At 43.3% G+C, this 1,083,458-nt stretch overlaps 14 protein-coding genes and 6 long non-coding RNA genes across 66 annotated transcripts in view; 9 read left to right on the top strand and 11 right to left on the bottom strand.

Moving 5' to 3' along the window:
- LOC308472496 (opsin-5-like) overlaps positions 1–12,124 on the bottom strand; it is a 17,480-nt gene extending 5,356 nt beyond the window's left edge. Inside the window, exons 1-2 of one of the 2 annotated variants that reach the window (XM_080997482.1) lie at positions 11,976–12,114; positions 3,976–4,289 (exon numbers count right to left, since the gene is read on the bottom strand). Coding sequence is in view for 1 of the 2 variants with exons in the window: in XM_080997480.1 (XP_080853606.1) it covers positions 11,976–12,072 (97 nt within the window). In the remaining variant the exon portion in view is untranslated. Of the gene's footprint in view, positions 1–3,975; positions 4,290–11,975 lie in introns of both variants that reach the window. The other variant, XM_080997480.1, reaches the window with a different exon arrangement.
- A 3,004-nt stretch (positions 12,125–15,128) lies between these two features.
- CDC5L (cell division cycle 5 like) lies at positions 15,129–40,638 on the top strand. The gene is made up of 16 exons (XM_080997380.1): positions 15,129–15,287; positions 16,696–16,799; positions 18,505–18,666; positions 19,666–19,793; positions 20,828–20,927; positions 21,939–22,157; positions 23,739–23,883; positions 24,445–24,633; positions 25,956–26,104; positions 26,375–26,537; positions 27,788–27,952; positions 28,046–28,126; positions 28,586–28,831; positions 31,549–31,746; positions 39,416–39,628; positions 40,095–40,638. Exons 1-16 carry the CDS (start codon positions 15,243–15,245, stop codon positions 40,197–40,199), a joined length of 2,412 nt encoding a protein of 803 aa, XP_080853506.1. The 5' UTR covers positions 15,129–15,242; the 3' UTR covers positions 40,200–40,638.
- A 39,047-nt stretch (positions 40,639–79,685) lies between these two features.
- LOC308472519 lies at positions 79,686–92,608 on the top strand. Its single transcript, XR_013983545.1, has 6 exons — positions 79,686–80,854; positions 83,221–83,868; positions 85,947–87,208; positions 89,020–89,124; positions 89,680–89,740; positions 90,322–92,608. It is a non-coding gene; the product is annotated as an uncharacterized lncRNA (long non-coding RNA).
- Positions 92,609–132,616: 40,008 nt separating this feature from the next.
- Positions 132,617–433,686, bottom strand: SUPT3H (SPT3 homolog, SAGA and STAGA complex component; the record flags this gene model as incomplete). Of its 6 annotated transcripts, none has more annotated exons than XM_080997473.1 (12): positions 132,617–133,422; positions 203,393–203,478; positions 242,131–242,241; positions 245,638–245,823; positions 246,402–246,509; positions 247,425–247,537; positions 251,573–251,648; positions 271,216–271,352; positions 274,405–274,495; positions 277,790–277,876; positions 304,010–304,094; positions 409,542–409,645. In XM_080997473.1, 11 exons carry the CDS (start codon positions 409,643–409,645, stop codon positions 203,437–203,439), a joined length of 1,140 nt encoding a protein of 379 aa, XP_080853599.1. In that variant the 3' UTR covers positions 132,617–133,422; positions 203,393–203,436. The 6 variants fall into 6 exon arrangements, with proteins under 6 accessions (XP_080853599.1, XP_080853600.1, XP_080853602.1 ...); XM_080997474.1 differs by lacking the exon at positions 132,617–133,422 and adding an exon at positions 433,582–433,686 and having other exon boundaries at positions 201,300–203,478; XM_080997476.1 differs by lacking the exon at positions 132,617–133,422 and adding an exon at positions 433,195–433,339 and having other exon boundaries at positions 201,300–203,478.
- LOC308472520 lies at positions 236,807–245,593 on the top strand. Of its 2 annotated transcripts, none has more exons than XR_013983546.1 (3): positions 236,807–237,661; positions 240,477–240,612; positions 244,132–245,593. It is a non-coding gene; the product is annotated as an uncharacterized lncRNA (long non-coding RNA). The 2 variants fall into 2 exon arrangements; XR_013983547.1 differs by having other exon boundaries at positions 236,807–237,669; positions 240,484–240,612.
- On the bottom strand, positions 320,761–342,601 carry LOC308472533. 2 transcript variants are annotated; one of them, XR_013983560.1, is made up of 4 exons: positions 342,146–342,601; positions 326,747–326,797; positions 321,552–321,725; positions 320,761–321,035 (listed from the first exon to the last, which is right to left on the bottom strand). It is a non-coding gene; the product is annotated as an uncharacterized lncRNA (long non-coding RNA). The 2 variants fall into 2 exon arrangements; XR_013983561.1 differs by lacking the exon at positions 320,761–321,035 and having other exon boundaries at positions 321,445–321,725.
- RUNX2 (RUNX family transcription factor 2) lies at positions 378,126–610,195 on the top strand (the record flags this gene model as incomplete). Of its 10 annotated transcripts, none has more annotated exons than XM_080997407.1 (9): positions 378,131–378,652; positions 378,868–378,990; positions 451,721–452,040; positions 471,115–471,271; positions 481,640–481,744; positions 521,555–521,728; positions 537,753–537,914; positions 555,154–555,297; positions 609,276–610,195. In XM_080997407.1, the coding sequence occupies 8 exons, from the start codon at positions 378,933–378,935 to the stop codon at positions 609,980–609,982; spliced, it is 1,827 nt and encodes a 608-aa protein (XP_080853533.1). In that variant the 3' UTR covers positions 609,983–610,195. The 10 variants fall into 10 exon arrangements, with proteins under 10 accessions (XP_080853540.1, XP_080853537.1, XP_080853542.1 ...); XM_080997408.1 differs by lacking the exon at positions 609,276–610,195 and adding an exon at positions 558,801–560,137 and having other exon boundaries at positions 378,136–378,652; XM_080997411.1 differs by lacking the exon at positions 521,555–521,728 and having other exon boundaries at positions 378,127–378,652.
- LOC308472534 lies at positions 478,581–487,682 on the bottom strand. The gene is made up of 3 exons (XR_013983562.1): positions 487,605–487,682; positions 480,952–481,157; positions 478,581–478,893 (listed from the first exon to the last, which is right to left on the bottom strand). It is a non-coding gene; the product is annotated as an uncharacterized lncRNA (long non-coding RNA).
- A 71,611-nt stretch (positions 610,196–681,806) lies between the features above and the next one.
- Positions 681,807–744,654, bottom strand: CLIC5 (chloride intracellular channel 5). Of its 4 annotated transcripts, none has more exons than XM_080997468.1 (6): positions 744,100–744,654; positions 712,323–712,432; positions 710,882–711,007; positions 708,638–708,744; positions 685,978–686,159; positions 681,807–683,225 (listed from the first exon to the last, which is right to left on the bottom strand). In XM_080997468.1, exons 1-6 carry the CDS (start codon positions 744,562–744,564, stop codon positions 683,058–683,060), a joined length of 1,158 nt encoding a protein of 385 aa, XP_080853594.1. In that variant the 5' UTR covers positions 744,565–744,654; the 3' UTR covers positions 681,807–683,057. The 4 variants fall into 4 exon arrangements, with proteins under 4 accessions (XP_080853594.1, XP_080853595.1, XP_080853596.1 ...); XM_080997469.1 differs by lacking the exon at positions 744,100–744,654 and adding an exon at positions 729,877–730,246; XM_080997470.1 differs by lacking the exon at positions 744,100–744,654 and adding an exon at positions 730,029–730,244.
- On the top strand, positions 704,010–707,430 carry LOC308472530. The gene is made up of 3 exons (XR_013983557.1): positions 704,010–704,445; positions 705,916–706,144; positions 706,990–707,430. It is a non-coding gene; the product is annotated as an uncharacterized lncRNA (long non-coding RNA).
- On the top strand, positions 740,459–928,592 carry LOC308472536. Its single transcript, XR_013983564.1, has 2 exons — positions 740,459–740,737; positions 928,407–928,592. It is a non-coding gene; the product is annotated as an uncharacterized lncRNA (long non-coding RNA).
- ENPP5 (ectonucleotide pyrophosphatase/phosphodiesterase family member 5) lies at positions 755,157–761,057 on the bottom strand (the record flags this gene model as incomplete). Its single annotated transcript, XM_081000063.1, is given in 6 exon segments — positions 755,157–755,332; positions 755,335–755,409; positions 759,231–759,272; positions 759,275–759,383; positions 759,387–759,403; positions 760,949–761,057. Coding segments are annotated over 6 exon segments (528 nt in total).
- On the bottom strand, positions 770,100–847,431 carry CYP39A1 (cytochrome P450 family 39 subfamily A member 1). 5 transcript variants are annotated; one of them, XM_080997431.1, is made up of 12 exons: positions 845,578–847,431; positions 843,249–843,384; positions 836,107–836,281; positions 834,603–834,752; positions 832,097–832,190; positions 828,224–828,322; positions 821,642–821,732; positions 817,821–817,954; positions 817,137–817,232; positions 797,502–797,590; positions 796,073–796,160; positions 793,109–794,059 (listed from the first exon to the last, which is right to left on the bottom strand). In XM_080997431.1, the coding sequence occupies exons 1-12, from the start codon at positions 845,755–845,757 to the stop codon at positions 793,988–793,990; spliced, it is 1,404 nt and encodes a 467-aa protein (XP_080853557.1). In that variant the 5' UTR covers positions 845,758–847,431; the 3' UTR covers positions 793,109–793,987. The 5 variants fall into 5 exon arrangements, with proteins under 5 accessions (XP_080853556.1, XP_080853558.1, XP_080853557.1 ...); XM_080997430.1 differs by lacking the exons at positions 793,109–794,059; positions 796,073–796,160; positions 797,502–797,590 and adding exons at positions 770,100–770,424; positions 772,444–772,615; XM_080997433.1 differs by lacking the exon at positions 796,073–796,160.
- Positions 854,825–877,007, top strand: TDRD6 (tudor domain containing 6). 3 transcript variants are annotated; one of them, XM_080997330.1, is made up of 5 exons: positions 854,825–861,119; positions 862,996–863,114; positions 863,244–863,333; positions 874,869–874,929; positions 876,452–877,007. In XM_080997330.1, the coding sequence occupies exons 1-5, from the start codon at positions 854,849–854,851 to the stop codon at positions 876,496–876,498; spliced, it is 6,588 nt and encodes a 2,195-aa protein (XP_080853456.1). In that variant the 5' UTR covers positions 854,825–854,848; the 3' UTR covers positions 876,499–877,007. The 3 variants fall into 3 exon arrangements, with proteins under 3 accessions (XP_080853456.1, XP_080853455.1, XP_080853457.1); XM_080997329.1 differs by lacking the exon at positions 876,452–877,007 and adding an exon at positions 875,660–876,445; XM_080997331.1 differs by lacking the exons at positions 862,996–863,114; positions 863,244–863,333; positions 874,869–874,929; positions 876,452–877,007 and adding an exon at positions 862,827–862,914.
- Positions 879,444–897,302, bottom strand: PLA2G7 (phospholipase A2 group VII). 5 transcript variants are annotated; one of them, XM_080997456.1, is made up of 12 exons: positions 897,157–897,302; positions 893,887–894,007; positions 892,634–892,745; positions 889,782–889,932; positions 889,095–889,188; positions 888,289–888,357; positions 887,197–887,341; positions 885,882–885,995; positions 884,258–884,349; positions 881,999–882,169; positions 880,558–880,706; positions 879,444–879,787 (listed from the first exon to the last, which is right to left on the bottom strand). In XM_080997456.1, exons 3-12 carry the CDS (start codon positions 892,718–892,720, stop codon positions 879,675–879,677), a joined length of 1,185 nt encoding a protein of 394 aa, XP_080853582.1. In that variant the 5' UTR covers positions 892,721–892,745; positions 893,887–894,007; positions 897,157–897,302; the 3' UTR covers positions 879,444–879,674. The 5 variants fall into 5 exon arrangements, with proteins under 5 accessions (XP_080853582.1, XP_080853583.1, XP_080853579.1 ...); XM_080997457.1 differs by lacking the exon at positions 897,157–897,302 and adding an exon at positions 896,672–896,685; XM_080997453.1 differs by lacking the exon at positions 897,157–897,302 and adding an exon at positions 896,291–896,339.
- Positions 900,083–921,628, bottom strand: LOC308472469 (dual specificity calcium/calmodulin-dependent 3',5'-cyclic nucleotide phosphodiesterase 1A-like). 5 transcript variants are annotated; one of them, XM_080997379.1, is made up of 15 exons: positions 921,582–921,628; positions 920,102–920,284; positions 918,855–918,921; positions 917,292–917,408; positions 916,393–916,533; positions 915,626–915,726; positions 915,166–915,291; positions 914,415–914,525; positions 914,149–914,269; positions 911,324–911,405; positions 908,658–908,790; positions 907,228–907,448; positions 905,468–905,746; positions 903,888–904,169; positions 900,083–900,681 (listed from the first exon to the last, which is right to left on the bottom strand). In XM_080997379.1, the coding sequence occupies exons 3-15, from the start codon at positions 918,918–918,920 to the stop codon at positions 900,320–900,322; spliced, it is 2,142 nt and encodes a 713-aa protein (XP_080853505.1). In that variant the 5' UTR covers position 918,921; positions 920,102–920,284; positions 921,582–921,628; the 3' UTR covers positions 900,083–900,319. The 5 variants fall into 5 exon arrangements, with proteins under 5 accessions (XP_080853505.1, XP_080853501.1, XP_080853502.1 ...); XM_080997375.1 differs by lacking the exon at positions 921,582–921,628 and adding an exon at positions 921,365–921,575; XM_080997376.1 differs by lacking the exon at positions 921,582–921,628 and adding an exon at positions 921,365–921,575 and having other exon boundaries at positions 908,658–908,742.
- Positions 923,681–928,592, top strand: ANKRD66 (ankyrin repeat domain 66). 3 transcript variants are annotated; one of them, XM_080997509.1, is made up of 5 exons: positions 923,681–923,811; positions 924,197–924,351; positions 925,315–925,543; positions 926,874–927,048; positions 927,327–928,592. In XM_080997509.1, the coding sequence occupies exons 2-5, from the start codon at positions 924,213–924,215 to the stop codon at positions 927,345–927,347; spliced, it is 564 nt and encodes a 187-aa protein (XP_080853635.1). In that variant the 5' UTR covers positions 923,681–923,811; positions 924,197–924,212; the 3' UTR covers positions 927,348–928,592. The 3 variants fall into 3 exon arrangements, with proteins under 3 accessions (XP_080853635.1, XP_080853633.1, XP_080853634.1); XM_080997507.1 differs by having other exon boundaries at positions 926,874–928,592; XM_080997508.1 differs by having other exon boundaries at positions 923,687–923,846; positions 926,874–928,592.
- An 8,977-nt stretch (positions 928,593–937,569) lies between these two features.
- On the top strand, positions 937,570–959,677 carry MEP1A (meprin A subunit alpha). Of its 4 annotated transcripts, none has more exons than XM_080997385.1 (14): positions 937,570–937,935; positions 940,949–940,973; positions 941,073–941,120; positions 942,005–942,045; positions 942,143–942,218; positions 943,124–943,241; positions 944,594–944,769; positions 949,489–949,710; positions 949,875–950,012; positions 951,605–951,820; positions 953,110–953,583; positions 955,051–955,224; positions 956,116–956,308; positions 959,275–959,677. In XM_080997385.1, exons 1-14 carry the CDS (start codon positions 937,909–937,911, stop codon positions 959,411–959,413), a joined length of 2,067 nt encoding a protein of 688 aa, XP_080853511.1. In that variant the 5' UTR covers positions 937,570–937,908; the 3' UTR covers positions 959,414–959,677. The 4 variants fall into 4 exon arrangements, with proteins under 4 accessions (XP_080853511.1, XP_080853509.1, XP_080853512.1 ...); XM_080997383.1 differs by lacking the exon at positions 937,570–937,935 and adding an exon at positions 937,966–938,276; XM_080997384.1 differs by lacking the exon at positions 937,570–937,935 and adding an exon at positions 940,548–940,860.
- A 1,075-nt stretch (positions 959,678–960,752) lies between these two features.
- ADGRF5 (adhesion G protein-coupled receptor F5) lies at positions 960,753–1,015,738 on the bottom strand. Of its 7 annotated transcripts, XM_080997352.1 has the most exons (24): positions 1,015,471–1,015,552; positions 1,005,673–1,005,722; positions 1,005,001–1,005,158; positions 1,004,590–1,004,821; positions 1,001,779–1,001,898; positions 1,001,292–1,001,352; positions 989,393–989,563; positions 988,810–988,986; positions 987,918–988,036; positions 985,476–985,534; positions 981,834–981,979; positions 980,049–980,252; positions 978,441–978,656; positions 976,685–976,849; positions 976,284–976,499; positions 975,717–975,935; positions 974,813–974,971; positions 974,085–974,278; positions 971,323–971,499; positions 968,781–970,145; positions 967,618–967,659; positions 967,463–967,522; positions 963,781–963,865; positions 960,753–962,597 (listed from the first exon to the last, which is right to left on the bottom strand). In XM_080997352.1, the coding sequence occupies exons 4-24, from the start codon at positions 1,004,590–1,004,592 to the stop codon at positions 962,515–962,517; spliced, it is 4,041 nt and encodes a 1,346-aa protein (XP_080853478.1). In that variant the 5' UTR covers positions 1,004,593–1,004,821; positions 1,005,001–1,005,158; positions 1,005,673–1,005,722; positions 1,015,471–1,015,552; the 3' UTR covers positions 960,753–962,514. The 7 variants fall into 7 exon arrangements, with proteins under 7 accessions (XP_080853478.1, XP_080853477.1, XP_080853474.1 ...); XM_080997351.1 differs by lacking the exons at positions 1,004,590–1,004,821; positions 1,005,001–1,005,158 and having other exon boundaries at positions 1,015,471–1,015,738; XM_080997348.1 differs by lacking the exons at positions 1,004,590–1,004,821; positions 1,005,673–1,005,722 and having other exon boundaries at positions 1,015,471–1,015,738.
- Positions 1,015,739–1,059,638: 43,900 nt separating this feature from the next.
- The window catches only part of TNFRSF21 (TNF receptor superfamily member 21), a 32,575-nt gene continuing 8,755 nt past the window's right edge, over positions 1,059,639–1,083,458 (bottom strand). For both annotated transcript variants that reach the window (XM_080997406.1, XM_080997405.1), the window contains exons 2-6: positions 1,081,994–1,082,645; positions 1,078,887–1,079,393; positions 1,072,446–1,072,711; positions 1,062,160–1,062,373; positions 1,059,639–1,061,063 (exon numbers count right to left, since the gene is read on the bottom strand). In XM_080997406.1, coding sequence (XP_080853532.1) covers positions 1,060,834–1,061,063; positions 1,062,160–1,062,373; positions 1,072,446–1,072,711; positions 1,078,887–1,079,393; positions 1,081,994–1,082,639 — 1,863 coding nt within the window. In that variant the 5' untranslated portion in view covers positions 1,082,640–1,082,645 and the 3' untranslated portion in view covers positions 1,059,639–1,060,833. The remainder of the gene's footprint in view (positions 1,061,064–1,062,159; positions 1,062,374–1,072,445; positions 1,072,712–1,078,886; positions 1,079,394–1,081,993; positions 1,082,646–1,083,458) is intronic.

Below are 1,083,458 nucleotides of genomic sequence, written 5' to 3'. Positions count from 1 at the left end.
CTAGACTAAACACATAACTGGGTTTTAACTAAGAGTTTACTAGATCATGCCCCATTGCATGAAGCAGACTAGTAGGGACAGCCTTACATGCAATTAGATTGGTTTGAAAAGCTGTTAAAATGCAAACGAGTAAAAGGTGGGTTCATTTTAAACATTATTACCTATTAGGTAAGGAGAAAATGTGACTAACAAACAACTAAGGTTGGTGTTGGATTAGTGAGGTAAGGGTAAAGGGACCTCTGACCATTAGGTCCAGTCGTGACCGACTCTGGGGTGGCGGCGCTCATCTTGCTTTATTGGCCGAGGGAGCCGGCGTACAGCTTCCGGGTCATGTGGGCCAGCATGACAAAAGCCACTTCGGGCGAACCAGAGCAGCGCACGGAAATGCCGTTTACCTTCCCGCTGGAGTGGTTCCTATTTATCTACTGCACTTTGACATGCTTTCGAACTACTAGGTGGGCAGGAGCAGGGACTGAGCAACGGGAGCTCACCCCGTCACGGGATTCGAACCGCCGACCTTCTGATGGGCAAGTGCTAGGCTCTGTGGTTTAACCCACAGCGCCACCCGCATCCCTGGTTAGAGAGAGGCGGGTTCAAATCCCCAGGATTTCAGGCAGCAGTTTTCTCCCAGCCCTACTTGGAGATGGCAGGGATTGAATAGGGAGCTTCTGCATGCAAAGTGATGCTCTGACACTCAGCTACGCCCCATTCTCCCTGCACCCCTCCAAATCTGTCTGTTACAGTAATTCTTATGCTGTATTGAACTTGACATGCTTTTTTGTTTATCTAGCAGCTTAATGGATTTTGGAAAGCAAGCAACGTCTATAAATAGGCGGCGGGAAATAAGGTAGTTAGGAAGATGCAAAAGATTCTTTCCAAAACAGTTGCACAAGCACATTCACATGAACATTCACAAGACTTTGAATTCTTCACGAGGAATGTGACAAACAAGAAAGTATTATTTAGACTAGCATTCATGCAGAATGAATTTTAGAAGGATGGCAAACACAATCAATGGGATTTTGTGTTTTACACATTCCATCTTGACCTCTTTACCCAACTCAAAGCTATTCCTACAGAAAGCCTCAGAGCAGCAGCCAAAGTTAAAACGCAACACAACACAAGGTATCCTGGTTATATGACGAACTGTCATTTTTAATGGAGTAATGAAGCCATTTAAGGATCATCACAAAACACAGAAGGAAACCTGGCATGGAACAGAGAGAGAGATTTGCCAGCTTACATTGAATTGTGTGCAATGAATGTCAAACTGCATCTCTTCATTCTTTAGCAAGGATGTTGTGGCAGTTTTTCAGTAAGATGCTGAGCAGGAGAACCTTTGATTGCTATTGTGAGGGATTTTCTCGCTTTCCACTCCCAAAACCAGCCCTAAAAGACAGTGGTACTTACGGTAAGTGCTCTCCTCATGCTACTGGGGAACTTCCCTGGAGCAGCAAATTGCAAATACAGTGGTACCTTGGTTTGCAACCGTTTTTGATTACAGTGCAACCGATTTGGATTACAACCACGTCAAACCCTGAAGTGTGTGTCCCTTTTTTGGGATTACAACCAATTGGGGGGGGGGGGAGACCCCATTGGCAAAAGCGCACCTTGGGTTACAACCTGTTTCGGTTTACAACCAGACCTCCGGAACAGATTATGGTTGTAAACCAAGGTATCACTGTAGACTGGAATAATCTAGTTCAACTATCTGTTTCCCGTCCTGCCCAGTGAGATGCTCACAGGACTCCTCAGGCGACCTGTTTATTGAGCATGCATCCTGAGATGCTTGCACAAAGCTTACGTGGACTCTGTCCAGTCTTTTCTGGGCATTTGTTCCGATTTGCTTATGGGGCAATTATACAACAATGAGTATTCATCCTGATTTGCATGTGGGACATTGTCAAAGGAGCTTCCCAGCCAAAGGAACGCAAAAGGCAGAGAGCTCTTTATTGTGAAAGAAAATACCATACTTTTCCATATATAAGATTATGTTTTTCTCTGTAAAAATAATGCTAAAAAATGGGGGTCATCTTCTACATGGGTAGTTCATAGGGTGGACGTTTGACTGGTTGCTTCCATGGCTGTCAGCGGCTATTGTGCGTGTTATTGGTTTCTGATTCAATGGGTGGTGTTGATTGGCTGATGCTCCTGCAGTTGGGTGGGCGATTGGCAGCTTCTGCTGGCGATGGGACAGACGGGAGGTGGATTTTGCGATGTGTGCGGGTGATCAATTTTTGGCAATCCCCCCCGAAAAGCTCAACAACCCTGGATAATCTTTTTTAAAAAAAAAAAATTAACCGACCAATCAAATCAAATCACATCACATAAATTCCAAATTACAAAGCCGAATTTTAAATTTTTGTTGGGGGTACCCATATTTCAAGTTCCGAAGGGGATCCAATCATCTTCTTGCTACTGCATTAATGTCCACAAATCTGTCCAAATAATGTTCATAATTCTATCCAGTCCTATCTTGCTGTTTCCCACATCTCATCTTATTATTTTCATATATTTTTCCTTTCTCTTTGTGACCTCTTCTGATAATCTCCATAAGCGGGTCAAAACAAATTGTAATCCTGTGTGAATTTTTCCGTTCATCCAAGAGCCATATCGAGATGGTTTCCGTATACGCTTCCATAAATAAAAGCACTCTTTCCATCATTAATCTTCACAAATCTGTCGCCTTCTTTAGTCCTCTGAGGAGGTTCGCCCGCAGTATGAAAACAAATCCATTCCTCCTCCCGGTCGTAAATCTTTCGACAGAACTTGCCAAGATGGCGACGCTGTTTTTTGCTGCGTCATCCCAAAAGCTCTTGTACTTTTCTCAGTCTCCTTAAAACATGCTTTTGGTTAGAATTCATTTCCACACAGTCTTAAATCATCCAGCTTAGGTCATTTAAGTGACGTTTCTGACTTGTGAGGGAGGATTATTGGTTAATCACATAGAAGAAAGAAAAAAAGTTCCCCCCCATCCAGTCCCGCTGCCGACATACTGAGCCTTGATGTGTCTTCTCATGATATATTCCTGTTGATCTGACCCGTCGCTCTTCTTTCACAGAGGTCCCTTCAATTAGCAGTCTTTACTCCCCATTCTTCACTTGAAATATGTGCATTTGCTTCTTCCTAATTGTTTATTTTCAAGTTGCTGCAGCTAGTGGCGCGATCAGAGACTGCGTCCACACAAGGGTCCACACTGCCTAGTGCCCTCACCCCCTCGAGTCCGGGGGTGATTTATGGGCACAGCAGGCAAGGGCAGTGTTCCCCATTCCCTTGGGGCAACAAGGGAGGCTGCATACTCCCATAACAGCCTCTTAATTACCTCGTGTGGGTCGGAGAGATGTTATTATCTTCCAATGCGCCCCTAGTGGCCCCCCCAACAACCCTGGATAATCTGTGACTCTTCTTCGTGTGCCTCCTCCATGTGAGGTGTGGAGGGGGGCAACACGAGAGCGGGCCTTTTCTGTGGTGGCTCCCTGCTTGTGGGGTGCTGTCCCCAGGAAGCCTCCCCTGGTGCCTTTCTTACATACCTTTAGCTGTCAGGTGAAAACATTCCTCTTCTCCCAGACCTTTGGCTAATTAAACTATCTATATAGGGACAAGTGGCGTTCCGCCACTCGAGATTGAACAATAACAGGTCTGTGATGCCCTTAGATGTCTGGGGTTGCATGCGCACTACACGGACTGGCTCAGTGTGTGTCTATCCTACGTAAACTAGCTATCTATAGTCTTTGAAACTGTGTTAGGGGCTTTGTTTTGTTTTGTTACAATGTTTTTTGTGTTTTTATATTGATCCTCGGATAAAGGGTGGTATAGAAATTTAATTAATTAATTAATTACAGTAAGGTTGGTGGCCATTGCTGCCTCCTGTGGGAACAAGTTCCATAGTTTTATCTACGCATTATGTGAAGGACTTGTCTCTATTTGCTCCATGCTATGCATAATTTTATGAACTTCTGTCATGGCACCTCTTACCTGCTGTTTCTCTGAACTAAAAAGTCTCAAACACACAGAGGAGTCTCTCCATCCCCAGAATCCTTTTCTGGACCTTTTCCAACTCTACAATATGCTTTTTGAATGAAGCGACCAGAACTGTACACTGTGCTCCAAATGTGGTTGCATCACAGATTTGCATAATGCATTACGATGCTGGCAGATCTTTGGACTGTTGCTGTTGTGGCACTTTAATCCACCTTCTGGACTCGTGAGTGTCAGCACACAGAGACTTGCACGGCATCAAACAGGGGCTAGGTGTGCCTTCCCTCCTGCATTACCAGGACTCTGGTTCCCTAAGAAGATGAACACATTAGGTACCCACAGTTCCAGCCTGAAGAGTGTGATGGCCTGGGAATCCGATTCAGAGGGTGAACCGGAGGAATTCCAGCCTGCACAGGAGTCCCTGCCTCCAGGGCCGGCTGAACTGGGGCAGGGCCTTGATTCTGAGGTGCCTACACCTGTGCCGGATCCTCAGGAGCAGGCACCAGGTGAATCCATTCTGGCTCCAGAGGTGGTTGAGGACTCAGTGCCTACAGGTGAGTCTCCCCCTGGGCCCAGTAACCCTTCAGCCTCTCCTGAACTGCAGAGGCTCAGGGCAGAGAGGCGAAGGGAACTGGTTTCTCCCAGGAGGAGTGCTCACCTTAAGGCCAGGAGAGGCGGGTCTCCTGGGGGCCGGGACCGCCCCTGGCCTCAGAGAAGATAAAGGCCAGTCAGCCCGGTCCCAGGTTGCGGGAGCAACGTCGTTGTGGAGTACCTGTTCCTGCCCGGACCCAGACCTGACCCTCCAGTGTTCCTGTCCCCGCCCAGCTTCCTGCTTCGGACCTTGCCCCGCTCCTTGTGAACTGTTTCCAGGCTAGTGACCCAGGACCAGACTTTGACTACGCCAACGGTAACCTTCCCCCCGGGACCAGCACAAAGAGAGCCAGTTGACACCCCAGCCTGAAGTCACACACCCCCTGTATAAAAATAAAACCTTGCAAACTGCAAAGAGGACAATTTATCAGTTTAAACAACTTGTGTGTAAGTGCTCCACTCTTCTGCTTCCTTTGCCTGTCATCTGGAATGTGCCATCAAAGGCCACTTCCACTTTTGCAACAGGACTTCCCCTTCCTCTTCCCCCTCCTTCAGCCCCCTGCCCACCTCCAAAACCCAACACTCCAGAGCAGATATTGAGGGTGTGTGGAGGGCTGCAGTGATGGAGAGAGGATGGAGAAGTCCTGTTCTGCAAGCAGACATCTCTTCTGCTCGTGCAGAGAGAACTGGATGCAACCCTAGATGCACACTTAAAAAAGGTAAAAAGGTAAAGGACCCCTGACAGTTAAGTCCAGTCACGGGGATTCAAACCGCCGACCTTCTGATCGGCAAGCCCAAGAGGCTCAGTGGTTTAGACCACAGCACCACCCACATTCCCAAATATACACTTATACACACACAAACCAATGTAGCCCTTATTTTGTTAGGGAGGATAAGGGGAAAAAACCCCACTTTTTATTTTGTTTCATAAGGTCAAACTTTTAAAATACCAGAACTGGTTACAGTCTATAAACTAGTATATACCAGAAAACAGTGGTGGAATTTCTGCCTTATGTGTTTTGAAAGTAAAGCAGCCCTGGCAAATTACAATTATCTACAGCATTTTCTTTCTATTTTGGAAAAACAAAATCAAACATTGTTCAATGCTTTCGTCAGCAACAAGGATTTTGGTGTCCCCGCCCCCATTTCAGAAGCATTTCAAATGAGGCAGTAGGACTGATCCATGTTGGCATATTGTACTTCCCAGTCCTATTCTGACTGCACACATATTTTAATGTGAAGGAGATATGAATCTGTACCAAGGGGTACTGGCTGTGAATAGTTTGTGGTTACCACATGTAGATTGGGACCTGCTTGTTCAGAATAACTAGAGGACCAGATGGTTCATTGGAGTCTTATAGACTTAAATTATTTGCTAGGCATCCAGTATGAACTGGAGGGCCAAACTAAATAATAATAATAATAATAATAATAATAATTAATAATAAAAAAAATAAATAAATAAAATATTATTTATACCCTGCCCATCTGGCTGGGTTTCCCCAGCTACTCTGGGTGGCTCCTCTTGAGGCAGAGCATAATAATAATAATAATAATAATAATAATAATAATAATAATTTATGGGTTGGGCCAGACTTATTCAGGGACAGCCCCATGGAGGCCATGCTTTCCACAAAGTCCCGAGCGGCCCCTTGTAAGGTCGTGTTGGCATGGGTGTTAAAATCCCCTAGGACAACCAAACTAGGTGTCTCCATGAGAATATCTGCCACGACCTGAAGCAGCTTGGGCAGGGAATCCTTGGTGCAGTGGGAAGGTCGGTACATGACTTCCTAAAAATCACTGCAACCCCCCTCGCTGCCCACATGACCTGGGTTGCTGTGCATAAGAGAAACCTGGTGGACAAGCAGCGGCAAGGACTGGCCCATCTGCTTCATCCAACCAAGTCTCTGTTACACATGCCAGGTCAAGTCCTCCATCCACAATCAAGTCGTGGATGACAGCGGTCATGTGAATCATTGACCTGGCATTGCACAGCAGCACCTTAAAGTCGTGTGGGTTTCCCTTGCTGATTCCAGTATCCATCCAGTCAGGACCAGACCCGGAGGCAGGGATAGTCCTCAAACAACGACTAAGCCTGCCTCCTCGGTAATGACATGGTCTGGTCTTAGCATAACTCCTCCTCCTACCCGTGATCACTGAGATCGGTTGTCCCAGTGCATTCCCCACTGTGAACCTGCCCCAGCCATTTTGTTGGCTGGGACCCACTCCCCGGCAGCCCTGACCCCTCCCCTTAAGAACAAAATATGACCTTAAAAAAAAAAACACACAACACAATAAAACAATACAAAGAAACTGTAAAAATTACAAACACATCAAAATCAAACAAATTCCCGAACCCAACCAAACATCCATCCCACCCCCACCCCCCACAAAAAAAAATTCAAAAGGGAAAAAAGAAAATTGCAAAACATTTTAAAAAGAACTCTGTGCCACTCCGAGTCCTCCTGGACAGCAGCAGCAGCAGCAGCAGCAGCAACCATCCTTATGAAGCCTGTAGGACCCCGCCCTGGGCCAGGTGGTGGGTGGCAGGAGCGGGGCCCTTAGGCACTCACACAGGGGAGCATCAGTAACTTGTGTGTGAGTCAGCAAGGCATCCAGAGCTACTCCTTTATTTTTAGTTATTTTGATCAGCCCTGGACTGGTCATTGGAATACAACCCAGAGGTTCCCATGACCTGCTCTTGCTTGGGGTACAAAGCAGCTCCAGTGCTTCCTGCCCATTGTTCTCCTGGATCCTCAGTGTGCCTCTCCATCCCGCTTCCCCTTCCTGTGCAGCCTCTCTGGAGCGCTGTTTGTTACAGCAACTTTGCTAGGCATAACCAAGGGAAAACTGGGTAGAAGAAGCTGCAGCTGCCTCATCTGTGGATATAGCAGCAGATTTAAAACAAGGGGTGGTCTTGGGGTTGCAGCCTGGTAAGCCTACCCTGAGGAGAAACAATATGCTGCTCTTCCCTAAGAGCACATCCAGATAGTAACACCAGAAAATGGAAGCAGCACACAAGGAGGCAAAAGAAAATGAAGCAAGGGACAGAGGAGTGTAGCACCCTGCTTGTGGTTAACGCTTAGCTGGAATGAAATATTCAACGCAGCAATAGAGAAATTAAAATAATAATTTATTTGTCAGACAAATAAATGAGAGGCACAGTGGTATATGGTTACCAAGCTCTGGCCTGGTCTCCTGCCATTATGGCCAGCACTTATATTCCCTCAGCCCAGCTCCCTTGCTCCTCCTTTGGCTGCCTCTGTCCAATCAGCCTGGTTGAATTTCCTATTGGCTGATTGCTACAACCAATCCTAAAAGATACACCCATTTCCTATTGCCTTTTATGGGATACAAAAAGCTATATATTCTTCTATCTATAAATGACAAATAAGTAGTCATATATCTTACATTTGTCTCAACAAGGAACCTTAATTACCAGCTCACCTCTTGCCCTCCTTGCCCTATTGCCCTCCAAAACAGATGGTTAATAGTTTTAAATTTTTTTATCTTAAACAGATGTCAGAGATCTTGGGTTCACATTCTCATACATCATCAATGAAAGATCTCCTTTTTGAAGGTCTTTAAACAAAGGCCTGACAACCATATATCAGGAGTGCTCGATGGCGTCTCCTGTCTGGCAGGGGGCTGGGCTCATCTGCCCCTCTGGTCTCCTACAGCAATATGACTCTATGAAATAAGAATTTAACATTTCTTTCTTTCTAGATCCTTTGCATAATTACATTTAAGCCAGTATATTTCATACATTATCATAGATAGCTTTTTAGAAGAATAAATCTTCTCAAAGTAACAGGAAGGAATCAGTTTACACCCTCAAAATAAAATAAGAAAGAAACCTCTTCTTCTGTTTACACTCCCCTTTCTCCAGCCAGATGTTTTCTTTTCCATTTGCTCTTGGCCTTTAACCTTAGAAAGATATGGCTCAAGTTTAATGGGAGGCACAGGGTTTTATTTTACTATTTACCAACTCTTAATTATGTAGGGTGGTGTAACCTTGCCCTCAGCCTGTAATTCCCTTTTACGACTTTGAGAATTGTTTTCTGCTATAAATCAGGGGGCCCCCTTGTCCAGGAGGATAAACATCTTGCCAAAGTACTTAGGCAGCTGGTCTTCTGCCTGGCATAAAACATTTGAAAATCTTTAAGCTCATTTTAAAATACAGACCCTAATCAAACTATAAGCCTTGATAAAAATGCAGGCTATGATTAGATGCCTCATTCCCCCCTTTCAAGCTCAAGGACCTTCATCCCAAGTGTCCTTGATAGCTTGACCTTCATCATATTCCTGAGGTAAAGCTCTATATAGGGCCATGATATGAGGTAGAGTTTCATTCGAAATCATCTTGCTAATTGTACTTCTAAAACATGAAATGATACATGGCACCATACATAAAACCATTATTACTACCGTCAAGAAAAACAAGCAAGACAATAGTATCCCTTTGAGTCCCGCAACATTAGGTAACCAGTTGGTGAGCCATCCCATATCCCATCCTTCCCATGTTTGTACTGGGACGTGTGCTATACTCTCCATCTTTGTGGCCAACACACGGATTGCCTCACCATTATCAGAAATGTTAAAGCAACAGGCATTCCCTGTCAAGTTCAAGACTCCACATAGGCCTCCCTGCCTGGCAAGTACATAATCCATTCCCATTTTCAGCTGCAAAATGGCGGCTCTACTTTCATCCAGCTGTTGTGCAATAAGTCTCAAACTCTGGGCTGTTGCATTGGTTACAAGTTCCACTACTGCTTGCAATCGAATTATTCTGTTTAGATTATAAATAGGATCCCGTGCCCCTTGTATGAGCTCACCAGGATTCCAGGAGGCAGGCTCATAATAGGCTATAATGCGCTCTGGTGGCCAATCATCAGTATCGCTCCAACTTTGGGTACTTCCTCCTGCTATACGAGAAATATCAGCGTTTCTTCGTGTACGCTTGGCCGAATTAGTGGGCATAATCCACATTGGTGGTAATACCCATCCCAGGAAACAAGTCCCACTCCATTTGGAAGGGAGTTGCTTGTATGCCCATTCTCCACATATCCACCACAACCATCGGGTCTGAGGTTTTTGGTACGTGGAGTGCAGAAGGCGAAATATCAAAAAGGGGTACAGAGTTCACAGTGCAGTATGTTAGATTGCCTTTTTCTGTCACAGTTATGTTCCATACCACTTTCCATGCATGAATAAAAGGAGGTGCACAGGGCAAGGTATTCCGAGTTCGATAGGTAGTACCGTTTACCCAGGTTTGACTATTCTTAATATAATCCCAAGTATAGTGACAATGAGAAGAGCCTACCATGGTAGGATCAGCTGCCTCTGATAATTTATGTACACAGAATTCCCCTTGCACAGGTATAACTCGTATTGGTTTAGTTGAGTTCCATCCGGGGAAATTCTGTACTTCTGTTTGGTGTGGCATTTCGCTTACCATACCAATGGCATTTAATGGTATCGGTAATAAGGGCATACCTCCCTCTGAATCATCTGGCCCAAGAGAGCAAACAAGGCAATTGGTCCTATTTGCAACATTGGCTACCATCTCAGCTAAGCCTACCCACATATTGTGGTCATGGCGGAATCCATATTTAGTAAATTTGGTCAGATTCAAGGACCCTTCCCCTTCCCAAGGGATCAGGATTAATAATAAAATCATGTTGATGTGTAGTATATGCATTCCTTCCACAAAAGATTACCTTATTGTGATAGCATAAAAATATTAGCCCCAATATAATTCCCCCAGTGACAGAAATGGGGAACCACCAAGACCAAAACATATATCCCAAGGATCCCCAATGAGTAATATCCTTGATAATTGTTCCACAAGGGGGGGGGGCAGTCAATTAATTGTATTAGAGAATCTTCCCGTTCACAATCGCTGGTTTAGACGTTCCTCAAGCTTCAGGCGTGCGCAGGTCAGCCAGCTTCCAGGTTGTGGCTGCAGCAGGCCGGTCGTCTAATGTTGCCCGTGACCTAGCCCGTTCCCCGTAGGGCTAGATACAGGGGTTTTTGGAGAGAGTCAGTTTTAAAGGATTAGAGGGGTCACCTTTGCACGTCCAACTGCCTTCGGACTTCTTCAAACGGGAGTGATGAATCCAGGGGGTCACCTCAGCTACCTTCACCGCTGTTGGAGTAGAGAGCAAGACGGTGTAAGGTCCACGCCACTTAGGTGCAAGTGGATCTCGTTTCCACTCTTTCACCCATACGCTATCGCCAGCCTGGAACTGATGAATCGGCTCGGCAATGCTGCACGGCGTGCGCTCGAGGGCCCACCTGTTAAGAGAAACAAAAACACGGGAGAGAGATTGTACTTGTTCCTGTGTCACATGGTCTCCTATTTGTTTGAGGTCAGCTGGAATATCCTGAACAAAGGAGGGCGGCCTCCCATACAGGAGCTCAAAAGGTGACAACTTAAGTCTTTTTGTGGGTGCACACCGAACACGAAACAGTGTTATGGGTAACACATCTACCCATCCCAATCCCGTTTCCTGGGTTAATTTTGCCAATTGGGTTTTCAGAGTCCGATTCATTCTTTCAGTTTTCCCTGAACTCTGAGGCCTATATGCTGCATGCAGTCTCCATTTCACTTGTAGGACTCGACATACTTCTTGTACTACTTGATCAATGAACGCTGGCCCATTATCACTTCCAATGCATCTAGGTAACCCAAACCTCGGGATCAATTCAGTGAGGAGTCTCTTAGTTACCTCTCGTGCCTTTTCAGTTCGGGTGGGAAAAGCTTCAACCCATCCGGTAAGAGTATCTACAAACACAAGGAGATACTTGAATCCCTTAGAAGGGACCAGCTCTGTGAAGTCCACAATTAGGCTTTCCATGGGGACATATCCCACATGTTGGATTCCAGGAGGTTGTACCGGTCCCTGCCTGGGATTGTTTTTAGCACAAAGAACACATTTATGTGAAATGCAAGTTGCTAATTGTGATAGGTTAATAATATACAACTTCCGACTGAGACTCTCTCTGGTTGCAGTACCGCCAAGGTGAGTAGATTCATGATAATTTCTTACAATTGTGCCTGCTAGGTGATGGCTCAAGTTTAATGGGAGGCACAGGGTTTTATTTTACTATTTACCAACTCTTAATTATGTAGGGTGGTGTAACCTTGCCCTCAGCCTGTAATTCCCTTTTACGACTTTGAGAATTGTTTTCTGCTATAAATCAGGGGGCCCCCTTGTCCAGGAGGATAAACATCTTGCCAAAGTACTTAGGCAGCTGGTCTTCTGCCTGGCATAAAACATTTGAAAATCTTTAAGCTCATTTTAAAATACAGACCCTAATCAAACTATAAGCCTTGATAAAAATGCAGGCTATGATTAGATGCCTCAGAGGACATAACCTAAAGTGTTGGCCACCCTCTATACCTGATGAGCGTGTATGAAGGCTCAGAAGTAGCTTGTTCCACACACCTTTGGCTACTGGCTTTCTCTGGAACAGAAGAGAAGATACCCTTCCTTGCATGGCATGAGCACATACTGGCTGGCTTCCTGCGCTGTGGAGTGGTTGGAACAATGTTCCTATTGGGGCCAAACTACTTTGCGTTTGGAAGACAGGCCTGGATGTCTGGAGAGAGATGCCAGATCTCCTGACAAAATTTAGAGCCAGTCACAAGACAAATTTCCTCACCAGTGTCACACTACGAATACTGTGGTTCTAAAAATACCAAACAAATGTTCCTATAGTTGCTAATGCTTTCTGTAACACTAGGGACCCTCCTGGAAAAAGCCAGACTATATAAGTGTCTGTCACATAAGGAGAAAGTGTTGTTCCCACCCTCAGAGATTACTAACTTCTCATAGCTGTATTTGTGTTGTGTCTGGGGAGACGGAAGGAAGGAAAGAGAAGGCCAAGCTGAAAGGAAAACAAGAAAGTGGTGTCAAAAAACAGAGGCAAACCCATTTACACTAACAGTCCTGCACCAGTTGAGTAATACCCAAAGCTAAAGGCACCAGGGGATTTTTTTACACTGTTTGCAGGCTGATATGAGTTGCATCTCAGCATAAGCTGGAATAAATTTCAATCTTTTGCATTGTTCTGGTGTGTCAAAATTAATTCACTGCAATAACAAATCTTATTTCTATCAAATGACAGTTACAACTTGGTTTAGAGTTACAAGATGGCTGTCTCAACTAAAGGCACGATCCATTCTGTGATCTGCACCTTCATCCCTTTGTTGTGAAATATAAGTAGGAAACATTGTGGCAGAAGACAAAACCCACCTGGAGAGGCTTCTGAGAGAATTTCCTGCAGAATCAGCAACCTGCATTCAGATATTTTCAGTAAAATGCACAAAGATTTCCATTTCCATTTTTATGAGGACTCCTTCAGAGACATTCTTACCTCATGTTGCACTCTTCATTTTAGGTTATTCATTCTAGACTTAATATATGCACTGTAGTTGAGCTGTCACGCCTATTGTTTTTATAAAAAATGTTCATGTGTAACTTACATTTCAGTGAAAGCTCTCTCAGGAAAATCTCAGAGCAAACAGAACTGCTACTCACACTGGACAGCTATAAAAATGGATGGTGTTGGGTCTTCCAGAAAGGTGTACAGAACTGAATTTCTTTTTTTAAAAAATATTTTTTATTGAATTTTACATGTTTTCCATCAAAATATCATGACATATAACAAGAATAAAAAAAGAATTCCATTCCCCAATTCCCCCCCGCCCGACTTCCCTCAACTTCCTCTTCTGTTTTGGGGCATATTAGCTTCTCCTGCTTGTTTTTATTATGTCTTAATTTTTAAAATCTTTAAAATAATAATTATTATTCTCTTAACATTTTGACATCTTCATTATATTTCTTATATTCATTTTGTTAATTGCAAGTGTTTAATCAAACCCTGGTAGTGAGTCCATTTCTTTACATTGATCCATCTCCTAGCCACAGTTGTAGCAGACATAAAAAGTTTTATCTTCTCTTTTGGCACCTGAAATGCCTAACAGAAAAGCTTCAGGATTTTTCACAAAAGTTATCTACAGAACTGAATTTCTGTACTTAGCTTCGCTTTTCTCCTATGGCCGCTGGTCTGATCTACTTGGCTCATTACCCCCCCCCCCCCATTTCACTTTCAATTTGTATACCGCTTTTCTATATTACTATACAGTGGTATCTCGGGTTACAGACGCTTCAGGTTACAGATGCTTCAGGTTACTGACTCCGCTAACCCAGAAATAGTACCTCGGGTTAAGAACTTTGCTTCAGGATGAGAACAGAAATCGTGTGGCCCCATTAGCTAAAGTGGTGCTTCAGGTTAAGAACAGTTTCAGGTTAAGAACGGACCTCCGGAACGAATTAAGTACATAACCAGAGGTACCACTGTACACAATTGCACACCTTATAACAATCTGATCCAATACAAAAATGTCACAATAAAAACATAACTTTAAAATATAACTTTATATCAAATAAAGTAATATTCAATAATCCATTAGAATATAACAGTACACAATAAAATTAAGTATCAGCAAATAATTGAACAGCAATTCATGGACAGCAGAAAGTCTCTTGCCCCTCAGTGTCCAAAAATTATTTGAGGTGGCAGAAATAGGGCACTGAAATAGGGTGATGGCCTGACATGAAAGTTGCACCAGCAGTCTGCAGTCTGCCCCTAGGAGCACCGCAGCAGGCTGGTTTCACCTTCTTTTAATCTTAGATTAATCTTCGGTGGAAACTGAGGCATTGGGTGCTACGTCGAGAGAGGGTTCAAGGGGCTAAACAGGAGCAGGAGGAGATTCCAAGCCCGACTCCGTTTTCAAGAGAGGGCAAGCCGAGAAGGGAGCGCTCGGCTCAATGGGTCCCCGTTTGACACGCAGTCATTCCTTCGTCGTCATGGTCGCTTGACCCACAAAAAGCGCCTCAAAGCGACCCACAAGGACATTCCGTGTTTAGCCCCGCACCCGCTGCATCTGTTGAACTTGGGAAACTGAAAGACACATCTGAATTCCCCCCCCCCCGACGAAATGAGGGCGCCCACTTGAATGAAATATGGAGGGGGGGGAGGTAAGCCCTGCGCCGCATCATTGAGCACACACACTCTGTGGACAGCAAGGACGACGACGACAACAAAACAATTTTATTATTTGTCCCCGCCCATCTGACCGGGCTTCCCAGATATAAAACTATAACAAAGCATCCCACGCTAAAAGGCGGCCTACAAGTCGTGCAGTTGTTCATCTCCCGGGCACCCGGGGGGGGGGGCGTCCCACAGAGAGGGGCCTCATCCCCGAGGAATCTGCTCCCCCGGCCCCGGGAGAGGAAGAGCCTAAACAGAATCCGACCCTGAAATCCCGGAAGTCGCTCTATCATAATCTAGGGGCAGCTCTCACTTCCGCTTTGGGAAAAGCTTTCAAGGAACCCGGAAGCTTCCTGCCTCCAGAGCGGAGCGGCTTCAAAGGCGCATGCGCGCACCCCCACCCCGGTGAAGGAACGCCCCTCCGCAAGCGCCGCCGGAAACCCGAGAGAGCACCGCCTCCTTCCTTCCTCCTCCTCCAACCAGAAGCGGGGTTCCGCTAGTCCAAGGCTGCGCCTGCGCAGTGCCCTCCTGCACCCGCCTCGCGCCGAGGGGCCGCGACCTGACGCGCCTCTTCCTCGCCGCCGGCTGCCGGTTCCCCTCCCGCCGCCAAGATGCCGCGGATCATGATCAAGGGGGGCGTGTGGCGAAACACGGAGGTAGGTGGCGCAGCTCCCCCCGCCTCGCCCCCCCCCGCCCCGTGCGCCGCCGTCCCTTCGCTCTCCGGAGGCCCCTCTGAGGCGAGCGGGTGGAGGGCGGTGCGCCTGCGCCAAGTGGGCTACGGCGCCTGCGCACCAGCAGCGCGCGCTCTGTCTCTGCGTAGGAGGCGGTGGCGCCTAATAAACGTTAAAAAAATAACATTTTTTAAAAAGGAAGCAATGCAAAGGTTGCAAGAGGCACAGTCTTATCCGATCAATAAATAATAATACATGTTAGTGTCTGTAGCAGCCTCCCACCTACTTTTTCTGCTCTTGCTGTGAATCCTCCCGGGAAGTAGGAGCTGGCTCGCCCCTCCTCCCGCTGGAACTTAGCGCCCAGAATGAAAAGTTTCTATATGGGCTTTGCGGGCAAGACTTTCCCTTTGTTGGATTTTGCTTTCCATTGTTTCGTTTGGATGCCCTCCCTTCACCCTGGGGTCCTGGAGTGCTTGGTAGCCATTTAAAATGTCTTTGTCAAAAGGTAGAAAGAACTGGGTGGGGATGGCTGGGGATCAGCTTTTAAGGCATGTGACAGGTATAGCTGTTTGGCTTTTCAGATGTTGCTGAACTGCAACTCCCATCACCCCGGGCTGGTGATCAGGCTTGTTGCAGCTGACAGCAGTTGCAGTTCAACATCTGGGGAGCCAAAGGTTCCCATATCTGATATACAGGATGGCACTATTGTCTTTTAAACCTCTCCATACCCAGAATGAGAAGCAGTTACATGAAGTCCTCTAGCTGGGGAGAAATAGTGTGTGTACATCCTAAACATGGAGAAGGAACTGGGAAGCCACTCCAGTATTTTGCCAAGAAAATTCCATGGACATAAAAAAGGAGAAGCTTTGAGAAGAAAGTGAGAGTTTCCAAGGCATGCTTTGGTTCATGGCGTCACGGAGAGTCAAACACGACTAAGACGACTAAACAACAACACCCTAAACAAGCCCCATATTTGTAGGCACAGATAAGTGCATGAACCTTCTGCTTGTGGTTGTAGTCATAGTAAGCAGGCTATGGCACTCAGGGGACATTTAAAACACAACTTTCTATTATTCCTATGCTTTAGTCAGTTTTGCAGGCTTTGACATACTAAAACCATGTGTGCAGTTCCTGGACACACAGTCATTAGTCTTCAATAAAAAAACCCAAATACTGGAGTTTATCTTATCTTTAGCTGTTTGTGCAGTGTTGTGATGGAATTCTCTTACTCAGCCTGAGTGAGGTGTGCCTACTCTAGTAGCAGCAGTAAAAGTTTTTTCCCCTGGGATGCATTCTTTTAGCATCATTGTTGGGATGAAAAAAGCTTGCCTTGCCTTTTTTTGCATAGGGTATTGTAATGCCTAATACATTTTTATTCTCTTTTCGTTTTAAGGATGAAATTCTTAAAGCAGCTGTAATGAAATATGGCAAAAACCAATGGTCTCGTATTGCCTCTTTATTACACAGAAAATCAGCAAAGCAGTGCAAAGCCAGATGGTAGGTACCAGAAAATAACCTATGGGGGAATTTTGATACGTTGTTATTGGGAAACTTCATCAGAGTTTATCAAGTCAAGGCAGGTGAAGTGGGGACTACATATTGTCTGTGTCAGAAATTCCTGCACAATACTCCACAGACATCCTAATTCTGCAATCAAAATAAGAAAATTTGTGTACAGTAATTGTTTCTGTGCAGAGAAGGACCGCACAAATATATCCAGAGGCTAAGTGAAATCCAAGTGAGATAAATTTTCCTGCATTAATACTGATTCATGCTTTACGTTTAGCTGCTTACATTCTTTGATATTCTTCTTACAAGAGTGGCTTTTTTAAGTTGTGTATTTTGTAAGATGGAGCTTACAGAGTTCAGCTACATTATCAAACAAATTTCAAGTGGAACTTTCCAGCTCATATTATAGTTTGGGGGAGAGTAAGCACAAGTATGTAATGTGTTGTCAGGTGTATCCTAATTTTGTCATATCAACTGATATATGACTGCTTAGGTCAGTGATTTTCAGCCATTGTTCCATGGCACCCTGGGGTGCCTTCAATGATGGTCCGGGGTCCTGTGGGCAACAGTGGCCTCTGTCCCTCTTTCCGTCCCTCCCTCCTCTGATGCCCTCTTGCTTCTCTGCCTCCCAAAGGTTGGCACAGCTGTTTATTGCAGCAGCCGTGGCTATAAGCTCTGCAGGCAAATGGTGCCACTGGGAGGCACCTCTCTTTTGGGTGGTGGGGCAGCAACTCAGAGCCAGGGACAGCAGCAGCAGCTGCCCAGAGGACTCTCAAGGAGAGGGGAGAGAAAAGGATGCTGAGGTAACACTTCACTAGGGAGGGTGTTCGAAAAAGTGTGTGAGGCTGCCAGGTCTGCAGGCAAGGGGTGACATAACTGGACTCCTGAGCCCCACAGGGTGCTGCAGAAAGAATGTACCATATTTTTTGCTCCATAAGACACACTTTTTTCCTCCTAAAAAGCAAGGGGAAATGTCTGTGCGTCTTATGGAGCGAATGCACTGCACGGCAGAGGGATCCCTCGGCTGCTGCTGCAGTCGTGAGCTGAGGGATGCCTCCGCAGCCGGAGCCATGGCTCCTGTCCGCCCCTCCTCTCGCCTTGCTGGAAAGCAAGCAAAGCACCTGTCCTGGTGTCTCCCCCTCCTCTTCTTGCTCCAGCATCGCCGTGCTTTATAGTGAGGCGGGAGGAGGGATGGGCAAGCAAAGCGAGAGCTGCGCAAAGCGGGACAGAAGCCATGTAAGCGGCTCTTGCTTTGCTTGCTTTAAAGTGAGAGCCGCTTACATGCTCTGCGCAGAATATTTTTTTTCTTGTTTTCCTCTAAAAACTAGGTCTTATGGTCAGGTGCGTCTTATGGAGCAAAAAATACGGGTAGTTGGTTAAGGGAGCCGTGGACTCAAAAAGGTTGGAAACCTCTGGCTTAGGGCATTTTTTAATTGGCCTGGGCCATGTTAGTTTTTCAGTGTAGATTACAGTTCATATTTTGAAAGTAGCCTATATACTACCTTTATAGATGCAGTAATTATGAGAAATAAAGTTGGCAGAATTGGGACTATTTTCATTTTCTTTATGTATCTATATACTATAGCAGATTCAAGAAAGGCTATGTGAAATCCTCTGTGGAGCTAATTTATAGGTGTTTAATCGTGTTAACAGTATCTTGAAAAAAAATCTCATTTTTATTATTTTGAACAAGGTATGAGTGGCTGGACCCAAGTATCAAGAAAACAGAATGGTCACGAGAAGAAGAGGAGAAGTTGTTGCATTTGGCCAAACTTATGCCAACCCAGTGGAGGACAATCGCACCAATTATTGGGAGAACAGCTGCCCAGTGCTTGGAACACTATGAATTTCTCCTGTGAGTAATTCTGTAATGAAATTAGTTTTTGATATTGAGAGACCTAGTTACAGAACTAACCCAGGATTTCAGAAGAAAGCTTTTAGGTGTTTAAGAGTTGTTGTTTGCATCCAGAGACAATTGAGGAGTGTACCTTTGGGGGTGAAGTCAACCCGTTAGAGGGTTACAGTTCTTGCTGTGGCTGTAGAGACCGTTACAGGAGAGACATGTTTTGTTGCAGCTGGGGCAGATGAAGGTGTCCTGTTGTGCTGCTGCAGATGCACCATATGCATGACTTGACTTTCTGTCTCCAGACACTCTGATAATCTGCAAGGGATTCCCATATGATGGGGTTAATGTAGCCAGCCTTCATGTCATGTTTGCAGACATCTTTGGTCTGTCAGCGGGCCTGGTACTGGAAGCCAGCTCTCCGTGGAGCACGTCCTTGGGGATCCTGCCATCTTCCATTCTGTGTACAGCAGCAAACACAAATATGGGCAGCAAACTCAAAATGACAGCTGTGTGGCATGGCCTATTGCTGCCATCTCTTAAAAAGCAGAAAAAGATAGGGCATCACAAAATGCCTGTCCCATCAATGAAGTAAGAAAGTGACTGTATCAGTCACCTGCACACTCACAAACTTTTTGCACCTCTCTTCTGTTCAGAACAGATGGAAAGATGGGTGTTCAGTCCTGGCATCCATGAAATGTGAACATGTTTAAGGAGGTCGTGCTCAATATAGGAGTGGGTGGGTGAGCAGGAACTGCATTCTGGAATTTTGAGGGGATGCTTACTGAGGCTTTTCGGTTGTGCCGTAGGAAGTACTGGTGGGCACCATGTTGACAGCTCCTGATTTTCTTTGGGTTGGTTGTATTGTCTTTGGTTTGTATCCAACTAAGTCATACTGAGAGGAGAACCGCTGATATCAATAGATATGGATAACTTAAGTCCATTCAATGTCTTATATTGGTATATATTTGCTTCATATTTTTGCACTTGTTATACATGTTATCTTTTCAGGGATAAGGCTGCTCAAAGAGACAATGAGGAAGAAACTGCTGATGATCCTCGGAAACTTAAACCCGGAGAAATTGACCCAAACCCAGAAACCAAGCCAGCCAGACCAGACCCTATTGATATGGATGAAGGTATGCTTGAAACAGGTTTCATGAATTTGTCCCCACTCCATCCTTTGACACGTTCATTATATAGCACAATTCTTTCCTTTTGTGACTTTCCTTCATTAGCCCATCAATTGTTTTATGGTTTCAGTCAGCTATTGCAAGGCTGAAGAATCTTCCCCCAAGCACAGAATTCTGTTAGCATATATCACATTATTTGTCTCTCACAGACACACCATGTACACATGAATAGAGCTTGGCTTGTGCTTCATCTTTGCAAAGAAAAAGAGTTCCCCTTTTCTAGCTCACAGACTAAAGCTGCACAGAGATCTAAAACATCACTCCTGCATGGCCAGATCACTCGTGTGTGCTGAGAAAGCATTCCTTTTCAGAGATTAAATGTAGCAAGCCAACCATTTGTTTCATTTCCGCTTCTTGGGGAATGACGTAAACTGGCCTTACAGGAAGAGATATTTGACTGCATGGCTAGTTCACTGCAGAGTGAAACTTGGGAAAAGGGCATGGCCAAGTGATAAAGGGCAAGCCTTGAAGAGAGTGCTGAGGGGCATGTAAAGAGGTATTGCAGACTGGATTAGGTCTTCAGGCTGGAGGTTTTTCCAAAGGATCCCCCTTAAAGTTCTGCCTGGAAATTAATTAATTAACTTTGAAGTGACTCCAGTTTGATAGGAAGAAATAAATTTTATTGCTATCATGTTAAAGAAAAAGTCATAATATACAAACTATTGGTGGACATAGTCCATCATTTTAACAATATGTGTGCATAGGATTGAAACCTCAGTAATATAGGAAGAAACTTGTTGATTACACCTTTTAAAAACCTATAGAAATAGAATATTTTTTTTCTTGTATTCATACAAGAGATAACAATAGCGACTCTTGTTGGCCTAAATCATGTTTTGAACACATTCAGAAAAGGCAGAAGTGACCTGGGATCTGTTAACATACAGATTTTCCCACTTCTGAGAAGCATTTCATTCTTACCTATTTCATAGAGCAAGGTGTAAATGAGAGTGTGTGAACTTTGTACATTCTTTTTGCAGATGAACTCGAGATGCTTTCTGAAGCTAGAGCTCGGTTGGCTAACACTCAGGGAAAGAAAGCCAAAAGGAAAGCAAGAGAGAAGCAGCTGGAAGAAGCTAGGTATTACTTGACTCAGCTAAAACTGTTAATTGGCAGAGCTCCAGTCCAGGCAGGACGCTTGTCCAAGGGATGGAATAGCTGTCTTGTCATAAGATAGCAGCAGAATGGTTAATTCTACTCCTTGCAACCCCTAATTGATTTGCACAAACACTGCCAGATTCTGCATCTCTCCCTAAGATGATAACAGTCATGCTTGGCACATGGTTTGTTTTCTATCTGTTGGAGTCTAATGTTGGGAAAATAAATAAATAAATATTGGGCTAAGATTGAGGTGGGATCTCGAATCTCAATGCAGTGCTCCTGTGTTTCCCACCTATTTTCCTCTCCCCTTTTATTAATGGCCCAAGTCACCAGGTTTTATTGATGCTGCTAGTTACCCGTTCTAAGTATTAAAATGACTATAAATAATAAACTGTAAGCAGCTCAAATGCTGAGCTTTGATGGGTGAAATCCAGGTTCAATTCAGCATTGGCGATGAAGCTCAAGGTATGGTTTGGTGCAAGTAAATATTTCTCAATCTGACCAGTCTTGCAGAGTTGCGAGGAAAAAAGCCTGAAGTGTAAGATTTGGATTCAGATGTAAGAAATAAACAAGAAGCTGTTTTAATTGCTTGCAAACCATGCACCTTTCTTAATAATTTCTGAATTTTCAGGCATTCTTTATGAGAAGTCCAGAAACTCAGGATGATTTGTTAAATTGACAGATTTGGAGTTCAAGAAAGATTCTTCTCTTCCTCCGCCCCCGTTCTGCAATCTGGCAGCAGCAGAAGTAAAATCAAGCAGATCCTTGAAACTTTGTGTTAAAGCCTTTTGAGACTTTGATCTCATGACTCAAAACTGATGTCTTGTGCTGTGTGTAGCATAAAGGAATACTCGTGTGGAACTAATTTTCAGTATGGACTGCAAACATTTTACACAGTAAACCACACTTAATGCTTCCTCTAGAAGTGGCCTATTTTTCAAAGCTAATAACAGCTGTTCAGATTTGTGTTAATCTATCACACCTTTGCAGGCGTCTTGCTGCCCTCCAGAAGAGGAGAGAACTTCGAGCTGCAGGGATTGAGATCCAGAAGAAAAGAAAGAAGAAAAGGGGAGTAGACTACAATGCAGAAATCCCATTTGAGAAGAAACCTGCTGCAGGTTTTTATGACACATCAGAAGAAAACTACCAGGCCCTGGATGCAGATTTTAGGAAGTTAAGGCAACAAGACTTGGATGGGGAGCTCAGATCGTAAGTTGGTGCTTGACTGGAAAGTTACGTTTAAATGGGCCAAAAGGGGTACAGAGCAAAGTCTTGTATAATGTTGCCAACAGTATGTGCTATGACACATTCCATCCATTTGTGTACTGTTGCTTATCTTTACTTTTTGTGAATTCTTACAAGACTTAGCATTTGAATGTCTTAGCTTTTTTAATAGATAACCCGAGTTTCTAACTATTGTTTTTGTGGAATGAAAATCATTAAAATATCTAGCTTTTCTCTGTTGGCTGTTTGAAAACTTAAGTTGGAGCTGGTCAAGGAAGACACTTTGGTGGCTTGGACAGTAATATTGTTCTGTTCCTAATTTTTTGATTGCTGTGCTCCCATTTCCCCTTTAATTTAGGAATTGTTGTCATGCAACAAAATCCAAATCTTGCAACGAGAATATTTTAAATGTAGCACAGAATTATTGGTTCTAAACAGAGGCATTAGTGTATAATTCACACAGATCTGCTCCTTATCTCTGAGAGTGGTACAGCAAAAAGTCATGTTTCTTTAACTGATGGGCATATGTCATCTCCTTTTTACCATCTAAAGATTCCTAGAGGTCCTCTATCTGCAGTCCTATTTGTGATGGCTGTTGGACCATTAACTATATTGATTTGAGACAATATTGGTGTTACTGGAGTCTCTGTTGGTAAAAAGAAGAAGTAAGATTTAATTTTAAATAAGTAAGGTGACATAGCCTTGACACCTAATCCTAAAACCTCACAGAAGGAATCTGATTAACATCATAACTGTATTTTTAAGGCTTGCAAGAATGACATGATCGAGGTCTCTAGGATAAATGGTAAGGATAATTATGAAAAACCAGATTTAATCAATAAATTAAGCATTCTTGGACAGATACACCAAGACTTCTTTTGTCATGGCTGCTGTCCTGCTGAGTTAAACTTGGGAGTAGACGGTAGAGCCATTGAAATCAGTGCACTTTTGTAACTTTAGTCAATGGAATTCAATGTGTCTGCCTTGAGTATAGCTAACACTGGATATTACCCTTTATTAGACACCTTATGAAATAATTTATCAAGGTGCTGTACAATAGAAAGGAATAAAAACGTAATAAAAGCATACTACAATAAACTTCAGAGACAAAAAATGCTACAAGCAGCACAGTACTGGTTGTTTTCTGTGCTTCAGAGGCCCAACTGGCCTCAGCCACAAGTCTGGCATGTAATGTTATTGGTGGCATCCTGTGGATCACTTTCAGCAGGCATCCTCACGTTGGCTTTCAGGTGTCCTGAAGGATTTTTATGCCAACAAGCTTTTCAGGTTGTTTAAAATCTTGAGAAACCAGCCATTTTAATGATGGATCTTTATTGATTCTAAAAGTTTTTATTTTGTTATTCACCACCCTGATGCCACTTTTCTCTTCAAATTAATACAGTTGTCTTACAAATAACAACAAAACTTTATTCATCTGTCAATATCATGTGACTTTAAAAACCCCCACTTATGCTGTTGCAATAGATAAAGCACCCCATACCTTTCTGAACTATTTATTGAATTATCGATCATTGGTACTTAATTGAGGCACTTCTGTTTTAACAGGGAAAAGGAAGGAAGAGAGCGAAAGAAAGATAGGCAACAGCTGAAACGGAAAAAAGAGTCTGATTTACCTTCAGCAATTCTTCAGACTAGTGGTGTGTCAGAATTCACAAAAAAAAGAAGCAAGCTGGTGCTTCCAGCTCCTCAGGTAAGTTGCTTGTTCCTATCGCCGCCTTGTGATTTGTTTAAGTCACTGCAGATGCATGTGATGTGCCCAAATCATGAGGCTTTTCAGAAATTAAGGCTCACATGTGCACATATAATCTGCATCCCCCTCCCCCGATACATGTTGCCCATGGATTCCTACTTTTTAGCCCCCTTTTCATATCCCAGATTTGCAGTGCGAGAGTCTCTCAGGGTAGCTTTATATCCATTCATTTGCATATTCTTCTTGGAAGCACCATCCTTTTTAGCACTGTTTCATTGTGCCAGACACATCGTATTGCAGGAAATGCTTTTAGCACTGCAAAACTAGCAAAGGTTGTACCACTTTCCCCAGTTAAGTTGGAGGGGAAATGATGTAGGCTTGACCAGTTGAAGCAACTGCCTTTTTCCTGTTGGTATATTGACTAAGGGCAGTCCCTATGGCACTATTGTAACAGCTAACGTTTCTGATGTTAAGACAACTTTTCATTGTTGGGTGTTTCTCAGTTTATTAGGAATCCTGTCATATTCATTGCAATGTATGGATTTATCTCCTCTTCTTAAGATTTCAGATACAGAACTTGAAGAAGTAGTTAAAGTTGGCCAAGCAAGTGAGATTGCACGTCAAACAGCAGAGGAATCTGGGATCACAAACTCTGCATCCAGCACACTTCTGTCAGAATACAATGTTACCAACAATAGCATTGCTCTTAGAACACCTAAAACGCCGGCAGCACAGGACAGGATCCTACAGGTAAAGCCTAAATATAGTTTCATTTTAACATTGCACTGGTATCCTTTGCAGCTTCGTATTTTATTTGTAGTTAAGTGAAGTAAGTAATCAATCTTCCACCTCTGCTCCATTGTGTTGCATGGCTTGTTGGGAATGGGGAGCTACCAACCCCTGCTTGGAACATAGCTTGTGGGTGGCTGCATAGCAGGAAGACTAGATGGCAGATGAAGCTCAAAGATAGACTTTTGTTTCATCCTGAACAAGCTATCCTTTCTCCTACCTGCAAGAGGAACAAAGCCCAGGATGTCAGTGGAGGATATTTTTATCAGTCAATTATACTAGATATTCAATATGACTAAATGGAATTGGTATTCTTGACTTGAAAGAAGCAAAATACTAACTTTTCATCCAATTTTGTTAGTTGATATTTGAGCAACATTTGGTTCCTTTTTGAAAATTGCACCTTGACTCATTAGATTGGTATTGGTGGTTTGCCGGTAGTTGCAAAAGGAAAAAAGTGGTTTATTTTTCCTCCTACCCATCAATAGGTAGTATCTTTTGACATTGGAATATCTTTCTATATACATAAAAATTTAAGGCTTTCATTGCACATTTAGAGCATTTGCAGTGCCTCATCACCATCCTGTGTTTGCATGAAGTCATGGGGGGGGAGCAAAACAAGGCAGGTCGCACAACAGGGGTATCTATGGCATGAGAGGGAGAAACGGGGGAAAGGGGCAGTGTAAAACAACAGCAGAAGATTGAACAAAGCAGGTATGAAGTATTTGAGGGCTTTGCCTTGTTTATCGCTCTTGTAAGGTAGTTGAGGAATGGGAGAAGTTTTCAGTATAGTGAGAACAAAGGGGGAAAGTGGCTCTTTTAAACAGCAGCAGAGATTTCAGTAATGTGAGGATGAAGGAAAACGTATTGGAAGAGAAACATTTGGGAGGTTACCACAGGAGTGGTTTGTTTATAAGAGCGCTGTGCAAAAGGATGCAGGGAGGAGGCATGGACATGGGAGCAAAGGTGAAAATGGGTGCAAAGCATGGCTGTAGAATAGAAGAGAGAAATAACTTTGGAAATGGGTTGGGAAGGTGAAAAGTGAGCTTAGTGGTTTCATGGAGTGGGAAGGGGAAGCTCCAGGGAGTTAATGTGGGGGAATGGCAGGGGGCAGCAAGTGGAGCAAGCAGGAGGGCAGCCCCTAGTGTGTATATATATATATATATATATATATATATATATATATATATATATAATTTTAGTTTGGAAAATGATTATTGTCTTTCTATCTATCTATCTATCTATCTATCTATCATCTATCTATCATCTATCTTATTATGCAGGAAGCCCAGAATTTGATGGCTCTTACAAATGTTGATACCCCCTTGAAAGGTGGCCTGAATACCCCTCTCCATGAGAGTGACTTCACTGGAGTAACACCTCAGAGGCAAGTTGTTCAGACGCCAAATACAGTGCTTTCCACACCCTTCAGGTAAGTCATCTACTTGAGCTGTTGGGGAAGGGCAAAGATACATTTGAACTTTCTTTTACTTTAATAAGGGGGTTTGTGTGTGTGTGTGTGTGTGTGTGTGTGTGTATGTATTGGACACCAGATTTCCCAGGTTCCTCTCCATGATGAATTGCTGACTATAAATTCCAAATCCAAAACAGGGACTTGTAGGCTGGTAGTCTTTAAACAGTTAAAGATGAGCACAAAAATTGTGCTACCGCACTCATATTGGAGCAAATAATTTTTTTCTAGGACACCTTCCCATGGAGCTGAAGGGCTGACTCCTCATAGTGGAATGACTCCTAAGCCGGTAGTAGGTGTGACTCCAGGGAGAACTCCCTTGCGTGATAAACTGAATATTAATCCTGAGGAGGGAATGGCAGATTACAGTGATCCATCCTATACAAAACATATGGTAAGTAAGTAGGAAATTATTTTCATTTCCACAATTTTATCCATTGCATTTCACAGATGGGGGCTCTCAGAAATGATGATGGATCCATCCACCACCATTATGTCTTCCAAAAACAAATAGGAATTTATTTGAATCTTTACAAACGTAATTACGGGCACTGACTAGATTTCCTGGTGTTTTTTTTAAAGCATGGGTGCTCTAGTTTTGATTAGAGTAGTGGCAAGCAAAGGGGATATATTTTAACTTTCTTTTTTCTTGCACCCATTTTCCTAATCTTAAATCCCCACCACCACCAAGCTACTTTGGGAGTTGACAACATTGCCGGGGGGTGGAGGTGGGAGAACAAATTCCTCAACTCGGCTTTACAGAGTAGATTACCGTATTTTTCGCCCTATAAGGCGCACTGGCCTCGTTTTTGGGTGGGGGAAATGAATTTTAAAAATTATTCCCCCCCCCCAGCCGCAGGGCTGGGGCAGGGGAAGCCCGAGCTTCCCCCGACCCCAGCCCACAGAACAGGCTGCCGCCTCAAGCCTTGCGCGCCCGGCGGGACCTCCTGCCGGGCGCGCAAGGCTTGCGGACACCTGCCCGAAGCACGGGGCGTCCTCCGGAGGGCGCCACGTGCTTCGTGCTGCAGGCTGCCGTCTGCAAGCCTTGCGAGCCCGCGGGAAGCTTGCGGATAGCTTCCTGAAGCGTGGAGAGCGAGAGGGGTCGGTGCGCACCGATGCCTCTCGCTCTCCAGGCTTCAGTGAAAGCCTGCATTCGCCCCATAGGACGCACACACATTTCCCCTTCATTTTTGGAGGGGAAAAAGTGCGTCCTATAGGGCGAAAAATATGGTATATAAGTATTCTCTAATTTAAGGAAGTGCATTTGGAGTTAAGAATAAGCACTTGATTACATCAAGGCAAGCAGTTGTGGCTTGGGTGCACACGTTTGTAGACATCATTTGGGCAGCAGCTCAAGTTCTGTGATTGCAGCCACTGTGGTTACAGAAATAGACGGGAGCAATCACAGTGATCGCCCTCAAATCCCAAAGTGACTTGTTGACGATTGCCTGTCAAGACCTTTCATTGCTTTTGAGAATTGAGTCATTTCATAACTCTGAGCCCAGTGTGAAGGGAAGGACACAAAGCTGGTCCATAAGTAGTTGAAATCACCAGGCAGGCTTAAAAATAAAATGACTGCTTGCTTTATTGCTGTTTTTAGGAAAGTGAACATTTAGTGCATTAAATTACTTTAATATTCAACAGGAAAGAGAATCCCGTGAAAATTTGCGTCTAGGACTTATGGGTCTTCCTGCTCCAAAGAATGACTTTGAGATTGTCCTACCTGAAAATGCGGAAAAGGAACTCGAAGATCATAATGCAGATGATACATATATAGAGGATGCAGCTGATGCAGACGCTCGTAAGCAGGTAGAATGAATTATTAGATTTATAAAGCAGTGTAGCACACTGTGTCCTTCTCCCATGAACTTCACCTAATTCATGTCTTAAATCTCTTTCTAGAGTATTCGAGAAATGGAGCGTATAAAGGCACTAAAGCGGATGCACAAAGCAGTTCAGAAAGATTTGCCAAGACCCTCTGAAGTACGTTGTTCCTAATTCTGAAGAAGATGAAATAAGCTGAGGGGAGGGAATGCTATCAGTAAAATGGTGAATAATAAATATTTGTAAGCTGCAGTATCAGTATTAGCAACTGGAGGCCTGGAGCTAAGAAGTGGGGGAAATGCCATTTAAGACACGTGGATTTGCTGGCCAGTAGGAAGTGTAGGTCAGGGCACTGGTCCACCACCCCTCACTTCCTTTTCAGAATAGCCATTCCGGAAAGCCGGTTGCTGGCCAAGCTGTTACAATGCTAAATGAAATTAATAAAGACAATAGAACATTATTTTCTGATTTTGTCAAATTCTGTGGATTTAATGTGTGTCTTGGGACTCTGGAGCACCTCTTGATGTAATTCAACAGTTGATGATCACATATATAGTGTGACATGACTAGCAGCAGTGGCTGCTCTTAAAAGGCTGGCTTTTTGTTTTTTTGGATTAGGTAAATGAAACAATCCTGAGACCCTTAAATGTAGAGCCACCTCTAACAGATTTACAGAAGAGTGAAGAGCTGATTAAGAAAGAGATGATTACCATGCTTCATTTTGACCTTGTGCATCACCCTTATGGAGAACTCCCAGGAGGCAAAAAGGGGAAAGTCCCAGGGTTTGGACCCGGTAGCACAGAACACCTGTCTTATCTTGAACACAATCCTTATGAGAAATACTCAAAGGAAGACATCAAAAAGGTATATATATATCCTATTTCTCTGCATTGTTTATGCTCTCTGACTACCATAGTACTACATTTTCAAGATTTAAACTTTCTAATTCTATTCTTTCTTAAGCTGATTGGAAAATTTCTAAAACTTTCTTTTGGGAGTGCTTTGGTGTTTCAGTAAGCTTCTCTCTGCTTAACACCCAGATTTACGATAGGACATCACTGAATGGCAATTAGAATCTTTTTAGATGAAATTTATGAATTATATTCTGGTGGTTTACAGCAATCATTACCAGTCTTTTTAAACCCAGGGCCCACTATAATTCCAACTTGAAAAATGGGATCACATTTTAGGTTTTTTTTTAGCATATGTGTGCCTCTTCCTTCCTCTTCCTTTTTTGGGGAAAGTCCATGCTTCAGATATTTTTTCTAAGGAACCTTGAGAACAGTAGTTGTGTGTCTGGGGGTAGAGATCTCTAACAGAGAATTCTTAGCACAGGCACAAAGCTACAATTCCCACAGGTTTAGGGGATAAGCAGTTACAGTTCAAATGATAAAGAACCAATATAAATTTGTGGTATGTATGTGTGTGTTGATCATACTTAGATCCCACTCTTCCTCCAAGCAGTGTACATGGTTCTTTTCATCTTTCATTTTAGTTAGGCAAAGAGCAAGTGATTGGTCCAAGGTCACTCAGTGAGCTTCTTTTTTTTTTTTTAAGAATAATTTTATTAACCGATCAGTCACATCAAACTAAATTACATAAATTCCAAATTACACAGCCGAATTTTAAATTTTTGTTGGGGGTACCCATATTTCAATCAGGGATCCAATCAACTTCTTGCTTCTTACTGCTGTTTTAATGTCCACAAATCTAACCTTATGATGTTCACAGTACTATCCAGTCCTTTCTTATTATTTTTCCACATCTCTTGTTGTTATTTTCATATATTTTTCCTTTCTCTTTGTGACCTCTGATAGTCTCCGCAAGCTGGTTAGAACAGTTTGTAATCCTGCGTGGATATTATTTTTTTTATCCAGTAGCCATAGGTCACTCAGTGAGCTTCATGGTCAAGTCTCCTCGATCCTAGTCCAACATTTTAGCCACTGTGCTATGCTGACTCTGTCTAAACATGTTCTCACTTCCCCTCCAATCTCTCTATTTCTCTTTATTAGAAAAGAGGGAACTAAAAAACTATGCGGTGTAGTGCATCTGATGTTACACCTCTCTGCCCAAGACCCAGTAGATCACAAGCACCTGATATTTAGCCTGGTAGTTACAGTTTGAGTTCTCCATAATTAATTTACATTTACATTTTACACAGCTAAAAATGGGGGAGAAGATTGGTAGTGACAGACAAGCTGCCCAAAATGTAGCTGTATCCATCATTACTGATCTTTCCCTGCAATGTGCAGTGACAAGACCATGTTTGTTGCGTACGAGGGACTGAGTGCATTCCTACTTTACTGGGGTGAGGCTTTACAGAAATAACTGGCACCCTAAATGAATAGTGCATATCTTAGAATATGTTCCCAGAATACCTACACATAAAATTCCACAATCTGGATTTAAGGTGGCTTTATGTAATTGCTTTGTAGTGTAGATCCACATGGATTATGAACTCTTTACTCCCTACTCTGAGTATAAAATAATGTAAGTTCTACAGAACAAATGCTTGAAGTTGAACAGAGTTCTACAGAACATTCTTTCATCTTCCTCACAATTGGCCCACGATTCCAAAATGTTTTGAATCGGTTTGGACTAGATGACCCTTGAGGTCCCTTCCAACTTTACAATTCTATGAACCAGTTCTAAGACCAGAATCACATAGGTTGGTGCTGTTATGCGGGAAGTGTCTTTATGAATACACACATGGACTGCTTACTTAAACAACAACAAAATGAATTAGAAGGGGTGTTGTGTGTATACTCATTTTGTATACAGTGGTACCTTGGTTCTCAAACTTAATCTGTTCCGGAAGTCTGTTCCAAAACCAAAGAATTCCAAAACCAAGGTGCGCTTTCCCATAGAAAGTAATGCAAAACGGATTGATCCGTTCCAGACTTTTAAAAACAACCCCTAAAACAGCAATTTAAGATGAATTTTACTATCTAACGAGACCATTGAGCCATAAAACGAAACTGTACTATAAAATAAGTAAGTATCGTAGATGATAAAAATAAAAATATTTTTTTCTTACCTGCACTGATGATAGTCATTGTTTGGATGGGGGGCTTTTATCCATTTCCACAGTCACATAATCAATCAGTAGCTGAACTGGGTTCCACACAGTCACAAAAACAAATGAACTGAAAAAGCCTCAAAAACAAAAGTGCCAAACTTAATCCATTCCGGAAGTCCGTTTGACTTCCGAAATGTTCGAAAACCAAGGCGCAGCTTCTGATTGGTGCAGGTGGCCCGGAAACAATAGCCGACAGCCGCATCGGATGTTCGGCTTCCGAAAAAAGTTCGACAGCCAGAACACTTCCAGGTTTTCGGCATTTGAGTACCAAGGTGTTTGAGAACCAAGGTACCACTGTATTCTGTACAGCAAATGCAATGTGAAAACTGGGAAAAGTGCCACTGATGATTTATGTTTTTTATGTGACTGTGTAAGATGTGTTGACACAAACAATAGAAAATGCTTTTCTTCAAATGGAGAAGTTTGCCCTGTAAATTGTTATATATATAGTTCAAGAACAGCAAGAGAGGTGAACTTGTAACTAATCCCTCATTTCAAACAGGCTGAAGAACTCCTGGCCCAAGAAATGGAGGTGGTTAAGCAAGGAATGGGGCATGGAGAGCTTTCAAGTGAAGCTTATAATCAGGTGTGGGAAGAATGTTACAGCCAGGTGTTGTTCCTTCCTGGGCAGAATCGCTACACACGAGCTAACTTGGCCAGTAAAAAAGACAGAATTGAATCCCTAGAGAAGAGACTTGAGGTTGGTATACATTTCCTTTTGAGAAACAGGCTTAATCTGACATTATACCGTGTGTTCTGTCTTGTGTTTTATCCCTAATTGGGAATTAGGGGCACTGCTATTTCAATGGAATTCTGAAAATTCAGTTTCAATGGAAAACTGAAATTTTTTTTTTAAAAGAAAAACGTCTAGTGACACATGGCCTTAATTGGCATCATTCATATACTGGATAAATCAAGTTGAATCCAAAAACAGGAAGTGGTGCTTTTTGGTCATGCTAATGTATCCTGATACGCTCCAACATTATGCTCATCCTGTGGTTACTTAGCTCAGTTTTGTGACTAGAGGTGGGCCTCAACTTGCCCTCCTGATAGCTGGAAGAGAGTAGTAGTTGTTCTTTCTGCCTAAGCTTCGTGGTTAGGGGATGCAGTGAATGGATTCCAGTGTTTCATATCTGTTTTGGCAAATCTGGCTTCTGTGTTTGAGTCCTGAGGAGCTGGATGTTGAATGTAAATTGACAGCATACACTTTAAAAATATTTTGTCAGTTTAAAGTTGGGCAGAGCAACACAGTGTTAACGTAAAATATTCATATATTCAAGTGTACAGTACAAGAAGGGGATTCCTACAAGCCCTGTGCAATACATTGTGTCACACAAGCTTACTATCTGCACTAGTGCCATCTCAAAAGTTACTTCACACTTTACATGGTGATCATCTTTGCTAATGTTTGGGGAACGTAAAGGATGGCCTGATTGACCCATCCTTGGGTATGAGTGCTGTGTGTAGAATAGAAAAGAAAGGCAACTCCTGCACAAGAGGTGGCTCATTTTCCTGGCCAAGGAGCCTAGTTCTGTCTTAGAATGAACTTGTACTCCGTGTTGGCCAGCAGAAGGCACCATTGCTCTGTGGAATACTTCAGGTGACACGGAAAGATGAACTGTCAGTTGCTTTCCTATTTACTCTTCAAGCTCAATATTTTTATTGAGTGGAATGATATGTTGTTTAGTCGTTTAGTCGTGTCCGACTCTTCGTGACCCCATGGACTGATATGATCGCCATGGAATGATACAGTACCTTAAATACTCTTGTTGTGCAGCCCCACCAATTAAAAGACTAATTAAAATGGTGTTTTTTCTGTTTTAAAAAGACAAAACTGTTCTGTTTATATGACTGTTTGCGGTGCCTATTACATGGATTTGGGGAGGAAATTCCATAATCTTAGCTGGATTCACTATTTGGCCAATGTCACAAAAGACCCATCAAAAAAAAGGTTGTGTGTGTGTATGAAATTGCTAAAATAAATACTGCATTTCATGCTGAAGTCCAGAGAAGGCTACCTATTAAAGTTTAAATGTAAGCTGTGTGAGATCATTCTTGGAGTGATGAGAAATGCACATTATACAATTTTACTTATTTTTTTCCATTTCCAAAGACACACGGTTGAGTTCAGCTCGGGGTGGAGGGTGCTTCTTTGTGTGCACATGCCTTTAAAGAAAAAGGAGACCTTAAATGTAATTAATAGTAGTAGATTCACACTTCTCCCTGCAGCCCTAGCACCATTTCTCTCACTGTTTAGGAGAATTTGGATGCAATGCTGGATGCAATGCTGGGAAAGCCTGGATTCTCCACCGTGGGAGCAGGGCCGGGGCGGGAGAGTGCTAGAGTCCTGTCTAGTCAAGTTGCTTGGGACCATTTCTAGTCTGTTACCTCCAAGGCTGCTTGGACAAGTGAAACCAACCACCTGTCTCCTTGATCCTTGCCCATCCTGGCTCATAAAAGCTAGCTGGGAAGGGCTGGCAATGGACTCTGCGGGGTGGTGAATGCTTCTCTCTGTGAGGGAGCCTTCCCAGACCTGCTGAAAGAGGCGGTTATTAAACCGCTTGTTAAAAAAGAATCTTTGGACCTGGCCAATATGGCCAACTATCGCCCAGTCTCAAATCTTCCATTCTTGGGCAAGGTGATTGAGCGAGCGGTTGCTGAACAACTCCAGGCATGCCTGGATGAGGCGGACCATTTGGATCCCTTCCAGTCAGGATCCAGGCCTCATCATGGAACTGAAAGTGACTTGGCCACGCTGGTCGATGATCTCCGACGAGCTAGGGACAAAGGTGAGAGCTGTTTCCTAGATCTGCTGGATATCTCAGCAGTCTTTGATACCATTGACCATAACATCCTTCTGGACCGTCTAGAGGAGCTGAGAGCACAGTGGTTCCACTCCTTCCTCCTGGGCCGTGTCCAGAAAGTGGTGGTGGGGGATGAGTGTTCAGACCCCTGGGCTCTCACTTGTGGGGTGCCTCAGGGTTCCGTCCTCTCCCCCATGCTTTTTAATATCTATATGCAGCTGCTGGGAGAGATCATCAGGGGGTTTGGGCTGAGTGTTCATCAGTATGCGGATGGTACCCAGCTCTACCTCTCTTTCAAATCAGAACCAGTGAAGGTGGTGAAGGTCCTGTGTGAGTGTCTGGAGGCGGTTGGAGGATGGATGGCTCCTAACAGATTGAGCTTGAATCCTGACAAGACTGAAGTACTGTTTTTTGAGGACGGGGCGCGGGCAGGTGTGGGGGACTCCCTGGTCCTGAATGGAGTAACTGTGCCCCTGAAGGACCAGATACACAGCCTGGGAGTCATTTTGGACTCAGTTATCCATGGAGGCCTGTGTCCAGGGCTGCTACTAGCTCCATCTGAGACCCTACCTCCCCACAGACTGTCTCGCCAGAGTGGTGGATGCTCTGGTTATCTCCCGCTTGGACTACTGCAACCTGCTCTACGTGGGGCTACCTTTGAAGGTGACCCGGAAACTACAATTAATCCAGAATGCGGCAGCTAGACTGGTGACTGGGAGTGGCTGCCGAGATCATATAACACTGGTCCTGTAAGACCTACATTGGCTCCCAGTACGTTTCCGAGCACAATTCAAAGTGGTGTTGCTGACCTTTAAAGCCCTAAATGGCCTTGGCCCAGTATACCTGAAGGAGCATCTTCACCCCCATCGTTCAACCTGGACACTGAGGTCCAGCGCTGTGAGAAGCCAAGTTACAGGGAACCAGGCAGAGGGCCTTCTTGGTAGTGGCTCCCATCCGGTGGAATGCCCTCCCATCAGATGTCAAGGAAATAAACAAGTATCTCACTTTTATAATACAATCGAAGGCAGCCCTGTTTAGGGAAGTTTTAATGTTTGATGCTTTCTTGTGTTTTTAATCTGTTGGGAGCAGTCCAGAGTGGGTGGGGTATAAATAAATAAATTTTGATTATTATTATTAAATTACCTATTTATTATTCTGCCCTTATTTCAGATGTAAGCTATTCAAGACATTTGATTGTATCCAACAAAGTTGTCCTGTGCATGCAACGACTTCCACTTGCACAATCAAACTTTCCTTCCCTCTCCTCCCCTTGTGAGCCCCCCTCAGTTTCTGGAGGTTTTTTCAGCTCTCTGAAGCAGAGGGGGTTCGGGGGGGGGTGCCTCTTGCGCGCAAGGGGTGATTTTGTTGGATACAACCCATTAGCTCATTCATTGAAAGGTTGACTTTAGAATACTGCATATTGGTTGAAAACTTTTTTTCTTACAGTCGGGAGGAGGTCATTTGAAAATGTTGCTTTCTTCCATTTTAGAACTTAGAATTCAGTCTTTCTACAAACATTACAACAGAAATTCAATACTGCCGATTGAACATGTCCAAATATTTTTATTATGATGGGTTTTATCATATCAGTTGCATGCTTTACCTTATAAATATTCAAAACATGCATCTATAATGCCAGACAAATTGAATCAGTTACCGTACATTTAATATTCCAAATGCAGTCACTTCTCCATTCCATGCACTTTGAAATATATTGCTGCTTGGGTAAGTACAGCATGCATAGGTTAGATTTGATAGGGCTTTAGTAGTGAAGAGAGAAGGAACTATTAGTATACACTTCGTAAGCAAAAGGCAGTAATGTCTCGGAGTACATTTTCGAATAGGGCATTATAAATATAGTATTGGGACCAGCTCGCCAGTTCCCTCCCACACCCCCCATGTTAGCCCCCTGGAGCTTCCCTTTTGCATCCCATGCATCAGCCCCCTGGACGCACGCCCATTTAAACAACAGGAGAACTTTGAGTAGAGCAAGAAGGGAAGTAGGAAAGGCTCCATTGTTCCCATGTAAGCTTTTAGACCTTGACTTGTATGTTGTACCTCTCTCTTCTATTTCTTGCTAAAACTATTTTTGAACAACTGCTCTCCCTTCTCACTACTCAAAGTTCTGCTGTTATTTTTCTTGTCCCTTTCTGCCTCAGTGTTGTACCATCCCTGCTTTTCTCTAACCTTTCCCGTTGTGGAAACCGCCACCTATTTCCTGTAAAGTGTTGCTTCCCTTTCCCCTCTCCTCATTTTAACACCAAGGCAGGAGAGCATCTCAGTATTGAATATTGCCCTAGTCAATAAATAGCTTTTGGCTTGTACCTGTCTACACTAACACCAAAAAGCAACTTGCTCTCCCAGGCAACCTGCTTGGTGGTCTCTTGGTGGCCCCAGGCCATTGCAAGGCTACAGCAAGGCAACTACCTAGACAGAGGCAGTTGAGGAGCAAAAGGCAAAACTACTGTGTGGCATCAATGTAGGACTGTAATATAGAGAGACATGGATTCTGTGTGTGAGAGTGTAAAAATCTGAATGCTTCCCATCTCTCTAGGGAAGGTCTTACTGGTATGTTTTTGAAAGAATCACAAAGGTTCTGTTTCACTTTATCTCAGACAGGAGGAGGAAATGACTGATCACAGGGAGTAAAACCTTGATACCATATTTCAGTTTCCTCTTTCTTATTCCTCTCACACTTGGAAGTATTTATTATTTTTAGATGTTTTAAAGTTTGCAGGCTGTTCAGTGTTGTACAACACCTTTTTGCAAATGCATTTGCACCTTCCAGTGTCCCTTCCAATTCTCTGATTCCTTTAGTGTTCAGAAATTCCCTGGAGGTGCTGGGTATCTAAATGGAATAAGAAGTTGGTAAACATGTCTTGCGCTGAACTACTCAATTTTGTTCATATTTTGTCCACTGTTTAAATGAAAAGCTCTATTTAAATTGCTGCAGTTTATAATCATAAATACGGCTTGACCAGTCAGATAAGTATGAAAGTGTTTTTGTAGGGCAGGTTGCACACACAAGGCCTGTGGACAGCTGGTAGGCCTCTCCCAGTTGTTCGTGGTCCCTAGAGGAACTCTGAATATCTGTAATCTGATTTCCTTTTCTATCTCATTGTGGAAATGACTATGGCTGCCAAACCAGGAACGGGGGAATGCCTGCATCACTTTATCCACGATGCTCCCCGGCTTCAGTTGTAAATTTCCTGTGTCTGGAGAAGAATGCATTAGACCACCTCTCAAGGTCCAGCTTTGATTCAGTGGTGTGATTATCATTTCCTAAGGCTGTAGATTGTCTTAAATAAAAATTCCTCATACTGCATATTTTGCAGGAGAGGTTCTTTTAGGCATTCCCCAAGATTTCCAATGTTTCCAGTGGAAAAAGGTGTTTACAGTGATCAGGGAGTAAAGCTACAGTTGCAGCATTTAATCAACCAGTTTAAAGTGGTCAAATTATAATTAGCAAGGAGGATTCAGCAGTTAAGTGATGTGAGTGTTCCAGAACTGGGAATTTTTCCACTGCCCTTATCTGACATACTCAGTAAACAAAGCTACTATGTTAAAACAGGCTGTGTAAATACCTCAACAGTTTTTCTAACAGCCAAAAGTAGTTGAACTGAAATATTCATAAATTTAAAAAGTAAATGGTTAAAAAGTTATATTCAATGGTTTAGCAATTATAAATGTGATAATTAGAGAAATTCAAAGATTTACTTGGAGATTTTTCTTACTGAAATACTTGTAAATATTTTGAGAGATGGCAACATAGTTGCATACACTTTGCTTACATTATTCAGATTTTATGATACAAAATTTAGGCCCACAGCAAACTGTTAAAAATACTAATTAAGCATGCCTGAAGAGTTGTGTATGTAAGAAAATGTCCTCCTTAGAGCGAGTGATCTGAAAAAGTTAATTTAACTTTAGATTTTAGATTTCTCTGGTATTGTATCCACTCCAGTTGCCCAGTTTGTTTTGAATTGTATTCATTCAAGATGACACTAATTTTATGAAACAATATATTTTTAAGTGGTTTCCAGCTGTAATGCTTTAAGGGAATATGAAAAAAAGGGTTATAAAATAGGTAAAAATTTAATATTATTACTTTTAAAGGATTTGCTGAACCAACAGATTGAAGTGGAATACAAAAAAGGGAGGTATGAGGAGGTCCGGGAAATAAGTCAAAGGAAAATAAGTAATGGAAAATCTGTGTGTTTTTAACTATTTTTATTTTGTATTTTTGCCATTCTTTTTTTTTCTTTTCTTTTCTCATTTTCATTGTAATATTTTAAAAAATCTTAATAAATATCTTATAAAAAAAAAAGAAAGAAACAATATATTTTTAAATTTTACAAAATCTGAAAAAATAGCATAGTGGAAAATGTACTGTACTGTCAAAAAATTGGTGGTATAGTAGTTGCAGTGTGCTGCTCCAATGAAGAATAAAAAAGGAAATATTAAATATGCTCTTCTAACTGTGGTTTACCATCATATTTTAATATCCAAATGTTATTTAATTTCTGAAATACTTAATTTTTATCAATTACTTGATATGTTTTGCACAATGCTTTCCCATAAAAATAGCCTTTAAAAAGAAGCAAGTCCATGGGCCATTTTAATAAGGATGCTGAATACCTCTCCTGGTCCGTATTTGATCATGTTTGATCAACTGGTGGCATTAAAAGGGCTTCTTTTGCAGCAGTATTCAGAAGACTGTAGGGGAGCATCCCACCCATTTGGCAAGCAACTGTATGCTAATTGCTTGCTGTGTGAAGCAGTGACATGTGGATGCAATTTCAAGCTGACTCCCAAGTAGCAACCATTCTGTGTTGAGGGAACTTCAGCTCCCTGAATGATGTATCTAGCATTTCCTTCTTGTCTTTATGGTTTTCAGCTACTCTAACGCTACCCGTCCAGTGTCGTGTTCTGTATTCGCCTTGCTGTTGTTTTGTGCCTCTGCTATCTGTTGTGTGTCACTTCTCAAACTCCTGAGAGCCTTACATCCAAACTCCTTAAATCCAAACCTATCTCCCTAACAGATCCACCAGTGCAGGGGTAGGCAACCTAAGGCCCAGGGGCTGGATGCGGCCCAGTCACCACCTAAATCCGGCCCGCAGGCGGTCTGGGAATCAGTGTGTTTTTACATGAGTAGAATGTGCCCTTTTATTTAAAATGCATCTTTGGGTTATTTGTGGGGTCTGCCTGGTGTTTTAACATAAGTAGAATTTGTTCTTTTATTAAAAATGCATCTCTGGGTTATTTGTGGGGCATAGGAATTTGTTCATATTTCCCCCCCCCCCCCAAATATAGTCCAGCCCACCACATGGTCTGAGGGACGGTGGACCAGCCCACTGCTGAAAAAGGTTGCTGACCTCTGCTCCAGTGTAACAGAAAAGTCTTTGTTTATACTTTCCTGTGCTGGAGGCAAAATGTTTTATAGTGTAACATTTCTTCTGTTCCTGAATTACAGCTCCACAGCTCATGACAGAATACATTTCAGAAATGTAACTGTTAGCACAGTTTTGCTCCATGAATAATATGCAGGCTGTATTTCTTCAATAGATTAACAGAGGTCACATGACTACAGAAGCTAAGAGGGCTGCCAAGATGGAGAAAAAACTGAAGATATTGCTTGGTGGTTATCAGTCTCGAGCGATGGGGCTCATAAAGCAATTAAATGACTTGTGGGATCAAATTGAACAAGCTCATCTTGAATTGCGCACATTCGAGGAATTAAAGAAACATGAAGATGCTGCTATTCCTAGGAGATTAGAGGTAAAGTCATGAAATTCTGTTGGCCATCTAGAAAGAAGGAAGGTGGCAAAAGTTGTGTTAAGTCATGTAATTTTATTAGAGGTTGCTGCATCCATTAATTAAAAAAAAAAGTAGAGTAGAAAATCAGCATTAAAAAAATAGTGTATTACTTTAGTCCATTTTATTTAGATGATTTTGTGTTGCTTATCACCATGTCATCAGGAGTCTTCTTTTTCTTTTTCTTTTTCTTTTTCTTTTTCTTTTTCTTTTTCTTTTTCTTTTTCTTTTTCAACAGTTGATCCTATCCACAGAGTTGCATGAGCTTCTCTAACATAAATGTGCAGGTACATCATGGGAAAAGGCTCCTATGTGTACGTTATGGGATGTGTGCTTGTGTTGCATAATCTGAGACTCCCCGATCGTATAATAATTTGCATTCTGCTACTTCTGGTGCCTTTTTATCAGCTGACCATTTTTATTGTTGCAGTGTCTAAAGGAAGATGTTCAGCGGCAACAGGAACGAGAGAAAGAACTTCAGCAGAGATTTGCAGAGTTCATGCTGGACAAGGAAGCTTTTCAGTCGAAATATTAAGTCACACATCTTGCTTAAGCCATGTTTTGTAACATTTCTCAAATGCAATAGATAGGTTTTGCCTCCTGTGTCTCAAATCAAACATAATCAAATTGAGTCCCAAATCCATTTTGTGTTTTACGTAAGACTGAAGGCCATGCATCTTAAGAGGAAGAGGTGAATTGAAACATATACAGAGAGGATAATTGACACGCACTAGGGGGTGCTGTCCAGGGTAGATTTCTGCTGATCACATCCACATTTTTGACCCTTTACAAACTGATATTCTGATATTAAAAGGAAAAACCAGCAGATTCTTTTAAATCACATCATTTGCTAAATTGTTATTTTACCATTGCTATGATCCACAAGAACCAAACACTTTTGTCTGTGTGCCAGCGGCTATGTACTGTGAATTTGGGGTGTAAAGCAATGTATTAAACTGTGTTTGTGTCCAGTAGCTTGAATGGAATCTGAAATTATTTGCCTGTAACACAATATTTATTTATGTAAAGAATGTGCCCTGAAAACCCAAAAGACTGGCAAGGTGAAAAATAGTCAGTTCCAAAGGTGGCAATTGAAGAATTCACTGGGAAGCGTTCCTGCACAAGCCCTTTGTGCCATGAAAGGAAAGTGTGCAGCACAAAAGTATCACATTGCTTATTGTAGCTCCCATCCATTCCGAGGAGCCTTGCTCCCCGTGACGTGTGGTGAGTGGACTGGGGGTTTAGGCCAGTCCCCTAAATCTTCCTCTGGTGTCTCCTTCCCAAAGCCTGGGAAGTTTCTGCCTGGCTTAGGGAGGAAGTCTCAGTGCTTACATGCGTGACGTCGCAACATCACACGTGCAACGTCGTCCCCCACGAAAACAAATCACCCTTGCAAACTCTGGCCCTAATGGTTCCCCTACAAAAAATTTCACCACACTCCACTGCTTGCTCAGGAAAACTTCCAGAAAGATTCTGCCAATAAGCAGTTGGGTTCTTGTCTCACATTTTATGTCAGTCATGCCACAAGTCTCCTTTTAATTGGAGTCAGTAGTCATTATCTTTAGAGATTCAGGAAAAATGTAGAGGAGAACTAACCAATAGGGAAGTCACCCCTCCTTGGAGCACCAGAGAAATACCATAGATACAGGAGGCTTTGTTTCTGCTGGAGACCTGGCGAGGGTGCTACCAACTTCTCTCCATTTACACGAACATGAAATACATGATAGATGAGAGTAGCATCTTGTCGGTTAAGGGAACATTGTTATGCGTTTGTAAAGTGGCCTTAACAATATTAATGAAGAATGAGTGCTACCTAGCAAACTTAAATTTTGCTGTTAGCAATTTGGAATGCGACAGTGGTACTGGGGTTTTTTAATGGTTAAATTTGCAGATAACTGAAATTAGGTGGCTCATAATACATTCCAGCAGGTTTCTCAGTCAGCAGTGAACCATGGCTGATGGAAGAGGATCACCTGCATCTGATTTATCCAAACATTGAGTACAAGGATATTCCTTTCTCTTCTCCCCTCCCCCCAAGCCTCTGGTTTTTAAAGTACAGCTTTGCCAGGCTTTGGCTGTGGTAGAAATCTCTCCTGTTTAAGTCACAAGGTTTTCAGTATATCAGCTTAGACAGCACCTGCCTCATTAGATCACTTTAATGTCTGCTGGTTAAAACAGAAATTCTGATGTATTCAAATTACTAAAGAATTCCTCAAAGCAAGCAGAAATATTTAAATTCATGGTGTCCATCACTAGCATTTATGAATTGTGATGCTTGGAAATGCAGACTATATTTCTTATTTATTCAGTTCATATGCTGTTAGGAATCTTTGCCAAATATGTTCGCCAGGTAGATGCCTCTTGGGATTCCACAGAGCATTTTTTCTATTCTGCATCTCCTTCAGCTCTTCAACATCTCCCTCCACCTTCCAGTCAACACACATGTGGGGTGCATTTTCGTTGTTCTGGTAATACTTAAAATAATTTAATACATGATCATATCTGCTGAGTCTGTCTAGCAGTAGAGAATAACTTGCCTAATAAAGTTCCATTGTTAGTCAATGCTGATAGTTGGCTTTGCCACAGTCATGGGAGAGATGCACTCAAGGTAGCATCATGCAGGATATTTTTTCTATATAGAAATAATATCTATGTTGAGGAAAGTGTACACACATGGGTCTCATGTGCCTCAAATACACTGGTCAGGCAGCAGTTATGCACAGCCGCTACCCCATCTACATATGTTTTTTGTAATTTGTGTGTAACTGCTTATGCTGTTTCTGATAAATTATTTCTGCATAGGAAAAGGTAATGTATACAGACGACATTTATCTCACTACAGTTCAGCCTGTAGCACTGCCAGTCACAAAAAGAAGTTATAAATTGATGCAGGAGTTCTACAATGATCCTTCTAATATTTTTTAATTCAATGAAGTATATTCATACCCATCAAACAAAATCTTGCCATCACATGTGTGATAATTTCTATCATGTTCAGGGTGATGTGGCGATTGGTCTGGCAACCCCACATGCAGTGCGAATGCCTCAGGTACAGCCCTCATTTCAAAGCCCCACAGTGATGCACTGTAGGTGATTGGGGGTCATACCATATCGGATTCAAGGCTGCCTCTACATCCCTTGAGGCAGTTGTGCAAAGCCGTTGACCCACCAGATGTTGCTGAGCTGCAAATCCCATCAGCTCCACCAAACATGGCCAATTGCCAAGGATTATGACAGTTGCAGTTCCTCCACATCTGGATGGCCAAGGACCCTCCAGCTTGGGGCAGGATCATGGCAGCTTCAGATTTTTAACAAGGAAGCTAACACCTAAGGCAAATCTAGCCAGTCTTCCCTTCTCTAGGGGCAGGGGCAGCCACGACTCCCCGCCCCAAGCGTATGCCAGTAAGCCCAGCCATTTCAAGGGGGGCTGCTATCCTTTTGGACAATCTAGATGGAGGTCTTGCCTCTACAGGGTGCCAGGCAGTTTTATTCCTCTTGCATTTCTGGGGGAAGGAGAGAGGACCTCAGCAGAGAGAGTTCAGTCTTGCCTGCTTCAAAGTTCTCTCAAGACTGGTAGCACCAGAAGACGAGGTTCTGATGATCTGGTTGTGTCCTCTGCTATCCCTCTAAATCCTCTTCTTCTGAAAGATTTGACACCCCCTCTTCCTTGAGGGATCTTTGAGGCTGAAAGTATCAGGAAAAAGCCAAACCAGGGTAGATTGTTCATTCCGGACTGCTGTCTGAAACTTGGCCAGGGCTGCAGAAATACATTAGGAATGTACAGATGAAGAGCAACTTGCAGCTTCTGTTGCTTCTATAACGCCAAACTTGCTGGCAACACTTAAGCATTTTCTGTAGCCCTCCCTGTTGCCTCTTTGCTGTCAACTTCCAGCTTGCTTCGGCAATGTTCTCCAAAACGAATGGCTGCACATACTTAAGGAGGATTTTTGTTTGTTTTTAATTTATCAGGCTTGACAAACCTTGTTTTGGTATTTTGCTGTCAATATCAGGACTATGAAATATTGCAGTTAAAGCAAAGGGACCTGCTTTCCTGTCTTTGCGCATGCTCATTCTTCTTTACACAAATGGCATCGTATATTTGTATCTTGGTGGGGTTTCCCCCCCCTCCCACGAGGTCAAGTGGTATACATTACCCTCTCCTCTCCCTTTTCGTCTTTGTAACAACCCTGTGAGGTAGGCTAGGCTAAGTCAATATTTGTACTTTAGCAGCAGTTCTTGCCCAATGGATAGTTGGGTGGGGTCAGGTGCAGGGGCCCCAATCCACATACAGTGTACTGCACCCAGGAAATCCTGTTGGCATCCCACACATAACATGCCCCATCTACACTATCTATCCTACCACTTTCAACAGTCATGGGTTCTCCCAAAGCATCCTGGTAATTGTAGTTTGCTAAGAGTTCTGAGAATTGATAGGAGACCCCCCATTTCCTTCACTAAGCTACGATTCCCATAAATTGTAACAATCACCAATATCTCTTTCAAAGGAACTCTAGGAATAGTATATCTTTGAGTGGAATAGAGGTCCCCTAATGCAGGTGGCGCTGTGGGTTAAACCACAGAGCCTAGGACTTGCTGATCAGAAGGTCGGCGGTTCCAATCCCTATGACGGGGTGAGCTCCCGTTGCTCAGTCCCTGCTCCTGCCAACCTAGCAGTTCGAAAGCACGTCAAAGTGCAAGTAGATAAATAGGTACCACTCCGGTGGGAAGGTAAACAGCATTCCTGTGTGCTGCTCGGCCAATAAAGTGAGATGAGCGCTGCAACCCCAGAGTCGGTCACGACTGGACCTAATGGTCAGGGGTCCCTTTACCTTCAACATTACTGCATCCAGAATTATTGACTGTTTAAACATGACTGTTGAAAGTGACGTTATACTGCTTTAAATGAATAGTGCAGTGGGGGGGGCCGGAGGCTTATTGGGTTGTTTTTGTTTTGATTATGTATATTGTGTTTTTATATTGTGATTTTATCCTGTGAACTACCCTGTGGATATAGGGTGGTATACAAATAAAATAAAATAATAATATAGCCCCTATTATACAACATTGGAGGGAAGGTTTAAAGGGAAAACCACTCCTATTTTCCAGCTTTCCCTTGCCTCTTATTTTTGTGCTGTGCATCCAGGAATGTAACTCCATTATTTCTATACATCCCATGACCCATTACCAAATGCTGGTGTTCTTACTGAGTGTTCCATTTCATTAATAATAATAATAATAATAATATAAATTTCCATTCTGGGAAGTAACTTTTTCGGGGGACACTGAAACCATGGCCACACGGCTTATCCTTGTGACATATTGTTGGCATCCTTGTGTCTCTCTGGGGGTGTTAGCAGCGCTGAAGTGACCTTCCTGGAATGAAGCCTGGGCAGTGTGTCTGGAGGTCCTGGGCTGCCCAGATGACAAGTCCCCTCTTGGCCTCACTGATGTGGTCCAGGGGAAGGCAGAGCAATACATTTGGCACCAGCTGTGCTGCCAGAAGGAAGTGTACCAAGTGCCATCCAAGGGACTCCACTATGGATTTGTGTAGCCTTTCCTTCTGAAGATCTCCCGCACAGCAGTGGAAGTTTAGGTTTAGGAGATTGTGTTGTTATTAAATTCATAAGCCGTCCTTCTGAAGATCACATGGACCACAATATAAAAACACAAAATATATCAGCATAATAACAAAAAAGTAAAAATGAAATTAAAATAAAAAATACCTCTCCCCCACAGACATTTTATATTATATTAATTATATATTATAAGGTATGGTTTTTCCAATATAATACCATTGCAGTGATTAAGTGAAAGTTCTTAGCTGTGCAGGTGTGGAAAATCCCTGCTCTGCTCAAATTTGAGGTACTTTCAGATATGCCCAAATGGACTCCAGGACCTCATTGCATTAAAAAAGAGAGTGCCCCCTGCTGAGTTGACTTGTATATGATGTCCTAATCTGGTTTCCTTTCAGTCCTCCCATCAAAGCATTGGTTGCACCAGGTCAGGCTCTGCGAGATCCCCCAGAGATCCCAGCGGAAGATGGTCTGCCCACAGGGCAGATCCTGTGATGTAGGAGGTCATGATTAATTCATGATCAACTCATCTCCTCTCATAAAAGATGGCCTTTTACTGCAGTTCGATGCTTCGAGTGACCGGACCATAGCACTACAGTGATTTATTTTTATAACATGGTTTGAATCAGTTTCAAACATTTTGAGTTTGCATTTTAAAATATCCATTTCCTTGCCAATAGTATAGCTACATGTTTGCTCAGCATACTCTCTACCTGAGACTTTGATTGATGACTCTCCCCCCAAAAACCACGTTCAGAAAATGATCCAGGACTTAGAGTTGCTTAAGCAAAAATCTCTACCAGGATTGTGGGGAGTAGTTCTCTTGTTCACACAACATTGGCTTTTTCTTAGTCCAATATTTGTTGAGTCTTCGTGGGAGGCCAAATGAGAAGCTACTGGCCATTTATAGAACTATCAACATATAGAAGATCTGACATGAAAAAGGAGAAACTACGAGGCATTTCTCACCTTAGGAAGTTGCACATGTATGCTTGTTTTTTATTTCCACTTATATTTAGAGCCTACTATTGCATTTCCTTTCTCCCAAAGTGTGCTGCCACATCTACTGAGCAAATGAGTTGTAACACATCCAGGACCTCCCTGATGTTGCTGGTGGAGAAAATGCTTCCACACAACTCGGGGAAAATAAAATGGAATGGAATGTGGACTGTGGGATTGGAGTCACTTTCTCATGTCTGCAGAGGAAAACATTTTAAAAACCTGGTCAGGAGAACCCTGGGACAATGCAGAGAGAGATATTTTGATGTGGGAATTCTGTATACAAAACACAGAGTTGGTTGATGGTATATCACCTCTTCACATTTTGTCATTCATTGCAATATGTACACTAAATTGAATTAAATTCTAGGAGTGTTGTGAACTTTGCTGAACTAGTTACATTTCCATTTCCTAACAGCAGCGATGTGATGGCAGCATGGCCAATCTCAGATTAAATGCAGGTGGTATAGAGTACAGTTCACATTAATTTAGCAGTGGTCCAATTCTTACCTATGAGTCTGACGTTATATTGTCTATTTTCACCCAGTGATGCATTTGGCAACTGAGCAAGCTACCACAAGTCAAAGCATGAGGAAAGTTGTGGATTCTTTTTTATTTATTTGATTTTGTAAAATGCTATGCAGAAATCTGCAGGATACCTTTGGAAGAAAACCATTCTTTTCTCCAGAGAAAGTCCTGGCACGTGGGATATTATTGATGTTTCATCATTAATGGTGATTCTACTGTTTGTATATATTTTCGTGAGCTGCAATGTAAGGAAGTTTTTTTGTTGTTCTTTTTAAAAAGGTGGGGTGAAGATCTAGAAAATAAATAGAATAAAAACAAATCCAAAGGCAACACTGCAGTAGCAGAAGGGACGGACACAGCCTTGGTGAGAAAGAATAACCCCCTGTATTATCTCATTCTTTATTTTTATTTTACAATATTTATATGCAGCTTAATCATCAAAACCTCTCAGCAGTTTACATAAAATGCATATCAGTTTCAGACCAGCGTATCTGTCATGGCTTTCCCTCTGGCGAGGGCACTTAAAACTCTGTATCGGTGTGCGCTAACCTGTGTCTCCTCAAAGAACTTCAGTTCTCTGGAGAAAGTGAATGACTAGTAAACCATATTAAGTTTGTGGTGCCCACATAACATGCAGATGCTTCCTCCCTTCCTCCTATGCATATGTACACACACACACACACACACACACACACACACACACGTACCTGTTAATGTGACTGACACCTAGGGAAAGTGGGGAGAATTCAATTCAGTTTGCATTTAAAGCAAATTTATCAAATTCACACATCCCAAAACAACACAAGGAAATACAGCTATCCTTTGAAAACTGCAGTTACCTAAAATTTGTGATGCAGTTCTCCAGCCAAAGAATGTTTACAAAAATGCATTTATTAGGGGAAACTTTGCCCAAAATGAGTACATAGTATGTATTATATTGGGAGCAATTGCTTCTGAAAAAGGGTTCATTAGTCAAAAAACTGCATACAAAAGTGTGTTTATGGGGGGAAATCCACACGCTGAATAATTTCCATGAGGATTTTTAAACAGGAAATCTGCAAATTGCTGCAGAAATGTGGCAAACCCAAATTTAGAAACACAAGAGACTGAGAGAAACTGAAATTGCCAGAGGGCCCCCCCCCCCAATGCTATAGATCTCCTCTTTTCAAAATATTGGTATATTACTCACTGTACACCTTCATTTTAAAAAATCCCCCCTGCCTTTACTGCACAATTGCAAGTAACATTTCTATGTATTCATATTTCTGATGTTCCATATGCACAGGTCTCCCGGATATGATTTGGATCTATGAAGTTGGACCGAATTTTAATTAGACAGTCTTACTTTATAACAATATTATTTTACAAGACAAGGATCTCTGCTCTGACAGCAATTTTCAGTGCTCATGTCTGAAGCTACATCTGGCCAAATCAAAGGGAATACTGTAATTTATTCCTTTTACATTGGGTGAGCTGGTGTGAGGTTATTTTGCCCCATTCAAAAGTTGCACAGTATAAATAACACACTCTAGTCATAGCCAGTAGAACTAAACTTAGCCTGTAGTGGAAGACTTGACTTGGTATTAGTATAGAGATGGAAAGTAAAGCCCTTTAATAGTTTGACCTATATACACCATGCTCCATTTCCCCCCTCTCCCAGAAGATGTTTATCAAAACATTTTTTAAAGTTAAGGAAGATTTTATATATTACTACCAAGATTCAAATAACTGCATAACTGGTTCTGCACACCAAACTGGGAAGCTTTTCATTTTTTATTCCCTCCACCCCCTGTAATAGCTGCTTTTTGTGCCAGATGGCAAACTGCTTTTGAAACAATAGCAATTTTGGACATGTCGGGGTGTGTGTGCTTTTTACAGGGAGGAAAGTCAAAAGTCGGCCCTAGCCATGAGCTGTTTCTAACCAAAGATTAGCAGTGGGGGCGGGCGGGCGGTTTCTGAAGGACTTTAAAGTTTACGAATGGCCTTGGGATCAAATGACCTCCTGATGGTGTGACTTAGAGGGATGAAAACTGCGACATGGAATTTGTAACAAGCAAAGATAAATCTGGCAACCAAATGGAAACATGCTACAACTTACAGAAGTTTATTATTGTCTTACTAGAATTTGACAAGCTGCGGGAATTACTAAACTTACAAAATATATTCAAGCCAGTGAAGGATACCACCCTACAGATAATTCTACAGAGAACTACACATTGTTTGTTATTTGAGCAATAAGCACAGTGAACACTCACTTTGTTTTCACTGTTATAATAATGTTATCTTTGGATTGCAAGTTTCTATGCACTCAATCTTTTCTTTTAAAAGTGAATAAATTAAGGACAGAGGCATAACATGAGAGAGCAACAAAATCTTGATGCCCCTCATAAGCATACGTCAGGGTACATCAGTGAAGACCACCTGAAAATAGCCAAACAATCGATACTTAAAGATGCTGTACATAATTTTGTTTAAATGTATGCCTCCTCTGCTAATCCCCACAAAAAGGAACACATGAAAAAGGTGCCACAAAATAAGTCTTGTGGTATCTTTAAGAGTAACAAATTTATTAGGACATAAGTTTCTGTGGACTGCAAAGAATAGTCTCTGTGTGTGCAGTTTCACAAAGCTTACTGTAGCAACAGCGTTTTGCTAATATTGACAACAAAAAGAAAAGATTCTGAGCTTGTGCAGTTTCACATTAGAAACTCAGTTAACTCATTCATCATTGTTTTGGCTCCCTTCCTGCCTTGGGCCAGTCAGTCACCAGCTCTCAGCCAAACCTACTTCACACAGCTGTTGAGAAGATGCAGAAGAAGATGCAAACCGGCTGCACCGAGGGGAACAAGGTCTTGCATCAGAGACATCGGCTTGAGGCAGATTAGTGAAGTTCCAAGGCTTCAGTCTTCAGCCTTAACCCAGACTGATTTTGATATGTTTTACGGAAGCAGGGGAATTGAACATATATATATATTTAAAGGTAATTGTTTTGTATTAATACCAAATTCCTTGCCACAAACCCTTCTGCCCTTCCTCACAAAAAAGCGGAGCCACAATTCTGCGCCCACCTTGGCAGCAGAGGAGGAATGCGGCTGCTCGTAGGCTTGGGAGTCAGTCTGCTAAGCACAAAGAGACTTCCTTTGTAGAAATGCAGACTGTGAGTTGACTGGACAGTAAAAGAAAAGAAACTACAGAAATCCCAAGGACTGGGACAGGGCTCATCAACGTTTTTGTACCAGCAGGCACGTTTCAAGTTTTGAGAAAGTGCTGCGGGTGCAACTCGCATCAGCATGGCTGCCATCAGATCCATGGCACAACACAAAATTAGAAGATTCATTGTTTCTTTCCTGCCTCACTCAGGTAGCATTCATCTAAGTCTTACACATTGAAATTAACAAACAGGACTAAGTTGGGTGCATTAATTTCAACTGGGCAGCATAGTTTAATACTACCCCATTTTCTCTCTAATTTTTCTTTGATAGAAGTGGTTAGCAGGCTACAATGTCAGTTCTGAGCACATTTTGGCTTGTGTCATGTATTCCTTCCAAGACAGCTATCTGCTAACTCAATAGGGTAGTGTATGCATGTCTGTGTATGTAAACTATATCTGACCTTATGGAAAGTAGGTTTTGCCTCACAGGGCAAATGGAAAACGTTAAACCGTTCTTAGTTTATTTTTCCCTGGGTAATGTTTTCAAGCAGCATGCACCAAATGTGCGCGCGCACACATACCCACACACCCACACCCTTGTATATTTTGCTTGCATTATATTTCAATAGATGCCCCCCATCAAATCTTCTGATTTTTAAATCTAAGACAAAAATGTTCTAATTTATTTTAGTGACAGGAATGATTGATAGGCACTACACTGCTTTGTTTGGTGCTAAGAGATGATTCAAAGTCATCTGATTGCTATGGACTTGCCAGACTCTCCTCAACTGGAAATGATGGAAGAAATGCCAGCCAGGGAGCAGGGGGTTAGAGTTCGCTGCCTTCTGGTTCAAATTCATGAGCCAGAGGCACCCAAGCAGGATATCTTCCCAGCATGGTCAACTGCTCAGTGAAGACTCTTCTTGACTGACTTTGTTCACCTAGGCCACGGTGGAGGACCTTCATGAGCCTGAGGGCCACGTGGACAACCTTTTCTGGGCTGTATGCTGGTGATGGTGAGGCAAGGGGCAAATGGGGGCAGAGAATTGGATAGGACTCCTACTTTTGTGCAGTAGCCATACAAAACACATGCCTCTACCCCTCTCCACTCAGGGGCAGACTTCAGTCTTTCAAATTTCAGCGGCACCCTGTGCAAGCCCAACATTTGGCACCCCCACCTCTCACCTTCTGCTCAATTCACCATGCCATATTTGCTGTGCCCGCCAGGCTCAGTGTCCAGTGCAGGGGAACTGGTTGTGCTGCCCTAATGCCCCTCTGCTCCCCCCCCCCCAGGCCAAGCAAGAGGTGCTATCATAGTTCAAGGACCTATTTTAGCCAGGCAGTGAGGGTACAAAGTATGACCTGTGAGGGCTATAACCTGGTGAGAGTCCGAAGGGCCAAACAGAGGAGTCTCGAGGGCCACATTCAACACCTGAGCCTGACGTTCCCCAGTCCTGGCCTAAGTTAATCATTGGAACCTTCTGTGCAGGAAGGAGTCTCCTGTTCCCAATGAGCAACCTCCTGGTGTGTGCGCCAGCTCTTCCTTCCCCTGGTCCCTTATTCATTTTACTGTCACCCCGGGAATCTCCCAGCCCTACATTCTCTCTCTCTCTTTTTCTCTCCTCTCTCTCTCTCTCTCTCTCTCTCTCTCTCTCACACACACACACACAGTACATGGTTATTGTTACTGAAGCCATGAAGTTTTTTAAAAAATAATGTTTACCACATCCAAGCAATCAAACACAAAGCGGTTAGGTACATTAATAGCAGCATTTCTCAGCAATGGAAAGTGCAGTTCACATCAGCATTTGGCTGCCTTAATGGGGTTTTGTAGCTACCTTATGACTGAACATTCATTATACTGCATCACATAGTTTATAATGAGAAAATTATTCTAAATTGCCCAGGGGATGGTTGTGATTAAACTATTTGCCATTGCTTCCTCTACTAAATTACACACACACACACACACACACACACACACACACACACACACACCCTGCTCTGACCCCCCTGGAATGTGGTTGTAATGAACTGTTACATTTGCCAAATGAACACAATAGGGAGGGGGCAGAGGGCACAGTGAATATTTTTGAATGTTATTATTAAACCTGTTGATTGGACAGAATTTTATACTTCATTGTAAAGCCAAGTTTGCGATCAGTTTAAGGCAGCCAGAAGGAAGCTTTCCATGGGGTTGTGTGCAATTAGTATAACCAGCTCTGAGCCAATTCCAATGCCTGATCTGCTTTAGTTGTCTACGTACTGGCGGAGGCATTAAAATCCTTCCCTTCTCATTGATGAGCTTATATGAGGCGTCGGCTGTCTGTCTCCTCTAGTGAAATGCATTTCACAGGCAAAAGCACAGCAGCCTCCTTTCGAATGTTCTCCAACACTCTTAATCCTTTTGAATTTTGCAGGCGCAAATGAGGCCAAGTCATTGAAATACAGTCTGTCCTCTTGGCTGAAATGTTCTCCAAAGACATGTCATTGACGTCTATTTTGGAGCAAGTTTATCACAACCCTATTAACAAAACACACACAGAGAAAAGTTTTGCAGACAATTTCTGTGTGTTCCTGCAGCACAGAGGCTGCTATGTGTACATGATTATCTCTGTGTGAGAAACCTCAGATGAGACATGAATCCGAGGCAAATATTCCCACTCCTGGCGTATTCAGACAGCTTCCAAATCCAAGGTGATTCAGGTCTGAAGTGGTCCAAGGTTAAGCAGGCTAGTTCTGAGGCCCCACCTCATCTCAAGTGGATACTTTTTTTTAACCTCCCACAAATGTCTCCAAGCTCTCCATAAGCAGAAAACACTGGGCAGGAGGGAGACACCAAGGGTGGGTGAGTGTAGTTCTCTGACTGACAGCTGTAACTTTCAAGCAGAGAATGACTTTACCAGGGCTCCCCTTTTTCTCCCAGTCACAGTGCTTTTGGGATGGATGTTGAAGGAACTTATTAAAGGCTGTCTCGGTGTTTTTACTGCTTTTTGTGATTATGTCTGTCTGGGGGCAGAAACAGCAGCCAAGGCTTCCAAGAATGCTTTGAGAGTCACCATTTAATAGATCATATCCAATGCTGTCTGTTTAATGGGATGGCTGACACCAAGTCTCCACAACCTTTATCAGCCTTATCCAATACTTTCCTCCTTGTTGTCTGGAAAAGTGGAGGGCAGGAGGCAGAAGCACCGACCTGCTAAAGGTGGCACACACTGCACAACTGCAACTTACTCTAGGGCACTATGAGTGCCACCCTAGAGCCAGGTTTTGTGTGTGTGTGTGTGTGTGTGTGTGTGTGTGTGTGTGCAGGAGAAATGATCTTGCCACTTTTACTGCATCCTCTGCCCCTATCCCTAACAGAGGTGTGGGTATTGAAGTAATGCCACAGCAATCAGAGGGACTTCTTGGCTCTTTTATTTTTGTATATTTATATAAAAAGCAAAGCAGTCAATCTATATATTTAAGTGACCCCAGATATTGGAAAAATATGCATATGTGTCAACTATTTTCACAGGATTTATATTACTGCAAAATGTGGAGTCTCATCTTAGTTCCTTAGTTTTAACTATTTTAAAATAAATATGGAAAACCACCCAAGAAGTGATTTTTTAAAATAACCCATAACACACACAAACGAGTTTTAGAAGGCATAAGCATGGGCTACCACTTCAGCATTCGTCAGCAAACCAAGATCTAGGCCACAGAAGATGAAGTATTTCCCACAGATATCACAGGTTGGAGTTACAAGAAAGGAGATTCTGGCTAAACATCAGGAAGAGCTTGGGAGACACTTGGGAGGTGGTGGACTCTCCTTCCTTGGAGGTTTTTAAGCAGAGGCTGGATTGCCGTCTGCCAGGGATGATCTAGTTGAGATTCCTGCATTGAAGGGGGTTCAGGACCACATGACCTTGGGGGTCCCTTTCAACTCTACCATTGCATGGCTATATGATTCCACATCAGCGGAATGTCTGCCACATATTGTGTGCACCAGGATGTGTGCATGTAAAAGCGCAGAGAAGGAAACATTATTATGTGCAGAAGCCCTGCAAAGGTATTTCTCAATCACTTGGTTCTCCAGAAGAACTGTTCTGACCTTCATGACAGGAATACAATTTAAAGTGACCCCACATTTAAACCCTCAGCACATGTTGCTCCTTTCCCAACTAACTTGAAGGTTATGTGATTCTTAGCTACTGGTGGCGTCTGCCAAAAAGCTTTCAGGGAATTTCCTCACCATGTTACAGATTTTATGAGTCATATGAAAAACTGGGAAATGATTCAACCAGCTGCCTTGAGTTGACTTAAAGATTTTTACAACACCTTTGTGCCGCATGGGAGTCAGTCAGCAGAATGTGTTATTGTAACATCAGATGGTTGTGCTACAAGGATGCTGTTTGCTATAAAATGTTGTAAAACATTTGCAAATAGCCAGTCAATAAAGACACAATGCAAAAAGCTACCATACCTTTTATTTCTGGATTACTGGATGTAGATGGAAATTGAGAATAAGATGGGAATATTAACTGGATGATTGTAGCAGGTCTCAACCCTGAGCATGTCCAATGTTGCCAAAATGTGTCCATGAGCAGTTGGTATTGAACTCACAACTTTTGCTCAACTAAATTTTGTGTGTGTGTCACATAACTCCTTTTCTGGATATTGAATCAAGATCCAGATGGAAAGCAAGGCATTAAGGCTGTATGCACATCACTGTTCAATCTGGCCAGTGGTCCCGGTGTGTTCCCACCACTGGCAATTGAAGCCATGCACACATGACATTAGCCACAAGCCATATCTATCGTGCAGTTTTTTTGAGAAATACTGGAAATGGATGCGCTTTTCCTCAAACCAGCTTCCGTCTGATTTGATGGTGCGACTGAACTTGGAGCACTGTGTGTCGCTCTTGTCACCTCACCATATCAAGGGCATTGGACAAGATTCAGAGAAGGGCAACCCAAATGACCGAGGGATGGAGCACCTACACTGTGAGGAAAGGCTGCAGCATCTGACGCTTCTCAGTTTAGAGAGAAGGGGAGTCCTAGGCTATGGATATCCAAAACTTGTGGCCATCCAGTGAAGCTGAATGTTGGAAGATTCAGGACAGACAAAAGAAAGTATTTTTTCATACCACCTCCCCCCAGGAGACAATGATGGCCACCAACTTGGATGGCTTTAAAAGAAGATGAGAAAAACTCATGGAGAATGAAGCTCTCAGTGGCTTTGAACCATGATGGGTTGGAGGCAGTAATGCTTCTGAATACCAGTTGCTGGAAACTGCAGGATGGGGACGTGCTGTTGTGCTCCGGTGCTGCTTGCAGACTTCCCACGGGCATCTGTCTGGCTACTGTGAGAACAGGATGCTGGACAAGCTGGGGCATTAGCTGCCTGATCCAACAAACTGTTCTGATGCTCTTAACTCACGAAATAGCAGTTCAGTAATGACAGCAGTGGCAGCAGCAACAAATCTGTTCATCTGATCAGGTCTCACCTCCTCTCATTTGAACGATCAGGAAGAATGCATGGCACATACATCGTACTACAAGACCTAAGAAAAGAAATACTGAATGCCAAACAAGAATGTCACCTGGGAATTGATCTAGGTAAAAGAACAGCTCAAAAAGCAGTTTATTGGTCAGACAGGCATGCTTAAATTAACAGTTTTATACAGTATTATACCAGATGTCAAACCCAAAAAGAACTTATGCTGTCTTATGAGTTTCCAAAAAGATCCTGGCAGAAGCTAAGAATGGAAATGTGAATTTAAGGTGAAATACTATCTTGTCCTGGTTGATTACTATTCTATATGTTTTCAGGAAAGCATCACAAGTAAATCAGTAATCAAATTCTGCAAGTCCATGTTTACATTACATGGTGTACAAGATGAAATTGTGAATGGCAACCAGGACTGCTGGCAGGGGAGTATGGCGGGCACAGATATCACCACCATCACCACCATTATCACCATCATTTATTTATTCCCCGCCCATCTGGCTGGGTTTCCCCAGCCACTCTGCGTGGCTCCCAACAGAATACTAAAAACACGATAAAAGATCAAACATTAAAAACTTCCCTAAACAAGGTTGCTGTTAGATAGTTGTTTCTTTCCTTGACATCTGATGGGAGGGTGTTCCACAGGGTGGACGCCACTACCAAGAAGACCCTCTGCCAGGTACCATAGGCAGCAGGGGCCCCCAGACTCTTGCTATTTTTTTATTTTTAAGTTAGTTAATTGCCCCCCCCCAGCTCAATATTTACAAAGCAAAATAGCCAGGCAAATAATTGCACTTGCGAAGAATGTAATGTGTCCTTAACTTTCCAGTACACAGAGAGAGTAGACATGTATACAATAGTTTAGGGCTTTCTCTCAGGTAAGTGGGTACAAAATTGCAGCCTAAGCCTTTTTATGACGAAGGGGCAGAGAAGACTTGGAGGTGAGAGGGACCAACCTGGGAATGAGCTCTACTGAATACAGTTGAGACTTATGCATCTGAACATACAATAATCAGGCTGAAGCCTTGGAGGTGTGCTGATTTGGGGCATGGGGGAGAGCACAACATGCTCCTTTACAGAGATGCATCACTTTGGTTAACAGCCTGTTTCAAACATTTGAACTCTCTGTACCAAATTAGTCCAGCAAAGCTTATGAATCAGTATTTACCCCTTGCGAATTTCAGTGAAGCTGCCTTTGCTTTATATTTGCAACTCAGATTATATTTACCTGACATTTGCAGTCTTTTCTAACCAGTATATGAATGTAGGGGTTTGTGTTTCTCTTGGGACAAAAGGAAATGGGAAGGACCAGTTCCTTTTATTCCACTTGACACAAGTTGAACCCAAAGGTATCTGCTATCCTTATTTTTTTTGGGGGGGGGGTGGTGGTGGTAGTGGAGGTTGGAATCTGAACTCAGTGTTTTAAGGCCACCTCCATCTTTTTCCACTATTGATTGCCTAGTAGAGTGGCTAAATACAGTGACTGTATTGATTGAAATGATAACTCTACAGTCTTCACCTCTGACATACTCTAGCGCAAGGTTCCATCTCAGCCTAAATGGCTTCAGACCTGGAGGAATGCCTCTTTCCAGAATGCCTCCTTAGAGTACTACCCTTGATGAAGTGTGTTATGCTTGACCAAAGGAAAGCACTTTGCTGTGGTGGCACCTGACAATAGCCTCCCAAGAGAGACTCAAGTAGTGTGTGCTTCCTAAAAATAATCTCTATTTAAAAAGTTATACAAAAATCTGCAGAAAACAGTGTTATCAAACAGGATCTGATTACAATATACATAGTCCATACATAATTCTAGATCACTGTTGAACAAATACAGACATGAAATAAAAGCAAAATAAATAAACCACAGGTATGAGAATGTGGGGAAGGTAGCAACTAAAACCATATATACTACAGATATAATGAGACACGGTTACAAAACAAAGGCCCTATTATACCAGGGGAGAGTAATCTCAGTATTCTAATGCCCTAGATCACTGCATCAACCATAGTTGTTCGTGGGCCAAGGGAAGTCCTGGCTCAGCTGGCGTTGACATCACAATCTTTTAAGGATTTCTTCTTTGCCTTGGTATTTTAAAGGGGCTACATTTTTAACTTGCCTTTCGTTTTTAACCATTGCCTTTGGTCACTGTAGCTTACCGTATGTTTGGGTATTTATGGTGGTTTACGTTTTGATTTGGGGGAAGATTTTATTATTTCGTATTACTGCATACCACCTTGGGATCCATTTGGATGAAGGGCAGTTCAGAAAGTGCTAGAAATAAATAAATAAATAACAAACAAACAAACAAATAAATACCACTAACTCCCATGTGACTAGATAATGAAACTGTCTGCTGTACAAAACTGCCATTTTGCAGGTCAATCCTCACCCTCAAACACACATTATGAATTAAAACAGTTCAGAATTAGTTCACAAATATTGATACCAGATGTGACCATGACAACCCTCTTGCATGCCAGCCTACATAAACCATGACAAGAAAAAGGGATTGTGTACATGTTTGCCATTGCTGTACTGGGGTCATTTTGAACCAAAGCACCTGCCCAATTATTCCATTCATTAGCTTGCAGGAAATTAACAATTGCCTGCTAATGAAGATGGATGTTTACTATTCCGTTTGACAGAAAATAAGATTCTCCTACTGGACAGAAAGATGGGATTCAGATTGTATTTGTGTGTGTATTTTGAGAATCACCAAGCCTGATGCAATGTCCTCAAACTTACCCTGAACTCTGCTCTTGATATTTGAGCTGATTAGTTTTCTTAGGTGTTTGATGTTGACTGATGCATCTGCGTGATAATAGTTTTCTGGATGAATGTATATGTTGTGATCCAAGTGAAACGTGGGAAGACCCCCACATCACTAAAACTCTTCCCCCCTCCCTTCCCAGCCGTCCTTTATTACCTCAGCATGAATCACTTTTCTAAAAGCTACTAGTATGTCCTAGATTTATCAAGGGATATGTGGATATTTTATCATGCCAGCTGTTTAAAGTCTCCTACAACTCAACAAAGTGATCTGTGTCCTTGCTTTTATCATTGCTCAATCTTCCCAGTGCTCTGTAGAACAAAGGAAGGGGCAGCAGGGACTTTTTGTTTTTGTTATAAAACAAAAGCGGTTTGAAACAGCACCCAGGTTTGAACAACCATTTTAAGAATAGCTGTTTTCAGGCAAGGGTTTCATTGCACGATGTGTTATTGCACCCCACCCCTGACTCCGAGGGGTGCAAGATTCCAGGGGTTCTGGGCGCTTGCCCAGGGTTCACTTTTCTTGGAATGAGGGGCAGCAGGGACTGTGGTGTCTTTAGGATATAAGGTCTATTTACACATGTAATATATATAACCTGAGCCTACGTTGGAGGGGCTTCCAGCATTAACACCCCAAGAGGGTCTTACTTCTCTGATAGCCACAGCCTTGGATTCCAGCAGAAATCAGGCATGGCCTTCTACAGCTCTCTCTGCCTCCTACAGCTTCTACCAGCAAGCTGAAGGAAAGGGACTCACCTATTTTTCATCTGGTGCAAAGACACTTACCTTGATACCTTAGTGGCCCATACTTAGAAGGCCATTACCTCTTAGAGGGCCATCGTCTTGGCCCTCACAAAGCCTGCCAGTACATTACTCAAGCTTCTATGGGCAACTTTGGCCTGGGAGAAGTCATTCAAACCCCTCCAGCAGCACCTTTGCAGCCACACCAACCATCCCAAGGCCATCGTTGGGGAAATTTCCACCAGGCTATTAAGGTTGGCCTTCTCTGTTCTGCTCGCTCCATGTTGAGGCCTTTCTAGGTACACAGACTGTTCTTTTTAAAATTTTATTTATAGTTTTCATTTATATACATTTCAATAGCTTAACAATAGTTGTAACATTTCATACTTCAACTTCCTCCTCTTTCTGCGGTTCCTTAAATTTCTTTTTATCATTTCCTGCACATTCTAAATTAACTTATTCCTTTATTCATCTATTTTGATTCTATATTCTTTTGAAACTGCAGGTTATTACAATAATCCTGACAATGTATTTATCTGTTTCCTATTTGTTTGTAAATAGTCAACAAACCATTTCCATTCTTTTGTAAAAAATTGTTATCTTGATTTTTTATTCTTCTGGTACGCTTCGTCATTTCTGCATAGTCCAGGAGTTTTTGTATCCATTCTTCTCTCATTGGGACTTTTTCTTCTGACTGTTCTGGCCCAGTTGTTCCACCAGCAGCTCCAGGGCTCCACTCCACTGGGCTCATCACCCTCAGCCATAAGTCGTGGCCCTCCTGGTGATTCAGCCCAGCAGGGTGCCAATAGCGATATTCAATTACTTTTTTTTTTTTTGAATAATTTTTTATTAAGATTTTAAACGAAAAAAAAGCAAAACAACACACACAAAAAAACAATACAAAATTTAACAATAAAAAAACAGAACATAACAATTAAAAACAAACTCTCTTTTCCGTTCCCAATTTTATATTACTTATTTTCTAGACTTCCTCATACCTCCCTCTTTTGTATTCCAATCTACATTATTTGTCCAGCAGTTTCTTTTCCACTTTTTTAAACCCAATCTTTAATTTAATAAAATATTAAAATATATAACTTCAACTTTTTTAAACATAATCCTTATTCTTAATGTCATATACCTTTAAATTTTTCCCTTTTATTATCAAATTTCCATTTCTTTAAACATCTTTAATCTTGATCTTTAATCTTAATCTATCCTTAACTTTAACCTGTATAGCTGGAAACCATTTATTTTCAATCCAACATCACTCTAACATTCCTTAATTTTGCAGTGTTTCTGAAGATAGTCTTTAAATTTCTTCCAGTCTTCCTCCATCGACTCTTCTCCCTGGTCACGGATTCTGCCAGTCATTTCCGCCAATTCCATATAGTCCATCAGTTTCATCTGCCATTCCTCCAGCGTGGGAAGTTCTTGTGTCTTCCAATACTTTGCGATGAGTATTCTTGCTGCTGTTGTTGCATACATAAAGAAAGTTCTATCCTTTTTTAGCACCATTTGGCCCACTATGCCCAGGAGAAAGGCCTCTGGTTTCTTAGGGAAGGTACACTTAAATACCTTTTTTAATTCATTATATATCATTTCCCAGAAAGCCTTAATCTTTGGGCACGTCCACCAAAGGTGAAAAAATGTACCTTCAGTTTCTTTACATTTCCAACATTTGTTATCGGGCAAGTGATAGATTTTCGCAAGCTTGACTGGGGTTATGTACCACCTGTATATCATTTTCATAATATTCTCTCTTAAGGCATTACATGCCGTAAATTTCATACCAGTGGTCCATAACTGTTCCCAGTCAGCAAACATAATGTTATGTCCTACGTCCTGTGCCCATTTAATCATAGCCGATTTTACCGTTTCATCCTGAGTATTCCATTTCAGCAGCAAGTTATACATTCTTGACAGATTCTTAGTATTGGGTTCTAACAATTCTGTTTCTAATTTTGATTTTTCCACCTGGAAGCCAATTTTCCTGTCTAATTTAAATGCCTCCATTATTTGATAATAATGAAGCCAGTCTCGCACTTTGTTTTTTAGTTTTTCAAAACTCTGCAATTTCAGTCTATCTCCGTCTTGTTCCAAAATTTCCCAATATTTCGGCCATTTGACCTCCATATTGACCCTTTTCAAGGCTTTCGCTTCCATTGGTGGCAGCCACCTTGGGGTTTTATTTTCTAGCAAATCCTTATATCTTATCCAAACATTAAATAGCGCTTTCCTGACAATGTGGTTTTTAAATGCTTTGTGTGCTTTGACCTTATCATACCATAAATATGCATGCCATCCAAATACATTATTGAAATCTTCCAAATCCAAAATGTCGGTGTTTTCAAGAAGTAGCCATTCTTTCAACCAGCAAAAAGCTGCTGATTCATAATAAAGTTTGAGGTCTGGCAGGGCAAATCCACCTCTTTCCTTTGCATCTGTTAGTATTTTAAATTTTATTCTAGGTTTCTTGCCCTGCCAGACAAATTTAGAAATATCTTTCTGCCACCTCTTGAAACAGTCCATTTTGTCCACGATCTGCAAAGTTTGAAACAAAAACAACATTCTAGGCAATACATTCATTTTTATCGCAGCAATACGGCCTAGCAGTGAAAGCTTCAAGTTTGACCAAATTTCTAAATCTTTTTTCACTTCTGACCAACATTTTTCATAATTATCTTTAAATAAGTTCCCATTTTTTGCTGTCATGTTAATCCCCGGTATTTAACTTTCTTAACCACTGTTAACCCTGTCTCATTCTGAAACCTCTCTCTTTCAAATGGTGTTAAATTTTTCTCTAAAACCTTGGTTTTTGATTTGTTCAATTTAAATCCTGCCACTTGACCAAATTCTTGAATCAGTTCTAACACCCTTTTTGTACTAGATTCTGGCTCCTGTAACGTCAATACTAGGTCATCTGCAAATGCTCTCAATTTATAATGTTTGGTTCCGACCTGTATACCTTTAACCATCTGGTCCCTTCTAATCATATTCAGCAACACCTCCAGGACCGAAATAAAAAGAAGAGGGGAAATTGGGCAACCTTGTCGTGTCCCTTTTTCAATTTTAAGTTCTTCCGTCACAACGTTATTTACAATTAGTTTAGCCTTTTGTTCTGAATAAATTGCACTTATACCATTCTCAAAACTTTGGCCTACCCCCATACCCTGAAGATTCTTCTTCATAAAATTCCAAGAAATATTGTCAAAGGCTTTCTCCGCGTCTACAAATATCAACACTGCTTTAGTGTTTATATTCACTTCTAGTTTTTCCAAAATATCAATTATATTCCTCAAATTATCAGACAAGTGTCTTCCTGGGAGAAAGCCCGCTTGGTCTTTATGAATCTCTTCCAGCAGCACTTTTTTAAATCTCTTCGCCAAAATATCTGCAAAAATTTTGTAATCCACATTAAGTAATGATATTGGGCGGTAGTTCTTTAGTTGTGTCTTTTCAGCCTCTGTTTTTGGTACAAGTGTAATATATGCTTCTTTCCACGACTCTGGTGCCCTCCTCCCCTCCATTATTTCGTTACAGACCTCTTTCAATGGTTGAATTAGCCATTCTTTTAAGGATCTGTAGTATCTAGAGGTCAAGCCATCTGGGCCTGGAGATTTACCCAGTTGCATGTTTTGAATGGCACCTTCTATTTCCTGTTCCGTTATTCTGTCATTCAAAATTAGTCTCTTTTCTTGAGATATTTTTTGTAATCCATTTGTTTTCAAAAATTGGTCTAAGTCTGTTTCTTTCACAGGCCCTTGAGTGTATAGTCTTTTAAAATACTTCTGGAAACAACTTCTTATCTCTGCAGGGTTCTGTATATTCCTTCCATCCACTTCTAAATTCGTAATCGTATTTAGTTTTTGTCTCTTTTTCATTTGCCATGCCAACAGTTTACCACATTTATTGGCCGATTCAAAAGTCTTTTGTCTCATTTGTTTAATTTTCCATTCTATTTCCTGATTCATTATTTTCATATATTGTACTTGATATAACTTTAACTCTCTCAAAATCTCTTGAGATTTGGGATTTACTCGCAATCTTTTTTCACATTCATTCATTTTGTTCATAATTTTATCCTTCTTCTCATTTTGAGTTCTTTTCTTTATCGCATTCTGTTGTATTAAGAACCCTCTCATAACAGCTTTACTTGCATCCCAGATTACTCTTTTCTCCACGTTGGAACTAAGATTTATCTCAAAGTAGTCTCTTAAAGTTTTTTGGGCCTTCTTAAGAAATTCTTCATCTCTAAATAGGGTGTCATTCATCTTCCATCTGAAGGAGCCAGTTGGTATTAGTCTCATTTCCATCTTAACAGCGTTATGGTCGGAGCAAATTTTCGGGCAGATTTCCACCTTTTTTGTCTTTGGTGCCATTCCTCTAGTTATCCAGATTTGGTCAATTCTTGTCCAAGTCATTTTGGCTTCAGAAAAGAAAGTTCCCTCTTTTGCCAAGGGGTTTCTAATTCTCCAAATATCCACTAAGTCCAAGTTGTCTGTCATATCAAAAAAAGTTTTCGGTAGTCTACCATCTTTGGTGACTACCTGTTTTTGTGCCTTGTCCATGTAAGTAGATACCACTCCATTCATATCTCCCATCAAAATTATGTTGTAATCCATATGGTCCATCAAGGTCTCATGCAACTTCTTAAAAAAATCAGATTTCCCGTCATTTGGAGCGTAAACTCCTACGATCAAAATTTTTTCTCCTTGTGTTTGAATTTCAATTGCCACAAATCTTCCTTGGTCATCCTTGAAAACAAATTTTGGTGATAAATTGTCTTTTGCGTAGATCACGACCCCTCTCTTTTTAACTTTATCTGACGAAATAAATTCCTGACCAAGTCTTTTATTTATCAACAATTTCCTGTGTAATCTTGTTATATGTGTTTCTTGTAAACAAATTAAGTCTAATTGTTCCTTTTTTAATATATGAAATACTGACTTCCTCTTCTGAGGGGAATTCAAACCCCGACAGTTCCATGTTAAAAGTTGCAGGGCCATGATGTTATTGTTTTGGTTCTCCTCCTACTGCACCTAGTGCCTGTTCCTCGTCCGTCGGTGGTATCCCTTCTTTCGAACGGTCTTTTGGTTCCGGAAATAGTTCTTTTTGTAAGTCTTCTCCGTGGTCCCTGTAAAATTTATCTTTATCGTCTTCCGATCTTATTTTCCTCTTCTTTCCCTTGTAGCTAAAAGACAGGCCTTGAGGAAGTTCCCACCTGAAATTGATGTTGTTCCTTCTCAGCAGGATAACCAGGTCTTTGTATTTTGATCTGAGATCCAGAAGATATTTCGGAATATCTTTGAATATTTCCACCCTTTTCTGATGGATTTCCAATGTCTTCTTGAAATGTAAGCCCAAAATCTTATCCCTCTCTTCTTTTGTTCTAAAAGTAATCAGGCAGTCTCTCACCTTCTTCTCTCCTCTTCTCCCAAGTCTAAATGCATTTACTATTGTGAAACTGTCTTTTGCCAGTTCTGGGTCCCAAAAGTCCAAAAATTCCTGCGTGAGAAATTCAGCTAAATTGTCCTTTTCCACCTCTGGTACTGATCTGACCCGAAGATTTACTTGCTTCACCTTCAAATCTATCATAGACAGAGTTAATTTATGGTCTTCCAATTGTTTATGCAATGTTGGTAATTCCTCTTGAACCTCCTTGACATCCGTAGCAGAAGTTGTAGCAATTTCTTTAGCCTCTTCAGCAATCTGGCGAATTGAGGCCGATTCCTCTAATAATTTCTGAATAGTCTCAGTGTTGGTATTTACTTTTTGGCCCAAATTATTTATACTTGCTGTATTTTGGTTAATACTTATTGTATTTTGATCAATCTTCTCAGAAGCCTCTGCTACTTGTTGACTTATTTTACTCAAAGATTCATTAACTTTGGCCAAAACTTGAGCAAAGGCTTCTTCACTTGTCGAGCTTTTTACCTTTGATTGTGCCGATGAGGCTGTTGTTGAGGTTCCAGAAGGGCCTGAGGCCGAAGCTCTCCTTTGTAATCCTTCTTCTGTGCGAATATTCCTCCCCGATCTTGTAGTCGAAGCATCCGTCTTCTCTTTATCTGCCATTCCTTAGATAATTCTCAAGGTCAGACACGTAGTTAGAATTGTACAGTGGAAATTTCCTCCCAAGCAGTGTGAGAACTCCTCAAGCCTGCTACAGTTACAGTTATAACAAGTTGCAACAGTTCCAAGTTCCACTAGGGGGACACTGTAACAGTCATAAAAGTTCTTGGATACTTTAATTTCCTTTTTAAGCCCCCCTAGTTTGTTCAGAAGGAAAACAGTCTATCACAATTTTCAACTTAGGACCAGGAGATATATACAGTGGTACCCCGCAAGACGAACGCCTCGCGAGACGAAAAACTCGCAAAACGAAAGGTTTTTTCGTTTTCGAGTTGCCTCGCAAAACGAATTTCCCTATGGGCTTGCTTCGCAAAACGAAGCTTGCCCCGGGGACAGCGGGTCTTCTCTTTTGAAGCAAGGGGCGGCGGGGAGAAGCGATCTTCTCCCCGCAGCCCCAGGTCCGGGAACAGCGGGAAGCGCTTCCCGCTGCCCCCGGACCTCTTTTGAAGCAAGGGGCTGCGGGGAGATCGCTTCTCCCCACCGCCCCTTGCTTCAAAAGAGGTCCGGGGACAGCGATCTCCCCGCAGCCCCTTGCTTCAAAAGAGGTCCGGGGGCAGCGCGAAGCGCTTCCCGCTGTCCCCGGACCTCTTTTGAAGCAAGGGGCGGTGGGGAGATCGCGATCTCCCCGCAGCCCCTTGCTTCAAAAGAGGTCCGGGGGCAGCGCGAAGCGCAGCGCTTCTTCCCCGCTGCCCCCGGACCTCTTTTGAAGCAAGGGGCTGCGGGGAGATCGCTTCTCCCGGTGCTCCGAAGCGGGGCGGGGGGGCGGGAACACCTGCCCCAGCCGCCCCACTTCGGAACGCTGTTCCGAAGCGGGGCGGGGGGCGGGAACACCTGCCCCAGCCGCCCCACTTCGGAACGCTGTTCCGAAGCGGGGCGGGGGGGCGGGAACACCTGCCCCAGCCGCCCCGCTTCGGAACGCTGCTCCGAAGCGGGGCGGGGGGCGGGAACACCTTCTGAAGGCGGGCGGGGGGCGAAAGTCTTTGTCCCCCCTGCCCGCCTTCCCAGGGGCTTTTAAATCGCCCCGGACAGCGGAGAAGTCCTCCGCTGTCCCGGGGCGATTTTAAAATGCCGCCCACCAGCATTTTAAGATCGCCCGGACAGCGGAGAAGTCCTCCGCTGTCCCGGGGTTTTTTAAAATGCTGGGGGTGGGAAGAAAAGCCCTTGTCCCCCCCCCCCAGCCTTCAGAAGAGGTCCGGGGACAGACTGTCCCCGGACCTGGTCTGAAGGCGGTTTCCCTAGGAACGCATTAATTGATTTTCAATGCATTCCTATGGGAAACCGTGCATCGCAAGACGAAAAACTCGCAAGACGAAGAGACTTGCGGAACGAATTAATTTCGTCTTGCGAGGCACCACTGTATTCACAAGATCTATCCAAACTTTTTTTTTTTTTTCAATGCAGGACTAGCTGTCAAAATATATTACAAGACAGTACCTCTCTTTTTTTCCTAGGATCTGGAGAATCCTTTCCCAGGAAATTGAGTGATGGTTTAACCTCTTCTTTTCCACTCTTTATAAAGAAATCACCTCCAGAGATCTCCCCCTTTTTCCCTCAACTTCAAGTTTTATTGCGGCCAAAGCCAGTGACACTAAACACCACAAGATCAGACAACAAGAAATCAGCAACAACTTCAGAAAAGAAAAAAGGTTACACAAGGGAACTTCACAGTGTGATTTGCGGCTTCACACCACGAACGAGCAGACAGCCCACAGCACAGCGCTCTCCCCCGCTCCGATTTCAAGCCCGTTTCTGGGCTTTTTGCCGGGTTGGGGGGGAGCACCAAATGTGCCCGCTGGGTCCCAGGTTCACAGGCTTCCCCCGCCTGTGATTTTTAGGGGTCCCCCGCTGCGCCGAAGCGGGATTCGACCCTTTTTTTCGTGGCGCTGATTCCCTCTAACCGAGGAAATCCGCCATCGACCGCTGGCGCCGCCTCCGGAAGTCAATAGCGATATTCAATTACAACCCTGAGAGGGATGATTTGGTGTGCAGTGTATGACGAATGCCATCTTTTGTCCTGAGGAACAAAGTAAACATGAGAAACAGTTAGGCATGCCTGTGGGGGCAAATACAGGGGACGCTTGGGTTGCGAACGTGATCTGTGCAGGATGCCCGTTCGCAACCCGCAACGTCCACAACCTGCAGCGGTGCGTCTGCGCACGCATGGGTTGCAATTCAGCGCTTCTGTGCATGTGCAACCGCCAAAACCCGGAAGTAACCCATTCCGGTACTTCCGGGTTTCGGCGGTCCATAGTCCAAAAAAACGCAACCTGAAGCGTCTGTAACCCGAGGTATGACTGTATAACCTTTGTATGCTCGAGAACACCATTGTCCCACCTCCACGATTTGCTGTTCCTGCATACAGCATTCAGCCACAGACATGGTGGCCCTGAATGAGTGAGTGCCAAAATGCTTAGGTGCCAGACCCTTCCTTTCCAGGCACCACTGCAGTACAGCCTCAAACTGATGTCAAGTAAGGGGTGAGGTTAAAAAGAAGAAGAAGAAAGTACGGGGAAGAGACCTTTAGATACAATTTCCATGCTGTATACATGCTCCATGTGTTTTTGGCTGGACTCTGGATTATACAATGCCAACACATTGTGTGAAAGCTGCAACATTTCTGACTCAAGAAGATCAGGAAGTACTAAACCTCTTAAAGTATCACCTCTTCCAAGGGACTGTCCAGTGCACTTTTGTAGACTGAAAGAGCTTGGAACAGACCTGTGCTTATTTATGGATCTCTGTCCGATGTGTCTGCTCATCTGTTTTTTCAATCCACCAACACAAAGAGTGATTTTGAAAGTGAGCAAAGGTCACACTGGAGAAATAATGTTTAGTGGTGGAAAAAGAAAATTCCATTTATGAATGAGTATTCTGCTTGTATTAATGGTATGGAGATATTGCTACAGTGGAAGCCACTAGATGATTGAGAGCTTGCAGGGCAGCAGTTGAAGAAGGAGCAAAAAGGGTTTTCTTGTGTGTGTGTGTTTCTTTGTGGCCGATTAGCTGCTCTCCCTGTGCAAAGGTCAGAGGGGGCAGGGTTTCTGTTGAGGCAGGTGATTAGCTGTGGGAGGAGCTTATCAGAGCTTGCAGGGCAGTTTGATCCATCTTTTAGATTTAGGGGAGCTAGTCTCAAACGTTTGTTGGGGGAGACCTAGGTTTTTTGTGTGGGGGGAGTTATTTGTCCTGTCTTCACGCTTTTTATGATGGAGGACCTCTGTAGCCACCCCCAACGACACGTTCTCAAGATGGAGGGGGAGGGAACAGCTGCAGTCGCCTGCGGTTCCTGCGCAATGTTTGCCATCTTGCCAAAGGTTGCAGGCAGCTTTACCTGCAGCAATTGCATGTTGATTGCCCTCTTAAAAGACAAAGTCCAGCAACTGGAGGAACGTGTAGCTACGCTCCAAAGAATTAGAGAGCTGGAGCTCTTCTTGGAAGCAACAGAGCACACCGTCTCCACCAAGGAGGAGACAGGGGACTCCCCTGAGAAGGAGGCTAGTTCACCAACACAGGAGCCAGATATATGGAGAAACGTGACTCAAAGAAGTAGGAGGCCCAGGGTTCGCTCTGATTGTTTAGAAATACACAATCGCTTTGAGGTCCTCTCCCCTAGCATGGAAGACGAAGAGCAGACTCCATTTGAGGATCTCTCCCTCATTACAGTCGATCAGGTATATGAAGATGAGCAGCAAAGTCAGTCCTCAGGGAATGTGCAGGCGACCTTGGAACGGACAGCTCACGGAAGAACCCCGACCAAACCTAAGAGGAGGCGTGTAGTGGTGATAGGGGATTCCCTACTGAGAGGAACAGAAGCAGCGATCTGTGGGCCTGACAAGATGTCTCGGGAAGTGTGCTGTCTCCCCGGGGCTAAGATCCAAGATGTAACTGAACGACTGCAAGGAATCATAAAACCCACTGACAAATACCCCTTCCTCTTGGTTCATGTGGGAACCAATGACACTGCAAGCAATAGCCTCCAGAAGATCAAAAGAGACTACGAGGCTCTGGGCAGGAAATTGAAGCAATTAAATGCACAAATTGTGATCTCATCTGTCCTCCCAGTTGAACGACGTGGCCCAGGGAGAGAGGGAAAAATAGTGGAAGTGAACAGCTGGCTTCGCAAATGGTGTAAACAGGAACGGTTTGGATTCTTAGACCACGGACTGCAGTTTCTTGAAGATGGACTTCTGGCAAGCGATGGGCTGCACCTCACAACGGTTGGGAGAAATGTTTTTGCCAAAAATCTCAGAAACCTCATCAGGAGGGCTTTAAACTGACTAATGTGGGGGAGGGAGACAGTGCTCCTGAAAGTAGGAGTCTATCAATTGATGAAGATGATCATCCAAATGTCATAGACCAAATGGAGCAAACAGCACGCAGACCTAGTGGTGGGAGGAAAAAATCCTTAAATAAGAGACACGGGGGAATGATTAATGGACTTCAATGTCTGTACACTAATGTGCAAAGCATGGGAAATAAACAAGATGAGCTTGAGCTCTTGGTACAGCAAACTAAATATGACATAATAGGCATCACTGAAACCTGGTGGGATAAGTCCCACGATTGGAATGTAATAATGGGGGGATACAATCTATTTCAGAGAAACAGACCAGACAAGAAAGGAGGAGGAGTGGCGTTATATGTCAGGGATGTGTATACCTGTGAAGAGATCCAAGATTTAGAACCTCAAAGCCAAATGAGAGCATTTGGGTCAAAATTAAGGGAGAGAAGAATAACAGTGACCTCATTGTGGGAGTTTACTATAGATCCCCAAGCCAAACGGAGGACATAGATGATGCCTTCCTGGAACAGATGGCCAAGCATGCAAAAGGAAGGGAGATAGTAGTAATGGGGGACTTCAATTACCTGGATATTTGTTGGATGTCAAACTCAGCCAAGAGCATAAGGTCAAACAGATTCCTCACTGGCCTTGCAGACAACTTCATTGTCCAGAAAGTGGGAGAAGCAACAAGAGGAACAGCCATTTTAGATCTGGTCCTAACCAATGTTGAGGACCTGGTTAGTGGGGTAGAAGTGGAAGGATCATTAGGCGCGAGTGATCATGCTCTTCTGAAGTTTACTATACAGCGGAAAGGAGCAGCCAAGCATACTAGGACTCAATTTCTTGACTTTAAGAAAGCCGACTTCATAAAACTTAGGGAAGTGCTGGGTGAGATCCCATGGACAGTAATACTAAAAGGAAAGGGAGTTCATGATGGCTGGGAGTTTGTTAAGAGGGAGATAGTAAAAGCACAACTTCAGGCAATACCAATGAGACGGAAACATGGAAGGTGCCTAAAGAAGCCAGGGTGGCTATCTAAAGAACTTTTAACTGAGTTAAGATTAAAAAAGGATGTGTACAAAAAATGGAAAAGGGGGAAAACCACCAAAGAGGAATTCAAACAAATAGCCAGCACGTGTAGACACAAAGTCAGAAAAGCTAAAGCACAGAATGAACTCAGGCTTGCTAGAGAGGTTAAGAGCAACAAAAAAGGCTTTTATGGGTATGTTCGTAGCAAAAGGAAGAACAAAGAAACAGTGGGGTCACTCAGAGGAGAAGATGGTGAAATGCAAACAGGGGACACAGAAAGGGCTGAACTCCTCAACGCCTTCTTTGCCTCAGTCTTCTCCGATAAAGAAAACAATGCCCGACCTGAAGAATTTGGAGCAAATGATTCAGCAGAGGAAACACAGCCCAGAATAACTAAGGAGATAGTACAAGAATACTTGGCTAGTCTAGATGTATTCAAGTCTCCAGGGCCAGATGAACTGCATCCAAGAGTATTAAAAGAACTGGCAGATGTGATCTCAGAACCACTAGCAGTCATCTTTGAGAATTCCTGGAGAACAGGCGAAGTCCCGGCAGACTGGAGGAGGGCAAATGTTGTCCCTATTTTCAAAAAGGGGAAAAGAGAGGACCCAAATAATTATCGCCCAGTCAGTCTGACATCAATACCAGGGAAGATTCTGGAGCAGATCATTAAGCAAACAGTCTGTGAGCACCTAGAAAGGAATGCTGTGATCACCAATAGTCAGCATGGATTTCTGAAAAATAAGTCATGTCAGACTAACCTGATCTCGTTTTTTGACAGAATTACAAGCCTGGTAGATGAAGGGAACGCAGTGGATGTAGCCTACCTTGATTTCAGCAAGGCATTTGACAAGACATTTACAATTCTTGTAAAGAAGCTGGTAAAATGCGGTCTTGATTATGCTACCACTCAGTGGATTTGTAACTGGCTGACTGACCGAACCCAAAGGGTGTTCATCAATGGTTCCTCTTCATCCTGGAGAAGAGTGACTAGTGGGGTGCCACAGGGTTCTGTCTTGGGCCCGGTCTTATTCAACATCTTTATCAACGACTTGGATGATGGACTCAAGGGCATCCTGATCAAATTTGCAGATGACACCAAACTGGGAGGGGTGGCTAACACCCCAGAGGACAGGATCACACTTCAAAACGACCTTGACAGATTAGAGAACTGGGCCAAAACAAACAAGATGAATTTTAACAGGGAGAAATGTAAAGTATTGCACTTGGGCAAAAAATAAATGAGAGGCACAAATCCAAGATGGGGGACACCTGGCTTGAGAGCAGTACATGTGAAAAGGATCTAGGAGTCTTGGTTGACCACAAACCTGACATGAGCCAACAGTGTGACGCGGCAGCTAAAAAAGCCAATGCAATTCTGGGCTGCATCAATAGGAGTATAGCATCTAGATCAAGGGAAGTAATAGTGCCACTGTATTCTGCTCTGGTCAGACCTCACCTGGAGTACTGTGTCCAGTTCTGGGCACCACAGTTCAAGAAGGACACTGACAAACTGGAACGTGTCCAGAGGAGGGCAACCAAAATGGTCAAAGGCCTGGAAACGATGCCTTATGAGGAACGGCTAAGAGAGCTGGGCATGTTTAGCCTGGAGAAGAGGAGGTTAAGGGGTGATATGATAGCCATGTTCAAATATATAAAAGGATGTCACATAGAGGAGGGAGAAAGGTTGTTTTCTGCTGCTCCAGAGAAGCGGACACGGAACAATGGATCCAAACTACAAGAAAGAAGATTCCACCTAAACATTAGGAAGAACTTCCTGACAGTAAGAGCTGTTTGACAGTGGAATTTGCTGCCAAGGAGTGTGGTGGAGTCTCCTTCTTTGGAGGTCTTTAAGCAGAGGCTTGACAACCATATGTCAGGAATGCTCTGATGGTGTTTCCTGCTTGGCAGGGGGTTGGACTCGATGGCCCTTGTGGTCTCTTCCAACTCTATGATTCTATGATGCAAGAAGGCACACAACCATTTATTTACAGCGATAAGCATGTTTCTGTTGAAACAAACTTTGGTTGACAGCCAGTTTTTCCACGGTGAGAAAAGAGCAAGTCAACTTCCCTGTCTGTATCCCTTGTGGTCAGTTCAATGACACAAAGTGGTAGTGTCAGTTTTGCATTTTTTGGTACAGAAAGTATTGGTTTAAAGTGCAGAGCTCTTTTTTATTCTACAAGCTGGTGCAAGCAGGAAGTTTCTAGCTAACAAGCAAGCAAACAAGCTTCTATTCTGCCTAGAAACAAGCAGAAGGATCCTGATGTTTTGGTTATTCCTTCAGAGAAGCTGAACAGCTCGTTCAAACTGGTTCTGTTATCTCTTTCTTTCAAGGTCATACTGATTATAAGAACAGGCCAGAAGGAACCTGAGTTTCACTGTCTGCCTCTCTTTTCCTTCTGGTGTGGTGTTCTGTACATATGGTGTTTAAGTCTTAAGTAAATTTAAGTCTGCTGCAACTTGATTTCTTACTGACTGTGCCGATCCTGAAGATGTATGCAATTGTGACTGTTATGCTCATTTGCCTTCAGTAGTAAACTCTGCTGGATGAAGCTAATTGCCTCTGGTCTATTTTTTGGGAATCCTGCAAAGTGTTTATGTGTTTACTCTGCTAACTATACATTGGGGTCTGCTCTGGATCAATATGGAGCAGAATCAATGACAGGAGAAACTAAAAGAAACCAAAACTGATCTATTCACCCATCCCTATCCACCATCCATCTGGTGGGCCGACTTCTCCAACTGTGGGAAGTGTCTCAATGATGGCACTAAGTCTGTACATAACATGCTGTTTTTCTGGAGTGGCATCCTATTTTCCCTTTCTTGGGTGGCACCATCTTGGATACGAGCACCATTGTGGGAGGCCCTTTCCCCACAAGAAACTAGAGTGAAGTTGGAGAGATTAGTCTCTCTCCAACTGGAGAGATTAGAGGAATGATGTTCAGTGATGGGCCAAGAGCCATTCTCATGTGACCTTTGCTCATGAGGATGCACCATTGTCTACACCTGATGGGTGTCAGGTGGCGGAGGGGGCAGCAGTGACCGGGGGGGGGGTGGCAGCAAAGAATGCAGCCCAGTGGAAGAGCACGCAGAAGGCTCCAGCTGCAATCCCAGCCACCTCCTCCAAAAAAGTTCTCAGGTTTTAGGAATGGAAAATATTCACCCCTGAGACCTTAGAGAGCCCCTGTCAGTCAGAGGAGATGGGGCAGTGCAAGGTGGACCAGTGACCTGATGCGGCACAAGGCAGTTTTATCTGTTCATGCAACACCTCTGTATGTCATCAACCCATGGCCAAAGGATGTAACCTAGTCCGACATGGATCAGAACAGAGATGGTTTCTGATCACTGTGAAAGTTTCCAGATCACGACTGCCCCATGGATTGAGCAATGGGAGAGAGCAGTTTGCTTTAGACCTACTCAGTCCATTTATTTTTCCTACTGATCTGCATCGTGTTTACATGTTACTGCATGGTTTGATGCAGCATGATTGCAGAATATTTGAGAATAATAAGGAAAGAGACACCACTGTTCAAACCGTGATAATCCATTATAATGTATTTAAAGCAAGTGAGTAGAAGATTCCCAGATTCCCTCACTTCCTTCCCTTTCTATTTATGGAAAAGGAAATGAGGTGCAGCCCCAATTAGGTCTCACTTCACCGTCCGCACGCTTCCCATTCTCTGCAAAGCAGGTACGATGCCAAGATCATCATCGCAGGTATGCGTGCCAAGTATCTGCTGCAGCACAGATGATTACATCTTACAGATACGATTGTAAGTTGACAAGCACATTCCCCCTGGAGACAGGATAACTGAATATGCAAGCTAATGTGCTTATGATTCTTTCATGTGCAGAGCTGAAACAGATGTTCAGAGATCATCCTCTGGCACCGGGAAAGTGTCTGTGAAACCCTGGATGTGAGCTTTCTTGGCACATTCTTTTCAGATGGACTAGAGGGCTCTGTAAGCGATTAGTTGCTGTCAGTTTGCAAACACTTAATGACGTGTGCCCATGGCTTGCATACCAGGAAACTAATCAGGAAGCATAGACTGCTTCTTTGTGCTTAGGAGACAAGCATTTCCTTTTTATGGCCTAACTGGAATTTATTCCTCCTTGGACTTTGCAGGTTTTGCACTTTAGAAAGCCCATTAATAATAATTTGAACATCAATGCCACCTCAAGGAAAGTATTTTAAATGCATTGTGCAGTATGCTCAAGCACACTGGTTAGGGATGGGTGAAATCCACAGGGAGAATTTTCATTGGCAATTCTATTTTCCCCATGCCAAGCAACACATTTGCATGGAAAAGACCCACTGGAATTTCAACATTCACCTGATTCTGCATACACTCCAGTTGCCCCCAGCTTTCCAAATTAAGCCCTAGTTCAGGGGTCTGAGTCAGCACCCATAGTACTAGGGCAGGCAGTTCCCCGATGGGGATGTCAATGCCTCCCTCCTTGGCCATTGGATCAGTCATGCGAGCAGAGAGGAGTCAATAATCCTGAGCATGGATCATCTGGGGCGGGGGGGGGGCTGTGTATCTGTCCTGTGGGTGCCTTTCTCTGCGTGGGCTGCACGAGTATTGTCTCAGTAGCCACACTGCCTCCCCCATCACATTGGTCTCTGAATGTATTCATTTATTAGTGAATTTATATCATTTTTAAAAGATAGTTGGACAGTGTTCTCGAAGCTACCAACATGAGTCTGACCAAACTGCGGGAGGCAGTGGAAGACAGAAGTGCCTGGCGTGCTCTGGTCCATGGGGTCACGAAGAGTCGGACACGACTAAACAACAACATCATTTTTAAATAGAAAAAAGCTTTCTTATGTCATTGTACAGTAATATATAAGTTAAGGAAATTTATAACAATACATAAAACATCATAGCTGAAAAAATGGGCAACAATAAAACAGCAGTAGCTAGTGATACTACTGAAACAGCACTCACCCCAGTAAAATAGTAAAATCACAGTATAAACAAGGGTAGAACAACACCAAAACTATCAAGGCCTAAGTGCAATCCTGAAATTTCAGGAAAGCAACAGCAGAGAGTTTTCAAGAACATCTTAAAATTTACAGTGATACAGCATGTCAAACTGAAGGACCAACCACATCTGCTATTGAGTCCCCGAAGCACAGAGTCACACAAAGCGGCAAAACGTCCTTGCAGGTTATTAACAGGATTCTATTTGAAGTGCATATGCAAAGCAAAGGTACAGGGCGCTAAGTACGCAACCTGCACACCCAGTCAGGGTGCGCCCCCTTTATATAGATTTGCAGAATAGAATACCACCTGATCTCTTGTAAGTCACCTGATTTCTTGTAAACCACCTGATTTCTGGGAAATCGAAACTTATAATAAGTTCCTATTACCATGTAAGGTCTTGGTCTTCCCTCCCTCCTTCCTGCAACCTCCCTCATCCTGGTATTACAATAAATCCTTGTTCCTTATCTCTCTCCGCCCAAGCTAGACATTCCAACGAGAGGCCCATTTGCACTGTAACATTTAAGCATGTCCTTCTGGTTGGTGTAGAAACCTCCCCTTTTGGGATAATAATAGAACAATTATATTGTAATATGCCCCTTCAAAACGAAAATGGGGGAGGACCCTCGTACCTACAGGACCGCCTCTCCTGGTAGGCCCCATGGAGGACCTCAAGGTCCATAAATAACAACACATTGGAGGTCCCGAGCCGCAAGGTGGATAGATTGGTCTCAACTAGGGCCAGGGCCTTTTCAGTACTGGCCCCGACTTGGTGGAACGCTCTGTCACAAGAGACCAGGGCCCTGCGGGATTTGACCTCTTTCTGCAGGGCCTGCAAGACGGAGCTGTTCTGCCTGGCCTTCGGCTTAGACTCACTCTGACCCCTTATATGGGATTTGGTATATAAATTTTCCCTTGGCTTTTTTGCTGGTCCATGTAGGACCAGCATGGATAGCTGGCTCAAGTGAGTATCTGATGTTTCCTCCCTTTATGGTCTTGATTTATGGGCTAAATGAGGCTGCATTTTAAGCTGTATTTTAAGCCATATTTTAATTAGGTAACTGTTTGTTTGTTGGTTGGTTGGTTGGTGTTGTTGTTGTTTTTTCTATTATGTTTTATTGTAATTCATATTTGGTGTTAGCTGCCCTGAGCCCAGTCCTGGTCAGGGAGGGCGGGGTATAAAATATTATTATTATTATTATTATTATTATTATTATTATTAAATATTTGTAGATATTGGGGGTGCTATCAATGGAGAGGGGGTAGTGCAGGATGAGGGAATTGGAAAAGTACTTGTGCAGAAGCCCCTCTCTCAATATCACTCATTTGCTACTCTTATTATTTAATTAATTAATTTATATCCTAGCTTTTTCTCCAAGGAACTCAAGGTGTTGCCCTTCCTTCCCCATTTATTCTCACAACGACCCTGTGAGGGCAGCTGGGCTGAGAGAGAGGGACTGGCCCAAGGCTACCAAGTGAGCTTTGTGGCTGAGGGGAGTTTCAAACCAGGACCTCCCATGCCCTGGTTCAGTTCTCAAACCATTGCACCGCTCTGGCTCTCACTGGTGACTCTTGCAGTCAGGATCTTCACTCCTGACTGTGCCAGTGTCTTTCATGTCTCTTTCTGAAAAGGACTTTCCTGAATGTCTTTCCACATGGATCTCCAGGAGGTACATAGGCAAGGATGTCCCTGTTGGGCACATGCATGGAAGCAAAACGGAAAGACTACCATTTTCCAGTGTGAATCCAGCTGTTTTTGTTTAACACTGACACCTTTCTGCTCAGAGTTCCTGAACTTTTGTAAGTTGCTTGGCAATATGTTACCTAACATGAAGAACTATGGAGATTTCTGAAACATTAAGCAGTTTATAGATGCTTTTAAATAAATAAATACCTAGCATGGACAACTGTGAAAAGTTGCATTTGTTACTCTGTTGTTTCCTATGCAACTTTCAGAGACATCTTTCTGACTCTGTGTCACGCAGTTCCTTGGATCTGTTTCTGATGTGTTTACTGAATGCAAGTAACATCCTCCTGTGGACCGAATGGCCAATAGAGGGCAAATTTAGCTATCTGAATGAAAGATAAAATCTAAATGCCATTGAAACAGCTAATGCTGTCATTTGTTTCCACAAATTAATCAGCACGTAGCAGCTCAATCCTAAAACTGGCTAAGTGCTTAGCATAGGATGGAAGTGCACAAGTTGACAGGACAACAACAGAACATGACTCTGTGACTTTCAAAACAAGCCCAAGGAACTGCACCTGCCATGGTAAAAAGGTCATATATTACGGTACATAGCTGACCATGTGTTACCCTTTCATAGCACCCTGATCTATTGTGGCACCCAGTTGCTGCCTGAGGGAACCACTTCATGTTGTCTGCGGACACTTGGACACTGTCAGTGCCCAGAGCTGCAGTATCAGCTAAGTTTTAATATAACTTCCTTTATGTGTAAATAGGTTTAAGATGTGTGCCTGAAACTAGCCATGATACAGAGACATAATAAGCTTGAGGGAGCCACACATACTGAACTGTGGAACTTATCATTATCACAACATTAGTCCCTTATTAATTGTCCCCTGCTGTTGTGCTTGGATGGAGATCAGCTCCACTTAGAGACGGGCAGCCAGACAGCGCTGAGGGGAAAGTGTTTGTGGCCATGCACCACATATGTGAATCATGACATTAAACAGATGGCCCATTCACTCCTCAGTGAAAGTCCCCTGGGGGCTATAAGAGAGAAAGGAGATTTCCTATGCAACATAACAATTTGGACATCATAGGGGATAGAGTTACAAGACTTTCTTTATTCCCCACCTGAAACTCTTAAAGGGCAACACCAGGGAATTCCATCTGATCTTTGGATACTAATCTTGTTTTATGCTATTTTGATCAGTCTGTTAAGAACTGGCAGTCCGCACAGGGGAGTATACATATAAGTGCACACTTAGCGACAGATGGACGGTCCCTTTTTGGTGACCTGAATACACTTGGAGCCCACAAATCTTCCCTGTCTGGAGAAATCCTTGCACAGCAAGATCTCAGGAAGCAGGAATACTTCAGCTCCACACAACGCATGTTGGCAGGCAGACACAGCCTGGTGTGGAGTTGGCAAAGGGAGCCACTACCAGCCATTCAGAGGGGAAATCAAAGTAATATTGTTTGGAATCTGTTGAATATCTCTCTTTCTGCTTCAAGGCTACTCATTGGCCTTCAAAATCTGTGGGCACAATCCATTCCCCTGTGCAAGCCCCAGCAGAGGTAAATGAGAGCTTCATGAGTGCTCCTAAGCATCTCCTCATGGCAAGGACACTTGCATAGGTGAGTCTCTCAGTGCGTTTCGCTTCATGGAGCTGAATATAGGAGTTCCACAACTCAAAATGCAAAGAAAATAATTGAGTAAGTCCATCACTAAGATGGTGCCTTCTTTTCTCCATTCTTTCTCTGGGGTGAAGTCAAACTGCTGTGGTAGCAGAACCAAAGTGGCTTCCCCGGGGGGCAAACCTGGGCATTATGTGTGGAGGTCCTGGGCTGCCCAGACAACAATACAGTTGTTCATCAAAATACTTTATTGTAGCTATAGACTACTGTCTTTTACTCAACTAAAGCCAATCGATTCACTTAAGAGACTTCATAAATTGCCCCAAACCTTCCTTTCTGAACATACTGATAAGCAATGCCAGAGAAATTCACAAATTGGTCAGTGAGGAGAACTTGGTTGGTTTTCATTTTCATAGAAAAGTTTCAAGAATCACTTAGTGGGTGCTCAGTCAGAGTTTCCACTCTATGAAAGCCGTAGAATAAGGAGACATCAAGTGATGTGCTTGCAAATCATTCCATAGGACCATCCTTTCTAGACACTTCCTTTCCGAAGCCAGGAAGCGGGTTCTGTTCTGTAGGTGGAATTATCTTCCTCAATGGCTTTGACTGCAAACAGCACTCTCTCTATAGAGAGAGGTCTGAAAGGCATTTCTCACTTTTTTCATGGCAACAATAATGATGTGGGGATAAATGTTGGGGATTAACCACCATCTGGAGGGAAGGCTAATGGCTCACAGTGCAGCTGAGAATCATTAACTCCAACTACCCATTAATCGCCAGAAAATATCCTGTGCCAATGCCCTTATTATTGGCACATGCTAAAAGCAGGGGAAAGATTGTGAAGTAAATATATGGATCTGATTCATAAAAGGGGTATCCTCTCCCTCACAGTGTAGCCTGAGGAGAAAGTCACTGTTGTTGAGGGAGTGGGAAAGTGATCGTTTTCCCGGCCTCAGAAAAGATCCAAGTCTTGTGGGAATTGGAATTTGGGCCCCACGAGACACCAGGTGAGCGGTTGGGAAACAGATTTCTGTAACGTCTTTCCCCACCAATCCTTTGGAGGAATGGGACACGGTGGAGACTGTCATAGCTTTAAGAAATATGGTTTATTCACCTATTTACACCTCTCATGGGGGCGGGGTCCAGATCTTACAGTATGGTCATTTCAAGATGAGCTTGTACCGCATAGCAGTGCAGCCCTGGAGCCCAAGGCATCTCTCCCAGCCAGCAAACAGCCATCCTGCCCAAGATGGATACCACTCTTTTTTCCTCCCCCTCCTTCTTCCCAGCAACCCTTGCTAAAGATTCCCTTTTTCTGTCACCTGACACCCATTTACTCTGGCAACTTGCCAAACCCCCTTATTTTAAGCTACTTGTGTTTTAACATATTTGCAATGTTTCTTTTAAATAATCTACAAGCATTTTCCAATCCTCCTTAAACTCTTCCTCATCTTGATCTCTAATTTTAAGTTAAACTTGCAAATTCAGCATATTTCATCTGTTTTACCTGCCACTTCTCTTTTGTAGGTACAAAGTAATGGGCTGATCTCGTGTCTGCTTCCTCCCCCCCTTTGCATGAGTTGACTTTATTTATTTATTAAGGCAAATTTCATACTGCTTAACTGTAAATCAAACTTCTAAGCGGTTCACAAAGATTATAAACCATACATTAAGAATTGTATAAAATATTTTCCAATGTGCCCTCACAACAATTCAATTGTGCTTCAGGGTTTTCAATGATTTAAATTCAAATCATGAAAGCTCTGAGCAGGCTATACAACATCATAAAACTAAGCAGGCATAAAAGACACAGTTGCCACCTAAATTGGAAGGAATTATATACGTAAGGCAATGAGGGAAGCTGTGAGTGTGTCTCTGCATGCCCACACATGCATGCATGCTCCAGCAACCGAAGCCTGAGCTTTGCACTGTTTGCAGCTGCTTTTAAATCACCTTTAAAGACAGCTCCACATGCTACTGCTTTGTTCCACTATGCTTGAGATCCTAAAGTAATCAGGATAGTCACTTGATCTTGTGGGATGTTAGCATTCAAAATGCACATGCAAAGGGTTAATGGCAAGAGCTGTAGAATTCTGCTGGTGTTGCCCAGTCAGTGGCAGTTATGGTGGCAGTTGGTACAGTTATGGCAGTTAGGGAGCAGACTTAATGGTCAGAGTAGCAGGTACATGTTATGCTGTGCTGCTGTCTGCCTCAGAGTTACCGTATTTTTCGCTCTATAACACGCACCAGACCATAACACGCACGTAGTTTTTAGAGGAGGAAAACAAGAAAAAAAATATTCTAAATGAAACAGTGGGTGTATGATTTTTGTGGTTCATGCTGTGGCCGCAGACATGTGATCTGACAGTGAGTTTGGAGTAGCCCAATGCAAAAATCCTGAGGATCCATGTGGATCCATGCTTTGTAACCACGTTTTTGCACCATTGCAGCCCCAGGCAACAGTGGGTGCGTGATTTTTTTGGTACAGACTGTAGCCATGGACATGTAATGTGATCTGATGGTGAATTTGGGGTGACCCAATGCAAAAATCCTGAGGATCCATGTGGATCCGTGCTTTGTCACCACGTTTTAAATGGGGAGGGAAGGAAAGCAAAAGCCCCCACCCCACCCACCCACCCAAGCCAGACAGGATATACGAAGTATGATTTCTTTTTTATTTACGGTATTTCTTTTTTGGCCACCTCTGTCACTGCAACCTTTGCTCTGTGCTTGCACACTTTTGGGCAATAGGGCATGTAACACACTTTTTTTCATCTGCCAAGATGTAGAAAATCAATTTTAATGTCCCTATATAAAATGCCTAGTGAAGCAGAAGGGTATTACATCAGCCACTGTATTAAGGCTAAACGTCTGAAGAACAGCTCTCTATGGGGGGGGGGGGGACTAAATTCCATTTTCAATCAATTGTTATTGTGGCAGCAATTATCAGTGTATAGCGCACAATGAGGAAAAGAACTTTAAAAAATATATATAAAAAACATTCTCACGTTATACTTCTTCAAAGAAGAGTATTAGGCTTTTAATGAAGGGGAGAGGAGAGATGCTGTAATCCTCCTGGCTCAGGAGATTCTGATTTACCAGCCGCGTGTAGAAAGTATAGATTAAGATATTTGATATACAGCATATAAATCCAGAGATTTCCATGTCTCACTCTGCAATCCAGCCTGCTGTTACTTACGAGCAGGGAAGCAGGGTTTCTCTTCCAAACAAGCATACTGTCTCCCTCCAGCAGTACATTGCTTGGAGAAGCTGTAATTTGGAGGGGGCCTGGGGGCAGGGCTCTCTGCTTTTGGAAAAGAAATGAGAAACCTACCATTGTAAAGCAAAAGTCGTTCCCCCCACCACCACCCAAGCCAGCCCTCTCTCTCTCTCTCTCTCTCCCACCTGCATGCTTTTGCTTTTCGGCTGCCTGCGAGTCCCTAGAGCACGGAGAGGAGGAAGTGGTGGGCTGGAGCCTGCACGCAGTGTGACTAGGAAAGAATTAGAAGGGAGGACTCGATCCTTTCCTTAACCCTCTGCTTGCCAGGAGGGCAGGGGATTCCCTGCTCTTTGTTGAGTTTGAGCAAACGCAGCAACAGAAGCCGGTGGGCAGTAAGACCCTGAGGCAGAATGCAGGAAAGCTTCCGCCTTCCCCCTTCCCTCCGCCCGCCCGATCTTATTTTTGCTTGATTTTTGCCTATTTTGCCCCTGCGCTCCGGCAAGTGAGCTCCAGGGACCACACATTCGCTCAATAACACGCACAGACATTTCACCTTACTTTTTAGGAGAAAAAATCTGCGTGTTATAGAGCGAAATTTACGGTAATTAGTCTGTAACAGTTTAATCTATGTAAGACACTATAGCAGCTTAAGTAAATATGCATTGCATACTTAATCTGCAACTGCAAGCACACTAAGCAAAAATTATATGTTGCTTTAAACTTTAAGAGTGTGAACTAATCCAAGGGTCAAACGACCCAGGGCTGCCTCCCACATACTCTGCAAATGGGAACTAGAGCCTCATTCTCACAGATCTGAATCTGGGTTTTCACCAGAAAGGCCCCTGGTTGGCGCCACCGACTGAAAAGCCAATGCCATTGCTGGGGTAACTGATGAAACATGTACAAAGGGAAGCCAGTTTACCATCTTTGGGGGGTTGACAGTGTTAAGATTTATCTGTCAATTATTTACCCAGTAGGTAAGACCAATACAAGCCTGGAAGCTGAGAATTCAGAAATAGTAGTTCAGAGCCGGATCCTACAATTAGAGCAGTAGCCTAACCAAGAGTGTCCTGGGAATGCTGGAGCTCAGGCACCATAGCTGAATTTGCAAATGAAAAGAGCAAATGTGCAAGTCATAAAGCTAAATAGAGAAGCTCTGCAAGCTATTAGACCACTAAGTGGAGTAAAAAACCAGAGTGCCCGGTTGCTGCTTCCAAGCCCAGGCTGGGCTTGCTTTGCTTTGAAAGCCTGATTGGATAAAGTATTTTTATTAACTTCACATTTTGCTGCTCATTTTCTTCCCCCTTCTTTTCATATTGCTGGCTCAGAAAGACTCTGCTCCTGAAATGGATGGTTATTGGCCGTGGCAGGTTGCAACACCCCTGCGGCACCCGCAGACAAATCCCAGAGTGCAGACCACAAAACCAGAGGAGCTTCATCGGCCGCTGGTGTTGGGAAATTGCTCAAGCAACTCTTTGTCTTTATCCTCTGCCATATGCATCTTGTCCTTTCCGCAACTGGTATATGGACCCATAGGCAGAAAGCAAAACTGAGTTCCTTACAACCACTTCACCCACAATACTTTTCAGCTTGCATAGCAAAGAGGACTTATGGGCTTCTCTGAATGATTTGCTTATGGAGCATCCATCCTGATTTGCCTGCAGAAAACTTACACACAAAGACTGACTGGTCTTTGTTGAGCATTTGTTCTGATTGGTTTGCAGAAAGATATGACAATGAAGATCCATCCTGATTTGCTTGTGTGGCATTTATACCACTTCCTGTTAACCATTTGTTTACCCCCACACTTTTCAGTTCATCTCCACATCACTTTCCTAAACACAAAATGCCTGTTTTTGTTTTAAAGTGGATTTGTTGCACTAATGCAATGGAGTGTTTTAATCCACTTCAACTGCGCAAGCCCAAATTTCCAGTATGTACTTGAATTCCTCCTGCAAAATAGGTATAGTCTGGAGGTAAGTAACACGTGTTTTGTAAACAGTCATGTTTATGCGTCACTTGTGTGTAAGGCATAAACATGATTTCTTGGGAGCGCAGCCACATTTTTAGCCTTGCCCTAACACCGTTTCTCCTTCAACATTCGCCCACAGAGGCCCATCAACAGCAGTGCACAAGACTTCCCAAGTTTCCAGCAGCTAATATTTAGCAGCATACTGCCTCTGACCATGGAGACAGAATAGAGCCGATGTTTTCAGATTTACTGCTTTAAGATGTCAAAATGGTGTGGTATTTTAGACAGCTAGGTCTGAAAACATTAAGAAAAAGCAATGAATGTGCTTATAGAATGAGCAGCGGTTGATCTCATCTTCTATTGCTGTAGTTTTCTAACTTTGGGGGGAAAGCCACAGAAGGGAGTTGCAGGTAACCACAATGATGAAGATGATGATGATGGTAATAATAATAATAATAATAATAATAATAATAATAATAATAAATTATTTATTACTTTCCCCAGCAACTCTGGGAGGCTTCCAACAGGAGATTAAAAATGCATTAAAACATCAGTCATTAAAAAACTTCCCTAAAAAGGGCTGCCTTCAGATGTCTTCTAAACGTCAGATAGTTGTTTGTTTCTTTGACATCTGATGGGAGGGTGGGAGCCACTACCAAGAAGGCCCTCTGCCTGGTTCCCTGTAACTTCGCTTCTCAGTGCTGGACCTCAGTGTCTGGGCAGAACAATGGGGGTGGAGACGCTCCTTCAGGTATACTGGGCTGAGGCCATTTAGGGCTTTAAAGGTCAGCACCAACACTTTGAATTGTGCTCAGAAACATACTGGGAGCCAATGTAGGTCTTTAAGGACTGGTGTTATATGATCTCGGTGGCCACTCCCAGTCACCAGTCTGGCTGCCGCATTCTGGATTAATTGTAGTTTCCGGGTCACCTTCAAAGGTAGCCCCACTTAGAGTAGTTGCAGTAGTCCAAGCGGGAGATACCTAGAGCATGCACCACTCTAGCCAGACAGTCTGCAGCCAGGGAGGGTCTCATCCTGCGTACCAGATGGAGCTGGTAGACAGCTGCCCTGGACGCAGAATTGACCTGCGTCTCCATGGACAGCTGTGAGTCCAAAATGACTCCCAGGCTTTACACCTGCTCCTTCAGGGGTACACTTGCCCCATTCAGGACCAGGGAGTCCCCCACACCCACCCACACCCTGTTTCCCCAAAACAGTACTTCTGTCTTGTCAGGATTCAACCTCAATCTTTTAGCCACCATCCATCCTCCAACCACCTCCAGACACTCACACAGGACCTTCACCGCCTTCACTGTTTCTGATTTAAAAGAGAGATAGAGCTGGGTGTCATCTGCATACTGATGAACACCCAGACCAACCCCCCTGATGATCTCTCCTAGCAGCTTCATACAGATATTAAAAAGCATGGGGGAGAGGACAGAACCCTGAGGCACCCCACAAGTGAGAGCCCAGGGGTCCGAACACTCATCCCCCAACACCACTTTCTGAGCATGGCCCAGGAGGAAGGAGCGGAACCACTGTATGACAGTGCCCCCAGCTCCCAGCCCCTCAAGACGGTACAGAAGGATGTCATGGTCGATGGTGTCAAAAACCGGCAGAACTAGGAAACAGCTCTCACCTTTGTCCCTAGCCTGCCAGAGATCATCAACCAGCGTGGCTAAGGCACTTTCAGTCCCATGATGAGGCCTGAATCCCAACAGGAAGGGATGAGTTTCAGATGACACATGTTTCTAATAATGTTTGTCTCATTCACACATTTTTATCAGTACACGCAAAACATCTTGGATGATCACCAAAAACATAATTGTGAGGTGTTTTATTTTAATTACGCATGCTTATTCCGACTGAAGGCAAGAAATAAGAGGATTTGAGGAAATTAAAATCAAGGAGTGAGGTGCATTTAATCTTCATTGGTTTGTGGCCAAGGTGTCTTTATACATTTGACTGTGTGAATCATCAAGTGCAAAGAACTCTAGTGAAGATAAATCAAGTTGAGCGTATGAACCAGCTTCTTTATAGGCTTCTTTATAGATAGCGTTTGTTCTTTTCTTGGTGAACAGGAGGTGCTGGCAGTCTCCTCCTGCTTTGACTGTAGGAGAGAGAAGGAAAGGAAGCTGAGGAACGCCTCCTGATGTGCTGCAGCTGTTCCTCACAATAAAATGGAAGGCTCATCATTTGTCCGGTGCTTTCAGATGCTCAGTATCCCTGTGTGGTTACAACAACCCTGTAAAGTAGGCCAGAGCTATACGTTTCCATATTGCAGCTGTGGGGACTTCTGAGGCTGAGATGGGTCTTGGCTAAAGACACCGAATGACGCCAGGGCAGAGACTGGAACGGGGGACCCCCCAGCTCTGTAGCTCAGACCCTCCAAGGGTCCCTATTTTCCAGGGACATACCTGATTTAGAGAAGCTGTCCCAGTTTCTGATTTGATCCCAGAATGTCCCACTTTTCCTTAGGATGTCCCTATTTTCATGGAGTTATCCAACCTCCGAGCTGTCTGAAGGCAATTCTGTATAGGGAAGTTTTTTTTAATGTTTTATTTTTTTATTATGTTTTTAATATATGTTGGAAGCTGCCCAGAGTGGCTGGGGCAACCCAGTAAGATGTGTGAAGTATAAACAGTAAAATTATCATTATGGAATGGGACGTCCCTATTTTCATGGGAGAAATGTTGGAGTGTATGCTAGCTCACAGCACAATCCTAGCCAGGCCTACTCAGAAGTTAATCCTTTTGAATACGATAAGGCTTGCTGCTAGGTAAATGGGGTCAGGACTGCAGCTTTTGCCTGTTCACTCCACTACTTGTTTTTATTTAGTTTTGCATTTATATCCCACTATTCCTCCAAGGTGTACAAAGCTCTCCCCATTTTAGTCCCACAACAACCCTGTGAGGTTGTTTAGGCCTTGTGGGAAAGTAAGTTTGCTTGTCTTCAGCTAAATAACCTAAGAGGAAAATTCATAGGAAGCTGCCTTGGACAGAGTCAGTGTGTTGACCTATCTACCTCAGCAGCAGCAGCAGCAGCAGCTCTCTAGGGTTCAGATGGGGGCGGGGTCCCCCAGCCCCACCTGGAGATGCCGCCAGGACTGAACATCAGCATGTAAAGCAGATGGTCTAATTCTGTGCTATGGACACCCCTAGACTTGGGAGTCTTCTTCTGCATTTAAAGGTTGTGGGGATGATCTCTCTTTAGAAATGTTGTTGGAAGAAGAATGATCTGAAATACAGACGGGAACCTGAAGAGAGAAGATGCAGCAAAGCTGCGGACAGAGCAGCAGGTGCACCAAAGTTCTGAAGAAGCATCACCACTCAGGACGGTCAAGGTGGGTGGGTTGCCGTGGTAACAGTGCCTTGCCCTCCCTTGTGACATCTCTCCCTTAAAAGTCACCGACTGCAGGTGTCCCTTGTGGGTTAGTGAGGAGAGGTCAGGAGAGAGCAGTGTGGTTGGAGTTGGTGGGAAGAGGTTCAGGAGAGGCTTTTGATTCATTAGTATTTTCTAATTTGATCGTTTTCCATTTTGATTTGATTTGTTTGTTTTCCATTTTTTATTTTAATATTTTAATATTCTTTATTTTAATATGTTTTAGTTTACATTTTAATTTTGTGCATATTTGTGCATTTTATAGATAGATAGTATATAGAATAGTTAGGGTTAGGTGTAGGATTAGGGCTGCGGTTGGAGTTAGGCTTGGGTGGGCACTTTAGCTAGTCAGGTAGTGTACAGTGGTACCTCGGGCTACAAACACTTCGGTAACAGACTCCCCTAACCCGGAAGTAGTACCTCGGGTTAAGAACTTTGCCTCAGGATGAGAACAGAAATCGTGCGCTGGTGGGGCAGTGGCAGCGGAAGGCCCCATTAGCTAAAGTGGTGCTTCAGGTTAAGAACAGTTTCAGGTTAAGAACGGACCTCCAGAACGAATTAAGTTCGTAACCAGAGGTACCACTGTATATTGGAGGGGGGACTTTTTCTGGACAGCATACTGTTCATACTGTGAATAGAATTCCTTCTCTTGGTCTCCGGGGGGGGGGGGGGCTGGGGTCCCCTGCACAGCCTTGGCTCTCTTGAAATCGTCTCAGCCAGTCACTCCCCTTCAAAAAAGCTCAGCTTCTCCACATTCTTTCCCTGCCTTCCCATTTTCTTTCCATCTCATCATTTACATTTATTGTTACATTCGTAGCCCCCTTTCCTCCCAGGAGCTCACCACAACCCTGCAAAGTAGCCTAGGCTGAGAAAAGAGACTGGCCCAAGGTCAAGCAGTGAGCTTCATTGCTGAGTGGGGATTTGAACCCTGGTCTCCCAAGTCCTCCTACTCCAGCCCTCTAACCACCACACCTCTCCCTGCCTCCATTTCCCATCTTTCCAACCGTCAGGTGCAAATAGGCATTCTCCCCATTCCTGGGGGTCTCTCTGGCTCTAAGCAAGACTCCACTACCTTCCTCTCTCAGTTGCCCAACATTTTCTGCTCCTCTTCTGGGACACCTTGATGCTTGGAGGACCTTCCTAGGGGTCTCCTCCCTCTCCAGGCAGGGCAGGGCAGGCTGTCCTAAGAAGACGAGGCAGAGCAGCCCTTTAAATGCAGGCAATGCTTCTCTTTTCTTTGGAGTGGAGCATTGGATATAACACAGCAGGAAAAGTGGTTTCACAACAGAGGCCTGTCTAGTCCAGTGGCCAACCAGATGTCTCTAGGAAGCCCACAAGTCATAGCCGACTCCTGGGGCTTCTCCTCTCACAGGTGGCTTCAGTGTTCTATATAGCTATTTCTGATTATAACCATAGATACTCTTCTCCTCTGTGAATAGATGTGACCCCCTTTCTAAACCTGCAAGCCTGTAGTCCTCACCGCATCTTGTGACTGCCAATTTCACATACCAATTAAAAATTATGTGAAGAAGTCCCCATCAATGTTAATGAATTATCCAAAGCTCTAGTATTAGATTGGGGGAGGGGGTGAAACCTCTCCCTTCTACCTATTGATTGTATTTATTTGTTTCATAAAATTTACACAGCTGTATTGTAAAAAAAACAACCCTCAAAGCAGTTTACAAAAAGATAAAGCAATTTTAAAAAGCTATACTTTAAAACATACAGAATTTAAAATACTAAGATAGATTGAAATTACTTCAACTTTCTAAGCATCTTGGTAGGCTTGTCTGAACCAGAATGTTTTAAGCCGGTGCCAGCAAGAGTCCAGTGAAGCTGCTGGACTGATCTCAATAGTCAGGGAGATCCAAAGTGCAGGTGCCACTGAACTTGACAATGGAGTTCTTACAAATGCAGGACAGGTCTTATAGGGCACCTGTAGCAGTGCCAACTTGGCTGATGGAAGCATGGGCACTTGTCAGCGTTCTGTGCTGAAGCATTCTGCTCCAACTGCAGCTCCAGGTCAAGCACAGGGAAAGCCCAACACATCCAGCACGTGGCAGTAATCCAGCCTTGAAGCAGCCGGGGCAGGACTGAGGGTGGCCAGGCTCTTTGGGTCCTGGCATGGCCGTAGCTGTCAAACCCGCAGCAGCTGGCACCTCCTTTCTCTCCAAGCCCTTTGTGCTCTGGGCTGCTTCTTTCCAGCTCTTGGGACGCACTTCAGTTCACTTAACTGCAGAGATATGGAAGGAATTGGTCAGGATGGGCCTGCTATGATCTATTAGGCTAAACAAATTTCTGTTCTGTCTATTCTGCAGTGATTCCCCCTCTTCGTTAGACACCCCTCCTCACACACACAAGCACACCCCACAAATTTTGGTTACAGGCTTCTGACTGGTTTTCTCTGCCCTCCTCATCTCTCCTATGCTCAAGTAATTGAGAAGGAGCAACAGAGCAGTCCCGCTCCAAGGCTAGGAGCAGCTTGTGGCACCAGGTGAGCAAGTGTCCCTCATTTTTTGGATAGAGAAGGGCAGCAATAGGCTAGGGTGGCAGCTCAGAGTACAGGATCTGGAGTGGGGGGCGGCAGTTAGTAAAAAGATCAGAAGAGCCAGACTGCTGGATCCAACCCAAGGTCCATCTGGTGCAGTAGCCCTCCAGTTTTGTGGGGTTCAATGAGGATGCAGTTGACTGAAAGAGGCGAGAAGGCATTTATGGAGGAAGGAGGTGGCAGAGGCAACTGATAGGACAGGGCTGGGGGATGGTTGTCAGCTACAGGGCCACCTTCCCTTGTGAGGCACATTCTGGGGGCCGCAGGCCAGGATTGGCACCCAAGGCCTGGGGTGTCCCACTAGGGTTGCCATATTTCAAAAAGTCAAAAGTGTTTTTTTTTTGTTTTTTTAGCAAAACCCCATAGCTGTAGAACTTTTTTTTTTTAACGAAAAGGCCAATGGCAGCCCTTTGTCCCACACCTGTAGTAGGACTTTGATAAGAGTAGAAGCAGGGAAATCAAGGAGAAGACTCTTGGAATGGTCTTGCAAGAGACTCACCTGTCTCCATGTCCTTCTCTTGTTGCAGTTGTGCCACAGATCTTCCAAGTCTCCCCAGCACCTGAGGCGAGTATTGGAGAAAACAAGAGTAGGGACTGGATCCCTCAGACCTGCCCCCTGCTGCTTGAGGTCTTTGCCCCCAGTTCTGCAGTCTCTAATGAGGAGAAGCCCTCTCACTTTGAACAGACAGCCTGACTTTGGCCATTTCAGCAACTGGAGCAAGAAAAGCTCATCTTGGTCCCGATAATAGGGACCTGTCTGGAGGCTGCACAGAGGGGCTTCTGGAGGATCTTGAAAGCAGCGGGCTGCTCAGTGGCTGAATTAATTAGTAAAGTAATTTCTCCTCCCTCGCTCATAATATGTCCATGACTTAAATCCATTTTTTCATCTTAAGAAATGGAAGTTTGTTGCTCACAGAGGCGACTTTGGAGAGTTGCCAAGAAATGCACGGTGCTTTCCATCCAGTGCCCCCTGATTCCTTCCGGATTTGGGGCCAGGTGTTGGGCGAACTGCAGATGAGACTGCCACCCCCAACCCTGGGGGAGTTGGGAGACTGATTATTCCCATCTCAGCCTCTAATGACCTGTGCAAATGGCTGCAATGGCATTCCAGCCTCTTCCATGGCACCAAACCAGTATTGTATTTGATGCAACCTGAAATCTGTTCTGCATAGTTAAGTTTGCACAACACCATCTTAAGACTGTTAGAAGGCTGTATGGGTTTCACTTTATTTGTAAGAAATCAATCTTTTAGTGTTGCAGCACCCACATTTTGGGACGCCTGCCTATTGATGCCACTTTAATAACTAAAAGTATACTCCCTATTCAAGTATTTTTCTTTGGCGTTAAATCAGTGAATGAGAGGAGAGAGCAAGGGAGAGTAGGCTGTCTTTGCTCTGCCAGGATCCCCGCCATCTTCTACGAGTTGGAAGGACAACTTCTGCAGCAGAGATCCTGGTCTTCCCACAAAGGCTCCCCATGCTACTCAGACCCTGGGAAATTGGGATTCTGCCTCGTGCTGCAGAGCGTATGGTGACAGGGCCAGAGCTAATACACTCATCCCCACCTCCCAGCCCAGTTGTCTTAATAGGGTCAGCAGTAACCAACTCCACTCCTTCAGACATGGACTGGTTCTGTTTACCAGTCTGAGCCACCTGGATTTTATGTGCTTCTCTCTAGCAGGGAAAGAAATGGAAGCCATCGGTGCAACGGTGAACTACAGAAATATTCTGTACCTGTTTTCAATTACTGTGCTATCAGCTGTTTGTTATAATAGAGAAAAGGGGTTTTGCTTTACAAAGCTTCCTGCATAGAAGCCTGTCTGAGGAAACCCAGCTTTCCTTGTCAAAGCTAAATTACTGTTCAAGATGACAGCAAGAAAAGCAAGACAAAAAAGATTTAAAGTAGCTCTGTAGTATATGGGGTATTGGCAGGTGTTAGGTTATTAAATACCAACTATGAATCCTGTAAGATCTTGTGGAATTCTAATGGAGGCCACGCAGAGTTTCCCCTTTTGGCCAAAGTGGAGATTTTTCTTTCTATTTTACATATATTAAAAATACTCCCCCCCCCCCCGCCGCCTGTTTTTATACTGGGCTTCCTTTTCTTCACCCCACTGATGCACTGTCTGGGTTTGCATCTGTTTTTCCTTTGCCTCTTTCTCGCTTCCTTCACTATTTACTTTTGTAAGCCAACTGATGTTTTCATTCAATTCCCCTGGGATTTCACCCTGCGTTTTACTGTTTTCAAAATCTCTCAAACTGTCCCAATCTTGGAGTTACCTTCCATCCCATAGCACTATCTGGGACCTGTTTCCAATTAGGTATGTTTTGTCTTGTTTACTGATTTTTTCTTCTCCTATATGCAGCTACAGTTGCTTTTTCAGCTGGGGTGGAGCTGACAGAAGCCAGAGAAGGACACACTTTTCTTTCCATTGGTATTTTCTCAGGCCAACTGCTTATTTGTCTTTGCCCATGCAATAATGTCAGCAGCCACTTATGATAATGGAATGTTTACTCTTGAATGCCTACAATTTTGGGGGTACATTGCACTTTTAATACTGCTTCCCCAATCAAGTCACATTATATACATTACAGGGAAGAAAATACAAGTTCTTCATTTAAGCCCTCACTTGCAGAATGTTTGGGACGGCTAGCGATGCAAGGATCTGTCAACTTCTCTCTGTTCTCTGTTTCTCATTTTTTCAATTCAGTTCTCCACATTTCTGCAGCAATCTGTGATCTTAAAAAAAATCCTAATGAAACATTTTTAGCATTTTTGTTCAAATTTATCTGAATAAACAAAATTTTGCATGCAGCTTTGATAATTATTATTATTATTATTATTTATTGGTATCCTGCCCATCTGGCTGGGTTTCCCCAACCACTCTGGGCAGCTTCCAACAGAGATTAAAAATACATTAAAATGTCACACATTAAAAACTTCCCTAAGCAGGGCTTCCTTCAGACTAATACCTGAAGGAACGTCTCCACCCCATCATCCAGCCCACACATTGAGGTCCAGCTCCGAGGGCCTTCTGGCAGTTCCCTCATTGCAAGATGTGCAACCAGGCAGAGGGTTCAGAAGTGATGCCCATCCCATCAGATGTCAAGGAGATAAACAACTACTGTATATGACTTTTAGAAGACCCTTCATATGTCTTCTATAGGGAAGTTTTTAATGTTTGATGCTGTATTGTGTTTTTACTATTTTTTATTGGGAGCTGCCCAGAGTGACTGGGGCAACCCAGTCAGATGGGCGGGTACACATAGGGAATTCATTCCTACACAAAGTAGTGATGGCCATGAACCTTGAAGGATTTTAAAGAGGACCAGGCGGAGGCTGTCAGGGGCAGCTGCCTATGGAAACTGTCTGATCCCTTCCCGTGTGGGAGGTGGTGTGCTTCTGAAAGCCAGCTGCTGGGAATAAAAGTGGCAGTCATGCTGCTGTGCTCAGGTCCTGCTTGTGGGCTCCCCAGGGGCACCAGGCTGGTCACTGTGAGAACAGGAGGCTGGACTGGATGGGGCCCCTGGCCTGACGCAGCAAGGCTCTTCTTCCATTATTATTTGCGCATCGGTGGATATATATATATTTTAACTGCAAAATGCTGAAGAATGCGGAGAACTAAATTTTAGATTGGGAAATTGAGAAAACTATCCTACCTTTCCAGCAAAGATAAAAGGTAAAGGGACCCCTGACCATTAGGTCCAGTTGTGACTGACTCTGGGGTTGCGGCGCTCATCTCGCTTTATTGGCCGAGGGAGCCGGCGTACAGCTTCCGGGTCACGTGGCCAGCATGACTAAGCCGCTTCTGGGGATTCGAACCGCCGACCTTCTGATCGGCAAGTCCTAGGCTCTGTGGTTTAACCCACAGCGCCACCCGCGTCCCTCTCCACCAAAGAAACTCAGTGCAATCTATCAGTAGGGACCTCCATTCACACAACACATTTGAATAACGTAGTTCAATGGAGGTGAAATATACTCGGAGTCGAGTGTGGATTTCATGCTCTTTATTCAGCTCATAGTAGCGAGGAATGAAAGTTTCCCCAAAATATCTGCTTTATATACATTATTTACACAATGGGTTAATTCCCAGATTCTTCTCTAGGCCAATCAGATTGTGGATTCACTTCCACCTGGAGCTGGATTGGGTGGCTCCTGCGGACCAATCATACTGCTGCATTGTTCTAGGACCAATCAGACTGCTGCATTCTGAATCCTATTGTTCCAGGACCAATCAGACTGCTGCATTTTGGATCCTCTTCAACTCAGTACATAACAGGAGGGCACAAGTCTTAAGCCTTTGTTTAGTGGAGTTGGGGCTTTGGAAAAGTTCTCACCTTGGCAGATCTAGTGTTTGCAATCACACAAAACCATTCTGCCATCCTCCTCAATTTCTCCCTTCATTCAAGCCATTCTGAAACAATGGCAGCAAAACATTGAGAACTCAAGGTACTCTGAACTTACGCTAGGGAGCGTTGGGGGTTCCAAAGGCTTGTGAGTTTATTTAGTCCCCGTATCTACTGCTCTGTCCCTCTCCCCTCTCCCTCACGCTTGAGTATTAGGACAGGATTAAAAGCAAACATGTTTTGGGGTGCCAAAGCAGTGAGCATAGCAATGCTCAGGGGCTCCCATTGAATGCTGCCTCAGCAAAAGAGGAGAGCATAGGACATAGGACAATAGATGCCCCATCCCAGTAATCTCCCACCCACTTTAAATTCAGGTTGCTGGAAGCACCTCTCCAGCCCAATACATTTTGGCATCTGAGGTGAACCACAAAATGGCACCCCCTCTCAGGAAGAAAGGCTGGGTGAAGATCTACATCAGGTACAAGGGAGGAATAAAGCTCAACATTGGGCTCTGCTGCCCCTGTGCATCCTGGGGCCCGAGGCTGTTGCCTCACCTTGTCTCATGGGTGGGCCACCCTGTGTACACACACACCTTTTCTGGCAGTACTCTTGTCATTGCATGTAGATCAAGTTTCCCTGCTCTACTTAGCAGCTGCTGCAGCTTTTCATGTCTGAATGTAAGGAAATAGTTAATGCAGAGTTTGGGGAGGTAGTAGCACCTTTTCACTAGGGGGATGAACTCCAAAAGGAACTTCAAAATCATGCAAAAAGGCATTTCTAATCCTCATTTTCAATAATTAAACACACATTTATTTACATAAAGTAATGTCATGAAACATGTATTTTGAAAGTAAATGATTGCAGTTTAAAGGAACTTGGCATTTTAAATGTAACTAAATACAAAATCCTGCTGAGCATAAATCTCTGGAACAGGCTGACATTGTCTCCCGTCTCTGGTTGAAATAAAGTGGACAACAGCCGATCATGGAAAGTAATAGGCTGTATCAATCCCATCCAAAGCTCTGTTTACCCAGGCATTAACTGCATTTGATTGAGGCAATTCTTTTTAAACGAACTTTTCCACCAGCCCTCACACCACTTGCAGTTTGTACAGTACCATTCTTGGATTCCTTCTTTTTGCTTCCTCTGTGTATTTTCAACACAGTCTACTAGCAACATGCACACATCTTCCCATTCTTAGCAGCCTCATAGAATCATAGAATCATAGAGTTGGAAGAGACCACAAGGGCCATCGAGTCCAACCCCCTGCCAAGCAGGAAACACCATCAGAGCACTCCTGACACACTAGTCACTCTTCTCCAGGATGAAGAGGAACCATTGATGAGCACCCTTTGGGTTCGGTCAGTCAGCCAGTTACAAATCCACTGAGTGGTAGCATAGTCAAGACCGCATTTTACCAGCTTCTTTACAAGAATATCATGGGGCACCTTGTCAAATGCCTTGCTGAAATCAAGGTAGGCTACATCCACTGCGTTCCCTTCATCTACCAGGCTTGTAATTCTGTCAAAAAACGAGATCAGGTTAGTCTGACATGACTTATTTTTCAGAAATCCATGCTGACTATTGGTGATCACAGCATTCCTTTCTAGGTGCTCACAGACTGTTTGCTTAATGATCTGCTCCAGAATCTTCCCTGGTATTGATGTCAGGCTGACTGGGCGGTAATTATTTGGGTCCTCTCTTTTCCCCTTTTTGAAAATAGGGACAACATTTGCCCTCCTCCAGTCTGCCGGGACTTCGCCTGTTCTCCAGGAATTCTCAAAGATGACTGCCAGTGGTTCTGAGATCAAATGATTCTAATTCTCAAAATCATTTTACAAGCTTTATTCTTTGATCTAAAAACCGTGCTCCCTTTTCAGTGGTTGTTGGTTCTTTCCCACTCTGCTGGTCTGGTTTGTATCTTTCTTTTGGCAGTGTAATTCAAAGTCTTGCTAGGGGATGGAACTGTCATCCAAGACAACAGTGGTCACAACAGCAAAGAGTGACGACTGCTTGGAAAATGCGCTTGTCGACTTAAAGCCTTTTGCAGAAGCTTGTTTAAATTCTTTGTTTTTTCTATTTTGCATGTCTTTCAGCATTTGGTATTGTGCGTCTCACCTAAACACCACTTTCTGAATAACTTAAACAGCAACAGACCCTGCACTGAGCTGTCTCCAGAGCCCCAAACAGAACTTCCCCTGCCAGTCAGTAGTGGCTGGTGAACTGCGGGTTGGGAGGATGATTTACTTTTCAGTCGAAAAAACAAAGCTTTTCCTCATTTACAAGAGAGTCCCCTGATCAGGCACAAGTCACACAGCAGACAGTAAAACACCGGGCGCTGATTACCAATAAGAGAAATCATTCTTGCCCATGGGGAAACCCAAGGCAGTGGCTTCCCTGTGGAACAACACCCAGTTTCTCACCACATCAGTCAGCACTGGCAGAGAATGCAGACCAGGTTTTACACAGGTGGTACCTGTTCCCCAAACCTCACATACCCTGAGGAGGATTGCTAAAACCATGAGTCCTGTTTGCTGGAGGGGATGTGGGGCAGTGGTTATGGTCTTACCCTGTTTGTCAGTCTTTCTGGAAGAAAATATTTTATGGAATAGGCCAGTTTCCATCCCAGTCTTTACCTATGGACCCCCTTTTATCCTTATCTATTGGCTCAGAAATGGAGGTGTCCAGTACGGACCTACCCAGCAGTCAGTACAGAGCAGCCAGGCTCACGGTGGCAAAACAAGGAAGTCAGCTTCAGGTGACTTGCGAGGCTGCTGGTACGTCCAGATCTTGGCCATTATTCTAATGGAAAATTAACAAGCTACACCTGGATCCTATGCAATTTGAAAGTGCAAGACAATTTTTCTAAGGTTTGGCAACTGTTTACTGAATACATTAAAGTGAGGGAACATGATTGGCAGCCGTCCTCTTCTCATAGATTCCTTTGGGGAAACATTCTTGAATCATATGCTTATGAAGGACAAATGCTTGGAGTTATAATGCTGTTTTTAGAATAGTACCACTCTCTTCTCTCTCCCTGTACTCTCCCTGACCTTTCTTTTTCTTTCTTGCTTTGATCTCTTTCTTCTTTATTGTTGCTTTTTGTGTATTAAATTTTTTAAATAAAACATTGTTTCTCTGATGGAATCATGTACCTGAAGCTGAGGACACAGAATACAGGTACAATACAGGGGAGGGGGTTTACCCCAGAGAAACAAAATCGAAGAAGGTGGGTTGAACTCTTTCCATTGAAAAATGTTCCCACTATCACCTTCTGCAGGCGAATGGAGCCACCACAATACCAGTAAAGAAATTCAGAAAGATTGCCTAGTTGATAGTATTGAATGGCACCAATATACCTTGGTTCTTGAATGGCTTAGTTGACGAACAAATCAGCTCCCAAATGCCGAAAAACCGAAAGTAAATGTTCCAGTTTTCACGCATTTTTCGGAAGCTGAACATCCAACGTGGCTTCCGCTTGAGTGCAGGAAGCTCCTGCAGCTAATCAGAAGCCGCACCATGGTTTTCGAATTGTTTCAGGAGTCGAATGGACTTCCAGAACAGATTAAGTTCAAGAACCAAGGTTCCACTGTATCCTGAGATGACCATTCTTCCGCTTCCATCTCTTGTTGAAGGCATTTCACCAGGGTGGTCAAGATGTTTCAGTACCAGGAGGCTAAAGCGAGTGCTAACCATGGGTGTAAAGAAAGGTAAAGGGACCCCTGACAATTACACCCTGGGTGTAGTGGCAAGCAATAGCTGCTTATTACTTACAAGGTGATGCAATGACAAAACACACTTGTGAGCAATATAATATAATAAATTATATAAATTTAATATATTTAAATTTAATAAACATAATAAATTATACCAAAGCTATGTGCACCAGGCACAGCATTTAGGGTGAGTTAATTCCCATCAATTCCAAAAGTTTGCATAAGGTTGTGGGTTTAACTGATAAGACTACCAGCCGTGAAACCTGCATGCCAAAAGTTAAGTGGAAAATAATCAATATCTAGCAAAGAAGCTGAAGAGGAGAAGTGAACCACACCTTGAGTTTTCAGGTGCCGGTCCAGATACTCAGGAGGAGAAGTCTCAAGAGACCCAACAACTAGGCCTGATTAGCTGGCACTCCTAGTAATATAAGCTTCATGAAAGCTTTTGCAGAGTGGGTTGAACCAGGTGGTTGTGATCCATGATATTATCCCATGATGAAGTATCTGCAAGTGAAATCCCACCCCCAATATATGCATGTTGCACAGAAGTAGGAAAAGTGGTGGCTGCGTATGTGAGGCTACTGTGCATAGACACTCCCCCCCACCAGGACCCAACAACCATTCTAATTACTGCTCTGCAGTGAATGTTTCTCTCGTAACATATAAAAGGCCATAATGGAAGGAATTCCAGTGAGTGCAGGGGGCCAGAAAGAATGGGTTGCTTATGTGCAGTGCTTTTCTTTCAGAAAAACCCGTGCTGGTGTTGTATACCATTGCATACCCCTCAGAAAAAACACTGTTTATATGAAACATTCTGCCTGAAACTCTCAAATACTCATTTATCGTTCATTTGAACAACAGTAAAATTAGAATATTGGCAAAGGGGCGAGTGAAGTACTCATTTATAATTATCTCATCAATATGGAAAATTACACTTTCCCTGATGAAACCTCATTTTTGGTAGGGGGAAAATGTGATCACTTTCGGACTTTAAAAAGGACAGAGGAGATCACAATGCCAAACCCTCAAGGTGTGCACAAGGCACACCAAAGAACTCCAGTTCAGAGATTTCAGCTTCATGCTATGAAGCTCTGGCTCAGAGAGTATCTCAGATAAGAAGATGTTGAGTCCTGATTTGAAGCATTTTCATGTGAAGCGTAACCACTTCTGATTTTAAGGAATGTAAGAAAGGATCAGCTGCTGCTAACTTTGATTGCTTGCACATGGCACTGCTTACACAGCGACAAAACATTTTTCAAAAAATCCCTGCCCTGTGGAGTTTACAATCAAAATATGCAAGGGATGTCACAGGCGAGGCAAGAGGCAAATAGCTGAGAAACAGTAATAATTGGTGGGACTTCATTTCAAGGGGTAGTGAGTTAAGCTAAAATCTTTGACGGAAAGGTGGATTTTCAGGAGAGATTAGAAAGCAGAGAAAGTAGTGGGGGCTGGAGCCGCTTGGGACTGGTGGGGCGGGGGGAGGCAGGGAGCCCAATAGTAGGTAGTGCCAGATCCACGGACAGGCAGAGCCATCTAGTTATAGTTTTTGTCTCCATCCTCCTCTGTGCTCAGGTCTACAAAGGAAACATTGAGACCTGGAAAGAGGAAGCTGGCAAGCAGTGCCCCCTCCCATTGGTTGCAAGCAGGAAAGCAGGCAGACAGAGGCTGGCTGAGGGCACAGCAAGGGGTGTGGGGCAGCACCCCATTTGCCCCAAAGGCCCAGCCTCCTCATAGGTATTCAAGAGGACAGGCATAAGGGGACATGAGAGAAAGAATGGGAGGAGATGCACTTAAAGGAAGCATAGGACACGGCCACAGTTGAGAGTCATGGCGCACTGGACCATAAACGTTTACGAGCATAATGGAATAAGGCCAGATAACACGGTGAAGGGATTGTCTAGCATACTTACTCAAGAATGCATCTAATGAAGCAGAACTAGATTTACTCAGAAATAAATATGCCTAGAACTCAGTCTACACAACACGAAGGTTTTTTGTTTGTCTTTAAACAGCACAGTTCTGATGTTTCCTTGTGTTGTTTATGCAACTTGATGAGGAATCTAACCTCATTTCCAGGGTTAGAATAGAAAACCCATCATATCCTCCATATATATATATATATATGCCCTCACATAGTTACAGTTGCTATCAACAGCATTCTGGAATGATTTTGTTGATTGAAGATGATAGCTGAAGATTCAGAGGGAAAATTAAAGTCAAGCACAAGTATATTTAAGCATAATTGCCTCAAAAACCAAAGAGGCAGTAATATTATCTGTGTTTTTGTTAGAAATGAAACTTTCCAGAATGCTGGCTCCAGCAGAAGGACTGCAAAAGATGTCTCATTTCAAGTAGCATGTGGGCACGATCCAGCAAAGGTGAATTGCTTTTTAAATAGTTCATGACAAGAACCTTTTGTCAGGTGTGGTTTAAAACTTAATGGCTCCCATAATAACCATTCGATTATTCCAAAATGTTCTGGGCCCTGCAAATGTGGCTTGTGACCTGCTTGTGTCCCCCTGCTGGGAACAGGTGTGCACAGACCAAGCACAGTGAGGGGCTGCTTAAAAGCCCTCTTGCAAACAGCGCTGTGCTGCGCCGTTTCTTGCAGAGGCTGTGCCTGCCTTTCCTTCTTCCTGCCCCACCCTCTGCCTTTTGACAGTCCTGGATCATGCAGGGGGGGCTGCCCAGACCCAGGGCAATTTTCAGCTGTCTGAACCCAATTTGGCAATAACCAGGTGCCACCTGAATCGGCCTGAATCGGTTTTCAGGATTCATGTTTTGGCCAAATCCAGTTCACAGCCTTAACATTTAGGACAGATCAGGAAGGAACCATCGGGGCCAAGGAAGTGCTTGTGAGATTAAATGAGCAGAGCGGAAAAAGCTGCTAGAGGCAAGAAGGATTCCTTCAGAAAATGGAAGTCTTGTCCAAATGAGAATAAAAAGGAACACAAATGTGGGCAAAATAAATGCTAGTGGACAATAAGGCATGCGAGAAATGAATTTGAAGAGCTGCTGCTAAAACCATAAAGACTTACAACTAAAAAAACTCTTTAAATGCGATGGAGGCAGCTGGACTGTTGGATGAAAAAGGAGTAAAAGGTGTACTAATGGAGGAATTTGTTGAATCTGTCTTCATGCGGAAATATATGCTGATCTCTGTGCCTGAAATCACTTTCACATGAAGGGAGTCTGAAGAACTGAGGCAAACAGAGGCAACAAGAAACTAAGTTCTAGACCTAATTGACAAAATACCAACTGCCAAATCATCAGATCTGAATGGCATCAACTATATGTGAAAGAACTGGCTCTCTCCAACCTGAGTGAAGGGACAGTAAAATGGCAAATGGGTGACACAATGACTCCTGGCTAAAGCCCTAGCAGTATTCATATATTTACATATGGACATATTAGGAGATCTAAAGAGTGCACAAGATTAAAAATATAATAGACTAATAATTGAAATGGGCAGGAATTAAATAGATCAGATTCTGGAACTGACCATCAGCGAAGGCTGGGTATATAAGTTTGAAGACGACACTGCAGTAGCATCAGTGAAGGTCCAGTGGGTAGGTGGCTCTATATAAGGATACAAGTGAGTATGGCGGAAGCTCCCTTTCTCTATTTCTCCAGAGCCATGATGATATTGCAGCTGGAATGGAATCTGGACCAAACATATGTACTTCAAACTGAGTTGAATCTTAAAAGGTAATGGGACCCCTGACAGTTAAGTCCAATTGCAAACTACTCTGGGGTTGTGTGCTCTTCTCTCTCTATAGGCCAAGGGAGCCGGTATTTGAGAGCCAGTGTGGTGTAGTGGTTAAGAGCGGTAGTCTCATAATCTGGGGAACCGGGTTTGAGTCTCCGCTCCTCCACATGCAGCTGCTGGGTGACCTTGGGCCAGTCACACTTCTTTGAAGTCTCTCAGCCCCACTCACCTCACAGAGTGTTTGTTGTGGGGGAGGAAGGGAAAGGAGAATGTTAGCCGCTTTGAGACTCCTTAAAAGGGAGTGAAAGGCGGGATATCAAATCCAAACTCTTCTTCTTCTTCTTCTTCTATTTGTCTGCAGACAGTTTTTCCAGGTTATGTGGCCAGCATGACTAAGCCGCTTCTGGCAAAACCAGAGCAGCACACGGAAATGCCGTTTACCTTCCTGCCGGAGCGGTACCTATTTATCTACTTGCACTTTGACGTGCTTTTGAACTGCTAGGTTGGCAGGAGCAGGGACCAAGCAACGGGAGCTCACCCCATCGCGGGGATTCGAACCGCTGACCTTCTGATCAGCAAGCCCAAGGGGCTCAGTGGTTTAGACCACAGCGCTACCCACATCCCTGAGTTGCATCTTACATTAAAAATATGGAAAATACCACATTTGCTCTAATATTGGACTACTAACGGGGAAGATTTAAGCTAGTATACTGATGCTGCACATCAGCAAATAAAAAAAGCACAGAATGATGGTTTCCACTATTTTTTTTTTAAAGTCTGTGTACATTTTTAGTGCCAGATAGACCTCACTGCAGATTACACGATAATCTATGTATTCACAGATTGGACACAGAGGGGGAAGTGGAGGATCCCTTTCACTGCTGCTTGCTGAGTCCCATTCTCATTTTAAGCAGCAGCTTGAAACCACAGTTTGTTCCATCGCCTGGTTTTTAAAGTTCAGTGACAGAGATGGCGGTGAAGTTCACCAGACTCAGGCCTGGAAACAAGCTTGCAGGGGCTTGGTGACGCTTGCCTCAAAGGAGAGGCCAACATTAGAAGGCCTCTTTTGTACCTTGGATTTAAATCTAAGATCGAGAAGATGTCCCAGTTTACTTCTTTGAAGACCTGACCTTGGAAAAATGGATCTGAGGAGCAAAAGCCCATTCCTCATTGTGTAGCCTCTTAGCCTAAAGATCCTCAGTAGAGTTGGGATCTATCTCTGCCCAAGTTTCCGCAAAGGTTGTCAACTGTCTAGCAAAGCAATTTGAGTACACCTTTGCCTGGCAGTGGAGAGTAGAAAAAGAGCCTACAGGGAAATGTATTGAATTCAGAATGGCTGGGTGGTACCTCGGGGGGGGGGGGTTCAGAACTGACCCAGAGCCCTCCTGTTGCTGACCTTTAGCTTAAAGTTAAAGCTGAGATTCTGAAGGGGGAACCTGGGCATCAATGTCATGTGATGAAGGGCAACATTCAGAAATACATCTCTGTGCTTGCATTTTGGAGAAAGAAGATGTTTTCTTCAAGTGCTTGGTTAAATTAGCAATATATAACAGAGGTGGACAAAGCAAAGTTCTGATGGACTACTGGCCACTTCCTGGAGACCACCAAGTCCCTGCTGGAAGCTGGTGCCCTTGCAGAGAATGCTGACAGGCCCAGACAAGCTTGTAACTGAAAGGCAGCCTCAGGTGTAACAGCCTGCAGATTCCAAACAAATGCAGATAGGAAAGGAAATAGAGCGAAAGGGGACTCTGGACTAGAGGTGGCGAAAGAAGAGGAAAGAATGTGCCTGGCTGTGACTCCTGCTTCAGCTTTGGAAGAGATCACACTTTGGTAAGATGATTTTTCATCATTTTAGGCATTGCTTAACTTCAGTGATTCATAACTCTTAAAAGCAGTGTGCATAAAGATTACAAAAAAGCCTTCAGTGGATAAAATCAATTAAAATTCATCAGAAAAACAGAAATCTTCCTTAAAATGTGTATTTCAAGGTCTCTGTCAAGCACCTGAGATTCAAAACGGTGAGGCCTTGTCTGATCTCAGTCAGCAACAGGGAGGTTGGTGAAATTTGCATGAAGAGACCCCTGGCATGGATTTCCCCCTTTCCTCCCATTTGTGCAACCCCAGAGTCGGCCACAACTAGACCTAATGGTCAGGGGTCCCTTTACCCTTTACCTTGATGGTCAGGACCAGATAATAATAATAATAAATTTTATTTATATCCCGCCCTCCCCAGCCGAAGCCGGGTTCAGGGCGACTAACAACACTAAAATAGTGCAACATTCTAAAAACATTATAAAAATTAATTAAAATCAAAATTAATGGCAACCGTTAAGCAAAATTCTGTGCAGGTTGCCAGAGGAGGGGGTCAGGCTGCGCCCTGACCAAAGGCCTGGTGGAACAACTCTGTCTTGCAGGCCTTGCGGAAAGATGTCAAGTCCCGCAGGGCCCTAGTCACTTGTGACAGAGCGTTCCACCAGATTGGAGCCGCAGCCAAAAAAGCCCTGGCTCTAGTTGAGGCCAGCCTAGCCTCTCTGTGGCCTGGGACCTTCAAGATGTTTTTATTTGCAGACCGTAGGTTCCTCTGTGGGACATACCAGGAGAGGCGGTCCCGTAGGTACGAGGATCCTAGGCCATATAGGGCTTTAAAGGTTAAAACCAGCACCTTAAACCTGATCCTGTACTCCACCGGGAGCCAGTGCAGCTGGTATAGTACCGGGTGAATGTGATCTTGCAGTGAAAGCCCCGTTAGGAGTCTCGCCGCGGCATTCTGCACCCGCTGGAGTTTCTGGGTCAGTCTCAAGGGCAGCCCCACGTAGAGCGAGTTACAATAATCCAGTCTGGAGGTAACCATAGCGTGGATCACAGTGGCTAGGTCAGGGCGAGAGAGGTAAGGAGCCAACTGCTTAGCTTGGCGGAGATGAAAAAATGCCGCCTTTGTTACAGCTGTAATCTGCGCCTCCATGGAGAGGGAGGTATCGAAGATTACACCCAAACCCTTAACGGACGGTGCTGGCACTAATTGCGCCCCCGCAAGAGATGGGAGTTGCCCCCTCAATCCCATATCGTCCCGTCCCAGCCAGAGGACCTCTGTCTTCGAAGGATTTAACTTCAACCGGCTCCCACGTAACCATCCAGCCACAGCTTCCAAGCATCTGATCAGTGTGTCTGGGGCCAAGTCAGGATGGCCATCCATCAACAGATAGAGTTGGGTGTCATCAGCATACTGATGGCAGCCCAGCCCAAAACTCCGGACAAGCTGGGCGAGGGGGCGCATAAAGATGTTAAAAAGCATCGGGGAGAGCATCGCACCCTGAGGCACTCCACACACCAAGGAGTGGCGCGATGACAATTCCCCCCCAAGCGCCACCCTCTGTCCCCGACCAGAGAGAAACGAGCGCAGCCATTGAAGGACTGTGCCCTGGATCCCCACGTCGGCAAGGCGGTGGTCCAGGAGTTCGTGATCGACCATGTTGAAGGCTGCTGACAGGTCTAGAAGAATCAGCAGCCCCGACCCGCCTCGATCCAGCTGCCTGCGGAGATCATCTGTTAGGGCGACCAGAGCCGTCTCGGTCCCATGACCAGCGCGGAAGCCAGATGAGACATAAAAACCAGAAATATAGTGGAATATAGTACAACCCATTTCTGTGTCATTTGCTTCCAGAAAAAAAACTGTTTGCAAACACCATGGAAATAAGTTTATCATCTTGCACCCTATTCTGCTATATTTCTGGAAGTGGCTCTTACATCGTTTTGAATGGTCAAATATAATGCAGAATTTAAGAGTCTGTGTTCCTCACTCTGGTACCTTTGGGTTATACATATCTATAATAGACAGATAGATAGATAGATAGATAGATAGATAGATAAATGCAATAACAGCAGGAGGAACAAGGGGCTTGGCAGACCTGTCTAGGGGCCTCAATAAATTGGGAAAGTGCTATAGAAAAGGTCCTGCCCATGATATGTACCAGTCTGATCTTTACTAGAGATTGGCCAGAGAACAGGACCTGACAGTTTTAGGACAAAAGGCATTTGTAGTCATCAAATGTCACCTGAGCATTCACAGATACAGTAATGGATCTATAGTCCAGGAGGAGCCCCCAAACTGCAAACCTCATTCTTCAGGAATCAGCCAAAATGCAGACTCCGTCTCCATTGGCAGAACTCTTAAGCAGCAGCACCTCGATCTCATCTGCATGGAGTTTCTGCCTTTATCCACAGCAGAACTGCCTACCCACAGTGATTCAAGACTTCTAGCACCTCGATGGAAACAAAACATGTGCGGCACCTGAACGGCATTTTAGCCAACTTGAAATTGGCTGCATCAAATGGGGTTGTGACTGAGACAGCGAGACCCTTTCCATCAGAGGAAAATAATTATTCTGGGAATTCTGAAAGATATGTCATACACCTTTATGCATCCATAGAAAACGGTTGTTTTTCTCTTGGGTGCTGTCTTCTTCCTTGATGGATTTGAGGGAACTCTGGAAGTTTGTAGTTTCAAAATTAAATAACAGCATTGCAAGCTTTTATTTTTATTTAAGTATAACTATAATTTAGAATTCTAAATATTTAATATTGTCCACAAATCTATTGTAGAGACAAGGTGGCTTGGCTTCATTTCCTTTAGAACCTCAACTAGTCCAGCTGACATCTCTACAATTCATATTCCTCTTCTGCCAGGCCTTTGGCAGATTAAGCTGCCTTTCAAACTCTGTATGTGGTGATGGGCTTATTGTTTTGTTTGTTGCTATGGTACGTATTTTTGTCTTTTTATGTTGAAAACCACCCTGTGAGCCTCGGATGAAGGGCAGTACAGAAATTTAATAAATAACAATAACTGCTTAGAACCAGGCAGTTATTATGAACATGCTCCAATGTGTGTGAAGACTGGAAAGCTAATACTCGATGAAGATCAATGAAAGGTTGGGCTGTGCCATTTTATTTGGTACCAAGGGAAACACTGCGCAGATAATGCACTCCAAAAAATGTGACTACCAAGCTGAACACAGGCATCCTGTTTTTCTGTAGGCCAAAACGTCAACCCAAAGAGAAATGCTTAAGTACTCAGCAAGCCATAATACATGGCAGTTAGACTGTCTTCAGCTTGGTGGGTTGCAGGTTAGGTGGTGAGTTGGCCACATTCCTGAAGACAACAGGGCCCTCCTTCTCCCCACAGAGCTCCACGGATGCATTGGAGCCTCGTGGTATGATGTGGCCCTTACCATTTCCCATGTAACTTTTGACCCACCTTCCTGGTGGCATGTGATGCAACACCTAATGGTAGCTGTCCCCATAACCGTATAAGCTTTTGAAAATATCTCCCTGAGCTCCCTGTGTTCTTTACCTCAATTACTTCCTGTGGGAAGGAACTCCTCAGGTTGATTATATGCTTCAAACACAAGTATTTCCTCACATTCATTTAAAATTTGCTGCATGTCAAACTGACTTGAGCTTTGCCCTTTTAGTTCCTGACTGATGGGACTGGCTAAAAAGGAGTATCTGGCTGTCCCGGTTCCGCTCCCCTCCCCCCAGCAAACCAATCATTATTGTGTATTCCAGCCTTAGAAGGGGGAAGAGCTCCATTTATATAAAACAGCAAAGTCTGAGAAGACATCCAGGATCCTGGTTTCTTTTTTGTAACAAATAAAACATCAGCTGACTTCAACATGTCTGCAGTTTTCTGTGAAGCTAACAAATGGGGAAAACCATAAAATAGCCACTTTCTCTTTTTATGTCCTCAAAATAAATAAAGGAGTTCACATCACAAACCTTTTCCAACTGGAAAGGGAAACTTTTGCTCCCTACACTATTCTAAATTGAAAGAAATACTCTGTTGATCCCATGGCTTTGGGGGAAATAAGTCTCAGGCTAATCTTGATATTTACCAACAAAGTCCCCCCCAACCCCCTTCTGTTTGCCAGAAAGAAGAATATCCCAAGAAAACTTTCAGGAATCCTTCCAGGAACCAAAATGCATTCTAAAATCCAGATTATTTGTAGTGAAAAGATTTTCCCCCCTTTTCCACATGTGAAAAATGCAATATTGGTAATTGCATCCATGGTTTTTTAACTAGATAAAGTGAGGACAAGACTATAAGATACCCTGAGGGTTTGTCTTTGGGTGCTAGAATCACATCCATCCAAGAAGGAAAGTCAGCTGGGATGTTGAAGGAAGTGGCAGTGAAGGCACAGGACAGGTCAAGGTTTCCTGAAGTGAGGCAGATGACTCACTGGTTACCAGGCTATGAAATCCAACCAGGAGGCAAATGTTGCATGCTGGATATTACCCTGATGGTAGGATGAAATCTGCAAAAGGTATTGTTTGAAATTTAAATAGACCAGTTTTGAGGTGTGTGTGTGTGTCTGAGAAAGAGTCAAGTATTTAGATCTATCCAGATAGCCCATTTGGATAATAGATTAAAGTGTTCTGTAGTACCTTGGTCTAAAAATATAAAGGCTATCTATTTTAAGTTTAGAAATACAGTATAATATAACTCATAGAATCTTAATTCAGGCTTGCTCTTCAGCTCTCCTGAATGTATATTATTTTTATAAGCCAGTGTTCAATCTTGCCTAGTCCCATAATGGGTATTAAATACTCATGATTGTGTCCTCCCTAACTCCCTTAAAGTACCCATGCTACTTAAGAGAAAGTGAGAGAAAGAGGAGAAATAATTTAGCCCCACGCAGACAACCTGTAGAGGTGAGAAGCAGGGACAAGATCGCTTGATAGTTGGACCCCTGGCATATGTACATGGATTGCGCCTTCTGAAGAAAACCCTTGTGTGCTCAAGTTCTACAGCATAGAGTCCACACATGAGCCTGCAAAAATGAGCTTGGATGTGTAAAGTTTGAAAAGATCAATGAACACAAGTCAGAGGCCAGAATCTGCATGTGTTTAAACTTTTTAATAGGAGCACGGAGGGTTGTGGTTTTCTTTTTTCTTTTTTTAAAAAAATCCTTTACTAATGCAAGTATATCAGAGCAGATAAATTTCACTGGGGACAAACTTAACCTAAAGGGAAAGACAGGAAGCAAGAGTTTTACATCCAACTCATCAAATTGCAATTTTACAATACAAGATTTGGAACACCTTTTAGGAAAGAAAACAGTTACAAACTGAAACTACAGGCTTCACATTTTTTATTGCACTAGGAAGTCAGTAGTACCAAGCTTCTAATCTAGGGTTTTTAGTCAGTGTGTATAAAGTCCATACCCTTTTAGCGGAGGAAAGAATTTCATATTTTTAGTCTCAGTTGGGGTCTGATTCAAACAAAAATTCCTCAGTTCTCCTAAGATCTGGCTGAAGGATCGAGACTGTGTCATGCGTCCCTCGAGACACGAAAGCTCGTGGTTGGCCACCATACCTTTTGATATTTGCCATCATCAAGATATATGTGTTTAATCTGGCTTTTGACAGGTAAAGACTGTGAAAAGAGGACAGTTTGTTCTCCCAAGCTGTTCCGTCTCTAAGCCCCCTGTTTACTTTGGAAGTGAATGAATAACATTGTGCTGAGAACGGAAATTAAAAAAGCAGGGTTGTAATTTACAGTAGAGAGGAGAACAGATTTAGGGGTCCCCCCCCTTCTTTTCCCCACCTATTTTCACTACTCCGATTCCAAACTTCCAAAACTGCTACAGCTGAAAGAGAGTTCAAACGTTCCTTTGCTCCTGGCAACAATGAAGGAGGGATTCACAATTGCCAGCCTCTGTATGCCTGCCAAAGGAATGAACTGCTTCAAGGCATATGTGTGTGTGTGTGTGTATATATATATATATATATATATATATATATATATGCATGCCTTTATCAAAACCAAATGCCACTGGAAATCAGAATGCTATAAAATCTAGTTCAAGATGTACATTGAAACGTATCCCCAGTGATGCAAGGAAAGAGGGAGAAATAGATTCTTTAATATCATATTTAAAATAAAACAATTGCTCGGCAGTGAGGAATTCTTGTCTTTCTGGTTTTTATAAAACACTCTAATTTTTTTCATCCATAAGAAAACTCTGAGCAGTTTTCTTTGAAAACAGACACCAGGCAGGCACCTCCGTTCCAAAGGGCTCCACGTTGCTTTAATGAGATGTGAAAGGTGGTTTGGACTAGCAGCTGATCCAAGCAATGCACTTTATTGTGTATTTGTTTTTCTTTTGCAGTGGCATTACTTCTTTCTTTCTTTCTTTCTTTCTTTCTTTCTTTCTTTCTTTCTTTTTCTTTCTTTCTACCTTCCTTTTTCTTAAAACAACAACCCTTCAGCAGAGTACAATATTGCGTATACTGGAAATGCTCACTGGGAACATTCAAATACTGTAGATGTTCAGGGGAGAAACCGTTGTTAGGATATTAAGACTACATTCGAATCCTGACCGGCCATACCTGTCTAAAACAGCCTAGCTCAGGTCAGCAATTCTTCTTAAGGCAGAGATAATTATATTGTTCAAGTCGTTTCCACTGCCCTTGAAGAAGATGGCATATTTAACAAAATCTCACCTGTTTTCCAAGGGCTGAGAACTTAGTAGACTGAGGCTGGCCTCTGTTAAATTCATGAGAGACAGATCACCATCATTTACTTATTTACTTGTTTCTGAACAGCCTTCATGAGGTGGCTAGATGACCCTTGGGGTCCCTTCCAACTCTATGATTCTGTCTTTCTATGGACATGCAGGGTTGGGGGAGCAGGTTCCAGATGCGAGTCCTGGCCAATGCTCATCCAGCGTTTTTGTGGTTTCTAGTTGCTAAAGTTATATTCTGCCCTTCCTCCCAACGGAGTCTAGGGTAGTAAGCACATCAGTGATGAAACAATCAGATTTTAAAAAACCCTGCACTTAGTATTTTTTTTACAGTATAATAAAAAACAAGTAACCCAACAATTTAAAACAACTAAAAATAATTTAAAAAATTTTAAAAATCAAGAACAATTATTACAACTGATATACACACAGACACACATATATACTTGTTTTTTTGTCAGCACAGAGCCCCTGCTTTTGTGGAGGGTGGGGTTTCAGACTGTGCGCACTGAGCATGCAGCATGCATGCAGTTTGCATATCCAGTCTCTTCCGACAGGGTGCTGGGCTTGCATGCTTGCTTGGTCATAAGCACCAGGCTGCTTCTGCAGTCCTATTTATGCCCCCCTCCCACCGTGTGTGTTCACTATCTCTAGCAGGACAGACCCTGCCATTAAGCAGGCCACTGACCCTGGGGTCATGAAAGGGATGTAAATTGTTAGTTATTTAATTTATTGTTGTTGTGTTTTTACTGCCATGGGAAGGGGGAGGATTTCCTGTGTCAGGTGCCACAATAACTTGTCCAGCCTTCAGGGACTATTCATCTTGACTTTGTGCACATTTGGGCAGCATGGTCATCCTTCAACTCTTTCCTAATTCCCGCAGAATAATAAAGATAACAGTTTGTTACTTCGAAATTTCCCTGATCTGCTATTGCAATAAAGGTGTGATCATTTGTTCTTGGCCAGACAGCAGTGATTTAACGCTATGTGCTTCCTCTGTTGCTCCTGCGCTGCATTCAAAGCGAGGGGTGGGCTTGCCTCTTCCCTCTCTCTGCACTGTGCGTGTCACAAACTGGCTGAAAGCCGCCTTGCAAACAGACCCTCCTATTTAACAGCAAAAGAGCCTGCAGAGAGCACATGCTTGCTTAGCATTGTCAGGAATGGAAACGGAGGACACGCAACAAGGCTGCCCAGTTTTCTGTTTTATTGTCACTTCAGCTGGCTCTCTCAGCTTGAAGCGCTGGCAGCAGAGCTTCCTCCCTCCACACCCGTCCACCCAAGTTTAGGTAAGAATAGCCTTTCCATAATCCATGCCTCTGAGATGCACCGTGGAGGAGAAGCAGCTGGCCAGTGCAACAGAGTCAGGATGTTTTGCTCTGGCTGTTCCTTGTCTCATTTCCTCACCCGTCTGGTGATTCACAGGGCATTGGACAAATCCACCTATCAGCATCCCCCTTCAGACCTTCCAGATTGGCACCCTAGGAAACTTGGTGTGGATGTTATTCCAGAGCCCTGGTAGCTGGGAGAACTCATTCATCCTTGAAATTCTTACGCTACCGTCACAGAAAAAAAGGGGGAGGGACAACAACCCATCTATTTCATGGTTTTGTACTGGTACTTTCTTGTGGCTCATTATAGCACTGAGTTACAAAAATGTTCTATGAACCATTTCCCTGGGATTTCAGTGGCAGAAGAAACTGAACCCATGTTATAATTTGGACAGGTGTGAAAAGTTTCACATTGGTTAGGAAGCGTATTTTCACAAGTGACATGAAAAACACCTTTGTCCTGTGGAACGTTCAAGTATTATTTAATATAAGAGAGAAAGCAGAAGTAAGACCTTATTAAATCAAATGTTTATCCTTATCTAAAACTTTATTAGATCTTCCACAATTATAACAAAAACCACAAAGCAGGATAACACACAAAAACAGAAAAAAACAAAAATTCATCAATGAACGAAAGAAGAAAAAAGGAACAATAAACAGATAAACAGTAACAACAAACTTAATTCTTTACAAATCCAACCTTTTAAAAATCTTGGTTGACTTCCTCTAGTCCCTCCCTTCTGAGTTTCCTTGTAGTTGAAAGTAACAGCTTTCCAATATCATTATTAAACTAAAACAATTTCCAATTATAGCCCATCTTATTCACTTTTCTTAATATTCTAAATCCCATTTATTTAATTATAACTTAGTTTAATCCTTGGCCTATTTGTTTCTTTCAAGTAATTTCTATTTTTTTATATTACAATATTTATTCAAATAGTCCTTACATTTCCTCCAGTCCTCTTGAAACTCCTCTTCTTTCTGGTTGCGGATTCTTCCAGTCAGGTCAGCTAGCTCCGAAAAGTCCATCATCTGCATCTGCCAATCTTCCACTGTTGGTAGTTCTTGTGTTTTCCACTTTTTAGCAAGTAATATTCGGGCAGCTGTTGTGGCATTCCTTTAACATCGTACATGCAGTGAACTTAACCCCTTTCTTCGATTTTGTTGTTGTTGTTTAGTCGTTTAGTCGTGTCCGACTCTTCGTGACCCCATGGACCAGAGAATGCCAGGCACTTCTGTCTTCCACTGCCTCCCGCAGTTTGGTCAGACTCATGTTTGTAGTTTCGAAGACACTATCCAACCATCTCATCCTCTGTCGTCCCCTTCTCCTTGTGCCCTCCATCTTTCCCAACATCAGGGTCTTTTCCAGGGAGTCTTCTCTTCTCATGACGTGGCCAAAGTATTGGAGCCTCAGCTTCACGATCTGTCCTTCCAGTGAGCACTCAGGGCTGATTTCCTTAAGAATGGATAGGTTTGATCTTCTTGCAGTCCATGGGACTCTCAAGAGTCTCCTCCAGCACCATAATTCAAAAGCATCAATTCTTCGGCGATCAGCCTTCTTTATGGTCCAGCTCTCACTTCCATACATCACTACTGGGAAAACCATAGCTTTTACTATACGGACTTTTGTTGGCAAGGTGATGTCTCTACTTTTTAAGATGCTGTTAAGGTTTGTCATTGCTTTCCTCCCAAGAAGCAGGCGTCTCTTAATTTCGTGGCTGCTGTCACCATCTGCAGTGATCATGGAGCCCAAGAAAGTAAAATCTCTCACTGCCTCCATTTCTTCCCCTTCTATTTGCCAGGAGGTGATGGGCCCAGTGGCCATGATCTTCGTTTTTTTGATGTTGAGCTTCAGACCATATTTTGCGCTCTCCTCTTTCACCCTCAATAAAAGGTTCTTTAATTCCTCCTCACTTTCTGCCATCAAGGTTGTGTCATCTGCATATCTGAGGTTGTTGATATTTCTTCCGGCAATCTTAATTCCGGCTAGGGATTCATCCAGCCCAGCCTTTCGCATGATAAATTCTGCATATAAGTTAAATAAGCAGGGAGACAATATACAGCCTTGCCGTACTCCTTTCCCAATTTTGAACCAATCAGTTGTTCCATATCCAGTTCTAACTGTAGCTTCTTGTCCCACGTAGAGATTTCTCAGGAGACAGATGAGGTGATCAGGCACTCCCATTTCTTTAAGAACTTGCCATAGTTTGCTGTGGTCGACACAGTCAAAGGCTTTTGAATAGTCAATGAAGCAGAAGTAGATGTCTTTCTGGAACTCTCTAGCTTTCTCCATAATCCAGCGCATGTTTGCAATTTGGTCTCTGGTTCCTCTGCCTCTTCTAAATCCAGCTTGCACTTCTGGGAGTTCTCGGTCCACATACTGCTTGAGCCTTCCTTGTAGAATTTTAAGCATAACCTTGCTAGCGTGTGAAATGAGTGCAATTGTGCGGTAGTTGGAGCATTCTTTGGCACTGCCCTTCTTTGGGATTGGGATGTAGACTGATCTTCTCCAATCCTCTGGCCACTGCTGAGTTTTCCAAATTTGCTGGCATATTGAGTGTAGCACCTTAACAGCATCATCTTTTAAAACTTTAAATAGTTCAGCTGGAATACCATCACTTCCACTGGCCTTGTTATTAGCAGTGCTTTCTAAGGCCCATTTGACTTCACTCTCCAGGATGTCTGGCTCAAGGTCAGCAACCACACTACCTGGGGTGTACGAGACATCCATATCTTTCTGGTATAATTCCTCTGTGTATCGTTTCTTCCATAGCCTCTCCCAATCCTCCATCATTATATTATGTCCCACATCTCTTGCCCAAAATCAAATGTTTATTCTAACATTTTACTCTCAAAATGCTGGGTCAGATTTAAGTAGCTTTTATGTAATTTAGAACTAGACGAGGGGAAATAAGTTCATCTACTCCTGCAGTTGTCTTGTCTAGATATATTTTTAAGCCTTTGTATTTGTCTCTGCTATGGTTACACTGGGCACATTTGCAGTTCTCTTTACAGGTTGTGCCTAGCACCAACAGGCACTCTTGGTCTCCTCCACTCCATCCACCATAGCCTGTCTCCGCATGCAAGGAAAATTCCCAACCACCCAAGGTTTGAGACCCATCAGCTGCCCTTGCCTGGTTAGACGGCTAGTTGAAGCTGTTCCTTGGGGTGACTTCCGGGTTGGCGCCATCGATAATGGCGGATTCCCTCTGATTTTCTGAGGGACCAGCTCCGCGGGATTGGGTCTGCACCGCTGCGGCGAAGCGGGGACCCTTCAAAAATCACAGGCGGGTGAAGCCTGTGAACGTGGGACTCGGCGGGCACCTTTTGCGCCCCCCCCAATCTGCAAAGGAACCCATTTACGGGCTCCGGAGCGAAACGGGGTGAGCGGCGCGGTGCTGAGAGTCGACTGCTTCTTCCGCGGAGTGAAGCCGCACAGCCGTTATCGGAGAGCGCTGACTTTTTCCTGGGACAATTCAATTTCAAAAGCAACTACCCGTGAGTAGGACAAAATTGGATTTAAAGGGAGAAAAACAATTAATTCGGCACCGAAGCGGGGAGGCATAAACAGGAAGTCTGCCTTCCGTTTCTTGTTAACAGATCAAAGCAAAGAGACTGTAAGCGGAAACTTTGAAAGACGTTTGAAAAAGGATGCAAATCCTAACATCAGAAAAGCAATCTCCCCTCCGGATTGCAGGAGAGGAGGGGGGAAAGGTTTGAACTGTATTTATCTGCAAAAAAAGAGAGGAAAGGAAGCTAAAATCCACCGCTTAGAACCTGGGAACGGACTGCCTTAGGACAAGGAATGCCGTTCTGTGAAAAGCACTATTGGTAAATAGAGTACTTTTGACAGCTAACTCTGCAAGAGAGATACAGTGTTTCTGGACTTCTCCTGGTTTTAAAGTAACTGATTAAGTGCAATTGAAACTGTTGTCGTTTTGTGAATTGGGGGATTTATAAAGATTATTTTCTTCTCAAAGTGACAAGCTTTGACTGTTACTGTGTCCCCCTAGAGGAGGTTTGACATTGCTACAATAACAACTGGGCCAGGGGAATTTTCCATTTCAAAACAAATTCCAGCCGTGGGACTGACCTTGGACTTGTATTAGAGTGTTATGGCAGATGGAAGAGGAAAGTTAGAGTTGATTCAGGAAAAAACTACCAGGTCTGGCAGATCCTTTCGTACAGATACTGGGTCGCAGCGAAGAGCTTCAACATCTGGTCCTTCTGGACCATCTGGATTATCAGGGGCTGCACCCCTACAAATTAAACGAAAAGGAATGTCGCCTGAAGACGTTTTAGCTTTGGCACTAGGAAAAATTAATGAATCTTTGGAAAATTTAAGTAAACAAGTAGCTGAAACAAATAAACAAGTAGCTGAAGCATCAGTTAAAATTGACCAAAATACTACAAGTATTAATAATTTGGGACAGAAGGTGAACACCAATACAGAGACTATTGAGAAATTGTTACAGGAATCTGCTTTGACCCGAAAGACAGCTGAAGAAGCAAAGGACATAGCAACTGCTACTGAAGAGAAGATACCACCGATATATAGGCAACTGGAGGACCACAGTTGACGTTGTCTATGATTGAATTGAAGGAGAAACAAACAAATTTGAGAATCAGGGCTGTACCTGAACTTGAGAAAGATAATTTGATTGACTTTCTTACGCAGGAATTTGCAGACTTCTGGCAACAGGATTTGGGGAAGGAAGAATTTAAGATAGTGAGCGCATTCAGGCTTGGAAGAGGAGGAAAGAAGAACAAGGTGAGAGACTGTTTGATTACCCTTTGAACAAAAGAGGAGAGAGACAAAATCTTGAATCTGCATTTCCGAAAGACTTTGGAAATACATGAGTCAAGTGTGGAGATATTTAAGGACATTCCAAAACATCTTTTGGACTTAAGGTCTAACTACGGAGATTCTATGATTCTATGATTCTATGATTTGGTTGCCCTGCTGAGAAGCAATAGAATCATCTTTAGGTGGGAATTTCCCCAAGGCCTGTCCTTTAAATATAAAGGAAGAAAGATAAAAATAAGATCAGTCGATGACAAAGATAGATTCTTGAAAGACTACGGAGAAGACTTACAGAAAGAAGTGGAATCTGGAGAAGAGCCAAAAGCACTGGAAAGAGGAATATTAGATATAGCAAATTTATCTTTTGGATTGCATGGTTCAGAGAAAGTGACACCACCGACAGAACAAGAACAAACACTTGGTGCAGTTGGAGGTAAAGCAAAGTAATAACATCATGGCTCTGCAACTATTAAGTTGGAATTGTAATGGCCTCAACTCTCCTCGGAAAAGGAAAAGTGTTTTTCATTTATTAAAAAAGGAACAATTGGACTTGATTTGCCTTCAGGAAACACATGTGATAAGGCTACATAGGAAAGTATTGATTAACAAGAGATTGGGACAAGAGTTTATTTCATCTGACAAAGTTAAAAAAAGAGGAGTAGTGATCTATGCAAAGGAGAGACTATCACCGAAATTTATTTTTAAAGACGATCAAGGAAGATTTGTGGCAATTGAAATTCAAATACAAGGAGAGAAATTTTTGATAGTAGGAGTTTATGCACCGAACGAGGGGAAATCTGAATTCTTTAAAAAGTTGCATGAGACCTTAATGGACTATTTGGATTACAATCTGATTTTGATGGGGGATATGAATGGAGTAGTATCTACAAACATGGATAAGGCACAAAGACAGGTAGTCACCAAGGATGGTAAACTACCGAAAACATTTTTTGAGATGACAGACAACTTGGACTTAGTCGACATTTGGAGAACAAAGAATCCCTTGGGAAGGGAGGGAACTTTCTTTTCTGAAGCCAAGATGACATGGACTAGAATCGACCAAATATGGGTAACTAGAGGAATGGCACCAAAGATAAAGAAAGCGGAAATTTGTCCAAAAACCTGCTCCGACCACAATGCTGTAAGGATGGAGATGAAACTAATATCAACTGGCTCCTTTAGATGGAGGATGAATGACACCTTATTTAGAGATGAAGATGTGACTAAGAAGGCCCAAAAAACTTTGAGAGGCTATTTTGAGATAAATATGAACACTAATGTTGAAAAAAGAGTAATCTGGGACGCAAGCAAAGCGGTTATGAGAGGGTTCCTGATACAACAGAATGCAATAAAGAAGAGAAGCCAAAATGAGAAGAAAGATAAAATTTTGGAGAAAATAAAAGAAAGTGAGAAGAAATTGAGAGCAAAACCAAAGTCGAAGGAGATTTTGAGAGAAATAAAGTTATATCAAGTACAATATATGGAAATGATGAATCAGGAAATAGAATGGAAAATTAAACAAATGAGACAAAAAACATTTGAATCAGCTAATAAATGTGGGAAATTGTTGGCTTGGCAAATGAAAAAAGACAAAAATTAAATACTATTATAAATTTAGAAGTGGAAGGAAAGAACATACAGAACCCAGCTGAGATTAGAAACTGTTTCCAGAGGTACTTTAAACAATTATATACGCAAGGGCCACAGAAAGAAATTGATATAGATCGATTTTTGAAGATAAATGGACTACAAAAAATCTCTCAAGAAAGTAAATTAATGTTGAACTATAAAATATCTGAACAGGAAGTAGAAGGTGCCATTCAAAACATGCAACTAGGCAAATCTCCAGGACCGGATGGGCTGACTTCTAGATACTATAGATCCTTGAAAGAGTGGTTAGTACAACCTTTAAAGGAAGTCTGCAATGAAATATTGGAAGGGAAAAGGGCACCAGAGTCGTGGAAAGAAGCGTATATTACACTTATACCGAAAACAGAAAACAGAAAAGACCCAGCTTAAGAACTACCGCCCCATATCATTACTTAATGTGGATTACAAAATTTTTGCAGATATTTTGGCCAAGAGATTGAAAAAAGTGTTGATGGAAGAGATTCATAAAGACCAAGCGGGCTTTCTCCCGGGAAGACACTTGTCTGACAATTTGAGGAATATAATTAATATTTTGGAAAAACTAGAAGTGAATATCAACACTAAGGCAGTTTTGATATTTGTGGACGCGGAGAAAGCTTTTGATAATATCTCTTGGAGTTTTATGAAGAAGAACTTACAGGGGTTGGGGGTGGGTGAAGGATTTGAAAATGGTATAGGTGCAATTTATTCTGAACAAAAGGCCAAGTTAATTGTTAATAATGAGGTGACGGAGGAATTCAAGATAGAAAAAGGGACACGACAAGGTTGCCCAATTTCCCCATTGCTTTTTATATCAGTCCTGGAGGTTTTATTGAATATGATTAGAAGGGACCAGTTGGTTAAAGGTATACAAGTCGGAGCTAGACAGTATAAACTGAGAGCTTTTGCAGACGATTTAGTATTGACATTACAGGAGCCAGAATCTAGTACTAAAAGAGTTTTGGAACTGATTCAAGAATTTGGTCAAGTTGCAGGATTTAAACTGAATAAGTTAAAAACAAAGGTTTTAGAGAAAAGTTTAACAGTGATTGAAAGAGAAAGGTTTCAGAATGAGACAGGTTTAACAGTGGTCAAGAAAGTGAAATACCTTGGGATTAATATGACAGCTAAAAATGGGAACTTATTCAAAGACAATTATGAAAAATGTTGGACGGAAGTGAAAAAAGACTTAGAAATTTGGTCAAACTTGAAGCTTTCATTGCTAGGCCGTATTGCTGCGATAAAAATGAATGTATTGCCTAGAATGTTCTTTTTTGTTTCAAACATTGCAAATTGTGGACAAAATGGATTGCTTCAAGAAGTGGCAGAGAGATATTTCTAGATTTGTCTGGCAGGGCAAGAAGCCTAGAATAAAATTTAAAATATTAACGGATGCAAAGGAAAGAGGTGGATTTGCCCTGCCAGACCTTAAACTTTATTATGAATCAGCAGCTTTTTGCTGGCTGAAAGAATGGCTTCTTCTTGAAAACACAGACATTTTGGATTTAGAAGGCTTCAATAATGTATTTGGATGGCATGCATATTTGTGGTATGATAAGGTCAAAGCACATAAAGCATTTAAGAATCATATTGTCAGGAAAGCATTGTTTAATGTCTGGATAAGATATAAGGATTTATTGGAAAACAAAACTCCAAGGTGGCTGTCACCGATGGAAGCAAAAGCACTGAAAAAGCTCAATATGGAGGCCAAATGGCCGAAATATTGGGAAATTCTGGAACAAGAGGGAGATAGACTGAAATTGTAGAGTTTTGAGAAACTAAAAAACAAAGTGCGCGATTGGCTTCATTATTATCAGATAATGGAGGCATATAATTCGGACAAGAAAATTGGCTTCCAGGTGGAAAAATCAAAATTAGAAACAGAACTGTTAGAACCCAAAACTAAGATTTTGTCAAAGATGTATAACTTGCTGTTGAAATGGAATACTCAGGATGAAACGGTGAAATCTGCTATGATTAAATGGGCACAAGATGTTGGACATAATATAATGATGGCTGACTGGGAACAGTTATGGACCACAGGTATGAAGTTTATGGCATGTAATGCCTTAAGAGAGAATATTATGAAAATGGTATGACTCCAGTCAAGCTTGCAAAAATCTATCATTTGCCCGATAATAAATGTTGGAAATGTAAAGAAACTGAAGGTACATTCTTTCACCTTTGGTAGACGTGCCCAAGGATTAAGGCTTTCTGGGAGATGATTTATAATGAATTGAAAAAAGTATTTAAATATACCTTCTTGAAGAAACCAGAGGCCTTTCTCCTGGGCATAGTCAGCCAATTGGTGCCAAAGAAGGATAGAACTTTTTTTATGTATGCCACAACAGCAGCAAGAATACTTATTGCAAAGTACTGGAAGACACAAGATCTACCCACTCTGGAAGAATGGCAGATGAAGGTGATTGACTATATGGAACTGGAGGAAATGACTGGCAGAATCCGGGACCAGGGAGAAGAGTCGGTGGAAGAAGATTGGAAGAAATTTTAAGACTATTTACAGAAATATTGTAAAATTAATGAATGTTAGAATGATGTTGGATAGAAATTAAGTGGTTTTTAGCTGCAATACTATAAGGGAATATGAAAAATGGATTACTAACAGGTAAAAATTTAATGTTACAATATTTTAAGATTAAAGATTAGGATAAACAAAGAGGGGAAGGATTTGCCGAACCAACAAACCGAACTGGAATACAAAAAAGGGAGGCGTGAGGAGGGAAACAAGCTAATGAAAAATAAGTAATGGAAAGATTGAGTTGTTTTTAACTAGTTTTATTTTGTATTTTTCTTTTTTCTATTTTTATTTTGTAATATCTTGAAAATCTTAATAAATATCTTATATATATAAAAAAAGAAGCTGTTCCTTGGGGTGTGGCTGCTGTCCCATGCTGGCAGCTTCTAGGAGCCACAGGTGAGAGCTGAGTGCAGGGTGGGGACCAAAGGTGAACAAACTACCCCAGAAGGAGCAGGGTGTGTCCCCCACCAGAGGTACTGCCCCTCCCTTAACACCTCATGGCAGCTGGGATTCATGGCCTCTGATAATGGAGGTAATATTCAGAGGCATATTCAATTCATGTGTAACTGTGCATACATGCGGCTCCAGAAACCTGGAAGAGGGGGGAGAGACCTGAAGGGCCTCAGCAAAGCCCCACTACACCTCCGGCTCACAAGGAGACCCTCTCCAGAGCCAGAGGGGGACATCCTCTTTGGGCTCTGGGGAGGGTCTCCTCGTGAGCCAAAGGCTTGTTGAGACTGCTCACCCGCTGCTCCTCTGGCTCTTGCAAGCTGGATGGGCTGCAGAGCTTTGTCCTGAAAGGAAATGCGGTGGGATCTTGGTTGTCGAACTTAATCTCCTGGAACAGTTCAAAAACCAAGGTGCAGCTTCTGATTGGCTGCAGGAGCTTCCTGCACTCAATCAGAAGCCGCGGAAGCCGTGTTGGACGTTCGGCTTCCAAAAAACATTCGCAAACTGAAAAACTGACTTCTGGGTTTGCGGTGTTTGGGAGCCGATTTGTTCGACAAGTAAGCCATTTGACAACCAAGGTACCACTGTAAAGGCAACTCCTGATTTTACGCAATTTCACTGACACGCGTGTGGGTTTGGAATGTAACCCTGTGTAAATGAGGAGTTGCCTGTACTTATTACAATTATTTACCTCCCAACTTTCAGGATACAAATCCTTCCAAGGTGGCTTACAAGAAACACTTCATTTTAAAAAAGACAGTAACAATACCAATAAAATAAAGTCACTCTACATGAGTTGGGTGGGGGAGATGAGGACTGAACTGCACTCTGAGGCACCAGTGGGAACACACCCTGAGTCACACCTAAGAGAAGCTGCTTGACTTTCTGAGGTCCAGATCCATGATGGCCCTGGTGTGTTGGTCTTCCTTGAGACACAGCTGGTGAGCAGGACCAAAGGCAAAGTGGGTAGAGAAGCTAATGTACATTTTACCCACACTTCCTCTTGTTCCACTGCTTTCCCCTGAGGAAAACCGCTCTTTAGCACTGGATTGGAGCAAAGTGTGATTGCAGGTTGCTCAGCACTGAAGAGCTGGTTTTCCCTGGGAAAGGAGCAGGGCAAGGGGGAAACCACTTCCTAGGCCTGGGATGAGAGGAGGTCTGGATGAGCCCGTGTGGGAATGGCTAGTACTCATTTATGTAGAAAAACGAATAACAAGCTTGGACTCTGCAGTTGGTAGGGAGCACAAGCCCTTTTGACATGGGTGCTACATCTTAAGGGAACATTTTGTATTTGTCAACAGGTGGTGCTATGACTCCAGTTTGTGTGCAAGAACACTGATATTTGCTGATTATTGGTGCAAAATAAGGTTGCTTACTTCCCTGCACAACACGCAAACAGCTAATTGATCTCTGATCAATCCAATTCAAGAGGTAGATTTGTTCCTTTAGAGTCCAAGCATCAATAATATTTTTTGCCTGAGGGATGATATCATTTGAACATAAGCTTGTTTTGAAGTTTTATAGCTATATAAACCTTTCTGCGGACAAACGTTGTCGCCCTTGGCCAGTAAAGCAAGATGAGCGCTGCAACCCCAGAGTCGTTCGCAACTGGGCTTAACTGTCAGGGGTCCATTACCTTTACCTTTTTTTATGTGCACCTAGCCTTTTCTTGAAATAATTCAGAGATCTTCCCTGTGGCGCTTAGTGGGCTGGACTGCATTCTTGCTTAGTGAAACTTTTATTTTGAAACGGAGAAATGCTAGGCTCAAACATATTTGAACTCACGCCCGCCAACCTAATTTAAGAGCACAATAGGGTTGCCTGACGCTGAGGACAGCACTTTTGTCTGTTGGCTTTTCTTTACTATGGGAGCATTGAGTTATTAGCCTCAGAAGCAGAACTGCGCTTTAGCAGGATGGAACTCAGAAGGTCTTATGGCTGAAGACTGGATGTATGGTGAGGGGAGAAGTTGGTACAGGTTCAAGCAAGGTCTCTCTTGGAAATGCTTCATGAACAACATTACTGGTTATTTATTGAATTATTGATGGGAAAAGAATTTCCCCCTGGTTCCATTGGCATTGGAAGGCAAAAGTGAGTTCTGGAGCATACAACATGGCTCACTGGCTTGAGCTGTCTAGGGTTGTTCTGTTAAACTGTTTCCATCAGCTGCCGGTTGAAAATAACTTATTACAGTGGTGCCCCGCAAAACGAATGCCTCGCAAGACGGAAAACCCGCTAGACGAAAGGGTTTTCCGTTTTCAATGTACTTCGCAGGACGAATTTCCCTATGGGCTTGCTTCGCAAGACGAAAATGTCTTGCGAGTCTTGAGATTTTTTTTTTGCTTCCCCCCCCTTTTTCTAAGCCGCTAAGCCTTTAATAGCCTTTTAGCAGCTAATCCGCTAAGCCGCTAAGCCTTTAATAGCCGCTAAACCGCTAATAGCGCTAATCCGCTAATAGGGTTGCTTCGCAAGATGAAAAAACCGCTAGACGAAGATACTCGCGGAACGGATTAATTTCGTCTTGCGAGGCACCACTGTATAACATTGTCTTTTATTTTGGATCTGATTAAGTAAGGTCTGCTTCATGAAAGTTGAAGCCACAACAAACCTGTTGCCTTTGTCTACTCCTTTAGAGAGTAGCGGGTGGCGCTGTGGTTTAAATCGCTGAGCCTCTTGGGCTTGCTGATCAGAAGGTCGGCGGTTTGAATCCCCACGACGGGGTGAGCGCCCGTTGTTCTGTCCCAGCTCCTGCCAACCTAGCAGTTTGAAAGTGCGCCAGTAAAGTAGGTCAATAGGTGGGAAGGTAAGCGGCATTTCCGTATGCTCTTGATTCCATCATGGTGTTCCATTGCACCAGAAGCGGTTCAGTCATGATGGCCACATGATCCGGAAAGCTGTCTGTGGACAAACACCTGCTTCTGGGCCTGAAAGCGAGATAAGTGCCACACCTCATAGTCGCCTTTGACTGGACTTAACTGTCCAGGGGTCCTTTACCTTTATCTACTCCTTTAGAACTTGGAAGGTCATTCAGTAATGCAGAAGAATCGAAGTGCAGCTGCTTGCCAGGAGTATTTTGTGGGGTGTGTTTTGTGGTATGGATGGGAGTCGGTAGGTGGATCCTGCATTGGGTGTTGGAGTTAATGATTACCAGATATTTTACTAGTAGATCAATGAAAATAGCCTATAACTTGAATATCCCCAACCTTCATTTTTCTAATGTGTGAAACATGCTACAAGTAATATCAACATTCCCTGACTGTGAAGTCTTTAAATAATCCAAGATGTATTTTAGCAGCCATCAAAGTAGCCTGTTAATGAGGAAACTGGATGTGCTCTTTTCACACACAGCTGAATGTGTGTGAGCTCAGAGTGGCTGGGGTAACCCAGTCAGATGGGTGGCATATTAATCATCATCATCATCATCATCAGCAGCAGCAGCAGCAGCAGCATCCACTTCCCTGCAGATCATCAGTTCTTAAGCAGACATGTTCACACATGCCAAGACCTGACAAAATCTGGAATCAAACAAGATTTGATTCTACAAATCTTTTGAATATTGCGTTTTGAAAAAAGTATCTGCAGTTTAACCCAATTACTGGTGTTGGCTACAAATCAATATCTGAGGAGAATATTACAGGTACCATAGGGAACAACATCCTGTATGTTATGAGTGAAAGTTGGCATCTTTAGTAATGGTGAGCACCACCCCCCAGAAAAATGCACCCGGGGCCATTGCCCTGGCAGCCCCCCTCCCCCGCTATGCCCCTGAGTGGTCCAGAGGGTGGCAGTGTGGAAAATAACCGTATGGGAAACATCATGGAAATGGAATGTGAATTCTGCGTACAACTGAATCCTGCTAAAACGGGGCTCCCAAGTCAAGCTGCGCTCCCTCTGAAGGCACATCGTTTGGGCTCCATCTTTGTCACTGGAGGCTCACGTGACCTCTATGGTGAGGAGTGCCTGTTACCAGCAAAGATTGGTGTGCTAACTATGCCCTTTCCTGGGCAGGGATAGCTTGGCCACTCTGATTCACATGTTGGTAACCTTGCAACTGGACTATTGTAATGTGTTCTATGTGGGGTTTCCTTTGGGAGTAGAAGCTATGGCTGGCACAGAATGCCTCAGCCAGGTTGCAGAATGGAGCGCATGGACACACACATATTACACCTGTGCCGAGGGAACTGTACTGCCTGCCAACCGGGTCCTAAGCCATGTTCAAGGTCAAGTTGTTAACCTATGAAGCCCTACACAACTCAAGACCAGGTTACTGTAATATCACACCACCTGGAGAAATTCTACTTTTTAGATTGTAAAACACTGATTAGAGATTTTTGAAAGGTTAATGCTTTTAGATAAAAACGAATAAATGGAATGAAATGTATCTGGGGGAGGGGGGTCATCAGGCAGTTCAAAGGGTAAAGCAAGTCATCCGCCCATCCCCCGCCCTTGCAGGTGTTCCAGTGGCATCCTGAGGGGAACGGAGGTGAGCTTGGATCTGAGAACTCTGTATTCCAACTGAAGCCTTTGACTTTGACCCAACTGGGCTACACTCACCCACCATGGACTATAAATAGGGTATTACATCACTATTCTTCAGAGCTATAAGTGTAGGTATTTTGCAAAGCAACTTTGGGGAGCAGGGTATCATAGTGTCTTGAACACATCCTCCATGTCGCTTTGCTGCATTGTGGATCAAGCCCCACCACGGAAGTTTTCTTGGCACAAAGGAAAGGGCACGTTTCATGACAGCTTGGGAGAAAGAGCTGTTTGGCAGGCAAATGCCATGTTAGGGCGCAGTATAGGAGAGATTTTCCTATAAGAAATCACCACTACCCCATTTAAGCTGGGGCTCTTGGGAAGCATTTTTAAGGAATGATTTAAATGAAATTGCAAGCTGAGCAGTAGAGAATATGGGCTGAGCTGCTGAGAATATAGGGAGCCAGATGTTGGGGTCAGATGCACAGGTCTGCCCAGTGAGGCAACTGAAAGTATGAAGCTCATGTAGGCAGAAGCAGCTGTTCCACATTCACCCTTCTGAAGTAGGCTTTGTTCAGGTAAAAATACTATCAATGGTGGGAGCTGAATCATCTGCTGTATATCAGCCAAGAGCTCAGGGGCTTTGTTTTCATGAAGTTCAAGAAAAATAGGCAACACAGATTTACTGGAGTTTAAAACAAAGACCCAGAATTTCAGGAAATGGCACAATTCTGCACTAATCCTTAAGAGTATCTACAGCAGAGCTCTATTTATCCAAAGCTTGTGCAAGGATTCTGTTGTGCATCATGATTCTGGGCATTTTGGGAAAGCAAAAAGTGTACAAAATGCCAAGTTGTAAATACATTTATGCAGAAGTGAGTTCTTCCACCGAGTTCAGCGAGCCTCATTGCCTACCAAGTATTACTAGAATTTTGGTTTTCCATCCCTATAACTTAGTGGTTCTCAAAGTGTGTGGCAGGAGAGGATGGCAAATGTGGTGGGACATTTCAAGGACAGCCAATGAAACATTTAAACATTTCAGTGTACTATAGTATAACATCAAATTATTTGCAGAATGTGAATTCTTTTCAAACTCAAGCCCTGCTAGGAGTTTTTTCTTGTTGTCTTCCAATGTATTTCTTATCAATTAAAAAATTGGTGTGGCATTCATTTTGTCCTCCTGAACCTGAGTAAAATCATTTCTTGAAGGTGGCAGGTATCAGAAACAGGAGCTGAAGTTCCACCATTATGGCAATATTGCCTGTGATAGCGATCTTCGGATTGTGTTTCCCTCCAACTATACCTGCATCCCTGGCACTGTGCAGTCACATGGATGGAGGAGGGGTGACACAAAAGGGACACTGTCTGGACTTTTGCTTAGCCTACTCCCAGGGAGGGATTCTTGAGAACCAGCTGACAAACTGCTCATGCTCCTGACTCTCAAGGCTTGGAATTCCCCTGGGAGACCAGCTCAGGATTTCCACAGCTCCCACAAGCCTTGAAAACGACCCTGTGGAGCTTCCTATAGGCTGCTCAGGTCTCTCTAAGGCAATGCTTTTGTCCAGGTCTTGAATCAAAAATTGCCAAACATCCCCCACCCTAAGGAGTCAGTGATGTCTGTAGTTCTCAGTTTACTCAGGAATGCTAGATATGAAACCATAATCAATCTTCAATCTCCTCAACACAGCATGTTCCAAATGGCATGCCACATGTTTGTTGAAAAAATGATTCTGGCAAAACAGGTTTCTGTTTGCTGTTGTTTCTAATCTTACAAAGGTGCTTAAATGTGATGCCATGCTTTCCATTTTGTTTCAATCATTCACTTTGCCTTTTATATCATCTTCATAACTAAGTATCGCCTGGCTTTCTAATCCACACAGTCTGCAAATAACCAAACAAATTATGGGTGTTGACAACAGCCACCACATTCCATGAGTACAGGGTGCTAATCCCAGCAGTGAGCATCTACGTCTCACCAGGATTCTCTTCCCACCATTATAACTGGAGGAAAAAGTGAAGAAAAGGTCAGGGCTGGAAGGGTTAGGCAAGTTCAGGAAGAATAGGTCTATAAACAGCTACTAGCCAAATTTAGTTCAGTTCAGTTGTATAACACCCCACCCTTTGACTCCCAGTCTTGAGAAGGGCGCCCAAATGCAGCTCTGTGGACCAAAGCTGCTTCCAGACAAGCAATCCCCACGGTTAATAAATCATTGCTCTTCTGCTGTAAGCTAGAAGTGGCATTGGCTTTACGTGCTGTTGGGGACATTGCACTTTTAATGGATATTTGCCTTGCTGTGTTCCATCCACATCCACTAGGTATGGCATGGCTACATCAACTTGTTTTTATTATTGGTTGTTAGCTGCCCTGAGCCCGGTCTTGGCTGGGGAGGGCGGGGTATAAATAAAATGTTATTATTATTACAGGGCATATGCTCTCATTCACCTGAGCAGCCATTTGGGAGGGTGAATTTCCAAATTATCCTTATGTACGTTTGTTTAATGCTAAGTGCTTATTTAAGCATGACTGCCCGATACAACCCATCAAATGTTTAAAAAAGGGAGGGTTTACTGTTGTTAAGAAGTTGGATGGAAACACTGGGAAAACATGGGAGAATTTCAAATGAATTGCAGTCCCAGGAAATTGTCAGTGAATCAAGCATGATGATTTCTCCTTCAATGCCTATTGTAAAACCAGCTCAAGAGCGAGTACATTTGAATAACAAATTGTGGGGAGCAGGAGGGCAAAACCACATCATACTCTCCTTCCGAGCTTCCAGTCGTTTGGCTAGATGATGCTTGTAACAGTGTTGGACTAGATCTGCAGTTCCCAACCTTGTGCCTTACAGGTGTTGCTGAACTACAACTCCCCCTGTATCTGACTATTGGCCCTGCTGACCCAGGCTGAGTACAGCTAAACAAATACCTGCATACATGGCTGCAATGGAACTCAATTTTTCAGAACTTATGGTGGGTGGCTAAGTATTAACAGACGGGAGGGGACAATATTACACGGTGTGATTATATTCCATCAAACACCACCCACTACTTTTGAGATAGATTTTGGAGGCATAAAATTGAAAGCACTCATGTGTGGATGAAGCTCACAGTTTTGAATGCACTATAATAAGATAACTTGCCCCAGTGGGGAAAAAATATAGGAACGAAAATATGTTTTGGAAAAAAAGTTTAATTATTGGAGCTTCTGGAGGAGGAACATGGTGGACAGAACATCTTCTGTTGGCAGGTTGCTGATGGAGATCATTACATGATGATTGATTGATGATAGCCAAGACATCAGTCTTGGCTATTGAATTCACTCCGGAGATAAGAATGAATGGGGGATTAACTCTGATGCTCTGAAAAAGCCATTTTGCGTGGACAGGCGGAGTCCCCAGATCCCGCGCGGTCCCCCCGTCATGTGGAATAACGACTCATGACAACGTGCTATGGGATTAAATTGGCCACAACTTTATTAAATTTCAAATGTGGGTAGACCTTGGCTCAGGCATTGGGCGTTCTCCCTCCCCAGTCCTCAGCTGGGGACCTAGGGAGCATCAGGGTTATCCAGTGTGGGGGGGGGGCGGCTCTGGAGAACATATGTTCAAGCAGAGATAGCCGCCCCCGTTACGCCGCCGCCGCAGGGGAGAGCAATGACGACCTTTCGGCGTACGGTCAAAGCCTCCCTTCAGAAACCCCTTTAATGGGGAACCCTGGTATCGCCGCCGCAAAGAGGAAGATGGACTAAAGGATTCCGCCCAAGGCCTGATACCGCCAAAGTTGTGACGTTTTGCTACGGGAAAGGCGAAACCTGCCAATGCAGGGAAATTCCTTTCCGGCCCCTTTAACAGCGACCTTAACGTAGCAGCGCCCGCATACCTGCGAAGAAAAGTTAACCTGCAAAACCTGTGAAGAAAAGTTAGCCTGCAAATAAGACATTAACTGAGGGTGGGTAGGGTGGGAGAAGCTCTGGAGCCAAGTGAGGATTCCCAGGTAAGATCCTCCCTCTATTGTGTGGGCAGGTAATCCCTCCCCTACCTGGCCTGGTCTCCTTGGCAACGCTTCCCCCAGGTGGGATTGGACAACTGACTGAGGTAGGCGGAGACCTCCCGGTATCCCACCTGAGGGAAGGCAAACCAAGCCTATGCTGTTGGAGCCACTCCAGATCTAGGGGCTGCGTGCGTCCACGCAAAGGGCGCCCCCCGTTTTAAGCGGGGAGCGGTCATTCTACTTTGGGAGACTAAGGAGCTGTCAGCTCCTGGAAAGTGAGCGACTTAGAGTGGAAGAATCATAGAATCATAGAATCATAGAGTTGGAAGAGACCACAAGGGCCATCGAGTCCAACCCCCTGCCAAGCAGGAAACATCTCGCCTACAAGCTCTAGGGAGCATTTCCTGCAGCAGCGTGGGGAGGGGTGTGTGCGGAATCTGTGTGGATCTCAGTTCAGCTACTGATTGATTGATTGACTGTGACTGCAGAAAAGCCCCCCATCCAAACAATGACCATCATTAGTAAGAAAAAAAATTAATTTTAATTTTTATCATCTACAATACTTTTATTTATTTTATAGTACAGTACATTGATTTTTGCTTTCATTTTATGGATCAATGGCCTCGTTAGGTAGTAAAATTCATGTGAAATCGCTGTTTTAGGGGTTGCTTTTCATCGTCTGGAATGGTTTAATCTGTTTTCTATTACTTTCTATGGGAAAGCCTTGGTTTAAGTGTGCTTTGGTTTAAGAGTGGACTTCTGGAACAGATTAAGTTTGTAAACCAAGGTACCACTGTACATTGGAAAGAGGAAAACTATTGCTGATAGAGTATTTTTGGAAATCCCGGGCTGAGCTACTCCTTGAGGCATGGTTCAACAATATCTGGATACTTGAAGTGCTAACTGGGAGTATGTGTGAAAAGTGAAGGCTTTTCACTTGAGTTTAGCGAATATCCAAATAAATAATCCAATTCATATTTAAAATCTTGAATATTGTATTCAATTTCAAAATTATTTATTCTGTAAAATCATTTTAGACTGTGATGGGAAGTGTCAATGCATCCAATATGAAAAGCATTGCCAAACACTAGTGGGGCTAAATAATCTCCTTTCCATGTGACCCATTACCTAGTACTCTTCAGCCTGCGATTAATCACAGTATATGCCCCGATTCATTCAAAGGAGGTGTCTTTCCTCTGTGCTTTCCAGGCACACATATGCAATAGCATGTATCGGTTAACGTGTCTTCTAGATTGCTGAATACATTTGTGAAACCCAAGGAGATTACTCTCAACATGTCATTCTTTTGTTGATTTTTTTTTATGTCCTCAGAAATTTCCATCAGATTTGTCAAACAAGAGTTTTCTTTCCAGAAAGCTTGCTTGCTACTTTATATCAGCTCATATTTTTCCAGATGTTTTGTGATCTCATCCCTTACTAATGACTCCAAGACCTTGCCTACTGTCAAAAGCAAATTTTACTGCAAATCTGCTAGTCCTTGACATCATCTCAGGCCTAGTCTTGTGGCATGGATTGCATTTACTTCAGCCCAGTCCCTTGGCACCTCTTTTCTTTCAAATAAACTATTAAGTCTTCTTTACTGAACTGATATAGATTCCATCTTCTCTTTGTGAGACCTGGAGCTCTGAGAGTAACTAGCCAAGTTCAAAAGCTTGCTCTCAATCTTTCTTTAAAATGATTTCTTTCTAGAGATTATAGGGCTGATTGTTCTGATATAAAGCAAGACACTGCAAAAGAGAGAGGCAGAGAGTTTGGTGTATTAAATATTTACTTGCTCCTAGAAATTGCATTCTCGAGAATCCCTCTTCTCAGGCTGGTTCCTATATCCAAAAGGCTCATCAGTACTACAAAATGACTTTATAATAAAACTCTCAAGGAAACTTGGAGGCTTGTTTGCTATTTTCTGTAAAAACAGTTCAAGACTATGGTAGGCCGTGGTGGCAATGGTTTCTGAAATCTCCAGCAACATCAGGGCAGAACAGCACGTAACACTACCTGTGCTATGATATCATATCCGTGTGCATTGTCCTGCCCACACTTCTTGTCAGTGGCAGGAGCATTAAGCACACAATACAACGATGTCACAATCCAGGGGTGAGTATTCTTAAATGTTACAGTGCAGACCTTGACACAGAACGTTGCTTTTTCACTGCATCCACGTGAGAGGCATAACATGTAGTTCTGCCCTCACAGAAATACATTTCCCATTGTACTTCAGAGCAAGCATGAGAGTTACACCAACTTATTTTTAGTGAAACCTCAAGCCCCAATAGAGCAATGACACTGGAAGGAACACTCCCTCCCGCTTCAGCATTTTTGCTGGTGAAGGCAATAATATTGACAAGTTAAATGACCTGCAGGCCTTGACCCTCATTTCACTCCACCTTTCTCATTATGACAAATTGCCCTTTTGATTTGCTCCCTCTAATGATATGTTGGGACTTCAGGGCAAGGAGATGTGTTTCCAACAGGCACCAAAACCACACAGCTGCTGGCGCCTGTCGTACAGCACAGGGGAGTTCATTCCAGAAGTGGGTTCACCGTGGAGAAGCTCCGTCTCCCTGTTACTGCTAGATGAAGTTCTGAAGGCTGTGATATGGGCAACCGGATCTCCTCCAAAGACTAGTGATCTAAAGAGATCTATACATGCGGAGGTGTTCTTTCAGGAAATGACATCCAAAAGTTGTTTTGGGCTTTGTCTGTTATATGTTAGGCCACAGTTGTTGTCTGTATGGAAGCAATATGTAATTAACAAGCAAAAATGGCTCCTATGCTAAAGAATGCCATGAAGAAACATGCTTTTAACAGTGTTACGGCTCCATGTGTGTCAAATTCTCATGTCACAGAATCACACTATTATAGAATCTTATTGCTAGAGATTCATTTAGTAGAAGGAAAGACAGAAGCCCTTCAGCTCTCATTGTCATCAGCCTAGTATTCCAAATTTGACCAGAAACACATTGGCCCTCTTCGTTTGGGACAAGGTAAACCTCACATAAAATGGTGATGTAATGGCATGTTCTAAAAGGGCACTGGGCTGTGATGTTCCTGTGCAACATCAGTGAGCAGCTCACAAGCAGTAATGCAAATAGCCATTCACAGTTATAATTTTTGCTTCTTGCTGAGTTCTTCACAAACATTTCAAGACATTTTTGGTTTTACCACAAAAGAAGCTATGCAGAGGTTAAATGAGGACAAGCAATTATTAGCCTCTATCAGGCCTCCAGAAACCAGACTAAAAACATATGAGAAAGAAATTCCTGTGGCAACAAGAAAGAGGCAGACACCATGGAAGGCATATTGTTTCAACCTTTATAATATACAACTACAGAAAGATTAATTGGGGTCAGCTCAAATAGGGAAAGGGGATTCCCCACACTACCTGCATCTGAAGAACTTGCCTGGTGGTCTCCAGGCCACAAGTATCCTTGAGGGCTGTGCTTGCTGCTGTTTGCTTTGCCATTTCCCAATTCACACTTCTTGAACCACAATAAAGACAAAACACAATTCTTATCTGAAATTTGCTCTTTTCTGAAGTCATAATGCAATGCAACTAACCTGCACAAAAATGCATATACTAGGAGAAAGTGTGCATAAACATGCATATATCTGTGAAAAACAACATACAAAAATACCTCAGCAGAAATGGCTTTCAAAAACTGCACACAAAATTTGGGAGAAATTCGCACTAAAATGCTGGCAATTTTCACAATTAAAAACATTGCAAACTGCTGTGGAAATACGGAGAACTGAACATAAGGTTAGAAAAATGAGAAACTGAAACTGACAGGGTTGTCCATCCTCAGTGCTCCTACTTGAGCCTTTGGGCAGGTCACCACTCCAGCAGCTGCCCAGGCTCCAACTCTGACTCAGTTCCCCACCCTTTGTTGTCAAGTTCAGGTTCTCTTCATCTCTGCCCTTGTTCACTTCCTTTTGTATTTTAGATCTGATATGCTCCTTTCTGTGCACTGTCTTGGTGGTGTCAGGACTACCTTTTATCATGGAGGATGTATAGAAGCTCTTTGGCGCCTAAGAGGTGTGCTCTAGAGGCTTGTGTTTAGTTGTCTTCCTTCTAGGGCATTTCCTCTTTGCAGTAGGTGAACTCTGTAGGTAAAAATAACAACAACTCTGAATGAAGTTATTAGGTCAATCCATTGTGGTTAGAATGAAGGATAATTAAAGATGATTGTGGTAAAACCAATCAGTATGCAAGCATTATTAAACAATTCATCACAGCACTAGGTGGCTATTTATTAACCATTTACAGCAAATCCTTTTATCTGAATAGACCAGTTTCTTTGAAGAGCTTGGTAATAATGGAAAGTCCGGAACAAGAGGCTGTGTGCAATGCTGCTTCTAATCTCTAGCTTTCCAGTCCCTTTTGACCTTGAGAGTTTTTGGTGTAACCATTTTTTGGGAACTGCCTGAGACACCATATTTCATTATGAAGAGTGAGGGTGAGCAATGAGGTATAATGACTTTCTGGGAAAGGAAGCGTAAACTCTGGGGCTGCTTGGCCACATTCCGTTACAGAAATATATCAAAATCAAATGGAATTCTTCCAAAGATTAATTGTTCATCCAGTTCAGTTTGTGTAGCCATTCAGAGCTACACTATGTTTAGTCAGTGTAAACATGAGCTACGTTTCAAGGGAAAGGTGCCATATGCCCGGGATGGGAGATCTGTGGCCCTCTAGATATTGGGGGACGGCCCCTCTCTGCAGCCTGCACCTTTGGCCACCCTGGCTTGGGCTGACTGCAGTTGGAGGACCACAAGTTTCCTATTCCCTTTGTTGCTATCAAAAGTGTAAAAACATAAAATTGCTTTGTTGGATCCACCTAGTCTAGTATTATGTTTCCAACAATACCACAAGTTTGCCTGGGCATCTCATAATCAGATGGCTGCTGCCTCAGGAAGTGGAGGCCCCAGGTATAGATATGGCAAGAACCTACTGATATGCCGATCCTTCATGGATTTGCCTAGCGCCTTCATTATATATTTTTAGGGGCCAGGTGAAAACACTCCTCTTCAACCAGGCCTTGGGCCGATTAATACTCTACAGCATTTTCAATTTTTCTGTGGAGGTGGAGACGCTCCTTCAGGCATATGGGGCCGAGGCCATTTAGGGCACATATAGCAGAGGGGCTGTGCTGATTGTTTTATTAAGTGTTACGAATTATTTTGCTTTTCTTTCGTTGCATTTTTATTTTGCCCAGTAAGTTACTTATTTTCTACAGAAAAGTGAGATAAATTAAACAAAACTAATGTCCAAGGGGAAAATCCTTTTTAGGGTCGGGTGGGATGAGCCCACTAGTAGTCAAGTGCACACATTCCCCAAACCTTTTGACCACTTAGTCGGTCAAGCATATTTCAGCTGGGGTGTGTGTGGAGCTTCTAGGGACTCATCTATAATTGCTATTTAGCTTAAAACTTTGAGTCAGAACAAACGGCTGTTGCTTGTATAAACAGCTTGTCTGTCTCTTTCCCTCAGGTATTTATAAAACACCTATCTCCTTGGTATCTGAATGCTGATGTTGGCTTTATGGACAGTGCAGTATTCATTGCATCCAGCTTCCATGGCTGTATATTTTCTTAGTTTCAATCCAGGGCATAAAGATCGTACATTCCACCCGGAATATTTTTAAACACTTTTTAAAAAGCTGTGCTGCTTATCAAACAGCTAGTGAGGATGTTGGGGGAAGGAATCACACTGACATTTTCACCAGGCTCCTCCATGCCTAGAAAGTCCAGTAAGGGCCAGGGAGATGATATAAATGCCCTACTTTCAGGCCAATGTTGTTTTATTCTTCCCTCTGAATTCCCTCTGAATTCTCCCATCAGCAAAATGGCTCACTCAGTAGACCATGAGAATCTTACTCTCAGGGTTGTGGGATTGAGCCCCAGGTTGAGCAAAAGATTCCTGCATTGCAGGGGGTTGGACTAGATCAATGTTTCCCAACCTTGGGTCACCAGCTGTTTTTGGACAGCTGCATCATCCCTAGCTAGTCAGGGATGATGGGAATTGTAGTCCAAAAACAGCTGGAGACCCAAGGTTGGGAAACCCTGGACTAGATGACCATCGTGGTCCCTTCCAACTCTATGATTCTATTATTTAAACCTTCGCCTCATGCCTAGTGAAAGGAGGGGGGACTATGATCACAAGAGCAGGAGATAACGTGGCATGAGGGCTGGCAACCTCAACCCTGCAGTGTGGGAACCCCTTGCTGAGGAGTTCAGTGCCTGGACACAGACAGTCAGGTCTTACATCCACAGCAGCAACCAGAGGAGGAACAACCACTGGGAGGAGCACAGAGAGAAGAAACACCATGGTGCATCTGCGGCAATACAACCAGACGCCTTCATTTGCCCCAGCTGCAACAAAACATGTCTCTCCACAGCAGGCTTTTCCAACAGTTTGACTTCACCCCCCCAAAGGTGCACCCCTCCATTGTCTCCCAAGACAGATGGATGCCAACAGCACAAATTTCTGGAAGATAATGCTCCCAGTGGGTACTAGTTATGATGGATATATACTACATCAAGGGGCCAAATGTGATCAGTCACCTCATAAGCTCAGCTTGCTGACTAGGTGAGTAGGAACATTTCAAAAAACAAAAATCAGGACTATCAAACTGACATAATCTTTAAGGTCATTTCAACTTTTGACTTTATTGATCCATCACAAATAGGTGGTATAAACAATTAAATTCATGTTCCTAAACCATTTTGAAATCTTAGAAGCTTCACAGAACCAAATGAAAAAAATAAATCTTCTTATTGTACATTTATACCAGGCAGGCTTCACAGTTCCCTCCCCCCTTTTTTTTAGATTGCTATTTTGATTTAAAAATAAATAAATAGTGGAATATGCCGTTATTTTAACTTTTTGAATTTATGTCCTCCCTGACAGCAGGTAGTCACAGTTGCATTCTTGGGTGGGTGGGTGGAATTAAAAGTATAGATGCAGGAAATAAAATTAATTTTAAAATATATGAAAACATTCATTCTGTTCATCAGCCCAAAGGAACAGACTAGCCTCTGACTGATACCCACCACAGACTGTAGTTTCTTGAATTGATTGATTAATAGGACAGAAATGAGGAGGTGTGAATTTATTTTGGACTTCGACAGGGTTGAAAAAGGTTTGGCAAGACTCAGCTGGACTTAATCTGCATTTTGAAGCCTCTGAACTGTGACCACCTACTGGCAACTTCTGCTGTGTTTGGTCCCACAGAAAGGAAACATTCTGCTCTAGACCTCCTTTGGCTCCAGCTCCTGGCTTCTGAAGGTACTTAAAAGGCAACAGCAAGCCCATTTCAAACGAACTAACTACCTTTTCCCCCTGGTGGGACTGAGGGGATGTTTACAGGGCAACATACAAAATAGCGAAGGGAAGAGGAAGGGAGCAAAAACAATTCCCCATTGCTGATGCTGAAAGTCCTGTGATGATCTTCCATGCTTTTGAAATAAAAAATATAAAATGGAATTCCGTTGGGTTCTGTTTGAAATGAAATGTGGCCAGTCATTTAACTGCATAAAAGGTAGCAAAGGGACAATAAATAACACTTCAGATGGGGGGGGGGGAGCTAGGGGGGAGGCAGAGGAAAATGCTGAGATGCAGTGAATTTTATCTGCATGGAGTTCGAGGGGGGGGGGAATCCGAACACCAAAAGGATTTTCTGCAGTAGAAATAATTAAAAACAAAGCTCTCTTGTCAAAAAGGCCCAACGGTCCTCATCAAACCTTTTTCTTGGCAAAGGTAGGAAACACCCTCAAATTTAAAACTACTGTAAGTAAAGAAAGATACTGTAGTGATTTGTTTTTACTTATCGTTTAATGTTTTTGATAAACTTTTTAATAGAACAATGTTCAACAGCCAGACAAGTCAGGAATGTGCTTTTCGGATGTCCGTTTATGCTTCTGATTATTTTCCCAACATCAGCAATTAAATGCAGATTTTTCTACCCCGATTGCCAGTGGATGGCAGACATTTTGTGTACACATGGGGACAGTGGACACAAAAAACTCTCCCATCAAGTCACTGTGCGCATGCATTACACAGATACACTTGCACAATAAGAAAGCATCGCCATTCAGAACAGTTCTCCCTTGTTTCTTATGATGATTGGCATTTTCCTTGCAATTTTTGTTTTTAGGATTTAATTTTAGAAATTTAAAGAAAAGAAAAGATAAGGTGCTAAGAATTTGGAGAAGTATAATGAACTATTGTAGAGGCTGTGAAGACAAGGAGATGTCTTTTCTTTTCTTTTCTTTTCTTTTCTTTTCTTTCCTTTCCTTTTCCTTTTTTGCTTTTCTTTGCTTTTGCAATAAAAGGTAAAGGTACCCCTGCCCGTACTGGCCAGTCTTGCCAGACTCTAGGGTTGTGTGCTCATCTCACTCTATAGGCCGGGAGCCAGCGCTGTCCGCAGACACTTCCGGGTCACGTGGCCAGCGTGATGAAGCTGCTCTGGCGAACCGGCACCAGAGCAGCACACGGAACGCCATTTACCTTCCCGCTGATAAGCGGTACCTATTTATCTACTTGCACTTAGGGGTGCTTTCGAACTGCTAGGTTGGCAGGCGCTGGGACCGAACGACGGGAGCGCACCCCGCCGCGGGGATTCGAACCGCTGACCATGCGGTCGGCAAGTCCTAGGCACTGAGGTTTTACCCACAGCGTCACCCGCGTCCCTTGCTTTTGCAATAGCAACACATAAAATTGATCTGTTCCTGCCTGTAGGTCAGAGCAACTTGGCAAAGAGATTAGAAACTGTGATGATTTTTTAAAAAATGTCTACATAATTATATTCCCCTGCTAAGACTGCATCATGAGTTTTAATTCCAGTCTCATTTACACATGTTTAAAATCAAGAGCTATCCATGTTGTAGTACTGAACTGAAATTCATGTTTCAAATGCCAAGTAAATTATGTAGTCCCCTATTCATTCCTTTAAAATCAAGCATTGCCCTGTTTTGCTTTCTTGTCGGCGTTTCGTGACTCCAAACTGAATTACCACAAAAACCCCTCACATTCCAGAAATGAGGGAGACCGTCTTTCTAGGCAGCACAAGAAACTTCCAACAAAGCGTGAGCCGTGGCCTTTCTCTTTTTAGAAACCAAGCACCAATTAGCAATATCCCACCTTGCTCCAGTGAAGAAACCCCAGAGGTGTGGCTCTGGGAACTGGAGATGCACAGAGATAACATATTTTAGAAAGGCTGGTTGTAATCAGTTGGGGATAGAAAAGCAGGGCAATCTCAGTGGCTATGGAAAACCAGACAGTCCTCACCTTGACCTGCATTCAGGAGGGATATAAATACTTTTTAGCTATCCATCCATTCACGCAGGCCTTTAGCTGACAGTTTTATGAATATTTTACACTGCTAGTTTTGCTTGGCCTTTGCAAGTTGCTATAACATCATATTAAAATGTTTTTATATATTTTTGTGAGTCACCTTTGGAGAGAAAGTGTGGGTTATAAATTTGAAATAATAGATAAATGTCTGAGAGTTTCACACAAAAGTGTGGCTTTCCGGAAGCACCCCAGGGACTCTGAACAGGTGTAGGTTTAGTTTTTTTTCAAACTGGCAGCCAAGGCAACTGTCTTCAGGAGACATTGCCCGGAAGGTGGGGTGGGGTGGGATACCTGAGCATAACTTGGGTGCACTAGTAGGTGCTGGAGGAAGGGGAGGAAGCCCAGTGAAGGTGCCTGCATGCTGACGGATCAGGAGCGTTCCACACAGTTCCCGGAGACCAGCCTTCTGTGCCCAGGTAGGATGCTCTGAGGCCAATAAGACACGGGGCTGCCTTCCACCTTAGAGGCTGCCAAGCCCTACCCTCTCCCTGCCTCACTGGACTTATCTCCTGGAGTCAAAAATTATTCCTCACATTGATGGCTCCCACAGCTAAGATGACCATTTATCAACTAAATAACATTTGAGTACGTAAGCTTTTGAGATACATAGAACCCCACACAGAAGCTTATGGGGCTCTGCTGCCACATGGAATAGCTGTTTTTTACTTCAGATTCTTACAAAAGATTAACACAGTTCACTGAAATGTGCTAATGAGGCAGATGAAACTAGACGTATGCACAAACACACGTACATGCATAAATACAGCCTCATCAGCCTAGTCCACAAGGTGGCAACAGAGCTTTAGAACTTGCAGTATGCTGCAAAGAATCTGGCTACTTTGAGGAGAACTTGATATCCCTGTGGCATGCCGTCTTCGCAATAAAAGCTATTCTCCTTTTCACCTTGCTATGCTTTCATATATATATATATATATACAGAGTACTCTGCATATTTCAGTGTTGCTGGGTAAAAAGCACTTTAAGGTATGAGGGTTTTTAAAGAGCTATTTTACTTGCTTATATTGACAAAAATAGAGGCATTATGAGTACAGTTAGACCCAGACCAAAATGCAGCATGTGACGCTGAGTCTTCAATCTCTTGAAATGGGTTCTGGATTGTGGCTAAGGCTAAGCCCAGCTATCAAGCAATGTTCCCCAAGTCAATTTGCATCCTTCATTTACAGAGCCTTTTAGGACAGTTTGATTTTGAAGGTGTTTCTCTTATGGGAGGGTCTCTCTGTGGGACTCTTGCCCCATTATCTCTGCTCTCAGGGTATGAGAGACTGGCCAAGCACCTTGGTTGCAAGAGGCCCTTGGTGCCAGTCCTGCTCTGCCACAGCCACATTGCCTGTTTGGGAGGATGGAGATTGCAGGGACAGAGGCTACACACCAGACCTGGGACAGCAGTTACAATTCTGGACTTCCGTGTGTACTTAAATTCCACATAGCCTGTACAGGGCTTCTGTCTTCATTCTTTGCATTTATTTATAGTTATTATTTTATATTTATACCTAATATTTCCAATTTGAAAAGTTGTCCAGTTGCAGGAAAGAGTCCGCTTTAAACAGACAATAATCATAGAAGCACCTTTTTTAAAAAAAGGAAAGGAAAGGGGGGGAAATCCGAGAATCAGTAGCAATAAATTTTGTTGACTGACTAGAAGAGGTGGCTAATCATGATTCAGGGGAGGATCCTGATGTAAAAATTTTGAGGACTGTCTCTCCCAGTACAGAGACCTTTTCTCAAGGAACGGGCAGAATCATAGCAGTGATGTGCTATGTTCCTGGCTCTCCGACCTGTGGTTTCCAGGGATAAATTCAACTCTGTGCAATTTGTGCAAATTTATCACATAGTATGATAATGAGCTTGTCCTAGCTGCCAGCAGGAATACAAGTCTAACAATATGATGAAATTTAAGATTCTGCATTTGGCATTTATGTCCCCCCCCCCCCCAAAAAAAACCCCTCAGCCCTGTCATGTTATTTATTAGCCTTTTTCATGGTCTCCAACAGTAACACTTCTCATTTTTCAAGTTAACTAACATTAACAAATTGGAACAGTCCTACAGCCCTTGAAAGGAAGGAAACATTACTATCTTAAGTTTTCAAGTGAATAACCAAAAACCGTTAAGTTCAGAAGTTTGGCACTTAATGATTGCCCAAGGACACTAACACTGGTAGGGAAGTATGAATGTGCCTCAGTCCATTAGGACATTTATTCCCCTTTTTCCATATTTTCCATTTTGCTGCAATTGGCTTATTTTGCACAAGTCTTTTCTATATTTTTGTCAACTGATGTGTAATTCTTTATTGTGGCGCATGACAGTCATGCATATGTCCAGCCATCAACAGAGAATTACAAACTGAGTTAGTGAATTACCAGAGAATTACCCTTGTTAGCTTTTTGTAGCACCTTAAAAACAAAGTCAAGAAACAACACTTCAGGAAAAAAGGAAAGCTATGAAGCTATGATAAATATGTAAACTTGAAAGCAAATTATGTATCTATTTATATATCATATGCATGTGTTAAAATCAAAACAAAAAATCTTTTGCTGTAAAGAAGGAAAGCAAAAAGCATTCATAGCAAAATTCCTTGTTGCGATGGGAGGACAAACAGGCAGATAAAAAAAATATCTCTTTGATATTCCATTTTCAAGGATATCCCTAAGCAAAGGTGCATTTTTGCTACTCAAAACAGTACCAAAGGACACACTCAACACCAGCAAAATACATTTTCTTCATAAGTAAAAAGACTTGGCATCTTTTATGGCATTGGTTTGTGTGATAATTTTGCAGTTACTCAGACTTCTGAGCAATAAGCATGTGAATGGTGCCGTAGGATATGGTGATATGGTAGCCTAGGAAATTGTTGGAGTTCATAAATTGTTTGGATTTGAGAAGCAAATGTTTCAAACTCCTGAAAAACAATTCTCACTAATCCATGCACCAGCTTTCAGTAATTCAAGATCTGTTAATCAAGATTGTTCTGAAGAGAAAATGAGATAAGAATATTGTAACCTGTTCTGAACCTATGTGAAAAAATGTAACAGGAGTCTTAAAATTAAATTATTATTTATTATTACTATGTATTCAGTTTATATACTGCCCTTGATCTGACGTTCCCACAATTTACATAATTTACATAGCATAATAATGCAAAGGCAATAAAACAATCACAGAAAAAAATCACAAGACAGTCCCTCCACATTTAACAGGCCACAGATTGTTTAATGGCTGAAGGAGGAATGCTTTTGCTGGCGTCACCGTTACACATTCTTAGGCACCAGGCAAGCCTCTCTGGGGAGAGCATTCCACAAATGGGAAGCCATCGCAGAAAAGGCCAGATCTTGCATTGTCACCCTCTGAACCTCGGGGGGGGGGGGCACAGAGAAGGGTGCGGGATGACAAGCACAGGGTAGGGGGCGGTTCGTATGGGGAGAGGCAGTGCTTCAGGTATGGAGGTCCTGAACTATGTAAGGCCTAGAGGTCAAAACTTCATAGGGCAAAACTATTTCAACAATTTGAATCCTTGCTTAGAGTTTAGTCCTTGCTGGATCCAGGAATTAGAACAATCTCGGGCATACAGCCTCCCCTGCCCCCCAACTCATAACAATAATCTATTTGATGGCATCACATACTTGGTCATGGACACATACCCAACCCTTCCTATTTTACGCAATGAAATTATTTTCAGCAGCCCACTAGTATACACATAGCCTAAACATTGATCCCACTTATATGGATATGAAGTTTGAAAACTCACAAAAATGTTGTCAATTTTTTAATGACAAACATAGAAATAAAACAAGACTTGGGTCATAATCTCTTCAGGTTCCTAACAAGCACACTGTCATCTTCCATTTCTGCAGGAGTCAATACATATCTCCATTAATCTACTATGAATTTGGATCAACAATGTTTTAAAAATAAATAGGCAGGCTGGGCTGCCGTTTGCACTGGAAACATCAGTAGAAATTCTCTTCTCGGCTGAATTGCCGATGAAGAGCTGAACTGCATTTGTAAAAAGAATGACTTATTACAACAACAACAACAACAAACACCTTCCTTTTGTGCTTCAGATCAAAACAAAATGTGGTCTGTTGGGAGCACAGTCTTCTCTCCCCCCACCCCACCCCCTGGCTTCAAAAACACAAGATCCAGATGCAAGCTATTTTTATTTGTCTGAAGGATATGGCTTCATAGCACATCTTCTCAAGAAGCTTAGGAGCTCCCTCTAGGTTTGCGTGTGGTTAGAGTCTGTCCAGGCTGCTCTGAATGTCTGTGCGCCATTTTCGATTTCAGCAGAATTCAGGAATGATTGTCTGTGCATCACAGGACTGTGTCAGGCGGTTCTTCATTTCCAAGGTTCATGTGGGTTACTAGGATCTCTTGAAACTTTGGATAAAACTATGAACATGGTAACACAATGACCTACCTTTCAGAGCTGATGTAAAAGTTACTAAGAACATGTATAAAGCATGTTCAACACCTCAAACTGCAGTATAAATGCCATTGCTATTACTATTACAGAGTCCTTTTGGAAAGTTTTGGTGCAGGCGCTGTGAAGGGCAGTTAGGGACGGGCAGTGGCGTAGCGTGGGGGGTGCAGGGGGGGCCAGCCGCACCGGGCGCAACATCTGGGGGTTAGGGTTAGGGGGCGCAAATCCACGGGTTAGGGGGCGCAAATCCTCGGGTTAGGGGGCGCAAATTACTTGCCTTGCCCCGGGTGCTGACAACCCACGCTACGCCACTGGGGACGGGAGCACCCTGGGATCCAGGGAACAGGAGGTTTACTTGGGGCTTATTTTGATTCTGTAAGAAATGTCCGAAGGAACAGTAAAGGGTGGGGGAAATGGAGCAAGCTTATTAACTAAAATTATTTATTTTACTTCTTTTTACATGTAATACTGAAAAACAAGACAATTCAAGTTATTTAAAGATGTATCAAATGTTTTCAGCTTAGAAAAGAAAGCTTTTTTCTATTATTCTTATTTTATTTTTAAAAGCCTAAGAAAAGAATATGAAAACATCAAACTTCACCCCCCCATACTTCCCTTTTATATCATCATAAGCTGAATGGATTTTTTAAAAAGTTCTGAAAACACATACATAGACTTAATTTTCCCTGCTGACATTCAGATGCCAACTTTCAGCCTAGGGCTTTTTTTTAACAGCTGAGTTATACACCCTGAAAAATAAGAGGCTTATATTATTATAAAAACATTGAGAGTCCTTCTACTATCGAGGTATGAATGGAAACGGACATATAATAATAGTGTCCATAGTGTGGAAAGCAGCAGCAGCAGTAGCAAAAAGTGAAGGAGCCCTTACTCAGCATGAGAAATTCTATATATCTTGGAAGGCTTTCCCCAACCTAAACATTATTGCTAAGAAAGGAATAAACAGTTTAAACTGCTATTGCTATTCATCGAGGGCTCACACATCAAGCGATACACAAAGCTGCTCTCTGAAAGCTGAAGTGAAATATTCCAGACATAACTCTTTCTTACTTGGAGCTGGACAGACTTTTGAAGAGCAGCTAGAGAAATCCCAGCCCCCCTCCTGTTTGAGAGAAGCTTTCTAAAGAGATGGGACCAGGGACCTCCACATCCACACAGTTCAGTTTGTAGTCACAGCTACTTGCTTCTGCAGCAGTACTGTACATTCCAGTCAGATACGTTTTAGTTTTTAAAATGCTTTATTCTTTTTTAAACAAACACACGCATATCAGGACATAGCAAGCAAAAGCATTCAATACAGAATGAGCAATGATCAAATGCAAATTTACAGCAGATACAAACAAGCACAAAACAGAAAAAAACCTTCCCTTTGAAATCTAACACTGGCCAGCAGTAAGTGCACAAACCTGGAGAAAATGTGAAAGGCTGAGTTATATCTAATTTACAAAAGTTATAAAATAGATGGAATGAAGATTAATGTCTAATAACATCAGTGCAAAATGATAGTCGACAGTCTTGAGGATGCTGGTTGCTCTGCAACATTCAGAAGAGTCCAAGGAGGCCACCCCATGCCTGCAAACGTGTCTGATTTGAGCCAAACTCTGCTGAACTTATTCTGCTGGATTACATAATTTTTCTAGAAGCATCAGATACCAAACTTGATCCCACTAACCCTCAAATGTAAAATGGGTGCCGTGTGTCCAGTGGTGTGCTATTTCTAATTTAGCCACAACCAACAAGAACAATAATAGCTGCTTACATGTTAACCCTTGCATGTTTTCTGGAAAGGTGGATGATGACACCAGTTGAGGGAAAGGTGGGATAAAACATGAGATAATAACTGTGATCTCTTGAAATACACGGCACCACAGGGCACAACCGTCACATACCATATCGGCCTGAACATAAGCCTCACTTTTTCCCCACATTCCAATCGTAAGGTCCAATTTGCGACCTTAAAAAATAGGCTTTTACGATATTGCTGCTGAAGCAGACATACGGTAAAACAGAACGGGTGTGAGTGCCTGCCAAATTTTAAGGGAGTGGCTTATATTTGGGTATTGTCTTTTTCCATTTCCCCCCTTGAATTTTAAAGGTGTGGCTTATTTGCAGGTGTGGCTTATATTCGGACCCACACCGTATGTGCCCTGCAGTGGCCCCCCTCCAACATTCAGAAGAGAGGGCTGGGTTGATATGTCCCCGCTTGATATGTGCAAAGTACCAATTCTAACAATAGTGTTAACATGTTTTTAGGGTTGCCATATTGCAAACCTAAAAACCAGGACATTCAAAAATGGTTGTTTTAGCACATTTGCCCGATTTACGAAAAATAATCCAGGACACCGTTTTCAGAGGTGAAAATGAGGACTTCCAATTGATTATGCCATTCTAGTATCTAAATAATCCATTTGTTTATTTATTTAGATTTCATAAAGACTTTTCATAATACAATAAAAAAACAAACTGCTCTAAACACCCTTTTAAAGCCTGATGGTACCCTTTTCAGTTCAAGGGCTGCTTCCAGAGGAGTGATGAGGAACAAGAATTCCTGATCCCAATCACTTCCCACACTGAACCTGGTTTCCAAGCTGGGCTTGGGGTAAAATTTCTCCCATCAGATTTTGATAAAAATTGTGAGATGGCTGTTGTAATCAATAACTTTCTACTTTGTCAGTTTTAGTTTTGTCTTTCCTATAATTCCAGAAAGTTCTAAAAAGGGAAATGTAAAAGGCAAAAGTAAAATAACATTTTAACTTTTCTTGGGAGATGGGGGAAAAGCTGCATTTCCTTTTAAAGAAATTAGTAACAAAAATATCAGTTGTATAATGTCCAAAAAACCCCTGTACATTTGTTACTATCACACAGGCATAATTTCCTCAGACTTTTCACAGGTATATTGTAGCTTCCAGAGTTCCATTTAGCACAATTACAGGCTATAATATGAATTGTGTGCCAATAATCTGTAAATAGATACAGACATCTTTATGTAAATCTAAGATCTTAGAATATGCCTCTAAAGTCCCCAAAATTACCAGGATGAGAATAAAGCAGAAAATGTCACTCCCACTTCCTGAATTCAACAAGCTGATATACGAGCAGAGATCAAAGATATGGAATACATGATTGGATATAGGACTGTAATAATTATAGGATTTTCAGTTCCAGGAGTATGATATCATACAAAATTAGAACAGGCTTGAAGGGGAGAAAGATATATCTTGCCTGCAATTCATTTTTAAAAGCCTATATTCTGTTTAGGGATGGAGGAATCTATCAATTTTGGTTTCTTTCAGTTTCTCATTCTTCCAATCTTAAGTTCACACCATTTCATTATTAATACCAGCATGCAAAGCTGTATGCACTTTTTGTGTGTATTTCTCTTAAGATACGTATTTTTGCAGGCAATTTCTCCTAATATAATGCACTTTAAACATTATTTTCATTAATAAATACATTTTTCGGTGCACACCTTCCCCATATTTTGGTATGCATTTTTGGGCTGGAGAACTGCATGGAAAATTCAGGGAAGGTAGAAACTTGAGGCAGCTGCATTTCAGTTTCACGTATTGGTTCAGGAAGTGCAAATATGGTAGGTTTGCATTTAAAAGTCAACTGAATAAATTTCTCTCTGATGTCTAAATCTATTGGCCTTTCCAGTCTGTTGTGAAGTGTTCTTGTTTCTCCCAACGGGCAGCATAATCTCCTAATCTGTTTATGAATACTGATGCAAATGTTATGCCACACCACTAAAAGCTGAGCAGCATCTCCTTGAAACAGGTGAGAGATCAGGTGAGGTATTCCCCAGTGGGGAATGACACGCCCCCATCAAACCCCAAATTCTTATTTACCCATCTATGGGGAGCCATCTGTACACCTGGGATACTTACAATCCTTCCAAATGTGTCTCGAGCATTTCAGACAACACAATACGTATTCTAGGGAGCACAGTCTTAAGTAATTTAGAATATTGCTTTGCTTGTTCACTAAGAAATTCTTCTTAAAATACAAGTCATTGTCACCTAGGTGAATCAAAAATACTTGAGCCAATTAAACGGGTTGAACCAGAAAATATGTAGGATGTGGTTCTACAGCTTAGCTCTGACAACCATGTTGATCAGTCCCGGCGCTGAGCTGGTCCTCAGCAAACTCCCCATATTTCCCAGTCTTGCCCAGAAAATGATGCTGTGGCCCAGAATAAGTGTGCCAATGTCCCCTATGCCCCCACCTGCAAAACAAACATCACAATCAGCCTCGACAAAAAATGACTCCCTTGTGAAACTCAAAGCTCCAATCAAGCTCCCATAGCCCAAAATAGAGAAAGGATAGAACAAATCCATTCAAATAAATAATTAACTATCCAAATCCATTACAGCCCAAAATGAGCAGGAAAGAAGAAAAGTCAGGAAACGAGAGATCTGGCAATGGCCCAAGGCACTATTTGTTTTTAAAATCTTTTGAAAACTTATCCTTTTGAAAACCTAAAGGCCGTGGAACTCCCCCTGCCCTACTCCCTGAGCGCAGAAGGGACCTGAGAGGCTGCCTCAAGGGGTGAAAGGAGGAGCTCTAAGGAGCCAGGACCTCCTGGAAAGGAGCCCCCAGTCCTTTCAAGCCCACAGGGAAAATTAAGAAACAGCCAAGGAGCACATGGCCTGATGGGAAAGGAAGAGAAGAGGCTCCTGCCTGCTCCTCCCTCCTGTCTGAGGCTTTACCTCTATCTACCACTCTTTTATTTGCTATTAAAAAAATACTTATTAAACGAAATAAACCAAAGATAAAGAGCATAAAGTAATGCTTTGACAACAGGTTGAAACTTGCTCTAAAACATTACAAAAAATACCAATTTGTTAGGCTGGTTTGTATGTATTCTTTTATAAATATGTTAGCTCAATCACAGTTACCATGGACCAAAATGTATCAGCCCATTCAGATATATCTGTCACTCTTTCTGAAGTTTTGACAAGGGTTTTGATGTTTATTTTTTTTAAAGCTCAGCAGGTGAAGGAGCACTGTGAGGAGTTTTGTGGAGAGTCCTTCCAAGCCCCTGGACACAAAGCCCACCTTTTTATCGTAAACAATTTAGTTCTTTTCCAACTGGCAACTGCATTGCAGATCACCCCACAAATAGGCAGCCTCTCCTCCTGCAATCTTTGGACAAAGAGCCAGCAGCTTCACACCAGACTGAGACTTTGGAGAAAGCACAAGAGGAGGCTCTGGGGTCTAAGGGGAAGCAAGCCAGAAGGTCATGTCCCTAAGGAAACTAAAGATCACCTGCGATGCTGTGAGCCCTGGAGGAGCATGATGAAGTTCTGATCTGTAAATCATTCTGAACATTTGGAGCTGCCAAATCCAGGTCGGAATTTGGCTGAAGCAGATTCTTTTACCACCCCTAGTTTATTTACTTCTTTCCCAAAGTAACAGATGCCAGTGCAGCTACAGGTTTAGAATCTCATCCATCAGCGTTTGATGTGGAAGTCTCCTAGAAACAGGCTTTTCCTCCAGACCTTCAGAGGAAGGAATCTGAAGGGGGAGCGGGAAGCTTCCCACTTTTCGGTTTTGCCATATCCGTTCGAAACCAAGAAGCACAGGGAAGATGTGGGTGTGGGTGGCCCTGACCTCACTTTTCACAGTTCAGCAATAAATTAAGACTCGCTTTAAATTTTAGGTTCCTTATTATTCTCTCTCCCTGCTCTTACCTACACCATGAGAGAAACCTGTTGCCTTGGCCTCCAGTAGATTCAAAGGCAGCTCTCTGAGAGCTGACTTTAAGGAGTTACTCTTTGGACTGCTATAGCTTAGAAAGAGCACCTATAAATTCATGGTCCTCTTTCTGCTATATTTTGTTAACTTTAGGAAAAAACTGATTCTGACCAAGTGTGAACACTACAGTGGGCTGCAGATTACAGCTAGGAAACTTTCCTGCCTTGTTATTCTTCATTCTCTTTCTTGCCCTGCATGTGTGAACTATTTTGTTGATTTAACCATTCACACTTCTTGCACATTTCTCAAGTGTGCTATAATGGAGTGAGGGGTGACGCATTAAACCATTTCATGCATTAAAGTGAGTTCCACTGCGATTTGAAAACTGTTTCCCTAAGACTACATGTTTGTTATTTTATATGATGCTCTTGAAAACCAGCACATAGTTTGGCCTTGGAAAACACAACGTGAAGGCAGAAAGGGACTCATAGCATGCAAACTGTGTTATCCTAGGGCTAGGCCATTCCATCGAGAACTACTGATTGCTCTTGGAAGCTTTCTAATTGTGAGACGCTTCTTAATTCATTTTGGCTTGAGCAAACTAGTTGCAGATGTAAATTCTGCAAAGCAAAGCCCTTTCTTGAAGACATTTTAAAAATCCTTTTTTTGTGTGTGGGGGGGGGCTTTTTTCCTTGCCCACTGAAATGCTCTTCAGTCTTGCAAGGCACCTGCTTTTAAAGGAACAGTGCTAGCATTTTATTATATTTTTCTTTGTGTGATTGCAGTGCAGGAGACTGGTGGTCATCGGATGGGGAAGCAGAAAAGGGTTATTATTTGTACAGAAGGGGGTCTGGTTCTTGTCAGCACAAGAGACACCCAGGTGTTTTCAAAGCAGTCCCAATGCTGGGCCCTTTTGGAGCTGATCTCAATTTCTGTTTCCAAACTACACTTTCAAGAGGTGTCAGGTATCGAGAACCCTTTCCAAATGCCAAAGCAAGCACTGGAGGAGAGTTTTTTTTAAAAAAGGGGGGAGGAAGAGGGGGGAAGTTCCTTCTTGAAGAAAAAGGCAGTTGTTCCAACTTGGCTGTTTCTTTTTAAAATAATTAGTTAAACAGTGTATAAAAACAGGTAAGTCTGTTCTGCAAGGCTCAGGGACTTGGCAGTCGCCCCTCCCTTCCTTCCTTGTGTTAGTAAAATTTTTGTGAACCACCAGTTCACAGGACAAGGGGAAGGAATTGTATCACCATGACCTAAGGCAACCCAGCTTGTAAGGGTAAACCATAATTTTTTAAACCAACATGACCTCTCTGTTAACCCTTTCACTCTAACATTAAAAAAGGGGAGAGAAAGTGAGAGAGGCAAGTTTACAAAACCTCTGTGAAGAAAAACGAAGAAAATTTACCTGGCAATTTCTCCTCCAACTCTTTCCTTCCTCTTTGTTTTTCTCTTCAGCTACACGGGCACAGCATTGACTGGGTGTCAGTGCTCTTGGCTGATGGTTTTGGTCATGAAATGATAAAGCTATTCTAAGACAGCAGGGCAAGACTTGCTGAGCGTATGCATTTGCGGTTTAGCAGGTATTATAGGAGAAACATCCTAGAGTAACTGAATACCTCCTCTTCTGAACAATATTGCTTGATATCTGTCTTTACTAGGCAGGTCTCAAATCTTCACACAGCAGCAGCACTAGGTAACCACCTTTGGTAGGAAGGAGGGGATGTGCATTTAATCAACCAACCAACCATTCACTATGGCTGCAACAAAGCTGTTCAAGCCAACTCCAGCATGAATGTGCAGCTGCAGAGTGCCTTGACGTTGGCTATAGGAGGGTCCTTCAGAGACATGCTGTAGGTTGAAATAATTATAGCCAGAAAGTGTCAAATGCACAGGCAACAGAATATGACAGAATCTCAGAGCTAAATACATTAATGGCCCCCCAAAGCACTGCATTGTAGTATTTTTTTTTTTTTTTTTTTTTAAAGACTCATTGATTCATCTCTGTCACTGGAGGTCCAAGTGACCTCTGTGGCTCAGTTCTTTTTACCAGTTCTGGCTGGTACACCAGACGGGACTGTTCCTGGAGCATAACATCCTAGAATCATAGAATCATAGAGTTGGAAGAGACCACAAGGGCCATCGAGTCCAACCCCCTGCCAAGCAGGAAACACCATCAGAGCACTCCTGACATATGGTTGTCAAGCCTCTGCTTAAAGACCTCCAAAGAAGGAGACTCCACCACACTCCTTGGCAGCAAATTCCACTGTCAAACAGCTCTTACTGTCAGGAAGTTCTTCCTAATGTTTAGGTGGAATCTTCTTTCTTGTAGTTTGGATCCATTGCTCCGTGTCCGCTTCTCTGGAGCAGCAGAAAACAACCTTTCTCCCTCCTCTATGTGACATCCTTTTATATATTGGAACATGGCTATCATATCACCCCTTAACCTCCTCTTCTCCAGGCTAAACATGCCCAGCTCCCTTAGCCGTTCCTCATAAGGCATCGTTTCCAGGCCTTTGACCATTTTGGTTGCCCTCCTCTGGACCCGTTCCAGTTTGTCAGTGTCCTTCTTGAACTGTGGTGCCCAGAACTGGACACAGTACTCCAGGTGAGGTCTGACCAGAGCAGAATACAGTGGCACTATTACTTCCCTTGATCTAGATGCTATACTCCTATTGATGCAGCCCAGAACTGCATTGGCTTTTTTAGCTGCCGCGTCACACTGTTGGCTCATGTCAAGTTTGTGGTCAACCAAGACTCCTAGATCCTTTTCACATGTACTGCTCTCAAGCCAGGTGTCACCCATCTTGTATTTGTGCCTCTCATTTTTTTTGCCCAAGTGCAATACTTTACATTTCTCCCTGTTAAAATTCATCTTGTTTGTTTTGGCCCAGTTCTCTAATCTGTCAAGGTCGTTTTGAAGTGTGATCCTGTCCTCTGGGGTGTTAGCCACCCCTCCCAGTTTGGTGTCATCTGCAAATTTGATCAGGATGCCCTTGAGTCCATCATCCAAGTGCTGACCACAGTGGTCCATGCATTGGTAATCTCAAGACTCGATTACTGTAACACCTTTTTTAAGCGGTTCCCCTTGTAACTGGTCTATAAGCTGCAGACAGCACCGAGTGCAGCCAGGCTTCTCACAGGAGGAAGCTACGGGCAACCTGTGACTCCTCTGCTGAGACAGCTGCACTGGTTGCCAACTGGCTACTGGGTTAAGGTCAACATTCGTGTGTTAATTCACAAACCCTAAAGAACTTAAGCCGAACATACCTTAAGGGCCATCTGATCTATGGGGGGCGGGGGGCTGGGGGACTTCTGAAGAACAGCTCAGTCAGTGAAGCATAAGACTCTTAATCTCAGGGCTGTGTGTTCAAGCCCCGCATTGGACAAAAGATTCCTGCATTGCAAGGGGTTGGAATTGAAGACTCTTGGTGTCTCTTCTGCCTCTACAATTCTTTGATTCTTGTCAGCACCCGGGGCAAGGCAAGTAATTTGCGCCCCCTAACCCGTGGATTTTAGCACTCGAGTGCGAGCGCCCGCCCCCCCAGATGTTGTGCCCGGTGCGGCCGGCCCCCCCTGCACCCCCCACGCTATGCCACTGGCCAGATGGCGAGACTAGCATTCGGCCACCAGGCCTGAGTTTTCCTTCCCATGCCCTAACCAAACCCTCTTCCCTCCAAATACCATGAACACACATCAATCTCTCCTCTGTTCAATATGTCCAAACTCCTTATCAATAACATTCTCCTGTCCTGTTGCCTCTTTCTTATACTCAGTTTCCGTTTGTTGAGAATTACCCAGCTCAAGCAGAGATTTAAAAAAGGCCACTGTCTCACCTGGGCTCAACAAAAAAGAGACGTAGCTCTAGTTGAGAGCCATCAGCATATTTATGACATCTCAAGCTGCATCCCTGGATATCTTGTCCTAGCAGTTCAATGGAGGTGGAGATTAGCATGGGAGATGAAACAGAACCCTGTGGAACCCCACAGCATACCTGCCACAGGACAGAGCAGAAAAATAAAAAAGAGGATCGCAGCATAACCCATAACATGTATATAAATATTTTGGGGTTGATGGCATGTTGCTTGCAAGTTACTGTAGTGAGGAAGGAAGGAATAAAAAGGCAGCTCCGCTATCTATCAGCCCCCCCCCCCCCAATTGTCATGGCCCTTTATGGCACTAAGAAAGGAGTCCACTGACTGCTCCCAGTCAAGCGGCACTGTTTCTAGAATATATTTCAAACAGACCTCATTTTGCTTTCTGGAAGATGTGCTTCTGACAGGACAAATCTGCTTCCCAAAAGAGAAATCCAAGACTTGCTTCTCTAATTAGACCACGAGGAACAGAAACTGCTGCTGGTGAGACATAATGTCCCCCCATTTGGTCAACGTGGCAGTTTATTTCCACTAATCACATACCACTAGTACGTGTGTTTCTGTGACCACTGCATTTTCCAGGCACTTAGCTGCAATGAGAAAACACCCAACTGAAATTGTCACCATGGCTCCCAGAGAGAGAATGAGTAAGTTACCCACTCAGTAGAAATTGTTGGGTAATCTGAGGATTTCACAAAGAAAGGAAATTTTCCCCTGCACCGCCCTTGATGAGCTTCTGCATCATTAAGATGGTTCTTAGAGTCAGACCCCACAATAGTGGTTAAGAGCCTCCTTTATTCCATTTCAGTATTACCTCAGAGGTGAAGGAGAGGGAGCCATCAGAAGGAAGACTTTGCAGTCTGCAGTCTGTTTCTTCCTTCATCTATCCTTCTACAGTATAGAGCCAACATTTCGAAGGATTCAATCAAAGCACTGAATTTAGGCTGTACTTCTCACACTCATCATACAGATTTTAAAACACAAAAAGTAAAAAACAACAAGATGAGTTCCAAAATTTGTTCAAAATTTGTTCAAAGCCTTCCAGAATGTCAACTCAAAATATAGGTGCCAACTCTATGGTGCCGACCCCCAATGAAGCTGGGATGGGGCTGAAACCCCCCCCCAATCTTGAGGGGCCCAGCCTCATTGGTCCTCCTCACACTGGCACTGGGTTTCGCCAGCCTTGTGGCCTGCTCCTGATGCACATGACATCACACATGCATGTGCAATGGGCCACCTACAATGTTGGGTGGCAATCAGTGTGCCTTATTCAAAAGTAACTTCTTCTGAGTTCAGTGGGAGTTACTTCCTATTGCATGTGTCCATAATTATGCAGCCTTGTTAAAAGGCCTCTTCACACATCCCAGCTCTTTCCATCAGAGAGTTCTTCCCCAACCACATACTCATTGGGTGCCTTGGTGAAATATACTCGGAGTCCTGTAGTGATTTCATGCTCTTCATTGCAGCTTGTAAAACAGTGACTGAATTTCCCCTAAACCTCAGGCTTTTATATACATTATTTACACAATGGGTCCTGTCTGATTGGCTGATTCTGCTTCCCTCCTGGAGCCTGATTGGTCTTTTCCTGCAGGCCAATCAATTGTTGCATTCTAGGATCCTACTTGCCTATTGTTCTAGGATCCAAGCTTAGTACATAACACTTGGGTTGCACCCCCAATTTGCAAAAGAATAGAGGAGGCTCAAGTTTAAAGAAGCCAGCCTGACCCCAACATCAGACGAGCCGCGTTGTTACTACGATATGGAGGTTCACTCAGTGGGAAATCCAAGTTTGCTCCTTTGTAATGTGCGGAATGGCCCTGTGCGTAATACATTGGCACACTTTTAAAAGAGCTCTTTGACTGTAAAATATAATTTTTAAATCCTGTGAAATAAAAGGGAAATGGGAATTACTTTTTAACTGACACATCATAAAATCTGCAGATATAAATTCTGAAAACTTTGAAATAGTTTTCTAGATCAGCAGCAGAAAGTGAGTCTTTCACAGGCAGCAGAAAGTGAATCTTACAGAGCTATTTTTAATGGCTGCACCAAAAAGGTAGTTCTTTTTTTGTATCTGAAAGCTGCCCTTCTACTCTCAGTTTTCTCATCTGCAAGATGATTAAATCTATCATAATAAATCAGATTGCATGATAGTTCCAACCTTGAAAATAATCCAAAGCAAACCCACTGACTGATTTAAACCATTGGAGTGTGAGGAGCAGGAGGAAGACTCTTTGCATGTACTACGTCCAGCACAATAGCATCCAGGTCTTGGCTGGGTTTGCAAGGCTGCTGCTGCACAGCCAGCGTTCATTGCTATTCCATAGAGGCTGATAGAAAGTTTGCTTCTGGTTTCAAAAACAGGCCTGAACATTAATAAAAGAAATTGGCTGTTGTTTGAGAAAGCAGTGCAGTTGTTTGAAAACGCTCAGCCCTGGAAGCCTCACACAGAAGCAACATCTAGCAAAACCTTCGCAGCCTCTGTTCTGCTGAGGTATAGGAATCCGCACAGCAGCCAAAGAGATTTCTCTGAATGAACTCAAGCCCAACAGTAGCATAGAGCTGAAAGCCCAAGAACAAAAATAGATTCCGGTTGGAATCCACTGCTCATCTGGACAGGATTAGAGAAACCCCCACTTTAGAACTGGTGGTGAATGGCAGGATGGAAAAGGAAGGAAGGAAAAGAAGAAAGCCAGTTCAGAGCAGCGGAGGAAGCTCTCACTCTTGGTACAGCAAGAGACACAATGGAATTGTCTGCTGCATTGGAAAAATAAGTGTTAGAGCAGCGATACAGGAAGCAGGAGGGCCTGAGCCTACGTGGTATATAGCTACCTATCAAAAACTAGTTCTAATCCTGAGCAGGGATATAGCATAGGGCAACTTTAAAACCAAAGGCGATTGTATTCCATATCCAGGGAGCATCTCAACTATGCACAGTGCTGGATTAACCACAAGGTTCCACGGCTACCATAGGGTCCAGCCCCACTGCTGAGGTCCAACCCCATCACTAGGTCAGGATACAGTGAACAAATTTCCGACATTTTTAGTCATTTTACACAAAACAAAATGTCTCAAAGTGACTTAACAAAATAAAAGACAAACAGATATAATCAATTAAAAGCCAAATTTAAAATGCAGGACAAAATTCCTAAAATGCTCATCCAGCAGTACAATAAGAAGGGCGAGGACTGCAGCTCTTATATTTTTATGAAAGTTGTACTTCTTTAATATTATTGTCACATAATTGTTTATTCATTGCAAGCTGTTTCTGTATTTTGAGGTGGAAAAGTGGGGTATATATAATCCAATAAATAAAATAAATAAAACATCATCCACTTGATAGATGCCCTTCTCCTGGGTAGCTGATTCCAACTTTGTGGTTTATGGGTTACCACTGTGGGTTTGTGGAGGTCAAGCATATTTTAAGTGGTATTCAAACAGTATATTTGTCTAAGTGGCGTGTGCTCGTCATCCGGTACTTAGCCTCATTTAACATGCTTTCCCCTTTGTGTGAAAGATAAAAAAACACACACAACACAATCATGAAGCACAGCTTCAGAATGATACTCAAAGTAAAGTCTTTCGTTTTGTAGTTGTGTGATTTGTGCTCATACTGTATTGTGATGGCCATTGGCCTACAATAAAATCTACTGAATATACTCAAAGTGAAGAAATGTTTGGGAATATACAATATACCCATGATTTTCACTTTCTTTGGGGTCCACATTGAACTCAGGGCCAAGTATTGTGATGATTTTCTGTCTCAAAAAAAGAGATGTTTTGTTCTGGACACTTTGAGCTACAGCTGAGACAAAATGCTTCCCATTTCATTTTGGCAGGGATAGTGACAAAGGGGAGCATTTGCTCTCTTCTTTTGCTTTACATTTTGCCACCATCTCTGGCGACTGGCAGCAGAGCTTCAGGTGGGGGCTGCGATCTGGCGGTCACCATCCCCCCCACCATCCCCATTGCATTCAAGGTGGGGGGGGGGAGTGGCAGGCTGCAGAACCCTCTTCAGCAGGATGCTGTGTTATCAAGGCTGGCTCACCCGTGGGGCAAGATGAGGCCAGCACCTCAGGCAACAGATCCCGATGAAGACCTTTACTCCCCACTTCTTCCCTGGCCTGTGCATCATGAGGCAGCGTTGCTTCAAGGGCATTCGGAGTACAGAAAAAGTGTGGCTGCCCGGCTAGGGCAAAGTTACTGGTTTTTAAAAAGAGGGAGAGAGGGAGAGGGGCTCCCAAATGATAAGTGCCTCTCCAAAAGTGTTTTTAAAATGCCATCTGCGCTTCTCCAAGCTGAAATAGATAAATCCGAGTCCTGTGAGCTGCCATTTCAAGAGATCTCTGCCCCTTGAGGCAGATGCCAAGATGCTAATCAGCACCACCCGTGCCATGATTCAGAGCCTGCAGTTCCCGCTCTCGGTTATTGCTGGCTTGCAGGCAGGCTTTACATCAGCCGTAATTCAAAATTGTGAACAGATGACTGGATTACTTACTTGAACTGCAGTCAATCATGACATCACTCTTGTACCGAAATCCCAAAGCTTGGCTCTCTCTGTGCTTTTGAATCTGCTTTAAGGTTTGGCTCATGTGCTACTGGACTTACTCACTTGCTCCATCTTACCTAAAATGAGCTTCTCTTACCAAGGTCCTCATGCTTTGAGATCACCCAGGGCCAATTTATTGATCATTCCAATGCACTGACTAAAAAATAACAGGCGCAAAGGAGCTTGGGCTCCCTTATTCTGGTTTTGCAGAAATTTCTGCAACCTTCATCCAAATGAAGAAAGGAAAAATGTTGTTGCTTTCCCTCCAGCCAGGCACAGAAAGCATTTTCTTTATGGCAGTCTGGGCTGGGTAAAGGGCGAGTCCCACTTCCACTTTTCTCAACTTCTTATGAAACTTTTTCTGTGTCGTGGGCCTGGCCCATAGACAGATAAATCAGAGGCGGCAACAGATGCTATTTCTTTACTGCATTTACTAACCCAAAAGTCCACTTGCGGAAGACACCAAAGGCAGGTTAAAAAATATACTAAAAACACCTGAAGTTACATATGAAAATGAAACTCAGATAAAATATATAAAAGCACAGCTAACAGCATTAAGAAAGCAAAACCAAGCAACTTCTGAAAGCCTTGGTATCTCTTAATGGTTGTGTTTGTGTGTTTAATACCAGGTTTTCTGCTCAACAGAAGGCAAGCAATGGGTGGGTCAGGCAGGCCTCCTTCAGGAGGATATTCTATACACTGCGGCATCACAATGGAAAAGGAGTTGTGAGTTGAGGCCCCCGCTCCCCACTTTGTGATGAAATAAGACACATGGACACAAGCATTTTAGGTTGATGGGCTAAAAAAGGCCACAACTTTATTGGTTACAGAATGTGAGTGGTATTGGCTTAGGCATTGGGCATTGGCATCAACAGTCTATACTTGACTCCTGCCCGCTCTGCAGGGAGTCACACAAGGGTTAACAACCTGTAGGAGGAGCTTGTTGATGCAATTAACTGGAAGCTTTCCCCCAGAGTCACGGGAGGGTCTTGCCATGGCCCTAGCCACCACCTGGGTATTGAACAGGAACCACGACCGCCAGATTCCTTTAATGGAATACCCTTCAAGGGGACGGGTAGGTGATGGCCACAACCTCCCCTCCAACACACAACGCATTTCCAGTGCCTAACCGCCAAACCTTACGAAGTTGTTACAATTTGCTATGATGTAGGTGAAAAACCAAGTGGCTGGTGCCAATCCCCCAAGTGGAGAAAATTCCTCCCAGGCCCCTTGGACACCCAAGGCGACCAACCAGGGTCCATAGCAAGGTCAGGTGCAGAAGCAAAACCTGGGGGGGGGGGGGGCGGGTGATCCGAGGAAGCAGGAAGAACAAGGCAGTGCTCGTGTGCCAGCCCCCCCCCAAGCCAGCCGAATTGCCTGGCTAGGGTGTGTGATGTGGGCACAGGACTCCAGTGCCGCAGGGACCCGGCCACCCGCCCCCTGCGAGCTCAGGAAGCAATTCCCACTCACAACACCTCCCCTGGGGAAGAGGAGAAGTTTGTCTCTCATGCCTCTGCAGGCGAAGAAACGCAGCCTCAAATATTGACCAGGGCACACAGGCTACAAGGATGAAAGGATGGGGGGGGGGTGAAAGGGTGTGTTTCTACTGAGTCAGCCCACTGGTCCACACTGACTGGGAGCAGCTCCCCAGGGTTTCAGGCAGGGTCTCCCAGCCCCCCCCCCCGGAGATGCTGGGGAATGTGCCTGGCACCTAATGCCCCCCCCCCGAAGTAGAGCAGCTGCATGCTTGGTAAATGGGGTGGCTAAAGCTCTTGGAACATTAGTGCGTGATGATGTAGCAGTGTCACCAGGACACGGTGCAGAAAATAAGATGGCCGGTCCCATGGAATCCCCCCATCTAGCAAAGGTGGGTGGAGGGTTGCACAGCCCTAGAAGGATAGTTGGGCCCCAAACTATACAGTGCACTTAAAAGTTAGCACCAGCATCTTGAATTTCTCCAGGAAATAAACTGGTTACCAAAGATGCTTAATAAGAATTTGAGATGCATCCTTTATACAAGTGCACCTGTAGCATTTTGAGCCAGTTTTGGGGAAGGGGGAGGAGGGTTATTGGCTTTCTTTTGGTCTTGCTTTTATTGTGCATTTTGTGTTGTTTTATCTTGTATTTTTATGTTGTGAACTGCCCTGAGAACTACAGATGAAGGGTACTATATAAATTTAATAAATTATTACTATTACTATTATTATTTCTAAGCACTTTTCAAAGGCAACCCTGCATGAAGCATGTACTCTACTGTAGATGTTACCATAAGGTAAAGGTAAAGGGACCCCTGACCATCAGGTCCAGTCGTGGCCGACTCTGGGGTTGCGGCGCTCGTCTCGCTTTATTGGCTGAGGGAGCCGGCGTACAGCTTCCGGGTCATGTGGCCAGCAGGACTAAGCCGCTTCTGGCGAACCAGAGCAGCGCACAGAAACAGTGTTTACCTTCCTGTCGGAGCAGTACCTATTTATCTACTTGCACTTTGACGTGCTTTCGAACTGCTAGGTTGGTAGGAGCAGGGACCGAGCAATGGGAGCTCACCCCGCCGCGGGGATTCAAACTGCTGACCTTCTGATCAGCAAGCCCTAGGCTCTGTGGTTTAACCCACAGTGCCACCCGCGTCCCCAGATGTTACCATAGCTTGCCAAATGGAACAATCTCCCCTCTCCGCCACCCAGGGGGAGGGAGCTGCATTGCACTAGCCAAAGTCCTTGCATTGACTATTTAGTTAAATCTACCCCTCAGTCATGGGCTGGAAGACATATCTCAAAGAGCAGAAGAGTGGACAGCCTGAGCTGCTGCCAGCCCAAGACAGGGAAAGAGGCACATGGGCACACACAACCCCCCGCCCCACTGCCCCAGGCGCTGGCGGGTGGGGGGGTTCTACGCCAGGGATGGTGCTTTGAATATTTAATAAAATACCAAAGTTGTTCTGTGTGATGGTTAAAATATCGATTTCTTAATTTCGGGTTCAAAACAGTAGGGGTTGCCTTATACATGGAAAAATACGGTATTTCTCCCACTCCCACTCTCAACGTGATTAGCTGTCTAAACCCCCAAGCTGCAAATCGTATCCCAGAGCTTTAGAGCCAATTCCAGTAGCCCAAACCCTTGCAATACTATGTGATTTGATATCTTGCATCAAACCAAAACACAGGGCTCAGGATCCTAGTCTGGGCTCTGGTGATCACAGTCCACTGCGTGCATAACACAACTGTGTCATGATGCACTTGGCAGCATTTCCAAATAAGTTTTTAACATGAGTGGCAGCTGGGTTCAGCAGCTTCCCTTGCTTAAGATTTTAAAAGGAAGAATAAAAGCCACATTGATTATGATGTATTCCTACACCCTAAAGCTTTCCCTCTTGCCTGAAAATCCACCTTACCCCCTTCTCTCCCCCCCCCCCAACCCCCAGCCCAAAACTACTGAGCATGCTGCTGGTGGAATATTTGTATCAGCCCTAGACTCAGATAATGCTGCAACTCCAACTATTCTTAGAAAACCATCATTGGAAATAAACAAGAAAATGCGAGGACCAAATGAGACTGCTTTGTTTGGTGTACCCTGTTAACAGGACCAGAAACCAACTTGGCAGAGGTGTTTTTTGTTTTTTACAAGAAAAGACGGGTGCAAGGCTGTTTTTTTACACCCACCTAAGAGAATCTGCTGCTCTTGCTCTGCATTCTCACTGCAGATGAGTGAGGAAACAGCTGGGCTCCAACCCAGGAGCCACTCAGGTATCAGAACTTTTTGTTTACAAGAGCTGGTAACAATTTAAAAAAACATCACCCCCCTCCCCCAATATTCAGCACAAGCAGAAAAAGAACTAGTTTCTCTGCATGACAGCAGTGGAATAGGGATAGGAGACCGCCCACTGTACATCTGTACAATGCACAACATTTCAAACATCTTAGGAAGAAAATCCCCAAAGACACTATATTGGAATCTGCAAATAATATGGTTTCAAACTTCGTACACCTGCATACACCTGCTGAAGGCAAATTGGCTGAACCATGATAAAACATTACAGAAAAGTCTACCCAACAATTAACATAATGTTAAGCCATTTTTTTCTTCCTACCTTGCAGAAGGCTAGATTTCTCTTTGCCATGTGTAATGATGGCATAATGTTATCCTAAATTACTCACTGCTTTTAAGCAAAGCAGCCATGAAACCATTTCACTCTCAGGATAATCACACCACAAGAATATGGCCACCAGGCTCCAAGGGACCTCATTAACATTTATAGAGCAGGAGATAATACAGAATGCTTAACTGCATAGTTATGGAATCATGAGCTCGTGTTATATAGTGAAGAGGTTTAATTTACTTCTCACTGCAGTGATACTTTTAGAAAGCTTTGCTCCTCAAAATGATGAGCTGATTTGGTTCATGCACTGGGGTTGGGCAGGGGGATTAGGTTGTGTTATAGGCGCCCTCTTTGTCTCCATCAACTGACCATCCAGCAAAAACATCCTTTTGGCCTTTTGTTTCCTTTGCTGCGCATATCATACACATTCCAGGTTTTTTGTTTTTTTAAAAAGTTCAGATTTTAGAAATGATTTGATGTGGCTTGGAACAGAAACATACTTACACATTTATAAGAAATCCATTTAAAGAGGAGGAAGGGAAAAAACAAAAATCCACACACAACCCTCCCACTTTTCTCTCTCTTCATTTCCAGCACATGAAATCACTTACTGGTCATTTTGGAAGCCACAATGTCAAATTGTGGTTGTCCCAGAGGGAGGAAAAAAGACAGTTCAGCTTTGCATTTTCTTAGTCAAGTACTCTGAAGCTGTCTTGGCTAAGCTGGATAAAAAATAAATAAATGATGAGCTTTGAGCCTCATTCAAGTAATGGTAGAAAAATGTGTTAAGAGCTCCATTCAATGTTCCTGAAACACCTCTTTTGCTAGCCAAGAATTCTACAAAAAATCAGAATGAAGAAATGATGCCATTACAACTCTTTTATTCCAGTCAAGCAAAGTTGTGGCTCTTTCTCTCTTTTTGGACCCTGCAATTAGTTCATTCTCCCAGCCCAGTCATTCCTGAGTGTCTTTGGCAAGAATACATGCCAGGAATTGCACCAAGACTCCTAATTTATTTCACATGAACTACTGTCAGGAATTGCTGGGGCTAGAACCAGGAACCTCTGGATTTGTGCTTGTCTATCTTTGCAGCAAATACTCTTTAAACTACTGACAGAGAGACTCCTTGATCTCTCACATCCTATAAGCAGGGCTACAAAAGCTTCTGTGTAAAGGGGTTTAGATTTTGCCTGGGCAACAGTCAGCCTCGATGGTTTTTGCCTGGCTTGTGAGCACTGGTTTTCATACCTAAGGGGGCTAGCTCTGCTGCTCCTTGCTGGATTCCCTTCTTCATTCTTCTCATCATGACCTCTCTAGACCTGGGGGTTGCAAACATGGTACCAGAGCTTCCATGTGACCCTATTTTCCAGGGACAGTTCCAGATTTACAGAAGGTGGTTGCTGTAATATTGCTACAGTATAATAAAAGAAGGAACACTGGCTATTCACATCTTGTAATTTTTTTCAAGCCACTAGTGAGAAGTATTCTTGCAGCTACTTAGAGGTAAACACAGGACTGATGCTGTACTCCTGGCAAAACAACTGAAGAAAATAAATGTATTGAGTGTACAAACCTAGAACTAGTGTCTTGATCAAGGGAAGTAAGAGTACTGCTCTTTTGTCTTTTTTTGTATATAATTTTTATTAAGTTTTCTGTTTTACAATTTAAAATACTCATTTTACATCCTTAAGAATCATAGAATCATAGAATCATAGAGTTGGAAGAGACCACAAGGGCCATCGAGTCCAACCCCCTGCCAAGCAGGAAACACCATCAGAGCACTCCTGACATATGGTTGTCAAGCCTCTGCTTAAAGACCTCCAAAGAAGGAGACTCCACCACACTCCTTGGCAGCAAATTCCACTGTCGAACAGCTCTTACTGTCAGGAAGTTCTTCCTAATGTTTAGGTGGAATCTTCTTTCTTGTAGTTTGGATATCAATGACTTCCCTTCTTCTCTTTCCATGGTTCATTTTACATATTATGAATCCCTGCATATTTTACAAAAACTATACCATTCATTATTCCATTACTGCATCCATCAAAACTTGTTTACACTGTTGAATTTATCTTAATGCTGCCAACGTTTTATACTGCTCTTTTCTGCCTTGGTCGGGTTGGACCACACCTGGAATACTGTGTCTAGTCCTGGATGCCATAATTTAAGAAGGATATTGATAAGCTGGAATGTATGCAGAGGAGGGTGACGTCTTGGTCTGGAAACCAAGCCTTATGAGGAACACTTGAGGTATTTGGGTATGTTTAGCTTGGAAAGGAAGAGCTTGAGAGGAGATGCGATGGTCATCTTCTAAGGACTGTCCCATGAAAGATGGAGCAAGCTTGCTTTCTCCTACCCAGAGGGTAGGACTCGAACTGATAGCTTCAAGTTACAAGAAAAGAGATTCTGACTAAACATCAGGAATAACTTTCTGACAGCAAAAGCTGTTTGACAGTGGAACAGGCACCCATGAGAGGTGGTGGACTCTCCTTCCTTGGAGGCTTTTAAGCAGAGGTTGAGATTCCTGCATTCCAAATATTTTTCTGTCCCATTGTCAGGCTAGAAGTCAGATTTGGATTATGTGCCAGATTTTCAAGGACTTTCCATACAAGCTCCCCAATGGGTGCTCAAAATAGCATTCAGTAGGGGTTTTGCGGGGTGGGGACTGATGGGGACACATCTGTGTCTAGTCCTCACTGTAATTAAATATTGGATTTCTTCACTGACTTCTATGGGTAGCTTTCAACTGTCCCTGGAGGCATTAAAAATTGTTTCTGTGTAAACTAGGAAACTACCAATTCACCCTATTTATAGATGGCTCTCTTTTTCTATTCTCCTTTTCTAGACTCAGTTCTATCCCACCTCCCATCTAGGTTTCTTTTTCGTCATGTAGTACAGTAGCCAAATACTAACCATATACGGAAAAGCATATTGCCCCCTCCCAAACCAATAATATTTTAAAGTGCCATGCAGCTAGTCCCAGTCAGCTAGATCAACTAGGATGCAAAGAAGTTCACAATCCCTCAGCCCTTATTAAATCAGCAACACTCGGCCGGTGAGAAGCCAAGTTGGAAAGGCAAAATAGCTTCTTACATATCTGCAAAAAGAAAGAAAGGAGAAGGGAAATAAGCATGCCCTGAAAGACATCTAGGGTTCCATAGTCTCCCTGCCAACTTCTGCAGGATGGATTTCCAAGGTCCTCCCTTTCGCAGCAGATGACGAGTGCATTGTGTCTGCACGACGCTTTCCCTCGTGTTCTTAGCATAGCAGAGATGATGACGGCAGCGCTTCAGCAGGGATAGCGGAGCTGTATTTGTAGCTTCCCTTTCTGTAGATGCTCAAGGTTGTATTTCAAAATAAAATAAAATTTACAGCATAATATATAATAGAATATTTAACAGAATATAGAAATTATTAAAATAGAAGTAATTATTGAAAAAGGTAATTCAGATTGGCAGCTCCTTTCAGGCTCAAATACAGAAAGGCAAATCTGGTTAACTCCTAGAGTGTATAACATTCATAGGATGCAGCGGCTTTTGAATCCTTTTCGGTTACACTTGTTCTGTTTTACAACGAACGGGTTGCATCCAGTCTGCCTGACACACTGAGAAGAACCCCAATGAGATGAAGGGGACTTAAGTTACCCAGCTGGTCTACCCTAAACATAATCAAGGCTGCAATCCTAACCTCACTTACCTGGAAGTAAGCCCCAATTAATTCAATAGGACTTACTCCTGAGTAGAGACTTGGCTAGGATTATGCTGAAGTCCGGTTCTAACTCATTATCAGCTTGGTATACCACAAAAGCCATGTACATTATAAAGAAAATAATAAAGCAGAAAGAAAGAGAGTTGGGTCAAGGATCTACAGATACTGCAGACCAGACTCCAGGAACCAGCATGCCTGATTTTAATTAATGCATTGTTTTAATGTTCAGTAGGGGTGAGGTGATCTAAGCAAGGGTGGATCTAAACACAGGAAAACACTGATATAAATAAGTCAGAAATCAGATCATTTTAACAATAGAAAAAAAATCCCAATGGAAAATTTCGCTTTTAAACAATTCCTGCTCTCAGGATCCATCTGGTGTTGCATGTTTAAAATGCATTCAATTCACTGGTTGTTGTTGTTGTTGTTTACTAATGTAGCTAGCTAAGTCCCAAGGCTCGCCAGGATAGAGTCAGTGCATGGTATGGGGAAATGGGGTTAATACAAAAGCTGGGAAACCCCTTGTGGCACATTCTAGAACATGAAGGGGACCGCCCAGGACCTATCCATCAATGTCTCAATACCGGAGTTGGGAAAGGGCCAATTCACACATTCCATGTCTCCAGGTTAGAGAGGAGGGCAAGCTGGACAGAACGGCTCAGCACTGTTAATGTGCTGGCAAGGAAGGGCTGGGAGCTGGTAGTTTATTACTGTGGGGCCTTGAGGCAGCTCACTCAGCAATCTGAGTTGTTTTCGTATCCATGGGACTCAGATGTATAGGAGATTGCACTGATCATAAACAAATAAGCATCTACTCTCCGCAGATCTTTAATTACAATTAATGAAAATGTATGCCCATTTTAAACTCAAACTGCTTCATTTCTCTCAGCTTTGCCTTGGGCTCAGGGCAACAAATGCAGCCGCTGTCTCCTTCCCACCTTATAAGTTCCAGACAGCCATGGATACTCAAGGTCAGTCCATTTTCTGTCCTTCTTTTCCACCTGAGAGCCAACATGCCATAGTTACGAAGCATGCTCAGTCTCCATAGGAGTAGGGTGGAATCTACACACATATAAAACCATTCTGAAAATGCTTTTTTTAAAAAGTGTTTTTAAAAATATTGAATTTTCCAAAAAGCTCACCATGGCCATCTAGTGTCACATTGTATATTGCACTTTAAATGCACTTAAAACGTATTATTTGCAGCTATATAGCTGAGTCCTAATTCATTATGCGAAAGGCTGGGCTGGATGAATCCCTAGCCGGAATTAAGATCGCCGGAAGAAATATAAACAACCTCAGATATGCAGATGACACAATCTTGATGGCAGAAAGTGAGGAGGAAATAAAGAACCTTTTAATGAGGGTGAAAGAGGAGAGTGCAAAATATGGTCTGAAGCTCAACATCAAAAAAACGAAGATCATGGCCACTGGTCCCATCAGCTCCTGGCAAATAGAAGGGGAAGAAATGGAGGCAGTGAGAGATTTTACTTTCTTGGGCTCCATGATCACTGCAGATGGTGACAGCAGCCACGAAATTAAAAGACGCCTGCTTCTTGGGAGAAAAGCAATGACAAACTTAGACAGCATCTTAAAAAGTAGAGACATCGCCTTTCCAACAAAGGTCCGTATAGTAAAAGCTATGGTTTTCCCAGTAGTGATGTATGGAAGTGAGAGCTGGACCATAAAGAAGGCTGATCGCCGAAGAATTGATGCTTTTGAATTATGGTGCTGGAGGAGACTCTTGAGAGTCCCATGGACTGCAAGAAGATCAAACCTCTCCATTCTTAAGGAAATCAGCCCTGAGTGCTCACTGGAAGGACAGATCCTGAAGCTGAGGCTCCAATACTTTGGCCACTTCATGAGAAGAGAAGACTCCCTGGAAAAGACCCTGATGTTGGGAAAGATGGAGGGCACAAGGAGAAGGGGACGACAGAGGACGAGATGGTTGGATGGTGTTCTCGAAGCTACCAGCATGAGTTTGAGCAGACTGCGGGAGGCAGTGGAAGACAGGAGTGCCTGGCGTGCTCTGGTCCATGGGGTCACGAAGAGTCGGACACGACTAAACGACTAAACAACAACAACAACAAGCTGAGTCCTAGGTTTGGAGTGGGTGTCCCTTTAGGTTTTGGTTTTTTTAAGCTTTTTGTACTTTTGTAAACCGGGGGGGGGGGGGTCCCTGGGCTGGCTGAAACCTCCCTCTTGCTTTTTAGTTTTAGCTCCAGGCTTGCTGGCACTCATCACCTGAGTTTGCTAACACAGGGAGTGGTGATGTAGCCAAATAGCGCACAGAGCTTGTGTAAATGAACAATTTTTAACTAGTTTTAACTGTGCACACTGAAACTAGGCCAGCTTAGCTTCTGCCACTCTATTCGTTTACTCAGTAGTGTAGTTCTTTTCCATGTACCTTTTCACTGACTGAGACCTAAACAAACACTGGCAATTATTCTGATTTGCGGCAATCAGGAGCTTGATGTGTATTCAGCGTGATAAAAAATGCCATGTGTCTCTGAAACTAGTGGAGTAGGAATAATGATTGTTCCCACCTCAGAGGCCTTCCACAGCATGATATCATGTCACACAGCAGAAGAGGTGAATTAAATTGATTGATGCCATTTGTCCTCGTTGATGTGGCCAGTTTAATATATTTCAGCAGTGGAAGGAAAACAGAGCGAGGAAACAGCAGGTGAGAATACAGAATGTTGTGTGCGATCTGTGAGACTATTTTACTGCTGCCTGTGAGGAAGTCGCATCATAACTCACAGTCATCATTTGTTCTTGCAACTTTAGCTGCTGTCTGAAAGAAACAGCCTACTTCATATTTCTCAGTTTAACAGTTGCAATCTTATTTACAGCAAAACTTTACTTTCTCCATGGGCCACAATTTAGGAATGGGTAATATGCACTCACTGTTTGTATTAAAACACTTGAGGAATTAGCGTAGTCACATTGTTCTACTAGTCCAAAGGGACAGTTTGAAAAGAAACTCACACAGCCATTATACTGATAAATATTTCAAGTTGGCTTGCTGTTTCCTTTTGGGGTCCCCTGAGATTATCTTCTTTGTCTACTCCTTAAGTCGAAATGTAATTATAATTTCAATAAAGGCCAGCAGAGGCTGATGGTAGTGGATTAAGTATCTAGGCTTTAGAGTTCCATTTTAGCTTTATAACAGCTAAAATGCCTTATGACAGCTCTTTATGACACTCATATGTGGCAAATGTCAAGAGGCATGCAGGTAGTGGTGGCTTCTCATTTGTTTGTTTTTAAAATCAAGCATAATTACATTTAACAACAGGGATTTTTCTTTTCAAAATCTCCATCATTCACATTTCTAAGAAACTTCTCCATTTTGAAACCTATCTTTTGCCAAGTGGCTTTTGCAAGCAAAACCCACCAAAATGTTGAGAATCATTCTGCACAGAAGCATGTTTGTACCTTTAGGAACAATTTTTGTGAGCTCTGGGCTAATTGGTTGCAGCTGGCCATGGCTACAAAAGGAGAAAAGCTGCAGTTTGAACCCTGCCTGCAAGAAAAACACCCACAAGCTTTGCTGTTTGTTGTTTTGAAATAAAATCCTTATTTAATTTGGTTTTACACCTGTCTCATGGAGTCACAGTCTCTGTCATCTGCCACCAGTGAAAAATCCCCCTCTAACACAAAATAGATCTATGCCACTGTTTTAAGCTTTGAATACTCAATTTCGTTTGACCAAGAGTGCCACTGAAGCTGGAAATACTGGCTGATTTGATTAAGGATATCTAAGAAGAACCAGTTCACACATGTGACCCTGTAATTGTAATTGATTCCTCTTGATATTTCCTAGCATAACTTGCAGGTGACCTTTTCAGAGTATGTTCCTAGATCAGGGGTCAGCAACCTTTTTCAGCAGGGGGCTGGTCCACCGTCCCTCAGACCATGTGGTGGGCCAGACTATATTTTGAAAAAAATAAAAATGAACAAATTCCTATGCCACACAAATAACCCAGAGATGGATTTTAAATAAAAACATACATTCTACTCATATAAAAACACCAGGCAGGCCCCACAAATAACTCAGAGATGCATTTTAAATAAAAGGACACATTCTACTCATGTAAAAACATGCTGACTGTCCGTGGGCCGGATTGAGAAGGCAATTGGGCCACATCTGCCCTCCGGGCCTTAGGTTGCCTATCCCTGTCCTAAATCATCAGTTTACACAATTCTCTACTCTTAGCTAGGCTCTAACCCAGGAATGCTCAGGAAGTATCCCACAGAAGACATTTACACTCCTATAGCTACACTCCTATACCAACCTAGCTGGAAATAAGTCTCAATGAACACATTCACAGTCAGCATGCATAGGATTCTTCTGTAAACCGTTTGCTCTGTGGGCCTAACAAGGCCACCAATACTTGGTGCTGTTTTGTTTAGTTTTGTTTTGTTTTACAAAGCAGTGAGTAACTTGCTGCCAGACATCCTTATTTTAACAATATGGTCATGGCTTGGGGAGCGGATTTTCCATAGTCTTGGAAGTGGGTGTATAATTGTACTACGATTGCTTTGAAGCACATGGGAGAGCAGGGACCTAGACTGAACAACACTTCTGTCAAAATAGCAGCAGCAGATGAGAAGGCAGAACTCAAAAACTAGACACTCATTAGAGACGCAGCCAAAGAAATCAAACACAGAAGAAGCCTTGATTGAAAAGGCCTGTCTTCCTGGCTAGGAATGAAGAGGCAGGCGTGGCTCAAAGGGGAGATAAAACTACATTCCCATCCAGGCTTTGCCCCACACGAGAAACTACACTGTGTCATTAGCAGCAAATGGCAGTGTGAGGTTGCATTCATACATACACTTTCCCTACTAGGGGTTAACTCACCGCAGATATCCACCTTTTGGTTCACCACAAATTCCTGTCAGTCATATCAGCTTCAAACGTCACCCCCTGTCCCCGGCACACACAGCCATCTATGCAGGACTAGACTATAAAAATGTTTGTATTGAAACAGTCACAAGACCTGGAAGTGTGTGGAAAGGTTAGTGAAACATTATCTCTGTGTCCCTAAAGCACCAGGTGTGCAGCCTGGGGGTCATTTTGGACTCCCTGCTGCCCATGGAGGTGCAGGTCAATTCTGTGTCCAGGGCAGCTGTCTACCAGCTCCATCTGAGACCCTCCCTGCCTGCTCCCTGTCTTGCCAGAGTGGTCCATGCTCTGGTTATCTCCCACTTGGACTACTGCAATGCGCTCTGTGTGGGGTTACCTTTGAAAGTGACTCGGAAACTACAACTAATCCAGAATATGACAGCTAGATTGGTGACAGGGAGAGGCCACTGGGACCATATAACACTGATCCTAAAGGATCTACATTGGCTTCCAGCACAATTCCAAGTGTTGCTGCTGACTTTTAAAGTCCTAAATGGCCTTGGCCCTGTATACCTAAAGGAGGTCCAGCTCTGAGGTCCACCTTCTGGTGGTTTCCTCAACTGTGAGAAGTGAAGCTACAGGGTACCAGGCAGAGGGCCTTTTCAGCAGTGGAACCTGCCTTGTGGAATGGCCTATCAGATGCCAAACTTCAGATATCTTCTAAAAATTGTATTTATCTAATAACTATACAATTTTTAGAAGATATCTGAAGGCAGCCCTGTATAGGGAAGTTTTTAAATGTTTTATTATGTTTTTTATATTTGTTGGAAGCCGTCCAGAGTGGCTGGGGCAACCCAGTCAGATGGACGGTGTACAAATAAAATCATCATCATCTACATCCATTTCATTGTGGCTTCTGGTGTGACTTTGGGACTGAGCCAGCTTTGGTTGTCTGAGTAGATTATGTGTGGGAATCTAGAAGGCAGTGTATGTCCTTGTGGCACAACACAGACTCCTTATCCTCAGGGAAAGAGGCCATGGGGACAGCTGGGGGGGGTGCCCTCCAATACAGCCTGTGTCATCTCTGCACTAGAGAAGCTTACAATGTCAGTACTTCTCTGGCGCGAAGAAGACACATGCCCCTCCTCAGATTCAGAGGACTCCAGCTGAATGGCTACAGTAGATCCTTCTCTGCACCGCTGGAGTTCATGGCTCCTAAAACAGGCTAGGCTCCTTCAGCAGCACAGGCTAGTGATTCAAATAAGCCGCCGGCCTAGTTAAGGCTCAGTCGGAGTGAGCAGGTGGTGGGAAGCCGTAGTTAGTCTTGCTGTCTAGCCTAGGTTCTACATGGAGCTCTCCTTGGTGCTGCCTAGTTTGTCCTTTGTTTGCTTCATCCCTATTCACCTTCTGCAGTATTTGATCTTGCATCACTGGAAACTTTCCTATGCTTGACCCTACCTGCCTTGGTCTGATTGTTGCACTGTGTGACAAAGTTCTTCCTTTGGTTTGTCCTGTGTCTTCCAGTGTTCAGCCTCATTGGACGACCCTGGGCTCCAGTATTACCAGAGAGGGAGACAAGCTTCTCTGACGTTGTATAGAACTGCAGGTCCTGCTTCTTATATTGTATGAGTGGGTTTGGAGAGATCGGACTGTGATTTGCAATGCGACTGATTCTTTCAGACATGGGTGAGGTTTAGAGTACCTCTCCTCTATACAGCACTGCTCAAACAAAAAGATAACACCTGGTCTTCTGCCACCAAGGTGCTGGTATGGGATAATGTCAGGCTCTCTCCACAAGGACACAAGAGCCATTGGGGCCTCATGTTACTGCTTGAAACCTTGATATCAGTCAGCTGTTCTGCTTTCCGGCATCTTTATAGTAAGATGAATTTCACAAAGAGCATAATTGCAGACACATTTATCCGACCAGTGTATTTGATCTTGAACTTGTTTTTATCCATTTTTTCTCTCTGGCTTTATTGGTTGGAATGAGTTATGTCTCTTGCATCTTGCCCAAAGCTCTTTAGCTGTCCATCTCATCATGGAAAGTTCCTGAGAAAACTCCCAAGATGAAAAGCAATGACACTGCAACTTAACGCTCACTGCCATGTGCAGTAATTTATCAACAGCCCTTCTACTGTAGAAGCCCGTGAGCAGATCAGTTACACAAGCAAAGGGCCAGTAATACGACCTGCCAGCCAGATAGATGGAGATCCCCATGGAGAATAACCAGACTACTCAAGAGAGAGTACAAACTCCTATAGTGTTACAGTGGAAGCGGAAAGACCCTGCCATTTTTGCTTTGTTTTTTGGTTTCAATCCAGACTAAGTTTAACAAACACTTGCTTCCTTCCATCTGAAATATAATGGAAGTCACCCCTTTAAAAAAATAGTTGCCCTTCCTCAAACAATGATTGCAATGACATTCAACATTGGCACCCTTGTCCTCTGCTTTGTCTGCTTGGTCAGTTAGTAGGTGGCCGTATGCTGACAACTTCTTTTATGAGGCAATATAATAGAACAAAAAGAATTTGCCCAAGAAAGGTCTGGTGTGTGCATGCATACTTATATACAAAACATGTGCTCAGGGAACTCTTGAAAACAAGAAGCTGAGCTCCACCCTCGATAATGGTCCTTGTGAAACACAGCCAGCCAGTTGAGGCAATGCACCTGTTGAGCGGATGACGCCAATATTTATTGCGTGTCATCACTCTTCAAAGGCCAATTTCACTCAAGAATGAAACACATTCTTTGCCACTGGCAGAACTATTTTTTAAACTGTGGTTGGGTAATGGCAAATCACTGAGTCTCCAACCCCCTGGCACTGTAATTCTTGTAAGGCAAGATGATGGCATGGCTCACAATAAAATCATGTAGGCCAAGGAATAGTTCCTTGGGACCCAAAAGTGAAATTTCAGTCTCAATTTATTATGCAAACCAATACTTACAATACTGGTTTGAGTTTATCTTCAGTGTTTTAAAACTGATTTGCACATTTATGTCTGTGTTTAAGTGCAAGGGAACTACGTCATTATTTTGAAGTATTTTTAGAACACACGCGCCAAGCCCCTGCCATTGTCCAGACTCCACTGTGGACTCATCCTTGATCAGGACTGCAACCACCTGGTAGATTTTGGATAATGACTATGATGGTTAGCTCTATATGAGAGACACAACACAACCTGGAGTGCTGCAAGAATTTCTCACAAGGCTGCAATTTTGAGGAGAACAAGTTTCCCTAGGATGAGTCTGACTTGCAAAACATTCCACAGGCCTGAAAACCTCCTTCCCACAACAGCAGACCCTCCAACTGTCCCTAGTTTCCAGGGACACCCCTGATTTAGAGAAGTCGTCCCAGTTTCTGATTTGATCCCAGAATGTCCTGCTTTTCCATAGGATGTCCCTATTTTCATTGGAGAAATGTTGGAGGGTATGGAGTTATCCGACCCCTGAGCCGTCTGAAGGCAATCCTGTAGAGGGACGTATAGGGAAGTTTCAAGATGATTAATGTTTTATTATTTATATATATATGTTGGAAGGTGCTCAAGAGTGGCTGGGGCAACCCAGTAAGATGTGTGGGGTAAAAACAGGGTCATTCCATGCCAAATCATTTTAATACTCTACAAATGATTTTAATACTCGACCGTTCTCTCACGACTCAGATTTTCTTCAAGTTTTAAAAATGTGTACATACCTATGAGATAACCTCAAATTAATTTTTTAATTAATTAACAGTAAAATTATCATTATGAAATGGGATGTCCCTGTTTTCATCAGAGAAATGTTGGAGGCTATGCAACTGCATGGCGGAAAATATGTGCCATCAATCCAGCAGCGTGCCCACATCCACCGTCTAGTCCTCTCAAGACCCATGGGAATTCTGAATATGGTAAAACATGGACTTGATAGCGAAATGAGCCAATTTTCCTACAAAGTACAGTTCGAAATGTCTCTGCAGCCACCACCAGTCATCTCTGCCCTCTTCCCAGCTACCTCCTTGGTGGGCCTCAGCTCCAGTACTTAGTCCTTGCCGGAATGCAAGGCTTGGCTTCAAAAGAGCAAGTAGCTGTTGCATCCCCAACTTGGGTAGCTGAAAAGTGGTGTTTGCGTGCCCACTGACTTGCCCAACCAAATAATACGTCACTAAGGCCACAGGGGGTGTGCAACTATGCAGGAGTGAAAAGGAGAATATCATCCTTTTTCAACATGAGAAGATAATCTCAGGGAAGTCAGATCACAAAATGATGACACTATTGCTGGAATGAAAAACAACTACAACTACAAAGAAGCAGCAACATGCCTGAATATTCCTTTGCATTAAAAAACCCTATCCACATAGAAAATTAAATGCCAAGGAGAAGTGTTATAGCCCAGACTTCTCCCGGGCAAGCACACAGAGCCAGCCCACCAATGAGGTGGGTGGAGCACCTGCTTCAGGTGGCAGAAGCACAAGAGGCAGTGCTCCACCTGCCCCCCTGTTGCCTCTGCTGCCCTGGGGGAGACAAGAGGTGTGGCAACGCCTTGCAGAATGCCATGGCTCAGGGGCATTCCAGTGGTGGCAGAAGTGTGGGGTGTGTTTGTGGGGAAATGGGATGGGCTGCCCCTGCAAGCACATTTTAGTATGGAGGACCAGTGGACCCAGAGGTAGAGTTCAGACCAGGGACTCAAGTCTACTTCCCCTCCACAAAGAGACCCAGGCCTATTTTTTTCCCCACCTCTCCGGCACCTGCAGCCTCCTTCATTTTAGCAGACTAGTTCGCAAAGTAACTGTACCTTTTAATTTTTCTATAAAAACAAAACAAAAATGGGGAGATATCAATTCAGTTGAGATTTAAAGGTGACCCTACCTTTAAATGGGTCCTCAAACAGAGCCATCATTCAAAATTTGCAATCCTTTGAGTTTTGCAACACAGCTCTCCAGCCACGTAATGTGGACAAAAATGCATATACTAGGGTAAAGGTAAAGGGACCCCTGACCATTAGGTCCAGTCGTGGCATTATTAAAAGGTACAGTGGTACCTCGGGTTAAGTACTTAATTCGTTCCGGAGGTCCGTACTTAACCTGAAACTGAAGCACCACTTTAGCTAATGGGGCCTCCCGCTGCTGCTGCGCCGCTGGAGCACGATTTCTGTTCTCATCCTGAAATAAAGTTCTTAACCCGAGGTACTATTTCTGGGTTAGCGGAGTTTGTAACCTGAAGCGTATGTAACCTGAAGCGTCTGTAACCCGAGGTACCACTGTATATACTAGTGAAAATAGCATACAAAAATGCTTAATATTAGGAGAAATTACTTGGTAAAGGTAGAATCATAGAGCTGGAAGGGACCCTGAGGGTCATGTGGTCCAACCCCCTGAAATATTAGGAAAAAATCACACTAAAATGCTGGTGAATTCTCTTGAGGACTTTCCCCCTTTTCTTTTTAAATGGCAAGACCTATGATTCCATCAAGCTCTGTTGCTTTCTTGTGATATTACTCTGTTACCTGACTAATGTGTTTTTTAACTAAAGAACTCCATCTAATCCTGTACAGTGGTACCTTGGTTTATGAACTTAATCCGTTCAGGAACTCTGTTCTTAAACCGAATCCGTTCTTAAACCGAGGTGCATTTTCCCTAATGAGGCCTCCCGCCGCCGGTGCCCTTCCACTGTTTGGATTCCATTCGTAGACCGAGGTAAAGTTTGCAAACTGGGACACTATTTCCGGTTTTGCAGAGTTCATAAACCAAATCATTCGTAAACAGGGCTATTCTTAAACCGAGGTACCACTTTATATATATTCATATGGACTTAAGTCCCACTGATTACACTGGGACATGGTCCCAAATAAGCCTTGCATCCTTAATACATAAGGAATTATGTTATAAGCCCTTTTGAGCCCGAAAGGCACAGCATAAATTGAATAAATAAGTAGCCAAGCCAGACTTGGCTCCAACTCAGTTGCAAGTCCGTGTGATATGAATGCCTATCTCCAAAATGCCCTCTGAAAAACCCAGCCTCCTTGCTCTTCTCAGCCCTGCCAGTCAACTGAAACTGAGGTTTTGGAGATATACAAACACGAGGTATGGGCTAAGCTGCGTAAGACAGCTCTTCGCTTTCTGGTATTGATTTTTGCCTGTTTTGAAGTTAAGCATATCCATAAAAGCACTCCATTTCGCCTTGAGGTAAATCTCATAAGGTATATTAAAAAAGAAAACAAAAGATTCTTTGGCAGCAATTACCTTCTCAAATAACCAGCCTAGGGTTGAGAAAGCATGCCAATGGCCTCTGCAGAAATAGCTTTCCTTTGGCCTGTTTATTTTCGTATGCATTGTTCGACACTGTACTGCTGTGGCAGGGTATTTAGCTGTCAGCTTCCATTAAGCACTGCTAGCTGTTCCCTATGCTAGGTAAGAGCAACACCCCCCAAACAATTCATCTCCTTATTTTAATTTATGCTATTCCCACTGTCAGGAAGTAAAGATAACCAAGGGCATATTCCATAGTTAGCATGATGAACATCAATTGAGCTGCTTCAACTTATCGAGCTCTGTGAAAATCAGCTTCTTGAATCTGCCATACTGCATACTACAGGATGACTGGGTTGCTTACAGCAAACCCAAATGTCTGAACAGACCTGAGGAAAATATGCTTACTCCAAGACAAATTAAGCCAAACCATCATTTCCACTAACCATAGTTCAAGAATCAGAACCCAAGCAATGTTTTGAGCTGTCAAATGTGCACATAAACCTTCATTTAGTATGGCATGCTGTATTTCATTTTCCACCTGTGCTAATTCCAGTTGCTAATTGCAGCCTCTGGAGAGAGAATTTGGTCATAGCTGTGGTTTGGCCACTCAAAATACCACATCAATTCAACCATCATTTATACAAGCAGTATCAATATGCACGGTGCTTTATATAATATAATAGCAGCACTCTGCCCTCAGGAGCTTGCTATCCAAAATTCACAGAGGGGGAAAGTACATGCAAAGCGGAGGAAACAGGAGGGAGAGATAAGCAGGGAAAGAAAGTATGACTATTTCGGCTGCATGCATTCAGTTGCAAGCTTGGCTGCAGTAGAGCAAGGGGGGGCGGCCAAAGGCTTCCTGGGAAATGTGAGAGATTTGAATGTGACATCACACAGGTGTTCTGGAAGGCGATTCCAAACATAAGGGATAGGAAAGGTGAAAGGCAGAAGGTGGTGGAGACAAGGAACAAACGCCACAAGCAGGGATGCATTGGGGTGCAAAAGTGAAGGTGTGGTGGGGAGGGTGCAGGACCATGGGGTGCTTTGGAAACAAGGACAAGTTGCCCGTCCTGGATTTGGGCAACGGACAGGCAGCAAAGACAGGAACTGGAAGGGTGCGCATCACATGAGCAGAGAGACAAGAGAGGTTGATGGCTCCTCCCCAGAAGAGTGCTTTCATGAGCAGTTTTCATGAGCAGTAAGGCAAGGCCTCAAGCAGACCATTGCACTCATGGGGCCACGCTGTCAACCCCTAGTTTAAGCTAACCACAGTTTGTCCTAGTTTGGATTAGATGACAATCACAATCTGGTCGCCTCATGGCTGCACGAGATGGAAGAGGGGGGTGCACACAATAGTTCAGTGTTACATGAGCCATTATTTCCATATCTACAATTCAATAAAAGATCCTGACAAAATGTGACTTTTCCTCTCCCCCCGCCTGACATCCTGCATATTTCCCCATACAATCCTACCAATATGCTGCTTTTAAAATACAGAGGACTACAGTCCAGGTTTGCCAGACTTATAATAATTTGCAGCAACTGCAATGAAATCCTTTTGGGAGAAAGTAAAGAGCAAGCCTGCTGTGAAACAAGATCTATTGCTCTATCACTTCACTGTTTTCTTTTCTTTTCATTAAAAAAAAAAATCCACAGCCTTTCTATATTTGCACTCATTCACTGAATATGATGTTTTTCGTTTGATTCAGGTTCACTCTCACTCACTCAGATTTGGGGAAGTGGAATGATTAACTGATCTCCATCATCATTCTGCCTATACGTCTCAGCCTGAGATGCTATTTCAAGTTCTCATCAACAAAGATTTCATTATACAAGGCCATAATTTTTAACCAGAGTTTTAGCAAAAGGGTTTAGTCTCCAGCTTGAATGAGGCCCATATGTTTTAGTAACACAGAGAAAACGCACACTGGGGAAGGGAGCAGGAGAGGGTAACAGGTCTATTTCAGTGGCTGAGTAAACTTCCACCCACATCAGAGCACAAAGACACTCTGAATCAGTCTCCTTAACCCCTTATGTAAACAGAATAAATCAGAAATACAATTTTTTGATTGATGCTGAAGGATTTGCTTTCTTAGCCCAAAAGCAATTTAAAACTCACACCAGGTGAGAGTTGTCCTAAGGGCAGAACTCCTTTTACGGTTTTCAGCTTCCAAGGTAGCTTGACTTACTACCCCGGCTCCAATGCTTGTGCTGTCGTTGCCAAAGTCTGTAGAGACATCAGCTGCAGCATCGTGCAAATAAAACAAAACACACAAACAAGATGGAGAATGGATAAGGCTAAATGAGCCACAGAGAAGGTTGCTGTGCCCGTTTTATAAATGATAAACACAGGCTCTAGGATTAAAGGACTTGGGATGGCCAATGCAGGTCATATGTAGGGAAGCATTCTGATTTTTTTAAAAACAACAATTAAATATGCTGAATTTCAATTCTTTCTTTTTCCTTCTTGCTTCTCTGTTCTCTGCTCTACTTTCAAAATTTGGATTGTAATCCCTATAGGGCAAGCTCTTCTCAGCTGCTAAAGACTTTGAATATTTTGAATAATTGTCATATACATAATTGGCAGAGAATCAGAAGCCCTTCTTTTTCTTTTCTTTGTTTCTCTTCTTATCTTTCTATGATCTTTAATTCTTGTTTTCTCTCTGTTAAATCTATCTATATTTATGCTTTGGCTTTTGAAGTTCCCTGTTTTGGATGAATGATGATACATACAGGAAGGTGATGGATGGACGATGGAGGGCCCTATGTGAGGGGCAGGTAGAGAGGGTCACCCAGGGAGGGAGGCTGGGGGAAGCTCCCAGGGGAGAGCTGGGAGGGCTCACTCTTGTGTGTGTGGAATTGTGATAGGGGGCCTTGTATTCACTTTCTCTTCTTTTCTTCACTTTCTTATTCTTCCCTTTTTCTTATTTCTTTTCAGTAGATTCGTTTGGTTTTTATTGTATTTTATGTGGAAAACTTTTAATAAAAATTGATTCAAAAAGATCAATTGCTATAGACATTGACTGAGCAATATAATTCAAGGTTTTAATAATTTCCTGCATGAATAGGGCTCATGTAAAAACATAAATCTCAAGAGAGAGGTCAAACTTTTCCAAATGTCTGCAAGACTTAAATAGCTATGTTCACATGACAGACCTTTTCTTAAGATGTGCCTGTGCTGAGGGACCTGGCGGGCTACATGGCTTCTCAGCACACTCAGCTCTGGTCCTGTTTTGCCCCAAATGTCTGTGACATTGGCAAGGTTCGTACAGTCCCCTCGCATGGCCTGCACATTTGGTCCGCAGAGGAAATAGCTCTACACCAGAAGAGACTATGGTTGAGTCAGGGCCCTTCCTCACATGAAGGAACTCTAAATGTGTGCATCATTGTATTAACCAGGACACCTTGAAAGTTGTTGAGCTTTTTCTAGACAAACCCCAAAGTTGTTTTACAAAAACGGCAAAGATCCAGGACAAAGTGCCACCTTTTGGGAATTTCCCCCGGATGTCAATTCTGCCTTTGAAATCCCAGTAATGCCCAGGAAAATCCAGGCGCATGGCAGCCCTAGGCTTGCCCCATAGCCTCTCTGCAATCTGTCAACATGGGCATACATCGGTGGTCTCCCTAGGGATAACGTGAGCACTGGATTGGTCACAGTAGTTCAGCTTGCCAATGTGGTGCCTTATGCATCTATAGTTGCAATTTGTAAACCGGGAGTGGGAGGGTGCAAAGCAAGTGGGGATGAGACTCACCTGAATATTCCTAACATGTTACTGACCTTTTATGCTACTTACACATCGCATTGCCAGGCTCCCAGTTTTAGAATAGACTGAGACTCCACCAGGCAGGGACTGTGTCAATTCTGCAGTCTGCATAGCAGACCCCCCATGCACCCCCCCCCCGATCTCCCTCCATACAGGTTTAATTTTCAACATTTGAACCTGCATCGTGTGTACTGGGTAAGTCTGGTCCCTCTAGACTAGGAACGGGGGAGAAATTTTATTCAGTTCTCATTTTTATCAAATTGTCATTTCTGAAACAATATGTGAAGAGAAACACAGCTATTCTTTAAAATGCACATTTATCTGAATTTTGCTATGCTGTTTGTCACCCGGTCATTGTTTTTTAAAATGCATATAGAGTGGTACCTCATAGTTCGTAAACTGAGGTACAACTGCATTAGGAGGAAGTGCACATAAAATGAATACAGTGGTGAAAATAACACACAAAAATGTGCTATAGCTTGCAAAAATGTGCACGTTAGTGATAAATAGTGCATATAAAAATGTGCTTATTAAGATGTGCCAATTGGCATGTCATGGACTGAGCCTGGGATTTTCTTCCCTTACATTCCCAGTGTGTTGATATCATGTACCACTTTCTACACAGATTTTCAGGTGCCTTCTGAGCACATGGTGTAGGTCAGATATATATTACATGATATCCAAATCCTAATGGCCTGTCAGTAGGAAACTTGTCCAAACAAGGCTCTGGTTATTGCTTTGCCTAGCAAGTTGCATTAAAAGTCTCAAGGGAAATGTGTTTGAAGCACCTAAGATTCTGTCACACACACACAGTTTCCTTGCCTGAAACACACTGTCGTCTATGCTTTCATTCTCAGTTAGTCAGAGAAGCTGCATTTCAAATTATTAGTATTGGATTGCAACATGAAATGATGAAAATGTAAAACATGGGAATACATATTGCAAATCACTTATTGGCAGGTCAGTTACCTCATTCTAAAGCAGATATATGCTCAGGCTTTTTGGAATTCTCAAATTAGAGCCCAGAAGACCTCACCGAAGGCAGACATTTTCTGCTGGCACAGGAACATGCAAGTTAAACATCGGATGTAATGTTTATGCTGATATGTTGCAGGCTCTAAATCCAAAAAGTAATTCAGCTCCCTGTTGAATCAATTTTATAAATGCATGCCATTTCCCCTTTTGCTTTTTTGGAAAAGCAGTATGTGTGTGGGAACTGATCCTTTCACTTTTAGTTTAAATCACTGATACATTTATAATGGAACGATCAAGATTTTCATGAACCTAAACAGAATAACCACATCCTGAGCCGTATTAGCCAAGACTTTTATTCAGCTGTTTAACAGGATCCCTCTCACTTTCATTATGAACAGACAATTGCAAAGAACAGTGTACAAAAGAAGGAGACATTGTCAACATTAAAGCTCTAGAAGGGAATCCAAGAGATATGTTCCAGTTATCTGTTTTGACACAGGTTTCCTAGTCAGCATTTAGTCAATTCACAGACAGTCCTAGCAAGGCTAGTGTTCAAATTCGTACTGATTCAGTCCTTATCTGAATCTGGAGATAAACTATTCTCAACTGGACTTTTATTTCCTTGGTGCCTCACATATATAGTTGTAAAATTTAGGACACAATCTTATACCTGCTTACCTGGGTGCAAATCCTATTGAATTCAACAAGACTAACTTCTGATGAGACATGTAGAGGGGGCTGCTTTGGTGTTGCTTCTCTCAGGTTTCCTCTGGTAAGATTTATGTATATTTGTCTGACTCTGAACATTTCTTCAACTTGCTGTTTTTTAGAACCCACCCTAAACTTCTGATTGCACATTGTTTTAGGTGATTTTAATACTGTGTTTTTATATTGTTGTCATCTGCTCTTGAACCATAGGGGTGGGTAGGAAATCTAATAGAATGAATAAACATCTAACTGCATTGCAGGGGTTGGACTAATGACCCTCCCATCCAATTCTATGATTCTATGACTCCAATCCAGTTTGGGCGAATAATGGTTTTTAGAATCTGTCAACAATCCACAAGTGCTTTGTGTAGTTAAGATGTAGTTGCTTGCACTGGACTCTACCCTGGCAGGGCACTGATGTCATTAAGAATGTCCTCATGCTCTCTCCTCGTCCTGCCATTCAACACCACCTGAGAGGTGTGAAGCAAAGGGGGCATAGGCAATAAGTCGATGGCCTGCGAGAAAGTGGGGCTGAAGGAAAGCCTTGCCTGAGTCTAGGACAGCCTTTCTCAACCTTGAGTCTCCATATGCTGTTGGACTACAACTCCTATTGTCCCTGGCCACTCGTCCTGCTAGCTAGGGATGGTGACAGTTATGGGGACCCAAGGCTGAGAAAGGCTGCGCTAGATACAGGATGTGTTTAGCAGCATGTGAGGGGAGCAGCTCACATAGGGAATTTTGGAAGCTGTGATTCTAGATGAACCAAGAGAGATGCGCAGGGCTTCCTCAGAGAAGAACCTCAAATAATGAGTGGTACTCACCATCCAAATCTGTGACTGCAGACCTTCAGTTTTATGCAAAACATTCAAAATATAGATGGACAGAAGTCTAAAATTTACTGTTTAGTTTTTGTCAACAAGAATCCCAGACCTTACAGACCCAAATCATATGGAGTTTCTTGGGAAGAAGAGGCCACCTTTGAAGCAACATTTTTTCTTTCTCATTCAGAAAGTATCTAATATTTTGCTGAACAGACCGATTTGCAGGACTAATCAAGATGGCTTTTTCCTTGTTTTATCAGAAAGATGACAAACAGAACCAGAGGTTATCTTCTCAACGGCAGCAGGAACTGAGAGGTCATTTTATTCATGTGTCTAAAGCAGGTTTGGAATTCTGATTCTGGAGATACAGTAATACTCAGAATAATATAAAAACAAAACAACACCCACCCTTTAAACTGTCCCTGAATATTTCCAAACTTGGTTCGTTGACGGTCTCATCAGTGCATTAGCCTTGCTAGTATTTTCAGGGAAAGCAAGCTCAATCTCTCCTGCCACTGACTAGGTAGAGGTCTGAAACCACATGTTTATTTTCTCCAGCTATAAAAAGTTTATAAGGGTAGCTGGCATTCTTATGGGCCACTGTACAGCGATTTGCTACTGCATTCCACTCTAATACAGAAAAGTCTCTGTGTTTCCTACCAGAGGGAAATCCTTGTGATATGGCTGTGCAGCAGCCAACAAGAGCACAGACACCTCCTAAAATATACCACTGCCTTTGCTTTTAAGCAAATGGATCTATGGAATGGGAGAAGCTTTTGCATAAGTGAGGAACGAATCTAAGCAGCCCAAGAAGGCTGAAGAACATTTGTAGGTGTAACATATTATCCTAAGAAGCATATTTTCCCCCCTCTTAAAAAAATTATGTAATAATAGAAACACTACAGTGTGTGAGAGAAAACCTTACTCCAATGCTCCTTGCGTCTCACTGTCATTTACTTGCTATTATAACCCAGCTGTTTCCATTCATTTCAATGGTAGTATGTTTATTCAATCCTGCAGAAGATCTGGTTCTTTCCATCTTCAAATACCAGCAGGTGTCAGAACACAGCAGGGATATTGGAGATCCGTAAGGGGCCTGGGAAGCAAGTAGCTCCAAAGGCCTCAAGCAAGTGAATCAAAATGAACAGATGAGATAAAGGAAGGGGCAGCGCCACTAGCCAATCTAATCTTCTGTAAACATACAATAATTCTGTAAACATACAATAAACATACCATGGCAAAATGATGCCCGGCACCATCACCTTACTTAAAAGGTAAAGGTACCCCTGCCCGTACGGGCCAGTCTTGCCAGACTCTAGGGTTGTGCGCTCATCTCACTCTAGAGGCCGGGAGCCAGCGCTGTCCGCAGACACTTCCGGGTCATGTGGCAAGCGTGACGAAGCTACTCTGGCGAATCGGCACCAGAGCAGCACACGGAAACGCCGTTTACCTTCCCGCTATAAAGCGGTACCTTACTTATGTACCGGTAATCAGCATCATAAGCAGCCATACAAAAACAAATTACTGAGTGTGCCTGTAGGTTTAGAGCATCTTACAATTACATAGCATTGTCACAAGCATTTCAGAAGAAAAATCCAGAGGCAAGAGAGCCATGGAAATGGGGGGGGGGGGGGAGGCAACAAAAAGAGAGACAAGCAGCTTCACAAAATTGGGGGGTGGTAGAAGTTAACCTGTTTAGAACTAGGCGCGGGTCTATTAAAATCTGCCTTCTCTGAGATGACTGAACAGCAGTCGTATTTGTGTTTAATTAGTTTCATATTCATGGTGTCAATAACCAATTGCCATTTAAAGGTAAAGGTACCCCTGCCCGTACGGGCCAGTCGTGTCCGACTCTAGGGTTGTGCGCCCATCTCACTTAAGAGGCCGGGGGCCAGCGCTGTCCGGAGACACTTCCGGGTCATGTGGCCAGCGTGACGAAGCTGCTCTGGCGAGCCAGCACCAGCGCAGCACATGGAAACGCCATTTACCTTCCTGCTAGAAGGACTTGCTACTTCTACTTGCACTTAGGGGTGCTTTCGAACTGCTAGGTGGGCAGGAGCTGGGACCGAAAGACGGGAGCTCACCCCGCCGCGGGGATTTGAACCGCCGACCATGCGATTGGCAAGTCCTAGGCACTGAGGTTTTACCCACAGCACCACCCGCGTCCCTATTTGCCATTTACCAAGTGGTAATTAATTGCTGCATGTATGCAACTATTCACTAACCTTTCCGTCTGTGTTGTTTAACGTCACAACTGGAAACAGCAGTTTCCAGCTGGAAACAGCTAAAGACCAAAGATGCCCTATACGCCTCATCCTTAAGACCTGAGTCTTCCTGAGCATGCTCAATGCTGCAGGGCACATGGGTACTTTCTCTAGGCCCGACTCACTGAACAGGGAGCCAAAGAACTACAGCAACCATACATCCCGACTAGAGTGGATTTCCTGAACCTTCAACTGGGTCTGTTTCCCTCTCCTGTTTTCAGTGAGCCCTCTGCTTAGCAAGTCTCCCCCCACCCTTCATGGTGTATCCCAGTGTTGGTCCAACTTCATTTGGTTTGGCTCCAGGAGCCCAACTACCCAAGATGATAATCACGGGGTTTACTCTCAAATGTATGGTTTACTTTTGCAGAAATGGCTAGGGTGGGGGCCCAATCCAGATCTGGATGCTGAGGGAGGGAGAATTTAGCCCTTGCTAAATCCAGATCAAGAGCTCCATGCCGGCAATATTGTGGGAATGTTCAGGGATACAGGAGAGGATATATTGTTTGATTATATCCTTTCAAACTTGTGTTACCAAGTTCTACAATTTAGCAGAGTAACATTCCCATTTTTAAACTTGTGCAGCGGAGGCTTTTGCTCAGACTCGCTAAAGCCTCTAAAATAAATTTTGTTGGTAATTTCCCCTTTAGTCCCTCATAAAAAGATAGACACGACACAGTCTTCTATAAAAGTATAAAAAGTTTACTCACTCACATTCTGTTCACAAATGGATCCCAGAAGGCAGACTAAAGTTACAAAAGTAATATACACCTGGAAACTATCCCATAAGGAGACAGCTCCTTTGTCCTCTCTTGGCTGCTAGCATCTTAGGCTAAGCAGATGTTGCTTCTTCGATGAATGCAGTCAGAGAGAGAGGGATGGCTGACCAGTCCTGCTGTTTTGTTACCTGGGCAGGTGAGGTCACGCCCACCTCTAGGCACATGCAAAGGAAGTCTGTCCCAGCCTAGGAGAAACAGGAAGTTCCGACTGGCTGGTCCAGACATCCCCTTTTATGTCCACTCTAGGGATGTTGTACTTGACTGCTCTTGTGTTTCACATCCCACAAATATGCCAATGGGAACTCCTCCGTCTTGCTGGGATTCACACTGTTTATTCTCCCTCATCCCACCCACCACCATGCCCAGGCATCAGCCCAGGTCTCGCACAGCCCCCCTCCCCCTTCAGATGTTATGGAGAAAGAGAGCTGAGTATCATCAGCATACCGAAATGCCTAATGACCACTCCCAATTGCACCATATAGAGGTTTTACTAAAATCAAGTTGTGTATTAATCGTGATAGATAGATGATAGATAGAAAAATAAAAGCTAAAATGGATGCTAAATAGCATTGGAAATAAAATTGTTGTTGTTGTTTAGTCGTTTAGTCGTGTTTGACTCTTCGTGACCCCATGGACCAGAGCATGCCAGGCACTCCTGTCTTCCACTGCCTCCCGCAGTTTGGTCAGACTCATGTTTGTAGCTTCAAGAACACTGTCCAACCATCTCGTCCTCTGTCGTCCCCTTCTCCTTGTGCCCTCCATATTTCCCAACATCAGGGTCTTTTCCAGGGAGTCTTCTCTTCTCATGAGGTGGCCAAAGTATTGGAGCCTCAGCTTCACGATCTGTCCTTCCAGTGAGCACTCAGGGCTAATTTCCTTAAGAATGGATGTGTTTGATCTTCTTGTAGTCTATGGGACTCTCAAGAGTCTCCTCCAGCACCATAATTCAAAAGCATCAATTCTTCAGCGATCAGCCTTCTTTATGGTCCAGCTCTCACTTCTCACTAATAAAATAGTTTCCTTCAAAGCACCCTATATCCTAATTGCCAGAAAGGGACTGAACATCATTTTGCCAGTGCTGCAATCTGGACATAACCACCTCAACAGGATCAGAGCTACTGTAATATGGAGCCCCCAGTCCAGGAGGATACCGTGATCATTGATACTGAAAGCTGCAGAGAGTTTCAGAAGCAGGTTGCACTGCACTTGCCCCACTCTCACTAAAGGTCATCCATCAGGGTGACCAAGGCTGGCTAGTCCCATGGCCAGGCCAGAACCCAGATTGCAGTGTCCTCCAAGAATGCCTGCAGCTGCCCTGCCACAATCCCCTCCACCACCTTCCCTAGAAAGACCTGGAAATGAAACATACAACACATGAGCCAGTGTTCTGGTGAAGCTGAGATTCCTCTGTCCTGCAGCATGAGCATTCAGAAATCGTCAGCACATGGAACCCCTATCAGCACATCCACATTGGCTTTGGCTTGTTTTGTGTGGACATGTGCTTAAACACATGCCATCTAAAAGGTTGTATCTGCCGAACACAACATGCATGGACTGTGGTGTAGGCTGTAGCCCTATGTTAGTATATGTGCAAAAAATACCCCCATTAGTTTGTTTGACTTGAAGCATAAACATGTGCTTAAGGAAGACAAGTTTGACAGCTCAGGGACCTAATCTTTTCATTAACAGCCTTCCATGTCTATTAGCCTGTCTCCCTGGATTTCCTTTTGTGCCACAGCTAGAAACAACTTTTGCAACAGAACAAACAGGCATGTGCAGAAATTTGCATTCTTTACATTAAAAATGTTTCAAGATGTAGCTAGCCTAGGGATTGCTTTCTCATACAGCAAGAATCCCATCTCTAACCATTTCCTGATCACAACCAATTGCTAAGTGACTTGTTCCACTCTCACTTACACTATGCTCAGTTCATAGGACAATTCCCAAAACTAGGGCAGCTTCACATATTGTGCTCTTTCAGAAAAAGGCAGAGCTGTCATTTTACATAGAAGCAGGGGAGGAATTATTTGGGATTTTATTTCTTCTCTACTCCTTGGGACTGAAACATGGAAATTGAAATATTTTTTGCAATCCACATTCTTTGCATATAGAAAGTTCTGTGGTGATCAAGAGAGTATCACGGATTCTTTCAGTCTTCATTTTCTGTAGCAAATGCTACAGGCACATTCCCATGTGTTTAGCCATGGTCCCACTGGGCCACATTCCCATGCAGATGCTGGAGCACAGCTGTACTTTGTGGGAGGACACCTTGGGACTCAGCCACAGGTGCCCAGCCGTGAGCTTACAAGCAGTGACTACACCACAAACGGTCATCTAACCTGCCTACTGTGTGATGGGGTTGAGAAGAATGGGAGTAGTTTGGTGTTGAAACTGAGTAAAGCTATTGACATCAGCCCATCTTGTCTAGGGGACAGGAGAGCTGAAACGAGTTGGACCACTAATATATTACTACAGATCTGTTTCCCATCTCTCAGAAAATGATGTCTCTGCTAGCTCTTTAACTTCAAGAACCCTACTCAAATGTGACTCACAGGACATCCGCATTAGATTTTCTATAGCATTTAATTTTCCACAGAGGCAGCTGCTGCTAAAGCTATATTAAATATAGGTTTGGTAATACTTCTGACATTCGTAGGCTGCTGTGAAATATTAATGGGAAACTGGAGGGAGGGGAGAAGACATGAGTGGAGCAGCTGACTTTCTGAAATGGGGCTGTTAAAGGACTTGTGGCTTCTGTCCCATGGGCTTTGAAAGAGCATTTTAAAGTCACATAGGTATTGTAAGTTTGGGGGTACAGGGTTGTCCTAGAGATCCAGTTCTACTCACTTTCTTGCAACACACAAATAATTCTGCATGTCTTGTAGCCATTGATTCCCCCCCCCCCCCCGCGTTAAAAGCAGTATCTTTTTACCTTACTGTTCTTCTTACTGTCAGGTATGAATTGTTCAAGAGTGCACCTTTAAGTTCCAATGGCTTCTATGAAACAGTCAAAGACATGGGCTTTAAAAGTGCTTAATTTTGTCTGCATCAAAACCAAAACATTTTACCTTATAATTATTTTAAATGTTATTTCCATTCTTTTCACCCCAAACAATTTTAGATTATGATGATCTTTCAAGATGCCCTTTAGCCCATAATCTCTCCTGCAATTGTCGCTGTATGTTAGTTCATAGACCACAGCAGGTCTGGTGCCTAATGGCTCTTATGAATAATTTTATACAGTGGTACCTCGCAAGACGAATGCCTCGGAAGACGAAAAACTCGCAAGACGAAAGAGTTTTTCGTTTTTTGAGTTGCTTCGCAAGACGAATTTCCCTATGGGCTTGCTTCGCAAGATGAAAAACGAAAAAAATGAAAACGTCTTGCAAGTTTGTTTCCTTTTTCTTAAAACCGTTAATACCCAGGGTGACTTCGAGGAGCAACTCATAGCACGCGGTGTGGTAGCCTTTTTTGAGGTTTTTGAAGACTTTGGTGATTTTGAAGACTTTGGGAAACGGTGCTTCGCAAGACGAAAAAATCGCAAGACGAAGAAACTCGCAGAACGAATTAATTTCGTCTTGCGAGGCACCACTGTATTACACTTTATTTGAGGTCAGTGTAGCAGAAGTTTTTGCACAGGTTATTATTTATTCCAGAAGACATGCTTTCATCTTCCAGATAGAGTTTCTATATCAGTCATACTAGCTTCTGAGAAAAGCTCCATTTCTAAATATTAAAATACAGTCTGTCATAACCCAGTTTCAGCTGCCCTGAGATTGAGCTGCCTTTCGGGCTCCTAAAGGAGTGGATCTTATGCAACCCAAAAGTTTGCAACAGGCTCAGCCCAGGGAAACTGCAGGGCTTGTCAAGGAGTGACATTTCCTCTTCACCTTTTCTTAATGTTATTTTGTTCCATCTAAGATCCATGGGTGCTTTGCATAAGGGAAGGCCTTCCCAATTTACACAAAACCCATCTAGAAACCATCTCTGAGCCCAAGTGACCACCTTCTTCCAGTGGATGAGGGCCAATCTCCATTCTCTAGGAACTGATTAGTCAATCTATTTCCTCTTAGCATTCCTTTTTCTAAGCAACAGTAATGAAATTGCCCTATTCTGTCCTATAGAGGCTGCCACCTGTTTATCCTGGAAGAAAACATTGTGCTTTTTGCAGGGGGACAAACTTGAATAAAATATTGGCCCAGGTAAGCCCCATCCCACACAATCACAATGCACACCAAACGCATGCATACCATTTGAATGGCAATGCCCATCAACTGGGGGAAGTGGCCCCCTAAAATATTTTATTGGGGGGGTCAAATCCCCCCCCCCGACTGGCTCCAATGGCCTTGTGTAAATGAGTATAATGGTAAACTAAACATGATATTAACTATGTGTATGAATTGTCTGTTTGGGTTTCTTGGTGAGGACAGAAGACCGAAACAAAATGGATATTGTGATGGCAACAAGATGCCCAGCCAGCCACAAGACATGGATGATGCTTTCCTAAACACAGGTTACAGCACAGTCACAGAAGAGAACAATGGAAGCAATGGGGAATTTCAACCATCCTGCCATCAGCTGGAAGCATACTGGGACATTCAATATATTCCTGACCAACCTTGCCTGGCAACGCCATCTCTCAGAAGGTAGGAAACAGCACAAGGGGACTTGCTCTTCTTGACCTAATACTGAGCACCAGATAAAAAACTGCTTGAAGGATTCGCAGTGGCAAGAACCTTAGGTGAAAGGGAGAAGTCATTTTGAAATCTGTGATAGCAAGGGATGTAAAAACTAAACATAGATGGATGCATATCTTTGAAAGTGGATTTTGAGGAGTTTAAAAAAGAGTTTGGTAGGATGTTGTGATGAGAACATTTGAGGGGAGATGAGATGAACATTTGAGGAAAGGAGATGCTATGGAAAACTGGAAGCACAACTGCAAACTTCATTTTTTAAAAAAATTACAGCTTACAATACAATAAAAAACAAACTAATCAAACAGAAACAAAGAAAACAACAAAAGGAAAGAAAAGAGGAAGAGGAAGAAGGGAAAACATACAAAGCACTCTTATCAGAGGTAAATCTTAACCCTTGTCTCACACCAAAGGGTGTGGACCTTCCCAGTTTTCACCTGGGAGCTTCCCATTCACTTCCCAGCCTGCCACTCTGGGAGATCTTCCCTTCCCTGCCTCTCACACAGGGTCTTTCTTTCTTTTTTTTTTAAAAATAATATTTATTAGTAGTTTCAGAATTATAGAAAGAAAAAAAACAACAACACAATAATACATAAAAAGGGAGAAAAAAAACAACAGTACAGCAATACAACAATACAACAGTACAGCAAAAAAAATACAAAGAAAACAAGAAAAAGAAGAAAGAAAAAACACATATCCCAAATTACATATCTATAACTTCCATTTGCTTGTTTCATTGACCTCACACCTCCCTTCTTGCATTCTAGTTCAATTAGTTATTTCAGCAAATTCTTTCCATCTTTCTCAATTTTTGTTACAAAATTTATCTTAACAATTTAAACCTAATAATTAGCTCAACAAATCCTTTCCATCTTTCCCCATATTCTATTATTCAAATTACCTTAGTTTATTTAACCTTATCTTACCCTAAAATACCTTAAAGCTTAAATCTTAGTTTTCAAATATAGATAACTCCTGATATCATTTCTGCTAGAGTCATATAGTTTCATTCCAACATTTTCCCTAATATTCATTAATTTTAAGCTAATTCCCTAAATAGAAAGTTTTTATTTATAAATTTTTTCCAATCTTCATCCAACGTCTCTTCTTCCTGGTCTCGGATCGTGTCAGTCCTTACTGTCTATTCCATCTAGTCCATCAACCTGGAAGCCTTATGTCCGAGGCCCTTAAGTCTCTTCCATGTCCCTTCTGCAGTTCTTCTTCTTGTTTATACTTGCCCTTTTCTTTGTCTTTTGTTGGTCTCTTTCTTAATTTCTATCCTTTCTAATTGAGGAGTAGGTCTCTGGGGAATTCCAACCCAAAATTGTCTCCATCTCTCTTCATCAAACCCACCCATTCCCCACAGACCCATTCCCCACAGTCATCGCTATAGTCCAAAAAGTATTTAAAAGCATATTTCCAGGTCTCTCCAAAGTTAGGAACCTCCTCAGCTCTAAACTCCCCCTGGCCCACTCCAACTTCAATCTTCAATGACAGCGGCTTATGCTCCTGTAGGGCCTCGGGTCTCTCCATTTGTATTATTTGAGGTGCAACCGCATCCTCCTCCATTATCTTCTGCACTTGCCCAGACAGTACAGGTTCATGAGTTGGTTCCTGAATGGTTTCTGTATCAATGTTCCCTGTTTGTCCACAGTTATTAACCACAACAGTCATCAAATCCATTTTCTCATTCATCAAATCCATCTTCTCGTGCATCTGTTCCAGCAAGGCACTTGTCTTGCATAGAGCAAGCACCCAATCTTCCTCCCAGCTCATCTTTAGTCAAGGTCAGAAGAGACTGGTCCCATGATCTTAATCTCACAGCTGTTGAGTCCTCAAGTATACTGCAGCAACAATTTAACAAGCTCCCTCTAGAGGAGACAATTTCTATTTGTATCCATTTTTTTTAAAAGGCAAGTCCAACAAAGGAAAATTACTTTCATTTTTCAGATATTTTTCAGATATTTTATTTCTTTAAAATGCAAAAGGCAACATTGAAATCAGTTTGTTTCTCTTCTTTAGCTATCTGTCAAAGTATTCCATTCACAGTCAATGGACCTCTCCAACAGTTTCTGTCTCTGACACCCCGTTCCCAGGTTAGAGACGGTGGAAACTTATCCTTCTTCACTCCCTCTCCTGCTAGGGTTGAACAAAGCCCCCCACCTTTTCTCCTGCTTCCAAGGGGGTTTCAGTAATTCTGAATGAAAGAAATTTAGGCTTTTTTAACAGCTTTCCAGGCTTTAGCTTACAAAATTTTTGCTTTAGTCTATATACAAAAAGCGGAAGGCGGACTTCCTGTTTTGAACCTTCCCGCTTCGATGCCAAATTGAGATATTTCTTAATCCAAATTTTCCGTTTCTACTCACGGGTACTTGTTTTAAATCCAATTGTCCACAGGAAAAAGTCAGCGCTCTCTGGCTGTGTGGCTTCACTCCGTGAAAATAGCAATCAGTTCGCAGCACCGCGCCACTCACCCCACTTCGCTCCGGCACCCCAAAATGGGGTTCCCGGTGAGTAGGGGGGGTGCTCCTGGTGCCCTGCCGAACCCCACGTTCCCAGGCTTCCTCCACCTGGGATTTCTAGCGGGTCCCCACCTTTGCCGCGGTGGGAAGACCCAGTTTCCACGGAGCCCGTTCCTCCGGTCGGAGGAACTCCGCCATTCACCGATGGCGCTGACCCGGAAGTCCCTCACACAGGGTCTTTCACCTTCCATCCATCACCTTGCCATGCATACCCTCATTATCCCAGAGTAGAGGACATCAAAAAACATTTTTAAAATTGGCAAAAGTGGATAGACGAAGAAGAAGAAAAGAAAACACAGGAAATAAAGATGAGAAGAGAGATAAAAGGAAAAGAAATAAAGAGGAATTCTGATTCTCTGTCTGTCAATTATGTATATAAAAATTATTCAAAATATTCAAAGTGTTCACTCCAGGATGGTATCCAGCTGTTCCTCAATCTGCGAGGCGGTGTTTTCCCAATCTTCAACCCCAGACACCTCAAGTTCATTCATTTTCCTTTCCACACAAAAAAAGTCCAAAGGGTGCTCTTCAATTGTTATTATTGCTAAATGTCAAGAATAGTCTTCCAGAAGAATCACCAGAGGCTTGGTGGCTTTTTCCTCTGAATTCACTCCAACTTGTACACAGGATCCTTTCTCTCTCAGCTCTCTCTCTCTCTGCCATCTCAACATGTTTCTCTTAATGTTTCTGTCAATGGTTTCATTCTATTCATCCAGCATCACAACTCCATCATTTGTCTGTTTCACCCCTCCAGGCACCTGTGTGGAGGTCCTCTCCATTTCATCATCTGCTGCCTCCGCTCTACCATTGCACTCTCATGTTCAGGCAGATCTTTATCAGTATTCCCTACCCCCCAAAAAGGTCCTGTGTATTATTTGGTCTGATCTTTCTCTGATCTATTTTCGTTTACCATTTTATATAACTTAGCTCTGAGCTCTTTCAATTGCTCATCCAATAATTGCCACATGATACCAACAGTCAGTGGAGTGCTCAACAGTATCTTTGCCATATTGTTAGTCTCTACCTTAACAGTCTCTGCCTTGAGTAAGTCTGTCTCCTTAAGAAAAAAGTGCATGCCTTTCCCACGCTAAGGAATTTAGTTTCACCTTTGGAGCCAGCAGTTCACAAAAGGAATAAAAATAATGTAAAATGAAGATTCTTAACAACCAGAGCATTCTTATCTGTTTATAATCTTTGTTAATCACAAATAGGATACACTTTTTGTTTCATTTATTTAGCCTGTTGGTTTTTCAGCCTGCCAGAATGACTAACCAGCTGAAACCCAGGAAATGTTTACAACTGCTGGGATAGCTCAATCAGACGAGCATGAGATTCTTAATCTCAGGGTTGTGGGTTTGAGCTCCATGTTGATTCCTGCCATTGCAGGGGATTGGACTAGATGAGCCTTGTGGGCTCTTCCAACTTTACAATTCTATGATTCTGTGAAAGTGATAGACCTGTAATGATGGTTTTGGGAAGGCTAAAACTGAGCTGAGGCTTGCAAAAGATATTTAAAAAAGAGGCACATTTTTGGCTACGTTTGGAGCAAGGAGTAGAACAAGGAAGGGATTGATCTGGTTACTTGAGATGTGTTAGCAGGAGATGAAGAGAAGGCAGAACTGCCCAATTTATTATCCCCTGGTCTTCTTCAGCAAGGAGCATTGGGTTAACCTGAGGGGAACAGAACAAATGATGTAAGAAAGGACTTGCAGCCCAGGAAAGGAAAGGAAATGATTAGAGAACACTTATCTACTTTGAATGGGTTTGTCTCCAGGGCCTAGATGAATTACATTCTGTGGGGTTGCAGGAGTTTGAGGGTGTTATTTTAGAGCCACCAGCCATAATCTCAAAGAATTCTTGGAGAATGGCTGCTATGCCCAAAGACAAGATGGGAAATTTTCCTCCTTATCATAAAGAAGAAAAAGTATGTTCAGCAATTGGTCTGTTGGCAGGTCTACAGGTCTACAGCCCACACTTCATCATGAGGTCCCAGGGCAGGTTATATGTAGGTCAGTGCAATTAAATCATGTAATACATAAACATTAAATGGAAGGGATTTTCAGTGAACTCCCCGTTCTTTGCAGTTTCTGTGAAATGAGCTAGCCTGGTTTGTAGTCGTCCCCACCTTACAGAATTTTAGTTGACAAGTGAAGTCAGAGCTAGGAATTTGGAATACCTTTTCCTGCTTCTGTCTCATTGCTCCCCAGATACGGCATATAGTGGTTTGTGTGTGTTTGCACATCATATGACTTATGGGAGCCTATGGATTTCAGCAGCAGCAGAGGAGAAAGGACCACTAGGAGGAGTGCAAAACTGGACATTTTCATCTGCCACAGCTGTATCCAATATGTCTCTCCCATATCAGTTTCTGCAGCCACAGCAGGTGATGTAACTCTCCAATACTCCTCCATTGTCTGCCAGGTCAACCAGCCAACATGCAATTTATGCTATTAAAATGTGCTGGTGTTTATGCAAATTTAATTTGTCTTGGGCTGCAATTCAATAGGACTTACATTAGAGTAGACATGGTTAGAATTGTGCTGTAAATCAATGGGATTTACTTTTGAGTAAATACAGGATTATGTTATTATTCTCTCTCTCTCTTCCATTCCAATCCTATTTTTAAAGCAATTAGGCAGGGGTTATTGAAGTATCATTGCTATTTGGCAGGAAACCATTTTGGCTTAGGGGAAAAAACCTGCAATGACCAACTGGTTTTGACAATAAACTGCTACATGTGGTGTGTGCATTTTTACATCTCCAGTGTCGGCAAGCTTTTTGTTTTGTTATTTTGCTGTAAATTATCTGGATTGTAAAATGTTGGGGGCGGGCAGGATGCTCTCCTGGCTTTGTGTATGTTTATTTTTCTTGACAGGAATGGCATTATATATTTGCATCTTTTCCTCCCAGGAGCTCAAGGCTGTGTCTCTTACCTCCCCATTCCTCCTTTTATCTTTGCAACAGCCCAGGGAGGGAGGATAGGCAAAATTATTATATGCACATATATATGCAGCAGATTCCACCAATAGATTGCAGGGTGATGGTGTTCTTCCACTTCCATCCATATGCAGTGCATCAGGTCCAGCAATTCCTGTTGGCATCCCTGCCACTATGCTCAAGGCTTAGGGCTTGTCCACACTTCCCCTTGTCCAGTGATTAGGAAGCACGGATCCAGTCACTTTCCCCACTTCCCCCTTGCTTTCTAGGCATGGGTCCTGGTCACATTTGCCCCTCTGGAAATCCCGCTTTTTACAGCTCTGATTCAGCTGTGAAGAGAGCCCCCCCCCCCCGATATTGTGGCAGGACTGGCAGAAGTGTGGACAAGCCCCACGTCGCCTGCAGCCTAAGTTGATGGGCGGACAGGCTGGCATTTATATACAGCCATTCAGCGAAGTCCTGTGGACAGTTCACAAAACCCGCAAGGGACTGAGAGGCTATGAGGGAGTGTTGACAGTTGTTTTGCCGCCACTTCAAGCGAAGGCTTTGGCTGCCCACAGCAGGCCTGGCGCTGTGATGCTCTTCTCAAAGGGCACAGTGTCCCAGTTAACAAGGGGACATCTCACAATCTAGTCAAATTGTCCATACATGCGCTTATCAAGCTATCCCACTGAAATCAGTGAACTTAAAACTTCATACATTTTGTTGGGTCATCTCCTGTTTCAAACTGTTTCGTCCATAACTTGCAAGCAAACTCTGGGACGCATCTCTGGCTTTTCAAGATCAATTTAATATCAAAAATCTCAAGTGTCTATATAATTTTTGGGTGTTGCTTGGCAATATTGTGTTGCATAGTAAAACCTGGAGCAGGGGCATGGAGGAGAGGGGAGGAATAGCCTATCCATTTGGAAAGAATAATCATGTAATATTTATTGTCTGGGATTGAAATGTTTCTAATATTCAAAGTAATAAAATGTCAGGAAAACCTAGACTTCCTGATGTAAAGAAGGCAATAAATTTCTTTGTTCATCAAGCCCAAAGCAGAAAAAATGTAGCAATATTTTATGATAAGCAAAAAAATAATAAATGAAATTGAGTTCTAAGTTGGAGCAGCAGAGAACCCCCAGAGGGCACAACAGACTTACCTTTGGGAGTCTGGAGGAAGCAAATGGCAGCCAAGTGCACAATCCATGTATAATAAAATTCAATATAATTTCAGCAAGCAGTGAGGTATTTATTCAGCATCCAGCTTTGACAACTTCCCCCTCCCTCTGCTCAATATACAAGTATCATAAAAATACTAACTATTGCCCTCCCTGCACAAACCAGGAAATTATTTAAAGTTGATACTTTGCTTTTCAAATAATTAGAATGTGTTTTAAAATACATTTTTGTAAGCTCCTTAATACCTTTTCACCTCTAACCATCTAATTCTACAGCATATAATTCTCAACTTCTTTCAAACTGCATATGTATTATTTGGATCCATAAGCTTAGGACACAATTAAAAATACTGCCTGCGTAAAAGGAAACTCATGATGAGTTTGCCAAAACTGCACCATATTTGTATGTCTTGGCTGTGATTCTACTGGAATATAAAGTATGTTCTCTATTCTGTAGGCATCCCCAGTCACTGGAAGAAATTTGCTTTGAGATGTTATCTACCCAGGTGTTCTCCTCTCAAAAAATTATTTGCACTCCTGTAGGAAATGCTAGGAAAACTCCCTGCCAGAATCAGCAGCAACAGCATGGCCAGAATTTAAATACAGACAATTGCCAGCATTTGAGTGGCAGGGTGGGGGGCGAGACAGAAAGTTCTGAGTTGGTGGGCAGGTCTCCAGAGTTCAAATAAAGGATTTCCTCAGTCTTTGACACCCATAGGTGTTACAAACTTAGAACACTTATGTCATTATAAGGCTATAAACCTTTGTAATAAACCAAGATATTTGGTCTCTTCACTATGAAAGTTAGCACAGAAGATTTACCAGGTTTTAAGAAATAAACTTTAAAAAATGCCCACTATTCAAATTCTCCTTTTGCCACTTACATGATATTACAAATTCTAGAATATTGCAGGGAGTGGTCCCTTCAGTTTCTTAAAATGAAAGTTCAAATTATAATTAATAATTTCACTAGGACAAGCTATGAGAACATCCAATTTAGCAAACTGAGTCTCCTGGATGGAAACTGCTTTCTCCTGCCTTTCTCCCAATGGCCAGTGCCAGACTGAGAGGGCTGCCACAGTAAATAGGAAAAGAAAGGCAGAAGAGGGAAAATGTCTGCTGCTGCTGCTTCTCTCTCTCTCTCTCTCTCTCTCTCTCTCTCTCTCTCTCTCTCTTTCTCTCTCTCTGTTTTGTTTTGTGGGAGGTTTTTTTTTAACCTCCAAAATATCACTGAGATGTCAGGGAGAGGTGACCATCCTATCTACAGAGGTGACCATCCTATCTACATGGCCATAGGCAATGTGAAATGTGGGGGAGGAAAATTTGAATCCCTGTGACCCACTTGTGGGAGGTAAATAATAAAAGAACTGGCTAGGTGCCAGGATTCAAAATGCTGGGCTAAATTCACTCTCCAGCCGGAGAGAGCCCCCGGTAGCAGAGTTTAAAGATACAAAAGTCAAGCAGCAGTATAGTGTTAAAAATTAAGTTGTTAGACTCTTTTATCCCATTTAGTCAGCTTGCAAACAGTGCTCCTCTCTTCTACCCAACTTACAATGAACAGCCCAGAGACTGTTAAGTAAGTTTAAGATGCTTTACTTACACAATGTTCCAAAGGTCCAATTCATGCATTTATCCAAGCAGCAGCAAGATACCTCTTGGGTATAAAATACAAAAAAAAAAAAAAAAGCTTCAAGCACATGCTCTAAGCTTGGAGCTTGCTTAGATACATCTTCCACAGTCAGTTACATGGCACAGAGAAAATGAGAACAGGAAGAGAAGGCTTCATGTCCTCTCTCATCAGTTTCTTATTGGGTAATACAGTAGTTCTGGTGTTGAACCAGATTGCCTTGCCTGGTAGCTTGGGGCCTTGACTTGGGAATATTTCCTAATAACATTTTTGTACTACTTTTTCATTAAGAGGTTGCTGATTTGGTTACATCTCAAAAGTTGGCCTATCTCTTCTCAACAGATTATAACTGGTACTGCTTGGGCATCTTGAGAGATCTCCATTAAGCACAGACCCACTTCAAGTAACTCTCCTGAACCAAAGGGTATGATGTTTTTCGTCTGATGTGTTTTGTAAATCGGCAGTGTTAAGAAAAAATGTTTGGAGTCAGTGTTTGCACATACACAGCACTACCATTTAAGATAGTTTCCCCCATGACCATTGTAAGATATTATATATGGCAAAACCAAAACATACCTGTATAGTTTATAGCTATATTTTTCCTCTATATTTCTAGTTTTGGTCATCCTATATCTTTTATTGCTAGCAACACAGAGAAATCTCTGTACTTTTCTCCCAGTTATAGAGAAAAGACAACTGATGCTCCCCTGTAATTAATATCATTCCTGGGAATAAGATATGAAGATTTCAACGTAATACATGGTACTCTGTCTTTTAAAGGGTTGTTTCTATTGCTTCCATCAATGATTTATGGAAGTTCAAGTATCTGATTCTTGTCCTTCCATGATATATGGGATTTTTTAGAGTGTCATTATCTTAAGGGACCATAAAAGTTATATTAGAATAGCTACCCTTTTACTGGTTTTAAAGCCATCTGGCCTTACTTAAGCCACCAAATGTACGTTCAATTCCTCCAGGGATGGTTTTGTTGCATAATGTTGGCTTGTTGCCCTCTGAAAAGTCAAGGATTTAATGCATGCCACCAAATTTCCCTAACTGAACTGCTGCTCTGTACAGATGTACAGTTGGCGCTTTAAAAGCCTAACCTGGTCCCTAGACTAAAACCAAAACCAAAGAAGATTCACTCAGCCAATGAACTGTAATAGAATAGTCTTCAACTTGGGGCTAGACCTGTGACAAATGTCACTATCTATTTATCCTTAAATTATCTGTGGAAGTGTTTATGTACTATGAAACATTCCACATGAGCTAGACAGGAAACGGTAAAATATTTTATGAGAACAGCACATGGCTGACGGCAGTTTTAATGCAAATTTGGTCCCATTCTGAAAAATGCCAGAAAAGATTTTTTTCCACAACAATCCCGCTTTGACCCCCAAAGCACACTCTACCGCTTCCAAACCATGTAAGCCCGAGAGCCTCCTAGGAAGCAACATAAACTGGCTGGCTGACCGAAATGAAGGCAACAGGAAGAAAACTAGCAAGCTACACGTCACACCATTAAAGGGAAGATCTCTTTAGAACCCGGAGCAGCTTCTCTTCTAATAAAACTCTTTTAAGTTACCTGAAGTCGTGACACACTAATGAATAACAGCTTCACCTAAGCATGTTTGGATCCCACTTGCTTCAAACATGCAACTTTCATGCCTTATGCAGCAAATCATCTGGAAGCTTTTAAATGATACTCACATTTCTTCACATCCCACCTTATCTCTAGGCTCATTCTGAAGGTTGCAGGCTTCCTAACAAGCAAGTCCCACTCTGTGCATTCTCCGACAGTACACTGATGCAGGGGATTATACATTCAATCACTGAACCACATTTATTGTACTTGGGTGCAGATGCCATTGAATTCAACAGGCTTAACTTCTGAGTTGAGATGAATAAGGTTGCACTGAGTAACAATGCCTCTCCATACTACTATGTGCATCTACAATAAGGAATCAATGTCATCTACAAACCAAGTATATAAGCACAAGCCAATAATATAGGATACTTGATCCTCAGTGAATTATTTTGCATTGCTTTTTTTGAACACAACGTCCTTCTTGAAGACTTGGTTCTGCTGTTTATTCCTTCTGAACAGATTTCAACACAGCCTTTGGCATATTCTATTGGCTGAGCTCAGTGGGCTGGACTGCACCTAAATAGGCTGGAATGTGACTGATTATTACAAAGTAGGGTGAGCAACATCACCTCAAAGCTTATCTCATGACTGTGAATAGCACCTTCACCCTAAATGAAGCTTAGGATGTGATCAAAAGAATAGGAATATCAGGAAGTATAGGAAAAGGAAAAACTTGAAAGAATGCTGTATTCACCCATTATGCGAATATATACAGGCTGGTCCAAGAAAGTGAGACAAAGTGTAGCTTGTTTTCCTTATAATTCTTGCTTCTTGGCTTCCTTATAATTTTTGCTTCTTGGAGAAGAGAAAGGTTATTATATGGGTTTCTTGAACAAACCTAGATTTTATAAATAATTGCCTGTCAGACTGTTCAAGACAGACAAATATACAGCAGACCAACAAAAACATGATCTGTCATATTTCTAAGAGAAATATATGTTGATTTTTCATTCTCTGGGGTTGTAAGTGTACCAGTAAGAAAGACATGCCAGTGCTTTTTCTGCTGATGCATTTTTTAAAAAACAAATGTAAAATCTGGGAAAGATACAGCTACAGAAGGAATTTTTATTCCAGTATTCTTGGCCCAAAATGTTTTCATTTGCTTATATGCCTGCAGATCGAAACCAAATACAATAAATGCTGGTGTCCTTTTAAATAGTCTGGATGTTTACAGCAAGCATATAATTTTCCATCATTATGGACGCCAAGAAAAATAAGAAATCATGATAAAAAGAAAAGTTTAATCACACATTTCAGCAAGCATAGACGGAACATCAGAAATGTTTCTTCTTCTTTATTGTACATATTATTTTTAGTTCTTTAACATGCAGATTAGTTCCAGGAAAATGACATGGATTTTTTTAAAATTACAACTCTGCCAGTTCGTACAGTAGAATACTGTATCAACTGCAACAATTCACAAGAATACCCAGTTTTGAAAACTGTCCAGTGATAAGCTTGGTATATATAATAAATCATTCCTTTAGTTGATTGTGAATGTCCTCTGTTTGCAATCTTTCTCAGTCCTTTGATTAAGTTTGCTGCAGCAGCAGCGCTTGCCAAGGGGTTGATATTGGAGAGTTTAAGTGAAACATTCAATGCGCTTCCCATCCAAAACGATAACCAGAACAATTTTCACGTTCAGATCTCGCTCCAGAATTTGTACTATGTTCTGCTATAGTTGTCATGAAGACCACAGATTTACTGTATGAATGTACAGACAAATTAGCAGATAGTGAACTCATGAATTCCATTTAGTTGGCTCTAACACACTTGCTGCTCAATAGACATAGAGCTTAATACATTTCACTGAAAAAAATACTGAAAACACGAATGGGACATATGAGGCAAAGTAAGCCTAGTAAGATTGATTGCTTTCAGCAATGTCATTCCTTAGGAAACCTTAAATCTTAATATTGATTTTTGAAGGTCACTGTGATTTGGCCTTGTTTACCTCAACTAGAAAAGCCTTCCATTTGACCCCTGCCATGGTCCTAGGCACTGCTTTTTTCAGGGGGGAGGCAGGGGTACGCATACCCCTAAACATTTTGTGAATCTAAATTTGGCCTCATTGAGGGGCAGTATTTCAATACAAGTAGGAAAATGAGAGTACCTCTAAACATTTATTTTTTTAAGCAGAAATGGCACACACCAAAGTGTCCCTGGCACATCGTTTTGAGCTCTTTAACATGGAGTGTGCATGGGAAGCTCCACATGTTCCCTGGCAATCTGCATTCCATAGCTTGATGAGAAGAAGGAGGCAGTCCCCACTGGAATACGAAGTCACTAAAATCATTCTACTAGGTTGTGCAAGCTTTCCCTCAAGTGTCTGAAGAACTTCCATTATCCTCTTCTTAGCAATGATGCTAAGAATAGAAGCATAGTCCCCCCCCCCCATTATTCTGTATTAAAACTGTATGCACATTTCACTCTTGCAACTGAAAATGTGTTCTCAAAGTGTGACAGAGCAATTACCTGCTTTTCAAGGAGTCCACTCCCTGTGTCTATGCATGACTCACTACTCTGAGTGTGTGTCCTGATTGAAGGAGCCTCACCTTAGAGACATAATGGGCTGCCTTCTCTGATGGTGGAAAACTAGGCAGCATTTCTGCCCCAGGAATGATGATAAATGCTTCAATTACACCTGATACAGTGCTGCACCATAACTACTTTCGCCTAAGGACATCCATAGTGGGTGTGTGGTTTGGCCTCGCAGGAGGCTTTATTTATTTAATAATAATTTTGTCATGCTACAATAGCAGTTCTCTCACAGTTTGGAAAAGACTGTTTTTCAAAAAAACAAACAAGGTAAACCAGTATTATTATAATGATCACAGATGGAAGCTAAGATTGGTGAGTTCTTAGCTCAGCTTAAAGGTCACAGTAAGGACTTCCTGGCTCACAGCTCATGGACATAACTGCTACAGTACCCCAGTTTTCAATGGACACTGAATGCTTAATTACTAGGAGTTTCTGCCCCCCCCAATACTTTAACTGACACCCCTAAAAAAACCTTTTCCTGGCAAGAAGGAAAGAAAAGATCAGTTGCCGTTTAATGGACAAAAAATAAACCATATGTGGGTTCTTTTTGCCCTGCTATGTAAAAGGATATATAGTGATGAACTAAAATTAACAAAAGGGATACTGCATTCTCATCCACCTACACAATAGCCCAAACATCCTGCCATTAATTGCCTAAATGTTCCATTTAGGAAAGAAGAGTAACAATGGGTGGGGGCTGAAAAAAGAGACAGTCAGCCAGTTGATAGTCACAACAAACCAGCCCACTCACCAGTAGACACATGCTGGCTGGAACTTTTATTTATTTACCCCCCCCCCCGCGAAGGGTGTCATGCGGGGAGGGGGAATCACCTTAATATAACATGGTCTTTCCTGTTGCTGTAGCCACATCCATATTAGCAAGCAAGAAAAGTCATCCCATTTCTGCGGTAGGCGCTCTGTCAAAGAAAGAAAATCTGTAATGAATTATCACATCAACTTAAACAAGGAAAAGAGGCAGAGAGCAGAGCAAGGCTTTCTTCCTGTTTTGTAGACCATTCTGGCTGCAATCTAACAGCAAGCATTAGAATGCTTCCACAATATTTCTGGTGAGGAAGCATTAAGCAACCACTTTTTCTATTAAAAGCTCAGTGTGGTTCACAAGTGGTTAGTGATACTATTCCAGGACATGTGCAAAAATATGACATCCTGTTTTGTTAATTACCCAATACATGGAGGTCAAAACGACTATTATTGTAGTTTTTCTGTCCTTTATAAATCCATGCAATCTCTTCACTCCAGGAGAGTCTCCTTGACAGAGACTTCATGGGAACTAATCCTAGTCTCCTAGATTCAAATCCATCCACCTTGGTTTTCATATTTTTAATATTGTTCACACTCAAAATAGATAAGCTGTATGTTGAAGACTGGTATATTTAAAGATTTCTACACCAACTTTCAACAAGGTCCTCTAAGGCAGCTTACAAAACCAATTAAAAACATACAAAAGCGTCAACAATGGTTAAAAAAAGTTGGATAAAAATCAAATGAGCAGATCAAAAAGTCATTTGATGTTAAAAGGTTGGGGAAATGGGACAGACTATCTGCTGGCTTAAAGCTACCGAAAGAGTTGACTGGATTTGCTAGAGGAAGGAAGTACACAATTTAATCACCATCTCAAATACGTTGGTGGCCACCTTTTATGCAGCAGCTAGCTCTAAAGGCAACACAAACAGAGATGATCGTTTTAGTTGACAGACTGGCTCATTTGGTCCCTGACCTTTGGTGGCTTTGCAGGTTAAAGCCATCACTTTGAATTGTGCTCAGAAACAATCTGGAAGGCAATGAAGGTCTTTGAGCAAAGGTGAAACATGTTCCCCACTGTGAGTCCCAGTTTACAACATTTTGGACCAAGTGAAGTTTCAAAGCACTTTTTGGAGGCAGTCCCAACCAAAGACAGCCATTGAGCTCTAAGGGCAGTGCAACACCAGCCAATACTGGTTGACTACCACTTCCACGTCAAACAGCCTGCCAACCAACAGTAGGACTTAGCTTCCATTTATGAGCCTCCATTCAATTCTTTACTGATTCTGCACACTGATTTAAAACATTCACTGATTCACCTGAACAGAATGAATCTTGATGAATCTTTACCCCAGTGGCACATCTGCGCAGCTTTTCATAGATCTTGAATAACAAGGGACAAAACAGAGCTCTACAGAGTTCTTTAGCATAAATGCTGCTGGGTCCTCCCTCTCTGAGAGGCACCTGCCTCTTCCAAGACAACCTGTCCATACGCTCTTGAACACATCAGCCAAGGAAGACAAGGGTCGACCACTCTGGAAGTAGGTGGGATTTCTGCATTTCTCTGTTCTGATCTCCAGACTGAAACAAGTGGCCTGAGTCACTAATGATGAGGGGATGGAAGGCTCAGGGTTTGTTTGTTTTTTAAAATGTATTTATTTATTTAGTGGATTTGTATATCACCCTTCAAAAATGTTTTCAGGGCATTTACTGAAATATAAAAATGTAACAAAATATAAAAGCACACAATGATAATCCAATGACAAAATAGCTATTGCAAAGCAGCTGGGATAATAAAATAAAGGTTTTGGCTGGTGCAAACTCAACATTGTGGCCACTAGGAAAGTCTCCTTGGGGTGAGAGCACCAAAGGGTTTTGAATATTGACTGTGAGTCCTGGAAGACCTGCTGCCTGCCTTGTTGGTTTTTTTCTACCTGGCCTGGGATGGCCCTGCCTGGACTGACTCCAGCTACAAAAGCTGAGGCTGCTGAACAGAATCTTGGGCTGGGATATGATTTAGGAGGGACTGTTGGGGTTATTGGTCTCTACAGTCACAACAGGCACTGTAACTCTCCAACCCCTGAAGGAACACTCTTCCATTGTCTCCTGAGACAGACGAATGCCAACCAATGGTTTTTTTGTTGTTGCTGTTGTTGATATTCATTTTTTGTATCTTTTTAAATCTTATTATATGTGTAGGGCACATTTTCTATTATTTTCCAAGGATGGGTAGAGAATGCATGTGTGAACCTTCAGTATTCACTTTTTAAAACTGAAATTCTATGCACACTTACCTCGGAATAAGCCCTACAGAATTCTGTTGTAAGTGTATTAATTAATCACTACATGGCAAATAATATAAGCTTGAACATAAGAGCATTTTTTGAAGTAAATAGCAAGACAATGTCATAAAAATTAAGAGCTGAGAATGAAATAGTCAAACACAGGCCAGACCTTAAATGACTAAAAGAGATCCAATATACCACAAGAACCACAAGTCCAAAGATGTCATAGCTTTGCAGCCTGCCCAAGCTATTGGAGTTCACATCACAAATTTCATGCAAAATAACGTATTTTCCTTCTTGACCTTGAAATTTAAACAGTTTTATAACCACAGCAACAACCTTTAACACACAAATAAAACCTTTAAAGCTACTGTGCAGCCTATATTGAGATAAATGAACCTGAGAATAAACTTGGATTCAGATTAAAGTTAAACAGTTGAATTCTCCACAGTTTGGGGGATGAGATTTTGGCAGCCACACAAACACAAGTTGGATTCAGGTCATAAAGAATCCAGTCTACCCTACGCCCCCTTTAAAACCACATACACAGCTTTATTGTGGCCCATAGACCCAAAATACACCGTACAACAATAGCATATATTAAGGTGTAACATTGGCCTTGCTAGCCAACAGAGGAGCTGAACATGCTTGGAAGAAGGCCTCAAAGCCATTCTGTTTTACTGTGCATCTCAGTCAGTTACAGCTTCAGTAGTTGCGAACCACACATTTACTCAGCAACAATCAACTTTAATAGAAATGTAATGACCTGGGCAGTGTGCAACCACCACTGAACAACAGATCACTTCTGGACTTTAAACATGAGCAGGTGTGACAAAGAACACACAAGTGAGAAGAGGAGGAGGTCAAAGTCAACATTTGCTGGGATCTATTTCTTGCCTTCTCTCCTAATCAATGAGGTTTTATCAAACAGTATATAAATTATATGAAATAAAATTTTATTAAATAAATAATATCACCTTATTCATGCAAGCCTTATTCATGAGCCTACGCTGGCTTACAGTGGGGAGGGGCAGGCTTGCAAACCCCACCTCCAACAATTCTGCCCAAGCAGGTCCTCTTCATTCATAAGTAGCAAACACTTTCACAGCAGTAAAAGGAGGCTGGGCTTAACCTAGCAATAGCTGGTAGCACCCGTCAGGTCTGTACAACTTGTGCCCCAGGCTGAGCCATGGCTGATGGCCCACCAGAGAACTCAAAAGCCACCGGGTTGCTTCTGCCTTTCTCCGCATGGTGGTGGGCTACATTCACCTTGATGGGTCACAAATTGTTTAGATTTCATATTTGCTTTCAATGCACATGGAAGCAGATCAAGTGCAAGTGAGTGTAGATTTGGGAGTCATCTCAAAGTGGATCTAACCTATTATATTCTGATTGCAAACATACCACTAGGATTGGGAATTAATATCAGAAGAGTCAACACAAGGGGACATGTTACCTAATAGGGATATGCACAATCACAGAATACCTTCATCATACTCATATTCATTTCTCTGTAACAATTAATGACATTCTCATTATTTGTTTATCTAAATGATCTGCGTCACCCCACTGATATTGTATTGACTCTTAAGGCAAGCATAGCATAATTTTGCTTCCTAGTCGTTCTTCAATTCCCTTTTATGACACTGCATCAAAAAGCCTTTAACAAATTGCTGTTCCCACTTCCTGGAATTTGTCTGATATCATCATGAAGAAGAAAGAAAAGAAGGTGAAAGAATGAAGGCATCTACTCCAGTAAAAACTTGAGGTGTGGGAATAGTCCATAAACGTTTGCCAAAAGGAGAAAGAAGAAAATTGGTATGGAGTGGACTATCATTGTAAGTTTCTCAGAGGCTACTGTAAACAATGGTGAGGGAAGCTTAAAAAAATGAAACTAAAACAATACTTGGCAGTCACTTTTGCAAAACAAACATACTTATGCAAAGTTCTTCCCATCACTGCCACAAACTTTAATAGACTTATTTTTTCAGAGTAAGAGAAGTTCTGGAAATAAAGTTAGGCTGGAAGCCCTAAGGGAGAGAAGCAGAGAAAGAACGCTAACTGTAAAGTTGGATTTTGTTTAAGGATCAGGGCAGAGCCTAAAAACATGTAGCCTACTAACATTAAGACCTCCCACAGAGTATTACTGAAGATTATTAGTACAGTATGTAGTGGCCGGATTAGACCCTGCACTAAATAGGGCTGCATACAACAAGTTTCATTTAGCTTACAAACATTTACTTGGAGTTTTCTGCTCTGGCCAGACAAATGAGTCTGTGTCCTAGATTATTGTTATTCCTGACAGACTCTGTTGAGTATTTTAAGGCAAACTGCTTGGAAGAGCAACAGTGTGGTTCAGAAAGCTGAGCTGGGTGGGGGGGGGGGTTTGAAAGAGCCAGAAGATGATGGGATTTAATATTAACTGGGCTGCATTACTTGCTGTGTGGCCTCCAAAAGACCATTCACCCTTTATGGCGTTTCAGTTTTCCTGTCTTTAAAATAGGAATACTATTACTTCCCAAGAGTGTTTCAATGGATTACAAGGCGAATGTTTGTTTAATGCTTTCAAAATATAGCATGTCGTATAATTATTATTTGCATTAGGCCATTTCTCCCCATTGTTTCTTATGGCTAGATACCAGGATTACTGAAGTGGATGTTGAAATAGGCAGCTACTGGACTCCAGACAGGAGTGGAATTTTCATGTAAGCAACTGAAAAAAGTTTGGAGAAAAATAGATATATTCCATTAGATGCTGCAGCTACTGGCTACTCAGGCAAAGATTCCTCTTTTTAATATTATGACTGGATAAACACCTATATATTGAAGCAAACACATATAATTTCCTATCTCATGTATGTTCTATGAAAGGTGTGTCCACATTATTGCATCTACTTTTTTCCTTCACATTTGCTAAACCTTGTTTGTCGGAGAAATAACTCATCCAGTACTAAGCTTTTCTTGGGCCCCGTGGCCCTTGATTGGCAGAGTCTTTGGGTGTGTCTCGTTCTTTTACTGCTCAGGGCTCATTAATGCCCCATGTGCTCAGTTTCCACTGAAGCTCTTGTTCACCAGAGCAGTGGGAGGTAAGAGGAGTTAAGGTAATGCACCAGGGGTTGCCAGTGGCGGAGATGGGAAGAAATAAAAACCAAAAGAAATATACTATTTCAATCAAAGTCTAAAATTTGTAGAAGTGGTTTTGGTCTCAATATAGAAAAAATATTTATCCAAGAAACTCCTACTCGGGTGCGAACATCCTACTTCTAGTGGGATTTTGTTTGGCAAAGTCCTGGGCAAGAGTGGAAGCTAATACAGAACATGTCTATAAACAAATATATTTATTTAGCACAGATTGACACATTTGCTGGAGTATTTCAGTGATTATGAAGTGTAAACTATTTCCTAGAGTGGTTTCCTTTTGTGATTCTGCTAATTTATTCAATCCACCCCATTCTTTATGCAGTGAGCGTTAGGAGCTATTTTAACCACTCTGATTGAATATGACATAATAGGCATCACTGAAACCTGGTGGGATAAGTCCCACGGTTGGAATGTAATAATGGAGGGATACAATCTATTTCAGAGAAACAGACCAGACAAGAAAGGAGGAGGAGTGGCGTTATATGTCAGGGATGTGTATACCTGTGAAGAGATCCAAGATTTAGAACCTCAAAGCCAAAGTGAGAGCATTTGGGTCAAAATTAAGGGAGAGAAGAATAACAGTGACCTCATTGTGGGAGTTTACTATAGATCCCCAAGCCAAACGGAGGACATAGATGATGCCTTCCTGGAACAGATGGCCAAGCATGCAAAAGGAAGGGAGATAGTAGTAATGGGGGACTTCAATTACCCGGATATTTGTTGGATGTCAAACTCAGCCAAGAGCATAAGGTCAAACAGATTCCTCACTGGCCTTGCAGACAACTTCATTGTCCAGAAAGTGGGAGAAGCAACAAGAGGAACAGCCATTTTAGATCTGGTCCTAACCAATGTTGATTAGTTAGTGGTTAGTGGGGTAGAAGTGGAAGGATCATTATGCACGAGTGATCATGCTCTTCTGAAATTTAGTATACAGTGGAAAGGAGCAGCCAAGCATACTAGGACTCAATTTCTTGACTTTAAGAAAGCCGACTTCATAAAACTTAGGGAAGTGCTGGGTGAGATCCCATGGACAGTAATACTAAAAGGAAAGGGAGTTCATGATGGCTGGGAGTTTGTTAAGAGGGAGATAGTAAAAGCACAACTTCAGATAATACCAATGAGACGGAAACATGGAAGGTGCCTAAAGAAGCCAGGGTGGCTATCTAAAGAACTTTTAACTGAGTTAAGATTAAAAAAGGATGTGTACAAAAAATGGAAAAGGGGGAAAACCACCAAAGAGGAATTCAAACAAATAGCCAGCACGTGTAGACACAAAGTCAGAAAAGCTAAAGCACAGAATGAACTCAGGCTTGCTAGAGAGGTTAAAAGCAACAAAAAAGGCTTTTATGGGTATGTTCGTAGCAAAAGGAAGAACAAAGAAACAGTGGGGTCACTCAGAGGAGAAGATGGTGAAATGCAAACAGGGGACACAGAAAGGGCTGAACTCCTCAATGCCTTCTTTGCCTCAGTCTTCTCCGATAAAGAAAACAATGCCCGACCAGAAGAATTTGGAGCAAATGATTCAGCAAAGGAAACACAGCCCAGAATAACTAAGGAGATAGTACAAGAATACTTGGCTAGTTTAGATGTATTCAAGTCTCCAGGGCCAGATGAACTGCATCCAAGAGTATTAAAAGAACTGGCAGGTGTGATCTCAGAACCACTGGCAGTCATCTTTGAGAATTCCTGGAGAACAGGCGAAGTCCCGGCAGACTGGAGGAGGGCAAATGTTGTCCCTATTTTCAAAAAGGGGAAAAGAGAGGACCCAAATAATTACCGCCCAGTCAGTCTGACATCAATACCAGGGAAGATTCTGGAGCAGATCATTAAGCAAACAGTCTGTGAGCACCTAGAAAGGAATGCTGTGATCACCAATAGTCAGCATGGATTTCTGAAAAATAAGTCATGTCAGACTAACCTGATCTCGTTTTTTGACAGAATTACAAGCCTGTTAGATGAAGGGAACGCAGTGGATGTAGCCTACCTTGATTTCAGCAAGGCATTTGACAAGGTGCCCCATGATATTCTTGTAAAGAAGCTGGTAAAATGCGGTCTTGACTATGCTACCACTCAGTGGATTTGTAACTGGCTGACTGACCGAACCCAAAGGGTGCTCATCAATGGTTCCTCTTCATCCTGGAGAAGAGTGACTAGTGGGGTGCCACAGGGTTCTGTCCTGGGCCCAGTCTTATTCAACATCTTTATCAACGACTTGGATGATGGACTCAAGGGCATCCTGATCAAATTTGCAGATGACACCAAACTGGGAGGGGTGGCTAACACCCCAGAGGACAGGATCACACTTCAAAACGACCTTGACAGATTAGAGAACTGGGCCAAAACAAACAAGATGAATTTTAACAGGGAGAAATGTAAAGTATTGCACTTGGGCAAAAAAAATGAGAGACACAAATACAAGATGGGGGACACCTGGCTTGAGAGCAGTACATGTGAAAAGGATCTAGGAGTCTTGGTTGACCACAAACTTGACATGAGCCAACAGTGTGACGCGGCAGCTAAAAAAGCCAATGCAGTTCTGGGCTGCATCAATAGGAGTATAGCATCTAGATCAAGGGAAGTAATAGTGCCACTGTATTCTGCTCTGGTCAGACCTCACCTGGAGTACTGTGTCCAGTTCTGGGCACCACAGTTCAAGAAGGACACTGACAAACTGGAACGGGTCCAGAGGAGGGCAACCAAAATGGTCAAAGGCCTGGAAACGATGCCTTATGAGGAACGGCTAAGGGAGCTGGGCATGTTTAGCCTGGAGAAGAGGAGGTTAAGGGGTGATATGATAGCCATGTTCCAATATATAAAAGGATGTCACATAGAGGAGGGAGAAAGGTTGTTTTCTGCTGCTCCAGAGAAGCGGACACGGAGCAATGGATCCAAACTACAAGAAAGAAGATTCCACCTAAACATTAGGAAGAACTTCCTGACAGTAAGAGCTGTTTGACAGTGGAATTTGCTGCCAAGGAGTGTGGTGGAGTCTCCTTCTTTGGAGGTCTTTAAGCAGAGGCTTGACAACCATATGTCAGGAGTGCTCTGATGGTGTTTCCTGCTTGGCAGGGGGTTGGACTCGATGGCCCTTGTGGTCTCTTCCAACTCTATGATTCTATGAAGTGTGTGTGGGAGGCACATATGTGCCCACATTCAAAATGGTCTTGTCATTTTTACTCCCAGAATAGAGGAAAGAGACCCCACCCCTCACCTCTGCCAGGTGAACATGTGCTGAAATGTGATGAGCGGCGATAGGATGCAAGAATGGGTTAAAACAACAAACTCAGTAAGCATGTGTTTTTTGCACACTTGATACTAGGAAGCAAAATAAAGCAAAAACCATCAAGACAGTGCAGTCAACATATTGTCAAATACATTAAATTCCAAAATGAGCACTTCTGTTAATATAATAACAGAATGTGATGAATCACAAGCACAAGGATTTAAAGAAGCATATTGCAGAACTAAATGAAAATCACATATTCCATGTATGTTTTGTAACATACGTCACTCTCAACCCTTCTACGAATCCTGCTGTCGCGAGCTGAAATACGAGGTCTTGGTGTGTTCAGGACCACAGAACAAAGCATCGCCACTACAACAGCACCGATCTCGGCCAAACTGCAGCTCCCTTTTTGCTTGTTGGCTTTTGATTGCAAAGCAGTTTGTGGTAACTCTTGAATGTCAAGCTCATATTTTTAGCCCTACAGTAGCTCTGAATTACCTTGGGTTTGTGGGTTTTAAAACAGACTTTTAACATTACTGATGTGGCATTTTGTTTTCAGTAATTGATATTAATTTTCAGGTTGCACTTCTGGTTTCAATCTGAGAAGCTCTCAGAGGACTGCAGCTGAAAGGTTCACAATAAAATGGTAAGGGATTGTTTTGTTTCCTTTTAGCTTTGGAAAAGTTTTAACTACCATAGACTCTCCCAGTTTTGCTTGCATTAAATTTGCCCCTGCACAGTACAAAGCACTAAAGTCTGTCTGGCTGAAACAATTATTTTGGCATTTCTTTGAGTAGCCCATGTCTAGAATCTGGTGATAATCAACATTTCTGCAAGCTCAAGTTGATACATTGGACCTGTATTACACACTTTAAAGTGACTACGAAAACAGCCGTCATTTATTTATGAGGAGATCCTATGCCAACAGCAGATGCTTTCCATATGCAGAGCACAACGCCATTCTGCCACTCTCCATTGTTCTTACATGGTAGACTGTATCCAGAGATAGCCTAACTGGTCACGACAGCAGCCTCTGCTAATATTGCGCAGCTTAGGACTCGCCAATTCTCCATAGCTTAGCAAGGAAGAAAATGCTCAGCATAGCCTTTTCCTTAGAGCCAAATCTTAAAAAATAAAAATATAAAAATCACAAGCTGTGCTCCTAAACAAACTGAAATGGCAAAAAGGGTGTCTTTTTTGAGAATGTGTATGTAGACTTGGATTTTGAACCTGAACATGCTATATTTAAGATGTTCTTTTAGAACCAGGGCGAGCTCAAGAGCAGAAGAAAAACACTTTTTCAGATCATTTACAAGACCCTGGGAGAAAGTTGCTAAAAACGTTCTCTGAATGTTAAAAGACATGACCAGTTCTACTATGGACAGCTTAGAATTCCTATTTCACTTAACTTCACATGGTTATTAATATGATTAAGACAAGAAGTTCCTAGAACTGAGATATGGGGTCTGATATGGGGTCAGAAAGAGTGTATAATACTAGCAGACATTATTAAAACATTTTTAGACAAAACATGACACATTTGTTTTTGCTGCATACAACTGTCTTCCACACAGCACTGGGCATGCTGATGTCAGACACACGTCCCCACAATGCCCACTGCCAAAATTTGTGGGTGCCCAGCCCCCTCATTGGGAATTTTGTGGGTGCCCCTAGGACCCGGCCCCCATGGCGAGCACTGGGCTCTTCAGTTTCCCCTCCCTTTGCCTCCTCTGTGACTCCTTCTTTACTCTTTTGGTATTAGAGTCCTACAAGGTTAGTGCACTAAGTGAGAAGACCACCCAAACAGCTACAGTGGGACCTCGGGTTACATACGCTTCAGGTTACAGACTCCGCTAACCCAGAGACAGTGCTTCAGGTTAAGAACTTTGCTTCAGGATGAGAACAGAAACCGTGCTCCGGCGGCGTGGCGGCAGCAGGAGGCCCCGTTAGCTAATGTGGTGCTTCAGGTTAAGAACAGTTTCAGGTTAAGTACAGACCTCCGGAACGAATTAAGTACTTAACCCGAGGTACCACTGTACAGCCATTGCTAGAGCATTGAACTTCAGGGGCTCAATCTACCAGGACACTGCCTGCATGACCATTCTCATGGCACAGTTACACCCACCCACACCACACCCACACATATACATACACCCACCCACACCATATATATTTCCCACAAAATATACAATGTAGTTTTTTTCCAAATAAAACATTTCAAAAAACATAAACACTCCTGCCTGAAAAAAAAGTTACAATGGGAAATTGCAAAAGCTAAAGGAAATGGAAAATCTACAACTTATAAATCAAATACCTGTGAATGAGAACTACAGTGGAATACTGAAAGGTTACATTAAATTTCCGGTATTCACAGATCAATATCATATTTAAGATTACTGAATTTCACATTTTCTAACTCAGATTTTATCTTCTCTTAGGAACTATACAAATTATGAAGGACATCATCATCATCAACTTCTTAGAAAAATTATACTGTATTCTGCATGAAACACATTGGAAAGCTACAGTTGTACAATGTTCCACCCTAAAACCACTTCCTTACAATTTAGACTATGTAAAAACTAACTGTTTTCAGGGAAGAATTTGGGGTTCCCTTATTGCTGCTGCTGCTGCTGCTGCTGTTGTTGTTGTTGTGGTGGTGAGCATTGTTATGTTGTGGTCTTGTTGTCTGGGCAGCCCAGGATCCCTCCCCCCCACTGCCCAGGCTTCCATCTCGGACAGTGCACTTTGGTGCTGCTAACACAACAAAAATAATGTGAGTTACCAGCCTCTGCAGCCACAGCGGGTGCTGTGATTCTCCAGCAGTTTGACCTCACCCCCAGAAACACACCCCATTGTCTCTCAAGATTCCAACAATGATATTCTTTATTAATTGCTTTACTTATAAAAATTATTCAAAGTGGCTTACAAACACAAATTCTAAAACCAATTACAATAAATACACTCACAAAACACATCTATACAAATAAAAGAGAGTTCTAGCAGATCCTGACCCATTAAAAGAGGCCATGAATACTTAAAAGCCTTCCAAACTAAGGGCCAAAAGGAATGTTTTTGCCTTGTTCCTAACAGTAGACCAAGATTGCACCAGGGGAGCCTCTCAGCAAGTGGGAGTCACCACTGAAAAGGCTTGTTCTTGGGTTGCCACCTCCTGTGGATGCGACATGTGGAGAAGGGCCACAGACTAGGATTGCAGGGCCTGAGCTGGTTCATGCGGGGAGAGGCAATTATGGAGGTACTATGGTCCTGAGCTGTTTAAGGCTTTATTGGTCAAAACCAGCACTTTTAATTGAACCCAGAAACTAATTGGTAGCCAGTGCAACTGAGCCAGGATTGGTGCCACAGCGCTTACAGAATCAGAAAGGATTTGATCATTCCCAGTAACTGCTGGGAAGCAAGACTTTCAATAGCCACAGCAAAAGACATGCAAGTAAATTAGGTTCCACATTTTTTACTCTCTGGGGAAGAGTATGGACAGTCCACTAGGAAAGTGAGTCTTAGATGTATCTGCTACTTTATGATTCATGTAGAACCTTTTTATTATACTTTGTATTTCTGAATGCCTGCTCAAACAGTTACAAGTTCAGATGAAGCTACGTTATTAATCTCAAGAAACCAAGATCTTTTTGCCCTGAATGAGAAAGAAAGAAAACTGTTAGTACTCAGTCGTTCTTTGGTTCTGTGGAAGCCACAGAAACAGAAAGAGAATAAAGATGAATGTGAAAAAGGATTAAGTTTAAAAAACAGACAAAAGCAAGTCACAATGTAAAGCAACCAATCAGTGAAAAAAGGATGCTTTTCTTGCTCTCTGGCTTTTAAATAGAATCGCAATATTCCAGCAGGCAAGACTAACCACTGTATCTTTAAGACAGATAGTCTCCTCTCAGGAAGACGACAAGCTAATTATAGTGTTCCTGCCAGAGGGAACTCACACATGCAAACCATTATGTAAAATATAAGGGGTTTTTTCTTCAAGAATGCTCAAGATCATTAGACATGGTTTTCTCAATGCTAGAAAATCAAGCCAAATATGAAAATAAACAGTTTCAAGTATATGCAACATAATTCCCTCAGTATTTATGGAAATATAGTAAAAAGAGTCCTGCAAAAATGTGGCTTGACATTTCATGATGTTCTGTTTTTTTCACCTCTGTTTTCAACATCTAACTTCTTGTACTATATCATTTCAAATTTAATTGTATTTCAGAAACAGAGAGAGGGTGGCTTTAGCTCTGGCCATTCAGTGGAGAACATGTCAGCCTAATTTCAGCTAACAAGAAGCAGGAAAGCAACAAACACTGACGAAAATGAAAGTCATTATAAATTACATTTAGAAAATAACGGCTCTGAGTGGGGCTGGGTAATGCTGGATGTATGGTACAGTGAAATAAACTTTTGCTAGGACTATCAGTGCACAGCACTGCTTTCCTTAATTTTTGCTGTGGTTATTTAAAGGCCAAGGTGATGACCTAGTTAATTTAACAGCTAAGTATGCAAACTGATAAATTCCGCTATAAGATAAGGGCGATCTACCAGCAAACTTTTCATATGAATAGCTGTAGGAAAAAGGCATTTCAGCTCAATACATATGTTAAAACTACGGAAAAATATTTTAATTGCAACTATCCTTTTCCTCAATTGCACCAGGATGCAAATCTGCAACGGCCTGTTTTGTTTGCTTTTCTGCAAGGCACCTAATCCTTCTCGACATTCCATCATCTTCCTCTGCTGTGGAACACGGGTGTTCTGCCCACAAGGATAATGCTGTAACCAGCAAGCAAACCCCTAAGCAGCACTGCCAAACCATTATTCATCTAAGCGCAGTAATAGTACGCTTGATGCTCAGGATGCCTTTGGTGAGAGGATCTAATCCAAAAGGAAATAACAGTCATCTTACTGAATTTATTTTCAGCTTCAGTTGGGAAAGGATTCAATATAATGTTTCATCTGATGTTGAATTTGCTACTTTAATCCCAAAGTGGGGGGAAATTGCAATCAATCTAAAATGCAAGGAATGTTATATAGAAGATTAAACTTTCTCATTCTGAGAATATTGGTGGCATTTTTATTTGACATGTGAAAAGCAACACTGAATGATGTTGTTAATACTAGATCTTATGTTCTAGAGCAGTGATGTAGCTGGGAAATGTTAAACCTCATACGTAATGGTCTTATTGGGGGTTTCCTTTAGATGGCACACAATTAACACCTCTTTTCTCCCCCTACCCAACCCTTAAATGCTTTACAACTGTTTCTACATTCCTGATAAGTTGAAGCAAAAAGCAAAAACAAAACTGTTCCCCAATCCTGATTTATTCTCATTCTCTCTCTCTCTCTCTGCAGTTCTGCATCTTAAAGTCACTTTTATCACACCACCATCTTGAATACAGGACACAGAATAAAAGGAGGGTCCATGAGAGGTCTGGAGGGTGGCAACATGAGAATGGGCCTTTTCTGCAATAGCTCCCCATTTGTGGAATGCTCCCCCCAGGGAGGCTTGCCTGGCACAATCAGGGCAACACAAATGCAAACACAACATGCTGGCTAATAACTGGTAGTGGATATATAATTAATTACAATGTCATTCAAAATATACCAATATGCCACTTCAAAATAATGTATATATCATATAGTACATCTCACAAAATATACAAGTGACTGTAAGTTGTTGTATATATAGGAGTCAAATGAGGAGTCAAACAAGTCAATGAATGGCGAGGAATGCCAAGCCATCTCTCAAAGAAAGACGTCCTATAATTATCAATGAAAATTTTTCATACTAGTGGGAATCTTGCTAGCGGATCAGTGCTCACTGGATAAGTGGAGCTGCTGATCAGTGAGCTGCTATCCAGTGAGCACTGATCCACTAGCAAGATTCCCATTAGTATGAAAATTTTTCATTGATAATTATTCAATGAAATAATTATTGGCAGGGGGTTGGACTCGATGGCCCTTGTGGTCTCTTCCAACTCTATGATTCTATTCGCTGATGAAGACTTTTTTTTTTAAATGATATTTATTAAAAGTTTAAGAATTATAGAAAAAAAGGGAAAAAGTAAACAACAAAAAATTGACAAAACATACATTACAATACATAAAAAGAAAAGCACAAAAAACAATACAACAATACAGCAGCAACAACAAAAACCAATAACATTAAAACACACATCCAATGTTCCATATCTTTATCTTTCATTTACTTATTTCATCGACCTCCTCACACCTCCCTTTTTGTATTCTAATTTAATTAATTGTTTCAGCAAATTCTTTCCATCTTTCTCAATTTTTTTATATAATTTATCTTAACGATCTAACATTTTAATTAACTCAACAAATCCTTTCCATCTTTCACTATATTCTGTCATTCAATTTACCTTAATTTATTTAACCTTATCTTACCATAAAAAACAACCTTAAAACTTAAAACTTAATACTTATTTGTACATAACTCCTTATATCATTTCTACTAAAGCCAAATAGTTTCATTCCAACAATTTTCCTAATACTCGTTAATTTTACACTAATTCTCAAAATAAATTTTTTAAAAAACTTTCTTCCAATCTTCATCCAACGTCTCTTCTTCCTGGTCTCGGGTTTTGTCAGTCCTTCTTGTCCATTCCATCTAGTCCATCAACCTGGTGATCTTATGTCCGAGGCTCTTAAGTCTTTTCCATGTCCCTTCTGCAGATCTTCTTCTTGTTTATACCTGCACTTTACTTTGTCTTTTGTTGATCTTTTTCTTAATTTCTTTCCTTTCTCATTGGTGGGTAGGTCTCGGGAGGACTCCAATCCAAAAATATTTCCATCTCCATCTCCCCTCAGCAGATCAGCCCATTCCCCACAGTCCCATTCCCCACAGTCAACACTGTAATCCAGGAAGTATTTAAAAGCATGTTTCAAAGTCCTTCCCAAATCAAGAGCCCTCACAACTCCAGACCCCCCCGGTCCACTCCAGATTCAAACTTCAAGAACAGCGGCTTGTGCTCCTGCAAGGCCTCGGATCTCTCCATTTGTGTTACTTGAGGTTCAACAGCAACCTCTGTTGGGTTGAAAATGAACGACAGACGAGCAGGTAGGTGTCATACGGGAGGCGTGTCCGAGCAAGCCTCGGAGAGTCCCTTTTATTGAATATTACTGCGTTTGCCACGTGTGTGCTTGTTGCTGATTGGTTAACATAAGTACAAAGCAAGGGTTGCATGTAAGACATTAATTATTGCATATAAGACATTAATCATAGACAGGTTAAAGGTTCGGAAAAGGAACGCGGAGTTTACACAGGCATGGTTTCGGACTGCCCGTACCAGAGTGGTACGAAAAAGGAATGTACAAGGAGGGGTAAGTACAGATTGATATGGTGTGAACTCAAGGTGAACAGAACGTACCAGGGTGATGATGGAATGTCTTGGCATCAGCACGGTTTGTGAAGCGTGAGCAAAACAAAGCTTAGAAGCAAGACTTCCCATCATGCCACAGTTATGTGCAGAAGCAATGCTTCCCATCATGCCATGGTCATGTGCAAAAGCAATGCTTTCCTTCAAACCTCCTCCATTATCTTCTGCACTTGCGCTTGCCCTGTCAAAACAAGTTCCTGTGCTGGTTCCTGAATGATTTCTATATGGGTATTTGCCATTTGTCCAAAGTTTTTAACTGCAACAGTCATCAAATCCATCTTCTCATGCATCTGCTCCAGCAAAGCGCTTGTCTTGCAAAAAGCAAGCATCAAAACTTCTTCTAAACACATTTTTATTCAATGTCAGAGTCTGGTCTCACGAGCCTAATCTTACAGCTGTGAAATCCCCAGATCGACTCCGGCAACAAATTAACAGGCTCCCTCTAGAGGAGACAATTTCTATTTGTATCCATCTTTTAAAAGCAGGACCAACAAAAGAAAATTACTTTCATTTTTCAAATATTTTGTTTCTTTTGAATGCAAGAAGCAACATTGGAGTGAATTTGTTTCTCTTTTTTTACTATCTGTCAAAAGACGTTCCATTCATAGTCGATGAACTTCCCCATAAATTTCTGTCTCTGACACCCCGTTCCCAGGTTTGAGACGGTGGAAATTTATCTTTCTTTTTTAAAAAAAAAAATATTTATTGAGAATTTTTTTAAAATTACACAAAAGAAAGAAACAAGACCAAAACCCCCCCCCCAAAAAACCACACCATCATTCTCCAATTCTCCACTTTCAATACCTTCTTTCCTTGACCTCCTCCTCCTCCCTTTTCCTGTATCCTGATTTATAATAATCACAGTAATCCTTCCCATAATTCATAATATTCTGTCCTCACATTACCTTAATCTATTTTCATCTTATCTTATATATAAAAAAGTTTAGAACTTAAATCTTAATTTTTACCAACTTCTCCTAACCATAACATTCTTACCTAATTCTTTAGACATTTTTATAAGAGTCAAATAATTTCATTTCAACATTTTCCTAACATTCATCAATTTTGTAAAACAGTCCTAATGATAAAAATAGAAAATTAAGCAATCCAATCTTCATCCAGCGTCCCTTCCTCCTGGTCCCGGGTTTTGTCAGTCCTTTTTGTCCTATTAATCTAGCACATTAACCTGGCAATCTTATATCCGAGGCCCTCAAGTCTCTTCCATGTCCCTTCCGCAGCTCTTCTTCATATTTTCCTTTTATTTCCAGCTTGGTAATGTTTTTGACCCTTTTCAACAAAACAGTCCCTTTTCCATAGTCCAGACTAGACTCGATGTAGTATTTAAAAACATGTTCCAGATTCCCTTCAAAGTTGAGAGCCCCCACTGCTCCAGACATCTGACGGCCCCTTTCCAGACTCAAAAAGTCCAAATCTCCCTGTATAGGGGGGTCTATCCAACCCCCCATTTCCAAACCAAACCAAACCAAATTTTATCTTTCCAAGTCTGGCCTTTTCCAAGTTCATTTGTCAAATCCAAAAATTTATATTCCTGCTGGGCCGCAGCTCCTTCCGTCTCTGGCGCCCAAGATTCAGCAGAATCCTCTTCTCTCAGCTGTTCTGTCATGGCACGCTCCTGTTTTAGTTCCTGGGTGGGCTCCATATAGTTTCCCACTACTGTTCAAAGTTTCTGGCCGCATTCGTCATCAAATCCGTCTTCTGGCTTAACTGATCCAATAGGGCATTTATTTTGCAGAAAGCACCCAACAGTGCTTCTGCAGACATTGTCCTGCAAGGTCACAAACCCTTTCCCACGGTTGTAATCAGTGACAGCTGCAAGCTCCCAGGGATTAGTTACAATTTCACAGTTCCCCTCTAGGGGGAAAAACTTCTGGTTGTTCTTTCTCTTAAAAACAATAGCAACCAAGTTTCTTTTTTAAGATATTTTGTCCATATTTGTTCTTTTAAGATGCGAAAGGGAGCAATGGAGTCACTATGTTTCTCTTCTTTTAACTATCTGTCAAAGACATTTGTTTCTGGTCAGTGAGCTTCAAACGTCAATTCTGACACCCCGCTCCAGGATCAGGACGGTGGAAAATTACTTTGCTTTAGATTCACTTCTGCAGGTTTAAACAGCTCAAAAAAGATCCCCCTTCTTCTCCTGCTACCGAAGGGGGGTTCAGCGATTTTAAATGATGAAAGTCAATCCTTTAAGAGTGATTTTTAAGGCTCTAGTTTGCGTTGTCTTTGCTTTGTTCTGGCTACAGGGAAACGGAAGGCTGACTTCCTGTTTAAACCTTCCCGTTTCAGTACCAAATTAGGGTAATTTTTTAAGTACAAATTCCTTTCTATTTCGCCAGTTCTTATTTAAAGTCCAAATATTCAATGTTCCAGTACTCACGGTTGGTTATTTTAAATGCCAAATTGTCCTAGGAAAAAGGCAGCGCTCTCCGGCAACGGCTATGCGGCTTCGCTCCGCAGAAAAAGCGATTGACTCACAGCACCGCGCCACTTCCCCCTCTTCGTTTCGGAGCCCGTTTGTGGGTTCCTTTGCGGGTTGGGGGGGGCGCTAAGGGTGCCCGCCGAGTCCCACGGTCACAGGCTTCATCCGCCTGTGATTTCCAGAAGGGTCCCCGCTTCGCCGCAGCGGAAAAGACCCGTTTCATGCGGAGCTGGTCCCTCCAGTTCGGAGGGAGTCCGCCATTGCCGATGGCGCCACCCCGGAAGTCCGGAAATTTATCTTTCTTTACTCTCTCTCCTGCAGGCTTAAACAGTCAAAAATTCCCCCCCTTTTCTCCTGCTTCCAAGAGGGATTTTGGTGGTAATGACTGAAGGAAATTTAGACCTTTATATACGACTTTCTAGACTTTAGCTTACAAAGTTTTTGCTTCAATTTATTTACAAAAACGGGAGGCGGACTTCCTGTTTAGAGCCTTCCCACTTCAGTGCCAAATTAAAATGTTTCTTAATCCAATTTTCCGTTCTACTCACGGGTACTTGTTTAAAGTCCAATTGTCCACAGGAAAAAGTCAGCAACGGCTGTGCGGCTTCACTCCGTAAAAGTAGCAGTTGATTGAAAACACCTCGCCACTCACCCCACGTCGCATTTGGATCCCCGAAAAGGTTTCCCTGCGAGTAGGGGAGGCGCTCCTGGTGTCAGCCGAATCCCACGTTCCCAGGCTTCCTCCGCCTGGGATTTTTAGAGGGTCTCCGCCTTCGCCGCAGCGGCAAGACCCGATTTTCACGGAGCGGGTTCCTCTCGGTCAGAGGAACTCCGCCATTGCCGATGGCGCTAACCCGGAAGTCCCGCTGATGAAGACTTTATTCCGAAACAGTGAACTACTCCGGACACACTGTCCTCTTGAGACTTCCTTTTAAGATTTCTGAGGGACGTCTTCCGTTGAGACTTTTATAGGACGTCTTCCTTTGAGAGACGGCTTGGCGTTCCTCGCCATTCATTGACTTGTTTGACTTCTCATTTGACGTGGCGTATTAGTATATTTTGAATGACATTGTAATTAATTATATATCCACTACCAGTTATTAGCCGGCGTGTTGTGTTTGCATTTGTGTTGACTGTTACATTTTGCAACACAGGGTTTTGTGTTTGGCACCATCAGGAGGCAGGTTGCACTAGACTTCCTGCACTGTCCTTACACGCATAAAAAACACAAGTAAGCTTGTCTGGGCAAACAACTTTTTGGAGGTTTGCTGACCAAGCATCCATGTGAGAGTAGACAGTCTAGTGAACTCACGTACGTTAGAAGGCAGGGCTGCTGCTCTGATCCCACGCATCCTGCTCAAGCACATTCACACACATGCTCTCAACATATTTTTTTTTAAATAATAATCTTTATTGGTTTAAAATACAGACATAAACGATCATTTACAGCAGAAACAAAGAAAGAAAAGGAGGGGAAAAGAGTCAAGATAAAGAAAGAAAAGAAAAAACTGTATACAAAAAGAAACTACATCTTTTCAAATAACAATTAAATAAAAATTATGAATATAAAACTTCCAATTGTTCTCATTATACTATTTATGCTGTCATTGTTTTCTCACACAGCTTTATGTTATATATTATTATTTTCATATAATCCGACAAAATATTTATTACTTTTTTTTTTACCTACAGGTATCATTCACGTTCTGCTAGTATGGTATTATTTGTACAGTATAGTCTTAAATATTCTCCATTCTCCATATACTTTCTGATTTAAAGCTCCTCTAACGCTTCCCGTCAGTTTTGCTAGTTGCAAGTGTCTGCCACTCTGTTATCACTGGTGTTGTTTCACTTTTCCAGTTTCTCGCCACAAGTATTCTAGCTGCCGTAATTGCATACATGAACAATGGTCTTATATTCATTTTAATTTCTGTTGGTAATATACCTAGTAGAAAAATCTCTGGGTTTTTTTTAAAGGTAAATTTAAATAATTTCTTGAATTCGTTGTAGATATTACTCCAAAATTCACAGATAACTACACAGGTCCACCACATATGGTATTATGACCCTGTATCTTTCTTATATCTCCAACAAGTTGGTGACCTGCCTTTGTACATTTTAGCAAGTTTTAAAGGAGTCTGGTGCCATCTGTATAGCATCTTCATGGTGTTTCCCCTAAGATTATAACATGCTGTTTATATAGATTATAACAATTTAATATCTACCCTCCACAATCTTTCCCATTGTTCCATATAGATATTGTACCCAAAGTCTTGCATCCAACTTACCATCAGTTTTAACTTGTTCCTCTGTTACTTCCCATTCTAAAAGGTAATCATAGATTCGTGAAATATATTTTCCTTTTTTATGGATTATTATTATTATTATAATTATTATTATTTCAAATTTGGATCTTCTTTCGCAAGACCTTCTTTCTTATCTATACCCAATTTTTAACTGGAAATATTGTAGCCAATCCAACAGGTGGCTTTTAATTTCATCATATTTTTTCAAGTTGGCTTATCCTTGTTTCCTTCTAATAGTATTCAATACGTAGGCCACTCTCCTTTCATATTTCTCTTTTTAACTGCCAAACCTTCAGTTGGTGAGGCACCCCTACGGACATCGCCTGCTCTGAACATGTGAAAAGGGCTCATATAGTATCACAACCAGGAAATCTTTAAAAACCTTGAAACAAAAGAGAATTTTCTCAACTAAACCAGGAGGCAGGAATAGTTGGAAATGTTACAATCAGGTATTTCTGGGTTTTAACTTCCATGTGATGACATAAAGCTAAGGTGGAAAAAATAGTCTGGAGTTGAAAATGATTTAAATTTGCCAACTCCTAACTTTTCTGGGAGTTTGCCAGGCTTAATTTGGATGTTGGCATTTCAAAGTTTGCACAGCTCTAACTTTAACCTGCTGCAGCCTAAAAAAAAAAAGGAACTGGTAATAGATGTGAAAATATTCCACATTAATTTAGCACAACTGGCAGTCTGTTTCCAAGAGAGCAAACCACAGAATCAGAATTTTTTAAAAAAATTGTTTCACACCAAAAATGGGTGATGGTGATACTGTGACCCTCTGAGGAAAAATATCCATGAAATATTGGACAGGAAAGATATCCTACACCACAGAACAATAATGATTGCAAGAAGAAATAGAGCTGGTTTTTCAGAGTAGTACTTTTAATTATTTGCACATCTCCACATTCAATAGGTTCCCCACACACCCTGTCTCTATAAATGTTCAGATGGAAAGCTCGAGCAATTGGAATAAATTATGTCCAAACTGCATCTGCGTTGTAGGGGTTTTTCAGTCAGAAGACTTACTGTTTACTACATATCCTGCCTACTGAAATATGCAGCAACTCTTTGTAGTGTAGCCATTACACTCTTGAATGGTGAAAATGTGTAGTTAAGTAGTTAGTGCCTAAGAGACCCATAGAAGGACCTTGAAATAAATGAACATATTCTGATAAATGTGTTGATCAGGAATGCCAACAGGCCTCTCAGGACTCAGGGCAGAAAATCAGTTTTATTCAGTAAAAATGGTCTTTTTGTCCTAAATGAAAAGCAAGCAGAAATGTAGAGCATTTATCATCATAACTACTTTTAAGCCCCATGCCAACTAAAAAGGTGCTCTTATTAAGGCATGGCTCTGTATAGAAAAGTGCAATAACTTGCCTTCTCCCTGCCTCCCCAGCCCACACAATTGTGCCATTACAATGAACTGAGTGTTTGATGGCATTCATTCTCTGTTTGAGGTGACTAGTCAGAACATCACCTGATTCAGGCTTCCCCTCCCCCCAACCTGCGTTCTTCTCACGTGCAACGGCCTCCAGCCTCCATCCACTGAAGAGAGAGTTGTGGGGAGAGACAGTAGGAGAGAGAGAACTTGGGAGCAGGAAAAAAGGGGGCATATAGAGGTTTTGAGAAGGTGCTCCCCACTTTCCATGATTTGACTTACGCATGCAGGGGTCTGGAGCAGAACCCCTGTGTAAATGGGGACGGGGTGGGGGGAACACGTCTGTAGATTTTAGATTTTACATGAAGCTTTACTTTTAGGCTTCTGAATGGACACCAATATGCTGTATTTCTATGCTGTTTAAAATACAAATACACACAAGGTGCACACACACAGCCCAATATCTCATATTTATTGAAGGTTCTGAATTCTTCTGGGGCCATGCAGGGACCTCTTAGAAGGGAATCACACCAACGTTTTCTACACAGAGAGAAGACCACACACAGTAAACTCAGTATTTTCATGCTCCTCCAAAGTTACCTGACTCCTGTGGTTGTTGCACCATAATATAACAACACTCATCTCATGATCAGAGACTACACAACACCCTCTTCATTTAGTCAGAGCTGCCACTTTGTAAACTTTTAAGTTACCTCCACACAAGCAAGCAGTCATGTGATTACATTCCAGCACTTTGGTACTACTAGACCACAAACAATGTCTACTCACCCAACAACGCAAAAATATTGCAAAGGGACTGGTTACTTTCCAACTATGTATAAGACCAGTTATTGGAAGACTGCAAAGATCATAAGATGGGTAAAAATGCCACACTAATCCAGGACAAATAGTGAAATATTGCAAGAAATACATACATACACACACATTCGCTTTCCTATCAAGCTGATGAACACAGGTTGTTGCTGCTGTTGCTGGGAGCCCTGTCTTATGCATGGGAATCATCTACTCACAAACGCCTTATTCATTTCAGAGAAGCGATCCCAAGCGAATCTGTTCTTTCCATGAAAGTAGGCTGGGGAAATTACAGGTACAATATGTGCACCGCACTGCAGGCGGTGTTATGACGTTCTGAATTTTATGTAGCAAGTGTTTTCTACCAGGTTCAAAATATCTATTTACTACTATAATAACAATAGCTATTATTACTACTACTACTACTACTACTACTTGATTATGATTCCCACTCTTCCACTAAAAATACCAAAAGCAGCATACTTAATCATTATTTCATACAATATGATCAGTAAAAAGTTTTAGATATAGGTAGGTAGCCGTGTTGGTCTGCCGTAGTTGAAACAAAATTAAAGAATTCCTTCCAGTAGCACCTTAGAGACCAATAACTAACTTAGTTGGTCTCTAAGGTGCTACTGGAAGGAATTTTTTTATTTTGTTTCAGTAAAAAGTTTGAAATACTTAAAATTTCATTTGGGGCACCCAGGGCAATCTCTTTGCTAGCAACATGCTCCTTGTGACACCAGGAGGGGTGAGGTCACTGGTTCCTCCCCTCAGGGCACCATCCATTAAGGACCAAACTTGTTTCGATCTGCATCAGGGGTCGGCAACCTAAGGCCCATGGGCCACAAGTGGCCCACGGGGGTCGTTTAACCGGCCCATGAGCCGCCTGCTCAGCGAGTCCCTGCATGCTGCGCTAAAGCAGCGCGGCGCGGGGATTCACTTCAGTGGAGCCAGAAATGACGTCTGCGCAGACGCTGGAAATCACGGGCGCAGGTGATCATGCGCATGCACAATCCGGTCCACAGAGGGATCTCCGCTGGAGTGATCTGGCCCAGGCAAGGTAAACCTTGCCGACCCCTGATCTGCATAGCCCCATCCCAGGGCTCATTTCCTTGGTCACAGTAATGACATAATGCTGGTAGTATAGAACATGTGGGACCAAAATTTTTAAAAGCCAGAACTAAGCTAAAATTTAATTAGGTGAGCATTTTGACTTCTGCCTTCATCCGTAAAAAGCTGGAGCTTGAACCAAGTATTGGGAGCCAGGGTGGCAGCTTCAACACTATGAAGGATGGAAGGAGAGAGTTCCTACGTGCTGTAAGAAGTTTAGCTAAAAGTTTAAATATTATCCTCCAAGTTAAGGCCAAAATAAGTAAATCCAATTGTGCATGGGTAGGAGGGAATACATGTTTGGGCTAGAGAGAAGCAGAAAGAGGAAAATATTATGAAACAGCATTCCAAATTATTCATCATGAGAACACATCTAGAAAGTAACCTTGAAGTTGACAGTGTGTGGGTGACTATTTACCACGTTCCTCTGCGTAAATGTTTGTTATGAACATTCTATCTCAACAGTTATTTTAAGAAATCAGCCTCAACAAGGAATGAGTCATAAGATACCTTATCACAGGATAAAGGAGCAACAGAACTTACGAACACCAGTGTAGGATCTGTGAAACCCCTCCAGGGGAAAACACTTCATAACCTTTCAAAATATTTTTGCGCAAAACTGTCCTTTCCCAGATACACAAACATTTACAAGATTGCTTTTTGGTTGTTGTTGTTTAAACCTCACTAGTAGCCCTTGATCATCAAGGTCTTGAAACTGTTTTATGTGCAAAGAATGGTAATATAATATGGCACATGACATTTCAGAACAAACACAACTCCTGACTTGTATGTTATCTCTGGGATGTTTGGGTTGTTAGGGGAGGGATAGTACTTCTGGTGCTCCTTCTGGGGTAGTTTGTTCCCCTTTGGTCCCCACCTGCACTCAGCTCTCACTTGTGGCTCCTAGAAGCTGTCAGCATGAGACAGCGGCTGCACCCTGGAAAATGGCTTTGATTGCCTGGCTAAACCAGATGTGGGTTGCTGGTGGGTCTCAAACTCTCAGTGAGTTAGGGATTCCCCCTGTGTGTGAAGACAGGTTCCAGCAGATTGAGTGGATGAGACCAATAGTGGATCCAATGGTCAAGGTGGTGGTTTCTGCATGTGTTGTAGAGAGGAATGAGAGGGAGATGGGGTCATCAACCTGGGAAGGTAGCCCATCTGGGAGAAGGAAGACAATGATCCTAAACCTCTGCTGCCTTATGGCTATAGTCCTTTTGAGAAACGCTTTGGGAGTAAACCCTGAGGAACAATAGGCACCCGCTGCTTTGCAGGACATCTTCGGGAGAAGAAAAGGCTAAGGAGTAAACCCTACACAAATCCGGTGTGGAGTCCCTAAGATGGTTGGATGGTGCCTTGTATGCGTCCTTCCAGCAACTCCTGCAGCCAAGCTGGTGCCAAGCATATTGCCCTGCTTTCCTTTGGACCCCTTCAGCGAGGCTGAGAGGGGGTCTTTGTTGCATGGGCAGCCCAGGACCGCCACACACACTGTCCGGGCTTGTGTCCTGGGGAGCTCCCTTAGGTGCTGCTCACGCAGCAAAAAGCTACCAGTCTCTGCAACTACAGCAGGCTCTGTGATTCTTTCTTCCTTTCTCCTCCTGTGATGAGGCTGCATTTTAATGTTTTAATGTTGTATTTTAATCTTGTTTTTAAGTTATATTCATTCAACTCCTTTTTATTATTGGTTGTTAGCCGCCCTGAGCCCGGCCTTGGCTGGGGAGGGTGGGGTATAAATAAATTTTTTTATTATTATTATTACTATATTCTCCAGTGGTTTGACTTCACCCTCAGAGGAACATATATTTGTGTTTTTATATTGTAAACTGCCTTGTGATCTTCAAATGAAGGGCAGTATAGAAAATTAACAAACAAACAAACAAACAAACAAACAAACAAACAACTACATACATGGATAATGTTTATCTTTATATGTGCCTGTGGGAATATGTGGGTGGATAATGAGACATGAACAAATTTGATACTGCAAATGCTTCCATTACACTGGACCCAGACATCCCCACACCTGCATATTTAATACCCATATTTCCATAGCTGCTTAATAATAAAATATATTAGTTTTCCAAATTACCCATTTATGACCTGATTTTGAAGAATATTATGTATTTAATACTTTTAACATAGCCATGGGGGGGGGGGGATAAATATATAGAAAACAAGGAAGCAGCATAAGTAGCTCTGTCGGTTATTATTATTATTATGATTATTATTAAAAAGAGGTAATAAAAGAACATGTTTTGTAACATTTTATAACAAAGTAAAGTTAAAATTTATATTAAGTTTCCTGGGCTCTTTTTATTTCAGTTTTCCATTGTGCCAAGATGTGGTAATTATTGGGCAATTACAACTCAGTTGTAATATTTTGAAATGGGACAATAACATTCAAAACTTGATTTTTCTTTCTCCTCATTTAAATTAACTCAAATTGTTTTGTTCACAACATACAAACAGCAGGATACAAACTGTGCCCTGTGTCCACAGTGGCTTTTCAGTGGGTATGATTACAGCTCACATACAACAAACTCACAATGGATGCAGGCACTATAATTATAAGGGTATAAATCTTCAAACCCAGTTTATTTTTTCCATAAATATTATCTATTTTTCTTCACTTTTCTGCATTTTAACATAGGCAATCACTGCAGCTATTTATACTCCAAATATTTTAAGTATATTTAATAGTCATCTCAAGCAAATATTTTCACAGCTGTACAGCAATATAAAAGGGGGGAAGCCACAAAAACGTGTATCAGCCCTTCTCCAAGCTGAAGGGTGGGGTTAAAAACTGTGACAACTGCTTATATAACACAGAAACCAACACAAATGCATTTTTCTTCAGGTAAGGCAGCAGAACTAAAGAATCACAGCAACTATCAGGCCTTGTGAAAAATGCCGGTTGTCTCCATGCTGAGACCAGATGTGAATGATTGCCACAAATCTGTGGAATAAACGTGGTTCTTAAATCCTCTTATAATTCTGCAGCCACCATGAAACTTTACTAAGTTTAAACTCTTTGGTACATAAACATTAATATGAACAGCAGGTGATGAGATGTAGAATTGTTGAAAGTTAAAACAAATATATTTATAAAAATAATATAATATAATATCTTGTTTACAAATTTTACACACACACACATACAGAAAATATGTAAGACTAGAAGCTATCAATAGGTTTTAATAGTTTCTTGCATTTTATGGAAGCAGTTTATCCTTAACTAAACAAAAACTCATACGCCAGTTCGCCTTTTCCTAACTCCAACACAGTAAGTTCTGTGAGAAAAACCCATAGGTGAAGACACAAAGTTCTTCCTCTGGTCAGGGACTTATGAGAGGACTACAAGTTGCAGAGAGTCCCTCAGCTGCCACTCCTCTGTTGGGGACAGAGCTCTGCTCTTCCTCAGGCAGATTTGCTCAAGCTTCCCCTGAAGTCCTCTAGAATCTGGATCTCACCAATGAGATGTCACCCAACTCTAGGTCTTCCAGGTTCCTCAGGCTAACTACCTTCTGCTATCACTCTGGGCAGAAGGTGACCCTGAACTGCCACGTGCTATGGTGACGGCCCTTTTATACAGTATCTCACCAATCGCCACAAGTATCTCCACACCGGCTAGTCAATTGGCCTACCAACGTTCAACAACTGGCCTACCAAGACTGGACCTTTTGAATCTTCCTTGGCAGCCAGTTTGATAGCTGACAGATCAAACTGAACTACTAAGGCTTATTTGTAGCAACTGATAGTTAAAGGCCTGCCCACATCAAACTTACATACTAGCAGTTATGTTTAAAGTGGGGATTATTTTTATATTGAAATAAAAATTAAAATATTGTGCCTCACACTTTAGTGCTCCACATGCATAAATATATATAATGCTACAACATTTAAGTAGAAAGCTGGGAGAGAGTAGAAGGGTTAACAAGAACACTTGGGAACATGCTTTGCCGCTGCTTGAGCTCCGGTGGCCTCAGGGGTGCAGAACGCCTTCCGTCAGTTTCGGCTAGTGGCCCAGCTGCATCCCTATCTGGACAGGGGCAGCCGAACTTCTGTCATCTATGCTCTGGTAACCTCTAGGTTGGATTACTGCAATGCACTATACGTATGCCTCTCAAGACGCTTTGGAAACTTCAGCTGGTAAAGAATTCAGCAGCCAGGTTGCTCACTGGGGCAAGATGGCTTGAGCATATTGCACTGATCCTGGCCTGACTGTACTGGCTGCCAATTAGCTTCTGGGTCCAATTCAAGGGGCTGATTTTGACCTATAAAGCCTTAAACGGCTTAGGACTCCAGTACCTCAAGGACTGCCTCTTTCCATATAAAGCAACCTGAACTCTGCAACCATCATCGGAGGCCCTCCTTCGTGTGCCTCCTCCATGAGAGGTCCGGAGGGTGGCAACACGAGAAAGGGCCTTTGTGGTGCTTTCCTCGGGGAGGTTCGTCCAGCGCCTTCATTATACATCCTTACATGCCAAGCAAAAGTGTTCCCCTTCAACCAGGCTTTTGGCTGGTTCAATGGCTTTTTAAATGTCTGGGGGGGGGGGTATTGTTTTTGTCTTGTTTTGGTTTAAACTATTTATCCTGGGTATTTTTATTGTGAACCACCCTGAGATCTTTGGATATAAATTTAAACAGTATATAAATTTAAATAGTAGTAGTAGTAATATTCGCTCCGAGTTGTGTCCGTAAGCCTGACTAATCAGTAGGTGACTTCTGCCATTTCGGAGGTGGTCTGTTTTCTAACTTGGCTTTATCTGTATTGTTTCTGAGGATGTTTAAGGTATTAGAGAAATACTGTACTGCAGTAAGAGAGGGTGCTGTTTGCCATTTTAATATTGGTTCAGGGACAATATGGGTGCTCTCCAGCTGCAGTGGCATGATGTGAAAAAGTTCAAGCTCTTTAAAAATAAGCAAAATAGAGCTTAAGAATTAAGCAATTCAGGTGAATTGCTAATGCTGTCCTCTCAGTCTAGCGCTACAAATCTGACACACAAGGAATGCAGCTGGTGCTCTGACATACATGTGTTATGAAGGCCTGGACATCCTGAAAGGGACAGCCACCATTCACAACACAATAAGCCAAACTATGGCTTACCAGGACTGGATTTACAGTCGCCCTTTTTACTGTTGTTCTGTGCTGAGCCAAGCCAAGGTTTAGCTCAATGTGAACCTGTGTGAACCCCATTCAGTTCTTCCCTCAATAACGATGAGCAACCCTTGGCTCCAGCTCATGGATAATGAGGAAAGAGCTTAACCAAAAGCCCGGGTTCTCACAACATACTGAGTCAAACCTTGGCTTAGCTCAGTCAAAACAGCTGCAAGCTCCTCTCTGGAATGCCACATATGTGTGTTCTCCTAGTAAGTTATACCCTATGGGCATATGTCATGCAAACCTGGTGAGTCTATTGTCTTGATATACAAGCACTCTTGACACATTTCGTTATAAATGTGTCTCCCACTTTCTCAGTACTAAGCTTAAGAACTTTCTCATACACAGGTGCTTACGTTTCTCCACAAACAAGATTTGGATTTTTTAATTTAATTTTTAAATAATGCTTAATTTACACAGTCGCCTTCATGCATCCTACATCCTCTGTTAGTCTTACGTGGCAGGAAAAAGAAGAAAGTGGAGACCTTGAGAAGAGATCATGAAGCAGTCAGCAGTCGGATTTATAAAGCAGCTAGGCTTAGTTTTTGCTGACCCATAGTGAGTGGGCATATGGCTGAACAGTTGAAAAAGCAGAAAACTCAAACGCAGTTATTTTGAAAACAATGAAGGGAGAAGGAAGAGGCACAGGGTCCTGTCACAGGAAGGGGATTAAATAGTTGCCTGCTGTCATTTTTTTAAAGGTTCAAGCGTAGAATATCATCAAATATCCAGACTGTAAAGACACACACTGCTCCGTCAAAATTAGTTGTTTGCTTTCTAATTTCAGTAAGGCTATGCCAAAATCTCGGGGCGTTATGAGTGATGTCCCTCTGCTCATGGACGGCTCCTTGTTCCACGTTTCTGCCTTTCATCATGAGTTCGAGCGTCTTCAAAACCCATGACACTTTTGGTAAAAGCTGTTCTCCAATTGCAGCACTTGCAGGCCAGTGTTTTCCAGTTGTCGATGTTTATACCACCGTGTTTTTCGCTCTGTAAGACACACTTTCCCCCTCCTATGGAGCGAATGCAGGCGGGAAGCTCTTCTCAGAGCTCCCTTTAAAGAGCCGTGTGGAGAGTGTGTGTATCCACCAGATGTTCTTTAGTTCTCTGGTTCTTCTTTGAACCTCAGCTTTAGCGTTGGCATAGGTTTTATTCTTAGTGGCACAGTTTCTATCTCTTTGCCTTTTATTGTCAATAATGTGTTCAATCTCACAGTCATTCTCATCTTGAAGGGCTTGAGTGTTCATTTTGCGCCTTGGTTTCCTTCCTTGAACCCTGCATTGATGTATAATCCTGATAGCCATCGTGGAGCGTATTAATCACAGCAGTCATCGGCACTCATCATAGCTGTGGTGAGGAGCACATCACAGCAATCTTCAGCTCAGACAATTACATAGTCTAAGAGGTGCCAGTGGTTTGACCAAGGATGCCTCCATGAAGTTTTTTTAAAAAATATCAAGAGAGTGTGTTTGTAATAACAAGGTTGTGCGCTGCACATATCATCAAAAAGTAAGATTCCATTCTGGTTGCTATTGCCAATTCCTTCTTTGTCAATAGTCCCAGGCCACAGATCTGAATCTCACCCAATTCTTGCATTAAAATCACCCAGGAGGATAAATTTATCCTCCTTGGGCGCCTCTGATAGGATGGTATCCAGCTGAGAGTAAAATTTTTATTTAATGTCTTCATCAGCATCCAGTGTTTGTGCATAAGCGCTCAGAATAGCAGCCTGTTGGTTTGGGGCAAGTTTTATTCAAAGGATTGAAAGTCACTCATTAATGCAGGTAGGGACTTCTGACAAGAGCTTCACAAGATCATTTTTGATAGCAAAGTCTACTCCATGTATTTGAACTTCTTCTTCAGGTAGACATTTCCAGAAGAATATGTAGCCTCCTTTTTCTTCCTTCAGTAGTCCCTCTCCTGCTTTTCAAGTTTCCTGAAGTGCTGCAATACCAGTGTTAAAACGGCGTAGCTCTCTTGCAACGATGGCAATTCTCGTTCAGGACGCTCATTATCTGTGTTATCCAACATAGTCCATATATTCCATGCTCCAAAGTTCATTTGTCTTTTATGACCGCTGGGTGGTGACCCCACTGGGCGCTGTAATCCAGTCAGGGAAAAGGGGAGGCAGACTATGTTTAGGGCACCTTTTCCAGCCCCTCCCCCTTTTTGGGGTGAGCAGAGTGGATCCTAAAAAGGGCTGCTCAGTTGTGGATACAGCTGACGAGCTGCTCAACTGCCTCGTTCCTGGAGTCAGAATGACTGACTCTGTATCCACTGCCCATGTGCTGGTTCATGACTAGGGGCTTCCATATTTCATGGTCCTGCCCCCATTACCATTTGCCGACCGCCATGAGACTTTTGGGGGTTTGCGTTTGAGATGGGTTTTTGGAAGACGCCTGTGCATGAATTTGTTTTATGTGTGTAGATCAGTGCACGCTAACCAACGCACAGTCTTTGCAGTAAGGCTCTAGTCCGATGGCATGAGTATCACAACGACCGGTAGATTCTTATCTGCCGCAGCCTTCTTCCGCCTTCACAGCCATTGTAACATACCACTTGTTATCATCCGCCTGTTCCTACAGGCATCTTAAATGAATTCTGATTTTACAGTTTTAACTCAGCTTTATTTCCATTGTATTGACTTATACTACTGCTTGGAAACAACTGTAATTAAGCAGTATATTAAATATTGAAATGAAGGCTATTTAATAAAACCAGGGCTTCCTTTGTGGCAGGAAGAAATCAAGAGCCAGTTTTCAATTCCAGAATCTGCATTTTTGAGAATATGCAGAGTGCCCTTGTGGAATTACAACCACTCAAACTGATGGTAAGAAAAAGATTACGAAGTGAAGGCAGACATGAACCCAGACACTCGGGAGTCAAACTCCAAATATTGTTTAGTCAGCTCTTTGAATCAGGACATTCATTTTAACACATGAGAGAGTAACCTCCAGCCCCCCAGATGTCGTTGAACAACAGCTTCCACCATCTTTGACCATAGGCCATGCTTCAATAGGACTTACTTCTGAGTAGGCATCTATATAATGGTGCTGTAAATCAGCTTTTAAATTAGTTCTTCACATCAGTCTTAATTCACTTGCACTGCTTTTCAGCATATAATTCTGTAGCAACATCTTTTAAAAGTAATGAGCCCCTTTAAAAAATGAATACTCTACTACTGAAGAAAAACTAAAACGCCTATAAATTCCAAACTAGTATCTTAAAGCCATTTCTCAACATCCATTTCTGCATATTTTTCTTCTTGGATTCAGTATTGTGTTTGAAATAAAGCAGCAAATATCTTGATTCTTTTCATTCACTAGTACAGCTTCCTAAGTGGTTCAGCACTACGCTGGTGAGGACCAACAGTAGGAATGTATCTTTATCCACAGGCAGCCAAAAAAGTACCATCTCCATCTTGGAGTAATTTATCCAATAAGATGATTTAGGGGACAGTTCAATGGCACCAGTTTTGGAACGCAAAAGCAGAGGGGAAGGAATATAAATCAAAGGTGACTGGCAGGTAAAGGATATATTCAGCAATCAGCCAAGCCATGTGCGCACTGGCACAAATTCAACAAGATCATTTATAAAAAATTTAAGTCAGGAATACACAAAAGGGGGTCTGGTGCTAACTAAATCCACAGATAGATTACACGCCACTGAAATAAACACTTCCAGATGCTGGTGTACAAAAACCTTTCACAGAAAGAAATGTTTTCTTTCATAAATTTGAAGGGAGGAACCTTGGGTAAAGCAGAGGGGAAAACAAGGGCTCCATACTGTGACCTGACTTCCTACTGCTTTTGCGGAACTGTTCATTTTTTCCAATACAAAATGTAACATACAGGAAAACAATATCCTGAAACACAGCATTAACTATGTCAATGTTTTGGTATCAAAAAAGAGTACCTTGGAGTATTTTATAAAGTACTTAAAACTGACGTGGTCTCACTGACTTGAAAACCAGCTCTTGCTAATGTTCTCCATGGCAGGACTTTTGTATTTAAAGAAAACAGAATTTCCTGAAGACTTTTCTCCATCTATAAATTATGTAAATTACATATTAATTCATTTCCAGCATTCAAACCAAAAATATTGAACAGCATAGACTGTTAAGACAGGCTGTGTTACATTGCTTTGTTTGACCCAGTTTTAACAAATACAAAGCATCCAAGTTTGTGATAGGCTTATCATATGTTTGTGTAAAGTAAGCCTTACACACTTTAATATGCTTGATAATATTTAATCAGAAACAATGAGTTAATATTATTTTATTCATACTCAACAATGTTCTTTAGGAATTGATTCATTTGCTTTGTTGGGAATGCTCTTCTTTCTCAAAGAAATCATCCAACTGTGAAATGCAACAGTTCACAGAACTCAGATGCAACAAGTGGTGGTGCTTCATTATCCAGTGCCTGTCTCCTCAGCCAGCTCCCTCCTGCCTGAAGTAGCTTCCAACGTCCAGACGAGAATCCAGCTGGATTCTACCTCTCCCTTGCAATAGTCTAGTTCAACTAGACATGCACAGAAAACTAGACATGCACAAAAAACCAACATGCACAGTTCAAGACATGGAAATACAGCACACCTTAACAGAAAACATTGAGCCATTTTTGGATTGCAAGGGAAGGATATGAACACTCTCGGGTTTGTTTGGTTTTGGCTGCTTATAGAGTGCACAGTATCATCTCAGTGCTGAACCAAGTCTTTGCAACTATGGTAAGCATATTAATATTGCACCTGTCACTGCCTACCAAGATCAGTGTTGCAATATTGGCCATTGATAAAGGAGACATGACCTAAAAATGAATCATTGCTCCAGCCTCCAAGGGAGTGTTCCACGTAAGCAGAATGCCTCATCTGGCGGCCTAAGAGAGAGCAGTGGGAAGCAAAGGGCACTTGAGCTTTTCCAATTCCCTTATATGGATTATATAAGCATATTGATATGGCTGCCAAGAACTTATGAGAGAGAGAAGAAATAAAAGAAGGAAGTGGCACCCAGCCAGAAGGAAATCCAACCTTAGCTAGCAGCAAGCCGAGACTGCAACTTCTGGGTAAGGAAGTGTTCAAGAAACAAGGGCTAAAAATTGGCCACAGGTAGAGTAAGTGGACAGCTACATCTCCAGCGGCTTAACAATATGTGGAGCACTGGGTTATTCACCGCAAGTGGAGTAAAGGTGGGCAGGGGAAAGAAAAAGGAGAAAAATCTTAGTATGTTCCTTAATATCCATTAGGGAAATAGAACTTATGTTTTCATGGTTCTACTGGAAACATTTAAATCAGTGTTTGGGATAAAATAATGGCCATGTCAAATTATATTAGTGTCTTACCATAGCAATTTGCACTCTACAATTAAATGAAAAAACTTTGAAGTATCAAAAAAATGTACTAGGGAACTTCTAGTTTACAATATTTATGGTTTTAAATACTTAAATGTAATAAGAAATATTTATGTTCTTATTTATATGCCAGGGTCTATAAATGATAAAACCATAGTCACCATCTTCCAAGAATGAAGGTCCTTCCTAAAACTAATACTATGGCAACGTCTTATTCACAATAACAGTTACTGTTAGCAAAATTAAGCAGCAGAGGGTAGGCAATGATTTTTCAGTGATTAAATCAATGCAGGAAAAGTTTCAACGTGATTTAATTACAAAATATTAACAGTGGAGGGGCTTTGACTATTTCTAATGTTTTGAAATGGGTGAAGTGGCATTTGTCTATCTGATTATTATTGGTTTGTGGGAACACAAAGGTGGGCTCCCTGCTGAATTATGGGAGATCCAATCAGTATTGGAATTCTGCTAACTCTTGAAGACACCTGGTTAGACAAGCATTGCCTGGATCTCCAGACTTGAATCACCTGCTTATATTGTTGTGTTAACTGTTTCAACTGTTTTCAGCTATCATGATGTTGTAACAGGCTTGTTCATTTTTTTTTTTAATTAGCAATGTTTTTAATGTAGTTGTTATGTATTTTAATTATGGGTAACTGTATTTTATAAATGGGTTTATTCTTGTTATTGTGTTGTTTTATTTGTTTGTGGTCAGCCTTGATGTTTCTTCTTGAAATGAAGGGCAGTATATGCATTGTGTTTCTGTTGTTGCTAATGCTGCCGCAGTGGAGAAATTCACACAATGGCCTTCAGCAAAACAAATAACACTAAGTATGATTAAGTCCCAGCCTCTTTTTAAATTAGTTTTCATGTCCTTTTGCTTTTGGGGTGGGGGGTGGGCTGCGCAATTTCTGTTCTCATCCTGAGGTAAAGTTCTTAACCCGAGGTAATATTTCTGGGTTAGCGGAGTCTGTAACCTGAAGCGTATGCAACCCAAGGTGCCACTGTATATGAATGCCACTGATGCACACACACTATATTCCTCCCCAACTGCAGCCAACAAATGCAGCGAACCACCAACTACTTTTTAAATTTCACAGCTTGTTATAGCTGCAGCTACTCACCAAAGCTATCAAGCTGCTATTTAAAACTTTCTAAACTCTGCAATGCACATTTGCTGGCATCTGAGCAATTTACCTTGCTAAATTGCTATATTGGACATTTGTTTCAAACAGAAATGGAACCGAATACATAGTGATGGTAGAATATTTAACACACAATTTTTGTTTTGGTTTTTGCTAACTCTCAAGATAGTTGGGAACTTACCCCATGAGCCTAGATTTGCCACAAATAAAGAAATCTATGCTGAACTTTATATAAAGTTACCTGAACACGATTATGGCCAAGTGAAGGCTGCTTTAAACTGCTTTCCACATGACATTTGTAAGCACTTGTATCTCCTTTATTTTGATGTCTGTGGAGAAAATAACCTGAAGTGGATAGGCAATGCTCATGAGCAGCTCCGCTTAATGCCCTTGCCAAGTGGTGGTCATACAGGGTGCAATGTCCCTTTGCTTTCCTATTCTGTGTTACATCCACATTAAAGTGATAGGAAATTTTAACTTGGGCAAATAGCCAATGAAGAAAATAGTTACAACTGCGTAAGACTTCATATTTCTTTTAAAAGAGTTTCCATCCCATAGCATCAAGTTATCCCCAGTAGAGAATGCCAACTTATTTTTCATTTAGAAGCTTATTTTTCATGTAGTTAGGGACACTTTTTGGCATGCTGCCATGCAACTTCAGCTGAGGTGCTCAGTAATCTCTCAGAAACTCACAGCTTGCCATATTTTAATGCTTCAGCATAAAACAACACTGTCTTTGGAATGACCATATTGTCAACACAAGCAGATTAATTTTAAATCAGCAACATACTGATGAGGGGAAATGGGACAACCCGAACTGCAAACTTTGCAGTCATAAACCCCTTTAAAGAGATAGGTTGAAAGAGTAATTCAGAATCAGGAACACAAATTAATCAATGAATTGTTTACAGAACATCTTTTTATCTTTTGAAATAAATATCTATAGTCCAAAACATCAATGAAAATGCCTTTCCCCCCAAAATCCTCAGGAATGGGGATAACTTATTTTAAGCATTAGCTAACTTAGGCTACCCTGTTACTTTTTTCAGAGGGTGCGGCTGGTGATTCAGTGTGTGGCGGTGGGGGGGGGGGACTTCTCTCAGGCCAGATCCAGAAACCCCAAACGCAGGGGAAGTACTTCCCCAAGAAGAGCCTGTGAAAGCAAGGATGCCGTCTTGCCCTCCGCAGCACCAGGGGACTCCATCTTCCTAAGCCAGCCTGGCCTCCGTGAAATGAGGAGGCAGCTTTTGGTGAAGGTGGACTAGCAGTTAAAACAAAGCTGCCGCTCCTATACAAGGCTCAGTCTAGGAGTACCTACTGCTGAAGCAACGTCTTAGTATCTTATCATTATATATTTCTTTATCCCCCACCTCTTTCCCTGGCAGACTCAAGGTGGCTTACAGATAAAAATAAGAGCCGCTACCACCAAGAAGACCCTGTCTCACCTTTCCATCAAGTGTGCCTGTGAGGGAGGTGGGACTGAGAAAATTGCCTCCCCCAAAGATCTCAGGACCTGGGCAGGTATGTATGAGGGAATACAGTGGTACCTCAGGTTAAGTACTTAATTTGTTCCGGAGGTCCGTTCTTAACCTGAAACTGTTCTTAACCTGAAGCACCACTTTAGCTAATGGGGCCTCCTGCTGCAGCTGCACCGCCGCTGCACAATTTCTGTTCTCATCCTGAAGCAAAGTTCTTAACCCAAGGTACTAATTCTGGGTTAGTGGAGTCTGTAACCTGAAGCGTGTGTAACCTGAAGCATCTGTAGCCCAAGGTACCACTGTATGGTCTTTCCAACAGCTAAGATCTAAGCATATAGAGCTTTATAAGTAATAAGCAGCACTTTGACCTGTGCCCAGGAACAGACTGGCAGCCAGTGGAGCTGCTCTGGCAAGGGAGTCGTCTGCTCCCGATAGCCAGCTCCAGTCAACAATCTGGCTGCAGCTCTTTGAGCCAGCTGAAGTTTCTGAGCACTTTCCCAAGGCAGCCCCATGTAGAGTGTTACAGTAATCCAAACGGGATGTAAATAAGGTGTGTGTCCCTATGCCCAAATCAGGCATCTCAAGGAACGGGAGCAGCTGGTACACTCGCTTTAACTCTGCAAATGCACTCCGCCACCAGAAACTGGGCATCAATGTCCAGGGCTAACCAGCAACTGGAAAGACCTTAAAGTACCTTGGCTAATGACCAACCTGGCTAACAAGCAATTTGAAGCAAAATGCCTATCGGGGCCTTTTTCACTCCTCTCACAATAAGCTCCCTTTTTGCCCCAACCTTGCAATCCCTTCTGGCCAAAGGTCAGTGCTGTACCCTCTACTGAAATGAATGCAGACGTCCACAGGTGCAAGAGCCCCAAGGTGCATCTAGAGCAGTACAATGACAGTACCATTGTTTTGGTGAACTTCATTTATGCTTAGAATATCCTGATCAGTTCACATCCCACACCAAACTTGAGATTGCAGGTCTCAGGCCCAGCTATTCCTCTTCACATACACCCTCCCAATGGGATCTGCTTAGGCAGCCATAACCATCTATAAATGGTGAGCAGCTTGGGGGATCGAGCACATGGCCCCACAGCCCATTGTGGGTTTTTCTTAGGTTAGAACTTAACCAGAAGCTGAAGGCTCCATAAAAGCCAGTCTCTCTGAATATGTCACATCAGAAATGAATTCTCTGTTAGAGACAAAATCTGGCACACAACTTTCTTCGGAGTATTCAGTCTTCACAATACTGCACTACCTATAATTTAAAATAACTATACACTCAAACTTTGTAGCAACTCTGAACATTCAAACAAACAAAAAGAATAATTTATAATTAAAAGGGAATAATATTTAAAAGGGGAAAAAACTTTGTTGTCTTTCCAAAAACAGACAGAAAATGCTGTTTTATTTCCCCAAAGAATTATGCCATTTTATAAAGAAAAATTATGGTTGCCACAAATTGCTCTCAACAATTCCAAAGCTTCTTCAGCTGACCACTTGAAAATCAAAGTGCTTTAACATTATAAATATAGCTTCTTATGACTCTGTTATTACATACTGTGTATGGGGAAAGGGGTCCAATCTTGTGGCCATAGCGCCGAATGGCCTCTCTGATGTGGGAAGGCTGGATGGCATCACTCTGAGCCTCTGCACCACAAGCGGCAGAACTCTGTAAGAGAAAAACACATTCAGCGAGGCTAAATCAAAAACATATAACAAGCACACACAGTCCATTAATTAAGATAATAAACCTTTACAAAAGGGGCTGCTCTCCCTTTCCTTTCTGTCCCCCCACCCCACTTTTTGAGTATGGTTGCCACATACGTTGCATGAAAATACAACCAAAACACCTATTCGCAAATCAAAGGGGACTTTTAAATTATTGTTTCCTATAAGATAAAGGAAAAACTGTAGGAGTTCTTCTACCAAGTGCTTTAGTGCCTAAGAGCATCAGGGAACGACAGCTTGCTGCAACCTTCCAGCAGGTTGTCTCAGCTGGTGCAAGTCACTGCAAAAATGCTTAGAAGAGCTACTAGGGGCCAAACAGCAACCTCCAACCCCGTCTTCCTTCTTTACTCCATTGTCAACAGAATCAGCTGATTCAATTCTCCATGCCGGAGAAGAAAGATGTAGGAGTCCTTATTCCAGTAGGTTTAGTCCCAGCATATGAGCTCTGCTGCCTCCTGTGATAACTAAGATCAGAATTCTTTACGACAGGAAATCAGAAATGGATTCCTTATGTACCATCACCAGTCCTAGCTAAATTATTTTAACTTTTCTTGAGATCTTTTTTGGCCTTAGTAAGACCTCCCCCCATCTGCCTAATTCCCCCCTCCCCCAAATGAAATTCTGTGGAAACTCTGGGGATTTTAACTGCAGTATTAGTTAGCTTCTCAAAATAATCAGGAAGTGTAGTTTCGCCTGAGTGCTTAAAACTATATTTGCCAAACTAAAAAGGGCCAGCTCCAATTTCCACGTTAGTCACATATCTTGACCTATGACAGATCCTGGGTCCTGCCAGTTGATGGGTCACATGTTTTGTGATAACCACTTTCCATTGCAAAACTTAAAAAATTGAATTCTCCTAATGTTCTGGCAGTGGTCAATGACTAATTGAGATCTAATTTGCACTCTCTGTGGTCAGGTATGTTTGCTCACAAATGTGCACACTGCCAAAGAAAGCAATAGCTTGTATTATGTACCTGTTGTGCCAAGGTTGTGTGTGTATCTCCTGCTCAAAGGCTGGTAAAATTCCACCAGGAGATTCCCAATGTTTGTTCAGCAATGTTTGCACTTTGACACGTCACTTATCTTTAATTCTGTAACTTGTATACCGTTTCATTTTAAAGCAGCATTTCTCACCAGATTTGAAAGTCTAACAAATCTTTTTTAACAATTCATGATTATTAAGATCCCCGACACTGTTATCATAAATGAGAAATAACATTTGGAAGGGTGGTTAATGATAAGAAAGGTAGCTTTATGAAATAAGTGTAGAATTGGAAGGGGCCATGATCTAGTCCAACCCCCTGCAATGCAGGAATCTTTTTGCCCAACCTGGGGCTTAAACCCGTGACCCTGAAATTAAGAGGCTCATGCTCTACTGACTGTGCCCCAAAACATTTTTACCTCTCTTCAAGGGAAAAGGGCTGCTACCGCCAGCTTCCATAAAATCAAAACAATGACTAATTTTTTTTGCGGGGGGGACCTATTATGAAGAAAACAGATAAAAATCTTAGTGATAAATATAGGATAAAACCAAACTAGAATGGGCTTAATATTTAAAAAATAGGTTCCGGTGCAGACGCCATGGCAAACAGCTGTGTCCGTGGTAGCGGATGCCAGCTGCGCAGTAATTAAGGATAATCTGGGAGTGATTATCCTTGCAAGCCCCCTCTCCCCCAGTCAGGGGAGGAGAGCTTTCCCTTGTGATTCATCCGCTAACTTTCTCTCGCTCTGATGGAATGCGGGGGCAGGGACGCTGAGGGTGCAGCGCTGCACGTATTGGAAACTCCCCAAGGTGGTCACCATGAGCGGAGGTATCTCTGTTTCTTATAAGATGCATCTGAATTTAGACGTAAGAAACAGACATGTTTCGGGAGAGGAAGAAAGATAACCTGCGAAATGAATCTGCCTCTGAGTGCCAGGGTTTTGAACTGGAGAGGACTCTCATCATTGCAACTGGAGGACTATGTAAGTGAAGGAAGGCCCTGTTTTTTCATTACATTATTTTCTGCTGTGTTACATATCAGCAAACCTTCACTGAAAAAGAATCAATTATTAATGGAGTGGGATTATTAATGGATTACAGCTATGTATGGAATGCAGGGGAACTTAACTCATGGTTTTATCTATGGAATACTGGAAATAAGAGACTGTGTGGAATTTTGTGGTGATTTGTACATTGCCAATTAAAGAGAGTGCAATTGGATCTATTATGATTTTGATAAGGCGCCAGCTCGTTAAAAGCAAGGAGATAAAAGAAGCCGGACCCTGGATAGCTTTCGGTTCCAAAGCAAGATGGAGGAGCTGTGGTGTACTTTCAAATCACCTCTCAAAGAATTTTGATTGTATTGAGATTTGGTATGGCTTGGCATTGTATTAATGTGGCCTCTATTGGATTGTTATGAATGAAAAATTAATTTAAATTAATTTAAAATATAGTTCAATTGTCTCCAAGGGAAAAAGCACACCTAGTGCCAGGTGAACCTCTTTGGGAATATCCTCTCTTAAAAATTGCATGGAACCTGGAAAAAGGCTTCTGAGGATCCTCAGAGCAGGTTCAAGTGGGAGGAGGCAGTCCTTTGGGGACCTGGGTACTTTGCATAGGGCTCTGATCTTTTAGGTAGCTGTTTTAAAAGTCATGGGAGGTGACTCAGTTCCAGTTAGTAATCTAGTTGCTATATTTTGAACTATCTACATAGCATTTCCCATAGGCAGCCTCAAAGATAGCAGTAATTCAAATAGGAATGTGCAAGATCTCTAATTGTATTCTCCAAAGGATACTGAATTGTCATTTGAAACCACACATTTGAGAGCATGAAGTGGAACATGTGTTGAGAATGCTCTGGTCATGAATTTGCTGCACTGGACTAGATAACTCTATGATTCTATGCTCCTAAACCATTGCCTGGTGTCTAATCCTTCAGGAACCGCTCGAAGGCCTGGTCAATCCACACATGCTGCAGAGAAAGATGGTAGCATCCTGAGGTATTAGAACGGGCTGTAACACATCAGATTATAGGTACAGGATACCTAGAGGTGTACTTTGTGCCCTTGGCAAGGAGCTGTGTCGGTCCCCCCCCCCCGGGACCCTTGTGCCCTTGCCAGAAGTGAGCAGAGGTGTAATTTTTGCACCACCCCGGACCTGTTCCCTTGGCCAACCTAGGCAACCCCTAGGTACACCTGAGAATACCATTTTGAACAGATAATTAACATTATAAGTCTACATTAAAAGACAACAGCAACATTTCTAAATGTCTCTAATATACAGTATGCTACACTTATAATTGCAATATTCATTCCTCTGTTAGCAGTAACAAAACACCTGTCCTTGCAAACCCACTTTCTTCCTCTTTCGCTGTTTGGCTTTTGAGGAGTCTTGCCCAATGCTGCCATTGCCCATGGATCCAGATGGAGCCTTCCCAAGGTGCTGTGGGCCTGCAGCTGGAGGGGTGGGCGTTGGTGGGGGGGTGCTTTCAGGAGAGTCTGGACTGGTCTTCAGACTTGTTGCTTGCCCCAAAACATGCATCTAAATAGACAAACAGCAGTTAAAACTGAGTTAATTGGCTATTACTATTGTTCTCTGCATATAGTCACCAGGCAGTGCAAGCACATACCCAGAACATTTCCAGAGCTCTAGTTTAGAATCTGGGGCACACCAGGTAAGTGAATGACATTTATTTGTATAATTAAACAAAATTTCTAGGTGGCTTAACCAAGTATTAAAAAACTCAAAACTGTTTGCATAAAATAGTGTGATTATTTATGAAAAAAGTACTGATAAATCAACAAGTAGACATAATAAAAATATTTAAAATATACGTAATATATTCCTCCTCTTGATCTGTTGTAAGGAGGAAGGATGGGCTGGAGCCAATCTCTCTCCATGGACCTTCTTACGAGCAAGCATGCCAGCATGATTCTTTATGGGCATCACACATACAAGAAGCAGCACAATAACCCACTAGGAGACAGAGGAGCAAATGCAAGCAAAATTGTACTCATTCTCCTAGAAGGGAGAGGATTGGGTCGAGACAGACCCACAAGCACCACTGAAAGAATGGCCCTGTGCTGATATGCCAAGTTCAGCTTTGGTCTCATATTTACCTCAGCAGAACTATGATACTGAATGAAAGTAGCAGATATTGCATGGCTGAAAGGGTCCCCAGCTTTGGGAGTCATGTCCTGCTTGACGAGAAGGGCAAGGTCCACCAGCTGAGGAAAAAATGGAAGAGCCAGTCTTATTTACTTGTTGGCTACTTTATTAACAAAGATATGCACCGTAAAGTTTAGGGTTCAACTTCATTCTGAAAAATATCACAGCCATTATGTAGCATGTGCTTGGACAGGTCTGGATCTTTGCCTTTCAAATGATAATGATAATAATAATTTATTATTTATACCCCGCCCATCTGGCTGGGCTTCCCCAGTCACTCTGGGCGGCTTCCAGAAAAATATTAAAATACTGTGATACATCAAACATTAAAAGCTTCCCTAAACAGGGCTGCCTTCAGATGTCTTCTAAAAGTCTGGTAGTTCTTGCTCTCTTTGACATCTGGTGGGAGGGTGTTCCAAAGGGAGGGCACCACTACCGAGAAGGCCCTCTGCCTGGTTCCCTGTAACTTGGCTTCTCGCAGTGAGGGAACCGCCAGAAGGCCCTCGGAGCTGGACCTCAGTGTCCGGGTAGAACGATGAGGGTGGAGACGCTCCTTCAGATATACTGGATATACATGCAGAGTTTTCCAACCTATCTTGCACATTGTGTTGCATTAGTCTATAGCATCATTTTACACTCCACAGCATGCATGCATACACACACACACACACACACACACACACACACACTGGTACCTTGGGTTAAGAACTTAATTCGTTCTGGAAGTCCATTCTTAACTTGAAACTGTTCTTAACCTGTGGTACCACTTTAGCTAATGGGGCCTCCTGCTGCCGCCGGAGCACAATTTCTGTTCTCATCTTGAAGCAAAGTTCTTAACACAAGGTACTATTTCTGGGTTAGCAGAGTCTGTAATCTGAAGCGTCTGTAACCCGAGGTACCACTGTGTGTGTGCATGAAAAGGGAAGGGCATTCCCCACCGCAACTTCTCTCATCCATGTAGTGCTCTCATTTACCTGTGCGACAGTCTCATAAGCTAAATAAGCCAAAATTTCCATGGCAACAGCATTGGGTTTTATTTCCATGCTGCTACAGTCCAGCCAGTCCCGGAACTTGGAAGCCTTCTTGGCTGGGCAGATAAAACACAAAAAAGGTGCAATGTTAATGTTGACTCCTCTTCTACATTTCACTATTCATAAACGGCAAGAGATGATAACCCTTTGGCATAAAGAGCAGAAGTTGCCATTCTGGATCCTGAACACAATGGCTGTGATCTAGGAGAACCAGAATGTGATTAGGCATTAATTACCAATGAACATGTCTGCTTCTTCCAGGAAGCTCCTAGTTGGCATGCTGACTGAAGCTCATTAATATTAAGGCCACATGAACATCCAGATGTAGCACCAACTCCGGCACACCCAGGAGCGTTGAACGTGCACAAATTGAGAGCTGCCTGTATGTGATGACATTAAGGAGTGTTCTGTGTTGTGTTATGATGTCAGACCAAAGTCCATGTCCACTGAACCCAGCCTTCAATTGCACCTCCGAGTAGGTACCCTTATGTCCATATGGTACTTCTCAGGTTAGCAGGTTTAAATAGGATTATTAAAATATAGCCATTATTCTTGTTTGCCCTCTGTGTGTGAATAATAATACAGTACTGTGTCCCACCCCCTCAATGCTTCTCAAGTTCAAGGGTTTTCAATGCTACTATTTTGCATATTGAAGATTCATATTGTTGTGGTCTCAAATATATAATTATTTGGTGCAAACTGTGAGTGCATCACAACCTTCTCAGATGTTGACATTACTTTAATATGAAAAAATTGTCAGCACAAATATTTACAGATGTCATGCAATGGTCTAAAAACTAAGCTCACAAAAAGGCACTGAAATAGTAACTACACTACTTACAAGACCAGCTTCTCCACTGTTTGACATTTACAGAGGGCGCAATCTTGGATGTGTCATTTATTTTTCACATTGTGATCCATAAGCAAATTACTCATTTCTCCAAATTTGCTAATGTGCTTTCATAATGCAATGCCATGTGCTCTTCTGTCGTGCTTTTCAGTGCAGTCTCTTTATCTCCAACTTGTAACTCGTAAGTATCATCTGCTTCTACAGTGCTCTCTTTTTGTATAACGAAGCTGACTGTAATTGTGTCCCACAAATCTTTGTAATAGGTTGTTTCTTAGGTTTGTTAAAGTTCTAATGCTTTCATTATGTTATTTGGCACAACAGCAGTATGCACTGATGATTTTTGTAATTTAAAACAAGCACAGAAAGAAGCTTACAAATATTAATTTAGAAAACATGTTGGGCAGAAATGGAAATTAAGTTACCGTATTTTTCGCTCTATAAGACGCACCAGACCACAAGACGCACCTAGTTTTTGGAGGAGGAAAACAAGAAAAAAAATATTCTGAATCTCAGAAGCCAGAACAGCAAGTGAAAGCAGCAGTGAAAGCAGCAATCCCTCTTGCTGTTCTGGCTTCTGGGATAGCTGCGCAGCCTGCATGCGCTCCATAAGACGCACACACATTTCCCCTTACTTTTTAGGAGGGAAAAAGTGAGTCTTATAGAGCAAAAATACGGTAATTTAGTTAACATTAGCTAACTTCAAATAACTACTAACTGATGATCAAGTACTTTTCTCATCAACTGCAGCTGAACTTTCTTACCTCGTGTGACAGACCTCACTAATGAGGTGCAGACCATTACTCTGAAAAATATAAAGTTCTTAATATTTTCCTCAAATAGGTTTCATCCATGTCAGGGGTCAAGCAGGCAGTTGAAATGTCTTGCCTCTCACAGAAACATTGTACAAGTAAATTTTTAGAGTGAACCTTAAGCTACACCACAATCTCATTAGAACTATCCTCCATTACAAATGATCCTACTGAACTGCGATCCAGCTTTCCCTTTCCCTGCTTGAAATTCTAGTGTGACAGCAGTTGTACCCAATAGGTGGAATGTTTTCTATTTTATTTTTATTTATTAAATTTGTATTCTGCCCTTTAATCGAAGATCTCAAGACACTTCACTGAATAAAAATACAATATAAAAACACAAAATACATAATAAAACAAGAACACAAATAAAGCAAAGCAATGTTCATATATTATCATTTATTTTAAATGCTTTTTAAAGGAGGAAACCTGCTCCAAAGTGGTGGTGGTTTCTTGATAATGTGGGGGGCAGGGGGCTAGTCAGTCAATAACATGTGACGCCAGCTTCCATGTGAAATGTCCAGAACCACTTTTTCCCCAGGGCTCAACTCCATAGAGAACCAAGTACATTTATAATGAATGTAGGGGGGAAAGGCCTCCAAAGTGGCTTCACTGCTCAGAAAATATGATCTGTGTATTCATCCTTAATTTGCACAGAATGATGCTGAGACCCAATGAGCATGACCAGCAGAGCCCTCTGCAACACCCTGGGCTTCCAGGACAGACGTTTGGGTGCTTCAGCAGAGAAAGAGATTTAGAAAGGAAGATAAAAAGTTTAGAAAATGCTAAGATAATGATCTCTTTCCATAATAGAAAAAAATACTGTTTAGACATCTCATTTTCTGTGCTCAAAGCTCTCTCATGTTCCAGAATGGTTCGAGACAATTCACTTGGCTTGTTTGCATTTCTGAACACATTTTGGAGACAGTGGAGAACAACCACCAAGTCTATGCTACCTAGTCCAACATTCCATTCCCAGAGTGGTCTGTCAGATGACTATGGGAAGCTCATAGGCGTGACATGAGCACTGTATCGCTCTCCTACTCCTGTTCCGAAGCAGCTGGTATTCACAGCCATGCTGTCCTTAACCCCTCTTATCTCATGACCACTAGCTTCTCTTATGTTTGTTCTGCAGTCTTGGTGAGGGTCCCTCCAAACTCTACAAGCCTATGATTCTATAAGCATTTTTTTTTGTACATCATTTGACTGGATAACTGCATTACAAAATTCAGAGAAGTGTGAATTTTCAAAGCTTTTTGAAAATCCAAGTAAACAATAACTGCCAACCCGCATGAATAGTTGCAAGCTTATTGACACTCTCAAAGAACTCTAAAAGGTTAGTGGAACAAGGCTTAACTGTTTAATGCAACAATGCTACCACCAAATTATCCAGAACAGATGTTAAACTTGGAGATCTATGGGCCTCCAAAGCCTTAACACGGTTCATAATTTGGCCACGAAGCTGGTTCCCCAAACCACAGCCACCTGCCTTATACCTGACATCACACAGGGTAGCAGATGTGTGGCAGGTGAGGGGACGGCTCCCTGCCAGTAGAAGGGTTTGCAAACACCTCCTAGCAGCTGATAGGCAGTACCTCCTAAACTGTCTTTGCCCATGTGGTTTGATATCAAACTGTGCAGGCAAAGGAAGTGGGGTTTGCAGGGACCACTGTATGGGGGGTGGTAGCAACCCCCTATACCTTTGCCCACATGATTTGACTTCAAACCACCCAGGCAAAGGGAATCACTTCACCTGACGTCATGGTGATGCCATGGTCTCTGCTCCCAATTCTTAGCTCCTGGATACGATGAAACAGCTTCCTACATCTCAGATCTAACTAGGCCTGGGCAATGTATCAAGCCATCGTCCGGGACCGGTTTGATGGCCAGAGTATGAAGGCACCTTCACCCAGCAGTGGGTGGGGCTTGCCTGTGCCTTACCTTCCGTCTGTGCTGCCTCCTTCCTCCCTGTGTCGAGTGCTGGCAGTAGCAGGAGCAGCAGCAGTTTCACCACGGTGCCACCCGGGGCCAGGGCTGGTGCTGCTTGTTCCTCCCCTCCGCACGCCGCCGGGTGCTGTCAGTGGAGGGAGCGGCAGTGCTTTCACCCCAGTGCCTCGCAGGGCTGGGGCCGAAGGACGCTCCTTCCTTTTCAGCATCATGATGCTACACCACAATGCTGGAAAGCTGCTATCGCCCAGCCCTGGATCTAACACACATCCTCCCGTGCACCAGTGAGACCACAATGCCACAAGCACAGGAAAGCAAAACCTCCTGCAGAGGATCCATGCCATGAGAAGGACGTTTGGAGTGCATTCTCCCTCTTGCAACTCAGAAATAAAATTAAGGGGGTGTTGCATACTTTATCTGTCTGATTACAATATATTGTAAAATTACAGTCTGGAACAGCATAATTATTATGGCATAACACTTACAAAAGCTTAGTTGACGACTTTCACAGAATTCTGCATATTGTGCAGAGTCCATCATTCGTGCTTGTCTTTCTGCCCTCTGCAAAACAATATAAACGACACTTGTTATTCATAGATCCAAATGCATAGCATCACAAAACCCTTCCAACTGTAGGCCTGACAGCAACTCTCAACACTAAATTAGTACTACTAATTTCTCAATGTTTCTTAATGTTTGATGTTTTACTGTGGTTGCATAATTTGTTGGAAGCCACCCAGAGTAGCTGGGGCAATCTAGAAAGATGGGTGGCTGGCAAGCAAGCAAGCAAAAGTTGATGATATTGAATATTCTGAGAATTCATCAAAGCTCCATCAATGCATCAATGCCTATTGATGAGTCCATGCTCATCAATGCATATTGCACTGCTGTCCTCACAGGAAATTATTACATATGACATATATCCCCTGACTTTGCTCTTTATCCTTTACTGCATCAACTGCACAGCAGATAGTATGATACTGCTTTTAAAACATCTGAAATTAGAGGCCTCTTCATTGGGCCAGCTTGTTCTCTTTACATTACTCATTTATTTGCTGCCTGTGCAAACTGACAAGACAAAACTGGCCAAACTGCTAAACCTATCTTCTGATCTGCTTGAAGGCAAAGGGCCTTCTCGGTAGTGGCGCCCACCCTGTGGAACACCCTCCCATCAGAAATCAAGGAAATAAACTATCTGACTTTTAGAAGATATCTGAAGGCAGCCTTGTTTACGGAAGTTTTTAATGTCTGATGTTTTACAGTTTTTTATATGTACTGCAAGCCGCCCAGAGTGGCGGGGGAAACCCAGCCAGATGGGCAGGGTATAAACATTATTAATTATGATTTGCTTAGGTTCTTCATCTGCTCTATTCTCATTATTCAACATAAAAGGCAATGCTCCTTGCCTAAATTATGTGCAACTGACCCTGAAATTCTGAACACATTTACACTGAAGGAAATGCTGGTGATTTAAAATGGACCTTACTCCTATGTTTCCTTAGCATATCTATATGGGAACTTTGCCTGTAAGTGGGCAACATTTTAACACAAAAGATTGGGGAAACTTCTAGTGCCACTTCCCTTCTTTTTGTTCTCATTTTCCTCAGCATCATTGGCCCTTATTGCTGATTAACGCAACTGGCTATCAGAGCTAATGAATCAGTTGGTTGGCAGAACACTGACCACTGGATTAATTGCCCATATCTGGGTAAATTTTGTCAAGGACAGTGATGAAAGGAGGACAAAATCATGCTGAGAAAACACTCCAAGAAATTGCCACATGCGTTTTTTGAACATGAAAGCAGTGGAGCCAAAACTGGAACACACTTGACTCATAGCAACACAAATAGATAATTAACACTTATGAACCTGACAGAACATGCATAAATCCAGAAAGGAGAAAGTAGTAATTATTAATTTTGCTTAATTTAGTTTGTAAGCATAGAAGCAACAGTTTATATATAGTCCTCTAGTTTTAGAACCCTGGTACGTTTGGAAGAAATCTTGATGTCGTATCATCTACCACTGACAGAGTATCCTGCATATCCAAGCAACTCAAAATTAACCTAAGTTAAAAGTGGATTTCTCCTCCTCCTCCATGGCTTGCAACACAAATGCCTAACCAAGAAATACTGCATGCCAGAATAGCAATGGAAATCTATCTTGTGATGTGAAGATTTATCCCAGAAGAAAACAGAATGCTTTTTTGTGGTACCTGGTCTAATCAATGGAATCACAGGTTTAAAGACACATGTGAAGATACAAAAGAACCACAAGCAATAAATTCTATTGCATATATTTGAATTAATTAATTCTGAAATTGAGCAGGAAAGCACAAGCTCCACTCATTACTTAGGTGCAGGGTGAGAAAAGGTGCAAGCCAGGGCAATCGGCAGAAACTTCCTCTCAAAGCTCCAAAACTTTATGGGGCTTCACAGAGACCACAAAGAATATATTTTACACAAACCAGCTCCTAGTTAAGTAAAGAAGATCTGCCTCCAATGAAAATAAAAAATGAAAACGGTACCATACAGCAGTTAAATATCACAGAGTTGAAAATTCTGTTCCAAATCCTAGCTGTCTTAAAACTTATCTCAGGACTTTCATTATAAAATGTAACCAACTTGCTCTTCTTAAATCCACTTTTTGCTTAAGTGGAAACCAAAGAAAAAGAGGGCAGTAGGGCATGAACCATTTTAAAGATTAGACACACTTTGGGTCTTGTGCTGAAGCTAACAAAACCTTTTTATGACAGATTGATGGATGTTGTGATAAAACTGCAGATTTGACAATAAAGAGCAGATATACAGAGAATTCTTTGTTATCTTACTTATCCCTGCATTATGAAGCAGACTGTTCTTTCTGTCCTATCCATTAGTTTGAATGAGTATGTAAGACATAGAAGCCTTTGAAGTCATGCAGCTGGTTTATGCATGTACGTTGTCCGGAATCTTCCAATGTAACGAGAAGGCAGGGCAAGATCTCAGCCTAAAAGGGCGTCAGGAGGAAGGTGGAGCACAAAAGCCTCTTTTCTCTCCCCTTCTACATGAAGTATCTTTTCCTCTGTGGAAGTTCTCTTAGGGTACCCTAGGAAGAACTCAGCCAGATGAAACACAAATGGGTTCTTCAGCCTTCTGTTTCTTCCCCTCCTGAAACTGCTGAAGCTCCCTTCCCTTCCCACTTCCACTCACTCCACGGCTCAGTGTCCTCGATGACAGGAATGGGGAACCTGGCTGAAATGTGCCCTTGGTGTGGTGATGCTTCTTGCTTGCCTGGACGGAGAACAGAGAGGGTTGGATGACTCTGCGTAAAGAGAAGCCTCCTGTGCAAAGGTGACATTTGCATCGATTGCTTTGGTCACTCTTGCCTCTGGTCCCACCTGCCACTGCCATCTGGCCCCCAGGTTACCCAGATGGAAGCATGACCCACAGGCTGAAGAATGCACCGCTGCTCAGCTCCTCAAGGTCTCATGGAACCTTAGAGAGAGATGACTCACCCCGCCTGATGTGGATTTGTTCTTCTTTAGAACAATTTCCCACGAATAATTTCCTCACTTTTCATAGAACAGAAATGATTATGCCGTTAGGCGGTTAGCAAGCATACTCTCATCATTAAACACCAGTTTACACCCCGGCTTACTCAGGGCTGCCAGACATGCACATGCAAGCTTTTACAAATGTTTGTGTTCACCTGCAATTTTTCTATTTGCTCTTGAAAACACCAGCATAACACTGGCGCATCTGGTAAAACTGTATCTGCCATATCATCTGAAGGACGGCTGGGGGGAAAAAGAGCTTTCCATTCTGAGGATTTCCCACTCCAATTCCTGATACAATACTACCACCACCCCTAAAGCCTGGAGCAATTCTCAACTTCTTTTAAAAATATTTGCAGACCTTATTTGGGAAGAAGGAAGTTCCCTACATGTGGTTTTAGAAAACAGTTGGAGATGCCCTGTTCTATTTCTCTTTCCAATATTGGGATAGTAAGCACTTGAGAATTTTTGCACACAGATTTGTGGGAAGGGTTACTGTAAAGACAGAGTGAATTCAAATGGACTTGGGGGTAAGTTGGAAAAGTTTGAGAGCAACATCTTAGCATTAATATTGTCGATAGCAAAAGCTGCTTCCAATCTGGTCTGCTCAATTTAATCTCTCTATTCATTACTAGAAGACCAGGGATGTGGTTTCTCCTGTTTGGACAGAAATAACAATTTTGGATCCTACCTCCCACCTAGAATAGCAGAAATTAAGGCTGGCTAGTGAAGGAGGTGGTGGAAGCTCCTACACGCCTATTCCAATGTCTGATTAAATATTAGGACCAACCTAATATTATTGTGGTTTTTGCTTCATCAATATAATTTCAAACCAACAAATTTTGTTCAAGCTGAGTTTCACTGAAAGTTCTAAATATTAACTCTACTGAAAACATTTTCCAAAGTTTTTAAGTGTTTAGGTAAAACTAGCCCAATTCACATCACAGAATATATAATAACCTCATTCAAGTTAGGGAAGGTGAGGTTGGAGAGCACTAATTGTTACGGTTTATTACAACCTGGTATGCAAAAGATCAGAAGGTCGGTGGTTCGAATCCCCGCTACGGGGTGAGCTCCCATTGTTCGGTCCCTGCTCCTGCCAACCTAGCAGTTCAAAAGCACGTCAAAGTGCAAGTAGATGAACAGGTACCGCTCCAGCAGGAAGGTAAACGGCGTTTCCGTGTGCTCCTCTGGTTTGCCAGAAGCGGCTTAGTCATGCTGGCCACATGACCCGGAAGCTGTCTGTGGACAAACGCCTGCTCTCTCAGCCAATAAAGCGAGATGAGCGCTGCAACCCCAGAGTCGTTCATGACTGGACTTAACTGTGAGGGGTCCTTTACCTTTATGCAAAGTAAAACCCACAAAAGAGCAAAGCCATGCAAAGCCAAAATCAAGGAGAAAGCTATAAAGTTGTTTTCATCCTATTTTGTTCATAATTATCCCACCCCATTCTCAAGTAACAACTTTGAAACTACCTACCATGTACAGAGAAGTTATGAATCTGAATCTGAAAGATTGAAATGGGAAGCAAAAGTTTGCATGGCCCACATGCTAAATCCATTGTTTGATAATGTTCCAAATATGTGAGCATAACAAATGCAATTGTTCTGATTAATGTTTTTTTCTGGGATGCAGGGGTGATTCCAAAGGGGTTGGAAGGCAAAAAAGACATGCAAAGAAAATCAACTTTACGTCGATTAATTAGCATGAGCTTTACTGATAATTTATCCTGTTTCCTAATGAAAGCAAAAAAAACCCCACCATGTCTCTATTAAAAAGCAATCAGATTTGGTATGTTGGTGACACTTTAAAGAGCACATTATGTGGGAAAACAAAATAAACATTTACCCTGGCAAACGAAAGTAGGCTTGGGGTTTTGACATACTTGGCAGGCAGGCAGAATTATATTCACATCAAGCTTACAGAAAACCTAATTTAATATTTAAATATTTGCTTAAGTAATATACTATTTTAAAACAACACATTAAAATATACATTTTTGACAAGATGTTTTAAAGATTCTATGAAGAACAGTCCATAGAAGCCATACATTTAGGTGAGATCCCATCCGCTTTCAAAAGGTAAAATCATCTCAGTACAGATTCTTCCAGAATATTCCCAGCAATGGCAACCTTTAATCTCACTCCTCACCACACCCACTGCCACTCATACATATCACTTTTTATAATGAGGACAGCAATTGTCAGTGCATTGTGCACTCAGTGAGGAATTATTGCCTCTTCCATTCAAAAGGCCAGGTCAGGCCAGCTGTTTTAATCAGCCAGGCAGAAGATCTTTAAGGATTCCCTTTACATCCTTAGGCTGCACAGCCTTAGAATATCCATGAAAGGTCAAGTTCTTGCAACGGCTATACCCACAGATTCCGTAATTAACGCAGCATCAGGTTCAGAAATAGATACAGCTGACTTTATCTGCAACTTGTCTTGCAAACCAATCACAGTGGGAAACTTCTCTTGAGAGCCAGAATGCAAAAAAGGCTTCTCCTAATCTGGAACAGCTCCACTCTGTGCAGAGGTAGTGATGGATGGCAGGAATGTAAGATTTCTTTGGCACCACCGCCGAATAAGTTCTAAATGGGGTTCTAGTCATCCTTCAGGAGGATTCTTTGTGAGTTTTCCTCCATCATCATTCTAAAGGTTATCCCTGTTGCGTCATCTCTCCATTTGCCCAGACAGCCAATGAACTGACTGACCAAACCCCCCCCCACACAATATAAAATACTTTGTGTAGCTGCTGCCCCTCATTTCAGGCTTTTGAATCATAGAATCATAGAATCATAGAGTTGGAAGAGACCACAAGGGCCATCGAGTCCAACCCCCTGCCAAGCAGGAACACCATCAGAGCACTCCTGACATATGGTTGTCAAGCCTCTGCTTAAAGACCTCCAAAGAAGGAGACTCCACCACACTCCTTGGCAGCAAATTCCACTGTCGAACAGCTCTTACTGTCAGGAAGTTCTTCCTAATGTTTAGGTGGAATCTTCTTTCTTGTAGTTTGGATCCATTGCTCCGTGTCCGCTTCTCTGGAGCAGCAGAAAACAACCTTTCTCCCTCCTCTATGTGACATCCTTTTATATATTGGAACATGGCTATCATATCACCCCTTAACCTCCTCTTCTCCAGGCTAAACATGCCCAGCTCTCTTAGCCGTTCCTCATAAGACATCGTTTCCAGGCCTTTGACCATTTTGGTTGCCCTCCTCTGGACACGTTCCAGTTTGTCAATGTCCTTCTTGAACTGTGGTGCCCAGAACTGGACACACTACTCCAGGTGAGGTCTGACCAGAGCAGAATACAGTGGCACTATTACTTCCCTTGATCTAGATGCTATACTCCTATTGATGCAGCCCAGAATTGCATTGGCTTTTTTAGCTGCCGCGTCACACTGTTGGCTCATGTCAAGTTTGTGGTCAACCAAGACTCCTAGATCCTTTTCACATGTACTGCTCTCAAGCCAGGTGTCCCCCATCTTGTATTTGTGCCTCTCATTTTTTTTTTGCCCAAGTGCAATACTTTACATTTCTCCCTGTTAAAATTCATCTTGTTTGTTTTGGCCCAGTTCTCTAATCTGTCAAGGTCGTTTTGAAGTGTGATCCTGTCCTCTGGGGTGTTAGCCACCCCTCCCAATTTGGTGTCATCTGCAAATTTGATCAGGATGCCCTTGAGTCCATCATCCAAGTCGTTGATAAAGATGTTGAATAAGACCGGGCCCAAGACAGAACCCTGTGGCACCCCACTAGTCACTCTTCTCCAGGATGAAGAGGAACCATTGATGAGCACCCTTTGGGTTCGGTCAGTCAGCCAGTTACGAATCCACTGAGTGGTAGCATAGTCATTTTGGGCAAGATGTCTTCAATATGAGTCCCTTCCTGAGTAATTCCACATCTCCCTCATGAGCAGCACTGCCATCAGGGCTCAGCACCACTCTAGGCAACTGCTGAGGCCCATACACCAGCAGCGAGTCCACTGCCAACCCTCCGAGCCCCCTGGGGCTTATTGTTCCTCCTGCTCCTTGATGTCGCTGCCTCCTCACTTGTCTTATCTGGCACAAAAATAGTGATGAGAGCAAGAAGGGCAGCAGCAACTCCAGTTGTTTTGCCTTCTCCCTCTGGGCAATTATATCAACCTTTATATAATTGAACCCAGCTGTCAGCTCCCATCATCCCCGACCAATGGCCCCACTAGCTAGGAGGGAAGGGAGTTGCAGTCCAGCAACCTCTAGGGACCCATGGTTGAGAAAGGCTGCTCTAAGACAGTGGTGTGGGCCTGGCCTACAGATAGACAACAAGCCCTCATCCCAACACATCTGAAGCCGGCACTCTCCCTGCTGCCCATTGCGGCCACAAGGAGCAGGCAGTTCTGAGCTGGGCCCTTCAACAGGCGTCCAACGGAGGTGACTCCTGATGCCAACTCCCCTGTCCACCCATCTGTATTTTACCAAGAAACGTATCTTATTTACCTTGACCGTTCCAACTTTCAAGGAGCTAAATCCACCAGCTGTGGGATGCAGACTGTGACAATGTTCCATTGCTAGTGACTGGCCCTTTAATTTTGAGGGATTAAAACATCCGGAAATCTGTCTAACTACAGTCAATCTGAAGACAGCATTAAAATATAATATATCATTAGCATCTGATACAAACTGACATGGCTGGCATATATAAATATTTTTAATTATTTCAAAGCGGATGTAATGTGTGCATCCTTCTTCCAAAAAAATTGTTTGATTTGGTTTTCATAAGGATTTCCATCGCCAGATGCTGTGAGTAGCACAATGCTTTTCCTACAGATGTCTGCAGCCTGTGACAATCAGCAGCGCTTTGAATAACACCCCCAGTATAACAGCCCTCTTGTCATCGGTGCTGTATATTATAGCATATGAATCCCACACAAGTGGATGAACAGACTTTAAATAATGCCATCTGACAATGATGGCGGGTGAGGGGGAGAGTCTTGCAAAGCCTTGGAAATGGTTGTTAGCGTTAGGAAATAAAATCCAGGCCACTGGGAGAAAAGAAGACTCATCCTTCTTTCCTTTGATCAGACCAAAACCCTATTTTTAATTACAATTCACAGGAAAAGATTTTGCCAGTATTTAAATACTACTTAGGATACATCGTCTTTCCTTTTATAAATGTAATTCAAAATCCCTTTTTGTTGGAAGAACATCTCAATCCATTGGGGGTTCTTTCACACATTATAGTACTGGTTACACTAAAACCAGAATATGAGAGGAAGCTAAAAATCACATTAAAGAAATGCACATACGTGAGTGAATACAGGGGGTTCTGCTTGGGGAGGCCCCACTGGCACAACATAGATTTCTCCAGCAATGTGAAAAATGGCCCTTGCTTAGGAGCATGCTTAGGAGCCTAGTGTGAAACACAGCATGTTTCTGAATGTTCAACATTTATAAAATCTTGCATTTTACATTTTCTTCGCTACCGCACCTTGTTCAGCATTTTAATAGGCTATATATAGGATTGCACTACACAAGAATAGATTTCAAGGGCTACACTTCTACCCATAAAGACTACACTAGCAACGAACATCTACTAACAAATATATTTTGACATACCCTTATATGGGCAGGTCTATGCCTCAATGCCTGTGCACTCCTATGTGAATGTCTCCTCTGGAGAAGGGAAGAAGAAATACCACATAATACCAGACTCCAGCTTCTCATAACCCCCTGAATCCAATAGAACCATTATAGGCAGTGTTTTTTAATCATTGATTGACAATGACAATGATTTAAATTTATATACCGTCCTTCATCTAAGGACCACAGGGCACACACACACACACACACACACACACCCCTTTGATTTTCTCCTTGAAACAGATCCTACTGATCCATTGGCAAAGAGCGAAATTTCCCACTCTCATGTCTTGTTTGGGGTCAGCAGGTTTTAATTTTGACCCTTCTCCTCCCTGCTCCCCCGTGTTTGCAAAATTATTTTATGCAATAACAATTTCCCAGTGGTATCAATTTGCAGCTGCCTGCCATTGTTCAGATGTGCCTCACTTTCTCTATACAGTGGTACCTCTGGTTGTGGATGGGATCTGTTGCAGAGATCCGGCCAGATCCCGAGATTTCGCAACTGGAGAGACCGCTTCTGCACATGCGCACGTGGCAAAAACCCAGAAATATACTTCCGGGTTTGCCACTTACGTATCCCGAAGTTTACGTAATCAGAGGGATACGTAAGCGGAGATATGACTGTAGTATCAGAATTGTAGAGTTGGAAGGTAACCTGAGGGGAGGTCAATAGAAAATATCAATAAATATATTCTTTCATACCCTTGTGGGTTTTAGTTCTAGAAAGTTCTAAATGTTCTTCCTCAGAGCAGGTGCAGAATGCATTTATGAGCCTTCAAAGACCCTATAAAGAACTAGTTGTAGTCATGTGTGGGTGTGCAACAAAAATACACAAAGAAAGTCAAACAGCCATGAAGTCCCACCTCTGAACAGTGAAACCTTTAGACACCACCTGCGCCTTTTCAATCATATTTGCAAAACCATGAGGTCAAAAAGCATGCCTTTAAAACAAAGCGAGTCTAGATTTTGCTTGTTAAAAGGACATGCATTGGATGCAATCTACATGCTCCCAGATTCTGCAAACGTTTAATGAGCAGAACCAGAGAGAAAACAGTCTAGCACAAGATCTCAGGAGCAATGGTTACTATTGTTAGATCAACATATTTAGAAGTCTAGCTACCACACAACCATCAAAGTAGACATAGTAATCCTTCTGTTAGTATCAATAGCTTCCTTGTCTAACTAACAGGAAAGTGACACATTAATGAAAGTTGTTTGTTTTCACTGGAAGACTGTATTTTAGGAAAGGTGGTGATCAAAATGCATTTTTTAGTTATCTTATTTGTGAATTTTGCAGTATCTTTTAAAAATTCACACACTTCCTCATCTAGCTGACTCCAAAAGGAATCTAGCATTAATCTTGGTTGGCAAGAAGCCTATTTTTGAGGCACTATTTTCTTCTATTCATGTTATTGGCTTTCCACTGTTTATTCAAACATGAAATGTACTATGAAAGCAGCATGGTGCCTCTGCTGCTGAATTATTGCTATGTAACACCCAAGAGTTGGAAATATATCCCTAAACTAGAAGGCAGAGTGACAGATGAATAGTGTTCCTTTTAATCCTCTGGGAATAACAACTGAAACGCAGCATTCAGAGTGCAATATTGTTTGCATTCCAGTTCAGATTTCTGATGGTAAGGGCTCTCTCTCTCTCTCTCTCTCTCTCTCCCTCTCTCCCTCTCTCTGTGTGTGTTAGAGAGAGAGACAGAGAGAGAGAGAGAGAGAGAGAGAGAGAGAGAGAGAGAGGAAGAGAGATTCCCATTATAAAACAAATGATGGCAACTGATTTTATTTAAAAGGAAAAAAAGACTTTACTTTGTGAATAATGTGTTTAAAATAGTTAAAATACTTCAACTGAAAAAGAATACAGATTTTAAGATCTTTTTTCTCTATGTTATCACGACATGTGAAGCACATATTAGACAAAGAATCTTTTATATGGAAAAGCTAGAAAATGCTGTATTAGAACTGTTTACTGGAAGCTCTCAAGAGGGCATATAACGAGAAGACAAATTACACTGACTTTCAGTTAGATTTGGGCTGCGTTCAGGGCTCATGTTCCTGATCCTCCAAACCATGGCTGAGGCTGGGAATGAGGTCGCTGCTCCTGGGCTGCCTCCTCCAGTTGTGGCTGCTACCCAGGCAGCAAACAGCAAGTGGCGCCCCCAACTGTGGAGGCAGAATGCAGCCATCATGAATAGCAGCCACTGATAGCCTTTTCCTCCACGAATCTGTCTAATCCTCAAGCCATCCCATCATTCTTCTGTGGCACCCCACTTTCTCTCCCCACCAGCATCCCAGCTGGGTCCTTTGCATTCCTACCTTCTCACTTGCTCTGCTTTCTGTTCATATAAATCTTGGAAAGCACATACAGCTGAAAGAGAAAGTGCAAAAGGAGTCGCTCTTCCATCTTCCTTTGTCAGCTCTATGTACGTACTTTCCAAGGAGAAAAGGTAATCACTGCCACCACCTCATTAGGCTTCATGGGCTCCAGGGCTAGCCCTCAAGGGCGCCCATGGAGGCACAAGTCAATTCTGCATCCAAGGCAACTGTCTATCAGCTCCATCTGAGACCCTAACTGCCTGTGCACTGTCTCACCAGAGTGGTACTTGGGCTATGTGCTCTACATGGGGCTACCTCTGAAGGTGACTTAGAAACTACAACTATTTCAGAATGCGGCAGCTAGACTGGTGACTGGGAGTGGCCACTGGGACCATATAACACCAGTCCTGAAAGACCTACTGGCTCCTAGTATGTTTCCAAGCAGAATTCAAAGTGTTGGTGCTGACCTTTAAAGCCCTAAATGGCCTCGGCCCAGTATATCTGAAGGAGCATCTCCATCTCCATTGCTCATCCCAGACACTGAGGTCCAGCTCTGAGGGCCTTCTGGTGGTTCCCTCACAGTGAGAAGCGAGATTACAGGCAGTGTTAGAAACTGAGATATGAAAGATAGGAGCTAAATGGCACCTTAAACCAAGGTTATGCGTAACGCAAAGGAGTGTCTAGGCGTGCTTTTTTTATAACTAGAATACAAAGCTGAAAATGAATGAACTGCAGCTAAAATCTTATGTTCATTTTTCACATGGTCTAGTCCTCATCTGAAGAGTGCAAAAAACAAAGCCATACTCCCCCTGCCCCCCCAATATGAGGGTCCCTTTTCCAGTCTTCAGAAAGTGGCTAGAAGTGGTGAGGCAGAAAAATGTCCTCTTTTCCTGGGTTCGAAATTAGCAGGCGCCAGACGCATTTTGCACCTAAAGATTCTCCATTTGCAAACACCTAAAAGTCTAGATGCCAAGAAGCATGAAAAAATACAAACCCCAACTGAACAATTTTCATATAAATCACAACCAAATGTAAAAGAAGGGCACATTTCCCCCAACAACACCCCCAAACAATGCCCCAGCCTCCATTATTCTGACATGACACACATGGCCTTGCTTTGGGACATCTTACAAACAGAAGACATGTTGGAATTTGGCTTGGGGTAACACAATGCACCATAAAATTGCCTACATCGGTTTCTTAGTTTCTGTTTTAAAGGTAAAGGTAAAGGTAAAGGTACCCCTGCCCGTTTGGGCCAGTCTTGCCAGACTCTGGGGTTGTGCGCTAATCTCACTCTAGAGGCCGGGAGCCAGCGCTGTCCGCAGACACTTCCGGGTCACATGGCCAGCGTGACAAGCTGCATCTGGCGAGCCAGCGCAGCACACGGAACGCCATTTACCTTCCCGCTGGTAAGCGGTCCCTATTTATCTACTTGCACCCGGGGGTGCTTTCGAACTGCTAGGTTGGCAGGCGCTGGGACCGAGCGACGGGAGCGCACCCTGCCGCGGGGATTCGAACCGCCGACCATGCGATCGGCAAGTCCTAGGTGCTGAGGTTTTACCCACAGCGCCACCCGCATCCCAGTTTCTGTTTTAAGAATTAGCATATTGGGGTAAAAAAAAAACCCCAAGAGTTATTTTCAAGCAATAACTGATTGACGGAAGCAGAATACAGTGGTACCTCGCAAGACGAATGCCTCGCAAGACGGAAAACTCGCAAAACGAAAGGGTTTTTGGTTTTTTGAGTTGCTTCGCAAGACGATTTTCCCTATGGGCTTGCTTCGCAAGACAGAAACGTCTTGCAAGTTTGTTTCCTTTTTCTTAAAACCATTAATACAGTTGCGACTTGACTTCGAGGAGCAACTCATAGCATGCGGTGTGGTAGCCTTTTTTGAGGTTTTTGAAGACTTTGGTGATTTTTGAAGCTTTTCCAAAACTTTTCCGACACCGTGCTTCGCAAGACGAAAAAAACCGCAAGACGAAAAAACTTGCGGAACGAATTAATTTCGTCTTGCGAGGCACCACTCTAAAGTGCTCTTCTGATACAAGAAATGTGGCTTCGTTTGGGATGTTCTACAATACTAGCATTCAGCTTGGAGCAGCAAAATAACTCATGAAATTGCTTATGTCAGTTTCTTAGGTTCTGTCTACAAAGGTTAAACAGAAGCATGTTACGTCAGAACTGTACTGTCTTTTGCCCACAATCAAGAGGTATCTGGAATATGATATTGCTAATATATTTTGGTTAGTAGCTGAGACCCATTTTATAGATATTCGAGATCTTAGGTTTGGGACAATACAAAGTTTCTGAAGGAGCTAAGCCAGCTTTCGTTGCTATACATCTCTCCTCAATACCACTGAATGTTAGTATTTAAAATCAGTGGGATTTAACATCAAGTAAAACACTATGTTTCAAATCAACAAAGAGGCTTTTGTTTTTTGTTGCGTTAACAGCTCATTATCTGACTTTTGTTTATTCCCATAGTGATTCTCATCCCTGTGTCGGCAAATCTCCTTAATCTTAAAATGAAAGCTAACAGAAAGATACTCTCCTTGTGATAGTCAAAGGGTTAAGCTGATATTTTTCAGTAAAAAAATGATTACATTCTGTTAATATTTTTAAATCACCAGTGTTTTTCTTTATATCAGTTATGCAACTATATGATATGCACCCTGGAAACAAATACACACCATTCTGTTTAAAGACACACACACACACACGTGTAATTATTTCAAAAATACAGTTTTAAAGAAATACGACATAAACAATATTTGCTTTCTGTATAATTCATCATAAGTGAAACCATACCACTGAACAATCATATCCTGTTTGGGCTGTAATGACATCAGAAATACATGTTTATCATCTGCTTTGGACAACTTAGCATGTTTTTGGCCCAGGGCAAAGTGGAACCGAAACCATTTGCAGTTGGCCAAACCAAGATAACCACACATTTCTGAAGTAATTGATACCTAAAAGGAACATAGCCTTTAGATCACAGCTCATGATTTAAGTACACTAATTCTTTAAAGGAGGTTGTAAAGATTTTAAAGAGCGCACTGGACTTCCTCCAAAACGTAGCTTGCAGAAACCATAGTCTACTAAACATGGCAAATAAGATATTCTATACTACTTTATATGCTAACTACCATCTTCTTTTCAGGAACAGAACATGTTTCCTGCATTTTTAAAGCCCGCAGTATTTTTTAAAGAGACCCAGACCAAGTTCTTGTTTTAGAAAAGCATCCACAATAATAAAAAACTCTTATTGACCAACTAACATTTGAGAAAGCAGAATGCAGTTTCCTAGTTGATTTTAGGTTTCCAGATACAACAAAGCAAGATCATTCTCCTGAATCTTTCCTTCAAAACTGTGCATGCCAACACACACACACACACTTCTCCTCTTCCTTCTTGGTTTAACCAATGCAGATATATGCTTGAAATGGATTTGCCCACCCAAATTAATAAGAACTTTGTCACTGCTTAGAGATTTTTGAAATACAAAGCAGTGTATAAATACTTTCAAATAAAATAGATATTTGCAGATGTAATGTTAAACCATGTGTGATGTGTTGAGAAGTTAGGGGCAAAATTGTAGAAATTGTGTAAGGTTGATCTTTTGTTACATTTGGTCCAGTGCCAAATCGTCTTTCTTTGGGAGACATGTGGAAATTGAGGTGGATCTTTGTTTTACCCTGCCTAATAACCTGCAGTAAACCATGCCACTGTGCTGATTTCACAGTTAAGTTCTTAGAAGCAGGGAGTAACTCCCTTCACCCATGAACAAACATAACATGTAGAAAGGAAACATTGCTGGGCCTCCCACCCCTGCTCCCAAATCCATGAGTTAGATGAAGTCTACAGCTGTGGTGTTCGCCATGGGGAAAGACCATATGCGAGGCTTTCCCTTGCAGAGGTCCAGCACTGGGGGCTGGGATTAGGAAGGATGCGGCATTCCGGACAGAGGCAGAAGTGGCCCTGCAATCTGTTTTACATGTTTGCTAGTCTTTCACTTAAGGAATTATCCGGTTTCCAGGCTCCAGTTAGAGCCATGTTCCCTGAAGTCCATGCTGTTCCTCTGCCAGGATAGAACAACAACTTTTATGTGACTCAACAATTGCTTGTCGTACTTGTCAGCTGTATTCAGAAGCTCACTGCCTAGAACACAGCCACCATGGCTGGTCACACTATGGTTATAGCGAATAAGGAAGGGGAGTTGGGAATTCACATTAGAAAGTGGAAAGAGAGAATGGGCAAGTCCAGAGATGTTCCTGATTTTGCAACTCTGGTTAATAAACTGTTGGTGTTGAAAGGCCCCAATGAGAAGTACAGTGGTACCTCGGTTTTTGAACAGCTTAGTTCTCAAACTACTTGGAACCAAAACCCAAAGTTTCTGATTTTTTTCTGGAAGCCGAACATGCTCTGTTCTGAGTATGACTTCCATTTTGAGTGCCACACTTCCGTTTTGCAAGTGAGGGAAGGCAGGCCAGGTGGCAAGCGAGCAGGCACCTGCCACCCTCCAGTCCTGGGTCCCTCCGCCATCGCTGCCACAACAGCAACCATCCCCTCCTCCATCTCTGGCGGCCCCGGCACTGAGTGAAGAAAGGCTGGGCCGGGGTGGCAGAAACATCCTTTGCCTGCCCACCCCAGCCCAGCCTTTCCTCACTCAGCCTGGCTGCCTTCAGGTGGTGCAGGGGCTCTGATGGCGAGGTGGGGGCTCTTTTTAGCTTCTCCCTTGAGGGAAGTGCGGCCGCAAACCCCTCAACAGAAAGTGTGATGGAGCCTGCACCTCCCCAGCTGAGCAGCCCCGATCCAGCTCCTGTTCCCGTGCAAGCAGCAACAGGTTGAGGCTCTCTGAACTGGAAAGTGGGGGCTTTGTGCTGCCTAGCGGAGCAGCCCGATCCCACTCCTACTTGCCTGCAAGCAGGAGCAGGCTGGGGGGTGGGGTGGGGGGTGGGGTGGGGCCATCCCTTGCCTGCTCACTTGCAGCCCCGGCCCAGCCTTCCCTCACTTAGCACCAGGGCCACAGGGCTGCATTCAAAATTAAAACTGAAACTTTCCAGAAAACCACAAAGCCAACAAACTCGCAACTCGTGAAAAAGCAGCAACACAACAAATTGAAAAAAGCAAACCAACCGCAAATGAATCAAAATCACAAGAAAACATAAAACAACACTGACCCTGACCCTAACCCTAAATCTAATCCTTACCCTAACCCTAACCCAGTTGTAAAATTAACCCTAACCCAGAAATGGTCTGGTTAGATAGTAAAATTCATGTTAAATTGCTATTTTAGGGGTTGTTTTTAAAATTCTTAAACGGATTAATCCATTTTGCATTACTTTCTATGGGAAAGTGTGCCTTGGTTTTGGAATGCTTTGGTTTCGGAACAGACTTCCGGAACAGATTAAGTTTGAGAACCAAGGTACCACTGTACCTGGGAAGCAGTCTGTACCATAACGCTTGGAGGTGTCTTGGAGGCAGCAGCAGCCAGAGTCCGTCAGTGGAGGATGTGAGCAGATCATCTGGCCCTCCTTCATATCTACTGGAATTCCTTCTTCTCTTGAGGCATCCGGTGTTTTTGCACCTTTGGCCAGCGAAGTGGGGGTCGCCCCTTAAGGGAGGAGCAAGGGCAAGGGCTGATTAATCAATCAATAGTGTTTGTGGGAGGGGGGCTATTGGTCTGATTTTGTTTTTTGGGGTATGTATTTTGTGTTCTCATTTTGTATTTTTTTGCTGTGAACTGCCCTGTGATCTTTGGTCTAAGGGTGCTATACAAATTTAATAAATAATAACAACAACATTATACTTGAAAGGCTACATGTCAGCATGTCAGAAGTTTCTTGCTGACAGAGAATCAGGAACACCTGAAATTCTTCTACAGGGTCAGGGCCACAATGAAGCCGTGTAGACAGGGGAGCGTATTGCTATAAACAAAAACATAGTTTTTATCCTCAAGTAGTTAAAAACCTATTGTCAGGGAACTGCCATCAGCTCAGAGGCGAGAGGTGGAAGGGCAGTTGTGTTACAGGGAGCCTCCGAAAATCTTGCGAAGCAGCTCCTCCTCTGGCGAGGAGGAAAGCCTCTCCAGTGGGGAGGGGACGCAGGGACCAGGAGATGCTAGGGAGAGCCTCAACACTGAGCCTGAGCAAAGGGGAGGGCAGGCAAGCGCCCCTTTGCCAGCGCCCACTCTGCGCAGTAGGTTTGGGCGGAAGAGGGGAGGAGACGGATGGGGGTCACACGACTGTTATGCTGGGGAAGTTACAAGGACCACCCACTCCCAGATTCTGCTAGCGACTGAGCTAGACATGGACTTGCGACGCTCTTCACTGTAAATATTTTGAAGAAGAAGAGGAGTTTGGATTTGATATCCCGCTTTATCACTACCCGAAGGAGTCTCAAAGCGGCTAACATTCTCCTTTCCCTTCCTCCCCCACAACAAACACTCTGTGAGGTGAGTGGGGCTGAGAGACTTCAGAGAAGTGTGACTGGCCCAAGGTCACCCAGCAGCTGCACCCAGCAGCGGAGCTGCAAACCCGGTTCCCCAGATTACGAGTCCACTGCTCTTAACCACTACACTACACTGGCTCTCATAATAAAGCCTGGAAAAGACAGGTTGGAGTCTTGCCTGTTTGCTCTCGAGCAACCACACCACCACCTGGCACCTATTAAGTAAATGTTATAGTTGACATAAGAATAGAAGAAGATCAGACTACAGGCAGTCCAGTTTTCTGCTCCCATGACGGCCAAGTAGGAGCTTATGAGTAACCTTCAAGCAGGACACCAGCCTTCAGAGGCAGACTGCCTTTGATTCTGGAGTTAATATAGAGCCATCACAAGATCAGTGCTACTGCTATAGGGTAAGGTTACCAGACGTCCCCGTTTCCTGGGGACAGTCCCCAGATTTACAAATCAGTCCTCTGACAAAATCCATCTATTTAGTAGGAAGTTGAAAAGTGTCCCCAGATTCATTGAAAAAAATCTGGCAACCTTACTATAGGGTGTCTTGGAAGCAATGCTCTAATGAGGCAGAAGAAGAAGAAGACTAGAATGATATAAGTGAACATCTTAATCCTTTTGTACTATGCTAAAGTGCTTAAGTAAAAGACCAACCTTTTTAAAAAATAAATAAAAATATTTTGAGGAGGAAAATATTCAGAATGTGAAAACGTTCAATAGAACAAAACTGCCCCTCCATGGCAACAAGAATGAACCAAGATGTCTGCATTGTGGCGCTTGAGGTTGCGTAGGAAAAGAATGGAGAGGAAACGTTACGCTATGAAGATCTTAACTAGCACTTCCCAAAGTGGAGAGAGATTGGCACATGCACAAATTAGCCTAGGGGCCAGGAAAGCGGTACAAAGTCAGATAGCATTTTGTGAAACATATGGCTAGCTTGCTAGATGGTTTTATTTCCCAGCTACAGCTTTCAGCTTCATCCAGTGAGGAAAATGCCACATACAGCAGCATATATTGGAATATAAAAAGGTAAAGGTAAAGGTACCCCTGCCCGTACGGGCCAGTCTTGACAGACTCTAGGGTTGTGCGCCCATCTCACTTAAGAGGCCGGGAGCCAGCGCTGTCCGCAGACACTTCCGGGTCACGTGGCCAGCGTGACGAAGCTGCTCTGACGAACCGGCACCAGAGCAGCACACGGGAACACCGTTCACCTTCCCGCTATAAACTGGTACCTATTTATCTACTTGCACTTAAGAGTGCTTTCGAACTGCTAGGTAGGCAGGAGCTGGGACCGAACGACGGGAGCTCACCCCGTCGCGGGGATTTGAACCGCCGACCATGCGATCGGCAAGTCCTAGGTGCTGAGGTTTTACCCACAGCGCCACCCGCGTCCCTATATTGGAATATAGGAATGAATTATATGTAAAATATATATTTTCAAACATAAGACAAAACATAGAATCATAGAGTTGGAAGTGACCCCAAGGGTCATCTAGTCCAACCCCCTGCAATGTAGGTAACTCAGCTAAAGCTTCCACAACAGATGGCTCTATCCCAAATTCTCTGACAATTTTGGTTAATAGGCAAACAAATACAGGTACGGTATCACATCTATCGTAAGACAGGTGAAATCCCTGCTTTTTACACAACAAGCAGATAGCCAACATACAGAGTGGTCAACATTTGCATGTCTAATATTTATTTTACATTTAACACTGTGAAAACTCGGTGAGTGTAACACTCTGAACATTTCTGGGAACATAAACTGCTGCTTCTAAAACAAGTGGTATGCATATCAAGCTTTTAAGATGTATTAATTTATTTGCAAAGTTACATTTGGTATTGGGATCCCACTAAAATTGTCTCTTGGTAGAAAGCTTTGCTTAGATGGTATTTACACTTTTTAGGGTTACGTTAAGTGCTATTTTTGAATTGGGAACAAATCTGGGTTTGTTTGCTATTTTGCCTTTTCCTGTAACTTGCCAGGAACATCTGCTTAATTAAAATAATAATTTCTGGCCAAGGCACCTTCCAAATGGAATGCACTCCCCATTCTCTGAACACTGATGTGAGTCCATTAGTTGCCGTGTAAATGGGGGCTGTAGGTGAAGGATCCTGCTACATATCAAGGAGCTGAGCTATGTAAACTTAACCTTCCACGTACAGGAAAAAGGTCCAGAATTTACCTCCATTCTCTCTAGTTTTACATCATCAATCTCATCATCTTCCAACAAGCCCAACAGCTCTCCAGTCTGATCAATAGAGATAAGAAAATCTTGAGCAATTTTCTGACGTTTATTGGTGCTGCTGCTACTGACTCTGTCTGAAAGAAATTGAAGGGAGAAACAAACAATTTGATTTGATCCTGGTGTTATCATTGACGAAGTACATAATATATATGAAAAGATAACACCCAGGCACTGAAGAAATGTGAAGTTCTAAGACTCATTGTTTCTATTATGGTCTCCAATTTCTCAGAAATCACTCAGCTTGCTTATGGCTGATTCAAATTTGGTGCAATGTTGTTCACTATATCATGCTCAAAATCATAATATGGCATACCATAATGGCTAATGACATGACAGTCTCTTCACCCCTTTCTGGGCAGTCGCTTTCTGGCATAGATCCATGTCAAACTTACTTTGAGGTATGTCCTTCATGTAATCTACCACAATATCCCAACAAGCCTCAGTTTTAAGGAGGACACAGGAAACATAATACAGACATACCTTGGAAGTCAAACTGAATTCACTCCAGAAGTCCGTTCAACTTCCAAAATGTTCAGAAACCAAGGTGCGGCTTCCGATTGGCTGCAGGAAGCTCCTGCACTCAACTGGAAGCCGCGGAAGCAGCGTTGGACGTTCGGCTTCCAAAAGAATGTTCACAAACCGGAACAATCACTTCTGGGTTTGTGGTGTTTGGGAGCCAAAGGCGTACAAAGGCGTACCAAGGCGTTCAGGATCCAAGGTATGACTGTAAAACCAATCACACGAATCATATAAATCTCAAATGTGAAATGGGTGTGGTAGAAGTTACTTTCACCTGACAGGATGGCAGTGTGTATGACTACTTGATTGACAAAAATTAATATTATTAGGCTGGAACCCAATACATGGGATTATGTCCAGGCATTCATAGTTCTTTGTGTGTAAGTTCCATTAAACTTGTCCAAGTGTCCTGAGCGCAGTGGAGGCCTCCTCTCACAGTTCATGGGCTTCAAGGGAATGTCTGCCATTTCCAGCAGCAACCTCTCCCGTGGCTCTCCTTTCTCACATCTCGCTACTCCTCCACCATCATCGCTCTGCTGCTGTCCTTCCTCGCACTTATCTGCATCAGTCCTGGTCTTCTTCCATCTGCACTGTCTTCCAACACCCCCATTTTTTAATTTTTAAGGAGGTTCCTGAGTTCCAGTCAGGCTGGGATTTACATTTATGAAATATCATCTCTAATCTCAGATAAAGTGTTGTTGATTATGGTTACTTAGTGGTGAAAGAAGTGCATTCCATACATTCCCAGAAACACCTTAGCTATTTTCACATTTTCAAAACATAATATTTAAGCAAGAAGATGAGTAATGCTGCTTCCGCCAAAACACAACTATTTATGGGACAGAAAGCCTCTATAGCTTTACCTCAGACAACCACAGACATTGTCTGGCCTTGGTCAAATCTCTTTCTGTCAGCCTCAGTTCTAAGTCTGTACTTGGGAATTATAAGTAACATGCATGCTGTCTTTAAAGATTTTCTGCCATGGCCTGATCACCTAGCCGCAAACAAGTCATGGGCAGAGGGATTGGGGTGGGGTGGAGGGGGGTGAGGCAAATGTGAAGAGCTGAGTTGTGCTTCAAGCATCACCACTTTTGGGAAGACACCAGCTGCCGCTGCCCATAGAGAAGGGAGAGGAGAAAGTTTTTTCAGTCCACTGCCGGTGTACAATTTAAAACACCTCCAAGCTATATATCAGAATTAAGTGATTTTAGATTATGGTTGCTTCATAAAATATGTCAGATTCTTTGATAATAAATTAACAAAATGCCTATTCAAATTAATTTTAAAGCCAACCACCTTCCCCTTTCCACTTGGAGGCTGCCACACGTAAATTACACATGCTGAAATCAATTAAGCCTTTTAATCAGCACCAGTTGCTTAGCTCAACACAGCTCTTGACATTAAACAGGTCTACTTATCATTTGGTTGCTGGACTGCCATACTGCACTTTTATAAGTAATTTGAAAGGAAAAACACAAGGCTAAATGGAGTTCCCAAGTAAGTAAATATTTTTGGGTGTCTAAAGTTATCTGCATGAGGAATATATTTTCCGTTTGGTATATACAGTTTGTATGCTGAATACTCCCCAAAGAAATACATTCATTCATTCATTTATTTATTTATTTATAAATAATATATTTTTATTAAATATTTCTTGGTTTACAAAAGTATGTGCAATGTCTCTTTTTCAAGTTGCGTTTTCTGCAGATCAGTTTCATTTGTTGAGACATTAGTGTTACATTAGGAAGAAAAGGGAGGAAGAGGTGGAGGGGGGAATGGTGAGAGGGGTGGGGTCGGGGGGGGCAATGCTTCTATTCTACTTAGCATATGTGCGGGGTTTTGTGTCAGCATCACTTGTGTGGGTTCTCTTTACTATTTGCTTGTCTTCCTTTGGTGGTGAGAGAGGTTGGGGTTGGCCTAGGGTGTGGTTGTTTGTGATTGGCTGTGGTGAACTTTCTTTTTGTGTGTGAGTGGGGTGTGTGTGTGTGTGTGTGTGTGTGTGTGTGTGTTTGGATCAGGTTAGCCAGATTGATTTGTATGCTGTTGGTGGATTCTTGTCACTGTCTTGTTGGGCTGTGTATGTGATGAAGGGTAACCATACCGGGGTGAAGACGTCTTCTTCTGTTTGTCCCCGTGTCAGTTTTAGTTTGTTGGTTAGTTTTTCTAATAAGGCTGTTTGATACCATTGGTCCATGCTTACTCCTGACAGGTCTCTCCAGCGTCTGGCTATGATGTTTCTGGCTGCTGAGAGTAGGTGGGTTATGAGTTATTTGTGTTGTGAGTGGCATTATTGTCTTGGAAGATGTTTAGTAGGGCCAGTTCTGGAGTGACTTCTAATATTTGCTTAGTTATTTTGCATATTTATTGTATGATTGATGTCCAGAAGAGTTGGATTTTAGGACATTCCCACCATATGTGGAACTACATGCCTGTGGAGGTGAATCCTCTCCAGCATTTTGGTGAGGTTCCTGGGCGTATTAGCATTAGTTCCTGTGGTGTTAGGTACCACCTGTAAGTGAGTTTCAGAGTGAGTTCTTATCTTTTTGCTGATATGGATTTAAAGGGAGTTTTAGACCAGAAATACAATTTATTTACAAGTTTACCTACCTTCAAGAAGATCATCTTCTTCAATGCCTTTGACAACTTTAGATTTGTAGTCTCGGAAAAACATATATTTAAGTAGCCTTCTAAGCTTTTTCTAGGGAGAAAGAAGAGAAGAGTGCTAATAACAATGGATACAAACACTGCCTGCCAGAGTAAGAAACATAGCTCCAACTGAGAGACACAGCCGCTACCTTAGAACACATACACAAAATTACAAACACACTCATTGATATAATCAAAGTTGCAGGGTGCACAGAAAGGCGTCATTAGGTTGCCAGTGCAGAAATCCGCTGGCTTCAGTGTTCCTTGGTGCCCTTCAAAAGTGGAAGATCTAGGGACTTCCGGGTTGGCGCCATCGCCGAATGGCGGACTCCCTCCGAGCTCCGGAGGGAGTCTGCTCGGCAGGGGCTGGGTCCTACCGCGCCGGCGACGCGGGGACCCTTAAAAACCACGGGCACGGAGTCCGTGGACATGGGTGACTCGGCTTGCACCATTAGCGCCCTCCCGACTCGTGAAGGAGCCTTTTTAAAGGCTTCGGATCGGGTGCCGGGGAGCGGCGTGGTGCTTTGAGTCTTCTGCTTTCCCTGCCGAGCGCAGCCGCATGCCATTCGACGGAGAGCGCTGACTTCTTCCATTGAAAATTTGGACTATTAACAACAACCCGTGAGTAATTGGGAAACCGGGTTCAAAATTTCGGATTTGGCACGAGCGGGGGCGATTTAAAAAGGAAGTCAATCCCCCCCCCTACTGTAAGCATTCCAGAACAAGGACTGGGTAACCAAGGTCCAAAGGGAAGTATACTTCTGATAAAAATCATTAATTTCACGATGGGAAATTATAAGAACTGTGCTGGAGGAGAAGAGTGGAGGGTGAGAAGAAAAATGCAACCCCCCCCCCCGGGAACCGGGGCGATTCGCGGAGCCTGGTGAAGAGAGACGGAGACTTTGACAGCTGTCAAAGTAGCTGTCAAAGCTGGAGAATATAAAGAGGACTTTGTTTATGAGGACTTTGCTGGTTAATTTTGTTACAATTTGCTATAATATGGATATAAACTGTTGGAAAATAAGCAACAATTTGATTTTTGGATTAGAGGATACAAAGTTATTACAATCCCCCTAGAGGGGTTTCGGGACATTACAAGAACGGTCGTAAGTGGAAAAATACTCTGGGATTCGCACAGGACTTGTTATCTTCTGGGAAAGCTGCAAAACTGAAATAGTATTTTGTCTACAGAGGTATTTACATTAAAGGAGACAATAGAATTTTCTATTGAAGAAAGGAAGGGACTGGACGTAAGTTTTTGTTCCTGAATAACAAACCTCTGTAGAGATACCAGATTTCTGAATTAGAAAGTTTTAGCAGCTGAACAGGACAAGAAACCTGAGAAAGTGAGGAATAAGAAGAACAAAGGACTGATTACGACACGGAAAGAACAACGGGAGGAGTGGTAAAGATCAAGGAAATTAAAGGCCTTTGTTAGATTGGACACTTGAAGTTAAATATTATTAAAATTAATAAATTAAAAGAAAACCGGCAAGATGGAATCGGGGAGAAATCTGGTCATGAATTGAGACTTCCAAGCTGATAATGTATAGACTGATGGACATGGGGAATTCAAACCGGGGAAGGGGGGGGGGGAGATTTGGAATCCAAAGGCTGTGTAACCATCTTTTGAATTTTTCTATATCTCTTATTTTCTATTTCTTTATATAACTTACGCATGTCATTTTATTTTGATTGGACGTGTTTAAAAAAAGGGAATTCGTGGAAGGAACTGGGGTGGATCTTGGGGAAAATCTTTTTTCTTTTCTTGTTAATGATGTGGGACGGTGGTAAGATTTGTACAATTCAATTTGGATAGTGGGTTAAACAAATTAAGCTTCAAATTGGGAGTGAGAGCTTGTAGAACCAAATTAAGGAAAGGGGAATACAGTCGGGGGGGAGGGGGGAGTCCCAGAAAGTAGGCAATGAAAGTAAGGTTTTTAAATATCTTTTTTTTTCTTTTTTCTTTGTATTTTTATATTTTTGGAAACTTTAATAAATATGATTTAAAAAAAAAATAAAATGCCCTGAGGAATTAAAAAAAAAAAAAAAAGTGGAAGATCTATTAATAAGGCAGGATTTGGAGAATAGCGTGCTTTTGAAAAGAAAATTACCTGAAATTTTTGGTTTAGAAAAAAAAATACATGCACTTGCACAAGTCCTCTGTTTAACTTAAGTACCGTATTTTTTGCTCTATAACACGCACCCGACCATAACACGCACGTAGTTTTTAGAGGAGGAAAATCCGTAGGCATGCCACCCGTAGGCATTCCCTCCATAACACGCACAGACATTTCCCCTTACTTTCTAGGAGGAATAAAGTGAGTGTTATGGTGCACAAAATGTGGTACATTCACCTAGCATTTTCACATGGCAAAGTCTGCCAATCAGTTCATTGACAAACTATATGCGACAATGATCATGTCATTAAAAAGCACACTGTGGTCATTCATTTAACAGTAGGCGTGGTAAGGGATTTTCATTGGGACTGTAGCACATGGGAGAAGGCTTAACCCTTCATTCTCCAGCCACATTCCATATTAAAATGGCAATGTGTGTGTGTGTGTGCGTGTTTGTGTCAACAGGGTTCTCCAGAAAGCTCAAACTCCCACCACCACTATGTGCTGCTATATTGATTAAAATCAGGACCTCTACTTCTACTAGCACATTTGTAAATTAACTGACATTCTCCCAAATTTGTTTTCATGTGCTGCTTGCCCCAGGTCCTACTCAAGGCACCAAGCAATTGTGTCTCATAACTTTGATTAAAATAGGCTTCAGAATTGCATAAATGAACACATCTGAGCACCTTTTATGCACTGGAGGGGGGGGAGAGATATAATCTTCCAACTGGGATAGCTCAGATGGTAGAATATAAGGCTCTTAATCTCAGGGTCGTGGGTTCCAACCCCATGTTGGGCAAAAGATTCCTGCATTACAGGGGGCTGGACTAGATGACCCTTGGGGTTCCTTCCAAAGCTAATGTTCTCTAATTCTCTTATCTGTTTTGCATGCTTAAAGCAAGATCTGGACTATTTAGGAACTGTAAATGGGAAAGTATTGATGTCAAGAACCTGAAGAATCAAGGATGCTTTAAACTCTTGGCAGATCAGAAAGGACTAACTGGGCTGTGCAGCTAGCTGCTTTCCCACAAAGAAATAATTTATCTGGATGGAATTACATTTCATTTGTACAATCTGAAACAAATGTACAATATGAAGCGAGATGCAGAATAATTAGTTATAATAAAATTCTGCCTATACTTTATTTAAAACATGGTAGCCATATATTTTAACAGAATATTTTTTCCAACCATTATTTTAATAGTTGCATTTAATAACTGTACCTTATCTTTGCGCATCAAAAAAATAAGATCTTCTGCAGAGATTACTCTTGCTCCTCTCATTTGAGAAACTTCAGAGGCTTGTTGTAACTGTAAACAAACAGGCAGGACAAGAAGAGTGATAACAGCACTAGCATTTGTTTGAAGGTGCTTACTGAAATTCATTAGACATAAAATATAGCCATATACAGAAATTATGGCTTGGGAAGACCTCAAAATTCCAAGCCAAAGCATGATTCCTCAGTAACAAAATAAAACACCAGCAAAATTACAAACTCCTTCTTTGTTATCTGTTTGGGATTTTCTGATTTGCCAGCTGCTATTGCAACATTTCATTTTGGGTCTTTACCTCAAGGAAAATTCATGGTATCCTACAAGCAATCATAGTGTGTGAAACATCCTGTAACATTGAAGGGAAGAATCTAGCTTTTGCATCAATAGGGCAAAAAAAAAAAAAAAAGAGAGAAATGTAATGTTTATAGAATACCCACAAATATACTACTACAACCCAATGCTAACTTTCCTTCCTCTCTCTCTCTCTCTCTCTCTCTCACACACACACACACACACACACTTACATTTTTTAAAAAATTCAAAGGATACCCTCTTTGAGTGCTGATGCTAAGAACCCCTCCATTGTGGCACAAGGTCATTGTTGGCATCCATCTTTCTCAAGAGACAATGGAGTGCTTTTCTGGGGGTTATGTCAAACCACTGTGTTAGCAGCACCAGTGAATTTCCAGAGGCTCAAGCCTGGGCAGTGTGTCTGGAGATATTGGGCTGCCTGGACACCAAGGCTCCCCTCTTGGCCTCTCTGATGTGGTCCAAAGGAAAGCGGAGCAGGACGTTTGCCACCAGCTTGGCTGCAGGAGTTGACACATCTAAAACACTTCTATATGCCAAGAGTAAGTTTGTAAGGTTCAATCCTGCTTCTATTTGTCCAGGCAATGCTCATTCCCCAATGGCTTCTTTCCTGTAAGGACACTCTCACTCTCTCTCTCTCTCTCTCTCTCTCTCTCTCTGTGTGTGTGTGTGTATGGATTTAGGAAGATGAAAGATGCAAAATGAACAATGGGTGCTGGTGCAGACTTAATTTTTGGAAAGCCTAAGCTATGTTAAAATTTACTTTCACATCTGTAAGATGAAACAATAAATAGAAATAATTTTTCTCTCTCTCTCTCACACACACACACTCACACACACACACACACACACACACTCTCACACACATATATAATCTTACTCACCTTTCACAAAATGCACCTGAAAACAATTTTAAGAAATTCTAACCTTCACATGCCAATGGTTTTACTCTAGTAGTGGCTGAATAAGTATATTATTAATCTAAGATCTCATGCTGGTATGACTTGAAATAGGCCTATTCAGAAGTTAAAAAGATCAACAAAAACAGTAGCTGTTTCTAATATGGAAGTGGGGTGGGGGCAAGCTTTCAGTTTTGGCAAGTTTTCAGCAGGAAAAAGATTCAGTCAATAAATCATAATACTGGACTGCATTATTCCCCCCCCCCCCCCAGTCTAATCACATGCACACAAAATGTGGACTGTATCTGGTATGCACAACACAAAACATACTGCACACAAAAAATTCACATTATTTCCTTTGAAATGCTCAGGAGGCCTTTGCAGCTACAAAGACAAGAGAACTTTCAGGAATTCAGAAGTCACAGTAACATAATCTTCCTTGAAACTGAACTGGAAAGTATAAGAATGTGAAAAATGATAGTTCTCTTTCTTTGGCACAGAAAAGTGGCTTCTTATTCTGATTAGTTTAAGGATACACAAGGTACTTAAATTTCCATCATAAAGTATAGAAAAGCTGGGTAAAATTATAATACAAAGAACAGGATGAATACCTCATTGGTGTAATTTGGATGAACCCAGAGGACTTACATCCAGCATGCATTTACTCAATAAGTGCTTAGAAAATTGATGTTAGTATGCTGATAATACAACACATATTTTTCAAATTTCGCACAGATCTACAGAAGCCTTCAAATGAAACAGATAATATAAAGCTCTGTTGGATAGAAGGTAACACAATTTTAATACACTGCGACCACAACACAATACATAGTAGGGTGTGTTTATGCCCACTATTTTAATACACCTGCGTGTATCTGTGGCCACAGGGTGCCAAGCAACACTACTGTGATTTAGCCACTTAATTCCATTAGACAAGGGCTGCAGGCAGACCTACATGCATTCCATGTTTTTTGTGTAAAATCCAGCTTCCTACAGATGCACACACAGATGACGGAGAAGGGGCTTCTCAGTGTGTGTGATATCAGGATGGGGCCATTTGTTGGCCTACATGGGAATGCTTGACGAGGTACTCTATATGGTACTCTTATTTTAAAAAAATTGTATCACCAGTTTCTTGAAAACATGAATTAAAGGGGCCTAATTCTGGTGAAAGTGAAATTATTGGTGAAAACAGCACATCACAGTAGTTAGAAAATGGAATGCCTGTGTTTTGGGGCCCATGGGCCAATTTGGAAACAGCTGGTTAATACAGTGGTACCTCTGGATGCGAATGGGATCTGTTCCGGAGTCCCGTTTGCATCCTGAAGCGAACGTAACCCACATCCAAGCGTCTGCGGGTCACGGGTCGCGTTTCGCCGCTTCCGCGCATGACGTCATTTTGACCGTCTGCGCATACGACGAAACTCGGAAGTAACACGCTCCGTTACTTCCGGGTCGCCGCAGCACACAACCCGAAAATACTCATCCCGAAGCTACTTTAACTCGAAGTATGACTGTACCACGGCCAACTAGATGCCTGTGGGAAACCAGCACGCAGGTTTCCGACCTCCTATTTCCCACCACTTTAGAGCACGTGTGGGAAACCTGTGGCCCTCCAGATGTTCTTCAGCTCCCATCAGCCCCAACGGTCAGGGATGATAAGAGTTGTAGCCCAACATCTGGTAGATCCGGTCCCACTCATAGGTCCAGAGTGGCCCATACAACTTCCAATTTATGAGGCCCCTTGTCATAATAAAATAATTGCCAACATATACCAGTATCTATATCAGTTAACAAATAAATTATGTATTTTAACAATCACACTTCTTAATTGCTTACTGTTGCAGCTCCAGCCTAAGAGACTGGACCAAAATTTGCAGAATGCTCATAAAAAGAAGAATTTGTGAAACTTATCAAATTCCAAAGCCACCCCCTTTCCTCAACTGGTCATGGGGTGGGACACAGATTCCCCAGCCTTGACTTAGAACAAGTAGAAATACAGTGGTACCTCGGGTTAAGTACTTAATTCGTTCCGGAGGTCCGTACTTAACCTGAAACTGTTCTTAACCTGAAGCACCACTTTAGCTAATGGGGCCTCCTGCTGCTGCTGCGCCGCTGGAGCACAATTTCTGTTCTCATCCTGAAGCAAAGTTCTTAACCTGAAGCGCTATTTCTGGGTGAGTGGAGTCTGTAACCTGAAGCGTATGTAACCTGAAGCGTATGTAACCCGAGGTACCACTGTAGTAACATTTACATTGTGAAAGGATGGTGAGAAAAAACAAAGGAACTTGCTGAATGGTGTTTCCTCTTTACTGCAACCGCAAAAAATATGTAATGAAATCTATTATGCAATTACACTGGATCAAACAACAGGAAAGGAAAGGAATACCAAAGCCAAAGCAACCCCATAAGAATAAATTATTGCACTACTTTTTTGTTCAGGTTCTAACATATGAAATAAAATTGTCCGAGCAACTTAGGATCAAACTATCAAGAAGCTAGTTCAGATGTCTTTTTCAATAAGCAGGATACATACAACTTTCATTTTAAAAGTTCATCAAGCTAATTCCCAAGAGTGAAATATAAGACACATCACTACCTTGAGGCCCTTCATTATTTTAAGACAGAACCACAAAAAAACCCCTGTGCCTCAGTGTTGTTACACACTAGCTTTTAAATTCATTTTTCCTGTTCAACTTCCACAGAGAAGTCTGTGTGTTTTTAGCCTATGAAACCTAGTCCCATCACATGTGGATATCTGCAAAGGAACCCCAGCATGGGAGCAACTTCTTTTGCCTATGCATGGACTCCACGTGATCCGTAGCACCATGCAACTGTGTGTCCTCTTGCATGTGCAGCTGCTTACATGTTGGAGTTCCTTGGCAGAGGCTTCCTTGCCAGAACTACGCCTGAGGAAAGAGTGCCAGAGTCAGCGCTAGCAGTTCAGCCCTACTCCAGTCTCACCACATGAGCGCACTACATGTGAATTAAAGCAAGAACACAATTTAATGAGCTCCTGATGGGCCACCATACATGTGGGTTTCCCTTGTCAGGATGGGAGGGATTGCAAGTCTTTCACATTTGCCTTTCACCAAAAATATGATTGGCTTAACAGTATTGTAATGGTCAGTCTCGGCAGTCATGGAAGTTACAGCTGAACAACAACTAGAAAGCCTCAGGTTCCCCATCTCTGCCCTAAAATCTCCTCCTTAAGCTTGGAGAGGGGGGTGCACTATTTTGTGCCTCTAACTTTTACAAGGAATCAGAGGTTTTTCAGGAAATGTTAGCATCTTTGATTGAAGTAATAACCTGCTCAGGTGTTATGTGTTCTAATTTGCTTAAGAACATTACCTGGTGTGTGAAAATCAGCACTTTGGAAAATGGGCAACCTTTGATGATATATTATGACCAGCATGACCACAAAGAAATAATAGGGTAGGCTCTTGGTCAACAGGCTTCCCCAAAACATTCACTCTCTTCAGGGACTTCTAAGGGTACACTTGTGAAGAACTATAAATGAGTGATCAATAAAATCATGCTGCCTATAATGGAGCAGGTGGACTGAAGGTAAGGCATTGTACCTTGATCAGGATTTTTAAATAAATGAATAAGAGGTCTTTGGCTTTTTCAGCTCCCAGAACAGAACATGATGTTAAGGCCTTAATGGAATTTGCAGACCAAATATAATGATTCCTTCCTTTTGTCCACTTTTCTTCTCTCTCTTTCTCTCTGCTCCTTGGTTTTCTCTCTCCTTAGGTATTTCTTTTTGTTTTCTCTTTTCCTTTTTTATATTAAATAGCTGTTTTATTTCAGTATATTATAAAAATAATCTTTATTGGTTTATTTATTTAGTCAATCAATAATTAATTATAAGAGGGGAAACGACATTTGGTAGGTGAGAGCAATATTTCTCAAACTGTGGGTGAGGGATCCGCAGCAGGCCCCAGCACTGCAGCCTACGAAGGAGGTCCTACTGTAGCTTTTGGTTGAACAGACCCCATCAGCAACAGCTCCAAATGGAGTAGCAGTAGTAGTAAACAACAACAACAACAAAGAAGAAAGCTGTTGTGGGAGGAGGAAGTGAATGTAAAAGGAGCAGGAAGGTTGGATGGGGGGGAAATGGCAGTTGGGGGATGGGCATGGGAATGCAACTTAAGTGTGAAATGAAAGGAGGAGGAGAAATAATAGATGAGCGAAAATACTTTTGAGAGGCACATGGGGAAAATCAGCAAATTCTGCCTAAAATGTCCTGGTGCCTCCAGAGCCAATATCTGTATGTAGGTTAATTTTCCAAAGAGGAATTATATATCAACAGAAAATGATGCCAGGAAATGCTAGCTGCTAGGGAGGTGTTTGAGTGAGTTCCTGCACCTCTTTTTCTAGAAAAATAACATTGCATGTCATTTTGGTGAGAGAATGCAACACCCCTTCTCGTTCTCTTAGGGTTTCTACTGAGACATGAAAAGAAACAAGGCGGTCCTGAGGAAAATGGAGCAGCAAAAGCAATAGGGCAACGTGGGGCCTTTAAAGGTAAAACAAAAAACAAAGGCCAGCACTTAGAATTAATCACAATTGAAAAAACAATGATTACAAAAGTCGCTGGTATTGGTGTTCTCTGTTCAGTCTGCCTGCTCCACTTAATACCCACCTAAGTCATATTCTGGGAACAAGCGCAACTTCCAAGCTGTGTTCAGTTCAGAAAATGCATCATAATAATCTAACCTCAAAGTAATTAGGAAATGAGTGCCTGAGGATAGTATTATTATCTCATTTCTTGAAGAAAGGGAGAAGATGGCACCCCAGCAGAAGGTGTTCAAAGGTCCTCCTGGCTACCGTCTGTTTCTGGCCCACCCAGAAAGAAGGTGAGATCCAGGAGTCTTCCAAATCCGTAAGCCTGATATGGGGGAGTGCACTGTGCATTGCATGTTGGGTCATTTTACAGCAGGCAACTACTGTGCACTGGAGCCAATCGCTCCCATTCAGAGGGTCTGGCGCTGCCTGCTTGCCCACCATACTGGTCTGTTGGCTCCAGGGCGACAGGCCCTAAGCAGTAGAAGCAAGGATAGGGACAGAGCAGATTTGCCTTTGAAAGTTTAGAAATCATTGTTTTTATAGTATTCGCTGCTTTTTAAAGCTGCTTCTTTGTTATTAATAAAGCTTGGAATTGATGGTGGTGACTCAAGTGGTTTGAAATGGTGACAAAAAGGTTGTTTGTCACCATTTCAAACCACTTGAGTGGGGGGGGGGAGAAAGAGAGGGAGAAATAATGCAGGAAGAGATAATTGCCAACTGCTCTTAGAACAAGTGTTCAGGTTTTCTACCACCATCCTTTTTGGGTGTGTTTGTTTTAGAAATCATCTTAGCAAATTGCCATGAATGCTGCATCGTTGTTTTCACTGTTCTGTATGCTTCTGTTTTGTTTTGTTTTGATTTGATTCTTTTCCAAATTGAGAAGAGTCACAACAGCCCCTAAATTGTTTTAAAGGGAGAAATTGATGCTTTTGAATTATGGTGCTGGAGGAGAATCTTGAGAGTCCCACGGACTGCAAGAAGATCAAACGTATCCATTCTGAAGGAAATCAGCCCTGAGTGCTCACTGGAAGGACAGATCGTGAAGCTGAGGCTCCAAGACTTTGGCTGCCTCATGAGAAGAGAAGACTCTCTGGAAAAGACCCTGATGTTGGGGAAGATGGAGGGTACAAGGAGAAGGGGACGACAGAGGACGAGATGGTTGAACAGTGTTCTCGAAGCTACAAACATGAGTCTGACCAAACTGCGGGAGGCAGTGGAAGACAGGAGTGCCTGGCGTGCTCTGGTCCAGGGGGGCACGAAGAGTCGGACACGACTAAACAACAACAACAAAATGATCTGTCTTGAAAAAACAGCAACAAACAATACACACCAGTTAAGTTCAGCAAATGCCTTGCTGAAATCAAGGTAGGCTACATCCACTGCGTTCCCTTCATCTACCAGGCTTGTAATTCTGTCAAAAAACGAGATCAGGTTAGTCTGACATGACTTATTTTTCAGAAATCCATGCTGACTATTGGTGATCACAGCATTCCTTTCTAGGTGCTCACAGACTGTTTGCTTAATGATCTGCTCCAGAATCTTCCCTGGTATTGATGTCAGACTGACTGGGCGGTAATTATTTGGGTCCTCTCTTTTCCCCTTTTTGAAAATAGGGACAACATTTGCCCTCCTCCAGTCTGCCGGGACTTCGCCTGTTCTCCAGGAATTCTCAAAGATGACTGCCAGTGGTTCTGAGATCACATCTGCCAGTTCTTTTAATACTCTTGGATGCAGTTCATCTGGCCCTGGAGACTTGAATACATCTAAACTAGCCAAGTATTCTTGTACTATCTCCTTAGTTATTCTGGGCTGTGTTTCCTCTGCTGAATCATTTGCTCCAAATTCTTCAGGTCGGGCATTGTTTTCTTTATCGGAGAAGACTGAGGCAAAGAAGGCATTGAGGAGTTCAGCCCTTTCTGTGTCCCCTGTTTGCATTTCACCATCTTCTCCTCTGAGTGACCCCACTGTTTCTTTGTTCTTCCTTTTGCTACGAACATACCCATAAAAGCCTTTTTTGTTGCTTTTAACCTCTCTAGCAAGCCTGAGTTCATTCTGTGCTTTAGCTTTTCTGACTTTGTGTCTACACGTGCTGGCTATTTGTTTGAATTCCTCTTTGGTGGTTTCCCCCCTTTTCCATTTTTTGTACACATCCTTTTTTAATCTTAACTCAGTTAAAAGTTCTTTAGATAGCCACCCTGGCTTCTTTAGGCACCTTCCATGTTTCCGTCTCATTGGTATTGCCTGACGCTGTGCTTTTACTATCTCCCTCTTAACAAACTCCCAGCCATCATGAACTCCCTTTCCTTTTAGTATTACTGTCCATGGGATCTCACCCAGCACTTCCCTAAGTTTTATGAAGTCGGCTTTCTTAAAGTCAAGAAATTGAGTTCTAGTATGCTTGGCTGCTCCTTTCCACTGTATAGTAAACTTCAGAAGAGCATGATCACTCGCGCCTAATGATCCTTCCACTTCTACCCCACTAACCACTAACTAATCAACATTGGTTAGGACCAGATCTAAAATGGCTGTTCCTCTTGTTGCTTCTCCCACTTTCTGGACAATGAAGTTGTCTGCAAGGCCAGTGAGGAATCTGTTTGACCTTATGCTCTTGGCTGAGTTTGACATCCAACAAATATCCGGGTAATTGAAGTCCCCCATTACTACTATCTCCCTTCCTTTTGCATGCTTGGCCATCTGTTCCAGGAAGGCATCATCTATGTCCTCCGTTTGGCTTGGGGATCTATAGTAAACTCCCACAATGAGGTCACTGTTATTCTTCTCTCCCTTAATTTTGACCCAAATGCTCTCACTTTGGCTTTGAGGTTCTAAATCTTGGATCTCTTCACAGGTATACACATCCCTGACATATAACACCACTCCTCCTCCTTTCTCGTCTGGTCTGTTTCTCTGAAATAGGTTGTATCCCTCCATTATTATTCCAATTGTGGGACTTATCCCACCAGGTTTCAGTGATGCCTATTATGTCATATTTAGTTTGCTGTACCAAGAGCTCAAGCTCATCTTGTTTATTTCCCATGCTTTGCGCATTAGTGTACAGACATTGAAGTCCATTAATCATTCCCCCGTGACTCTTATTTAAGGATTTTTTCCTCCCACCACTAGGTCTGCATGCTGTTTGATCCATTTGGTCTATGACATTTGGATGATCATCTTCATCAATTGATAGACTCCTACCTTCAGGAGCACTGTCTCCCTCCCCCACATTAGTCAGCTTAAAGCCCTCCTGATGAGGTTTCTGAGATTTTTGGCAAAAACATTCCTCCCAACCGTTGTGAGGTGCAGCCCATCGCTTGCCAGAAGTCATAGAATCATAGAATCATAGAGTTGGAAGAGACCACAAGGGCCATCGAGTCCAACCCCCTGCCAAGCAGGAAACACAAGTCCATCTTCAAGAAACTGCAGTCCGTGATCTAAGAATCCAAACCGTTCCTGTTTACACCATTTGCGAAGCCAGCTGTTCACTTCCACTATTTTTCCCTCTCTCCCTGGGCCACGTCGTTCAACTGGGAGGACAGATGAGATGACAATTTGTGCATTTAATTGCTTCAATTTCCTGCCCAGAGCCTCGTAGTCTCTTTTGATCTTCTGGAGGCTATTGCTTAGAGTGTCATTGGTTCCCACATGAACCAAGAGGAAGGGGTATTTGTCAGTGGGTTTTATGATTCCTTGCAGTTGTTCAGTTACATCTTGGATCTTAGCCCTGGGGAGACTGCACACTTCCCGAGACATCTTGTCAGGCCCACAGATCGCTGCTTCTGTTCCCCTCAGTAGGGAATCCCCTATCACCACTACACACCTCCTCTTAGGTCTGGTCGGGGTTCTTCCGTGAGCTGTCCGTTCCAAGGTCGCCTGCACATTCCCTGAGGACTGACTTTGCTGCTCGTCTTCATATACCTGATCGACTGTAATGAGGGAGAGATCCTCAAATGGAGTCTGCTCTTCGTCTTCCATGCTAGGGGAGAGGACCTCAAAGCGATTGTGTATTTCTAAACAATCAGAGCGAACCCTGGGCCTCCTACTTCTTTGAGTCACGTTTCTCCATATATCTGGCTCCTGTGTTGGTGTACTAGCCTCCTTCTCAGGGGAGTCCCCTGTCTCCTCCTTGGTGGTGGAGACGGTGTGCTCTGTTGCTTCCAAGAAGAGCTCCAGCTCCCTAATTCTTTGGAGCGTAGCTACACGTTCCTCCAGTTGCTGGACTTTGTCTTCTAAGAGGGCAATCAACATGCAATTGCTGCAGGTAAAGCTGCCTGCAACCTTTGGCAAGATGGCAAACATTGCGCAGGAACCGCAGGCGACTGCAGCTGTTCCCTCCCCCTCCATCTTGAGAACGTGTCGTTGGGGGTGGCTACAGCGGTCCTCCATCATAAAAAGCGTGAAGAAAGGACAAATAACTCCCCCCCCCAAAAAAACCTAGGTCTCCCCCAACAAACGTTTGAGACTAGCTCCCCTAAATCTAAAAGATGGCTCAAACTTGCTGCCCTGCAAGCTCTGATAAGCTGCTCCCACAGCTAATCACCTGCCTCAACAGAAACCCTGCCCCCTCTGACCTTTGCACAGGGAGAGCAGCTAATCAGCCACAAAGAAACACACACACACACACACACACACACGAAAACCCTTTTTGCTCCTTCTTCAGCTGCTGCCCTGCAAGGAAGGCATGTGCTGCTCATGCTGCTTGTGGGCAGAGAGCGGGCTGCCCCTGGGAGAACAGAACGCTGGACTTGGCAGGACTGTGGTCTGATCCAGCAGGGCAAGATCAGACAGGGCAAGCACGACCGCAACACATCATCTGCCAGGAGTCATAAGCCTTTGTTCTGAGATGAACATCAGCTCTTGTAAATCTCACTGACGTGGCACAACATGTCTTGTTAACTCTCGGGTGATAGAACAGCACATTGCCTTATGAACACGCGCAAGAGATACACTATCTGTCTGGGAAAGATCATCTGCTAACTGGTGAAATAAAAAAGCCTTACTGTTCCAGGGCTTTGACATTTGCTTTTGTACCACTGCATGAATGTTCAAATTGTGTGCACATACCAGGCCTTTTATTTTAAATTAGTTGGTACCGCAGAACATGCTGGGAGAAAAACCCAGCCAGATGAGATAGAACTGGCTGGAGATAAAGCTGCAGTGTGCGTATTAAGGATGAGAAATGCCCTCGGCTATTTGCTCGGTGTGGTATTTATGAGCAAGACTTGGCTTTCCTGAGAGAAAGTTTACAACAAACAGCAAGGTTAATCGTTCCCAAAGCATTTTCTGAATTTCCAAATATTTACCTCAGAGAACCATATTTGTCACTTTCTGTTCCAACAGACACATTTGAGCAATGACAGACTTTTTGTGGGCTTTGATTTATACTACTTAGTGTTTTCAAACTGAAATGGGAAATCTTGAATGTTTACTATCATGAAATAACATTAGCACTGCATAAATAGGTGTCCTAGGGTGTTGTGTATTGAGTCAAAGGATTTTATATCTGTATTATTATTGTCTGTATTTGCATTAGGGTAAAGTAACTGCCTTTTGGTTCCAGAGGGTACAGCTACTATTGGTTCATTTAAGCTGCTGTATTTGGATCCTCTGTCTTATTGGTTCCCTCCAAAAGGCAGGACTGTGATTGCCTGATATTGTTCCCTCCAAAATGTATCCTTTCTTGCTAGTTCCCTGTCCCTATAAATGTAGCTTTCCTCTGCCCAGTAGTCAGTCTTGTTGCTTTAATAAAGAAGTGTTACTAGAGAACTGTCTCCAGCATGTTATATCAGGAGAGCTGAAATCACAAACCCCACGTCACAACAACTGGCGACGAGGATGGGATCCGGAATGCTGAGGAGCGGTTAAACGCAGCCCTGCCTCAGAGTCCGGATTGCAGCTAAGAACAAGACTCACTGGCCAGCTGAGAAGACGACCCTGCCACAGGACAATGGAGAGTCCAAGGGTATTGGGAGCCCTTCCAGCCATCAGAGCCCGACACGTGGGAAGACTACGTCGAACGCTTCGAGTTCTTCGCAGAGGCTCAAGGGATCACCGATGCCAGCAAAAGAAGGGCCACATTCCTGAGCTACTGTGGGCCTGAGACCTTCAAGCTGGCCAAGGCGTTGCTTGCTCCAGCGAAGCTAAGTGAGACATCTCTCAAAGATATTCTTGCCGGCCTGACAAGCCACTTGGCGCCTACTGAGACCAAGATGGCTCGGCGGATGGAGTTTCATAAGAGGCAGCAGCATGCTGGGGAGTCTGTATCTGCATTTCTGGCTGAACTGCGGAAGCTCGCTCAGCACTGCGACTTCCAAAATCTGGAAGAGACTCTCCTGGATCGGTTTATCGGTGGTCTGAGCAGCAAGAAGGCCAGAAGACGCATCGTGGCTAAAGAAGAGGTTACCCTTGCTTCAGCCTTGAAGGAGGCCACCGCCACGGAGAATTATGAAAGAGAGGAGCTTGATGCCAGTCGCAAGGCCCCTAAGCCACAGATAGAAGTTGCGCATGCCATGGACGAGCTAGAGGCTACTCCGAGCCAGAGCCCAGTCCGTGGGGTCGAGTCAGTGAGTCAGGCCTACACAGTGCACAAAGATCACCGAGGCAGGTGCCCAGGTTGTGGCGGAAACCATGAGCGGAAGACTTGTCGTTTCCGGGATGCTATGTGCCGGACGTGCGGGAAGACAGGTCACATCGCCAGGGTCTGTAGATCGGCGGCGTTGGGAGCAACAGGAGCCTTATGGAGCATCGCAGACCGCCCGCAGCAACCCATTTTCTAAAGGACTGCCACTACGTTACGGAGATCAACGGGAGGGTCGTGCAGTTTCCAGCACAAGGCAAGGCACACGTCAAGGTGAAGATTGAGGGTCAGCAGTGCGACATGGAGGTGGACTCCGGATCTGGATTCACTATCGTGTCGGACCAGACCGCGAGGACATTCTTCCCCAGGGGTAAGTTGCCCCCTCTGGAACCCTTCCTGGCAACCTTGCAGTCATACTCAGCGGGCCGCATCCATGTTATGGGAATGTGTGCCGTGAGAGTACAGTTCCGGGACAAACAGGCTGTACTCAAACTGGTGATTGCGAAGGGCAGTCCCCCCAGTCTCCTGGGCACTGACTGGTTCCCCGCCCTAGGACTGAGTATATCAGGGCTTAATTCAATCCAAACCTGCCCTGAGATGAGCGAGGCATTATGCAAAGAATTTGCTGGTCTCTTTAATGGAAAACTGGGTTGTTATAAAGGGCCCCCAGTTGACTTCGAGTTGGACCCTGGGGTGGCCCCAATCCGACTCAAACCAAGGCGAGTGCCATTTGCACTGCAACCCAAGATCGAAGCAGAGCTGGAGAAATTGGTCAAGCAGGGAGTTCTCTCACCCGTGGACTCTGCTAAGTGGGAGACTCCAATCGTCACGCCCCTTAAAGCAAATGGGGAAGTCAGGATCTGTGCAGATTACAAATGTACTATCAATAAGGCACTCAGGGGAAACTCATACCCCATTCCAGTCGTATCACATCTGTTGGCTAAACTGGCTGGGGGCAAGGTGTTCGCCAAAATTGACCTGGCACAAGCTTACCAACAGCTGCCAGTAACCCCACAATCAGCGGAAGCACAGACTATTGTCACACATAAAGGGGCGTTCAGAGTTAACAGATTACAATTTGGAGTTTGTGTGGCCCCAGGGATTTTTCAAGGGCTCATGGAACACCTGTTAAGAGGTCTGCCGGGGGTCTTGCCATTTTTTGATGACGCTTTGATTGCTGGAAAAGACCCACAGGAACTGGTTGCGCGTGTTCGTGCAGTGTTGCTCAAGTTCAAGGAGGTGGGGTTGCAACTGAAAAAGGAAAAATGCAGTTTTGGGGTGCCAACTGTGGATTTCTTGGGGTTTAAAATTGATGCATCAGGCATCCACCCCACAGTGCTAAGATTAAGGCCATCATCGAGGCGCCACGACCACAGAACAAGACGGAGTTGCAGTCATTCCTGGGACTTATTAACTTGTATCATTCGTTCTTACCCCAGAAAGCTTCGGTAGCTGAACCATTACATAGACTGTTGCAGAAAAAGAATGTGTGGCGATGGGGGCAGGGGCAGCAGAAGGCTTTTGACTCCTTGCGAGGAATGCTGAGTAGCAGGAGTGTCCTTGCTCATTATGACGAGTCAAAGCCTCTGGTCCTGGCATGTGATGCCTCTCAATACGGCCTGGGGGCGGTGCTAAGTCATAGGGAACCGGATGGGTCGGAAAAGCCCATCTCTTTCTATTCCCGTACGTTGTCGCCCACGGAGCGCAACTATGCTCAAATTGACAAAGAGGCGCTTGCAATTGTGGCAGGAATCAAAAAGTTCCATGATTATGTGTACGGTCGCCATTTCTACATTGAAACGGACCACAAGCCACTGTTAGGGTTGTTCAACCCGAACAAACAAACGCCACAAATTCTCTCCCCCAAAATGTTACGTTGGTCTATATTCCTGAACGGGTTCCAGTACACCTTGACCCATGTGCCGGGGAAACGGTTGTGCCACGCGGATGCGCTGAGTCGATTGCCCCTTCCTGGCGGGAGCACTGAGGATCCTGCTCCAGCGGAGCACATAATGATGCTGGAAACACTTCCGGGGGCTCCTGTAACGGCTACTGCTATAGCTGAGAAAACGAGGAAAGATGCTGTTCTCTCCCGTGTGCTCACTTGGGTGGGGAGGGGGTGGCCAGGTGGTCCGCATGAAGACAAATTCAGGCCTTATGCGACTAGGCAGCACGAGTTGTCCATGCATAAGGGTTGTCTCCTGTGGGGAGATAGGGTGATCATTCCAGCACCACTGAGAAACAGGGTTCTTGAGACGCTTCACATGGGACACCCGGGAATGGTCAGGATGAAGTCGCTAGCCCGAGGTTATGTGTGGTGGCCTGGAATGGACCAGAACATAGAACAATGGGTACGAACATGCAAGGCATGCCAAGAGGTGCGGCCGGAAGTGGCCAGAGCACCAGTCCACTGGTGGGAGCAGTCCAGATCTCCCTGGAGCCGGCTGCACTTAGATTTTGCTGGGCCATTCCAAGGAAAGGTCTTTTTGGTTATCGTTGATGCATATTCCAAATGGTTAGAAGTGGCGATGGTCCCTAGCATGGCATCAGCTGCCGTCATCAAGGTGTTGAGGCAGCTGTTTGCAACCCACGGATTACCTGAGACCATTGTATCAGATAATGGGGCAGCTTTTGTATCCCAAGAATTCAGGGCATTCTTGGCTGATAACTTCATAAGAGGGGTCACATCCGCACCCTTTCACCCATCCTCCAATGGGCAGGCTGAGCGCATGGTAAGAACAGCCAAAGAATCCATTGCGCGCTTAATGGAGGGTAACTGGTCAGCTCGCATCGCGCGAATGTTATTTTTGCAGCATGCGACGCCGTGTACCGCAACGGGCAAGTCGCCAGCTGAGCTGCTCTTGGGTAGGAGACTGGTAACGGTGCTGGATTATGTCCACCCGGATAAAATGCCAAACCATAATTCAAGAGCAACCCCCCAGGCTGAGACTGACACAACAAGGTATCTCGCCCCTGAAGATCTGGTCTGGGTGAGGAACTATTCACGAGGTTCGCGGTGGGTGGCTGGTGTGGTCACCCGGGCTAGTGGACCTGTGTCCTATTATGTGACCTTGGAAAATGGGCAAGTGTGGAAGAGACATATAGATCAGCTGAGGCGCCGGGCGCTCAGCAGGGAAGAGCCAGATAATTCATCCCTGGCTAACGACGCAGAGCTGCAAGACCAGAGTGAAAATGGCACAGAGGTGCAATCACCAGGGGCTTTAACAAATGAACCAGGGTCTGCTAGTCCTCACGATGACGAGGTACAGATAGGGGACCCTGAGATGTCGGGGACTCCATCTGTTCCTGACGAAACCCCTAGAGCAGCCCCTCTACCACAGGTAACACCCAATCCAGAACCTGCAACACCTGTTGTCAGGAGATCAAGTAGAAGTTGTAGGCCCCCACAGTACCTGAGAGATTACGTCTGCTGTGCTCACTAGGGGGGAAGGGGTGTTGTGTATTGAGTCAAAGGATTTTATATCTGTATTATTATTGTCTGTATTTGCATTAGGGTAAAGTAACTGCCTTTTGGTTCCAGAGGGTACAGCTACTATTGGTTCATTTAAGCTGCTGTATTTGGATCCTCTGTCTTATTGGTTCCCTCCAAAAGGCAGGACTGTGATTGCCTGATATTGTTCCCTCCAAAATGTATCCTTTCTTGCTAGTTCCCTGTCCCTATAAATGTAGCTTTCCTCTGCCCAGTAGTCAGTCTTGTTGCTTTAATAAAGAAGTGTTACTAGAGAACTGTCTCCAGCATGTTATATCAGGAGAGCTGAAATCACAAACCCCACGTCACAACATAGAGTATAAATTTAAGTCAGTGTGACAACAAAGTCTCCTAAGGATAATGCTATACTTGCTCAATTAACATCAAATGGAGGAATCGTATACAGGCACACATTTTAGTCCCTTCCATTTCAATTCCCCTCCATCTGCTCCAACTACCTGATCCCACCTCCTGAAACATTCACTCTACCCCACAATGAGACAGAAGAAAAAGCGTGAGGGGAGAGAGAGGGACAGACAGAAGAGGAACAGGACAAATGAGGGAATTTGGAAGTGGGGAAAGTGCATCCTTCCCTTTGAAAAATCAGCAGAGCAAAGGGATTCAGCTCCAAAGCAGATCACACCTGCTTTTTTGGTAGACAGTGATAAATAATGCCGGATAGCAGGGCTGGGAAAACTCTTGGAGAGCCGTTGCTGGTCAGAGTAGACAATACTGGACAAAGTGAGAATAAAGTAGTTTAATATGTTCATATATAATGTCCTAATCACGCTAAAAATTAGAATTGGCAATTGGAGGTGTACTAAGAGCCTCTAAATGAACCATAAACAAATATTTAAACAGGAATTGCTCTAATTATATGACAGTTTCCTATAATATTCCCTATAATATTTCTCACACTACATTTTAGTCAATAACACTGTACATTTCTCTGGCAAGTCTTCATTGCTGAATTTAATAAATGCTGCATGTAAAATTTTTAATATGCTTTTATTATAATGTTTACATTTTAGTCTGCACCTAAAAATGTGCTTATTGCAGCACACTGCATGAATAAATGGACAATTATTTCTCAGAAGCATGTAAAAATATGTAGTGATGTCAGCAGTATTAAATTCTAGTGCCAAGTTAGGAAACAGCTACATTTAGTTCAACTTTAAAAAAATCAATATTATACTAATTTTAATAAGAGGGGAAAGATTTACTTTATTTTTAGTTCAGACATGCAGTCATGTGCAAGGTAACTCAATACCCACTGTAAAAAAGAGGAACTATGAAAATGTTTTACAGCTGGTTTTAATCAGCTTCCTTTGTTTAACATTAGAAACTAACCTCCAGAAGACATATACAAGCTGCACATCCTACAGGTAATAGCATCCAGATGGGATGCTCTTATTGAACATCATGCTCAATATCATAAAGAATATACTGTGAAACAAGCACCTTGGCCGAGACCTTGAAGCTGACTTACTCCTGGTAAAGCTGCAGCTCTTTTCTTCACATACACAGAGAACATGCTGAACTCCTCACGTGCAGAGCAAAGAGGCATTGGACTCACACCACGTCCAAGCAGTTTTCTGCAGTGGCACCTTTTAACTTTCCAATGACGTCCTTATTTCTCTAGTGAAACTTTTGCCAATATTTGCGTGTGTCCCTTACCCACAAGCCAAAGTGCTGTGGATGTACATTGCAGCATGTTATCTTGCTCCTTTTCTGGATCCATTCCCAGCTCTTGATGGTGGATTACCTTCATCTGAAGAATGACAGGAGAAATGGCATTGCTAGGCAGCTCACCAGTTTCTGACACTCTGGGCAACTCAGTTCTTCTGCCTCGCAGGGCCTCAGGCGATCCAGGTGTCCACCATTGCCAAGTGTTCTATGGGAACTGTCCTGTGGGATTCCTCAGAGCTCCACCTTTCACCTTGTATTATTTAAAACCTATTAAACTGAAATGGAGAAGAGGCCGTTGCCTTCCTCATGTTGGAGAAGGAAGATCTGAAGCAAGGAGCCTCCTCCTCACATATATAGGTTCCTTGTGCGGTTTAGAAGCCTGGTCACGAATGATTATATATCACACAGGGAGCCTACACATGGAGACCAGGCTTCTTACTTTGATCTGATCTGTCCCTCTCAAATGTATGAACTGCAGGGGGACGGGGGACAGAGATGCAGCAGAGACCTGCAAGCACTGCCCCCCCAACCACAGCTGCATGGGGATGAATCAATGCTCAAGTAGGAGTCTATGTTTCTTCACTCTGATACCCCAGATGCAATGGTCCCAGCTATGCGGCAGTGCCTAGAAATTATGACAGGCTGGATAACTACTAACTTAAGTCCATTTATTTCAGTGAGTCCACACTGTTTACAACTTAGTCAGATATTACCTAGAACTAGGGGGGGGGGGGGAGACCAACACTTGAGGATAGATTAATAAAAGCAGGCAATAAGGAATGTAAACAAAGTTTATTTGTAGCTTGGAAATTTGGAGATTCTGATTATGAGTTTTTATTACACTGGTCATCGGGAGGAGGGTGGGGGGCTGCTGGGAATAAGAATTTAGCAGAAAATCTCAGAAACTTTTTAAAGTTTGAGCCATCAAAGATTGAGGGGACAAAGATTGAAGGGACAAAGAAAAGACGATGGAGATGTTTTGAAGCTTTTAAAATGGGGTTTCACCTCATGTACATATTTTAGCAGATACATTACATTAATTAGATATAATGTACCTTGTCTTGAGTTTCATGATGGAAGAAAGGTCAAATATACCGGTAATTGTGCTAAAATATTCTTTTAATGAACAACTTCTGACTACAATCTGTGTCCAGGGCAGCTGTCTACCAGCTCCATCTGGTATGTAGGCTGAGACCCTAACTGCCTGCGGACTGTCTGGCCAGAGTGGTGCATGCTCTAGTTATCTCCTGCTTGGACTACTGCAATGCGCTCTACGGGGGGCTACATTTGAAGGTGACCCGGAAACTACAACTAATCCAGAACGCGGCAGCTAGACTGGTGACTGGGAGTGGCCGCCAAGACCACATAACACTGGTCTAGAAAGACCTACATTGGCTCCCAGTACGTTTCCGAGCACAATTCAAAGTGTTGGTGCTGACCGTTAAAGCCCTAAACGGCCTCGGTCCAGTATATCTGAAGGAGCGTCTCCACCCTCATTGTTCAGCCCAGACACTGAGGTCCAGCTCCAAGGGCCTTCTGGTCGCTCCCTCGCTGCGAGAAGTCAAGTTACAGGGAACCAGGCAGAGGGCCTTCTCGGTATTGGCACCCACCCTGTGGAACACCCTCCCAGCAGATGTCAAAGAGAACAACAACTACCAGACTTTTAGAAGACATCTGAAAGCAGCCCTGTTTAGGGAAGCTTTTAATGTTTGGTGTATTACAGTATTTTAATATTTTTTTGGAAGCCGCCCAGAGTGGCTGGGGAAGCCCAGCCAGATGGGTGGGGTATAAATTTATTATTATTATTATTATTATTATTATTATTATTATTATTATTATTATTACAATTTCTCTGGGTTCCTTTGCTGCACATGCAGTAACTAAGCACAAGGGACACACAGTTTCCTCTTGTGGCACCACCAAGGTTATGGAACTCGCTCTCAAGGCCCACTTGGCTCCATCTCTGCTCACTTTCTAGTGAGCTATAAACACACAACTCTTTCAGGGGGAACTGGGGGTTATTGTGCTATATTTCTCAAGTTTTTTAAAAATAAAATTGGTAGGTTTATATTGAAGAGTTAAAAGCTTGGCAGCTTGATCTAGCTAGTCCCAACCCCCAAACCTGTTATGCCTCATTCACATGTCACTAGTATTGCTCCGAAAGGTAAGTAAATAAAAAAAATACAGAGCTCCCATCGGAAAAGGGGAAAAAAGTTTTTTTATTTACAGTTTCTTATTAATTAACAAGGAGGGCTTTGGATTCTGAGCTTTCATGGTGGAAGCTTGCTTTATGGCTGCATTGTGCAGGGAAAGGAACGAGAAGAGAGAACAATAGGAAGGGGCAGAACTTGATGGGAAATTGCAAAGTGCTTTTTCCCTATCTGCCCTGTGCTTACTGAATAAAGTTGTTTATATCCAACAGGACTAAGAGTGTTAAATTATGGCTGATTTTATTTTTAGCTGTCCATGTTTATAATTCGTAGATGTAATTATTACAATGTGAGTTTTCATTTTATTGGCTGGTCTGAGTATTTCCCTGGCTCAGAAAAGTTGCATAAAAATATTTTGCTTGTGTTAGCATTCTAGTAGTAGTGGTGGTACAACAAAGAGACGAAAGAAGGAAGATGTTTCACTCTAGCAATGAACCATGCTAAGCTATTTTATACTAAATCTGTGAGAGCACTGACTGAATGTATAATTTATTTATTTTTTAAATACTGAAAGGAATAAAAATATCAAGGTTAATAAACAGAGGTCCTTCCAGGATATACCTCAGGGTATATTCTGCTCCCAAATATATGCTAGTTTAATTGTGTCCCTTTTAATTTCCTCAGCTGATTTGGCTGAATTGTCAAGTAATTGTCCTACTGAAAGAAGAAAGAGGGATAATATTTCAAATAACTTTGTTAATCTCCTTAGTCTCTTAAGAGAGAACCCTTTTCAGTATCAAATTTTATTGCATTCTTAGAATTTACAAATTGATTGGCTGCTAAGTTTAGCCTAGTTGTCTTTTCCAGTTAGAAACCTTCACACAACAGAAGAAAGGCATCATATTTAACTTGACATGCAACAAATGAATGAAAGTTCGTTTTGCTGATGTGGTTTCCCCCCTTCCCCTTCATGCTCCAGGTGCAAGAGCCTGCTAAAATTGCTGCGCCAGGCAGTTATTTTAAAGCAATTTTTGGTTCAGTGTTTTATCAAGCCCAGGAGTAAAATATTCTGGTACTACTGCAGTTTCACAAATCTCCTTTTAAAGTTAGAGCTCTGAATAATTATAAATATAATTATAATAAAAGGGCCCAAAGTAACCATAAGACATTTCATAACATCAAGCGGAATGTTTTGGAGCAATCTAAATAGGTTTGATTTCTACATTGCGCTTCGTTGTGCTGTTGCTCTGCAGCTGGGATGGCCAGCGTGTCCCTGACCCTCCGCCAGGCAGGCTGGGGCTGAAGGGCAGGCAGAGGCCCAACAACCGGACAGGCAGAAGTTAGCAAGCTCGGCTCCACAGCACGCAGAACGCAGAAGAGAGCGGGAAAGAGAGGCGAGAGAAAGCTGTGTTCATTTACTGCCTAATGGACTAATTCAAGGAAAAAGCTAATAATGGAAATGATATGTCTCTCACATGGGGCAGGGATCCGCATTGGACTTTAATTCCCTTTTAACTAGTACTGGGTGCCCTACCATTACCCAGAAGGAGGCACCCGCGCCTGCCTCCCGGGGGGGCATCCAGCAGGGGGGCTCGGGCAAGTTGCCTGCATGTGCTGCCACTGGAGACCCCTGCACGGCTTTCCCACGGGATTTCCCACTCCAGGGCCTGCCAGGGTCATCAGCAGCCTTGCGCAACCCCAGTGGATTCCTTTCCACAGACACAGCCAAATATTACTACATATAATACAGACTTTTATTTACTCAGTGTTATCAGAGGCAGATATTCAACCTTGGGGACAAAATAAAAGTATTGCTCTTAAGTGGCCCATAATAGTAATAGTATAACTGCTTCTCTCCCCACACCTTCAACACTCCATTATGGAACTCGGCTTCCTTATGCACCATTTTTATTTTTTTCCCTTTTGATGAAATTCAGATGAATCTGTACCAGCAATACATAGGACTTAATTTTTTTTTACACTCATGAACATTATTTTTTTGAGAAATAATGGAGTTTCTCTTTCAGTGTAGGTAAGCAAACCAGTAAGCAATGTAATTATGGTGCACTTTTAAAGGGTGAGATGGAGCATTGTTTTGAGTACGCTATTACCTTAACCATGCCAGCAACTCATTAGCAAGAAACTCAGAAATAGTGAACACTAGGTGTCAGTGTAAGAAATGGAAAAATACCAAAAACCTGTTGTTTCCAATCAGGTGGATAAGCTAAAAAACCAGAACCAGCTGTGACCACATTTGCTTGTAACTGCATAATACTGTTAACAAGCCAATCTTCCTTAGAAAAACTGATTCCCAAACCATCAGGTTCACTTGAAATCAGATAAGTTGAGTATTAGAAGCTACAATGATTTCTCTCCATTAAATGCCGCTGAAGTGGTTGTTAAAAATCCATCCAAGTATTAATTTAATCCATCAATACTTGTCAAGGTTGCATGCAGATGGCAGCGGATCCTACCATTATAGCACTAAACAGGAACTGAGGGGAAAACTACCTTGAGGGAGAACAGTGGCACAGTTGTCTCAGTACTCTAGCTGGTAATGTGGAATATGCTACCCTATCACCCCTGCTGACCTGGGTCCAAGTTTGGTCCAGTGAACCTAACTTTGCCAAACTGTCCACCTGAAAAACGACCAGCCTTGAAATGACATTAGCTATAGTGAGTGCAAGATCTCCATTTGGGCACAAGTAGGACGCGGGTGGCGCTGTGGGTTAAACCACAGAGCCTAGGACTTGCCGATCAGAAGGTCGGTGGTTCGAATCCCCGCGATGGGGTGAGCTCCCGTTGCTCGGTCCCTGCTCCTGCCAACCTAGCAGTTTGAAAGCACATCAAAGTGCAAGTAGGTACCGCTCCGGCGGGAAGGTAAACGGCATTTCCGTGCGCTGCTCTGGCTTGCCAGAAGCGGCTTAGTCATGCTGGCCACATGACCCGGAAGTTGCACACCAGCTCCCTCGGCCAATAAAGCGAGATGAGTGCCGCAACCCCAAGAGTCGGTCACAACTGGATCTAATGGTCAGGGGTCCCTTTACCTTTACACACCAGATGGAAGATGAGGGTATGTCCAAAAATGGTAGCACTGGGCAGAGTTGCCCCTTCTGCATCTGTAGCACAACTTCTGCCATGTCCTAATGAAATCCCATGTGCGCTTCCCTGCTACACCCCCTTGGCTGCAGCTGGCACAGGCAGGGAAACAGCAGAGTAATGAGGCAAGGAACTGGACCAAGAAGGGAGGGGGACAACTTGGGATAGGGCTGACATTGTCAACAGCAACCCCACATTTCTTATCATGTGCAGCTCTTACAGGTTTAGGAACAGAAGACTACCCCTCCCTCCCTCCCTCCCTCCGAAAGAGATCTTCTCCTGTTTTTTATATTTGGGACTGGGAAAGAAAAGCTAGATTACACTTCCATTATATGAAGTGGAAGGATCATTAGGCGCGAGTGATCATGCTCTTCTGAAGTTTACTATACAGCGGAAAGGAGCAGCCAAGCATACTAGGACTCAATTTCTTGACTTTAAGAAAGCCGACTTCATAAAACTTAGGGAAGTGCTGGGTGAGATCCCATGGACAGTAATACTAAAAGGAAAGGGAGTTCATGATGGCTGGGAGTTTGTTAAGAGGGAGATAGTAAAAGCACAGCGTCAGGCAATACCAATGAGACGGAAACATGGAAGGTGCCTAAAGAAGCCAGGGTGGCTATCTAAAGAACTTTTAACTGAGTTAAGATTAAAAAAGGATGTGTACAAAAAATGGAAAAGGGGGGGAACCACCAAAGAGGAATTCAAACAAATAGCCAGCACGTGTAGACACAAAGTGAGAACCTATTAGTCATTTTGATGCCATCTAGAGATTTAAAGCCCCCCCCCCCAACAAGATGCGCTTTACACAGTTTAGCCATAGTACAAATATAAACAACACAATGACTTAATTTTGACCTATAGGTATGAAATCATCTATTATTTCATTTATTTTGAATTAGTACGTTTCTCAAAAACTGATAAAAACAACTTATAGCACAATCCAAGTGAAAATATAACCCTGAATGCTACAACCTCTTGACAAATGAAAATATTTATTTTTGTAAGGTTTCTGAACCTGCTGGGTTGATTCTGCCCCAAGACAGGTGCAGCATAGGTCTTCATCACTGCAGTTATATTGTTAAAGCTGTACGGTAGGAGCAGAATGAATACTCCAAGGGTTTTGCCCAGATGGTTTTTGTGACCTCCTTCATCCATTCATGTAAACACACCATATTTTCCGGTTTGCTGAGTTGTATATACACTCTACGACTTTGTACTAAGCCTGAATGTTTAGTTAGCCAGAAGATTGTTTCCATCCTGTGATTCATTAGATCCCTATGGGATCTCTACTTCCTTTATTTTATACAATCACAAATTATATTAGTTTGTCCTATTTTGATAACCCCTTTAATTAATGTCCTGCACAGGAAGCTTTATTACTTCTTCAAACAATCTCATAAAACAAGGACTTTTCCTGGTCCTGGGTTGGCAAGAACTGACAGCTGCAAATAACTTTCTTACAACAGTTGAGCAGGATTTCTCATGTTTTGCTTAATGCTAGTTAATTTCGGGTGATGAATTTAACACATTGAGCTCCTTTTCTAAAAAGATCTAGATGAAAAATAAAAGCTTAATAGATATTTAACAAGAACAGAAAAGCCACTCATATTTTAAAGTATTAAAAGATATCCTCTAAAGCTGAATCAGACAAAAATGTTATTTTTTTTCTAACTGTAAATGTCCCATTCTGGGAAGAGTAAGTTAGATTTCCCTCTGACCACCAGTAGGAGGCAGCGCAGCCTCTAGACTTCACTCCTCTGTTGGGGAGCAACCCCTTAACTCCCAGACTGAATTGCAAAGAGCAGGAAATGTCTCCAAACAAAAAACCCAGTATAGCAGATGCCAACATGGCTATCCCTGGGAACTTTCCAGAGAAAATATCTGGAAAATCGACATTTCATTTTGGTTGCTGCACATTTGGTTATTAACCAGAACTAGAAGGATTACCCAGAATGTGACTTTAGAGGTATGGTGGGAAAAGCTATTATTTATAGCAGTATCATAAAAATTAACACATCATTAAAAGTAACAAATAGGTAAAGCTACTCTTGAGAATTTTGAGGCTTCTTGGAGGCCATTTCTTATTATTTGCAAGAGGCATGTGGAACTATTAAGTGTTGCTTCAAGTAAGAGTTAGTAATGTATGGAAGTGAGAGCTGGACCATAAAGAAGGCTGATCGCCGAAGAATTGATGCTTTTGAATTATGGTGCTGGAGGAGACTCTTGAGAGTCCCATGGACTGCAAGAAGATCAAACCGATCCATTCTGAAGGAAATCAGCCCTGAGTGCTCACTGGAAGGACAGGTCCTGAAGCTGAGGCTCCAATACTCTGGCCACCTCATGAGAAGAGAAGACTCCCTGGAAAAGACCCTGATGCTGGGAAAGATGGAGGGCACAAGGAGAAGGGGACAACAGAGGACGAGATGGTTGGACAGTGTTCTCGAAGCTACAAACATGAGTCTGACCAAACTGCGGGAGGCAGTGGAAGACAGAAGTGCCTGGCGTGCTCTGGTCCATGGGGTCATGAAGAGGTGGACACGACTAAACAGCAACAAAAAGTAAGAGGAACTTATTAGATACTCCTAAAGCAGGAACTGAAAAGAAATGCTTCTTAGTCTGATGTCTTTGAGGAACTATCTTCCTCTGACCTGCATTTTCAGAAGGGTACATGTGTATTCTCACTTCCCGAAGGCCAGTGTTGTTAATGTTAATTTCTCAGAGAACATGTGTGACTACGCATGTGAGAGTTGAATGGGGTTTGCGTGCAGGAGGCACAGAGAGAGAGCCAGTCTGAGTTTTGCATCTTTTGAATGTAGCAACTGGAGTTTTCCCCACTTTGACCTGTCTGTAACAGCACGGCATAGCCAAGGGGGCAGCTGCCCTCCCCCACAATAAAAATCAATGAAAACACTTAACTAACTGAGGTTCTGCCCACCTCCAACACAAGCTTGTGCCCCCTAAGCAAAGTCCTGGCTAATTCTCATTATGTCTTCCTCGGTTTGACTCCTGCTGGTATTTGAATGAAATAGATAGACAACTGGCAATGTTACATGCGCTTATAACATTTCTGCATTTGTGAGAAATCCATCTTTTAGTGTGGTGGAACCTACACTTTGGAACTGCCTGCCTCAGGCAGGTGCGCTCCTGCGCTCTTTCCAGAGTCTGTTTAGCAAAGCCTACTCAGATATTTAGAATGCTAATGTGTTTTTAGTTTATTGCTGTTTCTAAATTGTTTTAATGTATTAATTGCTGTTATTAATAATATTGTTTCATTCTTTTTGTAAACAGCTTTGAGGTTTTCTACAATCAAGAGGTATATACATTTTATGAAATTAGTAAAATCAAATTTATTTTTTAAAAAACAAACAAAAAGAACAATCTTCTTACCAAATTAATCAGCTGAGTGTGGACAATGTCTTCCACCAATACTGCCGACTCGTGGAGAGGCCTGCGAGCATCTCCTAATGAAAACCTGAAAGGCAATTATTTTGAAAGTTACTTAAGTGTTACGAAAAAGTTTTTTAAAAGGTATTAAATCACCATGCTCTAAAAGAGTAGCAAAGAGGAGGTAAGGCACACAATACAAGTGGACTGTAAGATTATATCACATTACAAATTAAATATCACAACTAACAGGAGAGCTTAATGTGACCTTATTGCACAAATGAACTTCCAAGTACAAGTCGGGCCATTTTTTCATAGTCATAGACTGAACTGTAATTAAGTTTGGGCATTTATACCCCACTCTACTCTTCAACAGGTTCTCAGGGCAGGGTTACAAACCGTATTTTTCGCCCTATAGGACGCACTTTTCCCCCTCCAAAAATGAAGGGTAAATCCTATGGAGCGAATGCAGGCTTTCGCTGAAGCCTAGAGAGCGAGGGGGGTCGGTGCGCACCGACCCCTCTCGCTCTCCAGGCTTCAGGAAGCTATCCGCTAGCCATGGGAGACCCAGCTCTCCCAGGGCTAGCGGAGACATTGCCGGCACCCAGAAGCTTGGGGCGCGCTGAGCTCCGCGCGCCCCAAGCTTTGGGCTTAGCGCAGTGCACCGGGGGGGGGGGAATAAACAATTATTCCTTTATTTGCCCCCCCCGAAAAAAACTAGGTGCGTCCTATGGGCCGGTGCATCCTATGGGGCGAAAAATATGGTAATCAAAATACACAACCAAAAAAGCAGAAAAAATGACTTGGAGTCGAGGTAGAAGGTGCATCAAATTAAAACGGTTTGGCCTGAGAAGATAAAAAGGCTGCAAACCACTTAGAAAAGCTCTGCTGCGAGTACAAAATGGTGGCAGAAAACTGTTTGCTTTCTGCCATCACGGTCAATAACAAACTCATCCGTGCTTGTTCAGACTTTCAGAGAGCTTCCAGCTGTCTGCCAACTTGCTTCATTGCCCTTAACTCAGATCTAGGAGCGCAGCAGATTCTACTCTGTGGGAAAGGGCACTGAGGAGCTTCTGTGTCAACCACCTGAGTAATCTCTCTACTCCAGGGCCATGGCAACCACAAGCTCCCTGGGGCTCATGGGGATTTCATCAGCCACCAGAGGAAACTATTCTAACAGGTATCCTAATCCTTCAGAGAGGAAGGGCTGCCATTTGTCAACAGGAAACTGATCATGACAAACCATGAAATCACCCAGCCACCTTCCATTCTGCTGAGAAAACCAAGAGTGTGTCCATTACATGCATTCTGCTAATGGGACAACTTTAGGGTTGTAGTGGTGGCCATCAAGACCTGAGTTACCCCAGAAAAGGTAAATGTGGCACAGATGTTGAGGACTTCCAGGAGAACAACTTGTCTTACAGGTCCTCAGCATTAAATCTGAGATAACTTAGATCTGTCCAGGGCAGGATACTGCTGGGAAGTAAGGTGGGTGGTTCACCAGCAGAATCTCAAAGTGTCCCAACACAAGATAGGGACGCTCAAAACTGGCACCAACTCAGAGAGGAGCCTGGGGAAAGAATCCCTATAGATCTGGACTATGGAACCTTTTTATGTTAATTACTGCAATCCCTTGAGAGAAATCTTTCAGGAGCCGCATAAACAAATTAAGTATTAATTAAGAAACATTAAATAAAAAATAAAAACCACTTTCCACATACTGAGCTATCTTTCATAACTGAATTAAATGAAAAATAACAACTAATGTCCTTACGTAAGGCAGAATTGCTGAAAAAGTAAAGACTGATTCTGCATGCCTCATCATTTCCTGTAGGGCAGGAGTAGTCAATGGGGTACCCTACAGATATTGCAGGACTTCAATTCCCTTCATTCCTGGCCATGCCGGCTGGAGCTGATGGGAGTTGGAGTCCCATCAGATATATAGGCAGGAGGAGGGACTGGACTGGAGCAGAACACCAAAGCTGTAACATTTTTGTCAAGGAGAAAATTGTGGAATGAGGTTCTGTGGGGAGTGGCCACCACCGGGGGACGGCATAGTGGACAAGAGGTGTCTTGATTAGTAAGCCAATAGCAGCACATGGAGTTGGAAGCTGCTGGAATGGGGGAGGGAAGTGGCTATAGATGGGGGACAGGATGCGGATGGGGGTTGCACAGGAACTGGAAAGTGGGGGGTTCATTAAATTTAATCAGAGGTCCTTCCACTGGGGTCTTCCACATCAATGCTGTGTTCCCCCCTGCAGTGAAAATCTTCAAGTGCAGCCCTAGCCACCCACAAGGCGGCCCAGGCACACAACTCTATCAAGGTCCCAACATATAAATATGCGTTCAGAAAAAGAAGACGTGGTTTAATAAACTAACTGACTCGTCTAACACTCCACAGCTGAAACTGTTCTTTTCCTATTTTGAAAAGATGAACAGCCTAATCGCCCAATCTGCTTCTAATGGTCTGACCAGTAGTACTAATCAGTAGCAGATCCTCTAAGTGTCCTCCTATTTTCCAGGGACAGTCCCAGATTTACAGAAGCCATCCCGGTTTCTGATTTGACCCTGGAATGTTCTGCTTTTTCTTAGGGCGCCCCTATTTTCATGGGAGAAGGGTTGGGGGGAATGCAGTAGTATTACTGGACAGAACAAAGTCAAAACATTGCTTTAAAATGTTGGCAATATAAAATGGAATAAGATCTGTCCTAAGAAGATTGAACTGACAGCAAGACATTCTCAGAAGCTCCCTCAAGGGAAAGTGTGTTAACACGGATAAACCCTGATTGGAGAATACCAGTTATTCCAGCTGAGTCTCACTGCCAGCAACAAACATCAGAGAAAAGAGCATTTCAGGACAGAGTCCCCATTAGGGAACTCAGTTTTAGGAGTTAAAATGGAATAAACAACCTCACTCCATTGTGATTGTTGTTAGCTACTTCCACACTCTCATCAAGGTAGTTTGTGGAGTTCTTGCTTTTCTGTTCTGTATACAAATGGATCTAAAGGCATTTCAGTTTTCTTATTTTTAATCATAATGTTTGTGTTACTGTCTTTTGGTTTTAAAAATGCTTCCAGATGGAATTATTGTAAATGGAAAGAAAGTACTTCCTATGCCTCTGTAATATAATATATGTTACCTTTTAATACCTTCTTTTGATCTGTCACATAAAAGTATCAATCCAAATGAAATACAGCAAATATGACAAAATAAAATGTTTTACCAAGTGTGTCAACAGAAAGTTATTGACACATTTGGTAAATATATGACTATGAACAATGCTTTTTTTTCCTTTAAAAAAATGCTTAGGGGTACTCTCATTTTCCTACTCATATGGAAATACTGCCCCTCAATGAGGTCAAACTTAGATTCACAAAATGTTTAGGGGTATGAGTACCCCTGCGTCCCCCCTGAAAAAAGCACTCTCTGTGTGTGTGGAGAGAGAGAGAGAAAATATTGCTGTGAAACAAAAAAGAAAAAAGCGAAAGACAAAAAGCGAAAACATAATTTTATATTAGGAATTGGCAACTGGAACCCATTCTCCCAATGAAGCCCTTGATCTCAAGAGATCATATTATTATTAGGTACCTCAGCCATTTACTCCAAAGGTTTTGCCTATAACATAATAATAATAATAATAATAATAATAATAATAGCATTATAGTATTCAGGATGGCACAAGACTATAATGCTATAAATAACACTTTTCTGATTATGTTTTCTGTGGTTCTGCCCAGGGACTTTATACATCGTCTCTCTCAGCTCTGTTTGTTTTTTAAAAATATCTTCAGTACATGACGAAGCTGATTATTATTGGTCTTTCCTTGAAATTACTCCTTCTTAAGATTTCTGATATGCTCCCTCCTAGTTCCTCCTGTCACCTTCTCATCTCTTGAATATGAATTTGGATAAAACTGAACTTCACCTTCTCTCTTTCTCTCCCTGCCCCTACACAATTAAGTTTGCTTCTACTAGGTAATCCCTTTTTATCTATTCCTCTAGCCCATAGTATTTGTATTTAATTTAGTGAAATCTGTTTTTTATCATTAATTATCTAGGAAATTTGTACCAGTCTCTCTTTCAAAGCTACTCACACTAATATGTTCACTCAGGCTGAGCACTCCTACTAGTCTTCTCTGCCTCTTCTATCAATTCTCCTTCCTCTGTCTTGAATTATTCAACTTGGATAATTAGTTTCTTTTGCTGTGATAATTTCACACCTCTTTTCTGTTTACTTTCTTCAGTCATATTTTACTTAAACTTTTTCTACGAACCTTCACATGTCTTTACTATCTTCTCCTCATATGAGAGATAAACCCAGTGCCACAGTGCAGCTCAAGGATGTATTTAGGCATTTTTTTCCTAAAATTTAATTTCTATCTCAGTTCTCAGAAAGTCTGTGTTGTCTCCATCTCCTCCACCACCACTCTTTGGGTAAATAAACCTACTATTAGGTAGTTTAAGTAGTTTTCCTGTAACCAAAGGTAACAACTTTATGATGAAATAACAGGCTTGCTTGCAGGGGAGGGGTAGGAATTCAGGTTTATTACACACAACTATAAGCTCAACTGGATAAAAGTTGTTATAAGAAGTCTTCTCTGCATTTAACACACTTGTTTTAACATGTCAATTTTTCAACACTGAAACATAAAGCACAATTAACATGGAAAAACTATTTCTCTTCAAGTCACTATATGAACTAGTAATGTATCCATTGAATCTAACTTGATTAATTACCTTGCACATTGGGGGATGTAGCCAATGCTAGTCCGATTCAGAGTAGACTCACTGAAATTAATGGCCTTGGCTAACTTAGATCCATCATTTTCACTGGGTCTACTCTGAGAAGGCCTTAACACCCCCCCCCCCGGGTTTTCTACCTCTTCATTGTACCCAGTATAAGTTCTTTGCTTGCATGCTGCAATCCTTGGTGGTATATGAATGAATGAATGAATGAATCATCATCATCATCATCATCATCATATCTGATGTAGTTACTCTTCAGCCAAACTTGCTCCTGTAAAACAGAAGTAGTAATCTCGTATTGTCTACCATAGGATGCTTGAAACAGACTAGTGATGTATGGTGAAAATATGCACAGAATTGTCAAAAGGCACATCTCAGTTTTGTGCTTTGTGGTTAGTTTCTGCAATTGCCTTGTTCACATGCAAGTCAAAACTTGACTTCGCAGGAGCATGCGAAAGTGCTGGCTCCCAAGGAGATTATCTCAGCTGCTCAACCCCTCCTAGGCTTTTTCGTTCGGTGTGGCTAACCATAGGAAAAACCTTGGCTATAGTTCATGGTTAAGCAGGCAAGATGTTAACCACGATCCCAGGTTCAGACAACATACTAAGCCAAACCTTGGTTTAGTTGCCTGGCTGCAATGAACTGAAAAGACTGTACTTGAACGTATCATTAAAACAAGTACTAATTAGTTCAGAAAAATGATAAAACGCTAGAAAGCTATTCAGTTGTTGTTGTTAGGTTGAGAAATCTACTCCATGTATTCCCAGAAATTCTAGCACACTGGAATCTGGAGCAGTTCTGCTGCAGGTTTTCCTTCTGAGTCGAGCTCTGTCAGCAGAAGCTTCTAGCAGGCCTCCATTCCGGGTACTTGTTTCATTCTGATACGGACAAAACAAAGCCATTCTCTGCTTAGACCACTTCTCTACATTTGTCTGCAGACAACTTTATACTAGCCGCCCCCATCACACTGAATGGTGTTCCGTACATAAACAGTAACATACTTGCTTTGTTTGATTTATACCAACCTAAAACAGGAGCAAGCAGTACCTCAGTCACCCCTAAAAATTGTTGCATTTCAATTTAAGCACTTTCAGTGTAAATTAACTGTAGAAATCCACTGACTGACAAAAAACATATAACATAATTCAATCCAGTTGTGGGATCTAATACGTTCCATTTGGCACCGACAGCTTCAGTCTGGATCAAGAAAGAAACGAGACAATAGACTTTCTAGAGTATGCAAGCTGGATTGTGATCAATCATTTCTGTAAAATAAGGAATACGTTTGACTCAGTCTCAACAATACCATTCAGTGATAAAGGAATTTAGCAAGCCCAGAAAAAACGAATGTTCAAATGTTTCTCTCAAGGGAATAGGATGAAAAAGAGATAAAGAAAAGAGGAAGTCAAAACGTAATCCCAGTGTATACATGGTAAGTGTTAACTAAATGTGGAAATCCTAAACTATTTTTTCAATCTAAATTAAAACTGCAAGAGTACTTTAATAGAAACATAAATGCTACAAAATGCAAGTCTTTAGCTATTTAGGCACCACTTTCAAACATTCTGTTCAAATTTCTGACAATAAATTAACCAATATTTTAAAGCAGTAGAACTTTACAAAAGACACAGAGGAGATTGAGTTAAATGTTGGTTTCGAAGACCACGTCCTTAATTGGATACTAAAGAACAAACCCCAGTTTCCAGCCATGTAAATGTTCAGTAGAAAACACAGGAAGATATGAACACTTCTGGAAGTAAATGATGTAAAATGTCTTTCATTTAGGCGCTATCATTCGGAAGATAAAATGTCCAGGAAGCTTTCTACACATACTGAAGGCCACACACTAAGGCCCTCACATAATTAAGTTTTGTTGTTTTGCTTAACTCTCTCCCTTACGCACAAAACTAGCTGGAGGTCTCATTTTGAGGGCCGGGCGCCTCCTCTTCTCTCCAGGCTGCCTTGCCACTGCCAAGTGAGCTCCCTAAGCCACAACTGCTTCAGTTTGCTTGGCCCTTTGCCCTCGGATGGCTCAGTGGATCTTCATTATTCTTGCAAGTGTGGTCAGCTGCGCCAAGTGTCACGCCATGTGGTGTCCGCTCAGCTGATTTATCTCACAAGGCTGTTAGGATGTGTGCAGATTGCACACAAGCCTGCTGTTCTTACAGGCAACCCAGTCACTCCTTTTTGTTTCCTTTGACTTTCAGACCAGGGTATCCTGACACTGGCATTTTTAAGAAAATCTGAGAATACCACCAAGGGGCATTCAAGCAATTTGTTACAGTAAATTGGAATTAGCATATTCATTAAAAAAAGATGTTAAACAGTCAATGGACACAGATTTTCAAAGCATACCAACAGCAGGTTTCACTACTTAAAACTAGCCTAACCATTCAAGCTACTCATTCTAAAAGCATGAATGAAAACACACAGAACTCTGAGAATGTAGTGAAGCTGGTCAAGAAAAGGGGGAGATTTTGTCTGAAGAAGTGGAGGTGATATCAGAACAGAAATGGAAGTTGCTGAGTAGAGCCAACTAGTCAAAGCAGGAGAGGTTCTCAGTGGAAGGATGTAGACTCTTGGGCTAAGAGTAAAGTAGGGAGAGGAAGCAAAACACAGGAGGGAGCGGTTGGCCAGCTGGTGGGCTTTCCATAGCTGTCAATGTTTCCCTTTTTTAAAGGGAAATTCCCTTATTCCAATTAGGATTCCTCGCAAGAAAAGGGAAAAGTTGACAGCTATGGGGCTTGTGTGTGTGTGTGTGCATTATAGGACCTGTCTTTATTTCTGTGTGGAGATTTCTTGACATGATGGAGGTGAGGGCAACGGAAAGTGCTAGAGGGCTGGGAAGAACGCAAGGTTACATAAAAGTTCCTGTGCTGGAAAAGGATGTCTCTTTGGGATCCAAAAGTATTTGTAGATGCTAAAGCAAGAAAGCAGCTGTTTTTATGCCCCAGGATGAGGGCTTAATGATTAAAATGAAAACTAAGATTAACAATCCCATTTTCCTGTCTGTTGGTCAGGGTGGATACACCTGGATTAAGAGGTTACAGCCTTGGTTAAAGGTCTTGCCTCTTTCTGGGTTAACATAAGGAAGATTAACAGTAACTGGGACACTATACCGTATGTTGCTTACCTCTAACATGGGGACCTTATTTTTTATTTTAACAAGCAATTCTGAGAACAAGCAGAGGAAGCAAGAAGGATCAAGGTTCCCATCTTAATTTCCACAGGCATGCTGCAATAGGCAACATTTCAGAGTACATATTCCGCCTGGCATTTGGTTATGGCTCAGGCTACTCCTTTGTCTTTATGTGACAGGAATTTCAGCCTCCATAACTTTACCTGCAAAAGTTATCTGGAATAAGCTGAACTGATAACATTATGTTGCCACAAAGAGCTCTGTAAAGTTTTGCCTATATAGCAAACTATTGGGTTGTTGTTTTTATTTTGATTATGTATTTTGTGGTTTTATATTTTGCTTTTATTCTGTGAACTGCCTTGACACCTCCGGGTATAGGTGGTATATTAATAATAATAATAATAATAATAATAATAATGCTTGCTTTTGCACAATAGGAAATATTGGATTTGATAGTTTGATGTCTATGGCCAATTTGAACCTGTATTGCTGAATTTATGCCAAGACTTTTCACCAAGCACTTTGCTGGTGCAGAATGACTGAATAGTCTTGGAGTCTTTAGCAGGGATAGACAGCCCATCCTCATGATTTTATAAAATAGGTTGACTTCTAAAGAGAACAAAAATTACTAATATTTGTTTCCCATCTTCAATAGCAGCAGCCAGCCACAAGAACTCTTTGAATCCCTTGGAAGAGTAATCTTAGATTTTATAACTAGGATAATCTACACCAGCAGCCTGCAGTGTACTAATGGGTGGAGTATGTCCTACTCGGCTTTAACCATCATTTGTCAAAGAAGCCACAGCTGCTCTACTGATGTGCTTTGCAGAAGCAAAGGGCTGGCAAGGTGTCATTGCCTCACCAATGCCTTTGGCAGCTGCAGAAAGAGGGCAGAAGACACTAATCCGCTTCTCCTCAAAGACCTTTGGTTGCTCTTGGCTGAACTAAAAACAGTCCCGCAGCTTCTCTTTGTTTCCAAACAGAAGCCCCATCTGCTGTGGGCCTTCATATCATGGCTGATCAATAGAAATGGGTCATTAGAACTATAATATTTAAGTTCAGGTATTTAAGGAGTTAAATAACTTCTGCAACAAAGTTCTCCACTGTAATAAAATTAAGTGATTCTCAGAGGTTTGTATGGGTAAAAATACCTTAATATAGTTTTAACTACTGTAATTAAAACCATTTCCTAGTGAAAATAACTGAAATATTACATGATAAAATTGTCAAGAGAAACAGCTTATTTTTACATTAATACTCTACAATACTTTCTTCAGATTTCAAACAGAATACTTAAATGTGTGTGTGTGTGTGTGTGTGTGTGTGTGTGTACGCACGCACGCATGCACACACACACGCCTGGAAGATGTCGCCTGGAAGTATTTTGTGGCAAACATTATAAAGATAACAGAACAGAGAAGGTCTAGTTCAATCCATTATAAATACCTCATTCTTCCTAAAATCACAAAAACATATTTAAAGTTAAGAATTCAAACATGCTTCTTCATTTAACTGCAATTTGGCAGAAATTTTGGAACAAGAAAAGAAGATTTTGAAAAAAATGCTTTAAAGTCACTTGAGTTTTGATCAATGTGCTACAAAAACAAAGACAGAAAGTTTGGAAGATGACTGCATCTATCAATTACACTTTGGTTACTGAGCGAGTCCCTCAAAGCTCAAGAGCTATGTCATTCGCCTTGAAACATCGTTTGAGGGAGGGCGGGGGGAATAAATCACTATGAAACAAGCAAAGTTGCTGTAAATCTAGTAATAACCTGTCATTGTTACCTTAAGAGAATAGGGAGAAATTATATAGAAAACATTATCTTTTAAAATCCAGATGCACAGTAAACCTGTCCCTGCCCTGTATAATCACTTTTTGACACAGCATCATATGGAGAAGATAATTGCCTATCAACCCTCCCTTCTTGGAAATCCGCTGCATGGGAATTGCTGGGGACCAAGACGGGCTTCTGGCTGCAGGGGTCAGGAAGGCATTTTTCACTGAGATGTCTCATTGTCCTTGAAAGCCTCAGTTTTTCATCTTCTCGTCATGTTCTGATGCAACTTGGGCAGAGATGGAGTAAGAAGGATGGCCAAGAAGATGCCTTGTGCCTGTCCTACAGCTGAGAAGCAGTAAGAGCCACACAGCACAGGGAGGGCAATTGCCAGTGTGCCCTGATCTCTGCCTCAATCCTAGTCTCCTCTACCAAGCAGACAACAGTCAAATGTCCTTCTTTCTCACTGCCAAATTAAACTAGATGTGTGCGAGAGAGTGGACTGTGCATGTTAGAATAAAACAGGAACCCATTTACACACTGGGAGCAAGCCCTCATTTTTTTCTTCCCTACAAGCACATAGGCATTTTTTTTTTATTAACATCAGAAAGTGACCTGGGACCAGTGTTTGAAATTCGCTAGCTGCCAGGCACATTTTGCACATGGCTATCAGCCACTTGCGACCAAGTGAAGATGCCTGGGCGCCAGGATCCCACCTGATGTCTTGACCATCTGGAGATGCATTTCTGGGAGTCCTTGGATCCTGACTGTTTTCACACACTAGCAACACATCCTGTAGAATTCTAGTTGTTATATTTATCCGCACAATGACTTTCAACCCATCTGACCCAAAATGGCAACTAGGCAATCCGTCTGGTGCCTAGCTTATATATTTGAGTTTCTAACACTCCCTTGGACACACAGCACCAACTAGACTCCTTAGAATAACCAGTATAAGAAAATGCCAGGCATACGGAATTTTTTCCAGTGTTTATACTGTGCACCTTAAGGAAGCTTACCACAAGCCAGATCCCAGGAACTGAGTGGGCCAGATCTGCATATTATGCAAGCTGTTTGCTAATTATGCAAAACAAGTGGTGTGTTACGCAATCCCAACCCTCTGCTTTCCCACTCAAAATCATTCCTTTGAAAGTTGTTCTATAGGAAGAAAACCTATAGAAGTATTCTGAAATACTTTTACATGTAACCCTCAAAGGTTGAATAAAAATGTAGACAATTATATATTGCAGGAAATGTAAGGCTTCTCTGAGAATAAGCCCCAAAAGTCTGCTGTCAGCCCAACTAAGTTGCCCTTGACTTGCTGTTGCTCAACTATAGCTATGCTAACACTGGATTTGTGAACTGCTTTCCATGCAGCTGCAATCTCTCTTGCTCTAAGGAGCAGCAAACAAACAAAAAAAGGCTGCAAAATGAACTAAGGCGGTTCAGGAAATGAATGTGCAGGGTGCCTTCTACACACTTTGCCTGAGATCTGGGGATCTACAAGAGTCATGACTTGCATTTTTATATGAAAGCTGGGAATCTGTGCCATCCAGTGTTGCAACCCGCCATGGGGTGGCATAGCTAGAATCCTGGTAAAACCTGGTCTCCCGGTGGAACAGTAGAGCAATCCCACCCTTAAGAATTTTACTCAGGAAATTCCCATTACTTTTCCTACAGAAAAAAACAGTAAAAAGATTTGCTGTAAAACACTGCAAGTCATGAAATAGTACCTTATAAAATGTAGCCACTAAACAGTAAATCTCTTGGAACTGAAAACATTGACACTTTCTATTAAAAGATTCTTAGCCACAGGTCACTAAATATTTACGAATAATCACTTCTATAATATCTCTCATTGTCTGGCTCATGTGTGAAGTTTTTATGTACCTAACACAGCTTGCAAAATAAAATGTGCATTAACTGGGGTTGCCGGGGGGGGGCGGGGAGAGAGACATGTTTCTAGGCATAAACCATCCGTTCTTCCAAATAAAACCAAAGTTGCCCTTGATAAAAGACTAAGACTAAATAAAAATCCTGTTAATTATTCAGAAGACAACTTTTATATGTATACACAGTCATTTTCTCTTTTTTTAAACTGACCGTTTTTAAACAAAGTATGAAAGTAGAGCTCCTGAAGGCAGAGACACGAACACGTTGCTTCCCCCACAGCACCTAACCTTTGTGCAGCGGGGCCACGCATAGACCTGTGATTGGAATGCAACTGGTTTTGGTTTTGGCAGGCCAAGAGCACACGGTGGATTCTCTTATAAAAGTGTGCACTAAAATAGGCTCACCCTGCTTTACAAATGTACTGTTAGTTGTTTGGGTCCATTTTGAGAAACAGTCCCAATACAATAATATAGATGGGTGTGGGTGTGCACAGAAATGTGTGTGTGCTTCTTAGTTGGGTATTTGTAGAGTAGAGACAGTGATCCCAATGCAATTACATCATGTAATATTTCTTCTAATGGCAAACTAAGCTCATGAGTGCCAACAGAATTGTAGCCAAAATGGGGTCACTGAGAAGCAAGGGAGAGGTACTACGATGCTCTGGTGAACCCTAAGAAGTGCAGAAATACATAAACAAAACAAAACCCAGGATAAAAAAAAGTTGAGGGGAAAAACCTCAAATGAGTCTAATGTAGTATGAAAGAGTGGGTGTCTTGAATACAGTGTCTTTTGCACTCTGCAGCTGTTTTCTATGTTGTCATCAACAACTAAGTCAACAACTCATAGTCAAACTAAAATACATGCAGGTCCAGCTTACTGAACCCAATGCATTCCCTGGACATACCTCATTAGGTGAGCGTTCACATAACGAGTTGATGATATCCATTGATTCCTATGGAGAAATTTCTAATGTTCCCAATCACTGAATATTGACCGCCAAAAGCCAGAAAAAGAATAAATAGGAAAACACAGGGGGGAAATGTTCTCGGATTTGACTGATCACTCCTCCCTCCCTACTTCAATCTCTTCAATCAATGAGCAAAAGGCAACCAAGGAAGTAAAAAATGCCCTCTGTTCAGATATCTGTCTCTGTGGTGTGTGTAGTGAGGATAGGGCACAAATTCCTTGTATTCAGATAAGTGGATTTTCGGGACGTGTGTGTACATAATATTTCCCCTATGTGGGGACAATTGCAATTCAGCACTAAGTAAGGATAGGGGTCTACTTTTCGATGGAGATGATTGAACCTGTACAGAAAGTGAAGGAAATAAAAGCAGCCTGAATTCAAAAGCCAATGTGGTGAAGTGGTTGGAGTGCTGGACTAGGAGGGCGCAGACCAACGGTCAACTCCCCGCTTGGCTATAGAGCTTTCTGGGTGATCTCTCTCAGCCCCATCAACTTCGCAGGGTAATTCTGATAATGAACAGAGAGGGGGAAGAACCACGCAGTCTGCCTTAAGCTCCTTGGAGAAAAGGCGGGGTAAGAATACGGCAAGTAAAGAAATAAATTACAAAACATTTCCATTTTAGTTCAAGCCAAGGGATTCCTGTCATGACTCCCCCAAAGCCTGGACAATCCATTATTTATTGTTGCAGATACATGTATTTCACTCTCCGAGTCCAGAGATTTCCTAGAGGCTTTCAATTCAGGAGTGGGTAACCTCTGGCCTGTGGGCCAAAATCATCCGAACGTTATTTGTGGTAAAAAATTCCTTTGCAGGCTTTCCCTGAAACCACCTGGTTATTTGTATAGATCTATATCCTTACAGCATATGTCTGATTTCTCGCTTTACAGGTTGGAGGGGGAAGAAACTGGGGGCCTGGCCACGGAAGCTCCCATCTCCTTTCCCCTCTCACTGCAGCAAAAGCAGATTCTTAAGCACTAGATAATCATTCTGCATGTGACAAAATGATACAGAGCTTATCCTGCCCCGCCCCCGCCCCCCCCCCCGCACTCACACAAAGGCATTATACTATCTGTGAAAACATTGGGAAGAAATTTGAGCTCTCCTATCATGAAAAGGGAAGAGACAGACAACACTAGTGTGTCACATGCCTAGAACACCCATTAGGGCGTGAATACAGGGAAATTTAGGAATATTGCTCCATTTGCCTATTGCCCTTGCTTCCCGGCATCTGGACAAGCCATGCCTGAAGAAAGCCACATCCTGAGCCACAAGGTGCAGACACCTGGGCACGCTCTTCATACAGGAGAACAGCTTTTAAATTTGATAATGTCCGGTAGACATCCTCAACATTTGTATAGTGTTTTTTAACTATCAAAACTGAAACATCCTTCCAGAGCCCTATTGCCATCAGCTGCCAAATGCAAAAATCCCATGGCTCTTTTGACAGCCTGGTTCCGTCACACTGAAAGAGCGGTCAAAGTCCAGAATGGCCATTTCCCCCTTCACTTCTTTTGTGTAGCCACTAATACATTTCCTATGATTTCACTGCTATTCCAGTTGTCAGAGTGAGGATCTTTCCTTTAAAATTTAATTTCCAACCTGAAATAACAACAACAACAGCAACAACATAAATGAGCCAGGGTGGCGTAGTGGATGGAGTGTCAGACGTAGACCTGGGACACTGGGTTCAAATCTCTGCTCATCTGTCACGCTCACAGGACTGCCTCACCAGGTCGCTGAGAGGATTAAATGAAGAGATTGCAGTGTTGTTGCCCTGGGAGCCTTGGCATGGCAAAAGGGTGCTTACAAGTGTAATGCTCAATTATTTTTTCAGTTTTTTTGTAACTACCATCATAGAATGATTGGGACTGAAAAATAGTGTGCCTGGATCCACTTAATAAACACAGTGGTACCTCGGGTTAAGAACTTAATTCGTTCTGGAGGTCCGTTCTTAACCTGAAACTGTTCTTAACCTGAAGCACCACTTTAGCTAATGGGGCCTCCCACTGCCACTGCGCTGCTGCTGCACGATTTCTGTTCTCATCCTGAAGCAAAGTTCTTAACCCGAGGAAATATTTCTGGGTTAGAGGAGTCTGTAACCTGAAGCGTATGTTACCTGAAGCGTCTGTAACCAGAGGTACCACTCTATGCTTGAAAGATTTTTAAATTTCTAATTTCGTTTGTAACTGGAAAGTATCAAAACTTGTTAACCTGGGTAAACTGACCCAAGAATGTGTTTTGTTTTCTAGAGCACAAATGGAACCCAGAAGAACTACAGATAACACTACATAAATTGGATAATTTTAAAGCCGCTTACTAAACAGCACATGGCATCCTACTTCCAAAATCTAGGAAACAACTTTATATTCTTGCCCTCTTGTTATTTTAACCTGCCAGGGAGCAAGATGACCCATGCTTTAGTAATGTCTAGACTCTTAATGTGCTTAATGTTATCAGCTGCTTGCACAGGACCACAGACTGAAGTGTTGCAGATGGGGCTCTGAGCAATACAGTAATTGGCATTTCAGCATCTTTTGAAAAGTAACCCAGAAAACAGCACATTGTGATAAAGTACTAGAACCACAATTTTGTGCTCTGAAAACTACAACATTCCAGAATACTGCATAATACTCACGCAGCTTCACTGCCAAAATAACATTTGTTGTGGAAGGTTAGAGCAACTGAGGCAGTAAACCTGTGTCCAGACTGCAGGAGGGGACTCACGTGACTGCATGCTCCTCCGTGCCCCCTGCGTATGGAAAACTGCTGTGTTCGTGTCAAGACTAGGCTACAGTCATGCAACCACCAATCTGTGGCCTGAAGCGATACAGTTTGGAAAGAGGGTTTTACCACTTCAGTGAGCATTAGGCCTCAGTCATCATACAAAATCAAGCATTTCCTGATGTCTATGAAGAGAACTGCTACCACCACTTGACTGTATTTGAACATTTTTCTGCTCCTTTACCCTAATGGGGTATCCAAGAGCCCGTATAGAGTCCTTAAGTGGGTTCCCTATCAGTGGGAGAAAATAACAGGCCAACCAGAGAATATTGAGCAGCTAGAAAGCCTGGTCTTTATTAGACTGTTGCAACAGGGTTCTCACTCACCACTCGCAGGAGCGAGGAGAGAACCCAGAACAATGGCGTGCAAGCCCTTATATTGGCTTTTGAAGTTGCCTACTCTGTAGCTCGAGACCCCCCCAAAAAAAAAACATCATGCATGCATCACGGAAGAGGGCAGACTACAGCAGAAATCCTGACTGGCAGGATACTGGTAATGGTCACTGATTACTTTACCTGGGCAGCCTGGCCATTTTCTTTGAGGTGCTAAATACTTAGTTCCTGAATCCAGGTCACAGGCTCACCCTATTCATACACAACACAGGATTTGTGAGCAAAGAGACAAGGGGGAGGCTTTCCCATTTTCCTTCCTCACTGCAGAGGAGTATTTGAGGTCTTGGAAGAGTCAAGGTGGCTTCAGGATTGCTCTCCTGTACTATTTCAGACATGTGATTTATATACTTATGTAGGTGTTTGCCTTGTAAATTTATGAGCATATGATTTATATATATGAGACCTTAGAACTCCTATAACAATGCACACATGAATGTCCAGCAATGCAAAATAGCAGCATGAAAACGTGATGTGCATGTATGACTGGACCAAAGCACCATATTGCATCCCATTACCCAAAGACAGGAAGTTGCAGGTAAAGAGGTGAAGCACAACAGTGCCGGTTCAGAGCTGAGGGACCTTCAAGTCAGACTTCCTTAGTGAGCCCCTGGAAGGGCTGATTTCCCCATGCTGCCTCTTATCTAGCTAAATATTCTGTGCAAACTAACAGTGGCACTGCTGTTGGCATAATGGTTCCTTTGCGGGGGTCCTGGTAAATGCCCCCACCTTGCTGCCCTCTGGAGCCTGCCCTTAGAATTTCAAAGCACTATTTGAAATGAGAACTACATTTTTTATGTGCATGAACCAGGAAAATGTGAACAGAGCAGCAGACTAGAAAGCTCTGAAACAACAAAAAATATAAAACATAAAAATAGTGTACAGAAAAGTTTAGCTGAAGTTTGTTTTTTTAATTAATAAGAATAAGAATAAATCTACAGTACACTATTTTTTACAGTACACTAAAAATAGGTTCTTTGCATTAACACAAATAATATCTAAAATATGAAAATCTAGATGCAAAGTTTTCCGTTAAGATGAACAACATAGATAGTTTTTGCAAGTATAAGCAAAACTAGAAACTAAAAATATTGGTTTAGCTTGTGAAAACAGCTGTTTTTGCACATGTAAGTGAATTATGGTGGGTTTTCCTGCTGTCCACAATTTTTATTTCGAAAAGAATTTTCTGGGGGGATGTGGGGGTATGCATACCCCTAAACATTTTTTAATAGAAAAAAGCACTGGAATTAGAAAATTGTGCATGTGTGTTTAGACATCTGTAACGTTTCTCAAAGGAGGTGGAGGCTGAGAAGGAAAATTGTTCTTGAAATGGATCTGAAAATTAAGCACAAACACCAGCAATTGAAAAGAACCTAAGCAATCTCTGGGGTGGGTGATAATTGTAATATTTACTAGCTGCTGCGGAAACATGGGAGCAATTGTACTCTCTTAGACGGCTCACCATCTCTGCCAGGCTTGCACAGCAAAGTCCACACAGCTACAGTGGTACCTCGCAAGACGAATGCCTCGCAAGACAAAAAACTCGCAAGACGAAAGAGTTTTTCGTTTTTTGAGTTGCTTCGCAAGACGAATTTCCCTATGGGCTTGCTTCGCAAGACGAAAACGTCTTGCAAGTTTGTTTCCTTTTTCTTAAAACCGTTAATACCCAGGGTAACCGTGCTTCGCAAGACAAAAAAACTCGCAGAACGAATTAATTTCGTCTTGCGAGGCACCACTGTACTTATTATGGACGGTCAGAAGCTTTTACGCCCTGATGCTCCCTGTTTCTGCAGTTCCAGACAGGCAGCTGAAATACGTTATCAAGTCCCTGATGGGTGGAGCTGTGCTCACCTTGGTGGGTGTCGTTGTGCAGGTCCAAATCACACAGTAACTTTCTCTCAGATGATGGGAATTCGCTTTTCACTAAATTAAAATGCTCAGTGAAGTACCATCATTCATGCATCTCCTTTTCTGGTATTCAACAACAAAACAAGCAGGCATTTTCTGGAGGGAAGCTGTGATGTTCTGTTGCAGCAAAACACAACAAAGAGCCAGGCGTGGGCACCTTAAATACTAGCAACTAACAACATGGATTTTTGTGCATTAGCATCCATTTTATCAGGTGCATGAAGCACTTGTTCTAATTTGGATAAATATCCTAATTTGCACATGGCATTTTTTTTAAAGTAAGCTGAAGGTCAGAGGGAAATTAAACGTAAAAAATACGGACTAAGACAAATATATTACAGTGGTACCTTGGTTTGCAACCGCTTTGGATTACAACTGTTTTGGATTACAACCATGTCAAACCCACAAGTGTGTGTCCCTTTTTTTTGATTACAACCAATTTGGTGGGGGAGGCCCCATTGGTGAAAGCGTGCCTTGGGTTACAACCTGTTTTGGTTTACAACCGGACCTCCAGAACGGATTATGGTTGTAAACCAAGGTACCACTGTATCTTAAATGTATGTGAAATAATTACCATGATAATTCACAAAGCAGTGCTGATGAGAGCCCAAATGTCCTCTATGTATGATACAGTAGTTTTCTTTGATATGAACATAAAGTAATAATGATATTGGAATGTAAATTATTTCTTGCCTCTAACCTACAAAAATGCTGATTATAAGAAAAAAATGAAACTGAAACTCTCTATAAGCAATAATAAAATCATGAAATTCAATTCATTCAGAGCAATTTATCCTGATATTGATGGACTGTATACTTTGAATGTTGTCCTAGAGTGAGACGTTATGAAAGTGCCCTTTTATTCAGATATCATTTGAATTTTTTACCTTGCTATAAAATAGCATTTTATTTATGAGGTCCTGGGGGTATCTATGTAGAAGTTTAACAAGGATACCGACCTTCTGAAAATTTATAACTTAGTCATAATGAGTACACCCCATGTTTTACCAAACCACTCCTGGTCTCAGCTTTTGCCACCTCTCAAATATGTGTAATAAGCAGCTTTGCTACTGTAAATACTTTGGGCATCACCTGGCCAGCACTGATCACCTTTCTATCCCATGGATGTCAATGGAAGAATAAAGCATGCACTTAAATAACTTCTACTAAAGCCAACAGAATTTCTGAGTCCTTAAACATTTTTTAGACTGAGGGTTATAGGTGATGTAGATCTAATGTTCTGTGGGCACATGAATTTACCTACCCTAATTTACGTTACCCTTCCCCTCTAATAAAAAACATTTTTCATTCCCTCTAAATCAACAGGAATTCCAATACTTCATTTCCCACGATACCACCACTGTCATGTATCAAGCACCTCTCTTTCCTCTTCCCTTCTCTGGGGCCCTCCTTCCAGCGCATCTTCTACCACTACAGGAATAAACAGTTGCTGTCCCCACAAAGCCAAGTCCTCCATGTCGCACTTAGACTGTAGTTCGACATTCATTTCCCTTAAAGCCAATGATACTTGCTTCTGAGTAGTGGCTTCTGCCCTAGTGCTGCAACAGGATGAATCCCATCCCACTGATTAAGAGTTAGATTAGCACAGTTTGTCCCACTGTAAAAACTAGCAAAGCAAAGGTGCAATAATATTTTTTTTGCAGGGGGGGGGTTGACAAGACAAGTATGAAAAATACTGAGCTAAAGGGGCGTAAATGGCAGGAGTGCTACAGGTTGCTGTTGCATGGTGAAGATTGCGAGTGAGCATGACATTCCAGCGCAGGGGGGAAAGGCTAGGGTTAATGGGAGTTTTGTTGTCCCCATCACAACTGCAAATTATCTAGGGCTAGTTTTAACATTTAACGAGTTTTAAACATGAAGCAAATTGCTTAGGAAGCGCACAGTGGTCACCTACATCTCAACCCTTCACAAATGTATATGGCTAATTGCTCCTGTTTCTGCTGGACTACAGCAATGGATTATATGTTGTCTGGTGCTTTCTATTTTTCCTGTTTTATTGAATTTGACACAGGCCAATATATAAATAGCAGACACCCCCTGAAGATCCAAGAAGCAACGGATGCCCAAACCACATGAGAAATTGTCATTTAATTTCAAAAAACCTAGGTATATCAGTTGTGCTTCTCCTTTGGACTACAAGCAGAGCCTTTTCATCTCACACTGGATTTTTCAAGTTCTTTTTAATAAGGATTTCCCAAACTTGTCATTCCCATTTTTATCCTTATTGGTTTTGACTGCCTTCAGCCACAGGGGCTTAAGGTACAGAGTTTTGTGTTCTAAATTTGCACCAGCTGTTTCAGAGCCGCTCCCAAGGCTGAGGCGTGGAACACGCATGTAAGCGCACAGTAGATTAGTGTAGTATCAGGGATAATTTTAAGAAAATGTTTAGGCATTTTATTATAAGAGACTGGCAAAGGGATATGCATAAAAAAGAGAAGCAGTGGTACAATAACTGGAGCAAACATTATGCAAAGAGCTACTAGATGAAACTGGCTCACAGCCACACACAGTGTAAGCATGATGCTGTTGAAACAAATTATATAACACACACACCACATTAATTTTCAAGATCTTATTTAATTTAGCAGAAGTCACATGCCATGGGAACATCATTTTCTACTGAGCTTTGCTTCAAAAGGAATAAAATGGGGAAAACTCAAATCATATTATGAACCTTTCCCCAGAGAATCTCTGATATTTCAAGACCTAGATCCCTTCTAAATAGTATTTTGCAAGAATCTCTACAAAATTTCAATATGGCAATCACTTTCTATCATCTAAAAAATGTGAAACTTTCCTCTTTAAGAGGGTTTCCGCAGCATAGATTACTCTGTTATGCTTTCCAGTGCATATCTAATTCCATATTTTCTCCCACCTTTTAATCTACTGAGAATCAAACTGTAAAAGAACTGAAAATAACAAACAACAATTGCTGTGGAGTTATATTGAATTATGCAAATCTTACAAAACCAATAAACTTCAAAGCAAATGTATCCTTCTACAAAAAAATTCTTGAATATCTACAGTGTGCAATGATTCTACAATATAATTCAATTTAAATAAAAATAGCAAGCCCAAAACATTAATTTATCTGAGCTCACATTCCTTTAAGTGAAGGCAAGGAACCCTGATACCTCCTTATTCACCTTTTCACCTTATAGTGCACCATAGCACAGCTATACAATGATACTTTAAGATGATTGTATTGCTTTACCTTTAATTCCTTTACATTTGTTGACTGTTTTAACAGCCCTAGCCAGGGGGTTCTAAAACTATTGCAAGAAAGTGGGGTGACAAAGGACATTCTTTCCTTATTTCGCTGAACAACATAACTGGAGTCCAGAGGCCCCTGAAGGGCCAGGGGTTCCCCTCGCCTGACCTAAGAAGAGGCGTTCTGTTTTCTCACATGGGGGTGCCTCTTCTAAATAAGAGGCATCCTTCCCCCGCTTGCAGACTACTTCTTGGATCAGGCATGGAGGCACTGTGGCCTTTGATATATGCTTGGACTCCAACTCCCATCATCCCTGGCTGTTGGCCATGTTGGCTAGGGCTGATGGGAGCTGGAGTCTGGCAGCACTTAGAGGGCTACAGCTTCCCCACCCCAATCTAAGAAGAGGCATTCTCCATTTTCTCTCATGAGGGGATGCCTCTTCTCCAAAGAGACATTCTCCCATCTTTTGCATGCTACTTCTTAGATCAGGGATGGCCTTGCTGATGGCGTTGGACTACAGCCCCCATTGTCCCTGAGCCACTGGCCGGGCTTGCTAGAGGCTGTTAGGAGTAGGAGTCCAGCAACATTGCCCACCCCTGTCCTAAGGTGCCTTTCACTTGGGGTCAATGAGAGACGCTTCCCCACATGAACAGAAAACCTTAATGGCGTCCGCTGTCTATGCACAGCTAGACATGACGCACACATCTGGGGCTTTGCTACAAAGCACACCATGAACGAGGGTGTCCAAGAGTTTTGAGACCAAACCTTATGAGGAACAGTTGAGGGAGCTGGGTATGTTGAGCCTGGATAAGAGCAGATTGAGAGGAGATATGGGAGTCATCTTCAAATATCTAAAGGGCTGTCCCATGGAAGGTGGAGCAAGGTTGTTTTCTGCTGCCCCTGAGGGCAGGACCTGAACCAATGGATTTAAGTAAGAAGAAAGAAGATTCCAACTCAACATTATTACGGACTTTCTGACAGTAAGAGCTGTTTAACCTTGGAATGGTCTCCCTTGGAAGGCAGCGGACTCTCCTTCCTTGGAGGTTCTTAAGCAGAGGTTGGACGGCCATCTGTCCTGGATGCTTTAGCCGAGATTCCTGCATTGTAGAGGGTTGGACTACATGACCCTGGGGGTCCCTTCCAACTCTACAATTATATGATTCTAGAGATAGTTAATTCTGAACCTGAGACATTTGCAATGTGAATTGAAGATACTACATAGTTCTATCCATATTCTAAATAAAGGACCTATTTTAAAAGTTTCAAAATGTGTCATACTCACAGTACAGTATTTTATTTTATTCCAGTATACTGGAATGGTTAGAAAATATTAATAATTTTAGTAAAGAAATTTATTATTTATTTCAAATTACTATTTTGGCTATTTCAATTGACGTTTTAGGAAAACACTTCAAGAAGGGTGAAACACAGTATTTTTTTTATATAAAAAAGTCCGCATATTATTTTAATGAAGAAGAGGGTGGTAAAAAGCAAAGATGACATCTGACGACTATTTTGGGTGGAACAATGTTTTAAAAAGTGGATATTTAAGTGTACATACCGAGCTTTGGGTTAAATTTTAGAAGGAATGGGGTTTTCTTTTCTTTTCTAAAAGGGATTTTTTAAAAGGAAGCCTGGTGTTGCTGTTTCTCAGGGAAAAAATCGTAAGGATGAGGTCCCCTTTTCAAGCCCTCAAGCAGCAGACCACACAAAGACATTTTAACTGGTCAAAGCTCAGAAATTCCAAGAGGAAGTCCTGTGGACCAAAGAAAACACAACTTTTTCCAGGAGCAGCTATTTGTGGGACAAACTTAACTAAGGTTCTTAGAGCTCAAACCCTCCTAAGAGAGGTCTATTGAAACTGATTATTCACGTGCATAACCCCTTCACATAAAATGAATATTACCTTTAAAAAAATAGTGATAAGACATCTGTTTATCTTTCATGAGCAGCTACTCTGTAGTAAAATAAAGAGACAGACAATGTAATCCCCTTTAATAATCCAGCAATTATACTTAACTGACCATCAAATCACCACCCATACACCTTGGCCAAGTTAAATAAACCAAACAACTCTAGCTTTTGATATAAAAAGAAAAAAAATATAAACCATAGGCTTAGAAGCAAATAAAATATTTCTTTCTAGAATGATTTATAGAACTTGCTTAGATTCAATGTTCAGATCTTCCTAAGAATTAACCAACCAAAAGCCTTAGCATAAGGAATGTGAAAAATATTTGAAATTTTCCTTGTTGTCAATTTCAGTTTACAGATGACAATGACATTCCTTATTGGGATGACCACTCCTACTGGAGACAGGCAGGGGCATCAGAACTTTTCACATCCCCCACCCCACTCCCAGAGTAAAATTTCTATTTTTACCAGATGGAGGGGGGATGGCATTCCTCATAGGGATATAACAGAGCAGAGCTTCATCTGCCCCTTTACCCCTCAAGTGGCAAAACTCTCCGAAGCACTTTCCTGCCAAACACTGCATCAGTTGATGGCAGAAAGCCAATTCTATAATGCTTGGTGTGACTGTGAGGGGATGCCCAACTGGTCACTTTACAAATATCAGCTATGCAAATAGGAAAGGCGGGAGCAAAAGGAGGGCGACACCACATCTTGGCACCCATGAAACAGATGCCACTTTAGGCATAACACCACTTTTTCCCGGTGGAACACACAGAGCTAGGAATCAGAAGATGACGCCCACTGGGCAAAGTGAGGCCCACAAAAACACAGTCTTAAAGGTCAGGTTATTCAACCCATGAGAATCTATGGGAGCCCCCCCCCCCCCAAAGGGACCCAATTTGGATTCCAAGTACAAAACCAGTGGACCACTCTAGGAGAAACCAAGGCAACCCCCTTCAAAAATCATTTCACCATCGCAAGGGAAGGCAGGAGCCCCCAGGTTGGGCAGCATGCTACTAAGAGCCACTGCCTGGCACTTAATGGGGGCAGCACACAATCTCCTTGGATGGGAGTCACTTAGTACAGGCTCCCTAATAATGAAAACCTAAACACCCCGCACTCAACTATACAGCTGCAAATAAAACGTTTTAATATACAAATGTGAAACTAGATGGCGACAGTGAGCTATGCAAAATTCAATGTATTTTTCAAAACTTTTCTTTAAAAGCATTTTCACAGCGTTTTTTATATGCGTTTTCCACCCCTGTCTCACAAGATACAAGTAGCCAAATATTCGTGATAGAAAATTATTTTGCAATTAGATGAGGTTCTTGTATGTTTCAGTGGAAGCTTCAATGGAATCTTAGCCATCAAGACAAAGGCAAATTATACATGTACCTTCAGTGCCCCAAAATGGAAACTGATCTGTAAATTGCTCATCTTGAACCATCTATGATTATTTATAAATTGTAATATTACATTATATCAGGCATAGGCAAACTCAGCTCTCCAGATGTTTTGGGACTACAACTCCCATCATCCCTAACTAACAGGACCAGTGGTCAGGGGTGATGGGAACTGAAATCTCAAAACATGTGGAGGGCTGAGTTTGCCTATGCCTGCATAATATTGTAATATAATGAATTGTTACAGTATTGTACTAGAATGGTTTTTGTGATTTTTTTTTTAAGTCTTTACACATTTTCTTAATTGCAGCTTTTTTAAATATCTGGAGTGAGTGTAAAAGTGCATAATTAGATGAAAAGTTTGCATGCAACTTTCATTTGCACTGTGTAATTTAAAAAAATTATCCTTAGTGCAGAATCTGACATTTCTTGCAGGAGGCAGGGAAGTTAGACGAGAACACAACAAGCTCTTGACAAAACAGCATTCATGTCACTTTCATCTCCAAAAATATTGCTCTCCATTGGTCAAAATTTATTCAAATATTCTGAATGTGAGTTTGAAGATAATGGAATTCTAGCTCTGAGTCTCCCTGGGTAACACGGCTGCACATACAGGAATGCTTGCCACTCTGTCTTAATAGGGACTCCTACCATTCTAAAAATACTGTCCCACAGCTGTTTAAAATTTATTTTTTTAGACCATAGCACCACTGTTTGGTTGTTTCCAATTTCTAAAACCACAAATAGTAAAAGTGTACTCAGTCTACTGCAAACATAAATAGCAAATGCACGCTTCAGCACTTTTAGAAGGATATGGAAATTGGCAACAAAAATGCAGTTCATGTTGAAAATTTACGACGATCTTGCCATATTTCTTCAGAAATACAATCAGGTAAAATTAGGAAGATCTCTACTAGCTGGGTGGCATTTTTGCATTTATATGTTTCTCTTTTTTAAAAAAAATGAAAGGCATTCATTATACGATTTTGGCACTTGATAAAATACAGCAGTGGTACCTTTACTAAAACCACTCTCTACACTTATGTTTAGCATTACACAAACATCTTTCACCTTAGATATCCCCTGGCATTAATACACTCAATGGGAGAACGCAGGCTTTGCAGGCAGGAAGGTCAATCCCTGATATTGTCTGAAATCCTGGAGCACTCCTGCTACTCAGCATAGACAATACAGAGGTACCTCGGGTTAAGAACTTAATTTGCTCCGGAGGTCCGTTCTTAACCTGAAGCACCACTTTAGCTACTGGGGCCTCTGTGTGATTTCTGTTCTCATCCTGAAGCAAAGTTCTTAACCTGAAGTACTATTTCTGGGTTAGCGGAGTCTGTAACCTGAAGCGTCTGTAACCTGAGGTACCACTGTACACAGTCAAAGGACTGCGTCATAAAACACCCCCCATAGGACTGCCAAGCTCCAAACAGGGTTTCAAACTACTGTATTTTTCGCTCTATAAGACGCACAGACCACAAGACGCACCTAGTTTTGGGAGGAGGAAGACAAGAAAAAAAATATTCTGAATCTCAGAAGCCAGAACAGCAAGAGGGATTGCTGCGCAGTGAAAGCAGCAATCCCTCTTGCTGTTCTGGCTTCTGTGATAGCTGCGCAGCCTGCATGCGCTCCATAAGATGCACACACATTTCCCCTTACTTTTTAGGAGGGAAAAAGTGAGTCTTATAGAGCAAAAAATAAGGTATAAGGTCTAAAAATAGGGGGGGATGCAACTTCTTTCTAATTAGCTAATATGCCATTTTATTCTATAACCCATTTTATACATTACAGTAAATGATAACATGCTTTCATAAGGTTCCAGATAATTTAATATTTTTAGCAACCAGACTTGGCAAGAGACCTAGCTAGTTCTGGAGCATGTGCAGAGGAGGGCAACTAGGATGATCAAGGGTCTGGAAACCAAGCCTTATGAGGAACGGTTGAGGGAGCTGGGTATGTTTAGCCTGGAAGAGACTGAGAGGAGATATGATAAAGGTAAAGGGACCCCTGACCATTAGGTCCAGTCATGACTGACTCTGGGGTTGCAGCGCTCGTCTCGCTTTATTGGCCGAGGGAGCCGGGGTACAGCTTCCGGGTCATGAGGCCAGCATGACTAAGCCTCTTCTGGTGAACCAGAGCAGCGCACGGAAACGCCGTTTACCTTCCCGTCAGAGCGGTACCTATTTATCTACTTGCACTTTGATGTGCTTTCGAACTGCTAGGTTGGCAGGAGCAGGGACCGAGCAACGGGAGCTCACCCCATCGCGGGGATTCGAACCGCCGACCTTCTGATCGGCAAGCCCGAGGGGCTTAGGGGTTTAATCCACAGCGCCACTGAGGAGATATGATAGCCATCTTCAAATATCTCAAGGGCTGTCCCATGGAGGAGGGAGCAGGCTTGTGTTCTTCTGCTCTGGATGGTAGGACTCAAACCAATGGATCCAAGGTACAAGAAAGGAGATTCTGACTAGACATCTGAAGACTAGATGACCCTTCGCCAACACTATTCTTCCTAGTTCAAGGGTAGCTTTTAGCATCTACTGTTGGGGAGCTTTCTGGCAGCATGAAGGCAGCTCATATGCCCAACTATTTTTCATAGGTTTTGGCTATTCCAATTTTTTAATTTATGGGCCCTTTCTAGCAACAGTAGAGAAATCTGCCCTGTATGCTCCCATCACATCCAACGTCAAAGTGCTGAATTCATTTTAAAATATGATTCTATAATCTGTGGCCTGAATCAAGATAATATGTTTGCTTGCCATCTGCTATTGGGCCAGGTTCCGGTGTCTTGTACTAGTGTATGAATCCCTGAACAACTTACGGCCAGGGTGCTTTAAGGAGCACCAGACCCCTTTAAGTCCCAAACTGATCACCAAAATCATCAGAGGCAACCAGAAGTACAACTCAGGCCAACCTGGCGGCTTCTGTGCACTGGGCCTAATTGCCTCTCACTAGAAATAAGTGCCTTGCTACTCTTATGTTTTTAATCTCTGGGCTTAATTAATATTTTCATTTTTGTATATTGTGTGTTTTTATCTCCCAAGCCTTTTAGGGACCCTGGTGGAGAAAAGCAGGGAATAAATTTCCAAAATGAATAAATAAATGATTCATCAGGACACTGATAAATGAAAAGGGGGAAGGGGGAGCAAAGGCTACAGTTACTGCTGCTTACCTGTCTGCGGTTGCTTGCAGATTTTTTTGTAAGCCACTTAGGGACCCAGGTAGTGAAAAGCAGGGCATACATTTTTAGAATAATAATGGTGATGTTGGAATAATAATAATGCAGACGTCTCACTTTATCTGTTTAATTTAGTGCTCGTTGATTTCTTTCAGAAAGTGAAAATTCTGAGTACTTCCTTCCCTTCTTTCTTTAACCGGTTCGACACCAAAATATTATTTCCGCCAAGCACTCATTGGTAGGATTTTGAGGATGGGGCGGGAGAGTCGCTCATTTTTAAGGACTACTGCCAGTTTTTACAGTACATAAACTTTTCTACTTTACTCACTGCAAAGCAGGCAAAATAAAACTTAAGACACGTGTTCCCATTTGAATAACTGAAGTAATCATGCTCTAGTCTGATGAGTTTGTTCATTTAATTTAAAAATAATTGTAGCTCAGCAACCTTAAATCTCTTAGTTTGTTAGCTCACTGCATTAATCATATACTTAGATGGGCTGCCTGCCTCTGACATTATGCTTTGTTATGGAAAACTAATGCCAAAATCTCATTAGAAGAAAAATATTGGTTTAAAATTTAATGCTGTTTGCAAAGGATAATTTTAAGTAGGAAAAATCATGTTGTAAATATGTGAGCTTTAATATGTGGTTTACACTTGTTAGCTAACATGAACTACTGCATAATTTGGATCTGAGGACAAGACTTGGCATCACTATGGCCTTCACTAGACTGAGCTAGTAAAGAAGACAGCTTTGAAAAGAACGTCATCTCTATGGAACATGAATTAACAATTGTGCTGATATGATGGTTTATGTCCTCTAAGTATCGCATTTCCCCCACTCTGCTATATGAAAGTGTGAAACTGTCCCATTCCCCCCCCCCCATGGCATAATTGTACTTACACAGATGTTTGTTGAAATACAGAGGATAGCCCCTCATAAAGAATTAATGCATTTTATTATCCCATCATCATACTTTATATCCATGTTTTTTGTGATGCTGGGGGGAAGTTTTATATAAGGCAACTTCCCTTTAGCATTAAAACACACTTTGCTTCCTTAAGTTTTCCCAGCTATTCCAAGAGAAAAACAAAATAAAAAGTTTTTAAAAATCAAACCACAACCTAACTGCTACCATTGAGAGCCTGACATCTTGAATTAGCCAACCAAATTAGACTCATATCTGTAAAATTATAGTGGTACAAGCTTTAATGTATTGCACGAAACCTCCCTATTTTGTACGCCCACCAGGCAGGTTTTTCTCTTTTGAAGTTTCAGCTTTTTTGTCAATACTTTCCTGCACAAGAAAGCAAGCTGCATGGAATTACACTTGCTTTCAGTGATGGGCAGAAACTTAGAAGCTTTCATTTCAGCTGAATTTTTTGCAAGACTGGGATTGAATCCTCAGTGCTGGTACCTATTATTTACCCAACCAATTTGAAAAGAAGCTTTCAGCTGTCACCTGCATTTATGTTTTGAAGATTCACAAAAAGCTGTGACAGAAAAAGAAAAAAGAAGACACTGGCCATTTCTAGGTTTATGTACAAATATCCTGTTTCCAGTGTCCAATTAATCTCCCACAGTTAACACTGGATTGGCCAGGAAATAAGCCAACATATTCTCTCAAAAGAGAAAATAGCCCCATCAAATGTGCCCCCCACCTTCCCCCCTTGCTCAAAACTGTTATTTGTATCATGGAGATTGAAATGACCGCGCACAGCTGACTAGAAGTACCAAGATAGAGGAGCTTCTGCTGGCCAGGCCAGGCTGCCAAATGCTTCACAGATTCCCTGGCTCCCTTTGCGAAAATTGCAGGCTTTGCAAACTTCCCATCCCTGGCTACCTCTGACCTCTTCTCAAGGCCAGAAAAAGCTCTGCTGGAGCCGTGCAGGATGGATCTTCATTCAAGATTCTGACCCTTGCCTCTCCTTTGAGGTGACTGCTGCAAATTCCCAAAGCTAACCTAAGATATGGCAAGTTTCACCAATATTTATTCTTCCAATTGATTTTAAGCATCAGCATTAAGGCTAAGACACTTTAATAGATGAATCCACATTGGATTTTATATTCATTTTATAGGATTTAGATACATAGATAGGGTCATACTCATACTCATTGAAACTGATTGGCTTCACTTAGTACACTAATTTCAATAGTCTACTCTGAGTAGGGCTTTGTCAAATACCACCTACATACCCAAGAATATTTTTTGTGATTCAAGTAAATGTAGCAGGTAACTTTATTTGATAAGAGATTTTTCAACTAAAGTATATTAAACTTTTTTTAAAAAAGAAACAAACTGATTCAAATGCTTCAGCTTCACTATTTATTCATTTATTTTAAAGCATTTATAAATCACTTAATATTTTTTTAAATGTCTAAGATGCGTACATTTTTTTACAAGAAGTAGCTGAAGATGCTGCTTTAACTGTACAAATTTCTTCCAAGAATTTATAAGCTTTAGGTTCATACATGGAAATAGCTAAATACAAATTAGAACAGTCAAAGCAAAAATCTACTTCAGTTGCCTGGTAGCATGCTCAGAAAAACAAATAATTCCCACTTTCAAGGTTTTCTATTAAATTAAATACAGGAAGCACCAAACATGAAACATGGTTGTCTTTAGCTTGTAACTACAGATTAATTCTAGCCTCGTCAGTCATACATTTTTCATGAATTTCTTTACATACAACTAACTAAAACAGAAGGGAATACGTCACCACTGTAATTTTATACCATACATTATAATTTTTCGCAGAATTTCTTATTCTGCAGTATGGAGTGGATTATAGGACATATAATTCTCACATGCTGTTTCTAATTCAGAGGCAGCAGACTAGGATGTGGAAGAGTTCTAGCCAAATCTTCATCCAGACCCAAAGATCATGGACGCCACTGTAATTGAGAAACATTCACAACCAGATAGCTGTGGACTTTTTTTGTTTAAAATAATACCCTCTTCTACACCAGTTCCAACTAAAACATTAATGTTCTCAAAGCTTTTTACCAAATGCCTAGAGCTGAATTTCCAGAAGATTACAGCTTCTTGTTTTAATTTACAGGCTTTCCTTTTATGAAAAGGGTACTGCTCAAATCTTAAATATGTAGTTATTTTCACATTTAACAAAATCCGAAATGTTTTTCCCCTTCCTTTCAAAGCTGTATAACATTGTGCATAACTAATTACACTCTGCCATCAGAACTCAACTTGTCTTTTGAATTATCTGGCATTTCATAGTGGAAAACTAATTATACATCCTTTCACAGTGGTATTTGCAATTTACCATATAAGAAATTTGAGTTTATTATGGCACAGCCTTACCACTCTTCTGATACACATCCATGAAGTCCAAGAACTTAGATAGGTAAAATGGCATAATAATCTGACTATAAAGCCATCTAATGCTTTTGAGTGAATGTGACAATATATATTATTATTGCTTTATTATTTATTTTATTTATTTATATCCCACCTTTTCCCCAGGCGGCTTACAAATATAATAGAACAAGCTAAAAATGTAGAAAGGATGTCATTTAAAAGCAACTGAACACTAACTAAACTGAACAATATAACCCCCCCCCCAATAAAAATACATTTAATTAGAAGACAAAACATCACAACACTAGCCCTTTCCAAACAGTTCCTATTGGAATAAGACGGGTGCAATATTGGCAGTTTCTACAACATTGCACAAGGATCACCAAGTTATGACTAGAAACTCCAGCGGCAGCAGCAGCATAATACACCTGCATCTAAAATGGCAGAATTCCAGAAGTCCTCAAACTAATCCCAACATATCAGGCCTTAGTTACAATTAGTTTGCATGTATATCATAACAGTAGTTAATGTAATAATAGTTACATTATTTTATTATTATTATACTTTTCAAAATTAACAGCAACCACCAAAAAAAGCCCAATCCTTTTTAAATGTTCTTTTTCTTTAGGTGCTCTTTAGTATGCGGGTTCAGATAATGCAGACACTCTCCATCACAATTTAAAAAACCCCAAACCAAATACAAATGGTGTACTAAATTACAAAATGTGATTATAGCTTTATTAAGGATCTGAGTATTTTGAAAGAAAGTAAAAAAGTAAATATTCCCTGATGTATTTTAAAAAAAAAATGTTGCAGAGAAAAATATGGCTACATTGAAGGAAAGCACAGTGGACAAAATTATATGGTATCCTATTGTCATTGATTTTATTTTCAAGTTTAACATTTTGGGATGGTAATATTTGCTATATAATATGCCCAGATTAAATATATTGAAATAATGGAGATCTCATTTGATATAATAGTTATATCTTAAATGTTTGGGCAATGAAAACTTCCTAAGTACCTTAAAAGTTTTACATACCAAAAATTGCTCTTAGCACCTATATTTCACAGAGCAAATATAATAACCTTTAGGATTACGATTTCAGTTATTTTTTAGATGCTGAAAAAAGTAGTCAGTAGCAACTTATTTCCACCAGATTACACTGAAAGATTGTAGAATTACAGAGACACGACAATGTCTATGATAAGGCAGCTGGTGGAGCCAATGCTCGGGAGTGGAGGAAGGCCGCCATTTATTGTCTGGGGAAACAAGCAGCCTCATGGCTTCCACAAAACTTACATCTGCTTTGAAGACAAGGCCATGTGCCTCAGAACGAGGTCAACGGAAATCATGAGCCTGCGATGGCTGCGCTTCACAGCTCCTGCAGCAGGAGGGGTCTTCCTCTTACAAGAGGCCATGGCAAAGGCCACCACCACAATGGCTTTTTCCGACAAAGGTGTGCTAGAGCCCCCCCCCCGATCAATTCTGCTGTAATCACCGTACAATGATTAGTCAGGGGCATCATTTACAGAAGCCTCCTACCAGTCTGGTCACTTTGAATCCAGTGTAGGTTTAGAGTGGTAGAATACCCACGTTGGCATTTCATTTTTCACCCTCCTTTAACTGGAGGGACGGGAACGAATCCGGGAAAGAAATTTCTTCCAGCCACTTTGTCCATAGCAGTGCAGACACCAGCATCCGATAAGCCAGCACCATCAAGTCAACAGCGGACAAGATCCCTTCCACTCAGGGTCATTCACCAAGATCAGCACAGCTGCTAACCTGAGGTATTTGAAATACCCACTTTGAAGGAATTCTAAAACATCTGGACAAAGGGAAAGAAACTGGCAATATAATGAATTCCTTTGCCTCTTCAACCCATTACTAGGAGCTCTCCACTGAAAGGAGCTCTCCAAGATTACTCTGATCTACTAGTCCACTGGTTCCCAAACTCCCCCCTCCCCAGACCAGTTGAAAATTGCCACGTTTAGGTTTTTTTAAGCAGATGAATGAATCTTAGAATCTGAAGGGACTCGTGAGGGTCATCTAGTCCAACCCCCTACAATGCAAGAATCCCAACAAAACATTGCTGACTTGGCCACCCAACCTCTATTAAAAAACTTCCAAGGAAGGAGAGTTCACACGGAGTCCATTCCACTAATGAACAGCTCTCACCGTCATAAAATTATTCCTAATGTTTAGTCAGAATCTCCTTTCCTGTAACTTGAATTCATTGGTTTGTGACCTAACCATGAAACATGCAACATAATAACTGATAGGTTTGTGAACTATGAATGCTTTTCGTTTCCAGTTCCTGCTTCAAACCAAACTCCCAATATATAAAAGGCTGCTTTTAGGGTTACACAGCACCAACTGCATTTGTGCTGCATTGAGAACAAAACACATTTTAGGTAGAGCTCACCCCCAAGTTTTCCTCAAAACTACGGGCCCTGCCCACAGCTCTCGTGCAGGAAGGCAAATAATTCCCTTCCGCTCACCTTGCCAGAGTCATGGGGGGGGGGGTACATTTTGTAAATTTTCTTTTATGGTTGTTTGGAAAATACTCTCTACAGCAAAACTAAGCGATTGCCTCCTACGGTAAAGGGGCACTGCTTACTCATGAAGCTCCTCTCCTTTCTGAAGGAAGTCTGTTTCTTGAATATCAGATTTACCATCCTTCAGAATAGAAGTTTGAGGGGTTTTGCAAATGGAGGAATAAAGCTTCATGGAGTCCAGACTGCAATCAATCAGTACATTTGAAGCTCACATACCGATACAAGAGCGGAAGAGATGATAGCCACATTAGACATTCTACATAAAGAAAAAATAATTTACAATGACTTGACAACTTTTGAAATTGGGCAAAGTGTACAAAAGCTGAAAGATGAAGTTCACGATTCTGTTTATTCCAAAAACACCAGGAGTTTTCTTAATACTTTGCTAGAATTTATTGAGAGAGCAACATTTAAATCAGTAGACTGTTGACATTATGCAGTCAAAAAGCTCCAGAATCCTGAAAACTAAACTTTATGAAACTAAAAAAAAAAAAAAAAAGACTATATAATGAGAGCAATTAACTTCAGGAAGAAATTTGAAACAATAAAGCTACATAGAAATGAATGAGTGGGGCTCACACTTGCAGGACGAAGCAAGTGACCACCCATGCATAGAAAAAATAAGAAGTAATATGCTTCATTTAACATTTTTTAAAATAAAAATATGGCCACACACATGCACACACCATGTGGCAAGAGAAATTTAAATATTTTCTAAAATGGTGTACTTGCCTCCTGATTACGTTTATAAATATTATATCCAACTATCCAAAGAACATTCCAGGTATAATAAAACAGTAGAAACTGTTTGGAAAAAAGCATTTCAAACTTTCTGTCATGAAAGCCAAGTTAAAAATTGCAAAGTCTTTAAATATAAAGGTTTGAAATACTGAATATTACAGAGTTGAAAACACTAACTCCAAAATCACACTATTCTGAATTATCCTCTCACTACTTGGAATATCAGATATGTAAGACAAGCGATGAACATGGCAGGGCGCACATTCAGATCCGTGGCAACCCTCCTCTCTTGGGCCAAGGTAGGACCAGGCCTGGCCAGAGGGGCCCCAGGGAGCACCTGGAGCATTTCCACTTACCAATAACAGCACTTTTAAAAGGTGTAACTGCATAAACATTTCTACAGAATGATATATAATAGCTTAGAATGAGAGATATTGTATATACAATTGTATATACAAAAAAGAAAAAAAAATCAGGTGTGGGGAGCCAGTGGGTCTCAAACCCCCAGTGAGTTGGGGACTCCCCCTGCAGGCGAAGGCAGGCTCTGGCGGACTGAGCGGACGAGACCCAAGGGCGTTCAAGGGTCAAGAAGGCAGTTTCTGCCCATGCCGCTGAGGGCCAGGAGGGGCAGGTGGGGCACGTCACCCTCGGAGGAGGAGGAGGAGGAGGAAGACTCCTCTGCCTTGGGGGAGGTCTTGCACAGGGCTTCCCTGAGGGGACTCAGCTCAATTCTGAGCCAGGAGCTTCAGACCTGAGGTCTTTGTAGTTTGCCGTTCTAGCTCAAGGGGCTTTTTTTCACCCAACTTTCTTTATCCACCATCTGTCAGGAATTGCTGCAGTCCTTTACCCCTTATATTTTAAAATTATAATCCTGTACAGTGGTACCTCTGGTTAAGAACTTAATTCATTCCAGTCGTGGAAGGAAGCGTTCATCACATTAATACCAAAGTCGGAAGCTGAAAAGACACAACTTAAGAACTACCGTCCCATCTCCCTTTTAAATGTGGATTACAAAATATTTGCAGACATTTTGGCGAGTAGATTTAAAAAAGTTTTAAATGAAGTAATTCATAAGGACCAGGCCGGCTTTCTCCCAGGTAGACATCTGTTTGCTAATACAAGGAACATTATTGACATTTTGGAACTTTTGCAAACAGATATAAATACAAAAGCAGTTTTAATTTTTATAGACGCGGAGAAGGCCTTTGACAATATCTCCTGGAAATTTATGATGGGAAATTTAAAAGAGATGGGAGTGGGACGGGGTTTTGAGAATGGGATTGAGGCGATATATTCAGAACAGAAAGCTAAATTGATAGTTAATAATGTGGTTACAGAAGAGTTCAAAATTGAAAAAGGGACACGACAAGGTTGCCCTATCTCCCCTTTGTTATTTATTTCGGTTCTGGAAGTGCTATTGAATATGATTAGAGGGGATCGGTTGGTGGAAGGAATTCAGGTCGGACAGAAACAATACAAATTAAAAGCTTTTGCAGATGACCTGGTTTTGACCCTGCAGAAGCCAGAGCCTAGTACGAAAAGAGTATTACATCTGATTAATGACTTTGGTCGGGTGGCTGGGTTTAAATTAAATAAACAGAAAACTAAGGTCTTGGGAAAAAATTTGACTGATACAGAGTCAGAAAGGTTTCAGAATGAGACGGAACTTAATGTGGTTAAGAAAGTAAAATACCTAGGGGTAAACATAACAGCAAAAAATCTAAGTCTATTTAAGGACAACTATGAAAAATGCTGGACAGAAATTAAGAGAGACTTAGATAGTTGGTCAAAATTGAAACTTTCTTTGTTAGGCCGAATTGCTGCTATCAAGATGAATGTATTGCCAAGGATGTTGTTTTTATTTCAAACACTTCAGGTTTTGGACAAAAAGGAGTGCTTTCAGAAGTGGCAGAGAGATATTTCTAAGTTTGTCTGGCAGGGCAAAAAGCCCAGAATTAAGTTTAAGATACTAACTGACGCAAAACAAAGAGGGGGCTTTGCCCTGCCAGACCTAAAGTTGTATTATGAAGCCGCAGCGTTCTGCTGGCTAAAAGACTGGCTACTTCTTGAAGACACTGATGTGTTAGATCTGGAAGGGTTTAACAACACTTTTGGATGGCATGCGTATTTATGGTATGACAAGGTTAAAGCAAATAAGGCCTTTAAGAACCATATTGTCAGAAAATCACTGTTTAATGTCTGGACAAAATATAAAGACTTGCTGGAAAATAAAACACCAAGGTGGCTTTCACCTCTGGAAGCTAAGGCCCGAAAAAGACCCAATATGGAGGCCAAATGGCCAAAATATTGGGAAATACTAGAAAAGGATGGAGACAATTGGAAATTGCAGAGTTTGGAGAAAATGAAAGACAAAGTGCGAGATTGGTTACATTACGCTCAGATTAAAGAAGTTTTTAAAAATGATAAGAAACTAGGGTTCCAGGTGGAGAAATCGAAACTAGAAACAGAATTGTTAGAACCAAAGATTAAGGTACTTTCAAGGATGTATAACTTGCTGTTGAAATGGAATACACAAGATGAAACGGTTAAATCGGCTATGATAAGGTGGGCACAGGACATTGGGTATAATATTATGTTTGAGGACTGGGAAAGGTTGTGGAGTAATGGATTGAAATTTACTGCATGTAACGGTCTGAAAGAAAATGTAATGAAAATGATTTATAGATGGTATATGACCCCAGTCAAACTTGCAAAAATTTACCACCTGTCTGATAATAAGTGTTGGAAATGTAAAGAGTGTGAGGGAACGTTCTTCCACCTCTGGTGGACTTGCCCTAAAGTGAAGGCGTTCTGGGAAATGATTTATAATGAATTGAAAAAGGTATTTAAATATACCTTCACTAAGAAACCAGAGGCTTTCCTTTTGGGTATTGTCGGCCAAGGGGTGGCAAAGAAGGACCAGACATTTTTTATGTATGCAACAACAGCAGCAAGGATACTTCTCGCAAAACACTGGAAAACTCAAGATCTACCCACACTGGAAGAATGGCAGATGCAACTGATAGACTACATGGAACTGGCTGAAATGACCGGCAGAATTCGTGACCTGGGAGAAGAGAGGATTGAGGAGGATTGGAAGAAATTTAAGAATTATTTACAAAAACATTGTAATTTGAGTGAATGCTAAATAAGATGCTAGACCAAAATAACTGAGCACCACTAAATTTAGAAGTTTTTAAGAAAACAAGTAAGACTGTGAAAATTTAACTCCTTTCGAGAATTATAAGATTATGAAATATAGAAGGGATATAAGAATCTAAATAAGATGATAAATTGCTGACAAAATGTTATAACGATGAAAGTGGGAGCGGGAGATGTGAGGAAGTCCAAAGAAAACGTGAAACTATGTTAAGACAAATGTTATATTGTTTATTATGTTTATTTCTATTGTAAAACCCAATAAATTGCTTTAAAAAAAAAAAAAAAAAGAACTTAATTCATTCCAGAGGTCCATTCTTAACCTGAAACTGTTCTTAACCTCAGGTAACACTTTTGCTAATGGGGCCTCCTGCCGCTGCCACACGATTTCTGTTCTTATCCTGAGGTAAAGTTCTTAACCCGAGGTACTACTTCTGGGTTAGCCAAGTCTGTAACCTGAAGTGTCTGTAACCTGAGGTACCACTGTACTTGATCTTGTCTGCTTGTTGAGACTGTGCTGGCCATTATACTATGTGTAGCAGCTGTCTAGTTTAATGCCTGTTTACTTGGAAGCAGTCTCACAGAGTTCCACAGGGCTTAATCCCCAGTAAGTGTGCCTAAAATGACCACTAGAGATGTGAAAAGGATTTGGGCAAATCCCAAATTAAGAACCGAAGCAAGGCCACATTGGGCAAATTCAAGACTGGTTTGTACTGAAGCAAGGTCTCTCTAAAGTGCCCTAAACTGAATCAGGAACCACTAGCAGAGATTCAGATATATTTTTTTTAAAAAGTGCTGCAGACACGATATCTGCAAAATTGAAGCATTTATCCCCAAACTTGCTGTATAAGGAGAAGAAACAAAAGGAAGAACAGGCTCACCGATCCAAAACTCTTTAGTGAAGCTCAACCCATTTGAGAGTAAGAAAACTCCTTCGGGAACTTGAAAAGCTTGCAAGTTCTTAACAGTCAAAAATACCTCATTATTAAAGTCAACTCAAAAGCCAGTTTCAGAGGGTCAATACCTAAAGCACAAAGCTTTCCTCAGAATTCAGGAACTGGTAGTTTACCCCTCACTGAGCTACCATCCTAGGATTCTTTGGGGGGAGGCATCTGCTTCCGATGCAGGCAGGCAGGCAGGGAGGGAGGGAGAGGGCAGGGAGAGCACGGCTACTTTCCCCAGGTGGCTCTTGCGTTGCTCAGACTCCCCAAATCAAGGGGCTTCAATGAAGAGTTCTGCATGGTGGGTGTCAGGAGGTGGAGTCGGGCACAGGTCAGCAAGAAAACAATAAAGCACCCGATGTCAGGGAAATGACCTCTTTATCCAAAGAAACCCAGACAGTGCAGGTCTAGGGAGCCTTGTCCCAGTGAGGCAGTTGCAAAGACTGAAGGTCCTGCCTTCTCACTGCTCTCTAAAACTCCCCCCCCCCCCGGGGGTTCCAGGGAGGGACCTGGGAAACACTGGCCAATAAATAGATATCAGCATAAAGTGACAACAGTATTATTATTATTATTATTATTATTATTATTATTCTATTTCTCACTACAAAAAAATTCTCAAAGTGACTTACAATTTCAGTTGCCTTTTAAAGAACTCTTAAGTTTCTCAACTCTTTATTCCACGAAGTTAACAATTGTGCATCATCTGTTTTGTTGAAATCACTTGAACACAGACAATGCAGCAACCACACCTTACTTTGCAGCCTATTGAGCTTTTTGTGATTTTTCTTTTTAATCCATGGATAAAAAAGCCAATTAAAATCATCACAATTACAGCTTCTTTACAGGACAGTAGAAAGAGCTGACAAGTCTTGCCCAATCTCGTATAGTCCCAGCGTTGATTTACAGGGCTGGCAGCCACATCAGACTGGTTGGGCAACTCTCAAGGGCCGATTTCCCTTTCCAAGATGCTAGGCTAAGTCCCATTTCTGGATGGGAAAACTGTTTGGCACCGCTGAGGCTGGAAGAAGAATGAGACAGTTGTGAAGAGGTGACTGGGTGCCCCTTCCACCCAGAAATGGGAGATGGCCTCAGAGGCCCCTGAAAGGGGGGGGGGGTAAAGGAAGGAGTGGAGAACGCCTTTTCCCAGGCCCAGGGAGTTTCCCCTCCCACCCCCACCCCCCAAAAGCATTGCTAGAAAGTCACACTGCTGCCTCTAATGGAACCAAAACTGAGTCAAATGGAGCCAAAGTTTCCACGTGATTCTGCAGCTGGCTTTGGGGCTGTAATACAAGTTCCAGGGTCAAGAAGATGTGTTATTTGACGATGGCTCTCCTACCTCCTCTCAGACATCAAAAGGTAAAGGTAAAGGTACCCCTGCCCGTACGGGCCAGTCTTGCCAGACTCTAGGGTTGTGCGCTCATCTCACTCTAGAGGCCGGGAGCCAGCGCTGTCCGCAGACACTTCCGGGTCACGTGGCCAGCGTGACGAAGCTGCATCTGGCGAGCCAGCGCAGCACACGGAAACGCCGTTTACCTTCCCGCTGGTAAGCGGTCCCTATTTATCTACTTGCACCCGGGGGTGCTTTCGAACTGCTAGGTTGGCAGGCGCTGGGACCGAACGACGGGAGCTCACCCCGCCGCGGGGATTCGAACCGCCGACCATGTGATCGGCAAGTCCTAGGCGCTGGCTGAGGCTTTTACCCACAGCGCCACCCGCATCCCTCTCAGACATACCAACTCATAATAAGGCTTGGGGAATGGGGGGAAATTTGTCAAAAGGCAAATGGCAATGGAATTTTAAAAATGAAGTTTATGATAACTAAATAAGAGTTTAAAGTTTTCCAAAGAAGCAGAGTGAGCCATCCCAGCAGCGACAACTGGTGATAAAACAAGAATCTCAGCATTGCTCTCTCTGTTCAGACCCCAGTGGTCTCTATTACACCCTCTTCATGCTGGAGCCCATTTGTTTAAGAAGGACTGCCTTAAGGTCAGGAACAAAGTGTAACATTGGGGGGTCCATTTTGCCTCCTCCAAATCTCATGCTGACCTTTTCTAGAGGTCACACAGAGCCAAAGAGAATGAAACGCTGTCATCTACAAAATTCCAACCCCAAGAAAGACGCAGAACTTATCCCGGATTTTCGGCACGTGAAGTGACCTGAAGGCATGGGGGGGGGTCTTTCCACAGAAGGCTTTATGGTGGGGCCAGAAGAGCGGCACAGGCCTAGAAAGAGGCTAGCTCAGCACCTGAAAAGGACAACCTCCCTCTCAGATTGCCCCCCACAGTAAACCTTCAAAGCTTGCCTTGAGAATACAGTGGTACCTCGGGTTAAGTACTTAATTCGTTCTGGAGGTCCATTCTTAACCTGAAACTGTTCTTAACCTGAAGCACCACTTTAGCTAATGGGGCCTCCCGCTGCTGCCGCGCCACCAGACCACGATTTCTGTCCTGAAGCAAAGTTCTTAACCTGAAGCACTATTTCTGGGTTAGCGGAGTCTGTAACCTGAAGCGTATGTAACCTGAAGTGTATGTAACCCGAGGTACCACTGTACTAAATTTCAGCTCCCATCTAATTCCACTACCCACTTACTTGAGTTCACCTCAACTAGTCTTTTATTATACCAAAAAATGTGGACTATCTAATAATATCACCAGATTACAATTATACTTTTAAAAATATCTAAAAGGGGGGGTGAGATGCGTACAGACTTTGAACTGATCTGGTTAAGCCCTCCTTGACTGGGCTGTGCGTAACACTTGTCTATAAGGAAATAAACTGCAGCATAATTTCCTTTGATCTGAACAATAGCTTTTTAATCGCAACTATTTCCAAGGGAGATCCAGCACACAGCGCTTGCATTCTCCAGAAAGGAATTAACATTTCTAGACAGGGTGGGAAACAGGTATACTAACAATGAAGTTGTGAAACACTTTCACATGTTCTTACGGTAACCAGCAATATATATATATATGTTTTATCTTAAAGGATTTGCTATCAATTAAGCTTCACTACTGCACACACTTATGAAAATGGAAAGCACACTTGTTTAGAGGCAATGCCTTGAAGGTATTTTAGCAACATCTTCACATTTTGATGTTTTGTTTTAGTTCTAACTGCCACATCCAGGTAACTAGACAGTACCTGACCACAAGGCAGCCAAGTGGTGCAATTATTCATACTATTGGTAATAATCACGTCTGCATAGCTGCTGCATAAACCTCTAATTACAGAGTCAGGATATCCCCAAGGCTTGGGAAACAACATTAACTTCATAATATGAATTTAACAAGCTGAAACTCATACAAAGCTAAGAAATCTTTTAAGGAAGCATGGATCGTGCCAAATCTAGAAAGGAAAAAAAAATCCACCCTTAAAATAAAGAGTTCTAAAATAATTTAAAATTTCCAATTTTAATATGGAAAGGATCTATTTTCTGGACCTGAATCAATGTTAAATGCAAATGTAATTAATTGTCATGTCATGGTGGGGGTCATCAAGTGCCACTAAAAGTGGGCATGTAGGTAATAACTCTCCAGTTGTCTTCAGTGTAAAAATACAACTATTGCTGCAGGCAAACATATCAGCTTTACACCACGTTTACAAGGTTATAACTCAGGTTTCATCATCTAGTGATGGCTTAATAACAGCACTGTGCTTGGGTGTTCCACATACCCTGGGTGCAAAAGCTCCTCCACAGCATTCTCAACTTGCTCTATTCATGATAATTACAGACAGCATTTCTATAGCTGACAAGTCTTCTTCAGGTATCTGAAGGACTGTCACATGGATGATTGTGTTCAACCTTGTGTTCTGCTGGTCCAGAGGGTAGGACATGAACCAATGGATTCAAATTACAAGAAATGAGATTCCAAATAAGCATGAGGAAGAACATTCTGATCACAAGAGATGTTTTGACAAATACCTTCCCTCAGAAGGTAGTGGACTCTCCTTAATTGGAGGCTTTTAGCAAAGGCTAAAATAGTAAATTTAGCCAAAGTAAATTCAGATTAAAAGGCTACTAAGCCATTATTTTATTATTATTATCTCCCTTTTTCTCTTTCTTTTTTTTCCCTTTCTTTACTTTTTTTTGGGGGGTGGGGAGTGTCCTCTATTTGGGGTCAATATTGGGCCAACAGGAAGGTGATGGATGGTTGCTGAAGGACCCTGTGTAAGAGGCAGGGAAAGGAAGAACTCTGAGGATAGGAGGATGGGAAAAGGGAAGCTCTCAGGTGAGAGCTGGGAGGGACCACCCCTTTTTCTCTGTGAGACAAGGGTTAATATCTACCTTTGAGAGAGGACTTTGCATTTTCCTTTCACTTTCATCCATTTTGTTTTCATTTAGATTAGCTTGTTATTGTATTGTACAATATTGTGAAAAAGCTTATTTAAAAAACTTCTGAGAAAAGAAAATCCGCATTGGTGCATAACTGATAGATATGTAAAATTGGGACAGAAGTCTGATCACCACAATAATTACACAAGGATCTTTTGATCTCTATTAAAACATGTATACAAACATTCTCTGTTCTTGTTCAAAGTACTAATTGATGAGACATGAAACATCTGCTTGAAGTACACAACTTTAATTAGGTCTTTGTTGGGAGTTGGAAAATTAGTACTTCAGATTTGGAAGATGTGCACCAATCTAGTGTTCCAAATGTTTATTGTCCTCAAACATGCAATTTTAGACACTATTATATTAAAAGAACAAGCAAACACACACACACAAATATTTCTGCAACTAATCAGTCACTTATTTCCAAAAACAGTCCTCCTTCTCCTTCTTTGGCGATCACTCGTAGCCAAGTAAGATTATCTTCCATGAACACGGCCTTAACAGTGAGTCCGTAAGTGACTATGGAGGCCAATTCTGGATCCACAAGTCCTTCCACAGTGGGGACATAGGTTTCCAGGCAGGAGTTTATCATGGAGAGAGTTTGCCAAGCATGCCTTCCTCTTAGCATGTTTCTCCTTTTCATCCTGAGTTCGAGCGTCTTCTAAGTCCATGACACCTTTGGTAAAGGCTGTTCTCCGATTGGAGCACTCGCAGGCCAGTGTTTCCCAATTGTTGGTGTTTATGCTAATTTTTTAAGTTTTACCTTGAGAAAGTCTTAAAACCTCTTTTGCTGACCACCAGCATTACGCTTTCCATTTTTAAGTTCACAATGGAGTAGTTGCTTTGGAAGACAATAATCCAACATCTGAATAACATGACCAGTGTAATGAAGTTCAAGTTGAAAAATCATTGTTTTGACACTGGTGATCTTTGCTTCTTCTGTCATTAGTTTGCCTATCTTCCCATGTGATATGTAAAATTTTCTGGAGACAATGTTGATGGAATCTTTCCAGGATCCATATAATTGCTTGGCAAGCAGGAAAAACATATCTACTAACAAAATATAACAAATATCCTTGAGTTCATTTTTTCCTCGTTCTGTATAATACAGTGGTACCTCTAGTTACAAACTTCATTTGTTCCGGAGGGCTGTTCTTAACCTGAAAGTGTTCTTAACTAGAGGCATGCTTTCGCTAATGGGGCCTCTTGTTGCTGCTGCGCCACCGGCACATGATTTCTGTTCTCATCCTGGGGCCAAGTTCTCAGCTCAAGGTAACTCTTCCAGGTTAGCAGAGTTTGTAACCTGAAGTGTTTGTAACCTGAGGCATTTGTAACTCAAGGTACCACTGTACTTGTGGATGGGTGTGCATGTGCGTCTGTGTATATGAACTCACATGCACAAGCACATACACTGTGAGCTGAAGTCAGGCTTAGCCATGCTATGCAGATGTAATGAAAACAACATGATTTGAAAGTAGCAGGTTAATTACTAACTTTAAGCTCTACTGCTTTCAAAGCATCTACTCTAAGAATTATTACATCTTGATCTAGCCCTAGGTGTCTGCACACAGTACAAGGTATTAAGGGTTGTATCCAAAGCAGCACCAGCAGCAGCACTTTCATTTCATCTTTCCTCCCCCCCCCATGCACCCCACAAAATCTTCTATGGAGAGCCCCCCCCCCAACCCCCAGAGCCAATTTTCACGGCACACAGGTGGCTGCAGGGGAGAGAAGAGCAAGGGCTAGTTCCATTTTGCTAGTGCAAATCTTCTGTGCTAGCAGCATGTGAGAGTTAGATACTACCTTCTGCTTACCAACATTTTAAACTTTCAATTCTTTTCATTTTTAATGTCTCTTATGGGTGAAAAGATGCACTTGATAGTGTGTGGCAGCTGCAAAATATAGTGATGCCTCAGTAGCCAGGAAATTGTCAAATGAAATTTCCAGTGGCCAGTCTCATTCCTTGCTACCCCACTAGCAGAAGAGAGAATACAAAATTGCTTAATGTGTGTATAATACGTCATAGTAGTCAGCTTTTCTTTTTACATATTTTTAAAGAATAGATTATGTTTGCTCATCATGAGATAGATGAGCATGAGATAGATGAGAAAATAGACCAGAAACCTCTTGAGTGCTTTTCTTCAGTCAAGAGAGCCGTTTCCGTTTTCTGTTCAATTTCCTAAAGCTTCAGACGTCTGCGTACGATGAAAGGAGATGCAGGCAGCAGAATGGAGACGGAGGCTTTGACAGCTGCCCCCCTGCCCAACAAAGCCCCAAAGCATCTCCAAAGCTTTAGAGCCAGGCTAGTACCAAATAGTCCTGGCCAAAGTTCGCCAACATTGCAGTCATAGGAATGAATTTATATGAACTGAAGACTTATGCAAAACTATGGAAGCAGAAGGAGCCGAACCAAGTGTAACTCACATTAAAGTTTAGAGGAGCTGAAAGAGCGCTCAGTAATTGCCCGTGTGATATATTAATATGAAAGAGTCTTTGTTTGAAATACTGCACAGTTCACCAATGGGAAGAAAACATAGGAATACTCTGCGTTTATCCCATAGTAAAGCTTTCAAGTGTGCCTTTTACATTTAAACTTTATCTTCCCAGATGAATGCTTGTGATAGAAAACGTAGCAAATATCTGCAGCTTACGAAAAGAATTGATTGTCAGCGCAACCCAGCCAAAGTTAAACATTTTCAGTCTCCTTTGTTCTTAGAAGATAAATTTAAAAGACGATTTCTCCATTTGAAATCAGTGAGAGAGCTATTGTGACTGGATTGTAATATACGTCAACTTACTTAGACTAATTCCTAATTATTATTTTTTAAGCGCAAGGAACAATGCACCCAACAGCACGCATAAAAGATAAAGGGACCCCTGACCGTTAAGTCCAGTTGCGGACGACTCTGGGGTTGCAGCGCTCATCTCGCTTTACTAGCCGAGGGAGCCGACATTTGTCCGCAGACAGTTTTTCCGGGTCATGTGGCCAGCATGACTCAGCCACTTCTGATGAAACCAGAGCAGCGCATGGAAACACCTTTTACCTTCCTGCCAGAGCGGTACCTATTTATCTACTTGCACATTAAACTGCATTAAAAAACACACCCTTAGCTTAGTTAGTTAGTGCTTCACAAACAAATGCAGTGTGATGCAAGGAGTCAGAGAAGACTTCCGTGTCCAGGCTGGGGTTGTGTGTGGCTCTTCTCAGTCCTCTTTTAGCAGATCCTCTCCCTCATCTGCCTCCCCCACCCCGCCCTGCAAACAAGAGAGGGGCTGCTTGGCGTTTGGGAATCTTCAGAAGCAGATGCCAGGGCAAATCAAAGTGTTACAGGGAAAGTGGGACTGAGAAATCTGCAGTGCAGAAACAAAAAGGAGTGGGCACGCACAACAATCCTAGGACCCCTGCCTTGCCGATTACAGCCCCTAAACATCTTTAAAAGGTTTTCAGTGAATAAATATAGAGTGCTTTGAACGGCTGCGTGAAGATTGACTACTCCTTATACCTATGATACAGGGGTTTTTATGGGCTTGGGCACTGCCCAATTCAATAAAAGCCTAGAAATAGTGGTTTACTAGACATAAAGGCTCTCTTATTAAAGATGGAAATACTCAAATAGACTCGGCGTCTTGCAAAGCTATGCCTTCAAGTCCACAAAGTGAAAATCCCTCTCCTGGGATTTTTTTTAAAGATAGGGAACAAAAAAAAAAACCTTATAGAAAAAACCTTTTGAAAGGAGGAAAGAAAAAACTTAGGTTAACCTAAGTGTTTTTTAAAAAACACACACATCTTAAGATAAACATTTAATAAGTTACTGGTTGACATATTTTAAAATAAGCAGAAAGATGATAAATTTACCTGTTGAAAAGGAAAAGGAAATTTAAAATTAAAGTAGATTTCGGAAGACCTAAAAATATTAAGCATTTTATCAGGCTACCAAGCTTTATCTTTAGGTAGCACATGTGCGAGAGAAGGATACCAATGGAAATTAAATGGATTTAAGCTACCATTTAAATAATTGGTGGCAATTTTCAATGTCTAAAAGGTTGGGGTTGCAGACACAGGAGGTCAACTCAGGGACTGGAGCCATTATTAAGGAGAGTATAATAAATCAATTTTCTTAAAGGAACAACTCTACCACACAAGCTTTCTAATAGAGTTTTCAAGCCACATTTCCTCTAATAGATAAATATGAAAATGGAAAGCTTCAATAACCTATTAACTTCACTTAGAAATACATGACTGAAATAAAAGCTGTGACTTTGGAATTAAAGGCAAATACAAATATATTCACCCATGGAATATGATATTTCTTTAAGAAAACACCATCACACACATCCACAGAAAAGTAATATTTTACGTTGTTAAATACTCATATTAACACTGCTGCCTTTAATACTTTAATTTTTATTAATTTAACATTTATATACCACTTTTCATTTTAAAAGTTGCTTAGATAAAACAAGCAATATTAACCTGACTCAACATCCCCCCCCCCCGCCGCACAAACAAGCCACACTGCAATCAACTGAATGCAACCAGCCAAGTTGTTCAGGAGGCCCCTAATCTCTCGCATTATCAATAAAAATAAATGAATACATAAACAAAGGACCTACCCAGGTGATGCTGACACAAATCCCAACACTAACAATAGGCAATAGAACAAAAGAACAATACCCCCCCTCTCCCCCCTTTTCGTGCCCGATTGCAAAATTTCTATGAGGAAAGTGTCTCTCACTATATGTAAACAATCTGTGAAAAATACTATAAATTGAAAGTAGAGACAATAGATGTAGCTTTCTCTGCTTATCTGTTTAATTTATAAGACAAAAACTTAAAAAAAAAACTAATTAAAAAAACAAGCAATATTAAATAATAACCACCATGCACCAAAATTAATTTGACCGTTTTGTTTCATTCCTGCACACTGATCCCGTTAGCAGAGATGAAATGTGATTATTTAACTAATCGGGACTTGGAAATGCAAGCACTCAACTAATTGTGACATTGCTAGATGATCCTCAGGGACCCTTCCAACTCGACAATTCTATGATTCCAATTCCGGACTCTGGGGGTACCTTTCCTGATCTGCTGTATACATTCCAGCTGATTCTCAAAAATTGTGTTTTTAAACAACTCCCACGTATTTTGGTCAAGATTTGACTCTCCTGATTTTGCGTTTTCTTTTTATCAATTCCCTCATTTTTTAAAAGTTTTATCTTTTGAACTCAAATGTGACTGTGTTGGATTTTCTTAGAGAATGGCCATTTACATATATATTTAATTTAATAACACTATGGTCACTGTTCCTGATTCATTCAGCACTTCCATCTTGCACCACATCCTGGGCACCCCTGAAGATGAAGTCCAGCCCACTACACTCCTTTAGTTGGTTTCATGACCAACTGTTCAAGAGCACAATCCTTTACAGTGGGCAAGATTTTGGCACGATAATTCAGGAACAAAAATGCACTATAATAGCTTACTCCGTAGGTGCATTAGGTACATTACAACTTAGTATTTTGATGGTATCTGATGCCTGAAAGGATCAATAAGATGATTTGCCATCTCTCCATGTAGTCTACCAAATTTAAAATGTCCAACCTCCTGCAATGCAGGAATATGGAGCTGACCCATACGGGGATTGAACCTGTGACCTTGGCATTATCAACACCACGTTCTAGCCAGCTGAGGAAGCTGGTGTGGTAAACGAAGAGTCAAAGATGCAACAGGCAAAGAAGCTTCAGTCTGGTTCCGACCCAGTACTGTGGCCACATCAAAATTATCACCAAACAGTATCTCAGACTACAACATAAAAAGAAAAGTTGGGAATGCACACCACTAAGACAACAAAAATGTTGCTTTGCCAAAAGATCTTTGCTTGCTGAATTGTCTAACTGTCAAAAGCAATAAAAAAAAAAAAAAACCAAGACAAATTCATTTCTTTTTGCTGTCAGGATTCTTAGGGGAGCTTGGAGCAAACAAAGCTTTGTTTTCTTAATCTGCACTATCACAAAAAATGGTGGCAACTCAGTTGGGGGACTGCTAATGAATATAAAAACTGAAATGTTGACAACAGAATGATTCCTGTTAGGTTTGGAATTTACAATGCTTTCTACATTAGCAAACTAGCTCCCAAAACCACAATAAGTAATTTAATTCCGAGTGCAATGAATAAACTGCTTGACAGGACAGGGCTGCCTCCTCCAGGGTCTCACGGAGGCTGGGCAGCCAAACGAGAAACGGCTTCAACCTGCTGGGCGTGCTATTCAAATGGTTTTCGCACAGAGACACCTGTCAAAGTGGGGAAAGATTAGCAAGTGTACAGTATATAAACTAAAAAGATGACAAAACTCAAAGACAATTACTAATAATAGCAGCTTAAGATTTTTATTTTATTTTAGTTTTGCTATGTTTGTAGCTGATGTTGTACTATCCTTTGAAACAGCATTGTGTGATAACATAGCTGAACACAAATTCATTTGTATTTGGCTGGAAATGGGGGAGGGGGACAAAAAACTATTTCCCCCAATGTCTTCATAATGGTCAAACAAAACAAATTAAACTGGTCTGAATAAAAAACAAATCAATATGTATACCAAAGAATGCCCTCACTTCCAGATTAAAGAACCAAGAAGAAATGCCAGAAAAGCCTTCATCCAATGATTTTTTAAAGTAGAATAACATACATCTGAAGGCAGCCCCGTTTAGGGAAATTTTTAATGTCTGAAGTTTTATTCTGTTTAATATTTTGTTGGGAGCTGCCCAGAGTGGCTGGGGAAACCCAGCCAGATGGGTGGGCTGCTATTATTATTATTATTATTATTATTATTATTATTATTATTATTTCACACACACTTTATTGTACCATCTGCTTTGTACCATCTCTAAAACAAATATAAATTACAGTTCTTCGGTGCAATTAAGTTCCATGGCAAATTAGCTGCCAGTTGCAATTATGTATATAGGAATAAAAAGAAACACAGTGATTTATTAGGTTTTTAGCAGAACATGCAAAGTATAATCTGCAAGAAATTATGCCACACTCTTCCTGCCTATCAAGGCAGGTAGTCAGATTGTCTCAAGCTATTAATCAATGCAACTGTGATCAAAATAGCAAGTTCTATAGAATTTCTAAAGATTTTAACCTTCATTTATCAATGAAAGTTGTGAAATTGAACCAATTCCTTGCCTTCCTTGCTCTCCATATTTGCACCCTGGTTTATTTACATGCAAACAATCCTGATCCTGAGTGGAGCCATTCGGACCCCAGAATGCAGCCGCGTGCCTGAGAACATAGAATTAATTTGTTTTGACTCATGCTAATAGTTCGATCACATGGTCCTCTTTATCCAGCTTAGAAATACAGGATGTTCAAAAGCAAAAGCAGCAAGTCCTCTGGCCTTAAAAGAATTTATAGAGAAAAAACACTGAGACCTCCCAATTTCCTATCACCTTTCACCATTTTGCTAACCACACACTAAGCCTGCCAAGGAAAGGTACCAGGAATGTTATACTTAATGATGTGCTATAAATTCTGCAACAACTTGGAGCATTTCAGTAAGTGATAGGGTTATGAACACATACAAACGATTTTGGATTTCCAGAAGATTAATACATCCAAACACTACAAGACCTGGTAACCTCTTATTATGCTATCAAAACTAGAGTGTTCGACTGCAGGGAAATACATTGAAGTATGTCAAGAATATCTGAATAGGAATGACAATAATATGCAATGTGGCCTGTATTCTGTGATATCATGGTAGAGATGGGGAACGTGAATGCTAGAGTATTAATGCACTGAAATACTGCACATGTACTCCATAGCATGCATTATTAGGGAAAATAGCATGAAATATGTTGCATGAAATATAATAAAATAATTCATTTTTAGCTTGAAATATGTTTGTTAATGCTGTAGAATTTGTGGGGATTTGGGGTGGCACAACATAATGCTTGCCCTGACCCTAACACAATGTGAACATATACACTTGAATGGGCTCAGGCCTTAAGCCAAATTGGGGCGGGGGGGATAACCTACCTTCTTGGGCACATGTGCAAACTGGAGAAACTAAATGTGCACATTTCAATCAAGTGCGCACACTCTTCCCCTAATCCCCAGCAATTAGGATTAGGTAAAGGTAAAGGGACCCCTGACCATTAGTTCCAGTTGTGACTGACTCTGGGATTGCGGTGCTCATCTCGCTTTATCGGCCGAGGGAGCCGCCATACAGCTTCTGGGTCATGTGGCCAGCATGACTACGGCGCTTCTGGCGAACCAGAGCAGCGCCCAGAAACGCTGTTTACCTTCCCGCCGGAGCGATACCTATTTATCTACTTGGACTTGACGTGCTTTCAAACTGCTAGGTTGGCAGGAGCAGGGACCAAGCAACCAGAGCTCACCCCATTGCGGGGATTTGAACCGCCAACCTTCTGATCAGCAAGTTCTAGGCTCTGTGGTTTAACCCACAGCGCCACCCGCGTCCCTTTTTGCAGTTAGGATTAGGATCCTTCTATTGGCATATATGGATGTCTCATACATCCCAGGTAGTGTGGTTGCTGACCTTGAGCCAGACATCCTGGAGAGTGAAGTCAAATGGGCCTTAGAAAGCACTGCAAATAACAAGTGGAAGTGATGGTATTCCAGCTGAACTTTTTAAAATTTTAAAAGGTGATGCTGTTAAGGTGCTACACTCAATATGCCAGCAAGTTTGGAAAACTCAGCAGTGGCCAGAGGATTGGAGATGAGTCTACATCCCAATCCCAAAGAAGGGCAGTGCCAAAGAATGCTCCAACTACCGCACAATTGCACTCACTTCACACGCTAGCAAGGTTATGCTTAAAATTCTACAAGGAAGTCTCAGGCAGTATGTGGACCGAGAACTCCCAGAAGTGCAAGCTGGATTTAGAAGAGGCAGAGGAACCAGAGACCAAATTGCAAACATGCGCTGGATTATGGAGAAAGCTAGAAAGTTCCAGAAAGACATCTACCGTATTTTTCGCACTATTGGACGCACCGGTCCATAGGACGCACCTAGATTTGGGGGGGGGGAAATAAAGGCAAAAAAATTTATTTCCCCCCCCGCCAGGCGCGTGGCTGGGGCGGGGGAAGCCCGAGCTTCCCCCTCCCCCAGAGCTTCCCCCTCCCCCAGAACGGGACCCAGAGCCATGCCGAAGCTGCGCGCAGCTTTGGCATCGCTCTGGGAGCTTGCGGGGCTGGGGGAGGAGGAAGCCCTCCGCCAGCCTCCAAACCATGTCGGGAGACAGCGGGATGGCGCGCTGCGCCTCTCCCACTGTCCCCCGAGTTTGCGGGGCTGGGCCAGCCTTCTAACCAAGTCGGGGGACAGCGGGAAGGGCGCGCTGCGCCCCTGCCGCTGTCTCCCGAGTTTGCGGGGCTGGCGACGGGGAGGAGCAGGCTTCTCCCCCCGCCAGCCTTCTAGCCAAGTCGGGGGACAGCGGGAAGGGCGCGCTGCGCCTCTCCCACTTTCTCCCGAGTTTGCGGGGCTGGCGACGGGGAGGAGCAGGCTTCTCCCCCCCGCCAGCCTGCTAGCCAAGTCGGGGGACAGCGGGAAGGGCGCGCTGCGCCCCTGCCGCTGTCTCCCGAGTTTGTGGGGCTGGCGACGGGGAGGAGCAGGCTTCTCCCACCCGCCAGCCTTCTAGCCAAGTCGGGGGACAGCGGGAAGGGCGCGCTGCACCCCTGCCACTGTCTCCCGAGTTTGCGGGGCTGGCGACGGGGAGGAGCAGGCTTCTCCCCCCGCCAGCCTTCTAACCAAGTCGGGGGACAGCGGGAAGGGCGCGCTGCGCCTCTCCCGCTGTCCCCCGAGCTTGTGGGGCTGGCGGTGGGGCTCTCCTGAAGCCTGGAGAGCGAGAGGGGTCGGTGCACACCGACCCCTCTCGCTCTCCAGGCTTCAGCGAAAGCCTGCATTCGCACCATAGGACGCACACACATTTCCCCTTCATTTTTGGAGGGGAAAAAGTGCGTCCTATAGTGCGAAAAATACGGTACTTCTGCTTCATTGACTATTCAAAAGCCTTTGACTATGTCGACCACAGCAAACTATGGAAAGTTCTTAAAGAAATGGGAGTGCCTGATCACCTCATCTGTCTCCTGAGAAATCTCTATGTGGGACAAGAAGATAAAGTTAGAACTGGATATGGAACAACTGATGGGTTCAAAATTGGGAAAGTACGACAAGGCTGTATATTGTCTCCCTGCTTATTTAACTTATATGCAGAATTCATCATGCGAAAGGCTGGGCTGGATGAATCCCTAGCCGGAATCAAGATTGCCGGAAGAAATATCAACAACCTCAGATATGCAGATGATACAACATTGATGGCAGAAAGTGAGTAGGAATTAAAGAACCTTTTAATGAAGGTGAAAGAGTAGAGCGCAAAATATGGTTTGAAGCTCAACATCAAAAAAACGAAGATCATGGCCACTGGTCCCATCACCTCCTGGCAAATAGAAGGGGAAGAAATGGAGGCAGTGAGAGATTTTACTTTTTTGGGCTCCATGATCACTGCAGAAGGTGACAGCAGCCACAAAATTAAAAGACGCCTGCTTCTTGGGAGAAAAGCAATGACAAACCTAGACAGCATCTTAAAAAGCAGAGACATCACCTTTCCAACAAAGGTCCGTATAATAAAAGCTATGGTTTTCCCAGTAGTGATGTATGGAAGTGAGAGCTGGACCATAAAGAAGGCTGATCGCCGAAGAATTGATGCTTTTGAATTATGGTGCTGGAGGAGACTCTTGAGAGTCCCATGGACTACAAGAAGATCAAACCTCTCCATTCTTAAGGAAATCAGCCCTGAGTGCTCACTGGAAGGACAGATTGTGAAGCTGAGACTCCAAGACTTTGGCCACCTCAGGAGAAGAGAAGACTCCCTGGAAAAGACCCTGATGTTGGGAAAGATGGAGGGCACAAGGAGAAGGGGACAACAGAGGACGAGATGGTTGGATAGTGTTCTCGAAGCTACCAGCATGAGTTTGACCAAACTGCGGGAGGCAGTGGAAGACACGCCTGGTGTGCTCTGGTCCATGGGGTCACGAAGAGTTGGACATGACTAAATGACTAAACAACAACAATTGGCATAATGGGCAAGAGTCATCCGCCCCTTGATTCAGACCAATTTTTTCCAAGGTCTCTAACAACAACAGCAACAGCAACAGCAACAGCAACAGCAACAGCAACAGCAACAGCAACAGCAACAGCAACAACAGCAACAACTCATTACTTATACTCCTCCCATCTGACTGGGTTGCCCGAGCCACTCTGGATGGCTTCCAACATAATAAAAGCACTGCAAAACATCAAATACTAAAAACCTCCCAATACATGGCTGACTTCAGATGTCATCATAAAGTTGTACAGTTGTTTATTTACTTGGCATTTGATGGAAGGCTGCTCCACAGGGCAGGTGCCACTACTGAGAAGGCTCTCTGCCTGGTTCTCTGCAACCTCACTTCTCGCAGTGAGGGAACCACCAGAAGACCCTGGGAGCTGGACCTCAGTGTCTAGGCTGAACAATGGGGGTGGAGATGGGCTGAGGCCATTTAGGGCTTTAAAGGTCAGCACCAACCAACTGTGCTCGGAAACGTACTGGGAGTGAGTGAAGACCCTTTAGGTCTGGTGTTATACGGTCCTGATGGTGGCTCCCCGTCACCAATCTAATTTCTGCATTCTGAATTAGTCGTAGTTTCCAAGTCACCTTCAAAGGGAGAGTATTTGAACTGTGGGTGGGTATGTGTATGTGACATATCTGTTGTTCTGACAGAAGTGGTGTTTGATCAGGTATATGCACAACTAAAGAACTAAATCTTTCTCCCTTGTTTCAGAATGGCAAGAAGCACCCTCCAGAGCAAAATTCTGCACAAAATTATAGAAAGCCCCAGGATTACTGGGCAGAGTGAATAATATAAAAATTAACCACAATAAGAATGATCTACTTCTATTCATGCAGTATACTGCTACTTACAAAACAATGAAGCTATATGACAACTATGTTTGTAGTGTTTCGCAGCATTATAGCCTCAATAGGTATTTATGGTGAGAGGGGAAAAAGTCAAATCTCTTATATTGGGCAGAAAGAAATTATAGAATCCTTACATTTGAGTAACAGCATCATCAGTTTAGTACTGTGTATCTAGAAATACTGCAATCCTGGCAAAATCCATTATACAATTTATGTTTATTAGAATTCTAATTCTGGATATTTTTTACATGAGAACAGTCACTTCAAGGAGTTGTTAACAAAATATCCTTAGTATACTCAACAGGAGATGTCCATGTCCCTCACTCTGGTCTCCTACTCCATTGCCAGAGTCCTCCTTCTTTCTCCCTCTCCATGTCTTCAAAAACCTTAATCTAAAACTTTTGCTGTTGCTCATATTATTAGGAGTCTAATTTTTAGCTCTCCTGCCAACCTAGTTGTTCGAAAGCACGTCAAAGTGCAAGTAGATAAATAGGTACCGCTCCAGCGGGAAGGTAAACGGTGCTTCCGTGCGCTGCTCTGCTTAATCATTCTGGCCACATGAACCGGAAGGTGTACGCCGGCTCCCTCGGCCAGTAAAGCGAGATGAGCGCCGCAACCCCACAGTCGGCCATGACTGGACCTAACGGTCAAGGGTCCCTTTACCTTTACCTTTAATTTTTAGCTTCCATATTCTGTTTCATTTGCTTTTGCCATAGAGCAAGAAAAATGTAAGTTTGTTAAAAATAAAATAAAACTTAGCAATTTTGTTTCATATTCAAATACTGAGAATTATAATAATATATCTATCTTTCTCACGTCCCATAGAATTGCGCCAGAGAATCCCAGGTTAATGTACAGACATTGTCAGTACATTAAAACATTTAAAACAATCATAGCATTACAGAAGTTGCAAGCCACCCTGGAGAGAGAGCATATTTTGAACAGCAATCTATACATGTATTAAATAACTAAGTTGTGCGTATAAGCATCTTACAGATACACAGCACAAACAGAGAGAGCAACGTTTCACTAACAGTGCAATTGTGCAGCTTGCTCCTCCCAATAAATGTCATGGGAAAGACTCTTAATCTCAGGGTCCTGGGTTCAAGCCCCAGGTTGGGTGAAAGATTCCTGCGTTGCAGGGGGTTGGACTGGATGACCCTCGTGGCCCCTTCCAACTCTACCATTCTATGATTATAACACCTGTTCCTGGGCAAACTGGGCCAATTGCTCAAAAGTTTTTCTTATGGACTGTTCGGTAAATGGACAGTGGCCTGTAGAGGAGCTTCATTTCACTATAATGAAGCAAAAGTGTCAGGTTTAAGAATGAAGCCTCTATTTATCAAGTTTTCTGCCCTCTTGCTGAATTAATATGCATCGGGAAAACTGGCTTGTTCTTTAATTTGACATTTCATTAGTCTCTCCACAAAGGCCCTAAAAGATTGTCCAAAGCTAGCTTTAACTTCATGAACAGACAATCAAATCAGAGAGTAACGAGTATCAGCTTGCTTTATTTGGATTGCTAAATACTTAAAATTCAGGCCTTCATTTGCTATTGCATTAAAGCTCAACTCTTCTCTTAATTATTTAATCATTTTTTTCGATACAAACAACAACCACAAAAGACACATACAACAAAAACCACAATAACAATAATAACACAATTTGACAATTCAGATTTGGATACACTGATATACCTATGACTACACCTTTTTAACAATATTTTCCTACTTCTCTCTCCTCCCTCTACTTCCCACCATTATCTGCCCTATTTCTTAAATATTCATTCCAGATTTCTTCATATTTATCCATTCTTATTTTGTGTCAACATGCAATTCGTTAATATGTAGCTAGTCTGTCCATATTATCAATTCATGTGCTCAATGGAATCTTTTTGCGGCTCTTACAATTCAGGAAAACAAGTTTTTTTGCTTCTAATATAGCACGGTACATCCATTTCTCTGGACCCCTTGAAATCTCCCACGTTTCCAGAATATAATTTAGAATTAAATTCAATTCCCCTAAATAACAATTTCTTTTTATTGTTATAAATATCCTCACCTCGCACCAAAATGATCTTATCATCAGGCAGTTAATCATCATATGTACCAAGTTTGCATTTTTACTCCCACATCTCCAGCAGTTGTCTGGACTTGTTATTTTCTTCTGGTATAGTTTTGCTCTGAATATTATTTTCTATTGAATAAGTCTTAGTCTTAGATCCATAGAGGCTATTTCTGTTGATTTTATACTTGACTCCCATATATCATTTGTTATCTGTACCCCTAACTCTTCATTCCATTTCTGTCTATCATATTGTCTAAATCATATTTCTTCCTGTTGAAGCTCAGCTCTTCCCTTGACTTTCTAGCCTATCACCCATAGCCATGTCCCAGTACAGCAAACATTTATAAGTTTTTACCATATAAGCAGCTGTCTACAAAAAGAAGATGAAACACCATAGAGGACATTATGTGACATTATATAATTCCAAAAGTTGTTCAGTTACACCTTATTACAGTCTGTTAAGTTAAACACACCCCTGGGGAAAAATATTTTGTCTTCACATTTCACTGCTTCTCATCTTAAATTTAATTTAAAAAAAAATCTTGTAAGCTAGAGACTAGTTGTACTCTCAGATTCTGATTAGAAAGGAACAGAAATTTTTTTACCTAATACTCAAACTTATTTGGGGGGTACAGGAATGAAGCACCAAAATCCAACAGTAGGATAACTATAATCAATAACTGCTTTTACACACAAAATTTTCTTGTAATTAAGATGTTGATCATTTGGAATGGTCCAAAACCATCTTCAACATTTTTAAAATGCTAAGCAAAGTTTTTTTTAAAAAAATCAAACATATGTGCTTTTCTGTTTATGTCTTCGGAAAGAACATTCCGTATAATGAAAAACATGACCAAATTTTTCACAGTACATCACTATAAAACCCTGTAATTGACTTCTGGGGTTGGTTTACTCTGTGTCTATTTTCGTCTGCATAGAAAACAAAAATGATGTGGTAAAAAGAGCAAAATGTAGGTCCCATTGCAGGATAAGGCTCCATCCTGATTAGTAAAGTAGTATCATATTTTCTCTGGGAAACCTGCCCATTTTGAAGAAGGGAATTCAGGCCACATGAAGCGCCATTGAAAAGAAAAGAAAAAACGAAGCCCATGGATTCAGATTGTAAAGTCAGGCTTGCAGACTCCTGTGAGCAGCGTTCTCCAGTTTGGCTGGATGAGAAGGGATCTGCTGAGCCCTTCCACTGATTTTTATTAGAGATTAAACTAATACTGTATATGAACTTCCAACTATTCACAGTTTTTTTCAACATACAGTCTAGCATTAAGCTGCCATTCATTATTATTTATTTAGTTTAACCTGGAATGACCCAGTATTTAAATATGATTTTTCTACAGTTTGCTTTAAAAAATTGAATGGAATGCCCTATAGGAATTTACGACTTACTGTTTCAGATTTATACCAAACACTGCGCCTATTGTGCTGTTCATTCATATATAATTTTTTTATCTCCCACTGCTGATACTGCTAAAGTAGTACACCCCTGTACAGAAAACCACTGTGCCTTAATGGGAGGGGACAGGAGAGCATCTATCAAACATATGGACACCCCTGTCTTTGTTCACCTTTAGGCCACCCAAAGCAAAATGTGGGAAGGCAACATGAGCAGCAGTGCGGTGACAGAGAACACCCAGACAAAGTCACTTCACACATGACAAAATTCCCACTACAAAAAAAGCACAAAGGAGCATCCACATCAGCAGTGACTGTGGACAATAACTTCTTATTTTTTCTAATTAGATTATCTGCAGAATGGGAAAATCCATACTGAAGCGAGGGTGGGGGGGGGGGGAGTATGGACTGGCAATTGGATGGAAAAAATGCAGACACAAGATGCATCCAGTCCACTTTAAACTGCCTTTATTTCCCCCCCCCCCCAACTGGAATAAAGGGGCAGCGATAAAGTTTGGAGAAAAGAAATTGTGGAGGACAAGACCGAAAGGCAGGCTGGACAAAGGAGAGGTGATGATCTCAGAAGAGGCAGATGCCAGCATCCAAGACCAGCTCAACAGAATGAAAATCTTAATCTTATTGACTATATTTGTACTTTAATCTTTTAAATTTATAAGTGACTTAGAGGATATGGTTAGTTGGGTAGCATATAAATGCCAAAAATCAGTGAAATCCCTGCACATACTTTTTCTGTACCACTGGCCTGCAAGGTTGTTTTTACACTGTTACTGCCAGTGTAACACAGCAATGTCCAGCTAAAATAATTTGAACCAAGAGGCCTTTTCTTTCCCTGGCCTGATATTTTTAGACCAACAGGCTCCTTAGAAGACCTGCGATCCATTTCATCCTCAGACCTCAGATGCATTTCCTTCAACCTTTCACAGATGGCAACGCTTCAGTCTCAGGGTCTGAACTGCTCTCTGCCACAGCCTCTTCCTGCTCACTAAACCCTGTTACCTCTTCAGGTTCTGACACCTCTCCCTCCCCCCAGTTTGCTCCTTCTCCCTCTGACCACTCATCATCATCATCATCATCCTACCACCACTCCCCTAGCTCTGAGCCTTCTTCCCATGGGGGTTCCCAGCTGGTGCCACCCATCATTCCTTTGCATCCAGCCAGTCCATGACATCCGAGCTGTATCACTGGGGAATTCTATAAAACAATTTAGTTATTTTTAAAAGGAACTTTCCCCATGGTTGACTAAACTATGCAATTCTATTCTAGAAAGATGCTCTGTGCCCCAAACTTGGCCTACATCTATGCTCGTTCTACCACTGAAACCAGGTAAAGACCCAACAAGATCAGTCCTACAGACTGATCGTGCTCATTAATGTCAATGCAAAGTTATTCTCAGCAATAATGTTGAACAGTCTTAATATATTTATTGGGCAATATATCATTGCCAACTCAATCAGAACAGCCATGAATACAGTCAATGAGCTTCACAAATGGAAGGCATCTGGTCCACTTTGATAGAGTGAACTGGTCATTTTTAAATGTCTACTTTTCAAGTTGCAATTTGGCTCCAAATTTTTACACTTAATCCAACAATTTTATTCTACATCTCAAGCTGTCATTTTGGTTAATGGCTTTGATTTCCCGGTAACTGACCTGCTTTGAGGTAGACATCAAGGCTGCCCTCTATCCCTGCTGCTGTTTGCAGTGGCTACAGAGGTGCTTGTAGCAAAATGTTGTGGGAACACTTCAGTAAAAGGGGTGTAGAACACCAAGCGAACATGTTTGCAGATGACACACTCCTGATCCTTTGGCACCCCCAGGACGCCCTGCCCTATATATGGGAACAACTTGACATATTCCACAAAATGACAGGTTTTCAAATTAATTATTTCAAATCAACAACACTTCTGGTCATTCTGAACACAGAGGGTTGCAATTAGCTTCTCTCTAACATGCGCTTAGCGGGACGCGGGTGGCGCAGTGGGTTAAGCCACAGAGCCTAGGACTTGCCGATCAGAAGGTCGGCAGTTCGAATCCCCGTGACGGGGTGAGCTCCCATTGCTTGGTCCCTGCTCCTGCCAACCTAGCAGTCTGAAAGCATGTCAAAGTGCAAGGAGATAAATAGGTACCACTCCGGCGGGAAGGTAAACGGCGTTTCCGTGTACTGCTCTGGTTCACCAGAAGCGGCCACATGACCCGGAAGCTGTCTGTGGACATACGCCGGCTCCCTCAGCCTATAGAGCGAGATGAGCGCGCAACCCCAGAGTCGGTCATGACTGGACCTAATGGTCAGGGTTCCCTTAACCCTTTACCTTAACCTGCGCTTATGGGACGCGGGTGGTGCTGTGGGTTAAACCACAGAGCCTAGGACTTGCCGATCAGAAGGTCGGCGGTTCAAATGCGTTGTTTGGCCCCTGCTCCTGCCAACCTAGCAGTTTGAAAGCACATCAAAGTGCAAGTAGATAAATAGGTACAGCTCCGGCGGGAAGGTAAACGGCATTTCCGTGCGCTGCTCTGGTTCGCCAGAAGCGCCGTAGTCATGCTGGCCACATGACCTGGAAGCTGTACGCTGGCTCCCTCGGCCTATAAAGCGAAATGAGCGCTGCAACCCCAGAGTCGGCCACGATTGGACCTAATGGTCAGGGGTCCCTTTACCTTTAACCTGCGCTTAGCCATAGCTCATGGCGGCTGAAAATATCTAGGACTAACTCTCACATCTTATATTAAACAGTTAGGCCGACGGAACAATAAAATATTTGTAAAGCATGCAATAGGATCTAAAAAAATCTGAAGCATATTAACCTAAGCCTACTTGGACACATTGCAGTAATAAAAAACATCAATAGTACTGAGATTCTCGTATTTTTCCCCAGATAGTATCAGCACCAGTCCCTCCCACTTCACTAAAAATATAAACAACAAAATATATAACAAAGATCACACACCATATAACAATCTGATCCAATATGAAAAAGTCATAAAAAATAATAAAAACACAGATTTGAAATAAACAACGTATATTGAATAAATATTCAATAATCCATTAGAATATAATAGTACACAATAAAATAAAAAATCAGTAAATAAACATTAACAATTATAATAAATAATTACTAAACTATAATCAATAAAAGTAACAGCAAGTCACAATGCATAAAATACCACAATAAATACAAAACCATGTAAATGGATCAAATTGAAAAACAACGACACACAATTTATATTTAAATAAGAATAAGAATCCCGAACTCTCTTCCCAGCTATCTAGCTATCTAAGTTATCTAAAGAGTTGATTTGTCTAAAGAGCACTCTTGTATTGTTTAGTTGCAGCAAATACGTAATGCAAGCTGCAACACTGGACACAATGTAATGTTTATGGTTTGGTTTTGTGAAAAATGAATAAAATAAGTTTGAAGGCGGGGAATTACTTGCAGATGACTCTGTCCTTTCAACAAATAGGGATGGATACATCTTTACATTTACATTTCTCTCCACTTCTCATTTTTGCCTATGTTTGTGATTTTTTTATCATTTCTTGTACATTTTGTGCACATTTTCCCCAATGTACTCGTTTTGTTATGCAATTCTGCCTCGTAAATGCATTTTTGCAAGCAATTTTCCATAATAAAATGCATTCATGTGCATCATTTTCACAATATACACAATTTTGTATGCAAGTTTCACTAACATATGCATTTTCTGCGCATCCTTTGGTTGGAGAACTATGTCACAGAATTCAGCATGAGAGGTGTGCTTCAGTTCATATATTAGTTCAATAAGTGCAAATTTGGTGTGTCCAGATAAAAATGCAAGCAAAACAAATTTCTCTCCCAACCCTGTTCATAAATTATGATGGGGCAGATGACAAGCCCTAATTTTGGCAAATGAGCTCAGTGTGCCAGCTAGCTGACAAATTAGCTTCTAGAAACCACTAACAGTAGCTTACAGAATCACAGCTGTTAACAACGAAATGTTGATCTCAGTCAAAATGTCTTGCATTCAAAAAGACTTCTAAGCGCTTTTCAAAGCGGTGCTTTTTATAGGGCAATAAACAGGAATGAATGCACAGCACAAAATTAGATCTGTGACTACACTTTGAAAGGGTCTATAGGCAAAGTTTAGTAAACAGAATTAAAGTGACACTTCATACCCTGCAAGACATCTGCTTACAAGCTTACACAGTAGGAGAGACCTGGTGGGGGCGGCGGCGGGGGGGTGAAATCTAGAATGTGAAGAAACTTGTGAAGCACAGACAAAGGACTGGAGCAGAGAAGACTTCATCAGCTGGGAAAGATGAAGAAAAGTCAAGGCGTTTTTGGAAGCCTGCGGCAGAAAGGAGGGAATGACTTCACTTCCGGATTACAAAGATCAAATAAAAAAATTTCTTTAACCTTCAGACAATGCCAAATTATGGAAGAGCCCCTAGAGAGGATCAAACTAGCTGCTGATGAACTCTCTCCGCCAGGGAAAACTGAGCCGCCTGCACTGTCCTTTCAAGTAATAGGAAGCATTTCAGAAACATATACATCGTGTGCAAAACGTATGGCAAAATAAGAGCTAAACATTTCATCTGCATGAGTTTAAATCTTCTAGTTTGTCCATTTTCACCTGTTTCATTGAGGTTAAATTTGCTGGATTTAACAGACGTGTATATAAAGTACAAGAGCTAGAATGAAGGAAATCAGATGTGACAGAATGACATGGGCACAGTCCTCTTACTCAGTTTACATAAATCAGCAGAATCAAGAGGTAAAGCTTTCCCTAGCCTGTGCTCCTGAGGCTGCAGGTGTGAGCGGGAATATTCCCACATTACTAGAATGTCCCTGAGCAGGAGAGGGAACCTGAGACCCTCCAGATGCTGGGGGACTACAACTCTCATCATCTCTGACCTTTGGCCATGCAAGCTGTGGATGATAAGGGGTTGGAAGTCCAACATCTGGAGGGGGTGAGTCTCCCATCCTTGATACAGAGAAACAGCTTGTTGGAAGAAGACTAGGCAGAGGCCTTCCCTTAATAATAAAGGGGGGGGGTGTTCTTGCCGGAAAGCATTCAAATATTTGTTTCTACCCCTGCAGTCTAAAGTGATGTAGTCAAATAAAGTCAATTCTTCTTATTGTTTGAAATGCAAAAATACAGCCCACGTTCAGGACAGCACATTGGGGTGCTATAAAGTATTTTATGAAACCAAAACTATAATACTTGAACATAACCATTTCTATTCATGCAACAGAATTAATACTGACACCTCAGGTACAAAGAATATTCCAAACACAGTTAAGAAAACAAACCACTGCATTCATATATACAAGCAAGTAGAATATCATCTTCCACCAATGCCAGAAAAAGTATAACTTGTAAACAGAAGTCATTTGCCGAAGCTCTTTAGACGGAACAGGGGGTGGGGGATAAAACTGAATGCTAAACTACCAACCTTTCTCTTCCTGCCCACAATCCAAAACCCTCAGTGATTTCTTTGTAATTTGTCTGAAGTGTATCCAAATTAGGTATTCTTCATAGTGCTTTCATCAATATATGTTTAACTTGTAGAGATGCCACAAACTTTTACAAGTGTTTCATTTTTCAAAAGCCTGGTATCATTTTTCTTGAAATGAATATATAAACAATTCTGCTCCAGGGCAGCAGCAAACCCACCCTAAACAAAATTTGGTACCACAAAGTAACAAAATGATATTTAGCCTATTTTAATAAGTAAAAGATCATGTAAATCAACAAAGAAACAACAAATGACCTAAAATGCCTGAGAATGCTTAAGACAACTTAAAAAGGCAAAATGACTTTTTTACACTTATTGAAGTAAAAAGAGAGAGAATGACACAGGCCTTAGATGCATCTAGCTTGAATTACTGTATCATGGGTATGTCTGTGAAAAACTTCTGGAAACTTCATTTGCTCAAAAAGGCAAGGGTGTTGATAGGTATGTGGTAGCAGGAGTGTTCTGCCCCCGTGTTACAATGGTTGCACTGGTTACTAATTTGTTTCCAGGCACAATTCAAGATTCTGGTGATTACCTTTAAAGCTCTAGATTCCCAGGCCATAGCTACCTAAAAGATTGTGCCCTCCTGCAATCCGCACTGACTCACTGGGCTGATGACTGCTGAGTGGAGCCTGCAAGCGTGCCTTCTCTTTGGCCCCACCTGAACTGAAAGACTCTCTTCCTCGGGAGGAGGGCCAGCTCCTGTCTTCCACTACCTAGCCAATACTTTGAAAACGGATCAGAGAGGCTTTCTACTTGCTTGCTTGAGTTTATTGTCAATTTTAATAATTTTTATCTACTGCAACTGCTTCAGTTATATTATTGCAATTTATTAAATTGCTTTGTTGAACGCGGTCCTTTTTTCTTCAATATTTTGCATAGTTTAAGTTTTGCTTGCAGTATCATATGGAGAAGTAGAACCCCTCTGTTATTTGAAAGGTGTGGTTCAAAATGTGTTAAAAAGCATACTTTAGGATCTCAAATATCACCCTTCCCAGTCAAAGTCCTTTTGCTGGGAGAGTTTGACAACTGCTGGTGGATCACTGCTCTATTGATTACTCTTCTGACATTAATCTGAACTACTCCTATAAATCTCTGACAATCAATGAAGCATGAGATATGCTTGTGTCAATATTTCTTTTGACAATTCTCTCAATTTATAAACTGTATAGGTATTGGATACTTCTCCAAATGTCCAGAGGCAGTATTGATCTGAAGCAGTGCCTCTTTAAAAAAACAAAAAACAGAAAGTGCCGGTACTCACCTGGGGGTGCATTGTGGGACCACCCCCAAAATGTCTGCTGCCCGCCACGTCCTGTCCCCTCACAGTGGCCATGCCACACTGCGCCCGCAACACCCCTCAGCCACGCAAGCACAGGCTCACAGAGGCCACTCCCACCCCTCCCCCTCCTGGCCTCCCCCCTCTCCTTCCACACCCACCAAAACCTCTGGGCCCTGCCTGCCGCCACCACCAGCGAAAGGGCGGGAAGGCAGTGCACATGTGCTACAGCCAGGCACCTGCGCCAGGGCACCTGCAAAGCCTTGCCCTGTTGCAGACATCGCAGAATTTGGGGGGGGGGGGGAAGGTGCCAGGACTGTGCACCGTTGAGTACCACCAAAAAATAAAGCACTCATTTCCCTGTTATACATGTGGCTTGGAGGCTTGTCTAAATGTAATAGTATCTGTTATACTCGAGATAGCCTCTTCTTTTTAAATTGCTAATATTTAGTACTCATTAATTCCACAAAGAGTGGCCCCTCTGCCACCTCAGCTGATCATTTAATAAATTTGTTATGTGTAGAAAGTAAAATAACTGAGGTCCAAAACTGCCTGTTCTCTAGGTAGTAGTCATTGTTTTAATGTTGGCTTTCTTAGAGCAAAGGGTTCAGTTTTTAGACCAAGATGATCTTTGTTTTGAAAAAGGTGTGGAAACTACTTCACCCTAATCCTTTGATTCTTATATTATTCTATTTGAAGACTGCTGGCAGAAAGAACTAGTGATTCACTAAATATTCTATTCACATTTTTGAGCACAGAAAGGGGGAGTGCACATCCATCAATTTATGCATTCCCTTTAGTGCAACGTGGAAAATGACATTCTGCTCCTCCTCCTCCTCCTTAGTTGATCACAGGGCACTAGCAGCCATCTTTACTTCATTGGCTATTTGCATTCCTGGTTTCCTATTTACATTGTCTTGGAGACCTCAAAACTAAGTAATATTGCTAACATGGAACTGCTTATCTCAGGTCCCCTTTTAGATACAAAGATATTTAGTTCATTCTTCTTCTGCCTCATTCCACTGCAAATACATTTTTTGATTCTCTGAGGCTGGCCAAGAGTAAGCCCCATTTAACCCAGTTGGATTTACAGATTTTTTTTCCCTGCAGTGAATGTTAGAATTCTCTCCTTTGTGATTTGCTTCTCTTTCTCACAGCTTCACTGTCTTGCCTTCATTTTTTTATTCTGTTGCTTCCAGGTGGTCCCACCATCAAGAAATGGGAGCTTGCAGAGGTCTCTGGAATTTTGCATCTAGTAGACAGAAAGCTTAGGGGTGAGGAAATTGCTAAAAATTTATTGCAGTCCAGGGCAATTAATACTTTAGTTGAGAAATAAAATGCACCTTGCATCTTTAAACATGGCTATTGGCTGCACTTTGATCTAAGGCAGAAGCAGAACTGCATGCTGGATCTCTACCTCCCAAAAGGCTGCTGCCTGCCTTCGATTCACGGGGCGGATCCATCCACCCATCCCGCTGGCCTAGAACTGGGAATGGGAAAACAGAACTGTTTGGGGCAGAGAAGAGCATAAGACAAGCATCCTGGATCAGATCAATGGCCCATCTGGTCCAGTATCCTGTTCTGGCAGTGACTGACCAGATGCCTGTGGGAAGCCTGGAAGCAGGAAACGAGAGCCATTTTGTCCACATGTGATTCCCAGCAACTGGGATACTAAATGGTGCTTCTTTAGTGACAGCATCAAGCCCTTTGAAATGAGTTGCTCCAATCTGAGAATCACCCAGACAGATAATTCCCAAATTGAGAACTGGCTTCAAGAGTCTGCTATTGACCACAAACCCCTTTCAGAAAGGGTTGACCGATTCCTCTGTGGAGGAGGGCAGAAGGTGCCTTGAGCAAACTTAACTGCTGATTGAATGTGAAACTCAAGTGTAGTCCTGCTTAATGAAACAGACGAGGAATATCAAACCAGTGCTCCTACTGCCTTGTAACAATTAGCAGAACAATTAGTGATAGCATAAGGCAAAACATATAATTACTTGTTTTGCTAAAATTTAAAATCTTTTAGACGTCTGCCTTTCCAGATTAATGAGCAAAACTGTCCAAGCAAAAAACTGAAATTAATCTCTTCCTCTCCCAACAACCGTTTTCATTATAGTCAAATGATTTTGTGCCCCCATCTCCTTTTTCTACTAGTTGAATAATTCACATTGATACATTATTCACAAAGCATCCCCAACATTTATACTTTTTTGAAAAAAATGAGTGTTTGACTGGTAAGTAACCACTTGCTGATTATTCAGATGCCAATAATCATTTCAGAACTACAAGTGAAGGGAAAAAATCAGTTACACATTCACAATTGTTAATTGACAGTTATGGATAGTAGTTTCTGCTACCCACATCTCAAAATCTTATTAAACGTCCCTGGGACATTTAAATCATTGTATTATGGGGTGCGGGGTTTTTTTTGGGGGGGGGTAGAATAAATTCTGTCTGCCAGTACATCTACAGGTAGAACATGTATCAGCTGTCAAGCCATAGTCTCAATATGCCATAGGCAATTCAAAAGGAGTTTCTTGTGATACTACAGTATCTACCATTAGAACACTTAAAAATGATTTCTATTAATTCTATTGAACAGATTTCATGTCTGTGTCCTAACTATGCATCTTTTACAATACACTTGAAGCATCTGGAACAAGTATAAATCTGAAGCCAGGAACAAATGTTTATTGCTTAACTACACCTCTGCAAGGAAGGGCTTCAGCGTTAAATCCCTGACAGAAAACTATGGGTAACATGAACGTTCAGCTATAATATTTCAACCTGAATCTCTATCAAGGCTTTAAAGGAATTAGCTTGTATTTTTCCCCTGTGCAAATGCTGTGAGGTAGATTTACAAACGCAGATTGAAATCTGCAATTGCAATTACTATAATAAATGAAAAAAATCTATAAGCAGCAGTGAAACTGGCATGCAACTTAAAGAACTGTCAAGAACCATATTGCCTAAAAATAAGCTTACAATGACTATTTTAAAGACTGTGTGTGGTCTTACCCATATATTTTGGCATGATGCACTTTCTCCAACCACAGCTAGAGTCATCCAAAAGCAGTGGCACTGGAGAGTCTCTGTCTCACCTGTCAAAGCTGAAGAACGTTGTGCAGCAGACCACCATGCGTCCATGGGTGTGATCCACAGAACAGCAGCAGCTGTTCTTGATAAGACCTCTTAACTATAGAAGAAACACTTCAAAATTCTTCCTTAAGAGAATCACCCTTAACGTGCACACAAATTTATGCAGAAAAACCATGCCAGTTCTATAATTATCATCTTTGTAACTTCACATTGATTCACAGAGATTACACTGGAACATTACTTTTGGAGGCATCACTAACAGACATGAAGACACTTCTTGCATCAACTATCTTATTAAAAAATATCTGCTAGTAGAATCAGATGATGGCAGGGTTAGAGAGGATTATTGGGGCAGGGGGTGAAAAAAGAAAAGTGGATGTTTTAATCTTCCTTCTGAACATAAACACAAAACACAAAAAATCCCATGTCAGAACACAAACTGGCCAAAATGTTCAAACATTAACCTGTTCAGGACTGAAGATGTTGGGGAACTGAGACTATGGCAAAAGAAAATAAATTCCAAGTACCAAATCAAAAAACAATGCAAACATAGATTGAAAAAGCAAATTCAAATTATATGTAAATATCCATAAGCCATCACATACCTCCTTCTCCACCCAGCAATTAGTACAATGCTCATAGAGAACGTTAAGAGGGTTGCCCAATTTTCTAGGGACACGGTTATCTAAAAATAGTTCAGTCTGCCAGTTTCTGAGAAAACTCCTGTACTTTAATTATTGGCAGTAGTCTATCCACTGAGCTAAAAGGCTCCAGAGATTACTTTCACTTTTCCCAAGATATATTTAGAGTAGTAACTAGCATAGTTTGGATATTATTTTTCTTTGGTTTTGTCAGTAGCATGTTTGAAATAAATTTTATTAAGTGGTAGTGTAAGTAACATTGCATTGTGGGTAGCAGTTTCCTGCTTTAACCTAGCCACATCCTCAACTGTTATGAGAGAAAAGTTTCCCATATTTTGTGCAAAGTTGACTTTATTTTCTGTCTGAAAGAAAAATAAGACTGGAGGATAAAGCAAAAAAGATAGTGGCCTGAACCAACTAACTGCTTCCAGTAGGACTGTATTTGAATAAAAATCTATGTTAACACAGTCTACAAATCCTGAAAAATAATCACACAGAAAAATGCATTAATTTGTAAGAACAATGACAAGAAAATGTGCACATTTAGCATGCCACCATTTCTAGTGCACATTTAGCATGCAGAATGATTTTCACAGTGAGCCTGTGAGATGAGAAAATGGCTCAGCACAAACCACACAGCAAGCTGCACCACATGCAGCAGGTCTGGCAGTAAGGGTTAAAATGTTTGCCATCTAATAATAAACTCTGTCTCTGAAACATCAGGTTAATAGAAAAGAAGTGCTCCTTGCAAATTAAGGTTACAATCCTCACATGTCTCACTTGCGCTTTTCAGAAGCCAAACTGTTGCTCTCTCTTCCAGTAGCTGGAAAGTTCATAAGAATGGCTCCTTTCCTTTGGGAAATGATGTGAGGGTGAATGCCCCACTTATGCTGCAGCCAAGGAAAACACAGGAGAAGCTGGACATTTTCCCCAGCCTCAACTCCTGAGTTTCAGCTGGGGAGCCAAGAGTCTTGAGGAAGCAGATGTCAGAGTTGCTGACCACAGCCTAGTAGGACACAGGAACTTGGAGGCTTCCTCAGAAGTCCCTCTCTCCAGAGGATTCCAGAGGATCTAGCAGATTACACAAGCTGTCTCCCAGTCACATCCCCAATATAAGAGGAGGCAGAGAGAGTTTTCCTTCTCAGCCTGGTCCTGCATCTGACTGACACAAGGTGAGCAGCACGTCTTAATGGCCTCTAGGTATGTGCAGCTGGATGAGCTAAGAGCCCATTCTCACATCCTGTCCTTCTGATGTAGGAACAAAAAACATGATTCCAAGGATAGAAAATTTGCAGATTTGAAGCTTTATGGAGGCATTCCTCCTCCCAGACTCAGCTATACTTTAGAGCATATCAAAAGGGGGAGAAAAGATCTCAAGCCTTCCTCCAACGAGGGGACAAAAATTGCCCCATACTATCTCCAATTTCCCCCAAAGAGCAGTCAAGTTGGAGGGGAAAGAACAGACTGGGCTCCCATCCATTCTGCACTTGCCAATGGATGGCCTACGGCCGGGGAGAGGAGGAGCCGTGGAAGAGCCCAGGCTCAGCAGCAGGTCCCGGGTTCAACCCCCACCATCTCCAGGCAGAGCAGGGAGAAACTCCTGCCTGGATCCCTCGAAAGCGGCTGCCTGCCAGAGTAGGCAATACTGAGCTCAACAGACCAGGGGTCAAACTAGGAGAGGAGGCAGCATTTCCCCCCAATAATTTTCAAAAGGACTGCTGCTTGAATGAGACCTTGATCTATTTTAGGGATGCCCATTTTAACTAATCTTTAATGCCAAATTGTTAATGTGATGCAGTAAGGATGTCACTGCAATGGTGTTCAAAAAATATTGTGCACTGACCAGAGACAGACAGGTTCAAATCCCTTTGGCAGCCATGAAGCTCAATGGGTGCTATTGGGCCAGTCAATAACTCTCACCATAACATCCCACAGTGCTGTTGCAATGATAAAAATCATTGGAAAATTCAGTTTATGCCACCCTAAGTTCCTTGGAAGGATACAAATATGATAAAAATAACAAGAAAAGAATGCACAGCAAAAAACAAAAACAAAAAAAAACCCAAGCCCCTGTCAATATACTTACTTACACTAGAGAGAAATTCTAAAAATTTACATTTCATCCAGCTTCTGAAACCTTTTAGTGGTGCTAGGCTATTCAATATGTAAGCAGAAAGGGAAATGAAAAAGTAAGGGGAATGAAAGAGCACTCTCAGGAGAGAAAATGTCCTAAGATTCCTTGAATGCACAGAACACCTTCAAAGGCAGAGGGAGCTCTTATCAGCCACCATTGATTTAGGCAACTAATCATAACAGAAGTACTCCAGTTAGTTGTCTTGTATTTGGGCTGAAAGTATTATTTTCCCTGTGACAAACACACCGTTGGCAATATCTAATCTATTCCACAATTGTCAGTTCAAGTCCCGGCAGAAACATGTTGATGCAAAATGCTGAAATACTATAATTATACATTACAACTTGAAGCAGTATGCTAAATAAATTAAGAAGAGACAATTATAAGATAAAAAGTTTCATTTGCTGAGAATGCTAGAGTACAAAGAAAAGCGATAAAGTCATTTGATGCCTTTAAACAGTCAACTCTGATGGAGTCTGAACTTAAACAGTCATGTCTGCTAGTTTGTGTCTCTGTTACTTATTGTGGCAAAACTGGAATCATCGTCTATATGATATTAAAACAAGGATAAGTAGCCCAAAAAACTGTCTAAACTTGTTATAAAAACAAACTTCTTTGGGACAAATAAACTTTTTAAACATACCATTTACAACACACACACTGTTTAAAGTGAACACACGAGAACGTTTAAACACCATGCAAAAAGTGAAGATTACAGGTTTTCCAAATTTTGAACATTTTGTGGTTCAAGTGGCTATATAAGTGGCAAACAGTCAACTTGTTCATGATTTCATAGCAAAACAGCAAATCCAGTTGCACAGGCCACTCTTCTGCATTTGCTTTTAGCACCAGGTGGCAGATGATCCCCCCCCCCGACTCCTCTACCTGCTGGAAGGCAGGTTACACAGGATGAGTGCTGTTTCCATTCTGCCCGTCTGCCACATGCCTCCGTTTATGGTCAAACACACCAACAGGCCAATTCAATTAATAAAAATGAATATTTAATTTTTAAGAAAAAAAGAGATACCAAAAAGCCCATGTTTGCAGTTGCTGCTACTAAGTTGCACCAGAAATTTCTGGAATTTCTCTGAGTTCTTAGAGAGGCAATCATTCATGATGATTTCTGAATGAAACAATGAAACTATCACTGATGATGGTTCACAAGTATTTCTACTTTGGAAATAAAATTATATATTTATCACTGAAAAGCTCTTTTAAAAATAAAAATGAGCTGAATTGTGAAGTTTTTTTTCCTACATATTGATGTGTCTCATTCTTCCTTTCCAAGAAGCATAAGCCATTTTTGATGAGACAAATCATAAAGTAGTGCTTATATCTAAGTGCAACAGATAATTTGCCATTGCTCTTATAAAATTTTATTCAGCATAGTTATTGATTTGATGAAAGCAAATAAGGAATCCATTCATACAACAAATGAATGAAAAATACAACTGCAAAAAGTACACTGAAATACATATTTCAATTACACAGTAGCACAAAGGTGATTTTTTTGTTATGTTTACACCCATCTTGCCTCCCTCAGCAAAGACTATGGAGAAAGTCAACTCAATAGGGCAGTATCATCAGCGGGAGGGGGGGGAGCACGAATTTTCAAAGCCATAACATTAGGCAAAGTATACAGAAAGAAATATGAAGAAATACACTGAAGTGACATAAACAGCGGCACTCGTATTGATGCGCAATTATATAATGCAAGTTTTTAAAAAATTATATAGTCAGGTTGTTGTGAGAACTGCGGATTTCATTAATAAGTCAGGATATAGCTTAGCTACAACTTTATCAAAAATCTCAATCAAAGCAACACTCACAATTTATGCTCACAAATAAAATCTGCTTACTATGTCTGCAATCCTATACACACTTACCTAGGAATAAACACCATTGAATTCAATGGGCCCTGCTTCTGAACAGCCATGTTTAGGATTGCAGGGTAAAGAATGAAATCCTGGGCACATTTAGTGTGGCTTACTTCCAAGTAACCATGCATGGGCTCGAGCAGTAACAAGTACATATCTTTTACATCGTTTATATTATTTTTCTATTACTTCATTTGATTGTGTCACAATTCAAATGATTTGACTTTCTTTATGCAAGCTAATTCAGGCATTAGATGATGGTCTTAAGAGGGGAGGTAAGAGATTGCCATAAGCACACAGGCAAGCCAAGAACAATTCAATGTACCTCATTCTAAAAACAGAGAGGAAAAGTAAAGATGTGCATAAATATACGTAATAAATTATGGTCAACTTAAGATGTTTACAATCTAATATATGTTTCCTCCCTCCAAGGTGTCCTGTTTTTGCCCCGCCCCCCCCTTCGCTCTCCCTGATCCATTATCACCCCCACCCCATGTAATTTTACAAGCCCACTTCACCCCCAGCATCACTTTCCTGTCTGGCATTTCCAGTTGCTATCCTGTTTAGAGAACAAGTGGAACAGAAAGGATGCCAAATATTATGCATCTGAGAAATGTCACAGCCAAATGTTAGAAAACACTTAGAAAGTGGACACCACTCAGTATTTTGCCACAATTAGCTCAATCCTCCAATAATGCTGCTAAATCTATGGAAATAAACTATCAATAGCCTGTGACCATTTTTAACAAAATAAGCTATAAAAACAAATGAACAAGGCCAGGGAACATACAGTTTCTCAAAGATGTTTCCAATTTTGTTCTTAACACAAATGAGCAAATCAAAACACCACCATGCTAGTGTCTCTGCATGTTATTCTGTAGTGTGCACAGCATCCTGCAATTTTTTTTTATTTTTTTTTTGAAGCCCAAATTACACCCAGAACACCACATTCATTTTAACTATGCGCACTAGCATAGCTGAAGTTTCTGGTAGGCGACTGTATTTTGACACATCTAAAGAGACCATATGAAAGGTGCATGCCTAAGTGCCCACCCTGAGCATATGTACCAGATCTGTGCTCACTTTCAAAGCAAGCATTCCCATTGACTGCCGATATCTGTTAAGAGAAATTCCTTTTGGAAAAGCAAGCACTGCTCCTTTTCTCTCAAATGCATTAAGTACATTTCCCTTTAACTACTATCACAAGTTGTATCAAATATCTCATATATTGCATCCTCCCTGTCTCTGCTTTAAAATGTGTAAGTCACAATATGCAGATGACAGGATCTCTACAAAACAGAAAAGGCTGACATATAATTGCACTTAATGTTCATTACATAAAGCTGCCAACTAGCCTTGGGAGCACGTAACCTAGACAGACATGATTTAAGGTTTGCAAAGGAATCCCCAGACTAACACTTCAGTGACAGCCAATTATAGCCCCAAAAACACAGCCCCCAGTAAGCAGTCTGCTGGTAGAACTTGAGGAAAGGTAAAGTTTCTTACAATGAGTTACAGATTCACAAGCAGAGGAAGACAAGAAGAAAAAGAAAAACAGAAGGGAATCCAGCGAACCAGCAAATATGAAGCAGACCCAAAGATCGTGATACAATCCAAAGATGTAAATTATTGTAAATCATCACTGTTGTTCAGAATTTCACACAGACATTTGTGCCAATTCTGGTATACTTCTCCACAGACACAATAAGGAAGGGGGTGGGGGGAGAGGGAGGGAGGGAGAGAGAGAGAGAGAGAGAGAGAGAGAGAGAGAGAGAGAAACAGGCAGGGAAACTTGGGAGAGTATAAATGAAGTTCTGCTGTCCATATGCTTTAAACGGCACAGAAGTTTATGCTCTTTCAGCATTTTGTATGCTCTCCAAATCCTCATGAGTCACAAAAATTAAAAAGCTATATCCTTCTGGATGCCAGGAAGGGCCTTACCACGGGGCTTTTGTCAAACTTTAAAAGGGGGGAGGAAAGGAAAAGCCACAGTGTTGGGCAGTCCCACTTTACTTGACTACTATGATGTCACAAACCACATGATTCTGTCTCTCCAGTAACAGTGCTTGCAAAAAAAAGGAGTTTTAAAAGCTTTTGCTTTTTTGGATTGTGTGAATGCTTCATTCGCCTCACAAACAACCACAGAACCACAAGTGCGGTGCAAACTTTCTCCAGAAGGACGCAGCAAGAAGCCTTTGGTTTTTAAATGGTTAATCTCAACAGGTCACCAGCAGCCACCGAGACCAACAGAGTCAGTAAGTGCTCTCAAACCACAGTCTATTCAGTAATAGTAGATCTGTCAAATATTTGCTTATTTTCTTTCTCTTCTCTTTTTTTCATTCCTTGCTTTGCTTTTCACATCTTACCAGCGTTTCAGAATTTTTTGATAAGAGGAGAAAAGTATAGAACCTATGTACTCCATGCATGCTATAAAACTGAAACAAAGTTTGGCTATGGTTTGTGATTTCAGTATAAGGCTTCAAGCAGTATTTGCACCAGAAGATAACACAAGCTGTGTGAGGGGAGGGGGAAACAATGGCATCGAACAGTCTCTTCAGCTCAGTGACACCTTGTCAGCAAAACTTCTTCTGGGGTAAGTGCTGGTTTTTTCACATATTACAAAATATTACTGATTGCCACAAATGGTTTGCTGTTTACATTTTACCTTGTTCTTTAAAACCACTATTTGAATGAAGTGAAAATAAACATGATGGCAACATACTTAATTTTTATTTTTTTAAATGGGAAGCACAGTTGGGAGTTAATATACTTTACTGTACCCACTATTGCTCAGATAGCAGGTGTGCTCACCTTTCTGTGATTCACTATGCATTGTGTATATGGACCAAGCAGTAAAATCAGAATTCAGAATTTAGAGCAAATATGCTAACCATGGGACCTAGAAGAAAGGAGCCAGCTCTCTGGGAGTTCTAATGTCACAAAAGTCATTGCAGCAGGCTATTGGGGTTGATTTCCACAGTACTCAATATCATACGAAAATTATTAAGGCAAGGAAAAATAGCCATATAATTTTTCATTCACACACATACTAGCTGGCATCTCAATTTTTTGCTCTAAGTGTATGTAAATCTTACTGTTTTTAATTGAAACTTACTTCCAAGGTCATAGTCTTTTCCAACTTGTGTATATAGAACCGAATATATTTAGTATTAGTTTCTGTAGAGTTGTGTTTTTTCCCCTACATAAGAAAACAATTTTACAAATGCATCAGGTTACAAGGACTCAATTATGCTGTTCTAAATAAGCATGCATACAAGCTAATAAACCCCTTGGCATCAAAACTAGGAAGTAGCAAAAGAGAACAAGGATGCAGCAGCTGAGTCTGATTCTACAACAGTAGTAATATGTTTAAAGAAGCTCTGCAAAGCAGGCCTGTTAAAGTAGACATCTTAAAATATCATCTTGGGATAATAAGTTTAATCGGCAGATATAGTCCACCTATGTGAATGTCAAAACATGAAGAAAGTTCTCAAGCTGTAAAACAGCACCTCTAACAGCCCTTTGAATTTCCTGTCTAAGATCTGTTTTTGAAATTATGTCAGTACATACATAAATACCATATGAAATAAAAATGGCCACTTTTATTTATTTAAAAAAATATATAATATAGCAAGGAAGCTGGGAAACTACCGAGTTTATAGTGCAGCTGAGATTTAGCTTTCAAAGATGCAGTAAAACACTGCCCAATCTCAAAGGCCATTTGTCGTCCTTTGACCAGTGATCAGAGATATTTTGCCTCCTTTGAAATGCTACAAAACTACCTGTCCAAAAGTGTCTAAACAACAGCAATAACATAACTGAGGTGGGAAATGCAAATCACTTACAGTAGTTTCTTAACGTTGTCCATTTTAGTTCAAAACTATGTTGGGTTGTAAGCAAATGAATTTCCTTGCTCCTTCAAAGAAGAAAAAAGCACCACCCTGATTCCTACTGGAAAGGCACGTTGAGCTGCCTTGTATCTGCTGGCTGGTGGTTGGAGTTCCCTTTCCCCCTCCTACTTTACACATTATTCCAAGCGGCTCTTGCTGAAGCCCATGAATCCACTGCCATCTGTGAGCACAATCAGACATGAAGCACGGCTTCTTCTGCTCATGCAACACAGGGACCAACTTCATTTCTAATATACAAACACATCTGATGCATTACATAGTCCTATGCTTCAGAACCCTACTTTCTGGAAGTTCGTCACACTGAGTTACACTGTAATTAGATAGCCAGCATGCTAAAATATAGCAACAGAAAAACCTGAGGCTTTTAAAAGCGGCAAGGTTTTTTCTTCTCACCCAAACCTCTGCCTTAATGAAGCACAGCGCAAGTGTAGCCAGACCACATTATCCCAGTGTTTATAACAGGAAACACATATATGTGAACTTTCTTCTGCTTTTAACATCCCAAATGAGATTACAAGAAATATAGTTGGCTAAAGTTTTCATAACATGTAGGGCTGGCTACTTAATTCCCCTAATTTGGGTGGATCTTTAAACTACCTGGAAGGTCTGGGGACACGAGCAAAACATCCTTCCCCATGCACCGCATTCCAATAAGGCTGGCCAAGCACACACAGGAACAAGCAATAAGCATTCTATTTAGGGGGAAAGATATTAACTCCTCCCGGTGATTTGATAGGCACAATGCTTAGACAGGAGAACACTATTTGTTTCTGTTTAACTTGCTGTCTTTTAAAGGAGAAATATAGGCAGCAGATATGCATTCCAGAATTATTATGATTCACACCTCCGGGAATCTGTATCATCATCTGGTGGCCCTTCATTATTCTTGCTGCATTCAGTTCCACAATATTTCCTTCTGGGCTGTTCCAATCGGCCACCATTTCCTCATCAGCCTAATTATCAGCTATCAGTTATAGAATGAACCCAAAATGATATTGAGGATAGAAAGGAAGCATCCGATTTCCTCCGTTTGCAACTGATGGCAGTTCCATGCAACCATTAAAACATGCTGTCAGGTGTCATGTCTGACTATGCCAGTAACTGCATCCTATGCTAGAAATATTCCACATAATCATCTTATGTAAAGGCAATGTTTTGGCCTCGGGTTATATTATCTTAAATTAAGAGCTTGTTACTTTATTGTACATGTAGCAGCAGTAGTAAATATATCCTACATCTGTGGCGGCCTATACCCTGGGATTCATTCAAATGAATGGAGCACACTAGTGCTCTTGAGCAGCTCCCATTCCTTTCAATGGGGCTTGTGCTGCAGAAATTTCCTGCCAGAGTATGCTCACAATTTACAACTCATCTGTCAGCATGCACAACATGCTGCTTATATGTAAATAAAAATAAATCACCAGTTTATTTACTTTTCAAGTGTTATATAATGATTCCTTCGAAAGTTACATATTCCCTGAAAAACGAAAAACGATGAGTTACCACTGATTACTATTCATGCTTTCCCAACAGACAGTAGGCACCTGAATGTGTTGCTATACTTGAAATAAAACAGTACTTTCAGATGCAAACTTCAGGCAATTTAAGGGAAATATAGCCATTCTAGTATTTTAAAATCCCCTACCTAGTTACTGTGAAATGAAGTCTGCATATGGCATATAGTATACCCAAGAGATCTGGGTGGGGGAAGGTGGGGGAGGCATTTAACAATGAAGCCTCATCTCCTTCTGCATCCATACAGGCCGTCATTTTTTTTTCATGTACAGAGATTTGAAATACGGTATAAGCAACAAAATGAATTGATTTAATGATTCCATGAGCATTGGTAGTTTCCTTATAGTGCAATCTGATGTAAAATTCGTAAAGAAGAGAAATGTTCCAGTTAGTTTATAAAAAAAAAACAACCCACCAAAATATTTGACAGTTAAATAAACAAGTGAAAAAAGCTAATTCACAGGAGAGACTAAGATTTTATCAGGCATACAGGATTAATCTTTATTGAATAGAACCATTCACAAATCAAAACTTACTCTACCCCAGTACTTTCATACAGCGCTAATCAATTACAAACCTTTTCTAGTGATTCAAAATCCATGTGCTTTTAATTTTATACACTGGTGGTCTAAAATATAGAAATGAGGCTCAGCTAAGTCAGTCTGTATAGAAACATTTGCTCCCCCCTCCCAATAAATATTCATCTGGAGGTTTTCTTAGAGAGAGCTGCTCATATGAAGACTGTGGTAATATTTTTATACTGTACCTCCTTGTTGAAGTAAAGGTTAGGGGTTATCAAAATACCTCAACTGTATATACAAAAAAGGGGGGAAAGGGAAAAGGTAAGTATTCACATGAAAAATCCAAGGGAACTATATTATTTATTTTTGCATTTCCTATGATTAATGATGCACCAGTGCATACTTGAAAACTGAAGTCAAAGGAGGGGTAACACCTCAAATTCCTTTATAAAATGGACAAACGTCAAAGCTGGTAGGCTGTGTTAGCTAGCCGACCAGAAATATTTAAAAGACTCTGCCACCCCTACAGTATCACTGGAAATCCTGATATGCACTGTGATTTCATAGGGGGTGGTCTAATAATGTTGTTACAGCATGCATTTAGCACAATATTTCAGTTTTGTTTCTTCAGTGGGATGGAGTATTTTATTCACATTTTTAACAGCACAACCCTATGAATGTTAACCCAATTCCCACTGTGTTCCCTGGAGCAGACCCACTAGAAAGTGTGTTTCAGTTTGCAGCATAAAAGGCTCAATTTCATTTTAAAATTTTCAGGCTACATGTGTCAAATTACCTTAACTGCATACATAATTCCTAATGCTTTGCCGGCGTGGGGATTTTTTTTTAAGGCAATGAAAAGCATCCTGAAGGAACTGTTGAGGACAAGGTTTTATAGGCACTAGACATACTGTATTGTAACCTCTCCCTTTCCAAGCTTCGCTAATAATCACGATATGGAATCACAGAAATAATATTCTTGCTATTGGTATCCAGGAAAATCCTACTTTGGCTATTGCAGGTGATATTGCATAATTAAGAGAATTCATTGAATATGCATAATTATTAAAGCATTACAATAACCAGCCCGTTTGCTATGCCCTATAGCGGGGGGGGGGGTGTCTGTGGCCCTCCAGAGGTTGTTAAGACTCCAACTCCCAGCAGCCCCTTCAGCATGTTGTAATCTAACAACAGCTGCAGGGCCACAGGTTACTGAGGACGTTCAAGGTAACAGCAGAATTGGAAAGGTAAACCTGTCACGTTTTAAGCTTCTGGAGATCCAACTTTCCCAGGGCAGTTATTTTTAATGTAAAAAAAACACCAATGCCAAGTATTCTTCTTCAAACATGCATATTCTTCTCAGGATTTTTGTTTTAATACTCCCAATTAGACTTTTTGAAAAGTATGTATTGGGGTGCAATCCTATGCAGACTTACTTGGGTGTTTAATTAGACAAGCTGTGACTTACTTTCATGTGTATGGTGACTGAGGTCCTGGTTATAAGGACAAATCAGGAAACACATTTTCTCCAGTAAGTTTTTTCCTCCAAAAATGTCAGGCTTTTCTGTAACCACAGGCTTTTGTCCACAGATAAGAGAAAGCCACATAATTTTTGAGAGACTCTCGCTCTCAGTCTCTGGTTACAAAGCTGTGCCAGTTCCATCTGAATTATACCACTGAGCAGGGCTGCCATTCTCCACAATCCCTGGGAGTTCAATGGATGACTTGTTCTTTGACTGCAGCCCCCAAGTTGCGTCTCCATCCTTATTCCCTCCACCTGAAGCTCATTATTTACTGTCTCTCAGGTGTTTTGTTTTTAGACTAATGACATTTCCTTTCATGAACAAGCCATTAGTAATAGTGGTCACAATTTAATTTATTTAACGGATTTTTACCCCATCATAAGGAAGACTCAAGGTAGTTTATAACATCAAACATCAACAGAAAATTAAAATAATACCCTAACAGCATAAGAAAAGAAAAGAACAACCTAGTGTGAGAGAGTTCTGTTGTTAAGCCCACAGAAGCTACTGCGCTGGACTCTAGCAGAGAGCTCCCACACATGCACACGAAGAGTAACATTTTAAAGATCGGCATCAGTAAAAATAGGTTTTTACACAATAGTTACTGCAGCATAAAGCTGCTTTAACACCATCCCTACAAGAAGTATCCATTATTCCTGCATGTTTCCTACACGCACACCAGACACCCCCAAAAGAGAATACTATGTCATCCTCCAACCGCTGCTCTGGGCTTCAACCTGTAGCTATTAGATTCCTATTTTGTTACAAACTTGCCCTGGAGATTTGGAGAAGGGGGATGGGAAAGAAAGAGCAACTTTGTACGGACCTCTGACGATTAACTTACTATGAGAGAGTAATTTCCAATTCATGGGGAAATGGCAGGATTTCTTTAGGTTAAATGATATGTTTAAAATAGTTATGCTACAAAATCTAGTTTTCCAATTTGATCTGTGTATGAGAAAAGTACCAAAGATATTTTCAATTTTATCTAAACTCACTCTTTCTAAAACTAAGAATTACTTGTCCATTGTGTCAGATGAAGAATCTCAGTCCTCTCTCAACATAAGTTTATCCACATTGCACTTTTAAATTAAGTTTTATGTATTTTCAAGTTTGTCAAAAAATGTTTTATCATAATTGAAAAAATTAATCTTAATTATTTTAAGTGAAGCTTAAAACTATTATTTCCTCTGCTGTCTGTTTTTTAGATGTGATACAACAATTAAAGTCAGAAACTTTTAGAATTAAAAATAGCTTTTAACTTTCAACGTGTTAAAGTAAAAAAAAAAAAAACACCTGTGCCAAATATGTTTTGGCAGACATTCAAACATAATGAATTTGTTGCTGTGTATTTTTGATATAGACATGGGCTGCATCATGGGCCATAATCATAAACGCACACTTCCAAGCGCTTTCCCATTTGAAATCAATGGGATTTACCACCCCCCAACTCATAGGTTTAGGCGCATTGCTAAACACGCCAAGCTAAAATGCATTCCTTGGAAGGCAGCCCAACTGATTAGGAACAGTAACCTGAAAGCAATTTCATATAACCAATGATACTGGTTTCCAAATAAAATGTATTGAGGATCCCTGAGCAAGTGGCTTTTTGTACACACAATATATTTAATTATTTTTCCTCCTAAAATTATTTGGAAAGCATCTTGCAAAAAGGCTATTGCCTGCAAGACTGGAAATGTACACAGTCATTTCTTCCATATTTATTCAAAACATAAAGTAATATTATTTATTTATCTCCTTATGATCTGACATTCTGTATTTAAATCACTTCATGAAAGCCATGCACACAATTACTAAGAGTGCACTTAGGAACACACTACAGAAAAAGGACAGGTTAGACTATCAGTAATACTAACACCAGTTATTTTGAAGCCTTTGTGTGCCAAATAAAATTAACCGCCATGCTTTACATGTAAGCTGAGGGGATACTTATACGAAATATATACATATGCAATGTTATGGAACCAACCCTAGGTCCCTCCAGGCACTAGGAAAGGAAAAAGGCTCTCAATAAGTAAATTTGGCATATTTTACTAGAACAATAATCTTTATTATGGGATCCATATTCAACATTTATTTTTGCACCTACAAACACACAGCAATGTTGCTAAGTAAGTTTATTTCATTTCACTATTTCTGTACTCCCTTTTTTCGTGGAATTTGAGGCAGCGTGTGTCGAGTTCCTGAGTGGTCAGCAAATCTGGCACCAGCAAAGCCCGGGCCCAAGGTTGCTGTGTCAGGTGCTTCTGGCCCAAAGGACCCACATCATCACAGTCCTGTTCTAGTAGTTCACTTGGAGGCTATAGCAAACCACCCTGGGACTTTCAGTAAAAAATAAGCAAATCACTGAAGGATCCTTAATCTTAGGATGCAACCCAAAAAGCTCTTTTGGGCATACCAAGAACTTGCATTCACTCTGTGTGTGACGTAGGAAGCTACTATTCCCCAAGTTTTGTTGTTGTTTTTTAAAAAAGGTCTATAGATTAAACAAAAAAGTGCACTTCATTTTGTTTTTCCAGGAAATTGTTAATAATTGCAATGCTGTGCTACCTGGTTAGGATTTATTTTCTTGAGAATACGTTATAGGAATCTTGTAAAGTAATGATAATTAAACTCAATGGTAACGAAGGAGTTTACACAAAATGCTACATAACTCATTTATTTTTAGTCAAAAGACAATAGGTTATTACACTTCTGTTTCTTCACCTATAAAGGGAATGTTCTTGTGTGAAGAACTGTAAGACTGCACTAAACCTTTAATGGTGTTATCACGGTTGCAATTATCTCGGTTGGTATAGAAACCAGAGATGCAAACATAACCAAAGTTGAATATTAGGCAGCAATTCTGCACTTACTTACCTGGGAATAAGCCCCATTAAATTCAATTGGACCTACCGATGAGTACCCAGGTCCTGGATTGCACCATGAAATACTTGCAGTTGGGCTGATGTTTAGAAACAACCATTTTGAAGAGTACAGGCTTTTCAGTATCTAACTGGGAAATGGTAAGAAAAGCATTCTGCTGCCTTCAAGTGCACAACAATGAAATGATCTATAAATATGCTGCACCAAACAATAATTTATTCATTTAGAATACATGTTGCAGCAAAAAGTTCTCCAAGTGTCCTTTCTTCTGAGAAACTCCTTTTCATGATACACAGAATAATCGGAGAAGCACTCCAAGACTGCTTCTTCCTAGGGCAGCGCTGTGAAGCACTGGAGAAACAGAAGGTCAACAATGCACAATGTGGACATAAAAGCAGCCTTGTGAGACACACAGGTAGCAAGTGTTGGCCCTGTATTTATTTCCCCAACTAATCAGTGCTATTTGCTTCCCTGAAGTAAAATTTCACTAAATTATATTTACAAAAGGATCCTATAGCTTCCCAGCTTTGCTGCAAGCAATATTAGGATTCCATTCAAAGGACCTTTTGCCTCAAGAGCTGCAGCCATTGCAAGAGTGACGGCCTTCTTCAAAATGACCAGGCCTCACCAGGGAGCCTGGCTTCCCTCCTCTTCCTCCCGGAGGAGTTTTCAATGACGGGCTCTCAGTTCATTTCACTTCTTTCAAATTCACTCCTATTCAGTGAATTCAGAGTTCAGGATGGCATACAGAATTTGTTGTTGTTGCTGTTGTTGTCATCTAGATCATATCACAGTGACCCTGTAAACTTTTCCTATCTAACCCTAAACTGCAAAATTAGAAACATAAAAAACCCAAGACAAGCAGGGATGTTTATTGACATTTTATTATTTAAAACATGCTTCATACAGTTATTTAGCAAAGAAGGGAATATTAAACCAAAAAAAGCTCAGTTTTCAGACTCCAAAAATCCATAAGGAATTGTAAATTAAAGTGACTGATTAATCCAGTCAAAGAAGTGCTTATTTTAGAAAGTTACATAAATTGTTCGCAAAACCTGAACATATGAATCATTGCAATAATAATTTCCTGTAAAAAGTGCCGCTGTGTCTGTTATAAAAATAATACATGAAACAGATTTTCTAATGATGTTCTGCATAATGAGAAGAGTAACTTAAGTTTGTGTACTGTATATAAAACATTTTTCATTCACTCATTTCTAATGGTACAAACAAAGAAGTATTAAATATATTTTTGGTAAACGTTCGACCGAGCCTGCAATCCTACAGATCCTTCCCCATTAATTCAGTGGGTCTTACTTCTGAGTAAACATGCATAAGGTTGGTCTGTGATAGCATTAATTCCCTGTTTATTTTAAGGCAAATTTGCAGTGCACACACAGAGACTGATAGTTCTCTATGCTTACATGGATGAAACATTCCAATTCTGAATAAAGTTATCCCTTGACTTTCCTTTTAGAAACAGATATTTTAGTGGCTTATTCAAAGCTTGCAAAGTACTATTTTCTCTTTTACTTTTCTTTTCCATATGCATCTAAAGAGCAACTCCAATTAATTTTTCTCCGCCTCCTTCAACTTTAGCACACTTACTTTTAAAATATGCGAGCCTAAAATGTAGAAGGATTTTTAAAGAGATGGAAGGGGGAAAGAGAGGGTCAGTTGTAAAACACTAGTACAATCGAGGCAGTAATCAATGAATTATGATCTGGCTATAACACAATATATAGTGGTATGATCTGAATAAATGTACGTAACTGTATGACAGCAGACAAACGCTGCAGTCACTCAATACAACACAAAGGAAATGTGTCAATACTGCCTTAATACTCCCTGCATATTACAGAAAAACAAGTCAGTAAAAATGTAAACACCATTTACAGAGCTCACAAGACATACTAGACAAACTGCTGATGAATGGCAGTTATATTTACTCAGGCAAAAGATGAAAAATAATTGAATCGATTAGTAGCTTTCTGGCTGTGATAAAATGCAACAAAATCTGTTTCCAGGATTCACACCATCTCTAAAATGTTTTAAAATATTCTTTTTTCGCTTCTCCTCCTGCCCCCATCCCCTTTCTCTCCTTCACATACCTGGTTCTTATCAACTACTGAAGCATCTTCATCCTCTTGGATGCTAACATTCCTATTCAACTTATAGCAAGCACAGTACAATTTACATACATCTATGCAAGGTTTGAAGATAATGTTGTTAGTTGCCTGTGTGATCTGATATTTTCAGTCCAGAAGAAATACAGGGTTTCTGCATACAGTAACACGCCTTGAGCAAACCCTTTCTGCTGCACCATAATGATGCGATCCAAAAACTCAAGGGTACCTTAAACAACAGGCTACCTGTTCTAGCCATGCTCAGGAATGTGGCGAAATCATTTTTATTGATTTAACCTTTGCAGGAATGCTACATATCCTCCGAGTAAAACATTTCTAATGTATTTATAATATGATACACCTTTGAGAAGTCTAAATTAAAAAAGAAAAAAGATCTCATAGAATAAGACACACACACCCCGCACTTCAAGATTATGTTCACTTTTCCAATAAGTTGATAAAACAAGTTTTCACAATTTTTAAGCCTACATTTAGCTTCATGGACAGACACAGGAAAGTAATCCACCAAATGCTATTTCTACACAAGTACCACTTAACTAAAAGCTAGAGTCGGGGTAGTGATTGGTAGATTAAGCACATAGGTAGAAATCAAAATGCATTCACAACTTGTGGCCCCAAGTCAATGCATTTTGGCCAAGTCCTTAAGAACCTGGCAAGCGAAGCAAGGGGAGATGCTATCCTTCGGAAGAGTTGTCATGCATGGCATCATACATGCCCCTCAAAAGAAAGAGGGCTTTTCCCTCTCTCTCCCCTCTCCCCGTGAGGCCCCTGCACCCCTGGAATTGTCTCGGAAATGTGGTCCATTTCTGAACGCCTCAAATTTTATGACATTTGAAAGACAGGCTAAAGAAGGCAAGGGTGGTAATAGGCCAAGTATTCAGTTAATCAGTTTGTCAGTGAGCATGTATCTAAATTTCCTAAATTGTGACGATAAGAAGAGACAATAAAAACATGACGGAGAGCCAAACTAGGCACAGCGACATTCAGCAACTGCATGAATCATTTTTAAAATGTGAACTACAGGTGTAGGGAGAGTGATCTGGGGCAAAGGAGCCTTTATGCTTTTGTCCCTTAAAGGAGCCCGTATTTACCTGATCAGGCTGATGCACCTGCAATTTGCTTTGCTGCAGGAGCTCCCATTTCCTCCAGTGGGAACCTTTTCCAATGCAAACAGCACATTGGGGATCAATATCACAGTAGGAGAGGAAGGGTTATGCCAGGGATGGGGGAAATGCAGCCCGCCAGGTGTTAGAGCGCAACTGCCACCATCCATCCAGACCACTGGTGATGCTGGCTGTGGCTGATAGGGCAATATCTGGAGGGCCACAGGTTCTCCAACTGTGCTCTGTATAGCACTTCCACTCCCATGCACAACAGATGGCAGACAGGTCACTGATACACTTTTAGTTGGCACATCTAGAATGAGGCTCCATGTTGCCTTGCACAAGAAGTGGGAATTCTCATGTTCCCACTTATTGAAGCAGGGCAGCAAAAAATTCCCTGAAAATATACCCTAGAGAAAGAAGTCTAATCTTTGGAAACAAGTCCACTGAAATTAATGGGACTTACCCTCTAGGCCAGGGGTTGTCAACCTGGTCCCTACCGCCCACTAGTGGGCATTTCAGGATTCTAGGTGGGCGGTAAGGGGTTCTACGGCACAAGCTGAATCCTCCTTCCATCGAGCACTGGGGGGCGGTAAGGAAATGTTACAATCAAGTAAGATGCATTAGTGGGCAGTAGGTATAAAACGGTTGACTACCCCTGCTCTAGGCAATTCTAAAATTGAGTTGCATATACTAGCAAATCTTTCTCTGAAATATATTCTGGAGTGGATGCAACACACCTTAGTAGTTAAGATCAACATTTATCTGCATGTACAAGTGGGGCGGGAGCAGTCAGATAGATAAGAGGGAGCGCTTTCCTCAATCCTAATAAATGATACCCCAAGAAACACAAGCTTCACAAAGGCCAGAACCCTTGCAAGCACATAGAAGCCTAGCCTGGGAGTGGGATTTGTGTTGAGGGCATGGGTCTCCTAGCATGAATTCTCCATTCCTTGTTATTGAAGCTACCAGCATGAGTTTGACCAAACTGCGGGAGGCAGTGGAATACAGGAGTGCCTGGCGTGCTCTGGTCCAGGGGGGTCACGAAGAGTCGGACACAACTAACGACTAAACAACAACAAACAACAATTCCCACCCCTAGGCTCTTCCACCACTGTTTTCCTTCTCTCCCCATCAGGGCCCCTCAACATTTCATGCCTCCTGGAGGGCAGTGACCAAGCCCAGTCCTTAAAGGCTTATTTTGGGTTCCCCTTTTCATTCTGTTCTATGGGGCTTCATCTGCATCTGAAAAAAACTGTATAGTCCAGTTTGGCACCTTAATAAGAAGGTTTCTTGGGGTATCATTGGTCTCTTAGCAGACTATGGCTATCTTGGATAGGAGTGTGAAGAGCCCATCTCCCCAGCAACTGCCTATCTTGTCAAAGGGAATCTGCCTCAATCTTGGCTGTGGGTCTTTACAATGACGTTGGAAGGAGAAATATTATCTTACTGCCAGTAGTTAACAGATCACAAAGTTACCCCAACACTGCTGAATTATCAACTTTATACCATTTTTTTTGTTTTGTTGATTCAGCCACCCTGTGTATGAGGTTAGCAAAGGTGGATTTTAAATCAACAGGTATTCGTGTTCTTGCTCCAAGTAGTCAATGTACAGCAAATATGTTTACCAAGATATAGTAAAATCTACATATTGAAAGTTATTAGGCAGATATGGTACAGGAAGAAGGCTTAATTCTTATGCTGGCTGTGGTGGTGGGAGGTGGGACTGCCCTCGACAATGGAAATATCTGCCAATGGTGTGAAAGTTAATGATGTGCCTGTGCTAGCAAGGATGGTGCAGTGCTGACCAAGGATATTCCAAACCTGCTCGCTTAACAACGCAGTTGTGAGGTTGCAGTTAATGTTTGGCTACCCAGGGATCTGTGTGTGTGTTTGACAGCAGCTGTGTTGCAATGGCACTGTGTAAATCAAGCCCATGTATTGCATGTGGACCCAGGTTTGTAATCCAGGACAGACATGTGGGCAGTTTGAAAAAGTTTCTTGAATCATTAATTTGTGGTCTTGCCACTGTCATGTTGTTTGATTCACTGGGATATTATGGGAATGAACTGTGTGCGTGTTGCTGTTGTTGCTATTACGTTTATTACCCACTCTTCACCAGCAGGTCAGGTTAGAACAGCAGTTCCCAAACTTCTTGAGTCACAGAGCACTTTTCAGGAGAGAAATTCATCAAAGAGTACTATTGCTGCCCTTATGCCAAAGGCACCTATTCCTTTTTCTTTTCCAGTCTCTTAGTGGAGCACTTGGAGATGCTCCGCGGAGAACAGTTTGGGAACTGCTGGGTTAGAACGTTTTGAAATTCAGTATTAAAAACAAAGCATTGCCACAGGAACAAGGTCATTGAATACCACTTTGCATCCTAAAAGCTCTATGTAAATGATCAGTGGTACGGATTTACTGTTACGTTAGAGTAATTGCCAAACTGCAAAGCTCTCCAGTGGAATGGGACCACCCCCAGGCATGGTTATCATTTCTGTTTAATGGATCCTCAAGGCATGCATATTTCCTTTTTTTAGTGTGTGTGTGGGGGGGGGAGTAAATACAATAAATACAGTTCTCCATTTTTTTCTCCTCATAGAAAACTAGTATATCAGGAAGAAAGGCTGTAGTAGCGTAGATTTCTGGCCAGCAGGGTAGTTTTCTATGAGCTAGTGCAAACATGCTCTCAGCCCATTGTTAGGAGATGATGAGCAGGCCATCAGGCCCCGTGCTGGCCTCCTCTCCTCTTAAGACAGTAAGGAAATAACCAATACATTATGAATGCCAAAGAAATAAAACTATTGCAGAGATTAGCCATATTGTACTGTAAAAAGATACCAAGTGTTCTTGATACCTGTCTGTTTGCATTTTTATAAAACATCACAGTTGCATAGGAAAATAGGAAAATGCCAGGTGCAATTGAGAGTTTTATGTAAAGTCCTCATCCCCACTCCAAGAATACTCTTGACAGCACTGCATCAAAGAGTCATATTACAAGAATTATGAGAAAGGAAAACAGAAAAGGGCAGCTTACAATAGCAATATGAAAGGCCACTACTCTTACAAAAACACTTGAGTTATAGCTCAAAATTTCATTTTTTAAAATATTTCTACAATTTAAGATATTCCCGGTCATGAGACTATGGGATTGAAAAGTGCAGGGTTTTGACGATTAACAAGGAAAGAAGACAAACCCCAAACTTCTCCTAATTCAGCATATAAACCATAGCTGGGATGCAGAGATGTCCCTGCACCAACCAGCCATTTCTGCTTCATGCGATGCTCCTCTAACACGTGGCAGATTCTTGGCGGACTGAGCTCTGGCCTTTGGATCCCAGACTTCTAGCTCTGGCCTTGATGGAGAGGTACAAGGGACCACATTTGTGCATTTGAAGTGTTTCTGGGATATTTGTTTCTTTCCAGCTGCCCAATTCTTACAGCCCCCTCAGCTCCAGGTGTTGATGTTGTTTTTAAGAGCCTCAAAGTTGAATACGGACATTTTATTTTATTTCTCTAACAATTTAAAAGTCACCCTTCTAATCTTCAGCCTGTGAATCTTGAGTGAATCTTGGCCCATAAAGCCATTTCCCACAAACCATGGCAATTCACCCATCAACTGTGATGCCAGGTTTAATCTTAAAGTTGCTGTGTGATCCTGTTCCTAGGAGGCAACAGGATTTCCAGTTAAGGCAGCAGGATTTAACCCCCACTCATCAGCTGATCCCTCCCAGAGCCTTCCCTGCCATGAGCTCATTTGGTCCTCCCTAAAACTACAGAAATTAAATTTATATTCTATTTCTACTTCTATAACTTTTGAATTTTGAGACAAGAGAATACTTACAAATGTTTCATTGTATCAAAAAAAGTAGAATCATAGAATCCTAGAATCATAGAGTTGGAAGAGACCACAAGGGCCATCGAGTCCAACCCCCTGCCAAGCAGGAAACACCATCAGAGCACTCCTGACATATGGTTGTCAAGCCTCTGCTTAAAGACCTCCAAAGAAGGAGACTCCACCACACTCCTTGGCAGCAAATTCCACTGTCAAACAGCTCTTACTGTCAGGAAGTTCTTCCTAATGTTTAGGTGGAATCTTCTTTCTTGTAGTTTGGATCCATTGCTCCGTGTCCGCTTCTCTGGAGCAGCAGAAAACAACCTTTCTCCCTCCTCTATGTGACATCCTTTTATAGATTTGAACATGGCTATCATATCACCCTTTAACCTCCTCTTCTCCAGGCTAAACATGCCCAGCTCCCTTAGCCGTTCCTCATAAGGCATCGTTTCCAGGCCTTTGACCATTTTGGTTGCCCTCCTCTGGACCCGTTCCAGTTTGTCAGTGTCCTTCTTGAACTGTGGTGCCCAGAACTGGACACAGTACTCCAGGTGAGGTCTGACCAGAGCAGAATACAGTGGCACTATTACTTCCCTTGATCTAGATGCTATACTCCTATTGATGCAGCCCAGAATTGCATTGGCTTTTTTAGCTGCCGCGTCACACTGTTGGCTCATGTCAAGTTTGTGGTCAACCAAGACTCCTAGATCCTTTTCACATGTACTGCTCTCAAGCCAGGTGTCCCCCATCTTGTATTTGTGCCTCTCATTTTTTTTTGCCCAAGTGCAATACTTTACATTTCTCCCTGTTAAAATCCATCTTGTTTGTTTTGGCCCAGTTCTCTAATCTGTCAAGGTCGTTTTGAAGTGTGATCCTGTCCTCTGGGGTGTTAGCCACCCCTCCCAGTATTTTCATAAAATTAGTTTTAAAAAACAAAAGCCAACTAACAAAACCTGCCTCTAGGAGCTTGGAGGTGCTCCTTACCAATAGTGACCCAAGCGGCTTCAGTGGCCCTGCAGAACCTTTTTTGGTTGGTTGGGGAGCTGTGACCTTTCCTGGACAGAAATAGCCTAGCTAGAGTGAGCTATGCTTTGGCAACCTTTAGGTTTAATTACTGCAATGCATTTTATGTGAGTCAGCCACTGAGAATAGTTCCTTTACCTTTAATTACAACTAACTTAATCTGGGTTCAATGCTGTATGCTTTCCAATGGAACATAAATGAGCATGTTAACTGAAATTTTATAGAGCTAAAGGTAAAGGTAAAGGCACCCCTGACCATTAGGTCCAGTCGTTGCCGACTCTGGGGCTGGGGTGCTCATCTCGCTTTACTGGCCAAGGGAGCCGGCATACAGCTTCCGGGTCATGTGGCCAGCATGGCTAAGCCGCTTCTGGTGAACCAGAGCAGCGCACGGAAATGCCGTTTACCTTCCCGCCGGAGCGGTACCTATTTATCTACTTGCACTTGATGTGCTTTCAAACTGCTAGGTTGGCAGGAGCTGGGACCGAGCAATGGGAACTCACCCCGTTGCGGGGATTCGAACCGCCGACCTTCTGATCGGCAAGTCCTAGGCTCTGTGGTTTAACCCACAGCGCCACCCGCGTGAAATACATAGAGCTAATGTATTTCAAAAATCCTATCTGGAATGTATTGGAAAATTCATAAACAAACATAACATGTTACCCAATCATTCAGGTGATTATGCGGGTGTCTATAGATGAGCGGCAAGGCAGGAGACCAAGGCCAGAAAAAATCACCGTGCAATCACAGTAGTGCAACCTGTCTCTTGTCTCCATTAAAGGCAGGCAGCAATTAACAAGCTAGAATCTATCTCAAAGCATTGCTGCAGCAATCACATGGAACTGAGAGGACTGGCATTCAAGAAAGAAGGCCAGTCAGAATTAAACATATTAGGAGCATTAGGTACTATACAACTGAGGGCCCTTCAATGGACACCTTGGTCAACCAGCAGAAGCATAGTGAAGAACACTCTCAACAAATGCCTTGTCTCTTCTTATAATCTTCACTGATGCCACAGGATTCCTGGTCAACTTGTTATAATGCTCAGCTTTCTTTACAGTTTAAATCTGTTGCCAACATTTTCTGATAAACCTGCGGTGCTGCGCCATGCAACTGTCCTATAAACCGCTCTTTGCCTTCTTCGTGGCCTATCCCACTCTACTAAACCTCTTTTTGAAACTCAATGGGCAGGAGTCATTTAGTCAAGAAAAAATTTCTAACCTTCATGGCTGCACACCCCCCCCCCCCCGCAAATTAAAAACAAAATGGCAGCAATACTACAGAATTGACAACCTGGAGATGAAGCCCAAATTCATTGCTTCTTTCAGTGCCAACAGTTGAGTGAAGCTATTTATGTTGAACAATAAGCTATTTCTGAATACTGCTGAAAGGGTGCAAGCTATTAAATATAGATTATTGTACTTATCATGGATGGCAGCATGAAAGTTATGTTAATCAACAGCAGCACTAACAATATACTTCTACTCAGTAGTACCCTTCCAAGATAAACACTTCCAGAATGTTCCAAAATGTTTCATCTTTCTCCATATTTCATGTATTAGAAACCCTTTAGCATTTTAATTTGCCTCCCCATGAGCTTTTCCAATTTTATGTCATTATTATGGGAATTTGGACACATTATTGTTGCAACTTCCACCTCTTGCATGCAGTGCTTCCAAAATATAGGTTGGCACCTGGCATTGAGAAAAATCTCAGTGACTCAAGTTAAGACATCACACCTGAGGAAAGGGATCGCAACTCAGTGGTAAAGCACATGTGTTGCACACACAAGGTCCCACACACAAATGCATTACATCAATTCAGTAACTCCCACTACAGTTTAACAAAAAATAACAGCACCAGTTTTTCTTCTGACACAGATTCCGCTCATGATATGGTTGTGGGAGAAATTCAATTCCGTTCACATTTAAAGGCGAATTACCATATTTTTTCCATCTATAAGACACCCCCATGTATAAGACACCCCCTATTTTGGGGGACTCAGATTTAAGAAAATGGGGAAGATGGCCCAGAGTGTAAGATGCCCCCAAATTTTTGACATTATTTTTTAGGGAAAAAACCTAGTCTTATACATGGAAAAATACAGTAATTAACTTTGCCCTTTCCAAAACAATATGAGAAACAAAACACAGCCGTCCTGGAAAATTCACACTTATCCAAATTTTGTTATATGTTTGCATATGTTAAGGGAAAATATGTGCAAAAATGAATATATTAGTGAAAATAACATACAAAAATGCATTATATCAGGAGAAGTTGCTTCCAAAAATGTGTACATCAGTCAAAACTACAAAAAAAAAAATCTGTCCCTTAGGAAAAATTCACACTAAAATGCTGAAGAACTTTCATGAGGATTTTTACTATTATTGCCAATTGCTACAGAAACATGGCAAGGTTAAGATTGGAAAAGTGTGAAACGGAAAGATTCTCTTAGTCCTGGCTCAGGGCATGTGCATGTATCCTTAGAGCCCACCCAATTCCTTTTAAGACAAGCTGCTCCTGCCCCCTTAATACTTCCACCATCCAACAAGGGCACCTAGAGAAAGGCATTGATTGCCTGCCCACAATGCCCTGTTAGCGACTGGCCAGAGCCTCTTTCAGAAGAGTTTTCATTTCAGCTGGCTTGTGGGGTTCAGACTAAGCATTCAGTTGCGAAGGAGATGTTAGTGCATACTTTATTTGGTTTTTTGTCTAGTTTGTTTCTTAGGCATGGTAGAGCCATAAATCCTCATTACGGCAGATCATGCAACTTACAGCCTCACTGCAGTAGCCTATAGAGCCCTATCATTAAGATACCAATGTGATTATTTAAGTACAAATAGTTCAGACTGACAAGGATATCAGCCTTTTCATGACAGAAGAGCAATGCCTTGTAACACCAACAAAAATATCAGTGTGCCTAAGTGTGCTTGCCTTGACCTGGCAACTTACTCAGAGGGTGACTTCGTTGCTGTGCCTCAGCTTCAGTTCCCATCTGCAAAATGGGAAACTAAATTATCTGCCTCATGGAGCTGTGATTAAATATATTAGATAAGATGTAAAGCACTCTGGGCACCAGAAGAGCTATAGAAGGTTGGCATTTGGTATAATCGTTAACTTGTGCACTGAGCTATTTAAAGCCAAAGAAGTACATTGTGCTCCGAAACCAAAGCCAGCCTGTTACTCACAAGCGCAAAGTTGCATGACTCTATTACGCACACTTCTGACTCTGCATTCAGCTCAATGCAACAAATACAAATTGATTCATAACTAATTATGTTAGAAGAAGATTTGGCTCTCAAGTTTTGTTCTGTACAGCACTTCAAAGTATTTTTTCACCAGTGACTCTGAATCATGATCAGGGGGAGACAATGGAGCATCTGTTAACAATGCAGGATTGACTCAACAAAAGAATGATTATTTACGGGTCCCCTTCCATGAACGACCCTTGAAGACTATGGGTCAGCACAATTTTCTCTTACTGAAACCTATTTTTAGAACTAGAAAGCCAGTGGACCCCCCCCCCCCCGGTCTAAGAGGGGATGGCAGAATGACTGAAAATGATAACAAGTATTATTTTTTATGTATAAAAAAATCACATGATCTGGAAGAAAAGCAGACTGCACCAAAAGAAGTTAGAGATGAACACTATCACTCAAAAGAGAGCACTTTCAGGCCTATCGGCAGGCCAAGTGAGGGGGCTAGCCCAGCAGGTGGCACTGAGTGGTAGGAATGGGCAATAAATTGCATGATATTCTATCTGTTATTTCACTTTGGATGCCAGTGGGAAAGAGATGCACTTGTGGGATTTGCTGCCTCAGGTGCCAAATACCTTGACTGGCCTGGGGTACTCTGCGCCATGACTGATGAGGGGGTGTCAATTGCTGCTCCCCCTTATAGAACAAAAGGGAGAGAACAGTAGGCAGAAGCATATGCCAGTATGCAATGTCATGGCTTGATGTCAACTTTTACTTTAAGAAAAAATAAAAAAGAGGGAGAAAAATTACTGCAACAACGTGAGTGAAAATAGCTGCTCACCAGTCCCATGGTGGGCCAAGTTTGAGGCCCAGCATGTGCCCACCGCCTTCCTCCGGCAGCCACACCGCTCCACCGGCCACTGCTGCCCTGCTGTCAATGACTGCCGAGGCTCCTTTGTCTGGGTTTGAAGTAGCCTATCCGTGGCGGCCTGAGGGGAAGGCAAAGGGGGGCAGACCCAAGTGAGCAGCCTTCACTTCAGTCTGCCTTTAAGGGTAAGGAAGGGCCAGCGCAGAGGCCAGCAGAGCAGCTGGCCCCAGAGCGTCTTCAGCATAATTGTGATCAGTAAAGTATTTTTTGCATTTATGCCCATTTCCCCAAGAAGCTCAGGGTAATGCACATTATTAGTCTCTCCCCCATTTCTATTTTCACAAGTGGCCAGAGACCATCTTGGCTGTGAGTCTGGGAAGAGCTGCTCCCTGCCTTGCAGGCCTTTTCCCACCTGGCCTGGGAGGGCGGGGCCTGGACTGACTCCAGCTACAAAAGCTAAGGCTGCTGAACAGACGCCTGGGCTGGGGTATTGTTTAGTGCCCTGAGGTGGTAGTGACCTCGGGTGCACTTGGGGGCGTTGAATATAAATAAGGGGGTAGTGAAAGAATAAAGAAAGATGAGAAGAGAAGAAAATTTTGAAAAACCATTCATACATGTTTCATCTCTTCTGTAATGATGCTTACCACCAGGTGGGGCACCAATGCAGGATGGCGACAATGCCTCCCCTGGACCTGGCGGTTGTGCTGGAGGCGAGGGTTTTCCCTGGGCTTGGGTAAGCCCTTGTCAGCTTCACTTCCCAGGCCTGGGAAGTTGATCACAGCTTGCTTGCCTGTTTGACCAATGGCAGGTGGGCTGCGGTGCTGCCCCCCCCCCCCCGGGGGGGCGGATTGGACTGCAAATAGCTAATTGCGGTGATTTAAGAATGCTGCAGACAAAACTAGAGCCAAATAATAAATACACTAATAAATTGATAGCAGCAGACCAGGTTCACCCTTCTCATTAGGATTATTTTTAACGTTAAGCATAATTTTTATTTTAATATTATCCTTCATTATCTGTCACTATGGTTGATTTTAATAAATAATGTTATAATTTCAAGCTTCAAGGTGTCTTATTTACTGTGTTGTAGTATGTAGGTAATAATATAGAGACATGAAAGAACGCACATTTGTCACCGCACATTTAAGGCACTTAAAGAAGGCAGATTTCTCGGGGGGCACTGAGCAATTTTTTCCTGAGAAGGGGGTGGTAGGCCAAATAAGTTTGGGGCCTCTGGCTTAGGGAGTTCTATTGGGTAGAGGTTGTTGCGGTTAACTTTCGGTATCTTCATTTTGGATTTTATGATTTGTGTGGAAATTGATCAGTTTGGTTGTATGCTTTTGATGTTTATTGTTTATTGACTATTTTTGTTATGCTTGTAGTTATATACATTTTTCTGCTGTGGGCCGCCTTGAGCATGGTTTTAATTTGGGAAAACTGGTATGCAACTACAGGCAATCCCCAACTTGCGCTGGGGTTGCGTTCCAGGTCATTGTGTGCGTTGGCCAAGTGCCCCATTACGTCCTCTTCTGGGTCCGAAAATGGCCTGCAGATGTACACAGGCAAAATGGGTTGTCTGCAATACAGGGCTAATATTGACACAGACTTTTACATATTACTAAATTTATAAAAAGGAAGCACTCTGAGTATCTGAAATACACCATATAACTACTAAGTTTGCATGTTTTTTAAAAATGAATCCCAGCAGGAGCATCGGAGGGAGGACCTCTGAACCACCATTTTGATTTTATTTCTCTCTGAAGAAACTCTAGCCAGTCAGGAGTCTCTTAGAAGTGCATTGGAAGTTGCACTGCATTAGGGCTGGACGCGAAGAGCCTCGAGTGGAGCAGACCAAAGCATGTTTGGTTGGCATGGGAGTTGGGGGGGGGAGCAGAATCTGGTTTTGCGCACTGGACTGCGAGGTTTTTATAGTCAGAGGAGGAAAGGAGACTCTTGGTGGCAAGCTGCCTCCATAAATGTTCCGCTGGCATCATAAAAGGGCAGGGAGGAATCTGGTGTCTTCCTGGCTTGGACTGCCCTGTTTTATTTATTTATTTTTATTTCTTTGTTTTATTTATTTATTTAACGTATATTAAATTTTGATATGGGCTTCAGCAAATTAATTAACTGCCATTAGGAATATTCACTATTTTTAAGGCAACAAAAAACTTAGCAGTAGTTTGAAGAGGACCCTAAGTTAATTTTCTTTCTGAGTCCAGGACTGTGTATTTCATAAGGGGGCAGGAGAGTAGTTGATAACAGAGGGACCCTGGCACTGGTAACCTGAATAGCAGGGGTTGTGTGGGGTGGTTGCACACTTCCAGACGCAGCTTTGAGTAGGTAGATGCAGTTGATCAAAAGGTGAAGGAATTCTGAGTTAGGCAAATACCTTCTTTTATTAAATTCAAGAAACTTAGACAACTTAAAGAATTCAGCATCACACTATTACCACTGTTCTGTCTGCAAAAGCAAATCAGCTTGGCAAACAGAATGATCCCCCTGTCCTGTGCTTTGGGGGTGTCTATGACCCCTTCATAGCTCATCTGGAGGGGTGCAGGGGGGAGAAGCCTCCTTGTGCACACAGCAGTCCTTACTTCCTCCGAAGGGATTGGTTAGGTGAATCCTTCCCTTTGTGTGACGGTCTGGGTGCTAGCCCCAGTGGAGGACTGGGGGAACTTGCTTCCAAAGTATTTTGAAGTGATCATAAGGTGTGAAAAGTTTGGGCTTATTAGATTCTGACTTCCTGTTTTTCCCCACCAGCCGTATCTTTTTCTCTGAGCAATAGGAGCTTAAAGTTTGTGTGGGGGGTGTGTGTGTGATAAAGTCTGGAGATCTTTAGCCAATGATTATTACCCATGGTTGCCAATCAAGGAGGTTCTTTTTGCATACCAGGGAATAAGCCAGGTGTAGCTGAAATATAAAGGAATATTACTGAATCGAGTACGTGCTGTTTTCTCCATAGGAGTGATACAGTTTCACACATGTCAACTATACTGAGGAGTAGGCATCATTTAGCTGTGGTTACTAACATAATCTTACTCCTTTTACTGAGAAGTAAGCCATACTGTGTTCATTTAAGTGGGTATAGAATTGAACCCTAGTCTTCCAGGCCCTATCCCAACACTCAAATTATTACATTTCTACAAATATAGATGCTCATCTTAAATATTTTTACATTTAAAAATACATTATCAAGTTGCCCAAATGTGTTTTCTTTTCTTTTTACTCTTAATTGGTGTCCTTTGCTTGGATTAGGGAGAGAAGCCCTCTTGTGCCTTTAAGAGGTATGTGTCAGGCAAATATTATTAAGTACAAAAAAGTGCATTTGGGTGAGCTTTGTTCCTTTTTAAGATAAACTTTCCTAGCACTGGTATTACTAACACAATCCTATTCAGTTTATTCAGAAGTAAGCATTGTCTTCTGTGAGGCTTGTTCCTGAGAGTAAGCACAGGGCTAAAGCCTTTTGTGGTGCCTAAAAAAGGTTAGTTTTTTCACAACTCATTCACTGTTTGCTTGTGCGTGTGTATGTGGTTTTTTAAAAACAGAGCTGAGAGAGCATTGGTGAACGAGGAGAGACCTGGGCTTCTAGTCATTGCTGAGGAGGTATGACTTACCTCTGTGTACACTCATGACAGCAAGCACTGGACTAAAGCTCTGTTAGGGGCTATGTATTAATAAAATTGCAATTTTGAAGTGTCCACTGTTTCTGTGAAACAAAGGAAGTTAGAAAAAGAACCAGAACAAGTGGAGGCTACACAACTTTCATTCTACCAGAGAAGCAACTCTAAACCAAAGTAAGCCACATCTCAGCTGAGTTAGCTGCTATCTGTAAAAGTTTGATCTCCACAGTATGTTTTCAAAAAAGGAGATTGGAGAGGAAAACAAAATTTGCCAACACCCCAACAGATCTGGTGAAATTGCATGAATGTGCATGTAACATTGTTTGCCTGTTCTGATAGACCCTAGTTGATGTTATGGGGAATTCCAAGCAAATTTGCTCCCTGACCCCATGTCTCTTTATAAGCACAAGAAAAAGGTCGTAAACAACTCATTCAGACTTTAAGTTATTTTTGCACAATGCAGTCTCAGCAAAGCTTCTGGGTTCAAACATGGTAAACAAGGACAGAATGGAATGGAGAAATCCTGTACAACCTCAAATTACAGCCTGGTTAACCAACACTCTCATGGGCAAGATCATTACTGCCATTTCCTTCCAATGTTATCCAAAATTAACTCAAGAGAGAGAGGGAGATGATGTTACTGATGGACATAACAAAAATGACATACAGATTTCAATGGTTTCAATTTTAGGAAGCATAATGAGGAATTAGCAAAGCTAAAGCACAGAAGGTCACATCCAAGCTAGAAGATGGGTTGTCAGTGGTACAGGGTTGGCAACCTATGCGTTTTCATAGTTGAAGTATATTTTGCTCCACAGCCAAGCTATTTTCTGGGTAATCTGCACAATAAAGTCACTACCTTTAAATGCTCCACAACAGGCATAGAAAATATGCATATTGATATGACTGAGGCACTACATATAAATTTTCAAAAAAATCTCTCGGAATTTCACAGGGTTTCTTTCCTCTCTATGAGTAAAACCTAAGCCAAACCTATCTCAGCTTAACGAAAATTCTATCTGGTAACCATGTGGGTCAGAACTGGTTCCACATCCAATCCCTTGGCTACCCCTACTTTAGAAAGTTAAAAGGATCAAGCTATTCCTGAAGATGCTGGGAAATCACCCACCACAAAGAGAAAGTCGGCAAATTGATGACTGACTCCAGAATCTTCATTCAGTTTTGGTTAGAATTCTTTTTTTACACTGGATGGGGGACTTGAACATTTTACTTTACCAAAATGTTTAATGCACAAAAATCAATGAATGATAAAAATCAAACCAATAATTTAAACTCTTATTTAAAACAGCAAGTAGTACTAGGGAAGAATAAAAAGCCTGCAAGAGAAAAAGGCAGAAGTTGCTATAAGCAAATACTTAGTATTACACAATATTTTTTTGAAAGGCACAAGTAATATTTGCTGTGAGCTTGTGCTGTTCTTATTTGGCGTAATCTACCCTTGTTCCTTTCCTTCAGTTATTGTGACGTCTTGGATGTGTTAGTATAATGTTTGCTCCCATGTTTGTGCATTCCTTGGCATCAAAAACTGTTCTAGCAGTTGATAATGTTTCTTCTGTTTTGGATGTTATTGCGTCTTCTGGTTTAATCCCCCAGTAGAAATTACTGAAACCCAAGCCCCTCGTTTTGGAAGTTCTTTTATTCCTTTTGACAAAACACTGAGATTCCTAGGTTAGAGAACTCAGCATATGTAAATACTTTAAGGAAAACAACTGTTTTAATCATCACAAGAACATGAAGAACTAACATTTTAAAACATATTAATCCAATGTTAAATTGACTATATTAGCCTCTGTCCATCTCCAATTGATTTTAATGTACAGTATATATTTTATAGTGGCAACAAAATGTAGTACATTACATCTGGATTTCAACTTTTTATAACGTAAAATGCAGTTAACACAAATATGGTAACTACTATTATAAACAGCAGATAGCTTAACAGTCCCCCATTCTCTTTCTCTTGTCATTAAGCAACTTCAGTCTAACTCAGCCTTTCTCAACCCCAGGTTCCCAAGGTGTTCTTGAGCTACAGTTCACATCATCCCTGACCACTGTCCCTGCTGCCTAAGAGAGATGCAGTCCAACAACATCTGGGGACCCACAGTGGAGAAAGGCTGGTCCAGCCCATGGGTGGGGAACCTCAGACCAAGGGCAGTCTGACTCCAGGCCTTTCTCTAGCCTTCTAACTCACCCCAGGCCATAACCCTCACATGCTCCTCAGGGCCTTCTGCCTGGCAGGAATGTGTCAGTCCACATACATCAAGGTGGGGGTGACTGATGTGTGTGCCCACATTTGTACAGAAACCTCTGACTGGGTTGTTGCCTACAAGTGAGAGTTGGTCTGCCCACTTTTTCCTCTGTCGTGCCGTGAGCCCCATGGAAGATGCCCTCTTCCTGGGAAAAAACAAACCCCACCTTGGCCATGACTTAACGGCCACATGCCCTCGTTCAGCGGTTCCTTCCAGGTGAAGAAATTAATTTGCACATAGATGTTTGCTACTTAGAAGAGTTTTCCTATTCACGTCAATTAATGGGCGGCTCCACAGGAGCAAAAGGATGCCTGTGCGCCAAAGGACATACACACCCCAGCACCTCCATGTCTACAAAGGGCTCTGCACTGTGGGTACAATTTTAAAAGTTGTAGGAATAATAGCATAGTAGGATGGATATGTTGCGGCTTCATCCTGCTGATTATAATATAATCATATAATCAGCTTGATGAAAACACAAAATACTCTCATTATATTTGCCATTTACTTAATGTGATGCTTCAACACGAAAAGACAATCTGAAATAAGACTAAAAACCTGGAGCCTCTTAACACAGTAGAATCAAATATGGCTTGAGTTTTAATTTACCCACACCCACACATTTTGCCTGTAGTACACAATTAATGACAACTGAAGACTAATCATTAAATTGTAATTCTAGTAGATGCCTGCCAAAATTGTACTGCAAAACAAGAGGGAGAGAATCAGAAAAGTCACTTGAACTTCTTTATTTGGTTTCATCACTCAATGTACATTTCATCCCACAAGACAAATAGTAGTGGGGAGAGGGGTTTTTTAAATCATCAAACCAGCCCAAGGGAAGAGTTAAAGTGCATCTTCCAAACTGCTGCAGTCCCAAATGGAGCACCCCCAGTTGCTATTAAACTTATTTAAAAAACAGCATGAAATCCAGTCACAGATATTTTGCTGCTATGCCTTGTGTCCTTGATTGGTTACTGCAGCCATGGAGCCAAATATTTAGCTCACAGAATCATAGAACTGTATAGTTGGAAGGGACCCCATGGTCATCTAGTCCACCCCCTGCAATGCAGGACTCTCAGCTAAAGAATCCATGACATACAACCTCTGCTCAAAAACCTCCAGTGAAAGTTTTTAAGGTCCACCACCTTCTGAGGGAGTCTGTTCCATTGTCAAACAGCTCCTGCTGCCAGAAAGGTCTTCCTGATGTTCAGCTGGAATCTCCTTTCTTGTAACATTGACGGGTATTACTGGCAAGCCAGGTGTCCTTCATAGCAAGAAGCCAAGAACAAACCTTGGCTTCCCGGCTGTGATTTGTTTGGAGAAACAAGAATGGAAGTAGCAGCATTTGACCTGCATTCTCCGGCTTGAAGCTTGTGCACAATATGGTTAATCAAACCCTACTTTTATGTCCAAACCCGGCCTGTAAGTAATTAAGTCATGGGGTGGCTAGCAGGTCTGGCAAGTAACAGGCCTAAAATAAACTAATGGTCAATCGTATGTGAACAAGATCAAAATTAGTTCTATACAGAACAATATTGCTTCCTAATGATGCAAAGATGGAGGAAGGTTTCAGTGAAATCAATATACCTCAAATAAATGCATTTTAGAAGTAGCCTGTAAATTACGTGGTGCAGTTTTTTTTAAGTTCCTGAAGGATTCTAGATAAGTTCTTGTGGCAACCTATTGTAGAGCAGAAGCCAAAGGAAACAATTTTAATATTTATGTCCACAGTCTATTCCTGACATGTAATTATTATTTGCTAATAGTATATTTTTTTCAAGAAAAATGCACACAAATAAACCTACTGGAAGAATTCCACCAGCTCCAGTGAAGTCAACAGAAGAGTTGGTGAAATGTATCTCAGAATCAAAGTCTACTTGTTTGGATTGCTTTTAAAAGTAGAAACAGCACTAGGTCCAAAACAGTATGAAGATGTCTAGGTCTTCACTTACATAGCCAATAATAACTTCTGCACTGACAGGAATTGTGTGTATACTGGCGGGGAGGGGAGTTAAGAAAGTGCTTAATCAGGAAGTCAGCAATTATATAAAAATAAAAGCTTCTCTGCTACTTGCCCAAAGAATCAGTTTGGCCTACAACAGCTCACTAGACTCACGTCCTTCCTTTGATTTCCAAGCCCAAGTAATGTTCTGTTATATTTCCTCCCAGTCTGAATATCAAAATATGAATTATTCAATTTAGATAAACGCTTTTAGGGAAACTAACTTTAAAAAGTCCAAGAATTGCCAAGGGAAAGGAAACCCAAGATAAAAAATGTATTTGAAATGAAACATAATTGTATCATTTCCTAGCAAGGCGTCAGAGCCTCACTTAAGTCATAGAAACTTTATGAGTGAATCCTAGAGTTTCCCACTGACATACTTTGCTGTGGCATATTTTTTCCAGCATGGCACTGATTAAGTGCTACTATGCCAATAGTGTTTGGGTTTCCCATATAATTGGATATTTATGTGCAGGCTACTGAATACCTGGGGCAATGGGTGTTTGGATCACAGTCCTTGACATACAGGTCAGTCACACAAAGTTTTGTTTTTTTTAAATTGGAACTTCTAAATTATGGAACCCCATTATGAGCTTTTCTCTGTGCTACTACTATACATGACGTGCTTTTGATGCACTTTGAAACTCTCTGCTTTAGTATTTTAGAAATTGTCATGCAGAGACGCCCTCTACCAAACAGCCAAGAATAAGCCAGTGTGCAAGCATTCTAATGCACAAGGAGGATCTTCTTTCGTGTGATTTTTGGAAATAATTCCACAACTGCTTGGGTACTGCATGGCAATTGCCACTGCACACAGGGTGGTGTAAACCCACAGTTGCAGCAAGTAGTAATATCTGTACGTGCCAGGTGTTCCAGGCTGGTATAACTTCTGTCTACTGGGATAGGAAACATTAACTTCTCAAGACTAAGAAATATGTAACAAGGAATAAAGATATGGATGGCAATATAATCCCACCACCCAAAAAAGAAGACCCAGTGGACAAGAGCCAGGTACACTGAACTCTTAAAGGCTTCTAAGTAGGTAATTAGTCAGGGAGGGAGCAATCACCCATTCACTCTTCTGGACAATACCAATGGCCTTTGCCCCCACAGAAACTAAACTATTGCTGAGAGAGCAGCAGCAACCTATTTTTCCAAAGCTTGATACTAGCAGCAGTGGTTTAAATTCACCATCTTCTGTCTTCTAGCACTAAAAAGGCAGAAAGCTAAGAGCAGCCAGAACATTGCACCCTGCTCTTCCTTCCAAAAGTAAATCCAAAATGGCTATCTAAACCGAAAAAGGTGTTTTGAATAACTACAGACTCAGTCACGCCCAGACACATTTGGGCGATATCTCCAGGTGCCTGTTCTCAGCCCCTAAATATGACAATGTGTCACTTGGCATTATATCTATTTATAACGACACCACTTTCAAACCTAATTTAGTTCTGAGGCTAACAAACATTAGCAGTCCAAGTGGTCCAAACTGTGTTTACATGAGTAATTCTGACATAAATGAACTTTTTACTGAAAAAGAATAAGCTTTGAATGGTTATAATTATTGTCTGCTTCTTTGAAGACAGATGCTGTTCTTTAGAGTGACAAGAAGACATTTGTCCCAGCTTTAAAAGTGTATACAATTCTTTTCCAGCAGATGGGTGTAAAAATTCTTTAAGCATATTACCTCATTGCTATACAAAATCAAGCGCCATTACTGGTGTACAGCACTCCCAAGAGCAGCAAATTATGTAGGTGCATGGCCAATTACTATCACTAAAGAGTTAGGGGTGTACATTCATAATAAAACTAAACAAACGCAATACAAAAATGGACCTGCCCTGCTCTCCATCTGCAGTTCTGAGAGAAGAGTAAAATCTTCAGTCTTATGCTGAACATTCTCTTTTAACTCCTTGATAAATCAGAAATAATGATCCATAGAGAAAGAACTCATTAGCTTGAGTTCTCTCCACTTTCTGCAGACCAATACATCTTGGATTTATATAAAAGAAAACATGGCATGTGCTGGCAGGTCAGCCTCCCTGATTAATAGGTTGCCTTCCACCAAATCAAGATTTGTAGCCTGGCCCATTGTAGAAGGCAACTAATCAAGCTTTAAGTATGGAATCCTCCCAATTATGGAATTTTAAAAATATGAAGCCAACGACTTTATGAAAATCTAGGTATTCTGAGATAAAACAACAACAGTGTTCCAGTCTTGTCACAAATTAGAACTGCATCACTATGTCATTTTACAGTAAATTTCTGTTCTTTGTAAGAAATTATTCTTATTGTCAAGAGCAAAGACTAATCAGTTCCAAATGGTCCACATGTTAATTCTGTCACAAACAGCATTATTTTATCGCAACATACCAATGTGCGTCATGAAAAAGCAACTCTAAAATATAATACATTTTTAAAAAGAAAGAAAAGTAATTTAACGAACAGAAAATATTCCTTCCAATCCTAGGATCAAGCACTCTATAATAGACAGTGAAAAATATATAGCATACCCTATATTTCCTATATGTAAGTTTATTTTAGCTACATGTGATTTCAAATCCAACAACAAGAGTGCCTGCTAAGTTACTTAATAAATCTTAAAAATCATTTCCAAACTTAATTAATTAATGAGCATATATGGGACCAATCTGCCATCTATTAATTCTGCTTCCTAGTTATGTGGAATTGTGAATGTAGTAAGATATGGAAACAAAAGGGATACTTACATCATACTTTGCAGTTCAGGAGTAAAGTTTGTTGATTTCCCAGTCCCTCTTCCGCTGCCTGATGGAGCAATAGTCGACATTGGACTAGATCCAGTACCACTCATCTGAGTAAACAAAGAAAACCACAATGTTTGCAGGTATACAAGAGCAAACACCACATAATGAAAAATAGCAAATCAAAACCCATGAACAATGTGTGCATGCTTTAAAATATCAAGTGAGTGCTGTTCCATTCAGACATTCACAATGCGTCATTCAGCATAATTAAAAATTACTATTTTTCCCTTCCCCAGGCAACTGAAGCAACATAGCTGACTAAAGTATGCAAGCACCATTAGTAATGGTAGCAATTAAGATGAATGACAGAATTCAACTAAAATGTTAAATGTTATTTGCTTAAATGTTGCTTATTTTGAAATTACTGCTAATTTGTTTATTTAAACACCACCTAGCTGTCATAGTCTCTAAGCTGTTTACAAAGATACAATACAAAAAAATAAAAATCAGTTAAAACTATAAAAGCAAACTTCACTTGAAATGCCTGCTGGTATAAAAAAAGCCTTCTGTAGGCAGCTGAAGTTCAATAGAGAGGGGACCAGCCTGCCCTCAACTGGAAGGAAGTTCCATAAAACTAGAAGGTTCCATAAAGTTCCTGGGGGATATGAGCTATGGGGGACCACTAACTGTGACCCCCCCCAGGCCCTGCTGATTGGGCAGGGATAGAAAGGATTAAGTCAGGGGTCAGCAAACTATTTCAGCAGGAGGCCGGTCCACTGTCCATTACATCTTGTGGGGGGGTCAAACTATATTTTGAAAAGGGAAAAAAATGAACAAATTCCTATGCCCCACAAATAACCCAGAGATGCATTTTAAATAAAAGCACACATTCTACTCGTGTAAAAACACGCTCATTCCTGGACCGTTTGCGGGCCGGATTTAGAAGGCAATTGGGCCGGGTCCAGTCCCCGGGCCTTAGTTTGCCTACCCATGGATTAAGTAGTCCTTAAGGTATCTTGGGCCCAAATAATTCTGAACATTCCAGGGTCATTACAGAAATCCCATGGAAGTGCCACCCCACATTCTGTGGTTTCAACATCACATTTTAGGGTTTTGGCCCAGTTTCCTATTTGACTTACAGAGGGAGAAACAGTCTGTCCCTTCTTTGGTGGCCTTTCTAGAAGAAGCAGATGAGGTAGGAATCAACTGTGCAGGTCTATTGTATTCATCTTCTATGCACGTTGTGCCACAGAATATTTTTAAAGGACCACATGCCAGTAGATGTAGACCAGTTAACTTCCATAGCCTAGATAAAGCTACACAACTCACGCTTGCCTTGAAAAGCGCTTCTCGGTTAAAAGAAAGTCCCTGAGACTTATGAATGGTAAACCATATAATGTTACGGGAGGAAACTGCTTCCTCACAACATGTGTGTCCCTTATTAATGGAAACTCAACCTCAGTTATGGAGCAACTTTCTAGTTCAGCAGCCCTATCAAATTTGACTATTATCTGTTTCACCTGCTTTTAGAATATGCCATATTTCAAACCCACAATATATCCCATAGGACCATAAACTAATCCTCTTTCATATGTAGATTTCTCCTGAGCATAACATGAGCATTTATGCTCACTTTCAGAACAGCCTCTAAATCTGCAGTTAACTGAAACATCACGTTTCAGTTTACATATTTTCTTATTACGCTTTTCATACATAAACTGCATCTGCATTGTGTGACATTAGGACTATCTAGAGCATCTATTATCTCTTCTTCATTTATGCCCTCCTTTACTTAACCTCACCTTGATGGAGTTGACTACATTTCTTCAAAGCTGCCATAAGCACACAGCAAAATAAACTTTATTTATTGAGAAAAAAGTATCTTGCTCTCCTCACACTTCACTTCAATCTCTGCTCTGAGTTTATTTTATCTTTTATTTTCTCGCTAAACCCAGCAACTTCTTTCTGCTCAAATAGAGCGCCATAAACTTTATTTACAGTTTCTTGCAATCATATGCATGCTACTGTAAACCATGCAAATCTCATTTATGATTATTAGCAATAAAGGCTTGGTTTGCATAGAAGTGAGCCGTTTTCATCCTGGAACCTGAGTGGTAGTCATACCACAGAGCAATTAAGCACCAATTCTCCAAAACAGGAGAACTTGAGGGATAATATACGTCACTCATGTTTCATTGGATAATGTCAACAGTATCTGATCCATTTGAGCTAGCTTTTTTCATTCTTACTTGAACTTCAAAACTGTTTCCCTATTTTGCCTGAAAGTCAGAGAGAAGTATTGAATTCCCTCAGATTTTCTATTCTATTCTATGTGTTCGTTTTCAATCCAGTTTGGTGCAGTGATTAGAGCACTGGTCTAGGACCTGGGAGACCAGGGTTCAAATTCCCCCTCAGTGCTTCACTTTTGCCCCAGGCACAGATCTGTGTTTAAAAGCTTTGTTTCTGAGAATTTGTGGGCTTTTTGCCCAGAGCTTTCCCCACAAAAACCAACTCTTTTGTGCTCAATCAGAACAAACATCAATTCAGGTTTTCCATAGATTGCCATTTGCTCTGACTGAGCTTTAAAGAGCGGGTTTTTGCGCGGAAAGCTCTGGAGCAGAAAAAAGCAAGGGCGCTTGGACAAGGACCTTTAAAAGTGGGTCGTGCCTAGAAAGAACTGTCCCACACTTTCCAAATCTGCCTCAATCACAGGGTCTGGATTAGATTAGATTTTTTTCTGCAGTAATTCCTCAAAACCTGCCTACAAGATTTACACACATAAGTGATGCAGGAGGACCAAGCACTGAGCTCATTCTCTCAAAAGATATGGAAAAGGTTTTGTGGTTTCTGCAGAATCCTGACACTGAAGTTTTTTTCTCCTATTTCCTCAGACCTGATGTCATGCATACCTCTTGAACCAAAGGAAAATAAGTCCTGAAAGCACTTTGCTTCTAAAGTTCCCCCCCAGAAACTGAGTAGAGAATCATCAGCAGTTGACATCTGATACAATTTGATATTATCACCTGCAGGATCTTTTGTGTGTAGATGCATATCCTGTTCAGAAAGGTCAATTATTTTTAAGATTATTACATTCACTAACCTGTTTAAAATCTAACACTAGATCACTGTGAATACTTAACTCTGCATATAGTGAATTATTCTTAATATAAGGCAAAGCAGAGCAAACCTTCTGCATGTTCACCAAGCTGCTGCCAAATTACTTTTTACTTTGTAGCCACAGGTGACCAAGATGAACACATTCTCACTCAAATATGGCTCTTAGGCTGTCTAAATTATTTTGGAAAGTTATAGAAAGATGGTTTCCCTTGTACACCTCTCCCTAATGGAAAGCAGTTTCCTAATTTTAGCGTTTAGGCAAGTAACAGTCTGAAATGGTTTGATGAGCTCTATTTTTTTAAAAATCAAACAAGTTCAGACTGCTTAATTGCTTGGAACTTCTTCAAAATTCATCCCACTCAAAAATAATATCCACCTAGTAAAACATTTTTCAAGTTTTCTGCATAGTATCTGCATACATACAGTGCATCACCATTTAATGCTGAAACTATTTTTTAGAAGAATGCAACCTTCCCCTTCCCGTCACAAACTGTTTTTCTCTTTCATGTCCTTTATGTTAACGTTTCTGACGGGGGGGGGGGGTGACTTTATTGCAGTTTATGCAGACTCTCTCAAATCTAACACTGTTTTTCTTACCTTCCAAATTTGGAATCTTGTCTTCAGACTGAGTGACAATAGAACTTGCTGCTACCTCACTCTTCCTCACAACCTTTGGTGGCTTAAGTTTAGCTTTAAGCTCAGCTCATATGTAATAAATTGCTTCATTTTATCTACCTCTTCAGTCTTCACGCTGATTTAAAATGTTCCTCTGACAAAAGTAAAGTGTATCCAATATACTTGTTCTTATGCTGAGCATTCTCAAACATCTAAAAATGCCTATTTTTATGTTGTGTTAACCCTTGGCAGAGTGCCCTAGTTTATTTTTGAAATGTTCAGCTCCACAGTCATCAACAGAACAAAACACACTTTTGTGTGTATGTCAACAATAGTGTCTGAGCTGTGGGGGGGAAAGAAGTCACAAAGTATCATCGCGAAGTTTTGTGGTCTGCCACACAATGCAGTGCATGGCCATAGTTTTGTAGGCCGACAATTTTCTACGTTACGAACAGCAGTGCACATGTCCTAACGAAGTCTTGTACTCAGGGAAGCCAAAGACCAGAGCTTTCCAAACTGTGTCACGACACGTTAGTGTGTTGGCTGCAGTGCGCAGGTGTGCTGCGCGAATGCTCCCTGCACAAATATGGGATGGGGGACATGTGAAAAGGATCTAGGGGTCTTAGTAGACCACAAGCTTAACATGAGTTACGTCAACAGCAAAAAAAGCTAACGCTATTCTAGGCTGTATCAACGGACGTATAGTGTCCCAATCAAGGGAAATAATAGTCCACTCTATTCTGCCTTGGTGAGACCACACCTGGAATACTGTGTTCAGTTCTGGGCACCACAGTTTAGGAAGGATGTTGACAAGCTGCAACATGTGCAGCAGAAGGCAACTAGGATTGTCAAGGGTCTGGAAACCAAGCCTTATGAGGAACGGTGGAGGGAGTTGTGCATGTTTAGCCTGGAAAAGAGGAGACTGAGAGGAGGTCTGAGAGCCATCTTCAAAGGGCTGTCCCATGGAAGGTGGAGGACGCTTGTTTTCTCCTGCTCTGCAGGATAGGATTCAAACCAATGGATTCAAGTTACAAGAAAGGAGATTCTGTCTAAACATCAGGAAGAACTTTCTGACAGTAAGAGCTGTTAGACAGTGGAGTGGACTCCCTTGGGAGGAGGTGGGCAGAGGTTGGATGGCCATCTGTCATGGATGCTTTAGCTGAGATTCCTGCATTGCAGGGGGTTGGACTAGATGTCCCTTGAGGTCTCTTCCAATGCTACATTTACCCCGAGGTATGACTGTATTTGCTATAATAATGATAATGATAACAACAACAACAACAATTTATTTCTTGTACCCCAGCCACTCTGGGAGACTTCCAACAAAGTATAAAAGAACACACCAAAACATCAAACATTAAAAACTTCTCTAAAGAGGGCTGCTTTCAGATGTCTTCTAAAAGTCAGATAGTTGTTTATTTCCTTGACATCTGATGGGAGGGTGTTCCACAGGGCGGGAGCCACTACCGAGAAGGCCCTCTGCCTGGTTCCCTGTAACTGCTCTTCTCACAGTGAGGGAACCGCCAGAAAGCCCTCGGCGCTGGACCTCAGCGTCCGGGCAGAACGATGGGGGTGGAGACGCTCCTTTAGGTATACTGAAATGAGGCCGTTTAGGGCTTTAAAGGTCCGCACCAACACTACTGAATTGTGCTCAGAAATGTACTGGGAGCCAGCGAAGATCCTTTAGGGCTGGTGTTATATGGTCCCATAAGCCACTCCCAGTCACTTATTAAGAAGTATACAACCAGTTTTCACTTCCTAAACTGTAACCCTTAAGAACTTTCAGCAAGACAGTATCAAGTAGACACCACAACCTGGGGAAAATACCCGTGAATGTTATTTCGCTGACCGACTGAAGGACTTGGATTACTCAAGTGCAAACCCCTATTCTTTCCAGTTACATGAATGCAGTTCCTGTACATAATCAGGCTTTTCACCTTTACAGCTACTTTAAATGACCTTACCTATCATGCAGAACTAACTTTCACCCACCCCTTCTCTCACTAAAACTGCTTATATACATTAAAAATAATGAATAAGGCATATAATTGACTAATGTATCTGCATCCTAATACTGCAATCCCAACCACATCTGCTCAGAATTAAGAACTACTGGTTGGAGCTTTCTCCCAGATCACAGAATCACAGAGTTGGAAAGGACGCTGAGGATCATCTAGTCCAGGCATCCTCAAACTCAGCCCTCCAGGTGTTTTGGGACTACAACTCCCATCACCCCTGACCACTGGTCCTGTTAGCTAGGGATGATGGGAGCTGTAGTCCCAAAACAGCTGGAGGGCCAAGTTTGGGGGTGCCTGATCTAGTCCAACCCCCTGCCATGCAGGAATATGCAACTGTCCCATATGGGGATCAAACCTGCGACCTTGGCGTTATCAGCACCACACTCTATCCAACTGAGCTATGGGGTTAGTAAGAATATATTAATAAGAAAACATGCTACTGACATCATATACTCATTGTTATGCTTTGTCAACAAAGGAAAAACACAGTCATCTACAAAGATCCTTAATGAAACAAAAGCCTAGAAAAAATGAGCCAACGTGAAGCGGTTCTTGGCATCAACTGGCGTAATCTAAAAGGAAAGGTCAAAGCTAGTCTTTTAACATTTCTACTAGATTATCATGGCTACTGTCATATAAGTCTTACTTTTGGTGACATATTTGGGTAATGTGCTCTAAGCTTTACAAGTGGCAGGGAAGGCCACAATTATGAATACTATCGTGGAATCATAGAACTGTAGAGTCGGAAGTGACCCTGAGAGTCATCTAGTCTCACCTAGGTGCAGGAATCTCAACTAAATCATCCATGACAGATGGTCATCTAACATCTGCTCAGAAACCTCCAAGGAAGGAGCAGTGGTGGAGCTTCATGCTCTGGCACCGGGGGGCGGAGAGCAGGAGGGGGCGGGGCTGGCGCGCATCCTGGGGGCATAGCTCGCCACCCGTAGGGGCATGGTGTGCTGCGTGTAGGGGCGTGGCACCCAGCGGGGCAGGGGGGACAGCCGCGATGGCACCCCGCCAGGATCACGCTGCCAGGGCGGTGCGCTCCCCCGCACATCTCTTCTTCCGCCAGTGGGAAGGAGAGGGAGCCTGTTCCACGGTGGAACGGCTCTTCCTGTCAGACAGAACCACAGATATTGTACAAGTAATATTCATATGCTGCCAACAAACACTATAAGCATTATGAGCAACACACCATATTCTGAACAAAACTAATTATTAGACTGAAAACCCAAATTATTTTTTATATAACATACTTCTAACGGGAATCGGGAGAATTGTCAACTAATGTACTACCAACTCATACAAATGCTTTGGTCTTTGATTCCTGTCATCAGATAACATTTTAAAATGATAGTACCCACCGAATTGTTGCTGGTTCCCCTCCACTAATCTTTCTGACTTGCAAAAATCTGGTAAGCCTTCATTTATCCATGGTCTACTCATTTCTTACATTATTATTAGCAACAGTGGCTTTAAAGAATGAAAAGCAGATGTTAGCATCATTTGCCCTCAGTCAGCACTCTTAGATTTGCCTATTATAGTTTTACCTTTCACCTATACACATTTCCTAAAGCACAAAATTTATACAAGTTTTTTGTTACTATGGTTAACTAGTGCTGTATTTCACGCCATAATTATCCACAAGTCTTATTTTAAATGTATTGCTCTGAATACTGGACAAGTCAATTTTTCTCCTTGATCACACAGGAGATTTTATATTAATATATATTTCTTTTGCCCAAAAGCAAAGATGAACAGGAAGTGACAGACCAGGTCTTGAAGTGAAACTATATTCCACAACGTATTGGTGGGAAACGTGATATAAACTATTGTCATTTCTCAGCTGACCTTTTGAAATGACATTTCAGTTTTCCATGTAAGTCCGGTTTCCAGCAAAGTTCCAAACTCTCAGGCACATGCAAGCACCTTAAGAAAGCAAGCAAGCAAGCTGATTCTTCATCCACTAGGCCCCATCTTTTCTCTAAAGGCCTTCTAGGAAACTTGGACTGACTTGAAGCAGCAGCAAGGGCTGGGCCAGTACGGCCACAGCAGGCTCCCTCGGCACCCCATGTCCATCCTGCGTGGCAGTAGCACACGCTCCGCCACTGGTATGAGGGCCCATGCAGTGGACGGCAGCTGGGTACACTTGCCCCAGGCCTCGGAGGGCAAAGCCCTGCTGGGGGGCCTGCCAGGGACCGGCTGCTTTGGGGTTAGAGTTACTATGTTATTCTAACAAGACTCCCACCATGGGCATTGGACAAGCTCTGCACAGGCCTGTATACGTGTGCATCACATGTAGCATTCAACATGTGTACAGTCTACCTACAGGGTACACTGGTTGCTAATCTGTACGTAGGTACAATTATTCATATGCAGTGGTGTGCACATGTGTGGTCACGGGGATTTCTGGGCAATATTCTAGTGTCCTTTTGCCCACAGAAGGGAATTCCTTCATCACATGATGCCATTGCCCGGCAGTACAGAACAAGTGATTCCTGTGATTTTTCAATATGCCGGAGGCAGCTTGGGTTTGAATAAAGTTATTTTCTGTAATTTTGAATACTAATTCTGGATTGCCATGTTCTTAGACGCTGTCCCGTATTTCTGTCAACAGTGTATTAGAGATAACATGGCATTTTAGTATGTGGTGTTGTTTTTTAAGCTATGGAAGATGAGGCTAAAAGGCAGGGGTTACAGTATTTGTATGCTAATCCAAACTGGCTTATTAATATTTCATTTTTAAGGAGAATACAATTTAAAGATGACAACACAAAGGAAGGGGAACCAAAATGCAATTAATTTTCAGACTAGGCAACTAGCAAAAGCAATTATTAAAAGAATAACCAGAATTTGAGTGACAGCAATTTGTTCATGGTGTGGTGTAATACTTGTCTCTTCCTCCAGATAATTTTAATGGTCTTTTATTGACTCTCATCCTCTTGATTCACATCCCTACACCCACATCTCTCATAAATCAATTCTTTGTGCTAAACTTCAGAAGTCTAAACAGCAATAAGAGCAGACGTGGCCGGTGGGGAATCACAGGTTTCCTGCTCATGGGAAAAGTTTGGCTGCTGCGCTATGCAGGCTCATCTGAGACTGAACCCACTGAAACTTATTTCTGAGTACACATGCATAGGATTGAGCTACACAATTCATAGATGAGATTGAGCTTTAGGCCCTGTGCTGTTATTATCGGTGTATTTGGAATACTTTTCAAACAACAAAGGGAATGGGAAGCATCCTGGTCCCACAATGGCCAACCAGATGACTGTGGGAAACCAGAGCTAGAACCTGGGCACAACAGTACTCCCCCCCCCCCGCCCGCCCCCCACTTGTGAAAGGCAGTGGAGGTAGAACATGGCCATTGGGCCAGTGTCTGAATCTCTTTACCCACAGTGCCCTCATTTAACTCTGGGAGGGCAAAATTATTCATAGAAGATGGTGAAAACAAATGTACCCTGTGACTCAAATAAACTTTGAAGAAGAAACCAAATAAATTAAAAGCAATTTTAAAAATCGATGGCAGCAGCAACCCAGGAACACAGGGCACGTCAACAGAAACAGGCTTCTCGGAAGAGGCAGGTTTTGCATCCTCTCCAAAAATCAGCAAAACAGTGGGGGGCAGATTCTTCCACAGCCTCAGGCCGACTGCAGAAAAGACACTGCTTTCAGTCTAAAACCTGAGCGATCAAAACCCTATTTGCTTTGGCAGCTGCCTGCCCTCTTTTCTGCCCCTTTTACAGAAATCCTCAAAATCCAATAGCGAAAGAAACTGCGAGTTCCAATAGACTGGAAAGAACTATGGAGGAGAAGGAATTTCTCTACAGTAGAGACTTCCCTCAATCACAAGCTCAAGGCGAAGGCAACTGACCCATTCTCCCCACGTCTCCCTCTGCCCCAAGCTGGCAAGCTGCCCTGGCCTGAGTGGGCAACCTTTGGGTGCCCACTCCCTCTGGCCTCTTAACTTCGGGTCATGTAAATACTTTTAAGCAGGCATGTGAAACCCAGCGAGTCACCTCTCTATACATGTGCACATGGTGATGATGAACAAAAAGAAAGAAAGAATGCTGAACGCTCCAACTGCTACCAGCTAGCAACGTTTTTTCTATGACCACGTTATTACGCTTATAAGCTAAGTAGGTGTAGAACATTTTATTTAGATGAACCCTGCACCTCATTAGACCACCCTGTACCGTTTAAAATAATTACTTCCCCAGCTAAGATCTGTTAGCTGGCTTAGATAATTAACTTCTTTACACATCAAAGTCTGATCATATGCATGTCCCATTTCCTTTCTTCCGGACATTAAAAAAATCTCAGCCAAAAGCAGAAGCACTCAAATCAATTTTCTCCAATAAATCCAACTAACATGAAATTCAAAACCTACTGTAATATTCAGTAGGTCAATGTACTGCAGTTGTTTTTCCTTTGAATTTAAATGCAGCTGCATGCCATATTCTACAAAATGAATTCAGATGTTCAGATGGAGATGCAGATTATTTCAACATGCTGTAGTTTATACATGAACCCCCATAAGAAGATGATAATATTTGATTAACACTATTTAAAACTAGTAATTATGAGGTTCTAGCTAAATCTACGTAATATTTGCCAAATTCCTTTCTTCTGAAGGAAAGTCTGGTATGCATAAAAATAATTTAAAATGAAATGAAAAACATAACATTTAATTTAAAAAAGCTTTCATTTATAGTCATCTGTATGAAAGCTATCATACTTTCTCTGTAATCTGTTATTTTGCACACTGAATGCTGAGCAGTTTCCACTCCAGCCCAGGTCAGCATACATCAGGGTGAGTGGTACTGAATCTTATTTAGCGTTACTCAAGAAAGTGAGGTTCCTTAGCACCACACAGCGAAGGCAGTGGGCCCATTCTAGTGGTTAACCACTTCCACATTCTATCTGCATCCATGGTGGCATTACAGATGGAAAATAATCTCCCTAAGTGATCATGTGAATGCATATACATTAGGAGACGTAAGTATTACCAATGCCAACCATTTTCAAAGATGTTATTTGTAGTAAAGAAATGTGAAAGGATCAGTGTTTAAGATGGAAGAAACCTTGGCAGAGACCCTCTGGGTTATTTACCCGCTTGTAAGCAGGCAATAATGCTGCTGTTCAAAGCAGAGGATATCTTCAACTTATATGAGCTCTCTCCAATTAATCTGGAAGTAATGTGAAGCAAAACATAGGATAGTAATAAAGCGCATCCTAGGAAAGAATGATTCCTTACTAAATTCCTTGACGTTCAGCACTTTCACTAATTATACCAAGTGGCATATTCCACCTTTTCCAAAATACAAATAGTAGTACAGTGGTACCTCTGGATGCGAACAGGATCCGTTCCGGAGCCCCATTCGCATCCTGAAGTGAACGCAACCCGCGTCTGCACGTCTTCACGTGCGCGGGTCACAGTTCGCCGCTTCTGTGCATGCGCGTGACGTCATTTTGAGCAACTGCACATGCGGTGAAACCCGGAAGTAACGCATTCCGTTACTTCCGGGTCGCCGCGGAGCACAACCCGGAAAAGCTCAACCCAAAGCTACTTCAACCCAAGGTATGACTGTAGTGGTGATAGTAGTAATAGTAGTAGTACTCCTCCTGGGCTGCTCCTGTTGTTGTTTAGTCGTTTAGTCGTGTCCGACTCTTCGTGACCCCATGGACCAGAGCACGCCAGGCACTTTATTATGGGGCAATAAAATGCCATTGCCCCATTGATCCTTACCATTAACACTTGCTACAATAGGTATGTCTGACATTTTGTAATGTTTGATGTTTTATCGTGTTTTTAATATTCTGTTAGGAGCAGCCCTGCTCGGCATAGTTCATAGCTTCTCTGAATAACTCAGCTGTATACCTGTTGCACTCAACCTCAAATCTACTCAGAAACTTCAGTTGAATAATAATTTAAAAAATGGTAAAGGACCCCTGACCGTTAAGTCCAGTCATGACCGACTCTGGGGTTGCGGCGCTCATCTCACTTTACTGGCCGAGGGAGCCCACGTACAGCTTCCGGGTCATGTGGCCAGCAGGACTAAGCCGCTTCTGGTGAACCAGAGCAGCGCATGGAAACACCATTTACCTTCCCGCCGGAGCGGAACCTATTTATATACTTGCACTTTGACCTACTGTCAAACTGCACAGATTAGTACACTACTATTTGTGGTATGGCAAGGAAGTCTACTATTCAAGGTGATAGGTAGGTGAGAAAATCCATAGCAATGATAGTTTCTTATACAGCTATAACCAGTGCTTTTTAAAAAGAAAAAAAGGCACAGATACTCACCATAAAATTGTTACAGCAAGTGCCACACTTTTGACATTTGGGGGGGGGAGGTGCTGGTGCTGCATACCATTGAGCACCCCCAGAAAAAAAGCACTGGCTATAACCTGTCTTCCTCCCTCTTTTTGCCAGAATAATTTAGGTAAAGGTCTGACCCTGCTGATTATCTGCCTTCCTCAGCAACACACTTCTTGAGTTGTATCCAACCAAGCTGTTCTGTTAGCACAAGGACTTTTGCCTCTACAGCAGATCTTTCTTCCCGCAACCCCAATCTTCTCCAGATAGGTGGGGGAAACCCCATAACAGATTTTGGGGGTGTGGGCAAGGGGTGCACGAGAAGAGAGGAAGTCCTGATGCACAAGTGGAACAAGTCCTTGTTCTAACCAGATGACTTCACTGGATAGAAACCCCTTGTGTCTGGCATAGGCAAGTTTTCGCAATGCCATTTCCCAGATCGAAATGAGCATGTTTTGCCTTCAGCTGCCCAAAAGCTCTTCACGGGCATTCTGGAACAATGAAAACAGCAGCTGAAGCTGTTTTCCACAGAGGTGCAAAAAACCTATAGGCAGACATGAGCCAAAGGTTGCACTCCTGGTCAGTGCTTCACAGACATGATCTTGACCAACGTGCCTTGGAGTTTCATAACCCATGAAGAGACCTGGGACATGAAAACAACAACAAATTCAAAAACAGAAGTAATCTGCTCTGTACCTGCTTCAAGTTGATTGTGAAAGAGTAGCTAGAGGACTGAGATGCATTTGGAGACTGAGAAAACAAGGCTACGGGCTTAATGAAATAAATAAAAGTTTTCAGATAGAGATCAGGTATTTTAATTACTGCCATTGTAACCTCTGTATACTGATATATGCTTTTTAACCCGGGTGCATTGTGGGTCTTTGATTACAGGGAACCACCAGCCAGAGCAAGACCAGTGGTGAGGAAGGGGTGCTTAGGGAACTACCAGGGAGAGAACTGCTTTGGGCTTCCATCTCCTCATCACTGCTCTCTAGGACATAGCAGCTTATGAAGATGGAGCAGAGACTATCACCATAGCTTATCAAACTAGCTTGTGTAAACCATAGTTTCAAAAATATGCTTCAACCCACATTCTCTTATTTTAGTTAGCTAGATGGTCAGAAGTCATGCTTTGTCAACATGGATGTTATGATAGTTAAGAGCATCAAAACATGGCTTCATGCCATATCTGAATTAAATCAATATGTGACATAGATGTATGTGTGAATCAACTCAAGTTCCCTTACAAACCATCACAACAGGAAATGTGTACAGGAACCACAGGAAATGCCGTTATTTTCTCATTACAATAAAACAGAATGTTGTCGAGAGATTCCTATTTTGCTGCTCCTTGTGTTTCTATTCTTCAAGACTTGCAAGGGAGGGCGATTAATACTCTACTGTTATATAAGCAAAACCAACAAATCTTGCTTGCTTTTCTATTTAAGAAGTGTCATAAGGAATTCATGACCCTGGATACATTGCAGAGCCTTTAAGTTCATAAATTTTGATGCTCATCCTTCTTTACAACCTATTGTCACTCACTCATTATAAGGAAGAAGCAGGATTTTTACTATTTGCAAATAGTTTTCTCCATTAAGAAAACACTGCAAAACAAGTTATTTTCCCTGATGTCCACTATAGAATGCCTATCTATGGAAGGAAGTTTTGTACACATGAGGTCTCCTCCCAAATGTAGCCCCTCCAGAATAGTATGAGATGTGATACAGGCTGGGCTACGGAGGGAGGGGAAAGAGGCAAAACTTAGAAAAGTTATTCCACGTGTACAAGAGCAGGTCTGGATCCAAGCCATTATATTTGATATTGTTATTTTGGCAGGAACAGCATAATTAATGGCCAGCGCTTAAAGTGTAAGAACTCATGTGAGGTGACCAGCTCAATTTTCAGACTGGGTGTGCCATCAAGGACAGACAGCCCTCTGAGCCATTTTCTTGCAAAGGTCTCACTGAAATGAATGCGAGCTTAGCAAAGCGTCAGGCTCTTCCAAGAAGCCAAGGCGTGTGGCAAGAGAATAGCCTAGTACACTAAACTGCAGAAAGTTCATGCCTCCAGTAGTCCAAACCCACGACTCAAGAAGCAACAACACTCTGCCACTGTAATATTTGCATCGGTAGCCTCACGGCCGGATGAGTACCGTGTGCTCTCTGTCCTTGGGCCTGGCAGGCGCAAGCTCCAGCGGCCTCAGGGTGGCTGGCAGCATGGGACACCTCTGCTAAGAAATCTGCCCCAGCTGCCCATGTGCTATCGAGACAAGTTCAAGGCTCCTGCGTTGACACACAAAGCCCAGAACAACTTGGTTACTTTAAAGACCCCCTGAGCCCTCAGAGCAGGTATTAGAGGTGTGCTGCTGTTAGCTGCCCCCTGCACTACAGAAGTTCAACTGGCCTCCATTGGAAGTTGGGCATTTAGTGTCAAGGTCCCAAGCTGAGACAGACTGTTCCAGCAGAGACTGGGCAAGGCATTCTTGCTTTTTTATTTTCAGCGGCATCTCTGGAAGAGTGGGTTTTTTTAAATGCCAGCAGGCCTTTGCAGTTGTTGAAACTGATTAGCCGGTCACTTTAATGATTATCTGCATTGTTTTAATAGTGTTTTATTGTTGTATACCACCCTTATATTTTATGTTATGGGAGTATAGAAATAATTTTATAAATAGAATATAGGTGTGCATGTGTGTGTGTTTGTGTAAATAAAACATATACACAGGCTTCTGCAGAATCATTTCTGGCACTGCGCATTATATCTTGGTTCCATAGATTGCAAGCTGCTGCCCTGATGTTGCAGCCAACATTAGGAAAGCTGTGCTGGGGGTAAAGATGTCATATTGTAATACCTTTACAGAAAAAAATAGAGGTAAATAGGGACAATCTGATTTAGGGTGAATTATGCTTTGTATGTAGAAATTCTGAGGCAGCTCATTGTGACACAAATAACTTAAAAAGGAGCAGCAGGAGAAGAATATTTGTGGCTGGCTGGGGTACGGATAAGTAGTGAAAGCCTAGCAGTGAAAAATAGCAATATGTCAAATTATGTCATTTCTTATGCTTGCCCAAGAATCTTATGGGCTTTTTAAACTTTATTGGATACTTCACTAAAACAGCAGAATCAGCATAATTTGACTGCAGAAGCAATCAAAATCACATCAACATCTACTTGAACTTCTGAAATCATGTTGACACATTTGTGAACATACTGAATTGTATCAGCACAGCTAATCTGGAGTCTCATGGTGAAGCTCTCTCTAAGAATATAAGATTTTCTATTATTATAGCAAGAGATGGTTCTTTTCAAGAGAACACTGTTTTCTGTACTCACAACACAAATCAGATCTCACTAACAGTAACTCCAGGAAAAGTATTCAACATGCCTAGATGCCCTTGGAAACCTAAGGTGATAGTCCAATGCAGGGTTGAATAACTATTCCCAGTTCTCAGGTACCAGTAATACCTACATCTTCCATGTGCTTGAGATTTTCTTAGCCATGGCCACAGTGAACCATTTCAGGTTGTCCAATGAATTCCATCCTCGGACTGTCCAACAAAATTAATTCTACTGATCAGAACCTGTGCCATTCAGCACCTATCTAAACATAACTGTACTCCTAATCAAGTCATCTTTGCAAACCACACAAATTGGATTTGTGGCTCAATATAGAGAAGCATTATAGTACAAGGTCAGTAGATATGAGGGCATTCATAGTAAGTTAACAACATGCCTGAAAAACTAAATAATGTTGTTTGGGCTTGTAACTAAATTGAATTCACAGAAGAACAACAGTAATTACTGAGGAAGTTCAAGAGCACCACAGAAAGTTGTGATTTGCAGACGTTTTAACAGTTACAGCTATCGCTATCATACGAGTGGAAGTTAGTGAAAGGCACTCTGGCACTCCTAGACACCGAGACAACTTGGGCCCCCAGTGACAAACCTGGAAATCTATGAAACTGAACATGGAAGTTCACTGAGAGCATTTGTGTAAAAATAAATAATCACTGTGTGGTGGTGTGCTAGAGTGCCAAGCCAGGCAGAAGACCCGGGTAATTCCTTCCTAGATCATGTGACCAAACTTTCCAAGAGGAGAGATATATAGTCATGAGAGACTTCAGTAACCCTGATATTAGAATTACCGTACAGTGGTGCCTCGCAAGACGAAATTAATTCGTTCCGCGAGTTTTTTCGTCTTGCGATTTTTTTCGTCTTGCGAAGCACGGTGTCGGGAAAGTTTTGGAAAAGCTTCAAAAATCACCAAAGTCTTCAAAAACCGCAAAAAAGGGGGGTGCTTGGGAGGGAGGGAGAGGCGGGCGCGGGGCTTGGGGGGAGGCGGGGCGGAGGTTGCTGCCTGAGCCCCTGGGATCGGTTCGGCTCGCCTTGCTCCGACCCTTTGCACTACAGTCGGGGCCGTCTTGCTGCTGCTGCTGCTGTCGCCGCGGTAGTCAAAACTCCTACCGGCCTAAAAGTTGTCTGGTTCAAAATCCCTTCTGCAGCAGCAGCCCGAAAGAAAGCGAGAGCGCCAGCCAGCCCGCCGCGGGCAGGAGGGAGGGAGGGAGCGTCGGCAGATGCCTATTGCCCCTGTTGCTGCTGCAGCCGGCCAGCCAGCCAGAAGCGCGCGAGCGGAGAGGGGTGCATCCAGCCCGTTGGAGAGGAGCGCGGGGGCGCGTCCCCGGTGGCTCCCGAGCTGACCTTGCCTGGCCCGGCGCCTTCCGCACTGCCAAAGGGCGACTCATCTGCTGCCTGCGCTGCGCCGGGACTAACTCGAGCGGGGCGAGGAGAACACACACTCGCGCGCACACACACCGAGAGGCAAACTTGCCGCAGCCGTCAACGTCGCGGGGTTGGAAAGCGCGGAGATGCAGGTAGGGGGCGCCCCTCGCAGGGCGAGGGCCGGAGGGCCCGGGCAGGCACTCTTGTCACCGCCGGGGCGCTGGGGGGCGGGAGAAGGAAGGAGCCCCGTCTGAAGAGCCCCGGAGCCTGGCCTCCCTAACTGGGAGTTGTGGGGAGGGAAGTGTGCGCGCCTTGCTATTTTTCGCCGAAACAAAGCTCCCTCTCCCTCAGAACCCGCCTTCACGCGTTCTTGCCCCTACGGAGACGCACACGGCGTGCTATGAGTTGCTCCTCGAAGTCAAGTCGCAACTGTATTAACGGTTTTAAGAAAAAGGAAACAAACTTGCAAGACGTTTCCGTCTTGCGAAGCAAGCCCATAGAGAAAATCGTCTTGCGAAGCAACTCAAAAACGGAAAACCCTTTCGTCTTGCGAGTTTTCCGTCTTGCGAGGCATTCGTCTTGCGAGGTACCACTGTATTTTTCCGTGCAGTGGTCAAGGTTTTTTGACACAAAAATCATGTCAAAAAACTGGGGTCGTCCAATACACGGATAGTGGCGGGGTGGGGAGGTGCTGCTGGCGCAGGGAGTGCTCTGGGGGCGCTGGCTGGTGGCGCGCAGCTTTCCCCGATGCTGCTGCACGAGGGAAACACTCCCTTTACCTGCGTGCGGGAAATCATAGAATCATAGAATCATAGAGTTGGAAGAGACCACAAGGGCCATCGAGTCCAACCCCCTGCCAAGCAGGAAACACCATCAGAGCACTCCTGACATATGGTTGTCAAGCCTCTGCTTAAAGACCTCCAAAGAAGGAGACTCCACCACACTCCTTGGCAGCAAATTCCACTGTCGAACAGCTCTTACTGTCACGAAGTTCTTCCTAATGTTTAGGTGGAATCTTCTTTCTTGTAGTTTGGATCCATTGCTCCGTGTCCGCTTCTCTGGAGCAGCAGAAAACAACCTTTCTCCCCCCTCTATGTGACATCCTTTTATATATTTGAACATGGCTATCATATCACCCCTTAACCTCCTCTTCTCCAGGCTAAACATGCCCAGCTCTCTTAGCCGTTCCTCATAAGGCATCGTTTCCAGGCCTTTGACCATTTTGGTTGCCCTCCTCTGGACACGTTCCAGTTTGTCAGTGTCCTTCTTGAACTGTGGTGCCCAGAACTGGACACAGTACTCCAGGTGAGGTCTGACCAGAGCAGAATACAGTGGCACTATTACTTCCCTTGATCTAGATACTATACTCCTATTGATGCAGCCCAGAATTGCATTGGCTTTTTTAGCTGCCGCTAAAATGATCTAGGGAGTGTTTCCTGCCCACAGCTGGGGGGTGGGGAGGCTCAACAACTTTGGACAATCTCCCCTCATTTTCTTAAAATTGAGTCCCCCAAAATAGGAGGGGTCTTATACATGGGGGCATCTAATAGACGGAAAATTACGGTAGTTTAGTATTCATAGAATTCTGCTAAGAATGAAAGGTCAAATAAATCCCTGGTTTGCCTTGCTGACAATTTTGTCTAGGAGGTGGAAAGAGAAACAAAAGGATCTGGTAAGTAAGGCAGGGGCTCTGAAGTATATGCAAGCAAGGAGTAGAGGACACAATAATCCCTTGCTTAAACTGAAGAAAATTATTTAGGCTTGGAAAGCAAGTCAAATATTGTCAACTCTTATTTGACACCAGTCAAACATTTAATGAATACTTCTGTGTGTCATTATGGTGTCATTACCTTAGTGCTAGTTATCTCCTAGCTCTGCAGCAATTGGGGCAAAACAACCAGTGAAGCAACGTACTATAATTTTAGACATCTCCAAACAGAGGCAAAAGTCTAGCAGGCAGTAGGCCAGACTAAGACCAGGAAGACAGGCATAGGTTCGAATTCTCACCTGACCATAAGGCTCAATGGCAACATTGGGCCAGTCGCATACTGTCAGCCTCGGAACATCTCCATGAGTAGAGTAATATAAAATGTTGCTGGACTACAACTCCCATCATCCCCAACCACCAGTCCTGCTAGCAAGGGATGATGGGAGTTTTAGTCAAACAACATTTGAGGACCCCAAGGTGGAGAAAGGCTGATGTGCATTATGCTAAGTTCCTTGGCGGGGAGGGAGCTTACTTACTGTCATAAGTAGCACAAGCATCAATTATGTTGGTAATATTCTGTTGCTCTCAAAAGGTTATTCCTTTTAAAATACTTGACCATTTTGTGACAATATTTGGCCCAAATCTTTTTTGACTAGTCCAATTCGCAACCTAGAATTATGCTGTTATGATCATAACCAAATGAACTGTGGTGTTTTCATGATCATTTGGTGGAATATGTCACTCCAAAACAATTAAGCTTCTGAGGAACAGTTGAGGGAGTTGGGTATATTTCGCCCGAAAACATATCTTGGGACTGAGAGGGAATAAGCCATGCATCTTCAAATATCTTAAGGGCTGCCAGATGGAAGATGGAGCAAGCTTGTTTTCACCTGCTCTGGAAGGTAGGACTTGAACAGCTTTCTGAGGGTGATAACTGCTTGACCAGGAACGGTCTCCCTCGGAAGGTGGTGGACTCTCCTTCCTTGGAGGCTTTTAAGCAGAGGTTGGATGACCATCTGTCAATGGATGCTTTAGCTGAGATTCCTGCATTGTAGGGTTTGGACTAGATGGGGTCTAGATGGGGTCCCTTCCAGGAGTCCCTAGATGGACTGGATGGGGTCCCTTCCAACTCTACAATTCTGTAATTCTCACGGAACAGATTGCTGCCTGAGGCGATCACCCTCTTGCCAGCAGAAGAGAGCACAAGTGGAAGCAGAGGTCTAACTAGTTTCCTCCCCACCCCTCTGTGTGCATTACGTTTCTCAATAGCCTCCAACATTCCACTCAATTAATTTCTGGGGGATTATCACACTTCTGGGGTTTGGCCTTGTGCCTTAATGTTGCCCTTGGGGTGCATATAATCACAGGGAATGCAGTGTCTAGCATGTCTTATTGCTTTAGGAGCTCATGCAGAAATGTCATTAGCCCCTAACTTTCAACCGTGCCTAAGATTATTATGCAAATATAATTGCTAAAACATATACGTTTATTAAATTGCACACTGCTACATGTTAACATGTAGTTAATTGACTAATCACATTTCAGACACTTCCTCTGCGTTTAGTAAGCCCACAAAAGTTATTCTTCAAGCTTCTGACACTGACACTGATCTGAAACAAGGCTGGCAACCCTTACAAAAATCTTTTGAGCAACAGGGGAAAAAACGTAAGAGAATCTTAAAAGCCGGCCAATAAATCACCCAGTCAAAAAACAAGTGCAGCAAATGCAAAGATTGATTACGTGAATCGGGACCATTGTTGAAAAAAGTATGCAATAAATTCCAAGGGGAGGTTTATAAATGTTTTGTAAAAGTACTATATTATTATGACTTATGGTATTAAGAAGAATGCTCAAAACAGGAAGCAAGAGAACCTCTGGGGGGGTTGGGGGGTTGGGAGGAATTCCAAACAAGGTATTCCATAAAACACCTCATCAACTACATTCACTGACCAGTTCCATTTAACTTTAAGTTGCAAACCATCTAGTAAGTTCAATCTTGGAAACATTCTGAAATTAACAATGCACCCTTAATATTTCAACGTTTTGCCTTAACACATTCTCAAATGTTTCCTTCTGGAACGCCAAATGCTTTACACATATGCAGTGTGGTTTTTTAAAAGAATGTGTGGATTTTATGTACTGAATGTAGTCCCAGATATACACAAACTACTGGGTGAAATCGAAGGAGCTGGGGTAAGAGTATGTAATTTCTAAATTCCTCCCAAATGTTCCCCATTTCACACACAATGGTGGTAACAACAAAGCCTTATGAATTTAGCTTTTGCAGCCTATGCATTTGCATGAAGTGATATAATCAGTTGGCAAATACCCACACATGGCATGTACTAGGGACTGCTAATCGTGAGGTCAGAGGGAAATGAAATGCAAACGGATTTCATTAATTGGTTGTTAATGAACAATGGTGCTGGGAACACTGGCATCCTGGCAGGACAAGCCAATTAACACATATAGTGCGATAATAATCCATGAACCCAGAACGGATAGCATTGAACGCCTCTTCATGTAAGCCTCCCTTTGAAATTATTCCATTCCAATATGGCCACCTTAAGATCAGTTACAGTGCCCTGCAAAGTTAAAATGTCCCTCATTGGTTTTTCTGTATTGCCAGTTCTGATATCAGATCTCTGTCCATTTTTTATTCTGCACAGAGACTGCCTGCTTGTCCTATGTAGAATGCAGAAAGGTGTTGCTGGTAGATTATGGCTTATGTCATGCTGGAAGATGAGCAGGTGCAATATCCTCTCATGTTGTGGGGGAATTATTAGGTCCTGCCATGAGGGCGGAGTCTGCATCTGGGTCTGCCACAGAGTCTGGGCCAAACTGAAGCAGAGGAACTGCTACTACAGACACATCAAGAGATTTGACCCTACTCTTTGTGGACTGAATCATCACTGTGGATATTTACCACTCTACACGTGTTAATTTGGCGGCCCTGCAGACTGGCGGGGGTTTTGCACAGGTATTCTGCAACATGTCACTGCCTGAATGACGTAGAGCTGTAGCACTAGAATGAACCCCAAGGTCCATTCCAACCCCCTGCAATGCAGGAATCTCAGCTAAAGCATCCACAACAGATGGCCATCCAACCTCTGCTTAAAAACCTCCAAGGAAGGAAAGTCCACAATCTCCCACTGTCAAACAGCTCTTACTGTCAGAAAGTTCTCTTTGATGTTTAGTCGGAATCTCCCTTCTTGTACTTGAACTAGTTTGAGTCCTACCCTCCAGAGGAGAAAACAAGCTTGCTCCAACTTCCATGGAACAGCCGTTCAGATATTTGAAGGTGGCTCTCATATCCCCTCTTCATCTTGTTATTCATGCCTCTCCATGTGCATTAGTGGGGGGGGGTGTTATACTGGGTCACCCAAACATCATTTTGCTTTATTAGCTGTTCTACAATGCTTCCCAAATGCTTCCAGCATGATGGCTGTCCAGAGAGGCCCTCTTGCCTATATCACGAGCCCCAGTGTGCTGCAGTGGCTAGACGGCTGGACAGGGATGAAGGAGGCCAGGTTTCAAATTTTTCGGCCTAGTCTAGTCTACCCCACTGGGTTGTTGAGAGGATAGAGTGGGGAGGAAAACCATGAATGCCACTTTAAGTGTCTTTCATAAAAGGTGGGGTATAAATGTAATAACTAAATATAGTGCAACAAAAGCAGGCAGGTCAAATGCCCCTGCTCCAGAACATTTGTGAAATTTGCAGAATTTCAGCAGGAAGCAAGAAGACATGCACCAATTAGAAATGAAACAGTATACTCACCCAAAACCATTTTTAGGCACAAGCCATATTAAAAGTGGGGTGCATATAACCACCTCAATACCATTAACATCAATAATCAGGAATGCAAATTAAAAAAGAGCACCTGGGGGGGGGGGGCTTGGCTTACCATGAGAGGATGTCTCTGTTACCAGCTGTAATGACCACAAATAATTATGTAATTATCAGGTCTGTACTTTTTCTTCATCTCGTTTCCCTGACCTCAATGTCTGCGGTTAACTCACAATTGTCTGTATATGTACTTTGACTGAGGATCACACTTCATGCATCTGTTGAAGTAGACCGTAGCCCACAAAAGCCTATGTCCTAATACTGACAAGCAAATGCATCATACCCAAACAAAACATCTGCAATTTATATACTACACATGAAAAAATATAGTCACATTTGAAGTTTATCAAATAAGACATAGTAAGAGCCCATGGCTGTCAACGTTTCTCCTTTTTTAAGGGAAATTCCCTTATTCCAAATAGGATTCCTTGCAAAAAAAGGGAAAAGTGGACAGCCTTGCAAGATCAGTCCAAAGGCCCGTCTGGCCCAGCCTCCTGTTCTCACAGGGACCCCTGTGGGACGCTTGGAAGCAGGACCTGAGCAAAAGTGGGTGGCAATGTTTTCCTCTCTCTCTTATAACATGACAACTCACGGATACTGAAGGAAGCAAAAGCTGAAAAATTCAGGACAGATAAAAGAAAGTTCTTCTTCACACAGCATAGTGTGAACTATGGAACTTGCTCCCATGGGAGGCAGCAATGGCACTGGGAGGCAGGCAGGAAATGACCCCAGGACTGTGCGCTCTCTCTGTAACATTCAGGTGTTAAGGAGAAATAGAACGGAGTGTCCTCAGCATACTGGTGGCACATTGCCCTGCAACCCCAACTGGCATATCTTAAATAGCTGCCAGGGGGCCAAGAGGTACTCTCCCAGTGCTACTCTCTGGACCTGAAGGTAGGATTGGAACCGCTGTAATACACTGTCCCCAGTCCAGTCCAGGATGGTGGACGGTCTTCCTTGAGTGCTGATGAGAGACCCAGAAGCAGGAGCAAGGTCACACTCCTCTCTACAGAGGTCATCCATCAGGGCAACTAATGGCTCTAAATAATCTGGGCCCTCCAATAATACTTGTAGCTGCCCCACCATGGCTCTCTCCACCACCTTCCCCCAAAGGGGGTCTTGCCACCTGGTCAATGTTCCAAGCCAAAGGGCCTGGAGCCGGTTTCTTCAGAAGCGGTTGCATCACGGCCTCTTTCAATGCAGCGCGGATCTCCCTCACACAGCAAAGCAGTCAGGCCACTCTGGACCCACCCGGGCAGCCCCACAAGCCAGGCGGGTCTGGGTCAAGGGGCCGGGCGCTTGCCCACCTCGGCTGGCCGCTGAAGCTGCTGCAGCAACGCAACTGCTGGCACATCGGCAAAGCTAAGCAGGATCTGGGGTGGTTTCGAATTGGATGGGGGCGCTTCGTGTTGAGATTCCTGCCTTGCAGGGGCTGGCCTAGATGACCCTCGGGGTCCCTTCCAACTTTACAGTTCTAGAGTTCTGTGATTCCGTGTGGAAACTTGTCCCACAAAAGCTGCAATGCGCTCCGGGGCAAGGCAGCGCTTCCGAGGGCTCTGGAGTCCGCGGCGAGGGAGGCTGGTGGCCGCCGGAGGAGGCTCCGCGGAGACCCCGCCGCCCGCCCGCCCTCCCCTCCCGGGCCCGCGCTGCTCCAGCCCGAGGAAGCCCGGCGCCGCCTCGCCCTCCCCGCTGACCTCGCCGCCGCCTCAGGGGCGCCGCTCCGCCTCCTCGCCAGCGCCGCCGCTCCGCCTCCGCCTCCTGCTGCCGCGGCCGCCGGCCCGGCCTGCTCCCACGACGAGGGCGGGACGGGCGCCCGGCCGCTTCCTCTGCGCTTGCCCGGCGCCCGGCGGGAGGAGGCGCCGCTGGGCCGAGGGCGGGACGCGGCCCGGCAGCCGCCATCTTGGCCCGGCCCGGCCGGCTCCTCGCCGCCGCCGAGCAGAGGCCGAGCCCAGCTGCGCCCGTCGGGCCCGCGCCCCCGCCGAAGGGTCTTGGTCCGCCCCCCCCCCCGGTCCGCGGGGCAGAGCGGGCGAGTCTTGCAAAACGTGGTGCGCGCTGTGAGGCCAACGTGGGCACCCCGAGAGGAAGGCTCTCTGGCGGCCCCTGGTTCGGGGCCAGCGCCACCCTCGTGGGGCCAGCCGGGCTACGGGCAGCACCCAAGGGGGCAGGAGACGCACCACTTGGTCTCTCTTTCCCCCCACATCAAATTGGGCTGAGGGGCTCCAGTGGTCGCGAATGTGTGTAAAATAAATGGAGCTCTGCTTCTCAACAAGACCCTGCTTGGTGGGTGGGGGGCGATGGAGCACTGCGTCCAGATGGGCAGCCATGGGATTAGCAGGTGGCCAGGTCTTCCCACGCCTGACACAAGACAGTTCTAGCAGTGTAAACTATGTGCAGGTGGCTTCTATTGTTTGGAGTTATGGTGACTATTTGGAACTTTAAAATACAGGTACCATCCTGAATTGAACTCAGAAATCATGAAATTCAGCTCTCTTGAATTTGGCCTCTTTGCAGCCTGTTCCATTCAATAATCAGGTGGTGACATTTTGAAGCAGCTGTAGCTTCTGAGAGTTTTTCAAGGGCACAAAGCTTGAACGAGGGGGTTGAACGAAAACACAATGCAGGATTAGATTTATTTTACAGCCCAAGCCTGTGTGTAAGGCCCAGTGTGTTCAAAGGGGGCTTCAGTCTCGTTCAGTAAGGTTCTTGCTTTCTTACTACAGTAGTTGAGGGCTTCTGTAGCAAAAGAATGCTGTGTCTGCTGACCAAGCCTTATTAGGGTTTTCTAAACTTTACAGCATGTTTTTCTTCTTTCAATAATGTCAGCACCAAAAAAAGGCCATAGAAAACCTTTCTCTCTTTGTAGGTCACCTTTAAGATACTTAGGTCATTATGAGCTGTCTCAGAATTTCCACACATTGGAGGGGCCCCAAACCATAATGTGCACCAAACTTCACATTAGAATAGGCCTGATTTACTCTTTCACTTGTTTTAACTTTCATGGCTCTTCAAAACATAGAAAATGGGAAAAGAAACTTTTTCTTCTTGCAGCACATCATTCACTAACATTTTAGTACTGCTGGACATTACTTGAACACAGAAACTAGATAGTAATAGTTCCTGTCTGAACAGAGGACTGGGAGAGTTTCTAATCTAAAGTATATAACGAAAACACAATGGGAGCCTCCATAAATTCATCACACAAATCTCTAGCCTGTCAATAGGGTCATTAAATGAACATGAAGCATAGCTGCTTGAGATGATTGTCGTCTGTTTGCACAAAAGGAAAACACTCCTATCAAGGGAGTTTGTATCGTTTTAGTCTCTTGCAGCAAATGGCACCTTATAACTAACATTGTTTATGTGGCAAACTTTCCTGGAGTTTGCACTTTTATGGGGGAGTTACTACTAATTTTGAAAAGAAAGGATTACAACTGTATAACACATGAAATTCTCCATGCTTGGGGAATGTGCCTGTGTAAAAGCCACAACCAATATGGAGCCATTTGCAAAGAAACAATGATTTATTTCCTCCTGCAAGGAAGTCAAAGCAAATGCCAACATAGAAAATCCACTTTCTCTGTTCAATAAATTATGCCCTTCTTGCATCCAAATAGTTATCTTTGTTGATGGTTTGCAATAGAGGCAAATTTTTTTATGCTTAATATTGTTCTGCTCTTGGTAGCTTTCTTTGCTGTTACTAATACTTTGCTGTCACCATAGAAACAATTTAGGAGGAATGTTGGAATTACAGAGTTTTTCTGCATTCAATTTTATTTCATTTTCTGTCCAACTGTATAAATTATAGAAAAATGTTGCACATGTTAAATTGCAGACTATATCAGTTACAAATGCTGTTTTATTTTGTGGTATAGATTTTCTCTCCTACAGGAATTCAGCTTTAACACATTTTTTGCTTAAAATGTAGCCCCACAGAAGTGCATTGTATAGGAAACCTGCAATGAAAAAAAAATCATATGGGCACCCTACAAAATTAGCAGTTATGTAGCCAATGGTTTAGATTGTGGTAAAACTTACTTTTGCAAGGGGGAAGGGGCAGGGCTATATTTCAACCTGACAGTGAAACAGAGAGAAGGCATAAGTACCAACAGTGGTGTCTCAAGGAGGCACTAAACACAGATTTAATGGTCCAATGCGTTTCAAAGATAGTCTTCCTCAGGAATAAATTACCTCTGGCTGCATTCACATGTAATGCTAAGTCATCATTTGCTTAGCTGTCCTGTGTTTTTAATGTGTGCGCCTGGTGGTAAGCAGCGAAGAAGCACCAACAGGATTGGTTTCTCTGCTCCTCGGGTTCCATCCTGCTCTCTGCAGAACTCTCAGCAGGATTTAACCTGCCATTCATCAGCTGATGAGTGAAGGTGAAGGTTAAAATCCTGCTGCTTTGACTTGGCTCACCAGTTCTCTGTGGGTGCAGACCAACACCGAACCCCTCCTCCTCCTGCCAGCTGACATCACCACCATTGGGTGATGACAGCTGATTGACAGGTGGGCAAGGTTTTGGCGAAATGGCCTCATGGGTTGGAGCCCCTTGGGGACCCAGGTGGACCAGCAGGCTGGAGGTTCCCCACTCCTGGTTTAAATAAGCTTAATACCAGTAAGCTATGGACCATAGATGTACTGCACAGTCATCTCTATCAGGGTATAATCCCAGGTGCCTTATATTTTCTGATTTGGGCACTACAAGGAAACCAGTGGGACCTGCAATAAAATGTTGCAGTGTAGCCTCACTTCCCAACATGAGTCCATCTGTTTAGGATTTCAGCCAGGCCTCCAGGATACTCTATTCAATTCTACCAGTGGTTTGGGCAACATACAGTTTGTCACAGGATCGTTGGGTTGTGTGTACCAGATAAGTGCTACCACAGTTGGTAAAATCTCTGCGTCTTTACTGCTTGTTGTTAAGAGGACTGCCAGAGAAGGGAGGGGGGATTTTAAAAAGGTATCCTAGTGAAGAACTTTTTATTATTTATTTATTTATAAATAAAATTTTGCTATTATTATATGCCACTTAGTAAAAACAAAATATCGTTTACATTAAATAGCATAACATGCTTATTTTCAAATAGCAATGAAAATAGACTTTGAAACAAACAGACCTAATAAAATTATAAAAATATGGATAAAATCAGTTTTAAAATCAGGTATATATAATTAAACTGGGTAGATGTGTAATTATTTCAGAACGTCATTCACCACGGTCTTCACATGTGGGTGGTTGCAGCTGGCGAGGCTGGCAAGAGTCCAAAGTGCCTGTAGCTTGGGCAACATCTTAGCTGGAGAAGACGGTGGCCCAGTCCCAAGAGGGGGAATCTGAAAGAGGAGGTGACCTTCCTGGAGCCCATGGAGGAGGAGATATCCATGGAAAGGAAGGCTGAGTGGAGGAGAGAGAGTCTGCCTTGTGCAATTGCCATGCTCTGGAGCTGGTGTGATGGTAGTAGGAGCATCTCCACCTGAAAGCGTGTCTCCAGCCCCATCCACCCCCATTATTCAACCTGGACAACTGAGGTCCAGTGCCGAGGGCCTTCTGGTGGTTCACTCACTGCGAGAACCAGACAGGGAACAAGACAGAGGGCCTTCTCGGTAGTGGCACCTGCCCTGTGGAATCCCCTCCCATCAGATGTCAAAGAAATCAACAACTATCTGACATTTAGAAGGCAGCCCTGCTTAGGGAAGTTTTTAATGACTGATATTTTAAGGTATTTTAAATCTTTTGTTGGAAGCCACCCAGAGTGGCTGGGGAAACCCAGCCAAATGGGCAGGGTATTATTATTATTATTATTATTATTATTATTATTGGCCTGGGTCCTGGAGACTCTTCCAAATGTTGCAGGATCTGAGTCTTTCTCTTCTGTCCCAAATAGAAGACAGCTGAGCTCAGGAAGGTACTGACAGAATTGACATGGTGGCAGTAGCCTTGGCTGCCATCTCCAACAGCATGGTGTTTTAGACAGTCCTTTTCTGTATAAATGTAATGGAGTCCAATAAATTCTAAATATTTTTTGTTGTGTAAGATCCATAGACACCTTTGGTACAGAAGCTGAAACACTTCCCACTGTCTAGGTAATATAGGAACCTCAAATTCTTTGTTCCACTCATTTCTTGAAATCTGCATATCAAATTGATTTAGTGATAGCAAATATCTCTAAAAAGTAATCATGGGCTTTTTCATTTCAAAGGATTTGACCAATATTTCTAATATCTCTGGTATCTCAAAAGCCATAAAAGCCACTCCTTCTCTCCTTGGGCTGCTGTGCCTTCCAGAACTTCATGCCAAGGGAGCTGAACAAGGACAGCCGTAGGATGGGGAGAAGAGAGGATTGAGGAGGACTGGAAGAAATTTAAGAACTATTTACAAAAGTATTGCAATTTGAGTGAATGTTAAATAAGATGCTAGATCAAAATAACTGAGCACCACTAAATTTAGAAGTTTTTAAGAAAATAAGTAAGACTGTGAAATTTAGCTTCTTCTGAGAATTATAAGATTAGGAAATATAGAAGGGATATAAGAATTTAAATAAGATGATAAATTGCTGACAAAATGTTTTAACGATGAAAATGGGAGCGGGAGATGTGAGGAAGTCCAAAGAAAATGTGAAAATATGTTAAGATCAATGTTACATTGTTTATCATGTTTATTTTTATTGTAAAACTTAATAAATTGCTTTAAAAAAAAAAAAAGGACAGCCGTAGGATGAGGAGAATGGGCCTCTTGCTTTGTCATACATAAAAGTTAGAACATGAAGTCTGGCAATCCCATGTGTCTGTGACTACAACTGCTTAATGAAAGTCACTACTGTTGCCAGTTGTGCTTCTGTTCTTTGGATACCGTCCTAGGAAGTATCACAAACAACATTTACTGTATTGCTCCCACCCACTCACAACTAAAGCTGGTGTGATGATAAAGCAAGCGAGTGTTGCTGACATGTGTAGGACCAATAGAGAGAGATGCTGGCACATTAACCAGCAGATCCTGGCATTCATCCAAATGGAAATGGGGCTGCCTGGCTGGTTCTTGAAGGCGAGGCTAGGCCACAGGTAGTCCAGTTAGGGCAGGGGGTTGGCAACCTTTAAAGGCCAGTGGGCACATTTGAAATTTTGATAAAACGCTGTAGGCGTCTTTCACAAAATGGCATAATATAAGACTGCTGCCACATCTAAAAGAGCAGTAAAAGAGACAGGACCCCCACCCACCCAAAAAGTTACAGGCATGCCCACACCTTGGTGAGGAAAACGCATCTACATCAGCAGCCAAGATGGAAGGAGGCGCAGCCAACGAAATGTGGGCAGGGCTGAGGTGGCATGAGAGGAGTGGAGGAGAGGCTGACCAGAGCAGGGAGAACAGACCTTTGTGCACTGTAGATTTGTGAGAGAATATATATATACTGAGATCTTTTGTGGATACAGTAGGAGATACTGGTGGGCACCACTTGGGCAACCCCATACACCAGAGAGTTACCATTGGTTTATGTGCCCGTCACGCTGAGAGGCTCTCTCCTTGCTCTTTGCCAGTTGTGTGATGGTGCTGTTTCACTTGGCTCAGTTCCCACATACTGTGTGGAATTCACTGTCTACCAGCATCAGCATTTCTGCTTGTTACAGGACAATCTCACCTTTTCCTCTCTCCCCCCCCCCACCCTTGTGTTGTTCTGGGGGTTCTCCGAACCCTCCAGAGTGGATTGGGAGGGTCATGTGTAGGGATGTGTATAGATGCTAGAAGAGGGTATATTTACTAGATATTGTCCTTCCTTCCTCATGTTTGAGTTCAGCAGAGTGCATCTCTTTGCAGCTTAAAAGGGAAGCTCAGGTGTACGAGTTTTAGCCTTCTAGTTTAAGTAATCCAGGATGCTTTAAGGCAGAAAGTTCACCTAGCACCTTCATTACATCTTTTTAGGCACCAGGTGAAAACCAGGCCTTTGGCTGGTTAATATTCTACAGCCTCTTAAATGTGTCTGTCGGGGGGGGGGGTATTGTTTTGCTGTTTTGCTTTACTTATTTGTTTTTATCCTGTGTTTTATTACCTGAACCACCCTGAGATCTTATGACGAAGGGCAGTATATAAATACAGTGGTACCTCGAGTTAAGTACTTAATTCATTCCGGAGGTCCATCCTTAACCTGAAACTGTTTGTAACCTGAAGCACCACTTTAGCTAATGGGGCCTCTGTGTGATTTCTGTTCTCATCCTGAAGCAAAGTTCTTAACCTGAAGCACTATTTCTGGGTTAGCGGAGTCTGTAACCTGAAGCGTATGTAACCCGAGGTACCACTGTAAAATAAAATAGTAACTTTCAAACATGTTGCGACAAGATCCAGGGAAGACGGTATCCAAGACTCTTGGGCTCTTTTCCAAGTTCTGGGGGAGAAGGTTCTGTCGTAGTTAGAAACCTTTCTGCCATTGCTTCTTTGTGGTACCTGTTTACCCTGCTACCCACTGATTTTCTTTGTTTTCTTGTTCCTGCCCATCTGCCCATACATTGAAAGGGGAGCAGGGATGTGATGCCAGATCCTTTGGCTTTGTGAAGGGAATTTGAGGGACAGGGAGTCACGGCAGCGTCTGTATTAATTCTTTGTTTCATCTGTTTGGGGCTCCAAAGGATCTTGTGCAATGCTAGACATTCTCTAGCCCAGCTCAGAAGCAGAGGAAGCAAGAGAAGTCCAGCTCTGCAATGTTTTGAAAGCCATGAATTGTAGCCAACTAAGTTCAACTCAGAGTAGACCCATTCTTAATTGATAATTTTAATACTTTTTGTAAACAGCCTAGAGCTTATATTTCAGTCAAGTAGTATAGATAGATAGATAGATAGATAGATAGATATAGATAAATTTAAACCAATGGGCATGAATACCTTAAATTCATGACTTTCAGTGGGCTTGCTCAGAGTATAACTGAGTTGGACACAACCCCTAACAATTTCTTATTATTTTGTTGCGGTATTTTTTTTAAGCACTTAGTTCCCCTTTTTACTCCCTAAAGTAACCTGGTCCTCTTGTCCCACGATGCCAGGGAGCCACTTGTGCAAGTGTGAAGTATGTGTAGCACAGTTGCTATTGCATCCATTCCTTGCAGCAAAGGGGCACCACAGTTGACAAAGGGTGCCAAAGCGAAACAGACAGAAAACATTCCAACATCCATAACTCCTGGGCTGTGTGCTGCCTGTACAGTAGAGAAGAAGGAGCAATTCCATCTCACCACACAACTCCCACAACCTTGCACCAAAATTGTGCAGACAAGGACACATTGCAGGGAGCCTGGATCCTTTTAAACCATGAAGCCTCATTGCCTGGGAACAGCCAGGAGGGCTGAATGCTAGGGGAGTGTTCCCTTAACTTTGCTGAAGCTTAACTAGCTATCTGACAGAGAAACCGCAAACCCTAAACAGGAGGAGGTGGTGCTGTTGGTTGGGTTTCCACCTGCTGGTTATGGTGCTGTCACTCACAGGGGCTCAGGGGCCAATCAGCGTCCACTTCTGAGGCTGAGCAAGGGATGACCTCCAGGCCATCTGATCTGAGAATCCTGACTCCTCCTCATCCTCAGATCCAGTCAGGTCTTGGGCTTCGCTCAGTAACAGGGAGGGTGGTCCAGATTATCCTCCGGCTGAGGCATGGCACTCTCCTTGCTCAACAGATGTAACACCAGTATAGAACCCATAAAGGAAGTTACTGAATAAAAGGGGTGTGATAACTACCTTTGGCAGTTCATCTACTTTTCTTTTATTGATCCAATTATGTGAGATTAAATATATAAATTGCTGCACCCCTTCTTCACTGCTATGGAAAATGGCTGGAAGACAATATAAACTTGGGGCAAGGATAGAGGGCAGATGGGCAGGACTTGGGAAAGGGGGCAATCACACTATAGATGCCACTATAGCCCCTAAACCTGGTAGAGGGCAGAGTCCCCAGTGCAATGACTTTCTGGAATACTGAACAAAACATAGCCCCCAAAACCCAGACCCAAAAGGAGGGGGAGGGGGTGGCTGGGTTGTCATACATGATGGGTGGGGCTGCTTTCAACCTGGCTTGAGAGCAGTACATGTGAAAAGGATCTAGGAGTCTTGGTTGACCACAAACTTGACATGAGCCAACAGTGTGACGCGGCAGCTAAAAAAGCCAATGCAATTCTGGGCTGCATCAATAGGAGTATAGCATCTAGATCAAGGGAAGTAATAGTGCCACTGTATTGTGCTCTGGTCAGACCTCACCTGGAGTACTGTGTCCAGTTCTGGGCACCACAGTTCAAGAAGGTCACTGACAAACTGGAACGTGTCCAGCGGAGGGCAACCAACATGGTCAAAGGCCTGGAAACGATGCCTTATGAGGAACGGCTAAGGGAGCTGGGCATGTTTAGCCTGGAGAAGAGGAGGTTAAGGGGTGATATGATAGCCATGTTCCAATATATAAAAGGATGTCACATAGAGGAGGGAGAAAGGTTGTTTTCTGCTGCTCCAGAGAAGCGGACACGGAGCAATGGATCCAAACTACAAGAAAGAAGATTCCACCTAAACATTAGGAAGAACTTCCTGACAGTAAGAGCTGTTCGACAGTGGAATTTGCTGCCAAGGAGTGTGGTGGAGTCTCCTTCTTTGGAGGTCTTTAAGCAGAGGCTTGACAACCATATGTCAGGAGTGCTCTGATGGTGTTTCCTGCTTGGCAGGGGGTTGGACTCGATGGCCCTTGTGGTCTCTTCCAACTCTATGATTCTATGATTCTAAGTGGATCACAAGTTTGCGCATATTGTTCTTTTGAAAACTTTCATTTCATTTGGACACGTGCAATACTCAATAAGTTCTCCTCAGCTGACCGTAATCATCCATCCGGACAGGCTACACATGTGGAGCATTTATATCTTTATAGGGAGAAAAACTCAGCAATTGTGATCAGAAAGCAACAAGATGTCCATTCTGCCTGCCCATAATTTATAACCCACTCCTGCAAAATATCACCTGTCCAGATAACTTAATTTAATATTTAATGCAATGTTTATTCCCTTCACAACATGGCTTTTAAGGGAGATGTGAAAGGCTCATCCTTGACCTCTTGCATTGTTTCATTACTGTTAACCTTTTAACCCTTTCTATAATCAATCAAATGAGTATATGTTGGAAGCTACAGTTCCATGTTCTGATACACAAATTTAGGCCTAATTAAGCATGTGTATTAGCATACAGAACCATGACCTCAGTTTCTGATGCAGGTCATAACATATTCAGGAGGAATTAATTGAATTAAAAAAAAATGCACTTAGGAAATTTGGGAAGAAATAGTTTGTCTTTGGCAGTATTGCAGAGAATCCTTGTGATGTGATAGAAAGGCTTGTAATGGTATGGCCCTTCAGTTACATACTGTACAGATGAAGAAGAAGAAGAGTTTGGATTTGATATCCCGCTTTATCACTACCCGAAGGAGTCTCCAAGCGGCTAACATTCTCCTTTCCCTTCCTCCCCCACAACAAACACTCTGTGAGGTGAGTGGGGCTGAGAGACTTCAGAGAAGTGTGACTGGTCCAAGGTCACCCAGCAGCTGCAGGTGGAGGAGAGGAGACGCAAACCCGGTTCCCCAGATTACGAGTCCACCGCTCTTAACCACTACACCACACTGGCTTTCATATCTCAGTTTCACCGACTGCTTTCATATCTTAGTTTCTAACACTGCCTGTAATCTCGCTTCTCACTGTGAGGGAACCACCAGAAGGCCCTCAGAGCTGGACCTCAGTGTTCGGGCTGGATGATGTGGACAGAGACACTCCTTCAGGTATACTGGGCCGAGGCTGTTTAGGGCTTTAAAGGTCAGCACCAACACTTTGAATTGTGCTCGGAAACATACTGGGACTGGTGTTATATGGTATATGATTATCTCTCCCAGTGGCTACATATAGATGTTAAAAAACATGGGGGAGAGGACAGAACCCAGAGGCACCCCACAAGTGAGAGCCCAGGGGTCTGAACACTCATCCCCCCCCCACTTTCTGGACATGGCCCAGGAGGAAGGAGCGGAACCACTGTATAACAGTGCCCCCAGCTCCCAGCCCCTCAACCAGAAGGATGTTATGGTTGATGGTGTCAAAAGCTGCTGAGAGATCCAGCAGAACTAGGAAACAGCTTTCACCCTTGTCCCTAGCCTGCTGAAGTTCATCGACCAGTGCAACCAAGGCCGTTTCAGTCCCATGATGAGGCCTGAATCTCGACTAGAAGGGATCCAAATGGTCCGCATCCTGCAGGTGTGTCTGGAGTTGTTCAGCAACCACCTGCTCAATCACCTTGCCCAAGAATGGAAGATTTGAGACTGGGCAATAGTTGGTCATATTGGCTGGGTCTAAATATATATATTTTTTAAGTGGTAGCTTAATAACCGCCTATTTCAATGGGTCTGGGAAGGCTCCCTTACAGAGAAAAGCATTCACCACCCCGCAGAGCCCATCGCCCAGCCCTTCCTGGTTCGCTTTTATGAGCCAGGATGGGCAAGGATCAAGGAGACAGGTGGTCGGTTTCACTCGTCCAAGCAGCCTGTCCACATATTTTGAGGTAACAGACTGCAATTGATCCCACGCAACTTGACTAGACAGGACTCTAGCACTCTCCTGCCCCGGCCCTGCTCCCACAGTGGAGTCCACCTCTTTCCAAATCTGAGCGACTTTATCTGCAAAAAACTTTGCAAAATCATTGCAGCAGATCTTGGAGTCCTTACCAGGCCCCAATGGCGAAGGTGGTTCTGTAAGATTGCAGATGACCTGAAAGAGTCTGCTGCTGCTGTTTTCTGCAGATGCAATGGAGGTGGTGAACAAGGTCCTCTTCACCATCGCCATTGCCACTTGGTCCGATTCAGAATGAGTTTTCTGCCACCAGCGCTCTAGGCGTCTCAGTGATTGTTTCATCACCCTCAGCTCCAGGGAAAACCATGGGGCTGTCCAGGCTCCATGCAATCAGAGAGGATGCTTCAGAGCCAGACAATTGATAGCCCTGGTTAACTCTGCATTCCAGTGGGCCACCAGCTAAAAGGCCATCAACATGGGATAAAACATCCCCTACCATTCTCTGGAAACCATTTGGATCCATTAAGTGATGGGGGCGGATAATCCGAATTGGTCCTACCTCCCTGCAGAGGGGAAGAGTCGCAGAGAAGTCCAATTGCACCAGGAAGTGATCTGACCATGGCACTTCTTTTGTTTCGCTTTTACTTAGTGTCAGATCACCCACATCCATAGAGGTGAACACCAGGTCAAAGGCATGTCCGTGACCATGAGTTGGGCCAAACTCATTCAGGGACAGCCCCATGGAGGCCATGCTTTCCACGAAGTCCTGAGCGGCTCCTTGTAAGGTTGTGTTGGCACTGATGTTAAAATCCCTTAGGACAACCAAACTAGATGTCTCCATGAGAACATCCGCCATGACTTGAAGCAGCTCAAACAGGCAATCCTTGGTGCAGCGGGGAGGTTGGCACACCCAAAGGAATCCTGTACTGCCCCTATTGTCCAACTTCCAGAACATGCACTCAAAAAACTGGGTCTTCCCAATAGGAGGCCTAGTGTAAGCTAGTGACTTCCTAAAAATCACTGCAACCACCACTCCCCACCCACATGACCTGGGTGGCTGTGCTTAAGAGAAACCTGGTGGACAAGCAGTGGCAAGAACAGGCCCATCTGCTTCATCCAACCAAGTCTCTGTCACACATGCCAGATCAAGTCCTCCATCCACAATCAAGTCGTGGATGACAGCTGTCATGTGAATCATTGACCTGGCTTTGCACAGCAGCACCTTAAGGTCGTGTGGTTGATTCCAGTGTCCTTCTGGTCAAGACCAGACCTGGAGGCAGGGATAGTCCTCAAACAATGACTAAGCCTGCCTCCTCAGTAATGACATGGTCTAGTCTTAGGGTAGCTCTTCCTCCTGCCCGTGATCACTGAGATCGGGTGTCCCAGTGCATCCACACCCCCACACACCCCGTGGAACTTGCCCCAGCCATTCTGTTGGCTGGGGCCCCCAGGCAGCCCTGACCCTCTCCCCTTCAGATCAGAACACAAACCATACAACAAACCAATAGAACAGTAGAAACAAACAAACAAACAAAACAACAACACACCAAACAAACAACCAATAATAATAATTTACAATCATGCTAAAATTAAACCATTCCCCGGCTCCAGCAAAACATCCATCCCACCCCCCAACAAAAACAAAAAAACAGAAACAAAATTCAAAACACCACAGACTATTTGAAACACCTAAAAACATTTAAATAATTACTTAATAACGTTAACACAGGAGGGCTGGCCCTCATCCTTGTCTCACCCCTGAAGACAGGCGGGCTTTATAATGCTTCCTCGGCTGCTGGACCACACCCAGCTGGGGCAGCAGCTGTTCCCACTTTGCCTGCCTGCCCAAGGACCTGGTCCCTGCAGTAGTCTTTGCCGTTCTCTTTGCTTCTGTAGCAGCAGCAGCAGCAGTCCTCCAGGTGGGGGAGACAGCAGTCCTCACCGAGGGGATACTCCTAGGGCATTGATTTTAAGAGAAGGGTCATCCCTGGAAGTTATTTTCAGTGCTAAGCCTTCACCCAAGTCCACATGAAGTGAATATGTCTGTGAATGCATTTCCCCCTTACTACTAGGTCTCCGCTCCTATACTTTTGTTCAACAGCAGAGCATGTGGTTTCTGGAAAAGGCAACCTCAACACTATCACCTCCATGGGAGGCTTGCAAATCCCTCTCATACTCCAAGAAGCTGTAGGCACTGGTGGTTGTCAACTTTCCTCCTCAGAGTAATCCTGATACGTAAATTAGAATGAGTGGCGGTTCGTGGTCCATGGTCATTCAATGAGCTTCAAGGCTGAGTGTGGATTTGGACCGTGATCTTTCTGCTCTAAATCCAACACTCTTTGGTGAACCACTGACCCATCCCATTGTTTGACTGGAAAATCTGTGAGAGAATGTTGTTGACATTCATAAGAGCGTAAGTAGCGCCTGACTGGATCAGATCAAGGGCCTGTCCAGTCCCTCAGTGTCCAACCATATGCCTATGGGAAGTCCACAAGCAGGACATGAACTCCTTCCCCCATACCTGTTTCCCTGTGGCTTGAGTTCAGAGGCAGGTACAGCTGTCAGGACTAGTATCCACTGGTAGCCATCTCCACCATATTTTGTCCAATTCCCTTTAAGGCCAGACTTGGTGGAGGGAATGTCAGTTTAACTATGCACTCTGTGAAGAGGTACTTTCTTTTAGTCTGAATCTCCCACCATTCCACTTAATTAGGTCCTAGAGTTATGAGGGAGAAAAATATGGACTCTTCATGCACTTTCTCCAAGCCATGCATCATCCTATACATGTCCCCACTTCCTCACCTTCATTCTAAACAATAAAGGCCCCCCTCCCCGCCCTTTTCCTTATGATGGAGTTGCTCCAGCTCCCTGATAATTTTGGTTGCCTTTTGCTGTGCTGAAATGTCATTTGAACATTTTATATCTTTCTCCATTATCAAAACCCATTGTTTGATGCTAGGTAATTATGGGTATCATTCAACCAAAGCAAAAAAAATAAAAATAAAATTCTGCTGATTTCAATGACCAAGTTAAACATACACTTAATTCACCTACAGTTGATACAAGTTGGACTTTAAATGTGCTTAGTTTTGGATGGATCATGCTATATATTCTTGTTTCACATTTTAGGATAGTGATCAATGAATCTCTTGATGCCCCCAGATCATAAATCAGTGGGGCAGGATCAAAAACCAGACTCTCACAATGTTTGTAGCATTGTATCATGGCCTATTGTGTCTGATAACCAAATGATTATATAGTTCAAGTGATTCCACACCATTTCCATCAACTACACAATTCTTTAACTTCTGAATCATAGTCTATATTTGAGAAATATCAAGATCTGGACAGGTAACCAAATTAACTTGGCAACTCATGACTTAATTAAAATTGTTGATATGTGTGCTTGGTATGGGGAAAATGCAACTGTATCATTTGATTATACCAGTAATTTATGAAATTGCTAGGAATACCAATAAAAACATGCTCATAAAATCAAACATATTTCCCATTTATACTTTACTCATTTTTTATGGAGAATCAGATATATTTAACATTCATCATTTATGCTTGGCACCCATTCAACCAGCACATGGTTGTTAAAACATGTTATACGGGTGAAATTTGGAATAAAAGTAGTATTGGTTCTAGATAATTGCACACAAATAAATATGGTGAGAATCCCTTTCCCTTGCTGAGATAAAAGTTTTGCTTTTGCCCATTTTATGATTCTGCAGCACTGACCACTACAGAAACACCCAAAATAAAACACCACTCTGACAGTAGGTTTAGAGATCTTTACTTTTATATTTGAACAAAGTTTGTCAGTTTAAAGAAATAGCATTCATGTTACACAGTTACAGTCTCTATTTACAGTTATCATTTTATTTAATATTGTGTTAAACTTGGTTAAACTATTTTATTTTATACACTGAAGCTAATCTATCCTGGGTACAATCTAGTACCTTGTTAACCACATACTTCTTTCCCTTGAAATCAGTGAGATTTAGAAGTGCTTCCAGCTTTGCCCGGATTCTAACCAGGGATAAAGCTAGGTAATTTTAGACCCCTGAATAGTCTTACAGCCCCACCCATTTAGATACATTCTTGGTATGTTAGATAAAAAACTAAAACAGATTGCCAAACCTGATTTAAAAAATGAACTCTGAGCATGTGCAGTTCACATTTTAAATTAATTCACTATCGTGTACAGAATCACATTTGCTTAAGAATATGTTTTGTTGTAGAAAAGGGGGGAAATAAATTAATAACAAATTATAAAATAATAAAATGAGCAGCTGCAACTATGCCAAGATAGCCAACCCTGGCAGTTTTTTGCGGCTCTAGGGCCCTAGATTTCACTCTTCAGAACCAGCACAACCACCACTTGCACCCGGAATCATTGTTAGTTTCCTGCTGTACACTTTCCTATAACATTTTATGGCTCTGATCTCTTTTACATCTTTGGTGCAGTTAATTTATGAAGAAACAGCAGAAAAAAGCTCAAGGATCTACACAGCCATGTCTGTGGCTCTGGTGATGTAAACTCTAGCATACAGTACTGTATATGTAAAAGCCATACAGCCTTTATTTGTTTCCATCAATATTACAGCTACAGTCCTATGCATTCTTTACATAGGAGCAAATCCCATTGGAATCCAAGTAAAAATAGTTAGGCTCTAACCTACAGCTACTTTTTAGTCAAGATAATCATAATACTAATGCTTAAGAGTTGTATCTCCTTCTGGGATCCCACAAGTTACTATTAACTGGGGAAAGTGATCAGCAGAGAGGCTTTTATAAAAAAGAAGAAGAGAGAAGATCCGTTTTGCCAAAAGCCTATCTTTGTGGAAGCATTCGGTGGACATTTTTTATTTCCACATTAAAATTGAGTGTTGTCTATTTTAAGTAGCTCTGTGCTGGTCATTTCCAAAAGCTTCTTTAAACATCTAAACATTATTTTTTACTCGGCAGATAATGTTTTAGAGTACAAGGTGGTTTGCTAAGAGCTAACCTATCTTCCTGTCATTAAGAAATTTATATTGTTAGTTGTGTGTGCAGTTTCACTATTTAATTTATTTTTTCGCCTTTGGTTGGGATGTCCTAAATCATAAGCTAGCAAGAGCCACAACCCAGTTACTCCCAGTATGAGAAACCAACAACAGGCGTTACTGCTTCCTCAATCTTTTACGCTCTAGGTGGGAAACGTCGCCCGTTCAATGCCTAGTCCGACCTGGGCTGCTCTTGGTGGGGGTCCAGGACTCGGAGCGGCGCTTTCCTTGCTTGCTTTTTGTTTCAATGCGGCTCCGCCACCATCTGCCCCTCGGCCGGCAGCGCCATGCCCCCCCCCCCGGGTCTCTCAGAAGAGACCGAAAGAGAGGCCGGGGGAATTGCCCCCCCCCCCCGGACACAAGCCTTTTCTGCTTAAAATGCCCCCGGGAGACAGGTGTGTGTGGGGGGGGGGAGAACAGGTATAGTTGAAGACGAAAGGAGAAACCAAAGCGAAAGCCGTGCTCTCCTCGGGACAAGGACCAGAGGGCTGCTGCCCCAAAGGATGAAGCGGGCTGGCGCCTGGCAGGTCTGGGCCGGGCAGCTCGGGGGCAGCAGCATTAAGCTGAGCTGAGAGGGGGCTCTCTGCGCGGGGAGGCGGCGTTTCGACCCTATCCCCCCCCCGGGGGGGGACGTCGGGCGTTTTTAAGAAAAACCAAATTTGCTGCCACTTGTGTGCAAAAGACAGCAAGCCAAACCAGCCCCCTCTTCTGCAAGGCTGCTTCTTTTTGAAGTAAGGGCACCGTGAACTCCTTGGAGGGCGCAGGAGGCGGCGCTGGGGGTCGGGGGGGGGGTCCTTAGCAAGGGCTTTTCGGGTCTGCAGTTTGGTGAATAGCAAAGGGGTTGCGCAGAAATGTCTATAATGTAAAGTATTCACTGGGAGGACCGTGCCCCCCCCCCCAGCGCAGCTCTGGTTTTTGCCCTCAGCCCTTGTCCGGGGGGGGGGCTTTGGCGCTTCCGAAGCAGCCGCTGCCCGAGGACCCCCCCCCTGCGGCGGCGGCCAGGGCGCACGTTGCGGTGTTTGTTTTGAAGGCGGCTGGAGCCGGAGGACGCGCCGCGCCGCCACGTGCTGCCGCCTCCCGTCCGCGTCGGGGCGGCTGGGCTCCGTCTGCACGCGCGCTCGAGGATCAGTGCCGCGAAACCGGGTCATTGGAAACCCCGCTTTGCCGCGCGCCCCTCCCCACAATTGCAGGAGCCCCAAAGCAAGCCCGACTTCCCCCTGCGGTGCCAATTCTCCCTGGGACGCCCCGCCGAGTTGTTTCTTAATCCACAAAACTCTGACAAAGTCTGAAGTTTTATCTGCCCCCCCCGCCACTTGTTTGTTAAGGCGCGCGCGGGGGGGCCTTTAAAATAAGCCGCTCGAGCCCTCCCTGCCAGCCCCCCCCCGGCTCATCCTGCCCCGCTTCCTTCCCGGGAGTCGGAAGTTGGAAGCCTCGCTCCCTCCCGGCCGCTGTCTGCAGTCGCTGCCCGCCGCGGGATTGTTTGGACTGCCGCGTCTCCGCACCCGGAGAGCGCGCGGCTTCCGCGGGCCGAGCGAAGACGCTTTTCGCCGCCGAGCCGGGTCCCCCCCCGCCTCCCCCGGGGCAGAAGCGGCAAAACAACCAGTAACCGGAAAACGCGAGCAGCTCTGGCATCTTGAGTCTGATCCGGCCGGAGGGGGGCCGGCGGGGGAAGACCTCCCGGGAGGGGAGCGAGCCTGTCCCGCCGAGGTGCCCCCCCCGCCCCGGGCGCGCTGGGCGATCCAGAAGGAAATCTCTGGCAGCTCCTTCCCCGCCTCGCCGAGAGACCCCGATCACACCCCCTGCCCACCCCCACCCCGCCAAGGAAGAAATCAAGCGGGCGCGGCGGGGGGGGGGGACACAAACGTGTAGCAATCGCCGAAGAGGCGGCGGCCAGAGGTGGCCGAGCGAGCAGAGAGACTGGGAGCGCCGCGAGGAAGCGAGAGACTCGCCGCCGCCACTGCCGGGAGCCTCGGCGCTGGGAGCGCAGCCCGGGGACCCCCCGCCCCGCCCCGCCGCCGCCGCGCCAGGGTCTCCCCGGCAGCGCAGCAGCCCTTCTCCGCCCTCGCCGCCCGGCTTCCCCCGTCCCCTCCCGCCTGGCTGGCCCCGGCCGGCTCTCCTCCCGCTCTCCTCCGTCCCAGCCCCGCTCCGACGCCGCCTCGACGGACCAGCGCCCCCTCCCCGAGCCCCCTGCCCAACGCGCTAACTTGTGGCTGTTGTGATGCGTATTCCCGTAGATCCCAGCACCAGCCGGAGGTTCAGCCCGCCTTCCAGCAGCCTGCAGCCCGGCAAGATGAGCGACGTGAGCCCCGTGGTGGTGGCGGCGGCGGCGGCCGCCCAGCAGCAGCAGCAGCACCCGCAGCACCCGCAGCAGCAGCAGCAGCACCAGGAGGCGGCGGCGACGGTGCCCCGGCTGCGCCCGCACGACAACCGCACCATGGTGGAGATCATCGCCGACCACCCGGCCGAGCTGGTGCGCACCGACAGCCCCAACTTCCTGTGCTCCGTGCTGCCCTCGCACTGGCGCTGCAACAAGACGCTCCCGGTGGCCTTCAAGGTAAGAGCAGCCGGCGAGACGCCCTCGCCCGCCCCGGCCCGGCCTCGCTCCCCGCCGGACCTTCTCCTCCTCCTCCTCCTCCTCCTCAGGTGCTTCTTTCACCTGGCGGAGCTGCTCCTCTCGGCCGCTTCCCCTCGGACCGAGAGCAGCCGCGCGGCCCCCCGTCAGCGCCCGGGGTAGAAAGCGAAGCCTCGACGGGGCGCGCGGAGGTGGCCCTGCCGGGGTCTCGGTCCCTCCGCCCGGGGCGCGCCCCCTCCCCGCTCTGGCTCTCTTCTGGTCCCCGTCCCACTTCCTCGCCGGCGGCAGCCTTCCCGTCCCTCAACTTTCCTACCTCTTTCGCTGCTCCGCGACCTTTACCACAAACAGCTTCACTGAACTACAAGCCACACAAGCTTTGCCTCTCCACAAACCTGGAGCAGCCGACTCACAACTGCCATATATCCATATGGATGTGGCTACTTAGTATAGATCCATACATATCCCACAAAAAGGAGCCCTCTATTCCCTATGGTTAACCCTCAAGGGGATTTTATAGGGGTGTTGGATAACTCTAACAATAATGGCTCTGTCCCAAACTTATTTGTTTATGAATAAACCTTACTGAAGTCAGTGGGCACTCACTTTTTCACCATATTTAGAATCCCTGTTGATATTTTTGTCAGTTCTCCATTAACAATCAACCCCCTCTGGTCACTTCACTCTTAGCCATAGCAGTCCACCGCTACTTGCAAGAGCATTCCCCAATAACATACACTCTCCTTATTGCGTGACACCTTAAACCCCACTGATGACAAAGCATCTCAGACTGTAAGAGACAATACAGCAACTCCCCACTTTAGTAAAATATCCCTAGCCATACAAAGTTATCTTCCAAATCTCTCAGCTAATAACCAGCTTAACCACAAACGTTGGTTGCATCTAATTGATGATCAGGGTCAATTATACCCTCAAAAACATCAGGCAGGGTCTTGGGGGGGCATTTGAGCTACCCTTTTCAGAATGAAAGAAAGTGGTGGTTTAGCCCCCCCCCCATGTTTCCTTTAATATGTTTCAAACTTCCAGTACTAGACATCTTTCCCTTACTTACAGCTTCTAAAGCTATTTCAACTGATATATATATATATACACACCGATAGAAATTGGGTGTTTGCGTTATGCTGTTACTTTTGATGCACTAGATTAAAAAAAAAAGAATTTAACAGAACTTCTTGTGGGAAGTTTCTTTTTGCAGTTGTGGGAAGTTTCTTTTTGCAGTTGAGTATATCAGTCCAAAGTATAAGATTTAAAGTTCTGTTTGGAAATTGTCGAAACGTACATACATCACATAGGGAATTACCATATTTTTCGCTCTATAAGACACACTTTTCCCCTCCTAAAAAGTAAGGGGAAATGTGTGTGCATCTTATGGAGCGAATGCAGGCTGTGCAGCTGTCGCTGAAGCCAGAAGAACAGGAGGGATCAGTGCACAACGATCCCTCTTGCTCTCCTGGATTCAGGGATAGCCCCGCAAAGCCTCCTGAGCGAAGAAGGAGGAGCGCTCCCTCTTCGCTGAAGAGGTTTTGCATTTCTTTCTTGTTTCTTGTTTTCCTCCTCTAAAAACTAGGTGTGTCTTTTGGTCGGGTGCGTCTTATAGAGCGAAAAATACGGTATCTTGATTCACTGAGTAACAAGGATGAAAGGGCCTTGAAAGAGTGGCAGAAAGGATGGGCTACGGGTTAGCGTCTAAAGATGGAAAAATGGGGGAGCCGGGCACTTCCTTTTTCCTGTGGGAGATTGTGCTGGACTCCTGCTGGATGAATTAGGAAGTGTTTGCCCAGAAGATGCTGGATTTGCCAGGAGAAACAGAGGCTGTATTATTAGAAGGTTCACACATCAGTTAAGTACCACCCAGATCTAAATCAGGAATGTTTTTAATTTTCTGCTAACATGCTCACACCCTTCTCACTTTAGGAAAGGTAGAGTGCTTTTCCCTTCCACTTTGATTTCTTGTGCATACTTTACAGTACTCAGTTATATTTGCAAAAATTTTACTCATTTTTTCCACAGTGGGACATCCCAAGGCATTTATTGTCCCAGCAGTGGATAACTTAAAAAATCTAAAAGTGGCACATAGGGATCAGGTATATGTACAGGGAATGTAAATTGAATCAATCCAACCATTTCCTCAGGACCAAGCCCTTTCCCTTAGCGTTTGTCAATAGCCATACACTTAACCCTCAGTTGAAAATCGTGCACAGACAGAAGGATGCATAAATCCAGAATGCAGCAGCTAGGCTGGTGACTGGGAGTGGCCACCAAGAGCATATAACACTGGTCCTGAAAGACCTACATTGGCTTCTAGTACGTTTCTGAGCACAATCCAAAGTGTTGGTGCTGACCTTTAAAGCCCTAAACAGCATCGGCCCAGTATACCTGAAGGAGCGTCTCCACTCCCATCGTTCAGCCCAGACACAGAGGTCCAGCTCCGAGGACCTTCTGGCGGTTCCCTCACTGCAAGAAGTGAGGTTACAGGGAACCAGGCAGAGGGCCTTCTCGGTAGTGGCACCTGCCCTGTGAAACACCCTCCCATCAGATGTCAAGGAAATAAACAACTACCTGACTTTTAGAAGATATCTGAAGGCAGCCCTGTTTAGGGAAGTTTTTAATGTTTGATGTTTTATCACATTTTTAATGTTCTGTTGGGAGCCGCCCAGAGTGGGCGGGGTATGCATAAATAAATAAATAAATAAATAGATGATGATTCTCCAGAGAATGGACTGTACATTTCACACAGTGCAGGAAATGGTGCTGTGTTTGTAAATGGAAAACAAGACATTATTAAAGCTGTGGAGAAATTTGACAAGGTAAATTCAGTCTGCTGGATTCCCCTCCTCTAACAAACAATGACTTTTTCAGCTGTAGGTTTCTTGGAAATCCAGTAGTTTCAGTTTTGATGATGGCTGTAATATGCCATGCATTCTACTGTTGTTGAATAGCTTTAGTGTTTAGTAAAGTTCTATACTTTGTTCAAAATTCAATGGACAAACAAACAGTCCATGGAATTTTGGATTCCTCCAGGTAACCTGTTTTTACTGGACACTTGTTACAAGGTGATTGAAAAAGTTATTGAAGGTTGCTTCCCCACCCCTTTTTGGAGGGTAGCAGAATCCAGTTATTTGAACTCGCCAGCAGCCTACTATGCAATCTGCAATCTTTCTTCATAAACTGCGAGAGATCTGTGCCTCAGATGTGATCATTATTGTTCTCTGTCTTGGCTCTACATGATGCAGCTTGCAGATAGCAAGTTGAGATAGAGCCTTGGAAAAGTAGACTTTCTCTCAGGGAGTCCTTTTTTTCTCTTGTACATCTGCCAACATTCTCAAGAACCGTGTCAGTTCTTCTTAATACTTTTCATTCGCAGAGAGTGCTGATAGGAAAGGGTGAAGTTTTTATTGTACTTTTGATCAGTGTTAAATTACACTGATGTTGGATTTGTAATGCACAGAGGCAAGCATTATATCCCATTGCAATTAATATATGCTTGTCTGCTCAGTTCTGAAGTGTTTTGAAGGCAGCCTCCAAAAGAAATCTTGAAATGCATGGGCACAGGCAATATGTATGAAGAATATATCCCTTAGACAAACAGGACAGGTTTGGTTTTTTTTTTTTTTTTAAAAAACCCATAAATCACATGTCTGCCCATGGTCAGGTATTCATACTTGCACCAGTTAACTTGGGTGACTCAATTCAGTGCTGACTGCATAAAGATGCTACTGTGGTTTGTGCCTTATATGTATGCAATAGATACCTTCCTGTTGCAACATCCAGATGCCCTCCAGATATTTTGGGCTGCAGTTCCCATCACCTCCTGCCAGCATAGCCAATGATCAGGGTTGATGGGAGCTGTAGACCAAAAGGCCTGGAGGGCACCATGTGGGTGGAAGGCTGGTATAAACAGCCAGGACTGAGGTGTCAAATATGCTGACCTGTGCCCTGAACATTTTCCTGATCTTTGTATAGCATGCAGAAAGAGCTTTCACTTGTATAATGTGACAGAGCAGTGTACTTTGTTTATAGCATGGTGTTGCACTAGAGGTAAATGAGGGCACATGGTGTTGGTTGAGGTGGACTTTGGTAATAGGGTGCCCTAAACAAGAACAAAATTTGGTGCCCCACCTTAATACTTCTTATTTTCACAATAGTTCCTGTTGGTGCTTTGAGTAGGCACCTGTATAAATACAGGTTTTTAAATATATACTGTATCGGCCCGAATATAAGCCACACTTTCCCCCCAAATTCCGACCGTGAAGTGCGGCTTAAATTCGCGACCTTACAAAAAATGGCTTTTACAATATCGCTGCTGGAACAGACATACGGCAAAACAGAATGGGTGTGAGTGCCTGCCGAATTTTAAGGGAGCAGCTTATTTGTGGGCGCAGCTTATATATATACACAGTGCTTTTTTCTAAAAAAATGTTTAGGGGTACTCTCATTTTGACTCAAGAAAATCACCATTTTGTAGTTCAAATCAGGAAAAATAAATACAGTAAATGGACAAAAGTACAAAGAACATGCATTACCTCGTATTACACAGTTCACAGCTCAGAGTAAGTTCCACATTGGCATGAGGTTGTGTGCACTAACATCCTCCCTCCTACTTCCAACTCCTACTTCACACATTAAACGCTCACTTCTGTCTGAGACTCAGGAAACACCGGGACAGAAAATGAGGCTGCCATCAGGGGTAGCAATGGAACTGACGATTCTCCATACTAGAGAAGAAACAATTTTCAAATTTTCTTTTAGTTTCTTCTCCCATTAGATGTTTAGGGGTATGCGTCTTGCTGTGTTCCCCTCCCCCCAGTGTGTGTGTGTGTGTGTGTGTGTGTGTGTGTGTGTGTGTGTGTATATATATATATATATATATATTTGCCTCTCCCCCCCCCCCCGGCTTGGCTCCCTGGGGAGAAGACCCTCCCATACCGCCCTAAATCTGGTGCTGGGGGTGGGTGGGTGTGAGAGGGCAGGCAGGGAGAGAGAACCTGGTAAATGCTTTTCCTAGATGCCACTGATAAAAGCCTCTCAAGTGATTTGTAGGAAGATTGTGCTGAAACCTCCAATATATATTTACAAATGTGTTTAGTATATATCCCTTGCATATCATTGCATATCATTCCTAATTTATCTTCTGAGGAAAAAACACCTGTTGAAAATTGCATAGAAAGATACACAATGTACAGAATGACGTACATTCATTTTTGTAAAGTATTTTGGTTTTAATTGTAGAAACTGAAATTGCATACAGTTCTGCTTTAGCATCTGCGTCATCTGAGTATTTCAAATTTGTCACTAATTTAAAAGTAATCTTATATATTTAGAATGCTTAATAAAAATACACATTGACCTAAGAATTACATTGACCAGATCAAAGTGTTTATATATAGCATTTGCTTTGAATGGGCTTAAACTTGCTGCTGAAATTTGGAGCAGTATCTCATCACAGCTCAGGTGAAGTAGATGAAGTCCATTCTAAGCTGAGGCCACCTCTTCCCATCAGATTCCCATGGCATGACTCATTCTGTATGGTGGGACTGGACCCATTTAACCCACTGGTAATGTTTTATTGTATCTTGTATGGTCACTAACTGAGCATTCACAAATAAGAGAGAGAGGGAGTGTGTGTATGTGTGAGAGAGAGGCCTACCAAGTCAGTGGGACTATATGAAAGTAAGTGGTTGAAGGATTTGTAGTCAGAATTATTAGAAAATTGTGTCTAAACTTTTTGCCGACTCTGAAAACAGTAATACTAGCAAAATGTTTTTAAGATAGCAACAGCAGCAAAAAAATACATTTAGGTGGGTATAGCTATTCAGTAGCACTGCAGAAGTTAAAGGTCAGCATTTCCACCTAACCCCCAGTTTTCAGAGTTTATAACTCAGCTGGTTTAAGTAGCTTCAAGCTGAAATTTGGTGTACAAATTGTAGGCACACATGCATTTCTAAATCGAACAAAGCATAGTGTAGGCATGTTGCTCTTTTTAAAGCTACAGGGAGGTGCTACACTTTAAAGAAAAATATTAAATGTACTTTCGGCCATAGCTAGGCAAGAAGTTATTTTTAATACAGAAGATTTTAGGGTAATTAAATTTGATTATGGATGCTATTTTTATAGAAATGTATTCCAGTATTACAAATAGTAATAGCCTTAAAAGAGATTTTGAAGGATTTATTCTTGTTCTAGTCCAAATAATCTTTTTATGATATTTTTTATTTATATGGTATTACTTCCCAGTGACATGACACCCTACTTTCAGTTCACATCTGGAGCTCTTCAGGGTAAACACTTTGGTCATTTCAAGCCATGTTGGCCTGAATTTAACCAAATTGGTTACCAGGCTAGCTGGATGAAATTATCCTTTTTTAAACAATAATTTGAAAGTTTTAAGAAGCTTGTTCATTTTGTCATAGACTTTCTCCTGAGCCATTAAAGTTTTGCATGGAAAAAACACAACTACTTATGACATGGCATCTTTGGAAATTAGATAATTAGAAAAAATGAATTTCAATGGTGCATTCGAGGCGCATTCGAAAACGGAAGCAATTATTTCTGGGTTTTGGGCGTTCAGGTTCCGAAACGTTCAGCTCTTGTGACACTTGAAAACTGAGGTTCTACTGTATTGTGAGTCACTCAGAACATATACTTCATTGGGCGACCATACAAATATAGTTAACAGTAATAGTAAATCCAGTTTTTCATCCTGGTTCATTCTACCCTGTTTTATAAGACCAAATCATGTTTGAGGTAGGCAGTGCATAACTGGGCAGGATAGCTTTGGGAAAGGGAACCTCAGAAAAGAGCAAAGTAGCAGCAAGGCCAGCAGAGAACTGGCCATTTGTATTACAATCATCACTGAAGAAAGCACCACACTCCAAGAGTTCAGAGATATCAGTGGAGGCATGCTTGTGTCTGAGCTAAGGACAAAGTCTAGCTGTCCAGTGGCCTTGTCTTGTGGGGAGCAGTGGGGGGGGGGGGACGACAACTCAGTCCAGATTCAAATGTGCCACAAGTAGAAAGTGAACCAAATGTCAGGTAAATGGGTAGCTCTAACTGACAAAAGCACAAGCTACACAACAATTCAAGTAGATTAATACACATATGTGCACATTTCAACATTTATAGAACATTGGTCCCAAGCGAGGTGTCGGCGACTGAGCGAAGCCGGGCGCCTCGTAGCATAAGCAGCATGCGCTGGGTGGGCCTCTCCTCGGCCCTATGCCAATCCCAGGTGCGCAGGAGGGCAGAGCCGGCTGGCTGCCTGACTGCCTCACTGGCTCACTCTCCCCCAAACCCGCGTCGCAGAGCCGCCCGCCGCTGCACTCCGACTGATGGGCGGGCTCTTCCCCAGACTCCAACTCTCGGGCCCCGGACTCTCGGCCTGGCGCCGCTGAGAGCCCAGCGCCCGGGTTCCCTGCACCCCTAGTGCCTGTGGTTAGGACGGCCCTGCGTGTGATCTTCCATGTAGATTAAAGCCCCAGGACTTCCCATGGAGGTTAAGGCTAACCATGGCTGCTGTACTAATCAGGATGGCTGTGCGCTTCCCTTGGTATCTGCAGTGATATGCTGGGTTTAGCAAGTAGGAGAGTTCATGTCCCACTTGTGGGTTCCTGGAGACACCCGGATGGCCACTGTGAGAACAGAATGCTGGCCAATAATGCTTAGTTTGATCCAGTAGGCTCTTTTTATGTTGTTTAGAAATTATCCATGGCATTTACTTTCATTGCTAGCAAACTACAACCAGAGAACAGACAATTCTGTTACTTCCATGCAAGAATCATTCCTCTTCCTTCCTTCAACAAATCTTCACACAATCAAGGTCCTTTTTATGACTTTCTTGTTCCAGGCAAGAAAGTCTCTTTTTGGCTGTTTTCGTAATGGCTTAATTTGACTCAGCCAAGGAATTTGTTTTCAGTACAAGAACTGAAGAAGAAAAGTACCTGTGGACATATGTACAATGCCTCTCCCTTGCCACTGACTAACTGCAGGCTCCTCCTTTCAAACACACTTCAAGTTTAGGAAGTGCTTGCCTTTGAACACATGCTTTGGCGTGATTTTCATTATGCAGAGCTGAGCCTATGACACTTCCCCTCCACATTCTTGGCTTGCCTTTTCCTGTGTGTGTGTGTGTGTGTGTGTGTGTGTGTGTGTAAGACACACACATAATACATGCACACATAAAGCTTTATAGGACCAAACCAGGACTTTGAATTGAGCCTGGAAACTGATTAGTAGCCAGTGCAGTGAGGCCAGAATCTGTATAGCAGGCACAGACCCTCTGGTCCCAGTCAATAACCTGGCTGCTGAATTCTGCACTTGCTGTAGTTTCCGAATTGTCTTCAGACGCAGCCCCATGTATAATGCATTGCAGTAATCTAACCTACAGGTTACCGGAGAACAGAAAAGAAGCTGGACTCTCACTGTTGAGATGGGGTTGCAGCTGGGCCACCAGCCAAAGCTGATGCAAAGCAGTCTGTGCCACTGAGTCTCCTTATGGCTCCGGTGACAGAAATGGATCCCAAAGTTCCCCAAGCTGTGCAGCTGCTCCTTTAAGGGGAGGGCAGCCCCTTCCAGAACATGTTCTAGGGCGTAGGAGATGGTGAATTTCCTTGCTTAAGGCTTCCTTCTGTTCATGCCAGCACTGGATGCATCTCTCAAATTTCCTGTAACAATATAAAATGATAAAAGAACAAGAAAAAACAGAAATAAGTTCCATAATATATGTTACAAAAACTTCTTCAATTTATTACATAAAAGCAAGGCAACAATTAAAATAATCTGGAAATAATTTTAATTACATAAAATAATCCGAACAATTACATAAACATTTGAATGTGCACAATCGAGACCTGCGGCAGAACGTTGTGGTATGGAAGACTCTCGTTCAGCCAGACCCTTTCCCAGGATGTGCCATTCCATCTACCCCATTTTTCAGCCCTCCCCCCAAGAATCAATTGACATTCCCTGCCCACTGAGCAGGCTCAGATCCCATTAGCCTGTTTGGGGGGTCCCTCCTTAGGATTTCCCCTCCCAAATCTTTTTTGTAATGCAGCAGACCTATGCGTTTCCTCCGAGTCAGCAGGCTCCTCCTTCTTGTTCATAGATGCTGGCATTTGGAGCATTCTCCTCTGAAGTTCTGAAACAGACTATAAGAGTTAAATGCTGATGATAACTCAACAAGCACACTGGGCCACAGTTAGGAAATTGCTGTCCGGGACTCCTTTGGGAGGAAGGCAATATATAAATTTAATAATTAAATAAATGCAGTCAGTTTGCTCCTGTTGCTGTTCTGGTACTGGGAGATAAGGCACGGCTTGCCTAAGCACTACGTGCAAAGCTAGGCTCCAAACAAACGACGATGTAACCAGGGGTTGTTCTTTGCTTCCTGCTTGTGGTTTGAATGGGGGAGACAAACCCTCCCTGTAGCACTAAGCCAAGCCATGGCTTAGCTCCAGGTCGCACGACTGCAACGCACGCTTGTTTGGCCATTGCTACTGTCCCAGGTCATGGCGTCCTGCAGGCTGCTTTGGCTTTAGAAACACTGGACCTTGGTTGCACCCTTGCAACTTCATTCACCACTTAGATTCAGGCTGCCTGACTGTGATTTTTTCTTAATTCAATAATGGGCACAATCCTTCTGGAACTTTCCTGCATACAAACTCCAGTGTAAAGAGAAGCTGTAAGCGGATTGTGTCTTCAGTTTCTATTCTGGCAAATAAACATTCAGACTAATGACTGATTTGACATATTGGTTGATACAGGCGCACTGATTCCCTCTATGCCGAATGTGGATTTCTTTTGTGTTAATTATTTTTTGCCTCAACTGAGTTGATTCTAGGATATTTAATATTGAATCCATTTATGCCAATGCGAGTTTTGCCTTGGAGTCATGGATTCTCAGAGGTGTGTGGTGTGGCTAAAACACAGACACGGGCATGAATAAATTGAACTCAAAGCAGAATTGAAAACAAATTCACCTCCAGATACATTTATAGGTTAATATTCACTACTGGAGTCATCTGGGTTTTTGCTTCTCAGTGCACTTTGCAATGATATTGTAGTCTGCTTTTAATCAGCTACTAGGGATGGGGGAATCTGCATATTTCTAGAGTGTTAAAAAGTATTCATTGGAAATAAAAAATATTTAATCATGTGATAAGAGTATTGTCATGGACTTGTTGGATGCAGAGGAATGGTGGGAAGAACCAGCTTGGGACCCACCAAAGGAAGAAGGCTAAGAGCCTGGGTGGTAGGATGTTGATGAGTGGTCTGAGGTGGAAGAGAGAGAAGATTGGGAGGAGGTGTTGGAAGCTGAAGAAGTAACGGGTTTAGTGAGCTGGGAGAGTCTGTGGCGGAGAAAAGTCCAGAATCAGAGGCTGAAGCTGAAGCAGGTGGGTTGGAGGAGGGAGGCCAAGAGGCAGAGATGAATCAGGCCAGATGAAGAGTCACAGGTGTCTCCCCCTCCTGCTGCAACCAGCTCCCCTCCCCTCTTGTCTCCCAGAACTAGAAGAGGGCTGAAATGGGTGGAGGAGAGGTAGGCTGCACACAGACATAGTTTCTGATTGCTTGGAAAAGGCCCTGCAGAGGAGGGGACTTAGACAGTTGTGGGGAGGTGGGGACTTTCAGTCTCAGCAACTGATTCATGGGGTCAGACCTGCTGGGGATGAGCTGCTGTGCTCATTAGGCCTGACACTCAGCCAAGTCATTCCCAGGGGAACTGAAGGAGGCAGTGGTGCGTCCGCTCTTAAAGAAAACATCATTAGATCCCTTAGATCTATCCAATTACCGCCCAGTTTTGAATCTTCCATTCCTGGGTAAGGTGATTGAGAGAGCGGTTGCTGAACAGCTTGGTAGGTTTCTGGATGAAACATCGGCTCTGGATCCATTCCAGTCCGGCTTCCGCGCTGGTCATGGGACCGAGACGGCTCTGGTCGCCCTAACAGATGATCTCCGCAGGCAGCTGGATCGAGGCGGGTCGGGGCTGCTGATTCTTCTAGACCTGTCAGCAGCCTTCGACATGGTCGATCACGAACTCCTGGACCACCGCCTTGCCGACGTGGGGATCCAGGGCACAGTCCTTCAATGGCTGCGCTCGTTTCTCTCTGGTCGGGGACAGAGGGTGGCGCTTGGGGGGGAACTGTCATCCCGCCACTCCTTGGTGTGTGGAGTGCCCCAGGGTGCGATACTCTCCCCGATGCTTTTTAACATCTTTATGCGCCCCCTCGCCCAGCTTGTCCGGAGTTTTGGGCTGGGCTGCCATCAGTATGCTGATGACACCCAACTCTATCTGCTGATGGATGGCCATCCTGACTCGGCCCCAGACACACTGATCAGATGCTTGGAGGCTGTGGCTGGATGGTTACGTGGGAGCCGGTTGAAGTTAAATCCTTCGAAGACAGAGGTCCTCTGGCTGGGACGGGACGATATGGGATTGAGGGGGCAACTCCCATCTCTTGCGGGGGTGCAATTAGTGCCAGCACCGTCTGTTAGGTGGTGGGTTGACATAGCAAGCGATTTCTTCAAGTAGCTCTTTATTATGGTAAGCTGGAATAGAACTAACTGCGAACAGCTCAGCCGGCCTGTATTTATAGGCAGCCGGCTGTCAACATTGTAACCACAACAGCCCAGAGTTCCCGCCTAAAATAACTGCCGCGGACCTGAGTGAAAACTATCTACAGACCTGAGTGAAAACTATATACAGTATCCCCCTGTTGGCCCAGGGTGAAACTACACTACATAACACCCCTCCCCACCGAGATAAGGCGTTAGTTACAATCGTAATGGTTTCCTTATATACAGCACTACGCGTAATGGTTCAATTAAGCACAAAAGCATATCGGTTACATTTCCCATACTTAGACCAACAGTGATACCTGTCCAACAACATAGTCCTTTAAATAAGTTGGGCGCTTGGAAACTCTGCCAGACCGCCGGGGACTGGTAGCCAAGTCCGGAGGGCCACACAGTTCTCGCTGAGGCTGTGGTGCGACCCTAGGTGGCGTTGGAACCAACTCCCCTGGATCCGCTGCTGTGGGTGGAGCCTCCGCAAGTGGAGTGGTCTGAGTCTGTTCTGAAACGGCTTGGTTCGGCTCCACGCTGGCAGTTTGTGAGGGAGGTGTAGGTGGGGCCTCGCCATCTGTACGTGTCTCTTCTGGAGCCGCAAGCGCAGTTGGGGGCACCTCGGTAGTGTCCAAGTCCCCAACCCTGCGCCTAAGCTGGTCTATGTGCCGTCGCCACAAGCGTCCGTCTTCGAGTGCCACCTGGTACAAGCGAGGTCCAGTGACTCCCACTACTGTGGCTGGCACCCAAGGGATGTCCCCCACATAGTTCCGGGCAAAGACCTGGTTTCCTGGGACAAATGACCGTGGTGCGTTGGCACAGCCTGGGGGTTCAGCCACGGCAAAGTCTGGGTGTAGCCGGTCGAGCGGTGACCTGAGGCGGCGGCCCATAAGCAGTTCAGCAGGACTCCTCCCTGTGGCCGCATGAGGGGTGATGTGTTGCACGAACAAGTATTCGGCGACCCGCTCATGCCAGTCTCCCCGGTCCAGGCGCGCCAGTGCCTCTTTTGTCGAGCGCACCATTCTTTCCGCTTGCCCGTTGCTGGATGGATGAAAAGGTGCCGTTGGGGCATGGCGGATGCCCAGTCCCAAAAGATACCGCTCAAACGTGCCTGACGTGAACTGCGGTCCGTTGTCAGAGACAAGGACATCAGGACACCCATGCGTTGCAAACAGGCCTCGCAGCACCCGGATGACAGCTTCGGTAGTGGTGGAGGGCATCAGGGCGACCTCCAGCCATTTGGAATAGGCGTCCACCACTACCATAAAGGTCCGGCCGTGAAAGGGGCCAGCCAGATCGATGTGCACCCTCGACCAGGGTGTCTTTGGCGTCTCCCAGGTGTGTCCCTTAGCTGCCGGTGGTGCAGGCCTCGACTCCTGGCACGCTTGACAGGCGGACACCCAGGCAGTGATGGCATCGTCCATATTAGGCCACCAGACGTAACACCGAGCCAACGCCTTCATTTTGACAATTCCCGGGTGGCCAACGTGCAGAGCCTCCAGGACGCGCTGACGGAGTCCCTGGGGAATCACGACGCGGTCTCCCCACAGCAGGCAGCCACGATGAGCTGAGAGTTCATGTTGTCTGGTTGCGAAGGGCTGGAACTCCGATGCAAAAGGCCCTTGTGGCCACCCCCTCCACACCCAGTTGAGCACCCGGCTGATGGTGCGATCCTGGGCAGATGCGGAGGCCACAGTGGCAGCCGATACAGGCGCTGCCGGAAGATCCTCAATCAGAAGGAGCGATGAAGCTGGAGCCGGGTCTTCCACAAATGCTGGAAGAGGGCAACGGCTGAGGGCGTCGGCATGGCCCATCGATTTCCCCGGGCGATGGATGAGCCGGTAGTGGTAGGCAGCCAGGAAAACAGTCCATCGCAGCATGCGTGGTGAGAGGACCGGTGGAGTTGGACGATCACCGGCGAGGAGGCCCAGGAGTGGCTTGTGGTCAGTGATGAGGTCAAAAGTCCTGCCATAGAGGTATTCATGGAACCTCTTCACTCCAGCCACAAGTGCCAATGCCTCCTTGTCGAGCTGGCTGTAATTCCGTTCCGTCGGAGATAGTGTCCTGGAAAAGTAGGCGAGCGGTGCTTCTCTTCCATCTGGAAAACGGTGACTAAGGACAGCACCGATGCCAAAAGGTGAGGCGTCGCAGGCAAGGACCAGCGGCCTGGATTCACTGTACTGTACCAGCACACTGTCTGAAGAAAGGAGAGCCTTGACCGCGTTGAAGGCCGCCGTCTCCCGATGACCCCAGGCCCAAGGCGTCTTAGTGCTAAGGAGTCGGTGAAGAGGCTCAGCCACTGTGGCTTTGTGGGGCAGGAACATGTTATAAAAGTTCAGCAGCCCCAGGAATGCCTGCAACTCCGTTTTGTTCTTTGGGGTGGGGGCCTGCTGGATAGCGCGGATCTTGGATGTGGTTGGATGAAGACCGGAGGCATCGATAAGATAGCCCAGGAACTCTACCTGTGGAACGGCGATCTGGCACTTCTCCCTCTTTACCTTGAGCCCGGCCTCCTGGAACCTGGTCAGCACGGCACGGAGGCGCTCGAACAGCTGCTGGTGTGAGTCTGCAGACACCAAGACGTCATCAAAATATGGTACCACGCCCGGAAGCCCTTGCAGGAGACGCTCCATAAGGCTTTGGAAGATGCCAGGAGCCACACTCACCCCGAACTGCAACCGGCGGCAACGGAAAGCCCCCCGGTGGGTGACGATCGTCTGGGCTTCAGCAGTGGCATCATCGACTGGCAGTTGTTGATAGGCTTGGGCAAGGTCCAGCTTAGCGAAGACCTTACCCTCACCCAGGGAATGCAGCAGGTGTTGGACAACAGGAACCGGATAAGCGTGCTGCTGAAGTGCCTTGTTGATCGTGCACTTGTAGTCAGCGCAGATTCTCACCGACCCATCTGGCTTGACAGGCGTGACGATGGGGGTTTCCCACTTCGCGTGGTCAACCGGCTCCAAAACTCCTTGGGCGATCAGTTTGTCCAGTTGTTCATCCACCTTAGCCTTGAGAGCAAAGGGAACCCGGCGTGGCTTTAGCTTGATGGGGGCGACTTGTGGATCAAGGCTAAAGGAGATGGGCGTACCTGTATATTGGCCCAAGGTGCCGTCAAAAACCTCGGCAAAGTCTTTGACCAGACCCTCAGTCTCTGCGTTAGAGATGCAGTTGATGCCGGTGACTTCCAGGCCGAGGGCATCAAACCAGTCTAGCCCTAGGAGGCTTGGCCGCTGACCTTCGACCACCACCAACCGGAGCAGGCCCGAAAAATCCTTGAAGGCGATCCGGAACCGGCCAACGCCTACCACGGGAATGTCGTTTCCCTGGTAGTCTCTCAGGTGTACGCGGTGAGAGTCGAGTTGCCTTTTGGACACTCTGGGTACCAGTCTTTTGATGGTGCTCCATGACACGATGGACAGGGCAGACCCGGTGTCGATCTCCATGTCACATGGAGCTCCTTCAATGAGCACCGTGACGTTCAGCTTGTGTCGCGTAGGCAAGTCGGTTTGGCCAATCGTGGTTCCAGACGGGCAGCGGCAGTTGGTGAGAGCGAAACAACTTTCCTTGGCAGACTGGAGTGAAGACTTGGACTTGCGAATCGATGAAGGGGGGGTGTCAGACGGAGCCGATCGGCAGACCTTAGCGATGTGGCCCCTTCTGGAACACTTCCTACAGATGGCGTCTCTGAATCGACACTTGGCACGGGAATGGTTGCCTCCGCAGCCAGCACATTCCGGTTGGCCCTTGGACTTCTGTTGGAACTTCCTGCGCTCCCGCTTTGTCTGGTGCACGTCATCGTCTTCACTGGAGGATGCCTCCTCACTGCTGGCCTTTTCATGATGCACCGGAACTGGCTCCCTAGCAAGACGCGGGCTGCTGGACTTGCGGATCTCCTGGGCGGAGCGTTCAGCAGCTTCTGAGGCCACAGCCTCCTCAATGGCTTTCTGTAGCGTGAGGTCTGGCTTGGCTAGGAGGCGCCGTTGCAGATGGATGTCCCGGACCCCGCAGACGATTCGATCCATCAGGGCATCGTCTAAGTCTCGGAACTCACAGTGCATTGCAGCCTGTCGCAGGGCGGTGGTGTAGTTGTTGATTGACTCCCCCTCTGCCTGGTTCCGGTGGTAGAACGCATGGCGGGCAGCAATCTTGGACGGCTTTGGTGCGTAGTGGTTGCGGAGCTTCTCTTGGATCGTGTCCCATGGTGTTGCCTGGACTGCTTCAGGCGCAACCAACGCTCGGGCCGTCTCAAACACCTCAGGCCCACAGAGGCTGAGGAATAGGCCCCGCTTCCGCTCCTGTGATACTTCTGTCAGCTCGTTGGCTTGGAGGTAGCAGTCGAACCGAGCGAGGTAGGAGTCCCATGATTCAGAGGCTGGCGCAAACGGCGGTAGAGGCACAAGTGAAGCCATGATTCCGATGCCGGCGTGAAGGGCGATGGATGGAACACAGTGCTCTAGCCAGAACAGTCAGCTCTGAATTGGTTCTGCCCAGTGATTTCGCTCAGTGATTTCGCTCTGTGATTCAGCTCAGTGATTCAGCTCAGTTCAGAGGCTGGCCGCATCTGGCTGTGCTCTGATGTCCATCAATCCCATCCTCGTCGCCAGTGTTAGGTGGTGGGTTGACATAGCAGCCGGCACAGCGATTTCTTCAAGTAGCTCTTTATTATGGTAAGCTGGAATAGAACTAACTGCGAACAGCTCAGCCGGCCTGTATTTATAGGCAGCCGGCTGTCAACATTGTAACCACAACAGCCCAGAGTTCCCGCCTAAAATAACTGCCGCGGACCTGAGTGAAAACTATCTACAGACCTGAGTGAAAACTATATACAGTATCCCCCTGTTGGCCCAGGGTGAAACTACACTACATAACACCGTCCGTTAAGAGTTTGGGTGTAATCTTCGATACCTCCCTCTCCATGGAGGCGCAGATTGCAGCTATAACAAAGGCGGCATTTTTTCATCTCCGCCAAGCTAAGCAGTTGGCTCCTTACCTCTCTCGCCCTGACCTAGCCACTGTGATCCACGCGACGGTCACCTCCAGACTGGATTATTGTAACTCGCTCTACGTGGGGCTGCCCCTGAGACTGACCCAGAAACTCCAGCGGGTGCAGAATGCCGCAGCGAGACTCCTTACGGGGTCTTCGCTGCGGGATCACATTCATCCGGTGCTATACCAGCTGCACTGGCTCCCGGTGGAGTACAGGATCAGGTTTAAGGTGCTGGTTTTAACCTTCAAAGCCCTATACGGCCTAGGACCCTCGTATCTACGGGACCGCCTCTCCTGGTATGCCCCACAGAGGAACTTACGGTCTTCAAATAAAAACATCTTGAAGGTCCCAGGCCTCAGAGAGGTTAGGCTGGCCTCAACTAGAGCCAGGGCTTTTTCGGCTGCGGCTCCAACCTGGTGGAATGCTCTGTCACAAGAGACAAGGGCCCTCCAGGACTTGACATCTTTCCGCAGGGCCTGCAAGACAGAGCTGTTCCACCAGGCCTTTGGTCAGGGCGCAGCCTGACTCCCTCCTTTGGCAATCTTTACAATACTTTAGTTTATGGTTGCCATCAATTTTGATTTTAATTAATTCTTTGATGTTTTTATAATGTTGCACTATTTTAGTGTTGTTAGCCGCCCTGAGCCCGGCTTCGGCTGGGGAGGGCGGGATATAAATAAAATTTATTATTATTATTAAGTCTGTGAAGATCGTGCTTCTGCTACTAAACAGTTGTAAGACAATCTCAATGCGTATTAGAAGGAGATTATGTAACAGGTTTGAGTTGTTTAATTAGTGTTTATGTGTACAGACTGTGTGCCAGACTCCTGAGAATGTAATCAAGATCCATGTGTATTGGAATGTGTGGACCTCCTTCTGAGCATCAGCGTTTAGCATGTGAAGAGCGTCAAAAGAACTGACCATTAGAAGGCAAATGAATAAAAGAGGCTTAATTTATAGGAACAGCAGGGTTAGAAGAGTTGCTTTGGCCTTGAGTGCAGCACTGCTGTGGGGGGAAAGCCCCTCATGAGATGACCGTGTTGCAAGATTTGGACTCCACGTAAACTCAAGTGTAAATGAGTGAATAAATCATATTTCTTAAAGCTACAACTATCCCCACCACGTCATTTGAACCCATTAACTGGTCCTTGTCTCTTGAAGTCCTTGTCTCATGAGCACTGGAAATTAAAAGTGGCTCATTGTCTAAGTGCTAGCATTTCAAAGATTTGAATATGGCTATTTCAATTGCCTCTTAATAATCTTTTCTCCAGACTGAAGATACCAAACTTCTTAAACCTTTCCGCGTAGGACTTGCCACCTTGGTTGCCTGACTTTGGGCACATTCCAGTCTGTCAATGTCCTTTCTTAAACTGGACACAGTGTTCTTGTTGAAGTCTGACCAAAGGAGAATGAAGTGGCATCCTCGCTTTCTGCCATTTGTACACTGGGTCTCTGTTGATGCAGCTTAGAAGTGCATTGCACCTTTTTGCTGCTGCATTGCACTGCTGACTCATGTTTAGCTTGTGGTCTACTAAAAGCCCCAGATCTTTTTCACATGCACTGCTTTTGAGCCAGGAATCACCCATTCTATTTTTGGATCTGAATCTTCCTGCCTAAATGCAGAGCTTTTCATTTATATCTGTTGAAATTCATTTTGCTCTGGCCCAATTCAAAATCATGTCAAAATCCTTTTGGGTCCTGTTTCTTCTTTCTTCCGATATATTTGCTATCCTGCTCATGGTGTCATCTGAAAATTTGATTAGCATCCCCTCCATTCCATCATCCAAATTATTTATAAAGATGCTTACCATTACCAGGTCTGGGACAGGTCTGTGGCACCTCACCTGTTACTTCTCTCCTGGTTGATGTGAACCAGTGGCTAACATACCTGGAATAGTTTGCCAACCAGCTAAGAATGCACTTATGAATGGTCCATATTTTACCAGCTTGTCATCAAGACTACCATTGTGGACCTTGCTGAAAGCCTTACTGAAGTTAAAATGTCTAGAGCATTTCCCTGAAGGCTAATAACTCTGTCAAAGGAAGGCAAACAGGTCAATCTGGCATGACATGCTGGTTCTTAGTGATCAGTGTCCCCCCCCCCCATGCACATGGATGGACTGGTTAATTATCTGTTCTAGAACTTTTCCAGGTTGGTCCTGCTGCCGCCAAGGCAACTCTGTTGGCCCTGTTTCTGACCATCCATGCATTGGAGGGATCTGTAATTGGGAGTGCAGGACGCATGTGGGCTTCCTCCACCTTGATGTGGATGCCAGATTCCACATGTTGAAGGGAGTCTACATGTATAGAGCTTGCTTCCCACTATAGACATTGACCCTCAGCACAAGGAAGGGGGGCTCACACACCACAGTGAGAGATAACGCTGGTATTTGTGATTACTCTTTGCACGATTTGCATGTCCTAATTCATCTCAAAATTCATAGGTGGGTTTGAGATTGAAGCCACATAACTCTATTGTGTCTTTATCGCCCTAGGTGGTGGCTTTAGGAGAAGTCCCTGATGGCACAGTGGTCACAGTCATGGCTGGGAATGATGAAAATTATTCTGCAGAGCTGAGGAATGCGTCTGCCGTAATGAAGAATCAAGTGGCACGCTTTAATGACCTGAGATTCGTTGGCAGAAGCGGAAGAGGTACATCATTTTATTATTATGCATTTATTCTATCAACAAATATAAAGCCCCAATTTGAAAATGTTTCCACACAAAAATACTGATTATTTTATAAACAAATCATGCTCAGCCTTTCATTTGTAAGATAAATGCTGGTTTGCAAAATTCTGTATTTATTCAGACTACGTTGCCATTCTAGGGTGCAAAGCACACATGCCCCACCCAAACTACTTGTTTTTATGATATCTGAATTTTGGAAAGAAATATTTCAAAATAGTTCTAATTTTATTGGTACCAACAAATGGGTGGTAGTACAGAAGCATGAAGGGACACGGGCGGCGCTGTGGGTTAAACCACAGAGCCTAGGACTTGCTGATCCGAAGGTTGGTGGTTCAAATCCCTGCGACGGGGTGAGCTCCCGTTGCTCGGTCCCAGCTCCTGCCAACCTAGCAGTTCGAAAGCACCTCAAAGTGCAAGTAGATAAATAGGCAGCACTTCGACGGGAAGGTAAACGGTGTTTCCGTGCGCTGCTCTGGTTCCCCAGAAGCGGCTTAGTCCTGCTGGCCACATGAACCGGAAGCTGTACGCCGGCTCCCTCGGCCAATAAAGCGAGATGAGCGCCGCAACCCCAAAGTCGGTCACGACTGGACCTAATGGTCAGGGGTCCCTTTACCTTTACCTTTACCTTTACCTTTACCTTTACCTTTACCTTTACAGAAGCATGAAGGAATTTCTGTTGTGGAATAGAGGCAAATGAAGTTCACTTTAAAGTTAATGGTATTGAGAAAAAGAATATGTTTCATCTTAGCTGTGCAGCCAAGTCCTCAGCATATTTACCTGAGTTCTCTCTCAAGGAAGCATCAAAGGATTCTGAGATTCTAGTCTTTATAGGGAAGCAGCTGCCCAGGCTCTTGCAGGAAGCATTTTAATATGATGTTGCCTAGTTTCAGGATTAGGTTGGATGTTTGTAAATGAAGCCCCCTAGTTAAAAAACAACAAGGCTTTAGCAATCCAAACCAAAATCCCCTTGAATTTTAATTTCACCTGTAAATAAGCCTGGGCCATTCCCACCCTTTCTTCTTTCTCTACAATATGTCTTCCAGCAGCAGTGATGGGGAGGCCTGCCCCAAAGCCTTGCCAGCAAAAGGTTCCCAGCATAAAGAGACTTGGGAAATACAATTTGCTGTGACTTTGAGCTCCTTTGCGAAAGGTCCAGAAGCACAGATAAACTACAATTCCCAGGGAACCTCCTGCTGGCAATGCTTTCATGCCTAATAAAGAGCCAGGTAACAGCTCTCTTCGCTGTGCTCTCTCTACTCCATTGCTAGAAATGGAAGTTTTAGGCCAAAGGAAGGGAGAAGGGGCACCTATCAGAGAGGGAGAGCACCTGCATGGAAAGCTGGACATGCTGATGGGGTGGCATCCTAAACAGCACCCTACAGACAAAAATAGGGACACAATTGTTCTCATTCCAGAGACATCACCTATCACCATGACATGATGCTGAAACCTCTAACGTCAGCAGCCACTGTGTATGAAACAGCAGGCTGTGTGCTGTGTGCTGTTGTATTGAAGAGTGTGCATTGTCTTGTATGTGTGCCTAAAAGCAAGATGCATCTCTCCCTTCTGAGAGATTTAATTGCTAGGGACCTGGGAAGGGGGCTGAACTTTGAATAGCAACTATACATATTAACAAAAAACCAAAAAACAAAGCAACTCCAAAAGCTAAAATTAGAGATAGTGATTTTCCAAGACCAGGAAATGGGGGATGTTCAGCTACAAAAGGACAGTTGAAGACAAGGGTGCCAACTTGAATAAAATATTGGGGAGGCCCAGGTAAGCCCTGCCCCACATAGTCGACCACAAGGTGTGCAGCACACACCCCATTTAAATGGCAATGTCCATCAACTTTGGGGGCTGCTTGACTCCTCAAATATTGTATGGCGGGGGGCAAAGCGTCCTTGGCCCCTAGGAGTTGGCTCCTATGGTCGAAGAATGGAATGTCCCAAATTTTCTGAAATTTTAGGTCACCTCTCAGAAAAATGCATGCTTTTCCTCCAAGCCCATTCCAAACTGAGGTGGGGAGATTTTGCTTATCTCTAAAATTATGTTATTTTTATTTAGCATTGGGTCTGTCTGATCCAGTGCTTACTGAGACTGAAAAGCTGTTGCAGGTTTCAATAAACTTTGGATCAGGTTCCATACATAGTACAGTTGCTAAATTAGTGAGAATCAAGTATTGTTTACTTTAGAATGGAAATGAATATGACTTTCTAGTTCCCAGAAGATTCAGCTCTGAAGTTTCATCTGCCCTTTAAAGATCTCTCTGTAATATGAAATTTAGTCTCCAGTCGTAAAAACTTTTTATAGCAATAGAAAGACTGAAGAGAATTTCCACTGAAAATCCCTGTAACTGCTTCAAAATTGAAATTAGTGACTAAATAGATGTTTGAAACAATGCTGATTTACATTTTTAAAAAATACAGAAATCCCCAAAGCAAAATGAGTTTGCTAGCTATATGAGGTTTAAGTAAGTCAAAATATATTAATTTGTTCAATATTTTGTCAGTTGTAGCACAAGCAACAACTTACACCGCAATAAATCTTTGGCATCCTGATGTGATGCTAGCCGGGCAGAGCTGGATTGCTCCATCCCATTTCTCTCTCAGGCAGGAAAAACCGAAAAACCTTTTTCCAGACTTGGATTCTTGCTTGTTCTGCTGTTACCCAAGAAGTCTCAGCATGGGAAAGAAGGGTTTGACAGCAGACTCGTTCTGATTTTTACGCTGGGAGATAGCACCATGTGGTATTCTTGTGCCTTCCTTAAAGCAGCAGTGAAGGATGATTTTTTAAAAAAGCAAATGAGCTTCATTTTCACCTCCCAAATTAATACACAGATCAGAACATAGAATCATATAATTATAGAACATATGTAGTATTCTTTGGATTGTGAATTCCTCCTAATTTTGTGATATAGTTCTTGGCTCAAAAGTATACCAAAATGCGTAAAGAATGAATATTTTAGGATAAGCTATGTTTAGAAATACATTCATTGAGATGAAATAAGCATTAAATTTTTAAATACTTAGATAAGTGGAGAAGTCCACATATACTGGTGCTGCAATGGATTGGATCTGACTTGCAAATGAGTGCATGCAAAATTGACCTGGCTGGGCAAAGACTGACCCTTCCCTTCCCTCTGGCCGGGCAAGGCTACTGCTTCAGCCCAGGGGCTGGGGTCCTTTGGCCACCTTGGCCCACTACTCGCTCTGTGGTGCCCTATAGAACCACATTTAAAAACAAAACAAGTTGTGCAAAAATAGGAACCAGGCTTTTCTGAGGCATGTAATTAACATAAATGCAAATCTGTGAGAGGAGCCAGAATCACGGTTCTGGCCAATCAGAGGGGTCATTGTTACTATCTTAACCATTTGTGAACCACCCTGAGACCTGAGGGTATAGGGCGGTATATAAATTCAATAAATAATTTTTTTAAAAAAAATAATTGGTAAAAGTTATTTAGCAAGGGCTGTTCCCAGTGAATGGTTTTTATTTTAGGAATGTGGCCAATCATGTAATCTTTTAAATCTATTTCAATGCTATATAATAAAGAACACTTCTATTGCACAGATAATTTGATAAAAAATATTTATTCCCTTTCTTATTTTAATGTATTGTTTTAAAATTCTGTTTTGTCTTTATGTTGGTTGATTGAGTTTGAAGGTTTTTTGGCATCTATTTCAAGATAGCCTGCAACAGGAGTACAGTAGTTACAGCACAAGACTGGTGCTGGAAAAGAACAGAAATCTGATGTAGCCCTTGTCTGCTCCAAAACTCATTTGAAACCTATGATATACATTTATTAAACAGTAGGAAATGAAGTGAGTATATAAAAAAATCACAGCGAGTCTCCCTCACTCTTACCTCCCATGGATGAGAAGCTTTCTGTGATCAATGAGTAAAATTTACGAAAAGTGATAGTGTATTTTACAAACTCTCAACATATTTATTTAAGAAACTTCAAAGGATAACAAAGGGTATGTGCAAAGTTTTACTATATTGGCTTTCCAAGTTTTGGCTACTTTCCCAAATAGCAATTTTTATATTAAAAAAAGAAAGAAAGAAGGGGGGGGGGAGAGACAGACTTAACTGCTTGCAGACTTTTCACGCATGGAAGATGAAGAAAGCTTCTTTTGATGAAGTGTAATTATGTCCAAACAGAGCTGACCCCCTCCTCCTATATTTCTTATGATCTTAACGGAAGAAAGTAGGGTTTTTCCTTTGAAGCAGCCGGGATTTGGTAGAGGATCTGAAATGCTAGCTCCATTCTGCTGCCAGAGGCATGATGGAGAAATTGGTCCAGACTTGTCTCTCAGACACAGAGCAGAGAGCACGAAAGAAAAAGTTATCATTAATGATGGATTTTTATAGCACTGCTTAAAATAGAAGGAAAGGAAACAGTAGTAGTAAACAGGAGCTCATGTGCTATAAACATAGCAAGAATGTTCTGGGCTAAGTAGACGTTTCTATTTATTGGAACAGGGCAGGTAACAATATGAAACACATGCATAATATGAAAATGAAAATAAGGCAAAATAAAACATGAGCTAGAACTTCACGCGCAGTTGAAAACATTGCCCTGGCAACCAAAGATCAGACTAACTCGAAAGCTTTGCAATACTTCCAGAAAAGGACCAGGCACATGCAAGCATCCAAGGGTAGTGCATTCTGCAGCCTTTGGGCAGCCCCAAAGACTCCCGTCCACAGACTCTTTCAGCTTCATTATCTAGTTAGGGAGGTCTGCCCAACTGTTCCCTACTCCAGCTTCCTGTTGCCACTACATCTTTGTCTCAGCCGCTTGATGTGGCCCCCTGGATGCTGCAGTGGAGGCAAGGAGTGAAAGAAAGTGAGTAGGGATGGGGAGAGGCAGATTGCATGTGCCGCTCATCTTTTTACCAGGTGACTCAGTCCAGGAGCAGTGGTGAGTTGCAAATTGCCACTTCGATCGAACCATGCCTTATATGGAATGGTTTAAGGAGCTGGGTCTGTTTAGCCTGGAAAAGAGGAGACTGAGTGGCTATATGATCGGCCTCTTCAAATATCTGAAGGGCTGTCACATGGGAAAGGGAGCAAGCTTGTTTTCTCCTGCTCTGGACGGTAGGACTCGAACCCATGGCTTCAAGTTACAAGAAAGTTCCTGACTAAACATCAGGAAGAACTTTCTGACAGTAAGAGCTGTTAGACAGTGGAACAGTCTCCCTTGGGAGGTTGTGGACTCTCCTTCCTTGGATGTTTTTAAGCAGAGGTTGGATTGCCACCTGTCATGGATGCTTTAGCTGAGATTCTTGCATTGCAGGGGGTTGGACTAGATGGCCCTTGGGTCCCTTCCAACTCTATGATTCATTTCAAACGCTGCTGGCTGTAGTCAGGAAGGTCTATACAATGGTCTCCCAGCCTTACTGCCCACAGACACTTTACCTCCTAGGATGTTTTATAACACAGCAGGCCATTCATTAGAAGATATCCCAATATTGTTCAGAGTCAAGAAGGAGATCCTCCTTGATTTCCTGCAGAGCAGGGGTGGGGAAACTGTGGTCCTTCAGGTGCTGTGGGACGCCACCTCCTGGTCACCCCAAAGAGCATGGCCAGGGTCTGTGGTGTTGGCAGCTGGAGTCCAAAGACAGCTGAGGGGTCATGGTCCCCCAGCTCTGCTGTATGGCATATAATATATGTTATCTTTGTAGTAATTTCCTCCCCTCAGGAAACTGTAGCACTCTTAGAGGGGCAAGGAACCTTTAACAGAGAATTCTCAGCTTTATCAGCTTCAGTTTCCAGGAGTCTTTGTGGAGGGGGAATTGTGGCTCAGTGGATGTAATTACTTAACTTCCTTGTACTGCACTGGTAGATAAGTGGTTAAGATTGGAGTGTTTAATGCTGCAACCAGCAAGACATTCTACCATCTTTGTAGAGTTACTGCCTGACTTGTGGACACACATATCGGTGCAAATACTTATGATTAAGATATTTGGTCTGTAAATTAATTGCAACAGCATCTGACTGCAGAATCTGCCCTGTGCGCTTGTAGGGTAGTTTCTCTCTTCAGCAGGGAGGTTCAACTACACCCAGATGTGTTAATGACAAAGAATGCCCAGTATGGGGGTGCACTAAAGGAGCGGTGCCAGATGACTTCTGAGCCGGCGAGGTTCATAAAAAGAACACTAAAATTAGTAATTAGCTACCAGAAGTAAATTTCAAGGCCACAGAGGAACCAGTAAAAAGAATGTGAGAAGGAGCTGGTGGGGAGAGAATCTGGTCAGGATCTAGCAAAAGTCAGGCATTTTTAAAGTCACAGTGATTTTACTGTGAGAGATTTCAGCAAATGCTTTATGATGCAATCTAAGTCTACTCAGAGGTGAGTCCCATTGAAGTCAATGGTGCTTACTTCCAAGTAAGTGGGGCTAGGATTGTGCCTTTAGTGACTCCAATGGGACTAAAAAGTGCTTAGCTTTGGGCTGGATCATGACTTTTATCTTCTGCATGACTATAGATCCTCATAAAACACAGTGTTTTCTCTGACATAACGAGAAATACAGTTGGTAAATGTGTATACTAATATTTATTTTGATTATGTAGAATGTATCAAAACACACCAAGCATCTTAATATTTTATATTTAAGCCTTTGCTAGAGGTATTTTTGCATTTTAGACCCATCACTTCTCTTTTTTTAACCCCAACACTCTTTCATTTATGTGAGCAAAGCCAGGTTCCTGAATTCCAAGCCAAATTTATTAGCAGTCTTTTAAAAAAGATGTCCAGCTAAAGTATATTCCCACTTTTCATTACTTGTCTTTTGAGTACAATATCAGAATAAGAAGATCAACATTTAAGATGGTGCAGGGAGCTTTCGGTTACACTAGGATACAGAGAATGCAGCATTGTTTTTAAAATGTTTTGGGCAGGATCAGTCCCCTCAACCCCCACCCCAGTTATACGAACGCCTGTCTTTTTCCAAGCCTTGTACAGCAATTTTTGACAAAAATATTGTTTGTTTTAAATCAGTTCTGGCTAGCCAGGATCGAAAAAGTGGTTGGAACAAGGTGATGGGAGCTTCCCTTTTCTCTTCTTGGGCATAAGGAGGCGTAGGTGGAGGCAGCACACGCAAGGAAGGAATTTTAAAACGGCATCCTTGATTCTCCTGTAAAAAAATAGGGGGATGGGGGATAATGGCAGGGCTGGTGGCAAGGAAAAGAACTTGGCAGGAGAGGCTGGTCTGGCAGCTTAGTTTACTCTCCTAAAAACCCACTGAGGGTTTTGCTGGCATCCTGATTTAGTGGTAGCAATGAACCTACCTCTGGACAGCAGGGGTTGTTCTTACTAGCCAGGATCAAAGACTTGCTTGCCTCTGGCGTGTGGAAGAGTGGTGTTGTTGGAAGATGAAAATTTAAAATAAGGAATTAAATAAAACACCAAAATAACATCAATCACAAACCAGTGGTCAACAATAAGGTTAGCCATGCCCAAAGGCTGATCTGTTGAAAAACGGAATAGTTAAGATTAAAACAATAACTGTTTCTCCTCCAGCTTCATACTTCTCAGAGGGTGTCGCTTAGTGATAGGTCACTTCTGCGTAAGTGTTCCATTTCTGTAATGAGCGAAATAAACATTATTTGTGTTCTAAATCACAGATTTTCCTGAAAATGCTGTGTCCTAGTACTGGGATAGAAATATTTCATTCCCTTGAAAGATTTACAGTCATATTCATTCTCTCTCTCCTCTCTATGTATATATGTCCAAGATGTTCTGAAGCACATGTCTGTTAACGAATGCTGTAGGTCTGAAGCAAGTTTAGAGAGGTGGATTGTAGAGGAAAGCTTGCTTACTAGAGTTGACAGCAACAGACCTGTTCTGTTTTATTTATGTACCCTAATACGAAATGAACACACAGACACGCATCTGCGCGCTTGCTTTGTATTAGACTTTGAAAAGACTCTATTAAGTTTTGTGCTGCTACATGTTGTTTAAGAGTTGGGTTTTGATTTAATACTGACAAGGCAGAGACAAGGCAGGATGGGAGGGGGGAGGAAAAGAGTGAGCGTTTAAAGAGAAAAAGACCTTTTTAAGATTCTGGTAAAAAGAGTCAAGCCTAAATGAGCCATAGGCATGAGATTGCTGACGGCTTTATTGAGTCACTGTTGCACGCCCACCTTTTCCTGTCTTGAAACAGTTTGCAGTTTTGACTATCTGAAATGATTAACAGTTGCATATCTAAGTGATTAGAGCAGTGACTGCAGAACAGAGACCACAGTCTTGCATGACTGAAGGTGCATTCAGATCCTGTCCCCTTTTCTTTCTCCCTTTCTATATAGTTTTGTCTTTTTAACAGTTGCAAGGTTGCACTGCATTGCATGCTACCTTGCAGTTGTGAAATAGATCACATTTTATACATGCAAAGCAACTTCACACTGGATAGGTATTTAGGAAAGAAAGAAAGAAAGAAAGAAAGAAAGAAAGAAAGAAAGAAAGAAAGAAGAGTTCTATAGATTGTTCCAGTAATGATGATATCATATTATGACTACAGGCATATTAAAAGCAGGAGACACTAGCTCCCTGTTTGATGGCTCCCGGGAGCAATATTTATTCTTTTCACATATTGTAATGGACAAATTAAATAATGAAACAATGTGATGTAAAATAACATAAAATTCATTTCAGCTGCACAGTGCAGTGAACAGTAATTCTACTCAAGAGTTTTACACTGGTGTAAATGCTTGCGTGGAACTTGGCATTCTGCTCAGAGTAAGTTATTGCAGTTCAATCAGCGTTGGCCATGACCTTACTACACTGAATCACATGCCTTGTTCCCCGTTCAGAAAGACGTAAGGCAGGACTTGTGGGAATAAATATGGTAATGTTTAGTGTTCCTCAGCCCCTCTGCATAAGAACCCCAAGCAATGCTTGTTCCTCTTAAAAGCAGAGCCACTGGTGAAAAGAGAGCCTTGGCTGCCCAACTGTTGAGCAGCTTCCTTGCCTGCAGCCCCCCCCCCCCCGCCTGCTTGCTCGATCCCCACACTTGGATTGAATTATAAAAATGAGGAGGGGCTGCCTTTGGTGTTCCTGGAGTCTGTCAACTACCTTCCATACTGAGAAAAAAGCTCTTTCTTGCCTTGTGGTTTGCAATTTTAGTGCCATGATCAGGCACCACCAAACATCACATGGCACCTTTCTGCTTCATTAGGAGACATCTCTTTTCTATTTCTTTCCCACTGGGATTTCCCCCATGGAGCTCCTCTTCCTGGTCTTGTTCAGGCTGGGACAAACCTTTTCTCTATTGTTAGCTTCTTGGGGCAGGGGCCCGCTAGTTGCTTATGTTATTTTGCAGAACAGTGTGGAACGCACCTTGTATACCATGCTCTATGTAAAAGAAATTATGTTTGCCCCATTTCTGAAGTGTTCCTGTTTATATTCCTGGCTTATCTTTGTCAGAGGCCCTGTTACGTGAGCAAAAACATTCCTGGGAAACACCCAGAGGACTCTAGTTTCAGCAGTCCTCTCCTCTGGGAGTATGAGGGCTAGCATGTCCTCCAAAATTCCTCGGATGAAAATAGGGACGTCCTAAGGAAAAGCGGGACAGCTTCTGTAAATCTGGGACTGTCCCTGGAAAATAGGGACACTTGGAGGGTCTGGGGTAGGGCTCGCCTACCTTGGGTACCATAGTTGGCAGAGCCGCTGCTGGACTGGTAGGTGACTTAAGATTCATCCCAGGCATGTGTCTCAGAGGAGACCCACACCTGCCTTTCTCTGCTCAGCTCCTCTTATGCTAGTTGTGTATTATATTGCTGAATGCTGCTGTCTGGACATTACTGCCTGAAAGCAGTAATGGGCATAAAGCCTGCTGATTGACATTCACTGCAAAAAAGAAGAAGAAGCCTGTAATAATTTCTCCACTATTATTTCACCATCTGATATTTCAATTAAAAAAAAATGAGTTCCAAACGTTAGAGTGAAACCACAGCAGCATAATGTTTCCTTGTTCCACTGGGGCTTCGAGTTTGATGATAATTGGGTTCAGTAGCAGCCAGCTTGACGGGACAGAGGCACCTACTTGACCTCCTGGCAAGAGCATCACTGCTGCTTAGGGGGAGGCAGAGGGGCAAGGTGGTGCAGCTGCATGAAAGGGAGTGCGCAGTTGGCTTCGCTGGTGCTTTCCCACTGCCTCAACTTCAGTACTCCTAGCACCGCTGCCAGAAGGCCAGGTAAGTGGCTCAATCCCACCAGGCCATCTTCTGTTGATTGGGATTCTGAGTGCTGTAGATGGTTTCTCAAGCAACCATATTTTTATACTCATTCTTTTCCTTTCCCCTTCCCCTTGTTTTCACTGTTCCTTACAGGGAAGAGTTTTACCTTGACAATAACAGTCCTCACAAATCCCCCCCAAGTGGCTACGTACCACAGAGCTATCAAGGTGACAGTGGATGGACCCAGAGAACCAAGGAGTAAGTACACTGTTCTCTGCTTGTGATCTGGAGTCTGGTGCTCTTCATTTGTGGAAGTAAATGGCTGCCATCACCTTCAGTGTAGGATACTATTTCTTCATCTCCTATTCCAAGCCCGGTTCTCTCTCTTGTGGAGACCTCGCTGTGATTTAGGCGAATTGTTCCAAGTTTAGAGCACAGGTGGCCATTCCAGTAATGGGACTTCAGAGGACTTCATTGGAAGCTCATGGTGCTCAGACTGAATTCTTGCATCATCCAAGCAATGTGTTTTCCTCCTGGAATTCAGGCTGTGTCTTCACTAGTTTGCTGTTTGGGTGAAGTGACATCCACATGGTTCTGGCCAATTTTATCCATGCCCACTTTCCCTTTGTTAGGGGTTTTCCTAGCTTGGTTAAAATTTGCCCATAATGTGTGTGCAAAATGCTGGTGTGTGTGTGTGTGTGTGTGTGTGTGTGTATACTAGGTTCCCATAGTCTGTTTTAAGGCAAGTGAAGAGGGTATTCAATAAACAATCCAATATTTTGAGAACCCAAGACTTCAGTCGCCTGGGCCCTTTTGTGATAATGTCCCTGTGGCCTAGAACAGGCGTAGGCAACCTAAGGCCCAGGGGCCGGATGCGGCCCAATCGCCTTCTCTATCCAGCCCGTGGACAGTCCGGGAATCAGCATGTTTTTACATGAGTAGAATGTGTCCTTTTATTTAAAATGCATCTCTGGGTTATTTGTGGGGCATAGGAATTCGGTCATCCCCCCCAATATAGTCCGGCCCCCCACATGATCTGAGGGATGGTGGACCGGCCCCCGGCTGAAAAAGGTTGCTGACCCCTGGCCTAGAAGGACTGGCACTGAAGGTCAGGCAGATCTCACCCCCTGCTTAATTCAGTGAGATCAGGAAGCAAGGGTTTTTACTTTGCATCTCATTAATGAGGTGTGAATTGTTCGAGATTAAGTCTTTATAGGGTTGTGTTAATGTGATTGTAATTACAGTGGTGCCTCGCAAGACGAAATTAATCCGTTCCGCGAGTCTCTTCGTCTTGCGGTTTTTTCGTCTTGTGAAGCACGGCTATTAACGGCTTAGCGGCTATTAACAGCTTAGTGGCTTTAAGAAAAAGGAAACAAACTCGCAAGAACTCGCAAGACGTTTCGTCTTGCGAAGCAAGCCCATAGGGAAATTCGTCTTGCAGAATGACTCAAAAAACGGAAAACTCTTTCGTCTAGCGAGTTTTTCGTCTTGCGAGGCATTCGTCTTGCGGGGCACCACTGTACTTAGATGCACCTTCAGATGCCATTTTCCAGAACCTGAGCAAATATGCTCACTGTTTTGTAAAGGAAAAAGCATTCAGATATGTGGAACGTGGCACAAACATCATTGTATGCTTCTGAATACATTTTCCCCTATTACAGGCAATTATTTTTTACTCTTCTACTACTTAATTATGTCATGTATAATTAGATTTTCTTAGTACAGAATCCAGCTTTAACAATGGAATCATGATAGAGCCCTTGGGAATAAAGAACATGACAATATACTGTAATAGGACTGAACTAGCAACCTTTAATTGATGCTTAGGAATTGTCTGCACTCAGATGATCTTTCCTGGCTTTATACAGCTGAGGTTTATGACACCAAGAATGAGTGTTGGGAACCAAGTACTCCTAATTTGCTCCCCACCACAACTGCCCGCTGTCATGAGCGGACTTTGTCAGAGTGTATTAAGCCAGAGTCTCCCATTACATCTGAATTTGGGAATGATAGCTTAATCCCAGCTGAAGAAAGAAAACAATGAGGTGGGCTGCTATGTGTAAAATGAAGAAGTCATTTGCGATGCAACCAGCCCTGGTTCAGCTGCCAAAGAATGAGACAGTGGGAATGAGGAACAGGATCCTTCAGGCATCCAGGTGAATCTCAGTTAACTAACCAGAATGAGAAGCCAGGCTTATTATTCTGGTTGCTAACTGTCATTAAGACAGACTTCCTTGGTTCAGATAAAATTAGGAGCTCTGGTTTAACATAACCTGGGACTGAAGTTCCAAGGCAATGCAGAAAGGGAAAGGGGGACTGCCGTGGAGCCGGGCAAGGCAAGGATGTTTGGCCCTAATATTTGTCCCGGACTGGAATTATGGAAGGATACTAACAGTTAACCGTATTAAGAAATTAATGATTATTTGAAGAGTAATCACATTAATATCAGATAAATGCTTCTGATGGAAGCATCTTAGTCATTTATTTGCATTTGATGAGTAATTGCTGATGAAACCTTGACAGGAGTGCAAATTCAGTTGTTTCAGTGTTACACCAACTGCCGCCTTCTTCATGTTTCCCTCTGATTAACAATGGAGAAATATTGGGGGTCTCTTCTGTTCTTGAACTATATGGAATTTGCCTGCGCATGTTGAAGACTGTTTTCACCTTGTATCAGAGAAGCTTCCTGTCTTTTTCATTCATCTTTGCTAAATTTGCTGTTCTTGAAAAAGGCCCTTTTCTCATTTGCAACTGCTAGCACTTAGTGAGTTTGAAAGCATTTTGTCCTTTGTGAAACACTGACAAGTTTCTACATCTGGATTTAATTTGGTTCTTCCCGTTTGGAAGTCTGCAACACTGTGCTGATATACCTTTGAAACAGGAAATTTCCAAACAGGCAGACAATATTTAAGCGCAGCAAAAGGAACAGATTTGTGCCTAAATTTGCCCATCAGCACAACATATGAATGCTTAGCAAGCAGCAAACATTTCAGTAGCAAGTACATTCATGTATGAAATTTTGCTAGTGCACGTAGGTCCCATTATCCAAGCACTTGTAGGAAAATTCACTTATCCAAACACAAGGAATTAGCACCCAAGTCTCGCTACACACACCACAGATTCAGATATCCAAACAGCTGGATCTGTGTGTAAACAAATAAGCTGGCTTAAACATACCTTACTTTTTGTGTTCTATTGGTTTGAGGTTGCCAGGGAAGGAGGTGAGATAAGACAATTAAGATAACATTTTCCCTTCCTTGTTAGCCTTTTGCAGGGTTTCAGAGGGTTTCCCTGGGTTTCGCTTTTGTCTGCCATTTGGAGGTCAGAATTCTGTGGTCGAGAACATGATAGAAATATTCTCATAGGAATCAATGGAAATAATTTAATTAATATGCAAACGCTTAACAAACGATTTTCAGGATTAGAATGAAAATAAAACATGGCTGCCATATGGGAGCATGGGGACCCACAAAGAGAATACAGTCATGGGGAAGCTTTTGCCATAACTGAATTACTGCATACAGTTACAGATGGGTAGCCGTGTTGGTCTGCCATAGTCGAAATAGAAAAATTCCTTCCTGTAGCACCTTAAAGACCAACTAAGTTAGTTCTTGGTATAAGCTTTCGTGTGCAAGTGAATTACTGCATGTGAATACAGGCTCTGGCAGACTGAGCAGATGAGACCAATAAAGCAGTTTCTGCACATGCCGTAGACGGAAGTGAGGGGGAAATGGGGGTTGTCAGTCAGGGAATGTAACCCATGCAGGAGAAGGGAAACTCTGATCCTAAACCTCTGCTGCCTTGCAGGATGTCTTGGGGAGAAGAAGAGGCTAAGGAGTAAACCCTTCACAAATCTGCAGTACAGTCCCTAAGGCAGTTGCATGGTGCCTTGTACACCTCTTTCCAGCAACTCCGGCAGTCAAGCTGGAACCAACTGTATTGCTCTGCTTTCCTGTGGACAACATTAGTGAGTCAGAGAGGGGGATTTTATCATCTGGGCAGCCCAGGCCCTCCAGACACACTGCCCAGGCTTGTGCCCCAGGAGAGGTCACTTTGGTGCTGCTAATGCAGCGGTTTTGCTTCACCACTGGAGATGCACTCCATTGTCTCTCAAGACAGATGGATGCCAACAACATCAAAATACCTAAGACACTTTGCAAAGTTTGCCTTGGGGGAGGGAGGGATTCTTTAACATCCACTCACACTGATTGTTCGGTGCTATTTGGAAAAGAATAACTTCTAAAGACTACTTGGTCTCAGATGAACCTACCATAGGAAAGATGCATCCTGGTTGCTAGGGGAAAAGGGAGACGCAGAAGTGGTGAAAGGGCACTAAATGGAAGGTGGGAAACACCAGCTCTTTAGGACCTCAAGTATTCCTATTGGCTACAAAGATTCACAGGCAGCAACAGCAGCCAGACTAGCCTATTTTACATAAATTGCTTAGAAGGGACCTTGCACATTTTCCTGAATAACTTTCTTTCTAGGAGGGCTAGCTCAGACCCTGGGGACCCTGTTCAGGTGCGCCAGTAAAGGCTTCCACAGGTGTCACGGTGCCCTCAGGTGCAAAGTTAGTGAACCTTCATCTACAGCTATTGGTGAAACACAATATGACTTGATGGAAGACAGCTTCCTGTTTATGGTATTATTTGCTCTGAGTGATAGCTGCTCTCAAAATGTTCCCCTGTGATGTGGTGGTGATTCTGCAGAACTGTTTTCCTCAGGCAGCAGGGCTGTCTTATCAATGAGAAGGGGAAGCAGTCCTGGGCATTAACGGAGCTTCCTTTCCCATGGCAACATATAGCAGACTTTAGCATGGTACTATTGAGAAGAGCTTTATTGTGTTGTTTCGTTTTAAGCTGTGGGAATGCTTGTGGCAAAGAACAATTACTTTAAACTATAAATAAATAAAATGAATGGAAGATGTGGACAAAATCAACACGAAATGGAAGGGCCTAACCTGTGGCCCTCCAGATGTTGATGAGCTACACCTCCCATAATCCCTGACCCAAATTGGGCCATGGTGGCTGTGGCTGATGAGAACTGATGTTCCTCTTGTTCAGAAGATAAAAAGCTGGTTTAAACATAGCTAAATGGCAAAGGCAGTGGGAGATGGGTTCTGTAGGTAGGAGGGTGTTTCCCTTTTGTCATGGGTGTAGCCAGGATTTTGTTGAGGGGCCGGCTTTTGTTAGGAGAAGGCAGAACCTCAGATTTGTATTGATTTGTACTGATTTGGGGGTCCATGCCTTTTGCCCATCATTTTTGGATTTTTAAACTGAAAAAGAGGCAGGGGAGGTTAGTAAGTTCAGCGTTTTGATGGGGCATTGCAATTTTTGGAGTGGATTGTACAGGGCTGGGAGGATTGACACTGAATGTTGTGAAGTTTCTGGGGCGGAGGAAATGGTTGAACATGTTCTGTGGGCTTGTTTAAGGTATACAGGCCCTTCATTGCACATGGGTTCGAGTCCCACATTGGGCAACAGATTCCTGCATTGCAGGGGGTTGGATCAGATGATTCTTGTGGTCCCTTCCTATGGCACAATTCTATGAGTCAAGGATTTGTCTGTGGGGCCTGCCCTCCAGGATAACACTCTCTGGGGTTCAGTGTTGGAGAGTTTATGACAGTTTGTGAAGACTACTGGGCTCTATGAATTGTTGTAAGTGAAATGTGATTGTACTATTGCTAGTAGGTGGTGGTAAGAGAGCCTTTCCTTGGTCCTGATCCAAGTCCAGAATAAGTGGTGGCGCTAGCACATTTGTCAAGTTAAGCAGCGTCTAGTTTGGTTTCAAATTGGATGGGGGACTATGTGTTGAGGCACTTGCATTGCAGGGGGTTGGACAAGATGGCCCTTGGGGTCCCTTCGAACTCTGCAATTCTATGGTTTTATGGTTCTACATGTGGGTATCCTGACTAGTATTAGCTGCTTTAGGATGGGGCCAAAAATGCTTGAAGTACGCTCCCAATGAGTGTAAAGGAATCACTCCAAGGTAAATGTGCAGCCTTAGAATACAATATGGGAACAGGGCTATGACTACTTAGCTCAGTGAATTGTCAATATTGTTTTGTTTATATTATGATTAAACCAACTAAGGACATTCTTTAATTTGATTAACTTACTGTCAGGGAACTACCATCGGCTCAGAGGTGAGAAGTGGAAGGGCAGCTGGATTACAGAGAGCCTCCAAAGATCGTGGGAAGCAGCACTTCCTTAGTGGAGGAGGGAAGCCCCGCCTCCGGTGGGGAAGGGATGCAGGGCTCGGAGGATGCAAGAAAGAGCCAAGGCACCATGCCTGAGCAAAGCGGGGAGGAGGGAGGCCCCCCTTTACCCAAGCCTGCCCTGCGCACTAGGCTTTCGCACAGAAAGGGGAGGCGTCGGATGGGGGTCAAGAGACTACTCTGCTGGGGAAAGTTTAAGGATCGCCCACTCTCAGATTCTGATAGTGACTGAGCAAGACATGGAATAGAGGCGTTCTGCATTGTAAATGTTTTTGCACCAATAATAAAGCCTTTGAAAAGACCAGTGAGGGATCTTGCCTGTCCGCTCTCGAGCAACCACCCTGATAGGCATAACACTTAGGTACATTTCAGAAATGCCCTGTTCTTGCCACTCTCAGTAATCAAAGCAGAAATTTTGGATCCTCAGTGAAAATGATTTTTTAAAATGGCATTAAAAATCAAGTAGTCAAAACTACTTGATTAGGTTAGTTTATTATAATTTCTAGATTTGTTCAAAAAATAAAGCCAGTAGAAGCTGGTATGGCTAGAAAGATCTCACCAAATTTTGTCTTTGTGTCTCAATAATTGTTTGATTTGATTGAGCTGGTATAGACGAATTTTTAGGGCTCCACCTTGAGATTATAATAGTATATAGGAATTTGAATAGGGGTTCAGTGTGCCCTAATATTTTAGGAAAAATTACAGCAACAGTTCTGAAGTACCATTAGTCTTGGTGGAGGATGTCTTGAAATTGTGGTTTCCATTTCACTACCTGTGAGCATTTGTACAAAAAGGTGGGCAAATGCAACTTTCCACAAAATGTTTTTACCTTCTGCAAATTACCTACCTGTGTGCAGAAGTGTGTTAAAATTTCATTTCCTCCTGAGAATTCCAGGACCAATTTAAATTAGTAAATCGGCAATTAGTTACTGCAGTAAATTAGTGCAGCTGGCACTGGCGTAGCACAAAGAAGGTGAGGCATCTGAGGGGAATCTGTGGGGCCTCTCCAATGAGGAGTTCTGATAATACTTGTATATTTTTTTTCTTAGTAAGTTGATACATCAACAGACAGTTCCCTTTTCTGCTGGGACCTGTATTTATTTCACTAGGACGTCTGAAGCACGTTGCCATGTTCCTCATTCTCGCTCTCCCTTTCTCTGGCAATTGAACCAGAGTCTGTCACATCACAAACAACTTCTTAATATACACATCTGGCATTGGCAGTTGGACCAACTTCATAAGAGCACATGATCATCATTCATTACAAGATTAAAAAATACCCCATGGCATCATTGATGTTTTTAAACTTTGATCTTTTGCCGCTGTGATTCATCTCAGTTATAAAACTCCTCTTTAAAGGAACACAGACGATGACTTATTAGAACCTTCATCGTAAGTAACATAAACATAACATTGTGTGCATCTTTACAGAATGTGAGTTACTTGGGCTGCCAGCTTATCATTTTAAGACATGACATCATGCTGGAGATCTTGGATTTGTAAGGCTTCCTTATAGGAAAGGCACTTTGACCTTCTCTTGGCAAGGAGAGCTGACAGAACAAATGCTGCATGATTTTCATTGGTAAATTGGAGCTGCAGTCCTTGTCCTGGATGCTCATGGATGGATTAGCTAAGCTTTTATAAGGGAAGACCTCCAGTTCACCTTGCTTGAAGTTTTGACTACTTGATTTTAAAAAATTGATCTTTATAAATTGCCATTTCACACCTTTTATCTGTATATTTACCAATGTGGGATTAGGGCCATTTGAACCATCACACACACACACATGTTATGTGAACACTTAAAATGTAATGCGTTAACGCAGCAAAAATGTACCATCACTTACATTCATAGAGCTCTGATTAACCGACAGCCCCCATTTGAGCCTTTATTTGGTGGTACAGGAGTATCTTCCCCACCTTTTTTCTATCACTGGAATCATCCCAAAGATTTCCTCTGCCGGCTTTCTGGGGAGGAGGTTGTTTTATTATCATTCTGGAGTGGACAGCAACATCCTGGGAAATGTGGAAAAGGTGCTACCCAGTAGTCTAATCAGCAGACCATTCATAAGTGGGCACATGGCTCTGGCATCACTTTTAGCCGAGTGAGATTGTCTTCCATGAACACAGCCTTAACAGTTCTGGATCCACACATCCTTCCACAGTGGGGACATAGGTTTCTGGGTGGGAGTTGATCACAGTGAGGGTTTGCCAAGCATGCCTTCCTCTTAGCACGTTTCTCCTTTTCGTCCTGAGTTCGTGCTTCTTCAAAGTCCACAAAACCTTTGCTAAAGGCTCTTCTCCAGTTGGAGCGCTCGCAGGCCAGTGTTTCCCAGTTATCAGTGCTTATACTACATTTTTAAAAGATTTGCCTTGAGTGCATCTTTAAGCCTCTTTTGTTGTCCACCAGTATTCACTTTCCATTCTTAAGCTGGGAATAGGATCATGGCAATGAAGATAATGAATAGGGCTGGGGTGATAACACAACCCTGTTTAACGCCTGATCCCACTATGAATGGTTCACTTTGAGAGCCATTGTTATCCACGATTGTTGCCCTCATATTATAATGGAGGAGCCAAAGGGTGTTCACAAATTTATCTGGGCAGCTGATTTTCAGAAGGACAGTCCACAGGGCAGGGCAATTTACAGTGTTGAAGGCCTTAGTCAGGTCAATAAACACCATATACAGGGGTTGGTTTTGCTCGCTGCATTTTTCTTGAAGCTGTTGAGCAGGGTGTCAAGGGGGCCAGCTGGATGTGAAATCCTGTGGGCAGGGCTGGCACATGTGCAGTCTCATTCTTCCACCTCCACACCGTCACTGTAGGGAAAGCAGTTCAGTTCACCCCAAACTCACACCCAGGTAACAGTTCTGCTGACAGCTCAAAACAAAGTGACCTCAAGCAGCGTCTCAGCATTTCATTGCGGATGCTGTGAGAATTTGAGCAGAGGTGTTCACACAAGCACCTGTTGAGAGAGGAATTAAGCCCAGTACAACTGGCTGTGAGTAGCCTGTGCCTCCCTTGATTCTGTTTGAACCCTTCTGATCAGCAGCCAGCTCTTCCTGTCCATCCCCAAGGGCCAAAAAACTTACCTTGGTGAAGGAGAGGTTAGAGGCATCAGGGGGCAGCCAGGCAGAGCATCCTTTCCTTCAAGGACTGGGACTTGGATTCCCTGTCACAGAATCACTGACAGGGAACCAGTGTTCTGCCTCTCTGCTGAGGAGATTCTGAGACACGCAGCCCCAGTCTTTGGTGGGGAAACACATTATGCTGGTCACCTTCCCCAAGGGGGGGTTTGGGGCACTGGGAAGTGGGGGGAAGCCTCATTAGATGTTCCAGTCAGACACAACAATTCCCCACCACCACCAAGCAAATGAGTGGGGGTTGCCCTTTCCTAGTTCCAGCTGCTTTGGGTTGGGAGTATTTAGTGTCCGTCCCCCCAAAAATGAGGTATACAGTCAAGGGTGTGAGCAGACACTCCCCATTTACGAGTGCTATGAATAGCAAGCAGGATGCCCCAAACTGCATAATGATTGAGATTATTCAAATTCTTTGCTGATGTACCATTGTAGCGGTTTTGAGGAAGTTCCTTCTCTCCATGCTGCCCTGTCTCCTTTATGATTTTCTCCAAACTGCAGGGAGGGGCGCTGCCTGATGGCTTGTGGAATGTGCTTATGAATACACAAGCTTTAAACCTCTTCTTTAATTTTTTTTATGCTTGCCTGTCAGGAACTGGGCTGGGGGCCAAGCAGGAAATGACACATCAAGAAGCATTTGTGTTGTGCAACATTTTGTGGGACTGATGCAAGGCGATACACGAAACATCCCATGCCTAACAGACTGCATGGCAGTAATTTAACTCACAGACACTTGGGATGATTTGCCAGAGAGCTCAACCTTCACAACTCTTATGCAGAAATTATCACAGCAGTTGGAAATAGGCTGCATTCCCCTTGTTTTGCCCTCAAATGCCCTCTCTTCTAATAGATGCTTATTTAAACATCCATTTCCCCAATACGTGTGCCTTGACTATATAGCTGAGAGACAATATATTCTCTTGTATTCTAATTTTGACTCAGTTCACTGAGGGTTGTGCTTTTGTAGCCAAAATGGCAACAGTTCCACGCAGGAGGGGAGGTATCAGCAGGCCTGGGGAAGCCCTGCAGAATGTGTATATACAAATCTTTAGAAAAAATGCTACCAGGTCCCCAAGAGGACTGAGCGTGCTCAGTAGACACAGAATGCCAGGATGCCAACTCTGGCAGGCTGAGTGATCCTTATGCCACAGTTGCAATTAACATTGTTCCTCCAAAGTGGCTATTCCGTCCACAGGAGAAACTGCCATTGACATTAAATTCTATGCTATTTTTATGATTAAACAACCCACTGCATATTACATGCAGGTGCATACATCTTTCCTTTTGATGTTTTGGTATTTTTCCCTTGAAGTGGCTTTCAATAATGGCGGCTTCAGCAGGGTGACTACAGGGCAGCTTCTTGGGGAGTGAGGATGATTTTAAAGTGAAAAAATGAATGGGGTGGAAGGGGTTAATCAAACCTCCTGCTTCAGTTTCCCTGCTGAGATTCTTCCTCAGAGTCTGCTTAACTAAAAGAGGGAAGATGCCCCACCACAGGAAAGAGAGGCCTTGCCGTTGAGTAGATAGAGGGCGTTGGGCTTAGAGCTGGTTGACTTGAGTTCATTATCCTTGCTCAGACATGAGCTTGCTAAATATATTTGAGCATATTATTTTCAGTTAATGTCAGACATACTAGTAATTCAGGCAAGCCTGTGTATGTGTACTCGAAAGCAAGTCCCACTGAGTTCAATGAAGTGTATTCCTAGGTAAGTGGGGATAACTCATTTACATATCGAATCAGCTACCTTCCACTCTTCTAAAGAGGATGAATGAAACAAATGCTACAGAAAACCCAGGCACCTCTGAAATTGGCTTCAGGAAGTCCCATAGTCCTCCGGAGCAGATTTTGGGGGCACATGTGCAAGCAGTAGCCCCCCTGTGCTGCGAGGGATCTCACACAGTTAATGTCCCTCAGTGATAACATTAACATGGTGATGGGTCTGAGACGAGTTTATGAGAAGTATACAACCCGGAAAAGGAGGTTGCTTTGTCAAGCCTCAGTTAAGATTAGTGCTTTCCTCCTCAGAAATAATCTAGGTGTTCTTCATTTTTATTTCATTATATAAATATATATTTACATCTATATGGTTGATGTCAATTTCAGTGGCCATAAGTAAGTGGAGACAAAAGGTTGTGTCCAAGGTAGTGCTAAGTAACTTCTTCCATGAATCAATGCAAGGATTTCCATGTGCACAAGGGGGCTCCCCACCCCACCCCCTAAATCTGTTTTGAGGAAAAGAGGGACAGTTCCATTGCACAAGCATAAATCCTTACGCTAATGGAACGAGTGCATCTTTATAGATTTACATCAAAAATTGTTTGCGTTACATTGTGGCCAAACTAAACGTTCATTCCTCTGCCAGAAAATGCCAATAGTTCATTCATCTGTAACTTTGGTTCCAGAATATTTTGAATTTTCACAAGGTACTGATTCTGGTTTGAAATAGTGTTTTGTGAAAACAGCAGGCACAACTTGTCCATACCTTTTTAATAGTTCAGTTCTATTAATGGGACTTAACATATTCTTGGTGCTTACATTGCAAACAAATCCCACCTCTATAGGCGAGAGATTGGCTTATAAACAAAGTAGAACAGTTGAGCATCTTCAGACTCAGATGGCCACTTGTAAGAGATGCGCATTCCTACTCTGTGATTAGTAGCACCTGCTACTAAGGCTTTTCAGGCTGTTATACCATGACAAACTCATGCAGCTGGTCCAGCAGCCATGGCTGCTGCCGGCAAGTGGTGCTCCTTATCGGGCCCATGTGTCAGTGCTGAGGGACCTGCTCTAGCGGCCCACCAAACCAATTCTAAGGTCCTGCTACTTCCATATAAACCCCAACACAACTCTGGACCAGGTCACCTGAAAGCTGTGCTCCTTTCCATTAAGGGCAGCAAATGGAACCTGGTTGGTTTTGCCCCCGTCTGACGATTATCATCTTGTGGTAACATGGAGGCTGGCTTTTTCCAGTGGTGACACCAGAGTTGTGGAATGCCCTCGCCTCCCTGGTGAAATATGAGAGGCTCTTCAAGATGGAAGAGCAGTTTATGGAAGCAGTCCCCTGAACTTGGCCCTCCTTAATCTGATTGTTTTAATTGTTCTTTTAACTCTTTTAATTGTGGTTTACTTAACCTACTTGTTTTATTGTCAATTCTAATTATGGGTGTTTTCAGTGTTGTGATGGTTTTATTATGCATACTAATTATGTATGGGTTTTATGACTGTAAACCACTTAGCAGTTATTTTGGCATGTTATCAGTATATAAATTAAGTAATAATAGCACCTTCATGTCTATCAAATGATGATGTGCTTGCTGCTGCTAGCTTGTATTGTATTTCTGATCACATGCACCTAGATGTTGCTTTCTTTCAAATGGTTTATTTTACAAGCTTGAAAAAATTGACCTTAAATTAAATTCAGTAAAGTTGTGTGGTAATCCAATGATAGTTCTTTTCATTCATCAAATGATGGGGGAAAGTAACTTTCTTTTGTTTTTAGTAATTTAGTTAATGATGGAGAAATCAGTAGCAAACAACTGAATATCATTTTTCTGTGAGATTAGATTTAGTTATTGGAAATATAGTTGCTTATGATTTTGCAAGTGGTCTGCATGAAGTCAAATGACAGAAACCTATAACATGCTTTGTTTTTTCCTTTCCCCTTACTTTCAGTATAAAAAGAATATTTCTAAGTATTTTTAATCAGAGTATTCTTTGCCCACAGTCTTGTTTTTATCAGATATTAAGATGTAGAAACTGATTTTTATTTAAAAGTTGCAGTGAGAGATTAAATTTAATTAAAATATTGCTTCAAAGTCATCCATTGAATTCTGTCTGAATTTTGACCCACCACCACTTGTGAGTGAAACGAGTCAAATCTGGATGTGTCTGTTTGGTACATAGAAAGAATTTTAGAGAAAATTCAACAAAGCCTGAGGATGGTGAGCTCCACACTTAACAACATGCTTAAGATCTTCAGCAAGCAGGAGCTGCTTCACAAGGAACTCCTCAAGGGGCTTCCGGCATAATCCTGTGCATTGTTACTCGGTTTGTGGGAGTTGTCTTTGGTGTTAGGAGGGCATTGCGATGCATGTGCTTTCCTGCGCAGGGTGAGAGCCTGTGCAGTGCATTGTGGGATGGGGGAAGCTGCTCTCTTAAGGAGGGCCTGGAATTGGTGGAATGATGGCCCTTGCTGGGTGGAAGTAGATATTGTCATGTGGGGCAGGGCTGGGTGAGTCAGGTGTTTTTAATGAAACTGCTTTGTCAGCTGGGAATAAATTATGGGTTGTAGATCTTGCTATAACATGTTAGTGGGCTATTATTGTGTGTATAATTTGTGCAGTGGGTTGGATGGTTCTATTGTGTACACCACGTGTTTGGGGGAAGTCTGCGGAGGGAGCTATATGGCTGATGTCAATTTCAATGACCATGGGTAGGTGGAGACAAGGGGTTGTGTCCAATGTAGTGCTAAGTAACTCATTCCATTAGTGCAAGGATTTCCATGTGCACAAGGGAACTCTCCTCACCCCCTAAATCTGTTTTGAGGAGAGGGAGGACAGTTCCATTGCACAAGCATAAATCCTTGTGCTAACAGAACCAGGTGAATTGGATATCACCATAGCACATAGTCATGGGGAGGTAATAAGACATCATAGAAGGTAAAGGTGTGAGACTATTTAAATACTGTTCTTTGCTCCCACCCCCCATTGCCAGGTTCCTGGTTGCTTGTCTGTTGTGTGCTGCTGTTTAATGCATAATAAAGGTGTTGATCTGGCATGTATTACAGAGACCTGGTGTGTGAGCTGGGAGGAATTGATCTGACTTGGTACAGCATCAGTGCAGGCTGCAGGGATGGGTTTGGAGGGAGGGAAGAGTTGCTGTGCTCCATAGAGCTTCCATCTCCCTTACCAGGAAAACCCTTTGTCCTGGAGCTGGTTCTGAGGGCCTGCACCTGGTGTTGGGCAAAGGAGACAGTGAGCTGTGGTTGCTGCTGGTCTACAATCCATCTTGTTGCCCAGCAGCTTCTCTAATGGAGGCAGCCTTGGGTGGGGTGTTGGAAACAGCAGTAGTTCAATAGTTCTTGTTGTTGCCATCTGTCTGTCTCAAGAAACACTGGAGTGCAGCTCCAGTGATGAAATCAAACTGCTGTGTTAGCAGCAACAAAGTGATCTCCCTGGGGCACAAGCCTGGGCAGTGTGTCTGGAGGTCTTGGGCTGCCCAAACTACAAGACCCATGTCTCAGCCTTGCTTATGTGGTCCAAAGGAAGCAGAGCAAGATGTTTGGCACCAATTTTGCTGCAGGAGTTGCTGGAAGTAGATGCACAAGGCGCCATCCAACTGTCTTAGGCTTTACTCCTTAGCCATTTCTTCTCCCAAAGATATCCCATAAGGCAGAGAAGGTTTGGGATCAGAGTTTTCCTTCTCCTAGATGGGCTACCTTCCCATGTCGATGTGCCCTATCTGTCCCTCACTTCCCTCCACAGCATGTACAGAAACTGCTTTAGTGACCTTTGCATCCACAATTGACCTCATCCACACAATCTTCCAGAGCCTGTCTTTGCATGCAGGGGAAGTCCCTAACTCACCAAAGGTTTGAGACCCACCAGCTACCCTCCCCTGGTTTAGCTGGCCAGTTGAAGCTATTTCCCAGGGTGTGGCCACTGTCCCATGCTTACAGCTTCTGAGAGCCAGAGGTAAGAGCTGAGTGCAGGATAGGGACCACAGGTGTACCAACTACCCCAGAAGACACATGATGTTTCCCCCACCAGAGGTATTATTTCATTATCCATATTGCAGCTACCTCTAGTTCCAGCTCAGGACCACCATCACTAGGCATCCAGTAGAGCTTTATTGTATTGTCAGTATCTGCTCCATGGAACGGAGTTCTGTGCCCTTTGGAAGCCCACTGTGATTTATTTGCAAGGTACTTGGAGAAAAAAGTCGCTCATTTCTGTTGGCACCACATTTGTTACAGTTACCAGTGAGATGCCCAGCACAGTGTCTGCTTGTGACATCATGAGATCAGTTTCAGTTGATGTGGTCTGATGATGTGGACCATCTTATCAGGAAGCCCATCCGTGCAATATTGAAATGAGGCCTTTAGCGAGGTGCCACTGGCCATCTGAAGCCCCCTCCCATTGCATATCGGACAGGCATGATATTTACTGTTTACTATTGAAGATCTTCCTTTTCAAACAAGCCTTTTAAGTGGTTTTTTAAAAATTCCAGTCTTTATACTGGATTTGGAATTGTTTGATATGGGTTTTTATTGCTAAATTGCTTCAGATTGTATCATGGGAAGCAATTCATTAATCTAATTAATTAAATAAAAATAAATCAATATAACATAAACAATGACAGGAGTTACAATTCAGTTGTCCAGGGACAGAAATTCCTTGATTTTTTAAATCTCCTGGAAAAATAATGAGGACTGTCATAGAAGATAATGGGAAACTCTGGATTTTTTCCAGTATTGGGGAAATTCTGTGATTGGGAAGCAGATTTCCCCCTCACGAAATGCAAGTAGCGCCAAAGACAGAAATTTATGTTCTTGGCTCTTATTTTGTTAGACAAGTTAATTTATTTTGGAAAACATGAACCATTGCTGCAACAATAACCTGCTGGCAGCAGGACCACTCCCTTGTGTGCATAGAGAGAAGAGGAAAGCAGTGCGTAGGGCAGGGTAGCGCAGGCACACCGGCAGAACCAACCTGCTGCTTCGACTACGGCATCCACACAGCCCCCAACCATGTTCAAGTGTACCAGCAGTAGGACTACATCCAAGGAACCCTTTGCTGTAGATTACTTCTTTTTCCTGCTGCTAAAACACAACAATTCCCTGGGATCTGTTTCCTGCAGTGTGTATACCACACATGGAAGAGTTCAGTCATGAAAAGCTTGCTGTGATGAGATGAAGTGCTAGTTTCATGGCTACTCCCCAAATAGCCATATATGTGTACCCTGAACATGAGATTAAACTCCAAATTCCTCATAAATTCCTGTTAACCTAAACTCAGAAGTCCATTCCGAATGTGTCTGTTTTCTATTGTACCATTTTGCATTCTTAGCTTTCGCTCTCTGCTGGCTCAGGGGAATTAGCGGCACCAGTTAAAGGCAAGCCTTATACAATGTGACAAGTGCTAATCTTGCAGGAAATTCATCCAATATCCCTCACATTAAGTGAACTTTATGTAACAATGCCCTAAATGTCTCTATAAAGGTGTCTTCGAGCATGAAAAGACCACACAGATTGGGTCCCACTGAAAGAAATAGTGAAATTGTTTGCATAATTATTTTGGTTGGATTGAGAAGTCTTCCCTTGCTTCAGGAAAGAAAATGCTGTTTAAACATGTGGCATTATTCTCCGAAGAAAAGTACCGGTAGTTACAGATCAACTTCCTTTTCTTTTCTTTTCTCTAGGCAGAAAGTAGTCACTTTCACCTTTGTACATCTACAATGGAATAGATTGCTTCATTTGAATTTTTGCAATAGTTAAATGGATGAAAACTCAATTGCAGAAGTTAACTCATAAAGCAAATGTGTTGCCATGTGTAGGTGAAATAACTCTGTAATTGAAAAGTTCTATTAATTGAATAAATAAGGAAAACCTTTAAAGTCTCAGTTAAGATTGGGTTGGTTTCTGCATCAGTCCGTGCTGTGTGGATGAGCCATAGTGAGCTCAAGCAAACTATGCCAATGGAAATCAATGTACTGAGTACAGCTATACCTTCCAGAAAGAAAAAAAGCATGGAAGGCGGAGGACAACAGAAAGCATCCGGGGAGGCCCTGAAGTAAAACCCTAAGGTTTAAAGGCTGCTTCTAGGAGGAGTTTCAGTGAATAGGAATTCACTGTAAGGAATTTTCCATTGTCTCCTTATGAACCAGGTTTGTGCACATAAAAAGTTGTCCGGCAATGACAGCTCTGACTGTTCTTAGGAAGAGGCGCTTCTCCGTTCTCAGTGCTCCTCTTCCTTTCCAGGACAGTTGCTGTCAGAATAGAGAACTATATTAATATGGTTCAGCAGGGAAGACCAGAGTCCTGGGCTCTGTTCAACAGAAGTAGGCCTGTCCCCAACTGGAGGGAAAGGCTCAGGTCGTGTTGGTCTGTCGTAATAAATAACAATGATGAAAGATTAAAAAAAAATTACTGAAAGATGTTCCAGTAGCACCTTAAAGACCAACTAAGTATGTTGTAGTGAAAGGTGTTCCTTTGTATTTAGGAGCAAGAATGGGGCCCTCAAGTGGGGATGCAAGGAGGCATCTGTTTCTCTTCTGACCAACGGTGGTTGCACGCAGCACCATTTTTATTCCACAGCAGTTCAGCTTCTGACACAAATGATGTTATTTCTCTCCCTGTCTGCTGTGGGGATTTTTTTTTTTTTTTTGCATAATTATGTAATTAACTTCAGTATAATTATGTTAATCAACTCCATTCATTTCAATGCAAAGGAAACACAGTTCAAATGGGAGGGGGGCCTGTCACTTATATATTGTTACAGTTTGAAAGCAACAACAGTGAATACTGATTTCATTTGGTGGATTGATTTCTGTTTCAGACATGGGGCAAATAAGTGAACGCTGGCAATTTCCACTCCTGCTTCCATCAGAATTCCCCAACGTCCCTACCCTCAAGCTAGTCCTGCCAGTCCAATATTTGTTTTCCATGTGAATCAAAATAGGACTTCATGTCAAAGAAAAGAAAAACATAATCTTGTTTTGAGTTGTTGCTTTTTGTAGTGGCAGCAGCACAAATGTAACATTTAAGTAATTTAAAAGGTAAAGGTACCCCTGACCATTAGGTCCAGTCGCAGACAACTCTGGGGTTGCGGTGCTTATCTCGCTTTATTGGCCAAGGGAGCCGGCGTACAGCTTCCAGGTCATGTGGCCAGCAGGGCTAAGCCGCTTCTGGTGAACCAGAGGAGCGCACGAAACGCCGTTTACCTTCCCGCCAGAGCGGTACCTCTTTATCTACTTGCACTTTGACGTGCTTTCGAACTGCTAGGTGGGCAGGAACAGGGACCAAGCAACGGGAGCCCTAGGCTCTGTGGTTTAGACCACAGTGCCACCCGCGTCAGTAATTTAGGCTTCAATAAATACTAAAGTTATTTACTAAGGAGTAAGCCTTTATTAATACAGTGGGATTTACTTTGGAATAAGCATAAACTGCAAGGCTTATTTCTGTGCGAATGCGCATAGGATTGGTCTGCAAGTGAGTTACTGCTGTTTTTGCCGGTTTCAGTGGTTACAAAGCAACCTTTTGGGACACATGGGTGCATTTGCAAATCAGAGACTGTTGTGAGCACCATGCATGTACCAAAGCCACGTACCTACTACAGCCATTCACATGCACACACGGCTTGCCAATCAACACACACATGTTCATTTGCCTCCTAAAAATAGGCTTGAAGCACCATTGAAGGATTGAGATGCAGAGGTGCTTATTCCTGGGAACACGCTGGCTTTAGTTTACATGCATGTTCAAGTGGATTATGTTGGAAAGTAATAAATTGGTAGTTTCATAATGAACTGTGAATGTTTCACTTAGTACATCAATGCTGAAATGTATCAAGATCAGAGCCTAGGGCAGATATCTAACCAAGTAGGATTGATGAGGGATCAACTAAATTTCCAGCAAACAAAACTGATTAATCAGAATGCAGAACAGAACTTGTGAAAGCCATGATAATCTACATTCCTTTTTTGCTCTATTTATGAAAGCAGGAAATGTAGAGGTAGAATAGAATAAAGCAGCTGCATTTGTTTATATTTTCAAATTCATGTTGGCTATCCAAGAGACACATACCTTTTTGGTGAAGAAGGAAAGTTCTCAATCATGTCTTGCAATGGCCTTGTATCATTTTATAGCTCTCTGTGTCAGATGAGTTAGACAAACACACACACACACACACACACACACACACACACACACACTACAGAGAGAGAGCATCTCTCTGCTTACGCTGGGCCTACCTCCTTCTCTCTTCTGCAGATTCTTCAGAGTGTGTTACCTACTGGTAGCCAAGCGCATAGCCATCTCTGAAGGGGAGAAAATCTGTTTTCATGTAGTTTTTAAGTTCTCAGGAAGCTCCCTGTTACTAAACAAACTTCACAACTAGTCAGCAAAGAGCGTCAAGCCTGATGCCAAGAGCAGCATCCTGCTAAAGCCCAGAGATATTAATTGCTTAGCAGTTGCTCACCCCCAATTTTCAAAGAGTTAGTTTTGGACCTTACCCTCTATGAGCAAGTTCCATAAGAGGTAAAAGAAAAAATGTTGTGGCGGCACCACCACCTTGCAAGGCAAGGGTAGAGGGGAGGGGGGCAGGGGAGGGGAGGGACAGAAACACTAACCAGCTGATGGGAAAGGATGAGGAGCAAATGAACCCCCTTTATGTTTCTTTGTTGGGGGAAATTATGTGGCTTGCTGTCACTGCTTTCTTTCTAAAGTTTTCTCAGCAGCTTGTGATTTCCATGGCATTTCTTTTGCATGTGTGTGTGTGTGTGTGTGTGTGTGTATTCTTCTGAGGCGATTTATGTTTTTTAACAATTGGCTTTGATGAATTCAATTTAAGAAGACAAAACCATCAATGCTGCCATTTAGGCATTTTCTGAGTGGTTCACCAGCATCAACACGTGACATAGAATCTCAGGTTCACAAGAGCAATGGCATCTTGTTCAGAGGAACTAAACACTGTGTGTATGTGGCTGCTATCTTGTGAACTGCCCTGAGACCTGTGACTATAAGGTGGTATACAAATTTAATAAATGGCAACAGCAGCAGCAGCCAAGAGGGAGGTGGGTGGTGGCAGCTCACAGCCTGACTTGGGTATTCTGCGCCATAGAAGCATAGAGTTATAGAACCGTACAGTTGGAAGAGACCGTGAGCATCATCTCCTGCTGTTGTAGGGAAGCTGCCTTGGGGTCACTTATGATGGAAAGCAGTATATGAAAGTATTAAATTAATAAAACAAGCACTCAACTGCAGGCAAGGGTGTGCCACCCTCCCTTAGTCATCACTTAATGGCAGCCACATATTACATGCATCCCCGCCCCCTGAACAAGGCAACCCTTTTATCAGCTTCAGGAGAGATGCCTGTGGAATGGTCTTCCTTGGGAGGAGGTGGGCTCTCCTTCGGCGCATTTAAGCAGAGCTTGGAGGGCCCTCTGTCAGGGATGCTTGAGCTGAGAGTCCTGTGTTGCAGAACATTGGACTAGATGACCCTTGGGAGCCCTTCCAGCTCTACAGTTCTATCCTTCTATGAACACCGCTTAAAAAAGCCAAAACCCTGGACAAACAACAACAATGAAAAGTGCTGGATAACAGCCACTTGACAGTGATATTGTATAAGCTCTGTACAAATGTTGGGAAAATAAAACAGGATGATTGCTCAGTTTATGCTCATCCGGAAATGACCTAAATATAGTTCTATTTTTCTCATATTAGGTTGAATGTTATGTTTGGATAAGATATAATTTTGGTCATATAATTTTGGTTGTAAGAGTCTACCTTGTAACTGGGTTCTCAATTCACAGATGTTGTTTACCCTAGTTTACTCAATCATAATTCACCCCCAATAAAGGTTTATTAACCTTATTTAGCAAGCCATAGGGTATGCAATGGGATGGACTGGGATCATGGATGAAGCAGCAGCAGCAGCAGCAGCAGCAGCAGCAGCTCTTCACTAACCAAATGGAAAATTGATTTGCCTGTATGCTTCCATTACAGTAATTTGATTAAGGAAATATACCCAGAGTAATATAGAATCATAGAATCATAGAATCATAGAGTTGGAAGAGACCACAAGGGCCATCGAGTCCAACCCCCTGCCAAGCAGGAAACACCATCAGAGCACTCCTGACATATGGTTGTCAAGCCTCTGCTTAAAGACCTCCAAAGAAGGAGACTCCACCACACTCCTTGGCAGCAAATTCCACTGTCGAACAGCTCTTACTGTCAGGAAGTTCTTCCTAATGTTTAGGTGGAATCTTCTTTCTTGTAGTTTGGATCCATTGCTCCGTGTCCGCTTCTCTGGAGCAGCAGAAAACAACCTTTCTCCCTCCTCTATGTGACATCCTTTTATATATTTGAACATGGCTATCATATCACCCCTTAACCTCCTCTTCTCCAGGCTAAACATGCCCAGCTCCCTTAGCCGTTCCTCATAAGGCATCGTTTCCAGGCCTTTGACCATTTTGGTTGCCCTCCTCTGGACACGTTCCAGCTTGTCAGTGTCCTTCTTGAATTGTGGTGCCCAGAACTGGACACAGTACTCCAGGTGAGGTCTGACCAGAGCAGAATACAGTGGCACTATTACTTCCCTTGATCTAGATGCTATACTCCTATTGATGCAGCCCAGAATTGCATTGGCTTTTTTAGCTGCCGCGTCACACTGTTGGCTCATGTCAAGTTTGTGGTCAACCAAGACTCCTAGATCCTTTTCACATGTACTGCTCTCAAGCCAGGTGTCACCCATCTTGTATTTGTGCCTCTCATTTTTTTTGCCCAAGTGCAATACTTTACATTTCTCCCTGTTAAAATTCATCTTGTTTGTTTTGGCCCAGTTCTCTAATCTGTCAAGGTCGTTTTGAAGTGTGATCCTGTCCTCTGGGGTGTTAGCCACCCCTCCCAGTTTGGTGTCATCTGCAAATTTGATCAGGATGCTCTTGAGTCCATCATCCAAGTCGTTGATAAAGATGTTGAATAAGACCGGACCCAAGACAGAACCCTGTGGCACCCCACTAGTCACTCTTCTCCAGGATGAAGAGGAACCATTGATGAGCACCCTTTGGGTTCGGTCAGTCAGCCAGTTACAAATCCACTGAGTGGTAGCATAGTCAAGACCGCATTTTACCAGCTTCTTTACAAGAATATCATGGGGCACCTTGTCAAATGCCTTACTGAAATCAAGGTAGGCTATATCCACTGCGTTCCCTTCATCTACCAGGCTTGTAATTCTGTCAAAAAACGAGATCAGGTTAGTCTGACATGACTTATTTTTCAGAAATCCATGCTGACTATTAGTGATCACAGCATTCCTTTCTAGGTGCTCACAGACTGTTTGCTTAATGATCTGCTCCAGAATCTTCCCTGGTATTGATGTCAGACTGACTGGGCGGTAATTATTTGGGTCCTCTCTTTTCCCCTTTTTGAAAATAGGGACAACATTTGCCCTCCTCCAGTCTGCTGGGACTTCGCCTGTTCTCCAGGAATTCTCAAAGATGACTGCCAGTGGTTATAAACTATGGTTCAATGTTATTTATGTCTGAACAGAGCAGAGGCTTAGAAATACCTTCTGATCTTGAAGATGCGCCTTAATAAGTCAACAGAGTCCCTGGCCAGGATAGAATGAGAATAGGAGTTGCCTAAATGGAAGATCAGAATAAACAATGTGCCTCGCTTGGGGAGGTTTTGCTTTAGAATGGAAGATCTGAAGGCTAGTGATGTCGCGGGAGAAAGGCCCTGCATTTGCTGCCACAAGTGGGTTTCCCCCAGGGCAAATTTTATCCAAAGCACCTTATGAGTGGAATCTGTGACATAGCTGCTGCCCTATTAATCCCATATATTACCAGGAGCACAAGGCTTTCATCATATTCTAGCCTTTTAATCAGACTATGGGAAGTGTAAAAGCAAGAAGTGTGTTAAGCATAATTTTTACTGAGGAAACCAGCAATTCTTTATACCTTTCAAAAGGAAGAAAGAGAGACATCCATCAAGCTGTCATTGCAGATTAGATGTCACAAACCTCACCCTGTGGAGCTGCCAGGAATCTGTAAACCTTTTAAAAGCTATGCCTGGTCTTGACTCTTTTTTTTCTTTCTTTTTAAGGGTTTTATAGATTTTTGTAGAAAACCCTAATAGGCAATGGCTAAAAGGTGTTTTATTCTTCTAGCTTGCTAGAGGTTCTTTCTTAAAGCTCAAATTAATTAGTTTCTGCCTTATAACTGAGAACAAATAATAGTCTGTCTGGCCTATGGAACTGATCCGAAAACAAGCTTTGCTTGATTTTCTTTTCTTTTAAACACTGTGGCTGCCCTTCTGCCTGCTTCCCAAACTCTGGCTGCAACCCCCTCCCCCCCACTTTCTGGGGAGGAAGACCCACTAATCTCATGTGCTGTTGGTCTAATACTAGGTACTCTTTATGTAAGAATAACACAATTCTGTTCATATTAATTGGCACTCATCTCTCGACTGGCTTGCAGTTGCTATCTCTTAGCTTTGCAGGTTTGAGTGTGAGTAACTTAATTCCTCCTTGGAATGAAAGGGAAGGGTTCTTAAGGTCTGGTATAATTTACAAACAATAAGAATACAAAGATTAACATGGTAGACTCCATTTATTACTCATGGGTGGATACAGCAATTATCCTTCTATAAAGCCTATAGTAAATTGTGCCGCAGCTTTAAACTCTGGGATTATGTGGGTAAACTGCTGTTCTGCTGCAGAGGTCCTGATTCCTGAGCTGAACCTTCGGATTCTTCAGATAACCACTTTATTTTCTGTGTTGTTTCCAAGCACATCAAAACTGAAGGAAATTGCATTTCTTCTTCTCTTCTTCTTTTCCAGCTTTCTTTACTGCCTGAATATTTTTAGTGATTATGAGTGTTTTAGAACCATAGCTTGCTTAAGAGTTTAAAACAGCCGAAAATCTAACTCATGGTTAGGAACTCATTCAGGAAAGCTGCCTGCAGAAACAGGCAATGCAGATGCACACATCCATCCATTCCTTGTTCTGTTTAACTGTTCTTTCTTCAGTGCCTCCAGTTTAACCACAGTGATTTTGGAAAGAAATTAAAATGCACCTTATTGATGTTTGACAATAAAAGGATTCCAAAGCACTATACAATTGGAAGGGTCTTAGACTGGATTAAAAATAAGTATCTCAAATCTGTTATAATGGTTGTGTTTACATTTCTCGCTCACTCTTCATTCCTTCAAAGTTATCATGTTTCGCAAGCGTTAAGAGAACTGTCTCATTCTGCCAGGAATTGGAGGTATTCCAGTTTAAGCAAGAGATTTTCTTCACTTGTCTACCCAACTCCCCATCCTCTGATACGTATTGCAACACAGTGTAGCAAGACTAGGCTAAAGAGATTGGTGTGTTCACTGCAGGTTTTTCTTTTTTTAAAGGACTGCCATTTTTTAGATTGATTGCATAATGATAATAAATTGATGAAGCCATAATGAAAGCCTTATGTGCCTTTGCAATTGTTCTATAACCTCACTTCCCTAAACATTGAGAGGCAAGAGGAAGGGGCTTAAGGAAGGGAGTTGCTTAGATACTACAATATATCAAAGGAATTAAGCTAGAGAATGGGAATTGCATGATGTTGTATAAGTTGTTTCTTCAGCTTTTTAACAATAGTAAATAATTGTCTTGATTGGGCTTTTTTGCAAACTCACAGTGGTACTTTCATTTAAAGGGAAAAAGAAAGAGATCAAGGTAAATAAAAATAGTAACTGTGTACGCAAGAGAGAAAATGCAAGCATTCTTGTGAGAATAATGTTGTTCTATTAAATAGGCCTATTGAAGTGGAAAGAAATAACTTCCCAAAAGTCTTCCCTCTGGCTTTGAAGTTCAGGTTGACCGCCTTCTCCTGTAAATTATGCATTTTAAATATTTCTTACCTGCTCTTCTCTAAAACAAAGACCCAATGCAGTTTGCAGACCAATTAAACAAAACTAATATGATGCAAATTGTGACTACCCACTGCTGTAGGTATGCTCAGTGAGATGGGCGCATGTGCATTCTTTTTGCACATGATGGTGAACACACTTTTTCCTACTAAGTGAAAAATGCTAAGAGATAACGAAGTTATTGTGTGCAGTGATGCCACCCACTTTGCCTATTTCACTGACATCATTAGACAGCCAACCTCTGTCTTCCAGAAACAGCTGAAATTACAGGTAGCATTACATGGGGGGAGGGGGGCAAAACAAAGTACATTTTTGGTGAGCTTGCTTACAGTATATCTACAGTACTCCCTGACATCAACACGGGTGCTCAGCAAACTTAGCAATGGCTGTGCCCTATGGTAGGAAGCTGCCTCCTATTTTCAGTTTCCAGAATGCCCCTATGTATTTGGGGACAATTTAAAACGGCAGGTGACTCACATTCATGCACTGCAAGGAAAACTGAGCCAGAGGAGAAGGGTGGGCTCAATCCACAGCATGTTTCAGCACTGGCTGACCCTGTTTGGAGCAGCAGCTTCATGAAGGCTGCTGCTGGGCCTGGACTTGAGCAACAAAGAAAGCGAAGTAAAATGTCACTGAGAACACGAGACGTCAATGAAGTCTTACAGGTAGAAAAGAAGCAATGAAGGAGAAATGAACTTGCAAATGGCAAAACATCTCCAGTAAGTTCCCCCAAAACCACCCTTCTGCCTCCCCTCCTCCTTTCTTCTTTTCAGTTCAGAAACAAATGAGTGAAACTCATTTGTTGGATCCCTTAAGTTGGGAATCTGCTTCATTGTACCTACGTTGGATTAACAGCATCAAAATAAAAGTACAGAACAATGCATGGTCGTGGTATTACTCCTGCTATTACCATGAGCAAAAATCATAACAACTTCCATTTGTACTTTCTACCTCTAATACCTGACAAAATGAATGTCACCAATGAAAGTAGTGTTGTCGGAGTGCTTGGTGTTTGGAACAACATTGCCGTGAAATTGAGGGATAGAGAGCAGGCCTGTGGAATGCTGTATACAGTAAAGCTCAATATGATACCATCTGGACCAAACATGTTAAGTTGTGGGTTGACATAGCAGACGACACAGCGATTTCTCCAAAGCAGCTCTTTATTTTGTAAGCTGGAACAGAACTAAGCTGAGGAGCTCAGTCAGTCTGCTTATATAGAGCTCCAGAACAATGTAACTGTTGCCATTTTCTAAAACTATCCAATCACTGAACGTCACTTTTCGATCCTTCATTTGCATAACTATCTACACTATCCCCCTGCTGGCCCAGGGTGAGAACTTCAGTACATAACAAAACATGTTTTATATGTGGTAAATAAGTGATAACTAAATAAGGTAGGTAGCTAGGTAAATAAATAAGGTAAATAAGGGACATGGGTGGCGCTGTGGTCTAAACCACTGAGCCTCTTGGGCTTGCCTGTCAGAAGTTTGGCGGTTTAAATCAGCTCGATGGAATGAGCTCCTCTTGCTGTCCCAGCTGCTGCCACCCTAGCAGTTCGAAAGCGCACCAGTGCAAGCAGATAAATAGGCACTGCTGCGGTGGGAAGGTAAACGGCATTTCTGTGTGCTCTGCCTTCCGTCATGGGGTCTTGTGCCAGAAGCGGTTTAGTCCTTCTGGCCACGTGACCCAGAAAGCTGTCTGTAGACAAACACCGGCTCCCTTGGTCTGAAAGCGAGATGAGCATCGCAACCCCATTAACCATCCGGGGTCCTTTATCTTTTTCACCTAAATAAGTGTCAGGTGGCTGTAACGAAGGCCAGTTGCCAGGATCATACAAAGACAAGGAAAAGCTTCTTACCATACTTGTAGAGAGGCTTGGAACATAGCCTCTTGGAATAATGGCATTGTCCCAAGTGAATCTCCACCCCCTCCGTCTCTCCCACTTCCTCATGAGTCATGCCCTCTGCCTTGGGGCTCTTTGCTCTCCTACCTTCAAGGCTCTCCAGGTTCTGAAAGGGGGTTGGGGGGGTTGGAATGCAGGGTGGATTTGATTTAAATCAAATCAATTTAAATCACGATTTAAATCACTAGCCAGTAAGACTTGATTTAAATCTTTTTATTACAGAAAGACTCATTCTTGCTGGTATAATCTTAATATTTACAACCAGATGAAGGTTTCATTTTTGGAATAATAAATTTGCAAAGTAGTTTTTACAGTTATATCAAAAATTACTGATTTAGTTATACTATTAGAAATACATTGACATATAATTATGAAATTATTGTGAGATTTAATAAGTTAACTTTATATTTGGACAACTTTTCTGCTGTACTTTATTGGAAGGAGAAAAATAATCATTTCCTTAATAATAATTTAAATAATTTATTTAACTAAAACAATAACATAGCATATGTATCCATGTTTGTTAACTGATGTGGTTAAACATTTTTTTTAAAAAAAAATCTTAGACTGAGTTTTAGCACACATGAAAAACTTAAAACAAATCCTTATTTCCTGATGAATAGCCTTTGGACTATAATGTAATTTAAATAGAAAACTATCTTTAGAAAGATTTTTCCTTCAAAAGCATTTTATTTTAAAAATCCAATTTAAATAGAAAAAAATCCGATTTATTTTTTTTTAAATCATAGATTTTTATCCATCCTGCTTTCTAAAGGCACTGTGTCTGTCAGCTGTCAACCCCTGGGTGCTTCCTCTTCCTCTCCCATTATTTCCCAGCTTTTCCCCTCATCTGCCTCTGAGCTGTGACCTCCCTCAAAGCCCCCTTGTAATTCTGAACTGTCTTCCTCTTCTCTGGAAGGGCCAGGCTGGGGAGGCAGACTCCACCATTCCTCCTCTGCCCTGACAATAAGTGATGCGATGGGGCGCTTGGTCCTGAAACTGCCACCCACCAGAGCCCTTGATTTCTCATTGGCAAAGAATGTCCAGCAAGTTTGCAGGATGAATTGGGGATGTTTGGGAAGTAGAACTGCACTGAAAACTTTCACCAGACAATTGTAGTCCTGAAGAAGGGGGCAAGTAGTGCAAAAATGGGTGGTTTTTTTAATATATAAAAATGGCAATTTATTTAGTCCCCCCCCCCGCCCAGTTTGGGACTGGTTGCTGCCAGTTCGCCTCCCTCTCCTCCCTGCCCCGATTATATAGGGAAATGTCCTTACCTCTCCTACTAGAATGATACCATCTGTAGCAGAAACTCTGCCCTGGGCTATTTAAAAACCAACATATTCCCCCTTATTTCAATAAGTGAGTAAAAGTTATGAGGACTATGCAGCGCCTTGTTTGGAGAATTGTAAGAACTTTTCTTACATAGAGCCTAGGGCTTAATTGTGTAATTATGTCTCTTGGGTAGATTATATATTTCTTCTCATAATTATGTCTACCCAATAGACTGGAAGGACTCCAAGATTTCTGTTTTCTGTGATAAAAATGGTTTGGCTATGTTTTGTTGACTTTAAAATAAAAACAGCAACCTTGAATAGTCTGGCACACCAAGAGGGTTCCACAGGGAAACTAACAAGGAGAGCAACAGTTTATCATAAACAAACATTTATATTAGTATGGGTTTAATAAACAGTAGCTCTTTTTTCTGCCTTGTTTCTGGAACCCTATTAGGGAGGCACTAACTTACTCTTTGTTGATTGCAGTTGATTTATGACACACTTATTTTTCTCTTCAAAATTAAGCTAGATGGTTGATTTGGAGCAGAATCCTTCTGATATGATGTATTGCATGAAATTCAAGAGCAAAAGATGAATTGCCTGGTCCTGGTGCAGTGGTAATAACATCACTTACTGGCATCACAACAAACTGCCACTGCAAATACCTTAGGTGTAGTTCTCCAAAGACTTCCTTTAAAAAGGAGGAGAGGAGGGAGAAAAAAATGGATAATAAGACAATCCTTTTAAGAAAGGGAAGGGTTAAAGTGATAGAGCTAATTACTAGAAGGGGAAGACAGACCATAGAGAAAAAAATGGCTAGAGCAGGGATGGGGAAAAGCTGTAGCTCTCAGGATGTTGCAGTATGGCCAATGGCCAAGGGTTATGGGAGTTATGGTCCAGCAACATTTGGAGGGCCAAGGGTTCCTCACCCTTGAGCCAGAGCAATCTGTGCAGGCCCATAACTCATGAGAATAGTAGCACCACGGACCATTTACAACCAGGGAAATAGTGCAACTCTTCCATTGGATTTTCTGATTTAGGGATAGGATGGGGGAAGACTATTTTGTTTACAATGTCATACAGATGTCTTAACAAAATAAAAAAAAATCCTTCCAGTAGCACTTTAGAGACCAACTAAGTTTGTTACTGGTATGAGCTTTTGTGTGCATGCACACTTCTTCAGATACACTGAAACAGAAGTCACCAGACCCCTGTATACAGTGACAGGGTGGGGAGGGTATTACTCAGAAGGGTGGTGGGCATGGGTGTTTGGCTGATAGGTGTGGTAAACCTGTTGACGACTGTTAACGACTGCAATTGGTCTTACAGGAAAAAGCAAGGGGTGAGATGGCTAAAAATAGCTTTATCATGTATAATGAGATAAGAATCCAATGTCTCTATTCAGACCAGGTCTCTCCATGGTTTTAAGTTTGGCAATAAGTTGCAATTCAGCAACTTCTCTTTCCAGTCTATTTCTGAAATTCTTTTGTAGTAAGACAGCTACTTTGAGATCCTTTATTGAATGTCCTGGGAGATTGAAGTGTTCTTCTACTGGTTTCTCTGTCTTGTGATTCCTGATGTCAGATTTATGTACATTTATCCTTTGGTGTAGGGTTTGGCCTGTTTGTCCGATATAGACAGCTGAAGGGCACTGTTGGCATTTGACACAACGGTAGAAGATGAGCAATTAAATAGTCCTGAGATGGTATGTTTGATGTTGTTGGGGCCAGTAATGGTGTTGTCCGGGTGTATGTGGCAGCAAAGTTGGCATCTGGGTTTATTGCAGGCTCTGGTACCAGTGTCCATGTTAAGTCTGGCTGTTGTATTATTGTGGGTGAGGAGCTGTTTAATATTGAGTGGCTGACTGTAGGCAATGAAAGGTCTTCCTCCCAGAGCTTGAGAAAGAGAGCTGTCATTGTCTAGGAGAGGTTGTAGATCTCTGATGATGCATTGAACTGTTTTAACTTGGGGAGCTGTATGTGATTACTAGTGGTGTTCTGTTATTTTCATTTTTGGGTCTGTCTTGCAGCAAGTTCTCTCTGGACACCAGTCGGGCTCTGTTGTTGTGTTGTTTAACTTCATCAGGTGGATATTTTAGTTCTAAAAAGGTTTGCTGTAGATCTCTTAGGTGAGAGTCTCTGTCTGTAGAGTTGGAAGAGATGCGGCTATAACGTAGGACCTGGGTATGTACAATGGATTGCTTGGTATGTTTGGGATGGTGGTGTTGTTTAGTCGTTTAGTCGTGTCCGCCTCTTCGTGACCCCCTGGACCAGAGCATGCCAGGCACTCCTGTCTTCCACTGCCTCCCGCAGTTCGGTCAAACTCATGCTAGTAGCTTCGAGAACACTATCCAACCATCTCGTCCTCTGTCGTCCCCTTCTCCTTGTGCCCTCCATCCATCCCAACATCAGGGTCTTTTCCAGGGAGTCTTCTCTTCTCATGAGGTGGCCAAAGTATTGGAGCCTCAGCTTCAGGATCTGTCCCTCCAATGAGCACTCGGGGATGATTTCCTTAAGAATGGATGGTAGCTAATAATAATAATAATAAAAATAATTTTTTTTTTTATACCCTGCCCTCCCCAGCCAAGACCGGGCTCAGGGCTAGAAGCATGTACAGTGGTACCTCTGGATGCGAATGGGATCCGTTCCGGAGCCCCGTTCACATTCTGAAGCAAACGTAACACGCGACTGCATGTGTGCAGAGTTCTTGTTGGCAGTGGAGAGTTCAAGCATGTTCAGATGTCTTCATTGCACTAAGTCCAGAACTTAGGAAAAACCACAGTTTTTGCAAATCCTCAAAAGTGTGGGAGCATGGCTAGCTGGAGGGAAAGCAGGCAGTTCTGCATTACAGATTGCACTGTGTGCTGCCCCTGTGTGACTGGAATGAGCTATGAGCCACTGTTGAGACAGCACTTCTGCAACAGGCACACCACAGCCCCCCCCCCCCCGGAGCTACTTATGCCAATAGGGAAAGGATGCACTGATAACATAGATGAAAGACGGGCAAAGGAGAAATGGAAGCAAATCATAAGTTCTGGTCTGGGCTCTGGAACCACTATTTGCTGTGCAGCAGACACTAAGATATCTCTCAGTTGCAGTTCCTTTACCCACCCCTTTCTGGGTGTAGATCCTTATTTTAGTTTTGGCATATAGGTGAATCGCAGATGGCATTGAGCAGACCTAGCTCACCCCATCTGCTGATAGTCTGCCCTGAGAAGCTTAGGCCGTTGCTTTCAGCTCAGGATTGCGGGGGGGGGGGGGGGCAGGGCAGAGGTGCAGATCCTTTGTGCAGTGACCATAGAGTCCAGCTGTAAAACAGAATAGTTTTCAGGGAAAGAAAGAGGAGCCCATTCAGGCATCAGGGACAACAGGCTGTTTCCAATAGATGCCGTCCTCAAATCTTTGGTCAAAATTGTTGTACTCCAGTGCTTTCTGAAAATAAGTGGGGGGGGGGGGTTGTTGGTGAAAGGGGCCAGATAATTCACACACCTCCTTCAAGGGCTAACTAAGGCATCTACCATTTAATGTGGAAGATCTATTGATACTGGAGTCCAATGTTCCCACACCAATCGGAGATTTTGTTTACAGCAGTCCCGTTGTCTGATGTTTTATTGATACAGTCCTCCTGGGAGCATGTACTGTGATCTTCAGTGGAACTGCAAAGAGGAATTGGCTGAGAACCAGAGGAGCTCTCAGTCATATGGAGCTATTTCCCCCTTTCCTGGTGGCAAACTCTTTGGAGTTCCTTTGTAGGCTGCCCTCCTTGAGTCAAAGGCAAAGAGGTTCAAATCCAAAGATGTTTCAAATTTACTTGCATTTTGCAGCTTTAAGAAGTGGACCTTTTACTTTTGTACATCATAAATGTGTGACTGAGTGAACCACCCTCACGAGACCTGAAAGGGAAAGTGGTTTTAGTCACTGCGAATTCTTGCTATTAAGAGGGCCCACAGTTAGTAGTTTGGCTGGTCAGGGCCATAGTAATATGACGGCAACGCACACAGGAATATGCCTCACCCCCCCCGCTCCTCTCCATACTTAATAATTTTCTCTGTAACTTCTTGGCAAGGTTGGCCTTCAGTGTCATGTTGTTATACTAGGGCAGGACAAATTGCTTGGAGGGTATTTTTTTTTAATCTGCAGCATAGAAGCTACCCAGAAGATAAAAGCTCATCTGACAGAGAATAGTCACCTGTATTTCCCATTTGTACTTGATAACAATTCTTTGTGGTTATTTTTGTAACCTAAGAAAAGCCCTGGGGTATCAGCTCTCTTTAATCCAGCATCCCACTTCCCACAAGGGCCAGCCAGAGAAAGATGGGAAGCCACAAGAAAGACGGAGCACACGGGGCGCTCTGCTGACTGTTGTTCCCCAGTGTTCAGTGCTCAAAGGTGCACCTTGGATCCTGGAGAGAGAATGCAGTGATCATGACTCCTCCATGTCCTCGCATTATTAGGAACACCTGAAAGTTGTTTAGCTTTCCCCCTCAAAAAAATGAGATTTTTTGGTTTACTTGCCAAAGATCCAGGACAAACCACCGCCTTCTGGAAATTTCCCCCAGACGTCACTTTCACCTGGTAATGTCCAGGAAAATCAGGACATATGGCATATAGTTTAACTATGTGCTGTGTAAAGAAGTTCTTGCTCTTGTCTGACCCAAATCTTTTACCATTTAGCTTCATTGGATGATGCTGGATTCTTGTATTGTGAGAGAAAAGGTTTTCTCTAGGGAAAGAAGTGCTTCTCTCTAAAAGTGCGCTAGATTAGGAACTTAAAATACACCTACACCTTTTACATAAGCTAGGATGAGATTTCTTCAGATAAAGCATTTGTATTTCCTCCACCACCCCGCCCCGAAGGATGCTATATTTGCTTATGAATCTATCACCTGCAATAATTTCCTGGTAAAAATATAACCTAGGGCTTGTCTTTACTGCAGCCTATAGCTTTTTAGACTTGTGCAATGGTAGCTTTGCAGACTGGCTCTACCATTGCATCTTACTGTCTGCTCCTTTAACTGCTGCCAAATTATATTTGAACCATGTGTTTTGCATGTGTATTACACAGCAGTGCAACATTCCTTGCCAAAAACCCAAAAGCTGCCTCCAGGCTTTTTTGGTATGGTTTTCATCCCTGTTCTAATGATTTTTTCCTTTGCCTGCCACCCTCACAGGTCATCTTTTTAAAAACTATTTTTATTTCTCAATCCTGGAGAAAAGTTTGCAACTGCACATTCTCACTAATGCTGCAGCTTTGTGCTGTTGTGCAAGCAAGCAAGAAAACATGAACACCTATGTTAACCCTGTAAAAAAAATGTGCTACTTTGGTTGCCTGGTAAGATGGAAAGGAGAGGGGCTTAGTCAATACACATGAAGCCGGAGTGAATTAGGTTCCGTGTCTAACCTATGGCCCACCAGATGATGTTGGACTCCAGTTCCTGCTAGCCGCAACCAGCTTGGCCAATGGCCATAGATAATGGGAGTTGTGGTCCCGCAACATCTGGAGGACTACAGGTTCCCCATCCCCAAAAGCAAAAGTAAAAATGGGTTGCACACCTATTTTTAACACTGCCGGCTGACCCTGCAAAAGGAGAAGTCATGCATTTCCAGTCTGGCAAGATGTATGAGGTGTGCCTGCGTTTGTGCCAAGGCTTGTCACCGCAAGGGAAATGTGTGACTTCGCTCTTTGGAAATTGAATTAGAAACATGAAAAGCAGACAAAATGATTGTGACCACATAATTATCTTGAGTTTATTGAGTGCTTTTGTAACATGTGAAATTTCAATATAAACATTGCTCCTCTTCCAAGTAGTGAAAATTGATCAAAACCCAGTGGTTCCTACATCACTTCAAGATATTACTTGATTCTGGACAGCTGTGGACTTAAGGGTGAAATCCTAAACATGCTTAATAGAGAACAGTTCCCACTGAACTTAGAGGGACATGCTTCTACGTAAAAATGGTTAGGATTGTGATGTAAATCAGATTCGACTCCACACTTGATTACCCACCGTGAATTTTGGTGTAGACAATTCCTTTATTAGGACGGCATGCTGTATTCATTACCCTGCTATATATGGCTATCCTTCCCAAAGTTCTCTGCTCTTTCCCCTTGTGTCCAGGTGAATCCTGGCATCATAGCACTTTGCTCTCAAGCTTCCTCAGAAGTGACGGAACTCCATGTGCACAGAATCCACCTTATTTGTACACTCTTTGCAAAGTGTTTTCACTCAGTCAAACTGACTTCCCATTTCCTACACACATCATGTCATCATGGCACCAAAGCAAGAAGAGTTAATGTGTGAAGTCCAAGCCTTCTTCTCCAGTGGATTTACAGCAGTTTCTACTACTCATCCCTGTTTTGTACCACCAGGAGATGGAGTTTGTTGTGTCTTTCTTAGCACAACCTGACCTCAAATTCTCTCTATTCTCCCCATTTGCACAGGAGGCGGATTTCTCCTTTCACACATACATAGAGGTATCTGTAACTTCTGCCCTCTGGACTGTTTTAAGAGGCTTGGGCCAAGACAGAAGGTATTAGGAGGCTGGCGGTTGGGGAGGAATGAACCATCTCAGTTTGGGAAGATCTTCCAGTGATACCCTGTCTACAGGTAGTGAAAGTGAGCATTTTCATGATGTGTGGGCATATTTTTATATAATCATTAATAGCTGTGGACAGTCTGTAACATCCCAGTAGCTAATCCAATGGCAACTGGCAAACAGTTTTTATCCTGTTATATAATGATGAAACTGGGCTGCTGGTCCTCCTATGGATACTAAGAATTCAGTTGCTGGGCACCACTGTTGCTCCTCTGAGATCCCTTGTTTATCTCCCTCCCTCTCTCTCAAGTTTTATACCCAGTTCTTTAATGCAGGAGAATTTTGGAAGCAGCATGCTAATTTTGAGAGTTATGGATTCATTATAGTAATGGCAACATATCATTAAACAATTTAATACCAAGGTTTGGAGTAAAGGTGTAGGGAAATAGGGAAGGGCAGTGATGGCAGTGGCAGGGTAGCATGGTTTGCTTCATGTTTCGTGAAGTGTTTTGGGATTCTGAAGGAAGGATTTGGGAACATTAACTTCATATTTAAGCATGGATTTCATATCAATGAGTGCAATATTTATATAGATTTCTATGCTGAAGAGAGTTCCACTGTAACTAGAAGCCAGTATAAAAAGTGGGAAGGAGAAATATCTGACTTAGGTACGTACACAGAGAAAGAATATTGAATAGAATTAATTGAGAACTTACAGTATTAATGAAACCACTATTACAATCTCATTAAAAGCCAATTGAGAAATCGTTTTATAGTATCTTTGTGTGTATAGCTTCTCGCCACTTAACTACACTTATAGAGCATCCACTTGGGTTTGGTTTTTATGCATTTCTTCACCAGTCCCCCTTTCTAAGAAGAAGAAAATAAAGTTTTCATTAAAAATTCTACTGAGGAAGGAAAGTAGTTTAAATTCCTAAGGTAGAATGCTCAATACATCAATTTTGCAAACTTCCAGAATTTATTTGAATGGCCTCACTTTACATCAAACTCCTTGTTCTCTGCCTATACAAGGAGCATTCTCTCTAAATACCTTCTGAGCATTGATAAGTTTGGTGCTAGCAGGGCTTATGAGGCAAGGTGACGGAGCAGGATCCACTGGGGCAGCCGATCCTGTTGTCAAACTTTCTTCCCCTCCTTGTTTCTGATGTAGAGCTTCCATCACCCCTTCTTCCCTGTCGGGGAGGGGCTGTACCATTTTGGGGTTTGCCTCAGGAGATTCCAACTTGGCAGGTGGTGGACTCTTCTTCCTTGGAGGTTTTTAAGCAGGGGTTGGATGGCCATCTTGTCATGGATGTTTAGCTGAGATTCCTGCATTACAGGTAGTTGGACTTCCAACTCTACAATCCTGTGATTCTACATGCATCTCTTATATATTGTGCTTCTGTAGAGAAGAAGTGGCAACATTTATGTGTTTTCAGAATTTTGACCAGCATGTGAGATTTGTTAAATAGCCTAACAATTCAGTAATGGTTTGGGTTCTATGTTTATAAGCAGTGATACAAACCTTTTCTTGTTGTACTGTGAAATCCCCTTGCCCTGCCACTTTCCCCAAGGGAAAACCCGGTCTTTACTGTTGAATCAGAGCAAATGTCAATCAGGTTTTCTTTGGATTGACGTTTACTCTGATTCAGTGCTAAAGAGTGGGTTTTCTGGGGGAAAGTGGTGGAGCAAAGGAACAGCTGCTCAGATCTGCACATAGAAAGCATGAGACAAGTAGAAAAATGGATGAGTCTTCGGTGAGAGTCAAGCTCTACCTGTGCAGAGCAGGGGACACAGGTGGCGCTGTGGGTTAAACCACTGAGCCTTGGGCTTGCTGATCGGAAGGTTGGTGGTTTGAATCCCTGTGATGGGGTGAGCTCCCGTTGTTTGGTCCCCTCCTGCCAACCTAGCAGTTCGAAAGCACATCAAAGTGCAAGTAGATAAATAGGTACTGCTCCGGTGGGAAGGTAAACGGCGTTTCCGTGCACTGCTCTGGTTTCTCCAGAAGCAGCTTAGTCATGCTGGCCACATGACCAAGAAAAACTGTCTGCGGACAAATGTCGGCTCCCTCGGCCTGTAAAGCGAGATGAGCGTCGCAACCTGAGTCGTTCACGACTGGACTTAACTGTCCGGGGTCCTTTACCTTTACCTTTTTTTTACCTGTGCAGAGCCTCTGCATGGTGCAGCTCAGGATCTTGCCTGCTCATTAAGCTAGGGTGGGTTTCAGCCTGGTAAGCTGTACACACACTAGCCTGGCTATGGAGAAGGCTTCTCCATCCTTCCTACTTCCTGAATGCAGCACCCTGAGCAGAGAGAAAGGAGAAAGGGATCAGTGCAAGTTCTTAACTAGATCATACATGACAAATCACCATCCAGCCTCTGCTGGAGGAGTATCATGGTCTTGCAGTCAGAAAGTTCTCGCTAATGTTGGAATCTCCTTTCTTGTAATTTGAAGTCATTGGTTCGGGTCCTACCCTCCAGAACAGGAACAAATCATCTCTAGGGATGAGGGTGAAAATGTTTGTGCTTGTTCAAATGGGGGATAGGTAGAACTGGACCCTGAGAGTGCAGGGGGACATGATATCAGTTCAGGAAGGCTGAAGCACCATAGGGTCAAGCACATACACCAAAGTCATTTGGAGAGAGACACCATATATAAATGTTTATAAACTGATCCTAGAAGCCTCTGATCCAAGATGGGGGAACTGGAGTGCTTGGCTTTAAAAGATGGAATAGATATAGAGGGCATATAGTGGAATGGAGAGAACAAGTGAGACATGGTTATCTCCAGATAAAAGCTCCCTAGGAAGGGCAGGGCAGGGCCTACTGGAGGATATAGAACCTAGAAGGATTCTTTCTCGTCCGCAGACTTGCTGTGGGTGGTGCTGGTGGGCCACAGAAGTAGTTTAGTATGGACAACATACTGTATCATCCTCCTGACAAAAATGTCCAGGGTGAAATGGGAATTGACTTCAATGGCTGTCCCGTATACTGGTGTGTTTAAGTCTCAAAGAAGCAAAATGTGTAAATACCCTGTGTGACTGTGCTCTGGAACGATTGGATTTAATCTTAAGTGTCACCCAGGACCTGGTGCAAGATGTAAATGTTGAACTGATTGAGAACAGTGAACATAATGCTATGAAATCCAAGATATATGTAAGAGGACAATTGCCAAGAAAATGTAACAGTCATATTTGACTTCAAAAGAGGAAAGTGAAGAGGGTCATATCTCTTTATAGAGATTGTCCAAAGCCACAATAAAAGAAGTTCAGCTGGCATGTATATTGCAGAACAAGAAAGGTGCTGCCAGGACCAAGAGGAAGCCAGCTTGATTAATGAGTACAGTCAAAGGAGCTGCTGGAGGCAAGAAGTCTTCTTTGATAATATGGAAGTCTTTTCCAAAAAAGAACACAAACTGTGGCAAAAGAAACACAAGCAGCAATAAGGGGTTTGAAAACCAACCAACCAACCAAAACCAAGCAAGAGAGGTGGCTGGGTCTTTGGATGAGAAAGGGCGTCAAAGATGTGCTAAAGGAGGAAAGCGAGATGAGCGCTGCAACCCCAGAGTTGTCCGTGACTGGACTTAACTGTCAGGGGTCCGTTACCTTTTTAGAGGAGGAAAAGGAGGTTGCAAAGGAGCTGATTGAATTTTTTTACATGCATTCTCACAATAGAAGCCGCAGGGCAGGTCCCTGCACCTGAGGAACTGAGGCAAGTAGTGGTGATAAGAGATGAAGTTAGTGGCCTTATGGACTAATTTCAAACTGACAATCACTGGGTCCAGATTGTACCCACTAAAGAAAGCTATGTTAAATTGCCGATCTTCTAACAAAAAAGTAACTTATCCATAAGATCAGCCTATATATATATATATATGAGTACTAAAAAGTAACCAATGTAGGGCAATTTTTTTTAAAGGACTTCAGATTGGATCTAGGAAATTGCAGTCTGGTTAGCTTAATGTCTGTTCCAGGAAAACCAGTGAGAAGCATTATTAAAGACTTAGTCTTTCAAAAAGCTTTTGACAAAATACCTCACCAAAGACTCAGAGTAAGCTTAGCAGTCATGGTTAACTGGTTAAGGAGCAGGAAGCAGCAAGTAGGAATAAAAGTGCAGTTCTTCCAATGGGAGGATGTAGAAAACGAAGTCCCCTAAGGATCAGTATTGAGACGTGTGCTTTTTAACTTGTTCATTAATTGTCTACAGTTAGGGGTGAAAAGTGAGGTGTCCAGGATTGCTGATGACGCCAAATTGTTAAAGGTGGTTAAAGAAAAAGCACTTATTAGAAGGTCTAAAAGGATCTCCCCAAATTGGGTGTGTGGGCTTTAAAATGGAAAATTCAAACCCATGTAAGCAAGGATAAAGTGATCCTATTTCACTTATACCCTCCTGGGGTCTCAACTGGCAGTGATTGATGCAGCTTGATGAAGATGTTGATCCTGCTGCAGAAATGGAGAATTCCATGTTAGGGATTATTACGAAAGAGATTGAAAATTAAACTGCCAATGTCATGGTGTCATTATGCTAATCTGTGGCGGGACCACACTTGGAATAGTGTGCAGTGCTTCTTGGCTCCCCTCAAACATTTGGGTCTTTCTAGTTTGGAAAAAAGTGAGTAAAATGAGGGACAAGCTCTGGGCCTATAAAATTATGCATTGTTGTGTATGGAGAAAGTCGACAGGGACCATCTCTCTCTCTCTCTCTCTCTCTCTCTCTCTCTCTCTCGTAATACTACAACCCAGGGCCATCCAATGAAGCTGAAAGTTGGAAGATTCAGGATTAGAGAAAGTGCGCAGTGCATAAAGTATAAGTACTGTAAATAAATAAGAATTATAAAATTTCCTCCTGCAACCAACGTGACCACCAGCCTGCATGACTTTAGAAGAGGATTAAACAAGTTCCTGGAGGATAAGGCTATGAATGACTTCTGGTCATGATGCTTATGCTGTACCTCAACTGTCAGAGGCAGTATTGCTTTGAATATCAGTTGCTGGGCCTCCCAAGCAAGGAGAGCGCCTTCTCACCCTGTTCCTGCTTGTGGATTTCCCATAGGAATCTAGTTGGCCACTATAAGAGCAGGATCCCGGATTAGACGGGCCTTTGGCTTGATCCAGCAGAGTTCTTACGTTCACATGCAACATTATTGTGCTCATGTAAGCGATTTACTTATGTATAAGGAAAATGACACAAGTATATTCCATGTAGGGTTATTGTGACGGGTGAAAGAGTCTGTAGTTCACTCCTTGCACCAGTTCCAGGTTAAAGCTAAAAGTTCTTTGGTCCTTGCAATAAAATAAAATAAAATTAATACTACATTGTTCAGTCATGCTAACAACACTTTTATTTTATGATTTGCTGTTTCCAGGGCACAGACAGAAGCTTGATGACTCTAAACCTAGTTTGTTCTCTGAGCGCCTCAGTGATTTAGGGCGCATTCCTCATCCCAGTATGAGAGTAGGGGTCCCGACTCAGAGCCCACGGCCCTCTCTGAACTCTGCACCAAGCCCTTTTAATCCACAAGGACAGAGTCAGATCACAGGTAAGAGACAGAACCATGGGCTTGTATGGGCCATGGGAATGATTGATTATAGTAGGCCTTTTATTGTTTCAAAATGTAGAAAAATAACTGTTGCAAAGTGAAAGGTATAAGCAAATGTAAGCTAGTGGGGAATAGATTTTTCTGTAGCATTCATGACAAAATCATTTAGTCTTCTTTCTTGTTTGCAGTCAAAATTGGGGGTGGGATGAAATGGAGAGGAAATTCTCATCTTTCAGGTCTCATTCATGGAATTGGTCTACACGCAATGATAAAATATGTAAATTTTCCAGCTATACATGTTTATTTAGGATTGCTCTTTAGGATAGTTTGCACAGCATTGTCATCCTGCGTCCCCCCCGCCCTACCACGTTTATTATGTGATATTGTGGCTTCTCTCTAGCATCCATAGCTATGCATCACTGTTTCAGTAAACTATGAACCAGGCCACTTTGAGAGATGCATACATTTTATTTTCAAGCCAAGAGATTGCTTTCACTATTCAAAACAGACTGTGTGTAGGGAAAGCAGAGAAAATCTAAAGCGCTGAGGTCCATATAAAAAGAAACAGCAGCAAACCTAGGCCAATTGTTATCACACACACACACACACACACACACACACACACTTGGGTGAACTTCTCTTTGTTTATATACAGTTTTATTCTAAAGATCCCAATAAAAAGTGGAAAGCCATTTTGTGGGTGTGGGGTGGGGAGCGGGAAATGTTAATGAAATGCAGCCCTTTTTTCAATGCGAGCCCCAATTTTGTTTTATCCTTTAAAAAAAGAAGGCTGAGTCTATACAGGCATGTCTTTAGTTCAGGCCCATTTACACATACTACTAGTGACATGAGTTTTTAGCTGCTTCAAGCCACACTGAATGGTGCAAAGGCACTGGAAGTACAGAGAGGCAGGCAGGCAACAGGGAGATAAGTTTTTTAAATTAGTAAATAAAGTGATGTGATTCTAAATTGTTGTGGTACATGTCTGAAGATCTGGATTCTGTGGTTGGAGTTCATCCTCTGGCTCCTTCCCACTTAGTTGTTGCCCAGCAGGAAGGTTAATGGCTGAGCAGACCGGAGCCATCTCCTTGGCCCTGCCCATGGGAGTCTCCTGTTTCGCCATGAGGAGCTGGCCCTCGCTCTGCCCTGACTCTTTGTTCGACTGTTATATAATACTAGACCAGTGACTGAGAACAAGTTTTCTTCCTGATTCCATATGGTGATCATTTGTCACACGGATGGATCCTAGATTCTCCTGTAACTTTTGAAATGTCACATGCTCCTCTTGTTCACACACCGTAAATGCTTTCCGTAGAACAATCTGCTGCTGGCTTATGATTAAAAACATACCACTTTTTGTTCTGAGTCAAGAGCAGCACATTAAAAAGCCTATAAATGGTAGGTGCTGTTCAAATTCATGAGGGTATTGAATACTATAGAGAATGTTAGGAGTTCACAGTTCACTCTATGTAGCTAAAGAGGCAGCAGGGGAAATATTACAATATCTCGAGGACTTTCGGGGAGGCGCCTCCGGTAATGGCTGAATTTTCTGACCGGGAGGAATCTGCTCCGTGGGAATCTGGGTCTGGCCGCCACGGCGAAGGTGGAGACCCGTTAAAATCACAGGCGGGAGAAGCCTGTGAGCGTGGGATTCGGTGGACACCTTTTGCGCCTCCCCCACTCGCGGGGAACCCCAGTTTTTGGGGCTCCGGAGCGACGTGGGGTGAGTGGCGCGGTGCATCGAATCGTCTGCTTCTTCCACGGAGCGAAGCCGCATAGCCGTTGCCGGAGAGCACTGACCTTTTCCTGTGGACAATTGGATTTTAAAAGTGGTTACCCGTGAGTAGAGTTTAAGCGGAAGAATTGGATTTCTAAATGTTGAATTTGGCATCGTAACGGGGAGGTTCAAAACAGGAAGTCCGCCTTCCCCTTTTGTAAATAGACTGAGGCAATGAAGTTGCAAGCTGGAGTCCTGGAAAGTCTTTTGTAAAAGATTAAATTTCCATCGGTAAAGAACAAAACCCCCCTTTGGAGGCAGGAGAAGAGGGGGGGAAGTTGAGGACTGAGTATGCCTGCAGGAGAGAGCGAAGAGATCTAAAACACCGCCGCTCTGACCCTGGAAACGGGCTGCTAGGAGGACTGACGTATTGTGGAATGTTCATTGACAGTGTTTAGAACGTTCATTGACAGCTAGTTAAACAAGAGAAATACATTGTTTCTACTGTTTCCGGTTGTTTCAAAAAGGAGTAAAAGTAACTGAAAATTGAAACTAACTTGAAACTAATTTTGGATTGTTTAAAAGAGGATACTATTGACTATTACAAATAGAAACTGTTTCCCCCTAGTGGAAGCTTTTGAAACCGGTTGCTTTACAAGAGTTGGGTTAGGGAAATTTCCAGCTGCAAGTTAAAAACCGTGAGACTCTGGGGCTGACCTTGAATCTTTTAAGTGTTATGGTTAATGGAAGAGGAAAAACAGACCAGTCAACTGATGACAAAACATTAAGGTCTGGGAGGACTTGGCAATAATCCAGGAGAGGTCCACCACCAGGCCCCCCTGCTCTTTTTGTTGCAGCCTTTGTACCAGTATGTAAAACCAAGAGAAATGTTGACAGAAGAGGCCCTAGTGGCTGCATTATTTAAGATAAATGACTCATTGGATCAGCTTCACAGGAAAATGGACACGATAAATGCGAAAGTGGATGTTCCAATCACTAAAATTAACTTAATTATAGAAAGTATAAATAATACCAATATAGAAATCACCCAGAAATTGATACAGGAACCGATTTCGGTACGGCAAACTGCGGAGGAGGCCAGGGAAAAAGCTGTTGTTGCTGAATGTAAAGAAACACAACTGGAGAGAAAGAGAAAGAGAGCCCCAGCTATACAGAAGCAACTTGATGAATATAAGTTGATGCTTGCGATGACTGAACTTAAAGAAAAACAGACGAATTTGAGGATTAGAGTTCACCTTTGGTGGACATGCCCAAGGATTAAGACACTTTGGGAGATGATTCATAATGAAATGAAAAAGGTATTTAAATATACCTTTTTGAAGAAACCAGAGGCCTTTCCCCTGGGCATGGTTGGCCAATTGGTGTTAAAGAAGGACAGAACTCTTTTCACGTATGCTACAATAGCAGCAAGAATACTCATTGTGAAGAACTGGAAGACACAAGATTTATCTATCCAGGAAGAATGGCAGATGAAGTTGATGGACTATATGGAATTGGCGGAAACGACTGGCAGAAATCCGAGACCAGGGAGAAGAGTCGGTGGAAGAAGACTGGGAAAAGTTTAAGACTATTTATAGAAATATTGTTAAAATAATGAATGTTAGAAAAATGTTGGAATGAAGTTATACTGCTTCAGTAGAAATGCTATAAGGAATTAAGTATAAATAGATTAATAGAGTATTAAAGGGAAATATAAGATTAGAATATGTTAAGATAATTATAGGATAGAAAACAGGAAGATGGAAAGGAATTGCTGAAACAATTAATAGAAGTGCAATACAAAAAGGGAGGTGTGAGGAGGTCGTGGAAATAAGGGAAGGAAAGTTAAGATATCGAAATTGTTTTGTGTTTTAAATGGCTTGCGTCTTGTTTTGTTAATCTTATGTTCTTTCTTTTCTTTTTTTTGCTTTTTCTTTTTCTTTTTCCTTTTTCTGTTTTATTGTGTTTAAATGGTTGGAAAATCAATAAATATTACTTAAAAAAAAGAAAGGAAATATTACAATATCTCTTCTAAATAAGTGTAAGTCTGCAGATGATAAGAGGTAGCACTGCTTGGCAGAGCACAGCAATTTGTACTTAGAAGAACATACATTCCCTGCCAAACATTTGAAATGTGCTTTGCCTTTTTTGATAGTGATTATTTCTGCCATGCTTGAAAGTTTGCATTGAGCTACACAACTGCATATTTCTGATGCTGCAGTTTGTGCCCAAACCAAGTGTACTTTTGCCACCTACTATAATCCAAAGCCTTCTGTGCTGAAATATCACTGGAAGAGGAAGAAAGACACATTAGCACAAAGAGGTCTGTAAATCAGAAATCAAGTACTGCACCAAACATCCAGTACAACTTGCATAAAATAGTATTTAATGCTTTGATTTATAGTAAACATTGTGGGCAGGTTTCATCTAACGAGTCCTGTCAGTGGAAGCCCCTCCACTTTACGGCTGCCATATTTCAAAAAGTATGAACCAGGACACCCTGGAAGTTGTTGATCCTGCAGGGAGAGGAGGAGTGAGAAAGGCCCCGGGCTCAAGCAGAAGCCCATATGCACACCGTTTCTGCTAATGGGATTCTTTGAGTGAAGCTCGCCCGTTGTGCCCATTGGGGGTGGTGGTGAACATGCAGAGTTTTATAGAAGGTCTTCAGCTATAGAGTTCTACCAGCTCTAATCTTCATAATGTGCAATCAGTCAAGCATTTAGTTTGGCAGTAAAAATACTTTCCTCTGAGTGTCAGAGGTAGCTCTGCACAGGGAGTAGTAGTAGTACTCCACAATATCATGCCCAGGTAGTATTCTGGCATACCACAGAAAAACATGCTGTGCTGAGAAATTACTCCAGAATCAGAATACTGTAATCAGAACTTTGATATTAGTTATGTTTATTGATTTTGCATTATGTCTTTATTATATAGCACTTCTCGACAGGTTCCTCCTCCTGGGGGCTTCCTTGCTAAAATAGACACAAGGAAACAACACGAGGAGTGAGAAATTTTATTACTTCAACTGCGGGTACTTTGGCTTAATTGCAGTAGGGTATTTGGAATAATTAAGACAAGAAATGCATCAGTTTCTACAAAGTAAACATAAACACAATTGCTTCATTTCTGATTGTTCAGTTAAATTGCTTACTTTATTCCAGGCATGCTCTTCCACAGGTAATGCATGATTTACTATAGCCTTTAGTATCCCTATCAAATCCCTTCTGAATAATGATGAAGTAGATGTTGGACCCAAGTATTACATTTCATTTTCTTTCCATGTTCCACACTTTAGTCCCTACTGAATCCTTTTCAGCATGCATTTGTACTGTATTTAGATGTGTACACACATCTAGTTTATACACATTTAGTTCTCTCTCACACACACTGTATTTATTGATAATGATTTAAAACCCTCTGTGAAACATGCAGAATCTGGCAATGCAGATATGGATTGGTAGAAGGTCATTTTTGTTCAGCAGGGACTTTTAACTAGTGCACTGCAGAAGCAACACCGAAAGGCCATTAAATACAAACTCTCCAATAAGGTTTGATGTTTCCTGAGGAAGTACAGACCCAAATGAAAGCCAGTACATTGATCATCAATAAAAAACCTTTTCAAATCCAAATTTTATGCTGGTATGTTTGCTACTCCACCAGCCCCACCCTCACAAAACATGTCTGCATATATGACACCTCTGTCATATATTTTAGATTTTTTCCCCCTTCTAAAATTCAGCTGGCCAGGATTATTCTATATGAGACAGGAAAAGCCAAAGGCCTGGTGGTAAGAATGTGGTCAGTGTGCCTGGTGGAATTTCAGTGGAGGAGTTGTAGTAGGAAGTGTAAGTGGGAGTTAAGTGAGGTTTCATGCTCCATCACCACTATGCCAACATATGATCTATAGGCAATCTGTGACTTCAGTAACCAAAATAACAGCATGCAAAGTCAAGTGGTCTGAACCATGAGAAACAGTTTTTTAAACCTCAGCAGCACACAGTTTTCATTTCTCAGGCCTGGGGAAATACCCTATTAATTCATTATGCTTGAGTTTAAAAGATGTCTGGCTGGCGTATTTAGGACCAGATCTAGATTGTGCTCTCTGCACAGTCTGTTGCTGTGCCATGCTTCCTGATGTGGAGTGTGTGCTGTTGTCAGTTCAAGTTGTTTTGACAGTGTTATGAGCAACACCATGAAATCACATAAATTCTGCGACGGCAGCAGGGGAAATTAACAAATGGGAGAAATGTTATTTCCAAAGACCTTGGTGTGTTTAATTCATATATTCTAATTTGTATTAACACACTGAGACTTGAGGGGCTGTTGGTCATGTTGGCTGGAGCTAAAGAGGTTTTTATGAGTCACTGGGCTTTTCTTGTTGGTATTTAGATTGTTTTGTTTTGAAGATGTTAGTATTTTGTGATGGTTGTTTAATGGGTTTTATTGTACAGTATGTATATTTTATTGTTGTGGTTTTTTAAATTTTTTTTTTTACTCAAAATTAAAACAAAACATATTATCCTAAAACATATCATCCTTATTTCCCCCCCATTTTTCCTCCCTCCCCCTACCCTCCCCCACAACCCCCCCAGCCCCCCTCAGTTCCAGTCCTTGGTTTCTCTGAGAATGCTGTTTTCTGCATGTTACAAAGTTGTATAGATCCTCAAACTATTTAGCTGATTATTATCAATAAAAAGTTTGTGAATGTTTAATCAAAGCCAGCCAAGGAGTCCAGTTCGCTTTGTTGCATCTTCAAATACTTCGTAAAGGGTTCCCATTCATCTTTAAAGTCACAGTTATCTTTGTCCCGTAGCTTATATGTCAGTTTTGCCAGTTCTGCATAGTCCATCAATTTTTCTTGCCATGATTCATTAGTTGGGGTTTCTTCCGTCTTCCATCCTTGTGCTATTAGAACTCTCGCGGCCGTTGTCGCATATATGAAGATGGTTTTCACCTTTTTTGGCAGATCTTTCCCTACAATTCCTAACAAAAATGCTTCAGGTTTTTTAACAAATGTTAAATGGAATATTTTCTTCAATTCGTTGTATATCATTTCCCAAAAATTTTAAATTACATTACAATCTCACCACATATGACAATGCATTAACACACTGAGACTTGAGGGGCTGTTGGTCATGTTGGCTGGAGCTAAAGAGGTTTTTATGAGTTGCTGGGCTTTTCTTTTTGGTATTTAGATTGTTTTGTTTTGACGATGTTGGTATTTTGTGATGGTTGTTTAATGGGTTTTATTGTGCAGTATGTATATTTTATTGTTGTAAGAAGGTTTGAATATACATTCTGAAGAAAATGAGGGAAATTAATATTTGTCTATTTATGAGCTTAGGTGTTGCCATCTGTCCACCTGTCACTGGAGTACTCTATGCAACTGTGAAATTTTATACTGGTGTGTTTGCTACTCCACCATCCCTATGAAACGCCACGGTTTGGAGAATATTAACATACTATATTAATGCTGTCTAGCCAACATTGTGTTTCATGGGAATCTGTAGAGTGTTTTATAGACTCCTGTAGTTGCCTTTTCTCTCTGACCCTGTAACTGACAGGCCTCAGACACTTCCCTGGGTGTCACGGCACTGGGCGGATTTGAAGTCCCACCACTTTCCTCATGCTCTCCAGAACTTTCTTCTTAGATTTTTGTGGGTTTCAACCGTTTGCACAGAGTATTGTAGTCAGTAGCTATGTTGCAGTGTTATACAGAGCAGTTGCTTATAGATGTTTGGATCTATAAGCAGACTGTCCGGAGGAGAGGAATAAAGTACATTCTCAAGACTGTCGTCTCTCTGGAGTAGAGAAACAAAGGGAGCTTCAAAGTGCTCTTTTTAAATGCAAATACATGACAGTCTTGGGTTGTTGGCAACTGTCCGTTGTCACCCTTTGGGAACAAGGGTTCTGGTGGCTTGTCACTAAAAATGTTCCCATTGTTCTTAAGGCTAGCAGTCAATTATTTCTTTTCACAAGCTTGGAAAATATTGATTCTATAGTTTTCATTATGCATGAGAGCAGTCCATATGGCGGATCAGTAAGGACCCTTGCTTTTAGCCCTGGGGCAACTAACCTATTGCTCTGCAGATGTTGTTGGGCTTCAATGCCCATCATTGCTGCTCTTGGCCAAACTGGCTTTGGCTGAGAGGAAGTTCAGCAGCATCTGGAGGGCCACAAATTAGCCACCCCTCTCTTGGCCTGTCAACCTGGCTTTGCATACTGCTATAACCACTTGTTAGATTTTCAAATGGTTCCTGTTCACATGCTCATGGTTTTGCCGGTGAGGTTCAGGGAGAGAAAAGGTACACGGGAGAAAGCAAAGGGAGGCAGCAAGGGTTGGGGTAAGCTTGCACTCTGCTTGTCAACTTGCTTTGTGTCACACGCCTCTGCTGATCTTTGTGGGAGAAAGCAAGTCGGTTGTAAAGAGCAACACAACTGTAATCATGCCCCAAGTATGGTTAACTCCTCATGGAGACTTGACTGGCACCTACCCTGATTTTGCTTCAATGTCAGACAAACACTCTTAATCTATTATTTGAAGATGCACCTGTTTACACAGGCATTCCCTTGACCTCTTGACTCTAATTACTGCTTTAATTGCTGTGCTTATCTAATGAAATTTTATCACCTATTTTAATAATGGATGTTTACTTTTTAATATTTTAATGGGGTTCTTTTGTTGTATATACAGTGGTACCTCGGTTTAAGAACATCCCTATTTACAAACTATTCAGTATAATAACTCCGCAAAACCGGAAGGAGTGTCCCGGTTTGCGAACTTTACCTCGGTCTACGAACGGAAGCCGGATGGTGGAAGGCACCGGTGGCGGGAGGCCTCCTTGGGAAAGCGTGCCTCGGTTTAAGAACGGTTCGGTTTATTTTTTATTTTTTTAATAATCTTTATTAATTTAAATTACACACTTATACAAAGAATTTACAATCTCATACTACAAAAAGAAAATTAAAGAAAAACAATTAAGAAAAAAGAAGAGAAGAAAATACAGAAAATACAGAAAAAAGAAAGAAGAAAAAGCAAATTTACATACATAAAAAATTAATCTTCCTAATTAATACTTAATTAAACACTTAAATAAAAAAGACTTCTAACAAAACGAGTCTTCCAATCATTCGGTTTCGCTTTAAGAACAGACTTCCGGAACGGATTAAGTTCGTAAACTGAGGTACCACTGTATATATATATTTATGTACTTTAATTAGAGTGTATTTTGTATTGATCTTGGTGTTTTTAGTACGTGCATGTTTATTCCTCTACATGGTCTCCCTTGGGAGGCTTTCTCCTTCCTTGGAGATTTTTAAGGAGAGGTTGGATGACCATCTGTCAGGGATGCTTTAGCTGAGATTCCTGCATTGCAGAGGGTGGACTAGATTGGGGTCCCTTCCAACTCTATGATTCTATATATAATCATTCTTCCAGTTGCTGGTTCAAAGTACACAACATACTCTGTCCTCTGTCCTCTTTCTTTCATCAACTCTGCACAGATTCCCCTGGGACATCTCGTCTTTCTTACCTGCTCACCTGTCTCCTTTGTGCCTTTGGATGGACGTGTGTGACAGAGTGGTCAGGTGTCTGTTTTTACTTCACAGAGGACTGTCCTCTGTTTTAAAGGGCTCTCAGAGGCGTGCTCTGCTTGAGGAATGTCTGGTCCAAGTCTGGTTTAAAGACAAACAACTATAAAAAGGGAGATCAGGAGCCCTCAAGTTGCCCATCAACAGTTAGCAGTGCTTGGTTAGCAGATTGAACAGGGATACCAGTCAGCTGGTGCTTTCCCAGCTATGATGAGATGCATTGCATTTCTATTTAAATTATCTAGAAAATATTTGTAAATTTGCACTCACACTTTTCCTCATGGAAACTGCTGTTTCGAAATATTCCGCATTGTGTCACCTCTCAAAAGTTGGTATGTTGGTGGCCATTTCATGACATCTCAGCAGCTTGACCACACCTGTGAAAGTGCTGCAGGTAGGCAGAGAGGCAACAAGCGGTTTAAAAATTAGTTGAAGGGACACTAGAAAGACTATTATGAGTGCAACTTGAATTTGTGTCTGCTTATGTGAAACACTAAAGAGAGTGTGACTTTTGTGCAACAGCCGTCACTCCCACCCTGCCTGCATGTTGATTGAGCCTCTTTGAATAAAACAGTGAAGGCAAGGGTCACCTAACTTGCAAGCCTAACAGTAAACTCATGGAAGAAATGAATAAGCAATCTTTGACATTTCCTGTTCTAATAGAACCTACATGGTAGGGAATTTGCAGTTTGCATATTATTTAAGGCTTCACCCCTTTATTTACTTGTTGCAGCCAAGCTATGCATGAAGTTAAGCAATGAAGTGAGCAACATGCCTCCCTATGCTATGAAGGTAGCAGTTTTTGTCTATCTCATGCAGGGGGAGTAGAAATGTTTACAGAAGGAGGGCTGCTGTTAGTAATCACCCCCAAATATTTTAATGGCCCTGTTTTTATGTTCAGAAACTAATAGTTTTCTGCACTGGTTAGTCTGCTTTTGACTATCTGCTATATAGGGCAGAGGAAGGCTGGGTGAGTCGCAGGCTATTTTCTTGCTCCTCTAGCATCTGTAGGTGCTTTGCCCTCCTCCCATGTCGGCACTGAGCATTCCTCTGGACAAAACCAGTCTCCTTCCGATTAAACAGCTCTGGGGGTTCTTGCGTTTTCTTTGCCTTTAACAAGTGGGAAAGCATGCTGTGCTTGTCAGAACTCATGATGATTTGTGAGTGAGCTTGGAGCTTCTGGCCCACAGAGACCCACACGCGACTGGGTCTCACAGACACACCACTTGAAATAGCAAGAGAATAAGGACAGGGGAAAGCCACCTGAGCAATTCCCCAGTGGCCATTACTCTCTTTATATTACACAGCTAAATAAATGCATGGCTTTGGCAAAGTAGACATCCAAGCGAAGTAGACATGCATGCAAAATGCAATGCCTGCAAAACTTGCTGTACAATTCTATTCTTTTAGAACCACTTCACACAGGACATTTATATCAGTTAATTGGCAGATATCTAGAGACGTAAGTTACATGGATCTCTCAGTCTATCTATAAACCTTGAGTGGTTCTGTTTGGTTCAATTCTAAACGGCTATATTGAACCTTAACATCTATACATCATCAGGGGCCTGGCCACACAGTCACAAACAGGTGTGTCCCATCTTCAGTGTTGCCATATGGCAACACTTCCATTCTTCAGGCACAACCCAGTACCATATTTATGCCCTAGAATTAATCTGTAGGGAACACACGGCTCCCAGATCATTCAGAGGGCCACAAGTTCCCATGCCCCGCAACAAAGGTTTGAGGGATAGGGGAAAGAGTCTTGTTTGCTATTCACGCACATATTTAAAATTTTTAAATAAATGTGTGCTCCAGATGGGAGAGAGCACAGATTCTAAAGAATACAAAGCAATTAAAAATGAAGATTTAACAAAATAGCTGAATAGGGTGGTGCTGATTTTTCTTTATGACTTTAAAAAAATAGGGTGGGGATGAACACTCCATTGCAGGAGGTCAGAAGTGGTCAGGGGTAGGAATTTTTGTGCAAATAAGAGACCATGCTATAAATCAAGACGTCCACAGTTCACATTTTGGATCTGCCATTCAGAGGCCTTAGGCAAGATGCTCTCTGTCAGCTTCAGTCCTCAACACAAGCACCAACCTGCACTATGTGTGTGTGTGTGTGTGTGTGTGTGTGTGTGTGTAATAATACTGACTTGCCTTACAACAGGGCTAGGGAACCTATGAGTCTTGCACTCCCCTCACAGCCCCAGCCATCACAGCCAATAGTCAGGGGTGCTGGAGCTGGTGGCTCAGAGGTTCCTCATTCCTGCCTAACAGGGTTGTTGTAAGGACTGCAGCTAGATACGGCATGTGAAGCACTTTGTATGTTTGAAAATCTGAAATAAATAATAAGTATGGAAGGTAGATAAACAGGTGTATACTAACAGTAGTGTAGTAGGAAAAAATGTAATAATGAACAATAACAAATCAAAGCAGAATCACCACAAAGTCTAAGCCAGTTTAGTTCCACCTCCACCTCCCTTTGGCATGTTTGCCCTGCTCAGACCTGCCATTCCTGCATCACAGTTGCTGAGCAAGAACAACCATTGACCTCCCTCTGGTGCAGGTTGGGAGGATGAGGAGAAGCAGCTCCCTGCCCTTGGAATGAGCTATTCCATTGGGGAAATCTTCTTACTGCCTCCCAGCTAGTTGGAAATTTTGCTCTCCCCCCCCCCCCCGCAGTAACCTGTCACATGGAGCACATGCCCCCTTTTGCTGCCCCCCCAATCCATTCCTGGTGCACAGATGACACATATCATACTGAAAACAGATTTGACCCATAATTTATGCTGGATGTCCCAATGAAGAATGAATGAAGAAGTCCACTATCTGAAGCCTTAAACTGGAAATCATCAGATATTTCCCTTGTCTGTGAAGAATCAAATGTGCAGCAAGGTACCAGTCAGGAGACGGTAGCATCCATCTGTTGTCAGAAGGGCTATGATGGCTGTCTGTTAACTGCCATGACTGCAGCCGCCAGGGGACAGGTTATTGCACAGAAGCTACGTCTCTGTTGCTGAGGGTTGTTCCTGGACACATTGCAAGGCTGATGCACACACTGGGCTGACATGTTGCTTGAGGTGAGGTCGGCTCCACTTTGTCATTCTCTCATTCACACTCATTCTCCATGAATAAACTTGTGCCTGCTCCCAGTGCACATGCCCCAGCCTTCAGAGAGCAAAAGGTCCCCCCCCCCCTAGAAAAATAGGTGTCCGTTCTCACCGTGAAGTGGTTGCAGTGAGTGCCACACTTTTTGACAACAACCAAAAGAGGGGCCAGTACTGCGTACACTTGAGTACGGGGGGGGGGGGGGGCTTCTCCTTCCTGGTTCTTTGGGAGAACATCAACTTCTGTACCTCTTTCTGCCACATGCATTCACACAGAAACATCAGCACTCCAGTGTTGCATTGAAAGAGAGAGAGAGTTATCTAACACTGTCTCTTCTTTAGTGTTCATGGACATGCAGCCAACACAGTCTAGTCACTCACACAGAAAACAAAGTGGAAAATGTAGTAAGATCCCTCCCTAGTGACCAGAGTTAACCAATCCCACGAGAGTTACTGGGGAACATTCCAGAATTAAATGCACAGCAATGCATTTAAGCATTCCCAATTTAAGTAAAATAAACTGTGGTGCAATTTAGATTCCTATATGGTCTTTATTTGGCTTGAAGTCATAATGAGAATACACAGTTTGGACCTCAGTGTCTTGTGGGTCCCTAAAATCCCTTTAAATGCTTGTTGCGGCCCATTGCTAATTTGTCAGCTTGCTTTCGTTGCCCAGAATAATTTTCTGCCAAATCAGAGGAACATCTGTTAAAAAATAATGTAAAATTATTTACATTTCTCTAGATAGTTTGTTGTGTTATTGTTGTGCTGTAAAATAACATGCAGTTAAGAGTAAATATAATGCCAGTCCCTACACGCTTGAAGAAGTTCACTGCATTTAGAAAGCACCCGTTTGACTTTGGAGTGGTGTTTTTTCTTGGTCAAGCATTTATATGAGATAGCTCTACTGTAAATTAAATCCTAACAAAATTAAAATGAAAGGCTTCCCTGCCTCCTTCATATATCTGATATACAGTTATTTTTTGCTTTGGGAAGTATCAGAGTTCCAGACATCTCTTCAAACAAATCATGTCTTAACAGGGGGACGGGGGCAGGGGGCAATGGCAGAAACATCAAGGTTTTTCTATACAGAAGGGGAGAAAGAGGATTTTGTTATAATTAGATGAATTTCCTGACAAGGGTTTGTTTCTTCTGCCATCTAGGTATCATATTACTATTTTACAAAACAGAGCCTGGAAACCTCTGTTCAAAGATACAGTTAAGCCAGAATTGGTTTGCTGCTTTACAAAGAATAGAAAGTATGAGTATCTAGACTGATACGTGTTTACTATGCCCATAAGACTCCAGAGGCACAGATGTCAGAAAGCAATTTCTCTTAAAGTAGGATATATTTTTGATTTGTAAGCAATATAAAGTAAACAACATAGATGTTGAAGAGGAAATCCTGTTTTCATCAGTAAATCACTAGATAACATTGCAAAAGAAGCTGTTTGCCAACTTCATTGTATTCTTCCTTCTCTTACCCACTGCAACCCAGATAAATATATATCTATGTAGAAAATACATATTAAGAATCATTCAGTTCAAAGCAGGGCATTTAATGGGTGGTGCTATGGTCTAAACCACTGAGCCTCTTGGGCTTGCCAATCAGAAGGTCGGTGGTTCGAATCCCCGCGACGGGTTGAGCTCCAGTTGCTCTGTCCCTGCTCCTGCCAATCTAGCAGTTTGAAAGCGTGACAGTGCAAGTAGATAAATAGGTACCGCTCCGGCGGGAAGGTGAACGGTGTTTCCGTGTGCTCTGGTTTTTGTCATGGTATCACGTTGTGCCAGAAGCAGTTTAGTCATGATGGCCACATGACCTGGAAAGCTGTCTGTGGACAAACGCTGCCTCCCTTGGCCTGAAAGTGAGATGAGCACCACAACCCCAGTCACTTTTGACTGGACTTAACCGCCCAGGAGTCCTTTACCTTTACCTTTACCTTTACCTTTACCTTTACCTTTACCTTTACCTTTATTTAGTGGGTATTGCCAGGGGGAATCCCTTTTGGAGTTCTTAGTGGAAACCAGGGTGGTGTACCATATATCAGCCTTATGCTGAGTTATGGGTAATGGAGCGTACATCCAGAAATGACTAAAGGAATTAATGGCACCTTCTTATCTGAATGACTTTTGTGGGAAAAGGTATAGCTCATTGGCAGATCACCTTCTTTGCTTGTACGAGGTCCCAGACTCAATTCTGGCCACGCGGGAAGGCCTTTTGTATTATGTTGATAACTTCCCCACCATCTTCCACCCTCAAAGGAAATAACTCAAGATAATACTGATACTAACAGAGCTTTCAGCTAGCAGCAGAAGAGCAAAATAAAATGTGGCTGGTTAAATTGTAATAGTGCCCGCAGTCTGTGTATATACTGTATATGTGCATGATGGAGAACTTGCTTAGCCTTGTGTTTTACTTAATTTTTCACAGTTCCTTAAACTGCTTGAAGAGGCATGCCACATTTTTAGTGGAAAGACAATTTGCTGTGGTAGAAACTTCAAATCTGTTTATGTTCGGGCATATTATTATATTATTTCTTAAAGAAAATATTTGATTAATAACAATACGTAGCAAAAAACACTGTACATCAAACATCCTTGCTTCTCATACAAAATTTGAATTAGCAGCAATATAAGTTAAAGTATGCTTTTGCATGATCTAGAATGTTTTTTGCTTTTATCTTATTTTGCCACATGATCCAGCTTTTGGGTGGAGCATTCATTTCCAAAACATTGCTACTAGTTTGATTTTGCATTGTAGCTTTCTCCAGGAATCCTGGCTGAAGATAGGTTTCCAAGAAGTTAGATATTTTTCCCAGAGGGTTGTCTTAAGTGGGAGCAGGAAGCCTAGACTTCTGCCTCTCTTATCTCCACACCTGTAGTTCTTCTAATATAAATTATTCTGTCGAGATACGAGTTAGTTCTTTCGGATAAAAGTGTTCTTCCATTTGGAGATCTACAGTATCCATGTTGCAAGTAAACTCTGTCAGAAGATTCAAGATATCAAACACTTCTGGAACAGTGACTGAACATAACTCTGAAATCTCTTCTCTCAGCTTCTCTGTGGTCCTGAAGATGTTCACATCAGTTTTCCCAGTAATCAGCAATTTTCTCCACAATTACTTGCACTTTCCATCATCTCCTTGCACATCCTTTCTCAATGAATATTTAATGGAAATCTTGGCTAAATGAACACCCCTATGGAACATCCTTATTCTCTCACCCAGATCTGATCTAGGAGAGGTTAGCACCCCTGCTGGAGCCATTGCTTTGACAATCCAATTCCAATGTCTTCAGTCGCAATTGTATACATACTCACCTGGGAGTATGTTTAATTGAACTCAGGGGGACGTACTCAGGGTAGGCATGTATAGGATCCCACTGTTGCTTTCATTCCTTGGACGACTCACTAATTCTGCCACTTCCAAACAACATTAGATAGGCCATGGAGACATTAGGAAAACACAACCCAAATGTTTGGAGTTTTTACTTGCTCATTCTCATTCTTTGTGAGAAAACGGTGCTTAGGCTTTCTAATTTCACCAGCTGCTCCTCTTGACAAGTCTTTCATTTTAAATTATTTTCTCTTTTGTTTTGTTTTTAGACCCCAGACAAGCACAGTCATCCCCTCCATGGTCCTATGACCAGTCTTACCCTTCCTACTTGAGCCAGATGACTTCACCCTCCATTCATTCCACAACCCCCCTGTCCTCCTCAAGAGGCACGGGGCTTCCAGCCATCACCGATGTGCCCAGGCGGCTCTCAGGTAAAGACCATGTTTGAACTCCACCAGTTATCTCAGGTAGAAGCAGGGAAGGCTAAGGCTGCTTAAAAGGGACATACCTATTGCAGTGTTTTTGCTCTCATTTGTAGGTTAGCAAAAGCTGTTGGGGTTGCTGTATGAGTTCCCCCCATTAAAATAAACAACCTGTCTTCCTTTGGCCTTGTGGTTTGAATGTCTGATGATCCCTTGAAGGCGCAATATCTCATGGCTCTGCTTCACACTGTATTCAGCTGGGGTTTCTTTGCTCTGTGTGGGTTACGTAAACAGCTTTACGTTTTCTTTCTTTTTGATGAAAGCCTTGCTTCACTCCCATAAATTAATTCGTTCATTACAGCCAAAAGTCTCCATAACTGAAATAGCTTGGTACAAGGCTCACATTCATTCCTCTAAAGGCAATAGTTTGAGAAAGCTGCTTAGCTTAGTCATTGTGTACTTCAGATCCATATCAGCACCTGCATTATTTAGGGATAGAATGCAGTTATAGAATGGATTAGACAAATTGTCTCATGAAAAAGGAAGCAAAACATTTGTGGAAATACACAACACATGCTTCCTGAGAAGTAAATTACATTGAGTTCAGCGGGGCTTACTCCCAGGTAAGTCAGTATCGAATTGCAATGTAAATACAATTGACCTGCGGGGAGTGAATTTACAGGCAACGAGGCAGAGGGCCTTCTCGGTGGTGGTGTCCACCCTGTGGAAAGCCCTCCCATCAGATGTCAAGGAGATATACAACTATACAACTTTACAAAGACATCTGAAGGCAGCCCTGCATCAGGAAGTTTTTAGTGCTGCGTGTTTTGCTGTGCATTTATTATGTTGGAAGCCGCCCAGAGTGACTGGGGTGGAGTGCTATTATTATTATTATTATGAGTAGTAGTAGTAGTAGTAGTTGTTTATGCACTCTGTGATCCATCTCTAGGTAAAACAGTCTTCATGCTGTATTGTAATGCAACATACCATGGCATATCGTCATCTACTGTATTTTATCATATGTGGTGAACCTAAACAAAGGGTGGCGATCCTGCTACCTGCTACCCTGAAGCTCTAAAGAGACAGTTGTGGAAACAGAGTTGTAGCCCATCTGCCTGAACTATGTGTAACATAAGGGGAACACTATGATTCATTATTAAGGTGTGCAGAATGTAGACTGTCCTTACCCCTACATCAAGTTTGCAAGGCTCAGTGATTGTCTCCCACACTCTCGTCTCATACACCTGTTTGACTCCCAGCCAGCTAAGTGAACACCTAGCTTGTTTTTCCCTTCTCTAAATAGCTCAATGCTATAAAAAAATGTTAACTTCACTTCACTGAATCTCTGACAGGCTGAACGCCAGCCAAGATACCTATACAATTTGATTAGCTTGGTTTCTTTCATTTCTTTTATCTTAGGGGTGGATAATCCCCCCCATGCAAAAAACAGCCCATCCTTTTTCATCTTAGCTATTTAGTGTTCCATCAAACATTAGGATACATGTCCAAATTAGACAGATTTGAATTCATGACTTCTGGAAACACCAGCCAGCCATTTCTGTCTTCTAATTGTGAAACTTGTTTTTGTTTGAACTGAACCCCAAATGCTTGGTTTTAGCTTTCAACCGTATTCATTTAGTTCATGTCTCCTGGTAGCCTGTATCGGGTTGGGCTGTCAAATCAGTTATTTTTGCAGCATTGCCACTGGCAATACCTGCGGGGTACGGCTTGGCTGGGGCCGCAGCAGCTGTGGGAGCTTCTTGCCCTGCAGCCCTGGCTTGTCAGGATGCATTCAGACCCGAGTGCCTAACATGCGGAAGAGCCAGAGTGCTTAGAAGTCCTCCCATCAAAGCAGAGCAAGCCAGAAGCAAGCCAGAAGCAAGCCAGCTCTCTCCCTTGTCCGACCCATACCTTTCGGGGGGAACGTTGATTCTTCTGTGTGGGTCTCTTCACCATATATTTTCCCCCTTTCCAAAAGAAGGGGGGGGGATGAATGTGGAGCTCGCGAAGCAGGGCTGTGAGTTTCATGGAGCAGGGAGCATCACAGAACTACACCAAAAGCAAGTCAGGATTGACTTTTTAAAAATAGAGAACAGGTATTTGTAAAATCTGAAATGATACAAATTCCAGAGTAGATAAACAGAGTTCACAAAGGGGTGGGGGTGGCGGACGGGTGAGGAAAGCATAGTATTTGGCCCCACTTCCATCTTTTTTTACTGCCAGCATTTATTATTTAAAAGTGCCTAATATGCAAGAGGGGATGCAAAATCAGGAGACAAAATGAGAGAGAAGCTGGAGGAAAAGAGGGAACTATAAATGAAGTGCAAGAAGAAAGATGGCATTCTGGTAATTTCTTAAAGTGGAACAAAGACGAGGCCAGCTTAATATTTTAAAAATAGGAATTTCCACATATAAGAAGCCATAAGAAAGAAAGCATAGAGATGAGAAAACCCCCCACAAAGTTTAATAAGAATATTGTTGGCCACTGGGGATCAAAAGGAGAGCAGAGAGAAAGCAACCAATATAAATAAGGAACAAGGCCAGGAAGAAGCAGCCATTCAGATGTTGCACAGGTAGGTTTTCACATGTATTAACTTACTATGGAAACACTTGTGTCATTTGTAGTTTGTACTGCTAACATTGGCGCCATCTCTGGGGGCTCTGGGGCACCAAAGCACCACTAAACGTTCACTGTTGGTGCCCAGCCGGGCGACTCAGCACACCACATGTATGACACATCACATGCTGCGCCCCCAGGTGATGTCACATGTGCAACAGGCATGACGTCACACATGCTCACTGGGCAGCCCCAATGTGGGATGGAACCCGTTGCGCCTGACTGCTAATGTCAACTTCTGACATTAACACTGTGGCGAGGGGAAAGCACCAGGACTGGTAAATCCTGTTCCACTATGGCAGTGTTAGAAGAGGCTCTAAGACTTGTTCAGATTTACAGTGGTGCCTCGCAAGACGAAATTAATCCGTTCCGCGAGAGTCTTCGTCTAGCGGTTTTTTCGTCTTGCGAAGCAACCCTATTAGCGGCTTAACGGATTAGCGCTATTAGCGGTTTAGCGGCTATTAAAGGCTTAAAGGCTTAGCGGATTAGCTGCTAAAAGGCTATTAAAGGCTATTAAAGGCTTAGCGGATTAGATAAAGGGGGGGGAAAGCGAAAAAAAAATCTCAAGACTCGCAAGACATTTTCGTCTTGCGAAGCAAGCCCATAGGGAAATTCGTCCTGCGAAGCAACTCAAAAACGGAAAACCCTTTCGTCTAGCGGGTTTTCCGTCTTGCGAGGCATTCGTCTTGCGGGGCACCACTGTACTCCTATTCCTGATAGTGATTACAATATTTATTGGGAAACTTAGGTATATTTATAACAATATTGGGTTGCTGTTTTTAAATTTGTTTCAAATAAAATAAGAGCTTGGGCTATTCTCCCTATTAAATATCATGATACCCTCCCACCACAGCTCCCATGCATCCTCTTTCACTTCAGATGCCTGGGGACATGCCAAGAAGCTTCCAATGTGTGAAGCAGCTCTTCTTGGGGTCTCATTCTGCCACTGTGTTGGCCACCTGCCTTGGTGCTCAGCAACTTCATATTCAGTCCCAATTGTTGAACTAGCCTTCTCTACCTACTCATCCAGTAGCTTGTGTTATTTGCTTGATCCCTGTCCTTCATTCTCTCCCTGTCATTTTCCATCAGTAGAAGCACTTCAGAGCTATAGTGGGAAGGGAAAAGAAACTCTCTTATATGCAGGCTCTTGCACAATCCTGGCCTACGTTGCTTCTGTTAGCATGGTCCCTCTCAGGTGGGCGCCATTGCCATTCTAAGAGAACCAGAGGGGGGCTCATGGTGAGCACCTCTTTTTCTAGAAAAATAGCACTGTGTGTGCATAACAGAAAACAATGTGCTGCTGGTTTCGTTAAAACTAAAAGGTTCATTCAGAGCTATAGTAACCTGGAAAGCCATAGTGTTGCAACATAAGATAGATCAATTTTATTTTGTTGAACTGTGACGCTCCAGATTAAAGCAAGAATCTTTAAAATGATACATCTGGCAACCACAGTGTGTGTATATATAGTTTGGAAAAATGTTATGGTGTTTGTGTGCTCGGATGTGAACAAACTATGAACTTACAGATGCATGTGAACAATTAGAGTCCTTGTACATTTGTCAGGGAGGATGTATAGGAAAGCTAATGGAATCCAGTCCAGTAAAAACTAAAGTAAAGGGGAGAATTTTGGCCCCAGTGAAATAAAGAAAAGTTCTGGAGTTGATTTCAGTGGAGCCAGAATGTCACCCAAAGTTTGCCCTTAGTAGTCAGTAATGTACAAGTTGGTCACAGCTTAAATGTGACTGAATTTTAATTGTTGTTTAATCCTTCCTATTTTGGACCAATAAAAACCAGTGTTAAACTGTATATGTTTGAAGAGTTTTTTTAATAAAAAAGATAGGTGATGAGAATACACCTGAGCTTGTCACGTTTTAACATTAACTTACCAAACTTCAAGGATTTTTGTTAATATTTCAATTGACCTTTTATCTGGGGATTTTCAACCATATTTATGTTATGATTACACAATACACTTTTCAAAAAGAAAATAGGCTTCCCTGGTTTTTTTTATCTCTCATGACATCATGCATTGTAATTTAGTGGACTGGCAAATCAATACAGGATGGCTGTGAAAGCAAATGCAATGAAGACGATAAAGCACTTTGGAAAGTAAAAATAGTGTTAATATGATAGGAAGGAACTTGTTGAAAACCAGCGGGACTAGTCAGCAGGATTTTATCAGATTGCTGTTTGAATCATATCATTTGGCAGGTTAGAATGTATATTTAAAATGAGCAGTTTATACATAAACAGTTTATAAAAAGGGGGCTTATCCACACTTAATTTTTGCTCTGCTCTTTCCAGGCACAAGTCTGTGTTTAAAAGCTCTGTGACCAGGATCCACACACCCCCGGAACTCCCCCCCCCCCACTCTTTAGTGCTCAAATGTCAATTTGGGTTTCCCGCAGAATGATGTTTGCTCCAGTTGAGCTTTAAAGAGCAGGTTTTCATGGGGAAAGCTCCCAAGATAAAAAAGGGCACTTGAACATGGAGTTTTAAATTGTGAACTATGCCTGGAAGGAGTGGAGGAAAAGTAAGTGTGGCCAAGAATGGCTCTGGACATGTTTCCACTTGCTTTCCATTTGGATGGCCATCTCTCATGGATGCTTTAGCTGAGATTCCTGCATTGCAGGGGGTTGGACTAGATGACCCCCAGGATTCCTTCCAGTTCTACAATTCTATGATTCTAAGATTGCTCTCTAGCCTCAGTAATTGTGGTCATGGTTTTTGGATAGATTTAGCCTCATTCTAACAACCAGATTCAAGCCCCAAAATAGACAACATGAATATGTTGTTGTTGTTGACGATGACTATTTTAATATTATGCTACAATCACTTCCATCTGTAAAAAATACTTTCGACAAAGAGGGGGGGAACCAGAAAAAATCTGTGACAGAAAAAGACGAGAGAACTCATATGCTCTTAGCAGTTTACGTTTAAAAACTATTAGCGGAAGAAAATAAACTGCTGAAAGTTTCTTAAATGGAATATATTTGTTGCTAGTACAGGAAATAGCACACTATAATCAATGTGTGAGTGCACAGATATATGTTTTATCTGAGCTTTTTTGTGCAATGTGTTTTATATTTAGGGCACATATCAGGATTTGCATCTGTTTTCAGAACTTGCTGCTAACAGTTAGTAATGATGCCAAAATATACTTGAGTTCCAGCTTGAGACCAAATGATACTGCCTTTTTTGTTATTCCTAATTTAAGGTCTGATATTAATTAGGGACATTTTCCATAAGCACCATATCCCTTTTCTGAAGTGCTCATTAAAATTATATTAACTTAAACTGGAATAATGCCTTGCAGCCTGAACTGCTTTTGTAATGATTTATTTCTAACTGGCCTTTTTGGCTTTTGTGTAAACAATATGCTAATTCTTAATGGGGGACAACAAAATGTCTTATTCCAGACATCGAAAAGGAACGCATCATACCACTCTAGTTTCAAAAACTAAATTCAACCGGTTGTTCAACATGGGAGGCTACAATGTTGGAGCTCTGAACACGGTAGATATGTTCCATTTTTGTATCTAGGAGGAACAGTAAAGTGGACAGAATATTTGAGAAGCCTTTTTATATACAGTGGTACCTTGGTTCTCAAATGCCTTGGTTCACAAACAACGTGGAACCCAAACACTGCAAACCCGGAAGTAAGTGTTCTGGTTTGCGAACTTTTTTTGAAAATCGAACATGCTCCATTTTGAGTGATATTTTCCAATTTGAGTGCCACGCTTTCGTTTGGAGTGTTACACTGAGGTCTGTCTGTTTTAGCTGTTTATTTTGCGTTTTTGTGGCTCTCTCTTTTTGGCGTGTGACTGTGTGGAACCCAGTTCAGCTACTGGCTAATTGTGTGACTGCAGTACATTGTTTATTGCTTTGATTTTATGTATCAATGGTCTTGTTAGATAGGAAAATTCATGTTAAATTGCTGTTTTGGGGGTTGTTTTTAAAAGTCTGGAATGGATTAATCCATTTTGCATTACTTGCTATGGGAAAGTATGCCTTGGTTTTGGAACGCTTTGGTTTTGGAATGGACTTCCAGAATGGATTAAGTTTGAGAACCAAGGTACCACTGTATTTAAAAAGTCTGATAAAGTAATGAAATAAAAAAGTAATAAAGTAGAACTGAGAAGCTCTCTTTTTCAGCTAGAGTTCTTTAGTCAAATAAAACTCAGATCGGGATTAAACCTAATAAAAAGTTAATTGTAATTATCAGGTATTAAAGGGCCATCTCACCTTCTGCAGGCAGACTTAAGACTTGCACCCTTATTCATTTATTTATTACTCCACATTTTAGGCATATGATAATTTGTCATTTTTCTGCAGCATGCCCAAACTGAAAAGGGGGGAAGTTCACAGGATTCTTTTGGTATGTGAAATGTATTTCCTCTGATGTATATGGAAGAGATGCTTGTTCTCTTTCCTTGTCTGTTTGTCCTTTTTATTCAGATTGTATTTTCTTCAAGCATCGGGTATGTGTTGGGTTTGGCTTGGGATCTCCTGATAGTTAACTGTGTATAAATGGAAATAATAAACAAATAAGAGAAGTCTATTTTATTTCATTGCATGAAAAACAGTCATTGCCATTTCTGTACTGGTTTCCAGCATTATAAATTATACTGTGGTATTTGCTAGTGAAATCAAATACCATCCGATCCCCACAAACGGGAATATAGTTTCCATTCCATCCACTTCCTTTTTTTGTATGTGGAAAATAAAGAAATTTCCTTGCTGCTTAGAAACTCGATCAAAACATTTTTTAAAAGCTAAGGAAGATAGTCTCTGAAACTGTATCTACTGCAGGATCGCCAACATGCAGAGAGTGCTGCATTCTTTAGAAAATTAATCTTTTGTAGGATTTCTGATTGCCTGGAGAATTGTCTACATCTGTAGGCACAACGCAGACATGCCAAAGCCCAGGGGTGCAGCAGAGTCAGGACTGGGTACATCAGCGGAACACATGATAAGGAGAAAAGGGCAGGTGTACTTTGTTTATAGGAACCCTTATTATCTTTGGCTGCTGGGTATTTTTTTGTTTCGCAAGTGTATTCTCCTTTGGGCTAAGGGCCATTTCTCCATTGTTTCCCAGTAATACCCCCTTTCCCACCTGTGTCCTTGTAGACTCATAGGTTCGTAGGCATGGGAGTCGAGTGTTACAGCACTTTTGGGGGTGTGAATTGAGTTCTGCTGTAGTTTATATATGTTCGGTGCTTTGCCATGATTGGTTGCTGTGCTAGATTGAATTCTAGCCAATATGGCTGGCTAATGTAGGGAGAGCTATTGTCATGGGCTGACATTTTAAAAAAATATTTTCTCTATGCGTTGTCTGGCTGCTGTCCTTCAATCATAGCTGTCAATGTTTCCATTTTTTTAAGGCAAATTCCCTTATTCCGAATAGGATTCCTCGCAAGAAAAGGGAAAAGTTGACAGCTATGCCTTCAATATTAGATAAAACCATGACTGACCTGGCTGCTCCTCTGCTCCTTCCCGGACACAACCCATTTTCTGTCCATTTTAGCCCCTGGCTTCATAACTGCATTGCATAAACGTAGGGCTTTATGGCTCGCCAGTGCCTGGGTTGCTGTACAAGCACAATATCGCACTGAGCGGCATTATTTCAGCGCCTTCAACGTGACACTGACCCACTGATGTCTGCCAGTAATGGCTCGGCTGTGGCTTTGCTCATTGCAAATACTGTATGGAGACAGAGAAAGTGCAAGTGATTTAGGCTTCTACTCTTCTTGTGCTTCCTATATAACGTCTGAAGTACAAAACTTGTGTGAATGGTAATTTGTAGCTGCTAGAGGGAGGGAACGCCCCTCCGATGTCAGATGACATTTACACAAACAGAACTAAAGAGGCTTTTGAACTAAGTAAATAATAATAATAATAATGTCACAAAATAAATGTTGGGCATGAAGAAGATAAGTTTTGTATCTCATGCATTCAACACAGTTTCCACACACAACCACGTACTCACTGCACCAGAAACAAATGTGCAATTAAGTTGGGATGGTGGACTGCAGATGGAGATAACAACTAAATACCAGCTGTATATTTATTGTTTCTGTATAGAACTCTGAGGATGACGATACCTCTCTCCCCCCCTTCCCCATCCCAAATCACCTTTTATGTTAAAATCTGCAGTTGGAGGAACAGGAGCTACTATTTAGGCTTTACAGTCTTCTGCATAGCTCTTGTCTCCAAAAGCATTTACTTTCATTTACCTTGATACAGAATGAGATTTGGGAGACATCATAATATGCAGAAGAAAAAGTGGAATATTAAGGTACTGAAGGACGAATGGATGGATGGGGTGAAGACTGGGACAGAAGTCTTCACTAATTCACTCTGTCGTATTAGGACCTCAGGTGACTCCTTCACCTGCTGCTTCAGGACAAAGGCCCATCTGGTCCAGCTCCCTGTTCTCACAGGGGCCAACCAGATGCTTGTGGGAATCCTGGACGCAGGGCGCGGTCGTAGCCCCCTTCTTCTACCCCCTTCTTCTGCAGTTTCCCGCAAGTGGCATCCAGAGAGGCGCACCGCCTCTCATAGTGGACATAGGGCACATAGAGCTCAGCCCCATGGATGTTTCCCCCAAGGTTGCCTTTTGTTTCTCCCAAGACTGCAATCTGAAGTTGGAAGAGGCAACTTAACTCTTTCTTGTTTGTTTTTTTTTTTAAATATTGTTGAAACTGTCCCTCTTGGGGGGAAATATAATCCCTGCTATGCCTCTGCTTCTGATAGGAAGGAAGGAAGGAAGGAAGGAAGGAAGGAAGGAAGGAAGGAGGGAAGGAAGTGGGGGTTTGGGTTTGAGCCTGGGGTCTCCTGGCTAAAGCAGGCTATGGCACTGAGAGATGCCTTCTAGCCATCTCAAAGCAGTGTGCTGGATATTATCCGGTTTGCAATCTCTGGTTTTAATGTGTCACAACTGCAACAGACAGGCTGAAGGAAGGTGTACCATCTGAAGGGAGTTCATGTAAACTTCACATGACCATCAATTAATATTTTTATGTGCAATTTGGAAAATGATTCTGGCCACACATGTGGAATAAAGAGTTTTTTCCTGCCTCTTAACCTACACCCACGCAGCACATATTCCTTCTCCATAGATCTCTGAGAGGGGGTGGCTGAGGGGGGAGCTAATTAAAACACCACAGGCAGCTGTTGTGACATTAATGGCTCTCCCTGATTTATGATAAGAATACTGAATATTCATGCTGCTTTTTTTAGAACAGAAAAGCAGTCATTTATTTATTTATTTATTTATTTATTTATGGCTCCAGTAGTTTGGTAGCCCCAAGTCGTGTGTGTATTTAATGGAACTGAAATAAGTGCTGTGAGGCTGGATTTCTATCTTTCCTCTGCCACCCTTTGGCTAATCTGAGGCACACCACCACATCTGAAGCTACTTGGCTCCTTATGGATTTCATGGAAACGGATTCTAGGAAAGTGTTTCCATATGTGTGTTCCCAATATATCCCGGCTCCTTCTAAATGGGAGTACAAACTCGTGCAGAGGCTGGAAATGGCTTCAGGATGTGACAGAGAAGTCACATGGCTCCCATGCGCTGTGGGTGGCCTTTTGTGTTGGCTTGTGTCCTACAGTAGATTCAGTTTCAAAGAGTATCTTCCTTCCCTTTGCTTAAAAGTTTTTAATAAAGCCCTTAAACAGCAAGGAGGTTTCTTTCTTTTCCAAAAAAAAAAGGGGGGAAGTGGGTGGAGGGAGTAGAGGTGTATTATTTGAATGGTATTCTAAAGGAATAGTTTATTCTCCAGTTTGTGGAGACGGGATAGTATTTGATTGCACTGGCAAATATTACAAGTACAATTTATAACACTGGAAAGCAGGGCAGAAATTGGCAGGACTGTGTGTGTTTTCTTCTAAAATAAAACGAAGTATCCTTCCAGTCCTCAGGGCAGGACAGCCTTCCCGTTATTCTTAACATTTTGCATGAGTACAAGATGTCTGCAGCTCTGAGGAATAAGTTCACAGGCAAAATATGTTTCTAAACTGCCTTCTAAATCCTCATGTAATTCTGACAAAAATATTATTCAAGAAACTTCTTGCATGTTTTCCTTAGTATTCATATCTCCCAACAAAAAGTAAAAGAAAAGAACTGTCAAAATTGATCTAAAATATATTTCCTACTGCCAGTGCACTGCAAGTAATTGTACTTTCCCCAGCAGAGTCTAAAGAGTAGAAATATAAAAGTCCCCCCCCCCCCGACCAATAGCTGTGAGCAGCTGGAGGAGGAGGAGGAGGAAGAGGAGAGGGCTGAGGGGGAAGAAGGTGCTGTGAGTGGAGGGGGACCCTCTCCTCATCCTCTGGACCCCCTGGGGCCCCTGGAGCTGGGAGTGACAAGGGGGGCTGAATGGGATGCAGACGGGGGAAGGACCGCCCACCTGGGCCTATATGTAAAAAGCAGGTCTAGAGGGAGAGGCAAGGATGGCGTCTGCCTTTTCCAGGATCTCTTCTCGCTGTGAGACTTTTGTGGCTGAGCTGAGATTTTATTTGTACCCTGGGAGGCTGAGAGGGAAGGTGTGTTGGAAGGAAAATGAATGGGCTTTGATTTATATATATTGGTAACTTTGTTTTAGCGTAACATTCCTATATGTGACTGTATTTTTGTAATATTTCTGTAAGTTGTCTGTTGTGGCTTCAGTTTTTTCGTATACTGCTTAGAAATATCTTTAATATAGTAAGCAGTACAGAAATTAAATTGGGCTTGCCAAATTTACTGTGGTGGGACTATTTCCTCCGCTTACTGGCCCAAGGCAGGGTACATGTACTTAGGGAGAGGTGGCGCTGTGGTCTAAACCATTGAGCCTCTTGGGCTTGCCTGTCAGAAGGTCGGAGGTTCAAATCCGCATGATGGAATGAGCTCCCGTTGCTCTGTCCCAGCTCCTGCCAACCTAGCAGTTTGAAAGCACACCAGTGCAAGTAGATAAACAGGTACTGCTGCGTTGGGAAGGTAAACATCATTTCTGTGTGCTCTGGTTTCCGTCATGGTGTCCCGTTGCACCAGAAGCGGTTTAGTCATGCTGGCCACATGACCCGGAAAGCCATCTGTGGACAAACGCCGGCTCCCTTGGCCTGAAAGCGAGATGAACCCCATATTCCTCTTTGACTGGACTTAACCGTCCAGGGGTCCTTTACTTTTTTAGAAATTAAATAATCAAACACTTTTTTATTTTGATTCCAATACCATATAAATTTACAGACATAAGTGGTGAATACCCAATAAGATAACGTATGTTGTTGAGTTCTAGTAAAATTAGGTTATCCTTCACTACTTTTTTGTAGCAAAAACATGTTATGCACCTAAGGTCTCTGGGGTGGTCTCCATATTGAGATTAAAATAAAAATGGATGTTCAAGCTCATCAGAAGTCTGGAATCATATTACCGATGCCTATTATATTTCTTTTCCTGGTCCTGAAGTATTACACTGATAAGCAATGAACAGTTTGGTGATGCAAGTTTAAAGTCCTACCACTTCAGAGGCTGGAATATTTTTTCTCTCCTTCCCCTGTCCTGTCCCAGAGTGTTTAGCTACTGCTTGAGGGTAAACGTGGCTCTGCAGTCAGCTCTGGAATAACTCTCAGTAATTTCACAAAAGTGGGAACTGCAACAAAATATTGCAGCGTGCCCTCGCGATCTAAAAGGGGTGCTGCTGTTCATGGTCTCATGCTCTTTCCTTTTCTAGGTTACTCCATTTTATTTTCTCACCCAGTTTTTTTGCTTTTTCAAATGATTTTCAACATTCATGGCAACTCCTCATTAGGCTGTTTTTGTGAGAGTTTGCCCACAGGTGTAACACACACAGTTCTGGGAAACTGCCTTCCTCATTTATCTAGGTTTTTTGAGTCCACCTCCTGCTTTTCTTTCCTCTTGAGTGTCTAGGTCTTAAAGACTTACAGTGCACCTAAAACGAATCAGCTCCCTACCCAACCAATTAATAATGTACCATTTTTTCAGAATGTCAGAGAAACTGCAAAAGATTAACTTTTATCATTATTACATGGGCAAAACCTGGTATAATAAACCATCAAGAAAAGGTGTGAGGGCTTACTTATCCCGTTAACAAAAAATAAGACAAATCTTGGCTATAGTGGTTGCAAGTTTTAAGATTGTCTTGTGATCTCCTTAAAGGGTGACCTCTGTGTGTTATTCTCAGGAGTTAATCTGTACATAGCATATTACTGTTGGGAATCAACTGAAAATTATGGGCCAACATGGCAAAAATAAGTAAACAAATGGCTTTACAAATGAAAGCAGACCAAACTGCTTTCTGCAGCCTCCCACCCCTATTAAGTTCAGTGAGGCTTAGACTCAGGTAGGTGGGCACTGGATTGCAGCCTCAGTTTTTTCTCACTAATTGCTCACCAGCTCAGTGATTAAATGCAGACTAGTACTGGCTGCTTGGTGGATATGGAAAACTGAGGTGGGGGGCATTGCAAATTACTGTATTTTCTCAGTAGAAAGGAAGCCCCATTTATTTCAAATGAGTTGCTTCCAAGTAAAATATACCTGCTGGGATGCAGGTGACACTGTGGTCGAAACCACCAAGCCCCTTGCTGATTGCAAGGTCAGCATTTTGAATCCGTGCAACGAGGTGAGCTCCTGTTGCTTTTCCCAGCTCCTGTCAACTTACCAGTGCGAGTAGATAAATAGGTACTGCTGCGGCGGGAAGGTAAATGGGATTTCTGTGCACTTGGGCTTCTGTCATGGTGTTCCATTGCACCAGAAGTGGTTTAGTCCTGCTGGCCACATGACCCGGAAAGCTAGCTGTGGACAAATGCTGGCTCCCTCAGCCTGAAAGCGGAGATGAGCACTGCACCCCATAGTCAAAATCGGCTGGAATTAACAGTCCAGGGGTCCTTTACCTTTTTACCATACCAAAGCTAGCCAACAGTGTTTTATGCTATAAAGACAGCACACTTGGGGAGTAAATAAAATAATGTGGAGATGGATAAAAGTACTTAAACAAATATACCCCAGTTCCCTTCTGAGTCCCAGGTGTGGGTGGTCAGCATTCCTTATCCTGATGGCTTAGCAACTGTGGTTAAGTGTCTTCTGCAACAGCAGCTTCTTCATATCTTCCTCCAGTAAGCCTTATAATGCTGCCTCCGTGTTTTGCTTTCTAACTTTTATAGACTCCTCCTTCATGCAAAACATATGCTCTACCTATGAGCTATAGTTACTGCATAATTTCAACAGACACAGAAAAGAGAAAATTGTGATTCTTGTTCTGCTTACCTTATTAATTTAACAGTAATGTAAGCGGAAATGGATCACTATTAATCTTTTCACTAACTTTAAATTTCCCAATAAATATTACTTCCTTTTCATAGTATGAATGAGGAAGCAATGTGCTTTGCTTTTAAAATAACAACTTTGTTTCTGGGTGGTATTGCCTCTGGCAGAGATGAAGGGGAAAGTCCCTTCCCAGCAGAGGGTTTGCCACAGAAGGGATAGAGGAGAGATTAGGACCAGCTACAAGGAGGAAAAACCTAGAATCTTACATCAATTTCAGAACAAGTTGTTTCAAGTCATGGTCAGGCTCTGCATTTTCAGATCCAGACTGGATGATGCCCATTTTCTTATGCCTAGATGCACTGTAGCTAATGACACGACTACGTATATTTTCCATTTTGCCTGTTGAAGTCCTACTTCTTGTCTGCTAAAAGGTTAAGTGCCTTAAAGTATTTGCTGGGCCAAACCAGAATGTCCAGGACGTTATAGAACCAAGCAGCAGCAAACCACCTACAGTTGCTTAGAAGTCAAAGGAGGCGGGACACTTTTCATGTGTGTCACTGGGATCATCATTTGAGACTCTCCTTTCCTGTCTCATGTGGATCCTGGTGATGTGAAAGAGAATATGGAGAGATATCATTACACATTGAAAGCAGTGTAGGTTTTACATTTGGATTGGCATTTAAAGTCTGATGGCAAAGTTATTTCAGCAGGCATCAGAGTATTATTTATTTATTACTATTTATATTTAATTATTGTCCCACGATATAGTTCTCTATGTATCCTCTGCTGCCACTCTCAGGGCAATATCTCTTGGTAATGATCTCATGCCACTGTCAAGCAAGGCCGTTGGGAAGAACAGTCACAAAACCCTCAGGTTTTGGTGACTGCTGTTTGCTGAGGTGAACTGGTTGCTGTTTTCTGCATTAAACAATACCTGTTTATGAACTAGATGTTTCTCCCACATTGCAAGTAGCCAGGTAGCAAAGATGGCTCAAATCTTCAAAAAGTGGGCAGTACTCTGCTATGCCACTCTTATTTTCCTTTCCCTTGCCTCTACCCACCTAAAACTCTTCCTTGCCTGTCCAACCATCCCTTCTAAACCCCTTCAATCAGATTGGAACTTCCATCTTTCAGAGGATGTACCCTATTTCTGGACACCAGAATCTGCAAACGGACAGGGCTGTTGCCCTTTTGTCCTGCTTGTAACACTCTTTTGGCCCCTCTTGGTAGTAGGATGTTGAATTACATGTATACAGGTGCAAGAAAGAAGTGGAATCAAAGCCACAAACACAAAAACCCTTATTTGACCACACATTTGCTGCCACAACATGCATTTTGAAGAAAGAAAACTAGTGAGGCAGAATGACAAATGACCCACACAAGAAAAGAAGCAAACATGGTGCAGAGCTGAGATTCGAGCCTCAAACCCTAATCCATTCCCCTTGAATTAATTTATCCTCAAATACTGGTTTTCCTCCCAGATCTCAAACCAGTGTAATTTTCTATCCAGATTCTACCAAACTGATTCTCACTATATGGGTTCCATTTCCCCATCTGCATTCCTCACTTGAATGCCCCTGTAACTGATTAACCCTCAATACCCATTTCCCCCATCCCCTGAAGAAAACCATTTCTATATGGTCTGATCCTCTGTGTTCCTGCCCCCAGGCTTAAGGCGCAGGCAAGAATTTAGACTGGGCAGCCACTAGATTAGTCTGCTAGCCTAGCCTGTCTTCACTACATAACTCCCCATGACAGCTCTACCTAACAAGCCATTCAAATGTTCCAGCTTCCACCACAGTGGCAGACAAGGAGTGAACCTTGAAAACACTTTTCACTCGATGGCACTAGTTTTGGATACCCCAGATTTTGCTGAGTGAGAAACCTACCACAGTTGGGATAGCAGTCAGTTAACCGATAAAATGATTGACCGAATGACTGCTTCTTATTTGACCACAGTAAATTATTCCATGAAGCCAATAATTATTGGCATTGTATTCTTTGACTAATTGAAAGTTCCACCTTCCTAGCTGCAAAGTTGGACACGTGTGTCTGAGATGGTCGATCAGACATATTGCATTGCCTTTTTATTTTGATGGTGGGAAAATAACCCTGAAGTATACCCTGAAAAATACTTTTTTTTTTTAACCAAGAGTTTAAAGATAGCCTATTTGAGTTTATTTTTCTCTTAATCTTCTTCTAGCTTCTTGATATTGGTACTAGCCAGTGATTTTCTACACAATTTACCTATATTGATAGTTTTTCATGAAACACTTGCCCTCTTGCCCTTTCGGCCTTGTTTTTCTCCTATGGTGGGCCAGTACAGAAATAAAACTCTGCCCCTCCACTGTGTGAGGGCCAATGATCTTATGTTCCTTCTCCCTACATTCTCCCTCCTGGATAGCTTTCCAGCCTTCACCCTCTTAAGCACAGTTCATTACATGGTTGACTATGACTAAACCAAGGTGCTCCTCACTTCATATCGAGATTCGAACCTGGGTTTAAAATGCTAGATTACCGCAACCTGGTTGCTGTTAACCATAGTTAATGTTGATGGCACACATAATAGCAAACTACAGTAAAGGAGAAAATCTGCATGAACGTGGAAAGAACACACAGACTCGTGACTCTTTTCTGACCCTTTAAGGGATGAGAAACATCACATCTGCATATTATTTCAGTGCATTGTATCACATAAAATGACCCATGGTGGTTTTTCACCGAATTCTAACCCTGTTAACGGCCTGTTAACGGCCGCTGACAGTTTCCTAACTAGAATCCATATCCATTGCACTTAACCTCCATTTCAAAGGAGCCCAAAACTCATGCTCAGTTTCCATCATACAAAACTGTGTTTACCCTCTATAATAAATGCTAAGATATGAGGATGACATGGACTTGTACATCACAGTCTGTTTATAAAAATACTTTGGGGCAGTCCAGGTCTATAGCAGGGGAAGGCTGGGAGTGCCACGGGCAGCGGTAGGTACCAACTCAGTATTTGTAAGATTTCTCATGGATACCTGTTGAGGTTTGTGTGGATTTTGACCAGAAGTGTAGTGGATTCATTTGGAAGGAAATTTACTACATTGATAAATATTAAAAATCTGTCCATGGAGAGCACCTCTATTTGGTCACAGTGGACTCTCATGTATGACCACAGATTGGAAATAAAAGGCGCTAATGTTTCTTGTAGTGTCTCTATAGAATGATTTGCTATTCTTGTGGGCAACAAGAATAGAAATGGGTTTCTTTCTTTCTTTCTTTTAAAAAAGTTATATCATCACTTTTCAGAGGAAAAAAAAAAAGAAATTGGATATTTACAGCCTTCTTTCCCCCATGTCTTGTTATAATTTTTTAGGTGCTTCCGAGCTGGGCCCATTTTCAGATCCCAGGCAGTTTGCCAGCCTTTCATCCCTCACTGAGAGCCGCTTCTCCAACCCGCGAATGCACTATCCAGGCACCTTCACTTATGCGCCGCCAGTCACCTCAGGCATGTCATTGGGTATGTCATCCACAACTCATTACCACACCTACTTGCCACCACCTTACCCAGGCTCCTCCCAAAATCAAAGTGGACCATTCCAGACCAGCAGCACTCCCTATCTCTACTACGGCACATCGTCAGGATCATACCAGTTCCCCATGGTGCCAGGAGGAGATCGCTCCCCCTCCAGAATGCTGCCTCCCTGTACCACCACCTCCAACGGCAGCAGCGCACTCTTAAACCCTAACTTGCCTAACCAGAATGAGGGTGTGGAGGCTGATGGAAGCCACAGCAGTTCCCCAACAGTCTTGAATTCTAGTGGCAGAATGGATGAATCCGTTTGGAGGCCATACTGAAAGTTTATTGCACGGCCTAAAGTCAGTGAGCCAAAAAGAAAGAAAGAAAGAAAGTCAGCTAATTATAAAGTGCCTGTTTTTTTTCTTTTCCTTTGAATAGATTCTCTTGATATGTACAACTGTGTAGCTGGGATGTTATAACAGCTTAGTACATGCCTACAACGTTAGAATGACCTTCCAGCGTCATAGTTCCAATCAATATAGATCAAAGCACATTTTACTGTCCTCTTGGAAACATGTGTCTGAGTTTTATATATCAAAAAATATTGACTCCAGTGCAGAAAGATGCCCATGTCTAGACTCTTGTAAAACATTTAAAAAAATAATAATTAGTGAGTTATTTTGCCAAGAGGGAAGAAATGGACTCCTGCCAATTTTCAAGACAAAGCCCGTGCTTTTTTCTTTTTTGGAACAAACAAAAACAATTCAGGTACAGTTGCAACCATACAATATGCAGGGCCCCTGTGCATGCACAGTGCTTATCACTACTTGTGTCTGTGCTCCTATTTATACCAAAATATCTTCTGATTACAGTAGCTCTTCAACCATATTATCAAAGCCTTGCAGCAGATGAAAGAACTCTTAAGATGCACGGCTTATTTTGTACTGAAAGAGCAGCCGACAAGGTACCAAGGCAGCCTTGTTCACTTTGTGCTATTCATTTATGTGATTTTTTTTTGGCCTTAGATCAGTTAACCAAAGTATATATATATTGGGGGAGACCCCCTAAAATAAAATGAAATCTAATTTCTTATGCAAGAAGCAAAAGATAATGGCAATATATCTTACTCAAACCAAAACAGTTTAGGTGGTATGTGTGTCTGGCTATCTTGTTTTATTTTATTAAGTTATAAATATGTAAAAATTGAGGTTATTTGCAAAAAAATGAATTGTCATATAATTTTAAAGAAATATTTATAATTATTTAATGATATTTGATCCCTTTAAAGTTTTCTTAATGTAATGATATGATGACTTAGGTCTCTAAAAATGTTTGTTTTTTAAAAAATACTGACAGACTTTTAGCGGTACAAAATCTCAAGGCTATGCCTGAACTCTGAAAGGCAGTTCCAATATAAACCAGCTGCAATGTGATTTTTTTTATATATAAAAAAATGCTTCCATCTCAAAGAAACTTTGATATAGGACATTGTTTTAATTTATGAAGGAAATACTGTTTTAAATGTTATTGGTTATTTGGTTGCCTTTTGCCTTTTTAATCTGTCAGAAATGAACTGGAAAGAGAAGCAGAATGAGTGAAAAGCATTTTGGATACATTTTTCTAATTGAAGTTTCTCAAAATTGAATGGGTGGGGACCAAAGACCTATGCGCCGTGTGTGGTGCTCTCATGTGCAAGATCTTTGTCTCCACTCTCCCTGCTGCAGCCCCCTCCCCAAGGCTGGGGGTTGTTTTGTGAGGGCTGCTGCCAGATGTCTTACTCCTGTTCTCCGTGCTTAGATCCCAGGCAACGCATTCTGGATAAAATCCCAAATGAAATGCCAGCAAAATTAATGACCAATCTTATGGGTCTTATCTAGTATCAAATACTAGTTATGATGCATATACGGTATATCAATTGATATTTTAACCATCAGGTTACAAAAGAATAAGCACAAATGAACCACTGCAAAGCAGATCTAAATTCAGCAGGACCAGCTTGCATCAATATTTGATTGTTCAAACATGAATATGGATAATGAAAGTCCTCTTAAGGCCATGTTCCCATTTACACCTGGGACTCATCATCCATCCATCCATCCATCCATCCATCCATCCATCCACCCACCACTTCCAAACTCCTTTTTTGCCAGAATGACAAGCAGGATTAGCTACTTGACAATTGCCTGAGATCCAACACATTCTGAAGTGTTTGGAGAATTCTTATTTAAACTTCAGAGGACAGTAAGCTCATTGGGCACCTTAGACTCGATTCCAGAAACCGATTTATGCACATGCTTAATTGAAGCAGGATGTGGGACTGTGGATGAAGCAGAGCCATTTGCGGCTTGACTCCTTTAAAAGGAAGTGCCAGCTTTCCAGAATGCATTGTCTCTCTAGCCTTTTCCATGTTCTCATTTGCACTGCTTTTAGCCTCAACTGCATTCAGCAAACATAATTTTCTTTGGACTGCAGTGCTGCTGAAACTAATGATAAGTATGGGCTACGTTTTGGCCAACCCAACAATAAGAAATGGTGAAATACTTATGCAAGGTCGTAATATAATTGGACAGTATCAGACTCATCATCTGCTGACTGCTAAGGCAGCCCATTAGAGAGACTCCACATTCCCCTGGATTATTCCTGAAAATTTGGTATGAATCATTTGCTCTTTAGAAAAAAATAACACTTACCTTCTAAAGGTTATATATCAAGTACCCTTTTTGTCAGTTAGAGACACTTTCCTGATGTGTACTTTTCCTTCAAAGACGGGAGCTATTATTGATCCTATTTATTATTTGTGGTAGCTTGAAGCATACCCTTGTCAATTTATTTGTATCTGTAAGATAAGTTTGTTCATTTCAGCAGCACTTAAAAGAGCCAGTGTCTGGTTACACATTTCAAGTTTTGTGGGTTTCTGGTTGTCGTTTATTAAACCAGAAAAAGAAAAGAAAATGAACTTCCAGTGCAAAAGCTGTTGTATATTTAATAAAGGTACTATATTTGTACATTATTTTTATTGCTGAAAGGGGGCTTTTTTTAAAGATTTACTATATGCATCTTAAGTAATTTTGTAGGGATATTTTTGTGTTGTTACAGGGGCTGCAGGCAGCAACCCAAAGACATTTTAAAAGCAAGAAAGCAAGAAAGATGTTCTTGTACAATTAAAATACTGATTTATATTCCTGGATTTAATCCAGCACAGATCATTTTCCTGCTTTGTTCTGTACCTACAGTAATATTTCTGTATCATCACGTTTTAAAACTGGATCATTTGGGATTGAAACTCCAAGTCACTCAGGTGTGCAGTTACGTTTGCCCCAAAATATGCCCATTTCATGTCCTGTGATTATGACTGCACAGAAAAAAACGGTTCATTTTACAAGTCTGAATTAATTATAATTGAAGGGGTGGCAGCGGAAAATATTCACAAGCACCTTTGATAAGCACAAGGCCCTTCTCTGTGGTCTCTCACATTTTAATTTAGTATGCTTTTCTTTTTTTAGACCTAAGCTCTCAGCAGGGAACTTCGTATTCAGTCTTGGATGGTACCTGATTCCTTGATGACACAATATAAATAAGAAAATAAATAAATAAGTTCAAAATGATCTTTGCTCCTAATTCTGCATTTGTTTTGAACTGGCAATTATTCATGTATATCACACATTTTAATATCTCACCCACCCACCCACAAAAACTCCTCCTGCAAATTGTATTCTCTTGTGATTCAGGATGGGAATGTGTGACGATTCATAACATGGGATAATTTGGGCTGTGTTTAGTATCTCAAGAATGGGAGTTACTTCTTTGAGAAGAGGAAATGCTGGTCCAGTTTGTGGAGTCCATTGTATTAATCTGCTTGTGCAAAGCTTTTTCAAAGACTATACCAAAGATAAATAAAGAATTTAATTCCAAACTCCTTCCTTAGATGAGGCTGATCAAAGGATTGGGATTAGATCTCATAATCTCCATTGAGTGAAGTTGGAGTTACTTCAGTGTAAGTGTGTGTCGGATTGCAACCAAAGTTACTTGGGCACCAGCACCTTAGAGCCCTTAAAAATGGTGCAGGTGCCCCATTTATTTCTGCCCTGCCCAGAGGCAGCCGCCCTGAGCATGGATTTCCTGGTCCTCCTCTCCCGCTCTGCCTTCCCACGCTTTGTTCCAGAGGGGAATCTTTTGCACTGTAGAGTTTACCGGAATACTGCTCCATCTTTTTGTTGGGGCCTGCCATTTGAGTCCTGGTGAAGTAATTGATCAGGAATCACAGAAAGCCATGTACAAAAGCAATAATTTAAACCTATACAAGTAATGAGGAAAGATAAAAGAAAACCAAGTTTTCTAATATCCTAAAAGTCTGAGATACATTTCATTTCAGCATGTTCTACCTGACATTTTGCCTGTTTACATTTAATTACTTGCTTTATTTTTGTTGCAATTCTTTTAAACAGAACAGCCAGAGACCATATCTTTACGGTAATTTTTGTTTCATAGGTACACTAAGCAACATTCCACATTATTTTTACTTAAATATGTTTTACCAGTTTTGAATTTCTGCTGGAACAAAATGATATTTGTAGCATTTCCTGTAAATACATGCTTTAATTTCTTTCATTTTTTTCTCCAATTGCTGTTGCCCAAGATTTGCTTTTTATGCACATATTGTACAAACACATTCTTCTTTGTGCTGCAGACAGCGATTGTGGAAGGGTTTACTTTATCTTCAAAGGGATTATTTGTATTGTATGTTGCAACTGTAAATTGAATTTGTTTGGCATTCTCTCATGATTGTAATATTAATTTTGAGGTTTGAATCTCATTTTCAATAAAATGGCTTTTTTGTTAATGTTGTTCCCTGCTTCTTTGTCTTCTGCCACATCTCCATAATTATCTAGTTTATATTTGTAAATAGACTTGGAGCTGACTGGAGCCAGTGTGCTCTGAAATGTCATACCACGCTTTGGCTGAGAGTGCCTTCTGCTTTTGAAGGATAGAAGCTACTATTTTAAAATAAGATTGCCAAAATTTTAACCACAGTTGCATGAAACCCCTACTAATCCTGACGCATGGTGCACATCTCATGAAGCTTCAAGGGCCCAAACTGCTGTCCAGATATTGGGTGCTTGCTTATACAAAAGGAAGGAATTAGAATTAGACTGGAGAGGCAATCCTTCTTAATCATTCTGTGCTTAAAAGGAATAAGGGGGAAGTAACAATCCTACAACTGAGGGTAGCAACCTTTCCCCCCCTTAAAGCAACATTCAGTTCCTTAGGTTACAATCTTATGAACACTTAAATTAGGAATATACCAGTAGTTCAGCTGATGGACTTTTTTCTCTGTAAATGTGTATGGAACCAGGTTATAATACAAAGAGAAAGCTAATTTCGTCCTTGTGAAAGTACAAGGCAAAGCAAAAAACGATATTTTAAGGACATTTCCTTTAAAAGGTGGAAATGGTTTCAAAATCATGAGATTTTAATAAAAGCATAAACAAAGTTGTTGTTGTTTTGACTACTTTTACCCTGACTCTATGAGGATAACAGGTCTTTAAGGTGAAAAGTGGCCTCCACTTTTGTAGTGCAAGCTTACATATGTCTACCCAGATGCATAGGAGCCAACAAGGTCCCTTTGGCCCCCCAATAAAATTGATGGGCAGTCAAATGGTATGCTATGTCATGTGATCGATTCTGTGGGGCAGAGCTTACCTGCCCCCCCATTCAGGTTGGCAACCCTGCACAACTGTAAGCGCCATAAAGTTCAGTGGGACTTGCAGCCTTTGCCTGTTGGTGTCATCATTCTTAATCTAGCCTTGGTTGTGGTGGTTGTTTTTTGAGAGAGGCTGGACGCTGATGCAGGCGTGAGCTTTGTTTACTTTTTCATTTCCGCAGTGGTCAGGAATAAAAACAGAAAACAAACTTCTACTGTCCTTGGTTTGCTTGGTTTCATCATACTGTAGCAAACGAATGTTAACTACACATTTTCGTGGAGTTTATTCCATGATCCTTGTCTGAGATCTGAGTAAAGGGCATAATAACGCAAGTAAAACGAAATTCTGGCCAGTTAAGGCGAGAGCGGTGTGCCTCTTTGGTCTGCTGAGGGGAAGCCAGTGGGAGACCTGAATGCAGGCCAGTCTTGGGAATCCTGGCGGCCGCAAAGGGTCTGTGTCCTTTTACTGCCAATGATGGTGTTCTCCCAACAGAGCAGGATGTTCTCTCTTTATAATAATAGCCAGACCAGATGCTAAACACTTCACTGCTAAACCCTGGATAAGTGAGAAAGGGGAACAGCTGACTTCAGTTAAGATGAACACCAAGAGAATAAGCCAGAAAGTATGAGAAATCTCCAGAGGCCTCTGCTTTATAAACCCCTGTTTGGCAGCAAGATCAGAGCATCAAGACGCAAAACCTAGCGCACGGCATTGCTGCTCCTATCCCGGCTTGAACTAGTTGCTGAGCGGAGACCTCGGCTTTCTGAGTGTCCCTGCCCCCCCCCCCACAGTCCACACAATTCTTAGCCTCATGATTTTCCTTTATGTTTTCTGCCCTTGACACCTAGGTTTTGTGAATCTGTATGATTTTTTTTAAAGCATCACTTCACAAGTCACATGCTGACTATACAAACATTAAAGCCCACAAGAGCCAAAGAACTCTGAGCAAAACATTAGCAGCCCTGGCACATTTCACAAATGCTTGCACAAGAGCTTCCAGAAGAATTCACAAAGCCTTACACAACAGGTACATTACTGAGCAGCATTCATTTTTCCACTTGTGTGAGAGGCGATGGAAGTGCTTGCACAAGTGGAAAAACATTAGGTTTCCTTTCACTCGTCTTCACACAAAGTTAGTGTTTGGCGTAAAACAACATTTCATGAGCAGAAGACACCTGCATGCGGAAAAGCCCTTTGGATCTGACCCAGCTCTTCTTAAAATAGCTACTTTTACCTTTTCTCTCCGCTTCTTTGGTTTGCCTTCTGTTTTGAGTGAAATCAAACTTCTAAAATTGGGGGGGGGGGGTATTATGGAGGGTAGAATTTCAGCAGAGGAGTGCTGTTTTTTCTTGGCTCTACTGCAGACTGGTGTAAATGCACTATTTGCATCAGCGTTCAAGTTACTGGCTGACAGTAACAATGTGAGATCAGGTTAGCTTAAAAATAAACATTTTAATATATCATCCTTGAAAATAAGTGGCTATAAAATTTTTGAATGCAGAGGTTTCTGTTTCTTTAGAACACTATTTCCAATAATTTATTAATGACCTGTAAGATATTGTTTTTAAAGCCTTCCAAGTCTTGAATGACTGCTGCTCTCCATTTTTTCTAAAAATATTTTGTTGACATGGCCAACATTTTTCTAAAAACATTTTGTTGAGATGGCCAGATCACCCCCAATTCCTCTCCATCTGGTTTGTTGTATTTCCCTTGACAAGGCCACCTTACCTCCCGCTTCCTCACAACTGGAAGAGGCAGTAGATTCCTCCCCTGGGGAACCAATAGAGAAGCAGAAACCAATCAGGTGTTAGAAGATACCATTGGCAGATAACAACAACAGTCTTTCCTGGCAATATGCAACTGACGGTCCGTGTTTCCAGCTCTTAGGTGTGAGAGAACATACCTAGTGATTAATCTTCACAGAAATTCTGTAGCTGAGATTTATGGGTCCTTCAGTAGACAAATGGATGTGGAGATGATTCCTCAAATAAGAAGGGGGAGAGGAACGAAGGGGAACACCATTAGGGAAGTGGGCTCCCAATATTGGAGGTAGTGGGCTTCTTCATTCCCCCCCTTCCTTCATTATACAGTTTAGAAGCCACAGGCTCTGCTAGTGGCACTTTCATGGAGACACTGGTGTCATTCTGCTATTGTGGACATAATAGCAGAATGCTAATGCTATTCCCAGAGTACCTCTGGCAAGGCAGGGTAGCGGCAGGAGCAGCAGGAAAAGTTGTGTTTCAGTTGCTATGCCACAGAAGCTACTGGCAGAACTGAAGTTCAGTCCCTGGAGGTGCTGCTGGCGAGGTGCTCATCTGCTCAGATTAGAGGTGTGTTCATTTTGCTTTAGACTACACTGCACACACTCTGCAGGAACAAGTTTGCAGTGTCTGGTCAGGATGTTGGACAGACAGGTGTTCCAGTTCCAGAGAAATACTTGTTTGTGGCATGAAACAGGGTGGGGGTGGAGGTGGGAAATGCCCAAACCCCTCCTTAAATGGCATTCCTGGTGATAGGATGTTGATTATTATGGCATGACATGCAATAGCAATTCATTTGTGGCAACTCAGTGGATAGATCTTGCTTGTGTGTCACATCTGACTGACACCTGAGCATTCCTACAAGTGACATTTGGCTTATTTTGCCTAGTTCTGAAGCACGTGGCTTTTAAAAATGAGCCAGCTTGTTTTGTTAGCACATTTCTGTGGGGCATGCACAAGAACTGCAGGCACCCTGGTCTTGCATGGTTCACGTCCATGTCCATGAGACAGGCACATGTCTTCTCAGGGGACTGTGCCCTCTGCTTGTAGCCTTATAGCCAGTGTCAAAATCCCATAGAAATTGCCCGTTTTTATTTGTATGTTTCCCTCAATAGGAGGTAGGAGTGCCAGCTAGGGAGGGCTGAGGGACCAAGCCCGCCAAAAAAAGTTTCAAGGCGGGGTCTAGGCCCCCTCAGAATTCTGCAGTCACTGTGCTTCACCTCACTTGCACATGCCATGCAGCGTGCCTGCGACACGTCAGCACATTGTGTAGTGAACCCGGCTGATGTCAACATGTGACGTGGCTTCCTGACTTCCATCGCACACATCGGGCGTCAGGGGAAGCGGCTCCCTTGATAGGAGGGAACTGCTTGGAGGTTTATTACAATCAAGTGGTATATAAAGTTTGTTAAGCAAAAGAAAAGTGCTTCTTTGGTTTGTGTTTGAGAGAGAAAGAAGTGAGAGACATGGGTCAGAAAGATGCCATGAGGGGAAAAACCCAGTCCCCATGTGGGAGATCTTCTTATGGATCTCCCAGTGCTTGGCCCTTCTTTCCCTTAGAGTAGGGGTCTTAGCTAAGGAGTATCTAAGAGACACTGAAGTGTTGGTGGGTTCTCATGAGGCAAGATGCAGTGGTAACAGCAAGAACCTTTATTGAACTAACAGAACTGGACAACGGGCAAAGCAACTGCTTATATACATTTCTGAAGGCCTGGGCCACTCCCACCCCCCATGTGATTGGCTGTCTAAACTTCCAAGCTGCAAATCATGACTCATACTTTAAGGGCCAATGGCAGAGGCCCAAATCCTGATTGGATATCAGAGCACAGGAGCTCAGAATCCTTAGTCCAGACTCAAGCTCAGGCAAACACAGACCACAGAATACACAACAGACACCATTTTAGAATCTTGGAGGTAGTTACAGATATAAACATTCTCCTGAATATAAATTACCATTAATGTTCACAAAACACAGTAGTTGTACTTATTTTTTTGCCAGGACATTTCTTAAGGTGCCTTTCAGTCAAAATTTGAACATCTACATATGTTTCCAGTTATTAGGACATTTTACAAGATTAGTTAACAGGGTATATTCAGTTTTTAAGGCAATATATTTCTCTATGAAAGAGATTTTTTTTACAGGATATCCCAGTTAAGCCTTGCACTTTGCTGATTGTGGGCTCCTGGCCAGGGATAGATCACCAACTTATCAAATAACATAAAATACCAACTTCAAACACAGTGACAGGGTGCAAGAATCTGTCTCAATAGTTCAAACTGTGAAAAAGTACCAAACAGTCCGGCATCTCTGAACTGAAAATGTTCTCATCCACAGGAACTTTAAAGGGAATTTTTTTACCTTGAGGTAGCTGCCTTTTTCCGTGAGCTAAATCAGGGTATCATTTTATTTTTTACACCTTTCATATGTCATGGAACCCAATGCAGGCAGTTGCCTAACCCAAGACGGACCCAACCCAGTCTGGCTGAGTTTTGGCAAGTGGTGTCCTCCTGGTGCCTTCAGGACAATCTGGCATTTATTTATTTTTTAGAATCATTTTAATTGATTTTTCAATAAGAAACATCCAGTTAATATATCCAGTCATAATACTTCAATTAAAACTAAAATAAAAAGACCAAATTATAATCCAAATTATATTTATTAATTTTTCGGAGCTCCCCACAGGAAAAAAAGAACAATCTGGCCTTTGTGCATGCAGAACACGTGGTCTCTGGAGGACACATTGCTCTATCCAATTTTGGGCATACACATGTGATGTTTTGACATAGCCTTATGCATAAAAAGGTAAACAAATGTGTTTGCAAATATATCCATTATGTAAAGGTAAAAGGACCCCTGACCATTAGGTCCAGTCATGACCGACTCTGGGGTTGCGGTGCTCATCTCTCTTTATTGGCCGAGGGAGCCGGCGTACAGCTTCCGGGTCATGTGGCCAGCATGCCTAAGCCACTTCTGGCGAACCAGAGCAGCGCACAGAAACGTCGTTTACCTTCCCGCCAGAGCGGTACCTATTTACCTACTTGCACTTTGACGTGCTTTCGAACTGCTAGGTGGGAGGAGCAGGGACCGAGCAATGGGAGCTCACCCCATCACGGGGATTCGAACCGCCGACCTTCTGATCGGCAAGTCCTAGGCTCTGTGGTTTAACCCACAGCACCACCCGTGTCCCTCTATCCATTATGTAAGTACATGCATATCATGCAGCCATAAGTCCTCATTGAAATATTGATTGTTGTTAATTGGTTTCACTCACAATTCCAAGTCAGCTTTCCAAGACTGTGATCTAAGAATTGCATTTGGTTGTTAAATAGCAACTGACTACACTACAGATTTTGATAACAAATCAGTCTTTCTTAGTGAAATATGTGACCTCCGGCTACTTTTCGGAGATAAGGGAAATGGGATGGAGTTCTGGGAATGAGACCCAGTGTTTTTCAAAAATAAGATGGCATACTAGAAGCAAGCTCCTTTTAGGTGAAAACAGGTCAGAAGAAGAAGAAGAAGAAATGTTTGGATTTGATATCCCACTTTATCACTACCCGAAGGAATCTCAAAGCGGCACACATTCTCCTTTCCCTTCCTCCCCCACAACAAACACTCTGTGAGGTGAGTGGGGCTGAGAGACTTCAGAGAAGTATGACTGGCCCAAGGTCACCCAGCAGCTGCATGTGGAGGAGCGGAGACGCGAACTCGGTTCCCCAGATTACGACACTAGTGCTCTTAACCACTACACCACACTGGCTCCCAGCAATGATTATTGCAAAATGACAAAGCTAGCTGAACTGTCCATAAATTTCAACCTTGTGTAAATGCAACAATGATTTGATAAAACATAATTATCATGCCGTGAAATGCATTAATTGTTTCTCTAAGCATTTTTAAAGACATGAATGCCTATAAACTCTTACCTATCTACAAACACTGGGAAAAGGCTTTAAGCTGAGAAAGCTCCTGGCAAACAGCTCCTTTTCCCCAAGGACACTTTCACTTGTATATTTCCCAGCATAGTTGCCTCTACAGTTGCTTCCATGCTGATACAGGCAAAGACTTCTGCCAAGGTGGTTCCGCTTCATGGTTTGCTTACAAACCACGTAAGTGACACCTTATGAGAGGTCCTAACTTGAGACACCCATCATTTTGCACGGTTTGTTAGCATACCAGCAGGAAGCCAAACTCAGCTTAAAGATGAATGGAGACAGTTGCAACAATGCCAGGAAAGGTACATGTAAAGGAAGGAAGGGGTGTCTAAGGAAGGAAGGGGTGTCTGTAGTGACAGCACACCTCCCCCCCCGCAAAAAACCCACTTTGTGCAAATAAAAATGTCACTGGTTGCATTTGGTCTAGTTCAGGGGTCCTCAAACTAAGGGCCGCAGGCCGGATAAAGCCCGAGGGACTCGTTTATCCAGCCCGCGGCGACCCCCGCCACCCGCTACCACTGCCCGCTCTTACCTGCGCTTTGCGGCTGCCCAATTCCAGGTTGGAGGAGCACTGGAAATAGCTTGTGCGCATGCGCAAATATTATTTGCGCATGCACAAGCGTTATTTCTGGGGCACATCTGGGTTGGAGGAGGCCTGTGCACATGTGCACAAGCTATTTCTGGTGCTCCTCTGACCCGGAAGTGCACCGGAAATAGTGTGTGCGCACATGTATGGGCACACGCTCCTCCTCGCGATCGGCGCTGGAGACACCAGCCCAAGGTTTGCTGACCCCTGGTCCAGTTTTTCACCTCCCCACCTCTGCAATGATGTCTGTGCAAAGACATAAACTGAGAGAGCATCTTCTCATCCAGTGCCATTGAAACATCCACCTGGGAGCATCTTCTTACACTAGGGAATTACTCTCTTGGGAAAGGGTGGTGGACTTTTGATTCCAACAAGATTATTAGAATTTATCATCAAAATTAGAGATGGTAACGACCCCTTTGTCGCTCCTACCCCTGCCACATATCTGTAAATGCTGGCCCTGCTTCATACGAGTGTAAACATTAAACAGTGTAATGCAGTGCAAAGGCTTCCCAGGGAGCACACAGTAAAAAGCTTCTTTTTCTTCTTTTCTTCTTTACATGAAAGTGCATTAAACAGCATTTGCCATCAATAAAATCCAATTCAATCCATGTGAGAAGCATTACAGTCACAGTCTGCTTATTGAGTGATGATACCTGAACAGCTGAGATTCAGTGGAAGGAAAGTGTACAAAGTGAGGCATCATAAATTACGCAAATTATTAAAAGCCAAGCTGTAGAGACAGGCTTATTGAATGCAGAGATTTCTTGTTCTAAAGTAGAAATAAGAGGAATAAAAACAGATCAAGTATTTCAGATTAAACTGAAAGGGGATGTGAACTAATAGAATTTATATAGGCCATTTCATGTGTTGCGAAGGCTTCACGTACAAGTTTTGTTTAGGCTCTGCTCTATTTGTAGGTGCAACAGCAGTCATGTGAAGGAGAGCAGGAATGTGCAGAAATGTGCCACCAAGCCCTGCTCCCCCAGGCACACCTGCCAGCCCTCCATGAGTTGGGTGATGGGGCATGGTCTCCACACAACTTATAACCCTGGTTCGGTAGATGCAAACATTTGCCCCCAATGCATGCAGGACTGGAAAGAAAGGCCACCGTGAGCTGCCAGAGGGGGCTGAGCTCAGCAGGGGCTTCTGCCATGCGATTATTGTCACGTATGCAGGCAGGGCTGCAGGTATCCCTGCTTCTCTGTTCAGTATTTCAATATCCCTTACATAATTATCCTCCTTATTTCAGAGGGGTGTCCTGAGAGTGAGTGGCTCCACTGGGGCTGCTTTGTAAGTTTGTGGGTTCGTGGCTCACAGATTTCATTCTTAACTGCTACTTTGTGGATTAATTACTGGTAAGTTTGGGACTCACTGAATAATTATATAATAGAGAAAATGCCATTCGTCTAGTCTCATTTTGCTTAAGACCCATTCACCAGCTCTAGCGTTTTGCAATCTGAAAAGTATCACCATTGCTGAAAGCACTTCTTGAGAATGTCAAGGAAGTGTTCATCACCCGCAAGACATTATGCCCACAATCCAACACAGTAATAAGCATGTTTCACCGCACTGCTTAACTGTGTTGGATAGAGACAAACATCTGTGTTAGATTGTAGTTTCAGTCATCAACCAAGTGAACCAACCAAATGAGACATTAAATCAATGTATGAAAAAAGCACACCAGTGAATGAAACTGAAATTCTGCCAGGCTGCATCTTTGCATTTGCTTAAATAGGAACTGGATGTATATATATCCCAGTAGTAATGTATGGAAGTGAGAGCTGGACCATAAAGAAGGCTGATTGCGGAAGAATTGATGCTTTTGAATTATGGTGCTGGAGGAGACTCGTGAGAGTCCCATGGACTGTAAGAAGATCAAACCTATCCATTCTGAAGGAAATCAGCCCTGAGTGCTCACTGGAAGGACAGATCCTGAAGCTGAGGCTCCAAGACTTTGGCCACCTCATGAGAAGAGGAGACTCCCTGGGAAAGACCCTGATGTTGGGAAAGATGGAGGGCACAAAGAGAAGGGGACGACAGAGGACGAGATGGTTGGACAGTGTTCTCGAAGCTACGAACATGAGTTTGACCAAGCTGCGGGAGGCAGTGGAAGACAGGAGTGCCTGGCGTGCTCTGGTCCATGGGGTCACGAAGAGGCGGACACAACTAAACCACACACAATGCTATTGTGAACAGAGTTTTGCTTATGGAAAAAGTTTTCCACCAGTGGAAAGAGGGGTTGGCATTTCCAATGGTTTCCTTTCCCCCTGTGGCCTCTTGCACCTCTCTGCCCCCGCCCTGGATTTGCCCTGAGGGTTGGGGGACCATCTAGAGAAGCTTGTGAAGCGGTGCAGAGAACTGGGGGGGGGGAATCAGTGAACATTGCCTCCCCCCTTTCAAGAATGCTTGCTAAGTTAGCTATAATTTGGTAAATTACCAGTATTTTATTCAGAGCCTACTGTAGAACACACAAGATGCACTTTTGAAAAGGGTAAGAAGACACGGAAAATTTTGCAAGGAGCAAAGGAATAAGGAAATGGGTGCTTTAGTTGAGATTCCTGCATTGCAGGGGGTTAACTACATGATTCTCTGGGTCCCCGTCCCCAATTCTACAATTCTATCATTCTATGAAACAGTGCGGAATATGGGCAGATGTAAACGGATGGCACTGTAAAAGGAATGTGTTCACATAGAACAGGCAAAAGGGAGGAAATAGTCTTCCAGGAGTATTTTGTGTTGGATTTTGTGTTGACTGAAATCACAAAATGGAGTCTGAAAGTGGATCTCTAATTGACAGTGCCACCAGCTTAATAAAAGAGATCCGACAATAACTATAGTTACTACTCCCTTTCACTTGCTTATGCAATAAAGATAGTGAATCCAGCAAATGACCTCTTTACTTTCATACCATGTAAAGAATTCTTAAATTATGTAGCTTCCTCTCAGACATGCCATCTGCTCTGCAAAAGAACTCCTTCGGCATTTATTCTATTTAAAAAACAACAACAACAAACCTGAACATCACTTATGCTGCTCTCATGCAACACACTGATTCTCCATTTGCTAGGAACTGACTTTACCCCTACAACTGAACAGAATTTACTTGATATTTCACTCCTCTTTTACTAACCATAGTGTACAGAGAATTTATGAATATAGCCACTTAAGATTCCTGCGTTTTTTCACCAACCTCACAGATGCCCCGAACACCTTATTGGCTAAACAAGCCTTTGTATCATTACAAAATAATACTACTTGGCATAAAAACCTACTAGATATCCTATCCAGATACAATCTACCTGAGTTTAATACCCTCAAATTGTGGAGCCCTGATAAAGTTCGGGAATGGATCTTTGAAAAAGATGCCTTTTTGGACTCCACAAAGATAAAAAACTCTGGGTTTTCCTACTGGTTTCCCCGAGTAAAAGCAGTCAAAATCTGTGCCAACTACTTGGTGGAGATCACTGATCCCACCCTTCGGAGAGCTTTCACTATGGCACGGTTTCAAACACTGCCAACTGCATATCTGACCGGTAGATTCACAAAAACCCCAGTAGAACATCGTTTATGCCCTTGCCTTATGAAAATTAAAGAGGATCTTACACATTACCTCCTCTATTGCCCCATCTACTCGGGCTTTAGAGACGCATTGCTGCAAATTATACCCAACTCTATAACCAATCCTGAAGATAGAGTAAAATTTTTGTTAGTTGATGCAAACCCACGTATTACCCATGTGGTAGCGGTTTTTGTGATGAAGGCCATGAAAGCCAGGGAAAGATTTATGGATGACAATGTAAAGACTCCTTCATCGTCTGTTTAACTCGTTGCTTGTTTTCCCTCTCTTTCTATTTTGTGGGATGAAGGTTTTGTTGGCGTAGTATGTAATGAATTTTAATATTTTTTAACTATTGTTGTGTTGATGTTTGTGTACAGGCATGGTCCTCACAATAAACGGATTTGACTTTTATGAATATACAGAATTATTTACAAAAGGAATGCACTGATTTCAATGGAGTGTTGTCATGTAAATTGCAGAGAATAAGTGGTAGTCTGTGTTAATTAAAATGTAATTTTCAGTTCAAATACCTCTTTAAATACGAGCACAGACCTATTCATGTGTACTCAGAAAAAGAGCCACTTTATTCAATATGATTTACTCTCAGGTAAGTATGCATAGAACAGGACCGAGAGCTTTGCCATAGTATGTTCTCCAAGCAATCCCAAGCAACAAAGCAAGCATATTTTCCTGGAGAAGAAGGATTTTAGTATGTTGTGTGGCCAAAGTGAGCCAGGAGGAGGCATGCAAAGAGGACCAGCATCTGAGGGACTCAGGAGAGGGCCTTCTCTGTGGAAGTGCCTGCCTGGGGAAGCCAGCCTTGCTTTTCTCTGATGCTTGTCTGCCATCTCATGAGGATCTTCTTATTTTTCATGGGTGTCTACCTGTTGAATTGTCCTTGCACCTTGTTGAAAGTGAACTTTGTGAATCAACATGTTCTTACTGCAAAATTTCAAAGCCAGGTGGAAATTGCACCTATCTGGTCTCTACCATCCTCACTAACAGAATGTACTGGAGTTTGAAGCATCTCTTATAATAATGAGAAAGCAGTGTCTTGTGAAGGATATTTGAAACCAGTTTGGGGTCACATTTTAGATTTTGCACAAGGCTGCTAATTTTTGTTTTAAAAAGAAACTAGCTTACTGGTCAAGATAATAGGTAGAGTCAGATCCTGACAGGCCCGCAGTGGAGCCAATACAGGTTATGGCAGGTGAGGGTCGGAGCCAGACAGATTATGGGCAGAGCTTGGCAGAACCTGGAGTTTTCCAGTTTCTTTAGTCAGCATTAGCTATCTAAAAGATCACAATATTACAGGTTAGACGAATAAAATGTTGCCTAGGTGGCAACCTTAATTGCCATGTACTTGGGGAAACCATATTGAGACTAAAACACTTTTTTACTTGCAAAGAGCTCTCAACCTCTTTGAGTCCATGACTCCCTTGACCAACGACATTGTTTCTGTGGCTCCATTGTGGGATACAGAAGAACACCCACTTACATGGAAGTTCCATTTGGGGCTACGTGTGCATCACCAGAACACCCCCCCCGGTTGCTGAGAAGCTCCATCTTGCTACATTCTAAACCCCGACTGGCTTCACTGGAAATCAATGACATCGTCAGTCATAGCCATCAATTTCAATGGGCCCCAGACTGAGTAAGATTAACACTGGCTACAACCCAATATAAATGGGTTATCTTACTCAGGGAAGACCCATTGGAGGCTAGTGACCCCCAATTTCAGTAGGTCTCCTATTGGATATTATTATTATTATTATTATTATTATTATTATTATTACTATTACAGTTCATTGCCCATCTATTAACCACCTATTTCAAGCAAGACTCAACACTACCTACAACCCAATAATGATGAGGATGAAGATGAGCTTTGCCCAGCAAAGTCCTACTCAAGAGTAGAACCCACACAAGCTCCATGAACCGTCTGCTTCCCTCCTCTCCTCTCGTCTCCTCTCCTCCTCACAGGCTCCCCTCTTGTCCCCCCCACCAGCAGCTGTGATGAGCTAGAGAGGCAGAAGTCTTTCAAAACTGACCAGCATCACATAGCACAGTCATACATGAAAAAGTAAAGAATCACATCTCATTTGTCTGTTTGAGTAGAGAGTTTCCAGCTTTGTGCTGGAACCCATGGGCTTTTTTTAATCAGAGGAGGGAAGGGAGGGAGGGAGGGAGAGAGTGAGGGAGGGAAGGAAGGAAGGAAGGAAGGAAGGAAGGAAGGAAGGAAGGAGGGAGGGAGGGAAGGAACAGTGCTGTTTGTGGCGCCTCTGACCATTCAAGTCACCCTAGGGTGCCATAGCACACTGATTGAAAACATAGGACTTAAACTATTGTTAACCTAACGTTTGCATCATTCTAGTAGAGAACCATTGGTAGAGTTTTCTCTTATGCTGAATGCAGACTATGTAGAGGAGAAGTGGACTTTCATGCAGAAGATGGAATTTTGCTAGGTGCAGCTTATGTGGAGGTGAGAAAAGCTCCACCCTCCTCTAGTGAAGCAGACAACTATTAAAAGCCCCAGAGTCCTTAATCACATCTGGTCACTCATGCTTCCATGGCCTCTGGCTTTCCAGCAGCCCTACAAAGTCTAGTGTCCAGTTTCTGGGTGAGTGGTAAAGGAAGACAAATGGAATTTAATTCACTAAATTTGTCTCCCATTTGTTGTTGGCATCCATCTGTCTCAACAGACAATGGAGTGCGCCTCTGGGCTTGAAGTCAAACCACTGCATTATCAGAGCCAAAGTGACCTTCCCAGGGTGCAAGCCTGGGCTGCCCAAACAACAAGACCCCCTTCTCGGCCTCGCTGATGTGGTCCAAAGGAAAGCAGAGCAAAACATTTGGCACCAGCTTGGCTGAGGGTTGCCAGAAGGAGGCATACAAGACATCATTCAACTGTCTTAGGGACTCCACTATTTGTGTAGGGTTTACTCAATAGCTTTTCTTCTCCAGAAGATATCCCACAAGGCAGTGGAGGTTTAGGATCAGTGTTTCCATTCCTTAGATGGTTGACCTTCCTAGGTGGATGAGCCGCATCTGCGCCTCACTTCCCTCTACAGCACAGGCAGAAACTGCCTTCATTGGACCCTCTATTGGTCTTGTCCACTCAATCTGCCAGAGCCTGTCTTCGCATGCTGGAGAAGCCCCCAACCCACCAAGGGTTGGAGACCCATTGGCTGCCCTCACCTGGCTTAGACAGCCAAAGCCATTTTCCAGGGTGTGGCCGCTGTGGCATGCTGACAGCTTCTAGAATCCACAAGTGAGAGTTGAATGCAGGGTGGGGACCAAAGGTGGACAAACTACCCCAGAAGGAACATGATGTACCCCCTCCCCTAACACCCCATACACCCCTGTCTTCCACTATTAGAAAAGAATCCTCACAAACTGGCAAGCATAGCACACAACCAACAACAGCCGTATACAATGCCAAAATACAATTTAAAGTTTATTTTAAAAATAGTATTTAAAATATCTAGCACATAAGCAACCACCAGACAAGCAAAATTATGAAACATAATGAAGCTGGAAAAAATAACCACATAGTTTCCATTAAAATCAACCCATAAGGCTGCAGAGAAGAGATGAGTCTTCAAAGACCACTTAAAATAAGGTTACCAGATATTTTTCAATGAATCTGGGGACACTTTTCAACTTCAATGGATTTTGTATACGGACTGATTTGTAAATCTGTGGACTGTCCCCGGGAACGTCTGGTAACCTTAACTTAAAACCTTGTAGGGACAAGGCTTGTCTAATCATGTGTAGTGTAGTGTAGTGTAGTGTAGTGTAGTGTAGTGTATTCCACAAATGCAAAGCAGAAGTTTCCTAAAAGGAACTCTGAAGTATATTTAACTGTACAGTGGTACCTTGGTTCTCAAACGCCTTGGTACTCAAATAACTTGGAACCCAAACACTGCAAACCCGGAAGTAAGTGCTCTGGTTTGAGAACTTTTTTCAGAAGCCGAACATGCTCCGTTTTGAGTGCTACACTTCCTTTTTGAGTGTTATGCTGAGGTCTGTCTGTTTTTGCTATTTATTTTGCGTTTTTGTTTTTGTGGCTTTTTTCTTTTGTACTTTTGACTGTGTGGAACCCAGTTCAGCTACTGATTGCTTGATTGTGTGACTGCAGTATATTGTTTATTGCTTTCATTTTATGGATCAATAGTCTCATTAGATAGTAAAATCCATGTTAAATTGCTGTTTTAGAGGTTGTTTTTAAAAGTGAGGAATGGATTAATCCATTTTGCATTACTTTCTATGGGAAAGCGCACCTTGGTTTTGGAACGCTTTGGTTTTGGAACGGACTTCTGGAACGGATTAAGTTTGAGAACCAAGGTACCACTGTATTTCAAACTTAGCTCACTTTTGGATTTTAATTTTGCTTCAGTGAAGAGCTGGCTGCAGCTTGAAATGCTGAGGAACATTTCTTACCTGCCTTTGTACTCACGTTGATGTTCTGTCCCAGTTAATCAGCATCCTGAACTTGTTTCACAGTTGCAACAACGGTGTATCATTCCGGAAGTATTTGGGACTGGGCATGGGAAATTGGTGTTATTCTGAGCTACATCTTGGAAGGATTTATTGTACCTCACTGTCTATACATCCAGCGTCAATCAGGATGGTTTCAGGCTGTGCCTTTCCTTGCCTTTGTGCAGAACTCCTTTCACAATAGAAAGTGTACAGTAGTGGTTGTTTTTATTTGCTCCCCCCCCCCAAAGCACCCTGTGTTGAAGTTTCTCCCTCTCGTCCATCAACTTTGCCATCTGCCACTTTGGCACACACCCCCCCATAGCACTTACACAGTTAGGCTGACTTTGTAGAAGTTGCTTCTGGGTTTATCCGATGATTAATCTGTGAACGTCTTGTGTGGGTGGCAGCGTCCCACAGGACAACATCTTCGTTTTCTCTGAAGTGTACATTCTTCACGCCATTGTCGTTCTTTGAAACCATGTTGCTGCATGAATTCTGGAAGGAATTGGAGAAGTTATTATGCATGAATGGCGGGATGTATTGTACTGTGTCTAATATAGACAAGGCATGCAGGTATTTGCTTATGTGTTCCAGGAAGCTTCCAGAATTTATACTTATGGTGTAAAAGGAGTTGTGCTAAAGTTACTACTTTCAAATCAGTTCATAGAAATTTATTTCTAAAGAAAAGCCCTGCATTTTTCTAAATGCATGCATATTCTGTCAAGTTTTCTGTTTTTGATCCACACTAGCCTTTGTTCCAGTGCTTCAGTGCCTGCCCTGGGCGCTGCCTGTGGTACCCCTCTTGTGTCTTATCTGGATTGCCTTTAAATGCCAAGGAGCAAAAAAAGAGCCCCCCAGATTTCTCTCTTGGCCATTTCCCATCACCTCAGTGCTATCCTTTCACTCAAGCAGGTCCATAACGGGTGCAGTTCTCTGTACACACTTCTCAGTGCACACAATTCACTCTCCCACTCAAGCAGGATGGGTACAGACTAACAAGAGGAATTCAGAAACATTTGACTCCCACTGAAATTTGCTCTCCTGTTTGAGGAGAGGAGAAATTATTTCAGAAGAGTGGAGAATCCAAGACTTGACAGTACAAAAGGGTGCCCTTGTTTTTAGGTGAGATTTTAGGGGGTCTGCCTCAGTGGAAAGTTCCTTTGCTGCCTGCCGGGGCCTCCACTGCAGAGAGCAACGGTTTATCACGTACAGTCACGAACATTTGGGTTGTTATTGCTGCTGCTGTTTTATTTGTATGGAATTTATGTTAACTTGTTTTAATATTAGTGTTTAATTTTGGTTTTAATTTTATTAGTTTCCTTTGGACCTTCAGGTGACAAGCAGTCTCTAAATATTGCAAGTACATTAATTAATTAAATGTTTAGTAAGAATGAGGCAGTGAGGGGGGAGTAGTTGTTTACTGCATAACTATAAGTCTACTGAAAATTATGACAATGCTTTCCTCCCAATTTCTTTATTACCATTTGTTTGTAATGAGGGCATATATATTGCTGCTCAGTTGCCTCCTCACTTGAATAATTATTTTTTAAAAGAGAGAAGGGATGGAGAGAACAGGAACAGTTGACGATTGACTGAAGAGGCTTCTCTCATGAAAAACAAAAGATGGGGTGGAAAATGGAATATGGTGCACACTTGGACTGCAACAAGCAAGCTGCTTCTCTCCACCACACTGCCATAAAAACCACTAGCTTTAATACCTCTCCCACTCTGAGGGAAGACTGTGCCAGTCCCTGCCACAGTGCTCCTTCCCTGCCATGCTGCAAACACCGTGTGTGTTCAAAGCACACAGCTGCCCTCAAAGTATCCTGGGAATTACATCTCTAGGAGTTCCCAGGATTCTCTGGGGGATGACTTGTGCTTTCAATAAACACAGCCTTTATCAGAGGTGAAAAGTATTCTGAACACGCTCAGTGAAACTGCAGGTGCTTTTCATAGTTACTTCTATTCATTAAACTAGCCTCTTGTAGCAATGTGTGACAAAATACAAACTGCCCTATGTGTTGTTTACCAACCAAGGGGTGGAGTGATTTAGTAACACTTTAGACACTTCTTTTGAATTCACTTTGTGCTGATAGCCAAAATTCACAATATGAAGCATTATTTACCCTGCAATGCTAAATAGCAGAGAATGACCTCTTCCTGTCCTGCCTAGGTAACTAGAGAAATTTGCTAGCTTTCACAATAAGATATAAGCCAATTCCCGCGGCAGACACTTCTCCTCCCCACCTCCAGAGTATAACCAGTGAAACACCAAGGAATTATAGTAATAAAACCGGATTTTTTAATATAAACTCTCAGAAGCATCTCTATTCAAATATTGGGTAGAAATACTATTAACTCCCCACCTCAATGTCAACCCAGAACCATAACTAGAAATTCATCTGAATGTTTTTTGCTGTTGCATCTTCTGTGTATGGAAGAATGATGAAAATGGTTTTAAAGTGGCTGGAAGAAATGGCAAAACTCTTTTCTAGCATTTCACTTATTGATCACCCTGTATTGCAAAAGCCAAAATAGATGTGGTGACAGGTATCTATCCGTGTGTAATACCACAGCTTTATAAAAGACTCACAAAGTCCATTGTCTAGAGGAGCTGGGAGCTGGGGGCACTGTTATACAGTGGTTCCGCTCCTTCTTCCTGGGTCGTGTTCAGAAAGTGGTGGTAGAGGATGAGTGTTCAGACCCATGGACTTTCACTTGTGGGGTGCCTCAGGGTTCTGTCCTCGCCCCCAAGCTTTTTAACATCTACATGAAGCCGCTGGGACAGATCATCAGGGGGTTTGGGCTGGGTGTTCATCCGTATGTGGATGATAACCAGCTCTACCTCTCTTTTAAATCAGAACCAGTGAAGGCGGTGAAGGTCCTGTGTGAGTGTCTGGAGGTGGTTGGAGGATGGATGGCAGCTAACAGATTGAGGTTGAATCCTGACAAGACAGAAGTACTGTTTTGGGGGGACAGGGGGCAGGCGGGTGTGGGGGATTCCCTGGTCCTGAATGCGGTAACTGTGCCCCTGAAGGACCAGGTGCGCAGCCTGGGAGTCGTTTTTGGACTCACAGCTGTCCATGGAGGCGCAGGTAAGATCTGTGTCCAGGGCAGCTGTCTACCAGCTCCATCTGGTATGCAGGCTGAGACCCTACCTGCCTGCAGACTGTCTTGCCAGAGTGGTGCATGTTCTAGTTATTTCCCGCTTGGACTACTACAACTTGTTCTACATGGGGCTACCTTTGAAGATGACCCAGAAACTACAACTAATCCAGAACACGGCAGCCAGACTGGTGACTGGGAATGGCCACTGAGACCATATTACACCGGTCCTTAAAGACCTACATTGGCTCCCAGTACGTTTCCAAGCACAATTCAAAGTGCTGGTGATGACCTTTAAAGCCCTAAATGGCCTCGGTCCAGTATACCTTAAGGAGCGTCTCCACCCCCATTGTTCTGCCCAGACACTGAGGTCCAGCTCTGAGGGCCTTCTGGCAGTTCCCTCACTGCGGACAGTGAGGTTACAGGGAATCAGGCAGAGGGCCTTCTCGGTAGTGGCTCCCACCCTGTGGAACGCCCTCCCATCAGACGTCAAAGAAATAAACAACTATCTGATGTTAGAAGACATCTGAAGGCAGCCCTGTTTAGGGAAGTTTTTTAACGACTGATGTTTTAATGCATTTTTAATCTCCTGTTGGAAGCCACTCAGAGTGGCTGGGGAAACTCAGCCAGATGGGCGGGGTATAAGTAATAAATTATCATCATCATCTGCTACATACAGATGGACCAGACAAGGTTTGACCTCTGACTTCCACCATCAGATAAAAGTTAAAGGATAAAAGTCCTTTAATTGGGTTTTGGATAAGAGGCTTGTGTGTGCTTCATTGGACCAATTTGTTTTAGTCTAGCATAAAGGATCACCTTTCTAACTGGGTGAGTCTTTGGGACCAACACATGATGCCCCTACCATATTCTTTGTGGAAATTAAGTGCAGCTTCCCATTGCATTGTGAAACATTGGTAAGAACTAACATTTTTCATGCTTAAGACTTCTTCAAATCTTTTCCACCCTGTCACACTTTGCATTGTATCATCCAAATGCTGCCAATCCTTAAAAACCCTTTTGCAGTTTTACAGGGGAGGGGAATACAAGCCCCCATTTACTACTGGATCCAGCCTGAAAAGAAAAGCTTAATGCCCTGTCAGGACTGGATTTTTTTGGAGGGGGTTTCTAAGTCTGATTAATGGTAGTAGCCAGCAAACCAGGATGGTGAAATATTTGCTGCTGCTTGCAGGAACCTGGAAAAATGAAGTGTGAAGTTCTGAAGAGAGCAGGCAACAGTTCTCCAGTCACTAAACACTTCCAACGAGTTGGCAGCAGAACAGAGCTGTGGTCTGAAAGATGAACCTCAAAGGAATATGGGGCGGGGGGGGGGGGGAGTTCTATGCACAGTGTCAAAATACTGCTGCAGTTTAAAGCTTCACTATTACATTGAGAAGGAAAAGATTTAGTTGTTGTTGCTCATTATTTACTTATCCCCCCCCCCCTTTTCAGCTCTTCCCTGTAGAGATGTCACCCAAAAGCAGTGGAAAGAAATTAAAAGCAACAATGGGGGGAAGGAAGCTGATTAAGCCCATCATTTAAAAAGCCCGTCTGACGGGGGGGGGGGGCACGCAGGGGAAAGGGGAGCCTGCCTTTTTTCTGACAAGGTTTCCTGCTTCCAGTTGGGAGAAGCCACCACTTCTGCTGCTGCTTTTCCACTTCACCGCAGCCTTGAAAGCGGCAGGCGGGGAAGGAAGGAAGGAAGGAAGGAAGGAAGGAAGGAAGGAAGGAAGGAAGAAAGGAAGTTGTTTCTTTTTTTCATTTCCATTTAAAGGAAATTTCCTAGAGGTGAAAAGGGAGGCAAAGATTATTCAGAATGTTCTTGGAACAAGCCCCATGATTTCAGAATGGTTGCCAGGTGAAACACGTGCCTGCTTCAGTTTTGTTTCTTTAAGGGAAATTAATATTCATCTCCAGTATGTGTGTAGCACATTAGCTATAATCTTTTTTCCCTTCCAAACTGAATATTGTTTTCCACACTAATTCATACATTTAAAACATACCTGTGCAATTTATAATTTGTAGGTGAGCCCACATAGTCAATGTTTAACACATGTTAAAGATTAGCTGTGTGTGTTCACACAGACACAGAGAAAAGCACGACTCACTGACTGTTCAGGTACATTTTGCATTAGGAAAGTACACGCTGTGTTCCATGAGATGTGAATTCTAACTCTCTAGTGTGCCACCTCATTGACAAAGTGGGAGGCAGGGGAGAGTTGTAAGTCTGATTTATGGTACAAGTCAGCAAGTAAGGCTGCTGAATATCTCCTGCTGTTCACGGGCCCCTGGAAAATGTTGTAAAAATGTGAAACAAAGAAATAAAAAGAACAATGACATGTTCTTTGCATTCTTAATACTCTAATTCTAACCACATTTTCATGGAAGTTAGCCCCATCCTGACTCTTCCCCAAATGGTGTCTGTCCATATTTATTTATCTCTCTCTCTCTTGCTTCTCTTTTTAAATATTGCACCTCTGGATTTGCTAGCTTCATCCTTAAGTACTTCATATTTCTGGTGTTTAACCAAATTCGATTTCTTTATTGCTGTCTTGCCTACTTGGTTTCCTCCAGTGTGGTCATGTTAAGAAAGTGGTGGTAGCTTCTAGTGCATTGTTGTGCCAATGAACATACATTTAAAGCACATGACACCCCCCAAAGAATCCTGGGAATTGCAGTTTCACCCGTGCAGAGCTACAATCCCCAGCACCCTTAACAAACTACAATTCCCAGGATTCTTTGGGGGGTGTCATGTGCTTTAAATGAATGATTTGAGAAGTAGCATGATCTACTTAATAGCACTGAAAATACCCAAGCAACTTACGGTGTACAGCATACATGATACAGACCACCTTGGTTTGAGGACGCAAACATCTTCCCACCAGTTATGCCATGTTGTTTAACATTAAGCAATGTGAATATCAAGCAGATTTTTCAGACAGGAGAACATTCCAGCTGTGGCTAAAGAAAGAGGTAAATGTTTAAAACATGCTCATTGTTAGGCAGCTGAAGGTTCTGAGCAGTTCATTTTAAACACATCTTCAAAACAATGTATATTATTATTATTATTATTATTATATCATTGGAATATTTTAATGCACCATGCACTTTTCCATTTCTTTTGTTACAGTCACCATACAGTTACACCATCATCATCAGAGGCAGTAACCCCAAATTCACTTTCCTTGGGTCACAAAACAAAACAACCACTGAAAGATGAGAAAAGTGAAATTGGCAACCATGGTTGCTCCATACCATTACAGTATTCCTAGATATGAAATCCTTTATACTGAGAGGATATATATCAGATTCATGGGGTTTTTCTTTAATTCATGTTTGGCATTGTCTTCCCTGTGGTCTGCTTTGGCATTTCTTCCTTAGCAAAAGCCTGTTGTTGAGAATGTTCCAAAGGAAAGCCTCAGTTCCACCAGGAAGAACTTACCACCATGCTCTGTAAAGAAAGCCAAACTCTTTCCAAATGCCTGTCTTGGTTGCACAGAAGTTGCCGCCCAGCCAAGTCCTCCCCGCTCCCCAGTTTTCCCTGCAGAGGCCTCTGGGACTCCCACAGAGCGAAGGCTGGTGGTGTTCAGTGGCAGAGGTGTGGCATCTTATAATATCCACCTTCCTAAAACAACCTCCCACCCATTTTGACATCTTCCTAAATTTCCCCCGTACATTGGGTCACGGCATCATAAGAGGGTCCAACCCTGCAAGACAGGAATCACAGCTAAAGAATCCCTGCTTCCCAAGAGCTTCCTGGCAAACCATCTGCTCTAGTTTTTCAGTGATGTGCCACCTCTGTTTCAACTGTCACCAGAAGAAACACGAGCAGCTTTTTGCACAGAAGGTGCCCCTGGGAATTACTCAGGGGGCAACTTCTCTATTCCACCAGCCCTAAGCAGCAAAGGAAGGATGTGTCTTTCCACAATGTTTCATTGATGTCTTTTAAAAACTTTTTTACATGCATTTACTATATGGTTTAATGCATTTTTGTTGTAAACCGCTTTGTCATTGTTTATGAAATACCGGTCTATAAATATTTCTATAAATGTAAAGAAATATGTAAACAAACAATGACAGAGAATGAAAGAATTTGCTTAGCCTTGATCTTTTGTAGGGTGTGGAAAGGATTAGGTAGCTTCTCCTGCAATATGTCAGAGAGCTTCAGGTACACTGGCTTGTCCTTGTGATTTATGGAGCCAGCACCATGCGATGTGCTCATGTCATGTGCACAAACCACACAGCATGCACACATGACATGGGCACATCATGCAGCACATGTGTATGGCATGCACATGTTGCCATGGGACACTGAGTGGGCCAGGCCCCCTCCTGGAAAATTTCCCTCAGCCCCTGCTAGCTGGCACCCCGGTGAGCTTGACTTCTGATGGCATGATTTATGTTCAGCATTTCAGGCACACATTTAATACTAGAGGTGTACCAAACATTCTCTAATTCTGACAGTCACTTCAAAAGTCATTCACTCATTCAGCACAGCTGAAGAAATGGCTGAGGGAGGATAATTCCCACCTGTTTCATGCATCTTGGACGGATCCTTTTATTCCCCTGGTTGCTGTTGACTCCTTTGTTCCTTTTCCAGGAGGTTGCTTTAGGGGTCCTGCTACTTTGACCTTATTTAATTTGCAAACGGTTCACGCTCTAATCATGCTTCTTGCAAAATACCATACCGTGTGATCACGAGGGGAAACCAATCTTGACAACTTACTGTTCAGACAAGAGGACTCCACAAGGAGGCGGTGCTGGTGGCAGTACAGACAAGAGCATTCACAATGCCAAGGCATGCAAATGAAGTGCTCTAAATATTTCTTGAAACAGTTCTGTTATAGTGAGAGGAAAGAGGAATCCAGTGATAATTAAAAGCGTACGGCCCCTTGAGCTGGTAACAGAATTGCTCTTGGCACGAAGTCCTGCTACAGACTCGCCCCACTGAAATTGTTATTGCATTTACATAGAATATTTTATTTTATTTCATGATGGCTAAAATTTTCAAGCAGTGTCAAGTTGCCTTAGAAACCTTGATTGACTTTGCATTCATGTATACTAACAATGCATGGTTTAAGTAAATCATTACAATGCAAGCAGCCCCAACAAGATATACAATGGTCTTCTACTGCTCCCTAAAGGTGTTTCTGTGTATGTTGTGCTGCTTTAGCTGCAGTGGCTTATGGGAAACTGTCAGCTTCCAATGAGGGCCTGGACTGGCAGTCCTTGAGGGTCATTGAGGTTGTGCATGCCCTTTGCCACATAAATACTGCTGGTCAGATTTATGCCGTGCCTTTAGGAGCTGAATAAGGGGGTGGGGATGTCGGAATGTATAGATTTTCCAACCCAAACCTCAGTATTTACACTCACCTTTTGATCCAGCACAGAGGGAATACGGTGGTACAAATATTAAGTAACCCATCTTTTTTAAACAGGAACTGTGGTATCACATGAGTGGCACCCCCTTCAACATATAACTTGTCTGGCATTTTTGTTGGGGACTTGGGGGGGGTGTTTTGTTGTTCTTGTTTTTATTCTGTTGCATAGCTACTCGTTCCTTTTGGCAACAGGCAGTTTGGACTCCTTGGGTCAATCTGCCTGAGAAGAATTCACACCAGGGAGATGGAGCTAGATGGCGTTTTGGTTGCTTCCACCTCTTGAGTCCATGATGGGTTGGATACAACAGCAGAGCTAAGCACTGTTTGGGAGTGTCTCACCTCTCACCATCCACTGTTGTTCCTTGAAACGTGGCTACAGTGGCCCAAGACGTCTGGAAGGGGGAAAGTGTTGGGCCCTTTAAGAATCAGCACACCTTTTCCTCTCTTCCTGGTGGAGCAGCACTCAGAGTGGGAAGCAGAGTTGCAGCGCCAGAGCTGCATGGTCCAGGAAGAGGACTTTGGCTGGCCTTCCATGAGCTACAGGGAAGTTGCCAGAGACAGGATGTCTTGCAGACCACCTACAAACCCCGGAAGGTGCAGAGCCTGAAGCAAGATGGGGAGGGACAGAGTTATCAGACTGAGGGAACTCACGGGCTTCCTTTCTTTATAATCCTCCCTCTCTTCTCTTTATTTCTTTGGATATCATCTTGCCTCCCCTTGTGAGTTAAAGCCTTCAGCTCATTTAACATGACTCCACGCAGAGCCCCAAAGAGGCATTGCACTACAAAATGACATTATTTCATGATTTATTCGGGTGCATAGTGTTTGTTTTTTGTTTAACACTGTAACACCCTTTGTTTGGGACCCCCCCTATTTTATTAAAGTTTTCTCGGGTTACAGAGGTATGCAAAATGTCTCTTTTTTCAAGTTACATTTTCCATAGGTCAGTTTCATTTATTGAGATATTAGGGTTACATTAGGAAGAAAAAGGGTGTGAGAAAGGGATCTCACCTGGAAAGGTCACTGCACCACACAGGCTAGGCCAGTCTGACAATACAAGGGAGTTGCATTCTAATGGTACTCCATAATTTACCTGAGGAGGTTTGTAAGTTGTTTTGCACTTGTGCAACTGTTCAGTTTTACTTGCATCATGCTATAGTGCCTTTCCATGTTCTAATTTCCACTAACATCCAAAATGATTTATTTGAGCAAGAATGTAACTAGAATTAGACAATACACCAGAATGCTATGTTTGACTTCATTAATGCTGCTCTTGTCTGCCTCATGCTTATTTTTTCTATTCTTTTCGCCCTTCCCTTTAATTCATGATTGAAATGACTGAACAACCACCAATTCATGAGACAAAAATAAATCTTGCTCTTTGGCAGCTTCGCTGTGAGAATTTGCTGCTTTGGTTTACTTAGTGTAGTTGCTTATTTTCAGAGATTCCAGGGAGGAATATTGGTATGTAGTCAAGAAATATTTCAGAATGGACAATTTTGGTGTCCACAGTCAACTGGACTACTGCTCTGCTCTACCTTGTGAAATGATGCAGGCCAAGAGAAAGAATATTGCTTAAGTGATATACAATATTAAGTGATGTACAATAGGCTGTTGGTAACATTATCGGTGGTAATATGTTAACTTTGAGTGTTATTAATAAAGCCCATCTGCTACTAGCAAATTGGACAGCAAAACTAAGTAGATATAATTAAGTAGATACCATCAGCAGCACATGATAGTTCCTGGTACATCCTGATTATAATTAGGATTATTAATTAATTAAATTTGTATACCGCCCTTCATCCGTAGATCTCAGGGCTTAGACTTGGAGAAGGATGAATGGGGCAAGTGCCACCCAGTTAGAAACCAACTCCAATTTGACACCAGGCTGGATGTGGGTGGCTTCATAGGATGTTGTAATTTAAAGATGGGGTGTTGTGAAAAATCAGAGGTGCTAAAAAAATCAGAGACCTTGACTTCAATTCACCGCAGAATTGTGGTGGGCAGCAGAGGCTAACTCTCTCTACACCCTACCACTACCTATCAGGCTTGCTAGTTTGAGAAAAGCTGTTCTCCATTATGGTTTTCGCCCGTTTTGCACTTTTGTTAAAAACAACACACATTAACAGCATTTGTGACTCTTTGCTTCTAAGGCAATGGTGCAGCTCACGGCCATCTTCCCCAGCTTGGGTCCCTCCAGATGCTACAACTCCCATCACCCCCTGACCTTTGGGCCCTGCTGGGTGGGGCTCAGGGAACAACATCTGGAGGGCACCAGGCTGAGGAAGTGTGGATTTTTAAAAATCAGGTTTACTCCTTTTTTTACAAATGCTGTTTTACTATTTTCGTGTTTTGTTTTGTTTTTTTAAAAATCAGCTGCCAGCTGCCATGGTATTCTGAGTTACATCAAGAATGTTCCATAGGATATTCCCTTAAAAAGGAGACACAGGAAGCTCCCTTATACTGAACCACACAAGTCAGGGCTGCCACCCCTGGCTGGCCGCAGACACAGAACGTCCTCAGACTCGCTCCAGGATGCCAGAGATTGAACCAGCAACCTTCTGCATACAAGTCTGGTGCTCTACTCCTGAGCTACGCCCCCCACTGCCCCCCACAAACAAATGTGTGTGTGTGCATGTGTGCTATTTATCTGGATGGCTGAGAGTGTGAAGCATAGACTAAAATAAACAGGTCCTCACTTTTTTCTGTTGACATCAGAAGAGGAGTGGAAAAACGAAGGTGTGGGCTGTAAAATGGAATAATAATAATAATAATAATAATAATAATTTTATTATTTCTACCCTGCCCATCTGTCTGGGTTTCCCCAGCCACTCTGAGTATCCTACAGCATAAATAAAACATAACAAAACTTAAAACATTAAAAACTTTCCAATACAGGGCTGCCTTCAGATGTCTTCTAAAAGTTACGTAGTTCTTTATCTTCTTGACATCTGAAGGGAAGGCGTTCCACAGGGCGGGCGCACAAATTCTTCTCGTGTCTTTTGTACCCAAATGCTGAAGAAACAGAGAGTGAACCCTGATTTTTTTAACCCCACTTAGAGATTGGGCAATGGGAATGCAGAGTGCAAAGGTAAGAGAATTACTTCCCTCAGGGTTGTTTTGTGCGACCAGGAGTCTTTGCAGAACGTAACTCACACATTAGGTTACATTTTTACATTTTATTTGCGCCAGGAAATCTTTCTGGATAGGAAAACATTTTCACAGGAAACATACCCTGTAATAATAATTACTCTGCAAGTCCACTGCCTCGTGCCTGAGCCATAACCATCTCCAAGGCCATGGAAAACCCGACGAGTGAGTTTTCTGTAAGGAAGAAATGCAACATGCATACATATAATCAAGGTGGAAATTTTTATTCATAAAGAACTACATGATAAATTGACATTAAACTAATATTTGATTTACAGGGTGGAGTAGGCTGATGTGTTTGAGTAAGGTTGTGGGGAGCAGAAAGACAACTCCACACGCTTTCACATGAAGCTTCTCAATCAGTTCTAAAGTATATGTGGAATACTCATAATGATTCTAATCTGGCTTTTACTTCTCCAGCGTAGACAGAGACGTGGCTCCAGTTACACAAAAATAGTCAAGTCAGTCTCCATTTATCTTCTTGCACATCTCCACACTACAGAGCTGGTTTAGAATACATGATGAGGTCGTCCTTTTGGTCCAAATGATTTAAATCTGGGGCTAAAACCATTCAAAGATTTGTTTGAACAAGAAATTCATGTTTTCTTTGGATTGGTTGGAAGGAGACATAATTATAGTGTTGCAAATGTGATGCTCTGCTTAACAAGCTGTCAGCATTTCCACAATAAACCTCTATTTTCGGGGGTTAAAAACATTGCCAAGAAAGCAGGGAATAGGGGAAAATGCAAAACATTATGGGCTAAAACTTGGCATTTATATTGAATCTGGTAGGAAGATTTTTCTTTTAAAGCAAGATATTTATGAATGCATACACACACAAAAAACCTGAAGAAAAATTAGTTTGCAAATAGATACCTCTAACGTTGATCCAGTTGTTGTTGTTGCTTAAGGTGAGAGGAAGGGGAAATCACACTTTACTTCAAAAGTTGATCAAATTCTGATGAAATGGTTCCAGTCCACTGTATTTTTAGGAGTAGCAGAACAGTTATTAGAACCATGAGCCAGGAATATATGAGCTCCTATCATAGCCGCAAACTCCCTGTGTGGCCAGGGGCAAGGTGCTTAACTCTGTAGCATCTCGACCTACACAGCAGTTGGCTTTCTTTCCTTCTGCGCTCTGCAGCATGTAAACAGTCTTGCTTGTCCATAATGGCTGTGCACACTCTCCAGTTACAAGTTTAAATGCTTCCTTGTTAAGAGTAGATGAGACTGCTGTCATTCTAGTTGTGCCCAGAGCTCAGATTTAATGGCACATATTGCAAAAGTGTTCACTGGCAGAATTGTCTTTATAGCGAATGTTGTGCCATCTTAAGCCAATTCAGGAAAAAGCTGATTATCTCCTTTAGTAGCAGTTGATACCACTAAAAAAATCAAAATTAAATTAAACCTGGTGGTTATGCTTCTCATCCAGCTCTCCTTCTCTAACCCAGCTGGGGTAGGGATAGACAGACCCACGTTTCTATCATGGCAACCCAAAGGTTTAGGAAGGTTTCTCTCCTAACATTCCAAGCTGAGGAGTCTTAGCAACCACCAATCTCTTCCCTAAAGTTCCTTAGATATGTTGGAGTCTCCAGATTTACAGTGATATTTTTCTTTAAGTGAAATGTGGTGGCACATGGAGCTTTACTATCTGAAATCTCCCCTCTAAATTCCTCTGGTGATCCTCCAATTCTTTCTTCAAAATTCCAAGCAAAAATCTCCAAATTTTTGTTAACAACTCACTGCAGGAAAAACATGGTGACAATTTCTGCCTATGCTTACTTTTAAACATATAGCCCTCACTCTCTGAACCACTGAAGAATGTGAGTGAAAATAACTTTTTAGAACTGCCTCCCAGATTACTTTGTTTCACCCTTCACCCAAAAAGACAAAACAAAGAAAGATACGCATTTAGCTTCCTGCTACCCCATCTGAGAAGCAAGTGGGACACATCAGTTATCCCCTCTCTCTGGGGAGCTTTGTGAGCAGGGATGCTGGTTCAGTTAAATTGCTGTACTTTATGCAACACTCAGCAGCACTCATGTGCTGGAAGCTGCAGTCCTGCAAGACATCTTGACAAGAGACTGCAGACAAATGATTATCGGCTTTGCATAGTGAATGCTGTGGTCATCATGCCGTTGAGTTTCACTCCATTCTTTTTATCTTGTTGTAATGCTTTACTTCTATACCCATGTTACATGGATCAGCTCTCAGTTGTTTCACATGTTTAGTAGAAGTAACAAAGGACTTATTTAATATCCACAAACAGTTCAGGAACCTTATAAAGTGGGTAATATCTTCCTGCCAAGCTGAGTTTTAGAATTGAATCCATTATACTTGGCATTGCATAACTCACTGAAACACCACTTTCTAAATAACTTAAACAGCAGCATGCCCTGGATTCCTGGACTTTGCCACGCACTAGGTTTCCGCCAGCGTCCTGATCTGAACTTCTTGTGCCAATTGCCAGTTGTGGGTGATGAACTGGGGGAACTGAGTATGTATGTATGTATGTATGTATGTATGTATGTATTTAAAGCAGTTACATTTCCCCTCAGTTCCATCTGTAGAAGAGCCCCTTATTCTGACACTGGTTTCCTTGGGGGCAAGCAGGGGTTCCTTGGCAACTACCGTCTTATGCCTGATATGATCCTTAATCAGCAGTTACATTGCCAATTACAGAGAGTAGCAAAACCTCCTATCTGACAACTGGGCCTCTGGGCACCTAAGCTGTAGTCTGCAAAAAGTAGCAAGCCCTTTGTAGGCTCAAGGTTTCAAACTTCCTTCAATGAAGGCTTCTAAATGAAGGGAAAGTCCCAAAGAGGAACATACTTCCCTGAGCCAAAGCCTTGAGCTGCTATTCTCCCTCCCCCCCCCCCCCCCAAGGCAGGATTGCTAGGAAAGCAGAATAGTCTTAGCAGGTGAGCCTGATGGGAACTGGAGCTCCTGACTCACAAACCTATGCCAAGTATGCTCCATTTGAGAGTATGGATTTGAGAGGCCCCATCCTAATAATGAGGATAATAGCTCATCCTCCAGGGCTGGGTCTGCGCTGCCCTTTATTCCTCCTGTAGCTCTTTATCAAAACAGTTTCAAACACCGTGGAATCATTCTCTGGATTCCCTTCCCAGTCTGCATACAAGCTTGAAAGCCTTGAATCTCCTCCAAGAAGCAGATCTAATGAAGCCGTACACGGGTTACATAGCTACAGGTTTTGTTTTAAAGAGTATGATGAATCAGGACAACATGAGCAGCATATAAATCTGCATTTTAATTTCCCCACATCTAAACCCAGGCCAAGCAGAATTTAAAGGGCATTTCAGGTGGGGGAGTTTTGAGCTTTCCCACACTTTGTATATTTTAAAAATGTCCTGTATGCCTGATGATGAACATCACGCCATAAAGACCACAATTCCACCATCACTAAGTTGACATGAACTGTTGTCATGCAAAACGATATGCAGATTAGGCCAGTTATTCCATGGTGGTGGTGAAGCAGTTCATTGGCAGGAATTGCTGATTGCCGCTTAAGGGCAACTCCAAGGGGTGGAGAAAACCCGCCTTGCCTGTCAACACCAGGTGCTTTTGCATGCCTCTACCATCACATCTTGACAGATGCTGAAATAGGCAATATTGTTGTCACATACACCCAATGCCTCATAGCCGTCAGCAGCAGGGGTTGCTACTGTTTATTGCATGGGTTCAAAATGGTCAGATTAGCTACAGCTATTTGGCTCATCCAATGTTTCCATTAGTCACATTTCTCTGAAGTCTCTCAGCCTCACTCACCTCACAGAGTGTTTGTTGTGGGGGAGGAAGGGAAAGGAGATTGTGAGCCGCTTTGAGACTCCTTAGGGTAGTGATAAAGCGGGATATCAAATCCAAACTCTTCTTCTTCTTCTCTTCATCAGGGTCTTCAGTCTTGCCTAAATATGGTATAAGACAATCACGGGATGGATCTACACTTGTCATTTATAACGTTAAAATGTGGTATTAAGATGTGACACCAGAAGGCGCTGTGAGCCACCGACAATGAGAAACTGCCATTGAAACTTATAGGACATTCAATAACGTTTAGAAGATCAATGTAGATCCAGCCTCAGCCTTCCTAGGTATAATATGACACAGAATCAAACAAGGCAGCCTTGAAGTTGTAAGTCTGAAATTGGAAACAAATGCCACATTCCTGTCTGTTAGCAGGACAGACACAAAGTGGACATGGCCTATGAGTGGTTTATGAGATTTGTAAGGCCTCCTGTATGTAAAACCTTTTTTTTAAAAATTACAAGGTTTTGGGATGGAAAGGCTTTTGTGAATCCTGGAACTTCTGGCTTGATCTCAGTCAAGTTCTATTCATGGTGAGCTTTCTAATCTGATTTGACTGGGCAATGGCAGAAAGAAAAGCCAGTTCTGATTGTTGAAGGTGGTATTAAGAGAGCCCTTCCCCACAGGTTTCAGCCAGTTTTAGAAATAAAGTCATCAGAGGAGGAGAAGCATTTTTACTGTTGACCTTTTTGTGGCTTTCTATGCTGGAAAATCCTGCACAACTGTGGAGCTGAAGTGCAAAGACTTTAATTCAAAGGCAGCTCATTGAAATCAGTGGGGGAAAATTCTTTGGTTCCAGTGAGAACTGAACCAGGCCACAGATGCATTCTATGATGCCAATGTTTCATCCCAGACTGGACAGTTTAGAGACACATTTTAGGGAATTAATGGCAATCAATGTTGCACTCAGCACACCGATTGCAGTTAAAATACAAGAGCACAGGGCTTTAAAAAATATCAGATTCCACTCAATATGTCTTGCCCAAAAGGCTAGACAGTAACTTTAATTAAGTTGTTTGGCATTATTGTGCTACTCTCCTGAATCAACATTTTCCTAATGTGAGTCCAATGACTTTTTGGGTTATCAGCCCAAAAGAAGCAGTGATTTCATGAAGCAGCCTGTTCTATTACCTGTTGCTGCAAAATACTAACTTTGCAAAATTTTGTACCTCGCTAGTTTGAGGGATTGTGGGAACCAAAGACTGTTGGGTGACTACATGGGTTCACTCCTTCCTAGGGGCAATAGCTCATGTGACGGGTTCCTGTTACGGGCTTGTCATCTCTGGTGAAAAGAGACTCAGGCTGCAGCGTTAGGAGAGACGTCTGGCTCAGACCATGGAGAGATGCTGCCCGTCAAAGTTGACTGAACTGGATTCTTGACTCAGTATAAGATGCTTTCAATTCACCTTGACAGCTATGGTGTGTACTCTTGTTTTTAAATAACAGATGGTGGCCATGAAATGAAAATTGAGATGTATTTTCTTTTGATATTGGACTATGATGGGCATCAGTTATTTTGGGAAGAAGCCCAAAAATACTTGGGAGCTAAAACTGCAGATGAATCCACAGGTTTATTTTATTGGGTAATTTGAGTTCTGCCAAATATTTGTAGTGTAAAGAAATCATAAAAATTTGCTGGTGGTCCTAGCCTGGTGGGTATTCCTCACATATTTAAGAAAGTTGTAGGAACTGTGAGAAGAATGTTTAATCTATTAGCTTAAAAATAAATTAAATGTCTTCAAGAAAAACAAATGAAGTATAGATGATAGAAATATATTTTCGCTTATCTTACAGAGGCATTTTTGCTCTAAGCCTATTTGCCTTTAATTATCATAGTTTTGATTTCCTCTGTTAGGTGCATAGAAGTTTAGTCTGCCTCTCTGTATCATCTGTTTTGAAATAACATTGGTACCTGTGAATGATTATTATTGTGAGTTAAGTATTCTGGTCACATGTGCATTAAAAAAAGTCAGTTTATTTTTTATTTTCAAAGGCAGCCTGATCTCCATTCACTTGAAATTTCTTTAAAATCATTATGATCTACAAAAAAAGTCTTACAAGCTATTTGGAAATATAAAGGATAAATGCCAAAGCACTTAAATATACAGTAGATGAACCAGCACAGCCATTTCTGTTTTAGTCAGGTTCTTCACGGTCTATCATGAGAAATGAATGCTCTTCCAACAGTGCTCTAAGTAATGCGAGTGACATCCCCATGTACGACTCTTTTCTGCATCTACTCCGCAGGGGGACGTGTGTCTGTGGACCACAGGACTGACGGAGCTGAAGCTATTGGTTTCGACATTTAGTGGAGGATTGTTTTGTTGGTTTGCTAGTTAGTTGCAGCTGAGTTTCTCTTACATGTGAAACGACATGCTGTGCACTTGAAGTAAAAGCTAGTGGTAATATTTCTAATGGGGGTGTGTGGTGAGTGGACACTTCAGTGTTAGCAATTTCTGGAATATCTAATGTGTTGTGCAGGATAGAATCAAATTCTATTTTCCACAGGTGTAGTAATCTGAGATTGCTGGTCTGCTACATCCTCCCCTAATATTAGTTGGGACTGAAAGAACATTTTGCAGTGCCTGTTGTGTGAGATCCCTTCTGTTCAGGAGCTCAAACTTCCTCAGTCAAGCAAGGAGTGTTGACTTAACACTTTTCAGTTCTTGTGAACATAACCTGAGATATGAGACAAAATGGGCAGGAACTTTTCTCCCCATTTGCTTTGTGAGAAACTAGCCTGCTGTCACTTTTCAGAGTTTTTACCCAATGAAAGAAGTCATCTCCCTCCTGGCCTGGAGCACATCTGCCTTGTTTGGATTGAGCTTCAGTTTGCTTGCGTCCACCCAGCCCTTCAGGCACCAGTTCAGAATCCCAACAACTTCCTTGATACTAGATGAAAAAGAGAAATAGAGAATTCTTTATGTGGTCTTTCAGTAGAAAAGGAATCCCCCTTTCTGAACCTGTGGGCAGTAGTAGCCTTAATAAGGGATGGCTTTTACACATGGCCTTTTCATCTCAGGATATAAAAGCACTTTGCAAACATGGATCAGTCCGATTGATGTGTATCCACCTAACTGCAGCCACCTCTAAGGCATGTGGTTGTCATTGTGGCTGGAACAGCCCAGGTCAAATGTTTTTGCCCGCCTAGGATAAGCATGGAAGAGCAATACAAGCAAGGCATGTTTTATGTATCTCCCCCTTGCAGTTGAAAGTAGTTACTCTACCATATTTAGTTTTTCATTTAAATGGCACATAGGATAACATTTTAAAAAATCAAAGGATCTTGCAGACTCCATGTCAACAGTCTGAATGTACCTCAGGTCAACAGTGGTGAAAGGCATTGGTTTATAGTGGCTGTTGAGTGGCCAGTTGAGGAAATGTGTTTGGAAACATCAGCCCCAGGGGCAGGTGTCTGCACTTCTGTGGGACGGCACAAAGTAAGCAGGCTATAGTAAATGAAATCTGTATTCCTCTCCTAGGGTGGCAGCGTAATCCGACAACAGCTCCACTTCCACGAGCTAGTTAATAATCTACTCTTAGGCTGAGTTTCCTGAGGGTCCAAGATCTTGGCTCCTTCTCTGTATCTCCTTCCTTTTTTACTGTGGAAATATGAATGTCATCGCAGAAGTGCCTGTGACGCTGCTCACTTGTGTTAGTGAAATATACCCGGAGTTGCGTAGTGATTTCGTGCTCTTTATTGCAGCTTGTAAACATTGAATTGGGTCCTGTGTGATTGGCTGACTCTGCTTCCCTTCCGGGGCCTGACTGGGCTGCTCCTGCAGGTCAAATCAGTTGTTGCATTCCAGGATACTCCAGACCTACTAGGCTGGTTAGCTTCCTCCTGGGACCTGCAGGCCAATCTGGTTGTTGAGCTCTAGGATCCTACGTGCCTATTGTTCTAGGATCCTAGCTCAGTACATAACAGTTGGGATGTTACAAGATTGGTGGATGCTACTTGTGGGACAGCTAGTGCTCTGTGGACCTTTTTACACTCTCTACATTTTTAAGTGCAGCCAGAAAATGTATCAGAACATCAGAAAAATCAGAAGAGATGTCACATGAACTCTAGAGAACACCAAATAAATTTGCTTGATATGGGTTTCATGTTTCCCACTGCTTCCATTATAAAGGCTTGGAACATCAGCTATTTTTTGACCACTTTGCTTGCATGAATTTTTAAAGCACAAATAGGCAAATCTAACAAAAAAGAGGGCTCATTGGGAAGGTCACAATATCTCCCACAATGTGAGGATCCTATTTTCATCTCAAAAAATCCTAGATTATGTTGTCTTGTGTTGCCGCTTTATGCTATATTTTTAAAAATAAATTTATTGTGGGTTTTTCCTTTGAGGTTTTTGTTTATTTTAATAGCAACAGAATACCCTCTGGCCTCCTTTGGAGCCATCATAATTAGGAGGATGGATCAGTAAATTTCCAGCAAAACTTTGTTTTTTAAAACTTGGAAGACTTTATTTCTTCTAAAAATAGTTCCATTGGTCAATAGCTTAAAAAACAAACAAACCAATCTCCACAAAGGGCTTGTTAGGAAAATTTTTTTGATAGAATAATCTAGGAGAGCACCTGACAGATTCGTGAATAGATCTATTTTATCAATCTATTTTATCAGTTTTCTCATATCATTTAAAAGAAACTGTTTTGTGGCTGTCACCAATGGAAGCGAAAGCCTTGAAAAAGCTCAATATGGAGGTCAAATAGCCGAAATATTGGGAAATTTTGGAACAAGATGGAGATAGACTGAAATTGCAGAGTTTTGAAAAGCTAAAAAACAAAGTGCGAGACTGGCTTCATTACTTTCAGATAATGGAGGCATTTAAATTGGACAAGAAAATTGGCTTCCAGGTGGAAAAATCAAAATTAGAAACTGAACTGTTAGAACCCAAAACTAAGAATTTGTCAAGAATGTATAACTTGCTGCTGAAATGGAATACTCAGGATGAAACGGTGAAATCTGCTATGATTAAATGGGCACAAGACGTTGGACACAACATTATGTTCGCTGACTGGGAACAGTTTACGGCATGTAATGCCCTAAGAGAGAATATTATGAAAATGATATACAGGTGGTACATAACCCCAGTCAAGCTTGCAAAAATCTATCATTTGCCCGATAATAAATGTTGGAAATGTAAAGAAACTGAAGGTACATTTTTTCACCTTTGGTGGACGTGCCCAAAGATTAAGGCTTTCTGGGAAATGATATATAATGAATTAAAAAAGGTATTTAAATATACCTTCCTGAAGAAACCAGAGGCCTTTCTCCTGGGCATAGTTGGCCAAACGGTGTTAAAAAAGGATAGAACTTTCTTTATGTATGCTACAACAGCAGCAAGAATACTCATCGCAAAGTATTGGAAGACACAAGAGCTCCCCACACTGGAGGAATGGCAGATGAAATTGATGGACTATATGGAACTGGTGGAAATGACTGGCAGAATCCGTGACCAGGGAGAAGAGTCGGTGGAAGAAGATTGGAAGAAATTCAAAGATTATTTACAGAAATACTGCAAACTTAATGAATGTTAGAGTGATGTTGGATTGAAATTAAATGGTTTCTAGCTATACAGGCTTTAAAGTTATATATAGATTAAGATTAAGGATTAGGAATAAAAAGGTTAAAAGAATGGAAAATTGGCTATTAATAGATAAAAATTTAATGTTATATTATATTAAGATTAAGGATTGGGATTAAAAAAGAGGGAAAGGAATTGCTGGACAAATAAACTAAATTGGAATACAAAAGAGGGAGGTATGAGGAGGTCCAGAAAATAAGTAAATTCAAAAGTAGCAATGAAAAGATAGAATTGTTTTTAACTGTTTTTTTTCTCTTTTTATTTTATTTTTAATTTTGTATTTTGTATTGTGTATTTTTCTTTTTACTGTTAAATTTTCTTTTATTGATGTGTTTCTTTTTATTTGAAACTTTAATAAATATCATTTTAAAAAAATTTAAAAAAAATAAAATAAACTGTTTTGTGGGGGGAAACCCCACCATAAATATCAACAATTTAATGTGTGCCTCAAATGTTAGTTAGCATGATATCATTTCCCCAAGTCCATTCAGGCTGTTAGTTCATTGCAGTATTGCAAATAAGATTCCAGCATTCTTTGACAATTGCTACAGCCTTTTTGCAAACCCATTGGGCATGTGCAGGGACTACTGTGGACTCAAAGCCAGGCAGGCCCCACGGAGAAGTGGAACTTCTGCCTGGGATCTAGATTCAGGTAGGTAGCCGTGTTGGTCTGATGCAGTCGAAATATATAAAAAAATAAAAAACAAACTTAGTTGGTCTCTAAGGTGCTACTGGACAATTTTTAAATTTTTTTTATATATGCCACCTGGGACTTGGCAAAGGGTCCCCACAATTTCCAAGCTCCTGCAGCCAATCAGAAGCTGCGCTTTGGTTTTTGAATAGTTCCTTTGACTCCCAGAATGCAATCTGTTCAAAAACCATGGTACGACTGCATATATATATCTAATCAGATACAGGGCAATATCCATTATTTCTTGCCTTAGTAGACAACGTTTCCTTCTCTAAAACCCAATGCTGACCTCATCCATCTGTTGACTCATTTATGGAAATAGAAAGTTGCACCTCAGTTCTTCCCCATCGTCAGACTGTCTCTCCTCACATTCCTGGTGGTGTCCCAACCTTTTCTGACCTTGGGAGTTTGAAAGAGTGCCCAGCTGGCCCAGCTCCTGGCTCCCAGGCAGAATGCTACCTTTTACAGCTGTTTCGCTTCATAGATTTAATCAGGCAGCCATCCTTTTTCAAGAGAGGTGACCCTGAGGCCTCCCCCCTCCCTCTCCAACTGCCAAAATGACTCTTCCCTGCTACTCTTCAGGCAATGTGGTAAAGCAATGAAAATGGAGAAACTTCTATTAGCGCCAGACCTCGCAAGGTGTTTGCCTTTCTTTAATAAATATGAAGTTCTTTTACAGATGCATCCAAACCAGAAACCAGCCTGAATGTTGTGTGCAAACTCTGGGCACATATCTGGGCTTGTCATTTTAAAAATTTGATCTCATGTCTTATTTGTTTAGGCACAACATTGTAATGAAATGTGAATAGCCAGTTAGTTGGCTGATATGTGACTAAGAGTTCAAGTGGCAGAGGCAAGTAATTTGTTTGCAAACTCAATTAAAAGCAAACTCAAACCTAGACGGACTTGAGCAATCCTAGTCTCACCTCATGTTCCACATAACACACTTTAGGCCCTTCTGGGGGGTTTTTGGGGGGGTGTTTTTTAAAAAAAATCATTTTAAGTGGGACTCAAAAACATGTTCTGTACATTCTTATTTTAAATAAAAATAAAATAAAATTTGCCCAGCTTGACCTCAGCTCTATGGATCTCTCTTATCCATCACTTTATAAAATGTAGTTCATAGAATTAATTAGCAGAAAACATTTCCATGTTGAGTCATTGCTTTTTCTTTCAGATTTGAATCAGGGGTTTGACTGCTGCTTCAATAATGGTGGTCACTAAAATGGAGTTGTCTTTTTCCTTCTCACTCCATAGGATACCTGAGCTCATATTCTGATTCCTATTTTAAGCAACTTGATTTTTACTCTCTCCTCCTAGAAATATTTCCTAAGATCATGCAGAAATTCTCTGTGGTGGCCTCATATACGCCTAAGGGTATAATTCAGACAGGATTGTTAGGTGGTATGTAGTCTTGATCTGCAATACACTTTCCATAAAACAACAGCTGGTCACCTTGCTCAAGGTAATCTGAAAAAGATTGTGTTTTTAGTGGACTTGGGCATCTTCATTTAGAAGGAATCACCTTCAGCCAGACTAGACAGGGGTGAAGGAAATCAATCATATGGACAGAATAGATGTTCAACAGCAAGCAGCATTCTTGTGGATAACACTTAATCCTTGCACAATTTGGGAGACAGTTTGACCCCTAAAAGGGCAGCATGGGGTTCACAAGCTTTTATTTTGCTTTCAGTATCAATGCAGGGGGTAGAAGCACTTGCAGGCCAAACGTACTGAGTGACAGGTGGAATCATAAGTCCTCCCATCGACTGGTTCCTTAAATCTTTGCAGATTTGCAGTCTGGAATCTGAAATGGTGGCACTGACTGGAGTTTGCCATAACTATTGGCAGAATGGTGAGAAGGGGGGAATTTGTGCCATCAGACCAAGAAAACACTCTCTTGGGTGTGCTGGATGGTTTTTGATTCTTTTTTTTGCATATGGAAGAATCTCATCCCTTTCCCTTCCTGGCTACATAGGTTGGTTTGTCTCCCCCAGCCTTCCCCAGCTGGGGTGGGCCCAGCGTGTTTTGTGCCCATCACTGCATGATGGGGTGGTGCCAACTGCCCTTCATGAGGTGGTGGTGAAGCTACTCTTTAAAATCCTCCCCCCCAGACCCAATAACAATGGCCATTTGCCAATACCCTTTTGGGGGGTGAGGCAGTAGACAGGGTGGCAGCACAGCAAATGCTACTGTTCCTGGATGACACTGATGTTTCAAAGCCAAGTCATGGACCCCCACTTATGAAAATGTTGATATCTCTACGGTAGTTTTTTTTATGTGCCTGGTGCCACGGACACCCTGGGTGGGTTATGCAGCCCCACCAATTGGGAACGACTGATCTAGATTCAATTCAGTATGGGTTTAGGCCCGGTTTCAAGTCTGAATTTGCCTTAGTCACCCTGATGGATGACTTGTATCAGGAGAGAGACAAGGGATGTGCAACCCTGCTTGATATGATAGCCATGTTCAAATATATAAAAGGATGTCACATAGAGGAGGGAGAAGGGTTGTTTTCTGCTGCTCCAGAGAAGCGGACACGGAGCAATGGATCCAAACTACAAGAAAGAAGATTCCACCTAAACATTAGGAAGAACTTCCTGACAGTAAGAGCTGTTCGACAGTGGAATTTGCTGCCAAGGAGTGTGGTGGAGTCTCCTTCTTTGGAGGTCTTTAAGCAGAGGCTTGACAACCATATGTCAGGAGTGCTCTGATGGTGTTTCCTGCTTGGCAGGGGGTTGGACTCGATGGCCCTTGTGGTCTCTTCCAACTCTATGATTCTATGATTCTATGATTCTTACTTGGCCTCTCAGCGACTTTTGATACTATTGGCCATGGTCTCCTTCTGGACTGAATTGGATGGGTATCAGAAACACTGCACTACAAGGACTCCTTTCCTATCTGCATGGTCAAGTCTGGAGGGAGTTCTCTTCGACCCCCATCACCTGTGCTATGGGGCTCTGCAGGGTAAGGACTTGAACCTTGATTTCCCAGGTCCAACCCTCTAACCATTTCTTCACAGTGGTGGTACTTAATATCTGTATGGAGCTACTGGGAGCAGTCATTAGAAGTTTTGCAGCATGCTGCCATCAGTATGCTAATGACACGTAGCTCAGTATTTCCAGAACGATGGAACTGGGAGAGGCTGTGCAAGCCTTAATGCTGTGGTGGACTGGATGAGGGCCAATAAACCAAATTTGAACCCTGGGAAGATAGACATTCTGTGTGTACAGGATTGCCATATCCAGAAGAGAGACCAATTGCCTGTTCTGGATGGGGTTGCAGTTCCACTAAGGGAGGAAGTGCATAACCTGGGGGGACTCCTAGATGCATCTTTGTCATCAGAGACCCAAGTGACCTTTATGATTAGAAATTACTTTTGTCAGCTTCATCTGTGTTATGTTTCCAAGGGGTTGTTCGAGAGCAAGCAGGCAAATATCTCCCTGCTTGGCTGTGAAGCCTTGTTCTTGTTGCGTGCTGAGGTCCCCAAAACACCCCTACCCCAATAACTCACACATCACACATAATTTTTGTTTAAGGTTTTTGGCATAATTTTGGCCACAACTTTATTAAAATACAAATTGTGAGTGGTTGCTTAGGCATTGGTTATGACTAGCTGTCCCCCCACCTTGGGGGACAGCACTGACTCCCGGATTCCAGCGAGAGCCAGTGTGGAGGAACAAGATCAGGGACAACTGGAGCTGCGACACAGACCCTCAGCTTCTCCCCGCATGCTCCCTGGAGCTTACGCGACCCCCACCCGATTCCAGGGGTTTGGATGAGAAGATGGTAAGCCCCTGAATTCCTTTAACGGAATTCCCGTGCAGCAGCAGCATTGGAGGGGCAGGCACAGCCAAGCCATACCCCTCCACCAACCAATTTAAACCAATGCCTAACCACCAACCTTACAAGTTGTGACGATTTGCTACGCAGTAGGCAAAAACCAATTGGCACACACTAATCAGCCAAAAGGAAAAATTCCTACCAGGCCCCCCACCAATGCGGACGACCCCATGACAGGCATAGCAAGGTCAAAGCACAAGCACAAGCCCAATCAAGGGAGGGCGGGCGGGTGATCCGGTGCCCACAGCGAAAGAGAAAGGAACATGCTGTGAGCCTTGTTTAAATAACCTCTGTTCCCACCCCTAAATTGGCAACATCAAATTTACCCCAGTAACACATACCACCAATCTGATCTAAGCCCCTTCGTTCTATCCTGCCTGGCAACTATGGGGTGCTTTGCTCGGCCCCATCCGCAACACGTGCTCTCCTTTAATGAGAACACGCTCTGCCAAAATAAACCTTATCTGTCTGGAGCTCCACTCTCCTCGCTGGCAAAATCCGTGAGTGGGCGGTTCCTAAACTTTCTCCAGCAAAGCAGCTTCTTGACCCCCAGTCTGCGCCTCCCCTCTCTGCATGGATGCTTTCTGCGTAAGGAGGGCGTGTGCAGCGGAAGACCCCTTTCCTCCCCGCTTCTCCTGGGACCGCCTGGCCACTTCTGACTCCTGCACCTCCTCTCCACTGGAGGCGTGTTCACTCTCCTCCGTTGAAGAGGAGCTGCTTCCCACGATCCCTGGAGGCTCTCTATAATCCTTTCGGCTTTTGCTCTCTCCCTCCTGAACCGATGGCAGTTCCCTGACAATCTGGTACACTAGCTTTGGCTGAATCAGGATCACTTGTCCACCATAGTTGGGGGAGGGGCAGGGATGGGGGGGGATGTTGAGGAGTTTTTTTGGTGGGTGGGGGGGCTTACCTGGACAAGTGGAGCAGCCACAGTGGCTTTTGGAGAAACCTTTAAAAATTAAAAATAAAAAATAGTTTAACAACTGATAGCAGTCCTTTCACAAGGGCTCACTAGGAATAATGCTTCATCAAGACTCAGGGCTCATCTACAACTGCCACCTAGAAAGCACAGGTCCAAAAGCTCTACTGACATTTGTTCTGATTCAGTAGTAAACAACAGGTTTCTCCCGGGGAAAGTGGCAGGATACGCTGAAGAGCCCCCAGCTGCAGGGCGATGTCTCTCACCCGAAAGGGTAACAGTGTCACCGTGATGGGTTTCTACTGGACTTTGCTGCTAGTAGCATAGAAAAAGAACATAGCTTCCTATATGGCTTCTCTGCAGCAGTCACCGTCTACTATGTCTGCAGAACCTGCCCCTTTGACTGGACATGACTGGGGGACCCTCTACCTGGACCTCTGCTACCCCCTTTGCAGTTCACAGTGGTACCTACAGTTGCAGAGGGGTCTTCAGCAGATAGAAAGGGGGCAGACTTTAACCTGCTATCAGCGGAAGGGTTGCTGAAAATAGATGATACTCTTTGCTTATTTCTCTCGGGCCAACAGTTTCCTATTAGCTGTCATCACAGTTTTTATAACAGTGACATTGAGCTTTGAACTTAAGAAGAAGAAGCATAAAACACCTGTCTGTGAGCATCTCCTACTTTGTGTGTAGTAAGCTTTGCAGAGTGAGCACAGTTACTAAATTTAATGCTTGCAGGTACAAAAAGGTAACACTGCATTTGTTTGATGATTCTTCCTAACCATACAGTAAGATATGCAAATTAATGTACGTATTTTTGTGTGTGTGTTCCAAAATTATTGCATTGTAATAGCAATGAGCAACGATAACGAAAAAACCTCTATTTCTGAATTTGTGCATTGCTACTGTCAAGATGGCAAGTCCACAGTACGTCCCAACTCCCAACATTTTATGCAAGGGCCTCTTTCTGCCAGAGCTCATTCGTGGATATGCACAGACTACAGCTGTAGGTGATTTGACTTCAGGCTAGATAAAATTAATGATGCAATGAAAGCAGGCAGACCAAAACATTAACTCCCAACAGATCAAGAGTTAAAATTCAGGCAGAAGGCTGCTTTTAGTGATGGATGAACGAAATCCAATAGTGTGTGGTTCACTATGTGTTATGTACTGAGTTGAATAGGATCCAAACTGTAGCAGTCTGATTGGTCCTAGAACAATAGGATCCAAAAGGCAGCAGTCTGATTGGTCCTAGAACAATAGGATTCAGAATGCAGCAGTCTGATTGGTCCTAGAACAATGCAGCAGTATGATTGGTTGGCAGGAACCACCCAATCCTGCTCCAGATAGAAGTGAATCCACAACCTGATTGGCTTACAGTAGAATTCCAGAATTAGCCAATCATGTGCAGCCCATTGTGTAAATAATGTATATAAAGCAGATACTGTGAGGGGACATCTATTCATTCCTCCTCACCACTATGAGCTGAATAAAGAGCATGAAATCACTTTGCGACTCTGAGTATATTTCACTGGCGACGAAGGTGGGATCCCGCTGAGCTGACTGCCACACACAGCACCGCAGCACCGCCAACTGCCGCACCGCTGCCTCGCACCGTGTATCCAGGCTTCAGCTCCGGGGCACAAGGAACTCAGAATGGCAGCCAACAGCAGCTTCTCGCCATTCAACCCAGCATCTGGAGACTGGGAAGCGTACGCCTCCCGTTTCACCTTCCTCCTAGAAGCCAAAGGGGTCACCGACGAAGAAGACGCCAAGAAGAGGGCGATATTCTTCAGCGTCTGCGGAGAGGAGACGTTTGAAATCGCCCGGGCTCTCCTTGCGCCTGAAGACGTCGCTACTGTTCCATACAAAACAATAATGGAACAGCTGAAGGGGCACTTTTCGCCGCAGCCCTCAGTGGTGGCTCGTCGAAATGCCTTCTACGCAAAGCGGCAAGCCCCTGGGGAAACCATAACTGGGTTTGTGACCTCTCTCCGCCAAGCCGCCCGGTTCTGCAACTTCTCAGAGCTGGAGAACATGCTTCGTGACCGCCTCGTCGGTGGCCTGAAGGATGAGAAGCTGCAACGGCGCCTCTACGCTAAGAAGGACCTAACGTTCCAGGTCGCTCTGGAGGAGGCCCTGGCAGCAGAAGCTGCCGAGAGGTCGACCCAAGAGGCACGGCCGAGCCTGCCATCCCAACCGAGGGTCCACCATGAAGACCTCACCGACGACTCAGGATCCGACAGGGAGGAGGTGCACCGAGTACAGCAGCGCACTCAAGCAGCGCACAGACCACAGCTGCCTCGACGAGAAGGAGGGAACTGCGCAAGCTGCGGGGAGAGTCACGAGAGGAGGACCTGCCGTTTCCGCAACGCAGAGTGCAGGCAGTGCAGAAAATCGGGACACATCGCCCGGGTGTGTCGGGCTCGGCCCACCCGACACCAGGCATCAGATGACCAATCCAAGAGCCCCAGGTCCCGGGGCCCAACGCACCAAGGCAACTCGACGGAGCTCACGGACTTCCAGGTATACCAGTTGCCCCACCCCAACGTAGAGAAAATTTATGTAGAGGTACAGATAGAGGGGGCCCCATGCCGCATGGAGCTTGACACGGGTTCAACTCTATCCATAATCTCGGCAAGGACCTTAAGGAAACTGTGTCCCACTGGGGGTCCCAAACTCAGGCCGGCCCCATTCACCCTCCGGGACTTCCAGAAACGTAAGGTCCCCACAATGGGGGTGGGGACCTTCAGGGTGCAATACCGAGGGCGGACGCGGCAACTGGACTTGCTTGTGGTCAAGGGCCCCTACATTAGCTTACTGGGATTGGCATGGTTTGGACCACTGGGGCTAGCTGTCACCGGGGTGAACCACACTAGCTTACAAGTGGACGTGGACGCCATATGCAAGGAATTTCCAGGGGTTTTCGATGGGAAATTGGGACAGTATACGGGCCCCCCCATTGCGCTACAGCTTGACCCCGCAGTACGACCGGTCAGGCTCAAGGCCCGCCGGGTCCCGTTCGCCTTGAAACCCCGTATAGACGAGGAATTGGACCGACTCGTAGAGCAAGGAGTGCTGGAGCCGGTGCCTAATGCTCCCTGGGAAACCCCAATCGTCACACCCGTCAAGCCTAATGGTTCGGTCCGCATCTGCGCAGACTACAAATGTACCATAAACAAGGCCCTCACGGCCCACGCATACCCAGTGCCAGTGGTCAGCCATGTCCTTGCCACCCTGGCTGGGTCGAAAATTTTTGGCAAGCTGGACTTGGCCCAAGCATATCAACAGCTGCCAGTAGATGAGGCCACAGCAGAGGCACAGACGATTGTGACGCACAGAGGAGCGTTCAGGGTAAAGCGGCTGCAATTCGGTGTCAGCGTGGCACCAGGCATATTCCAGAATATAATGGACTCTCTCCTTAAAGGGATTCCTGGCGTCACCCCCTTCTTCGATGATGTGTTGATTGCCGGCCCCACACCAGAGGAGTTTGAGGACCGCCTCCGCACCGTTCTGCACCGTTTCCAGACGGCGGGTCTCAAGGTGAAGCGGGAAAAATGTCTACTAGGAGTGCCTCAGGTGGACTTTCTGGGATTTATGGTGGACGCAGAAGGGGTCCACCCGACTGGGGACAAGGTACGGGCCATTTGTGATGCCCCAGCGCCCAAGAGCAAGACTGAACTTCAGGCCTTCTTGGGACTATTGAACTTTTACCATTCCTTCCTTCCCCACAAGGCGGCGGTAGCGGAGCCCCTACACAGACTCCTGGACAAGCGGGCCCCTTGGGTGTGGGGCCAGTGCCAGGAGGCCGCATTCCAGGCAGTCAAGGACTTGCTTGTCTCAAACTCGGTCTTGGCACACTTCGACGAGAGGCTGCCGGTGGTGCTAGCATGCGACGCCTCACCCTATGGCATTGGAGCTGTCCTGGGGCACCAACTCCCGGATGGAAGAGAGGTACCGGTGGCGTACTTTTCCCAGACACTCAACACAACCGAGCGGAACTACTCGCAAATCGACAAGGAGGGTCTGGCAATCGTAAAGGGAGTAAAAAAATTCCATGATTTCTTGTACGGGCGGCCCTTCACCGTGGTGACTGACCACAAGCCGTTGCTTGGCTTGTTTGCCCCCGAAAAGCAGACCCCCCAAGTGCTGTCTCCTCGCGTCCTCAGGTGGTCAATTTTCCTTGCCAGCTACCAGTATGCACTGATTCACCGACCTGGGAAGGCGATGGGCCATGCGGACGCCCTCAGCAGGCTACCACTACCGGAAACAGGCCCTGACCCAGCACCTGCACAAGAGGTTATGAGCCTGGAGCTGCTTCCCGACCGCCCCATTCAGGCACAAGAAGTTGCACACCATTCCAAGAAAGATAGGGTCATCTCCCGGGTCCTGGACTGGGTGTGGAGGGGATGGCCCAGCAGCAGCCCCGGGCCAGAATTCGCCGGCTACACAACCCGCAAACATGAACTGTCGGCCCACAAGGGGTGCCTGTTATGGGGAAGCAGAGTCGTTGTTCCCCAGCCCCTCTGCAAAAGGGTCCTCACAGCCCTACACGAGACACATCCAGGGGTAGTAAGAATGAAGGCCCTTGCCAGGAGTTATGTGTGGTGGCCGGGGATCGATGGAGAGATAGAGGCCTGGGTCAAACACTGCCAGGCCTGCCAAGAATCCCGCCCAGATCCCCCAAGGGCCCCAGTCCAGTCCTGGGAGTCCGCCCGAGCACCATGGTCACGCCTGCATGTGGATTTCGCTGGCCCCTTTCAGGGGAAAACATTCTTCATAGTGGTGGACTCCTACACCAAATGGCTGGAAGTCGCACTGGTACCGTCCACTTCCACGTCCGCAGCCATCCGGGTACTACGCAGGCTGTTTGCAACCCACGGGCTCCCTGACACTCTCGTCTCAGACAACGGGACTGCATTTACGTCAGGAGAATTCCAAACCTTCACAGCGCAGAACGCCATCCGCCACATCCGTTCGGCGCCGTTCCACCCTGCCACCAATGGCCAAGCAGAACGCATGGTGCGGACCACCAAGGACACCCTTCGCCGCATGACGCAAGGGGACTGGGAGTACCGCCTTGCCACATTCCTTCTAGCACAGCACAGCACCCCCAGCTCAACGACTGGCCGGAGCCCCGCTGAACTACTAATGGGTCGGCGCCTTGCAATCAGATTGGACCGCCTTCACCCCGATAGAGCTCAGGATGAGGTAGTGGTGGGGGAAGGCAGGAACCCCCGGACCTTCGAGGCCCAGGACCCAGTGTACGCAAAGAATTTTGGGGCAGGCCCAGCATGGGTACCCGCCACAATCACCAGGGTCACTGGCCCCGTGTCGTACGAGGTGCTAACGGATGGGGGGCAATGCTGGCGCCGCCACTGCGACCAGATACGGCGACGATTCCCGGGAGAAAACCAGGAGGAGGACAGGTCAGAGGAGTCCCAAGGGAACAGCGGGGCAGTGAGGCCCATAGAGCAGGAGGGGCCAGCAGGAGAGGCAGAATCAGTAAATACAGAGAGGACCCGTGAGGCCGAAAGGACACCGGAACCAGAACCACGACTGAGCGAGCCGGTTGCACCAGACCAAACAGCCGCATCACAGCCAGCATCCTTGGAACACGAGCCAGAACCCGGAGCCCGGACCAGGGAACACCCCAGGCCACAACGCACACGTAGGCCGCCGGCATACCTTGAGGACTATGAATGCGACCTCCCGGGCAGGACTGGAACTTAGAGGGGAGGGGTGTTATGTACTGAGTTGAATAGGATCCAAACTGTAGCAGTCTGATTGGTCCTAGAACAATAGGATCCAAAAGGCAGCAGTCTGATTGGTCCTAGAACAATAGGATTCAGAATGCAGCAGTCTGATTGGTCCTAGAACAATGCAGCAGTATGATTGGTTGGCAGGAACCACCCAATCCTGCTCCAGATAGAAGTGAATCCACAACCTGATTGGCTTACAGTAGAATTCCAGAATTAGCCAATCATGTGCAGCCCATTGTGTAAATAATGTATATAAAGCAGATACTGTGAGGGGACATCTATTCATTCCTCCTCACCACTATGAGCTGAATAAAGAGCATGAAATCACTTTGCGACTCTGAGTATATTTCACTATGCCTTTGTTGGAACTGGGATTCCTGCCTCTGTGCTGGTCTGGAGTGCAAAGGACCAGCTTTTCAACCTATCAGGATAAGCTGAGAACAGCACACAACAAATTAACCCTTTCAGGATAAGAGGCTTGTTGTTGCTGTTCCTATCATTCTTCAAATTACAGCTTCGTTAAATCAGTTATTATTTTTAAGTGGCTCATCCTTCCTCTTCTTCTCAATTCTGCCCCTTGCTCTCTTTTTTCTTTTGATTTCTACCCTTTATCCACCTTTTGCCAATTTGGACTGGACACTTCTGCATATTCCCTGTGCCCAGAATGGTTGGACTGGTCAAATGGAAGCTGATGGCCTGGCCTGGCCCAAGCAAGTCCAGCTTATCCCCTTCCTTGTGCGATGGATTAATGGTGCTCACAGCAATGCCAGACCTTGAAAAAGAATATGCAAAGGAAGAGAAATAGTAAAATTTCTATATTTCAACCACCATGTTCCAAACCATAGATGGGGCACAAAACAAGGAAAGGTCAGTGAAGCTGAATCCTAAGCAAGCAGGGTTTTGCATAGCTAGAAACTAGTGGGGTTATATTTGAAAATGTGAGGTAAGGATTCCTTGGGGCTATGTGCTTTCCTTATGCAGTATTCACTTTACACAGTAGAGTAATGACAAATTCAAAAGTGCAGGATTTCTTCATTATGGTCACACCACGTCCCCTCACAGTGGCACCCTCTACTTTTCGTTGCTCTCTACATAAAGGTGTGATGTTCAACTTTCTAATCAGCATTTAATGAGCGCAGAGGTGAGGGAGAGCCTCACACCTGCTGAATTTTGTCCTAGGGATAGGTACAATTTTTAAGTCACACCTTACTATGGATCAGAACATAATTATCCTTTCAATTTTGTACACATTTTAGAATTTGGTTATTGACTCTAAAAAGTAAAAACAACAACAACATAAAATTAGCATTTTAAAATAAAACGTGTTTTAAATTGCAGACACTGAGATAAAATACATAATTTATTTTAATAACTTATATTAATGCAGAAATGGGATAGAATGGAAACATGCAAAACTGAAACAGACCATATATAGACTTGCACATCTATTCCTAGTTCTGATAAGCTGCTGCAGTCCTTTTTAGCAACAAGGAATTTAGCAAGGGGAGCACATTTAAGGGAAGGGGAATGGAACTAGAAAGAGATAGGCTAGGATATTAGGAACATACACCTCAGATTTTCTATTTCCATCCAGCCAGTGGCATCCCTCCCCACCTCTGTTTATACTGCATGGTCATTATTGTTTTTCTTGCATGGTTATTGTTGTTTCTCTTGCAGACTCAGAACCTTGCACCCCTGAAACCCCCTCTGCCACTGCCTCACCATCATCTTCTGAAGATCCTGCAACTCTCACAGCTCCTCCCTCACCATCCCCTCCCTATGGCTGCGAGGCCTCCATGTTCTCACCACCACTGTCCACCTGCACCATGGCCCTGAATCCTGAAATGCCACTGCGAACAACAGCTTCTGCCACGCTGAACCCAACCTCTGCTTCCACCTCCTCCGCAAATCCTGGGCTTTCTTACACTGCAACACCAGCTGCCTCTGCTTCAGCTCTGCAACCGAGCCTTTGCTCCCCTGCGGGGGCAGCCATTTCACCCAGCCCTGCTCCTCACCTTATTGACTGGCTTCCATACCTCGCTTCAGTGATGACCAGCACAAAGCGGGGGAAGGAGGAAGAGCAGCCACCCACAGAGACGGAGCATGTGAAGAGGAGTGGAAGCACCTATCTGCCTACCCTTAGCGAAGGAGGAAGTGTCCAGGCAGGGTTCATCAAGCAGCAGCCTCCTGAATCCGTTTTCTCACCTCCACCGTCATTCCCGGCCATTCCCCCACCTTCTGAGCAGGCACCTGCAACTCTAGGGGACATCCTGGCAGAGCTGAAGACCATGAACAACCACCTTTCTGTCATTGCAAGGGCTCTTAGCCGGCTAACCTCAGCCTTAGCATCCCAGCAGGAGTCTACCAATACGCCAGGTTTGTAAGAGAGGAACACTTCCAGGTCCTTTCCGTGGACAGAGTCTGCCACATACTTTTATTGGGAAAGCAAATAATATACGTGTGGGAGAGTTTGAAAGAGATGCCATTAGAAATGTAATGGTCATGCTGATGTCCTTGCTTCCTCAACTTCTTTTCTTACTTCTGTTGGAATGCAGATGTGAAAACTGTATCAACATCTATAAAGTCTGTATCTGTAAGTTGTAGTATTTCTCTTTCTTTCCATCTTTACAAAAGCAAAAAGCCAAAGCATTCACTATGAAGAGTTTGTTCAGATTGAACATGCCCCACTAGCTTAATTGGACTCCTCTAGGAGTGGTTTTTTTGTTTTTTGCGGGGGTGGGGTGGGTTGTTACTTGTCCACAAGAAAAGGTGATGATGTAAATTCCAATCCAGTGAAGGAGACTCATGCATATAGAAAGTTTTCTCTGCAATCACAGTCAAGGGTGCTACAAGGTGGGACAACAAAAAGAACAGCAGGGTGGATTAATAAACTGATATGCAGCTTAGCTAGGACTACCAAGAATGCCATGGAAGGTTAGGTTGGGAAGTCGGTATAGAAATTATGTTGGATGGTGAAATATGTTGTGTAAACAGGGAAATTGGAAAATACATAATAAATAAATAAATCACAGTCAAGGGTGGCTCTACTATTAAACAAATGAAGCTTAAGCTTCAGGGTCCCTCATCCTGGAGGGACCTCAGAACCAACTTTACCTCAAACTGCTTAAAAACTTTGAGTCCAGGAGACCCACTCTGAGTTGCACAACTCAAACAGATTAATTTTTGGTTTTTGTGAGTCAGTAGCACAGATGCTGCAAAGGTGTAGCGGTCTGTCGTGAAACAACCCCATTGAAGAAGAGATACTGGCTGAAATTTATGGACAACATTATGTAGTCATGTTGAAAGTATCTTTACAGTATCTTCTAATCCTAAATTATAACACTGCTCAGTTTGTCCAAATGGCTTGGTGGGGACCCAAAATAAACTGGAGTGCTTTTTCCATGGGGTTACATATTTGCTAAAAGTTACAGTGGCATGAGGCTAAAAGGGAGGCAGCACCATGTCTAAGTTCACCAAGGTACACTTGATGTTCTGCCATATAGGAACATAAACATACAGGAATCTTAACAGAGGAATTTATGAATGGCTAAAAAAGGTAAAGGGACCCCTGGTCATTAGGTCCAGTCGTGACCGACTCTGGGGTTGTGGCGCTCATCTTGTTTTATTGGCTGAGGGAGCCAGCATGACTAAGCCACCTCTGGCGAACGAGAGCAACGCATGGAAACGCTGTTTACCTTCCCGCCAGAGCGGTACCTATTTATCTACTTGCACTTTGACGTGCTTTAGAACTACTAGGTTGGCAGGAGCAGGGACCGAGCAACGGGAGCGCACCCAGTCGCGGGGATTCGAACCGCCGACCTTCTGATTGGCAAGTCCTAGGCTCTGTGGTTTAAACCACAGCGCCACCCGCGTCCTTCTAATGAATGGGTAGTAAACCCAGTTTTGTGAAAAGCAGCTTTTCCCAGAGAATAAAACCTGGGAAAAATCTGTCAACTTCAGTTTTTCTCTGTTTCTCAGTTTTCTAGTCTCCACATTTCCATATTCGTTTGAGGGTTTTTTTTTTAAGTCCCCATAAAAATCCATCAGCATCTGAGTGTATCCTAAGGAACACATGCTTCCATGCAATTTTGTCTAATATGCACATTTCTGCTAACCAGTTTCCCCTATTAGAACTCGTGATGTTATTTTCACATAAATATGCATTTTAATGTACATTTCACCTCCAAGTGTACTTTTTTTGGGGGTATACATTGCTTGGTTTTGGAATTGTGCTGTAAATTTCAGAGGTGGACACATTTCAAAGGATGGCTGTCTTTCAATTCCTGTATGGCTTCAGAAAGTGTGGATCTGGTAGCTTTGCTTCTACTAGTGTACTTAACCAAATTTCTCCCCCACCCCTCGCATGAATTAACTCAGAGCAGAGCCACAGAAATTAAGGCACATTACTAACTTAGGTTCATTAACTTTAATGAGTCTGCTGCGATGGAGTATAACTTGGTTGAGCACAACCCTTCGCTTCCCTCCCCAGTGTGGCCTTTGAGGTTTCAGCTGGTGGTGCAGCAGCAGGGAGCCCAAGCAGGTCTCAGCCAGCCCCATAACCACACACAGCTGATCATTGTCACTTTTACTTGGCTCCCCCAACCTCTCATGGTCAGCATAAAATGCGCAGGCCATGGGCAGGCATGGCTTGTCCTATTTCACCGCTGTGGTTTGGCAAGGAAATGGCTGCTGAGGCCCCTCCAAAATGGTGGCAAGGCCGGTGGGCCACCAATGGGCACTTCATCAGGAGCCAACGGGCCTTGGCAGAGGCTTCGGCACCATTTTGGAGGGTGCCTTGGTGACCAGTTCACCCCCAAGCCATCCACCTGAGCAGCATCTCCCAAGCTGCGTCTTCAGCAGCGGGTGTGGCGACAGGACATGTCACCTCTGGACTCCAGCAGAATCCTACCGCCTGAGGCAGCCGCCACAGGCCACCTCATGATAAGGCCGGCCCTGAACATGGGTGGCGTTCCCAGAAGCCCCTGTGTGAACAGGCTGGCCAATCAAATATTGCTGTGCTTTGTTTTCTTTTTAATTTAATTGGGAAGCGGATCACAGGAAGAGCCTCAAGCAGCAGAAGGATCTCAGAATGAATATTTCTTTTATTTTTCAAATGAAAAGGAATGATAAATGAACACACAAAGAGCCTGTTAAAATTAGTATGTAACATTTAAATTTTACAAATTTACATTTGTCAGGATTAGGGATGGATGAATCTCTCATTTGGTTTCTCATTTTTCCAGTATAAAGTTTACTTCTCCACATTTCCACATCAGTTTTTGCTCCCCCTGCCAGATCTAGTAGCAACACTGTATTGCAAGTGCCTATTCTAAATTTAATAGTAATGGCCAAGAGGACCCCCCCCCCTTACAATCCTGAGATTGTAGAGACAACCCTGAACCGAGCGTGGGGCGGAGTTACTGCTTCAGCTTCCTGTTCTTGCTCCCAGTGCACATGGCCAAAAACTGTTTGTTTTTTTTCAAAACAAGAACTCCATCTACCAGCATCATTCCATTTTTATTCCAACAGCCCATTGATGATGCCTCACTATTCCCATATTTTAAAAGAGTCAGAAGAACTCCTTAACTCTCCAGGGAGTAAGAGGGCAGAATCAGAACCTACAAGGCACAGCGTGCAGTTTAACAGCAAAAAGTCATTTGTGTAAGAAAATAAGAGTTAACATGGCATTTAAAAGAAAAGGGCAAAAAACCAATAACAACAAAAGCATAAAACTGTAGAACTAAAGTTTAATTTGGCAAAGTTCCCGATCTCCCAGCGTGGCCTTAGATGGTTTATGGTTGGCAGGGTGCTATAGCCTTACGTGAAATCCAGCAGTCCTTTGATAACCATATTTCAAACTAGAGTCAGCCATATGTTCTCTCAGAACAAAGAAGCCACGAAGAAACAGGAAGTTCATTCCACAGTTAGAAATGCCAGCTGGAAACTCTCTCCAGACGAAAAGGAAGTTTTCCCTCTATTTCAGCTCACAAAGTCTATTTTGATCTTCCCACAGGAGTGAAATTCCTTCAGTCATTGGTTCGCAGAGAGGTGTTTTGTGTGTGTATGTGAGTATGGCAGGCTTGCCAATGAAAGAAAGAATGGAAACTTAGCAAATAAGGTTCCCCAATCCCATGCAAATAAAGAAAGGGTATATCCCACTTGGCTCTGTGACCTGCAAGACACATCTGACCCAGGGGATGGTGGAGAGGGGGGAGCAGGGAGCAGAGTGAAGCCACATCGCCTGGACTAAGACGTAGGTTGGAACAGAATGAGTCTTCAGACTGCCCCCTTCTCCAAATTTTGCAATACAGTTCTTGGCTCAAAAGAACTACCCAAAGGAGTAAGCTAATACATGTTTTAGTTCAACCTACATTTATAAATATGTAGTAATTAGGGTTGCTGTATTTCAAAAGTGAATATCCAGACACAAAAGTTGTTGAGCTTTTCTAGTTTTGTCCACTTTCCTGGACATTTCAGCGATTTTTGCCTGGACACTGTTTATGACTGTCAAATTCTGGCTATGTCTGGGAAATTCCGGACGTGTGGCAGCCCTAGTAGTAGCTCAGTTCATATCTTGGGCTAAGATAGGTTTTTAAATAAGTATTTAAGTATAAATGGAGATTACTAGCGCATGAGTCTCAGTGGCCAAGTCCAGGAAAGTTATTTGCCATGAAAGCTACCTGGGACCAAGACTGAGAGCCTGCTCCTTCCAAAGGAAGGCAAGGCCATCAAGAGCAGGCAAAGCCCCCAATTCTTCAACCTGGGAACCCTCAACCCCACTCTCTCTATTTTAGCAATAGTCAAAAATTAGTTGGCATAGCCACTTCCGGCCTGCCCAGGAGGTGGGGTTGCGGGCTTCACGCCCACCCCCCACGTGAGCAGGGGCTGGTTTCAGCCCCCGCAAGAGCAGGGGGTCTTCTTGATGGAAAGCCGGGTTTGGAGAGAGAGCAGGTGCCCGATAGCCACAAATAGGGCTAAGAAAGCCTTGGATCGGGCGGTGGTGCGTAGAGTGGCAGCCCTGGGTGGGTGGGTCATTGACCACCCGGGCAACTGTGAGGCCCTCTACCGGCTTGATGGCGTGCATCTTTCGGATGCGGGAAATGATATTTGGCTTGATGGCGTGCATCTTTCAGATGCGGGAAATGACATGTGGCTGACTGATATAGTAAAGGGTGTAAGGGATTGGTTTCAGGCATGAGAGTATTGGCGGCGAGCGACTGCTCGTGTGGCGGTAGGCATTGGTAAGAAGGGGTTAAGAGGATGTGTGTGGGGGGAGGAACGCCATCACCTCCCCCCAGTGAGCGAAGGGTGGTCCGTTAAAGGACTCCGGGGGGCGTGGCCCTGTCCGAAGCCTATGGAGGTGTGGGCCAAAGGCACGCCCCCGAGCGGTGACCCGGGGGAGCTCCTAGTCGATGTGCCTCGGCAGGAGACTCCCCCGATATAGTGTTAACCCTTCCCTGTGTCTCCAGCAAATGGGCTGGAGCCGGATAGTCGTTAGGACCAATGCCTAAGCCAATGCCTCTCATTCCTGAATTCAATAAAGTTGTGGCCTAATTCGCCCATTTAACCTTAAACTATGGTGTCTTGTGTCTTTATTTATCCTGGTGGGGGGCGGGAACTCGCCACGCAAAGCCACTTCCGGCCTGCCCAGGAGGTGGGGTTGCGGGCTTCACGCCCACCCCCCACGTGAGCGGGGGCTGGTTTCAGCCCCCGCGAGAGCAGGGGGTCTGCCCTATTTAGGGCTGGCGCGGAGGGGGCTCGCCCTCTTTTCGCCGGCTAGTCCCCACGTTTTCCCACCCTCCCTCCCTTTAGGTAGGCTTTAGGTAGGTCTCTGACTTTGCTATGGACTTCGGTCTGTCGCCGCATGGGGCATGGTAGGAATTTTTCCCAATTGGCAATTTACAGCCATTTGGTTTTTCGCCTACCTCGTAGCAACTCGTCACAACTCTTCGGCATTGGCAGTAGGCATTGGTAAGAAGGGGTTAAGAGGATGTGGGGGGGGAGGAACACCATCACCTCCCCCCAGTGAGCGAAGGGTGGTCCGTTAAAGGACTCCGGGGGGCGTGGCCCTGTCCGAAGCCTATGGAGGTGTGGGCCAAAGGCACGCCCCCGAGCGGTGACCCGGGGGAGCTCCTAGTCGATGTGCCTCGGCAGGAGACTCCCCCGATATAGTGTTAACCCTTCCCTGTGTCTCCAGCAAATGGGCTGGAGCCGGATAGTCGTTAGGACCAATGCCTAAGCCAATGCCTCTCATTCCTGAATTCAATAAAGTTGTGGCCTAATTCGCCCATTTAACCTTAAACTATGGTGTCTTGTGTCTTTATTTATCCTGGTGGGGGGCGGGAACTCGCCACGCAAAGCCACTTCCGGCCTGCCCAGGAGGTGGGGTTGCGGGCTTCACGCCCACCCCCCACGTGAGCGGGGGCTGGTTTCAGCCCCCGCGAGAGCAGGGGGTCTGCCCTATTTAGGGCTGGCGTGGAGGGGGCTCGCCCTCTTTTCGCCGGCTAGTCCCCACGTTTTCCCACCCTCCCTCCCTTTAGGTAGGCTTTAGGTAGGTCTCTGACTTTGCTATGGACTTCGGTCTGTCGCCGCATGGGGCATGGTAGGAATTTTTCCCAATTGGCAATTTACAGCCATTTGGTTTTTCGCCTACCTCGTAGCAACTCGTCACAACTCTTCGGCATTGGCAGTAGGCATTGGTAAGAAGGGGTTAAGAGGATGTGGGGGGGGGAGGAACACCATCACCTCCCCCCAGTGAGCGAAGGGTGGTCCGTTAAAGGACTCCGGGGGGCGTGGCCCTGTCCGAAGCCTATGGAGGTGTGGGCCAAAGGCACGCCCCCGAGCGTTGACCCGGGGGAGCTCCTAGTCAACGTGCCTCGGCAGGAGACTCCCCCGATATAGTGTTAACCCTTCCCCATGTCTCCAGCAAATGGGCTGGAGCCGGATAGTCGTTAGGACCAATGCCTAAGCCAATGCCTCTCATTCCTGAATTCAATAAAGTGGCCTAATTCGCCCATTTAACCTTAAACTATGGTGTCTCGTGTCTTTATTTATCCTGGTGGGGGGCGGGAACTCGCCACGCAATCACATTGTTCTGAATTTTGAGGTAACCCGCTTTTGGTTGTTTGGTACGGACAGGCTCTCCTAAGTTTGTACTGACAGGCTGTTAAGAGTTTCCACCATTTCTCCTGCACTTCAAGCTTTTTCCTTTATTGCATCCCCAAGTAAAGAAAAACTGGAATTACTGATTACTGGATTACTGAAGTCAGACAGGTTTTTTGAGAACAAAAGAGGTGGTAGACCCACAATGGGAAACTGCATCATAAAAGGGGGAGAAGGGTTTGAAGAAGGAGTGACATGAGCAGGTGGGTTAAGAAGAAAACAAACAAACAAACAAAAACAAACAAACAAACAAACAAACAACAGGAAACTGCTATGTAAACCATTGTTTTCTCAAAAGGCTGTATATTGTGAAATTTATATAGGAAGATACCTTTCCCCCAGGAGTTTAAGGCATTAACAAAAATGACAACTGATCAGAAAAAGCAGCTTGACCTCCTGTTCTGCCTTTATCTGCAGCTGAATTTGCTGAAGGATGGGGCATGTTCTTGGGAAAGGGAGTGACCAGTCCTCCCACAACTGCCCTCTGCAAAGCAAACAGAAGGAACGTTCCTTTGAGTTTCACATGCCAGCTCAAGTCCTCGTTGTCAGCAAAACCAAATGGCAGAAATGAATCCAGGGAAACCAAGCAATGAGGAGCACACATGTTGCTTCTGAGAGTGTAGTCCTGTATTCCTGTTCTGAGCCTGTACAGCAGAGCAGAGAAATCTCTGCTGCACCATGTGGCTCAGTCCTTGACCTGAAGCTCTATCTTCCAGGATGGGTGAAAATGCACAAAACTCTGAGCAACTTGGAGGATGGGGATACTAATATTATGCAATAATTAGTGTAAGCAGAAGCCCATGCCGGGCGCAGGTGGACATCAGACACTGGAGGAGTTTCACAAGCACATTTGAACTCTCAAATCAGCCCTGAGAGGCTGTGTCCAAAGCTTGCAGTCCTAAGCATGCTACCTTGGAAGAAAATGTAAAGAATCATGTAAAACCACTAAAGACGAGTAGAGGTTATGGTTGTTCTGTGTCTTTCCTTTCTTGTTCAGCCTTAGTTTCTGAAACATTAAAATTTACGATGCCTTTGCTTAATGTGCCACTCAACTACCCATAACAGCTTAGGTGACAAGAGGCCTATATATGGTACAGTTGACTGCAACTCAAGAAGGTGACCAAAGAATCACAGGTTTACAATCAACAGAATCTGGAAGATGCCTGGGGACACTTTCCTCTAGCAGTAGCATTGCTGGAAACTAGCAGCGCATGAAGCCAGGAAGCAGGTTCCTGACTTGGGCTAAGGGGCTCTGCAGTGTGTTTTCCTTTGTTAGTGCAGATAGAGTCTGCAGATGTGCCTGTCAAGTCTTCCCTCAGCCCACAAAGTCCTATGTCTTGCATGCCTTCATCAGAACCCAGGCCAAAGGGTCTCTCCGGTTTCAGGGGTCTGACAAGTGGTTAGACCACCCACATGAGAGTATTGCAGCCTCTACAGCCTCAGGGCCAAACTTCAACTCTTTACATAACAGAAGAGGCAAAGACTTCCTGAAGAGATTTGATTCAAGCAAAGGCGAGTAGATAATTTACCTGTCCCTCATCCTGATAAAATAAAATAAATAAAACAAAATAAAATCCTTTTGCAAATCTGTGGTGTCCCAGATGAGTTGGTTTACATTGCATGTTGATATTTAAGATCCCAATTCCTAGGGAATGGTGAACAGTGCTATTTTTCAAGAAACAGAGGGGCTGGAACTGACCAGGAATGTCTCCCTTTTCCTCTTAGAATGACCATGGCACCCGCCTGAGAGGTGCCAGTACTGAGTTCCAGTGAGTTCCCCCTAAAAAGTGCTGCTGGTGAATCTGCCCATTTCAGTTTCTCAATTTTCCACTCTTAAGTTCTGTTCTCCATATTTTCAAAGAGTTTGTTATCTTAATTTAAAAAGTTCTTCATGAAAATTCCTCAGCATTTCAGTGTGAATCTCTCCTAATCTATAGATATGCATTTTTGCCCAATAGTCACATTTTTGCAAATCAGTTTTCCCAAACATAATCTATTTTTGTATGTTATTTTAATCAGTAAAAGCATTATTATGCACACCTTATACTAGTGTGTGCATTTTTGTGCACATTACTCTCCTAGAGGATTGCATTGCAAACTCAGAGATGTGAGAATTTCATAGAATCATCTATTCATACTGTTGGAAGGGAACCCTGAGGGTCATCTAGTCCAACCCTCTGCAATGCAGGAAACTCAGTGAAAGCATCCATGACATCCAGCCTTAAAAAGAGTCCACAACCTCCCAAGGGAGTTCGTTCCAGTGTGAATTAAGTAGGTTCACCTTTAAATGTACTCCCCATCCCTACCAGTTCTGTTATTCTGTGTGAAACACAACACATGAGAAGCTGGTTCTTGTGGCATTGCCTTTAACGTGATGGAGGCCAGGATTCGACCCTGGGAATGCAAACACAATGTACAAATGTAGACCCACTTTTGTCACTGTGCATAATGCTTTCTAATGGGAGTGGAAGGATCAAACATATGGCGTTGGTGTTTGGCCGTAATCATCTATGGGGCTTACTTGCTGTGAGGTCCAGTGCCCACCTTGCAAAGGACTTCGTTACATGCCTGGTAATGGGGCTGGAAATGGCTGGGTGGAGGGCTATGTTTTGAATGTGGGAGACCTTATGGGTCTTAGAGTTGGAAGGGACCCCAATCTAGTCCACCCCCCTGCAATGCTGGAATCTCAGCTAATGCATCGATGGCAGATGGCCATCCAACCTTTGCTGGAAACCTCCAAGGAAGGAGAATCCACAACCTCGCGTGGGAGTCTGTTCCACTGTCAAACAGCTTTTATTGTCAGAAAGTTTTTTTGAGTGTTTAGTTGAAATCTCCTTTCCTGCATCTTGAAGCCATTGGTTCGAGTCCTATCTTCCAGGGCAGGAGAAAACAAGCTTGGTCCATCCTCCGTGTGAGATATTTGAAGATGGCTATCATATCTCCTCTCAGTCTCTTTCCCCAACTAAACATACCCAGCTCCTTCAGCCGTTCCTCATAAGGCTTGGTTTCTAGACCCTTGAACATCCTAGTTGCCCTCCTCTGCACATGTTCCAGCTTGTCAACATCCTTCCTAAATTGTGGTGCCCAGAACTGAACACAGTATTCTATTCACCAAGGCAGAATAGAGTAGAACTATTATTTCCCTTGATTGGGAAACTATGCTTCTGTTGATGTAGCCTAGAATAGTGTTAGCATTTTTTGCTGCATCACACTGTTGACTCATCTTAAGCTTGTGGTCCACCAAGACCCCTAGATCCTTTTCACATGTACCACTAATAAGCCAGGTGTCCCCCATCCTACATGTACCATATTGGCCCGAATATAAGCCACACTTTCCCCCCAAATTCTGAAGTGAAAAGTTAAAGTGCAGCTCTTCTAGTGAGGCCCACTGGTCTCTTCTTTCCAGGATGACATGGAACCATGAATGAGTCCTCTTTGGGTCCTGTGTGTTTTTTCTGCAGTCTATGTGCTCTCAAAGCTATGCGCTTTTTGAAACAGCTTGGTCACCTTTGGGAGCAGAGTGGTGGGCTATTATCAGTACATTCAACAGTCTCTGTAAAAAACAGGTGATAATGTGGCCAATATAGTGAGATTATTCTTGCTATAGGAGGAATCTCTTTTGGCGGTGAGGGGAATCTGTTCCTCAGATTTATGTACTAGAATAAAGTCTTACTAGAATGAACGCAGCAATAAAAGAGAGATTGAAAATAGCTAGCTTTCTTTCATATCAGAAATCTTACTCAGACCAGATTTTAAGAAAGTAACATAGTAAGACATACTTATTTATGAACTCAACTCAGATTATTGCCTATAATCACAAGACAGTGCTACCTTTGGCTGAAATGTATCATGTAATGCCTCCCTCTGCTGGATTCTCTTCTAAAGATGCAACATAATAAATAAAGATATGCTTCTAATATTGCAAAATGACAATTTTGGAGGAAGGTACCAAACATTACCTACAAAAGACATGCTGGACAAATTTATTTCAGCTGTACCGGTCTAACACCTAATCACGTTCCAGCACTTTTGCATCACAGTGGGTCACATCCAGTCTTTTCTGAGCTCCCTTCTGGGAGCTACTACTAAAGATGGATCATTATTACATGCTTATCCTGCCCTTCCATAGGACAGCACAAACAGAGCTCCCCGTTTGCTGTTTTACTCTTCCATCAATTTTGTGATATAGGTTCAGTTGAGAAACATTTGACTTGCTCCATATGAGCTTCATGACTAAGTGGGAAGTTGATTGCCAGCCTTTCCCATTCCTCATCCGACACCCTCATCTCCATGCTGCACTGACTCCATTTCCAATTTCCCCTTCTTGCCCTTGACAAAGTCACTGCTGCGATTGGCACAAACAAATGGTCCTTCTCTCCAAAACCTTCCATACACATGTTAACCTAGGTTTAGTGATCAGCATTCTGAAATGCAGAGATATGCCCTGCAGTCAACCTGAGGCACGCAGCCCGTGCTCTTAACAGCATAAATTATGCAGGAGACATGATACTGTTGGTTAGCCTGTATTGTCCAGAAAAAGCATGCAATATTAGTAAGCTGAAGAAAGATCATAGCACAGAGAAGAGTCACAACTTTCTAAGGAATGTTAATGGGACACGCTAATGATAATTAACTATACTGGGTTTCTCTTTCTGCAACACACACACTTCCAATTTGTTTTAACCTTGTTAATAGATCTACTCGCATTCCAAAGATTATCCAAAGAAGTAAACAAAGGGTGTAAATGACCAGGATTTGTGATCGGGACTTGTAAGCAGGGTTGTTTGCGAGGAATTGGCGGAGGAGACTGAAAAGATTAAGGCTGGCTGCTGGTCTGAGCTGTTTGGAGGCTTGATTGAGAGTTGGTTTTTGTGCATGGGGCCATCATCTCCTCTGCACATGGTCTGAGGGGAAGGGGCTACTGCTGAGAGGAAGCCAGGCTGCAGGAGGACGAGAGTTGCGGGAGGAGAGGGCAGCCAGCAGCAGTTATTTTTAGCTGCTGCAGGGAGCTGCTGCTGTGACCTGCAAGATCTCCTGCCTGAGAATGTGCAAATCTACACCTGCAGCAAGTGCAAGACGGCTGCCTTGCTGGAAGAGAAGGCAGAGAGCAACTGGAGGTCCCCTGATCCACACTTCAAGTTATCAGGCAAGATGAGGGATTTTTCTCTCACACTCCCTTTTAAAACAAGATTTTATTAAAGCTTTTTCATAATATAACAAGATAAAAGGAACTAATTTAAATCAAAACAAAAACATAGAAAGAGAAAAGAAAACAGCGAATGAAAACCAAAAAATAGAAGAGGAAAAAGAGTGTGTGGATAAAAAGGACTTCCCATTTTTCGTCTGTCAGTTACATAAAAGAAGTTATTGCTGCATCAATTAAGAGGCTGGCTGTTCGCTGTCCTGAGATGAACTCTGGAGGGTGTTGCGTTCAGGCACAGTGAATTACGTGTGCACCGTCCCATAAGGCAAGCCATCTTTTCTCCGGGATCCCCCCACCCCAAAGTCCCTTTCTTCATATATACTAGAAGAAATCTTGATGCAGACTTGAAAGGGAGTAACATATAACCTTGTAAATAAATCAGTTAAGTTACCAGCACCTGTGTGGAGCCTGAATTCAACAGGCAAGACAAGAAATACACAAGCTTATTGTGTTGTTGATTTGAACTTTTAGCAGAGGGTATGCAATATTTGCATCTGCTCTTCCTGATAACAAAGAACATCTAAATTAGCTCTCAGATTTCATTTTTATATAGTACTTTCAACACCAAACAATCATTAATATAAAAACCTCCCTTATTATTCAAGGACACCTAATAATTCTTTACTGGTTAGAAACATTCCTTAGCTTGCATTTGTTCTGTGATTTGTGATGTGTTTGTGGGTTCAAAAACAATTACTTTTAACCTCTAATGAAGGCTCAAAACTGAGTATTTTTTTCCTTTTCTTTTTTTAGGAAATCTCTTGCTGCTATAAAAATTTACAGTCAACAGGACTCATTTTTATCTGCAACTAGACCCTGTATTCAGAAGGTTTCCTGTGTGTGTTAGAATAGGTTTGAGTAGAAGACGATGTAGCTAGGGAATAATGCAGTTTTAATATAAAACCAACAACACTTTGATATAAACACTGTCTGGAAACAATACTTTTTCAGTTTTAATCTGAAAAAACATTACTTGTCTGTAACTATTGTCTAGAAAAAAATACTTTCTTGTGAATTCTTTCTCACAGAAAATTAGGGATGTAAATTTTTCATTATTCATAATCAAGCTGATGTGCCAACAGGATTTCTTGGTCCTGGTACACTGTCTGATGGGGGCCCCTGCACACCCATGCAATCTAATTTCAAGATGCTTAAGTACATATATTAACTTAGCCTAGCCTTCCTCACAGGGTTGTTGCAAAGGTAAAAGGGGAGGGAGGGAGGATACACAAACGAGCTCCTGAGAGGAAAAGCAAGATACAAATATATAATGCTTTTCACAAATTAACATGCACCAAGTATCCTGGCTCCCACCCTTAGATGAAAGATTTGGACTCAGCTCTGGAAATCCACAAAGGCAGCCAGTTATTAAAGGATCCAGTACACAATCTCTGTATCAGCTTGGGGAAATAGAAGCATGGGATTTTTGAGACATTAGTTTAGTTAGTCAAAAGCAGTGCTTTTTTTTCTAAAAAAAATGTTTAGGGGTGCAGTGGTACCTCGGTTCTTAAACCGAATCCCGGCGCTGGTGCCCTTCCACTGTTCAGCTTCCATTTGTAGACCGAGGTATAGTTCGCAAACCGGGACACTCCGGTTTTGCAGAGTTTGCAAACCGAATCGTTCTTAAACCAGACTGTTCTTAAATCGAGGTACTACTGTACTCTCATTTTGATTCAAGAAAATCAGCATTTTATAGTTCAAATTGGGAAAAATAAATAAAGCAAATGGACAAAAGTACAGGCATACCTCATGTTGCATCCGCTTCAGGTTACGCATTTTCATGTTGCGTCCCATGGCAACCCGGAAGTACCGAAATGGGTTACTTCTGGGTTTCGCCACTCACGCATGCGTAGAAGCACTAAATCACACCGCGTGTGCACAGACGCAGCACTTTGGCTTGCCTCAGTTCTGTGTTACGAATGGGCCTCCGGAATGGATCCCGTCCGTAACACGAGGTTCCACTGTACAAAGAACATGCACTACTTATACTGAAATACTGCCCCTCAATGAGGCCAAACTTTCATCAGTAAAACATCCACATTCCACACTGCTCCACACATTAAACGCTCACTTCTGTCTGAGACTCAGGAAACACCATGACAGGAAATGAAGCTGCCATCAGGGGTACCAACGGAACTGACGATTCACTGTGCTAGAGAAGAAAAAATAAAAAATGAGTTTCTTCTCCCGTTAGATTCACAAAATGTTTAAAGGTATGCGTCCCCCTGCGTCCCCCCATAAAAAAGCACTGGTTAAAAGCCTATATAAACTGCTTAATATTTTAAAATCTCTGTTACCCTTTGTTGACTGAGATGGAATCTAGACACATATAAGAAACATTTTGAAAAATATATTGAATTTTCCATAGCTCACTATCGCCCTCTAGTGTCACTTTTGTATAATGCATTTTACAACACACTTAAAACATTTTATTTGCAGTTGTATAGCTGAGTGTAAGCTACCTTCATTTTAAAATACTAGATATTATTCTTTTGAGCCTCCAAAATGTTTGGGGCAAAGTTCTCTAGGTTCAGTTCAGAATGGGCTTGCTTAAAGCCATTTGTTCATGATTTGGACTGAGATCAGATGAGCTTCTTTCAAATAGGCTCATTCCTAGATGCAGGTGTTGACTCATCTCAGCACAAGGCTGTGAACAGAGGCTAGACCTATCAGGGATGCAGTGGCTGGGCTGGGTCTCATGACCTTGGGGTTCCTTCCAACTCTACATTTTACAGTGAACTCAGGTAGTGTGTCCAGAGCACCATTGAGTCACGGCTTGCTGGATGATTTTCAGCTATTGTTGTCTGAGGACATAGACTTGGGGACTTAGAGAAGTGTGACCTGTGCTGTTTAAAATCTCAATGAAACTGCTGGGAGAAGTCCTTGAGGGATGTTGATGACATCCAGCTCTATTTCTCTGCCTTCCTCTAAAGGCTCAAAGTCCTCCAAGAATCAGCTTTGTCACAAGAAACCCAGGTGGCCTTTGGAGCAAGGAGTGTAGTTGATCATCTTTGGTTGCTGTGCCAGCTGTGGCTTGTCCTTTGGCTTGGGCCAAGTTAGATGTTTCACTACTATACTGCTGTAATGATTTGTACGTGGGGCTGCCTTTGAAGACTGTTTAGATACTTCAGTTAGTTCAAAATGCAGGCATCAAACTGTTGACTAGGACCAGATGTTGAGAACATGCTTTGCTCACTACTGAAATAATTTCACTGGCTCCCAGTCCATCGCTGCCTGAAGACCTAGACAGAAAATGGCTGGGAAAGCCCTTCTCTATGACGGGGTGCCTGCACTCGCACTAACCTGCAGAATACATTTGTTTTGTGAAGTATAACACTTCTTCTTTGTGAATTTGTTGTTGTTGTTGTTTGTTAGAATCCCAGATGGTCTCCTATAATTTAAGGAGGAAAAACTTTATAAAAAAAAAATGTGCACTTGGTCTTCTGTCACAGACCACTGTGCCCGAGAATGATGCTCATGATAGGAACTGAAGTGTAGTGCCCGTTTCATTCTGTGCAAAAGGAAGCCAAACACATTGCCTCTGAAAGCGACATTGAAAGCGACATTTTATGATTCTGTACTGTAATCCTGAGATTTAAACAAATGGGCTAGCGGCTTTGCTGACCAAAACTGAAGGAAGCTTTCCGTGTTTAGCAAAGGGTTTCAGTTGCAGTTGAGGGGGAGGAGTGCAAGTTGTGAAGCAAGCCTACATCCTTGGGAGTTTTTATGTCTGATGGGTTTTCTTGGGCTGACAAATTAATCTGTCTGAGCTGGGCAGTTTCATTTTTCATTTTTATTTTTAGAAACAAACTAATATTATGGTTAACTTAATCCACCTCCTATATTATTATTATTATTGTTCTACCTCGTATTCTTGTAGTGCTTCTGTAACCGAGAGGTGTCGGCTACAAGCAATGGGAAAGTGCTGTGGTTTGGCTCGTCCGTTCCTCGCGACACACCAGCACATCTGGACAGGAGATCATGTGACAGGCAGTTAAGCCAACAACATATCCTGAATACTGTAAAAATGGGTTCTGTTAAATTAAAAGTGCTTTAAATATTGGCTCAGCTGGTTTCTGTATAGCATGCGTTTTCATCATTTTGGAATGTGTTGCAAGATTTGTGATCACCAAGAACTTGATTAAATATTTTAAATCCATGGTGTTGTTCATTTTGTTTGCCTTGTTGCTGGCCAGTCCTCCTGCAGTTTTGCAACCCAAAGGAAAGGAAAGGAAAACGGATTCTAAATGGGAACATTTTGTCCTAAAACAAAACACAAACTCGGGCTTTTACGTATTGGAGGCATCTTCTGTTGGCACGGAGTTTCAAGTGTTTACTAGTAGTCCAGTGTACTCTTAGACTACCATAATTGCTACATTTCATCTTGAGACCCTTTGCAAACTAAATATATTGATGCCGAAAGCACAATATTCTGTCCCTGCTTGCTACTCACCTAAGTGGTCCTAAAAGTGCCAGTTATCACAAAATCCTGCTATTTTGTACGAAAGAGCGGTCTGTTTGCCTCCCTGTGTTTGGGAACAATAGTTCGGGTGGAAGTGACAGGCAGTTTCTCTCAAGCAATACTGTAGGAAGAGTGTAATATACTACCCCTGGAGCATCCCTCAGGAAGCCTTCAGAGCATAAAATCTCATATTCTTACTGCTGTACTGAGAAACCAACTAAATCCTTCAAAATTGTATTAGGCATTTTAAGATGATATTGAGGGTGTCTGGGGGAAAAGCAAGCAAAATCAACCATGATAGAAAAGGGCCATAATATATTCAAAAAGTACATTCCATAAACTGTCCCACACTCCAAGCAACCTAGTCAAAAGACCTATCTTCTAAAACATAATTAAATAAATAAAATTTATTCATTAAAGAATCTGACTTCATAAACAAAAGCTAGTTTTGCCTTGACTTATTTTATGATAAATAGAAATGTGTTTAATGGCACCTTGAGACTATCTTTGAATAAGCATTTGTATTATAAGTGGTCATGAGCTTTCTTAGGCAACAGCCTACTTCAGATGCTGAGGTCAGGGGCCTAGCCCAGCTCGCCAGAGCCCAAGGCAAGTGCGTGCACATGCGCCCCAGGCAGGGCCAGAGCACACTTGTCCAGCCCTTGCCACCAGGCCGGCACTCGCATGCTGGGTGGGTGGGGGGTGCTGAGGGTGACCTTCCCCCTCCGCACTCCCCCCCCCTGCCAACAAGTGAGTGCTGGTGCGGCGAGACACCCGGAGGGTGACCAACGCCCTTCCCACTCCCCAACCCCTAATGTGTCGACTGGGTAATTTATACGGTTCCCCGTGCTTGCAGAATGGGTATCCATTCAGTGAAGAAGTGAAATCGTTAAACAAAAGCTTGTCACTACTTTGAGGAAACATCGCACAAATATGGCTTCTTTTAGGAAGCATTTGGGAATCACAGGGCTCCCAGCATTAGTCACCAAAATGATTAATAAAGAGCTTAAAGGTTCACCCTGCAGATGCTTCCAGGCTAATGAAGTTCTCTTGCTTTCTGTGTGAAGCAGAACACAAAGCTCCGGAAATAGTTCTCCACAATGTTCTTTCCAACGCTCCTGTTTTTTAGGCTGCAGCAGACACTGATTTATTTGAAACCAGCATAAAATATGTACCAGCTCAGTGAGTCCCAGAGAGGCTCTCAGCCTTGTTTGAGTGTCCTCATCAGACAATAAATCACAGCAGCAATAAAGTGTGTTAAACAGCTTAACCAATCCCAATGTGGAAGGCCACCAAAGACTTGTTTAAATACTTACAGGACATTCCCCAAATATCAGGCCTTCTCCAGTGAGCCTATAGATGCCTGATTCTCTCTTGCAATTACAAATCCAAAGCAACGTAAAGTAAAGGCAATAACTAGCCAAAGCTCATTGTACAATATTTCAGACTATTGGGGGGAAATCTTGTTTAACCGTTCATATTAAAATACTGCTAGATATACTTGGATTGTTTAGTAGACCACCTCCAACGAGTGCGAGAGGCAGGTGGCTTCCCATGGGCCAAATGAGAATGGCACGGAGCTGGGGCCCAAGCAACTTCCGAGCAAATTGTGCAAAAGTACAATACAAATTTCCAACAAAAAATCAGCTGATTTTTGAAGATGTTCTGTTTATTAAATTATTTAAAGCAACAATATCCCACCTTTTCTGCCTGATAAACAGGCTTCCCAGAAAAGAAAAGAGAATTAACAGACTAAGCAAAATATATAATAATTGCTCTTGCCTCTTCCTGATTGATGTTGAAACTGAAGAGCCCAATCTGTTTACTGACTTCTGCTCATCTCTGTGTACTCAGAATTACCGTATTTTTTGCACCATAACACTCACTTTTTTCCTCCTAGAAAGTAAGGGGAAATGTCTTTGCGTGTTATGGAGGGAATGCCTACGGGTGGCAGGGGGGATCTGCTGCAGTCGTGAGCAGAGGATCCATGGTTCCCCTTCCTTCCCTCCTCCGTGGCTCGCTTTGAAACAGCAAAGCGGGAGAAGAGCCGCGGAGTGGGGAGGAGAGAGGGACAGAGAGCCTGCTTCTTTAAAGGAGCAAAGCGGGAGAGGAGAGGAGCCTTCTCCCCTTATACCCCTCTCCTGCATTATTAGCAGCATCCGTCTCCACATACCCCACACGTGCTCCTTGTCCCTTGAGTGCTTTTCCTTCCCTCCCCACTTAAAACGTGGTTACAAAGCATGAATTCACATGGATCCTCAGGATTTTTGCATTGGGCTACTCCAAACTCACTGTCAGATCACATGTCTGTGGCCACAGCATGAACCACAAAAATCATACATCCGCTGTTTCATTTAGAATATTTTTTCCCTTGTTTTCCTCCTCTAAAAACTACGTGTGTGTTATGGTCGGGTGCGTGTTATAGAGCGAAAAATACGGCAATTATTATTTGTTGTGTTATTCTCCATCAATAATTATGTGAATTCTTACTTTTCCATCATTTGTTATTTCAGTATATACACCATTTACATCCATGCACAAACTGTTTGGGGGGAAATATTTTTAACTTACTAGCATGACACGTGAATTTCAAATTAAGCAAATTATTTTTTTCAACCTTTGCTAAGGCTGTTATTCAAGCATTAATCAAATCCGATTTTCATTGTGAATTCTAAAAATAAGATAAGATACGACAGAGGTATATAAAATTATGTATGTTGTGAAGAAGGTAGAGAGAGGTAAGTTGTTTTCTGTGTGTCATAATACTAGAACTCAGGGTCATCCCAGTGAAACTAGTGCAAGATTCAGGACTGGTGAGGGGAAGTTTGTTGCACCATGTGCACCATGTGCAGCTGTGGAGTTTGCCATTACAAGATGGGCTGACGGTCACCAGCACAGACAGTTTTAAGAGAGGATTGGACTCATTCATTGAAGTTAAAGTGGTCAATGGCTGCTAGTCCCGACGGCTACTGGGGCTTCTTCGATTGGGGAAGACTCAAAGAGTAAATGGTAGCAAACGATTAAATAAAAACCTGCTGTCCGCAGAAAGGCTTGCCTGGCGCCTTCCCCACATATATTCAGGCTCCAGGTGAAAATAATTCTTCTTCTCCCAGGCTGTGGGCAGATTAAACTGTTTATGGCCTTTTAAACTGTGTGTGTTGTTTTTCATTACGTTATGCATATTTGTGTTTTTATACTCTCAACTGCCCTGTGATCCTTGGACGAAAGGGGATCCTTGGACTCGCAGGGGAGCCAAAGTGGAGGGCCGGCTCCTGGCCAGTCGGCTTCCTGTGAGACCAGGAGGGCAGCTGGGCTAGCAGGTTCTTATGTTCTTCTTCTGTTCCAATTTTCACCTGTCATAATTACCCTCCATAATTCCCTAGTCATTTTTCATAGCACCACCCACTGTACGCATAAATGAGTGAGTCACATGATAGAAAAAGTGAATGTTGCAGAATAAGTGCACTTTGCTGTTTATGCTACAGCCGCTCAGGCATAGTCCATAGAGTGCATAATAATAATAATAATAATAATAATAATAATAATAATATTTTATTTATACCCCGCCCTCCCCAGAGCAGCTTACAAGCAATAATAAAAACAAGATGAATGATTACAACTTAAAAACAAAAATAAAATACAACATTAAAATAATGGAACATTAAAATATTAATTAATGCATAGTTCACCCTTGATTCCGACCACATTTTGATACTAACTATAGTGAGTCATCTGGTGTCCATTTTCACTAACGTTGTGCCAGTGCTTTTTTCTAAACAAATGTTTAGGGGTACTCCCACTTTGACTCAAGAAAATCACCATTTTATAGTTCAAATTGGGAAAAATAAATAAATAAATGGACAAAAGTACAGAGATTCACAAAATGTTTAGGGGTATGCGCCCCCCTGTGTCCCCCCAGAAAAAAGCACTGATAATAGCGTAAATCAATATTTAACCCAAAAGGGGTGTTAGCTAAAACGGCAACAGCAAAGGAATCATTACACTGAGAACAACATGTGTGGACCAACAACAACACGGTTTGCTTCTTAGAAAGGCTTCAAGAGGAAACCAACCTCGAGGCTCTTTTAGTTACTGCTGCCTGGCCAGCTTCTCAAATACTGTGCCTCAGTCTATTTAAATGACATCTTTAAACTCCTTTCTTTCTATGAGTTCTGTTGTAGACAGAGCTGGAGCGGCAGCAGAGATTTTCAAAGGGAGGTGTCCCCCCCTCAACTTAAAAGATGTAACAAATGTAGGAAACAGGCGGGGGGGGGCACTCTTCATAAATCACTGCGCAGAAGAAGGGATGTAGCGTCTGCTTCAGCAGCCCTGAATGTTCAGCAAGATGTTTCTCGAACAAGTTTGGGGGGGATTTTGGTGGGCTCTGACCTGCAGTTTTCACTTCCAAAATAACTTGACTTTTCTAAAGTGGTAATTTCATTTTCATGATAATGCTAAACTCAAGCCACATGTGCTTTAATTTAAAGCAGGGCTTGGGCTGGAAGGCCTGCCAGGGAACAGTAGAGAGACGGGCTCATTCTACTAGTTTGCTTCAGGCACTCAGCATTTTTGACTGCTTGGGCAGAAATATAGTTTCAAAATGAGCCAAAGAAGGGCAAGAGGTGATTGGAAAGGAAAGTGGAAAAAATCTCCAAGGAAAAAAATACACACATTAACATTTGATAATATGCCTTTGAATTAGGGATTAATTACGATTCAGTAAATTGGCTTCAGACAAAAAGCTTGTTGGGCTCTCTAATTTTTACTTACAACTAAAGGTTGTGTCTCTTTCAGATTCAGTAACTCAGGTCAGTAGTTTTCATCATGTTGTGTTCAGTTTACACGATACAGAACACCTCATGATTTATTGGTGGGGGGAGGTTTCTTACGTTTGAAGCATGGAAACTTGCCGCAGCGAGACTCCTTGTTGTGTGGCTTGGATAACATGAGGCCCCTTGGCAGAGCCCATGCAATGGCGCCTCTTGCAAACATGGCCTTTTCCCATGTAGGATGCTGCTTGTGTGGGGAGGAGGGTCTAGCGTGGCCCCGTCCATGTGACCCACAGCTTCCCACATTGCAGCTCAGCAAGTACAGTATGTTGAGAGAGCTTTGGCCATTACTAAGTGGCAACAATAAACCTATGAAAGGGGGCAGCATCAAGGAGCATGCTAGCTCTGCCCCCACAGACATTTATGTTACCTCCCACCTCATGGAAGGCGACAGTCCGAAGCAGGCAGCCTTTGCAGCCATGGAAGCTTTTTGTGCATTTTTTAACCCAGAGGTGGCAGAGCTACCATACATGTCCATGCTGCTCCTTCATGCCCCTTTCCTGTGCCTGCTTAGTGCAGCTGCAACTGCCCAGGGCTGCTGCTGGTGTCCTGGCCACACTCCCCTTCCCAGGTGCCATCACTGTTGTCCTCTCTGTGCCTACTGAAGACTGCTTTTGGAGTGTCTGTAATTTGTCAGGTTACAAACCTACATAACCGGCCCCCTGGGCTGGCTCCAGGGCCAAGGGGACCATTGACATAAGGACCTGTGAATGACGTGGATACTCACCCAACCCACACGCCACCATGCCTGAAGCAAAAGAGAGGTGAGTAGGACCTAGTGACAATATCAACAACAGAGAAAAAGGAGGAGGATAATGGTGGTGAAGCACCTCTGGGGAGTATGAGGAGGCTGTCATTGAATTGCTTGCTGCAGGGCACTGTGGGGAATTAAAATGCCAGCCACTTATCAGAGCACTGGGTGCGCAGGGCAGTAGCAGTAGCAATAAGTCCTGGGCTACAGCCCAAAGTAGGCCAATTTCTTTTCTGGTGTTATTAACAAACTTGCTGGCATAGTGTCTATCTGCCCTTATATGCCGCTTGCCCTGTGCCGGGCTTACATATACTTGCAATAAATACAGAACTGCTTGTCCTTATAGGGCCTGTGCAAAAGCCTACCAGGAACCTATGGGTTTTAATATACCCAGGCTATTTCTGCAAACCTCTTGAATGATTTTTACAACCTATATCTGATTAGCTGTGCTTTTGCTGCTAGACTTCTGTGTGCCTGACGTTTTCCCTCTCTGTAATGAATATACCTTTGAGAAGCATTAAACACTTTAATCTTTACTTCCTCACTCCTTGGCTGTGGCCTCATTTCCACCCAGCGCTGGTGGTTCTTGCCTCAGCCTTCTGCTAAGCATCCCTGTTCCAAGCCCCTCTGCAAGGCTCCCCTTGTGCGGACCCTGCCAGTCCCAGCCAGGAGCTATCATGGGATGCCAGCTTAAAGAGTGCAGCAATGAATTTTCTGTTTCCTCAACATCTGCCCATGTCTGAGGCTTCAAATGGGATCCGTGTGAGGCATTCAGCTTGGCACATGATTGAGCCTTGAATTCCATTCATTTAGTCACAAAAAAGTCCTGAGCCTTCTGCAACCAAGGTCATAGGGGAAAGCTTCTGCTGTGTTTGAGAAATTATGACTCAATTACCTGAACCACCGTGACCTTGAAAATAATAGGGGAAGAAAAATCTAAAGGCAGACCAACTCTCATTTAAGGATTCTGTCAGCTAAAGCCCTTTTGCACTAGTCTGGCAACAGAAACTCTGGACCCTTTATGTTACTTCATATTTCTGTGATTAGAGGTGCATTTTCAGGTACATTTTAAAATGCTGTGGTGCCCCTACTTCTGCCCCATGCTATCTGAAGAAAACCCTTGTCTGTTTTTCACTGCATGAACAGCATGAAGACAAGCTCCAGAGAGCCATAGCTGTCAAAGTTTCCCATTTTTTTAAGGAAAATTCCCTTATTCCGAATAGGATTTCCCTTAAAAAAAGGGAAAAGTTGACAGCTACGCAGAGAGCCAGATCAGGTATAGGTTTTGAAACTGGATAAAATACTGCAGAGACCCATGGCTGCTTCACTGTGGTTCCCCAGGGCATTTATTTGCTTTCTACATGCATCTTCTTTCATGCAGTGGCTACAAGCATCTATGCCTGCTAATGTTATCACAATATTAAATCAATATCATGTTTCAAGGAGAGAGGAGATCCAAAATAATCATTATTTATTACAGCTTCATTCTGCTGTTCCTCCGCAGAGCTCAATGGTGGCTTATCCCCCCATCCCTATTTTATCCTCACAACACCACACTTAAACTTATAAGTATTGTTTGGGCACCTACTTAGGAGAAACATCAGTCGTGTCAAAGGTGCCGCTGCCCCCGCTGCCGCATAGCAGCTCAGTACAATACGTAACATAATCTTTTGATGTAAGAGTTAATTTTGTGTGCACGGCGCCTTTATGAATTAAAAGCACCGCCGCTGGCGCAGTGCGTCTTTGGTGAATGAGCACACAAAGTCGAAAGTCCTTTAGTGAAACAGTAGGTATACATTTCGGTAATACCTAGGTATATATGTATTTTGTTTTTCTAGCTTGATCAAAATTATTTATTATTTCATAACAGGTAGATGAATTATGAGCTTAGGTGGCTTCAGTGGTGGGTGCCGGGCGCCCCCCAGAATTCAGCACCTGGATGCCCCTCACCCCTTGCACCCCCAGGTAAAGATGGGCCTGGATGCACAGGAGGAAAAGATCCATTGGCTCCATTCCCTCTTCATATGGAGAGGAGAATGACTGGATGGATCTATTGGAAATGCATGACTGGACCGTAGAACATACAAGAATATAAGAGTAGCCTGCTGGATCAGGCCAACGCCCCATCTAGTCCAGCATCATGTTTTCACAGGGAAACCAGGGAGCAGAACATGAGCCCAAGAGCAACTCTCCCCTCCTGCGGTTTCCAGCAACTGGGACTCAGAAGCATGGCTGCCTCCAGATGTGCAGGCAGAGCATAGCTATTGTGGCTGGTAGCCCTGGATGGCCCTCTCCTCTCCTCCTCCAGCTCCATGAACATGCCTTTTAGGCTCTTTTACAGCCATCCAAGTTGGCCTTCCCTGCCTCCTGGGGGGGGGGGGGGAGTTCCACAGATGGACTATGCACGGCGTGAAGAAGGACTTTCCTTTTCTCTATCCACTTTCTCCAGGTGATGTATAATTTTATAAACTGTCACGCCACCACTTTCTCACCTTTTCTCTAAACTAAAAAGTTCTGAACGCTGCCAGCTCTCATCTCAGGAGCATCACTCCACCCCCTTGATCAGTTTGGTGGCCCTTTTCTGATCCTTTTCCCACTCTAAAATATCCTTTTTAAGGTGAAGTGATGAAAACTGTTTACAAGTACTCCAAATGTGGTCACACCATAAATTTGAATATTGGCAGTTTTATTTTCAATTTCTTTCCTAATGATCCCTAGCAGGGAATTTACTTTTCCCCCTCACCACTGCTACACACTGGGTCAAGGTCTTCATCAAGCCATTGACTATGACCCCAAGGTCCGTCACGTCCAGTTCAGACCTCATGAGCGTCTACATGAAAGTAAGGTTTTTTTTGCTCCAACATGCATTAATTTACACTTGTTAACACTGGTGTGCTTTTCCCATTCATTCAGTTTGGAGAGGCCTTTTGGAGCTCTTTGTGATCACTTTTTGTTTTAATGACTCTGGACAATTTAGTGCCTTGAGCAAACTTGGCCACCTCACTGCTCACTCCTAACTCTAGATCTTCCATTTATTTAAATTTCTAGCAAATAGTACTAGTTTTGCCAAGGGATGCAGGTGGCACTGTGGGTTGGCGGTTCGAATCCCTGTGACGGGGTGAGCGCCCGTTGCTCGGTCCCTGCTCCTGCCCACCTAGCAGTTCAAAAGCACGTCAAAGTGCAAGTAGATAAATAGGTACCGCTCCAGCGGGAAGGTAAACGGTGTTTCTGTGCGCTCCTCTGGTTCACCAGAAGCGGCTTAGTCATGCTGGTCCACATGACTCAGAAGCTCTATGCTGGCTCCCTTGGCCAATAAAGTGAGATGAGCGCCGCAACCCCAGAGTCGGCCACGACTGGACCTAATGGTCAGGGGTCCCTTTACCTTTTTACTAGTTGTGCCTTAATTTGGATCAGAGCAGTGGCCCTGTTGGAATCAGTACTCTGACATGGGTTTTTGAAATTCCTCATCCAAACAGAAAAAGAAAAGAAAATAGCCCTAAATTAGGAATTTATATATTCTGTTTTTCACTTCAAAAGCTTGTTTAACAAATTTCTGATTATATTTTGCACCAGTTTAACTTATACTCGATCTTTTCCTTTTCACAGCCTTCCCATCTCCATAGATTTCTCCTCCTGCCCCCGGCAGGATAGTCCCTACTGCACAGTGTCCCATTTTGTTAGCTTTTGACGGTATCTGGTTTGCTTCCAACTGGGGCCAATTAAAAACTGATTCTCAAAAAAACATTTCAGACCTTGATAGTCAAATGCTTCAATCAAGCTATACTAAATTTTAACTGGTTAAAAAAACAACTATTGGTGTGTCCTGTTTGAAAGGCCGTGATTTAGGATTTGGCTCAAATTGAATGTTAATGTTTGCATTAGCTTAGGGGGAAATAGTTTGAATCCTGATTATAAACACATTTACAGCCCAATCCTATGTGTGTTTACCCAGAGGTAAGTCCAACTGAATTTACTTACTCCAAAGTAAATATGCATAGGATTGGAGCCTTACTTGTAGTTCCCAATAAGCAGACAGTTATATGGCACTGAGAGACAAATGCAGCTATTATTGTTGCCAAAGCAAATCTTCTCTTTGGTGTGCATGAAAAGGTTATTATGCAAAGGAGCAGTGTATTATGATACTTAACAGATAAGAAAATAATGTCTCCATTGATGTATCTGGATGAATGAAAATGTCTGAACTGTACATGTAGACTAAAATGTTTTTGCTGGTAGTGGGTCTTTTCCTTTATTTTTCCTTTTTTTAGAAAGGCACCTCTCCTGGAATTACCACTAGCTTTACTGAACATCCTATGTTCTTGAGAGGTGATCACATTTCTTAAAAACAGCTTCTTGAACAAACAGTGAGGAATGTCATAAAAATATTCTACCCTGAAAAGCTATGAAGAATGGCTCCAGGAAATGGAGTAACTTCCAGATCTTTGTTCTGCAGAACCTCTGCCTAGATACTTTTCACACTGGATGCATTCAAAGTAGGATTATAGTTTTTGAAGTTAATTAGATCTGGCTCCCTAGGAATCATTGAAAGAAAGGCAAAAGAACTACATTTGGCTTCTCGTTGTTTAGGTCGAATGCTTTCCTTAATAGAATGTCAATGAAAGCATTTTTAGTTTATCAAGGCAATCAGTCAAAACATGCCCCAGGTGCATTTTTGTCCTTTTCAGAAAAGTCCTGCAGATCCCAGTGCGAATATAAAAGAATGATAAGCCATCCATGGTGCAGTGCAGAGTGCGCAGCAGCTGGATCAATCTCACCCATCAGCTGAATGGTGGGGAAGAGGGAGCAGGAACAAATCATGCCCATGCCTCATCCTGAACAGCTGATTGGCATGACTGCAGCTTTTCTGACCAGGACTGTGCATGCATATAGCCCCACCAGCAGCCAGGGCTTGTCCACAATTCCGCTTGTCCCATGCATAGAAAGCATGGGTCTGAGCGGTTTTCCACTTGTCTTGCCACTTTCCCCTGGGAAAACCTGCTCTTTACTGCTTAATTGGAACAAACATCAATCTGTGGAAAACCCAGTTGACATTTGCTTTGATCCAGCAGTAAAGAGCAGCTTTTCCCAGGGGAAGTGTGGGCAAGCCCCTAGTTTGGGAATGGAGATTCTCACCCAGCACCCATTTGTGTAAGTGCTTTTTATCCAGTCAAGGATTAATGAGCAGAAGCCTGTTCTTCAGCGGTATCACAATTGCAGTGACTGTTGTCTTGAGTGCCGGGAAAATGCCATCTCTCTGAATGAGAAATGCATATTTGAAAAAGATAGCTGGGTTCCAGAATGCTGTGCTGTGAATTTGTTGTCCTTTTCTAGAAGGCCTTCTAGCAAATTATTTTAAGTCTCAATGAGTCCAATGTGTACAGTGGTACCTCGGGTTACATACGCTTCAGGTTACAGACTCCGCTAACCCAGAAATAGTACCTTGGGTTAAGAACTTTGCTTCAGGATGAGAACAGAAATCGCACGGCAGCAGTAGGAGGCCCCATTAGCTAAAGTGGTGCTTCAGGTTAAGAACAGTTTCAGGTTAAGAACAGACCTCCAGAACAAATTAAGTTCTTAACCCGAGGTACCACTGTATAGCTGTGCATGGAGTTTCTGCTTAATAATGGCGTGATTTTGCCCTCAAAGGCTTCCATTCTGAATGAGAAAACAAGACCTGTCCTGATCCAATAAATTTATCAGATTACAATTAACGCTGACCTGCCAGCACTTAAGTGGACAGGTACCACTGTCATTTTGTAGAGTAAAGGGGAAATGATATGTTCAGCTTCAGCTCACAGACAGAAAATGTAATTAGATTTATGTATGTATGGATGGATGGATGGATGGATGGATTTAATCAAATGTATGGATTTAATCAAAACAGACTAAAATTGGGATCTTCATTTGTTTTGTCTTGATTCATGCCCTGCCAGTCTTAGTCACTTTGATCACAAAATTCCTTTTCACTGCAATTTTGAGGAAATTGGGAGAAGACACATAAAATGGATTGGAAAATTTCACTCGTACTTTTAAAGAATATTTTTCTGTAAGGATTCAGTGTTCTGTGACCAAACAGATTTACGGCATTTCAATTTCAACCAGTACTAAATCGGAAACCAAACTAACCTGTCACTAAAAAGTAACATGTTGACTCATGCTGACATACATGCCAAAACTTATAACAGGCCCTTGGAAAGAACTCTAAAATCAAGATGCTTTACATCTGCTTCCTATTGGGTGCTGGAAGATACAATCATGTGGCTCTATTTTTGGTTAACAAAAGGAGTTAGCGGAGTGGAAAGGGATAAGGCTTCTTAAAGCAGCAATGAGCACTTGATAACAAATCCTGCGCAATCACTTCATGCATGGCTACTGGTCGTTGCTCCTGCCCCCAGGGTCAGAGGCTGCATGTCCCTCAGCCCTCCTGCCCATGCATGCGCTTTCCATTGGGACCTGTGGTTGGCCAGTGGCTGCCCAGATGGGCCTTTGGTCTCATCCAGCTGCAGGGCAAATTAAAATCTACATTATGCTCATTTGCATGCAACAATTATATACTGACACTCTTTCTTGTTTAAGGAAAGGACATGTGTTGATTAAACAGCTTTAGTGTTAAAAGGAGTGGGGCTTTCAAAACAGTCAAATTTCTAGTGGGGCAAGATGCTGGGACTGAAGTCTATCTGAAAACAGCACCCTCTAATCTGGAACCTATTCTCCCACCCTCCTCGAGTTGCTGCTGTCAGGGGCTAGTAATAAGAAAATGTGCGCTTTGCCTGCTCAGGGGAATTTTCACTCCTTCTGGCCTGAGCCCAAGGGGGCTGGCACGGGCCTGACCTTTTGGCCTGACATCACAACAACCCTCCAGTGACACAGAAGAGCAGCTCATAAAACAAGAGTTATGAAAATGGCCACTATTTTGCCAGGGAGGTGAAGTTCTCCCCACAGATTTTTCTCAGAAACCTTTTTTTCAGAAATGTCTGCCTGCACCCCATGAAATTTGTCAGAAAACATTTTCTGTGAAATTTGCTCAGCTTTGGATGAAGCCACCTTTTTCATCTGACACTCACAGCTTATTTCTCAAATTCAGGATGCACGAATGTGTGTAATGTCACATGTGTGCGACACCCCCCCCCCAATGTTGGGCGCCAATTGGCACCTCTGGCTGTGGTACATCTGCTTGATTCCTGACCCCAAGGTTGACTTCCTGGGACCTTGGTGAACCTTTTGTCTGAATTATATCTCTCACAAAGTAGTCCCAATGGCTTGGCATACTTGATTGTTCTTCAGGACATGGTTAATATTTTGTCTGATGCTATACAGACCTAATGAATTAGATCGGGGTGGCCTTTTCACCTCACCAAAGAACACAATAATCAGACGTGAATATGATGCAAAGGAGACTCTGAGATCAAGGCTGAATTATTCAAAGACAAAAGATCTCAACAAAGCTGTCATTCTAAGTTGCTTTCCCTCTACATTTGGTTACCTAAAGTCTGGCTTTCATCAACAGCTGCCACTGTTTCTAAACAACTTTGAAAAGCAAGCTTGGTACATTAAATTCAGGAGTTTTATGCCTTAAGCTTTTAGTTATAACTTGGTGTGCATTTAATCATCAGAATTCCATGCGCCTTACACTATCTTGAGCAGGTTCTCATGTCTAATTTTCTTTGGACCGATAAGAAAACTGTTGATATTTGAGTCAAGACTGTTTTTTTTATTCTGGCTGGAGTAAGGGAATAAATGAGGCCATGGCTTCCATTCTTTCTCGTTTCTCTTTCTTTTTTGGGGGGGGGTGAGCTTGGAGAACTAGAGTTAACTTATCTTTCCATATATTTGGCATACAATGTTCACATTTTTTGTCAGCTGGCTTTTCATACAGTAGCATGAAACTCAACATCACCCCTCAGTCCTCTTGCAAACTTAATGTGATGGATTTGCTGCAATTTCGTCTTTCTGCTGTAAGTCTTCGGCCAAGAGCTCATGTCTAGATGGTGGTGGTGTTGATGCCTACTATAGAACAATGTTAAGATGTACAATACAGAAGTGGCTAGAGCCCTGATCCACAAGTAGTGTTCAACTTGTATTTGAGAGCAAGTCCACTTGAATAGAAGGGGCTTGTTTCTGTGTAAATATGGGCAAGATAAGCAAAGGTCTGTCGCTACAGCTGCTTCTCTTTCCACATCCCTTTTAGAGGATACCCTTTTGGGGGCCAGCTTTGGCTAAGAGGCTTCCAGCTGCTGACCCCTAGTTAGAGTACTGTACTTGCAGCTGGACCAAGAAATCCCAATAAAGAGCACCTCCTTTAAAATGCAACTCTTTGTCTGTAAAATAGGGGTGAAAATGAGCTGGCCAGGGAATGGAGGTTTTTTAAAAGAAAGGATTTTGCAAGTTTAAAACAAAAAAGCCAGATCAGAATGTTCACAATATGTCAGCCAGAGCAAAAGTAGGAAAAATCCACTCCAGCCATTCCTTCTTGACATGAGCGTTTGGCTGAAGGAGTTGATCTCGTGCCCCCAGTCAGCTGAAGGAAGAGAGCAGGACTTGCTACTGGGCGTTTATGTCCAGAGTCTGGAGGCAGAGGACATATCAGGGCTCCAAGAAGATAAGGGTTATTAATGCGCAGACTCTCCAAGTGTCCCTGTGTTCCAGGGACGTCCCGATTTAGAGAAGCCGCCCCAGTTTCTGATTTGATCCCAGAATGTCCCTCTTTTCCTTAGGACGTCCCTATTTTCATTGGAGAATTGTTGGAGGCTATGGAGTTATGCAATCCCCGAGCCACCTGAAGGCAATTCTGTATAAGGAAGGGGTTTTTTATGTTTAATGTTTTATTATGTTTTTATATATGTTGGAAGCTGCCCAGAGTGGGAAACCCAGTAAGATGTGTGGGGTATAAATAGTAAAATTATCATTATGGAATTGGATGCCCCTATTTTTGTTGGAGAAATGTTGGAGGGTCTGAATGTGCAAACCTGAAGGCTCCCTCTCAGCCTTCACTGAGGTTCCCCTTCTGTGCTGCAGGTGCTAAGGGAATGGGCAAGTATAGCTTCAGAAAAGTGAGACTTCACTGTGCACATGTCATTAGCCTGGCTAAGCTCTCTCAGCATTAACACTTTAAGATTACTGTCTTGTAAAAGGTAATAACATTATAAATTTGCTATTGTTAGGGAAAGGTGTGGATAAAGAATGGCTAAGCTAATGTTATTTGTTTTTTAAAATCACCCTACACCAAACTTTTTACCACTTTCCAGTTCTTTTAAAAACAAGCACCTGAAAAGACCCTTGTTTCTATTATTATCTGTGCAGCTTCAGCTAATTATGAACTCAATGGGTTTAGACAGAGCAACTCTCTTTCATTAATATATACCAATTTAACTGCTCACACCCTGTTAATCTCTCCAACCCTCAACCTGGGTTGAAGAACTACAACTGGCAGTGCTTCATAAAGACTGGCTAGGAAAGGACTTCTAAATGGCTCTAGGAACCCTCTAGTGGCTCGACATTGAAGGCTGGGAAATGAGATTTTTTTTGTCTTGCTTACTGTGATTCTTAGCAGAAATGGCAGAGTCAGAAAGCATGTTGTTGTTGTTTAGTTGTTTAGTCGTGTCCGCCTCTTCGTGACCCCCTGGACCAGAGCACGCCAGGCACTTCTGTCTTCCACTGCCTCCCGCAGTTTGGTCAAACTCATGCTGGTAGCTTCGAGAACACTGTCCCACCATCTCGTCCTCTGTCGTCCCCTTCTTCTTGTGCTCTCCATCTTTCCCAACATCAGGGTCTTTTCCAGGGAGTCTTCTCTTCTCATGAGGTGGCCAAAGTATTGGAGCCTCAGCTTCAGGATCTGTCCTTCCAGACAGGGCTGATTTCCTTCAGAATGGATACGTTTGATCTTCTTGCAGTCCATGGGACTCTCAAGAGTCTCCTCCAGCACCATAATTCAAAAGCATCAATTCTTCGGCAATCAGCCTTCTTTATGGTCCAGCTCTCACTTCCATACATCACTACTGGGAAAACCATAGCTTTTACTATACGGACCTTTGTTGGCAAGGTGATGTCTCTACTTTTTAAGATGCTGTCTAGGTTTGCCATCGCCTTTCTCCCAAGGAGCAGGCATCTTTTAATTTCGTGACTGCTGTCACCATCTGCAGTGATCATGGAGCCCAAGAAAGTAAAATCTCTCACTGCCTCCATTTCTTCCCCTTCTATTTGCCAGGAGGTGATGGGCCCAGTGGCCATGATCTTCGTTTTTTTGATGTTGAGCTTCAGACCATATTTTGCGCTCTCCTCTTTCACCCTCAATAAAAGGTTCTTTAATTCCTCCTCACTTTTTGCCATCAAGGTTGTGTCATCTGCATATCTGAGGTTGTTGATATAAGCATAGGCTACGGTAAAAAGAAGGAAGCAAGCAGCAGCACCCGTCTTTTGCCAGTGCTCCAGTTTCCTAAGTGCCCCATATTTTAATGCCAGCGGAGTGTAATGATTAAGGGAGTTTCAGACTTGACTAAGGAAACCTTTGTTCACCTCCCCACTTCCCTCACTAGGTGACTTCAGGCTGTTCATTATATCTCAGCCTACCTCACAGAGGTGGAGGGGGTCCCAGCAACCCACACTATGCCACTGTCTACTACTGTGTTACATCCAAAGCCAGGCTCATGGTGGCTTGCCTCTTTCCAAATAAACCATGAGCTGTAACCAAGGTTTGTTCTTAGCTTACAGCCAGTGCAGTGGCAGACCTTGGAGTCTCAAATTTCAGCGGCGTCCTGTGCTGACTGCTGCTTTGGGCATTTTTAGTACCCTATCCTGGACTGTTTAATCTGTTGCTGCTTTAGAGTTTAGTTTTCATTGTTAACAGTCTCTTGTTTTTACCTTTTGTTGTATTTATTTTATTATTGTAACCAGCCTTGAAAAGTCTCTTGATGATATAGGCCAGGGGTTGTCAACCTGGTCCCTACTGCCCACTAGTGGGTGTTTCAGGATTCTGGGTGGGCGGTAAGGGGTTCTACGGCACAAGCGGAATCCTCCTTCCATCGAGCACTGGGGGGCGGTAAGGAAATTTTGCCATCAAGAAAGATGCATTAGTGGGCGGTAGGTATAAAAAGGTTGATTACCCCTAATATAGGGCGTAAACATACTGAATAAATGAATGAATCAACCTGGTCTCTACACATTAAGAGGCCAGGGATCCGTGGCTCAGAATGCGCCACTTGAGTGATGTCAGCAGCAAACAAACAGGTGCTGGAAATCCAGTTTGAATGCGACCCTTAAAGAATTCAGTCTTTGAGAATCCTGATACAAAATGACCTAATCTGTGCTTCTTGCATTAATATGAACATTGGATTTTTGCTATCAGCCTTTCTTTCTTTCTTTCTTTCTTTCTTTCTTTCTTTCTTTCTTTCTCTCTCTCTCTCTCTCTCTCTCTCTTTCTCTCTTTGTCTCTCTTCTCCAAACACTGAGATGCAGTTTTTGACCGTTTAAAAATTACCAAGTTATGCATTTAAATATTATTTAGAGAGTAAATATCCATTTAAATATGCATTTTCAGAAGAATGTTTGTTTTTAAAATACTTAATAGATCAATGTGGAAATGAAACAGAATGGAATTATGGATAAAAATGCATGAAAGGGACGCAGACTAGAAATATGCAGAGTTGTCCATATCTGTTCTAATGCCAAGTACACAGGATAAATATGGGAGTAAGAGATTTTTGCACACCTGGCATCAGTTCTCAGTGGGGACCACTGAAAACTGAGCAAGCTATAATCTGCATGCCCCCCCCCCCCCGTCCTCTGCACAGGCCCACCATGGATTCCATTTCTTGGTAATTCTAGAGCGTGATGAAATCCAGGCAACTGGTGCTTTGCTTAGAGAAATGCAATATATGTTCTTTCTTTCTTTCTTTCTTTCTTTCTTTCTTTCTTTCTTTCTTTCGCAGTCTTCAGCTCTTCACTTTATGAAACTTTAATCATAAAACAGGAAGAAAAGACTGCCATTTATGTTTATGTTCATTCTTCATATGTGCAGCTGGAAATGAGCAGCTCAAAAACTACTACCAGTCTCGGAGTTTTGTTAAAAATGAAAAGCAGAACCGAAATGCCAACGTCAGTCAAATTGTTGAGAGGAGCATCACGTTCCTAAGTAAAAGCTACAGACAGAGCAAGCCAGACGCCAAACTGATTTTATTATGCCTCCAGTTTAGCATAAATAGGCAACTGTCAAAATACAGAATCTTGTCATTTGACAAACTGAAATTCCACCAAACTGAATTAAGCAGAACAGAGAGTCGTTTGTAGTTTTGACAGGCCTTCCCTTCCCTTCCACAAATTTAGGCCTGCTTGGCAGAGGGCACAGGTTTCAAATGAATGAAACGTGTTGGAACAGAATGAAGGAAGGATCGGAGGAATCCGTAACATGTGCACTTTATTAATTAAAAGATACTGACAAGCCCAGAGTGTATACAGTTCACAGCTCCAGCTGGAGCAGGGGGCATCTTTCCACAGATTCACTGTCCAGCTCCTGGACCCACAAGGCTAACAAATGTGAGGAGAAATTCTAGAAAAGTTTAGGCTGTTTAGTTCTGAGAAGGAGAATTGCTTGTTACAATTGATGGTTGTAGAACTTTCTTGTATTCTGTCATTTATTTTCACATCTTACTATGAACACTTTCACATTAAGCTCTGAAGTTTGTGTGTTTAGGGAAGTTTTTAATGTTTGATGTTTTATTGTGTTTTTAATATTCTGTTGGGAGCCACCCAGAGTGGCTGGGGAAACCCAGCCAGATGGGCGGGGTAACAACAACAACAACAACAACAACAACAACAACAACAACAACAACCAAATTTGTTAACTGTCCTGGGCATTTTGTTGAAGGGCAGGACACTAAATATCTAAGAAACAAGCAGATTAAATACTCCGCATGCACTTCCTTGGAAATAACCCTTATTGAATATAGTGGGACTTCGTAAATAAACATGCATAAGAACGGGCTGCAAAAACAGGAATTGCCTTGCTGGTTCAGGCAGGCCTTGCCTTTTGCTTTCAGAAGACAAATACTTTTGGGAAACTGACAAGCAGAGCTAGCTTTCATGCTCTGTCTCCTGCTGCTTAACAGGGCTGGCCCACCCATGAGGTGGACTGAGGCAGCCGCCTCGGGTGGCAGAATGCCTGCTTGCCCCCGCTGCTGCCACCAGAGAAGTGAGGAGAAGTGGCAGCAGCAGTTTCTGCCAACATCCTGTGAGAATGACGCAAGATCCTGAATGAAGCTGCTGCGGTGCTTACCAGGGGTAAGTGAGACTTTGGAGGTGGGGGGAGCTTGGTGGGGCAGTACCTTCCCGTTTTGCTTCAGACGGTGAAACAGGACGGGTTGCCCCTGGGTGTCATTCAGAGGCAAGCTACCTCTGGATCGGAGGCTTTCCTTAGTAGCTGTGAAGAATAGCCACTAAAAGGCAGCTGTCCTCCAAGAAAGCATCCAGCACCCAGTTCCATTTTAAGGGTAGAATGTGTCTGAAACATTCATGTTCAAGTGACATTTTTCTTAAGATTAAAGAGAGTTAAAGAAATGCCATATAACCACTGACTGGTTGATATTTAGAAAGATTTATAGAACTTTCTCACAAAACTCTCTAAACAGATTACATAATAAAATTATGAACATAAGATGATGATAATTAGTCCATGGACTTCTTATGACATTCTAGTTCATCCCATAAAGTTGCTGATCACAGAAGCAGCCACCATCATCACTAACCATATTAATATTAGTTTTCATGAAATATTAGTTTTCATAGTAGGCATTGTGGAAAAACCTAGCTTTGTGACTTGCTGCTACATGCTGTTCTGGGGGTTCTCTCAACACCCCCTGAGCCAATTTGAGGAAAGCCCCATTGCACAAGTGGAAGTCCTCACATGGGCTTCTGCTGATGGGACTCATCAACTGAATCTCACCTGCAGTCCAGAAAAACTCTTCCTGAAGGCTCAAAGTCAACTGAGAACATAATCAAGTGGGCTGATTGACATTGCCACAGTTTACCATTTGACAATTGTTATTGTCACATGACAGAGTGGCTGTGTGAGATTCGTTATCATAGACATATTATTAAATATCTTTTATGAGAATTTATTGCCATAGTGAAGCAGCATTAATCAGTCTTAAGGGCACTGCTAGAAACTAAGAAGAAAGACTCAAAGCCTGTACCATGAGTAAATTGTATTGAATGCAAAAATGATTTCAGAAGAGAAAAGGATAAAGAACTGTTTTACTCCAGTTTTTAAAAGCTGGAAACTGAACTGATTAGGGGCATGCTTTTAAAAAGAAATTTGAGTAAAAAGTTTACATTTGAGACGTTTCCTAAGCAGCAGCTTTATTGATAATAAGTATAGTCTGAGTCTATAAAAAACCTGAGACAGCTAAAAATAATGATGAAAGCATCTGGGGAAACATCTCTGTTTTGGAAAGGAAACAAAAACTTTAAGCATAAATGCTGAGAAACAAAATTACATTTAATCCCGTAAAAGTGTCCATGAAATCTGAAGAATTTTTAGAAATGTATTGATTCCTTATGGTCATCTGATTCATGTGATCTCCTACACATCAATTACTCATCGGGGTTGCTGGATCAAACATCCCAGATAAAAAGTTCTAACTGCAATAACCTCAGTATGAATATATGTTTGTACAGTTCATAAAAGTTTCAGTGTAACATCCAAATTACTTGCATCCTCAAATTGCTGACCCCTGCTAAAAAATCCTCCATCTTTCCTCTTTTAATCTTTTTTATGTTTTCCATGTGGATCTTTTGGACCTTTATTGGGTTTTGTTTTGTTTTTTAAAAAAAGAAAAAGATCTCCATTAGAACAAGTAATGCTGTGTCTATCTATCTATCTATCTATCTATCTATCTATCTATCTATCATCTATCTATCTATCTATCTATCATCTATCTATCTATCTATCTATCTATCTATCTATCTATCTATCATCTATCAATCTATTTGTCTATCTATCCATGCATGCATGAAGCATTTTTTTCTCTAGCAACTGAGGGGTAGGGAATCTGAGAGCACTACAGAGGTGTGAGGGAATGAGTGCACCCTCAGATGGCCCTGCTATTCCTCTTACTCGTCCAGCAAAACATGAATCCTGGCAGCTACATTCTTTAAACAAGGATATTTTAAGAATCAAAGGATTGTAAAGTTGGACAGGACCCCAAGGGTCATCTAGTCCAACCCCCTGCAGTAGGAAATTGGGAGTAGGAAAGAAGCATAAACTTTGAAGCAACCAAGTTCAAAATGCTGGTGAATCCCATGGCATGAATAGCCAGCTGCTCAACTAAGAACAATCACAATGGGTTCCTGGAATCACAGCATTGTAGAGTTGGAAGGGACCATAAGGGCCATCTACTCCAACCTCAACTAAAGCATCCATGACAGCTGGCCGTCCAACCTCTGCTCAAAAACCTCCAAGGAAGGAGAGCCCACCACCTCCTGAGAAGACCATTCACTGCTGAACAGCTCTTACAGTCAGAAAATTCTTCCTGATGTTGAGCTGGAATCTCCTTTCTTGTAACTTGAAGCCCTTCGTTCAAGTCCTGCCCTCTGGAGCAGGAGAAAACATATAAGTTGATGTTCATCGGCATAAAGCATTTGTCATTCCTTTATTTTTGGAGAAAAGCACAACATGTCAGAGAACCGGGAAATGTCCCTTAAAAGGTCGTGAACTTATTTAACCCAGACTTTGCGTGATGCAGAGGGTCCTGGAGCATATCTGTCTAAATGTTTTTCTCCCACTATCCACATCTATAAACAGTTTTGTAATGCTGATTGTGAGGAGTACAGTTAAGCCTGTCCTAGATAAGATAACTTTGTTGATTACAGAAATGTTTTAGTTCTACCCACATTCATAATATGTCCCTCAACATAGCCCTATTAACCTAAAAATACTATATATAGGGACAAAAGTCCTAGAGCTAGTGACAGATGAATAAGTCTATATATTACTAAGTCTGATGTTCCCATCTCCTAATTTGACCTTGAAATAGCGTGGGCTGGTTTCAGCTTGTTAAAGAAAAAAGAAAAAGTTTTTCGCTGCTCCTGTTAATCTAATCATACAATCTTCCACCAAAAGGGTTACATTCTTAGCTATTCCAGTTTAGTTTAGCTCATCTGGCCTGATAATTTGTCTCTATCAGGGGTTTGGATCACTTTAATTCAGTGCCATTCTCTAGGATGTTTTCTCATCCTATTAGTTCTTAAGGATTAATTCCTGAACCATTAGTTATTAAGGTCTAGTCCTTTCCTTGTCATTCTCTCACTTTATTCTTCAAGTGTATCACAGACTCATAATCTAATCTATTTTTTTAAATAAATAAAAAAACTGAGATGACACCCTCCCAGTTACATTCTCATATAAACCAGCTTTGCAAACTGCCAGTTAGTAAGTGCATCTCCTCTCCTTATATTCTGGGTAAGAATGTTTGTGAGCTGGAAAAACTGGAACCACTGCGGTATGTCTCCCTCTGCTAACCAATTAATTTCCCGCAACTGCACTTATTCATCTGGGCATAGGTCTGCCTGCCAAAATTGTTCTTTGGCAATTCTCAAATGTAGAAAGATGACCATTCTTTCCAAATATTTCATTCCTCTTGAAAGACTACAGAATTCCCTACTCTTCATAATCTGAAATGAACAATGGCTAACCAGGTAGCAGCCCATGAGTCTACCATAATAATCTGCATTTTAATTATTGCTGTTGTTGCCATTACAACAACAACAAAATTTTAAGCCAGGGATGATATACGTGTCTTAAGGACTTTACAGCAAGAGAGGAATAGAAGTTGGGTGAAAGGGCATTCCAGTGGTAGGGAGCTGCAAAAAAAATAAGAGGGATGCAAGAGGGGAATGCAGAATGAAGTTTTGTATGTGATAGAGAATTGGTAGCAGTAGAACGAAGGTTCTGAGGATGAGCATAAATACAGAGAAGCAAAACTAGGGAGACATTTAAGTTAATAACAACAACAACACACAATCCTGGTTTGATCCTGGGTTGGGTCAGCAAATTGACTTGCATTACCAAGTCTTGGTAAGCTGGGAAGAACATATCTGTCTCAGTGATGTTCATCTGGTTTCCCAATCTAGCAACATGGTCTTGCTGGTGGTATATTGCTGTGGACTTTAGGGTGCTCATCTCCCAGAGTTCCTACCTGGCTGAGCCACAGTTTTGAGCCGACTAATGGTCTTCCTGCCCGAACTGACAAGGTAGTGTTGCTGCCAGCCCTGTGGTTCTGGAGACCTGAACATCTATGCTGAAGCTGCTTTGTATGGGATTTTATGGCTATCATGACAACCCTGGGGCACTTCCTCTCCATGTATTATTGGCCCAACACATGCTGTGGACTTGGTGTTCTGTTCTCAAAAGAAATGTTGGCAACATTCATTGGGCTCTGGCCTAGAAGTAAGCTTTGGGAGTTGACTATTGCTCACCTCCAAAAAAGATGTGAGCAGTGGTGTTATGATGGCAGGACTTAGAGGGCAGAAATTCACTACCCCATTCAACGGAATGAGCCAGAGCAGCCACTCCAAATATGAGAAGTAATATACATTGCTATATATTACATCTTAAGGCGAGGGGTATTCAGTTGATTCAGAAATTTCCTAACTCAAGGTAGGCATCTGATGTACTCACATTCTTCTCCATCTTGATCCAAAGAGAGGAAAAATTCCAGGCTGAAGCATTCTGCCCCGCTTGGCAACTCCTACCCCAAGGAAAATGTCTTGGGGGCCAAGCTGGCCTCTGTGCTGTTCTGCTAAGGGGAAACATGCTTGGTTGTTTCTTTATAGCTTTGGATAGGCTTGAAATATGAAGCAAATCATTCCTGCTTTTTCAGTGTAACTTGCTTCATTTTGGAGTCCGACTGAGGTGAGCAAAGGCAAGCTCACCAGCCAGGCAAGGGGACAGGGATCTGAGATTTTGTAGCAAATCTGACCAAGCACAAATAAAAGCTTACAAACCTGTTTGTGGCAATGGTGGCAAGGAAGAGGCAATTATGCAGAGGCAAAAACAACTTACACGTTCCTGTGACTTTATTGGATTTCTTCGGCATATAGGAATTGATAGCACTTTTCAGTTGATTCAACAACACTTACATGTCACCTCAGATTCTAGGAACCACGAGTTTCAGTCCAGGGTTGCTCAAAAGAACTGCCCACTTGGTGCATGTTCCTGGATGCACATTTGTAGAAGCATCCAGAGCCTTCAAGCCAAACTACAGGCTGCACGGTGTAGATTGGCCTCTTCCATCTCATTGCTTGGAATCAGATGGTTGGAAACTGTTTTCTCAAGTCACAGGTTGCTACCAGTAATATTCCTGGAAGTTCAAAAAGTTCCTGAGTTGCTCATTAAAGCCAAGAGTTCTGCAATGTTCTCCAGTGTATTGCCAGCCAAAGTTGGAAACATTAACAACTGTATAGGGTGCCTGAACAGAGCTGCCACCGAGCCTACAGAGCATTAATGTTCTGCTTAAACCTTTATTTGAGGTTCTGCTTAGATCATCTGCTGGCTTTCTGTAATTGGATGAATTGTATCATAGGAGCAATTGTAAGCCATAAAAGCACATAGCTACGAAATCTCTCAAGTCTCTTGCCATTTTCTTTGAACATAACATGAACGCTACTGAGAACCGCAAAGGTTAATCCATTACAACAAGGCAATTAGATTTAGTGACTGTTTGGAAGATAAAAGCAGTGAGTCATAATCAATCCAGAGAAACCCAGACATGATAAATGTCTACAATTTCCTCTTACTTCATCGAGTTGAGTATGACAAAGCATGTTAGGGTAGAATTATTATAGTTTTGTGTCAGAAATGTAGGAGAATTTTTACTTTTATTAAACAAGTTACTTGTGAAAAAGTAATCTGCCTCCAGATGGTTTCTGAAATTCACTCTCAAAATTTGACAGACACTATGTGGTAAGACACTTGGTTTTACCAAGGGGTTGTGATGCAAACACATTTTATCTATAGTCCAAGCTGTATGAAATGTTGTTCTGGAATTAAATTCTTGAACTATCAGGCATGTGAAAATGCTTCTCCATGGCTCTGCACTATGGTGCTAGAGACCATACTTTAAAGTTACAATCCTATACATTTGTACGTGGGAGTCAGTCCCATTGAACTCAATGGGGCTTACTTCTAAGTAGGCATGCATAGAAAGTATGAGCTCCTTGTGGAGTCTCCTTGTAGATAAGTCTGCTGGAGCCCCCAACGTGCAGACATGAAATGGCGGCACATCTGCAGGCCAAAGAGCAGTTGCCACAACAAAAATGAGACAAAGCAGTAGCCACAGGAGATCCCAGAGGTCTTGCAAGAGGCCTGGAGCATATGAAATTTCTTGTGCTGTATATGAACTGGGCAGAGAAGCAGCCAGGGAAGATTACCTCAAATCCTGCCACAAGGCCAGTGCTAGGCTTAGAGAAGAGGAATCATAGAATCATAGAATCATAGAATCATAGAGTTGGAAGAGACCACAAGGGCCATCGAGTCCAACCCCCTGCCAAGCAGGAAACACCATCAGAGCACTCCTGACATATGGTTGTCAAGCCTCTGCTTAAAGACCTCCAAAGAAGGAGACTCCACCACACTCCTTGGCAGCAAATTCCACTGTCGAACAGCTCTTACTGTCAGGAGAAGGATTTTGATGTACTATCATCCCTTTACAAATATATTAGGGGCTATAGGTGGGAAGTGCCTTGAGATGAAGAAGGTGAAAGCAAATTATGACAAAGCTACAAAAGCACTGTTTGCTGATGTCATAAATGGCATATAATCTCATGCCAGTGCCCATATCTGTGGCAATATGAGCTGCTCATTTCAGGTCGCAAACTAACCCTAATTTGCTTCACTTATATCCTTCAATTTATTTATGTTTCTCATATAGAAAGATATGGTGGCCCATCCCGTTTTGTCACCCGAGGCAAAACAGGAATGTGCCGCCCTCTGCCCCTGCTTCCCCTGTGCACAGCTGCTGGAACATGCCCCATCTCACCTGGCCAAGCACAAGCGTTTGGCGAAATGCCTTGCTTGGTGCCTGCCACCCTCAGAAGTGCAGCTGGCAATGTCTTGGGACAGGACCTGCCCAGCCGTGGCACGGAGGTTGAAGAAACCCCTCCCCTCGTGACTTCATCCAGCCTCTGCTATGGGCTGTTCACTGAGCCTGCTTTGTTTTATTAGGGCTTTGGACTTGACTGATTTACTCTCCTGGCTCCCTATTTGATTTTGTATAGGGAATAGATTGTTGGTGTGCTTATTTTTCTGCTGCCTTGGGTTGTTTTTATTCTACTTTACTGTCATGGCATTGTATTTCTTACTTATATTTTAACTTTTGTGTTATACTTTGAAGGCCCACAGACAGAGAAGAGGCCTAGAAATATTAATATAAATAAATATAATGTACATATGGTGTGATTCAACTTTCAACCATCTGGATGAGTTCAGTTCATCTTAACCAGCCAGCGGATGACAGCTGAAACCACTAGATAGATAGATAGATAGATAGATAGATAGAGGCAGGATTGCTGTATGGTGGAGAGACTGAAGTTAGAGGAGATGGCAGAGTGGAAATGAATGGTCTGAAAATTAAAGAGGAAGTCGGGGGCAGACAGGTGTGTAACGAATCTGAAAGGATGGATTTGGAGGCATAACTCATGTTTATTCGGTGATATAAATTAATGTTAGAGAAATTTAGAGGTTATTTGAGGAAAACAGTTTTGCTTCCTTGCTGTGAAATCCTTGTACTGCTGGAGCAGAAAATGGTGAGTTAAAAGGAGTATCTTTGTTTATTGGGAATAAAATCTCACTTTTGGCTTGTTCTCAGGTGAGTTTCTTGTCTCTGTGGGTCACTGGTTTGCCTTCTGTGAAATAGGTGCAGTAGTAAATTTTCAATACACCCATTTAGTGACAATGCTCAATGCACTTTCTCAAAATTCCCTGGGCTGGAAACAGAATGTCCTAGTGTAGTTGGAAATAAAATAGTTGACTAAGCCCATAGTACAAGAAAGGGGGCTGATATGTTCAAAAGATATTCAGGCTGCCACCTGCTGTTGACATGGGGAAAGGGAGAAGAGAGGCTCTCCACTATTGCGGAAAATAATGAAGAGACCGAATGGAAACTGGAAAGAGAAACGGAGATGGGAGAAAAAGCAAAAAAAAAAGACTGAAGGGGGATTTGTAGGGTTCTGATAATCTACAGATTAAGTTAATGACATAAAAGCAAACTTACTGTAATAAATCATTATAATCATTAGTTTCTTGTGGACAGCACAGTCTTTTAAAAGTACAAAATGGGGGGGGGGAACCTATAATAAAAGAAAAACAAACAATGGGCAATTGTCTTGGTGACATCTAAAAGAAACAATTGACAGGCTAGCATATTCTAAAAGCAATTTGATATTAAATGGATAAAGTGCCTGTTACACTGAAGTTAAGACTATAGTTCTAGAAGGACTGCAAACCTTCCTACATCTTTTATGGTAACGACAAAACAACTGGCAAGCTCATCTGCATGAAAACTTTTGCCACAATAAAACTCTTTGTGTTTACTTACTGATTTTTTAATGGAATCTGATAACATCAGAGGAAGACAGGCACACATATGAAGTTTTGCAAGAATATATATGAATAAGCTCCTGTGAATAAATATGTAATTTCAATGTATTTTCTGTAATCCCACTACATTAACCACCTAATTTCAAATTATGCATGTTACAAGTTTCTGAGGAAAGGATTAAAAATTGAAACAGCAACATTATTAGTTCCTCTATGTTTCATTTGATACACATTTCACTGGAGCCAATTCCCTTCATTCCACAATTGTTAAATGTTTCCATACTTTCAAAAATATCTGAGGTATGGTAAGAGCAGTCTTTGTGTAATGCATGCAAACTCACTTTCTCCTTTAAAAGCTATTGGAAGTTCTCATTTGGAAAAAGAATACTATGCTGTTATAGATTGTTTCTCAAATAGAAAGCAGCAGAGGAGGCAGGTGAGAAAATGTCCTGGGCTGCATACTGGGGGCCGGAGGGGCGGACCGTTGCATAAAGGGTGCTTTTCTAGGGTTCACCGCCAAAGGCAAGCTTTCACTTCTGAAGGATAGAGTAGCTCTTGTGCTCCTTCCTTCCTGGCACTTCAGTTTTCACATTGTGCTTGTATTGAACATGCCCCTGTTGCCATGACTTGCTGGGGGCAATGACTATAATCTTCTCTTGACATGTTGATGTTTTTTAGCACCTCAAATATATTTTGAGCTGTGGAATTCATGCTTGGCCACATGTTTGGGTTGACAACGTATTAACCCTTGCTAAGGCAATACTTCTCTATGCAGTTAGCTTTCATACCAAACAAAATTCTGCAGTAATTGGATGCCCCACTTGAACAAAACTGTTTACAAGGAATAAGTCATTCCTGGCACCAAGAAAGTGCAAGACCCACTTCAGCTCTTCATTTCTCATAAAAGTAGCCCCAAACATGTGTCTTCTATTCTCATAAAACTATGACTTGTGCTTTCAGCCGTGGTTGCTTCATATCTGCATCCTGTCATTATCATGCTTACCAAAATACATACTTGTGTTTGGCTGCAATACACATCTGCAGCCTGGAAGTCTAAAACTTTCGCATAACTTTAAGATGCTTTGGCCTCAAACAAGCTGGGATCTGGATGAACACACAATGCCCAAACTCATTTTGATGACCTCACGACATGAATTTGAGGTCTTTGGAAGGGGAGGGGGAATAGCTCAGGAGAAGAGCATCTGCTCTGCATGCAGAACGTCCCAGGTTCAATCCCTGACATCTCTGGGGAAAGGAGGGAAAGACTTCTGTCAAAAACCCTGGAGCTTCATGGCCAGCCAGCGTAGACCAGACAGAGTGAGGAAGACCAATGCTCTCCCTGGGCGAGGAAGCTTCCTATGTTTCTGTTGTGTGATTAATTATCCATATTCCATTTGTTAAGGAAATTTCTGCTGCTGCAGGTACTAAGGAGAAAGGGGATCAGTTACAAATAATGGTGTAAGGAAAAACCCCTGAAGAAAGAAATGTCTACTACGTGAAGATGACAGACTGAAATATTATTGACTCTGCCACACATAAAGGTCTGGCCACAGTGTTATGCCCAGGGCAGCCATTCTTTGTAGAGTCGGAGACAGTAAGCACAGCTAAGGGTGAAGACTATGGGTTTTATTGGTTGCACAGCAAGTATTAGACAATAAACCTACCCAGAGCCTAATTAAGTGAAGCAAGGCAGACTACTGAGCACACACTGCATACTCTGCTCCAGACTACTTCATCTGTCAGGGAACCCTTAGATGAACTCCTTCTACCTAGAGCTAGATGACACTTAGCACCAGCCTGGGTTCTCCTGGTCTATGCTGGGTTCTCCGTGACAGTGCTTCCAACTCTCATATGCACAAGCTGCATCTTGCTGAGCAAGCTAACTAGTACATTACTCATGCCTGCATAGATCACATGTCAGGGTCCCTAAGACTTTCTTATCTTTGGGAGTACTCCTTGCTAAAAGGAAGGGCCACTTGTATGGAGGGAATCATGACAGTTCCAAGGTCTTTTATTGGCTCCTTGTCAACGGAGATTGCAGCGTAGTTTTTGATGATAGCCAAACATATGTTTTACTGTCAACTTTCACTTCAAAGAAGAAGTTGAAATGAAAGGATTAACCTCTTATTCCTTTGAAAGTTGCTTTTATTACTTTGAAAGAGCCAGTGTGGTGTAGTGGTTAAGAGCGGTAGATTTGTAATCTGGGGAACCGGGTTCACATCTCCGCTCCTCCACATGCAGCTGCTGGGTGACCTTGGGCTAGTTACACTTCTATGAAGTCTCTCAGCCCCACTCACCTAGAATCATAGAGTTGGAAGAGACCACAAGGGCCATCAAGTCCAACCCCCTGCCAAGCAGGAAACACCATCAGAGCACTCCTGATATATGGTTGTCAAGCCTCTGCTTAAAGACCTCCAAAGAAGGAGACTCCTTCTTATGGGGAGGAAGGGAAAGGAGAATGTTATCCGCTTTGAGATTCCTTCGGGTAGTGATAAAGCGGGATATCAAATCCAAACTCTTCTTCTTCTTGTGAGTTGAAGCAACTAGAAGTCGAGGACATCATATTGCCCATACTATGCTCCAATCCTATTATGGACAGTAAGACTGCAAACACCTTCATTTCATAATTAATTTTGGAACAATAAAGGGAGACAGGAGATTGAAGATTTTAAGCTGGAGTCGGTGAAGATATTAAGGTGGAGACTGAACAGTTAATAAGACCAAGAACATTCAGTATGGCAAATACATTGCTGGACATTCCATTGACTGTTGGCATCTTACAGCAATTATTGGATGAGCATTAAAAGAGATTAGAGCTGAAATTGATGAATTGATGATTGAAAACAGGCCAAAGAGAAGGATGAAATGGAAAATGGAATTAAAGAGGCTTTGAAGAACAATATCAATAAAGGATTGCCAGAACAGGCGAGTAAAATGGTAGAGCTGAATGAAACAGATGGTGAAATGGAAAAATCCTTCACATAGGTATTTGAAGGAACAAAACAGCCAAATGGTGGAGCTGTGATGCTGGAGAAGAGGTTTTAAGTCATGGATATAGAGATGGAGATACATCCTGATCTGGCACTGATAAAGAAAAAACTCTGTTTACAACCTGGTGTGAACCTACAGGAAAAAGCTATCAAATCTCTGGTGCTTTTCTTGGGAAAAGAATGGCAGAAGGGATAATTCTTAAAAAGAAAAAAAGATGGAAAACTATGGTAAATACAACAAAAAATGGAAAGAGAAGATATAGAATTGGGTGCAACTTAAGGAATACATAGCAAGAAAAGAACTATGGAATACTATTTCAATACTTCAGCTTTACCTGCAGCAATTGCATGTTGATTGCCCTCTTAGAAGACAAAGTCCAGCAACTGGAGGAACGTGTAGCTACGCTCCAAAGAATTAGAAAGCTGGAGCTCTTCTTGGAAGCAACAGAGCACACCGTCTCCACCAAGGAGGAGACAGGGGACTCCCCTGAGAAGGAGGCTAGTTCACCAACACAGGAGCCAGATATATGGAGAAACGTGACTCAAAGAAGTAGGAGGCCCAGGGTTCGCTCTGATTGTTTAGAAATACACAATCGCTTTGAGGTCCTCTCCCCTAGCATGGAAGACGAAGAGCAGACTCCATTTGAGGATCTCTCCCTCATTACAGTCGATCAGGTATATGAAGACAAGCAACAAAGTCAGTCCTCAGGGAATGTGCAGGCGACCTTGGAACGGACAGCTCACGGAAGAACACCGACCAGACCTAAGAGGAGGCATGTAGTGGTGATAGGGGATTCCCTACTGAGGGGAACAGAAGCAGTGATCTGTGGGCCTGACAAGATGTCTCAGGAAGTGTGCTGTCTCCCCGGGGCTAAGATCCAAGATGTACCTGAACGACTGCAAGGAATCATAAAACCCACGGACAAATACCCCTTCCTCTTGGTTCATGTGGGAACCAATGACACTGCAAGCAATAGCCTCCAGAAGATCAAAAGAGACTACGAGGCTCTGGGCAGGAAATTGAAGCAATTAAATGCACAAATTGTCATCTCATCTGTCCTCCCAGTTGAACGACGTGGCCCAGGGAGAGAGGGAAAAATAGTGGAAGTGAACAGCTGGCTTCGCAAATGGTGTAAACAGGAACGGTTTGGATTCTTAGATCACGGACTGCAGCTTCTTGAAGATGGACTTCTGGCAAGCGATGGGCTGCACCTCACAACGGTTGGGAGGAATGTTTTTTGCCAAAAATCTCAGAAACCTCATCAGGAGGGCTTTAAACTGACTAATGTGGGGGAGGGAGACAGTGCTCCTGAAGGTAGGAGTCTATCAGTTGATGAAGATGATCATCCAAATGTCATAGACCAAATGGAGCAAACAGCACGCAGACCTAGTGGTGGGAGGAAAAAATCCTTAAATAAGAGACACGGGGGAATGATTAATGGACTTCAATGTCTGTACACTATTGCGCAAAGCATGGGAAATAAACAAGATGAGCTTGAGCTCTTGGTACAGCAAACTAAATATGACATAATAGGCATCGCTGAAACCTGGTGGGATAAGTCCCACAAATGGAATGTAATAATGGAGGGATACAATCTATTTCAGAGAAACAGACCAGACAAGAAAGGAGGAGGAGTGGCGTTATATGTCAGGGATGTGTATACCTGTGAAGAGATCCAAGATTTAGAACCTCAAAGCCAAAGTGAGAGCATTTGGGTCAAAATTAAGGGAGAGAAGAATAACAGTGACCTCATTATGGGAGTTTACTATTATGATGGCTGGGAGTTTGTTAAGAGGGAGATAGTAAAAGCACAACGTCAGGCAATACCAATGAGACGGAAACATGGAAGGTGCCTAAAGAAGCCAGGGTGGCTATCTAAAGAACTTTTAACTGAGTTAAGATTAAAAAAGGATGTGTACAAAAAATGGAAAAGGGGGGAAACCACCAAAGAGGAATTCAAACAAATAGCCAGCACGTGTAGACACAAAGTCAGAAAAGCTAAAGCACAGAATGAACTCAGGCTTGCTAGAGAGGTTAAAAGCAACAAAAAAGGCTTTTATGGGTATGTTCGTAGCAAAAGGAAGAACAAAGAAACAGTGGGGTCACTCAGAGGAGAAGATGGTGAAATGCAAACAGGGGACACAGAAAGGGCTGAACTCCTCAATGCCTTCTTTGCCTCAGTCTTCTCCGATAAAGAAAACAATGCCCGACCTGAAGAATTTGGAGCAAATGATTCAGCAGAGGAAACACAGCCCAGAATAACTAAGGAGATAGTACAAGAATATTGGCTAGTTTAGATGTATTCAAGTCTCCAGGGCCAGATAAACGGCATCCAAGAGTATTAAAAGAACTGGCAGATGTGATCTCAGAACCACTGGCAGTCATCTTTGAGAATTCCTGGAGAACAGGCGAAGTCCCGGCAGACTGGAGGAGGGCAAATGTTGTCCCTATTTTCAAAAAGGGGAAAAGAGAGGACCCAAATAATTACCGCCCAGTCAGTCTGACATCAATACCAGGGAAGATTCTGGAGCAGATCATTAAGCAAACAGTCTGTGAGCACCTAGAAAGGAATGCTGTGATCATCAATAGTCAGCATGGATTTCTGAAAAATAAGTCATGTCAGACTAACCTGATCTCGTTTTTTGACAGAATTACAAGCCTGGTAGATGAAGGGAACGCAGTGGATGTAGCCCACCTTGATTTCAGCAAGGCATTTGACAAGGTGCCCCATGATATTCTTGTAAAGAAGCTGGTAAAATGCGGTCTTGACTATGCTACCACTCAGTGGATTTGTAACTGGCTGACTGACCGAACCCAAAGGGTGCTCATCAATGGTTCCTCTTCATCCTGGAGAAGAGTGACTAGTGGGGTGCCACAGGGTTCTGTCTTGGGCCCGGTCTTATTCAACATCTTTATCAACGACTTGGATGATGGACTCAAGGGCATCCTGATCAAATTTGCAGATGACACCAAACTGGGAGGGGTGGCTAACACCCCAGAGGACAGGATCACACTTCAAAACGACCTTGACAGATTAGAGAACTGGGCCAAAACAAACAAGATGAATTTTAACAGGGAAATTTTGGGCAAAAAAAATGAGAGGCACAAATCCAAGATGGGGGACACCTGGCTTGAGAGCAGTACATGTGAAAAGGATCTAGGAGTCTTGGTTGACCACAAACTTGACATGAGCCAACAGTGTGACGCGGCAGCTAAAAAAGCCAATGCAATTCTGGGCTGCATCAATAGGAGTACAGCATCTAGATCAAGGGAAGTAATAGTGCCACTGTATTCTGCTCTGGTCAGACCTCACCTGGAGTACTGTGTCCAGTTCTGGGCACCACAGTTCAAGAAGGACACTGACAAACTGGAACGTGTCCAGAGGAGGGCAACCAAAATGGTCAAAGGCCTGGAAACGATGCCTTATGAGGAACGGCTAAGGGAGCTGGGCATGTTTAGCCTGGAGAAGAGGAGGTTAAGGGGTGATATGATAGCCATGTTCAAATATATAAAAGGATGTCACATAGAGGAGGGAGAAAGGTTGTTTTCTGCTGCTCCAGAGAAGCGGACATGGAGCAATGGATCCAAACTACAAGAAAGAAGATTCCACCTAAACATTAGGAAGAACTTCCTGACAGTAAGAGCTGTTCGAGAGTGGAATTTGCTGCCAAGGAGTGTGGTGGAGTCTCCTTCTTTGGAGGTCTTTAAGCAGAGGCTTGACAACCATATGTCAGGAGTGCTCTGATGGTGTTTCCTGCTTGGCAGGGGGTTGGACTCGATGGCCCTTGTGGTCTCTTCCAACTCTATGATTCTATGATTCTATTCTATGATTCTATGATTCTATATGATCATAGCATAGGGACTATTATATGGACAAAGGTGAGAAGACTTATTGTTTAATATGGAGGCATGGTTGTTGAAATTATTGGAGGCAAAATAGATATGTTTGATTGGAGAAAACCATTGCTGACTAATTAATAGTAGTAGTAATAATAATAATAATAATAATAATAATAATAATAATAATAAAAATAGAAGAACCCGTTCTGGACTTTCTGTTCGAAAAGGAAAATGAATGAATTTCAGACATTTGGGTTTGAAGATTGGAAAAATGCTACTTTATGGAAAGCGGAATAGGATGTCATCCAGGAGTGAATGTTTTAAATAATTTCTTTTATGTAACATACAGACAAAAAAATTGGAAGTCCTTTTTATTTCTCTTTTTCTTTTTTCTTCTTCCCTTCCCTTCCCTTCCCTTCCCTTCCCTTCCCTTCCCTTCCCTTCCCTTCCCTTCCCTTCCCTTCCCTTCCCTTCCCTTTTTTATTTTCTTTCTTCTCTCTCTCTCTCTTCCCCCCTTCCCCCCCTTCTGTTTTCCTTTGGTGTCCTCTGCTCTGAGCCCAAGGATTACACACACAAGAAGTTGGTGGATGGTTGGTGGAAGGACCCTGATAATTTGGAACCTGGTTACAAGGATTTTATTTACTGTCAAGGCAGCAGATCAGTCCTGAAGAGCAAATGTAGTTTATTGGGCAGCTTCTCTAAATTACTCTGGGCACATACAGGTATCTGTTTAAGAGCATGTGTGCAGTTCATGAACATTTATTCCATAATGAATTTGTCAGGGTGCCAACCAATGGTGTCAGTCCATTTGCACAATAGATTTCCCCTTGCTCTCCAGCCCCATGCAGACCTCTATGCACCCCCAAAATCTGCTATGAAGGATTGGGGACCCCGCTGGAAATTTATCGATTTCTCAGATATCATTGCTACAAGTACAAATAAAACCAGGCATAAGTTAGGTCCTCTTTGTCACCACCTGCTCTTACATACCTATACGTGTGCTACCTGTAGTTAGATATGTGATGTTATAAATACTAAATGTGTACCATCAAACCCAAAATGTAGTCATGAATAAAAATGACCCTGGCCACGTTTGCAGCTCCCATGAGATCTTCCCTGAGGGAATAAAGCCCGTGATATAAAAACAGGGTCATCAAACCAGTGGCTTCATTCCATGTAAGACAGTTTCCCACATTATAATAACTTTACAGTGAATACATAGTGAACAAATAACCAGAAAATATTTAGGGAAAAAATATATAATTTAAAAATAAAGAGCCATATTTTCTTTACACCCACAAAAGGCCAGTATAAATATTGGCACATCCAATTTTGTGGTATGTCTCTTGCTAATCTTCCGGTGAGGAGGTTTATCTGTTGGGTCTCCAGACAGCGCAATGAGCAAATTTAGTAAGGCATAAGGAAGTGGGTATTATTATTTGTTAACAGGCATGCTAGTCTTCAGAGTTAGAGGAACTCACTATGTTTACCGCAGTCATGTCCATTTCTCCACAGAAATGTCTTCCTTCAAACTTCATGTGGTAATATGCTCTTTCTACAACCACAAAGATATATTTTTCAGTATTGTCTAGGCCTGCACCATGTACTGTGAGACTGACTGCCAATATCCAGTTTTGAAATGTCTGTGAATCAGATTACTGTGGTGAAGCATTGTTGACAATTCGAGGCAACATCACCATGTGAAAAACAAATGTAACCGAATTCAGGTCATCTTATAAGGGGATGAATCACCCACCCAACTTTTCTACAAGGAAAAGGCATATTTGTACATATTAGAGAAATGGATCTCTGTTCAATCAACTTCTTCTTGACGTGCAGATTCATGTTGTTTATAATTGGATATTATTCTTATTCTTATTCTTATTCTTATTCTTAATCTTATTCTTATTATTAAATGGCATCTTATATTTGGGATAATGTTATAAATAGGGATGGGCAAAACTGTCATTTGGTTTCTCTCAGTTTCTCATTTTTCCTGTCTTCAGTTCTTCACATTTCTACAACCATTTGCAATTTTTAAAAAACCATTAGCATTTTTATGCAGATTTCTTTTAACATGCACATTTTAAATTCTCCTTAAGATACACATTTGCAAAACACTTTCTCACAATATGAGGCATTTTCACTAATGTATACAGTTCTATATGCATTTTTGCATACATTACTGGGCTGGAGAAGCACAATGCAAAATTCAGAAATTTTGAAAGATGGCTGTGCTTTGGTTTGTGTATGTTTCAGAAAGTGCAGATTATCTAAATTCACTTTTAAATGTGAACTGAATTGAATCTTCCCCCATTCCTAGCTGAAACCTCCCAGGGAAAATTCCTCTCAACATCTAATATCTTATGAATATCTTTTTAGCATATGGAATGGGACTATTCTTTATTTTGTAACAGCTTGTTAAACAGTTTTTATATAGGGATTTAAATCTTCCATCTTCTTTACTAACCCTTTTTTTCCAAAATGAAAATGGAATCAGTACAATCTTCAATCCATCACTAGCTTGCTCACTCTTGAGCTTGTTTGGAGGTTCTAGCAGGGGAGTGCAGCTATCGTATAGCCTTGACCGAAGAACGGTACACTCCTTCTATCTGGGATGGTCGTCCTCTTCCACCGAGCGCACAGCTTTGGGAGGGACGCACATGGAGCGGTGAGGGAGGAAGGGGACACCCGCCTAGCCAGCCAGATCAGCCGAATCAACCCTGGCAATCAATGGGGTGACAGATGTCGCAGCCAGATCGCCCTCACATCCAAGCTTGCTCACTCTTACTCCTCCTCATGAAGTGGCTAAAATGGAGATTTTGGTTCCACCAAGAGTAGAGTGGCAGGTCTATTTGCAGTGACATCATTGTTCACACAGTACTGCAATATAATTGAGTAGGTCAGTGGTTATTCCAAGTTTCACCCATTCTTGAAATCCATCCTTAACCTTCCAGAATGAGTCTTTTACAGTTATATGATTCACGTATTAGGTAAAATAAACACAAAAATAATGTCAAATTAAAGCAAAACAAAATAGTGTGGAGTTAAATTCAGACTGACACTGAGCAAACAGTTCTGGCTGGTATCGTTATACCCTTTTTGAAGTCAGCACGAATAGTGAAGTATGGCTCCAATTACTTTGAGATTGGGGGATCTTAACAGGACTGGCTCACGGAAGCCTGTACCTCACAAAAGCTGAATACCAAACATCTTCAGAATAGTGTAACCCACAGATGTACTGGAAACACTACAACATGGATTCTGAAGCAATGAAAAAATGTTTAAGAAACAAAAGTGTAAAAATTGTATTGCTATGACGGATTGGAAATGTTCAACAACCTTTTTTTTACTACTGATATACTTTTTGAAATGTATATATGAAACTTTCAGTTGCCCCAAAGAGTGGATAATCCCCCCCCCCCAATGAAACAGTTCAGTAAAACTTCATGTAAGTTTATCAGCACTCCACCTCCCACAGCAGTTTTATAACATTAAATGTCCAGGGGAGAAAATGCAGGCTGAAAACATTGAATATTCACTCTAAATTTAATAGCTTTGAGCTAATGTGAAAGTAGGAAGATGTAGCCAAACCAGGTTTGAGCTTGCCAACATCAGGGACTGAGCTGGATGCTCAGAGCCAAAGAACAATCTGAGTAATTGAAGCTGTCTCCATCCAAAATGAAAAGAAATTCTAGAACTAAAGAGCCCTATTTTAATAAAAGAGTTAAGGTGCTTACTAACTCATTCATGCACCCAAAAGCATGAAAATTGTAAGTTAAGACACCCACCTTAACTTTTGTGCCATGTAAATAGTAAATGTTCAAGAGCTTCACCTAAAACGTAGCCTCCATGCTCCCTCCCTTTGACTTTCAGTCAACCTTTTTTCTCTTCAGGTGGGGGAACCACTGAAGCTCAGGACGCTATGCGCCATGGCGCATATGTCAGAGAAAATGGCATGCGTGATGGGCTTTATATGGTGGGAATAAGGTCGATAGAATTACTTCGGCTAGAGAAGAGCTGTTTCCCCTGGGCTCACCACAGGCCACTAAAGGTAGCAGCTGTGGCATCAGGAACACCAGAGAGCTATGGAGATGCTTTAATATCACATATTCCAGTAGGATAGAAGATATAGTTCTATCTGGCTAAGGTGGAGATGCAGTTAGCTGTTCTTGCTTTTGCCTCTCAAGAGGAAGAGCTCCAAGTATATCTGCTCTCATTGGGGAAGCCTGGAGAAGGAGGAGGAAGGGGAGCAGGGCATGGGTCAGCAACCTGAAAATTATCAGTCTAACCTGAAGGAAGATCAACATGTCAGCAGAAGAAAGACAGTCTAGGAAATGTGGAGGTTCCTCTCTCAACCACCACCCTTCCACATGCAGATACAGCAGCTGCAATGTGAGTTGTGTTGCACTCTGTTTTTTTTTTTTTTTTATATAATATTTATTAGAGTTTACAATAGGAATACATGTAACAGACAATATAGGAAATATCTTAACATAGTTTCACATTATTATTTTTTTGGACTTCCTCACATCTCCCGCTCCCACTTTCATCGTTATAACTTTTTAGCAGCAATTTGTTATCTTATTTGCATTCTTATATCCCTTCTATATTTCATAGTCTTCTAGTTCTCAAAAAAAGAGTTATATTTTCTTAATCTCTCTTATTTTCTTAAATCATCTAAGTTAGTGGTGCTCAATTATTTATGATCTAGCATCCTGCTTAGCATTCACTCAAATTGCAATGTTTTTGTAAATAGTTCTTAAATTTCTTCCAATCCTCCTCCATCCTCTCTTCTCCCAGGTCACGGATTCTGCCAGTCATCTCGGCTAGTTCCATATAGTCTATCAGTTGCATCTGCCATTCTTCCAGTGTGGGTAGATCTTGAGTTTTCCAGTACTTTGCGAGAAGTATCCTTGCCACTGTTGTTGCATACGTGAGTTGTGTTGCACTCTGACACTTCCAACATTATTTAGGTGTCTCTGATGACATATTGGTGTCTAGGACATTGTTTTGGCTGAATAGTTTGCATTTGTTGAAGCAGCAGCAATGGGAGTCTTGATAGACCAGTTAGGAGAGAGGTATAATGGGTCCTTCTGAATTCAAATTAGTTTTCTTCTTCTGACTCCCCACATTCACGCAAACCTCCTGCTTCAATCACCTCCCAGCTTGCCTCTTCCACAGACCAATCGTCAGTGTCCCACCACCACTGTCCTGGGTTGAAGTCTTCTTCCTCTGTGTCATCCCTGGGGGATTCTTGGGTGGGCGTCTCCCCCCCCCCAATCTTAGTCATCCAGCCAGTCCCTGACACCAAGCAGGCACTGAAAATCTAACTGTAGACAATTTCTTCCAAAAATTAACACACACCCCCGAGACAGAGTTGAAAAGCCAGGGTATGTCCTCAGCCCCTCAGCATACCGCAGACAGATGAGTGTGCGCCTCTCTGTCCGTCCGTCCCCCCCCCCCAGTGGTACCTCTACATCCATAGGCATGCATTCCTTCTCTCTTTCCCTGAATCAGCAGTAGAATGGAAACAATGGTCTGGAAGTTGACTGAAGAACGAGACATACAATTAGTTGGAAAATAAAAAACAGCTGGTGAAATATAATAGCTGTTATTCTGAGCACATGAACCTGAAAAGATACTGTTTATTTTATAAGACAAACAACATTTGCCTTCTGTTTGATCTCAAAGAGCATCTAGCACTGGAAGTTGTCCATTCTCATTTAGTCACTTTGCTGCTGGAGCAGCCTGTGCAGAAGCTATACACACAAAGCACAACATATCGCTTTCCATGTTAATTTGACAGTAAACAGTACTAATTTGACTTTGCAGCTGTTTATTGATACCTAACTAATACAATTCAGTGCAGAGAACAGTAGCCAGTGAATTGGGACTGAACAATTGGAAATCCAAAGGAGCCCCGTTAGCCACGACCTCTCCTAAAGACGTCTGCGTGTGACACCAGGGGTTTGTGGCTTCACTTCAGCAGTGCCACAAGAAGTTGTTAAATGTTGTTTGACATCTGTAACCCGGATTTTCCTCCTATGCCTTTTAAGGATTGTTTGGCTTTTACCGTGAAAGCAAAATTCTGCTTCCAGTGTTGATGACGAAAGGGTGTCTTCCATTGAGTCAGCCTTAGACAATATAAAACCACTGCCATGTTCTCCACATGGGCAGGGAGGACAGAGGGGTGGAAAGCGGCTTGCGTTTGAGCCCTCCCTCCCTGTGGGTGCATCCTGCACTGCTCCGGTAATGTATGAAATGAAGAAATGATACAGAAAAGATGGAACAGAAGGAAAATCCTCACACCAAGCCTATTTTAGAGGATAGATGTTTAGCTGGCTTTTAAATCTATCCAAAATACTATTTAGGTCCAGCCCTACCATCATCAAAGGTGAAAGCATACCTGTGCCTCCTCCTGCCACCAATCAACATTGTGCCATAAGCAGAGAAAAACTGAAGCAATTCAATGGGCAGCAAGTGCCCCAGGGTCTCCGCCCATCACCTGTAGCCAGTCTGGCCTGGGGGAATTCCTACCTGATCCTAAACGCAGCAGCATCAGACTCTGAACATCTGCTGCATCTGCTTTAAGTGCAGCCTCTGAAGTCTAATCTCTGGAAAGCTGATGTACCATCACTGTAAAGAACTATTTCTGTTTATTTTGTTCCTGATCGAAAAATAACACATTCCCTGTCCTAAACACCTGATCTCTGCTCACCTCCTACTTCCCCAGCACTGAACTTAGTTCATAGCGGAAAAGGAAGCAAAATCACGGTACAATCAGGGCAGGTTGTTGTGAATGTCTTTGTATAGGATCCCACTTCTGTTCAGTTTGGAATACAAAGCAAAGGAGGTGGATTTGACACCCGCTGAAGATGTGACTTTCTTCTCCAGTGAAACATACCTTCCAACTGCTAGGCAAAGCTACCCAATTTGGCTTCTCTTAACACACTACCATAAAATTATTTTCCACCTTTGCTGTCACATGAGACTACCAAGTTTCTCTATATTCCTTTTTTCTACCTGTCAGCGAATCTGCGTGTTTTGCCTAAGAATGGAGGCAGGCTTGGGTTATAGCCATCCCTTCTTTTTCCAGAGATTAGTAGTTAGCTAGTATTATCCTTCTTGCTGCAGTCCATTTTAATGTCTGTTGCCTCCTTCCAAATTCATTTCCCAAACTCTCACCAGATGCAGAATCGTGGGTTTCCATTTTTAATTTTTTATTATTATTATAGACCAAGACTTTCCCTCTTTTTGAATTTTTTATAGTAGTAGTCATTCATTGTGTAGAACCTGTAGAATGAGCAGAGAACTAGATCTTATACAAGGGGTCACCCAGTGAGCAAAGCATAAATACAAGAAAGCAAACTATAATTTCTATACTTTCATTTTGCATTTGTTGTGCCCTTCACAAGACATGAGTGTGAGTGATAAGGAGAATGGCTTCATTTGGATACATTTAGATTCCTGAATAATATCATTAGCAATGCATCTGGGATACAAGATAGAGAATAAAAATTACAATGCTTCAATATTATGAACAGCACAGTAGTTTCGGGGTGTTTCTCCTATTCAGTGAATTCAAAAGATGCTTTAAAATTTGGATTTATCTCGATACTTAAGATTGTTTTATTGGATAGATTTTTAGGATATTATATCCCTAAGAACAAAAGAGGATGAAAGATGTGTGGGAATCCCTTGTTGCAAATTGGTGCATAGTCCTGTATAAGACAAATAAGAATGTAGCAAATGTGATCAAAGGCCATAGAGACAGCCAGACTATGTTTACGTTCCTCCCCATATATACTGGTTACTGAAATTCGTTATATTTTTATTTCTTTCCTTAATAGTTTAGACAAATGTGTCTAGCCCTAAGATAGAGAAATGTGATATTAATCATGGATTTATCCCTTTGTGAAAGTGGTTGCCAAGTGGCATGAGCAGAGCTGTGGACACGGCAGAAAACAGCATCTGCCCCTTGGGCCCAGTGTCATTGCGCAGCCTGCTGGAGCATTGGCCAAGGCCCTGGACTGCAGGAGGTCCTGCCCCATGGAGACTGCCCTCTTGGTCTCATTCCTCTATGGACCTTAGCCCAGCACACACATCCCCAGTGCCCTGTTGTGCCACAGAACTGTTTGGCTGGCTCAGGTGTGGGCGGAGGGGTTCTAGGCTGGCATAGCTGAGGGGCCCCAGAGTCAGGCCTTTCTGCTAACTCAATAAGAAGAGAATGCTGGATCAGGCCCATCCAGCATCCTGTTCTCACAGTGGCCAACCAGATGCCAGCAGGAAGCCTGCAAGCAGGAAATCAGCCCAGCAGCGCTTTGCCCACCGCAATTCCCGGCAACTCCCTGGTGTTCAGGGTCATCCTGCTCTGGGAGTGGCAGTGGAACAGAGCTATTGTAGCTACTAACCATCAATAGTCCTCTCCTCCTCCTCCTCCTCCTCCACGAATTTGTCGAAAACTCTTTCAAAGCCATCTAGATTAGTGGCCACCGATGCTTCCAATGGGAGGGAGGGAGGGAGTGCCCTAGTTTAGCCATGAACTGTGTGAAGAAGTCATTTCTTGTATCTATCCTGAATCTTCCAACATTCAGCCTTATTGGACGTCTACAAATTCTAGCATTAGGACAGAGGGATAAAAATGTTCCTCTATTGGCTTTCGCATAGCTATGAGTCATTCCATGAATCATTCTATGAACCTCTTTCAAAACCTTGCTTAATGTTTTATATCTCTGCACAAATGTAAATTCTTATTCGAAAGTGATAAAATAGGACGCTTGGTTGCCTCACTCAGAATGGCCGGCCCAGGAAGAGAAGTCCCCCAGGAAGTGCTGTTTTCCCTTTGAAACTCTTGTCCATGGCTGCATTGCCTTGTCGATAAACATCCTGGTAGATGCCTAACACTGGTGTTTATCGGATATTTCCACTCGTCTTCCTGGTGGAGATTTTAAGGTGGCAATTATGGCGCAGTTCATTTCTGCCTGTTCTACAATAGTGTTGATATAATTCTGCTCCAGGTCCCTCAGCATAGGCATGGAGTTCCCACCAGAAATCTGGCTGACACCCTGGCCCCGCTGACAGCTTAATAATGTGACAAAGTTCAGTCTCGTTCCGTGTCATGGGCAGGAATGCAGCTGGAGCTGCTCTGACCTGGAGCTTTCCAAACAGCACACAGTTGCCATGGAAGGCTTGACAAATAACCTTTTCTTTGCCTGCTCAAATCCATCAGCTCTAATCAGGTGCCATGTAGAGGCCACATGCCACTGTTAAAATGCTAAATTGAGTGGCATGTCCACTGAAAGCTCTGAGAGGGGACGTTTAGTTTTATTATTATTGTTATTAATAATGCGGAGATTGCCTTGCCTTGCATTCCTGGGTATTTTTGCGGCACTAAATCACCTGGGTGCACATCAGCAACCCTGGTAAATCACAAAAGAGACTCAGATTTAAGACAGCTGACTCTACACAAACGTACTGAAAAGCTTAAGGGGGGCAGTTAGAGGACAGAGGTCATCGAAGGAAAGGGAGGAGGGGAAAGAGGGGGAATAGTCATATGAAAGTGACATGTCAGGACAGAGATGGACACAGGCTGGGGTTCTCCACAGGCTGCAGTTTGTATTTAAAGCAGCCTTCAGACTTGAATTTGGCTACTGTTGCCATTGTGTAGTTTAGTTTACCTCAAAGCCGACACACACAATGGCTGATGCCCTCAAAGCCAAGGTGACAACAAAAAGGTGCCAAGTCTGGTTTGTGTGAGAGTGTATTTGTGTGTGTGTGTGTGTGTGTGTGTGAGAGAGAGAGAGAGAGAGAGAGAGAGAGTCACAGGCAGAAATCTTCCCAAAAGGTTCAAAGTTCTGCCCTTGATCCAAGATGAGCCATGGGTATTCCTGAGGAATCACTATATGTGATTTGAAGTGGAGACTGGGTTGTCACTGTTATCCTAAATAACACACCAGTTTCAACTCAGAGTTAAAAACTGTTGTGAATTCCCCCCCCCCCTCTCTCTCTTTCTCTTTCTCTCTCATCAAAGAAGGAAAACCCTGAACCGAAGGCAGGACAAGCCTTGAATCTGAGCCAGATGAATGAGCCAAAAGGCTACATATGGAACTAGCAAATCATAGGCTATGAAGGATGTTAATGATTTAAAGTTATGTATTTTGGAAGTCTGAATCTTAAAATGTATCCATAATGGTAAAGGTAACTAACAGAAAGACCTAACTGACAGCAAGTGGTGGAAACAGCAAGTGTGTAACACTGCAATATTCCCAGAAATCCTTCTCTTCCCATCCCAGCATATCCTCCTCTACTCTTCCAGAATAATTCAGTGGTTGTAACTGGCGTTGTAGCTTCAACTTTGTTTGTAAAGATGTGAACCCAAAGGCGACAAATATGAAAGCTGTTCCAGACTGACATCACGGTCATTTGTACTGCTGAAGAACGTTGTGGCTTCCAGCACCATTCATGGGGCAGATGGCGGATTAGCTGCTAAGAATGGTTGTCCGAGGAAAGGTAATTGTTAGGAGATGTCCTCCTGATTCCTCCTGGATATCTTTCTTGAGGGTATTGAAGGAGGCAGAGCTTGGGGAAGATCACACACAGCAAAGGGCAGACGACAGCTTTGTGTGTGTGAAAAAAAAAGTAGTTTGCAATAGAGACAGAGGCAGGCAGTCCAGCACCTCCCTCTGATGATCTGATATCTCTTTAACTCCTCCATGTATTATCTGCTTGTGTATTTATAAATAAAGCAACAGGAGGCATGATTGGTCACATGCTGGTAACTTAGCCCTGTGTCCATGCTGCCACCTTCCTCCTCCACGGGTAGCACCACTGTCATAGGACAAATGGGTTGGAGATGAGAGAGAGGGCCTGGAGTCACCCATTGCCCATGGCATGGTGGAGAAAGGAACAGGCATGGGGAGATGGCATGCCCAAAGACTCATGCAATCCTGGAGCCAGCCCCAACTTCCATGTTCTTTCATTCAGCGGAAGCTGATTCCCTTAGCACTCTCTCTAGGACTTCTTAACACTAGGAAAAGTGATGTACATGCAACTTTCCTTCTGAATTATGCTCCCCTTTGCAGGATGACAGCTCTGCACTCTCACATGCCAAAATTAACAATGTCTTAACTCAGATGAGGACCCCGCCTCCCCTGTAAACTGGAGGAAATAAAAGCTAAATGTAGGCATGGTGACAGTAGGTTCTGAAGTGTTCCATGAATGGAAGCAGTCCTGGAAGACATCCCCAGAAAATGAAAAGCCAAGGCTGCAGTCTTTTCACACTCAGTTGCTGTAAGCATTGCACAGTGTTGAACTTGCCCACTGTGATCTCTGTTCATGAGGATGTAGGAGCAAATATTATACAGTGCCCAAAGAGAAACTGAAAGCTTAAAAGCAGTGGGGCTGCAAACCAAGTAAAGCTTCTACAATAATTGCAATCTGAAGGAATTGCAACAAACAGGACTGGAGTTTGGCAATATTGCAGTTGGATGGTGGTCTTTTCCTTAAAGAAAGGGCTTGGGGAAAGGCTGTCCTGGCTGAATCAGGGCTTTAAAGGGATTTGGCAGATTATCTGTTTGTTGTATTTATATAATTTTAGACCCTGCTCCTTCATCTGTTAGGATTCTCAGAGCAGCCTACAGTATAAGTTTAAAACAAATATTAAAAAGAAGAGTAATAAAACATTGTGAGGACCAATTGAAGTATACAAAAGTCAGTATGGGAGAAATGCTTGCAAAAAGTGTCAAAAAGCTTGGTGCTTGGCCAATGTCCTGGACATGCCAGAGGGCCCCTACTGGAAAGTCCCCTTCTCCAGCCTCATCTCTGAAAGTGTTGAGTGGGCTTCAGAGAAGGGTCAGATTACTGGTTCACCTCAAGTAGCTCCTGCAGAATGGTGGCCTTGTGTGAAATGGGCAGCCGCTTGGTGGCCCAGCTTCTCCATCTGCACTTTTCTGGATGTGCCCAAACAGGCCTTACCCTCCATATCTATTAGGATCTCTGAGCACCCTTAGGAGCTTTCAGTGCCAGTTGAAGACACATATGTTTGCTGAGGAATTTACTGAACTTCAATGGCTGAGCCTGTCAGGGTTTTTAGCTATGTTAGGTTATATACATTTTTACTTTCTTTGTGTTGTATTCTAATATTCATATGTACCCCACCCTGCTGCAATGACAAATGGGTAGCACAAGTTTTAAAGAAACTTAACGAAACAAATAAATATATGTGATTCCTTATGAAATAAGTTTTTCTAGGCAAAAAGAGAAAGAGAAAAAAGCAGCAGCTCAGGGTGTGCCTACTCTTTGGACCATCAGTTCCTCAGAAAGGGTTATGCCTTCCTGCAAGTCTACTTTTCCGACTCACATACTAATGTCATGCTGTTCTTGTGACAATGGAGTGCACCTCTGTGGGTGAAGTCAAACCCTGACTGATGTGAATAGGCAGGACACATTCAGGAGTCTAGAAGTTGGAAAGTAGCGATAGAAGAAGTGGACTTTATTGCAAAATGTAACTTTTGGGAAGAAGTGTAGGCTCACCCTCTTGCAGCTTCCATGGCCCAGAGCATCCATTTCTCTCTCTCAAGCATCTGCTTAAGATTTCTGTGCTTATCTAAAGGGAGGTAGGACTCTGTTCTTCCCAGAACTAAGTTCCCTGCCAAGAAGTGTCATAACAGTGCTGGGCCCCTTTGATTCATCGTATGCCAAAGGGACTCCAAAGTTCCCTGGCTACTTTTTTAAAAAGCCTGCAGAAGTAGCTAGCAATTAAAGGCATGCACAAAATATGAAGGATGGATTATGCCCAGAACTTTGGTTCCAATATACTTCTGATACAGAGTTGTCATATTTTGTCTTTAAGTCAGTATGAACTATACATTGTATGCCCCTTCCTATCCCATTTGCATTTCAAGGATGGAATCAGATGACTGAAAGCCACAAGGTAGCAGCACAATATTTTACTTTGTAGTCAAATGGAACTGCACGGAGGCCATAATTAAGCCTCATGAAACCACCTCAAATTTCCAAGTGGCTGTAGAAGATTGGTAGAACTAGGATAACTCTTTCCCAGGAGCACACAGGACAAAGTCCACTAAGCAGATGACAACTCTGGTGCTGTAATGGCAGAATGGTCTCTTTTAATAGTCTGCACGATCTAACTCCTGACTTCTTCAGTTTAGTGTACCCTTTTTAAAGATTTGCTGATAAGAACTCCAAACTACAATCATTTTTCTTAAAGCTAGGTCAAAGTTATCTGAAAAAGCAACAGTAGTGGGCTGAAAAGAAAGCGACTGCAGGATAAAAAGGAAATAGCTTTTCAGGGAATAAGTGACTTACCGGTACTAGGAAAGTGTCTACCGTGCTGTCTTAAAAATAATAATACTTCCTTTAAGACAATTGCTTTATTACTACTCTCTAATGATTAGCAGTCAATAGGCCACTATTCCTTCCTTTGGTTACAACAGACCCTCATTTCGGAATAAACGTGCAGCCCAGCAGATGCTGCAAAATCCATTACCAGTTATGGTGAATGGAGAAACTGAGTTAAAGAAAGATGCTGTTTGTTTGTTTGTTTGTTTGTTTGTTTGTTTGTTTGTTTGAACAATGCTCCTCCTGCTCCTACAGCCATTCTTAAAATGCAGTTTCTGCAACCTCCCCCCAAAAAAGTCTTCCTCTTCATGGCCTATGAACGTTGTCACAAAAGCAGGACGGCATTTTTTACTCTGGTTTAATGAACAAGAAAGCTACATGTGACTTTAAAAAATAGCTTAAATAAGACAGTTGTTTAGTTAATACGAGAAAATAAACCCCTTTTTATTAAAATCAGCAGGTGCTATTCAAGAACAAGAGAAGTGTTATAAAATATCTCAACTTTGGAAAGTTCTGTTGTGTCTTTCAAACGTCTGTAAATATTAATACTTTTAAAATATTGCCTCCTTTTAAAAATTCAAAGCTCTTCAAAAGAACAGATTTACTTACAAAGTGACAAGTCTTAATATAAAAATCTTAGTATTGTTTTATTATTGGACTATTTGCCATTGTCATACACTTACACTGAGTTCAAAAATACAAATATGTAGTATTAATTTTAAAGACAACTCTGCATCACTTAAAAATCAAAGACTTTACTGTTCTGACAAGACAGAATTGCCTAATAGGAGCAAAACCCACTTGGCATTAAACAATCTAGTTAGGCTTGTAGCTGCTTGAACTTGTATTATATCATGGGCACACAGATAAAATGAATAAATTATCGTTTCCTTATTCATATGCGTTTCCCTGAAAAGCACAGCATTGAATGTAGGTTGCAATTTCAATGTTTCACTATTTACATGCTGCTCTAAACTGAACATCTACCCACTTCTGAGGCAAGTTTCAAAGCTGCACTGTCCAATTCCTGAAGGGATGTCATATTACCACCTGGTGAAGCTATACTATTGCACCCCAGAGCTGGACTTTGGAGGCAGCAGCGCAGTGACCATCCATGCAAGGAGCTCCTGGTCAAATCAAAAGATGCCCGTCTTATTTTGTTTATCTTTATGATGCAGCAATGAAATAAATACTATCTTTTCAGACTGCATTTTGATTAATTTGAACTTCTCTTCCGAGTAGTTGAAATGTCAGCAAATTACCTTTTTGCTCAAATGTGTAGCGTACAAAAGCAGAGAACCCTATGCTTAACTGAAAGGGACATTTCTTACACCCAAATAAATACTGGGCCTACAAGAAATTATCACAGAAGCAGACATGATGGGCTTCAAGGTTCTCTTTTCTGGTTTGAATGGCATCTCTTGGGACACCTCCTCGTACAGTCCAGCTTAAAGCCGTTAAAACTATTCATCAGAGGCACACACTTTACAATAATTAAGAAATACTATAGCCACTCATCCTCTCCCCCCAGTGACAATGGGACATGAGAGACAACGGGGTCATCTCCAAAATATGCCCCCCCCCCGCCATTTTCTTAATTTCAAGCGAATTTAGCAAAGGGGCTGCAAAGGTGGAGTGCAGACCACCACAGGCAAAAGCAGCAATTCAGTATGTTCTAAAAATGTTTAGTAGAAGATTGTTCCTCAAGTGGGTTTTGTGCATTCAGACACAACAGGGTGTGCATTGTTGCCCCTTAATTGCTTGTGTTGGGTGTGTGCAGTGAGACAAGAGGCCAAAGGCTAAGTGCTTTAAATGTACCCGCATGAGAAAAGTGATTTGAGCAGAACAATGCCTGCTCCTGTTGTGCTTTATTGTGTTCTTATAAAATGGGATTATGCTGTTGTTATAAATAGAAAATGACTGGTGACAAAAACATCACTTCAGAGCTGCTGTTCCCACCCTGCGGTTTCTGATGTCAGGCCAATTTAGGGGCTGGGCTGCTGCAGCCGTATGGGGTCTGACTCACGGGTAGTCAGTCTGCAGTACTTTGTTTCTAAGTAAGATTTCACAATGCCCTACAGTAGCCCAAGTTGCACATGTGTTGGCAATAAGGAGGGTTGGAAATTTACCTGGGGCAGCCTGCTTGGCATCGCGCGACAGGCTACATTAGAGCTGTTCCCACAGGTGCCAAATAAAGAAAATACTCCAGTGCTTATGTGCTTAATAGGAGGGAAAATGAGGTTTCTAAATTATCTTTTTAAAAACAACAGTAATAAATTCAGACCCCTCCGAAAGCGTACTCACAATTGCCTCTGACCCTTTGTTCAAACGACTGTCAGGCGGTCTCTCTTTCTCCAGCTAGAAAACCTGTCACACAATATTTGGTATTTCTTGGGAATTTAGTATTTATTGATTAATTATTTTCCCAAGTGCAGGAATGGTCCCCATGTGCCTGTGAGTTACAATGTCTGTGTCCCCAAAGTCTTTTATGAGTAGCTTTTATTATCTCCAAAGTTTGCAAAGCATTTTGAAGCCAATTCTCCACAGAAGGTAATTTGGTTTCTTCCATTTTTTCCAGTTATAATACAGACTAACAAATTGTTTACTAAACACCAATGTTCTTTTTAGATCGTTAAAAGAGTCCGAGCTCCCCCCCTTCTGGTTTAAAACACATGATTCCCCCTATAATCCGTTTGATAGTTATGACAATAAGTTTCCATAAAGCTATTACATATTTACATGACCACCAAATATGTGCAAAGCCTCTGCAGGCACACATCGTTTTATTGCTTTTTGCTTTATTGGGCTTCACAGATATTGCTCCTCACGAGGAGGCGGGTGCAGCTGCAGGCAGCCAGGCCCCTTCAGGGGAAGGAAGCCCCCCAGCCGCTGCCACCCCTCCTCTGGCCACAGGAGTGGACCTGGGCTTCATCCCTCACACCCCTGCAGCCGGGGGCGGGGCAGGGCGGGGCTTAATAGACTGCATAACTTTTATATGTACTGGGAAACCAAAAGAATTGTGTTACTGGCTTTAATGCGATATTCACTTTTATTGTGGTGGTCTGGAGCAGAACCTGCAATATCTCTGAGTTATGCTTGTATACATTGCCAACAACTTGAGTTAACTTAAAACCATGTATTTTTTAAACTACCATTTTGAGGTGCATGCTTGATCACATTTCCAATAGATCTAACATCTAGCAACTTCTTCGTTGCATTTGTGCATATTTCTGACAAGTTTTTGCCAAATAAATTCCAACTGGATTCTTCCTACTGCTTTCTTTTATAACTAGAGTTCATGGCCCTTAGTGATGGAACCACATGACATATTTTCCATGGTAACCCTTTTTGTGATATCTTGCCTGAAAATACATTTTCAAAAGTTGCCAGTGCCCTATAAGCATTTTCACTTCTATCCCATTCTAATAAAAGAATTCTGATTTGCAAGTACTGAAAGGGGGTCTTATTAATCCATATTTTGAAGGCAGTTTCATGCATGTTCAGTACACATTGTTATTGTACTGTTTTTAGATAAATCTCTTATCCTAAGCATTTGTTAAAGTCCAAAGACTCAATCATTTCTTGCAATATTAAATTTAGGAGGACAGAGCATATGTCTACATATGTCATCAGTTTATAACACTTTCCTTTCATCATTTTTCGAATAAATCCAAGAAAGCAAAGCAATGTCTACTTCAGACTGTTCAATGATACAGCAGAGATTCTCTCTGCAAAGCTACTGGCACAGAGCAGTGGGGAGAGCTGTGCCAGTGGGGTGGAGCATCGGAGGCAGCAATGGGGCAGGGAAATGAGAATTCAGAGGGGCGACCTTGCAGAAGTAGAAGTGGATCTGGCAGGTTTTCAAAGACTTTACAGGTGTACTATGGAGTTTCTGATAAGTCTGTGATAGCTCAGTTGGATAGAGTGTGGTGCTGATAATGCCAAGGTTTCAGGTTCGATCCCCATTTGGGCCAGCTGCACATTCCTGCATTGCAGGAGGTTGGACTAGATGACCCTCAGGGCCCCCTCCAGCTCTCTGATTCTGTGGTCTCTGCTTCATCAGAGGCATCTGTTGTTTTTGCTGTGACCTTTGGAAATCCTTGAGGTGTTTGCTACGGTTCCGATTAAAAAATCCTAGTAACTTCTTGGCTTTACAGATATGCCGGATTGTCAACAGCTCAAGTACTCTATTAGAAAAAGGTGCCTTTAGCAGTTTCTAAATTAATATTAAGAGGGAAATCAATGTGGATCTCGGATAGGAATGAAGTACTTAGTGAAGTACTGGTGTCTTTGAAACAAATATCTCAGAAATGTTTGACTACAATGGACATTTTTACAGACATTTGGTCTGCATTTTCTGAAACATCAATGATTAAATCCACATTGTTGGCTACTTTTCCTTCTGATCTGCCTCTTTCTTTACATCTTGTGAGAAATTTATGAACAAAGTTATTGCTGATCCATACTGTCTGTCTTGTCATTTAAGTTCTTTTTAAAAAAGCACTTTGCCAAAGTAGATAAACTATGTTCAGCACGATTAACACAAGATTGAGGGCACAAGGAGAAGGGGACGACAGAGGACGAGATGGTTGGACAGCTAAGAACATGAGTTTGACCAAACTGCGGGAGGCAGTGGAAGACAGGAGTGCCTGGCGTGCTCTGGTCCAGGGGGTCACGAAGAGTCGGACACGACTAAACGACTAAACAACAACAACACTTCACATTCAGAATGGAACAGAAAGAAATTCTGACTGAAGTCCATTTGAAGTTGACAGCAAGCACACATTAGGGATTTCCCCAATTATTTATCAAGCTTCAGAGGCCTACTGAATTAAGTAGGTCACTCTTAAGAAATCCAGCTCCCCACCAGAAGTAACTGTTTATTCCCCTTTTTAGTACCCTAGCTCTAATCTAGAAGCAGGAAAAAAGTGAAAATATTAAGTTATCATATCCTATTCCATTTCAAAGCACACAAAATATGCAAATAATAATAATAATAATAATAATAATAAATAAAGGTAAAGGACCCCTGGACTTAACCGTCCAGTCAAAGGCGACTAGGGGTTGCGGCACTCATCTCGCTTCAGGCCCAGGAACCCGGCGTTTGTCCACAGACAGCTTTCTGTGTCATGCGGCCAGCAGGACTAAACCACTTCTGGCACATGGAGCACTGTGACAGAAACCAGAGTGCACAGAAATGCCATTTGCCTTCCCACCACAGCAGTACCTATTTTTCTACATGCCCTGGCATGCTTTCGAACTGCTAGGTTGGCAGAAGCCAGGACAGAACAACAGGAGCTCATCCCATTGCGGAGATTCGAACTGCCAACCTTCTGATTGGCAAGCCCAAGAGGCTCAGTGGTTTAGACCGCAGTGCCACTTGCGTCCCTGTATATTATAATATACAGTGCTGGAGTAACGGGGCTGGAGCTATGGCTGGCTTAGCTACTGTGCTGGCAGAAAGTGCCTGCTCGCGACAAGTCTTGCAGCCAGCTCTGGAGACAGATAGGAGACACCAGGATCCAAGTCCTTTCCCAGCAACAGCCTTCTTCCAGGCGTCCCATGTAAATGCGTGAAAAGCTTCTTGTGCACTGCTGGACCAGCCCCATCCCTGGATGCCAAGGTGTGTTGGTTGTGCCCCCCTCCCCATGCATTGCTGCTTTCACTGCTGTACTGCTTTTCAATAGTCCCTGTGTTTTAATATTCCTGTACATCACCCTGATGTTTTATGAGGGCAGTATATAAATACATTGTTGTTGTTTAGTCGATTACTGACACAGGTCTGCAGGCGACTTTGCCCAGAGGGCTGCCTCTGTGGGGATGGGATCCCTGACTGACCAGGGTTCACATGCTGGTAATAAGAATACACCGACATTAGCTCGCTTGTCATTCCTTTTACCCTCAGTGTACATTTCTTGTACAAACACGTGCTTCCCCTGCTTCCTCCATAAATTCACTGTTAGGGATCTTATGCAGGGTCAGAAAGATCAGTCTATTTCGGGGGCCACCAGGTGGCGCATTGGAAGATGGCTGACAATAACATCTCTCTGACCCACACGAGGTAATTAAGAGGCTGCTATGGGAAGTATGCAGCCTTCCCGACCCCCCAAGGAGATGGGGGGGCTGCCTTGCCAGCGGTGTCCATAATGCACCCCCGGATTGAAAGAAGGGGGTGCCCGGTCACTTGGCACAAGCCCTCGGTGAAGTCGGCTCTTCCTGACGCTTTCTCCAATCAGCGTACTGGTTCGCTTCAGCTCGAAAATATAATTGGAAATATATGATTGGAAAGAAGCTGAAGAACATACATCAAGCGAAGTTCGGGAGTTAAGACTGCTGATTAATGGATCTCTGGGACCGGAGTGACGGGCGGGACAAATAAATCAAGTGATGAACCACCATTAAGAGACTGGTATGTTTGGAGTGAAACGGAAGGGGGGTGGAGGAAAAAACTTTTCTTTTCTTTGCCTTATGTGAGTATTAATAACCCTTCACCCCAGAAAGAAGAATCGTTGCATTTTATTAATCACAAACAGGATTTTAAGAACTGTGTGGAGAGAATTATGGATCAAAGAGACGATTGGTAAACACCAGAGAACGGAGGAAAATTTTATGACGCAGTTTTAAATGGCGTCTCGCTAAGACAGGCTTGTCTAAGAAAGACGGGGGGAGGAGGACCAGGATTATCGGAATGTGAATGATGATTGGAATGTGATCTAAACCTGGCACAGCCCTCAGATATACTTGGAAAGCCTGCGAAAATTAATGGACAGACCGAGGATAAATTCTTTACGGAGGTGTGGAATGGCGGCTGTCCCTATGTGATATGATTTTTGGAGAGTGTAAAACCCACACAGATGTTTGCTTTCAACCCGCTTGTGAAGTTTATCAGAGATCGCAAAGAAAGGAATATACGATAACAACAAGAAGATGAAGAAAGTAATAAAGAGACTATCCGGATAGAACTGGATAGAACTGTCTAATTAAAGCAGCAATAAAAGTGATGCTTGGACCCCCGTTCGGAGCTTGAAGTATGGCAGGATAGCCTCTGCACCATTGGGGTCCTCGGCCACATCATCCCTTGGACCGACCAATGCGGTTGGTCTGGGGGTGTGGCTTGGGCTACTTAAATCGCCCGCGGTCAAGCACTCGCCCCCTTTTGCTTCCTGCTTGTGCAGTTCTCCCACCCTCCCTCCCTAAGGTCAGGCTCCTTATCCCTTGACCTTACTATGGATCTCGGTTGGTCGCCTGTTGAAGGGGCCTGGTAGGAATTTTTTCCACTTGGCAAATTGGCACCAGCCATTTGGTTTTTCACCTACCTCATAGCAAATCGTCACAACTTTGTAAGGTTTGGCGGTTAGGCATTGGAATATTTGGTTGGAAGTGATGGGAGGTAGTGGCCATCACCTACCCCTCCTAATTCAAGGGTATTCCGTTAAAGGAATCTGAGGGGTGTGGTCTCTGTCCGAACCCCAGATTGGAGGCTTGGGCCATGGCACGACCCCTAGCAGTGACCCTGGCGGAGTACCTAGTTGATGTGCATCAGCAGGGCTCCCCCTCTTGGAGGTTAACCCTTCTGAGACTCCCTGCAGACGGGCAGGAGTCAAATATAGTCAGTTCGCTTCCAGTGCCTAAGCCAATACCACTCATTCTGTAACCAATAAAGTTGTGGCCTTTTTTAGCCCATTAACCTAAAATACTGGTTTCATTCTTACATCTCGGGATGGTTTGGGACCTCGCCATGCAAACCCAGTTTCTGCAAAATAGATCCAGGGAATGCTAAAGAACCCCGATCGCAAAATGTGATATTTGCCTTCTCTTTGCCTTCTTTTCTTTCTTTTTAAAAAGGTGTAGCTTAAGGAACTGCAGTGGAGAAAAAAGCAGAACAGCAACACATTGTTGAACCTACTTACAGACTTGTTCTATATGATTCAGAGCCAAACCTTTTGCCTTCCAAAATGTTAGGAAATATGAGCTAAAACACCTAAATTTATAAATAAATGAATAAATAAATAAATAAATAAATGCTTTAAAGTAATTTATGGAACAAAATATCCATTGGCTTCAAGCAGAACTCTTAATACAAAGGCTAGATCAAGCACAGAATAATCCATTTCATAACATCAGTTTAGGTGAAGTCCAACTTCATGCCAACAGACACAGCAGAATTTCCCTTCCTCTGAACCCTGCTTCTCACCCCCTCACCCCCGTCCCCCCCCAATCTGCTCTGGAGGGTCCTTCAACCCCCACAATAGTTTTTAAGAGCATGCAAGGAGCTGTAGGAGAGAATGTAGGGGAATCTGCTGCCCAGGGGGAAGTTACAATTGGATGTTACCCTCTGTCAGCACAAAGAAACCCACCAACTCTCGGAAGCAGTTATATACCTGCCAAATTTCAACCGAGTGCTGGCAGTGGGGAATAACTTTTTAAAAAAACAAACTGCTATTTTCAGGATTTCTAGACCAAATGACGACTTAGGAATAGACAATGAACTCCATTTCTTATCCATTCATATGAGGAATCAGATTTCTGTTGCATGCTTCTTCTTTTTTTCTTAACATGCTGAGATGTTCGAAAGGATACTATAGATTGTGAGTTAGCTGTGAAGAGCCGTTCAATATATATATATCTAAATTCCATCTCAATATTATCTGAGTTTCTTTTCAATATTACCTACGCTGTTTTTGTATTACTATTGCTCCTCCAAATATCCTTGAATCATATATGTAGACAAAGTTATTGCATTCACTATTTCCCCACTGCTGGGGCCTCTGCTGAGCAAATCTGCGTCCCTGCGCCAGCATTCACTCAGGCTTCCCCACTAACAGGAGACTTCTCTTAGAACTTCTCCTTGCTCTAGGAGGGCAGGACATGCTTCGAAAGATGCTTCCAATTCCCTAAAGTTATGCTCCCTGCACGACAATGTCCCCTTTCTTACTGTCAGTCCTATTCTCCCTCCAATGCTATTGACGGTGTATTTTTAAATAGAACACATCAAGGGTCCGTGAAAAAAGGTAGAAATACCCCAAACCCAAATAATTCTTTACATTCATGTTCTACTTAACTTTGAAATTTCTAGCTATAGAATGTACTGTTAGCAGGAGGCTATTTAATCAAACATGGTGATTTCAAAACACTGGTCATAAATGATAAAATTTGTTCCAGCGAATTAGTACACATTTCAGAAGTAATGTTTCCTCTTCTGCATTGCCAACTTGCATTTTCTCGAGGGAACAGATAAGTTTATTTCCAGCCATCCAGTGAAATAGATTTTGATTAGAATTTGCTGAGCCGTTTGGCTACATCAGCATAAGCTATTTCAATTTCTTTGTCCGCAGCACAAGTGTTGATGAATTCATCCCGAGAATAAGCATTTTTCAGGTATCGCCAAAGTCCCGTCATTTCTGCTGGAAACTCATAGTTTCGATATTTCTTCGTTACAATCTAGAATGAAGACCCCCCCCCCCAAAAAAACCCTGCTTTTAATACTTGAATATTATTAATAAGTTTTGTAACATATGGACAAAACTGCCCCCCCCCCCCGCTGTCCAAGATCTTGTGAGACCGGGAGATCTTGGAAGGCCCTACAAGATGAAATAGTCATGGGAGACTTTAACCAATATCTGTTGGAACGCAAACTCTGCCAAGAATGAAAGGTCCAACAAATTCCTCCATTGTCTTGCTGACAATTTCATTTCCCAGAAGGTGGAAGAAGCATCAAGGGGATCATTTAGTTTGGACCTGGTCCTCACAAACAGAAGAACTAATTGGAGAAGTCCGCTCCCCTTCCCCGGGGGGCGGTGTTGCAGGAGGGCACCTGGGACCTCCCAGTGACCCGCCAGGAGGGTGGAGGGATGCTGCCCGCGTCACTGTGACTCCCGGTTGTGCCACGCCCCCAGCTGACCAATTGGCACAGCTGGGGGGGGGTGACCACTTGCCGTTTAAACTGCGGCGTGGCCGGGGTGTGTGTCCTTTCACCTCCTTGCCGGATTTCCCAGGCCACCCACCTTCTTTTTATGCGTTGCTATGACATCGACTTTGCTATGGACTAAGGTTGGCTGCCATGTTGTTGGGGCCAGGTAGGAATTTTTCCACTTGGCAATTGGCACCAGCCATTTGGGTTTCACCTACCTCGTAGCAATTGTCACAACTTTGTGAGGTAAGCCTTTGTGATGGGAGGGGAGGTTGTAACCTCTGCCTGCCCCTCCTCAATAAGGGCATCCTGTTAAAAGGCTCCATGGGCTAGGGCCATGCCACGACCCATTGGGGACACCCCAATTTGACGTATGTCTACCCTTAGTGTGACTCCTTGCAGATGGACAGGAGTCAGGATATAGCCTGGTCTTACCCAATGCCTAAGTCAAATTGCTCACATCTGTAACCAATAAAGTTGTGCCCTATTTTAGCCCATTAACCTAAATTATCCATGTCCATGTGTGTTTATTATATAAGGGAACTGTGGGACCCGGGGCCTTGCCATGCAAGTGGAAGTACTGGGAAACTTGGGAGGAAGTGATCATGTCATCCTGGGTTTCCTGATACAGAGGCAGGAGAAAAGAATTTAAAAAGGCCAATTTCAAAAAGCTGAAGGAGCTACTGGGTGAGATCCCATGGTTAGAAATACTCAAAGAGAAGGGAGTCCAAGATGGATGGGAGTTTCTTAAAGGAGAAATATTGAAGGCCTAAATGCAGATAATTCCAACAAGAAAGAAAAGTGGGGGCATCTAAAGATACCAGTGTGGATGCATAAGGAGCTTATAGATGAGCTTAGATTTAAGAAGGGTCTATATATGAAATGGAAGAAAGGGGAAATCACAAAGGAGTATACACAAGAAGCCAACAGTTGCGGTGGGGAGCTCAGGTGGGCCAAAGCTCAAAACAAGGTCCCACTTCCAAGAGAGATTTTTTTTTTAAAGCTTTCTTTGGCTATGTTCAAAGCAAGAGGAAGAACAAGCAAGTTCCATCATACGAGGAAGCTGGCAAAATGTTGGTTGAATGAGGAAACTGTTAGGTGGATTTGGAATTGAGGGGATCTCATCAAATTTGCAGACAACACAAACCTAGGAGAAGCAACTAATGCCGCAGAAGACAGAATCAGGATTCAAAATGACCTTAATAGGTTGCAGAACCAGGCCCAAACTAAAAAACAGAATTTCAGTGGGGACAAATGTCAGGTTATGCACTTAGGTATAAAGAACTAGATGCACAAATATAAGGCTTAATGTGGCTTACAGCTGGCTTACTAGCAGTACATGTGAAAAGGATCTAGGGGTCTTGGTGGACCACAAGCTTAACATGAGTCAACAGTGTGATGCAGCAAAAGAAAAAAAAAGGGGGGGGAGCTAATGCTATTCTAGGCTGCATCTACAGAAGTCTAGTGTCCAGATCAAGGGAAGTCATAGTGCCACTTTATTCTGCTGCGGCCAGACCACACCACACCACACCTGGAATGCTATGTCCAGTTCTCGGCACCACAATTTAAGAAGGATACTGACAAGCTGAAACAAGGGCGATCAAGATGGTCAAGGGTCTGGAAACCAAGACTTCTGAGGGAGCTGGGTATGTTTAGACCGTGTGCCATGTTGATTCAGTTAGAAGTGCCCTTTTGGTTTTTATGTTGCTGGCATCAAAATTTTGACCTGACCCCGAGTACCAGAAGTGTATTGGGTTTCTACTGATCCTGCTGATTGAAAAGATACTGCAGAGTAGTAAGACACTGAAAGATAAGTGTGGTCAGAGCACCAAGGAACTGCTGACCATCCTTTGCTAAGCTGATTGCTTGTTAATTATCAAGAGCGATCAGCTGATATTCCTTAATGGGCGCAGTCTGCCTGTGTAGTCAGAAGTCATGAAGTCTGCTTACTGAATTTGAGCAGCATCAGCTGTGAACTTAGCATGTCTGGAGGTGGCTTGGAGGTCCCCACCTGTGAACTTGGGCAGGGAACCTGGGGATCTCATGCAGGTTTAGCAGTTATGCTGCCAGCTTTAGCAATCTGCTGTGTTTGCAGTGTGCTCTGCTGGGACTTTTGTAAATAAGACAAGTCACCAAAGGCTGCAGTGATCTCCCTCTCATCCAAAGGTTTATGTAGGGCTCATTCTCCTAGGCTTCTCACTGCTCAGGGAAATGCAAAGCATGTAAAACCATGAGAGGAATGGTGGCAAAGAGGTGCCTGTTCTGAAGACAAATTCTTTTCACCTTGACAACATGAAGTTTGGGCAGAAGGTTGCAGTCGGCAAGAGTCAGCTCATCCCCATCCAAGAACTTGCGTTTCGACACTTTCTCCACCTCTGTGCTACTTGCATCTATCTCTTCAGGTAAAGGATTTCTCAGATAGTCATCCAGTTTCTTCAAAGCCTTTGTTAAACCTCTCTCCAGGCCTGTGTCAAGAAACAAATAAAGAGAAGAGTAAATAAAACAGAATTTCCAATAAAGTTCACAGCCATATACAGAAAACTTTGGACCTAGGCTGCTGGCAAAGCTTGTGATAGTTGTGTGTCTGGCCTATGTACTGTTGGGGTGATGAATCCTAGTCTTCACTAATAAAGACTGACTGTGGGACAGACAAAAGAAAAGGAAAGTCCAAAATCCTATCTTCTACACACCACCCTGGAAACCTTAGAGCATTTTTGGGATACTTGAGGCTATTACATTGAACTTCTGGTCTCATACAGAGCAATCACAAGCCTGCTGTTGGCTTGGCACTTCATCATGGCCCTGTTATTTTTGGACATTCCCCAAAATGCGGAATGAATCTCATCTCTCTGCTCCAGCCATTCTCTCTCATTCTAAAACTTTGCAATTATAAAAATCTCTGTGCCACTTTAAAAAAATAAAAAAGTATTGAAAACGTAGTTCAGTATCTTTGCCTTCACAACATTCAGACGATTCGAAGAGGGGTCTGTGATGCCAAACTGCCCGGCCTTGCATGACCAGGATCTTAGAATATATCAGACGAGTAATCTGACAACAAAATCAAATGCTATGAAAGAGTCATGGGGAGTCAACAACAGACAAACGGGGGCTAAGGTTCAATACTATGCACATTTACCTAGGAATAAATCCCATTAAACTCAATAGGACTTACTTCTGAGTAATTGCAATTAGGATTTTGCTGCACAGTGTATATTCAGTAGATTCTGATGATGATGATGATTTATCAAATTTAAATTCCCCCCTCTCACAAACACATTTTAAAGGCTGCAGAATATTAATCAGCCAAAGACATGGTTGAGGAGGAACTTTTTTGCCTTGTACCTAAATATGTAAAATGAAGGTGCCAGGTGAATCTCCCTAGGGAGAACATTCCACAAATGGGGAACCACTACAGAAAAGGCCCCGTTCTCCTGTTGCCACCTTCCGGACTTCACATGGAGGTGGCACACAAAGGAGGGCCTCAGAGGATGATTGTGGTTTATATGGAGAGAGGCAGTCCTTGAGGTATTGCAGTCCTGAGCCATTTAAGGCTTTATAGGTCAAAACCAGCACTTTGAATTGGACCTGGGAACTAATTGGCAGCCAGTGCAGTCAGGCTTGTGTTCCTGGTGAGCAATCTGGCTGCTGAATTCTGCACCAGCTGAAGTTTCCGAACTGTCTCCAGAGGCAGCCCTGTGTATAACGCATTGCAGTTACAACTGAACCTTTAGTTGACTAACAGACAAACGCTATGATCAAGCTTTACAAACACAGAGAATCTCTGTTGTTGTTTTTTGGGGGGGGATCCAAGCTATAAATGACAGAACTTACCTATACTAAAAAAAAAACAAAAAAACCAAGAGACTGTTATTTTTTACCTTATAAAAACTTCCCCAAAAGCCAGAGGGCCAGAGTGAGGCCGGTAGAGCTTTTGCTAAATTGTCCAGGGGGAGAGGGCTGAACCTCCCTCAAGTGATCAGGCAAACCCCACAAAGTCCTGCTGTTGTAAGTCAAAGTTCATCTTTTTAAAAATTGTTTATAAAATGCCACATAATTCTCTATTTCATGCTCTCATCAAAGCAAGCACACATTGAGCAAGATTCCAGGAGCATTCGAGAAATGATGATGCTGTGAACTATATTATTCACAAAATGATATATTTGTAAAACCCGTTTTCATAATAATAAAAGTGGTTGGCACCACTTTCCACAGGTAATCTCCTTTCCACATAAACATAGATCATAGTAAAATTAAGCAAAATTACACAAACAGAAATATGTTATCTGTTATGTGGCTGGAATTAATGTGATGAAACACACATTGAAGTTTTCAAAAACAATTATGGAATCTTATGAAAGAACATCAAAATTTCAAAAGTGAACAAGCTGCAAAGTGAGGTGGGCTGAATAATTCACAGAAAATGAACAAAGTGAGACAGCATCACAGATTACATCACTAGCCAAGGCTGATTGATAAATGAGAGGGAGGGAGGGATGGGGCTGACTGCAACCTTAGCTGTACGGCAAGAGAAGGGGAGACAAAGTGGAGACTGAGAATGAAGATATCAATGAACAGTGCCGTTCCCATACAGTGCAAATCTCTTTTGATTTAAACTTATAACTTCCCCCTCTTAAATACACTTACGGAGTCTTTTGTATATTGAAGAACCGACAGTAATACTTAAGTTTAAAGCACCAGGATATGTTAATAAGATTATTTATACCAATAAATGTTTTATTGTCTCGCACAGGTAGATCTTACAGGCATATTACCTGCCTTAAATAAGCTGTCATTAGATCCTTATTCCCAAGCTGCCTATCATCACAACTCTCTTCTCTTTTCCATTTCTAAAATTTGAGAATATGTTGTTTCTGCTCAATGGCTCTACTTTTCCTACTTCCAAAGTTGCCCCTTTGCATTGGTTCTGCTGAAATCACTTTAATGAAAATGCCCAGCAACCCGTTTCCTGCTACAACACATGATCTCTTACCATGTTCTTCTTTTAGATTTAAATTGTAAATATTTATCCTTCAGGGCTGAGAGAGATGACAGGGAAGACCAGGGGTGGGCAAGGGGCAGCATTTTGGGGAAATTGTGAATGAAACTCTGTATCCCAATGACTGGAAATGAATCATATATTGGTGGAATCAGGTTGAGGAATCAATCCATGTCACAACTGAATTCCATGGGATTCAATGACATCTCCTGGCCTTAACCTGTCAGGGAAGGTGCACAAGTACAAAGGGGGGGGGGATGACAAAAACTTATTTCTTCAGGTCTTCAAAGGCATTAGGGTGAACCGGCTGGTCCAGTGCCCTATGAAAGTTCTTCCCCCAGGAGGTGCCATTGGGCTGTCAGCTTTGTCTTCCTGGAGGTGGTGGTGGGAAAGGGTCTTTTCCACGTCCTCCCCTCCTGGAACATCTCCCCCTCTGACTTGGGCAACTCTGCAAGGCTTGTGTTCAAGGCTGGCAAGGAGCCATGCATAAAAGCAGGCCTTTTAAGGAACTATAACACACACCAGAACAAGGGCCCATTTATCATTTTTTAAAGCAGTGATATAAAGTGATTGAAGTATTGCCATTTCTCAGACAAAAGTGTTACTATCTCTAATTTAATAAACCCTAAATTTAATTTTTGCACTTGATATTCTACTGCCCGATTAATCTCCTTTGGCTGCATTTTTCTATGCAAGCCACACTGAAATGACAATATTGGCAGGGTGCATAGAACACTATTATTAGGGCAGCCCTGGAAATATGGAGAATTCCCTTTTCTTTTTCGAACCTATTAACACCAATTGAATAAAAGGTTTTCCTTGCACGGTAAGCAAAGAATAATATTGTTTTACTGTCCCATTCAAAATCAAGTTATTTACTTAATTTAACTCAATTGGATTTTTGAAATCCTGGCTCAACCATCTATTTTTCAGTGGTGGCCGTCTTCAGATAGGCTTGCCTGCACTTGCCCATCTGCTTCCTATTTCCCGTTTGAGGAGGTGGTGGAGAGGAAATGGAGAGCATGGCTTATATTCTGCCTCTTAGAAGAAGCATGGCCAGCACCTGCCTTCTTGGGAGCCTCTCTGATCTCCTGACGGTGCAAATTTCTCCACGCATGTCTGACTCCTTCGCCCTCACCTGTTCTCTGGCTCCACAATAGAGATGAAACCACCCAGTGTTCAAGGTTTCTAAAGCTATGGGGCACACCTGCTCAGGCGTTGCATATAAAATACAGAAGAAAAATACTGCCAGTGAGTAACTTTTTTCAAAATGTAAAGATTTCATAATTTTCACAATTTGGTGTGCGACTGAAGAGGCAGATAAAATTTGCTTTTGGAGATGAGTCTGGCCCCATGTCGCCAACTGGCCATTCCCATTTTAGAGAAACAGCAGTGTTTTTATGATGGCAACACTATTCCGGGAACTAGACACCAAGCCTCCAATTATATTAACTGTATCTTGCACAGCTATTCAGACATTTGCATAAGACAGGCCCATATCCCCCCCCCCCCAAATCATGCAGGATAGAGCAGTGCATCCCTGCCACTGAACCTTGGGCCACTTTAGGGAGGCAGCAGCACCCAGGGCCCCACAGTCTGCCCAGGGACTCTCTCCCTTGCTTGCCTGCCCCCCTAGTTTTGCCATAGCCTTTTTTTTTGGGGGGGGGAGAGGGAAGGCTGGAGGACTTGTTAAAGGAAATTGGACATAAAAGGGGAACATTTATTAGAGAGAGAGAGAATATAAAAAGGAATGGGGTAAGAAAGGGACGCTGTTATGGGAGGAAGAAAGGCATGTAAAAGGACCAGGGAGGAGGAATGAAACAAACTGGCAGTGTGGGAGCAGTGGTGTAGAGATGTCCGATCTGGCTATGGTGAGGCAATACAACTTAATTGCATCTTATTTGGACTGTAACACACTCTGTGTGAATGTCTGAAAAATGTCCAGAAATTTCAGAACGCTGCAACCATTCAACTGCCTGGGATGGTCTTAGCCTGACTCCAGCACGGCAGGCTTCCTACCCATCTGTTTCTAGGAACAATCCAAATAACTAGGTATAACCTACAAAGCCCCAAATGGCTTGAGAGCAGGTTCCCTGAAAGACCGCATTCCGTCCTATGAGCCCATTTTGAAGATCTTCAGGACTTCTTGGTGGCCAGAGCTCCTTGCCAGGGAGGCCTCTCTTTTCAGCCTGAAAACCTTCCGGAAGCAGCCAAAGGTGTTTTTGTTCCGACTGGCCTTGAGCCTGATCTATTCTTTTATTTTCTATCCCACCCTTTCCTCAGGGCAGCGTGCAAAACAGAGGCCCACCCGTACAATTCATTTTATCTTCACAATAACCTTGTGAGGTAGGAGAGGGTGAGAGAGAATAACTGGCCCAAAGCTATTCATTGCCTTGAGGGTCTGGACCTCCGTGTTAACCATTTGATGGACAGGGCTGGATGGAAGCATCATGGACCAACAAGAATACCTTTCCAGGCAATGACCCAACAATTCTTGAGAACAGAAGCCACTTTTCAAACAAATGAGGGCGAGTTCTTCTGCCTCCGTTATGTAACTCCTTTCTAGTTATGAGGGAAAGTAGTTCATGCAGCCACATATGGGAATGGCTGAACAACGCTTCAGAGCTCTCTTTTTTCCTAAGGCAAGCAGACTTCCTTTCAGGCTGCAATATGAAGCCACCCCAAAATGACCTCTGTAAACCTGCAAGCTGCTTAATTGTCACGCGGAGGCATGTTTAACAAACTATGACCTGTGTACAAAATGAATCGTGACTGCTGCTACCTTTGGCCACTGATTGATGCCTTTTCTTTTTACTGCTCTTTTCCACCCACACAAGATTTATCCCATAACACACACAAATGAATTGGATGAAATATGCAATGAGTGAAAAGGGGAAACTGTACATAAATATTCAGTCCCACACAAACAATCTGAGATTTATTTTTCCTTAAAACACACACACACCACCTTTCTTGATCACTTCCAGATTCATAGCATATTGCATGAGGTCTATTGCATTTTTCTGGTTTGTTCCCACTACTTTGGAACAGAAAATTAAGGTAAAATACAACAAAATCAAACCATTCCGCTTCATTAGGCAGTCTGATTTAAAGACCACATCTTAGTTAAACTTCTCATAATCTGGACAAGTAATACCCTAATGCAAATTTTTACCCCCTTAATTTTCTTTATAAATTCATCTTCAGCAAGTAAACTGCTCATCTAGATATTGTTTTTGCCATGGGGCAGGTTTTGTACCCTTGGCTAATCTTGCTTTGGATGGCAGCTTCAGGAGTCTCTGTGCTGAAGCCATGCAGATCTCGAGTGGAGACCATGAGAAGTCAGCTTGAGAACTAAGTTGGCACCGAAAAATGAAGAAATAAAAGGGGTGTCTGTAGGAAAAAATGAATATAAAGTCAAAGCGTTTGCGGACGATCTGGTAATAACGGTAGAAGAACCAGCGGGAAGTGTTAAAAGAATTTTAGAAGGAATAGATCAATTTGGTCAAGTTGCAGGATTTTACTTAAATAAAAGGAAGACCAAAGTTATTGCTAAAAATATGAATCAAGAACTAATAGAGGTGATGCAACAACAGACAGGGATTGAAGTGGTGAATAAAGTGAAGTATTTAGGAATATGGTTAACTCCCAAGAATATTGATTTGTTTGAAAACAATTACTTACCTGTTTGGAATGGAATAAAAAGGGATCTGGAGGTGTGGGGAAGATTGAAACGCTCCAAAGAATTAGAGAGCTGGAGCTCTTCTTGGAAGCAACAGAGCACACCGTCTCCACCAAGGAGGAGACAGGGGACTCCCCTGAGAAGGAGGCTAGTTCACCAACACAGGAGCCAGATATATGGAGAAACGTGACTCAAAGAAGTAGGAGGCCCAGGGTTCGCTCTGATTGTTTAGAAATACACAATCGCTTTGAGGTCCTCTCCCCTAGCATGGAAGATGAAGAGCAGACTCCATTTGAGGATCTCTCCCTCATTACAGTCGATCAGGTATATGAAGACGAGCAGCAAAGTCAGTCCTCAGGGAATGTGCAGGCGACCTTGGAACGGACAGCTCACGGAAGAACCCCGACCAAGCCTAAGAGGAGGCGTGTAGTGGTGATAGGGGATTCCCTACTGAGGGGAACAGAAGCAGTGACCTGTGGGCCTGACAAGATGTCTCGGGAAGTGTGCTGTCTCCCCGGGGCTAAGATCCAAGATGTACCTGAACGACTGCAAGGAATCATAAAACCCACGGACAAATACCCCTTCCTCTTGGTTCATGTGGGAACCAATGACACTGCAAGCAATAGCCTCCAGAAGATCAAAAGAGACTACGAGGCTCTGGGCAGGAAATTGAAGCAATTAAATGCACAAATTGTCATCTCATCTGTCCTCCCAGTTGAACGACGTGGCCCAGGGAGAGAGGGGAAAATAGTGGAAGTGAACAGCTGGCTTCGCAAATGGTGTAAACAGGAACGGTTTGGATTCTTGGATCACGGACTGCAGTTTCTTGAAGATGGACTTCTGGCAAGCGATTGGCTGCACCTCACAACGGTTGGGAGAAAAGTTTTTGCCAAAAATCTCAGAAACCTCATCAGGAGGGCTTTAAACTGACTAATGTGGGGGAGGGAGACAGTGCTCCTGAAGGTAGGAGTCTATCAATTGCTGAAGATGATTATCCAAATGTCATAGACCAAATGGAGCAAACAGCACGCAGACCTAGTGGTGGGAGGAAAAAATCCTTAAATAAGAGACACGGGGGAATGATTAATGGACTTCAATGTCTGTACACTAATGCGCAAAGCATGGGAAATAAACAAGATGAGCTTGAGCTCTTGGGACAGCAAACTAAATATGACATAATAGGCATCACTGAAACCTGGTGGGATAAGTCCCACGATTGGAATGTAATAATGGAGGGATACAATCTATTTCAGAGAAACAGACCAGACAAGAAAGGAGGAGGAGTGGCGTTATATGTCAGGGATGTGTATACCTGTGAAGAGATCCAAGATTTAGAACCTCAAAGCCAAAGTGAGAGCATTTGGGTCAAAATTAAGGGAGAGAAGAATAACAGTGACCTCATTGTGGGAGTTTACTATAGATCCCTAAGCCAAACGGAGGACACAGATGATGCCTTCCTGGAACAGATGGCCAAGCATGCAAAAAGAAGGGAGATAGTAGTAATGGGGGACTTCAATTACCCGGATATTTGTTGGATGTCAAACTCAGCCAAGAGCGTAAGGTCAAACAGATTCCTCACTGGCCTTGCAGACAACTTCATTGTCCAGAAAGCGGGAGAAGCAACAAGAGGAACAGCCATTTTAGATCTGGTCCTAACCAACGTTGATTACCTGGTTAGTGGGGTAGAAGTGGAAGGATCATTAGGCGCGAGTGATCATGCTCTTCTGAAGTTTACTATACAGCAGAAAGGAGCAGCCAAGCATACTAGGACTCAATTTCTTGACTTTAAGAAAGCCGACTTCATAAAACTTAGGGAAGTGCTGGGTGAGATCCCACTAAAAGGAAAGGGAGTTCATGATGGCTGGGAGTTTGTTAAGAGGGAGATACTAAAAGCACAACGTCAGGCAATACCAATGAGACAGAAACATGGAAGGTGCCTAAAGAAGCCAGGGTGGCTATCTAAAGAACTTTTAACTGAGTTAAGATTAAAAAAGGATGTGTACAAAAAATGGAAAAGGGGGGAAACCACCAAAGAGGAATTCAAACAAATAGCCAGCACGTGTAGACACAAAGTCAGAAAAGCTAAAGCACAGAATGAACTCAGGCTTACTAGAGAGGTTAAAAGCAACAAAAAAGGCTTTTATGGGTATGTTCGTAGCAAAAGGAAGAACAAAGAAACAGTGGGGTCACTCAGAGGAGAAGATGGTGAAATGCAAACAGGGGACACAGAAAGGGCTGAACTCCTCAATGCCTTCTTTGCCTCAGTCTTCTCCGATAAAGAAAACAATGCCCGACCTGAAGAATTTGGAGCAAATGATTCAGCAAAGGAAACACAGCCCAGAATAACTAAGGAGATAGTACAAGAATACTTGGCTAGTTTAGATGTATTCAAGTCTCCAGGGCCAGATGAACTGCATCCAAGAGTATTAAAAGAACTGGCAGATGTGATCTCAGAACCACTGGCAGTCATCTTTGAGAATTCCTGGAGAACAGGCGAAGTCCTGGCAGACTGGAGGAGAGCACATGTTGTCCCTATTTTCAAAAAGGGGAAAAAGAGGACCCAAATAATTACCGCCCAGTCAGTCTGACATCAATACCAGGGAAGATTCTGGAGCAGATCATTAAGCAAACAGTCTGTGAGCACCTAGAAAGGAATGCTGTGATCACTAATAGTCAGCATGGATTTCTGAAAAATAAGTCATGTCAGACTAACCTGATCTCGTTTTTTGACAGAATTACAAGCCTGGTAGATGAAGGGAACGCAGTGGATGTAGCCTACCTTGATTTCAGCAAGGCATTTGACAAGGTGCCCCATGATATTCTTGTAAAGAAGCTGGTAAAATGCGGTCTTGACTATGCTACCACTCAGTGGATTTGTAACTGGCTGACTGACCGAACCCAAAGGGTGCTCATCAATGGTTCCTCTTCATCCTGGAGAAGAGTGACTAGTGGGGTGCCACAGGGTTCTGTCTTGGGCCCGGTCTTATTCAACATCTTTATCAACGACTTGGATGATGGACTCAAGGGCATCCTGATCAAATTTGCAGATGACACCAAACTGGGAGGGGTGGCTAACACCCCAGAGGACAGGATCACACTTCAAAACGACCTTGACAGATTAGAGAACTGGGCCAAAACAAACAAGATGAATTTTAACAGGGAGAAATGTAAAGTATTGCACTTGGGCAAAAAAAATGAGAGGCACAAATACAAGATGGGGGACACCTCGCTTGAGAGCAGTACATGTGAAAAGGATCTAGGAGTCTTGGATGACCACAAACTTTATATGAGCCAACAGTGTGACGCGGCAGCTAAAAAAGCCAATGCAATTCTGGGCTGCATCAATAGGAGTATAGCATCTAGATCAAGGGAAGTAATAGTGCCGCTGTATTCTGCTTTGGTCAGACCTTAAACTTTATTATGAATCAGCAGCTTTTTGCTGGTTGAAAGAATGGCTACTTCTTGAAAATACAGACATTTTGGATTTAGAAGGTTTTAATAATGTATTTGGATGGCATGCATATTTATGGTATGATAAGGTCAAAGCACATAAAGCATTTAAAAATCATATTGTCAGGAAAGCACTGTTTAATGTTTGGATAAGATATAAGGATTTATTGGAAAACAAAACCCCAAGGTGGTTGTCACCGATGGAAGCGAAAGCTCTGAAAAGGCTCAATATGGAGGCCAAATGGCCGAAATATTGGGACATTTTGGAACAAGAAGGAGACAAACTGAAATTGCAGAGTTTCGAGAAATTAAAAAACAAAGTGCGAGATTGGCTTCATTATTATCAGATAATGGAGGCATACAATTTGGATAAGAAAATTGGCTTCCAGGTGGAAAAATCAAAACTAGAAACAGAATTGTTAGAACCCAAAACTAAGAATTTGTCAAGAATGTATAACTTGCTGTTGAAATGGAATACTCAGGATGAAACGGTGAAATCTGCTATGATTAAATGGGCACAAGATGTTGGACATAATATTATGTTTGCTGACTGGGAACAGTTATGGACCACAGGTATGAAGTTTACGGCATGTAATGAGAGAATATTATGAAAATGATATACAGGTGGTACATGACCCCAGTCAAGCTTGCAAAAATCTATCATTTGCCCGATAATAAATGTTGGAAATGTAAAGAAACCAAAGGTACATTCTTTCACCTTTGGTGGACGTGCCCAAGGATTAAGGCTTTCTGGGAAATGATATATAATGAACTGAAAAAGGTATTCAAATATACCTTCTTGAAGAAACCAGAGGCCTTTCTCCTGGGCATAGTCGGCCAATTGGTGCCAGAGAAGGACAGAACTTTTTTTATGTACGCCACAACAGCAGCAAAAATACTCATTGCAAAGTATTGGAAGACACAAGATTTACCCACTTTGGAAGAATGGCAGATGAAGCTGATGGACTATATGGAACTGGCAGAAATGACTGGCAGAATCCGAGACCAGGGAGAAGAGTCGGTGGAAGAAGAGTGGAAGAAATTCAAAGATTATCTACAGAAATATTGTAAAATTAATGAATGTTAGAATGATGTTGGATAGAAATTAAGTGGTTTCCAGCTGTAATGCTTTAAGGGAATATGAAAAAAGGGTTATAAATAGGTAAAAATCTAATGCTATTATTTTTAAGATCAAGGATTAGGATAATTAAAGAGGGTAAGGATTTGCTGAACCAACAGATTGAAGTGGAATACAAAAAAGGGAGGTATGAGGAGGTCCGGGAAACAAGCTAAAGGAAAATAGGTAATGGAAAATCTGTGTGTTTTTAACCATTTTTATTTTGTATTTTTGTTATTTTTTTCATTTTTATTGTAATATTTTAAAAAATCTTAATAAATATCTTATAAAAAAAAAAGGGAACTGGGCCAAAACAAACAAGATGAATTTTAACAGGGAGAAATCTAAAGTATTGCACTTGGGCAAAAAAAATGAGAGGCACAAATACAAGATGGGTGACACCTGGCTTGAGAGCAGTACATGTGAAAAGGATCTAGGAGTCTTGGTTGACCACAAACTTGACATGAGCCAACAGTGTGACGCGGCAGCTAAAAAAGCCAATGCAATTCTGGGCTGCATCAATAGGAGTACAGCATCTAGATCAAGGGAAGTAATAGTGCCACTGTATTCTGCTCTGGTCAGACCTCACCTGGAGTACTGTGTCCAGTTCTGGGCACCACAGTTCAAGAAGGACATTGACAAACTGGAACGTGTCCAGAAGAGGGCAACCAAAATGGTCAAAGGCCTGGAAACGATGCCTTATGAGGAACGGCTAAGAGAGCTGGGCATGTTTAGCCTGGAGAAGAGGAGGTTAAGGGGTGATATGATAGCCATGTTCCAATATATAAAAGGATGTCACATAGAGGAGGGAGAAAGGTTGTTTTCTGCTGCTCCAGAGAAGCGGACACGGAGCAATGGATCCAAACTACAAGAAAGAAGATTCCACCTAAACATTAGGAAGAACTTCCTGACAGTAAGAGCTGTTCGACAGTGGAATTTGCTGCCAAGGAGTGTGGTGGAGTCTCCTTCTTTGGAGGTCTTTAAGCAGAGGCTTGACAACCATATGTCATGAGTGCTCTGATGGTGTTTCCTGCTTGGCAGGGGGTTGGACTCGATGGCCCTTGTGGTCTCTTCCAACTCTATGATTCTATGATTCTATGAAATTATCTTTTTGGGGGAGAATATCTACGATTAAGATGAGTGTGCTGCCAAAGATGTTATTTTTATTTCAATCCTTACCAATAATCAAGGGGGCATTAGTATTTAAAGAATGGCAAAAAACAATTTCAAGATATATCTGGCAGGGCAAGAAGCCAAGGATTCAGTTTAAGTTACTAACTGATGCGAAAGACTTTCTGCCAGACTTGAAATTATATTATGAAGCATCATGCCTCTGTTGGTTAAAGGAATGGATTAAACTAGAGAATGGGGAGTTGTTGGACTTAGAAGGATTTGATAATAGATTTGGTTGGCATGCATATTTATGGTATGAAAAGAAGAAAATTCACAAAGGGTTTGAAAACCACATCTCCCGAAGATCGCTGATAGAGGTATGGGAGAGGTATAAAAATTTGCTTGAACCAAGACTCCCCCACTGGATTTCACCACTAGAAGTGATGAGTGTGAAAAAGATTAATATGGGGGGGGGGATGGATAACATATGGAGAATTGATAGTAAGAGATGGGGGGAAATGGAAAATGAAATCTTATGAAGATGTGAAAGAATTTGTTTATGATTGGTTGCATTATTATCAGGTCAATGAAATGTTCAAAAAAGATTGTAAAGAGCGTGGATACGAAGAAAAAGAATCAAAATATCAAACAGAGGTATTGAATAATGAGTATAAAAATTTGTCAAAAATGTATAAAATGTTGCTGGAATGGCATACAAAAGATGAAGAGGTCAAATCAGTAATGATACATTGGGCCAGAGATTTTGGGTATAATATACAATATGATGATTGGATGAAATTATGGAATGAGAGGTTAAAATTTACAGCATGTACTGCGTTGAAGGAAAATATAATGAAAATGGTATACAGATGGTATATAACGCCAGTAAAACTGGCTAAAATGTATAAAACATGCAATAAGTGTTGGAAATGTAAAGAAAAAGAAGGAACTTTCTATCATATGTGGTGGGAGTGTAAAAGGGTGAAAGGCTTCTGGGAAATGATATACAATGAATTGAAAAAGATGTTGAAATATACATTTGTTAAGAAACTGGAGGCCTTCTTACTAGGATTGGTAGGTAATGAAATTAATAAGAAAGATTGTAAACTTTTCCAATACGGAGTAACAGCAGCAAGAATACTTCTGGCGCAAAGATGGAAGCAGAAAGAAATTCCAACGGTGGAAGAATGGAGAACGAAATTGACTGAATACGCAGAATTGGACAAACTAACAGGGAAGATTCAATACCAGAGAGACCAAAAGTTCATCGAGGCCTGGGGGAGATTTACAGAATATCTGAAAAACATATGTGATGTACAGATAACGCTTGTTGGTTTTCAAGAGACTCTGTGAAAAATTAAGAAATATTGTAAAAAAGAGAGTAAGAAGGGAGAGGTGATTTTAAAAGGCAATAATAAGTTTAGAAATTTAACAATATAAATTTAAACGAAAGATTGGCAGAGAAACTGCGGGAAGTCAAAAACTGATGAATGTGTGATAAAATGTGAATTGATTGTATAAAAATGTTTTGAAAATGAATAAAAATATTTTTATTTTTTTTAAAAAAAGAGAGAACTACGTTGGCACCAGCACCCAGCAGAAAGCGCTTCCGTTACGGAGCACATGTGCACAGACACACCTTGATTTACTTGGGGGTTCCTTCCCCTCTTTCCACTCCTCAATGGAGTAATCCGTACTGTCAGGGGTTCAGGAGCAGAGGCACAGGAAAGGGAGGAAATAGAGAGCGAGGGGGAGGAGTCCGAAGGAAATGTTAGCGATGACAGCGGTCCGAGGTCTCTGAGTCTTTCCAGCGAATCGGAAGATTCACAGAAAGGGGCTCCCATGGTCAGAGCAAGGGGGGTGCCGAGGGGGACACCCCAGGAAGAAGGGGCCAGAGGGGACTCAGAGAGCAGCAGTTGGAAATCAGGACCAGCGTCCACACCAGAGTGCAGTAGGGGGGAGGAGTCCCAGGCATCGGGATCAGGCGGCGCACTGCCAGTGGGAGGACATGAGTCAGGATTGGCCACGCCTCCATCGGGGAGCGAGGAAACGGTCGAGAGGAAGGTTGAAGGCTGGGCGCACGCGCCAAGTTCAAATGTACAGGAGGGCGGCGCAGTTGGCAGCCCGGATAGGGAGCCAGGTCCCAAAGCCCGCCGAAAAGAGGGGGAGGAGTCAGGGGGGTCAACGTCAGCGTCAGAAGAATCCAGGAAGGAAGGGACCCCGGGGGGTAGCAGGACCCAGAGGAGAAAGGAGAGACGTAAGAGGTGGAGTAAGGCTAGAATCTTAAACTGGTGTACAGGGGGCGGAGACTCAGATGGAGCTTCGCCGATCTAACCCCTAGACGTAGAGCTGGGGCGCTGCGGCTTGAAAATGGAAACTGTACTTCAATAAAGACTTTTGTACATTACTGCCGGCTAGCGTTGGTCCTCTGTGAGCTGGGACCTGGAGCCAGCTCTGACACGTACATATAAATAAAAAATCCGTACATGAGATCTAAGACCCACCTGGTCCAGCACTCACCTCAGAATGGCAACTGTAGGAGTGCAAACGCAACAGCAACCAGGAAAAGTATACCTGGAGAGAGGCTCCTTGTGATCACTTGCAATGGTTATTGACAACCATATGTCAGGAGTGCTCTGATGGTGTTTCCTGCTTGGCAGGGGGTTGGACTCGATGGCCCTTGTGGTCTCTTCCAACTGTATGATTCTATGATTCTAATTGTTATTGCTATTGTAAGTTTTTAACCTTTTTTTTTTACTTTGTAAGTCACACTGAGCCTTTTGAGTATAAGGCAACATATAAATAAAGTTGTAATAATAAAATATAACAATTGCTCCTTACAAACTGCTCTGAAATTTATTTTCCTCTTTGCATGCAGGTAGAATTGAATCAAATAATTATAATTTTTAAACATTAAATCATCTGATATTTTTCTAGAAAAAGAGGTGCCAAAACTCACCATGAACCCTTGTTCTCTTATAATGACAATGGCACCCAACTGAGAGAGGCCAGAACTGAGTTCCAGCTGGGGAAAAAAAGCCCTTATTGGATTTTTGGATTTGATATCCCGCCTTTCACTCCCTTTAAGGAGTCTCAAAGCGGCTAACATTCTCCTTTCCCTTCCTCCCCCACAACAAACACGCTGTGAGGTGAGTGGGGCTGAGAGACTTCAAAGAAGTGTGACTGGCCCAAGGTCACCCAGCAGCTGCAGGTGGAGGAGCGGAGACGCGAACCCAGTTCCCCAGATTACAAGACTACCGCTCTTAACCACTACACCACACTGGCTCTATTAAATCAGACATGAAAAGATACTTCCATTAGAGGTATTTATCAAATTCTTAAAAGTTTCCATGTAGGTAATATAATTGTGGGTGAAATTACTGAGATCCTAAAATGTGCAGGGTGAAGCAATATCTGGGATACAATTTATAGACTTTTAGGACCAAATTGATGTAATGGTCCCATTTCTTTAACCTTAGTTTGGCTGACCCACATATAAAACAGGTGGAGGTACATTATTATAAAAGGTAAAGGTACCCCTGCCCGTAGGGGCCAGTCTTGCCAGACTCTAGGGTTGTGCGCTCATCTCACTCTATAGGCCGGGAGCCAGCGCTGTCCGCAGACACTTCCGGGTCACGTGGCCAGCGTGACAAGCTGCATCTGGCGAGCCAGAGCAGCACACGGAACGCCGTTTACCTTCCCGCTGGTAAGCGGTCCCTATTTATCTACTTGCACCCGGAGGTGCTTTCGAACTGCTAGGTTGGCAGGCGCTGGGACCGAGCGACGGGAGCGCACCCTGCCGCGGGGATTCGAACCGCCGACCATGCGATCGGCAAGTCCTAGGCTCTGTGGTTTAACCCACAGTGCCACCCGGTAGCTAAAACACATGCGGGTGGGGGAAGATGAACCCTCCCACCACTATTTACCTGTCTGAAGCAGACACCCCCACCTGCCCTACCGCCATCCATTCCCCTAGTCTAGCTCACTTCCTCTACTGGCTCATCTGCAGCCAGTACTCTGAGGAACAAATAGAAAAGCAATGACAAACCTAGACAGCATCTTAAAAAGCAGAGACATCACCTTGCCAACAAAGGTCCGTATAGTTAAAGCTATGGTTTTCCCAGTAGTGATGTATGGAAGTGAGAGCTGGACCATAAAGAAGGCTGATTGCCGAAGAATTGATGCTTTTGAATTATGGTCTGGATGAGACTCTTGAGAGTCCCATGGACTGCAAGAAGATCAAACCTATCTATTCTGAAGGAAATCAGCCCTGAATGCTCACGGGAAGGACAGATCGTGAAGCTGAGGCTCCAATACTTTGGCCACCTCATGAGAAGAGGAGACTCCCTGGAAAAGACCCTGATGCTGGGAAAGATGGAGGGCACAAGGAGAAGGGGACAACAGAGGACGAGATGGTGGGACAGTGCTCTCAAAGCTACCAGCATGAGCTTGACCAAACTGCGGGAGGCAGGGGAAGACAGGAGTGCCTGGCGTGCTCTGGGGGGTCACGAAGAGGCGGACACGACTAAACGACTAAACGACAAAACCATGAGTAGAAAAGGACTTTATACCCCACATTCAAGCACAGCCCCCTCATGGAGGCCCCACTTCAAACAAGCAGTGCCTTCCTGTGCTTGTACCGTGTTCGTGTGAGGACTGCCACTAAGTATAAACTGGGCCAGAAACAGAGGGGAACAAGTGAGTAAAGCATCTAGTGCAAATCTTTGAATTTCTCTAGCAGCCACGTGCAAGCGCTGCTGCTTCTTTTCTGGAAAGAAACTGTGCTTAGTAGATAAGGCCCTTTATCTGCCTCCTTTAAAAATGTCTTTACGCCACATACCGAGTGCTAATGCTGCAAGAGAAAAATCAAGACCTAAATGTAAAGCCACATTTTATAAATGAAAGATGATCATTACAGCATTCCAAATTAAGCTGCTGTGTGTTTACACAGACTGTGCAGTGCAATTTAAATGATCAAAGAGCAGCGGGAGATACCTCGAAAACCAGGCATCCCAAAGTAATTTCAGATTTTTACGAAACGTGTTAGGCCATGGCCACAGGAAAATGGAATATCTTCTAGTCTGCTTGGCCTGGACTACAGTGCCCCCTGGAGTTCTAGAGAACAATTAACAATTTGCAAAAAGAAGGTCCCATTGGTTTCATCTTCTTATATTCTATGCTTATGTACAAACTGATAAAGAATCCATTTCTGATAAAGAAAACTCCATATTTTAGCGGATGGCTTTGCTGTTGCTGCATTCCCCATGCCAGAAAACTACCACATTTGACACATGGGGGACACAAGAAGAATGCAACTGCAAAAAGAACAAAAGTCAAATGTATGTGCAAGGTCTTACACAGACTCAGCAGTTACCGGAATGTATTTCTTAATATTCCTCATGACGATACAAGATTCTCTTCTTTCATATCACTTACTTTTTTAACCACCACTGATATCTCTATAAATTGCTTTTGATTTGTACTGGAATAAAACAGAAAAAAGTACATGAGCGAGACCCAAAACCAAAACCCTCCATTGCCCCCTGGAGAGTCACGACCAGTTGGCCTTGACCATGCTGCGCTGGAGGGGGCATACATTCCATTCATCTACACACACATACAGTCAGGGCTTGACCCCCACTTCTGCTGACCCATGCTTTCTAGGTACAGGTCCAAGTGGTTTCCATCTTGCCTGGCTCTTTTCTCAGGGAAAACCAGCTCTTCAACTCTTAATTGGAGCAAAGGGTAGTCCACAGAAAAACCGAATTGCTGTTTGCTCCGACTGAGCACCAAAGAACGGTTTTCTTCCAGCGGGAGAGCAGAGGGATGAGAGAAAATATGGATCAACTCTCAGACCACAAACCAAAAGACAGGCACAAAAAGTATGGGATGGGCAGGCAGCACCATTGTACTTTAAAAGCTTAAATATATATATCACAGTACATTTCTGGAAACTAGGCCTGCTATGTTTTCTTGCCTTTTTCTCTATGTCTTTTAACAGAAGCCTGAAAAACAAATTAAGCAGATCTGCCATGGAGACAAGGCCAACACACCTACCATCCGTGGCACACCCAAAAAACCATTTGGCTGCTTTGAGCATTTGGCAGGGATGGTGAAGAAGTCCCAATGGCCTGCGTACCTTTTCCAGTCCCTTTCCTTCCCAGGCAACAAAACCTTCTAGCCAGCAACAGGGAGGGCTAGAAAGACACCCAAGAGGTCCTGTGGGACGTGCCCTTAGAAATGACATTCCTGAGCGTGCCCCATCAATACGGGTTACTGCCATCTTGGGATTGTGGCGTGTCCAGTTTTTCCTGCCTCCCAATTCAATTCTGTCCACTAGGAAGAAATGGCTTCACCTAAATACAGGCCGTGACTGACAAGCCAGTTGAAATGGTAAGGAAAGGGTGACTGAGGAAGGTTAGACCCACTTGAGCCAGATCCAGACTCAAAGCAGTCCAGACCCAAATCGAAATGGGGTGAAGATTTGTGAATGGCATCAATGGGGGGCGGGCGTGGGGAGCTCTGATTCTAAACTTTCTGCATTCAAAGTTTGCCCCATCATGACAGGCCGGTTTCCTCTGTTAATTTATCCACATCGGCCTGTTTTCAAAATCCTAGAGGCAGGGCTAAGCTGACAACCCAACTGGAAACACTTGTTACCTCGGGTTACACACGCTTCAGGTTACAGAATCCGCTAACCCAGAATTAGAACTTTGCTTCAGGATGAGAACAGAAATCATGCTCTGGCGGCACGGCAGCAGCAGGAGGCCCCATTAGCTTAAGTGGTGCTTCAGGTTAAGAACAGTTTCAGGTTAAGTACGGACCTCCGGAACAAATTAAGTTCTTAACCCGAGGTACCACTGTACTTTTATTGTCATTAGTTTTGCTTCATATCTTGTTTTCAGCCATATAACGGGGGGGGGGGGGGAGTACCGATCCTTTACGTCTTTCAAAGCAAGGTGAAAGATCCAGCCACGGAAAGCTAGCAGCTGGGATGGAGATGCAGTGCTGTGGTCCCTCTTTGGGCTCGCCTGCCTGTCCTCTCTCCTCTATTCCCTTCACCTTGGATTTGGCAGGATGAGTGCTGGCCAAGTCCTTATTTGACTAGCAGCCTCCAGGCACAGCATTAATTACCATGCTTGACAGACAGTGACAACTTCTGCCTCTGAATAAATCCTCAGTTTCCCACAGAATCCTCAGAAACATGAAACAACAAAATCCCTGAAAAATATTTGAGAAAAAATTGTTTGTACCCACTTTTGAAAAGTGAATAGAATTCCTTTTTGCAAAGCCTGAAATCAAATCCCTTGTAACTTTAAACCTTATCCTTAAATAATAAACGACCAGGTTCTGACCATCTTCAAGTGCACATCTGCTTCCTAGTAAGGTTCCCATGTCTAAACTCTGTCCTGTGCTGCACAGTTCTTCCCATCACAGTGACGGGAGAAGCTGTACTTGAGAGAATTCTCCATGCAATGCACTGTAACTCTTCAATGCAAAGGTTTCCTCTTCAGGTCTAGCTAGACCTGTTAACTCTACCTTCCAAGTAATACAAATTCTTTCAGAAATTGGTGGTTGCTTGATAAAGGAAAGAGCACACTTAAAACGCACACGACAAGCACTGTAAATCACCACTTGCCTTCCTGCAAATGGGCCAACGTCAGTACTGCTAAGCTAGAGTCAAACTGATGTAGATATTCCTGGGAATCGTATCCAACAGAGACTTCTGGCAGCATACTCTTTGCTATATATAGCCACTAGGCATTTCCCGCCTCTCTTACCTAACCACATGATGCAGCAACGGGGAAGGGGGAGGGGGTTAATCATATGTAAATTAATGATATAATGTTCTTTTATTTTTAGGGCCTTGATCTGAATCCAGGCCAGACCAGTGGATTCCTCTGGGCAGACGGCTGGAAATTCCACAGAATGAAATCGATGCTGGTGGTCTCACAGCTCAGCGAAGAGCAGAACATTGGAACACCTTAATGAAGGTGGCCACCAACCCGGGGCACCATTAAATATTCAATTCAGTACAAATTTAAAAAAACAACCCTCATATGAAATCAAAGGGCTCATTCTCTCAGTCAAGGTGAGTACAATTTTAGGAAATATTAGTCAGCTGCAAACAGCTAGTTGCTCTCTACACCATCTCCTTCAGCAGCAAATAAACAGCCGGGGGTGTGGGGGGGGGAGCACCTGAGTACTCAGCTGATCATTGGCACATAAATGCCTGCTTTTACCTGCATCTCCTGTGCCATTGTCAGAAATCAGTTGGATTCTTTGCATTTGCCAATTTGGACTAGGGGGATCAGGTATACTGAGGATATCAAATGGCACTAATTTCTGATTAACAAGCTGCTTTTCTGAGGAAGAAGCAGACGTTAGATGGGGCAAGGCCCTAATCCAGGGGTCAGCAAACTTTGTTAGCAGGGGGCCTCAGACTGTCCCTCAGACCTTGTGGGGGGCCAGTCTATTTTGGGGGGGGGGGATGAACGATTTCCTATGCCCCACAAATAACCCAGAGATGCATTTTAAATAAAAGGGCACATTCTACTCAAGTAAAAACATGCTGATTCCTCGACCGTCCACGGGCCAAACAGAGAAGGCGATTGGGCCAGATCCGGCCCCTGGGCCTTAGTTTGCCTACCCATGGTCTAATCTTTCTCCCCACCATGGAGCTACCCATCCCTCCATGCTCCTCTTTCTTTGTGGGCTGGCAAGTGATGGGCCAGGACATCACACCCTCAGAGAACTAGATTGGTCTCGGCCCATGCCATGTAATAGTCGACCTTCAGTATCCCAGAACCTGCAGAGAAGTCTGCATAACTCCTGTGAAATGGACACAACCTCATTACATGTATTAGCAGTTTAATGCCGTTTTTATTGCCCATGGCTTCTTGTAAGGCATCCCAAGTCTTTTATTTCATTTTGCAGGGGTCGCTGAGAAACCTGCTGGCAATCTCCTTCCTTCTTTCCAGAGCTACAGTTCCCATGGTTCCCAGGGGAGAGGAAATACCCGTTAAGTCATTTTTAGTCTGTGTGTAGATATGCCTCCATCAGATAGGAATTCAAAGACCTGATTCTAGGAAACGGATGTCAAGATCCTTCTCATTTGTATCTTCTCTGTGTTCTTTGTTCTTGTATCAGATGTGAGGAAATTAAATTCTAGCTATGTCAACCACAGTACTAGGACTTTGCAGGAAAAAGTCAAAGCGTAGAGTCACGCTACGTGCTGAGATGGGACGTGGCGAAGATCACGCCTCGAGGAAAGCCTGTTATTAAAATGATTTGGCTGATGTTGGGGGTAGAAGGAATCAAGTTGGCTGTAATTGAACTGGCATGAAATAATAAATATGCACACTTTCTTCAAACACAGCTTGCCACATCCTGAGAATCTGGAATCAATTCCTTCTCTTTCAAGATGCTTAAAAGTTGTGGAACTTTGATATGGAAGAAATGTGTTTGCTTCTGGGCTTACAGCCCCAACCAGCCTGCTGCAAACCTTTCATATGTTCAAGGCAAGAAAGCTAGCCAAACAAATGGGAGAAAAGGACCAAAAGCGCAGGGGGTGCTGATATAAATTACTATTCAGGTAAAGTGAGCAAAAGACATTTGCCACTGCCATAGATATATAACCTGCCCAGAATACGAAGGAGAGAGGAAGGGCTGGAACTCAGTGCATGTGGAAGGTCCCAAGATCAATCTCAGGTATCTCCAGGTAGAGATGGAAACATCCCCTGCCCCAGACACTGGAGTGGAGTCACCAGTGAGTGTGGTTGGTTGTATATTTCAGGTTCTAGACCACCGCAATAAAGCAAATATCGCTATAAAGCGCATCACACAATTATCACTATAAAGCGCATCGCACACACTATTTCGTTTCCCTGTGGATATAAAAGTCACTATACTGCAGACTATTAAGCCAGGCCTCCTCTGGCTCTTGCCCTGGCCAGCTCCACTCCTGTGGCCAGAGGAGGGGTGGGGCTTCCTTTCCCTGGAAGCGGCCAGGCTGCCGGCAGATGCATCCTTCTCCTCGTAAGGAGCAATAAAATGAGGTATCTAAGGAAACAAGCCTTTTCTAAGTTCAAAAAACAACAAGCATTAATGAGCTAGGTGGGCCAGTGTTCTGAGGCAGTTCCCTGTGTACCTGTGAGGTGTGTGTGATGCATGTCTTCTACAGTTCACAACCTTCTTCTGAATATTCAGGCTATTTCCTTTAATGCCTAAGGTGGGGAACCTGTGGCCTCCAACTCCTGACATGAGTAGCACTAGGAAAGGGTGCAAGTCATAGCCCAGCAGCACCTGGGGGCCACACTCTCCCCATCCCTGATCTGTACATTTCATAATGGCCAGCAGAGAGCAATACAACCCTCCTCCCAAACAAACGTATCTGCAGACTTGACTCAAGTGGTCTATGCTCAGAGTTGTTTTAAGTTTTTAAACAGCCTCTGTCAGCTACACTTCTGATTAAGGACCCCGTGAGACAGTCTTTAACCCTTTCCCCTGCAGAGTGCTCCCATTCCCAGCACCCACAAAGGATGGGGATGTACTGGAAGAGTATCCTCACCACCCACGAACTTACTCGCATTGTCCTGCTGCTTTGTGTTTTTGATAAACGCAGAGAATTTGGAGAAGATATCTATGCCTGCAGCATTTGATTCACGGTGCTTGGCAGCTAGCTTGGGATACCTGCAAAAACAGAAGAGTGGTTTTAAAAAGGAGGCCTCTGCGGAAATTTAAAAGCAAAGAAATTGCACACAAATACCACAAAAAGGCATATGTTGCTCACTTCTAGTGCTGTTTGTAACACAAAGCAAAATTCTTGCAGATCAAGTACTGCTTTTAAAACTGTCTCTTATCTCAGCATGTCAGCCTCTCAGGACCCTAACTGAACACTGCTGCCACCGTGGGGAGCCAAGAATTTTAAAAAGTTACACAATGATGGTTTTATGACAAGGTTAATTGTACCGGGGCTTAATGTGAAAGGAACCGAGAAACAGCATCCTTAAATCAGAACTAGTCATATGTTTTCAAAAGATGCAGAGGCGTTTGGCAGCAACAGCTGCTTCTCTTCACTGTGTGAACAGTGGCCTTTGGAGAAAACCATTCCAGGATATAATGGCACTTATAAAGAGGGACTTGGCGAAAAGGAGTCTATACGGAGCTGAAATGCAAGAATGAGTCCATGCGGGCTGCTGAAAAGTGTATTGTGCTTCTTGGAAAGGTTTCTGTTTTCTGTGAGTCGGGACCTCAAGGGGTCCGTCCAATCAAAATGCCTTCCTGCAGCAATAATGAAACATCACGGCCGTGTAACAGCCCTGGGCAACCCGTGACCCTGAAGCGAAAAGCTGCTTACTAGCCTCAGCACCAGGGCTGGGCACAACCCCCTTGACTAGCACCACTTCCACCCTGTAGCAATGGGCAAGGAGACCTTCTGTGAGCTGGCAAAGGGGGCCCGCAAAGACCACAGCACCGTCGGGCAGGGCGTTGCTTACCATTTGATGAGCCCCCCAGGCTGCTTCCCCACAGGCACACGCCTCTTTCACTTTAAACAACAGCAAGCTGCTCTGCTCAGTAGCAGGTAGTTAAGGTTGGTGCTGGGACTGATGCTATATTTACAGTGGTACCTCGGGTTACAGATGCTTCAGGTTACAGACTCCGCTAACCCAGAAATAGTACCTCGGGTTAAGAACTTTGTTTCAGGATGAGAACAGAAATTGTGCCGCGGCGGCAGCAGGAGGCCCCATTAGCTAAAGTGGTACCTCAGGTTAGGAATAGTTTCAGGTTAAGAAGGGACCTCCAGAAAGAATTAAGTACTTAACCTGAGGTACTACTGTATATGGCACGGTTCCCAGACTGTACCAAAAAGAAGATGGCTGTCTCCCTGGCTATTTTAAAAAACAATTTTAAAAGTGACTGGCAGACAGCTGCAGAGCACAGCGCCTTGTCCACACTTATTTTTTTCCCCTTATGGGTGAGGAGGAAGGCCACCCAGCCCCCTCGTCAAATTGTAACCACCCCCCAAGCAGAACGTTCTCCCCCTGCCTTGCAACCTCCCCACACATCCATTGCCCTCCACCCCCCTTTATGGGAGGTTTTAGCCAGCCCATCAGAACCTCTGCACGTTTGGGTCTGCCCTACCTTGAAGCAACAACCCCGGAGGGAGGCGTCAAGGACCTGACGAACCTCAACACAATGCTGGCAAGCTGGGTTCAGTTTAGTGGATCACATGTTGGGCAAACCTGCTACAGAAGGTGAGGCCATCCCATTGTATTCCCTCCTCTTGTTACACTGCATACAAAGCGGGGCAGGCAGGGAGTCCTGCAACCCAGAGTCATACAAATTATATTTACAGGTACAAGGATTTAGTACAGGCTTCCTCAACCTCAGCCCTCCAGATGTTTTTGGCCTACAACTTCCATGATCCCTAGCTAGCAGGACCAGTGGTCAGGGATGCTGGGATTGTAGTCTCAAAACATCTGGAGGGCCGAGGTTGTGGAAGCCTGATTTAGTACAACAACTTAAGTGCCGCATTTAAGAAGTTTGCGGGATGGGAAATGGGGAGAGAGGAAAGAACAAATTGTGGGCTATACAAGGGGGGGGGTTCATGAATTCAGGTCCCATGGTTAAAAGTCCTTAGCTCATGCTCAAATTAGTACCAGAGGAGGAGGAGAGGCAAGTTTTAGAAATATGTATTTTTCTAGGTTGACTAGCTAAGAGGCAAGCAGGCTCATTGTAACACAAAGCAGATATCAATTTGCCCTTTACTTTTACCCATTTTATGCGGTAACTACACTATAATTCTAAAAAAACTCTTATTTTTTACTTTGGAGGTGAAAGCATTTCCTCCAAAAATTCTTCAATTTTGTTGATATCTGTCTTGACTTCCCCATTGAACGTCAGGAATGGTGGGTGGCTCCCAGGAGCTAAATTATGTAAATCAGCTGGCTTTCTGTGGAAACAAAAAGAAAGTTCAATAAATTAGTAATCATATATGCCATGGAAGTCCCATTGGTTTTGTACTACTGAGAAAATTAGCCCTTTGCTTTTTAAGCTACATATAGGATATACAGGCCTCTCTCCATTTATGCAAGGGTTGTACGCCAAGGCAAACGCAGTGCCTGCATCGGCGGTTGCTCATGTGCAAATGGGGAGTTGCCTGTACTTAAAGAGTGCAGAATAATAAGCAAAGTAGGATTCGCTGTCTGTATGAGAAATATTAAAGTTCCCAACAGAAAATCCAAATAAAGTGATCAGAAGGAATATCAAGTTGTTGGGAGAATTCATCAGGAGCTTTCAGGTGAGGTGTCATCAGTATGTGGATGACATTCAGCTCTGCTTCTCTGTTCCATCTGAGGTGAGAGAAGAAAGGGGTCCTGCTCTTGATGGGGTTGCCCTCCCTTGAAGGAGCAGGTGCATAGCAGAGCCAGCTCCCACACGTGAAGCTCAGGGGGCTTCAGTGGCCAGGAGTGCTGGTTTCCAGCTCTAACAGGTTCACCAGCTACTGCCATTTGTGGTCAGAAATAAGTGTGGTCACAGTAACCCATGCTCTAGTGACCTCCAGATCAGACTACTGTAACGCGTTCTATGTGGGACTGCCCTTGAAGACGGTTTGAAAACTGCAGCTGGAACTTATTGCAGTGGCCAGAATGTTAACTGGTATGGCCAACTGGATGACACTGGTCTTGAAAGAATTGCACTGTTTGCAAATATGCTCCAAGCCCAACTCAAGGTTTTGGTGTTAACATACAAAGCCCTAAGTGACTTAAGAGTACAGCTCTCTGAAGAACATCTCCTCCCTCACAGACCTGCCCATGCATTAAGACCAGCTGAGAGAGCTCTGCTGCTGCTCCCTCCACCAGGTGAGAGGGCTTCCCGGGTGGCAAAGCCCCATTTAATAACAATAGCAATAAATTTGTTATTTATATGCCACCCATCTGACTGGGTTGCCCCAGCCACTATTAAAATGCAAGAAAACATCAACCATTACAAACTTCCCTGGAATGACCTCTCCTCTGAGGTGGTGCTGTTAAGTTTTTGCTGGCAGAGCAATAGTCTGCCAGTCAGTTCTGGTTCAGCGGGCTTTAAATGCTGATAATTTTATGGTTCATGGTTTTTGTGGCTGTTCATACTGTCTTTAAATCCAATTTTACCCAGGTGTAGAACCATTTGGTGAAAGGCAGGCTTATTATAATTCTTATAAATAAACACAAGAAAACACGAACGCCATTGTGTCTCATCAAATATTTTTTATCAAGATCCTTTACCTCTTCAGGTCAACTGTGGTGACATTGAACACAACCCCTTTGAGCCAAAGTATCATGAAGAGACGCTGTGAAAAAGGGCAGTTCCCAATGCTTTCACCATCTACACCAGCCTAGAGGAAATAAGAAATAGAGAAGAAAATTATCTGGAGGTGTATTTTTCCTATCACTGCAAGCATCACAATGCCAGTTTGAGTCCACCCAAAATCCTTGTCAAGTTCTTCCAAGCTGCTGATTCCATCTCCATCCACCTCCTACCAGCTCAGCTCCACTTTGTTCCCAGACTTCTCATACTTTGTTTTTCAGGGCCAAACTGGACATGGCAGCTTTGAGTCTTCTTTTTCTTTAAATAATTACATGGCGGGTGCCATTCTTACTGGGAAGGCAACACACAAGGCTGAGAGACTTATCTTTTCACTCTCCCACTGCAAACACAGATTGTTTTGGGAGTATGGGGCTCCTGTGCTTCCTCCCTTGGCTTCCCTACACAGTTGGGAACTACAGCAGAACCTGCACAACTTGTGACCCTGCCATGTGAAGGTCGCCCACCAGCCACATACGCAGTTTGCCAGTTGCTTGGCAGCTGAGTCTGCAGTCCTGGGCAAGTCTCCAGACGTAGACCAAGGCCAGTGAAGTGAATTTGGCTCTGCATGTTGTACAGGCCGAGCTATAGAAGTCCCCCAGGACTCTTAAACACATGTATTTGTGTCTCCTTAAGAAAATCAGCTTTCCTGGCCCTCCCAAAGGTTTCTCATCTCAACATAATCTTCTCCATAGCTTTCACTAAGTCTCTTCTTCACAGGGATCTGGCCTTCCCTGCCATCCCACCAACCCACCAACAAATCTGAGCAACTTTTTCTGATTAAATGCTTCCAATTCAAAACCAAGGTTAAACACTTATCATAGTGTTAAGTAGCAGTTCGTGCAATTGGAACAACTTTGATTTGTGCAAGAGGACACTTCTCCTCTCTCCCCGCCCCCAGCAGATTTGGAAATGGTACCAAATGAGCACAGTAAGAAGGAAGGGAAGTCTCACTGCACAAGCAGATGTCATTTTGCTTGCACATTAATTTAGTTGAATACTACCCAGTTGCTTGGAAATTGAACTACTGTTATGGGAGATGTGGCAAATTAACATCGTCAGATGATAAAAAGAGCACAGTATTTTTCATTGAAGTACAGCTACAAATCTAAGAGAAGTTTCTGGAAATGAGATGCTATAATTTGTTTGTTTGTTTATTTGTTTATTTGTTTATTAAATGGTCTCAAGGCCCCTTGCAGCCATATTGTGAATACAATACAGTAAAACAGCAATAAAACACCAAGTTAAAACACAAAAAGCCAGGTGCATAAAACATGAATAATACCAATATAACAAGGAGCTAAAACTTACTGCAAGATAATTTCAACTGAGTTTATGTAAAATAGAAAGCTATCCACATCTGGAATTCAAATTTCTCTTTAAAATCTATAGACTGGGATCAGTAATCTGGTTATGCCTGTAGCCTCATAAATGTTGGTGACCCTCAGCCAAATTTCCATACCTCTAAGCACAAAATTCAGCTAGCAAAAAATAATGGCAGTCAGGTGCTGAAAGTTAACCCTGAAAATGTAACTGGAGATAAGCTTGAATTATTTATTGAAATTCCATTACATTACTTGCCGTATTAGAAGCCGGGTGAATCTGCAGCTAGTGCAAATACTGAGCAAGAACCTTTTGCTCGTGGGAGAAACAAGCATAGACTCTGGCACTCCAGTCCGAAACATTTCCTGAGAAATATGTCCAACTGATTTCAATGGGATTTACATCCAAGTAATATCTTTAAGATTGAAGCCTAAGAGTGCATGCCTATAAAGATGAACTGGCTGGGGGAATATAGGATTCCTATTGTGTGGGTGGCACTTGAGAGACCCCCCACCACCACTGGAGATACACGGGAGCACATCTGCACTGGTGGCCAGAGATGTGGATGGAGCAGAGGAGGAGGAGGAGATTTGCCCCAGATCTTACACCCACCTTGGCTGTGAGTCCTGGAAGATCTCCTCCCTGCCTTGCTGGCTTGGGCAGGGGCTGCCCTGACTGACTCCAGCTACAAAGGCTGAGGTCACTCAACAGAATCTTGGGCTCGGGTGTTGCTGGTGGGGTGGGTGTGTTTGAGGAGGGGGTGTTGCTGTTATTGATATTAATTTTTAGTATATTATGATTTATGTGGAAATTGTTCAGTCTGGTTGTGTACTTTTTGATGTTTTATTTATTGTTTATGGCTAGTTGTGTTTTGAAATGCATTTTTCCCCTTGTTATAAGCCACCCTGAGCATGGTTTTGGCTGTGGGAACGCGGCACACAAATAAAATGATGGCTGCATGTATGTACACTCCCCTTGAGCTCCTGACCACACCACCACAGGTCAGGCAAAAGGCACATTTCACTCACTGAGCTCAATGGAGCAAGGGTGGAAACAGTTCTGAAAACCCACTGCCCCATCTCCCCTCATTGTCACCATGACAAAGCAGGGTTTGGCACAATTCTGGACGCAGTCCTAGCCGGTGGGGCAGCTGTCTGAGGCCTGTGCCATGAAGGTCAGCAAATGGTTAGTTATTTAATTTAGTCTTGTGGTTGTAGTTTTACTCCCACAGAGAAGTCTCATGGGATTTTCTGCCTCAGGAGCCAAAATAACTTGGGTGCTGTGTCCAGGCAGGGGTTGTCTTTTGCTATCCTATTTCTAGCAACATGGAAGCCCCACCATGAGGCCATCCCTCGCAGGAGAGGCTGTGCAGCAGGAGGCTATGTCACACAGGCCCCACATCATGCTCCCTTAGAGGATGGCCAAACCTTTGCACACAACAGCCCTCAGGCATTCTATGAATCCAGAACTATTACACATGAGGGAGAGGGTGCAGAAACAAGCACTCCAGCTGTCATCCCCATCACCCTTGCGACTGTCTGAAGGAGCTCATGGAGGCTCCTTCAGGAAAATCAGGATTCCAGTTGGTAGCGTGTACACAGCCTAAGTGTGTCTTAGGTAAAGGGATCCCTGACCATTAAGTCCAGCCATGGACGACTCTGGGGTTGTGGCGCTCATCTCGCTTTACTGGCCGAGGGAGCTGTTTGTCCACAGACAGCTTCCAGGTCATGTGGCCAGCATGACTAAGCCGCTTCTGGTGAACCAGAGCAGAGCACAGAAACACCGTTTACCTTCCCACCAGAGCGGTACCTATCTATCTACTTGCACTTTGATGTGCTTTCAAACTGCTAGGTTGGCAGGAGCTGGGACTGAGCGATGGGAGCTCACCCCGTCGCGGGGATTCGAATCACCGACCTTCTGATCAGCAAGTCCTAGGCTCTGTGGTTTAGACATGAAAGAAGTGTGCATGCACATGAAAGCTCATACCAATAACAAACTTAGTTGGTCTCTAAGGTGCTACTGGAAGGAATTTTTTTATTTTGTTTCACCCAAAAGGAAAGCAATGCCCAACCTGGTGATAACAGAATAAATGATGGAAGGAGGGAGCTGCAGCCCAAGATACGAAAAGAGGTAGTAAGGAAACACCTCGCTACTTTAAATAAATTCAAATCTCCAGGGCCTGATAAGCTGCATCCAAGGGTACTAAAGGAGCTTGTGGATGTAATGTCAGAGACTTTGTCTATGATCTTTGAAAATTCTTGTGGAACAAGTGAGGTTCTGCAGACTGGAGGCAGGCAAGTGTTGTCTCCATCTTCAAAAGGGGGGGAAGAGAAGACCCAGGTACCTATGGACCGGTGAGCTTGACACTGATACCAGGGTAGATCCTAGAACAGATAATTCAATAGTCGGTCTGTGAGCATTTAGAAAAGGATGCTGTGATTACCAAGACTCAGCATGGGTGTCTCAAAAATAAGTTATGCCAGACCAGGGGTTGTCAACCTGGTCCCTACTGCCCACTAGTGGGTGTTTCAGGATTCTGGGTGGGCGGTAGGGGGTTCTACGCCACAAGCTGAATCCTCCTTCCATCGAGTGCTGGGGGGCAGTAAAGAAATTCTACCATCAAGAAAGATGCATTAGTGGGTGGTAGGTATAAAAAGGTTGACTACCCCTGTGCTAGACAAATCTCATTTCTTTTTTTGATAGAGTCACCAGCTTCATTGATCAGGGGAATGCTGTGGACATAGTGATTTCAGTAAGGCTTTTGACAAAAATTTGCATTATATTCTTGCAAGGGAGCTGATAAAATGTGGGTTGAATGAGGTAACTTTTAGGTGGATTTGTAGCTGATTGACTGACCAAACCCAAAGAGGACTCATTAATGGTTCCTAGTCATCATGGGGGAAAGTGACATGTGGGGTGCTGCAGGGACCGTAGTCCTGGGCCCATTGTTGCTCAACATCTTTATAAAAGACTTGGACGAAGGAATTGAGGGAATGCTCATCAAATTTGCAGATGATCCCAAACTGGGAGGGGTAGTTAATGCCACAGAAGACAGAATCACGATTCAACCCTAGCAGGTTGGAGAACTAGGCCCAAACTAACAAAATGAATTTCAATAGGCACAAAGGTCAGGTTCTGCACTTCAGCAGGAAGAACCAGCTACATAAATATAAGACAGGGGGCAGCTGGCTTACAGAGCTATTAGTTGGCTTACTAGTAGTACATGTGAAAGGGATCTAAGGGTCTTGGTGGACCACAAGCCTAACATGAGTCAACAGTGTGATGCAAGAGCAAAAAAAAAGCTAATGCTATTCTAGGCTGCATCTACAGAAGTCTAGTGTCCAGATCAAAGGAAGTAATAATACCACTCTATTCTGCCTTGGTCAGACCAAACCTGGAGTCCTGTGTCCAGTTCTGGGCACCACAGTTTAAGAATGATATTGACAAGCTGGAACATGCACAGAGGGCGGCAACCAAGATAGTCACAGGTCTGGAAACCAAGACTTACGAGGAAAGGTTGAAGGAGCTGGGTATGTTTAGCCTGGAAAGGAGGCGACTGAGACGATGTATGATAGCCATCTTAAAATATCTTAAGGGCTGTCACGTGTAAGATGGAACAAGCTTGTTTTCTCCTGCTCTGGAGTGTAGGACTTGAACCAAGGGCTTCAAGTTACAAGGAAGGAGATTCCAATTAAACATCATTAAGAACTTTCTGGCAGTAAGAGCTTTTAGACAGTGGACGGTCTCCCTTGGGAGGTTGTGGACTCCCTTGGAGGTTTTAAAGCAGAGGTTGGATGGCCATCTGTCATGGATGCTGGAGCTGAGATTCCTGCATTGCAGGGGGTGGACTAGATGACCCTGGGGTCCCTTCCAATTCTATGATTCTGTGATTCTCCTCCTTCCTCTTCCAGAAATGACATTTTGTGTTGGGACAGAAGTTGGTGGAAAACTAATTTCTTTTACTCAGCTAGTGTTTGCTTGAAGCCAAAGCTTAGTAGAATAGAGAATAGGCAGATATACAGTGAGAGGTAAAAGATGTTGACCATGCAATGATCAGGAGATGATGTTCTGAAAAGAAAGTAGAGATTAATAAAAATACTGAAACTCGCTTTCCTGGGGCTCCCACAACCTGTGAGAATTTTCTACAGTGCAACTCTTTTCTATTCAGGTGTCAAATGATCAGCCACTATGACTAAAACACCAAATGAACCCAGTTTGCATAATAATCTCTAACAATGGCTCATTACAACAGACAGAGGGGGGAATATTTATTCTTTTGATATGCGTCCACATCTGTGTGAAGTAATCTGCCCTTTCAGCAGCAAAAAGGAAAACATTCGCACCACATGCCTGTTGTCCATCACAAAAGGAACAGGGAACTAGAAAAACAGGGGCAAACAATAGCAGCATTTCTGGCCAAGGCCAACCTCTAGGGAGGAATGCAGCCCTGCTTACAATGCACAGGTAAGGGCAGATGGACCCCCAAGAAGCACACTCCATTACTCTCTTCTCCTGTAGCTTCCATTTGTCATCTAATAGTCCATCATCTCCTTGGCCACTTTCAGCTTCTGATAAAGTGGCATATTTATACGTGTATAAGACAATGGTTTTTTGCTAAAAAAAATTAGTCAAAAATGGGGGTTGTCTTATATACGGATGGTGAATGCTCCAATCATCACACTTACCACTAAATATACTGGTGCTCATTAGCATAAGAAGGCAGGGTGTGTGTGGGTGGGTGGGTGTGCGCGCGCGCGTGCACTAAGTGGCACGTGGGCTGCAGGGCATGGAGCCACTGTCCTTCCAGAACTTTGGGCGATCTCAGGTGTTTGTGGGGCCTGCTCTGTTGCTGCCCACTTGTGCACACACACAACCCGCCTCAGGCGCCTTGCAGGGGCTGCTACGCCTGTGCCAGTGCTTTGAATATTTAGTAAAATATAAAAGTTGTTCTGTGGATGTTTAAAAATATTAATTTCTTAATTTTGGGTTTACAAAAATAGGGGTCGTCTCATACATGGGAAAATGCGGTAAACTCAGCTGTTGTTCTGAATGCTCACTGGGGCAAGTTTGTTTGAGCATATTGCACTGATCCTGTCCTGACTGCACTGACTGCCCATTACAGTGGTACCTCGGGTTACAGACTCTTCAGGTTACAGACTCCTCTAACCCAGAAATAGTACCTCGGGTTAAGAACTTTGCTTCAGGATGAGAACAGAAATTGTGCTCTGGCAGTGTGGGGATAGTGGGGGGCCCCATTAGTGAAAGTGGTGCCTCAGGTTAAGAACACTTTCAGGTTAAGAATGGACCTCCAGAACGAATTAAGTTCTTAACCCGAGGTACTACTGTAGTTTCCGGCCCACTTCAAAGGGCTGGTTTTAATGGTCCTCTTTAACTAGGCCTTTGGCTAATAAGTTTTGCAGAGTTTCATCACAGGGACACTCCCTGCTCTTCCTGGAGGTGTCAGGGATCACATCTGGGACCTTTTGTATGAAATGAACTATGGTACTTCCCCATAAACAATAAATAAATGCACTGGATTCCCATGGAGTCCTTGCAAGATATATCATTCATTACCAGCTGTCATCACAGTAACGGGAACTTTGTTAATTGCACAGTATATATCAATACAGTGCAGAGCAGTGTTGAAAGTTGTAACTCCAGAAGAAATACGGTTTACAACAATGGATTCAAAAATGAAGGTTTTGCTGTTGGCAATTACACTTATTTCCGAAATACCGCTAGAGAAGTCACTGCCACAGTGTATCCTTGCTTAATTTTTGAAAGAAGAGGTGCTGATCAATCCTGCTGCAGCCTTCCAAATCTCATCCTGAAGATCCATCTCTTGTCCCAAGCCCACATCCCCAGCATGTTCACATTCTTGTCTCAGCAATGCCAGTGCTGCTTTGGTCATGTCCTTTGAATGGGGAGCTGGCTTCAGGCACCAGGCCTCTTGGCAGGCCAACTCTGAGCCACAGCCACTGCCCAGCCAAAGGAATGCACACAGCAGATAGCCAAAAGGGGACACTTCCAGTCATTCCTATGGCTCCAAACACCCCTCCTCAACACACACACACACACGTCGGGCATCTAGGCAGCTATTCCCGGGTCTGCGCTCTATGGAGCAGTTGCAGCAACAGGGGGCCACTTCCCCTCCACCAGTTTATGTATCTGCCGCAGACAGGCTGTGTGCACTTAGCCAGAGACTACCCCTGCATGGAAGTTCCCTCTGCTCTTCCCCTTTCAATCCCCTCCTGGTTCTGGGAGACAGTGGTGCAATAGAGGGTGGGGAAGCACCCAGCCCTTCCCTTGCCTGACTTGCCTCTTCCTCCTCTTCTTCTGACCCATCCTGGGCTCCATCCTCCAACTCTGAAGCTTCCCCTGCCTCTCTTTTGCCTCCTGGCTAGTACAGGTACCCACAATTCCCTGGCCCCCTCTCCCAAGTCAGACTCCAGCCCCCCTTCCCCCAGGGCACACTTGCTAGCATCCTGCTAGTCCCGCACACCCTGTATTGCAAAAATGTCTGCAAACGTGACATGAAGGCTGGCAACATGAGCCCTGTCATGTGGGAATTCCTTGCAGATTACGACAGCGTCTGCAAAATCAGGTCTGCCAAACATACTACACTATAGCAATAAAACAGCAATGTTTTCTATCAGTTATTTATGTTTTTTTAGTGAAAAGTGCATGTTAAGAAGCAACGTTCTCCCCTGGCATATTTGCCGAACTGGAATTTCATGCTCCCTCACTTGAAGCCAAAGGAAACATTTGCCATTTACTTCAGAGTAGTCCACTCACCAAATGACTATACCATGCAATTGTCTACCAAACTGACCGTGACCGTGAACTTCCTATCATGAGAAAGAGCGCTTTCTGCTGACCTTCTGCAAAATCCCTCCAGTATATTTTTGGGATGCAATGTCAAATGATCCCTGTGACATTTACTGTTGTGGAATGACCTCTGCCTTCTCCTTAGCCTCATACAGTTCCAGGAGCTTCACTTCCATCACAGCATCATGACACAAAAACCGGCACTACAGTTTAGAAGCATGCAGATAGCAGGGACACAGACACCATGCAAGCACAAGTGTGCACAGAAAAAGTAAAATTGCTGGAAACTATTGTGAATGATTGCAGCAATTGCAATAGTAGGATGGAACCTCTCTGAAATATACTCAGAGTCACAAAGTGATTTCATGCTCTTTATTCAGCTCATAGTGGTGAGGAGGAATGAATGAAAGTCCCCTCACAGTATCTGCTTTATATACATTATTTACACAATGGGCTGCACATGATTGGCTAATTCCGGAATTCTACTGTAAGCCAATCAGGTTGTGGATTCACTTCTATCTGGAGCATGATTGGGTGGTTCCTGCCAACCAATCATACTGCTGCATTGTTCTAGGAACAATCAGACTGCTGCATTTTGGATCCTATTGTTCTAGGACCAATCAGACTGCTGCATTTTGGATCCTATTGTTCTAGGACCAATCAGACTGCTGCCTTTTGGATCCTATTGTTCTAGGACCAATCAGACTGCTGCAGTTTGGATCCTCTTGTTCTAGGACCAATCAGACTGCTGCCTTTTGGATCCTATTGTTCTAGGACCAATCAGACTGCTGCATTTTGGATCCTATTGTTCTAGGACCAATCAGACTGCTGCCTTTTGGATCCTATTGTTCTAGGACCAATCAGACTGCTGCCTTTTGGATCCTATTGTTCTAGGACCAATCAGACTGCTGCATTTTGGATCCTATTGTTCTAGGACCAATCAGACTGCTGCCTTTTGGATCCTATTGTTCTAGGACCAATCAGACTGCTGCAGTTTGGATCCTATTCAACTCAGTACATAACACTCTCCATGTCTTGAAACCTTTGCATCCAAAGCCAAATACCTGTCCCTTTGCACTACTACAGTCAAACCTCGGTTGCTGAATGAAATCTGTTCCGGAAGACTGTTCGACTTCTGAAACATTTGACAACCGAGGATCAAAGTGCGGTCGGCAAAGTCAATGGAGAAAAAAGAAAAAACTCCCGGAAGCCATTCAGCTTCCGAAAATCATTCAAAAACTGGAGCAGTTACTTCTGGGTTTTCGGCGTTCAGGAGCCAAAACGTACGACAACGGAGATGTTCGGGAGCCGAGGTTTGACTGTGTAATTCTCACTACAAGAAAACAACCAATAGATTGCCTGGATTAAAGTCTTCTGAATGTCTCCTGCTAGGGATGCCAGTTCCCCGTCCAGCGATGCTGCTTCACAGGTCAGCACCCTGAGGCTTGAAAAGTAAACTGCTGCTGAGCCTCCTCCATCATTCTTTCTCTAGTCCCCTTGTAAAGCCTTCCCTTCCGTCTGCTCCGGCCAGCAAGACTTTATTAATTAGGTTGAATTATACACCAAAAAGAATGACCAAAGTGGTCTATAAATATTGCACTGGAGACCTGTATATTTAGGCAAGAGAGGAAGGCTAGCGGCAAAACAGGCACTCAGTGGATTTGTAACTGGCTGACTGACCGAACCCAAAGGGTGCTCATCAATGGTTCCTCTTCATCCTGGAGAAGAGTGACTAGTGGGGTGCCACAGGGTTCTGTCTTGGGCCCGGTCTTATTCAACATCTTTATCAACGACTTGGATGATGGACTCAAGGGCATCCTGATCAAATTTGCAGATGACACCAAACTGGGAGGGGTGGCTAACACCCCAGAGGACTGGATCACACTTCAAAACGACCTTGACAGATTAGAGAACTGGGCCAAAGCAAACAAGATGAATTTTAACAGGGAGAAATGTAAAGTATTGCCCTTGGGCAAAAAAAATGAGAGGCACAAATCCAAGATGGGGGACACCTGGCTTGAGAGCAGTACATGTGAAAAGGATCTAGGAGTCTTGGTTGACCACAAACTTGACATGAGCCAACAGTGTGACACGGCAGCTAAAAAAGCCAATGCAGTTCTGGGTTGCATCAATAGGAGTATAGCATCTAGATCAAGGGAAGTAATAGTGCCACTGTATTCTGTTCTGGTCAGACCTCACCTGGAGTACTGTGTCCAGTTCTGGGCACCACAGTTCAAGAAGGACACTGAAAAACTGGAACGTGTCCAGAGGAGGGCAACCAAAATGGTCAAAGGCCTGGAAACGATGCCTTATGAGGAACGGCTAAGGGAGCTGGGCATGTTTAGCCTGGAGAAGAGGAGGTTAAGGGGTGATATGATAGCCATGTTCCAATATATAAAAGGATGTCACATAGAGGAGGGAGAAAGGTTGTTTTCTGCTGCTCCAGAGAAGCGGACACGGAGCAATGGATCCAAACTACAAGAAAGAAGATTCTACCTAAACATTAGGAAGAACTTCCTGACAGTAAGAGCTGTTCGACAGTGGAATTTGCTGCCAAGGAGTGTGGTGGAGTCTCCTTCTTTGGAGGTCTTTAAGCAGAGGCTTGACAACCATATGTCAGGAGTGCTCTGACGGTGTTTCCTGCTTGGCAGGGGGTTGGACTCGATGGCCCTTGTGGTCTCTTCCAACTCTATGATTCTATGATTCTTTGAAATAAGATTTAGGGCAGATAGAGATACAAGGAGAGTTAGGGGACAGCAAGAACAAGGACGGGGTTTCAAGTGGGCAGATCATGTACTCTGTGTGCAGAAGGTCTCTGGTTCAGTCACTTGCTTCTTCAGTTAAAAGATAACAGGAAGCAAAGCTACAAAAAACCAGCGCCTGAGATCTTAAATAGCCACAACCTGTAACCATTACTGGGTTAGAAGGACCAAAGGACTCATTGAGATGACTTTTAAATGTTCAGTTCTCAGGCCAAAAGTAAAACTACAACCTTGGTTAACTAAAATTACAAGCCCATTGACATAATAAACTTAAGTAAAAGTAATAATAATGACTTAACTGGTAGGTTAAATGAGAGCATTACCAGTGAAAGAGTTTCAGGTATAAAGATTTAAGAGATAGAAATGTGGGGAAATGACTTTGTTGGGGAGAGAAAAATCATTAGACAAGGATGGGATGTTGAATGATCGGCTAACCAATTTAGCTCAAGATAGTGAAACTACAAGGTACAGAAATTTCAGATTCTATTTCTCAATGTAAACATTTTTTTTGTAATGGGCCAAATATCTATCTATGCATTACTTTAAAAGAGAATTTCCACATTATTTTGTATTGTTTGATGCATGACTCTACTAAAACTGGCAAACCACACATATTCAAATCAGCAATATTTGTTGGAAATGAGGGGAAGATGTGCTGTTTTCATTCAAAACAACTGGATATTACACACCTATTCATTCCCTCTATATTTTATTGCTTTTATTAAAGCAGTTATAATTAGCAAAAAATTAGAGTTGGTAGGAAGTGTTTTAACAGCAACGGAAATAATAGCCTCTTTAGGCATCTCCAAACGGGGGGGGGGGGGGCACAATCAGTCACTGGGGGCTAGAGCCAGAGGACACAGGCTGGCAAAGTGGCAGGTCCAAGGTTAATGAGCATCGTGAAGATTTGAACCTGAGTCTCCCTCTAACCACTAGACCAGCCTCCCCCACCCTTCTTCCCTGCAGAAGTTGTGAGACTTCAACTTCCATCAGCCCCAGGCAGCGAGGGCAATTGTTAGGGGCGACATCTGGGGGGCACTGAAGTGCCTTGTCTCTAAGCGTACACTTCAGAAGTAAGCCACACGCTTAACGTAAGAGCACAAGAAGAGCGCTGCTGGACCAGGCCATGAAGTCCAGCACACGGTGGCCAACCAGACGCCCACAAGTGCAGCAACACTCTCCCCACTTGGGATTCCCAACAACCAGCCTGCAGAGGCTTCTGAAAGAGGAGGTGAAACAGTCACAACGAAATGCAGCCACTGGGAGTTTGTTCCTCCATTGGGAGAGGGGCTTGTCAAGTAAAAGAGGCTTGTGAACTCTGGTGTATACAACTTCAGAATGGGGGCATGTCTGTAAAATGTGTGGCACATCAATCGAAAGAAAGCTCGATATCCCTGTCCTGGGGCCTGCAGATGGCTTGAAAGCATCCCTTACACAAGCCCATGTTTCTGCAGTACCAGGGGAGCAGCAAGAGCAATTTCTGCTGGGCTCCTACAAATATCTGTCAGAATGCTTTTAGAATTTGTGGGCCACAAATTGTGCAGGCCTTTTATATGCCATTTAAAAGCCAAATGTTAGGAACATTGTTACTGACTTTTGCTTTAGCACCAGCTGCCCATAACCCAACAGTTTCTAACATTACAAAAGGAGCAATTCTGTTTTCACACCATAGTAAAATGGCAATGCCTCATAGGAAAGGCTAAATGCATCCCATATGAAGGGACCATTATCTTTCTCGAACGTAGCAGTAAGAAGCTGCTCTTTAAAATACATGGCCAATTTCTCCCAACTTCAAATTTTAAAGACGCCTCTTTACCAATTTGCTTGCAATTCATAGCTTCTTCATACATTTCCAAGTCTCCCTCTCTCCTGAATCTGTCCTGAATCTCACAACATTCTACTTCATCGGATGGCCCTGAGTTTTCCCATGCCATGTTTACAAGTGTTTTGCTTCATAGTGAGAACCCCCGGCAATGCAGGAATCTCCATAAAGCATCCATGGCCATCCAACCTGTTTAAAAACCTCCAAGGAAGGAGAGCCCACCACTTTCTGAGGGATTCTGTTCCTCTGTCAAATGACTCTTACCATCAGAAAGTTATTCCTGGTGTTTAGTCAGCATTTCCTGTCTTGTAACTTGAAGCCATTGGTTTGAGTCCTACCTTCTAGAGCAGGAGAAAGCAAGCTTGCTCTATCTTCCTTGTGGCAGCCCTTGAGATACTTGGAAGATTGCTCTCATGCCACTTCTCAGTCTCCGCTTATCCAGACTAAACCTGTGCAATTCCCTCAACCATTACTCATCAAGCCCTTGATCATCTTGGTCGCTCTCCCCTAAATACGTTCCAGCTTGCCAATATCCTTCTTAAATGGTGGGACCCAGAACAGGACCCAGTATTCCAGGTGTGATCTGACCAAGGCAGAATAGAGCGGGACTATTACTTACCTTCATCAAGACAATAGACTTCTGTTGATGCAGCCTAGAATAGCATTAGCTTTCTTTCTTTCTTTCTTTCTTTCTTTCTTTCTTTCTTTCTTTCTTTCTTTCTTTCTTTTTGCTGTATCACACTGTTGACTCATGTTAAGCCTGTGGTCCACCAAGATCCCTAGATACTTTTCACATGTACTGCTAGTAAGCCAAGTGTACCCCATTTTATATTTATGCATCTGGTTCTTCCTGCCTACGTGCAGAACCTGACATTTGTCCCTACTGAAATTCATTTTGTTAGCTTGGACCCATTTCTCCAATCTGTTAAGATCATTTTGCATTCTGATTCTGTCTTCTGCAGCATTAGCAACCCTTCTCAGTTTGGTGTCATCTGCAAATTGGATGAGCATCTCCACAATTCTTTCATCCACGTCATTTATAAAGACGTTGAACAACAATGGCCCCATAACAGAACCTTGCGGCACTTCACTGGTCACTTTTTCTAGGATGACAAGGAACCATTCATGGGTACAGTGGTACCTTGGTTCTCGAATGGCTTGGCTCCCGAACAAATCGGCTTCCGAACACTGCAAACCCGGAAGTAAGTGTTCCGGTTTGTGAATGTTTTTGGGAAGCTGAATGTCCGATGCGGCTTCCACAGCTTCCGATTGAGTCCAAGAAGCTCCTGCAGCCAATCAGAAGCCGTGCCTTGGTTTTCGAACAGTTCCGGGAGTCGAACGAACTCCTGGAATAGATTAAGTTCGACAACCAAGGTACCATTGTACTCTTTGGGTTTGGTCAGTTAACCAGCTACCGGTACAAATCCACCTAACAGTTACCTTGTCCAGCCCGCATTTTAGCAGCTTTTCTGCAATAATACAATGGGGGACTTTGTCATAATAGCCTTAATATACAATTGTACAGATCTGTCTCCCAAACTAGGTGGATTATTTTACAATTGTTTCTGCCAAAACATTCTCCATTCATACAAAATATCTAGATAAGTGTATATGAGAATTTCCACGAATGATGTTTAAAGCACCTTTCAGCATCACTTGCACTATGAATCATAACATGTATTTGCAGTGCTTCTTTTCTAGAAAAAACGTTGCTGGTACTCACCATTATCCTCTCCCCCCACCCCCTTTCCTCTCACACACTGATGGATGGGGCAATTAAAAAGAACCTATTTTAAATAGGGCTGATGAGCTGAAATGCCTCCCCAAACTTAGCCATGCTTTCCCCCTGCTGCCATCATGGGAGATGCTCCAAACCTACCACCAGCAGTGACTGCTCTCCTCAGCGTCTCAGTAGCAGGAGGCAACCCTCATCTTTTCTTTCCAGCAGACTACAGAATGAGGACAGGAAGTATTCTCCCTTCACTCTGGAGGCTGCTGGGAAGAAAACAAAATGGTGTTTTCCATTGCTTTTCATCTAGAAAAAGAAGGTGCCAATACTGCTTATCCCTGAGTACCCTCAGAAAAAAGCACTGGTGTTTTCCCAGGCTCATCGGGCTCCAGGAACAGCAGCACCCCCAGGCCCACAAAACATGCCACTGTGGAAAAAATAGGCCATGGAGCGTGCACGGTTTTGATCCTCCCTTAACACCACCAGTTAGAGACAGAAGAACTTCTGCCTCGGCCCTAATTTTATATCAGTTACAGATTTGCACTCACACTGCAGAGACAGGAAACTGTGGGTGCAATCCTATACCCCAGATTTATTTTCATTCCATGCCATCCTTCCTCCCAAACAGGAGCTCAGGATAGTGTACCGTAATGTATTTAAAACACCATTACAAAATGTTTCACAATAACAACAAAATTAAAAATGCATCAATTCTTAAAAACTACAGTGTCAAATTTACAGTTGCTGGATCCCCAATACATTTAATTCTCAAAAGACCCAAGTGAATAAAAAGATCTTAAGTGGCTCTTGAAGAATAGTAGGGAAATGAGGGGGACCAGCCATATTTCCCCAGGAAGGGGGTCCAAAGTCTCAGTGCTAGCTGGGTGGCAGCCCTGCTATAAAACCCCCCTCTAGAGAAGCCCCCACCAGCAGAAATGCCCTGGTGCCAGGTCACACTATGGACCACCAGGCCAAGCCAGAGCGGTCAGAACATGCCAGGATGAGGGTCAACGTGAGCCAATTCCTGTATTTCACCAGACCTTGGTCCTGCCCCAATTCTTGGCATCACATTACACTGATTTTGGATGTGGTAAAGGTAAAAAACTCAATAGTGCTACCCACTGCCTCCTCCCCTGCCCAGGCTGTCAGGAGTCAGACAAACTCTAAAACCAACCAAAGCACATCAACAGCAGGACGGAGTGCATGGCATGAGCCCATCTCTCTCTGGCCTCTCACTTGCACACTGAGCACGCAAGGGGAGACTTGGGTGGGGGCCACCAGAAGGGCCCTGGACAGAAGCAGCCTGGTCTCGTGACATACAGTGGTACCTCAGGTTAAGAACTTAATTCCTTCTGGAGGTCCGTTCTTAACCTGAAACTGTTCTTAACCTGAGGTACCACTTTAGCTAATGGGGCCTCCTGCTGCCACTGCACCGCCGGAGCACAATTTCTGTTCTCATCCTGAAGCAAAGTTCTTAACCCAAGGTACTATTTCTGGGTTAGCGGAGTCCGTAACCTGAAGCATCTGTAACCCGAGGTACCACTGTACCTATAAGAGCATATTGATAACATTTCTCTTTCCAGAATGCTTATGGATACCTTGTATCCAACACAGTGAACCCCCCCCCCCCCGTTCCTATAAGTGGTGGGTCAAAGAAAAATCACCCCACACAGGTATGCAAGGGAAGAGGGGGAGCTATGCTACAAAGCAGAACTGCTGCAGATGTGTCCCCCTTCCTTTGCCATATGTGAAAACTGTGCCCTGCCCCCAACAGCTGGGACTGGGGTCTCCCAGGCAGCAGACACAAGGTTAAGCAGGTGCTCTCACCTGCGGGTAAATAACAGCACCTCCCCTCCTGCCATTGCAACGACTGGAGACATTTGCTTTGGGCCCACAGAACAGAGCAGAGCAGTCCCAAGACACACTTCACCTTCTTCAGGGAAGGCTCCAAGGGAGGAAGGCTGAGGCAGGGAAACTGAAAGAGCACACAAGCAGCAGCACTCTCTACCAAACCCCGGCATGTGCATCCAGAAGGAGACACCATGTGCTGCAGCCACTGCTGGTTGCTTTCTGATGCTGCCTTCCTGCTCTCCCTTTGCTCTCCACAGGGCCCTGGAAAAGGGGCAGCACCACTTGCCCAGACCACATGGGAGCACACAGTTTGACCAGTAGCATTTCCTGCTATTTCTCCACAAGGATGCCAGCCTACTCATCTCTGCAGGCCCCGTGACTGCAAGCTGTGTGACAAGTGCAACCCTACTCAGCGTGGAGACGGAGGGTGAGGAACATGCCGCTCCTATCTGCAGGCAGGTGTCTTGTGTCTGTTGCTTATCAAGCTGAGCGGCTTGAGGAACGTCTGCTCTTCTACCTGCCTGAGGTACATGTAGTGACTTAACATGTGTGGAAATACTTCACGTATAAAAAGCCACAAAAGCTTTCATTTTGTCCCAGTCAGTAGCATTTTCAGTGAAGTTCACACAAGTGGAACCAAGCTATGACCAAAACACTCGAGCAGTGTGAACTGGTTCCACACAATAACAAAATCTGCCTATATTTTTACTTCTCCATGGACAATGGTAACACTGCAAATATATATTGAAGGGGAGAGGGTTCACAGAATTTTTCACATGCAGATGTGTGCGGTGCCAAAGGGGTTTCTGGGACGAGACCCTCCCTCCTGTTTCCTCAGAGGGACACGTTCTCTCTCACACTAATACAGAATTCAAAAGATGGAAGCAAGGCTCTTTGTGGCTCTTTGTGGCATGCCTAGCCCACGCGAATGAGGAGATCGTGGCACCGTAGACAACAAAGACTAGCGCAGTAAGCAGGAAGGAAGGCAAACAACAGCACACAAGAGAACAAGCAAGAGAACAGAAGCACAAAACTGAAACACCTCCAAGGGAACACCGAGCTGTCAGAGTCAGCCCTGCCAGGCAGCAGCAGGAGAGTTCAGTGCATTCAGTGGAAGCCCAGCTGACAAGAGAGTTAAAGCATTTCCATGTCTCACCTACCTTTACAAAGAGCTCGATTTCAGGGTCCTTTCCTTCTCCATTTGCAGGAGATGAGTCTGTCATTTTTTACCCCCCCCCCCTCCCCAGCTAGGAGGTGTTCTGCTTACACCACAAAGCAATAAAGGTTCCAGCTCCACAACAGCTATGCTTACTTTTACAATAAGGGGGAAAAGAGAAGCCTTGCGATGCTTTCTTCCCCTCCTCTAAACCATCTCTTTGCTGTTTCTGAAACTTCTATTAGCAGAGAAAATAAATTTCCTAGCTGAGAATTTTCAAAAACGGGGAGAGGACTTATCAGAAGACTCTGCTACGGTTTAATGGTTCACAGGAGCAACAAGTGCTAACTGTGCTGCGTTGTGTTTCAGAGTGCTCATCTGTCAGAGCTCTGGCTCACACAGCCAGCCCAAAATAGCCCCGTGCCAGAGAAGAGGGTGGAGTTAGCTCACAGGAGAGCAGAGAGCTATTGGTACCTCAGGACAAATAGTTTCTTCTCAGCATTATATGGAAATCCATCCCCCATGTGTTTCCCTCTGCCCCAGCTTTTACAAAATGATATCAGAGTGTTTCCTTAAATCTCAATGTTATCTTCCAAAGCATATTATTTCCATTACACACATTTCGAGGGGACCTAAAGACGTGCACCCCAAGGTTCCTGCCGATGCTGCTCATTTTGCTGGCTCACAGAGCTAAAAACAAAACATGTCATTCTCTGCCTTTCATTCATTCTCCTATTCAGAGGCAGGCTGCAGAGAGGGTCTCTGCAAGCTCATAGAGTAATGTGACATATGCATAAAATACAATGCAGCAGAGAAGAGGAGACCATTTGGGGAACATAGAATGTGTGTATGAAGTGGGGAGTGGGAAGGTGGGCAAGGAATCTTCCTGCAGTTTTTTGTCTTACATTTTGAGATCGAAGCTTTCAAAACTGCACTGATATATTGATTTCTTAGAATTCTCAAGCGGTGGTGGGAAGAGGCTGCAAGCCATTTATATTGCATATTACTAGTTGAACTTTATTTAGCAATAAGAGCATAATCCATCTTTTTTAGGTATTACATTTCAACTATAATGTCCCCCCCCCATACTGTTCTTACTTCATCCTGTGTTCTGCATTTTTACAGAAAAACAACTGGAATGTATCAATTGGTTATTCCCATTCATTTAAAGCAGGGATGGATGACCTGCAGTCCTCTGGGTGTATGCATATGAAAAATATAGCTTGAGACTCTTAATCTCCGGGTTGTCTGTTTGAGCCCTACGTGGGCTGAAAAATTCCTGCATTGTGGGGGGTTAGGCTAGATGACCCTCATGTTCCCTTCCAATGCTGCAGTTCTATGGATCTATGATCCCCGTCTCAGACAGTCTTCCTTCAAAGGGTTATAATTCAATGAATGATGACACCACGCTGGTTAAGCTCTGCCTCCTCCCTCAGGTTTGAAGTCACAGGGAAGCTTCCAGGCCCCGCACTTAGACCTCTTCCTCAACACCTGGAGAGCCGTGTGGACAGGCAGCAAGAAGTGGAAGAGGGACCAGGGCCAGAGACAAGGAGACAAGTGCAAAGTACAAACCTGCCGAATGAGAACTCTACCTAGAAGTCCCGTCAGTGAGCCTGTTCTGATCAACACACGGTGCTCTTCCAGCCCCTGACCTTCTCTGTCACCTGCTCTGGGTATGTCAACGCAGAGCTCATCTGAATTGCGGCTGAACAAATCTGAACTATGTTTCACTGCCATGGCTTCTAACAAGAACAACAAAATCCCAATAAGAGAAGCGTGGGGGACAAAATGCTCCTGCGGGGCATCAGTTTCTTTTGGAAAGACTTTTAATTTAACAGTAATGCTCATTTGGAAGGTGTTGTTGTTCGAATGCCAGGAGTTATCTAAACGCCATAATGAAACACCAGGATCCTCCCTCCACGGAGGCTTAATAGAAACAGCTATCAAGTGCCTCAAGAATGCCATTTGTGCCACAGTTAACTCAGAAGAAAGTCCCACCTGTTTCAACAGAGCTTGAGCAGGCTAGGCTTTCTTCCCAGAGGGGGGTCTGGCCTCCAACCCCACCTTTAAAAAAACCACCACCTTTTCTTGAGTGCAGCTTTTCCTACAGCGCTATGTTGCAAACTATAGCTCTGCTCAGTTGGTCTAATAGGCTCTGTTAACTGTTTTAACTGGCCCTGTCAATGTTGCTGCTTTTGTTAGTTTTGGTTATTTAAGATTATTGTATTCACGGTGCTTTTACAATATTGTGAGTTGCCATGGGAAGGCTGTGCACCCAAAAGCAGCACATAATTAATTGTATAAATGAATACAAAGTATTAAAAAATTACTTTCAAGTTATACTTAACACCACATATTAACAGCTCAATCATAACTATGTTTACACATATATTTTGTTTACTTCCAAATAATTTAACATCATTTGTCTGTTCAGTTTTGTGCATTGGAGGAGGGCTTGAATGGAAGTTTTCCTAAATTTTGCCAATAAGAGTTTTTATCAACAGTATCTCTTAGAGTGATGAATGGCACTATTTAGTGGGAAGAAAGTCCAATGAAAATCCTCATTACATATTTTTACATGGCTGTTTATTTGTATATATTCTAAACATTTATATATGGATGTTTTATGATAACCTATATTTGTATTGCCTAATAAAGGTTTGGTGTAGAAGAATAATTTTGCCAATGTGGAGGCACCTGAGGCACCCCCCCCCCATGAAGCCTGCCCTCTTCCCTTGTCAAACTGAAACCCATTTTAACTAGAGCTATGCAGACCCCCACTAAGAAATATTCCTAACCTTGTTGAAACTCTTTTGGCTTACATCAAAAAACTCAACTAGTCTGAGTAGGAACTTCCTAACTTATGTTAACATTTGTGCTTCAGGTGCTTTCAGGTGTGTTGTTTTCATTAATCTGTAAACCACTCTGGGAGTACTTCTAGCTGAAGAATAGGGTAAAATTGCTTTGAATGACGTCTGGTGACAACTCTTAATTGGAACTAACATCCAAATCTTAGCTCTTTTGTCCCATTTTTGCTATCCCAACTCCCTTGTGATGTACACAACACTTCCTAGACAGCCCTGACCGGTCTATGAAGATGGCCTAAGTGTTGTCATATTACATCCATGAATCACTTAAATGTCAGCTAAACTTAAGAGCAACAGTTTATTTATACAGTCAAACCTCAGTTCCTGAACAGCTCCGTTTTCAAACATTTCGGCTCCCAAATGCTGAAAATCCGGAAGTAAATGCTCTGGTTTTGAACATTTTTCGGAAGCTGAACATCCGACGCGGCTTCCGCTTGAGCGCAGGAAGCTCTTGCAACCAACTGGAAGCCACGCCTTGGTTGTCAAACGCTTTGGAAGCTGAATGGGCTTCTGGAACTGTTTACGTTCGACAACCAAGGCTTGACTGTATCCAACTCTTCTACTGAAGAGCAGCATAGAATATAATAATAAAGCCAAATAATGTAATAATTAAAAATGCAATGCAGCAATTTCTAAAAGCAATAGCAAGATACAGTTAACCCTTAAAACAAAGTAAAACACAAGCCTAGGGGCAGCAAGTGTAAAATATGTTAAAGACATTAAAAATTGCAACAAATAACCCAAGGAGTTACTCATTAAGCAGCCAAGATGGACAAGGGTCAAAGGGATGAAACTTCGGTCACATTTGTCTTATTGGTGACCATTTTTTCTTTTGATAATGCATTCAGAATAATCTGCTAAGAAACAAATATTAGTGCATGCTCATCTTACTGCATCAGAAAAGGCTGGTGAGCAAGGCCAGTTAGTTATTATACCAATCCAGGTTTCAGATTACACAATATAAATGAATATAAACTCAGCTCCGCAAGGGCTTCGGCATTTGCCCTTATGAAGTATACAGCAGAATATGATCATGTCACCACATTAATAAAACAGGAAGGCTGCTCAAGAAATGGAATAATCACATTCTGTGCAAGAAAACTTCATTGTACTTCATCTTTAAGGTGTGATCATCTTTCATAGGCCTGAGCTAAGTACGACTTCACAGCAAAGACTTTTGATAAGGTGAGCGCAAGGCCAAGCATAAAGCACATCACTGCACAACAAAATTCTTTTTTAAAAAAAGAACAACAACCTTTAGCTTGGGGGTGCTACACAAAGGGTGCAAAGAGCCCATCAGCATCTCTGCTGCGTTGCCCCGTGGAAGAGGGAAAGGAGGCGAGGCGACTGCTTCTTCTCCCTGCTCATTAGCTTGGGGAGAGCAGCTGGAGAGGCAACCACAGCAAAGAGTGGCCCTGCCAAGGTTGGCAGGGGGCCCTGGCAGGGCCATGTGGACCCCTTTCTTCCTGGAGCCCATTCACCAAGCGGCAGCTCAGCAAGGGAGCAGGGAGCCGTGGAGGGAGCCTGGTCAGCTATATATCTTCTCACAGAGAACAGATAGGAAAGCTGCAGTGAAAGAAGCCCTTGGCCAGTTGCTAAAAACAAGGCCAAGGGCTGGTTATCATGCAATGGTCACTATGGGGAAACCAGATTAAATGACCAGCTCCACTTAGTGCTTGCTGTACTGTCAAGAAAACTATTAAAGCTTTTCAGCAGTTGCGTAACTACTACCTAAAGTCCTGTATATGCTGAAGTGAGCATAGCCCTCCCCCCAATTCACCTTGTATCTGCACATTTTTAAAAAAATCTCTCTTTAGAAAATTACCACTCTCTGCTTCCAAGCTGTTCTATGTAAAACAAGCCTCAGTGCTACCCAGTCATCATAATGGAGATGCTAAAGGAGGCTTCTCCCTTTGGGGCCAAAGTGCATGAAATACACACACAGAAGCCCCTTCAGAATGGATTAAACCCATCCAAGTCTTCAGGTGCAGGGCACCTTTATAGGGTTTTTTAAAGTAAAACTAAAGTCTATATAACTTTTTGGGTTTTTTGGCAGAATTTGGGTGCAATTCACACATATAGTCACCCCTTCTGAGGGGATGAAGCCTGCCCAATTTCAACAAAAGGAAAGAAAGGGGGGAAATCTCACCTCTCAAGCCTCTCAGAAGCTCGTTTGTCTGTAAATGCCTTGTTAGCAGCAAAACCTGCCTAGCAAATATTTAGAGTTTTCCATTTCTCCTTGTAACTTGGGGCACACACAGACCTCCTAATATATGCAAGGGCTCTCCATTCTCTACTATGAACATGGCTGTCAACTTTTCCCTTTTCTTGTGAGGAATCCTATTCGGAATAAGGGAATTTCCTTTTAAAAAGGGGGAACGTTGACAGCTATGACTATGAAGGAGAAAAACACTCTGCCTGTGTGGACAGAGCCCCTGCTCATGTGAATCTCAGTATATATGAGGCCTTATGAGGAACAGTTGAAGGAGCTGGGTATGCTTGGTCTGGAAAAGAGGAGACTGAGAGGAGATATGAGAGCCATCTTCAGGTATCTCAAGGGCTGTCCCATGGAGGAGGGAGCAGGCTTGTTTTCTCCTGCTCTGGAGGGCAGGACTCAAAGCAATGGCTGCAAGTTACAAGAAAGGAGGTTGCAACTAAACATCAGGAAGAACTTTCTGACAGTAAGAGCTGTTGGACAGTGGAGCAGCCTCCCTCGCGAGGCAGTTGACTCTCCTTCATGGAGGTATTTAAGCAGAAGCTGGACGGCCATCTCTCATGGATGCTTTAGCTGAGATTCCTGCATTGCAGGGGGGTGGACTAGATGATCCTGGGGGTCCCTTCCAACTCTACGGTTCTATGATTCTATGATATATAGAAGCCACAAGATTGTAGTTCATGTATTGGCAAACCTACTAATGTGATTATTTAGAACCTAACTGTATACACATGCATTTAAATAGCACTGCAGCAAGTCTTCATTTCACTCCTGCTGTTTCCTGTTACAGCTTCCAGAGGGCACTATTTTGCTGTTTTATACCAGTGGCCAAAAAACCCGAATGAATGAAAAGGAAAAGAAACCTGATGACAAACTTTGCAAATCTTTCATATAATATGGGCTGGTGGTTTACCTGCAGCAGGGATGTATTATTTTGGATTGAATGCTCTCTTGACTGAATGCTCCCCCAAACACCCGCCAGGAAGGATCCACCTAGAAAACTGGATGTTAAGGGTAGGGATACAGAGTTTTATTTGGAAAGTGTGTGCAAAAGGAAGTCTGGATGAGCCTCTAGTTAAAAATGGTTTGGGCACAGAAGTACATTTCCACACCTGAGTTCATCTTCTTCTTCTGAAACTCCCCATGTTAAGGGCTGGTACTAAAAGCACAGAAGAAATCTGAACCCAGCAGGATGCCAGGCATATAGTGCCAGTCCTATCATAGAAGAAGAAGAAGAAGAAGAAGAAGAAGAAGAAGAAGAAGAAGTTTATTTATACCCCGCCCTCCCTGGCTCAGGGCAGCTAACACCAATGAAGTTACAATAAAACGTAATAGGAAGAAAAGGGAAAAAACGGTTAATTAAAATATGGGTTAAAATACAATTTAACCACCTTGCAGCTCGGGACCTCCAGAGTGGTTATTTGTGGACCTTAAGGTCCTCTGCGGGGCCCGTGGGAATGACTGCCGTTGAAAGAGAGAAGCCACCCCACTGGGCAATCAGCTCCATGACACACGGCTGCACTAATCCGCAGAGCAGTAGAGATCTGGCTGATGGACACGGCAATCTTGGACTGCAGCCTTTGAGTGAGAAGCTCCATTGCATTCTCTTACGTACATTTGCTACATTGAAGCCTCTGGCTTGCGCCTATCCCAGTCAGCGCAAGTATCACATGACCATCGACATCCATGCAGATCAGAAATGGTCATCTCCTGCTTCTTTCACAATTCCTTCCAGCACAGATTCAACAGAGTGAGAAGAGTCAGTGTGCAGGGTCCTATAAAAGAGGACTCATTGACCAAGTATGGATCCTCTGGTGGCCAAAATAGAATCAACCATACAGAAGAAGAAGAGGGACCAGTAGCCTTTGGAGAACTGGGGTGTTTGCAGAAGCACAGCAGGGAAAGCCCTGCGAAGGAGGGGAACCCCTGACTGCCCAGTAAGGACTGAGCATGCTCAGTGAGCATGACGAGCTCAGGGGTTTGACTGGCATTGTGCTGGCAGTGCGGCATACCTTCCATAAATGAATAATATCCTGACTGCTGACCTAGTGAGGAGTATCACTCTCTTGCTCTCCTTCGAGATCTGCTGCCCTTATTCATTTTTAATGTCACACCTTGATACTTTTGTGCTAAAGTTTCCACAAACTTTGGCAGTCTAATTAGTCCTTTTTTCACATATCATTTTAAAGCAATCTGAAACCATGGTTCCCTAACTCCAACCCCACATGTGGACCACTTGAAAACCATTGAGGGTCTTGGTGGACCACTTAATGCTTTTTCTGACTGTTGTAGCAATTGTGAGGGACTGTGGCCGCGTTTGTATGTCCAAATCATGGCTTGACAATAACTCATGAACCTGCTGGCTCCAAAGGAAGAGGAGACTGCAGGCACTCTGCTCCTCACTGAGCCTTTTAGGTGCAGCAGCTAAGTCAAGGTTTGGCTTAGTATGCAGTTTGACCCCAGGATTGTGGTGAAGGTCCCATCAACTGGAGCCAAGATAAGAGGTCATGGTTAAGGAGGAGAGAGCTTAAACGTGAGCCGAAGGTTTGGACACTACAAGTTCCTCTCTGGGAGTCAGCACAGTCATTTGTTCTCAGGAAGTGAGTGACACGGGAAAGAGGCCTTTCACACCGGCCAGTTAGTGCAGAGCCCTTTAGCTTCAGGCAGGAATAACAGGTTTCTACTGTCAAGGCTGAGCCACGGGCAGCAGTCCGAGATTAGCCAGAGGTTGGAAACCGAAAGCCAGCAGTCAGGATGGAAGAGGAACTTGCAGGACGACAGGAAGGCCCTGTTGCTCAATCACAACTCAGTGGGAACAGGAGAGCTTTCCTGTGCAGGAGGGTCCAGTGGCCAGTCTGCAGCACACTGCTTGCCACAAAGACCAGCTGTCCACCAATCCCCACAGCCCCTGGCATCCCCAGAGCTGGAAGGTGGAGGCAGTTGAGGCCTGCCCAAAATGGGATGGATGCAGTTCCAGCGTGGGCTCATCACTCCTGGGTGCATCCTGACATGAAGTAAGCACAATGCAACTGGCAATATGTTTGAAAAAGCACCTTTCAGTGCTCAGACAACTGCGCTCACATGAGGTGGACAGCAGCCCCAGGCTCACTGGCCGGCCTCCTCTGTCACAGCCCCATTGACCGGGTCCTGTTTTGGAGTGGATGCTCCGAAGTAGGCAGACAGAGGGACTCCCCACATGGTGGAGAACCCTGACAAGGGCGCAGAATCACACAGGAAGCCTCAGCGTGCACAGCAGGCTCCCTTCTGCAGAGCTTTACACACACACCATGTGGGGGGTGGAGCGGGGGGGCGAGGAAGGGGAGGGTGGGGTGACAGACCAAGGCCAGCAAGTGAAGCCTCATGCTTCCTCTCGTGTGAGTGTCATCGCAGGAGCACCGAATGCCTGAATAAGTTCCCTGATTTGCTGTGCTTGGAGCTTTTATACGCTTGCTATTCTTAGATATTATCAAGTATCGAGCACACAGCCAATCAGCTCTTGAGGCCTGAGAGAAACTTTGCCCCCTGCTCAACTGTTTTTCAGAGCCAGCGGAGAAAGGAGCCAAAGAAAAGGCTTTATTGCTTCAGTCGTCAGTAATTAGACCTATCATGGACACCAGCTGAATCAACAGCAATGCAATGTTCAGAGGAATGAATATGTGAAATTAATTGCTCTTATCGGAGGAATTAGTTGCTTCTGATCAAACTGCTGCATGCTTTACTGCCATCTCAGTGTGCTTCACGTTTATGAGAAGGAAGGATATAGCACCTCAAAATGGCAGTGAAAACAATGAAGCAGCCATTTAAAGAATACTTTATGCTGAATGAGCATAGTTCCTCAGAACTTTCAATGTTTCTTCTGAGTAAGCAATTACACAGTCAAGACTTGGTTATGTATATGGCGTTTATTGACCTGACTAAGGACTTCGACACTGTAAATTGCCCTGCCCTGTGGACTGTCCTTCTGAAAACTGGCTGCCCAGATAAATTTGTGAACATCATTCAGCTCCTCCATGATAATATGACAGCAACAATCGCAGATAACAATGGCTCTCAAAGTGAACCATTTACAGTGGGATCAGGTGTTAAATGGGGTTGTGTTATTGCCCAAACTCTGTTTTTTTCATTGCCATGATCCTACAACTGTCGAAGGGAAACTCCCCACTGCGGTAGAAATCAAAGCTCTTTAATCTGAGCAGGCTGAAAGCAAAGAGTAAGATTACCATAACTTCCAACGCAGTTGGACAACGTAGTGTGTGCACACTCAGAGGGTGACCTCCAAACCATCCTAAATATATTCACAGCTTAAGGAAAGCTTGGCCTATTGCTCAACATCCAAAAAACCAAAGTGCTGCACCAACAAGCACAAAACAACCCCTCTGCAGCACCACAAATCCAACTCAGTGGTGTAACGTTCAAAAGTGTTGATCACTTCTCCTACATGGGCAGTTACGTTTCCACAAGGGCCAACTTTGATGCCGAAATCCAGCATTGCCAGAGTTCTGTGAATGCAGCTTTTCCCGACTGAAGGGCAGAGAGTTTGAGGAGGGAAATCAAAATGCTTGTTTACAAAGCTATTGTATTACCAACCTTACTGTATGCTTGTGAAACATGGACCACTTATCAACACAATCTCCAACTCCTCAAAAGATTCCATCAATGGTGTCTCCAAAAATTTTTTACACATCACTTGGGAAGACAGGCAAACTAATGCCAGTGTACTGGAAGAAGCAAAGATCACCAGTGTCGAAGGAATGATTCTTCAGTATCAACTTCGTTGGACTGGTCATAATGTTCGGATGCCTGACTATCGTCTTCCAAAGCAACTACTCTATTCCCAGCTTAAGAATAAAAAGCGTAATACTGGTGGTCAACAAAAGAGGTTTAAAGACTCTCTCAAGGCAATTCTAAAAAAAAAAAAAGGAGTAGTATAAACACTGAGAACTGGGAAACACTGGCCTGCAAGTGCTCCAATTGGAGAAGAGCCTTTGCCAAAGGTGTCATGGGCTTTGAAGATGCTCAAACGCAGGATGAAAAGGAGAAACGTGCTAAGAGGAAGGCATGTTTGGCAAACCCTCACCACGATCAACTCCCACCCAGAAACCTATGTCCCCACTGTGGAAGGATGTGTGGATTCAGAATTGGCCCTCACAGTCACTTATGGACTCACTGTTAAAACCATGTTCATGGAAGACAATCTTACTCGACTAAGTAAGCATCTAGATCAAGGGAAGTAATATTCTGTATTCTGCTCTGGTCAGACCTCACCTGGAGTACTGTGTCCAGTTCTGGGCACCACAGTTCAAGAAGGACACTGACAAACTGGAACGTGTCCAGAGGAGGGCAACCAAAATGGTCAAAGGCCTGGAAACGATGCCTTATGAGGAACGGCTAAGGGAGCTGGGCATGTTTAGCCTGGAGAAGAGGAGGTTAAGGGGTGATATGATAGCCATGTTCCAATATATAAAAGGATGTCACATAGAGGAGGGAGAAAGGTTGTTTTCTGCTGCTCCAGAGAAGCGGACACGGAGCAATGGATCCAAACTACAAGAAAGAAGATTCCACCTAAACATTAGGAAGAACTTCCTGACAGTAAGAGCTGTTCGACAGTGGAATTTGCTGCCAAGGAGTGTGGTGGAGTCTCCTTCTTTGGAGGTCTTTAAGCAGAGGCTTGACAACCATATGTCAGGAGTGCTCTGATGGTGTTTCCTGCTTGGCAGGGGGTTGGACTCGATGGCCCTTGTGGTCTCTTCCAACTCTATGATTCTATGATTCTATGACTACAAGTGATCGCCAAAGAAGAAGACTGTTGCAAAACTCTTGTCCAGGCAGAAACAACGCGGCAGTGCTGCAATGCTCTTAATATGCATGCAGCTTAATGTAAACAACCCACCATAAGCAATTTTTACTATTTTTATAATACCTACCCTGGCTCAATATACAAACTTGTGGCTCACAATTAAAAGTGGTCATACCATCATAAAATATGATATGCAAAAGAGCAGGTGAGAGAAAATGTAAGGTCTGATCCGCAAGCATAGAGAGATTTGCGAATCACTTGATTTTGTGTATAAAACACACCCCATGGAAACCTTTGTTCATTCTCTGCAAGTTCAGACATGCCACAAACACTCAGAAACTATTTGTTAGCTTTGTGGGTTTCTCCTGAAACAGTCTTTGTAAAGCAAACTAGTGTGATATGGGACATGCCTGTGTGTGAGACACAGTGTTAAAATTATGGAACCATAAATCAAGTCAGCTAAAAATGGCCATTAAATGGCCAGGCTCATATTGGGGGGGGGGGGTGTTCACAGGGGCATCCTTCGCACCCTCAACAACTGGTATCATACGCTGCAATCCTACATTCAGGGAGTAAGCACCAATCAACAGAGCAGAAGTTACTGCCAAGTAAACATGCATAGGCTTCGCATGCAAATATCTGTATATCAAGGTCCATCAATGTTGACTGCCTAGTGAGTTTTCTCCTTGTAAAATGTATCTTTCACTATCCTGTTTTATTAGGGAAGTACACCAGACTGGTACTAGAGAGTAGCACTGGGAGACTTCTGTTTGATCCCCTCCCCCCATGGCAGTTGATTTATGGATCCTTCAGGGCTCTATTCTGTCCCCAATGCTACTTAACAACTATATGAAGCTACTGAGTGAGGTCAATAGTGCCATTATTATTTGAGAATAGTTAAACTGCTGTTTCTATTGCACTTTAATGATGTTTCTGTGTTTTAAGAGCTTGGTTTTATGGAATTTTATTGTTTCCCGTTCTGATCTGTGGATGTTTGGTGGCATATAAATATGCTAAATAAATAAAATAACTTTGAAAGTAAACATTGCTAATCACTACATATAAAATATTTAAAAGTGTATCTCAGGTATGTGCATGTGATGCCCACAGAACTTTCAGGGATTTTCTGTAATGATTGGTGTGAATTAGCATTTGCATTATTATCTCTTAGGTGCTCTGCCAATATTATCATATCTGTTCAGTAGTGCCGAGAGCACTCTTATCGGCTACAAAATAAAAATGCATTTTCTGTCAGAGTGGCACTGGGAGCTGCCAACACGCCAGTTAGCTAATGAGCACAGTGCATCTCCCAGGAAGCATTCACAAGGCAGGACCCTCAAAACTCTCCAGGCCAGGGCGCATGGCTTTCAGATGTTGGACAGAGCTCACTGGTGGTGGTGTTTTCCCCTTGCTGGGGAAGCAGCATCACCCCTTAAGGCTCCATCACTCTGTCCCCATTAAGTACACAAATGGACAGCAGTGCGACAGGTAGGTGCTGTTGTCTTTATTTATTTTACATTTCATGAACAATCCTAGCTTAGGTTCCCCTAACACTTTTTATCATTAGTAAACACAATAGGCATGCTTTAAAGCTATTTTTTCTGTTAGTATTCATTTTCCTTTCAGTAAAGAAGTAAGGGAGCAATCCAAATCAGATCAAGCAGGATGTGTGGAGTTAGGAACAGGCACATCTCCAGTTGGGCTCAGAAGGGGCTCATCCGGATGAAGTTCTACATCCTCAGCCATAGATGCATCGGTATAAGTCCTCCTTCCAGCAAAGCAGGCTGAGCCGAGGGCAGGATAAATGCTGAAAAGGGGGCATGGATGGGATGGGGCAGACAGACCCCTGTTCCAAACTTTGTTCAGCTTGGTCACACGATCTAGCAACCCAGCAGAAGGCGCACTGGCAAACGAGTGGTGTCTAAAGGCTTGCTTTCCCTCTGCTAGGCTTAGCGACAGGGCTGGCCCTCCCATAAGGCAAGGTGAGGCAACTGCCGCAGGCGGCAGGAATCACAGGGGCAACACAGCTGGCCTCCAATGAATGCATTGCCTGCTGCAGAATGTTCTTTGGCGCCCAGATCTGCTGCCTCCTTGCCATCCTTGCCCCCAATGCCATCTTCCCAGCAGCCTCTCCGTGAATAGGAGCTGCTGTGGGTCTCCTTCCACCACTAGGCAAGAAAAGGCAGGGGCTGCCCTCCGGGGTCTCCTGGGGTCTGCACCTGCCCAGCACGATTCAGAGAGCCCCCCCCCCCAATGGCTTTGATTCCCACTTCAGCTGTCAGCTAAGGCTTATTTGATTCCCTGCTTGCTCCCAATGTAGATCTTTACTCCCTCCTCCTTCCCTGCTGAGGGAAGCCAAAGCCATTTTGTCATTTGTCTCGGGTGCCAAAATGTATTGGGCCAGCCCTGCTCAGCAGCAGCCCTTCTCCTGAATGAAGTTTGAAGTTGCATCATTTACCCCAGTGTAATCCACTGAAAAGAATTTCCTATAGTTTGGATTACTCTGTTATATGTGATATATGCACCAATGGATCCTGCCCCTGCAAGTGTTACGTGGTAATCTACCTAGTGTTCAAAGGAGGGAGAACAGGATTCCTTGCACATTCTGTCTTCTGACAGAGAGAAGGCTCTTCATCAGGGATCTGTGAAGTGTTTTGCCCATTCCCTCACCATGAATGATTGCAACAGAGGCATCACTTAGGAAGCCAGCACAGCCCATGGCTTGTCAATTCATCCACAATGGCACAAAAGCACTTCTCCCCAGACACCAGGCAAACATAGCAAAGTACAAGCTTTTTTCAAGAGAGCATTATGTCAGAAAAGTGACCCTGGAAATAGCCATGAAAGAGCAGAGGGACAGTCTGAAATCACACAGGTACAGTTTTACGGCTGAAGCCAATCAGGTCTGACTGTGCAAACTGCCTGGACAGAAGACTGCCTGAAACCCCTCTTCAAGCTGGGCTGAGCAATTCACAAGGACATATCATGCACATACTTAATAGAACTAATAACTACTACATAATTTGAAGTTATACTGTAGGAAAGCACGAGCTCTAAAGTGTGTTATTTTCTTCTGCAAAGCACAAGTGCGCCAATAGCTCAAATATGATCACAATTATTATGGTAGTTTACAGGTTGATCAAATGTCCAAACCAGTTAGCAATGGGCAATTTTTGAGTAGCTTGCTTTTGAGTTACAAAAAGATTTCATCAGACAAAACAGCAAAGAAACAAGCAAATCTAATACAGACATTCTCCCCTCCCCCCGTGTCCGCCCCCCCACCCCCCCAGTTAGGGAAATCTTAGTCTCATTCACATAATTGTGTATATACTTGGAAAAAGAACCTACCTTAATGATGAGGGAAAGCTGAAGGTCCTCTTTCTGAAAGTTGTTTTCTTCTGAATTATTATTGCCGGGCAATCTGATGGTATTTTGAGCATTTCTGGCCATGCTGTGGATCTTCTTTAGAATGTGATCGGTTGAAGACGCTTCATTTGCAGAGGAGCTCCCTTTGTCACTTTGTGTTGGGCTAAGCAGCTGCATCTCCTCCTGATGTTGCTGACCTTCCAGAGCAAAAATCTCTCTCTGAAAGGAATTTCGTTCTTCTTTCCCATTGCAGCTATACTGAGATGACAGAGAATCCATATAGCTATTTTCCAGGCTCTCTCCACTTCTCATGTCCATGCAGTCTGCCACAGTCTTAAAATAAAGGCATGCTAGGTCTTCACTGATTTGATCATAAACTTGTTCCGCTTCCTCTGAATTTGGAATTCCACAGAGCCTAGCATTCTCTGTGTTTCCCACATTTTCCATGCTGGGCAGTTAGTTAAATCAGCTGCTTCGGTGATCTCTGAGACTTGGAACTAACTTGGCAACCGTGACAGCTAAACAGTGAGAGTAAGCAATGTTTGTGGTATACTTTCTGAATGCATTGTTACACGTGACAGATTACCAGCAATCATTTACAGACAGCTTTAAATCAACACTCTCCTGACTTGCTCCCCTTTAACCCTTGCACTGTTCAAAGTACCTACACACGCTTCTCAAAATAATTTAATGTTCTATTTTTACACCATGGTTTTTGTAAAAATGGGAGGACTAATAAAATGTAATTATTTTCACCTGGTTTTGTTGGGATTGATCTCTTATCTATCAAAACACACACACACTTTTACCATTTGAAGACTGAAAGCAACAGCAGCAAATGTTTGCTGGGTTGTTTTCTGTTCTGGATATAAGATGAATTCCCTTGTCATCCCATGTAGGGACCCAGTACCACGCCAGTCTCAGACATGAAGAAGAAGAAGAAGAAGAAGAAGAAGAAGAAGAAGTAGTTTTATTTATACCCAGCCACTCTGGGTGGTTTCCAGCACATAAAACATAATAAAACATCAAACATTAAAAACTACCCACTACAGGGCTCCCTTCAGATGTCTTCTAAAAGTTCCATAGTTTTTTATCTCCTTGACATCTGATGGGATGGTGTTCCACAAGTGTGCAAGAAAAACTGCATTAACTGAGTTTGTAAGTGTTGTAAATAAAAATATGCCCTTTTCCCTTATGAGGTATCCAAGAGCCCATATAGAGTCCTTACATAGGTTCCCTATTGGTAGGAGAAAATAACAGAGGCCAACCAGAGAATATTGAGAAGCAAAGCTGCTAGTAAGCTTGATCTTTATTGATCTGTTGCAACAGGGTGCTCCCCTCACACGCAGGAAAGGAGGAGGACCCAGAAAAATGGCATGCAAGGCCTTATAAAGACTTTTGAAATTCCCATCCTGTAGATCAAGACCACCCCCCAGAAACATCATACATACATCACAGAAAAGGTGGTCTTAAAACAGAAATTGTAATATTGTTTTTCTCCTGTTTTTGTTTATCTCCTGTCTGGCAGGTTACTTGATTGGATTTCCTGGGTAGCCTGGCCAGTCTTTTGTAATGATAAATACTTAGTTCCTGGGCCAGGTCACAGGCTCACACCCTTATTCAAACACAGACATACCCTTAAGACAGGATTTGTGAAGGAAAAGACAATGGGGGGTGGGGGGGCTTTTCCAGTTTGACCTTGCAGAGAAAACATTTGCTCAGTTTAGGAATCAAAATGGTTTCAGGTTGGCCTTCCTGTGCTGACCTATGTATGTGCTTGGTTGGTACACTTATGAACATTACCATATATCTAAGACCATAAAATTCCTATCACATAAGACAAACACGAGGACTCTTACAAACATTCCTAAACAATTAGGACTGGGGTACATTCATATGATAGGGGTGGGGGGAAACGGAATCACGATTGAGATGTTTTGATAACACGCAGCTTTCTCTGTAACACCTGAGTTGGGAGAGACTGTGCAGCTTTTTGGTGCCTGGATAGTGGTGGACTCGGTGATGGTGAATAAGCTAAACCTGAATCTTGAAAAGACAGAGCCTTGGTGGGTTACTCCCTTTTCCAAGAACTGGGGACTGTTGTCTGTGGTATTGCACTCCCCCTTGTAGACTGTGGGTAGAGTTTGAGAAAACTATGCTGGTGCAAGTCCAGGTGGAAACCACAGCTGAGTGCCTTTCACCAGCTTTGGCTGGCCCCCCGTATGGATGTCCCTGAACAGGCAGTGTCTGGCTACTATTGGTGATTTCATGCCTGAATCAGCACAATTCCCTCTGCAAGGCTGCCTTAAGGTCTGGCTCAGAAGCTGCAGTTGGCGCAGAACACTTTGGGGGACATCTCACAAACAATGCAGGTGTTGAAAGCTCTGAACTGACTGCCAACTGACTTCAGTAGCACTACTGAAGCACATTTATAGTTCACATTTTGACATAAAAAACTCTAGGCAGCTCAGGACTGGAACCTGAAAGACAGCCTGCTTCCTCATCACCTGCCAGGACTTTGAGGTCATCAGGGAACGATGCCTGTCTCGCATTGCCACAGTTCTCTGAAATACAGTATGTGGCAACTATAAGAGGGCACCTCCAACTCTTGAATGTTCTCTCTTCTCAGATATGAGCAGTACCAACACTATTTACAAGAAATACTGTTTTGTTTTATTTGTGATGTTCCTCACTCTGGTACAGTGTGAATAACAATGAAGAGCAAGATATATATAATTTAAATAAATACATGCACCAACCCACACCAAATGACAAACCCTGTTCAATAATTTGCAGTTTGCTCTATTCCTCCACTGCAAAATATATTTTGAAACTATTCCCTTCCCTACTTGCTCACAAAAAGCTTCCTTTGAGAAGAGTCTGTTATTTTAGTTTTGTCCTAGTGGAGGAATTCCAGTATGCAAAGGATGCGAGAACGTTTGTAGATGTACATGACATCCTAGCTGGATTAGTTGCCTATACCTTGTGGAGAAGGGAATATATATATGATGGGTAATTTGTTAGTCTTCAAACTATCAATCATCTCAACTTGACAAAACTAAACTTTCACTATATATCTATATCTCAATATACAAATCCATAACTGAAGTTGGAATAAGCTATGAAACTTCCAGTTAGCTTATTCTTATTTAGTTAAAACTAAAAAGCAATTTAAAATAGTTTATTAAGATTCTTGAGGGGGTTTTATAATTAGTTACCGTTTTTGTGCATAAATGCAATTCGAGTACCAATTGTCAAGGCAGTGACTTATCTTATTATACTTAATTGCTTCATTTATCCCAGTCACATCTAAATTAACCACATAAAAAGAGGAAGCTGTACAACACTACATATAATACCTCCCCATGTAAAAATAAAAATAATAATTCCTTGACAGAGCACCTATGGGATTATAACTATTCATATCCTTACTGCAAAGATTTAAATGCAGATTTCCCTGCAGTTGCTTAGAACAGCTCCCATTACTGAGAGATGATTCAAAGAGTTTTACAACATGCTTACTTTAAAAATATCACATTCATAAGAGCTTAAGTAGCAAGTATCATTGCTACAGGAAGAGCCTTTCAGAATAGATTGTTTAATTAACAGCCCACTGTTAATCCTTGCATTTGGTCTTATGTACTTAGAGAGGTAAAAGGTAAAGGGACCCCTGACCATTAGGTCCAGTTGTGGCCGACTCTTGGGGTTGCGGCGCTCATCTCGCTTTATTGGCTGAGGGAGCCGGCATGCAGCTTCCGGGTCATGTGGCCAGCATTACTAAGCCGCTTCTGGCGAACCAGAGCAGCGCACAGAAACTGTCATAGACCAAATGACCAAATTTTCATAGACCAAATTTTGGTCTATGACCAAATGTCATAGACCAAATGGAGCAAACAGCACGCAGACCTAGTGGTAGGAGGAAAAAATCCTTAAATAAGAGACACGGGGGAATGATTAATGGACTTCAATGTCTGTACACTAATGCGCAAAGCATGGGAAATAAACAAGATGAGCTTGAGCTCTTGGTACAGCAAACTAAATATGACATCACTGAAACCTGGTGGGATAAGTCCCACGATTGGAATGTAATAATGGAGGGATACAATCTATTTCAGAGAAACAGACCAGACAAGAAAGGAGGAGGAGTGGCGTTATATGTCAGGGATGTGTATACCTGTGAAGAGATCCAAGATTTAGAACCTCAAAGCCAAAGTGAGAGCATTTGGGTCAAAATTAAGGGAGAGAATAATAACAGTGACCTCATTGTGGGAGTTTACTATAGATCCCTAAGCCAAACGGAGGACACAGATGATGCCTTCCTGGAACAGATGGCCAAGCATGCAAAAAGAAGGGAGATAGTAGTAATGGGGGACTTCAATTACCCGGATATTTGTTGGATGTCAAACTCAGCCAAGAGCATAAGGTCAAACAGATTCCTCACTGGCCTTGCAGACAACTTCATTGTCCAGAAAGTGGGAGAAGCAACAAGAGGAACAGCCATTTTAGATCTGGTCCTAACCAATGTTGATGACCTGGTTAGTGGGGTAGAAGTGGAAGGATCATTAGGCACGAGTGATCATGCTCTTCTGAAGTTTACTATACAGCGGAAAGGAGCAGCCAAGCATACTAGGACTCAATTTCTTGACTTTAAGAAAGCCGACTTCATAAAACTTAGGGAAGTGCTGGGTGAGATCCCATGGACAGTAATACTAAAAGGAAAGGGAGTTCATGATGGCTGGGAGTTTGTTAAGAGGGAGATAGTAAAAGCACAACGTCAGGCAATACCAATGAAACGGAAACATGGAAGGTGCCTAAAGAAGCCAGGGTGGCTATCTAAAGAACTTTTAACTGAGTTAAGATTAAAAAAGGATGTGTACAAAAAATGGAAAAGGGGGGAAACCACCAAAGAGGAATTCAAACAAATAGCCAGCACGTGTAGACACAAAGTCAGAAAAGCTAAAGCACAGAATGAACTCAGGCTTGCTAGAGAGATTAAAAGCAACAAAAAAGGCTTTTATGGGTATGTTCGTAGCAAAAGGAAGAACAAAGAAACAGTGGGGTCACTCAGAGGAGAAGATGGTGAAATGCAAACAGGGGACACAGAAAGGGCTGAACTCCTCAATGCCTTCTTTGCCTCAGTCTTCTCCGATAAAGAAAACAATGCCCGACCTGAAGAATTTGGAGCAAATGATTCAGCAGAGGAAACACAGCCCAGAATAACTAAGGAGATAGTACAAGAATACTTGGCTAGTTTAGATGTATTCAAGTCTCCAGGGCCAGATGAACTGCATCCAAGAGTATTAAAAGAACTGGCAGATGTGATCTCAGAACCACTGGCAGTCATCTTTGAGAATTCCTGGAGAACAGGCGAAGTCCCGGCAGACTGGAGGAGGGCAAATGTTGTCCCTATTTTCAAAAAGGGGGAAAGAGAGGACCCAAATAATTACCGCCCAGTCAGTCTGACATCAATACCAGGGAAGATTCTGGAGCAGATCATTAAGCAAACAGTCTGTGAGCACCTAGAAAGGAATGCTGTGATCACCAATAGTCAGCATGGATTTCTGAAAAATAAGTCATGTCAGACTAACCTGATCTCGTTTTTTGACAGAATTACAAGCCCGGTAGATGAAGGGAACGCAGTGGATGTAGCCTACCTTGATTTCAGCAAGGCATTTGACAAGGTGCCCCATGATATTCTTGTAAAGAAGCTGGTAAAATGCGGTCTTGACTATGCTACCACTCAGTGGATTTGTAACTGGCTGACTGACCGAACCCAAAGGGTGCTCATCAATGGTTCCTCTTCATCCTGGAGAAGAGTGACTAGTGGGGTGCCACAGGGTTCTGTCTTGGGCCCGGTCTTATTCAACATCTTTATCAACGACTTGGATGATGGACCCAAGGGCATCCTGATCAAATTTGCAGATGACACCAAACTGGGAGGGGTGGCTAACACCCCAGAGGACAGGATCACACTTCAAAACGACCTTGACACATTAGAGAACTGGGCCAAAACAAACAAGATGAATTTTAACAGGGAGAAATGTAAAGTATTGCACTTGGGCAAAAAAAATGAGAGGCACAAATACAAGATGGGTGACACCTGGCTTGAGAGCAGTACATGTGAAAAGGATCTAGGAGTCTTGGTTGACCACAAACTTGACATGAGCCAACAGTGTGACGCGGCAGCTAAAAAAGCCAATGCAATTCTGGGCTGCATCAATAGGAGTATAGCATCTAGATCAAGGGAAGTAATAGTGCCACTGTATTCTGCTCTGGTCCGACCTCACCTGGAGTACTGTGTCCAGTTCTGGGCACCACAGTTCAAGAAGGACACTGACAAACTGGAACGTGTCCAGAGGAGGGCAACCAAAATGGTCAAAGGCCTGGAAATGATGCCTTATGAGGAACGGCTAAGGGAGCTGGGCATGTTTAGCCTGGAGAAGAGGAGGTTAAGGGGTGATATGATAGCCATGTTCCAATATATAAAAGGATGTCACATAGAGGAGGGAGAAAGGTTGTTTTCTGCTGCTCCAGAGAAGCGGACACGGAGCAATGGATCCAAACTACAAGAAAGAAGATTCCACCTAAACATTAGGAAGAACTTCCTGACAGTAAGAGCTGTTTGACAGTGGAATTTGCTGCCAAGGAGTGTGGTGGAGTCTCCTTCTTTGGAGGTCTTTAAGCAGAGGCTTGACAACCATATGTCAGGAGTGCTCTGATGGTGTTTCCTGCTTGGCAGGGGGTTGGACTCGATGGCCCTTGTGGTCTCTTCCAGCTCTATGATTCTATGATTCTATGATTCTACAGAAACGCCGTTTACCTTCCCGCTGGAGCGGTACCTATTTATCTACTTGCACTTTGATGTGCTTTCGAACTGCTAGGTTGGCAGGACCAAGCAATGGGAGCTCACCCCGTCACGGGGATTTGAACCGCCGACCTTCTGATCAGCAAGCCCTAGGCTCAGTGGTTTAACCCACAGCGCCACCCGCGTCCCTAGTAATTAGAGGGGTACATTTTCCTAAATGTGGTTTGAAAATGGCAGGACCTATATTTAAAACCCTGGCCTCTAAGCTTGGCACACAAACCCTGGCACACAAATGCCAACAAAATCTATGCCAGCATTAAACATTGGCTTGGGTTCTAAAATTCCTTCCATGAATGGAAACAGAGTTCACGTTTATAAAACTGAGCTTGCCTGCCTACCTGCTCCATGAAATTGTGCTCCCAGGGATTTAGGGAGGGCTGCAGAAGGATGGCGGGGTTGACAAAATCCCTGCTTTACATGAATGGAGAAACAATCGAGCCACTGCAATTAAAGTGTACCAGTAAAACATAAGACAAAAGGCAAATATCTAGATCAACAAGGGTGAGAGCTTCTGCTTCTGCAGCATAAACCAAAATGTAGCACACTCTAGAATGCATTTAAATATACACACATATATACCGGTACATACAAAGCTTTACACAAAAAATTGTGAAATTCAAACTGATAAGGATATGATTTGGCACTCACTTTTCCTTGTTTTAGCATGCACTGAAGATAGAGGAAACTATCAGAAGACACTTCCTTGGAAATAACTTTGTTTAAGAATGTGATCATTCAAGCTTTACAGGAAGGAAATTAGTTATAAACACCTATTCGTGTACTCTAACGCAGAGACCATGTAGGAGAGAGTAGATCTAGAAATTTTAACTACCGGTATATGCTGAGTCTGCTGCTAGTTCCTCTGATGTATACACACTAGGAAGAGAATTGTGACAAAGTAATTTTGAATCAGTAAATGGAAAATTTGCTGCTTATATTAGATTATATATTATATTAGATTAAACCATCACATTTCTTCAATAACTTAACATAAAGTTTGCCTTTATTTTCATTTAGATCTTATTAAAGCATATGCAATTGCTACATAGCTCAACCCTTAGCGTTCTGTACATAGCAATTTAAACCAATCTGTGCATGCATGATATAGAACGTGTGCATTCCACTTTTTACAACTTGCAGAACAGCAAGTTATAAAATTAATTATTTGATTAAGTTAGAAGACTGAAAGCTTAAAGTGCATTTAAGATTATTTCCATCTCAGATTTCCAGTGACTTAGCCTTCCATGTTTCTCTATAAAAGCTTTTAACCCTTCCCACAAATGTTTTGCAGTCTATCCCAGCTGAACAGGAGATTTCACATGGTATTGCTCTTGTTCATACACATATACAATTTCTGAGAAGGCTTCTTATGAACAATGCCTTTATTTTAAGAAAGCATTAAGTCTGAAGCAATGGCTCAATTATTTCAGCATTTTGTACCCACAGACCTGGCATGTGACTGTGAATTAAATGTTTTATGAACACTAGAAGAAAGACAAAGACAAGTATGCTGCCAAGAAAGGAGGAGGAGTGGCGTTATATGTCAGGGATGTGTATACCTGTGAAGAGATCCAAGATTTAGAACCTCAAAGCCAAAGTGAGAGCATTTGGGTCAAAATTAAGGGAGAGAATAATAACAGTGACCTCATTGTGGGAGTTTACTATAGATCCCCAAGCCAAACGGAGGACACAGATGATGCCTTCCTGGAACAGATGGCCAAGCATGCAAAAAGAAGGGAGATAGTAGTAATGGGGGACTTCAATTACCCGGATATTTGTTGGATGTCAAACTCAGCCAAGAGCATAAGGTCAAACAGATTCCTCACTGGCCTTGCAGACAACTTCATTGTCCAGAAAGTGGGAGAAGCAACAAGAGGAACAGCCATTTTAGATCTGGTCCTAACCAATGTTGATGACCTGGTTAGTGGGGTAGAAGTGGAAGGATCATTAGGCACGAGTGATCATGCTCTTCTGAAGTTTACTATACAGCGGAAAGGAGCAGCCAAGCATACTAGGACTCAATTTCTTGACTTTAAGAAAGCCGACTTCATAAAACTTAGGGAAGTGCTGGGTGAGATCCCATGGACAGTAATACTAAAAGGAAAGGGAGTTCATGATGGCTGGGAGTTTGTTAAGAGGGAGATAGTAAAAGCACAACGTCAGGCAATACCAATGAAACGGAAACATGGAAGGTGCCTAAAGAAGCCAGGGTGGCTATCTAAAGAACTTTTAACTGAGTTAAGATTAAAAAAGGATGTGTACAAAAAATGGAAAAGGGGGGAAACCACCAAAGAGGAATTCAAACAAATAGCCAGCACGTGTAGACACAAAGTCAGAAAAGCTAAAGCACAGAATGAACTCAGGCTTGCTAGAGAGATTAAAAGCAACAAAAAAGGCTTTTATGGGTATGTTCGTAGCAAAAGGAAGAACAAAGAAACAGTGGGGTCACTCAGAGGAGAAGATGGTGAAATGCAAACAGGGGACACAGAAAGGGCTGAACTCCTCAATGCCTTCTTTGCCTCAGTCTTCTCCGATAAAGAAAACAATGCCCGACCTGAAGAATTTGGAGCAAATGATTCAGCAGAGGAAACACAGCCCAGAATAACTAAGGAGATAGTACAAGAATACTTGGCTAGTTTAGATGTATTCAAGTCTCCAGGGCCAGATGAACTGCATCCAAGAGTATTAAAAGAACTGGCAGATGTGATCTCAGAACCACTGGCAGTCATCTTTGAGAATTCCTGGAGAACAGGCGAAGTCCCGGCAGACTGGAGGAGGGCAAATGTTGTCCCTATCTTCAAAAAGGGGAAAAGAGAGGACCCAAATAATTACCGCCCAGTCAGTCTGACATCAATACCAGGGAAGATTCTGGAGCAGATCATTAAGCAAACAGTCTGTGAGCACCTAGAAAGGAATGCTGTGATCACCAATAGTCAGCATGGATTTCTGAAAAATAAGTCATGTCAGACTAACCTGATCTCGTTTTTTGACAGAATTACAAGCCTGGTAGATGAAGGGAATGCAGTGGATGTAGCCTACCTTGATTTCAGCAAGGCATTTGACAAGGTGCCCCATGATATTCTTGTAAAGAAGCTGGTAAAATGCGGTCTTGACTATGCTACCACTCAGTGGATTTGTAACTGGCTGACTGACCGAACCCAAAGGGTGCTCATCAATGGTTCCTCTTCATCCTGGAGAAGAGTGACTAGTGGGGTGCCACAGGGTTCTGTCTTGGGCCCGGTCTTATTCAACATCTTTATCAACGACTTGGATGATGGACTCAAGGGCATCCTGATCAAATTTGCAGATGACACCAAACTGGGGGGGGGGGGGGGCTAACACCCCAGAGGACAGGATCACACTTCAAAACGGCCTTGACAGATTAGAGAACTGGGCCAAAACAAACAAGATGAATTTTAACAGGGAGAAATGTAAAGTATTGCACTTGGGCAAAAAAAATGAGAGGCACAAATACAAGATGGGTGACACCTGGCTTGAGAGCAGTACATGTGAAAAGGATCTAGGAGTCTTGGTTGACCACAAACTTGACATGAGCCAACAGTGTGACGCGGCAGCTAAAAAAGCCAATGCAATTCTGGGCTGCATCAATAGGAGTATAGCATCTAGATCAAGGGAAGTAATAGTGCCACTGTATTCTGCTCTGGTCAGACCTCACCTGGAGTACTGTGTCCAGTTCTGGGCACCACAGTTCAAGAAGGACACTGACAAGCTGGAACGTGTCCAGAGGAGGGCAACCAAAATGGTCAAAGGCCTGGAAATGATGCCTTATGAGGAACGGCTAAGGGAGCTGGGCATGTTTAGCCTGGAGAAGAGGAGGTTAAGGGGTGATATGATAGCCATGTTCCAATATATAAAAGGATGTCACATAGAGGAGAGAGAAAGGTTGTTTTCTGCTGCTCCAGAGAAGCGGACACGGAGCAATGGATCCAAACTACAAGAAAGAAGATTCCACCTAAACATTAGGAAGAACTTCCTGACAGTAAGAGCTGTTTGACAGTGGAATTTGCTGCCAAGGAGTGTGGTGGAGTCTCCTTCTTTGGAGGTCTTTAAGCAGAGGCTTGACAACCATATGTCAGGAGTGCTCTGATGGTGTTTCCTGCTTGGCAGCGGGTTGGACTCGATGGCCCTTGTGGTCTCTTCCAACTCTATGATTCTATGATTCTATGATTCTAAGAAAAGCTCCAATAAAACAGGCATATGATTCTTGCTGATAGTTTATATGTTGTGGCTCTTTTGGGACGGCACTAACAAGCAGATCCTTCACATTGTCAAGTGACCCATTGTTGGGCAGTGGAGTAATATCCAACAGATGACACAAAAGGGGATATAATCTGTGGGATTCATAGCTTGCTTGGGGAGGTTCTTTCTAAAGGCAGGCCCATGAGATGAGAAGACAGGCTGCGTATCTGGTAGCACATCTGTGGTTACTCACTAGAAAAAGAACAAACAAATTCTCATTTACTGCCATCTTTTGACATTCATATGTATACAGCTATGTTTCAAGAGACTATTAGACTCTTTAGATCTCTTTCCCAGAAAAACAACAACTGCTGGAACATGCAGTCATATGACCTCGGTTATATCAGTAATAACAGATATACCTCTGTAGATACGTTTGGGTTTTTAGTCCCCAAACTTCTCAGACATCAAGATTTTATTACTTAGTTATTTATTATAACCCACCAAGTACATGTTTCTATTTCTCCCCACTTTATCCTCACAACTACCCTGTGAGGTAGGTTAGACTGAGAGCTGTGACTGGCCCAGGCCACCCAGTGAGATCCACGGCTGAGGAGGGATTTGAACCCTGGTCTCCACACGTCCTAGTCTACCATTCTAACCACTATACCACACTAACTCACTATGCATCACTATGACTAGGAGTTACTGAACTGGCACAATATGAGGACTTTAATGTGGCTATTAAGCTTGAAATGATTAAGATGACTGATAAAATCCTATGGCACAAGATACATGTGAAACATTTACCAATTTACATATTTCCATAGGCAGACAATGTCACTGTTGGGTTTCTCTACAAAAGAAGTATTTTACCTAGATCTCCATCGAGGACAACACATTTCTAAGAATTATTAGATTATGAAGCATTGCAAAGCTTCCTGAAGCAACAGAAACCTTCTAAGAGCTTATTTGGATATTACTACCATAGCTGCCAAGTGTGTATCTTGGCACTTTGCTTTTTTGATGAAACATTTGCAAGTTGATAACCAAAGATCTCATTTGCAGTCAGAGTCCCATGTTCTCAAAGTTCATTTCTGAACATTAATTTACAGCAATGTTACATTATTAGCAGGGGAATAGAAGGATGAACAATTGTAGTACAGTGGTACCTTGGGTTAAGTACTTAATTCGTTCCAGAGGTCCGTACTTAACCTGAAACTGTTCTTAACCTGAAGCACCACTTTAGCTAATGGGGCCTCCTGCTGCTGCCGTGCCGCTGGAGCACAATTTCTGTTCTCATCCTGAAGCAAAGTTCTTAACCTGAGGTACTATTTCTGGGTTAGCGGAGTCTGTAACCTGAAGCGTATGTAACCTGAAGCGTATGTAACCCGAGGTACCACTGTATTGAGGTGTATGCTGGCAGCAAGACATGAGACTCAGCTCTAAAGTACCGTATTTTTCGCTCTATAACACGCACCTGACCATAACACGCACGTAGTTTTTAGAGGAGGAAAACAAGAAAAAAATATTCTAAACGAAACGGTGGATGTATGATTTTTGTGGTTCATGCTGTGGCCACAGACATGTGATCTGACGGTGAGTTTGGGGTAGCCCAATGCAAAAATCCTGAGGATCCATGTGGATCCATGCTTTGTAACCACGTTTTTGCGCCATTGCGGCCCCATGAAACAGTGGGTGCGTGTGTTTTTTGGTGCAGGCTGCAGCCATGGACATGCTATGTGATCTGATGGTGAATTTGGGGTGACCCAGTGCAAAAATCCTGAGGATCCATGTGGATCCGTGCTTTGTAACCACGTTTTAAGTGGGGAGGGAAGGAAAAGCATTCATGGGACAAGGAGCACGTGTGGGGTATGTGGAGAAGGATGCTGCTAATAATGCAGGAGAGGCTCCTCTCCGGCTTTGCTCCTTTAAAACAAGCAGGCTCTGCTTCTCTCCCTCCTCCCCGGCAAGGAAACCACAATAGTAACCACTCTGAGACAAATCAAGAAAAATTGTGACCAACACTCTCCCCCAACAAGCGCAGTGAGGTCAAAACACACCTGGCCCTAAAGGCGCAGGGCGCTGGAAGTCACAGGGCACTGGGGGAGTGAACGGGAAGCAAGAGAAGGAGAACGATCCCTCACACACACAGAGACACACAGAGTGTCAATTCTAAAGTCGCAGGGGCGCAGGGAGAGTGAAGGGGAAGCAGGAGGAGGAGAACGATAGCACACACACACACACACACACACACACACACACAGCCCCTACAGTGACTAATCCAAAATCGGACAGCAACAAACTGCAGGCAGGGACAGAGAGCAGGGGTTGTTTTAAAGCAGCCAACTCCCGCTCTGCTTCTCTCCCTCCTTCCCGGCTCCGCTAGCTGACAGGAGCCGCTTACACCCGCTTTGCTGTTTCAAAGCGAGCCACGGACTGCTCACGACTGCAGCAGATTCCCCCGCCATCTGTAGGCATTCACTCCATAACACGCACAGACATTTCCCCTTACTTTCTAGGAGGAAAAATCTGCGTGTTATGGAGCGAAATTTACGGTAGCTTCCTTGTTTTTGGACCATTGTAAAAAGCTGCTCTCATTTTACAGGTGATCCATATTTGAAAACTGCCTTGTATGTAATGGTCTCAGTAAGGCTAAAGGTTTTGAAAACTTTGCAGCCAAGTTAACTTCTATAATCGTTTCTAGAGCACTTTCCCATGTAAAACAAGCTTTAGAATGCTTACTCTGTTTACAAAGAACCACTCCTGGATCAGGCCAAAGGCTGATCTAGTTCTCAGTGGACAACCAGATGTCCATGGGAAGCCTGAGAGTAGGATTTCTTTACCTTCACAGTAATAATAGCAACAACAACAACAATATTTTTTTACTTATACCCCGCCCATCTGACCGGGCCTCCCCAGCCACTCTGGGCGGCTCCCAACAGAATATTTAAAACACAAGAAAACATCAAACATTAAAAACTTCCCTAAACAGGGCTGCCTTCAGATGTCTTCTAAAAGTCAGGTAGTTGTTTATTTCCTTGACATCTGATGGGAGGGTGGTTCACAGGGCAGGTGCCACTACCGAGAAGGCCCTCTGCCTGGTTCCCTGTAACCTCACTTCTCGCAGTGAGGGAACCGCCAGAAGGTCCTCGGAGCTGGACCTCTGTGTCTGGGCTGAACGATGGGAGTGGAGACGCTCCTTCAGGTATACTGGGCCGATGCCGTTTAGGGCTTTAAAGTTCAGCACCAACAGAATTGTGCTTGGAAATGTATGGGAGCCAATGTAAGTCTTTCAGGACTGGTGTTATATGGTCTCAGCGGCTATTCCCAGTCACCAGTCTAGCTGCCACATTCTGGATTAGTTGTAGTTTCCGGGTCACCTTCAAAGGTAGCCCCACATAGAGCACATTGCAGTAGTCCAAACGGGAGATAACTAGAGCATGCACCACTCTGGCCAGACAGTCTGCAAACAGGTAGGGTCTCAGCCTGTGTACCAGATGGAGCTGGTAGACAGTTGCCCTGGACACAGAATTGACCTGCACTTCCATGGACAGCAAAATGACTCTCAGCCTCCGCATCTGGTCCTTTAAGGGCACAGTTACCGTATTTTTCGCTCTACAGGACGCACCGGACCATAAGAGGGGGAGAACGGGGGGGGGGATTCTCTCCCCTCTCTGCTCAGTGCCCCTTCAGCGAAGCGGCAGGAGAAACGGAGCCCCTTCCACTTCTCCTCCCACTTCGCTGAAGGGGCGCTGCGCAGCTCTCCCTCTCTGCTGAAGCCAGGAGAGTCTTGCTCTCCCGGCTTCAGCAAAAGGAACCCGAAGCCTTCGGAGCGCAGTGCGAGGTCCCGCTGCGCTCCAAAGGCTTCAGGCGACCCCTCTCGCTCTCCAGGCTTCAACGAAAGCAATGCGAAGCTTCAGAGGCTTCGTGTTGCCATCGCTGAAGCCAAGGAGCCTGCATTCGCTCCTTGGTTTTCAATGGTGAAATTGGTGTCTCCCCCCCCCCCCCACAAAGCAGATTCAAAGGTGAATGAAAGAATACTTACATACAAATTCAGATTTGTTTTGCAAGATTTCCCATCCTTCATAGCAACTGCTAAAATGGGTTGAATTCTACAGCTGTGTTGGTAATGCAGTCTACTTGGTATATCCTCCTTCTTATCAACACGCATGTGAGGATGAACATTGGCTAATGCATTTTATACTTCAGCAAATTTCCCTTCAGATAAAATCCAAAAAGAAGGCTTTAATAGAAGGATCCTGAGAAATTGTTTGGTTTACATGCACAAAGAAGAAGCTGGTGGTCAATAAATGTGTAGCTAATAGATAAACAACTCCACCTACTGCAAGATTGTGGTCAGTTCCTTGCTGTACTCCCAGATTTCAATAGGATTTTAAGCAGCCTAACTTGACAACCATTGCAATCATAATATATTAAGCACACGTGCATAGTCTTGTAACACTGTAAAGACCAATTAATCTATTGTGGCATGAGCTTTCATAGTCCAAGTCTTCAATCCTACATGCACTTACCTGGAAGTAAACACCACTGAATTCAATGTGGCTTTTTTCTGAGTTGACCTATACAGTTTTCCCCTGTAATGCTCACTTCATCAGATGCATAAAGTGTTAAGCAGCTACAGCTTTATGCTATAAAGCGAAGTATTACAATAAACATAATATGTAAGGCCAGTTCATGGTATGATATACCAACCGCAACTCAAGCTGAATTTAAACAAGACAAGTGATGAGCAAAAATCACACATCATATGTAAGGTTCTTTACATAAACACAGGCCTGTATGTATGCAGCATTTACATGTCACACCAGTTCCCTGCCCTGCTGTGGGGCATGTAAATTCTGTGAACATACATATTGGCACATAGGTTCAGAGTTCTTTAAATGCAATTCCAGGCCACCCATATATAATTACTAGTTGCATGCTCCCAGTATCCCAGTTAAGCCTTAGGCGAGCATTTCTCAGGTAGTAATAATGGACCAGTTCAAGGGTCCCCAACCAGTATAAAGCGTACACATGGGGCGAGAGGAAGAAGTGCTGCTAGTTGGTGCTGCTAGTTGGGGGAGGGGTGCCAGAGCCCCTCCCCCAGCTGCAGTCAGCCTGCTCCTCAGTCACCAATTCAGACTGAAAGAAAACTTGTTATCTCTTCACAACAAAAAACAAAAGACTGACTGGAAAAGATGGCCCACTTCATGCACAGTGTTCCAGCACTGCCCTACTTCTGTTTTGAAATGAAAGTCATGCTCAAGATTAAGTTTAGGGCATGGGTAGGCAAACTAAGGCCCGGGGACTGGATCTGGCCCAATTGCCTTCTAAATCCAGCCTGCGGATGGTCCGGGAATCAGCATGTTTTCACATGAGTAGAATGTGTGTTTTTATTTAAAATGCATCTCTGGGTTATTTGTGGGGCATAGGAATTTGTTCATTTTCTTTTCTTTCAAAATAAAGTTCGGCCCCCCACAAGGCCTGAGGGACAGTGGACCAGCCCCCTGCTGAAAAAGGTTGCTGACCCCTGGTTTAGGGTAAGTTAGGATTACGCTTAGGCTGGGAAAGGTAAAGAGCTCAAAGTGCATTACAAGTGCACAATCTTCATGGAATGGAGCCAGCTGCTTTCTGCAGGTGACACAGGCAAATGCACTCTCCTTTCCCAGCCTGAGCAAGTCAGTGGCACCAGCTGCCCTCCACACTCTGCAAAGCTGATGAAACACAGGTGGGGGCAGGGAGTGTCACTATTTAATTTCTTACAAGGGGCCAGGGGACGGGGACACTTGTTGCAGTCAGATGGACGTGCTTCAAAGCAAGGTGCTGGAGAGGCTTCAGCTGCTGCCACCCCAATTCCCCAAGAATGCCTCATGGCCCAAGTGGGAAAGTAAGCGGGGGGGGGGGGGGGAGTTGGAGTCCCACCAAGTGCATTATTTTTTTTAAATTTAAAAAAATCTGGTGGGGCAGAAGACCTTGCTGTGGCACCCATGGGACCACATTGGGGAAGGCAGGACTAGATTATGGCTGAATCGCAGGCACACACTTTCCAAGTTGGTATGGGCTCAGTTTTGCTTATTCGTTGTGGCCACCACAGAAATATGAACATCACTGCTAAGATTTTTGAAGAGAATCTTGAAGCGAGCAATACTTACGGCTCTTACCGGAATATCCCGACACTGCTCTAGTTACTATAACGTTACTATAATGTTCCAAAATAATTTCCCTGTAATCTGCTGAACAAGTCAGTTTGAAAAGCTATAAATGAATTATTATTATTAAGCTTCTAGCCCAACTGCAATATTTTAGGAGGTGTTCTTTTAATTCTAGATAAAGTGCTGCATCCAATCATTCCTTCCTGGTTTTGGAATGATATTGATGCTCTGTCCTGGTCATTTCGTCCCTTCTTCTGTTACAATAGCATTCTGCTCTCCATCCCGACCAAGTCCCGCGACTCTGTCCTTCCGCGGCCACGAGCCCGGTCAGCCCCGCTCCTTGGCCGCATCCCTGAGGCGCCCGCCTCACCTGCTGCTCGTGGCCCGCCGCCGCGCGGGACCAGCCTCTTGCCTGCCCGGGATCTGGCCCGCGAAGCTCCGGGGCCTCTGGGGGCCCGAGCCTCGCCCGGGACGCGAAGGAGGTCGGGGGGGAGGGAGGGAGGCGGGCGGCGAAGCCCCACGGGGGGGAGGCCCCCTCTTTCCTCTGAGCGCACCTGCGCGGTGAAGGAGGACCCCCCCCTCGGGCTCCGCCTCTTCGCCTGGCCAAGTTCGCGTCCCGCGCTTGACTGCGGGAGAAGCTCGCGAAACCAGGAAGCGAGGAAAGCGGAGGAAAGTTCGCAGCCAGTCTTGAAGGCGTGCAAAGGCTGGGATGCTGAACAGAGAAGACAGGGTGTCCCCCCCCCCCCGCCCTGCACAGGGACGCAGCAGCCCCCCCCCCCGTCTCATCCTGGAGGGAGGCAGTTTGCCCCGCTCCTCTCTTTTTTCTTTCTTGTAAAGGAAAGCTCAGAGTCTGGGCCCCTGCCTGGCTGGGGGTGCCTTTTCCAGAAGTGTCCTTGGGCGTAGCCGGGGGGGGCAGGGAGGAGCTGCCCCCCAATCAATACAAATCTGAGGTTCTGCCCCCCCCCAACAAAAACCCTGGCTACACCCATGGAAGTGTCACCGCATGCCAGGTTCACGGGGGGGGGGGGGGTGGCGCTGTGCTTTATGGCACCTTTTCTCCCATCTTGTCTCTTAGCTTCATGCGTTCGAATCCGGCCCCCTTTTGCCTGGCACAGTGACTCCTGTATAGAAAGAAGCAGAGAGGCTGCGATGGGAGAAGGTGGTGGATGCCCAATACAAAAAGGGAATTCATGCTGCAGGATGGGGGGCAGCATTCCTATTAAGTGCTGGGTGAGCATATCAGACGACACAACGATTCTTCAGACAGCTCTTGTTTATTCACAGGCCAGAACAGAACTGAACTGAAGGGTTGAGCCAGCCTGTTTATATAGAGCTCCACTACAATGCAACAGTAACCATTTTCTGTAACTATCCAATCACTGAATGTCACTTTCAATTCCTTATTTGCATATGTGGACCTGAGTGAAAACTATATACAGTATCCCCATGCTGGCCCAGGGTGAGAACTTCAGGACATAACACCTCTCCTCACCGAGATAAGGCGTTAGTTACAATTGTAGTGGTTTCCTTATATACAGCACTACACGTAATGGTTCAATTAGGCACAAAAGCATATCGGTTACATTTCACATTTCATACGAGTGAGGTCCAGTGACTCCCACTACAGTGGCTGGCACCCAAGGAATGAGCCCCATAAAGTTCCGGGCAAAGACCTGGTTTCCTGGAACAAAGGACTGTGGCGCGTTGGCACAGCCTGGGGGTTCGGCCACGGCAAAGTCTGGGTGCAGCCGGTCGAGCAAGGACCTGAGGCGGCGGCCCATAAGCAGTTCAGCAGGACTCCGCCCTGTGGCCGCATGAGGGGTGATGTGTTGCACGAACAAGTATTAGGCGACCCGCTCGTGCCAGTCTCCCTGGTCCAGGTGCGCCAGTGGATGCCCAGTCCCAAAAGGTACTGCATGGCGGATGCCCAGTCCCAAAAGGTACCGCTCAAAAGTGCCTGAGGTGAACTGCGGTCCGTTGTTGGAGACGAGGACATCAGGACACCCATGCGTCGCAAAGAGGCCTCGCAGCACCCGGATGACGGCCTCGATAGTGGTGGAGGGCATCAGGGCCACCTCCAGCCATTTGGAATAGGCGTCCACCCCTACCATAAAGGTCCAGCCGCGAAAGGGGCCGGCCAGATCGATGTGCACCCTCGACCAGGGTGTCTTTGGCGTCTCCCAGGTGCGTCCCTTAGCTGCCGGTGGCGCAGGCCTTGATTCTTGGCACGCTTGACAGGTGGAAACCCAGGCAGTGATGGCATCGTCCATGTTAGGCCACCAGACGTAACACCGAGCCAACGCCTTCATTTTGACGATTCCTGGGTGGCCAATGTGCAGAGCCTCAAGGACGCGTTGGCAGAGTCTTTGGGGAACCACGACTCGGTCTCCCCACAGCAGACAGCCGTGATGAGCCAAGAGTTCGTGTTGTCTGGTTGCAAACGGCTGGAACTCTGATGCAAAAGGCCCTTGTGGCCACCCCCTCCACACCCAGTTGAGCACACGGCTGATGGTACGATCCTGGGCAGATGCGGAGGCCACAGTGGCAGCCGATACAGGTGCTGCCGGAAGTTCCTCAATGAGGAGGAGTGATGAAGCAGGAGCCGGGTCTTCCACAAACGCTGGAAGAGGGCAACGGCTGAGGGCGTCGGCATGGCCCATCGATTTCCCTGGGCGATGGACGAGCTGGTAGTGGTAGGCAGCCAGGAAAACAGTCCATCGCAACATGCGCAGCGAGAGGAATGGTGGAGTTGGATGATCACTGGTGAGGAGGCCCAGGAGCGGCTTGTGGTCGGTGATGAGGTCGAAAGTCCTGCCATTTAGGTATTCATGGAATCTCTTCACTCCAGCCAAAGTACCAGTGCCTCCTTGTTGAGCTGGCTTTAATTCCGTTCAGTCAGAGATAGCGTCCTGGAAAAGTAGGCGAGCGGTGCTTCTCTTCAGTCTGGAAAACGGTGACTAAGGACAGCGCCAATGCCAAAAGGTGAAGCGTCACAGGCAAGGACCAGCGGCCTGGCTTCACTGTGCTGTACCAGCACACTGTCTGATGAAAGGAGAGCCTTGACCGCGTTGAAGGCCGCCATCTCCCGATGACCCCAGGACCAAGGCGTCTTTGTGCTGAGGAGTCGGTGAAGAGGCTCAGCCACCATGGCTTTGTGGGGCAGGAACATGTTATAAAAGTTCAGCAGTCCCAGGAACGCCTGCAACTCCATCTTGTTCTTTGGGATGGGGCCCGCTGGATAGCGCGGATCTTGGATGTGGTCAGGTGAAGGCCGGAGGCGTCGATAAGATAGCCCAGGAACTCCACCTGTGGAACGGCGATCTGGCACTTCCCCCTCTTTACCTTGAGCCCGGCCTCCTGGAACCTGGTCAGCATGGCGCGGAGGCGCTCAAACAGCTGCTAGTGTGAGTTTGCGGACACCAAGACGTCATCAAAATTTGGCACCACGCCTGGAAGCCCTTGCAGAAGACGCTCCATAAGGCTTTGGAAGATGCCAGGAGCCACACTCACCCCGAACTACTAACAGCGGCAACGGAATGCCCCTTAGTGGGTGACGATCGTCTGGGCTTCAGCAGTGGCATTATCGACGGGCAGTTGTTGATAGGCTTAGGCTTGGGCAAGGTCCAGCTTAGTGAAGACCTTACCCTCACCCAGGGAATGCAGCAGGTGGTGGACAACAGGAACCGGGTAAGCGTGCTACTGAAGTGCCTTGTTGATCGTGCACTTGTAGTCGGCGCAGATTCTCACCGACCTGTTCGGCTTGACAGGCATGACAATGGGGGTTTCCCACTTGGCATGGTCAACCGGCTCCAAAACTCCTCGGGCGATCAGCTTGTCCAGTTGTTCATCCACCTTAGCCTTAAGAGCAAACAGAACCCAGCGTGGCTTTAGCTTGATGGAGGCGACTTGTGGGTCAAGGCTAAAGGAGATGGGCGTACCTGTATATTGACCCAAAGTGCCGTCAAAAACCTCGGTAAAGTCTTTGATCAGACCCTCAGTCTCTGTGTTAGAGATGCAGTTGATGCCGGTGACTGCCCTGCCAAGGACATCATACTCACGGACATCTATGGATGTTGGTGATCTAACACTAAGTAAAAGCGAAATGAAAGACGTGCCATGGTCAGATCACTTCCTGGTGCAACTGGACTTATCCATGACCCTTCCCCTCTGCAGGGAGGTGGGACTGATTTGGATGTCTGCCACTTAGTGGATCCAAATGGTTTCCAGAGAGTGATAGGGGATGTTTTATCCCGTGTTGATGGCCTTTCAGCTGATTCCCTGTTGACCCGCTGGAATGCAGAGTTAACCAGGGCTGTCTGGCTCCGAAGCGCCCTCTCCTATTGCATGGAGCCCGGACAGCCCCATGGTTTTCGCCGGAGCTGAGGGCAATGAAACAATCCCTGAGACGGCTAGAGTGCCGGTGGCGGAAAACTCATTCTGAATTGGACCAGACACGGGTTAGAGCTCAGCCTTGAGCCTACCAAGTGGTGATAGCGACGGCAAAGAGGACTTTCTTCTCCGCCTCTATTGCAATTTAACGGAACCACCTTTGCCACTGGGGCCTGGTAAAGACCCCAAGATCTCCTGCAACGATTTTTGCAGATAAAGTCGTTCAGATTCAGAAAGAGGTAGACTCCACCGTGGGAGCAAGGCAGGGGTGGGAGAGTGCTAGAGTCCTGCCTAGTTGAGTTGCATGGAATCAATTACAATCTGTTACCTCTGAGGATGTGGACAGGCTGCTTGTACGAGTGAAACCAACCATCTGTCTCCTTGTTCCTTGCCCATCGTGGCTAATAAAAGCAAGCCAGGAAGGGCTGGGCGATGGGCTTTGCTGGGTGGTGAATGCTTCTCTCTGTGAGGGAGCCTTCCCAGGCCCGCTGAAAGAGGCGGTTATTAAACCGCTTCTTAAAAAAAAATCTTTAGACCTGCCCAATATGGCCAACTATTGCCCAGTCTCAAATCTTCCATTCTTGGGCAAGGTGATTGAGCGAGCGGTTGCTGAACAACTCCAGGCACGCCTGGAAGAAGCGGACCATTTGGATCCCTTCCAGTCGGGATTCAGGTTTCACCATGGGACTGAAACTGCCTTGGTCATGCTGGTTGATGATCTCCGGCGGGCTAGGGACAAAGGTGAAAGCTGTTTCCCAGTTCTGCTGGAGCTCTCAGCAGCCTTTGATCCCATCGACCATGACATCCTTCTGGAACGTCTAGAGGAGCTAGGAGCTGGGCGCACTGTTATACAGTGGTTCTGCTCCTTCCTCCTGGGCCGTGTCCAGAAAGTGGTGGTAGAGGATGAGTGTTCAGACCCCTGGGTTCTCACTTGTAGGCTCCCTCAGGGTTCTGTCCTCTCCCCCATGCTTTTCAACATCTACATGCAGCTGCTGGGAGAGATCACCGGGGGTTTGGGCTGGATATGCAGTATGCAGATGACACCCAGCTCTACCTCTCTTTCAAATCAGAACCAGTGAAGGCAAGTGAAGGTCCTGTGTGAGTGTCTGGAGGTGGTTAGAGGATGGATGGCGGCTAACAGATTGAGGTTGAATCCTGACAAGACAGAAGCACTGTTCTGGGGGGACAGGAGGTGGGTGGGTGTGGAGGACTCCCTGGTCCTGAATGGGGTAACTGTGTCCCTGAAGCACCAGGTGCGCAGCCTGGGAGTCATTTTGGACTCACAGCTGTTCATGGAGACACAGGTCAATTCTGTGCCCAGGGCAGCTGTCTATCAGCTCCATCTGGTACGCAGGATGAGACCCTACCTGCCTGTGGACTGTCTGGCCAGAGTGGTGCAAGCTCTAGTCATCTCCCGCTTGGACTACTGCAATGCGCTCTACGTGGGGCTACCTTTGAAGGTGACCCGGAAACTACAACTAATCCAGAATGCGGCAGCTAGACTGGTGACTGGGATGGCCGCTGAGACCACATAACACTGGTCTAGAAAGACCTGCATTGGCTCCCAGTACATTTCCGAGCACAATTCAAAGTGCTGGTGCTGACCTTTAAAGCCCTAAATGGCCTCAGCCCAGTATACCTGAAGGAGTGTCTCCACCCCCATCAATCATTGAGGTCCAACACTGAGGGCCTTCTGGCAGTTCCCTCCCTGTGAAAAGGGAGGTTACAAGGAACCAGGTAGAGGGCCTTCTCAGTAGTGACGCCTGCCCTGTGGAACACCCTCCCATCAGATGTCAAAGAAATAAACAACTATCTGACACTTAGAAGACATCTGAAGGCAGACCTGTTTAGGGAAGCCTTTGATATCTTTTTTTTTTTTTTAATGTATTTTTAATCTCTTGTTGGAAGCCGCCCAGAGTGGCTGGGGAAACCCAGCCAGATGGGCAGGGTATAAGAAAGAAAGAAAGAAAGAAAGAAAGAAAGAAAGAAAGAAAGAAAGAAAGCTTGGTGGATGGGACAACTCCCAGATACATCTTTGTGACTACACTGGCTAGGAGTGCCGTTTACCACCTTTGTCTGGTACGGTATATGCCAGCTACAGTTTCATCTGGATTGTGCATGGGCAACCTCAAGGCTGGATTAATGCAAAGTGTTCTACATGGGGCTGAACCTTGGCCTTGCCTCGAAGCTCCAGCTAGCCGACAATATGGAACACCTCTGCTAAAACATCTGTACTGCCTGCCTATATGCAACCAGGCCAGGCTAAAGGTTTCTATATATAAAGCCCTGAACAACTGGGGTCCAGCTGCATCTAATGCAGTGTTAAGTAACTGTCATGTCAACTTGAGCAATGGGACTTTTCCCTCCCACTAAGTCTGTTCTGCATTCCCCCCTAACCTGCCAGAGTAGCTTTGGGGAGGGCACAAGCCAGGCAGATTCCTTAAGGTAAAGTAAGCATATTTTTCTCAATGAATCCGGGGACACTTTAAATAAATAAATAAATACTACACGTTCGGGATGTTGATGTTGCGGTGATGGCAGTGGCAGAGGGGCAGCTGCTGCCTTGACCTCAACCACCACGTTTCCCCTTCCTCCGAGGCTTCTATTTCCTTTCTCCATGAGCCTGGGCAGCCCCTGAGTTGTTGGTTCTTTGGTGGTGGTGGGGAAGCGGTGCGGTAGGTCAGGCATGGAAGGCAGAGAAGGAGGGCCAAGAGCATCAGCAAGGCTCAGGCAGCCCAATGCCTCCCTTCCCATTGGAGCAGCCCCAATCCCATTCCTACTTGCATGCAAGCAGGAGGGGGTGGGGACCCCTCAGCTGGGAAGGGAGGCTTCCCGTTTCCTGAGAGATCCTTGCCCCTTCCTGCTTGCACGCAAGCTCTGATAGACAGCGTGAAGCCTCCCTTCACAGCTGAGAGATCCCCGCCCCACTCCTGCTTGCACACAAGTAGGAGTTGTGAGGCTGCTCCGATAGGCAGCATGAAGCCTCCCTTCACAGCTTAGTTGCTGGGGTCAGAGAAGGTGGAGGCAGCCCGGAAGTTGCGTCTTTGAGCCCTGCACCACCATCATATGGGGACTTCCGAGCAGCTCCTGAATCCAGCCAGAGCCAACTGCTCCGGGCTGCTGAGACTGCCGCTGCTGCATTTCCCAGGGACATTTGATGAAATCCAGGGACATTCTGGGGATGGAATTTGTCCGAGGACTTATTCGCAAATCTGGGGACTGTCCCCGGGAAACGGGGACGTCTGGTGACCCTACCTTAAGGGCCAGCTGAGCTCATACATCCCAGCTAAGTCACTGAAATCAGTGCTATCATTCCACCCCCCCCCCCCCATGACTCAGAAGCTCAACTGGCTTCAACTAAAAGTAGAGCATTTAGTGTCCCTGTATTGCAGAGTGTTGGACTAGACAACACCTGGGATCCCTTCCAACTCCACAATTCTTTGGTTCTATGGTCCCATGTTGTGGAGTACTCTTCCAGCAGAGATTCTGCAGGCCATCTTAGCTGCTAGCTTTCAGGCATCTCTTAAACATTTTTATGCCAAAAGAGCAAATTATTAAGTTGTTTAAACTTTTTCAAGAAGAATTGGTCATTTTTATAATTATTTTCTAGTTTTTACGGTATTTGATGTTTGGTTCTACTTGATATTTTATATGAAGGTGTGGTCTTTAAATATTTGTATAAATAAATAAGTACATTATTAATCTCCTTTTTGTCCCATAGCACACTTTTGTCATCCAAAGGTCCAGCTGGTTTCCTGCTTCTAATTTATCTAAGGTTTTTTTTTTGTTTGTTTTTTACTGTTGATCTTAATATTTTTAGTGTTGTGCTTCTCAGATTTTTGTCCTTGTTACTGTTGCATCTCTTATTGTCTGCAATTACCTGCAGTTCTTTTGTTCTCATTTGGACAAAACTTCCATTTTCTTAAAGGAAGCTTTGTTGCCTCTAATAGCATCCTTTTGTGTTCTTTCACTGCATGGAGGCACCTCCCATCTTAGACCCAAAACTGAAGGTTTAGATAGGACTAGATATATTGGAAGGGGAAATGATTAGATAGTGTTGAATGTAACTTGTTCCCTGCTCCGCAAAGGCTGCCAAGCCATTGCCTTCTGTAAGTCAACATAAGCCGTGTAGTTAAGCAGGGCATATGGGGATCCTGTTTGAAAAGGAAGCTTACTTGGAAGACTAACTTGTGGATCCTGAATTGCAAATCACTGGTACTGTTCACTGAATGATGCTTGACATTCAAGTGAGCAATGAAATATTGCCTAGTCAACTTAGCTCACCAGCCTTGCATTATCTGACCCATGCCAATTGTTCTGTGTGATGTGCAATATGATTACTGTAGCCCCCCACAAACAACAACAACAACATATACTCTTTCGTAAGATTTCATTGCAGCAAAGAGTGTATTCCAATAAGGTAAATATCCAGAAACACACAATATATTTTTACCAGACAAACAAAGCCAATAGAAATTAAAATACATGTGAAGACTACAGAAGTGGAATAAAAAAGAGGTGCTCTTGTTGGAGAAAATCAGTTAGACACAGAAGGTGGCACATCAGGACGTCGAGTTTGAACAATTTTGGGCTTGGGTGAATTGTTTGGGTCTCCCTCTTCTGCTGCATCCGTGTCACAGACATGCACCACGACACTTGGGGTGGACTCTGTACCTGCGTGCAGCTCGTATTTCTCACCTGCAAGCAAAGACAAACATTTAGACTAAATGCTATTTAGCATCATAGAGCCCCACTAGAATACATTACTGCTCAACTGGACAGTCAAGAGGGGCGTCACGGTTGGAATAAGACCTAGGAGACCAGGGTTCAAATCCCCACTGAGCCATGGAGCTCATTGTGTGACCTTGGATCACTCGCTGCCTCTCAGCCTAACCTACCTCACAGGGTTGTTGTGGGAATTAAATGAGGAGGGTGAGAATCAAATGAAAAGGTAGGATATAAATGCGAAAATGGCATGAATGGATTTTGGACATTGACTCATGATGCCACTATTGTTTAAGTATCCCATTTGGGACACAAACTGTAATTGAACATGCTTTTGCCTAACTTCTCCCCAGGGGGCAGTGTGTGATTGTTTAGTTTGTGGAGGAGCATTTTGCACGAATGCACTTACCATATTTGGCTGTAAACTGGCAACCAGTTCAAGTGGCCTTTGTGCTGTTCCATGTACGTGCGTTTTCTCCTTCACTGTAAAAGTCTTTAGAAGAGAGAGCGCGCTTGGGCAATACGAGAGATGCCTGCTCTGTGTACCTGCTGCGCAATACTAGGTTGCCTTTTGTACTTTATAGTATGACTTTCTGCACAAGCAGAGATCATTCCCAAACAGAAAAAGAAAGAGGCAGCTCTCAGTGCAGCAGATGGGAGGAAACTTGATTAGCAAGCTTTGCCGACAGTGTCTATAAATCTATCTTCCTGATGAGTTTTATCACAGTGCCTATATTAAATTTGAAATTTAAGAATATCTTGGGATTCCTATCTACTAATTCATGTGTAATAAAACATTAATGGGCTTGTTGACAGGATAAAATACAAAGGGAGAAATTACAAGTGCTTATTTTCCTGCAGGCATCAGTTGATTTGAGATGACTGTTGGTCAGCTCCAAGGCCTTGGTGGTCATTGCCTGCTGCTCTGCAACAAAGGTCCACACATGCACAGCAAATTGTTTGAGTCTGTGGACATAGTTGTCTACCCCCAAGATACAATACCTTTATACTGAGATTCATTTTGTTTTAACAGTTGCAATCCTAACCCTATTTACCTGGGAGAAAGCCCCACTGAATTCAACAGGACTTAACTTCTAAATAGAATGGTTAGAATTGCTCTGCAAGTTGGTTCATTACTTGGCCATCACATCCTCTTAGTTGTTAATTAAGCGCACAAACACCTATGTATTTGAGGATATGTCATAGAATACAGTAGATGGGAAGAAAGGTGGCCATATGTTTCTTAGCAGAAAGAACTGTGCCCTCCTCCAGAACACAACAGCCCATCTCCTCAACTTCTCCAGTGGTCATTCAGACAGCAGCCATGAGTTGATCTTATGCATAGATCACTGGGCTGCTTGCTGAAGGTGTTTAGCATGGTTGCATTGCTCCATTTATTTGTGTAGGTGCATGGAAGGATTCCAGAAGAGGCACAGCTAATCATAAAAGATCCTGCTGGTGGTTCTAGTCACAATCATGCCATGCAATAGAGTACAGAACATGGTGCCTCAAAACCTGAGCTTTTGGGGGTTTTTAAGCCACCTTTCTAGTTGTCCTTGGTTGTGAAAAAATGTGGATATAGGTAGAAATGCTATAGATCTCAGACCAAGTCAAGGTCTCATGGAGAAATACGGTCAGTGGTTACTTCTCTTGAAAACTGCAGCATGCAGCCATACATCACGTTTTTCATTTAGATAAGAAAAACTCATGAAATGCAGGTATTAAGTTCTGTGATGCTGTACATGTTTCAGAACTACTCTCAGAACAAGAAGTAGGAAAACTTATGTCCTTGGAATACACAGAAAATGTCATCAAGCTGAAACTGAAGCTATCCATATAGATTTCTTACAATACCTACCCAAGATTTGCACACAAGTGATTAAAAAGAGAACTTTGGTGAACTTAACGATAGAATTTAGGTATTCATGTCTCTATTGGCTCAGTTCATCTTCTCTTCTTAAACTCAAATACCTGAAATTTCAGAAGACCTACCTGATTCCCGTTTAGAAACTGCATAAAGGAGGTCATAGTTAGCAGCAGGTGTTGCATCGTTCATTGGGTGCCAACCTACAGGAGGAGAGGCTGGAGGAGAGATAAGAAACTGCTTTGATGGCTGGGGTGGAGCCAAATGCAGTTTGTCCCCTTCGATCTCAGATCTCCGGACCTTTACATGGATGAAAGAAAGAGTCTCACTAAAGAAGAGAAGACAGCGCTTTGGCAATAAGTGCTAGCAATGCAGTATATACTGCCATTTTCAGAATATCATTGATATTGAATTTTGCTGGGCTGCTACCAGCTGAGTTTGTTGGCACCCAATGACCATTAAGTGGACCCACTTCTCAGAAGTTCATTGCATAAAATGTGGGGGGGGGGGGGAGGGAAACATCACATTTGGTGAGAAGTCTCCCTGGAAGCTGAGAAATGTAGTAGTGAGATGTCCAGTTTGTCCCACTGTCCTTTTTTACTTCTTTCTACATGTCTGATCTCTTCCAGCCACCTCCCTTATCTGCCCATCATTTCCCCCTGTCTCTGTCCTGAATGTAAACAGGAGCCTAGGATTTTCTTTGGTTATCCTATACTCCAGTTATGGCAGCTGGAAGGTATTGAATCAAGATTAAGTCCTGCTGTGGTCTTGAAGATACACTGACATATGATACTAGTTAAGTCAGCATAACATTATACAAGGGTAATTTCATAATAATAAATGATAAAATAATTCATTTATTATTTCTTTCCCTCCCTCTTCAGCCAATATGCCCATGAACCATTTACAACGTGGAAAATAAAACAGTACAATATAAACATAGAAATGTAAAGCACAATAATGAACATTGACTGAAAGCAGTACGATCCAACACATTGTGCTCCCTTGGTGCACTTTTGGTGCACTCCCTGCACCAAAACGGTTCTCCATCAGAGATGAATCATGGTTAAAATGATTTCTGTTATGGTTGGTATCTGAAGAGATGGGAAATAGGTGGTAGACTTCTAGCAGTCACTGGGTTGTGTGTTTAACTATAAGTTTAACCATCACCCCCAGTTGTGTCAAGGTTTCTGTGTATGAAATGTTCATTTAATAAATATTTTTCAAGGCTCTGGAGGTGAAATATTTATTAAAAGATAGGTGTGCATGCTTGAATCTACTATAGAGAAAATTAAACCTTCTTAACCTTAGTAGGGATTAAAGGGATTTTTAAAATCCTTTCTTTAAATAAGAATTACTTGTAAGATCTTGAAGACAGTTATGCAATAGTGCACTTTATTTACCTCAGTTATACAGCTACATTATGTTTAAATCTTATATAGAGAGTGTCTACATCATGAACTGCAATGACGATACTCCTGCAGCCTTACTACTTACACTCTTGAACTCTTCAAAATACTTGGAATGTAATGAAAAACATTATGATTAACATGGATACTAGTTAATTTACAACATAAGCAAAAATATGTACCTCATCACTCTTGGTTGTTATTGTTGATGTTGTTTTTCTATGGAACAAAATCTGAATAAGGTGTATATGAAAAAGCAGCTTCATATTGTTCTAAGACTTCATTTCTGCAAGTCAAAATTTATTAAAACACCAATAGAATATTCTAGGTATGATTCAATATGCTTGTGCTAAACATTCTGTCAGGGAGAGGCAAACGGGAAAAGATGAAAGGACAGAAACCAACAGTTATAGAGAGCCTAAAGAGATTATCAGCAGCTTGTCATCTGACAGTCAGTCTGACGTAGAGGGGGAGGAGGATGAGCCTGGGACAAGTCAGGCTGTACACAGAGGAAGTAAGGGGAGGAGTTTTCGCAGAATTGCATGCTGGATGCGGAAAAGGAGGAAGTAACATCAGAGGGAGCAACTGCGCTCAAGGGGAAGGAGGTTAATGGAAATGCCGGAGATGTACGTTTGAACTTTGTCAAATAAATCAATTGTTTGGAACTGGCTGGGAGCCCGGAGTCTTATCTATGGCCAGCTGGACAGCACTAAGCCTCTGACACATTCCATTCAGCACCCCAAGCAAGCACCCAGCAATGCTGTGCATTGCACTTTCACAGGATACCTGCAAGTTTCAGTTGTTCAAAGGTGTATACAGAGAGCAATCTTATACATGCATGCCAAGTTCAATGGAGCACAATCTTAAGGATGCAACCCAAAACATGCCTACTCAGAAGTAAGGCCTACTGAATCCAACAGGGCCCGCTGCTGGGTAAGTGAGTGTAGCCAGTTCCTTGACCTGATGATGTGTGGTCTCACATGTTCATATTCAAATTGGTTGCCAGGGGTAGAATGTGAGAGAATAAGGTTGCATGTGCTCTCTCTCTCTCTCTCTCTCACACACACACACACCATGACCCTCACAGATTATATGAGACTCTATTGCCAATCTACTATTGCACAGCATGAAACAAATGTAACTAAAACATATGAGCTCATCCACAGACTACATACCAGCTCAAAAAAACATGTAACATACACATTATGTAGTGTATTATCAAGGGACTAAATATTTGTAAAGTCTTTACACAGGTTAAGTACATTAGGAAGGCTGGAATTAGTTCTTTGCTATATGAGAAGCTGCAGCACCATGCCAGATGTCTTGAAGCTCAACCATTATCTACTGAGAAACCATGTTTTGCTGGTGAGAGGAACATAGATGTAAGGAGTTGTTTCGGCCAAACTAGTAGAGATAAGGCTCCAGGCACACAGCCATTTCTGTCTTGTTGATTTAATACTAAAAGTTCAAAACAGTTACAAGAGTTCAAACAAACGCGTCCATGTTTCAGTCAATCAGATGTCTCGACTGAATATTTGTGACGTCCTTTTCCCCAGCATGCCCATCGGTGCAGGGCACGCCTCCTATTTCCTTTGTTCTGTGAGTAGCTAGTTCCAGGGACTGGTTGCCCCCTCCCTATTTCCTCTTCTGAGTCAGAAGACAAACTGCTAATGAGCTCTTTCGGCTCTCGATAATTGCTTCTCTCCCCCCCCCCCCCCGTCTCTCTAGCTGTCTCCCTTTCCCTGACAATAGACCACTCAACCAAATAATGCACTGATTATCTTGGTCCAAACTACCCAGGCTTTGGGTGGTGGCATTTTTGTTTTGTTTTCTTTTCTTTTGCAGCTTAGCAAACCTATCCCCTCATGCTTTTTATCCAAATTTATTACACATTCATTCTCATTAGTTTGTGGAGTGGTTAGGAATTTTCCCCTCAAGCGACTATTAATCCTTGCTTCCCAGTGCATCCTTACATCATTTGCCTTATTGAGTTTGCTTCACAAGAGCTCCAAATCAACTTTAATTGCACAGCCTGAAGCAGGGGTGGACTGTACTAATTCCTTTCGTAATCTGTCACCCTGTGCCAGGCCAAAGTTTGGTGCCCCCAAATGGATCTTCTCAATATTGGATATTCTCAATTTTGTGGTCCCCTCATCTTAGTGCTCTGTGCGGGGGAACCCCCTGCATCTCCCTAAATCCAGCGCTGCCTGAAGTTCCCAGTGTGTGGCCAAATCCCACTTGGAAGGAGCAACACCCTGGAAGAGCCCAAGCTTCCTTCCTTCCTACTCCCTCCTTGTCTCTTTTCCTTTTGTGTTATGTCTCTTAGATTGTGAGCCTGAGGGCAGGGGCTGTCTTCTCAGTGATATTTATGAGCAGCTCTGGGAGCCTTTTCCCACAGTACAGTGGGATGAAAAAGCATTGCACAGCCCAGACACAGAGGTCCAGCTCTGAGGGCCTTCTGGCAGTTCCCTCACTGCGAGAACCAGGCAGAGAGCCTTCTTAGCATTGGCGCCCTCCCTGTGGAACACCCTCCCGTTAGATGTCAAGGAAATAACTGTATGACTTTTAGAAGACACCTGAAGGAAGCCCTGTATAGGGAAGCTTTTTAATATTTGATGTTTTACTGTGTTTTAAATATTTTGTTGGGAGCTGCCCAGAGTGGCTTGAACTTACTGTTTAGCCCTGCAGATTACCTCACTGTTATTATCATTATTGCATTATTCTTATTTGCAACGGATACAACTGAACAGAATTCAACATATGATATATACATGTGAAACATGTTCATCCTAGAGACTGTCAGCTGCATCCCATCGCTCACAGAGGGGAAGAGCGTGGAGAGACAGGAGGAGGTAATTAGGCAGGAATGCAGAATGACAGACGAGCAGCCTAGTTGCAGTAGAAGCCCGAGCTCCAAGAACATGGAGAAGGAAGGGGGGAGTTCAAGGGGGAAGACACAGACTGACAGTTTAAGCTCGGATTCAGAGGGAGGGCCACTGGAAATAGCCCATCCCATGACACGCAGGCAAGCAAGAATTAATGAGAGGTGTGAACAGGAATGGAAGCAAAAGTGGGGCTTTAAATGGGGGAAGAGGAAGGGGCAGAACTCAGACCCGGCAACAGCTAATTTGGAAGCAGACGCTGAGTGACTGAGCTCCAGAGTGATTTGTGTGTTTTGAGCAATAAACCTGAGTTCATTGCTGCTGGAGTTGTCTCGCTTCTGTAGGAGAGACCCAACCATTACAGAGACATTGCAAAGTATAGTTTTAACTTCTTCCCTCAGAACAGTGTTTCATGAAGTTCTGTTCTGGCATGGACAGCTGATTTGGGGTTCTTAAAGAAAAATTCAACCTCAGTTGGCTACATACTCCCCTTGGCTAGCATATTACAAGCAGCTAAAAGGCAGACTCTTCAAATTTTCTGTGTTGTTCCCATCACCTACCAGCACAGTTAAGGGTGTCCTAGACTCATTCATTGTGAGGTCTTTCACACAATAAAAACATTTACATGAATATAGCAAAATTTATACTTCCAGCCACTGGCACAAAGCTGCAGTCAGTGCAGCCAAAGCCTTCATGAAAGAAGTTCCTGTTTAGGTGGTATCTGGTCACAAGTAACTAATGGAAGAAAAAAAGAAGATCATGCTGTTGATAATCTTCAGAGTCCAATTCTCTAAATTGGAAGAGAATTTAATTCAAGCCAAAGGGAGACATATATTAAAGATTTACAACCTCCTCCTCAATTGGGAAGTAAAAGAGGAGGAGGTGAAAGCTGTCATGATAAGTTGGGCCCAAGATATTGGACACAATATATACATGAATGAATGGGAAAGACTGTGGAAAGAGGACATCAGATTCACTGCATGTTATAATATTAAGAGAAAATGTGATGAAGATGTTATACAGATGGTACCTAACCCCAGCCAAACTGGCCAAGATGTATAAGAACAGTTCAGAGGTTTGTTGGAGGTGTAAAAATGGGGTAGGAACATTTATGCACATGTGGTGGGGGTGTAAGAGAATAAGAGTATTCTGGGATAGTATATATAATGAACTTTAAAAGATACTCAAGCTCTCATTCAAAAAAAAAACCTCTGAGGCCTTCCTATTAGGAATTATGTTTATAGAAATCAAGAGAAATCTTAGATCTCTTTTCATGTACGCAACCACAGTGGCTAGGATTTTAATAGCAAAGAATTGGAAAAGTGATATCATCCCCACAAAAACTGACTGGCAAGCAAAAATGATAGAATATTTACAACTAGCAGGGATGACAGGGAGATTAAGAGGAAATTCAGTACAGAAAGTTAATAAAGATTGGATAATGTTTAAAGAAAATAGAGGTGTATTTCAAGACCTGATCCATTTCCAAATTAATGCTGGTGACCAAGAACTGAAATGTCACTATGATAAATTTACTGTTTTATTTTTTTAAAATGTGACATATATGTTCCCTCAAATCCAAAAAGAAATTGTTGATCAATGCAGGGCTATTATCAAAGATGACCTTATAGAAGACGCAAAGAAGGCGTCTGCTGTCAGCATACTGACTGATGAGGCAGCTATCAATATATCAGGGAAGGAGAAGTTGTCCATTGGCTTGCGCTTCTTTGAACAACAAGAAAATAGAGTTTGTGGGTTTTGTAGCGCTCCCTGTCCTTGATGCCATTACAATTGCAACAGCGATAGACAAGTTCCTGGAGGAAGAAGGAGCCGGAGAAATGTGTAGGCCAGAGTTACGACGGGTGTTCAGCTATGGCTGGCAAGGTCGGTGGCATGCAAATAATTTTAAGAAACAAGTATGAGAAAGCTATGTTTTTCCATTATGCATCTCACAAACTTAATCTTGTATTGAATGACTTGAACAATGTTCCAGAAATACGCAACACCATCTCCACTATCAAGGATATCATAAGGTTCTTCAGAGAGTCAGTGTTGAGAAGAAAATATGCCCCAAACATTCCACTCCTCCGTGAGATGCGGTGGTCCCAAAAGTACAAAATTATTGCCATTTTCAAAGAGCATTTTGTGAGCATCATTGAAAGGTTGGTGAGATTATCACCAGAAAGAAATGACAACATGTGGAAATCGGTATTACAGATACATTCTGCTGCCACCAAAGCTCAATTCATCATTGCTGTCGCTCCGATAGCCAAGTATTCTGTCTTATTGGAACTTGTGGTAAATGCTCTAAAAACCTGGACCTGCTCCAATGTTCAGAGTGCATCAAACAGATTCTTGGAGTGATGACAACTCACCGCAGTGATGCAGTGCAAGTTGCTACAGAGCTCATTTAGGATACCTACAAGATGGCCAAGGAATTTGGAGTGGACTTGAGAGTGTCGAGATTTGTTAGAAGACAGCAACATGGCTCCAACCCTCCAACGTCCAGCCCTTTAGAGTACTGGAAGAGATCCCTAATAATTATTTACTTGGACTCCTCAGTGTCTTCATTGGAGCAACAAATGGAGCAGGTGAACAGCATTCACTGGTTGGCCTCTGTTATTTTCTCCCACTGATAGGGAACCCACATAAGGACTCTCTCCGGACTCTAGGATACCCCATATGGGAAAAGGAGCAGTTTTTTCTTCTAACAAAGTGCACGTTCATAAGCAAAATACCCCAAATCTCTCATGGGTGGCTGGGGGCTTGGACACGCATGTGGGTTCAGACACATACTGTAACAGTACTAAAAGCAATAATTATTACTTGATGGGTCTTTTTATTGCATTTTTATGTGGTTGCACATCTCCCCAGATGCACAAACTTGTTTGCATTTTTGTATTTACTGCTCCAGTAAGCTTTATATGAGAAGTGTTTCCATGTCCCAGCAGGGCTGATTGTGGTATAAACAGAACAAAAGATTAGGGTATTGATCAGATCAGATCAATTAAATTTTCCATAGTTTCTTGTGCAGTCATGTATTGCCTTTACAGAGGTCACAAGCTCTTTTGCCCCACACATTGCAAAGAAAATTAAACCTTGCTATGGGAGCTAAAATTCAGAATAAACATATCAAACTAAAAACAAAGCAAGCCTTCAACTACAGGCACGTTAATTGTAGTGCCATTTATATTAATGGGTGGAGGCCCTCAAGACAATGCAGACATTACATTAGAAGAAAGGATGGCCAAAATGCAAGTGGCTCATTCTGATTTCCTACCTCAGGCATATTATTATTATTATTATTATTATTATTATTATTATGAAGAAGAGTGATACTGTAGTTTCTAAATAGTGAAGACACTTCCACTCTGGCTGGATACAAGATTTGGAAACAGGGAAGCAGAGTCAGGCCTGTTTATTTTGAAAAATGGAGCCTTTGTGGAAAGCAATCTATTGGCTGCATTGTGCTTCTTCATTTATTTATTTATCTTCTTTATTGTATTTATTGTATTATTTATTTCATAACATTTATACATCGCTTGATTGTAGAGGACCTCAGAGCAGTTTACAAAAGATAAAATAGTAAAATCAAGAAATATTCACAAACATAATTTAAAACATACAAAAGTTAAAATATTAAAACTGATTAAAATTACCTCAATTTCCTAAGCATCTGAGTAGGCTTGTCTAAAGAAGAATGTCTAAAGATGAAGCAGGTACCAAAAGGAGGGCAGGGAATGCGCCTGCGTGATGTCAAAGGCAGGGAGTTCCAGCCTAGCTGCTGCCTCACGAAATGATTGAGTTTTTACAAATGTGGAATGGGGATTATGTATCACCTGCAGTAGCGCCAATTCTGCCGACTGAAGCAGTAAAATGGACACAATGTAAAATGGAGGCAATCCCACAAACAAAGAATTACAGAGCACCAAAGAACCTGGACAAACTTGCAGAGCCAGCTCTCATCCCTGTTTTTGCCCTCTGCTTGTCCACCCTAAAGGAAGCCCAAAGCAACATACAGAAACAGATGCTCTAGCAAAAGGCAAATGCTATGAAACAATAATCAATGCAGTTAATGATCAATACAAATGCCAAAAAACAATCAGTAAGTAACAGGGGGAAAATAAAATAACCCTGCTCCAGCAGTCCATGAACAAAACCATTTGGCTGTAAAGTAAAATTAGACACATCTACCCGAGAGTCAGCTGAAGCCAAGGGAAGAGCAAGCCACAACCAACTAATGCAGTAAAAAACTGCGATACGGTGGACCACCACAAAACGAAGCTTTCTAATGTCAAACTTGCCTTCTCATCACAGTTTAATACATTGTCAAAAAACACCTGGAGGCAGCCCACCCTACTCTCCTGTCCGACAGATGTGCCTCTGTGAGGGGTGTGTCTGCATAGCACAGTCTGGAGCAGGCTCAGGAGCGGCCAGCGACACAGGTGCTCCAGGCTGTGGGGGAAGCCATTGGCCGGGCTTGATGTTCCAGGCAAAAGGAGAGAGAAAGGAAAGGGGGCGGGGGAGAGAAAATGGAACGGATGTGTGGATGTGAGGGTGGAGGGGAAAGGAAAGAAACAGTGTGAGGCAGTCATTTTAAGGTATGTGTTTGTGTGTTACTGAGACACTTAGCTTGAACTCTGCACGTGCCCTGGAACAGGGGCAACCAATGTGCCTCCTTCCAGATGTTGCTGGACAATTCCCATCGTCCTTGACCATTGGTCATTTTGGCTGGGGTTGATGGGAGTGGGGGTCCTGCAGCTTCTGGAGGGGCCCACACTGGCTCACCCTGCCTTGGAGTTTGGCCGGGCTCTGCTTGTTACTAGTCTCAGAACTGCAGCTCAGATTCCACTGGAAAGTTTTAAAGAGACAGATTCTAAACTTCATGCTTCCTCTGCTGTGGCATCTTGTAACCAAGCAACTATTTTAGCTTCCGTAAGATCTGCTTTGGCAGCTGCCAAAGTTTAAGCCAAATTTCTACTTCTGTTGTACATAATGTGATAAGTACATAAGATTTTTGAATATCATTTTTTGTAATTATTGTTAATTGTTTTTATCCTCTGTTGTATGCTATGGTGAAAATATTAAAGACTGGCTTACACACTCCCTGTACTGTGCAGCACCCACAGGATGTGAATATGCCAACAACCTTTTTCTTTTTGCCTCTTTTTCCATCACAAAATTTGGGATGTGGGGCACAACATATGCTACATTAAGGATTCATTTACATATTTACCTTTTTGGCCCAAAGAGGTGAACAGTATATCAATTCAAAGAAGGGTGCAATAAAAGTACAATAAATGCAGTGACAATCTTCAAAATAATATAAAATAGTAAAAATCGCAAGATACCCCATAGTGGTCTACTTACTCCACGAACAAGCCCAAATACGATGGTGACCACCCACGGGGGGGGGGGGGGGGCGGGCTGTCACACTCACTCACGCCCTCAGCCCTGTGTCCCCTCTCGCTGCATCAGGGATGCTTCATCGGTCCAAATTATGCCATTTGCAACTATTCTTTAAATGAAGGCTTATCTCACTGCCTTTTAAAATTATACATTTTCACAAAATTGATCTTTATTTTTAGGATTGCTTTTTTGGCAGCTCAAGAAAAAAAGGGAAATTATATTTAAGTTGCTCATGGTTCAATCACCTGGGTTAAACAGAAAACCTTTACAATTGATAATTTTTAGTCAAAGTTACGGGTTTTTCCAAGTGAGTGTTCCAGGTGCTTAGAACAGTTGGCATACTGGAAGAAAATCCAGAGAACCCACTCTCCTGGACTCACATGGCATTTACTATTCATTTCCTTATCATACTGTCCAAAAAATGCAGAGTAAACAAAGATAATTTTGTTTATGCTAACAGACTGGTAGAAGAACAAGGACATTTTGCTAAGAAATCAGCTTTCCATTAAGATGCAATTTTTTTTTTGTTACTATCACAAAGGTAATTCAAAAGCTATGTTTTTAAAAGCTCATACTAAGGAACAGCCCCATATTCTCGTCATATAAACAGACCTACGCGCTCCGTTGTTGTGCTTAGAATGCCAGCATCTTATCTGCTTTATCGCAGCCCTTCAATAACTCCCATTGCCCTCCGTCCCCTCTCCCCCGGAGGGGCAGGTCCGTACCTTCACATCTTGGCTGGTAAAAACCTCAAGGTCCAGAGCGCAGGCAGCCAGAGAGGCGGCCGCACAGTCCATGCCCCCCCTCCCCCAGTGTCAGTCTGGAAGGAGCTTCGCAGCCTCGGAGCTGATGCCTCCTAATTGCTCCTGATGCTCCTTCAGGGCTGAAGGCTGCCGCTTTAAAGTGGAGGAAACAAATTCTCGCCTGAGCTGTTTCTAGCCTCCAACACAACTTCCAGCTATGCAAGCACTGCTGTTCCATTTCGCATTGCAATTACATCACCACAAGGACTGACACAAGCTACCTCACCCCCAACTCGCACGTTTTATCAACTCCAGTCAGCACACTGAAGCAAACAGAATATGATTACAATAAACCCAGACTAAATCAATGTAGGCAGCACAGGCTGGCAACGGAATCATCATAGTTTGTGTTGGCAAAACATGAACGTCCTCCAAGGCATTTTGCTTTTCTGGATACTCACTAGAACCCTCAGCCATTGTTAAAAGGCAACATCCCATCCTTTCTCCCAGCCACAACCTGTGATGCAGCAACGCTGCTACTGATCCCCCTTTGATAGGGTTGTCAGTTGCCACCACTTTCCCTCAACATAATTCCTGTGTCTTTAATAGCTGCATGAAATTCAGCAATTCCCCCCTCCTCCCCCCATGCTTGGAACATATTCATCTCCCTGCAACATAGCAATTAAAGTTGAACCAGAATTAATGGTGGCAGAATAATGGTACACAGAAGACAAATCTCCATAAGCACAGACCCCACGAGTCCTCCCTAACCCTCTTCCAGGTTCTCTGCCAGGTGGCCAACGTGGCTGACCAGGAGAATCTGAAAGAGCCAGTGGTGACAGATGAGAGCTCTTCAGCAATATGGTTGGAAGGTCCTACGATAATGCCAAAAGTTTCTCTGCTATCATGGAGAATAAGAGAGGTGGGCATTGCACTGAATGCTTGTAAAGCAGGGCCATGCCTCAGATCAATTACCCTCTTCTACAAACTTGCCCCCAGGAAGCTGCTACTGCAAAAGACAGGCTCACCTCAGACCAGGCAGGCTCCCGTCACAGGCTGCTCTGCGACTCTGGGTAGAGGAAACCATTGGCTCAGGGAGACAACGTGAGCTACTACCTGGATGCCTTCCCGGATGGCCTTGTAGCCCATGTAGCTCTGTAGTCTGAGGTTGAGGCCGGGCACTTGCAACAGGACCAGCCGCTCTGTACAGCTTGCAACAGATACAAAGGACGCCACTCCACTCACTCCTTTTTCTTCCTTACTTCCACTTTGCACACCTGCCCTTCTTTTTCCCCCTGGTCACTTTCCCAGGCAGTCTCTGAAGAGTTCCTGAGAGGTGGGCCTTTCCAGGGATGTGGGTCTGCCATCTTTACTCTGCTTCTGTGTGTTCCAATTGAGCGTTTTTCTTCTCCCCTCCTCGCCTGAGCCTGCACTGGATGTGGCAATGTAGTGGCAGCGTATCTCTGATCCTGGTGTTATAGAAGTATAGGATTGCTCTGTATGCTATGGCCAAATCCAGTACTTTCTAGGCTAGAAAACATTAATTTTCACAGCAAATAAACAGCAGTGTTTATATCCAGTCATGTACTTCCATCATAAATTTTACTAAATTGATGACTGAGCCTTTTCATAGCCTGTCTCTAGTCTTGGAAAAAACAAACAACCCAGCTCCTCTAGAAATACTAGGAATTTAATTATTAGGTTTTAGGATTTACAGTAGAATATAGGATATTTCATACACACACACACACACACACACACATGCTGCAGGCTTTGTCTTTTGAAAGCAAGACTCATTTGACTTGCAAAGTCCATCATTCTATACCTTAGTTGCCCTTGAATTTGGTAATAGAATTGTTGGGTTGAAAATCACGACAGACGAGTGGCAGGTGTCATATGAGAGGCGTCTCTCCGGGGCGAGCCCCGGGAACTCTCTTTTATTGAATATTACAAACATTGCCACAGGTGTGCTTGTGGCTGATTGGTTGATACAAACACAAAGCATCTTGTTGCTGATTGGTTAACATGGGTACAAGGCGGGAATTACATATGAGCATTTATCACTGATAGATCAAAGGATGAGAAATGGAGCTGGAACTAGACAGGCATGAAACCTCCTAATTAAATTATAACTAAAGATTAATATTGAGAGAACATAACATGAAAGAATACAACAATCACGTTCCGTAGATGTGGTCAGCAAAGCATTAAGAACAGGTCAGGGTACACTGTTTCATGAACTCAATGGGAACTGTTCAGAACATTCTCAGACTCTTGTGCAGAAGCAGAGAAAAGATTATGAGCGAGACTTCCCAGAATGCAAGAGAAAAGAAGCAATAGTTCTCATAGTAAGACTTTATGCCACAGTTATGTGCAGTAAGAGAACTGCAGAAAGAGAACTTCCCTTCATCTCCCCCTTTCTTTTCTTGTTTGCGAGGCGTTCTGGGTAAATAAGGCAAAAATACTTCGGGATACGTGGTGTGCCAGCGCATGCCCAAAATAAGTTCGCCAGGGTCGATGGGACAAAAATACTTCAGGATACGTGGTTTGCCAGCGCATGCCCAAAATAAATCCACCCACATCTCCCCTAAAGGTTGCTGTTGGTGTTGCCATTTCGCAAAGTAGGCAGCAAGGAGTTTACTGGGTGGTTGAGGGGGAGAGAGAAGCCGAGAGAAAAGACTTATGAGGCTAGGAACGCATTGAAGGAAACAGCATAGCAAAATAAGTATACAAATTATGACAATAGCATATTGAAAAAGACTACGAAGCCAAGTAAGGTTAGGCAACCAAGCGGTAAGCACTGGGTGAAAGAATCCCAGAGGCCAGAAAATCCAACGTCCTGTTTAATGTGATGTGTAAGATTTTGCAAATGAGAGATTTGGCTTTGAATGGCTCTAGAATTGTCAATAATATTGAAACAACACATGTCATTCACTTGTTCACAGCCGTAATGATGAAGCATGAGCAAATAGTGATAGCAGCACGATTTCGTAAAAGTCCATTATATAGTTCACTCTATTCTTTATTCAAAAGGTGAAGAGCTTGTGAAGTAAAATTCAGAGCTTTTGCTGCATAACAAGCTAAAGAATTAATGTTCATACGATTCCGTACAGCCAATCCAGGGACTCCTAAGAGAGAAACAGCTAAAGAGATATATTCAGACCTACTGAGAAGAGAGACAAAAGCATCACAATCATTAGTCAATTCAATATTGCGGCGATATCGAGAGCGGGATAAATGATGCTTCTTAGGTAAAATGATGGACAAACGGCTTAAACAGCAAGGTGTGCCATGGCTGATGTATTGGCACATGGTAGGGGAATTCAGCATTCCTTGTGGTAGGACTTTCCATTGGTACCGTTCCGTGGGCTGACTATTACCACAGGAACGGTAAAAGCAAAGAATTTACGATCTTTCTCCTGTAGGGGAATGGAGAAAAAACAATCTTGCAGATCTATTATAGCCAATTGATAAGAATGTGGAATCATATTTGGATTAGGCAGACCACACTGCAAAGGCCCCATGGGTTCAAGGATTTGGTTTATTTTCCTTAAATCCTGGAGAAATCTCCATTTGCCACTCTTCTTTTTTATGACGAAGATGGGTGTATTATAGGGGCTAACTGAAGGCTCAATATGGTCTGCCGATAATTGTTCATTCACTAATTGTTTTAAAGCAAGTAGCTTTTCTCCCGTTATGGGCCATTGTTCCACCCATACAGGACTGGTAGATTTCCAGCTGAGGGGAAGTGCAAGCTTACTCATTAAATTGAATGGTAGCTTGTAATTGCTGTAGTAAATCTCTTCCCCACAGATTGAGGTGGATTTTCAGCACACAGGGCTGGATGTAAGCAATGGTTTCAGAGCTATCAGGCAGAGAAACAGGCAGCCACTGTACGCTTTTGGAAAAGGTTTGGGGGCCACCCACACCCCAGACTGCAGAGGCAGACTCAAGGGGCCACGTGGGGTCCCAGCAACTACTAAAAATTACAGAAACGTCTGCGCCTGTGTCAATCAAGCCTTCCAGCACAATACCATTGATTTTATACTTACGAAGAAGTTTCTTTTCACCAATCCTCTGGACTACAGCTAACAGCTGTGGAGGGAAAGAAGAGAGCTCGTGCAAATTAGTATCCATAATAGAAGCAGTAGGATGAGAAGGGAGCACCACCAAATGCGCCCAAGACTCACCCTTTTTTAATTGCATGGGCATATGGCTCCAGAGTTGAACCATTATTGTGCCCACATAGTCAGGATCCAGAACCCCAGGAATAACCTGGATTCCTTCTTTTGCCGCAGAAAATTTGGGTAAAATTAAACCTGCGACTTTAGGAGGCAGTGGGCCTGCCAATTGAGTGGGCATAAGCACAATTTCACCAGGTAAAACAGAGTCTTTGGTCTCCTGATTGATCAAATCAATAGCAAATTCAGAGGGTGTATTTTTGGAAAAGTTTGCAGCAGCAGAAGCTAAAGGTGGAAAACTCTCTAATTGCCCTGGCCCGAGAGTGGGGCCGCAATGGAGTTTCCTGGACTCCTGCATTGATTAGCCCAATGATAGCCTTTTCCACATTTCGGGCATTTTTTGGAAGGTCTAGTTTTGTTGGCAGCACCATCCTTGTTTGCCCCCCCCCCCCGCCAGGGGCTCTGCATTGCTTGGCAAAATGGCCTGGGCGCTTACAATTAAAGCAATTACCTGTAGGTCTATTGGTAGCTTGGATTGCGCCGGCAAGCAAAGACATCGCATGGCTCTGGCTACCGACATCCGCACAAGCTTGAATCATATCGGCCAGGTCATATTTAGGGCGATGTATAATTGACTGCAATGCTTTCTTGCAATCGGTGTTTGCGTTTTCAAAGGCCAATTTTCTCATCAATTCATTTTGAGCTGTAGTGTTATCAATCTGCCTAGTGACTGATTCTTTCAATCTATCTATAAACTGATGGTATGGCTCCGAATGCTGTTGTTTAATATTAACAAAGGAGCTCAGCGGTTGCCCTGAAACAGGGACTTTCCGAAAGGCGCGTTGTACACAGGTCGCGGTGCGACTAAAATGTACAGGTGTCAGCGTCGCCTGGGCTGGTATATTATCATACTGACCAGCACCATAAAGTTGATTGGCAGTATGCTGTGGATCAGACAGGGCTGATGCGCTATGTTTAAATTCACTCTCAAACACCACATACTGAGCTGGGGATAAAAGCATGCGCATCAGGTCTTTCCAGTCCTGAGGTAGCATTCTGTAACCAGTTGCTATGCCTTCTAGCATTCCTGTCACATAAGAGGATTTTAGACCAGAATCAGTAATGGCTTTCCTTAATTCTCTCATTACAGAATAAGGAAGTGCCTCATAAAAAACCTGCTGTTGAGCAGTTCCAGGGTTTGAATAGGTGATAGGGAAAGCAGACGGCATTTCACCTGGCCACTCAGATTCCTCCTCTAAGGACAGGAGCCCTTTCTGCCTGGCCAAAGAAAGCGCAGCGCGCACAGCTCCTATAGAGCAAACAGGGGCTGTGGCAGGCGGAGGAGGGATGGGGGGGGAGGATGCAGGCTGAGGAGGTTGAGACGCAGGGAGGGATTGGCCGGGCTGCAAAGGAGAAGGAGGCAAAAGCTTTGGGTAAGGTGGGGGATTGTCTGCGATGGCTAGAAGTGCAGGGGCCGAGGGAGACACCCCTAATTTAGCAACGGCGTCTGCACATTTCTGCCAAGTGAGCAGACAATGAATCGGAGCCCTTGGTTCAGTAAAAAGGGTCTTTCCGATCTTTTGCCAAGTCTCTACCTCCAAAGAACCTTTCTCTGGATAGGAGGGATATTGTCAAGAAATCTCACATAGCAATTGTTCAATTTCTTTTAAGGAAATATTAACACCCACCTCTCGCTGTCTAACTAAATAAAGCAATTCTTTAGCATGCTCCTTTTGGAATTTAGTCAATTCCCCTCCCATACTCACGAAGTAGCGCTCTGAGACTTTTCCAGTCGAGTGAAGTATGAGGGCTGGCTGCGTAAGGGATCTGGCACGTCGGGGGTCACCAGGTGTTGGGTTGAAAATCACGACAGACGAGTGGCAGGTGTCATATGAGAGGCGTCTCTCTGGGGCGAGCCCCGGGAACTCTCTTTTATTGAATATTACAAACATTGCCACAGGTGTGCTTGTGGCTGATTGGTTGATACAAACACAAAGCATCTTTTTGCTGATTGGTTAACATAGGTACAAGGCGGGAATTACATATGAGCATTTATCACTGATAGATCAAAGGATGAGAAATGGAGCTGGAACTAGACAGGCATGAAACCTCCTAATTAAATTATAACTAAAGATTAATATTGAGAGAACATAACATGAAAGAATACAACAATCACGTTCCGTAGATGTGGTCAGCAAAGCATTAAGAACAGGTCAGGGTACACTGTTTCATGAACTCAATGGGAACTGTTCAGAACATTCTCAGACTCTTGTGCAGAAGCAGAGAAAAGATTATGAGCGAGACTTCCCAGAATGCAAGAGAAAAGAAGCAATAGTTCTCATAGTAAGACTTTATGCCACAATTATGTGCAGTAAGAGAACTGCAGAAAGAGAACTTCCCTTCATAGAATGAATGGTAAACGTTCAGCTTTCTTAGAGCACAGAAATGTCTGTCAGAATGTGCCTGGTTGTCCTCAAAGCCTTTTGACCAATGGGATTAAAAATAAAATGCAAACTGAGAAGTAGCTCAGGGAGATGGGTTCAATTGTTCTCTTTCATGCTCCGTAATGCTGATGTTGCACTTAGGAGCACAAAGATTTTGGTTCGGCAGCATCAGCAAAATGAATCTGACACTATAATACTGAAGTGTAGATTCCTGTTTCTTTTGCTTAGGCTACAGCACAGACACCATGGAGCACACATCATTACTGAACCGCCCTTCAATTGGAGCCTGAAAAAGAACTGAAAAACCAAAAAGCATTTCAAACTTTAAGTAGAACACACACAATAAAAAAGAAATTATGACATGTTTTCCTATGACATTGCAACCTCTGTTGCAATTTTACTTAGGAATCCAGCTCTCATATGTTTTATCTTATTCCATCTTTCTGCCAATCATTCAAGTACCAAAATAATTTCCCTATCAATATACAGAAATGTTCATTTTCCTGTAAAAATTCTTAAACAGTAACCAAAGCAATACTAGATTCAGGTAGATAGCTGTGTTGGTCTGACAAAGTCGAAATAAATAAAAAATTGCCCAGTCCAGATACTTCTGTTTCAGTGTATCCGAAGAAGTGTGCATGCACACGAAAGCTTATAACCAGTACAAATTTAGTTGGTCTCTAAGGTGCCACTGGACATTTTTTTATTCAAAGCAATACTGTTTATGGTCCTATAAAAATAAGGCTAAACTGTAAAATTCCTGCAGAAGTATTTTATTCTGAGAGAGAACAATAGACTAACATAAGAAACTGCATACTAAAAGTTGTGACATCCAGCTTTGTTAAATCAGCATTTAGTTTTAACACTCTTTGATATCAGAAGTGATCGTCGTAATGTTCTGACTTAACCACAGTTCCCTTGTTAGTATTCCAACAACTGCCTCTGGCTTTACATACTCTGCCTTAGTGCTGTGTTGCAGGGCAGCAGCTGAAGAAGGAGCAAAAAGGGTTTTATTGTGTGTGTGTTTCTTTGTGGCTGATTAGCTGCTCTCCCTGTGCAAAGGTCAGAGGGGGCAGGGTTTGTTCCATCTTTTTTTTGATTTAGGGGAGCTAGTCTCAAACGTTTGTTGGGGGAGACCTAGGGGTTTTTTTTTAGGGGGGGAGTTATTTGTCCTGTCTTCACGCTTTTTATGATGGAGGACCGCTGTAGCCACCCCCAACGACACATTCTCAAGATGGAGGGGGAGGGAACAGCTGCAATCACCATCTTGCCATCTTGCCAAAGGTTGCAGGCAGCTTTACCTGCAGCAATTGCATGTTGATTGCCCTCTTAGAAGACAAAGTCCAGCAACTGGAGGAACGTGTAGCTACGCTCCAAAGAATTAGAGAGCTGGAGCTCTTCTTGGAAGCAACAGAGCACACCGTCTCCACCAAGGAGGAGACGGGGGACTCCCCTGAGAAGGAGGCTAGTTCACCAACACAAGAGCCAGATATATGGAGAAACGTGACTCAAAGAAGTAGGAGGCCCAGGGTTCGCTCTGATTGTTTAGAAATACACAATCGCTTTGAGGTCCTCTCCCCTAGCATGGAAGACGAAGAGCAGACTCCATTTGAGGATCTCTCCCTCATTACAGTTGATCAGGTATATGAAGACGAGCAGCAAAGTCAGTCCTCAGGGAATGTGCAGGCGACCTTGGAACGGACAGCTCACGGAAGAACCCTGACCAAACCTAAGCGGAGGCGTGTAGTGGTGATAGGGGATTCCCTACTGAGGGGAACAGAAGCAGTGATCTGTGGGCCTGACAAGATGTCTCAGGAAGTGTGCTGTCTCCCCGGGGCTAAGATCCAAGATGTAACTGAACGACTGCAAGGAATCATAAAACCCACTGACAAATACCCCTTCCTCTTGGTTCATGTGGGAACCAATGACACTGCAAGCAATAGCCTCCAGAAGATCAAAAGAGACTACGAGGCTCTGGGCAGGAAATTGAAGCAATTAAATGCACAAATTGTCATCTCATCTTTCCTCCCAGTTGAACAATGTGGCCCAGGGAGAGAGGGAAAAATAGTGGAAGTGAACAGCTGGCTTCGAAAATGGTGTAAACAGGAACGGTTTGGATTCTTAGATCACGGACCGCAGTTTCTTGAAGATGGACTTCTGGCAAGCGATGGGCTGCACCTCACAACAGTTGGGAGGAATGTTTTTGCCAAAAATCTCAGAAACCTCATCAGGAGGGCTTTAAACTGACTAATGTGGGGGAGGGAGACAGTGCTCCTGAAGGTAGGAGTCTATCAATTGATGAAGATGATCATCCAAATGTCATAGACCAAATGGAGCAAACAGCACGCAGACCTAGTGGTGGGAGGGAAAAATCCTTAAACAAGAGACACGGGGGAATGATTAATGGACTTCAATGTCTGTACACTAATGCTCAAAGCATGGGAAATAAACAAGATGAGCTTGAGCTCTTGGTGCAGCAAACTAAATATGACATAATAGGCATCACTGAAACCTGGTGGGATAAGTCCCACGATTGGAATGTAATAATGGAGGGATACAATCTATTTCAGAGAAACAGACCAGACAAGAAAGGAGGAGGAGTGGCGTTATATGTCAGGGATGTGTATACCTGTGAAGAGATCCAAGATTTAGAACCTCAAAGCCAAAGTGAGAGCATTTGGGTCAAAATTAAGGGAGAGAAGAATAACAGTGACCTCATTGTGGGAGTTTACTATAGATCCCCAAGCCAAACGGAGGACACAGATGATGCCTTCCTGGAACAGATGGCCAAGCATGCAAAAGGAAGGGAGATAGTAGTAATTGGGGACTTCAATTATCCGGATATTTGTTGGATGTCAAACTCAGCCAAGAGCATAAGGTCAAACAGATTCCTCACTGGCCTTGCAGACAACTTCATTGTCCAGAAAGTGGGAGAAGCAACAAGAGGAACAGCCATTTTAGATCTGGTCCTAACCAATGTTGATGACCTGGTTAGTGGGGTAGAAGTGGAAGGATCATTAGGCGCGAGTGATCATGCTCTTCTGAAGTTTACTATACAGCGGAAAGGAGCAGCCAAGCATACTAGGACTCAATTTCTTGACTTTAAGAAAGCTGACTTCATAAAACTTAGGGAAGTGTTGGGTGAGATCCCATGGACAGTAATACTAAAAGGAAAGGGAGTTCATGATGGCTGGGAGTTTGTTAAGAGGGAGATAGTAAAAGCACAACTTCAGGCAATACCAATGAGAATGCTTTCTATCTGGAACTAACTGGAATGCTTTCTATCTGGAACATACATGGTTGTGGTGTGTGTGTGTGTGTGTGTGTGTGTGTGTGTGTGTATTCCTGTCACATTCTCAGTGGTACAGAGTGGTACTGAGTACTGAGTATGGCTGAGTGGTACTGAGTATGGCTGTGCAGTTTTCTGCAACTTGAGATGCTGCATAGCCCTTGAAAGGGCTTGGAATACCGCTGCCCTCAGCTGCTTCAGACCTTACTTTGTCATTCAGCCCTGCATAAGAGGCACAGGTAAGAGATGCTCTAGCTTCGGGGGAGGAAAAAATTGGTGAAAGATAACGTACATGCTTCAAGAGAGGCAGGAGGTTCTTATCTGCTAACAATTTTACCACTGAAATGAAGAAGACTGAGATGGAAGATTACATCAAAGTACAACAGACATGGTATGTGGAATGGAATGCGATGGAACTGAAAGCGGGGGAAATGACTTTTTATTTTTTTTGCTCTATGTGATTAACTAATAACCCTCCCTTTTAGAAGATCCGTCACAGCAACTAATTGCAAATGGGACTAAATATGAATTGTGGGGGAATAATTTGAACTTAAAGGTTTTACTCTGTGAAGGATTTGGAAAGAAGGAGGGCTCTCTTGTGACGCAGTAAGAATGGAGATTTGATACGAGACCTGTGTTGCAGAGGTTTGGTCTTGGGGAGGGCAAGCCGAAGATTTATTACTTACAAGGAGATTGTGATCTGGAAGGGGCAGCCCTCCTGGAAAAAGACTAATTTATGATGCAACAGGTCGGGAAAGTTAAAGAGCGAGCTTTTAGACTGTATTTCATCGGAATGACAAAATGGCAATTGCTTGCTTGAGCGGAAATGCCTGGATTATTGGACGAGAGCGAATTATGAGAGAGCAGTACAAAGCCCACACAGAAACACAAATAAGACTGTTTTTTTTCAACCCACTTGCGGAGCAACTCGGAGATGAATGAAAAGGAAAATGAGGAATGACAAGGATTGAGAAGACGGGACTGGAAATATCATTCTTAAGATGAAAGCAGCACAAATATTCGAGGATTGGACTCTTGCCGATCGAGAAGCATGGGTACCCCCCACAAAAAAAATTAATTTGGAAAACAATTGGATTACATGATATGTATTGTTATAATTTGGATTAATTGATTTGATGTGTTTAATTTGGTAATATGAAACTTAATAAAAATTATTTTAAAAAAAAATTAAAAAAAGGAATGGAGCCGATCCATCCGGCATTGCGGGGTTTGGGCTAGATGCCCCTGGGGTCCCTTCCAATTCTGATTCTCAGTCTGACAGTTAAGGAATTGGGATGGGCACCAATGCTCAGCTTCATATTCTCAGCTTATACTGAATTCGGCATGGTCCCTCAGGCTGCTGTGTCCCCACCAAGTGGAGAAGGCTCTGCAAAAACAGAAAAGAAGTTACAAGCAGACACTTCAGATGATAATACAAGTGATAATATAAGTGTAATTGAAACAAGAATTTTACCAACAATTAAGTATATTCCCCCCAAAAAATGTTCATTATTTTGAGCCAGAATCGGTCTCCAAAGCAGTTTAGAATTAAACTCTGTGGGCAAGTCTTACATAGCCAGTCCCGTCAACAGAGGCCCTGCCAAAGGACTTTTGCTTGTGTGACAGGGCTCCTTCCCCCGCTCCCCAAAATTAACTGGGAGGGGAGAATCCCCAGAACAGTGTGTGGGAGGAGAAGGGGGGGGTTTCTATCTGGCAAGCCATAATGTTTGCACAGATAGAACAACTGGAAGAGAGTGATGTTGAATTCTACTTTATGACAAGATAAAACCTAAGTAAATGAGGTTGTAGATATTGGGCAGAGGAAGAAGGCAGGCTCACATGGTAGGAGGGCTCAGGTTGTAGATATTGGGCAGTTGTAACTGGAAAAGTGTGCTACAAACCATCACCCTTATTCCTTGACTGATGTTGTCTATTTTTTGCACTTTATGAATAATCTGGGTTTTTAAAGTGTTTTTATTCATGCATGCTTTTTTCTCTTTTGCCTGCAATTGATCTTATCATGCCTCATAATGGGGCAGAAAAGTGGGATTAAATGTTTTTCATAAATATTCTAACAAGGGACACAGCTAACAATCTGGGATGCTAGTTATTCAAAAGTGGAGCATATACAAGCTTTCACATTTTAAAACAAGGATTACATTTCAGATTATCTAATCATGAACTGTAAAGGAGACGTAGAGATCTAAATAGAGATTATCTATATTTAGTGGAATTTTTATGAACATATACTTTTAAGGATCTTTCAAAAAACTATGGGAATAAAAGTCTTATAACATAATAGGGGATGTTAAAACAGTACAGTAACTTCATTGACATCACAAGGTTGCTGCATGTTGGTTCAAATAATAAAAGAGCATGAAAAAATTCCTGTTTGTTCCATGAAGCTAGACTGTCCACTATGATTATAAGCCTGCACCTAGTAAATGTGGAGGTTTCAAGAGAATTTACTGTAGCATGGACTAATTGGATGCAGGCCTGTAGCCTATGGCTGCAACCCAGAACTCAGGTAAGCATATTTAACTTCCATTTAAAGTAACTAGGGTGCCAGCTTCAAGTTAATATTCCACTGACAAATACCTATGGAGGAGTATATGTGAAAAATTATTACATTCAAATTCCTAATCCATAAGAATCTTGCAGAAAAGATACACAACAGACAATACAGAGGATGGTGATATAACAGCAGAATGCAAAGTTACAGAAAAATATATCACCAAGAACAATAAGGAGTACAGACAAGCAGACAACAGAGACGTAGTCTTTTTCTTTACAATACCTCATGTATTTGATAGAAGTAACATCAACTTGTAAATCAACACCCAGACAATGTTCCAGTAAACTCAGAGTTTCTTCCCACCATTTTGCAATTAGACTAATAATATTGTCGTTTTGTTGTATCTTTATAGATTTGTCGAGTTTTCTAAGCTATTGCTTGTTTACTACTAAGACTTCACTGTGCAGCTAATATATGATGTATGTATTCTCACTGAAATGGAACCATTTCAGCTGGAAATAGATGTTGACTATATATCTTGTTTTATCTTATCAGCTTGATAATCGATTAAGCCTCTTTGCAGGAAGAAACGCTGAGTCCTTATTGTGGAGCATTTGTCCCAAGTGATATGTTTTTCTGTGACTTTGGAAAGATACACAAGCAACAGACTGAAATCCAAAATCTGTATTGGCTGACATCTGTTGCAATGTTTTTCATGTCTGTTCCTCCACAGATACTCTCCACTTTAAAAAACTGCTGCATAAGAAAAGGCACTACATGGTGAACTTTTATCTAGTTAGAAAAGTTACAAAAGCTTAACAGAAGAGATGAAAGATAATTAAAGTTACATACTATGAACTTTAATTTTCATTATGAATATGTTACCTCCTTTGGTAGTGGATCCAAAAGATGGCATTCATATTTGCAAAGCAACATAGCTACTAGAATTTGAATCTCCATGATAGCAAACCATCTAAAATGCAAACAGTACAAGTAGATAAAAACTGACTTGATCTCAGGAAACATCATCTAAAATTCTGTTACAATGCTTCATTCTTTATTAATTTTTTTACACCACCATTCATCCAAAGATCACAGGGCAGTTTACAACATAAAAACACAAAATGCATAACATAACAATAATAAAAAATACCCCTCCCCAATTTTTAAAGAGACATATAGCAAAGAAACAACTTTCCAAAATATACAGTAGACTTGATTTATCTTAAAGCAGATGTTTTCAGCCACTTGTGTGTAGATAACCATTTGCACAATGCCCCCTTTGGTTGCACAATGTGGGAGGGGGGTAGTCTGTGTGGGCTCATTTCATGGGTAAGACAGTTTTGTCAATGATGGGATAGTTTCAAAACCTGAGTAATACAAACATTAGCCCAGTTTGTATTAGGAGTAGTGTGTTTATCTGAGTGCTTGTTTTGTACTAAAAGGAAGTAAAATTCAGTAAGTTTCTTAGGCCTGCTCTTGGATACATTCAAATTTCAAACTTGAAAAAAAAGGGTTGCATCTTTTTGCAATTTAACTTTGCAAGCTTTCCCACAATTTTTACAAAGATACTGTTACATCATGGAATGTTTGTTGTATTCTAATTCTTACAGTGAAAGCCATCAACAACAAAATGTTGACACAGTGCACTTTGTGAGAAAATTTGTTCACACCTATACAAATGGATGCAAAAGCTATTGTTTCAGCTAATGTTTAACATTGCATCCTGCAACATCAACAGAATGCATTGTGACCAAATATTGAAATAAGTATACAGTGGTACCTCGGTTTATGAACTTAATCCTTTCTGGAACTCCGTTCTTAAACCGAATCTGTTCTTAAACTGAAGTGCGCTTTCCCTAATGAGGCCTCCCGCCACCGGTGCCCTTCCACTGTTTGGATTCTGTTCGTAGACCGAGGTAAAGTTCACAAACCGGGACACTACTTCCAGTTTTGCGGAGTTCGTAAACCGAATAGTTCATAAACAGGACTGTTCTTAAACCGAGGTACCACTGTATGGAGCAACTGAAATTAACTTTACACAGCTTCAGAAGGTGGCAAGGAAACTGTAAATTCAGAGAAACTGCAAGACATTCCTACATGCCACATTATCCAGCACTGCCTTTACCATTCAACTTTGGAAGACCTCCATCCAGGTATCTGCTGTAATAGCTTGTAACAGTAATAAACTTTTCAATCCTTTTTGAAAAAAGAAAATCATCTGTGAAGCTTTGTTGTTAAGAGGGAATGAAGTTATAGGAGTAGAGTCACTCTCTAAAGAGTTTAAGAAATAAACTCCGGCTGTTTTACTGACCTTCCTGGACACTGGTGTGCTCCTCCTCCAAATGCCACAAAACCTTCCAAGGAAACATTTTTCTCTAAATTTGCTTCTTTCCAACGATCCTGTGTGATGAAAATTCCCTTTCTCAAAATCAACTTTGTGGTAAATAAGCTTAATAACAAGCATGACCTTCTATTTGGCTAAGCACGGAGTAGGAAGCTACTTTTGTGAGTTTATTTTAAACATTCATAAATTCTAGATCCAGAAGAGAGATAGCAGGGAAGCTTAAAGTGCAGCAAGTGCTGCTGCAGATGTTTTAACACTCAAAAGCTTCTCTTAGAATCCCAAGAATCCTTGTGATAGTAATGTAAACAAGAACTTGGCTCTCATTTTAATAAAAGGTGTACTTTCAATACCCATGGTTGTGGTTATTTTTTAAATAATTCTCCTTTCCCCAATAGTGCTTTCCTCAGTACAAGCTGTTATGACCTTTAGCCATGCCTAAGGAGAAGCATTCGAGTTCCTCTATGGTAGGCAAGTCCAACCTCAAGTAGGCTGTGATCTACCAACAAGTATCAAAAACTGGCAGTGATCTACCACCCTACAAAGTCATTTAAGTTTATTAAATATGAACAAGTACGGTAACTAAACAAGTGAGAAAAGTCAAACTATATTTTTATATTAGTTTGCACAGATCTGAGGAACCAGCTTCTCTCTCTCTCTGTTAACTCTTTCCCTTCCTTCCTTCCTTCCTTCCTTCCTTCCTTCCTTCCTTCCTTCATTCCTCCATGTTCTCCCTCCCTCCCCCTGCCTCCCCCACACACGGCATCCTCACTCTCTCCCTCCACCTCAGTCTTTCTGCTTCTGGAGCTTTCCGTTCAATCATGTTATTGCCCCCAGCCCTAAGTTATTACCCCGCAGGAACACCCTCCCCACAAACATCCCAGCCCTCCCTCAGGGCACTGCGTCCCCCCCACAGAGCGCAGTGCAGAGCAGGCATCGGGGGAGGAAGGCAAGCCTACTTCCATGGCTGGAGGAAAAGGAGGAGGAGGAGCTCAGGCTTGCATGAGACTGACAGTAGCAGCAGCGGCTGCTGCGTCCCAGGCTGCAGAGAAAGGCTTTTCTTTCTCAGCCTGCGACTGATGAAAATAGGCCAGCGATTCCCAAGTCAATCGTGATCAGCGTGTTGGAAATGCCTGCTCCATGAGAACTATGTCCACACAGAAAGTCAGTGCCTTGTAGTGATTCATGTTGGACTACAACCTGGAAGACCAGTGTTCAAATTCCCAGTCAACCATGAAGCTCCCTGGCTCCCTTGGGTCCATCACAGTGTGGTGGATGACCCTTGCTCCAAAAAACATGGTCAAAATTAAAGGGTTCAGGAGTTCAGACCAGACTAAATTTCATAAAATCATCCACAGACTTTACTAAAACAAAACCCTACGAGAGAGAAAAACTCCAAATAGCTCAAAAGGTAAGAAAACAACAAACACTAACTTATCCAGCTAGTTAACATAAACACACTTAAATCTCAGTAGGCTGAGCAACGGAACAAGATGCTGTCAAAAGCCCAACCTCTGCTTGGCTGGCTGCCAAGAGCTCCCACCAACCCAGGTTTTATGGGGGCTTAGACCATGGGCGTTCACCTCTTCCACCCAATTACCTTGTGACACCGGTCTTGAAGCCTTAACGGGAGACAGCTGTATCTAAGCTCATTATCTCTGAGGTTCTAACTCATTTTCATATAATTTTTAAAGAATAATTTTTAATTAGTTTTCCAATATACCCCCAATAATAGCCAAATTATAATAATAACAATTAATTCCCAAATTATACAATTATCAAAGTGCCAATCAACTTCCAATTAATACATTTTAGTTAAAGTGGCTCCCCGCATGGTGGTCTGGGTGCATTTCCGATCCTATATCACTGCGTCCCATAAACTTAATTGTCAATTACATTTCAGTTATAATAATAATCCCTTAGTCAACAGCTACATAATTAATGGTTTCCATTTTTGATGTTGTAATATATAAATTTATAAAGCTTCAAGTGAGGAACTCAAACTATTATCATAGAATCATAGAATCATAGAATCAAGAGACCACAAGGGCCATCGAGTCCAACCCCCTGCCAAGCAGGAAACACCATCAGAGCACTCCTGACATATGGTTGTCAAGCCTCTGCTTAAAGACCTCCAAAGAAGGAGACTCCACCACACTCCTTGGCAGCAAATTCCACTGTCGAACAGCTCTTACTGTCAGGAAGTTCTTCCTAATGTTTAGGTGGAATCTTCTTTCTTGTAGTTTGGATCCATTGCTCTGTGTCCGCTTCTCTGGAGCAGCAGAAAACAACCTTTCTCCCTCCTCTATGTGACATCCTTTTATAGATTTGAACATGGCTATCATATCACCCCTTAACCTCCTCTTCTCCAGGCTAAACATGCCCAGCTCCCTTAGCCGTTCCTCATAAGGCATCGTTTCCAGGCCTTTGACCATTTTGGTTGCCCTCCTCTGGACACGTTCCAGTTTGTCAGTGTCCTTCTTGAACTGTGGTGCCCAGAACTGGACACAGTACTCCAGGTGAGGTCTGACCAGAACAGAATACAGTGGCACTATTACTTCCCTTGATCTAGATGCTATACTCCTATTGATGCAGCCCAGAATTGCATTGGCTTTTTTAGCTGCCGCGTCACACTGTTGGCTCATGTCAAGTTTGTGGTCAACCAAGACTCCTAGATCCTTTTCACATGTACTGCTCTCAAGCCAGGTGTCACCCATCTTGGATTTGTGCCTCTCATTTTTTTTGCCCAAGTGCAATACTTTACATTTCTCCCTGTTAAAATTCATCTTGTTTGCTTTGGCCCAGTTCTCTAATCTGTCAAGGTCGTTTTGAAGTGTGATCCTGTCCTCTGGGGTGTTAGCCACCCCTCCCAGTTTGGTGTCACCTGCAAATTTGATCAGGATGCCCTTGAGTCCATCATCCAAGTCGTTGATAAAGATGTTGAATAAGAACGGGCCCAAGACAGAACCCTGTGGCACCCCACTAGTCACTCTTCTCCAGGATGAAGAGGAACCATTGATGAGCACCCTTTGGGTTCGGTCAGTCAGCCAGTTACAAATCCACTGAGTGGTAGCATAGTCAAGACCACATTTTACCAGCTTCTTTACAAGAATATCATGGGGCACCTTGTCAAATGCCTTGCTGAAATCAAGGTAGGCTACATCCACTGCGTTCCCTTCATCTACCAGGCTTGTAATTCTGTCAAAAAACGAGATCAGGTTAGTCTGACATGACTTATTTTTCAGAAATCCATGCTGACTATTGGTGATCACAGCATTCCTTTCTAGGTGCTTCACAGACTGTTTGCTTAATGATCTGCTCCAGAATCTTCCCTGGTATTGATGTCAGACTGACTGGGCGGTAATTTTTTGGGTCCTCTCTTTCCCCCCTTTTGAAAATAGGGACAACATTTGCTCTCCTCCAGTCTGCCGGGACTTCGCCTGTTCTCCAGGAATTCTCAAAGATGACTGCCAGTGGTTCTGAGATCACATCTGCCAGTTCTTTTAATACTCTTGGATGCAGTTCATCTGGCCCTGGAGACTTGAATACATCTAAACTAGCCAAGTATTCTTGTACTATCTCCTTAGTTATTCTGGGCTGTGTTTCCTTTGCTGAATCATTTGCTCCAAATTCTTCAGGTCGGGCATTGTTTTCTTTATCGGAGAAGACTGAGGCAAAGAAGGCATTGAGGAGTTCAGCCCTTTCTGTGTCCGCTGTTTGCATTTCACCATCTTCTCCTCTGAGTGACCCCACTGTTTCTTTGTTCTTCCTTTTGCTACGAACATACCCATAAAAGCCTTTTTTGTTGCTTTTAACCTCTCTAGCAAGCCTGAGTTCATTCTGTGCTTTAGCTTTTCTGACTTTGTGTCTACACGTGCTGGCTATTTGTTTGAATTCCTCTTTGGTGGTTTCCCCCCTTTTCCATTTTTTGTACACATCCTTTTTTAATCTTAACTCAGTTAAAAGTTCTTTAGATAGCCACCCTGGCTTCTTTAGGCACCTTCCATGTTTCCTTCTCATTGGTATTGCCTGACGTTGTGCTTTTACTATCTCCCTCTTAACAAACTCCCAGCCATCATGAACTCCCTTTCCTTTTAGTATTACTGTCCAGGGGATCTCACCCAGCACTTCCCTAAGGTTTATGAAGTCGGCTTTCTTAAAGTCAAGAAATTGAGTCCTAGTATGCTTGGCTGCTCCTTTCCGCTGTATAGTAAACTTCAGAAGAGCATGATCACTCGCGCCTAATGATCCTTCCACTTCTACCCCACTAACCAGGTCATCAACATTGGTTAGGACCAGATCTAAAATGGCTGTTCCTCTTGTTGCTTCTCCCACCATCTTTATTCTGCCCTGCGTGTGAAAACTGTTATATCCATGGAGATTCCTTCTTTCCATCTATGGTGTTGTCTCTTTCCCTTCCCAGCTGTTGTTTTCTCCCATCGTGGCCTTGGGCGGAACTGAATCTCCAAGTTTTTCAGAGGTCTTATCTCTCCGTCCCTTGCTTCGATGTCTCGGAACAGGCAGCAGTCTGCTAGAAACCATTCTGTCTCACTAGTAAAACATGTCACAGATCTTTGCCATTTCCCCCTCAGCCTTGGAAAAGGTGAGCAGTTTTCGAATGTGCTGAAGATTTAATACTCCTTTCCAGCTCCCAGAATCTCTGCAGTGTTCTTATCACAGTTCCTAAATTCTTTTCCTTCCAGCAAGAGATTTATGGCTCAATTAAACTTCATCTTAGATTACATTCCGTCAGTAGCACACAAAAAGGGTTGCCAAATCATAAATATATAAATGCTTCCTTCTCTCCAACCGACTCTCACGCCAAAGAAAATCTTAATTCAAACCTTTGATCCCTGTAGTTAGTATATTCAGCAGTATTGTCAGGGAAGAGTTAGAAGTTTCCAGTTTCTCAGAGGGAGAAAGCATTCCCCAAGGGGAGAGGGAGAGCAGTGAATCTAATAGAAGGGAGCAAGAGGAACAACAGGGAGGGACCGGCTGTTCACAGGAAAGGCAAGGGTTCAGTTCTAGCTCAGATTCGGAGGAGGGGAGATACAAGCCAGCTCTAGCCAGGAGGGTAGGAAAAAGAGCGGGAAAGCGAAGGGAAGGGCGCCTTCACCATTTTGAGGGTGGCTGGTCACGGAGAAGCAGAGCTCAGAAGGTATCTGAAATAACTTGCTGCTGAAATGGAATACTCAGGATGAAACGGTAAAATCGGCTATGATTAAATGGGCACAGGATGTTGGGCATAATATTATGTTTGCTGACTGGGAACAGTTATGGACCACAGGGATGAAATTTACGGCATGTAATGCCTTAAGAGAGAATATTATGAAAATGATATACAGGTGGTACATAACCCCAGTCAAGCTTGCAAAAATCTATCACTTGCCCGATAATAAATGTTGGAAATGTAAAGAAACTGAAGGTACATTTTTTCACCTTTGGTGGACGTGCCCAAAGATTTATTTATTTTTTAAATAATTTTTATTAAAGTTTTAAACAACAAAGAAAGAAAAGAAAAACATACACAATACATATAACAAAAACACAAAAAAAAGAAAACAAAGGCAAGATTCAACAATAAAAATACAAAAAACAGAGACTTCCGGAGGCGGCGCCAGCGGTTAATGGCGGATTTCCTCAATCGGAGGAAATCTCGCCACAAAACTAAGGGTCGAATCCCGCTTCGGCGTAGCGGGGGACCCTCAAAAATCACAGGCGGGGGAAGCCTGTGAGCCTGGGACCCAGCGGGCACATTTGGCGCCCCCCCAACCCGGTAAAAAGCCTGGCAACGGGCTCGGAATCGGAGCGGGGGAGAGCACTGTGCTATGGGCTGTCTGCTCGTTCGTGGTGTGAAGCCGCAAGCTGTTGACCGGAGAGCGCTGCCTTTTTTCCTTGAAATTCGGACTCGAAAATCAACGATCCGTGAGTAGGATATAATCTATTTGGAACTGTACAAATCAGAATTTGGCCGAAAACGGAAAGAGGTATAAAAAGGAAGTCTGCCTCTTTCCTTGTATATAAAATAAAGCATTGAACTTGAAAGCGGAAGCATCGGAAAAGCACGTATAGTGGACTTTAATCCAATCATCTAACCTGGACTTTTCCCTCTTTAAACTGAGGGAAAAGGAGGGAGAATTGTGGATGTGATTTCTTCACAAAGAAGTGGAATAAAAGGGATTAAAACCATCGTTCAATTCCCTGGGAAAGGATCTCCAGAGGTAACTTAGGAAAGAAAGAGAGGTACTGTCTTGCAATATATTTTGACAGCTAGTCCTGCACAGGGAATAAAAGTCTGGACATATTATGTGAATATATATCTCCTGGTCCTAAGTTAATATTTTGTATAGACTGTTTTCTTCCTGAATAAACTGGAGGGGCTTAAAAAAGATACTAAAGTATCCAAGAACTTTTATGACTGTTACAGTGTCCCCCTAGTGGAATTTGGAATTGTTACAACTTGTTATAATTGAAACTGTAGCTGGCTTGAGGAATTCTCACACTGTTTTGTTGGAAATTTCCACTGTTTGATTCTAACTGTGTGACTGACCTTGAGCATTATCTAAAGGAATGGCAGATGGTAAAGAGAAAGCGGATGCATCGACTACAAGGTCGGGAAGGTCTATTCGCACAGAAGAAGGATTACAAAGGAGATCTTCGGCCTCAGGCCCTTCTGGAACCTCAACAACAGCCTCATCGGCACAACTAAAAGTAAAAGGTACGACAAGTGATGATGCCTTTGCTCAAGTCTTGGCCAAGGTCAATGAATCTTTAAACAGAATAAGCCAACAAGTAGCAGAGGCATGTGACAAGATTGATCAAAATACAATAAGTATCAATCAAAATACAACAAGTACTAATCAGAATACTGCAAGTATAAATAATTTGGGCCAGAAAGTAAATACTAACACAGAGACTATTCAGAAATTATTAGAGGAATCGGCCTCAACACGCCAGATTGCTGAGGAGGCTAAAGAAATTGCTACAACTTCTGCTACAGAGGTTAAAGAGGTCCAAGAGACAATACCAACACTGCACAACTGGAAGACCATAAATTGACCCTGTCTATGATAGAATTGAAGGAAAAGCAAGTGAACTTACGGGTCAGATCGGTACCTGAGGTGGAAAAGGACAATCTAGCTGAATTTCTCACGCAGGAATTTTTGGACTTTTGGGATCCAGAATTGGCAAAAGACAGCTTCAAAATAGTAAATGCTTTTAGACTTGGGAGAAGAGGAGAGAAGAAGGTGAGAGACTGTCTGATTACCTTTCGAACAAAAGAAGAGAGGGATAAGATTTTGGGCCTACATTTTAAGAAGACACTGGAAATCCAACGGACAAGGGTGGAAATATTTAAAGATATTCCGAAATACCTTCTGGATTTCAGATCAAACTATAAAGACTTGGTTACCCTGCTGAGAAGGAACAGTATCAACTTTAGGTGGGAACTCCCTCAAGGCCTGTCTTTTAGCTACAAAGGAAAGAAGAGGAAAATAAGATCGGAAGACGACAAAGACAAATTTTGCAGAGACCACGGAGAAGACTTACAAAAAGAACTATTTCCGGAACCAAAAGACCGTTCGAAAGAAGGGATACCACCGACGGATGAGGAACAGGCACTAGGTGCAGTAGGAGGAGAACTGAAACAATAACATCATGGCCCTGCAACTTTTAACATGGAACTGTCGGGGTTTGAATTCCCCTCAGAAAAGGAAGTCAGTATTTCATATATTAAAAAAGGAACAATTGGATCTAATTTGTCTACAAGAAACACATATAACAAGACTACACAGGAAATTGTTGATAAATAAAAGACTTGGTCAGGAATTTATTTCGTCGGACAAAGTTAAAAAGAGAGGGGTTGTGATTTACGCAAAAGACAATTTATCACCGAAATTTGTTTTTAAAGATGACCAAGGAAGATTTGTGGCAATTGAAATTCAAACACAAGGAGAAAAATTTCTGATTGTAGGAGTCTACACACCAAATGATGGGAAATCTGATTTTTTTAAGAAGTTGCATGAGACCCTGATGGACCATATGGACTATAACACGATTCTGATGGGAGATATGAATGGAGTGGTATCTACTTATATGGACAAGGCACAAAGACAGGTAGTCACCAAGGATGGTAGACTACCGAAAACTTTTTTTGATATGACAGACAACTTGGATTTAGTGGACATTTGGAGAATTAGAAACCCCTTGGCTAAAGAGGGAACTTTCTTTTCTAAAGCCAAAATGACCTGGACAAGAATTGACCAAATTTGGATAACTAGAGGAATGGCACCAAAGACAAGAAAGGTGGAAATCTGCCCGAAAATTTGCTCCGACCATAACGCTGTTAAGATGGAAATGAGACTAACACCAACTGGCTCCTTCAGATGGAAGATGAATGACACCTTATTTAGAGATGAAGAATTCCTTAAGAAGGCCCAAAAAACTCTGAGAGATTACTTCGAGATAAATCTTAGTTCCAACGTGGAGAAAAGAGTAATCTGGGACGCAAGTAAAGCAGTTATGAGAGGGTTCTTAATACAACAGAATGCGATAAAGAAAAGAACTCAAAATGAGAAGAAGGATAAAATAATGGACAAAATAAATGAATGTGAAAAAAGACTGAGAGTAAATCCCAAATCTCAAGAGATTTTGAGAGAGTTAAAGCTATATCAAGTACAATATATGAAAATGATGAATCAGGAAATAGAATGGAAAATTAAACAAATGAGACAAAAGACTTTTGAATCGGCCAATAAATGTGGCAAATTGTTGGCATGGCAAATGAAAAAGAGACAAAAACTAAATACGATTACGAATTTAGAAGTGGAAGGAAGGAATATACAGAACCCAGCGGAGATCAGAAGTTGTTTCCAGAAGTATTTTAAACGACTATATATTCAAGGGCCAATGAAAGAAACAGATTTAGACCAATTTTTGAAAACAAATGGATTACAAAAAATATCTCAAGAAAATAAATTAATTTTGAACTATGGAATAACTGAACAGGAAATAGAAGGTGCCATTCAAAACATGCAACTGGGTAAATCTCCAGGACCAGATGGCTTGACCTCTAGATACTATAGATCTTTAAAAGAATGGTTAATCCAACCATTGAAAGAGGTCTGCAATGAAATAATGGAGGGGAAGAGAGCACCAGAGTCGTGGAAAGAAGCATATATTACACTTGTACCAAAAACAGAGACTGAAAAGACACAACTTAAGAACTACCGCCCTATATCATTACTTAATGTGGATTACAAAATTTTTGCAGATATTTTGGTGAAGAGATTTAAAAAAGTGTTGATGGAAGAGATTCACAAAGACCAAGCTGGCTTTCTCCCAGGAAGACATTTGTCTGACAATTTGAGGAATATAATTGATATCTTGGAAAAATTAGAAGTGAATATAAATACTAAAGCAGTGTTGATATTTGTAGACGCGGAGAAAGCCTTTGACAATATTTCTTGGAATTTTATGAAGAAGAATCTACAGGGTATGGGGGTAGGCCAAGGTTTTGAGAATGGTATAAGTGCAATTTATTCAGAACAAAAAGCTAAACTAATTGTAAATAATGTTGTGACGGAAGAACTAAAAATTGAAAAAGGGACACGACACGGTTGCCCAATTTCCCCACTTCTTTTTATTTCGGTCCTGGAGGTTTTGCTAAATATGATTAGAAGGGACCAGTCGGTTAAAGGTATACAGGTCGGAATTAAACAGTACAAATTGAGAGCATTCGCAGATGACTTAGTATTGACGTTACAGGAGCCAGAATCTAGTACAAAAAGGGTTTTAGAACTGATTCAAGAATTTGGTCAAGTGGCAGGATTTAAACTGAATAAGTCAAAAACCAAGGTTTTAGAGAAAAATTTAACACCGATTGAAAGAGAGAGGTTTCAGAATGAGACAGGTTTAACAGTGGTTAAGAAAGTTAAATATTTGGGGATTAACATGACAGCAAAAAATGGGAACTTATTTAAAGATAACTATGAAAAATGCTGGTCTGAAGTGAAAAAAGATTTAGAAATTTGGTCAAATTTGAAGCTTTCACTGCTGGGCCGTATTGCTGCGATAAAAATGAATGTATTGCCTAGAATGTTGTTTTTGTTCCAAACTTTGCAGATAGTGGACAAAATGGATTGTTTCAAGAGGTGGCAGAAAGATATTTCTAAATTTGTCTGGCAGGGCAAGAAGCCTAGAATAAAATTTAAAATACTAACAGATGCAAAGGAAAGAGGTGGATTTGCCCTGCCAGACCTCAAACTTTACTATGAATCAGCAGCTTTTTGCTGGTTGAAAGAATGGCTACTCCTTGAAAACACTGACATTTTGGACTTGGAAGGTTTTAATAATGTATTTGGATGGCATGCATATCTATGGTATGATAAGGTTAAAGCACATAAAGCATTTAGAAACCATATTGTCAGGAAAGCGCTATTTAATGTTTGGTTAAGATATAAGGATTTGTTAGAAAACAAAACCCCAAGGTGGCTGTCACCAATGGAAGCGAAAGCCTTGAAAAAGGTCAATATGGAGGTCAAATGGCCGAAATATTGGGAAATTTTGGAACAAGACGGAGATAGACTGAAATTGCAGAGTTTTGAAAAACTAAAAAACAAAGTGCGAGACTGGCTTCATTATTATCAGATAATGGAGGTATTTAAATTGGACAGGAAAATTGGCTTCCAGGTGGAAAGATCCAAATTAGAAACAGAATTGTTGGAACCCAAAACTAAGAATTTGTCAAGAATGTACAACTTGCTGCTGAAATGGAATACTCAGGATGAAATGGTAAAATCGGTTATGATTAAATGGGCACAGGACGTTGGACATAACATTATGTTCGCTGACTGGGAACAGTTATGGACCACAAGTATGAAATTTACGGCATGTAATGCCTTAAGAGAGAATATTATGAAAATGATATACCGGTGGTACATAACCCCAGTCAAGCTTGCAAAAATCTATCACTTGCCCGATAACAAATGTTGGAAATGTAAAGAAACTGAAGGTACATTTTTTCACCTTTGGTGGACGTGCCCAAAGATTAAGGCTTCCTGGGAAATGATATATAATGAATTAAAAAAGGTATTTAAGTATACCTTCCCTAAGAAACCAGAGGCCTTCCTCCTGGGTATAGTCGGCCAAATGGTGGTAAAGAAGGATAGAACTTTCTTTATGTATACAACAACAGCAGCAAGAATACTCATCGCAAAGTATTGGAAGACACAAGAACTTCCCACGCTGGAGGAATGGCAGATGAAACTTATGGACTATATGGAATTGGCGGAAATGACTGGTAGAATCCGTGACCAGGGAGAAGAGTCGATGGAGGAAGATTGGAAGAAATTCAAAGACTATCTTCAGAAACACTGCAAAATTAAGGAATGTTAGAGCGATGTTGGACTGAAAATAAGTGGTTTCCAGCTGTACAGGTTAAAGTTAATGATAGACTAAGATTAAAGATTAAGATTAAAGATGTTTAAAGAAATGGAAATTTGATATTAAGAGGGAAAATTTTAATGTTATATGATACTAAGACCAAGGATTAGGTTTAAAGAAGTTGAAGTTATATATTTTAATATTTTATTAAACTAAAGATTGGGATTAAAAAAGTGGAAAAGAAACTGCTGGACAAACAATTTGGTTTGGAATACGAAAGAGGGAGGTATGAGGAAGTCCAGAAAATAAGTAACTTAAGAATGGAAATGGAAAAGAGATATTGTTTTTAATTGTTACGTTTTTTGTTTTCTTTTATTGTTGAATTTTGTGTTGCTTTCTTGTGTGTGTTGTTCTTATATGTACTGCGTATGTTTTTTTCCTCTTCATTGTTGTTTAAAACCTTAATAATTTTTTTTAAAAAAAATTATTTTTTTTTAAAAAACAGAAGGTATCTGAAATAAGTGACTCTGAGGAATAATAGTTAAGAACTGTTTATAAGATTATTTTGTTAATACACAATAAAAAGTTATAAAAGAACAAGAAGCGTTTGTGTGCTGATCTGAAGAGGACAACGACCAGTCCTGACAGAATACCTTCTGCTCTGCGCCTCTTCACTATATGTAAAGAAGGAGAAGCCAAAATGGATGGAGCTGTGGCGCCAGTTGGGCAAGGAGAAACCCCAGCACTCCAGCTAACATTACAGGACTTATGGCAACGGAACCTACAGTTGAAAAGTCAAGTCGACGTACTATCGGCAGCATTGGGAGAACATAGAACCATTTTGCAAGCGACATGTGGAGATAGAGTGAGTAAAATATTTACTGTACGTCCACGTAGCTTCAAGGGAGAAACCTCTGAATACATGGCTTTCAAGACAGAAATTTCTTACATAATTGAGATAAAGGATAAAGAATTTCAATCTGAGCAAGAGAAGGTTGCTTATGTGATTAATTTCTTGGAAGGGAGGGCTAAGGACTGTGTTATACCCCTAATATCTCGAAGGGATGCCGCCCTAGGAAATCTACAAATGTTTCTGCAGTATCTAGACACGATTTTCTTAGACCCTGCGCATGAAACAACCACAGCTAGGCAGCTGTTGAGAATGAGACAAGGAAAAGACACTGTGGGAGTTTATTGGTCCAACTTTAGTTTGCTGGTGCAGAAATTAAAATGGGATCTGAATTCCCCAACAGTTGCAGCCCTTTTTAGGGAAGGACTGAATAATGAGATTTTAGACCAATTGGCCCAAATGCCAGAACCTAGTTCCTTGGACTCTCTGGTCCGAACGTGCCTGCAATTGAGCCTACGCATAGAACGGAGGGCTAGTGAAAAGAAGGAGCAATGTAGACCGCGATGGCGGGAAAACAATATCGAAAGTACAGAAAGCAGAATGGGCAACGTGCCAGGACGAGAGCGGCCAGAGCCCATGGAATCAGGGGCAGCCAGACCCCTCCCAGTTACTACCTCTTCTATGGTAAGAGGAAATGCAGGGAGAGGAAGAAACACGAGGCGTTGCTTTGTCTGTGGAAAACCAGGGCATCTAGCACGACAATGTCGCAATCGTAAAGGATGGGAGTCTCTATCTGGAGCAAACATGGGAGAAGACAATTGCCCAAAGGAACTGCATCAGGGAAACGAATGTCCCCGGCTGGAAATGGGAGCTTGCAGCCGGGTGGAGGAACAATAGAAGGCTCTCACGCGGAACCACCTATCCCAGGACTAACGGTGAAGGTGCAACTACAACTACCCAATGGACATAGGGTCCAGGTAGAGGCGCTGTTAGACTCAGGAGCGTCAGTAGATTTCATAGACCAGAAATTGGTACAGGAACACAAAATCGCTTTGTTACCTTTGAATTTCCCACTACGAGTGAAAACAATCGATGGCAGACCACTACTGTCAGGAGAAGTGACTTACGAGACTCCACCAATGAGAATGGATATGAGTCATCACTCAGAGACCAGGGCATTTCATGTGACCAAACTAGCTGGGCACCCGATAGTCCTGGGCATGAGTTGGCTCAATCGTCACAATCCAGTGATTGCCTGGCATCAAAGGTCTTTGGTTTTTGGTTCGATCTATTGTATGACACATTGTTTGGGGCAAAAGGGGAAAATCTCGGTGGAAGTAATGGGAACAGAGGTGGAAGGGAAGTTGATGGGGAATGAAAGTGAGATTCCGTCACAATATATTGCTTATCGGGATGTTTTTGTGAAAAAGAAGCGGATAAACTTCCACGACATAGGCCCTATGATTGCAAGATAGATCTAGTCCCTGGGGCACAGTTGCCACCAAGCAAGATATATGCCATGTCAGAAGTAGAATCTGCAGCATTGAGGGAGTTCCTGCAAAAGAATTTGCAGAGAGGTTTTATTAGAGAGTCCACGGCCTCGGGGGGTGCTCCCGTCTTTTTTGTCAAAAAGAAAGGGGAGGAAGGGGCACCGAGATTAGTATGTGACTTCAGAATCCTTAATAGCCAAATGAAGCCTCGCGTGTGCCCACTGCCACGTATAGATGACCTCTTAGAGAAAGTAAGGTCAGCCAAAGTCTTTACCAAGCTTGATCTACGAGGAGCATATAATCTGATAAGGGTCAGAGAAGGGGATGAGTGGAAAACCAGTTTTTGTACTAAGTATGGTGCATTTGAATTCTTGGTAATGCCTTTTGGCTTGCAAAATGGCTCAGGGGTATTTCAAACCTTCATCAATCACGTCTTGGCAGGTATACTGGATCAGTTCTGTGTCTCTTATTTAGATGACCTTTTAATATCTTTATGTATGCAACAACAGCAGCAAGAATACTCATCGCAAAGTATTGGAAGACACAAGAACTTCCCACGCTGGAGGAATGGCAGATGAAACTTATGGACTATATGGAATTGGCGGAAATGACTGGTAGAATCCGTGACCAGGGAGAAGAGTCGATGGAGGAAGACTGGAAGAAATTCAAAGACTATCTTCAGAAACACTGCAAAATTAAGGAATGTTAGAGTGATGTTGGATTGAAAATAAGTGGTTTCCAGCTGTACAGGTTAAAGTTAAGGATAGATTAAGATTAAAGATTAAGATTAAAGATGTTTAAAGAAATGGAAATTTGATAATAAAAGGGAAAAATTTAAAGCTATATGACATTAAGAGCAAGGATTAGGTTTAAAAAAGTTGAAGTTATATATTTTAACATTTTATTAAATTAAAGATTGGGATTAAAAAAAGTGGAAAAGAAACTGCTGGTCAAATAATGTGGATTGGAATACAAAAGAGGGAGGTATGAGGAAGTCCAGAAAATAAGTAATTTAAAATTGGAAATGGAAAAGAGAGTTTGTTTTTAATTGTTATGTTTTGTGTTTTTATTGTTAAGTTTTGTATTTTTTTTTTTGTGTGTTGTTTTTCTTTTTTTGTTTGTTTAAAACCTTAATAAAAAATTATTAAAAAAAGAAAAAAGAAAAAGAAAAAAAAATAGATGACCTCTTAATATATAGTGAAAGTATGGAAGAACATGTAAAACATGTCACGCAGGTGTTAGAGAGATTGAGGACCAACAGGTTATATGTGAAGTTAGAAAAGTGTAAGTTCCACACACAAAATGTGGAGTTCCTGGGATATTGCATTTCCCACAAAGGGGTGCACATGGACCCCAGTAAAGTTCAGGCAGCGGTGGAGTGGGAGGCACCTAAAACTAAGAAAGATCTACAGAGGTTTTTAGGATTTGCTAATTTCTACCGTAAATTCATAGGTAATTACTCCAAAATCACAACACCACTGACTGATTGTCTAAGAGGCAAGGGGACATTCAGATGGTCTGAGGAAGCACAGAAGGCCTTTGATAAATTAAAGGCGGTGTTTGCTTCAGAAAAATATCTTATGCACCTAGATCCAAGTAAACGTATGAAGGTAGAAACTGATGCCTCTGATAGGGCTATTGGGGCCATTCTGCTGCAACAGGACAAGGAAGGGGACTGGAGACCCTGTGCATTCTACTCTAGAAAATTAAATCAATCAGAACAAAACTACACCATATTTGATAAGGAACTTTTAGCTGTGCATGCTGCCTTTAAAGTGTGGAGACATTTTTTGGAAGGGGCGTCACATCAGGTGGTGGTACAAACAGATCATAAGAATTTAGAGTATTGGAGAACTGCTGGACAGCTAAACCAAAGGCAAATTAGGTGGGCGGAATTTTTTGCTGGGTTTAATTTTAGGATTGAGTACATACCTGGGCATCAAAACGTTCGTGCAGATGCGCTATCGCGCAAACCTGAGTATATGGAAGGAGAAGCACCTCCCAAGTTGCGAGAAATGCTGAGATCGGATCAGTGGGGGTGTGCAGCCGTGGTAGTGGACGGCAGGGAATTCCAGCGATTGACAGTAACAGATGAGTTTGCACAAAAGAAAATGGAGGAACTGAGAAAAGGTAGAGGGGAAGAGGAAGGTTTCAAGGAAAAAGGTGGATTGTTGTACAGGAGAGGGGTGCTGTATGTACCTGCAGGTGAATTAAGAGGTAAAGTGTTGAGGCAACATAATGATAACCCGACTGCAGGACATTTTGGTAGAGAAAAGACCCTGTATCAGATCACTCGGCAGTTCTGGTGGCCAAAGATGAGGGAGGAGGTGACGCAATATGTAAGAGGTTGTGAAGTATGTCAACGAGCCAAGGCACCCAGAGCAGCTCCTGCAGGGTTGTTACAACCTATGCCCACGCCGGGAAGGCCTTGGGATGTGGTGTCTATGGATTTTATAACGGATCTACCATCATCGCATAGGCATACAGTGATCTTTGTGGTGGTTGACATGCTAACCAAGATGGCGCATTTCATACCATGTGCCAAAATTCTGACCGCGCAGGAAACTGCAAATATGTTTTTAGATAATATTTTTAGGTTGCATGGTATGCCATCACAAATCATTTCAGATAGAGGGGTCCAATTTACATCACAATTTTGGAGGAGGTTAATGCAGTTACTAGATGTGGAGCTAAGCCTCACGTCGGCGAGACACCCACAAACCAATGGGGAAGCTGAAAGAACAAATGCAACACTACAACAATATCTGAGGTGTTATGCTGGTTATCAGCAGAGTGGGTGGTTAGAGAAGTTGAGTCTAGCAAAGTTTGCGTATAATAATGCAATGCATGTATCTACGGGCAGAGCCCCATTTGTGGCAAACTATGGCTTGCACCCAAGGGCATTCCCAGGTCAAGAGGAGCAGTTAGCAGTACCAGCAGCAGAACAAATGATAGAGGAGTTGAGGTGCATTCATGAGATATTGAAAGAGGATCTGGAAGAAGCTAAAGAGGCTTACAAGAGAGCTGCAGACAGGCACCGGAGAGTTGGGGAAGAAATCCAAGTAGGGAGCTGGGTATGGCTGTCTACCAAGGGACTACCAATACGAGGGAGGTGTAAAAAGCTAGAACCAAGGAGATTGGGACCTTTCCAAGTAAAGGCTCAAATTAACCCAGTCACTTTCAAGCTTCATTTACCTGAAAATATGAGAATACACCCTGTATTTCATAGATCTTTTTTGTCAGTGTTTGTACCAGCGCATAAGTATCAAAGTTCAAGGGAACCACCTCCTTTTCCCACCATGATGGGGAAAGAGGAGACCGAACTGGAAGAGATATTAGACTTGAGAATAAGTAGGAGGAAATTACAGTATTTGGTTGCATGGAAAGGGTTAGATGAGTCTGAAACCAGCAGAAAAAATTAACGTTCCAGAATTGCAGAGAAAAGTTCATAGAAAATATCCCCACAAGCCAAAACCCCATAACTGGCATCTTCAAGAAATTTTTGAAGAGACAGATAGCGAGGAAGAAGAGTTCATAGGGTTCGGTCCTTCAGAAACAGAGGAGGAAGGGGGGCTTAGGGGAGGGGGTGATGTCAGGGAAGAGTTAGAAGTTTCCAGTTTCTCAGAGGGAGAAAGCATTCCCCAAGGGGGGGGGGAGAGCAGTGAATCTAATAGAAGAGAGCAAGAGGAACAACAGGGAGGGACCGGCTGTTCACAGGAAAGGCAAAGGTTAAGTTCTAGCTCAGATTCGGAGGAGGGGAGATACAGGCCAGCTCTAGCCAGGAGGTTAGAAAAAAGAGCAGGAAAGCGAAGGGAAGGGTGCCTTCGACATTTTGAGAGTGGCTGGTCACAGAGAAGCAGAGCTCAGAAGGTATCTGAAATAAGTGACTCTGAGGAATAATAGTTAAGAACTGTTTATAAGATTATTTTGTTAATACACAATAAAAAGTTATAAAAGAACAAGAAGCGTTTGTGTGGTGATCTGAAGAGGACAATGACCTGACAAGTATGTTGTTGCAACCCTTTTCCATCACATGCTGGTACAGTGCTACCTCGGGTTACATACGCCTCAGGTTACAGACGCTTCAGGTTATAAACTATGCTAACGCAGAAATAGTACCTCGGGTTAAGAACTTTGCTTCAGGATGAGAACAGAAATTGTGTGGTGGCAGCGGGAGGCCCCATTAGCTAAAGTGCTGCTTCAGGTTAAGAACAGTTTCAGCTTAAGAACGGACCTCCGGAACGAATTAAGTACGTAACCAGATGTACCACTGTACTTTAAAGCCAATTAAAGATCCAATTAAATAGAGAACCTCTGATTCTTTTAAAAAAATTTAACTTGTTTTCCAAATTTTAACAAATCAATCCAAATTATTTAAACAGCTCCTGTTGCAAATATGTCCAATTCTTTCTGATGTTGCTGCTTCATTGTTCTTATTTAATCATCTTTTCATCCATCTATTCGTTTTAATCCATTTATATAGCTATCCGCTCTTGTTGCCTTACAGTCAGTTCTTCTGTTGTTTCCCAAACACATAAAAGTCCATTTCCCGTGTGCAGCCCTTCAGGCACTCTTTTCTCAGGTCTGGTGTGTAGAGGGACTAGCTGCCATAATTCATTGTCCATTCACATTCCACTCCTTTAAGAACTCCTTTGAAAGCAGTCCTTCCATTGTTCAAGGGTACACTGAGCCATAAATAAATCCCCGACAAGATGACCATTCCACCATTAAAACTCTGGGGATTATTTTCCACAGCCCACAGTTAAAAATCAAATACACATATAAAATCCGCCCCCCCAAGACCCTCGTCCTTGCAAATCTCATCTCACTACAGATCAAGTCCAAGAATAATTTATATAATAATTTATACGTTCGAGAGGGGAGGGTATAGAAAAGCATAAATCAATGGCTCCCACATTTCTTGATATCAGATAACATCATAACACCTGCACACGATTTTTCCATTTTGTGGGGAGGTGATCAGAAAATAAAAGACCCTTAAAAAACCACGAAAGCAAACATTGCCCCCCCCATCATTGTTCCTTACTGTTGTAAGAAATTTCGTGCTTGTTCAAAGTCATTCAGATACCTTCATAGCTCATGTCCAGTCCATTCGGTAGTTGGTTAGTTGCAGCCCATTATCATATGCCGCTTCAGGAGTGCCCCATAATTAATGCCAATATTCTGAATTCTTGAGGAACCATTCTCAAATCATGCTGCCGATGGATGGAGGCTCGTCCATGGCAGGGACACACTCCCAGGCAGAGATGTGAATAAGCGGCACCGCAGGATGCAGTGAACTCCCCAGAACCCCCCAGGAGCATTGCCAGGAATTTTGCCTCATAAATCCTGGCTTTCCCCTGCTTTCCCCAGAGGGCAGAGGAGAGCTAGCACCATGAATCGTGGGTGTGGCCGGAAACCGAGAACCTCTGCTTCTTAACTGCAGCGTAGGAGGGCTTTTGCCAGGAGAAGTACTTTTGCACTCAGCACCTCCCTGCCTCCCACATTCCATGCTGGAGCGAGAGCCAGGTACTGAGATGAACTGCAAGTGAAGTCCATTCCCCCTGTCCCTTGGGGTAATTTGCAAGGAAGATTTGCCCTCTGTCATCCTTGTTTTTTGTTCGCCTGCTGTCGGGGGGGGGGGGCTGCCTCCATTAAGGCAGGAGGGATCGGAAGCCCCTAACCCATTCCCATAAACCAGTCTTAAAGGGGCGATGGCACCACACACAGCCAATCAGCCTAACCTTCCTCACAGGGTTGCTTAAGGTTTTTGGCAAAGGTGGGATAAAAATGCAACCAGCATCAAATACATACATACATACTATACTCCACATCAGCTAGTGAGAAAAGAGAGAAACAAACGGCTCCCATGTAATAACTTACTGGTTTAAAAGTATTGGGCTCAGGAAAATATTTGGGGTTTCTATGAATCCAATATGGAGACAAGGCCAGCAGGTCACCAGCAGGGATAACAAAATTCTAAAAGCAGAAGAACATGCTCTTAATAATAATAATAATAATAATAATAACAACAACAACAATATATTTATTTATACTCCACCCATCTGGCTGGGTTTCCCCAGCTACTCTAGTCAGCTTCCAACAAAATATTAAAAATACAATAAAACATCAAACATTAAAAACTTCCCTAAACAGGGCTGCCTAATGCACACTTCAAACTCTGTTCCAACGAAGCCAGTCATTTATAAACATATTTATTTCACAAGAACAAGCAGATAATCCTGTCTATATGAGGTCACTAATAAAGTGATGCACTTAGGTAATAATTGATTGTTAGCCAGACCCTAAACACGAAGATGTACTGTACTTGCTAGCTTTTATCTATGATGCCTTCATTGGAGTAGAATCACACATAAATTTCAGCATCCCTCATTATCTTCAAGACAGTGAAACAGGCTGGAGAGGGTGTCATTTGTGCTAAATAGATGACTTGACAGGAATTTCTATGTGTATCTGTATGTTTCATACATTCAACAACATATTCATTTTAAATATTATTGAATGAAGAACTGTGGTACACTATTACCGTCATTAACAAAACCTTACTTGAATTGTCATTGGAGCGATCACTTTCTTGATGATGGCACCTGGTGCTCTTAATCGTATTGTTTCCAAAATACACCACTTGATAAATGGGAACTTTTTTAGGTCATCTTCAGATAACTGGATGTTTTCTATACCTGCAAAAGTCACATACAAAAGTCCAGTTACTGAAACACTGCAAGCTTTCCCATATCTTTATGTGAATTCACAGTCATGCAAGAGTGGGAACTCTTAATGAGAGCAGTAGAACTCAGGTTAAGTATAATGAGAGAAAGATGGTGTGACTACGATCAAATTTTGGAGGAGAAGTTACAAATGTTAAACAGTTGAAACAATATTGATTCACTCTCCTCTCTGGCAGCCCTACCATATCAAATGTCTAGCAAACGCCCTATAATCTTACTCAACAAGTGGGTTGTAAACTGCAGTAGAGAGTTGGGCCTTGCTTGCTTGCTTAGAAAGTGCAAGGCAGTGCTAGGTGGATGCCTTTGGCAGACCAGAACTTAGTTCATTTGGAGCACTTGGTCCATAACAGGCACCCTTCTCCTTTTTTTACCCACTGTGGGTTTCATTCATTTGACATGACAAGGATTCAGGCATTTCAACTTGCAATAAATAAATAAATTAATCAATTTGTGAGTTCCCCAAAATACAATGAGTTCATGACAAGAGTTTTTATCTTATCTCCTTAGCAGCTTCCCTCATGCTTGGCAGGAAAATCCCATTGTTCAAGATAGCAGAACAAGTCATTGGCCTATAGTGTTAGAAAGTACCGTATTTTTCTGTGTATAAGACTAGGGTTTTTTTTACCAAAAAAATAAGGTTTAAAATTGGAGCATGTCTTATACACAGGTAGTGCTGAGGGGTGTTTTCTTAATTTGGAGTCCCCCAAAATAGGGGGCGCCTTATACATGGGGGCATCTTATTCATGAAAAAATATGGTATATTCTTCACAGATGCTACTGTATACCACTCCCTACACTCTTCAGTCTAGAAGATATAATTTCTGGCACCTGTTACGTCTTGTAGCAGTAGGGACCTTTTATGTCTTAGTTTAGAGTTATGAATAGATTACAATATTCATAATTAACGCTGCCACGCACCCAAATAATTTTGTTTCTCTCTCTTTTCTTGCAATAAAAGAAAGCTTTGCTTTAGTCAGGTCTGGACCTACATTCTTGGGTTACACACAAACTATTCAGACCCATTCAAGGACAGTGCCTGGTTCATCTCTACCAAAAGTTCCCCCTCCTCTCAAGACTTCCGGGGTGGCGCCATTGGCAGTGGCGGATTCCCTCTGAACTGGAGGGACCAGCTCCACGGGAATCAGGTCTTTTCCGCTACGGTGAAGCGGGGACCAATTCAAAAATCACAGGCGGATGAAGCCTGTGACCATGGGACTCGGCGGGCACCATTAGCGCCCCCCCAACCCGCAAAAGAACCCATTAACGGGCTCCGGAGCGAAGAGGGGGAAGTGGCGCGGTGCTGAGAGTCAACTGCTTCTTCCGTGGAGCGAAGCCGCACAGCCGTTGCCAGAGAGTTCTGCCTTTTTCCTGGGACAATCTGGCTTCTAAAATAATCACCCGTGAGTACCTAAACTCGGACAATTGGACTCTAAATAAGGACTTGTGAGCAGAAAGGAAAATTGGACTTAAAAGTTTACCTTAATTTGGCGCTGGAACGGGAAGGTCTAAACAGGAAGTCAGCCTATTTCTATCTATTTCTTTGTAGATAGATTAAAGCAAAGACATGGCAAACTAGAGCTCAGAAAATCGCCTGTAAAAGATTAACTTTCATCATTTAAAATTGTTGAACCCCCTTCGGAAGCAGGAGAAGAGGGGGGATTTTTTCTGACTGTTTAAACCTGCAGAAGTGAGGGTAAAGTAAAGTAACTTTCCACTGTCCTGATCCTGGAGCGGGGCGTTAGGACTGACGTTTTTTGAAGCTCATTGACCAGAGACAACGTTTTTGACAGATAGCTATAAGAAGAGAAACTTTGACTCCATTGTTCCCCTTCGCTTCTTAAAGGAACAAATATTGACAAAATATCTGAAAAAGGAAACTTTTGTTGCTAGACTTGTCTTTAAAAGAAAGAACAAATAGAAGTTTTCCCCCTAGAGGGAGACTGTGAAACTGTAACCAACTCCGGGGAGCCGGCAGCTGTTTACAGATTACAATTGTGGGAATAGGCATTTGACCTTGCAGGACAATGTATTCAGAAGCTCTGTTGTGTGCTTTCTATAAAACAAATGCCCTACTGGAACAGCTACATGAGAAGACGAATTTGATGGCTGATTCGATTAGAAATTTTGAACAGGCAGTGGGAAATTTTGAACAGGCAGTGGGAAAATATGTGGAGCCCACCCAGGAATTAAATCAGGAGTGTGCCCTGACAGAACAGGCCCAACAGGAACATGAGTTTTCGGATTTGACAAATGAACTTGGAAAAAGCCAGATTTGGAAAGAAAAAGTTTGGTTTGGTTTGGAAATGGGGGGCTGGATAGACCCCCCTATGCAGGGATGTTTGGACTTTTCAAGTCTGGCAATGGGCCGTGAGATGTCTGGGATTGTGGGGGCTCATAATTTTGGAGGGATTTTGAAACATGTTTTTAAATACCACATGGAATTTAGTGTGGATTATGGAAAAGGGGCTGATCTGTCGAGAAGGGTCAAAAATATTGTTAAGCTGGAGTTCCCACGAGTGAAACGAGCAGGAGACAAGGGAAAATACAGTTACAAATATGAAGAAGAGCTGCGGAAGGGACATGGAAGAGACTTAAGGGCCTCGGATATAAGGTTACCAGGTTAATGCGCTAGATCGATGGGATAATAAGGACTGACAAAACCCGGGACCAGGAGGAAGGGACGCTGGATGAAGATTGGATTGTTTTTATTTCTTTTTCTACTACTAGGATTGTTTTATAAAATTGATGAATGTTAGAAAAATGTTGGAATGAAATTACTTGGCTTTAGTAAAAATGTTTAAAGAATTATGTAAGAATATTATGGTTATGAGAAGTTGGTAAAAATAAGATTTAAGTTTTAAGTTTCAAGGTTTTTTATAGTAAGATAAGATTAAAATAGTTTTAAGGTAATGTAATGACAGAATTTTATGAAATATGGAAAGGATTTGCTGCAACAATTAACAACTAGGATACAAAAAAAGGGAGGAGGAGGAGGTCAAAGAAAGAAGGTAATGACAGTTGAGGATTTGAGAATAATGGATTTGTTTTTAAATGTTTGCGGTGTATTTTTGTTGTTTTTTTGAATTTGTATTGTTGGATGTGGTTTGTGTTTTTCTTTGTTCTTTCTTTGTTCTTTTTCTACTTTGTTTTCTCTTGTAACTCTAAAAAAATTTCCAATAAATATCATTAAAAAAAAAAAAGTTCCCCCTCCTCTCAAGGTGTGTTTAAAGGGATACTTGGGTGACAGGTTCATACACAAGGTTTTCCAATAGACATGTATGTTTAATAATAGGCAGGATTTGACACTTCTTCACAAGCGTAGTCTTCTGGCCAATTCCCATGTGATTTAAAAAAAAAAAAAACTAAGATATGTGCGTAGATTAATCCCAGTTGGAACATAAGTGTAGTTATACAAATGTCTACTTCAATATCAAGAAGTACCTGGGGCTCAACACTAAAACAATAAGCATTTTGTGATCCTCAAATTGCATCCAATACCAATTCACTGCTTACTGCTATGTCTAAATTAATTTGGTGAAATCCTTCAGATCAAAGCCTATGACAGATGCACATAGATGCAGATATGCAGACTGTTCCAAACAGTTCCGATGTCATAGTAAGGCATTTAGGCATATTTACCTGATTTTCTATAAACCGGTTCTAGTTCATCCATGACTTTTTTGTAAACAGAAGGTTGAGATAGAATAAATGCTAGTGTCCAGAATGAAACCTAAAGAAAGACCAGAGGAAATGGTCATAGAATGACCTGAGGAAATTACACATTAACCCATAGAATTTGTTGTCACTGTGAGTGCTGACAGCCACTACCTCAGATGTCTTTAAAGTGGGATTGGACAGATTCACATGGAATGGGTTTATCAATGGCTCCTAGTCTAAGTGGCTAACCTGCTATATTCAGAGGTAGCAAGTCTCTGAATATCAGCGGCTATAACCCTCATGTCCTTTTAGTGGGCTTTCAGGAGCATCTCATTGTACACGATGGGACTAGACAGCCAGGACTCCTCTTATTCTCTTCCTAATGATTAAACAGTATGTACATTTGTTTGTTTGTTTTTAAAGTTCTTTTTATTATTATTATTATTATTCCCCATTCTTTATGATCACACTTTCATCTAGGGATGTCAAATAACTTACCAAAAAAATCATTCAGTTGAAAATCTAACTATAACATGCATCAAAATCATCCTCCTATTAGTTATACATAACAGTATATACTTTTGTCCCTACTCATTTATCCTTTTTTTTTTATTCCCCCCTTCCTCCCTCCCCTTTACCCCTCCCCCCAAAACTTGTTCTTTCTTCATATCTTTAACCATGTGCACAGATTATTCATTCTAATTTGGACGCTTGGGTTGGCTTCCCCCCGTGCTATCCAGTTCCTATAACTTGTCCTTTTATCCAAAATCTTTTGACATTTGTTTTCCCATGTATCTTCCGTCATTACCTGTTCAAATATATCAGATTGTATATATTTAAAAACACAGTCATTCCATTTTTCCATTGTCCATTTATCATTTTCTTTCCATCCTAATACAATAACAAGCATACCAGCTAAGATCATAGTTTTATACCAATCTTGCTCTTTTCTTTCTATTTTACTATTCTCCAGTATTCCTGAGATAAGCATTTCTCTATTGACTTCTATTTTAACCTGAAATACATCAGAAATAACCTATATAATCTTTTGCCAATATTCCTTTACACAAATGCACTCCCATCACATATGTGCATATACCCTAACTCTTGACCACAATGCCAACACTTAGGACTCAATCCTTTAACTAGGATACCAGTTGCCAGTTGCACCAGGGTTCTATACCATTTCAATAGGAATTTCCTACTTAATTCTTTATATTTATCTTATTCTTTTTATTTTATCCGTACTCTTCATCATCTCTTGGACCGTATTCAAATGAAACAGCCCTTCCCGCTCCCATTTATTCTGAATTATCCTTATCATCCTTTCCTTACTTCTTATCATTGATTTATATACCATGCTTGCTATCCCTTTCTCTGTTAATTGTCTTTTGTTAAGTATTTCATCAATTACGGATCCTGACCTCATCATATCCTCTATTTTTTCCACTTCTATCAATTTATATAGCCCTTGCACTTCCAACCAATATTGTTTTCCTACTTTCTCCAAAATGCTATTTTTTGTCCTTAACTTCCCGTCTTCATCTAACACATCTTTTAATTTATTAAATCCATGTTCTTCTAATTTCTTCCACCATCCAGGATCTGTATCACTCTTATCTATATATTTTAATGGAGCTCACTTTGAATATATAGGCATCCATTTCTTATTCCACTTCTTCCAAATTGCTGGAGCTATTTTCCTAGGTCCTGTCGTCTTCTTACATGCCATCGGTATATCTCTGATAAAGATCCCCTCTCTTCCTATTCCATTATTTATTTCATTCTCCATCCTAACCATTTGATCTTATCATTATAAACAATATCTATTAAATATTTCAATTGGAACGCTTCATAATAAAATTCTAAATTTGATATCCCCCATCCCATCTCCTCCTGAGGGGAGCAGTTTACTATATCTGGTGTTCTGGCAACAGTATGTACGTGATCTAGCCAAATGTAATTTTTATTAGACTCGACTGTTTTTGCTTCAATATCTGAAACCGGAATGTATGGGACCTAAAATCTGTGGGAGATCCGCAGTCAAACAATGCTCATAAGTATATGAAGGGGTTAAAGACCACAAAGTTCAAATTGCTAGAGTAGACTAACTGATCTCACATCCCCTCTGAACAGTCTCATTAGGGAGGTGGTGGACTCTGCTTCCTTGCAGGTTTTTAAGCAGAGATTGGATGGCCATCTGCCATGGATACTTTAGAATCCTGAACTGCAAAGGGTTGGACTAGATGGCCCTTGGGGTACCTTCCAACTCTACAATTCTATGATTCTATGACATGCCTCATCTCAGCTACTTGCTGTTTTTTCTTAAATATTAAATATACTTAATATCTCTTCTTAACAATACACAATCATAAAATTGCATAACTGTGGTTGGATTACATACAGTGGTGCCCCGCAAGACGAATGCCTCGCAAGACGAAAAACTCGCTAGACGAAAGGGTTTTTCGTTTTTTGAGGTGCTTTGCAAGACAAATTTCCCTATGGGCTTGCTTCGCAAGACGAAAACGTCTTGCAAGTTTGTTTCCTTTTTCGTAAAACCGTTAATACCCAGGGTGCATTGCTTGAAGAGGTGCAGTTGCGACTTGACTTCGAGGAGCAACTCATAGCACGCGGTGTGGTAGCCTTTTTTGAGGTTTTTGAAGACTTTGGTGATTTTTGAAGCTTTTCCAAAACTTCTTTTGCAGCCATTTGGTAAGTTAAACTTTTAAAACTTTTTTGGGGGTTTTTGGATTTTGGGTTGGGGTGTTTGGAATTCAAGGACTTGGTGTTGGGGAGGGGTTTGCAAGAATCTGGAAGCTTGTGTGTTTTTTTCTGCATTTTTATGATTTTTTGTGACCATTGGGCCACTCTGCTGTTTTTTTTAAAAAAAATTATGGGTTTGAATTTCTGTGTGGTGGGTGACTGGGGGAACAGTTGGGGAGGGGTTTGCAACAGTTGGGGAGGGGTTTGCAATTTCTGTGTGGTGGGTGGCTGGGGGAATAGTTGAGGTTTTTGAAGACTTTGGTGATTTTTGAAGCTTTTCCAAAACTTCTTTTGCAGCCATTCAGTAAGTTAAACTTTTAAAACTTTTTTTGGGAGTTTTGGATTTTGGGTTGGGGTGTTTGGAATTCAAGGACTTGGTTCTGGGTTTGAATTTCTGTGTGGTGGGTGGCTGGGTGCTTTTGAATTTTTGGGATGTGAAGCACTGATTTTGGGGGGGGGTGCGCAGGTAGGAGCTGTGCTGCCATGGGACCCAAGAAGACTGCTGCTGCAGAGGCCGGCGAGGGGAAGAAGGAGAAGGTTACGCTGGAAATGAAGAAGGAGATCATCCGGAAGCACGACGGTGGAATGCGTGTGACAGACCTCGCCAGGGAGTACGGGAGGAATCCATCAACCATCAGGACCATCCTGAAGATGAGGGAAAAGATCCTTGCGACTGATGCAGCCAAGGGAGTCACCAGGATCGTGAAGAACTGCCCAGCTGTTCTGGAGGAGGTGGAGAAGTTGCTGCTCATCTGGTTAGAAGAGAAGCAGCGTGCAGGGACACAGTGACTGAGGCCGTCATTTGTGAGAAGGCCAAGGCCTTGCACGCAGACCTCGTCCGGGAACAGCCAGGAACCTCAGGCGAGCCAGAAGTCTTCAAGGCAAGCAGAGGTTGGTTTGACCAGTTCAAGACAAGATCTGGAATCCACAGCGTGGTCAGGCATAGAGAGGCTGCCAGTTCTGATGTTTCTGCGGCTGAAGACTTTGCAGCGGAGTTCCTGGAGGTTGTGAAGACGGAGGGCTACGTTCCACAGCAGGTCTTCAACTGCGATGAGACCGGGCTGTTTTGGAAGAGGATGCCCAAAAGGACTTTCATCACACAGGAGGAGGCCAAGTTGCCTGGCCACAAGCCCATGAAGGACCGTCTGACCCTGCTCTTCTGTGCCAACGCAAGCGGCGACCTGAAGATCAAGCCCCTGCTGGTGTACCACTCGGAGAACCCACGGGCCTTCAAGAAACACAAGGTCGACAAGGAGCAGCTGGGTGTCATGTGGCGATCCAACAGTAAGGCTTGGGTCACACGTGTGCTGTTTGTGGACTGGGTCAATCTTGCTTTTGGCCCTGCTGTCAAACAGTACCTGCTGGACAATGACCTGCCGCTGAAGGCTTTGCTTCTGATGGACAATGCGCCTGCTCATCCTAAAGGCCTTGAGGAGGACTTGTTGGAGGAGTTCAGCTTCATCAGCATCATGTTCCTGCCGCCTAACACCACGCCACTGCTCCAGCCGATGGATCAGCAGGTCATCGCCAATTTCAAAAAACTCTACACCAAGGAGCTTTTCAGGCGATGCTTCGAGGTGACTGATTGCACCACCATCACCCTGCAGGAATTCTGGAAGGACCACTTCGACATCGTCACCTGCTTGAAGATGATCACCACGGCCTGGAATGGGATCAGCCAGAGAAATTTGAATTGCGCTTGGCGCAGCCTGTGGCCAGACTGTGTGGCACCAAGTGACTCTGATGCACCAGAGTCAACAGTGGTGCAGGACATTGTTGCCTTGGGGAAGACCATGGGCCTGGAGGTCACAGAGGAGGACATCAGTGAGCTGGTGGAGGAGCACGACCACGAGCTGACCACCCAGGAGCTGGTCGAACTGCAGGCAGAGGCTGCGCAGGAGCAGGCCTCGCTGGAAGAGGAGGAAGCAACTGAGGAACGGCTGTCCTCCAAAGAACTGAGGGACATTTGCCTGAAGTGGAAGGATGTGCAGGCTTCTGCACAGCGGCACCACCCTGAGAAGCACGTGGCACATGACCTTGCGAACACTTTTGATACGAGGGTCATGTCGCCTTTCAGGGAGGTGCTGAAAAGGCGGATGAAGCAGCAGACCATGGACAGGTTCTTCAGCAAGAAGCAAAGAGTGGAAGAGGAACCTTCTTCGAGTTGTCCCCCAGAGTCTTAGAAAATGTACTGTACACTTTGTTGATTTTTAAATGTTTTTCTGTCACGTTTAGAAACTTAATTTATTGTTCCTTCAATTTTTGAAATGCTCTTTACAGTATGTGTGACTTTAAAGAGCACTTAATAAACTCTTGTTGTACCAAATTTGGCTTTGTTTGGACTTTTTTTGACCATAGGAACGCATTAATTGAATTTCAATGCATTCCTATGGGATTTCGTGCTTCGCAAGACGAAAAATTCGCTAGACGAAAAAACTCGCGGAACGAATTAATTTCGTCTTGCGAGGCACCACTGTATTTAAACTTTGCTTCTAGTCCCAGAGCTCCTCTTTGGCTGGCTCGCTGTGTACAGCAGGAAGAGAAGGTGACTCTGGTATGCCCCTTTCTCTCGAAGGGGCAGTCATTTGCTTTTCTACACAAGGAAGGGAAGATCATAGAATCATTGGGGGGGGGGGAGACTTGACACAGGGCTCCTGTTTTCAATGTGTGTTCAGAATAATGCCTAGCCTCTAAAACCTGTTAAGGCATTATGCGTAATATTCTTAAGGGTTCCGAGATGAAACGTTCATGCGTCATGTTACGATGGGATTCAGAATCTTTTGTTACTGAATCAATCTCTCCTGCAAATTTTGCCTCAGATGAAGGGGAGGAAGAACCCCAAAGGATAGTGCTTCCTTTATTCCCCGCTCTTAAGAATATGTTCTTCACAGCATCCTCAGATACCTATGGATTCTCTTCAAAAACTGCCGCCTAATCCAGAAATCCCACCTTAGTGAGACCCAGAGAAAGAAGTAGCATTACCAGAATGCCTGCCTTACATACAAAAGCAGAGTGCTGTCCCTTGAATTGAGGATGGCAGTATCAGGTTCGTGATTTGTGAGGCCCTGTGCACAGCCCATTTTTGTGGGGCGGGGCTGAATGTGCCTTTGCACTGTGCTCACCCCTCCCCAAACAATTTTTGCTGTAAGACAGGCAGAGGGGGAAGATTATGATAATAATGAGGCCTCTGAATTAGGTGGAAGCTCCTCCTCATGAGCCCAGTCCCTGACACTCTTCTTTCCATCTGGGTCTCATGATAACTGCCCAGGCAAGTCCTTCCCTCCAGAAAGGGAGAGAGGAGTTAAAATCATAACCAACTAGATTTGAAAGTGGGTGGGCCCTTCCAACTCCACCCAGGGCTCTTTGTCTGCAGAGTGAGAAGAAGTTACACTAGTCTCTGCTTGCATCAGACCCCAACTTAGAAGGTTGCTTAATACCTTTCTTTCTACAAGGACAAGAGACTTACTCTTTTAAAAAATGCGACCTCAGAGTCTGGGGCCCCGGTTGCTGGCAGGGGCCCTGGTGCAATTATTTTGATTTCCTGGTGTTCAAACAAATCACCTTATCAGTCACATGCCTGACTTCACTCACTGGCTATAAACATCAACACAGGAGCAGCTAGCCCAGGTCATTTGAAAGAAAATACATAGAAATTGCACATTGTTTCATAACTTTCTTCCTGGAAGGGCTAGAGACTTACCGTACTTTTCTAAGAAACTGAAGGCTCAGAAAATTGCCTGCCAGTGGCTCCTTGATTCACTTTACTCACTGAAGGAAGCATACTTTCTGTCTCATACTTACAGGAATTGCATTAGCTTGAGATGCCCAAAGGAGTAAGAGGCCATAATTAGCACTGAAGGTCTTTCCTTGCAAAGTGTCTAGGACATGTTGCCAAAGTGTCTGTTAAAATCAGAAGAACACAGACCAAATAAAAATAGCATACACTAATGGGGTAACAAGTCATTCTCACAGAGCAGCCATATTTTACTTTGAACCCAAGCTATTTCTATAACAAGCTGACTTACACCAGCCACTGGCTATCGAGTGCTTTTTATTTTAAATTTTGTAGAATTGTAGAATCATGTAGTTGGAAGGGACCCTGAGGATCATCTAGTCCAACTCCCTGCAATGCAGGAATATGCAGCTGTCCCAGACAGGGATCGAACCTGTTATCATGGTGCACCATGCTCTAACCAATTTATATGAAATTTTAATGACAATCTTTCCTCCTTGTGAAAGAGGCTATTTTAATGCCTCTTTTGCTGGGAAGGTGAGAGAAATTTCATGGGGCAGGGGATGAGGAGGAACATGTGTGTGTGGCTGTTTCCCCATACACTGCAAGTGGCCCTGCCTTCTCTTGCAGAGGTGTGAGGCTCTGCACACACACAAGCTTTCTTCCTTACGCCATTTTCTAGAATGCCCAAGTGACCACACTTCCTTCAGGTACAGATGATGGGGAAAGATACAAAAGTGTCAAATCTGTTGCCTCATGATAGCTGGTATTTCCCTGTGCTCTGCTCATCACCAATTTCATTTGGATTTTAATGTGAGCCCTGCCTGATCCACACTTTAAGAAACAATAGCCAAGCCAAAACACAGTTAACCTTCAAATTTTGTAAAAATTCTCTGAATTGTGTGACGCAGTTCTCCAGTCAAATAATGTGTACAGAAATGTGTATATTAAGGGAAGGGGTGCATAAAAATGCATATATTAGTGAAAATAACATATAAAATATTATTGTACTAAAATGCATTGACTATTATTATTATTATTATGGATCTCTTGGGGGGAAATGTTTAGAGTGAGTGGGCAAAATCGCATGCATGTATGTATTTGAACAAATTTGCACTAAAAGCTTGGCTGTTTTCCATGAGGACTTTTTTCCTTAAGCAAAATGATTCTGAACTGAACTGATTGGGAACTGATTCAGAAACTGACCTATTCTTTCATCCCTAACTGCAACCTAGGTGGGAGAGATAGGCACTGATGGTCAGACCACAAAGAAGCCCAAGCACAAGAGTTATTTTTTATGATTCCATGCTTCTAAATATTTGTTAAATGGAAATAGGTACATTTTACATCTTCAAGATGACAGTAGGGAAGAAATGTGTACACCCCACACGCCCTTGTTTATTGTCATTGTATGTTTTATTGCTGCTAGCTGCTTTTAATTGCCAGAGTACCGTACTTTTCCGTCTATAGGATGCCCCCATGTATACGATGCCGCCTATTTTGGGGTGCTATAATTTAAGAAAATGGGGGGAGATGGCTATATTACCAGAGTTGCTGAGCTTTTTGGGGGGGGAGGATTGCCTACAGTTGCTGAGTCTATGGGGGGGGGATTGCTTTTGGGAAGGATTGTGCAGAGTTGTTGGGCTTGGGGGGGGGGGAATTGCCCATGGGGGGTGCAGAAAATCACTAACCCTAAAGACAAGAGCTCAGAATTGCTCGCGTTGCAGAAGCCGACAAGCACCTGCCCGTTTGCAAACACCCAATTGCCGCAGCGGCAGACAATCCAAGGCAGCCCTTGACGCAGCAACCAATCACTCACCAAATCGCCATTTACAAGCTGCAGCTTGTGGCTGCAACCAATCACCCGGTCCCCCAATGTACTGCCCGTGTATTAGACGAGCTCTGTTTTTAAACACTATTTTGGAGTAAAAAACCCTCATCTAATACATGGAAAAGTACGGTAAATCTGTGCTCTCGTTATGCCAAAACTAAAGAAACACCACTGCGACATTGCTAGAAAGAACCCTTGATCCAGTACATGCTGAGTCTTGGAATGGGGAAATACACAACCAGAACATACAAAAACCATGTGAGGAAAATGTCTTATGGCAGCTCTGGAGCTTGTGTAATGTTCTGCAATTGATGGGGTATGTGGCAATGGAATGAGGGGGTAGCATTAGATTCAAATGTGTTCCTCCCCATATTTCTCACCCGCATGCTGCCCACAGCTCAACCCCTTCATTTGCTCCACCAACGTATCTCTGTTAGCAGAATGGCTAGTGGCCTATCTGGCATTCTGCCAAAATAGTGACAGCCTGCTGATGCCCAGAGCATTGTTTGGTGGGCAGAGCAGCCAGAAAAGAGAAGCCTTCAGCCAGTTGCTCCTGATAAACTAGGCTTACAGTCAACTGCTCCCACGGTTGGTTGAGCTAGACTGATACTTATGAATTGGAAGAATACAGATACGATCCTCCTTAATCAATGGCTTGACAACATGGCAACATATGAACAGACAGCTTATAGACTTTTTTTGAATTGATACAATGATATTTCGAATGAGTTTGCAACTTTGCACAGAATATATTAGGTTATTGACAAATATATGTGTATTAGGATAATAAGAATATACATATCTGCATGGTATATGTATAGTAATATAACAGTATTTTTAATATTCTCTCTCACTTTTTTCTTTCCTCCTTTTTTTTCACTGTATAAATAAAATTATCTTATTAAATTATTATTATTATTATTATTATTATTATTATTAAATGTTTGGTCGACCTTGATTCCAGTAGTCTCCACGTAGGACTGACCCTATGAAGCGCAAACTCCATCTCTGCTCTTGCAATTCCCAAGTTTCCTTTTGCTTTGGCATTAGAGTTAACCACCAAGCTACAGCGAAGTCACCAGAATTAGATATTGACTGTGGTTTTTATTTCATGCTTGCAAGTTGCATTGCAGGCTGCTGCCAATAGGAAGAGCAGGATTATACCTTCAGAAGTAAGGCCTGCCTTTGAGATCACAAGGGTGCTTTCATCCTGAAGTCAGTGCTCTGAGTTCCAACTGGCATCACCTCAGCTGTTGCTTTTCATATATAACCACAGTTGGGGAACTTTGTGGGTTACAGATAGCAGGGTCAGGCTCCTAGCTAGTTTAGCTATGCATGGTATATGCTTCTTTTACATATAGCCACAGTGTTATTTAGTTGCCCAACTAATAGTAACTTGGGGAGTTACTAATTATAGGTTGCCTAATTATCAGCTTGTCTGATGCCCAAGTCGTGGTGACTGCTTCCCATTAGGACTGGTGGGACAGAGGCAAGGAAGATAACATCAGATGGACCCCTTGCTCCTACATCAGATAGCTGTTTAAGTGAAACTTCTGGAACCCTAAAACATTGGTACAATTGCTAATAACACATGCTCATATCTCTTCTATAGGTATACTTAGAAGGAAATCCCACTGTGCTCAAGCTTAATCTTACACACACACACAGGAGTATAGCCTTCACCAATTTATTTTTTACAGGCTATTATAGATAAACTCACAGAAGAGCCAGTAGAAAAAAAGGAAAAAAAGCACCCCTGTTACCACCTTGTAGTCTAGGAAGACGCCTCAGGTTGTAGATGACAGGTGGCCCATAGGACTGCCCCCCCCCCCTTACAGCCTGTTAGGCAATGATGAGGGATTCTGTTGGACTCCAGCTGGAGGACCACAGGCTCCCTTTCCCTCTCTGGCGTCAAAGCAACGCCTCACTCCCACTCTGTGACATTTCTCAAAAGTCCTCCCATTCCCCAGTCTCCTCACTTCAATCCCAGCCCTCCCAAAACTGCCAAAAATTTTGCCAAAAGGTTTGACACTTCATTGACTTGCGCAGCACCTGACTTAGTATTTTATAAATAATAATATTAACATGAAAAGCCTTATGGAAGGTTTACCTTAGAACTGTCATCTGAAGGATTAGTTTCCTCTGCATGCCAGACAACTTTTTCAAAACTTTTAAGGAGCCACTTCTTTGATTTAGACCATTTTCTAGGAAGCAAAAAGGAAAACAAACCCTTATGAAATATATATGATTATCTGTACTCAGGAAATAATTCTAAACAATTTTCCCATAATTTTTTAAACTTTCAAGTAATGCTCAGTTGCAGAAGTTCAGCAGATCGCAGTGGCAGGTGCTTGCCCTGCTTTTGAGCAATAAGGGCTCAGCAACCCTGACCTTTGCTCTGTTCTTTCCAGGCTCATCCCACGCTTTAAAGCCCCATGTCCATATTTTTGGCTCTGGAGCCTTTCCAGGCAAAACCTGCTCTTCAAAGTTCAATTGGAGCAAATGGCAACTGGTGGAAAACCCAAATTGACATTTGCTCAGATTAAGCACTAAACAGTGCAGTTTTGTGGGGAAAGCTCTGGGGCAAAAAATCCAACACTCAGGCATGGAGCTTTAAAGTGTGGACCTCTGCCTGGAAAGAGCAGGGCAAAAGGTGAGTGTGGATGAGCCCTTGAGCAACCAAATCTGCTCACAGTTCAAGGCACCACATTAAGGTGCTGTTTTCTGTTTATTCTGGCTAGGAAGAATGGTTCTTCTCCTAACTGGCTGGCATAAACAGAGCGTGCTGCCAGAAGAAAGAGTGGTGATGTCCTGTCAGTGAATATAAGGAATAAAACTCTAGTGGGACAAACTCAGAGGGTAGTCTCTCAATTTTAATTTTTATGTGGTTTTATTGTATATAGATACTGTTGTTGTAAACCACTTAAATGTTTTTATGATATGTAAAGGAAAAAGAAATACACCTCTCCCCCCCTACTCTCTTTCATTCCCACTGGGGTTTTCCCTTTCCTCACAATAATTAATGGAGCCATTACACCCCACAGGAGGAGAAAGAAAGGTGCTCCCAGTTCATGCTGGTCAGTAAGATTGAAAGGACCTGCCATGCTGGCCTTCATGAACAGGGTGTGTTGAAAAAGAAGGAATAGTATTACCACTGCCCCTTTTGTCACTACTGGAGAATTGCCAGCAGAATCAGGGAAGGCTTTCTGCTTGAGGCAGAACCACTTCTAATCCCAACTCTGATCACAGGGCAAGCACTTTCACTTTTATGAGAAGCCCTGCAGGATTTCTCAGAAGAGCCTTATGAAGTGTAGGTGGGTGCCCACAAGGCAAGATGCAGTGATAACAGCAAGAACCTTTATTGAACTACATAACTGGGAAACAGGTGCAAAGAAACTGCTTATATACATTCCTGAAAGCCTGGGCCACTCCCACTCTCAACGTGATTGGATGTCTAAACTTCCAAACTGCGAATCATGACTCAGAGTTCAAGGGCCAATGGCAGAGGCCCAAATCCTGAAATGTTCTGTGATTGGACATCATGTATCAAATCAGAATACAGGAGCTCAGAATCCTTAGTCCAGACTCAAGCTCAGGCAAACACAGACCTTACGAGAAGGGGGAAGATCCAATAAGGGCTTGCTGCAGGCCAGGATCTAAAGGATTTCTTAGGCATACAAAAGCACTTCTAAATACATGGTGAGCTACTGCAGACTGGCTCACAGCTAACTCCCAGAAAAGAAAGAGCCATCTTTGGAACATCCTTCCACTCTGCTCAGGCAGTTTGTCAACTCATGATGCAGTTAAGGCTAACCAGGATTTCCCTTACTATCTATCTCTATTTTCATTGAGGTGAGGATTAAATGACCACAATTATTTTTTGAAAAAAGTTTAGCATCTGTTTCCAGATAGCCAAAACTGCACTTGGCCTAAATTTGCTCCCATTCAAGCAGGTTCCATAGCAGGGCCATGAGGCAAGCTCGCCTTGAGCGGCAGAAGCCCACCAGGCAGTGCCCCGTGGAGTCCTGCCACCTCTGGAGAAGCGGCACCCAGAGCAGCAATGGTTTCTGCAAAGATCTCACATAGCACATGAGAACTTGTAAGATTTCAGCGAGATCTCGCCAGAAGCCAGCACAACTGCTGGTGCTTTGTGAGTGCCGCTGTGCAATGTGGGTAAGGCAGGCTTCAGCAGTGGCGGGGGAGAGGAGCGTAATCAGAGGTGGAGCAGCAAGGTGGCACATTTACGTTTCTCCTCCGGCGGTAAAACAGGATGCACTGCCCCTGTTCCATAACATCACACTAAGCTGACTCTGTGCTCACACCTCTTCCCAGAATGCAGGGTCCCCTCTTTGTTGTAGTGTAAATCTAGCAAATCAAAAGTGAACTTTGCGCATACTAGTTAGGCTCCCCAACTAGCTACTGCAAGCAGTCTTGGATCCAATGACTACAGGAGTATGCCAGTTGGAGGGAAAACATGCCATCATATACAGTACGTTGTCTATGGATTACACCCATAATATTGTAGACATAAGCAACAGGAATCTGAGGACAGTCTAAGCTAGAACATGAATTTCTGGATAAATTTATATTGTCAAACAGAAACACTACTCCCTTACTTCAAAAAATATTTTGGAAGTTGGGTAGCATATTCAAAATCATCATCAAAGTTCTGATAGTGCTCCTCAAACTCCTTGACATTATCCCTGGTGGTCAAAAATATGTCTTTTCCAAACAGGGTGTTCACTGTTGATGGGAACATGATGTGCCTGCAATGGGAGAAAAGGTATAGTTGTGGACTGAAGGAAAATAATGTTAGAATCCACTTGGAATGGTCAGCTGTTGGCTATACTGGTTTCATACAACTAAAGTAAAAATAGTAAAGTAAAAAGTAAAGTAAAAATAGGTGAAATAGATTGTAGTGGATAAACTTCTGCTGTATAGGGCTTTAAAGGTTAAAACCAGCACCTTAAACCTGATCCTGTACTCCACCGGGGGCCAATGCAGCTAGTATAGCACTGGGTAAATGTGATCCCACAGCGAAGATCCCGTAAGGAGTCTCGCTGCGGCATTCTGCACCCGCTGGAGTTTCTGGATCAGTTTCAAGAGGTCCGTATTTAACCTGAAACTGTTCTTAACCTGAAGCACCACTTTAGCTAATGGGGCCTCCTGCTGCTGCCGCGCCGCCAAAACACGATTTCTGTTCTCATCCTGAAGCAAAGTTCTTAACCTGAAGCACTATTTCTGGGTTAGCGGAGTGTGTAACCTGAAGCGTATGTAACCTGAAGCGTATGTAACCCAAGGTACCACTGTAATGTTAGAATCCAATTCTCCCAAACCAAAATTCCGGACAAGCTGGGCAACATATAGATGTTAAAAATCATCGGGGAGAGAATTGCACCCTGCAGTACTCCAAACACAAAGGAGTAGTGCGACGACAACTCCCTCCCCCCCAGTGCCATCCTCTGTCCCCGACCAGAGAGAAATGAGTGCAGCCATTGAAGGACTGCACCCTGAATCCCCTCGTAGGTGAGGTGCTGGTCTAGAAGTTTGTGGTCAACCATGTCAAAGGCTGCTGACAGATCTAAAAGAATCAACAGCCCCGACCCGCCTCAATCCAGCTGCCTACGGAAGTCATCTGTTATGGCGACCAGAGCCGTCTCGGTCCCATGACCAGAGCAAAAACCAGACTGGAATGGATCCAAAGCCGATCCAAAGTCAAATTGTTCCAATGTACAAGTATGTATTATGGTTTGATCCCTGTATGGCCAGCTGCATATTCCTGCATCGCAAGGTGTTGAATGGGATGCTCCTTGGGGTCCCCTCCAGCTCTATTCAATGATTCTATGAAATTAGCCTCAAAGAGTATATTTATCACACTCCCTTGCTATTACATACTAAGGAGATGCTACTGTTGGCTTCACAAGAATATCCTATCCAATAGTAAAATGGGTTTATGACAACTCCACCAGTGCCCTACCCTTCTGCTTTCTCTTGTAGTGTTTAAACTATATTTTATTTTCTTCTAAACTACAACATTTATGGCTTATTCTAGATATTAATTTTATTTAATGAAAAGAATGGAGGCCTGTGCCATTCTGGCTGGTTTGCAAAATCGCCTACCTTACAAGATCTCTGAGCTCCTCAGTTCCCTCGTGACCCAAGTCCTCCATGTGTTTCTGAAGTTCCTGACAGAGACTCCTAGGCATATGCTGCAGATTAGATGTACTCAGTCTTCCCTTCATCATGATATATAACCTGCTCCTATTCTTGTAAAATATTTCTTCAGGAATTGAAGCTTCAAAATCCAAGTGGGAAAAATAACATCAGTCAGAATAAGCTGTAAAGTTTTACTTAAAATACCCTAGAATCTGTGCAGGCATCACGAACAGTTTTGTTTCTATATTTCATGTTGTGTTGTCTTTCAAAATAGGCAATTCTTTCTGATTAGACATAAAAAATATGTAGATTACAGAATCTTGACAGAATGTGCCCTGGTAAAGTTGGGTGCTTCCTTGTCTTCACTAAATATGTCTTCATTATAGCGTGAATAAGCAACTGAGAATTTCTTAATGGCATATATAGGAATGACAGACTCCTCCGAGTCTGATGCCATGGCACTCCCACACTGTTTCTTCCATCTAAATTTCATGCCCCTCCCCCCAGTGGAAAAATACAGGTACCTGTATGTCACGGAAGTGTACATGGAAGTGCATATTGCTGTAGTTTGCATATTAATCTGTGTTCTAGAACCAGTAAAGTGAATAGGATCAGAATTCATTGTTGTGGAGTGTGTGTTAAGTCCACAAACAATAAGTAATTAATGGCATGTTCAGCATGTTTCCTTTACATTGGGGTGGGGGAGATAGTGATCAGTTGATAGGTGGGGGTTAAATCCTGCTTTCCGCAGGGTTAGGCGGCATGTGGGAGTTAGGTAAGTAGTTCCCAGTGAGTTAGTTAGTTCCCAGTAGTGATGTATGGAAGTGAGAGCTGGGGTAATAATAATAATAATAATAATAATAATAATTCTATTTATACCCCACATTTCCTGGTTTCAAAACCAGGCTCAGGGCGGCTAACAGCAAATATAAAACATTGATTAAAATGCGACTTTAAAACAGCATAAAATACAACATAAAATACAGCATCAATATCAATAAAATTCAAAAATTCAGGAGTCATTTTTTGGGAGGGGAACCCGGTCAGTAGACATCAAATGATCACCAGGGTTAACTGGCCAAGTTGGTCCTACAAGGGCCAGCAAGGAGACCAGGGAAGAATTTAAATGTGGGGTCCCAGAAAGGGTTTCTTCATAGAAGAGGAAAGGGAAAAGGGAATAGAGGTTCAGGCTAATTCAAATTGAAGGCCAGGTGGAATAGCTCTGTCTTACAGGCCCTGCAGAAGGAGATCAAGTCCTGCAGGGCCCTAGTCTCGTGGGACAGAGCACTGAAAAAGTGACGGAGGATAGTCTGGCTTCCTTAGGGCCCGGGACCTTTAAGCTATTATTATTCATGGACCTTAGACTTCCGGGTTGGCGCCATCGCCGAATGGCGGACTCCCTCCGAGCTCCGGAGGGAGTCTGCTCGGCAGGGGCTGGGTCCTACCGCGCCGGCGACGCGGGGACCCTTAAAAACCACGGGCACGGAGTCCGTGGACATGGGTGACTCGGCTTGCACCATTAGCGCCCTCCCGACTCGTGAAGGAGCCTTTTTAAAGGCTTCGGATCGGGTGCCGGGGAGTGGCGTGGTGCTTTGAGTCCACTGCTTCCCCTGCCGAGCGCAGCCGCATGCCATTCGACGGAGAGCGCTGACTTCTTCCATTGAAAATTTGGACTATTAACAACAACCCGTGAGTAATTGGGAAACCGGGTTCAAAATTTTGGATTTGGCACGAGCGGGGGCAATTTAAAAAGGAAGTCAATCCCCCCCTACTGTAAGCATTCCAAAACAAGGACTGAGTAACCAAGGTCCAAAGGGAAGTATATTTCTGATAAAAATCATTAATTCCACGATGGGAAATTATAAGAACTGTGCTGGAGGAGAAGAGTGGAGGGTGAGAAGGAAAATGCAACCCCCCCCTGGGAACCGGGGCGATTCGCGGAGCCTGGTGAAGAGAGACGGAGACTTTGACAGCTGTCAAAGTAGCTGTCAAAGCTGGAGAATATAAAGAGGATTTTGTTACGAGGACTTTGCTGGTTAATTTTGTTACAATTTGTTATAATATGGATACAAACTGTCGGAAAATAAGGAACAACAATTTGACTTTTGGATCAGAGGATACAAAGTTATTATAATCCCCCTAGAGGGGTATCGGGACATTACAAGAACGGTCGTAAGTGGAAAAATACTCCGGGATTTGCACAGGACTTGTTATCTTCTGGGAAAGCTGCAAAACTGAAATAGTATTTTGTCTACAGAGGTATTTACATTAAAGGAGACAATAGAATTTTCTATTGAAGAAAGGAAGGGACTGGGCGTAAGTTTTTGTTCCTGAATAACAAACCTCTGTAGAGATACCAGATTTCTGAATTAGAAAGTTTTAGCAGCTGAACAGGATAAGAAACCTGAGAAAGTGAGGAATAAGAAGAACAAAGGACTGACTACGACACGGAAAGAACAATGGGAGGAGTGGTAAAGATCAAGGAAATTAAAGGCCTTTGTTAGATTGGACACTTGAAGTTAAATATCATTAAAATTAATAAATTAAAAGAAAACCGGCAAGATGGAATTGGGGAGAAATTTGGCCATGAATTGAGACTTCCAGGCTGATAATGTATAGACTGATGGACATGGGGAATTCAAACCGGGGAAGGGGGGGGGGGAGATTTGGAATCCAAAGGCTGTGTAACAATCTTTTGAATTTTTTTATATCTCTTATTTTCTATTTTTTTATATAACTTATGCATGTCATTTTATTTTGATTGGACGTGTTTAAAAAAAGGGAATTCGTGGAAGGAACTGGGGTGGATCTTGGGGAAAATCTTTTTTCTTTTCTTGTTAATGATGTGGGACGGTGTAAGATTTGTATAATTCAATTTGGATAGTGGGTTAAACAAATTAAGCTTCAAATTGGGAGTGAGAGCTTGTAGAACCAAATTAAGGAAAGGGGAATACAGTCGGGGGGGGGGGAGGGGGGGAGTCCCAGAAAGTAGGCAATGAAAGTAAGGTTTTAAATATCTTTTTTTTTCTTTTTCTTTTTTCTTTGTATTTCTATATTTTTGGAAACTTTAATAAATATGATTAAAAAAAAAAAAATATTATTCATGGACCTTAGGGTCCTCTGCGGAACGTACCAGGAGAGGCAGTCCCGTAAGTACAAGGGTCCGAGGCTGCATAGGGCTTTAAAGGTTAAAACCAGCACCTTAAACTATACTCCACTGGGAGCCAGTGCAGCTGGTAAAGCACTGGGTGAATATGCTCCCATGGCAAGGACCCTGTGAGGAGCCTCGCTGCAGCATTCTGCACCTGCTGGAGTTTCTGGGACAGTTTCAAGGGCAGTCCCACATAGAGCAAGTTACAGTAGTCAAGCCTGGAGGTGACCGTCGCATGGATCATGTCACATGCATAAAGAAGGCTGATCGCCGAAGAATTGATGCTTTTGAATTATGGTGCTAGAGGAGACTCTTGAGAGTTCCATGAACTGCAAGAAGATCAAACCTATCCATTCTGAAGGAAATCAGCCCTGAGTGCTCACTGGAAGGACAGATCCTGAAGCTGAGGCTCCAATACTTTGGCCACCTCATGAGAAAAGAAGACTCCCTGGAAATGACCACTCCCCACACGCCTTTTGTGTGGTTGCGTGCAGCCCCCGGATCCCAGTGAGGCTCCCGGTAGTATGGGCTGGCTTCACCCTCCCCAGACTGGATACCTGGAGATCTCTGCCTACCTCAGCCAATCGCCCAATCCTGCCTGGGGAGGCATTGCCAGGGGATCGGCCAGGTAGGGGGAGGGACCGTCCTGCCCACACAACGGAAAGTGAATCTTATACCTGCGAAGCGTCAGTTGGCTCCAGAGCTTCTCCCATCCTGCCCTCCCTCAGTTAAGCCTTCTTTTGCAGGTTAACCTCTTCTCCACAGGTACGTGGGTCACTGTTGAAGGGCCGGAAAGGAATTTTCCTGCATTGGCAGGTTTTGCCTTTCCCGTAGCAAAAATGTCACAACTTTGGCGGTTTCAGGCCTTGGGTGGAATCCTTTAGTCTATCTTCCTAAAATTGGGGGGGGGGGCGTGAAGCGGTGACCCAAGCCCCCCTTGCGGCAGTGATCCCAGGGTTCCCCATTAAAGGGGTCTTGAGGAGAGGCATTAGCCATACGCCAAGAGGTTGTCATTGCTTTCCCCTGCGAAGGCGGCAAAACAGGGGGCGGGCTCTCTGCTTGAACATATGTTTTCCAGAGCCAGCCCAATCCCCACACATTCTGGATAACCCTGAAGTCTCCCAGATCCCCAGCTGGGGACTGAGAAGGATAAATGCCCAATGCCTGAGCCAAGGTCTCCCTACATCTAAAACTTAATAAAGTTGTGGCCAATTTTAATCCCATAGCACATTTCTTGAGTCATTATTCCACTCAGGGGTCGCCTGGGGTTGGGGGGACTATGCCTGTCCACACAAAGATCCTGATGTTGGGAAAGATAGAGGGCACAAGGAGAAGGGGACGACAGAGAATGAGATGGTTGGACAGTGTTCTCGAAACTACCAACATGAATTTGACAAAACTGGGAGACAGTGGAAGACATTAGCCTGGTGTGCTCTGGTCCATGGGGTCACAAAGAGTCAGACACAACTAAATGACTAAACAACAACAACAAATTTAGTGGAAACAAGCTGCAGTGGAATGGAAGCAGTGCTAATGTTTATGAACACAGATGAGAATGGAAATTGTTGCCTTCTTACCTGTATAGTGCCTGTATTACTGGAACTGTCTTTAGTAAGGATAACAACATCTCTGAGGGAGGATAATTTTGAAGTGAAAAACATGAGTGTGTTACGTAAATTTGGTTTCCCTATAGAATACTGTAATTGGATTAAAATGATTTATAAAAACCCAACGTCCCGGGTCATTACAAATGGAAGAATTTTGAATTTGATTAGTTTAAATTGAGGAACGAGACAAGGATGTCCTCTTTCTCCGTTATTATTTAATCTGTGCCTGGAACCATTGACAAGAGCAAAAATTCAGGATGAGCATATCAAGGGTGTAAAACACAACAAAGATAATTACAAAATTGTATTATTTGCGGATGATATCCTTTTATTTATTACAAAACCAGAAGATACAATTCCAAAAATTATGGAGAAAATAAAAAACCTTTGGCAGAATATCAGGATATTCTATAAATTGGACAAAATCAGAGATTTTACCAATTGGGCCAAGGGCTACATTGTATAGAAACCATCAATTTCAGATGTGCAAAGACTTTATTAAATATTTGGGTATAATGATTTCATTGGATATAGACCAAATTGTAAAATTAAATTTGAATCAAATTATAAATGAGATTTTTTTGATATATATTGAAAGGTGGGGACCTCTAAACCTTTCCCTTTGGGGAAAGGTTCATGTCCTCAAAATGAATGTTGTTCCAAAGCTTTTATACATTCTCAGAGGATTACCAATACATATTCCCAAATTTTACTTCCAAAAAATAAATCAACTAATTAGATCGTGCCTATGGGGTACAAAGCCACCAAAAATATTACTACATAAAATGCAACTTCCAACTAAGGAAGGTGGCTTTGGTCTCCCAAATCTGGAACTATATCACCAGGCCTACCTGCTGAGTAAGACTAACGATTGGAGAGCTAGCAGGAATCCCAATTGGGCTACTCTTGAATATAGTTTCTTGGAAGCTCTTCTAGGGTGGACTAAACTGGGCTGAAATTTTATGAAATATCCTATTATCCTGGAGACTATTAAAGCACCTATAAAAAATTGGATGAATATAAATAAAAATAATAAGGATGACCCCTTTCAGCATGAGAAATTAACAATATGGGCCAACCCAAAATTAAAAATTGGAAATCAAGTAATAATTTGGCAAAATTGGATGAAAAAAGGTATTTTGACATTGAATCAATTAATTGATGAAAATTACAAATTTGTGGAATATAAGACCTTGCAAGTAAAGTATGGATTAACCAGAGAAACACAATGGCAATACATCCAATTGAAACATATGTTGGAAAGGCAGTTTGGCCCTGAGGCTATAGCAGTATTGGAAACACCTACAAGATTTAATTTCTGCAACAAAAGCAAAGAACTCTACACTTGCACTATATAAAACCCTACTCAACAGAAAGAAATATGATTTAGAATATGATAGACAAAAATGGAGTGAAGAGTTAGGGGTACAGATAACAAATGATAAATGGGAGTCAAGTATAAAATCAACAGAAATAGCTTCTATGGATTTAAGACTTATTCAGCAGAAAATAATATTCAGAGTCCCCTGGACTCCAGCAAAACTTTACCAGAAGAAAATAACAAATGCAGACAACTGCTGGAGATGTGGAAGTAAAAATGCGAACTTAGTACATATGATGATTAACTGCCCGATGATAAGATCATTTTGGTGTGAGGTGAGGATATATATAGCAAGAGTAATAAAAAGAAATTGTTATTTAGGGGATTTGAATTTAATTCTAAATTATATACCGGAAACGTGGGAGATTACAAGGGGTCAAAAAAAATGGATGTATCGTGCCATATTAGAAGCAAAAAAACTTGTCTTGATGAATTGGAAGAGCTCCAGAAAGATTCCATTGAGCACATGGATTGACAATATGGACAGACTAGCGACATACGAACAAATTGCATATTGACACAAATTAAGAATGGATAAATATGAAAAAATCTGGAAGGAATACTTAAGCGGTAAGGCGGACAGTGGTGGGAAGTAGGGGGAGGAGAGGTGGGGAAATATTGTTAAAAAGGTGTAGTCATAGGTCTATCAGTGTATCCAAATGTGAATTGTTAAATTGTGTTATTAGTGTTATTGTGGTGTTGTATGTGTTTTTTGTGGTTGCTGTTTATATTGAAAAAATGATTAAATAATTTTTTTAAAAAATGTGTGTGTGTGTGTGTGTGTGTGAGAGAGAGAGAGAGAGAGAGAGAGAAATACTTGCTCCCTCAGCACATTGCTCCAGTCAAAACTGGAGTCCCCAAAGCTACATTAAAGTAAAAAGATATCCCACTTCACATGTTTCAACCCTTTATCAACTAAAATAGAAAGAAATAATTTCCCCACTGAAATTAAATATTATTTACCTACCTGTACGCTGGACAGACTGTTGCACTGCCTGCTCAAAATCCACATCTTTAGGTATACAAAATGCTTGAAAACCTTCTTCATCAGTTACAAATGTGTATCGTTTCCCCAGCATATACACTGTGAATACTGGTCCATACTGAAAAATATAGTGTTAAAAAAGTTAAGTAGTTTTTATCAACATCACTAGCAGGGTTATCTGAAGTTCTGTAAGATGAAATTGCTACCTATGGAGGTTGAGTAATATAATATTTTAGGTGCTGATACAACAAGGATAGGAAACGAAGTGAAATGTAAAGATGTAAAGTTTAATTTTGTAAACCATCAGACGAGAGGGAGGGAAGTCATTAGGCTCAGTTGAGCCAAAGAGATAAAATAAGAGGGTACGATGTTACGTAATGTGATTATATGTAATCTTTTACATATAAAAATACCGGTATGTAATTTTTATAATAAAGAAGTTAAGTAGTTTAATACAACTACATTTAGGGGGAGCCATTGGGTCCTGCCCATTGGCTCCCCTTTGGCACCAGAAACTCAGCTCCCAGGCAGACATTGCACACAGCAAGCACAAGAAAAGCAATCATGGCACCTGCCTGCATGCCCAGCCTTCCACTTTTCCATCTATTCCCAACAGCAAGGGCTGGTAGACCGGCTGGCTGGGCTGCCTCACCCAATTGCTTGCTTGCTTACTCCAAGGCTGCCTCAGTTCCTGGCAACCAGCACCTCCTGGCCAGCCCCAGAGGCATCATTCGCCTGGGGAGCTTATAGCCAGGGCTGCTGCAACAAACAGCCAGACAAGCCTTTGGGAGGCAGAGACACAAGAGGGCATCAGAGGAGGGAGGGGAGGAAACAGGGACAGAGGCCAGTGTTGCCTGCAGTACACCTGACTATCATTCAAGGCACCCCAACATACCGCGGCACACAGGTTGAGAAACATTGTTCTAGGGAATGGATTTTGAACAAGGGGGAGGCAATGCACCCATAAGGTATCTCCACCCTGTGACCCATTTCTGAAGATCAGCAGGATAATAGTTGGGGTGGGAGATATACAAAAAACAAAATGCTAAGTGTGGTTGTTGTGATGAAATAGAGTAAGACAAACTGGCAGCCACAGCCATTCATTCCTTGCTGGGCTGCGAGCACACCGCCTTTCCCCTACATGGCTCTGATTTAAAAGTGCTTTGTGGTCCACACAAACCTCAGTTCCTCTCTAGTCTCTGTCCTTGCTTGCCTCTCCTACCCAGTTTCACTCTGCGTTTCTGCTACTCCTCCTCCTTCCTCCTTATGCACAATCTTTCCCACTCTATGAATGTGGTTTATACTCTGTTTCTACCTCTTTCCTGCATGTGGGAACATATGCACAGTTCTAACTTTCCCTATTAGGTTTCATTTTTTGCTAATTTGGGGATCACCTGAGTACAGAGAGAAAGAGAGAGACCTCCCACTTTTACATGTCCTTATGCCATCAGCACTGAAGGCTGCATTGAAAATGCAGAAAACAGTATTATCTAAAATCTCTTAGCAATACTGTTGTGAAAGGGGGAAAAAGCAGATTGCATTACAATGAAGTTGCAAAATTTATTATAAAAAACACATTTGTATACATAGTGCTTGAAAATACTCATTTTATAAGACTCTCGTAGAATTCTATTTTAATGCATTCTTTCAACACTGAGTAGCTTTCAGGACAGCTTGAAAAGCACACATGAACTTTAGTAACCTAACACTTTGCTTGTTCAAGGAGAACTGTCCTGTTAGATAAGAACTGCCACATTGTTCTGAACAGCGCCCTAAAGCTAGAGAGAGAGAGAGAGCAAATACGTGTTTTAGCATTTCTCTCAGCATGTTATTCTATCATAGTAATTCAGACCATATAAATTGTTTGATAACAGTCAGCTAACACAAAGCATATTAAATTGTAAAAAGTGAAGTACCGTATTTTTCGCTCTATAAGACGCACCAGATCACAAGAAGCACCTAGTTTTTGGAGGAGGAAAACAAGAGGAAAAAAATTCTGAATCTCAGAAGCCAGAACAGCAAGAGGGATCGCTGTGCAGTGAAAGCAGCAATCCCTCTTGCTGTTCTGGCTTCTGGGATAGCTGTGCAGCCTGCATTTGCTCCATAAGACGCACACACATTTCCCCTTACTTTTTAGGAGGGAAAAAGTGAGTCTTATAGAGCAAAAAATACGGTAAGTTAGAAACCTGGCTTGTTCAGCTCAAGCTCAAGCCTTTTCATCCTCTCCCTCCCCGATCTCTGGTCTGTGACTGTACTAAATGGCTTCATTCATTCATTCTCCCTCCCCATCCCTGGCTCCCACAGTTATTACCTTGAGTCTGGCTTGTTTGATGAATTCCAGAGGAGCTTTCCCAAATTTGAAGGCAGCTCCGAACCAAGGGATGCAGCCACGGATACAAGGCGGCTCATTGACGTTTCTGAATGGAAAGAAAATATGCTTGACAACAAAACCTAGAACCACTGTAAACAGGAGAGCCAAAATGATTTCCATCTTCTTTCCTCTGTAGCAGTTGCTTTTCTGACACAGGCTGCCGCTGTAAGATATAATGCTGCTAGGGGTTACTTCAGGATAGTATTCAAAAAAATCTTGTTTGTACTGCTGCCTTCTTGTGGATGCTATGATAAAAGACAAGTTTATTACATAGTTCAGCTTGCCTCTGGGAGAGGCTAGTTTTACTTTCTAACTGACCCTCAAAATGGACTTCTCTTCTCTCTGTTCTCTGAAACATGAAGCCATATTTCATTTTCCTTCTTGTCCAATATTAACTGTTGTAAGCTATTCTGTTCCAAATAATGAAAATAGATCCTTTGTTATTTAACTGTGCATACATTGCCTTGATATTTTTTTTATATCAATAGACAGTATTACAGTTTTGGGGCCACAGAGCCTGAGCACATTTGGTATTTACAGACATTTAGGAACAGACACAATGCAGACAGGTCCAGGAGCAATGTGTCACAACTGCTGATCATTACTCATTTCTGTCTCTCTCTGTGCACTCCAGTAGTTCAGAAGGACAGGACTTTCCTCACATCCACCATCACATAGACTATGGAGAAGCTCACCACATGACTAGCTGTGATGACCTAAGCTCTTTCAGCTTTTTCTCCACATTTTATCTGCAGGCTTCCAGCCATGGGAGCTATTTGGAAGATTCCCCTTTTCTTCCCCTTGTATTTTGGGGCTGAAAAGAGCAGTCTGCACATCTGCCTTCAGCTAATTTTTCTATAATTCCTCCATGAAACTTCAGAAATACTGTTTCCCCTCTCATGATCTCTGCAATGGGGAATCCTCCATGCAATGTCTGTCTTACATGCTTTGCCAGCCTCTGATTACTAAGACCCATCGTGGGTTTCTCAAAAATAAGTCATTCCGACGAATCTCATTACATTTTGATGGAGTTACAAGCTTGGTGGATCAGGGGAATGTTGTGGACATAGTGTATCTTGATTTCAGTAAGGCTTTTGACAAAGTCCCCCATTATATTCTTGTGAGGAAGTTGGTAAAATGTGGGTTGAATGAGGCAACTGTTAGATTTGTAGCTGGTTGGCAGACCAAACCCAAAGTACTCATTAATGGTTCCTAGTCATCCTGGGGGAAAGTGACACATGGGGTGCTGCAGAGTTCTCCTGGGCCCCTTGTTGTTCAGTGTCTTTATAAGCGACTTGGATGAAGGAATTGAGGGGATGCACATCCAATTTGCAGATGACACCAAACTGGGAGGGGTAGCTAAGACAGAATCAGGAATCAACATGACGGGCCCAGACTAACAAAACGGATCTTAACAGGGACACATGTACGGTTCTGTACTCAGTAGGCAGGAAGAGCCAGATGCATAAATATAAGATGGGGGACACCTGGCTTACATGTGAAAAGGATCTAGGGACCTTGGTGGACCACAAGCTTAACATGAGTTGACAGTGTCATGCAGCAGCAGAAAAGCCTAACACTACTGTCAGGGAAGAGTTAGAAGTTTTCAGTTTATCAGAGGGAGAAAGCATTCCCCAAGGGGGGAAGGAGAGCAGTGAATCTAATAGAAGGGAGCAAGAGGAACAACAGGGAGGGACCGGCTGTTCACAGGAAAGGCAAGGGTTCAGTTCTAGCTCAGATTTGGAGGAGGGGAGATACAAGCCAGCTCTAGCCAGGAGGGTAGGAAAAAGAGTGGGAAAACGGGGGGTGAGAGAAACTCTGGAGCTGAACCCAACATGGCGACGAAGGTAGTTACCAAGTAATTTCGTTTACCCTCATCAAAGTTTTACGTGGTTTTAAGCGGTTTTATCCTCCTCTGTTTTTATCCGTGAGTTTTAATGATCTGCTGGCTGTGCTGGCTGTCTTTTAATCTCGTTCCACTTGTGTTATTTTGTTTTATCTGGGTTGTTCCGACCCCCCCGGACTCGCCACCACGGCTGCTGCCGCCGCCTCCCTAACTGGGAGAGATAAGTGAAAAGTTTCCTGGGTATAAATCCTCTGCCCGGTCAACCAGCTATTTTCTTTTAGCTGTCAGCTTACTGCATATTGCGAAGTGAAGTTTGCCCGACTGCTGGAACCGGGCTGTTTCAAAAATCCTAGGAACAAGGAAGAGGGGAAGGAAGAGGCTTGAACTGGAGTAATTTTACGGCACCACTCTCCTGGTAGTGGTAGTATTCCTGTGAGGAAGACTAAAGGACTTAAGGAGCTCCCCAGCACAGTGCTCACGACGGTTCCCCTGCAAAATTGATTTATGGGCCATGGAAAACGCCCAAGAGACCCTGACGAGGCATTATCCTCTCCGAGGCCTAAGCAATCAAGGAAGGGTTTACCTAAAGGTGGGAGAGGCCCCGAGGAATGTATCTACTCAATAGCAATTCAAAATCGTTTCGATCCTCTAACGGCCCTTGAAACAACATCAAAAGATGAGGCCCCTGAGACGCTACAAATTGGAAAAGCCAATGGTAACACAAATGGGGATGGTCCCTATCCGAAGGAGGTGTTGGTAGCCGAATCTGCGGACTGCACAGGTTGTGAGCAACTCCATCTAATAATTAGAACTCTAAACTGTATATTTAAGAGAATTGATGGCCTATCCTCTCAGCTGCATAGCCTTCAGCAAAAACTGGATGACCAGCCGGTACAGACAGCCCAAGATGGGGCAGTAGATGTTCCATTGTGCCGGCAGAAAGCGCCACCAAACACTGATCGTATGAAGAACTGCAAATATAATCTCAACCCCTCACTGAATCGCCAATCCCTGACTCTACATCCAAGGAAGATTTCCCTAACCTTCCGGGAAAGGGACCCAAGTTGGGCAACGCTACATGGGACCAAAGAGCACCTCAGATGGCTTTTAAAACTTGAGACATCACAAATAGATCTTTGTGCTGTGCTTCCCTTAATCCAACAGAACAGATATCAGAGAATGATGCTGGCTTTCCACTCTGCAAAAATCCCCTCTCTTATTATTAAGCAAAAAGTGTTTTTGAATAGTCTTGGCATTTTTCCAACGAGAGTCTTCATGGATTCCATAATTAGACCCCTCCTATCGGAGGGATTAATCAAGGAGACGGCACAACCCTCCCATCCTGAACCACAAAAGAGGGCTGAGCTGCACACCCCATGTCTGGGCCAGTTCCAAAATGCCTCCACTCCTACAACTAAACACTACGATTGTGCCAGTAACTCTCTGACACCCCAGGAGGAAAGAGAGCTTATCGCCTCCTTTGGAGAGTTACCAGCGATGGAACAACAAGAAATTATAAATAGGCTAGACTTACTTAAACTTCAGCTCCTAAGTATTGCCTGCAATGGAGTTTCTACGAATAATATCCACCCTAATTTAGCGGTGCCATGCCCCATGGAGGTGGAAACAGCAATTCCCCAATACCCAGCATATAAGGTGCCTTCTGCATTGGATGGGAAGGCCTCACTGCTGAAGGCAGACTCTTCTCCTCCCCTTCACGTTGGTAACTCATCCCTGCTGCTAATAGACTTATCTGTTCCCTCCGTGATTAACCGATCAAAGAATGGAACTCAGGATAACACCCCCCTGGATAAATCGTTGTCCCTTCATTCCTCCATGCCGGACTTGGAATCAACATACATCGAAGACCATCCACAACATGAGACGGCAGTGGCCACTCCAAGTCAGGCTTCTTCAGAGCACTCTTGTCCACCAAAAATCCAACAATTACGTGAAGAAGACACTACAGTGTCGAGAGTCACCACAGAGTGGATTGAAGACCCAGCAGGACATATAAATCAAAGGATCACAAGTGTATCGGTTAGATCCCCAAAGAGGACGGCTCCAGCGGACTTGGCAGGAGCCTCTTCAGAGCCTAGTTGGGCCCGACAGCTAAAAACGCCAAATATTATCCCTACCCACCAGGATGCTAACTCTCTTCTGCCCCCCAAAAATTCTGGCCCTCGTGAGTCGATCGTGCCACAACCGGCTCGCATTAGAGCAAAAGACTCCCCACAACCGGTGTGCACCAGAGCAAAAGACTCACCACACCAGGACGACAACTTTCAGCAAAGGAAAATAACGGACTTCTTTAAGGGAGCGTCCTGGTCGCATAAGAGCCCCCCACAAGAATTTAAATGACGGTTAGCCGGACAATCCAGAAAACCACCAATATCGATCCTCTGTTGGAACATAGCTGGCTGGCGTAGGAAAAAATGTGACCCAGAATTCCAGTCGTCTATCAACTCGTTTCATATCATTCTATTGCAAGAAACTTGGGAGGAGGGTGAAATTGTCATAAACGGATTCGACCTATTATCCCTTCCAGCTTACCCCTCCCAGAAAGGAGGACGGCCGAAAGGTGGTCTAGTAATTGGTATCTCACTGAAGCTGCATTTCAAATTTTCACTAGTTTTGATTGCTCCCCCTTATGCTTTATCCGGGTTGATGTCGGGGGGAAAAGTATCACTGCTAATCTCTAATGTCTACCTCCCGCCAGGGGGTTCGTCCCTTGAACTGCATGATAGATGGGAAATATTAGAAGATCATTTAGTATCATGCCGAGTCAAATATGCCAATAGCCAATTCTTAATTGGTGGTGACTTCAACGCACGTATAGCAGCAAATTGGGCTGATTTAACTAAAGCAAAATGGTGGACTGCCCCAAGTCTTGACAATTATGATTTGAGACATGCCTTAGGGAGAGCCTCAAAAGACTCTAAAGTAAACGAGGCTGGAGTACTTCTTTACCAGATGGCTATTCGCTTAAACTTAGAACCCCTGAATGGCTGCTGCCCTCCTGATATACCGGGGGAGTATACCCACCTAGGCATAAAATCAAACAGTGTACTAGATTACCTTTTAGCCTCGAGTGACCTGATTTCGAAAGCTCTCTCTTTTAAGATTGGCAATATTCACTATAGTGATCACCTTCCACTTGCTGCTACGTTTGACCTTGACTGGCACGGGGACGAGCACGGTCATCTAACTCAATTAGATACTAATGCAGAAAACCCGGTAGAGGGTATTAATACGGCATTACGAGTGAAGGGTATAAAGTGGTCTGTAACGCAGGCTCAAAAATATTCTGAATTTTTTCAGCAGGAGATCATACAAACCTATTCAGCCCTTGGCATAACTTCATATGATCACGATCAAACTATTAATCTATTTGCCAATCTGTTGAATGACCTCACGTCATTCTTTTCTGTCCCAACCCACCAGGCAAATTGGGCCCACCCCAAGATAGGTGCACCGTGGTTTAACCGTAATTGCAAACAAGCCAAACAACACCTTTGTGCTATTTATAATGATTACAAATCCTCAGGGGCGATTACGCTCCCCAAGGAGTACTACCAGGCAAAATCTGCTTACAAATATGTGCAGAAAAAGGCCAAACAGGAATGGCAATTGAACCGCTGGCAAGCACTTATAGCTGCCTCAAGTACCCGTAATTCCCGAAAATTCTGGCTGTTGGTTAACAGAAAATCTAAAAGATACCCCTTAACAGTTATTCCTGCCCCAATTTGGGAATCCTTTCTAAGGAATTATTTTGCCTTACCAGACCTTAATATTAATACAATCGATGGAGTCTATGAGCAGCTCCCTCTTTGGCCACCCACTGACCCGGAAGAAATCCACGGACTTATTTCTAATCTTAAAATCGGAAAAGCCCCCGGTCCTGATCTAGTCCCGGCAGAAGCTATAAAACTTCATGCTGACTGGTGGGCGAAAATCTTGGCCGCTACCTTTGATGCCGTAAACAACAGTGGGAAGGTACCAAGAATATGGAAGGATGCGATTATAGTTCCAATTCATAAAAAAGGCTCGACAGATGACCCGGGAAATTACAGGAATATCAGTTTATTGTCATTAATTGGGAAAATATATGCACGGTTCTTGTTAACTAAGCTTACTAAGTGGGCCGAAGAGAACAACCTGATTGGGCCTGAACAGGCTGGTTTTAGACCGAATCAGTCAGCGGTTGATCAGGTCTTAGTTTTATACCACCTTGCCTGGAAATACTCCTCCCCAAATAGAGGCCAACTTTGTGCGGCCTTTATTGATTTAAAGGCCGCTTTTGACAGCATCCCCAGAGGATTGCTTTGGGGAAAACTAGCCCGATGGGGAATAGACAAAAGATTATTGTGGCTAATAACTAAATTGCATGACGGATCGGCCGCTAGGGTGAGAATCACTCCGGCAGGCGACCTCTCAAACTCAGTAGCTATCAATAGAGGTGTTCGCCAAGGATGTATCCTTGCTCCGACCCTTTTTAATCTATTTATAAGTGATATGAGGGCGCCTCTGATAGAGGCTCAAGAAACGATCCACGCCCCCCGTCTTGCCCAATATCGTTGCCCCCTTCTACTCTACGCAGACGACGCAGTGATCCTATCCTTTTCAAGAGTCGGCCTTAGGAGGGCATTAAAAATCTTCGATGTTTACTGCAAATCAAATTTTCTTACAATTAACCATGTTAAGTCCAAAGTCCTAATTTTCACCAAGAGTCGAAAAACCTATAATTGGAGAATAGACGGAAAAGCTATTGACCAAGTCTTTAAATTTCAGTACTTGGGAGTCTTTCTCCAACACAACATGGGCTGGAAGGTCCATGTTGCATATGTATTAAACAGAGCTAAAGCCCTTTCCTATGCGCTATTGCGTTTTTTCTTTTCAGATGGGGCTTTCCATATCCCATCAGTGTTAAAAGTTTTCAAGGCAAAGGTGATTGCAACAATAGCATATGCAGTCCCATTATGGGGGTCCCTTGCTAATCTAACCCATTTGGAGGTAATCCAAAACCAGTTTTTAAGAAGGTTGTTAAAATTACCCAGGTGTGTAAGCAATACTGCTATACGACTGGAACTAAATGTTATATCTCTAGAAACCACATTATGGAAATGCATCCTCTGTTACTGGTTGGCTTTATGGCATAAACTTCCAAATCTCCACTTGATACAATGCCTCTGGAGAGATGACTTCCCTAGCCCCTGGGCAAAAATAATACATGGGAAACTTGTGTCCCTAGGACTATCTCCATCTGAACTATTAAAATTGGATTTAACTTTGGCCAAAAGAATTATAACCCACAAATTAGAGGAGATGGATTTACAATTTAATATTGCGACAGGTGGTGGCACCTGTTCGCCGATAAACCTTGGCTTAACACCACCAACGAAACTTCCATCTTACTTAACTTCCTTATCTGTGGTGACGCACAGGTATGCCTTTATAATGGCTAGATTCAATGCTTTCCCATCAAACGTGTTGGGTAACAGACTCTCCAACGGACAGATCTCACTCCTCTGTGACTGTAAAAGCGGATCTATAGAATCGTTATATCATATAATCTTCTGTTGTCCATTACATTCGGCTTCACGGTCCAAGTTTCTGGCCCCATATTTATTGAGAATTGCGGACAGTCCTCAGGAAGCCCAAATAATATACTTATTAAACGACGAAGATACAAGTAGATCCCTTGCAATCGCTAGATATCTGAGTAATGTTTTATTTCAAAAGAGGAGAAATGGATCACTGTGTGTTTCTGACAGCTTAGCTAAACTTAAGAACCATCAATAAGTGCCAGAACTAACACGTATACCCCCCAAAATCTGATGGATCGGAATTGCGGTTTACATAGAGGGAGCTTATTGTGTATAGTGTTTACTTAACTAAAGTAAAATTGGTTTTATAAGGGTGTTTTAACTTGGAACTGTTTAAATTGTATTGTTTATGGATAAATTCTGATGTATTGTCTTCGATATGGGCCAATGGCCGCAATAAATCTAAATCTAAAGAGTGGGAAAACGAACGGAAAGGTGCCTTCGCCATTTTGAGGGTGGCTGGTCACGGAGAAGCAGAGCTCAGAAGGTATCTGAAATAAGTGACTCTGAGGAATAATAGTTAAGAACCGTTTATAAGATTGTTTTGTTAATACGCAATAAAAAGTTATAAAAGAACAAGAAGCGTTTGTGTGGTGATCTGAAGAGGACAACGACCAGGCCTGACAACTACCCTAGGCTGCATCAAGATAAGTATGTCCAAATCAAGGGAAGTCATAATACCACTCTATTCTGCCTTGGTCAGACCATACATGGAATACTGCGTCTAATTTTGGGCACAAAAATTTAAAGTTATTGACAAGCTGGTACATGTGCAGTGGGGGCACCCAAGATGATCCAGGGTCTGGAAACCAGGCTTTATGAGGAACAATTGAAGGAGCCAGGGAAAGAGGAGGTTGAGATATGATAACCATCTTCAACTCTCTCCAGGGCAGTCACATGGAGGGCGGGGCGGGCTTGATTTCTCCTGCTCTGGAGGGCAGGCTTTGAACCAATGCTTTCATATCACAGGAAAGGAGATTCCAACTAAACTTCAGGAGCTGTTCAACAGTGGAATGGTCTCCCTTGGGAGGTTTCCTGGGAGGTTTTTAAGCCGCGGTTGGAAGGCCATCTGCCCGGGATGCTTCAGCCAAGATTCCTGCATTGCAGGAGACTGGACTGGATGCCCCTTAGGGTAAAGGGTATTTGCCTGCCTGTGACTTGGCCCCATGAAACCGCCTCTCCTTGCTTCAACTTGACCTACTGATTTCTGCGGGTAACCCAAATGTTAGCTCCCTCTGAAGGCAGCGCAGCAACAAAAGCAGGGAGCGCCTGCCCAACTTGTCTGAGGTGTGGTCTGTGGGGCGTTGAAGGCTCGCTCCTTCCCGCATGGCAAAGCAGCCCTTGAGGAAACCGGCCCGGGGGGCGGGGGGGGGGGGCAGACGCCTGTGTCCAGGTCGCGGGATGAAGGATGGCGGGCGGCAACAAGGGGCGCCCCAGCTCGGCCGCTCCGGCTGTCCGCCCGCAAGCAGCGCCCCGGCAGGCCGCCCTCGGCAGCTGGACTGGCGGGCGCCTCCCTGTCCCGGCCACGGCGGGCGCCCCATTTGCCCCGCCTTCTGCCGCCTTCCGTGAGGCAGGCGCCCTCGCGCGCCCGCCGCCCGCTTCCCTCCTCGGCTCGTTCCGGCAGCGCGGGGGGGGGGGCGGGGCGCGCGCGGGGGGCGGGGCGAGGAACGGGCTCCTCCCCTCCCCCTCCTCCGCCGTTGGTGCCCCGTGAGGCGCCGGTGTCCGCCCGCCGCCCGCCGCCCGCCGCCCTCCCTCCGCCATGTGCTCTTCGCTGCCGAGCCCGGGCAGCTGCCTGTCCCTGCGCGTGTCCTTCGTGGAGCTCCACGCGGAGGCTCCGCTGGTGCGGCTGTGGGGCTTCCGCGGCGAGCGGCGCGAGGAGTACCTGCGGCTGGCCGAGGAGGTGCAGGCGCGGGCGGGGCCTCGGCTGGCGGCGCTGCCGGGCGCGGGGCCCCCGGCGGCGGGCGAGCTGTGCCTGGCGGAGGCGGGCGGGCGCTGGCGGCGCTGCCGGGTGCTGGGCCTGCTCCGCGCCGGCCCCGCGCCCGCCTACCGCGTCTTCCTGCTGGACGAGGGCCGCACGCTCAGCGCCGGCGCCCAGGCCCTGGCGCGCGGCCCCGCCGAGCTCTTCCAGCTGCCCTCCGAGGTGCTGGGCTGCGTCCTGGCCGACCTGGCGCCGCCCCAGCGCCTCAGCTGGACGCCGGCCGCCGCCGAGTTCCTGGGCCGCCTGCAGGGCCAGGAGGTGTCGGGCCTGGTGAGGGACGTGCTGGTGGCGCAGCACCTGGTGGTGCTGGAGCTGCCCGGGCTGCTGGCCCAGATGCGCCACCTGGGGCTCGCCGGCCACGTCTCCCCCAGCACCTTCGCCGGCCTGCTCGCCGCCTCCCTCGGGAGCACCAGCGCCCCACCCCAGCCGTCTCCCCAGGCGCCCGGGGGCCCTGCTGCTCCCCGCACCCAGGATGAGCCCACAGCCCTGGACTACTTCTACCCGCAGCTGCAGATGAGAGTGACGGAGCCCATGCTGGTGACCCAGGTATCCGACCCCGGCAGGATATATTGTCAACTGCGCAGCCTCTCCAGAGAGATCCAGCTGCTCTCGGACGCCATGCGCCAGGCTTTCGAGGCCCCCGCTGGGAAAAACTTGCAGGAACCCCTGCCGGCCCCAGGATCCCCTTGCGCCGCGCGGGGCATCGATGGCTGCTGGTACCGGGCCCTGCTGCTGAAAGTAGATCCTCTGGGTGGCCCGGAGGAGCAGCTTGGAGAGGTGGCGCAGGTGATCTATGTGGATTATGGGAGGAAGGAATTTGTGACAAAGCAAAACCTGCGCAATTTGCCTGCTGAGTGTTTCCGAATGCCGGTGGTGACCTATCCTTGTTCATTGCAAGGTATTACCGATGGAGGCTGTGGCTGGACCCGCTCTCAGATAAGTCAGCTTAAAACATTGCTGTTGAGCAAGGTGGTGCAAGCCCACATTGAAGCCTACTGTCCCTTTGAGCACCTCTACTATGTTACTCTCTATGGAGAAGATGGCCTGAACCTTAACTGCCTCTATGGGGTCCAGGCCCATTGTCTGGAGCAGAGCCTCCTTCACAGCAGTCAAGAGCATTCCTCTGACTTAATGGCTGAACTAAAGAAGGTAGGTGCCACAGCCAAGGAAGAACATGCCTCTCTGTTGGGAGTTCAGTCCATGCTTGCTGCTGACCCACTTCCTGTTGTGCGTTTGAAGGCTGGTGAGTACCACAGTGCTCAAGTGTCCTTCCTCCAGGATCCCACAGACTTCTGGGTGTGCCTGCAGGAGCATCGCCAACCCCTCCGTTGCCTCATACAGAACTTAAGTGACTTCTATTCTCAGAGTAAAAAACTAGAGGGTATTCTGCTTCAGCCCAAACCAGGATCCCTGTGCTGTGTCGCATTGAAGGAGAACTGCTATCACCGTGCTGTTGTCACCAAGATGCTGGGAAAAGGAATTGAAGTTTATCTGGTAGACAGAGGAAACACTGAAATTATTGACTTGCATAAGGTGAAGGAATTGCTTCCCCAGTTCAGAGAACTTCCTGCTGCAGCACTCAGATGTGCACTGGCTAATCCTTTCCCACCAGGGCAGACATGGAGCCCAGATGCTGTAGACTATTTCAGGAAAGCCGTGCTAAACAAGGAGCTGGTAATCAAGGTCTTAGGCATGCAAGGGGACATGTACATAGTGGAACTTTTTGATCATTCACTAGCAGGAGAAAAAAACTTGGGCAAAATCATGTCTCAACAGAAGTATGCTGAGCATCATAAGGGTGAGGAATTACAGACTCTCCAGAAAGTGACCAAGGAGCCATTGAGGAGCACATCTGGAATAGAGGGCATAGGGCAGAAGCCTGTGAGAAAAATTTTCCCCAAAGATGAAAATGAACCCTCGCCACAACGTCACAGTTCAGCCCCTTATCCTACTGAAACTTTGATCGTCAAGCAGCAGCCCAGTGAAGGTAGTTGCTATTTGTCATGCAAAGCATTTGCAAAAGAGGATTCTAGCATTGCCCCAACTCCTTCACTCTATGTTATGCAAAACTACTCTGAAATAAAGCCAGGGTTTTCTAGTGAAGGGCATCTGGAAGTTGGAAATACAGTAGATGTGGTAGTATCCTATACAGAAAGTCCTAGTCTCTTCTGGTGTCAGCTAGCTAAAAGTTCCCAAGACCTGAGAGCACTTATGGCTAAAATTCAAGATTATTGTATGCATTCATCACAACCCCGTGAATGGCCAAATTCTGTATGTTTGGCTAAGTATTCTGAGGATGAGAAGTGGTACAGAGCTCTTATTACTAGTAAAGTATGTTGTGCTGAAGAGGTGGAAGTTGCATATGTTGACTATGGGAACAAAGAGCGTGTTTCACTAAAGAATGTCCGTGCAACTAAGACAGAATTTCTGACGTTGAAAGCTCAAGCTTTCAGATGTAGCCTTTACAACTTAATTCAGCCAAATGGTCAGGATCCGTTTGTGTGGGATGAAAAAGCCACTGAAGCTTTTCATGAATTTGTGGAGTCAGCAAGCACATTAGAACTGAAATGCACCATATTTGCTTTTGCAGCATTAAACAATACAGATTTCATCAATATTGTGGACTTGATTACCCCTTTTGAAAGTGTGTGCCATTTTTTAACAAAGAAGGGTCTAGCCAGATGTGTGCAGCCTCAAAAACCTCTAATATCTTCTGTTCATCTTCTGTCATACTATTATTCTACACATGACATTAAAATAGGAAGTGAAGAGGTGGTTTATATCACACATGTTAATGATCCCTGTCACTTTTACTGCCAACTTGCTAGAAATGCAAATGTTATTGGGCAGTTAACTACTAGTATTGCTAAACTCAGCAAAATGCAGTACAATTTGGAAACATCACAGGGCCCTGGAAATGTGTGTCTTGCAAAGTATATGGATGGCTGCTGGTACAGGGCAGTAGTAACTTCAGCAAAAGATACCAAAGAAGTTTTCTTTGTGGATTTTGGGAATAGGCAGTTGCTAAAGAATGGAGACTTGGTCCTAGTACCAAATGATGCTTACGAGTTACTGCTTTTGCCAATGCAAGCCATAAAATGCTCTCTATCTGATGTTGTTGATGTTCCAAAAGAAGTTTCTGCATGGTTTGAAAAAGCAGTACTAGATAAGCCCTTAAAGGCTTTAATTGTAGCAAAAGAACCTGATGGAAAACTGATCATTGAACTATATGATGGTAAGATGCAGATCAATGCAAAACTGAAAGAGAGTTTGCAGTACAGCAGAGGGACGGCCAAATATACAAAAAATGGAGCTTCAGCATCCAGATATCTGCTCACCAGGGAACAAAACACTGAAAAAAGGCTATCTTTGACAGAAATGGATAAACCAACTTTTGAGGACAAGAGGTGGAACAATGAAAATTTGGACATAGTAGGCAGTAGCAAACACACTGTTGTATGTAGAGAAGTAAGACAATTTCAGCAGAAAACAAAAAGAGAGGTGACAATTCAGCAGAAAACAAAAAGAGAGGTGACAATTAAGCTTCCTGGACCAGGGGGGAAAAATAATGGAAATGATCCTGTAACAGATAGGAGTCATAGAGATTCCATGCTAAGCAAAGAAACTCCCCCTGATAACTTGAAAAGCAGAAATCAATCTGAAACTAATACACACTTTTCATTTAAAAATATTTGTGCTTTACCTCAAAAAATCATAAGCCTTGGTCTTAAAACTTTGGTGTATGTTTCTCATATAAATAATCCATCCGACTTCTATGTTCACCTAGTAGAAGATGAGCCCTTGCTTGACAGCATTTCAGAGAAACTAAATAAATCTGAAAATATTGAGAGCCTGAATGGGCAACAGCTTCACATAGGAGACATAATGTGTGCATTGTTTTCAGAAGATGGCTTATGGTATCGAGCTGCAGTTATTGAAAAACCCTCTGGTAAACTGGTGAGGGTGCAGTATATTGATTATGGCAATACCGCACTGGTTAGCATCTGCAAAACAGGTAGACTCCTTGAAGACTGTTCATCAGTCCCAGTGATGAGCATTCATTGTTCATTGTATGGAGTTAAGACCACAGAGCTTTCAGAATGGACACAGGAAGCAGTGCTGTATTTCTCCCAAAGGACAAGTGATACTCAGCTAAATGGCGAATTTGTGGAGAAAACTGAAAGCAAATGGAACATTCATCTCTGTGACAAAGATGGTAATATAGCAGTGGATTTGGTTGATAATTACCTTGAGTACAAACAACCTCCTTTGGGGGAAACATCTGACAAAATGGAGAGTGACACTGATCTGATAAACCTGTGTGAAGTTGCTGTTCCTGATAAGTATAGCAAACCTTTCAATATGTCAATCACCAAATCCTTCCTCTGGAAGATTCCTAAGGTGGGTCAAACTTTGAAAACCTTTTTGATAGTTGCAAAGAGCCCAGGATATTTTTGGTGCCAGTTTGCTGACTCAGATGATATTGGTTTAATTGAAACAAAGCTTCAGGAAGCTGGAGAGCTTATGGGCATAGATGTTGAGGATATAAAAAGTGGCTGTCCCTGTCTAGCAAAGAATAGTGAAGATAATACCTTTTACCGAGCAGTTATTAGCAGTGTAAAGGGGGAAACCTTGAGTATCATTCATATTGACCATGGAACCGAGGAACTTGCCAGTGCAGAGATGATCAAGCAAATTCCTGATGACCTGCTGGTAATACCACCTCAAGCATTTCTTTGTTGTTTGTTTGGCTTTAACTCTGCTGAAGGTTTGTGGGCTGAAGGAATAAATAAGATCTTCTGTGATGTCACGGCAGACTCTCTATTAGACACTACCATCATGGAAAAACAAAATGATGACCCTTTTGAAATCCCCTTATTTGTTGTTCAATTGGAATGTCAAAAAATCAGCATCAATGAACAAATGAAACCCTTTTGGAAGCCTGTTGTTGAAGACTGTGCCTTAACTTTGACAAATAGTATTCACAAACTGGAAGAACAGATTGAAGATGTAGGGACAGATAGTTCAAAGGTGGTTATAAATGAAACCAAAGTATCTGCCTGTGCACTAATGCCTTCAGAAGATCTGTTACGTTGTTCAGAGGCATTCCAACCGGCAGATAAGTGTTTAGTTGCTACAGGGAGTGGTAATTCATTTGGAGCATTTTCCCCAACTTCTTCACCCAAATCTCAAACCAAGCACCACCAAACCACTTCTGAAGTACTTGACATTGGAGACCAACACACTGTGTCTGAAACATTTAAAAAGGGAACTGACTATTCTGCATTTGCAAAAGAAAGTGATATACCAAATTTTGCAGATGTTACTGAAACACAGCTTCCTAATGGTGGTGAATCTAAGGTGTTAGAACTAGATTTGTTTGAAACTCTGAAAGAGACTGAAGGCCAAGCAGAAATGTTAACACTGGATACACGTGAAGTACATTTAGCTGTGGATGAAACACCGAGTGTGTCAGATTTGGTGCCTATTGAGGTGGTGACTTTATCAGATACAAATCAGCTGCCTTTTCAACTGAAAATGCACCCGTTTGGAGACACACTGGATCTGGAGACAGTTGAAGTGAGCCCTCCCCTGTGTGAGGAAACACGAGAGAGAGCAGAATTGGACTTGCTTGACATGACACATGCAGAAGGGGAGTTAGAACAGCGCTCTTCACTAAAGGATAAAAGTGACTGTTTACTGCTGGAACCTGTTACACCTGAAGTGTATCTTTCACAAGCTGGTGAAATCAGGGAGGATGTGTTGTTGGAGCTGCCTGTGGATAATGAAATCCAGTTACCATTTTCAGAAACTGGATTCAAACTGCAAGACTTCTTTTGCCGTGAGGACATTGTGGAGGTGTGTGAAACAGGACAAGAAAGCGAAGGTTACCGTTGTCTAGCAAGGCAAACTCTGTTGAAGAACCACATTGAAACACAGATGAGCCATGATGCGGGTGAAAGATTTAAAGAGAGCAATTTGGTTGGAGAGGGTTTTTTGAGAAGCACACTGCTAGATGAAGAAGCAGTTGACATTCCAAGTCACAGTACAGGTAGGACAGTGCTTGTTTTTACATTGCTTACTTTTAAGTGTTGCAGGTGACCTGTGGTACATATGGTGTCTTTCGCTGAAGAGAGTTACTCTTACTTTGCAGGTTTTGTTACGTAAGAATACTGTAATAAGTGGTCACTAGGAGGAGGAATTGTACAGAAAGAAATGAATGTAAAACTTGTTTCAAGGATTGCAGTCACCACCACTTAGGAGTACTATTTGTCAGAACTGAAATGTATTATTGAATATAGAATGAGTAATGACATTATTTTCCTTTTACAAAACATTGTAAAATTGTTGGGCTCAGGTAAATGTGCTGGTTAGTAAATACTGTATAGATATATACTGAAGTAAAAGAAAAAATTGGCTTTTTGAGTTACACCTGTTGTAACATTTCTAGTCACATGGTGTGCTGCTCCCTTCTGGAAAACGGGAATTCTTGACAATGCAAAACATGCATTAAGGGAAAGGCCCATTCATATTTGTCATCTCTTGGTGGGCTCTAGCTAAAGTTGTTGAATAGAATGTTGTGTAGGGCTCTTCCTTTTTTTATTTTTACAGGTAGATAGAAGGTCAGCAGCAGCAGCTTTTCCACAGTGGTGGGAAAAGGTGGATCCACTGAAGTTCTTCTGTCTGTGCACCAAGAAGCAAGAGTTACTCCCTGTTCCATCCATAGCAATATCCACAGCAGCATTGTTTAATGCTTTCTTTGTTTTTAACTCTTCTCTGGACCTATGAAGTGCATGCTTCATTTCTGTGCACTTCAACATCATCAGGGCTCTTTTGGGTTGGCACTGATAAACTTTAACAAATAGAAACAGGCTTGTAACTGCACAAGCAGTTCTAGCTCCATAGGATGGTATCCAGTTGCAGTGTTCCACTTGTGCAGCAGCAGATTCCCACTCACAGACACTGGACTTCCCTTCCCTTTCCGTCCTTCTGCAGTCGGCCTCCGGAGCAGATAGGGAGTTCTGGGTGAGGGAGAAGAGAAGAGGGCGAAGTCCTGTCTCATCTCCTAGCATGATGTTTGAAATCTATAGTGATAATAAAGAATAGGATTTCACTGTGGGGTTATGAAATGCCAGAAAAGAGATGTCATAAAAATATACCTCCAAAGCTGGCAGTGTTATTCATGCCCTGTTTGCCTTTTGTCTCCCTTCCCCTTAAAAACACTTCTGGGGTCCTGCAGAGACTAGCCAGCCAACAACATGAAATGCCTGCCTAAACAGATAAGTGGCTAAAGCAATAACACAAGCGGAGGTGGACCAGTCTTGCAGGACAAGGAGCTCCACAGCCTGGATTCCAGAGCAGATGCTTAAGAAGCAAATAAAATTATGGATTGCATAGTACCATTTAGAATGTAGAAAACATTTATGCACAGTAGTTAGAGATAACGTGAGCAATGCACATGTTCCTTGCATACGCATGCAGCAGTAGGACTTCTCTCACTCTTCCTTGCACACGCCCCACACCTGCACTGCTGGCTTCTTTTTCTTTCAGCGGTTGGCTTCTGTTGGTTGGGAGCCCTGATCAGTCTAGCGGTGACCATTTTTCTGTTAGGAAGAAAATGCCCTACAGGCATATTATAAATTGCCCTAACTTCAACTGTTAACTAAGATAACTTCAGACTGTTAACTAGTGGTCAGGTGTTGCAGTGGAATACTGAAAAAGCAAGCTGCCTTCAACGTAATAAATTGTCTGTTCATAGATTGAGTCAGCTGTAAAAAAGACAACATGGAGGGAAGCCTTGAAATCTGGCAATACTGCTTGGGAGTTGTCATTTTGGACTGCAATCGGTAACCCTATAGCTTCATTTTAAATTGCTTATGCCTTGCAGTGTGACATCTTAGAAAAATAATGCACATTCTCTGTTTCAGAAAAAAATGAAACTACTTGCAACTTAAATGGCTTTGATATTGGTTCCAAATGCATGGTGTGGTCTGGCATTCATTGGTACAAGGCTCAGATTTTAGGTGTATCTGCTGAAGGTACAAAGGTAAGTCAGCTTGAATATGGTGAATAAATTTGCCACATGTAACTGGATCTTGTTATGTCAATGATACTTGTCCATTAAGGTGCCCTATAAAAGTTACGTCTGTAAAGATTGCATTCTTTTTACATAAAGGTTTTGAATCTTTCAAGTGGAAATGAAGAGGTAGTAAGTCCTATCAATGTTTGGAATCGGATTCCTGAACAGGATGCAAGTCCAACTGAGGTAAAGTATTTTCTAAAATGCTAAGTTGCTTTATTTTAATTATTTAAAAACATTTTAAATAACCCAAGAGCAGTAAGACACAAAACCCAGAAAGAATTGCCTGGTATAATACAAACCAAAACAATGGAATTGTTAAATCCAAAGGTAGTCAATAAAATAATAATAATAATAATAATAATAATAATAATAATTGAGAAAATCCAGACCTACTACTGGGGTTGTGCAAAAAGTTACACAGAGCAAAATGAATATCATTGTTGAAAAAGACAGTAGTACATAATAAATAAAGTTACACATCTCTCCAAATAAAATCCTACTTTGTGCAACCATATGTTGGTCTTGTCATCTAAGTCTCAAAAAGCCACCAAGTGGCTGCAACGTCTTGTGGGTCAGCCTCCCCCCCCCCCAATGGCTCACAGATGATGAGATATGGCAATGTAGAGTTGGGGCCAAATTTCATGTTGGTTAGTACTGCTAATATGTATTTCCACTCCAAGCAATCAAAGGCTTTGAGGATGTCTAGGGACATAATTGTCAATGGGAGTTTGGTTGCCTTGCTGTGTTCGATCAGGTTCAGTAGTTTCCTGATGGGGTCTGTTATATTGCGGCCAGGGACAAAGCCAGTCTGGTCTGGGGCTATTAACTTGTGTAGGAAGATTTTTAGGCGGTTGGCCAAGATTGATGTGAATATCTTGTAGTCTTGGTTTATTAATGAGATTGGGCGGTATGATTCTACTTTGAGGCTGTCTTTTAGTGGTTTTGGGATGGAGACTATCTTGGAGTGGGTCCAGGTTTTGGGGATGGGGCCCCCTTTTATGATGTCGTTGAATAGGCGGGTCATGTAGGGCATCAAGGGTTCTTTGAATTTCTTATAGAATTCTGCTGTGAAGCCGTCTGGGCCTGGGGCTTTGTGTGGTTTCAGGTTTTTGAGGACCGCATCTATTTCTTCTGGGGTGATAGGGCTGTCCATGAATTCCTGTTCCTCATCAGTTAGGGTAGGCATGGTCAGTCCTGCTAGAAATGTTCTGATTTCCTTCTCTGGTGGGTTATGGGAGGTGTATAGGTTGGAGTAGAATTCTGCAAATTCTGAGGTTATTTCTTCGTGGGAGAATGTTATGTTGCCGTCTTTTTTGGTGATGCAGTGTATTCTTGTTTTGAGTGCTTTTTTCCTACATCTATTTGCTAGTAATCTGGAGTTTCCCCTCCATAGTCGTAGAAACATTGTTTAGAGTATAGAATGTTGATCATTGTTTTGTTAATTTCTAGGGAGTCTAGTTCTCTCCTTTTTTGTTCTATAAGTTTGAGGAGTTTTTTAGATCCTGTTTGTTTGTAGCGTGATGAGAGGGCTGTGATGTCTTGTTCTATTTTGCTAATTTTTGAGGAGGTTTGTTTTTTAAGGAATGTTTTCTCTTTTATGCAAGCTCCTCTGGTGACCGCTTTCATTGCGTCCCATAGGAGGGGGGTTGTTATATTGTTTACATCATTTTCTTTGAAGTAGTTTTGGAGGGTTTTTGTGAGACTCTCTCTAATTTGTTTGTTTGTAGTTAGGATGGGACTGAAGGACCATGATGGGGTGGTTTGTGTTCCTTCTCCTATTTTAACAATGACTTCTACTGGGGCGTGGTCTGTGATTTTAATGTTACCTATGTTTGTTGATTCTACTGAGGGGATCAGACCCTGTGTGAGTAGAATGCTGTCCAGTCTGGACACTGTATCATGGCGTCCCGATTGGAATGTATGGCTGATGTCTCCCGGGTTTTGCTCACCCCAAATGTCGTAGAGACCCCTGTTTTTTTGTGTTTTTTTTATATGATATTTATTAAAGTTTCAAAAAATACAGAATACAGAAAGAAAAGGAATAAAGTTTTTAAAATATAACCAAAAAAGTAAAAAAATAAAAAGAAACATACCAAATAAAACAGTTAAAAAGACATTAATTTTCCATAACCTATCTTCCCTATACAGTGGTGCCCCGCAAGACAAATGCCTCGCAAGACGGAAAACCCGCTAGACGAAAGGGTTTTCCGTTTTGGAGGTGCTTCGCAAAACGAATTTCCTATGTGCTTGCTTCGCAAGACGAAAATGTCTTGCGAGTTCCTGCGGGGGTTTTTTCCTTTCCCCCCCTTTTTCCCAAGCCGCTAAACCGCTTATCAGCTGATCGGCTAAGCCGCTTAACAGCTGATCGCTAAGCCGCTTATCAGCTGATCGTTAAGCCGCTTAACAGCTGATCGCTAAGCCGCTTATCAGCTGATCCGCTAAGCCGCTAAAACTGTAGTGCTAATCCGCTAAACTGCTAATGGGCTTGCTTCGCAAGACGAAAAAACCCGCAAGACGAAGAGACTCGCGGAACGGATTCTTTTCGTCTTGCGAGGCACCACTGTACTTATTTCCCCGGACCTCCTCATACCTCCCTTTTTTGTATTCCAGTTCAATTTGTTAGTTCAGCAAATCCTTACCATTAAGCTTTTACCCAGTTGCAAACCTTTTTTCATGTCTCTTAAGGCATTACAGCTAAAAACCTCTTAGTTTCTATCCAACATCCTTCTAAGATTCCTTAATTTTACAATATTTCTGTAAATAGTCTTTAAATTTCTTCCAGTCTTCTTTCACCGACTCTTATCTCTGGTCTCAGATTCTGCCAGTCATTTCTGCCAGTTCCATGTAGTCGATCACCTTCATCTGCCATTCTTCCAGAGTGGGTAGATCTTGTGTCTTCCAATACTTTGCGATGAGTATTCTTGCTGCTGTTGTGGCATACATAAAAAAGGTTCTATCCTTCTTTGGCACCAATTGGCCGACAATGCCCAGAAGAAAGGCCTCTGGTTTCTTCAGAAAGGTATATTTAAATACCTTTTTTATTTCATTATAAATCATCTCCCAGAAAGCCTTAATCCTCGGGCACGTCCACCAAAGGTGAAAGAATGTACCTTCTGTTTCTTTACAACATTTGTTATCGGGCAAGTGATAGATTTTTGCAAGCTTGACTGGGGTCATGTACCACCTGTATATCATTTTCATAATATTCTCTCTTAAGACATTGCATGCCGTAAACTTCATACCTGTGGTCCATAACTGTTCCCAGTCAGCAAACATAATATTATGTCCAACATCTTGTGCCCATTTAATCATAGCAGATTTCACCGTTTCATCCTGAGTATTCCATTTCAACAGCAAGTTATACATTCTTGACAAATTCTTAGTTTTGTGTTCTAACAATTCTGTTTCTAATTTTGATTTTTCCACCTGGAAGCCAATTTTCTTATCCAAATTATATGCCTCCATTATCTGATAATAATGAAGCCAATCTCTCACTTTATTTTTTAGTTTCTCAAAACTCTGCAGTTTCAATTTGTCTCCTTCTTGTTCCAAAATTTCCCAATATTTCGGCCATTTGGCCTCCATATTGAGCCTTTTCAGAGCTTTCGCTTCCATTGGTGACAACCACCTTGGAGTTTTATTTTCCAATAAATCCTTGTATCTTGTCCAAACATTAAACAGTGCTTTCCTGACAATATGATTTTTAAATGCTTTATGTGCTTTGACCTTATCATACCATAAATATGCATGCCATCCAAATACGTTGTTAAAACCTTCTAAATCCAAAATGTCTGTATTTTCAAGAAGTAGCCATTCTTTCAACCAGCAAAAAGCTGCTGATTCATAATAAAGTTTAAAGTCTGGCAGGGCAAATCCACCTCTTTCCTTGGCATCAGTTAATATCTTAAATTTTATTCTGGGCTTCTTGCCCTGCCAGACAAATCTAGAAATATCTCCCTGCCACTTCTTGAAACAGTCCATCTTGTCCACTATTTGCAGTGTCTGAAACAAAAACAACATTCTAGGCAATACATTCATCTTTATCGCAGCAATACGGCCCAGCAGTGAAAGCTTCAAATTTGACCAGATTTCTAAATCTTTTTTCACTTCAGTCCAACATTTTTCATAATTATCTTTAAATAAGTTCCCATTTTTGGCTGTCATATTAATCCCCAAATATTTCACTTTCTTTACCACAGTCAATCCTGTCTCATTCTGAAACCTCTCTCTTTCAATCGGTGTTAAATTTTTCTCTAAAACCTTAGTTTTTAGCTTGTTCAATTTAAAACCTGCCACCTGACCAAATTCTTGAATTAATTCTAAAACTCTTTTAGTGCTAGATTCTGGCTCCTGTAACGTCAATACTAAGTCATCTGCAAATGCTCTCAGTTTGTACTGTTTAGCTCCGACCTGTATACCTTTAACCAACCGGTCCTTTCTAATCATGTTTAGCAGAACCTCCAGGACCGATATAAAAAGCAGTGGGGAAATTGGGCACCCCTGTCGTGTCCCTTTTTCTATCTTAAATTCTTCCGTGACCACATTATTTACAATTAATTTGGCCTTTTGTTCAGAATATATTGCACCTATACCATTTTCAAAACCTTGGCCTACCCCCATCCCATGTAAGTTCTTCTTCATAAAACTCCAAGAGATATTGTCAAAGGCTTTCTCCGCGTCCACAAATATCAAAGCTGCTTTAGTGTTTATATTCACTTCTAGTTTTTCCAAGATATCAATTATATTTCTCAAATTGTCAGACAAATGTCTCCCCGGGAGAAAGCCCGCTTGACCTTTATGGATCTCTTCCATCAATACTTTTTTCAGTCTCTTGGCCAAAATATCAGCAAAAATTTTGTAATCCACATTAAGTAACGATATAGGGCGGTAGTTCTTAAGCTGGGTCTTTTCAGTCTCTGTTTTCGGTATAAGTGTAATATACGCCTCTTTCCACGACTCTGGCGCCCTTTTCCCTTCCAATATTTCATTGCAGACTTCCTTCAAAGGTTGCAATAACCACTCTTTCAGAGATCTGTAGTATCTGGAAGTCAGCCCATCCGGTCCTGGAGATTTGCCCAGTTGCATATTTTGTATGGCACCTTCTACTTCCTGTTCAGATATTTTATAGTTCAGCATTAATTTACTTTCTTGAGAGATTTTTTGTAGGCCATTTGTCTTCAAAAATTGGTCTATGTCCATTTCCTTCTGTGGCCCTTGTGTGTATAGTTGTTTAAAGTACCTCTGGAAGCAATTTCTGATCTCAATTGGGTTATGTATACTCTTTCCTTCCACTTCTAAGTTTGTAACGGTATTTAATTTTTGTCTTTCATTTCATTTGAAAAAGAGACCCCTGTTTTTTAGCATTTTTAGTAACTTGTAAGAGTTCCTGTTTGTTGGGGGTTTCCTTCGGAGGAAGGTTGCCCATGGGGTTGTGGGGTGGATATCTTTCAGGGATATACCTTTCATATTTAGATTGAGGTCCCCTCCTAGGATTGCTTCCCCTTCAGAGAAGGAGAGGAATTTGTTTAGTGTCTTCTGGAAGAATTCTAATTGTTTCGTGTTTGGGGCATATATGGAGCCAATTGTCAGTTTGATTTTGCCATCTAGTGTCCCTTTAGCGAAAATGAATCTGCCTTTTTTGTCCTTGAGGACTGTTGTGGCAGTGAAGTTCAGGTCTCTACTGAGTATTATGGCTACACCACGAGCTTTCCCTGAGCCTTGTGCAACCCACTGTTGACTGAAGCGGGGGTCGCTCAGGAGTTTGCTGCCTTTGGGTGGGTTGTGTATTTCTTGTAGGAAGGTGATGTGTGGTTTCATGGTGTTTATGTATGAGGTGATGCGTTTTCTTTTGATGGGGTTTCCCAGCCCCCTCACGTTTAATGTAATTGCTTTTAGGTTAGCCATCTTGCTTATCTATTATGTGGGGCGATTCCCTGCCAACCCGTTCGGGTTGTCTTGTGTCTCTCTCTTCGTGTTGTTTAAAGAACCAGTGGGGTTGCGCTGACCTAGGGTGTGGTGGGTGGGGGGCTAATGGGATTAGAGTAAGATTTGGGTTAAAGAGTAGGGGGTAAGTTGTAGAGAGTTTCCTATATGTAGTCATATAGGTGTTTGTTTGGGGTATTTTAGGCCATCTGGCATTTAGCCAGTTGGTCCTAGGTCTCAGCTGGTGTGGAAGGCCGTGTTCAAGGACAGGCCATCCCCCCTGTTGTTTGCGATAGGGGGTGATCAGTGAGACAGTGTGAAGTGACTTTGTAACTTCGCTGTCAGGTATAAGGTCCATAAGCAATGTTGCCAATGTTATGAGCAACATTGTTGGTGTGTTGGGGTGGGAATGTGGGTGCTGGTACGCTCTGGTGCCACCATAGTGCTAGTTGGGTATCAGATTTTAGCCTGATTGTGGGTTGTGTTATTCAGGTTGGAGGAGTTGTTTTTCCCTAGTATGGAGTATGGGGGTGTTGAAGGTGTGGGTGATGGGGAATGTGGTTGAGGTCGTCTGGACTGGTGTTGGGGTGGGGATTCCTGTGGGGGTGCGGGGCTGGGGGGGATGTTGATGGTGTTAACTAAATCTATGTTTTTTGGGGGGGGAGGGGAAAGGGGGGGGAATCACCAGTCCTTCAGTTTGTGGTTTTTTCCTGGTTGCTTCATTCAGCTGGGGTTGTTGTTGTTGTAGGGTTGTCCATCTGCGATGAATTGGTTTGGTTAATGTTGGTCTGGTTTCTTGTGTCGTATGGCCGGTGGGACGGTTCTGAGCATGATGCTTGCCTGTATTGGTTTGCGTTGTTGTGCCGCTTCTGTTGTTTCTTTTTCTTCTGTACCGTTGTCCAGTTGTTTGCTGTTGTTTCCTCGTGGTTGGGGCTGTCACTTGGTGGGTTTGTCGGTTGCCATTCCGGTGGGAGGTTGAGTTCAAGGTTCTTTAGTATTTGCAGGGCCTCAGGTATGTTGGTAGCCATGTGTTGTGTTGTATTGGTTGTTACAATGAGGCGGAAGGGGAAGCCCCATCGGTATTTGATCCCTGCTTGTTGGAGACGCTGGGTGCATGGGCGCAGGCTTTTCCTCCGGTTTAGGGTATCCTGAGATAGCTCCTGCAAGGCCAGAAGGGGGGTTTCTCCATATCGAAGGTTGGTTGAGTTTTTGAGGTGGTTCCATACCTCTTCCTTCTTTTTGTAGCGTGTGAAGCATACAATGATGTCTCTTGGGGGGGCGCTGGGTTTTGGCATAGGTTTTAGGGCTCTGTGAGCCCTCTCCAAGTCATCTGCCTCAAGTTTCAGGCTTGGGATTGTGTTTTTCAGCCAGCGTATAATTAGGTCTGCTGGGCTTTTCTCCTCTGTTTTTTCAGGAAAGTTGCGGAAGCGGATGTTACAACGTCTATTGCGGTCTTCAAGGTCGGCTTGCTTAATTTTCATCTCTCCGTGTTCTGCTTACATTTGGTTTACCAGTTCGTCCAGTTTCTTGTTCACACGTGCGTTCTCCTCCTGGTATTGCTCTATTATTCTTTCTTGCATTTGGTTCTTGTTCTCTAGAGCTTCCACTTTGGAGGTTAGATTGTTGATTAGTACCTGCATGGGAGCCATTGTGGCCTTCAGTGTTTCTTCTAATCGTGCTTCTAATCTTGCTTCCATTTCCCTCAGATCTCGTTTCGTTATTGGGTGGTCATCATCTTGAAGGGGAGTTACCATCTTAGCATTGTTTGCCATCTCCCTGGTTGGTGTCATCTCGGTCTCCCTGATGGTTTTGGTTTGAGGTTGGCTTGGCGTCCTCTTGGGTTAGGGCGTGTGGTGGTTAGGAGTTGTGGCAGTGGTGATTCCTGGGTATTGTTGGGTTGCTGAGCTGATCAGGCTTTGTTGGCTGGTGGCTTTTACAGAGCGTTTGGATTAGGTGGTCATTTGTGTCACTTCTAGCCTGTGTTTTAAGAACTTCTCTAGGGCTTTTGTAGATGCCTCAGCGGTGCCGCCGAGGCGGGGGGGGCAGGTAAGCAGAGATGGGTAGACTAACGGACAGACAGTTCATATAAAGGGAGGGAGGTTAGCAGGTAGAGATGCAAGAGATTAGAGGGGTGGGGCCAGGGGAAATATGTGTTTAGGAGGGGGTTGTATATGCCCAAAAGGGGTATTGGGGTCCAGTTAAGGTGGAAGTTGGGGTTGGGAGTGCGCTCAGAAACAGAGACAGACAAATAGGCTATATGTAAAGGGTGGAGGGAGAAAAAAGGGAAGAAGAAGAAGAAAGAAAGAAGAAGGGGGGAGGCGGGGGGGAGAGGGGAGATTGGAGTAAAAGAGAAGAGAGAGAGAGAGACAAAAAGAGAGTTGAAAGAGAGAGGAGAGATAGTACAGTAATATCAGCGGTATTAGAATGCAGCAGTAGTTTTAGCTATAGTATGAGGGGGGCAAATTATGATAGGGTGATATGAATGTGTGTATGTGTTTCCTTTAGGGGAAGGGGGGGATGGAGAGAGGGAGGAGGGAGAGAAAAGGAGAGGAGGAGGGGGAAGGGTGGGAAAAGGAAGGAGAAGAAAAGAGAGGGGGAGAGGGGAGGGAGGGAGGGTGAGCTGCTGCAATGGTATGGGGGGGAGGTCTTATTTTAAAAGAGGGGGTGGGGGGGGAAAGGGCTCCCCTCTCAAAAACAAACTGACGAACAGGCTAAAAAGGGGGGGTTGATTTTTAAAAATAAAAGGGATAGAAAACAAAATTGGGGATGGAAAATGAAAGGTGGGATAAAAGGAAAAAATGAGGAGGGGTGAAGAGAGAGAGGGGAGAGCAAAAAGGGAGAGAAAAATAAAAAAGGGGGGAAGTTGAGGGGGAGAGTATCAATGGCAATAGCAGTGATATGGAGGAAATTTTTGTTTTAAAAGAGAGTGGTGGTCGTAGCTGGGGGCGAAAGATTCCCCCCTCAAGAACAAGCCAACAAATAGAAAAGAAAGGGCTTTAAAAAGAGAAAGAGGGGAAAAAATAATAATTGTATGGGTTTTTTAAAAATAAAAATAAAAATAAAAATAATAATAATAATATTTCCCCCTAATTATTGTTTTTATTTTTGGTTTGTAAAAAAGTAATTAAAAATGTACGGGTAAAAGATAAAAATGAGAATTAAAGGTAAAAAAAAGGGGGGTTGTCTTTAGATAGATAGATAGAGCTTTTTATTTTATTTTATTTTTTAAAAAATGAGTAAAGTATAGGTAAAAGAGGATAGGTAAAAGAGAGTGGAAAGTCTGGGGCGAAGTGGCAGTCCCAGGAAATGGCCTGTGATGGTTCAGGGCTGTTTTCTGGGTACTGCCATTTTAATTCTTAAGAGGGGAGTTTGAGGTGTAAATAAAATGAGGTTTAAATTGAGGGTGTGTGTGTGGAAAAGTGTGTCTTTAAATAGTGTGTAGAAAAGATAGAAATAAAAATAAAGATTCAAATAAAGGGTGGCTGCAGCAGCAGTGGCCCCTCTTTTAAAAAGAAAAGTGATAAAAGTAGGTATATGGGGGGGGGGATAAAAAATATATAGTTTTTTTAAAGGGGGGAGGAAGGGGTTAAAAAAAGGGGGTTAAAAAAAGGGGGGAAGGTAGTTTCTTCCTTTCTGTGATCCCCTTTCTTATGCGGCTTCTCTGTGTTTTCCTTGCCGCTGGAGCTCAGCCACGTGTTTTTTCCGGAGCCTCTTTTGCCTTCCCGTGCTTTCCTACCTCTCCTCTGCTTTCCCGTTGGCAGAGATGGGGGCAGCAGCGGTAAATTTGGGGCTCCTTTTTCTTTCTTTCTTTTTCTTCCTCTCTCCCCCTTTCTTTCTCTCTCTTTGCGTTAGCTCCACTGTCCTCCTGGTTTTGGAGTTCCTCTCGGCTGTTGGGGGGTGGTCGGGTGCCTTTCCGGCTCAATCTCAGTCGTGGGGGGGGGGGTGTTTTGGCTCCTTTGATAGATGCCCGGGCACCCCCGATTCCTCTCTGCTGGCGGTGCTGGCGGCAGCAGTCCTGGGAGCCCGGGAGTCGGCCAGACAGAGCCTTTTACTCTGGCTGGCTTCAGGAGCTCTTTTCTGCTGTTGCCTCGCCGGAAGTCCCCATTATTATTATTATTATTATTATTATTATTATTGATAGCCTGAGATAATCCCAGGTATCTTGATCGCTTGTGTTTGGGGCATAGAATTGGTCTTCCCCGTTGTGATGTGCATTGGGCTAGAAGTAGGCCGGCCCTCCTACAGGCCCTTTTTACAGGCCCTTCTGACTCCACCAGGGAGCAGGAAAGTGCAAGTGTGCTATGCTTCTGAAGCATGCAGTGAACCTACTAGAGCATAGGACACTGTTAGAACCAACAAAGAGTACCATGTACAAGTATTGTAAGTCTCCTGCTTGGCTTTGCACTCTGGCTCTCAGCCTGAATGTCCTCTGCCCCATACAGTGGTGCCCCGCAAGACGAATGCCTCGCAAGACGAAAAACCCGCTAGAGGAAAGGGTTTTCCGTTTTTCGATGCGCTTCGCAAGACGAATTTCCCTATGGGCTTGCTTCGCAAGACGAAAACGTCTTGCGAGTCTTGCGATTTTTTTCGCTCCCCTCCCCCTTTTTCTAAGCCGCTAAGCCGCTAATACCCTTTTAGCCGCTAAGCCTTTAATAGCCACTAAACCGCTAATAGCACTAATCCGCCAAGCCGCTAATAGGGTTGCTTCGCAAGACGAAAAAACCGCTAGACGAAGAGACTCGCGGAACGGATTATTTTCGTCTTGCGAGGCACCACTGTATTTCCATTTCAAATCCTTTTGCTCTTCCTCCCTCAAACTAGTGGCTATCTTTTGCAGTAAGAATGCTCCACTGCCTAGACCAAGCAGAATGATGGGTTGTAGCCAACAAAATTATTTCATTAGCACAAGGACCTCTGCTTGTGTAACCAAAGGATGGAGATGTTCAGTTGTGCAAGCAGAAGTCCTTGCATTAATATAATTTTAACCAACAAAGTTGCCCCATGTTAGCAGTAGCTCACACCTAGTACTCATTTCTCCTCTCACTCATGTCCAGCAATAATTCCTCCTTTTTTCTGCGCTAGCAGGGGTGCTAAGGGGTGAGGCTAAGAGGCAGGATGACGTGAAAGTAGCAGAACCCTTTTTCTTCCTTTCTCACTATCTTGCACAGTGGTGTAAGGAAAACATGACCTTGGCATTGAATGCTGAGGGTAAAAACTTGTTTCTATCTATATTTTATCCCATTTTCCTTCTCAGATGCTTCTCTTCTTTCTGCCCTAATCTATACCCTTAATGTCTATCCTGGAATTAAGCATTTGGAATAGCCTTGCTGATGAAGAATTAACATGGCTTCTGCAATAATAAATAGGATATTGCTTCTCTGTAAGTGTTTTTAGAATTGTGAAGTGTGTTGGTGTGACATAACTGCTTGTTGTGTGAAAAACTAGAACCTTATTCAGTAATGTACATTATTTGTTAATTGAAAAGACGAGCTTATGCCTTGTTATTTCAGTAAAGTTCTTTTGAAGCAAGTTTTGTTTAGGAAACTGATTCAGAGTTTAGGAAGAACATTTTTGTTGCTGAGTGCTGGTTTCTAATAAAGGCTTACTGCCAGTTCTCTCCAGTAACAGAAGCCCTTGCATAAATGAGTAAAATGAGGAGCGCTCTCTTTATTTTGCACTTGTCAGTGAATTGTAGTTCAGTACTATCTTACAATACCATTAAGCAATACATTGGAAAGAGATATCAAAATATTATTTTGTTTTTGAGATAATTATTTCCCCTCCCTTTCACTACAGATATTAGACAACAAAAGGGATACTGTGAATTCAACTGTTAAGCCACCTGTTGGCACAGAAGGTAAGATATTTAGAAAATGTTTGAATTTGTAACTTGTACTAAATAATATCTAATCTTCTATGTGTATCGTATATTTAATCCTTGCCTCACTTCCCTTCCCTCTTGCTGCTGATTAAGGTCATTTTGCAAGTCTTCTTTTCATGCAGCTAGAATTCTGTGAGGGAAGAGTGAGGATTGCTAGCTAGCTGCAGCCTCTCGTGCTGCCAGCCCTGCCTCCCTTCATGCTTTGGAGGGCAAGCATCCGCAGCAGATGGACCTGGTGTAATCCTCTCCCAGCTTTGCTTGCTACAGTTTGTTACGCATCATTAGCCAAGGGTTGCTGTAGTCTGTGAGGATTCCTCCTCCTTGACCAAGTGTGCATTCAGCATACTTCAAGTTTTGAGTGTTCTTGAGAGTGAGGGGTCAGAGCAAAATAGTGGCTCCTTGGTGCACCACCCCCTCTGCTGCTCAACAGTGTCCTTACTGGAGCTGGCGGCCATTGTGGTCTTGCAAGTCATGTTTCAGTCTCCCAGTTTGATTGAACTGGGTGATTTCAGCATTCAGGCTGAGTTTCCATGGCTGAGAGGCCCAGGATATCATGGCCTCCATATGGGACTGAACCCCATTCATGTAGCACATACTTTGGAGCTGGTGCTTTGTTTTGTCCTGGCTGGGATGATGGCTGCCTGGCTATGGAGGGGCAGCACATGGTCCCTTTGTCATATAATTTCAACTATCTGGTTGTATTTAGATTCACAGGGCCTCCCGAACACCCCAGAGGTGTGGGATGTGAAGCATGGCTTTGCAAGGGACATCCTGTCTCACGAACCTATTAAGAGTTCTTTGAGAGTGTCAGCAAGAACATAGAGGTGATCCAGTTGACACAGCATACCTGGAATGTCTAAAAGCTTTTGAGAAAATACCTTACCCAAAGACACCTGAGGAAGCTTATGGTTGGCAGCTGTCTGTCTCGAGAGACAATGCAGTGCACCTTCTGGGGCTGAAAAAAGAGGAGAGAAGCAAAGCATAAACTTTGGAGCAGCATGCATCGGCATGGCACTCATTTTCCTGCAGCAGAGGAGAAGATCCCTGGATGAGTTGTCCCTCCCATTATAAAGGGACCACAGTGATATATCCCATCCAAGGAGCCCCTCCTCTGTTGCAGGAAAATAGAATGTGGGATTCAGCATGATAAATTTATTTTCTGCAGGGGTTGGGGAGGATTTGCTTCGCTCGCCCAGCAATTGGAGTGGGGAGAAGTGCTGTTGTCAGAACTGTGAAGCAGTTGGCAGGGAGGCCAAAGTCTACGGCTCCCCTGTGCTTTTGTTTCTTTGCTTTCATCTCTGCTCAGTCTTGATTGTTGCCTTGTCATTCTCGGGTACTATTCTGTTAGCTGTGGAACTTGTGAACGAGAGTTCTCTCCCACTCTCAATTTTGCTGGAGTTTCAGATCAGTAGAATTAAATTTATTGGAACTAGTCATATGAATAAAGTTCCTCATGATTTGAATGACAACTGATATCAGAAAAATTGTCTCTTTACAGCTGTTGCTACTGGCAGATTAACATCTGTAAAGGAAATGTGTATTTAATACACTTGAGAGCACACACAACCCTCTATGGTATAAACGGTTAACTTGCCTGTATATCCTACAGTGGAGGAAGTGAGTGGCGTTTCAGATGGCAGTGCTGATCTTCCTGCTTTGTGGATATTGCACTAAATTGCACCTGAGAGATGGAGGAGTCTTGCACACAAGGCTCTTCTGTTTTTGGCACTGATGACAAGCGTTTAATGGGCATGTCCTCTTCCAGCCAGGAGAATGCCACTTCTGAGTCTTTAAAATATGTTCCACTCAAGTATGTTCATTTTCTAATGGTACCCTTTGGCAAACCTCAAATATGTGTTCATTATCTTTAATGTTAAAGTTTGTTTAAGCTTTGGAGCATCTTTGTAAGAGTATTTCTCTTCCTTGCGTGTTTTGAGTGCACTTCCATTCAAACCAAATTTTTTTTAAGCCTTAGCTGTATGAAAGGCTTTGTGTTTTGTTACTTTTTTGTTTTGTTTAATGAAACAAGAATAAAGTTTATAGTGTGGGTAGTATTCATTCTTGCCGTTTCATTTTCCTGCTTCACGGATGGTGTGTGATCTCAGCCATTATAAATAGGCTACATGCGTGATTGACCGTGCACAGAGATGTGGAACTATGCTAAACCTGAAGAAGTGTATCTGAAGAAGTGTGCTTGCACACGAAAAGCTCATACCAAGAACTAACTTAGTTGGTCTTAAAGGTGCTACTGGAAGGATTTTTTTTATTTTGACTATGGCAGACCAACACGGCTACCTATCTGTATGCTAAACCTTGTAATATAACTTATAATACTGTATACAGTGGTACCTCAGGTTAAGTACTTAATTCAATCCGGAGGTCCGTACTTAACCTGAAACTGTTCTTAACCTGAAGCACCACTTTGGCTAATGGGGCCTCCTGCTGCTGCTGCGCTGCCGGAGCACGATTTCTGTTCTAATCCTGAAGCAAAGTTCTTAACCCCCGAGGTACTATTTCTGAGTTAGCGGAGTCTGTAACCTGAAGCGTATGTAACCCGAGGTACCACAGTATAGGATTTTTGTACAACAATGCAGAGTTAGGGGTGTGGTAGGTGGGGATCAGTCTGCCCAGTTTGCATTGGGTTTATAACAGTTACAGCTTTGTTAGTTGCAGCTTGCCAAGTTTGGTTCCCTGCCCTGTGTGACACCAAACACTAGCCAGCTCGATTAGCTCATTGTTGGTGATGGCTGGCTGCACTTCCTCTGCCCACATGGTTTGATTTCAGACTTTGTGGCCAAAGGAAACAAAGTTTGCAGCCAAGCTTGTGCCACAACACAGGCAAAGGAAAACACTTCAGCTAACATTAGGTAATTGGCAGGTGTGCAGCCCTTTCCCATCTGTTGAAGTGGTCCTTGGGGTTGGAGGTAATCAGGATCTGGCCCACTCTTTCTCAAGGGGATCTCCCAGTAGGAAGCAGGATGCTTATCCCACACCAGGCCCAGCACCTCTGCCACCAGCAAGAGAAGTGATTTTTCTTGGCTCTTGTCCAGGCCACCACGACAGAGAGAGGCTTAGCAACAGGTAATGTGTCCCAGCAGCCACCATGATCAAGTTTGGCAATAGGAAAGGCAAGGCTAGCCAGACTAGAAGCAGCGGTCCAAGCTTATGGAGTCCCAAGATTAGGGCAAGGAGCTCACAACTGCACAGAAGCAGTGGTGCCATTCCAGAGGGTTGGTAGCTGCACTCACTTTTAAGAAGAGGCAAGGCTGGCTCACTTGTGAGATGGTTGAGCATGTGTTGAGGCTACGTGTGAGTTCCCTTTCTGACTCTGGTTCTCCCCCGCCCCTCAGATTCCATTCCCATGCTCTTTTCCCCAGCTGAGACAGCCATCTTCTGCAAGGGAGAAGCACCCACTGTCTCCAGGCTCTGTTGCCCTATCTCAGCCCTTCCCTCATTCTTCTCAACCTCCTATTCCATGCCCGAGCCTGGTCCCACCTCAGCACTCATGATACCAATGATGAGTTCAAGCACAAGTAACACCAAGGATTCTCCTTGATCTCTCAGTGGCTTTTGATACCATGAACCATAGTAGCTTCTTGGAGCAGCTGGGGGTTGGAAATGGGAAGATAACGTGCTGCAGTGATGTCTCTCTTACCTTAGGAATCATTTCCATAGAGTAGTAGAGGGGGACTGCTACATCATGGGAGTTGTGTCTCCCAGAAGTCAATCTTGTCCCTCATGCTGTTCAACATCTGTATGAAGCCACTGGGGTTTTAGAGTGTTACGCCAGTATGTTGCTGGCATGCAACTCTACCTGTGCCATCTGAATCAGGAGAGGCTGTTGAGGTGTTGGACCACTACCTGGGGGAAGTAATGAGCTTCATGCGAGCCGAGCCACTGTGGGTAGTTGAGTTTGGGAAGTGAGCGCACCTGTTCTGGATGTCATGACTTTCCTCTGCAAAGAGGAGGCTTGTTGCTTGGCTACTCCTTGAAGCCCAGGAGGCTTCATTGGCTAGGAATGCAATTTTATTGGCTAGGAATACAGGCCTTCCTGGGCAGATCCAGCTTGATGGCAGTGGGAAGAAAGAGAGCCCATGGTAGTGTGCTCCACAGTGACACTGAACTTCACGTAATAGGTCTGATTCTTCCACTGGGACCCCCTAACATGCTAACATAAAGAGAGCCTAAGATGATGAAGCTGGATGAGGCCTGCAGCCCACCTAGTGAAGCATTCCACTTGTGTGGAAGTGGGTGTTATAGCGATGCCTGTTTTTGTTTTTCATACAGTAGAGATAATGTCCTTTAAAGACTTAAACTGCACAGTATCAAAACCTGCATTACATATGAGTGGCAAAAAATGTGCTATCAATAACTGAAATGGAGGCCTCCTAATCTCATGTTTAGCTCCCCACCCCAATGTTTGTGCACGTTAGGAACACAGCACTTGATCTGATCTGTTCTACACAAAGTCATCTTCAGGCAACAGAAGGCACATTATTAACTGATGTTTACTTGGTATATTTCTTGGCTCTGGAAAGTAAATTAGCAGAGTGGTGGCACCTTCATATACTGCTGTTGTAACAATAAACCAATTATAATTTGCTGCACAGTTGCCTTCATGTTACAAAACTATTCTTCAAGCTCTCAATTTGCAGACAGCACTGTCAACAATCAAGAGCTCCTTGTCAATTGTTAAAGGGTCCACAATTTCCATTCTGTCTTTATTGTTTGGACTGAGGTGGCATTGGAGGTAGATCAATGTTGGTGCCTGGAATGACATCATGCCCTTTGCCTTCTAAGAGAGAGTCCCACTGGTCAAAATCTTTATTGAGACCTACAGAACAGAGGCGTAAATCAAATGAAAACATATCTCAGGGCAGAAGAATGCTTAAAATCAGATATGGTGAAATAACATATCAGTGTTACTTTTAATATCAAGCTTTTGTGACATGTTGGAGTTGCATTATATTAAAACTGATCTTCTTTTAGATGTCTGACAGTTATTTTAGGACTTTTATCAATGTTAGGTTGGGGATTGAAATTTATTTTAAATTTTCAATCTGCTGAGCATTTTAATAAATAGCATAGAATGGCTAGAACAGCCAGAAGGGCAAGAAGTCCAAATGGGCTTCTCCACACTTACTTTTTGCCCTGTGCTTTCCAGGCACAGATCCATGCTTTCCCCGTCTCTCCCCTGAAGAATTCCTCAGGTTTTCCCCCCAAGACTTCCTGCCAGTGGTGAGATGGGTGGAGACAACCCACATCATGGATCCCAATTCTCCCCTTCAGGAGAATGGAATTACACGTTCAGCTAACAGGCCCCCTCAGCACCTGCACAAGGATTTCAGATTCTGCAATGGGGCTCCCCCCTTCTCCTGCACAGACACCCCAAATGGCTTATGAGGGCTGGGGATCAGGAGAGACCTCAGAACAGTGCACAGGGGGGCGGAATCATTCCGCCTGGTAAGATGAAATACTTGTGCAGATGGAACATTCATCATGGCTTGATGTTGAATTCCATCTTTTGACTTTCAGATATTACCATTTGGATGGGGTAGACAACAAATCACATATAAAAATCATGTAGCAAATGTAGTAACTTACCTAAATGTTTCTGTAAGAAGGCTAATGAAGCTTTGTTGCTAACATCAATGGCTGTATTAGGATTTAATTGTCCCTTCAGTCCAAAAATCTTTCCAACAATGTTGCCAGTCAAAAATGTAAAGTCTGGAAAACTCTGATGTACCGTTCCTCTGCAAATAGCAAAGATATTTCCCAACTAGATTACAGCCACAAAAGGGTAATTGTACAGTTATAAGCAACATCTTTAAAAATTAAGTTTTTTGTTAAAAGTAAAGCATAATGGTTTTTTCCTTAGGATGGCAAAGGAGCACCTCTTATCACAACTGCATGTGATTCTCACCCAATTAAATCTAAGTAGGCTAATAAGGTAAATTTTAATCAATTACAGCTGCATACAGATGATAGTTAGGGTTGCAATGCACAGTGCTGTGCAAAAGCAGGTCACCTGACATCTTTGCCCCACCAATCAAAACATTTTATTCAAGCGAATATGCGTCCCAAATTACAGATTAGTAATTTGCTGTATCTTTTTGCCCTTATGTGTTGCTCATCAATGTAGCCCTTTTTGGAGACAGGCAGATACTGAAAAGGATTTGCTTTAAACTCTTTACTCTTTCTTTTCTGTAAGTCACTGCAGACTGACACAACAGAAACTGGGATACAGAATGAAGTGGATGGGAGCTTTTTCGTGAACATTTTCTAGGGACAGGAGAAGGGTGAGCCCACTATTTAGGTTTTGCTGTCGTGCTGAGAATCTTCAGAACTTGCAAAATTTTGCATTCAGAAGAAAGTTTCCCTTTCCCTCCAGTTTGCTGGTTCTGTTTTTTGAAACATGCAGGTTTTTTAAAAGCAAATAGTAACACCTGGAGCAGGGGACTGATCATTATTAGGAAAGAAGCAAAAATAGGGAGAGTTTAAGTCTTTCTCTCCCTCTCCTCTGCCCTTGTGGTCCTGATGAAAACCCATCATCTGAAGCATTTATTTATATAGAGAGGAGAAAATGCTCCATGGGTGAAAATTTCCTCTCAACGCAGCTTCAAAGTTTTGCTTGGGGCTGCAGCAGGGAAATAAATAATTGATTTCTTTCCAGGAAACTGCTTAAATCTTGGGGTGGGGGCTAAGAACTATTCACATTTTTAAGAACCTGCGCATTATAAATGCAAATATACATTTAACATCACATGTAGTTTAGCCCTAAGAGGCTGCACCTTGATTCTTCCTGCTCTTTTGGAGGGCATGCTAGAGCTTGGATAGTCACAGGCTGCATTGTCGCATGGGCTAGTCTGATATAACCATTTTGCCACAGGACAGGTAGGACTGAAATAGAATTTGAAGTTGAAACAGCTATGTGATCTAGCAAAGTGCTGTTTTCTTCCTGCAATAGCTTGCTGCCTTCACAACATGCACAGACAATTCCAATTCCTCTGAAAATAAACTAATACTGTTGCAATTTAGCACTTACTTGATAGTGATCATTTTTCTCTCTGTGTCTTTGTAGTTAAGTTTCTTTATTTCTAGAATGTTTAAAGCCCATTGGAATTTTTCTGAATTAATAAACAGCAATGGTTGACGAACTCTAGGATACACTTCTTCACAAAGGGGTAGCATCCATGCATCAAGGGCAATGCCACATCTGTACGGGGGGAAAGTGCAAGTGTGTGGGCATGTTGGCATTAGTTGCACAAGGTCTATTCTTTACTTTTGGTGAGACTATATTCTGAGATCTGCAGAGGACGTGGGACATTAGTTCTATATATACTGCACCTCATTCAGCTTTTCCACAGGTTTCTCAGAGATGTTACAAATACAAGCTTTAGGAAGATGTTCTGTTCAAAGCCACATCTTGTTCCAATGAGTGGGATTCAACTCATGACCTGTCAGCAGTCTTCGACATGGTCGATCACGAACTCCTGGACCACCGCCTTGCCGACGTGGGGATCCAGGGCACAGTCCTTCAATGGCTGCGCTCGTTTCTCTCTGGTCGGGGACAGAGGGTGGCGCTTGGGGGAGAATTGTCATTGTGCCACTCCTTGGTGTGTGGAGTGCCTCAGGGTGCGATACTCTCCCCGATGCTTTTTAACATCTTTATGCGCCCCCTCGCCCAGCTTGTCCGGAGTTTTGGGTTGGGTTGCCATCAGTATGCCGATGACACCCAACTCTATCTGTTGATGGATGGCCATCCTGACTCGGCCCCAGACACACTGACCAGATGTTTGGAAGCTGTGGCTGGATGGTTACGTGGGAACCGGTTGAAGTTAAATCCTTCGAAGACAGAGGTCCTTTGGCTGGGTCGGGACGATATGGGGTTGGGGGGGCAACTCCCATCTCTTGCAGGGGCGCAATTAGTGCCAGCACCGTCCATTAAGAGTTTGGGTGTAATCTTCGATACCTCCCTCTCCATGGAGGTGCAGATTACAGCTATAACAAAGGCGGCATTTTTTCATCTCCGCCAAGCTAAGCAGTTGGCTCCTTACCTCTCTCGCCCCGACCTAGCCACTGTGATCCACGCGACGGTCACCTCCAGACTGGATTATTGTAACTCACTCTACATGGGGCTGCCCTTGAGACTGACCCAGAAACTGCAGCGGGTGCAGAATGCCGCGGCGAGACTCCTAACGGGGCTTTCACTGCAAGATCACATTCACCTGGTACTATACCAGCTGCACTGGCTCCCGGTGGAGTACAGGATCAGGTTTAAGGTGCTGGTTTTAACCTTTAAAGCCCTATACGGCCTAGGATCCTCGTACCTACGGGACCGCCTCTCCTGGTATGTCCCACAGAGGAACTTACGGTCTTCAAATAAAATCATCCTGAAGAACCCAGGCCACAGAGAGGCTAGGCTGGCCTCAACTAGAGCCAGGGCTTTTTTGGCTGCGGCTCTAATCTGGTGGAACGCTCTGTCACAAGAGACTAGGGCCCTGCGGGACTTGACATCTTTCGGCAGGGCCTGCAAGACAGAGCTGTCCCACCAGGCCTTTGGTCAGGGTGCAGCCTGACTCCCTCCTTTGGCAATCTCCACAGAACTTTAGCTTGATGGTTGCCAACAATTTGATTTTAATTAATTTTTATAATGAAATTGTACTATTTTATTGTTGTTAGCCGCCCTGAGCCCGGCTTCGGCTGGGGAGGGCGGGATATAAATAAATTTTTAATTTTTTTTAAATGAGTCCTATCCATGAAAGCTCTGTACAGGGGCTTCTGCTTATTCAACAGGGCTTCCTCCTCCCTCTGTGTGCCCCTCGAAATTGGCCCTGCAGCCAGGGTGGGGGGCAGTCAGAAGAACCCTGGGAACAATATGCGGGGGGGGGGGGAAGGGATTGTTCTGTCTGGCAAACTGAAATGCTTGCACTACAGAACCATCAGAAGAGCGCATCACTGAATTCCTCCCAGTATTAGTAGTTGTGTTTTTATTTTATAAAGTGCCTTCAATCTTCTAGGCACTGAAGTGATATAAAAAACAAGACAACCTCACCCCACAGTTTTATAATCTTAAGACGCACAATAATAAAAGTGATATAAATCCTGGTACCGGTTCTTAAGTTCCATAATGGCTTTTTACACAGATTTTACCAGATGCTATGGCACATGTCACCATTAGCGCTTCCAGTGTGTGCTCTTGGTGCCACAGGGTTAAGCCCTACCTTTTGAACAGAGTTCGGTTGTTAATGCAGGGGGTGGGGATCAGAAAACATTCACAGGCTTTTAAGCTGACAGTTCTTACTTGAACTGGACATTTTTGCTAAGAGCCTCAATAGTTGTAGCAGCACCAAAAGAGTGTCCCATCACAGCTATTTTCTGTACATCAATAGAATCCTAAAAATACAAAAGATAAGAGAAACTGTTGCTCTTCTAGCTGGTTAATAATAATAATAATAATAATAATAATAATTTATTCCTTATACCCCGCCCATCTGGCTGGGACTAACTGAACGCACTCAGTCCAAGACAGGCTTAAACATGCTTAGACCTACAGAAACCAGGAGGCTAATACATACAACTCTTAAATGCCCAATGTTCCTTTTCAACCAGACCTTTGGCTGATTAATATTGTACAGCCTTTTTTAATATGTGGCTGTGGGAAGGGGGGTGTTATTGTTTCACTGTTTTGTTTTAATTATTTACTTGTGTTTTTATCTTGTATTTTATTCTGGGAACCGCCCTGAGATCTTATGATGAAGTGTTGAATATAAATTTAGTAACAACAACAACAACAACATCATCATCATCATCATAAGAAGAAGAACTGAAGTCCAACAACATCTGGAATCTTGCCTGCAGAAGAAGATGAGCCTGTCCAGTCCCCCTTCAGTTCTGCCTCCACCCCCTTGGCAAATCATGGGGTCTCAGAATGGTGACTCCTGCCGGGAGCTGGCTCTGACCCTATTAAAGCTGATTATAGATTATAATTTCTGGGAAACAATGGGAGCAGTTTCCCTTAACTGCTATGGCACTGATCATGAGGTATTAGTACCCTGATATTTGTACAAAGGTATGTGAGGAGGACACGGGTGGCGCTGTGGGTTAAACCACAGAGCCTAAGACTTGCCAATCAGAAGGTCGGCGGTTTGAATCCCCGTGACGGGGTGAGCTCCCGTTGCTCGGTCCCTGCTCCTGCCAACCTAGCAGTTCGAAAGCACCTCAAAGTGCAAGTAGATAAATAGGTACCGCTCTGGCGGGAAGGTAAACGGCGTTTCCGTGTGCTGCTCTGGTGCGCCAGAAGCAGCTTAGTCATGCTGGCCACATGACCTGGAAGCTGTCTGTGGACAAACAGCTCCCTCGGCCACTAAAGCGAGATGAGCGCCGCAACCCCAGAGTCGGCCACGACTGGACCTAATGGACCCTTTACCTTTTACCTATGTGAGGAGGATAGTGAGTCAATAACCAGCTTTTAGTCTTCATTCCTAAGGGAAAGTCAAGAAAGAATCTTCAATGGTGGGACATTGCTGTGAGAGGCAGGCAGCACTGCACTTCTCTTTATAGGGCACCGAGAGTTGGTAACTGAAAAGAGGAGTGAATCACCATACTTAAAAGGAGCAAAAACCAGTAGGTGCCTCTGACAGTCACCTCAAAACACAACACAGCTCTCTTGTGGTGGTGGCTGAACTGCTAGCACTTGTTTCAGCTTCTGGGTATTACTTGACACACTGCTGAAGAGCTCTACAAAACCAGCTTCATTGCAGACTGAAAAAATGAACATTTGTGCCATGTACAAAGGCAGTTCCGCCATGTTTCAACAGCTGGGAAGTGTAGCAAACAACACAAAGAAAGAAATTGGAAAGTCTGTAGCGAACAGCTTAGCCCATGTAGTTACTCAATTTGTATTAGGAGCCCACAAGTTTCTTTACCTTTAAAAGCATCCAGTTAAAGTTCAATGGCAGCACATTCACTATTTGTTTTCCGGAATTAATATCAAGCATGAGGTCAAGGGCTCTAACACACTCATCAGCTCTTTGTTGCACCTACACAAAAGCAAACATAAATCATTATCCTTTTGGACTTAAAACAGCCAATGCACCAAGACGCTGATTTGATAAGCAGAGGAAATTTCCTATGAATCTATGGTCTGACATCAACAGAACCTAAGAAATGTGGTCAAAATCTTTTTTAAACCAAGTACTGGACTTCATCTGTAGAAACAGTAGACTTTGTTAATTGACATTAGAACTGCAAGTGTCAGGTCACTCCGCAGAAGTACAGTACTTCCAATCTAGTTTCCATTAGTCCCAGAACCTCACAATTAGGTCACATGCACACCATACATGAAAAGAAATATGACACTTTTTCATGTATAATGCCACTTCATCAGTCACGGAGAGTCCTGGGAACTGACCTTGCAGAGCTACAATTCCCAGCGCCCTAAACAAACTACAGTTCACAGGATTCTCCACATCCTCCAAAAGGTTATATCTAGCAAATGAAAGATTATAGTCTCCCTGGGTGGATGTGGGGTGCTTTTTAAAAAAATCCCAAAAATAATGACTGTCACCCCTCTAGAACTGCTGCGGAAATGAACCCTTGAGCTTGATTTAAATTTCTCTTCTCATGGGGTCTCGAGTGGGGCACTCTTCCCACCACCCTATTTTATAAGAAAAGAAAACCTGACATTCAGAGGCAGAAGCAAGAGTCCACGGCCTCTGACTTGTTCTTGGATATATGAATTTCTCAGCATCCAACTCAGATATTCTGAATCCAGAAGAACCACCTCCTGTTTCCTTCTATCCAGTGTGCACCACTTACTGCACTTACACGGCTGGTTTTTGTTCTTGTTTTTCTTACATGATTTTCACTTTCTAGGACTAATGAGTACCCCCCCCCCCAAGAAAAAAAAAGCCCTGGAATTGCTCTGGGATCTGTGGAAAGGTTCCTTCCTCTGGGGTAAATTATTACCAGAGAGCCCTGCCTTTCAACCAAAAGGAAGTGCTTCCAAGACTGCTCTATCCCAAACCCCAGAGACCCCATTTAACGTAAGTTCACATTTCCCTTTTTAAAATGCTAAAAAAAAAACAACTGGAAAAGGAGCTTGTCCTTTTCCAGGACAAGGGAAGCAAACATAATCACCACAGCCAATGATTCTCTCATGTCATCTGCAACCTTCTTGAGAACTCTCTACTGCCACAAAAGCACACTGCTCCAAGATAGAGGACTTCTTCAAACAAATACCTGTTGTTGACGTAAAGCAACTTCATCTTCACCTGCTTTTAATTTCCTGTAATAGATCCACTCCTTGTGCAGTTCTGAGGCTTCTCCCTTTGCTCCTAAAGCAGGTTTCTCATTAAGGTAATATGTAGCTGAAGATGACTGGTCTCTAATAAAAAGAAAAATGCTGTTCTGAAGCCCCTGGACCTCCCTTTTGAGATAGCTGCACTCCTTTCCTCTCAAGCACCATATTCTGCCTTTATGTTCAAGTAGAAATACTGAAAAACCAATTCACAATTTACCTTGAAGAATGATAGTACTGAAGGAAACTTCTATTAAAAATGGTTGTTATTCTACTTTGCATGCAGAAGGTCCCCTGTTCAATCTCTGGCAACTCCAGGCAGGGCTGGGAAAGGCTTCTCTCTGAAACCTTGAAGAGCTGCTGCCAGCCAATGTAGGGCAGTGGTGGTCAGAGGACAGATTGGGACACACTGGTAGACCTCTGGAGGATATAGGGATGGAGTTTTGACTCCCAAGCAACTGTCCCCACCTAAATTAGGCTTCTGAAATAAGGAAAGCTAACAAGGAGTGGACATCTATGTGAAATGAGAGTGAGCTCAGTTCAGTCTGGCTACTGAATATAAATCCCAGGCTCAGAATATGCTCAAAGGCACCTGGCTCTCACTGGTAGATCCTGAGGTTCCAGTTAAAAAACAAACAAATTAGATCTATAGGCCATAAGTCAACTCATCACACTTGAGGCAAACATGCATGCCCATGCTGCTGTTGACCAGGAGTGATTAGGCCAACCGTTTTGGAGAATAATACTCAAATAACGAGTGCCACTCATTCCTAAAAGATCCATGAAGATGTTCAGTTCTGATGTCATACTGTCCACACCTCTGAGTATCATTCAACACCCCCAAAGAAAAAGAAAGTCTGTGCAGTAAAATTAAGCTTTCTAAAATCTAATTCTAAAGTGCCTATTTTCTACTTTCTAAATCTAGTCCATCCATCTTCTTTATTTACTGTGTTTCTAGTTAGTACTTAATCAGATATTTGTGTACATGCTTCTTCTTCAGCTAATACAAAACTCAAGATGTGTAGTCAGCATACCTGTGCTCAACAGCAGCAACAACAAAACCCCGAGATGCCATTTCAGTGCAAACTGCTGAATACAGAGTTCTGTAAATAAAAACATGACTAATTAGTTAAACAGATTATTTCAGTCCTGACAGAATTTATAATTCATGTGCATACTACATCTTGATGATGAAGAAGTTTTTTAGATGCTGTACGCAGATTTTAAAAACCCAATTGTTCCACTTGCAGGTAAATCCTACACGTGAGCACAGTGAGCAGGGGACAAATGAACTTAAGGTAAAGTCTGAAGGAGAGCCCCTATTTCATTCACGGAGGCTCCCCACATGCTTAGAGCCCCAGTTCTGCAGGGATCTAGTCACTGCATGTCGGGAGCCTCCATGCGCAGAGTGGGCTCTGCGCTTCAGGCTGCGCTCTCCAACTGGGGTGGGGTTGGATGGCAGCAATTCGTACTCACATCCCCAGTCAGCTAGTAATAGTTTTTGTAGGCTGAAACCATTATTGAGGACTGTCAACTTCATGAACCACATATTTTGATATATTATGTTGCTTAAATGCAATCATCTATACAGTGGTACCTCGGGTTAAGTACTTAACTCATTCCGGAGGTCCGTACTTAATCTGAAACTGTTCTTAACCTGAAGCACCACTTTAGCTAATGGGGCCTCCTGTTGCCGCCGCACGATTTCTGTTCTCATCCTGAAGCAAAGTTCTTAACCTGAAGCACTATTTCTGGGTTAGCGGAGTCTGTAACCTGAAGCGTATGTAACCTGAGGTACCACTGTATTAGGAAACACTCTACTACCAAAATGCAACACTACCTGAAAGCTCCAAGTCCATGGGAGAAAATAATTAGGGGGTATTTTTCTCCAAGCTTGAATGCAGCGTTCCATTTTGCAGGACATGTCACTGAGCCTAAATTGAATAGAATATGTGTTTGTATTATGAATTTGGGAAATGTCAATTTGTTGCTCTCATGCAAATAGTACTTCACACCTGAAATTGCTCTTCCTCAACCACCCCAAACAGTAGCTCATACATGTTTGAGCCTGTAGCAGCTTGCACAAATTCACTCCGGACAGGGGGGGAAATCAACTGAACCTGTTGTGTCTGGAGTTTAGCATCTAGGACAGGAGTCACTGAAAGGAATTAAAGATAAAAGAACCTGCCCTACAGTTAAGTTCGAAATATTAAGTGAAATAAGCAAACTCGTCTGATAGGAGATATGGTGATCACAAGAATACTATTATATGAATTTTCAGAACAATGTCATCAAAATAAATGAAATTATAACTCAGGCCTTACATATGTTAATGAATGCATGAAATGATTTTCTCAGAAGAAGACATGAGAAGGGACCATAGTTCAGGGGTAAAGCCATGTAGAATGTCCCAGTTTCAATCCCTGGCATGCATTCACTTGAAAGAAAGGAACTGAAACACAAGGGATCCAGTAAAACATGCTCTTCATTGAGTCCAACTGTATTAAAAATGTCCTTCAAAACTTACCAAAGTTGCATGTGAAAAAGAACCCTCCTAATGTCCGATTTATGTTCAGAAAATCAGATAGTCCATAATAATATTCTTTATTGGGAATCCATATTGTTTCTTCATCACTTGTACCAATTTGGGATGGGTAATAGAGACGCAAAAAACTTCCCTAGCAATGAATAAGAAGATCAGGTTATTCAAAGCTGCTTTCAAAAGTTTTAAAAGAGAAGAATGCAGTGGCAGATATAAAGGTATGCATAATATGTGCAGAATTAAGGGGCCCTTCAGCTGAGGGGCCCCAAGTATACATTGTTAACTGAGAGGTTGCCTTTGAAATGCGACTACAATGAATTTTAACGTGTTGCATTGTTTTCTGTTTTCATGTGTGACAGCAAGGCAAGGCAGCCAGGGAAACCACTCTGCCCCTCCTTTCCCTGACCTAACCCCACCCCCCAACTCTAAATAAAAGGACTTAAATTACAAAAACAATTATGCAGGTAAAATGCCAGCAGGGGTGGGGGGCTTTCCAGGGTTTTGCACCGTCTGTCATGTCTGGACAGAAGTCCTGGGTGTGCCCAAGGTGGAAGGAGCTCCTGCGTGTCCAGGAACAATTTCATTCCCTTGAGGCCAAGGTGGCAAACCTGGAAAAGCTAAAAGAGGCAGAAAGGTGGGTGGGTGAGGTCCCACTCCTCGACAAGGGGAGGGTCTTGTGGAAGAACATCACTGTGAAGAAGAGGGAAATATTTCCTCAGAAGGCACCGATTCACCACACAGGGGATTGCCTGTCTGGCACAACGCTTACACATGTTGTCTGTTGCCAAGAGAGCCTGGTAGATAGTGTTTGGGAGGAGTCGGTGCTCGTGCTGCGTACTGACATGGGGAAATGTACTTGTGAAGTAAAATTAATATTGCTAGCTAGGATGCTGAAAGTCAAGGGCATATGTGTTGTTTGTCTGGCCCCCCACTTAAGCTGTTTTCAAATAGATTTTAAAAATACTTGCTTCCAATTTGCTTTAAATTAGTGATGTTGGGGTAGATTTTTAGCTGCTACAGCTGTGTATTATTTTATATTTGTTGTAGATTGCTGGTTTGGGTTTGTTATGTAATGAGGCTGTTTGTTTTAATAATGTATACGTGTGTTCTCTATTTTTTTTAATTGTACTTACGTTATTTCTTTGACCTACTTTGGAAGGGCTTTTCTGATCTAAAAGGTAGCATAAAAATATTTGTAGGTTCATCCACACTGGAGTATAATAGGGATCTGAAGCTGCTTGTGTCTCTATTTACGTATTCTTGTGGTAATCACACCATCTTCTCCACATCCAACTGGCAGACTGCATTTTCCCCTTTCTAAATTCTGATTTTCCCCAATCTGTGGATAATCCGTTAATGCACTATAAAACTGCATGCAGTGGATGTACTGAAGGGCATTCTGTGGGTGTTTATATGTATGTGTGTGTGGTGACATTTTTGCTGGATGCCTGCCATCTGTCGCCACCCTCCGTATTTCCATTTTGTTTCCCAAGGAAAAGGATGCAGCCTGCTTTTTCCCATTGGTTGTTGCTGAAGGCACATCACAGTACAGTGGTACCTCTGGTTACGTACTTAATTCATTCCGGAGGTCCGTTTTTAACCTGAAACTGTTCTTAACCTGAAGCACCACTTTAGCTAATGGGGCCTCCTGCTGCCGCCGTGCCACTGCCACGCGATTTCTGTTCTCATCCTGAAGCAAAGTTCTTAACCCGAGGCACTATTTCTGGGTTAGTGGAGTCTGTAACCTGAAGAGTCTGTAACCTGAAGTGTATGTAACCTAAGGTACCACTGTATTTTAATTTTTAAAACAACTCTTTTGCACAGAATTGCTCTTGCACAAAACAGCGTTATCAAAAGAAATGCCCTTGCAGGAGGTGGGAAAGGAAAAACAGAGGAAAGAAGTACCAGCTTCCCATGCCAGCAACTTAAAGTCCTTCCCTGCTCTAGTTGAGATTCCTGCATTGCTGAGGGTTGGACTAGATGCCCTTTGGGGTCTCTTCCAACTCTATGATTCTATGACACACATTTTTACACTACATTTGACTTTGGTGCAAACTTGTTTTATCAAAAAAATTGTATTTTCAAAAATATACAGTTGTACCTTGGAAATGAAATAGCTTAGTTCCCAAACGTTTTGGCTCCCGAATGTCGCAAATCCAGAAGTGACTGTTCCAGACTGCGAGCTATTTTTGGAAGCCAAACGTCCGACAGGGCTTCCAATTGGCTGCAGGAGCTTCCTGCAGCCAATCCGAAGGCACGCTTTGGGTTTTGAACATTTTGGAAGTCGAATGGACTTCTGGAACAGATTCCGTTCAACTTTCAAGGTACGACTGTATAATGAAAGATGCCTGTGCATGGGTAAACAAATAACTGACATGCATGCCCACCGTGGACACCAGGTTTCTGGAAGTACTACTTGAGGGGAGGAAACAAAACACGGCATGAATGTATCTCATCATTACCCACTAGCACAAATGGGAAACATCAAAACAGATTTTGGAGGCATAAAACTGAAAGTGCTTATATGTAGATGAAGGTGCACAAATGTGCCCATGGAAGTAGTGACCCATATACACATTACACGCCTAGCATGAACGCTGCCTGCATAAATAAAGGTAAAGGTAGCAGTTCGAAAGCACACCAGTGCAAGTAGATAAATATACATAAAGTAGTTACTGGATGTGTTTTGTCTATGGACCACAAGGGGGCACTATACATAATTCTACATATATAGCTGTTAAATCTATTAACTTGTACTTTGGATCACCTTCATTTTGTTTACCGTAAGCTGCTTTGGGTGCTAAAAGAAAATCTGATGATTTAACAGTTGCAGATACCTGAATGCTGTGGCCGGTCATAAGATCTGTGCATCCAACTGAGTAAGGGCCTTTCCCTTCAGGAATCCTCTCAAGGTTGCTCCCCATTTCCTTGGCACTTTGACAGGCAAGTCTGAAAAGCAAGATAATCTTACGAGTGTGTTGGTATAACTATGGGTATGCTGCAAAGGCATATTATTGATTTATTTCATAAAATCTATATACCACTTGATTATAAAAAACCAACCACCTCAAAGCACTTTACAAGAAAATTGTCAACCATGTGGAAACTAAAGAGGCTTGGTCAGTCAGTGTTTGGACATAGTCTAAATACGCTGTCTTCCATTCAATTGAAAGAAATAGGCCATGCAGCTAGTAAATATTAATAACTAATTATGCTGAACTGAACATTTAAAATCAGTAAAGATTCTCCAAAACAATATAAAGTGCTACTGAAACTGAAAAGGACTTCAAAGAGATAATATAGCCCACATAATATCTACTCTAGTCAGGAGCTGCTGAAGACCTACTTCAGGGGTTGGAAGGTTTAACTTGCCTGGGGCACATCGGTCCCGCAAAGATCCCTCCGTGGGCCGGACTGCGTGCACACGTGTACCTGCGATTTCCTGCGTCTACGTCTGCGCAGATGCAATTTACAGCATCTGCGTGTACAGACATGATTTCCGGGGCGCCACAGAAGCGAGTCCCCACACCGTGCTGCGCCGGTTTAGTGCAGTGCGTGTGTGGGCAACTTAGTTTGGGGGCGGCTCAGGGAAAGGTCAAACGACCTCCGTGGGCCACTTCCAGCCCATGGGCCTTAGGTTGCTGACCCCTGACCTACTTCCTCCATTTGCCCTCAGTTGACCATCAAGATAGCTGAGCAGTTCTATTTGCTGTGCATCATGCACTGCTTAAATCTTGTTGAAGTTTTGTGCGTCTTGATAATCTTACAAATTTAATGTGGCTCTGATATTTTACTGCAATTATTCTGGTGTTCTGTGAACTTCAAATTGAAAGTTGGTCTAAAATAACAACATTAACAACGTAGATTATTCCTAATGTTCATTGTCTTTGTCACACTGAGAACTGGTTGGGGAAAGACACCATTTTTTAAGCATTCTTGCCTCTCTCGCCTGCAACCAAGGGTCTTACTTCAGAGGTGAATGTGCAACACCCATGATTTGGTTTTGGGAGACATTTTGAATATGCATTGCATCCCTCATGCCCTTCCCACAGCAACATTACTAGTTTTTGTAGAGTTAGGAATGGCATACTCTTGAAACTTTGCCCTCGGTGCTTCGGAAACCAGCTCCTTGGGTGACTGCCAACAGTTCTTCAGCTCCTCCTCCAGGGGACTACTGTTGCTGCTTTGGTGACCTTGGGGCTGGGCCAGATCTGCAAAAACACGAACAAGCATCTCTGCAGGGGGGAAACAATCCACGACGATGGCCTAAATAAAAGACAAGGCACGGGGAACCCCTCAAATACATACACTTCCTTAGTGCCCATCGCTTAAGGCATGCCTCTAGGCCTAGTGCCCCAATGTGGCACCCACGGAGCATCTGCATTCCTTCCCCCTCACTGTCTCCTTCCCCCTTCCTCTTTCAGTTCTCTCATTTTCCAGGCAAAATTCAGAAAACACTGTGACTGGAAAGGAAGGCAGGGAAGCAGAAAGAAAGAAAAGGGAGAAGAGACCAGGAGAGATGGGAAAGGAACAAAACAGAATGCTCATTTCTCCTCCTCTCTGGGTGTTGGCATGGACTTGGATCTGCTTGTTCCAAAGCCTGCTCACTCTCCCAACAATCCCTGGATAAATTTCCTGGGACTTAAAAAAAACCCTCCACACATTAGAAGAAGAAAAACTTGTTTCACCTCCCAACCTGGCTACAGCAAGTCAGCAGGGAAGCATCTCCCTACATCTCCCCTTAGGTCTGCAAATGTTGAATTGATAAAAATAAAGGCAATTTTTTAGCCACCAACAGTTCCAAAATCCATGATAACCTGTCACAAAGAAAATGAAGTTATGCCAAACAAATTCCACAGGAAGCTCATGAGATTATTAACTCCACAAATTATTATTCTGACCAATTCTTTGAAATATGAGAATTTAAAGTGTTGAGAACACTATCTTTAACATTCTTCATAGGTGAAGATCAAGATGCTCAATTCAAGAATGACATTTACTTTCATGGCTCATTTTCCAATTCAATACATTTCTGGAAAACCACACATTTAGTATGGCTTTGCATGACATGCAGCAAACCTGTGTGAAGCAGTCTGATTCTGCTTAGAATTCTTGAAACTTTAGAACTCGAGCATTTTGGCTAGGATTCAGAGGGCAACACACAACCCAGCCTGTGTACATCACAGCTTTTTAACTCCCCACCCTCTGCTCCCCCTGCTTGCCCCAGAGCAGCCTTTCAGCTGATGTGTCAGGCAAGGCGCTTCTTAATCTAGACAGCCAAGCTTTCCCCTGGTTTCTCTCCTGCCTCAACCAATGTTCAGCACACATGCCGCTGCATGCTTACCCCAGAGAGCAAGGGCCACTGACTGAAGCAGGGCTTACTTCTAAGTAAAGTGAACTCTGGGGCGCAACCTTCAAGTTAGTGCCTTTCTGCTGGCGCCTTGTTGAAAGTCATGCAAAGAGAAGCAGGGTATTGTCAAAAGTTCCTGCTAGATTTAGACTAGTTCTATGTCTGTGTGTCTTATGGAACGAATGTGTGGTCCCTGGAGCCGAATTGCCCAGGGGCAAAAAACAGATCGTGCTCTTTTTTTCTTTTTTTTTTTAGAAAGAGGGAAGGGGGTATTGAAACGAAGCTGTGATTGGCAAGTGATCGGAAGGGAGATAAGGCTGCGGGTAAAGGAGGCTGCCAGGGGAGGCGGGGAGGTAAAGACAGCGAACCTGCAAGGAGAGGAGACAGGAATACTAAAACAAGCAATGAGGAGAGAAATTAGAAGAAAAGGGAGAGCAAAAAACTGCTCTAGCTAAGGAAAAGACGCTAAGGCAAACGAGAGGGAAGGGGGTGTTGAAAGCAAACGGCTAAGCTGCTGAGCAGCTGATCGGCAAGCAACATGAGGGAGATAAGGGAGGCTAGTGATAAAGGAGGCTGCCTGGGAGGGGGAAGGTAAAAGCACATGGATCCTCAGGATTTTTGCATTGGGTTACCCCAAATTCACCATCAGATCACATAGCACGTCCATGGCTATAGCCTGCACCAAAAAAATCATGCATCCACTGTTTCTTGGGACCGCAATGGCGCAAAAACATTGTTAGAAAGCACGGATCCACATGGATCCTCAGGATTTTTGCATTGGGTTACCCCAAATTCACCATCAGATCACATAGCATGTCCATGGCTACAGCATGAACCACAAAAATCATACATCCACTGTTTCGTTCAGAATATTTTTTTCCCTGTTTTCCTCCTCTAAAAACTAGGTGCGTCTTATGGTCAGGTGCGTCTTACGGAGCGAAAAATATGGTAAGCCCCATTGAACTTGGTGGGCTTTACTTATGTGTAGACATTTACAGGTGTGTACTTTTAAACACCCAGTTTAAGAGTCATTTGTGATTATGAATTACATCCCGGGGTGTGTGGTGTTTTTTTGATGGGGGGACATTTGACTACATACAGAGACACATGAGACAAGATTATAACAAATAGAAAAGTCACTCACATTTACATATTTTTAAGCGGAATCTTGAATACATGTACCATGTTTTATACAAGACAATGCACCCACTGTTCTACATATGAATTTTTTAAAGTGAACATCATCTCAAATAAAGAGAGGATTGAACATTTATATTAATGTCCTCAGTACTAAAAAAAATCATCCTAAATACCTTCTGTGCCAAAAGGGCATTATGCTTTATTTGCCCAATTGTCTCTTGTATTAAGTGTGCTAGTTACAAAGAAATAAATTCTTTCAACTTTTAGATACTTTAGATAACTTTTAACTATGATATTTATAATCCTACTCTTCCATTTCACAAGGCTAATAGGACCAGTTTTTTCTTTTAAATCACAAACGTTGACTGTTAAGATTTGAAATTACGATAGGATTGTGGAAAATGCCATCCTTCCAGTCCGGGCAAAGGCGCTTTTCTTCCTCTGGGCTTCGCTGCTCTGCCTGCCCGGAGGGAAGAGGGACTGGATCCCGGAGCCCTTTTCGCATCTTCGGCTCCGGGATGCCTCGGGCATGTGCGGGATCCAGACAGGGGCTCCTCCTTCCCCGGCGACCCTCTCGACTCCCGCGGAAGGGCGGCCGGCTCCCAGAGGGACTCCCGGCCCAGCCGCCAGCCGGCCGCGCCTCCTCGGCCTCCCTCTCCGCCGGCCCTTCCCAGCCCGGGACAGAGGCGCCACCGCTCGCCGGCGCCGCGAGGGACGGGGCCGAGGAGGAGGAGGAGGAGGGCGGCGGCGGCGGCGGCGAAGAAGCAGAGGCCCCGACCCGCCTCTCCTCCTCTCCCTTCTGCGGCCGCCTTCGCGGCTCCCCCCGCCGCCCTGGCAGAGGCGCAGAAGGAAAAGGAAAAGGAAGAATACCTATACGTAGCAAGCGGCCTTTCCTCCTCCTCCTCCTTCCTCCGCCCGGGGCCCGACCTCAGCGAGGAGAAGCCGCGCCGCCCGGCCGCCCGGGGCCTGTCGGAGGGAGGCGCGCTCCGGGTCTGGCCGCCTCACGCCGGAGAGGACACGCGGAACCCTCTTTTATTCCTCCGTTTCTGCCCCACCTTTTTCCCTGACAGGAAAGGCAGCCGAGGAAGGACTGAAGTGGCCGCCAGTGAGGGGGCCGGGGCTGCCTCCCCCCACCCTTCGTATTTTTTGTTTTTTAAAGATATTTATTAAGATTTTCAATGTTTTACAAAACACACAAAAGGAAAAAAAACAAGAAAAAATACAAAGTAAAAATATTTAAAAACAGTTCTTTCCTTCCATTACTTGACCTTCATTTGCTTATTTCCAGGACCTGCTCACACCTTCCTTTTTTGTAATTCCAGTTCAGTTATTTTGTTCAGCAAATCCCTCACCCTTCATATTTTGTAGTATTTTCTTTATAACAAAAAACGCCACTATGAAAAATGGAGAACTGAGGATATATAATAAAAAGGCAATTTTCTCTTCTTCAAAAGAATGATTAATAATAATAATAATAATAATAATAATAATAATTTATTTATACCCTGCCCATCTGGCTGGGCTTCCCTAGCCACTCTGGGTGGCTTCCCCCCAAAAAATATTAAACTACTGTAATACATCAAACATTAAAAGCTTCCCTAAAGAGGGCTGCCTTCAGATGTCTTCTAAAAGTCTGGTAGTTCTCTTTGACATCTGCTGGGATGGCGTTCCGCAGGGCGGGTGCCACTACAACTTATCTTCTCGCAATGAGGGAACCGCCAGAAGGCCCTCGGAGCTGGACCTCAGTGTCCGGGCAGAACGATGGGGGTGGAGACGCTCCTTCAGGTCTACTGGACCGAGGCCGTTTAGGGCTTTCAAGGTCAGCACCAACACTTTGGATTGTGCTCGGAAACGTACTGGGAGCCAAAGCAGATCTCTCAGAACCAGTGTTATGTGGTCTTGGCGGCCGCCCCCAGTCACTAGTCTAGCTGCTGCATTCTGGATTTTACAGTTTCTGAGTCACCTTCAAAGGTAGCCCCACATAGAGCTCATTGCAGTAGTCCAAGCGGGAGATAACCAGAGCATGCACCACTCTGGCAAGACAGTCTGCGGGGAGGTAGGGTCTCAGCCTGTGTACCAGGTGGAGCTAGTAGCAGCCCTGGACACAGGCCTCCATGGATAACTGAGTCCAAAATCACTCCCAGGCTGTGTATCTGGTCCTTCAGGGGCACAGTTACTCCATTCAGGACCAGGGAGTCCCCCACACCTGCCCGCGCCCCGTCCTCAAAAAACAGTACTTCAGTCTTGTCAGGATTCAAGCTCAATCTGTTAGGAGCCATCCATCCTCCAACCACCTCCAGACACTCACACAGGACCTTCACCACCTTCACTGGTTCTGATTTGAAAGAGAGGTAGAGCTGGGTACCATCCGCATACTGATGAACACCCAGCCCAAACCCCCTGATGATCTCTCCCAGTGGCTTCATATAGATATTAAAAAGCATGGGGGAGAGGACGAAACCCTGAGGCACCCCACAAGTGAGAGCCCAGGGGTCTGAACACTCATCCCCCAACACCACTTTCTGGACACGGCCCAGGAAGAAGGAGCAGAACCACTGTGCTCCCAGCTCCTCAAGACGGTCCAGAAGGATGTTATGGTTGATGGTATCAAACGCCGCTGAGAGATCCAGCAGAACTAAGAAACAGCTTTCACCCTTGTCCCTAGCCCGCCGGAGATCATCAACCAGCGCGACCAAGGCAGTTTCAGTCCCATGATGAGGCCTGAATCCCGACTGGATTGGACACTAAGTAAAAACGAATCCCGACTGATTGCCACACATGGCTGATTACATGCAGGTTGCACAGATTTTCTTAGGCTGATTGATATGTTTTCCATGTAGGAAAAATATTTATGAAGTTGTCCTTGTTAGTCTGGAGGACACTGCAACTTGAGAAAGTTACTATGGCCAGGCATTGCTGTTCAAAAGAACACATGAATTTGAAAACTCTACTCAAGACTGATTCCTCTAGGATGTAACAATAGTCGTTCTAGATGAGCATAGCAGAATGTTGACTTTTATGTTTCATATTTTACATAGTTTGATGCTTTGTGATGTAGGAACATAGCAATTCTATAGTAAATTACTATGGACAAAAATAGTATACCACACCCTTCCTGCAAAGTTAACATAACATTTAAACCTTAAGAGGACTTTTTTTAAGGATGCAGGATTTTACTGCACTGATAGGCTAGGATTACAAAGTCCACACCCTACATCTCAGTGTCTGAAAATAGATATTTGTGTTTGTTTGTTTTTTGCTGTGTAAGAGGAACAGAAACAGCCACCATTTGAGAGTCACAGGAAATTAGAAAAGTTGTAAGTCAATTGTTCTGGGAGAGTTCTTCCATGTTTCTCACCAGCACTGGGAATGACCAGGCAATGATCTGTCCATCTCAAAGGAACAAGTAAGAGCTCCCCCAACATATCACATTCCCTAACAAAACACCGGATTGAGAGTGTGCTCTCCCTGCCACGTGCATTTTGCCAGATCCTGAGATGGGTCCCTAGTGTGCATGATGGCTAGGAAGTCTCAAAGTGCTCCTGAAAAGGTTGTTTTTTCCTCTTCAACACCATATGTGCAATCTTTATACCCCTTCTCTGCCCCTTCACCATTCTTCCATTCCAAACACAAACTCTATAGTCTGACTAAAAATGGTATCAAGATAAATATTTAACATCTGTCCATCCCATTGACATGCCTTTCTTCTCCTTGTATATTTTCTCTCACACTTCTATTTCAGCCTCCTGAAAAGTCCCACAGACTCAAAATCTTCAGGGGAAGGGGAAGAGGTGGGTTTCATTTCCACCAATAAGAAGGTTTATTAAGAATTACCTCTACCTATTCTGTAGCGACCACTGCGTGTTTCAGATTTCTGTCAACTGATCTCACAATAAGCATTTCCCCCTTAACTTTTGAACATTCAGCAGTCAGAAGTTCTATGTCTGAGTCAGGTGCCTTGTATTTGATCAGGTCTTGGTTTCTGTTAAGCTTGAAGACAGTGCAATCTTAGCCTACCAGTTAGATCAATAATCTACTGGGGAATTTTAAATACCCCATAGCTCAAGGATGTGACAGATACAGCTGCGGCTCCAGCTCCACGTGGGGTTGTTTCATTTTGTTGGCATGCATTTGATGGCGTGGTGATATCTTGCTTTAGGGCAGAAGTATTGGCAACTTCCTTCTGGGATGGGTCACAATGTTGTCCTGATTCTGTCCTGTTTGTTATAATAGGGGTGTCAATAGAGATTACTTGTAGAACAAAGTTTTGATCAGCTGAGTTTGCTTGACAACCCTCATTTTGTTTTGCTGATATTGCCCCCTGTAACGCAGCGTCAGCAGCCATTCTGCTTTGGTCTTGTTTCTGCTGCTCCGCAGCACGTCTCATGATTTCTTCTGCAGAGAGGGAGAAAAAAGTATATTGTTAGAGAATATATTACTATGTTTGCATGCATTTTGCCTGATTGAGGGTGGTATTTAACTAAGTGTTACTCAGAGTAGATCTATTAACATTAATAAACATGATTTAAATTAGGTCTATTCTGAGTAAAACATAGTGGAAAAACCATGCTTAGAGTTTGTGAATCACAGCATATTGGAAATGTGTGAAAGCATCCATAAACCACATAAACATATTTCATTGCATGTACATGTGCTGATGAAGGTTCTGTATATGCCATTTAAAAAGATGATCCACATGTAGCTTTTTTTCTCTTCTCATACACATAATTTATTAATTACCGGTATTTATCACATTAGTTTGTTGACCAGGCATTGAGCTGGATAGATGAGTCCATTTAATGTTACATTTTAATAAATTTATTGTTACTTTTCAATATTTTTATGTGGGATTAAAGTTTAATTTTGTTTTTTCATACTATTTAGCAATGCCATCATTTTTTATCCTCACCCAACTCAGTGTTTGAGCTCTGCTTTAAAGGCTGAGATCTGCTCATCCTTCTGTGTGTTGAATTGTGGCAAAGCGTGTTCTCCTTCATGGAGAGCATGTGTTGCGGTGGGGGCCACCAGGACACTCCAGAGTTGGGGGCGGGCTAATTGATCGTTGGCCACTGATGCGATTGGAGCTTCCCTTGTTGTTGGAAGAAGTTAATGTTGCCATTTGTTGATTGACAGCCAGAAATGCTAAAACTCCTTGCACGAGGCTAGGGCTTCCTCTTTTCACCCGTGCATCGGATTGCCCGTCCCCCCCTCCCTAGAATTAGGGTTGTTCGCTTTGACCTTGCTATGCTTGTCATGGGGTCGTCTGCTCTTGGGGCAGGGGCCCGGTAGGAATTTTGTCCATCTGGCTGATTGGCTGGGGCTATTTGGTTTTTGCCTACTGCGTAGCAAATTGTCACAACTTGTAAGGTTGCGGTTAGGCATTGGTTTATGGTTTGGTTGGTTGAGGGGCAGTGGTTGAGTGCCTGCCCTTGGTAGGTTGAGTGCCTGCCCCTCTAATGCTGCTGCTGCAAGGGATTCCGTTAAAGGAATTGGGGGCTAACTATTGCTTGTCCACTCTGTCAAGGGGGCTCGGGCCATAGCAATGAGCTCCTGGTTGCATTTGGGGAGGGCTGAGGGCAGGTTCCCTGCTCCGTCGCTACCCCCAAGTGTATTCCCCTTTTCTGACTTTCGCATCGTGCAGAATGTCAGTCTGTCCCCCATGGTGGGGGCAGATAGTCGCAACCAATGCCTAAGCAGCCACTCACATTTTTGTATTTTAATGAAGTTCTGGCCAAAATTATGCCAAAAACCTTAAACAAAAAATTCAGTGTGATGTGTGAGTTACTGGGGTGGCCCTGGGGACCTCGACACGCAACTGACTTTTAGGAAATTATTAGTCTCTAATATCACTTGTTTCAAGTCAGGGTCATCAAGAAACATTCCATCGTCATATATTAATTTCAGAATTTCAGACTTTTCTAAAAAAATATGTTATTTGTCCTAGTTCTGGGGCTTGAGAGGTATACTGATATAGTGAACCTGAGGGAGGGCTGGGCCAAGGCATTATGGCACCCGAGACGGACGTCAAATGGTACCCCTCTCTTCGCCAGATAAAAAGGGGTGAGGAAAGATCAACAACAGGAACAAGAGGGAAGAAAGATCGATGTCAGGATCTGCTGCCCCAGTGGATCTTGCCTCATGGGTGGGCCGGTCCTGATCTGAGGGTGTACACCACCATTGTTTCTATCAAGTGCCAATATCTGGTGTGTGTGTGTGTGTGTGTGTGTGTGTGTGTGTGTTGTAGGTCATGTAGTCTGCCTGTTTTTACTACTATTTCAAAGCATTTCTGTTTAGTATGCACATGTTTTTACACGTTTTATAAGTATCTACTGTTTCCAGTTTTTGTTTTGCTCTTAAAAACTTGCAAAAAAGTTCCTTAGATTCTGTTTCCTTACGTTTCATTTCAAAATCAAATTCATTTTGTCCTTGTATTTTTCTGTTGTTGTCTTGACTTACTAAATTACTGAAAGTATGAATAATCCATAAATACTTATGAACATCCTCAAGCTTTACATGTATCCCACATGGTTAAGATTGGTACTTCCTTTGTTTTGCTACTTTGAAGAAAGGATTTCAGTTCAGGTTTTTTTTAACTTTCTCAGTTATTCTTTTTCATACAATAATGAGTTATTCAATTTCCAAATTTTGCTTTTTAGCTCATTGATAAAACATTAAGTTGAACATAAAAAATTTAAAAAACGCACTTTTCCAGCATGTTTAGAAGTCATTAAAACACACCTTTATTTTGTCAACGCGTCTGTTGTACTGATAGAAGAAGGGATGGGAAAAGGGGGAACCAGTTGTAGAATTTGTGGAGGGAAAGGACTGTCAAAAATGATCAAAAATTCTAATTTTGTTGCCATGCATGTGCTGAAAGGCAACATCCTTCTGAATTCTGAGGGGAAGCAAGAAACTGTAGTTATTCAGTGGTGATGAAAGCCACATAATCAGATAATTGGACTGCCATTTTCCAGGACTCAGTCTTGGCACTGAAACTCTAGGCTGAGTCCTGATGAGGGCATACCTTAAACCAGGAAGGAATGCATAGGGGAGGGAGAAGCTGTCGTCATTTTGGCAAGTGGAAGGAACTCTGTATAGGCTGGGAGGTACTCTATTATTGTTTCTCCTAAGAATTCTGTGTCACCAGATGGTCTTCCTTGACTGTAAAATGAGATTACAGTGGTACCTTGGGTTACAGACTCTGCTAACTCAGAAGTAGTACCTCGGGTTAAGAACTTTGCTTCAGGATGAGAACAGAAATCGTGCGGCAGCGGCAGCGGCAGGCCCATTAGCTAAAGTGGTACCTCAGGTTAAGAAGTTTCAGGTTAAGAACAGACTTCCAGAACGGATTAAGGTTTAGGTACCACTGTATAAGTGCAATATACTGCTTTTGCCATCTCTATTTGTGGCACACAGTGCCTGGGTTGTGTTGGCACTGCTATTTCCTCCACCACCTGTATGATGTTGGCTTGTCACAGTTCACCAATGGCACCAGCCAATAAGTGACCATTTTCATCTGTGAAATGCTGAAGGTTCATTGAGGTTTGTGCTAAAACTACCTATTAATCATCACTGAAGCCTGAGCAGAAATGGCCAATTACCGTTCCACAGGGAAAAGAAATCGACTTCACTTTTGGTTAGCTCTGACATAAAGCCAAGACCAGGTGACAGCTGGGCACCATTGTGATCAGGGACGGCAGGGTGTTCACTTTCTTTTGGGGGCTCAGGATCATCTGGTATGAATTCCTCAATGATCACATCATCGCTTTCATTAGGACGCAGAGGTTTTGTTTTTGGAACCATGCCTCTCATCTCGTATATGTTTTTATCTGTATCCTGGCCAGCAGCTTTCCTCCAGGAACTTTTATTATCCACCAATTCCTCTACAAAACAAATATGCAAAAAAAGGGACAGTCAGCTAAATCTTCTCAAATGAAAAGTTCTATTTCTCAAATGAAAATGCCACTTCTGCTTACATTCTTGTAATCTAGACAACTTTTGATAAAAATTAAAAACTTAGGATTTGCATTACTAGGAACTCCTTAAACTAGTTCCTTAGAAGAGACCAGCAAAAATATTAAAGTAGAAACATAACTGGAAATATCTAATCAGCTTGCTGTTCATGTGCTAGGAACTTGATCCTAATACTCCACTCCCATAAAATATTTGTCTCCTAAATTACTGTGATGTTTTTAAAATAAGGTATTACATTCATGCACTGTCGTCTTTGATCAAAAGCACTGGGTTCTTGTAATTACTTGTGAAGCATATGAACATTGGTTGGAACTGCCTGCAATTTTGGCTTATTGGAGGCTTAATCAATGCAGATCTACCCTCCCTTATCTCAAGTGCCTTTGTAGACAACCTGCATGAAAATATGAATCCAATTCAGGAACTCAATTTTTCAAGGAAGCAACACTCATCTGGAAGCTGCAGACGGTATGTCTAGATTTCTACATCAGTTCCTGCTACACTTTTGTAAACAGAAAATAACAGGTTCTGTTACTGAAATGAATAGAGATGGGGGAGCAATAAAATTCAGTTTGCATTTAAAGCCGAATTTCTCAAATTTGCCTTTTCTGAAACTATATGAGAATCAAAACATAACCATCCTTAAAAATTTGTATTTTTCTGAATACTGAAATGCAGTTCTCCAATCAACCAACGTTTAAAAAATGCATATTTAGGTAAAAGTGTGCATTAAAAATGCATATATTAATGAAAATGCATTATATTAGGAGACATTGCTTGCAAAAATATGTACATTAATAAAAATAGATTACAAAAATGTGTTTATTAGATAACACTTGCACTAGAATGCTGATTTATTTTCAAATTGCTGCAGAAATGTGGCAAAATTAAGATCAGAAAAATCAAAACCTAAGAGGACCAAAACTGACAAATCCTTTTATCTCTATTAATGAGTGAATGAATGCAAATTACAAAACTCTTAATTTGGTGCTGCAAAATCTGAGGTTTTGCAGAACTGGAATTTGTTAAATGTGGGGAAAGGATGCAAGGAAAATTGGTTGGGGAGTGATATACAGTAGAGAGAGAGAGAGAGAGAGAGAGAGAGCGCGAGAGCGCACTACCTAAGGATAGATTGAATGCATTTTTGTGCAAAATAAAAATAATGGATCTATGAAGACAACAATCTGGATAGAAAAGTTATTTTGAATACCATATGATTCTGTGACATCCATGACCTCGTCATCCGGCTGTGGCTGAAACGGTTCTGATGCACCTGCGTTGTAAACGATGAAGCTGACATCCATTGGTTCAAATGCTCTGTTGTGGCAAAGCTCACAATCGCAAACGGTAGGACTTTGTGGTGCAATACAAAGTTTATTGGACTTTGAAGGATGGTGTTTGGGCTTTGATGTTTTCTGGGGTTTCCCCCCCTCTTTTTTATCTTTACTTACTTTGTCTTTGGCCTTGTTACTTTCTTTCATTGGTGATTCTAAAAACAAAGGAAATGTAGAAAGACAGATAAATATTTATGAAACATTTCCCAATATTCATTTTTTTAAAAATGTGGTTTATGCACAACCACTTTGTGGACCACTCGTTTTAGGCTTTCATTCTTGTTTTTTACATGTACAAAAGTATCAGAATCACCCTTTGTACACTGCTAAGCTGTCTTGCACCTGGGTGAAGACTTCAACTTTTAGTCATCTCCTACATCTGCTAACTCAAATTATGGGAGAGAAACTGGTACGCAAGACTTTAAGGGGAATCCGCCCACCCAAACTCATAAATATATTCATCTCGGTCTCTTTCCCTGCTTTACTCAAACTTTTGTTGTTTGGATACAGTGGGAACCGAACCTTCTCTAACTGAACAGGTCAACTGACAGGCTTGCTCTTAATGCAAATGCATCTGAAAGATAAATTTGCATGTGTCAGCATGCGGGGTGTGCATGCAAAGAGAGCTGCAGAATAAGAGAGGAGGCAGCATGGAGATAGGGTCAGTTTGTATGCAAGAGAGTTGGAAAATGGAAGGGAAGGTGATTAAGTGTGTGCCTGTGCAAAGAGGGCTGCACAAAAGAAGAGGAAAAGGCATGGAAATGGGGGTGATGCGTGGGCAAGGGAGAATTGAGAAGAGGAGGAAGATGAAGGAAAAAGGAAAGTGAAGGTGAAAAAAGGGGTCTAAAGACGGTTGCAAAAAACAAGGGTGTATGAGACATAGGACTGGCGCTGGAGATGAAAGCAAGAGCATGGCAGGGTCTGAAGAATAAGAAAAAATGGTGACAAGTGTGCCGAGTAGTTGCAATGTGTGGGAGGAGGAAGATGTGGGAGGTTACCGAGGTGTGGCTTGTGAAGGCAACTTGCACAAAAAGAGAGGGAGGAGGCACGGACATCCGAATAAGAATAATATTTGTATGCCTCCCATCTAACTGGGCGGCTCCCAACAGAATATTAAAAAACGATAAAACATCAAACATTAAAAACTTCCCTAAACGTGGTGAAGGGGAAACTGGGTGCAAAGCAGTGCTGCAGAAGAGGAGAAAGAAGTGACTTCAGAAATGGGGCTGGGAAGGTAAAAAGTAAGGTTAGTAGTTAGCTGCATGGGGTGGGAAGGGGGAGCTCTATGGGATGGGGGGTGGGGGGGGGGAGCTCGGGTGCAGCCCATAGTTATACATATAAGGCTAGCAATGAGCTGAGATTGTTCCCAGTATTGATTCTGTTTAATTGGACAGGCGGTTAGGGCTAGTCTAGGAGAACTGAAATGCCAAATTAAGACCTTGTAGTTGTTTTTAATAATAGTAAGACATTTTTATTGAAGGAAAATATAAATTGCAATCTGTTCTGCTCCAGAAAACAGTCTCTTCCTTCTGCAAAGGACTTTGTTGAGAGCAGCAAGAATGGCGTGGACACAAATGTGGGAAATGGTTATTGAGTGCATGAAGGGCTCAGAGTCTGCAGAAATGGATCCTCCTACCTTTGCTCTTGGGCTCCTGGCTCTCTTTCCACTTTTTTCTGTTTGCTTCAATATTATGCACCAAGTGTTCTTCAAAGCTTGCTATATCCAATGAAATTAAGAGATTTCTCTCTGTGCAAGTCCCACTTTCACTTTTGACGCTTCCCGGACTAAAGTTTTCTTCCTCTTCAAAACTGTTCCCACTAAGTTTTGGTTTATTTTCATCTTCAGTTGACCCTGATCTTTACAAAAGGAAAGAAAACCATAAGTAATGAGTCAGGCTGAAATTGTTGAAGTAATTTTTAAGGTTTTTAGAGTTCTGGAGAAGCAACTGACATCTAAAATTGGCATGGAAAAAAGCACTGATTGCTACATGGCACCCCAATCTGTACCAAGCAGTAGCATGACCCAGGGGTTCCAGGGCCTCCCCCAGGGTCATGTTCCCATTGTGAATTCAGGCTACGGCAGAGGCTGTAGCATTTATTCTACACTGATATGCAGCTGCATGTCTCCCCGGCTTCTCTCAGAGCACCAGCCAGCTGGAGTCCAGAGCAGCCAGCCAGCCTCCCCGGGCTCTGGGTTGCAACCTCTCCAGTCAGCAGCCAAGATCATTCTGCCCTTGTCCTCTTTCCCCCCCAGTAAATCTCTCACCAAAAACCCTAACCTTATGTTAAGACACTGTTTCCTAATAGTTCACCTTGGTAACCTGCCATTTCTCCTGCTGGAAAAGACAGTTCTCTTGCATTGCCAATGGTTCTTAATGGAGCTACACTTAATTAGCCTGGCCAGGCTGCTTTGCATGGATTTGGCAGCTTGCATTTCCCCTTCCTATCCCAAATATTAGTTAGAATCTGGCATGCATTAATTTCTTGGGTTTGGGGGTTTGCGTCTTTCCTCAAACGTATACCAGCATATATTTTAAAACATCAGAAAATATATATAGTATAATAATGAGAGAAAATCAATGCCCTCTTTTTCAGGAACAGAAATGAACACTGGGACAATCAAATGCCGCTATTGCGGGACTTTTTAAAGACCTATCAATCTGCTAGTGGAGTCCAATTCACCCTTTCACTGGAAATTAAGTGAAATATTGATAACAAAATTTTACTCCACTTCAACATTTTAAAAACTAATCTCACATTACAAAAACATGAAAGTTACTGGAATGCAGTAAACTCACAGTGTTAACTTAAAATTCCTCATTGGGCTATCAGGAAGCCCTGGAGGAGAAAAGAGAAGACATGCATAGATGAAATACGGGGCTCTGAACAGAACAAAAAAATAAAAAATGAAAAAATGAAAGGTTGGGGAGTTAAATGAAGAACAATTATTGAAACAAAACTGAAAATGAGTTAATATCTTGCCAGTATCAAAGACCATGGTGACAAGAGCAATTTGTAAAAAAATAAGGATAACATTAACAAAAAAAGCAAGAAGAACAGTCATACCCGGAAAAATATCCAGAATCTCTGCTAGAGGAACATCCAGTTTCAAAAGCTTCATATATAAGAGGCTCAACAATTTTCTCAGCTGCTTCAATTATAAGAGAAAAAATTGGTTTCACTATGACATCAATAAAGCCTGAAAAGAAGAAAACATCCAGACATAATTCTTCAATTTCTTGTCCTAGATGAAGAAACATTCTTCAGTACAGAGCTTATGGGTCTAGGACTCAGCTACATTAGTGTACTTATAACGTTATAAATGTGTTATAACAATGTGACATCAGATAGCTCTGTAGAGCTGAAATCCAAAGTCAAAGGTCATTTCCATTGTGAGCTTTAAAATGTTTTTTTTCATAGCATTTTTATAGCTGTGTAGATCCAGCCCTGGTCTGAGATGAGTGCAGATATTTTGGCTAAAACTATGATATATCTGGAAAGGATTCTAAAGAGGCAAGTTTCCCCCCAAAAGTTAAATTATTAATATTATTATTACTATTATTATTTCTAGTGGTAGTACACTAAGCTATGGTTTAATAAACATGGTTTAGGGTCATGTGTGAATCAGGCCCTGAGTCCATGTGAACATGCAGGTTCCTGGGGAGGAGCTTGCAGCTGCCTGCCTTCTCCCATTTCTTTTTTGCTTCCATACTGACCTAAGACATCATGGCTAATAAGGATGGAGCTTAACCACAAGTTCCGGTTTGGACAGCACCCTAAGCCAAATGTTAGCTTAGCTTGGGGATCCTGGGAGCAGCAAAGTGGATGTGAGCTCCTCTCCACAAGCTCACTAAGTCAAAGTCTGGCTTAGCATGTCAGCACCAGGGCAATATGGTAAGCTCAGCTGGTCTTGCCACAGCCATTCTAGTTTTCTCCTGCCTGGTCTCCCAAAGTAATGAGAGAGTGGCGAGAATGTCTTGCATAAACCCTCAGCATATCCAAGTCTCCTAGAAGCACCAAGACCTATTGATAGGATTCAGACATGGCAAAGCTCAGCCTACAGCTTGCAACCCCAGTGGTAGCTCCCAGTTCACTTTAGAGGCCGGCCAAGACGCCCTGCGGTAGTCAGCGCAGGAAAAGGCCTGGGGTGCTCAGGCCTCAAGCGGAAATGTTGAGCTTGGTGGCGAAGGCCAGCATGAAGGCCACAAGCAGGAGACCTGGTGGAGGAGGCGCAGAAAACTGGCAGAAGTGCAGCTCTGCCAGGACAGGTTTGGCGTTTGGAGAGAAGCACAGCCCAGTGAGCATATATCAGACCAAGCAGGCACCAGAGCAAACAACATGAAATGTGCAACCCCGTATCTGATGATGTAAAAAAATTAACAACAGTTGTAATAAAAGGATAAACAGTAAGTGCATTTATCTCATAAGCGTTTATACCACAGATTAAGAAAGGTACCATCAGCACCAAGAGGGTGCTGTAATGAGTACAGTGGTACCTCGGGTTACAGACGCTTCAGGTTACAGACTCCGCTAACCCAGAAATAGTACCTTGGGTTAAGAACTTTGCTTCAGGATGAGAACAGAAATTGTGCTCCGACGGTGCAGCAGCAGCAGGAGGCCTCATTAGCTAAAGTGGTGCTTCAGGTTAAGAACAGTTTCAGGTTCAGTACAGCCCTCCAGAACGAATTAAGTTCTTAACCCGGGGTACCACTGTAGAGTCAAAGAACTCATCAGAGGCAAAGAAATTTCCTTTAGAAACTTGTGCAAATGAGGAGAACCAAAAGGAACATAAACTTTGGCAAAATAAATACAGCCAGGCAATAAGGGATGCCTTAAAGAATTCAAAGAACACATACATGAAAACAGTGGACAAAGTGGGCAGAGATAAGTTTCTCCTTTCATAACACGAGAGCTTGTGGACATCAAAAAAGCTGAATGTTGGAAGATTAGGACAGACAAAAGAAAATACTTTTCACACAGTGCATAATTTAACTATGGAATTAACTCCCTCAAGAAATAGTTTACCAGTAGCCAAAATTTATTATTTTTTAAAATGGTGAAGTAGTGTAGGCTTGGAAACTGCTGAGTAATCTGCACTGCTTAAAACTGAAAGAAAGGCAGGACCCGAATGAAGCTCAAAGGCATTCAGGACTGGGATGTTGTAGGGGACACATGGCTTGCAAGGGATTATAAAAACGTCACAAAGCAGTGCAGTGGGGGATTTGACGAGTCAGGTGGTTTGGTGGTGAAAGGGACATAGCACTGAATAATAATAATGACAACAACAATAACAATAATAACAATAATAATAATAATATGATTAATGTGATTTCTGGATCTGCTTTTGAGCTTCAGGAAATGGTGATCCAGCCAGGACATTTTCTAGCACCTATGGCATATTTGTTTGTTTTTGTTTTTTGTTTAGCTGTGGTGAGAAAGAAAAGCATACATCTTTAAAGCAGCCGAAATATGAGATGATTGGAGCCTTACTGAACTCGAAGCATGGGTACCCCCAACAAAAATTTAAAAAATTCGGCAAAATATTTGGATTTTATGATATGTATTGGCATAATTTGGATTAACTAATGTGATATGATTGGATTGTTAAATGGAAAACTTAATAAAAAATATTTTTTAAAAAAAGGGGGGGGGGGAGAAAAGCATACATCTGTTTTTCAGAAAGAAAAGGATTGAGAGGAAGGACTAAAGATTGGCTCCCTCCCTCATATTACCTATTTGAGTTTCAGCAATATTGGTAGTCCCACGATCACAGAGTGGAGAAATAGGCAATCCTAATTCAGCCTCCTTGTCTCCCTGAGTTGGAGGGGAAAGAATGCACAGAGATATAAGACAGTGTGAACGATATCCAATAAATTCACTTCTATTTTGATATGAAACTCTTGAAACTAAGGCTTACGAGGAGCGCTTGAAGCAGCTGGGTATATTTAGCCCAGAAAAGAAGAGACAGAGGAGATATGAGAGCCATCTTCAAATATCTGAAGGGCTGTCACATGGAAGAGAGGGAACATGCTTGTTTTCTCCTGTTCTGGAGGGTAGGACTCGAACCTATGGCTTCAAGGAGCAAGAAAGGAGGCTCCGACTAAACATTCGGGAAAAGTTTCTGACAGAGCTGTTCAACAGTGGAACAGACTCCCGCGAGGCGGTGAACTCTCCTCCCTTGGAGGTTTTAAAGCAGAGGTTGGATGGCCATTTGTCATGGATGCTTTAGCTGAGATTCCTGCATTGCAGGGGGTTGGACTAGATGACCCCTGGGGTCCCTTCCAAATCTATGATTCTATGAAGCAGCTTAGAACAGGTGTGGGGAACTGATTCCCCTCCAGATGTTGCTGATCCTATCATCTTTAGCCTGCTTGCTGAGGTTGATGGGCATTGCAGTTTAACATCAGCTGGAGGCCCACAGATTTCCCACTGCTTAGAAAACCAGCATTAAACCACAGTTTCTTGTTTCAGACATTATGGGCAACTGTGGCTTAAAGATACCAACATAAAAGCTTTAAAGCTCGTACATGGGAGGGAGAAATGAGATGGGAGAGTGTAGGCTCAATAGTCATTTCTGACTTAATAAAACCATGGGCTATACAAGATTGTTGCATCTGAATCACCCCTTACACTCTGAGAATGTATGTAATATGAAAAGATAAGTGTGTGTTTATCTATAATTGTGTAAAAAGAGACACTATTTGTGAGAGTGCAGTGTGAGCCCTCCACTCGGAATTTCAAAGATTCTACCAAGTTTATGAAAGTCCCAATAAGGAATAAATGACAACCTTTATTTCAGGGTGTTTTCCTTATTTAAACACATTACAGTATTTGGTATAACATAATGCAATGGATCCCAAACTTTCCTTGCCACAAAGCCACCTGAAAATTGCTGAGGGTCTTGGTTGACCACTTAATATTTTTTCTGCTTGTCGTAGCAACTGTCATGCGCTGCACTAGATGACACAATATTTTTAGTTATTTTTCTACAGAGAAACCATGGACCACCTGAATGAAGCTCAACAGACCAGCGATGTTCTGCAGATCACAGTCTGAGAACCTCTAACATAACAGATACTCCTGTTTTCGGAGACATAGGGCCAAATGAAACATAATATAAATGACACAATCAGCAACCACGCCATGGGTTTGATAAAGTTAAATACCAGGCACAGGACGATTGTCCTCAGGAGCGCAGTGTGTGGTGCTTGAGCCTTTTCTCTCCAGTCACAATATCAGTAAAAAAACCTCCAGTCCCCACATATAGCAGGGGTGTGGGGAATGCAGGTGAATCACATGAATCTCATAAATCATTGCAATCATTGCAATTGTCTATTGTTGGCTTCACTGCCAGAATGGAATCACTGCAGCTGTTACTTGACCTTGGGCTGAACATGCCCAAAATGCTTAATATGAAGCACAGTGTGGGACAGTTTGCGCCTTCCTGGGGTCAACCTGCAAGTGTGTGAAGCAAAAACCTAAGAGTTGAAAATTCTGCTCCTCCAATCATCTTGAAAAGCAACATTTTCAAATTCTGACACAGAGTTTGAAACATGTGGGTGTTAATCTTTCATACCAAGCTGTTAATCACACCTATTTATCCTTAAAATACAACAGAAGGGATCCTCAAGTGTACAGATACAGGGACGGGGGCACACCTATCAGTCCTTCTGAAGATATTTTAGCCACAACAGAGCCTGCTATTTGGGAGCAATGCATTCCAATGGGGTTGCTACTAGTATGCCGCACAGCAGGAGAGACCTGTCCTGCTTGCTTTACAGTGGATGCTGCTTCGGCTGTTGGCAGAAGAAGCTTTAGAACAACTATAATTAGCCAGATTATTCAGCTTTGTAATACAGTGGTACCTCTGGTTACGAACTTAATTTGTTCCGGAGGTCCATTCTTAAGCTGAAACTGATCTTATCCTGAGGCACACTTTCGCTAATGGGGCCTTCCAGCGCGCGATTTCCGTTTGCATCCTGGGGCAAAGTTCTCAACCAGGAGCAGCTACTTCCAGGTTAGCAGAGCTCATAACCTGAAACGTTCGCTTGGCATTACATAAATGGGTTTGTCCCTCCTCAGAGAAACCATGCTCAGTAAGCCTAAAGCAAACAGCTTGTAATTTGTTTGGCATGAGACAAACGACAAGCCTGGATTCAGATGCAAGGCTAAGCCAAACCATGGTGCATCCTGAGCAATGAGGCGGCGGCAGCAGCTCTGGGAGAGGGAAGAGGGAAGAGGGAAGTGGCTTCCATGTCCGCTCTGTGTGCGCTGCCTTGTTCCCACTTAGCCATGATTTGGCTTAGCACTACATGTGAACTGAGACAGAGCTTCACAGTGGTTTCTTGTGACAATGGGTGCAAGCAACAAGGGTAGGTTATGTTACATTACATACAACAATAAATGCCACGTGTTATCTTATGCATGTTTGCTTGCATATTTTTTTATAAAGGTTTTAGGCCATTTGGGATTTTCTGGACAGGTAAGATATGAATTTGATATCTATCTCAAACATGCAAAGGAATCTAGCCTACCAATGAACTTTTGAAAATGGTACCTGCTTGAAGAATTCATCCATTAGTGCATTTGCCCATTGCTGATGCAATTTCCAGGCCTTTGATGGATGACTTATGTCAGCTGCATGGACAATCATGGACATGAGTTTATCTCTATCTGTCCTGTCAAATGTAGGGCATTATTGAATTACTTCAGCAGAAAAGTAGGATTGTTTCTCATATTAAATGAGAGATGATTTAAAGAATTCATACCACCAACAAAAATTCAGATTTCCAACACGCACACACCCTTCCCAATGCAACCAACCTTTTTACATGCTGAAGGCATTTCAGAACGTGTTTCAGATATTTCATTTGCTGGAAATGATGTGACATGTCCGTAGCTAAAACCATCTCAATGACCAGCCGGCGCAGTTCCCTGAAGGCACATAAATAATTTGTTCATGGTGAGTGTTATATACTGAAGTTCTCACCCTGGGCCAGCAGGGGGATACTGTAGATAGTTATACAAATGAAGGATTGAAAGTGACGTTCAGTGATTGGATAGTTTGTATGCAAATGAAGGATCGAAAGTGACGTTCAGTGATTGGATAGTTTTAGAAAGTTGTTACAGTAACAAGGTACTGGAGCTCTATATAAGCAGGCTGACTGAGCCCTTCAGTTCAGTTCAGTTCTGGCCTCAGAATAAAGAAGAGCTGTTTGAAGAATCGCTGTGTCGTCTGATATGTTCACCCACAACTTAACAGTGAGTTCTGTGAGTTCTCTAAAACAAGGATTTCCATGCATTCTGCCCTCCTTCAGAGCCCAAAGTTATCTGAATTAAGCTGTCTGCTACCCTGAGAAGGAAAGCCACCCACATACAAAACTGTATTTGTCATTTATGGCCTACAAGCCATAGCTGCAAAGGTGGGAAATTAGTAAAGTCTCCCTGTTAACTCTGGAGTGCTTGTAAAGGCAATCCTTACTTATAGAATCATAGCATTGTTGAGTGACTCTTGAAAGGCCTGTAACTGCACAAGCATCACTACACCTTATGTAGCACCCCTATATTATCTCACCTCCATTCCTCATTGGTTAAATTGACCAAGATGTTCATATCTTCATTTTGCATGAGCTGGTAAACAGCACTCACATGATGGTTTTCAAGAACTGATTTATCATTGTACAAAAGTGCCATTTCTGACCTAGAATAAAAAAAACTAGCCCTATTACCCAAAACAGACCTAGGAAGGGCTGCACAGTCACAGATTGAACATTTCTTTTTCCTGGTGCCAGGTCATCCCCAGAGATGAAAATATACAATTTTTAGGGGGGAAATGTTGACTTTTTAGAGTACTGGTTTTCACACTGTGCTCTGGGGATCTGACATCTATTAGCAAGCACTCCACTGGTTCCAGCAGAGGGAGAGATGGGCAGTCTAGCTCTGCTGAGCTGCTTCTATTTCAGCCACTCAGTTCTACCATTTCAGTTTAGGTGGAGCTGCAATGGTCACACTGGAAAATGACAAAAGAGACTTACCTTGTCCTAACATGGAAATGGTTTGTAGTTCCAGTATGTTCATAATCATGGATTGATGTGCTGAAAAGAATTGCTAATATCTCCAGGTCAGTGAACCAATGCTAGTGAGAAGAATTAAAAGTCAGTCATGTCCTGCACGCAACTAACAATTAGACATGATGCAGAATGATCTATTACTACAATCTCCTCTAGTAGTTTTTCTTTTTTAAGTGGTAATAGCAGCTGCCAGGGTGGGGGGTTATTTGGGATCCCGGTGCACATTTTGTCCTGTGGGCCAAGCAGCTTCCGCTTCCTCCCACAATACTGGGGTCAATGGTGGAGTCTATGCCTGACGCTCCTGAGTAATGTATACTTAGGGTTCCTCCTGAATCTTATGCCAGCCTTCCTGAATCCTGTGCACTAACACAAGTTCATCTGCCTTAGTTTTTCCATTGATCTCATGAGTCAATGCATTTTTTTAATAGCATGGCAACACCATGTATAATTCACTGGTTCCCAGATTCTATTTCCTGCCTTGCAGGGGGTTGGACTAGATGACACTCGGGGTCCCTGTCTAGCTCTACACTTCTGTGATTCTATGATTCTGGGTCAGCTATATCCTATGAGCGAAATGGCTACTTATGTGTAAATAATGAATATAGACCTTAGTAAAGAACTATAATATGTGAGTTTCTAAAATTATTCTAACAAAAGGCTTTCCTAGGTCAAGAAAAGGAGGACCTAAGAATCCCAAATGCTCTTTTCCTTCACTGTAGGGCATTTCTTACCATCATACCAGTGTGAAGCATTATGCAATGCACAGTTTGGGTAACGTCTGTAGCATGGATCACATTGTGATATGGATTTTGGTGCTTGCTGTAGCCAACTTCCAGAGCACTTGCAAATGAAATCAGGCAGGTAATCGGGATCTATGGAAGGCAAGAATTAGGACATGCTTAGAACTGGAAATAAACATTTTTATTGCAACCATTGGCAAGACCAGTTGTATGACAAACACCCTTCTGAATTTATCATTCGGACGTGACAGAGGAGACTAAAGATTTAGGTCCAGACATTCAGGGGTCAAATGAGATGTTCCTGGGTTGTTTCCAACCAAACCATTGTGCATGGAAAGCAACAGCCACACTCACAATAGGACTTCCCCTCTTCTCTGCCCCCCTTGCCCCGTCCCTGATCTCTGCTAGCTTTCCAGCAACCCTCCAGAGCAGATTAGGGGACGGTGCAGATGCACAGAAGCAAGTGAAACATCCATGGTGGCACCATGGCATGGAATGGACAGATGGAGGCAAGAATTAGGGCTCGTCCACATGGGAGTTTAATGTAGATTGGAAGCTCCATGTGCATTGATTTTTTTAGGTGTCATCCATCCAACTGGGAGCCCACAGCTTTCCAACACAAAACTTGGATTTTACCAATCTGGGGTAATCTGGAAAGGGGAACTTCTCTCCAGGGCAACCCCCCCCCTTCTCCACACACTCACTCTGTGAACACGCCCCTTTGCTTCACCATGTGCTTTATTTCACACCTATCATAATTTTTTCTCATTTGCTTAGATGCTGCCGTATTATAATTTGCCCTTCAAGAACATGGAATTTGCTCTGTTAAAAGAAAGTTTGGAAACACTGGATTGTTAACATACTAAGATTTAACTAGATAAGTTCCTGACCTTGAATTGTCTCAGAAGATCATACTTGTTGAACAGATCACACATCAGGTATTTTAAGCTGTGCCCTTCACAAGTTTCATTTAAGGCAAATACATCAAAATCCCATTTATCAATGTCCTGTTGGTAATTGAAAACACACAAAAAAGCACTTTTATTTCTTAATCTAGGTGCCTGGACAACATATAAAATGCAAAATGTAAAAATATAAATGGAAACATTTTTGTTTCCCAAGTCACATGAGTAAAAAATGTAATACCAATGAATGTAGTTATGGCAGATTATTGAAAGCATGTAGATAATAAACGGCTCTTCCTCCAACTACAATTTCCATTAAATAAAGACAACCTGTTTGCCACATTTGGCTTATAGATATGGGAGTTTACAGAGATCAAAACAGCAATTTATTAGGTGTTCTTATGGCTGGTCATAATAGTTTATTACAGATCTTCATTTTATGGCTGCAAAGTTCTCAGATCCACCACCACTAACTCTGCCGAGGAGACTCACGGGATTCAAGGCACACAAGAAACGAAACCCCTATTTCAGAGCAGGAAGGGTCTCAGACCTACAAGCCAGAGATGCAGAGAGATGAACTCCCTCAACCGAATGACCTCCTCCTTCTCTGGACACCCAGCCACAGCAGGCCCCCTGGCTCCCTTGAGAAGGTCCTCACATCCTTCCAACAAGGCTCTCTTGGCCAATGACTTCTGCCATCAATACAAATGGCTTCTTTCTTTCATAGAATCATAGAATCATAGAGTTGGAAGAGACCACAAGGGCCATCGAGTCCAACCCCCTGCCAAGCAGGAAACACCATCAGAGCACTCCTGACATATGGTTGTCAAGCCTCTGCTTAAAGACCTCCAAAGAAGGAGACTCCACCACACTCCTTGGCAGCAAATTCCACTGTCAAACAGCTCTTACTGTCAGGAAGTTCTTCCTAATGTTTAGGTGGAATCTTCTTTCTTGTAGTTTGGATCCATTGCTCCGTGTCCGCTTCTCTGGAGCAGCAGAAAACAACCTTTCTCCCTCCTCTATGTGACATCCTTTTATATATTGGAACATGGCTATCATATCACCCCTTAACCTCCTCTTCTCCAGGCTAAACATGCCCAGCTCCCTTAGCCGTTCCTCATAAGGCATCATTTCCAGGCCTTTGACCATTTTGGTTGCCCTCCTCTGGACACGTTCCAGTTTGTCAGTGTCCTTCTTGAACTGTGGTGCCCAGAACTGGACACAGTACTCCAGGTGAGGTCGGACCAGAGCAGAATACAGTGGCACTATTACTTCCCTTGATCTAGATGCTATACTCCTATTGATGCAGCCCAGAATTGCATTGGCTTTTTTAGCTGCCGCGTCACACTGTTGGCTCATGTCAAGTTTGTGGTCAACCAAGACTCCTAGATCCTTTTCACATGTACTGCTCTCTTTCTTTGATTTAAGAAATGAAGCAACTCTGACAGGTGGTCATCCAACCTCTGCTTAAAAACCTCCAAGGAAGGAGAGTCCACCACCTCCCGAGGAGACCGTTTTATTTTATTATTTTTTTAAAACCACTTTCACCTTAAAAGCTGCAATTACTTTCTCTGGATAAGCCAAACCACTTGCACTGGTGGGTGTACGGAACATCCTAGGAGAACAAATGAAATATATGTAAGCCATAGATTATTTTCTAAGAAGACCCTTAGAGTAGGTCAAGTCAAGTAGTGGGGGAGACTCTATGTGGCAAAGCAGGAAGAGGGTTGAACTAGGGCTGATGAGGCAATCCTGGTGGAAATCCCCACATGGCCATGAAGTTCACTGGATGGTCTCTAAATGTTGCCCCCCACAACTGGACAGGGCTGCTCCGTCAAGCGTTATAGACAGCTAATTGCCCCCGGGCCATTTCTCAGGCTGCTGAGAGGCTGGCATGGTCCTGCCCTGCTGCCCCTCCTCCCAGTGAAATGGGTCTGTCAAGAAGCCTTGAGGCAACAGAAGCTTTTCCCCCAGCCTAATGCTGGTGTGTGTTGTGACTTCAAGGCTCCTTGTTCTCACTGGGCTGGGAAAGTGGGGCGAATGTGCTGCATTGGAGCCCTTGCCTTCAGGAAAGGTGAGCAGTAAGATGGAGACAAAAGCCCCAACTCCTTGTCCTGCATCAGAGGCAAGTGAGGAAGAAAGATAGACATGGGGATCTGCTGCCCTGGTGGATCCTGCTGCCTGAGGCAGTCGCCTCGCCTTGCCTCACCAAAATCTCCCATCTCCCGCGCTCTCTCTTCATAGAGAACGGGTTTAGGGTTGTGATGATTCTGATGCCCACGGATGTGTGGGTCTGGTGGCTCTTGGTGTGGGAGGGGATGTTCCCCACCCCTGCATTATGCTGTTAACAACCAGCTCTCGATCTGACCTTATTTTGCATATTCCATTAAGTGTGCCACAGAGAATATCTTCTCGGTCACAGCGACACCTGCCGTAATTCCCTCCGCAAATCCTTTGTTTAATGGGAAGAAGCAGCACCTTTCCCTGCAGCCCCAGCTCAGACCACCCTGGTTGTGCCACTGCTGGAGTGAGCAGGAAGCAGAGGACCACTCCAGCCCCCGCTGGGTGAGCTTGCTGGTACTGCCTCACATCTGGTCCTGGGCCTCCTGGGGGGTCCTGGGCCCCCCAGACTCCCTATGTTTCTGGTCTTATAATGAACACGTGTATGTGTAAATTGGTGAATGAGATTCCGGATGTAACATTTCTTGAAGGGACTGCGTTAGATGCACCTTTAATTCCACCAGTCATGAGCTACAGAGTTTAGGCTCATTACTTGTTCCATGGCCCATGCTTACCTTTTTACCAAAACACTAGCCTGGACTGCATATGAAATAGTTCGAATGCTTGGCTGATCCTCAGGTTTGATACTGTACGCCTCTTTTTTCCTTGCAAAGGTAACAGTCAGCCAGTCCTGTACTTCCAAAGGCACTGATCCCCACTGGATATTAGAGAGGTCGTCCTCAGTGTCCAAAAGGCTCCTGCAAGGAATAGAGATATGTATTTAAATATATACCCCAGTTTTCAAATAAATTAAGTAGCTAAAAGAAAGATTAAAATATAGCAACAATTTAAAGAGCAATTCTAAAAGTCAAATATAAAATGCCCAACAGAAATACCAGCAAAACCAACTTAAAACATCAAAATCAATTATAAAATGCCTTCCAATAAATAAATAAATGCTATCATCCTGTTTACCACCGCCACCAGAATGATATTAGTGGCCTGGTTTAACATGTTTATTTTTTATTTTCCGGTCACACTATTCTATAGATGGGATACATTAGGGTTGGGGCCCTTTGGCCCTCCATCATCCCTGACCATATGGGCCATGCTGGCTGAGGCTGAGGGGAGTTGGAGCACAGCAACGTTTGAAGGGCCACATCTTGCCCACCTTTGGCCTAGATCTCCTGGGTTAGGGAATTTCTCTTTTACTTGCCATTCCCCAGGTGTCCTAGTTCAGGGGTTCTCAAACTTCTATCCCCAGGACTCACTTGAGAGAGCAAAACACAACAGAAGATCACAATGGAGGTGCCAGGGTGCAGCCATAACAAAATGGCAATGGATGGGGATTGGGGCAATCAGCACACAATTTTTGACATTTTCTATTGATATCTAATCTGTGTTTGGAGATTGATAAAAGGAATAATGCCAATGATCTGCAGTTCTTATTTAAGATGATGATTATAATCTGAGGACCTCATAGCTCCTACATCCAGCCTAATTTATGTATTTTGGTTGGGGGATTAGTGTTTTTCCTTCCCCCTCCCAATTTGTGTAACATCTTACTTGTTGGTCCTAAGAAAAGTATTGTCCAAGTGTGGATTTTGGACTTTTCATGCAGCTTCTGTTATAAAAGTCATATATACCGTATGTTTTTAAAAAATATGTTGACCATTTAACTAGGGTTGGACAATGTGACTGAAACAGCTGTCAGAGCCAAAAGAAAGTGGCAAGCTTCTGATCAGGCCGTGTTCTTGGGCCAGATGAAACACAACGAGGACTGGGAGTCGTGGGGCCCATCCCTGCCCTCAGCTTAGAAGTGAAGATGCTGGACTTACAGCAGAGTGGCAGAAAGTTTCTTCTTGGCCCTTTGATCACAGGTTTTTGACTTTGCTGAGGTATAATTTGTTCTGGCACCAAGCTTCCCCCGTTTATCCTGTGTCATATTTGCAGCTGTTTTGTCTACTAACTTTACTGCAGTAAGTTGCTACATTTAAATATACGTAAGCTAAGAGTAGCTCCCTATCCCTACGTGCACATCATTCTTATAAATACCTTGTGGATGTCAGTTCAACAGAAGGAAGTCAAGCCCTTACATAAGCATTGTGATGTCATCCTGATGTAGCCACTAACAACCTTGGCCTAAACAGCAGTCCACACTTATTTCCCAGGGTTGTTCCCCCCTCCCTCGCTTATATTTTATGTGAAAACCTAGTGGTACTGACAACAGATGCAAGGATTGCTAAAGTACATGTCAAAAGCAGGAGAATCTAGTAGCTCTGAGATGAAATAGTGAAATAGATGAAATTGTCCAACCCATGTTTGCAGTTTGGTCTCTGGTTCCTCTGCCTCTTCTAAATCCAGCTTGCACTTCTGGGAGTTCTCGGTCCACATACTGCTTGAGCCTTCCTTGTAGAATAAGTGGAATTAAAATCCTGCTAATGTTTCCATCTGCTTACAGTGGTCTCCTAGATAACTTATAATTTTTCCCATTCTTTTTAAAAGTTTTTGTTCTCCTGGTTCCTTACTAAATGTGTGGTTTCTTTCTATGCTAAGGGAACTGGAGAACTTCGGGATTAACTTAGAATAGTCTGTTTTAGAGGTCTAACAGCCTATATTCTCATGCTTTGCTGCATGTTTTGTGATTTTAAATCATCAAATACTTGCCCCAAACCTGGATCTAGACCAGCATTTCCCAACCTTGGGTCTCCAACTGTTTTTGGACTACAACTCCCATAATCCTCAGCTAGCAAGGCCAGTGGTCAGGGATGATGGGAATTGTAGTTCGAAAACAGCTGGAGGCCCAAGGTTGGGAAACACTGATCTAGACATCCAGGGAAGTTGTCTTTTATTTTATTAGATTAAGCAACAGTTTCAAATTTCAGAAATATAGTCATACTTTATTTGAAACTAATATTAAAAACTAATACTGTAATAAAATGACAACTTATAGTAGCAGCACACCATAAAAACATAACAGCCAACAGCCAACAATAGTTAAGCAGATCTTGTACACTAGGCATTTAGTGCAGAATTTGCTCAGTTATTATGGGATACTCATACAACCTCCAATCATTGCAATCCTGGACTTTTTCCTGTCTTTCCTCTGGCAACAAAAAGTCCTCCCTTTTTTCAGAAGAGCAGCACTAACTGCACAGGTGTGTTTTTTGAAGTCCATGGTTTGAAGAAGGGCAATGATGTATCAGGCAGGTGAACGATCACAGAGCACACTCACCATAATATTTCCAGTGGGCGCCATTTTATACTGTATTGTTCATTTTAATCTATCTTTTCATTACTGGTTATAATTTTTAATATTAAAAATTTGTTAAATACCACTTAAATGAAAGTGTTACAGCATTAAAGTATGATGATATTATGCTATTATAAAAATGTTTGCTAAAAAGCCATTTCTCTCATCGTCATTTATTACCTTTGTAAGGTAGTAGTGACCAGAAAGTCCCCCCTTCTTTTCAGAATTAGCATTATAGTGTTGCAGCTCTATACTTTCATTTAAATGGCATTTCCATATTTTAAAACATTCTTAAAATTATAACTAAACAAAGTATTTTGTGTTAATTAAAAGATTGATTAAAAACCCCAATGTCTGATAAAACAACAGCCACTGTGGCAAAGGTGGGCTTAGAGTCAAGGGCAGCTCAGGTCAATTGGGACCTTCCCTTTGACATAGACAGCAGCCATGTCAAGCCTGCTGGTGCGTAGGACTGAACATAGCAGATTGTACACATTTTAAAAAGCACAATATGCTCACTAGTATGGAGAGTTGCTTGCAATTCCGCTTGCCGCTTGCAACAGAAGAGCAACAATTGGGAAGCCTCAGGTGCTACCCACCTGGAAGCACCTCAGAAGAGTTCAGGCCATCCTTTTTTCAGATAGGGAAGAGCAGTTGGAAAAGATGCCTTCCTTAAAATATTTAATAAATCTGCAGCATCACGAAACCTTACAACCCAGTTCTCCTATCGTGCAATATTCACCCTTTACCTTATTTGCACAGGCTGTCTAAAATTCAATGCCTAAGCCTGTGTGACATGCATCTGCTGAAAACATTCCTGTAAAGATTTCTCCTTTAAAGCTCTGCAGCTTTAACAAGGGAGGAGCCAGTTCCCATAGAGAGTAAGTAACAACAGACTGGGGGATTTTGTCATCAGCAGACAGACTGCTTTCTTTATTGCAGGGGCAAAATCTCATGTTGTCTTTCTCTCCTAATGTCAGTGGGACTTAAGCCCAAACAAGGGGACATAGGATTGGAGCATGAGCACAGACGGTAGGCATGTGATTCATTTTCAGCAAAGACTGCCTGTAAATATTTTTTTTCTTACTACTTTCCTTTTACAGTGGTACCTCGGGTTAAGTACTTAATTCAATCCCGAGGTCCGTACTTAACCTGAAACTGTTCTTAACCTGAAGCACCACTTTAGCTAATGGGGCCTCCTGCTGCTGCTGTGCCGCCAGAGCATGATTTCTGTTCTCATCCTGAAGCAAAGCTCTTAACCTGAAGCACTATTTCTGGGTTAGCGGAGTCTGTAACCTGAAGCGTATGTAACCTGAGGTACCACTGTACCACTAATAACTGTGTCTCATTGGATAAAAAAGTATTATCATGCAGGATTTGGGTTTTCAGTTTTTTGTTTTTGTTTTGTCTTGCACAGAGCTTAATGTAACAGCATGACAGAGCTTCACGAAGCTGTAGCATTGGGCAATTGTGACCTGGTGGGTGAGATTCTCAAGACAGGGCTGTGTGACCCAAATTGCAAAGATATTTATTGGAGTGACAGAACACCACTGCACTGGGCTGCAGCAAAAGGTAAGTAATAAATCTCTTCTACTGCATTCACAAAGAGGGTACTAATCTCACAGAAAAAAACAGCAGAATTCAGAAACAAATAGAACATTTCAGTCTCCTAAGATTCTCTGCTGCTGACCTGACCTGAAAAGTGACATTCTCCAAAGAAAGAAATTCCAAAGGGAGGCTGCAGCATGAAATGTCTGAATGACAGCTCGTTGAGAGGTTAGTTTCCGTTCACATAGGCCTTATGTGAGTTGTTGGTTTCCTTTTCCACTAGGAGTAGGAAATAACATAATAGTCTTAGGATGACTGCACTATGACCAATTACTGCTTTTGTAAATGGTCACTGTATTTACTGAATTGCCCCAAATCTCACCTGTTGCCTGTCTTGGCCATTTGACAGCACTGCTTGCAATTCTTGTCTTTTCATGCGCATGTCTACGCATCAACACAGCATTACGCTTTGTTCATTTGATGAAATGGTTTTGAGCCATGAAAGCTTAGCTTACAATAAATTGGTTCGTTTTAAAGGCTGGTGTGGGGAACGTGTGAGCCCTCCAGGTCTTTGACTCCAACTCCCATCAGCCCCAGCCAGCCTGGTTGAGGGCCAGGAATGGTGGATGAGAGCCAGCATGTGGGGAGCCACCAATTAACACTCCACACCCACACCCACACCCACACACACACCCTTAAGGTGCCACAGAGACTTGGGTGTATTTGCAGCAATCGAGGCTGGCCCACTCACGAGGCAAGGGTGGCAGGATCCACAGGGCAGCAGGTCCTGATAGAGACCTTAATTTTCTCCTCCACCCTTGTTCCTGTTGTACATCTTCCCTCACCCTTCTTACCTGGCAGGGAGGGGGACACTATTTTGTGATTTGCCTCAGGTAGCAGGTGGCTGCAACTGGAACTTGTCTATAATGAAGAAATTCCACTGTGATCCATTTCACCCACTTTGCTCCCATCCTTGTATTTCTACAGGGCACTCAAAGATAATAAAACTGCTTGTGGAGCATGGTGCTCGCCTGTGCTTGAGAACTGAAGCAGGATGGACGGCAGCTCATTTTGGGGCTGAATCAGGGAAACTAGGAGTGTTGAGAACCCTTCATTCTCTGCATGCGCCTATTGATGCTGCAGATCTCTATGGGGACACACCCAAGAGGATCGCAGAGATCTACGGACACAAAGATTGTGTCACGTTCTTAGAGGTGTAAGTATCAACAAATTGTTAACAGATAAATCAATTATTATTAGCTAGATTTATATCCCACTCCTCAGCTGGTAGAGCAGAGAAACTACATCATTCAAAATAAAATAAAAAAAGTTGTTATTTTAAAAAATCAAGTTAAAAGAATGCAATTTAAAGCAGGGATTAGTATAAAAATCAGATTAAGAAGATGAGGCTCTAAAAATAACAGTGTTTGAGTGACAATAAAGAGGCAGCCAAATCCCCACTGGAAGGGATATTCCAAAGCTCCAGTACCACAACCTGTGCAGGTGCCTCAGGACCCCCAGGGGAGTTACGTGACGCTGCCCTGGCTGTGCAAGGCTGAAGGCGAGTGTCAAGGAGTCCTGGGGGGGGGGGTGCCAGCCAGGAGGACGGACTAACCAGGCAACCTGTAGGGGGGTGCATTGCCATGAGGGCTGGTTGGCCCATAGTTAAGCCAGCTGTTGATCCACACAGCTGTCCTGTTGGACTCCACTATGCCTCTCTGGCCTGCAGGGGGGGGGGAGGCAGCCAGGTACGCTTGCCCCAGGCCTTGGAGGGCTAACCTGGCCAGGGCTCCTTTCAGCGCCCCCCCCCCTCCAGGCCTGCCGGACCTCTGCTGTCATGCGAAGAGCAAGACTCACACACCGGCCTCACATAAGCTCTGCAATGGCCTGCCTCCCCTTCCTGGCATCCTAGATCTGAACCAAGGATTTTCTGTCCACCCCCACCCCAAACAGGGGCTTGCCACACCAGAGCAAAAAGTAGATCCCAACCCATTGTTGTCCTGGACAAACAAAATGTAACATAGAAATAAGTGGTTTGGGTTACTGATTGAAAACAACCAATCAGCACACTAAGAATATTATATTTTATTGAATAAATAAAAGGTAAAGGTAAAGGGACCCCTGACCATTAAGTCCAATCGTGATCGACTCTGGAGTTGTGGCGCTCATGTCGCTTTACTGGCCGAGGGAGCCGGCATACAGCTTCTGGGTCATGTGGCCAGCATGACTAAGCCACTTCTGGCAAACCAAAGCAGCGCACGGAAATGCCGTTTACCTTCCCGCCGGAATGGTACCTATTTATCTACTAGCACTTTGAAGTGCTTTCAAACTGCTAGGTTGGCAGGAGCAGGGACCGAGCAACGGGAGCTCACCCCGTCGCGGGGATTCGAACCGCCGACCTTCTGATCGGCAAGTCCTAGGCTCTGTGGTTTAACCCACAGTGCTACCCACGTCCCCTATTGAATAAATATGCCATATCAATTCCAGATGGCTTGAGAGGTTTTGTTGAATTTGGTGAAGATGACCGTCCTTTCTCTTTCATCTAGGGCAGAGGTAGAGTGTAGGGAGTTCTGTCAGAGAGCAAAATTAAAGGGGACTCAGCTGGACCTGGAGGACGAAGATTGGGAGCGTAAAAAGGCAGAACCTTTGAAAAATAAAGCCTACACACAAAAGAAACCCACAAAAAAGCATGTGGGGAAAGACGATGATCCAACTCCTAGAGTAAGTAATGAGCAGAGCTCTGCAGATGCAGCCCAGCTGCCTTAGCTAAGTAACATGGACACCTTCCTTTTGAGCAGCGCTTACAGCATCTTTTGGTTCGATGCAAACCCTTTACTGGGCACATCTAGTAAAAATTAGAGGTGAAACCGGAGCTGCTGGTGCAGGAGGCCAAGAGGGTGGTGCCTGTGGTGGTGATGTTTCAGACACAAGGTTTATATACTTATGTATGTGTTTGCCATGTACATTTATGAACATTTATTTTATATTTTGGACCTTAGAATTCTAACAACAGGAGATAACACATTGCTGGATAAATCACACTGAAGAAAGAGATGCTGGTGATCAGAGATAAAGAATCCAGGAGGTGGATATAAAGGAAGGGACTGAAGTTTGCAAACCTTCCCGCTGTGGAAATGCTCAAGCAAACAGCAAATCGGAGGTCAGAACAACGAAAAACCAGAGTAAAGCACTGGATTATTGACATGGCTAGAGCTTGTAAAGCAGGTCCAGAATCAGACCACCTTTGTGCAAATTCTATAGCTTTGCAAGAAACATGTAGATTGCTGTAACAGCCCATATTTTATTTTCTAAATCCAAGTGTCTCCAATTATAGTTTGACTTCCAAGTACAAGGAACGCAATTAATGGTTGTGCGTGCCAATGCCCAAAATTTAGAAAACTGCAACAATGGACTGTTGTCAGACTTTGGGGCATTGGATCCCTTCCCCTGTGGCAGCAAATAAGCAGATAAAACGAAAGGAGCGTTCTTACCAAATAAGTTCTTTAATGATCACAGCAAGAGACAAAGGAATGCATATCTCTCTTAAAAATGGCGTTGCTCCCAGTAAAGTTTTACCCCTCCGTCCCCATTAATCTACATCACTCCTACGTTGGATAATCTGAGCTTGTTGCTACTGAGCTCTCTGTTCTATCACTCTCAGAGCCCGTCTGGTCTTAGGCGAAGGGGGTCAGGAATGCTGTCCAAAGACACTGAATCTGCCAGCTCTCTTGGTGTTTCCTCTTCTAGCTGTTCCTCCCTCAGTATTTTCCAGCTTTTCCCTCTGGACTATGTCCCTCTGCAAACCACTGTTCTAAATCAATACTGTCCTCCTGCCCTATGGAAGGTTCAGAAAAAGGGAGATGGGCTCCCATCATTCCTCCTCAGTCCAGCTCCTGACAACTGTTATCCTTTAAAACAGCTTTTCCACTCAGGAGGAAAATCTTCATGCCACATCCTTAGAATATGGAAGTTGGATGAACAGCCACTGAGCTTTCAGACTTGTCCAGAGAAAACAAACCCACTGAGTTATATCCATCATAATGAAGCTCCAGGTTTCTGAGAAATGTAAATATGGAGAGTATTCTTTTCACAGGCATGGTGTCATATGCTCAGTTTTGCATGCTTATGTAGAAAAGCTAAGTACCATGGATAACAGCATTTAAAAACCATATGAGAAACATGGTGAGTTTCATTAACTCTGTGGAAACCTGAAGGTTGGAGTTCCAGATGCTATAATAAACAAAAACTTATCTTGCTATGCTTCACACAGTTTAAAATTGTTTTTGTTGTTGTTTTGGAAAAAAATATGAACAAGTCAATCTTCTTAATTATCTGCTACCATTAAACTGATATTGGACTCACCATCTGAATTAGTTTGGTAGCAAATATATTCAAAAGTTTGTGGACATTTTGATACATCATTTAGATATATTCCGGACACACTTGGCTTCCCCTAAACAATCCTTGGAACCACAGTTTGCTAAGCTTACTGGAAATCGTAGCTTGGTTTCCTTGATTCTTTAGCCTTTTGCTTTAAATGTGATTAAAATGTATGTTGTGGATGTGGCCAGACATCCTAGGAGTTTCAAGAAGTAGACCCTTTCCCTTAGAGCTGCAGTGAGACAAAGGGGGAAGTCTTTCTAAACAAAGGATTCCTTCCTCCTATTCTTCTTCAATTTCATTTCTACTCCACTGGGGGGCGGGGGGGGGGGGAATCCCTTCCATTGGCAATATAGAAGGGAGGAAAGAAAAATAACAGACAAGCAAAGGAATGAAACTGCCTCATTAAAGGTTTGCTTTTAAAAGTCTTCACCTGAAGGACTCCCATGTCCCTTATGCACCATCCAGAATGGTGTATCGGATCCGTGGGATCCTTGAGAGAAGGCCTCCTGACTTCTATTAGGGCTCATCTTTTGCTGCCCTGTGCCTAGAAAGCAGCAAGTGTCTGAGCGGTTTCCCACTTGTCCAAGCCCTGTGGCCTTGGCCCAGCCTCTTTCCCCTGAAAACCCACTGATGCCCTCTCGCGTCTCTGATTCTCAAAGGCTTGCACAGCTGTTTATTGCAGCAGCCCTGGCTATAAGCTCCCCAGGCGAAGGGTGTCTCTCTTTGGGGCAGGAGGGCACCCAAAGACCAGGGGCAGCAGCAGCGGCTGCCCAGAGGACTCCCAAGGAGAGGGGGAAGGAGGCTGAGGGAACACTCCACAAGGGAGGGTGTTCGAAAAGGGTTGAGGGGCTGCCAGTTCTGCAGGCAAGGGGTGACATGCCGGTAACTGGGCTCCGTCCTGCGCCCCACAGGGGTGCTGCAGAAAGAATGTAGTTGGGCAAGGGAGCTGTGGACCCAAAACAGGTTGACAACCTCTGTGCTAAGGTGACTGTTCCAGAAGCGCAAGCATTTCTGCTTTCTAGAAGGAATGTTTTCTCCTCTTTCCTCTCCCTCCTCACACTATTTTATATATTTATTCATTCCACCTTTCCTCCCAGAGCTCAGGGGGGCACACATGGGCCTCTTGGGTATTCCTCCTCATTTTATCCTCACAACAACCCTGTGAGAGAGAGTTAGTGTGAGAGAAAGTGACTGGCCCAAGGTCACCCAGTGACTTTCATGTCTGAGCAGGGGCTTGGACCGTGGTCTCCTAGGTCTTAGTCCAATACTCTCACCGCTACTCCACATGGGCACACACTTTTCGGGGGTTCTCCCAACGGTTCTGAGCCAATTTGAGGAGGGTGCAGAGGCATGTGAAGGGACGGGGAGGGGGGATCATTGCACTGGCTTCTGTTACCTCAACAACTTATTTGGCTCCAGCCCAATATATTTATTTATTTATTTAAAATTATTTTTATTAACAGACCAATCAAATCACATTAATTCCAAATTACAAAACCGAATTTTAAATTTTTGGTGGGGGTACCCATGCTTCGAGCTCCGAAAGGGATCCAATCATCTTTATTGCTGCTGCTTTGATGTTCATAGTTCTATCCAATTAGTATTCACAGTTCTGTCCATTCCTCTCTTTCTTATTTCCTCATCTCTTCTTGTTGTTATCATATATTTTTCCTTTCTTTGTAACCTCTGATAGACTCCACAAGCGAGTTGAAAACAAACGTTGTTATAGTCCTGTGTGTGTTTTCACATTAATCCAAAGGTCATATTCACACAGCAGACGCCATTCCAGCACTTCCATAGAAAACAGTCTTAGCGTCTGCTCATTAATCTTCGCAGGCTTGTCACTCCCACCTCGATCTTTTCAGGGGGTTCTGCCAGGTCAGACACAGAGTCCAATATAATAACAAAGCCACGGCTTCCTCCCCCTCTTGATCGTCAATCCTGCAACGAAGCCTGCCTGTCATGGCGAATCTCTTTTTAAAACTGCATCATTCCAAAGGCCTTCCATTCCTTTCCAGATCTTCCACAAACAAATCCTTTGGTTAATAATTCATTTCCACACACAGTTCATAATCATCCCGCTTATTATCAATTGTTGCAACGGTTCTTCTTGGGGGGGATTGTTAGGTAATCACATAGAGGAAAAAAGAAAAGTCCCCCCCCTTCCATCCCGTTCTGACATACCGACATCTTTGATGTATATTCTTCTTGATTTATTTTCCTGTTAAATCCAGCCCGTCGCTCAGCTTCACAGAGGTCACTTTAATTAGCAGTCTTAACTCCCTTCCTTCACTCGAAACATGTGCATTTGCTGCTCTCTAATTGTTTATTTTGAGCTCCTGCAACCAGGTCGCGCGATCAGAAGCGGCGTCCGGGAGAGCGAAAAAAAAACCACACGAGTGCTGTGCGCTTAGTGCCCTCACCCCCTCCTTCTTTCAAACTCGGGGGTGATTTATTGGCAACCGCAGGCGAGGGCAGTGTTTTCCCAATTCCCTGGGAAAACCTTGGGAGGCTAATTACTCCCATATTAGCCCCTTAATTACCTCGTGTGAGCCGGAGAGATGGTATTGTCGGCCATCTTCCAATGCGCCCCTAGCGGCCCCCAATATATTTATTTATTGAATGTTATTCTTAAATTTGTTCTTTAATTGTAAATTGAATTGTCATTTTTTTTAAATGATCCAGTTAAGATGAAGAATTCTTTTCATTATAATCTGAAGAATTATTTTCTGAAAAACAGTTTTCTCAAAATGTTATTCCAAAAGTTAGTAATACATATACTTGCTACTGCAGAAGTATGTATTACAAAGCCTGGGAGAAACAGTGGCAAAGCAGCTTAAATAGGTGCAACCCCATACTGTATTCTAGTCAGTGGCAGCTCATAACACTTTGACTACTTAGGGCTTTCTGCTTTCATCACAGTAAGACTTGCACAGCACTTATTCAGGAATGTGTGTGATTTCACATGAGTAGAGTGCTGCTGACTAAAAGTCCATTATCCTCTGCACATCTGTGGACGAAAGAAGAACTTCTATGCAAGAGGGCCCAAGGTATGATTTTCAGACAAGATTGACTCTCTGCTCCTGGCAGGCTCACTCATACAGACACAAATATTCTTAATTTTCTTGCCCTTTTATCCAGTCCATCATAATGATTGGTGTTTTCTTTAATAGCCTAATTGTAATGCATATTTTCACTCATTCTATACTGTAGTGGAAAGGTTATGCATAGTTCAACAATCTGTCTCTACATAGAAAGATTCAGTTGGCTCACTACTTCATCGAAAGACTCCACTATCATTTTATTCTATAGGGACACAATTTTATTTTCAAGATTATTTTAAGTACACAGCAGGCAAATCAGGCTAGAATACAGGCTCAATCAAGCAACAAAACTGCTTTATCATCTTCTCCGTCCACAGGATTTTAATTTAATGCAGTTCCTCATGTGTCACTTGTCTCACTTCTGGATTACACGAATATGAATGTGTGTTTGGGATGCAGCTCATGCTTCCAATAATTTTTGATGGAAGACAGAATGCATCTCTCATCACACCTTTTCCAAATAAGAACATGTACCTGATATAATGCACAACTCTACTGAATTCCCTTTTCAGTTTAGGATTTCCCCAAATCAAGAGGCTAGATTGCACGGAAGGGCATGCATTTAGAATGATGGCGCAAAGTCGGCTTGCAAGACTGCTGTCTGGAAATATATTGGACAGAAGGACCATCAAAGACACAAAATTAATGACATTTATGACCAAGAGAGAAATGATTATTTTCACAGCCTGAAAATGGGCAGCCATGCTTGGGCTGCTGAAACTGGCTGAACTGTTCTGCATCTGCTGGGTGTGTCTCCACAGAGAAAAGAGTAAGAGAAAAGTTGATGTGGTTGAGATGAAGAAAGCCACTGTGAATCCCAGACCACACCACAGAAACAAATGATCCAAATCTGTTTCTACTGTAAAGCCTTCAAACGTGACATTTCCTAATATATCAAAACTACTATAGTTTTGGCATGTAAAGATGTAAATTTCTTTGAAGAAAGGTGACGTAGTTGCCAATGATCCAAGCAAAGAAGCCAGAAGCATCCAGGGTACCAATCTGGAGATTCTCGTCTTTAGGAGGAAGAAAATGTAGTGCTGGAAGTTAGCAATCTTTGCAAAGTAAAATGTACACAGGCAGGCAGTGAAGCAGAGGTTGGTACAATTTAGAAACCACGTTGTAGCTGTGTATGTTTGGTATAAGCTTGTGTCTTCAAGTATCCAAGGAAAGAATGCTCTCCAGAAAATCCTGATAACTAGCAAGCACATGTAGAAACATCTGGAGACACCAAAAGCAGTCAAGATTTTATCAATGGATTTCAGGTGTCCATTTCTCATCCCATCAATGCAATTCACTACAGCAATGAAAGCATTCAACAACATTCCAACAACAGCCTCAATTGATGTGCAAACTGTGTAGAATATAACTGGGAGTGGAAAACTCTCCGCTCTTTGATAGTTGCACCCTTGGTCTTCCATTCTTCCAGATACACAGTCTGAAAAGGCTGTAGTCTTTAACTTTTGGATAGCACATGCTTTATTATCCATGAAATTGAGAAGTGATGCTGTCATAGGGCACCTATTGCACTCTGATTTGCATTCTTCTTTTCATGGGGTGCAGAACAACCAACTCTTTTGCCAAGAGCTTGTGGCAAAAAAGCAATGATTTACATGACGTTTACTCACAATCCCCAGAGCATTTGTTTTCAAGGTTATGTAGAGATGCATTCTATTTTTATCTGAGACTGATGCATTCCTGCAGGACTTGAAAATGATGGACAATTTGCACCTGTTATTTCTTGCTAAAGAATTAGTATGAAACCCTAGGCAAATATCAGAGGAAAGTGTAACATAATATTTAGTGATACTGGTAGAGCTAGGTTGCTGCCAAACCATTCCTTAGGCTTTGACTTTAAGGGTGCACTCAAACCTCTTTCCACAGGCGAGAGCTTTGACACCAGCCTATGCCAGGAAATACTCCAGAGGCACATCCTCTGCACCAGTTTTCCAGCTGAAACTTCTCAGGCTGCTCCCAGATGTCCTCAAGTGCCCTGGCTGACTTTCTGCATAGTTCAAGAATGAAGGAGGATGGCAAGGCTGACAAGAGTGATGCACAGAAGGAGAAAGGGACAGCCTTATATGCCATGAATGGAAGTTTTTAGAGAGTGGAATGGCAGATTTTCCCCCCAGCTCTTGAATCTAATAGTTGCTGTTAGCAGACATTTCAGCTTGGGTAAATTAGACTGGAATAATCACTTACAGCTTCTGGAGTTCAAAGGCTTTAGTCATGCAAGAACTATTTTCAGGTTATCAGGGCTGGATTCCTATGCAAGAAGTAGAGTTTGTCAGAGAAGTTAACCCTTTATTCAAGGAAATGGCATACAGCTCAGCCACACTTCTCACTCAGTCTTGTCCCAATAGAGCAGTTGCCAGGACTGACTGCTCCCACTTTCACCCCCCTCTGCTGGCTGTTTCCCAAGCAGTCTCCAACTGTGTACAGGGCTCTCTGTTCCGCTCTACACATCACTCTGTATTGTTGTGTTCTGAAGGTAAAGGAAGGACTGGACCATGATTAATAAAATACACACGAGGCTTGGCCAGCAAGACTCTGGGAGGAAGTGCCAATAATAATCTGCCACACCCTGGCCCAGGTCCCTTTTATTAACAAAAGAACTTTTGACACAGAGTTTGTAAGAACCCATCAGGTTTCCTCTGAGCATTTCAAAAAATTACCATGTGGGACAAAGTTAGATCAGAGAAATCCTTTTAACTACAAAGAACTAATTTCCTACTTGAGCATGCATACATACATGGTTAAGCTAAAATAAACAGGAACCAATGCGAAATGCATTTAGTAAACCCCGGAGGTCATAAACAGGCAGTAAACAGGAAAGGAAGGACGACAAGGAAAGTCAGGCATTTTTATCACCTCCATGTGAAACTCTATTTCCTGGCCCTAAGATTAACAAAACTAACAAAAGCTACATCAAAGCTATCTCCTATCTTATGTACTGAGGATGCCTGGTGAAGTAACTGGTCTGTGTAAAATGCTCTATATGTGACTGTCAGGCAGAGAGAAAGAAAATGGCAGAGGTGCAGAGGCTTGTGGGATTTGATCAGAAATTATTGTCAATGACTCAAGCCCATTCAAGCAATGCTTTCATCGCCGACACAATGGCGTGCTGCATTTTTCATAATTCCTCATAGCAATCCCACCTGACCACCATACTGCATGCCCTTGGAGATAAGGGGGGAGCGGAGCTTGTCATAGTAGGAGAGGCAGGCTTCGGCCTCTGAGTTGGAACTGCTCTCTGTCACAGGCAGAGGGAAAGAGGACCTAAACAGCTACAGGTTGATGTCAATTTCAGGGAAGTTCCTTGAAGTCATCATTAAATAATCTGTCTGTGAGCACTTAGAAAAGGATGCTGTGATTTCGAGGACCCAACATGGGTTTTTCAAAACAAGTCATGCCAGACTACTTTTATTTCTTTTTTGGATAGAGTTACAAGCTTGGTGGATCAAGGGAATGCTGTGGAGTATCTTGACTTCAAAAAGGCTTTCAACAAAGCTCCCACATGATATTCTTGTGGAGAAGCTGATAAAATGCAGGCTAGATGAGGTTGCTATTAAGTGGATTTGTAGCTGGTTGACTGGCACAACCCCAAAAGTGTTCACCGATGGTTCATTATCCTGGATGAAAGGGACAAGTGCAGGATTCTCCTTTATGAAGGAATTGAGGAGATAGTCATACAATTTGTGGAGGACTCCAAACTGGGAGGGGTAGCTAATGCCGCTGAAGACAGATGATGCTGAAGACAGATGCCGCTGAAGACAGATGACCTTAACAGTTTGGAGAACTGGGCCCAAACGAAACAAAATGAATTTTAATAGGGGCAAATGTAGATTCTACACTTAGGCAGGAATAATCAGACAGACAACTATAGGATAGGGGACATCTGGTTTGACAGCAGTATAAATATGAGAAAAGCATCTGGGCATCCCCTTTCACCTTAGAAATTGCAGAAATGTTTATTGTGTTGTGACCAGTGTATAGTGATACATTTCCCCCTATTGTTCCAAATTTCCTAAATCAACATCAGAACAGAACAGAACAGAACAGAAGAAATATCTGGTGATAACGCTTTTACCCAGCAGGCTGGGTATGGAAAACAATATTTATAGTATTTGTATGAGTGAATATTTGTTTTCTTAGTCCACATTTAGCATCACTACGCATGTAAATGTGGGAAATATTCCATTACAGTCACAAGTTTAATTTGCTTAGATTTGCTGCCGGGTAGCGGTGTAGCTCAGGCTGCCTTTCAGATGGCATTTTTGTGCACAGATTAGGGCAGGTTCCAACATCCAGCGGAAGCCAGAGGAAGTCTGAATGGGAACATGTTTTATCCAGGGCAGCTTCTGAAACCTGAAAATATTTGAAAACACTTCTAAAAGGGGGTGGGGTGGCTGTTATTCTTCTTCCATCATACCTTCCCGCAGTGTATTCCACTTTTGGTTCCATGTGTCGTCTTCCATGAGAAATTCCAGATTCAACGTAGTAATTTAAAATATCTATTTTATTAACAAGCACACACTCATACACATACAATGCCCATCAACTGAACTGAACTTTCTCAAACTGAAGAAGCCGACAGCCTTGCCCGTGTTACAGTAAAATCTGGGTGCGATGGCGCCCGGCCGGGTTCGTGCTGCTGGTCCGGGGCGCCCCACCCCCCGCACTCCTCTTCCTCCGCCAGTGCCCCCCCAAAAAAACACATGCTTCCCCCACCGATCCCTTCCAGCATCCAAAGCAGATTTGCAGGTTCAAAGCAAGTTCGTGAGAACAAAAATTGCTGAGCAACCAGAAAGTGTGATGTTCAAAAGTTTAATTTATCCGCTCTACATTCAAATCCTGAGTAACAAATTCTAAGTACTATATAGAGGAAGAGGAAAATATGGCAAGGAAAAAAACTGTTAGTAGCAGGCATCGGAGTAGGCAGGATTTTTTAAGGGAGGGTGAAATATACTCAGTTGCACAGTGATTTCATGCTCTTTATTGCAGCTCCTAAAACAGTGAATCCCCCCCCCCCCCAGGCTTTATAAACATTATTTACACAATGGGTTCCTTCTGATTGGCTGATTCTGCTTCCCCCCTGGAGCCTGATTGGTCTTCTCCTGCAGGCCAGTCAGGTGTTGCATTCTAGGATCCTACCTGCCTCTTGTTCTAGGATCCAAGCCCAGTCCATAACACCCCTCCCCTCTATGTTCCCCTGGCACCCGGGAGGTTAGCATTCATAGTCGCCAAGGTACGCCAGGTGCCTACATATGCGTTGTGGTCAGGGGTGTCCCTCGGCGGGGGTTTCTGGTTCTGGCTCTCGTTCCGGCGCTGCCGGCTGCGACGGGGCCTTTTGGTCGGGCGCCGCCGGTCTGCTCAGTCATGGGTCTGGTTCCTGTGGCCACTCAGCCTCAGGGGTCACCTCTGGCCTTACTAGTTCTGCCTCCCTTGCCTGCTCCTCCTGCTCCTGCAGGAGAAGAACCCAGGAAGGATGATTCAGGTGGATAGCTGTGTTGATCTGACATAGTCATAATAAATAACAAGATGAAAGATGAAAAAATCTTTTAAAATAATTCCAGTGCCCCCTTAATATAATATAATATAATATAATATAATATAATATAATATATATAATATAATATAATATAATATAATATAATATAATATAATATAATATAATATAATAAGCTTTCAAGATATGTTGTTGCTGTTTAGTCGTTTAGTCGTGTCCGACTCTTTGTGACCCCCTGGACCAGAGCACGCCAGGCACTTCTGTCTTCCACTGCCTCCTGCAGTTTGGAGTACCACTCTATTCCAGACCACACCTGGAATACTGTGTACAATTCTGGGTGCCACAATTTTGGAAGGATGTTGACAAGCTGGAAAGTGTGCGGAGGAGGACCATCAAGATGGTCAAGGGTCTGGAAAGCAAGCCTTTTGAGGAACGGTTGAGGATGCTGGTCATGTGTAGCCTGGGAAAGAGGAGGCTGAGAGGAGATATGAGAGCCATCTTTAGATATCTAAGAGGCTGTCACATGGAGGAAGAACTTTCTCACAGTAAGAGCTGCTTGACTTTGAGGAGAGGTGGTGGACCTCCATGGAGGTTTTAAAGCAGAGGTTTGTGGTATGTCATGTTTCAGCAATGATACATTCAGATCAGCCTCAGTGCTCTAAAAATACAGTGCATGCAGATCCCACTATCTGAACACAATGCATTCTCAGGAAATTGTTAGGTAATGATTTCCATTGATTCCTATGGGAAAATTTATAATGCATTCCTGACCACAGAATTTTAACCCCAAGATGACAAAAGAAACATTGGGAAAACCCTCTGCAACCTTCAAAAAGGCAGACAAGGGAGGGAAAAAATGTTGTAGTATTGATCCAATCTCTCCACCCCCTTCCTCCCCACTCCCTTCTGGTTTCTGGAAGATTGGCTGCTGTGGACCAGCAATACACAAAAAGGTTGTTTAAGGCTCTTATTCTTTTACACACACAGGTCCGACTGTTTGGATATCTGTATGGCAAGGTTTCGTACAACAAGAGTTTGGATAGCAGGACTTGCATGTATTATGCCGGTCTTAATTGTTAGTCATTCAACTAACTTGCTAGATGCTGCCTGTGATGTTAGCGTGCAACCTTGAGCAGATGGGGCACTTTTGAGGCATCTGATCAAGGCCTGTATTTTAAAATGAGCTTAAAGATATATTTGCAAATGTTTGTATGTTTCATGCCAGGCAGAAACCAGCTGGCTAAGTACTTTGGCAGTTGTTTATCTTCCTGCTCTCCTGAACAAGCCCCCCCCCCCCCCCGATTTATAGCAGTAGCAGGAGACAAGTTTCTCAAAGTTGTAAAAGGGAATTACAGGCTGGGAGCAAATGTTACACTGACCCTACATATTACAGAATACAATCAAGCTGCAAAAACACTAATTAAGAGTTGGTAAATAGTAAGATTTATTGTTTAACAGAAAATAGTACCATGTGCCTCCCATCAGACTCTAGCCATATTTTCCTAAGGTTTAAGGTATACTGAGAGAGTTAAAGGGCAATAAATTTTGGGAAGAGCTAATGGGAAAAGCAGCTGGCTGGGAAAGAGGGTGTAAACTGAAGAAGCTTCTTTTGAAGCTGTTTTTACTGAGTTCCTTTTTACTTTGCAAAGGCCTTTTCTTCTAAAAAGCTATCTATGTTATGTATGAGATTTGTTGGCTTAATGTAATTATGCAAAGGATTTAGAAAGTAAGAAATGTTAGATTCTTATGTTAGATTCTTATTTCATTGATGGTGTGTGAGAATGTGAACCCAAGATCTCTGTTTAGATAGAATTTAATACAATGAGCCATTTGTTTTAGCCATTTGTTTTGGAATGCAGGGGCAACAGGGGCAAAAGGTGATCTGGTAATTAAGGTGCCTTGTCGAGGCAAATGTAAGATATATGGCTACTTGTCTGCCATTTATGGATAGAAGGAAATATAGCTCTTTGTCTCCCATAAAAGGTAATAGGAAATGGGTGTATCTTTTATGATTGGTTCTAGCAAACAGCCAATAGGAATTTCAACCAGGCTGATTGGACAGAGGCAGCCAAAGGAGGAGCAAGGGGGCTGGGCTGAGGAAATATAAGTGCTGGCCATCAGGGCTGGAAAGGGGGGCAGAGCTTTGGTAACCATACACCACTGTGCCTATCATTTATTTGTCTGACAAATAAATTATTATTTTAATTTGTCTATTGCTGCGTTGAATATTTCATTCCAGCTAAGGGTTAACCACAAGCAGGGTGCTACACTTTCACACCCACTGTCACTGTGATTTTCTGATTTTCAGAATCTTGAGCCTAGCTAGGATGCATCAATTATAGGGGGAAATAGCAAGATCCCACAGACTCCCAAGTATAGAGATATGGGTGTCTTCAAAGACCCCCCAGCCCCGATGGACAAATCACTCAACAATGTCTTGTTGTAGAGGAAGAGAGAGGGAGAGAAATACAGGCAGCACCTTGGCGTGTTCCTGTTACTTTTTAAGGAGAAGGTAGGTGCACAAAGGATGCAGAAGGGCCGACAGTGGAGGCACTGAGCCCCAAGAAAGTATTTCAGAGGAATATCAGGAACCTGAAGATACATAAAGGAAAGCAAAACCCCCAGCTGGACTATATATTTAGCACTGTGGTTAATGGAGCCTGGTTTTAAGCTCCAGGGTAGTTATTAACAAGCTCCCTGAGGAGATTGTTCTCTCTGTTAGTCCCTCTCCTACTATCAAGAAGGAACTCGCTGACATAATGTGTGGGACGCTCTGCCCACTCAGCCAGTTTAATCACGTTTCACAGGACATCTAGTGCACTGGAGGTCGGCAATGGACACTGAGTTCAGATTTAATCTTATAGTCATAGGATTCTGTTTGCTTCTGTGTTGTAATTAAAATATTAATTGAATTTTGATTTTGCAAGAAGTTCAAAATGAAACAAGTAAAACGCACCAGGCAGCCAATAACTATACATGCATCTAAAAGGTCCTCATTAGCTTCTTTGAACTCACTATTACTTACTAACATGGGTGGACTAGATGATCCTCAGGGTCCCTTCCAACTCTACGATTCTATGATTCTGTGAAAGAGGACCGCTGTAATCAGAGTCTTTTTGTAGGAGATTCTCTTCTATAAAACAAGATTTTAATTCCATTGATCTTGTGGAATAGGGACTGACAGGCAGGCAAATGGCAGCAATAGTCAGAACATATTTTGGCTGGCTTTTTCAGGATGGATTCTAACTGAACTCTGCTTGCTTTTAGCATGCCTCACCTAGGTTCTGCAAAGCAGCGCAGAGAAGCCTTGACATCTCAGCTGCTTTGCTGAGATGTTTCTGCCTCTGGTTTTGTTAACGTTCAATGAGGGGTGGGAGGATAAGCTCCAAGCCTCATTTAAAAGTGTTTCTGTGACAAGCTGCTTTGTGCATTGACAAGAAGGGATTAGAAGGTCTGTTTCTTTCTGCCATGCCTTCTAGTACAGCTTTCCAGTTTTTCAGTCTCACTGTGCTTTTTGCACATTGCACCTCATTTTCAGTAAGTTTCAATCCAGCGACACTCCTCCCTCTTCGTTGCCTCTTTCGGTGATTGCTAAACACAAGGAATAATTTTCCTTCTTTTTTAGGTCGACCGCTTACTACCGGATGATGGTAAGGTGCTGGAACTAATTAAGACGCTCAAAGTAAAACATTTTTTATTTCGTTTTCTCTTTGTGTCTGAAACTTAATATTATTGCTTGTATTGATTAGATGCTGATGCTGGTGAACTGAGAAAGGACATCCCTGAAATAAATTCAGGTGGGTTGCAGTGAGACAGTTAACACTTGGATAAACATACTCCCAACCCAAAAAACTTTTCTTTTTCAAATAAAGTGGGCTCTATGAACATTTTGGCACTTTGCTCAGCTCCTTTCTTTAGCATCAAGAACATTGCATTTTATGGTGTTGTGGGTTTGTGGTGTGCAGTTTGATGTGTGTGTTGGGGTAACACTCCCAAGATCCAAGAGTTGAAACCGTATTCTCTCCCTGCCCCTTGGATAAATGTTCTTGCTGGCCAAGAGATAATTTAACTGTTCGGATAAAACTTTGAAAAGAATCCAAAGGGAATATTCTCAACAGAATTCAAGAAGTTTACCTAGTGGACATTTTCTTTTAGCTGTGGGTTAACTCCTTTCAGCTCTCCTCTGAATGTGTTTCTTTTCTCCCAAGTTTTAAAAAAACTTCAAATAGTTTTGAGCTTTTCAACAAAAGTTGTGTGTGTGTGTGTTTCCCACGCCCCCTTCTTAAGCAAAATCAAAACAAAGCAAAGCAAAACCACTTACCTTTGAAAGGAAGAGTGGTACTCTGAGTAGGAAATGAAGATTATGAACACGCACAGAAATGGCATTTCCAGTTAAGACTTTCTTTTTGGAAGGAAATGCGAAGCAGTCAGGACCTGGCAGGGAAGGTTGTCTAGGAAGGAGGAGAGGCCCCGTTAGAAGCCATAAGTGAATTTAGAGTGGTGTTGCTAAACGCATATGACCATGCTGCAGATATTAGTTTGGTGCGCTTTGAATAGAATTGTTAGTCATCTTGTGAGTCTTTATAGTAAGCATATTCAAAGAGTGAACACATTATTTTAAATATCTGATGAATCATCTTTTGCATTTTGATTATGCCATCTCTTTTTTATTTTCTTCTAGCTGCTGGACTCACCCTCTTCCAGGGGGATATTGTACTGCCTGTAAGTGTTGTTGTTGTTTTAGGTCATACATTTTTCCTTCTTATTTGTGTGCCCAAAGGTAACGCATCTAATCTTAACCTTTCTCCGTTTTCAATAGAGAAGCCGTAGTGCGATCAAATATGAGGCTTACCGATGGCAGTTCCCTATTCCATTCATTCTGGGTGACAGCCTTGGTAATACAACCTTTGTATCACTACAATACTGCCGAGGTTAAAATCTGATCCTGTTGTGATTCCTCTAGCTGTGCCTCCTACATTGCACAGGGGGTTGGACTAGATGACTCTTGGGGTCCTTTCCAACACTATAATCCTTTTATTCTATTACTCAGAAGATCCCTGTACCTGCACAAATAAATAACCCAACCTGTTAAGCAGTTCCTCTGAACAATTCCCTGCCTTTTACGTAAAGGCAATCTGATGTCCCTCTTTAAGCTGCAGTAATCATAGGAACATGGGGAGCTGTCTTACATCCTAGGCCAGGGATCGGCAACGTGCAGCCCATGGGCCGGAAGCAGCCCATGGAGGCCGTTTAACCAGCCCACGAGCCACCCCAGAACCGAGCCGCCCGCTGCGCTAAACTGGTGCAGTGGGGACTCACTTCTGCAGCGCCAGAAATCACGGGCACACTCGCTTGTGCGTGCGCGCATGCGATCCAGCCACGGAGGGATCTCCATGGGACCAATCCATCTCAGGCAAGGTAAACCTTGCCGACCCCTGTCCTAGGCAGGTCCATTGAGCTCAGTATTGCACACTGAGTGGCAGCAATGGCTCCCCCAGCTTTCAGGCAGTGGGCCTCATCCCCACCTGGGGATGCCACTTGGGGTTGGGCCTGGGACCTTCTGCATTCCAAGCACATGCCCTGTTCCTGAGCTAAGGCCATTCCTCTCAGTTTTCAGAAAGATAAAGCTAGTGTAGATTTGTCCTGGTCTGGTGCATGTAATGTCTTTTGTTTTGTACCTGTGTGATTTGTGCTCATATTGTATTGTGATGGTCATTGGCTATAAACAATAAAAATGATTGATTGATTGACTGATTGATAGTGGCAAAACTGATTTCTCATGAACTGCTTTTTTTAAAAGATCTGAATGCCAAAGGGGTAATTCTTAGAACGCTTGAAGGATTCCAGTTAAAATCCTGTGTGGATTTCAAACCATATAATGGGGAGCAGTCGTATATAATATTTCAGAAGTTAAAAGGGTAAGTAAAAACACATTGGTGCTTGGGGTTTTTCTTTTTTAATTTTTAAAATTAAAAACACATTTATTCAAAGGTTGCAATGCCATAAAACCACAGAATGGTCACCTCATTTTCCAGAGACATTTAGGTAAGGGGCAGTGAATCACATTGTTCTATTTTCTTCCAAAGCGATGGAAGCTTATGAAATCTTGGCTGTGAATCATTGCTCAAGTACTCTCTTGTTTGGACAATCTTGTAGAGATAGGCAACCTGTGAATTTCGTTTTCTCTCAATTCATCCAACTTCAGCAGCGAGGTTGTTTGTTTGTTAAAGTTGCATGAAAATTTGTACACTTTTTGTATGTAACTTTGTCTAATAGAGGCACTTTTGCAAGCAGCTCCCCCCAGCCCCCGCTATAAAGCTGCTTGAATGATATTTTCACCCGTATTTGCTTTTTTGTGTGCTCTTCCCCCTAATATACAAAAGCATTTTCTGTCTGGTGAAGGGCATCACAAAATTTGGAAAAGTGTGAAATCTGAAAGGTAGCTGAGCTTTGGCTGGTCATGCTGGCTTGATCCCTGAGACGCTGCACCAGAACACAACAAAAAAGCCTCTTCCTGTGCTTCCTTCCACCTTCCTGAACCTGCTTTGGTCCTCCCTCCTCTGCCTCTAGCCTTGTGTGGAATGAAGATTTCCAGCTGTATCATCACCATTCTAGTTGTGCAGATAAGGTGAATGTGTTGGGGGTGGGGTGGATCTTGTGCGCTCACAGCCTCATGGAAAAAGAAAAATGGAGAGGAATGATAAAAGGCCAGAGGCAGAGGCAGAAGGAGGGCCAGTGAGTGAGTTTGCAGAGGACATAAGGAGGACTCTCCACCTCTTCAGAGACTTTGCTATGAAGGGGACGTGCGGATGGTGGGAGGAAGTGTGGTCCAGAGGAAAAAGGAACATGGGAAGAGTCTGGCTGCTGGATCCGGCCAAAAAGGGCTCCGCATGTCAGAGGTTATTGAGCTACTGCATCTGTATTGCAGGGGGTTGGTCTAGATGACCCTGGAACCCATGTCCTGCCCTACAATTCTATGATTCAACAAAACCAGATGACAGGAGCTGGCCTTGATACAGCCCATCACTATTTATTTTGTTTTCTTTTCTTTTAAAACCTGTATTTTACATGCAGTTTGGCCCTATGAATGCTGAATACAAAAAGAAGAGGGAACGGAAAGGCAAAGGAATAATTAAAATTAATTTAAAAGGTGTAGTCAAAAATAGTTACAAATTGTTATTGGTTTCCACATATAAAGAGTGTTGTCCAAAATGAAAAGCTGAAAGTTTATCCCTGTCAAGCACCTTTACTTTTCATTTGCGTTTTTCAGATGTTGGTCTAAAATTGGAGATGTAAAAGGAGGCCAGAACCTTTCTGTTGGTGCAGGATGTGACACCAAAGGCATCATATCTCATGAGATCTTACATGCTTTGGGACGTATCCATGAGCAGACACGGGCAGACCGAGATGATTATGTCGAGATCTGGTGGGATCACGTGCTTCCAGGTTGGTGTTCAGACCCTTGAAATGAGTTGGGATGTGGACATTGCAGCTGCCTTGTTTCTGCTCCTGCGGATGCCAGGGGAAATGGGGGAAAGGACTTTGGAGAACAGATGGGTGATTGATCTCGCCTCTGGTGCTATGTATTATTCCTCTGCCTTATACGAAACATTCATTCAAGAGAATATACATATGCATGCTCAGCAGTTAGAACAGGCATAGGCAAACTCGGCCCTCCCGATGTTTTTGGGACTACAACTCCCATCATCCCTGACCACTGGTCCTGTCAGCTAGGGGTATTGGGATTTGTAGTCCCAAAACATCAGGAGGGCCTATGCCTGAGTTAGAACAATTGAAATGGTTTATTGTCAAGAAATTTGAAGCTACTGAAATGGCTTTACAATTGCCCATCTACCTAAGTGGTATTATTATTATTATTATTATTATTACCCAAGATGGGTTACAACAATGTAAAAATACAATATTAAATATTTTGTAAATGCCTTTAATTTCATATATCCCTAAATATACTGTAATATTCACACATTATATGCCCACAAAACCAGGCTTTCTACTAAGTGTAACTCAACAGACAATCCCAATTCTCTGATTATTATATATGTATGATGCACATGTTTTCAAGAACTAATTTGTTACTTTCGTGGTCAATTGTTTTTTTAAAGTTTAGTCATTAGCCATAACCAATTACCAAAAATTAAATTAAAAACAAAATTGAATGGCCCTGGGATCTTCAGATGAAGAGTGGTATAAAATTATTATTATTATTATTAATTATTATTATTATTATTATTATTATTTTAAATAATTTTTTATTAAGGTTTTAAACAAAAAAAAAAAGAAAAAACAACACACACAAAAAAACAATACAAAATTTAACAATAAAAACACAAAACATAACAATTAAAAAACAAACTCTCTTTTCCATTCCCAATTTTAAATTACTTATTTTCTGGACTTCCTCATACCTCCCTCTTTTGTATTCCAATCTGCATTATTTGTCCAGCAGTTTCTTTTCCACTTTTTTAAACCCAATCTTTAATTTAATAAAATATTAAAATATATAGCTTCAACTTTTTTAAACATAATCCTTGTTCTTAATGTCATATACCTTTAAATTTTTCCCTTTTATTATCAAATTTCCATTTCTTTAAACATCTTTAATCTTGATCTTTAATCTTAATCTATCCTTAACTTTAACCTGTACAGCTGGAAACCACTTATTTTCAATCCAACATCACTCTAACATTCCTTAATTTTGCAGTGTTTCTGAAGATAGTCTTTGAATTTCTTCCAGTCTTCCTCCATCGACTCTTCTCCCTGGTCACGGATTCTGCCAGTCATTTCCGCCTATTATTATTATTATTATTATTAGCAAGAAGAACAGTCTGACATTTGCAACACAATTAATCCCATTTAGCTTAATTCATAGAATCATAGAATCATAGAGTTGGAAGAGACCACAAGGGACATCGAGTCCAACCCCCTGCCAAGCAGGAAACACCATCAGAGCACTCCTGACATATGGTTGTCAAGCCTCTGCTTAAAGACCTCCAAAGAAGGAGACTCCACCACACTCCTTGGCAGCAAATTCCACTGTCAAACAGCTCTTACTGTCAGTTCTTCCTAATGTTTAGGTGGAATCTTCTTTCTTGTAGTTTGGATCCATTGCTCCGTGTCCGCTTCTCTGGAGCAGCAGAAAACAACCTTTCTCCCTCCTCTATGTGACATCCTTTTATATGTTGGAACATGGCTATCATATCACCCCTTAACCTCCTCTTCTCCAGGCTAAACATGCCCAGCTCCCTTAGCCGTTCCTCATAAGGCATCGTTTCCAGGCCTTTGACCATTTTGGTTGCCCTCCTCTGGACACGTTCCAGTTTGTCAGTGTCCTTCTTGAACTGTGGTGCCCAGAACTGGACACAGTACTCCAGTACTCCACAGTACAGCATCAGACATTAAAAACTTCCCTAAAGAGGGCTACCTTCAGTTGTCTTTTAAAAGTAAAATAGTTGTTTATTGCTTTGACATCTGCTGGGAGGGCGTTCCACAGAGCAGGCGCCACTACCGAGAAGGCCCTCTGTCTGGTTCCCTGTAACCTTACTTCTCGCAATAAGGGAACCGCCAGAAGGCCCTCGGCGCTGGATCTCAGTGTCCGGGCTGAATGATGGTGGTGGAGATGCTCCTTCAGGTATACAGGACCGAGGCCGTTTAGGGCTTTAAAGGTCAGCACCAACACTTTGAATTGTGCTTGGAAACGTACTGGGAGCCAATGCAGATCTCTCAGAACCGGTGTTATGTGGTCCCGGCGGCCACTCCCAGTCACCAGTCTAGCTGCCGCATTCTGAATTAATTGCAGTTTCCGGGCCACCTTCAAAGGTAGCCCCACGTAGAGCGCGTTGCAGTAGTCCAAGCGGGAGATAACTAGAGCATGCACCACTCTCGCAAGACAGTCCGTGGGCAGGTAGGGTCTTAGCCTGCGTACCAGGTGGAGCTGGTAGACAGCTGCCCTGGACACAGAATTAACCTGTGCCTCCATGGACAGCTGTGAGTCCAAAATGACTCCCAGGCTGCGCACCTGGTCCTTCAGGGGCACAGTTACCCCATTCAGGACCAGGGAATCCCCCACACCCTCCCGCCCCCTGTCCCCCCAAAACAGTACTTCTGTCTTGTCAGGATTCAACCTCAATCTGTTAGCCGCCATCCATCCTCCAACAGCCTTCAGGCACTCACACAGGACCTTCACCGCCTTCACTGGTTCTGATTTAAAGGAGAGGTAGAGCTGGGTGTCATCTGCATACTGATGAACACCCAGCCCAAACCCCCTGATGATCTCTCCCGGCGGCTTCATATAGATATTAAAAAGCATGGGGGAGAGGACGAAACCCTGAGGCACCCCACAAGTGAGAGCCCAGAGGTCTGAACACTCATCCCCCACCACCACTTTCTGGAAACGACCCAGGAGAAAGGAGTGGAACCACCGTATAACAGTGCCCCCAGCTCCCAGCCCCTCTAGACGGTCCAGAAGGATGTTATGGTCGATGGTGTCAAAGGCTGCTGAGAGATCCAGCAGAACTAGGAAACAGCTCTCACCTTTGTCCCTAGCCCGCCGGAGATCATCAACCAGCGCGACCAAGGCAGTTTCAGTCCCATGGTGAGGCCTGAATCCCGATTGGAAGGGATCCAAATGGTCCGCATCCTCCAGGCGTGCTTGGAGTTGTTTGGCAACCACCCGCTCAATCACCTTTCCCAAGAATGGTAGATTTGAGACTGGGCGATAGTTGGCCAAATTGGCTGGGTCTAAAGATGTTTTTTTAAGAAGCGGTTTAATGACTGCCTCTTTCAGCAGGTCTGGGAAGGCTCCCTCACAGAGGGAAGCATTCACCACCCCGCAGAGCCCATCGCCCAGCCCTTCCCGGCTCGCTTTTATCAGCCACGACGGGCAAGGATCAAGGAGACAAGTGGTTGGTTTCACTTGTCCAAGCAGCCTGTCCACATCCTCGGAGGTAACAGATTGGAATTGATCCCATGTAACAGGACTAGACAGAACTCTAGCACTCTCCCGCCCTGGCCCTGCTCCCACGGTGGAGTCTACCTCCTTCTGAATCTGAGCGACTTTATCTGCAAAAAACTTTGGAAAAGCATTGCAGGAGATCTTGGGGTCCCTACCAGGCCCCGGTGGTGCAGGTGGTTCCGATAGATTGCGAACCACCTGAAAAAGTCTCCTGCTGCTGTTTTCTGCAGATGCAATGGAGGCGGTGAAGAAGGCCCTCTTCGCCGTCGCCATTGCCACTTGGTAGGCTCGACGTTGAGCTCTAGCCTGATTCAGAATGAGTTTTCCACCACCGGCGCTCTAGCCGTCTCAACGATTGTTTCATCACCCTCAGCTCCGGGGAAAACCACCATGCAATCGGAAAGGGCGCTTCGGAGCCAGACAGTCAATAGCCCTGGTTAACTCCGCATTCCAGCGGGCCACCAGGGAATCAGCTGAAAGGCCATCAACTTGGGATAAAACATCCCCTACCAGTCTCTGGAAGCCAATTGGATCCATTAAGTGGCGGGGGCGGACCATCCGAATCGGTCCCACCTCCCTGCAGAGGGGAAGAGTCGCGGAGAAGTCCAGTTGCACCAGGAAGTGATCTGACCATGGCACTTCTTTTGTTTCACTTTTAGTTAATGTCAGATCACCAACATCCGTAGAGGTAAACACCAAGTCTAAGGCATGTCCGCGGCTATGAGTTGGGCCAAAATTATTCAGGGACAGCCCCATGGAGGCCATGCTTTCCACGAAGTTCCGAGCGGCCCCTTTTAAGGTTGTGTCGGCATGGATGTTAAAATCCCCCAGGACAACCAAGCTAGGTGTCTCCAGGAGCATATCCGCCACGACCTGAAGCAGCTCGGGCAGGGAATCCTTGGTGCAGCGGGGAGGTCGGTACACCAATAGGAATCCTGTACTGCCCCTATTGCCCATGCAATAGTTCATGCTCTTAACTAGCACACATTAGTTGAGGTCATAATTTTTCTACACATATTTGTTCAGAGGGTGACCCCCCCCCCAAGTCATCTTACGAGTCGAAGGTGGCAGCCATGGCCCTGATGAAATCATGGCATCCTGTTCCATAATCAAGTCAGTTGGCAGAGCATGGGTTGCAAGCCTTTTGCGAGGTCTTCCAGAAAGTAACTGTGTGGTGTATATTTTGCATGCAGATCAAGAGTACAACTTTAAGAAAGCGGATGATGACGATATAACAGACTTGAATACTCCTTATGATTACGAGTCCATCATGCACTATGGTCCATCTTCATTTAGTAAAAATGAAAGCTTAAAAACAATTACTACGAAAATACCAGAATTTAATAACATTATTGGCCAACGCTTGGATTTCAGCGCTTCTGACCTGGAAAGACTCAATCAAATGTACAACTGCAGTAAGTCATGATGAGACAGTGAAGTTTGCAGAGTGAAACTGAATCCATTGCCTTTGAATAAAACTGATTAAATGGTTTTGTTAAATGGAAATGGGAAAGGCACTTCTCTTTAATTTTTAAATATTTCTTTCTGTATTTTTATTCTCCCCTCATTCCTGCCCCAGCGAGAACTGTCACCCTTTTGGACCAATGTGATTTTGAGTCAGCTGATATATGTGGCCTGGTTGAGAAAACCAGTGGAGATACCAACTGGATTCGTAAGAAGAGTGGCCAAGACCATACCCTCTCTGGACGCTGCAAAGGTAAACTGGGGACAATCCCCTCCTTCTTTCATGGGACCAGTTCTCTGCTTCTTGATTTGATCACTGTGTTATCGCCTGTTGACTCAGTGGAAAGTCTGTCACAACTCTTGGCTTTGCCATTTTCCTGAGCTTCCAATCATCTTGGCCCAAAGTGAAGTGGAAGACATGCCAAATGAGTCTTTAATCCAGACAGCGGTTCCAGTAGTTACATTTTATACTTCTAAGAATAGTCTGAGACTAGTCAATTAAAGTGTGCAAAACTAACGTAAGGAGCATTTGCAACAGGAGCAATTGCTTCCAGTTCTGCACTTCTATGATCCTAGATTTGTCGTGTTCATCATTCAAGTGAAAGGGAATTGAATGGGGCCACTTAAGGAGCTGGACTCCGGCAGCTTTAATGCAATGAAGTTTTTGTGGTGTTGGAGAAGGACCACATTTGTGTCAGCAGCAGAGTGTCCTGTTCAACCCCCAAGTGAAAGAATTGGACTCCTTGATGCCAGATTTGCATCAATTTATTGTTTTGCATAGAATCTGTGTGCAAAAGAATAAAAGGACAGAAACCTGACTCCACAAAAGAGACGCAAGGGGGAGAACCGTCTTGCAGGAGGATTCTATTCTGGGTGACCCCAGTGCTGCACTAGATGATACTGGAGAAGGGAAAACGGGGAAGCATCTGCCTCCTCCATTTGATAGAATTCACTGAACTTCAGATATGTGGGGCTACTTCCGCTTCTGGAGCCTAGCCAGTGGCTTAAGCCCTGCCAGTGGTGAGGTGGGGGGTGGGCCTTTACTCACCTGTCTCCCAGTTCGCCCCCTCACATTGCAGCCAGTAGGTCAGAATTCACCACATCAGCTTGAGGATTGGCATAGTTGAGGAACCATTTAGCAGGAGTGGCCGGGGGATGAGGATTCTGTAGATCCTCTACTATTCCTCAACACACACAAACACCCCCCCCCCGACCTGACCTGTTTGGTTCCCTCTGCAAGTGGGACCAGGGCCAAGTCACTGCCTCTCTGCCAGCAAAGCAGCCCTTTTGTCACATCAAACAGCCCTTGGCTGGCTTTAGGGCTGCAGCCTTCATTGCATACAATTTAAGAAGAAGGAAAAAAACACATAACTTGCCAATATTCATTCCATTCCGTTTGATAACTGAAGTGATTGAGGGTCTTGGAAGCCTTCGCTTGGTAAGAAGAATCTAACAGAGACCCTTAGCCCCTCGAAGAGCCATAGTACCCAGGACTCTTAGGAAAGCCAATGACTGCTCAGCCATTTTAATACCATGAAGCAGATATGCCCCTAAGTGCTCAGTTTTTTCAAATTTTTGGAACCCAGCGAAAATAAAATTATCAGTATTTGTAAGTTATAAAAAATTACAGACATTGTGATTCAGGTTGTACGTAGCTCATTGGGTAGAGCATGAGACTCTTAATCTCGGAGTCGCTGGTTCAAGCCCCACGTTGGGCAAATGATTCCTGTTGGACTAGATGATCCTTGTGGTCCCTTCCAGTTCTATTATTCTGTGGTTCTAAGAGGTAGCATATGCATAATAATGCTTGATACGCCTTCAGTAGCGCTGGCTTCTTCTCCACAGATGCCGGCTATTTCATGTACTTTAACACCAGTTTTGGGAAGAGAGGCGAAACAGCGATTTTAGAATCCCGCATTCTGTACCCAAAGAGGAGAAACCAGTGTCTCCAGTTCTTCTTCAAAATGACAGGAAGCCTCTGGGACAGGCTTTTCATCCAGGTGGTCAAGGATGACGGCACCGGAGAAGTCCGCAGGCTGGTTAAAGCCAAAACATTTCAAGGTAATGTTGAAAACCAGTAAAAGATTTTTGGAGTGTTCTAAGCATACAGTGATACCTCGGGTTAAGAACTTAATTCGTTCCAGAGGTCCGTTCTTAACCTGAAACGGTTCATAACCTGAGGCATGCTAATGGGGCCTCCTGCTGCCACTGTGCCACTGGCGTGCGATTTCCATTCTTATCCTGGGGCAAAGTTCTTAACCTGGAGCAACCACTTCCTGGTTAGCGGAGTTTGTAACCCAAAGCGTATATACAGTGGTGCCTCGCAAGACGAAATTAATTCGTTCCGCGAGTTTTGTCGTCTTGCAGTTTTTTTCGTCTTGTGAAGCACGGTGTCGGAAAAGTTTTGGAAAAGCTTCAAAAATCACCAAAGTCTTCAAAAACCTCAAAAAAGGCTACCACACCGCGTGCTATGAGTTGCTCCTCGAAGTCAAGTCGCAACTGTATTAACGGTGTTAAGAAAAAGGAAACAAACTTGCAAGATGTTTCCGTCTTGCGAAGCAAGCCCATAGGGGAAATCGTCTTGCGAAGCAGCTCAAAAAACAAAAAACCCTTTCGTTTTGCGAGTTTTCCGTCTTGCGAGGCATTCGTCTTGCGAGGTACCACTGTAACCTGAAGCGTCTGTAACCCGAGGTACCAGTGTACCTTGTTTTAAGACCACAGCAAGATTTTATATCATTTTGGCAGTGACTGCAATGGCCAAGGACTTTGGTGGTCATATATTTGGAGCAGATTCTCACTCACGAATAACTCCTGCACAGGAAAAAGATGTAGGAAATATGAGCAACATCCTTTATGAAGACTGTGCAAGTGTCTGTTTCACCAGATTTTCCAGGGTTCTAAAATGCACAGAACCCTGCATCAGATAGCCACCTTCCATTTGGCCACAGAGGCAAGCTGCTTCTTCCTGCTGTCCCCTCATCAGTTTACTGCCTCTGTTAGCGGCACATGTGTGGATTATTCTAGGTTAATACAGCATTACTAAGAGCTGGAGTCAAGCAGCAATGGGTTCCAGGAAATAAGTTATGCTTTTACAATTAATGGCAATTTTGCTATCAGCAGATACAGCAGGTTTTAGGGATAAATGATTCAGATAATTTCTGGGTCATTCCACTTCTGCATATTTTGAGGGGCTGGAGTCTCTTTTGTCCAATTTCAGCAATAATGTGCAGGTGTTTAGTTTTTGTTTTTTAAAGAAGAATTCCACATAAAACTCTGATATGAGCGCCAACATGGTCATCTTTCTCATATGCCAACACAGAAGTCACAGTGTCTGTCTTTACTTCCCATAGGAGACAGCGACCATAACTGGAAAATTGCGCATGTGACTCTGAAAAATAAAAAAAAATTCAGGTATCTCTTCCATGGCCTAAAAGGCAATCCCGATGACTCATCTGGAGGAATTTTCATTGATGACATCACCCTGAGTGAAACGCGGTGCCCCAGTGCTGTCTGGCTTATTCGCAACTTCTCTCATCTTCTTGGAACTGCCCCTGAAGACTATGCCATGCTCAGTCCCCGGTTTTATAGCTCTGAAGGCTATGGTTTTGGCATAACGTTGTATCCCAGAGGCCAGAGTGATTCTGCTTCGGCAAACTACACAAGGATTTCTTTTCACCTGGCTAGTGGAGAAAACGATGGTGTCCTGGAGTGGCCAGCTCTGAACAGGCAGGTGACCATCAAGGTGCTAGACCAGCATACCAGTATCAAGGAAAGGAGGTCCATCGAGAGGAGTTTCACAACAGATGAATCACAGGTTCTGCCAGGTAGGTCGCTTCTGCCTGATAAGGCAAGAGGGGAGAGAGTGGTTCAATGTTTTTGCCTCCCTGAGATGCTGGAATACAAAATGCGGGAGCTTTTGCTCAAGATTACAAGCAAATGTCACAGAAGATGCTGAGAGTAAAATTCTTTATTTGTGTGCTGTTAATTCAGCAAAGGACGAATTTGCTCTTTAACAATCCAGGGAGACAGGGAATGAAGCATAAACTGTGATTTAAAAAACCCCCGTCACAGAAACAAGTTTGTAACGGGAACAAACCTTTGGTGTAAAATGCTTCCTTTAAGGCACATTGATACCTTCAGGTAATAATAATACTATGACATTTGAAGGACATAAAGCAACTGAAAGCAATATAGCAAATCAAAGGAGGGAGCTGCTGCTGCTCCTGCCTCTTGTCCCTCTTGTCATGCTCTGAGGGGGCAGTTGGAAAAGTAGCAAAGCAGCAAGGAGGAAGCCATGAGGGGCTAGCAGGGGCTGAGATTCTGCTCTTGGTGCCAGAGCTTCCTTCTGCAATGCCTCACCCATTCTTTCATCTGATTCATCTCCTGCAGCTTCCCCACCAAATTTGTTCTCAAGGCAGCATGCTAAAGTTAAAACCAACACAACGGCTTAACAAAGGAAGGGTATTTTTTTCTGCCAGCTAGAAAACTCTATCTGGAATTCAACATAGTGCTAAGTGGCGTATGATAAGGTTGCCAGACGTCCCCGTTTCCCAGGCACAGTCCCCGGATTTACAAATCAGTCCCCTGACAAAATCCATCTATTTAGCAGGAAGTTGAAAAGTGTCCCCGGATTTATTGAAAAAAATCTGGTACCCTTAGGGTATGAGCCTGCGAAGATGGGAATGCAGGACAGCTCTGCTTTGAAAAAGTGTTAGTGGTTGTCATGTGTTTCCTTTTGAAAGTGAGCTGGCTTCTGGTGTCCCAGGGAAGGCCCTCAAACAGAAGGCCCGCCAAATTTCTGGTGTCCTGGGCCCTCATCGCAAGGCCTCAAGTATCCAGGACCCAGATTACTTTTGGGCTTTAAGTGTCAAAGCCAGCACTTCCAAGTCAGCCTAGAATCTAAGTTGCAATCCTTGCAGCTCCTCACAGAGTGGATCACATGGTCTCTCAGACTGTCAGCTGTCGGGCTGATGCCTCCTGGACCGACTGAAGTTTCTGAATGCTCTTCAAGGCCTGCGCAGGCAGCATTGCACTAGTCCAAAGTAGGGTATGTGCACATTGGCAGCTTAAAAGGCAGAGGTTGCTTCCCCCCCTGCTTTCCAAGTCGCATTTGATAGGAAGCCTCCGAGGGAGGGAGCAAGACGGGAAGCCTGGGGAGGGAAAAGTCCCCGGCTCTGGTGCTCCTGGAGACAATCATCACGACTATAGTCAGTAATAGGATTGCCGACTTAATTTAGAATTTGTGTGCAGAGAGCAAACAGTGTTACTGCGTAATTTGTACTATTTTGTAGAAAAAAACGATTCTTCCCGATGGGGAAAGCCTTCTCTTCTGGGGAAATTTGATACTTCATGCAAATGCAGCCGGAGCATAGATCGAGGATGGAGCAAATTTGTGTCCCATGCACACCTAAGAGGAAGGAATTATCTGAAAAATGATGATCTTATTATCTTTGCAGAGTTTGATGGTATGGAAAAAGATTCTATTAGAAGATGGAAAGCAGAGACTTTTTAAAAACAAAGAACAGAAAGTTATTTTTTCTTAAGTAAGGAAAAGGAAATAACAGTAAAGTATTATTGGGGCTCCATTTGAGCTAAGATTCTACAAAACCTAGCATTCAGTTCCTGGGATTTACTCTGAAGAGTAATAGTAAAAAAGTGTTAGTGAACAAGTACATAATGTTTTTCATTCATCACTGAGTAGCCACACATCTGGAATTAGAAATATTAAAACTTCCCTAAACAGGGCTGCCTTCAGATGTCTTCTAAAAGTCAGATAGTTGCTTATTTTCTTGGCATCTGCTGGGAGGGCGTTCCGCAGGGCAGGCGCCACCACCGAGAAGGCCCTCTGCCTGGTTCCCTGTAACCTCACTTCTCGCAATGAGGGGTAACGCCATACAAGTCTCATTTTTAGAAATTAAGCAATGTGCACCACTGTTCTCATTTATATAGATAGATTTTTATCCAATAGAGTGTGTATTATATATAACAAATGGCTCCAGCTTCTCAATATGTTTGGGTTTCTCTCCACCCAGCCTCCACAACTGAGGACTAGGATTCTTACAAACAGCCACCTAGTATTTTATGAGAAAATTACAATTGTGTATAAAGGTTATTTACTTCTTTTTAGTGCAACATTTGACAAAGACATTTAGTTTTAGTCTGCATTGCTCAGCCTAGTTACAATTTTCATTTCATTTCATTTCATTTTAACCTACTGTAACCTATGCATTCTGGTTTTTTGCTGCTGCTTTAAATAAAATTAAATAAATTAGTAGGTGTAAGTTTTCATTTCAATTTTGGTTGAAAAATATGTGCCACATTTGTTTGGACCAGTCCTTTCTCTCTTTCTGAGTAAGATTTAACACATCTCAAGAAGACGGAACACATTTCCCCAGAAAAACGGCCTGTGGAACAGAATGACTCCCTGGAACGGAAAAAAAGATCAGCCTCTCTGGAAGACTGGCAGTCCTACCTGAGAGAACAGTGTGATCCAAATCCGTGCCAAAATGATGGCATTTGTGTAAAACTAAAAGGAAAAACAAGCTGCAGGTATCCTATGCTTTCATGGCATTTTTTTTCTTTCTCATTTATGTGCCACATGATTAGATCACAACAACAACAACAACAACTTCAAAGGTAAACTCCACCATGGGAGCAGGGCCAGGGTGGGAGAGTGCTAGAGTCCTGTCTACTCAAGTTGCATTCCAATCTGTTACCTCCAAAGATGTGGACAGGCTGCTTGGACGAGTGAAACCGACCACCTGTCTCCTTGTTCCTTGCCCTTGGCTTATAAAAGCTAGCCGGGAAGGGCTGGGCAATGGGCTTTGTGGGGTGGTGAATGCTTCTCTCTGTGAGGGAGCCTTCCCAGACCCGCTGAAAGAGGCAGTCATTAAACCGCTTCTTAAAAAAAATCTTTAGAACCGGCCAATTTGGCCAACTATCGCCCAGTCTCAAATCTTCCATTCTTGGGCAAGGTGACTGAGTGGGTGGTTGCCAAACAACTCCAAGCACGCCTGGAGGATGCGGACCATTTGGATCCCTTCCAGTCGGGATTCAGGCCTCACCATGGGACTGAAACTGCCTTGATTGCACTGGTCGATGAACTTCAGCCGGCTAGGGACAAGGGTGAGAGCTATTTCCTAGTTCTGGATCCCTCAGCGGCCTTTGATACCATCAACCATAACATCCTTCTGGACCATCTAGAGGGACTGGGAGCTGGGGGCACTGTTATACAGTGGTTCCGCTCCTTCCTCCTGGGTCGTGTCCAGAAAGTGGTGTTGGGGGATGAGTTTTCAGACTCCTAGGCTCTCACTTGTGGGGTGCCTCAGGGTTTCGTCCTCTCCCCCATGCTTTTTAACATCTACATGAAGCCTCTGGGAGAGATCATTAAGGGGTTTGGGCTGGGTGTTCATCAGTATGATGATACCTAGCCCTATCTCTCTTTCAAATCGGAACCAGTGAAGGCGGTGAAGGTCCTGTGTGAGTGCCTGGAGGTAGTTGGAAGATGGATCACGGCTAACAGATTGAGGTTGAATCCTGATAAGACAGAAGTACTGTTTTGCGGGGACAAGGGGTGGGCAGGTTTGGGGGATTCCCTGGTCCTGAATGGGGTAACTGTGCCCCTGAAGGACCAGATGCGCAGCCTGGGAGTCATTTTGGACTCACAGCTGTCCATGGAGGTTCAGGTCAATTCTGTGTCCAGGGCAGCTGTCTACCAGCTCCACCTGGTACGCAGGCTGAGACCCTCCCTGCCCGCAGACTGTCTGGCCAGAGTGGTGCATGCTCTGGTTATCTCCCTCTTGGACTACTGCAATGTGCTGTATCTGGGGCTACCTTTGAAGGTGACCCAGAAACTACAACTAATCCAGAATCCGGCAGCTAGACTGGTGACTGGAAGTGGCCGCCGAGACCACATAACACTGGTCTAGAAAGACCTACATTGGCTCCCAGCACGTTTCCGAGCACAATTCAAAGTGATGGTTCTGATCTTTAAAGCCCTAAACGGCTTCAGCCTAGTATACCCAAAGGAGCGTCTCCACTCCCATTGTTCACTGAGGTCCAGCTCTGAGGGCCTTCTGGCGATTCCCTCACTGCGAGAAGTGAGGTTACAGGGAACCACGCAGAGGGCCTTCTCAGTAGTGGCACCCTCCCTGTGGAACACCCCCCATCAGATGTCAAGGAAATAAACAACTACCTGACTTTCAGAAGACATCTGAAGGCAGCCCTGTTTAGGGAAGTTTTTAATGTTTGATGTTTTCTTGTGTTTTTAATATTCTGTTGGGAGCTGCTCAGAGTAACTGTGAAAACCCAGCCAGATGGACAGGGTATAAATAATATTATATCATCATCCTCATAATCTGTTTTGCCTTTGCTTTTCTTGCAAAAATTCCAGCCCATTGATGTTGCACTTGGATAGGGAAAGGACTTTGTGCCAGGGTGCCTCACCTTTCTTTGAGGCCTGCACTGAGCCACGGTCCTCTCTCCAGCAGCTGCAAGTGGGCATGGCCAAAGTATAAAAGTGAGCATGGCCAAAAGAAATGTATTACTACTACTACTACTACTACTACTACTACTATTATTATTATACAAATTTGGGCAGAAAATTTGGGCACAAAAGCCATTTGTACTGTAGCAGGGGACGCATGGTCAGTAAAAAGCAACAATTATTTTTATTTTTATTTTATTTTTTATTAAGGAACGAAGGAAGAGTCCCAAAACTCCTTTTAGTATCACAAAGGGGCTCTATTGGAGCAGTCTGTTAAAAAAAAAAGAATTGCAGGGACCATGGGGGTGGCACATAAAACTTTGTGGCATCACAGGAGCAGTCAATCATTTAAGGAGGTTTCTTAATTACAAATTTATAGGGGTCTTTGCAAACACACCAAAAGACTTGGCGGGGGCTCAGTTACAGCCCCTGCGGTGCCAGTTAGCCCCCCCCCTTGCAGAGGGGGGCTACTCTGTGTGTGCTTTGGAAGCATAGGTACAGCTTTTCTCCATGAAGCAATGTCAACAGAAGCTACACCTGTTGAATTTTCTCCTACCTGAGATCTACGGATGAAGGGTGGTATATAAATTTAATAAACAATAACAGTAATAAATAGCATGCAGCTATTAAAGGCCCCAGAACACCACCCTTCAAGCTCTTAATTTAGCATTTACCTCTGTCCCTAAAATCTTGGCAGTCTTTGAAGCGGGCCAACATGGGCAATGGCAGTCTGGTTGCTCTGAACATGGAGACATGCATTAGGTCACAGCTCATATTGGGATTATGGTGGTGACACATTTTCTGGGCTGGGCTTTAAGACTAATAAGGGGCAGGGAGGCTAACCTTTCCTTGAGGCAACGAAGCAGCTACCTTCCACTGGGAATTCCTGAACTCACATCAATGTTGTCCCTGAACAGTTTTCAAAGAAGCCTCCTGTTTACACTCTTCATTTGCATTTCGGCTGCTCTAAATGGTCATGGGGAGAAAATCCAAGCTCCAAAATAGACATTTTCCCTTCTTCTGTTTACAGGTGTGCTACAAGCTACCTCTTCTTCTACACAGGAGTGAGATGCCAGGTGACACATGTCCATTGGAACACCCTTGGTCTGTTAGCTGCTGGAGCTGTAGCACTAACCATAGTTACGATTTCCTTATTAGTTAGGCAATAGTCTTCCTTTTTCCAGAGTGTAGTTTTACAGTGATTTCATACTTTCCGTGAATTTTGTTGTAATTCCAACTCACCTGAACTCGATCATCTGAATTATGTGAAAGTGATAACATGATCACCTCCTGTCACCTCAGTCATGTGCTCCAAAACTGGAGGTCAAACAGGGAGGTGATAGAAGGTCCCGACTCCTTGTCTTGATTTAACTTGACATAACAGATAACTGCCCTTAGAATCTCAATGGAGCATTAAACATGACTATGGCCTCTGTTGGAGTTCTGTTGATTTCATTGTGCAAGCAGAGTCTGTGGAGATGCGAGCAGATATTATGTGCCTGGTTAAGAAGGCGGAGGAGACCTCTTCAAAGTTGGCTTTGCATTCTTAGAGCGTTTGCACTGCGCAGTTCTATTCCAGGCATAAGAATGTTGCAGTATCCTTTCTCCTTTCCTCCTAAAATGCTTTGCTGTTGGTTTTTATGGGTGTGTAGTCCTCAGCACCAAAGACAATGGGGCAAGGTTACTTGTGAATTACTGTTAACTCCAGATTAAAGTTGTGACACAATGTGTGGTACAATAGTTATCTATAGAATGCCAAAGGAATGAGACTGAGTTTCAAACTGAGTACTAGGGATGAAAAAGGTGCCTAGCTCAGTGGTAGAACATCTGCTCTGCATGTAGAAGGCTTCATCGCCACAGCATCTCTAAGCAGAGCAAGTTGCCTGAAACCCTAGAGAGCCGCTGCCGGTCCATGTGGACAGCACTGGGCAGTACGGACCAGTGGTCTGACTCATTAGAAGGCAGCTTCCTATCATTACAGAAATGGATTCATAAGTTAAAGGCACCTTTTTTTAGGTTTTCATCCTTTAAAAGGCTTGTTTTGTTTCTGGTTTGCGTTGCTTAAAAACACACTCTCTGCTTCTCAAAAGAAGGCCTCTTCTCAAACCTTAACCTTTGATACGTGGGTGTGACCCACTTAGAAATAAGCTGCCTGAGACGCTGTCGTGGAGGCCCTGGACGTTCTGGCATGAGAAATGTTCACAAGGAGGTAGAAGTCACACAGTGTTTACAGTACGCCTCCAGTTTGGACCAGGAATACAGAGTAGAATAATCATGTTTTCTGGACTCCTACTCCGTCTCGTCTAGTGCCAGTTAAGAGCCGTCTCTGAATTTATCTGTGGAACTGACTCTTCTGGCATGTGGAACGGAACCACCTGAAGCAGCTTCTCCTGTGAACTGCGTACCTCAAGGGGAAACTGCTGGCATGAAACAAAAGCTGGCAAGTAGCAATTCCGCAACTATCTATAGTTGCTGTTTTAAAAGAAATGGTTAACGGAGGGCAAGGTGTTTGTTTAAACATGGTGCAAGCCCCTTTTATTAAGTATGACCATAAATAAATATATATTTACATGTTTACAGAAAAATTAGAAATTTCCCCTTCATTTTAGTAAAGCAAGGTGTATAACTGGAAATTGTTCTCTACTATAAAAGTAAAGTGCTTTATAGAGGGCAGTTTACACAACTGACTTGATAGTCCTAGTCCTCTTTCTTAAGCAGAAGTCCTACTTCATTCAACTTCACTCTTTCCTGTGCAGGTCAGTATAGCCTTGTCTCCTGGTGTCCCATCGGCCCTTGTGGGCGCCACAGGAATCCCCTCCCTCGCCCCCTCAAGGCCTCAAAGCCAGTGTGGTGTAGTGGTTAAGAGTGGTAGTCTCGTAATCTGGGGAACCGGGTTCGCGTCTCCGCTCCTCCACCTGCAGCTGCTGGGTGACCTTGGACCAGTCACACTTCTCTGAAGTCTCTCAGCCCCACTCACCTCACAGAGTGTTTGTTGTGGAGGAGAAAGGGAAAGGAGAATGTTAGCCGCTTTGAGACTCCTTCGGGTAGTGATAAAGCGGGATATCAAATCCAAACTCTTCTTCCCCTGTCCACCTGCCACGCTTTGCTCGGCCTTGGGCTGCTCCTGGAAGCGCAGCCCCCCAGCGGCCTTCAGGAGACAAAGCCTGTGCTGCCCAGCACCTGTGGCCTTTGGGCAGTGCCAGGCGCCCCTTTGGAAACCGGAGGGAGTGAGGAGAGAGGGGATGAGCTGGGGAGGGGAAGAGGGGAAGCCACAGAGCCTAGGGGGAATTTCTTTTCCATAAAATGCCACTGCAGGGGACTCTACACTGTGTGGTGGTGGTGGTGGTGGGGCTTAATGGTAGTGCAAATTACAATCCAGACTGAGACTCCAACAGGGAGCAAAAGGTGAAAACACATTATGCCCCACATATGAGGGTCCTGATGCACATCAGCCCCTTGGGCCTGCCATTTAGTGCTGAAAGCAGCCCAATTCATTTCAGTCAGAACATGTTTCGCATTTTTCAATTGGCTGTTGCAATGCAAATTGCTAGGCTTTGTCTGTGGTGTGTCCGTGTTTGCACATGCGTATCTGAACATCAGTTTTCTTCCAGTGAAGTTGGTATTTTATTGTGCTTTGTGAGAACAAATGCATTGTTTGGCTCAAACTTAACTGTGTTAGCTTCTTGAGCAATTTACTTGTGCTTTGTACTAGCAAGGCCCTCACAACCACCATTTTGTAGGAGGGCCCACAAGTTTTTCTGATTTTCCAGATGTGCCTATATGTATGAAAAGTTTGGGCGGTCCTGCTTCAAACATTGCAAAAAGCACAAAAAACAAACCCACCCAGAAATGCTACAATCCAGCAAGGAACTCGTTTGAGGTGCCTGGATACCTACTTTGCTGTGCTGTATCTCTCACTCTGCCCTGAAAGTCAGAGTGCCCAGTTGCTCTGGCACATCTACTGGTCCCATGACTGCAACAGGGCTGGGGAAAACACGACCATGTGTTGCAGGATTAGCGGGGCTCTGGCACAAGACGGCATTCAGCTTCTTATGGCGTTGGGACCCTCATCACTGAATTTCTTCTAGCATCAAGCAGATATTATAATTAACTTTCCAGACAGTGCATGGTATATCGAAGAAATATTTTGTTAAACTAATACGCCACAGTTCTTTACAGCCTATACGAAGTCCATGCTTCCATTATTCACCAATTATTTCCATGCTTATTGCCACATCAGGGGAAAGAGCCCAGAGGTCTTCCAAGCTTCTCAGTTTAGCAAAGAATATGCCTTTGAAGTGCTTTCAGAAGCTGAAGAAGATGCTGGTTCTGTAGAAGAGACTTGATATTTTCCTGCAGGACACAAAGGCAAAGTAATGTTCAAAAAATGTTGTTTCATTATTGGACATGTAAAGCACACACACAAACCCCTGCTCTGCCACTGTCAATGTGGCTGGCTGTTGCCAGAAAGTGCTCTTCTTGCTTGTTTAAGAGAACACAGCATAAAGTTAAACATTACTGCTTGAACAGTGTGCAAGAATAAACCACATTCAATTGTACTGCAATCACCATCGGTTTCCTTGCTGTGTACAGCATGCTTTGCCCTTTCTATCCTCCAGGGTCATATTCACAGAGGAGGGGGCTATCAGTGGCCCCCTAGCCAGGATGGCTCTGCTCTGCTCCTGCACACCACTTGCTGGAAACCAGGGGAGGGGAGGGAGCTGCTCTTGGGCTCATGTTTTGCTCCCTGGTTTCTCACAGGCATCTAGTGGGCCACGTGGCAATAGGGTGCTGGACTGGCTGGGCAGGGCCTCCTCCAGCAGACTCCCACCTTATGCCTGGCTGAAGGGTGGCTTCGATTAAGGCAGAGCTGTCCCTCTGCTCAGCTCTGGAATGGGGCCAGGGTCCCCGCAGCCACAGGAAGACCCTGAAATGGGGGGCGGGTCTTGGGGTAGAGAGAGGATGGCGCTGATCCAGCCTGGGATATGCTGGATTGCAAGTCTGTCTCGCTGCTGTTGAGTGGCAGCATTTGACCTGATCTGTGCCCAGACTCAAGCTCATGCGGCCATCGGGGTCTGTTTAGAGCCCAGGCCCCCTCCCCTTCCTCACTGTCTGCTGCCACTGCAGATACATTGCTGCCCTCTAAGGGTGGGAGTTTGGATTGCACCCTTATTCTGGCAAGAGGGCTTGGGCTGAGCTGTTGAAGGCCATCCAAGACAATGTTGTACGTGGGTCTCCATTGTTGAAGTGCAGCCTTTTAGGCACTGTTATCGCAGAGGCCCCCAACTGCTTTTGGAGGCTGATGGTAACCATGCTTGGAAAGCGCCTTCCCCTCATAATGAACTGAACCATCAGGGCATCACTTCCAGCAAGCAATGCTTTGCGCATCTGGCTTCTAGGGCATATCTGGCTTGTTGATGTTTTAGCACAGCAGTTGGCCTTGCAGTGCCTTGAAATGGCATGAATCTGAAGGCCCAACTTACAGAAGGACATTTGAAATTGTACAAGGAAGTTGGTTGCTGATTACATACTGTACCTGTTTTGCCAAACCAGTTGTTTAAAGTTTTTGAGAATGGAGAACTGATGGAAAGCATAGGCGCTGACATGCCTTGGGATGTTGACTGTAAGACACAAGCACATCTTAGTGAAGAGCAAGCAGCATTTTCTATAGGACAGGCTTTTATTTTGTCTTAGCTTTAATCTGGCATTTGTGGAAAACCTCAAACTTAAAACTAAGTTAACTAACTTAAAACTAAGGATTGTCAAATTGAGCCCTGAACCAAATCAGGGGGCCCTTGCACAGTCCTCGTGCAAACCATAAGCACAGATAGAAAAGTGTTGGAGATAGCAAACATGTCCCTTGCACCAGAGTATGTATGGCGGAACCATATGGACCACGGAGGGCAGCTGCACTTTTAGCCACACCCCAAACTTTGTGTTCCTCCCTTTAACTATTCCCCATGGTGCATATGTATCCTGACAAAGTCCAAGGGTCCTGGTCACATGCAGCCCCCGCACACAAACAGGAATTTGCACACAGAGCTTTCTATACAACCAAAGAAAAAGGATCCAACATTGTCTGAAAGCAGGGGGCCCCCCCTCACACTGGGGGCTGCCAACAGGGCATTTAAAGGTGTCGTGGTGCTCAGGCCTCTGAGGAGGGCCACTCTGAGCTTGCTAGCTTTCTTTTAAGTATTTAGCAATCTTAGGAAGTTATCAGACAAAACTTGCAGGTCCTCTTCAAGGCAATTTCTGTGAAATGAGACAGACTGGCTGCTCCAATTGATAAGTTGCTCAAGAGTCCTCAAGAGCCGCTAATTTCTCCCCATCTGTAGTGAACGCTTCCTGCTTTTGTCTTACTTTCAAGTTCTTGGACCCTACATTGTTTGCCCTTCCTTTCCCCTAGATGCTAGGATGCATCTTCCATGGGGGGGGTTTGTCTGAGATCAGGTAGTCCCTAGGAGTTATTTTCCGCAAGAACTGCTACACAGTAAGTGTGAATGAATGCTGAATAATCACCCTTCCCCCACCCCCCAACAAATGTAAATACTTTACAAAAAATGCTAAGGCACATCTGCTTTGTTGTTGTTTAGTCGTTTAGTCGTATCCGACTCTTCGTGACCCCATGAACCAGAGCACACCAGGCACTCCTGTCTCCCACTGCCTCCCGCAGTTTGGTCAAACTCATGCTGGTAGCTTCGAAAACACTATCCAACCATCTCGTCCTCTGTCGTCCCCTTCTCCTTGTGCCCTCCATCCATCCCAACATCAGGGTCTTTTCCAGGGAGTCGTCTCTTCTCATGAGGTGGCCAAAGTCTTGGAGCCTCAGCTTCACGATCTGTCCTTCCAGTGAGCACTCAGGGCTGATTTCCTTAAGAATGGAGAGGTTTGATCTTCTTGCAGTCCATGGGACTCTCAAGAGTCTCCTCCAGCACCATAATTCAAAAGCATCCATTCTTCGGCAATCAGCCTTCTTTATGGTCCAGCGCTCACTTCCATACATCACTACTGGGAAAACCATAGCTTTAACTATACGGACCTTTGTTGGCAAGGTGATGTCTCTACCTTTTAAGATGCTGTCTAGGTTTGTCATTGCTTTCCTCCCAAGAAGCAGGCGTCTCTTAATTTCGTGGCTGCTGTCACCATCTGCAGTGATCATGGAGCCCAAGAAAGTAAAATCTCTCACTGCCTCCATTTCTTCCCCTTCTATTTGCCAGGAGATGATGGGAACAGTGGCCATGATCTTAGTTTTTTTCATGTTGAGCTTCAGACCATATTTTGCGCTCCTCCCTTTTACCCTCATTAATTCTTTAATTGCTTCTCACTTTCTGCCATGAAGGTTGTGTCATCTGCATATCTGAGGTTGTTGATATTTCTTCCAGCAATCTTAATTCCGGCTTGGGATTCATCCAGTCCAGCCTTTCGCATGATGAATTCTGCATATAAGTTAAATACAGTGGTGCCCCGCAAGACGAATGCCTCGCAAGACGGAAAACCCACTAGACGAAAGGGTTTTCCGTTTTTGAGTTGCTTCGCAGGACGAATTTCCCTATGGGCTTGCTTCGCAAGACGAAAATGTCTTGCGAGTCTTGAGATTTTTTTTTCGCTCCCCCCCCCCCTTTATCTAAGCTGCTAAGCCTTTAATAGCCTTTTAGCAGCTAATCCGCTAAGCCGATAAGCCTTTAATAGCCGCTAAACCGCTAATAGCGCTAATCCGTTAAGCCGCTAATAGGGTTGCTTCGCAAGACGAAAAAACCGCTAGACGAAGACACTCGCAGAACGGATTAATTTCGTCTTGCGTGGCACCACTGTAAGCAGGGAGACAATATACAGCCTTGTCATACTCCTTTCCCAATTTTGAACCAATCAGTTGTTCCATATCCAGTTCTAACTGTAGCTTCTTGTCCCACATAGAGATTTCTCAGGAGACAGATGAGGTGATCAGGCACTCCCATTTCCTTAAGAACTTGCCATAGTTTGCTGTGGTCGACGCAGTCAAATGTTTTTGCATAGTCAATGAAGCAGAAGTAGATGTCTTTCTGGAACTCTCTAGCTTTCTCCATAATCCAGCGCATGTTTGCAATTTGGTCTCTGGTTCCTCTGCCCTTTCGAAATCCAGCTTGCACTTCTGGGAGTTCTCGGTCCACATACTGCTTGAGCCTACCTTGTAGAATTTTAAGCATAACTTTGCTAGCGTGTGAAATGAGTGCAATTGTGCGGTAGTTGGAGCATTCTTTGGCACTGCCCTTCTTTGGGATTGGGATGTAGACTGATCTTCTCCAATCCTCTGGCCACTGCTGAGTTTTCCAAACTTGCTGGCATATTGAGTGTAGCACCTTAACAGCATCATCTTTTAAAATTTTAAATAGTTCAGCTGGAATACCATCACTTCCACTGGCCTTGTTATTAGCAGTGCTTTCTAAGGCCCATTTGACTTCACTCTCCAGGATGTCTGGCTCAAGGTCAGCAACCACACTACCTGGGGTGTACAAGCCATCCATTTCTTTCTGGTATAGTTCCTCTGTGTATTCTTGCCACCTCTTCTTGATGTCTTCTGCGTCTGTTAGGTCCTGCTATGCAGGAGCTAAATTAAGAATTCACTATATAGGTAACTCACAGTGCAATGGCATGCATGTTTACTCAGGGATGCTGAATAGTAGCCTAGCCTTTGGTTTAGGGTTAGCATGGGGCGGGGGAATTGGGTTCTTATGCTTTTAACAGCTGTAGGACAGGCAGAAATTCAACAGATCAAGGCTTTTTTAGTATGGAAATACAATTATGAGAAAAGTTTCTCCATGACAGTACTCTCTCTAATCGTGTGTTATGCCATGCCTGCACAGCAGCCATCCAAATGTTGCCACTGATTCAAAAAGGTTGGCAGCCCCGGCTGTAAACCATTATGCCTTAAACATAAGAAAGACAGTCCATTACAAAATCCTGTTTGATGAGGATGGTGGTGATGGTGATATGTTTTTTCCATTCCCTCATTCCCTCCCTTTTCCTTATTGTGAACAGTTTCAAACACATACTCTTTATAAAGGTTGATAAAATAAAGGTTTTTTCATTCATTGTTGAGGGATTAAAATCAGAGAGAGTCTATTAAAAATTAGGCAGAGTGCAAGATTTAAAACAGTGCTTCCATTAGCAGTGGATATCTTCTGCATTTAGAAGAGCACCTTTGGCTCCAACCCACTATTTATTCCTGGAAATAATACTACCTTTGTGTGTTGTGAACTCCAGCTGGAGAGGGAACACTTTTTCCACAGAGCTTCCCATACCTGCACATTTGAAACAGAGGAAAGCCAATATCAAATAATCTCTGCAATTCAATATAATAAAATAAAGCTCTAATATTTTAAAATTCATTTCCTACCGTTCTATCTGAGAGGATTCCAAGCAGCAGAATGAATAATCCCTGCAAAATATTTTCATATTAATATTATACACATTTGTAAAATGGCACCCTAGATGCCTGAATCTAAAGGCCAAAGGATCTCTCTAATGTAATTCCAAAGAAAGAACAGCATTTCTGAACACTGATTGCCAAAGTGTATGAGGGAAAACATGGAGCCTAGGAGAAAAATAAGCAAGAAGTTTTGGATAACATTCTGGGGATTACAAACTAATCCTGATAACAAGCTTCAAAAGGTCAACAAGCAACATACTGGGGAAAGAGACCTCACATTGCAATCCTATGCGTTTCCTACTGAGTTCAATGAGACTTAGTCCCTGTTAAGTGGGATCAGAATTGTAGTATAACAGACCCTCCAAGTACCCCTATTTTTCCAGGGTCAGTTCCAGTTTCTGATTTGATCCTGGAATGAGACCTCCCCAGGTATAGGGCAGTATATTAAACAAACAAAAACAAACAAACAAACACATATGTAATGGAACAAGGAATCTTTCACAAACATTTGCTCCGCATGCAATTCTGGATTCAATCTAGAGGTGACTTTGAACTCACAGTCACAGGTGTTAATTTAGGATCAGGGCTGGCACTACAGTGCTTTGATCTCAGCATTTCTCAGGTCAGGAAATATATACTTCTAGTAAGTTTAATAGGAATATGTCCAGGGGAAGCAGGCCTGGGTCATCGGTCATGTGATGGCACGGGCTCTAGGAAAGGAGACGGCAGCCCCTTCACTCCGCCTGGCTTGTGTCAACAGGAGTGTGTGAATCGGCACTTGCATTGCTAGCAAAGTCTATTCAAACTCCTGAATGGGGGGGGGGGCAAGGTAAGGGGGGTAGCAGTCTAAGACATAGAGCAACAAAGATAGGGCCAGGTTCAGTTAACGGCTCACTATCACAGTATTTCACCAGATTTTAGCCATTTCCTCTCTCGGATGGGCAAGAGGAGAACGGGGCCAGGCACAGAAGTCCAAATTCAGTGACATCGCTAGACTCTTACCACATGAAAAGTAACTATATGAATCACCTCCTCGTGTGTACAGTGGTACTGAGGAGTCCCAAGAAATGTTGACAATATTTTTTTATCAGTTAAGCATAGCAAACAGCTAGTATCTTTTATCTACTTACCTGAAAAGCATTGAAAAGAGTAAATAAGTAGTGGAATGTTCTAGGGCTTCCAGGGATAACTGTAGCAAGACCAAATAACCAGGTGAGGCCTAAGAGTGATGTCAGAACACCGATACACTTGGTGATGCGATACAATGAGCTCTTTTCTTTATTTATTGATTTTTCGCCGATGGAACGTCTTTGCATTTTTGCTATGACCACAATGGTAACAATCACATTGACAGCGACAATGATCATGGCAGGAATGACTAAGGCCAAGAGAGCTCTACTCTCATCCCAGTTGAGTAAACAGACCTTTTTTCTTGTGTAATGTGGGTGGGTGCTGCTTACGGTGATAGCAGATATAGCTAGTGGGCAAAAGTATCCCAAGCAGAAGCTAAGAGCTTTCATGATGGTCTTGCTTGCATTATGTACGATAAAGACTATGTGGTAGAACACCATGAGGCCCAAGGTTAGCATCCAAAAGAAGACACAGAGGTAGAAAAACTGAACAAAGAATGCTGCTGCTATGCAGAGCCAGGCCTGGTCCATTTTCGTGTTTGTGTCATGCATTGCTGCTACCACAATGAACCAGACGTCTGCAATCAGGAGAGAAATCGCTATGTTCAGTATGCAAACATGGCGCATGTAGGATATTCTTGCTTTGGTCACTGATTTCCACACGACAAATTCTATGCCAATGCAGGCCACCAGGCTCAATATAGAAATGCTCACACCAATGTAAGACATGTAATCCAACGTGTCCCATGGATCGTGACCGGGAGACATCAAAATGGAGAATGAAGTCAAGTGATTACAGGAGCAAGTGACATTGTCCCCATTCTCTGTGGTTTCACAGCCAGTAACGTCCCAACCTCCACCATCTTCTGAGAAGCTGAAATTCCAAAATACACATCGAGGATTTTTCAGGGTCTTGTTATCCTTCATAAATGTCATAATGATCCTGAACTCTTCACTTAGACTGCTGTTGGCATTGATTAGTGTTGTCATCACCAAACCATTTACTATGAATTCATCCATCTTCTTATAGTGTGGAATAATAGGCCCCAAAGATGAGTAAGCCACACTGATGATGGTGGAGATTCCAGTTTCAATTTTTGCTTCGTTAATTAGCACACTACCACTGAGGTTTGAGGGCTTGGAGAATGTAAAGCTCTCGTCGTAGTCTGAAACCTTGCTTTTGTCAATGACCACACCTTTGAGCTGGAGGTTGTCATAGCTGATGGAAGGAATAGAATTGTTAATAGGTTGAAGGGAGTCAGAAAATTGCTCCACTGAAGCCAGTAATTGAGAAGTTCCATTCACAAAATCCTTCCAAGTTTTTGTTGGACTGCTGATAACCGTGTCTACTGTGGATAAAAAATTCTGCAATAATAAGAGAATAAAGAGATATTACTAAAGTCCAGTAACAAAATTATCAGTGTGCATTAGAAATTCCAATCCCTTTTCATTTAACACTAATCCACCTACCAACTTTTCAAATTATTATTATTATTGTTGTTGTTGTTGTTGTTGTTGTTGTTGTTGTTGTTGTTGTTGTTATTTATTGAATTTATATATCACCCTTCATTCAAAGTTCACAGGGTAGTTTACAATATATAAATCCCAAAATACATAACATAAGAACAAGCAAAACAATAACCCAGCCACCCACCCTCTCGTTTTAAAGGCCATAGATAGTTTCACTAGCCTTTTCAAAGGTCAAATGGTTGAAAGCTCAAGCTCCTCTCATATTTCAAATACATTATTAGATACAGATACTGATTTTATCATATTGTGATGCTGTCATATCCAACAGTCAATCAACCTATAACATCCACAGCAAGCCATGAGGCTGTGCTGTAGAACAGTCTGAGGTCCTGCATACGTATTTGTTTCGTGGTAGAAACTGAAACTTTGCCTCAGTTTGCTCATTATTATTTAGGAAAAGTATAGTTCTTGATTTAACTTCTGTAAGAATTATTGGAACAAACTCTTGATATTTCCACATTGATCCTGATGCTTTCTCATTTTCTTCTTTCCTGATCTACTCTGTCATGCTCTTGTGAATAGGTGTGTGAATCTGAACTTATTCCTATGGTTTATCTAATAGCATTGAAATAAAAGCTTGACATAACTGAAATATGACATGAGATTCTCCACCACAAACCTTCCTTGACCTTGGTACAAACCTGAGGCCAGCCTCATCTCAAAACATGTCCTAAAGGCACTCTGAGAAACACCCTCAAACCTTGCATAAATCAAGCTGTCTATTCAACTCCTGAATGGGAGTCAGCAGACAAAAGTTAGCCAGTTCAGCCACAGCCCACTAAGATGACTTTCATGCAAACATTTAATTTGCAAGATGGGCGAGGTGAGAAGCAGGCAGAAATTCTGGGATGAATTCAAATGTATAACAAAACTAGCTGAAGGAGAAAACAAGCTTGCGTCATCTTCCATGTGACAGCCCTTTAGATATTTGAAGATGGCTCTCAGTCTCCTCTTTTCCAGGCAGATGAAAAGAAAGGAGTTCTCAACTTCTGCAAAGTCCTCTGTAACTTACTTCCATTGTTTCCCGCTCAGCAGCTACCGGCACGACTGAAACCATATTCAAAATTTCCACAACAGCTTTCAGGTTTGCAACAGCTTTCATACTTTGCTGCTGTTGCTTGATGGTACGGTTCAGGTGGCTGAGGAATTCAGGCAAATTCTTCTTTTGCTCAGGACTAGACACCAAAGACTAGAATTAAAGTTAAATGTGTTAAACACAGAGTAAATTGCACTTAAGGCTTGTTATTCTCTTCAGATTCTCTTCAGCCAGCTGGAAGAGGCACAGAATGTTGTGAAATTAATTCTAGAAGGGAATCTTGCTTCACAAAAGTGCAATTTCCTGATTTCCCAGGTGACCGTCACTTGTGGCACAACCAACTTTTCCTGGTTTGGCTCCCACGGCTTCAGCAGCTAAATGATAGAGACACACTGAACAGGCCGGGATTCTCTTTGGTGTTTCTTTGTTCAATGAAATAGGACGGAGCTGGGGGAGGAAAGTGGATTTCTGTTCGAAAAGCTTTGGATGCCCTGGGAGCCTTGCTACAGAGAGGTGGAAACACTATTCAGCAGTATGCAACTTGGGGCACATCTACACTTGTGTTTGTAATGTTAGGAAAGGTTAAGGAAGAGTTGTGATAATGCAAAGGGACAAATGACTTGTTGCTTTTAACATTCTTAATTTGTTATTAAAATGTGACACCAGAGGGCGCTGCAGAGCAAGTGTTTTGACGAAAATAAACCATTTTTAAGTATAAGTATGCCCTGGGACATTTTAGAACGATAGATCTAATATCATTCTAATAACGTTAAAACCGGTCAGAGTAGATACAGCCCCAGTGCCAAATTCATTTCCATAACATCCATAGCTGGAGATCACATCAGGTGTGCAGTTTAGTGCTAATGCAGCTGCCTAATGTGTTGGCTCCATTGCCATTCTGGGGGCTTCCCGAAGGGGGGTTAATATTGCAGGTGGGTTGTTCAGATACCACAAACTGGTCATTGACACTGGGGTCTTTTTAACTTGCTAGATTTTCTGCTGAAAGGGAAAACCCAGGTCAATGCAAAAAAAAAAAAGCAGGTTGGGACTTTGATGCAGACAAGGTTGTGTGGCTGCTGTGACAGCAAAACAAAGCCCACATTCCAGTGCATGAGCAGCAGCCCACAAGAAACTCTCCTCCCTGAGCTGGAGGCTGCCCTTCGCCCTGTTCTCACAGAAGCTCAGGGACTGTGATGGCAGCGAAGGAATAAAGATCCCCTCCCCCATGATTCTGGCTCCCCCCCTGAACAGTCATGGGAGATGTGGGAAAGGATAGATGCTTATTATTATATTAATAATATAAATAAATAAATAAATAAATAAACCTGTTCCTGGGCTTATCTCACTTATTTCTTTGCAAGCTGTTCAAAGACCATCTGTTTTAAGGGACAACGCAAAGCTTCTAAAGAACCTACACCATAGCTGTCAACATTTCCCTTTTTTAAAGGGAAATTCCCTTATTCCGAATAGGATTCCTCACAAGAAAATGGAAAAGTTGACAGCTATGACTTACACAAAACCCCAAAATGCAATCAAACTCACTCAGGTGTCTTCAATTTGTCATAAAGTGGAGATAACCCAGTATATACAGCCCTTGAAGTCTTTGAAGAGCTTACAAAAAAATAAGTGAGATCAGCCCCTGAGGAAAGCTTACCAGAGACAAAACATGTTGGACTACTAATAAAATAATAAGCACTCATCCTGCCAGAGGTACAGGGCAGCCCAGCCGAAGCATCTCTGGCAGCAGAAGCCCCCAAGGCACTTCCCCCGCAGGTGGCAGAGGCAGCGTGGAGGGTGGCAGTGGGGGGCATGGCAGCAGGGCCAGTTGGCAGAGGTGGCAAGAGTGGCAGACTGTCTGGCCAGAGTGGTGCATGCTCTGGTTATCTCCCGCTTGGACTACTGCAGTGCGCTCTATGTGGGGCTACCTTTGAAGGTGACCCAGAAACTACAATTAATCCAGAATGCAGCAGCTAGATTGGTGACTGGGAGCGGCCACCATATAACACCAGTCTTGAAAGACCTACATTGGCTCCCATACATTTCCAAGCACAATTCTGTTGGTGCTGACCTTTAAAGCCCTAAACGGCCTCAATCCTGTATACCTGAAGGAGCGTCTCCACCCCCATTTTTCAGCCCAGACACTGAGGTCCAGCTCCGAGGACCTTCTGGCGGTTCCCTCACTGTGAGAAGGGAAGGTACAGGGAACCAGGCAGAGGGCCTTCTTGGTAGTGGCTCCCACCCTGTGGAACACCTTCCCATCATATGTCAAAGAAATAAACAACCATTGGACTTTTAGAAGACATCTGAAGGCAGCCCTGTTTAGGGAAGTTTTTAATGTTTGATGTTTTATCACTTTAATAATAATAATAATAATAATCTGTTGGGAGCTGCCTAGAGTGGCTGGGGAAACCCAGCCAGATGGGCAGGGAATAAATAATATAATAATAATAATAATAATAATAATAATAATAATAATAATAATAATTATTATTATTATTCTACTCCTATGTGTTCCCTCCAAATGAATGCTTCATACTTTGTGACGTCTCTGTCACCATTTTAAAAGCTCTTAAACCTGCTGATATATCCCAGCCATGTTCTGTTTACATATGTGATCAACTCGTTTTGCACAAGGCTGCTAATTTGAGTTGTTGCAGTGTATAATGTTTAGTTTTAAAAATCAATTTCTCTGAATAGTCTGGAGGCAACCTGTGCTCCAGACAAAGGGATGCTTTTACCTCTGCAGAGCTGAGAAGGTTGTCCACTGGGACAGCTAGGCAGCTATTTCCCACGATTTCCCACAAATTATGTTTGCACTTATAGGTGATACTTCCTCTGACAGGGTGGTTTGCCTCATTCCTGCAAGGCCTTGTGAGCTCAGCTCCATCCTCTCCGGTGCCAATCTCTGAAGAATTGCATGCTACCTTCTTTGCTGTGAAAGAAAGGAGAAGAGACGTTGTTTTATCTCTTGAAACATCAGGACGCCATACAGTGTAGACAAGTGTAATGTATGGACAAGTATAATGACATTTGGATCACATTGATACAAAATATAGTAAGCTGCAAATAAACACACACACACGGATAATAATAAGATTTGCATATATACGTAGCAATAGAGTATACCTTCCTCTGCACTTTTTATTTATTGTTTCTTTTTTTGTTCAGTTGAAATACAAAATTAATACCAAGAAAGGACACCAGCCGTCTACAAATGCAAAGTGTCTCTCTTCCTTTTCCCATTTTTATTGACGTGAGACACTTCGAGAGACAAGACTTGTCTGAAGAGTGGGATAGAAATACAGTAAATAAATAAAATTAAATAAATAAAATTAACTGACAGAAAATGCCCAAATTAATATACTTTATTTGCATCATTAGTAAACATTTTGCACAATTTGCAAATATAACTGGGCTATGGCAACTCTAAAGATATCCTATGCCATTGCCCACATTTTCTCCTTACCTGGTAAAAGTTTTAGGACCATTGGTGAACTTTGAACATGCCCATCAATTTGGTTCCTGAACTCACAATGCACAATGTGCTCTCTAGAATTGCAGTGATCTTCTGTGAAATTTACTGTGTGTTGATAGCAGCCTTTTCCTCTTCTTTCTGTAGGAAAAGCTTTTGTATAGAATGAGGTAAATTCAGACAGCAAGTAGAGGTAGTGAGAGCTGACTTTTGTGTCAGAAATGTAACTGTTTTTTCTCTGTGAACTGCTTTGGGAGCTTGGAATGAGGAGCTGCCACTAAATATATAGAGCCATTGGCTTGATTTACGTTTTTGAATGGTGCAGGGCAAAACTAAGGTGACAGTGTGAGCACAAGTGATGCTGAGGTGATCCATTTAAAATAATACAAAATTACCTTCTCCCACATGCACACATAGCATGTGCTCTAACTAGTCCTTTCTGTGCCCAAGGCAGGGCACTAACTCAAAACGGATCAGCACTGAGCTGACTGAAGGATGGTTTAAAGGAGCTCCTGCTGAAAATCCAAGTTTCCGTTTCTCAGGTAAACTCCTGCTCAGAAGCTGCTATGCAAAAAAACTGGAGGCAGCTGCTGCCTGCTATTGTCGCCTCCTGTTTTCCCATTGCCTTCCAGTGGTATTCAGTAGGTCAACAAGTTTTTCTGCCCTACGAAAAGCCGCTCTATGTTAACCCAAAACCCACATTAAACCTCTGAGCAAGTTGGTCTCTAAGCTCTTCACTGACTGTCTTGAAAAGTTAAGTCTGGACTGAAGAGAAAACGTTAAAATAATTCTAGCTCTGGAACCTCTGGTTGTCCACTGGCCCCTCTGTCCAGAGCGCACCTTTGTCACGCCACTGCCAGCCAGTGGTTGCTCTCCCACCCAGCCAGTGGTTGCTCACCTGCCTGAGCAAAGGGAGGCCCTTGTTGAACAGAGAACTTCACGGTGTAATTTCCGCTCTTGCTTGTACAACACCTTAGAACCTGAGTCCCGGGACAAGGGATGGATGCATTTATGGGATCTCTTATAATGTCTTTTTTCAGTGGCAAAGGAAACACGTCGATTTGCATGTGTGCAGAGCTGTTCAGAAATCTTTGGGAAAAGGTGCAGGTATAGTTGCCTAAAAACAATCAAACCAGATGCTCTTTAGCCAACAGCACAAGCAAGCAAGTAACTAAGATCTGTCTAAATTAGCACCAGCAGCCACAGCAGCGAATTTAGGGAAGTTTAATGTTTGAAGTTTTATTCTGTTTTTAGTCCTCTGTTGGGAGCCACCCTGAGTGGTTGGGGAAACCCAGCCAGATGGGCAGGGTATTATTAATAATAATTATTATTATTATTATTATTATTATTAATTATTATTATTAAACACAATACAGGTACACACATGGTGGAAATTGTATTGTGAAGGTGGTTTTCACTGCTTTATTTGTTTTTGGTTCTGACAGTGGGGATGCACTTCACTCACCAGCCCAGTCCAGATTAGCACTGCCGACGGTCAGCACAGACACTGGCCCCTTTCTGTCCTGTGTGTGCCACACGCTGTCAACCTGCTTAGTAGAGCTTCCACTTTGGATTTGCCAGGTGACGCTGTCAAAGTTGCTCACATCACTGCTGCAGTTTAGAGAGAAACGTTGTCCCTCAGAAACCTTGCCACTTGTTCTAGAAGATATGCTCACCTTTGCTGGTGAAACATAAACATTGGGGATTTGATTGTGAGTTCATTATTTTGTTTATTTAGGGAGATTGTCTCCCACTTTGCACATTGTCTCAACATGGCTTACGGTAAAATAGCAGAAACTTAAACATCAGAATAGCATACACACAAAGAAATCAAAGGAGAAAAGTCCTTCCCAAAGAGATGCTTACCCACTCGAAAATATGTGACACTGATAACTTTGTGTTTGCGGGCACCATTGGTAGTGTTCAGCTCACATGTGTAATCCGTTTTGGTTGCAGACTTGTCTGCTGGGCATTGAGATTCATTAGCCTGAAGGAGGTACTTGGTACAGTTGTGAGTGGCAGTGGTGGTCCCTGCAAGGAAGGGAAATGAGTTAGAAGCAGGTCAAAGCACTACCTGCAACTGAGGCTGAAAACTGGTCAACACCTTGACTCAAAGCAAAGCTGAAGAGTTGCTTCAGTGTCAGTGTCGCTGGGTGCTCAGAGTACAATGTCACCCCCATTTAGAAGCTGGCCAGTATGTTATCAGCTCCTACTCCCAGTAGAGACTTTGGGTCTAACATGTCCTACAAACTTATCCAAAGCGGCCTGTTTAATTCCAGAAGGATGTTTTCAGGGACATGCCAGACAATTGCTCCCGGCCATATCCAAAGCTGCTCTAGGCCAAAGATACCACACTTAGAATCACAGAACTGTAGAGCTGGAAGGGACCAACCCCCTGCTTTGCAGGAATCTTTTGCCCAACGTGGGCCTCAAACCCACAACCCAGAGATTAAGAGTCTCCTGCTCTACTGACTGAGCCACTGGAAGACAAGGAGAGGCAGCAGGAATTTGTGACTAGGAATGAATGAACACCCCCAGTTCCCATCAAAAGCTGTTCGCTTTGTGGTCATTTCTTGCATACACTAGCAAACAAACAAAAACCCTCAAAGTGTTTTGCAAGGACTCACGAGAAATGCTTACAAAACCAAAGTGTTATTATCATTAAAGGTAAAAAGGTAAAGGTACCCCTGCCCGTACGGGCCAGTCATGTCCGACTCTGGGGTTGTGCGCCCATCTCACTTAAGAGGCCGGAGGCCAGCGCTGTCCGCAGACACTTCCGGGTCACGTGGCCAGCGTGACAAGCTGCATCTGGCGAGCCAGCGCAGCACACGGAAACGCCGTTTACCTTCCCGCTAGTAAGTGGTCCCTATTTATCTACTTGCACCCGTGGGTGCTTTCGAACTGCTAGGTTGGCAGGCGCTGGGACCGAACGACGGGAGCGCACCCCGCCGCGGGGATTCGAACCACCAACCTGACGATCGGCAAGTCCTAGGCACTGAGGTTTTACCCACAGCGCCACCCGCGTCCCGTTATTATCATTATTATTTATTAAATTTGTAGCTGCCCTTCATCTGTAGATCTCAGGGCAGAGCACAACATAAAAATACAATATAGAAAACACAAAATACATAGTAAAAATAAGAACAAAAACAAATCAATAATCCCCCTCCCCCTTGCAGTTTTCTCTCCCCCCCCTCCTCACAAGGAAGAAAAGGGCCTCTCCTTGTGAAGGAGGCAAAGGTATACCAGCAGGGAATGGCAGCAGCATCGCCTTGGCCCTCCTGGCTGACTCCAGAGGCTGCTGTGGCTCTGCCTGCAATCTGAGGCGGATTTAGGGGAACAGGACCAGTTCGCCTGCACTGGGAGCAACAATGACAAGCATCAAAGGTGAAGGTGAGTGGCCAGGGTGGGGGCGCTGCTGGAATTTTAAAGCCCAAAGTCCACCACTGCTGTGATTCCCCACTCTGTGGAGCCGGCAATGACAGCGCAGGAGAAAGAGCCTGACTCTTGACAGGTCTCCTTGTGCTTTGCAAATGCTGTGAGAGAGATGCATGTGTGGAGTTGGGCAAAGAAAAAGTTTTATGCACACTTAGGAGCCAAGAGAGATTCTTGCACTTCATACCTGAAATATTTATTGCTCCATTTGTTTTCCAGTAATAAGTGAAGAACTGCATATCTCTGTCTGTGCAGCAACTCAGTTCTTTAGTGTCACCATTGCATACAATCACAACATCCTCTGAGGGCACAATTTTGATTGGAGAGACTGTTATATTAGTCCCAGCAACATGTATGACTGACACATTATTAATCCATTCCATAAAGCTGCAACGGTAATAACCTGCAAAAAAGACAAAAATCTGGTATTTAGCTCCATAAAGCAATGTGCTCAAACATTTCCAGATCCAACTGTGAACCTTCCAGCTTGTCTCATCTCCATGATAAAATTAACTCAATTGAATCAAAGCATTAAATGAGTGGCAAAACCTTTACATTTACACCGCTGATCTGAATGCGCAAAGGAACTGCATAACAGTCAGCCGTTTTGTGTGTGGAGCAGCTCCCCCGAAAGGGCAGTTTTAGGCTGCATTAATGGTTTCCAAGCTTTGGTTCCTCTCTCTTCTGCTCTGGTCTGCTCTGGAGAACTGCCTTCCGTTCTGGGCGTTTTCCTTTAAGGAGGGGATAGACCAGCGGCTCTCAGCGAAAATGGCTGGTGGTCTTGGTAGACTACTTAAGGGTTTTTCTGCTTGTTGCACAATTGTAATGTGCTGTGCTAGATGCTACATTTTAAATCCAATTTTTATTACTTCTTCTATTTCTTATACAGTAAGACCGCAACATACTCACATTTACTTTGTGCCCATCCAGCTTCATGCGCTTGGCAAAATAAAATAAAATAAAATAATTAAAAGGGGACAGGCCTCGGGGGGGGGGGAGACTTTGGCCACATACCCCCATGGCACTCGATGTGCTTTGACTATGTGCAGTTTTGGCACAGGTGCAATGGGCACTAGCTGCCTCTGCCTGGAGGGTGGCAGACTCTCCCTTGCTGGAGATTTTCAAGCCAAGGCTGGGTAGCCATCTGTGGAAGATGTTCAAGCTCTGGATTTCCTGTATCTGCATGAGTTAACCAGCAAAAAGCCCTTTCTACATTCCTTCTACAGAATGGAGATTATAGGTAACATAAATATTGCCAACTCACTAAAGAAACATTAACTAATCATGAGAGATAATCGGGTCGCATGACCCCTCCTGGTACACCTGAGACCCCGGGGGACACACCTATTTTATGGTCAGACAACTAGAAGTGCATGACTCTTGGGAAGGGCAAGAACACCTGCAGAATTGATTTAACAAGACACAGAAAAAGCTGTGGCGCCCTAGTCACGGCTGCATCCCTTCTCTGAATCTAGGTTTCCATTGCATGTCACTCTGTATGTTACAATCTTAGAATATGATGGTCATTGTTGTTGAATATGATGGTCACTGCAGGCCACCCAATTCACTCCCAGCCTTGTTTGATGCAGAATATTGCAGTGTTTGCTTGATGCGGTTTTATTCTTTGGAGTACTGTCTTACAGAGGGTAATAATCTGTCTTTGTTCCCCATGTTCCCTAGTGACAGACTACTTCCCCTGTCCTCACTTTGGTAGGAGGTGACTGTAAAGCCTAGGTCTGACTCAGTATAGCAATTCTTACACTCTTGACTTAAATACTTTTCTATTTAGAATTACCGGCATCTTCCAATTTAATGTTTGTAATTTTCAGTGTTGATGTTGACTTTCCATCTATAGTGTCATTTTTAGGAAGCTCCCTGCCACGGCTAAAAGTTTCTGGGAAGTGCCAGGTTGCCCCCAAAGAAGAATTTGACTCGCATGTCATTGTTACAGTATCACCCTCAAAAATGTCGTCAGGAGAAATGGAGATGTTTGTTCCACCTGCAAGGCAAAAAGAGAAGTTCTCAAAACCAACGAAAAGAAAGCTTTATTTCTTGCTACATATACAGAGTGCCACTCACCTAATGCATCAACTATTCATTTCACAGTTTCACTTGCTGTTGTTCTGAACGCACCCAGGAAAGGTTTGGAAAATTAGTTTGCAGAGTCTAGACAAGGCCTTGACCAAGGGTGGTTGCGGCAAAAGTGAACATGTCTTGCTTTCCTGTCATGGAGTTTTATAAGTGGGATTTTCCAAAGTGACCAATGGCCTTTAGCTGAGTGGGTTTAAACTCTCCATGTTTAGAATGAAGGCAGCACCAATGGGCAGGTGTGCTTCCCACCTTCCAGGGCAAATGAGGAATCTCTATTCCCAATTGTCACTGGCAGAGCATCAGCTGCGATTGCAACCCAAATACATATTCCTGATGTGATATATTGACAACCATGTATGATGCTGGCAACATTGCTCTTTGACAGGAAGCTGAGTTTATCCCTTCTTCCACCAGCACCTTGAGCCCTGCTTTTCCCACATCAGCAGTTAATACCCATTGACTAGGTAAAGGTAAGGGGACCCCGGACCATTAGGTCCAGTCGTGACTGACTCTGGGGTTGTGGCGCTCATTTCGCTTTATTGGCCGAGGGAGCCGGCGCACAACTTCCGGGTCATGTGGCCAGCATAACTAAGCCGCTTCTGGCGAACCAGAGCAGCGCACGGAAACGCTGTTTACCTTCCCGCCAGTGCAGTACCTATTTATCTACTTGCACTTTGAGGTGCTTTCGAACTGCTAGGTTGGCAGGAGCAGGGACTGAGCAACGGGAGCTCACCCCGTCATGGGGATTTGAAGCACCAACCTTCTGATCGGCAAGCCCTAGGCTCTGTGGTTTAACCCACAGTGTCACCCGCGTCCCATTGACTAATGACTATTAAAAACCCGTCCACCAAAGACAGGTAGATTTGACTTGATTCTTACTGTTGTGTGGATGCAGGGAAGACCCCTTCCACAGCAAGAAGCCATGGTGCAGAGTACACAGAGCTTTGGATGGCACGATCCTTCTGGCCTAGCAAGGCTAAACTCTTCCCCTTGGAATGCAGATGTATTCATACACGTATATTGGGAAGGGGCATCAGTCTGCACACACAAGAGAACGACTAGTTCCTTGCATAAAACTATTTGGAGAGCTCTCTGAAACCAGAACATGAAGCTTCCACCAAAAAGTTCCGAAGACACCCTGCAGCACGCCCAGAGGCTACTGAGCACCCGGGACACAGGCTGCGCACATGCAGTAACTTTAAAACACACTTTCCCCTCAGATGATTCTGGGCTCTGCAGCTTCCTCCTCAAGGTGCTACAGTTACCAGCAACTCTTTAGCAGACTGCAGGGATCAAAAGTCTTTGAGGGAGAGAATGTGCTTTGAATGTGCTTTAAAGGCAGAGTGTGAGGGAGCCTAGCTTCTCTCTCCATAATCAAATTGGGGTGGTCTGGAGGGTGTTTTATATGTGTATTCATTGTGGGAGAAAAATGGCATTTCTACCATTAAAATGATAATATACATCTCAATAAGCAGGCTTTTGACATTACCATGCACTTCCATTGAAGACACCTCAAATGATGTGGGCACAATCTTGTAGGAACGATCTAAGGCTTCAGCTGCATCTGTATTTGCACTTTCAGGCGGCATATTCACTGCTGATGTTAATTCATATTGAACCATGATGCTTCCAGGTCTATGCAAAAAGGATATCATACCTGATTATTTCAGATTCATTATTAGTATATGTATAGTATAGTATATTAGTATTAGTAAATTGTAAGATAAGAGAGGGAAAACAACAGTGACCTCACTGTGGGGGTCTGCTATAGACCGCCAAGCCAGACTGAAGACTTAGATTATGCCTTCCTAGAGCAGATTACCAAGTTTCGAAAAAGAAGAGACATAGTAGTCATGGGAGACTAAAACTACCCAAATATCTGTTGGAACTCAAACTCTGCCAAGAATGAAAGGACAAAAAATTCCTCCATTGCCTTGCTGACAATTTCATTTCTCAGAAGGTGGAAGAAGCAACAATGGGATCATTTATCTTGGACCTGATCCTCACCGATAGGGAGGAACTAATTGACCAAGTGGAAGAACTCGGAAACTTGGGAGGAAGTGATCCTGTCCTCTTGGGTTTCATGTTACATAGGCAAGAGAACAGTGAGTGTAGTTGGACATGCACTCTGAACTTTAAGAGGGCCAATTTCAAAAAGCTTAAGCATCACTGTATGAGAGATCCCAAGAAATGCAGGCTGAGACCCTCCCTGCCCGCAGACTGTCTCGCCAGAGTGGTGCATGCTCTGGTTATCTCCCGCTTGGACTACTGCAATGCGCTCTACTTGGGACTACCTTTGAAGGTGACCCGGAAGCTGCAATTAATCCAGAATGCAGCAGAGAGACTGGTGACTGGGGGCGGCCGCCGAGACCACATAACACCGGTCCTGTAAGAGCTACATTGGCTCCCAGTACATTTCTGGGCACAATTCAAAGTGTTGGTGCTGAGAAAATGTGATGAAAATGATGTATCGATGGTATGTAACACCGGTGAAATTAGCAAGGATGTATAAGTAACAAATGTTGGAAATGTAAAGAAAAGGAAGGTACATTCCATCATATGTGGTGGGAATGTAAGAAAGTTAAAAGCTTTTGGGAAATGATATATAATGAATTGAAGAAAATGTTGAAATATACATTTGTTAAAAAACCAGAAGCGTTTTTACTAGGCATTACAGGTAATGAGATAAATAAGAAAGAAAAGAAGTTATTTTCATATGCAGTGACAGCAGCAAGAATACTGATGGCCCAGAAATGGAAACAAGAGGAGCTACCTACGATAGAAGAATGGAGAATGAAAATGATGGACTATGCAGAACTTGATAGACTGACTGGAAGGATCCAAAATCGATGAGATCAGAGATTTACAGAAGATTGGAAGAAATTTATAGAGTATATGCAAAAATTAAGTGATAATCAGATAACGTTTGTAAGTTTTAATGAAGCTCTGTGAGGAAAATGTTAGAATACTACTAAAAATAGGGTTTAATATATAACAATAATATAAGCATAAGTTAGAAATGTGGAAGAAGTAAAATTATGAAGGAGTTTCAGACAAATTGAGGGAAGTCAAAAAAGAGAAATGGGATGTAATTAAGATGTATGGATTATATAATTTTGTATTGGAAAATGAATAAAAAATATTATTAAAAAAAACAAAGTGTTGGTGCTGACCTTTAAAGCCCTAAACGGCCTCAATCCTGTATATCAGAAGGAGCATCTCCACCCCCATCGTTCAGCCCGGACACTGAGATCCAGCGCCGAGGGCCTTCTGGCGGTTCCCTCATTGCAAGAAGTGAGGTTACAGGGAACCAGGCAAAGGGCCTTCTCGGTAGTGGCGCCTGCCCTGTGGAACGCCCTCCCAGCAGAGGTCAAGGCAATAAGCAACTATCTGACTTTTAGAAAACAACTAAAGGCAGCCCTGTTTAGGGAAGTTTTTAATGTTTGATGCTGTATTGTTTTTAATATTTGGTTGGAAGCTGCCCAGAGTGGCTGGGGGAACCCAGCCAGATGGGTGGGGTATAAATAATAAATTATTATTATTATTAGGTCAGAAATACTCAAAAAGAAGGGAGTCCAAGATCGATGGGAGTTTCTTAAAGGAGAAATATTGAAGGCCCAAATGCAGACAATTCCAACCAGAAAGAAAAGTGGGAGGCATCTAAGGAGCTTACAGATGAGCTGAGATGTAAGAAGGGCATGTACAAGAAATAGAAGAAAGGGGAAATCACAAAGGAGTAGCAAACAGTTGCAAGGAGCAGGTTAGCTGGGTCCAGCTAAGGATGAACTCAGGCTTGCAAGAGAGGTTAAAAACAATTTTTAAAAGGTTTCTTTGGCTATGCTTGAAGCAAGAGGAAGAACAAGCAAGTGGCAGGTCCTCTGAATGGAGAAGACAGAGAAATACTATTGAGTGACAGAGAGAAGGCAGAACTGATGCAATGCAGGGGGTTGAACTAGATGACCCTCAGGTCCCTTCCAACTCCATAATTCTACGATTCTATGTAATAAATAATGAAAAATTTCATGATGTTTTTAACATTTTAAAAAGATTTTTATAGATATTGGGAAGGAAAAGGAGAAACTAGTTTCAGCTACAGCTTCTTTGTCACCTTATCTACCTGGCCAATGGAGAGGAAAGCAAAATATTAAAAACATAAAAGGCTTTAAAACTGAAATAAAATTGTCCCTATCCTATTTTAAATGCTAGTGAATATTCATATTTTTGTATTGATACTGATGATGGGCAAGTTGCAGCCCCTGCCAAAAGCTATTTTAATTAGGCTCTGGCATCCCAACCTCATGCTAAGCAGGATGTGGAATAAAATTTGTAGGTGCTGAGGTTATTTTACACTCAAATAAATATTATGTTTTGCTTTGGCTTTGCACCTACATGCAAAGGTGTTCACACTGCGGCTAGAGACCAAGCAGGACTCCATTCGGTGTGAAACTGGTATGATGAACAGCACATCCAAGAGCAGAATTTCATAACAAAGTGCAGGATTCATTTGCATTTTGGATAACATTGTATTAACATGGATTTAAAAGTAATCACTGGAAATGCAGTGAGCATAACAATAAACAGAAGTGTAAAACCCCCGTTAATGTCAACTGCTTGAGAGGGGTGGAGGCAAAACGAAGGTGCCTCCTTCCCAAAAGGGGAAGGGGGTCAAGAAACATGTGGTGGGAGCAGGCATGTGTTTGTGTGTGCTGTGCCTACCTTTTAAAATTAACAAGGTGTCCAGATGGAATCCTTTAAGAAAGCCCTGTGGTCACTTGCAGGGTGTCGGGCTCTTTGCAGATGGGCAGCACTTGGAATGGCCACACAGCCACAGAATCACAGAATTGTCGAGTTCAAAGGGACCTTGAGGGCATCTAGTCCAAGTCCCCCCAACTGAGAAATCTCAGCTCAAGCTTCTGTGACAGATGGCCGTCCAGCCTCTGCTTTGAGACCTCCAGTGAGTCCACCACCTTCTGAGGAAGCCCATTCCAAATTGCACTTCTTTCTCGGAAGTGCTTTTCTAAAATGTTTAAATTCAATAATGTGACTAATGTACAAAGATCAAAGCATTTTTTTTATTTTCTCCTGTAATCCAAGTGAGTGCAAAGGGAAAGAAGGTGAATGTTTTCGATACCTGAATCCTGCAACTTTTACACTTCTGAAGCCTGGCAATGATTTGTATCCCTTGGTAAACTGGAAAAAAAACCAACAATATAAATTATGACATCTTTATGAGACAATTAAAACCTCATAGGAAATTGGACTGTTTTATTTCACCTAGTAGACTGTGAACATGCCTACTTCATGCGTGAAGTGAAATGAATCTATTACATTACTTTATTACTCTGTTACTGATTTTATTAATCTGTTTATGGATGGCCCACCTGCACCCAATTTGGAAATGATCCATTAAAGATTAAAAATACTTCCACTGAGCTTCTGCAATTAGAATCTCTTTCTTAAGTAAATCATTTCCAAATCGGCAAGGCCGCCAGGCCATATCAGGATCCCAATGTCACCATCAGGAGTATATTGGGGGCTCAATAGTTTTTGGACCCTTTCCGAACCATTTTGGAATGGATAACCTTCACCCGCCTCAACTCACTAAATGTGTCCCGTTTAAGGAATCAGTGCAGTTGGCACAGTGCTGCTGAAAAATGATAATAGTGCCCAGTCAATAACATGGCAGCTGCATTTTGCACTAATCAGTTTTTGAGAAGTTTTCCAAAGCAGCCCATGTAAGGATCCCTTATGATATTTTTTGAAGATATTAAATCTATATTCTGCAGATGATAGCTGTCAGAGGCTTAATGCTGTCCAGCTGGCATAGATAAGACTCCGGGCTCCCAGCCAGTTCCAAACTATTTGATTTATTTGACAAAGTTCAAACGTACATCTCCAGCGTTTCAATTAGCGTCCGTCCCGTTGTTGCGCAGTTGCCGCCTCTAATCTTTCTTCTTCCTTTTCCGTACCCAGCATGCAAGTCTGCGGAAACTCCTCCCCTGACTTCCTCTGTGTACAGAATGACTTGTTCCAGGCTCATCCTCCTCCCCCTCTACGTCAGACCCACTGTCAGACGACAGGCTGCTGATAATCTCTTTAGGCTCTCTATAACCGCTGGTTTCTGTCCTTTCATCTTTTCCCGTTTGCCTCTCCCTGACAATAGCTATTAGAATCATCTCAGCAGGTATGTTGCACTATAACATGTACCATGAAGTTTTAACCTATGAAAACCTCTGCCATACCTCAAGGATCACCTTGTAGGAGGTATTTTAATAGCTGGGAGAGGATATATAAATTGCAATTTACCTCTCCAGGTCTCACATGCATGGGCTGAAGAGAGTTTTAGAAGTCCCATCCTCGGCAGCAATATGGAGGCCTGTCAGAATTGGCAGTAAGTGGTGCCTTCCTTTAATTAAGTCCAGCTGCAAATCAAGCTGGCTTCCCCCTTTATTTAATTGGACAACTGGAAAGTACGGTAAGCTCAAAATCTGATTTTTTTACTCAATAGTCTTGCATTGGTTTTCAGCTACAGCATCAGTAAAAACTATGCAGGGGAAATACTTATATTTACAGCAAAAACAGTCTCAGGCTTGTGCCTGGAACTGGAGCAAGTGCAGGACACGTCTGTCCTCATGGCTGGCTGAGGAGAGAGGAGGGAGGGGGAGGGAAGAGGGGAAATGACATCACACAGAGCCCTCTCTGCCAACTACATTTTCTGTAGTATGAGTAGCTGCCTATCAGCAATATAGCTCTGTAGTATTAGCCCCTTCTTATGCTAACTATCAAGGGACTCTGGTGGTCTAAATCACGGAGCCTCTTGGGCTTGCCGATCGGAAGGTCGGTGGTTCGAATCCTCGCAATGGGGTGAGCTCCCATTGCTCCAGTCTCAGCTCCTGCCAACATAGCAGTTCAAAAGCACATCAAAGCGCAAGTAGATAAATAGGTACCTCTCCAGCAGGAAGGTAAATGGTGTTTCTGTGCGCTGCTCTGGTTTGCCAGAAGCAGTTTACTCATGCTGGCCACATGACCCAGAAGCTGTCTGCGGACAAACACCGGCTCCCTCGGTCAGTAAAGCAAGAAGAGTGCCACAACCCCAGAGTCGTTCGCGACTGAACTTAACTGTCAGGGGTCCTTTACCTTTACCATATGCTAACTAGCAAGAATATGTGTTTGTTAGGTTTGGCTGCTAATCTCGCACATGCATCTCCTCATATGAACCAACCCAGACCCTGCAGTCATTGGCTGTGGCTCCTCTGTGAGATGCCCAGAGGGTGGCAAGACAAGAACAGGCCTTTTCTGTGGTGGCTCCCTGCTTGTGGAATACTCTCCCCAGGGAGGCTCGCCAGGCACCATCATTACATATTTCTAGGCGCCAGGCAAAAGCATTCCTCCTCTCCCAGGCCTTTGACTAATTAAACAATCTATGGCCATTTTAACGGTGGTGGGGGAGGGGCATCGTTTTGTTTGCAACAATGTATTTTTGGGTTTTTATATTGTAAACTGCCCTGTGATCTTGTAATAATAACAGAAATGCAATATATCTCTGCCACATGCAGAACCAGCTCAAACATACCGCTTTCTCCAAATCACTTTTGTATCGCTTAAACATGCTAGAGGACAGATTTCTCAGATCATCTTCAAAGTCTTTGTCAAGCCGGACAGACATTTTTATAATGTATATAAATGGAACACCTAGTGCAGAAAAGAACCGGAAAAGTAGTATTACTAGTAGTAGCAACTACTACTGCTGATTACTACACAGCAATAAATTTTGTTTTAAAAAAATCACCGTAAAATTCTTTCAATCTGTCCTCAAATCTTAAATATCTGTTCCTGTCTTGTTGTTTTGCACACAGCAAAGAAGAGAGACCTTAGACTAAACCGCAGCACTGGAAGCACATGGAACTGCATGTAGAGGAAGAGCAGCTTGGCTGCAGGAATAAGATTGTAAATAAAATCGGGGAGAAGACCTCAGAGAGTGTAGCAATAAGAATAAAGGAGGCAGGGAAAAGGAAAGGCAAGTCCTGCGGAAGACCTCTCTCAGGAAGGAGTTCCCTAATCCATGGTGCAGGCAAGAGAGACCAGAGTCGTTGCTGGGCCATCTTTAAGAAGCAAGTTCCACTGAATTCAGGGCTTACTCCTGGTCAGCGAGTATAGGATTGCAGTCAGTCTTAGAGATAATTCACATGGTAAATGTGTGACAAGTGAGGGGCTCAAATGTTACAAAAAGCACTGGGAAGCAAAGTTCGAATTCTAAAGCTGAAATGAAATTTCATGAAATGGCCCTTCCCTGAATTCCTTGGGGAAAGGGATAAAAGTGTTTTCAATGAAATGTCAAAATCCAGCAAATTTTCAAATTCTGCTGACGTCAAAATCAGATGTCATAATGTGAAATACTCCTTTTCCGCCCTAGCTGCCACAGTATGGTTGCCCTCATTTACTGCCCATTACCCCCCCCCTCCTACCTGCAGATTGCGGTTGACAGTAGGTCCCCCGAGGAGGGCGCTGGACAAGGCAGGGGCAGCTCTCTCCTGCCGGCGCAGCACTGGGACAAGCTGGAGCAGCTCTGCATGCGCTGGCCGGCCATTCATAGCCCGACTCACAAGAACAGTGGGTGCCCTGGGGGCCACCTGAGGTGCACACTAAGGTAAAAAAGCATGAAACAGGAAGGGTGCAGGTGAGACAGGGCATTTTGCTGAGCAACGTCTACTTCCTAATTATAATTCTCTCTGTGCATGACATTCACACTGCACAAATAGTTCTTTGAAAGTTGTCAGCATTATTTGACCAGACAGTTGGAAAGTTTCTCTAATATTGACTAAAACTGTAGTAGCAGAGCTCGCCATCTCTTTTTACAATGTAGAAATTTACAGCTGTAAATTACTCTGGAAATATCACAAAATGCCAGCTACATTTAGTCTAATTCAGATATTTTTTAAATCTATCCTCTTCTCATTGGACTTTTCCCCCTTTTCTTAAAAACAAAACAAAAACCTAAAACCAGAGAAAGCCAATTAAAAAAGTGGAAACTAGTGACATATAACCCACCTGTGGTGACATCAATGCTTGAAATGTTCACAGCTGAATCAGAAGCATTTACTGAGACTGGGAAGCTAAGGCTGTTTAAATAACTTCTGAGGGCCTCCAGGAGGGAGGAATCTGGAAGACTTATCTCAACAGCAACCGTGTATTCTACAGGTGAGATGCCTAATGTCACATCTGGAAAACAATTTGATAAGTTAGACATGTTATAATTACCAATCAGAAACTCCCTGTTTCAGTCTCACAAATCGTTTATATCTCTCTATACGTAAGATAGCCTCAGGCTCAGGAACAAGGAGGGCTCGCCTGAGAATACATTTGTGGACCAGGGGGCTGCTGGCTTTCTCCTTGTCCCAACAAATTTCCAAGGTTTTGAGCCTGAATGTGTTCATTTCCATTCTCATTCTCCTCTCTCTCTCATGTGGGTGAGCCAAGATCCTTCAGCCCTTGGATGAAAATTTTTAAAATGATGATTCAAATGAGAGAGGCATAAAAATCCCATAAAAGCCCCATAAAAATAATGATTGCAGAGGCACAGGATAGCAATTTAGAGAGGCCAAAATACCTCTGGCCGAAACACAAGTGCCAAAGACACTGGATGCTAATGCTAGAAGACGCTGAGCCCAGATGGGTGAACTGGAGAGCTTGGTCTTAGAAGATGACATCAACATAGTGGACACAATGGAAAATGGAGACAACCAGTAGGACACCATTATCTCTGGATATAAGCGCTATAGGAAGGACAGAGAAGGACATATCTCTTTCTGTATGTCAAAGACAGTGAGTCCAGCAAACCAGGAATCCCCCAAAGGCAGACTCTGTCACAGAATCAGTTTGGGTGATAATAATTTAGTAACGAGGACATGCTATCATCCTCTTGATGAAAATGCTAAAGGAGATATTGAGATGATAAATGAAATCAAGGAAATGTCCAAAGGAGGAAATGTTGTGGTATTGGGTGGTGTTAACTGGTATTCTCACAGAGACTGGCTACAGAGGTGTTCCTGTTGGAGAATTTGTAAAGGCTTCACCCCTCAGCTACTTGCTGGTTGAGGTTGTCTCACATTGATTTGCAATGCCCATATAAATGTCCTTTTGACTGATAGTTGGAGTCTGGATCCTTTTAGCTGTCCAGCCTGAACTACAGTACAGTGGTACCTCGGGTTAAGAACTTAATACGTTCTGGAGGTCTGTTCTTAACCTGAAACTGTTCTTAACCTGAAGCACCACTTTAGCTAATGGGGCCTCCTACTGCCGCCACGTGATTTCTGTTCTCATCCTGAAGCAAAGTTCTTAACCTGAGGTAATATTTCTGGGTTTGCAGAGTCTGTGACCTGAAGTGTATGTAACCCGAGGTACCACTGTTGTGGGTTGGGTATTAAACCCCACTTTCCCCCCAACAATCCAGTCATGACAAAGCGATGACAGTTCTAGATCTGGAAAGTGGCCAATGGAACACCTTTTTTTTTTTTTTTAGGGGATCCAGAAGGGATCCTGGAAATTACAAGTCAGTCAGCTCAGTGTCTGTTTGGAGGAAACTGGTGGAAAGTATTGTTAAAGTTAAAATAACCACGCATAAACCTGTTCATCTTTGATGCTTCCATTCTTCCGCTGAATTGTACTATGCTCTTAGCAAACAGTTCATCTGAATACTTTTGAGGCATCTAATCATAGCCTGCATTTTTATCAAGGCTTATAGTTTGATTAGGGTCTGTATTTTAAAATGAGCTTAAAGATTTTCAAATGTTTTATGCCAGGCAGAAGACCAGCTGCCTAAGTACTTTGTCAAGATGTTTATCCTCCTGGACAAGGGGGCCCCCTGATTTATAGCAGAAAACAATTCTCAAAGTCGTAAAAAGAGAATTACAAGCTGAGAGCAAGGTTACACCACCCTACATAATTAAGAGTTGGTAAATAGTAAAAACCATTAAACTTGAGCCATATCTTTCTAAGGTTAAAGGCCAAGAGCAACTGGCTGGAGAAGGAGAAGTGTAAACAGAAAAAGAGGCTTTTTCCTATTTTATTTTGAGGCTGTAAACTGATTCCTTCCTGTTACTTTGAGAAGATTTATTCTTCTAAAAAGCTATCTATGATAATGTATGAAATATACTGGCTTAAATGTAATTATGCAAAGGATCTAGAAAGAAAGAAATGTTAAATTCTTATTTCATAGAGTCATATTGCTGTAGGAGACCAGAGGGGCAAACGAGCCCAGCCCCCTGCCAGACAGGAGACGCCATCGAGCACTCCTGATATATGGTTGTCAGGCCTTTGTTTTAAAGACCTCCAAAAAGGAGATCTTTCATTGATGATGCATGAGAATGTGAACCCAAGATCTCTGACATCTGTTTAAGATAAAAAATTAAAATTATTAACCATCTGTTTTGGAGGGCAATAGGGCAAGGAGGGCAAGAGGTGAGCTGGTAATTAAGGTTTCTTGTTGAGACAAATGTAAGATATATGACTACTTATTTGTCATTTATAGATAGAAGAATATATAGCTTTTTGTATCCCATAAAAGGCAATAGGAAATGGGTGTATCTTTTAGGATTGGTTGTAGCAATCAGCCAATAGGAAATTCAACCAGGCTGATTGGACAGAGGCAGCCAAAGGAGGAGCAAGGGAGCTGGGCTGAGGGAATATAAGTGCTGGCCATAATGGCAGGAGACCAGGCCAGAGCTTGGTAACCATATACCACTGTGCCTCTCATTTATTTGTCTGACAAATAAATTATTATTTTAATTTCTCTATTGCTGCGTTGAATATTTCATTCCAGCTAAGCGTTAACCACAAGCAGGGTGCTACATTTTATGGTGCCTGCGACTCGGATAAGTGGTCTGCTGGAACGCAGCCCCTTCGCCTTACTGGGCAGGGTACAAGAGAGAGGACCACTCACTGCTTACCCAGCGCGCACTGGGAAGTTTTTTTTCCAGGGGAACGCAGAAGTCTCGTCTGTCTGATACCCTGCCCACCGACGGCGACGGACCGGGGGGAACCAGAGAAATAAACAGGCAACCAACTAAGGGTAAGTGCACTAAGGGGTTTTTGGCCCTCCAATTAATTGGGAGGAAGAGAAGTCTTGATCAAACTTCTGCGTCTCAGTAAAGGGGAACTGAGTACGCTAGGTGGTTGGGTACATCAGATGGTGATCTGGTGTAGGGAAAGGAAAGGTTGGGAGGTAGAGTATGGTGAAGTATCCAGCGCATTGTATGTGTGAGAAAGTACAATTTGTAGCTGACCTGAGTGTGGAGTGGGTAGTACTTCGGTTCCCGGTAAGGCGACTTCACCCGGGCAAGGAATCTCACGAAGCGTGTGTGTGAGTGACTGAGTGGATACTTCACAGGGCCATACAATGGGAGTTGGGGGTTCAAAGGGGGAAAATACACCTCTTGAATGTATGTTAAATAATTTTAAGAAAGCCTTCTCAGGGGCATATGGAGTCAAAATGACGCCAGAACGCTTGAGAACGTTATGTGAATTAGAGTGGCCGAAACAAAATACTGAATGGCCATCTCAGGGAACCTTTGATATAAATTTAGTAAGCAAACTTTGGTCTAACATCGCCAAAGAAACTGGAGGGTGCCCAGAACAATTTTCATATATAGATTCTTGGCTGAGCACATTAAATAAAAATCCTCCATGGATAAGGGAATGCAAAGTCAAACGATGCAAATTATTGGCTGTAAAAGCCGAAGCTAGGAAAGGAATCTTGCCAAATAAACTCAAACCCATTTTTGAGGGACCAGAGGAAGAGGTGCTTCCACCTCCACCCTATGCTCCACATCGAAGGGAGCCTAATCCAAACACTCCACCAGTTGTAACCCCAAGGCAAGAAAGTGGAATGAATAATGGGGCTGGAGTCACAGAACTCGATTCCTTGATAGATTATGATAAATATCTTCAGGAGGCATTGGAGGCCTATAATAAAGCCCAAGCAGAAGTGGTTATTCCACCTGTGAATCCCAGTAGAACTCCATCTACAGTCTCTTTTAGTGGAACAACTGATTGCCTACCCCAAACCCCTGTACATCCAAGTCCTAGAGAATTATTACAGAAGTTACAGGGAGACCTTAATCGGTCAGCAAGCAATACAGCCAGGCGTATAAGGCTGCTAAAAGAACGCCTTGGGACAAATACCATCCCCTATGATTTGAGGCCCCTAGAGCAAAGCGAAGAGAAAGATCACGTAGTAGCCCCTCTCAGAAGAGTATTTGATGCACTTGAGGAGCCTGTGCTGGTTAACGGGCAACTCGGACCACGGCCACCTCGAACTTCGACCCTCCAGTACATTCCATTCACAACTACGGATCTGATGAATTGGAAAACACACACCCCATCTTTCGCAGAAAAACCTCAGGCTATGATGGACTTGGTGACTTCAATAATAAATACTCATAGTCCTACTTGGACAGATTGCCGCCAGCTCCTGAATACTCTGTTCACCACTGAGGAAAGGAGAGACATAATTGAAAAGGCACAGATATATTTGCGTGAGCAGGCCAGAGTGGGAAATATTTTAAATGTTGACCGTCATCTCCGGGACAACTTTCCCTTGGAAGATCCTAATTGGGATCCAAACAATGCAATTCATCTGGCCAGGCTTACCACCTACCGCCAGACGCTTGTGCAAGGTATCCGCAGGGCATGCCAGAAGCCCACTAATATGTCTAAAGTCTCAGAAGTAGAACAGAAACCAAATGAGAGTCCAGGAGACTTTTTAGAGAGGCTGCAGGAAGCCTATCGTATATGGACTCCTTTTGACCCTGAAGCCCCTGAAAACAGCAGAATGATTACTGCTACATTTGTGGCCCAGTGCGCTTCTGACATTCGTAAGAAAATTCAGAAATCAGAAGGATGGGAAGGGATGCTGATGAGCCAAATTATGGCCATTGCACGCCGAGTTTATCGGAATAGGGATGAGGCTGAGAAGCAAGAGAAGAAGAAGTGGCAGAAGGAAAAGATGGTAATGCTGGCCACAGCAGTAAAGCAAGACTACCGCCCCTTAAATGGAGGGAGAGGGCGGGGAAGGAATCCACCACTGGGAAGGAATCAATGTGCGAATTGCAAGAAGGAGGGTCATTGGAAGCGGGAGTGTCCTGAACCCCTGAGGTTGGAAGAAGTACGCCCAGGCCCAGGCCCAGGCTCCGGCCCAAGAAACCAGGGACGGGGACGGGGAATGATCCGAGATGGAAGATATCAGAGACCTGGACAAGGACGGAGTAGGGACAATTTCATTGGATTGGCAGAGGAGAATTTTACCCAAGACTAGGAACGACCGGACTCCATAAAGTTAGGCTTCCAGGAGCCCACGGTCACGATTCAATTAGGGAGCCATTTAATAGACTTTATGATTGATACTGGGGCTGAATACTCAGTACTCCCAGAACTATTGCAGAAAAAGGCATCCAAAAGTGTAGTCATTAAAAGTGCCACTGGTCAGTCAGCTAAGAGGTCTTTCCTCCAACCTTTGGAATGCCAGATTGGGGGACATCGTTTAACCCATCAGTTTTTGTATATACCTGAGTGTCCAATACCTCTCTTGGGTAGAGATATGCTGTCCAAATTGCAGGCCCAAATCACCTTCACTCCTCGAGGTCCAGAAATGAAACTGCCATCAAAGGCAGCAGGAATAATTTCCCTCTCAGTACCTAAGGAACAATCATGGCGCCTAATGTCAGCCCTGCAAGTCCAACCCACATTGGATACAGAGTTAAACAAGCTCCTCCGAACCCTACAGGTGCCATCAGGAGTATGGGCCGAAAATAGCCCACCAGGAATGGCTAAGAATATAGCTCCAATTGTAGTAACCCTAAAACCTATGGCTACCCCTGTATCTGTAAAGCAATATCCTTTACCCCGGCGAGCAGCAGAGGGCATCCAGAAACATTTGGACCGCCTATTAAAATATGGTCTGCTTAAGCCCTGCCAATCAGAATGGAACACACCTCTATTGCCTGTTCGGAAACCTGGGACAGATGAATACAGGCCAGTACAGGACTTGAGGCTCGTAAACCAGGCTATCGAGACCTTGCACCCAAATGTACCAAACCCATATACCCTGCTGAGTTTGATCCCACCAGAAGCAACATTTTTTACTGTATTGGACTTGAAAGATGCATTCTTCTGTTGCCGGCTGGCACCACAGAGCCAACCTATATTTGCCTTCCAGTGGGAAGACCCTTTAACAGGAACAAAAGGCCAGCTAACCTGGACGAGATTGCCCCAGGGATTCAAAAATTCCCCAACTTTATTTGGCACTGCCTTGGCGAAGGATCTAACAAGTTACCCCTCAATACCTGGAGAAAAGGTGGTTCTGCAATATGTAGATGACCTTATATTAGCAGCAAAGGATTTTGATACCTGTAAAGAAGGGACAGAGGAACTGCTCCACTTGCTCTGGGAAGCTGGCTACCGAGTTTCCCAGAAAAAGGCACAGTTATGTTTAGAAAAGGTCAAATATTTGGGCTTTGACATCTCACACCAACAACGAGCATTGAGGCCAGAGAGGAAAGAAGCTATTTGCCTTATCAAGGAACCTACCACAAGGAAACAACTCAGAGGATTCCTGGGAACAGCAGGGTTTTGTAGACTATGGATACCTGATTTCAGCAGTCTGGCCAAGCCCTTACATGAAAGCACTCGAGGTGCAGAAAAGGACCCATTCGTATGGGGACCTGAGCAGCAAGAAGCCTTTTTAGTTATCAAACAACGACTTATGGAGGCCCCAGCCCTTGGACTGCCTAATTCGGAAAAACCCTTTCAGCTGTATGTACATGAACAGAATGGGATTGCAGCGGCAGTCCTGACCCAGAGATTAGGAAGTTGGAATCGTCCAGTAGCTTATTTGTCAAAACAATTGGACTCAGTAGCAAAAGGATGGCCTCCATGCCTAAGGGCAGTAGCGGCCACTGCAAGCCTTGTCAAAGAAGCTGATAAATTTACCTTCGGCCAGATGATGTATGTGAATGTACCTCATGCTGTTCTGACACTCATGGAATATAAGGGTAGTTATTGGCTAACGAACCCAAGGATGGCTAGATACCAAGGCCTATTGTGTGAAAATCCCAGGATTCATCTACGAGTAGTGAATATGCTCAATCCAGCAACTTTGCTGCCCCTACCAGAGGTAGATGATGAAGAATCACATGATTGTCTCCAAATAATGGATGAAGTTTATTCCAGTAGACCCGATCTGAAAGATGAACCATTGAAAAATCCAGATGTTGTATATTATACTGATGGTAGCAGTTACCTGCATGAAGGTGCCAGACGAGCAGGATATGCTGTGGTCACCAATGAGGAAGTTGTGGAAGCTGAAGCTTTGCCTGCTGGCACCTCAGCACAAAAAGCTGAACTTATAGGTTTAACTAGAGCTCTGCAATTGGCAGCCGGATGTAAGGCAAACATCTATACTGATTCTAAATATGCCTTCTTAACCCTGCATGCACATGGTGCTCTATGGAAAGAAAGAGGTCTAATCGGAGCCCACGGGAAGGCCTTGAAATATGGACCTGAAGTAGAAATCCTGTTGGAAGCAGTATGGGCTCCAGAACAGATTGCTGTAATGCACTGCAAAGGTCATGGACGAGGAAGGGATCCAATAACCAGAGGAAATCATGCTGCTGACAAAGCAGCCCGAGAGGCAGCCCAAAAGCCTGTGGGAGGATTTATAGCAGCCCTCATACCAGAGGTAGTTCCAGGAGAAGTTAAACCTCACTATACCCCAGAAGAGAGGAAGTGGGCTGAACAGGAAGGAGCGGTTGTGAAGGACGGTTGGATGATCCTGCCGGACAATAGGATTTATGTACCTCATCACCTAGCAGGCACAATTGTAAGAAATTATCATGAATCTACTCACCTTGGCGGTACTGCAACCAGAGAGAGTCTCAGTCGGAAGTTGTATATTATTAACCTATCACAATTAGCAACTTGCATTTCACAGAAATGTGTTCTTTGTGCTAAAAACAATCCCAGGCAGGGACCGGTACAACCTCCTGGAATCCAACATGTGGGATATGTCCCCATGGAAAGCCTAATTGTGGACTTCACAGAGCTGGTCCCTTCTAAGGGATTCAAGTATCTCCTTGTGTTTGTAGATACTCTTACCGGATGGGTTGAAGCTTTTCCCACCCGAACTGAAAAGGCACGAGAGGTAACTAAGAGACTCCTCACTGAATTGATCCCGAGGTTTGGGTTACCTAGATGCATTGGAAGTGATAATGGGCCAGCGTTCATTGATCAAGTAGTACAAGAAGTATGTCGAGTCCTACAAGTGAAATGGAGACTGCATGCAGCATATAGGCCTCAAAGTTCAGGGAAAACTGAAAGAATGAATCGGACTCTGAAAACCCAATTGGCAAAATTAACCCAGGAAACGGGATTAGGATGGGTGGATGTGTTACCCATAACACTGTTTCGTGTTCGGTGTGCACCCACAAAAAGACTTAAGTTGTCACCTTTTGAGCTCCTGTATGGGAGGCCGCCCTCCTTTGTTCAGGATATTCCAGCTGACCTCAAACAAATAGGAGACCATGTGACACAGGAACAAGTGCAATCTCTCTCCCGTGTTTTTGTTTCTCTTAACAGGTGGGCCCTCGAGCGCACGCCGTGCAGCATTGCCGAGCCGATTCATCAGTTCCAGGCTGGCGATAGCGTATGGGTGAAAGAGTGGAAACGAGATCCACTTGCACCTAAGTGGCGTGGACCTTACACCGTCTTGCTCTCTACTCCAACAGCGGTGAAGGTAGCTGAGGTGACCCCCTGGATTCATCACTCCCGTTTGAAGAAGTCCGAAGGCAGTTGGACGTGCAAAGGTGACCCCTCTAATCCTTTAAAACTGACTCTCTCCAAAAACCCCTGTATCTAGCCCTACGGGGAACGGGCTAGGTCACGGGCAACATTAGACGACCGGCCTGCTGCAGCCACAACCTGGAAGCTGGCTGACCTGCGCACGCCTGAAGCTTGAGGAGCGTCTAAACCAGCGATTGTGAACGGGAAGATTCTCTAATACAATTAATTGACTGCCCCCCCCCTTGTGGAACAATTATCAAGGATATTACTCATTGGGGATCCTTGGGATATATGTTTTGGTCTTGGTGGTTCCCCATTTCTGTCACTGGGGGAATTATATTGGGGCTAATATTTTTATGCTATCACAATAAGGTAATCTTTTGTGGAAGGAATGCATATACTACACATCAACATGATTTTATTATTAATCCTGATCCCTTGGGACGGGGAAGGGTCCTTGAATCTGACCAAATTTACTAAATATGGATTCCGCCATGACCACAATATGTGGGTAGGCTTAGCTGAGATGGTAGCCAATGTTGCAAATAGGACCAATTGCCTTGTTTGCTCTCTTGGGCCAGATGATTCAGAAGGAGGTATGCCCTTATTACCGATACCATTAAATGCCATTGGTATGGTAAGCGAAATGCCACACCAAACAGAAGTACAGAATTTCCCCGGATGGAACTCAACTAAACCAATACGAGTTATACCTGTGCAAGGGGAATTCTGTGTACATAAATTATCAGATGCAGCTGATTCTACCATGATAGGCTCTTCTCATTGTCACTATACTTGGGATTATATTAAGAATAGTCAAACCTGGGTAAACGGTACTACCTATCGAACTCGGAATACCTTGCCCTGTGCACCTCCTTTTATTCATGCATGGAAAGTGGTATGGAACATAACTGTGACAGAAAAAGGCAATCTAACATACTGCACTGTGAACTCTGTACCCCTTTTGATATTTCGCCTACTGCACTCCACGTACCAAAAACCTCAGACCCGATGGTTGTGGTGGATATGTGGAGAATGGGCATACAAGAAGCTCCCTTCCAAATGGAGTGGGACTTGTTTCCTGGGATGGGTATTACCACCAATGTGGATTATGCCCACTAATTCGGCCAAGCGTACACGAAGAAACGCTGATATTTCTCGTATAGCAGGAGGAAGTACCCAAAGTTGGAGCGATACTGATGATTGGCCACCAGAGCGCATTATAGCCTATTATGAGCCTGCCTCCTGGAATCCTGGTGAGCTCATACAAGGGGCACGGGATCCTATTTATAATCTAAACAGAATAATTCGATTGCAGGCAGTAGTGGAACTTGTAACCAATGCAACAGCCCAGAGTTTGAGACTTATTGCACAACAGCTGGATGAAAGTAGAGCCGCCATTTTGCAGCTGAAAATGGGAATGGATTATGTACTTGCCAGGCAGGGAGGCCTATGTGGAGTCTTGAACTTGACAGGGAATGCCTGTTGCTTTAACATTTCTGATAATGGTGAGGCAATCCGTGTGTTGGCCACAAAGATGGAGAGTATAGCACACGTCCCAGTACAAACATGGGAAGGATGGGATATGGGATGGCTCACCAACTGGTTACCTAATGTTGCGGGACTCAAAGGGATACTATTGTCTTGCTTGTTTTTCTTGACGGTAGTAATAATGGTTTTATGTATGGTGCCATGTATCATTTCATGTTTTAGAAGTACAATTAGCAAGATGATTTCGAATGAAACTCTACCTCATATCATGGCCCTATATAGAGCTTTACCTCAGGAATATGATGAAGGTCAAGCTATCAAGGACACTTGGGATGAAGGTCCTTGAGCTTGAAAGGGGGGAATGAGGCATCTAATCATAGCCTGCATTTTTATCAAGGCTTATAGTTTGATTAGGGTCTGTATTTTAAAATGAGCTTAAAGATTTTCAAATGTTTTATGCCAGGCAGAAGACCAGCTGCCTAAGTACTTTGTCAAGATGTTTATCCTCCTGGACAAGGGGGCCCCCTGATTTATAGCAGAAAACAATTCTCAAAGTCGTAAAAAGAGAATTACAAGCTGAGAGCAAGGTTACACCACCCTACATAATTAAGAGTTGGTAAATAGTAAAAACCATTAAACTTGAGCCATATCTTTCTAAGGTTAAAGGCCAAGAGCAACTGGCTGGAGAAGGAGAAGTGTAAACAGAAAAAGAGGCTTTTTCCTATTTTATTTTGAGGCTGTAAACTGATTCCTTCCTGTTACTTTGAGAAGATTTATTCTTCTAAAAAGCTATCTATGATAATGTATGAAATATACTGGCTTAAATGTAATTATGCAAAGGATCTAGAAAGAAAGAAATGTTAAATTCTTATTTCATAGAGTCATATTGCTGTAGGAGACCAGAGGGGCAAACGAGCCCAGCCCCCTGCCAGACAGGAGACGCCATCGAGCACTCCTGATATATGGTTGTCAGGCCTTTGTTTTAAAGACCTCCAAAAAGGAGATCTTTCATTGATGATGCATGAGAATGTGAACCCAAGATCTCTGACATCTGTTTAAGATAAAAAATTAAAATTATTAACCATCTGTTTTGGAGGGCAATAGGGCAAGGAGGGCAAGAGGTGAGCTGGTAATTAAGGTTTCTTGTTGAGACAAATGTAAGATATATGACTACTTATTTGTCATTTATAGATAGAAGAATATATAGCTTTTTGTATCCCATAAAAGGCAATAGGAAATGGGTGTATCTTTTAGGATTGGTTGTAGCAATCAGCCAATAGGAAATTCAACCAGGCTGATTGGACAGAGGCAGCCAAAGGAGGAGCAAGGGAGCTGGGCTGAGGGAATATAAGTGCTGGCCATAATGGCAGGAGACCAGGCCAGAGCTTGGTAACCATATACCACTGTGCCTCTCATTTATTTGTCTGACAAATAAATTATTATTTTAATTTCTCTATTGCTGCGTTGAATATTTCATTCCAGCTAAGCGTTAACCACAAGCAGGGTGCTACACTTTCATGATGAAAAGGATTTCTTGTGTTCAGGCCAGAGTACCCTGACTGCATATCTAAGAACAAAGATTCTGCCTTCAGGCAAAACACACTGTTGAGAAGTATTAACGTACCCTGCCGTTTCTGCCTGTGCAACTCTCTCTGTTCCTCTCCTCCGTTACTTTTGCTGTAAATCTGAAAGAGATGCACCCACAACATCACAACATTAGGAAAATTGGTTAAGGGCAATACAATGGGGGGAAGGGGTTCCAAGAAGAGCTAAACCCACTCATCCCTAGTGAACCGATAGCCTTGAAAGTCAGAGTGTGCTCAGAAAGAAGCAAGATTTGAAGAAATGTGGGCCTCTGCCTTTTCAGAGCTCTCTGGAGTAGGAGTCAGAAAGCCACAGGGGTGAATTGGGTTGGCCACCTCAAGTCCTGATACGGTTTCTGCAGGGGCTCTTCCGCTCCTTCCCCCTGTGGTATGGCTGGCTTCAGCAGTGTAGCCACAGGAGGAAAGCTCTGGCCAACCCTGCCATGCTTTCCAGAGTGTCTCTGCATTGAAAGAACAGCCATGTGCTCATACATAACTGTGAAGCTACACACAGTAAACATTACTCACAGGTGAATGGATGAACGAGCCAAAATTAAAATTTTGGGAAGCTGTGCTCACAACTATGAGGGTACAGAACATTGTTATCTTCCAAGGCAGCATGTTTTCCATGTTTTGTTGCTGTAGAACCTACAAGGAAATCAAAATATGATATTCTATTATTATTTTTGAATAAAATTAACATAGTTTCCCTTCTAAAGAGTCAGTCCTATAAAGAATAGGCTGTAGAGAAAGTTAGCATGTTTGTTTTTTAAGAATCCTATATACACACTGTTCCTTCATTATGCCGCTGCTGCTGTTCTGTGGCAAATCCCTTTTCTTATTTTACAATCTCCCTGTTTGTAATCCTTCTTCCCTTTAAAGCCTTCCAACATGGGGGACAGGATCCCATAGCATTAACTCAAGGCACCCCAGAGCCCCCTTCTGGATCCCATCAGCCCAGGGAGAAACAGCACCCCTGCAACTCACTGCCACCAGCCTCCGAGAGCCAGTCGGGCAGAAGACCATGGTCAATGGTATCGCAAGCCACCAAGAGGTCCAGAAGAACTCAGAGGGACACTGACTCTTGTCTGGTGTAAGGCATCCATCGGAGCAACTAGAGCTATTTTGATGCCAAAACCAGGCCAGAAACCAGACTGAAGTGGCTCTAGAAAACTAATGTGATGCAAGCGGAGGGGGGAAAGAAAGCCAGTCAGTGGAGGAGACCAGTAGTGCCCTGTGATGATGAGGGAGCCCCATATCTCTCTCTGCAAAGCAGCCTGACAGTGGTGGACCTTGGGCTCTCACATTTTAGCAGCGCCCTGGACAACACCAAAATGCAGCGCCCCCCCACCTCCCATTCTACAACATAGTTTGGCACCTGTGAGGCTCTGCACCCCGTGAGACCAAACAGTTCACGCTCCTCTACATCCACCTCTGAGTCTAACTGACACGTCGCCTGGAGCTGCAGCTTAACTGTAATTGTTGCAATACGGAAACTAATTGGTGCTTGTGGGACACTTGTGGCTCCTCCCCGGGGCTCTTCCAGACGTCCTTTTGTGCCATGTTTCTAGGCACAGGTCCACGCTTTAAAGCTCTGCATCTCTGCTTTCCCTGCGAAATCCCACTTTTTACCACTGAAAACAATTCCACAGAAACCCTGAATTGCTGTTTGTCCCAATTCAGCATTAAAGAGTGGGTTTTCCTGGGGAAAACAGGGTGGGGCAGGAAGCAGGGGCATACCTAGCTGCTCTGGCAACCGGTGGGGGGGGGGGACGGGGCAATCTGTGCATGAGGGCAGCGCTGGGCCCCAAGCCACTGCGGCACTCCCTGGAGAGACGTATGGCTCAGGAACACTGCAGGCCAAGCCCCTCAGTAAGTGCCCCCCCCAAGGATGACACCCGGGGCGGACCGCACCCCCCTTCCTACGCCCCTGGCGAGAAGCGCTCAGACACAGGCTGGGAAAGTGTGGAGCTGTGCCTAGGAAGCAGGGGGCAAAAGGTCGTTGGGGATAAGTAAGAGTCTGGGCTCAAGTGATGCTCAAAGCACAGGAGGCAGATCTGATTTGGGGGGAAAGACTATGACCGGAAACCCCTCTCCTCCACTAGTTTCATTTGCTGAATTAAGTTCAGCATAATCCTCACAAAGAAATCCAGAAGCCCTTTTGCTCTCTCTTGCTGCAATATTGAAGGGCACCTAAGCTCTCTGGAGGAATGGCAGAGCTTGCTGCTGCTGCTGCTGCTGCTACCTCCTGCCACAGTTTATATTATCACACTCTTTTTTTCTTAATTCTTTTTATTAATTTTCACAAACAAAAGAGAATAAAGAAAAACATGATACAAATTATAAAAATAAAAAAACAAAAAGAGAAATAAAGCAATCTTTTAAAATCAATATTTTGTACCGTCTTCTTTACAAAGCGCATACTCACGCCTTGACTTCCCTCCTTCCCCACATCAGCTTTCTTAATACATATCTTCTCCTACAGATTCTTATTCTTATTCCCTTTTTGTGCACATCACGTGATTTATGTCAGACCCGCTACAGTTTTTAAACTTCTGCAATTTATCTTTATATAAGCAACAAATTTCCCCCATTCTTCCTCAAACTTTGACCCTTTTTGATCTCGGATTTTATAGGTCATTTTGGCCAATTCTATATACTCAAAAAGTTTAACTTGCCAGTCCGATACTGTTGGAATTTCCTGTGATTTTCATTTTTGAGCAACAAGAATCCTGGCTTCTTGATTTCTGGCATGTGGTGAACACACTCGATAGAACATTTATGCTACTCAAGTTGCTCATTGTGTTGTTATGTTGGTCACAAGAAATGGTGCATGTAAAAAAGTTTCAGGTAACATCTTATCATATTTGCTTAAGGTTATGACTCTCAGATAAAAGTAAATCATGTAGATTTTTCTTTTCATTTGTTGGCAGAGGAGGTGCATGTTTTTGTGACCAATGTAACAGGCATGCCCAACATAAATTTTGTTATCTGAAGGTCTTCTTATTCTGCTCCTAGGATAAAATGTATTTTCAGTTCATCAAATGAGAAATATTATCAAAACGATAAAGTGTCATTAACCTATTATCTGTTTTCCTGGAGAGGTCTTTAACTGAACTTTAGGAAACAATTAGAGAAGTTCTGAGTTATCTTGTGTGTCATACTTCTGATTGTTTTACTCATGTGTAAATTGCCATTTTGAAAATCTGTTGCCATATATATATTTTCTTTAAAATGATACACAACACTTTAACTATATATGAAAATGAAAAATGGGTCTGTAGATTGATGTTTTCATGGAATTAATGTTGGCCTTTCCTCTTTCCCCCCAAAACATACCATTCAAAGCAGTGTCTCTTCTCCAAAAAATCTACTAGCTGTGTCTTCAAAGTTGGTTTTGGATTCATTCACAGAGAAAAACAAGACTATTGCTCCCCCTTAATCCAGCTCTTCTTATAAAGCAAACAATCTCAGAGCAAGTCTAGGGTTGGCTGCCCAGACAAGTCCCAATAAGTTCAGTGAGACTTATTTCTAGGTAAGTTCGTTTGTCGTAGATTTCAGACTCCGTGACCTGGGGTTGACAAATGGTTCCCAATGAGCAAATACTCTATTCAGACACTACTCAGACTTTTCATCTTTCCTCCTGGAGAGAGCCTAGTAAAGTGATGCTACAGCTTTCTCTTGGGTTCCCCTCAATCTGATGTCTTTCCTCCTTCTCAAGGCACATAAGATACATTCCTGCTTTTTTACCTGATCAGCTTTCTCTGGACTCAGCCCTCCTATGCAGATCTGGGATCTGTGGACATCTCCTTCCCTGCGCAGTCCGGGGCTCTTGCTTACTGAAAGGAAGTCATGCCCAAGGCAGCAAGTTAAAGAAAGTGAGCTGCGCGTTGCTGCGCAGGCAGGATCTGGGCAAGGGAGGAAGTTGAATTTCACTGTCTGTTCAGTGGGATTGTCGAAGTTATTTCCTGATGCCATTCACCTGATCTAAGCTTTTCAGTTTATTTTATCTGAGCAAGCAGGCGAACATGTTCCACAGGCATTTTACTTCTGAGAGACGCATTTGTCATGTTTGTTTGTTTGGGGTTTTTGGAGGAAATGGATGAGAAAACGCCAACAGAAAAGCTTCAGCCTTGCCTTGTCTCCAAGCATAGCTAAGGAGGACTTCTATTGCCAGATTTGCTTCTAAGCATGATGCCAAATATTTAAATTAAGAACTAATATATTGTTGGCATAGTTTAATTCTCTCACAGCAACGGGGAAGGCACAATAATATATAGCAGCATTTCTTTTTTAAAGTTGCTGTTAAAGCCCTGTCATTTAGTGCAAGCAGGAAGCAGGAATGAACACAAGAGTCCCACTAGCACTTGCTGTATGAAAAGTCCCTTATCCAAACACAAGGAAGTAGCGCCCAAACCTCACCTTGCACACCACAGATTCAGATATCCAGAAAGTCAGGTGTGTGTGTAGTACTGTAAAAAACACAAAAACAAAAAACAAGCAGCCTTAAACAAGCCTTACTCTTTATGTTTTAATCATCCGTGACAGCTGTTTTACCAGAAACTGGGGGTGGGGGAAGAGATTAGACAAATATTTTTTTTCCTTCCTTGTTTGCCTTCTGCAGGGTTTCAGGGGGTTTTCCTGGAGTTTTCTGGGCAGGGTTTCTGTCCTTTGGCGTCAAAATTTGGGGTCAGGAATGCATTAGAAATTTCCCCATAGGAATGAATGGAAATCATTGACTTGTTGTGTGAATGCTTGCCTAACAAACCATTTCCTGAGAACGCATTGTGTTCATCTAGCAGAACCTGTGTGTACTGTAACCCTTTCCAGAAAGCTGCCCCTAGAAGCCTTCCTTACCTGGGTCATTGGGCGGTCGCTGCACCTTTCCCACCTCCAGGCCCTTTTCCAAGGCCAAGAATTAAAATAATGGGGAACCCAACCCAGACAACCCCCTCCATGTACTTAGCAGTTGCTGCAGCTGTTTAGTCAGGGATAAAGTGTCAAGCCTCCTCTTCTCCCCGACACGCCAGTGTTCAGCGTCCAGGGCATTTTTTGTAGCCAGAAGCGTTTGATCCGGTGAGCCCTGCAAGACAGGGCACTGGTCTCCTGCCACTACCATTTCCTGCAAGCCAAGGAATCCTGTATCTCAGGTATCTCCCACCAAGTCTTCAAAGCCCCAAGGTGCCTTAGGATGCTTACCTGGGAAATATGACCTACCAGGCAATAAAAACAAAATAAAAATGACTGTGTCTTTCATTGGTTAGAAAGAACCGTTGGCCACTCCCTCTGGGGAGAGGGGAGAGCTCTGGCCTCTCCCCATGGGTGGTGGGGCTGACTTCTGCATCATCCTGGGCACCACTCCGTGAAGCTGATGGCCCTCACTGCCAACTCGTATGGAGATGGTTGTGTCATCAGTAAGTAGCAGAGATGGAATCATGGGGCTCCCTGAGAGCCAGTGTGGTGTAGTGGTTAAGAGCGGTAGACTCGTAATCTGGGGAACCGGGTTCGCGTCTCCGCTCCTCCACATGCAGCTGCTGGGTGACCTTGGGCTAGTCACACTTCTCTGAAGTCTCTCAGCCCCACTCACCTCACAGAGTGTTTGTTGTGGGGGAGGAAGGGAAAGGAGAATGTTAGCCGCTTTGAGACTCCTTAAAGGGAGTGAAAGGCGGGATATCAAATCCAAACTCTTCTTCTTCTTCTTCTTCTTTGCTTTCAGTATTCTCTCCGCCTTTCTTTCATTCTTAAAAAAAGTTTCACAACTGGACTAGTGGAAATTGTGTGATCATTGTTCTCTCTTTCATTAAAATGGTTCTTGGGGCAGATTTAAACAAAATTAAAACATGAGAACAAAAAAACCCCAGACATATTTTGTTGTCAATGATACATACTTTGTTTCCCCAACAGGAATGCATATGGAAACTAGATTCAATGGAATTACATATTCTTGGGAATTTTACAGGAAAGATCTGATTAGATCTGGGATACATTTGTTGGCTCCAGTTCAGATTTTCCTGCAAACATTTTTTCCATATTCATTCCTTTGTGAGTAAATGCTATGCTGAAACTGAGATAAAAGGATGATAAATATTATTGATTATATTGTAGGTCAGGATTGTATTTCCTATGAACAAACTATGAGGCTGCAATCCTGCACACACTTAGCTGGGGAAAGTTTCACTGAAATCGTTTGAGGTTACTTCTGCTTACGCAGGCCTAGGGTTGCTCTGTCAATGGCACTATTAATTGGTTGAGTAATAATAGCCCATAGTTTCACTCCAGTATCAAAATATCAACAGATTAGTTTCCTATGATTAAAATAATTCCCATGTACTATTAAAGCACAATATATTTCTCATAAAAGTAAGGCATTTTAATTGAGCAATAAGGACAATCACAGATACATAAAAATGGTTCAAATTAATTCTAGTTCAGAATAAGGATGGAGCAATATTTAAAAATTATACAACAACCAGAGGAAGAAATGAAAACAAATCCAAATATGATGCCCAAAATTTCAGTTAAGTTATTTTTTAAAAAATCATTATTTTAGGTGTTACCAGAGGCCAGGAACCTCCAGTCCATGGGGAACCTCCCCATCTGGCCCCAGAGGTCATTCTGGGCAGGCCACACCCAGCCAGCCCACACTTGATGTCATGCACAATGTCAGGTGTGGGCAGGAAAGGGCAGGGCTTGGCGTAAAGGGACTTTGTAGGCCCTGCGGATTGGGAGGCCTGCAAAGGTCTCTTGCACAGCTTTCAACGCGCCTGATAACTTTCTGTCGCGTTGTGCAAAGCAGGAACTCTGTGCATCAGCTGCTGCGCAGTGGGGTGAGAGAGAGAGCGCTCCCTGCACAGAACTCTCTTGCAGACACAATCCCATTTTTGCCTGGCGCCTAAGCATATATAAGGAAGGCACCAGGCGAACCTCCCTGGGGAGAACACTCCACAAGCAGGGAGCCACTGCAGAAAGGCCCCGTTCTCGTGTTGCCACCCTCCAGACCTCACGTGGAGGAGGGAAACAAGGAAGGGGAGAGGCAGTTTTTGAGGTCTTGTGGTCCTGAGGCACTTGCAAGGCAAGGGAAGGGGCTGTTTCCTGGCTCCTCACTTTTCTGTGGCGCTTGGTCATCAGGCAGCTGCGAGTCCAATGCAGGACCCCCCCCCCAAGCAGGGGGCTCTGTGGGGCAGACAGAGGGCAGGCCCCCCTTAGGCAGGAAGAAAGGGGGCAGAGAGGAGTGGAAGGAGTCTTGATCTAAAAATAAATGCTTTGTGCATCCACATCTAATCTTGCCCCTTTCTAAAAGTTGCTTATTGGTGTGTGTTTTTCTTTTTGTCAATCTACCAAAGAATAAAGTAAAATAAAATTGGGATTATGGGTTTTTCTCAGGATGGTGGAGGGCCTGTGTCCCGTGTCCCGTTGACGTTGGGATGGGGGCACACCCTTCTTCTGATAGGAAATGCTCTGTGGGAAGGGGCACAAAAACAGGGGGTTGAAGAGGATCAGTTGGGAGGGGGAGTGAGAAATGTCCCTATTTTCATCTGAGGAATGTTGGAGGGTATGATACAGCTTATTATGACTTGTAAGAAACAAAACCCTACACAAAGCAAGAATCAAGGGGAGAAGCTGTGAGAATGAGAGCAAATCTGCGCTGACCTTTACAGATAAAGCAGCTTAATATAAACAGCAACAGCAAAAATTATTAAGGATTGAAGTGTCAACTTTTGCGGTAATAAGGATTTAGAGGTTAAAAAGCAGGCATTGACGTATTTCCTGCTTCAGTGTGCTGGGACAGGAGAGCAGTCATCAGTGGGAGACTCCAGTTCCAGACACGGCAGAAACAGCAGCTCAGTTGTTCTGCCCTTTGCATGGGGCATAGCAGTGACTTCTCTGCACATGGACTGAGTTCGCTTGGGGCTTTGACACACACACAGGGTTAGGAATGCAATTTCAGATTTAGAGGGAATGCCCAGTGCCTGATGCACACACACACACCCCTGCAAACTTTTCTGACTGCCCAAAACTCCATGGTTTGGGGCAGCAGCCGGAGCAAAAAGAAAAAAGAAAGACCCAGTGCTTGGAGGGGGGAGGTTTAGATGCAGATGCAAAGAAGTCCCTCCCTGCTCATCAGATCTGGCTTTGGATGAGTGGAGAGGAGGCCGGCTGGATCTAGACACAGCAAAGAAGCATTTAAGTTAATCGCATTGCAAACTTTGTACAGTATGAGAAATTGGGTTGGCAAAAACGGAACTCCACAGCGCCATCTGGTGTCATAGTGTTAGAATGCATGAACAATGCCTATAAAGCGCTTTTTCTTTGCCAGTGTAGCTGATTCCGCTATAAACTCTTCCCTTCATACTTGCACAAATCATTTATGGGGAGGGGGACGTTTGCTTGTGCAAGGCTCTTCCAATCAAAGGCACACCCACCCATGTCATACCAGAAGGTTAGTTACCCCTGCTGTGTACACTAACCAGGGAGTAAGTCTTGCTGAGTTAAATGGAGCTTGCTTCTGAGTAGGTATGGACAGGATGGTACTGTTAAGTTTCAAAAACAGTGCATTTTGAGGTGCCATTGCCATTTGTTATTTATAATGTATGTACCCCCCCCTCTTAATGGCCAGCATAGCCAATGGTCAGGGATACTGGGGGTTGGGGACTGTTGGTGTCTGAGAGGCCACAGGTTCCCCACTCATGCACAAGAGTGGACTACAGGGGAAAGTTTTAACACAAGTTCAGGTTAAAAATAAAAAAGGGAAACTTTCATGCATTTGCTAAACAAATACCAGGAGCATTTTTTAAAAGGGGGGGGGGGCTTGACAGAATATGCACATTTTTGTGTACAAATACATGTATATTGTGGGAACTACACATAAAGATGCATATATTTTTGGAAACAAAACACAAAAATGCAGATTAATAGGGGAAATCACTTTCAAATATTATATATAATACAAAATTGTGTATTAGGAAGAAATGTGCATGAAAATGCACAAAGTGATGCAGAAATGAGGTAAACTGAGCTTAAGATTAGAATAATTAGAAACAGAAAAACCAACATTCTCTTTCCCTAATATTTATTTTACAAGCACCTGCCCTCGAATTTCTTTGATGTTTGAAGCAATCCTAACAGCGGTTGGGGGGGGGGGGAATAGCACTGGAATACTCCCTTCCCCCTGGCAAACTCCCCAAATCATGTCACTTGGCCTTAGGACTGAGCTATAGCTGGGGAGAAAGCAAGGCGGCTTAGGAGGCAGGGGCGGTAAGGGAACAGCTGGCCCTGGCCCCATTGTAGCCACTACCTCAAGTTACTATGCAGCATTATTATTATTATTATTATTACTATTATTATTATAGGATATGCTTTTAAAGTGCATTGTTTTGGAGACAATATAATATTGAATAAGTGGGTCAGCAAGCACCCCTTGAACATCCTGCAGATCTTAGATCTACTCACTCAGTCACTCAGTCCTTCTCCCTTACCCTCCCCCCAGCAGCTCCCATGCTGAGGGAGGCAGGAGGTGGGAGGGAAGACACCCCAGTTTCCCTTTTCCAGAACTGAGACAAAGACCCAGTTCCTTCCACTCTGCCCCTTGGAGACTCCCTGGGATTCTGCCTGCCCTGAAATTGCACTCGTAAGCTGCACATCATCAGGCACAGACAAAGAGTGTCCACCAGGTTCTTAGGGCAAGTGAAAGCTGGATACTTGGCTAAGCACTGGAGTCCTAGAAAGTCTAATGGCAGGATGCTTCCTACTCATTGCAGCTCATTAACCTTTCGAAAACCCTTTTCCTGTTATTGTCGGCAAAGTTGCTGAAAAGACATCAAGGCAGCCAGGCCTTGGAGGAAGCGGGTCGTGCAGGTGTGGATTGTTCCACATTTACATAACTCAAACAGCAGAGACTGAAGCAGTTTCCTCGACAAAACCTTAATCCTGCCACACCTAGAAACCACATTATCTGAGAACAAATAAGCGTGCAGTTCCTGACAAGTATCAGGCATGAGTTAATGGGGCTTACTCCCAGGCAAACATATATAGGATTACAGCAGTGTATTGCAACAAGGGCAGGGGAGACCTCCAAATAAAACTGTCCAGCTTAGGCAGCCTTTTAGAAAGCTTGTATAAGCATAAGCATCATATACAGTTGGCCCTGGCTTGAAGGCCATTTATACGACAACCCTGGGGACAATAGTAACTGGACTTAAACAGTGGGCGCTCATCCACCCTTCCTCTCATCCCTATTTCCCCTCAAGGAAAGCCGCTCTTTAGTGCTCAATCAGAGCAAAGAGCAATTTGTGTTTCCTCTGGATTGACATTTGTTCTGATTTAGCACTAAAGTGTGGGTTTTCCCTGGGAAAGCATTGGGGCAAGGGGGAAACTGGTCAGACCCACACTTTCTAGGCACAGGACAAGCGGCAGTGTGGACAGGCCTGTCAATCCAGAGAAAACCCAAGAGCTGATTCCCCAGGGGGAAAGCAGAAGAACAAGAGGAAGTGTGGCTAAGCACCGAGAAGAGGCCCATTGAAAAGAATGGGACAAGTCTCCTCAGTGAGTCACCTCTCAGCATGACTCTGAATCCAACCCATTGAAATGGCAATTCAGTTATTCTGCTGTGGACTTGCGTGTTGGTCCTGCTCCCAAGGAATACCCATCTTTCACCCTAGCATGGGGAAGGTTTGGGCAGTTATTCTATGTTTGTTTTTATTGTTTCATTTGAGTTGTGGTGGTGTAACGTCCTGCCCGTAGGATGAGAGTGATGCACCCTCTAGTGCAGAAGGGACTGAAGAGGAATTTTAGCCCACCTCAGACACCAAGCGTGCAGTAAGTGCAGCAGAATGAGAGATCCAGAGGTCCGTGCCTGGCCTCTGCTTCTCCTGTGTGTGGCTGCTGCAGCGTCTGGCAGAGTGGGCCATTGCCAAAGGTAAGGTCCGAGTGGAGAGAGAAGAGGCGCTCAGAAGGCAGAGTGGAATTCTCTAAAGGGCTGGAGACAGGCTGACTCTGGGGGTCTGTCCAAACCCCTGTTATTTGGTCAGGGATCTATTCACTGGCCCCTTCCTTCAAGTGATTCTTAAGAAGATGCCGCTATATTTCCATGATCTGAATCCTACGGCGATACGGAAACAGCCTCCGGACAGGAAAATTAGACACCGGATATCCTGTCGAGAGATTGGTGATGGACAAGCTGAGCTCCTTCCATCTGTCAGATTCCGTATCACAGTGGGAGGAAGGATTTGGGCAGGCAGGGGTAAGCCAGAAGGAGATTGGTCAGAGGCCTGGGAATCGCCATCCTTCGCAAACACAGTCACATCACACGTTCTGCATTCATTCAAGCAGTGGGAAAAACAAGGAAATTTAAAAGTGGCCTCATGCTGCTTTGAAATTATCAAATAGAGTGAAGCTGAGCACATTCATTTTGAAAAGTAAACACAGGGAACCCTGTGTTAAATATGGACGTCTATATACCATGTTTCTTAAATATTGTTTTTTAAAACATATTTTTTAAATGAAGTTTTTGTCTCAATTTTTTTTCCTGATATATTCATAAAATATAAAAAGTAGATCCAGAGAAAAAAATCAGCAACAAGCCACTATTGAAAAAACAATAAATAAAAATATTAATCATGAACTATGCATTTATCTCCAAAATTGGATTATATTCTACACTATTCAACAGCTCATGCTTTTTTACCTGTTACAATATGCATTATATACAGAACACACCCATATGCACTTTCTCTGAACCTTTTAGCCTCCTAACTTTGCTCATGAAATCTTCTCACTGACTCCTTATATGCCGCTCCTTGCTATTACTTCACTGCCTGGACCTTGATTTGTAATTTCTCTAACAAAAATGTTTTTCTGCACCCCAAAGCAGCTGTGATGCTGGGGCCTGTTTTTCCAATCTAGATGAATGGGTTAAAGAGAGACAGGAACTTGACTGCAGTTCCAGCCTTTTCCTTTGTGCTTTAACAATCAAAGGAAGCTCAGCCTTATTTGAGGAATTTCCCACGCCTCTAATTCAGACATTAGAAAATGGTTTTCTTAAACTCATATCAGATATGTTTACAGAAAGAGCCAAACAAGCTGGGGGGGGGGAATCCTGGATAGGATAACTATCTGTATACGTTACAGCTATTTGAACATTTTTAAAAGAAAAATTAAAATAAATAAAAGGATAAGCCATGGAACAGTTTGGGTGCTACAGATGCCCAGCCATCTTCACTGCGAAATAAGGAGGCAAACCTCCACTTCTGTCATTGTTTCATAGCAGGCATGTCCAACTCCCAAGAGACTGCGATCTACTCCTGGTAGAAAAAAACTGGCAGTGATCTACCCCTTGTCACTGGAGGGAGGAGGAGCGGGGGGGGTGGGTTACCCAGAGTTGTTGAGCTTCTTTGGGGGATGATTACACAGAGTTTTTTAGCTTTATTCCCATAACTTTTTCCACACAATAAGGATCCCGCGATCTACTAGGATCAGCCAGGGATCTACCAGTAGATCATGGATGCTTGAGCTGAGATTCTTGCCTTGTAGGGGGTTGGACTAGATGACCCTGGGGATCCCTTCCAACTCTATGATTATATGATCTGGGTGGCCACTGTGAGAACAGGATGCTGGACTAGGTGGGCAATTGGTCTGAAGCAGCAAGTTCTTCTTCTTGTTGCCAGCCACCCCAATCTCTGAGCCGTGTGAGAGGCCAGGGCTTCCAAGCACTTCCTTTGGGAATGAGGCACAGCAGAGACTGTGATGTCCTTGTGGTTTATTGACACATCTATACAGCCTGAGCCTACGAGGGAGGAGTGCACGGCATCCGCACCCCAAAACGGTCTTGCTTCTCCCATAACTGCAGCCTTGGAGTCACACAGAAATCAAGCCTTTGCTCTCTGATCCTCTGCTTGCTGATTTGCTTTTTTTAGGTCACATCACTGCAAACCTTGCTCTAAAACTCAGGCTTTGTTTTTCAAACTGTCTGAGAGTTAAAGGAGGGACCCCACTCATTTGGCATCTGGCACGCAGGTAGGGCTGCCATATCTGGAAGAGCAGGGAGCCTACTTGGGCCCCCGGTTATGGGTGCCCGTGCATGTGATGTCATGATGTCAAGCCTGTGCCACCCAGCCTTGGCACCTGACTTCCGGTGGCATTGCAAGTTGGGTTCCGAGACCTCTGAAAGCATCTCCAGAGTTGTGCCCTGCAGGGGCCCTGCAGTGTGGGTGAGGAGCACCCACAACAACATTTTTGTGGATGCTCGGGCACCCAGAGCCCCCTATAGTTGGTGCCCCTGTTGAAGAGCAAAAAAGGGGGCAGCCTAAGTCACTGCCAGCCCAAGCGCCCAGGCCCTTCTTTCCCTGGCTCAGGCTGGCAGTGGCTGCAGAGCAGCCCAAGCCCAAGCCCACCAACTCCAAAACCTAGACATTTCCTTTAAAATGTAAAAATCTGCCCAGGTGGGCATGTTGACCCCCCAAAAGAGGACATGTCCGGGTTTTCCTGGACACATGGCAACCCTATCAGAGGCCCCTTTCCTTTGTTCTCTTCAGAGCCCATCACCCAAGCAATCACTTCAGCAGGAAACCAGCCTTGCTGGATCCAGGGGTTCAGGATCAGCCTTGCTGGATTAGCTTATAGCACTTGCTGGATCCAGAGAAGAGAGGAGTCCGGCACCCACAAACTCATCACAAACGTCCATGACTCCACCCCCGGGGGGAGGGGATTAGTCAGCCTAAGGGCCTTCCCCTTTGGGTCACACCCCAAAGAGCTCGCCAGATGAAATGATCACCCCTCTTTTTCACATAAGTGTATGTGCAGAGGGCTTTATTTTACCCCAAAGAAACCACATCCTGTTTTTAAACAACCAGATTCTTTTTTTGGGGGGGGGGGGGAGTGAGGACCACATCAGCAGATCTTGCTTTGTGCCTTCCACATGAGATTCTCTCTCAGTACTTCCCAGACAGACACTAACCTGGCCTGTGTGGAACAACAAAAAGAACAATGTGTCCCAGCACATGTACAGAGAGTCTTGATGGCGTTATCTGTTCTCAGCTATAAAAACAGAAGAGGGAAGGAAAGGAGAAGCAGGAGTGCTGGCCTCTCTTCCTTTAAAATTGGATTCATCAAGGATTAACCTAGAACAATTAGCTGATAGTGGGATGTTTCCAGGTCTTTGGGAGAGTTGGCCCCTTTTATTGTGATTTGAATGATATTTACAGTTGTTGCTCCATCAATCCTTACCTGAAAGAAATGCCAAGGCCGCTTTCACGGAGGTCCCAGCTAATGGATCTCTATTCTTTTTTTTGCAGGCTGCGGGACGTTCCTGCCGCTGTGCATCTCTCGGCTCTGTGTGCTGTCTGGTTTTCCCCCTGAAATCAACAAGGCACATCGGATTCTCTTCTACATTCAATACAGGTCCAGGGAAAAGGGTCAAATATTTTGAAAGCTGTGATCAGAGAGCATAGCTTCAAGTTTTCAAGTGTGCGAAACAAAACATTCAACAGAACAAAAGACCACTTCCTAACCCCACCGCCCTTTCCTGTGGTCAGCAGGAATCTCACGAGTGAAATGGAGTAAACAAAGCCAATGAAACGGGGAGGCTGGTCATCAGCTGAAGTGGCCCCAGGAACAGCACAGGAGTTCACCCCCCACCTTAATTCAGGTTCCAGCTTGCAATAGTAAGGGGCAGATATAGGATGCCCATTACGGTTCCCTGTTACTGCCGTGACAGGAAAATTAGGCAAAAAGTTGGCCTTTAAAGAAAGAAAAAATATACAATTCTGGAGAACTCATAAAAGCTATTTTGTGACATTTCTGCTGGTCTTAACAAAGTTATTCTCCTAACTGGGGGAAATTAGTCAGCTATAAATGACAAAAAAGAAATTATTTTATTTGTTGGTTCCTCCAGCCAACAATAGAGAAAGAATTTTTGTGTTATTGGCTTTATAGCATGCCATCCCAAAAGGAGAGAAATGTTCTTTAGGGAACACACGCATTTTTACTATGAAATGGCAGCAATATCAAATAATGATGGGAGAAATGGCCACCACTGATGAGTCACCACAGAGCTTTCCTATCTTCCCAAACCCAGTTCCTGTTTGGGAGAGCTTGCTTCAGGGCACCCAGGGGCTGGGGCAGCCTGGGCTGCTCTTCGACAAGCCAAAGGACAAAAGCCCCATGGCTGCCCCAAACTAATTGCAAGACTTTTCAGGTAACTGAATTCATATATTCATCTGTTATATTGTTCTGTCAGTGCAAGCTTTTTGGCATTCCAGAGGGAATGGGCTCCTCCCCCCCCCCCACAACCCCACCAGAGCCAATTTCAGGGGGTACAGGAGCCCCCTTATGCTAGCAAGTCCTTGTGTGGGCTCCCACTAGTGGGACTTATCAGTTGAATCCCACCCAGAATGACAAAAGCCCTCCAGCAATATAGCATATGATGCTGGCCCATTAAGAATTGCATTGCTCTTGTGTGAAGTATATATGTCACATGCTTACGTCAAGCGCAAAGAGAGAGAGATCTAAAAAGGCACCCCAAAGGGCCTTCGGGATGCTGGGCCTGGATCCCAAAATCTGTTCTTCCTTACCTTTTAATTATGTCTGCTGGCTTTCTTAAAAAAGTGTCATATTTCTGGTTGAATGGAGTATAAAGAAAGAGTCTCATTCAGCAGCATTAACCTTAAAACAATTGCCAGAAGAGATAATCCCAAAGGGAAGGAAACAAGAAAAGGAATTTACATGCATTAGCATGAGGTGTCAATAAGCCAGTTCTGCTCTGCTCTTGTTTTATCTTCTTCGCTTATTCAGAGGAGGAAAGTGGGGCAAAATCCTGGGCGTGGGAAGTTACTGCATAGTTTAGACTTGGCACTGAGTGCAAAAGTTGTAGTCCAATGAAATATAGGAATATTGCTAACAGAAGAGTCGGTGGAAGAAGATTGGAATAAATTTAAAGACTATTTACAGAAATATTGTAAAATTAATGAATGATAGAATGATGTTGGATAGTAATTAAGCGGTTTCTAGCTGTAATGTTTTAAGAGAATATGAAAAAAAAAAGGGTTATAAATGGGTTAAAATCTAATGGTAAGGATTTGCTGAACCAATATATCGAAGTGGAATACAAAAAAGGGAGTCAAAATAAAAAAAATCCTTCCAGTAGCACCTTTAAGACCAACTAAGTTAGTTCTTGGTATGAGCTTTCGTGTGCAAGCACACTTCTTCAGATACACTGAAACAGAAGTTGCCAGATCCTTCTATATAGTGAGAAGGTGGGGAGGGGTATTACTCAGAAGGGTGGTGGGAATGGGAGATAGGCAGATAGCTGGGATGAGCCTGCTGACGACTCTTAACGACTGTAATGGGTCTTACAGGAAAAGGCAAGGGGTGAGAAGGTGAGAAATGGCTTAGTCATGTATAATGGGATAAGAATCCAATGTCTTTGTTCAAACCAGGTTTCTCCATGGTTTTAAGTTTGGTAATGAGTTGCAATTCAGCAGCTTCTCTTTCCAGTCTATTTCTGAAATTCCTTTGTAGTAAAACAGCTACTTTGAGATCTTGTATAGAATGTCCTGGGAGATTAAAGTGTTCTCCTACTGGAATAAATACAAAGAATAAATGGACATAAATCTGACATCAAGAATCACAAAACAGAGAAACCAGTAGGAGAACACTTTAATCTCCCAGGACATTCTATACAAGATCTCAAAGTAGCTGTTTTACTACAAAGGAATTTCAGAAATAGACTGGAAAGAGAAGCTGCTGAATTGCAACTCATTACCAAACTTAAAACCATGGAGAAACCTGGTTTGAACAAAGACATTGGATTCTTATCCCATTATACATGACTAAGCCATTTCTCACCTTCTCACCCCTTGCCTTTTCCTGTAAGACCCATTACAGTCGTTAAGAGTCGTCAGCAGGCTCATCCCAGCTATCTGCCTATCTCCCATTCCCACCACCCTTCTGAGTAATACCCCTCCCCACCTTCTCACTATATAGAAGGATCTGGCAACTTCTGTTTCAGTGTATCTGAAAAAGTGTGCTTGCACACGAAAGCTCATACCAAGAACTAACTTAGTTGGTCTTAAAGGTGCTACTGGAAGGATTTTTTTTATTTTGACTATGGCAGACCAACACGGCTACCTATCTGTAACAAAAAAGGGAGGTACAAGGAGGTCCGGCAAACAAGCTAAAGGAAAATAAGTAATTGAAAATATGTGTGTTTTTAACTGTTTTTATTTTGTATTTTTCTTTTTTCTTTTTCATTTCTATTGTAATATTTTAAAAAACCTTAATAAATATCTTATTAAAAAAAAAAAGAATATTGCTAACATTGCCATGGCATAGTCCTTGAAGATACAAAAAAAACCCACTGACAGTCACTTTGTGTCAATTCATTATTGGAGTCCAAATGCAAATCAGTTTTATCCAAAAAAGATAATGAATAATCTAAAAATGACAGTAACTTTTTCTTTTCCTTTCACATTAAGTCCTTGTGTTCCTGTCAGGGAAAAAGGTGGGTTAATGATGATGATGATGATGATGATGTAGAAATGGTGCTATTGCTTTTAGAGGCTGTGGGACTGGTTTTATTGTTTTCAGAATCTGTCTTTTCGTATTTTATCTCATTTCTGTCTTGCTGTGGACTATTTCAATGTTTAAGTCTGTGAAACAAACAAGGTCCAGCTCCAAGGGTCTTCTGGCGGTTTCCTCACTGCGAGAAGCCAAGTTACAGGGAACCAGGCAGAGGGCCTTCTCGGTGGTGGCGCCCGCCCTGTGGAATGCCCTCCCACCAGATGTCAAAGAGAACAATAACTACCAGACTTTTAGAAGACTTCTGAAGGCAGCCCTGTTTAGGGAAGCTTTTAATGTTTAATAGGTTATTGTATTTTAGTGTTTTGTTGGGAGCCGCCCAGAGTAGCTGGGGAAACCCAGCCAGATGGGTGGGGTATAAATAATAAATTATTATTATTATTATTATTATTATTATTATTATTAGCAAGCAATCAAACAAACAAACAAACAAACAAACAAACAAACAGATCTTTCCACTGCCCTGTGGATATTGAATCTCTTCAGGGCAACGCATGAGAAACGTGAGGGCTACATCAGAGGCCAAGAAGCAAGTTGGAGGCTGATATCAAAACAAGACTTGATTAAACTTGTTTAAATTTCTTAATAACTGATGTCATTACTTTCTAATGTTGTTTTATGATTGCAAGTTAATGTTGTGTGCTTAGTAGGATATGTTTTATATAGAGAAAGAAAATGTTTAAAATAGCATTACCTGACATTTTCAGAAGAGAAACTTAAAATTATTTGGTTTTCTGAAAGCCATTTATGTGCTTTTTAATCAAACATAGATTTACTAAGCTAAATGTTGTCTAATCACAAAAATAATAGCAGATTTGAATTACTCATATCCTAAACCATCTTTTTAAGACCTCTCACTGAAAAAAATTGCAAAAACTAAGTTTCACCCCCTAAAATGACACACCCTCTGGGTGCAAATGCTGACTTTCAGTTTTGGTTACAGGAACAGTATTGCAAGGACTGTTGAGAGGCCAGGACCCTCACGCCAGAATCTGAAGGGCAGGAATGCGCCACCTTGATGTTTATACAATGTCAAGAATTTGCCATTCCACATTCCAGACACGCACTCCTAGGTGAGCACGACAACTTGCTCTTTATTATTTCTGAGAGCTCTTCCTGTCATAGGAAAACCTGCTTCCTCTGCTTCCATGGAATTAACTGTTGTCCGTTTCAGACCAGACTGGATTTTTTCCATTCCTTTCCAGGCCCGGTTATTACATTAAAGAAGGTAAATGATTTTTGTAGCTTGGATGAGTGCAACGGTTGCTTCGCAGTTGAGGAAATCAGAGGAGTTCTCTCCAGGCATTTGTCCTCCCTTGGCTTCCTGCTGCCCTTGGGGATCCGCAGGATTCGGCCCAGGGAAATAAAACTATCTTGCCTTCCCACTTACCAAAGCAACGCTCAAGGCGGCTAATAGCAATCAAAAGGCAATAAAATGAGCAGCAATTAAATGTTAAAGTGAAACAGCAGCAAAAGAGATAATTAAAATGGTGTCAGCTTAAAATAACAAAATTAAAAGAAAATGTGCTCAACTGCAGCAAAGGTGTTAAGGTCTTCTGGGTATCCTTCATGGCCATTTTTGTTGTCCTGTGGTTAACCCTCATACTACATGGATACAACATTGTCTGGGTTGTCAGCCCAGTCTTCTCTCTCTTTTAGCAACCAGATCTGGTAGATCAAGGAAGGCTTTTCAAATAGCATACCAGCAAGGGTTTTGACAAGGTTCCATGGGAGACTCTTGTTTACAAAACTGACTTCACTTCTCCACTTGGGTGAGGGACAGGGACTTCCTGTGAAAAGAAGACAGAGGCTTTGCTTGTTTCAGGCACAATATCCTCTGCAGTTAGATTTGGACCTGAAAGACTAAGGAGAAGTGCAAGGCCAACAGAAGATATACTGCACTATATATTGCAGGTTTTAGCCTTTTTATGAAAACTATAACAGCTAGAGTGATTATTTATTTCCCCCTTCTTAGGAACTGACTGAGCAACTATTGAGAACGCACTGGACTCTGAGATTGAGCAAAAAAAAATAAATCCAATATACTGTACTGGAGATGAAACTCATTCTGTTACTTTTAATTCAGTTTTATATACACTTGGTATCCAACATTTAGCAAACAAGTGACAGTTTCATTTCCTTTGACAGGGGTTTGTCCCACAGAGCATTCTTCTTCCTTGCATGTCATTCATCATTGTTATGCAACCCAATCTGTTTCCTTCAGCTTCTGTCTGCAGGGAATCTGTAAAATAATAATAATAATAATAATGATAATAATGATAATAATAATAATAATAATAATAATAATAATAAAATATAATAATAATAATAATAATAATAATAATAATTTATTATTTATATGTCACCCATCTGACTGGTTTGCCCCAACCATTCTGAGCAGCTTCCAACAAATTAAAACATCAAACATTAAAAATTTCACTATACAAGGCTGCCTTCAGATGTCTTCTAAAAGTCACCCAAAGAAGCTGCTGGTGTTATTTAAAAACAGAAGACTACAAACTTTTTTAGTAATGAAAAGTCTGTGTCAACCAACTCTTCCCAAAACTGGGAGAAAAGGAAATAACTTTAAAGTGGGCACCTAATCTTAAATCAGAATCTCCTAAGCATAGCTTAAGCACTCTTAGAGCTGCTCTATTTTGATTGTTCTGCTTGCAAAAGAATTACAAACCCCCCCCTTTCCTTGTGTGCTGTTCTTGGGGTTCTCCTGCCGCCCAGAGCCAATTGCAGAGGGCAGAGCAGGAGAAGATAAGGGCTTCCGTTGATGGGATGTGATTGGTGAATCCTGTCCTTAAGTTCTATTGACCTCAGTGGGAAAATGCAGCATCAGACTGACTCCCTTTTGCCAGGGAGACTTTAAAGATGCTTCATGTTGGCTGCGTGGTGCTCATATTTTCCTGTTCAATTCAGACGCTCCAGGGATTTGAAGAACTGCTCATCCACTCCAGGGTCAGCAAGTGGGCAGCTGCTGAGGGCACACCACTGCCTGTGCTCCCTTGGAATCGTTGGCAGAATCCACACACATATGTTTTATAAAAAAAATTTGAAAAATACATTGGATTTTGCCTAGCTCACTGTCACCATCTAGTGTCACATTTGTATTGCACTTTCTTCTTTGGCGATCACTAATAGCCAAGTGAGATTGTCTTTCATGAACACGGTTTTAACAGTGAGTCTGTGACTGTAGAGGCCAATTCTAGATCCACACGTCCTTCCACAGTGGGGACATAGGTTTCCAGGTGGGAGATGATCATGGTATGGTTTTGCCAAGTGTGCCTTCCCCTTAGCGCGTTTCTCCCTTTTCGTCCTGAGTTCGAGCGTCATAGAATCATAGAATCATAGAGTTGGAAGAGACCACAAGGGCCATCGAGTCCAACCCCCTGCCAAGCAGGAAACACAATCAGAGCACTCAACAACATCAGAGCACCCAAGACACCTTTGGTAAAGGCTGCTCTCCAACTGGAGCACTCGCAAGCAGTGTTTCCCAGTTGTCGGTGTTTATACTACATTTTTAAAGATTTGCCTTGAGAGAGTCTTTGAACCTCTTTTGTTGACCATCAACATTATGCTTTCCACTTTTAAGTTCGGAGTAGAGTAGTTGCTTTGGAAGACGATAATCAGGAATCCGCACAACATGACCAGTCCAATGAAGTTGATGTTGAAGAATCATTGCTTCAACACTTCAATCAGGAGAAAGCTGTACTCGCAGAGCTCAGGCAATGTTGGATTTTGACATCAATGTCGGCCCTTGTGGAAAGGTAACTGACCAGGTAGGAGAAGTATTTTCCAATGCTACTCCATTGAGTTGCATTTGTGGCACTGCAGAGAGATTGTTTTGTGCTTGTTGGTGCAGCACTTTGGTTTTTTGGATGTTGAGTGACAGGCCAAGCTTTTCGTAAGCTTCTGCGACGATATTTAGGATGGTTTAGAGGTCATCCTCTGAGTGTGCGCACACTACGTTGTCATCAGCATAATGAAGCTCTATGACAGAAGTTACGGTAACCTTACTCTTTGCTTTCAGCCTGCTCAGATTGAAGAGCTTTCCATCTGTTCGATATATGATTTCTTTTCCGGAGGGGAGTTTCCCTTTGACAAAGTGTAGGATCATGGCAATGAAAATAATGAATAGAGTTGGGGCAATAACGCAACCCTGTGAATGGTTCACTTTGAGAGCCATTCTTATCCGTGACTGTTGCTGTCATATTATCACGGAGGAGCGAATAATGTTCACAAATTTATCTGGGCAGCCAATTTTCAGAAGGACAGTCCACAGGGCATTACGATTTACAGTGTTGAAAGCCTTAGTCAGGTCAATAAACACCATATACAGGGGTTGGTTTTGCTCTCTGCATTTTTCTTGAAGCTGTTGAGTGGTGAAAATCATGTCCACTTTCCCCCTAGAAGGCCGAAAACCATTCTTGCAATAATTTTGCCAGCCGCAGCTAATAGAGAGATGCCTCGATAGTTTCGGCAATCCGTTCTGTCACCTTTTTTAAAGAGATTGATAATTTTGGCATCCCTAAAGTCTGCTAGAATCTCCTCTCTCTCCCAGACTTTTTCGATGAGCTTGTGAAGTTGTTGTGTAAGTTGAATTCCACCCACTTTGAAGACTTCGGCAGGTATCCACTGGCTTTGTTGTATTTTGTTATGTTCTCACCCTGGGCCAGCAGGGGGATACTGTAGATAGTTATGCAAATGAAAGCTCAAAAGTGACGTTCAGTGATTGGACAGTTTTAGAAAGTTGCAACAGTTACATTGTTCTGGAGCTCTATATAAGCAGGCTGACTGAGCTGCAGTTCAGTTCTATTCTGGCCTCTGAATAAACAAGAGCTGTTGAAGAATCGCTGTGTCGTCTGATATGTTCACCCACAACTTAACACTGGCAACGAGCATGGGATCAATGGACATCAGAGCACAGCCAGATGCAGCCACCCTCTGAACTGAGCTGAATCACTGAGCTGAATCACTGAGCGAAATCACTGAACAGAACCAATTCAGAGCTGACTGTTCTGGCTAGAGCACAGTGTTCCATCCATCGCCCTCTACACCGGCATCGGAATCATGGCTTCACTTGTGCCTCTACCGCCATTTGCGCCAGCCTCTGAATCATGGGACTCCTACCTCACTCGGTTCGACTGCTTTCTCCAAGCCAAAGAGCTGACGAAAGTATCACAGGAGCATAAGCGGGGCCTGTTCCTCAGCCTCTGTGGGCCTGAGGTGTTCGAGACGGCCCGTGCATTGGTTCATAGAATCATAGAATCCTAGAGTTGGAAGAGACCACAAGGGCCATCGAGTCCAACCCCCTGCCAAGCAGGAAACACCATCTGAGCACTCCTGACATATGGTTGTCAAGCCTCTGCTTAAAGACCTCCAAAGAAGGAGACTCCACCACACTCCTTGGCAGCAAATTCCACTGTCGAACAGCTCTTACTGTCAGGAAGTTCTTCCTAATGTTTAGGTGGAATCTTCTTTCTTGTAGTTTGGATCCATTGCTCCGTGTCCGCTTCTCTGGAGCAGCAGAAAACAACCTTTCTCCCTCCTCTATGTGACATCCTTTTATATATTTGAACATGGCTATCATATCACCCCTTAACCTCCTCTTCTCCAGTTGCGCCTGTAGCAGTCCAGGCAACACCGTGGGACACGATCCAAGAGAAGCTCCGCAACCACTACGCACCAAAGCTGTCCAAGATTGCTGCCCGCCATGTGTTCTACCACCAGAACCAGGCAGATGGGGAGTCAATCAACAACTACACCACCGCCTTCCGACAGGCTGCAATGCACTGCGAGTTCCGAGACTTAGACGATGCCCTGATGGATCGAATCGTCTGCGGGGTATGGGACATCTGTCTGCAACGGTGTCTCCTCGCCAGGCCAGACCTCACGCTGCAGAAGGCCACTGAGGAGGCCGTGGCCTCGGAAGCTGCTGAACGCTCCGCCCAGGAGATCCGCAAGGCCAGCAGCTCGCGTCTTGCGAGGAAGCCAATTCCAGTGCATCACGAAGAGGCCAGCAGTGATGAGGCATCCTCCAGTGAAGATGATGACGTTCACCAGACAAAGCGGGAGCGCAGGAAGTTCCAAAAGAAGTCCAAGGGCCAATCGGAATGTGCCGGCTGCGGAGGCAACCATTCCCGTGCCAAGTGTCAATTCAGAGACGCCATCTGTCGGACGTGTTCCAGAAGGGGCCACATCGCTAAGGTCTGCCGATCGGCTCCGTCTGACACCCCCCCTTCACCGACTCGCAAGTCCAAGTCTTCACTCCAGTCCGCCAAGGAAAGCTGTTTCGCTCTCACCAACTGCCGCTGCTCATCTGGAACCACGATTGGCCAAACCGACTTGCCTACGCGACGCAAGCTGAATGTCACGGTGCTCATTGAAGGAGCTCCATGTGACATGGAGATCAACACCGGGTCTGCCCTGTCCATCGTGTCTTGGAGCACCATCAAAAGACTGGTACCCAGAGTGTCCAAAAGGCAACACAACTCTCACCGCGTACACCTGAGAGACAACCAGGGAAACGACATTCCCGTGGTAGGCATTGGCCGGTTCCGGATCGCCTTCAAGGATTTTTCGGGCCTGCTCCGGCTGGTGGTGGTTGAAGGTCAGCGGCCAAGCCTTCTAGGGCTAGACTGGTTTGATGCCCTCGGCCTGGAAGTCACCGGCATCAACTGCATCTCGTAACACAGAGACTGAGGGTCTAGTCAAAGACTTTGCCAAGGTTTTTGACGGCACTTTGGGTCAATATACAGGTACGCCCATCTCCTTTAGCCTTGATCCACAAGTCACCCCCATCAAGCTAAAGCCATGCTGGGTTCCGTTTGCTCTCAAGGCTAAGGTGGGCGAACAACTGGACAAGCTGATCGCCCAAGGAGTTTGGGAGCCGGATGTCCACACCAAGTGGGGAACCCCCATCATCACACCTGTCAAGCCAGACGGGTCGGTGAGAATCTGCGCTGACTGCAAGTGCACGATCAACAGGGCACTTCAGCAGCACGCTTATCCGGTTCCTGTTGTCCAACACCTGCTGCATTCCCTGGGTGAGGGTAAGGTCTTCGCTAAGCTGGACCTTGCCCAAGCCTATCAACAACTTCCCGTCAATGATGCCACTGCTGAAGCCTAGACGATCGTCACCCACCGAGGGGCATTCCGTTGCCGCCGGTTGCAGTTTGGGGTGAGTGTGGCTCCTGGCATCTTCCAAAGCCTTATGGAGCGTCTCCTGCAAGGGCTTCTGGGCGTGGTACCATGTCTTGGTGTCTGCAGACTCACACCAGCAGCTGTTCAAGCGCCTCCATGCCGTTCTGACCAGGTTCCAGGAGGCCGGGCTCAAGGTAAAGAGGGAGAAGTGCCAGATCGCTGTTCCACAGGTGGAGTTCCTGGGCTATCTTATCGATGCCTCCGGCCTTCACCCGACCACATCCAAGATCCACGCTATCCAGCGGGCCACTAGGGGGCGCATTGGAAGATGGCCGACAATGCCATCTCTCTGACCCACATGGGGTAATTAAGAGGCTGTTATGGGAGTAGGCAGCCTCCCTTGTTGCCCCAAGGAAATGGGGAACACTGCCCTTGCCTGCTGTGCCCATAAATCACCCCCTAATTCGAAAGAAGGGGGTGAGGGCTCTAGGCAGAATGCCCCCGTGTGGACATCGGCTCTCCTGGACGCTGTCTCTGATCGCGCACTAGTTGCAGCAATTTGGAATAATTAATTACAAAATAAGCAAATGCACATATTTCAAGTGAAGAAGGGGAGTGAAGTCTGCTAATTTAAGTGACCTCTGTGAAAGAAGACGACGGGCTAGAGAAACAGGAATATTTTACGATGAAGATACACCAAAGGCGGGGTATGTTGACAACGGGGCTGAATGGGGGGAGGGAACCTTTTTTACTTTCCTTCTATGTGATTTACAAGAACCCCTCCGCATTAGAACCGTCGGTTGAACTGACCCAAGCAGGATGATTAAGGTCTGTGTGGAGATAAACTTTAACCAAAAGTATGTTTTATGGAGACCGAGAAGCAATAAGAGCTTTTGAGAATGGCGCAGCAATTAATTCAGAGTCGCCATCTTGCCAAAGGATTTACAGCCAGGAGGAAGAACGGATTTGTTTTCAGACTGCATTCCTAGTGAATCTCCTCAGAGGTTTTGAGAAAGGAGGCAGATTGGTGAAGATTAATGACGCTAAGACTGTTTTGATGTATGGAAGTGATGTTATATGGAAAATGTCTGGATATGGCTACTGGATAAAAAAAAAAATATCCATGCAGGATTACAAACTGTTCTAACCAGCTTGCGGAGACTATCAGAGGTCACAAAGAGAAAGGAAAAATATATGAAAATAACAACAAGAGATGTGGAAAAATACTAAGAAAGGACTGGATAGTACTGTGAACATCATAAGGTTAGATTTGTGGACATTAAAACAGCAGTAAGAAGCAAGAAGTTGCTTGGATCCCTTCGGAACTTGAAATATGGGTACCCCCAACAAAAATTTAAAATTCGGCTCTGTAATTTGGAATTTATGTAATTTGGTTTGATTTGATGTGATTGTTCGGTTAATAAAAAATTATTCTTAAAAAAAGAAGATCCAAGATCCACGCTATCCAGCAGGCCCCCATCCCAAAGAACAAGACGGAGTTTCAGGCGTTCCTGGAACTGCTGAACTTTTATAACATGTTCCTGCCCCACAAAGCCACAGTGGCTGAGCCTCTTCACCGACTCCTCAGCACAAAGACGCCTTGGTCCTGGAGTCATCGGGAGACAGCGGCCGTCAAGGCTCTCCTGTCATCGGACAGTGTGCTGGTAAAGTACAGTGAAGCCAGACCACTGGTCCTTGCCTGTGACACCTCACCTTTTGGCATTGGCGCTGTCCTTAGTCACCGTTTTCCAGACGGAAGAGAAGCACCGCTCGCCTACTTTTCCAGGACGCTATCTCTGACTGAACGGAATTACAGCCAGCTCAGCAAGGAGGCACTGGCACTTGTGGCTGGAGTGAAGAGGTTCCATGAATACCTCTACGGCAGGACTTTTGACCTCATCACTGACCACAAGCCGCTCCTGGGCCTCCTCGCCGGTGATCGACCAACTCCACCAGTCCTCTCGCCGCACATGCTGCGATGGACTGTTTTCCTGTCTGTCTACCACTACCGGCTCGTCCATCGCCCGGGGAAATTGATGGGCCATGCCGACGCCCTCAGCTGTTGCCCTCTTCCAGCGTTTGTGGAAGACCCGGCTCCTGCTTCATCGCTCCCCCTGATTGAGGATCTTCCGGCAGCGCCTGTATCGGCTGCCACTGTGGCCTCCGCATCTGCCCAGGATCGCACCATCAGCCATGTGCTCAACTGGGTGTGGAGGGGGTGGCCACAAGGGCCTTTTGCATCGAAGTTCCAGACGTTCGCAACCAGACAACACAAACTCTCGGCTCATCACAGCTGTCTGCTGTGGGGAGACCGCGTCGTGATTCCCCAAAGACTCCGTCAACGTGTCCTGGAGGCTCTGCACATTGGCCACCCGGGAATCCATATATCATATATCATCACTTCCATAAATAAAAGCACTCTTTCCATCATTAATCTTCACAAATCTGTCGCCTTCTTTAGTCCTCTGAGGAGGTTCGCCCGCAATATGAAAACAAATGCATTCCTCCTCCCAGACACAAATCTTTCGACAGAACTTGCCAAAATGGCAGCGCTGTTTTTTACTGCGTCATCCCAAAGCTCTTGTACTTTTCCACGATCTCCTTAAAAACGTGCTTTTGGTTAGAAATTATCTCCACACAGTCTTAAATCTTCCAGCTTAGGTCATTTAACCGGCATTTCTGACTTGTGGGGGGGGGGATTATTGGTTAATCACATAGAAGAAAGAAAGGAAAGTCCCCCCCCCCATCCAGGCCCGTTGCTGACATACCGAGCCTTGGTGTGTATTCTCATGATATATTCCTGTTTATCTGACCCGTCTTCTTTCTCAGAGATCCCTTCAATTAGCAGTCTTTACTCCCCATTCTTCCTTGAAATATGTGCATTTGCTTCTTCCTAATTGTTTCTTTTGAAGTTGCTGCAGCTAGTGGCGCGAATCAGAGACAGCGTCCAGGAGAGCCGAAATCCACACAAGGGCTTTCTGCCTAGTGCCCCCACCCCCTCAAGTTCGGGGGTGGTATATATGGGCACAGCAGGCAAGGGCAGTCCCCCCCATTCCCTTGGGGGGGCAGGGAGGCTGTTTACTCCCATCACAGCCTCTTAATTACCTCGTGTGGGTCGGAGAGATGTTACTGTCAGCCATCTTCCAATGCGCCCCTAGTGGCCCCCTCGGCCGGCCCCTTTCACGGCCGGACCTTTATGGTAGTGGTGGACGCCTATTCCAAATGGCTGGAGGTGGCCCTGATGCCCTCCACCACTACTGAGGCCATCATCCGGTGCTGCGAGGCCTCTTTGGAACGCATGGGTGTCCTGATGTCCTTGTCTCCGACAACGGACCACAGTTCACGTCAGGCACTTTTGAGCGGTATCTTTTGGGACTGGGCATCCGCCATGCCCTAACGGCACCCTTTCATCCATCCAGCAACGGGCAAGCGGAGAGAATGGTGCGCTCGGCAAAAGAGGCACTGGCACGCCTGGACCGGAGAGACTGGCACAAGCGAGTCACCGAATACTTATTCGTACAACACATCACCCCTCATGCGGCCACAGGGCGGAGTCCTGCTGAACTGCTTATGGGCCGCCGCCTCAGGTCCCCGCTCGACCGGCTACACCCAGACTTTGCCATGGCCGAACCCCCGGGCTGTGCCAACGCGCCACAGCCATGTGTTCCAGGAAACCAGGTTTTTGCCCGGAACTTTGTGGGGGACATTCCTTGGGTGCCAGCCACTGTAGTGGGAGTCACTGGACCTACCTCGCTCGTACCAGGTGGCACTCAAAGACGGACGCTTGTGGCGCTGGCACATAGACCAGCTTAGGCGCAGGGTTGGGGACTTGGACACTACCGTGGTGCCCCCAGCTGCACTCGTAGCTCCGGAAGAGACACTTACAGATGGTGAGGCTCCACCTACACCTCTCTCACAAACTGCTGGCGTGGAGCTGAACCAAGCCACTTCAGAGGGTCTGCCAGACTTACTACAGACTCAGACCACTGCCGTGCCTGACATTCCACCAACTCCACTTGCGGAGGTTCCACCCGCAGCAGCAGATCCAGGGGACTTGGTTTCAATGCCACCTAGGGTCGCACCACAGCCTCAGCAAGTATTGGATGGCCCCCCCGGACTTGGCTACCAGTCCCCGGCGGTCTGGCAGAGTTTCCAAGCGCCCAACTTATTTAAAGGACTATGTTGTTGGACATGTATCACCGTTGGTCTAAGTATGTGAAATGTAACCGATATGCTTTATGCCTAATTGAACCATTACGTGTAGTGCTGTATATAAGGAAACCATTACGATTGTAACTAATGCCTTATCTCGGTGGGTAGGGGTGTTATGTAATGAAGTTCTCACCCTGGGCCAGCAGGGGGATACTGTAGATAGTCATGCAAATGAAGGATTGAAAGTGACGTTCAGTGATTGGATAATTTGTATGCAAATGCAGGATCAAAAGTGACGTTCAGTGATTGGATAGTTTTAGAAAGTTGCAACAGTTACATTGTTCTGGAGCTCTATATAAGCAGGCTAACTGCCTGCAGTTCGGTTCTATTCTGGCCTCTGAATAAACAAGAGCTGTTGAAGAATCGCTGTGTCATCTGATATGTTCACCCACAACTTAACATTTTTCATTTAGTTAATAGGTGTACACAACTCCCCCAGATTTGGAGATACTGCAAGCTCATCTCTAATTTGTTTCTGCGGACTTTGTGATAGTACCTCAGCATCTACAGGGGAGTTGCAGTTAAGGAGATGCTGGTAATGTTCTTTCCAGTGCAGTGCAATAGCTTCTTTATCTTTTAGAAGTGTGATACCATCTGTTGAGCAGAGGGGGCATATGCCATGATTTATTGGCCCATAGATGGTCTTTGTGGCTTTAAAGAAACTCTGTGCATCGTGAGTGTCAGTTAAGTGCTGGATCTCTGGAGCTTTTTTTATTCACCAGGTGTTCTTTAGTTCTCTGGTTCTTCTTTGAACCTCAGCCTTAGCGTTGGCATAGGTTTTTTTCTTAGTGGCACAGTTTCTGTCTCTTTGCCACTTCTGAAAGGCCTTCCTTTTCTTGCCAATCATGCGTTCAATCTCACAGTCATTCTCATCAAACCAGTCCTGGGGTTTCTTGGTTTGGTATCCAATAGTTTGTTCACAGGCTGCAATAATGGATGTTTTTAGCTTGGTCCTGTGTCCCTTGATGCTATCAGGGAATTCCAAAAGCAGATGGTCCTTAAGAGTCATTTGGAAGTAATCCCGCTTAATAGGATCTTGAAGGGCTTGAGTGTTCATTTTGCGCCTTGGTTTCCTTCCTTGAACCCTGCATTGATGTATAATCCTGATAGCCATCGTGGAGCGTATTAATCACTGATCTGTCCAGCAATCGTCAGCACTCGTCATAGCTGTGGTAAGGAGCACATCACAGCAATCTTCAGCTCTGACAATTACATAGTCTAAGAGGTGCCAGTGGTTTGACCGAGGATGCCTCCATGAAGTTTTTTAAAAAAAATTATGTCGAAAGAGTGTGTTGGTAATAACAAGGTTGTGCGCTGCACATATCGTCAAAAAGTAAGATTCCATTCTGGTTGCTATTGCCAATTCCTTCTTTCACAAAAGTCCCAGGCCACAGATCGGAATCTCATCTAACTCTTGCATTAAAATCATCCGGGAGGATAATTTTATCCTCCTTAGGTGTCTCTGATAGGATGGTATCCAGCTGAGAGTAATTTTTTTCTGTAATGTCTTCATCGGCACCCAGTATTGGTGCATAAGCACTTAGAATAATAGCCTGTTGGCTTTTGGTGAGCTTTATTTGAAGGGTTGAGAGTCGTTCATTAATGCTGGTAGGGACTTCTGACAAGAGCTTCACAAGATCATTTTTGATAGCAAAGCCTACTCCATGTATTTGACGTTCTTGTTCACATTTAAAACATTTTATTTGCAGCTATATAGCGGCCACCTCTGTAATTTCCCACAGGGCTCAGTAGCAATGCCATTTTGCTGAGGGGCACTGCAACCATTTCTGATGGAGCCCTGCCACGGCTGTCCTGCTCCTCTCTGGCAGGGAATCCACACAAGCTCCCTGGGCCTGGACAGAAGGAAAAGAGAAAAGGGACTTTGTGCTGGCATGGGGATCAGGGAGGCCCATAGCTGGTCAGAGGCTACTGCAGCTGAAAAGAACTGCCCCCTGCCCACTTTTTAAGCAGCCATTGGCTAAAACCAGAGTTTTCCTAGGATGAGACACCAGAGAGGTGCTAATGCTCTAGATTTGCTACGTGGCCACCACCTACTGGTGCAAAGTGTCCATTGTAAATAATTTGAACCGCAGGTTTATACAGAATGTTATGATCCCTTCCATATTTTTAGGTTCTGCGGGCTTCCCTGCTCTCATGCCGTTGAATCCACAGTGTGATACACAAATGGCCACTATTAGAAAGGCACAACTAGTCCTTTCCAAGTCTTTCCACATGAATTAGTTTTTTGCGAAAAAGGGACATTTCTTGCAGATGAAGTACCAATATTTCCTTTAAGTCTGGTGTCAGTGCAATATTTCATTCCTAAGAAACTACATACTTCTCCCAAATCCATTCCTGTTGTGCTTTTTGTGAACTTCCCTTTAATTGTTTACAAACTTAAAAAATTGTCTGCTGTAGCCCTCCACTGCTGTACAACCCCACGGCTGGCTCAATACTTCCCTTGCTGTTGTTAATTTGTTTCTAATTCTCATAAAGTTATTATAACAATAATAAGTAAAATATTTAAATGTGTGTGTGTGTGCAAAAGAAGCTCTCTATAGTATATTTGCACTAGTCTGTCATTGCCCTGCTTTTATTGGCTGTTTCCCAAGATCAGAACCGTCTTTCCTATTGGGCTTCCTGGCGCCTTGTGCCAGGGCGCTGGCCTCTCAGGGGCGCCCCAGCGAGTGGGGGAGCTGTGCGGCTTTGCCGCTGGCCTCCCCTTTCCCTGCACCCGCCAACTATATGGCTGGCTGGTGTGCCGCGCTCTCTTTCTCTCTCTCTCTCGCCTGCCCTGTGGGAAGAGGGAGGCGGGCAATGGCGAGGGGGAAGCGGAGTGCGAGGAGAAGGAGGAAGGAAGGAAGGAAGGAAGGAAGGAAGGAAGGAAGGAAGGAAGAGGAGGAGGAAGAAGAAGAAGAAGAAGAAGAAGAAGAAGAAGAAGAAGAAGAAGAAGAAGAGAGGCGCGCCCCCACTTGCCCCCTTTCTTCCTCCTGGGTTTGCAGCTCTGCTTGCAGGGTCCCCTTACCCGCCCGAGCCGTGAGTAGTAGCAGCTGCTGCCCTGGTTTCTCTCTCCCCCTGGAATTGTGCCCTGTGTTTAATGTTACGGGCAACTCTATCCCGGGGAGGGGAAGCCTCCTCCCATCGCTCTTCTTCTTCTTCTACTTCTTGGGGGGTGGGCTCCTTCTGTGCCTCACCACCACCAACAGGGTCCCTAGGGGTTGTAAAGCAAGCCAGACCATTTAGCACCGACCCCATTCATCCCAGCAGCTGGCCATCACCCACTCCAAGCCCTGCGAAAAATATCTTCACCATTACTATTACTATTACTACTACTACTACTGCACTCCCCCCATAGATATCAGGGCAGCTCACAGCCTGAAATTACGGTACTAAGCACGTGCTAGAAACTAGAACAAAGGCAAACCAAACCAAGCCAGCAACCCTCCTTCTCCCTTATTTGTGAAACAAGCCTGTTAATTGCCTATCCGACTAAAAAGAAAAGGCACTGATGGTTTTTGAGATCAATGCAAGCTAAAAAGCATTGCAGGGGGCTGGGCTAGATGACCCGCAGGGTCTCTTCCAATTCTACATTTTTCTGAAAAACACACACGCACAACCCAACTATGGTCCCTCTGCAGTCCTCGCCCCAAGCAGCTGTGTGCGAGACTTGCTCCCCAGAAAGTGTGTCTTGTCTTGCTACCTGTGGTTTTTGGTCTCTCGTCAGCCCCCTCCCCCAATCTATTCATATGCCTTTCTCCCTAATCTCCAATATTACATTTTCATCTGGTTGAGACTTAAAACAGAAAGCCCTAATTCCCAAGCTGTGTTTCTTGCTGCATTCCTACTGTCTACTCAGAAGTAAGGTCCTATTAGATTCAGCAGGGCTTACTCTCAGGTAAGTGCAGTTAGGGCTGCAGCCTTTGTGACCCAAGTATTGGGTCCTTTTTAGGTTCAGGATGCCACTGCTTTACACACACACAAACACACAACATTTGAAAACGTCAGCTTTGTACTTAAACACAAATTGCCCGGGAACTTCATTGTCTGTGTCTTTATTAATTTATTTAAAGAACAACAAACTGATGATTGCTTTAACTTTTTGATATGTGGTGATTTGAATCATGAGGATGAATTGGAAGAACTGCTGAGTCTTGGTCTTGCTTTGGAATTGAGGACTTCATTAGATTTTCTTCTGCCTTTTCATTTTATTTTGTTCTAAGGGCTTGTTCAAGATAATGTGTAAGCATGGTGTCAGCTCCCAAAACAAAGGTCAACAACTCTGGGGAGAGTTGTTCCTTTCCTTAAAAAGGTCAACAACTTTGGGAAATTGGGGGGGGGGGGCAGAGGGATCTTTGCACTACAGCCCCGGATATACTTAAGACGGCCCTGCCCAAGATCCTGCCCAAGGCTGGAGGCGGGAGGGGGGGGCAGGAGGAAAGAGGAGGGCTCTCTTGTCTGCAGTAGATGACTTGGGTGATAGGGGGGGGGGGGAGAAGGGTCTCCGTGTGTGTGTGTGTGTGTGTGTGTGACTTTAATAAATGACTTCTACTGCACCTACCAATATATTATAAACATGCTCCATTTTTTTCTATGTAGAGTTGTCCTCCCTTAGGTGCACCTCTCAGAGTTCTGCTTACAAAACGCATGCCATTTTGAAGTCCTGGGAGTTTTAAAGCAATTTCCAAGCAATTCACAGGAGCCTCATCATCAGCCATTGCAAGCTCTGCTTCACTGAACTGAGAATAAAAAATTAACAGGAAATAAACTGAAATGTAGGATATGATAATAAAGGAATATTGCATTTCAGGGTTTGTTTCTGTGTTTATATTGACATCACAATAGAGCTGGCTGACCTTTTCATTCCGTGTTTTTGCTATTCCAAGCTGCCTCCAGGTGGGGATAGAAGCCCTTGAGACAGAGACAGAGGCGCTGTTGTCATCTTTCCTCTGGGAACTGCATCAGTCAGAAAATATATAATAATACATCACTACTTGGTGCTAAATTTTCAATAAACATTTTCTGTGACTAATGTGGAACACCTGTGAAGAGAATAGAGAGTGCATCGTCTGGTAGAGGAGAAAAACGGAAGCAGCTGGGCAGCTCAAAACAGATTTACTTTTCCTTCCCTGGATGAACCCTAAAATTTGTTGAATGCACCAGACAGTGTCCATCCAGCTACAGTTCTGTTCCTACTGCCTGGGAAGTTAACAGGGTGGAACTGAATTCTGAGTAGACACACAACAGTGGACAGAACGACCCTTCTTCGAACTTGAACCAAAACATTTGTGAATCATGAACATAGCAGGTAGCACTATCTGTCAAGATGTGTGACTGTGGCATAGAAATCTCTCTCTTTCTGTATACACACACACACACACACACACACACACACACACACACGGCAACTTGATGGAAGGTAGTATTCACAGTATAAATTAATGAATATAATGAAAAAGTATTCTGTCTCTTTGCCATGCTTTCCTTCATAGCAGTGTAAATGGAACCCTTCACAGCAAAAGTTCATTTGCTCATTCCTCGGCTTAACTGATTTATATTTAGAACCATTTTTAACAGGAAGAAATAATAGTAAAAGATTAGGACAGAAGATGTAAGACCAATAAATCAAGATCTGTGACTGTAACATAGATTAATGCAGAATAATTTTTTTAAACTGTCTGAAAGCTTTTGGAAGAATTGACAATATTGGATTAATGTAAAGAAAACTGAATAATAATTTGTATAGATCATAATTAGAAATAAAATGACTTGTAGAAATATCTAGATTTCTGATTAGCTATAAAATATTTGGGAATAGTATTTTTCATTAAGGATGAAGTACTACAACAGCTGAAATGATAGAATGGAATATAAGATTAAGGCAAAATTGTAGCTTTAAAGATGGAACTATTAACTAGAATTATTTTTCCTTTGCAATATGCCGTATTTTTCGCCCTAGGACGCACCTAGTTTTTTGGGGGGAAATCAAGGAATTTTTTTTTATTTCAACCCCAGGTTTGTGCAGCCATCCCCAAGCTAGAAGAGGGAGACGGAGCGCTCCGTCTCCCTCTTCTGCCTTCAGGGACAGCCTCTCTAGCCTCCATACGCACCGACCCCTCTCGCTCTCCAGGCTTCAGCGAAAGCCTGCATTCGCCCCATAGGACGCACACACATTTCCCCTTCATTTTTGGAGGGGGGAAAGTGAATGTATGGCAGTGAATAATTGATCATTTTGTTTGATATGACAAGAAGCTGAGGTTAAAATCAAATATGATGAGGAAAATAATATCTTCTAGGAAGAACAGGCAGGATTTAATAGTAATTTCTCTACTTTTCATGGTCTTGTGCTGAAGGGCAGAAAGAGATGATTGTCTGCAGCATTTGGGGATTTGAAACCTTGCTTTTGATGCATTGATCATGTTTATTATATCAATGATAAAACAGTCTTTTCTACAGCAACCAGAAGGGGGAAAGCTCCTGTCTTACTAAATGCATATGGTATAGTCCTCTTGTTTGCTGTTTAATAAGGATATCAATCATAGAATCATAGAATCCTAGAGTTGGAAGAGACCACAAGGGCCATCGAGTCCAACCCCCTGCCAAGCAGGAAACACCATCAGAGCACTCCTGACATATGGTTGTCAAGCCTCTGCTTAAAGACCTCCAAAGAAGGAGACTCCACCACACTCCTTGGCAGCAAATTCCACTGTCGAACAGCTCTTACTGTCAGGAAGTTCTTCCTAATGTTTAGGTGGAATCTTCTTTCTTGTAGTTTGGATCCATTGCTCCGTGTCCGCTTCTCTGGAGCAGCAGAAAACAACCTTTCTCCCTCCTCTATGTGACATCCTTTTATATATTTGAACATGGCTATCATATCACCCCTTAACCTCCTCTTCTCCAGGCTAAACATGCCCAGCTCCCTTAGCCAATAGTCTTACAGACCTTTTGGGGGACAAAGATGGACCGAGGGCGTCCTCTTGGTAGTTCCTCCCCCCTCGGAGGCTGGGGGCTGACCCTGGAGAGGGCCTTTTCTGTGGTGCCTCCTAAATTGGGAGTTCCACTCTCCACAGAGGTCTGTGTAGCATCTTGACTATATGGCTCCCAGGAAATGCTGAAGACACAACTCTGTACCCTGGTTTTTGGCACACAAGAAGAAAAGGCTAAGGAGTAAAACCTACACAGATCTGGAGTGGAGTGGTTGGGTGGCGCCTTATATGCCCCCTTCCAGCAACTCCTGCCTCCAAGTGGGTGCCAAACGTCTTGCTCTGCTTTGCAAGGCCAGGGGACTTGTCATCTGGGCAGCCCAGGACCTCCAGACACAGGGCCCAGACTTGCACACCAGAGAAGTCACTACAGTGCAAAAACCGGAGGCAGCAGTTATGAGTTGCCGGTCTCTACAGCCGCAGCGGGTGCTGTGATTCTCTGGTGGTTTGACTTTGCCCTGGGAGGGGTGCCCCATTGTCCCTCAAGATGGATGGATGATGCCAGCAGCAAGTTGTTTTAAAATGTTTTTAGTATTGTGCTTAGATTGTAATCCATCTTGGGACATCTGGTTGAAGGTCGGGTAAATAATAATAAGATTGAAAAGAGCTGTTACCTTCCTAATAACACTAGTCAAGGCATGTGTGGAATTTTATAAGATCAGTGTAAGAATTCTGTTGGAGAGACTGGATTATTTCACTTACGTTGCTTTTATTTTTATATGCTTTGTTATAGTTATGAAAACTAAAAATAGAAACTGGCATAATGGAATTTTAAATTTGGGTGTGTAACTGGTTGTGCTGTATTTAGTGTTTTATTCATTGAGTCAACTGTTGGTTTAAACTCAGCTGGGCTTTAGTGATGCTCAGTTCATTAAGATCAGCAGAGGGACCTCTTGGTGCCCTCAGAGTTGTGCGGTGCTGGCAGCCCAGGAGAGGACCTCATCATTCAGCAATGCTGAAGATACACCCGGCTGTCCTGTTTTCAGGACCCACCCTATGCCTGTGAGTGTAATTTGTTTTTAATACTGGAATTTAAATTGCTGTAACCTGTCCTGGGAAAACAACAACAACATATTTATTATTTATTAAATACAGTTGTATACTGCCTAGATTTGTATACACCTAGATCTCAGGGCAGCTCACAGCATTAAAATATATAATATAAACAAGAACATAGAATGCTCAGTTCCCTTATTTTGTATTGTGGGTAGATATCTTATTGGTGCTTCCACACATGGAATTAAACAAGTACTTGCTAACTTAGCATTAACTGTCCTTTCCATACCGAGCGAAAGCCATCCACTCAGATTTGGTTAGACCTACAGTGGTACCTCGGGTTACGGACGCTTCAGGTTACAGATGCTTTAGGTTACAGACTCTGCTAACCCAGAAATAGTACCTCAGGTTAAGAACTTTGCTTCAAGATGAGAACAGAAATCGTGTGGCAGCAGCGGGAAGCCCCATTAGCTAAAGTGGTACCTCAGGTTAAGAACTGTTTCAGGTTAAGAACGGACCTCCGGAATGAATTAAGTTCTTAACCCAAGGTACCACTGTATTTTAGAACCTGCTATACAGTAGTTCCATTTTTTAAAAGTAATTCAGGTAGCCTCAATTTCGTAATTGCTCCACAATAGACAGTGCTTGCAGTCCTTGCAGTGCTCCAGACTGCTGTGGGAAGTTGTTGCAGGAGTTTAATATGTTCAGGGGAGTCATGGCGCTTCTTGCAACAGAGCACTGGCAAAATGACGCAGTTGCTGCCAGTGCAAATGCAACCTTGAAGCAACTTCACTCTATGCAGGGAATCAAGTTAAAGGAACTTTGTGAATAACTTGCCCTCTGTCTGTATGGCCATTCCCTGTCAGTGCCATTCTATAGTCATTAATATTTTGGTCAATGGCCCAAGCCAAAAATGTCAGTGTCAAATTCTATTATTGCAGATGTCTGGTCCATAAATCTCTCTCTGGTAGTTTAAGGTCAGCTTCCAGTCCAGATCACCATGACCCACATTCTATTTCTAGAGACATCAGATTCTATGATAGCGTAGGATTGGCTACTGAGACAAAATCTTCAGCATTGAGTTAGATGCAAGTCAATGCCATCTTGTAGAGGACACGTTCCTTTTTAATTAAAAAGGAGGGAGGGAAAGAAAGGCAGAAAAAAGAAAAAGATAGAAAGCAAGAGAAAAGAAAAGCAGCTTTATCCTTATCCTCAATATTCTTCTGCATGGCTGGCTGGCTGCATGCTCTTCATTTAGCTGTTTCCAGGCCTGGCTGGATGCTGGGGCAGAGCCATAGCTACAGGGGGACCAGCCAGGTTTTCTGCCCCAGGTGAAGCCCCCAAAGGGGTGCCATTGGGCCTCCCACACGGGGTGTATGTGTACACAAATGCGTGTGCAGGGGTCTTTGACCCAGTTTCGCCCCTGCGCTGAGGAGTCATGCCTGGATACTGAGGAGTGGGCAGCACAAGAAGGTGGGGGTCAGGACCGGCTTGGAAGAAGGGATCAGTGATCTGAGCAGAGAAGCTGCAGGACTGGAGAGTGAGGAACAGGGGCAGGAGGAGGGCGAGATGGGTCTGTGGGTGGAGAGTCAGGGGCTTCCCCACATCCTCCTTCCCTGCCCTCACCTCTCCTGCTCTACTGCCTCCAAGGGCCAGGCAAGGATGGAAGCAGGTGACACGCAGGTGGAGTCTGCACTGCTTGCACACAGCTCGGATGGGGGAGATGCACAAGAGCGAGGCCTCTCTGTTGCGGCCACTGCCTCACTGGTGCACACCTAGGAGAAGCTGAGAGACAGAGGACTGATGGACATGCCTTTCCCTAACTTGAAAGTTGATTTTCCACAATGAAGAGTTGATTCCTCCCTCCGGACATTTCTTACTTGTCAGGGCCATGACTGCTCTATATGCATTCCAGTCATCAGCTGCATATTCTTTCTCACATTCACAGCAAAGTGTGCTTGTAGAACTGCCTGAAAGTAACTCATGCCTAACTCACATAGAGGATTGCACTCTAAAACACAAATATTTTGTTAAATATGTGAAGATTTAGGCAATATCTACAATGTATTTGACAATAGCATTAGTTTGGAGGAAAATCTTTAGGAGCAAAATTAAACTAGCTCTAATCCAGTGCCACCCTGGCCCCTTTCAAGCCCTCTAGATTCAGGTTTATTTATATATTGGATGTGTATCCAACTCTTCCTCCAAAGAACTTGAGGTCCAAAAGCTGACTCACACGACTAACCCACCACACCCTTCATTTTGTCCTTCAGGATATACAGACCTCATCCAGACCTTTTGCATCTTATCCCGTGTGCTCTGTGCTCATTTCATAATGTTAAGATCAGTTTTGCAAATTTCAGGTACAAGGAGAACCAGGCCGCCTGCCACCCATAACTGACCAAGTTGTGTCAACAATACCTTACGTTAGCCATCCACATTTCAAACTTTCATCGGTGTGTCAACATGCCCTCATTTATTTTGGATCACTTGGTCAGGATCTCGCCATCAGAAGCAAACAAGCGGCTTTTTGTGAGGCAATGACCATGGAAAAATATTGCTGGCAGGTGAAAGCAGCCTTGTTACTTGGCACCAGCTGGGCCTGCAAACAAGAGTTTTCACTTTCCAAGCACTGCCTTATTTACTGAGAGCTGAACAGTCACTTCCTCCATCAGAAAGTTGTATTTTTAATTCCTCCGGGCTGCTTTTTACTAGCAATCTGCTAGTTATTATATGGTTCCACATGTACAGTGCAAAGACTCCAGCTGCCCCAGTAAATATTAGCATTACTGGCAGACTCCAGAATTAGGTCAAAGTCTGAGTCGTCTAGAAGAAAGAAGCCAGGGCTTGTTCCAAGAGGGGGGGAAACCATCATCAAGAGGGGGGCAGAACTCAGTCGGCACTGATTCCAACCAACCCGTATGTGGTTGACTTGAGCTGCTTTCAAGTTCCATAGAAGACACCATGCAGTTTCGTGTGGCCCACAGGAATCCATGGGCTGAATCAAACTATTGAGCATAAACAACATACATCCCAAGAATGGATTTTGCATTGACCTGGGCAGGGTTCTTCCCATGAGCCCAGGATGGAGCTGATTAACATAACTCTTTTTTTTTTCCCATATCACTTCTGTCATTTCCCCTCTGTCTTAGAGTGAGAATCAACACAAAATTATGTCAAATTTTTTAAGGCTGGGGTTTTTTTCCTCACCTGAATAAGGTTTTCCACCATTGCCAGTGTGTCTACATGAGCCAAAGTCTGCATGGCCTTTGCCATGATCTATGGAATGAGGGGATCACAACTGTTTGTAGGACAAAGAACTAACCTTGTAATGTGGATCCATCCCTTTTCTGCCTAGTAATCAAGTTACTAGAAATATATTCACTCTCCTAGGGGCCAAATGTTTCTCTCTTAATTAAAAGTAAAGTCTTTTCTTCTCTTTATTCTGGTGAATTTTGTGACCTTTTCAATATTAATGCTCAGTAAGCTGTTTTGAGAAGCAGTGATTGAATAATATCTTTCCTAATTTCTTACCCTCTTGTTTTGTTTTCGTCTCTGAGCATCCTTCCATTTCCTTGTCTGTCTTACTCCCATGACAGCTGTCTCTGGAGGAAGGCTCTCTCCTACCAGCTTTAATGCTCTCAGGAGCAGAGGGCCAATTACTCAGAAGGTAGAACTGGGCAAAGTACCAGTTTGATTCAGTCGCACTGCGATGACGTCTTTCAGCTGAGCCAGGTGCTGTCTTGCTGTGCAGACCTGAGTTGCCGTTAGTGAACAGGGCACCTTGTATTAGTTCCCTCTTCCCGAAAGGGATATTTGGTGGAGGGCAGCCAGAGGCAAGCAGGATGGGAGTTACAGGCAACTATTGAGTGGATGCATGCATTTGAAATAGAAAAAGAATCATCTATGTATCCTGGATCTATATGAGGCCAAACTGATGTTCATGGATGCTGTACATGTACAGCAGTTAACATTCAGGAAGGAAAGAGGAAATCTCCCAGGTGAGAGACAGGGAGGGGAAAGTTCCCAGGGGGGAATTGGGAGGCTCTGTCATTCTTTTGTATGGGGTGGGCATGTGAGATTAAGAGCTAGTATATTAATTTCAAAAATGCATAAACTTGGTATGAAAATTTGCTGAAGAAAAGCAATGTTCCAAATTTGCTGAGAACATTTGCCTTCCACAGAATTGAAAATTGTAGAGGACTGAATTCATCCACTTGCTGTTTCCTTACCTTCATTGTAGATAATGGACATACACTTGTAATGTGTGTTGATACAGGCCACACACAACCCCAATCTCTGCCTAGTGGTAGAAAGAGTCCAGGGGTCTTTAGACGTAACCAGGGTTTGTGTTCCTTTGGAATGAGACTAATGTCTTTATGAAATATGGCTCATTTTACACATATTTACACCGCAGAGGAAGTACAGAACATTACACCCCGAGAGCGTCTCTCGCTGCTCCTCACGTAGCTTCAGCCAGTTTGGGTCCAAAGCAGCAGCCAGCCCTGTCTCACCCCCAGTCTCTTGGTGGAGCCTCCTCCAGCCAGCATAGAGTTCTGCCCACTTCTTCTTCCTCCTTCCCAGCAGCCTTTGCAGGAAACAAATCCTCCCCAATCTGCTGCCAGCACTCTCCCTCTGCCCCTGGTCACTCTGGCATCCTCTGTTTCCAAAGCTTCCTGCCAAAGGCACTTTTTCCTGTGATGACATCACAGCCCCTGTTGCCCTGGCCTCCACAGCTGTGGAAGGAAAGCATCTACAGGCTCAATTGTTCTTAGTTCCCAGTATATTTATATACAGCTGTATCATAAAAATGTATCACAATGGCTTACAACAATATAAAAACATAAAACCAAACAATAAAATTATAAAAATTAAAAAAACAAGTTAAAAGCAAAAAACAAACAAACACCAATAGAGCCTTGTGTGGCATGTGTAATTGACTACATAGGCCTGGCAGAAGAGAATTTTTTTGTCAACTTCTATTCAAAACTGTATAAAGAAGGCCCAGAGAAAAATGAAAAAAAATAAGGAATTCTTAAAGACATGTAAATTACCAATAATTTCTAAGGAAAAATTAATAACTTTGAATTCCCCCATTACAGTGATGGAAGTGCAGCATGCTATTCAAAGATCAAAATCAGGGAAGACACCAGGTCCTGACAGTCTTCCAGCTGTTTATTATAAAAAAATAGAAGATGCTTTATCCCTACCCCTAAAAGATTTAATGAATAAGATCCTTAAAACTGGGAAGCTACCGGACTCTTGGAAGGAGAGCTATATCTCGGTCATCCATAAACAAGGAACAAAACCATCAAATATCGCTAACTATAGACCTATCGCTCTGCTAAGCAACGACTATAAGATCTATGCTGATATCATCGCAAACAGATTAAAGATATTGTTGAAGGAGATAATTCACAAAGATCAAACAGGTTTTCTCCCTGGAAGATATATGCAAGCCAATATAAGAACACTGATAAATGTATTAGAATACTTGGATCTTAAAACTGAAAACCAGAGGCCATCATGTTTTTCGATGCTGAGAAGGCTTTTGATAATGTGTCTTGGAGCTTTATGAAAGAATTGATAGAAGAAATGGGATTCGGCAAAAATTTTAGTGGAGGAATAAAGGCAATTTATTCTGATCAAAAGGCAAAACTAATCATCAACGGTAATATCTCAGAGGAATGCAAAATTAGTAATGGAACTAGGCAAGGATGCCCCTTATTGCCCCTAATTTTCATATTAATAATGGAAGGATTAAATAACCAAATTAGGGAAGACAACTGTATCACCTTAGGCAATAACACGTATAAGATCAGAGTATTTGCAGACGACTGAAAATCCCAAAGAAAGTTTGATAAGAGTAATAGAATTGTTTAACAACTTTGGAGAAGTTGCAGGCTTTAAGTTGAACACTAATAAGACTAGGCTAATAGTTAAAAATGTACCTACAACTGAAAAGAAAGGCATAGAAGAAGCTACGGGACTGAAGATTTGCCAGAAAGCAAAATATTTGGGCATCTGGATTACCTCCAAAAATCTAAATTAAATACAGGATAACTATATAAAAACTTGGCAAGAAATAAAAAACAACAACCTTGAAACCTGGACTCAGCTGAAGTTGTCTTCCTTGGTAGGATTTCGATCATAAAGATGAATGTTCTCCCTAGACTGGTTTTCTTATTTCAAATGATCCCAATTCTGAGTGAGGTAGGCTGCCTCAAAAAATGGCAACAAGAAATATCTAAATTTATATGGAAGGGCAGGAGACCCAGGATTAAACATCGAATTTTAATAGATATAAAGGATAGAGGTGGCTTCACCCTGCCCAATTTGAAATTGTATTACGAGGCAGCCTGCCTCACGTGGATGAAGGTATGGTGCAATTTGAAAGATATGGATATGTTGGACTTGGAGGGACATAATAACCATTGGGGTTGGCATGCTTATTTAATATATGGAAAGGCAAAAATACACAGAGATTTCTCAAATCATATCATAAGGAGATCACTTCTTAAAATTTGGGAGAAACATAAAGATTGGTTGGAGTTCAAAATCCCGTGGTGGGCCTTTCCAGTAGAAGCCACAGTGGTGAAGAAAAAAAATTTGTTGGAAAATTGGCCTACCTATAAAACACTTTTAAAAGAAGAAGAGAACCAATTGGAACTTAAGAGCTTTGAGGAATTAAGAGATGTCATTACAGATTGGTTCCAATATTATCAAATATTCAAAAGATTTAAAGTAGATAAACAAAAAGGGTTCACCAAGGACACCTCAAGATTTGAATCCGACATAATAAATTCAAAAAGTAAAACCCTCTCTAAAGCTTATCGCCTCCTATTTGACTGGAAAGTCGAGGAGGAGGAAGTTACATCAGCCATTGTAATGGTTCTAAGGGGTTGCTCGTGTGGAAGCAGGTGCCTATCTCCCTGGCTGGGTGCAAACACCTGGCTGGGCTGCCAGGTTGCTCCTCTGTCCGGACAGCCACTCACCCGTGGCTGACTCAGTCGCTGGCAGAATCCGTGAGTGGGTCTTGTGCTGTCCAAACTGCCCAGCTGTTGGATTGTCATGGAGCTGCCTCAGTATTTTGCCCCTCAGTGTCTCTCCTGGTACATACAGCGGCCCCTTGTAGTACAGTAGCCCTTCCTTTTCCTCAAAACCCCCATTGTCTTCCTTTCCACCTCTGAGCTCCCTGATTTTAGTCTGAGCAAACTCATCTTCTCTGGTGAGCCCTGCTAGCTCTCATTTACCTACCAACGCTCCCACACACACCCACCGGTCCTCGGGGAACACGTGCCTGGCCTCCGGAGGCCCTTTCCCCTCTATGTATTCCGGTTTCCTGGAGAGTGCATCCGCCCTAACATTTTCCCCTCCCGGCACGTATTGTATCTCGAAGAAAAACTTGGCGAACTCCTGGGACCATCTGATCTGTCTCTGGTTAAGCACTCGCGCGGTCCGCCAGCATTCCAGGTTCTTGTGGTCAGTTCAGACCTGGATCTTGTGCCGCGCCCCTATCAAGAGGTGTCTCCATTGACGAAATGCCGCGTAAATCGCAAGCAGTTCTTGGTCATACACCGTGTAGTTTTGCTCCGACTTGCTCAGCTTCCTGGAGAAAAAGGCACACGGTCTCCAGTTCTCCTTGGACCCGGGTTGCAACAATACTGCTCCAATCGCGTGGTCGGATGCGTCCGTCTCCAGTCTCATGGGCTTCTCCGGATCCACGTGCAGGAGCTGCCCTTCCGAGGCGAACGCCTTCTTCAATTTCTCAAAGGATTGCTGCGCATCCTCTGTCCATGCGAACTTCTTTTTGCTATTAAGACAATCCGTAATGGGTGCTGTCAAGTGGAAGAAGTTCTTTATGAACTTCCTGTAGAAGTTGCTGAAGCCTAGGAACCTCTGCACATCCTTTCGGTTTTGGGGGGGCCTTCCATCCCAGCACTGCCTCCACCTTGCCTGGGTCCATGGCCAGTCCCTTGTCTGACAACCTGTATCCTAGGAACTCGACCTCCCAGGAGTGGAATTGGCATTTTTCCAGCTTGACCCACAACTGATGCTTCTTCAATCTCTGTAGCATCTCCCTGACGTCCTTGACGTGTTGTGCTTCATTCTCCGAATAGATTAAGACGTCATCCAAAAAGGCCACGCAATTCTTGTACAGCAGTGGCCCCAACACATGGTGCATGAAGGATTGAAAGCAGGCGGATCCCGATTGTAATCCAAATGGCATAACTAAATACTCAAAAGCCCCCAGGTGGGTGAACATGGTCGTTTTCCATTCGTCCCCCTCCCATATTCTAATCAGATTGTATGCCCTCCTTTGGTCCAGCTTGGTAAAAATCTTTCCCTGCCTCACACGTGTCAGAATATCGTCGATTCTGGGCATTGGGAAAGTCACGGGTTCTGACACCAAATTCAAACGGCGGTAGTCCACCACAAGTCTGGGCTGATTAGTTGATTTTTTTGTCCACAAAGAACACTGGACTCCCCCCACACACACACCGCCTTCGATTCCCTTATGAAGCCCCTCTTCATGTTCTTGTCAATAAACTGCCTCAACTCCTCCATCTCCCGGTCGGACATGGCGTACAGCTTACCCACCGGTAACTGGGCTCCCGGAAGCAGGTTGATTTGGCAGTCATATGGTCTGTGGGGGGGGGGGGACGGTCTATCCGCCTCTCTCTCGCTGAAGACCTCCTTCAAATCTGCATATTGCGGTGGCACCCGTCCCTTTTCCTCCAGGGCCACCCCAGCCACCCTGGCCACAGTCATTCTTGGTTCCTTTCCTCCCAGGCAGTGTTCTAAGCAGTAAGCTGACCCAAAGGTGAGCGACCGCTGATGCCATGACACCACTGGGTCATGTAGCGCCAGCCACCTCATTCCTAGTATTATTGGGGGTCCCGCCAGCGTGGCCACGTGAAAGGCCATGGTTTCCGTGTGCCTGGAAACACTCATCCGCATTGGCGGTGTCTGGTGTGTCACTTCCCCTCCCAGTAGTTCCCTGCCATCAGTGGTGGTCACCTGCAAGGGGAAATCTAGTGGCAACAGGTGGAGCTGGTGCTCCAGGGCAATGTCTCTACTGAAGAAATTACATGAGCTGCCAGAATCCAGCAGACCATTCACCTTGACTGGGTGCCCATTTGGGAGTTCTAGCACCACTTCAATGGCTATAGCTGCCTTGGGAGGGTCAGGCCGGGGCACTTCTATTGGTCGCTGGCCTGGCTGCTGCCCCTGCTGGTCGGCAGCCAGGCTTTCTCGTTTCCCTGCACCGGCCCCTCCTCCCCCTTCTCGTCGTGGCCTGCTGTCCCCATCATGCCTTGCCAGGCCTTTCGTTGGGGACAGACCTTCGCAAAATGTCCTGGCCGCTGACAGAGGAAACACTTCTTGGTAATTTTCCACTCCTTCCCCTCCTTTTTCTGGACTTCTCTAGCGTTTGAAACTTTGCGTGCGCGCTCCATCAATTTCCATTGGCTCTGCCGCCTGGGAAGGCTCCCTCGGCATCTCAGGAATGTGGTTGCCATGGAAACGCTCCCCCCTTATCTCCTGCTTTTCCTGAGCCCGCGCTTCCTGGCGTACACCAATCACAAGCACAGTCTTTGTAAGCTGATCCATCGACCGCGGGCGGGGTGCGTGGGACAACTCGTCTTTCACTGCTGGATTCAAACCTGCCTCAAACAGCGTTTGTACGGGTTCAGAATCTAAGTCCCAACCGAGCTCGTGCACTAACATCGCAAAACGCGGCCAGTAGCTTCTGACGGACAGGCTCCCCTGCTTGCACCCCAGCAGCTCCCTCCGTGTCACACTTTGCTCCACCTCGCTGGAGAACATTGTGTCCATTGCCTGGTAAAATTTTTAAAGATCTTTTAATGCATCATTCCCCGTCGCCATCAAGGTCCTGATCCATTCCCTTGGCCCATCCTGCAGATGTCCAATAATGTATGCCACCCTCTCCCGGTCATCAGCAAAGTCATTTTTCTGCAATTCCAAAGCGTATTGAATTTCCGTTCGGAAAGCATTGTAGTCTTGGGGCTTTCCTCCAAACTTATTTACCAGCCCGGGGACCTTCCTCCCTATTGGGGTGGCTCTGACCTGCGCATCCTGAGCCCGCCTCTCCTCCAGCCGCGCCGACAGGGTAGCAACATGTGCCTCCAGGTCTCGATTCCTCTCGACCAGACCTCGCACCATGGCTTCTTGCTCTGTCTCTCTGGCTGGTCTTGTCTGACTCATCGTGCTGCCTCCCCTGGGCTGCGCACAAGCAACGTCAGGGACTCACAGATTGCTGTAATGGTTCTAAGGGGTTGCCCGTGCGTAAGCAGGTGCCTATCTCCCTGGCTGGGTGCAAACACCTGGCTGGGCTGCCAAGGTGAACCTCCTCTGTCCGGACAGCCACTCACCCGTGGCTGACTCAGTCGCTGGCAGAATCCGTGAGTGGGCGTTTCTTAAACTTCTTCCAGCAAAGAAGCTCTTTGACGCCTAGTCTCTGCCTACCCTCTCTGCGTGAAAGCCTTTTGCGCAGGGAGGGCGTGGGCAACGGAGGACCCCTACTCTCCCCGCTGGTCCCAGGCAAGGAGTCATGGGACCGCTTTGCCACTTCCCCCACCTGCCCCCCTTCTCCACTGGTGCTATGCTGATTCTCTTCCCCAGAAGATGGGCTGCTTCTCCCGATCCCTGGACGCTCTCTGGAATCCCTCTGGCTTTTGCGCTCCCCCTCCAGTACTGATGGCAGTTCCCTGACAGCCATGATAAAATGGTCTCAAGATTTTGGGTATGTTATAACAATGTCCCAATAGGAAAACCTGTGGAAGAATAGTTGGAAATTTACTACGTGCTATGCCATAAGGAAAACTTGTTAAAAATGCAACACCGGTGTTATTTAACTTTGTGGAAATTAGCCAAAATGTACAAAGGAGCTAAAAGTAATTGTTGGAGATGTGGAGACCAAACAGGCACACTGTACCATATATGGTGGTAATGTAGCAAAATAAATAAATTTTGGGAGGAAATCCACTTTGAACCAGAAAAAAATGTTAAGAATCTCATTTATCGGGAAACCAGAGGCATATCTGTTAGGCATCACTGATTCAGATATTCCTAAAAAATTTAAATAGGTTTTTTTTATTTTTTTTATTCAAAAGTGGCAGTGAGAGTTCTTATAGCTACAAGGTGGAAGAGCGACATAATTCCTTCTAGACAAGAGTGGATGCAAAAATTGATTGAATATGCTGAATTAGATAGTCCATCTGAAAAAAAACAAAAACCGAGAATTGAATTTGTATCAAAATGGGAGGCCTTCAGAACATATCTTGAACAAAATTATACCATGTTAAAATCTGTAGCAGCTTTTGAGTGATCCCATCAGTTTTTATTAATTGCTTATATAAATATAAACATTTATAAATTGTGAAAATATTAACATAAAAAATAGTATTTTGTTATGGCAGTAAATTTATGTAAAAAGAATTAAGGAATAAATGGGAGGTTGGGTATAAAAGATAATGAGATTTTTATTTTTATTGTAACATGAAATTGCAATCACAAATTTTTATCATAATTTTTATCTTATTAACAGATTGTGTTGTACCCCTTTTCAGTATTATCTTTTTTTGGTATGTAATAAGTATGGAAATAAGCATGGGGGGAAAAAAACAAAAATAAAAATAAAAATAAATAAAAGAAATTCTGGAACTTTCCTGACGTTGGGCACTGTAGTCTAATGAACCTTTTATATCAATGGCTGCAAAATATATCTTTATATAACGTGGTTGAGAGCTATGCAGAATCAATAAATGCAAACTACTTTGAACAAAAGATAATATCCTTGAAATGTTTGAGCTTAAAGGTTATGTTTCATCCATTTGCTTTCTATGTGCTATTTTCTCTTCAGAAGAATGTTCTATTGTATTCTGTGCTTTGTCTGAATAGATTCCTATGTTTATGGTCCAACACCATGGGGTCTGTTAGGTAAGTGTGGTTTTGAAATGTTTGAACTAAACATTAGAAGACATACTTTAAATGAATAAATGAAATGTTTCATTTTTTAAAAAAAGAAGGGAATTTTTTTCAGCAGGCATTTAAAGGTTGATACATCAAAAAATCGATGTATGAAAAATGGGTGTAAGCGTATAAAATACAAACATATACAGTGGTGCCCTGCAAGACGAATGCCTCGCAAGACGGAAAACCCGCTAGACAAAAGGGTTTTCCGTTTTTGAGTTGCTTCGCAGGACGAATTTCCCTATGGGCTTGCTTCGCAAGACGAAAATGTCTTGCGAGTTTTGAGATTTTTTTTCGCTCCCCCCCCCTTTATCTAAGCCGCTAAGCCTTTAATAGCCTTTTAGCAGCTAATCCGCTAAGCCGATAAGCCTTTAATAGCCGCTAAACCGCTAATAGCGCTAATCCGCTAAGCCGCTAATAGGGTTGCTTCGCAAGACGAAAAAACCGCTAGACGAAGACACTCGCGGAACGGATTAATTTCGTCTTGCGAGGCACCACTGTACAGTGGTACCTTGGTTTAAGAATAGCCCTGTTGGTTTACGAACTCTGCAAAACTGGAAGTAGTTTGTGAACTTTACCTCGGTCTAAGAACGGAATCCAAACGGTGGAAGGGCACCGGTGGCGGGAGGCCTCATTAGGGAAAGCGAACTTCAGTTTAAGAACAGATTCGGTATGGAAGGAGGGTTTGAGATTTACAGGATGCATGACTTTAAAGGAAAACTTGCTAAAAATGATGTATAGATGGCATTTGACGCCACTAAAATTAGCTAAAATGTATAGGAAAAAATAAAGAAAATGTTGGAAATGTAAAAAGGCAGATGGGGACTATTTCCATATGTGGTGGACCTGTGATAAGGTAAAAAAAAATTGGGAATCAATTTATAATGAACTCAAAAAAACATTTAGATATACTTTCCCCAAAAGACCGGAAGCGTGTCTATTAGGCTTAATAGGAACAGAAATTAAAATAGAAGATCAAAATCTGTTCATGTATGCTACAGCTGCCGCGAGGACCCTTCTGGCCCAAAGATGGAAAGTACAAGATATACCAACTATTCAGGAGTGGCAGGCAAAGTTGACAGAATATGCAGAACTTGCCAAACCGTCAGGGAGGATCCAGGACCAGGGAGATCAAAGATACCAAAATAACTGGAGTAAATTTATTGAATATTTAAAGAAGAATTGTAAAGAGGTCAAGACACTAGCAGGATTGACATAATACCTCCAATGTATAATAGTACTAATATGAGAATGATGTGCGTGATGGAAAGAGGATAAATATACCAGTTGTGGGGAGGGAGGGGGGTCGCGACTCGGCAGAGTCAAAGGGAATGTATGGTGCTATTACAATTTGTTGGAAAAGAATATGTAAGGAAAACAATAAAAATTCACTTGGGGGGAAAAAAGAACAGATTCGGTTTAAGAACGGACTTCCGGAACGGATTAAGTTCGTAAACCAAAGTACCACTGTATTCTAAATATTCTAAATATTTTGCCTACTGTCAAGGATTCGGCTGTTTCTGTTTTCATTATAAAGTGAAGCGCACGTACGTCAGAGTGAGCAGGCAGCTTTGGTCAGTCACTCACCTTCTCCACGTTGCAGGATTAGGCACGCCACTGGAAATGGTCTCATTGCTGGCAAATGAATTCCCATGCAGCTAAAAATGGTTCCAAGTCTGTACTGTAATATACAACTTTGCCCTTTCAAAATTCTAGCAAATGCCTCTGGGACACCCTGATCTGCCAAGGACTCCCGGAGAAGTGAGAGGGTCAGTATCTGCATCATCGCTGCCGGGGGCAGGGCAGAGGTCCGGGCGGGGGGTACTGGTCCTTGTTGACATATATGTGCAGCAGCTGCCCTCAGGACAGAGAAAATCAAAACGGGGGTGTTGTGTTTCAGATATGCCCCCCTGGCACAAAGGTTGTGGAGCTGCCAAATAGAGAGAGCTTCATTAACATGTGACCCCCAAACTGTTGCCAAAGTTCTGCGCATGTTTTGTGCTCTTTTGTGTAATGAATCCTACATTTTGTGCCACCCCCCAAATCAAGCAATTGACAAAACAAATTAGGGTTACAAGTTAATGCCAGAAAATCCAGCCTTGTCTGACTGACTCCAAACAAGTGCCAAGCTTTTGTGCTAGTTTTGTACGGCAAACCCCATGTTTTGTGCCACCCCACAAACTGAGAAATTGACACTCAAACCGGGGTCACCTTTGTGGGAATTATGGCAGTGCTATTACCACGTAGGAATAAAACATTGTTATTTGCATTTCTATAGTGTTTAGGATGTAATCTACTCAAAAGCAAAGCCCATTGCCTACAGTGAGGCGTACTCCTTGCTAGGAGCCTAGGGAGGAGGACTACAGTTTTACAGTGTTGTGTTCAAAGGGCTAAGCATATATTATTCCAATTCCATTCCAGTTTCCCTGTTGCACTACGATAGCCTTTGATAATCAGATTATCCCCCCTCTTTTTCAAAGGCAGGGCTTCCCATGGGCAGCCTGGGACCCAGTGACTTCTGGGTCTGCAGTAGGTCAACCTCTTAGGCGCAATGATGCACCAGCCCACAGAAACCAGTGTCAGTAGAGGATTTGGTATCTTTGTGCTCAGTTTCAGTTTGGGGTGTGAAAGTGATGCCAGAAACACATTTGTGTTGTGCTTTTCACAAGACTTTTCACAAGGCATAGGAGAGGAATTTGTATAAGTTCACTTGCAAAAAGGAAGAGTGTATCTCTGTTTCTAAAATGCATCTGAACAATACAGATCTGGGACATTTGTTTCTCAATAAGCCGTACGGAAGGCCATCTTTTCCTTTCAGCCACTGGAGAGGGGGGCAGTGGACAAATAACCCACCTGCTAGAGTTCTTATTGCATATTCATGAGATTTCTACAGCACTGACTGCTAAGGTAGACCTAATGAGCAGTTTCACATAAGAAGAGTCTACTGGATCAGGTCCAGTGCTATTTTTCTAGAAAAAGAGGTGCTGGAACTGAGTCCCCGCTGAAAAAACCCCCTGTGCATAGGCCTGCATATACGGACATCCCACCACGAAGTGTGGCTTCCAAGAGTAAGAAGAGAAGCATGAGACTGAAGACACGATGACCTCAGGGCTGTTAAAGCTGTTTAAGCAACAACTTAGGCTGGAATAAAGCCCTGGTCAGGTCAATGGCCCATTTTGTCCAGCATCCAGTTCCCACAGGGGCCAACCAGAGTTCTGTGGGAAAATCACAGGCAGGATTCAAGCCCAGAAGCCCTCTCCCCACATGTGATTTCCTGCAACTGGTCTTCTGGCCTCCTGCCTCAGACTGCTTCCCCCAGACCCTTCTATTTTCTCTTTGTAGCTTCTCAGAAATAGCTCCTGTGTCTAAATATTGCTCTTTTCATCAGTGTCTTGGACTTTGCCATGACAAGTGAGGAATCTGGGAGCAAATGAGGAGAGAAGGTAACCTGGAGGGACGGCAGCTGCCGTCTGCATCACTCCCAGAAACTCAAGAAGAGTCCATGGCGTCCACCTCACACGTGGGGAGGTATTTCTGGAACAAGGACCAACCTCCCGTAAAGGTTACAACTAGTTGCTGCTGCCTTGATCTTTGCTGAAATGATGAGTCAGTGCTTCCTAGCCCCTTTGGATCCCAGAAGAGCTGCTTCGTTCTGTGAATATCAAACTGCTGGCAAGAGTTTCACAAACAGTGCAGCTGGAAGGAAGTCTTAAAAGAGGCAACATCCCCATTTGAAAGTAAGTGAACTTGCCAACTTCTCTGCAAAAAAAAGAGGCTTTGCCAGCCCCCTTTATTAACAGCCCCCCCCCCCCCATGTTTAATCAAAGCAGCAACGTGCTCCTTAGATTGGAAGGCACAGCTGCAGGGCCAGGTCTTGTCATACAGTGGTACCTCAAGTTAAGTACTTAATTCGTTCCGGAGGTCCGTACTTAACCTGAAACGGTTCTTAACCTGAAGCACCACTTTAGCTAATGGGGTCTCCTGCTGCCGCCATGCCACCGGAGCACGATTTCTGTTCTCATCCTGAAGCAAAGTTCTTAACCTGAAGCACTATTTCTGGTTTAGCGGAGTCTGTAACCTGAAGAGTATGTAACCTGAAGCGTATGTAACCCGAGGTACCACTGTATTTGCTAGTCTTAGTCAATTTGAAGTTTCCACTGAATTTCACCTACAGCACAAGTTGAGGAGATTCCTGTTTGCTCTTAATGTCAAGAGTTTTGATCAGACCAGAGACACTTCCAGTTTGAGTCCTGCACCTTCCTAATTGTACCACTGTCACCTTTTAAAATTATTATTGTTAATTTTTATTATTGATAATTGTATGGTTTTATGTTTTTTGTAAAAAAACACAACACAATCAAGCTGTGTATGAATTTTATGTATTTTTAAAAAATGAACAAAACCCCAAGTTCTAGCAAAACTTGTTTCTGGTAGGGCATGGAGGGCCACTGCTGTCCCCTCCATATTTTGTGGCCTGCAGCAGTCCCTGGTGGGCCTTCAACTTGTGTTGCAGGTGAAATTCAGTGGAAACTTCAAATTGACTAAGACTAGCAAATATGACAATAGAGAGGATTAGCTTGGATTAATCATTAGCTAGAAGCCTAGAACAATCTTTGAGACCTTAATAGGTTTACTTTACAGGAAGTCACCAGCTAGTGTTTTCAGAATTGATATGCCACTTACCTTCTGCCCTCTGTAGATATAATGATGATTAGGCAACTGCTAAAACCTGAAAACTACAGGTTTGAAATTGTTCTGGTGAGCAGCCCAACGTATGGAGCCATTCAAGGTGTCTGAGACAATAAGGCTGAGGCAGTTCAGAAGCACGATATGCAGTGCAGAGTGTTTTATTTTACATAGCACTCGAAACCAAAGTTAAAACAAACTTCCATTTAATGTGAAAGCAGAGTCAGGAACAGACCTACTACCGTGGATTCCGGCGTATTAGGCAACTGGGTGTATTAGATGACCCCCCAAATTAGTAGCTGCAATTTGGGGATTTGTCTTATAAGCCCAGTTGCCTAATACGCTGGGCAGCTCCCCGTCGCGAGAAAGCCGCCCGGCGTGGAGCTGAGCCGGCCGCCCGCTGCTGCTGCTTCGGAGCTGCTGCCACCGCCGCCACGGGGGGGGGGGGGCTCCGCTCCGTGCCGCCCATACCCGGCGTATAAAGCGCCCCCCGACTTTTTAACCTGTTTTCCGGGGCTAAAAAGTTGCCTTATACACCAGAATCTACGGTACTTATGGTTTGTTTGGAGAGAAACCAACTGTGATCTTGGGTTCAGCCATAATGCTAAGCTTTTTGGGGCAGCACAGCAGCAAGGAGGAGGGAAGCTCCTGTGATTTTAGCACAGCCCCATTAAACCATAGTTTATTTTAACTGTGATTTCAAGTGATATGCAAACCAGGCCACAGTGTGCCAGCCACAGTGACATTACTTGCATGGTGTCAGCATGTTAAAAGCAGACAGCCAGGCTAGGTCAGCTGTATATTGGGCAACAAAGATTTGTGTAGTTCACACTCTCAACAACCTTGAGGGTAATTTTCAAGGTTGCACATCACTGCACAGATGAAATGCAATATGGTATCTGTTAGGGGAAATGTCAGATGAGCAGTTAACGTGCCTAAAACCTTGTCATTGAGCACATTGTTGTTTAGTCATTTAGTCGTGTCCGACTCTTTGTGACCCCATGGACCAGAACACGCCAGACCCTCCTGTCTTCCACTGCCTCCCACAGTTTGGTCAAACTCATGTTGGTAGCTTTGAGAACACTGTCCAACCATTTCGCCCTCTGTCGTCCCCTTCTCCTTGTGAACCAACATCAGGGTCTTTTCCAGGGAGTCTTCTCTTCTCATGAGGTGGCCAAAGTACTGGAGCCTCAGCTTCAGGATCTGTCCTTCCAGTGAGCACATTATCTGTCCACAAAGAAGCATCTATTATTCCCAAACCTGGTGAAGACAGTACTCACCATGCATAATAGAGGCTGTTTTTCTTAATGTACGTGCCAAGATACTAACAGCAATAGATGCTAAAAGGTTAGCAACATTAGTATACCCAGGTCAGGTGAGTTTTATTCACCATAGGCAGAGTGCAGATAATTTAAGGCTAGTAACAAATTTGTTAGACCACGGGTAACACTGTGGTCTAAATCATGGAGCCTCTTGGGCTTGCCGATCGAAAGGTCGGCGGTTCAAATCCCCGTGACGGGGTGAGCTCCCGTTGCTCTGTCCCAGCTCCTGCCAACGTAGCAGTTCAAAAGCACATCAAAGTGCAAGCAGATAAATAGGTACCGCTCTGGCGGGAAGGTAAATGGTGTTTCCATGCGCTGCTCTGGTTCACCAGAAGCGGCTTAGTCATGCTGACTGCATGACCTGGAAGCTGTCTGTGGACAAATGCCGGCTCCCTCGGCCAGTAAAGCGAGATGAGCGCCGCAACCCCAGAGCCATCCGCAACTGGACCTAATGGTACCTTTACCTTTCCCTTTTAACAAATTTAATTGCTTCAAACAGTAATTGATTTGGCACAGCTGCAATTATGTCTCTTTATGCTGAAAACCTAGACAGCATCTTAAAAAGTAGAGACATCACCTTGCCAACAAAGGTCCGTATAGTAAAAGCTCTGGTTTTCCTAGTAGTAATGTATGGAAGTGAAAGCTGGACCATAAAGAAGGCTGATCGCCGAAGAATTGATGCTTTTGAATTATGGTGCTGGAGGAGACTCTTGAGCGTCCCATGGACTGCAAGAAGATCAAACATATCCATTCTGAAGGAAATCAGCCCTGAGTGCTCACTGGAAGGACAGATCCTGAAGCTGAGGCTCCAATACTTTGGCCACCTCATGAGAAGAGAAGACTCCCTGGAAAAGACCCTGATGTTGGGAAAGATGGAGGGCACAAGGAGAAGGGGACGACAGAGGATGAGATGGTTGGATAGTGTTCTCGAAGCTACCAGCATGAGATTGACCAAACTGTGGGAGGCAGTGGAGGACAGGAGGGCCTGGTGTACTCTGGTCCAGGGGGTCACGAAGAGTCGGACTCGACTAAACGACTAAACAACAACAAGAACATGCTGAAAAAGGCTTTTATTGCTTAGGAAAAATTTGGGTTTCCTCCGGATTAGACTATTGTACAGTGGTACCTCTGGTTACGTACTTAATTAAGTTCCGGAGGTCCGTTCTTAACTTGAAGCACTTTAGCTAGTGGGGCCTTCCGCTGCTGCCATGCTGCCGCCGCATGATTTCTGTTCTCATCCTGAAGCAAAGTTCTTAACCCGAGGTACTATTTCTGGGTTAGAGGAGTCTGTAAGCTGAAGCGTATGTAACCCGAGGTACCACTGTACTTGTAAAGGTACCCCTGACCAATAGGTCCAGTCGTGACCGACTCTGGGATTGCGGCGCTCATCTCACTTTATTGGCCGAGGGAGCCAGCATGACTAAGCCGCTTCTGGTGAACCAGAGCAGCGCACGGAAACGCCGTTTACCTTCCCGCCGGAGCAGTACCTATTGATCTACTTGCACTCTGACGTGCTTTCAAACTGCTAGGTTGGCAGGAGCAGGGACCGAGCAATGGGAGCTCACCCCGTCACGGGGATTCAAACAGCTGACCTTCTGATCGGCAAGTCCTAGGCTCTGTGGTTTAACCCACAGTGCCGCCCGCGTCCCCATTGTACTTGTACCCTGGACTAAATCACTGATGAGGCCAAATGGCTTTCTCTTGCCTGGTTTAGAGATGTAAGGGCTGCTATTTGCATTAGGTTTATATCCATTGGGAAGTGCAATTAGGCACTAAAGACAGGCTGATGGTTTTGTACATGAATGAGTGGAATTTAAAATAGCCATGCATGCAGATGAATAGTTTATTAGTAGGCCTGAATCATCCATATCAGAATTTCTGGCTAGGTGATCAATTGGTCAAAATCCAAATTAAAGCCAATGGGCACTATAAAGTTATCTAGTTTATATTCTAACTGGCAATTTTGTTGGTGCCGAGAGGTGCAAGTGTCTCTTTCTGCTAATACCCTTTCATGGGTAGTCTTGGAGATGACCTACTTGGCAACCCCTTTATGGGTGGCATTATATAAATTATATATATATGAGGACCAGTTCCATGTGCGCTTACAACAGCTAGGGAGGCCCTGGTCTATAGTATCCCATTGCTTAGTTTGAGTCACATGCTCATGCCAAATTAATTTCATGGGTTATTCTGATTAGAAAATAGAGAGGCAGCCTTTTTGTGCAAGAGGGAGGCTGATAGTAGGATTTATAAGTAGGATTTATGTCAGCTCAATTAACAGGGTCAGATGAATTTTTGCCATTATGAGTTTTGCTGTTCAGATAATACTTCTCTGCTAGCACTGAATGGCAATGCTTTTTGGAGACTCCTAACTCTGAGATTCTCGGCATCTCCTATACTGTGTTGCTGGAGGAAATCATTAGTTCACAGATTAGATTATAAATGCTTATTGGAATGCTGTAAAGGATCTTTGAGATGAATGCAACAGAGTTACAAATGTTTCATTCTGCAAAGTCAGTGGAAAGTTGCTTTTGCATCCACACGTAGTGTCACTTTAGATTTAAAATTGAGCTGATTCCACAAAAATTGATGTTTTGAGTATACTGTACTCCACAGCAACTTGATCAGAAGGGTATAGCTAGGTTGTCACCAGAAAATGCCTCTTGGGGTCTCAGGCTCTCTCTGGACATCCCCACCTGCCCCCCAACGACTCTTCACTTCTGACACACCAACCATGTCTTTTTACGTCCACTGAAGAGGAATTCACCAGGATTGCAAAAGGCAGTCTCTAAAGCAGACAGACACGCCTGGCAACTCTTAGCTTCCCATTGGTGGCAAAATTAATTTAGAGCATGCTTGCCCTTTTAATTAATACTCTTGCGGAGTATGTCAGGGAATACCTTTATTTTAGAAAGTGCAGGAAAAGCTGTGTTTTCCAGCTGGATATGCAGGGCCAGGACAGAAGCGTGGGGAAATGAGGCTGCTGGCTTGCCAGCCAAGGAAGCCTGCCGAAAGATCCCTGTGACTCAGAGACAGGAAACAATACAGAGACTTGGCCTCCACATTCCTTCCAGTTGTGCTCACTCTGTTCTTTGTTCAAGGATTGCAACATCCATTAAGCCCATTAGCAAAACCTCCAGCAACACAAAATATTTCTGGTTTCCTTGCCATGATTAGCAGCACAAGGAATGTGTAACTGCTCAAACCAAATTCAACTAGTTTAAGGCAAAACAGGTATTTGGTGTTTTTAATGGATACCTGAACTCATTCATGGTTGAAGATGTAGAAAGACTTCAAGGCACGGCAGAAACATTTCCCAAAGGATCTAAAGCAGCTTGGTAAGTGAGTACAGAATTGCAGTCTCAAGACGGGACAAGGGGGACAGGACACTTACTCATTCAAATCCCAGCCACGGCATTGAGAACTCTGTTTTCAAGGTATCCAACAAAGGATGGCGGTTAAGACAGAAACATCATCACATAGCAAACACCTATTTATTAATAAATTAGTATACGAGAAGGCAAGTTTCTTTCAACGTCATCCTCTCCTTCCCCTCCCCATGCAAGGTAGGACATTCCACCTTGCAACATCCTCTCCAAAGTAAGCATTACCATGGACTGGTTTATTACTGGCATAGTAGTTGCAAATATAATAGAGGCAGATTTCTTACAATGCAGCATTTTTAATAAAAAGTGATGTCTGTGTGGAGGGGGAAATGCAAAGACCAAGTGAGGTATTTGAAACCTATTGGCCACATCCGTATAGATTTTTTAAAAAAACACACACACAAAAAGACAAAAATTTGAAGCACAAATCAATGTCTTGTAGAATGAGAAATGTGGCCCTGCCAGGGTTCTTGTTTACCTTCCAGAGTCCAGCTCCAGGTGCTACTCCAAAAATGACCCAAATTACCAAGCCCACTGAAATCCTAAAATGGCAAGGCAAAGTACTCCTCTTGAGTTGAGTGGACAGAATTACATTCATCTGCAGGCCAAAATGTCATTATCTTGAAGGCTGGAGAAATTACATGTAACATGTTTTGGAGGAGTCGCCCACCAATATCTGCTTTGTCCACTTGGAAACCATACAAGGAGCTCGTAAAACATCAACAATTGGAATCATCCAGCAGTGCAGGTGCTTTTTCTTTATAACGTCTTAAGAAAAGCTGATCAAACTGACAACCGTTTTTCACATAAGCCTCCAGTTATGAGCAGGGCAGTAAATGAGAATTAAAAATACCTGCCATGAGAAAATATATATATATATTTCAAGTTGGAGTTAAAAAAAAAACCACACATAAAACATCAAAAGAAGAACAAAAAACACCCCTAATTGATGATGAGATTAGAAGTAGATGAAGCCAGTCCAAATTCAACAGATAAAATTGAAAAGAATATCTGTGGTTGTTGTTTTTAAGTGGTTAGAATGACAGGTTAAAATGTTGTAATTAAGAGGGGGAAACAAGACCTTTTAATTCAGATAATAAACATGAAAGGGTGCACATTGCCCCTCCCTCCTCCGGCAAGGAAGGAAAAAGCAAAACCTAGAAGAAAATACTGGCCACAAGTTCTACAAAATATCCTGCCGGCATGTTGTCTTTAACAGGCGCCAAGCGAGCACAAGTAGCAGCCAGAATATGTGTGCAGCGTGCAATCATTTGGTGAGCCAGTCTAGAGCAAATCAGGCAGGTGGCTATAGACCGAATCCAGGAGAGTCTGGCTTGCTTCCTGGCTCTTGACACCAGCAATTTCGAAAAGCCTGTCCAGCTTATCTTCTGCCTGTGGGATCTCTTCAATGGCATGCAGCTCTTCTGGGTTCAGTATGTGAAGCATGTCGTCAAAGATGGGCTGCAGGTCACAGGGGTCCAAGCGCACCTGTCGCAGCACAGTATCCTTCTTTTCTGTGGAAAGAAAGAGGGCGTTTTGCTATTAACCCAGGATTTGCCAAAAGTCCCTTGGCCACAGCAACCTCTGCAGCTGCAAACTGAAGCCTCAACACAGAGCCAAACTATAAGTTACACTCCTGAGGTTGGATCCAGGCTCTCAGCGTGCTTAGAGCAGACACTGTTTAATCAAAGGAAATTCTACTATACTATTAAGACTGTCATATTTCTCTTTACACCTGCTTTCTGCCTAGCCAGAAATCTGTGTGTAACAGAGACTGCAGCAACAGATGAGCTTAATGTTTTGAAAAATGGAGACCACCCACTTCTTGCTTATCCCAGAGTCCTAAGGGCAGCCTGATAGCTGCAAGTACCTAACAGAGACTAAGGATGAAACAGTAAAACCTCCAACGGCACAACCAAGCAGCTATCAGACACCTCCACTTCATCCCAAACCCATCCAGCCTGGAATAACAAGGGTTTGCACTGCTCTGTAAGTCTGGATCCAACCCAACAGGGAAATCTGCATTCTTGCAGCAAATCAGCCCACCCCACCCCTAAACTTGCTATGCAAATGCTGCTCATTAATCCATCCATATCTGGTTCATGTGGAATCCGCTTCTTGCCCACTTAAGGGCCTGTTTGCAATACCCTGAGCTTCTTATTTCTATCCTGTTTTCCTATCAGCTCAGATTCCAGCATTTTGGGGCTAAGGTTCTTCCAAACCCCTCTATCATGGTAGCCCAGCATCCTCTTGCCTGGCTTATGGAAAATGGTACCCCAGATGACCCACCTGGGCCATACAGGTCTGTTAGGATAAAGTAGTGGGAGGGAACTGCACCTTGAGCAATGACAGGAAAAAATGGAACTAACAATTGCAGTTATTTTAAAATGTTTGGCATGGCATAAAATCAACAACAAAGCTGCTTTGTAGATAACTTGCCTTATGGGTGATAATCATCAAAAGGAATGTTTAGAAACACACACTGCTGTATTTTGGGCAACAAAATCTAAGTCTGCATTCCTAATATGTTACTGTTGTTCCATTTACTTTGAAGTCTGACAAAAAACACTAAAGCATGAGATGAGATTTCAGACTGGCAAAATTCAGTACCTTTGGTAATAAAGGAGCCTGTTCGGCTCAGAGCAGAGCAGCCACTGGAGGTTGAATCACAACGCAGAAGCGGTTCTGACTCATCCACAAAAAAGCACTTGTTCTTCTCCAAGGGAGATGGATCCACGGGAATAATGGCTGCATCTGGCTTTGGAGCTGGGCTAGGACTTAGAGGAGCAAGATTTGCAGGAAGAGCCGATTTGTCAACTTCAAGCTGAAAGACAAGGACGCAAAATGCATCGGACATGAGGAGTCAGCAGTATTGCATCTCTGCAGTGCAAGAGGTCACACCCTGCAGGGCTGAGAAGAACCATCAGCCAATCCACTTCTAGGAGAACTTAAAACAACCTGCTTGCAGAGAATTATTCGGCATTAACATGAAAAGCTTATTAGCTAAAGAAATTCTCCACTCCACAACTGAGTGTGGGGCCAATAAAAGGAGCAGGACATTGCCAATCTTTCCTGTACCTTTTTTTTTGGGGGGGGGGGTGTTCTTGTTCATTCAGGGGCAGAAAAAATGCAATGATTGATCCTCATGATGAAGCAGTTGCAGCAACAGGGCTGACTTCAGAGCACACACACAAGATGAGTCAGTGCAGGTTCTCTCTCACTCAGGTTTAAAATCACAGGCCAATAAATGCTGGTTTTGAGCAGGAGTGGAGAACCCTTCTGGGCTGGTGGGGCAGGTCATTCTCTGCACCCCACGGTCTAACTTTCACAGCTGGGTTGAACAACCTTAAGGAGAACCCCTTGCAAAGCTTCCCTGCTGAGCATGCGGGGTGAGGGGTGAGGGGCCGGACTCTGCAAGGGCTTCTTGCCAGTCCGCCAGACTAGGGGAGGGAGCAACAGACAACCCTCTGCTTTCTGAAGCTCCCTTCCTGTTGCCTTGTCTGTTGCTGCTGCCTGAGGCAGTTGCTCGCCCCTCTTCAGGAGGGCAAAAGCTCTGGTTTCATTGCACTATGAAACTGCATGCCATCTTACAGTAGTTTATAACAATTACTTTTGAATGTACAGTTACTCATTTGGGTTTCCGTTAAACACTAAAACTAATAAATGGCTTTGAGGCATCAGTAACTTGCACAAAAGTGCCTGTGTTGAATAGTAAGAAGAGGCTGCCCTTTCCCCAAGAAACAGTCGTACCTTGGTTGTCAAACGCCCTGGAACTCGGACATTTTGGTTCCCGAACACTGTAAACCCAGAAGTGATTTTCCGGTTTGAGAATGTTCTTTTGGAACTTGAACGTCCAATGGGGCTTTTAAAGTAATATACTTTTAAGTGAATTTTTAAAGAAGTGGACACAGTAAAAGGGGGGGGGTAAGCAAAACTGAATTATTTAACCACTAGATGGACAAAGAGCCTCTTAGGACCCTCTGTGCATGCCAGCATCCTGCCTAATGCTCTGACATCAAGAGCAAGTCTATTGCAGCCGGGGCTGAACGCTGACTCACCCACAGAGCCTTGCTTTAAAGGGGGGGGGGAAGGGTTCCCAAGAACAAAAGGAGAATAAACACACGCACAGAGTGCTCAGCTAGCCAATTCAATTCTCAATTTGAACAAAGCAGCATTCATGTAAAAATGTCTTAAAACTCAAGTGAACTCAGCTGAGCACGTGCAGGTTCCACATGCAAAAATAGAGAAGCAGAAACAAGTTTCCTACACAGCAACTGTTTGGGCTTTGATATTTGGTAGCTTAGATGACTGGTAGCTCCGTCCTCTTCTCTTCTTCCCCCTCTGAACGAGCGCCCTTGTGCATGGTTTTGTGCTTGAGCACACGTAATGGAGGCTAGGAGGCAGCAGAATGAGGTGGGCCAGATCGCAGGAGGGGCTCATCCTATTGGAAATTCCCTTGGTGGGTAGGAAATTAGCATGCTAAAGAAGGTGCTAGGCTACAATGTCTTTACATGTTACAGAATACAGAACACTGTGTGAGAGAGAAAACATGCTCAGAGACAATGCCAAAGGCAGAAGCTAAAATGTTCCTGCGGCCGCATGTACCTCCAGCCATGCAACCAGAGATGTTTTTAATGGAAGGTGTTGGGGACAATGGATGTCGGCAACAGATATGTGCTTTGCTTCTGAGCTACGGCCTGTACATATATTTGAATATGGCAAGGAAAGAGAATTAATAGGAATTAGAATTGTATTAAAGCAAGAAGAAAAGCCACTTGCTCAGGCTCAATCATGACCAAAGCCTTAAAAATGCTTTTCCGCCAAATAGCTACTGCCTTCCTCGCTGGAAATAGGAACGCACGAGCAACTGAACTGCTCAGCCCAAAAGGGTCCATTTATTTGCCAGTGTTCAAACGAAACAGTCACACAAAGTTCAAGGACTGCTCCCAAAGCCCAGTACAGTGGTACCTCTGGTTACAAACTTAATTCGTTCCGGAGGTCCGTTCTCAACCTGAAACCGTTTTTAACCTGAGGTACCACTTTAAGTTAATGGGGCCTCCCACTGCCGCCACACGATTTCTGTTCTCACCCTGAAACAAAGTTCTTAACCCGAGGTACTATTTCTGGGTTAGCAGAGTCTGTAACCTGAGGTGTTTGTAACCCGAGGTACCACTGTATTCTGCTACTGGTGGAGCGCCTTTTCCTGCCGGGACCACGAGTCACAGAGCTCCAGGTGGAAATTAACATTATCCATGTCATTTCCACTGGGGAGAATGACATTTGAGCCCCAGGTTGCATCCCCAGGAGAAAACTCTGCTCTACTTGGGCTCAGGGAGTATCTGCCCGCCTCCGTTACATTCCCCAGAGTCAGTAGAAGGGCCTTTCAGTGGTGGGACTCACTGGACCAAGGTGATGCCTTCCATAGTTCTAGTTACAGGTAGGTAGCTGTGTTGGTCTGCCGTAGTCGAAACAAAATTAAAAAATTCTGTCCAGTAGCACCTTAGAGACCAACTAAGTTTGTTATTGGTATGAGCTTTTGTGTATCTGAAGAAGTGTGCATGCACACGAAAGCTCATACCAATAACAAACTTAGTTGGTCTCTAAGGTGCTACTGGACGGATTTTTTTTTTATTTTGGACCAAGGTGAGCACAGGACTTGCTTGCCTCCCTCCAGCTCACAAGCATTCCGTCAAGGGTGCTAGGTCTCGCAAACATCCAAATACTTACTGCTTTGCTAACTAGAGATAGCTTGCTACTTTTTTGATCAACCCAACATTCGTAGCTGTGGCATTCCAGGCAGTTTAAGTCAAGAGAGATTAATATTGCTAACCACCAGTAAAAAGGCCTCAATACATGGCCCAAACACGAGACGCAAAATGAGTAAATATTCCAGTCGGAATCATCAATATACAGAAGTCAGTGCTGTTAAACTGAGAAGGTTTAACGGCAATAAAAACACATTCTGAGCCGTTCGTTCAAGCAGTCGGCCCAATCTTCACTGGGCTCAGAAGCAGGTTCCTAAGCTGCTTCTCAGCCCTGTGGCTTCCCTAAATTGCAGCATGGAGCATCTGGGCCCAGAGCTTCCTGGTCCTTCCCAAAGAAAGGGCTGCCTCGGTGCAATGCGGCTGACTGGGCCTGCGTCAGGAGCAGCTGGCACTGGCAGGGAAGGGAGAGACAAGAGGAAATAGGAAATGAAAAGGGGTCATAGGAGGACAGAAGAGGACGCCCAGGAGAGCAGATACTGTTACCCTCAGTTACTCAAGGCAATTAGCTCCCATGACTGCTAATAAAATATCTCCATGAACCCAGTATAATCCACCACGACTCTCCAGACTCTGTGTGTCTCCTTCTAGGCAGCCTTCAGGCTAAACAGTCAGATCCCAGTCATGCAATTCTCTGCTAAAATCCTGTATTTTAAAAATATTTTTATTTATGTATTTATTAAATTTGTAAAGGTAAAGGTACCCCTGCCCGTACGGGCCAGTCGTGTCCGACTCTGGGGTTGTGCACCCATCTCACTTAAGAGGCCGGGGGCCAGCGCTGTCCGGAGACACTTCCGGGTCACGTGGCCAGCGTGACAAAGCCGCATCTGGCGAGCCAGCGCAGCACACGGAAATGCCGTTTACCTTCCCGCTGGTAAGCGGTCCCTATTTATCTACTTGCACCCGGGGGTGCTTTCGAACTGCTAGGTTGGCATGTGCTGGGACTGAGCAACAGGAGCGCACCCCGCCGCGAGGATTCGAACCGCCGACCTGTCGATCGGCAAGTCCTAGGCGCTGAGGTTTTACCCACAGCGCCACCCGCGTCCCATTTGTACACCACCCTTTAACCATAGATCTCAGGGCAGTTCACAACATAAAAAATACGAGATAAAAAACACGAAACACATAATAAAAAATGCAAACAAAACCAAACCCATACCCCCCATGAGAGGCGCCTGGACATGTTTTGCCTATGCTTAATCTTGTACCAAGGTCTCGTCTGGACATGTTTGCCAAGGTTGAACTAGTGTAACCTCTGTCTACCCCCTCCCCTTTTGTGACATGTCAGTGATGTAAAGTTGATGTATCAATGATGCTGCATGAACTGTATTCTGGGATATTGTGGGAAGTTTTAAAAGTCAATGTTGCCCCATGCTCGGAGTTCCTTACTCCTGTGGGGACCTGCTGAGCAACAATAAAGATCATGATCTACTGACCACTGTTTGGCTAGAATTTCCTTCTTTTACTGACCGCATGGACCTGTGGGGGACTTGTACTGGGCTGTTGAGTAGTCTCTCACCCCAGAACTTTTCCTTATCAGCGCCAACATCAAAATGGTAGGTGTCTAGTCTGCCAGAATTTCTCCCAGGGGCATACTTGACCCCTTCCTTTATTTTCACCAGAGGTGGGTGGATTCTGTAGCCAAAGAGCAGATTAGAAGCTCAAATTTCCAACCACATGCAGAGCTGGGGAAGTGAAACGATCAAGCGGGACTCAACTCGCTTCCATTCAAATCTCGCATTTGTCACAAATCCAGTAGATGGTCTTGGGACAGTCACTATTCTTTCAGCCTCAGTCCACATGGTAATCCTGCTGGCCTACCTTACAAGGTTGTGGCCAGGTGAGATAAAGAGCTGTGTAAATGGAAAGTGTTGTATTAATTATAGCACCTGCATAACAACTACAGCCAGCTTGCCCAGTAGCCAAGGTGACTATGGCCCAGATCAGATGCAATACTAAACCGTGGTTTGTAATGCAGACAAATCTCACAGAAATATTACATGTGGGTGGGTGTTTTAAAAAAAGAAAGGTTCAACAATTTCCAAGACCCTGCTATTTACAATTCCCCGCTCACACCATCATGTCTACAGGTGAAACTTGGAAAATTAGAATATCATGGAAAAGTTCATTTATTTCAGTAATTCAACTTAAAAGATGAAACTAATATATGAGATAGACTCATGACACGCAAAGCGAGATATGTCAAGCCTTTATTTGTTATAATTGTGATGATCATGGCATACAGCTGATGAAAACCCCAAATTAACAATCTCAGGAAATTAGAATATTAAATGAAATCAGCAAAACAAGGACTGCAAATAGAGCAATATTGGACCTCTGAGAAGTAGAAGCATGCATATGTTCTCAGTACTTGGTTTGGGCCCCTTTTGCATCAATTACTGCCTCAATGCAGCGTGGCATGGATGCTATCAGCCTGTGCTTCATGAAGTCCAGGGTCAACGCAGCCGTCTACTAGGAGATTTTGGAGCACTTTGTGCTTCCTTCCGCAGACGAGCTTTATGGAGACGCTGACTTCATTTTCCAGCAGGACTTTGGCACCTGCCCACACTGCCAAAAGTACCAAAACCTGGTTCGATGCCCATGGGATTACTGTGCTTGATTGGCCAGCAAACTCACCTGACCTGAAGCCCATAGAGCATCTATGGGGCATTGCTAAGAGAAAGATGAGAGACATGAGACCGAGAAAGCAGAAGAGCTGAAGGTTGCTATTGAAGCTATTGAAGAAGTCTTCCATAACACCTCAGCAGTGCCACAGGCTGATAGCATCCATGCCACGCCGCAGTAATTGATGCAAAAGGGGCCCAAACCAAACACTGAGTACATGTGCAGGCCCATAAAGCTTGAACAGGAGCATTCCTGTTGGGGGATTTGTCACACTGCAGCATTTTGTTGCAAGCATCCATAGGGATGCAGCTGGCGCTGTGGGTTAAACCACTGAGCCTAGGGCTTGCCGATCAGAAGGTCGGCAGTTCGAATCCCCATGACGGGGTGAGCTCCCGTTGCTCGGTCCCTGCTCCTGCCGACCTAGCAGTTTGAAAGCACAAAGTGCAAGTAGATAAATAGGTACCACTTCAGTGGGAAGGTAAACGGCATTTCCGTGTGCTGCTCTGGTTCGCCAGAAGTGGCTTAGTCATGCTGGCCACATGAGGTCTTTAAGCAGAGGCTTGACAACCATATGTCAGGAGTGCTCTGATGGTGTTTCCTGCTTGGCAGGGGGTTGGTCTCGATGGCCCTTGTGGTCTCTTCCAACTCTATGATTCTATGATTCTATGCCGGCTCCCTCGGTCAGTAAAGTGAGATGAGTGCCACAACCCCAGAGTCGTCCACGACTGGACCTAATGGTCAAGGGTCCCTTTACCTTTAATACCAAACTTCGGTGGTTGGGAAGCAAAGCAAAGCAAAACCACCCAAAACAAGTCAGTCATTTCTGCATACTTAGGGCCCTTTCCCCCTCCTCCCATATACACAGAAGCGTATTAGTTTGCAAACAAGAACCTGAACAGCCTGACAGTACCAATATTCCAGGACTTATGAAACATTGAGAGTGTCAGTTAAAAAGGGAGGGGAAGAATTAGGAATTATTAGTCTATTTGAACCCCTAACAACTTACAGTATCCTGGCGATGGGGACAAGGGTCTGGGAACACAAAGAGCCACCTAGCCAGCCAGCCAGCCAGCCAGATGCACTTAAGGGGACTGCTTTCCTTTCCTTCAGTTTTATGGCATTCATGCAATAATAGTTTTTAGAAGCCCAATTTATGCAGGAAAAATGTCATGCAAATCTGCTGACTGTACATGTACTGTAAGCAAAACACTAGGAGGCTGTTATGAAACACCGCTGGCTTTCTGCCAAAGAGTCAGTCAGTCAGAACACACTTGATGTTCTTGGACAAACGGCTGCTATGGAGAAGGGCGGGCTGTAGCTCAGCAGCAGAGCACCTGCTCGGCATGCAGAAGGAGGTCCCTCTTGGCAGGGCTGGGATTATCCCCTCTGAAACCCCGGAGAGCTGATGCCAGCCCAGTATTGAGAGAGATGAACCAGCAACCGAGCTCAGCAAAAGGCAGTTTCTCCTGTCCCCATGTACTGCACAGAGTGGTTTTTAAACATGCCACACCAGAGGACTCAAATGAACAGTGTCCAGGATTTTGCACTGGGACAATGGAATGCAAAATCCAGATCAGACGATGACGACTTCTTATTGGATATCCTACTGGAGCAGGAATGGATACTAACAGAATACTGAACACAACAACCCAGGACTGATTTTCTGTCACCTCCAAGACTGTATGCAAAACTGTTATCAAACTTCTGCACCAAGTAACCAAATTCTGCAACTGGCTTGAATTGGGCAAATCTACACACTTCCTCATTTTACCTCATTTATTCTCTTTCCAGCAGTCATAGGGATGAGCCAAGGAATTAATTACACACAAGGCACTGAAGCCCCACCATCTGCCCCATGGAAACTACAGTGGAACCTCGGGTTACAAACGCTTCAGGTTACAGACTCCGCTAACCCAGAAATAGTACCTCGGGTTAAGAACTTTGCTTCAGGATGAGAACAGAAATCGTGTGGCGGCAGTGGGAGGCCCCATTAACTAAAGTGGTACCTCAGGTTAAAAATGGTTTCAGGTTGAGAACGGACCTCTGGAACGAGTTCAGTTCTTAACCCGAGGTACCACTGTATTCCTTTCACTTTGGAGACTTCATCGGGCATGGGTGAGGCATTGAGCAATAGTCAATGTCAGCCATGTTCACAGTAAGCCCATTGAAATCAATGGACTTAAGTGAATTACTTTAAGTACTCAGACTATGACTTGGCTGGATATCACCAACTGAAAATGTACATTTGCAACCAGAAAAGCCAATGAAAGCCATGACATAGTTGGAGGAGACCGTGAGGGTCATCTAGTCCAACCCTCTGCAATGCAGGAATCTCAGCCAAAGCATCCCTCCCTCACAGATGGCCAACCAACCTCTGCTTAAACACCTCCAAGGTAGGAGAGCCCAGCACCTCACAAGACACCTCCTCGTGTGTCTAGGTCTTTTCACACTGCTAGCCTGAGGGCAGGGACTTTGTTCATCATATTGATATGTAAGCTGTTCTGTGAAGCTTTGAATGAACGAAGGAATGAATTCTTAAGATACAAGTTGAAGTCTGCACCCACTACCACATTCTGCAGTTCCTTTGAGTTCCCACAGAAACATAACAGACAAAGAATCATATTCATGACATGATTTTAGGTAGGGTGATGTTGCATTAAGCTTTTAGACACAAATATTTGATGCAAGAACTCATCTAGCACCGAACACAGAGACAACAGCTGTATGTGGCACAGTTAAGAAGAGGTTAGAGAAAAATGCTTAGCTTTCTGCTGCTTAAAATTAGAACAGGAACTGCAGCGCATAACATGGTGAGACGAAGGTATTCATTATTTAAAACAATGAATCAGAAGCCAAGCTTGGTGCACAGATGACTCTGCTCAGGTTACAGCTGAGAATCCTGCACCCACAAGAACGAAGCCTAGGAGAGCAAATTTCAGGTAACACAAAACAGACTTGAGGAGTCACTCATGCAGCACCCTGTTCGTAAAAAAACTGCCCCACTGAAAGGAACACAATAACACACAAAACTTTTTGATACACCATGATCTATTGCAAAGTATATTTACTAGGGAAAACAGGAACAAGAACAAAAGCTCAATGTTGTCAGAAAAGCCTCTGGCTTTGGACCAACAACCCACATAATTGCGTTAGTCAGGTCTTTCTTCAGAGAGAAGATTTTCAGCAAAAAGGAAACATGAATGCCCATAAGTAATCATAATAAAAATAATGATAAATAATATATTATTTATACCCCGCCCATCAGTTGGATGTTAAAAACACAATACAGCATTAAACATTAAAAACTTCCCTAAACAGGGCAACCTTCAGATGTCTTTTAAAAGTAAGATAGTTGCTTATTTCCTTGACATCTGATGGGAGGGCATTTCACAGGGCAGGAGCCACCACCGAGAAGGCCCTCTGCCTGGTTTCCTGTAACTTGGCTTCTTGCAGTGAGGGAACTGCCAGAAGGCCCTTGGAGCTGGACCTCAGTGTCTGGGCTGAACAAGGAGGGTGGAGATGCTCCTTCTGATATACAGGACCCAGGCCATTTAGGGCTTTAAAGGTCAGCACCAACACTTTGAATTGTGCTCAGAAACGTGCTTGGAAAAGTGTAATACAGTTTAAAAATAAAAGGCAGAGGCAAACCTGATTTAAACAAATGTGTAGAAAATCACCTGCTGCTGACTTGGCATTATGAAATGGTGCACTCTCTGTGGTATAATCAGGATCTCCGTAATACTGAGAGATTGCTGGAAGATAGTGGTAAAGTCCCACTTTGCTGCTTAACTATAGGATTGACACTGGCCAATTGTTTCAGAAAGCAACTTTAAACTACATTATGCACTGCTTAATTGGTAGGTACTAGTGTCATTTCAGGGCTTCCAACTGCTTACAGAAGCATGGAGTGAAACAAGGAACAAGGAAACAAGGGGAAAGGGGAATTCTTCTGCTAGCTCCCTGTATTTTGCTGTACAATTCCTGCTTGACACATGTAACCAATACCAGGATGCCTGAAGGAGGCGAAGATCTGGTCCAAGAACACAAGGGTTCCGTTATTATCTATCGGCACAGCCACCTCTCAAAACGGGAAGCATGATTTCCTCCAGGTTCCATGAATTCATGGTACACAAAAAGTGGAGCTCCATCAGATCGTTGAGGAAAATCTTTCAGGCCATAAGAAACTGGCAACATTTTGCCAGGAATGTAAGGATATGAGTTAAGATTCCTGCATTGCAGGGGACTGGACCAGATGACCACCGGTCTTCCTTCCAGTTCTACAAGTCTATGGTGCTATGAAGGTAGTTAAACCCTACAAAGGGCTATCCTGTTTGTAGGCCTCAAAATCAGCAGCAGGGACCGAGCCTTAATTCACTAATGCTGCAGCTCTAATTCCACTTACCTGAAAGTAAGTCCCATTGAATCCAATAGGTCTTACCTCTGAGCTGACATGGTCAGGATTGTGCTGGGCATGAGCTAACAGAGCCAAGCATTACATGTGTATCTTACCTGTGTCGTGTCTTCCATTAAGCCCCTGATCTTCTCCACCACATCTGTGCGCCGGTGCTGACGGAGAGCACTGATCAGCTGGGCAAGGCTGGCTTCAGAGCCCCTGATGGTCCAGTGCTGTAAAGCTGCATAGGCCCTCTCGTGGTCTGCAGAATAGCTGCTGGTGAAAGCAGCCACCTCCCGCTCGCTTGCATTGCACAGGAACTGGTAGATCTCCTTCCACTGGCTTCCAACTTGGGCTGCCACCAGCTTCAGAATGTCAATGCCTGTTTGACGGGTGATAAACCAAAAGAAAATTGAATTTCGCTTAGTATTCCCAGGGGTCATCGTTGCATATTCGGACCAAGCAACAAGGTCCCTCACAGCGGTATTTCAAAAGCTTTTTTGTAGTCTACTGGTTAATATTTTTTTCTGAACCAGAAGGTTCACTGAGAGGCAAACACCAATGCTCTAGCTTTCTTAATAGTTGAGGGTGCCACCTTATGTCCTCCAAAAATGTGCCAAGTTGGGGATCCTATGAGTAGCCCTGATCATTGCCTCATGCAGTTATGGCGATGCCACTTTGGTTCACCTAAATTTGAAGGGTTTTAAAAAATGGGTATTATTGCTTGTGCTTCTGCAATTCCCATACTGCAGAGATGGGCAGACTTTGGACTTTCAGGATCTACTTTGTTTTTTACTAGAACCCCAAGATCTATCCACTGGAGTCTGGCAGTGGGGAGTTGGGCCCATGGGGAGCAACATTCCCCCATGACTGAAAAGATAATAATAGGAAGAGTTTTGGGATTTGAAAAGGATGGATGACCTGGACCACCTCTGGAGAAAGCTTAGTAGAAACTGTCTCACTTATCTATCCATACAGAACCTCAGGGCTCTACAGACATCCAGAAGGCACCTTTCTCCATTTCCCTCTATGTGAAGTTCCAGAGGAGAGAACATGAGGAAAATACCTCCTGCAACCTGTGGATCCAGCTTACTTTGGGCCTCAACATCCTTTTCCCATATGCCCTAAGTGGTGGGAGGGCTCCTTTAATTTGTCTTCATTGCCAAAGGCTGCCAGCCAATTGTCTTCTGCTTCTGCTTCCCGTTGGCAATGGAGCAAAGGGCAAGGAGACTTGTTTGTTGCCACCAGGAGCATGGAAGCCATGCACCACATAGAAGAATTTGAAGCTGATTTGAAGCTGAAAGACCAAGATATATATTAAATTGAGGAGGACTGAAGATGATAGCCATGATTTCCTTTCCACCTTCAACACTTGGTTACAACTCAAATGTATTTCAGAATTACTCTGGCATTTATGCTGATGCCAAATTCTGAGAGACTGCACAGCCAACTCACTAGTATAAGGAAATAAAACTTTCCTTTTATTGCAAGCAGTGACCTTTCTATTCAAAGAGCAGCTTTTTAAAACAAAACTCAGGGACCAGGTACCTTGTTTAGTACTGATGGAGAGATGAAAAATACAAACGCAACATATGAGCCGAAGTCCCAGCATGATAAGGCATTTTGGGTGCAAGTCTCTCAGAACACAGCTGTGAAATGTGCCCCCATTGCAAACTGGCTGGACAGAAAGCACCTCTGCAGTTTCAGAATGGAGTTCTTGATCAAGCAAGCCAACAGGCCATTAGAGCCTCTTCTGGCTCACCAGTCTTCCCTTCCTCAGGCAGACAGCCTTGTCCATGCCCCAGGGGGGCTGCCCTCCCACTGCCCCGTAGGACATTGCAGCGGTCCTTTGGAAGATCTTTGGATCTGAGGAATGCTGTGTTTGTCAGCGCGTCTATCAAGTGGGGGTGATCCACCTCCATTCGCCCTGTCAATCTGCTACCATCAGTGGAATTCAGTGGGTTCGAGAAGAGTTCCCTTAACAGTATTGAAAGAATCTCTTAAGGGAACTCTTGCCAAATTCACTGAATTCCACCGACTGCAAGAATCTTCTGACATTGGAAAACAAACAGCTTTATTGCAGCATGACATTTTGTAGTACAGAGTACTCACAGATGCATGCAGTGAGCTCCGGTCCATAAACTTATGCCACAATAAATCTACTACTCCTTAAAATGATTGTTTTCTCCGCAGTCTAACAACTCCCTGGAATATATATCACAGCAATCTTTACAATACTTTGGAAAGTTAGGCAGACTCTCACATCAAGGGGGTGTAAGACTGTGGCCTGCCTCAAGTCACCTTGTGAGTTCATGATAGTGTTGAGACTTGAAGCAGGGGGAATGCCAGCTGATAAATAATTGCTCTTATTCACTATATTACGTTAGGCTTTCAACAAGCTTGAGACTTCCTCACTACAGAGTCTAACACCAGCCCAACTCAAGCCAGTACTCTGAACACGCGTGGAGTGCCTTTCTCTAACAAAAAGCTAACTAGGCTCAGCACACAATAACCCAAACATGGACAGAAAACAAAACCACATCATAAACACAAATCACCTGGAAGAGCTTGTGAGGAGGACTGAGAGGGGGGCAAGGGGAGCAGGACAAAGGCAATTTAAAGCTGAAAACTAGTTTTGAGTATTTGCAGACTGCAGTTCTCATTGAACAGATATTGCAGATCGGCTTTCCCCTTATCCCCAAATCGCAGCAGTTGGCAAAGTCACAAATCCCGAGCTTTCATTTTTACGTACGTGAACTAAGTCTCATTAGACTGGGTGGTATTTACTTGGGAAAAAATATTAAAATGATCATTTTGTAGGATATAAACATTTTCTATGCTACTACTTTCCATGAGATTATAGGCTTATGGATCAACTAAACCAAGGTTATGGATCTTAAAAAATAATAATAATCACATATGCTCCAATTAATTCCCTCCTTTATCTAAACCCTCCCTGTTTTCTTTTCCATTTAATTTCCATGATTCCATCCTCCTTTCCTGTGCTGGCTTCAGTTCCCCCCCTCTTTTTTGGGGGGGTGCCTGGGAAATATGCCCTCTGTCCCCCTGCTCATGAACACCCTACCTCATTGCCCCGTCAGCCCTGCCCAGTCCAGCTTTCTCCTTCAGGGCTCAACTTGCATAGTTGCCTAGAAGGGGCAAATTAATTACTAGAAGAAAAAGGTAACAAATTGAAACTGAAAAAATATGAGGAAGTAAAACATCACCAAACAGGGTGGATTCAGTACCACCATCAGAACACTGTTCGGAAGTGTTCAGAACAGATTAAAAAAAAGGTTTTGCAAGAGAAATTTGAATATAGGACAAAGAATTGTTACAAAATAGGATAAAGGTAATCTCAAAAATGTATGAAACTTTACTAGAGTGGGAGGTGAAGGATGAACAAGTAAAAGAGGTAATGATTAAATGGGCAATGGACATTGGCAAACCTATTCAGTTATCATCATGGGGGAAATTATGGAAAGAGAATTGGAGATTTGCAGCTTGTGAGACGATAAAGGAAAATTTGTTAAAGATGTTTTATAGATGGTATTTAACATCACGCAAAATATTTAAAATGTATAAAACAAAACCTAAATTCTGCTGGAGGTGCAATCAAGCAGCGGGGACGCGCCTACATATGTGGTGGACCTGTGATAAAATTAAGAACTTCTGGGATTTGGTAAATGAGGAGTTGAAGAAAATATTTAAATAAACTTTCGTAAAAAAACAACAACCCAGAAGCTTTTCTATTGGGAATATTAGATTCAGATATCACTGGGGAAAACACAAAAATATTCCTGTATGCAACATCGGCGGCAAGAATCCTAATTGCCAAAAATTGGAAAAACAAGTCAGACCAACAAAAAAAGAATGGCAAGAAAAATTATGTGATTACTTTGAGTTGGCTAGAATGACAGATGCAGTTAGGGGTCAGTCTAAACAAAAATTTCAAAAGGAATGGGGAAAATAGAGATTATCTTAAAAAGCAGTGTCCTCAAATTAATACGTGGACTTGTTTTGATTAACTTTTGCAAAACAAATTAAGCTGTTAAAGTCTAAAATAGAAAGAAAAGTAGGAGAAAACGAAATGAGAAGCAAACAGTTTATTAAATATGAAAGTAGACGTGGGTGGCACTGTGGGTTAAACCAGAGCCTAGGACTTGCCGATCAGAAGGTCGGCGGTTCGAATCCCCGCAACGGGGTGAGCTCCCGTTGCTCGGTCCCTGCTCCTGCCAACCTAGCAGTTCGACAGCACGAAGTGCAAGTAGATAAATAGGTACCACTCCAGCAGGAAGGCAAACGGCATTTCTGTGCGCTGCACTGGTTTTAAACCCGCGTTGAGGACGAAGGAAGTCAATTAGAAGAAAGCAAGAAGTGAAATATGGTGATATGTTTATTATTTGTTTAGTATTTGTGTCTATATTCGTACTTGTATTTGTACAGTATTTTCTTTCTAAGTTTATTCTTTTAGTGCCGTGTGTGTTTGTGTTGCAACAATAACATTTATTTAAAAAGAAGAAGGGGCAAATTAAGAGCAAAGGGATCAATTAAGAGCAACAGACTGAAACAACTAGGAAAGGCAGCCCTTTTTGGCAGCGTGCGCCACAGTGACCTGTTTTGCTGAGAGTGGCTACTGTTTGGTTCCCTGCCTCCTGGGGAGGAGTAAGGCATCAAGCAAGCAAAGGCTAACAGGTAGGCTCCCGCCCCAGGATACTTGCATATCGCCATTAAGCATTAGCCAGCTTGGAGGCAGCTATCGGCAAATTCCAGAGAAAGAACGCACTGGCAGGGTGACTCAGGTGAAGACCCTATAAGTTGCTTGAAAATCTATATTCCAGGAACTAGGCAGTTCATGTTAAACAAGGAGCCTCCCCTAGAGTGAAGTGAAGGCAGCGTCTATGTTTCTTTAAAAAGAAAAAGAAAAGAGTACAGCCTCTAGAGAAGCATTTGAAGTTGAGGAAGATGCAGTCAGCACCCCACTTTCATGTAATCACTTGGAAAAGCTGTGTGTTCCCATTTGCCAAAAGTAACTGGAGGCGGAGAGAAGAGCCTTGGCTTTATGAATGAATGCAGAATTCCCTATTCAGGTTTAATGCCAGGGGTGGTGGGCAAAGCTGCAAGTGGGCCTGCCAAAGGGGGCACAAAAGCGTGCTAGAGGTAGAACTTTCTTATTATAAATTTTAGAAAGAAAGGAAGACATTAGATAGATTTCCACCTCGGTTTTTGTCAAAAGGCACATCCTCTTAGGGTTTTTGGGTGGGGTCACATGCCAACTGTGGGCAAGACTAAAATTAAAGGCAATGGTGGGGTATCACAGGGGGAAAAAGGCCAGGAGCATAGCTTCTCTCTCTCTCTGGAGCTCCTGCTGCAAATATATAAAAGCGGTGGAAGTCTTAAAACCATCTGTGATGTATAATCACTGATTCTGTATTTAAGTTTTGTAGCAGAATATATTTTTGAGGAAGATTAAACCTGCTGAGGGGTCCATAAAATTGCGGCATAGTTTAATGGAGGGCTGGCTAACCTTTCCTGACCCAAGAGCTAAATTTTACCTTTGCCAGCATTGCAGGGTACAATGCACACAGCTGGGGTAGCCAGAAATGAGGGCAACCACCCCCCACAAGCCAAACAAGCCCTCTCTCTTCAGCTGATCTCCACCCAACTGTGCAAGTCCCAGTTGCGCAGCAGGCACTGGGCTCTGCTCACCCCAGCACAGCCTACTCTATTTCTTTTTCCTGGGAAGGGGGCAGATTGGGTCCCTGAACTGGGGCTTAGCCATCTCTGAAGACAGTAATTCAAAGTAGTCCTGAGGACTCTCCACAACCTTGAGCATATTTCTATTCTGCTGAATAAGAAAACTAACTTGGAAGCCTGCATACATTTTTCAGCTGACTGATCTATCAACAGTATTATGATAGCCATTCTGGGCTTTCTCACTTTATTCTCTGCTGAAGACAATGGAAATGTTATGCATTTATACTAGTATCCTTATAGGAATTATTTGAAGAACCGTGCCTTAAGTAATGCAAGAATACACCTGGCACAGACACAGGCAGATAAGCCAGCAAACACGCAAGAGAAATGGACCACATCAGCATTTGCTTTAACCTGCCGAGCCATTTTGAGATAATTGCCACATCACAGACGCTCAGGAGTTAATAGCAAACAGCTTTTACGAATACAAAGCTCGTCAAGGCACGCCATTCCACTTCCATAGTGCTTTAAGTTTAGGATCAAACCAGAGGCAACTTTTAAGCTGCTGTTTCGGAATGGCCGTACTTCTTTCCAAAAAGTAGCCATGGGAGATTTCAATCTCTAGTTCTGGGGCAGGTGGAGGTGGGAAAGATCCTATCCCCATCGCTTGTTTTCCTACTCCAAGCTGCCATCCCATCTTGTCACAAAGCTGTTTTTCCCCAACTGAAAAATGCCAGCTTCAATAGCATGGTCTTTAATGTGCTGCAAAACTCTTGTTTTAAGTTAAACAGGATGAACAATTTCAGTTATGAACAGAATTCTCTAGGTTTCATTTGTGGAATTTGCTCGACATCACTCACCGTGTCCATTGCAGTAGTAGATCCATTTCTCCCTGTTCTGAGTCAGAGTGGAAGATTTTCTCAAAACGGACTTTTCGACAATGGCACTGGGATCCTGCCTTGGTCCTTTCTTTAGAGTTCGAGAACTTTTACGGACACTGCACACAACGATCACCACCAGCACAAGCAGCAGCAGCAGCACGATCATCCAGGGCAGGTGCTCATTGATATCAAAATGCCTGTGGGCAGCCTGCCTTGGAGAGCCTCTCTTGGGGGGGTTGTAGGGAATGCTGGATTTCACACTGCCACTCATTTCCAGCACTGGCTGTATTTTCAGGATGGGAGGGGCGTGCTTATGGTAATAGGTTTGCTGGTGATTCAAAGGCGTAGCATATCCCGTATCAGTCACGTTGACAACTACAGTCTCATTCTTTGAAGTCCCATTGTAGCTGTTGGTTGGCTCCACCATGTCAACGGACACATTTGGGGTAGGGGTGGCAGAAAAATTGGAAACCGAAGCATTCACACCTGAAAAACAAATGCGATGTTAGAGCAGCAGGTATAGAACCTACCCACTCTTACTGTAGCTCTGGCCCAAATGCCCTTTAAGTACAATTGATTCCTAGAGGACTTACAAAGGGGGTTCTCATTTATGTTATGTGAGTGCAAACAAATATACATATAACAGCATCCACAGGAAGAACTGGGTGGAAGGAGCAAGTTGAACCTCATGACCCATACATTGGTATCAACAACAGCCCCAAATTTTGTTTAATAGGGAATGCGCTTCTGGGAAAGGGGTGCTCTGTTGCTCGACTGCTGGAGGCCAAGACAGCCAGACTGAAGAGGTTGCAAATAATTGCAAAGGGCAAGGGAGATAGTTCTAGGATAGAAGGTCTGTATGTGGAAGCCTGTCCCTGATGAGATTCTGAACAATTTTTTCCAAACAAGTTTGCAAGCTGCTTTGATGATCTAAAGGTGGAGGGAAGGCTATAAATAAAGCCTCAAATGTCACAGGCACAATTAAGCTTTCAGTTAAGTTTTGCAATATTCAAAAATGTTTACAACACCAAAACTAAACAGCAAAAATCAAACCAACACCTTGCTCATCGTTCTGACAAAGTGTAGCCATTGTTTTGCAGGGATCCCAAACTTGCAAAAATAATCAAACATGCACATGACATTAAGCATGCTTTTTCTCCTTGTTCTAGATTAGGCATGACCAGATTTTATGGTGAAAGCCATTGATAGTTCATTACAAAGAAAAAGTGTCAGAAATGAATTAAGTTTTCTAAACATGCTATGCTGAGACCAAGAGAATATATTGGCTCAAGTCCGGCCACGTCTGTTGCTTCGCCTCTTTCAGTTTGGCAGCCATGCTTTGTCATAATGTATCGCACAGCAATGAACCAGGATCTTACTTTAACAACCTTGATTCAGTCCCTCATATTTTTGATACAATACTTTGTTACCACAATCAGATCCGACTTCAATAGCTACATCTGGGTAATACGATGGATCCACTGAAGCCATTTTAAAGTCCCTGACTTACTTCCTCCTCTTTCTGCGGTTCCTTAAATTTATTTTTTACATTTCCTGCATATTCTAAATTAACTTAAGTTATTCATGTATTTCAAATATATACTCCTATAAAACTACAGGTTATTACAATAATCCACCCAATGTTCTTATCCGTTTACAGTTTGTAGATATTCAATAAACCATTTCCATTCTTTTATTAAAAGTTTGTTATCTTGATTTATTATTTTTCTGGTAAGTTTCAGCGAAACTGATCAGTAGCTTTATTAATACAGTGGTACCTCGGGTTAAGTACTTAATTCGTTCCGGAGGTCTGTTCTTAACCTGAAACTGTCCTTAACCTGAAGCACCACTTTAGCTCATGGGGCCTCCTGCTGCCGTCGCGCGGCCAGAGCACGATTTCTGTTCTCATCCTGAAGCAAAATTCTTAACCCGAGGTACTATTTCTGGGTTAGCGGAGTCTGTAACCTGAAGCGTATGCAACCCGAGGTACCACTGTACTAAGATTAGCTGTTGCTACATTATGTCAGCCAGAAAGTTAACAAAAATACATTTTATCCCACCAATACAATAGTTTATGTATTGAAAAGGGCTGGAGGTATCTGATGAACATTGGGAATATTCCAATTGCATGTCAACCCAGTTTTTAGTTCATTCCAAAGAAATAGCACATATAGACTTAGATCATAAAATTATTCCAATTATGATTTTTATGCTATGGCAAACATTTGCAGTAATGGTGTTTTGATCCATAACAGTGAATGGACACTGAGTACAAACTGATTCCACAACCCTTGCTATGCAAGAGCTACTAAGGTTGCAGTTTGGATTGTATCCAAAGGAGGGATGTCCACCTGTGTGTCCATGGAGGTGTTTACGTAACAATATATAAATTGCAAAACAAAATGGAACAAGCCACCATTCAAATCAATCAGCACCTACTCTCCTGACTGCTGCAAAGCAACAGAATCATGAACAGGATGGCGCTAGTCTGAAGCGTTTGGGATAAAAGAAGATCTTATTTGATATAATCCTAGGCATATCTACCCAGAAGTCCCACGAAGTTCCATGAGAGTCCCTGTGAGGGATGCAGGCATAGGAGGATTACAAGATAAAAGCCTCTCCCATCTCCATGGCTTCAGACTGCTCAGAAAAGTCATGGCATGCTGTGCTAAACACAGAACCACCACCAGGGCAGAAATAGACCCTGACCAGTGTGGAGCTGACCCAAGACATAATTGCACCGCTTGGCAGCTGGGTAAAGGGTCTCTAATACCATGTAATGCATCAGCTGGAAGTGCCTCTGTACAGAAGGCATTCCAAAACACAGCTAACGCCTTACCAGCTCCTTTCTCAGAAAAGCACACTTAATTTTTTAAAAATTAATATTAATATTTTATTGAAAGAATTTCAATTCTAAAGAAAAAGTGATACAGAGAAAAAAGGGGGGGAAGTGAGGGGATGGGGGACGACAACAAAGATGTGTATAATAAAAAAGATATAAATATATACAAAAATGTAACATACCATACTTCTTGCCCAATCTTGTATGCCCTAGCTACAGACGTTTGGCAATGCTGTTCACTTACCTTTGGAAAGAAAAGTAGAAGGAACTTTGTAATGTTCTCCACCCTCTTCTGGTCCTGACAAAAGCCCAGCTCCAGTCAGAAAAGCTGGTGAAAGTCCACAAGTGTTGTCTCTCTCTTTTGTCCCTGGTTTGATCACAACCATGTTTGCTCGTGAGCAGTCAGTGAATGTTTTGCATCTCAGCATGCTAGAAGGCACATCAGAGAAGCTGCCACGAGGGCAAGGTTTACACTTGACATCTTCTGTTTCAGTTCCTTTCTTTTTTAGGCCCCACCCAACGCGGCACACGGAGTAAGATTTGCAAGCATCACCGTCTCGAAATTTACCAGGCAGACAGATGCACTCACGGTCCGTCAAAGCAGTGCAAGGGGTTTTCTCAACCATCGGCGGCTCACACAGCTTTTTACATGGATGGCATCTCTCTATCCCATTTTCATGCTTTGTAAATGTTCCACTGGCGCATGGGCTGCACTCTCTTAAGCTGGTCGTTGTGCAGTGCTTAGACACATAGGTTCCTGCGGGACATTTGTCACAAGTCAGCTTTGTGTTAGTGGCACGATCCAAATGGCTGTATGTGCCAGAAGAGAGGCTTATGGCATTCTGTTCAGATGTCAGCTTTGACTGAGCATCAGTGGTACCAAGGAACATAAATCCCTGAAACACAGAGATAAATGTAAGTTAGCTACAGACCATAAGGCAGGTCACAGCAAGCCGTATCAGCTTTACTCTATTTAGGTAACTGCATTTGAAAGACATGCTCGGCTCGCGGCCTGGAAGAGTTTTTGCCCATCTACCAATCCATGAGCCAAAGTTTGCTGCCCTGATCTCTAGGCAGGTCATCAGCTTCTGAAGGGAGAAATACGCAAGCTGCTAAAAAGCTGCCAACAAAATGTCTACTAATGGCACTTTAAAGATTTTCCATAGCATCCTGACAGACACGTATAGACCCTGTGGGGTTCCTTCTTACAGGCAGGTGTAACCCATTCCCTCTGAATTGCCTTTTGGAAAGCCTCTGGCAGAGGACTGGCAGAAGACTCTCCGAGGAGAAGCTGCCTTTGACCCTTTGAGCTGCCCCCATCCCGGAACGGTTGTCCTCCTCCTGTAGCCCTAAAACAGCCTCATCTGCCAGAGAACATTAAGCAGCCAATGGAAAAAGGATCCAGGAAGTTACAGGCCTGTTAGCATAACTTCTGGGTAAATTGGTGAAAGAATCATTCAGTTCTGTGACAGGGTCAACAAACACATGGAAAGGAATGATCCAAGAGAGCGGAAAGACACAGTATACTTGGACTTTCAAAAAGTGTTAGATAAAGTTTCTCAGCAAAGACACATGGGGTAAGAGAGGAAGTCCTCTTATAGATTGGAAACGGGCTAAAACAGAGGAAGCAAAGACTGGGAATTAATTGACAACTTTCCTAATAGAGGGATGTAATCAGTGTGGAGGGGGGGATTTATATTGGCGCCAGT

The sequence above is a fragment of the Podarcis pityusensis genome, assembly GCF_964106645.2.
Source record: "Podarcis pityusensis genome assembly, chromosome: 3".
In the NCBI taxonomy this organism is placed as follows: Eukaryota; Metazoa; Chordata; class Lepidosauria; order Squamata; family Lacertidae; genus Podarcis; species Podarcis pityusensis.
The sequence above is the reverse complement of the archived record's forward strand: the minus strand, read 5'-3'. Positions and strand labels throughout refer to the sequence as shown.

Bases quoted from the DNA above. Each gene is read 5' to 3' on its own strand.
- LOC308472469 (XM_080997375.1), bottom strand. From the start codon at position 921,471: ATGACACAGGATAAACGGGGGAAGCTTGGTGCCAGAACAAATTATACC. The intron at 916,534-917,291 runs GTCAGGAACTTA...TGCCTTCCATAG, and splicing joins ATCTTCTGAGACAATTCAAG to ATCCCGATTACCTGCCTGAT. The intron at 911,406-914,148 runs GTACCATTTTCA...CCTCCAACTCAG, and splicing joins TGGATGAATTCTTCAAGCAG to GGAGACAAGGAGGCTGAATT.
- ADGRF5 (XM_080997348.1), bottom strand. From the start codon at position 1,015,618: ATGTGCCTTGTTGATTTCAGGGGGAAAACCAGACAGCACACAGAGCCG. The intron at 981,980-985,475 runs GTATCGAAAACA...CTTTTTGCATAG, and splicing joins GTAAAAGTTGCAGGATTCAG to ACCTGGAAGCATCATGGTTC. The intron at 974,279-974,812 runs GTAAGGAGAAAA...TTTCTTTCACAG, and splicing joins GGTCCTAAAACTTTTACCAG to CAAAGAAGGTAGCATGCAAT.
- PLA2G7 (XM_080997453.1), bottom strand. From the start codon at position 896,324: ATGTATTCAAGATTCCGCTTAAAAATATGTAAAT. The intron at 888,358-889,094 runs GTAGTGTTGCAT...TTTTATTTACAG, and splicing joins CATGGACTTGGAGCTTTCAG to AACTCTGTATTCAGCAGTTT. The intron at 880,707-881,998 runs GTAAGTGCTAAA...TGCTATTTGCAG, and splicing joins AGAAAAATGATCACTATCAA to AGGAACGGTACATCAGAGTT.
- MEP1A (XM_080997383.1), top strand. From the start codon at position 938,115: ATGACAAAAGAAACATTGGGAAAACCCTCTGCAACCTTCAAAAAGGCA. The intron at 942,219-943,123 runs GTAATACAACCT...TTTTTTTAAAAG, and splicing joins CATTCTGGGTGACAGCCTTG to ATCTGAATGCCAAAGGGGTA. The intron at 953,584-955,050 runs GTAGGTCGCTTC...ACTATTTTGTAG, and splicing joins TGAATCACAGGTTCTGCCAG to AAAAAAACGATTCTTCCCGA.
- CDC5L (XM_080997380.1), top strand. From the start codon at position 15,243: ATGCCGCGGATCATGATCAAGGGGGGCGTGTGGCGAAACACGGAG. The intron at 18,667-19,665 runs GTGAGTAATTCT...TTATCTTTTCAG, and splicing joins GAACACTATGAATTTCTCCT to GGATAAGGCTGCTCAAAGAG. The intron at 22,158-23,738 runs GTAAGTTGGTGC...CTGTTTTAACAG, and splicing joins TTGGATGGGGAGCTCAGATC to GGAAAAGGAAGGAAGAGAGC.
- CYP39A1 (XM_080997430.1), bottom strand. From the start codon at position 845,757: ATGGAAATCATTTTGGCTCTCCTGTTTACAGTGGTTCTAGGTTTTGTT. The intron at 843,385-845,577 runs GTAATAACTGTG...TATATTTTTCAG, and splicing joins TCAAACAAGCCAGACTCAAG to TATGGACCAGTATTCACAGT. The intron at 817,955-821,641 runs GTAAATATGCCT...TGACTTTTGCAG, and splicing joins ACCGGTTTATAGAAAATCAG to GTATAGAAAACATCCAGTTA.
- CLIC5 (XM_080997468.1), bottom strand. From the start codon at position 744,564: ATGGAAAATGTGGGAAACACAGAGAATGCTAGGCTCTGTGGAATTCCA. The intron at 711,008-712,322 runs GTAAAGGATCTT...TTGTTTCCACAG, and splicing joins ACCACAGTTGACCTGAAGAG to AAAGCCAGCTGATTTACATA. The intron at 708,745-710,881 runs GTAAAAAATAAG...CTGTTTTTGCAG, and splicing joins GAAATGCTTTCACCTCCAAA to GTATCCCAAGCTAGCTGCCA.
- ANKRD66 (XM_080997507.1), top strand. From the start codon at position 924,213: ATGACAGAGCTTCACGAAGCTGTAGCATTGGGCAATTGTGACCTGGTG. The intron at 924,352-925,314 runs GTAAGTAATAAA...GTATTTCTACAG, and splicing joins GCACTGGGCTGCAGCAAAAG to GGCACTCAAAGATAATAAAA. The intron at 925,544-926,873 runs GTAAGTATCAAC...TCTTTCATCTAG, and splicing joins TGTGTCACGTTCTTAGAGGT to GGCAGAGGTAGAGTGTAGGG.
- TDRD6 (XM_080997329.1), top strand. From the start codon at position 854,849: ATGTGCTCTTCGCTGCCGAGCCCGGGCAGCTGCCTGTCCCTGCGCGTG. The intron at 861,120-862,995 runs GTAGGACAGTGC...TCTCTGTTTCAG, and splicing joins CATTCCAAGTCACAGTACAG to AAAAAAATGAAACTACTTGC. The intron at 874,930-875,659 runs GTAAGATATTTA...GGTTGTATTTAG, and splicing joins GCCACCTGTTGGCACAGAAG to ATTCACAGGGCCTCCCGAAC.